Raw genomic sequence first — 1,141,294 nt, 5'->3', positions numbered from 1 at the left:
CATCTGGTGGGAGGGCGTTCCACAGGGTGGGCACCACTACCGAGAAGGCCCTCTGCCTGGTTCCCTGTAGCTTCACTTCTTGCAGCGAGGGAACTGCCAGAAGACCCTCGGAACTGGACCTCACATGTCCGGGTAGAACAATGGGGGTGGAGACGCTCCTTCAGGTATACTGGGCTGAGGCCATTTAGGGCTTTATCAGCACCAACACTTTGAATTGTGCTCGGAAACGTACTGGGAACCTGCTTTGCCAGTGGCATTTGGTGGTGATCAGAGCTTCCAATGCTGCTTGCAACTGACAAAATTTCAGGGTAGATGTATTGCTTGGTTTTCCATCAGTGCATGGGCTACAGTTTCCTGCTGAAATCCTGTAACTTTTCATAACCCAAATATTTGGGCTGTGTGTTGCTCCTCTTTTCCCCCACAGTAGTGCCAGAATGTCTCTCCAGATGCCCGCAGTACAGCAACACTGCCAGAAACATCGCTGGACAACTCCTAAAGCAAAACATTGTGTGGACAGTCCAGCACGAATCCATCACTAATGCCCTGTCGTTGGTTCGATGGCATGTTATGGAATACTCCTGCAATAACAATAACAACCTTAAAAAACCAGCCTGGAGGGGGCCTGGATCAAATGGATTGGCCTTTGCAGTCAATAACTCCAGTGAAGATGGACTCGGTGGTGCCTATTTAAAGACCTCACACCAGGAGCCCTCAGGTGGCGGAGCTGGAGGCGAAGGAAAGGCAGCTGGGCCAAATAACCTCTCCTGGCTGCAGGGAGCCTTCTGTGCTTCTGAGAGAGATGCCTCCAGCTGGGCGAAGGCAAGCAAGGAAGCAGCAGGAGGAATGTGTGGGTAACATTTGGCTTGGTGCTGCTGCTACTACAGTAGCAGCAGCAGAAGAGCTATGATGGCCTTCGGGTCTTACAGAAGTCAGTCAGGATGTTTGGGGAAAATAAATGTGGTGCCTCTTAAACATCTCGCTTTTAAATAATGACTACAAACTGTTTGCTAATATATTAGCAAACAGGATGAAAAAGATGTTAAAGGGTTTGATACATGAAGATTAAGCAGGTTTTCTTCCTGGCAGACAAATGAAAGATAATATTAGGAATGTAATCAATGTTTTGGAATATTTGAATGCCAGGAATGATAAGCAAGCTATGTTGATTTTTGTGGATGCGGAAAAGGCCTTTGATAATATTTCTTGGGAACTTATGCTAAAAAACTTTGAAATGATGGATATTGGACAAGGAATTATGAATGGTATTGGGGCAATATATAGAGATCAAAGAGCAAAATTAATAGTTAACAATGTGGTAACAGAAAATATAAAAATAACCAAAGGTACTAGGCAGGGATGTCCGCTCTCACCACTGTTATTCATCACGGTCCTGGAAGTCCTTTTAAGAGCAATAAGAGGTAATGAACAGATAAAAGGGATAACGGTGGGAAGTAAACAATATAAGATTAAGGCCTTTGCTGACGACTTGGTATTAACTTTGGAAAATTCGACAAGCACTGTAACGGAAGTTTTGAACGAAATAGAACAGTTTGGCCAATTGGCGGGATTCATTTTGAATAAGAAAAAGACAAAAATGATTAGTAAAAATATGGATTGAGAAACCATTGATAAAGTGCAGCAACAACTAGAAATAGAAGTGGTAAAGAAAGTTAAATATTTAGGAGTTTGGTTAACCCCCAGAAGTATTGATTTGTATCAAAACAACTACATACCAACCTGGAATAGGATCAAAAAAGACTTAGAGGTGTGGGGAAGAATGAAATTCTCATTTTGGGGCAGAATTGCAATAATAAAAATGAATGTGCTTACAAAGATGCTGTTTCTATTTCAAACCGTTCCAGTAATCAGGGGGGCAGCTATGTTTAAAAATTGGCAAAGAGAAATTTCAAGGTTTATATGGCAGGGTAAGAAGCTGAGAATAAAGTTTAAGTTACTGACTGATGCGAAAGAAAGAGGAGGCTTTGCCCTGCCGGACCTGAAATTATATTATGAAGCATCTTGCCTTTGCTGGTTGAAGGAATGGATGAAATTAGAAAACACCGATTTGTTAGATCTAGAAGGTTTTGATAATAGATTTGGGTGGCATGCTTATTTATGGTATGACAAAAAGCGAGTACATAAAGGGTTTGAAAACCACACCATAAGAAGGTCTTTGATAGAGGTTTGGGAAAAGTATAAAAACTTGTTGGAAGTAAAAACTCTGTACTGGTTGTCACCATTAGAGGTTCTGTGTGTGAAAAAAATCAATATGAAAGGGGGCTGGGCAACATATCAGGACTTAATAATAAAAACAGATGGTAAATGGACGCTGAAGCCATATGAAGTAGTTAAGGAACATGTCAATGATTGGCTGCATTATTTTCAAACCAATGAAATGTTTAAAAAAATCTAAATCTAAGAGGTTTTGAGGACAAAGAGTCAAAATTTCAGAAAGAAATAATAAACAGTGACTCTAAAGTTCTGGCTAAAATGTATAAGATATTATTAGAATGGCACACAAAAGATGAAGAGGTAAAATCGGTTATGATTGACTGGGCCAAAGATTTTGGATATAATATACAAATGGAGGACTGGGAGAAATTATGGAAAGAAGGTTTAAGATCCACTGCATGTACAACTATAAAAGAAAATGTGATGAAAATGATGTATTGATGGTATCTAACACCAGTGAAGTTAGCAAGGATGTATAAAGGATGTAATAAATGTTGGAAATGTAAAGAAAAAGAAGGTACATTCTATCATATGTGGTGGGAGTGTAAGAAAGTAAAAAGCTTTTGGGAAATGATATACAGTGGTGCCTCGCAAGACGAAAAGAATCCGTTCCGCGAGTCTCTTCGTCTAGCGGTTTTTTCGTCTTGCGAAGCAACCCCATTAGCTGATTAGCGGATTAGCGCTATTAGTGGTTTAGCGGCTATTAGCGGCTATTAAAGGCTTAAGGGATTAGCGGATTAGCTGCTAAAAGGCTATTAGCAGCTTAGTGCCTTAGAAAAAGGGGGTGGGGAGCGGAAAAAAAATGCAGGAACTCGCAAGACATTTTCGTCTTGCGAAGCAAGCCCATAGGGAAATTTGTCCTGCGGAGCACCTCCAAAACGGAAAACCCTTTCGTCTAGCGGGTTTTCTGTCTTGCGAGGCATTCGTCTTGCGGGGCACCACTGTATAATGAATTGAAAAAAATGTTTAAATACACTTTTGTTAAGAAACCAGAGGCGTTCTTACTTGGTATTACAGGGAATGAGATAAATAAGAAAGAAAGGACGTTATTTTTATATGCAGTGACTGCAGCGAGAATATTAATGGCTCAGAAATGGAAGCAAGAGGAGCTACCTACATTAGAAGAATGGAGAATGAAGATGACAGACTTTGCAGAACTTGATAGACTGACGGGAAGGATCCGAAATCGACGAGATCAGAGATTTATAGAAGATTGGGAAAAGTTTACAGAGTATATGCATAATCTAAGTGAAAAGCAAATAATGCTTGTAAGCTTTAATGAAGCTCTGTAAGAAGAAATGTTAGAATATGAGTAAAATAAGACTTAATTTACAAAAATAATAGATGGAAGGTTTTAGAAATGTGTAAGAAATTAAGAAGGGAAGGAGTATCAGTCAAGTTGAGGGAAGTCAAAAAAAAGAGAATGGATGTAAAAAGATGTATGAATTGTATTAATTTTATATCGGAAAAATTGAATAAAAATTTTATATAAAAAATAAATAAATAAAAAACCAGCCTGGAGGGGGCCTGGATCAAATGGATTGGCCTTTGCAGTCGATAACTCCAGTGAAGATGGACTTGGTGGTGCCTATTTAAAGACCTCACACCAGGAGCCCTCAGGTGGCGGAGCTGGAGGCGAGGGAAAGGCAGCTGGGCCAAATACCCTCTCCTGGCTGCAGGGAGCCTTCTCTGCTTCTGAGAGAGATGCCTCCAGCTGCGCAAAGGCAAGCAAGGAAGCAGCAGGAGGAATGTGTGGGTAACATTTGGCTTGGTGCTGCTGCTGCTGCAGAAGCAGCAGCAGCAGCAGAAGAAGAAGAGCTATGATGGCCTTCGGGTCTTGCAAAAGTCAGTCAGGATGTTTGGGGGAAAATAAATGTGCCTCTTAAACAACAGATGCTCTCTGTCTCTTTCTTTACCAGCAACAGACCCCTGTACCTGGGAAATCAGTGCCTCCCAATTGCCCGATCTTAATTTCCCAAATTGCCTTTGAGGAACATCTTCCTACATTTTGTTCATGTGAAATCCCCAAACGGACGTTTTTTATGTCCTGTGGGATGCTCTGCCCAGAAAGGTCCACCTAGTGCCTTGAAAGTTTTTAAGCAGAGGTTGGACAGTCATCTGTCATGGATGCTTTATTTGAGATTCCTGCATCAAAGGGGGTTGGACTAGATGACCCTTGGGGTCCCTTCCAACTCTACAATTCTATGATACTATGTTCTGATTTTAATACTGTTTAGCTCTGTGGATTTTATCCTCCTGCTCTTGGTTTTAAATTGATCGAGCTCCACCCTTTTATTTCTTTGGTCTGTTGCTTTGCATTGACTGTTTTTGACTTTGTTGTTGCAGAGTTTTCTTCCCCTCCTTGCTTTTTTATCGTGCAAGCTGTCCAGGGAACATTTGTTATGGAGAACGCTTTTAAAAAGAAGAAAAAAAAGAACTGCAAATGAATAAATGCCTATTGCAAATTCACTTCCGGCATTCTCACACTGGTTTCCCTCTTAAATCTTCACACACACACACACACACACGTCCTGATACTGCATTACCACATGGAGGTGGCAACCACAACAGAGGCTGGAAGCAGACTCAGGGCTGCCCAGGCAAGCTTTGTGCAAGATCAAGGTCAGGACCCTGGACAGCAACAAAAGTGCTGAGTCAGAGGTCCAGACGCAGCATTTCAGGACCCTGGACAGCAATTCTGCAGGTAAGGGAGACTCAGTTGCCTCAGCACTGGCAGACCATTATGTGAGAGCCAGTGTGGTGTAGTGGTTAAGAGTAATCTGTTTAACCGGGTTCGCTTCCCTGCTCCTCCACATGCAGCTGCTGGGTGACCTTGGGCCAGTCACACTTCTCTGAAGTCTCTCAGCCTCACTCACCTCACAGAGTGTTTGTTGTGGGGGAGGAAGGGAAAGGAGGATGTTAGCCGCTTTGAGACTCCTTAAAGGGAGTGAAAGGCGGGATATCAAATCCAAACTCTTCTTCTTCTACCATTATAAGGTAGCCTGGAGCAAATGGTCTACAGCTGGTGAGTCAGGACTCCTAGCTTGAAGTAAGGTGAGTCACAAGTGCAGCAGCACTACTGTGCATATTTAAGGTAAAGAAATAAGAAGTGGGTCCCCAATTGCACGTTAGTCCCAGGTTTCAAGATGTGAAATATTACTGGGCTAGAAGATGCAGAAGGGAACTAAATAGGAAGGCTTCAGGCTTTTTTAAAAATGTAAATTAAAAGATCGTTTTAAGCTTGTTATAAACCATATCCTGATATTTTGGGGTGTGTTTGCACCTTCCTACTAAGCATAATTGGCGACGAGATTCCCAGGAAGGCACCCAACTTATTTCTCTATGCAACAGCTGTGGTCAGAATAGTATACGCTGGAAAGAAAGTGAAATACCAGCTAAGGAACAATGGCTATACATAAATTGGCAGAATTTGCAGAACTTGCCAGTATGACAGCCAAAATAAGAAATTTGGATGAAATATGGATGAAAGGACAAATGGGAAAGCTTTAGGGAGTACTTAAAAAAAATACTAGAATTACCCTACAAGTAGGGGTAATCACAGGGACACGGGTGGCACTGTGGGTTAAACCACAGAGCCTAGGACTTGCCGATCAGAAGGTCGGTGGTTCAAATCCCCGCAACAGGGTGAGCTCCCGTTGCTCGGTCCCTGCTCCTGCCAACCTAGCAGTTCGAAAGCATGTCAAAGTGCAAGTAGATAAATAGGTACCACTCCGGCGGGAAGGTAAACGGCGTTTCTGTGCGCTGCTCTGGTTTGCCAGAAGCGGCTTAGTCATGCTGGCCACATGACCTGGAAGCTGTACGCCGGCTCCCTCTGCCAATAAAGTGAGATGAGTGCCGCAACCCCAGAGTCGGCCACAACTGGACCTAATGGTCAGGGGTCCCTTTACATTTACCTTTAGGTGTAAATGTAGCAGCAGTCAAATGTAATTAAGGGATGAAAGAGATGAAAGAAAGGTGGATAAATAAAAGGAAATGCAGCAAACTTTAGGCTTATTATGAATGTTGTGGAATACTAGGATGGGAAATCTGTAAATAAATATTCTAGGTGGAGGAAACATGATGTGTAAATGGAAAACGCATAATTTTTTTTTAAAGAATAGAAGGGGACTAAATAACTTCATGGATACTATATCTATCAATGACTATTAGCCACGGTAACCATGTGAAACCTTCACATTTAAGAGGCAGCATACGCCCAACAGTGGTGGACCTTGTGGTCTCAAATATCGGTGGAGCCCTGTGCAGTGCCAAAATTTGCCTCCCAAGACTCTGCGCCCAGGGTGACTGAACCCCATGAGGAGTCATGCTCCTATGAGGATATCCAGAGCTTACAGGGTTAACAGCTCGAGGGGGAATGACCTCTGCTTCCAGGTGCCAGTTTTTTAGGCAACCACAGTGGAAGAGAGCAATTGCCTTCATGCCAGTACCTGAACATCCATGGGGGATTTCCTGAGGGTGGGCGATATATCCTTTTAACTGATGCTGTGAGCCAGTTTGGGGGTGCCCAAGAGGAGCAGAAAGGCAAGATTTAAATATTTTCATAATTAAATTTTGCCCAGCCATTGTGGGATATCAGGTGATGCTCTGTAGTCATACCAAAGCCACAGCTTTCTACAGGCCTTTCTCCCCCTCCCACCTCTCTCCCTATCCAAGCGAGCAAAAGACAAGAGAGCCAGTGTGGCGTAGTGGTTAAGAGCGATAGACTCGTAATCTGGTGAACCGGGTTCGATTCCCCGCTCCTCCACATGCAGCTGCTGGGTGACCTTGGGCTAGTCACACTTCTCTGAAGTCTCTCAGCCCCACTCACTTCACAGAGTGTTTGTTGTGGGGGAAAGGAGAATGTTAGCCGCTTTGAGACTCCTTAGGGTAGTGATAAAGTGGGATATCAAATCCAAGAGCACAGCTCAAAGGGCTGTAATCTTGAAAAGCAAAAGCACTTGAGGAGGGCACAGGGTGGAGATGGAGAGGGCATGTGGCCTGGGAAGAGACCCTCAGGCCACATGGAGAAGCATGGATGAAGGAATGACTGCCGGGTGTGAAGCACACTTCCACCCACAGACAAGCCACAGCTGTCTGAACGCCATGTCCGCTATCTAACCTTTGGCTGTCTCTATCCCTTTAACAGCTCAGGGGAGGCTCCCCTCCCCTGGAAGCAGTCCAGGAGTGGGGAGCAATGGCGTGGCACCTGCCCGTGACGCCCAAGCTTCCCCTGAGCTGTCAAAATGCAGGGGGAAGGGGGAAAGCCGCAGTCAAGGCGGCGCAGCTCTGCCCCTTCCCCTGACGGCTCGGGGTAGGCTTGGGAGTCACGAGTGGGCGGCGCGCCAAATGTTACCCCTCCTCAGTGATGACATCCGGGGCAGACAGACCGCCCCCTTCCTTCGCCCTGGTCCAGCCAGCCCCTGACATTAACATAATTTTTAACAGAAGAAGAAGAAGAAGAAGAAGAAGAAGAGGAGTTTGGATTTGATATCCCGCTTTATCACTACCCGAAGGAGTCTCAAAGCGGCTAACATTCTCCTTTCCCTTCCTCCCCCACAACAAACACTCTGTGAGGTGAGTGGGGCTGAGAGACTTCAGAGAAGTGTGACTGGCCCAAGGTCACCCAGCAGCTGCATGTGGAGGAGTGGGGAATCGAACCCGGTTCACCAGATTACGAGTCCACCGCTCTGAACCACTACACCACACTAGCCCTCAACAGACCCACATTAATCTACAATTCCTGGAATTAATAAAATTTTAAAAAGAGCACACAGCTGCAAGGTTATAAGACCTCATTAAAACAGTTCAGAAGAAGAAGAGCCTTATGATGGGTGCATTTATATTGTCATGCGCTGTTCCAAAAATCTCCGAAAGGTTACCAAACTAAAGATTTGGTTGCATAATCATTCTTCCCCAGTGAGCAGGAACATATTATCTCAATTTATTCATATCCATGATGTCCCAGGTCTTAATCAGCCATTGCAATTCTCCCACAACGTGTTTTGTCTTCCAGCTACTTGATAACCCTTTCTTGGGTGCTGTCAGAAGGTTCAGACTCAAAGTCTTGCCTTCAGTTGACGCAGGCTAATCCCTTTTGATGTGGAGTAAGGGAGCTGCAGACCCAGTGCCAGATTTACATATAAGTTAAACAAGCTATAGCTTAGGGCCCCACTCTCTTGGGGGCCCCAAAAAATTAAGGGGGAAAAAAACCTGGATGTACATTTCCAAAATATAAGATAAAAAACAAATAAAATAAAACCTACATCCAGCAACAGTGTTTTGTGTTGTGTAGGCTCCTATGATGTAAGTAATGGGCCCCGCCTACTAGCCTGCTCCGTCAAATCTCACTGGTTTGCTCCTTTCTATATATAGGGTGCCTACATTCTGCATCTGCAAATGGCTTGAGATACCTATTAGGTCCATAAATTACCATGCAGTATATATTCAGCACAAAAAACAGCGACAATTTGTTGTTGACAAAGGACAGCTGGACATATAAAGGGCCCCATTAGCTTCAGTACCTTAGGGCCACAACAAACCTAAATCCAGCTCTGGTTGCAGCACAATCCTATACAGAGGAAACAGCCAAGATAGGGAGCAGCTGTTGCTTTTTTGTCCCAGAATCCCAGACCCTCCAACTGTTTCTTTTTCCCAGGGACACCCCTTATTTAGAGAAGCCATCCTGGTTTCTGATTTGATCCCAGAATGTCCCACTTTTCCTTAGGATGTCCCTCTTTTCATTGGATAAATGTTGGAGGGTATGAAATTATCCAACCCCTGAGCTGTCTGAAGGCAATCCTGTATAGGGATTTTTTTAAAAAAAAAGTTTAATGTTTTATTATGTTTTTATATATGTTGCAAACTGTCCAGAGTGGCTGGGGCAATGCAGCAAGATGTGTGGGGTATAAATAGCAAAATTATCATCATGGAATGGGACATCTCTATTTTCACCGGAGAAATGTCAGAGGATATGACAGCTCAGGTGTGTCACCGGTTGCCTGCAGTGCTTCTGGGGAACTTATTCAGCCTCCAACATCCTATAATTGAGTCTGCAAGCTATTTATGACTACAACATCCAGGTTGGTTTTAATCCTCTTTTTGCTATTGTATATATTAAAAAAACGAAGATCATGGCCAGTGGTCCCATCACCTCCTGGCAAATAGAAGGGGAAGAAATGGAGGCAGTGAGAGATTTTACTTTCTTGGGCTCCATGATCACTGCAGATGGTGACAGCAGCCATGAAATTAAAAGACGCCTGCTTCTTAGGAGAAAAGCAATGACAAACCTAGACAGCATCTTAAAAAGCAGAGACATCACCTTGCCAACAAAGGTCCGTATAGTTAAAGCCATGGTTTTCCCAGTAGTGATGTATGGAAGTGAGAGCTGGACCCTAAAGAAGGCTGAATGCCGAAGAATGGATGGTTTTGAATTATGGTGCTGGAGGAGACGCTTGAGAGTCCCATGGACTGCAGGAAGATCAAATGGAGACATTCTGAAGGAAATCAGCCCTGAGTGCTCACTGGAAGGACAGATCCTGAAGCTGAGACTCCAGTACTTTGGCCACCTCATGAGAAGAGAAGATTCCCTGGAAAAGACCCTGATGTTGGGAAAGATGGAGGGCACAAGGAGAAGAGGACGACAGAGGACGAGATGGTGGAACAGTGTTCTCAAAGCTACAAACATGAATCTGACCAAACTGTGGGAGGTAGTGGAAGACAGGAGTGCCTGGCATGCTTTGGTCCATGGGGTCACGAAGAGGCGGACACGACTAAATGACTAAACAACAACAACATATTTCCTCCTGCCCTCTTCTTGGCATAAGGAGCGCCTTAAGCTGAATCAGGTAAGTGGCCCATCTAGTCCTGCACCTTAATCTCACAGTGACCAACCAGATGACGCCGATTGCTTAGGAAAGCTGTGGACAAAATGGGGACTTTCAGTCTCGTCAACTCAACTGTTTCATGGGGCAAAACCCAACAGCATTGAGCTGTTGTGCTCATTAGGCCTGACATTCAGCCAAGTCAGATTTTGCTAATAAAGAGTTAACTCCAACTTCAAACAGTGTGAATTACTGCTGGCTTGCTCTTTGACGAACATGGCTGTTCCTCTTCCAAATTCAGGCAAGTTGGTGACCATCTTTACCCCTTGTGGGAGAAAATCCCATAGTTTTAACTATGAGACGGATGCTGTCTTCTGCAATGGGGACTAAAACTGAGAACCAGATACTCTTCCACTGAGCTAAGGACCTTTCCCCAGGGGTCAGGTGCCAGGAGTTTAAATATGGGACCTTCTGCAAACCAATCCTGGGTTCTGTCACTAAGCTCTGGAACAAAGGAATCTGTCTTGTACTTAGTCAGACCATAGCAACATCTAGCTTAGTATGCCTGCACTGGCCTGCAGCAGCTCTCTAGGGTTTCAGATTTCTCTCATTCATATATAGATGATAGATAGATGATGATAGATAGATATAGATAGATAGATAGATGATAGATAGATAGATAGATATAAATTTTTTATTAATTTCAACATACCAATTATTATACATTCCACAGAACTTCACATCTTATACAATCTTTTTGGACTTCCATCAGCACCTCTGATGATCCACCATTTTTATCATTTCTTCTGCATTTCTTAAATTCCTATTGCCTTTAATTATCTTAACTCACAATCCACCTCTTTAACCATTTTTGCAATAATTCAAATAATTTACCTCACAAAACTTCTTGCAAACCTACAAACGTAATCTGGTCATCACAATTACTTTTCAAATAGTCTGTAAATTTACACCAGTCTTCTGTGAATCTCTGGTCCCGCAGGTTTCGAATTCTTCCCGTTAGTTTATCCAATTCTGCATAGTTCATCAATTTCATCCTCCGTTCTTCTTTTGTCGGTAATTCTTCTTGCTTCCAGGGTTTCAGATTTCAGACATGGAGATGCCAGGGCTGAACCTGGGACCTTTTGCAAGCAAAGCACATGTTCTACCCCTGAGCTGTGGCCCTGCCATAGAAGATCAGTGGCCACGCTCCATGCTTCCTCCATGTATTTGTGAGAGGCACAAATACAAGATGGGTGACACCTGGCTTGAGAGCAGTACATGTGAAAAGGATCTAGGAGTCTTGGTTGACCACAAACTTGACATGAGCCAACAGTGTGACGCGGCAGCTAAAAAAGCCAATGCAATTCTGGGCTGCATCAGTAGGAGTATAGCATCTAGATCAAGGGAAGTAATAGTGCCACTGTATTCTGCTCTGGTCAGACCTCACCTGGAGTACTGTGTCCAGTTCTGGGCACCACAGTTCAAGAAGGACACTGACAAACTGGAACGTGTCCAGAGGAGGGCAACCAAAATGGTCAAAGGCCTGGAAACGATGCCTTATGAGGAACGGCTAAGGGAGCTGGGCATGTTTAGCCTGGAGAAGAGGAGGTTAAGGGGTGATATGATAGCCATGTTCAAATATATAAAAGGATGTCACATAGAGGAGGGAGAAAGGTTGTTTTCTGCTGCTCCAGAGAAGCGGACACGGAGCAATGGATACAAACTACAAGAAAGAAGATTCCACCAAAACATTAGGAAGAACTTCCTGACAGTAAGAGCTGTTCGACAGTGGAATTTGCTGCCAAGGAGTGTGGTGGAGTCTCCTTCTTTGGAGGTCTTTAAGCAGAGGCTTGACAACCATATATCAGGAGTGCTCTGATGGTGTTTCCTGCTTGGCAGGGGGTTGGACTCGATGGCCCTTGTGGTCTCTTCCAACTCTATGATTCTCTGATTCTAGGTAAAGTCTGTGCAAATTCACAAGCCATTCTCTGCATACCAAAGTTTCAGTTGTTGCTGTTGTTTAGTTGTTTAGTCGTGTCCGACTCTTCGTGACCCCATGGACCAGAGCAGGCCAGGCACTCCTGTCTTCCACTGCCTGTGGTCTCTTCCAACTCTATGATTCTATGATTCTATGATTCTACTCTTCACCTCTTACAGAGAGGACCCATCAGAGAGCTTAACTGAAGGTTTATTGGGGGAAACATTTACGGAGCTGAAAGAGGAGGGGGGAGAGAGAAGGAAATGCAACAGAAGATTTTGCAGATCAGGTTGGGTTGGCGGAGAGATGGACCCAGGAGAATGGAACGTTGTTCCGATATCTTGCCATGTGTTCGGTCTTATGCTGAATCATCTCTCTGTTGGCACATGGTTCTGGCATGTGAAGGATAGGGAAACCAAGAGACAAAGGTGTGTGTTTATTGTTTCTGCAGGGGATAACACAAATCAATGCTCGCCAGGGCGGCTGAGCCAGAGCTGAACGCCTCTGGAAAGCCTTCCTGAGTTGGAACATGAGACGCTTCCCAGCAACCTTTCCCAGAAGCCTTTGCAAGAGAATCCGCTTCGAGGCTGAAGGCTGAGAGCTTCAGGCCAGGAGAGAAATTCTGCAAGCACCACGTGGCCGTCGCCACTCATGCTGTTTCTTTGATTAAAAAATGCATTTGGCAAGCATCTGCATTTGGCGGAGGAGCAAACAAATTCATAACTCAGCGGCCTTGCAGAAACTCTGCTGCGAAAGCAGAAAAATTTGGAGCACGATTCCTGGCCGCCCCTGCCACTTAAAAAAATACACGTACCTGGGGTTTAACAGAGGCAAGATTTCCTACTCCAAAGGGAATTTTAGCCAGATCACATTCTCCTTCCAGTGTAACACTATTGTGGGGATAAAAGTGATATGATAGATTGAGCAACTGTATAGGGAGTTGCAAGCAGCGTTCTTCTTTAATTCCTTTTATAGGGCTAGTTGCAGGTAGGTCTGCTGTAGTCAAAACAAAATAAAAAAAATCCTTCCAGTAGCACCTTAGAGACCAACTAAGTTTGTTATTCGTATGAGCTTTCGTGTGCATACCAATATCAAACTTAGATGGTTTCTAAGGTGCTACTGGAAGGATTTTTTTATTTTATTTTGTTCCTTTCATAGGGGATGCTGTTCCTAGCAGAGATCAATGTACTTCAAAGTTCTGCACTGATCACCCCAAAGAGGGTATTGTAGAGCTGGAAAAGGTCCAGAGATGGGCAACCAAAATGATCTAGGGGGTGGAGCAACTCCCCTGCCTCTGTCCTCTATACCTGAAGGAGCGCCTCCACCCCCATCGTTCAGCCCGCACACTGAGGTCCAGCTCTGAGGGCCTTCTGGCAGTTCCCTCCCTGCGAGAAGCGAGGTTACAGGGAACCAGGCAGAGGGCCTTCTCGGTGGTGGCACCTGCCCTGTGGAACACCCTCCCACCAGATGTCAAAGAGAAAACCAAATACCAGACTTTTAGAAGACATCTGAAGGCAGCCCTGTTTAGGGAAGTTTTTAATGTTTGATCTTTTATGGTGTTTTTAATATTCTGTTGGAAGCCACCCAGAGTGGCTGGGAAAACCCAACCAGATAAATAAATAAATAATAGTTGTTGTTGTTGTTACTTTTAATTTAGAGAAAAGGAGAGCAAGAGGCAACACAATAGAGCAGTACAAATTTTTGTTTGGCATGGAGAAAGCAAACAGAGAAAAGTTTTTCTCTCCCTCTTCCATAACAGCAGAACTTTCCGGCATCCAATGAAATGGAAGCCGTTCTCCATGCAGCGGCTTGCAGGTTTCAGACAGGCATCTGGTTGGCCGCTGTAAGAACAGCATGCTAGGATAGCTGGGCTGCTGGCCCGATCCAGCCACAGACTCTTCTAATGTTCTTATGTTATGTGTTTATTTATTTCATAAAATGTATACACTGTGATGAGGCTGCATTTTAATATTTTAATGTTTCAATATTTTAATGTTGTCTTTTAATATTGTTTTTAAGTTGTATTCATTTAACTTGTTTTTATTATTGCTTGTTAGCCGCCCTGAGCCCGGCCTTGGCTGGGGAGGGCGGGGTATAAATAAAATTATTATTATTATTATTAATTGTAAATTTTTTTTAAAAAAAAGTCAAACTGGTTCACACAAAGATAAAACAAGAAATCTGAGGGGGGCGGGAATCACAACCCCACTTTAAAAGACACAAAAGCTAAAATACTAAAAACATATTAAAATTGCCTCCATTTTCTAAGCAACTTGGTAAAGGTAAAGGTAAAGGGATCCCTGACCATTAGGTCCAGTCATGGCCGACTCTGGGGCTGCGGCACTCATCTCACTTTATTGGTCAAGGGAGCCAGCATGCAACTTCCAGGTCATGTGGCCAGCATGACTAAGCCGCTTCTGGCAAACCAGAGCAGCACACAGAAACACCGTTTACCTTCCCACTGAAGCTTGCACTTTGACGTGCTTTCGAACTGCTAGGTTGGCAGGAGCTGGGACCGAGCAACGGGAGCTCACCTTGTTGTGGGGATTCGAACCACCGACCTTCTGATTGGTAAGTCCTAGGCTCTGTGGTTTAACCCACAGCGCCACCCGTGTCCCTGTCATAAAATGTATACACTGCTTAACTGTAAAAATTATTTTGCAAAAGTCAAACTGGTTCACACAAAGATAAAACAAGAAATCTGAGGGGGGAAATCACAACCCCACTTTAAAAGACACAAAAGCTGAAATACTAAAAACATACAGTATTAAAATTGCCTCCATTTTCTAAGCAACTTGGTAGGCTCGCCTAAAGAAGGGTGTTTTTTGCAGGCGCAAAAAAAGCATACAACTGAAGACGCCTTCTTGATCTCAATAGGTGGGGAGTTCTGAAGTGCAGAGGCTGATTGAGTTCTTACAAATGGAGAATGGGCGTTACGTGGCAACAAAGGAGTGGTGCCAATTCCGCCAATCAAAACTGTCCACTGTAAGGCAATGGCTACATTCCCTGCTAGGACCCAACTGAATTTTCCAGGCAGTGAATGCAAAGGAATAAGACAGGATGCCACCTTTTTATGGGGTGCAAGAGTGGGGGCCCCATTCTGCAGTATATTCTTGGCTTGCCCTTCGTTGCTGCTGATGTAGAAACTATGAGCGAGGGCTGCGTGTGCAACTCTTTATCCTTCTTCATCTCTGTGCGGAACAGCACTTCAAAGCTCCTTTAATTCAGGAGGACTGAAAGTGAAGCACATTCTGTGCAGGCAACCAGCCTCTGCTTCGGCGGAGGGTCAGGGCACCCACAAATGACCTGAGAGCTGATCACGCTCTGTCTGCTTCAAAAGCCTGTAGCTATTTATGTCTCTGGTGTGGAAGGACGGCCAAGTGCTCCCTCTAGTGGCCGACGTCTTGAACAGCTCATTGACGCCAGCATATCTTTCTTGCTGTATTTGCTACGCTTGTGATGGAGCTGAGTGAAAACTGGTGGGGAGAGATCAGCAAGCAGAACACCAAGGGGCCGTGACTCTGGGTGAAGAAGTGAGGGAAGGGGGACATGCAAAATGTACCAACGGCAGGGGGAGCAGTTGCAAAACAACTTCTTTTCCAAGGAGGCTGTAAGGTGCGAGCTGAGCTTTAATCCCTGCTACAGGCTGCACAGAGCCACACTGAGGTCCTTGTTAGCCCCAGAGCACCACTTTGTAGGTAGCGCCACCTAGAGGATGTGCTGCGGAGACCAGAACATGCTGCAGAGACAAACCTCAGCAGTTCCTAGGGATGACTCTGCCAACGGCAAGGGATGGATGAATCTGCTCTCAGCTGCAGAGAACGGCTTATGAACTTGGCTAGACAGGAGACTTCACCTGTTGCAATCACAGAGAAAGATGCTTGCAGAGTAAGAAAATAAGACGTTTCTTCCAGGAAGTACATAACCTGGAGAGAACAGTTTCCAGTTCTAACCTCACTAACTAATCTAGGCAAGACAAAAGCAGCCAGTTTAGCTTCTCAGAAGATAGATCCTCTTATCTTGAGGCCTAAGAGCAAAGTGTGATAGCTTGCAGTCAAACATAACTATGCATGAGTGCTAGTTAGTGCATGAAGGGGTTAAGGCCAAAGAGGTCTGTTCCTAGACTCAGCTAGGTCAAGCCTCCTCTTCTCCCATGACGGAGGAAGTAGAGCCTTCTCTTCCTGTCCCCCACTCACCGCGCCATGTAACCCACCAGGAAAAACATGTCTAAGCTTTGTTCCAAGCTTAGAGCACGTGTTTGAAGCCACCTTTCTGTATTTTCAACCCAAGAATATCCTGCCTGTGTTCTCCTTACCGCTGCTTTGATAAATGCACAAATCTGACCTTTGGATTTGTAAGTAAAGCATTTTCTTTACTTACCTAGCAGTGTGTGGTCTGTTCGTTGCAAGATGGGTAGAAAGAAGTGAAAGCTTTATGCAACTAAATGGGATAAGAGGGTCTGACATCCTATATGACAGCTATAACGCTGCTTGATTTTTGTGATGCCAAACTCTGCTACTGGGGGCTCTATTCTGCTGGAGAGGGAGTCTAACCCCACATTTTGAATCTGGGCACCCAGCCAATTCTTTTGTTGTTCATCCCTCATACGTGGGTCACAGGGGTTCAAATTTTCCTCCCCCACAAAGTGTGAGGATGAGGAGGAAGTTGCAAACATGAAGCAACCTGAGGCATATCAGTCTAAACCAGGCGTGGGAAACTCAGGCCTCCAGATGTTTGGGGACTACAACTCCCATCATCCCTAGCTAACAGGACCAGTGGTCAGGGATGATGGGAGTTGTAGTCCCAAAACATCTGGAGGGCCGAGTTTGCCTATGCCTGGTCTAAACTTTAAAGCACTAGGGAGGTCAGCAAAGAGGTCGAAGGTATAGGGAGAGTCTAGAAATCTAGAAGGTAAAGGTAAAGGGAGCCCTGACCGTTAGGTCCAGTCGCGGATGACTCTGGGATTGCGGTGCTCATCTTGCTTTATTGGCCGAGGGAGCCAGCGTCCAGCTTCCAGGTCATGTGGCCAGCATGACTGAGCCGCTTCTGGCGAACCAGAGCAGCACACAGAAACGCCGTTTACCTTCCCGCTGGAGCGGTACCTATTTATCTACTTGCACTTTGACGTGCTTTTGAACTGCTGGGTGGGCAGGAGCAGGGACCAAGCAACAGGAGCTCACCCTGTCACAGGGATTCAAACCACCGACCTTCTGATCGGCAAGCCCTAGGCTCTGTGGTTTAACCCACAGCGCCACCCACATCCCCAGAAGTCCTTTACGCTGTCTATTTTAGCTCATTCAGGGGCATGAGTCGATGGTGCTGCTCCTGATTCATAGCATGCTGCTATTCTGACATCTGAAGCTTGCCTCGCAGGGACAAAAAACGCCATTATAGCTTTGCTCTCTCCATCAGCGGTCCCTCTGCCCAGGCAGAGTGGGAGTGTGCTGTTGCCTTGGTATCATATGTTTACTCCCGTTTCTTTAATCTTTCAGGAATGTTGTGTCACCATCTAATATTTCTCTCTCGAGGTGGGGAACAGCGGTGCTCACTCAGCAGCTAAATAACCTCAAGCATTGCCAGGATCCCACAAAGCAGAGGGAACCAGGGGGCAAGGTGACGTGGGGCTCTGCCGTGAGATTGCACGGACACCAGGGCAGCAGCTGGCGGAGGTGGACGCATAATCATTTGGGAAAGAGGAGGAGAAGCAGCTTCCCTGTTATTAATAATTTGCAGAGTCTGAGAGTGGTTTAGCAGGAGGCTGGGCTGGTGAAGCTTCACTAGAGTAAATTCAAAATGGGAAGGGAGGGGAAAAACACGTCCGACCGTGAATAATATCCATACTGCGTGGTATTTGTCTGTGTATGACGCAAGCATATTTTCAAAAGATTAATGTGTTGTTTTGGGGGATGCGGGTGGCACTGTGAGTTAAACCACAGAGAATAGGACTTATTGATCAGAAGGTCGGCGGTTCGAATCCCTGCGACTGGGTGAGCTCCTGTTGCTCGGTCCCTGCTCCTGCCAACCTAGCAGTTCAAATGCACCATCAACTCATGCGCCTGAATGAGCTAAAATAGACAGCGTAAAGGACTTCTGGGGATGTGGGTGACGCTGTGGGTTAAACCACTGAGCCTAGGGCTTGCCGATCAGAAGGTCGGCGGTTCAAATCCCCGTGTCGGGGTGAGCTCCCATTGCTCTGTCCCAGCTCCTGCCAACCTAGCAGTTTGAAAGCACATCAAAGTGCAAGTAGATAAATAGGTACCGTTCCGGCGGGAAGGTAAATGGCGTTTCCATGCGCTGCTATGGTTTGCCAGAAGCGGCTTAGTCATGCTGGCCACATGACCCGAAAGCTGTACGCCGGCTCCCTTGGCCAATAAAGCAAGATGAGCGCCACTACCCCAGAGTTGGCCTCAACTGGACCTAATGGTCAGGGTTCCCTTTACCTTTAACTTTAGTACCTCTGGTGGGGGCCATGTCGTGCCCCTTCTTGTCCAACTTTGGTCCCAACCCTGCACTCAGCTCATCATTTTCAATCATCATTCTGGACTCACAGCTGTCCATGGAGGCACAGGTCAATTCTGGTTCCAGGGCAGCTGTTTATCAGCTCCATCTGGTACGCAGGCTGAGACCCTACCTGCCCATGGACTGTCTCGCCAGAGTGGTTCATGCTCTGTTTATCTCTCGCTTTGACTACTGCAATCCACACTATGTGGGGCTACCTTTGAAGGTGACCCAGAAACTACAACTAATCCAGAATGTGGCAGCTAGACTGGTGACTGGGAGCGGCCGCCGAGACCAGATAACACTGGTCTTGAAAGACCTACACTGGCTCCCAGTACGTTTCTGAGCACAATTCAAAGTGTTAGTGCTTACCTTTAAAGCCCTAAATGGCCTCGGTCCAGTATACCTGAAGGAACGTCTCCACCCCCATCATTCAACCCGGACACTGAGGTCCAGCTCCAAGGGCCTTCTGGTGGTTCCCTCACTGCGAGAAGCCAAGTTACAGGGAACCAGGCAGAGGGCCTTCTCGGTAGTGGCACCCGCCCTGTGGAATGCCCTCCCATCAGATGTCAAAGAGAAAAACAACTACCCAGCCAGATGGGCGGGGTATTATTATTGTTATTATTATCATTATCATTATTTATAAGAGAACCCTCATTCCAAGTCTAGCAAGTCTGGAACTATACTTGTCAATCAGATAATTCTAATATTTTTTATTTGGACTTGGTTATTTTAACCCATGTACTCATTCTACGTGTCTTCTTTAAAGCTCCATCTTTTAATTTCTCATCTGTTGTAAAAACCGTTCTCTCTGTTTTCTTTTAAAACTTTTAAAACTTTACCCAGAAACCCCTCTTTGGCCTTGCCCTCAAATTCGCTGCCATTGACATGTTCCTGCTGCTCCCTTGGAAGAGGTCAATATGTCGCAACCCTTGTTGAAATTAATAGCCAGGCTATTCTGTAGGAGATGATCCAGATCCTTTGCTGCCAGAGGTCTCGGCACGCCGTGTTCCAGTGATTCTCTGAAAAGCTGCCTGTGGCTGGAAGCAGCAGCTGCTGCAGCCCACTCAAAGATCTCTTCACCCAGGTACAGCTTCTTCTCCGAGGCAGAGGCTGCGCTCCATGCTCATTGTCCCACAGCCCCAGCACACATTCCTGACAGTGGAGGCTTGCGGCCGCCTTGCGGGCTCTGCAATTACCTGATGGGGTCAGAATGTTCCAAAGGGCAAGGTGTGCTTCAGGAAAGAGCCACACACTGGACTCTGCTTTCCATGGAGTTGCCTCAAATGATTAATTTATTTCCCTCTTACTCATCAAGCTCCCCGTACGTTCTGTGAAAAAGCTAAGAATTTGGAGGGCACTTTAACCTCCTGAATTCCCCACCCACCACTGGAAGGTACCACGACCTGAGATGCTTCCCGGGCTCAAATAAGCAGGATAATTGAATTGGCTGAAAGTACTGAAAGTACTGAAAGTAATGAAGAAATGAAGAAATGGAGGCAGTGAGAGATTTTACTTTCTTGGGCTCCATGATCACGGCAGATTGTGACAGCAGCCATGAAATTAAAAGACGCCTGCTTCTTGGGAGAAAAGCAATGACAAACCTAGACAGCATCTTTAAAAGCAGAGACATCACATTGCCAACAAAGGTCCGTATAGTTAAAGCTATGATTTTCCCAGTAGTGATGTATGGAAGTGAGAGCTGGACCATAAAGAGGGCTGATCGCCGGAGAATTGATGCTTTTGAATTATGGTGCTGGAGGAGACTCTTGAGAGTCCCATGGACTGCAAGAAGATCAAACCTCTCCATTCTGAAGGAAATCAGCCCTGAGTGCTCACTGGAAGGACAGATCCTGAAGCTGAGGCTCCAATACTTTGGCCACCTCATGAGAAGAGAAGACTCCCTGGAAAAGACCCTGATGTTGAGAAAGATGTAGGGCACAAGGAGAAGGGGACGACAGAGGACGAGATGGTGGGAGAGTGTTCTCGAAGCTACCAGCATAAGTTTGACTAAACTGCGGGAGGCAGTGGAGGACAGGAGCGCCTGGGGGTCACGAAGAGTCGAACACGACTAAACATCTAAACAACTAAATAACAGCAACAACTGAAACTTTGGTATGCAGAGAATGGCTTGTGAATTTGCTCAGACTTTACCTGTTGCAAACACACACACACACACAGAGAGAGAGAGAGAGAGAGAGAGAGAGAGACAGAGATATGCTGCCGACCCCCCAACTGCCCCACTTTAAACGGGACATCCTAGATCACAGAAGCCAATCCTGGCTTCTGTTTTGATCCCGGAATGTCCTGTTTTTTGGTGATCATTAGCAGGACATTCACTGACTTCACTGGTTTTGATTTAAAGGAGAGGTAGAGCTGGGTATCATCAGCATTCCATATGATAATCTTTATTGTCATTGTCCCATACAGAACAACGAAATTGAAAAAAATCTACATCAGAAATTCAGAAACCCACAAGCCTCCTATCCCAGCCTGGTTAGCCCCTAAAAACTCTGATACCACATAATTGAATACAATATACTCACATAAAGACTACCTTACACTGCGTTTAAAATGAAAATCTCATTTTGATAGAAACTGTTTCTCAGGCGGCTAGTCCTAGTCTTTATAACCCTGTACCTTCTTCCAGAAGGCAAAAGCTGAAAGAGATCATTTCCGGGGTGCGCACTATCCTGCGCTATCTCTGCAGCTTTCTTATGACACCTGGAAGCATAGATTTGATCCAAGGTGGGAAGAGTGCACCCAGACCCCTTGATGATTTATCCCAGTGGCTTCATATAGATGATAAAAAGTGTGGGGGAGAGGACGGAGCCCTGAGCCTCCCCACAAGTGAGCTCCCAGGGGTTCGAACACTTATCCCCCAGCGCCACTTTCTGGACACAGCCCAAGAGGAAGGAGTGGAACCACTGCATAACAGTGCTCCCAGTTCCCAACCCCCTTGAGATGGTCCAGAATGATACCGTGGTTAATGGTATCAAAAGCCGCTGAGAGATCCAGCAGAACCAGGAAACAGCTTTCACCTCTGTCCCTAGCCCACCAGAGATCATCGGCTAGCATGCCCAAGGGGCTTTCACTGAGTTAGGACCCTTCCCACTTAAGGAAGACTATCGGTCATCTCCTGGTATTGCTGCTCTCTGGAATTGACAAGTACTGGGAGTTTGCTCTGTTCCAAAGAAATGGAATACAAATTTCATCACTAAGCTTTGGCAAAAGCTACAGAGCGCTTCATCCATCACATGACTCATTCCGGAGTCAGCAAAGCCTCTGCGGTCTCCGGTGCAATGAGCTTCTGGAGTTATTTTTAGCGAGCACCTGATCCTCAATATAGACATAAACCCTTCTAAAAATAGCCTCATTAAGGGAGTGAGGAATGGAGCTTAGTCACTCCCCCTCCTGCAACCCCCCAACGCTTGGGCGCCGTTGGTGCCCCCTTTAAATTAGGACCCCTAAACCGGCTTCGGACAGCAGACGGGCCTTCAAGCTCCTCTGAATCATGACAAACGGATCAACATTACCAAACAGGTTGCAGTTTTACAGTTGGAGCCATCGGAGAAGAGTAAAAACTGAGTTTAAGCATTTCATTCCTGGAAGTAGAAGGAAACACAAACTTGGGATACTTCTAAGCCTTATGGACCTGTCAGATTGGGGAAACCCAAGAGTATTGCCCCCCATCGAATGTGCGGTCCCCCCATCCAACCATAGCTGTCAACTTACAGCCCTTGAAACACCTGCCTGCGCCTCCACCTCTGCCTCCTCTCTCTGAACTGCTTTCTCTATGGTTGCCCTCGCTCTCCTCTCAAGGCTCCTCAGTCCCGGTGGGGCTCCTGGGGGCTGAGGCTGGTGAGAGGAGGCCGGAGGGGGGCAGATCGGGCAGCCAAGCAACACAGTTGGTGGCTCCCTTCTCCCTGGCCGGCAGGGAGGGAGGGAGAGGAGCTGCTTCCTTTGAAACCCGGGAAATTTAAGGGACATCATCAATAAGGGACAGCAGCGGGACATGGCGCTGGGATAAGGGAGTTTCCCACCAAATAAGGGACAGTTGACAGCTTTGCATCCAACTTTTGTCCATAAACAAGGCCAACCCAGGACATTTTGTTGCCAGAACGTAAGAGCTGTGCTGGATCCTGTCCTCAAAATGGTCAACCAGATAGATGCCTTCAGGAAACCCAAGGAACAGAGCACAACCGCCTTCTCCTTAGTCATGAATTTGTCCAATCCCCTCTGGGGTAGGATACTGTATATACATTTAAATTATTGCATACTGTTACAAAAGTTGGGTGCCACCCACATTCCCTGCTGAGGAGTAGCAAGATTCCAGGCACTCACATAGAGCCTGCGTTCCTTTGAGAATCAAGATACGGTGGAAACTGTTGTAGCTTTAAGAAATGTGATTTTTTTTTTACAGATTTACACCTGAGTTTGAATGGAAGGAGGAAGCCACATATTATTGAGGGGAAGTGTGTGGAACAGGTCTCGGTGTTTCAATTTCTGGGAATGGAGTTGAGAAATGACCTAACCTGGGGAGAAAACAGCAAAGACCTGATGAAGAGAGCACAGCAGAGGTTACATTTTCTGAGAATCCTGCAGAAAAACAATCTCTCAAAGGACCTGTTGATGGCATTTTACCATTGTATTGCTGAGAGTGTATTAACTTATGGTCTGTGTGTGTGGTTTGGGAACTGCACGATCAAGGAAAAAATAATGCTGTCAAGACTGCGGAGAGAATAATTGGGTGCACTCTTCCCACCTTGGCTCAAATCTATGCTTCCAAGTGCCATAAGAAAGCTGCAGAGATAGCGCAGGATAGTGCGCACCCCGGAAATGGTCTCTTTCAGCTTCTGCCTTCTGGAAGAAGGTACAGGGTTATAAAGACTAGGACTAGCCGCCTGAGAAACAGTTTCTACCCAAATGAGATTTTGGTTTTAAACGCATTGTAAGGAGTCTGTGTGGGAGTATATTGTATTTTAAAACGGGGTATCAGAGTTTTTAGGGGGCTAAACAGGTTGGGATAGGTGGGATAGCAAGCTTGTTGGGTTTTGAATGTCTTATGTAGATTTTTCATTTTCATTCTTCTGCATGGGACAATGACAATAAAGATTATCGTATTGTGTCGTAAGGAGTCCAGAACTTGCATCATGGTCATCTCAAGAGGGCTGGCTTGTTCCCCACATGTGGTCTAAATCACTGAGCCTCTTGGGCTTGCCGATCCTGAAGGTTGACGGTTCAAATCCTCGCGACGGGGTGAGCTCCTGTTGCTCTGTCCCAGATCCTGCCAACCTAGCAGTTTGAAAGGACACCAGTGCAAATAGATAAATAGGCACCACTGTGGCGGAAAAGTAAATGGCATTTCCGTGCGCTCTGGAAAGCTGTCTGCGGACAAATGCTGGCTCCCTTGGCCCGAAGCGAGATGAGAGCCACAATCCCATAGTCGCCTTTGACTGGACTTAACCGTTCAGGGGCCTTCATCTCCCCCCCCCTTTTTTTTTTGCAGCACTGGAGTCAAAGTCATCTCTCCCAGCCAGGCTCCTCAAGATGGATATCTCTCTTTCTTCTCCACCTTCTTCTTCCCAGCACACCTTGCTAAAGACCCTCTTGCCACTGCTCTCACACACCCCATCGCCTTGGCAACCTCTGTTTGCCCAGGCCCAAGGATTCCTCTTAGATGGGCTGTCAAGCTCTGCCTGGGCTTGTGATCCTAAATTGCATGGCACAGCACTTGGCATAGTTTTAATTAACCAAACCTTGCTTCCTGAATTTGTGAGTTTGCTCCAATTCCAGCTCTTTACTGCCTGGAGATTATGGCGAGTCTTTCAAAAATGGAAGGACGATAAGATACCAACAAATAAAGAATGGCAAGTTAAACTTATGGAATATGCAGAATATGCAGGAAGACTTAAGAGACGGTGACAACAGAGAACCGGGAACTGTTTATGTTGTATATACAGAAACATTGTAAAGAATTGGATTCACTAGCAGGATTTGAGTAAAGGTAAAGGGACCGATTAGGTCCAGTCGTGGCCGACTCTGGGGTTGCAGCACTCATCTCGCTTTATTGGCCAAGGGAGCCGGCGTACAGCTTCCGGGTGGCCGGCATGACTAAGCCGCTTCTGGCGAACCAGAGCAGCGCACGGAAACGCCATTTACCTTCCAGCCGGAGCGGTACCTATTTATCTACTTGCACTTTGACGTGCTTTTGAACTGCTAGGTTGGCAGGAGCAGGGACCGAACAACGGGAGCTCACCCCATCGCGGGGATTCGAACCGCCGACCTTCTGATCGGCAAGTTTTAGGCTCAGTGGTTTAACCCACAGCGCCACCCGCGTCCCATGATCTGAGTAAACGCTAAGAATTAAGAAAACAAAGTAAAGGCTAAGAAACAACAATACGGAAAATAATTAAGTGCAAGATGTAATTTGAAAGAAAATTTGGTATATTCTTATCATTTCTATAAGAGCATTTAGTAAAAAGCTCATGAAAAGTTAGATAAAAATTAAGCTGAAAGTTGCATGTACTTAAAGAACCAGAAAGGGAAGTTGAGGCAAGTCATGGGGAGAGCCTCGCTTTCTTTCATTTTGTCTTTTTTTATATGATAAATGTGTTGAATATTAAACTGCAAAATCTTAATAAAAAATATTTTTTAAAAAGAGATTATGCGAGCCTGCCCCTCCCCAAAATTCATAACGATATTACAAATCAAAATCTTTGCTTGCGAGCTGCAAGGGACCATTGGCAAAATGGGATGTTCTGCGCACCCTCGACATCTGTCATTGGCTCCGGCCCAAGACCAATTGGCGAGGCTCTCTGCCCCATCAGCCCCTCCCTCCTAGAGCGCCCCATGGAACACCTCGCTCTAGGGAGAAGGGCAGGCAGCTGTCGGCAGCTGACAAGATGCTACCTTGGTTAAGGGCTTGGCCTGGGAACAGGACAAATGACGCCTTGGATGGCTGACAAAACACCATTTCCGCAAACCAGCTTTTAATCTCGCCCAGCGGAGGATGGATATGCCACCCCCCAAAAATGAAATAATACACAACTCTGTTTTGGACACGATGAGCTGTGAAAATGCTCTCCGCACCAGCTGTTGCCTCTGTGGCTCCAGCAGGGATGGCCAAATCTGTCAAGAGCCGTTACTCTCAGTTTCTCGTTTTTCCAGTCTAAAGTTCTGTTCTCTGCATTTCAACATCAGTCTGAGATTAAAAGAACAGAACAAAAGCCACCAGAAGAATTTCTCCTGATGTATGCATTTATTTATTATTTTGCACAGCAATTTTCCCTATTATGAGGCATTTTTGCACAACAGTTTCACTAATATGCACATTTTCATTGCATTTCACCTTAATACGTGCATTTTCTTCACTCATTACTTGTGTAAAGAACTGCACTGCAGAATTTGAAGGAAGGCTGCATTTTGTTTTGTAAGTCACTTCAAAATGTCTGGATTAAGCAGTGGGACCTCTGCATGTGAACCAAATCAAATCTCCACCCTCACTCCCGTCATCCTTTGCCAATGTACAGCTTGCAACATTTTTTGGATTGTCCTTGAACAGGGATCAGCAAACTTTTTCAGCAGGGGGCCGGTCCACTGTCCCTCAGACCTTGTGGGGGGCCGGACTACCGTATTTTACGCTCCATAAGACGCACCAGACCACGAGACGCACCTAGTTTTTGGAGGAGGAAAACAAGAAAAAAAATATTCTGAATCTCAGAAGCCAGAACAGTAAAAGGGATCGCTACGCAGTGAAAGCAGCAATCCCTCTTGCTGTTCTGGCTTCTGGGATAGCTGCACAGCCTGCATTCGCTCCATAAGACGCACACATATTTCCCCTTACTTTTTAGGAGGGAAAAAGTTAGTCTTATAGAGCAAAAAATACTGTATTTTTTTTGGGGGGGGGGAATGAACGAATTCCTATGCCCCACAAATAACCCAGAGATGCATTTTAAATAAAAGCATACATTCTACTCATGTAAAAACATGCTGATTCCCAGACCGTCTGCAGGCTGGATTGAGAAGGCGATTGGGCCGGATCCGGCCCCCGGGCCTTAGTTTGCCTACCCACGTCCTTGAATCTTCAGCCGCACTTGCCATCCTCTCATCTCACACCAGTATGGAGCGCCACACCCAATGAGAACCACAGACTTAGAGGCTCGCCTTTCCTTTATTTTTAATGAACGCAGAAAACTCAAGGAGAGCCTCCGAAACATCACTTTATTCCTGCTCTCAGTTCCTTGCTTTCTGTTGGACGCAGTGCCAAATCCTGATCTATGCTGCCACCTAATGCATCTAAGTGCCTATGGCACCCTTAAGGTGAATTTAACATTGGACTGATGCTGTCCTTTCCCCCATCGCTAGAGTCTTGTGACCAAGCTCTTTCCACGCTCGGTTTGCAGGATGCAGAACAAAGGCTAGCGGTCAGGAAAGTAGAAAGGGCACATGGAAAACGGCACGTGGTCTGGATCTGTGCCCGGGTTAAGGCCCCTCTTCACAAACACTGCAAGCTGGAAATGGTTTGGAATATTCATTTATGTTGTTGATTGATTGCATTTCTAGTCGACCTTTTTCTTCAAGGAGCTAAAGGTGGCCTGCACGATTCCTCGTGCCACGACCTCCATTTAATCCTTGCAGCAACCCTGGGAGGCAGTGACTGGTCCCCAAGGTCACCCTATGAGCTTCATGGCTGAGAGGGGACTAGGAGCCCCTGCAAGGCACTGGCTCTCTCTACATACGTGGATGGCTCCTGGTTAATCACAGTGTCATTGTTGTTTAGTCATTTAGTCGTATCTGACTCTTCGTGACCCCATGGACCAGAGCACGCTAGGGACTCCTGTCTTCCACCGCCTCCCGCAGTTTGGTCAAACCCATGCTGGTAGCTTCAAGAACACTGTCCAGCCATCACCGCTCCCCCTGTCCCCCCTTTGTCCACCAGTGGCTCAGTGATGTGAAATATCAACACCCAAGTGATCAGAACAGCACAGTAGTGTCATTTCAGGCAGGGACAAGGAGCATAGCTATCAACTTTTCTTGCGAGGAATCCTATTCGGAATAAGGGGATTTCCCTTTAAAAAAGGGAAATGTTGGCAGCTATGGCAAGGAAGCCATGCCCCTCCAGATGTCATTAGGCTACAGCTCCCATCCCCCATGACCATTGTCAATTCTGGTTGGGGTTGATGAAATTTGGAGTCTGCAGCACACAGGTCTCCCTGTCTCTAGCAGTGCCAGCTGTGTCCTGAGCACACCTAGCTCAAGGAGGACAGCCAGCCAGCCAGTAGTTTAATTCTTTATTGACAAAGAACATGCTTATAGTAGTAAGTTCTGACGACCAACTAGCTGGCATCTCCTCCCCAGGATTGTACTCTGAGCTGGACTGTTGGATCAACAGCATGGCCCTGCCTCCACCCAGCAGTGAGTAACACCGTACAAATTGGAGTTAACTCTTTATTAGCAAAAGCATGATTGGTGCAGGAGTGTCAGGCCTAAAGAGCGCAGCAACTCATCTCTAGTAGGTCCTGCCTCCGTGAAGCTGTTGCTGAGACTGAAGGTCCCTGCCTCCCCACAACTGCCAGTCCCCTCCTCTCCCGGGGTTCCCTGCCCCCCAAGCAATTGGATACTGTGTCTGAGTGTAGCCAACCTCTCCTCCATCCTTTTCATGCCTCTTCTGGTTCTGGGAGGCCAGAGGGAAGGGGAGCTTGTCTCAGCAGGAGGGGGAAGACACCCTGGCTTCTTCACCATCCAGACTCCTGTCTGTATCTGGGCCTCCCTCCTCTCCTGTTTCAGCTTCTGCCTCTGATTCTGAACTTCTCTCTGCCACAGACTCTCCCTGCTCACTTCGCCCTGTGACCTCTTCAGCTTCTGACAACTCCTCCTCCCTGTCTTCACCCTCGGATCACTCAACATTGTCCCACCACCACTCCCTGGGCTCTGGATCTTGTTCCCTTGGAGGTTCCCTCGCTGGTTCCTCCCACCATTTCTCGGTGTCCAACCAGTCCTTGCCTTGCATGATTTGATGACTGGAAGAGGTTAAGGTTGCTCCAATCTTTCTTGAGCACACCCAGCCCAAGGAGGACAGACGGCCAGTAGTTTAATTCTTTATTGACAAAGCATACACTTATGGTAGCTCCTGAGGTGTGCAGAACACGCACACATGGCACACACGCTGGGTTCCTCCCAACCTTGGGGGGGGTGCCTGTCGCAACCGCAGGAAGGCCCAGCAGGGCTCGTTGCAGCTGCAGGAATGCCCAACAGGGCCCACTGCAGGCTGCAGATGTCTCAGGTGTGTGTGTAGGAGCCAGGCCCTGTGACCAGAACTGGGGCCTTCCTAAGTTTGTTCTGAAGAGGCAAGGCGCGGCCACACAGGTGAGGCCGGTTGGTAATTCACAGCACCTGGTGGCAAGAGCCAGGAAGGGACATAAGGTCAGCATTGCCCTTCGGCTCTTTGCCACAGCAACACATTCCCTGCCTTGCTGTGTTTGGTTCCTTGACTCCTTGATCCTCGGACCCTTGACTTCGCGACTTCTTGCTTCTTAATCCTCAGACCCTCGGCTTCTTGACTCCCAGCTCTCTAACCCTTGGACTCTTGGCTTCCCGACTCCTGGCTTCTGGACTCTTGTTCCTGCTCCCACCCCGTCATCTTGCCCCCGGTCCCGACGTCCCCAGCCGGGACTTGAATCCCCCATGAACTGGACCGTGACAAGATGGCGCCTTGCACAAGTTTCTGGTGACTAAGTAGCTGGCATCCCCACCTGAGAATTGTGCTCTGAGCAGGACTGTTGGAGCAACAGCGTGGCCACACCTATGCCCAAACTTAAGTACCCTCCTCTGAGGGGGCACACAGAAGCAACTGGTGACACCTGGCTTGAGAGCAGTACATGTGAAAAGGATCTAGGAGTCTTGGTTGACCACAAACTTGACATGAGCCAACAGTGTGATGCGGCAGCTAAAAAAGCCAATGCAATTCTGGGCTGCATCAATAGGAGTATAGCATCTAGATCAAGGGAAGTAACAGTGCCACTGTATTCTGCTCTGGTCAGACCTCACCTGGAGTACTGTGTCCAGTTCTGGGCACCACAGTTCAAGAAGGACACTGACAAACTGGAACATGTCCAGAGGAGGGCAACCAAAATGGTCAAAGGCCTGGAAACGATGCCTTATGAGGAACGGCTAAGGGAGCTGGGCATGTTTAGCCTGGAGAAGAGGAGGTTAAGGGGTGATATGATAGCCATGTTCAAATATATAAAAGGATGTCACATAGAGGAGGGAGAAAGGTTGTTTTCTGCTGCTCCAGAGAAGCGGACACGGAGCAATGGATCCAAACTACAAGAAAGAAGATTCCACCTAAACATTAGGAAGAACTTCCTGACAGTAAGAGCTGTTCGACAGTGGAATTTGCTGCCAAGGAGTGTGGTGGAGTCTCCTTCTTTGGAGGTCTTTAAGCAGAGGCTTGACAACCATATGTCAGGAGTGCTCTGATGGTGTTTCCTGCTTGGCAGGGGGTTGGACTCGATGGCCCTTGTGGTCTCTTCCAACTCTATGATTCTATGATTCTCCTACACAGAAGTTGTTGCTGCGCCTGCTTCTTCAAACCCTTCCTGGTCCTTGGAGACAGCGGAGGGCAGGATGGAGGGTCTTCTATTGCCCCCTGCTCAGGCACTGCCTTTTCAGTCTTGGTGCATCCTTCCCTTCCTCCTGCTTTGCAGGCGGCACAAAACTCCATAAATCGCTGCCCATCTCCCCTGAATCAGCCTCTGGCTCCGCTGCTTCTGCCACACACCTTGGAGCCCTGCCTGTCCCTGACAATCTGTGACTTCAGAGAGGATGCAGCTCATCTGCAGCAGACGTGCCCATCAATTCATCCATGCAAACTCTGAAGAACAATGTGGTGCCCACAGCCTGTCATTTCTCGCAGCCGGGGAGTTCGCTTGCAACCTGCCGATAACGTAGCTCAGGACCAGAGGCTCCATTTTGTCTTCTAACCCGAACAAACGCAAGCAGCTTTTAAATCATCGCAGGGCGATTTTATTGCAGAATCCACAGGCTCCCCACCTCTGCTTTTTAGAGGCTCAAAGCATGTTGTGATGGACAGCACTTTCCCATCTCTGTTGAGCTTGTGGGGAGCGGGGAATTCAGTTCAGATCTCTGCTTATTTGTCCGCCGACGGAGGCCACGGGCACCCTGCAGCCTTCTCTGCAAATGAAAGAAATGCTGTCTCAGACCCCTGGCAATGTCCTTCCCACCAGCAACCAGAGCAATTGACTAGCACATAGTCCCTCCTCAAATTGCTTTAATGTGCTATCCTGGAATGTGGCAGGATGGACGTCCAAACAGGATGACGGGGATATGAAAGAGTTTTTAGCGAAATTCCAGATTATGGGTATACAAGAGACCTGGTGCTTAGAATCTTCACCCCCCCCATCCCTACCGGGCTATGACGCCTTTGTGATTCCTGCGACCAAAACACACTTGTATGGGCGCCCTAGTGGAGGCCTGGTAACATTTGTTTCGCAGGAGCTTCAGCTTAATATCTCTCCTATCTTTTGGTTAGAGAGTAATTACATTCAAACTTTGCACATTACTAACAGCTCGCTTGGGGAATTCATATGTGTAAACTTGTACAATCCATCTACCTACTCCTCCTCTCACTCAAATCAGCTTTGGGAGGATTTAAGATTTATTCTAGATAAATCTGGGGCTGAATTTCCAAAGTCAGAGATCCTTATAATGGGGGACTTCAATGCCAGAATCGGAGCAGATATAAGCTTATTCACCGATAAGTCGCAATTATTCATAGAAGAGGAGTGGCTTCCTACGTGGAATTCACAGGACAAGACCATTAATAGGGCTGGCATCATACTGCTGGAGTTCACTATAAACTGCGGGCTGCACAGCTTGCACGGCACACCCAAAGACTGGTCCGGGGGATACTATACTTTTCTAGGATCTAGAGGGGCAAGTGTTATAGATTACATCTGGTCCTCCTCAGCATTTAATGATGAGGCATACTGTTTCAATGTGTTCAACAGAACCGAAAGTGACCACCTTCCAATTGCCATCTCCTTTCACCACACACAGCTGGGGCCTCCCAGCTCACCACACCCCCAGGATTCATCGACCCTGGCCCCCGGACGCAAGAAGTGGGACATCTACCTGGAGCAAGACATAAAAGTCCTCCTAAATTCCCCTGAGATCCTAGCCCTGAAAGCTCAGCTGTTAACAACGAATGTGAATCATTTCTCAAATTTCCAGCAAATTCTAGTCTACTTGCTCCCTTCGCTTACGAAACCTTCCCGTGCGATTCTATCCTGGAAGAATCAAACCTGGTTCGACCAAGAATGCAAACAGTGCAGAAGTAGGCTTAGATTTCTCCAGTCAGACATGAAAGCAGACAGCACTCAGAGCAAAATCAGGGAGTTAGCCCAATTTCGTTCATACTATAAGAAGCTGCTCCAACATAAGAAATTGCTCTTTGCGAAAGAACGCTGGTCGGCTCTGTCAGTGGCCATTAAAACCCGTGACGACAAGAAATTTTGGAATTTAATTAATGCAGGTCTAAGACCCCCCTCATTCATTGTTAATAACATCACAGCAGCCAGCTGGCACTCTCACTTTGCTCAGCTGTATTCCACCTCAGATTCTGACGTAAATGTAGTCACCACCCTTCCAGCATCTGCCTTGCCCACCTGGGAGCCAGTCTCCCCAGAGAGATGTATTCAACTAATTAGCATGCTATCAGGGGATAAATCCCCGGGGGAGGATATGATACCACCTGAGGTATTCTTATCGAACCAGTCGTGGTGGGCCCCTATCTTAGCATCTCTCTTTACCACCATTAATGCTACTCTTAAGATTCCACCTAACTGGAAACAGAGCATAGTTATCCCAATACATAAAAAGGGGGACCCACAAGATCCGCGCAACTACCGACCTATCAGCCTGTTGGACATATCATACAAGGTTTACTCTAGATTCTTGCTAGAGAAATTAATTGAGTGGGCAGAAGAAACAAAGCTATTCCATCCGGAACAGGCTGGCTTCCGCAAAGGTCACAGCACATCTGGCCAATGTCTTGTTCTACTTACCCTGATTGATAAATACCTAAACAGGTTCAACTGTAAACTACACGCGGCTTTTGTGGACCTGACCTCCGCCTTTGACTCCATTCCCAGAGATAGGCTATGGCAGAAGCTTAGTCATACCAGCATAGATAAGAGACTCCTCCTCCTTCTTATGGAAATTCATAATGACATATCGGCCAGAGTAAAATTCGGCCCTCTGGGAGCTCTTTCTGATTCTTTCCCTCTGAATAAAGGGGTCAAACAGGGCTGCCTCTTGGCCCCTTTTCTATTCAATTTCTATATCAATGACATCGTCACAACTATGAAGGCCCTAAATCAACCTGCCCCCTCCTTACAACAGCTCAAGATCCCCATATTACTCTATGCGGACGACATGGTGATACTGTCATTAACCAAGCTGGGCTTAAACAACATGCTCAGAGGGCTCATGACATATTGTGATACCAACTCCCTTAAAATTAATTTCGCCAAAACCAAAATTCTTACTTTTGGCATGAAAACTCGGAAGTCACTCTGGAATTTTGAGGGCCATTCTATTGAACATTGTTCAGCATTCAAGTATTTGGGTATCATTTTTCAGCATGGGCTTAGCTGGTCAGCTCACCTAAATACAACCATCCTGGCTGCCCGCAGAACCATCAAAGCCTTGGAGAAATTCTACTATGCAAAAGGCGGCCAGCTGGTTCCACCAATCAGAAAAGCATTTATCAGCAAAGTCCTCCCGATGTTATTGTATGGGGTTGAAATCTGGGGGTGGAATTTAAAAACACTACAACGGCTGGAGATTCTACAAAACTCTTTTGCACGGAAGATACTGGGTCTCCCCAAGGGCTCGGTTGCAGCACAGTTAAGAACAGAACTGGGCCTCCCCTCCATTGTTGCGAGAGCCCACATTAGAATTATTAGCTTTTATTGTAAATTAATCAATGCCCCAGGTCCCCTACTAGCCAGGCAAGCCTTTTTAACGTGTTCTCAAAGCAATAAATGGTCCAAGGCCATGGTGACTATTACTGCACGCTACTCTCTCCCAAATCTTGACTCGCTGTCCTCTTGGGACAAACATAAAATCCGGGCCTGGATTCTTACAAGAGACGAGGCCATGGACCGGGCACAGTCCACCTCAGCTCGCCTCTCCATGTGGCTCCCTAAAGTGAAAGTGGTAAGATCACTTGCCAACTACTTGATAGACCTGACGGAGCCCAACTTGAGAAGAGCGTTTACTATGGCCCGCTTCCATTCTATACCCACGGCCTTCCTGCAGGGGATTTATTCTAAGACCCCTATTACCCAGCGTCTATGTCCATGCACAATGAATGAAGTAGAGGACTTCATACATTTCTTTTTCTACTGCCCTATTTATGAGCCAATAAGATCTAAGCTCCTCCTTTTGATCCCGTCCACCATTACATCTAAGGAAGACTGTTTGAAATCGCTTCTTGTGGACGCAAATCCCCAAATCTCACGTGGGGTGGCAATATTCATAGTGCAGGCTCTGAAACTCAGGGCTACTCTGACAGGGTAGCGTGCCCTAGACCTGGACCTGTTTTAATCTTTTTATTACTTTTAACTCAATATGCTGAGTCTGTTCTGGGGCCATTTTGTGCTTTATATATACCCGCATACTAGTTTTTGGGCGCTGGCTATTATATCTTTGCATTATTGTCTTCGGGTAACTTAAATGTCACTACGCCAGCCAAAACACCTGAATTTTGCTGGGCTGCTTGTCTCTAGTTTGTCTTTTTTCTTTTTGTATTGTCTTATTTTGCTATGGCAGTTTGCTAATGCAATAAAGGTTTTGATTGATTGAAAGAAATGTTTGGGTCCAGGAGGACCTGGCTGAGTCAGGGAGGCGCTGGTTTTAACTCAGTGACAGTGGGCAGCGTCAGAAATAGCTCTGGCTTTCATCAAATGGAGCCTTTTGTGGAGATGGAAGAAACCTGCCTCCTGAGCTTGGCGTGGGTGGGGAAGGAGGCTGCAGTTCCCAGCTCTGCTAGGGCATCGCTTCCCAAGCAAACTCCTGGGCCCCAAAGGCCTCTGTCCTGTGCTTGCGTGGGTGGGTGGGAGCCTTGCTGGCAAAGGTGGGTGGCATTCAACAAGGACCAGCCCAGGGGTCAGCAAACTTACCGCACCTTGGGCCAGTGTCTCCAGCGCCGATCACGCAGTGGGCTGGAGCGCAGAGGAGCGTGTGCCTATATGTGTGCACACGTGCTATTTCTGGCACACATCCAGGTGGGAGGAGCACCGGAAAATAGCTTGTGCGCATGTGCGCGGGCCTGCTCTGACCTGGATGTGCACCAGAAATACCGTATTTCTCGCTCTATAGCGGGGGGGGGGGAATGCGTCCTATAGAGTGAAAAATACGGTAGCGCTTGCACATGCGCACAATCTATTTCTGATGCTCCTCCGACCCGGAAGGGGGTAGCTGCACAGCGCAGCGCCAGTAAGAGGGTGGCGGCAGCGGGGGTTGCCGCAGGCCGGATAAACGAGTCCCTCGGGCCTTATCCGGCCCGCGAGCCTTAGTTTGGGGACCCCTGGACTAGCCTCTGGGACCGCAGTTTGCTGACTGGTTCAGCGCTACTCCAACCAAGGATCTTGGGTAGAGATGCTATTAAAATGCAAATCTGGTTTTCAAACAATCTAATACCGTATGCTAATTCAAGTGCATTACCCTAGACCTGCTTCAGTCTGGGTCTTTTCAAATGGACTTAAAACTGCAGTTGACAACCCTCCGCAGTTTCTGCCGCCCCTGCTATTATCTGAGTGCTTAAATTACCAGCGAGGCGGGAGGAGATACCAGCACTGGGCTTCTCACCTTTCCCTAGAGGACCCTTACCTACAGCTTTTTTAAAAGGCATGGTTTGCTACTCCCTAAAGCTCCCTCCCTAAAACTGGGAGGGGGTTGAATCGGGGAGTAGGGCTTGCAGATTTCGTTAGAGACCTTTGTCTCCCTGTTCCCAGCTCCGTTGTTTCCTCCTCCTCTGCTTGATAGGGCTGAGCCCTGCGTGGGAACCAGGAGAGGTTAGACAAAGGGTGCATTCAGACATGGGGGGGTTTTCGAGCTAGTTTCCCCAGTTATAATGCTAGTCTTTCTGCAGGGGCACCCCTCCCTTTGCCCCAGTGTGTAACTATATTCCATCCTGCACACCTTGGGTTTCTGGTTATGGGCTGGCACACTGCACAGACGGTGCTGGAACCTGACCCACCCCTTCCCATGGAGAAAGCAGGATCGGAACTGTTACAGGAACACAAACCCAAAGCTGTGCCTGTGACCTGTGGGGCCACAGAAGAGCGTCAAACCGTGCCTCATAGTCTCCATGTGGCTGCGCCGCAAGCTCCCGCTGGCTGCCTCATTAGGCTCAATTGCAGGACCAAATAACTTTGCTGCACATAGCCTACATCGCTGCCGATCCCTCTGCTGTGTTCAAAGGTCCAGCAGCAAAGCACGAGGCCAAGAGGAGCGCCAGCACTCGGGAATCTGGCCTGGTCTGGCTCCAGACATCTCTGCCATCTGCAGAGGCCTTTGTGCCAGACCAGCTTTAGGGGCTGGATGAAGCAGTGAGCTGAAAGGCCTACAGCAGATTGGCATGGGTGCCAAGGAACCTGGGTGCCAGTCCTCTGCTTTTCCAGCTCCTGCTGCAACGTGCAGGGCCAGCTGTTCCACAAGGAGAGCAGGAATTCCCTGCCGGATAGAGGTGGCGCAGCACTGGAAGTCACCGTCAGGATTTGCGGTCAAGGGATAGTTTAGCCAAGTTTGGAAAACGGCTTCTCTGAGAGATTAACTCAGCCTTTGCCACGCAGGCACCGTCCGGACATTTTGGGCTTCAACTGCCATCAGCCCCAGGCTGGCTAAACTCACCACAGGAGCCTGCTTAGGGGTAATGTCAAATACGATAACTTCATTGAAACTTGGCTCCCCATTGTTGAGATTGTCGATAAAGGGGAAACGGGCCTCAAGTCTCCTGGCACCCATAGATCTAAGGTTGACAGATCCCCAGGTCTGACCTCAACTCTGCAGGTTTGCCTTGCCCCTCCAGTGGGAGGGTTTGAGCAGGGGTAGGCAACCTAAGGCCCGGGGACTGGATCCGGCCCAATCGCCTTCTCAATCCAGCCCACGGATGGTCCGGGAATCAGTGTGTTTTTACATGAGTAGAATTTATTTAAAATGCATCTTTGGGTTATTTGTGGGGCATAGGAATTTGTTCATAATTTTTTTCAGAATATAGTCCAGCCCACCACATAGTCTGAGGGACGGTGGACCAGCCCAGGGCTGAAAAAGGTTGCTGACTCCTGGGCTATACAAAATTGACTGGCAATTTCACCATTAACACTGGCCGTTCACAAGAGCAATTCACAACAAGCATGGGGACAACTGCCTTGAGCGAAGGTTTCTATCTTAATTTCCAACCAGTGAGTGACGCATTTGCTCATTTCTTAGAATTCTTGTTGTTTTTATTTGAATGACATGCTTTCAGCAGCTGGAATGAATGTTTAATGTGCCACGCTGAATGACCGCCCCATGACATCACCAGGACTACCCTATGACATCACTGGGGGTGCTCTTAGGTCTCTGGTTTGGGCCCTGGAATCTCAGGGCGTGGGGTGCTCCTGTCCTGGCAAGCCTAGTCGTACATTCAGCCAGAAGAGTGGGTGTAACACAGTGGCAAGGTAAGTTGGCGCATCTTTCGGTTCTATTTCTGGGTCCTGTGCTCTGGTGTGAGCCAACTGATGATGCAACAGCGTGGGACCAAAAAAATGTGCGTCTTTTGGTCCAGTGCTTGGGGCATCTGGGATTGGGATCAGAAGCCAATGCGGCTTCTGTCAATCTGGGATGACCCGCTTAAAACGGACAATATCTTCTTATGCCCATATGTCTGGTGCATGTGCTGCCCAGGTGGGCTACACAGTGTGTCCACCCCCCCCCGAAAAACCCTCCCCCTCCCCATGCATTATTTCAACGTATATCATTGCCTAGGCAAAGTCCCATCCCAAACAGGAAGGCTTTGTAGTCTTTCTGGTTGAAAAGAGCAATGAACACCTTGCAGGGGCATATGCTCTCCAGTGCCCTCTAGTGTACAGGTGTGGGACCTGCAACCCATTTTAGGGTTTCCGTGCCTTCCGGAGAAGACTGATGCTTCCATAGCTGGCATTGATGTTTTATGGTGTTTTTATATTTTGCTGGGAGCCACCCAGAATGGCTGGGGTAACCCAGTCAGATGGGCAGGTTGTTGTTGTGGTTGTGGTTGTTGCTGCTGTTGTTCCAAGCTCACCTGACAGCAGGAGTGGGTTAAGGGCAGCAGCACTGCAGTCCTTCAGTGATCTAGTAGATCCCATTCTGCCCCTGGTCATATGACTGCAAGCCACATCAACTGGAGACCCGTGTTTGGTTATTGGTTTGTTTTATTATTTCCTTAGTGTTCCCATTTCGTATTTTTGTGCTGTGAACCGCCCTGTGATCTTTGGATGAAGGGCAGTATACAAATTTAATTACCGTATTTTTTGCTCTATAAGACTCACTTTTCCCCTCCTAAAAAGTAAGGGGGAATGTGTGTGCGTCTTATGGAGCGAATGCAGGCTGCGCAGCTATCCCAGAAGCCAGAACAGCAAGAGGGATAGCTGCTTTCACTGCGCAGCAATCCCTCTTGTTGTTCTGTCTTCTGAGCTTCAGAATATTTTTTCCCTTGTTTTCCTCCTCCAAAAACTAGGTGCGTCTTGTGGTCTGGTGCGTCTTATAGAGCGAAAAATACGGTAATAATGCTGCTGTGGCTGATGATGGTAAAGAATACCTGTTATAAAGAATGATTGTTGTAAGAATCACCCCCACCCCCACCCCCCGCCGCCACTTGATTTCATATATGCCACCTGATTGGGGACCAGTTCTTGTTTCTTTAATGTTTCTAGTCCATAAGGAAGAATACTCGTTTCAGGATTTCATGGCGGATAAGGGGCTCTGCATGTGGTTCAAAGAAGATGAAAGGAGCTCCATCGTACGAATGGAAACCTAAAGCCATTTGTGCTGAGGGTTTCTCTATTATTAGAGACGTCTCTTTGTAATTCTGTACATCACAGAAAGGAGGGGAAAGAAAGCCTGCAAGATCAGGACAGGACGCCTTTGTGGTTATTGCTCCCGGGGCTTGCATGTACCCCCCCCCCAAGTCCAGGGGTGGGGTATGTGTGGGGAGGACATGTTAATCTGAGATCTCCTCCTCCCCACCATCGTACTAGATACAGCTCCCTGCTTTCCCCTCCCTTTGGCTTTGCCTGGCTTATCAGCTGTGACTTTCCCGACAGCAATTGATGGAAAACATTTTATCGTCTTCCCAGGCAACAGGATCCTTGAAGTGGTTCTGATTTCTGTTACTATGGTGACACGGCTGGGGCTTATTAGAGCCGACTTTGTTGTTTGTTTGTTGCTTCGTGTTGTTGTCGAGATGCTAAACAAAATTAGCAAGCGACCAGAAACACTCGCCCGGTGGCTAGCAGGCGAAGGGAACCCTGGCGCCTTTTGCAAGCCGTGTCTAGCTCACGGGCTGCTCTGCAATGAAAGGCTGAAAGCCCCCCTGAAACCCCACCATCAGACATCTCTCCCCCCCCCCCACCATTGGAGAAGGGGATCAGAGGGGGTAGGAAGAGATTGACAGCAGCTGGCAGCATCAAATTGCTGTGGGGCTCTTTTCCTGAACTGGAAGCAATTGTGTTTAAGGCAAGGGTAGACAGCGCCACGGCCTGGCAGTCTGGGAAGATGAGACCGTGGGGCCAAGGGTTTGCTACTTCTGCAGTCTCATCTCCCCACCTGCCCTGTGCCCCCAGCAAATTGTTCTGGCTCCCCTAAGACTAAGGCAGGAACTCGGGTGGTGCTGTGGGTTGAACCACAGAGCCTAGGACTTGCCGATCAGAAGGTCGGCGGTTTGAATCCCCACAACGGGGTGAGCTCCCGTTGCTCGGTCCCTGCTCCTGCCAACCTAGCAGTTTGAAAGCACAAAGTGCAAGTAGATAAATAGGTACCGCTCCAGCGGGAAGGTAAACGGCATTTCCGTGTGCTGCTCTGGTTTGCCAGAAGTGGCTTAGTCATGCTGGTCACATGACCCGGAAGCTGTACACCGGCTCCCTCGGCCAATAAAGCGAGATGAGTGCCGCAACCCGAGTTGGCCACGACTGGACCTAATGGTCAGGGGTCCCTTTACCTTTTAAGACTATTGTAGAGTATTCCCTGTCCTGTGTGACTCACAGGACAGGGAATACTCTACAGACTATGGCAGCATCAAGGAAGGCAGAATAGAACTAGACACAAACTGAACCGGCACAACTGCATTGGTTGCTGGTTAGTTTCCGGGCCCAATTCAAAGTGCTATAAAGACTGAAGACCTCAAGACCTTAAGGACCACATTTCCCCATATGAACCAACCCAGACCTTGTGCTTGTCACCCGAGGCCCTTTCTATGTCCCCGCTCCCCAACAGGATTGGAGGGTGGCAACAAGAGAACAGGCCTTTTCTGTTGTGGTTCCCTGACTGCTCTCCCCAGAGAGGCTCACCTGGCGCCATCATTACGTGTCTTTAGACACCAGGCAAAAAACATTCATCTTTACCCAGGTCCATGGCTATTGGATAATCTACAGTCTGTGCAAGTGTGGGGTTGTTTAGTTGTTTAGTCATGTCCGACTCTTCGTGACCCCTGGACCAGAGCACACCAGGCTCTTCTGTCTTCCACTGCCTCCCGCAGTTTGGTCAAACTCATGCTGGTAGCTTTGAGAACACTGTCCAACCCTGTCGTCCCCTTCTCCTTGTGCCCTCCATCTTTCCCAACATCAAGGTCTTTTCCAAGGAGTCTTCTCTTCTCATGAGGTGGCCAAAGTATTGGAGCCTCAGCTTCACGATCTGTCCTTCCAGTGAGCACTCAGGGCTGATTTCCTTCAGAATGGATAGGTTTGATCTTCTTGCAGTCCATGGGACTCTCAAGAGTCTCCTCCAGCACCAGAATTCAAAAGCATCCATTCTTCGGCGATCAGCCTTCTTGATGGTCCAGCTCTCACTTCCATACATCACTACTGGGAACACCATGGCTTTAACTATCCGGACCTTTGTTGTCAAGGTGATGTCTATGCTTTTTAAGATTTGTCATTGCTATTCTCCCAAGAAGTAGAGGACTCTTCTTATTATGGATATTTTACTATTAGGCTGTCTGTCAGAATGCTTTTTACTATGTGTTATCGTTGATGTTTTGTAATGTGTCTCTAACGTTGCACACCGCCCTGAGGTCTTTTGATAAAGGGTGCTTAATAATAATATTAATAATAATAGATTGAGGGCTATTGGGGAGAGGGGCTTTTCAGCCTAGCACCTCAATGAAGATGCAAATTGTCCCTCCATCAACAGACAGTTCATTTCATGAGCAGGAAGGGGTGATGACCGAGCTGAGCATTTGAGGGACAGGGAGCCAGAATATTTTGCAGTACAGAAAATGTTCCCCACCCCTGTCTCCTGCTCCTCTGCAGTCTGCCCACCTCCACCTTACATGCCTGCCCCAGTGAGTGGGGTAAAAGGAGACCAGAGAGAAGCAGTGGGTGGATGGTGTACAGCAGTGGAGAACGCAACTATCTCGAGCCTGCACCTGCCTCACCTGGCCTCACTGTTGTGCCGGCCTTGCAAGGTCGTATATGCCACTGCATATAGAGCAGGTTTAAAACTGCCTTGTCACCTCCACAGCAGCCAATGAATCTCAGTCCCAGCCATTGGCTGAACTTCTGTGATGTCACGGAACTTCGTGGAAAAACCAACAAACAAGTTGCAAGCGTTTGAGGTCATTGACAAACGGTCCATGAACTGCATCCGCAAGCCAGACTTCCTCTTGACCTTCTAAGAGTGTCCCATTATTAACTGTTTTAATAATATCTGTTCTGTCCTGGATAATGAAACCTTTTGATTAGATTATAAAACACCTTTCTAACGCTGTTGTGTGCCTTGATCTGAATAATGCACTTACAAAACTTATTATCTGCTGATACTGTAGGTTGTTATTTGAGTTGCCCTTTCCTAATTCTTCGGGTATTATGGACTATGAATCAGTGTCCTGATGAACAACAAAAAAACTCCTTTATTGCTCAAATCATTCCTTGAGTAGAAATTGCTTGTCTGCGGTTCCCCACCCACCCTTTAAACAGATTTTGAATGGCATTATTACCAACATCCAAGGTGAAAACAGTCAGCTGCCTTTTATTTTTATCCTGGCAATCCAACCGCATTATCATAATTATATTATCTTTTATTCTTCTAGACCTGTCCTCCTCCTCTAACCATTTAAAATAGGGGTGAGGAACCTTTCTCAGCCAGGGGGCCGCATCGCCGCAGGTGCAGCTTTCTGGGCCTGCCTTCCAGGGGGTGTCTGGGGCCGGAGGCAAAAAGTGACCATAGCAATGGATGGGATGTTAACCTCTGTACAAAAGGCTACGCTCCAGCCAGCCTGGGAAGGAGGTGTGACCTATGGGCAAGCCAGAGACATTCCTTCCAACTGTCCCAATTGGTCAGACCACGCCTAGAATATTGCATCCAATTCTGGGCACCACAATTTAAGAAGGATGTTGACAAGCGGGAATGTGTGCAGAGGAGGGCAACCAAGATGATCAAGGGACTGGAAACCAAGCCTGATGAGGAACGGTTGAAGGAGCTGGGTATGTTTAGCCTGGAAAAGAGGAGACTGAGAGGAGATAGGATAGTCCAACTATCTCAAGGGCTGTCACAGGGAACAAGCTTGTTTTCTCCTGCTCTAAGGGGTACCAATGGCTTCAGGATACAAGAATGGAGAGTCTGAGATCTTTGACAGTGGAACTGTCTCCCTTGGGAGGTTGTAGGGTCTCCTGACCCAGAAACTCCAGCGGGTGCAGAATGCCGCGGCGAGGCCCCCTATGAGGTCCTTGCCACAAGATCACATTCATCCAGTGCTTTACCAACTGCACTGGCTCCCGGTGGAGTACAGGGTCAGGTTTAAGGTGCTGGTTTTTACCTTTAAAGCCCTATGCGGCCTAGGACCCACGTACCTACGGGACTGCCTCTCCTGGTATGCCCCGCGGAGGACCTTAAGGTCCACAAATGACAACATTTTGGAGGTTCCAAGTCGCAAGGTGGTTAGATTGGTCTCAACTAGGCCCAGGGCCTTTTCAGTAGTGGCCCCGACTTGGTGGAACGTTCTGTCTTTCATTTCTTTACAAGTTATTTTTAAAGTCCAGCTAACGTTTCTATTTGTTTACAATGGTCTCCTAAGTAAGTTATGAATTTCCCCCATTCTTTTTTAAAGTCATTATCTTCTTGATTCCTGAGTCTCCCGGTCAGTTTTGCCATTTCAGCACAGTCCAGCAGTTGGGCTTACCATTCTTCCCTTGTTGGGGCTGTTGGTTCTTTCCACCTTTGGGCTAGTAGCATCTCCTGATGTTCTCAACTCCGCAAAACGCGAAGGCTGCAATCCCGAGGGTGCTTCTTTGAACACAGTCGGCTTTACTTCTGAGTAGACGCACGCAGTACCCGTCTGCGGGTCTCAGCGGGAGGCGCCTCGTATCTGACTTGCTTCTAACAGCTGCGCTCGCTCGGGGTTCTCATTCATCTATCTTTTTTTGAAGCCAGACAGGAAAGCAGATGGCGGCTGATGGCAAGGAGGTACCTGCTGATGTCTCGACTCGACTGATGAAGCTGACAGCTAGAGATGGCAGGAAAATGTTAGCAGTGCCTAAGGAGAATGTGTGGGCAGAGTGAGGAGCCCATCCTGATGGCCTGATCCTGACCTTGTGGGTGGAACTGGCGGAAATGACTGGCAGAATCCGAGACCAGGGAGAAGAGTTGGTGGAAGAAGACTGGAAAAAGTTTAAAGACTATCTACAGAAATACTGTAAAATTAATGAATGTTAGAACAAAGTTGGAATGAAGTTATATGGCTTTAGTAGAAATGTTATAAGGAATTAAGTATAAATAGATCAATAGAGTGTTAAAGGGAAAAATAAGGTTAGAATGTTTTAAGATAATTATAGGATAGAAAACAGAGGAAGATGGAAAGGAATTGCTGAAACAATTAATAGAAGTGGAATACAAAAAGGGAGGTGTGAGGAGGTCGTTGAAATAAGTGAATGGAAGATAAGATATTGAAATTGTTTGATGTGTTTTAAATTGTTTTTGTTTTGTTTTGTTAGTTTAATGTGTTAGTGTTAGGTGTTAGTGTTATGTAGTGTTTTTGTATTGTATTGTCCATTTTTATTTCTTCTTCTTTCTTCTCCGCTATCTCAGAATAGATGTCACTGTTTTCACCTCCCAGAGATTCAGCAGCTTCACCAGCGAATCCAAGAAGACTGGAAGCAGTTAGAATCCTTGCTGTCTTCTAAGAGGAGGGGAAAGTGGCGGCCAAAGGAGACACAAAGCGGTTTACAAGAGGTGAGATATTGGCCCCTATAGGAAAAAGGAGAGGGGAGGAATCTATTGGTTTCCAACCTGATTCAAGGTGGGTCGCTGCAGAAGCATGACCTTCCTGCAGAATTTACTGTGAAAGATTCGGGTGTCCCCAAATGCATGTTTGGGTTAAAAGCGGGTGCTTGGTCTGAAACGTTTGAGGAGAGAATCATAGAATCATAGAATCATAGAGTTGGAAGAGACCACAAGGGCCATCGAGTCCAACCCCCTGCCAAGCAGGAAACACCATCAGAGCACTCCTGACATATGGTTGTCAAGCCTCTGCTTAAAGACCGCCAAAGAAGGAGACTCCACCACACTCCTTGGCAGCAAATTCCACTGTCAAACAGCTCTTACTGTCAGGAAGTTCTTCCTAATGTTTAGGTGGAATCTTCTTTCTTGTAGTTTGGATCCATTGCTCCGTGTCCGCTTCTCTGGAGCAGCAGAAAACAAGCTTTCTCCCTCCTCCATATGACATCCTTTTATATATTTGAACATGGCTATCATATCACCCCTTAACCTCCTCTTCTCCAGGCTAAACATGCCCAGCTCCCTTAGCCATTCCTCATAAGGCATCGTTTCCAGGCCTTTGACCATTTTGGTTGCCCTCCTCCTCATAGAATTGTAAGGCTGGGAGGGACCCTGAGGGTCATCTAGTCCAACCCCCACAATGCAGGAATCTCAGCTGAAGCCTCCGTGGCAGGTGGCCATCCAGCCTCGGCTTAAAAGCCTCCAAGGAAGGAGAGTCCATGTGCTCTCGTAGGAGTCTGTCCCACAGTCGAGCAGCTCTTCCTGCCATAAAGTTCTTCCTGATGTGGCATCAGAATCTCCTTAGTTGTAAGTGGAAGCCATGGGTTCGAGTCCTACCCTCCGGAGCAGGAGAAAACAAGCTTGCTCCCTCTTCCACGTGACAGACCTTGAGATATCTGAAGGCGGCTCTCAGTGGGTATAGCCAAAGGGGGGAAATAAAAAGGGGATAAATAAAAATATTTAACTAACTGAGGTTCTGCCCCCCCCCCAAACAAAAATCCTGGCTAGGCCCATGTGGCTCTCATATCTCCTCTTTCCCAGGCTAACTAAACATACCCGGCTCCTTCAACCGCTCCTCATCAGGCTTGGAACCTGCCCGGAACTAGAAAACGCCGCAACCTTTCCTCGGAGGGGAGTCTGAGCAGCCTTTCCCTGCCCCCACACTTAGGGGGCGGGGAGTAAAGAAGCGCCGCGAGCCCCCCAGCAGGTGGCACTGTTGCCCTTGGCAAGGCCACCTGGCTCTCCACGCCACCCCCACCAGCCCCCCACCCCCACCCCGGGGGGAAATCGGAGCGTGCGTTTCCGACAGCATCCAGTTCTGCCTCTGAACTTTCTTCTCTCCCCCCTCCCCCCCGCCATCTCCCTCCCTCCCTCTTTCTCCCTCGGTCTCTTCCTGTGCAGTGTGGGATTTCACTTCCCCGCCGCGCTATGGCAAGGACGGGCTCTGCTGAAGAAGCAGCAGCAGCAGACAGAGCCGCCGAGGATCAGGGCCCGGCCCCGGGGCGCAGCCGCCGCTGCTGCGCTTAAGCTGGCGAGCTGACGGGGCTGCACCGGGCTCGCCTTCCCCGTTCACACGACCCTTACCCCCGCACCCCGCAAAACCCCCTCGCGCCCCATCCCCAACCTTGCAGCCTTCCCCCTTGCTCCCCGATTTCTCCTGCGCTCCCGAGCCTCCGGATCGCGGGCAGCGCGCAGCGGACGGGATCCGCCTCGGAGGATGGCTGGCTCCGGCACGGATTTCCCCGGCGATCGGCGGCGGCGGCGGCAACAGCAGCAGCAGGCGGCTCCCTGCGCGCACTGAGGGCGGCGGGGAAGGCGACGCGAGGTAAGAGCCGCGGTGCCCGCGACCCACGTCTGGTCCTCCCGGACCCGTTTGCTGCGCGCGTTGGGAGGATCGCGCGGTGCGAGGGAGGGGGAAAACCAGCCTTCCGGGGTCAGGAGGCGCAGAGCCGCGCGCACAGACCCGCAGAGCCATCCACGCGCGCGCGCATTTTTCGCATTCTTGCTTGCGCGGGGAGCGGCGTTTGCGCGTTACGGATCGCGGGGATCGGGGAGGTTGGGGAGCGGCGGCGCTGGAACGATGGACGCGGAAGGGAACGAGGCGGTCGTGGGAATGCGTACACGGAGCGGGATGGAGAGAGGGATGCGGGGAGGATGGGTGCCTTGGCTTGATCTCTCGCATTCCCCCAGCCCCCAAAGTACCCAAGTGAAAGATCCGTTCGGGATCCAGGGTAGGGCCAATTGGCGTGGGTAAGGACGGAAATCAAATAACCACACCTCTTTTGCGCTACGGTGGTGGGCTGCAACCTAGGTGGTCTCGGGGGTGGGGGTGCTGTAACATATGGTGGGATTATTCTTGGTGGTACGTGCCCTGTTTGAATTACGCTTGAGTAGGACTCACAGAGTCCGGGATACCCTCCTCGAGTCGTGCACTAAAGAGCCCAGGAATCTGCCCCACACTGACTCCCTTAGCTTTGTTGACACTGGCAGGGGCTTCCCCATTGCCATGCCCTTTCGCCAAGGCTTGAACCCGGGACCTTTCGCTTGCCAGGCCTGTCCTCTGGGGGTCCCAAGCTGAAAGAGGACCCTTCCCCAGAGATCAGCCGCTGGAGAGAGGGTAGAAAAGGAATGCAGAAAAACGAAAATATCCTCTGGGGCTGGGCCTAGCAGCAGCCAACAGAGGCTTGGTGAGTGTGCGTCTTTGTTTTGCTTTGCCTCCAGGAAGAGAAAAAGCTGTTTTTGCAGAAGGGAGAAAACCTCCAAGTGGCGAGGGAGAGGAAGAAAGGAAAGGAAGGGGAGACCAGACAGCAGCTTGTTTCTTGGCTTTGTGTGTTTGCGTGGGGTGCCAAGGCCTTTGGGGCAGAAGAGTCCTGGCACCCAGGAGCCAGCCGGTGCCATGGGGGACGTGGCTGGCACCCTTGGCACCGGCTGGGGTCCTAGCCGAAATGCCAACCTTGCAGAGGGGGCAGGTGGGTGCCCACAGAGGCCTTGTCTCCCTCGCCCTTGGCTGACCAGCTCACCACCACAGTCCAGGGAGCGATGGGGGTCGGGTGGGAAGGGTATTCAGTTTCTCAGGCAGGGCTTTGTGAGCAAGAGGGGGCTGGAAAGGAAGCTTGCTTTCCCAGTTGCAACCCCCCTCCCCAGAAACCCGCTCAGGGGGCCTAGGAAGAAGAGGGGCCTCTCGGAATGACAGGCGAGATGTGATTTCGGGCTTGCGGGTTTAGGCCTGCAGCTGGAGAGCCTTGTTTTGAAAGAGGCTTTGCAGGCTTCCTTGCAACGGTGCAGGCGGAGAAATCGGAAGGGCGCCCCACAGCTTGGCCTGGGCCCCGGAAGGTGTTTTCCGAATCCGTTGCTCGGCCCCAGAATGGGGGCGGATGGCGTCAGCGGTGTTGTGGTCTGGGGAGCACAGTGCCCCGCTAAGCAGGCTGCTTCGTTTTTGCAGACGTTTCTTCTGATGCTGAAAGCTTTTGTTTATTTATTTATTCCCCTTTCCCAGAAGGATGAGTTTGCTCGCAGGCAGCGTTTGGTTTTGTTTTCTTTTAAATTTTAATTTCAGGGACTGTTTTTAACGTTGCTGCCTAGTGCGATGGCATTGTGGTGAGGCTCAGCGATTTATAAACATCCATCATCGTCGCGGCAAGCGAGGAAATGGCGATGATAAAGATAGCGCATCTTATGTGTTTTATTTTTCAGTATTTCTGTACCACCAGCTAACAAAAGCTCTCTGGATGGTTTAGCAAAAAAAAAGGTTAATGCCATAATTTTAAAAAAATAAAATTTAACATGCATATAGTGTTTAGGGAAGAAGCTCAAAATAGGTTCCCATTATCTTAGTAAGCACTCACAACAGTCCTGTTAGGTAGACCAGATTATCCTCCCATGGCAGATGAGGGTGGGAATGTCGCCTAAGGCTTCCCTGAGTTCTCAGAGGAGGCAAGATTTTTGAAGAGGGGATGGTACGATGAGCTCATGAGCAGGATTTGAACTCAGAGCAACAGAAGGAATGAGAGATTATTGTATTTTTGTCACGGTATAAGAGATAGAAGATAGGTGCGACAAAGGGAGAGAAATAAAAACACTGGGAAACGGGGTGGGAAGTTGGCAAAACAAAAGAAGAAATGTTATGCATTGGAGTGTATACGTGAAACTTTGAAAATTTAACAAAATATAACTGGGAAAAGAGATTTTTGAAGAGGGGATGCCCCAACTCACATAGCTTAGCATACAACTGCCTTTTGTGGCTCTGGTGATAAACCGCCCTGTGTCTTCTGAGCATGTGCAAAGTGTAGTTGCTTCAGCCCTGTGGGCCGCTGTGCATCTTCCCTTCGTGAAAAGCCCATGTGTCATAACTGCATATGCGTACCCTTCAGTGTGGGTGTGCATGAACTGCAAATATATTGGCTGTGTGTATGCAATTCCTGCGCATAAGGGCATTGCGACAAATCTACGTGCTGGTTTTAAAAGTTGCATTTGACCTGGCCATGCTTCTTGCGTAGGAAATACGTCTACCGTTCAGTGAGCACAGGTAAACACGGTCCACACCCACTGGCCTCGAGTCAGGGCTGCTTTGGGTCAAGGTCCACCTGAACCTGCAGGTGAGCCCTACAAGTGAGCCTGTTCCCCTGTATCTGTTACTCTCAGGTATATGGCTTCTGGACCTGGAGGTTCCTTAATTAGCCGGACAAATAGGCACGACATAGACTTTTCCATGTAACTGGCTGGTTCTTATTTAAAGCCATCTCGCTACACCAGGGGTAGGAAGCTTGTTGCCCTGTGCAAGTGGTTAGGCTGCAATTCCCACCGTCCCTGAACATTGGCCTGCTGGGGTGCAGTGTTCGAAATTGGCCAGGTGCCAGGCGCGTTTTTCACCTGGATTTCGACCACTTGTGACCGGGTGAAGATTCCTGGATGACTCCTGACACTTCCACCATCTGGACACGCACTAACACACCATCCTATAGAATATGGTTACCAGATTTTTTTCAATGAATCTGGGGATTAAAAAAAAATATTTTTTTGAAGCTGAGTAGCAAGAGGGAGTCAGCAGTGGGGATGGTGAGGCAAAAGACCCTGGGCCCAAGCACACATGCATATTGTATAAAGGTGCAAAGCCCTTTTTTGCACCCTGTGAAACATAAATGCGCAGTTTTTAAAAAAACTGGGCAACAGCGCGCCGCCCGTCCGTGACTAGGCGCACAGTTTCTCTGCCAGGCAAGGTGCAAAGCCCTTCTTTCGCACCCTGTGAAACATAAATGTGCAGTTTTTTAAAAACTGGGCAACAGCGCGCCGCCCGTCCGTGACTAGGCGCACAGTTTCTCTGCCAGGCAAGGTGCAAAGCCCTTCTTTCGCACCCTGTGAAACATAAATGTGCAGTTTTTTAAAAACTGGGCAACAGCGCGCCGCCCGTCCATGACTAGGCGCACAGTTTCTCTGCCAGGCAAGGTGCAAAGCCCTTCTTTCGCACCCTGTGAAACATAAATGTGCAGTTTTTTAAAAACTGGGCAACAGTGCGCCGCCTGTCCGTGACTAGGCGCACAGTTTCTCTGCCAGGCAAAGTGCAAAGCCCTTCTTTCGCACCCTGTGAAACATAAATGTGCAGTTTTTAAGAAACTGGGCAATGGCCGCCCGTCCGTAACTCCTGAGCCTCCCCTGATTGGTCAAAACAAAGGGGGCAGGGGGCAGGAGATCTGTACTGCTGAATGTCCCCGGTTCCCCTTCGGCAGTGGTGGCGGCAGCGGCAGTCAGCAGCCCAGAGCCAGCCTAGTAGCGCATTCGGCTCTGGCTGGCTTCAGGAGCTGTTCACTGCCATGTTGCCTGCTATTTTTCCTTGCCGGAAGTCCCCATATGATCTGTTGTGCACAAGACACATCATATGGGGATTTCCGGCGAGGAAAAATGGCTGGTGCCATGGCAGTGAGCAGCTCCTGAAGCCAGCCAGAGCCAACTGCACTACCAGGCTGGCTCTGGGCTGCTGGGGCTGCCACTGCCGTGTTTCCCGGGAACAGATTTGCAAATCTGGGGACATTCCGGGGACAGCATTTGTCCGGGGACAGATTTGCAAATCCGGGGACTGTCCCCGGGAACCGGGGACATCTGGTAACCCTACTGTAGGATTCTATCAGTTATATTTTATCTGCACAATCGGAACAAATTTCAAGAACCAAAATGCTTTTTCTGTGCAGCCTGGGCAAGAGAAGGCGCCATTAAGAAAATGCGGCAGGAATATTCCAATATATATGCAGGCAGTCCCTGGATCACGTGACTTTTCTTCTTTAGGTTCTCAAAGTTTTTGCTAGGCGAAAGCTCCCTGGATAGCTCAGTTGGTCAGAGCGTGGTGTTGATAATGCCAGGGTTGCAGGTTCGATCCCTGAATGGGATAGTGGCATATTCCTGGGGGTTGGACTAGATGACCCTCAGAATCTCTTCCAACTCTGCAATTCTCTGATTCTAAGTCCTATTCCTGACCGTTGTCATTGCTGGCTGGGGCAGATGGGAGCTGGAGTCTGGGGTGCCCCAGGTTTGCCATCCCGGCGCCGGCAGCAGCACCCGCGAGTGTGGAGAGGCTTCAGCTCCCCTCTAGTGGACGTGTGCATAAATTCATGCGCGCGAACCCCAAGGAGCAATGTGCTGTACACAGCCTGTCATTTCTCACCCCTCAGCTGGGGAGGTCGATTTCAATCTGCTGATAACGAAGCACGGGACAAGAACGTTCACTTCTTGGCGTACCTTTTGACCCAAAGAAAGAGGAGCCGCTTTGAAAATCGGCGCAGGACAGTGTTACTGCAGATCAGAGTCCATGAATGCAGCCTGCCGTGGTTGGAGGAGAGCCTTTGGGAAAGCACAGCGGAGAGGCCCTGGGCATGAGAGCAGTGACGCTACAATGGTATCCCTGTTTTCTCTTGGGAAAAGTTGGGAATGCAGTCCTGAACTTGGAATTGCTAAGCCAGGGGATACTTAATGTGTCGCAGTGAGCAGCTGGATTCCGGTGTTTATTCTAAAAGTGCAAAGCCACGTGGGGAGGTGGAATTTGAAGCGAGAAGCAGTTGTGTAGGAGTGCCTGTGCTTAACCCTTCCCCACCTGCCATTTCTCCGTTCCAAATCACCAGGGGCGTCGAAAGATACCGGGCATGGGCCAAGGGGACAAAAATTTGCATCCCATTTTCTATGTACAGATGCAGGTTTAGAATTTGAATGGCGGCACAAGGCGAGCCTGCTAATTTCCTATCCGTATCGCCCCAGATAAGCACAATTAATCTGCCCCCCACCCCCAAATCATCCCAAATCAGTTCCTACTCAATTCATTTGTCCCCAATTAATTTCCCAACAGATCCTGCTCCAAATCAATTCAATTCCTTTTCAATTAGTCCCATTCATTAAGCCCAAATCATCTCTAGATAAAGTCCTCTTAAATTAATTTATTTCCCCAACTTAATATTCTACCCAGAAACTGAGATCATCCTTGCTATTCGGTTTCCTCTGAATTCATTGCACATCAAGAAACATTTGGGGCACACACACACACACACACACACACACAAATTCTAGGGCCCATGGACGTACCCTCTAGCAACACCCACTTAATCAACTTCCCCAAAGCATGTTTTCACCTAGTCGCCTTCCTTAAGGGGGGACTGTAGGTCAGTTCTGAGCCTATGTTTTGCAAGGGGTCAAACAGCAGGGAAGACCCTACGCTGCCTAAGACGCTGGGAAGATGCTGCCAGTCAGGGTAGGCGGTACAGGGATAGACGTCAGTGGTGCTGTGGTCTAAACCACCATGCCTCTTGGGCTTGCCGTTCAGAAGGTCGGCGGTTCGAATCCCTATGACGGTGGTGAGTTCCCATTGCTCTGTCCCAGCTCCTGCCAACCTAGTAGTTCGAAAGCAAGTAGATAAATAGGTACCACTGTGGTGGGAAGGTAAACAGCGTTTACGTGCACTGCTCTGGTTTCTGTCACAGTGTCCCATTATGCCAGAAGCAGTTTAGTCATGCTGGCCACATGACCTGGAAAGCTGTCTGTGGACAAATGCCGGCTCCCTCGGCCTGAAAGCGGAATGAGCACCACAACCCCATAGTCGCCTTGACTGGACCAGGGGTTCTTTACCTTTTCCTTACAGGGCAAGATGAACAAATAGTTTAATAGTATAGGGCAGCTTCTTTGTTCTAGGTCTGCCTACACTGTGGCCTACACCCTGGCTCTTGATATAAGTCAAGCGTCTTCACTGCCTGCTGAAAACATTTTTCTTTAGACAAACCTAAATGGCGTTTCCGTGCGCTGCTCTGGTTCTCCAGAAGCGGCTTAGTCATGCTGGGCACATGACCCGGGAAAACTGTGTGCAGACAAACGTCGGCTCCCTCGGCCTATAGAGCGGGATGAGCGCACAACCCCAGAGTCGTCCACGATTGGACCTAACGGTCAGGGGTACCTTTACCTTTACCCAGATATCTAGAACACTGACCTGTGCTCGGATCTGTGTTTAGCTTATCACTGATTCTGAATGCTTTTCAAAAGTTGCTTAAAAACTTTCTGACAGAGCTGTTCGACCGTAGAACGGTCTCCCTTGGGAGGTTGTGGATTCTCCTTCTTTGGAGGTTTCCAAGCAGAGGTTGGGTGGCCGTCTGTCATGGATGCTTTAGTTGAGACTCCTGCATTGCAGGGGGTTGGAATAGATGACATTTGGGGGTCCCTTCCAATTCTACAATTCTATGAACTGTTTTTCCCGGTAGCCTTACTGCTTAATTTTTTCCAGTAAACCTCTTTTGAGGCTTTGTTTTTGTTTTTGTTATCATTTGCAATGATGATGATGATGATAATTTATTTATACCCCACCCATCCGGCTGGGTTTCTCTAGCCACTCTGGGTGGCTTCCAATAGAATATTAAAATACAATAGTCTATTAAACATTAAAAGCTTCCCTAAACTGGGCTGCCTTCAGATGTTTTCTAAAAGTCTGGTAGTTGTTGTTCTCTTTGACATCTGATGGGAGGGCGTTTCACAGGGAAGGTGCCACTACCAAGAAAGCCCTCTGTCTGGTTCCCTGTAACTTGGCTTCTCGCAGTGAGGGAACCGCCAGAAGGCCTTCAGTACTGGACCTCAGTGTCCGGGCAGAACGATGGGGGTGGAGACGCTCCTTCAGGTCTACTGGACCGAGGCTGTTTAGGGCTTTAAAGGTCAACACCAACACTTTGAATTGTGCTTGGAAGCATACTGGGATCCAGTGCAGGTCTTTCAAGACCGGTGTTATGTGGTCTCGGCGGCCGCTCCCAGCCACCAGTCTAGCTGCCGGATTCTGGATTAGTTGTAGTTTCTGAGTCACCTTCAAAGGTAGAGCACTTTGCAGTAGTCCAAGCGAGAGATAACTAGAGTATGCAGTATATTCCTTCTTTTGTTTTTTTTTAATAATATTTTTATTAAGATTTTCACATAAAAGAAGAAAAAGAAAAATACAAAAAAGTAAAAACAATTCAATTTTCATAATATTTCTTGCATTTGCTTGTTTCCCGGACTTCCCCACACCTCCCCTCTCTGTATTCCAGTTCAATTATTTAATCAGCAAATCCCTTCCCTCTACCTTATCCTTATCTTTATCTTAGTATATTATACCTTTAGTTTTTCATCTTTTAACCATCCATTTTTCCATATTCCTTCACCACATTATTACTAATAACCCTTTAACCTCAATCCAACATCATTCTAACATTCATTAATTTTATAATATTTCTGTAAATAGTCTTTAAATTTCTTCCAATCTTCCTCCACCAGCTCTTCTCCCTGGTCTCGGATTCTGCCGGTCATTTCCACCAATTCCATGTAGTCCATCACCTTCATCTGCCATTCTTCCAGAGTGGGTAGATCTTGTGTCTTCTAATACTTTGCGATAAGTATTCTTGCTGCTGTTGTGGCGTACATAAAGAAAGTTCTATCCTTCTTTGGCACCAATTGGCCGACCATGCCCAGGAGAAAGGCCTCTGGTTTCTTCGGGAAAGTATATTGAAACACCTTTTTCATTTCATTATAGATCATTTCCCAGAAGGTCTTAATCCTTGGGCATGTCCACCAAAGGTGAAAGAATGTGCCTTCAGTTTCTTTACATTTCCAGCATTTATTATCGGGCAAATGATAGATTTTTGCTAGCTTGACTGGTGTCATGTACCACAGTATATTCCTTCTTTTGAAAGAAATGCGTAAGGCAAGATGTCTGCAGCTATGCAGGCCGCATGGCCTCCGATGGCGCTGTTCATTCCAGGTCTCTTCTGTCTGCCGCTCGCTGCCCTCGTCCTCCCTTGCACAGGCTGCACCAGCGGAGAGACAGGATCTCACCAGACATTCTCCCTCTCTCTGCAGGCGCTGCGCACCCAGCATGCAAGCAGCAAGGCATCGGGTTCTCTCAGCAGGGCACAGCGGAGCAGTCTGATCTTGCTCCGGAAGAGACCTAGAAGTGCCAGGCTGTGTCGCAAAAGGTGGCGAGGTGGAGAGCGGGCAGGCTTTTAGCGCTGTCTAGGCAACGCACAATAGTATCGCTGATGCTGCCATTGAAAAGCAATAAGACGACGGACCATCGCTCGGTTGTCATCATCCATGCTTACCATACAGAGGGTCCCAGATTCAGCCCTGAGCACCTGTAATTAAAAGGATCCAGGGCTAGGAAAGGCTGCTCACAAGTCCCTGAAAGCCATTGCCAATTAAGAGCAGGGAATTCTGGGCTTGGCGGAAGAAAGATCTGGTTCAATATACGGTTGCTTCAAAATAAAATAAAAACTAATCGCCGAAAAGGGCAGCAGCAGGGTATTTCATCAGGCCATATGCAAATCAAACAAACAATACACAGTCGTACCTTGGAAGTCAAACGGAATCCCTTCTGGAAGTCCGTTCGCCTTCCAAAATGTCCGAAGCCAATGTGTGGCTTCTGATTGGCTGCAGGAAGCTCCTGCAGCCAATCGGAAGCCCTGTCAGACATTCGGGATCCGAAGCACGTTCGCCAACCGGAACAGTCACTTCTGGGTTTGCATTGTTCAGAGCCAAAATGTTCGAGAACTAAGCTGTTTGAAAAGCAAGGTACACTGGTACCTCGGGTTAAGAACTTAATTCATTTTGGAGGTCTGTTCTTAACCTGAAACTGTTCTTAACCTGAGGTACCACTTTAGCTAATGGGGCCTCCCGCTACCGCCGCGCAATTTCTGTTCTCATCCTGAAGCAAAGTTCTTAACCCGAGGTACTATTTCTGGGTTAGCGGAGTCTGTAACCTGAAGCGTATGTAACCCGAGGTACCACTGTATAGAATAAGAGACAGAAATGATGCGCCAATATAAATTAAGACACTTGCCTTACCTGAGCTGGCGTGGATGGTGAATACTGAGCAACTTAAGCCCAAACTAGCCTAGGAAATAAAAATCCTACTAGGTGATGTAAAAGTGTTTCGGATCCTCCATCCTCCTGGAGACACGCACCAGCCTTGGTGGTGACCACTCTTAATCTCGTTGGGCAAAAGATTCCTGCATTGCAGTGGGTTGGGCCAGATGACCCTCATGCTTCTCTCCCAACTCTGATTCTAGGACTGGTGGAGCCCATGCCATTCAGAGCTCTGGAGCCCACTGATTCTAGCTTGGCCCCCTTCCTGCTTGCTGCTGAGTTCTGCAAGGGGCAATGCCAGAACAAGGAAATAAGGGGAAGCTGAGGTCCAGCTCCAAGGGCCTTCTGGCGGTTCCCTCACTGCGAGAGGCCAGGTTACAGGGAACCAGGCAGAGGGCCTTCTCAGTAGTGGCGCCCGCCCTGTGGAACGCCCTCCCATCAGATGTCAAAGCGATAAACAACTACCTGACATTCAGAAGACATCTGAAGGCAGCCCTGTTCAGGGAAGTTTTTAATATGTGACATTTTAGTGTATTTTTCATCTTTGTTGGAAGCCGCCCACAGTGGCTGGGGAAACCCAGCCAGATGGGCGGGGTACAAATAATAAATTATTATTATTATTATTATTATTATTATTATTATTATTATTATTATTATGGCTACCCCCTAGACTGGATGCAATTCAGAAAGCAGGAAGGTGGCGGAAGGCCAGACTGAGATTGGAGGGGCAGGCCTGTCTTTGTCCCCATAGACCAGCCTCCACTGATCAGCCTTCCGCAGCCTAGTGTCTTCCTCCAGATTTTGTTGAACTCCCAGCTCCCATCACTCATGATCCCTTGGCCATGTTGGGAGTTTGAATCCAGCAACATCCCAAGGCTACCATGTTGGCTATTCCTTTCCATGCTTGGTGGGAAGCGTGCCTGCAGATGTCCGGCCTCCAATAGTAATTATTATTATTATTATTATTATTATTATTTTTTATACCCCGCCCATCTGGCTGGGCTTCCCCAGCCAATCTTGGGGGCTTCCAACAGTATATTAAAACACAATAATCCAATAAACATTAAAAGCTTCCCTAAACAGGGCTGCCTTCAGATGTCTTCTAAAAGTCTGGTAGTTGTTGTTCTCTTTGACATCTGGTGGGAGGGCATTCCACAGGGCGGGTGCCACTACCGAGAAGGCCCTCTGCCTTGTTCCCTGTAACTTGGCTTCTCGCAGTGAGGGCCAGAAGGCCCTCAGCACTGGACCTTTATTAATGCCCTACTAAGGTTCTTTGCAGACATGAGTGTCTTCTCTCAAGATAGCAAGCACTTAGATCCTATCTGATTATATCCACGTCTTGCCAGACCTCAAGAGCTCCCATTCTAGAGTTGCCATTTTGCATTTCTAAGCATTCCTTCGTTTTCTTACATCCTACTTCCCCCTATCCTATTGAGCTCACATTGATGTCTTCAGCCTGAGTTTTACAGAAGGGCCATCCATGTGTAGCAGCCAACAATGCCAAGGTACCTGCCTAAGGGTCTTTGCTTGGTGGTCTTTGTTGATTACATAACTGGTTTAATTGCTTTGAGAGTCATGGCGTCCGCTTGGCAAACTCTTGCCGGGGAGGGTAGCTGGTGGTGGAGGTAGAAAGGCAGTTGATGGCTGCAGAAAATCTCTCGCCCAATTTTAATTCCTGCTGGTTATGTCTGTGTGCCTGTTTCTCCCATGTTTTATAAGTTGATGACTTGTGCAGATTTCCGTTCGGCTGGTTCCCGCAGGGTGTCTGGTTTTACCTTGTTTTCAGCTATTCACGTTAACTGAAGGCGCTGGATGTTTCTCTGCATGTTCTTTCACTTGCAGGTTGGTGCATCATAGGGTTTGTAGCCTTACTAAGCGCAGTCGTCCTTGTTATGCTTTCTAGCTGGCTGTCGTGGTGCATGATGGGTTTTGCAGTATAGAAGTTGCACTGCCGTTTTACTGTTCACCTATGCGTATCTTTTGTTCTCGTTTGCACCCTGTATTGTAGGACTTGAGATGGCAAGGACTGGCTAAAGAAAACACTGGGGACATGTAGATGGATAGGAATAAGACTGTGAAAATGCTGCTAAATAATAATAATATACAAAAATGCAGATTTTTGTGAGAATATCCAATGCCTCTCAACATGACAACAATGAAAATTTCCTAGCCTGCTGTGGTTGTTTTCAACAGATTTTTCTCTTTTTTTAAGCTGACTATGTTACAACTGCCAGATTCAGCAGGATTCAGCAAAGCAGGGATACTCAACCTGAATTCTGTATTTTGCTAATTGAGATCCACGTCTAATGGTGAAATTCCTTGTTCTCCTACTGCAGCGATTTTCAGACTCTATACCTTTGGCAAATCCCTTCCAATGTTTGTGATCGCTTTACTGATGGTTTGTTCATCATCCTACGTATGCTTCTATATTTGTGATGGCTCTATTGTTTGAAAGCTGCTTTGCGATTCATTTGAAGGGAAAGCGGCAAAGAAATATAATAAATGGACTCAAAACCACATCGACATCTCTGCTGAGGAGACGTCTCCCTCTCATGCCTCCCACTTCATGCTTTTTAAGCTGCATTTATGTGCTTGGGAGATCTATACTCCGCCTTTCGATCCAGTGATCTCCAAGGTGGCTTGCAGAAGATTCAAACGTGACATAGGTCTGGAGGGAGCTATTGTGTGGGTGGCGCAGTGGATGTTTTAATAGAGCCATATCCCGGGGGCAAAGAATCAGCGCCACCCCTCCGTCCTAACAAGTCTCTCTGGTGGCTATTTTTCTTTTAATGTCTATGCTAATTGCTTCCATGCAATTAATGTCACGTGCTGTCTGGCCTCGAGAGTGCACCCTGGCATGCACCTCCTCCATTCCAGCGGTGGATCAATAGCCGTGGACTGGCTACCTGCGACGGAAGCGAGCCTGCTGTTGTTGACCTTGCTCTGGAGGAGCAGATTTCAAGGAATCCCAAGGTCCCTGGAACACAGTTGAAAAAACACTCAAGCCAAGCGAGTGTGTCTGTTTTTCAGCTTTCAGATGTTAGGTGGTATGACTCCTTCAGCATCCTTTTTTGTTTAAGCCGTTCTCCAGATATCTCCTGGTGAAAATCAATGCCAGCTGAAACAATACCGGCGAATCTCTTTTTTTAATTGCTTTTGTCCGTGTCGAAACAAGCCGACCGGCTAAGTTTAAGGCCCCAATCGGACCCTGCCAGTCAGCCATTTTGTTTGCACGGAAGCGGACCCGTCTCGAGGTGAGTAGGCCCCGACTCTCGGAGACTGCAAGTCCCAGCAGGCCATGTGCCATCTTGATTTCGGCAGCTGCTGAAGCTGCTCAAATCAAGATGGCACATGGCCTGCTGGGAGTTGTAGTCCACGCAGCCCGGGCCGACCCACGTTAGCAGCCACCACCGTCACGAAACGGCTTTCAGTCGGGCGGCCTGGGTTGTTTTCTGCCGGGAGACATTGCTTTTGTCGGGCGCAGAGGCCTCTTTGGTTTGCGCCACTTTGCCAAATAGGCCGGCGTCTGTGACCTTGACTGCACCCATTTCAGGTGTTCGTCTCCAAGGCTGGGGCTCTCACAGCTCTTGCTCAGAGCAGAAGCCGTTCCCAGAGCCTTTATGACACCTGTGTCCTTCTTTAAAAAAAACCAAAAACCCGCACATCTCTGCACAGCAAAACACAGCAGATTGCAGAAAATCAGACGGACTGGGGCGAAGGGGAGGCTTTTGAAAAGTAAAAGTAAAAAGGCCAAGCCGGGTTTTATTCTCCCTTTGAGACGAGCAGGGAAAATCTATACCGGAGGCATGAAAGGGCAATAAAGACAGACTTTCTCCCCTGCTTTCGCTCTCCCCACACACCCCGAGCAAAATTAATTGACTGGATCTTGCCCTTCATACAGGAGCCAGTGCCTAACTTGGTGCCATGCTCCAGAGTTAAAGGAGAGAGCTGCTTTTCCTCTGCTCCCGAGGGCTGGAGAATTAATGCAAAACCCAGCCAGTCCGCAGGAAGGATCTTTCTGTCAGAGGAGAAATCCCATTGGTTCTTGGGCCTTCAGTGTGAGAGCAGCTGCGTTGCATGTGGAAAGTTGCAGGTTCAAGCCCCTACTCCCAGTAAAAAGGTAAAGGTACCCCTGCCCGTACGGGCCAGTCGTGTCCGACTCTAGGGTTGCGTGCTCATCTCGCTCTAGAGGCCGTGAGCCAGCACCGTCCGAAGACACTTCCGGGTCACTTGGCCAGCATGACGAAGCTGCAGCTGGCAAGCCAGAGCCGCACACGGAAACGCCGTTTACCTTCCCACTATAAAGCGGTCCCTATTTATCTACTTGCACTTAAGAGTGCTTTCGAACTGCTAGGTGGGCAGGAGCTGGGATCGAACGACGGGAGCTCACCCCGCCGCGGGGATTCGAACCGCCAACCATGCAATCGGCAAGTCCTAGGCACTGAGGTTTTCCCCACAGTGCCACCCGCGTCCCATCTACTCCCAGTAGGATTGCATAAAAGCCTTGTTACCCCTTCATCTTCCAACACCTCTTCTTCTCCCTCTCCTCTCTCTGACCTCTCATCGTTGTCCCACCACCACTCCCCGGGCTCTGAGTCTTTTCCCCTTGGGGTGGTGGTAGTTCCCCAGCTGCTTCCTCCCCCCATTCCTCTGCGTCCCGCCAGTCCAAGGCAGTGGGCATCATTGCCTCCTGGTGCAGTGAGTTCCAAAGTTTCACTCGGCATTTTGGGAACAGGCTGCTTCCTTTTACCTGTCCTGAATCTTCCAACATTCAGCTTCCAGGAGTTCTAGTGCGATGAGGTCCTCATCCCATCCCATTCCTCCGGGTCTCCTCCCCTGGGTTGGGCTCCTCCCAGTTCCCCAATCTTTTTCCACCCCTCCTTCCCCTCTGGCCTTCCCCTCCTGCCAGGATGTTTCCATGGGGCTCATGGCAAACTGGGCTGGGGGGAAAGGGTCTCAAGGTGCCACGCTCATGTGAGTTGCCACCTTGGTCATGGTTAGGGCTTCCTGGAATAGTCTTTGATAACTTAGGAAGTTGTGTTGCATTTGTCCCTCTAGACTTTCCAGCTCTACAGTCCTCATTCTAGGAAGTCTTTCCCACGACCTGCTACCTTGACCCTTCCAACTGGGAATGCCAGCATTGACCCTGAGAATTTTAGCATGGCAAGGATGTGCCCCTTCCACCGAGTTATGGGCCCTCCTGAAGGTATGGTGGATGGGGGCAAGGGCAGCCAGTTACCATGAGCAGAGTGGCAAAGAGATGCACACATTGGAGTCTGGTTGGTGCTCTTGGATTTGGTATTTGAGCGTACGGAACTGCGTTGCCCTGAGCCAGGCTGCTGCTTCATCTAGCTCAGACATCTTCTTTGGCGATCCCTCATAGCCAAGTAAGATTGTTTTCCATAAGCACGGTTTTAACAATGAATCCATAAGTGACTGTGGAGGCCAATTCTGGATCCACATGTCCTTCCACAGTGGGGACAGAGGTTTCCAGTTGGGAGTTGATCATGGTGAGGGTCTGTCAAGCATGCCTTCCTCTTAGCACGTTTCTCCCTTGCATCCTGAGTTCGAGCGTCTTCAAAGCCCATGACTCCTTTGGTAAAGGCTGTTCTCCAACTGGAGCGCTCACAGGCCAGTGTTTCCTAGTTGTGGGTGTTTATACTACAATTTTTAGATTTGCCTTGAGAGAGTCTTTAAACCTCTTTTGATGACCACCAGCATTACGCTTTCCATTTTTAAGTTTGGAATAGAGTAGTTGCTTTGGAAGATGAACATCAGGCATCTGCACAACATGACCAGTCCAACGAAGTTGATGTTGAAGAATCATTGCTTCGACACTGGCGATCTCTGCTTTGCAGTAGCTCACCTGTCTTCCCAAGTGATGTGTAGAATTTTTCGGCGACACCGTTGATGGAATCTTTCGAGGAGTTGGAGATGGTGTTTATAAGTGGTCCGTGTTTCACAAGCATACAGTAGTGTTCACACTAAGGACCCACCCACTATTCTGGTTGCCCAGTGCCTAAAAACACAGGTCTGAGAAGCTTTCTGCTTGTCTCATGCTTTTGGGGCGCTGGTCCGAGTGATTTTCCATTTGCCCCTGCTTTTTACCTTCAAACTGGATCAGAAATCAACCCCCAGCAAACCCAACTGACGTTTCAGCATTGGGAGCAGGTTTCCCCATGGGAAAGCGGCAGGCGAAGTGGAATTGTGAACAGCCCCTAGCTAGCAATGGCTTCCGGGGTTTTGAATGGGTGGGTGGGTGCCTCTCCTAACCCTACGCCGAGAATTGAACCTGCAGAGCTGCGATGCTTCCCCAGAGATGTGGGAACATGAGGAACCCGTCTTATAACAAACATGGACCACTGGTCTACTGATTGGCAGAGGTTCTCAGGGACCAAGGTCTTTCCTCAGCCCTACCTGGGAACGTGGGCGGATTGAACCTGGTACCTAAGACAGGCTCTGTCCTCCTCTTTGCTTTCATTCCTGCCTCACGATTCTGCCTTCAAGTGTTCCTTTGGAATATGAAAGGAGAAGTGAGGAAAGGGAAGAGAGGGAGGGAGGTGGGGGGGAAAGAGGTACCAAGGGGCCGAGGGGATGTCAGAAGGACTCCTCTCTCCAGGCAGCTGGTGCGAAGAGAAGGATGCGACAGAGCCCTCCCGGGGCCCAGAGGGAGAGATGGAGATTAAATAGCAAGAGAGCTGTGAGGCTAAAGTAGCTCAAGGCAAAAGATCAGGAGGGGGAAGAGGAGGAGGGGGACGGGTTGGGGGTGCGTGCGAAGGAAGGCAGGGAAGCGGGAGGGGGAGAGACAGAGGGAAGCCACCAAAACACACAATTCCTTGCTTTTCCACATCTCTCCAAGATGCAGCTAAGCTATACAAATCTAGCCAGCGTTGAGCCCTTATCTTCCAGGAGCAGAAACAATTGGCCTGCAGGAAGGAGAAGGGGAAGGCAAGGGAGGAAGAGAGAGAGAGAGAGAAGCAATCTGTTTGATTGACAAACAAAACAGGGGGGGTGGAAACACCCCCCCAAGAAGGAAGAAAGGAGGAGGAGGAGGCAGCAGCTGTCTGGCTGACACTTTCGCTTCGACACCTCCCTCCCGCTCTCTGCTGATGGTGCCTCTGCTCCTGCTGCCAGCGAGATGTTCTGACTGGCTGTGTTCAATGTCAGCCGCTCGGCAGCAAATGCCATTGACAAACCTGCTGCCTCCAGCTGCGGCGGAGCTGGAACGAGCCCCAGATTATACCGCAAAGCCACCGGGGAAGAGTCGGGGCAGCAAATGCAGCATCTCAGCGCTGCCTGAGCTCTCTCTCTCTCCCCCCACTCCATCTTCGGGGTTCTGCCTCTCCCCCCAGGCTTCTGCTCTTAATTTGGAGACTCGGTTGTACCCGTTAAGCGTTTCCTCTGCCCACCCAACTGTCCTGGCCAAGCCGCGGAGGAGCTGGCTGCGAACAACTGCTGATCTCGTGATCCGGACAAACGTCCCACCTGCCAATGGTAGGGCCGAGGTGAAATGCCAGGAAGGATGTTTTCTTCTCTCCATGACATTCAGCCTCGTTTTGTCCTGGCTAACGATGTCCCTTCTTCCACTGCCAGCTTTCTCCCAGTGTCTACTCATGGGCCGTTCTTGCAATTGGGATGCAAACCTTGCCTCTGCCACAAATTCACCCCGTCAGTCTTCTCCAACCGGGTGCCCATTCTGCCCAGATGTTTTGGGCCACAACTCCCAAGCGCCCTGAACAGCGCAACCACCCAAGGGAGCCAGCAGGGTGGGCGGGCAGCTGCCTGCAACATGGGGAATCGTCCCCTTAGCCTACCTCGCAGGCTCGTCGTAAGAGTTATTGAGATTACATCATGCAGTGACATCATGTGCTATGCGCTCAGAAGTGCTAATTTCAATAAGTCATATTATGGTACCATCAGCCCCGCATGGAGGCCCTCAGTGCAATAGTGGCTGCTCCATCTTTGCCTTTCAGAGCTGCCAGTTCCAGCCTGCAGAGCCTGAGAGCTGAGCGCACTGCTCTCCCCGGCCTCTTGCACAGCCCCTTTTATAGGCTCTGCCTCTGCCACAGTGGTGCAGTTTTCCCAGGGTCCTAGCTTCCCCCTCCTCCCATTCCACCTTGCTAACTCCTGTGAGAACGGGTCTCGTTCCAAGCCTAGCCCTGAGCTCGTTTGGTAGAGTCCACACCGCACATTGAAAGCGCCCTGAAACCGCTTTAAACAGTCATGGCTCACCCCACCCAATGAGAGTTGTAGTTTGTGGGGGTGCAGAGAGTTGTCAGGAGGCTCCCCTGCTCCCACGGCAGAGCTACAATTCCCAGAGTTGCGTGGGAAGAAGGATTGCACGTTAAACCGCTCGTGGGGAGCAGGAGAGACATGAATAATTCCCGTTCCCCTCGCAGAGCTACTACAGTCTCCAGAGTGGTGACCTAAATGTTATTAACTGCCTGACCAGGGTTGGTAACAGAATGCTAGACTTGATGGAAACCTTTGTTCTGATTCTCCTTATTTTGCAAGAAGCTATCTTTAGTTGAGGGCTCATCCAGGTTTCATTTTGTGCTGTGTTTCCATGCTGTAAAGCTCAGTGCCTGAGTGCTATTCCCCCCCCCCCCCCTGTGCTTCCCCTGCAAAATACCCAATCTTTACCACTGAATCAGAGCAAACAGCAGTCCACGGAAAGCCCAATGGCTGTTTGTTCCGATTCAGCGTTAAAGAGCGGCTTTTCCTGGGGAAGACGAAGGTAGGGGAGCACTCATATATGGAGTTTGAAAGCATGGAGGTGCCTAGATAATCTGGGGCAAGAAAAACCCCAGAGTGCCATTCTTTTCCCTTGCATAACACCAGAACTGGTGGACAGCCAATGAAACTGAATATTGGAAGATTCGGGGCAGAGAAAAGGCAGTACTTTGTCACACAGTACTGTTAAACTGTGGAACTCACTCCCACAAGAGGAGTGAAGGCCACCAACTGGGATGGCTTTCGAATTCTATTGGAATTTAGAATTCTATTGGAATTCTTCAGATTGTATAAATCTTTCGCCTTTTTTAGAATTGGATTGGACAAATTGCTGGAGGCTTTCTACTAGCCGTGATGGCTGTGCTCTGCGCCCACAGTTGGGGGCAGTACTAATTAATAATAATAATAGTGGTAGTAGTAATAATAATAATTTTATTATTTGTATCCTGCCCATCTGACTAGGTTGCCCCAACCACTCTGAGTGGCTTCAAAGTAATATAAAATCATAATAAAATATCAAACATTAAAAACTTCCCTATATAGGGAAGTAAGACTTCTGAGTACCAGTTGCTGGAAAGCCCTGGAGGGGAGAATGCTCTTGTTATGCTCAGGTATAGAATTGTAGAAGGGACCCCGAGGGTCAACCCAGAGGGTCAATGCAGGGATCTCAACACATGGTTCCCCATCCAATTTGAAACCATACCGGACCCTGCTTAGCTTTGCAAATGTGCTAGCAGTTTTATCGCTGCACCACCGGGAGGTCCTGTTTGCAGGTTTCCTGCAACATCAGGTCAGCCTCTGCAAGAACAGGATGATGGACCAGATTGTCCTTATAAACAAGGCCCTCCCAAGTCTCCCCATTTTCCAGGGGCAGCCCCAGATTTACAGAAGCCGTCCCAGTTTCTGATTTGATCGCAGAATGTCCCGCTTTTCCTTTGGACATCCCTATTTCCACCGGGGAAAAGTTGGAGGGTATGGAGTTATGTGACTCCTGAGCCAAGAGGAGAAGGAACTATAGGGCCTTTAGAAGACGTCTGAAGGGAGCCCTGTACAGTCATACCTCGGGTTACAGATGCTTCAGGTTGCGTTTTTTTGGGTTAGGGACCCGCCGAAACCCGGAAGTACCCGACCAGGTTACTTCCGGGTTTCGATGGCCGCACATGCGCAGAAGCGATAAATTGCGCTTTGCGCATGCACAGAAGACCAAATCGCAACCCGCGCATGCGCAGAAGCACTGAATCGCAACCTGCACGGATCACGTTTGCGACCTGAGCGTCCACTGTATAGGGAAGTTTTAAAATGTTTAATGTTTTGTTATGATTTTATATATGTTTGGAAGCTGCTCAGAGTTGCTGGGGCAAGCTAGTCAGATGGGCAGGGTATCAATAATAAAATTGCTGTTGTTGTTGTATTAATAATAATAATAATAATAATAATAATAATAATAATTTATTATTTATACCCCGCCCATCTGGCTGGGTTTCCCCAGCCACTCTGGGCGGCTTCCAAAAGAATATTAAAATACTGTGATACATCAAACATTAAAAGCTTCCCTAAAGAGGGCTGCCTTCAGATGTCTTCTAAAAGTCTGGTAGTTGTTGTTCTCTTTGACATCTGATGGGAGGGCATTCCACAGGGAGGGTGCCACTACCGAGAAGGCCCTCTGCCTCGTTCCCTGTAATTTGGCTTCTCGCAGTGAGGGAACCGCCAGAAGGCCCTCGCTGCTGGACCTCAGTGTCTGGGTAGAACGATGGGGGTGGAGACGCTCCTTCGGGTATACTGGACCGAGGCAGTTTAGGGCTTTAAAGGTCAGCACCAACACTTAATAAAGTTGTTGTTGTTGTTGTTAAATAGGATGTCGTTGTTTTCATCGGAGAAATGTTGAGAGGGTATGATAAACAACACAGCCGAGAATGCATTGCTGCATCCTCTGCTAAACAAACTGGACCCAGTGGGATTTTTCCAAGCTGGAAAATGTCTTCCTCGCTTCCCCACTTGCCGGTTTCGCCTTCCTTATCAAAGCCGGGAGAGGGGAGGGCGGCCCCTCCAGAATTCCTTCATTGCCCTTTTTGTTGACCTCTTGTCCCCCTGCCCTCTCTCAGTTCCCATCAAGGAAATGGCGGCTGGTTGCCTGGTGGTGCTTAGCCAAGCCAATCGGAGAAAGGCCACTGCTGGGCTTTTCATCCTTTGTGGAGCAGCATCGCCGTCCGACAGGGAGGCTCGCTGCGAGCTGTATAATGAGTGAACTTTAAAGGCAACCTTGTCCAGAGCGGACAACCCCTTGTCAGTTAAAAGGGGGCTGCTTAACCAAGCCGCCTTCTCGGAGAGGAGCCGAGTTCGCAAGACGCGACAACTCCAAATTAGTGGCTTTGGAGGAAAGCAGAGACCACCACTCTCTGCCGCCCCCCCCCCCGGGGTCAAGAAGAAAGAGCTGTGGAAAGAGGCGGCTGCGAAAAGCAGGGAGACATAAAAGACGAGGAGGAGAAGCAAACACTCGGCTGGCATATCAACATTTCGCAGCATCTAAGAAGAGATGCTGGGGATTTCAAGGTCTGCAAATCTAGAGACCAGCTAACCTAACCCAACCCAACCCCACCACTTCTGTCCAGATAAGAACTTCACTGGATTTTGCCTTTCCCAAAGGTTATGTCTCTTAGCAATTTATAAACACCTCCAAAATACAGTGCTACCTCGAGTTACAAACACCTCGGGTTACAGACTCTGCTAACCCGGAAGTAGTACTTCAGGTTAAGAACTTTACCTCAGGATGAAAACAGAAATTGTGCGCCAGCGAAGCGGCAGAAACGGGAGGCCCCATTAGCTAAAGTGGTACCTCAGGTTAAGAACGGTTTCAGGTTAAGAATGGACCTCTGGAACGAATTAAGTTCATAACCAGAGGTACCACTGTATATTTTAAAAGGTGTGTTTGAGAGGGAAATATAACAACTTATCACAGTGAGGGATCTGCCAGAAGGCCCTCGGAGGCGAACTTCAGTGTATGCGCTGGACAATGGTGGTGGAGATGCTCTTTCGGGTATACAGGGCCAAGGCCATTTAGGCCATATGTTTAAAAATACAGTGCGAATAATAGTGTAGAGTTGGGACAGGGTGGACTTGGTGGGTGATTGCATAGGAAAGTGATATCGACTGGAAGCAGACCAGCCTTAAATTTGTTTTACAGTGGTACCCCGCAAGACGAATGCCTCGCAAGACGAAAAACTCGCTAGACGAAAGGGTTTTTCGTTTTTTGAGTTGCTTCGCAAGACGAATTTCCCTATGGGCTTGCTTCGCAAGACGAACGCCTTTTTTTTTTTAAACTGCCAATGCATTCCTATGGGAAACCGTCAATACACATTGGTGCTTCGCAATAGGAAAAAACTCGTAGAACGAAAAGATTCGCAGAATGAATTAATTTCATCTTGCGGGGCACCACTGTATCCCATCTTTTTTACCAAGGAGCTCCAGCTAGCAGACATGGTTCTCCCTCACTGGCGGAGAAAGGGGTGGATGCGATCCCTCATCCCTGAGGGGCAGTTTGAGATCGCTGCCTTGAACCCCTGGGAGACTTGCTGCGGGCAGCAGCCTCCTGAAATGCTCACTGTTTGCTACAGGTGGGCAGCCCCCCCCCCATGGGTGCACAGCATTGTGCCACTCCAGGTACTGGAGCAGCCATCTCCGCCTCTGTTCTCCCTGACCTCATTTAATCCTCACAACAACCCTGTGAGGTTGGTTAGGCTGAAAGGAAGTGACTGGCTTCCATGGTCACCCAGTGAGCTTTGTAGCCGAGTGAGGGATTCGAACCCAGGTCTCCTGGGTCCTAGTCTGACGCTTTAACCACTACACCACACTGACCTTTCCCAACCTGGCTGAGGCCGATGGAGATTGTAGTTCAAAACATCTGGAAGGCATTGAGGAAGGTTGGGAAAGACTGGTTTGTCTAGATGTGTTCTTAAAGGTAAAGGTAAAGGGACCCCTGACCATTAGGTCCAGTCGTGGCCAACTCTGGGGTTGCGGCGCTCATCTCGCTTTATTGGCCGAGGGAGCCGGCGTACAGCTTCCGGGTCATGTGGCCAGCATGACTAAGCCACTTCTGGCGAACCAGAGCAGCGCACGGAAACACCGTTTACCTTTCCACCGGAGTGGTACCTATTTATCTACTCGTACTGGTGTTCTTTAACACCCTCCAATTCTCCAAGCTCGTCTCCATGACATGGCTAAAGACTCTTTGTTGTGTGGCTCTGTGCTGGGGTGTCCCATCATCCAGGACGGTTCTGACTGGGGCTGATGGGAGCTGGAGTCCCAACGGGACTGGGAAGGCAGCATATCGAGCCTGTTATCTGGTTATATCCAAGGCATGCAGGAACTAGGTGGTCTCCATGGCTCCCTTGCTAGGTTTACCATTTTGAACTTCGAGAAATAAATAAATTTCCCTTATATTTATTCTCTCTCCTATCCCATCTAAAAGCCTGACCCCCAACAGAAGGAGTTGCACCAAACCAAAGCTCTCTAAGGGTCTTTGCTGTCTGGTCTTAGTTGAGTACACAGATTGGCAGAATCTCCCAGGTGACGGTTGGTGGTGGAAGTAGACAAGCAGTAGTAGACTGCCGTAGGAAATCTCTTACCCAGTTTTGATTTCTGCCAGCTCTGGTTGTACGTCTCTTTCTCCTGTGTTTTTGTTGGTTAATGGCTTTAGCATATTTCTGTTTCGAAATTTGTCTGGTTCTCGCTGTGCGTCTGTTCTTCCCATGTTTTCCGTCGTTGGCCTTAACCCAAGAATGTCTTTTGGGCATGCTCTTTCGCTTGCAGGGGAATGCATCATAGGACTTGTAGTCTTAACTGAGCACAGCCATTCTCCTTACACTTTCTCTCTGGCTGTCACCCTGCATCGTGGCTTTTGCAGTATTAAAGCTGCACAAACACCAGTTTTAATTTCTTCTGGTTCTGGTTGTAAGTCTGTTTCTCCGTTTTTTTCTCAACTGATGACTTTAGCAGATTTCTGTTTTAAAATTCTGTGTGTCTGGTTCTCCTTGCTTTCAGTTACTTGTCTTAATGCCCTGGGTGTTTTTTGTCTGTGTTCTTTGACTTTCAGGACAATGCATCATAGGATTTGCGGTATAACTAAGCACAGTCATTCTTCTCATGCTTTATCACTGACTGTCACACTGCATCATGGGTTCTGCCATATTAAAACTGTGCAGACAATAAGTCCCTCTGGTTCTGGTTGTTCCTCTGTTCCTTCTGTGTTTTCTCAGTTGCTGGCTTTAGCAGATTTCTGTTTTGAAATCCGGCCAGTTCCCGCAGTCTGCTGCATTCATAGGTAGCATCCCACGCAGAGGTCCTTCCTGCTACCTTCTGCTCGAACCTTGAACCTGGAAGTGTCAAGATTTGAACTCAGAACCTTCGGCCTGCAAGGCAGGTGCTCTGCAACTGAGCTACAGTCCTCTCTCTCCCTGATTCATTTATTCTGTGATAGGCTCCCCTTCAGCAATTTCACATCCGGACGACGAAAGTTCTTTGGGTTAAAAGTATGTTTGAAAATCGTAATTGGCCTGTGATGTGTTGCCAGCAGTTCAGAATTCACCTCGGCAGCTGCAGGAGGATTTAAAATGGCAGGCTGCGTACTGAACGGCTCCCTCATGTTCGTGCGCATGCATTTAGCAATGTGCGCGCTAGGGAGAGAAGATGCTTCCCTTCCCCCCATGGAAATTTAACTTCCCTGGAGTAGAATCTGGACAATGCTAAACAACTCTGCCGAACAACTCATGCATCCCCTAAAAGGAAGGAAGAAAACAGAAACATGGGCCATCATTTCCCAGGCTGAGGAACCAGAAAGCCAGGAATTCCTTGCAAATGGAAGCAGGGAGAAGTCATGTGGCGACTCTCGCAACAAGAGAAAATGGGGCGTGAGTTACGGGATCAAAGTGCATAGTTAAACTGTGGAACTGCCTGCCACAGGATACAGTGATGGCCACCCACTTGGATGGCTTTAAAAGAGGATTAGACAGATTCATGGAGTACTTAATTCATTCCAGCGGTCCATTCTTAACCTGAAACTGTTCTTAACCTGAAGCACCACTTTAGCTATTGGGGCCTCCTGCTGCTGTTGCGCCGCCAGAGCACGATTTCTGTTCTCATCCTGAAGCAAAGTTCTTAACTCGCGGTACTATTTCTGGGTTAGCGGAGTCTGTAACCTGAAGCGTATGTAACCCGAGGTACCACTGTATATCTGTTGTTAGCCTCCCTGAGCCCAGTTTTGGCTGGGGAGGGCGAGGTATAAATAAAATTTATTATTATTATTATTAATATGCAGCTCCCCCATATGGGGATCAAACCTGCGACCTTGGTGTTCTCAGCACCACGCTCCAACCAACTGAGCCACAGTGGGTATTGTGTTAATGTATTTTTATGCTGTAAACCACCTGTGACCCTTGGAGGAAGGCTGGTCTATAAATTTGATATAAACCAATAAATGGTGAGATTACAGGCAGCTGCCATGATTAAATTCTGCTCGTTTTATTTGTACGTGGATGGTTGCTACAAGTTGTTCTAGGTACACCCCTTAGGTATTACTTGATAAAGCTGTCTATAAAGGTAAAGGTACCCCTGCCCGTACGGGCCAGTCTTGACAGACTCTAGGGTTGTGCGCCCATCTCACTCAAGAGGCCGGGGGCCAGCGCTGTCCGGAGACACTTCCGGGTCACGTGGCCAGCGTGACGAAGCTGCTCTGGCGAGCCAGAGCCGCACACGGAAACGCCGTTTACCTTCCCGCTAGTAAGCGGTCCCTATTTATCTACTTGCACCCGAGAGTGCTTTCGAACTGCTAGGTTGGCAGGCGCTGGGACCGAACAGCGGGAGCGCACCCCACCGCGGGGATTCGAACCGCCAACCTTTCGATCGGCAAGCCCTAGGCGCTGAGGCTTCGTCTAAAATATAAAATAAATATCTGGTCAGACCATTGGTCCATCTTCCTCAGGGCTGTCGTCACTAAGGATGGGTTTGGAAAAGGGATTTGAAACCAGAAAGTGGTCAGTTGTTCCCAAGATTGCTATGGAATGTTCATACATATTCCAACATCAGCACCGCCATTGTGAAGGGAAATGGAGGATAATGTGAGAGGAAAGGGGAAGGGTAGTATTTCAGTGGTGAAACATCAGCTTTGCTTGCAGAAGGTTGCAGGTTCAAGCCCTGGAATTTCCTGGAAGGACTGTGGGAGTCCCCCTGTCTGAATCTCTGGAGACCCACTGCCATCAACCTACACAAATATTGACCTAGATTGAACAATGGTCAGCCTTTGTATAAGGCAGCCTCCTTCCAAAGTTCCTATGTTTTGGGTGATGAAAGCAAAAATGTTGAAAAAACACACGAAACCTAGACATTTTGTGGGATGTTTTGTGAAACACTCTGATTTCGTTCATTGTCATAGGTGTGAATGTTCTATTGATCAATCCTCTCTGCTGCAGGCAATGATTTTGCATTTCGAAGTTTGTTTGCAGTGTATATCTGTGAGTGTGGCTCTCACGTAGCAGAAAACAGAGTGCAATTTGTTCCCCCAAGTGTAAGGGAAAGCTGAGAAACACACTGTATGGGCACCAGTGTTTAAAGAAATATAGATCAATTGGGAAAGACTTGGGGGAATGGAATGGCTTGCAATCTGTTGTGTTTTTTGTGCTCCGGATAGTTTTAAGTTTGTTCCGTTTTCCCTCTCACCAAGGAAGAATGCGGACCAGACACCATGGGAGAATTTAGATGCGAACAGCATCTAGAATTGGCAGTGTGGGTATTTGCGAAGGCAGGGCAGAGGAGAGCTGTTTATGAGCTCTTAAGAAAGGCTTCCTTCAAATTTAAGCTTTCTTTGGAGCGACACAATGCAGATTCACACAGGCATGTTCAGAACTCAACATCATGTTATGACTTGCATGTGTGGATGAGCAATCCCACTCAAACCCCATGGAGATCTTTCAAATGGCATTATCATCTCATCAGGGAGCACGGTTCAGTTATACCTCATACCAGCAAGTCGCCTAGCAATGGCTTTCCGGGGTTTTAGGTAGAAAACAGGCCTTCCCACCACCTGTTAACTGATCCTCCTAATTGGATATTCTGGGGGTTGATCCTGAGACTTTTTGCATGCAGAACATGTGCTCTGCTGCCAAGCTACAGCCCCTTGCACCATACCAGAACACTTACGAGTTCAAACGTATTTTATCCGGAAACACACATTTATGAAAATGTGTGTGTGTGTGTGTGTGAGAGAGAGAGAGAGAGAGAGAGAGAGAAGAAAACAATTGTACTATTTGGAGAAGTGCAAAACCTGAAGGATATGTTCTGATCCATGTTTTCATCTGAGAGGTGTGAATTAGGGCCACGTTACCACTATACAGTGGTACCTCGGGTTAAGTACTTAATTTGTTCCAGAGGTCCGTACTTAACCCGAAGCTGTTCTTAACCTGAAGCACCACATTAGCTAATGGGGCCTCCTGCTGCTGCCGCGCCGCCAGAGCTGATTTCTGTTCTCATTCTGAAGCAAAGTTCTTTTTTTTATATAATTAATTTTTATTCAGTTTCCAATATACATTCCATCCATATTTAACATCCACCTCTAACATATACATCTTTTAGACTTCCCTCAGCCTATCTGACAATTTTCCATATTTTCACTATTACTCACATTTCTTAAATTTATATTGCACTTTAACCATCTTAATCTTATCATATCTTTCAAGCAACATTTCAGTCAATCATTTTCACAAAGCTTCTTGAAAGCCTACAAGCGTTAGTTGCTCCTCGCATACATTTTTGATATACTCTGTAAATTTATTCCAGTCCTCGGTGAATCTCTGATCGCATTGGTTCCGGATTTTTCCCGCTGAAGCAAAGTTCTTAACCTGAAGCACTATTTCTGGCTTAGCGGAGTCTGTAACCTGAAGCGTATGTAACCTGAAGCGTATGTAACCTGAGGTACCACTGTACATTTAAAGCAGGATCATACCACGTTAAACAGAAAGAATTAAGGGAGCTGTGGTCTATTACGAGACCCCCTATTCCACTCACAAAAGTTACGATTCCCAGAGTTCCTTGGCAAGAGAGATTGGTGGTTAAGCCACTCTGGGAATTGTAGCTCTTTGATGGGAATAGGGGTCTCCTAACGTCTGTGAGCGCCCTTCCCAAACTACAGCTCCCAGAATTCTTTGGGGGAAGCCATGGCGGTTTAAAGTGGTACAACAGTAGGTGCCTAGCTCAGTTTCCTTAAATATGTGCACACAGCACAATTCTCCCCCGTCCTCGCATACGTATTGCTTCTGCCTGCGGCAAGGAGCAACGCAGCCTCGTTCAAAACAAAAATGCCTCTGCCACAAATTGACGTGCCGAACTTTTCACAATCTCCAGCTGATGCTCAGCGCGCCTCCTTCGACGCGCTTCTTTCTCGAGCGATTCCGCTGCCAGCTTCCTTGGCTGCGGTTCAAGTGCCTCTAGAAAGGCTCGTGCAGACAGCTACCCTGCTGAGGGCTCTGGCAGATAAACTCTGGCGGTTCTGGGAAAAGGGAGGGCAGCGGTGGAAGCCTCAGGCAGAGCCCGGCTTGCTTTCTCCCCCGGCTACCGGTGCCATGGCAGTTCAGATGGGCATCCTGTTGGCCGGCCAGGACGCCGGACAATAGGCGCAGCTGTTGAGGCCTCTGGCAGGTGGGCAAAGCCAGGGAGATACCTTCCCTCTGAGCCGCTGGGCACTGGCAGCTCGGACAGAAATCCTGCTGTCTGCTTGGGAGGCAGAGAGGTAGAAGAGTAAATATGGAAGTTTTGGCACGTGGGCAGAGCTTTCGCCTCCCTTCCTTTAGCCACTGGCAACCTGGCACCTCCTGCCCGTTATGCAATTTCCTCCGCTGTGTGGTCTCCTTCCCGCGTTGCAGAAGAGGGAAAAAGAAGAAGAAGGCCTCTTCTCTTTTTCCCCTTTACGCCTCCTCCCCGCCCCCCGCAATAACATAAACTCGCCCGGCACGTTTACGACTCCTGAGCAAAAAGGACATGGTTAGAATTCCCGTCTCCCTCCGTGCGCGGCGCATGGAATGCTTCTCTCTCCCCCCCTGAAAAAATAAACCGGCTTCCTCCCCCGCCCAAAGCCGCCCACCTCCACCGAAAGGTGCAGCAGGGATGCTTTAAATGCCGAGCCGAGGCAGGCCGTTAATCATATCCCCTTAACAGGTTTATTTGCTCATTAAACATTTAAGACTTGTTTCGCTTTATCAATAGCGCGGAGGCGTGAAGGCCCTGGCGCAAAGATTTATGCCGGGCACAATAGGATTGGTTGGGTGTGTGTCCCCCCACCACCACCCGCTTCTCTTCTCAAACTGCCGGCCTAAGAGAGATCATTTAGAATTTTCCTCTCCGACCGAAACGGGAGAGATTTTGCCTTTCCCCGTCTTTGCAGCCCGGCTACGGTCCCCTTCTCCCCTCTCCAGCGCATGAATTAAGGGCTGGGATCTTTCCAAGCCGGAGCAGAGGATTCAAAGCCCTCGTTTGCTCAAGCTTTCTGGCAGGGGGAGAGCATCTGCCAGCCCTCCTGTTTCCAACCAGCCTCTTGCCTTCCTGCAGGTGTTAAGAGCGCAAGGAAGCCTCTCCTGCCAATCGCAGCGCAGGCCGCAGGGTGGTGAAGGTCTCTCCTCCGCGAGGCGGCCTCCCCTTTAACAGCCTGCCAAAGCCGACGGGGGCGGCAAGCCCCGGCATGCGGCGCTCCGCCGGGATCCCCTCCTCGGATGAAAAAAAGAATTAAAAGGAGAGTCTCGTGTCGGGACCTGCCGTCAACCAAGCTTCAGCTTGGCATCCAACGGCTGCCGCAGCCTGTTCATCGTTTGACGGGTGGCTCTTGAGTGCCAGCGGAGCTGCAAGGTGGAAGCTTATTTCTCTCAAACAGAGGGTGAGGCGAGACGAAACAGCCCTGCGTGCTGGATCAGGCCCAAATAGTAATAATTTTATTCTTTTTATGCCGCCCAATACATAAAAATATAATGAAACCTCAAGCGTTAAAAACCTCCCATGACAGGGCTGCCTTCAGATGTCTTCTAAAAGTCAGGATGGTTTATTTCCTTGACATCGGAAAGGAGGACGTTCCACAAGGAGGGTGCCACCACCGAGAAGGCCCCTCTGCCTTGCTCCCTGTAACAATGGGGGTGGAGACGCTCCTTCAGGTATACTGGGCCAAAGCCATGTTGTCCTAAAGTAGGGAACGTCAAGTCTGGGGGCCAGAGGTGGTCTGCCAGGCTGCTCTGTCTCGCCCTCAGATCTCTTCCCAGGACACTCCTCTCACCAGCCCAGGTCTTTCAGTGTTTCCGCCACACAAGTCCTTGAACTCTGATGGTGACTCTTGCTTGCCTGGGTGGAAGACAGAGAGGGCTGTGTGAGTGTGTGTCGAAAGCAGCCTACTGTACGTTCATTTTGTCAGCATATTTTGTCCCTTGGCCTGGCCTCCATCAGCATGCGGCCCTCAGAAGGTTGTTTAGAAGAGAATGCGGCCCTGAGGCTGCAAAAGGTTCCTTGCTCCTGGTCTAGCCCAACACAATGGCCAAACCATACGACTCCAGGAAGCTCCTAAGCAGGCCGGGAGGCAGTAGCCCTCTTCTGCTGTTTCAACAACAACAACAACAATAACAGCCTGATTTCCATTGGCAACTGCCTTTGAACCTGGAGGCTCTACAGAGCCTATTGGCTCTGGGCTGCAACACCGCTTACTGTAGATGGAGCTGTGTGAATGAACTCTTCTTCAATAAAATAAAAAAAGCCTGAGATAGATTATGCCTCTGAACAAAGTTACTGCCATCGAAGGCCAGGACTAGGACAAGGGAGATCCCAACCTAGTTAGAATTTGATCTGGAAATGGAGGGCCCCATTTCTACCATGACTTTCAGAACCCGGAAGATTCCAGCTCCGTTCCAAAAACTGCACATGAGCTGAGGCCTAGTGCGGCCTGCACATTGGTCTCCAGCAGAGGCTAGGCCTGGCCTTTTGCAACCTACCAGGCTTGGCCAAGGATGAGGTTGATGGCAGCACTGATTCTGCATCTTTTTCAAGACGAAGCTGACAAGCCCTGGCCACACTGGGTGGGCTTTTCTGAAAGACCTGGTGCGGATTGCTGAAATCCGTTGCGGAACCCATAGCCCACTCTTTGTAGGAGCATGCATGGTGCAGAGGAAGTAGATAGAGAAAGGCTTTTCTCCTCTTGTTACACTAGAATCCGTGGACAACCTATGAAGCTGAATGCTGGGAGATTCAGGACAAACAAAAGAACGTACTTCTCTACGCAGTGCCTGGGTAAACTATGGAACTCCCTCCCACAGTAGGAAGTGATGGCCACCAACTTGGGTGGCTCTGGAAGAGGACAGGACAAATAGTTGAAGGATATGGCTATGAATAGCTTCTATGGCTATGCTTTGCCTTCATGGTCTGAGCCACTACTGTTTATGAATGCCAGTTGCTGGAAAACACAGCGTGTGTTCTTGTGCTCAAATACTGCTTCTGTGTTTCCTACAAGCATCTATCTGGTTGGTAGGATTGCTAGACCTTCAGGTCTGACCTGAAGTCTCCAGGTTTGCCTGTCACCCTCCAGGTGGCAGTTGTTGTGCTTGAATCTCCGGGTGCCCGAGAGTGCCTTTATTTTTAAAAAACATTAAGAAGACTGTGCATGTGGGTTGTCAGCCCAACAGAAACAGGCTGTGCATTATACCCTGGAGATTTCCTCTCCTTCAGTTGCCTCTCCCAATTAACTTCCGTCTCCAGGGCCTGTGCCCATGATATCGCATGGGACTGCTTCTACGTCTCAGGTTTGTGCCCCGAAATCTCAGGGTCTAGGATGCTCCTGAGCTGGCAACCCTGCTGGTTGGCCACCGTGAGAACCGGACGCTGGACTTAGACGAGCTACGGGCCTGATCCGGCAGGGTTCCTACTGGATCCTTCCAAGACCTTTTTGCCCTGAGCAGCCCGCAACTCTATAGTGTGCCTGCCTCTTGCCTTTGCGAGAGAAGACAAAACAACAACAACAACAACCGGTTACCTAGCTCCCCGCCACTTTTTAGCAAAGCGACTCTGCCAAAGTGGCAGTGCGGGCTTGGGGTGGGGGGGTGGAGAGAGAGAGAGGCGGGGAGGAAGAGAAAGCAGTAATCTCTCTGCACCGGGAGAGCTGGCTGCTACCTCTGCGATCTCAGCCAATAATGACAAAGAAGCCCGGCTGGTGCCAGAGATAGAGAGAGCCGAGCCCCCCAAGCGCTACGGCAAAGTCACAGCTATGGGGTAAGCGATGCCGCGGGAGGGATACTGCCTTCCAAGAACCTGAGTAATAGCAACAAGGAGTCATTGATTGCCTTCGAAACCTCCTCTCCACCTCTCTCTCTTTGGCGTGCAATCTCTCTCTTCCTCTCTCTCTCCCTCTCCCAAGGCTGTATTTCATCTTCCCCCCCCTTTCCCTTCCTCCCTCTCTCCGCCTCTCCTCCGTCCTTCCCCCTTCGTTTGCCATTGAAACGGCTTACAATAAAACCCCAGTGCCTGAAGGAACGTGTCTGCTCAGATGTTCTCGACAGCACAATAGGCAGAGACCTGCAAATGCTACAAGCTGCTAGCCGGCCTTTCAGAAAAGCAACCGAGGAAGGGGGAGCCTCACCCCTCCCTTAGCTGCTGGCTTTCCTGTTGAACACCCCTGCTGCTCTCCTGGCTAATTGTAATTGCAGGCCTCTTCTCCCCCCCCCCCATTAAAAAAAGAAAAAAAGCAAGAGCAAATTGAAAGGAGCAAGCCGATGTAAGCCCACCAGCCCCTGCCGGGTCATGGTCAGTGTCCGTCATTCTCCCACGATGAAGTGGGGGGGAGGTGCCTCTCCTTAGGGCTGGCTTGGTCGTTCAGCTCCCCCAGTTTTTAGGAATCCAGGTGTTGGTTCTTTAAAAAACACAAACACATATTGAGTGCAGTTTTACATAGGTATGCAGTACCCCAAAGCTTCCATGTTCATCTCATTTGCATTTTACAGATGTTATTTTGTGGGTGCAGGCGAGAGAGGTAGTGTCCCGGCACCGGGCTCTGCCCTGGCCTTCACAGGTTCCTTTCTGCATCTGCAACATCTCTTAAGCATTTACAGAGTTGCAAGGTCAAGGCTGCCGGCTGCACAGATAGGGCCCTGAAAGCGCGCACACACACACACACACACACACAAACAGGCTGGTTTCCTACGTTGAAAACAAAAGCATAAGGAAGGGGGTGGGGTTCACATTAAAGGTGGAGCCTGCCTGGTTCGTAATTTCCGAAATGGTCACAAAGTGAAACATGGTGCGCGACCCCACTTCTGAAATTTGTACTTCTCCGAATTTTGCAGCGTCAAATTCTCCAGCTGAACAACAGGCACGAAATGGATACGGGGTAAAATGTGCATTGAGGTGCCCCACAGAGAGAAAATGAGATAGCAAAAACGCATTGTATTGGGGGAAATTGCTAGGCAAAAAAAAAAGTATTTCTGGGGAAATTCACACTAAAATGTTGATGAATTTTCATGGGGAAGATTAGCAAACTGATGCGAAGATTTGGAGAACTGGGCTAAAGACGGGGGGGGGGGGAATGAGAAAGCAAAATGGATAGATTTGCCCGTTCCTAGTCATGTGATTGACGTCAGTAAAGAGCTCATACTGCTGTGTTCTGTTTGTTATGGAAAGGTGAAGGATAGCATTCATCAACCCTCTTTAGAACTTCCTGGGAGTGCATTTGTTCCTGAGCCCCGCAGTCAACAACCACCGACTGCCCAAAGGTTGTGCTCCATACTGTGAAACCTTGACTGTGTGGTCAACTTTACTTAAATAACTGGACAGCTGTTAAGTAGAATATTCAGCTTCCTCCACCCTCCCTGCTATGCTGGTGGCCTGAAGAGCAGAGTGGCCACCCCGGCCATGGTTTGCCCATCCTGACCGATAAAACAGCGGCCATTTTGATTTCCAAGGGCACTGGTGCAACTGTCTCGAACTCTTCTTGCACAGCGCCTCTGCATCTAAGCAAAGCTAATTCCTGGAGGAATGTGGCACGCTGTTTTCGCGGAGAGAGCTTAGCGCGCAGATTCACGCATGTAAACTTTGCGATACGGCTGAGTTTGACAACACAGGAAGTTCTTTGTCAGAGGTGCCGTTGGTTTCACCTTTCTGTGCTGTGCCCTCTGAGTTTAGTATGTTGAAAGGGACACAGTATTCTGCGAGTTGCCTTGGTTAAAAGTTGCCCATATTCCTTGAATATTAGGAAAATCTAGGGATTTTCTACTCTGGAGAGGCTGCCGAATTGTCTGTTTGACCTCATCAGGAGGTTTGGGGGCCGGATCCTTTGCCTTGGCGCCTTGCATGTACATCTCTCTCTCTCTCTCTCTCTCTCTCTCTCTCTCTCTCCTATGGGGGTTTCCCCCCGCATCAAAGCTTCTTTCCAGTTCTTATGCTAATGAGGTGCATTAATGCTTAATGACTGTGAACAGGGTTGGTTAATTGCACCTATCTGTGCAGGAGGCACGTTGACGTGTAAGAGGGAACGGCCGGGCGAAGCAGCTGCGTGCCCTCCTGGACAGTCTTAATTACACGGGAAACTAATGTGATCTAAACTGCCAGGACGGCGATTAGCTGAATGAGGCAGGTGGCGTACCGGGCTGAAGAATCGGGAGCACCGGGGGGGGGGCTGCGGGGGCAGCGGGGGGGGGGGAGAGAAGGAGGTGAAGCCAGATTCTCGAGCTCGCCAGCCAAGAGGAGAAAGTGGCGAGCTCCACTCATCCACAGCTTTCTCGTCGGGTGGGGACAGGCGCAGCACAGCAGATTAATTTAATTAATTTATTGCAGTTAGTTTGGCAAAGGCATTATCCGCCGTCTGGAGCGGAATACTGAACAGCCCCATTAATGCGCCGCCAGTAAATCCTTTGCGGGAAGAAGGAGCGAGACACAAGACTCTCCCCCACTTTTGCGGTGTTATCTCTTCAGCGCCGTTTGAAAACGCGGCTGATTGTCTGAGATACAAAGGGCTGTTTCGCCTGCCTCCCCCCCCCCCCCGCTTTCCCTGCCTGCCTCCCCTCTGTTGTGCTAATGCAAAACCATCCCGGCTTGGCATTCATCTGTCATTAATGCCTCTACATTGCGCTGCCCCAAGTTGCAAAACGGGAACGTGCGACAGAGGCTGCCCCCCGTTCAGCCGGCAAAAAGCCAGCTCTGCAACCGGGAGACCCTCCGAGAGCAAGTCTGTTAAGTAGGGGGGTGCAACGCGCAGGTATGGTGCTACCTGTCATCGCTTGCCATCTGCCGCTAATTAATGACGCTCGATAGCTTGCGGTTATTTGTTTGGCTTTGATGCGCCGGAAAGGGAAGGTGGCTCTCTAGTCACTAAAAAAAAAAAAAAAGAAAAGTTTTTGAGAAGCAAGCACCTTTTGTGGAAGGAATGAAGGGGTACCTGCAAAAAGCTACTCCTGGGTCATCAGGTGATGTCTGGGCTTGATAAGATTACCGTATTGGCCCGAATATAAGCCGTAACCGCAAATAAGCTGCATCTTTAAAATTGAAGGGGGCAAAAGAAAAAAAGACGACACCCGGGCTGCTACCTGGGGGGGGGCCTTCCCCCTTCTCCCTTCTTTCCGGTGGCTTGTTGCCCTGCGCTCCCGGGCTGCTGCCGGGGGGTGGGGAGCTGTGCCACTTTGTTGGCGCCATAAGGTCTTGAATATAAGCTGCATTTTAACTCTTCAGGATCTGAATTTGGAAAAAAAGTGCTGCTTATATCCGGGTTAATACAGTACAGTGCGTTTCCAAGCACAATTCAAAATGTTGGTACTGACCTTTGAAGCCCTAAACGGCCTCGGCCAAGTATACCTGAAGGAGCATCTCCACCCCCATCATTCTGCCTGGACACTGAGGTCCAGCGCTGAGGGCCTTCTGGCAGTTCCCTCACTGCGGGAAGTGAGGTTTCAGGGAACCAGGCAGAGGGCCTTCTCGGTAGTGGCACCCGCCCTGTGGAACGCCCTCCCATCAGATGTCAAAGAGATAAACAACTATCTGACTCTTAGAAGACATCTGAAGGCAGCCCTGTTTAGGGAAGTTTTTTATGCCTGACATTTTAATGTATTTTTAATCTTTTGTTGGAAGCCGCCCAGAGTGGCTGGGGAAACTGAGCCAGATGGGCGGGGTACAAATAATATATTATTATTATTATTATTATTATTATTATTATTATTATTCCAACTTGCACCTTGAATGAGGTTGGCATAAGGACATAAGGAGAGCCTGTTGGATCGGGCCAGCTGCCCATCTAGTCCTGCATCCTGCTCTCACAGTGGCCAACCAAATGCCTATGGCAAACCAGTGAGCAGGATTTGAGCACAAGAGCACCTCTCCCCTGCTGTGGTTTCCAAATGGGATCCAGAAGCATTGCTGCCTCCAACAATGGGATTGGAGCATCGCCATTGATAGCCCTCCCCCAGAATTTGTCTAATCCTCTTTTATTTTTTTAAATGAAATTTATTAGATATTTTATACTTATAAAGGAAAAACAGTAAAGGCAAAACAGTACACACATTCAACACAATACATCAACAACAAAAGAAGTAAAAAAGAAAAAAAATGTAAGGTTTTAGTTTAAATTTTAAGGTTTTAGCAGAAGTGTTATTAAGAATTATATGAACACTAAGTGCTAATGGGTTAAATTGGGAAATTGAAAGTTAAATTATGTTATGATAAACTACAGACTAAATTGAAGAAGAGGGAAAGGATTTGTTGAACCAGATAATTTGAACCAGAATACAAAAAAGGGAGGTGTGAGGAAGTCAAGGAAATAAGCTAATGAAAGATCTGGATACAAAAATTTGGATTTGTGTTTTTGTGTTTTTTCCCCCTTATGTTGTATTGTCTAATCCTCTTTTAAAGCCTTCCAAGTTAGTGTCCTTTGCTGCTTCCTGGGGGAGGGAGTTCATAGTTTCACTTTGCGCTGTGTGAAAAGGGACTTCCTCCAAGGCATCAGGCTCCCAGGCAGTAAGGTTCCGGGTTCGAGGCGAGTTGTTTGAATGCCCAAGGATCAACGGCGCAAGTTGCAGGTGCATAGTTAAAAACGGGCAGAGACCAGGACGAACACTTAGCCAGCACTTACTAAGGCCTTGTCTCCACACCAGATGGAAGTTACTCTTGCTAAGGGGAAAGCTCTGACGCTGGAGCCTTATCATAAAAGGTAAAGGGACCCCTGACCCTTAGATCCAGTCGCGGACAACTCTGGGGTTGCAGCGCTCATCTCGCTTTATTGGCCAAGGGAGCCGGCGTACAGCTTTTGGGTCATGTGGCCAGAATGACTAAGCCGCTTCTGGCGAACCAGAGCAGCACACAGAAACGCCGTTTACCTTCCCGCTGGAGTGGTACCTATTTATCTACTTGCACTTTGAGGTGCTTTCGAACTGCTAGGTTGGCAGGAGCTGGGGCTGAGCAACAGGAGCTCACCCCATCGCGGGGATTCGAACCACCAACCTTCTGATTGGCAAGCCCCAGGCTCTGTGGTTTAACCCACAGCGCCACCCGCGTCCCTAAAACAACAGTACTGTACAACAAATTGAAACATGGAACAGCCACAGGATTTCGATCAGCGGAGGTGATTCAGATTCAGAAATGGGTGAATCTGTAGGTTTGGCTAGTATTTGATAAAACTACTAAACCCCTGTCAGTCCCAGTGCTACCCTCCTCCAGAGCAGGAAAAAACAAGCTTTCTCCCTCCTCCATGTGACAGCCCTTGAGATATTTGAAGATGGCTCTCATATCTCCTCTCAGTCTCCTCTTTTCCAGGCTGAACATCTCCAGCTCCTTCAACCACTCCTCATAAGGCTCGGTTTCTTGACCTTTGATCCTCTTGGCCACCCTCCTCTGCCCACCTTCCAGCTTGTCAACATCCTTCTTAAATTGTGGCGCCCAGAACTGGACACAGTGCCCCAGCTGTGGTCTGACCAAGGCAGAATAGAGTAGAACTATTGCTTCCCTTGGTCTGGGCACTATACTTCTGCTGATGCAGCCTAGAATAGCTTTAGCTAATCTAGAGAAAGGGTAGAAATATTTGAGAACGTAAAAAAGCACAGAGGGAAAGGGGAAGGGCCAAGAGTGCAGAAGGAGAGTGGTTTGAGCAGGGGGTGAGGACCCCCCCTGGCACCCCATGCCCAAGGGCCCCCAGAAACCTGTAGCCAGTCCTGGCACATGTGGATGCTAAGCTCTCAGCCAGCATCAGGACCACAGCAGTCGGCCCGGATGCCCAAGCGATGCAGAGGCAGCCAGTAACAATCAATTACAGATGTATTGATCAGGTGTCAAGGTTAACACAAAGCAGTGCTGACATTCTGCTTAAAAGTGTTTCTTGCAGGGAGCCAATGGGAAGCTGCTTTTCGGTTGTTGTCGTGGGCCATGTGACCCTGCAGGGTGACCTCTCCGTGCCCTTACTCTGCATCAACTGGACGGGAGGGCCAGAGCTTTAAAACAAAAACCCGGTTCTGGCTTTTGCAATCCAAGAGCAAATTTTATTACAGCGTCTGGGAAGTTCTGAGAGGCTGCTGCAGCGACGGCCACACACATGGAAGTGGTAAACATTTGTTATCGCTGCAGAAGCAGGATATTTGATTCTGCTTTTTTTCTTTTTTAAGGGTGGGGGTGAGGAATCCACCAAAATCCTATCTATCCAGTGCTAAAGCTAGTCTCTATTCACCATTGGCTCCTCTCTCTTCATAACTCAGTTCCGTCACATCCTAGTGTGACCAAGAGACAGAACACAAGGCAGTGCTGTGCCACCAGTTTGGGTCTAGTGCCTATCAATAGCGATGCACCCTTTTCTTCCATATAAAGTCAGCTATTGCTATCTACTCCCAAGGAAAAAAATAAACTGCCATATTTGGGGGGGGGGGGGGCATGTAGAAGTGAGAAGAAAGCACGACCCCTCCTCCATGCCCAACTCTGAAGTCTTACCGCCGACAAACAGATACGCCACCACGGAGCCAAATGCTTTTTTCCCTGTCTAATGTTACATTTATTAGCCAGAACGTCGGCTGCAAATGACGGGTGTTAATCATATTCAGGATATGGAGATCAAGTTGAAAGGAGCTTGAGAGATCTTTTAAAAAAGGAAGGGGGGAGGAAACAGTAAAAGTGTCAGTAAATAACTGGATTGTCTTGAGACTGAGAAAGTTGGTGAGGGGGTTTATCTGCCCATACATGGAAAGTATCCCCCCCCCCTTTTCTTCTTATTCCTTTCAAAGAGTAAAGCACCCAGTAACCTTCCTTTTCCTTGCTCGAAATTCTCGGTAGCTCTGCCAAGCCCCAAAACCGCACGAATCGAGAGGCAAGGCTCTAAAGGTTTTTCTAATTAAATTAATTCCTTCCCTTCCCTATCTCTGCCTCATCTCCCCGCCCATCCCTCTCTCCCCGCCAGCCGTCCCCAGCCTCTGTCTCTCGCTAGCTGCGTCCCCAGCTAATGACTTCTAAGCACAGTGACATTTCCACATGGGCCGCCTATAACTGGAGCAGATTACATGCCACTACATAAATTGGCCACGAAGGCTGGCGGATCCCCACAAGAAGGCCTTCCCATCGGATGTCACTCTCCCTAGGTGCGCCTCCGCCGCATCCTTTAATGGTGCGCTAATGGGCTACGGATTCATTACGGCTCTTCTGAGATGGTTGCTTTTATTCTTCCAGCGCCGCCGCTTAGCGGATCCTGTTACCTGCTCATTTCCAGCTCCAGTCTGCAGCTATTAGCTGGGAGGGTGCGCTGTCCTGCTCGCCTGCAAGCATAGCAAGGTCTCCCCTTGGGGGGAGGGAAGGAGACCCCCCCCCCCCAGGGTGCCGGATTTCCTGCCCTGTCCCCCCTCCGTGTGGTTTATGACTTTTACACATGCCCTTAATCTCCCCCTCAGTCGGCCATTTGGACTAGTCCTTTGCGCAATTGAGCTCTCGGTTGTCCACCCTGTTTGCGGGCTGAGAAATTGTGGATGTTTCACCGGAGGGAGGATAACTTTTCCAGGAGCACAGCTTAGCAGCAGCAAAAGGATCCCACGTTCTTCCGAGGTTTGTAGCAGTGCCAGTTCTGTTGGTCTCCTGGCGCCTGCCACGCGTCCTTCACAGTGACCCTGAGCGGATCAAGTCCGAGCCAAAAATGAGGCTTGCAGCTGACCCTGAATTTAAACTTTTACATTTAAAATGGGTGCGCTGTACATGCGCCTGAGGTTTTGTGGCACAGGATTAGCACAAACGTCTAACTCTCTGACCATTTAAAAATAACTGGGGGTTGGACTAGATGACCCTGGTGCCCTTCCAACTATACAATTATATGATTCTATGTTTCGTTGGCTTTTGTTTGCTTCTGGGCCCAGTTCAAGGTGCTGGTACGTACTGCTGAAGGACCAGGTGCGCAGCCTGGGAGTCATTTTAAATTCACAGCTGCCCATGGAGGCGCAGGTCAATTCTGTATCCAGGGCAGCTGTCTACCAGCTCCATCTGGTACGGAGGCTGAGACCCTGCCTGCCCACAGACTGTCTCGCCAGAGTGGTGCATGCTCTGGTTATCTCCTGCTTGGACTACTGCAATGCGCTCTAAGTGGGGGCTGCCTTTGAAGGTGACCCAGAAACTACAAATAATCCAGAATGTGGCAGCTAGACTGGTGACTGGGGGCGGCTGCCGAGACCATATGACACCGGTCCTGAAAGACCTACATTGGCTCCCAGTATGTTTCTGAGCACAATTCAAAGTGTTGGTGTTGACCTTTAAAGCCCTAAACGGCCTCAGCCCAGTATACAGTGGTACCTCGGGTTAAGTACTTAATTCATTCCGGAGGTTCGAACATAACCTGAAACTGTTCTTAACCTGAAGCACCACTTTAGCTAATGGGGCCTCCTGCTGTTGCCGTGCCACTGGAGCGCGATTTCTGTTCTCATCCTGAAGCAAAGTTTTTAACCTGAAGCACTATTTCTGGGTTAGCGGAGTCTGTAACCTGAAGCGTATGTAACCTGAGGTACCACTGTACCTGAAGGAGCGTCTCCACCCCCATCGTTCTGCCCAGACACTGAGGTCCAGCTGCGAGGGCCTTCTGGCGGTTCCCTCACTGCGAGAAGCAAAGCTACAGGGAACCAGGCAGAGGGCCTTCTTGGTAGTGGCACCCGCCCTGTGAAACGCCTTCCCATCAGATGTCAAGGAAATAAACAACTACCTGACATTTAGAAAACATCTGAAGGCAGCCCTGTTGAGGGAAGTTTTTAATGTGTGACATTTTGATGTATTTTTAATCTTTGTTGGAAGCCACCCAGAGTGGTCGGGGAAACCCAGCCGAATGGACGGGGTATAAATAATAAATTTATTATTATTATTATTATTATTATTATTATTATTACTGTTAAAGCCCCAGATGGCTTGGGGACCCCCAAAAACTCAAGGCGTAGCCCTTCCCCTTTCAACCTGGCCTTTTTTTAAAGATATTCTCCAGGTGCCTCCTTTGGTAGGCACACAGAAGGGTAGTGCACAAATGTCAAATCCATAGTGATAACACAATGATTTTGCAGTTTCTCCCCCCCCCCCCACCTCTCCAAGCTTTGTTCTGTGTCTTCATTGCAGCTGTTCAGGTGCTGGTTGTTGGCATTTAATCCAGCAGTACTTGCCGAAGTTATTCCTCATTGGGTGGGATCCCAACGAATGTTACCGGCCGCCCCGGTGCCTTCAGAACTGTGCATGGGATTCCAGGGGTCTTGGGCCCTCATCCAGTCTCTGTGCTCCTTTGGAGAACAGAGCACACAGCAGAGACTGCCGTAGCTTTAAGAAATGCGGTTTACTCACATATTTACGGGTGCAGCCATTTTAGGTGTGTCGCAACCATGACTGCATGCATCACGCCAAACCTGGAAGTGACCCAAAAATGTCTCAAAAAGGGGTGGAACGGCGGGGTGTTTGCAGGCTTTTTCAATGGTGTTTCAAATACACATGATTTCACTTAAACATGTGTTGACCCCCGCGCAAATGGGGAATTGTCTGTACGCCTTCAGTCTGCATGGAGGGATTCCAGATCTTACAACATGGTCATCTCAAGAAGGGCTTGATCCCCACAGCAAGCCAGCCATGGAGTCCGAAGCATCTCTCCCAGCCAGCCTTCAGCCAGCCTGCCCAAGATGGATCTCAATCTTTGTTCTCCCTTCTTCTTTCCCGCAAACCTAGCTCAAGACATTCTTTTCCTGTCACCTCTCTCTCACACACCCCATCACCTTGGCAACTTCTGTCTGCCCAGGCCCAAGATTGCTCTTAGAAAGGCCATCAACACCTTTTCTCATGTTAACGCCTCTATGTCAGGTGAAGCGCTGGCTTGGAAAGGAAGCTTAGTGTGAATTTTTCGACTGGCCTGCAATCTTCCCTTCCATTCTCCAAATAATCACAATCGTACCATTGATTAATTTCTAGGGCCTAGGGCGGTCCCCCCCCCCCAAATCACAACAATAATTTTCCAGATTCTCTCCCCACTCCTCCAGGTTTTGTTCTGTGTCTTCATTGCAGCTGTTCAGATGCTGGTTGTTGGCGTTTAATCCATCAGCACTTAAAATCGCAGAATCTTAGAGTTGGAAGGGACCCAAGCGTCATCTAGTCCAACCCCCTGCAATGCAGGAATCTCAGCTAGAGCATCCATGACAGATAATAATTTATTATTTATACCCCGCCTGTCTGGCTGGGTTTCCCCAGCCACTCTGAGCGGCTTCCAACAGAATATTAAAATACTATAACCTATTAAACATTAAAAGCTTCCCTAAACAGGGCTGCATTCAGATGTCTTCTAAAAGTCTGGTAATTGTTTTTTTCTTTGACATCTGGTGGGAGGGTGTTCCACAGGGCGGGTGCCACAACCGAGAAGGCCCTCTCCCTGGTTCCCTGTAACTTCACTTCTTGCAGCGAGGGAACTGCCAGAAGGCCCTCGGCGCTGGACCTCAGTGTCCGGGCAGAACAATGGTTTAAAAACTTCCAAAAAAGGAGAGTCTACCACCTCTCGTGGGAGTCTGTTCCACTGCTGAACATCTCTTACTGTCAGAAAGTTTTGCTGAATGCTTAGTTCGGATCTCCTTTTTTGCAACTTGAAGCCATTGATGTGAGTCCTACCCTCCAGAGCAGGAGAAAACAAGCATGCTCCCTCCTCCATGTGACAGCCCTTAAGATATTTAAAGATGGCTCTCATATCTCCTCTCTGTCTCCTCTTTTCCAGGCTAAACATACCCAGCTCCTTCAAGCGCTTCTCATAAGTCTTAGTTTCCAGACCCATGATCATCTTGGTTGCCCTCCTCTGTTTCAGCTTGTTAACATCCTTCTTAAACTGCGGTCCCCAGAATTGGACACATTATTCCAAGTGTGGTCTGACTAAGGCAGAACAGAGTGGTAGTAATAATAATAATAATAATAATAATAATAATAATAATAATAAATTTTATTTATATCCCGCCCTCCCCAGCTGAAGCCGGGCTCAGGGCAGCTAACAACAATAAAACAACAGTACAACACAACACAACACTCTAAAATTATTCATTATAAAATTAATTCAAATCAAACCAATGGCAACCATTGGGCCAGAGCTCCGCGAAGATTGCAGAAGGAGGGAGTCAGGCTGTGCCCTGGCCAACATCATTTATTCTTTTATCACCAGGCTGGGCATCACTTTCCTTTTGGGCGAAGACAGAGGAAAATTAGGTGTTGAGTAGTTCCACCTTTTCTCTGTCACCCAATTGCATTTCTCCGTGTTCCCCACACAGAGGACCTACCACTTGCTTGTTCTTCCTCTTACTTCGATCATAGCCAAATAATCCTTTTATTATTATTTTTAACCTCTCTTGAAAGCCTGAGCTCATTCTGAGCTTTAGCCAGCCTGATTTCCCCCCTGCAACTGTTAGCTGCTCGTGTATACTCCTCCTTTGTGATTTCTCCTTTCTTCCGTTTCTTATACATGCCCTTCTTAACTCTCAGCTCGTCTGCAAGCTTCTTAACACAGCCACACTGGTTTCCTTTTCTGCCTCCCGCTTTTGTGCTGGTCCCGGGCGGGGGGGTGGGGGGTGGTTACCGTGCGGCGTGGTCCGTGTCCGGTCCGAGGCTGAAGGGGGGGTCCAAAGCAGGGAGTCGGGCGTGGTCAGGAACTCTGGCAGAAAGCAGGACAGGGTGCTGGCAGGAACAGGTAACCAACGATGTTGCACCCGCCAACCTGGAACTGGGCGGGCTGGCCTTTATCTCCTCTGAGGCATAGGGCGGCCCCAGTCCACACGTGACTCGCCTCTCCTGACCTGGAGGAACTTAGTTCCCTCTGCCTCTCTGCCCTGAGCCTCTGCAGCTCAGGAGAGGCTGGAGGGTTACTGGACCCAGAGGCAACCTCAGCTTCCCCTGACAGGGCTGGGAGAGGAGCACCTGCAGGCGATGGGTCCTCAATCACCTCCGGAGCCAGAGCGGATCCAGGTGGTGTCTGCTCCTGAGAATCCAGCACAGGTGAGGGCCCTTCAGGTTCAAGCCCCAGCCCTGGCTCAGCCGGCCCTGGAGGCGGGGACTCCTGTGCAGGCTGGGATTCCTCAAGTTCAGCCTCTGAATCAGATTCCCTGCTGCCATCTCAGCTTTTCTTTCTTGTTGGTATTGTCTGCATTCAATATTTCTCCTCTTAGAAACTTCCATCTTTCTTGGACTCCCTTCTCATTAAGTATTTCCGATCACGGGATCACACCCAGTAGCTTCAGAGTGATTCCTCACTGGGTGAGATCTCAACGAATCAGAATGAAATCAAGCACCGGCGTAAAAGGCATGTAAAAATGGACCTTCTTGAGGCTTGATGCAGGATATGAGAGGGGATGGGGTGGGGCAAGGAATAGGGCCATATGGCTGCCCCTTCCTTGAAGCTCTCTGTACAGATGCCCTGGGAAGTGGCATATGGAGTCTCACCCAACTGCTAGACGCTCAGACAACGCCATGACAGTTCCTTCCGGCTCGTTTCATTTAGCCTGTCACCGATGTCACCGTTTCCTGGCCTGGGTAGAGGGGCATGTAGAACAGAGGGTCTGTTCTCTCCTGGCCTCCCCCCCCCCTTTAATAAAAAGATTTGGCTTCTAGAAGCACACGGATAGTTCCAGAAACCAAACTTCGAAGAGAATGAGTCTTCTGCGGTTTCCACATCATTGACATTCACCTGGCAGCTGGGTGCTGCAACAGTCTGAATCCAGGGTTTCAGGCAGAGGGTCAGAGTTAGAAACTCAGATGTGTAAGCTAATCTCCAAATGGCACTTTCAACCTTGGTTATGGTCACAATGGAAGTCACCATTATTTTTTGCACTGGGATTTAATAATGATGATGATGATGATACAGTGGTACCTCAGGTTAAGAACTTAATTCGTTCTGGAGGACTGTTCTTAACCTGAAACTGTTCTTAACCTGAGGTACCACTTTAGCTAATGGGGCCTCCTGCTGCCGCCGCATGATTTCTGTTCTCATCCTGAAGCAGAGTTCTTAACCCGAGGTGCTATTCCTGGGTTAGCAGAGTCTGTAACCTGAAGCGTCTGTAACCTGAAGCATCTGTAACCCGAGGTACCACTGAAATAGTGATGATGATAATGATAATAATAATAATAATAATAATAATAATAATTTCACATCTGTACTGCTTTATATTGTAAAGGAAAAAGATCTAAGAGCAGTTTACAACACATTGAAACATCAAATAAAATAATCCAGAATAAAACAGATTCAAACATCAAGGAAAATTTATCAGGTCCTTCTCTAACTGCCATTTTGCTTTCCCCATATTTATTTATTTACCTACTTAATTTATTTAGCTGCCCCAAAGCAGAAGAACTCTAGGAAGCCAGGGTGGTGTAGTAGTTAGTGTGTTGGACTAGGAACTGGGAGATGAGGGTTCGAATCCTCACTCCACCCTGAAGTTCACTGGGCGACCTTGGAGTCAGTGACAGGCTCTTAACCTACCTCACAGGGTGGCTGTGGGGATTAACTGAGAAGGGGAGGGTGAACTAGGCACTCGTTGGAGAAAAAGGTGGGATGGAAATTCAGCAAATAAGCTCTTGACGGCTTAGGAAAGCTGGAGAGGCCACCCAAACAGAGATGTCAGTCATGGATCTCCACATGGGCAGAATCGGACTTGCGTCGGTCGTAAATGGTGCCTGGCAAATTTCTAACACTACAGCGGATTTTTGTACATGGGTTGGATGCCCCTCTGTCATGGATGCTTTAGTTTAGATTCCTGCACTTCAGAGGGTCAGACTAGATGATGCTTGAGGGTCCCTTCCAACTCTGCATATCTGTGATTCGAGGATTGAACCTGGGGCCATCTGCATGCAGCTGCTCCATTGCTAAGCTCAGGAGTGCCAGCTTGGCTCTGCAGCTGCGGGTGCCCAGGTCCTGGGCATAGCTGTCAACCGTCCCTTATTTGGCGGGAAACTCCCTTATCCCAGCGCCATGTCCCGCTGCTGTCCCTTATTGATGATGTCCTTTAAATTTCCCGGGTTTCAAAGGAAGCAGCTCCTCTCCCTCCCTGCTGGCCAGGGAGGAGGGAGCCTCCAACTGTGTTACTTGGCTGCCCGATCTGCCCCCCTCCGGCCTCCTCTCACCAGCCTCGGCCCCTGGGAGCCCCTCCCCGCGGGGACTGGCGGGAGTCTCAGGCCCTTCTGCCACCATCCTCCTCGCGGCCGCCGAACTGAGCATCTCTGCCTGGGGCCTCCCCTCTGCCTGTCGCCACTGCCACTGCTCCCGCTAGGCCGTACTGTGGCTGCGCCGTCAAAGGACCCGGATGAGATGGGCAGCCTGGCGCGGCCTATGAATTGCTGAGGAGCCTTGAGAGGAGAGCGAGGGCAACCATGGAGAAAGCAGTTCAGAGAGAGGAGGAGGAGGAGGAGGAGGTGCGGGCAGGTGTTCCAAGGGCTAACCATAGAGGGGGAAAGCAGAGTGGTAGACTAGCATAGATGGTCTGATCTGTGGGTTTACTTTGGGCGCTATTTCCCCCCCCCTCCCGCCCCGCCTGATGGGACTGAGAGCTGCAGATGGAGCACGAGAGAAAAGATACAGAACTGCAGCAGCATCTTCGTAGCTTGGACTTGGTTTTGCACAAAAAGTAGTTGCTGCTTGTAGTTATTTAATTGCAGTGTTTCATCAGCTGTTGTCTTGAGCAGCAACCTCTGGAAACGAAGGGCTAAAAACCGGCGCTACTCTCCAAAATTATCTGGTCCCTTTTAACTTCATATTTCAGCTGGTTGACTAAAATTATTTTGGCTGCTGATCCTTTATTTTCGAGGCTGCTAAGCCTCAAATCTGTAAGTTGACAGCTATGGTCCTGGGTGCCATGCAGCGTTCACGGCCCTGGCACTGAAATTTGTGGGTGCCCTTCGTGGGGGATTTTGTGGGTGCTGGGGCACCCAGGGCTCCAGGGAGCTGGCAGCTACAACTGAGCTTATGGCCCTTCCTTCAAGACCTCGGACGGCACCTTCCTCGCAAGACCTTGTCCCGGCCCCATGTCCTGCCCAGTCTCCACTCTGCAAATTGAGTCAGTTTCTCTTCGCTTGGGGGTGTCCAGGCGAGCAGACCTGCTTGAGCGCCACTAATAAATGCTCCTGGAAACACACGCGAGTCCCGTGTGACGTTTAGGCTGCGGTTGTGCATCAAAGACTCTTCTGAAGAGAGAGGCAGGGACAGGGAGAGAAGGAACATTTACTGTATTATTATTTTTCCTTCTTTGTTACCAAGCAACAAAGGGCTTTGGGGAGAAAGCCGGCCTCTACGTGGGGTCAGCACTTCCAACCAAGGGGGCGTATATGGAGAGAGGCAGCCTTCTTCCTGCGTAAATGTCTTTGTCGCCCAGTCTCTGTGGAAATACGGCAGGTGAGAGTTGTCATTCCCCTCTCCTCCTTTGGAAAGATGAAGAGGGTTATTGTTATTGTTGTTGTTAGTACAATTACCGTATTTTTCCGTGTACAGTGGTACCTTGGGTTAAGTACTTACCATATTTTTTGCTCTATAAGACTCACTTTTTCCCTCCTAAAAAGTAAGGGGAAATGTGTGTGCGTCTTATGGAGCGAATGCAGGCTGCACAGCTATCCCAGAAGCCAAAACAGCAAGAGGGATTGCTGCTTTCACTGCGCAGTGATCCCTCTTGCTGTTCTGGCTTCTGAGATTCAGAATATTCTTTTTATTGTTTTCCTCCTCCAAAAACTAGGTGCGTCTTGTGGTCTGGTGCGTCTTATAGAGCGAAAAATACGGTAATTCGTTCCGGAGGTCTGTTCTTAACCTGAAACTGTTCTTAACCTGAAGCACCACTTTAGCTAATGGGGCCTCCTGCTGTTGCCGCGCCACCGGAGCACGATTTCTGTTCTCATCCTGAAGCAAAGTTCTTAACCTGAGGTACTATTTCCGGGTTAGTCTGTAACCTGAAGCGTACGTAACCTGAAGTGCATGTAACCTGAGGTACCACTGTATAAGACTCCCTCGTGTATAAGACGCCCCCTTATCGGAGGGGGGGGGGCTCAGAATTAAGAAAATGCACTATGTACCATCCGTGTATAAGACAACCCCTTATTTTAAAGAGATCTAGGAAAAAATATAGTCTTATACATGGAAAAATACGGTAATTTATTAATCACCTTCTAAACCACTGTCTCAAGGCGATTCACATGTAAGGTGATTAAAAACAGTTAAAACCCCCCAAAAACCCCACCCCAAATATATTTAAAACAAGAATAAAACCCTGACAAGTAGACACGTAAAGACCCCAGCAGATAGAGCCTGTCAAAAGAAAAAGGTCTTCAACTTTTTCCGGAAAGTAGAAACAGGGAGCTCCTGATATATCTCAAGAGGAATGCTATTCCACAAGGCAGGTGCAAGGGCACTAAAAGCCCTGCTCTGAGCTACTGCAGGGCAGCTTCTGCTGGAGAGATTGTGCTGCAGGCCACAGCGATCAACTTGGGATCTCTCAAATAACCTGGTCCCAAGTTGTATAAGGATTTACGTGTTAGTAGGAACACCTTGAACCTGGCTTGGTAGCCCGTGCGAATTCGGGTGCCCCTGTAGCAAAAGTTTCACACCTGACTTCCTAGTTGCACCCGTGGAGGACCCACAGATAAGTTTTCCAATGCAGTTTTATCTTAGAGGAGAGAGACCTCAGTGGCTATGCTGTGCCTCCACCGCTGGAGACTTTAATGCTTCTGAATGCCAGTTTCCAGAGAGGAGAGTTCTGTTGTGCCCGGGCATCTGGTTGGGCACTATGAGAAGAGAATGCTGGACTAAGTCTGCCACCAGCCTGACACAAGGCATTCCTTATGTCCTTATCTACCAAAAATGACCAGTATTTGCTGTTGTTGCCGCTTGCATTCTGCAAACAATGGGTACCTGTGTACGTCTTCTCTCGCCACCATTTGTGTTGTGTTTCCTTCTGCGTTGAGATGCGTGAGGCAGAGGAACACAACAGCAACAACAACGTAACTCAAGCAATTTACAAAATGACGTACATTTTGCGAGTTGCGCAGTTTCGCCGCAGCAGACAGCAAGCGAATAACTTGAGCTTTTTTGGAGGAAGATGAACCGCAGGAGTGCGGAAACAGCGCGGCATGGGCGCAAAGGAAAACGCTGCTTTTTCCTGGGCACCGCTGAAGGTTCGGTCTCCGCCGTGGCTCCATTTCTGAAAAAACCAACCAAACCCAGAGATGCTTAGTCACGTTTCTGGGAGGCGATGTCCGCAGCTGAGCCTCGGCAGGGGAAAAGAGCTTTCAGCCCTCAACCCCTTGCGCAAATTGAGCGTGACGGGCGAGATCCAGCGCTGTGCACAAAGGCTCGTCCCCCTGCAAGGTCGCTGCTAATACAGGAAGGTTTTTTGGGAAGAGAAAAACCCGGAAGATGCAGTACAGTCCCAGAAGTGCATCTGCTGGGAGGCTAGGGCTTGGTGGGTTCCTTTTCTTGTTGTTAAAAAAAATTATTGGCTGGCTCCTTGATGAGGTTGGAAACGAGAGGAGGAAGGATCTATGCTTAGACGCCTGGGGCCATTTAGCTTCAGTACATCACGCTAAAGAGAAGGTGGCTTGTGCCACCAGATTGCTCTGCCGCTGGAGTTTTATTGCTGTCATTGCTTGTGTGTATCCTCCAGCACCTCTCCAATCACTTCTCTCCCTCCCTCCCTCCTTAAAAACTCCCCAATAGGCTTTCCTTCTTCCTTTGATGGATCCGGTCCTGTCTGCCGTGTGCTTGAATTTGCAGCGCCTTCCTAATTGCTCAGCGCACCGTGCGTGGAATAAAATAGGCAGATCCCTCGCATCTCCCCCTCTGCTGCAGGGAGTGGGGACACAGTCCTCCTTTTGACTAAGACCGGAATGGCTTTTAAAAACTGGGGTGCAATTGGGGCCGGATCTGTCGTCCCTCGTTGCTCCTTTTTTTTTTTTTTTCTATCGGTGATCATTCTCTTCCCCCATATGTGTTTTTTTTCATACATACACCCACAGTTGTCTGTTAACAGTCTTTTAAAATGAGATCTCATGGTGTCGTTTTGCTTAGATGTTCCTCATTGGATACAGAGGGCTCAGGTTTCCCTCCCTGATGCTGCATTTTCCTCTTGCAAAAAAAAAAGTGATATTTTTGGTGAAGGGCAACTGTAGTTATTTTTTATTTTTTTCATTTCTTGCCATATCTGTGGACTTGAGAATGCTTTGCAGTGTGTGTGTGTGTTTTTAAAAATATATATTATAAAAGCAATGTGTTCACCTCCTAAAACACCCCCCCCCAGCCAAAAACAAACAAAACCCCAACAGGAAAACAAGGAAGACCACATTTAAAACAGTACACAAATCTCGCGGCTTAAGCCGCAATCCTAAATATCTACATTTTCTTGGGAGACTGAACTAGGCTTTATTGTGAGTAGACACATACAGGTTGGCATTGTTAAAGGCCGAGATGGAAAAAAGACACATTTGGCTGATGACCAAGTGGCGCAGCTCTCAGCGCCAGGTGAGTTTCTCTAGAATAGGGGGTGGGGAAACCTTTGATAGTTTGAGGGGTGCCTTGCTTTGCGGGTAATGTTCAGAGGCAGGTGCCACAAGGCAGGAGGAGGCGGAGGGGCCAGAGGCAAAAAACAAGCATGAGAAGAGACATCAGTGCCATCGGCTACGGTCCAGCAAAACAAACAAACAAAAAAAAACCAGGTACTTTTATACATCCAAACTCACATCTTTCCATCCAGGCAAGGAAGAGGCATCATCATAGCTCAGCTAGGCAACAGGAGAGCAAGAAAAGACCTGTGGAGGACATCCCATGGCTGGTGGGGAGTAATAGACTCATAGCATTGTAGAGTTGGAAGGGACACTGAGGGTCATCTAGTCCAGCCCCTTGCAATGAATAATAATAATAATAATAATAATAATAATAATTTATTTATTTATACCTTGTCCTCCCTGGCCAAAGCTGGGCTCAGGACGGCTAACACCAGTAAAATTACAGTAAAAACATAATGGGGGGGGGGGGACTAATTTAAAATACAGGTTAAAATGAAATTTAAAATGCTTCCTCAATTTAAAAGTCAAAACCCTAAGGGGAGGGAAACATAGGGGTCAGACTGAGTCCAAACCAAAGGCCAGGAGGAACAGCTCTGTCTTGCAGGCCCTGCGGAAAGATGTCAGGTCCCGCAGGGCCCTAGTCTCTTGGGACAGAGCATTCCACCAAGTTGGGGCCAGTACTGAAAAGGCCCTGGCCATAGTTGAGACCAATCTAACCACCTTGTGACTTGGGACCTCCAAAATGTTGTCATTTGTGGACCTTAAGGTCCTCCATGGGGCATACCAGGAGAGGAGGTCCCATAGGTACGTGGGTCCTAGGCCGCATAAAGGTAAAGGTACCCCTGCCCGTACGGGCCAGTCGTGTCCAACTCTAGGGTTGCGCACTCATCTCATTTAAAGGCCAGGAGCCAGCGCTCTCCGGAGACACTTTCGCGTCACGTGGCCAGCGTGACAAGCTGTATCTGGCGAGCCAGAGCCGCACACGGAAACGCCGTTTACCTTCCCGCTAGTAAGCGGTCCCTATTTATCTACTTGCACCCAGGGGTGCTTTCGAACTCCTAAGGTTGGCAGGCGCTGGGACTGAACAGCGGGAGCGCACCCCGCCGCGGGGATTCGAAAAGCCGACCATGCGACTGGCAAGTCCTAGGCACTGAGGTTTTACCCACAGCGCCACCCGCGTCCCCCTAGACCGCATAGTATTGCAGTATTTTTTATTTTTGCCCAAGGCGGTTCAACGAACCTATGACCCAGAGATTAAGAGTCTCCTGGTCTCCTGACTGAGGTATCCCAGGTCCTGAGGCCCAGATTGGCCTGGATGGGGGTAGGTAGCTCTGGGGCATTAATCTTTGTGGAGGGATGGACCTACTGAAGCAGGTTTAGGTAAGGCTGGGTGTACATTTCGACATGGCGGCGATCTCTCCCTCACTTTTAAAGCAGTCGGGCTATCGTTCCCTTTGAAAAGGTGGGCTAGATCACCCCCTGGGAACGTCACTATCAGTGGCGTAGCGTGGGGGGTGCAGGGAGGGCCGGCCGCACCGGGCGCAACATCGGGGGGGGGGGCGCACTCGCAGCTCTCTGCCCCTACCTGGCTCACTCACTCTCTCTCACTGCAGTGCTGGCTGTGCGAATCCGATCCGAGCCGCCGCCCACTGTGGACGGGAGGGTGCCAGGCGTGCGGTGCGGAGAGAGAGCGAGGGACTATCTGGGGGAGGGACAGTGCAGCGGGGGGGGGGGCGCAAATTACTTGCCTTGCCCCGGGTGCTAACAACCCACGCTACGCCACTGGTCACTATGTCATGATGTTATGTTGTTCCCTGGGGCATTCTGGGCCGGCAAAGATGGCTGCTCCCATGCGCCCCATTGAGGAGCGTGGGCTTTCAGTCCATGAGCAGGAACATTAAGGCCCTGTGCATTAAGACACCGTTTGTCATTTCACACTCTTCAGCTTGGTGGTGCAGGTTCCGACCCATCGCTAACATGGTGCAGGGCAGCCTTCCCCAACTTGGTGCCCTCCAATGTCTGGAGCTCCAACTCCCATGTGACACCGAAGGCCTGATTCTGACATGGTGTTCTAGGATTGGTATCTGCAAGGTGCCCTCCTCTCCTGCAGAGCATACAGTGGTTGGTGTGGAAGCATCTGCAGCCAAATCACAAAGGCATGATTGCTAGACAAGCAATGGCACTATGGAGTTTCAGAACCAGTATAGAGGGGACTCTTTGACGTCTAGGATTGCCGTACTGTACTCCCAAAAGCTTTTTTCCTTTTTTCTCAAGGATATAAAGTTGTTGAGCATTTTGGGGAACCTCTCCCCCCAAAATCTAAGTTTTGGCCATTATTTGAATTTTTAAACGTTAAATATTAACACCCCACCATGCCATACGTCTGCGTTTACCTGGACATTTTGCCAATTTCCCGAAAATCCACCTGGGCACCATTTTCCGGCCGAAAACCGGACGTATGGCAGCCCCAATGAAGTCATATCCAAGACCCTCCACGTATCCCTATTTTCCAGGGACAGTCCCAGATTTACCGAAGCCGTGCCGATTTCTGATTTGATCCCAGAATGTCCTTAGGACATCCCTATTTTTATCAGAGATATGTTGGAGGTTATGGAGTTATGCGGCCCTCAAGCCAAGGAGATAAGTAACTATACAACCTTTAGAAGACATCTGAAGGCAGCCTTGTATAGGGAAGTTTTTTAAATGTTTTATTATGTTTTTATATATGTTGGAAGCTGCCCAGAGTGGCTGGGAAAACCCAGTCAGATGGGCAGGGTATGAATAATAAGATTTATTATTATTATTATTATTATTATTATTATTATTCCTGTCACTGCACACTCTTCTTACCTGCAATGGGGTAGGATGCTGGTAAGCTCTCCTCCAAAATGGCTGCTGTTCTCTCTCTCTCTCTCAAGAAAAAATGGGGTGTCCCGTTTTTCCCAGGACACTTGCATGGTATGGGGGGACACACCACCCCCTTTGAGAACCACTGGGCTAGTCAGCGAATGCAATACTAAGGCTAATGGGCTAACTCAGTATCCCTTTGCTCCTGCGGGTTTGCGGGGGGTAGGCCGAAGAATAAAAAATAACTATTAAAAGTCGGTTTGCAGGTAGGAGGAATGGGTTTAAAGGCATGTCCCAAATCTGTCAAAAACGCCAGGGCTGCTGCAGCTGCAGCCGAGGTCCTAATGCTCTGGCTTTGGCAAGTAGCCAGAGAGGTGTCCAAGCCGGACAGAGGCTAATGCCCATCGCATCTCTGCCGATGCCCAAGCTGGAACAGATGGCAGAGAGAAGAGCAACAGGCCTGTTGTCATGGCAAAAGTACTCAGATAGGGGAGAGAGGTCGAGGGGAGGAGGAGGGTGGCTTAGTGGCTGGCCGTGACTCGGAAGCCGGAGAGATCTTTCTGCTTCTCCCTCCCACCGTTGTTTCCTGGGGCCTATGAATACGTGGCCACCAACGTCCATGGTACAACGGCAAGCAATCCTGTGCCCGTCTCTGCCTCCCTTGGGGCTGATGGGGATCAGCGGACGTCTCCGAAGGCTGTGAGGTGGGGCTGCAGAACGGGGCACAGATGCAGTTCCTTTTGCGGAGCGATTTGCTTGCGGCGAGCCATTTCGCACCTGGCTCTTGCCGCTTAAGCCGGCGGAGGAGGCGCCTGGAGGCAGAGAGTTGTTGCCAGAATCCATCCGAGGGAGGGCCGCTCTATTTGCACACGTTAATTCTCTCAAACGCAAGACCGTTCGGAATGGCCTAGCGCCGGAGACTGCGCCGACGAGGGTGGGAAAACTATCGTTTACCAAGCGGTAAAGTGTCGTGGTTTTACTGCACCATCATGGGTAAACTGATCTTCTGCGTTCTGCCCCGCGATGAAACAGACATCGTAGGATATGCTGGGTCACAACTCTTATAATACAAACTGCTGGTTATGACCTATAATGCTCTCTATGCCTTGCCCCGAAAGATCATTACAGTGGTACCTCGGTGTAATGGTTCTAGGGATTGCTTGTGCGTAAGTAGCCTTTACTCCTGGCTAGGTTGCATGGTTGAACCCTTTCTGACTAGACAGCCCTCTATTCCGTGGCTGCCTCAGTCGCTGGCAGAATCCGTCAGTGGGCGTTTCTTAAACCGCTTCCAACATAAAAGCTGCTTGACGCCCAGTCTCCTCGCTCGTTGCCTGCGCAAAAGCTTTCTGCGCAAGGTGGGTGTGGGCAGAGGAGCACTAGTCCCCTCTCCGCTTGTCTCCTGCGAAGAGTCCTGGAGCCAACTCTCCGCTTCCTCTATCTCCTCCCCTTCTCCACTGATGTTACGCTGATTTCCTTCCCCAGCATATGGGCTATCCCTCCTCCTACTGGGATCCTCTCCACCATCATCCGGGAGCCCCCTCACCTCCTCCTGCTCCGATGGCAGTTCCCTGACACTTGGGTTAAGAACTTAATTCGTTCCGGAGGTCTGTTCTTAACCTGAAACTGCACCACTTTAGCTAATGGGGCCTCCTGCTGCTGCTGCGCTGTGAGACCATGATTTCTGTTCTCATCCTGAAGCAAAGTTCTTAACCCGAGGTACTATTTCTGGGTTAGTGGAGTCTGTAACCTGAAGCGTCTGTAACCCGAGGTACCACTGTGTCTCCTTATATGAACCTGCCAATGTGCAGAGATCCTCATCTGAGTACCTTCTCTCAATCCCATCATCATCAGAGGTATGGCTGGTGGTGACATAAGAGAGAGCCTTCTCCGTGGCTGCCCCCAGATTGCGGGATTCTCTCCCAAGAGAGGCTAGACTGGCCTCCTCCTTGTTATCCTACTGCCAGCAGGCTAAGACCTTCCTGTTCAGACAGGCCTTTGGAAACTAAGGCGAAGGTGCTGCTTAATTGTACAAAGAAGGGGTTAAATGTAGTACAGTGGTACCTCAGGGTACAGACACTTCAGGTTACATACTCCGCTAACCCAGAAATAGTACCTCGGGTTAAGAACTTTGCTTCAGGATGAGAACAGAAATTGCACGGCAGTGGCGTGGTGGCAGCAGGAGGCCCCATTAGCTAAAGTGGTACCTCAGGTTAAGAACAGTTTCAGGTTAAGAACAGACCTCCAGAATGAATTAAGTTCTTAACCCAAGGTACCATTGTATTCACTATAAGACATTAACATTAGTTTTAACATTAGGCTGCTGTCAGGGCAACCTGGATTTTAACTGCTGGCTCTAAATGTGTTTCAATGTATTTTGACTCCTGCTTTTCAGCTAGTTTGCTTTTATTATCTTGTATTTTGTAATGGTGTTTTTAAAATAATAATTATAATAAAAATAATAATTTATTACTTAAACCCTGCCCATTTGGTTGGGCCTCCCCAGCCTCTCTCTCTGGGCGGCTTCCAACAGGATATTAAAAATACAATAAAAGATCAAATATTAAAAACTTCCCTAAACAGGGCTGCCTTCAGATGTCTTCTAAACATTAGATAGTTGTTTATTTTCTTGACATCTGATGGGAGGGCGTTCCACAGGGCGGGTGCCACTACCAAGAAGGCCCTCTGGTTGGTTCCCTGTAGCTTCAGTTCTCGCAGTGTGGAAACCGCCAGAATACTCTCGGAGCTGGACCTCAGTGTCCGGGCAGAACGATGGGGACGCTTCTTCAGGTATACTGAGCGAAGGCCATTTAGGGCTTTCAAGGTCAGCACCAACACTTTGAATTGGGCTTGGAAATGTACTGGCAGCCAATGTAGGTCTTTCAGGACCGGTGTCATATGGTCTCGGCAGCCGCTCCCAGTCACAAGTCTAGCTGTCGCATTCTGGATTAGTTGTAGTTTCTGGGTCACCTTCAAAGGTAGCCCCATGTAGAGCGCATTGCAGTAGTCCAAGCAGGAGATAACCAGAGCATGCACCACTCTGGCGAGACAGTCCATGGGCAGATAGGGTCTCATCCTGCATATCAGATGGAGCTGGTAGACAGCTGCCCTGGACACAGAACTGACCTGCACCTCAATGGACAGCTGTGAGTCCAAAATGACTCCCAGGCTGCACACCTGGTCCTTCAGGGGCACAGTTACCAAAATTCAGGACCAGGGAGTCCTCTACACCTGCCCGCCCTCTGTTCTAGCCTGCCCCAAATCCCAGCTTGGGAGAAAAGCGTGGTGTAAATACAGGCATTCCCTCATTAAGCACATTCAAGTCACACACAACCACGTATATGCATGGTGCCAGAAACCTGGAAGAGCCCCAACAAAGTCCCGCTGTGCCTCTGGCTCATGGGGGTACCCTCCCCTGGAGCCAAAGAGAACGTCCCTTTCGAGCTCTGAGGAAAATCTCCTCACAAGCCAGAGGTGTAGTGGGTCGTCCCCCCTCCTTATGCACATGTCAATTATGCGCAGAACATGACCCCCACATAAGCAGGGAGTCGTCTGCACACTGAACAGTAAATAACAATAACTTTTATGGCTGCAGTGTTTAATCAGTTAAGCAGGTTCATCAATTAAATATCTCAAGAAGCATTTTAATTATCATGCAATGCACCTGAAAGCTGCCGTCTGCATCCGTTGTGCCTCTTCCTCAGTGTCCTAAGTGCCGTTCTGCGTTGGACACAAGCTCTGGCACCTGCAGTTGGCATCGAACACGGATGCTGGCAACCAGATGGGCGGGGTATAAATAATAAATTATTTTTATTATTATAACTGGTGGGGCGACTTCGAGGCAGTAAAACGGGGACAAGGAGGTGGATTGAGAACTTGAACTCAGAACATTTAAACCCTGGCTGGGTGATGAATAGAGTGAGAAAGGGAAGGGAAGGAGAGCACAAGGAGAAGGAGGGAGATACTGGGATATGGGGCAGAAGCGGGGCAGGAAGGGACAGTGACCCGGAAAGTTACCTGGGGTCAAAGGGGATTAGATGGAGGAATTAGGGAAGGGGGAGAATTTAGATCCAGTTCAAATTAAAAGGTGGCACACAATTTTGCAAACTGAAACACAGCTCCCTCCGAAATCCTCACTTTTCCGAATTTCATACTGGAATTCTCCAGGGAAGTAGAATAATAGAATTGCAGAGTTGGGTAAAGGTAATGGTAAAGGGACCCCTGAAAATTAGGTCCAGTCGTGGACGACTCTGGGGTTGTGGCGCTCACCTTGCTTTACTGGCCGAGGGAGCCGGCGTACAGCTTCTGGGTCATGTGGCCAGCATGACTAAGCCGCTTCTGGCGAACCAGAGCAGCGCACGGAAACGCCGTTTACCTTCCCACCAGAGTGGTACCTATTTATCTACTTGCAATTTGATGTGCTTTCGAACTGCTAGGTTGGCAGGAGCAGGAACCGAGCAACGGGAGCTCACCCCGTTGCGGGGATTCAAACCGCCGACCTTCTGATTGGCAAGTCCTAGGCTCTGTGGTTTAACCCACAGCGCCACCCGCGTCCCCAAATGCCATGTAGTCCAACCCCCTTCGGTGTAGGAATTCCAGCTAAAGCATCCATGACAGGTAGCCATCCAGCCTCTGCATAAAAACCTCCTAGGAAGGAGAGTCCGCAACCTTCCGAGGGAGCAAACCAGACTGCCTCTTTCCTTACAGAGATCAGCAGAGGGGGTCCCCTTACTAGTTCCTCTGCCTTCAGAGGCTCAGGGTGGGTGGCCTAGTAGAGGGTCTTCTCTGTGGTGGCTCCTAAGCTGTGGAACTCCCTTACTAAAGAGGGTGTGCATGGCAGCTTCATTGTACAGCTTCTGGCGAGTGCTGAACACGCACCTTTTTGCCCTGGCTTTTGACACTTAAGGTGTATATTTTAAGGACCCTCCTTTTTTTTGGGTTGTCGGTTGTGTCACATTCTTAGTATTGCTTTTTAATGTTGTGATCTGCCCTGGGACCTTAGGGTGAGGGGGGTTTAATCAATGATAATGATGCTGCCATACTCTTCAACATGTTGGGTCCTCAAACCGGGATGCACATCTTTCCAGCTGTGCGCCTGTGCGAGTCACATGACCCATGTGAGATCACAGAGCCCTGAAGACGCAAGCACGACACTTGTGTTTTGGGGAGCCTTGCAAAATTGTGGGGCCCCCCCAAAAGTGCTTTGCACAAACTCAAAATGCTATCATTTAGGTCACATCCACATTCAGAGTACATTTAAGGCCAATTGCTTCCCCCAAAGAACTTTCAGGATGTGTAATTCATTAAGGGTGCTGAAAAGTGTAGTTCTGCGAAGGGCAAACTAAAGTTCCCACGATTCTTTGGCAGAATCCACAAAGTGGTTGTGACCTACACACACACACACACACACACACTTAGAATTAAGTAGGTAAATAGATATGCGGACAGCAAAACATCACTTGGAAAAGGATTTGAAATATCTTCCTTGAAACTTGAATTTCTTTTTGTGTGTGTGTGTGTTCTGGATTGTTTTATTTGATGTTTTAAAGTGTTGTAAACTGCTTTGAGATTCTCTACCCCGCCCCCTAAAATATAAAGCAGTACGGTCATACCTTGGGTTACAGCCACTTCAGGTTGCATTTTTTCAGGTTGCGGATCGCTGAAACCCAGAAGTACCGGAACGGGTTACTTCTGGGTTTCGGCGGTCGCGCATGTGCAGAAGCGCTAGATCGAGCTATGCGCATGCGCCGAATCGCAACCTGTGTGTGCGCAGACGCAAGTTGTGAACGCTGCGGGTTGCGAACGTGCATCCCGCATGGATCACATTCGCAACCCAAGCGTTCACTGTATAGAAGCACTCCAGAAAGCAGGAGCAGCCCCTGGTAAACAGAGGACAGTTGGTGCATGAATGCAGAGTGATTCCTGGTCGCATGGAGTGGCCATGAGGTGCAAGAGGCGAGTGCACTCTCCCCGTGAACCGAGCATGCACCCCGCTGTGCTCCCCAGAACCTCCTGCAATGCGCAGCAGCCTCGTGACGTATGCGCCTTGGCAGAGAAATTGACGTGCAAAGGGTTCCCCAGGGGGGCAGGGTTTGAAAGCCACTACATGAGATCTGGCGGAGGCCGCTCGGAGACGTTTTGCATGGATCTTTGTCAGCTCTTCCTAGCGGTGAGAGCTGGGAGGCTCTCGAGCAAGAGACAGAGAGCGCTTCCTAAGTCAGGGAGAGGGAGAGGGAGGGAAAAGGTGCTTCAGAAAAGGTCTGGTGGGTGTATTGAACCAGAACGACGAAGCTGCGAGTGGAGAGGCGCTGTGTTTTAGTCAAATGTGAAATGCATTTATTAGGAAGCATTAGCCGTTGCCAGGAAGAACGAGCTTTAGAGAGAAAGAGGGGGAATGAAATAAATTTAGATGGTTGGCCCAACAGAGAGGCCGGAAGGTTTTCCACACACACCCCAACTCTGATCCTCCTTTTTCATGCACCCCTAATGATGGGGACCCCATCCCAGAACCCCATCTTTCTCCATTGATAGACTCTAGGCTTTCTTCCATGCTCCCCCAGAAGTCCTCCCAGAACACTGACACTCGTTCTCCCATCCCTGTGGAAATCCTTCTTCCCATCTTTTGCACAAAGCTTTTAATAGAATTGTAGAATTCGAAGGGACCCTGATAATCATCTAGCCCAACCCCTGCACTAAAGCCAGATTCTCTTAGAAAATCCAAAAAAAAAAAGAACTCTGGTCTTCTTAAAACCACATCTACATGTGGTGTGTGGATGTTTTTTTTTTTGTCTGTCCCAGTGCCCTCTCAGATGTGTGGAAAGTCAGACCATGAGGATTTGAGATGGGCATTTCTGGAAAGAGCGAATAATGGAAAACCTGAGGGTCGGTGCAGAAACTCCACATTTTAAAAACCACATGCCAGAGATCCCCTCTTTCATACCGCTAGAATCCGTGGGGAACCAATGAAGCAGAATGTTGGAAGAATCAGGACAGATAAAAAGCACAGTGTTAATCTGTGGAACTCGCTGCCACCGGAGGCAGCGACGGCCGCCGACTTCGATGGCCTTGAAGTGGGTTAGACAAATTCATGGAAGAGAGGGCTGTTGATGGTAACCAGCCCCAGCAGTTACTTTCTCTCCTTCACAGCTGGAGGCAGCAAAAGTTTCTGAATACCAGTTGCTGGAAACCCCAGAAAAGAAGAATGATCTTGTGCTCAGTGCTTGCTGGCTTCCCGTAGGCATTTGGTTGGCCACTGTGAGAACAGGATGCTGGACTAGATGGGCCACTGGCCTGATCCTGCAAGCTTGCCTTAGTTTTTAGGCATGGACTTCAAAGTGACAAGCCAATTGCAGAAACTCTGGATTTTGTAGGCAAGCATGGGCGGCCCCTCGCTGCGTGGTAGGCGTGCATTTTGCCGTTCATGAAGCAAGCCGTGTTCTTGGCTGAGGGAGGAGGCAGCGAGCGTTGGAAGGCCAGTGAGCAGGCCGCCAGAGGTGAATGAGGTTTCCGCTGCTCCTGGCTTGGGAACGTTGCTGGCAGGCCTCTCCCAACATCTTTTAAAAATAAAGGCTGGTTTTCATCTGCAAGCCTGATGCTTCGTTTCTGAGAGAAAAAGCAGGGTGGGATGAGGACTGGGTGGGAAGGAGAATCAACCTGCATGGGAATTTGTTTTTCGGTAATACGCAGCCCCCACCTCTCAATTGCCCCCCGCTCTTCCTCAAGCAAGGAGGTGCAAATTACCCCCGCCTCGTTCCCCAGGGCTCCATTAGGCCCGCATCTAAAGCCTTTCCCTTCGCTTGGCTGCCCCTCCGTAGGAATAAAAGGAATTCTAATAGACTGCCGGCACGGATCCGCCATTCACCCTTTCCATGGAAACGAGGTACGAGGGCTGCACTCCAGATTTGGCCCAGGTCACCGCAGGAGGGGCCGGGGAAGAAAAGGGAGGTGGTTTTTTTTGTTGTTGCAGAAGAGAGAAACCTTTGGGGAAGAGGGGTGGAGGAAGGAAAATTGCTTTCCTTTCTCTTCCTCTCCTGCCTGTGGAGGAGCAGAGGTGTCAGGGGGTTCCCTCCTCCTGCGGAACTGGAGACTGGCCTGGGTGGAAGGGCCATCATCCGTGGCGGTGCGGGGGGGGGGGGTGTAGAGCCAGTGGTGGACCTAATATACCCCGCCCATCTGGCTGGGTTTCCCCAGCCACTCTGGGTGGCTTCCAACAGAATATTAAACAGAATAAAACTTCATACATTAAAAACTTCCCTAAACAGGGCTGCCTTCAGATGTCTTCTAAAAGTCAGATAGTTGTTTATTTCCTTGACATCTGATGGGAGGGCGTTCCACAAGGCGGGTGCCACCACTGAGAAGGCCCTCTGCCTGGTTCCCTGTAACCTCACTTCTCGCAGGGAGGCAACCGCCAGAAGGCCCTCGGAGCTGGACCTCAGTGTCTGGGCAGAACGATGGCGGTGGAGACGCTCTTTCAGGTATACTGGGCCAAGGCCATTTAGGGCTTTAAAGGTCAACACCAACACTTTGAATTGTGCTTGGAAAAGTACTGGGAGCCAATGTATGTATATGTTATATGGTCTCGGCAGCTGCCCCCAGTCACCAGTCTAGCTGCCACATTCTGGATTAGTTGTAGTTTCTGGGTCACCTTCAAAGGTAGCCCCATGCAGAGCGCACTGCAGTAGTCCAAGCGGGAGATAACCAGAGCATGCACCACTCTGGCGAGACACTCTGCAGGCAGGTAGGGTCTCAGACTGCGTACCAGATGAAGTTGGTAGACAGCTGCCCTGGACACAGAATTGACCTGTGCCTCCATGGACATCTGTGAGTCCAAAATGACTCCCAAGCTACGCACCTGGTCCTTCAGGGGCACAGTTACAGGACCAGGGATTCCTCTACACCTGCCCGCCTCCTATCCCCCAAGAACAGTACTGTCTTGTCAGGATTCAACCTCAATCTGTTAGCCACCATCCATCCTCCAACCACCTCTAGGCACTCACACAGGACCTTCACCGCTTTCATTGGTTCAAAAGAGAGGTAGAGCTGGATATCATTTGAGGACCTGCATTTGGGGGGCCCTGAAAATCAGACCCTCCAAGTGTCCCTATTTTCCATGGACAGTCCTGGATTTACAGAAGTCGTCACAGTCAGATGGGCAGAGTATAAACAGTAACATTTGATGATGATGATGATGATGATGATGATGATGATGGAATAAGATGTCTCTGTTTTCATTGGAGAAATGTTGGAAGCTTGGACTTTCATGTGGGCCCCTTTGCAACCCGCAGCGAGGTCTGGGTAACCAGTGTTACCTTTTCCAACTAGGTTGTTCACTGCAGATCACCACACCTTTCCAACATCTGTGCTACTGACTTTCAAACTTTGGGATTGTTGAAATATGTACCATACCCTCCAACATTTATCCAATGAAAATAGGGACATCTTGTTCCATTATTATTATTATTATTATTATTATTATTATTATTATTATCCTTCCCTGTCTATCTGACTGGGTTGTCCCCGTCACTCTGGGCAGCTTATAACATATATAAAAACATAATAAAACATTTAAAAACTTCCCTACAGAAGTCTTCTAAAGGTTGGATAATTGCTCATCTCTTTGACTTGTGGGTCACATAACTCCATACCCTCCAACATTTCTCCGATGAAAATAAGGACGTCTTAAGGAAAAGCGGGACATTCTGGGATCAAATCAAAAACTGGGACGGCTTCTATAAATCTGGGACTGCCCCTGGAAAATAGGGCCTGGGATATGACAACCTTAGGGCTGCCGTACGTCCGGGTTTCTGGCCGGAAAATGGAGTCCAGGCAGATTTTCGGCAAATTGGCAAAATGTCCGGGGAAACCCGGACGTATGGCAAGGGGAGGTTTAATATATTTTTTAGGAAATCATTTAAAAAATCAAGTCAGAAACCAGGACAGCTTCTGTAAATCCGGGACTGTCTCTGGAAAATAGGGAAACTTGGAGGGTCTACCTCTGTGCTGCTGACTCTTAAACATTGGGGTGGTTGAAATAGATGCAACAACAACAAAAAAAGAATCAATTTGCGTTGTGCAACTCAAATTTGGTCTACCAGACCCATAATTTTCAATGGGATTAGGGGCCCTGAAATTTGAGCCTTTTTTTTAGTTTCTTTCCCCCCCTTTCCCTTTTTTTGTGAGCTTCTTTAGTTTCATAGTAGATCTGGCCCTGCATGGAGAAAAGCCTATATTGAGACACCCTTCGACTAACAGGTTAGGAGGGGCTACCACTACAGCAAATGGCCTGAGGGCCAGTCTCATTTCCCAGATGGGAGCCTGCATTTGCCTCCTGCCATGTCATGGTTTTCTCATGAGCAAGGCCGCATCTGCACTATAATTTTGAAGCACTAACAGGCCACATTTAGCAGTCATGGCTCCCCACCACCCACCCAAAGGATTCTGGGAACTGTCGCTTCATTAAGGGTGCTGGGAGTTGTGATGACACCCCCACTGCCTTCACGGACCTACAATTCCCAGAGTTCCCTGGGAAGAAGGAACGGTGGCGGCTGTTGTTGTTGTTTCCTAAACAGATTCAGGTATTGCCCAATTACTTATAATGGCATTTATTACAGCAACATGCTCCAGCTGCCACCTGGCCAAAATGGCCACCGGAACGGTTGCTAAACGTTGGGAATTGTGGCTCCCAAGAATCTTTGGGAGAAGACATGACTGTTCAAAGCAGTATAGGAGGGTTTTAAACGTATAGCGCAGATGTGTCTGTTCTTCAGATCTAGGCCTGGCCTAGGCCATTTTTTGCTTTCTCCCATTCCAGGTCAAGATGCCTATAACCCAAGGCCTGCCAAGTAATTTTAACAGCTGAGGCACGTATCTCATGAGTTCCTCACCTCCTCTCTGGTAGTAAAAATGCCCCAATAATAAATTAAGTGGTCAGCAATTTGCTGCCCTATCGTGGCAGCCAAAATCATTTGCCTGAGGCGCCTGCCTCAGTTTGCCTAATGGTAGAGCCGGCCCTGTTCAGACCCCATCTTTCCTTAGCCTGTCTGCAACCATTTTTAATTTAAAAAAAAATTGGGCTGTATTTGCCTCTGCTTTCCTCTGGGAAGCTTAAGGCAGCCTTGGGATTTATATGAAGGGCGGGGTATAAATAAACAACGCCAGTAAAACCAAAGTCCTCCTCTCTGTCACCCCTTTTAATCCTTGCAAGAGCTCTGTGAGGGACGTTAGGGGAAACATAGGCCACCCAGTGAGCTGTGTGGCTGAACGGAGATTTGAACTCGGAACTCCTCAGCCCTAGCCTGACAGTCCAACCACTACTCCATGCAGGGGGCCTTGAGGGCCATACCCCTCGACATCCCACACAGAAGGAGATCTGGGGCATGTTTATAACACACCCGTTCTCTCAGCCAAAGATTGCGGCCCAGCCTTTGCCCAACTTGTTCCTTATAGCTGAAAGCTTTCTTCCAAGCCTTCTCTGCTGCGATAATTTCTCCTCCATGGCCCAACCCTCCCGCCATTGATTTGAAAAGCCCAGAGAGCTGCAACCCTTTGGTTAACGACCTGCTTGGAAAACGTAATTGTCTTGCAGTCAGAATCTACTTCAGCAGCTGCAGCGGGTGTGAATGGCAGGTTGCTCTAGGCATGGCATTTTAGGGTTTATGCTAATGTGTTCACCTGCAGAGGCAAGATCGATCCATTGCAATGGCACCCCATCAGAAGGAGGGCTCCGTTTCAATGGTGAAACGCAATAGGGCCCAACTTCAATTCCCAGCATCTTCAGGTAGGACTGGGATTTGCAATATGTGTTATTGTTGGTCAGAGAACGTCATTTGGCAGCCATGCAAATGTTAGAAATATTTCTGCATTGCAGAAGATTGGACTAGATGATCCTCAGGGTCCCTTCCGACTCTACAGACCTATGATTCTATGAAATCCTATGCCAATCAGTGCAAACAATGACGTGCTAGCTGAAACAATGGCCTGACTTGCTAGGCTATGCACCATTTGATTTGCTCTTTTATTCGTAACAATGAGGACTGGTGTCTTACTTTCGTTTTAGGCGTGGAGCTACAACTCCATGGAATATCTCATGCTTTGCCCGCAGAATGTCCCAGCTTCAATCCCCGACATATCCAGACAGGGCTTGAAAAGACTGTCTGGAGAACCTGGGACAGCTGCTGCCGGTCAAGGTTGGCAACACTGAATTAGATCCTGGGCCTGATTCAGTAGAAGGCCGCTTCTTAAGTTCTGAGATTTGCCCTGGAGAGAGTTGGATGTTGCAGAACGGCTGCAAGGCAGTAGAAATGAGGAAGCGAACCAAGAACAAAGCAGTCCCACAGGAGGCAAAATCAGGGTGGAGATTTGCCTGGGACTGGTTAATACAGAAGCATAAATGGGAAAAGTCATGAGTTGTCCAGACTCCAACTCCCATCAGCCCCTGCCAGCACAACCAATAATCAGGAATGGTGGGAGTTGTATTCCAGCCAGATCCAGTCACAGGGTCCCCCATCCTTGGTAGAAACTTACCTTGGGAACAAATACAACTGCATTGGGGGTGTCGCCACTTATCCGGTTTCCAAAGTCTCCAGTCAGCTGCTGAGAAGGGCATGAGAAAGTTTCCCTTTCCACATACGCAGGTGGTCTGTAGTTGACAGTTGTCCCACTGTGAGCCTATATGTGGCCGCCATAGAAATCCAAATGGCTGGACTTGCCCTTTGAGATTTCAGTATACCTTTTGGTGTAGAAGAAGCGGTGCTTATTCCTTTAGAGCAATACTAGTTTTTCTTCTAGGCCAAGAGTGGGGAACCTTGGGCTCCCCAGAATGGTCAGTGGTGATGAGAGTTGCAAGTCAGCAACATCTGGGTCGGCCAAAGCATCCCCACACCAGCTCTAGGCCAAGATGGTCCACTACATCCTCTCCCTACTAGTGGACCTCCAGATGTCACTGGACTCCCACCTGCGCCAGGTAGCACTGCCAGTGGCAGAGATTGTTGTAGTCCAGGAACACCAGGTCAGAGAAGAAGTCTGGGGTCTTCTTGATCCTTCCTTCCTTCCTTCCTTCCTTCCTTCCTTCCTTCCTTCCTTCCTTCCACTAAAACTCAGGCAAGGTGGGCTCCAGTGTTGTTCAAAACAGCGGTGCTGGGAGAAGGGGGTCTAAACCTTCCTGCCATGGCATTTACATGATAGTATCAACCCCCCATCACCAGCACCACTGGAGCCTCCCCTGACTGCTTTTTGATTGTATGCATGTGGGGAGGACCAGTGCCAGGAGATCCAATCAGGAATCTCCTGTATCTCATCTATCTGAACCAGGGATGGGGAATCTCAGGCCTGATGGCTGATTGTAGCCCTCCACCCTCCCTTCTCTCCTGCCCTTGGGGTTCTGCCAAGGCCACATCCTTCGCCAGCCCTTCTCAAGGGCTTTTGTCTGGCTGGGCTGTGTCAAAATAATGTGTCCCGATTGCCTGGACAGGGGATGCAGAGGTGTACGTGTGGATATATAGAAACTTAGGGCCTTTGGATAGCAGCTAGACAGCTGCGCGAAGGTAAGAGTTCCATTTGTTGCTTCACCTACTTTTGCCTGTAGCCACACTTACTTTTGTATTTGGCTCTGACCACAACCGTATTTGTATTTGGCCCCTGACCCCCCCATACACCCCGCAAGCTGGAAAAGTGACCTCACCTGTGAGCTTAAGATATTAGGTCTCTTTCCTTCCTCTCCCTTGAGATCTAAATTTGGCTGACTCCAAGTTTTGCAAAACGTTTTGCAGTCCTCACAATCACCTCTCTGGGATGCATCCGACTGCTGCAGGAAGCAGGATTGGATGCCTTTGACCACAAGGGGAAGTAGGAAGACTCTGGGTTCATAGACTCATAGAATTGTAAAGTAGGAAGGGGCCCGAGGACCATCTAATCCAGCCTTTCTCAACCTGTGGGTCCCCAGATGTTGTTGAACTACAACTCCCATCACCGCTAGCTAGCAAGGCCAGAGCTCAGGGATGATGGGAGTTGTAGTCCAACAACATCTGGGGACCCACAGGTTGAGAACTGCTGAGCAGTGCAGGAATATGCAGCTAGCCCATACAGGGACCGAACCTGCAACCTTGGTGTTATCAGCACCATGTTCTAACCAACAGAGCTTTTGTAGCTAAGCTTGATGGTTTTGCTATTCTCCTGTTTTGAAACTTGACACTGCTCCTGTTTCCATGTTCTCAGCCCACATGGCTCATGTGCCAGACATCTGGTGGCTGAGATCTCCAGTTCCTATGGAACTGGAATTGGGATGCCTGCAGCAGCCCACCCACCCCCTGCTTTTGTTCCGTGGTTTCTTTGGATCGTAGGCTCATGTCCCACAGATTGCATCATTTTCACTTGCGTTACTCTGAAAAGCACCTCGTGCTTTGCTGCTGTAGCAAACCATCATTATTACATTAAATCATGAGAGTCATGTGGTACAGTGACTATAGAGGCCACTTGTGCTCTGCTGACCATGTATATGGGTGATTGCAATGCGCTCAGCCTTTGAAAACAGTCTGTAAACAGCTGCAGCTAGGGCACAATTGCAGCAACTATGATGTTACCTGAAGGTCCTGCACTGGCAGCGTGAACTACTAGCTCGCAGATTCAAGGATCTGGTAATGATTTAAAAAAGGTAAAGGTACCCCTGCCCGTACGGGCCAGTCTTGCCAGATTCTAGGGTTGTGCGCTCATCTCACTCTAAAGGCCGGGAGCCAGCGCTGTCCGCAGACACTTCCGGGTCACGTGGCCAGCGTGACAAGCTGCATCTGGCGAGCCAGCGCAGCACACGGAACGCCATTTACCTTCCCGCTGGTAAGCGGTCCCTATTTATCTACTTGCACCCGGGGTGCTTTCGAACTGCTAGGTTGGCAGGCGCTGGGACCGAACGACGGGAGCGCACCTCGCCGCGGGGATTCGAACCGCCGACCATGCGATCGGCAAGTCCTAGGCGCTGAAGCTTTTACCCACAGCGCCACCCGCGTCCTTCTAATGATTTATAAAGCCCAAAATGGCTTAGGGCCCAGCTATCCACAGGAACTCCCACCCCAAACCAGCTGACCCATTCAGTGAGATAATAATAATATTTTTTTATTTATATGCTGCCTATCCGAGTGGGTTGCCCCAGTCACTCTGGGCAAAATATTCAAAAACACAATAAAACATCAAAGATTTAAAAACTTCCCAGATGTCTTCTAAAAGTCAGATAGCTGTTTATATGCTTGACATCTGATGGGAGGGCATTCCACAGGGCGGGTGCCACTACCGAGAAGGCCCTCTGCCTGGTTCCCTGTAACTTCACTTCTTGCAGTGAGGGAACAACCAGAAGGCTCTCGGAGCTGGACCTCAGTGTCTGGGCTAAACAATGGGGGTGGAGGCGCATGGGACCATGTATGGGTACATGGGACCATGTATGGTTGAGGAACAGCAAATGAGGCAGGTTCGTCTTAAAATGCAAAGTGAATTTGAGAGCTGATGGGTTTCAGTGGCTAGAGGTTTGGGCTAAGTCCTCTGAAACCCGGGTTCAAATCCCCACTCATTTATGAAGCTCGCTGGGTGAGCCTCGTAGCTTAACCTACCTCACGGGGTTGGGCAGAGAGAATAAAAAATCTGCTGCCTCCTTGAGATCCTTGGAGTAAAGCCAGCTTGGATGGCTTTGAATTAGGACAAGAAAAACTCACAGAGGATAATTCTATCAATGGCTACTAGTCTTGATGGCTAAGCTTTGCCTCCACAGTTGGACGCAGAAATGCTTCTGAATGCCAGTGGCTGGAAGCCACAGGGGGGGAGAGTGTTCCCACAGGCATCACTTTGGCCACTGTGAGAACAGGATGCTGTCCTATATAGGCTACTGGCCTGATTCAGCACACTCTTCTTATGCTGTTGGATGGGACAGAACTCAAATAAATGAATAAATTTTGTTGTTTAGTTGTGTCTGACTCTTCGTGACCCCCTGGACCAGAGCACGCCAGGCACTCCTGTCTTCCACTGCCTCCCGCAGTTTGGTCAAACTCATGCTGGTAGCTTCGAGAACACTGTCCAGCCATCTCGTCCCCTTCTCCTTATGCCCTCCATCTTTCCCAACATCAGGGTCTTTTCCAAGGAGTCTTCGCATGAGGTGGCCAAAGTATTGGAGCCTCAGCTTCAGAATCTGTCCTTCCAGGGAGCACTCAGGGCTGATTTCCTTAAGAATGGATAAGTTTGATGTTCTTGCGGTCCGTGATTGTTATTTTGTAAATATTGTGATTTTGCATGTGTGCTTATTTACCGGGACATTATGCTGAGCTGTACGCACCCTGTGCTCTTAGGAGGACGGGGGGGGGGGCGATCCGTGCACGGAGGCAGTGAGGGAATCTGCCCAGGGGGGCAGTGCAGCGAGCTGACCATTGAGTCCGCCTGGCAGACGCAAACCCTGTGCTGCTGTTTTGGGCAGCGCAGGGCCCCAAGCCACTGTGTCACTCCCAGAAGTGTGGCTCGGGCACACTGCAGGCCAGGCCCCCGCGGTAAGTGCCGCCCCCCGCGGTGTGCCATTTTGTCACTTCCTCAGGGATGACAACTGGGGCGGGCCGCACCCCACCCCTTCCTACGCCCCTGCTCCTCAGTGACCATGTTCCAAGCACTTTCTCTCACCCTATTGCAGCCTTCCCCTACCTAGTACACTCTGGATGTTTTTGGACTCCATCTCCCACCTCTCCAACACAGAACACCTATGTTCCGGCTGTGGCTGATGGGATTTGTAGTCTTTAAAATGCCTGGCAAGGGTGCCAGGTTGGGAAAAGCCTGCCTCAAGGTACCTTGCAGGTTTTTTTGTATGACTAGAAACAGGAAGGTGGGGTCATCAGTTTCTTTGCAGGAAGGCGAAGGCTCAGAAGGAATTACTTTGGTTGTTGCACAAAAGTTTAGAAGCCGGACATGTTTTGTGGGAGCTTGCTGGGAAAGCTGGGTGCACTGCCAGTGAACGGATGGACGCTGCTGTGGCTAGTGTGTTGCAGCTGCCACTTTTGGGGGAACCAGAGGGAACTGGGCACCTGGGTTTCTGCACTCTGAATTACACTCCCCCCACCCTGGGTAAAAAACGATGTGAGGAGGGCAACCCCCTCTGCTCTGTGTGGGTCATGGTAGGAAATGGCCAGAATGGTTGAAGGCTATTCCTCATCAGTCGGTAGAGCATGAGACTCTTAGGGTTGTGGGTTCGAGCCCCACATTGGACGAAAGATTCCTGCATGGGGGGGGGGGTTGCGCACTAGATGACCCTGCGGGTCCCTTCCAGCTCTGTGCTTTTAACCTCTGTCGTTCAGTCCTTCCTGATGCCCAGCAGCTACCCATGGGAAATCAGGTGCCCTCGGCTCTCATTTGCCAGCGGGCTGCGCGCAGGACTCCCGCCCCCAACCACTACGCAGGGACCCCCACCCCCCAAAAGCTCCCCTCTCCTCCGCCTGCTGTTTCAGTCTCTGCCTGGGCTGCAGCTGCGCGCAGTTAGGAGAATCTCCCGGTGTGGAGGGGCGAGGATGCCTCCCTCTCCCCCAGGCCCCTTCCCTCCCCCATTTTGGTCCTCCCTCTCCCCCATCGCAACCCCCCCCCTCCCCAACGCACACTCCCACGCAGCTCCCACCTCCCTAAGCCAGACCTCTCTCATTCAAGCTTTCACACCGCTCTGCTCATTCAACCGCCGTGGCTTTGTTGTGTATGCGTGGGATTACATTTCAGAGAGGAGGGATGGCTGTGGCCAAATTAGACTGATGGAGGGCAAACCCCCCCAAGCCCCCCCCCCACTTCCTCCTCCTTCTCTTGCTTTTTAAAAATTCCTCCTCCTCCTCTTCTTCCTTTTTGCCTCCCCTTCCTTACTGCGGAGGGTGTTTCCTTCTCTCTCTCTCCCATTTCATATTTTAAATCTGTAGCTTTTCTTGACCCTGCGTGATGGCGCTTTTATGCTTCGTAGGCTGCCTCTGTTTCTGATTGCTATTCCTGGCACACACGCGCACACACACACACGGATCACAAACATCACACACCGGCGACAAGGCTGCCACCCACTCACAACACAAAACAAGAAGGGGGGGGGGAGAGAAAGGGAAAAAAATCTGCCACCGCTGGTCCCTCAATCTCGTTGGACATCCTGATGTCTTTATAGTGCCACCGAGAGAGAGACCCCGAAACCACTCCCTCCGTATCCTCTCCCCTCCTTTCCCCCCACCTCTCCCTCATCTCCATCAGCACAACCTCCCCCCACCCTTTTAGCAGCCTGCAGCCAACCAATCAGCCCCCCCCCCACGACACACACACACACACACACACACAGCCGTGCGCGCCCTCCCTTCCTCTTCCACACACATGTTCACCATTCCTACCCCTGGCATTAAATTTTCAAACTGCAGGCTACGGGGCCGTTCCTAATTACCTCCTATCCCCTAGTGGTCTATGAATAATGACTACTGAAGGAGCTCAAAGAGGTTGCTAAGAAGAGAGAGAGAGCGAGAGAGAAAGGGGGAACAAAAAAATAAAAACAACAAAAAAGAATTGTGCTATATACCTATTTTTCTCCCCACGTTTTTCCCCCCTCCTAAAGGATCTAAATCGGTGACCACTCTGCTCTGGGAGGACGGCAAGGGAAAAGAGCGAGGGAGCGCCAAAGAGGAGACGGAAGAGGAGAAGAGGAGAGCTTGCAGGTAGGGCGAAAGGAGATCTTTCTTTGGGGTGCTTTGATGTCTCTTTGGTGGGGGGCTGCGCGCTGGCCGCTCATTCATCAGCTCCCTTCGCCTTCTTTCCCACCCAGCCCCTGTCCCCTGCCCTCCCTCTCCCCTTGGTTTTATGTTTCTTGCTTACGCCATTTGTGCTTTGGGGAGATGGGGGGGGGGGGGAGCGCTTCAGAGACAGCCGCGTTGGTCTTTCGGCTTTGGCAGAGTTGGTGAGTGTGCATTGTCTCCCCCTCCGAGTGGATTGTTTGAAATGGGCTTCTGGATTTTCCTTGCAGAATTAGCTGCATTCCTTCCTTCCTTCTTTCCTTTCTTCGTTTGTTCTTTCTAAATCTGGTTGGACGCACAAGTGCAGGCGTGAAAAAGAAGTTTGGTTTTGGGGAGGGATGTTTCTTTTCTTATGCGGGGGGTGGGGGAGATGTTTGGTGTCTCTGGAGAGTGGCTTAAAAAAAAAAGAAGTTCAAAGAATGCTAAATTGGTGGAGAGGCTGAGATTGAAGGTTATTTTGGATGATGCCTTCGTAAGGTCTCAGTAAAGTTGTCGGATGGAGACCCAAGCATCCCATTATCTCTCGCCAGTGTTTCCATGCGCGGCTTTGATCGATGTGTTTCCCCATTGGTTCCTTTTGCCAGAGAATCAGTCTCTCCTCTGAGCTAAGAAGACCATAAATTGTAGCTAGCATTTGTACTGTACAGCTGTGATGGTTCATTTGGAAATCCCCCCAGGGCGGGGGGGGGGGGGTATGCTGAGAGAGAGAGAGAGAGAGAGAGAGAGAGGGAGGGAGGGAGATTTTCTCGAGGTCTCCCTGGGGTTCTCTTTTTCCCATGACAAATGCCTTGCCCCCTCCCGACACAAACCGCCCACTGACACGATTATTATTTTTTAATAAATAAATGGGCTCTCCAGAGCCTCAAGGAAGCGTCGCCAGCCTACAAAAGAGCCTCCTTGATCTCCCTTCCTTTTTTTTCTTTTTCTGCTGCTGTTGCTGTTGCAGAAAAGGAAAAGGATGAAACTGGAAATGTAGGCAGGGTGTTGAAGTATTGTTGCAGGAGGAGAGCTGGGAATCAGCTAGAGCCAAACTGCCAGCCAGCCAGCCTATGACATAGCGGCAGGATGCCGTCCACCCTCTCCCATTGAAGAGCTACTCAGAGCAGGCAATTGTGTGCGTTTGGCGCAGGTGTGGTGGCCGAGATCCACAAAAAGCCTCCACTCCAGAGCAACCCTATTAAAACCAACAAAGCGAGGCGACCCGGATGGGAGCAGAGAGGTTTGTTGCACCTGTGTCACTGTGTGCGGATGGGCGCATCAGCGGGCTTGGAATTCACCGTGCAAATATTGGAACCTTTTTTAAAAAACAAAAACAAAGCACAAATGTAAATCCCATCTATGGAAAGGCGCAGAAAACACACCGTTCAGGGAGGCAGCACAGCTAAGGTGCGGGATGAAACTTTGTGGCATGCAGAAATCGTCGCAATGGTGGGTTTGTGACAAAGGAGGCAGGTGGGCAGGTTTCAAAATGAGGAGAGGAAGGCAAAGCTGCAGTGTTTGGCGTAGTGGACAGACTGCTGTTTGTAGGCCAGCTGTGTGCAGTTAGGTGGGGGAGAGAGGCTCTTTGCTCCAGGTTTAGCCCAGCAGCAGCCTCTTTTTAATAGCAGTCAGACAGATGCCTCCAGGAAGCCCACAAGGCAGGGATCGCACAAGTGGCCTTTCTTGGTTGTTTTGACCTCAGCCTCTGGGGTTCGGAGATAGACTGCCTCTGAACAGGGCAGTTCTATCTCTTGCTATCAAGGTTAATAGCCTGCCTCCTGCTATTGTGTTTCAGATTGCATGTGGTTATTCTTCAGGGAGCATATAATTTCTGAGTGCTGCAAGGCATGGAAAAAGTAAAGTCCACAAACGCTCTGAAAGCACACTGTTTGTTTTCGGTTTGTTTGAGGGGTGGGTTTGTTTTCGTCTTTTGCAATTTAATCGTGGATATACTGGCCTTTGGACCTTAAATTGAACCTACCCTTTCTCATACACTTAAATCCAAAACAGCCTCTGACTTTAGACCTGGGGCCGAAAAGATGCAAATCTCTTGCTAAATCCCTGCCAAGCCACAAAACAGGATGTCACAGTTTTAATATTATGCAGTTAGATAGGTTTAAAAATCTTGCTGATATCTCTTACTTCAGGGAGCTCACGGGTAATGTACGTGCATACTGGGTCGGTCCATGTTGAGCTTCACAACGACCCTGTCAGGTAGGTTAGGCTGAAAGAGCAAGAAACAGACAGGCCCAAGGCTACCCAACGGAGTTTCACGGAGTGAGGATCTGAACCCAAGGAGCGCAGTTCAGTTTGCTATGGCTGCTACAATGGCTTTGGCAAAAAAGAAAACCTTTTTGTAGCCCTACCTGGAGCAGCTAGAGGATCGAACCTGTGACCTTCTGCATGCAAGAAACATGCTCCACCACTGAGCTACAGCCCTTCCCTGATGGCTGTTGTAACTGCATATGTTGATGGTGTTCATCGTCCATAGCTCTGGGAGGCTGTTGAACATCACAGGCTCCAGATTCTACCCTTGTAGCATAAGCCCCAGTTCCATATTGTTTGCCCTAAACTGGAATCATCAAATGCACATCCCATGTTACTGTTTCCTCAAACTGCCCTGAACTTGGGGTCCGTTTGACCCCCAATACCTGATGAGCAAAAACCTGCTCAGGGAGGGTTCCCCCCCAACCCGCTCTCCCCGTTTATTTATTTTAATGACGTTGTTTGTTGTTGTTTCGTAGGGAAGCAGAAGTCCAGAACGGCAGGGGAGGCGGGGAGAGGACTGTGGGGGCGGAGAGTCGATTTAAATTGGGCTTAATGGATTCCCAAGGCAGCTTTTCGAGATGAAAGTCAAAATAAGACTGAATCTCAGCAGACCCGTCTCTTGCATTAAAGATGCCGCTCTCCTCGTCTTAGCTCCTATTCCCTCCCCCTTCCTCCTTTTCTTCTTTTTAAAGGGGGAAGAGGGAGGGGGGAGATTTCTGTGTTATGTGCACAGACGACAGAGTGGAGTTTTCTAGTCTTATAATGAGGACCCTAATTGAAGAGCGTAACCCTCGTGGGATCTGCATTCACTGACGGCTGTGTCTCTCACTCCTACTGGACTGGGGCTTTCTGTCTGGGGCGGAGCAGGCCAGTGGTCAGTGTGCAAGACTCAAAAGGTACGGGGGTTTAAACAGTGCTATCTCTATTATTGTTATTTAACGTACTTCTATCCCAAATTGGGATTTTAAGGCAGCTGGTTTAAAATTTAAAAATGCAATCTAACGAAGACAAGCTAGTGAACAAACCATAATTCAAAGGCACCAGAGCACATTTAAAACCCAGTTTGCCCTGACAGGGGGACAGCGACTCTGTACCTTAGTTTCCAAAGGCATCTCTGAACGGGAGAGTCCTAGCTAGCTGGCGGAAGGATCGCGGAGAGGGAACCGGTTTAGCCTCTCTTGGGAGGGAATCCCACCATCTGGGGGTAGCCCCCCCAAAAAAGCTGCCTCTCGTGTCACCACCAAGCATGGCTCTCATGTTGATGGGACCACCTCTCCCCACCTAAACCGACCCAGACTATGCATTCATCACCTGAGGCCCTTCTTCGTGTGCCTCTTCCCCGTGAAGTCCGGAGGGCGGCAACAAAAGAACAGGGCCTTCTGTGCAGTGGCTCCCCGTTTGTGGAATGCTGACCCCAGGAAGGCACCAGGCGAGCCTCCCTGGGGCCAGCATTCCACAAACGGGGAGCCACTGCACAGAAGGCCCTGTTCTTTTGTTGCCGTCCATATATATATATATGGAGCCTGGCGAAAACGTTCCTCTTCAACCATGCCTTTGACGGATTAATATTCTACAGCCTTTTAAGTATGTTCGTGTGTGAGGGGTAGGGGGTGTTATTGTTCTGTTGTTTCTGGTTTAACTATTTATTTGTGCTTTTTCCTTATATTTTTATCTTGTGAACCACCCTGATATCTTTTGATGAAGGGCAGTATGTAAATTTAATAATAAATAAATACAGTAAGGTGATCGATCGCCTGAGGACCGTAGCACCTGGGCAGGTTTGTGTAAGGAGATACGATCTTTCAGGTCAGACACATTATGAAATGAGGCAGGCAGGCAGGCAGGCAACAACAACATGTGTGCTCTGCATATGCAGACCAGAAATTGCTTGCTTTGCCTTAACAATGGCCTCTCAGTCCTCCACACTATAGCCTCTCTTTTGATACACACCCAGTTCTGCTGGATCGGTGAGATCCTGTGGGAGGCATTTGGTTCCTGGGGGGAAGGTGCCTGGGGTCCTGGGTCTGGTTGTACAGGAGATTTCTTGGGGGTCTCCTGTCTGTTAGTCTCGGTGGTCTCTCTAGTCCTCAGCAGCAGGCCCAGAGCCCTGAATCTATTCCTGCTCCTTGTCCCGGCTCCTTAGATTGCAACTCTGCACACACACACCCCGACACTATGTCTGGATTGCTGCTGGATTCTGGGGTCACAAGTTGGAGAAGGCCACTTTAGCATTAAGACTAAAACCTGGTTGTTGTTTTGGGAGGATCATCTGGAAAGACATCTTGTGTGACCAGATAGCTGCCGTATCTATTCCCTGAGAAGAGACGGGGAAATTCCCAACCCCTCTTTTGCAAATCTGATTTCCAATAAGGCAGAGTTTGACGCAGACAAGAATCCTAGCATCCAGCGGCTTCACAATTCTCTGAAATGTGTTATTAAAAATGTTTGTACCTTGCCTTTTCGGCATGCGGGTCTAACGGAGGCAGCCCACAAACCAATAATTGAAATTCAGAAGCAAACACAGATGAAAAACGTAACCAAACAGATAGCATCGGAACCAGGCAGCCGGGAAAGGACAAAAACAAGGAGATAGACAATAAATAGCCAGGCAGTGGAAACAACATAAGCCGCCTCCAGCCCCCCTCCCTATCCCCCCCCCCACCTCGGACATAACAAGAGGCCTCAAAAGGTGCTCTGGAAAAGAATCACCTTTAAAAAACAGCTTGGGTGGCCTGTTCCCAGGCAACCGTTAGCCGTAACCCAGGCAGCAGGGGAGATCAGAGAAGGACTCTGGAAAATGTTGAAACAGGTAATGCCAGTAAACATGAGCCAGTGGTGTGATGTAGCGGTTAAAAAAACCAACGCAATCTGGACTTGCATTAAAGGGAGTGTAACAACAACAACAACAATTTATTTATACTCCGCCCATCTGGCTGGGTTCCCCCAGCCACTCTGGGCGGCTCCCAACAGAATATTAAAAACACGATAAAACATCAAACATTAAAAACTTCCCTGTGCAGGGCTGCCTTCAGGTGTCTTCTAAATGTTGTGTAGTTCTTTATCTCTTTGACATCTAATGTGGCGTTCCACAGGGCTGGTGCCACCACCAAGAAAGCCCTCTGCCTGGTTCCCTGTAATCTCACTTCTCGCAGGGAGGGAACTGCCAGAAGGCCCTTGGAGCTGGACCTTAGTGTCCAGGCTGAATGATGGAGGTGGAGACGCTCCTTCAGGTATACTGGGCCGAGGCCGTTTAGGGCTTTCAAGGTCAGCACCAACACTTTGAATTGTGCTCAGAAACGAAGTGGTAGCTGCACTCTGCTCTGTGCTGTTCAGACCACATCTGGAGTGCTGTGCCTAGTCCTAGGCACCACATTTTAAAAAGGACACTGGCAAACCAGAGCACCGTCCAGAGGAGGAGCGATCTGTAAGCCAAATCCTACAAGGGATGGTTGTAAGAGCTGGGTGTGCTTAGCCTGGAGAAGAGAAGATTATGGAAGCTGTTCTCAGAGATCCGACGGGCTGCTGTGCGGGTGACGGAGCAGATTGGTTCTCTGTAGATTCAGGATCGGAACCGGTGGCTGCAAAAGGCAGGAAATGGAATTTGGGCTCACGTTCAGAGAAACCTCCCGACAGGGAAAGCTCTTTGGGAAATGCTGAGCTCTCGGCTTGAGGTATAGGGTAGCAGAGGACGGGCAGCCAGGGGTGCTGTAGCGCAGTCGCATTTTGCTTTGCAGAACCTGCATTGAGTCAGGGATCGGAGTCGATGACCTTCGAGGCCCCTTCCACTTTTGTGGCCCAATGATTTTATACGGGAGAAGGCAGTTGTTGAGGCACCCTGGGCTCTGGCGGATTGCAGGGTAGCCGCAGAACGAGAACAGATGCTCCGACTGCTCACTGTTTACCAGCAACAGTCCCTATTTTCGGAGCCCTGTACTCTATTTTTGCCTTTGTAGGAAGGCCTTGTTAACACTGTGTTGTACTCATTAGAGTGAGTTGCTAGAGCTCTCGTTCTTCGAGATTCAGCACCCTCCCCAGGGTGACGTTTCGGAAGAGACGGGTGTTTTCTTGAACTTGGTGCATGTCCCCCAAGAGATCTAAAGAAGCCAGGAGAATTAAGAAGTGGCTCAGAGGTCAAGTTTGCATGCAGCATACCCCTCAACGCTTTGAAACCAAAATCCGGGACGCCATCTTCCCAGACGCCATCTTCCTGGTTTTTTTATCGCAATGGCACAGTGGCCATTTTAGTTGCTGTGATCTTGCACGATTTCGCGCTGCAGTTTCCCCCAAAAAACCCCTATTTTGGGGGGGCACAGCGCCCCAAAACGTGCATTTTGGAGTGGCATGCGAGATTGTGCCCCCCATGTTTTCTGAGGGGAAATGGTGTCACAAAATTGTGCGAGATCGCAGCAGCCAAAATGGCCGCTGTTCTCTCGCGAGAAAAAAGGGATGTCTCAGTTTTTTCGGGACACTTGCAGGGTACACATGCGGAGGGCCTCAGATTGCACCCCCGTCAGCATGTCCAGGTATGGGATAGGGAAGGCTCTTGCTTGGCACTATGGAGAGCTGCTGCCAGTCAGAGTAGACGATACTGAGCTAGATGGACTGCTGTGGTAAAAGGCAGCCTGTTTAAAAGCAACTCTTCATTCAGGACCATGAGGACTAGCATCTTACTTAAAGGAAGGGCTATACCTGAGTAGTGTAGCACATGCTTTGCATGCCGAAGGTGCCAGGTTCAATCCCCGGCATCTCCAGGAAGGGTTGGAAATGTTCCCTCCCCGAAACCCGTGGCCAGTTAGTGAAGACAGTATCGAGCTAGGTGTGCTGCTGACTTTGATGTAAAGCAGCTCCCTGTATTCCTATTTGCATCTGGAGGAAGTTCCATGTTTATGGTGCCACCACTGAAAAGGCCCCGTCTCTTGTGTGAGCAATGGAGAGAGCAGGATCTCTGGAGCCACTTTTCATGAACAACTGGTTTGTAAAGGAGAAGACTGCTTCTGAGAATTTCTTTCTTCCACTCTGTCTTCTGGTTGCAATGCAGGGTGGCTGGTCAGATTTTGCTTGTCCTGTAAAGTGCAGCAGGCTTGTGTGGATGCTGAGAATGTGTCGGTGCAAAAAAAAAAAAAAAGCAATTATGGTCCTGGATGCAGAGATCATCTACCTTCCTGAGAACCACAGCCCTCCTCCTCTTCGTCTTCTTCTTCTTCCTCCTCCTCCACCTCCTTATTCTCCTTCTCCTCCTTTTTTAAAGCACAAGTTTCTAGCCCACATGGATGGCTGGGAAGATACGTGGGCAAAACCGACTGAAGCCTTGAGTAAGGCCTGGAAAAGATTGCTTGACAAGAGCAACTCCAGCACCTTTTCCCTTCTTTGTGAGGGGCAAAACCAGAATGAGCTATGTGAAATATGCAACAATGGAAATGCATCGTGTTTGCCTCCTTTTTACAAATTGCAGAAATGGGTTTGCCTTGGACTGCCTGGGTCTGGGCATTTGTGTTGTTTTTATGCAGAGCTCTAGCTGTGACCTTTCCAAGTTGAGACCGTCTCCCTGTCCCTCCCCTCCCCTCGCCTGCTGTTCCGCAGCTGTAATTAAAACTTGGCCAAGAAGACCCTTAGCCATCTTTTGCAGGCAGAGCTGGCGTCAGGACTTTGAGGATTAGGTTGGATAAGGCACCATCCATTGGTCCCCTTAAATAAGAAGGGGCGGGGGGGGTTAGATGCAAAAAGCAAGGGACTGCCCCAGACTCCTTTGGTGAGATCACTCATGCAAGTGAGTCAAGCTACATTATTTATTGATTTGCTCAAGCTATAGTCCGCTTAATATTATAATAAAACATTTGAAAGCAGTTTATAAAAAGGGGTTGCGTGCACTGCTAAGGCCTTCTCAGAGCAGAACCATTGACGTTAATGGTCACAGCTGATTTAAGTTCATTAATTACCCTGAATAGGACAATTCCTTCCATGGAGGTTGTGGGAACACTGCAAGATAGCTCAATTGAAGAAGAAGAAGAGTTTGGATTTGATATCCCGCCTTTCACTCCCTTTAAGGAGTCTCAAAGCGGCTAACATTCTCCTTTCCCTTCCTCCCCCACAACAAACACTCTGTGAGGTGAGTGGGGCTGAGAGACTGTGACTGGCCCAAGGTCACCCAGCAGCTGCATGTGGAGGAGCGGAGACGCGAACCCGGTTCCCCAGATTACGAGTCCACCGCTCTTAACCACTACACCACACTACATCACACTGGCTCTCACAATTGGCTAGAACGTTGTGCTGACAACGCCAAGGCTGCAGGTTGAGTTCCCGTATGGGGCAGCTGCATATTCCTGCTTTGCAGGGGTTGGACGAGATGATTCTCAGGGTCCTCTCCAACTCTGTGATCCTATGAAATAAGGGTTGAATCCAGACACTTGGGGTGCCAGGTTAAGTGCAGGGGGGTGAGAGGAGCATTGTTTGAAACTAGCCAGATGCATTTTGCTACTAGTGCGGGTCCTATTGCAACTTCGTGGATATTTCTAGGTGCCAGTTTGATGACCACCGTCTTAAAACCTCTTCCTTAGTCCATAGTTAATACCATTTCCATTTTCCTTTTGTGTGTTCCTCCTCCTTGCATACTGGGACAAGCATACTGTTGTAAGAGCAAGCTACAGTCAAGCAATGTAGTTGAGAACGTAGCATCATAGAATCTGTTGGAAGGAACAGACATTCCGTTGTGGTGACCGTAACCCAGGTTTAAGGTGGCATTTGGCGCCTAGCTTATATATCTGAGTTTTTAACCCTGGAGAGAAGGGGAGAGATACAAGCAATGAGCCGTACCACTGTACTGGGCCCATAAGACGCAGGGTACAGAGGTACCAGCTTATGGTCAGGGATTTCTCCTCCCTGACCTCCTCCTTTGCCACCACCGACCAGGGGCTGCTTCCCCACTCCTTCCCCTTCGTAGCAGGAGGAGATGGAGCCGGCCACTGAAGTCAAGACCCTCTTAGCTCTGCACTCAGCCACCTCTGCTGTTTTTGAACGTTGGAGGGCCCTCTCCCAAAATATGGGACGCAGGTGGCGCTGTGGGTTAAACCACAGAGCCTAGGGCTTGCCGATCGGAAGGTCGGCGGTTCGAATCCCCGCGACGGGGTGAGCTTCCGTTGCTCAGTCCTTGCTCCTGCCAACCTAGCAGTTCCAAAGCACGTCAAAGTGCAAGTACATAAATAGGTACCACTCTGGCGGGAAGGTAAACGGCGTTTCCATGCGTTGCTCTGGTTTGCCAGAAGCGGCTTAGTCATGCTGGCCACATGACCCGGAAGCTGTACCCCGGCTCCCTCAGCCAATAAAGCAAGCTGAGCGCCGCAACCCCAGAGTCGGCCACAACTGGACCTAATGGTCAGGGGTCCCTTTACCTTTACCCCCAAAATATGGGGGGGGGCAAAAGAGCTCAGCCCCTAGAAGATGGTGCCCCTGGCCAAGTGTTGGCTCTGATCATTGCATGCCAGGCTAAGAAAAGAGGAACGGGTTTCTAGCGAGAAAGGACTAGCGGGTGATCCGGCCTTTTACCGCCCCTTTAGAGGAATGCGTATTGACAATGACAATGAAGGTACAGCCGTATGTGATTGATTCTCCCGCCCCCATTCCATTACAAGGTATCAGGAGAACCTACAGTGGTAGAGAGGGGTTTAATTTCAGGCACCGCTGCACTGAATAAGAATAGGGCTTGGCGCCTTTCATCCGGAGATCCCAGGATGTGGCGGGACCTGATCCATGCAGAGCCTATCGGCAGAGCTGGCCGTTCCATAGGGGGACAAGGGGCTTGCTCCAAGCCAGCTGTTTTGATGCACGAGGCCACATCAGGGGGGAAAGACCCGCTCAAGGGGTCTCCTTGCCTTCCTTCCCAGTAACCTGTCCTCCCCAACCCTCTCGGGAAAAGTCACCCCTATGAAATAGCCCTGCACCATCAGCCTCCAAAGCAATCCATTGATTGAATTTACATGCAGGTGCCTATTTGAAATATTGGAACCATTGTCGCTTAAAATCTAATAGCTACAAAGCCTCCCTTTAGGAAGAGCTGTAGCTGAGTGCAGCCAGAAGTTCCACAGGTTCAATCCCTGGTTTCGCCAGTTAGGGCTGAGAATGTCGCTTGTCCTGGAGAGCCTCTGCCTGTCCGTGTGGACAATATAGGCTTGGTATAAGGCCCCCAATCTGCGCTGTGCATTTGAAACATACCCCCAACATGTTGAGTCCCAAAACCGGGACATGCGTCTTCCCGTCCGTGGTCCTGCACGAGTCACGTGACCCATGCAAGACCACGCAGCTCAAAAGACACAGGGTATGATTTAAAGCAGTAACATGCCACTTTAAACAGTCCTATGTCTGTCCCACCCCCAAAGAATCCTGGGAAGTGTAGTTTGCTAAGGGTGCTAAGAGTTTCTTGGAAACCCTGACTCCTCTCACAGAGCTGCGGTTCCCATAGTAGTCAATCCCCAGGGAACTCTCGGAATTGTAACTGTTTGAGGGAGCCATAGCCAATCGTGGCCTCCAGGGCTTAGGCAGTGAGGGGTGTCTTTCCCAGCCCTCTTATCCTACATGAAATCCTTTTAACTGATTGAACATAGAACTACAGAGTTCAGGTAAAGGTAAAGGTACCCCTGCCCGTACGGGCCAGTCTTGACAGACTCTAGGGTTGTGCGCCCATCTCACTCAAGAGGCCGGGGGCCAGCGCTGTCCGGAGACACTTCCGGGTCACGTGGCCAGCGTGACATCGCTGCTCTGGCGAGCCAGAGCCGCACACGGAAACGCCGTTTACCTTCCCGCTAGTAAGCAGTCCCTATTTATCTACTTACACCCGGGGGTGCTTTCGAACTGCTAGGTTGGCAGGCGCTGGGACCGAACAACGGGAGCGCACCCCGCCGCGGGGATTCGAACCACCGACCTTTCGATCAGCAAGTCCTAGGTGCTGAGGCTTTTACCCACAGCGCCACCCACGTCCCTTAGACAGAGTTCAGAGAGACCCCTAATTCCCGTCAGATGGCCACTCAACCTTTGCTTAAAAACTTTCAACGAAGGGAGTCCGCCATCTTCTGAGGTGGTCGGTTCTGCAGCCAAACAAGCCTTTGCCCTCAGAAAGTTATTCCTGACATTTCGTCAGAATCTCCCTTTTTTTGCCATTTGAATCTTACTGCTTTGGGCCTTGCCCTGCAGAGCAGCCGAAAACCAGCTTGCTCCATCTTCCATGTGGCAGCCCTCTTGATATTTCAAGACGGCTATCACATCACAGGAGAGCTTTTTGCATGCAGAGCTGGTCTCTGCCACTTAGCTGGTCTCCCTCCCCTGTCAGGGAGTGATGGCCAGCCTTTCCCCTCTACTCTAGGAGGGGGGGGGGACCCTCCAATTCTCCTGTAAATGATCATCATTAAAATCCTCCTGCCTCCGATTTATTTTGCTTTCCATCTGGCTCGGCCTCTTCCAGAAGCAAGCAGGACGAGGAGAAAGAGAGAGACACACACACAGAGACACAGGCGCTATCTATCTCTTTCTGCTGCACACCAAAGGGAAATGAGCGAGGGCAAGGAAGAGGGGGAGGGTTTTTTCCGCGGCAGGCAATCCATCAATCCTCGGTTGTCAGGCGGGGGCCTTTGGAGTTCTCTGCGCCAGGCTGTTCTCCTTTCCAGGAGGCGTCCCTCTCCTTGCCCAGCTCCTCGGAAAAAAAGAGGTCGAGAGAGGGAGGCTGGCTTTCTGCTTTACGGCATACTTGAACTTCTCGCAGGCCAGCCTTTCAGAGCGCCGCTGGGTTCTGGCAACCAGAGCTGCCTGGGAAACGTCAGCCCGTGTGTGGGTCTGCTTATTAGTAGGGCCAGCATTTCTTGAGAGGACCCCTTTCCCCAGTGGCGTAGCGTGGGTTGTCAGCACCCGGGGCAAGGCAAGTAATTTGCGCCCCCTAACCCGTGGATTTTAGTAGGGGCTGCGAGTGCGAGTGCGCCCCCCCCCCAGATGTTGCGCCCGGTGCGGCCGGCCCCCCCTGCACCCCCCACGCTACGCCACTGCCTTTCCCCAGTGCTCAGGATGTGAGCGAAGTTTGGAAACAGCAACAACATCACCATCCTGTTGCTGTTTTAAAAAACAAGGAGCTTTTAACTCAACGTGCACCCTCCACCTGGTTTCTCCTCCCAGCCCCTGAATAGTTATCGTCCTGGCTGTGCCAGCAGAAGCAGAACCACTCTATTGCCTCTTTACACAGGCAGCTTTCAACTCACCTTGCAGTCCAACTGCCCGCCCCGTTTCTGGTCCCTGTCTCTGAATAATCACTGTCCTGATGGTGCCTTTGGGAGACACCCGGTTAAAATCTTGCTAGTGTGCATTGCTCGCACTGTCCTTCTCTGGGGCTCAGCTCCCTTGCGAGGGTCAGTTCCATCTCAGAATGGGGGACCAACTCATCTTGTTGTGTTAAAAATTGTGACTTAAACGGGCTCTCTCTGGCCCCATTATTAGATTAATAAACTACGTTTTGCAAGTGTAGGATGGCTAAAGGGTTTCTGGATAGCAGAGTTATTCCAGTAAATATAATGCATGGAAGGCACTTAGAAACCCTGGCAGTGCATTGTATTTGTCTCTGCATTTATATCTCCTGTTAGCTATCTTATCTATCTATCCATCCATCTGGGATGGATAGATGGCTGGATGGATGATGGCGAACCTGTGGCACTTAATTTGTTGCGGGACTACATTTCCCAGCAACCACAGCAAGTTTGGCCAATGGTCAGTGATAATGGGAGATGGAGTCCACCACATCTGAAGGGTCACAGGTATTCAATACATGTGTGTGTGTGTGTGTGTGTGTGTGTGTGTGTTACTTTTCAGGGGCTGCTAAAAATCTTATTGTACTGGCAACTCTATCCAAATATGTATTTGTATTTGTATTTTATTGACAATCTGAATGCTTGTTTTGATTTTAAAAGACTGCTTAGAGGTTCTAGATGCACAAGCAGCACATCAGTTTTGTTAAATGAAACAAAAATGTGTGTGTGTGTATGTGTATATGCACAATGGGGAATCTGTGGCCCTACAGATATTGTGTATGTGTGTATTTATGTATAGAAAGTATATGCATGTGTATATATAGTATACTATTTATATATAGTGCATGTAGAATATATATTATACACACAGACATATATCTAGATCTAGATCTAGATCTATATCATATATATATATATATATATATATATATATATATATGCTTTCGTAGATTTTCACGGGTACAGGAATGCAGGTTTTGGTGTCCTCGGGTGTCTTCCCGTGTAAAAGTTGGGGTGTCTAGGCGACGTTTCGACGAGGTCTCACTCGTCATCTTCAGGCTGGTGCTTTCGGCTCCTTGTTACTGGAACAGAGCAGGATCTCAGTGTTTGAGTTCCTATAAATACTGTTGAGGAGGTGTGGTGTATAGCCTCCAATGTTCTGGGCAGAGAGGAGGTTCCCAGGCTAGTGTGCCTTTTCTTCTTTTGTTCCTTAATTACTTGAGGGATATCTTGAGTGATTTCTTGAGTGATTTCCTGAATCCCACTTAGGTGGGTCATTAGGTGTGGATTAGTTGCTAAAGCCTTCGTGTCTTGAACTCTTGAACTTTGTGAAGAGTTTTTCTGAGAAGATGGCTGTACTGCACTTGGTTGTGCTCTGGCTTGGCTTCGTGTATAGGGGCGAGCTGTGGTTTTGTGGCCTGTGCCAGCCAGATCTGTGTAGGGATTGCAGGGGGGTGCAGCATCCGGAGGTGCCACCCTGGTTTGGCTACTGGATGGTGTCTGTAATTTATCTGTGGAGAGGGTCTGGGTTTGGGTCTGGTGTGGTTGATTGGTGATGGCGTTCTGTGTGCCTCTGGATCTGGTGTCAGATTTTGTGGGGAGGGCTAATTTCCAGATGTCTGGCAAGCGGGATGTGTCGTCACGCTTGTTCATGTTGTGAGGGTGTTTCTCTATCTCGATGGCTTCCATGATTATTCTCTTGTGGTGATGTTCCATGTTAAAGAGCAATTTGGAATCTGCAAAATTAATTTCGTGTCCTGTTTCTTTCATGTGTTGGAAAAGAGAGGAAGTTTTTTCTTCTTTTTTGACGGCATTCTTGTGTTCTGCGATCCGTGCATTTATTCGTCTGTTTGTTTGTCCAATGTACGTGGCTGGGCAGACTTTGCAGGGTATTTCATAGACCCCTTGGTTTTCCAACTGAATTTTATCCTTGGGGTTTCTGAGGATATTGGCTATTTTTTGGTTGGTGCAAAAGGCTGTTTTGATATTGTGTTTATGGAGGATTTTGCTAATTTTATCTGTAGTGCCCTTGATATAAGGAAGGAGGGCTATGCCATTGTTTTCTTCTGTGTCTTGGTTTTTGGGGGGTGTTTCTTTTTGGATTAGCTTCGTAACCCTGTTTTGCTGGTATCCATTGGCAATTAACACATTTGAGAGATTCTGTAACTCAGTTGTCAAGTGGTCTTCGTCAGCCAGGCGTTTGGTTCTGGAGATGAGAGTCTTGGCTACGGAGTTTATTTGTGCAGGGTGGTGGTGTGATTGTGCATGTAAGTAGCGGTTGGTGTGTGTTTTTTTCCGGTAGATAGTGTGTCCTAGGGAGCCATCAGGTTTTTTGTAGATTAGGACGTCAAGGAAGGGAAGTTGGTTGTTGGCTTCTATTTCCATAGTGAATTGTATTTTGGGGTGTAGGCTGTTGAGATGTGTGAGGAAGCTATCCAGTTTTTCCTTCCCGTGTGGCCAAATTACAAAGGTGTCGTCAACATATCTGAGCCAAAGTTTGGGTTTGTGTTCTGACTTGTCTAAAGCATTGGTTTCAAAGTGTTCCATGTACAGGTTAGCGATGACCGGTGAGAGGGGTGATCCCATAGGTGCTCCTTCTATCTGTTTGTATCTTTGTCCATTGTGGATGAAGTACGTGTTGGTTAGGCAGTGGTTGGTCAGGTCCAAGATGTATTCGGGGGGATTGTATTTGTTTTGAATGGCTGTCAAGGCTTCATTAATGGGCACTTGTGTGAAGAGAGATACAACATCGAAGCTCACAAGTAGGTCATTGGGTTGTAGGTTTTGCTTCTTTATTGTTTCTATGAACTGGAAGGAGTTTGGAACGTGTGAAGAGATGGATTCTGCATAGGGCTGAAGTTGCTTGGCGAGAAATTTAGCGAGATTTTGTAGAGGTGAGCCTATGGAGCTGACTATAGGTCTGAGTGGTGTTCCTTCTTTGTGTATCTTGGGGAGGCCGTAGAGTTTGGGGCATCTGGATGATTTTTCTCTGGGGATGATTCTTAGCTGGATTTCTTCACTGATAGGAGAGGCTTTTATTTTGGATTTGGTGGTTTTTTCCAGATAGGTGGTGGGATCTGTTTTTATAGGTTGGTAGGTAGGGTCTTGGAGTAGATTTGATAGTTTTGCTTGGTAGTCCGATGTGTTCATCACAACAGTGGCATTACCTTTGTCTGCTGGGAGAATGATTATGTTGTTGTCTTTCCTCAGGTTGGTGAGTGCTTTCTGTTCTTCTTTGTGTAAATTGCTTCTGGGTGGTTTGCTGGAGCAGAGGATGTTGGTGACTTCAAGTCTGATTTTATTGGCTTCATCTGGATTGATTTTGGTTAGGCTAGCTTCGACTCCGCATATGATGTTTTCCGTGGGGATGCGTCTCGGGGCGACTGCAAAGTTGAAACCTTTGGAGAGTACTTTGGTTTCAGTTGAGGTGAGGATCCTGTCTGATATGTTATGTACTGTTTGTTTCATGGGTTGTTGTGGAGGGTGGCTGGGCTTCTGGCGTTTCTCTAGTTTGTGGAGTTTGTTGGTGTGTGTGTCTGTCTTGTGTGAGGTCTCCGTTTCAGCTCTCCAGACGGCTAGTTGTTTGCATTTGTCCCAGAGTGCAGGGTGGATTTTGTTACAGAGTTTGAGGTGAAGAGTGAGTAGATCTTTGTTGGTTTGGTTTAGTAGGTATCTTTTCTTGTGTAGTTCGTTTCTGATTAGAGATAGTTCAGTTCGTTTCAGGATCCTTTCGGTAGCTGGGGTTTTAGAGTGGAATTTAAGTTGGAAGCATGTGGGAATTAAGTTGTTGTCTCGGCAGTTGCGTAGGAACAAGAGATCACATAAGATGGTGGCTCTTCGGATTTCTAGTTTCTCGTAGGTTCTTGTCAGCTGGAAGGTTTCCTCCCCGTAGAGGTGAGATATTTGCTTTCGTAGATTTTCACGGGTACAGGAATGCAGGTTTTGGTGTCCTCGGGTGTCTTCCCGTGTAAAAGTTGGGGTGTCTAGGCGACGTTTCGACGAGGTCTCACTCGTCATCTTCAGGCTGGTGCTTTCGGCTCCTTGTTACTGGAACAGAGCAGGATCTCAGTGTTTGAGTTCCTATAAATACTGTTGAGGAGGTGTGGTGTATAGCCTCCAATGTTCTGGGCAGAGAGGAGGTTCCCAGGCTAGTGTGCCTTTTCTTCTTTTGTTCCTTAATTACTTGAGGGATATCTTGAGTGATTTCTTGAGTGATTTCCTGAATCCCACTTAGGTGGGTCATTAGGTGTGGATTAGTTGCTAAAGCCTTCGTGTCTTGAACTCTTGAACTTTGTGAAGAGTTTTTCTGAGAAGATGGCTGTACTGCACTTGGTTGTGCTCTGGCTTGGCTTCGTGTATAGGGGCGAGCTGTGGTTTTGTGGCCTGTGCCAGCCAGATCTGTGTAGGGATTGCAGGGGGGTGCAGCATCCGGAGGTGCCACCCTGGTTTGGCTACTGGATGGTGTCTGTAATTTATCTGTGGAGAGGGTCTGGGTTTGGGTCTGGTGTGGTTGATTGGTGATGGCGTTCTGTGTGCCTCTGGATCTGGTGTCAGATTTTGTGGGGAGGGCTAATTTCCAGATGTCTGGCAAGCGGGATGTGTCGTCACGCTTGTTCATGTTGTGAGGGTGTTTCTCTATCTCGATGGCTTCCATGATTATTCTCTTGTGGTGATGTTCCATGTTAAAGAGCAATTTGGAATCTGCAAAATTAATTTCGTGTCCTGTTTCTTTCATGTGTTGGAAAAGAGAGGAAGTTTTTTCTTCTTTTTTGACGGCATTCTTGTGTTCTGCGATCCGTGCATTTATTCGTCTGTTTGTTTGTCCAATGTACGTGGCTGGGCAGACTTTGCAGGGTATTTCATAGACCCCTTGGTTTTCCAACTGAATTTTATCCTTGGGGTTTCTGAGGATATTGGCTATTTTTTGGTTGGTGCAAAAGGCTGTTTTGATATTGTGTTTATGGAGGATTTTGCTAATTTTATCTGTAGTGCCCTTGATATAAGGAAGGAGGGCTATGCCATTGTTTTCTTCTGTGTCTTGGTTTTTGGGGGGTGTTTCTTTTTGGATTAGCTTCGTAACCCTGTTTTGCTGGTATCCATTGGCAATTAACACATTTGAGAGATTCTGTAACTCAGTTGTCAAGTGGTCTTCGTCAGCCAGGCGTTTGGTTCTGGAGATGAGAGTCTTGGCTACGGAGTTTATTTGTGCAGGGTGGTGGTGTGATTGTGCATGTAAGTAGCGGTTGGTGTGTGTTTTTTTCCGGTAGATAGTGTGTCCTAGGGAGCCATCAGGTTTTTTGTAGATTAGGACGTCAAGGAAGGGAAGTTGGTTGTTGGCTTCTATTTCCATAGTGAATTGTATTTTGGGGTGTAGGCTGTTGAGATGTGTGAGGAAGCTATCCAGTTTTTCCTTCCCGTGTGGCCAAATTACAAAGGTGTCGTCAACATATCTGAGCCAAAGTTTGGGTTTGTGTTCTGACTTGTCTAAAGCATTGGTTTCAAAGTGTTCCATGTACAGGTTAGCGATGACCGGTGAGAGGGGTGATCCCATAGGTGCTCCTTCTATCTGTTTGTATCTTTGTCCATTGTGGATGAAGTACGTGTTGGTTAGGCAGTGGTTGGTCAGGTCCAAGATGTATTCGGGGGGATTGTATTTGTTTTGAATGGCTGTCAAGGCTTCATTAATGGGCACTTGTGTGAAGAGAGATACAACATCGAAGCTCACAAGTAGGTCATTGGGTTGTAGGTTTTGCTTCTTTATTGTTTCTATGAACTGGAAGGAGTTTGGAACGTGTGAAGAGATGGATTCTGCATAGGGCTGAAGTTGCTTGGCGAGAAATTTAGCGAGATTTTGTAGAGGTGAGCCTATGGAGCTGACTATAGGTCTGAGTGGTGTTCCTTCTTTGTGTATCTTGGGGAGGCCGTAGAGTTTGGGGCATCTGGATGATTTTTCTCTGGGGATGATTCTTAGCTGGATTTCTTCACTGATAGGAGAGGCTTTTATTTTGGATTTGGTGGTTTTTTCCAGATAGGTGGTGGGATCTGTTTTTATAGGTTGGTAGGTAGGGTGTGATGGCCTGGGATTCCGATTCGGAGGATGAAACAGAGGAATCCCGGCCTGCACAGGAGTCCCCGCCTCCAGGGCCGGCTGAACTGGGGCCAGGCCTAGATGCTGAAGAGCCTGCACCTGTGGCAGTGCATCAGGAGCTGGCCCCAGGTGAAGCCCTTCTGGCCCCAGAGAGGCTTGACGACTCAGTGGCCACAGGTGAGCCTCCTCCAGGGCCCAGTAACCCTTCGGCCTCTCCTGATCTGCAGAGGTTTAGAGCAGAGAGGCGAAGGGAACTGGTTGCCCCCAGGAGGAGTGCTCGCCTTAAGGCCAGAGGAGGCGGGGCTCCTGGGGGCCGGGACCGCCCCTGGCCTTAGAAGAGGATAAAAGCCCAGTCAGCCCGGCCCCAGGTTGCGGGAGCAACGTCGTTGTTGGCTTCGGACCTTCCTGCGTTCTTGATCCCTGCTCGGCCTCCTGTTCCTGACTATCCGGTACTCCTGTTCCCTGCTCGGCCTCCTGTTCCCGACCATCCGGTGTTCCTGTTCCCTGCACAGCCTCCTGTTCCAGCGTTCCGGTTCACCGCCCGGCACTCTGCCTCGGACCTTGCCCCTCTTCGTGTGGACTTTGCTACACCCAAGGTACCTTACCCCCGGGACCAGCACAGTTTGCTCCCGCCACCTCCCGCACTCCCCCTTCGTCGGGGTGCGTTCGGGAAGAGCCAGAGGCCATGGCTGAACAGGCGGCTGCACTGGTGGCTTTGGCCCAGGAGAACCAGGCCTTGTCTCACACCGTGCAGCAGCTCAGTGACGCGGTTGAGGCACTTCAGCAACGCTTGGAAGCCCTACCGGCTTCTGGGGCCGACGCCCCGGCTCCGGGCAAGTACCCAGTGGCTTTGCCTGAGAAATTTGATGGAGCCCCGGCCAGCTTTCCCATGTTCCTGGCCCAGGCCAAACTGTATATTCAGGGGCGAGCCCGGAACTTTCCTGACGACCGTACCAAGGTGCACTTTTTGATTAGCTTGTTAAAGGACCAGGCGGCCAAGTGGGCGTTGCCGCTACTCAGGCAAGACTCCCCCTTGCTGGCAGACTATACGGGGTTTTGCAATCGTTTGGAGGCCGCGTTCGGCAACCCCCAGAAAGAGAGTCAAGCCAACCGGGCGATTCGGCATTTGAAACAGGGCAAGTCCACGGTGGCCACATATACCACGGAGTTCCGGCTGTTGGCACAGGACTTGACCTGGAATGACTCGGCACTGCGGGACCAGTATCTCGAAGGGCTTTCGGATGAGGTACTGGACCAGTTGGCCACAATGGAACGCCCCACCACGCTGGACACTCTCATTCAACGGAGTCTACAAATAGGCGACCGGTTGGAGGATCGTCGTCAGGCCCGGGGTCGCCGACACTTCCAGTTCACGGCACCAGCTTTTTCCGGCAGCCCCACGGTCACAACTGATTTAACGGAGGAGCCTATGCAGCTCGGGGCAGTGCGGCCACGCCTTTCCCCCGCAGAGAAGGCGCGGCGTCGGGATGGAAATCTCTGTCTTTACTGTGGCGGAAGTGGACACTTCGCTCGGTCCTGCCCTGAGAAACGCCAGCCGCAGGGAAACCGCCAACCCCAGTAGCTGATGGCCCTAGCTACCGGGGGTCCCAAACCGTACAGAATGGGCCCGCACCAATGGACTTGCAACATCTTATGGTTTCGGTACGTTTATACCCTCCAGGTGGGCCCTGGATCCTCACCCATGCTTTGGTAGATTCCGGGGCAACCCGCTCCTATATGGACGCTGCTTTTGCCGCCCATCATCAGGTGCCACTTCGGAACAAGCCAGTACCGGTCCAGGTGGAAGCGATTGACGGACGACTTCTGCGTTCAGGTGCCGTTACTCAGGAGACCCAGCCTCTGGTCCTGTGTCTCCAGCAGCACCGGGAGTTGCGAACTTTGGACATTGCCTCTATGCCCCGCTTCCCCCTGGTGCTCGGGATGGACTGGCTGGAGGCCCACAACGTTCAGATTGACTGGGTCAAACGGACCGTGCACTTCCCAGACCCATGTTCCCATGCTCAATCCGGAACGCTGGCGGCCGCGCCCTCAGAGGAGGCAGCACCCACGCTCCCAGCCGTGTACCAGGACTACCAGGACGTGTTCGAGGAACGGGGGGCAGACCAGCTGCCGCCGCATCGGCCTTTTGACTGCGGCATAGACCTCCAACCCGGAGCGCCTTTACCAGTGAGTCGCTTATATTCCCTAACAGAGCCAGAGCGCGAGGCTTTGCAGGACTTCTTGCGCAAGAACCTGGAGCGTGGGTTCATTAGGCCTTCCACCTCGCCCACCGCGGCGCCGGTGCTTTTTGTTAAGAAGAAATGTGGGGAACTCCGCCCTTGCCATGATTACCGAGCCCTGAACAAAATTACCGTCCCAGACCGGTACCCCTTGCCCCTTATCTCGGAGCTGCTGGAGCGGGTGCAAGGGGCACAGGTGTTCACCAAGCTGGACCTCCGGGGGGCCTACAACTTGATTCGGATCCGAGCCGGGGATGAGTGGAAGACAGCGTTTGGGACCCGGTACGGGCAGTTCGAATATTTGGTTATGCCTTTCGGTTTGTGCAACGCGCCTGCTGTGTTTCAACGCTACATCAACCACGTGTTTCAGGACCTGTTAGACAAGTACGTGGTGGTGTATTTGGATGACATACTGATTTACTCCCGTGACCCGGCTCGCCATGAGGGACATGTCCGGACCGTGCTGCAGCGCTTGCGTGAGCACCGTTTGTACGCAAAGCTCAGCAAGTGCGAGTTCCATCAGCGGACTGTGGACTTCCTTGGTCACCGGCTCTCTCCAGATGGGGTGCAAATGGACCCGGGGAAGGTGACAGCGGTTCAAGAATGGGCGGCACCCCGGAACCGCAAGGACCTACAGCGTTTCCTGGGGTTCGCCAATTACTACCGGACCTTCATCGCTGATTATGCTCATCGCACCACCCCGTTGACCCGGCTACTGCGCCCAAAGACGCCGTTTTCCTGGGACAAGGAGGCAGAGGAGGCGTTTCAGGGGTTGAAGGCCTGTTTCCAGAGGGCACCAATCTTACAACATCCTGACCCCTCTCGACCCTTTGTGGTGGAGACCGACGCTTCCAGTACGGCTCTCGGTGCCGTCTTGTCTCAACAGATTGGTCCTGAAGCGCCACTCTTACCCTGTGCCTTCTATTCCCGCCAGCTCCTACCAGCGGAGCGTAACTATACTGTGTGGGAGCGGGAACTACTGGCCATCAAGGTAGCCTTTGAGGTCTGGCGCCACCATCTTGAGGGGGCACGACATCCGGTGGAGGTGAGAACCGACCACCGGAACCTGGAGTACCTCCAGACCACCCGCAAGCTGAACCAAAGACAGATCCGGTGGGCGTTGTTCTTTTCCCGGTTCCAGTTCCGGATCCGCTACATCCCTAGCTCTCAGAATCAGAAGGCGGATGCCCTGTCCCGGAAACCTGACGACAACGCAGACACGGTACAGCAAGCAGAACCCACCACGATCCTACCTCCGGCTGCATTCCTGGCCACCCAGGAGGCGCAGCCACTGCAGGTTCGGGTGCGGGAACAGCAGCGGGTCGACGCTTGGGCCCAGGAACGACTCCGGGAGCTGGCTGAAGGGTCCAGCCCACAGTATCCGGGGCTGGTCCTGCATCAGGGCCTTCTGCTGCACCACGGTCGTTTGTACATCCCGCCAGGGCCACTACGGCTGGAGGTTCTCCGGATGGCCCATGATGCCCCAGCAGCGGGGCACTTTGGACGGTATCGGACCACCCATCTGGTCAGTCGAGAGTTTTGGTGGCCCCGCCTGAAGGCTGACGTGGCTCGCTACGTTGCTGGTTGTGATGTCTGCCGGCGCGCCAAGGGACCTACCGGGCGACCCCCCGGCCTACTTCAGCCATTGCCAGTTCCACCGCACCCTTGGCACACGGTTTCGTTGGACTTTGTAGTGGACTTACCCTCGTCTCGTGGCTGTACCTGCCTTCTGGTTTTCTCCGACCATTTCACCAAGATGGTGCACTGCGCTCCCTGTCCATCTGTACCCACAGCCAAGGAAACTGCTCAGCTGTACCTTCAGCATGTCTTCCGCCTGCATGGCCTACCTGAGCGCGTGGTGTCCGACCGGGGCGTTCAGTTCACATCCCGGTTCTGGCAAGCACTACACCGGACCCTCGGGACGGAGGTCTGCCTCTCGTCAGCCTACCACCCACAGACCGATGGCCAGACGGAACGGGCGAACGCGGTGCTGGAGCAGTACCTCCGGTGTTACTGCAGCTACCAGCAGGATGACTGGGTCGACCACCTGGCATTGGCGGAGTTCGCCTACAATAACGCGGTGAATGCGTCCACCCAGCAGACCCCGTTCCAGGCCAGTTATGGTTATCATCCACGGCTGTTTCCAGAGGTGCTGCCGACATCCGCAGTCCCGGCGGTGACGGAGTGGCTTCAAGAGCTCCAGTCCCAGCAACAGCTTTTGGTGGAGCAACTGCACCAGGCCAAGGAAGCGTACAAGGCCCAGGCCGACCGCCACCGCCAGGTGGGGCCGGAACTTCGCGTCGGTGACCTGGTTTGGCTCTCCACTCGCCACCTCCACCCCTCTCGACCTTCGCGGAAGTTGGACGCCCGCTTCACCGGCCCGTTCCCTATCGTAGACCAAGTCTCTCCTGTGGCATTTCGTCTCCGGTTACCCGCAACCCTGAAGGTTCACCCGGTCTTCCACAGGTCCCTTTTGAGTCCGGTGGCCCCACCCGACGAGTTCCACCCGAACCGTCCCCGACCGCAGCCAGTGTTGGTTCGGGGAGAGCCTGAGTACGAGGTGGAACGCATCCTGGACTCCCGATACCGCAGGGGGAAGCTGCAGTATCTCATTGACTGGAAGGGGTACGGACCGGAGGACCGTTCCTGGGAACCAGCGGCCAACGTCCACGCACCTGCCTGCCTCCGAGAGTTCCATGCGACGTACCCCGGCAAGCCGGGTCCGGACCCTCGGTTGAGGGGGGGGCCTGGGAGGGGGGATGGTGTGATGGCCTGGGATTCCGATTCGGAGGATGAAACAGAGGAATCCCGGCCTGCACAGGAGTCCCCGCCTCCAGGGCCGGCTGAACTGGGGCCAGGCCTAGATGCTGAAGAGCCTGCACCTGTGGCAGTGCATCAGGAGCTGGCCCCAGGTGAAGCCCTTCTGGCCCCAGAGAGGCTTGACGACTCAGTGGCCACAGGTGAGCCTCCTCCAGGGCCCAGTAACCCTTCGGCCTCTCCTGATCTGCAGAGGTTTAGAGCAGAGAGGCGAAGGGAACTGGTTGCCCCCAGGAGGAGTGCTCGCCTTAAGGCCAGAGGAGGCGGGGCTCCTGGGGGCCGGGACCGCCCCTGGCCTTAGAAGAGGATAAAAGCCCAGTCAGCCCGGCCCCAGGTTGCGGGAGCAACGTCGTTGTTGGCTTCGGACCTTCCTGCGTTCTTGATCCCTGCTCGGCCTCCTGTTCCTGACTATCCGGTACTCCTGTTCCCTGCTCGGCCTCCTGTTCCCGACCATCCGGTGTTCCTGTTCCCTGCACAGCCTCCTGTTCCAGCGTTCCGGTTCACCGCCCGGCACTCTGCCTCGGACCTTGCCCCTCTTCGTGTGGACTTTGCTACACCCAAGGTACCTTACCCCCGGGACCAGCACATAGGGTCTTGGAGTAGATTTGATAGTTTTGCTTGGTAGTCCGATGTGTTCATCACAACAGTGGCATTACCTTTGTCTGCTGGGAGAATGATTATGTTGTTGTCTTTCCTCAGGTTGGTGAGTGCTTTCTGTTCTTCTTTGTGTAAATTGCTTCTGGGTGGTTTGCTGGAGCAGAGGATGTTGGTGACTTCAAGTCTGATTTTATTGGCTTCATCTGGATTGATTTTGGTTAGGCTAGCTTCGACTCCGCATATGATGTTTTCCGTGGGGATGCGTCTCGGGGCGACTGCAAAGTTGAAACCTTTGGAGAGTACTTTGGTTTCAGTTGAGGTGAGGATCCTGTCTGATATGTTATGTACTGTTTGTTTCATGGGTTGTTGTGGAGGGTGGCTGGGCTTCTGGCGTTTCTCTAGTTTGTGGAGTTTGTTGGTGTGTGTGTCTGTCTTGTGTGAGGTCTCCGTTTCAGCTCTCCAGACGGCTAGTTGTTTGCATTTGTCCCAGAGTGCAGGGTGGATTTTGTTACAGAGTTTGAGGTGAAGAGTGAGTAGATCTTTGTTGGTTTGGTTTAGTAGGTATCTTTTCTTGTGTAGTTCGTTTCTGATTAGAGATAGTTCAGTTCGTTTCAGGATCCTTTCGGTAGCTGGGGTTTTAGAGTGGAATTTAAGTTGGAAGCATGTGGGAATTAAGTTGTTGTCTCGGCAGTTGCGTAGGAACAAGAGATCACATAAGATGGTGGCTCTTCGGATTTCTAGTTTCTCGTAGGTTCTTGTCAGCTGGAAGGTTTCCTCCCCGTAGAGGTGAGATATTTGCTTTCGTAGATTTTCACGGGTACAGGAATGCAGGTTTTGGTGTCCTCGGGTGTCTTCCCGTGTAAAAGTTGGGGTGTCTAGGCGACGTTTCGACGAGGTCTCACTCGTCATCTTCAGGCTGGTGCTTTCGGCTCCTTGTTACTGGAACAGAGCAGGATCTCAGTGTTTGAGTTCCTATAAATACTGTTGAGGAGGTGTGGTGTATAGCCTCCAATGTTCTGGGCAGAGAGGAGGTTCCCAGGCTAGTGTGCCTTTTCTTCTTTTGTTCCTTAATTACTTGAGGGATATCTTGAGTGATTTCTTGAGTGATTTCCTGAATCCCACTTAGGTGGGTCATTAGGTGTGGATTAGTTGCTAAAGCCTTCGTGTCTTGAACTCTTGAACTTTGTGAAGAGTTTTTCTGAGAAGATGGCTGTACTGCACTTGGTTGTGCTCTGGCTTGGCTTCGTGTATAGGGGCGAGCTGTGGTTTTGTGGCCTGTGCCAGCCAGATCTGTGTAGGGATTGCAGGGGGGTGCAGCATCCGGAGGTGCCACCCTGGTTTGGCTACTGGATGGTGTCTGTAATTTATCTGTGGAGAGGGTCTGGGTTTGGGTCTGGTGTGGTTGATTGGTGATGGCGTTCTGTGTGCCTCTGGATCTGGTGTCAGATTTTGTGGGGATATATATATATATCCCAGTGTTCTAGTGTGACTGACCTCACCCCCTGCATGTAACATACTGTTTTAGCTGACAAGTGCAGCTGTTCCTGTAACCTTTCAAGATAACGACGAGGAGGTATTTAGGGGGGTCCCGGGAGAAAAGTGTCCCCCCACCCACACAAGCACCGTAATTTGGTCTGTGTGAAACTATGGGATGCCAATATTCTTTGCTGTGAAAGCGGTGGCGTCCGTTTAGAGATCTCTGTGCCTGTAGCCTTCCTCGTCTGTCCCCCCGTGAGCCTCTCTGGGTCGCTCACTTTAAGGTTACCAGTTGTCAGCCTAGAGATGCTTCCGGTCCCTTTTGTCGAAAAGCTTCCGAAGTCTACGAACATAAGGAAAAGCCTGAGGGATCTCACCAAAGGTCCGTCTTGCCTGGTGTCCTGTTCCCCAGAGGACGTTGGCAAGGTAAGAAGAGATCCAGTTGTCTTCTGCCCTTCAAGTGTTGGTGCTGGTCTTTAAAGCCCTAAACGGCCTTGGTCCAGTATACCTGAAGGAGCATCCCTACCCCCATCATTCAGCCCGGACACTGAGATCCAGCTCCGAGGGCCTTCTGGCGGTTCCCTCACTGCGAGAAGCCAAGTTACAGGGAACCAGGCAGAGGGCCTTCTCGGTAGTGGCTCCCGCTCTGTGGAACGCCCTCCCACCAGATGTCAAAGAGAAAAATAACTACCAAACTTTTAGAAGACATCTGAAGGCAGCCCTGTTTAGGGAAGCTTTTAATGTTTAATAGGTTATTGTATTTTAGTGTTCTGTTGGCAGCCACCCAGAGTGGCTGGGAAACCCAGCCAGATGGGCGGGGTATAAATTATTATTATTATTATTATTATTATTATTATTATTATTATTATTATTCCCATTCCTCCATGCCTCGTCGCCAGTGCTCTATCACCGGGAGTTGAATAGTATCCCTGTTTGTTAATAGCGAGAAGGGGTACAGGGCAGGAGGAATGGGTTCATGGGGGGCTGGAGCATTGAGATACCCGCAAAGCACCCTTCCCCCCCCCCTTCTGTATGATTTCTGCTGCTGATAGTCAGGATGAGGTCTGTGCTAGCCTGCTTTCAATACCCTTTGGGCCTGCTAGTTCCTGGGAACCACAGGAGGGGAGAACATCGCGGGAGGCAGAGACAGCCACCAACTTTGGGTGGCTTTAAAAGAGAAGTAGACAAATCCGTGCAGGAGAGGGCTACCAAGGCCTACTAGCCACGGGAAGGGAGAGCGCTCTCTTGCTCGAACCCTGCTTGCCGGTTTTCCACAGGCTGGCCACTGGGACGACAGGGTGCTGGACTACATGAGAGCTGTCGGAACAGGACCCAGTTCACCCAGAAAGTGTGGTCGAACTGGAACTGATATTTTCTCTGCACACTGGAGCTCGCCATCTACTGTGTGTGTGCCCATCTCATCTGGCCTGTGTTCCTGAGCATATGTAGAGAGCCTCATATGCATACGCAGAAAATTACCTGGTTTTTCTTTAAGGGTTTGACATATTCTTCATGGAGGATAGGTCTACCTATAGCCATATTACAAAAACAAATATTTCACTTCAAAAATTGGGGCTTGAGTTTGCTTCCCCACCTCTTCCCTCGCATCTCTTTTTCCTTTTGTGTTGCGTGTTTTAGATTGTCAGCCTGTTGGCAGGGACAGTCTTGTTTTAACCGATTGCATGTAAGCCAGTCTGGGAGACTTTCCAGCTGTAGAACACCATACAAATACTCGAAATAAATAAATATTAACCATGACAGCGAAATAGAATAAATAGAACCTCCATCTCCAGAGGCGCTATACCTTTGAGCACGGATGCTCGGAAGTATCAACAGATGAAGGCTATCGGCGTTGTGCTTCTTGCCTGTGAGCTGCCCAGAGGGGGGACACCTAGCTGGTCGCTGTGGTGTAGGAGAAGCAGGTCACTGGAGTTGATGGGCCTTTGGTTAGCATCCCCCGAGCTCACCTTTTTATTCACGGTGTGTTGTCTTGCTGGGAATTATCTCTGGTTTTCTAGCTCCTTTCCTTCCTTGTTGGTACACAACCCAGCACATAACCCTGATTACAGGATTCATGTTTTGGGATGGGTAGTAGCGGCTGTTGCAAACAAGCCCAAGCCGAAATTAAAGCCTGGCCGTGGTGATGGCGGTTCTGTTATTTTAGGTGCAAAGGGGATGTTGCATTGTAGGACCAGATTGCAGGATGTATTGCGCTCTTTGCTCCGGTGGGGACCAGCGAATGCAGTCTGGTACATTCCTAGAGAAGGGGAAGTTGAGGTGCGTTGTAGGTGTGTGGAGAGGGAAGGGCTGTATCTCAGTTTACAGTCGTACCTTGGATCTCAAATGCCTTGGCTCCCAAACAAATTGGCTCCCGAACGATTGAAACCCGGAAGTGAGTGTTCCGGTTTTCGAACAGTTTTCAGAAGCCAAATGTCTGGTGTGGTCCTGCAGCCAATGGGAAGCTGTGCCTTGGTTTTCGAAAGGTTCCGGGAGTTGAATGGACTCCCGGGACACATTCTGTACAAGAACCAAGGTACTGCTGTATGTGGAACAAGATTGGAGAGTGGTGCCTTCCTGTACCACCTGGAAACAGAAGGGTTGCAAACACCACTTCTGAAAAAAAAAACTGTGGCCCCTGGCTTAGCACTACGTGCAAACACAACCAATAGCTGCCAGCTTCATACGTCCGTGATTCTCAAATTGTGTTTATGCGCCATTTGGAAACATGAACCACCATGTTGGATGTGCCCACTGCTCACTGCTGCTTGGGGCGGCGCTGATTTCCCACCCCCACGCACAAAATATGAGCAGCAGAATCACAAGGAAGGAAAGGTGTACTCAGGTTTAGCAAAAGGGAAACCTGCCGATTTTGATTTCTCTCGGGGCACATCCACACTTCCCCTCAAGCAGCTGCTTTCCCCTGAGGAAAATCGCCCTTTAGCACTCAGTTGGAACCCATGGAGAGAGCCCACTAAAGGAAACTCCAGTCCAAGAGTTTGTTCAGCTGCCTCAGCTTTTGAAGCTGGAGTCAGTCCGGGCCCCACTGTCCCAGGCCAGGTGGGGAAAGGCCAGCAAGGCACAGAGCAGGTCTTCCAGGACTCACAGCCAAGATGGTAGGCTGGTGCCTCAGCATTTAGAATCACAGAATTGTAGAATTGGTCATCTAGTCCAACCCCCTGCAATGCAGGAATCTCAGCTAGAGCATCCATGACAGAGGGCCATCCAATCACTGCTTAAAAACCTCCAGTGAAGAAGAGCCCACAACCTCCTGAGGGAATCCGTTCTACAGTGGTACCTCGGGTTACATACGCTTCAGGTTACAGACTCCACTAACCCAGAAATAGTACCTCGGGTTAAGAACTTTGCTTCAGAATGAGAACAGAAATCGTGCTCCGATGGCGCGGCAGCAGCAGGAGGCCCCATTAGCTAAAGTGGTGCTTCAGGTTAAGAACAGTTTCAGGTTAAGAACGGACCTCCGGAACCAATTAAGCACATAACCAGAGGTACCACTGTATTTTCAAACTGCTCTTGCTGTCAAAATGTTCTTCCTGATGTTTAGTTGGCATCTTGTTTCTTGCAACTTGAAGCCATTGGTTCGCGTCATGCCCTCTGGAGCAGGAGAAAACAAGCTTGCTCCCTCTTCCATGGGACAGACCTTGAGGTATCTGAATTTAGAGTCTAAAACCAAGAGTTTGGATTGAGCCCAGAAGCACATTGGCACCACTTAATATGCGAAGGTGGCATAATATGGACCAGGGTTAGCAAATGTTGTGCCCTCCAGATGTTGCTGGGTGGACTACAGCTAACCCTGGTCCCAGCCACCATGGCTAGTGGTTGGGAAGATGGGCGTTGTAGTCCATCAACATATGGACATTGCCAAATTGGCTCCCCCTAGTATCATGGAATTGTAGAGTTGGAAGGACTCCAAGGGCCATCTAGTCCAACCCCTTGCTCCTGGTGTCAATCAGTTATCAGCGTATCTGGATTGTCTTCAAGAGAGCCCCGTGCAGAGTGCATTGCTGTAGCCCAGCTGGGAGGTGACCTTCCCCCTAAGTATCAGAAATCTGGGGAACCGTAGGCTAAGAGAGATTGGAGATGCGATCCGGCCAAAGGCATCTCCTTGAATCCTCGTAGCTGGCAGGGGCTGGGAGATTGTGCCAATGCAACACTTCATGTCCTCTGGGAGCAGGAACTCAGCCACAAATGAAACCCTGGATAGATATCATTATTTCTCTCTCTCTCTCTCTCTTTCTCTGTTGGCAAGGGAAAGATGATGCAGAGGCATTGCCAGCTGTGGGAGGCGTAAACAAGAAGATGAGAGAGGAGGGGTGGGGAGGGAAGATGGTTCAAGGCAAGAAGGAACCAGGGTATCAGGAGGAACAGAGAGACTGATGAGGAGGTGAGGACTCTGGAGCAAGAGAACCCTCCAGGAAGACGGGAGCTCGCCAGTCGGCAAGGGAGATAAGGCTTGCAGAGTCATTCAGAGCAGTGAGAACCTGTAGGATATGGTTGCTTTTCCAAGAGGGGTGGGAAATCTCTGCAGCAATTGAGGGGGGGGAGTGAGCTCCGATGGCGTTGAGCCCCCTCTCCATCTTCTTCTCTTCCCCCTCCCCATTCTGAGTCTGAGCCCAGACATTGGCGCTATGAGGACCAAGGATCATTAGCTGGAAATGAGCAGATGAGCTGCTTTCTTAAAAGGATTGTCTGATTCCTCTATTGATCCGCTTGATTTAGAAGGTGGAGCGGGTCAGAGGGTCATAAATTATCATTTGGAAGGGGGGGTGGCAGCCAGCGGCAAGGGGGAAAGGAAGGCGGTGCCTGCGGTTTAGCTGCAGGGGCAAGGGATCCATCTGGGAAGTTCGGAGGCAGCGGCATTGTCCAATTCAAGCCTGACAGGGACTGGGAAACCTGTTTGAAGAACCAGCTTGGCAAAGTTCTCCCCAAGGGAGCCAAAGAAAGCTTTGCTGCCTTTTATGCACCTTGAGTAAGCTCTTACTTTTCCCTTTCATATAGGTGAAGGGACAGAGGGGCAAAGGACTTGCCTGGGCAGTGTTTTCTGGGGTGCCCATGGAACAGCAGAGCGGAGGGTCTGTGATGCAGCAGTAGAACACCTGCTTTGCATGCAGAACGTCCCGGGTCCAACCTCCGGCCTCTCCAGATAGAATGTGGTGGGAGATCTTTGTCTGTGTCCCTGTCAGAGCAGACAGTGCTGGGCTAGGCAGATGAAGAGTTGGACCCACTATAGGATTATATACCAAGTCAGATTAACAAGAGGCCATACGATACCCGGGATGCGGGTGGCGCTCTGGGTTAAACCACCGAGCCTAGGGCTTGCCGTTCAGAAGCTTGGTGGTTCGAATCCCCGCAATGGGGTGAGCTTCTGTTGCTCGGTTCCTGCTCCTGCCAACCTAGCAGTTCGAAAGCACAAAAGTGCAAGTAGATAAATAGGTACCAGTCTGGCGGGAAGGTAAACAGCGTTTCTGTGCACTGCTCTGGTTCGCCAGAAGCAGCTTAGTCATGCTGGCCACATGACCTGGAAGCTGTACGCCGGCTCCCTTGGCCAGTAAAGCGAGATGAGCGCCGCAACCCCAGAGTCGGCCATGACTGGACCTAATGGTCAGGAGTCCTTTACCTTTATATGATACCCATCATCCAATCTCTGAAGGCCTTTCATCTAGATCAAGGGTGGGGAACTCAGATTTGGCACTCCAATTCTTTCTATCTGGCCTTCAGAATCCTCCCTGGGCAACAGACCCCAGTAGCCCTACCTCCTACCCTCCTTGAGAGTTTTTGCCTGGCTAGAATGTGCCTCTTGCTTGTCTGGATGGAGAATAGAGAGAGATGTGTGGAAACTAGCCTACCATAGAGAGGTAATATTTATAGGGGTTGCGCCTCCCACTTTTGCCTCTGGCCCCGCCCACCGCTGGCATGTGGCCCTCTGAAGGTCATCCAGATGAGAATGTGGCCCTCAGGCTGAAGAATGTTTCCTTGTCCCTGATATAGATGTTGGAGCAAATCTGTTTTCTGCTGCTGCAGAAGGCAGGACCCAAATCAGCGGGCTCCTGCTTTTGACTCAATATCATGAAAATCTGAAGATGTTCCTGATGGCTGTTTGGCAGAGGAACTGTGGTTGGTGGAGAAGACTACCTGAAAGGTAGTGGGCTCTCCTTAGTCAGACGTTTCCAAACAGAAGCTACACAGCTGCCTCTAAGGGACGTGGTCACAGTCAATTTCCTGCAACGGCATGGGGTTTGGCTAAACCAGTGTTTCTCAAACTCAGGTCTCCAACTGCTGTTGGACCATATCTCCCATCATCTCTAGCTAGCAGGACCAGTGAACAGGGATCATGGGAGATGTAGTCCACCCAAGTCTGAGACACATTGGACTAGACAATATCTGAGGTCCCTCCAGCTCTATGATTCCATGTTTCATTGTATGTTCAATACAAAAGGTCTCTAAGGCAAAGGTAGGGGAACCAGCGGCTTTCTAGATATTGTTTGACTCCAACTCCCATCAGCCCCGGCTAGCCTGGGCAATCAGAGACAATGGGAGTTGTAGTCTAGCACTTTATGGAGGGCACCAGGTTCCCACACCTGCAAGAGACATTTGTGTGCACTTTCTTCGGGGAGTGGGGGCACTGTGCAGTTTGCTACCACTCAGTGAGTCCAAAGGTTTCTGGGCAGCCCTGAACCAAAGCCTCCTGAGCAGCAGTTGACATGATAAGCATCATCGAAAGCACCATCCCTCAGGATTCCCCCTGGATGATTTTAGCACATCAGCCACAGATGGGGAGGCAGCGAGCCTCTGGAACGCCCCCTCCGGAGACATTTTGCAGCTTGCGAAGCGGGGAGTGAAACATTTTTGCCCCCTTTCCCCATCCCCACTTGAAACCTGGAGCCTTGCCTGCAATTATTCCTCTTCCTTAAATTGAAAACGTTGGCCTCTGCGATTTGCTGGAGCTGGCGAGGGACGGGCGCGAACGAAGGAACGTGACACCATCGGAGCACCGCGTAATGGGCCAAGAGGGAGCCTCGATTTATGGATTCCACAGGTTGGCAAATGATCTCATAACTCACGCGAGGGCACAGCCGCAGCCGGATCAGTCAGCAGATGCTTCTCCCCGCACCCACCGCCCGCCTGCTGCTTCGAGGCTACGGGGGGGGGGGGGCGGGAGAGAGCCAGGGCGGGGTAAGATTTCCTCCCCTGCTGGTGCTGATGGGTTCTTGACGTGCAATCCTTTCATGAGAATTATTACTCTTATTACAAACGCGCCCTCTTCAAAACGTTTCGGAGCAGGATCTATATATCTGTGCCTATCTACCCTTGGCAAGGAGGGCCAATTAAGTAGAATTACAATCAGGAGTGGGCTCGCGACGCCACCTTTGAGGCATCCCGCAGTCAGCCCGTCTCTGGGAAGGACTGATAAGGTGCAATCAAGACATATAAATGAGGTGTTGGCGGTGGAGCAATGGGCGCCCACCACGGCGGCCACCGCCGGCTCCGCTTGCTGTCTGCTGAAAGGCCATGGGATCCCCTGGGTCGCATCCATGCAGTGTGGCTGCAGGACGTAGTGTCTCCCGGGAAGTAGGGGGGAAGAAACCAAGTGGCCGGCTTCGTTGCCAAGGCCCCTCTGGAACTCTCCAGTTGTGTCATTAATAATGGCAGTCATGCTTGGTCAGTGCCCGTCTTTAATCAAACGAGATGTCTTGACGCTCGGGACGAGAAGGAAAATATGCCCAAGGCAAAGCAGGGAAGGCTGACCCACCCGGTTTCCAGAGGGCTGCTTGTGACATGAAAATACATCGAATTGTAGAGTTGGAAGGGACCACGAGGGTCATCTAGTCCAGCCCCCTGCAATCTTTTGCCCAGCCTGGGGCTCGAAGCCACAACCTTCAGATTCAGAGCCTCATGCTCTTCTGACTGAGCTATCCCAGGTCCACAGCGGTTTCCTGGCAGGATCAGAGCGAGGTCCATGTGTACACCGGCATCCCTCTTTCTGTTACAGGCCTGGGGGACCTGCCACCCTCTTCCAGGAGTGATAGAGACTCCAGTCTCTATCAAACCTAGCCAGAATGCATGATAAACGGGGGTGGATGGCAGCTGGAGGGCCACAGGTCCCTGGTCTAATAGCCTTTATTTGGGAAGCTTGCAAGCAGGACATGCCTGACAGCCCCCCTCCACTCTGCTGTCTGTCCCAGCATCTTGTACTCAAAGGTACTCTGCAACTAGACATGGAAGTTCCATTTGGCTAACATCTTCATAGCTGCAAGCACAAGCACCGGCCCATTCTCCTCCCTGATCTTGGTGGCAGCAATGGAAGGGGAAAATGGGACATTCCAGGATCAAATCAGAAGCCAGGATGGCTTCTGTCATTCCAGGAAAGGCCTGGGAAAATCGGGACGCTTGAAGGGTATGTGATCTGGCTTCTTGGAGGCTGCTATATAGTTCAGGGGAGGGCAGACTGCAGGAGATACTCTGTTTATTGGTAGATCCCCAGAATATATTAACTGAATCCAGTTGAAAGGGTCCCTTCAGATGCTTTTTTAATGCATGTCTGTTGTGCAGGATGCCATTGATGCATTTCATAAATTTATATACCACTTGATTGTTTAAATAAAAAAACAAGACTCAGAGCGGCTTACAAATGATAGCGCATTCGTGCTGGGTTTATACTGACCCGTCCACACATCATTCTTCTTCATCAGTTGTTCTGCAATGCTCCCCCAATGTTGCTGCATCACTTCCATCTTTTGGGGTGCGGGGCACCCCCCTGCTACGGAGCAAGAGAAAGCTGACCCAGCTCTGGAATATTTGTGATGCAAGAAGCTGCAGGATTTCAGCAGCCCATTACAGGGCATGGAAACAGAGCTGCGTGTCCACCATGGGACTTTTTCAAGCGCAAACAGGACAACCCGCTACTGCCCTGATACCGTTGCGCACACAGAGGATCACGACTGCAGCTGACCATCTGGTTTGGCCCATTGGGCAGGGAAAGGCAAATCATTTCCATTTTCCATCCATGGCCAGATGATCACCGTGAGCAGCCGAGACGGAGGTCGTTGCGATGCTGGACACCTCAAACCCCACTGGAGACGGTTGGGATGGTGGAGAAAGAACCAAATGAGCCTTTCTTTTTCTTCTTCCTCCTCTTCTTCCTCCTCTAGCAACTTCATCAGCCTCTCCTGTCTCGCAGCGGAAGAAGTGTGGCAAAGCCGGCAGGCTAAAAATAGGCTCGGCAAACTCATAGCTGTGTCGGCAGCTGCAAAGGTGAAGTCAGCACATCCCAGTACGACGGACGGGGAACCTTTTCCAGAGCGAGGGATGAGTTCCTTTCTCAGCAGCCGTCTGAGGGCCGCATGCTTGTGGAGGCAGGGGCCAGAGGGGAATGTGGGCGGAGCAATGGATGTAAATTTCACCTGTGTACAGAAAGGTTATTTCTACCAACACACACACAGACATCCCTCTGCAAAGTGCCTCTCAGCCTAATCTACCTCATTGCAGAGTTGTTGCGAGGAATTAAATGAGGAAGGGAGGGTGTGATGTTGTTGTTGTGTTGTTGTTTCAATTTATATACCACTTTTTATCAAAAGGTCCCAGGGCAGTATACAGTGGTACCTCGGGTTACATACGCTTCAGGTTACAAACACTTCAGGTTACAGACTCCGCTAACCCAGAAATAGTACTTCATGTTAAGAACTTTGCTTCAGGACGAGAACAGAAATCGGGCTCCAGCGGCGCGGCGGCAGCAGGAGGCCCCATTAGCTAAAGTGGTGCTTCAGGTTAAGAACAGTTTCAGGTTAAGAACGGACCTCTGGAACGAACTAAGTACTTAACCAGAGGTACAACTGTACAACATTAAGAACACATTTTATGGAGCATAATAATAAATATCACACGATAAAATAATAACAGTCGTGTGTCCCCCCCCCCCCCCCCCGCCCAGCTTTAATAGGCCATGGATTATTTAATGGCCAATGGCCTGGGTAAAGAGGAGGGTTTTTCCCCTGGTGCCTGAAGACATGTAAGGATGGCACCAGGAGAGCCTCTCTGGGTATAAAAGCAACAGATAAATTGCTACTCTCTGATGGGGGATTAGGGCTCTCCCGACAATTCTCAGCACCCTTTAAGAACTACAGTTTCCATTATTTTTTTTGGGGTGGGGGGAAGGGGAGCCATGACCGTTTAAAGTGGTACTGCTTTAAATGTATGTTGCAGATGGGGCCCCACTGAGCTCCACAGCCGCTTGTGGGGATTTGAACTCTGGTCTCCCCCAGGTCCTAGTCCAGCGCTCCAACCACTGTGCAACCCTGGTTCTCTGGAGCCTGAGGCCACAGGCAAGGAGAGAGCACCCAGCCACAAACTGCTGCCGACCGACCAGGGTGGTAGCAACAGCGGCCTCCCTGGACTGGCAGCTGGAAGGAGCTTCTCCCCGGCCTCCTCTCGGGAAGGCATTAAGATCAGGAGCACGTACGGCGAGACTCTGTCTAACGGCGCTGCGAGCGGACGCTGATTTGTAGCGGGGCCGGGGAGAGGGGAGGGGGCGTCGCAATGGTGAGGGGGAAGGAGGAGTCGAAGCAGCGGTGGCGAGGAGGGGGCAGGACCGAACAGGTCAGCTTCGGGGGTGCCACAGAAAGGGAGATTGGGTGCAAATGAAAACCCGGCGTCTCATTTGCACTACATTTGCTTAGCGGTCTGCAGTGGCGCAGCCGCCCAACTGTGTGGCGTCAAGGGATGCCGGGAGGCCTAAGGTGCATTAACATTGTCCAGACAAGCCGAGGGGAGAGGATTATGGGGGGGGGGCTGGGGTTGAAGAGGGAAGTACAGTGGGACCTCAGGTTACATACGCTTCAGGTTACATACGCTTCAGGTTACAGACTCCACTAACCCAGAAATAGTGCTTCAGGTTAAGAACTTTGCCTCAGGATGAGAACAGAAATTGTTCTCATCCGGCGGCGCGATGGCAGCAGGAGGCCCCTTTATCTAAAGTGGTGCTTCAGGTTAAGAACAGTTTCAGGTTAAGAACAGACACCCGGAACGAATTAAGTACTTAACCCAAGGTACCACTGTACATAGGAAGGAATGAGGCCTTTTGATCCCCACTCAAACCTGAGTCCAAAGGAACTCTGTTGTCACATGCACCTCGGCACCATGCAATAAAAGCACTGTGGTACCACTTTAAACAGTCATTGTATGTCCCCACCCCCCCAAAAAGAGAATTCTGGGAAGTGCAGTTTGTTAAGGGTGCTAAGAGGTGTTAGGAGATCCCTCTTTAGAAATTGAGAAGGACCACAGAGCATCTGCTTTGCTTAGGCTCAGTCCCTGTTTTCTCCACTCGGGGCTGGGAATGTCCCCTTGCCTGAAGTGCAGCTGCCAGTCAGTGCGGGCAGCACTGAGCCAGGTGGATCCATGGTCTGACTCAGCGTAAGGCTCCATTTGCACTTGATGTTTAAAGTATCCATCCAGAGTGGCTGGGGCAACCCAACCAGCTAGGCGGAATATAAACAATAAAATAATTATAATTACTTGTTAGCATCCATCTGTCTTGAGAGACAATTGAGTGCGCCTCCAGGGGTGAAGTAAACTGCTGTGTTGTTGTTCTTGTTGTTTAGTCGTTTAGTCGTGTCCGACTCTTCGTGACCCCATGGACCAGAGCACGCCAGGCACTCCTGTCTTCCACTGCCTCCCGCAGTTTGGTCAGACTCATGCTGGTAGCTTTGAGAACACTGTCCAACCATCTCGTCCTCTGTTGTCCCCTTCTCCTTGTGCCCTCCATCTTTCCCAGCATCAGGGTCTTTTCCAGGGAGTCTTCTCTTCTCATGAGGTAGCCAAAGTCTTGGAGCCTCAGCTTCAGGATCTGTCCTTCCAGTGAGCACTCAGGGCTGATTTCCTTCAGAATGGATAGGTTTGATCTTCTTGCAGTCCATGGGACTCTCAGGAGTCTCCTCCAGCACCAGAATTCAAAAGCATCAGTTCTTCGGTGATCAGCCTTCTTGATGGTCCAGCTCTCACTTCCAAACATCACTACTGGGAAAACCATAGCTTTAACTATACAGACCTTTGTCGGCAAGAACCGCTGTGTTAGCAGCACCCAAGTGACCTCCCTGGGGCGCAGGCTTGGGCAGTGTCTGGAAATCCTGCAATGCCCAGAGGAAAAGTGCCCCCCCAAGTCCTCGCTGATGGAAAGGAAAGCAGGTCAAGATGTTTGGCACCAGCTGGGCTGCAGGAGTTGCCGGAAGGAGGCCTACAAGGCTCCACCCAACAGTCAAGGCTCCACTCTAGATTTGTGTAGCATTATCGTACCACTTTCAGCAGCCATGAACCCTGGGAGTTGTAGTTTGTTAAGGTTGCTGAGAGTTATTAGGAGGCCTCCCAGACCTACAGTTCCCATCGTGGTTTAATAGTCAGTCCCTCTTCACAGGGAACTCTGTGAACTGCGAATAGGGGCCTCAAAACAGCTCTCAGCACCCTTCACAAATGACATCTCCCAGAATGAGTTGGGGGAAGCCACGACTGTTGAAAGTGGCATTGTGGTGCTTTTGACGACGTATGGCATGGATGTGGCTGCAGCTCCTTCCAACTCCCCACACAGGCTCCTTGCTCAAGCCAGAATCCTGTGAAGGAAGTTGACAGAGGCCTTCCCACCGCAGATGTTTGTCCTAAAATATGAGAAACTAGAAACAGCCACACAGGGCTTAAGATGTTGCTCTTTTGTGCTTGCATTGCCCCTTTGCTGACTGAATATGGCTTTATTTGCAGTGGTACCTCTGGATGCAAACGGGATCCGTTCCGGAACCCCATTCACATCCTGAAGTGAACGCAACCTCCATCTGCACGGGTTGCGATTCGCCGCTCCCGCGAATGCGCGTGACATCATTTTGAGCGTTTGCACATGCACGAGCGGCGAAACCTAGAAGTAACACACTCCATTACTTCTGGGTCGCTGCGGAACACAACCCAAAAATGCTCAACCCAAAGCTACTTCAACCCGAGGTATGGCTGTATTTGTAAATGCATTTGCCCCTTTTCTGTTTGTTGGGATACTGAAAAAAATGGCATTTTAGTATAAACCACTTTTTAAAAATGCATACCTCAGTTGATTAGAGCGTGGTACTGATAATGCCAAGGTTGTGGTTTGAGTCCTGTACAGGTGCATATTCCTGCATTTTAAGTGGGTTGGAGAAGATGATTCTCAGTGTCCCTTCCAACTCTATAATCCTGTGATGTTCAGGGTGACATATATGGGGCGTTACTCCATTTTATCCATGCAGGACCCCCCGTGAGTTTGGTCAGGTGGAAAAAAAATGTGGCTGGCTCAGTCTGCCTTCACACGGCAATTTATCCCATTTCCTTGTTAATTTCCATGCCATATCTGAGCTTTCACATGACGTAAAAACCGCTTCCAGAAAACTAATGGATTAACGTGCATGTTCATCACTCACTTCTGTTTGATTCCGGGGGGTGGGAATCAGTTTGCATCCTCCTTAACTGGGAAAATCATGGGAATAAAGTGATGAGATTTGGGGTGATAGACCAGCATGCGGTTCTTTCCTGCTGTTTTTATGGGGGGAACTTGGATTACAGCTTCCGCCATCCTTGACTTTTGGCCATTCTGGCAGGGGTTGATCAGAGTTTGGGTCAAAAAAATCTGGAGGGCACCAAGTTGGCGGTGGGGGGGGGATCCCTCTTCTAGACTACTGTGAGCTATGAGAGAAGAATGTTCAAATATATAAAAGGATGTCACATAGAGGAGGGAGAAAGCTTGTTTTCTGCTGCTCCAGAGAAGCGGACACGGAGCAATGGATCCAAACTACAAGAAAGAAGGTTCCACCTAAACATTAGGAAGAACTTCCTGACAGTAAGAGCTGTTCGACAGTGGAATTTGCTGCCAAGGTGTGTGGTGGAGTCTCCTTCTTTGGAGGTCTTTAAGCAGAGGCTTGACAACCATATGTCAGGAGTGCTCTGATGGTGTTTCCTGCTTGGCAGGGGGTTGGACTCGATGGCCCTTGTGGTCTCTTCCAACTCTATGATTCTAAGAATCCTCAAAAATAGCATTGGGGAACCTTTTGCCTCCCAGACTCCCAACTCCCACCAGACCATGACCAGACCAGTGGCCAGGGATGATGGGAGTTAGAGTCCAACAACGCCTGTATGGCCGAAGCTCTCCCAGCTCTGCTGTAAAAGCAGAGTCAGTTCACTTTTCTCCTTCTCCTCCCTCTTCAGCACTGCAGTTTTAACTCAGAATCAATGAATCAAAACTCATACAATGAATTAACAGAGATTTTGCTAATCAGGTGGCAGCCCCAATATTCAATACACTCCATTGACTTCTCCCATCCAAAGTCCTTTCGAAAGAAATACGCATTTGCAGAAATCCATCGGCCGCAGGATGTTCAGGCCCAGTTTCTTCCCTTCTCTTTCGTTCCAGTCCTGATATTGAAAGGGATCTTTTCTCTCTCCTCGTATCCCCCTGGGTCCCACAACTTTCTGAGGTGGAAGGAATTTGACTGCTTCAGGTTTTGTTCTCCAAACCCTTTCGTTCCCAGAATCAGAGCCGAGGTGGTTGGCGATTCTGCTATTCCTATCCTTCTCACAGCTCTGCAGATTCGGGAGGGGAGGTCCACAGCAGAGACCTCTTACTCGTTTTAAACTAATTCAGAGTTCACCAATGTGGTACACGTGGGCTCAGCGGTGCCCTAGTAACTAGGGTCATCTAGTCCAACCCTCAATGCAAGAGTCACAGCTAAAGAATCACTGACAGATGGCCATCCAACCTCCGTTTAAAAACCTCTTCCGGGGTGTCCATTCCACCTCCGAACAGCTTTTACCATCAGAAAGTTCTTCCCAATGTTTAGTTGGAACCTCCTTCCTTGAACCATAGAATCATAGAGTTGGAAGAGACCACAAGGGCCATCGAGTCCAACCCCCTGCCAAGCAGGAAACACCATCAGAGCACTCCTGACATATGGTTGTCAAGCCTCTGCTTAAAGACCTCCAAAGAAGGAGACTCCACCACACTCCTTGGCAGCAAATTCCACTGTCAAACAGCTCTTACTGTCAGGAAGTTCTTCCTAATGTTTAGGTGGAATCTTCTTTCTTGTAGTTTGGATCCATTGCTCCGTGTCCGCTTCTCTGGAGCAGCAGAAAACAACCTTTCTCCCTCCTCTATGTGACATCCTTTTATATATTTGAACATGGCTATCATATCACCCCTTAACCTCCTCTTCTCCAGGCTAAACCTACTGGTTAGCATCATTCATTCCACATTTTACCCACTTCTCCACAATAATTTCATGGGGAACTACGTCAAAAGCCTGACTGGAATCAAGATACAATACATCCACAGCATTCCCCTGATCCACCAGACTTGTAACTCTGTCAAAAAAGTCTGGCATGCCCTGTTCTTGAGAAACCCATGCTGGCTCATAGTAACTCCAGTATCCTTTTCTAATGCTATCCCTCTTACATTTCCATAAGCCAGAGATGGCTAATTGTGGCCCTCCAGAAAGAAGTGGATTTAGGCCACAGGGCACCACAACTATGAGTAAGTGCACGTGTAGAATGGAAGGTGGCAGAGGGCACCAAAGTTTGGCCTTGCACAGGCTGCTGCTGAATCTGAAAGACCAAAGCTCCCCTTCGCCGCCAATCTCAATGTTGCTCTCCCAACTCTCATCAGCCCCAGCCAGCAAGGCCAATGGTCAGGGGTGATGGCATTGAAGAACAACAGGGAAGCCACAGATTTCCCCACCTCTACCCTAAGTAAAAGGGACGCGGGTGGCGCTGTGGGTTATACCACAGAGCCTAGGACTTGCTGATCAGAAGGTCGGCAGTTCGAATCCCCGTGACGGGGTGAGCTCCCATTGCTCGGTCCCTGCTCCTGCCAACCTAGCAGTTCGAAAGCACATCAAAGTGCAAGTAGATAAATAGGTACCGCTCTGGTGGGAAGGTAAACGGTGTTTCTGTATGCTGCTCTGGTTCGCCAGAAGCGGCTTAGTCCTGCTGGCCACATGACCCAGAAGCTGTACGCTGGCTCCCTCGGCCAATAAAGCGAGATGAGCGCCACAACCCCAGAATCAGTCACAACTGGACCTAATGGTCAGGGGTCCCTTTAGCTTTAGCTTTACCCTAAGTAAAAGAACTGGAGATATACCAGAAGGAAGGAGGATTTCAGAGGAAAAATCTAGAACAGCCTCCGAGGGTCCCAAGTTCCCCTTCGCCACCCTCTGCCCCTGCTTGGAGGCCTTGCTTTTGTTGCAGGCGCATGAGGTGTCTCTGGCTTTCAGAGGGAGCCTGCGATGCGTGGCGTGCATCAAAGCTCACCGATTGTTTCTTTGCGCAGGGTTTGTGCATCAGTCCCATTAAGCCCCGCCGATACATAGAGGGAGAGAGTGTGGCACTGTTATTACCGAGAGCAGAGAAAAGAACAAGCTTTTAGACGCATCTTTCCAAACCTGAGAGGCTGAGTCTGATGGTTGCCAAGAAAGAGACAGACATTAAAGGGAAGGAGGAAAATTAGATTCCTTGGGTTACCTTAGTTACCCAGTTTCTAATGACTCCAGCTTCTGGGCCCATCACCTCACACGTATAAGGATTCTCTGGAGATTGCCCCGTTAATAAGAGAGAGTCCCTTGTTCGCGGTTTTTCGGAGGAGGAGGGTGAAGCTTCCTCCTTGGAGGAGGTGGGGTGGGGGAACGCTCCAGGAGTCTTTTTAATACTCTCTTTTTGTGCGATGGCTGGGGGGTAATCTATATCTCTCTGTCAGTAATTGCCTCTCCTTATACCTGTCTTTCTTCCGGTAATTGCCTGTGCAGGCCTCGCGAAGGTTTCGGGGTGATATTTTGGAGGAGATGCTGTCAGCATTTACCTGGAAACCAACGATTATGGAGAGCAACGAGGAAGGCGTTGGTCCTTCGGGGTTGTAAAGCAAAGATTGTTGGAAGGAACGGGGTAGGGTGCGGGGAATTGCTTAATGGGAGCAGGCCTGTGGCAAGCCCATCGATTCACCACTTCTCCTAATTCGCCATTTGCTCGCCTGCATGAAGGTTGTTCTCCACAGAGGAGGGCAGGAGCTAAGAGTAGGGGGATTCTCTCGTGTCCCCTTAGTATCTCACTAGTTCACTGCCCACAACCCCACTTTTCTCTAGAGATTCGTGTTAGGACTGGACCGTGCGCAATTTCACTGCACACACCCCTGTTCAACGTATTTATTTTTGTTTAAAAGAGGCAAGGGGGGGGGGAAAGAGAGAAAGAATTCCCACTTCATCCAAAAATGAATTTTATTCATGTGTTTATTTCATACCATGTATATACCTGAAAGCAGTTTACAAAAAGAAAGATGAAATAAATAATCGGGGGGGGGGGGAACGACGTTCAAAAAGCTATTCTGAAACATCTTTTTTAAAAAAAATTATGAAAATTAGTGGTCAGATAAAATCCAGATTCAAATAAGATGAAATCCAGATTCAAACATAGGTCTGCATTCTGCATGTCTGGGTAAGCTTGTCAAAACAAAAAGGTTTTTAGCAAGCTCTGAAAAGAGTACAGCGAAGGTGCCTGTGTTCAGTCCATGTTTCCTGATAAATCACTGCCCCTGTTTTCTGTGCATGTGGGCATGGAAAGATAAGTTTTTTGTGTGTTTTTTCCAGTTTAGCACACCAAAACGAAAAAACAGATATCCATCAATGTAAGGCAAAAAGAACATTAACACATCAAATAATAATCTCAAAACCTTAACATAAAAATGGTCTTTCTCTATAGACCCGACTTCCCATCTACTCCTTACTTCACTTTCTCGTCTGTTGTACACTGCCATCACATAACAAGTTAAAGTTTCATAATCTTAGTCTATCTTAAGTTTTACATCATACTTTAAGCTGCGACTGAAGTTATTCGAATGCTGCAAATGACTCTAAGCTACTATTATTATTTTCCAGATAAATTTTGAAGATTTCCCAATTTGATATAAATACCTGTTTTGGTTTATTTTTTTATTTTTTTCTGACAAGCCATCTAATTCCGCATATTCAGCCAGTTTTTATATCCATTCTAATCTTGATGGAACTTCGTCACTCTTCCAATTTGCCGCAATGAGCACCCTTTGCTGCGACCGTAGCATATAGGAAAATCCCTCTTACCTTTTTGGGCAAGGAAAGATAAGTTTGCCCTCTGTGATTTAAATCCATGGAATCGCAAGGGACCCCGAGGGTCATCTAGTCCAACCCCCTTGCAGTGCAGGAATCTTTTCCCCCCATGTGGGGCTCGAAACCACGACCCTGAGATTAAGAGTCTCACCTTGGTGCGGGGAGGAGAAAGCTGTGAAAGGATTACCATAGGAACCTGCTTTACCCCAGGTTTGGTGATCTGTCCATCTAGCCCAATGCAGTCTGCTCTGACTGGCAGTGCCTCCCCAAGGCAGTGCCCTAGAAGGGCCATCCCCCAACCTCTGCTGGTTGATCCTGCTTTGACTGGAGATGTCGGGAATTGAACCGGGGACCTTCTGCATGCACAGCATGCTCTCTACCACCTGAGCCATGGTACGCTATGCTCCTCTCCGTCTCCTCTCTAGCACAGGTGCATTCAAATGTGCACCTGTGAGATACTAAATCCCCCTGCTGTGCCCACCCTGTGGCTGACAGAACTTCATCCTGAGCCGTTGATAATGTGCAATAGGACAATTAAAGTGTCCTTTCGGAGTACAGTGGTGCCCCGCAAGACGAATGCCTCGCAAGACGGAAAACCCGCTAGACGAAAGGGTTTTCCGTTTTGGAGGTGCTTCGCAGGACGAATTTCTCTATGGGCTTGCTTCGCAAGATGAAAATGTCTTGCGATTCCTGGGGGTTTTTTTTCCGCTCCCCACCCCCTTTTTCTAAGGCACTAAGCTGCTAATAGCCTTTTAGCAGCTAATCCGCTAATCCCTTAAGCCTTTAATAGCGGCTAATAGCCACTAAACCGCTAATAGCGCTAATCCGCTAATGGGCTTGCTTCGCAAGACGAAAAAACCGCTAGACGAAGAGACTCACGGAACAGATTCTTTTCGTCTTGCGAGGCACCACTGTATATCTTTAACCAGAGAAACAGTTGCACGCTCTCTTTGCTTTTAAATCAGGGCAGGAGAGGCATGCAAGAAGTGCCGCAAGGTGGAATGAGGCAGGGGGAGGCGGAGAGGTGCTCAGGAAGCACTGGGGTGCTATAGGCACCCCTCTTTTCACAGCTGTGAAATATCCGAGTCGTATGCTTAGCTGAGTAGTACAGTGGTACCTCTGGCTGCGAACGGGATGTGTTCTGGAGGCCCGTTTGCAACTTGAAAAGAACACAACCCAGAGCGGCGCATCTGCGCACACGCAGGTTGCGATTCGCCGCTTCGGCGCATGCGCGTAACGTCATTTTGCACTTCTGTGCATGCGCGAGCGGCGAAACCCAGAAGTGACCCTTTCCGATACTTCCGGGTCACCGCAGGACGTAACCTGAAAGAACGTAACATGAAGCGGACGTAACATGAGGTATGATTGTATAGTATTGCACAGGGATCACCAGAAACAGTGGTACCTTGGGTTAAGAACTTAATTCGTTCTGGAGGTCCGTTCTTAATCTGAAACTGTTCTTAACCTGAGGTACCACTTTAGCTAATGGGGCACCGCTGCTGCCATGCCACTGGTGCGCGATTTCTGTTCCCATCCTGAAGCAAAGTTCTTAACCCGAGGTACTATTTCTGGGTGAGCGGAGTCTGTAACCTGAAGCGTATGTAACCTGAAGCGTCTGTAACCCGAGGTACCACTGTACGCAGGTAAGCCGCCACAAGTTATGTAACCTAAATGTTGCAAGGAGCAGAAGTGATGCAAACACAGCGTCTTAAGCCCTGGGGTGGCTATATGGCAGGGGAAGGGTCTAATCCAGCCCCCCCTAAAGCAGCGGTTCTTGATCATTTTGGGGCCACTGCTTCCTTAGTTCCATAAACTCATCCCCTACCCCACCCTGTAAAAAGCATTATTCAGAACATTGGTTTGCACAACCCACTAAGGAAGACAGCAGCACAATCACGTTCAAAACGGGAAGCAATTAATTCAAATTTCAATTAAAACTATTTAGTTTAATTAATTCAACAAAACCGAGGACTTGATCCAGTCTGACAGTCATTTATACCCCTTGCCACCCGCTTGACTCTTAGCATCCCTCTAGGTAATGCCAACCCCACCCCCCTGGGGATAGTGCCACCCACGTTGGGATCCACTGGCCTAAGGCAAGCCCTTCTTCCCTTCTCCAAGCAAGGCACAGGTGATTTTTGTGGCAGCGGCGGCAGGAAGGAATACTTTTTTAAAAAATCAAGCTAAATGGCAGCCCCTGCCCAGTGCCCTGACGGGGATGAAGGGCACATCAGATTAAACATCGGGTAAACAGGGGTGGGACGCGGGTGGCGCTGTGGGTTAAACCACAGAGCCTAGGACTTGCCGATCAGAAGGTCGGCGGTTTGAATCCCCACGACGGGGTGAGCTCCCGTTGCTCGGTCCCTGCTCCCGCCAACCTAGCAGTTCGAAAGCACCTCAAAGTGCAAGTAGATAAATAGGTACCACTCCGGCGGGAAGGTAAACGGCGTTTCCGTGCGCTGCTCTGGTTTGCCAGAAGCGGCTTAGTCATGCTGGCCACATGACCCGGAAGCTGTACACTGGCCCCCTGGCCAATAAAGCGAGATGAGCACTGCAACCCCAGAGTCGGTCACAACTGGCCCCTTTACCTTTACCTAAACAGGATGGGGTGGCGAATAATTCCCTCTCCTTGGCTGACCTGGATGAGGGAATTTGTGCATAAGAGAGCATGGGGTAGCCACCTGCATGCAAGCCTCCAAATGGTTGGTCAAGGATGAATGCGGCCTGAAAACATTAGCCTTTAAGCCCACTGTATTTAATTTAAGGAGATAAGGAGAAGTCCTCAGGTCAGGCCAACAATTCCACCTTCCCCTGCTTTCTCCTTATGAGAGGCAGCCGGCCAGATGCTCCCAGGGAGCTGGAAGGGTGACGATGAAGGCTACAGCCTGTGGCTGCTTCTCTTCGTGCCTGGTATTCTGAGATAGACTGCCTTAGCTTTCTTGGCCTGTTCTATGGAAATGTTAAAGGTGGGGGTGATACACTGAGCCAGGCGGTTGGCCCAATGCTGTCTGCTCTAGGGATCATAGAATCATAGAGTTGGAAGAGACCACAAGGGCCATCGAGTCCAACCCCCTGCCAAGCAGGAAACACCACCAGAGCACTCCTGACATATGGTTGTCAAGCCTCTGCTTAAAGACCTCCAAAGAAGGAGACTCCACCACACTCCTTGGCAGCAAATTCCACCGTCGAACAGCTCTTACTGTCAGGAAGTTCTTCCTAATGTTTAGGTGGAATCTTCTTTCTTGTAGTTTGGATCCATTGCTCCGTGTCCGCTTCTCTGGAGCAGCAGAAAGCAACCTTTCTCCCTCCTCCATATGACATCCTTTTATATATTTGAACATGGCTATCATATCACCCCTTAATGGGGAACCAAGGGCCAAAGCAACCCTCTGGACTTCCTTTATCTGCCCCCTGGGTCTCTCCCCGGCCACATGTCCTCCTGAGCCTCATCCCTGACTAGCCTTGCTTCACACCCTTGTTGGGTGTTTGTGCCCTGCTGGAAAGCACCACTGAACTCTGATCGCGCTTCTTTCTCGCCTGGATGGAGGATAGGAATGGGAGAGAGTATGTGTTTTGACAAAGGTCTACCCAATTTTGCCTTTGGAGCATGTCTAGCTCCAGGGTGTGGCATGGCCTGGCATAGACCCAGGCCCAAAGTTTGGCAAAGGGACCCAGCACCCCAACAACAGGTGATGAGGTAAAGATAAAGGACCCCTGGGTGGTTAGGTAAAGGTAAAGGGAACCCTGACCATTAGGTCCAGTCGTGGCCGACTCTGGGGTTGCGGCGCTCATCTCGCTTTATTGGCTGAGGGAGCTGGCGTACAGCTTCCGGGCCATGTGGCCAGCATGACTAAGCCGCTTCTGGTGAACCAGAGCAGTGCACGGAAACGCCATTTACCTTCCCGCTGGAGAGGTACGTATTTATCTACTTGCACTTTGACATGCTTTCGAACTGCTAGGTTGGCAGGAGCAGGGACCGAGCAACGGGAGCTCACCCCGTCGCAGGGATTCAAACCGCCGACCTTCTGATCAGCAAACCCTAGGCTCTGTGGTTTAACCCACAACGCCACCCACGTCCCCCCTGGATGGTTAAGTCCAGTCAAATTCATCTATGGGGTGCGGTGCTCATCTCTGCCTTCAGGCCAAGGGAGCCGGTGTTTGTCCACAGACAGCTTTTCCAGGTCATGTGGCCAGCATGGCTAAACCGCTTCTGGCACACAGAACACCGTGACGAGTGCCAGATCGCATGGATACGCCATTTACCTTCCTGCTTCAGTGGTACCTATTTGCTCACGCTGGTGTGCTTTCAAACTGCTAGGTTGGCAGGAGCTGGAACAGAGCAACGGGAACTCACCCCGTCGCGCGGATTTGAACCGCCAACCTTGCGATCGGCAAGCCTAAGAGGCTCAGTGGTTTAGACCACAACGTCACCCGCGTCCCCAACAACAACCCCCCTGTTCTCAGTATTAATGGAGCAGATCTGAAGTAGTGCAAGAGACTTCTTCTTGCATGCCCTGCCTCACCAGCACACCAGCCAGGTCCCACGCACTGAAGAGGCACATTTTAAGATGGCTGGATCAAGCCAATGGCCCATCTAGTTCAGGCATCCTTTTCTCCCAGTTCAAACCCAGATGCCTGTGGAAAATCAGGAAGCAGGATCTGTTCACAAGAGCTCTCTTCCTTCCAGTGGCTCCCAGCAACTGACATTCAGCAGCTTTACTGCCTCTGACCTTCAAAGTAGGGCAGAGCCTTCTCAGGGGCCTTCTCCTCCACGAATTTTTCAAATCCTCTGTTAAAGCCATCGAAGTTGGTGGCCATCGCTAACCTCCTGCAGGATCGGGCTCCGTAGATCAACTATGGACTGCGGGAAGAAGTCCTTTATTTTACCTGCCCTGAATCTTCCAACGTTCAGCTTCATTGGGCATCTGTGAAATCTGGGTGATTCGTGCAACTTACAGTCTGCATAGGCAGAGCATGCATGGTGTTTGTGTTTTTGTTGTTTATCCAACAAAACGCTGCATCTTTCTCCGCAGTATGCAACATCCATTGCAAGGGCTTTGTGGGGGGTTGGTGCAGCAGTCCCAAGCCCTGGGTTTTTGAACTGGGCCCCAGATCTCCTCTACTCCTTCCATCATCATCATCATCGTTTATTACAGGGCTGCTCTGTGCCAACTGCAGTAACACAGACACAGCAGCCACCCACCACCTTAATTTGCTCAGGGACCCAGATTTGCACTTACACATATAATTTAGCATGTGCAAATCTTATGGAAATGTGTGCCCCGAATCTTTTTACGCACCCACCAGTACCCCTGACCCACCACATCCATGCCTCGCAGACTCAGCGTGGTTTTTTCAGTGGTTGTGGTCTTTGTTCCTTCCAGCAAGGCATCCGATCGCAGTGACCTATCGTGGAGCGTTTAATAAGGATGGGTAATCAGTTTGGGAACAGCTCCCCTGGGAGCCCAAAACCTGTCTATCCAAACTAATTAGCAAACAACTCTCCGCCAGCCAATGGGTTTGCGGAAATTAGAATCTGGGGGGGAGAGGTGGCTAAATGGCGCAGTAATTTATTCCCCTGCGAATAATTTGGCCGCCGTTGCTTGAAACCCCCCCTGGCCATTTTTATTTTTTTTATTTTTTGAGCGTAAGCCTGTTTTCCAGCCCACAGTTCTTCCCATCCCTCCCACTCACCTTCGCCTCCTTGGAGATGGGAGGGAAGCGATTGTAGCCAGAAGCCTTTCCAGCTTTCTGAAGGTGGCAGGGTTTAGAAGTCGTCAGGTTTTTTTATATATTAAAAAAACAACAACTGTGCAATTGAACTTCTAGCTAATACCTTTCATTCCTGGGAGCAAAAAATAAGAGGGGAGCTTGCAAACAAAATTAATACATTTTCTAATTTCTCTCTCCCCTCCTTCCTTCTCTTCTTCATAGTCTACTTCCCAGAGATTTAGCATTTTCAAAGTGTTCCGTCAAGGTAAAAAAACAACCCCACATACGACAATGGGGAAGTGCTGCCTTTCTAGCCCACGGCCAGTGCAGCTTTAAAATGAGGTCCCAGGTAGTCATGGTTACCTTTCCTCTTTGGGGAGAGATGGAGATGGCTTTTTCCCCCGTCTTCAGCCTTCTGCCTTTGTGTTTGCGCGTTATCAGACAGAACGTTCAGACAGAACAGTAATCGGTGTTCACACATGCAGCCAGGGACGCAGTAGAAGAGGGGAGCGTCAGGGTGCCCCCCTGGGATTCCACAAAGCTCCTGGGCTGAACACAGACTGCAAAGGTTTTTAAAGAGAGTCTGAAGTGGATTGCTGGGAGCATCGCTTCGGGGGGTGTTAAGCCCAGGGGTAGACAGAGTGGTGCTCTTGGGATGTTGTTAGACTCCCATCAATCCCAGCCTTACAAAGATCCTGCCAATGGGCCACCTAGCCCAGCATCTTGTTCTCACAGGGGCCAACCAAATGCCTGTAGGAAACCCGCAAACAGGATCCGAGCACAAGAGGAACCCTCCCCACCTGTGGTCTCCAGCAACTGCTGCTCAGAAGCATTGCTGCCTCGGATTGATAGCCGTTATCCTCCATGAATTTGCCTTAATCCTGTTTTAAAACCTTCTGGTTAAACCACAGAGCCTAGGACTTGCCGATCAGAAGGTCGGCGGTTCGAATCCCCGCGGCGGGGTGCGCTCCCGTTGCTCGGTCCCTGCTCCTGCCAACCTAGCAGTTCGAAAGCATGTCAAAGTGCAAGTAGATAAATAGGAACCGCTCCAGCGGGAAGGTAAACGGCATTTCCATGCACTGCTCTGGTTCGCCAGAAGTGGCTTAGTCATGCTGGCCACATGACCCAGAAGCTGTACGCCGGCTCCCTCAGCCAATAAAGCGAGATGAGTGCCGCAACCCCAGAGTCGGTCACGACTGGACCTAACGGTCAGGGGTCCCTTTACCTTTACCTTAGGTGGGTGGCAGAGGCACCACCTTCTCGAGATGATAGAGGGGGCCTGACGTCACACGAGTGTGACATCACAAGGAGCTATGGGGCAGAGTCAGACTTCCTCTGAATATTGAAGGGGCTCGGCCCGCTAAAAAAACACAAAACCATGGGGGGGGGCTGTATAGGAGCTGGCACGTATGGCTGGTGGCAGTTGGAGGGTTTATTTTGCCCCTGCTTCTGTTTTATTTCAGAACAGCACACAAATTCGCCAGACCTGTTTACAGAAGCCAAAGTCAGGGTAAGCGTAAGCATGCTCAGACTGTGATCGCTCATTTAAACGGCTATCGGTGCTGTTTCTCCCTAATCGTCAGCCTCATTTCCCTCCTCTGAAAAGGGCATTTTGCCCACCCACCCCAAACTAGGTGATCCTGTCTGGCATGCAGGAATAAATCCAAGCTCAGATCAAACTCAGACTGGTAGAAGCTCAGGGGTTCCTACCATGCCAGTGTCATGTATTTGCAAGGATCTGTTTCCTGCAGACATACAGGTTGAGCGGGTATTGAGACAAGGAGGCAGGCATGGCGGCAGCAGGAAGGCAGAAGTAACAGTAGCCTCATCCCTCCAGATAAGCACTCTTTGCCAAACCCCCAAAACCCTCCCTTTGTGGTACAACCTTTTCCCATCAATAGGACGATTCGTAACCTCCTCCCTGGCTTGCATTGGCTTTGTTAGGGGGTGGCTCTGGGTTTGTGTGTGTCTTTAGTCCTGGGTCTTTTGCTTCTCCGGCCCAGATCCCCTGCTCTTTCCCTCCCCCTTTTCACCCCAGCTGCCTTTTTGCTCTGCTTACGGGTTGGCTGGGTGCATTACAAACCGTGGTGCCAGCGAAACCCAGCCAACTGCCATCTTAATTTGCCCGGAGGCCTGTGTGGCCCACGTCTCTTAATTACCTGCTGCCCTGCAGATGGGCATGACTCAAGCGACATTCCAAAGCAGCTTCAAACAAAGAGGGGCCTAATTTGCCCATCGGGGTCTGTTGCCATGGAAACATATGAACGCAGGAGGACCATTGGCCCATCTGGCTTCAGCCACTGGCAGTAGAAGCTCTCAAAGGTTCCAGACAAAGGTCTTTTACCTGGTGCTTTTTTTCAGCCGGAGAGCGCCAGAGCACAGTTCCGGCAGCTCTCATGTGTGTGCCGTTGTGGGCTCCTTCCACCTGCATCTTACATACTTCTGAGAAGCCCCAAACGAACATTTCAAGTCAAAACGGAAACTGGCCAGCATGTGCGAGAGCACTTTTTTAAGATCTATGGCTCCACCTAGCACCTAACTGCTCCTAATTGTGATTGGTCCAGCTACAGGGCGGGCCAATTTGTATTTCCTTTTCCTCAATCTGTCTCCCATGTAGCGGCAGCAGGCTTTAAGCTTTTCCAGACAGGCCTCAAACCATTGCGCATGTGCGCGAAGGGGCCCTTCCAAGTTGCCCCAACCATCCGTCTGAATCTAAGAGAATGAGGGAGGTGGTGTGCATTTATTTGTCCTCCACCAGAACTGGGGGCAACCCCCAAACCAGCTAGGAAGAGAGCTTGCCATAGTTTTTAGCACTTCCGCGGGCAGTGAATGCAGCAATTGTCAAACCACCATTTGTTGAGGGCTGCCCCGAGTCGCTGTAGCAACTTCATGGTGTGTTTCGGCACCTGTTTTTCTAGAGAGTGAGAAAAGCGCTGGTCTTCCCCAACTTATGGCTAAGCTGATTCAAAAACACCCACCCCACTCACACACAAAAACAAAGCTCACCGCAGCCAATCACAAACAAGCAACCGCACCCTAGGCTAACCCCAATTTCTCTCACCACCAAAGGAACACAAGCGAATGGCAAATAGAACCCGCACAAACGATGCTGACACAAAACCCCACACATACATTAAGCAAATTGGAAACATCGCCTCCCGACCCCCCCCACTCGCCTCTCCCACCTCTTCCCCCCCCTTTCTCTTCCTGATGTAACCCTAATGTCTCAACAAATGAAACTGACCTATGGAAAATGTAACTTGAAAAAAAGAGACATTGCACATACCTTTGTAAACCAAGAAAACTTTGTTAATAAAAATATTTATTTATTTTTGCAAAAAGAGGAAAATACTTGGAGATGCTGGGGATAGAGATCAGAACCCGCTGCATGCTTAGCTGATGCTGTGCCACTGAGCTACACTGAGCCTCAAGCTCCCTTATACTGAGTCAGTTCATTGGTCCTTCTAATTCAGTATTGCCTACATGGACTGGAAGTGCCGCCTCTGGGTTTCAGATTGCGGACATTCTCAGCCCCTCCTGGAGATGCCAGGGTTTGAACCTGCGACCCCTTGTGTCACGAGGGAGCTGACAGGCATCACACCTCCTCATCTGTCTAGTCCCTGAGATCATAGAATCATAGAGTTGGAAGAGACCACAAGGGCCATCGAGTCCAACCCCCTGCCAAGCAGAAAACACCATCAGAGCACTCCTGACATATGGTTGTCAAGCCTCTGCTTAAAGACCTCCAAAGAAGGAGACTCCACCACACTCCTTGGCAGCAAATTCCACTGTCGAACAGCTCTTACTGTCAGGAAGTTCTTCCTAATGTTTAGGTGGAATCTTCTTTCTTGTAGTTTGGATCCATTGCTCCGTGTCCGCTTCTCTGGAGCAGCAGAAAACAACCTTTCTCCCTCCTCTATGTGACATCCTTTTATATATTTGAACATGACTATCATATCACCCCTTAACCTCCTCTTCTCCAGGCTAAACATGCCCAGCTCCCTTAGCCATTCCTCATAAGGCGTCGTTTCCAGGCCTTTGACCATTTTGGTTGCCCTCCTCTGGACACGTTCCAGTTTGTCAGTGTCCTTCTTGAACTGTGGTGCCCAGAACTGGACACAGTACTCCAGGTGAGGTCTGACCAGAGCAGAATAAAGTGGCACTATTACTTCCCTTGATCTAGATGCTATACTCCTATTGATGCAGCCCAGAATTGCATTGGCTTTTTTAGCTGCCGCATCACACTGTTGGCTCATGTCAAGTTTGTGGTCAACCAAGACTCCTAGATCCTTTTCACATGTACTGCTCTCAAGCCAGGTGTCACCCATCTTGTATTTATGCCTCTCATTTTTTTTTGCCCAAGTGCAATACTTTACATTTCTCCCTGTTAAAATTCATCTTGTTTGTTTTGGCCCAGTTCTCTAATCTGTCAAGGTCGTTTTGAAGTGTGATCCTGTCCTCTGGGGTGTTAGCCACCCCTCCCAGTTTGGTGTCATCTGCAAATTTGATCAGGATGCCCCTGAGTCCATCATCCAAGTCGTTGATAAAGATGTTGAATAAGACCGGGCCCAAGACAGAACCCTGTGGCACCCCACTAGTCACTCTTCTCCAGGATGAAGAGGAACCATTGATGAGCACCCTTTGGGTCCGGTCAGTCAGCCAGTTACAAATCCACTGAGTGGTAGCATAGTCAAGACCGCATTTTACCAGCTTCTTTACAAGAATATCATGGGGCACCTTGTCAAATACCTTGCTGAAATCAAGGTAGGCTACATCCACTGCGTTCCCTTCATCTACCAGGCTTGTAATTCTGTCAAAAAACGAGATCAGGTTAGTCTGACATGACTTATTTTTCAGAAATCCATGCTGACTATTGGTGATCACAGCATTCCTTTCTAGGTGCTCACAGACTGTTCGCTTAATGATCTGCTCCAGAATCTTCCCTGGTATTGATGTCAGACTGACTGGGCGGTAATTATTTGGGTCCTCTCTTTTCCCCTTTTTGAAAACAGGGACAACATTTGCCCTCCTCCAGTCTGCCGGGACTTTGCCTGTTCTCCAGATCTTGCATGCTAAACCGATGCTCTGCCACAGAGCTACATCTCTCCCTTGAGGGCCAGTGTGGTGTAGCGGTTCAGAGCGGTGGACTCGTAATCTGGTGAACCGGGTTCGATTCCCTCTCCTCCACATGCAGCTGCTGGGTGACCTTGGGCTAGTCACACTTCTCTGAAGTCTCTCAGCCCCACTCACCTCACAGAGTGTTTGTTGTGGGGGAGGAAGGGAAAGGAGATGGTTAGCCGCTTTGAGACTCCTTAGGGTAGTGATAAAGCGGGATATCAAATCCAAACTCTTCTTCTTCCTCCCCCAATTCCTCAGCAACCAAAGCAAGCCGATCTGAAAAGGACACCCGATTTATCATAGCGGCTTGAACCATGGCTCAGAAGAGCAGTACAGTTGTACCTCAGAAGTCAAACGGAATCCCTTCCAGACATCCGTTCGACTTCCAAAACATTCAAAAACCAAAGCTCAGCTTCAGATTGGCTGCAGGTAGCCAGGGAAGCCCCATCAGATGTTTGGCTTCCAAAACTCGTTCAGAAACTGGATCACTCACTTTTGGGTTTTGATTGTTCGGGAGCCGATGTGTTCAGGAGCCAAGGCGTTTGAGATCCAAGGTATGACTGTATAAATGCAGGTGGGAAAGCAAGGGGCATTTTGCAGCCTGCAACAGCCGGCCGGTCCTACAGAATCTGCAGAAATGCAGATTCTAGGTTCTGTTTGTTTTTCTCTCACATACAGCTCCTATGCAGAGAGCCATAAAAGATTTTTCTTTTCCCCCCTTTCCTCCCAGAGACCAAACAAGTTCCGCCAGGTGGCTTTAAGCCTCTTGAAATTAAAAAAGAAAGAAAGAAAAGAAAATAACAAGGCACCTCAAGGTCTGGTGGTGTGTGCGCATGTCTCTGCATTTGGACTGTGATTGATGAAAGATCAAAAGCTCTGTTCCTGGAGGATCACTGCTTATGGAATGAGCAGACGTGGGAGGGAAGGAAGGATTTTTGTTTTGTTATGAAATGGGGGCGCGAGGAGAGGGGGCAGCAAGCTAGAGCAGAAGCCCGGGGTCTCTGTGCCAACGCAGCAAAGCTTTCCCGCAGGAATCTCCAGCTCCCTGTCGTTGAAACGTTTTTATTTCCTCCCCGTAATTGGATCCTGGCGAAATGGCGCTGTACTATTTAGTGCGGCAGACTTGCGGGATACTGACTTTCGGAAGAGCCTCTGCCGGATCAGGCTTAACTCCCACTGGTTTCAACAGGAGTGGAGTGCAATGGCTAGTTTATACAGCATGATCTTAATGCTTTCCTGCTCAGGAGTAAAGCCTGCTGAATTCAGCGCCACCTACTCTCAGGTCAATGTGTATAGCAGGGATCGCCAACACCGTGCCCTCCAGATGCTGTTTGAACTGCAACCGACAGCGACTGACATTTGGAGGGCAGCTGGTATATAGGATTGCAAACTTAGGTAAAGGTAAAGGTACCCCTGCCCGTACGGACCAGTCTTGCCAGACTCTAGGGTTGTGCGCTCATCTCACTCTATAGGCCGGGAGCCAGCGCTGTCCGCAGACACTTCCGGGTCACGTGGCCAGCGTGACAAGCTGCATCTGGCGAGCCAGCGCAGCACACGGAACGCCATTTACCTTCCCGCTGGTAAGCGGTCCCTATTTATCTACTTGCACCCGGAGGTGCTTTCGAACTACTAGGTTGGCAGGCGCTGGGACCGAACGACGGGAGCGCACCCCGCCGCGGGGATTCGAACCGCCGACCATGCGATCGGCAAGTCCTAGGCGCTGAGGCTTTAACCCACAGCGCCACCCGCGTCCCATTGCAAACTTAGCCTGGATCTAATCTACCATGTGGCGAATAATGACCATAGGCCACTAAATTCAGAACCTGTGATCAAGTGATAAGTACTTCAAGTTTCATTTTTTTATTTAAAAAAGAGGCAAGTTGCTAGTTCTTATGTGGGCACCCCTCTCCCCTCCACACACACACACACAAACACACACCGTGATCGATTTCCTTCTGCCCTCTCTTTCATCCCTTCTCTGCAAAAGCGGTAGAATTCAATTCAAAATTCTTTGCAGGAGCCAAAGAAACAAATACTCAGGAGAGGGGAGAAATCCCAAAAGGAGTGAAATGCGAATGCCCACATTGCGTTTGCAGAATTCAGCCTGATTCCTGAGATCCAGAGTGTTGTCGTCATCAGAGGGTCCGACTAGGACCCAGGAGAAACCAGGGTTTGAATCCCCACTCAGCCGTGAACCTCACTGGGTGTGGCTTTGTCCCAGTTCCTGCCCCTGAGCCTAAACTACATCACAGGGTTGTTGTGAGGATTAAATGGGGCAGCTGAAAACCCCTTGAGCTCCTTTGGGGGGAAAGGTGGGTACAAAGGCGATAAACAGAATTCGAGAAACGTGTTTGTGTGCTTTCTGCACCTGCCTTTATTTAAAATGCAGCATGCTGGTGCCCCGTCATTCCCGGGAGGTCTGCACATGCCCCTGGCATCGCAGGATAGGAAATAAAAACAACATCAATAATATTATTAATCCCCCTGCCTTTAAAGTCTGCTCGAGACCTGCTGCCTGGTAGCGCTCTTTCTTTCTCTCTCTTCCTCACTCCCTCTTTCTCTCTGTCTCTCTCTCGTCAGCGTGATAAGCAGCTCCAAACAATTACTGCCTTGTAACGGGAGCACCAGACGGGCTGCCTTTCCTCAGCCAGCACAAAATAATTTGCAAAATTAAGCGGATGACTGGAGAAGACAGCTCTTGCTGAGCGAGGATGGGCTCTTAGCCGCAATGGCTCCCGAATCTGCAGCTCCCCAGAGCTGCCCATTGCAGCGTGTCAGGAAGCTGCACGTTGAGCTTGCACCTGGCTTTCCGTTTACATTTTTCGCCAGGGCTGGGCTCAGCGATGGGGCTTTGTAGGGGGAAAGAAATGCCTCTAATTGCTGCTTTATTGACTCTCCTGAGCAGGGGCTGCAAACAGCTGTCCAGGTGTGGGGAGCCAGAGGCAGGTCAGTCGATGGAGGGGGGAGATTCCTTTCAAATGAAAACCAGAAGGTGGCATTTAGAATTGTAGAGTTGGAAGGGACCTCAAGGGACATCTGAAGGCTTTTAATGTGTGGTGTTCTGTTGTTGCTGTTGCTGCTGCTGCTGCTGCTGCTGCTGCTGCTGTTGTTGTTGTTGTGCATTTGTATATTATGTTGGAAGCTGCCAAGAGTGACTGGGGCAACCCAGTCAGTTGAGTGGGGTACAAAGCAAAATTATTATTTTGTTGTTGAGTTGTTTAGTCGTGTCCGACTCTTCGTGACCCCCTGGACCAGAGCACACCAGGCACTCCTGTCTTCCACTGCCTCCCGCAGTTTGGTCAAACTTATTTTGGTAGCTTCAAGAACACTGTCCAACCATCTCGTCCTCTGTCGTCCCCTTCTCCTTGTGCCCTCCATTTTTCCCAGCATCAGGGTCTTTTCCAGAGAGTCTTCTCTTCTCATGAGGTAGCCAAAGTATTAGAGCCTCAGCTTCAGGATCTGTCCTTCCAGTGAGCACTCAGGGCTGATTTCCTTCAGAATGGAGAAGTTTGATCTTCTTGCAGTCCATGGGACTCTCAAGAGTCTCCTCCAGCACCATAATTCAAAAGCATCAATTCTCCAGCGATCAGCCTTCTTTATGGTCCAGCTCTCACTTCCATACCTCACCACTGGGAAAACCATAGCTTTAACTATACGGACCTTTGTTGGCAAGGTGATGTCTTTGCTTTTTAAGATGCTCTCTAGGTTTGAAATTATTATTATTATTTATTATCCAACCTTCTGCAATGCAGGAATCTCAAAGATCATCCATAACAGATGGCCACCCAACATCTGCTTCAAAAACATTCAATGCAGGAGAGTCCAGCACCTCTAGTGGGAGCATAGGTGCCACCTATGCAGGGCCGTGGGGGCCTGAGCACCCACAAATTTTCAATGAAGGGATTGGATTACCCCAAAGTTCCACTCCATGACGCACGCCCGATGTGTGTGAGTGACGTCACTACGCCGTGGGTGCACACGGCAGGGTGTGCCAACACGCCACTTGCATGCCACAGTTACGTCAGTGTGCCCCGGACACCCTCTGTTGTGGGGGCAAGGCGGTCTGCCTAAGTGGGAGTCTGTTCTTCCGTTGAACAGCTCTTACTGTCCGAAATTTCTTCCTGATGTGGAGTTGGAATTTCCTTAAGGTTGAAGAGCTGTGCAAATAAAAATGGGTGTGGAGGGGGCAAGCACAGTCATTAGGAGCTGCCGTACACTAGGTGCGGTTATTTGCCCATCTTTTAGTTCTATGCTGCCTGAACCCATCTTCACAAGCCTGGGTGCAGATGTTTGAGATTGGCTGTTTGGGGCTACGATTCTCATCAGGGAGTGGCCTCAAACCAGGTAGATAGCACTAGGCTGGGGGAGGCGAGTCTAGAAGAAGAGAAGAAGAGAAGAAGAGTTTGGATTTGATACCCCGCCTTTCACTCCCCTTCAGGAGTCTCAAAGAGGCTAACATTCTCCTTTCCCTTCCTCCCCCACAACAAACACTCTGTGAGGTGAGTGGGGCTGAGAGACTTCAAGGAAGTGTGACTGGCCCAAGGTCACCCAGCAGCTGCATGTGGAGGAGCGGAGACGCGAACCTGGTTCCCCAGATTATGAGACTACCGCTCTTAACCACTACACCACACTGGCTCTCAGTCTACGTCAGTGGTTCCCAATTGTTTTCAGGGCACCACCCCCTGGATTCCATAAGCGCCACGCTAGTCCCCCCTACCCTGTAAAAAACGTGGCTCAGAATAGCTCTCTGCACAACCCACCAAAGGAAGGTAATAACACAATAAAATTCAAAACAGTAACAATTAATTGCATGTTTATTCAAAATCCAATTAAAACTATTCAGTTGAATTAATTTGATGAACGGTTTGAACTCGATCCAACGCCAAGCTACCAGCTTTTCAAAGTCTGGTCGTCATTTACACCTCCAGTGCCCCTCTTGCCTCTTAGCGCCCCTCCCTAGGTAACCCACTGCCCCTCCCCAGGCGGTTGTATCACACACTCTGGGAACCACTGATCTACGCTCAGGATGGACAAATCTGCCCAATTTGGTTTCTCCCAGTTAATCATATCCCCCCCCCCCCGGTCCTAAATTAGTTCATTCTGTTTCCACATCTGGCTGTGATTTTTAAAAATAGCAATCCACGCACATCTCCTGATATACACAACTTTGTACATAGTTTTGCCTAGTTAACAGACACACACTGTCTATCTCTCTGTGTCTCTGTGTGTGGGCCGGACTGATCCGGAGGATTGGGCAGAGAAGTGATCAGAAGGACTGGCGCCCGCAGTGCTCTCTCAAAAGCCAAGTGTTTCTGGGAAAGGTTGGCTGCCCCCCGTGGAAAGGAGTGCTTTCCTTGCACATTCTGAAAACTCGCACAGCTGGGAAGTGGCCGCATTTGCACATCTTTGCACTGTGATGGTGGCCAGATGTGGACGACACCACCACCCCCGGCCGCCTCCAAACAAACACCTCAACTTTGCAACCTCCGTAAAGTCCTGCAAAGCTTCCAGGGCCGTCCCCCGCTGTGCCTCCCACCCTTCCATCACATCCTCCCCTCCAGCTATTCCCACGCTCCAAGGAATGCAGTTGGTCTCTGTTCAGACAGATGCTCGCATGCATTTGGAACCTATGAATAGGGAAAGTCAGAAGCATCTCCAGGAGCTAAAGGCCCATTACTGCCCCACATCCTACATTTCCCCCAGTTTAAATAACAGCAGTAGCTACATTCAGAGAGCCAGAAATCTCACCCAGTAGTATCTGATTTATTCCTCCAATGGGCTATTTGAGTTTCAAGGATTTGTGTTTAGGAATACGATGCAGGTTGCTCCAGCAACACTGCTATGGTCCAAATCTGAGCCTGCTTTTGTTGTTGTTTAGTCGTTTAGTCATGTCCGACTCTTCATGACCCCATGGACCAGAGCACGCCAGGCACTCCTGTCTTCCACTGCTTCCCGCAGTTTGGTCAGACTCATGTTCGTAGCTTCGAGAACACTGTCCCACCATCTCGTCCTCTGTCGTCCCCTTCTCCTTGTGCCCTCCATCTTTCCCAGCATCAGGGTCTTTTCCAGGGAGTCTTCTCTTCTCATGATGTGGCCAAAGTATTGGAGCCTCAGCTTCAGGATCTGTCCTTCCAGTGAGGACTCAGGGCTGATTTCCTTCAGAATGGAGAGGTCTGATCTTCTTGCAGTCCATGGGACTCTCAAGAGTCAAGACTCTCCAGCACCACAATTCAAAAGCATCAATTCTTCGGCGATCAGCCTTCTTTATGGACCAGCTTGCACTTCCATACATCACTACTGGGGAAACCATAGCTTTAACTATACAGACCTTTGTCGGCAAGGTGATGTCTCTGCTTTTAAGATGCTGTCTAGGTTTGTTATTGCTTTTCTCCCAAGAAGCAGGTGTCTTTTAATTTCGTGACTGCTGTCACCTGCTTTTTAGTCCAGATCAGAACTTTGGGGTGTCTGATGGTGAACCTTCTGTATTACAGTTGGTTTGGAGCAGAATTTGTCCCTTCTACTTCTGATAGCCTTCTTAAAATATCTAAAGGGCTGTCACATGGAAGATGGAGCAAGTTTGTTTTCTCCTGCTCCGGAGGGTAGGTCCAGAACCAATGGCTTCAAGTTACAAGGAAAGAGATTCCGACTAAACATCAGGAAGAACTTTCTAAAAGTAAGAACTGTTTGATAGGGGAACAGTCTCCCTCGGAAGGTGGTGGACTCTCCTTCCTTTTAAAGCAGAGGTTAGATGGCCATCTGTTATGGATGCTTTAGCTGAGATTCCTGCATTTCAGGGGGCTGGACTCGGTGACCCTCCTCCAAGGAGCTCAAGGTGGTGTACATAGTTACGATCCTATTTTATCCGCCCAACAACCTTGTGAAGTAGGTTGGGGTGAGAGATGGTTCCACTGTAGTTCGACTTTGGAGCAGGTGTGTTTGGCTTCTTTATTCATCTAGTTGTCCACAGTGGTGAAATTATGCAATTTACATAATTCACACAATTAAAATTATGATGATTAAATTATGTTGTTGTTAGGTTATTCCGCTTCATTCATCTAAGTGCCAAAGAAGCGCAATGCAAGAGGAGGGAGGACAATCGTGTAATCAATACCGATCGTATTTGCTGGACTTATTTTTGTTCTGGACATGGGACGAATGAATGAAAATGGGCAAATTTTGCTCCTATTTCTGTTGGAATTATTCAACATCCCTAGCCTCAAGGACAAAAAAAAGTGAATTCTGACTCCCCCTCGGTTGCTGTTCACACTGGGGCAGACAGGAGAGGTGGCTTAAAGAGCCCTTTACTAGTTTCTTGGCTTATGAAGGAAAAAAGAGGCAGTGGCCCAAGGAGTCCTTTGCCCCTGTCTGGGAGTAAGGGGAGATAAAGATGCCTTTGCTTATCTGTTGGCTTGCATTAAGAAGCCCTTTCCCAATGGATCAACATCTTTGGAAGAAAGGGGCCAGTGGCTCACAGAGCCCCTTGCCTGTATCTTTGGATAGGAGAAGGGGAGTAATAGCTTTAAAAGCCCTTTACCTGTCTTGCAGCTCCAAGTGGCACTGCCTTAAAGAGCCCTTTGTCTTTGCTTGCATGGGTGTCACTTAAAGAGCCCTTTGCCTATGAATTGGTTTACATGGGAGAAAAGGGACAGAGTCCCAGAGAACCTTTTGCCTCTGTCTCATCTTGTGTCAGAGAAAGAGGGTGGTAGCTTACAGAGCCCTTTGCCTGTGTCTCAGCTTTTGTGGGAGAACGATAGTGGTGATTTAAAGAGTGTTTTGCCTGTGTCTTGAGTGCCTTTCAAGAAAGGAGGAGAGCAGCTCCCAGAGCCCTTTGCCTGTGTCTTACCAAGTGTGGGAGAAATGGGGCGACTCCTGATGCGTTCATTTCATCTAGAAACTTCTGTACTCCGCTTCCAGCAACCTATACGCTTCTCGGAGCCCTTTAACCTCCACTCTGGCCTGCATCTGAGCAAGAGGTTGCTTTGACGTGCCCTTGGCATTTTGGCTTGCATGGAATAAGGCAAGCGGTGACTTAGGAGCCTCTTTGGGATCCAGGGGCCAGGTGGTGATCCTCCGGGGGCCAGGGTTTGGTCCTCGGGCCTTCACAGCAGCCCGTCCTTTCTGCTGGATACGAGAAGAGAGGGGCAGCTGATTTGATGCTGAAACGGCGCAGCGGAGCTTCACGGAGGGAGCTGGCTGCCGGATTGCTCCTATGCAGAACCCATAAAGGGAGCTATTAATGGCAGGCTGCGCATGAGGCGCCCCGTGGGTGTGATGGGAACTTTCCAAAGCTGCAGGTAACTAAACAGCCGTTGAGCCAGCCAGCCAACCAGCCAGCTTGTGTCTGTGTGTGTGCGCGCGTGTGTGAGAGAGGCAGGGAGAGGAGGGGAAAAGAAGGAATGTCAGCTCTAGTGGCCCCTTGCTGGGAACATCATGGATTCTGACACATTCCACCCACAGAGGCAGAAGCCAGCAACAAGCTCCCCCCCCCCCCATACCTCCTCCTCCCTGGGTTTCACGCATCCAATTTACCTGGCTTCCCGGAGCCTCCCTGGGGTGTCAGCTTGCTGCGTAGTTACAGCAGCTGACAGGGGAGGGGCGGGCAGGCAGGCAGGAGACCTGCTTTGGCGCGAGGCAGCAGGCAGCTGTGCCTGGCTGCTGAATGAGCAGCCCCAAGCAGTCGTGATGGAAGTGCCAGCCCATGCCAGCACAGGCGAAGGAAGCTGGAGGGAAGAGGGCTGGCGGGGAAGGGAGGTGGGGGAGGGCAGATCTGGGAGATCTGGGCTGGCCCATTAGGGTAAGTGGGGCACTGCCACATCGAGGGGTGTACGTAGGGGCTGCCAAGTTTGGCCCTGCCAAGAGTGCAGACCCAGGGCAGCTCAAAAGCCATTTCTCCATACTGTGGCTCGGAGCCTGTCCGCCCATCCACTTGCACCCTGGACAGTTCCTCTGCTGTTCTGGGCAGCTGGGCGAGGCAGGGAGATGGATCCGGTCCATAGCTGTCAACTTTTCTTGCGAGGAATCCTATTTGGAATAAGGGAATTTCCCTTTAAAAAAGGGAGTTGGCAGCTATGATCCGATCGCCGGCGTGGGCTGTTGAAGCCGCCTTGTGGGGCTCCCTACCCAGCCGACAAAAAGCAAACTTTTTGAGATTCTGATCCATGGTCTCTTCTGGCTTGGGAGGTGCCAGTACTTCTTGCCAAAGGTGCAAGGGAGCTGGCCCCACCAAGCTCAGCCTCATCATCATCATCATTGTATGCCGCTTTCCAACTAAATTGTGCCCAAAGTGGCTCACAGCACATCAAGTGGGCAAGTATAACAATTCAGTATAAACATGCGCAGGTGCGCTGGGTCCCATCCCACATTGGGGGCGCCCGACTTGTGTGTGGAGCTATGCACATCGTGCGCATGACGTCACACAGGGTAACAGGCTCTGTTGCACTCTCCCGCAGCTGCGACAAGCTCCGTTGGGCCTCTGTGCGCTGTGTGACATCACACATGCAACGCATAGGGTCACCTGGCCGGGCACACACAGTGACAATTTTGTGGCTTTCTCAGTACCCAGGACCCACCAGAGATGGTGTGTGTGTGTGTGTGTGTGTTAGAAACAATTAGAAATAATATCCTCGATAAAGAAATTCCCCCAAACCCAAGTTTGTAAAAAACTAAAAATAAACCAACCTAATTTTAGCAGCTTAAAACTAAACAGGAGAGAGAGTCATAGAATTGTAGAGGTGGAAGGGACTCTGAGGGTAATAATAATAATAATAATAATAATAATAATAATAATAATAATAATTTATACCCCGCCCATCTGGCTGGCTTTCTCCAGCCACTCTGGGCGTCTTCCAACAAAATATTAAAATACAATAGTCTGTTAAACATTAAAAGCTTCCCTTAACAGGGCTGCCTTCAGATGTTTTCTAAAAGTCTGGTAGTTGTTTTTCTCTTTGACATCTGGTGGGAGGGCGTTCCACAGGGTGGGTGCCACCACCGAGAAGGCCCTCTGCCTGGTTCCCTGTAACTTGGCTTCTCACAGCGAGGGAACCACCAGAAGGCCCTCAGCACTGGGCCGAATGATGGGGGTGGAGACGCTCCTTCAGGTATACTAGGCTTTTGAGGCCATTTAGGGCTTTAAAGGTCAGCACCAACACTTTGAATTGTGCTTGGAAACGTACTGGCAGCCAATGTAGGTCTTCCAAGACCGGTGTTATATGGTCTCAGCGGCTACTCCCAGTCACCAGTCTGGCTGCCGCATTCTGGATTAGTTGTAGTTTCTGGGTCACCTTCAAAGGTAGCCCCACGTAGAGCTCACTACAGTAGTCCAAGCGGGAGATAACCAGAGCATACACCACTCTGGCGAGACACTCTGCAGGCAGGTAGGGTCTCATCCTGCGTACCAGGTGGAGCTGGGAGACAGCTGCCCTGGACACTGAATTGACCTGTGCCTCCATGGACAGCTGTGAGTCCAAAATGACTCCCAGGCTGCACACCTGCTCCTTCAAGGGCACAGTTACCCCATTCAGGACCAGGGAGTCCTCCACACCCACCCGCCTCCTGTCCCCCCAAAACAGTACTTCGGTACCTCAATCTGTTAGCTGCCATCCATCCTCCAACCTCATCTAGTCCAGCCCCCCACAATGTAGGAATCACAGCTAAAAAAATCCCTGGCAGGCAGCCATCCAACCTCTGCTTGAAGGGCTTTGGTGATGGAGAGTCCCATCGCCTCTTGTGGGAGTCCATTCCACCATTGAACAGCTCTTACCGTCAGAAAATTCTTCCTGATGCTGAGTGGGAATGCCTAACACAGGAATAAAAATAGTGGCGTACAAAATGTCCGGGTCTGGGGGCCTCACTCTGGGCTGTTCTTGCTTGGCTCTGGCCTCTGTCTGTCCTTTCGACGGGGGGCAGGACGGCAGCCCCCACCCCACCCCCTATTTTATTGAAGTTGGCACCACAGGATAGAAGTGCGGCTCTTTTGAAATAAAAAGAAGGCTGGGGCAGGTGGGTGAAACAGTTTTGCTGGTGTGTGTGTGTGAGCGTTCGTCACCTGCAGATTATGGAGCTTGGAAGAAGCAGGTGACTTTATGCTGCAGGTGAAGAATCTGCCAGGATGTCCTTTTTCTATATTGCATCTGCCTTCACTCGATAATTCAGCTGCGCATTGCAGGAGGAGTAGGGAATCTTAGAACCGGGGGCAGAATGTGGCCCCCAGGCCTCTCTGTCTGGCCCTTGGAAGTATCCCCAGGTCTCCTTCAGTGCTCTTGCCAGGCTACGATGTGACTGCCAGGAAGGGGAGAAGTAGGTGAGCTCTTCTGGTCTGCTGCACTCAAGTAAAAATCTGCATTTGGTGCTCTGCCCCCTTTCCCCTCTGCTGGCATGCGGCCCCCAGAAGGTTGCCATGAAAACGGCTCACCACCCCTCTGCCACCGCACCTCAGATTTACCTGAGAGTTGCCCACATGCTTCAGAGCCAACCTTCACAGCTGTAGGAAAGGCATGCTTTTCAAAAGCCAAGCACTAGCTCAGTCGGTAGAGCATGAGATTCTTAATCTCAAGATTGTGGGTTCGAGCCCCACGTTGTGCAAACGATTCCTGCGTTGCAGGGGGTTGGACTAGATGACCCTCGTGGTCCCTTCCATGATTCTTTGGAACTCTAGAAGCCTGGCTGTTTTCAACGTTTGTGCGGAAAGACCAGCAAATGCAGGTCTCCGTAGCGGAGTCTGACATGGCCATGTGATCCTTAGGTTTAATATCTGCTGTGTCCATCCTCCCCAAAATCCCGGAATGTGGTTGGGGTGGGAGAGAATCCTCTCCGCTTGAGAACAACAGGCAACTAGCTGCCTTATCCTGGTCCAAACCACTGGTCCATCTAGCTCAGGATTGTTAGTCCTGCCTGGCAGTGGGCTTTCCTGGGTTTCTAGCACTTTGAATTGTGCCCAGAAACTAACCGGCAACCAATGCAGTTGTGCCGTTTCAGTTTGTGTCTAGTTCTATTCTGCCTTCCTTGATGCTGCCATAGTCTTAAAAGGTAAAGGGATCCCTGACCATTAGGTCCAGTCTCGGACGACTCTGGGGTTGCGGTGCTCATCTCACTTTACTGACCGAGGGAGCCGGTGTACAGCTTCCGGGTCATGTGGCCAGCATGACTAAGCCACTTCTGGCGAACCAGAGCAGCACACGGAAGCGCTGTTTACCTTCCCGCCGGAGTGGTACCTATTTATCTACTTGCACTTTGATGTGCTTTTGAACTGCTAGGTTGGCAGGAGCTGGGACCGAGCAACGGGAGCTCACTCTGTCGCGGGGATTTGAACCACCGACCTTCTGATCAGCAAGCCCAAGAGGCTCAGTGGTTTAGACCACAGCACCACCCGTGTCCCTCATACCTCGGGTTAGATATGCTTCAGGTTGAGCGTTTTCAGGTTACGCTCCACGGCGACCCGGAAGTAATGGAACGCGTCACTTCCGGGTTTCACCGCTCCCGCATGCGCACTCAAAATGACATCACGGGACTCAGCCTACGTACCAGATGGAGCTGGTAAACAGCTGCCCCGGACACAGATTTGACCTGTGCCTGTCATCAAGAGACGTAGTAGATGTAGGAAGAATGAATAAGATTGCAAGCGCTTGCCCCCTCGCCCAGAAGAACACTTCTGCTTGGCCATCGCACCTTTGCACATCCTTTGCAGAGCCCTTTGCGATTTCAAAAGACGGCTTGGCCCTCTTGATAAACAAAGGGAGGGGGGAGGGGGCTGGCATGCTAATGCACTCCGCCCCCCCCTCCAGCCTGCCCGTCCCGCCACCATCATCCCCCCTCCCCTCCCCTCCCCTCCCCTCCCTCTGGGAAAGGCCTTTGCGGATATAAGCAAACCTTGATTAAAAGCGGACTGACAGCCAGCGGCAGGCGTTGGAGCAGCCGCCACGGCAGCTCTTCAAGTCTAAAGGGAGCCAGTCCCGCTTCTGCCTCCGCTCTCAGATGTCCCTGATCCTTTAATCAATCACAGCCGAGGAAGGGAAGAGCAAACACGGAGCCCGCGCGGTGGAGGGAGAGAGGTATGTGCCCGCATTCAATGCCACTGCTGCAAAGCAGAAGCAGAGGCGATAAGAGGGAGGGGCCCACATTCCCCTGGAAGAAGCAGCTGGGCGGGTGGGGAAGGCTGTGGTCAGGCATCGTGCCAACCAGGGGGGCGCTTCCCTTCCCCCGCCCATCCAGTTCTCTGCACTCCTTGGGCGCATCTGCACCGTGCGCGTCAAAAGCACAATCAGTGCGCCTTTCGGGCACGTGGCTTTCCCCGGAGGATTCTGGGAGCTGTCGTTCGTTCAGGGCGCTGGGAAATTATGGCTCTGCAAGGGGGAAGCGGCAGCTCCCAAGGTTATCTAGGGAAGTGATTTAAAGGTGTGTTGAATGTCCTTTTTGTGGGGGAGGGGAGCGGCTGCCCCTTGACAACCTGCATACAACGTGACTCTGGTCCGGTGATCTCTCACGCAACCCACTGTGTTAGAATCGGGAAGCACAAGTGCGATTCCGCGATCGAAGTGCAGGTGCGGAATCGCTGGTCAGGTGCGGAATGGGCCAGTCCACCTGCCAAGGTAGCCATGGAGGTACCTGGGGAAAGCGTTGGGGAGTTTCTCAGAGAGTCTGGGTGTCCAGAGGCGATGTGGGATGGGTGTTTCTGGGTTCCACATAGCTCCTTGTCTCTTCCCTAAAAGACAAGCGTAAGATTTTCAGAGCAAAACTATCAAAGGTTTTGGAGTGGTCCCAGGAAGTGAAAGTCTGCCTTGGCAACTAGTGTTATGTTCCAGCAAGTTGCAACTAACAATCTTGCCCCTTCCTTCATGCACCAGGTTTGCTGTTCACTCCTTTCCCCACCTCCCATAATTGGTTCATTCTATATCTATCTATCTATCTATCTATCTATCTATCTATCTATCTATCTATCTATCATCTATTTATCTATCTATCATCTATCTATTATCTATCATCTTTCTATCTATCTTGTACAACTGTTCTAAGGATCAGGAAGAATGAACTGGTGACGTCCCAGGCACTAGCCAATGGGCACCTTCCTCAGTTCAAACTGACCACACTGCAAATTTGCAGAATCCCTTTTTCAGAGCTCGCTCGCTCTGGGAGGGAGAGAATGCCAAGAGAATGCTTTCAAACCAGCCTCACTTGCTTTAAAAATGTTATGTCTTATCTTCACCTTGTAGAATGTTTTTCTATCCGAGGGTTCGCTCATCCTTTTGAACCAGTGGGCACATTTGAAAGCTAGAGGAACTGTTGTGGGCTAAACATGCTTGCCCCAAACTTATCCCTCCCCAGTAGCAACCCCCCCCCCCCTGCAGTTGCCCCCATGCTGTGAATTTAGAGTTGGGGGAAAACCTTCCATTGCCTAATTTCGCTCCTAATTTCAGAGGAGTAATAGGACCCCAAGGGTAATAGGAAAGGCCTTTGTGGGCACCTGTGGGCGTCAAGTTGGTGACCCATGACCTATCTTATTGTTTTTTGTCCAAGGAATTGAAGCACGGTGGATTTGATTTAAATCAAATTGATTTAAATCACAATTTAAATCACTAGTCAGTAAGACTTGATTTAAATCTTTCTTTCTTTTTTTTACAGAAAGACTCATTCTTACTGGTATAATCTTAATTTTAACAACCAGAGGAAGGTCTCATTTTTGGAATAAGAAATTTTCAGTATAGTTTTTACAGTTATATCAATAATTACTGATTTGGTTATACTATTAGAAATACATAGACAGATAATTATGAACTTATTTTGAGGTTTAATAAGTTAACTTTATATTTGGACAACTTTTCTGCTGTACTTTATTGGAAGGAGAAAAATAATCATTTCCTTAAACAATTTATTTAACTAAAGCAATAACATTATAGCATATGTATCCATGTTTGTTAACTGATGTGGTTAAACAATTAAAAAAAAACAAACTTAAGAGTTTTAGCACACATGAGAAACTTAAAACAAATCCTTATTTCCTGATGATTAGTTTTTGGACTATAATGTAACTTAAATAGAAAACTACCTTTAGAAAGATTTTTCCTCCCAAAGCGTTTTATTTTAAAAATCTGGTTTAAATAAAAAAACCTGATTTAAAAAAAAAAACCTTTAAAAAAAACATTGATTTTTATCCACCCTGAATTGAAGTAGCCAGAATCATCACTTTGTGGCAGTGGCGTAGCGTGGGGGGTGCAGGGGGGGCCGGCTACACCGGGCGCAACATCTGGGGTGGGGCGCGCTTGCACTCGCAGCTCTCTGCCCCTACCTGGCTCACTCACTCTCTCTCACTGCAGTGCTGGCTGTGCGAATCCGATCCGAGCCGCCGGTTCGCCGCCCACTGTGGAGGGGAGGGTGCCAGGCGTGCGGTGCGGTGCGGAGAGAGAGCGAGGGACTATCTGCGGGAGGGACAGTGCTGCGGGGCGGGCCGCAAATTACTTGCCTTGCCCCGGGTGCTGACAACCCACGCTACGCCACTGCTTTATGGGGATGGATGAAGTTGGAGTAAATTCTGGTGCTTCAGATGAAAGTGGCGGGTTTGCATGGGGGAAACCCAGCTTCAAGCACCCCAAGAAGCTCACTGGGTTGGTTGTGAGTCAGCCACAATATCTTGGCCAAACCTATCTCAATGGGTTGTTGTGGGAATGAAGCGAGATATACACATACAGCGCTCAACTCCTTGCGGGAAGGCGAAAGTCTCTCGCTGTGTGCAGACACATGTGTGTAAGGGGACTGTATCACCAAACATCACAGCTGCCTTCAGTAAGGTAAAGGTAAAGGTAAATGGACCCCTGACCATTAGGTCCAGTCGTGACCGACTCTGGGGTTGCGGCGCTCATCTCGCTTTATTGGTCGAGGGAGCCGGCGTACAGCTTCCAGGTCATGTGGCCAGAATGACTAAGCCGCTTCTGGCCAACCAGAGCAGCGCACGGAAACATAGTTTACCTTCCCGCCGAAGCGGTACCTGTTGATCTACTTGCACTTTGACGTGCTTTCGAACTGCTAGGTGGGCAGGAACAGGGACCGAGCAACGGGAGCTCACCCCGTCGCAGGGATTTGAACCACCAACCTTCTGATCGGCAAGTCCTAGGCTCTGTGGTTTAACCCACAGCGCCACCCGCATCCTCTTCGGCTTGGTAGACAAGCCTTATTTTACTCGCATTGCAGATTCCTGAGTGTCTGCTGTTGGGTTGCTATAATAGATATTTATTTTTTTAAGAGAAGAAGGGGGGAGTTTTATTTTGACATGGTCTTCATTCAGCCTGCTAGTCTGGTTGGACAACTTTGAGGAAACCAGCCAGAGGAGGCCAGGGGGGAGTGTACACAGATCTTGTTGGGAGTTGGAGGCCCTACTGCTGGCCCCAGGGAGGGAAGGGGGGAGATCAGGAAACAGTGGCAGGATTGGGCTCCCTCCCAGATGAGGCAAAGGTCAGAGTGGCTGTTGAGCAGCCAAAAGACCTACAAAAGGAAGGAAAGAGCCAGGCAGGCAATGTGTCCGCAGGGAAATTGTCCAGAAATCGTGGACACCCAGAGAAGCTGAATGTTGGGAGATTCTGGACAGATATAAAGGTAAAGGTACCCCTGCCCTTACGGGCCATTCGTGTCCGACTCTAGGGTTGTGCGCCCATCTCACTTAAGAGGCCGGGGGCCAGCGCTGTCCGGAGACACTTCCGGATCACGTGGCCAGCGTGACATCGCTGCTCTGGCGAGCCAGCGCAGCACACGGAACTCCGTTTACCTTCCTGCTGGTAAGCGGTCCCTATTTATCTACTTGCACCCGGGAGTGCTTTCGAACTGCTAGGTTGGCAGGCGCTGGGACCGAACGACGGGAGCGCACCCCGCCGCGGGGATTCGAACCGCCGACCTTTTGATCGGCAAGTCCTAGGCACTGAGGCTTTTACCCAAAGCGCCATCCGCGTCCCCTGCACAGATATAGAAGAAATTAATTCTTCACTCAGAGTTAAACTATGGAACTCCCTTCCTCAGTAGGCAGGGCTGGCCACCAACTTGGGCAGCTTTAAAAGAGGACTGGACAAATTCAGGGAGGAGAGGGCCATCAATGGCTACTATACATCATGGCTATGCTCTGGCATTTCCAGGGAAATGTTCCCTGCCTAAAATCCTGGCAATCTGCTGCCAGTCAGTGTAGGCCACACTAAGCTAGGTGAAAAAGGGGTCTTAACGTTTCAGCACAGGCTGCTAGAACTGTCATTCTTAACGGGTTCTGCTCCCTCGCCAGGATCTCCAATAGTTACATCTTGAAGCGGGAAGCCATCTGTAGTGTCAAACAATGCGTGCGCATGGGCACATAGGGGCCGTGCAGTGCGCAACCTGCCACTTCACACATCCGGTGGCTGCTCTGAGGCATGCTCTGAACTGTCAGTGACCTATTTTAGGATTCCTTTCCCCCCACAAAAACACCTCTCCCTTGTATATGTTTCACCAAACGAGCTTTTAAATGGGTGGGTGGAAGGAAGGCAGTTTCAAGATAATAGGAAATTGCCTTCTACTGATTCAAACTGTTGGCTTCATGTAGCCCAAACTTGGGTCTCCAGCTGTTGTAGGACTACAACTCCCAGCATCCTTAGCTAGCAGGACCAGTGGTCAGGGATGATGGGAGTGGAAGTCCAAAAACAGCTGGGGACCCAAGCTTGGGAAACCCTGGTCTACACTAACTCTCCAGTTTTTCAGAGAGGAGATTTTCAGCCCTACTAGAGAATCCAAAGACTGAAACTAGGACCTTCTACATTCAAAGCAGATGTCCTACCACTGAGCTTTGGTCTTCCCCAAAAGCTTGGTCCATAATTTTAGGACCATCAGAACCTGTCTTATACCCAAGTGGCACCACTGGTTTATCTTGTTGTTTAGTCGTTTAGTCGTGTCCGACTCTTCGTGACCCCATAGACCAGAGCACGCCAGGCACTCCTGTCTTCCACTGCCTCCCGCAGTTTGGTCAAACTCATGCTGGTAGCTTCAAGAACGCTGTCCAACCATCTCGTCCTATGTCATCCGCTTCTCCTTGTGCCCTGCATCTTTCCCAACATCAGGGTCTTTTCCATGGAGTCTTCTCTTCTCATGAGGTCGCCAAAGTATTGGAGCCTCAGCTTCAGGATCTGTCCTTCCAGTGAGCACTCAGGGCTGATTTCCTTCAGAATGGAGAAGTTTGATCTTCTTGCAGTCCATGGGACTCTCAAGAGTCTCCTCCAGCACCATAATTCAAAAGCATCCATTCTTCGGTGATCAGCCTTCTTTATGGTCCAGCTCTCACTTCTGTACATCACTACTGGGAAAACCATAGCTTTAATTATACGGACCTTTGTCGGCAAGGTGATGTCTCTGCTTTTTAAGATGCTGTCTAGGTTTGTCATTGCTTTTCTCCCAAGAAGCAGGCGTCTTTTAATTTCCTGGCTGCTGTCACCATCTGCAGTGATCATGGAGCCCAAGAAAGTAAAATCTCTCACTGCCTCCATTTCTTCCCCTTCGATTTGCCAGGAGGTGATGGGACCAGTGGCAATGATCTTCGTTTTTTTGATGTTGAGCTTCAAACCATATTTTGCGCTCTTCTCTTTCACCCTCGTTAGCTCAATATACTCTACCCTGAATAGCTGCGACTCTCCAACTATCCCACCTTCTACCTGGAGATGCCAGATTTTGAATCTGGGGCCTTCGGCAAACCAAGCAGATGCTCTTTCACTGAGCCACAGGTGTGTTGTGAGCAGAAAGGAGGTCAGGAAGTGATCCTGGGCAGGAGAGTTGTGCTGTTTCAAGCATGCCCCTGTTTTGGTCTACAAAGAGCTAGCAATTCGTTTTTGCTTTTAATTATATTTTATTAAATTTTCAAAAGTTTAACATAGGCACTTCAATACATAGTCATTTTTAATTTTGTTTTGTTGACATCCCATCCCCCTTTTCCATGGTGTTTTTATTTCTCCCCTCTCCTGCACCTTATCTTCTATCTCTCATACCATAAAACGATACTGTATAGTGGTACCTTGCTTCTCAAACGTAATCCGTTCTGGGAGTCCGTTCGACTCCCGAAACCGTTCGAAAACCAAGGCGCAGCTTCTGATTGGCTGCAGGAGTTTCCTGCACTCAATCAGAAGCCGTGGAAGCTGCGTCGGATGTTTGGCTTCCGAAAAATGTTCACAAAACGGAACATTCACTTCCGGGTTTACAGCATTCGGGAGCCGATTTGTTCCGGAGCCAAGAAGTTTGGGTACCAAGGTAGCACTGCAGTCTCTAATTCCTTCTGTTGCTCATAGTTTAAATCCTGATCGCAAGTTTCATCAATTTTGCCAATGCAACATACTCAATCACCTTGGTTGTCCATTCTCCTTTAGTGGGAACTTCTTCATCTGAGCTGGCGATTCTTTGGGTTTCTGGCCTTCTGAGTTGCCCCGCTTCCCGTCCCCCCCGTCCCTCTCCATTTGTAGGATGTCAAAAGCTGGGACATCTTTGCAAATGAATTTCTCATTAGATCATCCATCTTCCCCAAGACTGACAGGGTGCCCTGCAAATGGAGCTGCTGTCAAAAACTGGCGTTCTCTACAGATTAGAGATTAGAAAGCCTGCTGTGGGGGTGTTTTGGTTGCTGACCACCCTCCGTGAGGGGGACAGATGGCCAGGTCAAATCACTCTTTATCAGATTTAATAGTAGTTGCTGAAGGGGTGGTGGGCAGGACAGCAGGGGAGGGCAGGAGCTCAGTCACATGCTTGGAATGCAGAAGGTACCATGTGGAGTCCACAAAATCTCCAGGTAGGACTGGGACTCCAGGTGGACTCCTTGCGAAATGTTGTAGAGCTGTTGCCAGCTATTGAACTCCGCTAGTCTGGCTCAACGGTAGGAATGGGTGGGTTCGTTTCTCTCAGTTTCTCGTTTTTAAGTGCACACCCTTTCTACATACAACTCTGACTTTTTTGAGCGGCGGGGAACCCCATGTGAACATTCTTGCAGCCTTTTCTGTGCATTTCTCCTGTTGAACGCATTTTTGTACGCATTTTCACGTGTGCAGTTTTGCAAGCAAGTTCCCCCTCATAGAATGCATTTTTATACCTTTGGTTCACTGAGATATGCAATTATCTGGATGCATTCTGTGTGCATGGTTGCCAGACTGCACCCATCACAAAATTCAGAAAGTGCAAATTTCAAAGGAGAGCTGTGTTTCAGCTTGCGGGTTGGGGCAAGAAGCGCAAATTTTTAAAGTTCGTGTGAAGATGTGAACCAAGCCCATTTCTTCTCCATCCCTAAAGGCACCTCCCTATGTTCCTGTTTAATTTAGGCCCCTTATTCAGCACCTTGAATCCTGAGGACTAGAATCTTACTTTTTAGAAAGGGCAGCAAAGGTTCAAATCTGGCATCTGCCAGTCAGTGCTTACAAAATTAAGTTATGTGCCTGCCTATGTTGCTTTCATTCTCTGCTTATAGGCTTTTCAGAGGCTGTGGGATGGAGGATTAGGTGGAACCACATATCTGTATCTATATCTATATCATCTATATCTATATCTATATCATCTATATCTATATCTATATCTATATCTATATCTATATCTATCTATATCTATCTTTGGTAGGGTAGTTCTATAGATGTGGTTAGCCATGTTAACCCCAAATGGCGCCTCAATGCTCAAGAGAAGTCTACCAGATACCCAGGACAGACTATTGCATTTGTGCCCAGCTTTGGAGCTTCCTGGAGGCATCTGTTTGGCTGTTGTGGGATGCTAAACCAGGTGGGACCTGATCTGATGTAGCAGGTTCCTTCTTATATTCAATTTTGTAGGCCTCAAGCTGACCAGCTGCAGACCGATGCCCCATAGGGGCAAACAATCCCCTGCACATAGAAAGCTAGGTATTAGCAAGAGAGGTTCTGAAGAAACTAATTTTTTGCATACACAAGCTTCATTTACTCTCCCAGCCAAGGAATCTTCGTCGCTCTTGCCTTTTAGAATCATGTTAATGTCTAGTCTGAGATTTGAGCATCTTCTGTGGAGACCTGCCTTTCTTTGTTATGCTTGTTTCAGGTTGTGTGTTGCAAAGGGAGAGTTGAATGACAGGGAAGAAGGCTTTCGGGTTTTGCCAACAGTCGTAAAAATAAATCTGGCCCTGATCCTGCGACACTGCAAGGAGCCTGGTATTATGATGCAGAATCCATGCTTTTGTTGTTGTTTTTAAAAGAGTAATTCCTAATCCTCATTGTTGCGAAAGGAAGGTTGGAACTTTGTGGGCAGCATCTATCAAAGACTCGGGGCAGATTACAAGTCTACACCTAAATATATAAAATATATGAGTGTGAGTAGATAGGCACATAGACAGACAGATAGAGTGCTTGTATGTATGAGACCAACTCCATAGCCAATATAGAGAGGGTGCCCAGAATGTTGTGGGGTGTCTGTAAAGCCACGCCCTATGGAGAAAGTTTGAAGTAGCTGGGTATGTTCAGCCTGGAGAGGGGAGGATTAAGGAGACACAATAGCTGCCTTCAGGTATCTGGAGGGCTACCAAGCAGATGATGAAACAGACTTCTCTGTTCCTCTGGAGGGGAGACTTAGAATCAATGGGTGGAAATGCACTCTGGTCAGTGACGGAAATCGATTCATTCATTCATTCAGTGGGTGGAAATTTTAGGGAAGCAGATTCCAACTACACATTAGGATAGACTTCCTAACCGTTAAAGCTTCATTCACTTGGAAGGATTTAAGCAGAGCCTAGGCAGCAATCTGTCATATGGATGCTGTCATATCAACTCTGTAATTCACTGGCCAGACAGAATTGGCTCCAGATTCGCATTGAGTCTAAATGTCCTGCAGGGGTTCTTACTTATAAGGAAGAAAGAGATCTCACAGGCTCAGCAGCAAATGCAAAGCTCAGGAGTCATGATTCAGGAGTTGAGTAACAAAGTAAGAAGTTCAGAATTGGGCTCCAAGTCCTCATGAAAATTCATCAATATTTTTTGTGCAAATTTCACTTAAAATACACATTTCCGTGTGCAATTTTGCCTATCACATGTGCAATTTTGCAAAAAAACTTCTTAATATAACATATTTTTTGCATGCTATTCTCAGCAGCATATGCACTTTAATGCAAAAAGGTGCTATAGTACACTCATTTCTGTGCTTCCTACTTGACCACCGAGGGTCTTGTGGCAGTTCCCTCACTGCGAGAAGTGAGGTTACAGGGAACCAGTGGCAGTGGCACCCGCCCTGTGGAACACCCTCCCTTCAGATGTCAAGAACATAATGAACTACACAACTTTTAGAAGACATCTGAAGGCAGACCTGTATGGGGAGGTTTTTAACTGACTGGGGAATCCCAGCCAGATGGGTCGGGTATAAATAATAAAATTACTATTATTTTTATTACTGGCTGAAGAACCATAGTGCAAAATTCGGAGGCGTGGAAATTTCAGAGGACGGCTGTGTTCTGCTTTGTGAACAGCTTTGCAGAGTGTGATTTAGGAAGGTCGGCCTTTAGATGGAAACTGACACCCGTCCCTAACCAGGCACCATCTATTGCACCGTACGGTTTCCAGGGGCACGGGAGCATTGCCAGGAAGTCTTTGCATTGAGCATTTCAGCCCAACTAACACAGAAAAACAGCAGCATTTGCCTTTGCAGCGTCCATGGTTAGCATTTGCCTCCATTTCCCCGCTAAGCTCAGCCCGCTCTGCAGGCTGGCACCTGGTGTGCCATTAGCCCTGCCACATGCACCAAAATCCTCTGATTAATTGGCGGAGAGGCGGCTCTGCTCCTGCTAAAGCTGCCTGGGAGCCATGAAGGAAACAAAGGAGGCCGGAAAGGGATTCCCCACATGGAACTCAACCCTCTTCCACTCCCAAGGCGTCGCACCAGCAACAGTCCAGTCACGCTGTGGCAGGGATATTAATTGCAAGGTGCATTTGCACAATGACGGCTTGGGTTGCTCAGTGACACAGCGGCCCTTTTCGGACATTACCGCATTTGTGTGGGTGGGCTGAACTGCATAGCAGGCTCGATCTCCAGGGTTACGTGTGCACCAGATCATTTAAGCACACCCTGGCCTGCAAAAACCCTGGGAGCTCTAGTTTCTTAAGGGTGCTGGGAATTGTAGGTCCAGGAAGGGTCCACCGCAGTTACCAAAATTATTTGGTGCTTCAATTCTGCTTTAAGGGCCCAGTATGTACGTGGGTGGTGCTGTGGGTTAAACCACAGAGCCTAGGACTTGCCGATCAGAAGGTTGGCGGTCCGAATCCCCGCAATGGGGTGAGCTCCCGTTACTCGGCCCCTGCTCCTGCCAACCTAGCAGTTTGAAAGCACGCCAAAGTGCAAGTAGATAAATAGGTACCGCTGTGGCGGGAAGGTAAACGGTGTTTTGGTGCGCTGCTCTGGTTTGCCAGAAGAGGCTTAGTCATTCTGGCCACATGACCTGGAAGCTGTACGCCGGCTCCCTCGGCCAACAAAGCGAGATGAGCGCCGCAACCCCAGAGTCGGCCACGACTGGACCTAATGGTCAGGGGTCCCTTTACCTTTACTATGTATGCAGCAACCGACTCGTAATACAAGGGGGGGTCACCAACACTGCGCCCGCGGGCACGATGGTGCCATCAGACCTTTTCCTCGGCTCCTGCCAAGGCCCCTTGTCCCTCCCTTTTTATATTTAATTTGGCGTTTGGGGGCTTTGAGGTAGGGGTGTTTGGTTGGAAGATTGCTTGGGGTGGGAGGTTCTGGCCTGCTGGAAGCCACAGATGTGGAGAGGGCTCTTGCGCTCAGATCCTGTTTGTGAGCTTCCCCAAAGAGACATCTGTTTGGCCGCTGGGAGAAGAGGATGCTGGACCAGATGGGCCCTGGGCCTGATCCAGCACACTCTTCTTATGTTCTTGCAGTCTCCTCTCGGGGATAAATAAATGAGGCACTTTAATTCCTTTGAACCAGTTTGCATGGGCTGCCTGTGCCTCCTCCTACCTCCTCTCTTAGGATCCTCCACCAATTTATTTGAAAAGTGGTGGGAGGGGATGCATGGGGGGGTTGGACTTGATAGCCTTTGGGACCCCTCCCAGCTCAATTCAATTCAAAATCCTTTATTAGGCATAAAACATCGCAAAGCAACATACAAACACCACACACAGACTGCACAAAATACGGGCTCAGCGAACACAGCCCATCCCAGTCCAAATCCCAACCCCAAAAAATAAATCAATGCACATTGACAGTACAATACAACACAACAGCACCTACCATTAAAAACCACTAAGACTCTTTATCATGGGCCACTCTTTCCTCATGGACAGCACCCAAAAATTTAGCCACTATCAAAGTGACTCGATCATCGCCGTCCGCCAGCAGGCCCTGAACAGTTGGCTGTACAAAAATCTGCCCATTCAATTCTAGGGCCTCAAATAATTGTCCTCTGGCATACCTGCCAAAATCACAGGAAAAAAATATATGCTCCAGAGTATCGGGTTCTTGCTTTCCGCATCTGCAGAGACGCTCTGATTCTGGGATAGCTAAGTATCTTCCTCTCACTACCACCGAGGGAAACATGTTAAATCTGGCCAACATAAACAGCCTGCACGATTCATGTTTCTTCAGATTTGTCATGTATCCCTTTTGGAAATCTCTACACAAAGGGAGATTTAAGTGGATAGGAGAGCAGATACTGTGCTTTGCAACCTCAAGCATGGTGAGAACAGTTTTTTCTGTAAGGGTCTTCCTGATAGTTTCCCATATATCTTTTGGATCAGAGATTTCAAAGTCAGAGTGAGCCCTATCGAATCCAGTTTTCTCCTACAAATCGATGATAGATTGTAGATTACGCTATCACTTAAAAGATCGTAAAGTAGAGAATTTGGGGATAGGGCTCTATAATGGAGGAAGATCCAATATTTCAAGGTCCTCAGCCATGCTCTTACTGATAAAGGCAATATTCCCAGCTCACAACATAATGTTTCATATTTTACAGAGTTTGCAAGTCCTAATAATGACCTCAGAAGGGATGCGTGAAATTTATCCAACCTTTTGAGGTCACCTGAAATCCACACTGGTGTGCCGTATAGAAGTTGGGCACAGAGTTTCATGTCAATCACTTGCAATACAGCTGGAATAAATCTGTTTCCTACTGGAGAAAAAAAGTAGGATTTAATATATTGGGCTGTCACTTTGGCCTTAGCTATTGCAGCACATATATGTGTATTCCAATTCATATTATTTTTGAATGTGATTCCCAGATAATTGAAGTGCTTAACTTCCTGTATTAGATGTCCATTAATTATACAGCCTTTTGGGTTCCCTCTCTTTCTGAACTGCATAATCTTTGTCTTTTCGTAATTAATTTTGAGATTATTGAGAGAGCAGTAGTTTGAGAAGCTCTTAAATAATTTTTTTAAACCCAAAACAGAGAGTGAAATAATTACAGCATCATCTGCATAAAGTAATAAAAAGAGTGGGCTATTGTTTAAATAAGGAGTATGAGTCGTTGCGTTTTGAAGAAATAATGGTAGGTCAGATAAAAATAGATTAAATAGGGTAGGGGCCAAGATACAGCCTTGCCTAACTCCTCGATTATTCAGAATAGGACCTGCAAGTCTACCGTCTTTTGATACTTTAACATATATTTGGTTATTAGAATGTAAACTTTGAATCAATGTAAGTAGATATGGGTCGATACCAAGATGTTCTAGTTTAGTCCATAGTTTGTTGCGGTCGACCGAATCAAAGGCGCTTTTTAAATCCACAAATGCCACAAAGAGTTTTTGTTTATTTCTCATGACATATTTATCCACAAGATGGCTTAACACTAGACAGTGGTCAAGAGTTGACGAGCCTGCCTTAAAACCAGCCTGCTCTTTACCAGGTAGACCTTTTGTCAGCATCCATTCTTCCAATTTAATAAGCAGAGATTTGGCATAGATTTTACTTATGCATGGTAACAAACTTATAGGCCTGTAATTCTCTTGGCAATTCCTATCACCTTTTTTAAAGATCGGTACCACTATTGAGTTGTTCCACGACTTAGGTACAAGGGCTGAGTGATAGATAGAATTAAAAAGCGGCACAAGTTTAGAGGCCCACCATTCTACATCTAATCTCAACAGGTCTATTGGAATGCCATCCATACCAGGTGATTTCCCTTGCTTAAACGAGAAAATTATCCTTTTCATCTCCTCAACAGTAATTTGAAATTGTGTAGTTTTTACCAGAGAAAATATAAAATTTTCCTTTTTACAGACTTGGTGATCATAAAAAACAGCAGTAAAATGTGAGATCCAAGCCTCATCGCTTATATTAGGGAAATCAGTGATATCTTTTATTGAGAGAAGTGACCAAAAAGTTTTGGTATCTTTAATTTCTAATGCAGTAACAATTTTAGACCATTTGGCTAGTGCAAACTCAGATTTTTTTTCCAGGAGCATGTTCTTAAAAGCATTTTTCATTTCAAAATAAGTCTGCCAGAGATCTTGAGAGTTGGTAATATAGGCCTCTTTTAGACAAGTTCTAAGTTTTTTCTTATAGTTAATACAATCTTTATCAAACCAGTTATACTTATTTGAAGGTTTGTTGCTGAACTGAGGGTCTAAAAAAGAAGAGAATAATTCCTGGATAGTCTTATAATAACAATCATTGTCCTCCAGCGGCATCAAATTTTGGTTAGCCACAGGTTCGAGAGTAACTGGGTTATTTTCAAATACTGCTAATAGATCCTCCCTATTTTTATCACTTATATAAATTCTTTTGGCATAAATAGTCTTATCAATACTAATAAGAGGACAGATATCATTATTTCTAGGATTCCTGTACATCTCTAAAACTATTGGGAAGTGGTCACTCTCTGAGCGAGGTACAACTGTAAAAGAGGCAACTTCATTTAACATTTCAACTGAAACTAGAGAATAGTCGATTACACTCCTACCCCTTTTGGAGCTAAAGGTAAAATTTCCTGGAATATCCGGCCACATTGAGCCATTCAAAAATGAGAGATTAAATTCTAAAACCAATTGTAAAAGTTTTCCTCCCGCTTTATTAATAATGATGTCCTTTGAATTCCTCCCTATTCTCAATGGAAGTGGGGCATCTTCAGCTAGATTTGAGACATAACGTTTATAGAGAGCTGTATTATCTGATCCAATTCGAGCATTGGTGTCTCCCCTCCCAGCTCCACAGTTCTACAATAACAGCTACAAGAGTGACAACGGCGGCAGTCAGTGGAGGCTGGTGCCTTAGGGCGAATGGGGCCCTGCCCCACCAACCTCAGCCAGCCCCCACCTTCTTATGGGCCAGTGGGTGGCCTTGCATTCCAGCTTCCCCCTCCTCTTCCTTAATCTCTGGGTTGCCTTTGTAGAACTCCCCAGGGAGGAGGGTGGGGGCAGAAGCATAATGAGTCGGCTCCACCTGCCACTGGCTCTGGCACCACCTACTGTTCGGCCTCCCTGCTTTCTCCTAGGGGCTGAGGTCTCTCCGCCTCCCCCCAATTTTTTTTTGAGGGAGCCAGGCTCCCACAAAGCTGATGGGCATTGCCATTGTAATGGTGTGCTGCATATTGGCATCTACACCCCCCCCCAAAAAATACTTTATTCAAGTTGGCACCCATTCAGGTGCCCTGATGGTGAGGCTGCTACTGTGAGCACTCTGTGAGACAGGGGTGCCAACTCGAATAAAATATGGGGCGGGGGAGCAGGTAAGCTCCGCCCCACATAATTTATCACATGATGCGGTGCACAGACACCATTTGAATGGCAATGTCCGTCAACTTGGGGCGGGCGAGCCCCCTCAAATATTTTATTTGGGGGCTGAAGGAACCTTGGCTCCTATTCTGTGAGACAACCGCTGTGAGCATCGCTCTATGGGGAGGACACCTGCTTTTTGAAAATGAGGGAGCGTCTCCACCCCCACTGTTCACCCCGGACACTGAGGTCCAGCACTGAGGGCCTTCTGGCGGTTCCCTCACTGCGAGAAGCCAAGTTACAGGGAACCAGGCAGAGGGCCTTCTCGGTAGTGGCACCCACCCTGTGGAACGCCCTCCCATCAGATGTCAAAGCGATAAACAACTACCAGACTCCAGAAGACATCTGAAGGCAGCCCTATTTAGGGAAGCTTTTAATGTTTAATACACCACTGTATTTTGATATTTTGTTGGAAGCCGCCCAGAGTGGCTGGGGAAACCCAGCCAGATGGGCGGGATATAAATAATAAATTATTATTATTGTTATTAACAGGAGCAAGGGAAGGCGTCGCAAAGGCCATATGTATTGTACTATATGAGTGACTCAGCAAAAAGGAGCTAGCTGACTGCTTGTGTGTAGACTTGGGTCCATATGCATCTAAGTGTCCCAAACCAGGATGAAGAGGCGCACCTTCCGCGTTCACCAAAATCTGTATGGTAAAGGCGCCAGACACACCTCTGAGGGGAGGGAGTTAAACAACTTAGGGGCCACCCCAGAGAAGGCCATGTCCTGGGCTTCTAAGCGTCCTCTGGCATCCTCTGAACTTCTGAGGGTGGTGCCTCGTTCAGGCCAATGGCCCATCTAGTCCATCATTCTCACAGTGGCCAACCAGATGCCCCACGGGGAAACCTGCAAGCAGAATTCGAACACAAGAGGAAGTCTTCCCTCCTGTGGTTTCCAGCAACTGGTATTCAGAAGCATTGATGCCTCTTAGCCACCACGGCTAGTAGCCCCCAATAGTGCTCTCCTCCATGAATTCATTTAATCCTCTTTTAAAGGCATCTGAGTTGCAACTTGAGGGCAGTGGGGCTGATCTTTCTTCCCTGGGTGGTTGTGAGGGTTGCCAGATAATGCAACTCTTAAAGCATCGTATAAATAACCCTGTTTGTTCCTTCAAAATCCGGCAGGAAGGGAGCCCCCTGCTTTGACGGCACCAGAGGTTGGGGGGGTGGGGAGAGGATTAATGTTCTTGGCAGTGCAAAAGGGGGTGCTAGCTGCTGCTATTCCATTAGGCTGCATGTTGGGGGACGGAGGGGTGGTGTGGGGGACTAGGATAACACAGTCTGAAAACGCAAAACACCAAAGAATCTGAAACTGCGCGCGTGCACAAAAAAGGGATGACAAATGGAAACGAGGGGACGTTAAGGGGGGGGGTGTCGTGCGAGCGTTAATTGAATTGGAGATGACGGCCAGGAGCAGCCAAGTAATCAAGTTGGTTTGCGGCATCCCGTCCCCAGCCGTACCGAAGGCCATTAGCAATGGATCTCTTTGTTTTTTGCAGAATATTCCTCCTAATTAATGCAAGAGGCGCATTTATCACTTTTGGGCAAAGATTCCCGTAGAAGCCCCCCTGCACACACTCCACCCACCACGGCCTGTGAATATGCAGATCAGGCACAGCTCAGGATACTTTCCCTAATTGAGACATCACGAGGTTCGTTCGTTCAGTCCGGTGCACCTGGGGGATTTCAAATTTTGGCAGTTAGAAAGAGGAATGGGGGGGGTGGAAATGTCCTTAGGAGCCCAGGAGGAGAGTGCAGGTCACTCGTTCTCCGGAGTTGTTCTCTCCTTCCTCCATGGAGGTCTAGCAAGACTTCCCAGCTGCTTTATTTTAACAGCGACCAACCTTCTCTCAAGGGACCTGGGTGGCGCTGTGGTCTAAACCACTGAGCCTAGGACTTGCCGATCAGAAGGTCGGCGGTTCGAATCCCCACGACGGGGTGAGCTCCCGTTGCTCGGTCCCTGCTCCTGCCAACCTAGCAGTTTGAAAGCACGTCAAAGTGCAAGTAGATAAATAGGTACCGCTCCGGCGGGAAGGTAAACGGCGTTTCCGTGCGCTGCTCTGGTTCGCCAGAAGCGGCTTAGTCCTGCTGGCCACATGACCCGGAAGCTGTACACTGGCTCCCTCAGCCAGTAAAGCGAGATGAGCGCCGCAACCCCAGAGTCGGCCATGACTGGAGCTAATGGTCAGGGGTCCCTTTACCTTTTAACCTTCTCTCGTCTTTATTTTATATATTTAAGGCGTTTATAGTCCGCCCTTTTAGCCAAATAAGCTCTTTGGAGCAGCTTACAAAAGACTTTAGTACAGCACTTTTCTTCCTTGTTGATTTTGCAGGAACGGATCTTGAAAGCACAAGGTCCAGATTCGGGATTTATTCATTGCTGTGGGTGAGCAAGGAGGGTCTTGCATGGAAAACCAGTAGCAGGCACAGAAAGGGATGAGTTCCCTCCTCGATAGCTTCAGGGATGACTTCAGGGATGGATTCCTGCTGCCCAAAGGTCAGCCTGAAAAGGAACAGGACTTTTGGAGAGCACCAACCCAGCGCCTTAAAAGCCTTGTGGGGCACTTTGCTTGGGTGGCCATACACGCCACTTCACTGAGGACAGTCCTCTCTCTGAAGGAGTCCTCAGTTGGAAAGGCTGTCAAAGCCAGTTTGGAGTCTTGGGTGTCGACCGTTGTGATCCTAAGAGCCCCTCCACCTCTGCCACATTCACACCTTCCATTTGAAGTGCTGTGATACCACTTTAAACAGTCATGGCCTCCACCAAAGCATTCTGGGAGCTTTGTTACGGGTGCTGAGAGTGGTTAAGGGGTCCCCTGTTTTCCTCACAGAGCTGCAATTCCCAGAGTTCCCTGAGAAGAGGGATTGATTGTTAAGCCACTCTGGGAATTGTAGCTTGCAGGGGGATGGGGGTCTCCTAGCAACCCTCAGCACCATTAAGAAACTACATCTCCCAGAATTCTTTGTGGGACACCAGGATGATTTAAAGAGGCCTCGGTGCTTTAAATACATGGTGTGAATGAAGAAGAAGAAGAGTTTGGATTTGATATCCCGCCTTTCACTCCCTTTAAGGAGTCTCAAAGCGGCTAACATTCTCCTTTCCCTTCCTCCCCCACAACAAACACTCTGTGGGGTGAATGGGGCTGAGAGACTTCAAAGAAGTGTGACTGGCCCAAGGTCACCCAACAGCTGCATGTGGAGGAGCGGGGAATTGAACCCGGTTCACCAGATTAGGAGTCCACCGCTCTTAACCACTACACCACACTGGCTCTCAATGTGGCCATACTCTCAGCTACAATGCTGGTTCTCCTCCTTTGCCCCCTCTTCCTTCTCCTCCCTGTCTTCATCTGCTTTTGAAAGGCTAGAAATCAAATCACTTAAAATGTAAAAGCATCAGAAATCCTAAAATCTTCACCTGTCATTAAGCGTGACGGTCAGACCTACCTTGGAATGTTTTGTATAGCAACTGTTTCCAAGACACCCCACACCTGCATGTGTGACATTCCCAACAGATTGCCATCTTACCCTCCACGGTCACTGGATGATGGAGACTTAGGCAAAGCCCGGCGAGAGCAACACCTGGGTACCAGTTTGTGGAGCGGGGACACAGTCGCAGGAACTCGGCGGAGGGTGAGCCAAAGCAGCCCGGATAGCTTATTCTGGTACAATTGAGCACTCTGAAGGCTGAACCAGGATTGCCAAGTGAGCTGGCCAGTCTGTGGTGTGTGTTTTCAATCCTCCCAACCCCATAGCATAGTGAAAAGAAATACAGTGGTACCTCGCAAGACAATGCCTCTCAAGACGAAAAACTTGCAAGACGAAAGAGTTTTTAGTTTTTTGAGTTGCTTCGCAAGACAAATTTCCCTATGGGCTTGCTTCGCAAGACGAAAACATCTTGCGCCTTTTTCTTAAAACCGTCAATGCATTCCTATGGGAAACCGTCAATGCATTTCCTATGGGAAACTGTGCTTCGCAAGACGAAAAATTCACAAGACGAAAAAACTCGCAGAACGAATTAATTTCGTCTTGTGAGGCACCACTGTATGACCTGCAGGCACATCTTCTGGTCCATGTTCTATCCCTGGAACAAGAATTCAGGAGCACTGGCTGGTTTCATGCTGTTTTTCTGTTGTGTGGTGAGGCCCTCTTTCAGATGTGGCCATTAGAGACCCTGGCTTGACCTGTCAGGTGGAGGGGTAGCAGTGGGATAGCCACACCAATGTGGTTTGTTTCCTTGCCTCACGCCTGTTGCATCTTGGCGACTCTCTGGGGTGGATTGTCCACAGAAACCATGGTTAGGCAAGGCTTGGACATCATGCTGTAGTTAAAACAAGACAGCAACCAACCATGGCTTTGCAGCATGGTTTGTTGCCAGAAAACAAACCACGACCCGCTTCTTAGGCTGGGCCAGAAAAACACCACGTAGCGTTTTATGCAAACCAGGCTGACATAAAGACTGACAGATTATTTGTGGCAGAACCTGGAGTTTACCAGCTTTTCCGGAACATGAATTTGCTGGCTGGCAATCGTGCAGAAAATCTGCAAGTCTCCTGGCATCGACTTCCTGCTAAGCTCCCATTACTCCGAGAGGGGAGGGGGGGGATTCGATCTCTTCCCCCATCGTGGCCACGGCTTATCTCTTGTAAAAGCCTGCTGGGCACCAGGCACCCCTCCCCACACAACTCACACACACACCCCATTTGCGACAGCATCTGGCATTTGACACATGCCATGACCACGACCTGTCAAGGTCGGGAGGTCAGAGGAGTTCAGCTCAAATCCCATCACTGCGCTCTTGTGTTCGATTGGCAGAATGAGAAAGCCGTGCTGGAAGCAGTGGGGTGGAGGGGGTGTTCTGGAGTCTCCCTCCCTCACTCGCTGTGCCCACGGCCACCACTGCCTCCACTCGAAACACATCTCCAAGCGGCCTTGATTTATCCCTTCATAAGGAAAACGGCAGCATAGCTTATTGTGTGCGTTGGAGAGCCTTGCCCGCCCGCTCCTCTTTATCTTCTCCCCCCCGCCCCCAGCCCCAGCATCCTTTCCTTCCACTCCTCTAGGGATCGGCAGCAATTTTTCCTCCTCTGAAGAAGCTTGCAAGAGGATGAGTCTGGGAAGCCAATCTAATTGGCAGCCGAGTAATACCCCTGGGGAGACGTGTACTTTGGTCATATCTAAGTACATTCCATCCCGGCGTTTAAAGGCACAACTGGATCTCAGACTTGGCCAGGGAAAATGAAATACCGGCGTCTTTAAGCTCCTTATCTATTACTAGCAGATTAACTCCTTAATCGTCCTTTTTGGAAGTTCCCCTGTTCCAATATTATCACCCGGTCTCGTCTGATGCCTCTCCTCCTTTTGACTTTCTCTTTAGGACAAAAGCGAGGGGGTGGCGGGAAGGAGTCCTATGTACATAGCAGACAGGAAGTGGCTGAGGAGAAGCTGTGGGGCAGGGGCTGGAGGCCCATGATATGAGTGGGAAATGACCTGCGTTCAGCCTTCCCCACTTCCTAAGCATCTGCAGTTAGGAGGATCCAGCTGGGCTGGGAGGAGACATCACAGCGTTGAGGGGAAAGCACAGGCGAGCTAAACGTGACTTGGTCTAAGACAGCTTATTATGATTCGCACCAGCAATAGGAAAGGTGGCACTACTCAAAATATGAAAAGGATTCTCATCGTTCCCCCACTGCCTGAGCCAGAGGTGGGGTGACGGTGGCCAGATGCAGGGCCTGTTCAGTTGTGTCACTCCTCCTCTGAAATCCCCTCCCTCTGCAAAGTTTAAGGTAAAGGGACCCCTGACCATTAGGTCCTGTCGTGGCTGACTCTGGGGTTGCAGCGCTCAACTCGCTTTATTGGCCAAGGAAGCCGGTGTACAACTTCCGGGTCATGTGGCCAGCATGACTAAGCCGCTTCTGGCGAACCAGAGCAGCGCACGGAAACGCCGTTTACCTTCCCGCTGGAACGGTACCTATTTATCTACTTGCACTTCAAACTGCTAGGTTGGCAGGAGCAGGGACCGAGCAACTGGAGCTCAACCCGTCGCGAGGATTCGAACCGCCGACCTTCTGATCGGCAAGTCCTAGGCTCTGTGGTTTAACCCACAGCGCCACCTGCGTCCCCTGCAAAGTTTGCCTGGTACCATATTTGTGATATTTTCATCACTAGTAGAAAAGCTTTAATTTGCCCAGGACTTTGAGCCAGGGTGTTGCTAGGGCACGGCTCAGGGAGGCTGAGCCCCTGTTTGTTTTTGCACAGGCTCCCAGATCGCCTGCCCCATTCCACCACTCTCTGGTGAAGAGCATTAGCTCAGTGCTAGAGCACCAGGTTTGCATGCAGAAGGTCCCTGGTTCCATTCCCAATGGCATATCCAGGTAGGGTTGGACATTTCCCCCTGCCTGAAACCCTGGAGAGCTGCTGCCAGTCAGTGTAGACAGTACTGAGCCAGATGGACCAATGGTCTGATTTGGTAATACAGTGGTACCTCGCAAGAAGAATGCCTCGGAAGACGAAAAACTTGCAAGACGAAAGAGTTTTTCATTTTCTGAGTTGCTTCGCAAGACGGATTTCCCTATGGGCTTGCTTTGCGAGACGAAACGTCTTGCGCCTTTTTTTTAAAACCGCCAATGCATTCCTACGGGAAACCGTCAATACATAGCGGTGTTTCGCAAGATGAAAAAACTCGTAGAACGAAAAAACTCGCAGAACGAATTAATTTCGTCTTGCGGGGCACCACTGTATATTTTACTTTGCTTACAGGGTGGCTGCAGTAGCAGTCAGTGATTTGGCAGCATCCCTCCCACCACCCGCATCTCTGCAGTTTACCTGGGCAGGGCTGGCAAGGTTGAGACTGCATGGAGAGACAATGTGGTGTAGTGGTTAGAGTGTTGGACTAGGACCTGGGAGACCAGGGTTAAGCTCCCCACTCAGCCACGAAACAAAGTTGTTAGGAGTGTGAGCAGTGAGCCATCAGGTCTTCTGTTCCAATTTCTCTTTGGGTACAATCACACTTGGTGCTCTGCCTGGGCACTGCTCTTTAAGCCTCAGGTCTCCCTGCCTCATCTTGAATAAGAATGCATGCCAAGTGAGGGGTATAACTGTCCTTGTTCAGGCCATGTTTACACCACACCTTTAAAACCCTGCGTGGCCCCCTTGAACAGTCGTGGCTTCCTCCAATGAATCCTGGGAGTTATAGTTCGTGAAGGGTGCTGAGAGTTGTTAGGAAGGCCCCCTTATTCCCTTCCCAGAGCTATAGTTCCCAGAGTTCCCTAGGAAGAGGGGCTGGCTGTTAAAGCACTGTGGGAATTGTAGCTCTAGGAAGGGAATAGGGGTTTTCCAAACAAATGGGGGTGGGGCGTCCCATTTCACCGCTTGAGGTGAAATAGGAAGTGTTGCCTTGTCCTGCTGAGGCTGCCTGCTGCTGCCTCTGGCAGAGACGTGGCGCCAATATCGGCACCCATTTCTCATGCGATTTCGGCCCTTCACCAGCTTCCGCAGCCTGAGGCGGTGGCTTTGCCCCACCAAATGGCTGGGCCGGCCTTCTAACAACTCTCTACACCCTTGACAAACTCCCATAATCCTTTGGGGAAAGCTGTGACTCTTTCAAGTGGTATCATAGTTCTTTAAACATATAGCCAATATGATCAGACATCAGCCGCGAGACTTCGCAGCAGCAATTCTCCCAAATCCCTAAACTCCCACCCAGTCGCCCATGAAAACGGTTCTCTCCCTCGCAACCCGCTTCCAATTAATCCATCCTCTGAAGGGAGGGGCTGCCCTTTGCAGGGTGGGGGCGACGGCAGGGAGCAGCAACTCTGGCCGCCCCCCATCCCCATGGGCTGGGCCGTCATCCGTGGCTCCCTCATGGAGTTAATCTGCCTGTTTCGCAAGCGGAGCCTGGAACTGGAGTGCCGTAGCAGAATAAGTGGCTCCCCCACTGGGCCTGTTAGCGTGAAAGAGGTGCGGGCAGCGCTCCCCGCGGATCCCGACAAGCGTTCCCTCGGAGCTGGCGTGCCACCGCGCCCCATGACGAGCTGAAGGAGATGGATGGGCCCGCAGAGCGCATGGCGATGCGTCCCTCACACCAAGCGGCTCCTGGAGGGAGATGCACTATGATGATGGTGGCTTCCGCCGTTGGCTAGGCCTCTGCTCGCCCTCTCCCCTCGCCCTCCTCTCTTTTTCCTGGCCTCGCTGCTTCTGGTTTCCCCCACATCCTATTTTTCCACGCAGGAGCTCTCTTGAGTCCCTTTGGACTGAGGGTCCCCCGCGGCCGCTGCATCACGTGAAATGCATCTCTACGGCAGGATGGATTTGGCGTTTTGAGTTTTCATTTTCTGTTTCCTCCCTGGTGGACGAACGTGCGTGACTTTCTCGACGGCAGGGCGAGGGCCTGTGTCGCAGAGGCTAAACCCGCTTCTCAAAATGCATAGGTGTGCGTTGATTTGGCCTCTCCCCATCTCCTAAGAGGGAGGCGAATGGGCTGTGGGAAGCAGCGGAGGCTCAGCTGGTTTGGGGCAGCATTGTTCCAGGGAGCGCCGGAGCATTACGCTTCATTACTGGGCTGTCTGCTCCTCTCGGGGAGACGAGGGCTCTGCTGGCAGCGGTACAGATGGATACATCTCTGGCACACAGGCCTGTCTGTAGGCCGTCCGTTGCCAGAGCTCAACCTCTAAGCGGGCAAGGAGAATCGCGGCGGGGAGAGGAGGAGGTGGCAACAAGCCCTCAAAGTCAGGAAGAGGATTTCTGCAGGAGATTATGAAGGAGGGGAGTCTCTGGAATGCAAAGACCGAGCAAAACACACTAGGAGCTGCGGGCAGTCAGTCCTACACCCCAGCTGTTCATATCTGGTTTTTTGGTCCTGGTTCCTGGCAAATTGCAGTCTGTCCCTTTGGGCAATGCTTGCTAAAATTGTGCTAGCACTTGGATCCTTCAGGGTCCAGCTCAGTGGCGTAGCGTGGGGGGTGCAGGGGGGGGCGGCCACACCGGGCGCAACATCTGGGGGTTAGGGTTAGGGGGCGCAAATCCACGGGTTAGGGGGCGCAAATTACTTGCCTTGCCCCGGGTGCTGACAACCCACGCTACGCCACTGGTCCGGCTTCCTCCATAGATCCTCTGGAATAGGCATCTTCGAACTTTTCAGACCTACCACCCACTTTTATCCTGAACACGCATTTGTGGAGGCATAACTTTTACCCACTGCTTTTTTTCACCCTCTGAGGTGGGTGCCATTGTGGGCCGGCGCTCCCCCATCTGTTTCTTGCCTTTACATGCTTCTGACAAGCCCCAAACAAACATTTCAAGTCTAAACGGAAGCTGGCCAGCATGTGCAAGTCTACACTTTCTTAAAATCTATGACTCTACCTAGCTCCTAGCCATGATTGGTCAGCTACCGGGCGGGGACAATTCATATTTCCTTTTCTTCAATCCATCTCCCGTGTAATGGTGGCAGACTTTAAGCTTTCCAGCTAGGCCTCTGCTTTCCAGCCACACACACACGTATTTGCATGAGGGCCCTTCTGAGTTGCCCTAGCCATCCACATGAATCTAAAAGAATGAGGTAGGCAGGGTGCATTTAGTTAATCTGCACCAGAACCAGGGACACCCCCCCCCAAAAAAAACCAACAACCAGCTATGGAGACAGCTTGCCGTAATTTTTAGCACTTCCGCTGGCTGTGAAAGCGGCTGTTGTCAAACCAGCGACGCTTCAGGGCTGCCCCAAGTTGTCTGGCGACTTACTGTTACAACTTCATGGTGAGTTCTGGTGCCTATTTTTCTTGGGGGGGGGACCACTGCTTTTACCATATATTTGCGTGGTGTTAGTGCTCCTGTTGCAACCCACCTTGGACAAGGCCCCGACCCACCAGCTGAAGTCCAGTGCTCTAGAACAACCCCCCCAAACTTGATGGCTTCCCAATATTGCTGGACTCAGCATGTCCAGTGGTCAGTGATTACGGGGTTTTTATTCCAGCAACAATTGTAGGACGCTGCTTTTATTCTATTTTGACAATTTATATACCACTTAACTGCAACTGTCTCTAAGTACTGGGAAGAGTTGGGGAACTGGTCTGAACTGGAGGTGATGGAGCTTGGGGTCATAGTGGAGAGCTCAATGAAGATGTTGCCCCAGTGCTTGATGGCTGTGAACAAAGGCAATTCCCATGCTAGGGTTCATTAGGAAAGGAATTTAAATAAAACTCGCAATATCATATTGCCATTGTACAAATCTTTGGTGTGACCCAGTTGCGTAGCAGGGTGGGCCCACAAGGGCACTTGTCCCAGGCGCAAAACTGTTAGGGGCGCAAAATTTCAGCACCTGGTGCTGCCTCAATATAGCTGTGTGCTTCCATTGCTAGGCTTTGTGGAAAACGGCTTCTCCATGAGAACCAGGAAGTGACCTCTGGACAACGAAATGACTCTTCTTTTTTAATCTGTGGCTGCCATCTCTTGAGTGAAACAGTTGAATGCACATGCATACTCCATCCGTTTCCCTCCCTCCTATTACCTCCTCTGCATGGCCCCGGGCACTGGCAACCCACGTTACGCCACTGGTGCTACTGCATTTGGAGAGTTCTCTGCGCAGCTCTGCTCATCCCCCTCAGAAAGGATGTTGTGGAGATGGAAAGGGTTCTGAAAAAGGGCCACCAAAAATGATCCCGGGGGTGGAGCGACTCTTCTATGAAGGAAGGTTGTTGCGTTCGGGCGAGTAATAGGTAATGTGATAGACCGGCTTCCTCAACCTCGGCCCTCCAGATGTTCTGAGACTACAATTCCCATCATCCCTGACCACTAGTCCTGCTAGCTAAGGATCATGGGAGTTGTAGGCCAAAAACACCTGGAGGGCCGAGGTGGAGGAAGCCTGTGATAGACGTTTATAAAATCATGCATGGCATGGAGAAAGCAGATAGAGAAAAGCTTTTCTTTCTCTAGCATAACCCTAGAATTTGTGGGCATCCAGTGAAGCTGCATATTGGAAGATTCTGAACAGATAAAAGAAAAAGTTCTTTTTTATGCAGTGCATAGTCAGACTTCGAAACTTGTTCCTTGGGGAGGCAGTGATGGCCACTAGCTTGGATGGCTATAAAAGAGGCTCAGACAGATTCTCGGAAAGGGCTATCAATGGCTACTGGTCATGCAGGCTATGCTTTGCCTCCATAGTTGGATGGAGGCAGCATGGCTCCCAGTTGTTGGAGACCACAGGAGGGAAGAGAGCTCTTGCGCACAGGTCCTCCTGGCTCGTTTCTCACAGGCATCTGGTTGGCCACTGTGAGAACATGATGCCAGACTGGGTGGGCCACTGGCCTGATCCAGGAGGCTGTTCGTATGTTGTTATGGGACGTCTGATTTTGAATTTAAAATCCTATGTGTATGTGTGTGTGCAAAACAGGATGCACCATAACTGCACAAACACCATACATTCCAGGGTGGTACAAGGGCTGCGTGCGACCCTTCAGGTCTTTTGTCACAGCCCTTGGCAAAATTTGATGCCTCCAGCCCTCACGCTGCCTTCCCAAAGCCGGGTGAGGAGTAATAATAATAATAATAATAATAATAATTTGTTATTTATACCCCACCCATCTGGCTGGGTTTCCCCAGCCACTCTGTGCAGCTCCCAACAGAATATTAAAAATGCAATCAAATGTTAAAAACTTCCCTAAGCAGGGCTGCCTTCTAAAAGTCAGATAGTTGTTTATTTCCTTGACATCTGGTGGGAGGGCGTTTCACAGGGCAGGTGCCACCACTGAGAAGGCCCTCTGTCTGGCTCCCTGTAGCCTCACTTCTCGCAGGGAGGGAACCACCAGAAGGCCCTTGGAGCTGGACCTCAGTGTCCGGGCTGAACGATGGGGGTGGAGACGCTCCTTCAGGTATACTTCGCTTTGGGAAGGAGACATGAGGGCTCTAGGGCCCTGCCAGAGTTCCACACCTCCTTCCCAAAGCCCAGCACCTTGCTTATAGGATTCATAATAATAATAATTTTATTATTTGTACCCCGCCCATCTGGCTGGGTTTCCCCAGCTGCTCTGGGCAGATTTTGAGAAGGTGGCTCAGGGCTGTGGGGACATCAAGTTTTGTCGTCACTCCCCACCCCCCATGACAAGCCAATGTTTAGCCTGAAGGTTTCATGTTGAAGTACTCTTGCACCCATTTGATATGAAAAATGGGACCCCCCCTGCATTAATAGGACATTTTCCCCTCCCCTCGAAGAATCCTGAGGACTGCTATTTGTTGTTGTTGTTGTTGTTTAGTCGTGTCCGACTCTTCGTGACCCCCTGGACCAGAGCACGCCAGGCACCGCAGTCTTCCACTGCCTCCCACAGTTTGGTCAAACTCATGCTGGTAGCTTCGAGAACACTGTCCAACCATCTCGTCCTCTGTCATCCCCTTCTCCTTGTACCCTCCATCTTTCCCAACATCAGGGTCTTTTCCAGGGAGTCTTCTCTTCTCATGGGGTGGCCAAAGTATTGGAGCCTCAGCTTCAGGATCTGTCCTTCCAGTGAGCACTCAGGGCTGATTTCCTTCAGAATGGAGAGGTTTGATCTTCTTGCAGTCCATGGGACTCTCAAGAGTCTCCTCCAGCACCATCATTCAAAAGCATCAATTCTTCGGCGATCAGCCTTCTTTATGGGGATTGCTATTTACCCCTTGGTATTTACTACAGCTCCTTGAACCCTTAACATACTACCATTCCCAGAATGCTGCAGGGTATGTGTGTGTGTGCTTTAAATGTTTGGCGCATACACAGCCCTCGTCTTTTGCGCACATGTGTATAAACGCAAGGACTTGGACACTAAGGAGCAGCACCACGCGCAGACATATCGCACAGCTGCAGAGCTCTATTTCTGAACCACTGACAACAGATTGTGGGAGAATGATATTTTACCAGTATATCTTTGCGCTTCCGAGCAAGCCACCTTCTCGGCTGCTGCAGAGAGGAAGAGGATAAAGCAGGCAGAGCAGACCGTCAGGCGTGTATAACTGTAGGATCAGGTTTGGGCTCTAAGCCCCGTGGGATGAGGATAGGGTGGTTAGAAGGTACATCCCTGTATTCCTCTGTTAAGTGATGGAGCTGTAGGCTTGGCTGCTTATTGGAGAGTGCCCTTGGATTGACGTGGGTTGAGACCCTTCTTTCCATCAAGGGCCACATTCCCTCCTTGCTAATCTGTCAAGGGCCACATAAAAATGATGGGTGGAGCCAGAACTGCAGGTGAGCTGGTCTACCCCCCTTTTCTCCATCTTTCTGCCATTCCCTTCTCTCTCGCTTTCTGCCACTCACCTCCCTCCCTCCCTCTTTCTTTCAACAGCCTAATTTGGGGTGCAGAGGGAGGGCTGCTGTGGAACAATCTGGTGCCACAAAATGTCATGAGGTTCTAGAACTGGGAATCAAATCAACCCTCTACCAATCTGCTGCAAACAGCACCCTTAGACCCCCCTCTCGGTGTGCGCATACCCCTCCCGATTTTTTGAATTTGAGTACTTTTTTCTTTGCTTGGGGGGCATTGCTGTTTTGGGGGGTGTAGCCTGCCTTTTTGTCTCTGCTTTATTAGTTTGTATAGCTGTTTTTCCTGTTTTGGAAGTGGGAGTTCTGAACGCCGCCCATTTTTCATCTTTGAACGGGTGTTTTGTGGTGCCTACTGGAATTTCTTACATTTCCAAATGTAACCCTGGACCACAAAAGATTGGATGACCTCGCTCTGTTCCATCCGCTTGGCCTGCCTATAAAGTTGAGATATTTTGAAACGATGACACCAAGATGCTGCGTTGAGCTAGGCTGGAATTAAGGATGGCCCTTGTAAAAGGAGCACGCCATGTGCTTGAGAGCAGAAGTGGAACCATAGAATTGCAGAGTTGGAAGGGACCCGAGGATCATCGAGTCCAACTGCCTGCAGTGCAGGAATCGTTTGGCCAACGTGGGGCTTGAACCTGTAACCCTGAGGTTAAGAGTCTCATGCTCTACTGTTTTCAAGTGTCATTCTCTTCATCAGGGTTCCTCTGAAGAAGGGCTGCAGCTCACAGTCACACTTTGCATTCAGATGGTTCCCAATTACATCCGTGGTGTCTCCAGGTGGGGAAGGAATATCCCCTGGAAAGCTTCTGGCAGTCAATGTTGGCAATGCTGAATTAGATATACCAGTGGTCTGATTCAGTATAAGGCTGCTGCCAATGTTATTCTTTCCCCAGATACTACTACTACTACTAATTTATTACTTGTACCCTGCCCATCTGGCAGGGTCTTCCCAGCGGCGGCTCCCAAGAGAATTAAAAACACAATAAAATACCAAACATTAAAAACTTCCCTAAACAGGGCTGTCTTCAGATGTCTTCTGAAAGTCAGATAGTTGTTTATTTCCTTGACATCTGGTGGGAGGGCATTCCACAGGGCGGGTGCCACTACCGAGAAGGCCCTCTACCTGGTTCCCTGTAACCTCACTTCTCGCAGGGAGGGAACCGCCAGAAGGTCCTTGGAGGTGGACCACAATGTGCAGGGAGACTGATGGGGGTGGAGACACTCCTTCAGGTATACTGGGCCAAGGCCATTTAGGGCTTTAAAGGTCAGCACCAACACTTTGAATTGTGCTCGGAAACATACTGGGAGCCAATGTAGGTCTTTCAGGACTGGCCACTCCCAGTCACCAGCCTAGCTGCCTCATTCTGGATTAGTTGTAGTTTCTGGGTCACCTTCAAAGGTAGCCCCACGTAGAGCACATTGCAGTAGTCCAAGCAGGAGATAACCAGACCATGTACCACTCTGGCGAGACAGTCCACGAGCAGGTAGGGTCTCAGACTGCATACCAGATGGAGCTGGTAGACAGCTGCCCTGGACATAGAATTGACCTGCGCCTCCATGGACAGCTGTGAGTCCAAAATGACTCCCATGCTGCACACCTGATCCTTCAGGGGCACAGTTATCCCATTCAGGACCAGGGAGTCCTCCACACCTGCCCACCCCCTGTCCCCACGAAAACATTACTTTTGTCTTGTCAGGATTCAACCTCAATCTGTTAGCTGCCATCCATCCTCCAACTGCCTCCAGGCACTCACTCCCCCAAGGTGAGCTCATTGCAATAAAGCACTCCTGGAGAAATGGTATTCAGACCACAACCTAGACGCTTGGACTCCTGTCCTCTAGCCTGAGCCTAAGCAAAGTTGCTCAGAGTTTCTCAGGGGAGATTTTGCCTGGGGGGCAGTTCAGCTCCATGACATTGCCCAACATCCTGTTACTGCAATCTCTGAATGGAGAGGAGAAAAAGCAGCCCAAGGTCACTGTTTCAGGATTGTGCTTCCTGAGCATCTCGATTGCCAAGATTTTTATTATTATTATTTATTTTGTGTGTGTGTGTAAGGATCAAGTGCCTAGCCCTCAGGGCTGCCAAGATCTGCTCAATTCTCCACTCGTCGGGAGCAATTCTTCCGTGAGATCATTAGAAAAGCAGAATAAATTGCTCTTCCCTCTGACCAGCAAAAGCAGAATAAATTGTGCAAAATAAGAGAAATCATTCACATGTGTGCAATTTGCATAATTTACATAGGGTGGAGAATACAGCTTTGCATCGTGCAGAGCTTTAGTTCCATGTGATTTTTTTGAGCACGGTGCACACCCAAGCCTTGCATTATCCGGAGAAGATTTAAAGGCTGCTGCTTTGGCAATCACACCTGGCCTCCCTTTTCCATTTGTCTGAGCTACGGGTATGTCTTTGGCAGCTGCTGTTCCATTCACAGAAGAGGTGGAACGCCTCTTGATGAAATGGTTGCAGAGTGTTGGAGCGGGTGGGGGCGGGAACAGGGTAGGGGCCAGCCCCCAGAGCGATGTGTTGGAGAAGAATGCTTTGCGATGGATTAAATCGTCTGGAACTTGGATCGATCTCACAAATACAGTGTGGGTTAAGTCGCCCACAGATGTTTTACAGGGTTGCGCATTGTTCTCTTCTCTTTTTTTCCCCCACTTGAAAAATGCACCCACAAAGAGAGGAGATTAAGAAAGGAATGAGGGAAGAGGCGAGCCCTTTGTGGCTTTGAAAAATCTCTGCTATGAACATGCACACCCTTCCAACCAATTTGCACAGCACAAAACAAAGCAAACTCCCCCCCCCCCACTCCTCAGAACATGCATTTCTCTCAAGCAACGTTCAGACAGATGCATGGCGCTGCTTTTATACATTTCTGATGACAGAAGAGTGTGTGCGTTAATTTCTTTCCAGATTTATAACCCAGCCCTCTAGTTTAGGGTGAAGTGAAGGCAGGCAGAGCGGTGGGGCAAATTTGAAAGCAATTTCTGCACATTTAGGAGAATTTTTCCCCCCCTCTCGATGGGGGTTCTGCAGGTACACACCAAAAGCTATCTGCAAAAATTGCTGAATGGTTAGCCCCTATAACACCACTTGCATTTGGGGGGAAATGTTCCCGCTAGTTTTTTGTGTGTGTGGCAAAGTGCCAATTAGCTGGTGCCTTTGATGTCACCAAGAAATCTCCTCGCGTCCCATCCCTGGAGAAGTTTGCCTATCGTTCTTTTTAAAATGTTTGTGTTTGCATGCCACTACTAAAAATAGTAGCTAATGGCTGCTAATCAGCTACCAGACGAAGTTCAAGGTGATGGTTTTGGTGCATAAAGCCCTTTGCAGCTTGGGACCAGGATACCTGAAAGATTGTCTCACGCTTTATATACCCAACCTTTCAGTGCACTCTGCAGGTGAGAACATCCTCCAGATGCCATCGTATCAGGAGATCTGTTCCGCACGTTGTAGGAATCGGGTCTTTAGTGTGGTGGAACCTGTCCTTGGGAATCCCATCTCCTTGTACATTAGATAGGCACCTTCTCTTAAGCCCTCGCTGAGGACCTTCTTCTTTTCAACAAGCTTTTTAAGTTGAGCTCTTTGCATCTGTATTGGAATTGTTGTTAAGATGTGTTGTTTGCTTCCCTGAGCTCCTTTGAGAGAAAGGGTGGGATATAAATTTAATAAATAAATGTATAAAACAAAAAATTGCCTTATACTGATTCAGACCACAGATCCATTTATTTCAGTATAATCCACACTGGTCGGCATTGTCTCTCCAGGGGTTTCCCAGCCCTCCCTGAAGATGCCAGAGATGGAACCTGGAGCCTTTTTGCAAGCAAAGGAGATGCTCAAATATTGACCCACAAAAAAGGATGAATGTGTTGATTTATTTATTTTTAAGCGAAAGTCCTTGTCTGAATACTCCTACGTGTGTGAATATGGAGTAGGTTTGGGACTTGGAGAGTAACTTCAGTGGTTGACATGGCATTTGACCCAATAGAATGTGCATCCACCATGCAAATTGCAAAACTAGGAGGAAGAGCTCCTTGTGGCGTCTCGTTAAATCTTACGTCTGCCTGGGCTTGGTTAGTGGCTTCACACTTTCTGCTGTAGTCGTGTCTGCTGTGGACACCCTGATGCTTTTGCCAGTATTTCCTGCGACAAATCCTCAAAGCATGAATGATGGACACGCAGCCAGAAGTACCCGTGTGTGGGCATCGGGGAGTTGTAGATCTGAGAAAAAGACACGGCAGCAGTGGGAACAGGAAGCGAAATATCCAGAGCTCATTTTCACCCCTGGGAGAGCAGAGCTCCGGAGCACACAAGCTCCACATTGGAGGCGGGGGAGGCAAAATCAGAAAATGGTGAGGCATTGTGGCGTGGTGGGGGCAGGGAGTGAGGAAGCCTCACTGTCAATCACTCTGTTTGGTTCATGCTAAATATATTGCTAACTATCGTGGCTTTCAAACAGAAAACAATCTTCTCTGAATGTGTGACGTTACTCAAATTCATACCTCTAAGAGAGAGAAGGGCATTTGTGTGTGTTTGCCTTTGTGGTTTGTGACTGAGCCCAAAGTTTGTGCCATTGGTATTTAAAAAAATAAATTTCTCAGCTTGTTTGGGCAGGACTAGATGCACAGCCACACACAGCTTGCTGCTGACAATGGTTGCTCTGGATCCAGTTCTGACTCCTCTCCCCACATATGTGATCTACTGGGTCCCGGTCTTCTCCAGTGGCCATTGGGACTGGTGGGTTGGAAGATCAATAGTAGGTAGGAGCTAGAGCCAATGAATTCTAGTTTTGTCCCCTTCCTCCTCTTCCTTCTCCCTGATAGCCAGGGGCAGCCCTTGGACTGAATGTAAATAAGAAGGCAGCAGGTGGGAGATGGAGGAGGGCAGAGGTTGGGGAGACAGTGCCCCATCTGTCCTCATGGACCACCCTCCGCTACCTGAAACATCTGATGTGATGTCACAAGGTTGTGACTTTTCCATATCTCCATTCCAGGATTGTGTCATTTTGCACATTTTAGGAACTAAAAGTTCTGGAGAGACAAGGGGTAACTGGGTTGCAATTTTGGATGATGCACTACGTTTGGGGCGGGGGAGAACCAGAACCCTGTAACTGAGCCACATGCTTTATTGGCAAAGGGTTCCAGGTTCTATCCCTGCACCTCCAGTTAAAAAAGATCAGGTATCAGGTGCTGGCAAGACTTACTCAGCAGCTCCATCACCATACAGCTGAGTTTGCGGGGGGTGATGGCAGTTCAAAACATCTGGAGAGAACTAGGTTGGTGAAGGCAGGAACAGACAACACTGGCCTGCATGTACAAATGTACAAAGAGTCTGATCTGATATTGTGTATCTTCCTCTAGCCTTTTTGGGTCCTGGCCCAGTTCTGACCTTTGGAGTTTAGGCCAAGGGTAGCCAAATGCTGTTGGGTAGACTGCAACTTTTCCACCCAACCAGAATGACCAATGGGTCACTCACTGTTAGAGATGTGTGAATCTGTCCATTTCAGTTTTCCTTTTTTCCTTTTTCTTTTTTGCAATCTTCAGTTCATTTCTCCACTAGTTTGCAACTTTTTTTTTTTAAAGAAAACAAGTCCTCACGAAGATTCAGCAGCATTTGAAGCACATTTCTCTTAATAGGCAAATCTTCATATGCAATTTTGCCTGACAAACGTGGTTTTGCAAAGCAATTTGCCCTGCTATAATGCATTTTCTGTCTGCTATTTTCAACTCATTTGTGCACTTATAAGCTCGCTTTAACTCCGGTCTATGCATTTTTTGCACACATTCCTTGTCTGGAGAACCCCATTGCAAAATTCGGAGAGGTGTGAAGTTTGATGGCTGCATTTCGGTTTGCATATTGTTTTGGGAAGCACAGATTAGGTGGGCTCACCCAGAAATGGAAAGCGAATCCAATTTCTGCTCCACCCTTAGTCAGAGATGGTGGGAAGTTGGCGGCTAACATCTGGCGGTCACAATGCTCGCCTCCCCTGGTTTAGAGTATAATCTGATGGAGCTGGGGGAGGCGATATGATTGGAGTAAATCGACTGAATGGGGGAGCAAAAGATGGAGGAACGGAGGCGTGAGGCAGAGTGGGGCTGGACTGAATGGAGGCTTTGAGCCCCTGTCGGTCTGAGTCCCACTGGTGTAAAATCAGGAGCTAAGCCTCTCTGTTCCAAGAGCTAGCCTAATGATACACCCATGTGATAGATGGCAGCATCAATCCTCTTTTGAATTCCAGCAGGGGCCCATTTTGAAAGCGCGGCGAGACGTGTTGGGCGAAATTGATTGAAATAAAGTAAAAAGGACGCAGAGGGGAAATGGAGAATGTTCAGAGGTAAATCCATTTATGCCCAGAGGGGTTACGGTCTGAGCGCTATGTTATAAATACACTCCGGGGTGGTCTGCTCGCCCCACGGATACGGGGGGGAGGGGGGTGTCGAAGGTGGAGGAGGTTATTCAGGTAATATTTAATAACGCGGTTGGGAATTATGGACATAAATCACGGGGCCCAGCTGTGGAGAGGGGGGTGGGAGGGAGGAGCTCCCACCCCCACCACACACTGGCACGGTTTGTGCGGAGTGGGGGCTAACAAGGGAGCGGAAAGTAATCAGGGGCCTGACAGGAGAGGCAAAACACCAGGCCGAGAGCAGGAGCCGGGTGACAGGCGGAAATTAAGAGAGCGAAACGGCGATAAGGCGTAAACATGGAGGTCGGAGGGCTCGGTGTCGTCGTCGTCCCCCCTTCTTGTCCCGTGAACCTCAGGATCAAGAGGGCTGGGGGGGGGGCTTTTGGTTTCAGAGAGGGCAATTTATGTACTGGGGGGGGCGAGAGAATGGGAACAGGGACAGGAAGCAGAGTCTCTGCACTCCAGACCTCCCTGGCATTGGAAGAATTCCTTGCTTCCTGCTCTGGAAAGGAAAACATTCACACACCAGTGTTTGAAAAGCGGGACGCAGGGATGGAAGAGAGCAGGGAAAGAGGGATGGATGCACATTGAGACACGTAGAGGTAGAGGGAGAGAGAGAGAGAGAGAATGCTTCCAACACGCTTTCTTTTTCATTATCCCCCGTGAAGAGGGATTCAGCGATAAAGCACTCTGGGAATCATAGCTCTGCAAGGGAAACGGGTTCTCCTGACACCTCTCAACGCCCTTAGCAAACTACATCTCCCAGGGTCCTTTGGGGAAGCCATGGCTCTTCAAAGTGGCATTGTAAACGTATGGTGTGTGTTTGGCCTGAGTGTGTGGAGTGTCCTCACGCAGGCGAGGACCAGGCAGCCATCTAATGTATACAATCCTCTCTTGCTGCTGCCTTTGTGGCTTATTTCACACACCAAGCTTGGCCGATGCTGACTTACCAGTTCCTTTGCCTCCGCTCCCCCTGCTCCCAAATAACAAGGCTGTGTGTGGTTCCAACAAGGCAACTAGCCTTGTCCTGGTTGGCAGTAGTACTGTACCAGGAAAATGCTATTTCAGAACCCCCTTAGCTGCCTCTGCCCAGGAACAAGGGGAGGGGGCTCTGATCATTTGCGTAAGAACGAAGCGGCTGTTATCTCAAGCGATCGGGGTGGCATTTGCCAGTATCGGCTAACTGAGAAAAAAGCACTTTGGATCTCACCAACCCATGTCTGATATCGGGCGCAGGGTGGGGGAGCACTTTATGAAAAGGTCTCCAGCACCTTTGTGTTCTAAATATCTTGAAAACCTTTTGCAAGCGTGTATGAATTTGGAGGCTGCCTCTGTTTAGGCAACTATTGCAAAGCCTCTGTTTTGTATCTCGGCAAACTGTGCTGCTGAATAAATTTGCAGATTAAACGTCCAGCCCCAGATGGATCCAATTGGCAGGGTCGGCTGTGGTCTGGGTTCGATTGTGCGCAGACACGTGAGTGCATTTGAAACTTGAGCAAGAAGGTGAGCCAGTGGCTCTGTTGGTCTTGGAAATCCTGTCCTGCTGAAAGCCTTGCATTGATCCATTTGAAATACGCAGGCTTGAGCGTTTTCTAATTATTAAAAGGGCCCGAATGTCTGTGGTCCTAGCTGCAAAGAGTATCTGGCTGGTTGCTTGCAAGGGACAAAGACGGCAGCTTGGACTGCTAGCAGGGTCACCGGAACTGGGCTTCGCAGGATCAGGTCTTGGGCATCGCAAGGTAGGCAGGGGCCTGAACAGGTGAAGGTGGCCCAAATTGAGGCAATGCACCATCATCATAAATAGGAGGTAAAAAAAAAGTGCTGATTTGCATAAAAATTGCATTTGGCTATTTCTTTGTATACATGCATACATTCCAAGTGTCCTGCCTTTCCGGGACAGTCCCGGAATTACGAAAGGCATCCCAGCTTCTGATTTGATCCTGGAATGCCCCTCCAGTCATACCTCGGGTTGAATGTGCTTCAGGTTGAGCACTTTCGGGTTGCGCGCCGCGGCAACCCAGAAGTAATGGAGCGCATTTCTTCCGGGTTCCGCCACTCGCGCATGTGCAGACGCTCAAAATGATGTCACGCGCATTCGCAGAAGCGGCAAAACGCGACCCGCAGACGCGCCATCGCGTATTACATTCCGTTCAGGATGCGAACGGGGCTCCGGAACGGATCCCGTTCGCATCCCGAGGTACCACTGCATTTCCCCTGCCAGTGTTGCTGCCGCCGAGCTTGGGGATGAGCATGAGTTGGTACCTGTCTTGAGCGGTGGCAGTAGCAGTGGCGACTGCGAGGGACCACCCTGCAGCCTCTCCATGGCCTCTCCTTGGCCGCTGCTGCTGGCCTCCTCCCTTGGGAGAGCAGGTGAGGAGGGGGAGATGCTGCCACCACCAAGGCCCAGCCCCACATGACGCACAGGCTCTGAGGGGCAGGCAGGGGGCATGGACCTCCCTGGGCGGGAAGAAAGGGGGAACAGAGGAGAATGGCTTTGTGCCGTCTGCGTCTAATCTCGCCCCTTCCTAAAACTTACTTATTGGTGTGTGTTTTCATTTTGGTAAATCTACCATAGAATAGAATAGAATAGAATAGAATAGAATAGAATAGAATAGAGATAAAGGAGTTTTCTCAGGCTGGCGGAGGGCTTGTGTGCTGTGTCATTTTGCTGTTCTGGTCGTGGCACTTGCCCTTCTTTTGATAGGAAATGCTCCGCGGAGGAGAGGGGGCAAAAAATGGGGGTGTCGAGGAGGATCAGTTGTGGGGGTGTGAGTAATGTCCCTGTTTTCATCTAAGGAATGTTGGAGGGTATAATTCATGCAGATTTAGAAAAAAGCACACTCTAAACAGGTGGGTTACGGGACGCGGGTGGCGTTGTGGGTTAAACCACAGAGCCTAGGGCTTGCTGATCAGAAGGTGGGCAGTTCAAATCCCCGCGACGGGGTGAGCTCCCGTTGCTCGGTCCCTGCTCCTGCCAACCTAGCAGTTCGAAAGCACGTCAAAGTGCAAGTAGATAAATAGGTACCGCTCCGGCGGGAAGGTAAATGTTGTTTCCGTGCGCTTCTCTGGTTTGCCAGAAGCGGCTTTGTCATGCTGGCCACATGACCCGGAAGCTGTACGCCGGCTCCCTCAGCCAATAAAGCGAGATGAGCAGCGCAACCCCAGAGTCGGCCACGACTGGACCTAATGGTCAGGGGTCCCTTTACCTTTAAACAGGTGGGTTACAGCTATTGCCAGGTGCTGTGGATGGGCAACTTCAGTGCCTTTGTCCTTGTGGTCTTTCTGCTTCAAACAAGAGAGGGTTGTCCTCTGACGGTTCTTCAGACATGGAAGGCTGTCCTCTGTCAAGTAGGACCCAGGGCTGCCCAGAGAGAGGCGAGGAGTGCAACATGGGCAGGGATGCAGAGGAGCAGGAAGGAAAGATCCAGACAGGAAGTAAGGCACGGTCCAGGTCAGATCAGGAAGGGGTCACAGGAAGTGGAGGTCTGGTAGCCTTAGAAAGGCAGGCAAGCAGAGGGGATTTCTGGGAGGTGAGCCCCCTTGAACTGGGTGGTGTAGAAGGATTCACGAGCAGGGCTGTGGAAGCCGGAGAGTAAGAACTCTCTTTGTTACAGAACTAAATAAGCATGCTTCCGTCCTTCATAAGGACATAGGGAGAGTCTGCCGGATCAGGCCTGTCGCCCACTGTCCTGTCCTCATGGTGGCCAACCAGATGCCTGTGGGGAACCCACAAGCAGGATTCAAGCACAAAGAGCCCTCTCACCTCCTCCGGCTTCCAGCCACTGGTAACCAGAAGCACACAACTTCCAGCCATGCATTTATTGATCATTCATCAATCAAAATAATTGTGTAGTGTAACCTTAAGGGGAAAAAGCGCATGCACACAATTTCAAACTGGTTTTGTTTTTTTGTTTTTTGCTAGCTGAATTGAGATACAGTGGTACCTCAGGTTACATACGCTTCAGGTTACAGACTCCGCTAACCCAGAAATAGTGCTTCAAGTTAAGAAGTTAGTGCTTCAGGATGAGAACAGAAATCGTGCTCCGGCGGCGCGGCAGCACCACTTTAGCCCCATTAGCTAAAGTGGTGCTTCAGGTTAAGAACAGTTTCAGGTTAAGTACGGACCTCTGGAACGAATTAAGTACTTAACCTGAGGTACCACTGTATAAGAGGGACGCGGGTGGTGCTGTGGGTAAAACCCCAGCGCCTAGGACTTGCCGATCGCATGGTCAGCAGTTCGAATCCCGCGGCGGGGTGCGCTCCCATCGTTCGGTCCCAGCGCCTGCCAACCTAGCAGTTCAAAAGCATGTCAAAGTGCAAGTAGATAAATAGGGACTGCTTACCAGCGGGAAGGTAAACGGCGTTCCGTGTGCTGCGCTGGCTCGCCAGATGCAGCTTGTCACGCTGGCCACGTGATCCGGAAGTGTCTGCGGACAGCGCTGGCTCCCGGCCTCTAGAGTGAGATGGACGCACAACCCTAGAGTCTGTCAAGACTGGCCCGTACGGGCAGGGGTACCTTTACCTTTACCACTCATAAGGATATGCAGGAAGGCTTTCCATCCTAGGAATAGCATGGCTTGGGCTGAAACGATGTCCCTCCCTTCTGACAGCTCTCCCAGGAGCCCCTCTGCCCAGATGGACTTTTGGGAACACTATTAGCTGTCTTCATAGAATCTCAGAATTGTAGAGTTGGAAGGGATCTTGAGGGTCATCTAATCCAGCCCGCTGCAATGCAGGAATATCAATGCACTGTCCCCCATCCAATTTGAAACCATACCAGACTCTGCTTGGCTTTGCAAATGTGCTGGCAGTTTTATTGCTGTTGAGTCGGACCTTTGGTTCATCTAGCTGAGTATTGTGAACACTGGCAGCACCAACTCTCCAGGGGGTTTTTTTAGTCTCACCTGAAGAGGCCAGGGATTGCAGTTGAGGCCTCCTGACTGTAAAGCAGACCTTCTACCGCTGAGATACATCTCTTCCCCATAACTTCCCCATGCTGTAAGATCAGACTCTTGAGGCCCTGTTCGCTGCCCTAGAAGGTAGGGGCTAGGGCTGGGTGATATGTCAATATGTCATCCAAAACTGGTTTGAAGTCCATATTGTGATATCGGTTTCATAATTTTTGACCTGGCACAAATCATGACGTGTGTGTGCTATGCAAAAATCATGATGCTGGAAAAACCGTGAAGCCAGTCAGTGCCTCTACATAGCTCCATCTTTATTTCAGACATTGTAATACAGTGGTACCTCAGGTTGCATACACTTCAGGTTACATGCACTTCAGATTACACACTCCGCTAACCCAGAAATAGTGCTTCAAGTTAAGAACTTTGCTTCAGGATAAGAACAGAAATCGAGCTCCGGCGGCGCGGTGGCAACAGGAGGCCCCATTAGCTAAAGTGGTGCTTCAAGTTAAGAACAGTTTCAGGTTAAGAACGGACCTCCAGAACGAATTAAGTACTTAACCCGAGGTACCACTGTATAACAGTATATCATGATGTTTAGCTGGTGATATATCATGATGTTGAAAATATCACCCATCCTGAGTAGGGAAGGTGGTGGTCAACTACACCGTGCCTCTTCCTTCCCCACTTTTAAGTGGGTCCTAGAGACTTGACCATCTCATAAGGATAATCGTGAATAACACATGCTGCTTCTCGCAGATCTTGCTCTGTTTCTTGATGTTTCGATACTGCTTTGTAATATTTTATTACTGATTTATGGGGCTGGAGGACTTGACGTGCTAGGAAACCTTCCCTCTGTAAACGTGGGGTATGTATGTGGTACCTATAAAATACAACCTTGCCTGCAGACTGGGTTTTCTAAAAATCACTCTTGTTCTTTTCCTAAGAAGAGCTTGGCTGCTGGATCAGGCCAATGGCCCATCTAGTCCAGCATCCTGTTCTCACAGTGGCCAACCAGATGTCCATAGGCAGCCCGTAAGCAGGATCTGAGCACAACAGCCAGTCTCCCCATATGTGGTTCCCAGCAACTAGAAGGCATAGCCATAGCTGGTACCCATTTGGGGTGCAACAGAGCCAATCCTGGCTAGAATTCTTGTCCTCCATGAATTTGTCTAGTCCTCTTTGGAAGCCCTTCATCAACTTGGGGAGGGGAGTTTCCTGTTTGTTTTCTGGGAAAGGAGCTGAGAGGTCTTGTGTAGCCTGGGAATCAGCAGCCAAGGCCAGTCTACCTTATCAGATGTCCTTGCATCTGGCTGTCCGCATTGCTCATGGGACCTCCCAATGTAATCTCAGTCCCATTTCCTGTCTCCTGATCCTCCCTCTGTCTCTCCTCTGCACACCTCACCTCCACAGAGGTTGGCGATGATTCAAAGAGGGGAGGCGGAGAGCCATCACAGGAGCCTTCACAGGCGGGACTTCCCTTTGTTGAAGATTGTGCTGTTCATTCCACACTCGTTTAAAACCAAAACCACAACCCTTGCCCAGTTCTGTGGTTCGTTGGCCGAGCGAAGCCGGGTTGCCTTTGAACATTCCTCCTGTTAATTTCTCAGTTCGTGATGCAGTTCAGCTCTGTGAAAATGTTGAGACAAGAATACGGGAACATAAGATGAGCATTGCTGGTTCAGGCAAGAGTCCAGCACCTTGTTTCTTCCCACAGATGCCTGTGGGAAACGTCACAAGCAGGATCTAAGCACACCAGCAAATTCCCCTAATGGTGGTCACCAGCAGCTCATATCAGAGCCATGCCACATTCAAAACCGAAGGTAGTAAACAGGTGTTCTGCCCGGACACCGAGGTCCAGCTCTGAGGGCCTTCTAGCGGTTCCCTCGCTGCGAGAAGCCAAGTTACAGGGAATCAGGCAGAGGGCCTTCTCGGTAGTGGCACCCGCCCTGTGGAACGCCCTCCCACCAGATGTCAAAGAGAAAAATAACTACCAAACTTTTAGAAGATATTTAAAGGCAGCCCTGTTTAGGGAAGCTTTTAATGTTTAATATGTTTTTTTTTTTTTAATGTTTTGTTGGAAGCCTCCCAGAGTGGCTGGGGCGACCCAGCCAGATGGGTGGGGTATAAATAATAAATTATTATTATTATTATTATTATTATTATTATTATTATTATTATTATTACACAGGTGTCACGAGTAGTAGCCATTGATAGCATTATTATTCATAATAATAATAATGGAAAACCCAAGGGTGGACGCAGAAATTGCACATTTAAAAAGCTGTGCACCAGAGTACAAGGTGCTCTGGTATGGCCTTCAAGCTGACCGACTGACCACAGAAACTATGAATTCTGGGGCAAGTGTGGATGGGCCCTAACTGGCAGCGGATTCCTGGGGTCTCCAGCATCTGTCTCTCCCACTCCCTCCTGTCGGATGCTTTTTCTTTGGAGATGCCAGGGGCTGAACTTGGGTGCTTTGTCATGCCCCACACTGGGTCCTTGTAGCTACCATTGAACTGCGACCTCTCCTCATCAGGAGGAAATACCTGCATTGCATGCCTGCTTCACCAGCCAGCATGTCCTTGCAATGACGTGGTTCCGCTTGGCACCAAACTGGTGGCTTCTATGGAACGACTCCTGTCCCTTTGCCAGCTGCAATGTGGGTAAACACCTTTCCTTTCCAGCCTTGGCCCTTTTTAACCTTCCCACCCCCCACAATGAGACATAGGATCCTCCCACCTCGAAAAGCTCCCCCCCCCCTGCTTTTGAGTCGCTTGGAAAGATGGAGGGTGATAACTGGGAAGGTGGAGATCAGTGCAGCCAGTTATGAACTTCTGAATCGAAATATCACTTTCCCTCTCTCTCTCTCTTCCATAGTTCGCAGTGATTTCAGCTCAATAATTCCCTCTTGAAAGCACATTGTCCTTTTAACCTCCCTCCCCACCCCCATTGGGGAAAAAAAGAGAAATAGGCAGCCCAGGAATAAATATTTCACTGAGGGCGGCTGCTGAATGAGCCTCTGCAATGAGGCAACCCCCCACCCCACCTCCGCCCGCCCCCCTGCCTTTTTCCCGGAGAGAGCTGTGAAAGGCCGCCTGCGTGAACTCCTGCAACAACCTCGCCCCGGCCTCCTTCCCAGACAGCCGCCCCTCACAGCCGGGCAGGCAGAGGGGGAAGGGAGGGAGCAGAGGGGCCATTATTTACAATGGCTAATGGCTTGGAGACGTGAGGAGGAGGAGGAGGGACTCCGCGGGGACCAAAGTGAGGGGGGGGGACTTCAAAGATGGAATTGGAGGAGCAGGCATGAGAAAAGACAGCACAGCGAGACACAATAGATTGGCCTTCGCTCCCCGTGGCCAAGGCCTCCTGCCTGCTCCGGAGAGAAAATTACAAGAGAGTGGCATCTTGCATTATACTTTTATGTTTTTCATTTTCTTTTCTTTAAAAAAAAAACACCCTGGCTTTCCACCAAAGAGCTCAAGGCACTGCAAACGTTTTCCATACTTTATCCTCAGCACCGGGCTTGGGAGGGCGCTAAGGCTGTGAAAGAGCAACTGGTCCAAGGTCACACAATGAGCTTCTTAGGAAGCTGCATCTGGCTCTCTCAGGTGTGAGCCTTTATTCTGCCCAGTAATGGCCCTAATGGTAGGGCCGGCCCAGTCTCATCTGATTGGGGCATTCCATTTTCTTCTTCTTTGTGCATTAGCCAGCCCCTCCCCTGTCTTTCCCCCACCAAGCTTGACAGAAACTCTCCGGGCTCGAAACATGGTCGTTCCTGCACTGAATTGTGCTGGTTATAGAAATATTCACAACTTAATCAGAAGCAGCATCTCTTTCCAGGTCAAGCCGCTTTGGAATGAAAGTCTTCTCCGCTGGGTGTTCAGTGATGTTGATCTGTGGCTTAAGAAAGCAATAACTGGTGCATTCTGACTCTAGATTTCCTTTGCAGTCTGCAGTTCCCTCTCTGCATCCCCATTTGCAAGAGTAGAGTCAGGACCAAAGGAGGCTGACCCATATGGGGAAAATGTAGTGCTGCCCCACCCAGTGGCGTAGCGTGGGTTGTCAGCACCCGGGGCAAGGCAAGTAATTTGCGCCCCCTAACCCGGGGCAAGTCAAGTAATTTGCGCCCCCCCGCTGCACTGTCCCTCCCCCAGATAGTCCCTCGCTCTCTCTCCGCACCGCACCGCACGCCTGGCACCCTCCCCTCCACAGCGGGCGGCGACCCGGCGGCTCGGATCGGATTCGCACAGCCAGCACTGCAGTGAGAGAGAGAGAGTGAGCCAGGTAGGGGCAGAGAGCTGCGAGTGCGAGCGCCCCCCCCCCGATGTTGCGCCCGGTGCGGCCGGGCCCCCTTGCACCCCCCATGCTACACCACTGGCCCCACCAACCTCTGTCTGCCCTCAGTGAGCCCCCACCTGCCTACCTTCTGACTTACATCCAGCCAAGGTGTGCTTGTCATTGGCTCTGGCGCCCCCTCCTGTTGACCTCCCTGCCTTTCACCCTACCAGTTCGAATGGTCACTGGCTGCCACCTGTGAGGGCTAGTGGTAATATGGCCAAAATCAAAAGGTATCTGGAGTGAGTGGAACTCTGCCTCTGTGGGTTGGGTTTCATTGTCAGTCACAAGTTCATCTGGAGTGCTGAAGCAGACCATTACGCTCTTCAGTTGTGCAACAACACCATGGGAATTAATGGTTAGGAAAGAGGAGTATCTCAGTAGAACGGGTTGACCTCCCAATTCATACAGATGAGCTGCTAGCCTTTCCCAGGGTTTATTAGGTACGGGTGTCATGCTTCATCTTGATTTGGTCTACGTCTTCTGCAGCATTCGTAGAATCTGGCTGCCAGTTAACTACCGGGCTAAGATGCTGGTTTTGGTGTACAAAGCCCTATACAACTTGGGATCAGGATCATAATCATAATCATAATCATTATAATCATAATCATAAATTTTATTTATATCCCGCCCTCCCCAGCTGAAGCCGGGCTCAGGGCGGCTAACAACAGTAGAACAGTACAAAAGTACAGCACAAACAACACTCTAAAATCATTCATTATACAATTAATTAATTCAAGCCACTGGCAACCATTGGGCCAGAGCTCTGCGAAGATTGCCGAGGGAAGGAGTCAGGCTGTGCCCTGGCCAAAGGCCTGGTGGAACAGTTCTGTCTTGCAGGCCCTGCGGAAAGATGTTAAGTCCCGCAGGGCCCTAGTCTCTTGTGACAAAGTGTTCCACCAGAAAAAGCCCTGGCTCTAGTTGAGGCCAGCCTAACTTCTCTGTGGCCTGGGACCTTCAAGATGTTTTTATTTGAAGACCGTAATTTTCTCTGTGGGGCATACCAGGAGAGGCGGTCCCGTAGGTACAAGGGTCCTAGGCCTAGGATACCTGAAAGATCATCTCAACCCTTCTATATCTGATTGATATCTGTACTCTGCTGCTGAGGGCCTCCTGCAGATACCATCATATCAGGAGGGCTGCTCTGCACAACACAGAAATTAGGCCTTTTATTTTATTGCATTTATATCTCACCTCTCCCCCAAAGAGCTCAAAGTGGTATACATATTTCTCCTCCCCGTTTTCTCCTCACAACACCCCTGTTAGGTAGGTATGGCTGAGAGTGACTTACTGACCCAAGAGCACTCAGTGAGCTTCATGGCTGCCTTATCTGTTATCTTTTCAGTGTTTGCTGAAGATCTTCCACTTCTGACAAGCCTTTTAAGTTCAGGTCTTTCCCAGTCTGCTTCTGTTCTAGAATGGTTTTAAGAAGTTTCAAAATATTGATTTCATTGTTTTCTCACTTGTTGTTTGCCTGCCTGGGCTCCTTTGGAGGGAAGGGTGGATTATACATTCAGTGGAATTAATAATAATCAATAATTTTTAGAAAACTTCCCTGTACAGGGCTGCCCTCAGATGTCTTCTAAAGGTTGTATAGTTACTTATCTCCTTGGCTCGGGGCGTCGCATAACTCCATCCCCTCCAGCACTCCAGGAAAAAATTAGAAACTGAGATGTCCTCTGTAAATCTGGGGCTGTCCCTGAAAAATAGGGACACTGGGAGCGTCTGAGTTAGGCCTTTATTGTCTAGAATCCTAAGCACCAAATCCCTTGTTAAGGTGTTCCTGTTTTATAACAACAGGCTCACAGTGTTGATATAAGATGCTAACAAATACAGTTGGTACCTCGGGTTACAGACGCTTCAGGTTACAGACGTTTCAGGTTACAGACTCAGCTAACCCAGAAATAGTACCTCGGGTTAAGAACTTTGCTTCAGGGTGAGAACAGAAACAGCGCAGCAGCAGCGCGAAGCCCCATTAGCTAAAGTGATACCTCAGGTTAAGAACAGTTTCAGGTTAGGAACGGACCTTCGGAATGAGTTAAGTTCTTAACCCGAGGTACCACTGTAACCTCAGTTTATGCGGTCTATCTTTTGGATAGATGCAGGCCTTTTTAAAAACCACATTCCTTCTGGGGCTGGAATGAGCATCACACTTGGCCAGAAGACAACCAGAGTTCTGCTTGTTGCCATGGTCCTCTTTAGAGACGGTAAAGGTTTTAGAAACATTACTGGCTTCATTCCCCCGTGGCACGAAGGAGAGAACCTTCTTTCAGGATTCCTTCCTCTTCACTGAGCCTCGTAGTCAGGTGAAAAAAGCAAGCAGGTTTTTCTTTCCATTCAAGCCTTGCTGCAGGATGATTAAAGCTGAAGTAGGGAGAGGGGAGAATTTCAGATCAGCTCACATTTAAAGGTGACTTTGTATAGTTTGCGCTTTCCAAAACAGTACGTGGGAACCTAAACGCAGCTGTCCGTTGAAATCCGTACATCTCTGAATTTTGCAATGCAGCTCTCCAGCTCAGCAATGTCTGCAAAAATATGTATACTCCGGCAGAGCGGGCATAGAAATGGATATCCTAGTGAAAAAAGAAGTGTATTATGTGGGTGGGAGAGACCAGAATCTTTTCAGTGCTTTTGACCTCTAAGGGTCTCATTCTGGCCTTGGACTCTTACCTTGGCAACTAGCAGACCACATTCCAACCTCACCAGCCCCAGAGGTTTCTAAACATAAGTATCTCTCCATTTTCCAAGGGAAGCGAGAGACAGGATGGCAGTTGACTGACACTTTCCAAATGTCCTCGGGGCAGAGTCCTGGTGTGGAGATTCCCCTTGCCTCTGTGTGTGTGTGTGTGTGTGTGTGAGGGAGAGAGAGACAGAGAGAGAGAGAAATTTCATTATTTAACATGTGAGCAAGCAAGGCTGGACATGCAAGTGGCCAGCCGGAGGGGCCGTTAGGGCTGATAGCTTTGCAAACCATTGCTCCCTCTCTGCATATATCCCAGAAGGTCTTCCCTTGCCCTTTTGCACTACCTTTACCATTACAACACTGGGCTAAGGGGAAAACCTGACAAATTTGAAGAGGAGTTCCTGTGAGGTTCCGTTCTGAAGGAAATCAGCCCTGAGCGCTCACTGGAAGGACAGATCCTGAAGCTGAGGCTCCAAGACTTTGGCCACCTCATGAGAAGAGAAGACTCCCTGGAAAAGACCCTGATGCTGGGAAAGATGGAGGGCACAAGGAGAAGGGGACCACAGAGGACGAGATGGTGGGACAGTGTTCTTGAAGCTACCAGCATGAGTTTGACCAAACTGTGGGAGGCAGTGGAAGACAGGAATGCCTGGCGTGCTCTGGTCTATGGGGTCACGAAGAGTCAGACACGACTAAACGACTAAACAACAAGATAAACCAGTGGTGCCACTTGGGTATAAGACAGCTTCTGATGGTCCTAAAATTATGGACCAAGCTTTTGGGGAAGACCAAAGCTCAGTGGTAGGACATCTGCTTTGAATGTAGAAGGTCCTAGTTTCAATCTTTGGATTCTCTAGTAGGGCTGAGAATCTCTTCTCTGAAAAACTGGAGAGTCAGTGTAGACCAGGGTTTCCCAAGCTTGGGTCCCCAGCTGTTTTTGGACTTCCACTCCCTAAACAACAACAACCCTATGACGGTTGGGTGGCGGCCAAGCTGGTGCCAAACGTCTTGTTCTGCTTTCCTTTGGACCACATTGCCCAAGCCTAGAGGGGGGGGGTCTTGTCTTCTGGGCAGCCCAGGACCTCCATACACACTGCTCAGGCTTGCACCCGGGGGGGGGGTCACGTTTGTGTTGCAGTTTGACTTCACCCCCGGAGGTGCGCTCCATTGTCCCTCGAGGCAGACGGGATGCCAACAACGGATGGGAACCTTTGGGGATTCCTTCTCCACACACACCCTGCCGCCCGTACTCTGGGAGCACACAGAAAAGCTTCAGCCAAACCCAGCAGGGATCCCCCGCTCAGCACATCCCTCTTGCTCACCCCCGTCCCCCCTTTGCGCGCGCACCATTTTGGCGCCACCCCAGCTCCATTTATCATCATCTGTGGTCAAGTGAAGTGTGCAAGGAACAGCTGCTGCACTCTGCTGATTTCCGAGGGAGCGTGTGCATCTGGGAGGGGCGATCGGAGAAGATGAATGAGGAGGGCTGGGAGAGGGAAAGTGACTCTACCAGCTCCTCCTTTTTTCTCCTGCAAGAGGTGGAGAAGAAAAAGAGAGAGAGAGAGAGAGAAACAGAGAATTCAAATGCAGCCAACCTCCCCTTTTCCTTCCCTCCAGGTCCCTGCGCACGTCAGGCCTGACTGCTGTGGCCTGTCTGTACACTGCAATGCTGGAATATTTTTTTTACCAGATCCTGATTCTCTCTCTCTCTGTCTCCTTCCTCCTTTCCCTCTTTCAATTCCCCCGCTGCTAATTAATTCTAATTGGGGAGGGGGGAGGTCTGGAATGGGTGGGAAGTGACATGCCCCACAAGTCTTGCTGCACATGGTTGGAGAGCCGGCAATGGGGGGGAAGAGAGAGAGGCTTTGTTGCTGGTTAACACAATAGCCACCTCTGCAGCAGAACCACCAATGGATATGTAGGCAGAAAGGGGAGAGACGGATAATCGGGAAGAGGGAGGAGCGAATCACATCGGTTTCAATTTCCTTTCTCATTCCCCCCGCCCCAATCTTTTATGTTCAGTTCTCCACATTCCTGCATCAATTGGAGATTCTTCAAAATAAAATAAATAAGTCTTCTTGAAAATTCGCCAGCATTTTAGCATTAATTCTCCCGATGTTTGTGTATGCAGTTTGGCCAAACATTATGCACTTCTGCATGTGGTGTTCACCAGTAGCTGCATTTTTCAGTAGAAGAAGAAGAAGAGTTTGGATTTGATATCCCGCTTTATCACTACCCGAAGGAGTCTCAAAGCGGCTAACATTCTCCTTTCCCTTCCTCCCCCACAACAAACACTCTGTGAGGTGAGTGGGGCTGAGAGACTTCAAGGAAGTGTGACTGGCCCAAGGTCACCCAGCAGCTGCATGTGGATGAGCGGAGACTCGAACCCGGTTCCCCAGATTACGAATCTACCGCTCTTAACCACTACACCAAACTGGTACATGTTACCCTAACGGATATGCACATTGCTTGGCTGGCGAGCTGCATTGCAAAATTCATAGGCGTTTGGATCTGTGTTTCAGTATTGTTTTGCAAAGTGCAAATTAAGTTCTCCTTTAAATGCAACTTTATTGTCGTTACTATTATTTATTAAATTTATTAATCACTTTCTTTGCTGTAGCAGCTCAAAGCAACATACAGTATTTTAAGCAAAAAAAGAGGAATACATACAGATATACTATTCATATATATTACAATTTGTATAAAGAAATAGTATGGTCTTTAAAATGTGTTTGTGGGAGGAGGGGGTTATTGGTTTGTTTTTATTATGTATTTTGCGTTCTCATTTTGTGTTTTTATGTTGTGAACCTGTCCTGTGATCTTTGGATGAAGGGCTTCATACAAATCTAATAAATAAATAAAATATATTTAAACCAGCAATTTTAAAAAAATAATAATCTAAAATACATTTTTTGGGGGGGTTTTGTTATTTAAAAAAAAACTAGATTAAAACATCCCACCCTCTCAAAAAGGCCATAGATAGTTAAAAGCTAAAGAACTAAAAGTTAAAAGCCAAATACTGGGCCACTTCATATGGAGAGAGGCGGTATTGTGGTCCTGAGCCATTTAAGGCAAAGGTTTTCAACCTTTCTGAGTCCATGGCTCCCTTAATCAACTACATTCTTTCTGTGGCACCCCTGTGGGGCTCAGTTATGTCACCCCTTGCCTTCAGAGCTGGCAGCCCCTCACCCTTTTCCGAACACCCTCTCTTGTGGAGTGTTCCCTCAGCCTCCTCTCCCCTCTTCTTGGGAGTCCTCCAAGCAGCCTGGTCTCTGAACTGTCCCCCATCACCACCCCAAAGAAAGGTACCTCCTAGAGGCACCGTTTGCTTGCGGAGCTTGTAGCCAGGGCTGCTGCAACAAACAGCTGTACAAGCCTTTGGGAGACAGAGATGCAAGAGGGCACCAGAGGAGGGAGGGAAGGAAAGAGGGACAGAGGCCAGTGTTGCCCATGGCACCCCTGACCATATTTCAAGGCACCCAAGGGTGTCACGGCACACTGGTTAAAAACCACTGGTTTAAGGCTTTATAAGTCAAAACTTTGAATTAAGCCCAGAAACTAATTGATAGCCAGTGCAGTCAAGCCAGCAACTCAGATTTTTTTCCTCCATCCTTAACTATGGCAGTGCGTGGCCCCCATCCTCTGCTCCGCTGCCTCAAGTGCTTTGACCTGGCTGGAATGTCTTCCAGAACAATGATAATTCTTGCCTGCCCATAGGATGGAGAGAGAAGAGCAAAAGTGGAGCCCAGCTGATGGATCAAATCAGTGGCTCAGCATACAGATACCCATGGGGAGCTGACAAGTGGTGCCTGAGCTGTGTTCGAAACTCCCATTATCCTAGGCGCATTTTGCGACAGCATATTTCATTAGAGTGAGCAGTTTCTGAGTTCTGGGCACAGTACTGAGCCAAAGATTTCAGATTAAAACTGCAGAGTAGAAGGAAAGGAGGACCTTTTTCCTTTCTCCCCACTTCCAGCTACTCTCTGAACACTGGAGAAGAGACCCTCTTAAGAATATTATAGGGGTGGACAGCAGAAGGGGTAGACCATGGGTAGGCAAACAAAGGCCCAGGGGCCGGATCCGGCCCAATCCCCTTCTTAATCCGGCCCGCTGACAGTCCAGGAATCTGCATGTTTTTACATGAGTAGAATGTGTCCTTTTATTTAAAATGCATCTTTGGGTTATTTGTGGGGCATAGGAATTCGTTCATTTTTTTCTTCAAAATATAGTCCGGCCCATCACAAGGTCTGAGAGACAGTGGACCGGCCTCCTGCTGAAAAAGTTTGCTGACCCCTGGACTAGACCATGTGAAATATGAACATAATATTTTAGCTGCAGTGCATTCGTTTTCAGCTTTGTATCCTTGTTATATGAAGAAAGCACACCTAGACATTCCGTTCTTGCGCCCATAACCTGGGTTTAAGGTGCCGTTTAGCTTCTAGCTTTCATATCTCGCTTTCTAACACTGCGCCTGAGCCCTCGCCCCTCCTGCATTTTCTAGAAACTAGTGTTCAGAAGCATTACTGACTGTGGAGGCTGAGCAGAACCATCACGGCTAGTAGGCACTGTGTTCCTGTGTGCATGAACCTCTCGCTTTTCCCTGGCTGGAATGTAGCTTACAGCACCAAAGTTCAGAGTCGTTTTTAAGCAGAGCTTGGGTAGCCATCTGTCATGGATGCTTTAGCTAAGATCCCTGCATTGCAGGGGGTTGGACTAGATGACCCTTGGGGTGACTTCCAGTTCCACGATCCTTGCTCTGCCCACTTCTGCCTCTGGCCCCACCCACCCCTGGCATGTGCCCCTCCCCCAGAAGGTTGCTGGTAGGGGACCGTGGCTCCTGGACTAACCAATTTCTCGCCCCTGATTTAGAGACGTTCTGTAATCCCTGGACACAGGCAACATGCTTCTGAATCATGTTTAAAGCCCCCTTCCCCAGAATCCTGAGAAGTGTAGTTTGTGAAGGGCGCTGGGAACTGTAGCTCTGCAAAGGGAGAACTACAGTTTCCGGAAGCCTTTGCAAGGGAATACTTTAAATCTGCACAGCCATAGTCGGTACAGTCAACCCGGTCTCAAAGCCATTTTCCTAGGCGTTGGGAGGTTGTTGTGGGTTTTTCCCCTTGCAAACCCCTCCTTTCTGGCTCCCCGTATCTTCGCCTCCCGCCGCACCCTCGCATCTCATCCTTCCCCATTCCTAATGATAAAATCATACGAAGCCGTTTGCAGTGTGGCAGTCGGCCAGAGAGGGTTTCTTTAAACTCCAGGAGCTCACAATTAGGCAGCACCGCAGCTGACATGCTGACAGGCTCACGCTCTCAGAGTTGGTGGTGTGGGGAAGGCGGACGCGAGAGCGGGGTGGGGGCGGGGAGAGCAGAGCGCAGAAGAGGTGGATGTGGCAGGCAGCCTCTGCCACATTCTCACGTCCCCCACCCGCTCCCAAGTCGAAGCGCCGTTTGGAATTTAATTTAGGAACGAGTGCGAAATCTGGCTGCTGCGTCAGGGACGGAGGAGTCTGTCTCTCCCCCTGCCTCTTGCACTTGTTAGCAGACATCTGTACGCAAAGCGTTTCCGTGACTGGGGCCAGCAGCATGTTCCCCCCAGGAAGGCATCTTCCGTTAACGTTTCCCTCTGCGCGGTCGCAAGCGGTTTTAGGAACGTGGCAAGCTGGCAGAGTCAGACCATTGGTGCATAGAATCACAGAGTTGGAAGGTATCCCGAGAATCATCTACTCCAGCCCCCTGTAATGCAGGAAGATGCAGCTGTCCCATAAGGCAGAGGGTTTCAAGCAGTGCGTCCCTGGCACCCTGGGGCGCCTGGAATGGTAGCCAGATGTGCCCTGGGCAGCACTGCCCCCCCCTTCCTTCCCTCCCCCCCTCTGATGCCCTCTCACGTCTCCATGTCCAGAGACATGTGAATAGAATTAGAATAGAATATATTATTTATACCCCACCCATCTGGCTGGGTTTCCCCAGCCACTCTGGGCGGCTTCCAACAGAGTATTAAAATATAGTGGTCTGTTAAACATTAAAAGCTTCCCTAAAGAGGGCTGCCTTCAGATGTCCTCTAAAAGTCTGTTAGTTGTTCTTCTCTTTGACAGCTGGTGGGAGGGCGGGTGCCACTACCGAGAAGGCCCTCTGCCTGGTTCCCTGTAACTTGGCTTCTCACAGTGAGGGAACTGCCAGAAGGCCCTCGGCGCTGGACCTCAGTGTCCGGGCAGAATGATGGAGGTAGAGACGCTCCTTCAGGTATACAGGACTGAGGCCGTTTAAGGCTTTAAAGGTCAGCACCAACACTTTGAATTGTGCTCGGAAACGTACCGTGCAGCTCTTTGTTTCAGCAGCCCTGACTACAAGGCCTTCAGGCAAATGGGGTCTCTGGGCCTGGCCAAGGGAGATGCTGGTTGCCTGGAGCTGAAGTAAGCGGTCAAGGATTCCCGAGGAGAGAGGACAGGAGAGGTGCCCGAGGGAATCCTCCACAAGGGAGGGTGTTCAAAAAATGGGTGAGGGGCTGCCGGCTCTGCGGGCAAGGGGAGACCTAACAGCTCCTGAGACTCGGGGCACGTTTCCCCATGGGGGAGCCGCAGAAAGGATGTAGTTGGTCTAGGGAGCCGTGGGCTCAAAAAGGTTGCAAACCTCTGTCATACGGGGATCAGAAGCAGCCCAGTATTGCCCACACTGACTGGCAGCAGCTCCTCATGATTCCAGGCAGGAATCTTATCCCAGCCCTACCTGGAAGTACTAAGGCTATTATGGGCTCCACATATAGCAGCCCAGGCCGTTGCCCATCACCAGCCCAGGCTGTGTATCAATCTAGGCCAATATTGTCTGCTCTGACTGGCAGCTGCTCCCCAGGGTCTCAGTCAGGGGTGAAAGGGTATGTCCATTTCTGCTCCTCTCAGTTTTCTCCTTTTTCCAGTTCTCCGCATTTTGCAGCGATCATCATTTTTAAAATTTTAATCCTCCTGAAAACTCGACAACCTCGCACCCCCCGCCCGTGTTCCATCAGTTCGGCCCTTGGATTTCACCCTTGCTGAGGACAGGGACCTGTCTTCTCTTTGCTTCCACTGCCCTGTTAGAGTACATTGTGCTGTACCTTTATAACAGAAAGGATAAGACTCCTGGGATAGCTCAGTTAGTAGAGGAAGAGACTTTGAAACTTGGGGTCGTGGGTTCGAGCCCCATTTTGGGCAAAAGATTCCTGCATTGCAGGGGGTTGGACTAAATGACCCGGGGGGTCCCTTCCAACTCTACAGTGTTGTGATTCTACCATTGGTCCATCTGGCTCAGTAATAATAATAATAATTAATAATAATAATAATAATAATAAGTGAGTGCCTGGAGGCAGTTGGAGGATGGATGGCGGCTAATGGATTGAAGTTGAATCCTGACAAGAGAGAAGTACTGTTTTTGGGGGACAGGGGGCGGGCTGGTGTGGAGGACTCCCTGGTCCTGAATAGGGTAACTGTGCCCCTGAAGGACCAGGTGCGCAGCCTGGGAGTCATTTTGGACTCACAGCTGTCCATGGAGGCGCAGGTCGATTCTGTATCCAGGGCAGCTGTCTCCCAACTCCACCTGGTATGCAGGCTGAGACCCTACCTGCCCGCGGGCTGTCTCACCAGAGTGGTGCATGCTCTAGTTATTTCCCGCTTGGACTACTGCAATGCGCTCTACGCGGGGCTACCTTTGAAGGTGACTTGGAAACTACAACTAATCCAGAATGCGGCAGCTAGACTGGTGACTGGGGGCGGCCTCCGAGACCACATAACACCGGTCTTGAAAGACCTACATTGGCTCCCAGTACGTTTCCGAGCACAATTCAAAGTGCTGGTGTTGACCTTTAAAGCCCTAAACGGCCTCGGCCCAGTATACCTGAAGGAGCGTCTCCACCCCCATCGTTCTGCCCGGACACTGAGGTCCAGCTCCGAGGGCCTTCTGGCTGTTCCCTCATTGCGAGAAGCAAAGCTACAGGGAACCAAGCAGAGGGCCTTCTCGGTAGTGGCGCCCGTCAGATGTCAAAGCGATAAATAACTACCTGACATTCAGAAGACATCTTAAGGCAGCCCTGTTCAGGGAAGTTTTTAATGTGTGATATTTTAGTATATTTTTGGTTTCTATGGAAGCCGCCCAGGGTGGCAGGGGAAACCCAGCCAGATGGGCGGGGTACAAATAATAAATTATTATTTATTTATTTATTTATTTATTTATTTATTTATACCCTGCCCATCTGGCTGGGTTTCCCCAGCCACTCTGAGCGGCTTCCAACAAAGATTAAAAATACATTATTGCCTGCACTGGCTGGCAGCAGCTCTCCAGGGTTTCCGGCAGGGGCTCCTTCCCAGCCCTCCCTGCAGATGCCACATGGGATTGGACCTGGGGTGCAAAGTCGGTGTTCTAACGCTGATCTGTAGCCCTTCGCCATCAGAGTTGCAGTGTTGAGAAAAAAAACCTGAGCTGTGTTGGTGGTAGAAGCTGCCGTAACCTGGTTTCAGGGTGGTCAGAGGCTGGAATGCTGGCAGACGCGGCTGGCGTGTGGATGGCTTTGCAGCTGGCACATCAGAGCAGCCTGTGGTTAGCAAGAGCTTTGCATTCTGGAGCAGCATCTTTGGAGAGAGGGAGACACACACACAGAGAGAGAGAGAGAGAGAGAGAGAGAGAGAGAACCGATTGCGGAGGGATGGCTCTGGCGCCACTATATTAACGGTGAGATCTCCAGGCATATCATTGGCAGGCTATGGCACGTATTATTTTTAGTTTACAGGACCCTGTTGAAACCCCATCCGAAAGAGCAGTAAGCAGCTGGAGAAAAGACAGCAAGATTGCCAATTTGCAGGATGGCGGTTTTGTTGGCACTGTCGGTTTTTGCTTCTCGTTTCTTGGCTGTTGCAGATCTCGACACCTGGGAGAGCATCTTCAAAGCTCAACTGCAAAAGCTGGAGCAGTCGGACTGTACTGTCCAGCACAGACAGTAACCTGGTTTCTCTGTGTGGCCTCCCTTGTCCAAAAGGAGGTGAAAAGTCCAGAGCAAAGCGGGGGGGGGGGGGAATGCAGTCTGGGTGCAGCTAGAGCACCCCCAAAATCAGGAGCCATTCACCCAAAGTTCATTCAGGACATTGCTCAGAAAAGAGAGGTCCCGTATTTCTCATGACCCAGCGTTGAAGCTGGAGTGTGTGGGAAGGTGGCAGGGCCATAAGCAGGTTGAATGCAGATGCTCATGAGCCCATAAGGCAAGGCCCAAGCTAGATGGTTGTCCAGGCAAAAGATCCAAGTATTTTAAAGCAGGCCAAGTAACAAAGAGCCAATAGGCTACCTGGAAGCAGAGCCATGCTTGGAAACCTACAGCTTCCACGTTCCTTGGTAGGAAACAGCATCTGGGGAGCATGGGATTTGAATTCCCCTGCCTCCCGACTCAGTTCAGGAGTCAGGGGAAGCCACACATCCCATGCTCCCCAGCAGGAAATGTCACCTGTGAGCATTACTTCCGATTAAGGAGAAATTTTATCCCGTCCCTAGTAAACCCTTCCCATTTCAAATTACCCCCACCCCACTTTGCAAAGGTGAGATTTGTATTAATAATAATAATAATAATAATAATAATAATAATAATAATAATAATGGTTTATTATTTATATACCCCGCCCATCTGTCTGGGTTTCCACAGCCACTCTGGGCTGCTTCCAACAAAAGATTAAAAATACATTAAAATGTCAGACATTAAAAACTTCCCTAAAGAGGGCTGCCTTCAGATGTCTTCTAAACGTCAGGTAGTTGTTTATTCGTTTGACATTTGATGGACGAGCGTTCCACAGGGGGTGCCACTACTGAGAAGGCCCTCTGCCGGGTACCCTGTAGCTTTGCTTCTCGCAGTGAGGGAATCGCCAGAGGGCCCTCAGCGCTGGACCTCAGTGTCCGGGTAGAACGATGGGGGTGGAGATGCTCCTTCAGATATACTGGGCCGAGGACGTTTAGTGCTTTAAAGGTCAGCACCAACACTTTGAATTGTGCCTGGAAATGTACTGGGAGCCAATGTTTGGGCACTGTGTGTGTGTGTGTGTGGTAACAGGGAAGGAAGGCTGGCTAACAGTGGTTGGCAAATCCCATTTCAAACTGGGCCAAGCTTGTGCCCAGCACAAAATGGAAGTGAAGTTCTTCAAACTCGGGGGGGGGGGGCTGATTGGAAGCAGCAATGCTTCTTGTTATGGTTCTAGAGATTGCTTGTGCGTAAGTTGCCTTTACTCGTGGCTGTCTTGCATGGTTGAACCCTTTCTGATAGAGGAGCCTCTATCTCGTGGCTGCCTCAGTCGCTGGCAGAATCCGTCAGTGGGCGTTTCTTAAACCTTTTCCAACATAAAAGCTGCTTGACGCCCAGTCCCCTCCCCCGTTGCCTGCGCAAAAGTTTTTTGCGCACTGTGGGTGTGGGCAACGGAGCACTTGTCCCCTCTCCGCTTGTCTCCTGCGAAGAGTCCTGGAGCCACCTCTCCGCTTCCTCTATCTCCTCCCCTTCTCCACTGGTGTTACGCTGATTTCCTTCCCCAGCGTATGGGCTATCCCTCCTCCTACTGGGACCCTCTCCACCATCATCCGGGAGCCCTCTCACCTCCTCCCGCTCCGATGGCAGTTCCCTGACACTTCTGAATAGCAGTTGCTGGAAACCACGGGAGTAGAGAGCGCTCTTGTGCTTGGATCCTGCTTGTGGGCTTTCCACAGACATCTAGTTGGCCACTGTGAGAATGGGATACTGGACTAGATGGGGCATTGGCCTGATCCAGCGGTCTCTTCTCTTGTCCTCATTATGGATCCTGGGAAGCAAAGTGGCTTGTGACATTATCTCATCCGTAGAGGTATCTTCTAGACCAACGAGATACCCACTGAGGAACATGGCACGTACATCCATGACTGATCTGAAATTCAGCCCCACATGTTTTGAGCCATGGGTGGATACAGAACACATGTTGTCATGCAACCTTGAAGAAAGGCCTCTCGACCGTTACGATTTACCGTATTTTTTGCTCTATAAGACTCACTTTTTCCCTCCTAAAAAGTAAGGGGAAATGTGTGTGCGTCTTATGGAGCGAATGCAGGCTGCGCAGCTATCCCAGAAGCCAGAACAGCAAGAGGGATTGCTGCTTTCGCTGCGCAGCGATCCCTCTTGCTGTTCTGGCTTCTGAGATTCAGAATATTTTTTTTCTTGTTTTCCTCCTCCAAAAACTAGGTGCGTCTTTTGGTCTGGTGCGCCTTATAGAGCGAAAAATACGGTGCTTGTCATGAAGGTTGGGGAAAGGAAAGGGCAGCGTACACATGTCTTCCCCTAGAGATCTCTTTTCCTCTGCCACAAGTAGCAGCCCTGTGGTTGAAAGCTGAGATGTGCGTGTCTCACCCCAGAACTTTTTTTCCTTTTAAACCCACATGTTTTCTGCCTTGCATTAAAGCTGAATGCCTGTGCTAACATTTCTGAGAGTTGCTCTCTCCTCCTCCTGAGCTTTCGGGTCCAAGACAGGAGCTGGGGGGGGGGTGGGCAGCCCCTGGGATTTTTATTTTCTTTCCAGGTGGCCAAGCAGCTCTAGGGCTCAATCCCCCCCCCCAAAAAAAAACATGTCCTCCTTCATCCAAACTCACGTGTGAGCCAGGAAACGCAGAACCCCTAAAGGAAGTCCTAGCAGGCCTCTGAATCCGTTGAAACTTTGAGAAACGTTTCTGTAACCCCTGGTAATTATTTGAAGGAGTTCTCCAGGCAGCCAAGCTGCGAAGGCAGCTGGGGAAAGACTTGACAAGGATCAGCAGACTAACTGTCGCAATTAACTATGGGGGGGACTACACATTTGGTAGTAGGTTGGGTACCTCAGGTTCAGGGGCCAGCGGACCTCCAGGCCTCTGCACCTGACTTACAGGGCTCAAACCATCACCCCGGGACATGCTACTCACCGATCCTATACACCCCAAAGCTCAGAGGTAGCCCTGTGAGTTTGCTTCCCCTCCCTCTGAAAGTTGGTCTGAATTTTCATGGACGCACGCAACAAATTAGCATATGCAAATGGTATGCCAATCTTTGGCATGGGCCTGTGCCCAGGGGTCTTTTTAAGAGCCCGGCACCCGCTCTCCACATTTCTTATTCTCTTTCTGTCTCTCTCCTGTCGGCTGGTCTTCAGACTCCATAAGAGAGCAGGGGCTATCGATTTCCGTTGCGAATGCAATCGGGAGATAGGCTAGCAATTTCCCGGTAATTGTGGGAGTGGAGAGAGAGATGAGCTGCAGGATGGAGCTTGTGCCTGGGGTGGGGGTGGCGGCAGCAGCAGCAGCAGCAGCCGGCTTGCATGCACAAATCAACTGGAGCCCGAGGGCTTTCCACCTCTGGAGGAAAGATTTTAACCTTCCTGCCATAGGCAGTTGACTCGGTGCTGTTAAAAGATTGGCTAGGGAGCAGCCGAAAGGTAGGCGCGTCTGCTCAGGACCCGGCAAGGCCAAGGACTGAGCCACAGGGCCAGTAGGAGGCAGGGGGAGGGAGGGAGTCACCTCAACAGGATATCTGCTGCAGGGCAAGCCTCAGGGGATGACCTTCTGGACCCCAACCAGTGATGGGGGGTGGTCAGGCAGCTCATGTGAAAGCAGGGATGTGAGATACCATCCCCTGTCCGGCTCCTTTCTTTTGCGCATTTCTCTGCCTTCTGTTCTTCCTGAATTCTGGTTCGGCAAGGAGAATTCTGCAAATCCGTGCCGGAACTGGAGCACGGCTGGATCTTCCATAACTCTGGGCTGCTTTGCATCTGTTCCCCACCACGTTACTGATCCGTATACAGTGGTACCTCGGTTTCCGAACATAATCCGTTCCAGAAGATGTTCCGAAATGTTCAAAAAACGAAAATTCAATATGGAAGCCGCGTGGCATGTTCTACTTCCAAGGCATGCTTGAAAACTGAAGCATTCACGTCTGGGTTTACAGCATTCGAAAACCGAAATGTTCAAAAATGGAGACGTTTGAAAACTGAGGTACCACTGTATGTGCGTTGTTAAAACGTTGCAAAAGCAATAAATGTGTACCATCTCATTGAGATTCCTCCCCGCGCAGAGCAGGTGTGCCTGTGCGCTCCTTTGTATGGGTTCAGCACCACAGAAAAATGCAACCTGGGTTTTTCAATGGTGTGTACCATCACATCAAGTCGTATGCATCGTCGCCCTGGCGTTCCTCTTCAGGCAGTGTTTCGCTGGTGTGCCCTTGCGCATGGGCGAAATGGCACAGAAAAAGCATCTTGGCTGAAATGCTGCGTACAGTCACACTGAAGAGCAAGATAGTGTCCTCTACTGGTACCCCAGATCACAAGTTTGTTTTGGGGTTGCAGGGCATGCTGTGTTGCATACAGAGCTCTGTCCTCCAATCGAGGGGGATGAACCCTTCCGCCTCAGGTGGTTGCCTCACCTTGCCTAACAGTAGAGCCGGGTCTTGCCTCTATCTCCTTTCACCCTGTACCAATTTTTGGTTAAATTGAATTTGGGGGACAAGAGCGATCACACGTTTAAGTAAACGCAGAGGATCTGGGTGCTCATTGGTTACCTCATGACACAGAGGGATCGTGAGCCTATGACAAGGATGAGGAACCTGCGGCCCTCCAGACAGGACTCCAACTCCCATCAGCCTCAGGTAGCAAAGCCAGTGACCGGGGGTGATGTTACCCCTAGTCCACCCCTGACCTAAGGCCTACTAGTCTTTCTCTGCATTCAGTTCTTGGGATAGAACAGGGGTAGGCAACCTAAGGCCCGGGGGCTGGATGCGGCCCAATCGCCTTCTCAATCCAGCCTCATGTTTTTACATGAGTAGAATGTGTGCTTTTATTTAAAATGCATCTCTGGGTTATTTGTGGGGCATAGGAATTTGTCCATTCCCCCCCCCCAAAAAAAAATATGGTCCCGCCCACTACATGGTCTGAGGGACGGTGGACCGGTCCATGGCTGAAAAAGGTTGCTGACCCCTGGGATAGAGTACAGGTGACTCTGGTTATGTGAGAGTTAAGTTCCAGGCCCCTGCGTGCATAAGCGAAAAATGCCTGTAATTGGGGAGCACTCTCTAAAAAGCCTCTAAACACCTGTTTTTAATCCACTGCGCCCGGTCTCTTCAGTGTGGAATACATTCAGCAACTTTATATATGCATTAGGTTCCCCCCCCCCCCTTCTTCGTCACTAATCTTTTTCCTTGCTTCGGATTTTACCGTTGGCTTTTTAAAATTATTTGTGGATTATTATTAATAATATTAATAATAATATTAATAATAATAATAATAATAATAATAATAATTATTATTATTTATTTATTTATTTATACATACCCTGCCCATCTGGGCAACTTCCAACAGAATATTAAAAACACAATACAGCATTAAACATTAAAAACTTCCCTAAACAGGGCTGCCTTCAGATGTCTTTTAAAAGTAAGATAGTTGTTTATTGCCTTGGCATCTGCTGAGAGGGCATTCCACAGGGTGGGTGTCACTACCGAGAAGGCCCTCTGTCTGGTTCCCTGTAACCTCACAATGAGGGAACTGCCAGAAAGCCCTCGGTGCTGGACCTCAGCTTCCGGGCTGAACGATGGGGGTGGAGACGCTCCTTCAGGTATACTGGACCGAGGCCATTTAGGGCTTTAAAGGTCAGCACCAGCACTTTGAATTGTGCTCGGAAACGTACTGGGAGCCAATGCAGATCTCTCAGGACCGGTCTCGGTGGCCACTCCCAGTCACCAGTCTAGCTGCCGCATTCTGGATTAATTGTGAGTGGGGACTTGAGCCCTGTGTCTCCCAGGGGACTAAAGCTCTGGCAGATTGATTGGATGAGACCAACAGTGGTTCCAACAGATGAGAAGGTGGTTTCTGCATGTGTTGTAGAGGGAAGCGAGGGGCAAATGGGGCTTGGAAGGAAGCCCAACTAGGAGACGGAAAACTCTGGTCCCAAGCCTTGCAGGGGGTTAATGCAGCAGTTTGCCTTAACCCCTTGAGGCGCGCACTATTGTCTCTCGAGACAGCCAGATGTCAACAACGTCTTTCTTAGGTCCTGTCTTAGCTACAGGACTGAACTTCATAGCTCAGTTGGTTAGATAATGCCAAGCTTGCAGTTTGATCTCTGAACAGGACAGGTGCATATCCCTGCATTGCAGGAGGTTTGGACTAGATGATCCCTAGGTTCCCTTCCAATTCTACCATTCTATACTGCGGCACTCCGATAGCAGTAGTTGTGCGCACACAGGGAGAACGCAAGCGGCGCCGTCTCGAGAGTGTACAAACGGGGCGTGCTTGCCTCGAAAAACAGACAGCATGTGACTGTCAGAAATGGCATGCTAATTCCTACCCAGAAGCGGAAGCATCACGTATGACTTGGCAAAATTGTGCTCCGGGTTGACGCATCCCCCCTGTTCCCTGCCGCTCTGCCCTTTACCTCCAAGGGTTAGTTGCTCTCCCAGGTGGGGGAAGAGGAGGGTTGCTGGTTGCCTGGCAACTGCCTCACATGCTCCCTGGCCCAAAAGTGATGCTCAGCATGGAAGTGACATAATGCACCAGAGGAGGAGGAGGAGGATGCCTGCCTCAGATTCCCCTGCCAAGACAGCTTTCAAAGGAATTGGGCCTTTTAAACTGTGGTCTCTTAGCCTGCTATGTCAGGCTTGGCCTTTCTCCCAGAAGAATCTGGGGTGGGGGGAATCCCTTGTGGTTCTTTCATGCTCCTCCACTCCCAGTTATTTTATTATTTGGGGTTTCTTCTTCTTCTTTTTGGGCCTTTCTGAGAAAGGCAAGAGTGGAGAACAATGCTCTCGTCTCCGCTCGGCAAAAGCCCGGGTGACGGTCAAGCAGGGATGGCGTGTGAACTTCTGAGGCATTGCCGTCTTTGAAAAGTTGCCCTGGCCCCCGTCAACAAAGCCCGGGAGAGGCTGGGCGCTGGCAGAATAGCACCAAGTGACCCCCGCGCTCACACGGAGAGAAAGCGAGAGGCTGGTCTTCCCATCCAGGGGCCAGAGGCCATCTCCATGGTGACGGCAGGTGACCAAGGCCCCGCTGCTGTGCAGGCGCCACTGTAGGGCTGTGGTTATCTCTAGACAAGTCGCGGGAGAACAGAACGCCTGCTCTGTTTTCCAGCCAGCCCAGGCTGCCGTGATTCTATCCCCTCTTGCCCTGCAGCCGCCCCAATTCCTTGCGTCTTCCCAGTCTCCCAAATCCCAGCGCTGGGTTCACACATCACGAGAAGCCAGGGCTGCAGGCCAGCTTGAAACCGTGGTTTCCAGATCAATTGCAACAAGCCAGCAGCCCTGACTTATTGCAACGTCTGAACGAGGCCATTGCAAAGAGACCAGATTTCAGAATGCTCCTCTGCACCTCAGTCCATGGAAAGGAGCATAGATCAACGGCCTTGACCGCAGCTTTGCAAATTGTGTCTCAGGCAGACTGGATCCAGTTCTACGGAGATATGAATCCACTGGATTATTTATTTCTCAGTAAGTGGGATCCAGAGCCGCAGCTCAGCGAACTTACTCAGATAGCCGGTCTGGGGTCAGCAGCTGGCATCTGAGGCCAACCGTCGAGACCCCAAGGCCACAGCAAGGCACATCAGCCCTGACGCCCACCCTGCTGGGTCTGTGGGCTGCCACTGTAATTTCCCAGAATGCCCCGAGGCAACACTACGTTGGGCATGCTGGGGCATTGTGGGGAATTAAAATGGCAGTTCCCAGCCATGCCCAGGTCTTCGTCAAAGCTGGGACCGGCCCTCTCTGGGAGACTCCAGATTCTAACATGTTGATTCCTGATTTACACAGAATCTTAATTTAGTGGTTTACTGTATTTTGGGCTTTAAACAAGAGGATCTTTCACTGGATTCCCTCTACATATATTCACCCACTTTGCACATTTTAGAATTTGACCAGATAGAGAGGCCTGGAAGACTGTACAGTGGTGCCTCGCAAGACGAAATTAATTCGTTCCGCGAGTTTATTCGTTGAGCGAGTTTTTTCGTCTTGCGAAGCACCACTGCATTTAGACACTAACAATGGCGGGGAGGGGTGGGGAGAAGCAGGGCAGCTGCCGCAGCCAGTACCTCGGACTCACCCGTGCCTTGTGGCCACCGCGTGACGCGGCTGCTGGAGGGTGGCGGGGCTCAGGAGCGCGACTCCGGCTGCAACGCTGGCTGCTGGCGGCAACGGCTCTCTCAGAGGAGCGCGCGAGGGCGGTGGGCAGCGGCGCGAGGCAGCTGGAAGGTCGGCCATCAGCCAGAAGGTGGGAGGGAGCCGGAGGAGCCGTCAGCGGGAAGGTGGGAGGGAGCCGGAGGAGCGGGGAAGCGAGCGTGCGTGCATGCAGTGACCGTCGCCATGACACGAGAGGCAGGGCCGTTTCGTCTAGCGAAGCAAGCCCTTAGGAAAATCCGTCTTGCGAAGCACCTCAGAAAACGAAAAACCCTTTCGTCTAGCGAGTTTTTCGTCTTCCGAGGCATTCGCCTTGCGGGGTACCACTGTATTTGGCCCTCAGGGTTGAGGTTCCTCACACCTGTTCCTGGGAGCTATAGTTTCTTAAGGGTGCTGAGAGTAGTTTGGAGACCCTTGTTCCCCTCCCACAGATGCAATTCTCAGAGTGGTTTATCAATCCCTCTTCACAGAGAGCTCTGGGAATTGTAGCTCTACGAGGGGAATAGGGGGGGTCTCCTAACAACTCTCGACTCCCTTAAGAAACTGCAACTCCCAGGGGAACTTTGGGGGAAGCCATAGCTGTTTAAAGAGATATTGCACTGATTTAAATATTATTATTAATCATAATTAAAGTTAATAGTAACTTTATATTGTGATTTACAACCAAACACAGAGACACAAAAAAAACCCCCACGTACATTAAAACCAAGAAGAAAAAGAAATACATTCACAGAATTGTAGAGTTGAAAGGGACCCCCAGGGTCATCTAGCCCCTATGCAGAAATCTCAGCTAAAGCATCTATTACTGATGGCCATCCAGCCTCTGCTTAAAAACCTACTTGGAAGGAGAGTTCACCACCTTCCAATGGAGTCTGTTCCACTATCAAACAGCTCTTACCGTCAGAAAGTTATTCTTGATGTTTAGTCAGAATCTCCTCTATTGTAACCAGTGGCGTAGCGTGGGTTGTCAGCACCCGGGGCAAGGCAAGTAATTTGCGCCCCCTAACCCGTGGATTTGCGCCCCCTAACCCGTGGATTTGCGCTCCCTAACCCTAACTCCCAGATGTTGCGCCCGGTGCGGCCGGCCCCCCCTGCACCCCCCACGCTACGCCACTGATTGTAACTCGAAGTCCTTGGTTCAGATCCTGCCCTCTGAAAGGGGGGGGGGCCAAGCTTGCTCCATCTTCTAAGTGACATTACAAATACCCGCCTGTTTCTAAAAGCCCACAGATTTTTAAGGCCAAAAGCCTGGTTATAGAGAAAAGTTTTTGCCTGGCTCCTAAAAATACATAATGATGGTGCCAGGTGAGTCTGCCTGGGGAGAGTGTTCCGCAAATGGGGAGCCACTGCAGAAAAGGCCCGTTCTCATGTTGCCCCCCTCTAGACCAGCCTTTCTCAACCTGTGGGTCCCCAGATGTTGTTGGACTACAACTCCCATCATCCCTGAGCTCTGGCCTTGCTTGCTAGGGGTGATGGGAGTTGTAGCCCAACAACATCTGGGGACCCACAGGTTGAGAACTGCTGCTCTAGACCTTTCGTTAAGGGGGCACATGCAGAAGGGCTAAAGATGCTGACCATAGGGTGCAGGTCGGTTCATTTGGGGAGACCCATTCCTTGAGGTACTGGGGTCCTGAGCATAAATATATGGTGTGAATGTTGCTACTGTCCCTTTTCAGCTCACTTCTCGAATCTGGAGCACCAGCCAGTGAGGAAATTACGCTTGTGAGCAAAAGCTTGAAAGGATGGGCAGGTTGCCTCCAATCAATACGTAAAGCTGAGCCTTGCCTCTCGCTGCTTCTGGGGCTTCAACAGCTCCTTAGGATTGACAGGTCACAATGTTGCAGTGGCCACACAAGCCACAACTAATGGAATCTTCTTTCTACACAACTCCTAAAGATGTCGCAGCCCTGTCAGGATGCAGACCTAGCAACCCTGTTCCCCCTTGGCTTCCTGGCCCACACCCTCCAAACATTTTCCAGCTTCCTCCCATCTCTCCCTGTCTCTGTATCGGGTCTGAGTCTTATCGGTATCTCCCTAAACCTTTATTTCCTTGCTTCCTGGGACCATTTCTCAGTGCTCTGCCTGCCTCACTAAGTAGGGCCTGTGTGAGCTTTTAATCCCAGCCAACTTCCCCTTCCCCCATAGTAGCATATACTCTAATGGCTTTGTTCCCTAAGTAGCTGGAGTGTTCATGAATGACTTTCTGTAACGTGACACCAGCTCAACCAATCAGTGTCGGAGACTTTGCCACGGGAAAAAAGCACAATACGATGCAGATAAAAAGCGAGTTGCAGGTTTAGGCTGCTCTGGAGCACCTAAACAAAATGACAAATTGCCTGCTGGCCTCCACGTCTCTTCCCACTCTGAATATGTTTATGGAAAGTCAATTCCGCTTGTGGAATGCTCTCCCCACAGAGACTCGCCTGGCGCCTTCATTAGGTGCCCTTTAGGTGCCAGGCAGAAACGTTCTTTGGCTGATTGGCATACAATGCCCTTATAAAATGTGTTGGAGAGACAAGGATTGTTTTTACGTATTCTGTGTTTTTATGTTGTGTTTTTATGTTGTGAACGGCCCTGAAACCTGCAGTTACAAATTGAATTGTAATAATAATAATAATGATAATAATAATGGGGAGAGAGGAGCAGAGAGGAGCCCAAAGAGCCCAGTGTGGCAGCTGCAACAAAGCAAAAACTATGCTTCCTCTTAGCAATCTGGACCCCTCCCCACCTCACCCCTCCTTTGCTCATTCACCTCCATCCATTCCATCGCTCCTCGGCAGTGATTGGTTCAACTCTTTGAAAAAGTATCTGTAATGGGGAGAAGAGAAACGTGGGGCTCTTTAAAGGGAGCCCCGTCATGTCCTTCCCTCAAACTGCGCTGGCCACTGGGCCCCACTGCCCCTCCTGGTGCTGAGCTCCAGAGCCCTCCTCTCCCAGAGGGTCTGCCTTTGATTTCCAGCCCGCCTTTGTTCCCCGAGCCTCTTTTCTCACGCACATCCTTTCCTCCGCCCTCCCGACTCTCGGCTGGGACACGGAGCGCGGAGGAAGGGCTTTCTCCCACTCCGGTACCAGGTTGCTGGCTTGTGAGGCTGTGCTGTATTTTTAATTGAACTGTCTTTTCGGGGAGATACATGCCTGGCTCCGCATTCCAACTGCTTGGTGTGCGTTAGGAGATCCAGCTGTAAGGCAGCGTAGATGCATTTGCAGCTCGGAGGAGGAGAGAGAGGCTGGGAACTGATGGATGGACCAGAGGAATAGGGTGTGTGTGTGTGTGTGTGTGTGTGTGTGTGTAGGTTTCGATTATCTGTGCCACTTCCGTTGCAGTTATAAGGATAACTCCAGAGAGGCTGCCTTGTTTTAAGGCTGTCGTCGCAACACCAAACAGCAGCACTGTGGCACCTTCAGAGGGGAGCAGATTTATTGCAGCATAGCGCACATCATCAGGGAGCTTATGCCATAATAAACGTGCCGTTCCACAAAGTGCCACAGCGCTCTGGCTCGTTCAGATTTCTTTCTTTCTTTCTTTCTTTCTTTCTTTCTTTCTTTCTTTCTTTCCTTCCTTCCTTCCTTCCTTCCTTCCTTCCTTCCTTCCTTCTCACTTTTGCAAATAAATAAGCAAGCGGATGTCAAAATACCAATGATCACCATAGGACACTCAACAGGAAGGGAAAGCAATCTGGGACTAATAAAGGAAGAAAACCTAATTTCTGCAGATATGCATGCCAGGCAGGCGAAAAGTGCAGCTGGCCCCCTCCTAGACCCATGGCGAAGTTTTGCACCTGCCGGGCTTTTGGCAACAGGCCAGCAGTAGCAACCCCCCTCCTCCCAAAAAAGGACCAAAATACCCTTTGGGAAAGGCCCTCAGCTCAGTAGCAGAGCACAGGCTTTCCATGCAAAAGGTCCAGGTTCTGTGTCCAGGTAGGGGAGAGTACTGATTCCTAGGAACGTAAGAAGGTTGTTCTGGATCAGGACCAATCCAGTCCAGCATCCTGTTCTCACAGTGGCCAACCAGATGTCCTAATGGGAATCCCGCAAGCAGGACCTGAGAGCTCTCCTCTCCTCTGATTTCCGGCAGCCGATATTCAGAAGTGTTTGCTGCCTCCAGCTGTAGAGACAGAGCACATCCATCATGGCTAGTAGCTATTGACAGCCTTCTTCCCTGTAAATTTGCCAACGCTTTTGCAGCCATCCAAGTTGGCAGCCATCACATCTTCCTGCAGGAGTGAGTTCCATAGTTTAACGACACGCTGCACGAAGATGACTTTACTTTTATCTGTCCTGAATCTTTCTACATTCAACTTCGCTGGCTGTCCGTGAGTTTTTCGTGTTTTGAGGCAGAGAGAACAACCCTGTGTGTGATACCCTGGGAAGCTGCTGCCTGTCCGTGTCAACAGTACAGACCTAGATGGACCAGTGGTCTGATTCAGTATATGGCAGCTTCTTGTGTTCTTGGGTAGAAGGCAAAAGGGCATCACAGCCTTTCCCAAGGAGATGTGGCTTTTGTCTGCGAGTGTAGTCAGCAGTTCTTAGGCAATGGCAAATTTTGTGGGGGATGAGCTGCTTTGTGGGTGAATATACACTTGTGGTTCTGTGTTGACGGCAGTGAGGCTGTGTGTGGGTTATAAGCCCTGGCAAGCAGCCATACAATTCATGAGTGCGTGTTTGCACGTCTGTGTCATGGAGAGCACATATAGTGTGTGCAAGCAGAGAGGGTGTTTGCATCCTGGCTCCCACCCAGACCCCTTACTTGAGAGTAAGGAAAAATCACAGAGGTGGAAGAAATCCCAAGTGTCATGTCGTCCAACCCCCTGCAATGCAGGAATCTCAGCTAAAGCATGATGGATAGCCACCCAACCTCTGCTTAGAGGTATTTACTGAGGCAGAGAAGACACAGCAACAGTTGATGACTTCCTGCAGCTGCTCTACTCAGGCTAGAGGCCAGGGAAGGTGAGGCCAGCCAGGCGAGAAGCAGAGGTCCACGTCTTAAGGAGTCAATGTGCAATTCATTGGAGGTTTTTAAGCAGATGTTGGAGGGCCAATCTGTCATGGGTGCTTTAGTTGAGATTCCTGCATTGCTGGGCATTGGGCTAGGGGTCCCTTCCCACTCTACAATTCTGTTATTCAATAAATCTATCATAAATAAATATGATATCTATCATAAATAAATATGATAGCCATGTTCAAATATATAAAAGGATGTCACATAGAGGAGGGAGAAAGGTTGTTTTCTGCTGCTCCAGAGAAGCAGACACGGAGCAATGGATCCAAACTACAAGAAAGAAGATTCCACCTAAACATTAGGAAGAACTTCCTGACAGTAAGAGCTGTTCGACAGTGGAATTTGCTGCCAAGGAGTGTGGTGGAGTCTCCTTCTTTGGAGGTCTTTAAGCAGAGGCTTGACAATCATATGTCAGGAGTGCTCTGGTGGTGTTTCCTGCTTGGCAGGGGGTTGGACTCGATGGCCCTTGTGGTCTCTTCCAACTCTATGATTCTATGAAATCCCAAGATCAGGGCAAGGAGATCAGAACTACACAGTAGCAACAACATTGTCCCAATGAGATGGCACACCCACCCGCCAAGCTTTTAAAGACTGGGCAAAACACATTCTTTTCCAAGACTCTCTTGCCGGGCAGGATTGCTGACCTTGTAAGATGCTCACTGCACCAGGAAGGATGTACAGTGGTACCTCGGGTTACAGACGCTTCAGGTTACGGACTCTGCTAACCCAGAAACAGGACCTCAGGTTAAGAACTTTGCTTCAGGATGAGAAGAGAAATCATGCGGCACCGGGAGGCCCCATTAGCTAAAGTGGTACCTCAGGTTAAGAACCATTTCAGGTTAAGAACGGACCTCCAGAATGAATTAAGTTCTTAACCCGAGGTACCACTGTATCTGTTTCTTCTGACAGGAGGGCCTCTGGGCCACCAGGTTGTGCCTGCCTTTTCTGACTCTGCTTGCTCTATCCCCAGCGGTGGGCTGACACCCTTCCAATATTCTGTTGCTGCTCTCCTTTCCTCAGGAGGCAAGGAGCGTGGTGGGAGTCCTGCTTCTTCAACCAAGGCAGCCAGATCCTGGCAGGGAGATATACCTCCCTCCTGCAGCCTCTATTCCCCAGCCTCACCTCCTACTCCACGCCAACCTCCCGTTCCCTCCTGTTCATCCATCCCGGCGATACCTCGGGACTCGTGGCATTTTGCATGCCAGTGCTCAGTTGGCTGCTGCCCATCTGCTCCACAGTCTGGGTGTCAAGGGCGACATACCTGTGTGCTGTGGGCAAATGTTCGTGCAGGTGTGGGCACATCTTTTGCGGCAGGCGGGCGTAGCTCGCATCTAGCCTGCGGGCTTCAGCAAAGCTAGAGAATGACGGGTCGGGTTCCAACCCAGCCAGCTACGTTTTCTTCCCCCAGTCAGGGTGTGCGCGTGCGTATGGAAAAGAAAAGAAGACATTCCGAGAAGCAGCGAGGAAAAAGGGTGGGAGCATCATTATAATGCGTGATGTTTTATTATGTTTTTATATGTGTTGGAAGCCGCCCAGAGTGGCTGGGGCAAGCTAGTCAGATGGACGGGGTACAAATAATAAAATTGCTATTTTACAGTGGTACCTCTGGTTGCGAACAGGATCCGTTCGGGAGCCCCGTTCGCAACCTGAGCAGAACGCAACCTGCGCATGCACAGGTTGCAATTCGTTTCTTCTGCGCATGCGCGTGACATCATTTTGAGCATCTGTGCATGCGCGAGCGGCGAAACCTGGAAGTAACCCTATCCGGTACTTCCGGGTTGCCGCGGGACGCAACCTGAAAATGCTCAACCTGAAGCGTCTTTAACCCGAGGTATGACTGTATTATTATTATTATTATTATTATTATTATTATTATTAAATAATAAGAGCCTGCTGGATCAGGCCAATGGCCCATCTAGTCCAGCATCCTCTTCTCACAAGAACCAACCAGATGCTTGCGGGAAACCTGGAAGCAGGATTTGACCCCAAGAACAACCTTCTTCACTACAATTCCCAGCAGCTGACATTCAGGAGCATTGCTGCCTCACCATTGAAGCAGAGCAGAGCCATTGTAGCTCATAGCCATTGACAGCCTTATCACCCACGAATTTGCTTAATCCTCTTCTGAAGCCACCTGGGTTGGTGGCCATCACCACCTCTTGTGGTAGCGAGTGCCAAAGTTTAACTATGTGTCACATGATGAAGTACTTCCTTTTATTTCCCCTGAATCTTCCAACCCTTCGGCTTCATTGGATATCTATGAGCTCTCATGTTTTGGAGACAGGGAGAAGGATTCTTCTCTCCCCACTTTCCCCATGCCATGTATACCGTATTTTTCGCTCTATAAGACGCACCAGACCATAAGACGCACCTAGTTTTTGGAGAAGCCAAACAAGAAAAAAAATATTCTGATTCCCAAAAGCCAGAACAGCAAAAGGGATCACTTTGCAGCGAAAGCAGCAATCCCTCTTGCTGTTCTGGCTTCTGGGATAGCTGCGCAGCCTGCATTCGCTCCATAAGACGCACACAGATTTCCCCTTACTTTTTAGGAGGGAAAAAGTGAGTCTTATAGAGCAAAAAATACGGTAATTTAAAAAACCTATATTGGTGCTGCCTCCTAACTCAGCTTTTCTCGAAACTAAAGAGTCCCAAACGCTGCAAACTTTTTCCGTGGGAGACTCACTCCATCTCCACAACTGTTTTGGTCGCCCTTCTCTGAACCGTGGATCTCCGACACACAAACAAGGGATCCTGATGCCACTGCCCATACAGATCTGCTTTGTGCGTGTTTGCAGGGGGAGCGTAGGGGTGCAATGTAACCGCCTCCCACCTTAAAATATTCCCTCTCAAAACTCAAACACCTGAAGCGGCTCATTAAAAAAGCAATTAAAATACACAAAAAACCAGCAACGGCCACACAGAGAAGCATAACCACACCGAAGAATAGCTCAAGTCGGTAGAGCATAAGATTCTTAATTTCAGGATCGTGGGTTCAGGCCCCACGTTGGGTGAAAGATTCCCGCGTTTCTGGGAGTTGAACTAGGCAATGCTTGTAGTCCCTTCCAATTCTATGATTCTGTGATCAGTTGGGGGGGGGGCGCAAGACCAGCATCGTGGCAACAGCAGAACAGAACAGACCAGCCCTCTTCATTCTTCCCAACCATGCAAAAGGAAAAGAAATCCAAGACACACACAAAAAATCAGTAGTGCCTCAAAAGGTCAATAGCAAGGAGGTCAAGAGAAAACCCCAGGGGGCGGGGAGAGTTTGAAAGCCAGAGTGCAAAGGTCGGCAAGGATCTGTTCTGTGCGCTTTCTTCCCACCCCTTGTTTAATCCCTGAAGGTGTGGGGACACAGAGCAGGCCTTCCCGTGTGCAGGCAGGTTTTTACAGGAGGACACAATCTGCACATGCTCAAACCATCCGGCATGCACAGAATTGCCCTGTGCGTGTTGTCTGTGCGCCGCACGGACATGACTTTCGGCAGATTGCGATGGAGCACAGGGGAGGAAGAACGGTGACGCGGTTCAGGTTGTGCCGGGGAAAGGTATTAAATATAGCCCACCGGCTGGGTGATAACAGCATCTTTGGGTGATGTTGCCAAGCGAGCAGAATCGAGACTCCCCTTAGATCTGTAGAGTCGGTGGGAGGAGAGCACACATCGCTCCCGAGCCAAGACGTGCTCAATGCAAAACCTGCATCTTGTCAACATCCCCGGCTGAAAACACACAAAAGCAGGTGCTCTCGCTGTTCGGCGGCGCAGCAGAGAACTGCAGAAACCCAGAGTGGTTTTATCACTGCTGTTCTCCGCTGCCTTCCTAATAGACGTCAGTTGTAAAGAGCAGACAGATTCCAGATGGAGCTGCAGCAATTGCGGAGCGGTGCTTGGGAGATATTGTGTCGTGCGGGGGGGGGAATGGGGAGAGGGGAGAGGGGGGGGGAAGGGTGAGGAGGAGCATCCAGGCCAGAGAGCTGAGGAGCTGCAGGATCAAATGCTGGAAGGGACAGATCCTGGGCCTTGCAACCAGATTATAGGAGCCAGAAATATCAGAATATAATCTCTCTCTGCTGTTTTAACAACGGAAATGTTTGCAGGAGGGATGCAAAAATACAGCTAAGGATGGATGAATCTGTCAATTCCGGCTTCCCTTTTTTGTTCCAATCTGATAAGCACGTTTTTTTGCAAGCAATTCCCCCACGTTTTTGTATGCTTCTCCCCCACAAAAATATGCATTTTTATGGGCAATACAGTGGTGCCTCGCAAGGCGAAATTAATTCGTTCTGCGAGTCTTTTCGTTCTGCGAGTTTTTTCGTCTTGCGAAGCACTGCTGTGTATTGACGGTTTCCCATAGGAATGCATTGGCGGTTTTTAAAAAAAGGTGCGAGACGTTTCGTCTTGCGAAGCAAGCCCATAGGGAAATCTGTCTTGCGAAGCAACTCAGAAAACGAAAAACTCTTTCGTCTTGCGAGTTTTTCGTCTTCCGAGGCATTCGTCTTGCGAGGTACCACTGTACTCCCTACCATGAGCGTTTTTGTCCACTTTGGTTCGAGAGGTGCACCGTTTGAAGGGTAGCTGCGTTTCGGCTCGCATAGTGGTTCAAGAAGTGCAAATTAGGCTGTGTCTCATCAAAATGCAAACAGCAACAAATTTCTTCCCCTACCCCTACTCCCGCCATCCGTAGCCAGGACACCACTGCCGACTTCGTATTGACTCGAAGAGAGCACGGAATGGGTGGCCGACCCGTGCTTGCTGGTGCATGCAAAGCCTAGTTGCATCTCCTCTTTACCAATCTCAGCTGTGCCGCTGAAAATAATTCTGGTGAGCTAGCCTGGGACTTGGGGGAGGGATCTAGATAATTGGCTTCCTCTAGGCACACCTGCAGCTGGATGGCTGCTAACTTCCTAATCGCCTTGCCCAAGTCCTCGAACGGACTGCATCACTTCTAAGTGGAACGTTTCAGATGTCCCCTGTGTACGAAAAGGTCCCTGCAATGAGAAACCAGCTCAGCGTGCAAGGGCTGGCCTTTGTCCCTGATGTGCTATGCTTGTTCCTTCGGGGTGTTGTTTGCTTTTTAACCGGGGGAGCATTCAGAAAAGGGGTGTAGTATGAAATGGTATGGATTGTTCCACCACCTCCTGCTGTTGTGAGTCCACACGCACACACACACACACACCATTCTCTTGAGGCTGATTTCTTTACATCTTGCCCAATTTTCTCCCTGTTTTTTTGGGGAGTGGGTTACAAGAAAGACTCCATTCTCTCCTCATCCCTTCTTTAAAGTCAGAACGTTGCACCCAGACCGGAATAATGCTTTTTACAGCGGTGAAAGAACAGTTTGCTGTTGTTGTTGTTGTTGTTTACCCTCTATCCATCTAGCTATCTGTATAGGATACTGCCTATCCATTATGTATGTACACACCCACGTACATATATAATTTGAAGCATTCGCCTCATGTGTTTGTTTATTTGCTTTTAAAGCACAGGCAACAGGGGAGCTGGGCTGGGGGAGATACAAGGTGGAAAGGTGGAAAGCAGGGAAGAAGAAAATCCATTTGTTTGAAACCCCCTTGTCTTTCTCTCTCTCTCTCTCTCCCCGCTCTGCACAGATAACAAGGCCCAGCCATGCAGTCCTTCCGCGAAAGGTGTGGTTTCCATGGCAACCAGCAGAACTACCAGCCGGCATCTTCGCAAGATTCATCACGCCTGGAGAATTACAGGCATCAAAGCCAGGCCGGGCCGCACTGCGAGCGTCAGAGGATGGTGGCGAAGGAGTACTACGGCCAGCAGCAGCCGCAGCAGCAGCCGCAACCCCCCCTGCCTTACCAGGGGTATGGGGAGAACAGCACCGTGGAGAAATATCACCGGGGGAATAAGCAGCTACGCAGCCAGCAACTCCCAGGCCGGCCGGCGTCCTTCCCAAATTACGCTGTCCAAGAGAACAGTCCCTATCCGGCCCGTTATTCCGGAGAGGAAGGCCTGCAGGCCTGGGGGTCACCGCAGCAACAGCCACCTCCGCCGCCGCAACCCTTGCCGGGAGGGGTGGCTAAATATGAGGAGAACTTGTTGAAAAAGACAGCCGCCTCCTCTGGCACCAGGCAATACCACGAACAGGCCCCTCAGCTCCCGTTCCGAACTCACTCCCTGCACCTTCAACAGCAGCAGCAGCAGCAGCAGCCCACCTTGACCTACCCCAAGCTCCCGAGGCAGAAGATCCAGAATGACGTGGCCTCCCCCATGTCGTTCCCACAGGGCGCCCACTTCACCCAGCATTCCCAGTCGTTCCCGGCCTCCTCGACGTACACGTCCGTCCAGAGCGGGAGCCAGGCCGCGCATTCCTACAAAAGCTGCAACGCTCCCTCGGCGCCACCGCAGCACGAAAGGACTCTGGGGAATGCCGCCAGCCTGCCCTCTGGGCAGCGGGTCCAGGGCCTACATGGCTATCAGCCTAACCGAATCAGCTACGACCAGCAGCAGCAGCAACAGCAACAACAGCAGCAGCAGCAGCAGTCCATGCAAGGAAGACACCATGCCCAGGAAGCCCTCCACTATCAAAACCTCGCAAAATACCAACATTACAACCAGCCGGGACAGAGCTACTGTCAAGCCGATGCCCCTGTGCGGACTCCAGACCAGTATTACCAAACGTTCAGCCCCAGTTCCAGCCATTCCCCAGCTCGTTCGGTTGGTAGGTCTCCCTCGTACAGTTCGACGCCTTCCCCGTTGATGCCCAACTTGGAGAATTTCCAATACAGCCAGCAGTCTCTGAGCACGGGGAACTTCCCGGCCAGCCTCTCCGACCACAGCCATTTTATGCCTTTGTTGAACCCTTCGCCGACCGACGGGGCGAGCCCTGATGCTCAGCCGCCCGCAAACTGCAAGAGCATGCCGAAGGAGAAGATCCCCGAGAACCTCTTGTCCGATCTCAGCCTGCAGAGCCTCACGGCGCTCACCTCCCAAGTCGAAAACATTTCCAACACCGTCCAGCAGCTTCTCCTCTCCAAGTCCACGGGGATGCCCCAGAAGAAAGGCATCAAGAACCCGCCAAGGACCCCAGAGCAGCTCAAGGGTCAGCACTGCAGCCCTGAAGGCAACAATTACTCTGCTGAGCAAGCGGGGACTCCCCTTTCAGACCCCCTGAGCACCCCGCAGTCGGTCCACGCTGAAGCCCAGGATGGGGATTACCTGAGTGGATCTGAGGAGCAGCTGGAAAGGAGCTTCCTCTACTGCAACCAGAGCCGCAGCCCAGCTCGCGTCAACAGCAATTCCAAGGCGAAGCCCGAGTCCGTATCCACGTGCTCGGTGACTTCTCCAGACGATATGTCCACCAAGTCGGACGATTCTTTCCAAAGCATCCACACCAGCTTGCCGCTGGAGAGCTTCACCAAGTTTGTGACCAACGAGAGGGATTGCCCCAGACTGCTCCTCAGCGCCTTGTCTCAGGAGGAGCTTGCCTCTGAGATCATCGGTTTGCAAGATGCTATCAACGAGAAAGCAGACAAAGGCTGGGCCAGCCCTCCTGCTCCAAACAAAGACCCTGACAAATCCCCTTTCCACTTAGAGAACCACAGAACCTGCCTGGATTCCATAGTCAAAAGTCCGTGGTCCAATCAGGGGGACTCAAATGCCCTCGCTGAGCCCTTGAAGTTGGACAAAGCTCTGGGGGGCAATAACGGGAAGAATTTCACAGAGGAAGTCTACAACAACTCCCAGGTGGCGTTTACAACAGCAGAGACGAAAAATACCCTGAAAACGACCAGCTCTGTGGGCTACAATTCCAAACCCAACATCTCGGCTGCCACTTCCAGCTCCGAGGCCACGAGCTTCAGCTGCTACTCAAATGCCACGGCCAATTCGGTGGGTTCTGAAAACGCCATGGAGAACTTTGACTGGCCGGACGAAAACCTCAGCGACACGTGGAAAGAGCTGGGGTCGAGCCTCCAAGGATCAGACCTTTCCAAGAGTTTGTTCTCTGGCAAACTGAGCGAGACGTCCGAGGAGAAAAAAAATGCTTGCTGCCTGAGTCTCTGCGACGCTGAGCAGGCGCCCCAACAAGCAGAGGGCTTCGATCAGCCGCAGGAGGCAAGCAAGGGAGAGAATCTGACTTACGACGAGGCCACCAGAGCAGACAGTGAGCGATGGCTGGAAGACACCACCAGGCAGTCCTGCTCAGGAGGAGACTTCAGTGAACTCCCCATGATGTCCTCTCCAGACCTGAAAGAATCCGATTTGGAACCTGAAGAGTACTCCTCTTTGTGTGAACTAGCGGCTTCTGAACAAAAGTCTTTGACCTATGATGCTTTTACACCTAAGCCAGCGGAGAACGCCCCAGCCCTCTCCCTGCAAGACACGCCAGGTTCAGCAGAAGAAATGGCAAATGCGGCGGAGAAAGAGAGTGCCACTCCTCCTTCGCACTTATCTGATCAGTCCGTTATCCTCTTGGGCCCAGCCGTTGGCACAGAGACAAAAGTGAAAAGTTGGTTCGAATCTTCCCTGCACCACTTGAAGCCTGAGGAGGAGGTAGCGGGAAGTGAAAACGCCCTTCCAGATAAGGCAGAGACGCTGGCAGCTTCGCTGGTGACTAACCAAGCCTCTCTTGAGCAGGTGCCAATAACCTCAGAACCAACATCTAGGGGCAAGAGCCTTCGCAGTAAGAAGGTCCACTGCAGGCTGTCGGGAGGCGAGGAACTCGTCCAACCCATGTCAAGCCCATGCACGGGCAACCAGGCAGCTGGCATGGTGGCCAGCAAATGCCCAGTTCCAAACAACCTGATTGAAATGCCAAGTAAGAGCGCCCATGGCCAAACTCCCCGGTTTCCAGCAGAAGGCTTGCCCGCGAGGATGTGTACCCGCTCGTTCACTGCGTTGACTGAGCCCAGGATGCCAGATCCTTTGGAAGGTGCAAAGGCCTCAACCCCTCAAGAGAAGTCAGGCAAGAAGACAGCGTGCGTCCTGAAACAGAGAGCCGCTTTCAAGGCTAGGAAGGCCAATGGCAAACCTTCTCCAAAGCCCAGCAACTCTGCTTCCCCGCCGGTCTCAAATTTGGCACAGAGCGAAGACTCTGGTCACAAGGCGAAAGAAGCCGATGGTGTTGAAACGGAAGCGAAAGACCAGCAGTCCATGATCCTTCGTTCCAGGACCAGGACCCAGGAGGTCTTCTACAGCAAGCGGAGGAGAGAGAAGAGCGCCATGGATGCTGGGCTCAAAGAGGGCAAGCCACCCAAGAAGGTTCTGCCAAACAACCACTTCCCCGGTTCCTTCAAGGTCAGCCCCCAAAGCAGGTCTGAGAGGGAGAGCAAAAGGCTGGCACTCCCGAAAGCCAGGCCTGGAATGGGTGGCAAGATGTCTGAGCAGCCGCTTCACAGTCTGAAGAGGAAGTCGGCCTTCATCCCACCGGTTCCTGCGAAAAAAAGGAACTTGGTCCTGAGGAGCAACAGTCACAGCGGCAGCAACGCGAAGGATGAGAAGCCGGAAGCTTCTGCCGGCCTGTTCAAGAGGATGCCGCTGGCCAAAAAGGCGAAAGCTAAGCTGTCCCCTAAGAACTCCTGCGAAGTGGTGCTCAAGTCCCCTCAGGTGAAGGAGAACCCTGACGTCTGCATCAAGATCACCTCTCGGGCCGCCTTCCAGGGAGCGATGAAGACGAAAGTGCTTCCCCCACGGAAAGGCCGGGGCCTGAAGCTGGAAGCCATCGTCCAGAAGATCACCTCTCCCAACCTGAAAAAGTTTGCCTGCCGAACAGCCACCGTCTCCTTCACCGTCCCTGCCGCCACCTCCCACAGTAATCCCCTCAGCCCATCCCTGCCACCGGAGAGGGAGCAGGCCTCAAAGAATGCAGGCGCAGCCCCAGCGGCGGGGGAAGCCAGGCCATTAAACCAGGCCTTGTCACAAAAGGCTCCCGCCGCTCCAGCAGCCGAGCAATTATGCAGAAGCCCGAACAACAGATCCTTCAGAGGAAAACTAATGAACAGTAAGAAACTGTCCTCCAACTGTTTCAAGGGTGAGGCCTATTCATCTCCCGAGACGTTGCAGCACAGCGGTGACGGCATGGCTGCCAGCGGCACCGGCCTGCTGCCCAAGAAGAGGAACCGAAAAGGGAAAGTGGCGGCCTTCCGAACGGCCAAAAATAGCCTGGAGAAGTGCCCTCACCTGAGCCCCGCTCTGCTTTTTGCATCCAGAGAAAAGGCGGCGGCTGCAGCGGCGGCGGCAGCAGGGAAAGGCGAGGAGGGACAAAGGGAGGCGAAGAAGCCAAAGGCCGAGGACAAAGGCTTCAGCAGCGCCGAGAGCTCTGAGGGGAGGTCCTCGCAGGCCCAGACCAGGGCGCAGAAGCAGCGGGCCAACCATTCCAACTACAACGGCTACACCAAGAGACAAAGGAAGCGGCTCAGCCGCCGCAAGGCCCCCAGCGTGCCCTCAAGGTGCAAGAGCAGGGCCAAGAGGCGGCACCCGCAACAGGCTCCCCTGCTGAGCCCGGCCGAGCCCGAAATCCGGCTCAAGTACGTCTCGTGCAAGCGGCTGCGGTCGGACAGCCGGGCGCCCCCCTTCTCGCCGTACGTCCGGGTGGAGAAGCAGGACGAGTTCGTCACCACCTGCACTGTCGTCAACTCGCCCGCCGAAGAGGCCCGGCTGCACAATAGCGAGCGCTCCTCCTCGTCTCCGTCTGCCCAGGCCGGGCTTTCGGGGGCCGCATCCCTCCAGCAGCCGCGGGCCGCCCTGCCTCTGTCGTCCACCATGCACCTCGGCCCGGTGGTCTCCAAGGCCCTCAACGCCACCTGCCTGGTCTGCTGCCTGTGCCGGAACCCGGCCAACTACAAGGACCAGGGGGACCTCTGCGGGCCGTACTACCCTGAGGACTGCCTTCCGAAGAAGAAGTCGCGGCTGAAAGAGAAGATCAAAGTGGAGGGGCTGGGCGAGGAGCCTCCGTCTCCGGCGGAAAGGCTGCTCAAAGCGACAGATAATAATTGTGCAACTAGTACGCCGGGTGGAAAGCCGCCAAGGTTGGACAGTGGCGCTGACTCAGCGAAACAGAGCGCTCTCCGCTCCAGTTCGAGGGGGATGTTTAGGAAACTACAAAGCTGTTACTGCTGCGATGAGAGGACAGAGGGAGAGGAGGCGGCGGTGGCGGCAGCAGCAGCCGCAGCCGCCGAGAAGCCCAGGAGGCACGAATGCGGCAAAGCGGAGCCGCCACCTCCGGACCCTGCCGGGGACACGCAGGAGCACTGGGTCCATGAGGCCTGCGCTGTGTGGACAGCTGGGGTTTACCTGGTGGCGGGAAAGCTCTATGGACTGCAGGAGGCAATAAAGATGGCTGCTGACGTGGTAAGAGTCCGCCCCTTAGCGTAAGCTCCGCTTGGAGCAGGCCGCGGGCACAGGCGCCAACAGAACCGCCTGCCGTACGCCAAAAGCCAACACCGCTTTGCAAAAGCAGGAATGACAAGGTTTGGGGTTGCAGGGCTCTGGGGAGGTGGTCAGGGCATCCTAACCAAGAGGCCAAAGCTGTAGGATTTGGATGTGTTTGGCTGGGCATTTGGTTCCTACTCGGAAGTTACGGGGAAACCTTTCCTGGAAGAAGCACAGTAGCCCAGTCAACAGTCTGATCTGTCTCACCCCAATGCTGCCTCTTGGCCAACTGTAAATTAGTCCTAGAGGGTTGGGGGGCCCTTGGCTGCTTTTGCCGTTCAGTCTACTTTCAGTCAGGTTTATTTTCATGCCTGGGAGTGTCTCAAAAAGGATGTAAGGAGAACGCTTCTTCATCAGATCAAATGCCAGGGGTCTCCACATTTGCTTTGGGTAGTTCCCCATCTTTTCCCAGTAGACAATGGGGCCTGGGTTTCTTGCTACCTGCAGAGTAGATGTGCCCCTTTTGATACCCGTTGCTTAGCGAGAGCAGCATGCTGGGGAGGAACAGGGTCCGTGTGTTTGCCGCAAGCGATTCCCCCCAACCCTTGACGCGAATATTGCACCCCAGCATAAAATGGAGCCTGGTGCCATTCTGAGCAGAGCAATCTATGCCTCCCTGTGCTGCTGTTTGTGTTTAAGAAATACTGTTACTCCGACAATGGGCTTCTGCCCAAAGACCTTTGCAGCGGCTAATGCACCTGGAAAGCACAAACATGGGCCTTAAAAACGACCGCCTTCTCTGTGCTGCTTGTCCCCAGCGTTTGGTTTCAGGGGTATACTTCCCTTGTACATGGAAGTTCCATTTAGCCAGCATGGTCACCAGCTCCTGGCAGCTCTACGTTCTGTGCATTCCTTTCATTCATACAAAAGCCACCCAGGCTAGCTTGGATCAGTGTGGAATCTGTGTGCCAATTATCCATTGTACAACAGGGCATCCTCATTTCCCTGGCATTTTCCTAGCATCCAAACAGTGATATGTTGCTGCTGCTGGGAAGATGCCATTTGGGGGTTTTGCTGCGTGGCCTCATCCCCTTCCTGCCTTCTTCTACTTATGAAAGCCAAATGAGATGTTCCGAGGGATCTGTGGTTGGCACCCAGAGCAGGACCCCTGTGCCTGATGGAAAGAGGCAACAGGGCGCAATGTCATCACACTCAAAAGTCCTCTGTCTGCAGGGGAGCAGAAGGCAAAGGATTGGAAAGAAGGACCAGGTTATCATGGTGCCATACACCTTTGTTCACTGGGGAGAAGAGGACATGAGGTTCCTTGCCATCCACAGTAGCCATGCATCTCTTAATCCCTGAGTCGTGGGTTCGAACCCCACGTTGGCCAAAAGGTTCCTGCATTGCAGGGGGTTGGACTAGATGACCCTTGTGGTACCTTCCCATTCTGGGATCTGGGATCTCTCTTAAGAGTTGACCCTTGTCCAGGCCATTTGGCTGGATAATCTCCCAGCCTTTCGATCAGGAACCTTGGATGTCATCTTCCCTCGCCATTTCACCCACCACCGGCCAACATCCTGTTGTGGTCCAGCACATTCCCAGAAGCAGTTTGGCTTGCGTTCTCATTCTGTGCATGCACCGTACATTTAAAGCGCATGGCTTTCCCCGCAGGATCCTGGCAACTATCATTTCCCCCTTAAAGGTAAAGGTACCCCTGCCCGTACGGGCCAGTCTTGACAGACTCTAGGGTTGTGCGCCCATCTCGCTTAAGAGGCCGGGGGCCAGCGCTGTCCGAAGACACTTCCGGGTCACGTGGCCAGCGTGACATCACTGCTCTGGCGAGCCAGAGCCGCACACGGAAACGCCGTTTACCTTCCCGCTAGTAAGCGGTCCCTATTTATCTACTTGCACCCAGGGGTGCTTTCTAACTGCTAGGTTGGCAGGCGCTGGGACCGAACAGCGGGAGCGCACCCCGCCGCAGGGATTCGAACCGCCGACCTTTCGATCGGCAAGCCCTAGGCACTGAGGCTTTAACCCACAGCGCCACCCGCGTCCCTTCACATTTCCCATTCCTCATTTCCCCCTTACAGAGCTGCAATTCCCTTTCTTGGGCAGAAGTCACGCGCTTTAAACGTTTGGTCCACACGCAGCCTCAGTCTGCATTCTCTCTGCTGCTAGCCTCTGTTCCCAGGCACATTCTCACATAGTATTTGCTCCTCCCACCTTGTCCTTGCTTGCTGCCAAACCATTTTTGCATGAAATCGACGACCCACCTCCTGCGTATTTCAGCTGTACCGCTCAACTCATCATGAAAAGGCTGGTGAGCAGAATCTGAGAAAAATCAGGCAGTCTTTACAAGAGAGGCTGAGGCTCAGGAAATTAAGAAGGACAAGTGGGGCCTTCAACAAAAGGCTGCAGCTTGAAGTGTCCCTGTCCAGGATACTCCATTCCACCCCCCTTTTGCCCAGTCGTTCCTTTCCTTCCTCTCCCAGCAGCCCGTCTGTGCCCACTGCGTTTTGTTCCCTTGGGCTGGCAATGACCTGTCCTTGCAGTCTTCATTTGGTTTCGATTTGATTCAAATGGTTTCATCTTCAAGAACTTGGTTCACACATGGTGCTAGTAAGTCATGCAGTGGACGATGATGATGATTTAAATGTGTTTATATCCTGGCTTTCTCCCAAGTTGGGATTCAAGGAGGCTTACAGCATCTAAAAACATCATTGTAGAGTACAACGTAATAAACACGAACTAGATAAAAGCAATAGTTAAAACACATTGAAAACTGGCATTAAAATCCAGCCTGACCTGAAAGCAGCCCAGCGACCGGCATCACCTGCACCTAAGTTTTCAAAGACCTGCCTGAACAGGAAGGTCTTAGGCTGCCAGCAGAAAGATAACCAAGAGGGAGCCAGTCTAACTTCTCATGGGAGAGAATATGGGGTTGCTTATTCTGCAGCCTGCCACTCCAGCGTTCCACTCCAGGTTTAGTGGATTATAGATTATGAGCCTTATGGTTCCAACACCAGGATGTTTCATGGCTACTCTTAAATGGGAGGTGTAGCCTCCCTGTATGAGAACATACGAACACAAGGCTTGCCTCTTTTAGTTCAAGCTAAAGTTCCACCAAGTCCCACATTCTGTCCTAAATTGAATGGAAATCTAGAAAGCTTGCCTTCCCCCTTCTAGATCAGCTTCTAGATCTGACATTGTGTTCTACTTCTTTTCAATTTATTTATTTGGTTTTTCAAATTAAAATTTTACAGAGATATATCAAACATAAATCATAAAAACAAGATTTCAAGGAATCTCCTGGACTTTCATCCTCCCCTTTGTGGGTCCTATTATTAATCATTTCCTCCTGCATCTTTTATGATGATACAAACCTTTTACATCTCCATTGTATCCAAAATTCAACCTCAGACTCCAAGTGATATTCTAGTCCTACTAACGATTTTAACTGTTTACAATGGTCTTTAAGATAAGTTAAAGTTTTCCCCCATTCCTTGTTAAAATTTTGGTCTTCCTGATTTCTGACTCTTCCGGAAGAAGTCTACTTCTAACCCCACAAATGAGCACTCCACCTTGTCAGGTAGAAACTCTTGTGACGCCTCAGGGGCTCCTTGAACCTCCAAGGCCACGTGGCTTCGAAAGACTGGGATACCTTAGGTGCAGAGGACAGAGGTGACTTCTCCAAGGCAAACTTTTCATAGCGCCAGGCAGAGGGCCTCCCCAGCAGTGGTGCCCACCCTTTGGACGTAGCTGTCAACGTTTCTCTTTTCTAAAGGGAAATTCCCTTATTCCGAATAGGATTCCTCGCAAGAAAAGGGGAAAGTTGACAGCTATGCCTTTGGAACACCCTCCCATCGGATGTCAAGGAGATAAGTACCGTATTTTTCGCCCTGTAGGATGCACCGGCCCATAGGACGCACCTAGTTTTTTGGGGGGGGAATAAAGGGGGGGATTATTTCCCCCCCAGGCGTGGGGCTGGGGCGGGGGAAACACCCAGGCTTCAGCGAAAGCCTGCATTCACCCCATAGGACACACACACATTTCCCCTTCATTTTTGGAGGGGGCAAAGTGCGTCCTATAGGGTGAAAAATACGGTAACTATACAATCTTTAAAAGACATCTGAAGGTAACCCTGTATAGGGAAGCTTTTTAATGTTTTATCATGTTTTTATATATGTTGGAAGCCGCCCAGAGTGGCTTGGGCAAGCCAGGCAGATGGGTGGGGTACAAATAAATTATTATTATTATTATTATTATTATTATTATTATTATCGTCATCGTCATCATCATCATCTCAAAAAGCACTTCCTACTACTGCTGCATGCATACATTTAGAAAAGCCAAAGCATTACCGAAACCCTCAGAGGAATCTGAAGCAATGGCAAAAGTGAAAAAGAAACATCAGCAAGACCAGGGCCTTCCCTATCACTAGGCAGACTGAGGCAGCTGCCTCAAGGTGGCACACGTCGCGGGGCAGAGCAGCAGCGGTGAGGTGCTAGAGATGGCATAGCCTGCCATGCACCCCAAGAGACCCTCCTGCCCCACCAAGAGTGCTGAAGCACATCAACACCGTACGTATAAAATGCATGGCTCCCCCAGAGAATTCTGGGAACTGGAGTTGTTCTCCCCGGCATCCTTAAACCACAGCTCCCAGAATTCTTAGGGGGAAGCCAAGCTCTTTAAATCGATTGTGCAGATGTGGCCTGTGTCCATAAGGAACTCAACGACCTGTGAGTGAGTCAGGCAGGCAGTTCTAGCTGAAACATGTGGCTGAAACATTCAGGAAGATTATTAAAGGCATGTCGAGCTTCAGGTTTTCTTTGTAAGCCCCAAATCTATGCCCCTTCCCCCACTGCTTTTTTAATAAACTTAAAAAAAACCTTTTTTCCTTTGCTTACTGGGTAGCTGAGCCGACTGCAAAGTGCAGAGTCAACAAGGCCCCATCCAACCTCCATCTTCATTTGCCCACAGGCACTGCACATATTTATGTGTTGTGGCCCTGTGCCCTTCCAGGTCCTTCTACGTACCTTGCAATGCCCCTCCTTGCTAGAACACATGGAAGTTTGCTTATCCCAAGGTAACAACCCCTTGGATGTTTTTGCTGTTCAGGCTTTTAGCTCACCTTCTTCCCGTCAGGCATGCAACGTGAATGCAGTAGGACTTGCAATGGCCAGAATTTATTTCTTAAGGAATCGAAGCTGTTTACAACAATTGTACATAAAACCCTGCAATAAATGCCATTTAAAAAAAAATTTTAAACTGCAAAACAGCTGTTATGGAAATATGAATTCTTCGTTGCCTGCATAGGACTGATGGAATAGAAAAGTTTTCAGCTGTTTTCTACTGAAAGTACAAGGCTCGTCCAAGGACACTGAAGGACACTTTCAAATGTGCCTTACCTGCCTGGAGGATGACCAACGATGCTCCTGCAGGTGATCTCAGTGATGGAGCTGGGATACAACAGTTCAGGCGGCCTTTGAGGTTCCCTAGGCCTGAGCTGTTCAGGGCTTTGTAGATTGATACGAGGACCTTGAACCTGGCTCTGCAGTAGCATATGAGAATGCTTACATGCATTGCAGAATCCTCTCTGCTGCGCAAACGATGGTCAGGCACCAATGAAACTCACCTTAAACCCAGTAGGAGAACAGTACGTGATCTTAACCTCCGATTCGTGTGACCAAGAGCTCTGTGCATGCACAAATTGGACGGAGACAGAATTTATTTCAATAGGGAGGTTTATGCATAGAGGCTGGGCTGAATGTCCATTATCTATCACCACTAGGCTGCAAGGTGAAGTGACCAATGGGGGGGATAGATGAAGGCAGGAACCGGGACCTGAATGATACATTGAGATGGCTAGTTGGGCACCAATCGGTCTGCATTCCAGGTTGCAAAATGTATTATTGGTCTGTGTTGCTTCAGTGCTGGTTGGCATCATCTGCTTGTTTTGTTCCCAGGTCTGGACCTGTTTCTCAGTTAATGTTTCCCTCCTTCCGCTTCTCTGCAGTGACCCATGTAAATTTTGATTCTGAGTGTGTATGACATCATCGTGCAGCTTGATCAGCAAAAAACAACAACATATATTACATCATTCATAGAATTGTAGGGGATCCTGAGGATCATCGAGTCCAACCCTCTGCAATGCAGGAGTAGGCAGCCGCCCCATACAGGGATCGACCCTGCACCCTTGGCATGACCAGCACCATGCTCTAACCCAGGCATAGGCAAACTTGGCCCTCCAGATGTTTTGGGACTACAACACCCATCATCCTTAGCTGCTAACAGGACCAGTGGTCAGGGATGATGGGAGTTGTAGTCCCAAAACATCTGGAGGGCCGAGTTTGCCTATGCCTGCTCTAACCAACTGAGCTATCCAAATCAAAACAAATTGCAGCAAGGGCAAGGGAGGAGGGAAATGGTCGTGAGAAGCAGAAAGGGGGGGTCACAATGATGCAACACACACAAAATTGTGGCATTAGTGTTGGGATAAGTGTTGCTGTCGTTCATATGGGGGCTAACCACCTACGACAGGTTAGGGCTGCGTAATAAAATGCACTTTGTGTCCCACAGCGTCAGAGTGAGAAGCAGCACTCCTAGAATCTAGAAATGTGTATGCGATTGGGGCGGGGAGAACTATCTGGGGGCACAACTAACAAGCTCCACCTTCCCGCAAGCAACAGGGAAGGATGTGGCCTAAGGATGACCTCCCTGCCGAAACGGATGTCGCTAACTAAAGCTACCTTTGCGCAGTGGCGTAGCGTGGGTTGTCAGCACCCGGGGCAAGGCAAGTAATTTGTGCCGCCTAACCCGTGGATTTGCGCCCACTAACCCGTGGATTTGCGCCCCCTAACCCTAAGCCCCAGATGTTGCGCCCGGTGCGGCCAGCCCCCCCTACACCCCCCACGCTACGCCACTGCCTTTGCGAAAACAAACAGCCATGACGCTAGATCTCATGGGGTCCTCTTTTTTCCCTTTCTTTTTCTTCCCCTCGCCTGCTGACCGCAGAGATGCTCCAGTTGTCAGCAAGTAGGAGCAACCATTGGCTGCTGCCATAAGGGGTGTGCCCAAACCTTTCACTACATATGTGCCATTGATACAGGTAAGATTCCCACTGGGGGCAAGAGATTTTTGTCAGGTCCTGGGGCAGGGGAAGATGGAAGATGGAAGTACTTCACCTTTTGTCTACTACAGAATACACTCGCAGCTAAGGAGACGTCTTCATTTAGAAAAAAATACAGATGTACCTTGAAAGTCGAACGGAATCAATTCCGGAAGTCCGTTCGACTTCCAAGGTGCGGCTTCTGATTGGCTGGAGCGTCCTGCAGCCAATTGGAAGCTGAGGAATTCGCACTGGACATTCGGCTTCCGAAAATCATTCAAATGCCGGAACAATCACTTCCGGTTTTCAATCGTTCGGGAGCCGAAACAGTTGAGTTTACAGGCATTCGGCTTCCGAGGTTCCATTGTACCTGACAGCAACTTGAAGAGGAGGAAATTCAGGAAAATACAGTCAACCCCACCCCACAACTCCTATTTGTTATTTTATATATATATATATATATATATAATGCTGCAGAAATCCTGACCTCAGACCTCCAACATCATGTGTCAACATCTGAACCTGCAACATGTGATGCATTTTTTTAAAAATTGGCCAACTTTGCCTCTTACTCTCCTTGATCTGGTTTGGTCGAGTCTATCTCAGCTATAAATGAGCCTTGCAGGTGTGGCTGCAGCAAACAAACTTCTCAATTAACTACGGTTTCCCATTGCACCCAAATCAAGAAACTCCAGTTAATGGCTTTGGAACAAGTCCCAGGATATTACGGCATCTTCAAAGCACAGATTCACATCTTGGCTTGTCCCAAAGCCATTAACTGTAGTTTCCTGTTTCAAGCAAAATGGGGTGGTGGTGGTCTGTAGTTCAGGTGTAGCCAATGTGGGGCCCTCCAGATACTGCTGGACTACAACTCCCATCATCCCTGACCATTGGGCATGCTGGCTGGGACTGATGGGAACTAGCCACCACAACATCCTGAAGGCAGTGACACCTGCTATAGTTAATGGAAGAATTCCCCACGTGTTTCTTGACTTGCACAAACGGGTGGCGGGAATTGCATACACCCACAATGCTAATTCACATCTGGGCATACTATACCAAGATATGGCTATCTGAATTCTTGCTCTCTTTTCTTAAAAAACAGACAACAATCCCCCCCCCCTTTTTTTAAAAAGGGACATTGAAAATTGGAGTGGTGCCCCTGGTGCGACTTGTCGCAGGCTGGGCTGTGCCCCAGATGTTGCTCCCAAACCAGCTGTTGGTTGCTGCTGTTCTGCAGGATGCAGAATGTCATCTATCCTCCTACGGAGGACCTTAAGGTTCATAAATAGCAACACCCTAGAGGTCCCGGGCCCTAAGGAAGTTAGATTAGCCAGAGCCAGGGCCTTTTCAACACTGGCCCCGGCCTGGTGGAACACTCTGCCTCATGAGACCAGGGCCCTGCAGGATCTGATTCTTTCCGCAGGGCCTGTAAAACAGAGTTGTTCCACCTGGCCTTTGGCTTGGAATCAATTTGATTCCCTCCCCCTTTTTCTTTTTTCCTTTCTCCTTCCGTGATGGAACTCCTATTTGAGGACTTCCCTGGCTTTTTTCTGGCCCATATAGGACCAGTCTGGATAGTTGGCCTTGGTGAACACTTGACTTTTTCATTCCCCAAAAAGTTTTTGATTTGAGTTTCTACTGAAATGAGACTGCATTTTAATGTTTTAAGATATTTTTATCTTGTTTTTTAAGTTGTATTTCAATCAATTGTTTTATATGGGGTGTTAGCTGCCCTGAGCCCGCTCTTGGCTGGGGAGGGCAGGGTATAAATAAAATTTATTATTATTATTATCTGCCCCTGGCCACCACTCTTGGTTTGCCAAGGGAGAGAATGCAGCCATTGATTCACAATAGAAAGATGGCTGAAACCCACCGAGGGTTCAGTAACAAAACGGATTGGAGTGGGGATAAATTGCAACCCCTGCCCCACCCTTTTTGCTTGAAGGGGCCTGGTTTTGAGGGTTGCAAAGCATGCTTTTAAGAGTTGTGCATGGGAGGCCACGTTAGCAGAGAAGGTTGGGAGGGAAGGTAAAACGGGGAAAGAAACACTGGTCTCTAACGGATGCAGTGGCGTAGCGTGGGGGTGCAGGGGGGGCCGGCCGCACCGGGCGCAACATCTGGGGAGGGGTGCACTCGCACTCGCAGCTCTCTGCCCCTACCTGGCTCACTCACTCTCTCTCACTGCAGTGCTGGCTGTGCGAATCCGATCCGAGCCGCCGGGTCGCCGCCCACTGTGGAGGGGAGGGTGCCAGGCGTGCGGTGCGGTGCGGAGAGAGAGCGAGGGACTATCTGGGGGAGGGACAGTGCAGCGGGGGGGGGCACAAATTACTTGCCTTGCCCCGGGTTAGGGGGCGCAAATTACTTGCCTTGCCCCGGGTGCTGACAACCCATGCTACGCCACCGAACGGATGCAATGAATTTTGAGTGCAAGACAAGGATCCCCATTCACTGCTGCTCCTCTGCTCTGTTTGCAGGTTGTTTGTTAAGTGAAGAGACCTTCTTGCTGAACTGCCCTAGACATAAGGTAGGTGAGCGGACCTTCAGAAACAAGGGGAAATCTCTGGGGGTTTGTTGCTCTCTGCACTCTCTCCTGGCTGTGGCCATCAGGAGCTGCTTTGCACGAAATCAGACCAGCGTAAGTCGACAAAACTGAGGATGGTCAACTGGCTGGCAGAAGCTCTCTGGCAACAATGCCTTCTCAATTCCAAGCTTTTTAGAAACAGATCCACCCGGAATTTGAATCTGATGTTTTCTGTGTGCAAATCAGGTTCTCTGTCCCGGTTCTGTGGCCCAGGGGGTGAGTTTCTGCGCTTGAGATTCTGTACAGAGTTGTACTAGATGCAGAAATCAGCAACCTGTTAGGCGCTCAGATTGCTTACCTTCTCCCCTGCCCTTCCTTTAAAAAACAACAACAAACAAGTTTCTAGTCCTTAAATTTGCAAAGATTGCATTGGGGGAACTCTGTAAGCATTGCCAGTTGAAATCCCAGAAGGTTGAGTAGAATTTCCATGATGTAATTTCTCTGCCCCTCTCTGTTCAAATTCACAATCCTATACAAGTCTCCACACTAGTAAGTTCCATTGAGTAGCGCATTGAATAAAGGTAAACGTAGCCAGCGTGACATCGCTGCTCTGGCGAGCCAGAGCCGCACACGGAAACGCTGTTTACCTTCCCGCTAGTAAGCGGTCCCTATTTATCTACTTGCACCCAGGGGTGCTTTCGAACTGCTAGGTTGGCAGGAGCTGGGACCGAAAGACAGGAGCGCACCCCACCACGGGGATTCGAACCGCCGACCTTTCGATTGGCAAGCCCTAGGCACTGAGGCTTTAACCCACAGCGCCACCCGCGTCCAGCGCATTGAATAGCTCAGTGATAAAGCTGCTGTTTTATATGCAGAAGGTCTCAGGTTCAGCATTTCCAGGTATGGCTGGGAGAGATCCCTGTCTGAAATCCTGGAGACCTGCTGCCAGTCAGAGTCTGCGTAGTGTAAGGATGGGGTAGGAAAAAAGATTCAGTTTACCTTTTAAAGGTGAAGCTACCTTTTGCGCTACCCAAACAATACACACAAACCGAACCAAGACAGAGCTGCCTTTGGAATCCACGCCTCTCCAAATTTTGCATTGCGGTTCTCCAGCCAAGTAACGTGTACAAAAATGAACATAGTAACATGGTAAAGAAAAGTGTGCATAGAAATGATCGCGAAAAAACTTACAAAAAGACATTACAGTGGGAGAAATTGCCTACTAACGTGTACACTAGGGAAAAACTGCCTACAAAAACATGTTTTGTTTCTGACATTGCCTTGCAAGACTGCGAGTTATTTCTCAGTTTTTATCATTATTCATTAAATTTGTATACCGCCCTCCATCTGTAGATCTCAGGGAGGTCCACAACACAGAAATACAAGATTAAAAAAGCACACAAAATACATAATAAAAACAAGAAGAAAAACAAACAAACCAATACCCCCCCCCCTCATTTGTGTGTGTAAACTTGGGAAAATCTCATTTAAAAAAAAAAAGTGTTAGGAGTAATTCACACTTAAACCCTGGCGACTTTTCATGAGGACTCATTTTTTTAATTTAAAAAAAATGGCAAACTGGTGTGGAAATGTGCATAACTGAACATAAGATTGGAGAAATGAGAAACTGAAGTTCGCCCGTCTCTAGTGTAGACGGTGCTCAGCGGGTAGAAGGCAGTCCCTGCCTGTTCCAAATGCCCCTTCCTCCCAGGAACGCAGGGAATAGGTTTGCAGCGTTTTTGCTTTCCTCTGCACAGAAAGGGTTAAAGTTGGCAGAGGATTCTGATGTGTCTCTGTCTGGGTGCTTTATATGCACGGACACACATGCTGGCAGCAGGGGCCGTGCTGCTATCTTCCCTATCCAGGCAATTGGAGCTGCCACCTGGCCAGAGCTGGCAACAGCACCTGGCATCTCCTGGCAGCAGCCAGGATCCTAGCACCCTGGCAGGTCCCATGGCTGATGCCTGCCCTGGGTTTCCCTCAATTTATTCTATTTTTTTCCCCTTGGCTAATCACTCCAAACAGCCCCAGGCAGCTGGGCCTGGCTACCCATTTAATTCCCTACAGTGCCTCCAACCTAAAACCGCTCTGGGGTATTGTGATAAATTAAACAGCTGGCGAACCACTAGGTTCAGCTTCCTGGAGCACAGCCACTGCCCCTAGGTGAGCCTTCCAGAGCCCCCGAAGGAAGGGGTGCACCATATGACACATCGCCCAGGGCCTTCTCCAACCCTCCGCATGACCGGAGAAGATCAGGCTGGCTTGACCACAATTTCATCCTCCTGGCCGGCTGCCAGAACAGAAGGATGTAAAAATGTGTGTGCCCGGGCTGTGTGGGTTTGCATGTTAACATTTGCATTTGTTTTTCCACTCTCCCTAAGATTTTGGTGTGTTGTTTTTTTAAAGCTGGAAGAGGGGAGCACTTTGCATGTGCTCAAAGCGCTCCTGTCCTTGAAACTGATGTGTTTTGGAAACTGCTTCCTCTCGGGAAAGGAGGCACTGTGCAGTGTCTCTGCCCCTAGACGCTTTAAAATAAACACAACACACTCTGCCTTGTTCTGCTCAGGACAAAGAAAATGCGAGTGGTTCTTTAGCATTAGGACAAAGGTCCTTCTAACTCCAGTTTCCAGGAGTAGTGAACCAGAAGCCTCTGGTAAGCCCTCGAGCAGAGAACGGAAGTAGTATATTCCCACTGTTGCAGCCTAGAAACTGGTTTTTGAGGATATGCTTCTGACTATGAGAGCTCTGTATTAGCAACATGACTAAGGCTGCATATGCACTATATCTTTAAAGCACCTTCAAAGCACATTTTTGCACCTCTAAAGAATTCTGTAGTTTGAGGTTGATGGGAATTCTGTGTGAGGGGGAAACTACAGCACCCAGAATTCCTTGAGGGAAATAATGTGCTCTAAAGGTACATTGTGTATGCAGATTGATAAATCTGTCCCAATTTTTTTTTTAATCTCCTCCTCCTCCACAAATTTGTCTAATCCCCTTTCTAAACCTGTCTAAGCCAGTCCACATCCTGTTATGGCAAACGCCGTGACTTAATCATGCCTCGCGGAAAGACCTCCTTTCTTTCATCCTCCCTGAATATCCTTCCCATCAACTTCGCTCGGTGATTCAGAGTTCTAGTATTAGGGTTGCGGGGTGGAGGGAACTCTGCGCGTGTTCAAACCCTGCGCTCTCAGTCCGAGCAGCCGGAAACTACTTTGGGCAAAACAAGTAGCAGCAACCCTCTGGGCAAAGGGGAGCTCAGGCACCTCTCAGCTCCAAAGGCTGCCTTCCTCTTTGGCTTGAGGCTGCCTGCCAGCCAGCCATCAGGATTAGGCCTCCGTGGCGCTAAGGCCAGCACCCAGAAGTCTTTGGGTGGCTGTTATCCCACATCACAGCCAGCTCCCCACACACGCCTCTCTGCCTCTCAGGAGCGGGTTTGCATGCCCAACACCAGCGGCGTTTGCAGTATTCCTCTCGGCAGCTTGTGTTTGCAAGCAACATCCTCTCTCGCTTCCCATCCCTGTCAGGACGGGGAGCAAGCTGGCCACGGCTGTGGGGAGGCGGACGCCTTTCCTTCACACCGCTTACTGCAGTTCCTGCCACGTCCTATTCCTCCTCCTCCTCCTCCTCCTCCTCCTTCCCCACCGTCAAGGAAACAGGAGACAGCCTTTTGGAGCAAAGGCCTTTTGTCTTGCCTTAGTAACCGCTGACCAGGCCTCTGACATAATTTAATCACCATGGCGAGGGCTTCCTGCCTTCTCCCCCTTCCTCCCACCCTCCCAACACCACGCCAAGGGTTGCACCTGGTTATCTGCAATTTGAAGCAGATGGGAGAAGGAGGAGAGATGGGGATCTGGGGAGGCAGGCTGGCAGGCATTCCTAAGAAAGAAAACAGAGAGGCTGAGGGGTGTCTCTCCCTTGCCAGCTCAGGCAGGAAAGAAGTCCAGCAGCCGACCAGCATAGGCCTCACCTTGACTCCCACCCCACGGCAGCCATTATGAGCCTGATCTGCTGGCAGGGGGCGGGGATCTCCCTACACACACACACACACACACACACACACACACACACTCCCCTCTGCAAATCTGACAAAAGCTACAGTCCACCTGGAATTCTGCCGATTTCTACAAAGGCATGGGCCTCTAAGCTTTTTTTTTCCAAAAAATACTTTTAAAACAAGGAGAATAAGAATGCCCTTCTTCCTTTGTTTTCCCTTCCCCGTGAATGTGCGAACCCATTAATTTGGAGAAGGGGCTTAATGAAATCTGCAAGCCCCTCTGCCAATTCCTTCCCCCGTTTTAACCAAGCCAGTACACACAGACACACACAACTTTTTAAAAAGTAGTTGAAAGTAAGGGCAGTGGCACCCACAGCAGCCCTCTCCACATTGTTATTCAAGCATGGAGTCAGACTATTCTGTCTGTCCAAATTTCCCCTTCAGATTACCGTAATTTGTGTGTGCGTGCAGCTTCTGTGAAGACCTTTTTCCATATGTTCTGTTGGTGCTTTGAAAAGTTAAACCAGTTGAACATAGACTAGCCAGCCCCACAAAGCCTCTGCCGGGAGTTGCTCCTCACAGGACTGTGATGCTTAAATCTCTACACCCTTTTATCTTTGCATTGTGATGCCTACATTATCATAATATTTTGAATTTGCACAGCACTTTTTCTAAGCGCTCAAAGCACTACATAAACCATATCCCACATGCAACCCTTACAACCACCCTATAAGGTAAGATAGTAGTTTTTGTCAGCTGGGATAGCTCAAGTCAGTAGAGCATGAGGCTCTTGATCTCAGGGTCTTATGTTCAAGCCCCCTGTTGGGCAAAAGATTCCTGCCTTGCAGGGGGTTGGACTAGATGACCCTCGTGGTCTCTTCCAACTCTACGATTCTGTGATTTTATTCTCCCACACCGCCTCCTTGTATGTGAGCAGATGGTGGAGGGGGCAGGCTGGAGTTTAGAGATAAGGAGCCTCCCTTGTTTATCCATAGCTGGGATGAATTTTCAGTCAAGGACACAGCAACTCACATGGGCCAATTCACATCGTGCGGTTTTTAAGAGTACAGTTAAGATGTTTGCAGTATACGCTTGAAAAAGTAGATTGGAACAAACTGGTGTTGGCCCTCTAGCCTTTCCATGTGGCCCTCAGAACTCTCCCCAAGCCAACCCTTTACCAGCCCTGCTCCTTGGGTGGTTTTGCCTGGCCATAATGTGTCCTTGGGCATTGACAATGCCTCTTGCTTGCCTGGCCAGAGGTTGGCAAGGCAGGCATTGCTGGGTGTAAAACCCTCTGCCTTTTGCATGGCTGGGAACACAGCCAATTGCCCAAAGGGAAGAGCCACAGGCAGCTCCACCCCCTTTCCCCTCCGGCCCTGCCCTCCACCAGCATGCAGCAGAAGGATGGATGCTTGCCTGCAAGGGGATGCAGGCCTTGGGCGCCCCTTCCGCACTATATGAGGCATCCCCCAAGCGTGCCACTGCTGCAATGTGCAAAAATGCCCCTGATCTCCATTAGCGGCTACGCAACATTGGCTTCTTGGCTGCAAAATCCATTCTATTTTTACTTTAAAAGGGGGGGAGGGGAGGAGGGAAAAACCCCAAACCCCTTTCCTTCTTCCTGCCCGTTTCCTATTTTTGCCGTGTGCATTTTTATGCCCGCACACAAATAGCACACGGGAGGCTGCAAAGCGCTTGCGGTGTCAAGAGTGGGGTGGGGTGCGAAGTCGTGGGCGTCTGGCAGGCCCGGGGGCCTCGCGGTACCAATTAATGCCGGCCAAGCGGAAGGAGGCGAGGGCGAGGGCGGGGGGGGGGGAGTGGGGGGTTAGGAATAAGACACCCGGGAACTCAAGCTGGCAAGGCAAGTGCTATTGTGAGCTCGGCTCCACAGCAGCCAGCTTGCGCGAGAGATGGATGCGTTTTTTGCTGCCCCCTCGCGATGCGTAAAAACCACCAGACTGGATTCCTTTTTTTAAAAAAAAGGAGGGAGGAAGGGAGGGAGGAAAGTCAGGGGAGGGGGCCATAAACACATCTCTGCAGACTGTCAAGGGCTGTGCTTTTATTTATTTATTTTATCCGGGGCTGCGGGAGGCGCACGGCGAGCCTTAGCAACATGAATTATTCCCCATGAATGAACCAAGGGAGTCCTCTAGCTGTCAGCCACCAGCCCGGGCTGCGTCAAGACCACCGGGCTGCCCCCGCCCGCCAGCCAATCGGCGGCCACAAAAGCCCGGACCGGAATTCTGGGGTGGGGGAGACCTAGTGCGGGTGGGGGGGGCGTCAAGCGTTGCTTATATGAGCTTATTATATTATATATATATGCCTTTGGAGGTGCAGAAAGGGGCCAGCTGAGCAAAGGATAAACCCACCTTTCGTTCTCTTTTTATTTTGCTTTATTTTTATTTTTTGCAGAAGCAGCCGTTGTAATGCGGAGCAGGGAAACCCGTCGCCTCCACCCAGTCGCCAGCCTCGGGCAGCGGCTGCAGCCAAGATGAACTCTGCAGGGGAGAGGCAAAGCGAATGTATTTCGGCCCGGTTGCCCGACCCTCCAGCCCGTCCGCCCTCCTTTGCAATAGTACTCTAGGATGGGGACCCCCCGCCCCACCCCGGCCGCCGCGCGGAAGAGCCCCTCGCTCCAGCTCGCTTAGGTGCCTGCAGTTTCTCGCCGAGACGACACCCCACCCCCGAAAGGCACAGAACTCCAGCCCAACTCCTAAGCATCTCCCGGCGTTCAGCCTGGGGGGGGGGGGCGCAGGACCTCGGCTCCGGTTCCCGATCTCCTCCTCCTCTGGCATTTTCCAAGAGCCTCTCCAGGTTGGCACCGAAACCGAAACCCACTTTGCAGGTTCTGATCCTCGCTCCACCTCCTGCCCTTGAAAGCAGCCCAGAGCCGGTTCAGGAGAGAAGAGAAACTCCGGCTCCACGTTTTCATTCCTCCCTCCCCGCCTCCCCCGGTTCCCCTACTTAGGAGCTGTAACCAATACTGATAAGCTAACATCTTCCACCTGGGACACGGCTACTGACAAAATCTGGCCTGGAGTTTGTTAGGGGGTGGGTTTCTTTTTCTTTTTTTCCTCCCCCCCTCCCCTTTTTGCGTTTCTCCTCCTGGCCGTGAATCTCGAGGCTCTTACCTGCGCACCACCCTTTGGACCTTGCAATCCTTCGGCCAGATTTCATCGGAAATCTGAAATCCCAACAGCACCGGTCCGAGTTCACCTTTCCAGACTTTCTCCGCACGGGAAAGGTGCGGGCGAGGGGGGAGGCCAGCCGGGGAGAAAGGCTCCTGCGAAGCATCGCGCCAGGTCGCCTTGCCTTTCTCCCCCAAACCGCCGGACTCTCCGAGCCCGCCTCGTCCTCCTCCTCCGTCTCTTTTTTCTGATCTGATCTATTTTTGCCTTCAAACCTCATGGTGTGTGTGCGTGTGCGTGTGCGTGTTTGTATATATCTGTGATCAGCTTGTAAAAAGAAGCGCCCCGATGTTTTTTGAAACAATGCCGCGTTGCTTTGGTTCGTTTGCTCCTTCGTTTGGCTTTTGTCCCCCGTCCACCCCTCGCCGCCCCTTCCTCCCTCCCTCCGACCCCATTTGCAGTCCCCATCTGGGGCCGACCCCCATCTCTGCCCTCCTGCCCAGCGCAAAAGGCGGCTCAGGCACCCAGGAAGGTCGCCTTGGTTGGCCCTGCAAGGAGAAAAGTAGCTCAGTTCGATTGGGATTCGCCCCCGCCATTCACCAGCAGCGAAACTCGCGAGGCAGCTCGCGGAATTTCAAGGGAAGGGGAAACGAGTTTCGCGGAATACTAGCGAAGTTCGCTTGGGGCTGGATGGAGAGTTTCGCACGCCTCTGCCAGCCTGCGCAAGGGTTTCGCCACACTCCCTGCTGGGTTTCACCAACTCCCGTACGCACACTGGGGCTTCTTTGGGATGGGAATATTTCTCTGTTCCTCTGGGTGGTTTCTGGGAACAGGGCACATACAGAGACGGTTGGGCACACTCCTCCCTCCTGGTGCTTTTGCCGTGCCAATGCATATCACCTTCCATTGGAGTTTGTGGCAGGAGTGTCCAGACTTTGAGCAGATCCTGGCCCAGCTCAGGCCCAAGGCATGGATGGGGAGCTAGGCACTGCACCCTACTCAGAAGGGACCCTGTTGCTGCCTCCCCAAACCTGTTAAATGATTCCAACCCAGAGCTGCCTCGCCTCCTTTTTAGCAGCTGAAGCTTTTCCTGGTGAAGTGGGGAGGGGGGGAAAGCTTCCACCATACACCCCCATTTCACCCTAGCTCCTGCTAAAGGGACCCTGGCGTGCCTGTGGCAGTCAGTATGCCTATAGGGGAAGCCGCTCTCTCTGGACCTCACCGTGTGCCACCAGAACCATGGTTTGAGCCACTGCCAAAGGACCAGTAAGCCACCCCTCCACACGCCTGAGGATAAGGGTTAGATCAGAGCCATGGTTTGCGGAGGGCTGTGAAAACTCATGTAGCATAAGATAGTCTCTTGGGAAGCAAAGGTGTCGCTCACCTGAGGTGGCACCATCTTCCTTGGAGATGGCCTCTTGCCTTGGTCCCACCCTGCCAGACAGGCTCAACCAAACGCCACAGACCTCTTCTTTGCAGCTGGGCCCAGTCCAAGGCCTTCCGTCCATAGGCTTGCACACCAACACACATCACCCTTTTGTGCCATCCCATAAGCAGGTTCTCACTGGACCGTGTCCCATGTGTCCTTTGAACAGCACTCTCAACGATGTCCACAGGGCAGCTTCCCACATCTTTGGTCCAGGACTTTGATGAGAGACCAAAAATGTGGACAGCAGTGCCTAAAAAGGCAGTGAGGGCGGATGGGAGAGAAGCTTCTAGCATAAGTTTGAGCACTTACTTCCTTTGCACAGATTATGCCTTTCCAAAAATCTGGAGGAAAACCCACAGAAGCTGAGCTGTGCTTGCACCTGCCCAGTTTTTTTCTGTGCATACATGCACCTTCCAAATGGTGCTAACTGCAACTTCCATCATCCCTGACTGGGGTTGGTGGGAATTGAAAGTCCAGCAACTTACGGAGCGTTCCCATGTTAGTTACTCCTACTCTTGAGGGTGTCCTCTGAATGGAAGGGATCTTAGAGGACTCTTTCTGCTTAGCTATGAAATCAGAACACCCGACTACACAGCTCCAGGGTGGAAAGTCAGCCTGGAGGGTGGGGAGCGTTGGTTCAGTTTTCTGGTTGCAGTTGCCCGTGGAACAGCTGTGTTATCATCTCGCTTATTAACAGGACCCAGAAATTAACAGGTACAGAATATGCGCAAGGACCGTGAATGTGTTGCTATGTTTCGAAATTCCATATTGGTGTTGCCCAGTCCAGAAAGAGGAGCACCTCTGGGCCCTCTCTGCTCCCATGAAGCTCTCATGTCTACCCATCCAGTGGGATCAATAACAGAATCCTGTTGGGTTCCTTTGCCCTGTTCAGAGAGACCACGCAGATTCACACTTGTAACCAGTCTGTTTCATGGTACCCTGCGCTCTCTGCCGTCGCCATTGCTATTCTCGCAGCTTGCCCCGCAAGGTTTGGCTGGCTTGTTTCAGAAGCACACCTTATGAGGGCAGGCTGGGGAAAATCCCTGTCCACCCCACCCCATGCCCCGCCACCCCCCACCACACGGCATCGTGACCCCGACGATCTTGGCTGTCTTTGAATAGCATCCTGTACATAATGACTGTAAAATGGCGAATCGTGTGTATTATATATTGCCTCATTCTATAGTGTATATATATGTATACATATACATATATATAATATATATGAAAGACTGTAAATGTTAAAACTAGTGTTCTTATTTAGTATATTGCTTCACACTGAAGATTGTGTGTAACAAGCTGTTTCTAAAAGAAGTTTATTTTCCTTAAGAGTTAAAAAAAAGAGAGAGAAAAAATCAGGTCATTGCATTCAAAAACATCAATAAAGATTCAATAATTGTTTTGGATGTTTGCAGAGTCCCCTAGTAAACTATTTTTCTGCCACCCCCCATCCATTGAGGGAGTAAGGATAGATTAACCAGTTGCTCTAATCACCCAATTCAGTAGGTGCCCAATAAGCTTGAGCCAATCGCTGCCAATCCAATCAATTCAGGCATCCCTCAGTCCGAGGTAGCGTACTAGGCTCCCCTAGAAAACCCCCACACCTGAGACCCCCGATGGGAAGCCATTGATCGGAGGAAACTGTCTCTTTCCAGGCAGAGGAAGATTTGAAACAGCAGCAGCGTAACAGGTACGAGGACTGCAATGCAGATTTCAAGGTCAAAATGGGAACGTGAGCGGCAGCCTGTGCGCAGACATGTGAGGGTGTGCATGAACATACACAGAAACCCGCCAGAGGAAGAACAATGCTATATGCACGGTCCCCACTGGTACCCAAATAATTGACCGCCAAGGGACCTGACCAGCATCTCTGCTTGGAGGAAGGAGAAGATGCCCTTGCAACAGCAATCGCATCCACTGTTTTAACTAAGGGATGTGGAACCTGTTGCCTCCTAGTTGTTGGACTACAACCCCCCATCGCCCCTGACCTTGGGTTCATGCTGTCTGGGGCTGATGGGAGTCACAGTCCACAGGAACTGGAAGACCAGAAGCTCCAGACCCTTGGTTTAAACACGGAAGGTGCGTTCACACATCTTCGCTACTCAACAACTATACTACCAAGGGAATGTTTGCACAGACTATTAGGTCATTACAGATCAATGTTCTGACCCTTTTATGGAAGTCAATTTGCACAATCTAGTCCTACAATCTAGTCAATTTGCACAATCTAGTCCTATATGCAAATAGGGGTCTTTATAGGAAAAGGAGGTTTGCCTGTTTGGACGGCACAAAGTTGGTTTGGCCACGCATAGCCTTTCTGGATCAAACAGAAGCTGCATCCAGTCTCGCATCCTCCTTTCAGTCTTGTATTCAGTTGCCCAGCCAGATGCCTTCAGGTAAGGCATCAAAGCAAGATTCCTTCCCCACTGGTGCTCCTGAGGACCAGGGTCTTCACTAGACCACTGCCTCTCTGAACCTGGAGACTTCATACAACCCACCATAGCGAACTGCCATTGGCAAACTTGTCTTTGGTCCACCCATGGACTTGAATGGAGGCATGTGGGTCTCAAAGGGCAGGTGGTCTCTGCCCCACTCCACCTCTCTCTGACCTGCTGAGCCCCACTCAAGCATACTCCATTCCTTTCCCAATCAAGTGTCACAGACAAAAGAGGTATAAATAAGTAGGTCTTTTATTTTATCATCTGTACAAAAAAACCTCACGCTATGAAAATAACTTTTAAATGGAAGAGGCGTGGCTGAGCAATGCAGATTGAGGAGGGGTGGGGTGCGCTAATATCTCTCACACACACAGAAACACCCCCGAAATGCTCCTGCAACAGAAGCCCTGAAGAGGGCACAGTTCATATTCCCACCATGATTAGGCCAGACCTTCCTGCCTCTCCCGTCACACCTGCGCCCCGCAAGAGGAAATTTCTCCATAGCAACAACATCCTTAACCCAGGCAGCGTGATGGAACCAACACTGGGGGTGCTTGCTGTAAGGACCAAAAATCTATTTGGAGGGATAGAAAATGAAGCAGCCTGCCCCTCTGACCTTTCATCGTTTCCTTTCCCGTACACTCGTAAAACAAAATAAAAAACCCCAGAGAGAATCGTCTGTTTTTTCTTAAATGGGCTGGCCACCTTTTCTAGCAGGACTCCAGTGCCCTTTAACAGCTGATCAGCAGGCAGAAATTCAACCGGTGAAGTGCCCACAGCCAGCCGCTCCAAGAATTAGGGCAGTGACGCGTGTTTGCGTGTGAATTCTACTTTGGGGGAAGCCTGCCAGAAAAGGGGTGGGTGGAATATACGTGTGGAAAATGTTCTTAGAAATCCATGCACACACACCCTGTGGTGTGGTAACTAGCCAGTGACTGCATGCTAGCGTGGGCTTCAGAACACCCAAACCAGAAATCCACAATTCCCAGCCCACCAAAATATAGCTACAGTGGTGCCCCGCAAGACGAATGCCTCGGAAGACGAAAAACTCGCAAGACGAAAGGGTTTTTCGTTTTTTGAGTTGCTTCGCAAGACGAATTTCCCTATGGGCTTGCTTCGCAAGACGAAACGTCTTGCGCCTTTTTTTCTTAAACCGCCAATGCATTCCTATGGGAAACCATCAATACACATTGGTGCTTCGCAAGACGAAAAAACTCGTAGAACGAAAAAACTCGCAGAACGAATTAATTTCGTCTTGCGGGGCACCACTGTATATCATTCACAGGGAGCCACTACAAAGGCTGGAGAGGAGAACTTTCTTCTGTAACCGAAGCACAAAGTTTCTCCTGGAGACAATTCCACCACGTGAATATCCAAGGGGAGGGTTGCCTCGGGGAAACCCATGGCCCACCTCCAGAAAAACCCAGAACTGTAGCACTCTGCCCCTTGACAGGAGTCCCCATCTGCCCTCAGAGGACGGAGGAGGAGCGAAGTGGGAGGCGTCTGACAGCAGAGACGGCTCTGGAGAAACGGCGCTCACATCTAAGCTGTTCACATCTGGCCAGAGAGATGGAGGGGCATCCTGCAGTGCTGGTGGTTTGCCACCAGGGGTCCCCTTTGCCTTGTCATGGGCTGCTGGCAGGAAGTAGGGGAGACTATCTGGGGAGGTCGGGATGAGAGAGAAGAACAGAGGCCAGCCAATGGGAAACCAGGCAATTGCAAAGCAGCCCACCACCCCCCATAGGGGTGCTACAATGGAAGTGCAATGAACCACCACAAGCCATGTGTGCATTTGCAAGGGTGTGTGTGTGTGTCTCAAAATGCAGAACCCGGTTGCAGGGAACGGAACAAAACGCACTTGCACCCCACCCAGAATGGCTCTAAAAAGCAGCCCTTTCAGACCCAGGACATACTTCTGACCCAAGCATGCATTTGGGGACCCAATTCCTAACCTTTCCTCATTTATTTGCATGGTGGCGCTGCTCCTGTTGCTACCCACGCTGGACTTGCTAGCAGCTCCCTGCCTGCCCATCGAAAAACCAGCACTGTCAAGGACGTCCGGTTTTTCCAAAGCTGCCTCAATGCAGCCAGCGATAAATCTCCCTTCTCCCCAATTTCGACAGCAGGATAAGCACGCAGCCTGTCACCTTCTCGGAAAACACCACTTGCTTGCTTGCGCTCCCCACCCCCCAAGTCACATAGGTCTGCTCAGCACACACAGCCACAAGGAGGGGGGGCTCCCCCCACAGAACTTAGGGGGAGATGAGAGAGTAGCCCTGCAGAGCAATGATTACCTAGAGAGAGAGAAAGAGAGGGGAGAGTCGGGCTTCTGCAAGCCACGCCAGATCCTTTGTCTCGCCTGCCAGAGTCCAGGAGAACACACTCGCCATGTGCTTAGAGGGGTCGCCTTCCCTCTCTGCCCTCTTCCTCCTCCCCACAAGTCCTCCTCGGTGCCCCCTCTCTCTAGCTGGAGGTGACAGTGGACCCGCTTCCCAGCCGGATGATCATCTGCTGGCACTCGTGCAGCGTCCTTTTGTCCCCCAGCTTCTCCAGGGATCGGGCCGCCTCCGCCAACATGCCCATCCTCTGACCGGGACCCAGAAGGAAGGCGGGGGGCAGGTAAGAGCAGGCGAGGAGGAGGGCCTCGGCCTGCTCTCGCGCCGTCGGCTGGCTCTCGTGGTCGCTGGCTGGAAAGGAAAACAAGGTCGGAAGCTCAGCGGGATGGGGCACGGAAGCAAGAGGTGGCCCTGCAAGAAAGGACAGGCCACCCCAGGGCCAGATTTAGGTTTGATGAGGCCCTAAGCTACTGAAGGAAATTGGGCCCTTTCTATGGCCAGGTGTCCTTTGTCAACAATAAATTGTCGCTGTTTCTTGTGTTGAATATACCGTATTTTTTGCTCTATAAGACTCACTTTTTCCCTCCTAAAAAGTAAGGGGAAATGTGTGTGCGTCTTATGGAGCGAATGCAGGCTGCACAGCTATCCCAGAAGCCAGAACAGCAAGAGGGATTGCTGCTTTCACTGCGCAGCGATCCCTCTTGCTGTTCTGGCTTCTGAGATTCAGAATATTTTTTTTCCTGTTTTCCTCCTCCAAAAACTAGGTGCGTCTTGTGGTCTGGTGCATCTTATAGAGCGAAAAATACGGTATGCTATGTGGTAATTTTTGAACCTAATAGGTATCTAAAGCCATTTGCACATAACAAAATATGTATTTTATCAAAGTAATTGTTGAACTGAAATACAATTAGGAACTATATTAACAGTGAAATACAATTAAGAAGTAGTATATTAATAGTGAAATAATTATTAAGCTCTAACTGTATGTAGGTTTTATTTTGTTTTTCATCTTATATTTTGGAAATGTACATCCAGTTTTATTCCCCTTTAAAAAAATTTGGGGCCCCCAAGAGGGTGGGGCCCTAAGCTATAGCTTGTTTATCTTATACATAAATCTGGCACTGGCCATTCCCCCCCTGATGGCAGCATGGTGCAATGGTTAGAGTGTTGGAGAGAGACCCGAGTTCGAATCCCCCACATTGCCATGAAGCTCACGGGGGGGGGGGGGCCTTGGGAGCCAGTCACACCTCTCTCAACCCACCCTACCTCACAGGGAAGTTTTGGGGATTAAATAGGAGGGGAAGAGCCATGTACGTCACCTGGGGGCAGGAATGGGGGGCGGGATGTGAATGCAATGAATGGGTTAATAAGGCTGCATCGCTGGCTGGCAGCAGGGCCAATCCAGAGACCCACAGCTTATTTTCACTCCCAATGCTGGGCTCTACCCTTTCAACTATCCCTCCCTACAGACCCTCTCAGGTGTTATGATTGGGGTGGGGTGCTGCGGTGGAGACTGGCCCCTTAGGGCAAATGGGGCCTGTACTCAGCTAGACCCCACCTCTCTGCCTTCTTACAGGTGGTCCAGAGAGGAGGCAAGCAGGGCCCCAAGGCGGAAGAGGCATTCAGGTGTGAGGAGCAAAACATAGCTCACTTGGCAGAGCATGAGACTCTTAATCTGAGGGTCGTGGGTTTGAGCCCCACATTGGGTGAAAGATTCCTGCATGGCAGGGGGTTGGACTAGATGGCCCTCGGGGTCCCTTCCAACTCTATGATTCTATGAAATCACCCGCTTTCAGAGGGAAGGGCTGTAGCTCCATTGCAGACCACCTGCCTTGCATGCAGAAGGTTCAATCCCCAAAGATATCTCCAGGTGGGGCTGGGAATCTCCCCAAAGAGTCACTGCCGATCAGTGGAGGCAGTACCGATCTGGATGGACTAGTGGGTCTGATTCGGAGTAAGGCAGCTTACGGTGGTTCATGCATGGACCAAGCCCACACCCCTGTCACTCACCTCCTTTGATGCTCGAGGCAACTCTCCTGCGCAGGCTGCGGTCCAGCAGCTGGTGGGTCCGGGTGGGGCTGGCTCGGGCCATCAGCCGGGCCGTCGCCTCATGGAGGAACACCTGTGGGGGGCAGGCCAGAGTCAGGAACCACCACACTCCCCCCAGCACCACCCACCGCTGCCTCCCACCAGAACCGCCATGAAAACCAGCACTGTGTCGAGATCTCTCTCCCAGGGTCTCTACAGTTTCTGTCCTCTGCAAAAGAGGCTACAGGTTCCCTGCCTCGTTCTCAGAGCACTTGAGAATTTATTTAGAAATCTGTCAGAATTCTGGTGGCCAAAGGCTTTCAAGCTGACTTCCCCGTGGCAAGGCAGCCAACTCTCAAGCACATCAGAGAGGTTAGGCTGGCCTCAACTAGAGCCAGGGCTTTCTCAGCTGCGGCTCCAATCTGCTGAAACGCTCTGTCACAAGAGACTAGGGCCCTGAGGGACCTGACATCTTTCCGCAAGGCCTGCAAGACAGAGCTGTTCCACCAGGCCTTTGGTCAGGGCCCAGCCTGACTCCCTCCTCTGGCAACCTGCACAGAATTTTGCTTAATGGTTGCCATTAATTTGATTTTAATTAATTTTTATAATGAAATGTTTTTAGAATGTTGGATTATTTGATTGTTTGATTATTTGATTGTTGTTAGCCGCCCTGAGCCCGGCTTCGGCTGGGGAGGGCGGGATATAAATAAAATTTATTATTATTATTATTATTATTATTATTATTACATGTGCTTTTCTTTACAGAAAAGATTTCTCTGGCGCTTTGCAGCCTTCCCAGCTGCCGCACTTCCTGATCTGGTTTAATTGATGGCTGGGCACCCAGGGAGGCTGCAGAGCACAGACCACCAGCGAGATGAGTTGCAGAATGAAAGAAGGGATGCCCACAACAAACACCCCTTGGCCACCAAAAGGAAGGCAAGGATGACACAGACACTGCACCTGTGAGGATTTCAGCAAAAATTTGAAACTTAGCACCCTTAACAAACTACAGCCCCCAGGATTTGGGGTGGGGGGCTCGACTTTTAACATGGTATATGATGCAGATGTGACCTCAGAGCCTCACAACACGCAGAGGGCTGCAAATTCCACATTGTCAAGCCCTTAACAGCTTGGGACCAGTTTAATTACAAGATCTGCCCACTCGACCAACTGATCAGTGGAAACAGCACTGTTAAAGGTGCCATATAATACCCATTCCACATTTGTAAGAACTCGATATTTTAGTGTGGCAGCACCTCCAGTTTGGAACTCCCTGCCTATTGATAGCAAGCAGGTGCCTTCAAGTGTAATCTCCAGTTCCTGCACAGACAAGAGAGCCAGTGTGGTGTAGTGGTTAAGAGCGGTAGTCTCGTAATCTGGGGAACCGGGTTCGCGTCTCCGCTCCTCCACATGCAGCTGCTGGGTGACCTTGGGCCAGTCACACTTCTCTGGAGTCTCTCAGCCCCACTCACCTCACAGAGTGTTTGTTGTGGGGGAGGAAGGGAAAGGAGAATGTTAGCCGCTTTGAGACTCCTTAAAGGGAGTGAAAAGGCGGGATATCAAATCCAAACTCTTCTTCTTCTTCTTCTTCTATTCAGATGCTGAGAAAGCGTATGGGAGTTCTGACCACTTTCTAGTCCGTTGCGACGTTAACTTTACGAAAGCTTTAAATTATTGTTGATTTCATGGTATTATCTTTCCGGTAAACCCCTTTGAAGGTTTTTTTAAATAAAAAACAACAGCAATCGAGCTGTATATAAATTTGGTACGCAGGCTGAGACCCTACCTGTCCGCGGACTGTCTCGCCAGAGTGGTGCATGCTCTAGTTATCTCCCGCTTGGACTACTGCAATGTGCTCTATGTGGGGCTACCTTTGAAGGTGACCCAGAAACTACAACTAATCCAGAATGCGGCAGCCAGACTGGTGACTGGGGGCGGCCACCGAGACCACATAACACCGGTCTTGAAAGACCTACATTGGCTCCCAGTACGTTTTCAATTACAATTCAAAGTGTTGGTGCTGACCTTTAAAGCCCTAAACGGCCTCGGCCCAGTAGACCTGAAGGAGCATCTCCACCCCCATCATTCAGCCCGAACACTGAGGTCCAGCGCCGAGGGCCTTCTGGCGGTTCCCTCACTGTGAGAAGCCAAGTTACAGGGAACCAGGCAGAGGGCCTTCTTGGTAGTGGCACCCTCCCTGTGGAACGCCCTCCCACCAGATGTCAAAGAGAAGAACAACTACCAGACTTTTAGAAGACATCTGAAGGCAGCCCAGTTTAGGGAAGCTTTTAATGTTTAACAGACCACTGTATTTTAATACTCTGTTGGAAGCCGCCCAGAGTGGCTGGGGAAACCCAGCCAGATGGGCAGGGTATAAATAATAAATTCTATTCTATTCTATTCTATTCTATTCTATTCTATTCTATTCTATTCTATTCTATTCTATTCTATTCTGTTCTGTTCTGTTCTGTTCTATTCTAATTCTATTCTAATTCTATTCTGTTCTTCTTATGGGACAAATAAAATAAACAGACTGGAGAAGTCTCTGAGTCGGCGTGAGACAGCTTCATAGGATTACTAAAAACCAGCGCTCTCGGCAGTGACGGCCGCATTGTAGAGCCAGTGAGGAGCTTACGGGAGCAGAGAAGCCCAGGGCCGCACTCACCCTGTGCATGGCAGCCTTGTCCGCTTGCGCCAGGCGCCGGAGGCTGCTGAGATCCTGCTGGAAGCCACGGAGCTCCAGGGTGGAGGCTTGGTAGGGAGCGCCATTCGGCTGCCCTGCTTGCATCTGCTGCTGCCAGAGCCTGGTGCGGGTGATGAGGAGGAGGTCACACAAGAGGAACTGCACAGCCTGAGAAGGAGACAGAAGGCAAGAAATTGAGAAGAGACCTCCTGGATCAGGCCAGTGGCCCACCTAGTCTAGTATCCTGGAAGCGCGGATTAAAGAGCTTACCATCTGTTCGATGGAAGCAGAGGTTACATTTTCTGAGAATCCTGCAGAAAAACAATCTCTCAAAGGACCTGTTGATGGCATTTTACCATTGCACTGCTGAGGGTGTATTAACTGATGGTCTGTGTGTGTGGTTTGGGAGCTGCACGGTCAGGGGAAAAACAATGCTGTCCAGGGTTGTAAAGACTGCGGAGAGAATAATTGGGTGCACTCTTCCCACCTTGGATCAAATCTATGCTTCCAGGTGCCATAAGAAAGCTGCAGAGATAGCGCAGGATAGTGCGCACCCCGGAAATGATCTCTTTCAGCTTCTGCCTTCTGGAAGAAGGGTTATAAAGACTAGGACTAGCTGCCTGAGAAACAGTTTCTACCCAAATGCGATTTTGGTTTTAAACGCAGTGTATGGAGTCTCTATGGGAGTATACTGTATTTTAAAATGGGGTATCAGAGTTTTTAGGGGGCTAACCAGGTTGGGATAGCTGGGCTTGTTGGTTTTTGAATGTCTTATGTAGATTTTTCAATTTCGTTGTTCTGTATGGGACAATGACAATAAAGATTATCATATCATATATGATTTCTACTCCGGTGGAGAGTTTCCCTTCAACAAAGTGCAGGATCATGGCAATGAAAATAATAAATAGAGTTGGGGCAATAACACAACCCTGTTTCACACCTGTTCCCACTGTGAATGGTTCACTTTGAGAGTCGTAGTTATCTGCAATTGTTGCTGTCGTATTATCATCGAGGAGCCGAATGATATTCACAAATTTATCTGGGCAGCCAATTTTCAGAAGGACAGTCCACAGGGCATTGCGATTTACAGTGTCAAAAGCTTTAGTTAAATCAATAAATGCCATATACAGGGGTTGGATTTGCTCTCTGCGTTTTTCTGAAAGCTGTTGAGCAGTGAAAATCATGTCCCCTGTCCCCCTAGAAGGCCGAAAACCATTTTGGGATTCAGGAAGGGTCACCTCAGATATTGATAAGACACAGTTTGCTAAGATCCTTGCAAGAATTTTGTCGGCCGCAGCTAATACGGGCTTTGAAGACACTCGAACTCAGGACGCGAAGGAGAAACGTGCTAAGAGGAAGGCACGCTTGGCAAACTCTCACCATGATCAACTCCCAACTGGAAACCTCTGTCCCCACTGTGGAAGGACGTGTGGATCCAGAACTGGCCTCCAGTCACTTACGGACTCATTGTTAAAACCGTGTTTATGGAAGACAATCTGACTCGGCTACGAGTGATTGCCAAAGAAGAAGAAGAAGAAGAAGAGTTTGGATTTGATATCCAGCCTTTCACTCCCTTTGAGGAGTCTCAAAGCGGCTAACATTCTCCTTTCCCTTCCTCCCCCACAACAAACACTCTGTGAGGTGAGTGGGGCTGAGAGACTTCAGAGAAGTGTGACTGGCCCAAGGTCACCCAGCAGCTGCATGTGGAGGAGCGGAGACGCGAACCCGGTTCCCCAGATTACAAGACTACCACTCTTAACCACTACACCACACTGGCTCTCAAGAAGAGTCACTGAGAGACAGGAAGGGCTGACAGTTGGTGGGTGGAGGGTGTTGGACTGACGCCAGGAGCGAGCCATCAGTAAATCACACTGTGCAAGTTGGAGCTGATTCTTTATTAGCAAAAACATGACTTGCACAGGAGGGTCAGGCCTCACGAGCAGAGCAACTCATCTCTGGCAGGTCTTGCCCCCATGAAGCAGTTGCTGAGACTGAAGATCTCTGCGTCCCCACAGCTGCCTAAGTCCCTCCTCTCCAGGGTTTTCTCCAAGCAATCTGAGACTGTGCCTGTGTGACCCTAATTTCTCTTCTGCCCTTTTCATGCCCCTTCTGGTTCTGGGAGGCAAGTGGGGAGGGGAGCTTGTCGCATGAAAGGGAGGCACCCAGGACTCTTCAGCAGCCTGACTCATCTCTGCTTTTTGGCCTCCCTCCTCTCCTCCTTCAGCTTCTGCCTCTGAGTCTGGATTGCTCCCTGCCACAGACTCTCCCTGCTCACTTAGCCCTGTTGCCTCTTCAGCTTCTGACACCTCCTCTTCCCAGTCTTTTCCCTATGACCACTCATTGAAGTCCACCACCCCTCCCTGGGCTCTGAGCCTTCTTCCCTCGGGGGTTCCCCAGCTGGTTCCTCCCACCATTCCTCTGCGTCCAACCCCTCTGTGACAGCCCAAGGTCTTCCCCGATCAACCTCCCACTCCTGCCTCTTCTCACAAGCCCTGGGCTGCTGCCACGACCCTCCGCCGGGAGAAGCGGCCTCAGGGCTGCACTGGAGGGGCATTGCACACTTTGGCTGCACATGCAATGCAACTACAATGCACCCCCGACACCACCACAATGCCGCCCCCCCCCCGCCTCTGCACAGCCTCCCGGTTTCCGCAGTCGCCAGAGGTGGGGAAAGGTTGTCCTCAGAAACAATGAGACCAGGATGTTTGGAGAGAGAGAGAGGTGGGGAACTTCAGGACCAGGGGCCAAATGTGGCCCTTTGAACCTTGCACTCCAGCCCTTGGTCCCTCCACAGACCACATGCCCCTGTCGAGACCCACAGAAACCCTCATTGACCCTGCTCTGCGCCCTCCCTCCCTGAGGACTTCTGTCTGGGCTGTACTAACGGCTCCTTGATTGCTGGGATGGAGAGAGATGAGCAAGTAGAATTTTGTGTGTGGCTGGAATGCAGTCTATGGGTACAAAGGTATTGTATTTTTCCATGTATAACATGCCCCCTTGTATAAGATGCCCTTGTATTTTTGAGGACTCCAAATTGAGAAAATGGGGGGAGATTGCCCAGAGATGTTGAGCTTTTTCGGGGGGAGATTGCCAATAGTTTTTGAGCTATTTTTAGGGAGGATTGCCCACAGTTGCTGAGTTTATTTTCGGAGGGGAGTGCCCAGACTTGTAGAGCTTTTTTTGGAGTGGGGGTTGCCGAAAATCACTCACCCACAGGATCGCCACAGCCACGCACATCAACGAACCCCCCAATCGTCTGCACGCTCGCCGGAGGACATCACCAATAGCCAGCAGACCTTGCCACACCAACCAACCATCCACAAAAACAACACTGACAATCTCCAGCTCGTGGCAGCCGCCAATCTCCTGTCCCACCTCTCCACTATCCTAGTATAAGACGCCCCTGATTTTTTTGCAAAATTTCTTAATAAAATAAGCTCGTCTTATACACGGAAAACTAGTGTATGCTGCATCTGCTGCTCTGCCCCCTTTCGCCTCTGGCCCCCAACTGCCTCAGCATGCGGCCCCTGGAGGGTTCAACACAAGGGAATGGGCCCTTGTGCTGAGAAAGTCCCCTCACCCCACAGATGCAAAAAACCCAAGATAGACAACTGCTCATGGCCCAGACAATCCACACCGTCCCCCTTAAGACTCATTGTCTTCCAAGCAGAACCCATTCCCCACTTAGCACCTCTCCTGATTCTAAACCCCACCCAGAGGGCAGGAGCAAAAGGGTTGCTGGACCACCTCCATCACCCAGGTACCTCAGCCACTGTCTTCTCTTTTTTTGCAAAGGTGTTCATTTGTTGAAAATGAACAAAATCTGCTTTTCAGACACACAAAGGCTCCCAGGGCAGCTTGCAAACGTCAGTGACCAGAAGAGAGTCCCTGCCCTCCATGATTACACTCAAAAAGACACAGCACTAAAGGAAAGGTAACTGCGAGGGAGGAGGAAAAGAAAAAAAGAAAACTCAAGAAGTGGGTTGAACCTGAAGAAAGGAAGGTGTCCAGATAATTGGGAGAGGGGGAGACATTGTTCCTCTTCAGCCACAAGATGTCAGGGCCTGGGCAGAGGGGGAGGAGTGGTGGAGACCACCTGCCCATCCTGACCCTTCCAGGGAGGAGGAAGAGGAAGACAGTATAGATTCACAACAGCGGTTTGAGGGAGGTTGCAGCTCAGAGGCAGATGAGGGGGTAAAGCTGGGAAATCACGGGAGAGCCAGAACAACACCGGGCTGACACGTTGTCATTAGAAAGCATCCCAGAGCCTCCGTCTCCCAGAACCCGGCGAGCCTTGAAAGTAGGAGAGCAAAGAGCTCAAAGACAGAGGGCATGTGGCAGCTCCCATAGAGGAGGTGATGAGAATGAAGAATGAGGAAGTGGGAGAGACAGAGGGTGGAGATTCACTTGGGACAACAACATTATCCAAGAGGCTGGGTTCTATAGCCTCTCTCTGTAAAGACTGAAATAAAAAAGGACTGTAAGAAACTTTTCCTTGTCTTTATAATTTCATGGGCAACCAGCCGGGAGCCACTGACACAACTTGAGGCTCCATTCAGAGCACTTTAGCTCCAGGACGAATCCAAAGCTCCAGGCGAGGCACCCCCAAACTCAGCCCTCCAGATGTTTTTGGGACTACAACTCCCATCATCCCTAGCTAACAGGACCAGTGGCCAGGGATGATGGGAATTGTAGTCCCAAAACATCTGGAGGGCCGAGTTTGGGGGTGCCTGCTCCAGGCAAACTAAACACCACCCCCTAGCCTTGCGCCAAAGCCTCATTCAGAATCTCAGCCTCTGTTCTGGGCCGTCACCCCCCCCCCTCCTGTACAGCAACAGGCTCCACCTCCAGGGGGCAAGTAAGTACACATTAGCTCCGCCCACCCCTTTAAGCGCCACCTCGGCCTCCCGCTTGGCCCCGCCCAGGCCTCCAGGCCCCGCCCCCACCGTAACTCACTCTGTCGATGGCACTGGGGGGCGTGTTCCCCGCCAAGCTGTCTCGCAAGTAGTCGCCGGCTCTGTCGCACTGGCCCAGGCTGCAGTCGAGTTTGCCCATCAGCACCCGCGCAGCCTTGAAGGTATGCAGCGCTGCACGAGGAAGAGGATTCCTGCAGCGAAGAAAGGAGAAGAAGGATGAATTGCCAACCTATCATTTCAGGAGATATCAGCAGAGTTCTGTGTGGGCCGAAGAGCTCTGTGAAAGCTGCGATGTCTGCCTTTGGCCACAGAATCCAGTTTCCTTTAAATAAATTTTTTAAAGCTCAGGGTTTGTTTGCTTAAATTCAAGTTCCTAGCCCCTATGACCGTGGAACAATGCATCCTGAAAATGACCGAAATGAGAGAAGTTAGCTGAGCAAGCTCCAAGACGGAGCTTAAGAACGTCAGAGAAGCAAACAGTACTCAGAGGTAGACTTCCCCTGAACTTGGAGGTTCTCTATAGCCAACGGAGGCCTCACAGAGGGTTGCAAAACCCAGCTTTGCGCAATTTTGATTCTTCTTCGTTTGTTTTAGGAGGAGATGACACTCAGCCCCCTGCCGATGTCGCTGAGCAGCCTGGCTGCCATCACACTCCTTACAAGCTCCTTGCAGGATTTTGCTGTCTTTGGCCAGTCTGGCATAGTGGTTAGGGTGTCAGGCTGGGGCCTGGGAGACCAGGGTTCAAATCCCCACTTGGCCACAATTTAAGGAGGATATTGACAAGCTGGAATGGGTGCAGAGGAGGGCAACTAAGATGGCCAAGGGTCTGGAAACCAAGCCTGATGAAGGAGCTGAGTCTGTTTAGCCTGGAAAAGGAGCTGAGGTTGAAGGAGCTGAGTCTGTTTGAAGGAGCTGAGTCTGTTTAGCCTGGAAAAGAGGAGACTACGAGGAGATATGTTAGCCATTTTCAAATATCTAAAGGGCCGTCCCATGGAATAGGGAGCAAGCTTGTTTTCTCCTGCTCCAGAGGAAAAACCAATGGATTCAAGTTCCAAGAAAGGAGATTCCGACTAAACATCAGGAAGAACTTTCTAACAGTAAGACCTGTTTGATAGAGGAACGGTCTCCCTTGGGAGGTGGTGGACTTCCCTTAAGGTTTTTAAGCAGAGGTTGGACAGCCATCTGTCATGGATGCTTTAGTCGAGATTCCTGCATTGCAGCGGGTTGGACTAGATGACCCTCAGGGGTCCCTTGCAACTCTCTCTATGATTGTATGATGCTGACCTGGTCTCCCTCTCTCTCTCATAGGGGAGCTACCTCACAGGGGTTGTTGTTAGGACAAAATGGGGACAGGGAGACCTCTGAACTACCCTAAGCTCCATGGAGAAAAAGGTAGGATATAAACAACAACAACACGTTAATATTTTCCCCCACCCCACTTACTCAGAGGCCTGGAGGGCCCTTGGCATCGATTCCACCAGCGGGTACAGGCGCTCCACAGCCTCGTCATCCCCTTGCAGCCCGTGGATCGCCATGGCAACCACAGATGCCCACCAGTGGGCAATGGGATCGGTGCCTAGAGGAGGGAGAGGGACATGGCGTCAGGCGGATCCTGCCAGAAACACTGAACCTCTTATGGCAAGGTGGGTGTTGCGGGCTCAGAGGGCCAGATCCTGAGCTTTCCCCCCAACCCCGTGGACTGGAGGGGCGGAGATGCCCAGCCGCCAATCACCTGACAAGTCCATGGGATCAGGCAACCCAATTCTCCTTTGCTGCGTGGCTTGAACTCCCAACAAAGATTCGGCGTGATGTAGCATTGAGGCCACGTCTGCACCATGATTTAAAACGCTATGATTCCACTTTAGAAAGAATCCTGGGAGTTGTAGTTTGTTAAGGGTGCTGAAAGTCACTAGGAGGTCCCTATTTCCCTCTCAGAGCTACGGTTCCCAACTCTCTGGGAAGAAGGATTGATTGATTGATTGATTGATTGATTGATTAAGCCAGCCTGGGAATCGTAGCTCTCGGATGGGAAAGAGGGGGTCCTCCTAGCATCTCTCAGCACTCTTAGCAAACTACACCCCCCAGGATTCTTTGCAGGGGTGCAATGACTGTTTAAAGCAGTATCACAGCACTTTCAATGTATGGTATGAATGAAGCCTTAAACCACATTCAGTGTGTTTTATTTCTGCCCTGGCCAAATATTTCACGTCTGGTGAATTTGGAGGGGGTGGAATTAAAGTGGGGTACTTTTGCAAGCAGGGACGCGGGTGGCGCTGTGGGTTAAACCATAGAGCCTCGGGCTTGCCGATCAGGTCGGCGGTTCGAATCCCCGCGATGGGGTGAGCTCCCGTTGCTCGGTCCCTGCTCCTGCCCACCTAGCAGTTCGAAAGCACGTCAAAGTGCAAGTAGATAAATAGGTACCGCTCCGGCGGGAAGGTAAACATGGTTTCCATGCGCTGCTCTGGTTTGCCAGAAGCGGCTTAGTCATGCTGGCTACATGACCCGGAAGCTGTACACTGGCTCCCTCGGCCAATAAAGCGAGATGAGTGTCGCAACCCCAGAGTCGGCCACGACTGGACCTAATGGTCAGGGGTCCCTTTACCTTTACCCACCTTACTTTTGCAAGCTTTGCTTACTGAATACTTAACTAGAATATGCATACTAAATTAGATCAGTCTCTGGAGCAGCGGTGGAAACCTCTAGCCCCACAGGTTCTGTCCCCCTCCAGGTCTCACCATCTGGCCCACAGCCCTCTCCCCAGGACACACCCATTGCTGGCCCCATTCGCACCCCACACTTCGTTGCCCGGCTGGAATGTGGCATTTGATCCTGCCTCTTGATTGCCCAGATGTACAGAGAGGGGTGTTAAGTGTGTGTGTGTGTGTGTGTGTATAAAAACAAGCCTGCTGCAAAAAATAAATAAATAAAATGCCTTCATTGCTCCACCCAATTTAGCCACTGGACTCGCCCACCACCTGCACGCATCCCCCTAGAAGGAAGCGTGGCCCTTGCTCTGGGAGAGGCTGCCCACCTGTGCCCAAGGAAATCAGGAAATGTTCTGATGCAAATCGCCTGCTGTAAAATGCCCTGATTTGCACAGAAAGACCACACCACTGGCAACAGCAAAAGTGTCCTCCAGCCTCTATTTAACCGCATAAACCTCTGGTTTCCTTCTCCTCCCTGTCCCACAAGTCTCCAGTTCCCTCCCAGACCCATCCCGCCTAAAGAAACTCTTGGCTTGTCGCTCCCCACCTGTGGCAGCATCCAGACTGGTGCTGAGGGACGGCGTTGGGCTGGGAACGGCATCTGCACAGCTGTTGAGGAAATGCAGGTACTCCAGAGCGTCAGAAAACTCCCTGCAGCCAAACAGAGGAAACCAGGACGGGTTTTGGTATGAACGCTGGTGCCAGAGCTCCCGTTTCCAACAATTTAACCTGGTTTGGGCTTCTAGTTGGGGAGGGGGCAGCCAAAAGGAAGTCCCCTCCCCAGTACCCCAATCCAGGACTTCCAAGAGCCCAAAGCGAGACACAAAACAATTAATGCGATTGAATGGCTTTTTTTAAAAAAAAGAGACGCATTAAATTGAAAGCTTGCCCAACCACCAGACCCCCTCCAAGGCCCAATCTCAACCCAGTTTGGACCTTACACCAGACAAGTGTCTCCCATTTCCTCCAGAAACCCATTCACACAAGTCCTGGCTGTGTGAATTGTGTGTTCAGTAGAATTCAGCCCTAAATACAGTGGTGCCTCGCAAGACGAAATTAATCCATTCCGTGAGTCTCTTCGTCTAGCGGTTTTTTCGTCTTGCGAAGCAAGCCCATTAGCGGATTAGCGGATTAGCGCTATTAGCGGTTTAGCAGCTATTAGCGGCTATTAAAGGCTTAAGGGATTAGCGGATTAGCTGCTAAAAGGCTATTAGCGGTTTAGCGGCTTAGAAAAAGGGGTGGGGAGCGAAAAAAAATCTCAAGACTCGCAAGACATTTTCATCTTGCGAAGCAAGCCCATAGGGAAATTCGTCCTGCGAAGCACCTCCAAAACGGAAAACCCTTTCGTCTAGCGGGTTTTCCGTCTTGCGAGGCATTCGTCTTGCGGGGCACCACTGTATTCCTTTAGAGTCTGGGGCCTGCGTAATTTAGGAGGAAGGTGGGATCTTTCCTTGCGCATTTTGGCCGCAAGAAGCTTTTGCATCACGATGCAGCATTGTTCCCGGGGGAGAGGAAAACGAAGTTCCCCTTGACATTTTTTGCAAATACCAATTCCATTTGAAATCAGCAGCACCATCCAGTTCTGGGGTTTCCCCAATCAACAACAAACCCAACACTGAGTTGCAAAACTGAACTCACCAGATATTCTCTATCAAGGTCTCTTCCACCCACACATCTGCAAGCACCCACAGCCCCCTTCTCCAAGGGGGGGGGGGGAATAACCCAAGGTCACCTTGGGAAACCAACTGCAAATGGCAGGAAGCAGGCAGGATCCCACTAGACCTCTGCTTAGTGGAAGATAAGGCTCTACAAGCCACAAGAACTATGTTCTCCCTCCCCTGTTGGAGGCAGTATGCTGGGAATCACAGCTGGGAAGAGGACTGTTGCAGACCTCACCTATCGTTTCTCGCTGGGGATTATAAAACCTTTCGGCACGCCCTACGACCCAGCGGGAAATTATGGGTGCAGCTGTCCTTAGGAAAGGGCTGTGGCTCAGGGCAGGAAAGGTTCTCGGTTCAATGTCTGCCATCTCCAGGACTGGGCTGGGAAAAGGCTGAAACCCTTCAAAGCTGCTGCCAGTCAGTGTGGGAAATACTGGGTGGTCGGGTGGTCCGATTCAGAATAAGGCAGCTCCCTGCGTTCCAAGGGCATAGGAAGGGATAATCTGGGAGCAAGTGACATGGGTGGGAATCCCCTCTCCAGGGCAGTTTGAAGGGGGATTGGGCCAAATCTGCAACAAGGAGAATCAGAACGAACGGCCTCGGTCCAGTATACCTGAAGGAGCGTCTCCACCTCCATCGTTCTGCCCAGACACTGAGGTCCAGTGCTGAGGGCCTTCTGGAAGTTCCCTCGCTACAAGAAGCCAAGTTACAGGGAACCAGGCAGAGGGCCTTCTCGGTGGTGGCACCCACCCTGTGGAACGCCCTCCCACCAGATACCAAAGAGAGAGAAAACTACCAGACTTTTAGAAGACATCTGAAGGCAGCCCTCTTTAGGGAAGCTTTTAATGTTTAATAGGTTATTGTATTTTAGCGTTCTGTTGGAAGCTTCCCAGAGTGGCTGCGGAAACCCAGCCAGATGGGCGGGGTATACCGTATTTTTCGCCCTATAGGACGCACTTTTTCCCCTCCCAAAATGAAGGGGAAATGTGTGTGCGTCCTATGGGGCGAAGTGCAGGCTTCGCGCACCTCTCCGCAAGCAGCGGCGAGCCCAGCCCTGGGCTCCCGCTGCTTGCGGAGAGTTGCCTGCATGCTGAAGCCTGCGCGCGCTGAGCTCAGCGCGTCCAGGCTTCGCGGACCTCTCGGCAAGCAGTGGGAGCCAGCGCTGGGCTCCCACAGCTTGCAGAGAGCTGCCTGTTTGGGGGCTGGGGTCGGGGGAAGCTCGGGCTTCCCCTGCCCCAACCCCGCGCCTGGGGGGAAAATAAATTTTTTCCCTTTATTTCCCCCCCAAAAAAACTAGGTGCGCCTTATGGGACGGTGCGTCCTATAGGGCGAAAAATACGGTAAATAATACATTATTATTATTATTATTATTATTATTATTATTATTATTATTAAACGCAGCATTTGAATGTTCTCACTCAGCATCTATAAATTTGGGGGGGGGGGGTACCAGAACTGGTTGGAGCCAAAGCAGGAGAGAGCAACATGTACAGGGGCTTCAAGACCCGAAATCCGGTCCTCTCTTACCCCTCGTCGTGGCTGGCAGGCGCCTCACTCTCCAGCCTAGAGACACAGGAAAGAGCTTTCTCCAGCAAATGCTCCCGGAACAGCTGGGTCACTTGAGCCAGGGGGTCCGCTGCAAAGGGGGGAGAGAGGGAAAGAACATCCTTTTCTGATGGGGTCGACAGCCTTCATCTGCCTCAGCTGCAACAAAACATGTCCCTCCCGTATCGGTCTCTACAGCCGCAGCAGGCGCTGTGACTCTCCAACAGCTTGACTTCATTCACAAAGGTGAACTCCTCCGCTGTCTCCCGAGACAGAGGGATGCCAGCCAACCACCTGACAGCACACCACAAAATACCCTCTTGGTCCAATGGGGGAAACGAATAGATTGGAGGACAACCCTTTCCCATGAAGCCCTTGGCCAACATGGCGCCCTCTGGAAATTGTTGGACTACAACTCCCATCAGGGCCAGGCAGCACAGCCAATGGTTAAGGCCTGACGGAGTTGGGGACTCCATCTGGAAGGAACCGGAGACAGATTGTGAAGCAGGCGGATTACTATCGATCAGAACTACAATTCTGGCTAAACAATCAATCCGTCTTCCTTATAGGGAACTCTGGGAGTTGTAGCTCTGCAAGAGGAACAGGGACCTCCTAACAACTCTCAGCACCCTTAAGAAACTACGGTTCCCAGGATTCTTTGCAGGAAGCCTTGGCTGATTAAATGGCACTGCTTCAAATTTATACTGCAGGTGGGTCATTGGGCACAGCTGAGATTCCTGCATTGCAGGGGTTGGAGTAGATGGCCCTCAAAGTCCTTTATGATTCCATGATTCCTGTCTATCAGGGGCCGCTGCCCATTTGATCCTCACAACAACCTTGTGAGGAAGGTTAGGCTGAGAGAAAGTCGCCCGTGAGCTTCTCAGCAAAGCAGGGATTTGAACCCAGGTTTCCCTGCTGCTCCCCAAGTCCAGGGCTCCGCCCTCTCGCATCACACCAGCCGACCTCTCCATACCTGGATTACTGGTGGAGCTGTAGATGCTCTCTCGAGGGCAGCTCTTCACGGCCCAGTCTCCGTCCACAAAGAAACGGTGACCCACAGGATGGCAGAGCCACTGGAGGGCGGGCGGGACGGTCCCATTGTGGGACAGCAGCACCTGCCGGGCGCTGCTGAGGAAGAAGCGCTGCGCAACAAAAGGGAAAGGAACGCCAGTCAGGGAAGCCCTGGAGGTGACCCCAGCATTCTGTGCTTACCACTTGCAAGGCAGCCAGTGGCTACTTGCAAGCCTTATTTTTTTTAATAAAAAAATATATATTCCCCTATAAAATGTACCGTATTTTTCGCCCTATAGGACGCACTTTTTCCCCTCCAAAAATGAAGGGGAAATGTGTGTGCGTCCTATGGAGCAAATGCAGGCTTCTTGGCATCAGTGATAGCAACGGGAAGCCTCCGGAGCGCAGAGGGAGTGTTCCCTCTGCGCTCCAGAGGCTTTGCGTTGCTTTCGCTGAAGCCTGGAGAGCGAGAGGGGTCGGTGCGCACTGATCCCTCTCGCTCTCCAGGCTTCAGGGATAGCCGCCTGAAGCCTGCAGAGTTTTGGGTTCCTTTTGCTGAAGCCGGGAGAGCAAGACTCTCCTGGCTTGAGCAGAGAGGGAGAGCTGCGCAGCGCCCCTTCAGCCAAGCGGGAGGAGAAATGGAAGGGACTCAGTTTCTCCTGCCGCTTCGCTGAAGGGGTGCTTCACAGTGAGGGGGAGATTTTTTTTTCTTGTTCTCCCCCTCTAAAACAAGGTGCGTCCTATGGTCTGGTGCGTCCTATAGAGCGGAAAATACGGTAATCAGAATTCAAGGAAACATGGCTGAGGTTTGGGAGGTCAGGGAGAGTCCTGAGGGCCCGATAGAGAGCCTTTGCCCCCCCCCCCCCGAGGCCTGAGGTTCTCCATTTCTGTTTTAGGGCATCTGCGGAATGCAGGAAGCTCTGCGCAACCCTTGGTGACTTCGTGCCGGTCTCCCAAGGGTTGCGCAGAGCTGCCTGCATTCCGAAGCCTGGGGAGCCGGAAGCCGGAAGAGCACACGCGGGCTTCACGCAGCTCTCTGCAAGCCTGGGGAGACCGGCGTGACTTCCCGCAGGGCTCCCTAGGCTTGCGGATAGCAGGCTGTTCTGGGGGCTGGGGTCGGGGGAAGCTCGGGCTTCCCCCGCCCCAGCCCCGCGCCTGGGGGGGAAATAATTTTTTTTTTCTTTATTTCCCCCCCAAAAAAACCTAGATGCGCCCTATGGGGCAAAAAATACGGTATATGCCACCTCACTGTAAAAACCCCCAGCAACCCTCGAAGTGGTTTGCAAAAAGAACAAAACAATAACATATTTTGAATATTTGCTGTACGCTGCTTTGGGCACAGCTGGTTGTGAAAATGCGGCATCCAAGTAAATTCGATCAATCAATATTTTGAGGCCCTTCTTCATGTGCCTCCTTTATATGAAGTTGGGGTGGTGACAACAGAAGAGAACAGGCCTTTTCTGCAGTGGCTCCGTTTGTAGAATGCTCTCCCTAGGGAGGTTCGCCTGGTGCCTTCATTATATATTTTTAGTAGCCCGGCGAAAACGTTCCTCTTCAACCAGGCCTCTGGCTGATTAATATTCTACAGCCTTTTAAATGTGTCTGTTGTTTTGGTTTTAATTATTTGCTTGTGTTTTTATCTTGTATTTTATTCTGCGGACCACCCTGATAGCTTGCGATGAAGGACTGTATATAAAATAATAATAATAATAATAATAATAATAATAATAATAATAATGGGGCTTTTTTCAGCTGGAACTTGCTTGAACTCAATTCTGGCACCTCTCAGATTAGCACCATTGCTCTTCAAAGAGAATGCAATATTATTTTTTCTTTTCTAGAAAAATAGCAATAACAACAACAATTTGGCCCTCCAGGTGCTGTTGGACTGCAATTCCCCTCACCCTCAAAAACCATGGTCAATGGGCAGCCATGATGGGAGCTGTGGTTCGACAATATCTGGAGAGCCCAAAGTTCCCTACACCCGATGGTGAGCTTAGCCCAAATGGAAGAGCTGAGGTAATATCCTGCACCCCACATCGCACGGCCTTACCGCCAGGAAGTGACAACAGCGATGGAGGCTGGTCTTCACACGCAGTGCTGCTGCCACATAGACCTCGGCCAGTGTTGCCACGGAGATGGTGTTGCCTGCGCACTCAGCCAGGTTCACGGCACTCAGCGCCATGTTGATTGCTGAGAGGTGACCGGCCACGTGCTTCCCTGTGGGAAGAGAAGAAGGGGAAACCCTTAGTCAAAGATCTCATAGTTTACCAGGGGTAGGCAACCTAAGGCCCAGGGGCAGGATGCGGCCCAGTCGCCTTTTCAATCCGGCCTGCAGACGGTTCGGGAAACAGCATGTTTTTAACATGAGTAGAATGTGTCCTTTTATTTAAAATGCATCTCTGGGTGATTTGTGGGGCCTGCCTGGTGTTTTTACATGTGTGCTTTTATTTCAAATGCATCTCTGGGTTATTTGTGGGGCATAGGAATTCGTTCATTTCCCCCAAAAAAATAGTCTGGCCCACCACATGATCTGAGGGATGGTGGACCGGCCCAAGGCTGAAAAAGGTTGCTGACCCCTGGGTTTAAACCAAGCATGGCCAGACTTGGCCCTCCAGCTGTTTTGGGACTTCAACTCCCATCATCCCTAGCTAACAGGACCAGTGGTCTGGGATGATGGGGACTGTCTGGCCATGCCTGGAACCTTAAGCCAAGGAGCCGTGGACCCAGAAGGGTTGAAGACCTCTGCTTGAAGCCTACCTGTCATGTGCAGCTGATGGAGTTTGTGGTACACCAGGGCCGCATCGCAGGCGCTTTTCTGCACGTCAGCCTTGAGCTCCCGGTCGCGGAAGAAGCCGCCAGCCCTTCCCGCCAGCCAACGCCCCACCCAGAGCCGCTGAAGGACGTGGCGGATCAAGTTCCATAAAAGGCTGCAGGTCAGGTCGAGGTTGGAGGTTGGGAGTGGGCGGCCGAGGGCTTTCAACGCCGTCCATAAGTTCTGGGAGGCCTGAGCAAAATCTCCCTGAAGAGGAAATGCGGGAGAGAATGGACAAGCCTTGTAAAGGAGGGAGCACAAAGAGGCTATAAGGACATGGTGGAGCGGCTGCTTTGCATCTAGAAGGCCCCAGCGTGAGCAACTCGCTGTGCTGAGACAGGGTCTTCTTAGGAGTGGCTCCCAGTTTATGGAATGCTCTTCCTTGTTGATGTGTGCCTGTCTCTCTTATCAACAACTTTGGACCAATTCACCTCTGAAACGGACTGATCTTCGTATGAACCTGCCCTGCCTCTGAACTTGGGACTTGAAGGCTTTGCTTATCTTTGCTAAGTGTCTGCACATCTTTGCTAAGAAGCAGATGTGGGTCACATAGGATTAGTTTTGAGGATCTGATCGAGGACTTTGCAATTAGAAAAAGTAGGAGATAAATAAAGTGGAAGTATACAAAAACAAACATGATTTTCCACCTTACTGTAGGTTTCATTTCATTTCAAAAAATACAATTTCATTTTACTGTTTATTAGTGTTTATATTTTGAATTAGAGAAAATATTTTGGTGCCCCCATATATATAAGTGCTTAGGGTCTCTAAAGGTCTTAATCCAGCCCTGAGCCTAACCCAGACTTGGTCAGCCTTAGCTACAACCCATCATGGCAGCAACAACATTGCCGCAACCCACCTGGTGTAGCCTCACAACCCACCACTTCAAGACCTATGACCTAAAGCAGGGTTTCCCGTACCTGGGCTCCAATTCCCATCATCCTTAGCAAGCAGGACCAGTGGTCTGGCATGATGGGAATCGTAGTCCAACCACAGCAGGAGACCCAAGTTTGGGAAACCTATGATCTAAGGCAGGGGTCTGCAACCTTTAAGACAAAAAGAGCCACTTGGACCCGTTTCCGAAGAAAAAAAAAACTGGGAGCCGCAAAACTCGTCATTATAAAAATAACTTTTTTGTCACTTTTTAAAATTATTTCTTTGTTTGACCCCTCAGAATTACTACTCCTCATAGAAATAAACATTAAATTAACAAGTTACCTTTTTTTTTGTGTGTGTTCTTCACTCTCCTTCAAAACAGTGACCAGCGTACATGCCCCTTACAATGTAGCGGGCGTGCGGGAAGGCGACGTCGAGACGGTGTGTGACTAACGCACACACCGCCCCCATGCGACGTCACTGCCAGTACAGCGCCCGCCACAGTGGGGAGTGTCGGGGCGCACAATGCGCCTCCTCCCCTCGCTAGTATCCGCCCCGGAGCCGCGGCAAAGGTATAAAAGAGCCACATGTGGCTCCGGAGCCGCGGGTTGCTGACCCCTGACCTAAGGAAACCAAGATGAACAAACGTCAACAGCAAGTCCGGCCAACACCCCAGATTACTTGAACCTGTGTCCCCAGTGCCACAACCCTACCACAACCAACACTTCTTTACAGGATGGGCCTCCCATGGAAGTTCCGTCGTAGGACCTTTGCGAGACAAGACAATGCATGAAAATCGCTGAAAATCACAGGTGCACACACTCACCCGCGCCAAGTCGAGGTCTGCCTGCTTCCGGTGCCTCCAGAAAAGGATGGAAGACTCTGAATGAGGGCGTGTGACGGGCTCGCCGTAAATGAAGAGCCGAACAAAGGCTCCCAAAACAACCAGCATGTTGATCAGCCAGAAGACCAAGGTGGGGAGAAGCCACTGGAACCAGGCGATAGGGGTGTCTGTGGATGAAGACACGAGGCACTGTGGTTTAAGAATTCTTCTCTCTTCCTCACAACAGAGAACTCTGGGAATTGTAGCTCTGTGAGGGGAATAGGGGCCACCTAGCAACTGCGGGAGGCAGTGGAAGACAGAAGTGCCTGGCGTGCTCTGGTCCATGGGGTCACGAAGAGGCGGACACGACTAAACGACTCAACAACAAAACAACTCTCAGCACCTTCAACAAATGACAGCTCCCCAAATTCTTTGGGCAGAGCCATGGCTGTTTGAAGTGGTATCGCAGCGCTCTAAACATTTCCTGTGAATGTGACCAAACACACACACTAAAGTTCATACTCTCCAATGCTTCTCTGAAGAAAACAGAGGTGTCCCCTCCAAAATTTCTCCCATGAAAATAGGGACAACCTAAGGAAAAGTTAGGGTGGCAGTGGAAGACAGGAGTGCCTGGCGTGCTCTGGTCCATGGGGTCACGAAGAGTCGGACACGACTAAACAACAACAACAAGGAAAAGTGGGACATTCTGGGATCAAATCAGAAACCAGGATGGCTTCTGTAAAGCCAATGACTCTTCCTGGAAAATAGGGACATCCAGGCATCAAACAGAAGAGTGCTTGCTCCAACAGAGCTGATTTGGAAGCCTAAATATGGCGCTGTAGGGGAAAGGAGGCTGGATAGAGAAGCCCCACAGGCCTGCGGGTCCTCCCCCCCAGTGAAGACCCTGTTGCGCACTCACCTGCGGCCTCGTTCTGGCTCTTAATGGTGCGCCCGGAGTGGCTGGAGCCATCAATATCCGAAGGGCTGGCCGAGTGAGATCCCGCCAAGAGGGAGGAGAGGGGGTTGAAGGAGAGGCAGAGGAAGATGAAGGCGCACAGGGCCATGCGCGAGCGATCCAGCATACCCAGGCTGCCTGGCGAGAGCGCCTGATGCTCTTGCTTCACCTGAAACAGCCACAGACAACAGCAGATGAGTTTGGGGGCAGCGTGGAGGGAGGACCAAGTTGCCACCTTTTTCAGCCAGGGGGATTCCAGCTGCTTTTAGAGCTAGATATTTCTGGAGTGTATATGCTAAATATTTTGAAATTTTCATACACAAAAAATTGTCAGATAGAGAAGCTATCTTTTTATATTAATCATTTCCCACCCCTTTGGAATCATAGAAGGAGGAACCCTGTGGATCATGTAGGCCAACACATTGCGATGCAGGAATATGCAGCTGTCCCGTGCAGTGATCGAACCTGCAACCAATTCTTCATTTTGTTCTCTTTATGGAAAGAGGTGGTGAATGAAAGAGGGGCATGAACACAGAAAATAATGGAGGGGGTCCCCCCCTCGGGTTTCCAGGAACGGTGATCGTTCCTGTGCAAAGACCCTAACGCAACATTTTGCAACCCTAGAGCAAATATTTTGCAAAAATCAAGGTACAGTGGTGCCCCGCAAGATGAATGCCTCGCAAGATGGAAAACCCGCTAGACGAAAGGGTTTTCCGTTTTGGAGGTGCTTCGCAGGATGAATTTCCTATGGGCTTGCTTCGCAAGACGAAAATGTCTTGCGAGTTCCTGCGATTTTTTTTCGCTCCCCACCCCCTTTTTCTAAGCCGCTAAGCTGCTAATAGCCTTTTAGCAGCTAATCCGCTAATCCCTTAAGCCTTTAATAGCCGCTAAGACGCTAAACCGCTAATAGCGCTAATCCGCTAATGGGGTTGCTTCGCAAGACGAAAAAACCGCTAGACGAAGAGACTCGCGGAACGGATTAATTTCGTCTTGCGAGGCACCACTGTAGTTCCTGTGCAAAGACCCTAACGCAACATTTTGCAACCCTAGTGCAAATATTTTGCAAAAACCAAGGTACTTGGAAGTGGGGAAAGCCCTGGAACAGCTGCTAGCAATCAGAGGAAGCAATATTGGCCTAGATCAAGGGCATGCAGCTGATTCACAGAACTCATATCGAGATGGACTTATGGTCTTTTGCAGGGTTCCGCTGAGGTGAAGCCCCAGCCCCCTGGTCTCTTCCCAGGCATTCTCCCTTCCACCACCTCCTGCTCCCATTCGGGGTCGCACCTTGGTCTCCTCGTAGAAGGGGCTGTCCGGCTCAGAGTCGCTCCCACTGGTGCTGCTGAGCGAGAGGGGGCTGCCGCTGCCGCGCAACGGGGAGCCTGCGTCCGACGGGGGTGGTGTCAGGGTGTCCACTAGCTTGATCCCTTCCTTCGAGTCCTGGGTGTTGCCACCACATGTGGCTACCAGGTCCTTCAGGGACTCTGCAGAAGCAGGACAGGCGGAAAAAGCAAAAGGAGAATGCATTGTCACCACAGAGAGAGATGCGCTTTGCCCAAAAGCAAGTTCAGCTCCGAGGGCCTTCTGGCAGTTCCCTCCCTGCGAGAAGTGAGGTTGCAGGAATCCAGGCACAGGGCCTTCTCAGTGGTGGCACCCGCCTTGTGGAATGCCCTACCTTCAGATGTCAAGGAAATAAACAACTATCTGACTTTTAGAAGACATCTGAAGGCAGCCTTGTTTAGGGAAGTTTTTGATGCTTTATTGTATTTTTATGTTTTGCTGGAAGCCGCCCAGAGTGGCTGGGGCAATCTAGTCATATGATGATAATAATATTATTATTATTAAATTCTGCTTCCAACCAAGAAACATCAATGATTCGGAAGGGGGCAGCTGTTTGCGTTTCCCCCCAGGGCAACCATGCTTTTGGTCCTCTCAACAGTCACAGAATCAAGGAGCTGCGGCGCTGGGTGGGATCCCCAAAGGTCATCCATTCCAACCCGCTGCAAATGCAGAAATCACAGCAAAGAACCCCTGGCAGATGGCCACCCAACCTGTTTAAAAACCACCAATGAATGAGAGACCACCACCTGGGATCCTTGTATTGATAGGATCCAGCACATGTTCTGGGGGCCCCTCATATTTTTTTCCTCCCCTCCCCTCCAAAAGTCCGAACTTTTGCAGTTTCCAATCTGCAAAAGGGGCCGAAGGCTGCGAAACTCACTGTTGTTCTGGCTCGCCATTTTGAGGGCCATGTTCTCGGCCTTCAGCTTCTGGTTGGCTTGCTTCAGGAAGCGGATGTGGTCGATTGCTTTGCGCAAAATGGCCGACTTGTTCAGCTGCCAACGGACAGGAAAGGTTGGCACGGTTAGAGGGTGAGCAGAGGGAAATGACAGGCTCGGAGGGGTTCCTCTTTGACCTGTCCTCTTCCCGGGAGGGAGGTTCTCCTGCGCAAGCCCTGTCGAGGCCAACAAGCGGGAGAATCTCCGAGCCACAAACTCTTTCCTGGGGCAATGCCAGAGAACCGCTTGCCACAGCGGCCAGAGCTATAGAGGAGGAATCGTTCCCTTTGGTAGCCAAAGCCTCGGAGACAGCTGCTCATAATGGCAGCGGAATCATCCAAGCGAAGGAGGACCAGGCTGAGTGGGCAGAAACAGCCAGTTGGATTGAGAATCCCACAATTTCCTAGACAAGAGACCCTGCCACATTTGGAAGGAGGCATTATGTGGCCAAGGAGGTTAGCCAGGCTCTCCCCTGGTGTGGCATCAAATAGCAGATGCAGGAAAAATTGGCTGCTGCAAACATTTTCATCAGTGCCGGATTTATGCATAAGCTAAACGGGCCATAGCTTAGGGCCCCACTCTCTTGGGGGCCCCAAAAAAATAAAAGGGGGGAAAACTGGATGTACATTTCCAAAATGTAAGATAAAAAACAAATAAAATAAAACCTACGTACAGCAACAGTGTTTTGTGTTGTGTAGGTTCCTAGGATGTAAGTAATGGGCCCTGCCTGCTAGCCTGTTCCCTAAAATATCACTGGTTTTGCTCATTTCTATATATAGGGTGCCTACATTCTGCATGTGCAGATGGCTTTATATACCTATTAGGTCCATAAATTACCACAGGGCAAATATTCAACACAAAAAACAGCAACAATTTGTTGTTGACAAATGACAGCTGGACATAGAAAGGGCCCCATTACCTTCAGTAGTTTAGGGCCTCATCAAACCTACTGTAAATCCAGCCCTGATGCCACCCAATATGGCTGAACCTCCCCAATTAAGCTCCAGAACCAACAGAGAGCAAAACCTAGCGGTAAAGGACCCCTGACAGTTAAGTCCAGTCAAAGACGACTATGGGGTTGCGGTGCTCATCTCACTTTTCAGGCTGAGGGAACTGGTGTTTGTTCACAGACAGCTTTCCGGGTCATGTGGCCAGCATGACTAAACCGCTTCTGGCGCAATTCGAACAACGTAACGGAAACCAGAGGGCACAGAAACGCCGTTTACCTTCCCGCCAGAGCGGTACCTATTTATCTACTTGCACTTTGTGCTTTTGAACTGCTAGGTGGGCAGAAGCTGGGACAGCGCAACGGGAGCTCACCCCGTCACAGGGATTCAAATCGCTGACCTTCTAATCGGCAGGCCCAAGAGGCTCAGTGGTTTAGACCACAGCGCCACCCGCTCCCCTATTGGAGACAGGGGACCATAGCTCAGTGGCAAAACACATGCTTAGCATCCAGAAGGTCCCAGGTTCAATCCCCCAGCATCTCCAAGAAGGGCTGGGAAAGAAACTCTGGGGAGTCACTGCCGGTCAGAGCAGACAATACTGAACTAGATGGACTGTATGGACTGACTCAATATATGGCCATTTATTTATTTATTTCTTATAGTTAATATACCACTTGATTGCAGAAAACCTCAAAGCGGTTTATAAAGATAAAGGTAAAGGTACCCCTGCCAGTACTGGCCAGTCTTGACAGACTCTAGGGTTGTGCGCCCATCTCACTCAAGAGGCCGGGGGCCAGCGCTGTCCGAAGACACTTCTGGGTCACGTGGCCAGCATGACATCGCTGCTCTGGCGAGCCAGAGCCGCACACGGAAACGCTGTTTACCTTCCCGCTAGTAAGCGGTCCCTATTTATCTACTTGCACCCGAGAGTGCTTTCGAACTGCTAGGTTGGCAGGCGCTGGGACCGAGCAACGGGAGCGCACCCCGCCGTGGGGATTCGAACCGCCGACCTTTCGATCGGCAAGCCCTAGGCGCTGAGGCTTTAACCCACAGCGCCACCTGCGTCCCTATCTCTTTATAAAGATACAATGCCAAAAAATCACCGCTAAAAAATGACCACCAAATTTTAAAACATACAGGTTAAAACTGCAATAGCATAGAGTACACTAAAACAATTTAGATCTCCTACAAACTTTCTAGACATCTGGGTAGGCTTGTCTAAATAAGAATGTCCTCAACAGGTGACAAAAATAATACAGGGAAGTTGCCTGCCTGATATCAACAGGCAGAGAGTTCCAAAGTGTCGGTACATTAAAACGAGTAAGTTCTTACAGGTGCGGTTACAGGTATTATGGGCACCTGTGAAAGTGCCAATGGAAGAACCATAACCAAATTCAGAAAGAGGGGGTGAAGGCAGCTTCACAAAGCCTAAAACTAACCCCCCACTAGCAAAGGTAAAGGCTAACAATACTAATATTTATATTTCAAAGAGATTAAAACAAAACCTTTCAAAGGTATTAAAACCACTTGCTAAAAGAAGGCTTGTTTAACCAAGCTCACCCAGCTACGTACGATGCTGGCATGCGTTTTAATTTGTCTTTAGCTCATCATCAATTTTTTTTTTTATGTTGTAAACAGCCGTTTCTTAACATTTCAAAATTCTTGTAACCAACTTGAAGATTTATTATTTTTCTTACAGTCAAGCGGTATAGGTTGTGAACCACCTTGTGATCTTTGGATGAAGAGTTGTATACAAATCTAATAATAATAATAATAATTTTATGAAATAAATAGAAAGCCTGAGAGAATTATTTCTAAGTGCATTTGCCCAAACGGTGCCAAACCAAAGCCACAAATGTAGGTGCCCGGCGGGCTTCTCTAGGAAGAGACCTCCTCAACCAGGAGACAGCTGCGCACCCAAAATAAAGGTCCCCCTGCAGGCGTACCTTGGCTTCCGACCCCACCACCAGGTCCTTGAGCTCGGAGATCTTGTCGTTGATGGAGGAGCGATACCGTTTCTCGATGGCGTTGTGGGCTGTGCGCTTCGCCCCCTTTCCGTTGCTTCCCAGCGGCTTCCCGGCAGTCAGGCGGTTGATGGGCAGCTTGTCTGTATCCATCATCAGAGGAACCGTCGCCAGGATGGTGCCCCCACTCATCAGCGTCTGCAAGGGAGGAGGAGGGAGGAGGAGCAGTCGCAGAGGGGAGGGTCATTCCTTTTCTTGAAGCAGGCAAAGCCACTCCCCCCAATAACACATTCTTATTACTGTAATAATAATAATAATTTATACCCCACCCAGCTGGCTTGGTTTCCCCAGTCACTCTGACTCTGGGCGGCTTCCAGCAAAACACTAAGATACAAGAATTCATCAAACATTAAAACTTCCCTAAACAGGGCTGCCTTCAGATGTCTTCTAAAAGTCAGATAGTTGCTTATTTCCTTGACATCTGATGGCGTTCCACAGGGCAGGTGCCACTACCGAGAAGGTCTGTGCCTGGTTTCCTTTAACCTTACTTCTCACAGTGAGGGAACCGCCAGAAGGCCCTTGGCGCTGACCTCAGTGTCTGGGCTGAACAATGTGAGTGGAGACGCTCCTTCAGGTATTCTGGGCCAAGGCCGTTTAGGGCTTTCAAGGTCAGCACCAACACTTTGAATTGTGCTTGGAAACATACTGGGAGCCAATGCAGGTCTTTCGGGACCGGTGTTATGTGGTCTCGGCAGCCACTCCCAGTCACCAGTCTAGCTGCCGCAACAGGTTTCAGAAATTTCAAAAAAACTTTAAAAGTATTTTTTTAAAAAAAAAAAACAACCACACAAATAAATTAAATTTCCTTAAAACGAAAACGAAAAGATACAGAAGTCTCACGGCTTGCAGGAACAACTGCACTGCAGAAATCCCTGCCTCTTGAGATCAAACAGGCGCCTCCACTGTACACTTTTCAGCACCCGTTAGAAACCGTTCTCATCGAGACAAGCCTACACAGATGCTTAAAAAGCCGAGGCAATTTTAATCCATTTCACTATTTTAGTACAGTCGTGCCTTGGATCCTGAATGCCTTGGCTCCTGAACAAATCGGCTCCCGAACGATCAAAACCTGGAAGTGAGTGTTCCGGTTCTTGAACAATTTTTGGAAGCCGAATGTCCAGCAAGGCTTCTGCGGCTTCTGATTGGTTGCAGGAGCTTCCTGCAGCCAATCAGAAGCCGCACTTTGGTTTCCGAACGTTCTGGAAGTCAAACAGACTTCCGAAACGGATTCCGTTCAACTTCCAAGGTACGACTGTACTGTAAATCATAGAATCAAAAAATTGTAGAGTTAAAAGACCCCTGTGGGTCATTTAAGCCTAGGGTTTTCCAAATTTGAGTCCCCAGCTGCTTTTGGACTACAACTCCCATCACCCCTAGGTAGCAGGACCCGTGGTCAGGAATGATGGGAACTGTAGTCGAAAAACAGCTGGACTGCCCAAGTTTGGGCAACCCTCGATTTTATAGTTTTATTTTTTTGTAAACCATGTTGAGGTGGTTGTTGTTGTTTACCATCAAGCGGTGCACACATATTACGGGACGGAAAAATTCATTAACTACCGTATTTTTTGCTCTATAAGACTCACCTTTTCCCTCCTTAAAAGTAAGGGGAAATGTGTGTGCGTCTTATGGAGCGAATGCAGGCTGCGCAGCTATCCCAGAAGCCAGAACAGCAAGAGGGATTGCTGCTTTTGCTGTGCAGCGATCCCTCTTGGTGTTCTGGCTTCTGAGATTCAGAATATTTTATTTCTTGTTTTCCTCCTCCAAAAACTAGGTGCGTCTTGTGGTCTGGTGCGTCTTATAGAGCGAAAAATACGGTAATTACAGTGGTACCTCTAGATGCGAATGGGATCCGTATCAGTGCCCTGTTTGCAACCAGAGCAGAATGCAACCTACATCTGCGCATCTGCACGTGCACAGGTCACAATTCGCCGCATGCGCATGACGTCATTTTGAGCATCTGCACATGCGCGAGCAGCGATACCCGGAAGTAATATGTTCTGTTACTTCCGGGTCGCCGCAGAGCGCAACCCAAAAACACTCAACCTGAAGCAACTTTAACCTAAGGTATGACTGTACCGGCATCTGTAGTGATGTCGACTGGACGGCCGTTGTGGTCCCCAGAGTGGTGATGCCAGAGGTCTGGGCACCCGAGACGGTTGTCAGAAGCAGAGAGTCAGCCTTGATGAAGTGAGGCTGCAGAAGGACCTGCGGGAAGAGAGGAGGGGTCAGCGTGAAGAAGAAGAAGAGGAGTTTGGATTTGATATCCCACTTTATCACTACCCTCAGGAGTCTCAAAGCAGCTAACATTCTCCTTTCCCTTCCTCCCCCACAACCAACACTCTGTGAGGTGAGTGGGGCTGAGAGACTTCAGAGAAGTGTGACTGGCCCAAGGTCACCCAGCAGCTGCATGAGGAGGAGTGGAGATGCGAACCAGGTTCACCAGATTACGAGTCCACCACTCTGTACCACTACAGCCAACCCCAACCGCCAGTGGCATAGCATGGGTTACCAGTGCCCAGGGCCACACAGGGGGCTAGGAGGGAAGGAAATGGACTGAGTATGCATGCACATTCAATTGTCTTAACAACATCCCCGTCACCCAGAAGATTGCAACCGCAGGCATAAGAAAAAAAAGAGTTGTTGTCTGGAGAGGCAATCAAACCCAGTTCACCAGATTACGAGTCTACCACTCTTAACCACTACACCACGAGAGGACTAACAGATCCGGGACCCCCGCAGCCTCTGCTCACCGGCACTTGCTGAATCTGGCGCTGGACGACTTGGGATCCACTGTGGGGAGTCAGAATCTGTTGGGGAGCGATGTTCTGGAGTTGGGTTTGCATTGCCACTGGCTGGTTCTGCTGCGACGAGGCTTGGGTGTTTGGAGGGGGCTGAGAATGCCCTCCTGGCTGGGGAGCTGAGAGAGAAACGTATTTATTTCTAAAATGCAACCATAGTCCATCCACTTCTCCAAGCAGCTCAAGGTCCTCCCCTTCATTTAATCCCCACAACAACCGTGTTGTTGCAAGCAAAGGACTGGCCCCCAACATCACCCAGTGAGAGCTCCATGGCCCAGAGGCGATTTGAACCCTGGTCTCCTAATCTGACGCTCTAACCACTGCATCACAGCAGAGCAGCCCTGCTGAAGCAGAACGAAGGAATATGTAAGTCGGCATCCTCCGTTTCTCCCACCAGCCTGTGAAATGGGTTGTTTTCTGCTGCTCCAGAGAAGCGGACACGGGGCAATGGATCCAAACTACAAGAAAGAAGATTCCACCTAAACATTAGGAAGAACTTCCTGACAGTAAGAGCTGTTCGACAGTGGAATTTGCTGCCAAGGAGTGTGGTGGAGTCTCCTTCTTTGGAGGTCTTTAAGCAGAGGCTTGACAACCATATGTCAGGAGTGCTCTGATGGTGTTTCCTGCTTGGCAGGGGGTTGGACTCGATGGCCCTTGTGGTCTCTTCCAACTCTATGATTCTATGATTCTATGATTCTATGAAATGCTTCCAGGAAGACCCCCAAGGAGGGTGTGGCAGCAATAGCCCTCTCCTACTGTTGCTCCCTGGCAAGTGGTATTCACAGGTAGCTCACCACTGAACAGGGAGGTTTCGTGCAATTATCATGACCAGTGGCCATGAACAGAACGAGACAGAAAGCATTTGCACATTTGAAACCCCCAGCGCTGAACGCCTTCACCCGTTTTTGGTTCCCAAAGCAGATTCTGAAGCCCTCTGAGATCCCTTTCTGTCCTCCAGATCAGGATAATGATCTGTTTATCACCGGCAACTGCAACGAAATGGTGCAGTCTCGAGTGCTCCTGTTGACGGTTCCAGCCACTCTGCTCCCCACCCAACCACCCACGATTTTCTGTCTGTCCTCCAACAAATGGATCAGTCTCTTTTGGCTGTTTTGCCTCCCCCGCCAAATAATTCTACTTCTGAAATCTTTAGGCCACAGTTTCCTAATCCTTAATTTATATATGGGGCCCGATTACAAGCCCCTATACATTTAAGAAGTAGGGGGACTGTCATCCATTGACTTCTAAGGAGCTCTGCAGCATCAAATCACCGCTAGGGCCGCCAACTTTTCAACAGGCCCCTGTAGCTGTGCCTTTAACAGCTGCCTGGCGTGTCAATACGAGCAGGGAAAGACACATGACTCCTCGGTGTGAAAAACTTCGCCCGCTAGTTCCTGAAGATGTAGCAGCTGCTAAGGGCACAGGAGCACACCCAGCTGCTGCTTTTTGGTCAGTTGGCAAGCCCAGCCCCCTCCTATTGTATTATTACTATTAACATTTATTTATATAGCGCCAACAATCTGCCTGGCTCTGTGCACAACTAAAATCAAGAAATCCTACCTTCAAAGGGCACACACTCCAAAAGAACAAATAGAAACAATACAATAAAAATCAATAGTTTAATTTTTGAAATCAGTTAAGCCTGGGGGCCGCCCTCCTCACCGGAAACACTGCTCTGATTCAGGAATCCCACCATAGGTTGCGCTGAGAATTGGGTCTGGGGTGCCGGGACGAAACTCTGAGCCGCCATCCTGGTTGGCGGGAGCCGAGATGCAGGCTGGCTGGCCATCGACGGGACAGGCTCCTCCTTAATGTCCATCGGAGTGGGCTCTGTGTTCGAGTTTGCTGCCGTCACTGGTTGGAAGCTTGGTGGGGGTGGAGCTGGGACCTGGAACAAGCTGGAGGAAGGCGAGTTAGCAGCCTCCAGGTAGCCGCTGAACAAACTGGGCCCATGTGGATTGGGCTCTGGGGTGACAGTTGTGCCGAACGACGCCTCGAACAGACCAGGGAAGTCTCCATCTTCAGTGTTGATCAGCTGAAGCATGTCTGCAAAAGATACAGAAGGAAGGCAGCCTTGAGAGGGGGGTTTTCTTTGTACTTAGGAGCCTGGGGTCTGTGAGAATTTCCTTACGAACGGGCGAAATGGGCACACAGGCCAAACCAGGGCTGCAATTGCACCGTACATTTATAGCACAGCGATAACCCTCTATTTTTAGGGACGCGGGTGGCGCTGTGGGTTAAAGCCTCAGCGCCTAGGGCTTGCCGATCGAAAGGTCGGCAGTTCGAATCCCCGCGGCGGGGTGCGCTCCCGCTGTTCGGTCCCAGCACCTGCCAACCTAGCAGTTCGAAAGCACCCCTGGGTGCAAGTAGATAAATAGGGACCGCTTACTGGCGGGAAGGTAAACGGCGTTTCCGTGTGCGGCTCTGGCTCGCCAGAGCAGCTTCGTCACGCTGGCCACGTGACCCAGAAGTGTCTTCGGACAGCGCTGGCCCTTGGCCTCTTTGAGTGAGATGGGCGCACAACCCTAGAGTCTGTCAAGACTGGCCCGTACGGGCAGGGGTACCTTTACCTTTACCTTAACCCTCTATTTATAAAAAAAAAAGGAATTATTGATACTTTTCTACATACAGTACAATAAAAAACTAACTAAGCTAAATAAAGAGGAAACAGAAAAGGAGAAACAAAAGAAAACAAATTGAGAAAGAGGAAAGAGAGGGAGAAAAAATTGTGATTTTCTATCAGAGGTAGGGCTTAACCCTTGTCTCACACAGAAGGGAGTGGACCCTCCCAGCTCTCACCAGTATGATACCACTTCAAAGAGACTTCAGAAAGCTCCTTGGCTATGTGACAGGTACTCTTTATATTCAGACACAAAAGAGAACTTTGCCACCTCTTTCTAGGATGTCTGCCTCTTGGGCTGTTACCCAGTTTCACAACTCCCGTTCAGCAGATCACATGGCAACCAGATGCCCGTCTGGGCTGAAGCTCACTGTGTGAGCCAAGGCTTGGCAAGATCATCCCCAAGACACAGCATTGTGGGCCTCTCAGGAGTGCCTGGATCCGTCCTCTCAACCACCACAGCTATGGAGTTAAGACCTCCTGTGGCCAACGACCACCTGTGCCAACCTCCAGCAATGCAGCCGCAGCACAATTCTGCCAACCTTTGGTCACATCACCAACTACTAAACATTCAAGATCAGGAAAGGTAAAGGGACCCCTGACTGTTAAGTCCAGCCGCGGACGACTCTGGGGTTTCGCACTCATCTCGCTCTATAGGCCGAGGGAGCCAGCGTTTGTCCGCAGACAGCTTCCGGGTCATGTGGCCAGCATGACTAAGCTGCTTCTGGTGAACCAGAGCAGCGCACGGAAACGCCGTTTACCTTCCCGCTGGAGCGGTACCTATTTATCTACTTGCACTTTGACGTGCTTTCGAACTGCTAGGTGGGCAGGAGCAGGGACCGAGCAATGGGAGCTCACCCCATCGCAGGGATTCGAACCGCCAACCTTCTGATCAGCAAGCCCTAGGCTCTGTGGTTTAACCCACAGTGCCACCCACTTCCCTCAAGATCAGTATCCTGCACCAATAGCTATTTGCACCTCGCATGCCCAGCAGCATAGGAAGCTTGTGATAAGTCAGTCCTGTTTAAGCCAAGCAGGTCTGGGTCAAGCCAGAACGGGATTGCAGACTACATGAAAGGGGCTATACAGTGGTACCTCGGGTTAAAAACTTAATTCGTTCTGGAGGTCCGTTCTTAACCTGAAACTGTTCTTAACCTGAGGCACCACTTTGGCTAATGGGGCCTCCAGCTGCTGCCGTGCCGCCAGAGCACAATTTCTGTTCTCATCCTGAAGCAAAGTTCTTAAACTGAGGTACTATTTCTGAGTTAGCGGAGTCTGTAACCTGAAGCATCTGTAACCTGAAGCATCCGTAACCCGAGGTACCACTGTATTTGGAATGTCAGGTGGGGGGTGGGGAGCCTTTTGGTATTGCAGTAAGGTATCCATTGGGGCAGAACAGAACAGATGGCTGCTGGATCAAGCCGATGGCCCAACTAGTTCCAGCATCCTGACCTCACTGTGGCCGACTACATGCCCCTAAGGGAAACCTGCATGCCGGATACAGCCACAAGAGTCCTCTCTCCTGCCCCACTGAGGTTTCCAGCGACTGGCCTTCAGAAGCATTGTTGCAGAGCATAACCATTACGGCTGGAGCCATAAAAAGCCTTATTCCCCCCCACGAATTTTGTCTAATCTTCTTTGCAAGCAATCCAAGCTGTGTGGCCTCTACTGCCTCCTGTGGCAGGCAGTTCCACAGTTTAACTATGCACTGTGTGGAAAGAAAAAAACTTATGCCATGTATAATTTCACAAACTTTCACATTACTTCTTAGGCATCTTTTATCTAAACTAAAAAACTCGAAATGCTGTATTTTTTTCCTTCACAGAGGAGTTGCTCCACTCCCTTGACCATCTTGCTTGCGCTTTTCTGAACCTTTTCCAGCTCCACAGTATCCCATTTGAGGTGAGGCAATCAGAACTGCACACAATATTCCAAATGCTGTCACGTCATAGACTTGCACAATTTTGGTGGCTTTGTTTTAAGCTCCTTTCCTAATGATCCCTAGCATGGAATTTGCCTTTTTTTCACAGCTGCTGCTGCACACTGGGTCGACATCTTTATTGAGCAAACCATCAGAGTTGACAAATAGCCTGGCCTGGTATAATGCGGTTTTTTATGCCACACACAACACCTTGACAAAAGTAACTCACAACACAAGGCAGCCCTCAGGAAACTGTGCTGGTGTCAATCTGTCTTCAATGCTCTGGAAATTTAATTTCAGGAACTTCAGCAAACCTCAATCTGCAATTTCCAGCAGAACCACCCAAAAGGGCTAGTCCATACTTATTTTGCTTGACCGATATGTTGAATGCATTGCGTATTGAGTAACTCCCTTGGGACCAGGAGCTTTTCTCATTGCTCAGCGGCTGTACTTTGCAAAAAAAAACCCTGATCTTACCTTGCTAAATCGGAAAATCCGCAGCAAGGTGTTGCTTAACCAAGCTTCAATTAAGCGGGTAAATAAAATTGGGTTTAGGCAAGGAAAAGCCGCAGAACAACAAGGAAAGCTCTCAGACCCAGGGGAATTGACTGGTATACAATTGAAACACGGGTCAAGCTAAAGTGTGGATGGACCCAAACTCAGCTCAGTGCTGCTCCAAAATAAAACTCCAGGAAGGTTCTGCAAAAATGCAGGATGAGAATTAAGCATTCTGCAGATCCGGGCATCCATCCTAGGGCTGAAGAATTATGTGCAACAGAATAGTCCATTTTGCAAAGCTCAGTTATCCAAATCTACCTAGCACTAAACTAAGGCACATGCTCCACAAAGCCCTATGTAAATTAAACCCCTTCAGGCAAACTTCTGATACTTATCGGAATGCCAGCCCACACGGGTGCTATCAGAGTGACAGCACTCAGAGCCAGTGGCGTAGCGTGGGTTGTCAGCACCCGGGGCAAGGCAAGTAATTTGCGCCCCCTAACCCGTGGATTTGCGCCCCCTAACCCTAACCCCCAGATGTTGCGCCCGGTGCGGCCGGCCCCCCCTGCACCCCCCACGCTATGCCACTGCTCAGAGCCCCATCCCATCTTCAGATTAGAGGAGTGGTACCACTCTCCACCCTTTCGAAAAGCAGAAGCAAGTTTTATTTCTTATTTATTTCATAAAATTGATGCGCTGCTGAAAAACCTGAAAGCAGTTTACAAAATGATAGAAACAAGAAAACCAACGGGAAATCACAACTTTAAAACATACGAAAAGTTAAGACACTAAAGCAGATTAAAATTTAGCAAAAAGCCTGAGGTTTTGTTTTGTTTTGTTTTAAAAAAATATTATAGCCCAGCCTGCAAACAATTGCAGGAAATTGCATGGAAACAATTGTTTCATAAAAACATTTTTTTTAAAAAAATGTGTTTTCATTCATTCAGGGGTTAAACGGGGAGGTAAGTTTCCAAAAACCATGACAACTTTGGAGGGCGAAAAGGTTTCAAAAACCTTCGCCTCCATTGGCATCTCAGTGTGCATGCACACAAAAGCTCATACCAATAACAAACTTAGTTGATCTCTAAGGTGCCACGGAAAGGAATTTATTAATTTTTTTTGTTTCGACTACAGCAGACCAACCTGTAACCAAATCTGGAAAGTTCCTAATTCGGATGAAATTCCTTTGCCTGCCCTTGCTATACCACCCACCCACCCTGACCCCTCCCATAGCTGTCAACTTTCCCCTTTATTTAAGGGAAATTCCCTTATTCCTAATAGGATTCCTCGCAAGAAAAGGGAAAAGGTGACAGCTATGCCCCCTCCACCTGAAATCCAGAGTTGTTCTCTACGGTGGAGGGAGAGTGGAAAGGATCCTAGCGTCTTTTCCACGAGCATCCTTCTTCCGCACCACCTGGGCAGAAGAGGAGGCCAAGCAGGCAGCAGACGCTACACCTGGAAAGGAAAGGTGTACCTTCTAAAGTGCAATCCATCCTTAAACGTGCAGACAGTGCCCTGTTCTGGCAGCCTCGCTGTGCAAAAAGCACAACTCTGGGAACTGCTAGCTCTTTTTCTATTTTTTTAAACCCAGCTCTCTCTCTCTTCCCTCCTCCCTCCTCTTTTCTGGCCAGCCTCTTCCCCCGCCCCTCCTCCTCCTCCTCCTCCTCTTCCCTCCTCCCCCCTGGCTGGAATGAGAGGGTGGAATTGTGAATCACGGATTTAGAATGAGGTGATCCTGCTTGGCCAATCAGGGCCGGCCCGGCTGCCAACCACCCTGGCGCTGGGTCTTTCAGCCTTGCTGCAGACTCCAAGGTGAATGGCACCCGGGGTTACTGCCGGGCATGGCAGATTAACGCTTTCCCTGCCGGCCGAGGGGGGGGGGTTACTCTAGGTCAGCTGCACACGCTGGAGCCGGAACCTTTTCAAGAGGAAACGTAAGAGTTGGAAGGGACACCCCCCACCCACCCCAGGGTCATCTACCATAGTCCAACCCCCTGCAATGCAGGAATCTTTTTCCCAACGTGGAACTCGAACCCTGGACCCTGAGATTAGAAAGTCTCACACTCAACTGACTGAGCTATGCGCGCAGACACACGCTCAGGCCATATCCACGTCATATATTTCAAGCTTTGTCATAGCACTTTGAACAGTCCTGACTTCCCCCAGAGGATCCTGGGAGCTGTAGTTTGTTAAGGGTGCCGAGCCTTTAAAGGTAAAGGGACCTCTGACCATTAGGTCCAGTCGTGGCCGACTCTGAGGTTGCGGCGCTCATCTCGCTTTACTGGCCGAGGGAGCTGGCGTACAGTTTCCAGGTCATTTGGCCAGCATGACTAAGCCGCTTCTGGTGAACCAGAGCAGCGCACAGAAATGCCGTTTACCTTCCCGCCGGAGCGGTACCTATTTATCTACTTGCACTTTGACGTGCTTTCGAACTGCTAGGTTGGCAGGAGCAGGGACCGAGCAACGGGAGCTCACCCCGCTGCAGGGGATTCGAACCGCCGACCTTCTGATCGGCAAGCCCTGGGCTCTGTGGTTTAGACCATAGCGCCACCCGTGTCCCTCAGCAGCAACAGATCCCAATATAGATCTTTATTCCGCCCCCCTCTCCCTTGTTCCTGATGTAGATCTTAACTCATCCCTTCTTTTCTGGCAAAACACCATTTTGGGGTCTGCCTTGGGTGTCAACATATATTGAACTGGCCTTGATTCACTGAGTCTTAAAATTATAAAGTTGGAAGGGACCCTGAGGGTCATTTAGTCCAACCCCGGCAATGCAAGAATCCTGCCCACAGCTCTGCTCCTGGATGGGCTCGAACCACCAACCTTCTGCTTAACAGCAAGTCACACTGACCCCATTGTGCTACCTTCAGATGGAACTCTGGGAATTGTAGCTCTGGTAACAACTACTCCCAACAACTCCCAGCTCCTGCCAACCTAGCAGATCAAAAGAACGTCAAAGTGCAAGTAGATAAATAGGTACCACTCTGGCGGGAAGGTAAACGGCATTTCCGTGCACTGCTCTGGTTCGCCAGAAGCGGTTTAGTCATGCTGGCCACATGAACCGGAAGCTGTACGCCGGCTCCCTCGGTCAATAAAGCGAGATGAGCGCCACAAGCCCAGAGTCGGCACGACTGGACCTAACGGTCAGGGGGTCCCTTTACCTTTAACAACTCCCAGCATCTTTAACAAACTACATTTCCCATGATTCTTTGGGGGAAGCCATGACTGTTTAAAGGGGCATAACAACGCTTCAAATGTATGGTGCAGAAGGGGCCTTTAATCTAATTCCTGGCTTGCTATTCTGCTTTCAACAGCTCGGTGTACAATAACAAAACTTTGTACAAAGCCCTTCCATCTGTCTTGCATAAGGTTGCGAAACGGCCACAAAGACACCCACTCTGGCTTATTCCTGTGTCCACAGTGTCTTACGAAGAAAACCAGCGGAAGCAGCTTTCCTTCTCCCAGGACTTTGAGCCAGCCTCTGCAGATTAAGCTGCACAGGAGCTGGGGTGGTTAAAAAAAGCTGGCAATCCCAGCAAACCTCCAGCCACTTGAGTCATCGCTGCACCCAGTACTGCATTAAAAGAAGGAACCATTTTTACTGTTACAGACCTAAATTTGGGCAAAAGGTTGCCAGACAAACGTTGCCTCCATGAGTCTCTGTCACAACACTGACTGCCATCATAGAATCATAGAATTGTATTGCTGGGAGGGACACAAGGGGTCATCTAGTCCAACCCTCTCAACGCAGGAATCTCAACTAAAGCATCCATGACTTAACTCTTGACAACAATTTCCATAGCCAAAATCATGCAGTCATTATTTCCCTTGATCATGTGTTGTATGAAATAATACTTCCCTTGCTTTCCTCTGTGACCGATCAATTTCTGAACAGCCCCAAGTTCTAATATGGTATACCCCACAGAGGACCTTAAGGTCCACAAATGACAACAAGGTGGTTAGATTGGTCTCGGCCAGGGCCAGGGCCTTTTCAGTACTGGCCCCACCTTGGTTGAACGCTCTATCACAAGAGACTAGGGCCCTGCGGGACTTGACATCTCTCTGCAGAGCCTGCAAGACAGAGGTGTTCTGCCTGGCCTTTGGTTTGGACTCGGTCTGACCCTTATGTTTCCCTCCCCTTATGGTTTTGATCTATGGGCTACTATTAAAATGAGGCTGCATTTAAAATTGTATTTCAACCCGTATTTTAAATTGGTTTTTTCCCCCCTCGCCTACTATGTTTTTATTGTGATTTTACTGGTGTTAGCTGCCCTGAGCCCGGCTATTGCCGGAGAGGGCAGGGTATAAATAAAAATTTATTATTATAATCCGGGGAATATAATTCCACCTCTTCAAGGATGTTGCAAACATTGATCAATCTCACTAGCACCAGCACGTCATCTCTCTGCTCACCCGCCCCAAAGGATTAGCTTATCCAACACAGGCCAATTAGATCATTTCAATCTCCTAAAAGAGCCAATAAATGTCTATTCTGCCTTTGGCGTTGCAGCATCTGTACTTTGGAACTCCCTGCCACTTGACACTGGGCAGATGCCATCACTGTATTCTTCCTTTGCCTGTATAGACACAAGGTTGGTTGTTGTTGTTTATTTGTATATCTGAAGATCTGGGGGCAGTCCACAGCATAAAAATACAAAATAAAAACAAAAAATACATTAAAAAAAACAAAAAGGGACATTTAAAAGGACATTGAATGTTAATCAGCCCGAGGACTGGTTGAAGACGAAAGTTTTCGCCTGGTGTCTAAAGATGTCTAATGAAGGCATCGAGTCAGCCTCCCTGGCTACAGCATTCCACAAGTGGGGAGCCATCACAGAAAAGGCCCTGTTCTCAAGTTGCCACCTAGGTGGGGGAAGGCATAAAAAAAAGGGCTCTGATCACAGGGTCCAGGGCACTTCAAATGGGGAGAGGCAGTCCTTGAGGTTACATGGTTTATTGTGTTTCCTTGTTTACATATGTTTTTAACCACTTTAAAATGTTTTGTTTTTAACTGTATTTTTATTCCAGATGTGTTTGCCACCCTGGGGTCCTTTGGGAGGAAAGACGGAAGATCTACATTGTCATTATAGGGAGAGTACTGCCAGAATCAAAGAGTTGGGAAAGTCCTCCAAAATCATCTCGTCCAACTCTCTCTGCTGGTACAGGAAATTTAGGGGAGAAGGTTCATTCATAGAAGGGTTAAAATTGACCAAAGAAAACTGAGCAAAGCAAGGTTCAGAGACAGAAGGACCTGTACTAACGCGTGGAAAGAAGAGAGTTTGAACAGACTGAAAGGCTGGGAATCCACAATTTATTAATTTGTCAAGCCAAGTTACAGGGAACCAGGCAGAGGGCCTTCTCGGTAGTGGCGCCCGCCCTGTGGAACGCCCTCCCACCAGATGTCAAAGAGAACAACAACTACCAGACTTTTAGAAGACATCTGAAGGCAGCCCTGTTTAGGGAAGCTTTTAATGTTTGATGTATCACAGTATTTTAATATTCTTTTGGAAGCCGCCCTGAGTGGCTGGGGAAACCCAGCCAGATGGGCGGGGTATAAATAATAAATTATTATTATTATTATTATTATTATTATTATTATTATTATTATTTTATTATTATTATTATTATTTTGTTGCAATGGACCTCTTGTGTTGCTTAGGATGGGCAAAGGAGATGCATAAAAGGAGGACACTGGGGTGTGTGTGGAAAGAGGAATTATCTGTCTAAAGGGGATGGGGAAAATAAGAACGCAAACATGAACTTAGGCACAGACAGACAGCAGCAGCACCCAAACACACCGTCCTGCCAGAGGCAGCCTCTCCAGACACTCTCTGCCCTACTTCCAAAAATGGGACCTGCCCTTTGTGTCAAAGTCCGCCCCCAGAAAAGCGATGACTCCAGGTAACCTCCTGAGAACACAAAGGTGTGTTTGGCTTTTCCCAACAGCTGATTAGCAATACAAACTTGCCAACAGTGACAACCTCCTCTGCTGTCAGGGATTGGTACCAGATGTATGTTTGACTACAACTCCCATAATTCCTGAGTATTGGCCAAGATAGCCTGGGGTTGATGTCAGCTGGAGCCCATCGGCATATCGCTGGTTGGACTCCGGACTGATGAACAGTTCAACTTTGGATTGCAGGTGGATGGATTCCTTTTTAAATGTTCCCTCTCACTAAATAAATAATAATAATAATAATTGAAAAACCTCCCTGTGTGTAGTAAGCTAGTACAACAATAAGGCTGAGCTGCATCCCTGATGCACTAATTTTCTACCTGGAGATAAGATATTAACAATTTTTAAAATTTCATTTAATAAAATGTATATACTGCAAGGAAAAAAACCCTCTAAGCGGTTCTCAACAATATTCAGTCGTTGAAATTATCTGTTAAGAAACAGTTAACAAGTATTAAAGTATTTAAAAGATTAAAATCAGCACTAGCTAGAAGGCAAGAGAACACATACAACTTTTATAGGTCTGAAAAGGATTGCCTAAGCAAAACCATTTGAAGTGGGAGCTAAAAGGAGTCCAGCGCTGGTGCCTGCCTGCTGTCAACCGGCAGGGAGTTCGAAAGTATAGCTGTTACACATGAGACGGTTGATTTGTTATAATTGTGGAATATTATGGGGCACCCATAACAAGCTGTGCTTGTTCTGTCAGTGTGTATGTGTGTACATTTAGGATATTGTTCTAAAATGCAATCTAAAGTACTACAGTTCTACTTTGTCAGGAGTGAAACCACAACTCTACCAACCAAGCAACAAGCCTACTTGATTAGCACCAAATCCATCCAACACAAACACACACGACTGCATCAAATTGGACACTCCCTCTCAGGCGCCTAATTCCAACTGCGTCCCGTAACACCCAGTGTTGCTCTTAGGTGCAGGTTGCAAAAGAGCCCTGCCAAATTACTGAGGGGGCATTACAGACAGATATATTATATTTCACAAGGGCAGGCAGGTGAACCACTCTGGGAATTGTAGTTCTGGGATGTGAAACAGTCAAGCCGTCTTCCCAAGGAACTCGCTGAATTGTACCTCTGTGAGAGGAATTCGGGTCTCCTATCAATTTTCAGCACCCTTAGCAAACTACAGCTCCCAGGATCCTTTGGGGGAAGTCATGGCAGCTTATAGTGCTTTGATACTGCTTTAAATTTATGTGTAGATGGGGCTAAGGATAGAAGAGCAGGCTGAGGTTCCCAGTATTTCCCCCAGATCTGGCCAATCTATAGGGATTTTACTGCCCACCAGTCAGAGTGGTTGGTGCTACACTGCCTGGCTGCACAGTCTCCAAACATCCTTACAGTGGTACCTCAGGTTACATATGCTTCAGGTTACAGACTCCGCTAACCCAGAAATAGTACCTCGGGTTAAGAACTTTGCTTTGGGATGAGAACAGAAATCGTGCAGCAGCAGCACAGCGGCAGCAGTGGGAGGTCCCATTAGCTAAAGTGGTGCTTCAGGTTAAGAACAGTTTCAGGTTAAGTACTGGACCTCCGGAACGAATTAAGTACTTAACCTGAGGTACCACTGTATTTTACTTTGAGGAGAGATGCTGTGTTGGGGTGGGGTTATTTTGACTCTTGAACAATCTGCGTGTATTTTTATTCGCTACACTTTTACTCAGCCCGTCCTCCAAGCAGCTTGAGGTGGCATGCATGCCTCACCTCCCCTTTAATCTTCAAAACAACCCTGCAAGGTCGGTCCGACCAAGCCACAAATTCATGGCTGAATTTGAACCTGGGTCTCCCTGGTCCTAGCCTGACACTCTAACCATATAACCATTATCAACCCCTGTACCCACTATCATTTCCCAAATCAGGGAAAGGCCCTTTGGCCCTCCAGGTGTTGTTGGACTACAACTCCCATCATCCCTGGCCATGTCGCCAGGGGTGATGGGAGTTGTAGTCCAACGCCCCATGGGTTCCCCACCCCTGCATTATAGCCATGCTCTCACGTGGATGCAGATCCACAGACCCAGAGTCTCTCTGGTATCCTAACCTACTCAGTAACCATTTGTTCATGCAGCAAATGTTTATTTCCTTACTTATTGCATTTATATCCCGCCTTTTCTTCCAAGGACCTCAAGGCGGCATACAAAGTTCTCTCCCTCTCCATTCAGTCTCCGCAACAACCCTGTGAGGTAGTTTAAGGCAAGAGGCAGTGGCTTTCCCAAGGTCGCCCAAGTGAGTTTCATGGCTGAGTGGGGGATTTGAACCTTCGTCTCCCAAGTCCTAGCCTGACATACTCTAACCAGAGCACCACCTTAATAATAATAAATTTTATTTATACCCCGCCCTCCCCAGCCAAAGCTGGGCTCAGGGCGGCTAACAACAATCAAAACAACCCAACATTCTAAAAACCTTTCACTATAAAAATTAATCAAAATCAAATTGATGCTAACCATTAAGCAAAATTCTGTGCAGACTGCCAGAGGAGGGGGTCAGGCTGCGCCCTGACCAAAGGCCTGGTGGAACAGCTCTGTCTTACAGGCCCTGCGGAAAGATGTCAGGTCCCGCAGGGCCCTAGTCTCTTGTGACAGAGCGTTCCACCAGGTTGGAGCTGCAGCCGAGAAAGCCCTGGCTCTAGTTGAGGCCAGCCTAACCTCTCTGTGGCCTGGGATCTTCAGGATATTTTTATTTGCAGACCGTAAGTTCTTCTGTGGGGCATACCAGGAGAGGCCCCTAGGCCGTATAGGGCTTTAAAGGTTAAAACCAGCACCATAAACCTGATCCTGTACTCCACCTTGGCAGAACCCCTTTGACTGCCTCAGTTTTAAAACAAGTGCGATCAGATCTACAGTGACAAGAGATATCCTATTCCAGCATTCTGACATTTTTAAAAGAAAGGGAACTGGTATAAGCAGTGCGGCATAAGGACTGAGCAAGGGTTTGAATCCAGAGCTACCTAGTGAAAGTTGAATGCCAGTACAGCACACTAATTTCCAAAATGAAATATATCTGCATTTGTCAGGAACTTACCTGCATGGCCAAGTGCTAATTTTCTGTCGTGGAACCATCTCTTCTTTTGATTAACATGGGGCTGGGTAGATGTATTCCTGGTCGGAATTGTTTTATTTTCCTTGGAGTATTTTCTCTCACTTTACTCTTTACTCTCACTTATTGTGTATTTTGTGTTTTTATTTTGTAATTTCACGCCCTGAGTTCTTTGGATGAAGGGCAGTATAATAATAATAATAATAATAATAATAATAATAATAATAATAATAATAGCAGCAGCATAAGGGCAACAGTGAAGGACCACCAGGAATGCCTAAGGGCTGAGAGTGACCCTTAGGCAGTGACCCTTTGCTGTATCAAGGGTTTGATGAGGCCTTAAGCTACTGAAGGTAATGGGGCCCTTTCTATGTCCAGCTGTCCTTTGTCAACAACAAATTGTCACTGTTTTTTTGTCTTGAATATGTGCTAAATGGTGATTTATGGACCTAATAGGTATCATTCTAAAGCCATTTGCGCATGTTGCCATGCAACCAGTCCGTGCAGAATGTAGGCACCCTGTATATAGAAAGGAGCAAACCAGTGATATTTTAGGGCGCAGACTAGCAGGCAGGGCCCGTGACTTACATCATAGGAGCCAACACAACACAAAACACGGTTGCTGTATGTACATTTTATTTGTTTTTTATCTTATATTTTGGAAATGTACATACAGGTTTTTTCCCTTTAAATTTTTTGGGGAGCCCCCAAGAGAGTGGGGCCCTAAGCTATAGCTTGTTCAGCTTATATGTAAATCCGGCACTGATCAATAGGGGCATTATATTATTCTACCCTTGTTCTCACCTGGGAAGTTCTGGAAGCAGGATGAACACTAGACATCACCCCTCAAAAAGATGGCAAAAAGACAACAGGAAGTGGCATAAAATTTGCACGTGGTAATTCATGAGCATAGATCATGGAATCATAGAATTGTGAAGTTGGAATGGAGCCTGAGGATTATCGAGTCCAACCCCCTGCAATGCAGGAATATGCAGCTGCACCCAACAAGATGGGTGACACCTGGCTTGAGAGCAGTACATGTGAAAGGAGTCTTGGTTGACCACAAACTTGACATGAGCCAACAGTGTGACGCGGCAGCTAAAAAAGCCAATGCAATTCTGGGCTGCATCAATAGGAGTATAGCATCTAGTTCAAGGGAAGTACTAGTGCCACTGTATTCTGCTCTGGTCAGACCTCACCTGGAGTACTGTGTCCAGTTCTGGGCACCACAGTTCAAGAAGGACACTGAAAAACTGGAACGTGTCCAGAGGAGGGCAACCAAAATGGTCAAAGGCCTGGAAACGATGCCTTATGAGGAACGGCTAAGGGAGCTGGGCATGTTTAGCCTGGAGAAGAGGAGGTGAAGGGGTGATATGATAGCCATGTTCAAATATATAAAAGGATGTCACATAGAGGAGGGAGAAAGGTTGTTTTCTGCTGCTCCAGAGAAGCGGACACGGAGCAATGGATCCAAACTACAAGAAAGAAGATTCCACCTAAACATTAGGAAGAACTTCCTGACAGTAAGAGCTGTTCAACAGTGGAATTTTCTGCCAAGGAGTGTGGTGGAGTCTCCTTCTTTGGAGGTCTTTAAGCAGAGGTTTGACAACCATATGTCAGGAGTGCTCTGATGGTGTTTCCTGCTTGGCAGGAGGTTGGACTCGATGGCCCTTGTGGTCTCTTCCAACTCTATGATTCTATGATTCTATATGGGGATCAAACCTGCAACCTTGGTGTAATCAACACCATGCTCTAAGCAACTGAGCTATCCATTTAGATGTCCATTTGGAAATAGCTGCACTTCACCAGTGGGGAAGCCCAGCACCTGCTGAGTCTTCTATCTAGATGCTTTCTGTGGGAGCAGTGGAATCCATTTATTTGTTGCCATTCTGTTCCTTTGCAAAATATTTACAACAAGCTGCCCAGAGATTCTAGGACAGGCCAGTCTCAGAGCACTACAACTCCCATTGTCCTCAGCCACTGGCTACGCTGGCAGATAGTTCAACAACATCTGGGGGAGAACATCATCTGCGCCCCCCCATGAATGGGAACAGCTGGCCTGTCATACCTTTCCATAGGACAGTGTTTCCCAAACTTGGGTCTCCAGCTGTTTTTGGACTACAACTCCCATCATCCCTGGCCAGCAAGACTAGTGTTCAGAGACGATGGAAATTTCAGTCAGAAAACAGCTGGGGACCCAAGTTTGGGAAACACTGGACTACAACTTCCATCATCCATCACCACTGGTCCTGCGAGGTAGGGATGATGGGACTTATAGTCCAACAGTGGCTGGAGGACCCAAGTTGGAGAAACACTGTCATGGAACCTGTGGTGGTGTGGCCTGCGGATCGGGTGGGCTGGGAGACTCCCAACAGCCAGTTAGAGGCCTGAAGGACCCCATTTGGCACTGGACCTGAGATTCCACATCCCTGTTACACAGGCACAGCTTTTCATGCATTAGAGAGCCAGTGTGGTGTAGTGGTTAAGAGCGGTAGTCTCGTAATCTCGTAAGTGGTTAAGAGCAGTAGTCTCGTAATCTGGTGAACCGGGTTCGATTCCCCGCTCCTCCACATGCAGTTGCTGGGTGACCTTGGGCCAGTCACACTTCTCTGAAGTCTCTCAGCCCCACTCACCTCACAGAGTGTTTGTTGTGGGGGAGGAAGGGAAAGGAGAATGTTAGCCGCATTGAGACTCCTTAAGGGGAGTGAAAGGCGGGATATCAAATCCAAACTCTTCTTCTTCTTCTAGACCAGGGGTCAGCAACCTTTTTCAGCCATGGGCCAGTCCACCGTCCCTCAGACCATCTGGTGGGCCAGACTATATTTTTTGGGGAGAAATGAACGAATTCCTATGCCCCACAAATAACTCAAAGATGCTTTTTAAATAAAAGCACACATTCTACTCGTGTAAAAACACCAGGCAGGCCCCACAAATAACCCAGAGATGCATTTTAAATAAAAGGACACATTCTACTCATGTGAAAAACACATGTGAAAACACGCTGGTTCCCGGACCGTCCGTGGGCCAGATTTAGAAGGCGATTGGGCCGCACCCGGCCCCCAGGCCTTAGGTTGCCTACCCCTGCATTAGAAAATGGTAAGCATGTCTTTTTCCAAGGCAGTAATATCAGAGCTGGTCGACCCATGTGGCAGCTTGAAGCACCGGCCTCAGGCGGCAGATGTGCAAGACTGCTTCTGGCATGCGGCACTGCCACCCAAATTGTGGAACACCCTGGCTCCTGCCGAGTTCTGCAATAGGGGAGAGGGCGTTCTGGCAGCCCAGAAGTGGTGGGGGGGGCAGCAGTAGAGGGGCAACAGAGGGCACTTCCGTGTTTCGCCTCAGGTGGCAAAATGGGATGGGCCCTTTCCCTGACTGCAACTATATCCTAACTCCAAAGCAAGAACCAATGCGCCACTTAAGCTCTCAGAGCCCTTGAGCAGCCTTGCCTCTTATGCAATGAGTTGCAGCCTGGGATATTGTTCCCTGATCCTTAGGAACTATTACAACAAGCATGCACAGTGTTGCTACTTCCACAGTATATTTTGTTTTATGTATTTAGGTGATTTTTTTTTAACCGCCCTTTGCACAAGTTACAAGGCAGATTGCAACGAGGTCCAATAAGATAAAAAAAACACGGATCCGTAAGATTACGCAGCCCTTAAGACACAGGAATTCGTTAGCAATCATTTATCTCATCAGGTCTCTCTTCCTCCAAACCCCTGCCCCCAAAAGGTGCGTCTTAACCAGGTACCTAAAACCACAGAGATGGTGCTAGGTGTACCTCAGGAGGGAGGGAGTTCCACATGTGAGGAGCCACCACTGAAAAGGCCCCAATACCATGTACCGTACTTCATTCTCAATTGGTTCAACAGTCAATCCCTCTTCACAGGGAACTCTGGGAATCGTAGTTCTGCAAGAGGGAAACGGGCCTCCTAACAGCCTGCAGCACCCTTCAATAAGCTACAGCTCCCAGAATACTTTGGGAAGCCATGACGGTTTAAAGTGGTGTCATAGTGCTTTAAATGTACCCCATGTTAATGGTGTTAATGCACTTTATTAGAGAAAAAGCATTATTGACATTTATTAAGGATTAGAAACTTCTTATGGACTTTTCTGCTTGAAAGAGAAAATATACTTATAATATCTGAATCTGAAGATTGAAAAAATATTGGCTTATAGAAAATATAATAGTTGGAGGTCAATGAGTGAATACTACTGTATCTTTAGCTGACGGACAGAGAATCAGAAGCCTTTTTCTTTTCCCATCGTCTTTTCTTACTCCTTTTCTCTCTTTGCTTCTGTTCTTTTTTAGATTAGCTTTCTAAAGTATTCCTTTTCCTCAAGGGTTTATTATGAAAAGATGCTTTGTATTGGTTAGGAACTTTTGTCTCTCTTTTGGTAAGTTATCAATAAAACTGGACCTAAACAAAAAAACTGTATATGCCTCCAGGTCGGGACCTGTCCTCTTTGCACTTTGTAACGCGACATTAAAAGCACCATAGCATTGCTAAGAGATGCATATACAGCTGCACACACAAGAGGTGTGCTTTGCACGAAAACCCAGCAACGCTGGCCCAGGACGGTTTTGCAAAGGCGCAGTCGAGGCACAGGTGGGCGGGCAAGACGGTGGAGTGTGGAGTGCAATAATAGGAAACAACTCCTAGGGCTAAGGTCCCTTCGCCCCCCTCCCAAATATTTGAGGAGACCGGGGCACCCCCCAAGTTGATGTGAATTGCCATTGTGCGCACCGCGTCTTGTGATCCATTCTGGGGGGCAAGGCATACCTGGGCCTCCCCAATATTTTATTCCAGTTAGCACCCTTGGGTGCAAGCCAAGCCTAGTTGCACGAGCCAAACCTTGCACATCAAGGCGCTGCGAAAGCGCAGGAGCCGCGGAGCGTCGCCCTAGCGCGCAAACCTCGGCGCCTCGCGAAAAACGCGCTGAACTTTCTTCGGAAAGAGGGAATGACCGACAGTAACCCGAGGCGTGACGTCAGCCTCCCCCTCCCCTCTCTCTCACACACACAGACGGGGAGGGGGAGTGGGCGGGGCGTTTAGCCTTAGCAGCTGGCTACCCGCCAGGGACACGGAGAGGCGGTGGATTTCTGGATATTATATTTGCAATCTCACAGGCTCCTTGTGACTCCCTTCTGCCAAGCCAGCGATCCTCCGTCCTCCCACAACTGCACCCGGCGTGATGTTGCCATGGTCAAAAGGCGGCGTTTTGTTTTGTTTCCAGATGCTGGTGGCAAGCGGGGTACAAAAGCACATGGCTCGCGAAGGCAAGGGGGGGGGATCCGTTCAAGGGATCCCGTCACCCGAGGAGAAACAGATCCCTCGGTAGGAAAGGAGCAGGCTCGTGCCTACACACACGCTCCCAAAACTCTCACTTCTCAGGCGCGCGCGCGCTCAGGACGCGCTCGCTTCATCCAAACTGGTTAGGAAAAAGGATTTGAGAAATATTGCACACGTTTCTACCATTCAGGCTCTAATTTGGAAGTTCACTCTTGCTGAAATCACAGGCTGGCTGGATATTTATATATCTTGGCAAAAGAGCACTTTTGGAAATAATAACAATAATAATAAACCATTGCACTCCCTTTGCACAGAAATTAGGACCCGCGTCCCAAACCACAGATCCCGACTTTAACTCAAGCAAGAAAGCGCTTCCACCATGATGCAAGACCCCATTTTTTTTGCAGGTACCAACTGGGCAAAAGCTGCTTCCCTTCTCCCCGGCTGGCACCGTGAGAAACAGCCCGCCCCCCCCCCCGCTCCCCCTACCCTGTACCCACCGTCAATGTCGCTCAGCAGAGCCGTGTCAATCTCGCTGGATTCATGGAGAGTCAGCGAAGGGTCCAAGCCGTCCAAAGACGCCTCTTCGAAGGCGAGGTTGTTCATCTCGGCCACGGCGCGCACAAACCCCTCCTTAGAGAAACCCCCTCCACGCACGCACCCCTACCCAACCCGGGGGCAGGCCAAAAAGAAGTTGATTTAAAAAAAATAAAAATGAATAATCTGGAGGAGTCTGGATGACAGGCTGGGAGGAGGAAGCGCCTTCCTTAGGCTGCCGGGGACTCCGCGCCCAGAGAAGCCATCTGCGCATCGGGAAGCCAAGCGGCCCGGCGTTTATGGGCTGGTGGCTCCTAGCTGCCTGCTGCTGGCTGCCATCCTCACGTCCATGGCAGGCTCTGTAAGGTGGAGGCAAGAGCAAGTTGCGAAGTGGAGCTCGAACCTGCTACTGGGAGGGAGAGCAGGGGGAGGAGCCTCCGCTTTGGGGAACGCCCCCTGGCTCTCTTGATTGGCAGCCCCCTGCAGTTCCCGGGAAGTGAACTGGCTGGCCGGCCCGCCTCCCCCACATGGACGGGAGGGGTGTGCGGGACACAACAACACCGGCGGCGAGAGTCCCAGGCTCCGCTTACTTAGCAGGAAATCTGGGGATCACTTCCGAGCAAATGTTGACACGGTTGCAGGCTCAGTGTTGGTGGAGGAGGAGGAAGGCCTTGGAGCAGCTGAAAAGGGAAATTCAACACGTCCCCACCCCCACCATGCATGCCCAGAAAGTTGCACCTGATGAATTTCTGCCTGTTGCGCACAAAGGGGCTTAGGGGAGGGACATTAGGATGGTCTGATCAAGGGGACCCCAGAAGGCTCAGGAACCCAAGGATGTGCAATTTGGAAAGGGGGGGGAGGTATTTGACACCACCTTGCATCATTTTGCAAGAATTATTATTATTATTATTATTATTATTATTATTATATCCCAGTTTTTCCTCCAAAGAGTTCAAGGTGGCGCACATGGTTCTCTGCTTTATGCACTTCATCAATGCAACAACCCTGTAGTGTAGGTTAGGCTAAGAGGCAGTGACTGGCCCAGTGTCATACCCGGTGGGCTTCATGGCTGAGTTGGGAGCTGAATTCTGCTCTCCTGCTCTGACACTCAGCTGCTCAACCACACTGCTGGTAACAGTAGATTAACTTCAGCATAACTGGTTTTTTATATAAAGGAAACAATGCATGAGGTTATTTATTTTAAAGGATTTGTTTACACACCCTTAAAAATATTACACCCGTGCAATTTTTAAAACGTACTAATAACGAGCTGAGTTTCTCGCATTGCAGGGGTTCCTTCGAACTACAATTCTGTGATCTATGAACTAAAGAAAAACAATGAAACTGGAAATCGTCTAACCAACCATTGCTTAAAGTAGAAAGAGTTGGATCCAGACTTCAGTCATTATTGGGGAAAACCCATTGGGTAATTTGCCCAACTAAGTCATATTCAGAATGGGTCTTCTTGGAGTATGATTAACCCTAGATATTCACCACTGAAATTAAGGGGGCTTGATAAAAATCAACCATCCCATTTATTGCAAAGGGGCTGCGCTAAGAATGGCAAACAGCGTAATTCTCACCCTGTCCACTCAGAAGTCCCACTAAATCAAGTGAGGCTTCCATGCAAGAGAGGCTAGGATTCCAGCCTATATCTGGGTCCCGGCAGAAATCTCTACATGTGCTGGGCAATGCAAGCTTTATTTCCTGTAAGAATTCTACATATTCTTAGAAGAGTCTTGCAAGAGCCCTGTTTGATTGCAAAATAAAATGGGGGAGAAACAAAACTTGTGGGGGGGGGTGCCCCCTTTTTCACCTTCTCCACCTCTGTATCCCATCATGCAAGGACACACACAACCTAGATCCACAGGCAACTTTGTGTGTGAATAAAGCACTGCCGCTTTCCTCAATCCAAAATAGGTGTTCCAAATAATAAATCTGGGGCCTCCCCTCTATTTTTAGGCGAGACTCTTCCCTCCCCCCCCCTTGATCCAATAGGTCAGAGCCATCCCTCAGCTTACCTAGGTTGCCAGATGTTTAGCCAATGTCAAATCTGCTAAAGGTGGCTGTTTTACTACAGTTAAGGTTGTTCCTTTATCCTCTTTGCAAGGTAGGTGGCAAAATTAGTCAGAGCTCCTGCACCACTGATAATTGTGCAGAAGAGAGAATTTCAGCACAGGATACACCTGCAGAAACCGTCTCTTCTACACATCTGTTTAAAGGTACAATAGCACAGAAGAGGTGGAATATAAATTTTACACACATACAGGATAGATGAAAGAAAGAAATTCAATCAATCAATCAATTAGGGGTTGGACTAGATCGTCCTCAGGGTCTATTCCATCTCTACAATTATATTCTATAAAAATAAAGAGTTAAACTGCACCCAAAGCTTTTTTTTTTTTTAAAGAAAACAAGCAAGCAAATAAAGCAGAAATTAACTTCTGGAACTCACTGCTGGAGGATGTGGCTATAGCCACTACCTTAGATTACTTTATAGGGGGACAAAGAGGAACCAGCAATAAAACATTGCAATGATCAGATCAAAATGAGCAGATAACAGCAAAGGTGGCTGGGTTCATAGCAGGGGCAATCAGAATAAGGGCCACTAACTGATGGCTGATTCAGGACTTTAAATTGTGCTCTTATATCAAATTTCCTTTTCTGCGTATACTGTAATGTTTTACCGTTGCGATGGCCATTGGCTAATGTGAATAAAGTTTTATCTATCTAAAAAACAAAACAAAAAACGTTGCAATGTCCCTCCTCAAGGAGTCAAATAAGCATGCCTGCTTTCAGCATATTCCATTTCACTGCTTTATGGTCCTGCTGTTCCGAGATAGACTGCCTCTGAACATGATGCTCTGCGACAAGGGTGGGGAAAACTCTTTCATCTCAATGGCCACATTCTCTTCTGGGCAACATTGGCTGGCGGGGGGGGGGGGGGGGTCAGTTACCTGCCAGAGGCAACACATGGGTTTTGCTTTGATAGTGTCAGCTAGTTTTACACTCCCCTGTCACGCCCTTCTTCACAGAGAAAGAGGAGTTGTCAGTCCCTGGGCATCATTTATTATATTTAGGATAGCATCTTATTCAGAGGCCGTCAACCTGAAGAGTAGCTGTTGAGGACAAAGAGCAGCAGAAAGTCATTTGCCTTTATGGCCTCAATTTGGCCTAGATGAGATTTTCAACTTGTGTGCAGATAGGGTCTCACTTGATTGAACGCTCCTTTAAATCAACAGCAACAATCTGTGCTCATAGAAGATTAGCTGCTCAAGGAGAAGAGCATCTTCCTGTCGCGCTACTTTTCTATGTGCAGGGATATATTTTAAGGTGGAAGCCTGCAGTCATTCAAACCCCACCCTGCAGTCTTTAGTGGTAAGACCCAGACAGAGTCTCCTCAGTGAGAAGTTGGCCACAAACTTAAATAGAATTACTTGCGAGTACCAAATCGGCCTAGGATTTAAATATGTGATGTTGTAGAATACTATGGATAAAAGTTAAAATGAAAAGAAAGATGTTAATTGGACTAGGTAAATTTTATGTAAAATTAGTTTTGGAAAACTGTTACAATGATTTATATGGAAATTCAGCCAGGGGAAGTCAAGGAAGTCATCTAACAATGTTAACTAAAGTGGAATTTCTATAGTTAGGATATATGTCTGTTTGTTTGTTTGTTCTTTGATGTTTTCTTTTTATGTTTGATGATATGTTAGTTTTAAAATTTGGAAAATTTAATAAAAAAAATTTGGGGGAAAAAAGACAAGCTGGCCACATTCTGAACATGTGAGTAGTCAAGGTCCTTCTCCTACTTTCTGGCCACAATGCCTGAAATTCAGAGGTAGATTGCATTAGGTCATGCAGGTTCCATTTAGCTGTCATTAACAACAGGTCTCATCTTTCTCCCCTAATTAATATGTCCGTTTTTTTAAGCTACCCAGACTTAATCTTTACTTCCTTGCAGGGCTGTTTGTCGTTGCAGGCACAAACGTGCCTTCTGCGATCAGAATCTCCCAGGGAGCAAACAAACAATCAGGCAGGGAAAGAGTTAAAACTTGTTCCGCTCCTGTGGGCGGGGCCGTGCTGCGACCTCAGCCAATCGTCTGCGGCCAAGGCAGGAATGCCCCCGCGGGAAAGCTTAGTTGAGCAAGCGGGGAAACACCTCCAGTAGTGCCAGTCGGCTCAGCCAATGGCAGCGCGGCTCCGCAGTGGAGTGATTTCGCGTCACAGCCCAGGCTCTAGGATTACATCATGGGGGCGGGGATTCCCCTCCTCCACGTGGAGAGGAAGGCGAGGAGCTGCCAAAGTCAGAGTCGACGTGAGGGGCGGAGTTAAGGATTTAAAGGAGCCGCTCAGGTTCGGTTCCCCGTTGTTTGTGGACGGAAACGGGAGCTTTGTGCTAAATATGCTGCAGCGCAGGGACTTAATCAGGACTTAACCAGGTGACCAGATGTAAAAGGGGAAAAAACAACAGGGTTCTTGCACAACCATGTAAGCCGTACCTGCTGAAATTTCTTCTATTAAGGAAAGAATATTACTAATAAAATACTATTATTTTATGAAATAATATTAAAAGGTGCATCAACACTCCCCGTTTCATATCTGCCTGCCGCCGCCAAGCATAAATCTCCGGGCCTTTTAATTTTTTTACTTTAAGGGGTCTTGCCGGGCGCGCAAGAATTCCTCTGCACATGAGCAGAAAGCTTTTCCTTCTCGTATGCACACTGGGCAGAAGTGCCAACTTCTGCACTCTTTCCCCAGCTGCATGGAGCAGAGTAAGCCTGTAGGTGAAGGTTTCTCTCACTGCTGCAGCTGCGCGCTAGGAAAAGCAGCACCTGTTGGATTACTGCCTTGCAGAGGGGTGAAGTCAAACTGCTGCATTGGCAGCATCAAAGTGACCTCTCCAGGGCGCAAGCCTGGGCAGGATGTATGGAGGTCTTGGACCACCCAGACGACAAGATCCCCCCTCAACCTCGCTGGTGTGGTCCAACAGAAAGCGGAGCAAGACATCTGGTACCAGCTGGGCTGCAGGAGTTGGCGGAACGAGGAGTACAAGGCGCCATTCAACTGCCTTAGGGACTCCACTCCGGATTTGTTTATTTTACTAATTTTCTTATCCTGAAGATATCCCGCAAGGGAGCGGCAAGGTTTAGGTCTAGGATCAACGTTGTCCTTCTCCCAGATGGGCTACTTTCCCAGGTGAAATCCGCTGGAACCTGTCTTCGCATGCAGGGCAAGTCCCTAACTCACCGAGGGTTAGAGACCCATCGGCTGCCGTCACCTGGTTAAGCTGACCAGTCGAAGCCATTCCCAGTGTGGGGCTGCTGTTGCCTGCTGACAGCTTCTGGGAGCCACAGGTGTAGATTTTCAACAGTTGGTTTTATTTATATTTTGAATTTCTTTTTAGATGATTTCTTTCTTTCTTTCTTTTGACTTTTATAGATAACCTTAAATGCATAGTTTATGTAAAACACTGAAAGCGGCCGCTAAAATTGAGCTGTTTTGCAGCAGTTTCAGTGGAAACTAGCTGGTGCTATTGGAGCAGCCAAGAATGTTAGTTGCTGGGTGCTTGGGACATGCTGCACAATGGATGGGAGGCCCTACCTGGCAATCACCACATGTTATGACATCTAATAGACAGGTAGGTTCTCCACCCCAGCTGTAGATTGCAGGCTCCTTGGGGCAGGAGCCTACCCACACCTTCTTTGTAAAGCTGTTGTGTACATGGATGGCACTACTGCCGTCAATCGTTTTGTTCTCGCTGTGTGTGGAATTTGCAAAACCCATGTTCCTTTCCACACTTTTCTGCTCTGTCAGAGCAAGTTTCCTCCCAAACAGAAGCTGGCACTGTATTTTACTAGAATGTTGTGGCAGACAAAAGGCCGCAGGAGGCACATGATGTGCTGGAAAGAACAGCAGTAAACAAGGCTACAAAGCCAATAGACAGAAGTCACTGAGCTGGGCAGTCACATTGCAGCTGGTGCTCATGCAGACCAAGGACATCTTCACACCATCCATTTAAAGCACTGCAGCTCCACCTTGAGCAGTCCTGCTTTTTGCTAAAGAACTCTAGGAGCTGTAGTTTCTTACGGGTGCAGAGAGTTGTTAGGAGGCCCCTATTCCTCTTATGAAGGGACGCAGATGGCGCTGTGGCCTAAAACCACAGAGCCTCTTGGGCTTGCCGATCAGAAGGTTGGTGGTTCGAATCCCCACGACGGGGTGAGCTCCCGTTGCTCGGTCCCTGCTCCTGCCAGCCTAGAAGTTCAAAAGCACGTCAAAGTGCAAGTAGATAAATAGGTACCACTCCGGTGGGAAGGTAAATGGCATTTCCGTCTGCTGCTCTGGTTCGCCAGAAGCGGCTTAGTCATGCTGGCCATATTACCCAGGAAAACTGTCTGCGGACAAACACCAGCTTCCTCGGCCAGTAAAGCGAGATGAGCGCCACAACCCCAGAGTCGTCTGCAACTGGACTTAACTGTCAGGGGTCCTTTACCTTTTTTATTCCTCTTACAGAGCTACAACTCCCAGAGTTCCCTGAGAAAAGGGTTTGTTAAACCACACTGGGAAATGTAACTATAATTGGGACATTGGGGGGGCATACATTTAAAGCATTATGATACCCCCTTAAACAGCCATGGCCTTCTTCCCAAAGAATTATGGGAGCTGTAGTTTCTGAAGGACGCTGAGAGTTGTTAAGAGACTCCCTATTTCCATCACAGAGCCAGTGCTTTTCTTTCTGGGGGCACTCAAGGGTACGCAGCACCGGCACTTCTTTTTCTAGAAGGAAAGCACAGCAAAGAAATACAATTCTCAGAGTCTCATAGGAAGAGGGACTTTTTTGCTAAACCACTCATGGGAGAAATAAATGAATAGCAGATTCCGATTCGTCTCCCAGAGCGGCTTAACAGTCAATTCCTCTTAATAGGAAACTCTGGGAATTTTTTTTAAAAAATGCTTAAAATGTTAGCAGGTTTCATTCAGCTGCTTAACATCAATGAAAAGTGGGCAGCAGAGCAGGCCTTTTGCAATTTAATCGGACATATTTTCCTGTACCTCCTACGTTAAGTAACACTCCTGTTTGCAATACTCCTACCTTCATTCCAATGAGAATTATTTGAGTAATTGAAGCGGGAGGGGAGAAATGACCTGGAACCTGGTTGCCTGAGAAGGTGCCTGATTATCTTCTTCCACTACCTCCACCGCCCTGTTTCTTAGCATAAATTCCCCCCCCCCCCCGCAAGTTTGGCCAGTCATGAAAAACTAAACCAAAACCAAAACCAAAACTAGCATCCTGGCCCAATTCAGGGTGGGTGCATGGATTTAATTTTATATAGGAAAAAGTATTTTGAACTTTTTAGTTTAAAGACATTTATCTGGAAGGGGAAGGATGTCACCATGATAAGAGGGTTATAAATTTTTGGGTAGTGTGGAACAGGTATGGAAGAGGATTTTTTTCTCACCCTCTCCCCATACTTTTAAAACTGTCATCCAGTAAATACTGCTGGTATTTAGGAACACAATCATGGGGGGGGGGGGGCTTGCCATAAGCATCTGGTTTACCAATGGGAGAAAATAACAGCGAGCTAGATGAGTCTTTGGTCTGTTCCATCAAAGTCCTTTTTATGTTCAAAGCCAATGGTCTCCAACTTGTGGGTTGAGAACCACTGGTGGGTCACACAGCCTGATCCAAAATAGGTTGCCACAGGAGCACTGCCACCATGCAAATATGCAGCAGGAGATTAAGAATACGGTCCCCCAAAGCATGTTGGGGTTTAAAAGTGGGTCCTGGGTCTGAAAAGGTTAAAGATACCTGTTCAAATCTCCAGGTGATTTAGATCCTGGGATGCGACTGGGAAATACATTCAATCCATCGCCACACGGCCAACATTCACGTCTAGTCGTTATCGCTGTACAGGTTTGCACTAACGGTATTTTATTGGAGTATTTCACATGCAAGAATGAAAGGAGAAAAAAAATGTACAGAGACCGACGGACAGACAAGAGTTAAGTGACAGCAGGTTAATTAATACATCCTGATGCAAAAACCGTGTAGCGGGTTTTCGCTCACACAAAGAACACCATCACTAAAAAGGAAAGAGAGAGAGAGAGAGAGAGAGAGAGAGAGAGAGAGAAGCCAGGATAGTTTTAAAGGCATTTAAAGAATTAATTTTTACATAGCTGTCTTTACATTTTTAAAAAAACAATTAATTCCCTTTCCCTGCCCACCAACCTTCTCCCCCAAACAAACAAAACAAACAAATATTTTCAGTAAATAAATATTATCCACTTTTAATCTGGAGACGCCTAGAGCTTTTTAAAAAATATACAGATGGAGACACTATGACACAGGTTACGGTGGGGTGATGCTACTGCAACAGTTAGCAGACGGGGGGCGGGGAGAGCTCATACTAATTTTCTTGGAGGGCAGAGGAACCCCACTTAATAAGGATGTTCTGTAGAAGCATTTGCTTGCCATGGAGAAATAAGAGCAGGAAACAGAGTGTGGGGTTATATGAGGACCACAAAAGGCCAGGATTGGTGTTTTGTTTGTTTTAAAACCCAAATAGTTAGCAGGTTCAGTCACTGCATGCCTAAGGTTCAAAAGGACTGTACAGAAGATTTGGAAATTTCTAAGCAAGCCACTTCCTGTGAGATTATAAAAGGGTGTTGTGGGATCACAAATTCAGGTGTGGTCCGCACTTCTGTAGGTATCAAAGCAGGGTGGAGGTTAAAAGGAGGCCAAGTGTTCAGGCCAGATGCTGGATAATTAAAAGGGCTCAATTCTTGACTGCTATCCTGCAGCTGCCATTCATCCAAGGCCGCCCTGTGTTGATGCTTCTATGGCTGCAGCTATTAACTTTAAAGTCAGCGTTTAACACCAGAGGGTTGAGCAAAGAATTGGGTCCATACTTCCTCCATACCTTCTGTCCTCTCCTGAAAGGTCATGAGACCATGTTAAGTTTGCTTTCCAGGCTAAGCCTGAAAAGATGGCTCAAATAAACACCCAAGTTCCTCACTTCTATTTAAGAATCGGGAACCTGTGTCAGGCGTTGCCGGACTCCCATCAGCCTTAGCCAGCATGGCCAATGGTCAGGGATGATGGGAGTTGTGGTTTAGTGGCAAGCTCACCCATCCACACGAGACATTTTAAACTGGATTGAAACCACTTCAAACTTCAAAAACCATCGTTTATGATCTGCACCCCCCCCCCTGCAAAAAAAGAGCCCTGGGAACTGTTGCGTTGGGAGAGTGCCATGAATTGTGCTAAATGCATCTCACCTCTTTGCAGACAGGCATTTCCCAGAGATCATTTGGGCGGGAGACACGGCAGCGAAAACAGAGCCGAAGGTTTAAAGTTTGTGGGGTCAATAGGCCATTAATCAGGGGGATCCCACGTCCTACATCAGTCCTTCTTATCCTAGCAGTAAGTACCAGTAGGGGATGCTTTCGCCTCTCTTTGATCCTCAAACAGACTGAATCAGACTTCCCCCAGTTTTAGATAACTACTCCCGTCAGTCCCAGCCAGTTGGAGAAAACGTAGTTTGAAACACCTGGAAGGTACCAGGTTGGGAAATACTAAACCGAATGAAGGTTCGATGCATGCTAGACTGCCAGAAGTGAGAGCTGAGGCAGCTCTGGCGTTCTTTTGTCTGTGCAGGGGGAAAGTGCAATGAAAAGGTTTAAAATATCCCCATCTCCTGTGTTGGGGACGCTTTCTTCACTGATCTGCCAGCCACCACCCAGATGAAGGGCTGGCAGCGAACTAGAACCCCAGCAACCTTCTTTTACAAAGGAAAAAGTGCTTCCCCATCCCTGGGGAATCCCCTCTTGTTCCTCCTCTGCCTGTCCTCACAGGACAGGGATGGGGAGTGACAGGAAAAGGCCAGGCACAGCTTCTCCTGCTGTAACAGTAGTAGTGTCAACGGGACGGCTATCTTCTTATCCAGATTACCGAGATGCAGCAGCTACAGAGCGTCATTGCGCTGGCACAACCAGTTCTGGGCTGTGGACAGCAGGCTTGAGGTCTGGGCCAACAGAAGCTGGTAGCAAATGCTCCAGAGAGGCCGGTCTCCGACTAGGGAATGGGAAAGAACGTGGGCTTCTTGCTATGGCTGGAAGCCTCCTTGCCCCCGTTTCATTCTTTCCCCATTCTTCCTGGAAGCTGGAAGGTTTCACTGTCTCCCCCAAAGGCTATGGCCCCATCCACACTATTAGTTTAAATCACAGCCGTTCCACTTTAAACAGTCATGGCTTCCCCTGAAGAATCCCGGGAACTACAGTTTGTTAAGGGTGCTGAGAGGTGTTAGGACACCCCAGTTCCCCTCACGAAGCTGCAGTTCCCAGTTTGGTTGAACAACCCTTCCTTCTTCCCAGGGAACTCTGGGAATCATAGCTCTGTAAGAATAGGGGCCTCCTCTCAGCACCCTGGACAAACTACACTTCCCAGATTTTTTGAGGGAAGCCGTGACTGTTTAAAGTGATATGATACGGCTTTAAATGTATAATGCAGATGGGGACAGAGAGACAGATGCTGGAGGCCAGTCTTTGGAAACTTTGTGTGCTCCAGATGTTTTGGGGGCTAAAACTTCCATCAGACCCAGCTGGGTGGTGGGAGTTGCAGTACAAAACATCTGGAAGGAACCAGGATGGCGACAACTGCACAGCTGTATGGACAGGACAATGGCCAAATGGTCACTTTCCATTTCTAAGATGCTTTGTTATCATTTAAAGGTTCTTCCCCCTCCCCGGCGCACATGTGGTTATTTAACAATTTCTTCATAGCCTAAGAATTCGTAACAGGTTTTGCTATTGCACCAGTCTTATACAGATTTGAATTCTACACATAACACTTAAAAAAAGGGGGGGGTGGTAGAGAAGGAACATGCTATGCATCTCCTCATACATGGAATATATTTTAAACGGAAACAATTTGTTTTCTTCGTTCTGACACCTTTATTAACACAGAGGTGTTAATAAAGACGCTGTAGGAGATGTGTTTCTTAAAAAAGTAAAAAAAAAGGGAACAGGTGAAGGGAGGTAACAATTAAGGTCCCAATCCAGCAGGGATTTCTCTCGTACAAGTTCCCGCTCACTTCAGTGGAAACTTCCTACAGGATCAGGCCCAAAATAAATATCCGAAGCCTAAATGATGGGCCTCATTAGTGTTTGAGCAAGGATCCCAACAATAATTTAGTGTCATTTAGTGATTCCTAACACAGATAAGGGATTTTTTTTTTAATGGATAGTCCCATATTCTCGTGGATTATGCCACTTGGGGTCAGAGCCTTCCCTCACTTTTGGCCTCTAATACAATAGACAGCCCCTTCTCTCTTCACGCCTGTGAATACGGCAATGGTGAAGATGGTTGGAGAGCAAGGAAGTAAAACTGAGGGCAGAAAGACCTGTGGAAATATGGACAAAGGGAAGGAATATATTTAAATTTCAACTTCCCAGCTTGGGCGCCACAAGGAAGCAATGGGAGGTCATCGGGATATGGGATGCTAGGGAAACTCCCCAAAAAGCTCTGGCAGGTGTTCGGTGAGTGCTGCAGACCAACCTGGTGCCCCTCCAGATGTTCTGGGAGCTGCAGTCCAAAACATCTGGAAAGCACCAGGTTGTGGGAAGGCTGTGCTAGGACATAGCCAGAAACCTAAGTTTACTTGCTCCGAGGGCATCTAGCTACAGGCGAAAGAGCTGGGTCGTCGCGGGAACAACCGAGGGCTCTTGAGCCAAGGGACCTTCCTCCTGCCGCAGAAACTGCCCCTGTTGGGGAGCATCTAGGCAGGGTGGAAGCAAAAATGTCCGCATCTCTCTGACACCAAGTCATTTCATTTCTCACCAAGCCTAGACTGGATGAAATTCTTCTCTGCTTTGCCAAAACAGCTGGCAATGGCTGCCTGCTTTTCTCCTCCTTGGCATAGTATCTTGCAACAAATCCACCTCTAAAGGGATCTCGATGCTGCTGGAACAGGGGTGGGGAACCTGTGTCCTTCGAGCTGTTGCTGGGAATCCAACGGCCATAAGCCCCAGCCCTTACGGTCAATGATCAGGGATAATGGGAGCTCCAGTTCAGTCACATCTGGAGGGTCACAGGCTCCCCAACGCTGAGCTACTACAAAGCAATGGAATGGACACAACTGGTTTCTACTCTACGTGCTAGAGACAGAGCCCTGTGCTAGAGACCTGGTCCTCCTTCTTAAAGTAGCCAGGAAGCCAGATCACAGCCTCAGAAGGTCAACATGCAACACACACACACACACAGGTTACCCAAACATTCTTGCTTGGGAGTAGTGCCACAATATCCACACAGGCAGGTGGAGAAACCACCATCCAACCGGACTAGACATGGGGCCAGACAAACGCATCGAACAGCCACGTCCAAAACAGGGCTTCCGGTTGCATGAGCTTTTAAAAGCATACGTCCGCTGAGCGGACGGTGCAAGAGGCAGCAGAATGGGGCAGTATCATTTCAGACTGCGGCTGTTAGAGGGCCCTTTCTGAATACTCCTCCTTGTAAACATTCATAGCAAACAGAGACCTAACACTATAACAAGAAAAGATTCCAGCTCACTCCTTTGCCTGCTGCGCTGGCTTTTGATTTGTACGGAATATTTAAAACACGGAAGTGGTGCAGCCCACTCAGCTACCATAGGTCTCTACCACATCACCCTGCTGCATGGGGGTGGACCAAGTCAAACATCAAGACTAGGACCTGGGATCAAAACAGCAGAACTAACTGCAAGGTAGGAGGTCGAACCATATATGACAGACAGTTCCACCACAAAGCAGAACGCAACTCCAGTGGTTTGATTTAATGCTGCACAAATACGTGACGTGTTCCCAGTTGCTACTTTCCTCCTGGATGGACCCTACATTATACCCTTGGACAGGTTGAAACCACACACCAATTTGTCAGTGGATTGCGTGGGGTTCTCCCATCTCAGAGCACCTCTCTCCGCCAGGCAAAACACCCATACAGGTTCATCACCCAAAGTTACCAGTCGTATGGAGGCCCAGGAATGGCAGTCGTGCTGGACTAGCAAAGCAACAGAAAGCAAGATCAACTCCTAATACTAAAAGGGTCACTTCTGCCTTCTCTAACTCCACTTGGCAGGGGATTTGTTGGAAGGCCAGAGAAGCCAAAGACAAGTACCCTGTTGAGAATTTGGCACAGCCTGGAAATCCTGACAGCAACTTCAGGGGTGCTAGCGGAGGCAGAGGGGCACGCAGACAAGACGGGGAAAGCCATCACTTAGAACGCAGCAGCCGAGGTGCCAACAAGGGTCGTCATTCCAGACTATGCACCACACTGTCTCTTGCTTCTCCATTCAAAATTTAAAGTGCAACTTCCTTGCAATGCACACAGCAGCCCAGCTGTGGCCGGATCCTACTCCCAGGATTCTCAGCGACACCTCTGCAAGGACAGAGGATCTATTCTAAACCCCTTTCCACGTGCGTGTCTGTGTGTCTCACATACACCCATGCAAAGCAGGTCTTTGGTATGCGTGTGCCAGGAGTCCACCTGGCAAATACGGACACTACTTTAAAGACTGCCAATTTTTCAGGGGGGGGGGGGAGTTTCTTCTCCCTTGTAGAGACAGTGTACCCGCTAAGAAACACGGCCTACCTATCAGAGCCAGGTCACAATCCTCACTGCAGTTGACTACCTTAGGGCAGAAAGCCAAACAAACATCCCACGAAAAAGATCCAAACCTAGCTGGGGAGGGGGAACAGGCAACGCATGGTGCTAAATTCTGGGACTGGAGCAAGATGATAAATTGATTTTGTGTTCAACCTATGGGAAGGCTACGCCGGTTCTTGAGAAACAGGCACCTAAACACACTTATCCACTATCAGAGATGCACCAAGGGTGTTGCACTTTGGACTGGCTTGTGGGAGAAAGGAGGTTTTGGCTTAAATCAAAGACAAGACTGCCCTCTGCACAACTCTGTTCTGGATCTGCCGGGAATGCGGGGAGGTGAGAAAGAATTCATGCATTATTATTATTGTTGTTAAAAAAGAGAGAGGGTCTTGGTATTGACCTGGGTGGGTGGGTGTGAGAGAGAAGGAGCTTAGCGAGTGGGCAAGGACAGCCACAGAAGTGACAAGGCTGGATGTAAATACTCTGTGAAATGTTAGCTTATTCGGGCTGGATCGCTTCCAAGAGGTACGAGAGGCCATCTATGGAACCCAGGAGGGGCAAAGGGAGCTCGTCGCTAGCTGGAGAGCACGAGGAGGCCGCTGGACTGCGCGGTTGCCTTCCTCCACACACGCACACGAGGAAGAAGAGGCGAGGAAGGAGCGTCACAGGGCAAAGAGGGCATCTTCAGAGCGCTCCGGCTTCTTTTTGCTTGGGGGGTTTGCCGTCGTCGGTGGCGTGGGCTCCTCCTGAGGTGGCGAGGGCAGGTTGGGGATCCTTTCAGCAGCTTTGGCGCGCTCCTCTAGGAATTTGTCAAACTCTGCAGGATTTTTAAACAGAATAAAGAGTTTATGTTGCGTTTTAGGGCTAAAGGAACTTTGCCGCAAGCTATGGCATCAGGATGCCTGCGGGGGCTATGCAGCTCTGCAAAACTGCCCCCCCTTGCAAAAGGGCCTCCTGCGGCAGATGCCCTAAAACAGAAATGGAGAACCTCAGGCCTGGGGGGGGGGGGGAGGCTCTCTATCAGGCCCTCAGGACTCTCCCTGACCTCCCAAACCTCAGCCATGTTTCCTTGAATTCTGATTACCGTATTTTTCACTCTATAGGATGCACCAGACCATAGGACGCACCTTGTTTTAGAGGGGGAGAACAAGAAAAAAAAATCTCCCCCTCTCTGTGAAGCACACCTTCAGTGACGCGGCAGGAGAAACTGAGTCCCTTTCATTTCTCCTCCCGCTTGGCTGAAGGGGCGCTGCGCAGCTCTCCCTCTCTGCTGTAGCTAGGAGAGTCTTGCTCTCCCGGCTTCAGCAAAAGGAACCCGAAACCTGCGGAGCACAGCAGGAACTCGCACTGCGCTCCGCAGGCTTCAGGCGGCTATTCCTGAAGCCTGGAGAGCGAGAGGGATCAGTGCGCACCGACCCCTCTCGCTCTCCAGGCTTCAGCGAAAGCAACGCAAAGCCTCCGGAGCGCAGAGGGAGCGCTCCCTCTGCGCTTCGGAGGCTTCGCGTTGCTATCGCTGATGCCAAGGAGCCTGCATTCGCTCCATAGGACGCACACACATTTCCCCTGGCCAACCTGGTGCTCTCCAGATGTTCTGCACTACAGCTTCCATCAGTCCCAGCCAGCACAGCATGATGGGAGTGTTAAAACTCCGAGGCCTGTGAGCACTTTCTGAAGTCCTTTCACATGCTACTAGGACCAGTCTCTTCAACTCTGAACTTCTTCAATGATGCACAACTTAGCAGAGTAGTGCAGCTTTTCCCAGGCAATGATCGAGACTGCTCAGTCAGGATGACGATCAGCAACAAAGCTGACGACTAGTAACTTGATTTTGTAGTTTAATATATACGGCAGCAAACGTACAAGCTATATACAAGTTACTATATACAGACATGAACGTCATCACTCTCCAAGCACTCCAGAATACTCCTAACTAGCCAAACAATGTCATAGGTCATGCTGCCTATATGAGACACCTCAGCCAATCACTGACCTGTTACTCCAGGCAAATTTCTCCTGTGCTCTATCTCCCTAGCCTGTAGTCAAAACACTAATTGCTCACTTGCCAAGCTGCACATGGACTATGAACTCCAACAGGGAGTTGCTAGTCCAAAATACCTGGAGGGCACCAGTGTAGCCAGGGATACCTAAAAAATGCGGGGTGTGGTCCAATGTTCCCTTGTCAGAAATCAGAGCCCATTGGCTCTCTGCAAGAAGGGCTTGATTGAACCCCAAGGGATGATTGCCCTGATAATGGCTTCTAGGAAAGACCGTTTGTGCACACAAACAAACACAAAACAGTATGGTGTTATGCATCCTGGTCTGTGTGTTCTCTGCCTGAAACAAAATTCTGCCCCCAACTTGTAGGCATCCACCTGTCTCGAGAGACAATGAAGTGCACCTCTGGGGGTGAAGTCAAACTGCAGAAGAATCACGGCGCCTGCTGTGGCTGTAGAGACCAGTAACTCGTATCTGCTGGCTCCCGTGTTGTTTTTGCTGCGTCAAGCAGCACCAAAGTGACCTCTCCAGGGCGCAAGGTCCTGGGCTGCTGATGTGGTCCTCTTGGCCTTGCTGATGTGGTCCAAAGGAAAGCAGGGCAGTACATTTGGCTGCAGGAGTTAACGGAAGAAGGCATACAAGATGCCATTCAACTGCCTTAGGGACTCCACTCCCTAATTGTGCAGGGTTTACTCCTTAGCCTTCTCTTCTCCCGAAGATATCTTCCAAGGCAGTAGGCATGGATATTTTTTCTTGGGGTTTCTCACGAATGAGTATAGCCGCAAGGCAGCGGAGGCGTAGGATCAAAGTTTTCCTTCTCCTAGACAGGCTTCCTTCCCAGGCTGACGAGCCCCATCTGCCCCCAAAGCTGAATACTGCAGAAAGTATTCAATGTCTCCCATTTTGCATAACTTTTAGGGAGCGGCAAGGAAATATGCAGGGCACTACAGGCCCTCCCTCCTGCCGACGCCAGGTATCTCACATGGCCACGTTGTTTTGGAGAACAGGAAGCTGTTAGCTCTCTGCACTTTTCAGAAACCATTTAACACATATTTGTCCCGACAAGTTTTCCCAGCTGAATCAATCGACCTCTGCCATGGATGTCAACTTTGTATTTGTTAAAAAAAATTTTCCCTTATTTTTCATTCTGTTATACACTGTTTCTTAAAACAACTAAGAAGTACCGTATTTTTCGCTCTATAAGACGCACCAGATCACAAGACCCACCTAGTTTTTGGAGGAGGAAAACAAGAAAAAAAATATTCTGAATCTCAGGAGCCAGAACAGCAAGAGGGATCGCTGCGCAGTGAAAGCGGCAATCCCTCTTGCTGTTCTGGCTTCTGGGATAGTTGCGCAGCCTGCATTCGCTCCATAAGACGCACACACATTTCCCCTTACTTTTAAGGAGGGAAAAAGTGAGTCTTATAGAGCAAAAAATACGGTATTTGTTCTTTTAAAGACCATCCTGCCTGCCACATTCTGAACTTTTTTCCTGCGCTCGCAAGGTATCACAACACACAGAGTCCTGCAGGTGGCTTTGTGCCTTACAAGAATTTTACTTGAGTTTGTGTGTGTGTGTTTTCCCCCTCCCACATGCTTAGTTGTTTACCTTCACTCGTCACTCCTTCTTCCAGTTCGTCTCCTTTCTGCAGTTGGAATGAAAGTGGGGGTGGGGAAGAGAAAAGAAATATCAGCACATGCTCAGAAAGTCCCTGCGTAGCTCATACCTCTAAGGTGCTTCCAGCACTGGAACGGAGCAATCAAAATAACCGGGTGCACCATTAAAGTCAGTTGATGGCATGTACACAGCTAGTGTGATGTACACACCTTAAAACTAGACCAACCAATATTCCTTCTCTGAAAGGAACAAGTACAATTGTGCCACGGGCAGTGGCTGTCTCCACTATCTTGTCCTTTTCATCAGAGGAGAGGAGGAGGAGAAGAGGCCTTTTCCAACTCAAGTCAGGGTCACATCAAAACAGGGGCCCCAAATAACCATTTTTCTTACACCTCCACTAAAAAGGGGGCCATGGGTGGACTACTACAGGAATGCAAGCAAGTTCTTCATCACACGGGCAAGCCAAGAAGTCGTTAAGAAACATTTGCTGGAAACGTGGCTCCCCAACCCACCGCCACCCCAGCCCCAGGTCTGGAATAAAAATCAATTATAGGGTAAATGATTGGATGTAAAAAGTTGGAATGGAATCCACAGTGTGCCCCTGAGCAGTGGGTTGAAAGCCTTCATGCACAAAACGGCAAGCAGTTTCACAAGCAAAATCAAAGGCTGCTGCAGCCGTAGGTCTTCTGTCCTCTTTTGCATTTATCAGGCATGGGATCTGCAGGGAGAGCCCTCCTGATCATACCGTGGTCTACTAAAGTTTGGTTTTCCCATTTTCCGGAACAAGCTTCCTATGTAGATTAGGCAATCCTCAGCGATGGGATGCTTTTGCAGACAGCTGAAGACCTTGATGTTTGCCCTGGAATCTCCTGACTGCTGACACTGAGGATTTTGCTTTATTTGTTGTTGTTTTATACAGCGACTGTGTTTCCTGTAATTATGTGTAAGGACTATCTGGATGGCTTAATTGTTGTTACTTATTGATTTGTTTTCATGTAAAGATTGTGAACTGCTTTATAAACGAAAAGCGGTATAGAAGGGATTTAAAAAATAATTAAGTTATTCTCATTGATTTTTAAAAGCTGCACCTTCATTTGCTGCATTCCCCCACCACCTCCCCAAAGTAGACTGCTCCAGGGATTTAGGTCAGGGGGAGAGGGAGGTATCATAGGGTCTGTCCACACCTCGGCTTAATGTGGCTTATGAATCCCTGGTTCCTCTTTTAATTTCCCCTCGTCATAGAATCATAGAGTTGGAAGAGACCACAAGGGCCATCGAGTCCAACCCCCTGCCAAGCAGGAAACACCATCAGAGCACTCCTGACATATGGTTGTCAAGCCTCTGCTTAAAGACCTCCAAAGAAGGAGACTCCACCACACTCCTTGGCAGCAAATTCCACTGTCGAACAGCTCTTACTGTCAGGAAGTTCTTCCTAATGTTTAGGTGGAATCGTCCATGTGGTCTTCTCCCAACTACTGCTGTCCCAAACTTCCTCCTCCCTGAGCTTGAAGATTCCTGATGCTTTCAACATCCAAACAGGAGAGCTACATCTTGAGGGCTGGCTCAATCCTTTTTGCTGCCTGAGCTGAGGGACAAGATGGTGCCCTCCCACAAGGAACATACAGAAGCCACTTGGGCTGGCAGTTGAATCTTACTCCAGTGCTGATGAAAGTGTCTTTCATGGCACTTGAGGGCAGCAGGCTAGCCTAGAGGTGAACAGGGCAGCTGATGCAGCTGCCTCACTCTGCCTCACCGTAGGGCCGGCCCTGCATGATCATTTGGATCAAGAGCACAGTGGACCTACTGCCTGGTGGCATCTCAGCAGCAGCCAGGGCAGTCCTTCCTCCAGCTCCAGCATTTCGGCCCACATGCAAAAACTCGGGCGCACCTCCCTGCCTTTCTTTGGTCAGCTCGGGACGCTACATTCAGAGCAACCGCTGCTAATAGTAACAATTCAATGGCAAAAAGCCTTAATAAAATATTACAAATAAATTAAAAAAACACACATGGAAAGCCGTTGCTTTGCCCTCTAGATGTTCTGGGTGACAACTCCCATCATCCTTGATTATTGGCTATGGTAGCTGGGGCTGAAGGTAGTTGTAGCCGAAAACATCTGGGAGGGACCATATTTTGCTCTGTTTATTTTTCAAAATCAGTCTCCATATGCAGATATAAATATATATATATATACCACCCACCAAACACACATTCGAATTAGAGAGCCATTCTACGAATTAAACAGGTGGGCAGGGGAGGTTAAGCAGATTCTGGGATATACCGTATTTTTTGCTCTATAAGACTCACTTTTCCCCTCCTAAAAAGTAAGGGGAAATGTGTGCGCGTCTTATGGAGTGAATGCAGGCTGTGAGGATATCCCAGAAGCCAGAACAGCAAGAGGGATTGCTGCTTTCGCTGCGCAGCGATCCCTCTTGCTGTTCTGGCTTCTGGGATTCAGAATATTTTTTTTCATGTTTTCCTTCTCCAAAAACTAGGTGCGTCTTATGGTCTGATGCATCTTATAGAGCGAAAAATACGGGTACCACTTGAGAGGGGGGTGCATGAGCGAGAGAGTTCTCATTAGGTAAACTAGTATGTTTGAAAGAGGGCTAAGTTAAAATCCCTCCCCTCCCTGCTGATGGGCTACTTACTTGCATAGCAGCAGGGAGGGAGGAAATGAATAAATATGATCCCTGCGCACACCTCTGACTTTCCTCCCCTGCCTCAGCCTATGGCCTCGCACTGCATCTCCTGGACCTGGCCTATGCATGCAGCAGAATGGACTGCACAGCATGTCAGGCAAATAAACATGATTGCTGGATGCCCCTCAAAGAGAAGCAAAACAAAACCTCAAGTAGAAACTAGCACACCACACAGAAAGGCTGTAGCCTAGCCCTCTCCCTGTTGTGATAGGCTTGCCTCCTTATAAGGTGGGTATTTTGGCTGCTTTTGGGATCTTCCTCCCCCCCCCCCCCCAGCACAGAGGAGGCTATTGATGCTCATGGCTCTTCACCTTTAGAGATACAGTCCCTTCTACCGTTTCATTCATGGGGATGGTCTGGTCTACTTACATTGCAGAATCAAGTGGAAATAAGATTCTAGTATATCTGAAGGAGTGTTTCTACCCCCATCGTTCTGCCCGGACACTGAGGTCCAGCTCCAACGGCCTTCTGGTGGTTCCCTCACTGTGAGAAGCCAAGTTACAGGGAACCAGGCAGAGGGCCTACTTGGTAGTGGCACCCGCCCTGTGGAACGACCTCCCACCAGATGTCAAAGAGAAGAACAACTACCAGATTTTTAGAAGACATATGAAGGCAGCCCTGTTTAGGGAAGCTTTTAATGTCTGTTGCATTACTGTATTTTAATGTTTCGTTGGAATCTGCCCAGAGTAAATGGGGAGGCCCAGCCAGATGGGTGGGTTATAAATAAATAATAATAATAATAATAATAATAATAATAATTATTGTTGTTATTGTAGGAGGGAGGGTTCATGTGTAAATATGCACCTGCAGTTCCCTACAGGATTGGGAACAAAACGTCGCAAGCTAGAGCGCTCTTGTTCAGAATGCAAGCCAGCCAGCCAGCCGTGCCCTTTTCCAGAACACTCCATTCCATGTCCTCCCCCTCTGCCTGCTTTCCCCTTCGCCTCCCCATCAGCAGCCAGCCATCATTCCTGTGTTCTATCCAAATACTTAGCATAAACCCATGGAAATTAATGAACCTGTTAGTAGAGTCCATTATTTTCAGTGGGTCTACTCTGAGTAGCAATGGATATAACCCTTAGACTTCATGGGTCTACTTGCATCCTGCCTCCTTAGGTATTTCCACTTGATTCTCTCCCCGCCCCCCAGCCCATATTTCTGCAAATCTTTAGGTTTCCCAAGCTTGCTAACGCCTCCATCTTGTATGTGGATGAAGCCTGGAGGAGGGAAACTTGAACAACTCTCTCTCTCTGTGTGTGTGTGTGTGTGTATGTAAAGAATGCTATGTTCTAAGTAGAAAAATAGCACATCAGGAACTGGGCTGGCTGAGCTAGAACTGTGTGTGTGAGAGAGAGATACACAAATGTTCAAGGGAAGCATTCAGCAGTGGCATTCCCTCACAATCTGAGGGCGTGTCCACACCTGGCTTAATGTGGACTGTGAACTGCTAATTTAATTCCTCCTCTTCCATGTGGGCATGCTCCTCCAACTACAGTGGTGCCTCGAAAGACGAAATTAATTCGTTCCGCGAGTTTTTTCGTAGAGCGAGTTTTTTCATCTTGCGAAGCACCACGGCGGGGAGGGGTGGGGAGAAGCAGGGCAGCTGCCACAGCCGGTCCTTGGACTCACCCGCGCCTTGTGGACACCATGCGACGCGGCTGCTGGAGGGCGGCGGGGCTCAGGAGCACGACTCCAGCTGCAACGCTGGCTGCTGGCGGCAATGGCTCCTGAGGGGAGCGCACGAGGGCGGTGGGCAGCGGCGCGAGGCAGCCGGAAGGTCGGAAGGTCGGCCGGAAGGTGGGAGGGAGCCGGAGGAGCGAGGAAGTGAGCGTGCGTGCGTGCAGTGACCGTCGCCATGACAGGAGAGGCAGGGCCGTTTCGTCTAGCGAAGCAAGCCCTTAGAAAAATCCGTCTTGCGAAGCACCTCAGAAAACGAAAAACCCTTTCGTCTAGCGGGTTTTTCGTCTTCCGAGGCATTCGTCTTGCGGGGTACCACTGTACTGCTGTCCCACCCACAGTTTCTTCTCACTAAATCTCGAGATTCCCTATGCTATGGATATACAAATTGGGAGAGCTACATCAGTTTAAGGAGAAGTGTGAGGCAGTTGGAGGAGAATGCTTGCACAGACGAGGAGGAATTAAAGGAGGCACCAGGGGTTCACAAGCCACATGTAGCTGAGGTGTGTGGATAGCATACCCTCCAATATTTCTCCCTTGAAAACAGGGACATCCTATTCCATAATAAGAATAAGAATTTTATTATTTATACCCCCTCCAAACACACAATCTGATAGGGTTGCCCCAGCCACTCTAGGTGGCTTCCAAAACATATAAAACATAATAAAACATGAAAGAGCCAGTGTGGTGTAGTGGTTAAGAGTGGTAGACTTGTAATCTGGGGAACTGGGTTCGCGTCTCTGCTCCTCCACATGCAGCTGCTGGGTGACCTTGGGCTAGTCACACTTCTCTGAAGTCTCTCAGCCCCACTCACCTCACAGAGTGTTTGTTGTGGGGGAGCAAGGGAAAGGAGAATGTTAGCCGCATTGAGACTCCTTCAGGTAGTGATAAAGTGGGATATCAAATCCAAACTCTTCTTCTTCTCTTGAAACATTTTTTTTAAAAAACCCTATACAGAGCTGCCTTCAGATGTCTTTCTAAAGGCTGCATAGTTATTTATCTCCTTGGTCTCCAACATTTCTTTGATGAAAATAGGGACGTCCTAAGGGAAAGCGGAACGTTCCTGGATCAAATCAGAAACCGGGTCGGCTTCTGTAAACCCGGGACTGTCCCTGGAAAATAGGGGTGCTTGGATGGGCTGCGGAACAGAATCCCTCAGCGCTAATATGGCCACAGCTGCTCACAGACAGCGTTGCTTTTTCCCACTGAGAGGAGTGATGTGAGCAGCCTCTTATGCAGAAACATATCAAAGGAAATTTTAAAAAGTAGCAAAACAAAAGAAGAGAGTCTTACCACGTCAGTACTGAGCCATTCCTCAATGTCATCCATGACAGAGGACTGTGTGACGGGAATCTAGGGAGTGCAGCAAAGAGATAGAGCGAGGCAGGCAAAAAATAAAACAAGGACACCACACATCCACAATCATGGCCACAGAATGAGAGGGAAAGAGGAAAGGAAAAAAAGAGGGTTGGGGGTTGGAGAAAAAAAACATACGCTGTGTGAGATGTATCACCGCTGTGAAGAATTGCAATACAACAACAACAACAACAACAACAACACAAATAAAACAACGAGCGAAGCAAGAAAACATCTTGGCAAACAAAAAAGGTTGCGATGAGTGAAATGTCCGGGGTCTGGCTGTGTATCTGAGGGGAAGGGCCAGCATGGCTCAGAGTTTGAAGGACCTGGTTCTCTTAAGGCTGGAATATTAGATACAGCTGGATAGGATGTGAAATCCAAAACATGAAAGAAAGAGGTATCCATGACATGCCCAATTGCTCCCCGCAAGAGATCAAGAAATGGAGACAGGAGAAATGAGTTGCACCAATGACAGGGGGAGTCTGATCTGCAGGTACAAGAGTTGGGTCTGGTTCAGAAGCAACATGAAAATGTGGCTTAGCATTATGGGGGTGAGGTTTGCACACTCCTTCCTCCGTGCATGGAAGGAGGCGGCCGGCAATTTCTTCTGCAGAACTAAGCCTCCGTTCGTTGCTGAGAATTTGCCTTGTGTGCAGAAGGTTGCAGGTTCAGTTCCTCGCATTTCCAGGTAGGGCTAGGAAAGACTCCTGCCTGAAGCCCCAGAGAGCTTCTGCCGGTTACAGGTGGGCTAGTATCTTGATAGAAATGTGTTGTGTTTAAAAGGCTGGGATAAGAGGGGAAATGGCAAATTTGCAGGTCTTCCAAAATTTCCAAATCGGGGATAATAGATCTTTTTAGAAACGAATGCCTGGGGCTTCATTGGCAAGATGGACCAGCTGAGGAAGGGGCATATGGTGAGGAGAGAAAAGACAAGAATAGCAATAGGACCTCCCCCCCCCCCCCCCCGCTTTTGAAATGCATTAGGTCCAATATTCAAGCCTTATAGAGACAGGCATTACTGGAATCTCTTATGAATCCCGGTGGGGGAATAGGAGAAGCAGGCGTGAGGTGAGGAGCTAAAATAGATGGAGGAATCCACCAATATTTCTTAGCTCAGCTGAGCCTTTACTTACACTGTCCCTTAGTTGGATTTATTTATTTTTAATGCTACTAAACTTAACTATGGCTCCAAGTGTTTTTGTGGTATTCATATTGCTGAAGTAGTATTTTTCTGCATAAGCAAAGGCTCCTAGTACTATATTGAACTAGGATGGAAAGCAGAACCGAAAGCTTTGGGGGTACCTCTGCTAGTCATCGTGTCCATGTTTGCAAATGTCCCAGAGGGATGATTCAGGCTGCAATCCCACACCAAATGACCTGGAAGTAAGTGCCATTGAATTCAATGGGGCTTACGTCTGAGTCAACATGGGTAGGACTGCAGGCACCAGTGTCACACTTCCTGGTGCTATCCCTGACCTGCAATGGAGGAGAGTGCACTGCCATTTTCTCACTGGGGCTGCCATTAGACATTGGGCAGCTGGGATTTTCCCCAGCTCTGTTTTGGAGAGGAATAAACCACTTAGAAACCAGTTTGGCCTAATAATAATGCTAATAATATCATGTGAATTGAGTAAATCCATAGAGGACAATATCAGATTAAAAAAAATATATCCAAAGGGGTTCTTTTAGACAAGTGGTACTTCCAACTCTAAACCTTTTCCACGGAAAAGGCTATAACTCTGTGGCAGAGAGCATAGGTTCAATCCTTGCATCTCCAGTAGGGCTGAGGATGCTCCCTGCTTGAGACCCTGAGAGCCACTGCTGCTCACAGTAAACAATGCTGAGCTAGACTGGTGAAGTCCATGTTCTATGCAGACAAGAAACCTCTGCATTTCTCTCACAGAACTTCCGTGGGCTGCAAAGGATTTTTGGGTCCTATGTTCCAGGGTACATAGGCAGCTCAAACAGAACAGTGCCCAGGCCTCTGGAGTGTCCTGGTCACCCTGTAGGACCTCATAAGCATTCACCAAAATCTACTCAAAACTCTCTTGTGGCTGAACATTGCAGGGAAAATTGGAAAAGCTGGTCTTTAGGAATAATGGGGATCCCCCAAAAAACCCCACAGCTTTGAAAACAGCTGCTTGAGATCACCAGAGTCAGACTGGATAAGCTGTCAGCTTCAACATGGACCCAATGTAGAATAAGTTATGCACCCCAGAGGAGATGATGGATAACTCCCAGACATTTAAGTGCCAAAGGTTTTCTGCGTTTCCACTGCAGATTAGCCATCCTCTTCACTCTAACACTTGAAAGGCACTTTAGTTTCAAAATATGCAGTAGCCGAGCATGTGATGTTTCATCATGCAACCCAACACTTCTCTTTAAGAGAACCATGAAACAGGGCTCTGTGAATTCCACCACTCAGGAGTAGAACCGTGGCCATTTAAAAAGTAAAGCACGCAAGCTTCTAGTCCTTGAGAATAAAGAGAAGATACCATGGAGCCCAGGCCTCTCTGGTGAAATTTCCTGGGCTTGGGAGTGGAGATGTGCTCTGCCAGGTGGAATTTGCTTCTGTAAGATGTAGCAAGGGCTGCTAACTTAAGATGGCTTTGGAAAAGGAGGACAGGGCCATGGCTATGGCTTGCCTCAACTGTCAGAGGTAGGATGCCTCTGAAAACCATTTGCTAGATAGGAATCACAAGTGGGGAGAGCGCTGATGTGCTCAGGTCCTGCTGATGTGCTTGCCAGAGGCATCTGTAAGAGCAGGATGCAGGACTAGACGGGTTATTGGTGTGATTTGGCAGGGCTTTTCTTAAGTTATCAGTTATCAGCAGAACTACATGAAGTATGGCAAGTACCCAAAGCTAATTTTGTCTGTTTGCACAATTCATCCAGGTTGCAGGATCCAGCTTTTCCTGATGCACTTCAAAACAGCATCTTCATTTGGCTCCGACAACTGGCATGACCTGAAGTGGGAAGCTCTAGAAAGCATTGCACTGATATGCTGATATTGACCTACATTGGGCCAGCAAGCAACAGCTCATAAGACAGTGCCAGCCTCACCTTACGGCTGTGCAAAAAGTAACCAAGTGGGAGTAAGTAGGAGAAAAAGAGATTGCAAGCCCAGGTTCTACCCGCTTGCACAATATAAATAGCATGCATACATAGCAGTGATTCTAATACTGATTCGGTTACAAGCCTGACACTCTCCTTATCCTTCCAACAGGTTGTATCATTCCCTCTAAAGTTTTGGTTTCTTAAATACATTCATTCACTGTCATTTTAATCGACAGCTACTTTAAAGGAATTCCAAACCTGGTCCAGATATTAGGGTGGGTATGAGACACCACGGGTGCCAGCCACTCAGTGCTGTACAGAGTTGGCTTGCATTGCAAACTCACAGGACTGGCTTTCCTCCAAGCTCAACCCTGGAAAGGGAACAATTTGTCTCGAACGAAATGTGGCAAGGGCACTCCCACCACTTTAATAATGCTATTGTCCTGTGCAGATCTGGGGTTGCAGAACAGGGTCAAGATGCAGTATCAGATATTTGCTGGTCGTAACCATGGCTTGCCAATTCAAACATCATGCCAAGCTGTTGTTGACACAATGGTTTTGGATTCAGGCTCCATGGCCAAGTGCAAGCCATGGTGCGCCAGTTCAGATCTCACGGCAAACTATGCTTAAGCTTCCCAACATCTGGTTTGCGATGAGGTCCATAATGAACCACTATATGGGATAAAACCAGGGACGTGAATTCTAGTATAGTTTGGTGGAATGAAATGGCACCAAAAACTGAAGTTTACAAAGGTGAGGGGAATGCATTCTTTTTAATTTCTTTGGCGAAGTCTGATTTTAGAAGAGGGTATTTTGAGCAACATTTCTGGTCCAAGAGACAATATTCAGTGGGGCGTCCCTCTGGTCCTCTAGCCCCTTTCAGGTGACACTGACAGAAGACAGCATTAAAATAAAAACTTTTTTGCTTTAACTCAGTAGAAAACCATGCCATACCTGAGTAGAACCATCTGTACTAGGCCACTTGTAACTCCTGCAGTTTGTCAGTTCTGTTACATACTCTATTAATGGACACAGTTAAGAGCTACCGCTAATTCAGACAGAAAACTGGGTTACGGATTAGTTAGATTCTAAAGGGATGCCAAATACATCCGTATTAAAAACAAACAAGGTTAAAATGCCCTGTAAGGGGGAATAAACCAGTCCCCTACAGTTGTTATGGCCGACACAAAGGCTGCAGTATCCTTTTCCCCAAAGTGAACAAACACAAGCCGGCAGCAAATATGGGCAGGGCAGGAGGAAGAGTTTTGTACTCCCCCCCATCAATTTTAAATGGCAGCAGAGAAAGCGAGAAAAACATACTCTGGGCTTCTCTGACCCTTGGGAACAGCACCCAAGCAGAACCAAATTGTAGGATGAGTGACAATAGGGGAGAGTTGGAAAACAGACTCCCTAAACACACCTGAAGTTTGTAAGAGAAGGAATGAGGTATGGAATTGCTCTCTGCTTCATTCTTTTGCATCTTCCCACGCACCCACCCACTTCCCTGGACAGGAAAAGGGAGGCACTGTCGCCTTTTGAGAATAGAAGAGAATTGAATCCTAGAATTGGAAGGACCACAACCTGCAAGGCAGGAATCTTTGGCCCAATGTGGAGCTTGAACCCGCAACCCTCAGTTTAAGAGTCTCATGCTCTACCAACTGAGCTATCCCAGAGGCATCAGGATACAGAGGGTTGCACATACCCTCTTTGAGTGGCTGAATTTGTCAATTTTGGTTTCACTCAGTTTATCATCTTAAAGATCTTAAGTTCAGTTCTCCACATTGCCACACCAGTTTGCAATTCGTTAAAAGCCCTCATTGGAATTCACCGGCTTGTTTGTGCAAACATCTCCTGCGCTCACTTTTTTTTTTTGCAAAGCACTGTTGCCTAATATAATGCAGTTTTTTTCCATGTTATTATGACAAATACATCCATTTTTTTATGGACACTTTACCACAGTAGCTGCATTTTTGCACACATTACCTGGCTGGAGAACTGCGTTGTGCAAATCGGAAAAGTGCAAATTTGGAAGGACGGCTGCGTTCTGCTTTGTGCATTTGTTTCGAAAAGTATAAATTAGGCTTTGCCTTCAAATGCTAACTGAATCTAGTTTCTCCCCTCATTCCTAAGTTGTTCACCAACAGTGATTGTTCTCCTCTCCTTGGGGAGGCAGAAGAAGCTTCTGGAACACTGTGACGCTCTGTTTTGCCTCTCGGTTGGGTGCACTCCCCTGCCCTCAACCCTGCTCAGTCCCACGTTTTATCTCTTGCAAGGCAGCTGAGTTGCAAGTCTAAGGAAAGGGAACTCTAAAGCAGAGATGAAGAACCCATGGCTCTCTAGATGTTGCAAGAATACAAATCCATGACCACTCGCTTCACTGCTTGGGACTGATGGGAGCTGTAGTCCAAACACCCTCCCCACACTCTAGAGTTACAGCTTGGCACCCTTTGCTTCTTACTCCTCAGCTCAGGGCACGTTAAACATAAGCGAGGGTGCAAGGTCCTTCAAAGCTTTTCCTGCTTGGCTCCCCTTGTGGCACCGGGACTGCAGAGCTGAAGGAAAACACACATTTGGCCTCTGCCAGGATGGGTCAAGGGCGCTGTCTTCACTATATAAAACTGTCACCCTGCTTGGATACTTTGCTCCCAGGATGCCATGTTTTCCAAGGAGCTAAGGGGGATTAGGGACGCAGGTGGCGCTGTGGGTTAAACTACAGAGCCTAGGACTTGCCGATCAGAAGGTTGGCGGTTCGAATCCTCGCGACGGGGTGAGCTTCTGTTGCTCGGTCCCAGCTCCTGCCAACCTAGCAGTTCGAAAGCACGTCAAAGTGCAAGTAGATAAATAGGTACCACTCCGGCGGGAAGGTAAACGGCATTTCCATGCGCTGTTCTGGTTCGCCAGAAGCGGCTTAGTCATGCTGGCCACATGACCAGGAAGCTGTACGCCGGCTGCCTCAGCCAGTAAAGCAAGATGAGCACCGCAACCCCAGAGTCGGCCACGACTGGACCTAATGGTCAGGGGTCCCTTTACCTTTAAGGGGGATTATGGAAGTATATTCCAAATCCCCATGGACGTAAGACTACATTTAGCCTTAGCTAGTAATATGCTTTCACCAAGAGAAAAATCACCCAAGGGGTATATCTACACTAGAATGGCTATATAAGATTTTGACTGTCATAGCTCCACCCCATCACATCCCAAGAACTCTGGGAATTGTAGTGCAGCAAGGGTGCTGGGGTGCAGAGCTCTTAAGTTCCCCTCTGACAACTACAGTTCCCAAGATTCCCTGGAGAAGAGGAAATGGCTCAACCATCAATTCCCAGATGCAGCACAGCATAGAAGCTCTGCTCTCTGCTCTTCAATGAGGCCTTTGGGTGATTAATATTCTACAGACTTTTAAATGTTTTTTTGGGGGGGAGGGGCTATTGTTTTGTTGCTTTTCGTTTTAACTATTTATTTGTGATTTTATCTTGTGTTTTTATCTTGTGAACCACCCTGAGATCTTTGGATGAAGGGTGGCATATAAATCTAATAAATTTATAATAAATTAAAAATAATAATAAGAGGATGCCCCAACAACAGATTTGCATTTATGTTCAGCCATATTTAGTGCAGCAGAGACACTCCCCTGTTTTGCAGGAAACCCACTTGGAAGCCTCTTGCAAAACAATACAACCTTTCTGTTTCCGCTGCTCCAGAACTCTTGCCGAGAGTAAATTCAGGGAAGCGTTGAACAGTGCAATATGATCTGAGCTTCTGGTCATACTGCTTAGTGCTGCAGGGGCAGGCTATTAAACTTTTTTCATTTTATTTTTTGCAAAACGAACACAAACCCTCCCCATTTTAACGAGCAGAACTTGTGTTTTGGAGGAAATGTGGATACTGCACATATGTATTTCTCTCTTTTTAAAATTGGGACAGTGAAAGGAACTGGAGAGGTCCATGTGAGTTTTGGAAACAAACATGGTAACATACATGTTTCTTCGCTGCCACGCATCCCGGTTGAAAACTATCTATCCCCAGGTCTCCTAACCTTGGCCGGTGGCCCCACTTCCCCACCCCTTCACAGGTGGGGACCCATCTCCTTGCACTGTCCAATTTGCATTCTTTCAACAGGATGAGTGACAGGTAAACAGAGGATGGTTATGCTATTTAGAGGAGGAGATGGGGGTGAGGACAACAAGGGGGTGGGGCGTCACTCGACTGGCAAAATCCTCCTCACCATTCCTTGCGTCATTAGCCACTTGTCTATGGGCTCCATGTCTGAACTGCCACTTTTACCTCTCCTCTGTGTTGAGAACAGAAATTCCCATTAAAAAGTCAAAAGGTGTGTTGGGGGTGGGGGGGACACAGGGAGACGGCAAAGCAACAGCGAGATGGAGAGATTACAACATTTCCTAAAGGCGAGCCCATGACCTCCAGGCTTCAGATACCACTTCACCCATCCCAGGTCTGTAAATTATTACTCACCTGTGGCAAGTAAAAACAAAAACCAACAACCCAAACCAAACCAACTTTCAAACGGAAAATTTCTTGGAGGGAAAGGCAGATCATTTCTGAAACACACCTTGCTTTCTGATAGGTGAAGGCATACAAGCTGGCAAAATTTGTGTGTGTGTTTGTGTGTGTGTGTGTGTGTGTGTGTGTGGATTTGATTTGATTTGCAAGGAAGTCTCATCCTCTTCCCAAGTGACAATCTCAGTTTTCTGGCCAGCAAACTACTGTGAACTGAGAGTACTGGAGAATTTTGAGGGCTTTTTCCCCCTCGGGTGCCCACTGCCCCAGGAAGTGGCAGCTTGTGGCTGTCTGAGTTACCCACCTGGGACCCTCTGTCCAAGGCAAACACTCTTTTCAGACAAATAAATGAGTTTCTGGTCAGGTAAACACTACTTGTCAAGTCGTCCTTATATGAAGATACATCAATATTACCAAATTCATGCCTTTTAGCCTGGAGGCACGCCCTCACCGCAACTTACAATATAATAGCAATAAGATAGGGTTAGCTGCTGCTGTTCTAAGGTCTCCCCACCAATTACTAACGTATGCCTCTGCTTAGCTTCTAAAATCTCATGAGATCAAGCTTGTTCAGGGAGGTACAGTAAGGTGCTGTGCACTGCCTTAAGCGACCAGAACCCAGGCAGCTTAAGGTTTTAACAGTGCAATCCTTATGAATGGCTCCTCAGGAGTAAGTCCCACTAAATTCAATGGGACATTTAGGCTGTAATCCCGTATGCAAGGATTTAAAAACACATGCCAGAAGAAAATCATTTTTGGCCTCCACACTCCACAGGCCTGCCAATTAATGAACAGGTCAGCATACATGTTTTAAATGACTCTGTGTGTGGTATTTTCTAGAAAAGTCAGGAAGCAGTTTCTCCTTGCATCCCTATCCAAACCAAGAGGCAATGTAAACTCCCTGCACCGGCTTCAATTATTCTTGTGAAATGTATTTTCTCTCATCTGTTAGGGATCCTCCTGAATATTCTAACAAACCACTGATGACAGAAAATGTGCATGCACACCGAAGCTCATACCAATAACAAACTTAGTTGGTCTCTAAGGTGCTGCTGGAAGGAATTTTTTTATTTTGTTTCGACAATGAGCTACAGTTCACCAACACTTGGAGAACACACTGGAGAGCAAAATGGCCAGAGGACATCTTGGCAGGAGGGCGAAGTCTGAAAACATGCACGTCTTTGCACACTTTGACCCTGTTGGGTTAACTCAGAGGAGCCCTTTGAACTGACAATGCTGTAGGTTGATAACAGCTACACTGATGGGGGAAAAGACAAGCAGCCCAGGGAACCAAAGCATGAATCAAACAGGACCGCAGGTTAATAGAGAAGGATGCTCATCCAGCTGCAAGGTGCGAGCTTTCTCAGAATTATTATTTATTACATTTCTAGCCTGTCTTTCCTTCCAAAGGAGCCTGGCATCAAAGCGTTATGGCAATGCAATTTGAATTAAAGCAAAAACAAACTTAAAATACTTAAAAACATTTAAAAGCCCTCCCATCATAGTAGCTGATTTCGAGGCTGCCATAGCCAGTACAGTGGTGCCTCACAAGACAAAAAGAATCCATTCCGCGAGTCTATTCGTCTAGCGGTTTTTTCGTCTTGCAAAGCAACCCTATTAGCGGATTAGCGCTATTAGCGGCTATTAGCGGCTATTAAAGGCTTAAGGGATTAGCGGATTAGCTGCTAAAAGGCTATTAGCAGCTTAGTGCCTTAGAAAAAGGGGGTGGGGAGCGGAAAAAAATCGCAAGAATCGCAAGACATTTTCGTCTTGCAAAGCAAGCCCATAGAGAAATTCGTCCTGCGAAGCGCATTGAAAAACGGAAAACCCTTTCGTCTAGCGGGTTTTCTGTCTTGTGAGGCATTCATCTTGCGGGGCACCACTGTATATTTCAACCATCAAATTTGCTGGGTAAGCAGGAAGGTTTTTAAATCTTTGCTGAAAGTCAATAAGGGTAGAAACAGAAACACCTCGCTAGGGAAGGCATTCCAGAAACAGGGAACTGCCGCTGAGGACTTGTTCACAGGTCAGTGACAGAGGTGGCACCAGCAACAGGGGCCTCCCCCTGATGATCACAGGGCCCAAGATGGTTGAAACTGGGGGAGTTGCTCATTTAGGTACTTGCCAATATGAACACCTTGAATTGGGCTTGGCAATCCGCCAGCATTTAGCACAGAGCTGTCGGGTCTGGTGACACATGGGCCCATCAGGCTGCACCTCTTACCAACCTGACAGCCACATTCTGCACTAGCTGCAACCTCCAGACTGCCTTCAAGGGAAGCCCCGCAAATAGAGCATTGCAGCAGTCTAAGCAGGATGTCACTAGAGCATGGGCAACTGGGTCCAGGCTATCCTGGTCTGAGAATGGCCATAGCTGGTGACCAGCGTAAGTTGAGCTTAAGTACACCAGAAGCCACCTGGCTGGTCAGTGACAAATCAGAATCCAGAAGCACTCCCAGACTAAGAACCTATTCCATCAAGGGCAGTGCAACCCCTCACAAAAGAGTTTGTACACCTAATTCACAGACACAGGAATTGCCCATCATCTCTGTCTTATCAGGATTCAGCCTAGTTTTGGCTCCCAGCCAGCCTTTCACTGCTTCCAGAAATTTATAAACTGCTTGATCACAAAGTTCCCCGGGTGGTGTGCAAATAAAAATAAAAGGTTGAAGAACACTGACGACTACATTCTAGAATATGCTTTGCCTATGCCAGTCAGAAATGCTTCCAGACTCCGTCTGTCTACTATTCATTCATTGACTCGATAGAATAATTTATACCCCGCCTTTCAGGTTACATATCCTTCCAAGGTCGCCTGCAAGAAACGTTAAGCTGATTCAAAAACAAAACCTGAAAACGTATTTTACTGGAGTGTGAGAATACAAGATAAAGTAAACCCTTATATGATACTGGAGGAAATATAAATGGAACAATCTCTGAAAAAAGTATCATGCTTATTATTTCTATATGTATGCTAGTAGTGATATTCATAACGTACATTGTATTCTTATAGGTTATTTATCTAAATAAAAATCCCTAAAGTGATTTGGTTGGATTTATAATAATTTGAAAATTAATAACAATAATTGGAAAACCCCCTAAAGTATCACCATCTACATACAGTGGTACCTCGCAAGATGAATGCCTCTCAAGACGAAAAACTCGCAAGACGAAAGAGTTTTTTGTTTTTTGAGTTGCTTCGCAAGACGAATTTCCCTATGGGCTTGCTTCGCAAGACGAAAACGTCTTGCGCCTTTTTCTTAAAACCGTCAATGCATTCCTATGGGAAACCGTCAATGCATTTCCTATGGGAAGCCGTGCATCGCAAGACGAAAAATTCACAAGACGAAAAAACTCGCAGAATGAATTAATTTCGTCTTGCGAGGCACCACTGTATAACATTTATTTTACTTGCTTAAGGGGGGAGTGGGAATCCCAGGCCACTTAGTATCAAGATCCTTGGCACACAGCAGCTGGTGACAAATGGCCCTGGGATGGGCAGGAGTGAGAAAATACATCTTGAGCATCTTGGGAGATGCTCTTCACCTGCCTCTCTCTGCTCTTGGGATCCTTCCCATAGGACCCCCTGTTGCTGTGGCAAGGTGGTAAAATTGGTGGTGAGAAGTCCAGTTTCTGCCAGTCTCACCTCTATTTTTCTGCAGCAGCTTCCCTCCATCATGCCCCACAGCTCTTCCCTCTCCTACCCACACACTCAGACTTCAGGACCCCTCCAGGAAGGCCATGCCCTGGAGAAGGCCAGGTCAAATGCTGCTGCAATGCATGTGCTCTCTCCCAAGAGGACAGAACACTAAAGATGAGAAGATGAGTTCAAAGGACAAATGTTGCCACCCAAAGGATGGGAATGCACAGAGAGATCGGGATTCCTCATCCAGAGAGGTGAATGGGGAGAGAATCACGGCCCCGACCAAAAAGGAAAATAGAGGGTAGTCTTCAGTGAAGACCATTCATGCTCCCAGTTCAGATCACTGGAAAGAAGCAGGTTTTAGAAAGTTGCCTGCACCGACCACAAGTTATAATTTATATTTATCCATACAAAGCCAGAGAATCTAAGAGTTGTGCTTGCTTTCTGGGTCAGTGTTCGGTGTGCTGCTAACACACGTTACTGGGGGGAAACAGTTAATCTTCTCGAGAAACGTCAGGCTAGATACCTGTCAGTTCTCTCCAGAAATTAGCATGAAGTATTCAAACCTTAGAAAGTTCTAGGAAAACACAATTTAGCACCACTGACCACACGTGCGTCACAGCTCTTTTCTGCAATTTGAAGCTGGACGCACACAAAAATCTCAGGATAGGACTGAAGGAAACACATGAGTCACATTCAATGCTCTCAGCAAAGCTTGAGAGCAGCCCCCCTTTGTCTGCAATGCAACAGGGCAGAGAAATGACTTACCCCTCCTGCGTTGTGTTTCCGAACATCCAGGGCAGATGCCAGTCCTTTAACAGCCTGGGGGTCTTCATACGTTACGCTGAAACAGAAGAGGGGCAATGAGCATGGCAAATACCCAGGCAGCAGCAAATGCAAGAGTAAGAATGGAAGACATCGGGAATGACATCTATAAATCCAGAGTGTTGCCAGGTGCCTCCATATAACAGTTGCACACCGAGGAGCAAAATATTAAGCCCCAAGCACAGTCATTTATACATTTCTCTTGTCATTTGTTCTTTTCAAAAACAAACAGCAGCCTCAGGCTTGAGCAGCTGGTCCTACGTTTTCAAGCATTGGGTGTTTTTAAGGGTTTTTTAAAATAAAAAAGTGCTTACCCTCTAGTGTCCCCTTCCCTTTCCCTCTGTAGCTAGTAGCCTTTTTCCACCTGAAGAAATTGTGGACTAAAACAATTTCAGGTCTCTCCTCCTAGATGGAGAGGGAATTCTAAAATTGGCTTTGCCCAAGCTCCTCGCTGCCCAATTCTGCAATTTTAAATGTAAATGCAATGAAAACATCACTGAGGTCCTTCCTTGTATGCCCCCTCCATGAGAGGCCTGGAGGGTGACAACTCGAGAATGGGTCTTTTCTGCAGTGGCTCCCTGTTTGTGGAATGCTCTTCCCAAGGAGACTCACCTGGCACCTTCATTACATATTTTAGGTGCCAGGCAAAAATATTCCTCTGCTCCCAGGCTTTGGGCTAATTCAACAATCTATGGCCTTTTAAACTGTGAGGGTAGCTACTGCTTTTGTTTATTACTATGTTATGTACATTTGTGTTTTTATATTGTGACCCTCCCTTGAAGAGTGGTAGATAAATTTAATAAATAAAACAAATAACAAATGAATACATCACGAGTGGGGAAACCTTTGTCCTTGCAGGTGCTGTTGAACTGCAACTCCCAATCAGCACTAGCAAGCATGGACAGTGGCCAGGGATAATGTAGTGCAGAAATGTCTGGAGGTACAAAGGTTTATCACACCAGATTTAAGGGTCAATACCAGTGTCTGGAAACCAACAGGTAACCAATGAAGATGGTATGAGTCTGTTCTGGTCCCTGAGCCCCAGCCCAAACCCTGGCAGTTGCATTTTGAACTGGTTGAAGTTTCACGGCCAGCTTTGGGGCAGCCTAACATACGAGAGCATTACAGTCATTTAAGCTAGGATAAAATTAGGGCAGGAGGTTTAACGCAGGAATCAGAGGGGTGTAGAAAACGGCCTTACACCAGATCTGACCACATTTGCCCATCTAGTTCAGTATTGTCTACACTGACTGGCAATGGCTCTATAGAGTTTCAGACACAGGTCTCTCCCACTCCTCCCTGAAGATTGAGCTGAGGATCTTCTGCACATAAAACATAGACTCTACGACTACGTCATGGCCCACCACTAAGGTCTCCAAAGCCAGGTCAGATTGTGCTAGAAGAGACAGCTGCTGGTGCTGCAGCCAAAGCTGGTCAAAAGCGATCCTGGATGCCACCTGTCTAGAAGAAGTGTCGGATCCAGGAGTAATCCCAAGCTGCAAGCCTGGTCGACAGTGCAGTCTTATCTCGTGCAGGTTGCAAAACTAGCCACTGACCACCACCGAAGAGTCCTTCAGCTCAACAGCTTAGCGCGCACACACACAACTCCACTCCTGAATTCCCTACAGTCGATGGAAATCGGAGCAGGGAGGGGAAACGGTTGAAAGATTTCACAGAACCTAGGATCGCCACACAAAAAGGACAGAAGCAGTTCACTACGTGAAGACCTGCCCATTAGTCAGCCCCTGGGTGGAGCTAAAGGACCAAGGACAATAACTCATCTCCTCCCTGGTGCCTGAATGCCAGGGCATCTCTGGTAGGTAGGCCTCTGGAGGCCAGGATTCAGCCAGCCAGCCTTCAGGGTAGGGGCGACAGCACACTAACGATGCCTTCCAAAATAATGGGTTGGTGAGGGAGACATGCTGCATTCAGTTCCACATGGAAAAGCTGTCATCCTGACACACACACACACACACACACACACACACACACACACACCTACCTTTTGCTGCATTATTGTCATGCCAGTTCAGGCTGTTTATTAAAACGGACTCTGGATGGCCCAGAATAGGGCAAGAATTGTAAATCAATGCAACTGGGAATTCTGCAGCTAACACATTTTTGACCCTCTCTGGGCCCTTGAGGTGGGCTGCAGAATGAATGCACTGAAGGAATGAATACATGAGCTTAGTGGCTGAGAGGCTGATCTGGGGAACAGGGAGCCTGTGGTCCAAATCTCACTTTGGCCACGATGCCACTGTCCTCTTGGCCTTAACTTCTGCCCCCACAGGAGCCTGGCTCAGAGCAGCAGAGAAGACCATGTTGAGCCTGTGCCCCACAGGGGAACTGCAGGCCTACAAGGGCCAGTTCCGAGGGTTTAAGAGAACTGCCCAAGTCCCCCACACCTCCCTCCTTCAGGCCCAACATACGTCTTGCGCTGATCAGCCAGTGAACTGCCTCTCGTCTGTGCGAACATGTCAAAGTCGTCCCGGGGGTTGGGGTGCTGGAGGGAGCTGAGCGTTCCGCTCACGTTGTTTGCGCCTATATCTGCAGACAAAGGAAACAATATGGCTTAGGATAGGAGTGGACAACCCTTTTCAACCCAAGGGCCATATTTACTTTAGAGCAACTTTTTGTTGGGGGGGGGGCGTGTCACATGCTAGTGGTGGGTGAGGCAAGAGGCAAAAGCGGGCAGAGCAATGAATGAGAATTTTACCTTTGCATAAAGCAGGCTACTTCCTACATCTAAACCCCACTCTCTAGCCTCCATTCAGGCAAGAAAGAGCCATTACTAGACTCCAAGGACACATGCCAAGCAGAAACACTCAAGAAGGTTTCAAAACAGGGCTGGCAAGGGGTGCAGCCTGTGAGAGTCCCAGGGGCCAGATAAGAGGTGTCTCGGGAGCTGCTTTTGGCCTTCACGCTTGCGATTCCCCATCCTTGCTGCAGGACAAAGCCAGAGCCGCCACATGAGCCAGCCAGACAGAAGAAGGCACATTTTTGCTTTGAACATTTTGCTCTGTCCCAAAGACTGGTTCTAAGCTCACCTGCAGCACTCTCTCCCAACCACCGAGTCTAGAGTTGGACATATAGCTACGCATCTCCAGTGGTTGGAAGCATCAGACTGAACATGGAAGCACAGCTTTGTGAAACGTTAGCTCATTGGCTACTTACGTCTCCATTGCTTTACATTCTCTGGAGGGGAGGATGTGAAGCAGAGAAGCTGCGGGAGGGGAGGGGATGCTTCCTCCACCAGCTACTTTGCCCTTGAAACTCACTCTCCACCTCCCCACAGAATCCCAACATCTAGGCTTGTGTGGCAAACATAGATCTGAAGCCCTTTTTTTCAGCAAGGAGGGGGAGAGAGAAAAGACAACATGTTTCCCTAAAGGAAAGGGAGTTAGTGGAGAGGAAAGAGTTAAGCACCCCATTCTTCCTCACCCCTCTGATCTCCAAGGGCGCTTTGCAACAGAGGTTACACCCACAACATACATTTCAAGCACATGGATTCAACCAAAGACTCCTAGGAACTATAGTTTGTTAAAGATACAGTGGTGCCCCGCAAGACGAATGCCTCGCAAGACGGAAAACCCACTAGACGAAAGGGTTTTCCATTTTTCAATGCGCTTCGCAGGACGAATTTCTCTATGGGCTTGCTTCGCAAGACGAAAATGTCTTTGCGATTCTTGCGATTTTCTTTCGCTCCCTACCCCCTTTTTCTAAGGCACTAAGGTGCTAATAGCCTTTTAGCAGCTAATCCGCTAATCCCTTAAGCCTTTAATAGCCGCTAATAGCCGCTAAACTGCTAATAGCGCTAATCTGCTAATAGGGTTGCTTTGCAAGACGAAAAAACCGCAAGAAGAAGAGACTCACGGAACGGATTCTTTTCGTCTTGCGAGGCACCACTGTACTAGAAACTAGCCCTGTGATGGGTAAACTACAGTTCCCAAGATTCTTTTGGGGGGAAGCCAAGTGCCTTAACTGTATGATGCAGATGCAGCGAGCGGGGGTTAGTCTAACTCAGCACTCAGTGTATCGTGACTTGCAATTTCGCTCAGACAGTCCCATTTGAGCAGGATTGCAAAAAGAGCAGTAGACTCCACTCTGTTTATAATATGGACAGATGTGGACATCATAAGCTTCCAGGACAAGATGGGATGCCACCCTTAACTGCAAGCACTACTTGTCAGAGCCATGTGGCCTTCTTCAGGAACCTGCAACATGGAAGAATCTCCAGGGGAGTGTGCTGTGGATTAGCCCCATATTACTCCAGTTCCCAGCACACCTGGAAAGGCAAAACACATACCAAGCCCGGCGAGTTGGGTCGAAAGTGTGGATGCCGGCGCCGTGTTTCCAACCATGGGGCTGACCACTGCCGGGGAGCCAGGCCCCAGGTCTATTAAGTTGTCTTCAGTCACCTCACTGAGAACCTGTTGAGCCAATTGGAACATCAGAAGCGGTCACATAAGGTAGATGCATTCCATGGGACAGTGCTAGTCAGAGAGGCAGAGCCTTTCTCGAACACGGCTACGATTCAGGAAGCCCTACACCAGCCTTCCCCAGCCTGCTGTCCTCCAGCTGTGACTGGATAACAACCCCCATCACTGGACATGGTAGCTTGAGGCAGAAGCACAACAATACAGTGGTGCCCCGCAAGACGAATGCCTCGCAAGACGGAAAACCCGCTAGACGAAAGGGTTTTCCGTTTTGGAGGTGCTTCGCAAAACGAATTTGCTATGGGCTTGCTTCGCAAGACGAAAATGTCTTGCGATTCCTGGGGTCCCCCCCCCCTTTTCCCAAGCCCCTAAGCCGCTTAACAGCTGTTCGCTAAGCCGCTTAACAGCTGATGGCTAAGCCGCTTAACAGCTGATCTAAGCTGCTTATCAGATGATCTAAGCCGCTAATAGCCTTTTAGCAGCTAATCCGCTAATCCCTTAAGCCTTTAATAGCCGCTAATAGCCTTTTAGCAGCTAATCCGCTAATCCCTTAAGCTTTTAATAGCCGCTAAACTGCTAATAGCGCTAATCCGCTAATGGGCTTGCTTTGCAAGACGAAAAAACCCGCAAGACGAAGAGACTCGCAGAACGGATTCTTTTCGTCTTGCGAGGCACCCCTGTATCTGGAGGGCAACAGTTTGGGGAAGGCTGCTCTGTCTAAGAACAGAGAAAGCTATGGGGATCTACCTCCCTCTCTGTCTCCAACACCAGGTATGGAATTTGGCTTCTTGAATTTCTAGTCCAACATTTACTTCATTTGTATAATTTATTCTGACAGCATATCAGGAAAGATGTAAATTTTTTAATACTATACAGGGTGGTGTTTCTTCTTTTTTTTTTTACTAAGTATACAGACCCTCATACTCTAAACCCATTTTTTAATTCCTCGCCGATCATACTGCAGCCAAAGAGGTCAAAGTTCTGCAGAATCCTTTCCTTGTCCAAAATGCAAAGTTAATATACTTGAGTTTTCTGCTTATGGAATTTGGGTGAGGTAGTGGAGAAAAAAGAAGCAGTGGGGAGGAAAGGGGGAGAAATAAAATGGGCAGTCTTGTTGGGATTAATGAAACACATTTGATAGCATTTGAGTTAAATGTCAGTCTTTTGCCCACACAGACAGTCGTTTTACCTTTCTCTTTATGGTATGAACCATCAAACCAGAAAATCTTCAGCAAACCATTGTTTCCAAACTGGGAAACTATGGATACCAGCTTCGGAACAAGCCAGGATATTGAAGTTGGTAAACCATGATTTCCCTGTTTGGATGGAACAAGAAACCATGTTTAATTAGAGGCATCCTGGTTTAATTGAAGCTCATGCAAAGGGAAAACACCGATTCCTATCTCAGCTTATTTTCAAGATATAACCCTTTAAACCATCTCAAGAGCTTGATATCTGTATCATTTCTGTATATCCCATTCAGCTCAGCTTGCTCCTGTCTTTGTAACCTGCAAGCAAACTACCTCACATTTACCTACTTAAATGCAATTGATTTAAGAGCAAAGGGGCTCCAAACGTCATCACAAATATCAGAAAGTGTTCTGGCAAGGACTTTGCAGCAGCAGTAGCACCTCACTTTCAAGGTTGAGTTTTGCCAAGCCCAAGGTTAGCAATTTTGCACTGGACAATCCTGTCTTATTAGAGAAGCCCAGCAGGAGGACTCACCCCATTGCTTGCGTTCTGTGCAGACCGACCCAACCTGTATCGCTCAAATCTACAGCAGACAAAAAAAGAGGAGAGATTAAAAATGGCATGTAGCAATTTTGAAAGGTGCAAGCCTTATGACAAAACCCAGGATGCACAAGGAAGGATCTGTCTTTTTCCGGCTGGGGTGGTGGGAAGCCGACTGTAGCCACAGAGACCAGCATATGATCACAAGGGTTGCTGCACTGTCACACCTCTAGGAATGGTTGGAAGCAACCCCATCCAACTTTCTCACCCCAAAACCTGCCATTACAATGCTGAAGGCCGGCCTTCTTCAACCTGGTGCCCTCCAGATGTTTGGGACTCCAGCTCCCATCAGTCTGAGCCAGTATGACCCATGGTCAGGAATGACAGGAGTTGCAGTCCAAAGCATCTGCAAGTATATTATGGGTTACAAAAGGCTGCTGGTGTAGGTCAGGGATGGATAACCTGCAGCCAGAGCCCCACAAGTGACATCAGCAGCAGGTGTTTCCAGCTCTCTTAGCTAGATTGGATCAAAGGGGGCTTCTCGCTCCATCAACAGCATGGAATCAGGACGATTGATTTGAAAGAAATATCTAACTAATGAGTAAGTGAACTAAATTAATGAATCAAATAGATGAATAAATAAATAATGATCAGGAGCTTTAAACTAAATCCTGAGAGGGAGGAAGACAATATTACAGACAACAGGAGAATACCTGGTACAGGAGTTAATAGCTCCAGAAATGTGCTAAAGGGCAGGTAACTACAAGAAAGAAGCATTTGTAAGGAATGACTCACGGTTTCAGTTGTCTCTATACTAATGCACAGAGTATGGGAAACAAGCAAGATGAATTTGAGCTCTTGATACAGGATACACCCTCGACTTTAAAAAGGCTGATTTTCAAAAAGATTAGGAACTACTCGGTGAGGGGGGAAAGCCACACTTAAGGGTAAGCAAGCAACTATTTGAGCTTCTGAGGAAAAGCAAGCCACCTCTCGTATCGGAGGAAAACGTTGTTCAGATCGTCGTTTACATGAAGCAGCTCTTCTGTGACTTCTTCGTTGGACACCCTGGAGATGAGCTCCACGATCCTCTGCTGCATGGCTCGACAGGTGCGGTTCAGCTCCTGGGAGAAATAAATCATTGCAACTTCAAGGGGAAGAGATGATGTCCAAGAGTTACAACACAGGGGAGCATCAGAGCCCAGATATAATAGGCCTGCTCACACAATCTAACTACATCATGCCAGGCAGGGGCAGCCCTTGCCAAAAAGGTGCCTTATCACAAGTAAGGTTAACAGTGCTATTCTACAATGTAGTTGTGGTGGGGGCTACGGGTCAAGGTGGGTCCATTTTCAGCAGAGATTACCCCCCTTCCTAGAGTTGTAAGGAGGCAGAAAAGAAGGGCAGAATGCTCATTTGCTAGATGGTCAGAACAATCAAGAACTCCATATATTTAATTCTGGTTATAAAGCCTGTGTTATCTGTCAAGATATCTAGCGTAAGGCTCTAGAGCCAGGACGGCATAGCTTCCACATAAACGATCAGGTCAGGGTGTAATACTGAGCTCAAAAGTTCAACTTCTTAAACATCTCAGCAATTCTTTGAAAATTAAGTTTCTAGTCCTTATGGCTGCAGATATAACTTCATGGGCAACAGGATCTTAAGGGGTGACAGTAGTGGCAAGAGACTTCCTGTGGTCTGGGCATCAGTGCCGTAAGAAGCTCTTTGCAACTCCAGGTGACTAACTAAAGGACGATAAATTAAGCTAAAATACATACAGATTTGCATAAGGTAAATAATACCATGGAATGCAGCCTTTTAGCAGCATAGAATTCTGAACCACTGCAAAATACAGCCAAGCCTCTGTAGCCAAGCTGTACCTAGCAGTGTTTCCCAAGGCTGCCACTTTTAGAAGCCCTGGCCTTCAATACAAGAATTAGCCTCCTCCCTCTTTGCATTCCTCCCCCTTCGGAGTGGAAATTCAGGATTAAGGACAGCCATGTAAGGATACATATCTTCAACCCATTTAATTAGTATATTGATTGTTAAATTCCACTTTGACCAGTTTAATGTTTATGTAAAAAATTATGCTGAAACTCTGGTTTTACTATGCTGGCTGTTTAGCCGTAATAATAAACATTCATTCGAGGACAGCCATGCTGCTGGTGGTATCAGCACCCCCACCCCTGACAAGAAAAACAAGCCTCGTTGACCTGGCATCTCATGGCCTGACGTTCTGCACCTGGACAAGTGTCACCTCGTGCTTCCCGCAGCTGCTTTCACAGCTTGAGGGCTGAGTTTACCATGTCAGCTTTGATCCCATCAGTTCAGAGCCAGATTGTGACATTTCAGAAGGTTGGATTCAGATGGAGAAGAGAGGGCTGGCAGGGCCTGTCTGTCTCTATTCTCCTGCAGCGCCTGGTTGCATGCCATTAAAAACCTTTCCTTTTTATTTAGCTGCTTATTGGGTTTCTGATGGGTAACAACTAACAACCAGGGCTTTTTTTCCAGCCGGAACTCAGTTCTGGCAGCTATCAGATGGGCACCACTGGAATTCTAAGACAAAGACGTTCATGGTGAGTTCCAGCACCTCTTTTTTAAGAAAAATAGCACTGCTAACCACCAACCGTCTTGTTACACTGATTCCCAGATTGCCCCTTCCTTTTCCAGGTAAGCTGATAGAACAGAACTGATAGCTCAGTCAGTAGAGCACAAAACTCTTAATCTCAGGGTTGTGAGTTCAAGCCCCATGTTGGGAAAAGATTCCTGCATTGCAGGGGGTTGGACAAAATGGTCCCTTTCAACTCTACATTGCCTCCCAGTACGCTTCCAAGCACAATTCAAAGTGTTGGTGCTGACCTTGAAAGCCCTAAACAGCCTTGACCCAGTATACCTGAAGGAGTGTCTCCACCCCCATCACTCAGCCCGGACACTGATGTCCATCTCCGAGGGCCTTCTGGCGGTTCTCTCCCTGTGAGAAGCAAAGCTACAGGGAACCAGGCAGAGGGCCTTCTTGGTAGTGGCACCTGCCCTGTGGAACACCCTCCCATCTGATGTCAAAGAAATAAACAACTATCTGATGTTTAGAAAACACCTGAAGGCAGCCCTGTTTAGAGAAGTTTTTAATGTCTGACATTTTAATGTATTTTTAATATTTTGTTGGAGGCTGCCCAGAGTGGCTGGGGAACAATTATTATTATTATTATTATTATTATTATTATTATTATTATTGGCAGGGGGTTGGAACACAAAACATCAGAGGAGCCCTGCTGGATCAGAACAGAGACTGTTATTTGGTGAATTTGTATCTCACCCTTGCTCTCTGAGGAGCCCAGAGCAGTGAACAGATACACAATTCAAAAACCAGAACAAAGCAACAATGTTCTAAAACAGTTAAAACATTCTGAAAGCAACTGCAATTAAAAAGTAGCTATAGTTTAAAACGATTCTTCCATCCAGTGATTTTGAGGTTGCGGGGAACAGTATTCTTCAGCCACGACATCCAGTCTCAGTCCTCATTAACAGCCATGGCTTCTCCCAAAGAATCCTGGACACTATAAAGGGTGCTGAGAGTTCCTCATAGACCATTGAACACCCTAGCAGTTCCCAGCTTTCATTGCAAAAAGCCATGGTGGTTAAAGTAGCATAAGAGTGCTTTAAAAGTATGGTGTGGCTGGGACTGAAGATCCAATGAGTTCAGCATTCTGCCTCTTAAAGCAGAGGTTTACGAAAAGTCTGCTAGCAGGACATGAAGGAAACAGCCCACCCTTACTCATGACCCCCCGATCCCCAGTAACTGGTATTCAGAGAACATGGAGTCTTTGTTTAGTCACCAGGGCCAATGGCCACCTGCAAACATGTCTAAACTCCTTTCGAAAGGCTTCTCAGCTAGTAGCCATCATCATACGGATGGGGGTGGGGAATCTTTCTCCTGCCCTGAATCTACTATGTTTATACTTTGGTTACAACACATTTACCTGCAGTAACTCAAGGTCTGATGAATCTTCTTGCCCAGGGACCATTTCTGTGAGCATTTCAGACATCACTTTGGTGTTTCCACGAACAACGTCCAGTTCACTCCGCAGTCGTGCAATCTATTTAAAAAAAAAGGGGGGGGGGGAATGCAACCATTTACAGAAGCTGCATGCATTTCACAGTCTGATTTTTAAAAGGTTCTGGAGGCGGGAATGCCTTCTACAGTACCTGCTCAGACAATACCTGCTCTGTATTTGCTGTGATGGGGCCGGTCACATTCAAAGCTGGGGCCTGAGGAGCAGAGTACGCCGTTGGAGAAGGAGATGAATAGGAACTGGAGCTCATCCTTTGCTGAGACTGGGACCTGTGCATGCTGGCAGCTGGGTCAACCTCAGGAACGCTCTAGCAAAAGACAATGTGCAAACACTCAGAAATACAGTATTCACCGGAAGATTGCGCTGCTGTCGTTAGCATGCTCTTTAGCCAAAAGGGCAGGGAAGGCAGAAGGCAGGGATCCTCTAATTGTTTCTCCTCCTCTACAAAAAAAGGAAGAAAAGCAGACAACACTGCCCACTTACTCTCTGTGGTGTGTGTATTGGAGACAAAGCATCCAGATCAGCCATTGGAAACTCAATCCCTTTTCTTTTGAGTTCTTCATAAATGTGGACCACCCCAGTTAGATCAGGGCTGCTTCGAAAGGCATCAGCCCAGGCCTGCAAAAGAAACAGAGAGTGTTACAAAGAACTCAATCCAGTTCCCTTCTATCGTGAAATTGGGTCTGTTATTTCTACTCTGAAGGAGACCACATTTCTTGTGAGTATATAGTACAGTCATACTTCGCGTTACAGACGCTTCAGGTTGCGTTTTTTTGGGTTACGGACCCGCCGAAACTTGGAAGTACCGGATTTAAGGCTGTGTGAAGATAAACTTTTGAACCAAAGCATGTTTTAAGAAGAGCGTGGAATGTATAAGGGCTTTGGAATGACGCAGTTAAAAATGCCGTCGCCATATTGGGAAGTTCTGTCGGAGGACTTGAGTCTGGGAGGAGAAATAGAGAAATAGAGCTGTTTTTATATTGTGGGTGAAACTCCTTAGAGGGACTTAAGAACGATAGTTCTGTAATTAATGATGGAAAGAGCGATGTTATCTATGAAGGCGATGATATATGGAAACCATCTTGATTTGAGGATTGGAAGAACGGAAAAATTCACACAGGATTATTATTGGTGTTTATCGGCTTAAGGAGATTATCAGAAGAGATCATAAAGAAAAAAGAGAAAATATATGAACAAGATGTGATGTGGAAAGATAAGACTGGATAGAATTATGAACTCTGTTTGGACTGATTTGGACTGATTTGGACATTAACGCAGTAGCAAGAAGATGATCAGAATCCCCCTTCAGATCTTTAAATATGGGTCCCCTCAACAAAATTTAAAATTCGGCTTTGTAATTCGGAATTTATGTGATATGATTTAATTTGATTTGATTGGCCGGTTAATAAAAATTATTTATTTATTTTTTTAAAAAAAGAAACTCGGAAGTACCGGAACAGGTTACTTCCGGGTTTCGGCGGTTGCACATGCACAGAAGCGCTAAATTGCACTTTGCTCATGCACAGAAGTGCCGAATCACAACCCGCGCGTGCACAGACGCGCCGCTGCGGGTTGCGAATGTGCATCCCGCATGGATCACATTCACATCCCGAACGTCAACCGCACAGTCGTGCCTTGGAGCCTTGCGGCTCGAACGTTTTGTCTCCCGAATGCAGCAAATCCGGAAGTGAGTGTTCCGATTTGCAAATGTTCTTTGGAACCCGAACGTCCGCCGCGGCTTTCCCGGCTTCTGATAGTGTGCAGGAAGCTCCTCCAGCCAGTCAGAAGCCGCGCCTTGGTTGTCAAACTTTGTCAGAAGTCGAATGGACTTCTGGAACAGATTCTGTTCGACAGCCAAGGCACGACTGTACAGATGTGAACAGTATTTCTTCAATCACAGTGTCTCAGGGCTGTATGGTGACTGTGGGAGGGGTTAAAGCCTGAGAAAAGCCCCAAAAGTTTCGAATAAGGCCACAAAGGGTCAACTGAAAGTTCAAGGGTGCCACATCAGGACATTTACCAAATGGAGTAAATAAATGTAATTATTTACTGAATTTATATCCTGCCCCAAGGAGCCCAGAGCAGCAAACAGATACACAATGTAAAAACAAGAAGAAAGCAAGAACATTCTAAAAACAATAGCAATTAGAGCAGGCATAGGCAAACTCAGCCCTCCAGATGTTTTGGGACTACAATTCCCATCATCCCTGACCACTGGCCCTGTTAGCTAGGGATCATGGGAGTTGTAGTCTCAAAACATCTGGAGGGCTGAGTTTGCCTGTGCCTGAATTAGAGCATCTAAAAGCAGTTACAGTTAAAAACATTCTGAATGTATCAATGATAAGGAAACAAAGTTGCGAATGAAAAAAGTAGTATGTGATTCATTTATTTCATAAAATTTATATGCCACTTAAGTGCAAAAAAAGAAAACTCTCATGGATCAGTTTCTCAGGAAGCACACAAATAAAACCTTGCTGTGTGAGTGCATCATTATTTGTGTTCTTACAGCTTCATCTTCCAATAAGGTTAATTAAAAGCATCAATTCTCCGCCACAAGGGTGTTGCCAGCCAATCCCACTTGAGCAGAGGGCACTTGATCTTTGATTGGCAAGATTCGCCCGAATTGGCCAAGCCAGTTTCCAAGGAATCGTCCCTAAATTACAACAGAAGGCGTCCTTCCTGCAGAAACAATTCTCACTCCCTTGGAGCGTTGTGCCATTTTTTATTTACAAGCAAAAGGCCAGGAAAAGCACACGTTAACGGCACAGCAGCATTTTGGGCTGCTTCCAGACACGGACAATTTAGCAGCAGCCAGTAATTGCTGTTCTGCTTCAGGCTGTAAGCAAAAATAGCAACTCCGCTGCTTCCAGATTTCTAGAAGCCAAATGACATTCTGAAGCCAACTGGGCAGTCCACCCCCTGCCCTGATCCCAAATGTTGGAGGGTGCTGGGGTGGATTCTCATTGGGACCATGGTGCAGGAGGGAAAAGATTAAAACAGTCCCTTCTCTACCCATCACTCCACTCCTGATAAGGATACCCTGGAGATAAACAGCTGGATCTCTCATCATCTTTCCCTTTTCTGAAAAACTGCCTCAATGAGGGGGGTGGGGGCTGAATCCCCTCTCTCTCCAAAGCAATTCCTTACACAAAGCAGGGGATGAAGAAAAACCAAACAAAACACCCCCCCCCCCAATATCATAGCCATATCATAGTCATGCGGCAGACTCAGTTTCAGGTTCCCCTCACTCACTGATCGGCTTTAACGTCTTGCCTGCCCCATGAAAGTTCTGGAGAACTAAATAGCTTGCCACACTTTTGTAATGTAGATTTAGGGAGATTTTTCTCATGGGCCAACATGGCTACTTTTGAGCTGCTCCGTAAGTTATCCTTCACAGAAATGAGGACTTTCAGCAGCCTGTAGACCCCATGATCAATAGAAACACAGAGTAGTACTCTGACCTACTGGCTTTCGCCTAATATAGTCAGGCTGCGGGCGACAGGACTAGAGAGTGGGGTGGGGAGTGAGGAAATTCTGACTGGGGGGGGGGGGCAAATTAAGCCCAACAGGAGGCTGGATTTGTGCCAGCTCACCCCCATCTGATTTCATACATGACATTAATTCTGGGGCAGGTAAAGAAGTGGCCACAAAGGAACAACCAGGCATCTTAAAGGTTAGAGTGTCAGACTATGAACTGGGAGAAAAGGGCTTGAATCCCCACTCAATTATGAAGCTCCCTGGGTGGCCTTGGGCCAGTCACTCACTTCCAGCCTAATCTACTTCACAGGGTTGCTGTGAGGATGAAACAGGGAACAGAACCACGCAGATCGCCTTGAGCTCCTTGGAAGATAAAAGTGCTATATAAATGTAGCAAGGAAATAAATAAATAAATTGTGGGAAGCTGATATTCAGGGGGTTATTTCTGATGGGAAGGAAGGGGTGGCTTTGTGGCGTGCACCCCCTTTTTAAGAACAAATCTGCTGAAATTAAGGAAGCCGTGTTGAAATTTGTGCATCAATGGCATTTGGACACCTGCAAGACTTCGTTATATTAATTATCATCCCTTTGTTGGAGAGGATGTCAAATTCTTGGTAGGCTGATCCATCTCTGGAAGGAGTGTCAGAAATGTTGGCAGGACATTTTTGTGAGCCTTACTGATCTCCTTCACAGAGCTATTGAAACAGAACCGGGATTAGCTTTGCTCTCTTTATTTAGAGGGTGAAACAGGGATCTCCCTTGTAAGAATCTGATAAACCCCCTCCTTGTGGAGCCAGGGGTACATTGGAAGGATGCAGGCAGATGGACTACCCACAAAAGGTAAGTTAAGAGTATGGTACTTGGCTTTGGCTGATAAACGTACAAAACACAGTAGAGTGATGCAAGGAGAAATTTTTAAAAGATACCGTATTTTTCGCCCTATAGGACGCACCGTCCCATAAGGCGCACCTAGTTTTTTGGGGGGGAAATAAAGGAAAAAAATTATTTCCCCCCCAGGCGCGGGGTTGGGGAAGCCCGAGCTTCCCCCGACCCCAGCCCCCAAACAGGCAGCTCTCTGCAAGCCGTGGGAGCCCAGTGCTGGCTCCCGCTGCTAGCGGAGAGGTCCGCGAAGCCTGGGCGCGCTGAGCTCAGCGCGCGCAGGCTTCGGCATGCAGGCACGTCTCCGCCAGCAGCGGGAGTGCTCCCGCTGCTAGCGGAGAGGTCCGCGAAGCCTGGGCGCGCTGAGCTCAGCGCGCGCAGGCTTCGGCATGCAGGCACCTCTCCGCCAGCAGCGGGAGCGTTCCCGCTGCTAGCGGAGAGGTCCGCGAAGCCTGGGCGCGCTGAGCTCAGCGCGCGCAGGCTTCGGCATGCAGGCACGTCTCCGCCAGCAGCGGGAGCGTTCCCGCTGCTAGCGGAGAGGTCCGCGAAGCCTGGGCGCGCTGAGCTCAGCGCGCGCAGGCTTCCGCATGCAGGCACCTCTCCGCCAGCAGCGGGAGCGTTCCCGCTGCTAGCGGAGAGGTCCGCGAAGCCTGGGCGCGCTGAGCTCAGCGCGCGCAGGCTTCGGCATGCAGGCACGTCTCCGCCAGCAGCGGGAGCCTTCCCGCTGCTAGCGGAGAGGTCCGCGAAGCCTGGGCGCGCTGAGCTCAGCGCGCGCAGGCTTCCGCATGCAGGCACCTCTCCGCCAGCAGCGGGAGCGTTCCCGCTGCTAGCGGAGAGGTCCGCGAAGCCTGGGCGCGCTGAGCTCAGCGCGCGCAGGCTTCCGCATGCAGGCACCTCTCCGCCAGCAGCGGGAGCGTTCCCGCTGCTAGCGGAGAGGTCCGCGAAGCCTGGGCGCGCTGAGCTCAGCGCGCGCAGGCTTCGGCATGCAGGCACGTCTCCGCCAGCAGCGGGAGCCTTCCCGCTGCTAGCGGAGAGGTCCGCGAAGCCTGGGCGCGCTGAGCTCAGCGCGCGCAGGCTTAGGCATGCAGGCACCTCTCCGCCAGCAGCGGGAGCGTTCCCGCTGCTAGCGGAGAGGTCCGCGAAGCCTGGGCGCGCTGAGCTCAGCGCGCGCAGGCTTCCGCATGCAGGCACCTCTCCGCCAGCAGCGGGAGCGTTCCCGCTGCTAGCGGAGAGGTCCGCGAAGCCTGGGCGCGCTGAGCTCAGCGCGAGCAGGCTTCCGCATGCAGGCACCTCTCCGCCAGCAGCGGGAGCGTTCCCGCTGCTAGCGGAGAGGTCCGCGAAGCCTGGGCGCGCTGAGCTCAGCGTGCGCAGGCTTCGGCATGCAGGCACCTCTCCGCCAGCAGCGGGAGCGTTCCCGCTGCTAGCGGAGAGGTCCGCGAAGCCTGGGCGCGCTGAGCTCAGCGCGCGCAGGCTTCGGCATGCAGGCACCTCTCCGCCAGCAGCGGGAGCGCTCCTGCTGTTTGCGGAGAGGTCCGCGAAGCCTGCATTCGCCCCATAGGACGCACCCAGATTTCCCCTTCATTTTTGGAGGGGAAAAAGTGCGTCCTATAGGGCGAAAAATACGGTACTTTAAATGCTGATGGATTTATGTTTGTTTATTTTATTAACTGTCATTTGGAAGAACCTAGACCCCTGTAACTCACACATCTTTTTGACTTGGCTATTTAACTTAACATGTTGGTATTATTTTCTTCCTTATACACATTTGTATTTTGCTTTGTATCTGGTGACCAATAAACTATTATTTATTGTTTGTATTTTTTCAATAATAATAAAAACTAATACATATAGAGAGAGAGAGCCTACTTTTGACTAATATTGCTTATCACTCAGAAGGCAGAAACAAAAGCTCAGTGACAGACCTGAATTAGTGCAAGTACTTTATCCTGGACAATGGTGGGCGGGTTGTTCTTGGGAGAGATGATTTTCACCAGGACACCATCTATGAAGTCACGGTTTGCTACTAGGACATGAAAGCGATGGCCACAGTTCTTCACACATGTTTCCAGTACCTGTGTGTAGGGAAAAAACATCATTACTGGTGGAGCAAAGAAAGCTGGTGAACGCATGCAAGGAAGAAATTCATTGCCATGGACAGTAGCTAATGTCCAGGGGCGTGGGGACACTTTGAGAAAGGAGTAGCCCATGGTGCTAGTCCAGGGGATTAATCATTTCACTCACCATGGCCAGTGTTCTCCCATTTTCTAGGGAGCATGGTGAGCCCCTAGCCTTCCTCCCAGCTCGGGGTGGGGGACATCCCTAACTGGGATAAAAAGTATGGTTTCTTTGGGCACTATGTTTCAAAGAAGAAGAAGAAGACGAAAAAGAGGGGAAGGAGTTTGGATTTGATATCCCACTTTATCACTACCCGAAGGAGTCTCAAAGCGGCTAACATTCTCCTTTCCCTTCCTCCCCCACAACAAACACTCTGTGAGGTGAGTGGGGCTGAGAGATTTCAAAGAAGTGTGACTAGCCCAAGGTCACCCAGCAGCTGCATGTGGAGGAGCAGAGACGTGAAACCGGTTCACCAAATTACGAGTCCACCGCTCTTAACCACTACACCACACTGGCTCTTATAGGTGCTCTATGCAGTAAATGCAGAAGAACAAGCTCAGTCCTGGAGAGGGGAGGTGGGGAACTGCCCCACAATCACACAAGGCTTCTGATTACCTCCAAAGCTCAGTACTGTGAAGGGAGCAATTCTTACCGCTTTTCTCCAAGTGCACCCACAGCACTTCTGAAATGCTTAGAGCACTGCAGCAACAACCACCCCACTTCCATGTGTGGATTGTTCCCCCCCCCCCCCGGCTGAATGGGGAATTGCTCCTGATGTCACTTTGTGTTTTGGAGACACAGAATTCTGGTACCCACAGAATCCTGGTGCTCAGCCTGTTTTGGCTGTCCACCAAAGGCCAGTCAAAATTTGTGGAACAAAAATACAATCTGGCAATCACAGAAAATATTATTCTTAATTTGAATGTCTCTAGTGGATCAGAGGCACCAGAGCACTTTTATGCCACATGGCGGGGCTTTACTTCTTATACTTCGGGAACTGTGGTTTAGACCTCTTGGGCTTGCCGATTGGAAGGTCGGTGGTTCAAATCTGTGTGATGGTGGTGAGCTCTTGTTGCTCTGTCCCAGCTCCTGCCAACCTAGCAGTTCGAAAGCACACCAGAGCAAGTAGATAAATAGGTACCGCTGCAGAGGGAAGGTAAATGGCATTTCCATGCGCTCTGGCTTCTGTCACGGTGTTCCGTTGAACCAGAAGCGGTATAGTCATGCTGGCCACATGACCCAGAAAGCTGCCAGCAGACCACCGCCACAACCCCATAATCGCCTTTGACTGAACTGTCCAGGGGTTCTTTACCTTTTCACTTTTAGTTCTGGAACTGGTGCACAAAATTCCCTATCTGCACTGACGAGTAAAATTTGGTTATCCTAATGAAAACTCTAATATACAAGTGGATCTCATATCGATGAAATGCTCCAGTCAGGGAGGCAACTCGAATAAAATATTGTGGGGACGCACGTTAAGCCCTGGCCCACATAATCTATCACATGACACAGTGCACACACACCATTTGAATGGGAATGCCCACCCACTTTGTGGGGGCTCAACCCCCACAGATATTTTATTGTGGGGGGTCAAAGCCCCCAACGGCCCCTAGGAGTTGGCTGCTACGGCTGCAGGAGCCTAATAAAAAGTAGAATAGTAATCATCATTTGTGGACCACTGGCCTTAAATCTTCCTCCTCCAATGTGGCTACAGATGCCTGTTAGTATTTCATGCAGTCCGATGCTGCAGTTGAGATTGTTATAAATCACATGCCTATCTAAGAAGACTGCCACTTTCGGCACACCTTTTCTTGCTCCAAGTTGGTAAGAGGAAGAGGGGGAGAGAAGATTTATTTTGGAGGTCTCTCAAATGCTGACCCCTGAATCACATCCACTTGCACACGCTACTCACCGTTAGAGCTAGCATTACTTCCCTGTAGTTTTTGTTTCCATTCAACCTCTTCTTAAGCGCTCGGATGGCATCCTTTGGGCTGACGGGGAAAACACAGAACCGCAGATAAGGGACAGTTACAAGTAACTGCGCTTCTCACAGTAAAGGCAATACTGCAGTTCTAATGTTAGCTCAAGTTAGCTCAAGCTCTAATGTTAGCCAAACCCCCTTAGGGTTTGGAGACAGAAACAGTACTAGTACACCACCCGAGACCATGCTTGAGTGCAATATGCACACGCAAAAATTGGCTGCAGCAATCCTTCAGCCCTTGTGCTTAACACTCCCTTCTTTGGCTTCTCAGCTGCACAGGACGAGAAGCTTGGAGGCTTCTGCTCCTCATTAACTACAGCTTAACAAGTAATCTAAACTGGGAACTTTGGTTCACATTAACTATGGTTAGTTTCAAAAAGTCAGCTTTGTAAACCATGGTTTGGAGTTGGCTTGTCTCAAACAACCAAAGTTAGCTGCTCTGGTCAGCAAGTCAAACTGTTGTTGAGTGAGAGGTAAAGTTTCTGAATTCCTCCTTCCAGACATGTGGGAGAGGGGCAGGGAGACTCCTAGGCTGCAGGTCAGTGTGCTTAGCTACAGCAATGTTCTCAAAAAAACTAGGACTGTACCTTTCCCACAGCTTTTGAACCTCTTCAAATGCAACAAAAAACAAGTGAGTTTGTTTAGGGCCAGGCAGAAGAAACCAGACTAGTACTGCGGCCTAGGACCCTTGTACCTACGGGACCACCTCTCCTGGTATGCCCCGTGGAGGACCTTAAGGCCCATAAATAACAACACTTTGGAAGTCCCAAGCCCCAAGGAGGTTAGATTGGCCTCAACCAGGGCCAGGGCCTTTTCAGCTCTGGCCCTGGCCTGGTGGAACACTCTTTCACAAGAGATTGGGCCCTGCGGTATTTGACATCTTTCTGCAGGGCCTGCAAGACGGAGCTGTTCCACTTGGCCTTTGGGCTGGACTTAGTCTAAAACCCCTCCCTCTCATTTATTTTTTTAATGGGACCCCTTATATGGGATTTTGTATATCAATTTTCCCTTGGCTCTTTTTGATGGCCCATGTAGGACCAGCACGGATAGTTGGCCCCAGTGAATATTTGACGTTTTCTCTCCTTATGGCTTTGATCTATAGGCTACCACTAAAACGAGGCTTCATTTTAAGCTGCATTTTAAACTGTATTCTAACTTATATTTTAATCACCTGTTTGATTTGTTGTTTGTTTTGTTTTTAATGTTTTTACTGTATTTATATTTGATGTTAGCCGCCCTGAGCCCCGTCTTGGCCAGGGAGGGCGGGGTATAAATAAAAATTTATTTTATTACAGTGGTGCCTCGCAAGACGAAAAGAATCCGTTCCGTGAGTCTCTTCGTCTAGCGGTTTTTTCGTCTTGCGAAGCAACCCCATTAGCGGATTAGCGGATTAGCGCTATTAGCGGTTTAGCGGCTATTAGCGGCTATTAAAGGCTTAAGGGATTAGCGGATTAGCTGCTAAAAGGCTATTAGCAGCTTAGTGCCTTAGAAAAAGGGGGTGGGGAGCGGAAAAAAATTGCAGCAACTCGCAAGACATTTTCGTCTTGCAAAGCAAGCCCATAGGAAATTCGTTTTGCGAAGCACCTCCAAAACGGAAAACCCTTTCGTCTAGCGGGTTTTCCGTCTTGCGAGGCATTCGTCTTGCGGGGCACCACTGTATTATTATTATTAAGATGCAAACAATGTTATGAGAAGAAAGCCATTGTTCTGCTGACCCTGACACCATCAATGTGCTCAGAAGAGGAAGCTCAGAACCATCTGTGACAAGCAGCAGAAGCCGAGCTATGCTTTGTCAATAACTGCTTGGCTTTTCCTTAACATGCAGTCTTTATAATTTCCCTGGAGTGCTCAGGTGAACATATTGTCCCCTCATGTGGGGAAGGGAAAGAAGAGATAAGAAGAGCCTGATGGATCAGGCCAATGGCCCACCTAGTCCAGCATCCTGTTCTTGCAGTGGTAAAACAGGTGCCTGTGGGAAACCCGCAAGCAGAACATAAGCAGAAGAGCGCTCTGCCCTCCTGGAATTTATGGAAATCAAACCTTACAAATAAGGCATTCTACAAATGAACTATAACACTGCATGTAAACACCTTCCAGTGAAAAGGAATGCCAGCGCAGTAACACCCAGCTGATTAAAAACAACAACAACAACACTCACACCAGCACACAGCAAGCAATTCTGCTTTTTGCCCTGTGCTATCCATAGTCACAGACAGACAAAGACACACATACCCTTCTTCTGTCTCATTGATGATGTCACATATCTCCATGTTAAGTGTCCAGTCTTCACTCTGTAGGGAGCCATCTGTAGCCTTTTCTATTTAAAACAAAACAGAGCAAGCAAAATATTTGTTCACTCTTTTCCAGATTAAAGCCAAGCTTCAGAATAAGATTTTCACCAGGCTGGTCAATGGCCACACGCCCACGGTCATGTAAGAGCTACCTCCAGGTAACCAGAAGAAGGAAGTTCTACTTCTCCTCTTAAGTGCTGTCAGGCCAATGGTGTGCCACAGTTTATTTCTTTTCTAGAGCACCACTCATGTACATCTTGTTTTACAAAGAATGAGGGAACAGTTCTCTGCTCCACAGAGTTTACAATCCGGAAGCTAGGACAAGCGTGTCAACAAAGGAAGGACATGGAAATCGAGGTGGGGCAAAAAGGTACACGATTATTACAATCTTGCATGCCTAGTGTGCTTCGAGAATGTCAGCATTTTTGGGGGACAGTTGATCACATACCAGCAGATTCAGGTTGCACAATTAACGTTGATGTACTGCCCTTGTGCAACAAGTCTACTTCCTTCCCCAAATTGGAACATTTTGCAATAAGGGAAGTGATGGGAAAATGCACTGGATAACAGTCAATTGATGCTGTGTCATATAACCTCTCTGCAATCAAACAGGAATTAAGGCTAAAAATAATAATAATAACCAATGTCGTCAAACCTGCCAGCAAACTAGGTACAAACAAAGCAGGGTGTAGCTCAACAAATAGGGCATCTAAAAGTCAGCTTTGATATAGTAAGCTACAAATGTTAAGTGCAACAAAATGTTGCCAGGCACGGTGCTCCTGCTCAGGGTTCCAGCCAGTCTAATAATAATAATAATAATAATAATAATAATAATAATAATAAGTTTTATTTATACAACACACCGCCTAGCCGAATCTGGGCTCAGGGTGGCTAACAACAATCAAAATAATCCAACTTTCTAAAAACCTTTCATTATAAAAATTAATTAAAATCAAATTGATGGCAACCATTAAGCAAAATTCTGTGCAGATTGCCAGAGGAGGGGGTCAGGCTGCGCCCTGACCAAAGGCCTGGTGGAACAGCTCTGTCTTACAGGCTCTGCGGAAAGATGTCAGGTCCCGCAGGGCCCTAGTCTCTTGTGACAGAGCGTTCCACCAGATTGGAGCCGCGGCCGAGAAAGCCCTGGCTCTAGTTGAGGCCAGCCTAACCTCTCTGTGGCCTGGGATCTTCGGGATGTTTTTATTTGCAGACCGTAAGTTCTTCTGTGGGACATACCAGGAGAGGCGGTCCTGTAGGTACGAGGGTCCTAGGCCATATAGGGCTTTAAAGGTTAAAACCAGCACCTTAAACCTGATCCTGTACTCCACCGGGAGCCAGTGCAGCTGGTATAGTACCGGATGAATGTGATCTCGGAGCAAAGACCCATAAGGGGTCTCGCCGCGGCATTCTGCACCCGCTGGAGTTTCTGGGTCAGTCTCAAGGGCAGCCCCATGTACAGCGAGTTACAATAATCCAGTCTGGAGGTGACCGTCGCGTGGATCACAGTGGCTAGGCCAGGGCGAGAGAGATAAGGAGCTAACTGCTTAGCTTGGCGGAGATGAAAAAATGCCGCCTTTGTTATACCTGTAATCTGCGCCTCCATAGAGAGGGAGGTATCGAAGATTACACCCAAACTCTTAACGGACGATGCTGGCACTAATTGCACCCCCGCAAGAGATGGGAGTTGCCCCCTCAATCCCATATCGCCCCGTCCCAGCCAGAGGACCTCTGTCTTCGAAGGATTTAACTTCAACCGGCTCCCACGTAACCATCCAGCCACAGCTTCCAGACATCTGGTCAGTGTGTCTGGGGCCGAGTCAGGATGGCCATCCATCAACAGATAGAGTTGGGTGTCATTGGCATACAGATGGCAACCCAGCCCAAAACTCCGGACACGCTGGGCGAGGGGGCGCATAAAGATGTTAAAAAGCATCGGGGGGAGAATCGCACCCTGAGGCACTCCACACACCAAGGAGTGGCGCGATGACAATTCCCCCCCAAGCGCCACCCTCTGTCCCCAACCAGAGAGAAACGAGCGCAGCCATTGAAGGACTGTGCCCTGGATCCCCACGTCGGCAAGGCGGTGGTCCAGGAGTTCGTGATCGACCATGTCGAAGGCTGCTGACAGGTCTAGAAGAATCAGCAGCCTTGACCCGCCTCGATCCAGCTGCCTGCAGAGATCATCTGTTAGAGCGACCAGAGCCATCTCAGTCCCATGACCAGCGCAGAAGCCGGACTGAAATGGATCGAGAGCCGATGTTTCATCCAGAAACCTACCAAGCTGTTCAGCAACCGCTCTCTCAATCACCTTATCCAGGAATGGAAGATTCAAAACCAGGTGGTAATTGGATAGATCTAAGGGATCTAATGATGTTTTCTTTAAGAGCGGGCGCACCACTGCCTCCTTCAGTTCCCCTGGGAATATCCCTGGGAATATCTACCATAACTTCTTAAAGGATACTCCATTATACACACACACTTTCCTTTTTCTTCCAATTGTCTGTAGCCACTAAGTATGCTCAGTCATCTTTGGGCATTTCTGACTTTTTAAAAACCATGTCTTCAAAGACCTCCCCTGAAGAAAAATCCCAGTAAAATAGAGACACTTATTTGCCCAGCGAAAAATAACTGGAAAACAGGGAGTCAGAGCATGAGTCCAACTAGCCTAGTATTGTTTATTCTGACTGGCAGCAGACTGTCTGGCACAGACAGAAGAAGAAGAGAAGATGAAGATTTTGGATTTGATATCCTGCTTTATCACTACCCTAAGGAGTCTCAAAGCAGCTAACATTCTCCTTTCCCTTCCTCCCCCACAACAAACACTCTGTGAGGTGAGTGGGGCTGAGAGACTTCAGAGAAGTGTGACTGACCCAAGGTCTCCCAGCAGCTGCATGTGGAGGAGCGGAGATGCGAACGCAGTTCCCCAGATTACGAATCTACTGCTCTTAACCACTACACCACACTGGCTTTTCCCATCACTTGGTACTTTGTGGAGGGTAAGGTTATGAATGGCTACCTCCACTGTCTAAGGCAAAATGCCTCCGTATGGCTGTAGCTGGGAATCACAGGTGTTATTGCACCCGGATCTCCCTGTGTGATCTTCACCTAGACATCCTGTTGGCAATGGCAGAATCCTGAACAATGGCAGGCCTTTGGCCTGATCCAGCAGGGCTGCTCATCTAGCCCTTTAAGCAGAAGGTGCCATGGATCTGATGCAGGCCATTCTGCACACATAACAGGTCTCTTCCATTGAGCCGTGTGCCTTCTCCATGATTTCTGCATTATGACTTACTTTGATAGAAATAAACTAATTCAAATATGGCAGCTGCTTGGCTGGAATCTGTTGACAGTCCTCAAATTTTAAGAGGATGGGTAGGTATTACACATACACACACACACACCACAACTAAAACATCCACCTTATTCAACTATGTGGCCTGAAAAATCCAAAGAACACAATCAGTTTTACAAATTAATTCCAGCTTTAAACGCATCGTATTAACTGGAGATACAACATACACAATACTGAGCAGCCAGCTTCCTTTCAAATGTATGCACCCCAAAGCCACCCAATCCATTATTTGACAAAGATTTAATTTGCAATTCACGAGGATTTCCTCTGTAGCATAATCCATTATCACGAACTGAAAGCTGATCTGAAAAAAGCTTAAACAACTTAGAGCACTTTAAGATCAAGGCACATTTTGGGTACGCTTATAATAGCAGCCTACAAGAATATTAGGAAGCCAAGTTTTGAGCATAAATCGTGTCCCAAACGTAATGTCACTTAAGTGCTTTACAACAGAAAAACATTGCCTTATTCACTGAAGAAACGCAAGCTAATCTCCGTGTAGAAGGTTAGGCAACCCTAGCTCTGTAAAATCATACAGCAACAATGAAAATTCCAGCTTCCCGATCGGAAATATAAAAAGCTCTCCAATGATTATTTCACTGTGGTAGCTCTACCATTGGGAGTGACAGGATATTAATGTAACATGGGGTGAGGAACCTCTGGCCCATAGGCCTAATTCACACCACCATCGGACCCATCAGGCTGTTTTGGGCAAGGTACATCCACCCACCTGTTCTACTTCTGATGTAATATCCCTGACCAGCGGCCATCCTGGCTAGAGCTGATGGGATTTGGAGTCCCTCTACATCTGGAAGGGCAGGTTCCACAACCTTCCTTTATTTCCAGAACAGCTGAAGAAGAATCTTTGCCTTAACGTAACCCCACATATTTTAAGAGCTGCTGAGGACGACTTACGACTGCTCTTACCAGCTAAATCCCAGCAAACAGTTACCAAGGAGAGGGATTTCTCAGTGGTGGTATCATCATTGCGACCCCACACAAATGAGGCCCAGCTGGCCAACTCCCTCTTTGTCAGGAATTTTATCAGATCTTTTTTGTTCAAAAATCTTGCAAGAGCAGAATTTTGTCATCACTGATGTGAACTTGCCAGAGGCTGTTGTGTTAAGTGATTTTCTATTAAGTATTTTAATTGTTAACTGATCCTCATAGAATTTTTTATTGCTTTCTGCCAGACACTGCAAAAACCTGTGAGTGGGAAGGCATTTCAGAAACAAAAATAAATGAGTGTCATATGTCTCAGCTCTTCCTAAACACTTCTCTAAAAGGGTTTTGCAGGCCTCACTTTTAACTAAAGTCATTGTTACATCCAATTAAATTTTCCTGTGAACCAGTGTTATTTCCTGGCAGAGAAACTACAATGCTGATGCATTTGCAGCCCTGAATATATATTTTTCAAATTATGGGAGGCCGCAGGAGTTTGACTGCAGAGACCAAAGCTGAGACCAAGGAAATATGCTCAAATGAAACTATTCTCTGTGTTTCGCAGCATCAAAAGAGCCACCAATGAATGCAACAGCCAAATAATTGTGCCTCACACACTCGGGCAGGAAGAACCATGGAAACATCAGACAAGCAAAGCACTGTGAAGCCAGACAGACTTCAGCTGAGGTTTCGCTCCAGAAAAACACCATTGGCAATTATAAAACAGGCGGCAACTTTGCTTCTTCTAAGGAGCCGCCTGCTTGACTGTCATCACGCAGCCCCAGAATTAGGCCGAATTTTTTAACATACAATCCCTTCTCTTTGAGGCCATTAGCATCTTTGCCACTGGAGACAAACATCCAATTTATTATGTACAACTCACTCGAAACCCCACTGTCAAAATGTCTCATAATAAATATAAGGGGCACCCACTGGCTGCTTGCAGCAAATGGGGAGCAAAAAAAGGTGGAGTATAGTTAATATATAAAACATTTAAAGTCTTAGCAACAGTAGGATCAAGCATTTTGCCCCACCCAAGTTGCAAGACATAGCGATTCGGGGGTTGAACCTGAACAGGTTCAAATTCATCTTCATTGGATGCACTTGGCAACAGAACGGGTCAACGAAACTGCTCTTTGGTACTTGGGTATTGTTAAAAAATACAGAACCATGTCTTCCTTGGTCTTTCGTGCTGGGGGTAAGCTGGAGGAACAGAACCTAGCAATGATGTCTCCCACTACCCCCTTCCTTGAACCATCTGTATTTCCACCACTGGGACAAATTTTAACAATTTGATAAACAAGGACAATGGCTTCGTTGAATTAATATACAACAAATGCAGAAATAAAGATAAACTTGGAAATATTGAATGGGTGGATGGATGAATGAATGAGCACAACACATTGTATTTATGTCTATAATAAAAGCAACCAGTAACTGGACCATCAAGAAGAACTGAACATTTTATTCAACAATAACAAAAAACATTTACAGGCACAAGTTTATTATCTGAACAATACAAAACGATGATTTTGCTTCATCTCCTACAAAGAAAAGGCATGTCTGGAGTCCACCCACCATACACACACTTCCTTGGAAAAATATTTTGGGCTGAACAATCTTTTACCAACATATCTTGGAAAAGATATAACAAATCGGAGAATCCTTTATTTATGTTATGCTATTGGACTGATGAACAATTTATTATTAGGACACAAAACAGAATGTATGCTCTGTTTTTCTTACTGCTTTTGTTTGATGAATATGTGCAAAACTGAAACAGAAATAAGAGTGGCATTCAACTCATTTTTACTCAGAGGAGAGCTATAAATTAATTAGAGAGCAGTTAGGTCTGTTAATGTCAGCAGGACTACTCTGAGTAAAAATGAGTTGAATACCATATGAAGCATTTAAAAAACACAGCCTGGTGATTTGGTTGGAATTGCTGCTTACTCATGAAATAGGAATTATCAACCACCACCACATAGCAGTGGTTTTCAATCTAAGTTCTCAGGAACTCTGGGGTTCCTTGAAATCTCAAGGGCAAAAACATTAAGGGCACACAAGGTTCTCTGGAAGATGACTTACACAACCACAATTGCAAAATTCTACTCTATTGCATTATCGACAGCAAGCAGCTGCAAGAAACTGTTGGGTGTGCTCCCATAGGCTAACGGAGAGAACCTTCAAGTCTGCCCACTGAAAAGAGAATGTACCCAAGAACTTGCCCAGGGAGTCCTTGGAAGATAATAGATGTGGAAAGTGTTTCCTGAAGACAGAAAGTTTGAAGAAGAAAAAATGCTGCCTAGAGAACTACGGTATTTTTCGCTCTATAAGACGCACCAGACCATAAGATGCACCTAGTTTTTGGAGGAGGAAAGCAAGAAAAAAAATATTCTGAATCTCAGAAGCCAGAACAGCAAGAGGGATCGCTGCGCAGCGAAAGCAGCAATCCCTCTTGCTGTTGGGGTTCAGGGATAGTTGCACAGCCTGCATTCGCTCCATAAGACGCACACACATTTCCCCTTACTTTTTAGGAGGGAAAAAGTGAGTCTTATAGAGCAAAAAAATACGGTACTTCTCAACTTTTATCTAGGCTTAGCACTGAGCAGAGATTTTCAGTTTTCCCCAAGCTGGCCTTGGGACTTTCAACTGAGCACAGAGCACCCCACGACTTTTAACAGTACTTGTACTGTAACAAAAACTCCTCAAAGCCATGGGAACGTCTCAGTTTAAATAGATGGATGCTCAGAGCTCCTTCTTCAAGGTCACAGGAAAGGTCAGCACCAGAGCCAGGATGGAAACTGAAATTCCTGACACTGAACAGCATGCACACTTAAGTCCTTGCCCCCGCTGGACAGCAATTTCCCGCTAAACAAAGTGTAGCAGTTTACCAGAGGCGAGTCTAAGACTATTTGGACCCCAATGACAAAATGACTGTTCCTTTATTCGGCTGTCACGTATGGGATAGTATCTGCTATTTGTTTCCCAAGCAACTGAGGGGTCTACATTGCCCCATGGACAATCAGCTCCCCACAACAAAACCTAGCAGTCGGAGAAGAGGCACAGCGCAGGAACAGGGCCCCCAAGAATCACATTATTGCACAATAATGCTTTAGGCTAAGCATTGTCATTACAACCAGAACACAAAAGTGGCCAGTATCTTATTCTCATGGTACGGAGGGGAGCAGTTGCCACAAGACTCGGGCCTCATGTCTGGGCCCACCTGGATGCTGTTGGAGAAGCCCAATCGTGTTCCCTTTCCTTGAGCCATATCATTTGCTTTGAACACAGAATATCTCGGATTCAGTCACTGGTATCTCCAGGAAGGGCTAAGAATGTCTCTGATGAAACTCTGGAAAGGCACTGTAGCCGCTGAGCTAAATAGGCCGGTGGTCTGTCTTGCTGCAAGGTGGCTTCCTCTGTTCATATATTCCTCAGACCTGCTCTTGTCTCCCAACTTCCTCCACCTCATTCCCCCCCCCTCGGTTATGAGAGTCAAACAGTCCTCTCCCCCACTCCCAGTCCAATAGGATGGTTCAAGGATGATGAGGGATCAATCTGAACATGGAGGTTCTACGACGGGTAAAAGCCACTGGCAGGCAATATTATCCACCATTTGCTAAAGTCTTTGGTTCTTTAAAGTCATCTTTAAATTGTCAACTTCAAACCACCACTACCCATCCTATGGTAACCAGTTCTGTAAGGTAAAAGTCTGCATTATGAAAACAATGCTTCCCTTAAAAAAAAAAAAAATCAACCACATATTGCAAATCAATGTCACCAGTCAGGTTCTTGTGTTTTGAAACAAGGCTTCTTTATTGCAATCATAGTTCTATACTTTCACTTAGTCATTGCTTTTCAAAGCCAAGAAAACCTCAGCCTCTCCTCAAATGTGTCTCAGTCAGGAAGTCATTCTTAACTTCTCTGATCATTTTAGACATCCTTTTTGGTGTACTTCCTAAGAGATCTTATTTGATTAGGTGATAAAAACTACACACACACACACACACACACCTGAGATTCCTCCATGTCAGGTTGCCCTATCTGACTCCACCCCACCTTTCCTCCCAGTTTCATTCTTTGACTCACCCCACCTCAGAGCACCCTAGGCTTCCTCAGTTCCTCTTTTGCTCCCCAATATCTTCCAACAATTCACAGCTAAAAATAGGGCCTTGAACATAACATCCCAGCTTAAGGTTTTTAACTGCCTGAGGCAAAGGATGAAACCACTCGGACTGGCAATTGAATCTTACTTTAATGCTGGTGACAGAACAGTGCCTTTTAGCAAAATGGAGAGCAGTAGGCTTGCTTTAAAGGAGTAGTTAAAAAACAAACCCTATGGAACTCCCATTGACTTGTGCCTTGCCCCATGTGTATAACCATTATGCAAGCAACGAAGAACTTTGTGTTTAATGCAACCTTTAACTGTGATCCTAATTGGATTTTACAGAATAGCTTCTTAAAGTTTGCTGTATGTTTGGTCATGTAAACGGCTAATAAAAATACAAAAATATATACAGTGGTACCTCGGGTTAAGAACTTAATTCGTTCTGGAGGTCTGTTCTTAACCTGAAACTGTTCTTAACCTGAGGTACCACTTTAGCTAATGGGGCCTCCCGCAGCCTCTGCACTGCTGCTGCGCAATTTCTGTTCTCATCCTGAAGCAAAGTTCTTAACCCAAGGTACTATTTCTAGGTTAGCGGAGTCTGTAACCTGAAGCGTCTGTAACCTGAAGCATCTGTAACCCAAGGTACTACTGTATACAGGGCAGGATTCCTTGTACACACAGCTCTAACCTCCCAACCTCACTGCCACTCTTCCAACCCCAGACATTTGCTGCCTGAAGTGGGTGTGTTTGCTCTTTACAGATCGGGTGTGTTTGCTCTTTAAGTTGCAGATATACTAGAAAAACAGATATACTAGAAAAACAAAGGTCCTCCTGTAACCTGTTATCAACAGTTCAAACAAATGTCAGCGGTTTCAAGGTATGCAATGACAGGTTGTGCACAGTAAGGCACACTTTACTGTGCACACACATAAATTTATGTTCATGAGGACAAGATGCATCTTCCCATCAACTTTAATAGACGAGGGAAGAGGGCTGGGTCATGAATAATAGAGAGTCAGGGTGGCAGCATAGTTAGTGTTGAACCAGGAAATCAGGGCTCAAATCCCCAACGAGCCATGAAGCTCACTGGGTGACCTTGAGTCAGTCAGTCACTCTCTCTCAGCTTAACCTACCTCACAGGATTGTTGTGAGAATAAGATGTGGAAGGAGAGAACCATGTAAACAACAAATAAAACATAATTAGTGACAACTCCAGACAACTAGGGTTTTAACTAGCTACAAGATGTTTAAGTCTTAGTTTTCAATAGTACTCTGTTGATATGATTAGGTCTGCTGTGGCGGGTAGTTTTACAGTTTCATTTTTTGGGATCGCATGATGATTTCCTAAGAGGCATACTGCTGTTATTTATTATTTAAATACCGTACAGAAGCTGCGTTGAAAGGATACTTGGCCTAAAAGATGGCATATAAATATTTCAAACAAAACTAACAACCTCAGGCTAATAACATTTTGGCAAGGCATCCTCAAAATGCAAACACAGGGAGAAAATAAGCACAGTGATGGTACACAGGCCAGAAAATAGGGACAGCTAGAGGATACAGTATGGCCTGGCCTATATTCATTAGAACCCACACAGCAACCCATATATTGTAGTTCTAACAATATCAATCTATTCATCTCAAATCCACAGTCAAAAGGTTAAAACGGGGCCAATGCTTTACCAGGAGGAAAAGAAGCAGGGATGACAGATAGTTTTATCTGCTCAGTCAATGGTCCTTAAGGCACCTTTTAGGACACACTGTCATCACAGAGTGACTTACAAGGCTCCTAGTATGCATTAAAATGTATGTATTATTATTTTTTGCTTAAAATATTGCATGTCACTTTTGAGCTGCTGCAGCAAAAAAAGAGACTGCTTAATTTTATTTAAAAAATCACCAATATTACAATTACCCTCCACAAAGGCTAAAGTTGAGGCATATGACATGGCTAAATAAATAATAATATTATTATTTATGGGGGAGAGAGAGCCATCAGGGACCAAGTTAGCAGACTGACAGGCTGGGAAGGAGAACAGAGGCAATGATTCACCAAGGGCACCAATTAAAACAAAATATATGCAAGGACGCTAGAGAAGAAAGACTTTCACCTCCCAGAACCATCCCTGGTTCACGGTTGGCCGTGACAAACAGGCCCGGGGCTCCCTTCGTGGGTCAAGAGGGGGCCAGGACGGGAAGGGCCGTGAAGCCGGATCAGGTGCATCTTCATGTGCAGTCCTCCTGCCATCCCAGGAGGGAGAAGCTGCGTCTGCCCAAATTCCCCCCTGGCCCGCTGACAGGGGCCTTTGCGGCTTCTCCCCCCCCCCGCCTCCCCCTCCCGTCCCCGCCGCCTCAGGCCGGCCCCCCTGCCCCGCTCCCCTCGGCCGCCCCCTCTCTTACCGAGGCTCTGCCCCACCGGGGTGCTGAAAGGGTTGCCCAACAGAAACTCCATCTTGGGATGACAACAAACCCGACCGGCCTCCCCGCCCGCTCCACCTCTCGGAGCCTCCTCTCCTCATCCCCCCCCCCGCCCAAACCTCCTCAGCCCCGCCTCCGGCTCGTGACTGACAAGCCTCGCCGGCCAAGCAGAACCTCCGCTTCCCCACAGCAGAGCCCGCCCCGCCGTGTCGTCGCCCGAGCTCCGATCCCGAAGGCCGAGCGCTCATTAGCGAGCGCGAGCGCCAATCACTTGTCAGGCCAGGCTGCCCGGCCTCGATGCTATCGGGCGTCGGGGAAGCAGGAGGAGGGAAAGGGCGAGGAGGTGGGAGCGAGGGGAGGGATAAATCCCGCCTCCGGAGACAGCCTATTGGACAAAGCCTTCTCAAAAAAAAAATAATAATAAACCTTGCGGCTTATTGGATAACCTTCGCCGAAGGCTCGGATCCAGTAGCCAATCCTGATGGGGGAATGGCTGTTTATGCGCCCTGTCATTGGATGGGCGAGTTGGTTCGGGTTGGTTCCTTCTCTCTCGCGCCCCCACACACAAACACGCGAACGTGAGTCGAGGTTGCTTGCCGCTGTCGCCGGCCGACCTGCGTCACACGTGACGACGGAAGCCCGGTGGGCCGGCGCGAGAAGCGCGACCTGCCCTTAGCAACGGCCGTGGCATCCCTAGCAACGGGGCCTAACCCGAGCTTTTAACCTTCGGGGAGGCTGGAGGAAAGCGGCTGTGGGTTCAGTGTGAGCTGGTCAAGTGACGCGCTGGTAACCTGCTGAGCAATTCGGGGCTGGGTGGGGTTTCGGTGGCTCTGGAAGTGGGAGCGGGCATAGGATGTTCTGGGATAGGATGTGTAGATATGACACGTGTTGTTGTTGTTTGCTGTGCTACGCCTTTCATATTTGTATGACAGGCAGAAGTTCTATCGGTGTAGCTGCAAGAATGGCAGGTCGAAGTTCCACTTTGGATTCAACCTCTGTGTGAGCCAAGCCAGCATCTTGCTTCCAACAGCGCCCAGCTTGGGGGGGGGGGGCAGAGCCATTCCAGCTCCAGGACTGACAGGTGGGAGGGTGTCTGAAGTGGACCCCCTCCCTTAGTAGGTCCTCAGTAAGGAAGGACTGTGGCAGCACGTCTGCCTTGCAAGCAGAAGGGCCCACATTGAGTCCCCGATGGCATCTCCAGGTACCCTTGCCGCCTTTGTTCTGGCAAAATATGGGTCGGGGTGATTTGATTTGATTTTAATCTGATGCTGATGTGACTTCAAAGCAATCTATTACGCTCTATTGCAGCCTCACAGGATGGCCCCTCTGGAATTTGTCACAAGCACATGCAGATACACATGAATTTGTAGATCTCTCTGTGCTTGGCCACCCAAAGCTCAAATACATGACCTGTCTCACACCCCTTCAAATACATGCATTTGGAGAGGATCCCTAACTTGGCAGAGAGAAAGAGAGAAGTCCTGAAATATAGGGCAAAAAACAGTATCAATACAGGACGTAGCATTTTACATTGAAATACAGGACAATCCTGTATTATATAGGACAGGTGGCAACCCCAGCTAGATAAGGCTGAGAGAGACTCCTGCCTGAAATTCTGAAGAGCCGCTGCCAGTCAGTGTACTGAGCTAGATGGACCTCTCCTCCATGGGAGATTTTAAAGCAGAGTTTGGCTGGCCATCTGCCATAGATTCTTTAGCTGAGATTCCTGCATTGTGGTGGGTTGGACTTGACCTTTGGGGTCCCTTCCAACTCTACAATTCCTTCATTCTATGACTCAGTGTAAGGCAGCCAACTGTGGACCTCCTCCTCCAAAACTGTGTACAGTTCTGGTTGCCTCAGCTCAACAAGGATATTGTTGAGCCCTAGGAAAGGTTCAGAAAAGGCCCACCAAAATGATCAAGGGGATGGAGAAACTCCCTAATGAGGAAATGTTGCAGTCCTTGGGACTTCTTAGTTCAGAGAAAAGGTGAGTAAGACAGTAGTTTATTATGCATGGCATGGAGAAAGTAGATGGAAGAAAGTTTTTCTGCCTCTCTCATGACCCTAGAACTCATGGATATCCAATGAAGCTCAATGTTGGAAAATTAAGGACAGGAATGAGAAAGTGCTTCTTCATGCAGTGCATAGTTAAGCTATGGAATTCGCTCCCGCTGGAAGCAGTGAAGGCCAGCAACCTGGTGGCTTTAAAGGACAAATTCACGAAGGAGAAGGCTATCAATGGTTACAAGCCACAATGGCTACTCTCTGGCTCCATGGTTGGAGGCAATAATGTATTTGAATAGCAGTTGCTGGAGACAACAGGACAAGAGAATGCTATTGTGCTCAGTTCCTTCTTGCTGGTTTCCCACAGGCATCAGATTGGCCACTGTGAGAACAGGATGTTGGACTAGATGGGCCATTGGCAAGCTCTTCTTAGGTTCTTGCTGCTGCCACCACTGCTCGTTAACTTGCTGTCACCCTTTGGGCTCAACCCGCACCGCCACCCAAAGCGAGAGAGCAAAGTGGTCCTTCCTCTTATCTCCATTCATACACTTTGAAAGGGAATCAGCATGAACTGCAGAGAGCTGGAGCAGCAAAAACAGGGTTAGCTCCCCCACTGAATTGGCACTAGGATGCCAACTCCTGACAGAAGCTGTGAAGTTCAGAGGGCGGGCCTGGAAGCAATAGCCTTCCTTCATTGCTTGTCCACAGTGCCTTATTTTTAGTGGTAGAGTGCTGCTGAATATGGAGGTTCTGTTCACTTGCCATTACTGACAGCCATGTCTTCCATGATTTATCCCTTTTGTTCACACAAAGCTGCCTGTACTATCTCCATATATAAGAAGAATGAGGCGCCAGCTGGGGATATGCGTAGAAGAGTGGATAGTTTGGTAGACTGTATGTTGGCGTGGTAGGTGGGCATTATGCGGACGGTGTGGACAGCTCCCAGAAGCTCCTACTATGTGAATGAGGCATTATGTGACATTCTGTTTCAGTGTCTGCGACAGGCCAGGGCAATCCATTTGAGTTCTAATCTTGTGGAGCACGTCTTCTGTTCAAGATGAGTCGACTGTATGATAGCATAGAGCCCAATGTAATCGATGACGAGATGTTGCAGAAGGCCGTCGAGGAGCAAGGACCTCAAGAAGAAGCAGGCCTCCTAGCCAAAAAAGAGGGCATCAATTTCAAAGATGTCTTGGCGCTGCAGCTTGATTTTAGAAGTAAGGATCAGAATACAAAACAGGGACTTTAAAAAAGAAAGAAAGATCAAGGCTCTTTTACTACAAAGTCCTTGCAACATGGAGATTTGCCATGTGGACAGTCAGTGGTTAAACATCCGATTTTAGGCAGGATTGTGAAGATACTTGAACTAATCTCTGCTCCTCCAGCTTCATCACCCTCTGCCATCTATTAGTCTCCTGCTCTCCCTTTTCTCTGCTCCTCCCACTTATGCCAAGGGATGGACAAATCCATGAATTCTAGTGTCTCAGATTTCCTATCTTAAGTTTAGGTTGCCCCATTTCCACATCAGATAGTATGGTGCAGAGCTTTTTTTAAATAAAGTCTGCACAAAACATTGTTGCTGTGTGCATTTCTCCTCATATATAATGCATTTTTGGTGCACAGTTTTCCCTAATGTAATGCATTTTTGTGGGCACTTTTTCCTAATTTACACTTTTTTGGTATGCCTTTTTGGTTTGAGACCTGCATTGCAAAACTGGGAGAAGTGCAAGTTTCATAGGGTAGGCAGATCTCGGTCCACATATTGGTTTGGGAAGTGTGAATTAAGTAGGTTAGCTTTAAAAGGAAAGCTGAATAAATTTCTTCCCTATCTCTACACATGGTGGGAACTGCCACCCAGAACACCTGCATGATTCCACTTCTCCCTTCCTGTGGCTTCAGATATCCTGAAGATTGACAACCTCTGGCAGTTCAAGAACCTGACAAAATTGCAGTTGGACAACAACATCATTGAGAAGATTGAGGCACTGGATACTCTGGTTCATCTGGTCTGGCTGGGTAAGATGGTTGCATTCAGGGTCACAACAAATGCTGTGAAATTTTTGTGTAGGAATTAAGAGCACCCTTCACTTCATTCCAGCTGGTGGTTGCACCCTGGTGTATTTTGGAAGTGATTTCCATGTTGGAATTGTATCATGTGTCAAGCAGCCCCCAATATGCTACTCCAGACCAGGTCCTGAAGCTTCCTTGGCTACCTTTCCCCTCCCAAGTTGACATTAGTTGGGTTTGACCACAAATTCTATTTGAGTGTTGATCAGGAATTTTGCCTGTGCAGGATAGAGACTGGTGCCATAGGGTGGCATTCAACTAAGGTTTACTCAGAATAGACCCACTGAAATTAATGAACGCCAATTAATTTTAATAGGTCCACACTGAGTAAAGCCTAGTTGAATAGAACCTGTAAACTCTGAAGATAATACCGCATTTTTCGCCCTGTAGGACACACCTTTTCCCCTCCAAAAATGAAGGGGAAATGTGTGTGCATCGCCTGGAGAGCGAGAGGGGTCAGTGCGCTTGTGGAGCGCTGCCTGCACTCTGAAGCCTGGGGGGCGCTGAGCTCAGCGCCCCCAGGCTTCGGGCTTCGCGCAGCTCTCTGGAAGCTGAGAAGTCGCGCAGCCCTCCCACGGCTTGCAGAGAGCTGCGCAAAGCCTGAAGCCTGGGGGGCGCTGAGCTCAAAAAACTAGGTGCACCCTATGGGCCGGTGCGCCCTATGGGCCGAAAAATACGGTAATTCCATACCAGCCATCAAATGGCAGCTAGAATGAAGATGGCATTTGAGACTGCCTGATGAGAGACAGTTTTTGTTCCCAGCCAAACTGACCTCCACTTTGTTTCCACTCCAGCCCCCTGAAAAGACAGAATGACCTCATCAATTTGCCTTTTGTTAGAAGAAGGCTGAACAACATTCTCTTCAGTCTTCCCTCTTTCTCATATTTGCTAGATATATGATTTCCTGTTCGGGGGGAAACAGAACCAGGATAGAAAATAATGTTTTTTTCTGAAACCTATATGCATTTGAAACATTCTAGTTAGAACAGTGGTTCTCAAATGTAGGGCAGCTCCCCTTGGAGAAGAGGCACATAAGATACTTAAAAGGGGACAAGAAGTTCCAGGGAGGGCTAAGTCACCTCCTACCTATTGATTCCAACAGAGAGAAAAACTGATTCTGTGAATAGGAAAGAGTTCCCTAAGAGGATTTGAATGGTTTCCTTCTCAGAGCTCTTGCCTCCCACATTCTTTTTCTGCTCCCCCAGATTTGTCCTTCAACAATATTGAAGTCATTGAAGGCTTAGATGCGCTCGTTAAATTGCAAGATCTTAGTCTGTACAACAACAGGATTTCTAAGATCGAGAATCTGGACACGCTCCAAGAACTTCAAGTCTTCTCTATAGGAAATAATAACATACAAACTCTGGAAAATGTAAGAGTTTAATTAATAAAGCCGTATAAAGTCTCTAGTGGCAATCCTGTGTACTCTCGCTTGGTAGTTACTCTCTTCTGAACTCAGTGGTACTTACTTCTAAGTAGACATATGGAGGCTGAAGCTGCTACTTTTCTTTGTCCTCCAGCACCTCTCTGGCAGAGATGGTCACTTCCATTTCATGGCCAAGGATCTGAAGCTTAGAGAGTGACATGCCCATGGCCATCTAGTGAGTCGCTGTTGGAGCAGGATTTTTTATATTTTTTTCTTCATCTACTGTAAATCTCCTGTTGTAATCACTAGAAAACATCTGTGCTCAGTGTACAATCAGAGCGAACTCATTCACCCAGTGCCAGTATTTATGTTGCCCAAACAGCACCATCTACACCCAAGAAGAAGGAATAAGCAAGCACTGAAGGAACCCCTCTAGAGGTTTGCAGCAGGACAAAAAAGGGTGGTTAGAAAGATAAACTCTGAAGGGGGTGGATGTGTGCAAAACAGCTCAGTAAAGACTGATTGTGCTAATGGGCCACAGAATGCTTACTGGTGATGAAGATGGATAGAAAACAGGGTGGTTATGGAATAGAGTATCCAGAAAAAGGCCATGGCTGGCATGAATTCTGAATTCTGTGCTGCAGCCACATTGATATATAATGTTTTACAGTATTCAACATCACTGTCAGTAGGCTAGCATTTTATCCCCTTGTTGCAGACTGAAAAAAGGCTGGGTATCAGTATTTTAAATGAATATAACTCTCCTGTGTGGACTGAAATCATGCCCCTAGGGCACACCCAATGCTTGTTTGTAGCTGCATATTTACAAGGAGTGCAAAATCAGCCAAGGGGGTGTTCAGTCTGTCTTCAAAGCTCTTGCCTTGACATTTAGCCGTCCTCCATTGAAACTACTAGCCTAACAAATTAAATTCCAGTAGCTTCACTAGGCCCAAATAACATCTGGTGCCAGTAGTAGTCACGGTTTATCCGAAACAGCACTGTCCACCTCCCTATTGCCTTCTTAGGTACCCTGTTCTAAACATAACACAGTGCAGTAAAGAGGAAGAAGTAATTAAAGGATGCAACAAAGGAGAAGGGGCAAACAGGATTTGTAGGCAACTGTCTGCCAGTAAACAGGGACCGGAGGGGCTGAGAATGGGCTTTGAGAGGCTAAAATTTGTGAACGGTGAACCAAGTCTCCTTCCTTTTTCTTCTTTAAAAGTATCCCACTGTTTTTATTCATATCACACAATGCATGGTGCCTTAACAGAGTTACATAAGCAACGTAAAACACAGACAAATCTTCCCTACTACCCACCTCATAACTTCTTATTATTATTTATTAAATTTCTACGCCATCCTTCATCCAAAGGTCATATGGCAGTTAAGAATCTAAAAACACAAACCACAATAACAAACAAACACAAAAGCCCCTACACACAGCTTAAAAGGCCATAGATTGTTAGCAAAAGGCCTGGGAGAAGAGGAATGATTTTTCCTGGCACCTAAAGATATGTTATGAAGGTGCCAGGCAAACCTCCCTGGAGGGAGCATTCCACAAGCGGGGAGCCACCACAGAAAAGGCCCGCTCTTGTGCTGCAGCCCTAAGGACTTCTCATGGACAGAGAACAGCCTCAGATGATGATTGCAGGGGAAACCACAGAGCAGAAAGCAGGGGGGAAAATGTGTGAGAAAATTTCTCCCGACATCCAGAACGTGGGAAGCCTCCCTGAAATTTTTAAATTCGGATTGTATAATTGGTTTTATTATTTGTGTTTTAATGGGGCAAGATTCAATCTGATTTGTTACTAATTTGAATGTCTTTAATTGAAAATGAATTATTATTATTATTATTATTATTTACAAAAAAGATGATGTCCTGGTAGGCTCATATGGTGAGAGGTGATCTAAAATAGAAATTACAGCAGTAGATAGGGAGAGGGAAAGAAAGTCAAGAGCAGAGAGACAGCAGGGTCGGCAGATGTTATTACACATAGGAGTTTGGATTTGATATCCCACTTTATCACTACCCAAAGGGGTCTCAAAGCAGCTAACATTCTCCTTTCCCTTCCTCCCCCACAACAAACACTCTGTGAGGTGAGTGGGGCTGAGAGACTTCAAAGAAGTGTGACTGGCCCAAGGTCACCCAGCAGCTGCATGTGGAAGAGCAGGGAATCGAACCCGGTTCACCAGATTACAAGTCTACTGCTCCTAACCACTACACCACACTGGCTCTCTTATCACTTGGTTACAGTTGGGAATGAGGAGTTTATTGATGGATGGATTTCATTTACATCCCACTTTTTTCCCTTCAAGGAGCTCTAAGTGGCACACATGGTTCTCCCCCTCCCTGTTTTATCCCCCACAGCATCCCTGTGAGGTAGGTTAGGCTGAGAGGCAGTGCCTGGCCCAAGGGAGTCGTCACCCAGTGCGTTTCATGGCTGAGGGGGGATTTGAACCCTGGCCTGCTGGGTCTGACACTCTAACCACAATGCCACACTGCCTCTCCAAGGGGTTGAAGGAGTTGACCTTACCCCCCAGTGAACACCTGTGGTGGTGATCTTTCTCCCCACCCCCTGGTGAAGTGTGTGTGTAGCCGGGGGGGGGAGTGTTCATTGAGGCTGTTCCATGCGCAACAGGAGAAGGGGAAATGGGGAAAATTGTTTTCCATATTAAATTTTACCTCTTAGTGAATTCCACTGCTGTGGTATCCCTTTAACTTCTGAGTAGACACACATAGGATTTCACTGTAAGACAGTAAAAATGCATTTTCCTGTGGATTGTAGTTTTAGACTAGTAAACTGCATGAGGATGCCCTTCCCAGAACCCGGATAGATGTGATGCTTGTAGCAGATGAAACTTTGGTTGTTTTAGCTTTCCTTGATATCCATGAGGTTTAGAAACTTGCAGGGGGTGGGGTGTTCCCTCACAACCTATGGCATAACTGCAACTGTGCAGCAAAGATCCCTGCTTTTAATGGTTCCGTCTGTTGGGATGGATCTGCTTTCAGAAAGAAACCAGTACTCATGTTTTTTTGGTCCGGAAGTTACAATGTGTGCTGTGTGCATCAGCACGTAATAATTTATTTTTGCTGGGTTCATTTGTATTTTGAACCAGGGGGCCACCAACCACAAGAGATACCTCAGCAGGATCTTGTTCTCATTCAATAAAAAGTCTAAGAGTCTGCGAGTGTTTAATGACTCCAAGTTTGACATTTTCCGATAAACAACACCCCCTTTCCTCTTGTTCATCTTTTGTGAAAATCTCAATTTTCCCCATATTTTGTCCTCATGGCCCTCTGCATTTCTCTGTCACCTTGCCACAGGTGATCTATCTCAGGAAGTTCCAAAACCTGCGCACGTTGAACCTCACCGGGAACCCAGTGTGCGAAAACGAAGTATATTCCGCATTCATCGCCGCTTATCTCCCCGACCTTGTGTACCTGGATTTTAGACTGGTAGATGACAACTCGGTAAGGATGGAAAAGTTCAGCCCCTTATCTCTTGCTATTTTAGCTTTCCTATCTACCCCGAGTGCCAGAAAGCTGGTGAGGCTGCCTCCTCGCTCCTCTCCCCACAGGTGCCTGCTGTGGGATTTGACAGCCCTTATTCTAAGCAGTAGGGACGTGGCTGGCACTGTGGGTTAAACCACAGAGCCTAGGGCTTGCCGATCAGAAGGTCGGCAGTTCGAATCCCCGCAACGGGTTGAGCTCCCGTTGCTCGGTCCCTGCTCCTGCCAACGTAGCAGTTCGAAAGCATGTCAAAGTGCAAGTAGATAAATAGGTACCACTCTGGCGGGAAGATAAACGGCGTTTCCATGCGCTGCTCTGGTTTGCCAGAAGCGGCTTAGTAATGCTGGCCACATGACCCGGAAGCTGTACGTCGGCTCCCTCGGCCAATAAAGCGAGATGAGCGCCGCAACCCCAGAGTCGGCCACGACTGGACCTAATGGTCAGGGGTCCCTTTACCTTTACCTTTTTATTCTAGGCAGTGGCGTAGGAAGGGGGATGTGGCGGATGCGGGCCACCTTGGATGTCATCCCTGAGGGGGGTGACAAAATGGGAAAAATATGAATTTTTAAAATAAAAAACAAAAAAAATAGGCTCATGGAACTTTTTTGGGCTCACAACAAACCCAACGAAATGCGGCTGGCACTGGGTGCCACACCGTGGGGGCTGGCACTTACCGCGGGGCCTGCAGCGTGCCCAAGCCACGCATCTCTCCTGGGAGTGATGGAGTTGCTTGGGCGCCTGCAGGCTCCGTGTTGCCTAAAATGGCAGCGTGGGGCTTGCGTCTGCCCACCGCCTCTCCCTCAGCTGCCCTACAGCTGAGGGGGAGGCAGTGGAGAGGCTTTCCGCAGTGTGCCCTGCCCTGGCTTGCCCCATCCCCATGGGCAGCTCGCTCCGCCCCCAGGTGCAGGGCGTTTGCACTGCCCTGGGCACCCGAGTGGCTAGCTATGCCATTGATTCTTAAAAATATATATATAGTATAAGTGGTCAAAGGCCTGGAAACGATGCCTTATGAGGAACGGCTAAGGGAGCTGGGCATGTTTAGCCTGGAGAAGAGGAGGTTAAGGGGTGATATGATAGCCATGTTCAAATATATAAAAGGATGTCACATAAAGGAGGGAGAAAGGTTGTTTTCTGCTGCTTCAGAGAAGCGGACACGGAGCAATGGATCCAAACTACAAGAAAGAAGATTCCATCTAAACATTAGGAAGAACTTCCTGACAGTAAGAGCTGCTCGACAGTGGAATTTGCTGCCAAGGAGTGTGGTGGAGTCTCCTTCTTTGGAGGTCTTTAAGCAGAGGCTTGACAACCACATGTCAGGAGTGCTCTGATGGTGTTTCCTGCTTGGCAGGGGGTTGGACTCGATGGCCCTTGTGGTCTCTTCCAACTCTATGATTCTATGATTCTATGAAATTTCAACACAGTAATTTTAACAAAATACATCATCCACATTGTTCCCCCCCCCTCCATTTTCCCCCTCCCACCCTAGACGGAACCCCCCCCCCCCCCGTCCCACCCTCCCACCCCAGACTTCCCTCAGCTCCTTTCTCTGGTTTCTCAACACATCTTTCTATCTGCATGTTATAAAATCGTAAAGATCCTCAAATTATCTGTCTATGTATTATAATAAAGAGTCTGTGAATGTTTATTCAAAACCTGCCAAAGAGTCCAGTTCATTTTGTTGCCTCTTCAAATATTTCGTAAAAGGTTCCCATTCATCTTTAAAGTCACAATTATCCTTATCACATAGTTTGTGTGTCAATTATGCCAATTCCGCATAGTCCATCAGTTGCTACGCCATTGATTCTAAGCTACCTGTTCCCGTTTTCTTTTCCCAGCGAGAGATGGCCCTGATAAAATACCAGTATGCCATCGAGGAGATGAGACATGGGGAAACTCTGGCCATGGCCAAGCAGCAGGTTCTGGATGCCCAACAGAAACAGGTGGAATATCATAAGGTATGTTCCTTTTGGGCCGTCTGTAGAATCTTAGAGTTGTAGCCCAGCGCCTTGCAATGCAGGAATGTAGATCGCAGGGATGTTGAGAGAACCCAAGAGATACTGGATTCTCTTTCAGCCTCCTGAATAGGTGTTGGTCTCTGAACACTGATATATGAAATAAGAACCAGTTGTGGACTCAACAGACACAAAGTGGAAAGCTAAACCAAACAGTTTGTACAAAACAGTTCATACACGAGAACAGGTCTTCTCTGCAGTGGCTCCCCATCTGTGGAATGCTTTCCCCAGGAAAGTTCGCCTGGCGCCTTCATTATACACCTTTAGGCGCCAGGCAAAAGCATTCCTTTTTAACCAGGCCTTTGGTTGACCTGATTGACACCCTATACCCTTTTAAAATGCGGCTCTTTTTTGGAGGGGAGGGTGTTATTGAGTTATTGTTTTTATTTTGATTTGATATATTGTCATCTTTTCTGTGAAATCCCCTGAGATCTCTGGGTATATAAATTCAATTAATTAATTCATTCATTAATGGCTTGAAAGAGGTTGTCTCCGGAGAGCTAACCAAAGTGAGGAAAAGGTTCTGTAATTTTAGAGCCATTCTCGATAGGGCTCAGCTCCTTGCTGTTAATATTATCAATTTTTACCTTGTTGAGAAGACTTCAGTTGGCAAGAGGAAATCATGGGGAGATTTACAGATGTCTGGATGTCTTGACCCCCACTTGGACAGGTGTTTAGCTGAGAACAGGAACCTCCTAGAGGGGAGATGGAAGAGACTGAGTGCGCAGTTCAAGGCCTGGAGACTCCCTTTAAGGAAAGAGGCAGGGGCTGGGGCAGAGAGCGATCTAATAGGCCTCATTTGAACTTCACACCCTTGTTTGAACTTCTCTTCTGTTCACTTGAAGCTCTCCAGCCTCTGGTTTTACCTATGTATGTAGTAGTAGTAGTAGTAGTAGTAACAACAGCAACAATTACTTATTATTTATACCCCGCCCATCTGGCTGGGTTTCCCCAGCCACTCTGGGCAGCTTCCAGCAAAATAGAAAAACACATAAAAAATGTCCCTAAACAAGGCTGGCTTCAGATGTCTTCTAAAAGTCAGATAGTTGTTCTTCTCTTTGACATCTGGTGGGAGGGCATTCCAGAGGGCAGGTGCCACTACCGAGAAGGCCCTCTGCCTGGTTCCCTGTAACTTGGCTTCTCGCAGCAAGGGAACCGCCAGAAGGCCCTCGGCACTGGACCTCAGTATATATGTATGTTTGTCTGTCTCATATTGCCTCCCACCTTTCCTCCAGGGAGCTCAAGGTGGTGTACATAGTTTTCCCAACTTTTAACCCACAGCAACCCTGTGAGGTAGGTTAGGCTGAGAGGCAGCGGCTGGCCCACAGTCATCCAATGAGCTTCATGACCAAGTGGGGATTTGAACCCTGGTCTCCCAGCTGCTAGACCGACACTCTAACCACTATACCACATTGGCTCTATTGTCCTCAAACGACCAGCTCTCAAGGTCAATATGGTCTGCTGAGGGTTGATGAACTGTGAAAGAATACATTGTTTATTTTGTTATTTTTGGAAAACAGGTGGTTCTTTTCGTAAATATTCCACAATATGCGTTTCTTTGCTGTGTTAACTGGCCTGCTATTTATTTTAAGGGACCCCGGCCCTTTCATTTTTCTTCTTAGCGTCTCACAGAACCATTTGAATTTAAGGCATAAGATTCTCCCCATTTCCTTTGGGCAACTGTCTTCTTCTGATTCCCTGTCATTGACTGGTTGGATGCAGAGGAATGGTGGGAGGAACCAGCTGGGGAACCCCCAAGGGAAGAAGAACCAGAGTCCAGGGAGTGGTCAAAGGTAGAAGACAGGGCGTAGGAGGTGTCAGAAGCTGAAGAGGTAACAGAGCTTAGTGAGCAGGGAGAGTTTGTGACAGAGAGAAGCCCAGAATCAGAGGCAGAAGCTGAAGCAGGAGAGGAGAGAGACCAAGAGGCAGAGATGAGTCAGGCTGGGGAAGAGTCACGGGTGTCTCCCTCTTCTGCTGTGACAAGCTCCCCTCCCAGAACCAGAAGAGGCATGAAAAGGGTGGAGGAGAGGTTGCCTTCATGCATGTGCAGTCTCCAATTGCTGTGGGAAAGCCCTGGAGAGAAGGGAACCTAGACACTTGTGGGGAGGCAGGGACCTTTAGTCTTGGCAACCGCTTCATGGGAGCAAGATCTGAGTTGCTGCGCTCATTAGGCCTGACACGCCTGTGCTAATGAAGAGTTAACTCTGGCTTGCTTGATGCGATTGACTGCCAGCGTACTCCTGTTATTTCCCTTCCGCCTCCTTGCTTCTCTCTCCAGCGTGCTTACGTGGAGTATCTGAACGGAAGCTTCCTCTTTGACAGCATGTTTGCAGATGATCCCGAAGCAGCCAAACTGCTCTACCTCCCTGGAGTGCCAGAGCTACTGGAGATATATCCTTTTTTAAAAAAAACAACCACACAACTTAAAAAAAAATTTAACAGTTTTTATACACACATCATACAGTATTCATCGCCCATCTCTTTTCCTAAGACTTCCCCATCCATCTCTCTGTGGCACGCTAGGGCACTCTTAATCTGCTGCATATCCTGATATTTCACCCATTATCATTTCAAGTCTTCCTTTTTTGATGTTATCTGCTGCTCATATGTTAACCCCTACTTGTAGGTTAAATTGTATATCGTACCTTCTAAGATAATCTCCCAAACACCTCCACTCATCTCTTATCTTTAACTAATCCTTATTCTTTAGTTTCACGATCATGGCTACTAATTCTATGTATTCTATCAATTTGTTCTGCCAAATTTCCTTAGTGAGTATCTCTTCTTCCGCATATACTATTCAAGCCGAAGCGGTTGCATACAGAAAGATACTGGGTGCCTTTTTTGGAATGGCATCACCTATTATCCCTAATAGAAAGGCCTCTGATCTTTCAGGAAATGTGAGTTTTAGGGGGGGAAATTAATTCTGTCCCATACTCTCTAGTGTATTTACACGACTTCCACATATGAATCGGGGTTCCCCCCACCTCGTGGCATTTCCAGCATAAATTAGACCACATTTTCACTAATGTGCTGGGCGTCAAGTACATCATCTTTTGTAGGTTTTCCTTAATAACATAACAGGCAGAGAAATTCATGGTTTCGGCCCATAATTTTTCCCATGCGGACAATTCTATGTTGTAACCGATATCTATGTCCCATTTTGTCACTGTCACCTTTGCCATCTCATCTTTGATCTCCCATTCCAGTAACACGTTTTATAAATTTTTGAGATACATCCTTTCTGCTTTGGGACAGAACTGGTGATAAACCTTGAGAATGGGATCTTCTCTGGAGTGGGGTTTCTTGCTTGTTATGAGGGCTACTGTGAGTCATAGTGATCTCCAACAACAGGAGGCAGCAGCCCAAACAAGACACTAGAAGCAGACACAAGCCTTTTTCCTTTCCTTTTCAAACACAACTCAGTACTCTCCTTGACTCCGACTTCACATACAAGACTAAATTTGTGGCCATTTGCGAGAACCTGTTTGAGTACGGCCTGAAGCAATACGAGAAGCGAGAAGCTGAGGTCGCCCTCTTCTATGAGTGCCTCAATGAAGCCCTGGAAGACAACCACCAGCAGTGTTCCAAAATCCTGCAGGACTTTGAAGAGAAGAATCACGGGGTACATGAGGGACCTTGGGCCAGGGATGGGGAACGCAGTTGGACTCGCAACTCCCGCCAGCCCCAGTGAGCACAAGGCGGATGATGGGAGTTGGAGTCCCACAACCTCCGGAGGACCATAGGCTTGCCACTTTAAGTGATTACAAAACCGAGCCATCTTTGATGAAAACCGGGATCGCTCCACCGCAGCCATTTAGTCCTGATTTTTTACAGGTCAATACTGTAAAGGTAAAGGTACCCCTGACCGTTACGTCCAGTCACGGATGACTCTGGGGTTGCGCGCTCATCTCGCTCTATAGGCCGAGGGAGCCGGCGTTTGTCCGCAGACAGCTTCCGGGTCATGTGGCCAGCATGACTAAGCCGCTTCTGGCGAACCAGAGCAGCGCACGGAAACGCTGTTTACCTTCCCGCAGGAGTGGTACCTATTTATCTACTTGCACTTTGACGTGCTTTCGAACTGCTAGGTGGGCAGGAGCTGGGACTGAGCAACGGGAGCTCACCCCGTCACAGGGATTCAAACTGCCGACCAGCAAGCCCTAGGCTCTGTGGTTTAGACCACAGCGCCACCTGAATCCCTGGTCGATACTGTAGCAAGGGCTTAAACCTCTCGGGCAGGCAAAGCGACCAGGGAGTCAGCCCCACAGTCTGATGAGGAAGCTACATCCTCGAGATGGCAAGTTACTTCTTAATCCTTCTCGCTATGCTTGACCTACCTCACAGGATTGTTGTGAGAACTTAATGGGGGGGGGTCATGTATACCATCCTGAACTGCTGGGGGACGGAGGGGAGGCAGGATAGAATGTCATTAGTAACTGTTGCCCGTGACTGTGCAAAGGATCACATCCTGAAAGTACCATCAGGTGCTGACTTAAACCAAGGCAACAAACTGTTTAAATTGATGTATTTTGTTTTCAATTGACTTGCACCTAATCCTAAACACTTTTAGCTAGATGTAAGTCAGTCCAAGCACACTATACCCCAGGTGTCACGTTCCCCGCACACATAAGTGAAATGTATGCTAAGTGGGAGCTTGCAGAGGCCTTGTGGCTTGTGCAGAAACCCTTCCCAGGACCATGGCTTAAAAAGCTTCAGAAGGAATGTCTGGCTTTCATAGAATACAGTTTGAAAATCCCTGTTGGAACTTAAGTCAGGAGCTCGGCCTACACTTGAGTAGGACCCTGGTAGAGACACATGCCCGACTGGCATGTTCTCTCCCTCCTGGTTGATCGTTGGGGAGCTTCGAAAGCTTTCTTCAGCCCGAACATCACAGCGACCGATGCCAACCAACACCAGCACACTTAGGGATCCACAGAGTCTTTGCAGCTTGCATAACAGACCTCAGCAACTCAGCATTTTGGCTAATCTACTTTATTCACATATAAATACACACGGAGCACTGCAACATGGCTCCCTCTCTCTCTAGCATCAGACAGCAAAGAGAAAAAGAGCAAGGACAATAGTCCCACTTCACGGAACACAGTAACACAAACATCCTGTCTCCGTCACTTCCTACTTCAAAACATACACCGTTATGTGAAAGACAACAATCCTATGACTGCAATCACGGAGCAGGAATTCTAACAACTTAGTCACTGCTTCACATTCCCATTGTGTGCACCAGAGTATCACCACCCCCACCAATAATGAATAAAATGAATTATTTCTGCCACAGGGCAACAGTTGCTAACCTTCTGTCTCTTGCTGAGCACACAGGTGATAGATACGATTCAGAACCTCAGCGACAACCAAGCAATAGAGATCAAAATGGCTGAATACAACTATGAAATCACAAAGCTCTCGGACGTGCTGATGTCTGAGGAGATGCTGCTGGTTGATCAGCTGGAGGTATGAACCTGGCAGAGCTGGACGTTCGGGTGCTGGGGACTCCAAGGCTGGATTACTGCACTTCACACTATGGGGGGCCTCCCTGTGCTGGATCAGAAGCTGCAGTTAGCGTGGTTGCTGGCAGGAGTGAGACCTGCATTGGTTTTGCCCACTTGATCCCAGCCCAAGATCAAGGTGTTGCTGTTAGTGCAAAAAGCCATTAATAGTGTGGGAGCAGTTTACTTGCAGGATCACTTTCCCCCATATGTACCTGCTCAACCACTTGGATCTGTGGAACTGGCGCTGTTAAAGGTGTCGTGTAATACCTGTTCCACACTTGTAAGAAATCGATGTTTTGGTGTGATGGCAGCTTTGGAACTTCCTGCTGGTTGACATCAGGCAGGTGCCTTCACCATATCCTTTTTGGAGTCTACTTAAAACATTTTTATTTAGGTGAGCCTGGAAGTTACATGCGTTTTATGTCTTTTTAGCTAAAGCTGATTTTAACCATCTTTTGAATGTTTTTAAATGCCTGCTGCAACCTGGTTTTTGCTGAGAATCTTAATGCTTCGTTTTCTATTTTTGTAAACTGCTGTGAGTTTTTCTTACATTAAAGCGTCATCTATCTATATATTTGGTTAACTACATTAATAAAAATAAATAAATTAAATAGTCAGCAAAAATGACAGGAAAGTAGATTCTCCTGTGTGTTTCAGGCCCGATTTCCAAAACTTGTGGGAGTCAAACTGTTTTGAGTCAAACTCAGTCTTGCCCTCTAATTTCCCACCCCTTTTCTTTCCTTGCTAAGGAAGTGATAAAGGATTTCGAAAGGAACATCGCTGACCTGGTGTCGAACTTTATAGAAAACGAACAAGGAATATATCCTTTTGCTGTCGCTTGCGCAGAGCTGCAAATTGTGGCGGGCGCTTTGCTTTGGATCAACAGAGCTGGCTTGTCCACGCTGTATGGCATTCGATTGCTTCTCATTACTGTGTGGTAGGGCCGGGATTGATTTCAGTTTTGGAAGCATTTCTCAGGCCCCTAAGAACCGCAGGGCTTTCCTCTCCATTCACTCTTTATGCCAAGACCTATCTGAAGAGCTGCTGCGGTATAATACTCAATGTAATAGCGGCATTTCCACCTAAAATCCTGGGCTAGCATTTTAGCTTTCCTGGAGGACAACCCTGAGAAGCAAGGGTGGTGAGCCTCTACACTTCCACCCCATAAAGGAAGTTCTGCTGCCACTGACCATTCCTGCCAACCAGACGTACAAGAAGCTTGGAAACCAGGGCTGGGGTCTCCAAGCAGCATCCCTGGGGAGGGTATTTAACTCAAGGACCTTTGTTGGGCCATGAAGGGCTGAATCCTTGATGTCACAATGAACACAAACTGAGGCTGGGTGCACATTCTCATGTGCTCCGCATCCAGTGTGCTCCCACCACTGGTTTGGGAAACAGTGCACTCACGATGTCAGTCATGATCCATGTCTCTCCTGGACCTACCCTGTCACATTTATGAAATACTGAATGGATCTACACTCAGGGTTTTAACGCTAAAAATGCATTTAAAAATGGTTCTGATAACCATATAGCCATGTGATGTTCTTAAATGTTAATAATGCGTTATTAAAATGTGATACCATAGAGTGCTGCAGAGCTCTCCCCTTCCTGAAACCGGGTAGACCTTGCAGAAAAGGAAGCAGAGAAACCAAATATCTTGCTGTTTTAGAACATGTTTAATATCGTTCTATTGACGTTTAAAAAGTGAGTGTAGATCCAGCCACTGTGTTTTGATGCGTTCTTTCCCCAAACCAGCTTAGATCCGAATTGAGAGAACTGTTTTTTAAGCTGGCAATGTGTGCATGGCCTTAGTTTCCATCCTCTCAGCCAGCCTTCCCTGCCTCCTTTTCTTCAAACACTGGGCAGTAGGAAAGGGTTGCTGAGAGGCATCGCTGTTCTTTGCTTCTTAACCTTTTCTCCTACGATGGCTCAGTGCCGGGATCTAGAGAACCAGCACCACGAGAAGCTCCTGGAGATATCCGTCAACACACTGGAGAAAATAGTGAAGAGCGAGTTTGATGAGGAGATGCCGGATGACGTTCGTATGGTGAGATCCTCTTCCTCTTCCTCCTCCTCCCCCCCCCCTTTGCCATTAAGACCAGAACAGGCAAAACACTCTTGGCGTGACTCATCAGTAAGAGATGACCCTTCGTGAGATGGTGGTTTGTCTACAGCCAAAATAAATGGGCCTCCTCTCACCTGGTTTCCTTCCTAGCTTTTCGTGGACAAAGACACCATTGTCAACGCCGTCAACGCCTCTCACGACATTCACCTCCTGAAGATTGACAACCGAGAAGACGAAATTATCACTAAAGCCAATGGCTGGGCTTCCACACTGGTTGAAAAGGTAAGTGAAGTGTCCCATTGTCCCTCTGCAGGAGGCCTTCTCACAGAAGTAAATAGCCAGCATTAAGGACATGAGCACTTTGACCTTATTGTTAACAAGGTAGCTGGTGGCAGTGGCATATTGGGGAGGGGAGGTTGGGGCAGTTGCCCCAGGTGCAAAATTGTTAGGGGCACAAAATTTCAACACCCGGTGCTGCCCACTTCCATCACTGAGATTTGTTGAAAATGGCTTCTCTATACAAACCAGGAAGTAGCCTCTCCAGACAGCAATTCTTTTTTTCTTATGCCTGCGGTTGCAAACTTCTGGGTGACGGGGACGTTGTTAAGACAATTGAATGTGCATGCATACTCAGTCCATTTCCTTCCCTCCTAGCGCCCTGTGTGGCCCTGGGCACTGGTAACCCATGCTACGCCACTGGCGGTTGAGGTTGGCTGTAGTGGTACAGAGCGGTGGATTCGTAATCTGGTGAACCGGGTTCGCATCTCCACTCCTCCACATGTAGCTGCTGGGTGACCTTAGGCTAGTCACACTTCTCTGAAGTCTCTCAGCCTCACTCACCTCACAGAGTGTTTGTTGTGGGGGAAGAAGGGAAAGGAGATTGTGAGCCGCTTTGAGACTCCTGAAGGGGAGTGATAAAGCGGGATGTCAAATCCAAACTCTTCTTCTTCAGTGGTGCAACTAGGACTGGACCTCAGGGCCTATATCCAGGGTCCTGCAGCTCAGGCCATCCTCCCAAAAAAAAGGATCACTCAAAGAGTGGCAGGTGATGGGGGCAGTGGCAAACAGGCCCGGCATGGACACTCTGGGCCTTACCAGTGGTTGTCGTAGGGATCATTTCCTTCTTATTACAGAAAATGTAAATCAGTGGCTAGCTGGTCATCCAGGCATGTGCATGCTTTCAGATTCTCATTTTATTATTTAAAAATACTTTACGTTCTGCACCAAAGTGGTGCTTTTATTGCCAAATAGTTGTGTTTCACATCAGGGCAGCGGAGGTAAACCCCATTTTATTCCTTTAGGCATGATGAGGCTATGGTTTAAGTTTTAAATGCAAAGCCACTGTGTTCTTAAATCAGGGTTGGAAACTAAAAAACCCCCACAAAAAAACCACACAGCAGGAACATAGCAGCAGTTGTAAAGCGGGGGGAGGGAAGAAAATGGTAACAGCTGAAATAATACACTTGGCCATCTAAAGCAAGGGAGTGGGTGGGCAGCGCTGTACATCCAGTAAATTTAGGGCCTAAAAGTACCTAGCTGCACCACTGTACTAAAAGTGCCTAGCTGTCTACACACAGGGAGGAACTAAGATAGTGAGGGAAGTCACATCTTAGTGATTTGGCTCTTCAGGTTTCAAGCATTTGCCTTGAATGGACAAGCACTGAAATCCCCTTCGAGGTCCTGCACACAATCTGGTTCACATACAGTAGAATGCTAGGCCATGGTTTATTAAACCTTGCCCAGCAGCTGAACTATAGTTTGTTAACAGCCAACAAACCATGATATGAAAACCCTGGTTTTCGTTGGCTTATGAACCTGGGTTTGTTTTAACCATGGATTGGTGTTATGTGCAAACCCAACACCCTTCCTTAACCATGGTTTTTTTAACATTCCCCCCAGGCACTCAACAAGCTACAAAGGCACGAGACCATAGCTGTCAACGTTTCCCTGTTATGAAGGGAAATTCCTTTATTCTGAATAGGATTCCTTGCAAGAAAAGGGAAAAGTTGACAGCTATGCACGAGGCAAGCACAGCTAGGGGGAATAAACTCCAAAACAAAACACTTTGCAGAAACGAGCCATGATTTGTTTGACCGTCTGTGGGGCAATCTATGGCTAACTTGTGGTCTGTTAAACAAACCACGGCTTAGCGCTAAGTGTGAACCGGACCAACTGTTTCAATCCCTGCAGGTTCACAAGACTGAAATTCAAAGAAACCGAAGTCGTGTGTTGGAAATTAACCAATACGTTGACCATCTCCGCAGTGAGCTGGACAACATGGACATTCTGGAGACGTAGCTGGCTATCGACACTGAACTGCCCCTGCCCCCCATTTGGGGATCTATGACTTTCTGCTTGGGAAGTGAATCCGCCCGAAGGTCTCCTACCTACTGAAAAGACACCCTAAAAATATTCCTTCCCTACTGGAAGGAATCCTCTGCCCCTCCAACATTTGACGATCAAAATGAGTAGACTAAAGCAGACAGTGAGGCATTTAAAAACAAAAGGAGTTGACTTAAATTGGTGCCTTGTAGTTATAAAGCAATTATACAGGAATTGGGTCAGTTCCATCTTTTGCATTAATTTCAATTACATAGGTAGTTGAACCTACAAAAATTGCGCTGTCTAAAAATTGGTTGGCTCTGACATTGATTGGACCCTCATTTCACAGCGTGAATGGTACCCTTAGAGATGGGGCAAGTGACTGGCCAGTGGTGAAAGGCCCAAGAAAAGGGGAGAGGGTCTACTCAGGGAGGGCAGAACATCTGCACTGCGCAGAGGAGCCTCTCTCTAGGGCAGAACATTTCCAGATACGGTTCTTGGGCTTATGTGGGGGCCTGCGCCAGCCCACTGAACCTTACTGGCACTCCATTTGGAGTGAAAGGATGACCTGGAACACATTGACACTCCTTTGGCAGCTGGGCATCTCAAGGGAAAATCAGGATTAGCATGCATGCTATGGTTTAGGAAGCATGTTCAATGTATTCTTGCATAATGCATATAAAGGGAGAGCTTTCCTGCACTGGGGCTCCAAGCCCATCCCTGAGCAGAATCTCTCTCCATAAGATGCTCAGCTGTTAAATGAAAGTGGGACCAGGTTCTCCAAATCTAAGCTCCTACAAAGGACATTCTCCACCTTCAGAAGGCAGATAACCAGCAGACAAAACAGGCAATAAGACCAGGAAACAATGTGAAGGAGGCTGCTTCAGGTGGCCTATGTTCCCTGCTGTGAACAGAGAAAATGGATATGTCAAGCTACTGGCCGAGACTTCTCCTTGACATGCTAGCTTTCTGTGTGCAAGGAAGTTTGTTTCAAGATGGAGGAGAATGAGGGAGCTAGCCAAGGTACCACACATGGCCCCCACAAAACAGCTCACATCTTAAAACCGAGTGCAAGGCATTTCCAGAGATGGTTTAGTACTCTTGTTAGTTCAGGTTTGTTCCTATTTAAATTTTCCAGCCTTGCACCTGTGCCATGATTGTAAAAGGCAAAGAATCACAATTTTCCTTTCCACACCAACAGAGGAAATAAAGGGTGGCTGCAGCTATTTTTAACCCAGGCCGATTTGTAGGGGTGTGGAGTCCTTCTAACTTTTCATGTGGTTGACAGCCAACAAGGGGTACCGCTGTGTCTCCTGAAAAGCTCAGAATTCCCTCCCCAATGAAGAAGCAGACTGCAGAACAGCTGAGCAGAATCACAGCTCCAGTTTTTTAGGGGGGACCTTGGACTTTCTCCTTAAAAATCATATCATCCTCGTCGTCATGTGCTTGGACTTTGCCATTATTTCTGTAAAACTCCCATTCCTTTTTTCCTAAAGGCAGGTGCATCCATCCACCAATGGACAAAGCTGATAACCCCCAGGTCTGAGAATGGCCAGAACCTACAGGGTTTTGACCACAGCAGTGATGTTAGGCTGCCTTAACCGGCCCCCTCCACATAGTCCTGCGCGCTCTCTACATTCTCTTAGAGGTCAACCTAAGCCTAAAAATCAGGTTCAGACCAGCTTTGCCTAGAATGGCCTTTACCTAGGTTAGCTCTCCAGGGATCCAGCTCTGCAACCCAAAATCTTTTCGCTTTAGCTGAACTTGGAAGCAGCTGCAAAGCAAATGTTTGGGCCAGAGAGCTCTGGCACTGAAACCAACTCCTTTTAGACAAACAAATGCACACACGCACACACAAATCCATACTGCATGTAGAGGCACCAAACAGGAATATTTAATCAAATTGCAAGGGAGGGGGAAAGAATGCATTTTTCTCTGCTGGGTACACAAAGGGGTGAAAACAACCGCCATAGCAGTCTCTGGCTTCCTTGGAGACACAGAGGCCTGCTATGAAACTATGGGAGGACGTGCAATGGTTAGGGGAATATAGGGAGACTTAACTCTGGTTCTGGCTCCCTCCAACTGCAGATAACTTGTTGCTGCAGCTTACTACAGAGAGAAGGGGGAGGCAGCGAGGAGGGCAGGTCAGAGCAAATGCACCAGATTAGCATCATACCACCTTTGCTATAAAAGCAGCCGTGATTCGCCTGCTGAGATGCCAAATAGGTGCCTACACCCCCTCCATGCTGTCCAAAGTGCCCAGCAGCGGTTTCACATCTTCACCCCTTGTGCAACAGAGGCTGCCAAGACCCCGCTTAATTCTAAATGGGGGAGCACTGATGCCCACAGCGCAAGCCATTGTCGTTTCGAGAGAAGCAAAGGGAGTGACTGCTCTCTCTTGATTTGTCAGGAGCCCCTAGTGAGCCACCACCTTGGGTAAGAGGTGAGGCTGTGCCACACTGCCCGCCACAGACTGGTCCAGATTCCAATCAGGTTGGGTGGTGGGCAGCATCAGCCCAGCCGAAATGAACACCCTGCAGCAGCTGTGCTCAAGAGGCTTGCCTCCCTGTGGAAAATGTGCATCCTGCTGGAAAACTCAAACTGGGCTGCTGCTGGTAAGCCAGGGAATCGAGGAGAATAGGGGCCACAATAGTTACAAAATAGCCACAGCTGGACGGTGCCTGTCACTTCCAGGAATGAACGGATTTCCTCCTGGGAATTCACAACTTGGGGGCATCAAGCCTGGAGGGCCTGGAGGGCCGGGTGTGTAGTACGAGGAAGGGAAGTCTTCTTGGATGTGCCAAGGGCCAGGTTAAGGATGAACAGAAGGAAATGGATGCCAGGCATTCCTGCCCCCTCGTTCAGGGGGAATCGCCACACCCAGTCAGTCGAAGGCTCCAAGGTCCATCAGGATGACCGCTATCACCAGGTCAGCCTTGGACGAGTAGCGCGATTCCATCACCCCACCAACACCAGCTCCCTTTCTTCGCCACTCAGTCGGTCCTGGATGTTCTACATGTCTGCCCAGTGCCACCGATGCCCACCCTAGATTCTCAGTCCTGCAGCAGCTTGTGCTTGACCGTGGAATTTTCTAAGCAAAGCTGAACAAAAAGGGCGGCAGCAGCTGTGCGGGCCCGAAGTTCGTACATCTCATAGTCGTGGGCCCACTCGATGTTCCCCCAGTGCTGGATCTGAAGGAAGATGAGAAGAATAATCAGACCCTCACTGGAAATACAGTGGTGCCCCGCAAGACGAATGCCTCGCAAGACGGAAAACCCGCTAGACAAAAGGGTTTTCCGTTTTGGAGGTGCTTCGCAAAACGAATTTGCTATGGGCTTGCTTCGCAAGACGAAAATGTCTTGCGAGTTGCTGCGGGTTTTTCCCCCTCCCCCCCCTTTTCCCCAAGCCCCTAAGCCGCTTAACAGCTGTTCGCGAAGCCGCTCAACAGCTGATCGCTAAGGCGCTAATCCGCTAATCCCTTAAGCCTTTAATAGCCGCTAATAGCCTTTTAGCAGCTAATCCGCTAATCCCTTAAGCCTTTAATAGCCGCTAATAGCCGCTAATAGCGCTAATCCGCTAATGGTCTTGCTTCGCAAGACGGAAAAAACCGCAAGACGAAGAGACTCGCAGAACGGATTCTTTTTGTCTTGCGAGGCACCACTGTAGATCACAACACCATAGCTGGAGGCAAAGCAGAGCTTAGATTTGCCACATGTTTCTTTCTTTCTTTTTTCTTTTCTCTCTCTTGCTGTTTTTGTTTTTATTTAGTTTCTTTTATCTTACTGTATTATGAAAAAGCTTTAATAAAATCTTATTGTTATTAAAAAATTGCCACACTCTTGAGCAAACCCAGAATATCGTGATTTATTATGTAACTTCTGCTGTTTTTAGCCTCTGGGATCTACTGCTGTGCTCGGTTTTGTTGCAACGCTGATTTTATTGGGGGGAGGGCCTTTATTTCATTAGGTATTTGTTTTTAGAAAAGTCACCTTAGCTGTTTTTGTTAAAAGGTGTGATATAGAACTGAATCCATCAGTGTCATAAACATTTTTTTCAGAGCCACAGGCTGGTCTTATCTGGCAGGCAAGTGCATAATGGGAGCAGACGGTCCCTAAATTAACTTGGCCCCAAAGCCCCAGATCTCTGTCACAACGAGGTTTACCTGGAATTCTTCCTCTAGACGAGATAGTAGGACAGCTTGCTCAACCGTGAGGTGTTTGTCGAGGAGACTCATCGAGAGAACCAGAGACTTCAGCTGGGTGATCATGTATTCTATGCCTAGCAAGAGGGGGAAACGCCCCAAACCAGAAAGAGAGAGGGAAGGAAACCAGTCATTTTCTTGTGCAAATCAATCTCAGGCGACAAGAAGAGCAGTCAAGAAAAGGTGAGGAGGCACCTAAAGTAAAAGGTAAAGGTACCCCTGCCCGTACGGGCCAGTCTTGCCAAACTCTAGGGTTGTGCGCCCATCTCACTCAAAGAGGCCGGGCGCCAGCGCTGTCCAGAGACACTTCCGGGTCACGTGGCCAGCGTGACATCACTGCTCTGACGAGCCAGAGCCGCACACGGAAACGCCGTTTACCTTCCCGCTGGTAAGCGGTCCCTATTTATCTACTTGCACCCGGGGGTGCTTTCGAACTGCTAGGTTGGCAGGCGCTGGGACCGAACAACGGGAGCGCACCCCGCCGCGGGGATTCGAACCGCCGACCTTTCGATCGGCAAGCCCTAGGCGCTGAGGCTTTTACCCACAGCGCCACCCGCGTCCCTTTTGAGGAGACACCTAATGCTCCATTATTCCTGCGTAAGAAAATAGGACCTATTCGGCTGCAGCATTCAGGTTTCTCTCTTTTGTTTACTGGAGGCCATGTAGGAAAACAAAGGTGGCTCAAATGGACACAGCAGACATTTTGTTAACATGCTGTATAACCTGAAAAAAGATACTGTACTTTTCCGTGTATAAGACAAGGTTTTTTTTATTAAAATATGTTTAAAATCTAGGGTCATCTTATACACAGATAGTGCATAAAGTGGACGTGGGGTTGGTTGCTGCCACGAGCCGGAGATTGTCAGTGGCTATTTTGACGTGTTATTGATGGCTGCGGCAAGGGCTGGTGTGGATTGGCTGTTGCTGCGTCAATAGGGTGGTGTGTTTGTGGCTTCTGCTGGCGCGGGGACAGACTCTACAACTCTAAAAAAACTCTTAACTCTGGGCAATCTCCCCCCATTTTCTTAATTTTGAGTCCCCAAAATTAGGAGTGCGTCTTATACACGGAAAAATACGGTATTTTTTTCCTGCTTCCCTCGTAATACAGTGGTACCTTGGGTTACATACGCTTCAAGTTACATACGCTTCAGGTTACAGACTCCGCTAACCCAGAAATAGTACCTCGGGTTAAGAACTTTGCTTCAGGATGAGAACAGAAATCACGCGGTGGCGGCACGGCAGCAGCAGGAGCCCCCATTAGCTAAAGTGGTACCTCAGGTTAAGGACAGTTTCAGGTTAAGAACAGACCTCCGGAACGAATTAAGTACATAACCAGAAGTACCACTGTACCAGGATTAAAATTGAAGGCTGTAGATTCAGGACCAAACAAGAGAAAGTCGATTCACGGGACACATAATTTAATCTATGGAATTTGCCTCCACAAAACATGCTGACGGCCACTGCTGCTTAAACACAGAGCTGTCTTTCCTATTGGGCTTACTGGCGCATTGCGCCAGGGCACTGGCCTCTCAGGGGTGCCCCAGCGAGTGGGGGAGCCTTGCCAGTGGCCTCACCTTTCCCTGCACGCATGCCAGCTCTGCCCCGTCAACCATAGGGCTGGTGGGCATGCAGCTTCCTTCCCAAGCCTCTGCGGGAGGAGAGCGATCCTTGCAGAGGCTTGGGAAAAGGACGACAACTCTGGGAAATGGGGTGGGGGGTGGGGCGGGCGGGGGGATCTTTGCACCGGATATGCTTAAGACAGCCCCGCTTAAACAGCTTCAAAATAACAACTCCTTTGTTTGTTTAGATTCGTATCCCGCTTTTTTACTGTTGTGCTCACATCAGATTAGACATGGAGAAGGAAGAGGAGACCTGTCCACAGGCATCTAAATGCAACTTCCATATTCAGAGGCAGTCTATCCCTGAATACTCATTGCTGGGGATAAACAGGAGGAGGCTGTTGCCTCTACATCCTGCTTGTGGGCTTCTCAGAGGCCACTAATTGGCCACTGTGGGAAGCAGGGTGCTGAACCATATCCTGCAGGGCTCTTCTTTAAAAAAAATTAAGTCTCTCTTAAAAATGCAGAAAGGTCCCCCAGTGTGCCTCCCCCACTTGACCTCACATGGTGAGATAACAACTAAAGAATTCTGAACATCAAAATACATTTCTGGCTAAAGCAGAAAACCGGCAGATGCAGGGTATGGCGTATGACTAACAGCAGACACAGTCCCGGGACACAGCCCTCCTTTTACCTTGAAGGGCCCAGCTGTTATACGATGCCAGGTGGCTGACAAAGGTGTCCTTCGTGCTTTGCGGGATGCTGGGACCCATGATGCTTGTTGATGAGCCAATCACAACATTGTACCTGCAAGCAGAGCAGAGCTTAGATAGACCACACTCTTGAGCAAACCCAGAACATCTTCACTGAGAAAAGTATCTCTGGCTGTTTTTTAGCCTCTGGGTTTCTGGTCAATTTTGTTGCAAGGCTGATTTTTATTTATTTATTTGGAGAGGGCTCTGTATTTAGATAGATAGATAGATAGATAGATGACAGATAGTCACCATAAATACATTTGTAAAAAGTTGATATAGCTATAAAAAGGAATCCTGTCACATCCAAGAACCTCAAAAACATCCCTCCAAAGCCACATGCAGCCTATGCAAAGTCTCTGTGTGTATGTAGATTTTTTGTGAGCACTCAAGCTTAGGTACTCATACAGGAAACTTGGGGATGGGTAGAAACGAACCCTCTAAAAAATAAGCCCGTTGCCATTGAAAGAGCAAATGCACCTCCAGTTTTAATCTAGGACACACACAAAAACAATACCTATCTAGCGAACAGAAGTGATAGGCCTTCAACATACCTTTGGAGGAGGCAGTTGGCAGCCAGAGCATTGCAATTCCTTTCTCCTCTCCACCTGTCTTCCCTAGGAAGGCTCAAAAATGGGCCTAAGAAATCTAAATGGCTCCCCAACCAACACAGTTTAACTTTCGTGCCCTGAGCCACAAGCATCCTCTGGGGACAAGGGTGTTTCTGTGCATCATCAGCATTTCCTTGGCACTGACTTTTTGCTTACCTTTTCTCTGCCCACTCGATTATGGGATCCCACTCATTCTTTTGCAGTTCCACCAAGGCAGGCGGCTCTTCCACCCGGTAGCTGGAATACCGTGGAAGCAAAGCAAAAAAAAGTACCATCAAGAACAACAGGATTAGGTGCCATGCAGCTAAGCTTGCACCTCCCAAGATTCAATCCTGTTTTTCCAATCCCTGACAAAAAAAAGCCGTGAATCCCAATTTTATCACGCACACAAATGCCCTCTAAAATTTTCAAGTTGACTATGCTGTCCCAGCTGTGGCATGGTACTGTTACTCAGGGACCTTCCTGAGTAAAAGCTGTCAGTATATGGAAACATCGCAGCTGCAAACAGCCAGCTTGTTGACATCACAAGATGCGGCTATCGGTGGGAAAGAATTTCCCAGGAGGTTCACAGGCTTCTCAGAGCTCTGTGAGGAGTGTAATTTGAAACCTTCCGTTTGCGGGTGCATGGGAAGTTTGTCAGACTTGCTAGAAGAACTGAACTAAAAGGACGTGTTTTTTTCTCCAGTGCTGTAGTCAGAAATAAAAGAATGTAAAAGACGTTTCTGACTTGTCTCCTTTCCCTGCTAGGGAAGAAGCAGCAGGGAGTGTGCATTTACCCACGCTTGGGAAAATGTCGCCTATCAAAATTTCCCTGGTCTGTCTGGATGTCAGCCAGAGGAGGTTACCGGTATGCAAGCTCCGAGGACAGCGAGAGGGGCCAGCCTCTGTGGAGGGGGCTTGCAAACCAACAAAAGCAAGTGTAGGGTGTCTCTCTCAAGTTCTCCAATAATTGCCCTCCCTCCATCAGCCAAGCCAAGGTGATGGTGGGTAACAACATTGTGGGGCTCGGCTGATGGAGAGCAACCTTCCTGCCCAGCCCAGCTTTGTGATGGATAAGATAGTCACTATCTGCTCTTCAGACTGATTTGAAGGACAGAGAGTACAATTTTCCACCTCATGATGGGGAGAAAAGTATCCGTCCCGCTTCTCTGCTGCTCTACATGGCTCAGGTGAGTAAAAATAATAATAATAATAATACATTATTTCTACGCCGCCCATCCGGCTTCCAACAGAAGGTTAAAAATACATTAAAACATTAGTCATTAAAAACTTCCCTAAACAGGGCTGCCTTCAGATGTCTTCTAAATGTCAGATAGTTGTTTATTTCCTTGACATCTGATGGGAGGTTGTTCCACAGGGCGGGCGCCACCACCGAGAAGGCCCTCTGTCTGCTTCCTTACTTCTTGGAGTGAGGGACCGCCAGAAGGCCCTCGGCGCTGGAGCTCAGTGTCCGGGTTGGACAATGGGGGTGGAGATGCTCCTTCAGGTATACAGGACCAAGGCCATTTAGGGCTTTAAAGGTCAGCACCAACACTTTGAATTGTGGTTGGAAACATATTGGGAGCCAATGCAGATCTCTCAGGACCGGTGTTTTATGGTCTCAGCGACCACTCCCAGTCACCTGTCTAGCAAGTTGCAGTTTCCGAGTCACCTTCAAAGGTAGCCCCACGTAGAGTGCACTGCAGTAGTCCAAGCGGGAGATAACTGAGGAGAGCAGACACCCTCTGGTGTGCTTGCACACTTGCGTATGTGAACATGCCACCACTGGGGTGACCACATCTGGGATGCAATGGGGTGATGAGGCCCCTCGACCTAAAATGGTCAGCCAATCTTATGGAGATTATAGCAATGAGGTAGAATTCAATAAATGAGGATTTATCTGCATTTGGAGAGGTACTTCAGTTTCTACTTCAATGTGGCAGTGGATTTTTCATTCATACCCACTACACAGTGACTGCAGAAACACTGGTTTTCTCATTCCCTGATCAGATAATTTTTTAATATCCAGCTTTTAAGGGAGCCCCTTCCCAGAATGCATTTCTACCAAACTGTGTCCGTCTCCAAGAATTTCACAGCTGCCTTGATGAGCTGATCTTTGCTTCGCTGCGACGGGTTGTCCAAAGCTGTGTTGCACAAGGTTGTCTGAAAGGCAAGAAAGAAGCTACAGAAATCGAGAGCTAGACTAGCAGAGTGACACAGCTGAAGCAATGAACCAGCCAATTCCCCATTTAAGTCTCCCCACAAGCTCTGAAGTTGTAAAACACCTTGTATCAATATGGTCATACTTCCTGTACAGAAGTCCTCGCAACAGCCGCCTTCTCCAACCTGGTGCCTTTCTGTTTTGGACCACAATTCTCATTAGCTCCAGGCAGCACAACAAGTTTGGTAGAGGCCGATGAAAGCTATACAGTGGTACCTTGGTTTACACACTTAATCTGTTCCAGAAGTCCGTTCTTAAACCGAAACCATTCTTAAACCAAGGTGTGCTTTCCCTAATGAGGCCTCTTGCTGCCAGTTCCCTTCCACCGTTCGGATTCCATTGTTAGACCGAGGTAAATTTCACAAACCGAGACACTACTGGTTTTGCAGAGTTTGTAAACCGAATAGTTCATAAACAGGGCTGTTCTTAAACCGAGGTACCACTGTAGTTCAAAATATCTGGAGGGCACCAAGTTGCAAAAGGTGTAACGCAGAAAAATAGCACAATGTGGAGCTAGATGGGCATCTATCCCGACATGCCACTTTGTAGGGTCTTAAAAAACACAAAGCACAACATGCAGACATAGTTGAGTGGAGTACTCAAAACTGTATCTCCCACCTGCAATCTGATTTATACAGTTCAGTCAAACATTACCCTACATTAGCTACCAGGTGCACATCCTGCTCTGCCTAACAACTCAAAGAGAACAGATTGGCTGCAATCTCAACACTCCATTTGTTTGTTCACATGCCCCACCCTCTCCTTCACACACCAGGTGCATTGTGTAAAACTTGATGGTGTCCCGCTGAGAGTCCCATTCGGTCGCCACAGCCAGAGCCAGAGTCTTGCTTGGCACCGTGAAGAGCTTGGCTTGGGGGGTTTTCAGTTTTCGGTGGTCCAAGTTGATTTCAAAGCCACCTGAAGAAGAAAGGTTAAGAAAAACCCACTAAGCCTGCAGCTTTTGAGATTCTGCTGGACACTATCTTCACACTGTCCAGTCACTCTTTGCAGTTTTAAGGACCAGTGGCTTGTGATGGGTTCCATTTATTTGAGAAGTTGAGTCTCACAGTGACGAATTCTGCATCCAATATTAAATTCTTGAATGGTGCCATGATGGAAGTTCCTACTCCAGTGCATAGCTGTCAACTTTTCCCTTTTCTTGCGAGGAATCCTATTTGGAATAAGGGAATTTCCCTTAAAAAAAGGGAAATGTTGACAGCTATGCTCCAGTGTTTCTCAAACTTGGGTCCCCAGCTGTTGTTGGACTACAACTCCCATCATCCCGGACCACTGGTCATGATAGCTAGGGATGATGGGAGTTGTAGTCCAACAACAGTTGGGGACCCAAGTTTGAGAAACACTGTCCTACTCATACCCTTTCACTGAAAACCAACAAATAGCTTTCTTAACAATAACTAAACACTTCATTTATTTCCCCCACCCTTCAATTTCAGCAAACAGTACCAAGGTGGTCCAAAACAAGCAAAACAAAATGCTTCAATAAAACAGGGTCAAACGGTGACAGCAAAATTATATGAATGGTCAGAGAAATACCAGTGTAAACACGTGTGCTTTCAATTGCAGCGAAAAAATCCTGACATTGCAGCCACATATGAAGGTATCAAAGTTTTCTACAGCAACCTCACAAACAGAACTCTCTTCCACCAAAGATTTGCCAAAGCCTGAGTAAAACTCTTCCTGAACGTGTTGCAATATCCCTCTTCTAGGTGCATTAGAATCCTTTGCAACACACAGGAGCCAGCATGGAAGGCATGGCTCCACCTGTTCCACCACAAAGCTCACCTTGGCAAAGTCTTTGCCTTTCACCTTAACATAACCTTGAGCTGGGATGGAGAAGAAGTCCAGATGAGCCTGTTCCAAACATCTGCATGACAGACAAACTACAGTACACAGAGGTGCTCACCTTCACCTTGGGAGATGCTGACATTCTGGTAGAACCTTTTCCTTTCTGCAAGAAAAATACATATCTCTGTTTAAGAAATAAATAAAATATGTACATACCCAATGTTCACAATCCAGACAAATGTAGATATGTCCAGATCCACTGAAATCAAGAAGGCCTGGGGGTAGTAATGCTTCTGAATACCAGTTGCTTGAGAACATAGGAGGAAAAAGTGCTCTTGGGATCAGTTCATGCTTGAGGGTTTCCCATAGGTATCTGGTTGGCCACTGTGAGAACAGGATGCTGGACTATATGGGCTGTTAGCCTGATCCAGCACATTCTTCTTATGTAGCTTCTTTACATTGTACTGGTTTCTTTCCCCACTCCTGCAATTACTGAATCAATATGAATCTTTCTGTTCAAAGATACACAACAGTCAGCGCTCAGGAATGCTTGACCCTCCCACCATGGTTTTCAACTATCTATGATGATCTTTACACAGTTAGGTTTTTCTTCTTTTCATCCATTGCTTAACTGCTAGCAATCTAATTTTTAATATGCATTTATATGTGCCAGTACAGTGGTGCCTCGCAAGACGAAAAGAATCCGTTCCGTGAGTCTCTTCGTCTAGCGTTTTTTTCGTCTTGCGAAGCAAGCCCATTAGCGGATTAGTGCTATTAGCGGTTTAGCGGCTATTAGCGGCTATTAAAGGTTTAAGGGATTAGCCGATTAGCTGCTAAAAGGCTATTAGCAGCTTAGTGCCTTAGAAAAAGGGGGTGGGGAGCAGGAAAAAAAACCCCAGGAATCGCAAGACATTTTCGTCTTGCGAAGCAAGCCCATAGGAAATTCGTCCTGCGAAGCACCTCCAAAAAGGAAAACCCTTTCGTCTAGCGGGTTTTCCGTCTTGCGAGGCATTCGTCTTGTGGGGCACCACTGTATATGTTTTGCAGAGGCAGTGAAGTACCACAGATAAAAGAAAAGGGAGTGCAGGTAGCTCAAGAACCACCAATTTTAAATGTATCTCTTAGAAAACATCCTTTGGGATAAGATACTGTAATAAATGGTCAATGTATTTTACATACAGTACATGGTGTAGCTCACTGTCTAAAATGTAAGCGAGTGGAGCCAAGCACCCCAGAGGAGCTGCCACTCTTTCCATTGACTTTCTGCCTATCAGCTGCCAACCAACATCATTTTAATGACTTTGTCCAGCCCATTTTCTCAGTGAATTACATCTCCCAGAATGCACTGCCTGCAGATGTTAGATGCCATCAGATTGAAAGAGAGCTCCCTCTAGCTGCAAAAGAAAAAAAGAACTTCTGCATCTCAAACCACTGATAGTAAGCTGCTGTTACTTGTTTGTAGAAAGCACATGCTGAGTTCTAAAGTCTTCTAAAGACATCATTTGTTATCAAGGAGGGTACATCTAAGCCTTCACGAAACAGAGAAACCAAACTTATAAGTAGCATGGCTCTGTCTTGATGATCAATACAGCAGGATAATTGTCATCAGTGTGAAGGGAGATCAAAAAACCATCCAAATCCTAAGACCTTATCAACTCTTAAGATTCTGTGAAAGGCTTAAAACCAGATCAGATCACACATGCAAGCCACTGCACACTCGGCTTTATCACAACAGATACATCTATCAATGGATATGTGCAGAATGTGTGGTGCCAGAATGAAATCTGCAGATTCTAAGGCAACATGGTGAATGGTAGCAGTGAAAACAGCAACAGTGAGGGAAGCCTATTATCTTTATGATCTATTTTACGACGAAATTGTGGGCATCCTAAAGGCATTCTGTTTGCTACTGTGAGAAAATGACACCTGAAAACTATAACATACACTTTTTTCAGGGGGTGGGGGTGGAGAAATATTTAAGGCTGGGGTAGCTAAATCCCCATCTGAGGTTCTGTTGCAGCCCACCCCCCCCCCACAAAATTTTCTCCCCCACCAATCTTCAGTAGCAGTGATAAGAAAAAAGAATTAAAATAGGCATGGCACATAAAGTAGACTTCTGCATGGGTTAGCAGTTTGTTTGCATGCAGCCTCTTCTGGCCTCCTCTACTTCTGGCATATAGGTCTGAGGGAACTGACCAAGGAGACCATGCAGCCCTTGGCCCAAAAACATTACCTGTTCCTAATTTAAGGAAGGCTATAGCTCCGAGGTAGAACACATGCCATACTTTAGATGCAAAATCTCATTCCATTTTGAATTCCCAGCAACTCCACATAAAATTAAGAAAGACTCAACTGAAATACTTTATTGTTAGCAGCTGCCAGGCACCATAAATGGCACAGAGCTACATGTAACTATGTGCTGTCTCAGTGCTGCATTTCCTGCATTCCAATCCTAGCTATCAAAAAGTATGAATCCCAACCACAGCAAACCCAGGATCAGCCTGCAACCTTAATTCTTACCTGCCAGGGGTGTGTAGGGTCGTCTTGACTCCACTTGCAATAACACTGGACCACGAACGAAGACAGATGGCCAGAGACGTCCGACCACAAGGGAGTGTCTTGATGACAGGCGCTGTAAACCACCCCACCACATTCTGGTATTTGGTAAATTTAATGAATAATAATAATAATTTGGGGCAATGAGGGCAAAGAAAGGGACCAAGCAACCATGAGCGATTCTTCAGAAGTAGCTTCGCCTTTCCTTATGTGTTATGGATAAAGGTATCATCATAAAAAGCTGACCTAAGTTTATAAACGTATATTTTAAGGACACAGCAAACTAGAGCTAGGCTCTCTAAACATGAGAAGAGGCCTGGAGGGTATTGTGGGGGGGTTGTTTTTAAAAGGGAGGGGATAAAAGGAGGTCTCGGCAGCAGGCTGCGCTACGGGAAATTTATGTCGTGGGTCCCAAGGACAGCCCCTAATGTAGGGGTTGGCTCCAAAGGAATTATAGTGAGATTTCCCTAGGCAGTACAAATGAGAAGCCCCCGAAGCCAACTCAATAAAGGTTAAAATAACAATAATTTAAAAAACCCTCTTCCTTTCCACCCTCAAAATCTTCCTTTTTTTGCTCGCCCGCCCACTTCCTTATTCACCCACGCTCATGGGCGCCGCCATCTTGCTACGTCAGGGGGGAGCGCGGAGGAGGAGCTACCAGACGCGGCCAATCAGCATCACAAACGCGTTTTGTCCCCTGCGCCGCGCCGTCTCCCCGCGACGCGGCGGAGCGAGCGAGGAGCGACTGAGGGAGTGGAAAGAGAAAAGCCCGGCGGCGTCTTGCCTTCCTTAAAAAAAAAAAAAATCCCTTTCCCTCCCCCGCCCTCCTACCCCCACGTGACGCCGGACACCCAATGGGGTTCGAGCGCCGCCGCACGGCGGGCCAATCATGAGCGGCGGGAGGAAGAGGAGGCGGCGGCGACGCCGCTGAGGGGGAGGAAAGGGCTGTGAGGGGAAAACAGAAAGAGGCCGAGCCAGGCCGAGCCGCGTCGGAGGCAGGCCGGCCGGGCGAGGGGAGGAAGGCGAGGACGGTGCTCGCTGCCCGCGCCGCGCTGGCGCCGGGGGACCCGCCCGAGATGCCGGTGCGGAGCGCCTGCCGCTGCCCTCCGGAGGCCCCGGGAGGAGCCTCGTCCGCCGCCCGCCTCGAGCCGCCGCCGCCCATCAACACGGCGCAGCCCGGCGTCAGCACCAGCCGCCTCTACAGCGGCGCCAAGTTCCGCGGGCAGCAGCGCTCCAAGGGCAACGCCTACGAGGTGGAGGTGGTCGTCCAGGTCAGCAGCGCGGCCGGAGAGAGGCAGGCAGGCAGCGCCGCCCAAACCCCACACACCTCTCTCCCTCCCCCCCCCCCACCCACCCACACACCAGGACTGCGGAACTCCCTGCCTCAGGAGGCAGGGGCAGCCACCAGGCCGAGGACGGGGCTCGCTTCGCCAGCCCTGTGTGGTTGCTTGAGGAGAATGCCTAGGGGGCCGAGGTCCCTTCGCCCCCCCACATAAGAGTTGAGGGAGCTAAGCCCCCCCAAATTCATTCAAATGGTGTGTGTGATGGGTATGTGGGGCAAGGCTTATCTGGGAGCGGGACCCCCCATTTATATTTTTTTCAAGTTGACAGCCCTGCCATAGTAGTCTCGGCCCCTGCACCTGCTTCCCTTCTCTGGCTTTGAAAGAGGGTCGGGCAGATTCACCAAGGAGAGGAGCCATTGGTGGCTACTAGCCACCATGGCTATCCGTGGAGCAAATGCTTGCCAATACCAGCTGCAGGAGGGGCTCTTGCGCTGGGGTCCTGCTTGTGATCTTCCCTGTAATGGGCATCTACTTGGCCCATGGGATGCTGAAGACTTGGTGTGCCTCTGTCTCTTCTTCTGTACGAGGACAGGGCGCTGAGGACCAACTGTCCTTCTTGGCGTTCTTAGGACTTGGCAACCGGCGTCTTCAAATGGATGGCTTGTGGCAGATAGGAGGAAGGGTTTCTTCATGCAGCAGGAGCCGTAGAGTTTAGCTGGTGGACTCACTGCCACAGGTTGCCTTGACAGCTGACAGCCTGGGAGGCGTTTGAAAGGAGGCTAGGTGCACTTAGGAAGGAGAATAAGGCTTGTCAATGGGCATTGTCCAAAATGTTCTGCCTCTGCTGTTGGAGGCAGTGTGTCTCAGTATGAGCGGCTGGGAATCGCCGATGGGGAGAGTGCTCCGGCATTTAGGCCCTCCTTGCAGGCTTCTTATAGACCTCTGCTTAGCTACTGTGAGAATAGGATGCTGGACTGGATGGGCCACTGGCCTGATGCATCCAGGTTTTGAGATTTTCGCCCTTTTTGTCACTTTGTGTGGCTCGGCTGCCTCTAACAGATTTCTTCATCAGCAGCTTTTCTGCTCTCACTGCCTGCAATAGCTTCTTCACAGAGGCAGAAGCAAAGCTGAGTGCTAAATAGAAATACAGTGGTACCTCGGGTTACATACGCTTCAGGTTACAGACTTCGCTAACCCAGAAATAGTACCTCGGGTTAAGAACTTTGCTTCAGGATGAGAACAGAAATCATGCTCCAGCGACACGGCGGCAGCAGGAGGCCCCATTAGCTAACGTGGTGCTTCAGGTTAAGAACAGTTTTAGGTTAAGAACAGATCTCCGGAACAAATTAAGTACTTAACCTGAGGTACCATTGTAGGTTTCTCCCGTGATGTTGGGACTGAGTGTGGTCTTCCGTTGGAACGGAATGTTTGAGGATTCAGGACAGATGAAAGGAAGGACTTGGTCACACAGCGCATAGTTAGGCTGGGATCTGCTCCCACAAGATGTAGTGATTGCCACTAACTTGCATGGTTTAGGCAGTGGCTTGGATAAGTTGGTGGAGGTTAAGGCTGTCAGTGGCTATCGCTTATGACTGTGTACTGTCTCCGGTATCAGAAGAGATGTGTCATTAAGTTCAGAGTGCTGAGGAACATGATTGGGGTGAGTGTACTGTTGTGCTCATTCTTGTGGGCTTCCCAGAGGCATCTGGTTGGTCACTGTGAGAAACAGGAGCCAGATACAATGCAACTTTGGTCTGATTCAGGAGGGCTGCTCACATGTCACTAGCGCAGCTGTGATGCACCTACTGCCCTCTGCCACATCTGAAAGAATGAAACCTCCCTCTCACCACAGCAGCTCTTCTGGTGTGGTGGTGGTTTATTTTTCAGTTTTATTAAAGCATTGTATTTTTATTCTGCCCATGTAGTACAAATGCACACATCACACTCTATTTATAGTATTTATATGCCATTTTTCAGGGCAAAGCCCCTATCCGCAGCAGCTTACAAAAGACGATTACCCACATACATATAATAATATAATATAGCTTCATATGCTGGCAAGAACATTGTGCTCCCAACTGACTTGCAGTTCAATCTGCATATAATGCTTCCAATTATCTTCCATTCAGGGTGGCTTGCAACATGTTATGATTTTGTTTTTTAAAAATCCCCCAAAGACGGGGTCAACAGTTTTAAAAACCCTAAAGCTTCATAAACTAAAATCCTGTCAGAATAAAAATGTCTTCAGTGGCTGACAAAAACAGGAAAGGAGGGCGGACACACTTTGCAAGATGAATTGCCCCATAATTTGGGTGTAGCCGCTGAAGGACCCTTCTTCTGGCCCCACCCAGCTGTACTCTCTCCTGCCCTCGCTGCATGAGATACAGAGCCTCTCCCTCTCATCTTAGGAGGTGGGCTGCCATCCTTCACAGACAGGCTTGCCCAGGAACATGTCTCAGTGGGAGTGCTTGCTCCCAAGCATACAGTTGTAGACCAGGTTTTTAAAGAAAGGTGTGTCAGCCCTATGTCTAATTCTACAGTATTTTGCTGCTGCTAGGATGGGTAGAGGGGCAGTCTTCTCCCTCGCACTGAATTTGAGATTAATTAATCTCAGGGAGTTTGAAAAGGTCTTTGTCACTTGGTACTGTGAGAGGTAAACTGGGTGAGGAAGTACAGTGGTGCCCCGCAAGATGAATGCCTCGCAAGACGGAAAACCCGCTAGACGAAAGGGTTTTCTGTTTTGGAGGTGCTTCGCAGGATGAATTTGCTATGGGCTTGCTTCGCAAGACGAAAATGTCTTGCGATTCCTGGGGGTTTTTTTCCGCTCCCCACCCCCTTTTTCTAAGGCACTAAGCTGCTAATAGCCTTTTAGCAGCTAATCCACTAATCCCTTAAGCCTTTAATAGCCGCTAATAGCTGCTAAACCGCTAATAGCGCTAATCCGCTAATGGGCTTGCTTCGCAAGATGAAAAAACCGCTAGACGAAGAGACTCACGGAACGGATTCTTTTCGTCTTGCGAGGCACCACTGTAGTTGAAAGAGTAATGGGGCTGGAAGTGATACTAGGGTACCCGTTACACATTTAACTCGGGGTATCTAAAGCACCGCCCAATAAATGCATTCTTCAAGGAAGCCACTGCTAGTAGTCCTCCATGGCTTGGATTTTTAATAGTTAATATTATCTCTATTCTGTTCTCTCTCTTTTTGGTTACCTTGTACCTCACCTGGAGATCATGGTATTAAGCAATATATAAATTGTTGAAATAAAATAAGTAAAGCTCTCCATTTCTCCAGTGACAAGATGTGTGAATAGTCCTTACCCATTCTCATTTTAGGCTATACTCACTGGCATGCGTCCCTGGCCACCCACCCACATACTGCCACATGGCACCTTTGGGTTCCAATGAAGTCAGTGGAACTTAACTTCTCAGTAGACGTGTATAAGACTACATACACTGTGAGCTACAAATCTTTTGCCTTGCGTCTGGTTCTTGCTATATGCTCACTAGGTGGTAAGCAAGAGCTGGTTCTCTCTGAGCCTGCATCTCAGTGGCACATGTTCTGTGTGTAAAGGCGTCCAGATTCAATACCCAGTATCTCTAGGTAGGGCTGTGAAAACCCCCTGTCTGAAATCCTGGAGAGCCACACCCAATCAGTGCAGATATTGCTGAGCTCGGTGGACATGGACCAGATCTGACTTCCATATGTTCCATGAGGAATAAAATCTTTGTTTCTAGTGGATGGGCCATAGCACAGTACAGGCAGCCCCCCATTTACACGTGTTCAATATGTGTGTGACTTGTGTATATGTTCATCGCACCAAACACAAAGTGACCCAGACACGTTGTAAAGGTGTCACTGAAATGTCACTAAAAGGCTAGGGCATTTGCATACTTTTTCAGGGGGTTCCAGTTATACGTGATTTCAGTGACGCACACAGAGCCTTGGAACATAGCCCCCGTGTAAATGAGGGGCTGCCTGTAATAAAGCTATGTTCTCCATGGAAGAGACCCCAGATTCAATCCCTGGAACTTTATGGGGAAAGATCCCTGTTTGAAATCCTGGAGAATCGAAGCCTGTGTGTGTGTGTGTGTGTGTGTGCGTGTATAAACCCGTTGTTAATTACTGGTCTGACTCTGCATTAGACAGCTTCCAGTGTTGTCACTTGCAAAAATGGGGATGATCCTGACCTATAATTTCTGGTTGTTGTTGTAATAATTAATTCACAGTTATCACTTTGAATGCTCAAAAGTGATGTGTAAATGAGTATCTATGAGAGTGGCTTTTGTTTTATTTCCCACCTTCCCAAATAATAAGATCAGGCCAGTAGCCCACTTAGTCCGGCATCCTGTTCTAACAGTGACCAACCAAATCTCCATGGGAAGCCTGAAAACAGGAGCTGAGTGTAACACCCTGTCCCTGCCTGTGATTACTAGCAGCTGGTATTCAGAGAAATACTGCCTTCAACAGTGGAGGCAAAACCCAGCCATTGTGTCTAGTACCACTGATAGCCTTATGCTTCATTAATTTGTCTAATCCTCTTTTAAAACCATCCACATTGTGGCCCCCACTGCCTCTTGTGTGAGTGAATTCCATAGTTTAGTATGTGGAAAAATTACATCCTTTTGTCTGTCCTGAATCTCCCAACATCCGGCTTTCTTGGATATTCCTGGGTGTTAGTATTACCTCTATCTAATTTCGCAATGCCATGCATAATTTTATACACTTCTGTCATGTCTCTTCTTAATCACCTTTTCTCAAAACTAAAGATCCCCTAGTGTTGGAACCATTCCTCAGAAGGGGGTCACTCCATCCCCTTGATCATTTTGGTTGTCCATTTCTGAACCTTTTCCAGTTCTACAATATCCTTCTTGAGGTGAGATGACCAGAACTGTACACAGTATTCCAAGTATGGCTGCATCATCATATATTTGCATGGTGGCACTGTCATTATATGTCAACTGAAGGGATTTTTGCCCCAATTTGCTTTTTTTACACGGCATTGCTTTTACTGTTTTACTGCCCATTCACTCAGATTGGAAGTATCTTATTGGAGTTATCTGCAATTCCTTCTTGTTTTAACCACCACTGACAATTTGGTATCATCTGCAAACTCACTTCTATTTCTAGATTTTTTCCTGAACAAATTAAAAATTACAGGTCCCAATAGCAATCCTTGAGGGACTCCACGTTATATATACCCCATTAGGAGATCTATCCATTTATTCCTACTCTCTGATTCCTATTTCTTAACCAGTTACTCCTCCTCAAGAAGACCTCTTCTCTTCTAATTCAGTGCCTGCCAAGCTTACTCGAGTGTCTTTCGTGAAGTACTTTGTCAAAAGCTTTTTGAAAGTTTGCAGTGTCAACTGGATCATCTGTGTGCTTGTTGACACTCTTAAAGAACTCTAAAAGGTTAGTGAGACATGACTTAACCCTTGTAGAAGACACACTTGCTCATCTTGACTCAGAGGCACCTAGCGTTATCTTATAAACACTTACATAGGAATGTGCTCCTCAAATTCTTTCCTCTTCTTTTGCATCCCTTATTATCTGCTTGTATTTATTTCACCAAAGTTTGTTTTCCTTTCTAGTCTCTTCATTTGAACAAAACTTCCATGTTCTAAAGGACACATTCCTGCCTCTACTAGCTTTTTTAGCATTGCTCGTTAAACACGCAGGCATTCTCTTGGCCCTGGGTGATACATTTCTTGATCTGTGGTATAGATGAACTTCTAATATTGTGGTCTTAAACAACTCCCAAACATCTGGGGTAATTTGACCCTCTTTACTTTCCCATTCAATTTCTTTTTTACCAATCCCCTCACTTTGGGGAAGTTTCCTCTTTTGAAGTTGAATGATCAAAGGGACAGTAGCATGTTACCAGGACAAAATTACTCTTAGGGCCTGATATCACCACCCACAATGATTCTGTGGAAGAATCTACTTTGGCCTTTCTGAATTTCTGTCACATATCCACAACTCCACACAGTTTGTGTCTCTGTACAAGCCACCAGGCTCAAACTGGGGGTGGTCAAACTCTGCTTGTGAGTTTCCTAGAGTTCTCTGGCTTGCCGCTGTTAAAAATGGAATACTAGGCCTAGTGATCCTTTGGTCTGATCCAGGAGATTCAGTTCTTCTGTTCTTAGATTACACATGTGCCGTTCTCTTCCTCCAAAGGATTTGAAGTATGACTGTATGTGTCTCATGGGCAGTGCTTAGATCCCGACAAACAATACTATTGTTTCAGCTAGAGAGCTGTGGTAGTGTGACTTCAGACTGCTCTCAAGGGGGTGGGGTGGGGGGCTAAGCACAGACAAACAATGTCACAGTCTTAAGGTCAGGCGCCGCTAATAGCACCCACTGGTCATTGTTTTTCATTGCATCCAGTGCTATATTTGTCGACAGGTCAAATTATGCTTTTATGTTTGGTACTTTCCAGTTCTGTTGCTGCTATGGCTTATTGATTAAAAAAATTGTAAACTGCCCTCTCATATAAAATCAAGGTGATGTACAACAACATATACAAGCAAAGTAAAACATAAAATACTGTAAAAACAATACAAAATGATTCATCATCTTGAAAACAATTAAGCTGAGTAGAACTCTCAGCATAAAAAGGTCTTAAAGAGATGCCCGAAACGTCACAGCAATGATCCTTACTCCTCTATCATGTCCACCCAAACATTTTTTCCTAAACTAAAAAGCTCCAAATATTGTAATATTTCATCACAGGAGGTCTGCTCCAGCCCCCTGTCCATTTTGAGAGGCAGAGACAAGGAGCAAAAAGCTTAAGGGAAGGGTCAAGTTAATCGACACTTTCGAAGGCAAGAACTTGCAAGCTTGCAAGACTGAGTGGAGAGGACAGTGAAGTGTCTCAAGCTGTTGCCTTGACTCATCCTTTTCCTGAGCCATCTCAGTGAATCTGTGTAATCAGCGTGGCAGCCTGTAAATCAGTAGAATGAGTCAGTTTCCTAACTCTGCTGCCATTCCCTTGCAAGCCAAAGAACTGTCCTCTACCCCGTTCTCCTTTTCCAGATTAATGAAAGCCAGGGAGCATGGGGAAGCAGGATAACTGGTTTTAGTGCTGTGGCATCTCAAAGTAGGGCTGGAAATTTCCTGGGTACCTAGAAAGCTGATGCTCATATTCAGAACACTTGGCATCCCTGTCCTTGTAGGGATGGTTCCCAAGCAAATGAAAATGAATCCTAACCTGCTGTTGCCTGGAAACAAGTAGTATTGTTCAAAAATTGCCTTTAAAAAGCTGGCTGAGAGACTTCACTGTTCTCTCATTCTGGAGGGTTCCTTTGAGAGGGGGATCCCAGTGGTTCTGTAGGAGCAGCCAGCAACTTGTATCCTATGACCCAAATTTGAATTGGATACATGCTTGGAATTAGATGTATTCATAGATGTGGGACATGAGAGCTGTGCAGGGGCAGGATACCTCTGAATACCAGCTGATGGAGAGTAACAATGGAGGAGGGATGTTGCCTGCAAGTCCCTTTCTGGAGATGGCCACTGTGGGAAATAGGAGTTTCTTTTATCTATGCACCCTATCACCTTCCCTCAGTTCCGATTAGTCTTCATATTGAGACACTAGGAACAGCAAGTGGAGCATTAGTACCACTTGAGTTTGTTGGTGTGCTGATTGTTCTTTAACTGGTCACAAAGTCATGGGCGGTTTTCTGCTTTGTCTTCCAGCACGTGGACATGGAGAACTCCTATCTCTGTGGATACTTGAAGATTAAAGGCCTTACGGAGGTACGTGCTTGAGGCAGAGTATTTTAGGCCAAAACTGATGTTCTGTGTGTTTCATTCCTTTACAAAGCCCTCTCCTAACTTCCTTGCAAAGGTAAGGAAACTTGCCTGGGAGGGTTGTATGTGCTCATCATGTTCTTGCTTTGTTCACTTGCAGGAATATCCAACCCTTACAACTTTCTTTGAAGGGGAAATAATTAGTAAAAAGCACCCGTTTTTAACGCGGAAGTGGGACGCAGATGAAGACGTGGATCGTAAACATTGGGTGAGTTCCTTGGGCCTAGCTATGTGCCTGGGCTGTGCCACTTCAGGCTGCAGGTGCAGGCTCACGTAGTTGGCAAATTCCCTCCGTCTAGGTGCTGGAAAGAAGGCTTCTAATTTAGTCTTCTCCCTTATTTGTTCCCTTTCTACAAGAAGGAATGTGTTTTAAGGGTAGAGGAAGAGTCCCTGGTAGTCTGAGGTGGTATACTTCAAGCACAGGTTTACCAGCTCAGTGAGAACTACACCCATCTGGACAGCGTTGGGCCTTAGTTTAGCTGAATTAGGACTGCTCTTGGTGACTTTGGTTGGTGGTTTGTTTGTTTTTTGCCTCCGGTCTCTGGGGTAGGAATTGGCAGCAGGTTCTGGACAGCTTCTTACCAGATGTGCCTGCGCTAGCTGAACACAGAAGGAAATTGACAAAGAGCAACTCTTAAAAGAAATGACACATAATTACATAGCTCTTATTTTAGTGTTATTTTTTGTTCTTACTGGCTGCCTTCTTGAGGAAGGCTGTGATGTCGCTGCATCCCAGCTGTTTGGCGTGACTGAGGCTGAGTTTGTAGCTGCACACAGAAGGCTGGGTTTTGTGGGAAAGATTGCAATTCTGCCATGATCAGCAAATAGAGAAGGTGGACAGGGAACTTTTGCATCTTTCTCTGGAAATGGATTCCTTTAGTGGGTGGCATCCAGGGTCTGGCTGGTAGTGATTAGCTTGGCAGGTATTTGAACTTGTCTGGAGTCATGCAGCACACATTTTTCCTCCGGGATTGTAAGCACCCTGTGTCCCTTTTGCTTCTAGGGGAAGTTCCCAGCCTTTTACCAGTACGCAAAAACATTTAACTCTGATGACTTTGATTATGAGGATCTGAAGAACGATGACTTTGTCTTTATGAGGTGGAAGGTAAGTTCTTCATGTGCATTCACATAGGGTGTGTTGCTAGAGGGCCTGCGTGGCAGTCTAACTGTCACTTAGCGCAGGCACACCCCCAGGAGGTGTAGGGTAATCTGTCTTATTTGGTCTTGCTGCCTAATTGGGTTGCTGCAGGCTGGATGGAAGGATAACACAAGGTTTCCTTCCTCCTCCACATCCAGCAGGGAGGGCAAACATCTCTGAAATTCCTCAGTATAGTGTGCAGTGACAGCATGTAGTATAGGATTATAGGGTTGGAGAGGGAGAATCATCCAATCCAGCCCTTTCAGTACAGGAATCAGCTTGTATTAGACAGTCAGGCTTCTTGCACAGGACCCTACAAGGAAGGAAGTAGCCCCCTGCACCTCCAGTGTAGTCCTTGTTCTCTCTTGGCCCCAATTCCAGAGCACTGCAGAGAACAAGAGCAGAGGAGCAGCACTCTTATGTCCCCTTTGATGCAGTCAGGCTGCAGGGTTATAGTGTCCCGTGAAGAAAATTTGTGAAGTTTGAACCTGAAATTTCCCCTTTTTTTGTGTAGTAAACAAAGCTACAAAAATACATTGTGCTTTCACTGGCTGTACCAGTATCTCAATTTTTTGTTCATAGTTAAAAGTAGATGAACAGAAATATTTGATGAAAAAAATATAGTAAAGTAACACTTAATGTGTGTTAAATGCGATTTACTTTGAAATTATTTATATTGGAATGTTTGTGAATATCTTCATTCCTGGCAGTTCAGTTGCATTCACTTCCCTTGCACTGTTTAAATTTCAAATAGAAGAAAAAGAAAGCATGTTTTAGTGTATTAACTTTAGTAAACCCAGTGTGAGCTGTGCTGTGTGTGCACGCAAACCCTTAACTAGGGGCTGGTGCCTAATGAAAGCTATAACAGACCGGGGGGGGGGGGGATGCAGGTTCTATTTTTCTGTAGAAAAATTTCCAGCAGACGTTTGCTGCAGTGAAAAAAACTATCCCAGCTCCCGTCTAGCTTTTCAAAATTTTGTTAACTCTTGTGCAGGAACAGTTCCTGGTCCCTGATCACACCATCAAAGACATCAGCGGTGCTTCCTTTGCTGGGTTCTATTACATATGCTTCCAGAAATCTGCAGCATCTATAGAAGGCTATTACTATCACAGGAGTTCAGAATGGTAAGGGGCTGCCTCTGTGGAGCACTGGCTGGAAGACTTTCTTTTATTCTGCAGGGCAAGAGAAAAGGGCACTAAGTGCAATAACTTTATTGTGGTAGCCGAAGGCCATGCCACAGACAATATAAAATACAGTATAAAAACCTTTGCTTAAACAACTAGAATCATGTATTGCAAGCAAGCCTATAAATGAGGAGCCTCCACAACCACATACAGTGCATTTCAATTTAGACCTCTGAATCTTCCTTACAATTTACTGCTATTTTGTCCTATTCTTCCTCCTAAACTTTCTTGCTGCTAGTGCAAAAAGAGTCACCTAAGTATTAGACAACAGCCACTGAACTGTCTCCGCCAAGGAGAGACTGCTTTCTTGAACAAACAGGGGAGTTAGAAACACCTCCTAGGTTCTGTGTATAACGGGAAATATAATAAAGAATGTCTTCTACTTGTGGTTGCCCACATACAGAGTCTATCTGCATATGGGGTCTTGTTATAATGCCCATCCAGCACAGCTGAGGGCATTCCTTGGAAACACAGCTCAGTAAAGGCAGATCTTAATGAAACAGGCAAAAGGTGAAAAGGGCAACAGATTCTACCAGTGCTGGAAATGAAGAATTGGGAGTGCACTTGGAGAGTGCACCCAAATCTTCCTCTTCAGTGTGGCCCTGTGGATTTACCTCTCCAGTGGTTTGAGCCAAGTGGGGAGGCCTGGCATGCCTGGCATGCTTAATTGGGGCTCACCAGCTGAAGGTTGCTCACTGCAGCGTTACTGCTCTGCTCAGCTGAACTGGGACTGCTTAAGACACTGTGCCAAGGCAATCTGTGCAAGGAATGAGTCTCTTGCCTGCACTTGGTGCTCCTTCCTTCATGGTGCAAGCAATGAAACCCGGAACCCATGGTTACCATCTTCTGAATAAGCCAGTATGTTAAAACTAGGCAAGAGCGCTGGGGCAGTTGAGCCGGGGTCTGCAGTGTGGCAACAAGTTCCCGGGTGTTACAGTTTGAAAACTGTTGCCCTCATTAAGCAGAATAAGGGGTAGATTATATCATTAAAATCCTCTTTGCTTGTCCCCTCAGGTATCAGTCTCTGAATTTGACTCATGTTCCAGAGTACAGCGCACCCATTTACGAATTCCGGTGACAGCGATACCAAGAGTGGCGCCGAGAGATGGCCAGTGGGGCCAGGGGGAGAGAGAGAGAGAGCATGCTCTGTTAAGACAACTGCGATGTCCCTGTCAGGACAGGAGACTCCAGGCTCTTCTCCTGTCGGGCTACCGGACTGGTGTGAGAGCGTGAATGTGAAGCCTGAGGCTGCCGGAGCCTGACCCTTCCTCCAGCTGCGTGGCAAACTTGATACTTTAATCTGGTTTTAAAGCTACCATTCAAATGCACTTTTCTTATTGCACAGCTAGTCTCTTTACCACTGAAAACTCTTCTGCCCCTTTCGGAGGAGGAAATGGCTGCGCCCAGCTGGATTTCCTTAGAGTAGAGGAAACGTAAGCTGCCGCCGGCTTATGTCTCTCCGCACTTTGCTGTAGCTCATGGGTTCTACTTAAGAGCAAGTCATCCACGGATGCCCTTTCCTTTCGAGCCTCAGCATTGCATGAGGCTCCTGTGTGCATCACACCCAGCTGCGGCATCCGCTACGGGAAGCAGTTGGCCAAGAGGAGGAGGGCCTAGCAAATCGCCCGTTCCTGTTGGCTAGCAAGGCTGCATCTCTCAGGAACGCTAGCCAGTCACAGAGGCGTAAGCCGTTGTCTTGGATTGCACCAAGGGGGGGGAATGGCTAACAGGCCATCATAGTGGGAAACGTAATGATGCTTATGCAAAGTCTCAGATCTTAAAGGAAAAACTTTAAGGACTTCATACGAAAAAAGAGAGACACAGAGCTATTTTTATGGCCGCCCCCCCCCTCAAAAAGACTCAATGGTATATGCAAATTGTCTCTCATTACATTTTTACCATGGCTGCTTTACCTGAACCCCCTCATGGTGAAAGCAGTGAAAAGTCAGTGTTGGTTGATGGTGGTGATCTCTCTGTGCAACAATCCAGCAGTGTTGACACCCGCTCATCCCAGCGTAATCGCTTAGCGGTGGTGTGAATATTCAGCTCCATGCACATGCTCCCATTTCTCATGCTACAGGAAACATTTGATGTTTGCTATGATTTCTATCAGGGAAAAACCTCCTAACTCTCCATTAAAATAAACCGCTCTCCAAGGACTTGAAAATGTTCGGAAACATAAGGCTTGTGTGCCAAATTTTGTGTGGGGCTTGTGTGTCTGTGGTGGGCTAATACGTGCGTGTGTGTTAGAGTGAGTGAGTCTAAAAGTTGCTGGCCTGCTTAACATGGCACTCATCCGCAGAGGGTTTTCCCCAAAATCGTCTTGATTATATGTACCATTGGCTGGCCCAGGAGATGGAGGCAACTATCCTGCCACTTGGTAGATCAAGACTGTTGTGCAGCTGAGCCTTTTGCAGAAAAATGTCCAGCTCTTTTCAGTTTTTCCTTTATGCCTTTGTAGGCAGTTGTAGGATTTACAAGGCAGCTTAAAGCAGGTCTGTGTGCAAGGAAGGTACTGGTACTTTTCCCGGGAGTCTGCCCAAAGTTAAGGCTTACAGTGGCTGCCCCATTTGGGATCTGCTCTTGTCCTGTGGCATTGCTGTCATTCATAGTGGCTTGGATTTCAGAAAATAGTAATGGCACCTGGGGCTGAGAGATAATTTCTCTCCTCTCTACATGCAGGGCTCTGTGTGCACTGCAATAATGAGGGAGCACAGGAGAAAGTGCAGATTGTTGTAAGCCATGTGGCTTTCAGTAATTCAAGAGCGAATTTCTAGCCCCCATGGCTTTGATATGTTTGAAAGTGCGGGATATGCCCAGGGATGGTTTGGAAGACAGAGTTGTACAAGGTTTCAGTGGTTGAGAGGAGGAGGGGGTGGATTTAGGGTAGGACTAGTGGTGGGGTAGTACTATACATAGTTCCTTATTTCCTCCTCAGCCAACAAAGGCAGAATATATTGTGCAAAAGAAAAGAAATGGTGTGCATGCTTGCTCAATTGACATCTGCTGTGCAGACTGCAGAACTTTGTCTGTCTTGGTGCAGAATTTAGATTGCCAAGATACAGAGTTCTAATACTTTTAGAGCAGTGTACACATAGCCCTGCCTGTCCTGCATCTTCTGAAACAAGTTACTGAGCATTTTAAAGAGTATTTTTTGCATACAATGTACGGGAGAGAAAGCAAAGCCCCTTAATGGAATAGGGTTGAATCATTTTTTCCCCCTTAGTTCAGGCTTGCTCTTTTCCCCCCAACCATGTACTGTACATTGCAGTGGCAGATTTGCTAACTGAAGCCTTAACAGGAGTGTGTGGGAGTTCTCACATTAACCACGCAGGACACCCTTTCATGGAGACAAACATGGCAAAGAGGCCAATTTCTCCCTTCCCTCCCCAGCAAATCAGAGCAGTCTTAAGAAGCTGCCTGCTATTTTCAGGGGGACGGGAGAGATATGAAGAGCTTGAGGAAATGTGGCAAATGGGCTTTGGCTGGCACTGATCCTGTAGACTGAGGTTGGAAATGTATTCCAATGGATCCGAATGGCAGTGGGGGTTTTCCTCTTCACTTTCTAAGGAGACGGATCTGAAGTGCTTTGCATGACCACAGGACGTAATATGACATCCAGATATGTCTGTTAGCCTGACACAGAAGAGTGCAAGCTTGGATGCTGATAGGGAAGTGGATGGGGGAGAGTATGGCTGGGTTTGTGAACCTCTTCACTGCTTTTCCACCCTACCCCCTCGCACCAGTTTTGATCCACGAGTTGACTGTCTATGCACAATAATGGAGGTTCTTTGAGTGTTTGGGGGCAGATATCCCAGGCTGTACACACAGCTGCTCCTTTCCTTAGGCTTCTCTCTCATCTTATGCCTCAGAAGATATCGCACTTGGAGACTAGGAATTAACTGTGCCTTTGCTTTGCTTTAAGATAAGGAGGCACAACTTGCTTGGGAAAAGCAGTCCTTTCCTCAGCCTATTTCAGGAGGAAATTAGAGTCTCCAGAGGTAACTCCAGGCCAATTGAAACCACCTTGTGTGTTAATGATGCAGGAAGGCAAGGCATCTCCGGCATAGCCCACGAAGGGGTTAGGGTGAAGGAGAGAGTCTCCTGACAGCAAAGCACCATGGTCCTCATTTCACTTTTGCGAAGCTTTGCCTGCAAGAAGTACAGTGCAAGGCCAATACTAGCATTTTAATTCTGTGATGTACAATCCACTGCAAGTGGCCAGGATCCAGCACATGCAATTGCCAGTTCCACATTTCCAGGAGGGCTTTGGGCCTATAGATCTATATTACTATAGATCTATAGGACAGTAGCGCTCTGTGCTGCATAGCAAAGTGGTCTTAAGTTGAAGGGAGTTGTCGAAAGCAGTTTAGGCTAATAGCACAAAATGGGAGAGGGAGGAGCCCAAAATCCATAAAGGGGTGTGTGTGAAGCACAGGTTCTCATCAGCTGGCAGACAGCTTGATTTTAATTGCAAGCTTATTACCTTTTAAATGCTAAAATATTTATTCAGAGATGGACAGAAAGATTACCTGCTGTAATTCACCCTTCCGAAACAGGATTTCAAAATCATTTCAGAATAATAATGTACTGTAGTCCATGTTGTGTCAACAGTTTCTGCATTTGTGTTATGCAAACTTGGCATTATATCGAAAACAGCCTGTAATTTGATACTTGGAAAGGGCTGCATTCGTTCTGAGGTCTACTCTTAATTTGGCAAATGCTTCTGTACAAGACCACCTACCAGTCCTTGCATTTTAAAAAGTGATGGGGAGAGGCTGCAGCGCTACAACTCCCTTCATGCTTTATTACTGGCTTTGCTGACTGGGGTTGATGGGAGTTTGAATCCAGTAAAATCTGGAAGGCCACAGGTACCACGGGCAGCTTAAAAGGACATGGGAAGGAACAAGCATTTTAGAAATTGCTTTATTATTTAGCACATAATGCCCCCCCTCCCTGTTTGGCTTGACTTGCATTCTCCACACACACAACCAAGCAGCACACCTTTCCCTTATAAACTGTCAGACGCTAAAAGAAATGAGAGTATGAAGCATGGTTGCATTGTGCTTGTAGAGAAGACTAACAGGCTGGGGCTTGTCCCAGGCAGCGCGGCTTCCGAGGGTGGAATCTTCCAAGTCTTATTGAAAAGGTTTTATAAAGCTATCTTGTAAATCAGAGTATTAAAGAGTATTTATAGACAAATTGCAGAAAAGGGAGTTTTTCCAGAGTTATCAGTGTCCAAATTAAAAACATGAATTTAACAAGGATGTGTTGTGTGATGTTTCTCACTGTCCTCTCTTTGCTGCTGCTGCTGCAAGGGAACAATGGCAGGGCAGGGGTGTGGGGGTTGTGTGCTTTTTAAAGAAAGGCAAAAACTGACCAAGGAAAGCTAGAACCTGTATCTGCAGTTATTGCGTAATTCTAATTCTGTAGGCAGGGAAGTATGTTGGACACTGAAGCCTGTGATCATTTGTTCCTTAACTGCACCCTGCTCTTCCCCTGCCCATCTGTTGCATAGGTCTGTATCATAACTAAATTAGGTCACAGATCAACATGGGACTCTCAGCAGAGTTTTGCCTTTTGACCTACAGACACCTGCCAGGCCCTATCATGCCCTATATTGATGAGGCTTTGAAACTTAATAATTATGTTGCTAGCCTTAACTGATGTACAGTTGCTCTGGCCACAAACTAGCCCTTTGGTGACTGCTTCATTCTCACCAGTTTCCTGGCTTCCCGTAAAGGACTCCCATCAGTGTTTATGGCCAACGTGCCAAACTAGGGTGGGGTGGTGGGTTTCTTTGGAGGGGTGGAGGCGTAAAGGTCTTACAGGTGCTTCCTGGGTTAGAAAGGGATAAATAAATCCTCCTATATAACTGTTACCTATGCCGCAGGTGAAGAGAGGTGAGCCTGAGAGGGTGGGATGGGGTGGTTGTCTTACAACAGCACAGGCCTTCCCAAGTGTCCCTATTCTCCAGGGACGTCCGTAATTTAGAGAAGCCATCCTGGTTTCTTATTTGATCCTGGAATGCCCCATTTTTCTGTACGATGTCTCTATTTTCATTGGATAAATGTTAAGAGGGTATGGAGTTCTCTAACCCCCGAGTTGTCTGAAGGCAATCCTGTACAGTGTAGGGAAGGTTTTTTATGTTTAATGATGGTTTTTATATATGTTGGAAGCCGCCCAGAGTGGCTGGGACAAACATGTGTAGTAAATAGTAAAATTATCATTATGGAATGGGACGTCCCTATTTTCATTCGAGAAAAGTTGGAGGGTATGACAGCCCCAGTCGGTGTTTTCTCTTTTTTTGCTGGGGTGCGGGGCAGGGAGCTGATAATTGTACCACAGAATTGTAGAGTTGGAAGGCACCACGAGGGTCAACTAGTCCAACCCACCGCAATGCAGGAGCCTCCAAACCACGACCTTGCGATTAAGAGTCTGAACCTCTACTGCAGCTTTTTAAAAAAATCTATACGTTTTTGACACTCCCTCTTAGCAAAGACTTGTTTCCCAAAGGTTTGGGAAAGTGTTCCATGAAGTCTCTCTCTTTGGTGAGTGGGGAGACAGGATCTTTCGCCCACCCCGCCCTTTCGCCTAGCCCGGGGTGAGGGAGAAGGTCAACAGCAGCCCTGAGGCGCAGAGCAAGACCAGCTGAGGGAGAGACAGCTACACAATAACCCTGCAAGGTAGTCCAGTCTCGGACTCCGCAGCTCCTTCCACGCAGATACGGCGCCCTTCTCAGTTGTAAACCAGGGCTCAGCAAACTTTTCCAGCAGGGGGCCGATCCACTGTCCCTCAGACCTTGTGGGGGGCCGGACTACATTTTGAAGGGGGGGGGAATGGACGAATAATAATGAACGAATTCCTATGCCCCACAAGTAACCCCTCTAGAGATGCATTTTAAATAAAAACACACATTCTACTCATGTAGAATCACCAGGCAGGCCCCACAAATAACCGAGAGATGCATTTTAAATAAAAGGACACATTCTGATTCGCGGGCCGGACTGAGAAGGCGATTGGGCCGGATCCGGCCCCCGGGCCTCAGTTTGCCTACCCATGGTGTAAACTAACTATCGCCCTCTCTCTTCGACGCGCGGAACGGAAAAGCCGCCGGCTTCGGTTGGCGCAGGGGACAAGAAAGCGCGTCGCACCGATCCGGGATCACTTCCTGTGTGAGGAGCGGCTGCCAGCAACACTTCCGGGTCAGCGCTCCTTCTCTGCTTTCCCTGGCCAGCTGCGCTTCCCGTCCCGGAGTGCCACGATGGGGATCCTGGAGAAGATCGCGGAGATCGAGAAGGAGATCGCCCGGACCCAGAAGAACAAAGGTTTGGCTTCTCCTTAGGACGCGCCGGCTGAATGGAAGAGGCTACCCCTTGACTGGGGCCTTTGAAGCGCCTGCTCGGCAGGCAGAAGTTCAGCAGGTGCAGCTTTTCCTGGTTGAAAAGCTTCGCCTGCTGAGTTTTTGCCCCGAGAGGGTTAAAAACAATAATAGGAGCTCTAAGGTCCTGGGCTGGGCAATGGCAGAGGGTTGAGGCTGTTTTTGCGGGGTTGGCAGGGTGTGGATTTATTTTATTTATTAGATTTATTAAGGGAGGGAATGAACTGCAGGGTTGGGGGCGGGCGGCTTTCCAGATGGGCTCCTACAGCACCTGCATGCAAAGTTTGTGTACCAAGTGTGTCGCATTTGTTTGCCCCGCACTGCCTTTTCGTTAACGCTATTTTGCTCCAGCACTTCTGTGCCCCCCTTCTGTATAAATACATTTGGGGAGGCAAAACAAGTGCGGCTGCAAGGTAGCTAGGGGACTTTAAAAAGCGGGGGAATAAGACGGTGCATGGAGATTCATAACACTGAAATTTTTTGTTGCTGATTTCAGGTCTCTTCACAACATAAAAACACAGAATAAGAACACAAAATGCACAATAAAAGTAAACAAACCAGAAACTATCAGAGAGTAACAGTTAAAAGCCTGAAGCTCTTCATTTTTAAAGTTCATACCTAGTGTGCGGTGAAATCTGGCTCTTTATCCCTTTCCTCAGCCCAGCTGAGTAATTGACAGAAATACAGCCGGAGGTGCTTTTTGCCTTTAGAAAGGGGGAACGGTAGCTCTGGTTGACCAGGTTGGAGAGCTAGGCAAGAGGAACAGAGAAGGAGCCATTAGGAGGGTACAGGTGCACTAACTCATTGGTCACTGATTTTGTTTCCTAGTCATGCATGTGTGTGTTACTTTTTCTATTTCCGCTCTAGCCACCGAGTATCATCTTGGCTTGCTGAAGGCAAAGCTTGCAAAGTACAGAGCTCAGCTTTTGGAGCCTTCCAAATCGGCGGCGGGCAAAGGCGAAGGCTTTGATGTGATGAAATCTGGAGATGCCCGGGTGGCGCTGATTGGTTTCCCCTCTGTGGGTAAGGTCAGTGACACTTGGAGAATTCCTATTCCTGTGCCTGTTACTTGGTGTGCTTCCTTTTAAAGCAGGTGGGGGAAACCTCTGGCCCTCCAGATGTTGCTGGGATGCACATCCCATCAACCCCAGCCAGCATTGCCAGGATTCAGAATCGATGGGTGTCTGTAGTCTGGAGGGCCACAGGCTCCCCACCCTTGCTTTAAATGAAGTCTCACCCTCAAGTTTATAATTCAGGGGTCGGGATGTTGGGAGTCATTCTGCACAGAAACAGTAAAGATGTTTGTACGTTTAAGAACAGATTTTGTGAGCTCTGGGCTGAATGGTTGCAGCTGGCCATGACTAAAAAAGGAGAAAAGCTGCAGTTTGAACTTTGCCTGCAGGAAAAACACCCACAAGCTTTGCTCTTTGTTGTTTTGAAATAAAACCTATATTTAATTTGGTTTTACACCTGTCTCATGGAGTCACAGTCTCTGTCATCTGCCACCAGTGGAAAATCCCCCTCTAGCACAGAAACATTTATCCAGTGGCCAAATCTGTCCCTGCAGACCTCTCTGTCTAGCATTTGGTACTCTCCCCAGCAGTGTTAGAAACTCAGATATATAAGCTAGGCAACAGTTGGCTCTTTAAACCAAGGTTATAGTCACCAAATTGGAATGTTTAGTTGCCATTTTGGGGCAAGACGGCTCTAAAGTCTTACTTTTCAAAGGATAGGTGGATGGACTGTGATTGATTTTTCAGTTAAACATATGACTGGATTAAGAGCTTTGAGAACTTAAAGAAGAAAAGTCACTTGATCCAGGGTCAGTCCATGCCTATTCTGACCTCTGTTTCTTTATGGTGACATGCATAACATAAGAATATTGTCCACAACTGTGAGCAGGGCAGTGGGGTGGGGTAAATGAAGACAAGAAACAACAACAATTAGCTATAATGTTGTTCACTACTCCTGCTCAGGCTGCACCGTGAAAGTATTTGGCTTTCTGAAATTCATTCTGATTACGCAAATAAAATATAACACAGGCATAGGCAAACTTGGGCCCTCCGGATGTTTTGAGACTACAGTTCCCATCATCCCTGACCACTGGTCCTGTTAGCTAGGGATGATGGGAATTGTAGTCTCAAGCCCATTGTAGTCGCAAGCCCATAGGGAAATTCGTCTTGCGAAGCGCCTCTGCAGACGGAAAACCCTTTTGTCTTGCGGGTTTTCCATCTTGTGAGGCATTCGTCTTGCGGGGCACCACTGTATGTTTTTACATGGAAAGTTCACATCAGCACAGCTGCTGATTTGTCACAAGTGGGTGGCTTTCCTCTGCCACTGCTAACACACTCATCCTCCCTTTCAGTCCACCTTTCTGAGTTTGATGACTTCCACGGCGAGTGAGGCGGCTTCCTACGAATTCACCACATTGACTTGTATTCCTGGAGTCATAGAGGTTAGCGCAGTTCCATTGGGTTGCTATCTGCAGGGGCAGGAATGAAACCGCACTGCGGTTTTTATGTGAATGCAAGGTTTGGGGGCTGTTGAATTCTGTTTCTTTTAGAATGGGAGGCTCCATGTATTTCAGAAGCAGTCCCTGTTTGCCTTCTGGGGTTTGCCAGATGTTAAAACTAGGAAGCCAATGCCTTAACGTTGGGTCCTCTCTCCAAGAATGCACCTAGAGTAGATTGGAGGCCCACCAGCTGTGTTCTGATAGCCACCAGGGACTCGATAAATGCCCTGGATTAGCTGCCTGCTTGGGGCTGCGGAAATGGAAGGTTACCACGCCGACAGCAGGCCAGAATTTACAGCTACTCAGGGTGGTGGGTGACCTCAGGCTAAGGCCACACCCCCCTTTCCTCAGGATGTCCCCCCCATAGGTCCAGTTTCATACCCCCAATGTGCCCTTGACGTCTCACATTGCCTCTTGCTCCTCTTTATGGAGGATGGAGAGGGATGGGTGTAGAAACTAGTCTGCAGAAAGGTAAAATTTACATTAATTGTTCTTTCTGTTTTTGCCTCTGGTCCCACTCTCTACTTTGGATTTAAAAAAAAAAAAGCCTCCGGTATCAGAATCCTTTAGGCCTGCCAATTCTCTTCCTCATTTTTTGGATGAACAACTTTTAGATTATTGTTTTCACTCATCCAAGGAACTCTCCTTGTGGTCTCTGAGCAAAAAAAGCAGGCTGTGCAGTTCTAAATAAACCAGGAGATCCCCTGATGAAGTGTGTGTGTGTTTGTAATAATAATAATAATAATAATAATAATAATAATAATAATAGTTTATTATTTATACCCTGCCCTTCTGGCTGAGTTTCCCCAGCCACTCTGGGCGGCTCTCAATTGAGTGTTAAAAATAATACAACATTCTATATTAAAAACTTCCCTAAACAGGGCTGCCTTCAGATGTCTTTTAAAAATAAGATAGCTGCTTATTTCCTTGACATCTGATGGGAGGGCATTCCACAGGGCAGGTGCCACTACCGAGAAGGCCCTCTGTCTGGTTCCCTGTAACCTCACTTCTCGCAATGAGGGAACCGCCAGAAGGCCCTCGGCACTGGACCTCAGTGTCCGGGCTGAACGATGGAGGTGGAGATGCTCCTTCAGTTATACTGGGCCAAGGCCGTTTAGGGCTTTAAAGGTCAGCACCAACACTTTGAATTGTGCTCGGAAACGTACTGGGAGCCAATGCAGATCTCTCAGGACTGGTGTTATGTGGTCCCGGCGGCCAGTCCCAGTCACCAGTCTAGCTGCTGCATTCTCTGAACATGCATGAGAATGCTAAAAAGGTGAAGTGACCTGTAAGCTTAGGATATCAAAACCTGGGGGGGGGGTAAGGGCTGGAGGTGCTCTGTATCATTATAACCGCCCCCTCCCTCCATGTGCTGCTTCACGGTCTTCTCTTTCGTCTTTTGCCAGTACAAAGGAGCCAACATCCAGCTTCTCGATCTGCCTGGGATCATCGAAGGAGCTGCTCAAGGTAGGTGGGGAATGTCGCCTGTGTCTCATTCTGCCCAGAGCAGCATTGACGTTCCCAGGGCAGTAGCACTTTTGCACAGTGACAAGGGACCTTTTCTTCAGCTTGATGGAGCACATTCGCTCCTGGGCAGCCTTCCAGAGGCTGTTCCCACGTGGTGTGTGGGGACCAGAGGCGAAAGTGAGCAAAGCAACACATCCTCGTTCTATTTGTATGGCACCTTTCTGCAGTGAAGCCATGCCCAAGGTGGCTTAACAGCATCAAAATATGTACATAGTTTATTCTGACAGTTACAAAATTGTAGAAGAATATAAATATCCCTGAACTCTAAGCTAATGGAAGCATCTCAGTAAGTCTTCAGAAATAATAATAATAATAATAATAATAATAATAATAATAATAATAATAATTTTATTTATACCCTGCCCTTCCCAGTTCAGAAAACTGGGCTCAGGGCGGCTAACAACAAATTTAAAACACTTAATTTATGCAACAAAAAACAGCATAAAATACAGTATAAAACATGAATAACAATAAATTCAGAATTAAAAAGTCAATTTAGAGGGGAAATCCATCCAATAAACATTAGATGATCACCAGGGCTAGTTGGCTAAATTAGTCCTATTTGGGCCAGTGAGAAGATCAGGGGAGAATTAGCTGTGGGATCCCAGAGCGGATAATCTTCATAAAAAGGGGAGGGGAGGGAAGGAAAGGGAAAAAAGATCAGGCTAAGTTCAAATTGAAAGCCAGGTGGAATAGCTCTGTCTTACAGGCCCAACACAAATAATAATGAGGCCTAACAATAAAAATTGAGAGTCCCATGGACTGCAAGAAGATCAAACGTATCCATTCTTAAGGAAATCAGCCCTGAGTGCTCACTGGAAGGACAGATCGTGAAGCTGAGGCTCCAATACTTTGGCCACCTCATGAGAAGAGAAGACTCCCTGGAATAGACCCTGATGTTGGGAAAGATTGAGGGCAGAAGGAGAAGGAGACGACAGAGGACGAGATGGTTAGACAGAGGATGAGATGGTTGGACAGCTACAAACATGAATCTGACCAAACACAAGGAGAAGGGGATGACAGAGGACAAGATGGTTGGACAGTGCTCTCAAAGCTACCAGCATGAGTTTGACCAAACTGCGGGAGGCAGTGGAAGACAGGAGTGCCTGGCGTGCTCTGGTCCAGGGGGTCACGAAGAGTCGGACACGACTAAACAACTAAACAACAACAACACCCCCCCCCCCCCGGTGAATCACATCTCTTGCGTATAGAAGGGGTGGGTTGGGAATAGAACGGGAGTTAAAATCCCTTTTTGATCTTGCAGTGCTGCCAGCTCCCCCTGCTTTTGGCCCTGGCTCTGTGCAGCATCCTCCTTTCGTATTAAGAAGTGTTCCTCCCACCTTGATTGGCAGTCAGGTTAATCGTGCAGCTAGGCCTGCCTCCTCCCTCCCTGTCCTTGGACAGTGAAAAGTCTCGTGGTCCTTGGGGGATGCTCCTGGGAGTAGGATGCAGCCAAGCAGCGGGCTGCTGAACTGCAGGCATTTTCAGCATGGGAAAGGGGGGGATAGTTGTCTAATGAGAACTGGCCTGGGGAGGGTGAGGAGAAGACGCTACCCAAGCCCTGCCCTGTATTTGAAGGAGTGGGGAGCAGCACTAATGGAGCTGTATTTTTTAAAATAAGCCTTTTTGGGAAGCCTTCTGCATCAAAAGACAGGGTGGAAAGCAATTCCTTGTTTGCATGATGCAAAAAAGCAGAGATTCTGTTATTGCCTCTGCTACACAGCTTCTTGCTCTCCTGCTGTCACAGCAAGTAACTCCCATTTTCTCCTTTCCTTTGCAGGAAAAGGCCGAGGGCGCCAAGTGATTGCTGTAGCCCGGACTTCTGACGTCGTTATCATGATGCTGGACGCTACAAAGGGGGAAGTGCAGAGGTTAGCGCCGAGAGGGCAAAGCATTCACGCGTGGGTTGAATTATGTGCAGATCTGCCTGAGGATTTGGCGCTTTCCTGGACTGGAAGGGAAAGGGTCGTGGCTCAGTGGTTGAGTCTCTGCTTTTCATGCAGAAGGTCCTAGGTCAGGGATCGGCAACGTGCACGCCATGGGCCAGATGCGGCCCACAAAGACCGTTTTACTAGCCCACGAGACACCCCTGAACCGAGCCATCCGCTCAGCGAGTCCCCCGCGCGCTGCGCTAAATCGGCGCAGCGCAGGGACTCGCCGAGCAGCACCGGAAATTTCATCTGCGCACACACAGATACTGGAAATCACGTCTGCACATGTCCAGACACCGAAGATCGTGCCTGCGCAGCCGGATTTTCAGCGTCAGGGCATACGCAGAAACAATTTCTGGTGCCGTAGACATAATTTCCGGTGTCGCGCTGCGCCAGTCCGGCCCACCAACGATCTCCGTGGGAGTGATCCAACCTATGGCTGGTAAACCTTTGCTGACCCCTGTCCTGGGTGCAACCCCTGGCAGTTTCGGGTAGGGCTGTATATATCTCTTCCTGAAACCCTAGGAGAGGGTTTTGGCTCTCATTTTACTGGGTTTATTTGGGTAATGGCTTGGCGGCTCTTTATGACCACATCCTCCCTCCCTTCCTCCTGCAGAGCTCTGCTAGAAAAGGAACTGGAATCAGTAGGAATTCGGCTGAATAAAGTCAAGCCCAACATCTACTTCAAGGTGAGGCACCGCAGGTGGGCGAATCATAGGACTGACAGCTCCTCCCGTACAAAACACATAAATACAGCAATTGCCAGCTTGGTGGCCTCCAGGTATTGCTGAGGTCCCCAAACCCATCAGCTGCATCCAGGTTGCCTGGGGTCAGAGATGACGGAGCTGTGGTCCAAGAACATTTGGGCACCGAGTTGACTTATTTGTGTCTCAATAAATAAACCTCACACATGGGAGACAGGACAGACGGTAGGGAAGGCTAGCCTCCCACGCTTCACCTACCTTCCACCCCACCGGAAATGATCCTTGGCTGTGTGTAGGAAGTATCCAGCTTTGTGAGATCACCCCCCGCCTCTCGAAATCGGCTCCTTAAATGGGTCGGGTCTGTCACTTGAAATGTGGTGGTGAAGGGGGCTGGGGAAACCATTTGCCGCAAAGGTTCTTGCTTAAAATAAAGATGCTTTGGCTTATTTAAGTGTATTGCTGCTTAAGTGAGCAGTTGGGTCAAATTCTGCCCAAGTGCTTTTCATTGTTTCTCTGCAAGAAGAAAGGACTGGAATAGGGTTGGTAGGGAACTTCAAGGCCAGCGGGCAAATGTGGCCCTCCAGGACTCTTTATGTGGCCCTCAGGTCCCCAGCCCATGCCTCTCACCAGTCCTGCTCTGCACCTGCTTGAGTGGTTTTGCCTGGCTAGGATGTGTCCTTGAGCTCCGATGATGCTTCTTGCTCAGAGGGGTGTGAGAGAAGAAGCCACTAACATATTTGCATGGCTGGCATGTGCACTGTTGTACAAAGGTCTCACACTTTGCTCTTCTCGCTTTTACATCTGGTCGTGCCTGTCACTGGCATGCGGCCCCTGGAAGGTTGTGTATGAGAGAATAAGGCCCTTAGGCTAAAAAAAGAGGTTCTCCCTCCCTTTTAGAAATTAATACCAAATAAAACAAAAGCTGAACCCAGGCTCCTTTGGGAGGAAGGGCAGGGTAGAAATTGAATAAATACAGTGGTACCTCGGGTTACATACGCTTCAGGTTACATACGCTTCAGGTTACAGACTCTGCTAACCCAGAAATATTACCTCGGGTTAAGAACTTTGCTTCAGGATGAGAACAGAAATCGTGCGGTGGCGGCGCAGCAGCAGCAGGAGGCCCCATTAGCTAAAGTGGTGCTTCAGGTTAAGAACAGTTTCAGGTTAAGAACGGACCTCCGGAACGAATTAAGTACTTAACCCGAGGTAACACTGTATCCTGAAGCAGTCCAGGCCTCTTGCAAGCCGTTCTCTGACCATTGCTCTGAGTTGGATTTAAACCCAGAACAATCATGTTCTATTCTAGTGATTCACACATGCTGTCTTAAAGCAGTCTGCCACATCTGCCCCCATTTGGTCACGTAGTGTAAAGGTCACCAACCTTTTTGGGCCCATGAGTGTATTTGCAAACTGTAGGAACTGTTGAAGTGCTTGCACTTTTGCTGCCCAGCCATTAATCTCATTATTTATTTTTATTATTATTATTCTTTATTATTACTGTTACTACTATTACTACTCTTACTGACGCTACAGGAATGTAGTTTTAAAGTACGTGAACATCTGCAAATGTCTAAAGGATTTAGCCTGTGCAAAATTGATGTGAGTGATCACTTTAGACCAAAATGAATATATCATGGGATATACCAAAGAGGCATTCTCAGCAATTCACCTTTCACCTCTGTCTGCATTAGGCAGTGCCATCTTATGCAAACGTTGTGGCATCCAGTATACTCAAAATATACATTTTTGCTGAATCAGCCTCGTTGAGGGCCATCTTGACAAAGCCTCTTTTCTGTCTTCCAGCCCAAAAAGGGAGGGGGCATCTCCTTCAATTCAATGGTGACGCTGACTCAGTGCTCCGAGAAGCTGGTGCAGCTCATCCTCCACGAGTACAGTATCCTTTTTCACGGAGATTCTTGGTGGCTACATTTCTCAGCAAAGCAATTCAGGGCACCAGCTGTAAAGGTGCCTTGCAGTGTCGTTGGTAACGCCCTGAGCAGTTGAGGGTGGGTGGTTTGGACCCAGGTGACCTGAAAGATCCTGTCTCCCTGCCTGGGTCCTGAGATCCTCGGGTGAGCACCTTCTCTTGGTCCCATCAACATCAGAAGAACTGTTGATTGTGACACAGAAGACAGAGCCTTTTCTGTGGCAGCTCCCAAGTTACAGAATTCCCTCCCAAGAAAGCTTAGCTTGGCTTCTTCCTTGTTATCCTTCCACTGGCAATCTAAGACCTTCCTGCCCAGACAGGCATTTGGAAACTGAGATGCAGATGATGCTGATATCTAGGCTGCTGTCAAAGCAAATTATTCTGTAATTGCTGGTTCTAAATGTGTTTTGATGTATTTGAATTTGTTGTTGTTTAATCATTTAGTCGTGTCCAACTCTTCATGACCCCATAGACCAGAGCACACCAGGCCCTCCTGTCTTCCACTGCCTCCCGCAGTTTGGTCAAACTCATGCTGGTAGCTTCGAGAACACTGTCCAACCATCCCGTCCTCTGTCGTCCCCTTCTCCTTGTGCCCCCCATCTTTCCCAACATCAGAGTCTTTTCCAGGGAGTCTTCTCATGAGGTGGCCAAAGTCTTGAAGCCTCAGCTTCAGGATCTGTCCTTCCAGTGAGCACTCAGGGCTGATTTCCTTCAGAATGGATAGGTTTGATCTTCTTGCAGTCCATGGGACTGTCAAGAGTCTCCTCCAGCACCATAATTAAAAAGCATCAATTCTTCGGTGATCAGCCTTCTTTATGGTCCAGCTCTCACTTCCATACATCACTCTTTAGGGAAGTTTTTAATGTCTAATGCTGTATTGTTTTTAATATTCAGTTGGAAGCTGCCCAGAGTGGCTGGGGAAACCCAGCCAGATGGGCGGGGTATAAATAATAAATTATTATTATTAATATTATTAATATTATTATTATTATTACTGGGAAAACCAGTATTTGAATTAGTTTGTTTTTATTCTGCATTTTATAATTTTGCAAATGTTGTAAGCCGCCTTGAATCCCAACTTGGGAGAAAGACGGGCTAGAAATATATTTAGTCATCGTCACAATGTCCTGGTCCTGAGACATCGCTGGGCTCAGGAGCAAAGCAGTAGGCTCAGACCGAGAATGAGGGCGACCCTGGAGAGGCACTGCCAATCAGTGTTGACAATACTGGACTGTATCAGGCATATTTTCCTCTCGCATCAACACTTTGGGGTAGGTTTGGCTGCAAGATGGTGACTGGCCTAAGATTACCTGGCCAGCTTTGCTGCCGAATGGGGATTTGTCCTTGAGTTTCACCAACGCAAGCTGGATGCTTGTAACAGCACAACACACTGGCTCTCTTAACAAACACAAAAGGGTTTAACCTTGACTCTGCTCACCTAAGAAATATTTAATGCGGAGGTTCTGTTCAGGGAAGACTGCACACCTGACGAGTTCATTGACGTGATTGTTGGCAACCGGGTCTACATGCCCTGCCTTTATGTGAGTACCTTGTGAGAAGGTTCATACTTTTAACAGAATGGGATGGGGGGGTGGGATGTATTTAACCCTAAGCAAGGGTTTCTTTTCAGGGAACAAGTTTCTGAGGAACACAAGCGGCGGTGGGGGAGAGCGATTGCCTTCCTTGTTGAACTGTTTCTTTAAATTTAAAGGTTCATCATTGTTTCACCCAATGTGTATACCTTTAAGGGGCCGGAGCAAGGGCCAGAGCAGACTAATGAGATCCAGCCTTGCAGCTGTGAGGCATAGCAGGTGCTGCTGAGTTGCATTGATTAAGCTGTGTTGGGAATTGGCCACAGTATATAAGGAGCAGCACCTAGCTCTGCCTTTTACCCTGGGGGATGGGTTGGTGGTTGGGTCGTGTTTGCTAGTTTGTATTTAGTGCTTAAGGAGTTTTTGTTTTTCTTATTAAAACCTTGTTTAAGTTATTTTTGAGTCCGTTCTTTTTAATGCAAGCTCTCCCCAGCAAGCTCTCTGCGCTACTATACTGCGAAAAAGCCAACATCCCTGCCCTGCTTGTGAGCTTCCCATGGGCATCTGTTTTACCACTGTGGGGACAGAATGCTGGACTAGACCGACCTTTGGTCTAACTCTCCAGGCTTTTCTAAAGTTCTCAAACACCCCTGTGGAATGCCCTCCCATCAGATGTCAAAGAAATAAACAACTATCTGACGTTTAGAAGACATCTGAAGGCAGCCCTGTTTAGGGAAGTTTTTTAATGACTAATGTTTTAATGTATTTTAATGTGTTTTTAATCTTTTGTTGGAAGCCGCCCAGAGTGGCTGGGGAAACCCAGCCAGATGGGCGGGTTATAAATAATAAATTATTATTATAATTTTTATTATTATTATTATTATTATTATTATATGCTTCATGTTGAGCGCGTTCAAGTTGCGCTCCGCGGCAACCCGGAAGTAACAGAGCACGTTACTTCCGGGTTTCGCCACTTGCGCATGAGCAGACGCTCAAAATGACGTCATGCGCAGAAGCTGCGAAAAGCGCCGCCCGTGTGCGCAGACGTGCCGTCGCTAGTTACGTTTGCTTCTGGATGCGAACGGGGCTCCAGAACCTCTGTATTATTATTATTATGCAGGTACCACTGTATTATTATTCTTATTATTAATTTTACCTATAAGAGCTCTCATCTAGGTATTCTGAGTGAATTATGCATTGATTTGAATAAGCTTAATATCCAGATCTTTGGCATTCTAAGACAGAATCCCATATCCAGAAAGCATCCATTCCTCATGCAGTTAGGCCTGTTTGTTTATGGTATTTGTACTCCAACCTTTAGCCAGACAGGCTCTCAGAGGGTCACACAAAGATCAGTATTAAGATGCTCCCTGCATCTCCAGCCCACAATCAAAGCAAACTTGATGCACAAGGCAAAAAAGGGATAGGAGGAAGGCGAAAAAGGGATTGAGGAAGAAGCAAGCACAATATGCCTGCAGTCTGTACTGGGTGCAATCTGCAGTTCCATGCAATTGTCAGTTAACCTGAGAATAAAGTTCATTCAAAAAATTGAATCAATCCAAGTTCATAGCCCCTATGGTCATGGAGACATTGTGCAGACAGAGCCTTCTCTCTCTGAAAAGGGTGGCCCAAAAAGAAAGACACCCTTCTTGGGGGAAAGGGCTGCAAAGCTTTAGAAGAACCAGCCTGTTTTCCAAAACAAATAAGCAAACCACCAGTTGCCTTCCCTGCCTTTTTGGATACTGGATTGGAGACGGATTACTGTTATAAACTTTTGCTGTGGAATTAAAATCGTCGGAAAGCTACAAAGGATAGCTGCTGCATGTAGTTTCTTATGAAGCCTATTACTTTTTTTAATGGAGCACCATCAGGCATGTCCCTGCCCCAAGAGGCTTACACTCCAAATTTGGCTCCCCAACTTGGTGCCCTCCAGCTGTTTCGAACTACAACTCCCATTAGCACAAGCCCTCAATTTAGCTGAACAGAGAAGGGGGAAACTGACTCCTTGCACCATTAATATTCCTTTCTCCACCACCACCTTTTGGATCAGGTTTATAACAAAGTCGATCAGATCTCCATGGAGGAGGTGGATCGCCTGGCTCGGAAACCCCACAGCGTTGTGATCAGGTAAGGTGAACCTTCCCAGCCCTGTGTTTTGTGGCCAGCATGCGGTTGGCTTAAACTCCAGAGCATGTGGTATGATGAGCCCTTTGGAAGAAAAGTCATCTTTGGCTTCTGTTCTCCCTGTATACCTTTTTAAATTAATACTTACTAGATTTATTCTTGCTAGAAGCTGAAGCCTATGGGCAAGTGCATCTCTAATTATGTGATGGGATGAAGCAGTGTGTACCCCCCCCCTCACCTGGCCCAGTGTGCCAGGAACCACTACCGTACTTGGTCCCTGTAGTATCCCACCAACATCTTGCAGACAGACACCACTTTGAGCAGCACCACTCTAGAAAATGTGCACATTTTTTAAAAATCTCAGCGCGAACAAGACAACTATTTGCGGCAAGCCAAACAGGCTGAATATCTTCTCCCACCCCACCCCTAGTCTCCAAGAAAATGATCCCCGTTTGATTAACAGAGAAACGGGAACCAAAATAGAAAAAAGATGTTTAAAATGAGGTTTTAAAGGCCTGGGAGAGAGGAGGGAGATATTTCCCTGGTTTTGAAATGACAGGCAAGCCTCTTTGAGGAGGAGATTCCACTGCCCAGGCCTTTTCTGTGTCCTTATCGCCCTGCCACCCACTTTGTGTGTGTCCGCCTCTCTCTAGCTGCGGCATGAAATTGAACCTGGACTACCTGCTGGAGATGCTGTGGGAATACCTGGCCCTTACCTGCATCTACACCAAGAAAAGAGGCCGTGAGTAGCACAAGCAGGCCAGCAGGATTGGGTGGAACTAGATCTGGAAATGAATACGGGCTTCAGGGGAGGAGGGAGGATCCGAAATTCTCGTGCCTTAGTGACCTTGCTATTTTTTCTCTCTTTTCTCGGTCCCGGACAGAGAGACCAGACTTTTCAGATGCCATCATCGTACGGAAAGGGGCATCTGTGGAGCATGTGGTAAGCATTGAATTTTTGAGCTGCAGAAGCACCCGCCCCCCCCCCCCAGCTATTTTCTACACACACTCTGCACTGCCAGCTCTTCCCAGGCTGAAACCATCCAGCCAGAGATTCAGTCTTCTTCTTTGAAAACACACTAGGGCAGGGGTGGCTAACCTGTGGCCCCATGGATCAGCTCCCTGCCCATTGACTGTACCGCCTGGGGCTTCATGGGAGATTGAGTCCAGGAAGATCGCACTGCCTTAGCTACCCTCTGCCTTTTGGCTACAGCTCTGCTTCAGGAGCAGTTGTTGCCTTAATTGCTTCAATGTCCTGAGCTAGGAAATAAGGTTAGCCATTGTCCGGTGGTGCCTTCGGTTTGGGGACTGTGGGGAACAGACCCATTTTGGGGGTAAGGGAGAAGCTGTTCTGCAGACAGCCATGAGCGTGAAGTTGCCACTTTGGAATTGGGTATGTAATGCCAGGCTCATTTTTAAGAGCAGCTCCGCTTCAGAACCTCTGCAGCATGACTTTGGAAAGGGATAAGGGGTGTCATCTGCAAGGAGTACAGTAAGTAAAACTTAGGGAGCTGAGATTGCAAGGCCTCACCTGGTACATCTGAACCTTTTTCTCCCTTCAGTGCCATCGAATTCACCGGACGTTAGCAAGCCAGTTCAAGTATGCGTTGGTTTGGGTAAGTGTGCTATGACAAGAAAGTGGGGTGGAACAGAGGGCTCGGGTGTCTTCGCCAAGTATTAGTGATATAGGCAGGAAACATGGGGGAAGCTTTTAGTGGCTTTTTTAAAAGGAAGTTTGACAAATGCACTAAAAGGGATGGGTGAGCTATTAACAGCAGCTCTGTAGAACCTCCATGTACAGAGTAAGAATATCTCACGGCCAGCGAGGACTGTTTCTTTTATGCTGCACTGGTGGGATTCCCACAGGTATTGCCAAATAATAATAATAATAATAATAATAATAATAATAATAATAATAATTTATTTGTACTCCACTAATAACTACCTAGCAGTTCAAAAGCACAAAAGTGCAAGTAGATAAATAGGTACCGCTCCGGCGGGAAGGTAAATGGCATTTCCGTGTGCTGCTCTGGTTTGCCAGAAGCGGCTTAGTTATGCTGGCCACATAACCCGGAAGCTGTACGCTGGCTCCCTCAGCCAGTAAAGCGAGATGAGCGCCACAACCCCAGAGTCAGCCACGACTGTACCTAACGGTCAGGGGTCCTTTTACCTTTACCTAAGCTGACTGGGTTGCCCCAGCCACTCTGGGTGGCTTCCAGCATATATGAAAACGCAATAAAACATTAAACATTAAAAAACTTCCCTATATAGGGCTTCCATCAGATGTCATAGTGCCCTCCAGGTGGTGTTGGACTTCAACTCCCATCAGCCCCTGTCAGCATAGCCAGCTATGATGGGAGTTGTGGTCCAGCAGCATCTAGAAGGCTCCCACGGGCTACCGAACTAGTAGCTGGGTCTTGTTGGCTCTGTAGTCTCCTCCACTGGGGTGTTCTTGGGGCTGACCTCGCAACAGGTAAAGAACTGAGGTGGGGATGAATGCATGGAAAGATAGGGTGGCAGCCTCAAGGGGCAAGCTGAGGTGTCCATCACAGCGTCCAATAGCTCAAAGGGGGACAGCCTTCAGCCCCAGGCCCCCGCACACACACCCTGCTCAATTTCATGTGCTCTGATTTCAACAAGGGGTGGGGGAACAGGGAAAAGAGGTGGCGAAAAGTCGAAAGGAAAACAGGGGTGGTCTTCCGCACCTTCTCCTCTCAACAGAGGAAAGAAGGCTCACCCCTGCTGCAGCTGTTGAATCCATTAGGCCCGGGATAGAGAACCCGTAGCCCTCCAGTTATTGCTGGACTCAAGCTCCCATCACCCCTGACCCTTGGCCATGCTGGCAGGGGCTGATGGGAGTTGGAGTCCCACAGCATCAGGAAGGCCATAGGTTTGCTTTCCCTGCCCGTCCCGGGGGCGGGAGTGCTCAGAAGGGAACCCTTTCTTGGAGACATTGGCAATCCGTTGGCAAGTGGCATTGGGCAGTGGTAGGGGCACCTCCCTGTCTTCTTGCCAGAGAGACCCCCAAACCAGGGCTGGTGAAACTCTGTTGTTTTTTGGCTTTCAAGGGAACCAGCACCAAGTACAGCCCCCAGCGAGTAGGACTCAGCCACTTGATGGAACATGAAGACGTCATCCAGGTTGTCAAGAAATAATCCTCGTCGTCGCTGGTCCCTCTCCCTGCTCTGCTCTGCAGTATTTTCAACGCGACTCGGCAGGAAACTGTCTAAAAGCCAAAAAGAAGAAGAAAAGCCTCTGTCTGTAATGGGAAGTTTTTCCTCCAGCTCCTCATAAGCTTCCATGAAGCTTCCACGGAGGATAAGAGACTACTGTGGAACTTCTTGCAGGTTAGGGACACGGAGAAGAGAGGCTCTTGTCTTATATACTGACATGCTTAAGGGGCACCTTTCAATAGCATGGTCTTGGGTGCCTTTAAGATGCTCGGAGCGGGTTTGGTTGTGACTTGACAGCTGCCCAGAAAAGTGGCCTTGGATCCATGAGCTGAAAAACACAGGAAAAGAACCACCATCCTCCTCCTGTTCTTCCTCCTTTCCTCCCGTGTGTGTTGGTTCACGAGCAGAACAAACAGCTCTGTTCAAAAATCAGCACTTGGACAAAAACGATTCCGGGCAATGCAGGGATTTGTTTACAGGTGGATCGCTTCGTCACGTTCACAGAGTGCCCCGTGGAAGTTCATTTCCACCCGTTTTCTGGCTAAGAGGGGTGGTGTTGATAACTTCCACTGGGGTTAACGGAAACGAGGCCAACTTCTCCCTCTCCCATATCACCCCGTTTGGCAAGACAGCAACCAAGAAACAGCACACCTGCTGCTCCTGCAGCTCTGCTCAAGAAATTTACTCCAGACCCATCAGAAGCCATTTGTCCTTCAGTTGAAATAAAGAATGGTTCTTGTTTCTCTTTGGAACTCCCATAATGTCAAAGTTGTGAAGTATCATTTTCTAACGGCTGTGAAATATTTCCAGTGGTTCTTTTTGTGCTCTTGTTCCTGAGGCTGCAGCTTTTCTTTTCCTCCACTGTAGGACTGGTCGTGCCCGCTGAGAGCCAGCGTGGTGTAGTGGTTAAGAGTGGTAGTCTCGTAATCTGGGGAACCGGGTTCGATTCCCCGCTCCTCCACATGCAGCTGCTGGGTGACCTTGGGCCAGTCACACTTCTCTGAAGTCTCTCAGCCCCACTCACCTCACAGAGTGTTTGTTGTGGGGGAGGAAGGGAAAGGAGAATGTTAGCTGCTTTGAGACTCCTTAAAAGGGAGTGAAAGGCGGGATATCAAATCCAAACTCTTCTTCTTCTTCTTTTAACAGCTTATTTTGAACTTCTATTTGGCTTTTCTTCTTAACAGTACAATTTGGAAATCAGCCAGGGCTTAGGTGGTGTTCTGGCTGCTCCCCTTCAGCCCAGGGTTCTCTTATGCTTGGCTGGACACACATGGCAGGGAGAAAAACTGTTGCATGAAGGGAGAGAGATTATATTTCAAAACTTCCATGGCCTATATTTGTAGAATGTATTTGTAGGATATTGTAGAGTCGGAAGAGGTTCAGAAAAAGGCAACCAAAATGATCAAAGGGATGGAGAAACTCCCCTCTTAGGAGACGTTGTGGCATTTGGGACTTTTTAGATGAGAGAAAAGTTGAGTAGGTGGTGACATGGTAGAGGTATGGTATAGGCATAGAGATTTATTTAACAACAGTAACAACAATAACAGTGTATACCAAAGAGGCCACAGATAATTAATGGCCAAAGGCCTGGCAAAAAGGATATGTTTGTGGCTGGTGCTGAAAGCTATGTAATGAGGGCAAGAGGTGAGCCTCCCTGGGGGAGAGCATTCCACAAGCAAGGGGCCACCACCAAAAAGGTCTGGTCTCATGTTTCCACCCTCTAGCTTTCCCATGTAGGGGGCATACCAAGAAGGGCCTCAAGTGACAATTGCAGGGTTTGGGTAGGATCATTCGGGAAGAAGTTTCTGCCAATCGGGTTCCCTCCAGATAACCTCCTATCCAGCCAACACCAGGTTGACAAGGCTTCTGTAGTTGCAAGATTCTGACACCAAGCAGGCGCCCAGACTAGACCTCAAAAAAAAGCTTGCAGCTGTCTTATTACAGTCAGCCTTTTCAGTGGTAAGTGGGAATTTGTTCAGACTGTGAAGTCTAACACGCCCAGGTTTATTTTTCTTTACGTTTATTGCATTTCGTATCACGAGTTTCCTCTGGAAAGCTCCAGCTGGTGTGCGTGACTTTCTCCCTCTGTCCTATCCTCCTGACAACCCTGTGAGGTGGGCTAGCCTGAGAGCTAGGGATAGCTTTGCTATCTCTGATTTTCATGCAGAAAGATGCTACGCCTTCTCTTGCAGAGGTCTGAGAAGACTTCTGTGTACACGCACACTACTTCTTCCCGAGTTGCTGATAGCTTGCACTTAATCCCCGGGCCCCTGTAGAAGAGAGCCGTTTCTTCCCCTCCCAGGCACAGGTAAGAAGAATAGGAGTCATCAAATATGCATGGGCCCACTGTAGTCGGCAAGAGCCTCGCAGCAAACATGGTGCTGTAGGCTCAGGAGAGGCATCGCCTCACCGTCAGCAGGCGCCAGCTGGGAGCTCAGCTTCCCCCAGGTTTTGGGGGACGGCGAGGGCGTCCCTGCTGCAAAGGATGTCTCCAGGGTGCAGCTGCAGTACGGGTGGAGCTGCTGCTGTTCCGGCTCAGGTGAGCAACTCGAGGGGGTTATTAAATTGTGTCATCTAATCCACTTTTCACAGCAATGGGTCACTTTGCTAATGGAGGTGGGGCTCCATCTTCTTGTTCGCTCCCAGCTTTTCCGATGCTCCAGGGCTTATGTTGAATTTTTGTTCCATTTCTAACGTTCTAGCTAGCTAGCCGCTCCTCCGAGAAGCTCAAAGCGGTTTGCAAGTCCTTCAAATTTGCCCTTGCTCTGTTTTAGCTCTGCACCAGCTCTGTGAGGGAGGTTGAGGGAGCCAGGGGTCTGGGTGAGGATTTGGAGCTGAGGCTGGGTACAATGTACCGTTTACTCCAGTTTCAGTGAATCTCCCGCAGCTCGTGTTTGAGGCGGGGTGCACGTGACTGCAGCCACAATCCGTAAGTTCCCTGTACTTGCTTCAGAAATACTCCTGGGCGATGCATTTTTCCTCAAACCGTTTAGTTTTAAAATGTAAGCCACAGCATAGGTATTCCTCACCCGCTCTGACCTGTGCAACAACCCTGCTTGGTAGCTTAGGCTGAGAGGATGTGACCAGCCTGAGATCAGCCGCTGAATGAGGATTGGAACCTGGGTCTCTGGGGTCAAAGTCCATAACTTTAATTGCTACACCACACTGGCTTGTAGCAAAAGCGTATCTGTTTCCCCAGAGTTTTCTGCAGAGATCTGTAGATGTCCTGAGCCCAGGCAGTTCCCAAAATAGCTTGACCTGGCAGCTGTTCTTACAGCTCAGGTGTCACCGTAACAAGTAGAAGATCCTGCTGAATTGTGTGCTGCTTTCCAGTGTGATCTACACAGGGTTCTGGGATCCATAGATCAGTAGGATGTCTCCTAAGTGCAACTAGCTCATCACAAAAGGACATTGCCAATCTTATCTCAAAGTATTGTGACATTGTTTTGCTCAACAGAGGCTGATATGTGGCCTTCTGGACTCTCACTAGCAATTTTTCCATTTTTACTAGCTCTTTCCTGAAGAATTTCAGAATAGAATCATAGAATTGTAGAGCTGATATTGAGCTGGAATCTCTTTTCTTGTAACTTGAAGCTACTGGTTTGGGTCCTAACCCCCGAGCGGGGAAAAACAAACTTGTTCCCTTGTCCATGTGACAGCCCTTGAGATATTTGAAGGTGGCTTCACTTATTTTTTAAAAAAGTCCCACTGAGTTCAATGAGTCCTAATGAGTTCAGTGGGGCTTTTATTACCTAGGACAGCTTTTCTTAAATAATACATTCCTGGAACTGGTTCAAATGGAGGGTGGGGAGACACACCACATGGACATACGAGCAAGGAGGGAACTTTAAATTAAAAGATACAACAGCCTTGCAAAAAAGCCTCAATAGTTCTTTGCCAGTCTGCACTGAACAAAGCGGTACTGGTGTTGCATTTTAACCGCCAAAAAAATATGATAAAAATTAACGGCATAAATTCACCACTAATTGGGCCTCGAGAAAGATGGAAAGAAACAAAGATTTAGCAACAGCTAAAAAGCGAGTGAGCAAAAAGATGGCCATTCCAGAGAAAGGGCCAGTGCTGGCACTACATTGGGGTACTAAATCACCACCTCCTTCCCCAGTTTATGGGGGACCGTCATCTCTAGCCTAGATGTTGTCCGGATGTGAAGTTCCATAATGAACCCAAGCAATTTGGCAACTCAATCTATATTTCTTAACTAGAGCAGGAGTGGGGGTGTCTCCCAGGCCCTGGGGGCCAAATGTGGCCCTCTGGGGATCTCTATCTAATCCTCAGAACTGCCCCCAGCCCCTACCCCTCACCGGCCCAGTTTCACACCCTAAGTGGTTTTTGCCTGGCTGGAATGTGTCCTTGAGCTCACGAGAATGGCCCTTGCTCATCTGGGCAGAGTGTGGTCCGTTGTCCCAGTATGTATAGAAACTAAAAAGATAAAAAGAGTTCACATTCATTGCTCCCCGCCCCCCACACCTTTGCCTCTGGTTCTGCTCTGGCATGCGGCCCCCAGATGGTTCCCCTGAAGGGAATGTGGCCCTCAAGATGGGAAAAAAGGTCTCCCACCCCTGTAACTTGAGGAGTCGGGCAAGTCAGCTTGGGCAGGTTCTGTGGGTGGGGGACATGGCAGGTCGCGGTGGGCTTGTTCGGCCAAAAACAATTTGTGGAGCAGTAGGGATATTGAAAGGACGAGCAGTTGTCCAAAGGCTCTGCAGGGTGCTTGGTATCTACTTGGGAGCTTCATCCCTGTCACTAGGTGTGGCAGCCATTCCCTTATCGCGCACAATGCCTATTCTGAGGAGAAAAAAACCATGGCAACGGGCCTAGTCAGCCTGGCTTGCGTCAGTCGGTATCCATGGTGTGTGCCAAGATCTTCTCTTTTGAATTTTTTCTCTCTTTTCTCTCTCTTGAATTTCGATATAAAACGAAGAAATAAAACAATTTAACACGAGAGCAGCAAAACCCTCTGAAAGGGACCGTGTAGTGTTTTGGGTGCAGCTCAACCATTCTTCGAGCTATTTTATCCAGGGAAGACGATATTGTTCTTTCAGTTGGTTGGTTGTAAGACTCTTTGGATCGCCTTGGGCAAAATTAAAGCTGTTACGATAAATTAGCGTTCCTGTATTTTGAAGAGCGAGAAAGAGAACTCAGTTGCCGGCTTCTGCTTTTAACTATGGATCACTATGACGACTCTACCCGTGTAAAAGAGGGCATGTGGCGACGCTGAAATAAATCATATTAAAACCGGTTTAAAAACAACCTATTATAAGGAGGGTCCTAAAACCAGACACCTCAGGGCAAAAAAGTGTGCCATCAGTATTTGCCAGAAGCTGTATAGCAAAGGTGCCAGGCCTCTGTGGGGACTTAAACTACTTAGGGGCCACCACAGATAAGGCCCTTTCCTGGGCCACCACAGATGAGCCTCTGAGGTGGAGGAACTGCCAAGAGGGGGCCCCCTGTTGACCCCAGCATCTGAGGGGTCTGTGGGGAAGGAGGTTGTATTTTGGGTCTCTGGCCACCCGTAACTCGGTGGCAGGCAGGCATCTGTACAAGAAGAGGACTGAGAGGGATTTCTTCCAACCCTGTCAGGCTGCCTCATTGTCTCCCATTATTTACTGCTTGAGAGCTGGCACTGGCTGCGCCTGTCCAGCAGGGATTGAAGGGGAAGCAACAGTTGTCAAGAGAGTCTCGGAGAGCAGCCATTGTTTTTCCAAGTGGGTCGGGGGACAGACGCCACTCGATGCTGGTAGGCAGCATCGGACATCTTTAGTCCCCCCACCGCTCCATTCAGACAAGGGGACTCAGGATGCTTAATGCAAGCTGCAATTTCTCCACCTGCCGACTCTGGGCTGGCGACTGGCTGGCACCAGCTCGCCAGGAGACGCCACGTTTTTAGGACTTTTGAGGCTTCGACTCCCAGATTTTTGGTTGTGTCTGGATGGCAGGCTTTCTGAAAGGTAAGCCATGCAAGGAGGACGGTCCCTCGCCCCCTGCTCCATATTTCTATTTGTCTCTCTCTCACACGCACTGCTTTTTTTCTAACAAATTGTTTAGGGGTACTCTGATTTTGACTCAAGAAAACCACCATTTTATAGTTCAAATTGGGGAAAACAAATACAGCAAATGGACAATAGTACGAAGATTCGCAAAATGTTTTAGGGTATGTGTACCCCCAGAAAAGAAGCACTGTCTGTGTGTAACACTTTTCAGTGAGTGGTAGGCAACTAACTTTTACTCAGACCAAGACCCACTGAAATTAATGAACATGATAGGCCCATTGATTTCAGTAGGTTTACTATGAGGAAACCTCAGTTGAATACCTCTCAATATATTACAGTAGTACCTCAGGTTAAGAACTTAATTTGTTCCAGAGGTCTGTTCTTAACCTGAAACTGTTCTTAACCTGAAGCACCACTTTAGCTAATGGGGCCTCCCGCTGCTGCCGCGTGATTTCTGTTCTCATCCTGAAGCAAAGTTCTTAACCCGAGGTAATATTTCTGGGTTAGCGGAGTCTGTAACCTGAAGCGCATGTAACCCGAGGTACCACTGCATTTGGCTTTCAGGAGTATTTGTGAATGAAACAAGCTCTGCCATTCTCCAGCAATTGTCTCTTTGCTCTTTGTTCCTCTTGCCAGCCTATGTAGCCTTTTTAATCCACGGGTAGGAATAATTGTTGCACCCGAGCAGAGACAAAAGGAGCCAAACGACACCAAGGGGTTAATCCAGAGAAAGAGCGTTTTATTCTGCCATCCGGAGGGGCAGAGGCACCTGTGTGATTCAGTTCACAAAAGACAGGCCGCACCGAAAACATTTTACAAGCAGGTTTTATCCTTTTTTCAAACCCCTTTTTCCCCTCTCCCCCTTCACACATTCTTACATAGAATGTTGCTTTTTTCGTTCCCTGGTTCTGTTCCCGGAAGTATGTTGCAAATCAATGTACCAGGACAAGGTTGCTTAGATCTGGGAACCGAAAGGTTTTCTGTTCTCAGCTCTAGGTTTGTTACAGCGTTTTTGTTACAAAGAGGACTGCTTAGCTTGTGCTTTTTGTCTTAGAGGAAACTGCAGTTTTTAAAATGCGTACGCCGAGGCCTGGCTGGGGGGGGGGGGAATTCGCAAACCGTTTTTAGGGCTTTCTGGGGTAACCCTAACTGTACCCCTTCATTCCATACCTCTCAATTTTGGACAGCCTTTTTCTCAAAAGGCTCGTCCCAGGAAGGCACAGGCTGATATTCTTGGGTCAGAGCTATAATCTGGGGGCGAAGCATGCGAGAAATCATATTGCGTGTCATTGTATGCAAGCATTGCAGCAAGCAAGGTACAGAAAAGCAAAAAATTAGCAAAATGAAAAGTGGGCCAAGCAGCAGCAAAAACAGGCCTTTTACCCATCCTAGTTTTGGCAACCAGTCAAGCCAAGGTTTGGGTAGGAATATGGGCCACTGTTTCAAGTCCTGCTGCCAAATTGCGAATGGCCTCACCATGATCAGAGATGTTAAAGCAACAGGCCCCACCGGTGAGATTTAATGCTGCACAAAAGCCGCCATGTTGCGCCAGGAGAAAGTCCAACGCTAATCGGACTGAGAGAAACGCATTGCGTGTCTCATCCAATTGCGTGGCAATTAGCCTAAGGGCCGTGGCTGTCGTGTTAGCAACAATCTCTACCACTGCCTGGAGTCTGATTATGCGGTTCAAGTTATAGATTGGTCCCCTTGCCCCAGAGATTTTCTCTCCCCGATTCCAGGAGGCTGGCGCATAATGGGCCAGTATCCTTTCCGGAGGCCACTGATTTTGGCCCCAATCCTGGGAGCTGCCACCTGCAAGTGTTGCCAGGTCAGCCGAACGCCTCCTTCTAGGGGGTGCAGAGGGTATTTGGTCAGGAATCCACATGGGGGGTATTAAGTAGGCTGGAAACAGACCCCATACCATCCCCTTGGGAGGGCATGATAGGCCTTTCTGCCACACACCCAGTAAACGTCCTGACCATGGGCAGATATGGTGCCTGTCAGCAAGCGGGCCAGGCATGCAGTCAATTTGGAACCAGAAAAAGTTCCTGTCTTGGACTCAGGCATGTCAGTTGGGGCTGGGAAGGTATGATCACAGTGGGAAGTGCCCACATAGGTCTGAGCGTCACTGGCGTCATTTGATTTGTTGACACAAAGGCAGCCAGTGATCCTGTGAACCTGGAAAGGGACGGAATGATTCCATAAAGAAGAATGGTTGCCCAGAGGCTGGAAGGCAACAAGTGGAGTTGTAACCAAGGATTCATTCCAAGGCACAGGGAGGAGTGGCATTCCTCCCAGAGCATCTACAGGGGCCAGAGTGCAAACGGCACAATTGGTCCGATTTGCAGAGAACGCAACCATCTCAGCAACCTGAATCCACTTATTATATGTGTGGTGGGCCCCCCACGATTGCAGCAGTTGTCTGGTCACTGTGAGTGGTATTGGCATATCAAAGGTCAAAGGCAGCAGAAATACCAGCACGGGGACCCACAGTCGTATTTGAGCCATTGTATGCACGTGGAGGTGCTTAAGTAAGTGCTAGAGAGTGGGCTGGGGTGTAATTACGCTGAAAGAAAAGACCCACTAGATACCCTCCTCTGCAGGGGTGGCGTAAAGCAAACCAGGCCCAGGTACCTTCAATAAAGTTCAGTTATGCAAAAGGAAAGGAAAGAAAATGTGAAAATGTCCTCTTTCAATCCATGCTGGATTCTTGAGCCGTGCAAAACGTCAGCTTCCAGAGTGACGTGAGCAGGGCTGTAGTCTGGGGGCGTCGGGGCGTCTTGTGGGCGTTGGACGTCTTGGATCCCTTCCAACAAGGCTGGAGCGATGTCTGGGCGTCTGGGGTGAGTCGAAGGGGCCAGTGCAGTGTCACAGATGCTGGTGACTTTAACAGCTGTAGAGAAACAGGACAGCCTCTGGCCGGTTTACCTGTCAAGAAAAGAGAAAAAGAAACACACGGCAGAACGACTGTACATTGACAGATAGCATTTGCACCTAAGGTATAGGCCTAGCAAACATTAATTCAAAAGGGTATGCTTGGCAGGAAACTTCGCAAGGGGTTCTGTTCCTTGGGTTTAGTTTTGCCAGCTGAGATTTTTTAAAAGTCTCATTCATGTGCTCTAAATTTCAGAGCTCTCGTGGCCTGTAAGCCATGTTGCAAATCAGTTGATTTGCCAAAGACTGCCAGTCTCTGTAACAAGAACAATGCGCTCCTTGCTTCTGGCAAAGTTTGAAATTCCTCAAAGTATCAATTTCTATGTTATGCTGCGGCTCCTTTTTCAGAGTAAAATTGCACCTAAAAAGAAAAACTTGACAAAGTTCACAGAAAGCATTCACTTGCTTTTAAGAAAGTCACTTTCCTCAGGTTAGTGCTTGGGGCAAGGGGGGTGGGTAACCCTTGGCCTTCTGGGTTTTTTTGTGGCTGAACCGTAAATCCAGAGAGTGTGGGGTTCAGGGTAGCTGGTTGGTGAGAATGCAGCATTTTCCTCTTGGGATAGCAGCCAAGAGATAACGCTCTGAAGCTACCTCCAAGTGCCTGGCACAAGGGGGGAAAAAATAAGCTGATGTCCTGTTACTTGCATGAATGAATGTTAGAAACAGTTAGTTCACTCGCTTCTAGCTGCAACAGTCTTTTAGCAAGAATAGAGATGAGAAGAAATCAGTTTTGAGAAATCTTATTGTTCCCAGCCTGTGGGGGTGGGGTGTGTCGGGCGTGGGGCCTATGGGCATTCCATTTCCCAATGACCCTCTTGCCTGCAGATGGTGCACTGGTTTCTTCCCTAGGCATCTTCTTTCCCTCCCGTGGACACCCTCTTGCATTTTTGGCTTTCTGGCTGCTTGAAGACAAACCCCTAATTATTTTGGCTGGGTCCTCTTCGAAAGAAGGATTCTGACTTAGGGTGCTTGGAGGTCTGTGGTCCTGTACCAGGGGGTCCACAGGGGGTCGTACAGTCAGTGGGTGGGCCATCAACGTGGAGTTTTAGCTGCCTCAATTGCAACATCAGTATTGTCCGCTGCCCTGAGGGCATGTATCTTGCGGATTTCCTCAATGGTCAGTATTGTAATCCCAGGGTTTTCAATCCCTTGGGTTTAATTGTCTCTTTTTTAACAGTTCTGTCCTATGCGGCTCTCAAAGCCTTCTGCTCTGTTTCTTTCTGTCTGCCAATTCACATCCTTGCATTGTGCTGCTTCTAGAACCAAGAAGCCACATCCAGTTCACTCTTTTAAACGGTTCTACATACCGGAACACTCTGTCAGACTGCTTACCAGTCCATCATATCTCTTTATCTAGAGTTTTTCTGAAGTCATCATCATCACAATCATCATCACCTTCCTCTTCACCTTCCTTGCTTGCATCAAAAGGGGGTTGGGTAAGGGGAACCTCATTTAGCCCTGGTGCAGTTGCTGCATAGGGTGGAGGGTGCAAATTATTATTCCTTCCTCCTCTTCTTCTGGGACTGTTCTTCTGGGACTGGCCAGACTGCTGTTTTTTTCAAACTTGTAATTGTATTGAACACAGTTTGACTTGGGCAGTCACAATTCTATTTTTCCGAAGCCATGAGGGATTTTGATCCACATTGGCTTTCCAGATAGAAATATAGGGAATCTGGTCTGTGTGGGCCTTGAAAATGTTACTCCATAAAATGTTGACCAAGTTTGGATCAAAGGATCCTCCAGGAGGCCATTCTGGTAAATACGAAGGCCAGTCAACTTCACATAAATGTTGGAGTCTGGTTTTTTTTGAGTTTACATCCCCACTCTTCTGCTTTCGTGGCACTTCTCCAGTTTTCCAGAAAGCTCTGTAGTGGTGTCTCAAGAATTGTTTTACTGCTTTTATTTCCCATGACTCTGGGATCCTGGGGACACTGGGACACTGGGACACTCCCTCCTCCTAACGTTATTTTCTCTCACTCAGTCACAGGCCGGACGTTGCTTTCAACGTCTCACACACTCAAAACATTCACTGGAGTGTCCCCACACGCACATTCAGAAAAAAAAACAAAAACCCATGCACCTCCCCCAATCCCCTTCCCCCCCAAAAAATAACCACAACCGGCAGCGTTTAGACTTCGACCGGGGCCCAAGAGCACTCTACTGCTTCTTTTGGACACAAAAAGAACCATAACCGGCAGCGCTTAGACTTCGACCGGGGCCCAAGAGCACTCTACTGCTTCTTTTGGACACAAAAAGAACCATAACCGGCAGCGCTTAGACTTCGACCGGGGCCCAAGAGCACTCTACTGCTTCTTTTGGACACAAAAAGAACCATAACCGGCAGCGCTTAGACTTCGACCGGCGCCCTGCAGCACCCTTTTTGCTGCTTTTCTGGGCAATACCAAAACCAGTGGCACTTCTTCTACCCTGCTGGCGGAGTTGATCAGACTCTCTTTGCTCCCACCTATCCCTGTGGAGCCTACCTTGTTCCTTGAGGTACCTTCTTTCTGCACGGCCGTTGCTCTTTCTCTCCGTCACTTGTCGCGTGTCCACTCAGGAACGGGTGGCCAGTCCCTCCCACGAAGTTGGCAGGATGCGCGCTGGAACTGTTGACCCAGGATCCTGAGCTGCTCGCCTTGCAGTGACGCCCTGGACCTCTTTGTCCCTCGATCTCGGGGAACGTGCTTATTCCCGGCCGATGCACCAGAAATATGTAGCCTTTTTAATCCACGGGTAGGAATAATTGTTGCACCCGAGCAGAGACAAAAGGAGCCAAACGACACCAAGGGGTTAATCCAGAGAAAGAGCGTTTTATTCTGCCATCCGGAGGGGCAGAGGCACCTGTGTGATTCAGTTCACAAAAGACAGGCCGCACCGAAAACATTTTACAAGCAGGTTTTATCCTTTTTTCAAACCCCTTTTTCCCCTCTCCCCCTTCACACATTCTTACATAGAATGTTGCTTTTTTCGTTCCCTGGTTCTGTTCCCGGAAGTATGTTGCAAATCAATGTACCAGGACAAGGTTGCTTAGATCTGGGAACCGAAAGGTTTTCTGTTCTCAGCTTTAGGTTTGTTACAGCGTTTTTGTTACAAAGAGGACTGCTTAGCTTGTGCTTTTTGTCTTAGAGGAAACTGCAGTTTTTAAAATGCGTACGCCGAGGCCTGGCTGGGGGGGGGGGAATTCGCAAACCGTTTTTAGGGCTTTCTGGGGTAACCCTAACTGTACCCCTTCACCTCGATTTGTGCGCCAGATTTTCTGTAAGGGCAATAGGCTAGGCTCTCTTGTATTCAAGTATTCAAGTTTGTGCCTTTCTAAGATCTTCCATGGTGTGGCTTACAACCATATGTGCTGCCACTAAGAGAAATCCAATGAGTGGTTTGGACATTGCCTTTCTAAAGGTCATTATAAATCCACTCCGAGGTCTGGTGGTAAAGCCCAAATTACGCAGTAACAAAAGGCAGGAACACTTCCTTTCACCGGCCGTGGTGTGTAATTGTACCCAACATCCCTCACTTTATCTTCCTGCTTTGCTACCTCCTTCTCAGCGTCTTTCCCGGACTCCTTGCTGCTATAAGATGCCCTGGGGTGGTTTCAGGAGGAGATAAGATGTCAAATAGCAGAGAACTTTTTCCAATACACTGCATGTATCACACACACATGCACATTCTGTAGGTATGTGTTAGAGAGTTTTGCTTTAAAGAACAGAATGGGCAGGTCCTTGGCTCAATAAGGCTGCATTTTTCAGAATCTGAATAAAGATTCCTGTCCCCTTGCTGCAAAGAAGGCTTCGTTTTTGGTTCTGGACTGTGCAAATGCTTTTTAAAAAAACAACCACGTTTTTTATTGATTTTCAAATTTTAACAATTATATAGTACCATAACATAACAGCCATTATCTCATTTGCTGTACCAAGCATACAACTTCCCTCTGTCCTTTTTCTGGTTTGTTTCTGTTACATTTTATTTTGCACATTTGCAACATCTCCATCCTATATTTATCTTAACTTGTCTTAACGCTCTCTTTTATCTTAGATAGAATGTTAATTCTTCTCATGAGGTGAGTCTTATCTCAGACCTGCTAGTGTCTTTATATGTGTGCAATAAGTCTCTAAATATAGTATAAATTTTGAGGGACGCGGATGGCGCTGTGGGTTAAACCACAGAGTCTAGGGCTTGCCGATCAGAAGGTTGGAGGTTCGAATCCCTGCGATGGGGTGAGCTCCCGTTGTTTGGTCCCTGCTCCTGCCAACCTAGCAGTTCGAAAGCACGAAGTGCAAGTAGATAAATAGGTACCGCTCTGGCGGGAAGGTAAACGGCGTTTCCGTGCTCTGCTCTGGTTCGCCAGAAGCGGCTTAGTCATGCTGGCCACACGACCCGGAAGCAGTACGCCGGCTCCCTCGGCCAATAAAGTGAAATGAGCGCCACAACCCCAGAGTCGGCCATGACTGGACCTAATGGTCAGGGGTCCCTTTATCTTTGCTATAGTATAAATTTAGTCCATTCTTTCTGGAATGCTTGGTCACACTGGTTCCAGATACGTCCAGTCAGCCTTGCCGCATATTCCATAACTTTTGTCTGCCATTCTTCTATTGTTGGAAGTTCCTGTGTTTCCATTATTGGGCTATCAAAATTCTTGCCGCCATTGCAGCGTACATAAACAATTTCTGATCTATTTTTGGTATTTCCTCTCCAACCATTCCTAGTAGAAATGCTTCAGGTCTCTTTGGAAAGGTGTACCTGAACATTCTTTTTAACTCATTATATATATTATTCCAAAAGACTTTGACCTTGTCGCAGTGGACCGTGTGAATGCTTAATGCTGCAATCTATTATTCAGCATTCTGGGCTTTAACCTGTAAAGCTTAAAATGAGTGTGAGGAACCCCTGTCTCTCCAGATATTGTTAGCCTCCAACACTCAACACCCCAGTGCCCCTATTTTCCAGGGACAGTCCCAGATTTATGGAAACCTTCCAGGTTTCTGATTTGATCCCAGAATGTCCCGCTTTTCCTTAGGACGTCCCTATGTTCATTAGAGAAATGTTGGAGAGCATGCTCCATCTACTTCCCCCATAGTTTTATATACCTCTAGAGAAAAGGCATTTAAGCAGAGACAATAAACAAGGAGCCCCAAACATCACAATGTTTTCTCCCTGTGTAGTTGCTCCATCCCTTGCAAGAAAAGGGGCTTTTTCGTTTAGAGAAAAGGTGAGCAAGAAGGGCAGATCCACGCTATACATTTCAAGCTCATTCAGCATACATTTCAAACTTTCCCCAAAGTACCCTGGGAACTGTGGTTTGTTACGGGTGCTGGGGGTTGTAGCCCTTTGAGGAATAAATCCCAGCCCCCTGGGTCCTTTCGGGTGAGTCATGTGCTTGAAATGTGTTTCGGATGTGCCTGAAGTGTATAGTGTGGATCTGGCCTAAGAGGGGACATGATAGACGTGTCATACCTGTTGGCTGCAGTTGGATGAGGTTGAAAGAATGAAAAGAGTAGGACCAGGGAGAAGAGCTGGTGGAAGAAGATTGGAAGAAATTTAAAGACTATCTACAGAAATATTGCAAAATTAATGAATGTTAGAATGATGTTGGATTGAGGTTAAGGGTTTTTTAGCAATAACGTTATGAAAGAATATGCAAAAAGGGAATGTTAACAGGTGAAAAGTTAAAGTTATAATATATTAAGATCAAGATAAGGATAAAGGTAAAGAGGGAAAGGATTTGCTGAATAAATAAATTGAACTGGAATACAAAGAGGGGAGGTGTGGGGAGGTCCGAGAAACAAGCAAAGGCAAGATATGATATGAAAGATTGAATTGTTTTTAATTGTTTTTTATTTTTGTATTTTTCTTTTTTCTTTTTGTGAAAATCTTAATAAAATATTATTTAAAAAAATAAATAAAAATAAAAAATGAAAAGAGTAGGGTTGGGGTTCTGGGTTTCCATTCTCTTCCCCAGTCCTTGCCCAACCTGGTGCCTTCTAGATATTCCTAGACTCCAATGCTCATCATCCCTGACCTTGGGCTTTGCTGCCCAGGGCTGATCGGAGGTGGGTCCAGCAATACCTGCAGGGCACCAGGTTGGGCAAGGCTGCTTTAAAAAAGAGAGCTTTATTTCTCCTTTGGAAGGATGTCTCCGTGGGGAGATGGAGCTGCCCAGTTACATTATTCATATGTATGTGAGCCCAGGAAGATACAGTTACATTCCAGCCTCTCAGTCAGTGACTATACCTTGACTTTTTAACTCCCGGCACCCTGTAGAAAACAGCAAATTGAAAAATCTCCTGACCGGCAGGTTGTTGTGGAAGCCTGGAGAGGGGCTCTGAGGACAATCTCCCCTGCAGAATGATAAGGAGAAAGACTTCTGCAAGATAAGCCTTGGAAGCAACCTCTGCCGTAGCCGGATCCTGCGTTAGTTCTTAACTTTCTTGGGGGGAATTAAAGAGGTCAACGTCACAGCATCCGAAGCATAGGAAAAAAAGGCAGTGATACCTGCAGGGAGTTGCCCAATCCGGTCAGAAGGTAAATTAAGAGAAGGCTGTTCTCTCTTTCTCTCTCCGCCTCTCCCCCGGTAGTTCTGAAGAGGGCAATTTTAATACGGGGGGAAATGTTCCCACTTTTGCTGCAAAGGTCTTGAGGCCGGGTTCCAGATCTGAAGAAGCACCATGCGTGTGTTGCCCTGATAATTTCTTCCTTGCTTCTGTCTCCATGGGCATTCCTGTCTACCTCTGCCCAAGGGCAAACCCCGTGGCAAAGTGGCCGAGAGAAAGAAGAGGATGAGCCTCTTTCGACACCAAGAAAATGGTTAAGAAAGGGAAAGATGCCAAGAAGGGGAAGAAAGAGGCCGTCAGCGACTCCGAGGAGGTCTCGGAGGCTGACCAAAATGCCGAGGGGAGTGAGGTGGGCAGCGAGGTGGCAGAGGTAGCGGAGGTAGCGGAGGTGGCGGAAGTGGTAGAAGAAGAGGAGATTGAAGAAGACCCGAAGGCTAAAAAAGGGAAAGACAAGAAAGGGGGGTTGGCCAAATTTGGTAAGAAAGGGGCAGCCAAGGGCAAGAAAGGGGCAGCGGAAGAGGAGGCCGTGGTGGTGGAGGAGGAGGAAGATGCCTCTGGGAAGAAGAAAGGAAAGCCGCTGAAAGGCGCCTCCAAGCTGGTCATCGGCCTGGCGACTGACGATGCCAAGAAGAAGAAAGGGGCCAAGAAGGAGCAAGCCAAAGCCCAGCTGAAAGGGGCCACCAAGGCCATGTCGATAGCCAAGAAGGAGGATCCGCCCCCTAGGAGGCGGAGCTTGAAGAGCACGTCCAAGTTCTTGATGGGCTTCGGAGGGCTGGGCCCAAAGAAGAGCCGCAAGAAAGGCCAGTTCAAGAACGCCTCCCGCTTCTTCTGGGGGCTGAAGAAGCACAGCACCACAAAGAAGTCCAAGAAGAACAAGGGCATCCTCAAGTCCACCTCCAACCTCATGATGCGCTTTAAGTCCCTTGGGAAGAAGAAGAAGAAGGAGAGGAAGAAAGAGGCGCCGCCCAAGACTGAGGGGAAGAAGTCGACCTTCATGCTGATACGCTTCGGCGGTGGGAAAGCTACAGGTAAAGGGTTATTTGGCGGCCTGTGCCGGAAGAGGAAGGTGGGCAACTTCAAGCCCCGGGCCGAGATCGTCAGCAACGTTGCAGCTGCAACCAGCTGGCTGACCAGGAGATTCTTGGCCAAACACGGCCGGTGCACCTGCGATGGAAAGGTCACCAATGAATCCTGGCTGACCAAGATTGGAGCCAAGAAGCTGCCCTTTCCATCGGGGGATGAGGTTCTGAAGCACAAAGCTAACATGAGGAAGACCCCAGGAGGCAAGAGCACCCTCTATGGCCAAGCCCAGGAAGAGTTTGGCTACTGGGAAGATGTGGATTCTGCCACCCCACTGAATTTCTACGATGACTGCCAAGAGGAAGATTATTACGACCCAGAGGCGTGTGATGGTGAGCCTGATGACAGGTGTCCAGCGGATGAAGAATCTGGACCACTTGAGGAGCCAGTGGAGTTCTATGAGCAAGACCAGTATGACTATCCTAACCGTGATAATCCAGATTATGAACCCTCTGCCAGCTATTCTCCGTACGAATCTTATGATGACTTCGGGAGTGGTTATGAAGAGGGCGAAGGGACACATGGGCCCCATTTTTCAGGGGAAGATGAACTGGGGTATCCTGATGATGGCGCCTACTCTCAGCACGAAGTCAGCTACAGTGAGCACGAATGGTCTCCTCAGACACAGTCTTCATACAACCCGTATGCCTACCCATTGGATGACATTGTGGAGACAGACGAAACAGAAGGAGCTGTGGAAGAACAGGGCCGCTACCCCACTGCGCTCTCCAATTCTTCCTTTTTTGATCAGCAAGGGATGGGAGAAAATTTGCCTTCCAAACTGTCTGTGAAAAGAGGCTTCCGGCTTTTCCCAAGGCCTCAGGTGAAACTCTTCGGCACAGACAAGCTTGATGTCTCCCTCCCTCCTTCGCCACACATTCCGCTTGCCAGTTTTGATCTAGAGGAGGAGGAAGAGGAAGAAGAATCAGAGCCCTTGACATCTCCTTTTGCCCAGTTTGATGACCAGAATCTAGAGCCTCCCAGGTCACCGAGGACTTTCTCAAAGCTGCTCCCTGGCTGTTTCGTTCGGAAGCTTCAAAGGCCTCTTTCCCCAGACTCACCCAGAAGGCATCTGATCCCAGCTGCGAATAATCCTAGCTTCTCCCCCAGAGAATTTGGAAGCCCTCTGGGGCAGTTCCTACAAAGATCTCTCTCACAACCAAAGCCCATACTCAAACACCGCGGGAATGATGGACCAAGCAGGCCTACTACGCCATCTCCAACTAGGAGAACTCTGTCTTCACCATTAGGAGAGAGTAGGCGTATGGGGCCACCTTCTCCTCAGCTGGGGGCAAGGCTTTCTCAAATGGTCAGTTTAGCATCTTCTCCTCAATCCATGAGGCGGTTTGGGGCTCCAGGGAGGCACGGCAGTGGCCTCGCTCCTTCTCACCCTGCAGCGAGACTAAGAGATGCTCTTCAGGAAGAGCTGCACAACACACTTCCATTTGCCCGGTCATCTTCCTACACAAAGACACACCAAGAAGGCCCCAGCTCACCTCAGAGGGAATTCAGCCAAACAGCCAACTCTCCCTCTTCTCTAAAACAAAGTCCAAGGTCATATGGCTTAAATAGGCCTCAGACCGGCTTCCACGTTCCTGAGATAAGTAACCCTTATCAGCAGTTGTCTGGTGGCCACCAGCCCTCAAGGTCCTCCTCTTCTTCATGGTCAACAATCATGCATGGAAGTCCTTCCCTCCAGCGGAGGAACTCACCTCCTCCTTTGAAGAGAGTCATTTCACCACCAGAAAATGCTACTCCATCATGGGGACATAGGCCGGCCACCACAGGGAACCCATCAGAAAATGCCACCTTCCGCTCACCTTCATCCCCTAGACCAACAGCACGTAATCCTTTTATGAGCCAACGCACTCCATCCTCCTCTAGTTTAGGAGGAGTCAGTAGTCACAGGACCGAGGCCCCTTTGAGCCATCCTTCATTTCATGGCTCCGTCAAATCCATTACTTCCAAGTTCCAGGATGCTATGTCGAATAGGACCCCTGGAAGATTTGCCTCAGCGGGCTTCCATAATCCCACCACCGGGAGATTGAAAGCCCCTCCCTCACCTCAACCATCTCTCAGGAATTTTGGCTCGCCTCCCATCCAAAACCCTTTCCAGCCGCCAAGGAGAACGAGCCCCCCGCCTGTGGATGCTCAAGGTATGCCCCCCCAAGCTTGGAGCAGGCAGCAAGAGCCCCCGACCAAAGCCGTGAAACCGTTAATGAGAAACCAGTTCATGAGGCAGTTCGTCTCCCAGTCCCCCAATTTGTCTGCCAGGAGCTCCCCTCACATGTTTACGCAGCAAGGGAGCCGGAGGGTCACCATCAGGGAGTCTCCAAGAAACTCGTCTCCTCTCACTGAGGCTTTTGATGGTGCCAATGGACCAGGAGAGGGTCAGTGGCTACAGCAGCAACAGCAGCAGCAGCAGCAGAGGTGGGACCGTGTTTCTGGAAATGGAAGGCCAGCAGCCCGGAATCCCTCACCCAAGACAAGAGCCAGCGGAAGCCTGAGGAGCCTTTCGAATCTGTCTGTGCCCTCGAGTCCTGTTCCCAGCACCCGGCAGGCCTACCTGCAGCGCGTCGGACAGCCATTAGCTGGGATGGCCCAGGCTGTTTCCTCCATCAGGCGTCCCCCTTCCCTGACAAAAAGCAGCACGAAAGATAGGAATGCGTCCCAGGCACGGGCTGATCACATCCCTGGACAGTTGCCCCCCTTTTCCAGGAGTCTATTTTATGAGGACGCTCCTCCTCCACCACCGCCATCATTGAAACAAGCAGGGTTGGCCGGCCACTCCCGGTCACCGACTCCGAAACTGGCCCGCAAGGCCTGGGATAGTAATTGGTCCTACGCCATTTCTGGGGGCAATCCTGGCCACTTGGGAGGGCCCAACCTCAGCCCCTTGTCCCAAAGGGCAGCTTCATTTAAGGGCCCCACCTACGACATGGGAAGGGGGAGCCCTCCCCCTCCCCGTTCCTCACCCTTTCGGAATAACCACCTGGGAAGCTGGGAAGCTGCCTATTCGCCTGCCGAGCTGCATGAAAACGACACGGAGGACAGCTTTGGGAGGTACGCAGTCGTCATGCCCCAGATCCAGCGGATCGGCTCTTCCTTCAGGAGGAAATCCCGCATGCGAAACCAGAACAGCCCCAGGCACCAGGCAGCCAACGATTGGGCCTCGGGGAGCTTGAACCCATCGACACCTTTCCAGGGAAGCAGTGGCTTGGCTTGGTACCTGACACGGGGGTCGACGATGCACCACACGGAATTTGGTGGGATGAGCAAGAGGTGGCGGTGCAAGGTAATTGAAGGAGAGTCCTGTACTATTTTGTGATGGGGAGGGGGAAGGGGAGTGGAGCAGAACAGGGCCGGCCCTATTGTTAGGCAGAGTGTGGTAACTGTCTCAGGCAGCTTCCATAGCTGTTTCTTCTCTGGCCTCTTCTGGGAGTTTGATTTGGCACAATACCTGTCCTGTGCCCCCATAACTAGCCGAGTGCCCTCAGGATCCTGTTGCCCGTGTAATAAAGTAAGATTCAACTGTCCATGAAATCTGTTTGTGTGGGGAGCATCGTGCCCTTCTCCTTGGGTTAGCCCTGGTCTGGGAACTAGGGGTGGGTGGAAGTGGAAAGGTTATCCTGAACCGGACTTTTCCGTCCAGGTTCTCTTGGAATTCTGGATCAGGTTCACTCGCAAGGTCTCACTTAGGGATGGGAAGTAATTCAGTTACGTTTGCAAATATATGAGCCTGCTGGATGAGGCCAGGGGCCCATCTAGTCCAGACTCCTATTCTCACAGTCACCCCTCCTGCTTTTTCCAGCAACTGGAATTCAGAAACATTTGCTGCCTCTGACAGTGGAGGCAAACCACAGCCATGAGGGTTAGTAGCCCCTGTTAGAGTCACAAGCTGCCTGTCCGAGCGAAAGAGCTGTATGTAAATTTAGGGACCTGATCTCCGACATGGAGCTGGCATGGAACAGGAGGAGAGTATTAATTAGAGCGAAGCTGACTCCTGCTGCCTTGAGCAGAGCTGCCTGAAGCGGATCATCGTTCAAAGCCCAGCTTTGAGGAGCTTATCTTTTGACAAGTATTTGCTTACCAATCTTCTGCCGCTGCCTTTACCGACTCAATACCAACAAACAGGGCACCACGGCAGGCTTGAAAACGAGATGCTGCCTGTAAGCAAAGTCAATTAAATAACACAGACAGAGCCCAGGGAGAAAAGTCTCGATAACACTTTACTGAGCGAAACTGAACAACAACAGTGTATGATTTGAGGAGAAAGGAGTAGAGAGGTTTTGTCTTTCTTAGCTCGGGCCTTGTGCATGGAGGGAGACATACAACTGAACATACGGAGGAAAACTCCCTCAGAAGTACTCAGCCAATCAGGGCACGTGTTACCTCAGTAAAGATCAGGCCACTCTGCGGGGTTGCTAAGCAACACCTCCTCCACCACCACTTTCTTGGGGATTATCCATACCTTTCCTAGAAGCAGTGGGAATGTTTGTAGAGAGCCAGTATGGTGTGAAGGTTAGAGCGTTGGTTCAGAACTTGAGAGATCAGGGTTCAAATTCCCACTTTTCCATGAAGCTTACTAGGTGTTAAAATGAAGCAGGAGGGAAACCATCTATGCTCCCTTGGACAAGGGATAGGATAAAAATTTACTTTTAAAAAAATTGCTTGGCGTTTCAAAAGCATCAGGGATAGAGTCAACATGTGTCTAGGCTGCACTGGTCCAGGTGGGGGGCTCACATAATCATGTGTTCTCTTGTAATATATCTATCTATATATAACCTATGCATAGAAATCTAGAATGTCAAGGAGGGGTCTAGGTCTGACATGCTAGTTTTCTATGGGGAGGGGGGTTTGGGGGGGGGTTAGTCCATGCAAGATAATTCAATCATGTCAGTGCCTACCCGCAGTCTGAAATGACTCAGCTGAGACAGCATGATGACTTGAGTAAGAATTAGGACTTGGTAGCCCCTTGCTCTACATACCTTTTAACCCTTTGTTGTTTTACTTACAGTCAAGGTGGCTAAAGGGTTAGGAATGGGGGGTTAGAGGGCACCTGGGGGTTCCTCAGGAGTTTAGCAAGGCCCTTCAATGCAACTATCGGTGACAGCAGGCAAATTTGCTCCCTTGCTCCTGCTCTTGGGCCACATTCACGCCATACATTGAATGCACTATAATACCACTCATGGCTTCCCCCAGAGAATTCTGGGAGATGTAGTTTGTGAAGTGTCCTGAGGGTTGTTAGGAGGCCCCTATTCCTGTGCCAGAGCTACAATTCCCAGAACGGGTGTCAGGGTCAGGTCAGCAATATCTCACAAGATGTCGGTGAAGTTAACTCTTTATTCAAACAAACAAACAAAAAAACAAACAACAGCTCAGGCCAAGTAAGCACCCCAACTCTTCCCGGTTGACCTTGTCCCAATGAGGCAGTTGTGAGGACTGAAGGTCCACAGCTCTCTAAGTCTGTTTCTTCTCCAGGTCCTTCCCAAGCTATCTGAGATGCCTTCATCTTCCCTTTCTTTGCTCCACCCTCTTCATTCCTTTTCATGTTCTGGGAGACAAGTGGGGAGAGGAGTTTGTCGCAGCAGGAGGGGAAGATTCCCTGGATTCTTCACCAGCCTGACTCATCTCTGCCTCCTGGCCCCTCTCCTCTCCAGCCTCTGCTACTGACTCTGGACTCCTCTCTACCACAGCCTCTTCCTACTCATTAAACCCTGTTACCTCTTCAGCTTCCAGCACATCCTCTTCACAGTCTTCTCCCTCTTCTCCCTCTGACCACTTGTTGTCGTCTCACCTCAATCCCCTGGCTCTGAGCCTTTTTCCCCTCGGGGGTTCCCCAGCTGTTTCCTCCCACCACTCCTCTGTATCCAACCAGCCCATGACAACATTCTATAAATCACTTTGTATATAGTGCCCTGCGTCTTGAACCAGCCACTGTCACAACCACCCCAGGTGCCTTATTCAGGAATAGTTTTGTAGTCTATCTTTTCCCACCAGTTGTATAACTGCTCTCTTTTTTAATTGATAAGTTCCAATGCATTGATATTGTTTGCCATACAGGGGTGCCTTGGTTTATGAACTTAATCCGTTCCAGAAGTCCGTTCTTAAACCAAAGCGTTCTTAAACCAAGGGGTGCTTTCCCATAGCAGCGGGGGACTCAATTTACAAATGGAACACACTCAACAGGAAGCGGAACATGTTCTGCTTCCAAGGCAAAGTTCACAAACCAAAACACCTACTTCCGGGTCTGCAGAGTTATTAATCCAAGTTGTTCATAAACTAAGCTGTTCTCAAACCATGGTACCGCTGTATTTTATTGCTGAAAGCCGCTTTGAGAACGGGCGTTAATAGCAATAAATAATACCCTGAATAATAAATGCATTGATTGCATGTATTTGCATACAAAAGATAATTTGCATTTTCCTTGAGGGTCACAAGTGCATGGGGGCGTGGATCTGAGCATGTGCTGATTTTATTGCCTTTTCCTCTCTGCAAATATAGATGCACACCACCCACAGCTTGCAATGTCCAGCCCACCCACTGCAGCACGGGGATAATGTTGTGGAAGACATGACCCAGCTGGAGTAAGTTGACTGCTGTCGAATAATTTAATTTAAGGAACGCTTGGAGTCTGGGGGCTTTCCAGGTGCAAATGCTGGGAATCCCAGACAAATATTGTGAATGTCCAAAACGATGAATGTGAATGTCCAAAACTCTCTGCTCCTCTGGACTAAGGATGTTGGGGAAATAGGAGTAGAAATTGCCAGTGCTTGCTTGTTTGCCCCATGTCTGCAATGGAAATTAATTCAGTGAATATGGTTGGTGTTTGCTCTTGTTGCTTTCTGTCTGCAAATGATATGTAATTGATTGTGACTCAGGCTTCCTCAACCTCGGCCCTCCAGATGCTTTGAGACTACAGTTCCCATCATCCCTGACCACTGGTCCTGCTAGCTAGGGATCATGGTAGGCCAAAAACATCTGGAGGGCCGAGGTTGAAGAAGCCTGGATTATCTCTTCCCCGACTCCCCATGTGCACTGCATTTTCTTTGGCGTACAACAACCTAATGATAACATATCTAATACGTAACAAATAGTCTTTGAAAGAAGTCCTTTCTTTCTGTACGTTGCAGAGACCTCCAGGAGAATGCGGTTCTTAACAACATCAGGTTGAGGTTTGACCGGGGACTAATTTATGTAAGTTGGTTGTTGTCCTTTTGCTTTTGCTTATTTCCGAAGCTTAATGAAGTACTGGGAAAGAACCCAGCATGGTGCTGTGGATGCAGCGTTGGGCCATGCAGACCTGGGTTCAAATCCTCACTAAGCCACAAAGCACTCTGGGAGATCTTGGGATTGTTGTAGCAATAAAAGTGGGAACTGGGGTTGGGAGGCGGGAAGTGAATTCTGTATACAAGCCATCCCCCAACCAACTAAGCTCCCATCAGTTCCAGCAACATATGGCTGTGTGCTGGCTGGGTCTGAAGGGAGCTGTTATCCAAAACATATGAAGGGCACCAGAAGGCGGGTGCACACCATCCAGCTCGTAGGGGCAGGGAAGGATGAAATAAAGATGCAATTATTAAAATAAATTAAAAATACAGTGGTGCCCCGCAAGACGAATGCCTCGCAAGATGGAAAACCCGCTAGACGAAACGGTTTTCCGTTTTGGGGGTGCTTCGCAAAACGAATTTGCTATGGGCTTGCTTCGCAAGACGAAAATGTCTTGCGATTCCTGGGGTTTTTTTTCCCCTCCCCCCTTTTTCCCAAGCCCCTAAGCCGCTTAACAGCTGTTCGCTAAGCCGCTTGACAGCTGTTTGCTAAGCCGCTTATCAGCTGATCTAAGCCGCTAATAGCCTTTTAGCAGCTAATCCGCTAATCCCTTAAACCTTTAATAGTCGCTAATAGCCTTTTAGCAGCTAATCCGCTAATCCCTTAAGCCTTTAATAGCCACTAATAGCCGCTAAACCGCTAATAGCGCTAATAGCGCTAATCCGCTAATGGGCTTGCTTCGCAAGACGAAAAAAACCGCAAGACGAAGAGACTCGCGGAACGGATTCTTTTCGTCTTGCGAGGCACCACTGTATTGGATTTTTAAATTAACAAATGCATAAATGAAAGCAAAATATAGGAAGATGAAGGAAAAGGTTCTGAAGGAGCTCCAGGTAATGCTAAGGTTACATCCAGTAGGTTCTGTTCTTGCTTATTTGTGGTTTTGATACACAAAGCACCCAATTACTTTTGAGTAACCACCCAACCAAGTAGGTTGGGTTGTTTATTAATGAGTAACTGTGCTGCTTGGTAGGGTTCAACTTCACTTGACTGTGCTTGGTGTTCAATACACACACAGAGAGAAGCCTGGTTTGCACATAATGCTAAACCATTACGGTTTGTTTAACAAACCAGGAGTTGTCCCACAGATGATCAAAAAATCCATGACTTGTTTCTCCATAGTTTGTTTCATTTTACAGCATCTCTTGTCTCATGCTTTTGTGGCTTTGTGAATGTCTTAACCAAACAAATCTTTGTTAAGGAAAGATTCTGGGATTTCAAGCTAGACTTAAAACAAATCAAGGTTCATAAACCAACAGCAAACCATGGCTTCAGATCATGTGGTTTTTTTGCAGTAAACAAATCATAGTTAAAGGTTCACATGTAAAACTAAACCATGCTTTAATAGGCAAGAATGGAATAAACCATGGCTTAGCTTTATGTGTGAAGCAGGTCGTAGTGTCATGCATGCATTCAGAGCTTATCCCTTCCGCTGAATTTCTCTCTTTCTCTTCCAGACCTATATAGGTAGCATCTTAGTGTCTGTGAATCCTTACAAAATGTACAACATCTATGGGACAGACCACGTGCTGCAATATGAAGGGAAAGCCTTGGGGGAGAACCCACCGTAAGTCTCTGCTGCTTACAGATTGGATCTGGAGGCAACGCGCTGTGTATTGTTCACTTCCAAAGAAGTGCATGCTTTTTAAAAAGCATGGCTACAGAGGTATTCTGGAAAGTATGTGTGTATGTCTGCTGAAATCTCAGGAGCCAGAGTAGTGGCTAAGTTACACATAAAGCAGCCTTATCCTGAGTCAGACCATCACTCCATCTTGTCCAATCCAGCCTTCGCCAACCTGATGTTCTCTAGATGTTTTGGACTATAACCTCTATTAGCCCTGGTTACCATGGCAGTGCTAGCTGGGGCTGATAGGACAACATCGGGTTGGTGAAGGTTGGTCTAATTTGACATGAAGTGGCTCTCAAGGATCTTGGGTAGATAAATGTTCTTCCCAGCTGTTGAGAACTTGGAGGGGAAAGGTCAGTACAATAAAGGTACTTCCTGCATTTCAGTGTGTTGCCAGTGTCCTCTAGAACTGCTTCCCTCCAGGCAGCCAGTCCCAGAACACTATGGTTCCTACAATGCAGGTGCACTGGAACGTTAGCTTGATGGAAGCACGTCACTGATATCTGCATTGCAATTTAAGCCAGATTTTTAAATCCTCTCTTCCTTTTTGCAGGCACCTTTTCGCAATCACCAATATCGCCTACAGCAAACTGAGAGATGCCAAAATCAACCAGTGTATTATTATCAGGTAAGCTTTCAGTGCAACACCTTCCATCTTCCTGTTGGCAAGGCTGGTGCGTTCCGTTAAGGCGAGCTAGCCCATAACCTCCTCCAGTTCTGCAAGTGTTTGCAAGACCCATACATAACCTGCAAGCATGTATGTTTTAGCATCGCAAGGAAGAGATGATAATAAATAACTAGGGCTGTCTTCTTCACCTGATTGCTTATAGTGGCGAAAGTGGTTCGGGCAAAACGGAAGCCACCAAACTGATCCTCCGTTACCTGGCAGCGATAAATCAGAAGCACACTGCAACACAGCAGGTACAACAGCCCGACTGAAGGCAGCCGAGCCAGTCCAAGACCAGGGGTCCATTCTGACTTCCGTTTGCACCATGCTTTCCAGGCACATATCTGGGATTTAAAGCTTTGTGTCTGAGTGCTGTTGAGGTTTTCCTGTCCCAGTGTTTACCCAGGAAAACCCACGTTTAACTGCTGAACTGGAGCAAATGTCGATCTGTAGAAAATGTGATTGCTTTTTGCTCCAATTAAGCAGTAAAATGCAAGTTTTCCCAGGGAAAGGACTGGGATCAAAAAACAAACCGCTTGGATGCAGAGCTTTGAAGGCCGGATCGGTGGCTGAAAAAATGACACAAAAGGAAGTCTGGATGAGCCCCTAATCTGATTAAAAGGTCTTGAGTCTCCATCTCTGGGGTGGCACTGCCAAGTTTGTTTGATGGGCAGCTGCAAAGGGGATGGGTTGGAGAGCGTGAGCCATTCTGAGCTTTTTAAAAAACCTGATCAATTGCACACTGATTGCCTCCCAACCTCTGCTTCCTTCATGCACTTCCGCAGATAGAGGTACAGAGAAGCCGTGTGCAGTGTGAATGTTTTGCTGTGATTTAATAGAGTGAAACCAAGGATGGATTAAATTGCATGCAGATTGGTCCCTCATTTGCCTTGGTCTAATCTGAGCTTAACCACTGAGGGGTTACTCTGCCCCTTCCCATTCCTCTGTGCTTGGGTTAGCTACCACCAATTTGGATAATCAAGAATTAAGGGTCAGTTGCTCCTCAGGATGTGCCTTGAAGGATGGTGACCCGTACGCAAGGGGGTTGCATTGTAGGCTCCTGTGATGTATATATTTTGTTATGTGCAAATGGCTTTTGATACCTATTAGGTCCATAAATTACCATATAGAATATTCAACACAAAAAACAGTGACAATTTGTTGTTGACAAAAGACAGCTGAACATATGAAGGGCCCCATTACCTTCAGTAGCTTAGGGCCTCATCAAACCCTGATCTGAGTGTGTAACATGCACCCTACATTTCTTGTTGCAGGGTAGTTGGCCATAAAAATCACACTCAGTCAAGGGTGGGTTGATGGTTCCAGGGGTTAAGCCACAAATGTGTGAGCCCTTAGCACATTGCGTGTGTGCAGCCTTTGCCTTCCATGTGAATATCCACATGTGCTGTACACCTGCAACATTGCAGCTGACGGGTCAGTCTTCATTGCTGTGAAATGTGCACATCTTGGCACCCTTGGCAGAGTTCTTGATCCTCAGATGCACCCAACTAAGCCCTAGAGCATAGACCATCTACACCTGGCCCTTGGGATGCTCTCCAAGCCACTCCTTTCTCTGAGATGCACCCCTTACTCACCCTGCTGAGCACCCTCCTTGCATGATGGGCCTCCCGAGCGTGGGGAGACGACCCCATTATTTGTTGTGGAGTTCAGTGGCGTAGCGTGGGGGGTGCAGGGGGGGCCGGCCGCACCGGGCGCAACATCTGGGGGTTAGGGTTAGGGGGCGCAAATCCACGGGTTAGGGGGCGCAAATCCACAGCTTAGGGGGCGCAAATTACTTGCCTTGCCCCGGGTGCTGACAACCCACACTACGCCACTGGTGGAGTTTGAGCTTTAAACGAAGGAAACAATATCCTCCCCCTCATTGTCGCATGCCGGTGTGCTTTCTCCTCCTGTTTTGTATTTCGCTTTATGCGGCGGTCGAGTCAGATCCTTGAAGCGACTCCTCTGCTGGAATCCTTTGGAAATGCCAAGACGGTGCGGAACGACAACTCCAGCAGGTTTGGGAAATTTGTGGAACTCTTTCTGGAGGAGTAAGTAACCACACGCCCTGCGTCCTTCTGTAGTTTTTCTCCTCTGTCCTGCCACCTGCATACTTAATGCTCCCGTACGACCCTGCCTGAACTCTTAAAGGCAGTGGCGTAGTGTGGGGGGTGCAGGGGGGGCCCGGCCGCACCGGGCGCAACATCTGGGGGTTAGGGTTAAGGGGTGCAAATCCACGGGTTAGGGGGCGCAAATCCACGGGTTAGGGGGCGCAAATTACTTGCCTTGCCCTGGGTGCTGACAACCCACGCTACGCCACTGCTTAAAGGGCCCTGATCCTAATGCCCCTACCCTGGGAGTTGTAGCCAATGTTAGTCCCACTCTGAGTAGACCCATTGAAATTAATGGCCATGGCCAACTTTGAACTACAGTACTAGTTTCAATGAGTCTACTAACTTCAATGAGGCTACAACCCACTGGCAGGCAATTCAGGTTTCCAGCCCATGAGATATTGGGCTCATGTTAGGGGGTGGCCCAGAGGGCATGAGCCCAAGATCTTTTGCTTCAGGACCCAGATCTCCTGCCCTTCTCCCTCCCTTTTAAAAAAGCTTTTTTATTTCTTACTTGCTTGTAAGGCTGTTGTGTAAACTGCAAAGCACCATTCTCATTTGCCCAAAGGCACCTTAGACAATATAAAATTAGCACACGCACAGGGGTCCTCTGCCCTGAGTAGGAATGAGTTGAGAAATTAAATTCAGTCCACATTTCAGTAATTCGCCCTTCCCAAAACAATCGGAGAACCAAAATGCAGCCATCCTTCAAAATGTGCACCTTTTCTGAATTTTGCAGTGCGTTTCTCCACCGTGTAGCCTGTGCAAAAATGCATAGCGTAAACCTTTCTTGAAATCTTGCACATAAAAGTGAAAATAATGTATTAGGGGAAATTGCTTTGCAAAAAAAAATTGTGTAGTTTAGGGGAAATTGCATACAAATGGGTGTATTAAGAGAAATTTGCACTAAAATGTTGATTAATTTTCACGAGGACATACTTCTAAGGGGAAACATGCACAGGATTCTGCTGTTTAACCGCCCCCGCCCCCCAAACCCAGTGCAGATGCAGGAATTGTAAGCCATCCTACTATGCTGCCTTTGGGCTAGTTAATGGTGGTGCTTTGTAAGGCCAGAGGTGTCCCTAGAGCAGCCCTTCAGTTGGTTAACTCCAAGTCCCATTATCCCCAGCCAGCTTAGCCAATGGTCAGGGATGATGGGACTTGTAGTCCCAAACATCTGGAGAGCAACACGTTGCCTATCCCTACCCTAGAGGTGGGCATTCCTTTCCCTTATTTCGTGATGTTTTAATGGTGGTATTGTTCCTTTTGGTATACCCAGCCACAATATTTTTCTCGTGAACTGGCAGTTAATTAGTTAATTATTTTTTTTAACAACTACATAAAATTGCCCAAAATGCTGGGGTCATCTTCTGAGACCCTTCTCCAGAGGTGAGGCAGTCAAAGAAAGGGCCTTATCAGTAGTGGCTCCCTGTTGGGAAATACTCTCCCCGATGGGGTTCACCTGGTGCCAAGTCTCATGTCTCTCCAATACCTGATCAGCAACTTTTTATTTACCCAGGCCTTTTTATAAAGTAGCTATTAGATCTGCTTCAGCACTGCTGCTTCTTATTTTACCTTGCTTTGCTGCTTAGCATCAGATTCTATAGTGTTTTGGGACACGGGTGGCGCTGTGGCACCTATGCAAACCACAGTTTGTTGTTACAACTGACTCAAGCTTCTGGGAATTATGGAATTGGGGATGGCTGCCACAGCCCTGGCCTGGCCCTGTTGATATGTTGGTGCACAATATGCTCTTCCTTTCTCATGGCACCTCAGGTTTGAAATAATAGAAAGTACCTTCTACTGGGTCCAGGATCCTATAGTTGTAAATCAGGCTGGATATTTATTTATTTTCCTATTATGTTTTTAATGTAATTTTACTGGTGTTAGCCGCCCTGAGCCCGGCTCTGGGCGGGGAGGGCGGTGTATAAATAAAATTATTATTATTATTATTATTATTATTATTATTATTATTATTATTAATGAGATTGTGTCTTGTCGGAATGTAGAAGTGTTGTAAGCCAAACATAGCTGATCTCCTGAGTTTATGCCAATAAAACTCAGAAATGTGAGGAGTCAGGATTCCAACATTGTTTATTGCAAAGCACAAAACTGCAACACCACCCGGTGGTCCAGGCAGTGGTGTTTATAAAGTATTCAAACAAAGTATTTCAATTTTCACCAGTCATGTACATCATTACCTCATTTCATGATTAATATCCATGCGCAATAAGCACTGGCAATTTCTGCTGATTAAGTTCTGATTCCCACTGTGTTGTGTTGCATTGTGTTAGAGTGCATGTGTTACGGAACGGAAAAGACCCAACACAAGTATTAAATTTTGTCTCTGCAGCAATGGGTTCATTTGTGGTGCCATTACTTCGCAGTACCTTCTGGAGAAATCAAGGGTCGTCTTTCAGGTTGGGCTCTGTTCTTCTCCTTCATTTCCCTAATAATCTTCTGTTGTAAGCAAGGGCCGGCTTTTAAAAAAGAAAGATGGCTCCTCCATCTACTTTGCAGGCGTCCTGTGGCCAAGCTACTGAGTTATTTCCCTGACTTGTAAAATGTTGCAAGCTGGGAGAGAACTCTTATAGGATGAGCTTTTCCCAAAAGTTCTGCAAGAGAGTTTGGAAATAGCAGGCCAGTTCTAAATCTATCTTTCTATTTATTAATTGCATTTATATTCTTTTTTTTATCCAAGGACCTCTTTTTTTTTTTTTAATTAATTTGTATTATGCCCTCCATCTGAAGATCTCAGGGTGGTTCACAGTTGACATACGTGGTTCTTCCTCCTTCCTCATGAGTTTCCTTATGAGTCTCCCAGGTTCAAGTCTTACCAGTGGCGTAGCGTGGGGGGTGCAGGGGGGGCCGGCCACACCGGGCGCAACATCTGGGGGGGGGGGCGCTCGCAGCTCTCTGCCCCTACCTGGCTCACTCACTCTCTCTCACTGCAGTGCTGGCTGTGCGAATCCGATCCGAGCCGCCGGGTCGCCGCCCACTGTGGAGGGGAGGGTGCCAGGCGTGCGGTGCGGAGAGAGAGCGAGGGACTATCTGGGGGAGGGACAGTGCAGCGGGGGGGGGGCGCAAATTACTTGCCTTGCCCCGGGTGCTGACAACCCACGCTACGCCACTGAGTCTTACACTCAAACCACTACACCACACTGGCAACCATCAATCCAACAAAAGGACACCTGCCACTTGACTGGCATTTTAGTATCATAGAATTGTAGAGTTGGAAGGGACCACAAGGGTCATCTAGTCCAGCCCCCTGCAATGCAGGAATCTTTTGGCCAAGGTGGGAATCAAACCCACAGCCCTGAGATTAAGAGTCTCATGCTCTAAGACTGAGCCATATTGTTTTCTATGCCTGCTGAAACATTTTTATTTAGGCAAGCTACTGAGACATGTACTTTTATTTTTGTGTGTGTGTGTGTGTACTGTTGGTTTTTATCCATATTTTGATAATTTTTTGTTTGCTTTTTTATCATTATTTTTAAATGAATATTTTATACTATTATCTTAACCACTTAAGGTGTTTTTTATTATTAAATTGTACTTTATATCTGCATAAAAATATGTATATACGGCTATTCCTTTAAAATATATGAGCAGCTTACAATTATGCATAAAACCATAGAATTAAATATATATATACATATAAGTTTAAATTAGACATCAGCTATTCATACAAAAAAAATTATGTATCGCTATTTAAAAATAAATAAATCAGCACGTAAATGAAATCTGTCTCATGCTGTTTCTATGTCCATATTTGTCCTGGTAATGATTCCCTCTTGTATTCTGTGCCTTGCCATGTAGGCCAATAATGAACGGAACTACCATATATTTTACGAGATGCTGGCTGGCCTCCCTGCTCAGCAGAAGCGGAAATTCGGCCTTCAAGAGGCAGAAACATACTATTACCTGAACCAGGTATGGGCCTCTCCTTGAAATGCCTATGGAACAGAAGGATAAAAGTGCTGGATATTATTCTTACAAATACAGTGGTGCCCCGCAAGACGAATGCCTCGCAAGACGGAAAACCCACTAGACGAAAGGGTTTTCCGTTTTTCGATGCGCTTCGCAGGACGAATTTCCCTATGGGCTTGCTTCGCAAGACGAAAATGTCTTGCGAGTCTTGAGATTTTTTTTCACTCCCCACCCCCTTTTTCTAAGCCGCTAAACCGCTAATAGCCTTTTAGCAGCTAATCCGCTAATCCCTTAAGCCTTTAATAGCCGCTAATAGCCGCTAAAGCCGCTAAACCGCTAATAGCGCTAATCCGCTAAGCCGCTAATAGGGTTGCTTCGCAAGACGAAAAAACCGCTAGACGAAGAGACTCGCAGAACGAATTAATTTCTTCATGCGAGGCACCACTGTACCCAAATATTTCAATCAAGGAGGAATGGTGCTCTGTCCCAGGCGGTGGTCCCAATCAGATACGGGTCTTGGCCAGGGGCAGGGAGCCTTTTTCACCCCAGGGTCTGCATTCCCTTGCGGGGAACAAATGCCTCCCTTTCATCATATGTAGGGAGGTAACTGCGAGATTCCTGGCAAGGTGGACACTGAGGATTTTCACCGCTTGCTCGACGCCATGGAAATCCTGCACTTCACTGCCCACGATCAGGACAGCATCTTCCGAATGTTGTCTTCCATTCTACACTTGGGAAATGTCTACTTTGAAAAATACGAGGTTAGTTCCTGGGATGGAAATGTAAGTCTAGTGTGCACTCTAAGGAAACGCTAAAAAAAACCCCAATAAACCACACCACTTCTTCTTCCAGAGTGAGGAAGCAGGAAGCTTCAGGATGTAGTCTGGTTGGCTGCGTGGTGCCTTGATGTTTCCCCCCTGACTACGTGGTCCCTGACTGCCTGGATCATGTAGCCAGCAAGAACTTTTAATCGTATTGGTGCAAAGAGGGGGGAGCCAAGCGAGAGCGAACCAGTGTGAAAAATTGGAGTGTGGGGAGGTCAACTCCCATTTTCACACTGGTGATGTTGCCCCATGAAAATTGGGCACAGCTGACCCAGTGTGCGGCTGCTGTGAGAAAGGCAAATCCCATGCTGGGGTTAACTAGGAAAGGAATTGAAAATAAAACTGCCAGTATCATAATGCTGACTATACAAATCAATGGTGTGGCTGCATTTGGAATACTGTGTACCGTTCTGGTCGCCACATCTCAAAAAGGATGTTGTAGATGTATATTTTCAGGACCCACCTGATTTTTGTAAACATAGATTGCTTAAAACTGCTTTGAATATTGTTTTAATGTTGTAACCTGCCCTGGGACCTTAGGGTGAAGGGCAGGTAATAAACAGACAAATATACATGAATACTAACTAACTAACTAACTAACTAACTAACTAACTAATTAACAAATATTACAATTGGAGAAGGTTCAGAAAAAGACTACTAAAATAATGAGGCAAAGGGAGTGATTCTATGAAGAAAGGTTGCAGCATTTGGGACTTCCAAGTATAGCGAAAGAGGTGGCATAATACTTACAAGTTTATAAAATGATGCTTGTTGTGGGAAAAAGAAGAGACAAGTTTTTCTCCTTCTCTTGTTGGACGCAGTGCCAGATCGCCAGATAGACAGAGTCGGCACCAGCCTATGAGCTCCAAACCTTTGGAGCCGGGGGGAACGACAACAGATCAAAATAATATTGATTTGATCTTGAAACGAAGTGAAAAGTTCAAGCTTTTTTAGTTCAATGTTATCCTACTAGAGCATGCACACAAGGGGCCCCTCAAGATTTCGACTGCCTAGGGGCCTCAACAGGGTTTAATCTGGCACTGGCTGGACGGGAAAGGAAGCTGACTGTTGAAAAACGTTGGACAGATAAATTAAACAAAGGACTTCTTATGCAATACAATGTTAAACTTTGGAACTCACTCCCACAGGAGGCAGTGGTGGTCACCAACTTGGATGGCTTTAAAATAAGATTGGATAAATTAAGGGAGGAGAGAGCTGTCAGTGGTTACTTGCCATGATGGCAAGAGGCACTAATGCTCCTGAATACCAGTTGCCACAAGAAGGGAATGTGATGCTCTTGGGTCTTGCCTTGTGGGTTTCCCACAGGCACCTGGTTGGCTTCTGTGACGAGCGGATGCTGAAGGAGGTGCTGCCTTATCCAGCAGCCTGTTTTTGCTGTATGTTCTTGAATGTCAACCATAAGCAGTGGCGTAGCGTGGGTTGTCAGCACCCGGGGCAAGGCAAGTAATTTGCGCCCCAACCCGCTGCACTGTCCCTCCCCCAGATAGTCCCTCGCTCTCTCTCCGCACCGCAATGCACGCCTGGCACCTTCCCCTCCACAGTGGGCGGCGACCCGGCGGCTCGGATCGGATTCGCACACCCAGCACTGCAGTGAGAGAGAGTGTGTGAGCCAGGTAGGAGCAGAGAGCTGCGAGTGCGAGCGCGCCCCCCCAGATCTTGCGCCCGGTGCCGCCGGCCCCCCCTGCACCCCCCACACTATGCCACTGACCATAAGTAAATATAAGGTCGCCCAGCCTCTTTGCAAACATGCCTTGACTTGGTACTTTGCAGACAGATTGCCAGGAGGTGGCTTCGGTGGTGAGCGCCCGGGAGATCCGTGTTGTGGCCGATCTGTTGAAAATCTCCCCCGAGGGCTTGCAGAAGTCCATCACCTTCAAAGTGACGGTAAAGGGGCAGGCAGTCCTGAGTGCGGAGCTGGGAGGATGGGCACCGAAGGGCAGGTGTCTGCTACTCTGCTTCCGGGCCAAGAACAGTTAAAGGGTTCAGGAGGCAGAGACCCTTTTATTCTGACCTGGAATTCTGAACTGTTTTTAAAAAAACCAAAAAAATTGTGGAGTATTGAATATTTTGTGCTGCTTCTGTGCAATGCATCTATTTGTTGCCTTTAATTATAGAATCATATGCAGTGGTACCTCGGGTTACATACGCTTCAGGTTACATACGCTTCAGGTTACACACTCCACTAACCTAGAAATAGTGCTTCAGGTTAAGAACTTTGCTTCAGGATGAGAACAGAAATCGTGCTCCGGCGGCATGGTGGCAGCGGGAGGCCCCATTAGCTAAAGTGGCGCTTCAGGTTAAGAACAGTTTCAGGTTAAGAACGGACCTCCGGAACGAATTAAGTACTTAACCCAAGGTACCACTGTAATTTTAGAGTTGGAAGGGCCCATCTAGTCCAGGGGTCAGCAACCCGTGGCTCCGGAGCCGCATGTGGCTCTTTTACACCTTTGCCGCGGCTCTGGGGCGGATACTTGCCAGGGGAGGAGGCGCATTGTGTGCCCCGACACTCCCCATTGTTTTAAATGTCGCAATGGTTTTGCGGCTCCCAGTTTTTTTTTCTTTGGACCAAGTGGCTCTTTTTGTCTTAAAGGTTGCAGACCCCTGATCTAGTCCAACTCCCGACAATGCAGGGATTCCTGCTCAGAGCCATCCTGGGTTGTCTCGAACCACCAGCCTCTTGGTTAACAGCCAGATGCACTGACCCACAGGCGGGCTCTATTGTTTCCCTGTTAGTTTTTAATTATTATAATAAATTGTGCTCTTAATATTTTGTCGTAAGCTGCCCAGGGAATGTTTGTTTATTATGGGCTTCTACAGAAACATAATAATAAATTATAGTAATAATAGGCATGGTTACTCAGCAGGTCGCTCAGGGAGGGACAAGTTCTTCCCTTCCCTTAGTGATGAGTTGCTTAGGCCAAAGAGTGTTGTTATGCCCTATATGTTACATTGCAGGAAGGACAATGTGGTCACCTGACTTCTTGGTGAAAAGGCTCTGCCTAGAGGTATCTCCTTGATTACTGCAGTCATCCTTGCCCCCCAGCCAGTTGACCTGGTGGGACAGTGGATGGACTCAAGAGCTTCCAGTTTGAGCCCAGCAGCACCTGTGGATTAGGACGGGGGATAGATAGATAAAGCTTTATTTGAATTAGCCAATGGCCATAGCAACAATAAAACATTACAGTATACGCAGAAAGGGAAATTTGATATAAGAGCACAATTTAAAGTCCTGAATCAGCAGCCAGTTAGTGGCCCTTATTCTGATTATTAGGGACGCGGGTGGCGCTGTGGGTAAAACCTCAGCGCCTAGGACTTGCCGATCGCATGGATGGCGGTTCGAATCCCCGTGGCGGGGTGCGCTCCCATCGTTCGGTCCCAGCACCTGCCAACCTAGCAGTTCAAAAGCACCTCTGGGTGCAAGTAGATAAATAGGGACCGCTTACCAGCGGGAAGGTAAACGGCGTTTCCGTGTGCTGCGCTGGTTTGCCAGAAGCGGCTTCGTCACGCTGGCCACGTGACCCGGAAGTGTCTGCCTATAGAGTGAGATGAGCGCACAACCCTAGAGTCTGGCAAGACTGGCCCATACGGGCAGGGGTACCTTTACCTTTTTATTCTGATTGCCCCTGCTATGAACCTAGCAATCTTTGCTGTTATCTGCTCATTTTAATCTGATAGAAGAAAGGACATTGTGGCAGTGGTTGAGAGCCCTGGGATGGTTAGTACGAGTGGGGTGATGATCTCGTTCCTCAGGTCTTTGCTGAGAGTGCAAGACAGGAGGACGTGTGCCGCTGTTTCGGTGCTACCGTCTCCACAGGGGCAAAGACGTTTCTCAGGCGGGATCTTTTGGGATCGACCCTCAAGTACCGCAGATGGCAAAGCATCCAGTCTTGCAAGTGTAAAAGCACGTCTGTATTTTGGGATAATAGGTTTGTGCAGAGAATGGGGCCAGAGAATCAAAATGGAAAGGTGTTAGGAGGGGGGAGATTCCATGAGGTGGTGGGGACATGATATTTTGTGTGACTGGCGCCAACCATCGGAGGGAAGCCATCTTTCTTCTTCCTTCGTTTTCTCAACAGGAAACCATGAGAGAAAAGATATACACACCCCTCACTGTCGACAGTGCCGTTGATGCCAGGTAAACAGAAACCCCATCATTCTCCACAACCGTAACGGAGAGAGCCATGTGTAAATACTGCAACTCACCCTCAACACCCCTACTTGTGACCTTGTCTTCTTCCATTTCTTTGCCCACAGCGCTTGTGCATGTGTTTTTCCCTTTCCTCTTTCCCTCAGAGATGCCATTGCCAAGATCCTCTACTCCTTGCTCTTCAACTGGCTCATCGACAGGATTAACAGGCTCACCTACCCCAGGCAAGAGACCCTGTCCATCGCCGTCTTGGATATCTATGGCTTTGAGGTGAGGGAAGAAGTGTTCAGCCAATTGCAACCGGGGCTTTCCCCAGAAACTTCTATTTGGTGCCTGTTAAGTTGTGGGCGAACATAGCAGACGACACAGCGATTTCTCCAAAGCAGCTCTTTATTTGTAAGCTGGACAGAACTGAACAGCAAACAGCTCAGCCGGCCTGCTTTTATAGGCAGCCGGCTGTCGACAATGTAGCAACAACAACCCAGGGTTTCCCGCCTAAAATAACTGACGTGGACCTGAGTGAAAACTACACACACAATACTCCTGGTGGCCAGGGTGAGAACCTCAGTACATAACAGTGCCCAACACAAATGTCCCTTGACAAAGGACCTAAGATACAGGGGGGAAGGATAACACACACACACACACCCAGTGCCCCCAGAATGGTGCTTGTCATATCAAGGTGGCTGGTGCTCTCTGGAACTAACTGGGTGGAAGCAGGGCCAGATTGAGGTTAGATAAGGCCCGAAGCTACTGAAGGTAATGGGGCCCTTTATATGTCCAGCTGTCCTTTGTCAAAAACAAATTGTCACTGTTTTTTTTGTGTTGAATATATCCCATATGGTAATTTATGGACCTAATAGGTATCTAAAGACATTTCCACATAACAAAATATGTATTTTATCAAAGTAATTTGATAATTTATTTTTTATCTTATATTTTGGAGATGTACATCCAAGTACCTACATCCAGGGTTTTTTTTGGGGGGGGGGGCCCAAGAGAGTGGGGCCCTAAGCTATAGCTTGTTTAGCTTATACGTAAATCTGGCACTGGGTGGAAGGCATGGAGCCATAGCGAAAAACAGGCAGAGACAACTTATGTTCGTTTTGCCTCCATCCTCCTCCCTGGTGGGTTCTTCATGGGGCAGCACTGAGACCAAGGAGGGGGAAGCCAGCAGGCAGAACCACCTACTGGACTGTAAGAAAGACAGGAAGCAGGTATGGGCTGGCAGAGGGCAGACAGAGGCTAGTGGGGCCGTGCCTCGCTTGTCCCTGACGAACCAGCCTCCAGTGCTGCAATGGCTGCTGCTTCTGATATTCCCGGAGGCAGGCTCAGTTCGAGAATGGCAGGCTGGGCTGTGGAGCTCTTCTCCTCTATACTGGGTAGCCTCAAGTAGCCTTTTGCTTTGCATGTACACATTTTTTAAACTTGCGGTCTGAATTTTGAATAGGATCTGGGCTTCAACAGCTTTGAGCAGTTGTGCATCAATTACGCAAATGAGTATCTCCAATTCCTCTTCAACAAGATTGTCTTCAAGGAGGAGCAGGTGAGGCCAGAATCCACCATCACCACCATTCTTGGGATTTTAGAGCATGACATTTTTTGATGGATCTGCAGCTATGTTGCACTGGGTGTGTGTATGTGTGTGTGTGTGTGTGTGTGTGTGTGTGTGTTTAATGCTGATAAGTTTCATTTTCCTGTTTGCTCTTTTTGTTATAGCTTGCTATTTTTGGTCATTTGTTTTTAAATGATGTGTGTCCCCTTGGAAAATTTGCCATAGGCAGGATGCAAATATCAATAAATAAGTAAATAAAAGCAGCTGGAGCTGCAGGCGTCAATTCATTTGGTGAGGGTGGAGGGGCAGCAGATACAAATCTAACTAATAAATACATTCTGTATTCAGGAGGAATATATCCGGGAGCATCTTGAGTGGAGAGAAATACCTTTCAATGACAACCAGCCTTGCATTGACCTCATTGCCCAAAGGCCTTATGGGATTTTAAGGATCCTGGATGACCAGAGCAGTTTCCCTCAGGTACCACTTGGCGCTGGGTAGAATCCATGCATAATTATTATTTTTTTAAAGTCTGTTCTAGTCGCAGAATGGCAACTAACTGCTTTTGCTCAGAAGCACCTTCCCCATGTATTCATTTATGGAGGCAAGGGAAGCAATTACCCCCCTTTGAGGGGGTGGCACTCTTTCTATGATCAAAGAGCCTTGGAATGAAAGCACCAGAATTTCTGGGAGCAAGCGTTGGCCAACGTTTCATGTCCTAATAAATACTGTGGTTGGATCATTCAACGACTCTCAGTGCAAAGGCACAGCGTAACAGCCTGTCTTTCAAAGAGTCTGTCCCTTGCATCTCTGTTTGAGTCACCATTCTGGGCTCAAGCAGCTGAGGGACTTGTGCAGAACCATGGTGTTTGGCTCTAGAAGGTGGCCGGTTCTTCCTCTTTCACACTCAAAAAGTGTGCCTCGTCTGTCCCAATGGTAGACGCCACTGGCCTAAAATGGAAAGTGTTTGCAGCAATGGTGAACTTGAATGTTGTCCACTGGGTGGACGACATGAGGCACTCCTAGTCTGACCCAGTTATTCCTTTGCCTTGCCAGGCCACGGATCACACATTTCTCCAGAAGTGTCATTACCACCACGGCGCCAACCCGCTTTACTCCAAACCGAAGATGCCGCTACCCGAATTCTCCATCAAGCACTATGCTGGCAAAGTCACCTACCAGGTGAGACACCAGGTGGTTGGGAAGGAGCAACACAAAGAGGAAGAACAGGGAACATTCTGCACACATAAGGTGCTTGGTGCCTGGGACCCCCAGCCTCCAGCCCCTCCTGTGCCACCGTCACCCTGTTTCCACTGCAAGCCTGTCAGACTGTGCTCTGTGCCTTCACAGCACCATCTGGGCTGCAGCTTCAGCCTGCCTAGGCATTGCATCAGCTGGCCCTGCCAAGATCAGGGTGGCCCTGAGGAGCAGTTATTATCAGGGCAGCCGTTTCAGCCCCACGTAGCACAGAAAGGAAGGGCGCCTGGGCCAGACTTCTGCCTGCTTTGAATGGAGAGGTGCTGCACACATAGACTATATTTTGGGTCAGAAAATATAATGCATTTCTTAACCCCACTGCAGGTACACAAGTTCTTGGATAAAAACTACGATCAGGTTCGCCTGGACGTCCTGGAGCTTTTTGTCAACAGCAAAATCAAAGTAGGTGTTTTGGGGTGGTCTCAGGTCGGCTGGCTCCAGTGCATCTGATGGCTTCTGTGTTTGGAAGAGTAGGGCGAAGCAGTGTGGTTGTGGCTGTTGTTAGTAGTGTCTCCTAAATAATACAGACAGAGTCCAGAGAAAAAAGAAACTGATAAAACTTAACTGGGTTAATTGAACTAACAAAACAACAACCACATAATATGAAGAGAAATAAACATAGAGGTAATGTCTTTCTTAATTCAGGCCTTGTTCATAGTGGGAAGACATACAACAACACAAACAGGAAGGAAAAAGCTCCCTCACAACTGCACAGCCAATGAGAGCATGAGTTACCTCAGCAAGCATCATGCCATGCTGCCTGGTTGCTAAGCAACACCTCCACCTATTCTCCCCCCCTGCTCATTGACTTTAACACTAATTGAATTAACCCTTAAGTTACAGACAGAATGATCTTTGCTGTTGCACTTCCAACAGTGGTGGGGAGCATAGGAATGGGGACTTGCAGATACGGGTTGTCTAAATGGGTGATAATTAAAGGTCATTCCTAGCTTCACTGATTGACCTTGGAGCATTCACTATCTCTCTGCATAACCTACTCTGCAGGGCTGGTGTACATCCAGGTGGTTGAATATTTTTTGTCCTTAGGGGCATATTGGCCGATCCATTCAGGGACCCCACACCAGGGTAAGTATGGCCAAAATTGGCTATGGCCAACTCTCACACACAGACTTGCACTCATGCACACACAAACCCACACACCTAGGTCTCTCTGCTCAGCTGATCTGTGTATATTAGTTTAAGGAAAGTTACTGCCATCCCGCGCTCATCAAATTATGAATCTGATGATGAGGGAGGGGCAGATTTGCATGCCCATCAAGGTACAGTGCTGGATGGAGAGGTTTAAATGTCTCTGCACTCCCCAGGGGTGGATTCCATACACACACACACACACACACACACACACATATATACACACACACACACACACACACACACACATACACACACACACACACACACACACACACACACACACACATATGTGTGTGTGTGTGTGTGTGTGTGTGTGTGTGCGCGCGCGTATTTGACCCAGCTGCAAAAATAGATGAGGTATTGGGTAGGGGAGAAATATCAGACCTCTCAACCACTCCTGGTCTGCACTATTCTCACCTAGGGATTTCGTCCAGCCCTGATTTCAATGCTAACCTGCTTGTTTAATACTTTCCAGATGAGTATGAGGATCAGAGCATAGCTTATCCTTTGAAAGTCACACTTCTCCTAACCTTGCAGTGCAGTTTTCCAGCCCCCAAATAAATGGGAAATAAATGCCTAGAAATACTGCACTGGACTACTTTAGTGCATTGTACTGGGGAAAATTGCTTGCCAATTTCATCTGCTAGACCGATGGTGTATAAACACAGGTGTATCAGGAGAAATGCACAAGAAAATGAGTGTCAATGTTCATGCAAACTTTTTTTTTAAAAAAAAATCACAGACTGATCTTGAAATGGGGCGAACTGAAATTTAAGATGGGGTGGGGGGAAGAAACTAAGATGGACAGATCCATCCATCCTTATAATCTCTCCCTGTTCTCATTTCATCCTCACGACAGCCATGCAAGGTAGGTTAGGCTGGCAGAGAGTGGCTTGCCCAAGATCCCCCTGCAAACGTCCTCCGTGCAGGGAGAGCTGGATCAAAACGGAATAAGTTGCGAATGTCCCACCTGCTCCCAAAATGCCCCCTACAAAATGTCTCCTCTGCTCTTGCCCCAGATGGTGGCCAACCTGTTCTACAGCCATGCCCAGGTGATAGCTCAGCAGAAGACCATGATGGGGAGAAGCAGCACCAGCAGGCGGAAATTTAAGTCCCACACGGTGGCAGCGAAATTCCAGCAGTCGCTTTCGGACCTCGTGGATAAAATGGAGAGGTGAGTGAGGAAGGCATAGGGCAAGCACTTGTGTAAATAGCTTTTCAAATTGCCGGCATGGAGGGCCCATGAACCAGATCAAGACCCTGGCAGGCTGGCAGGCAAGGGAGTCCAAAACCCGCTGTTCCGGGTTCTCTTCCAGCCCTGCCTGGAGATGTCAGGGAGTGAACCTGGCACCTCTTGCTTGCAAAGCAAAGTCGTTGAGCTATAGTCAAAGACATAGGAACGTCAGAAGCTTAGCAATGTCTACACTGACACACAGCGGCTGTCCAGGATTTCAGATGGTGTTTTCTCCCTGTCCTGCCTGGAGGTACCAGGGATTGAACCTGCGTTGAGCTAAGATCATTCCCCTGAAAATTAAGCAAGATTCTATTCCTCAGTGTTACAGGTCTTGTATAAAGGGATGGAAATGCCTCCTGTCAAATCAGAACATTGGTACAGCTAGTCCAGTATGGTCCATACGGTCTGGCAGCAGCTCTCTGTGGTTTCAGACAGGAGACATTCTCATTTCGACCTGGAGATGCTGAGGATTTAACCTGCATGCAAAGCTGGCGCTCTCCCACTAAGCTGCAGCCCTTCCCCAGAGGTGGCAAAGAATAGATTTAGGTCCTTTGCACATTTGTTGCTTCCCGTAGAGTGAAGCAGCGGTGATTTTGATACTGTATGCAGGTGGTTTTTAAATTGACCCATGACCTGGATCGGGACCATGGCTAGTTGTGGGGGGAGCAAGGGGGTCCTGAACCTGCTGTTTGCATGAGCAGGATATTTCCCATTCGTGCCAGTGGGAGCTTCTTCCTTCATGCAAATAGCAGGCAATTCCATTCAATATGCACCACTTTCAGGATGAAGAAATTTTATAGTCCCATCGTATGTGTGTTTTTTTCTTCTTCTGCAGATGTAACCCTTTCTTCGTCCGCTGCATCAAACCCAACAATAAGAAGGTATGGACTTGCTGTGTCCTAAGGGGAAAGGGACATAGGAAGTGGCCTTTTTGCAGAGTCAGGCTGCTGGTCCATCTCGTTCAATGTTGCTGTCACTGACTGGCAGCAGCTCTGCAGGGTTTCAGGCAGAAGTCTTTCTTAGCCCTTCCTGGAACTGCCAGGGGTTGAACTTGAGACCTATTGCATGCAAAAGCAGGTGGCCTACCACTGAACTATGGCCTCCCTCAAGAGCGTTTTCATAGAACAGTAGGGCTGAAAGGAACCGCAAGGGTCATTTGGTACAACCCCCTGCAATGCAGGACATTTTGATCATGGCATTTAATGGCTTCACTTTCATCCCACCCCCTTGCAGTGCTAACACAGCTGCAGCCAAGCCTCTCCCTCCTTGTAGCTTCTCTTGCAGAACCACAGCTTCTACAATGCTGCCTTATGATCTCTAAAGTATTTCTCCTACTGCCCTTCCGTAACCCTCACTCATTTCCTTCCAATTGTCTCCTCAATAGTATTTTGGCACCTGCTGAGTCATTCAGAAACTGATGGATGCTGAGTCATCCATCACAGGTAAAGGAAGGCCTGTCACTAAACGGTGCTTCTTCTGGCCTGAAAACCCAGTGGTCTTGAGTCGTCCAGAGAGTTCCTCTCTCACACTCTGTCAGGCTCGTTTCTCCTATCGCGATATGAATCCTGAACCAGTCAGCTCATTTACTATCCTATCCAATGCTCTCCTTCGCTCTCCCTCAACCAGAAGCCAGGACTTTTTGAGCCTGACGTAGTCAGCAGCCAGCTGCGGTACTCGGGAATTCTGGAGACCATCCGCATCCGCAAAGAGGGCTTTCCAGTTCGCATCCCCTTCCAAACGTTCATTGAAAGGTATGGTCAACAAGAGCTCTGACCCAGGAAGGCAAGGAAGGGGAACAGCAATTGCAGGCTCTGACAGGCAGGCTTGGCTGCAGTATTCTTGCTAATTTTGGCCGGGGGGCCTTTGGTGGGAAAGGACTTTGTCGAAAGCTTTATTTAGTGACGCAGGTATACAGTGTCTACCAGGGCTCCCCTAACCACATGCTTATTAGCAGAGCCAGCCCAAAATGTTTTGCTGCTGTGTTCGCCCCTGTTCCAGAATCTGACCAGGGTGGCAATTGACTTTTTGTTCAGTTGTGGCACTACATTAGTATCCTTTGTTGGGTGAGAAGGAAAAATAAAACTGTACAGTGGTACCTCGGATTAAGTACTTAATTTGTTCTGGAGGTCCGTATTTAACCTGAAACTGTTCTTAACCTGAAGCACCACTTTAGCTAATGGGGCCTCCTGCTGCTGCCGCGCCGCCGGAGCACAATTTCTGTTCTCATCCTGAAGCAAAGTTCTTAACCTGAAGCACTATTTCTGGGTTAGCGGAGTCTGTAACCTGAAGCGTATGTAACCTGAAGCGTATGTAACCCGAGGTACCACTGTATATAGAAAGGATTTTTGGACTTTGATTCCCATAAGCCCCTGCCAGCATAGCCAGTGATGAGGGATGATGGGAGTTATAGTCCAGCAACAGTTGGAGGGCACCTAATCACACCCTCAGCCTGTCTCTTTAGGTACCGCTGCCTTGTTGATATCAAACAAGGCATGATCCCAGATGCATGGAACAGTGCGGTAGTGCTGAAGAAGCTATGCGCAGTCACCCCCGATATGTACTGCATTGGAGCCACCAAGGTACAGCCGCCATTTTCCTTGATAATCATGGTTGTAAGTAACTGTTGGGCAGCTTGGAGCATGGAAATTCCCACCCCTGGATTTTCTGTCATGGGGTGATGAGCCATGGGGTCTCTCTGCCTCTCAGTTGACCAAGGCAGCAAGGCCACATCCATTGGCCAGGCTGGGAGAGCTAACTGCCACAGAGCTCCTCCTCTCTCAGAAGTGTCTCCATCCGTAGACATTCCACCTGGTTGCATCTGAGGGAGAAATGAGATACCTAAGCCCCTTCCACTGGCAAGGCTTGGACACTGGCGGAGGAAGGGGGTGCGGTTGGTGCAGCCCGTCCCAGGTGTCATCCCTGAGGGGGGGTGTGACATTGCTGCCCCACCGCCTGGGACTCTCGCCGTGGGCACCACCCCCCTGGGATGCTTGCCCCTGCCCCCGTGGGCAGCTGGCCCCGCCCCTGGGTGCTAGCTCCACCTCTGGGCTTAGACCAACTCCCATTCGGCCAAAGAACTGCCCCTCGCATCAGATGTCAAAGAGATAAACGATTATGCAACCTCCCGTAGACATCTGAAGACAGCCCTGGGTAGGGAAGCTTTTAATGCTTGTTGTATCTTATGTTTTCTTATATTCTGTTGGAAGCCGCTCAGGGTGGCTGGGGCAACCCAGTCAGAGGGGCAAGGTACGAGTAATAAATGATTATGGTTATTCCACTTGGCCATTACCACTGACTTCATCACAACACAGTATGAGAAAGTCTGTGGTATTCTCATAGGGCCTACCTGTATGGATTTGTTGTTGTTGTTTTTTATAATAATATTTATTAGTGGTTTTGTAGTTACAGAAGAAAAAAAGAAAAAATATGAGAGTAAAAGAAAAAGCAATAGAAAAATTAACAAGCAATACATCAACAATAGAAAGAAAAAACAATACATCAAAACAACAAGAAAAAACAAAAACATTTAAAAACACATCCAATTTCCATATCTTTATCTTTCATTTACTTGTTTCCTCGACTTCCTCACACCTCCCTTTTTTGTATTCTAGTTCAACTTAGCTAATTCAGCAAATCCTTTCCCTCTTTCTCAATTTTTTTTGTTCTATAATTTATCTTAACACAATCTAACTTTAAATTTTCCACTTTAACCCATTAACAATCAGTTTTTGCGTAAATCTTTATAACATTTCTGCTAAAACCTTATAACTTCATTCCAGTATTCTTCTAACATTCATTAATTTTACAGTATTTCTGTAAATATACTTTAAATTTTTTCCAATCTTCTTCCATCGACTCTTCTCCCTGGTCTCGGATTCTGCCAGTCATTTCTGCCATTTCCATGTAGTCCATCACCTGAATGGATTTGTTTGGCTCCTCCTCTTTGCCATTCCTGTTTATTACTTTTACATGATGTCTCTTAGATTGTAATGTGTTATTGTAAAACAGAAACTACCCCCCAGCATAGGAGCCAACTCCTGGGGGCCAAGGGGTCTTCAGCCCCCCGAATAGAATATTTGAGGAGGGTGCCCCCCAATTGATGGACACTGCCAGTCAAATGCTGTGCGTGCACTGCATCATGTGATCAATTATACAGGGCAGGGCTTACTTGGCCCCCCCAATATTTTATTGAAGTTGGTCCACCTGCCCCATCAGTGCTTTGACGGCAAAGCTGTTGTATAAATGTCATGAATAACTGAATGCCAAGGAAAGTTGGGTGTAGGTAGCAGCCACCCAGAGCCACCGCCGTGGGTTGGTTAAGAGCACTGGACTAGGACCTAGGAGAGACCAGGGTTCAAATCCACACTTCAGCCGTGAAGCTCACTGGAGCTTGGAAGCTAGTTGCTGCTTCTTGGCCTAACCCATCTCGCAGGGCTGTTGTGAGAAAGAATCAGGAGAGGTAGGACTGTGTACGCTACCCAGTGGCGTAGCGTGGGGGGTGCAGGGGGGCCGGCCGCACCGGGCGCAACATCGGGGGGGGGGGCGCTCACACTCGCAGCTCTCTGCCCCTACCTGGCTCACTCACTCACTCTCTCTCACTGCAGTGCTGGCTGTGCGAATCCGATCCGAGCCGCCAGGTCGCCGCCCACTGTGGAGGGGAGGGTGCCAGGCGTGCGGTGCGGTGCGGAGAGAGAGCGAGGGACTATCTGGGGGAGGGACAGTGCAGCGGGGGGGGGCGCAAATTACTTGCCTTGCCCCGGGTGCTGACAACCCACGCTACGCCACTGATGCTACCCTTGATCGCCTTGAAGGAAACATGGGAGAGAAGTGCAATTAATTAATGAGTTATTCTGATGCTCCTCTCCCCCTCCTCACCCCAGCTCTTCATGAAGGAGAATGTCTACCAGCACTTGGAAGGGAAGCGAGAACGGATTGTCCACATGGCAGCTCTAACGCTGCAGCGGTACACGCGCGGCTTCTTGATCAAGAAACGCTTCTTTGCCCTCCGCCACAAGATCATCCTCTTCCAGGCGCGGGCCCGAGGCTATCTTGTCAGGTGCACAGCTGCAACATGCTCTCCGTGCTAGAGATAGAGGAGGACAGGCATCTGTGTGCGCTTGGGGAGGGTGTGTGAGAACATGGGCCAGCACCAGCCATCGCCATTGTCTGACATGACGCACGTGGCGTAACGTCACATCATCATACGTCATCCCCCCCCCCCGCCTTGCACGATGGATTGTTGGGGCAGAGGAATAGGCAGCGTAATGACATCACATCTTACACTGCGCAACACGAGGCTAGGGACGGGGAGCCACTGGCCAATGGGTCAGCCTTGGCCCATCACGGGGTTCGACCACAAAGCCTTTTTAAAAACCACATCCACCTGCCAATCAGGTGACATCAGTGACCTGTGGGAGGCTGGCGTTCAATTCTGCATTGGTCCAACCAGCATTTGGCCCAACCTGCTCCGCAGGATTTAGCCCCTGCTCACCAGCTGATGATCAGAGGTTGAATCCTGCTAAGTTCCCTGCAGAGAGTAGGATTCTGTTCATCAGGCAGCAGTTCTGCTGGGTGCTACTTCAAAGGGGAGCGTGGGGCTGTTTGAAAGCCCTTTTGCAAACAGCCCTTCACTGCTCTTTGAAGTCGCAGCAGGCTGCAAAGCACAGCACCACCTGGTGTCATCTTGACGACAGGTGATTGACAGATTGACAGGTGAAGAACACAGGTGTGTCTCAGCATCTGAATTTTGATTTGCCTGTTCCCTCTGCATGTTAAACGTGTGCCATTTGTGTCTGGTCTGTTTGTCCGTTATCGTCTTTTATTTTGGTTTTTTGCCTTGGGTAGGAGAAAGTGTTGTTGAGGCTGGGTGTGATCTTTCCCACCTCCGTACCGGGGGGTTTCCCGTCCTGCAGGCAAAGGTACCGGAGGCTGCGTCGAACCCTCATCAAGGTCAGGTGCCTGGTACGCATCTATGTGAATCGCAGGAGATACCTTAAGGTGAGTCCCGTCTTGTCTGGGCACTGGTAGAGAAGGTGTGGGAACCTGGAGGGTGGCAAGGGAAGGGGATTTTGTAGCAGGCAAAATGAGACGAATTGGACACCTGCAAGCAGGACTTGAGTGCAACTGCATTCTCTCTTCCTGCCATTAAATGGGGAATCTAGGTTGAGTTGCATTTTCACCTGTGCATTTTCACCTGTGTGCATTTTCACATGTGTGCTCCATCCTCCTCAGAGGGGAAAAAAGGCAGATTTTAGACATTGCTTTTTGTGTCTAAGCATCACGTAATTCACATTCGCCTCACCCCACCTCCAGTTGTTCAGAGGTTTGCATAGTAAGGGCAGCAGGTTGGCTTGATTGTTTGAAGCAGTTTAGACAAACAAAGATGTCGCGCTATCCCCAAATGAATAGATCTAAACCTGTGTTACCTGTCTGGCATGAGACTCTGAAAGCCTACTGTATCCCTGGCCCACCCTCAATTGATGAGATGCAGGTATATTGTACTTTTTATAAAGTTACCATTTTTCATTGTTGGGTTTTCAAAAAATAAATCTTCCAATGAAGATTTAAACTTCCAATGAAGTCCACAGCCTCCCACTGTTGAACAGTTCTTCCTGTCAGAAATTTCTTCCTGATGTTTAGCTGGAATGCACCTTGTTCACTTTTTTTTGAGTAGGAGAACGGCATTGCAAAATTCAGAGAAGTGCAAATTTCGAAGGATTGTTGTGCTTTGGTTCATGTCTTGTTTCGGGAATCAGGAATGATTTCCCCTAGTCCTTAGTCAGAGCAACGAGAGAGGTGTTAGGAAGAAGTGAAAAAGTGAAAATGAAAGGAAGCCGTATTGGCCCCCAAGAAAAACGCCACATTCCATATTAGCACGATGCCTTTGTTAGTTCACACTGTTTTGTGACCTCGTGGTTGGCCCTTAAGGATACCTGCCCTGATGTGGGTAGAAGCAAAGAGGTTGAAGGGAGATGGTCGAGGACCAGAGAGGAGAAGCATGCAGTAGTTGAGGAGGATCTCCTCTGTATTACTAGCTGATGGTCTCTCACATTTTCATCTGGGTTTCAGCACTTGCATGAGGTGCACCGGAGGCTAGACCATTAGGGTGAATGGGGCCCAGTCTGCCTTATCACTTACAACCAATTGTGGGGGGGAGCTGCCTGCCATTAGTAATAATAATAATAATAATAATAATAATAATAATAATTTATTATTTATACCCCGCCCATCTGGCTGGGTTTCCCCAGCCACTCTGGGCGGCTTCCAAAAGAATATTAAAATACTGTGATACATCAAACATTAAAAGCTTCCCTAAACAGGGCTGCCTTCAGATGTCTTCTAAAAGTCTGGTAGTTGTTGTTCTCTTTGACATCTGGTGGGAGGGCGTTCCACAGGGAGGGCGCCACTACCGAGAAGGCCCTCTGCCTGGTTCCCTGTAACTTGGCTTCTCGCAGTGAGGGAACCGCCAGAAGGCTCTCGGTGTTGGACCTCAGTGTCCGGGTAGAGCGATGGGGGTGGAGACGCTCCTTCAGGTATACTGGACCGAGGCCGTTTAGGGCTTTAAAGGTCAGCACCAACACTTTGAATTGTGCTCGGAAACGTACTGGGAGCCAATGTAGGTCTTTCAAGACCGGTGTTATATGGTCTCGGCGGCTGCTCCCAGTCACCAGTCTGGCCGCTGCATTCTGGATTAGTTGTAGTTTCCGGGTCACCTTCAAAGGTAGCCCCACGTAGAGCGCATTGCAGTAGTCCAAGCGGGAGATAACCAGAGCATGCACCACTCTGGCAAGGCAGTCCGCGGGCAGATAGGGTCTCAGCCTACGTACCAGATGGAGCTGGTACACAGCTGCCCTGGACACGGATTTAACCTGTGCCTCCATGGACAGCTGTGAGTCCAAAATGACTCCCAGGCTGCGCACCTGGTCCTTCAGGGCACAGTTACCCCATTCAGGACCAGGGAATCCTCCACACCTGCCCGCCTCCTGTCCCCCAGAAACAGTACTTCTGTCTTGTCAGGATTCAATCTCAATCTGTTTGCCGCCATCCATCCTCCAACCGCCTCCAGACACTCACACAGGACCGTCACCGCCTTCACTGGTTCTGATTTGAAAGAGAGGTAGAGCTGGGTATCATCTGCATACTGATGAACACCCAGCCCAAACCTCCTGATGATCTCTCCCAGCGGCTGCATATAGATGTTAAAAAGCATGGGGGAGAGGACAGAACCCTGAGGCACCCCACAAGTGAGAGCCCAGGGGTCTGAACACTCATCCCCCACCACAACTTTCTGAACACGGCCCAGGAGGAAGGAGCGGAACCACTGTATGACAGTACCCCCAGCTCCCAGCCCCTCAAGACGGTCCAGAAGGATGTTATGGTCGATGGTATCAAACGCCGCTGAGAGATCCAGCAGAACTAGGAAACAGCTCTCACCCTTGTCCCTAGCCCGCCGGAGATCATCAACCAGTGCGACCAAGGCAGTTTCAGTCCCGTGATGAGGCCTGAATCCCGACTGGAAGGGATCCAAATGGTCCGCTTCTTCCAGGCGTGCCTGGAGTTGTTCAGCCACCACTCGCTCAATCACCTTGCCCAAGAATGGAAGATTTGAGACTGGGCGATAGTTGGCCATCGTGCCCGCATCTAAAGATGGTTTTTTAAGAAGCGGTTTAATAACCGCCTCTTTCAGCGGGTCTGGGAAGACTCCCTCACGGAGGGAAGCATTCACTACCCCACGAAGCCCATCGCCCAGCCCTTCCCAGCTAGCTTTTATAAGCCATTAGCACTGGTTCCACCTATTGTTGGTCTCCCTGCCTTCATCCATACCAGTTCTAATACCATACCAGCCACCACGGATGGGCACTGAGCCTTGCCTAGGGATGGGGAAGAGATTAGATTCAGTTTGCATTTGAACTTACAAAATTTGCCCTTTCCAAAACAATCTGTGACACAGCCATGTTTCGAAACATGCCGTGCAGTTCTCCAACCAAGCAACGTGTACAAAAATGCACATGTACGTTAGTGAAAGTAACATGCAAATATGCCTTTTCGTTAGGTGGGTTTGTTTTGCAAAAAATGTGCTTATTGGGTAAAATTGCATGCAAAAATGTGTACATTAGGAGAATCAGAATGAGAAGAATCTTCATTGGCATCAGCCGTTAGCCATAGCAATAAAATAAAATAAAATGTACCGAAGATAGAGGTAAATACTTAACTATACAAAATACATTCTAGAGGTTTGCATCAATAATCAGACAGATCTTATTCTAATTGCCCCTGTGAAAAATGTGGCAGTTTTTGCTGTCACCTGGCTTTCTTGATCTGCTAGAAGAAAAGACACAGTAGCAATGGTTTAGCGACCTGGTATGGTAGAGGGGCAATAACCTCAAACCTTTTATAACGAGTGCAAGCTAAAAGCACACGAGCTACTGATTCAATACTGCCATCTCCGCATGGACATAAGCATTTTTCCAGTGGGATTTGTTGAAATTGGAGAAATCTGTGCTAAAATCCTGGTGGGTTTCCATGAAGTCTTAAAAACAGCAGCAACTATTTTTTTGCAAAGTGATGTGGAAATGTGGAGAACTGATCTTAAGATTGGAAAAATGGAAAAGCCAAACCGGTGCATTCGCCCATCCCTAGCTTTACAGAGGGGATCCTGAGTGTCAGTTTCATGCGAAGGGTTAACGTGTGACTCAGCCGTATCAATAAGCAAACAACGGTAACTGGAGCAGCTGCCTGGCAGACAGGGTTATAGCTGGCACATGCCCCAGCGCTCAGGCACAGAGGCAGCAGCCCAACGGACACCATGAAGAGCGTCCGCTTCCAGGTGGATGGGGACGAAGAAGCAGTGAGTCATGGCAGGGTAAGGTTTCCCAGGTGGAGTGATGCAGGGGTTAGGAGCAGAGGCATGAAAGGCCACTTGTGGCATTGCAGCTGCCTGCAGATGTTTTTAAACGCAGGCGACTAGCCTTACCTTCGGCGCAGAGGGTCGACACACCTTTGGCAGCAGCGTGATAAATACTCATTTGTAGCAAGAAAGCCTGCTAAGAATCTCTTGGCACTTTGACAACTGCATGGAAGGGCCGTGGCTGAGTGGCAGAGAAGAAGAAGAAAAGTTTGGATTTGATATCCTGCCTTTCACTCCCTTTAAGGAGTCTCAAAGCGGCTAACATTCTCCTTTCCCTTCCTCCCCCACAACAAACACTCTGCGAGGTGAGTGGGGCTGAGAGACTTCAGAGAAGTGTGACTGGCCCAAGGTCACCCAGCAGCTGCATGTGGAGGAGCGGAGACGCGAACCCGGTTCCCCAGATTACGAGACTACCGCTCTTAACCACTACACCACACTGGCTCTCTCTGCGTGGTAGAAACACCTGCAGGTTCAGGTTCAGTCCCCAACAGCACAGAGAGTCTGCTGTGTGTGATGCTCGAGGTCCAGTCCCCAGCATCTCTATGTTCTCCCTCTACTGTCAGAGTCAGTACGCCTCTAAATGCCAGTTTGCTGGAGAGCATTGCTGTGCTCAGGTCATGCTTATGGGCTTCTCAGGGGCCTCTGGTGGGCCATGATGGGAGCAGAGGAATGGAATAGATGGGCCTTTGGCCTGATCTAGCAGGGACTCTTTCATTCTTACTGAATTGCTATGGCTTCCACTCACGGGCTTTCAAAATGAAGGGACTAGGTGAGGCAAGAGAGTCTGAATCAAGTGGTGGACATGCAAATAGTCACCAGTCAAAATCATTATGAGATTGTGGGTTTTGCGCCCAGGCTCCAAAACGCCTTGCACTTTCCCAGGAGAAGGTTGGATTTGGGCTAAGTGCTTCACTGACCATGTAAATGCACTCTGCTTTCAGAGAAAGGAAGAGGAGCGCCGGAGAGCTGAGGAGGAGAGGAAAAAAAATGAACAGGTAACATGGTGGGCACTGCCCTCTTGCCAGGCATGGATTGGAGTAGTTCCTCGGCTGAAGTAGATTCTGAACACACACAAACACACACAAGAATGTGTGTGCTTGGCACTCTGAGAGAAAAAACGAATTCTCCATGCAAATATACTAATTTTGCATAATGCAATGATTGCTGTTCCGTCCAGCCCCAGGAAGAAACAAGAAAGTATACAGAGCTCTGCAGCTCTGCCCATTCTGACCTCAGGTTAAGGTCCTATTCAGACACGCTCTGTTTTCCAATGTTTTATCAGGCGTTGTTGCTTATAGGCTTGTGTGTGTGTGTGTGTGTGTGTTAGTATCCATGAGGTCTAGAAACATCTCTTTCTCTCTTTGACATGGAAGCTGAAATTCTCAGGCAGCTGGATCCTGTGCCAATTTCTCTTCTTTTCCCTTTGCTTCTGTGGAAATGCAGAGCAGCAGCGCAGCACAGATCATGGCAAAAGTTTCCTGGAAGCCAAATTCCTTCCTGCCTATCAGGAAAGCAGATACTTTGGAAACTTCCTCCTTTCCTTTCCTTTCCTTTCCTTTCCTTTCCTTTCCTTTTTTGCATGTGAGACCTAGCAACTACAGTGGTGCCCCGCAAGACGAATGCCTCGCAAGACGGAAAACCCGCAAGACGAAAGGGTTTTCCGTTTTCAGAGGCGCTTCGCAAGACGAATTTCCCTATGGGCTTGCTTCGCAAGACGAAAATTGATGAAAATTTTTGAGTTTTTTCCCCGCTCCCCAACCCCTTTTTCTGAAGCGCTAAGCTGCTAAGAGCCTTTTAGCAGCTAAACCGCTAATCCCTTAAGCCTTAAAAAGCCGTTAATAGCCCTTGAACTGCCAATAGCGCTAATAGCGCTAATCCGCTAATGGGCTTGCTTCGCAAGACGAGAAAACCGCAAGACGAAAAGACTCGCGGAACGGATTCTTTTCATCTTGCGAGGCACCACTGTATTACAGGGGTCCCCAAGCTAAGGTCTGCGGGCCAGATAAGGCCCGAGGTACTCGTTTATCCGGCCCGCGGCGACCCCCACCGCCTGCTGCCGCCGTCCGCTCTTACCAGTGCTGCACTGCACGGCTGCCCACTTCTGGGTCAGAGGAGCGCTGGAAATAGCTTGTGCACATGTGCAAGCATTATTTGCGCATGCACAAGTGTTATTTCCGGTGCACATCCGGGTCAGAGGAGGCCTGTGCACATGTGCACAAGCTATTTCCGGTGCTCCTCCGCCCCGGAAGTGCACTGGAAATAGTGTGTGCGCACGCGCTCCCCCACCCTCCGGCCCGCCGCGCGATCGGCGCTGGAGACACAGGCCCGAGGTGCAGTAAGTTTGCTGACCCCTGGACTAGTACCTTATTCTCATGCAGCCTGTGCATCTTTACCCTTGAAAGTCATTCTACGTATGAGCAACAGAACTAGATTTGTGACTGAGTTGTGCTTTGGCTTAACTTTGGCCATGCTCGGAGATCTAACCATTTTTTAGAGCAGTGAATTAACCTTGTATGGATTGGGCCCAGCAGAGGAGAGAACAGAGAGCAGGAACAGCCAGTGGGCAGGAGGCGGGCCCACTGGGAGGGGAGGGGGTCCACTGGGGGCATGTTGCCTGAAGTCCCCGCCACTGCAAAACCTAGATCCAGCACTATGTGTAAAGTTTGAGGGTTTATAGGCACTATTTATGTATGTATGTATGTATGTATGTATGTATGTATTTACTTATTACCTAACTATCTGTCTATATGCAGTTTACATAAAGTAGTATACCGTATAAGAAAATAGTGAGAAAATCAACAGTCTTTAAAAAAAAAAACAAGTACACTTTATAAAATGATCAAAATTTTGATAAAATCAACATTTAGGCTTGCCTTAATTTATTTTCATTTTTTAAAAAAGCAGGCGTAAAAAGCAGGGCAATAAAGGTCGCTGCCCTCGAAGCTTATATTGGTTTCTTACGAGTCATGATTGCCACTAGAAAATCCTGGGGATTTGTAGTTGAGAACAGCTCTCACAGAGCTACGGTTCCCAAGGAACTGCAATGATATAGGGGGCTTTGTTGCCCCCCTGGTGGGTTGTGGGTGCTCAGTATGTGCCAGATTGCACTGACCCTTGGTACTTGGTCCGTGAAGTAGATCTGGGTGAGAGATACCTTCCCAGGGCAGTCGAGTCCAACCCCAGCAAATATTCCCCAAATGACCACAGAATCGTAGAATTGTAGAGTTGGAAGGTACCAACTAGTCCAACCCCCTGCAATGCAGGAATCTCAGCTAAAGCATCCATGACAGATGGCCATCCAACCTCCACTTAAAAACTTCCAAAGAAGGAGAGTCCACCACTTTCAGAGCTCTTACCATCAGAAAGTTTTTCTTGATGTTTAGTCGGAATCTCTTTTCTTGCAACTTGAACCCATTGGTTCGGGTCCCACCCTCCAGAGCAGAAGAAAACAAATTTGTTCCATCATCCATGTGAAATCCTTTAGATATTTGAAGATGGCTATCATATCTCCTCTCACTCGCCCCTTTCCCAGGCTAAACATACCCAACTCCCTCAACCATTCCTCATAAGGCTTTGTTCCCAGACACTTGATCATCTTGGTTGCCCTCCTCTGCACACCTTCCAGTTTGTTAATATCCTTCTCAAATTGTGACATCCAAAACTGGACATAGTACTCCAACTGTGGTCTGACCACAGCTGGAGTACTATGAGTCTGAATAAAGTCCATAAACTCATTATTATGCTAAGCGAAGAGGTCTAAGAGTGACTCTATTTCTCTGGGTCCCACCAGGTACTGAGCAGACGGGAAGTGATGAGAGTTGCAAACCTGGAAGTGCCTGCAGAGTTGGTTGGACTCTTAAACACCGTGGCTGGTATGCTAATACAATTGCTGGGATCCTTCCACTAGGGGGAGTTAATCCAAACGGGTGGTAAGGTGGGCAACTGGCCTTTAATTTCCTCTGGGATATTCCAGAACCTTTGTTTGAGATCTGTTGAAGGTATCTCACCGTCATAGGCATCTTTGCAATAGGAGGCTTAAACCCATCCAACCCTGCTTATATATGATGAGCAATTCTTAACCCCGCATCAAGTGATGGATGAGTAAGTGGGGAGACTGTCACACAGCGAGCCGTACAGGGTTTCTACTCCATGCAAAATCCTGTCTATCAGGTTGCATGGATATTAGGGCTCCATCTGCCCCATCCATTCTAAGCACTTTAAGCAGTCACAGCTTCCCCCAAAGAATTCTGGGAAGTGTAGTTTGTTAAGGGTGCTGAGAGACACCTCCCTGTTCTCCCCACTGATCTACAGTTCCCTGGGTGGTTTAATAATCAGTTCCTCTTTCCCCATAACAATACCCCTGCTTCTTAGGTTTTTATGAGAGCCAGGGGACGTGAGTAGTGCTGTGGTCTAAACCACGGAGCCTCTTGGGCTTGCCAATCGGAAGGTTGGAAGATCAAATCCCCATGACAGGATGAGCTCCCGTTGCTCTGTCTCAGCTCCTGCCAACCTAGCAGTTTGAAAGCACACCAGTCCAAGTAGATAAATAGGTACTGCTGAGGCGGGAAGGTAAATGGCGTTTCCGTTCACTCTGGCATTTGCCATGGTCCTCCGTGCACCTGTAGCGGTTTAGTCCTGCTGGCCACATGACCCAGAAAGCTGTCTGTGGACAAATGCCAGCTCCCTCAGCCTGAAAGCGAGATGAGCGCCACAACCCCATAGTCACCTTTGACTGGACTTAACCGTCCAGGGGTCCTTTACCTTTTACCTATATGAGAGCCAGTCCTCTCATTTATAATGTGGGAATTCTGCACATCTCTTTCCTCTCTGTTTCCTGCAGTTCACAAGCAGATCAATGAAGACTGTGTCACTCCCATCCCCCCTCCAAAGCTGCAGGTGGACCCCCAATTCACTCTGCCCCTTGACATCAACAATTACCCCATGAGCAAGTATGTGCAGACCCACTTCAAGGTAAGGGCTTTGGTGTGTGCATTGTGTTTCTTATATGTCTAGGGCAAGTGACGGCAACTTTCACATTCTCAGTCAGGTTGAATGTCCAGTTCCTGCCGGTGCTGGGTGGTATGGCTGGAAGAGCTGTCCAGCAAGGCAAAAGTTCAAGACAAGGTGTGCCTGAAGCAGCAGGGGGGTCAGAAGGACAGCGCAAGGGGCTGGCCAGCAGGAGCTGTTGCTTCAGCAACTGCCAGGCAGCAAACATAATGTTCTAATAGTTGCTCCTGCTGCCTGGTTTTAAGCTGCTTGTGCTTCCTGGAGCAGCACCAGGGCCCCGATCAGGAGAATGACGTGGTTCTTGTTTCCTCTGCTAATTTCCAGATTTAAGCAACGTGCTCACCCAAAGCTAAAACGTTTGAAGCAGTGATTGGGTGGGAATTGTCAGATAAATGCTAATGTTGGTTGGATACCCAAATCAACAACCTCCTCCTGAGTAGGGTTCATAGATGGAAGACCTTGTGCTGTCAGAAATGCACAAAACCTTCTTGTTTGAGCTTGGGTTCCTTGCTATCTCTATTCCTGGGGCCTGGGAGTGGAGGATTTGGAGCTGATATGTCAGTTGGGGGCCAAGAAGTCTCTTGATTCTGCAGACAGCCCACCCAAGAGGTGACTTCTGGGTTGGCAGTTTCAGGGTTTGTTAAACTTCCTCTGTCCAAGTACAGGACTTTGCAAATTAAGGTGCAGATGATGAAAATTGAAAGTGCCGAATTACTAGGCTGCTGTCAGAGTAAACTGTATTTTAATTGCTGGCTGTAGATGTATTCTGGTGTATTTTAATTACTGTTTTTAACTGGTTTGTTTTTATTACTTTGTATTTTATAATGTTGTTTTTAAATGCTGCAAGCTACTTTGAATCCCTACTTTGGAGAAAGACAGGCTATAACTAATAATAATAATAATAATAATAATAATAATAATAATAAAGTCATCATAGTCGTTTTATTTGCATGCCACCTTTCCATAGTTAAAACCATGTTCAAGGTGGCTTACAACATAAAAAGATTGATATAGTTACAAAAGTAGTCATAAACAATAAATAAGACAGCTCAAAAAGGACACAACAAAACTGATCGAGTTCCACAAAAGCCATAAATTATAATAAGATCTAAAAATAAAGAAACAAAGAATTATTATCAATAACAGCAGCAACCCCCTGTCCCAAAACAACCTCCCACTAAACAATACCCCAGGCCAGAAGACTCAGCTTTTGTAGCTGGAGTCAGTCAGGGCCCTGCCACCCTAGGCCAGGTAGAAAAGGCCTGCAAGGCGGAGATCACATCTTCCAGGAATCACAGCCAAGATGGTCTCTGGCCTCTTCGGCATCCTCAGCCTTTGTAACTGGAGTCAGCAGTAAAGTATTCCTCCTACCAGGAGGTCTCATCTGCTTCAGGGTGTGGTCCTGACACAGTCCTGATACTGGAGATCTTTTTACGCAGAGGCAACAGAGACTGACATTGGGAAATTCTGCAGGCAAGCCTGTTGCTCTGCCATTGCACTTTGACCTTCCTGTCTGTCCTCATAATAAATGGTCCCAGCGCACAGCAATGCGTTTCTCCTGAATCATGATCACATGATCGCCAATGGTAGATTTGTCACTCCAATAGATCAAATTAAACAATGCCACTTCTACTAATACAGTGAAGTGTAGGTTGCTGTCAACATGCCAGCGCTTGGGGGTAAGGAAGTTTCCTTGGTGCAGTTTTGTAAAGGGAGCAAAGAGAATTTTTTTAGGTGGGTGGGAACTGTAGGGAAATGTTGAGCCTGCTTTTTCCAGAAGCCCCCATGCTCAGCATCAGTCTGGAGCAAAAAGTGGCTTTGGCTGGACTGTTCATAATTTGCCCAGATAAAAGGTGGCAACTCTTCGAGTTGGTGGCTTGAGCACACCACCATTCTTGTCAAAAGAATAAACTGGTCCTTTCCTTGACCTGCTTTTTGCGGCTCTGCCAAAATACATAGCTACCGTATTTTTCGCTCTATAAGATGCACCAGATCACAAGACGCACCTAGTTTTTGGAGGAGGAAAACAAGAAAAAATATATTCTGAATTTCAGAAGCCAGAACAGCAAGAGGGATCGCTACGCAGTGAAAGCAGCAATCCCTCTTGCTGTTCTGGCTTCTGTGATAGCTGCGCAGCCTGCATTCGCTCCATAAGACGTACACACATTCCCCCTTACTTTTTAGGAGGGAAAAAGTGAGTCTTATAGAGCAAAAAAATACAGTAATCAGTGAAGCAAGGCAGCTGTTCTCACTTAAAAGCATTTCCCCCCCGCTCTTTGACTGAAAAAGCTTACAACGGTCACTGGGAAGATGATCCCTGCCCTCAGGCTTACAATCTGAAAGTCGTGGCATAAAAGGAAAATGAATTGAGAGAGAGGGAGGGAGCAAACTCAGGTACTACTTTTTAGTTACGCAGCAAATGTCTAGAATGGAAGGGCAAAGCAAACACCCTCCAGCGCTTCCTCTCTGATTGACAGCTGGGGCAAGGCTGGCCTCCCCTTTGCCATGAGTTTCTTCCTGGGAGAGGGCAGGAGCAGCTTCTCAGTGGCCCTTGGTCCCTGGTCCAGTGTCAGAGGCCAGAAAGTGCAGCCCTAGTTAACATTCACCTCCTCTCTTGTCCCTCAGGAGCCACTCTTTGGGATGCTCACAAGGACTCTGGCATCCTCACTGACAATGATAGACGAGAGCCTGAGAGGCGAAGCGGTGTCCCTTTTCAAACTGGTAGGTGAAGAGGAATCTTCCTGATCAAATGCGGAGGGTGAGTGTCTGTGTCGTCGTACCAGCGGCGGAGAGGGATAGGGAAGAAATATGACTCAGTTTGCACGCAAACACGAACCTACATAATTCACCAGAACAATATGCGAAACTGAAAAACAGCCATTTGGAAATCTCTGAATTTGCACATCTCCGAATTTTGCCATGCAATTCTCCGGCCAAGTAACACGTACAAAGATGCTGGAGCAAGGAGTCTGTAAAAATGCATCTATGTTCAATGAGCTGGTTAAGACTCTCAAAATTTCTCAGTAGTTTCTGTTACATCATGTAGATGAGAGCCAATTCTGACCTATCTTGCATGCAAGAGCTTTAAGACTGCAGAGTAAGAAATGATGAGAACCTCAGGCTTTTTGTATTAATAGTAGCAGTAGCAGTAGCAATAGTAGTAATAATACTATTAAAATTCCTATACCACCCTTCATCTGAGGATCACAGGACAGCTGGCAATATAAAAACACAAAAATGCAAAACATAGTAACAAGGGGAGGAATATCCCCCATGGTACTTATTATTTATTTATTGAACAACAAAAACAGGCAGTACACATGAAGAGGGAAAAAAGCAACATTAACAACAAACGAATATAAGCTGAGGCTTTCATAACTTTCTACTCCCCCCTCCACAGAAGTAGAAGACTCCTCTAGACCACAGTGGATTCTACTCCAGAGTTTTAAGCTGGAGTTTGGGAGCTTTCAGCCCATCCTCTCTAACCCAAAACAATGATAGATAAATAAATGATACAACTGTCATAATTAAATGTTGCACATAATAAAGTCACTAAGCTAAGCAGAAACCATAGTAAAATACATCAGAGTACTGTAAAGAGCATATGTAATCAGAAAGGTTTGTCGAGCTGCATTTTTCAAAGGGTGATGTGAGGTTAACATAAGAATTCACGGAGGGGGAGAGAAAATCAGAGGTGGGGTAAAGAAGAAGAAAGGAAAAGACGGGGTAGGAAAAGGGGGGGGGGGAGAGAATAAATAGCAACAGTAATAATATTCTTAAAGTAAGATGCAGGCCAACAGCATCTTGTGTTTCAGTTCTGAACTTCTGGAATTGTTTCTGGATAGGAATTCCAAAAGAGTGTTCTGAACTTCTTCTTGGAGGAAACTGAAGTGCTGACACAAAACCCCACACATACACTTAGTAGATAGATAGATAGATAGATAGATAGATAGATAGATAGATAGATAATTTATTACACTCGGAGACCAGCTTATAAAACACATTTGGGGGTACAATCCCAGAAGGAAAACAAACATTTAAAACAATGTACAACAATAAATTTACAATTTATAAATGCGATAAACGTATAGGCACTTAAAACTTTAAGATTAGCTACCGCAGAGAGATGACCCAGAGTCATCCATGGAAACGAGTTTGGGGATTTTCTTGATGAACTAGTTTGAGTTGGGGGATGATCTGCACCTACAGATCTGTACACAGAATCTGGCGACCACCCAGGTCGTCTTATGATCTTTGCCTAACAGGAAAAGGTCGAATTTTTGCTTTTCCGGGAGGTCAGCGAGCGTCAACAGCAGGGAATCAATGGTCTTACTACGTGCCTCTTCGTAAAAGGGACATCTAAAGGATAACACTTAGTAGAAGACTAGAAACATAACCTCCCGACCCCACTCACCTTTCCCTCCCCCTCCCCCTCTTTTCTTCCTAACCTAAGGTTGTATGTAACACTAATGCCTCACACCAAATGAAACTGAATTGTAGAAAACATAATTTGAGAAAAGAGACAACACATGTGTTTTGGTACACCAAGAAATCTATCTATATATATAAATTGCAGCACCTCTGGCCCCAAATCTCAGCTTTTAATGAACCTCACAAGGAGAGGGAGGAAGAGGGTGGCGGTTCTGTTGTGGCATGTGGGGTGTTTTTTTTTTCTGGTCACACCCTCTTTCCTTGGCAGATCCTCCGCTTCATGGGCGACCCCCGCCTCAACGGCACACAGGAGGTCCTCTTCGGGAACTACATCGTGCAGAAGGGGCTGTCGATCCCAAGCCTGCGAGACGAGATCCTGGCCCAGATCGCCAACCAAGTGTGGCGCAACACCAACATCAACAACGAGGAACGTGGCTGGCTCCTGTTGGCCTCCGCCTTCAGTGCCTTTGCCCCTTCCCACAGCCTGGATAAATACTTGCTGAAGTGAGTGGCTGGAAGAGCAGGGAGAGGAAGAGAAGAGGGCTAGTAGCTGCATTGGCTGTGGTCTGCCTCCAGTGTTGAAGGCATTATGCTAAGGTCACCAGACGTCCCTGTTCCCCAGGGAGAGTCCCTGGATTTACTGGATTTTCTACTCCATAAGACACACTTTTTTCCTCCTAAAAAGTAAGGGGGAATATCTGTGCGTCCTATGGAGCGAATGCACTGGACGGCAGAGGGATCCCTCGGCTGCCGCTGCAGTCACGAGCCGAGAGATGCCTCCGCAGCCGGAGCGATGGCTCCTGTCCGTTGCTCGCAGTAAAGCTCTGCGCAGCTCTCACTTTTCTTGCTTTAAAGCAGGAGCAGCAGAGAGCATGTCAGCGGCTCTTGCTCTGCTGGCTTTACAGTGAAGTGGGAGGATGGCTCCCATCTACCCCTCCTCCCGCCTCACTGTAAAGCAAGCAAAGCACCTGTCCCAGTGTCTCCTCCTCCTCTTCTTGCTCCGGCGTCGCCGCGCTTTACAGCGAGGCAGGAGGAGGGATGGGCAAGCAAAGTAAGAGCTGCACAAAGCGGGACAGAAGCCGTGTAAGCAGCTCTCACTTTGCTTGCTTTAAAGCAAGAAAAGCGAGAGCCGCTTACACACCCTGCGCAGAATATTTTTTTTCTTGTTTTCCTCCTCTAAAAAGTAGGTGCGTCTTATGGTCAGGTGCATCTTATGGAGCGAAAAATACAATGCAGATCAGTCCCCATACAAAATCCATTGAAGTTGAAAAGTGTCCCCAGATTCATTGAAAAAACCTTACATTATGCCCCTGAATACCAGCTGCTATAAATCAATGACAGGTGGGGAGAGTACTCTTGCACTCAGGTCCTGCTTGTTGTCTTTCGTCGAAGACATGTTGGAGGGTATGAACTTGTCATTCAGCTGGAAAAGCTTGTCGGAATAGAAATATATTCAATAGTTCCCAGAAGGTACTAGCTTCTAGTGGGCTCCCAACATATCTCAGCCGGGATTATGTTCCACAGAACAGGGGAGCCACGCTGAAAGCCCTGCTCCATGTTACTGTTGAACACACTTCTGATACATTTATTTTATTTATTTATTATGATTGATTAAATCTGTTAGTCGCTTGGACTCTCCTTCCTTAGAGGGTTTTAAGTATCGGTCGGATGGCCATCTGTCATGTATTATCTTATTAAGATTCCTGCTCTGCAGGGGGTTGGACTAGATGACACTCGGGGTCCCTTTCTGACTCTACAATTCTGTGATTCTATTATTCAAACAAGCAAACAAACAAAAAAACCCACATAGATACATTAAAATCAAGAGGGGAAAGAAATACATTAAAAACATCCCAACCACCGCAGATAGTTAAAGGCCAAAGGCCTGCTTATAGAGGAAAGATTTTGCCTGGAAATGTAATGAAGGTGCCAGGCAAGTCTCCCTGGGGAGAGCATTCCACAAATGGGGAGCCACCACAGAAAAGGCCCTGTTCTTATGTTGCCACCCTCCAGACCTGTCGTAGAGGGGGACACACAAGGAAGGGGCGCACGGATAATTTTAGGCTTCAGTTCAGACTTGGCCAGTCTAGCTCAGTATTGTCTACATACCATCCTTCTCCAACCTCCAGATGTTTTGAACTACAACTCCCATCACCCCTAGGCAGCACAGTTGTGTGGCCGTGGGCCCTGCCAGGGCTTTGTTATTTTGGCATCTGCCTGAAGGTGCAGGATCCTAACCCCAGGCTCTGCTCCCCGCTTGGCTTATTTATTCTCCCAGGATCTCTGTTTTTCCTCCCCTGCAGATTTGTTTCCGACTACGCTTTTGACGGCTACAAGCCCATCTGCCAGCACAAGCTCATGCAAGCCATGGCTCAGGCCCAGGATGGTGCTGAAGGCGCCCGGGCCTACCCACCCACCCTGCTGGAGTGGGCAACCAGCCGGGACAGAGTCAACATGGCCCTGGATGTTTACTGTTTCAATGGTGAGAGCCCTGGTTACCCAGGAATCAAGGTGCAGAGGGCAAGAAATAGGCTTGGATTATGAGGACAGGGAGGTGATAGCCCTGTCTAAGGCACTGAGCTCAGCCCCATTGTCTCTTTTGGCCTAATGGGAACCTAGGAAGCACTCTGGACATGATCAGAGGACAGATTGGCTTCGAACCCATGTCCATACAGTGATTCCTCTGAAAGGGATTGCTATCCAATGATCATTTTGTCCTGAGGATAGGAGAGATCCAACTTTCAAAAAGTGTTTTTTCCTTTGCTGTTTGTCCCTACCGACTTACTAGGTTAAACTAGACTTACTAGTTTAAATTGATGCTTATTTTTTTTAATGAAAACCACTTGCATTAAATAGCTCTTTGTTTTTACCACGACAGGAGATCACTTCTGTTGCCCCATCCATTCCTGGACCACCGGAGAAAACCTTGCTGAAAATGTACTGAAATACAGGTAGAAGGAAATGAAAATCTAGTGGGGGTGGGGCAGGGTCTGCTTGTTGGTGTCCCCATTCCAGGGGAACTGTCTAGCAGAATCAGAAGCCAAAGGGCCTGATACAAAACAGGAAAGGAGCTGTCCAGAAGGCAGCTAGACTAGGAGCAATACCAACGAGAGTTGGCGAACTGTGCCTGGCTGCTGCAGGCTTCCTAGGGTCCTGATCCTGACCATTATTATGGCATCAGTCCCTCCTTCTGCACAGAACTAGGACAGAGGATGCCTTGTGCTGCCAAATGAGTGCACACAGGTTCTGCTTTCTGAATGCAATGAGTTCCTATTAAATCACTCATTAGGCGAGCATTCGCATAAAGAGCTGTCGATTTTCATTATTCCCTAAGGAAACATTTTGAATCCATGATTTGTCCAGTCTCTCTCCCCGCTCCCTGCTTGGTTTTTTTCCTGAAATGGCTGAAGCCAACCAGCAAAAGAGAGAAAAAGGGAAACCTGATTTGTCCAATTCCTCCTGCTCTGTGATTTGTCCAACCTCCCTCCTTCCTTGCATGGTTTCTGCCCAAAAATGGTTGCTGCCAACCAGCAAAGTATAAGCAAGGAAGTAAGGAAGAGGGCAAACTCTGGCTGTTCAGATACCTGACTTAGCTGTTTGTGTAGCAAGGTTTGGGGCATAATTCTTTGTGTCCAGATAACTGAATTTGTGGCTATTGTGCCTTCTGATAGCAGGACCTGTATATACTGTAACAATGGTACTATGACCAATAGAATCTGGAGACTCAAAAGTTGATGAATACATCCAGGGTGGAGTTCTTGTTATTAAATATACCAAGAAAAAAGCACACCAAGAACTCAAATAGAGATTACAACTCAAACATGCCATGAAATGTTTGATACTTCCAACTGATGAAGGTGAATACATCAAAACAGGACCCTGTCCTGGTTTCTGATCCATAATTGACTTCTGACTTCTGCTCAATGATTGAAACTAAGATCTTCACGTCAAATCTTACTATGGACTAACATGAACTTATCTCTACTCATAAACTCTTATCTTTAATACTGTAACAAATTATTGTGTTATACAGTGGTACCTCGCAAGACGAATGCCTCGGAAGACAAAAAACTCGCAAGACGAAAGAGTTTTTCGTTTTCTGAGTTGCTTTGCAAGACGGATTTCCCTATGGGCTTGCTTCGCAATACGAAACGTCTTTCGCCTTTTTTTAAAAACCACCAATGCATTCCTACGGGAAACCGTCAATACGCAGTGGTGCTTCGCAAGACAAAAAAATTCACAAGACGAAAAAACTCGCAGAACGAATTAATTTTGTCTTGCGAGGCACCACTGTACATATCCTTATGAGTTTGAGTTTGTAATCTCTGTTTGAGTTTGTAATCCTTGTCGGAATACATACTTTTGAATGGATTAGTTTTTGTTACAATTGGCTATAGATTTACGAGTAGGGACCACTCCCACTTTTGAAACTTACATTGGCCAGAGTTCTTGGTGTGCTTTTTCCTTGCTAAATCCAGGGTGGGGCACATTAGGTCGCCTGATCTGAATGTTCGCCAAATAGGGTATTGCCCTGGATTATGATGTCAGGGGTTCCCTCTCCTCACTCCCCACCTTGGTCCTCTAATGGGGTCCCCCGCTCAGGAGGTCTCGTCTGATTCCAGCTCTGGGAATGAACTGCTCCTGACAACTGGGCGTTCAGTTGAAGTTACCTTTTGGGATTTTGATCTCTGCTGATCCCCAGTGCCCTACTCCTTCCTGGATTCTAAGCACCCAGAGTGGCTCAGGACTGATCCTTCTTCACAGGGGGCTTGCAGAGGGGTGGCGAGGCTGGTCAGTCGCCATGAAGGACGGCACCCAGTGGGCTGAGCTGGCTGGCCACGACTACGTCTTGGACCTGGTGTCCGACCTGGAACTCATCCGTGGCTTCCCAAAGCATAAGTCCTACTTCATTGTTGCCTCAGAAGGGCCGGAGAGAAATATTGGCAGCAAAGCGTAAGTAGCAGAGGCGACTTGCTAGCTCTTTCTTTGAACAGTTCAGTGCAGTTTCAAGAGCATGTTGACACAGGTTGCGGAGGATTGTTGGAAGGGCAGGTCTTGAAGAGAACAAGACTGGGTGCCATCTTAGCATGGAAGTGCCCAACCCTTGTGCTTGGGATGCCCAGAGATCAGGGACTGCACTGCTGACACAAGCTTGCTTTCTGTTTTGCCCTGAGGGATAGCTAAGTCGGTATCTCAGGGCTGGGGGTTCGAGCCCCATGTTGGGCGAAATATTCCTACATTGCAGGGGGATGGACCATATACGATTGCTTTCAACTCTATGGTTCTGATTCTATACAGATGTGAAACTGCCCTGATGTTATCCTAGTTGCTGCCATAAAGGATGCAGCTTTTGGTTTTGATGAATCTATGCCTTTACCTTGAATACCAGTCAGATCTGCGCACGGTCTGGATCTTCCCATGTGCTAACCCAGTCCTAGTGAAATATACTCGGAGTCGAGTGTGGATTTCATGCTCTTTATTCAGCTCATAATAGTGAGGAATGGAAGTTCCCCTGAAATGTCTGCTTTGTATACATTATTTACACAATGGGCCCCACGTGATTGGCTATTTCTGGGATTCTCCTGTAGGCCAATCAGGTTGCGGATTACCTTCCACCTGGAGTTGGATTGGGTGGCTCCTGCGGACCAATCAGACTGCTGCATTCTGGATCCTATTGTTCTAGGACCAATCAGACTGCCGCACTTTGGATCCTATTCAACTCAGTACATAACCCACTTCCAAACCCACAAATATGCCCACTTCCAAAACCATAAACAATATTAGCAAAAAGGGGGGGGGAGGTACTAGTAATAAAGGCTGTTCAGCAACAACAAAACTATTTTAAACATGTCAGAAAAACTGAGAACCCTTTAAAATATGAGGCTCTTTTAAAATCAGTGGCACGGCCAACAACACTCCCACTACTTTCAGCCCCCCAGGCACCCCCTTAGCGGCAGGGGTTAAACCCCCCCTATGCCTCTCACAAGCCCATTTTGGAACACAACACAAAATGGGAAGGAAAGGAATCCCAAAGAGCACAGCGGCCACATAGTTCTCTGCAGAGTGTACTCACAGCCCTCCCTGGACAAGGGTTCCTGATTCGCCCAGGGAGGGCAATAATCTCTTGCCAAGTAATGAAAGGGAGGGGCCAACACAGGCAAAACAAGGCAGCCCATTCCCTTGTGGACAACCTTCCAGGGTGGTGGGTGGAGCCAGAGAGGAAAAAATGGGCGGAACATCTTCTGTGACTCTTGCCTTTGTGCAGGAGGTTACATTTCAGCATGCAGAAAAGCAGAGGCTTCGACATGCACCCCTCCAGCCAGGCGAGCAAGAGGCATTAACCTAGTTTAGGGACATGCTCCTGCCATGCAAAAAGCACTTAAGGGCACAAAGCAGGGTTCCTGGTGAGGGCACTCTTGGTCTGGGCTTAAGGAGAGTCCCCAGGGCTGGATAGAGAGGTGTGAAGGATCACAAGCAGCCCACAGACTGGAGGTTCCCCACCCCCATTTTAGAGTTTAGAAGAACAGTGTGCAAGCATGAAACTCTGCATGTGCTGAATGCCCCCTGCAAATAATAAATATTTCCAGCTGGAGTTTTATTTTACCTTGACATTTCCCCCTCTGCTCACTCTCTCTTCTCTTCTTGGTGCCACCCCCAATTTGAAACATGGTGTTGTCTGCCCTTTCTCTCTCCTCCTCCTCCATCTCCCATTGCTCTCCTTCCCTTTTATCCTTAGAGTATTCAGGCACAGTTTGGATTCTGGTGAGAAGGTTCCTCCTCCGCCACTTATGAAGGCCCCTACGGTAGCCCCCACCAACCTGCCAGACTCAGAAGGATATTGCAGCCATGGTAAGGACCAAGGGTTCGTCCACCCTTCACTGGTCCCGCGCCTAGAAAGCAGGTTTTCTGCTTGTTCTGTGCTTTCTAGGCATGGATCCAAGCAGTTTTACATTTGCCCTACTGCTTTCATTGTGAAAACCTGCTCTTTAGCGCTGAATTGGAGCAAACATCAATCACAGAAAACTTGACTAACATTTGCTCCAATTCAGCAGTAAAGAGTAAGTTTTCCTGGAGGGAACTGGGAGGATGAGTGAATGTATGGACAAGCCCTGAGCTTGCCGCTGTGTGTTTGTTTGTGTGTGTGTGTGTGTGTGTGTGTGTGCATGACGGAAGATCATAACATCGCTCATAGAAAAATGTCACCCCCCCTGCCAGCCACCTGATGTCACCCATTTTTGTTAAATTATTTGAGGGCATTTGCACCCTGCTCTTCAGCCAAAAGGACTCCCAGACTTCCCAGCAACTTCGCAACTAATTCCTCCCAGTAACAAGACTTAAACAGTCACAGTTTTTAACAGTATAATCCAGTTTGCAGAGCTTAACATCTCAGAGTCTCTCTCCGCAGTCCCTCCTTTACCCTGTATTTTCAGATTGACAGATTAGAGCCGGGCGCGCCGGGCGGTGTTTCCCCCACAGTCAGCTCTTTCTTACGCAGGCAATATAGTTTCCAGTCCTTCCCCCCCTTTTCCCTGCCACTTGGGGGGGGAGAAAATCCTTATCAAAACGCCAGATTCCGTTTCTTCAAAAGCACTTTTAAAGGTTTGGCACGCAAAAGTCTTTGTTTCCAGCTATATACAGAGCGGAAGGCTGACTTCCTGGTTAAACCTTACCGCTTCGGTTCTAATTTAGCTTGCTTTTTTAACTTTGCCAATTCCAAAAGTTCCTTAATTTGTTTCTTTTCCTTTTAAAATTTGTAATCCTCCTACTCACGGAAAGTTCTTTTGTAATCCAATTTGTCCCAAGAAGAAGTTGAGCGCTCCTCCGATCACGGCTGTGCGACGTCTCTCCGAAAAGGAAGCGATTGACTCTCAGCACCGCGTTACCCCCTCCACACTCCGGAGCTCTTCCTGAGCCCCAGAAACGTTTTAGGGGATCGCTGTTGGTGCCCGCCGAGTCCCACGGACGTAGGCTTCCTCCGCCTACGTTTTCAGGGGTTCACCGCGTCGCCGTAGCGGTAGAACCCTGTTTTTTTCGGAGCTCCCCCTCCGGTGCTCAGCAGGGGGCCGCCATGATTGCTGGCGCTCAACCCGGAAGTCCCTCTGATGTCACCCATTTTTGTTAAATTATTTGAGGGCATTTGCACCCTGCTCTTCAGCCAAAAGGACTCCCAGAGTGACCTCCACGCAGTCAATTAAAACCAGGTAGTCCCTGCTTTGCAGACTTGCAATCCAAAAAATAAAAGAAAAGCACAGTACACAAGGGTAAAAGCAACAGAGAGGGTAGATCGGGAATCAAACTCAGGCACCAATTCTTAAACAGTTGCTCTTATAAATGACCAGCTGGCACAGTGCAGGGGCAGGACCTGGGCTTTTGGCAAAGCTGAGCCTTCAGAGTCCCATCTCTCCCACTGAGGCAGCCTGATGGAATGGCTGCCCCCAGCTGGCAGCTGAGAGAAGAGGAGGCTAGATGGAACATCTTCCTTTGCCTGCATGGTTCAAACTTTTTGTGCTGCCTCTTTGCGAGCCACAGCGATCAGCTGACGGCCATAACGGTGTCTGGGTGGCAGAAGCAGCATCTGTTGAAAGTCCCTCTTTGCCCACCATCCCCCCCTCCTTGCCCTGTGATATTTGTTTTATTGGATTTGTACAAACTAAACACAACAATAGGTAAAGGTAAAGGTACCCCTGCCCGTACGGGCCAGTCTTGACAGATTCTAGGGTTATGCGCCCATCTCGCTTAAGAGGCCGGGGGCCAGCGCTGTCCGGAGACACTTCCGGGTCACATGGCCAGCGTGACGAAGCTGCTCTGGCAAGCCAGCGCAGCACACGGAACGCCGTTTACCTTCCCGCTGGTAAGCGGTCCCTATTTATCTACTTGCCCCCGGGGGTGCTTTCGAACTGCTAGGTTGGCAGGCGCTGGGACCGAGCAACGGGAGTGCACTCCGCCGCGGGGATTCGAACCGCCCTCCTTTCGATCGGCAAGCCCTAGGCGCTGAGGCTTTTACCCACAGCACCACCCGCCACCCGCCACAACAATAACAATAAATAAATAACACTCAAACCCAAACAGAGGCAAACTCAGTTAGCCAAGACCCCTTTGCTTCCATTATGAAAGTATCGGTTATATAGAAGATGGGTTAAACCAGGATGTCATTCCACCATGATCTGTGTGGGGCAGGTGGCTGGTAATTATGTTCCTTTGTCACAGCAGATGTTAAAAATCTCTGCCTGTCCACATCAAAATGATCTGCTTGAATAGTGTTCACCTGCACCTTCCTTTGTGCAGTCAGTGTTCCATCAAAGCCACAGACCATAGTGGTGGGTGCAAAGTTTCAAACGCATTAGAAACCGGGGCTTGCCAACGCTTCTACCCAGCTTACAGGAGCCTCATCCTCCATTTCTAATTAATCGCCCTGGCAACCCTGATTTTTGGGCTGAGGGACCCCATGGGAATCATCACATTATGAGGACTGCTTTTTGGCTAATTCCCTTTTATTTGTCTTTCTGAACCCGGAAGCAGATTCGGACACGTTCAGCGAGCCCCGAAGCCAGAAGGGGTTGGATCATTATCTCGACAGCCTTTTTGACCCTGTCCTGTCCTATGGGAATGGGGTAAGGAAAGCGCCGTCCCCTCCCCAATCCACAGACGCAAAGTGGATGTTTCTCAAAGGACACCTAATTCTCAGAATGCTGGAAGGGAGATTTCTTCTGGTGTTAGCGGCCAAAAAAAAGGTCTCTCTCCCAAGTGGTAAAACTGATTGTTGTTAACCTCAGATTTTAAAGAAAGGAAAGATAAACGAAGCAGGAGATGAATGCACGAAATTCTGAGGTGTGCCAGGCAGCAATGTTGTCTGGATTCTCTGTCAAACATGGCAGCAAAAAGGACAGCAATTTCCAGGCTCAACAGCTAGTGAGGGAACAGTTGCCCCGGAAGCAAGACAAGCCTCCACACACAAACCACTGCACCAAATGTTGGCATGGTGCAGGGACAACATTTGCAACATGGCAGTATGGAAATACCTAGATAGAAAGACTGGTTCCCATTCAGGCCTTGGAGTTTGTCATAGAATTTAGGCCTTATTTGCGCCACCCTCCTCCCCCCAAGCGCCAATGCTTATTTGTTCCGTCCTGGCCCAGGAACTGGAGAAGCCGGCTGCCGTCTCCCACAGGATGAAGGGAGGAGGCCAGATCGGAGCGGGGAATGGAGGCCAGAGCAATGGAGATGGTGTACCAGCTGAGGGACCTCAAACAGCCGGTGAGTGTAGGCAGGGCTGCCTTCCACGGCCAAACGGTGAGCAACCTAAGTGAGGTCAGCTGTGAAACAATGGATGTGGAATTGTTCCCTTGGAGAAAAATTGAGAGAAAGCTTCCTTTGGCGATTTCTTCAAAGTTTTCCTAGAGCAGGGGCAGCCAATCTGGTGCCTTCCAGAATCCTCCAGAAGTTGTTGGACTGTTTGTCCCAGCTGGCATCGCCAATGGACAGGGGGCTGGGAGTTGTAGTCCAACAAGATCTGGAAGAGGCACATGTTGGCTATGCCAATCCTAGGGAGGGGTGCTCTCTGTCCTCGGACACCTTTGAAACATCCAAGGAACATCAAAATAACAACAATTCATTTTGTTTATGAATCACTTCCCATTAGGCTTCCCAAAGCAATGTACAGTGGTACCTCGGGTTACATATGCTTCAGTTTACATACGCTTCAGGTTACAGACTCTGCTAACCCAGAAATAGTACCTTGGGTTAAGAACTTTGCTTCAGGATGAAAACAGAAATTGCACACCGGCGGCACAGCAGCAGCAGGAGGCCCCATTAGCTAAAGTGGTGCTTCAGGTTAAGAACAGTTTCAGGTTAAGAACGGACCTCCAGAATGAATTAAGTACATAACCAGAGGTACCACTGTACAATGCAATAAAAACTTATTTAGAATAATTGGATATAAAAGAAAAAGCTGAAACATTTACATATGCAAGACCTTTAAAAACCAATTTATAGATACAAAAACAACTTTAACCACACATATATAAAATCAATTCAAATTTGATACCGATATTAGCTGGGATTGAACCTACGACCTTCTGCATGCCAAGCAGGTGCTCTTGCCCTGAGCTATATCTCTCCCTGACCACCTGTCACCCCACCTTTGTAAAAAGTCCTTCTTAACAGCGTCTGTATACCACACAATAACTGACCTTGTTTCTATTCCTCACAGCAGCAACAAATGAGGCCTTGTTGTTGGCACAGCAAGCTTTCCGTAACCAGCAGGAGTTGCTTCTGGTAAGTAAAGGCAGGACTCAGGAGTCATACATGGGGGGCGATGGCATCGTTCAAGGGTCTGGATAAGGAATGAGCCATCTTATAGAAGTGATGCTATAAAAGGGCCGTGCATTCCTACGTTTGATGAACTGTGCTTCCAGTTCTGACCCAGCGCCCTGTCCTGCTTTCTGTTTCCCCATGTACAGCATTCACAAGTGACATGCTGAGCAGACTAACAAACAGTCTTCTCAACCTCATTTCTGTGACATCTAAGTGCACCCACAATGGCCTGCCTGCCTTCCTTCCTTCCTTCCTTCCTTCCTTCCTTCCTTTTGCTTTTTCTCCCTGGGATCATAGGATGTGCCTTTTAAAATTGGCCACTCTCTCTTTTCCGTCAGGGTTCCTGCACCTTTAACTGCCGCTTGGGGCCCTGCTGTTAAAAGCGCAGGAGCCCTGCTGGAAAAAGAAGGGTGGCAACCCTAACCCCTGCCCTTTCTCTCTGGGGCAGGCTCAACACATGTCCCAAGTGGAGGCTCTCCGTCGACGGCAGCAGGCTGCTGTAGCAGCGTTGGCCGGTGCAACCTCACTCAGTGCAAACCAGTACTCCAGTCCCAGGACTCCCCAGCACAGAAGCCCTTCCAGGACCCAGAAGAGCGGCACCTATGATGCCGGGCCTCAAGGGGGTCTACCTCCCCAGGTGAGTCTCTTATGCATACAGGTGATGAGACACAAAGAAGATGCCTGCGGTCCTCAGTTCTCTGGTCAGTGGCTAAATAGAAGGTGGAGGACCCTCTGGGTCCCCTGTTACTCAGAGGTGGTTGTTGAGCGCAAGACATAGATGGCAGTGACACATGGCTGCATTTCCCCCCAGTCCATCCCTGGTTGCAGTGCCTCCTCCAAATGTTGGAGTGGCCCCCCCCTCTGTCCGTCTACCTCATCACTGTCATTAGCAACTGCTGCCACTGCCGCTGCTCCCCCTCTTCATTTCTGCCACCTATTTCCTTATCAGACAGAGCCACTGATGAAGCAGGCAAGACAGCTACTATGCCTCTGTCTTGCCCACAGCTGTTTCTTCCTTCTTTTTATATTTTTTATTTATTTTTGTGTAATAATTTTTATTAGTTTTCAATTACAATAACCCAATAAAAGCCTTATTGTCACAATACCGAATTATAATACAATTAATAATGCCAATTGTTCAGATGCCAAATTACCGTATTTTTTGCTCTATAAGACTCACTTTTTCCCTCCTAAAAAGTAAGGGGAAATGTGTGTGCGTCTTATGGAGCGAATGCAGGCTGCGCAGCTATCCCAGAAGCCAGAACAGCAAGAGGGATTGCTGCTTTCACTGCACAGTGATCCCTCTTGCTGTTCTGGCTTCTGAGATTCAGAATATTTTTTCCCTTGTTTTCCTCCTCCAAAAACTAGGTGCGTCTTATGGTTTGGTGCGTCTTACAGAGCAAAAAATACGGTATATTATTTTGTTGGCCCCCTGCATGCTAGAATTGATTATTTGATAATTTAATTTTAACTCTGCATTCCAGTTACACACCAGTCAGAATAACAAACCCTGCTAACCTTCCTTTTTAAAAAAATAATAATAATACTGCTTTTATTTATTTTCATGGTACAGAAGATAAATTTTGAGAAAACAATTGTTACAACAGTAAATAACAAATAACTTGTGCTGATAAAATTACTGACTTTTATCATGCCATGTGCTAAAATTTCACTGAATTGGTCTAAAAGAACACGCCACATTTTCCCATGAGTGCTGGGTGGATTCTTGCCACAGTCTGAACAATTTATGTATTCAATAAACATTTGCCATATGTTATAAAAGGAATATGGATTGTGTTTGCCCTTTGCCGCTCTCAGCTGACACGTTAGTTTCTCAGCCATGCTATTGACCATACTCCGTTACACCAAGAATCAATCTTCAGCCCAACACCAGATTTCCAACACCCGTATGGAAACGATCAATAGAAAGGTTAAGAGGTCATCTTTAGGATAGTCGTGAGCAGACGGGATCCTAAGCCCAAGTAGTGCTAGTGCAGGGGACATTTCAATTGTTTTGTTGCATATCAGGCTTATTTCTTTGAAGACAGCATTCTTCTTTGAAGATGTCACAGCACCACCACATATGGTAATATGTACCTTTGACCGTGCTCCAGCAATTGGGATTGACTTCCTTGCATGTTCAGGATAGCCGCACCAATGCATAATGCCACCCTTTTAATCCCTGCTAAGCTAGAACAAGGGCCAGGGGAGCAAACAAGTTGTAGTGGCGAAGAAGAAGAGCAGGCGCAGGGGGGTCGTGCCAGTGGGTCCCCCTCCTCTGGTGTGTCTCCTCGACAGTTATGCCAGCCTTTGATGACAACCTTAGAAGGTTGCACAGGTCTGGCTTGTGCCCTGTCCTTGGTGCCCTCGCGGCCCAGAGGCTGCTTCCCTCACCTCTTCTGAGGCACTGCGTGCTTTTGCTGAAATCTTTGTGCCCTCCTTTAGGTGACCTCGAGCTGCCCGACACTGGATATCTCTCTGCCCGTATTCATTTCACTCACCTCCAAAGCTGGCCTGGCCATCACCGCTGGGTTTTGTTTGTTTTTTTCAAGCTGCGTGCCCAGTCGGGAACGGCAGGTCTTCAAATCCACCGTTCTGCGGTAGAGCAATGGACCAGGTTTGGTGGAGATGGGGAGGGTAGGGAGCAATTTCAGGAGGGGCTCTGGGCACACCCAAGTGGAATTTGCTGCCAAGGAGTGTGGTGGAGTCTCCTTCTTTGGAGGTCTTTAAGCAGAGGCTTGACAACCATATGTCAGGAGTGCTCTGATGGTGTTTCCTGCTTGGCAGGGGGTTGGACTTGATGGCCCTTGTGGTCTCTTCCAACTCTATGATTCTATGAAATATCCAGGGAATGGCTTTTAAGTGTGGGGTGAAGACCCAAGAGAGGGCTTGAGAATGGTCTCAGTTTGGACTAGGTGGCTCAAGAGTACTGTTCTAGATTTTGTTCTAGCTCCCAGCTCCAGAATTCTGAGGCTGCGACTCACCCCAGTGTTCAATTTCACCCCCTCCGTGGCAGAGAGAAGCCGAGAAAGGGCTGGTAGACGGCACTGCAGCATCACCGAGCCTTACACAAGACATGCCATTCTTTCAGAAATCTGGTAAGGAGTTTTTGTTTTTGCCAGTGGTGGTTGGGGCCAGAGGCAAAAACAGGCAGAGCAACGAATGCCATTTTTACCTTTGCACAGTAGACTGTTTTCTACTGACACTCACCCCCACCCCCGTTCAGGGAAGCAGAGGGGCATTATCAGAGTTGAATGACACATGTCAGCCAGGCAAAAACATGTGGGGTGCGAGGCATGGCTGGGTGTGGACTGGGGAGAGTTCAGAGAGCCAGAGAGAAAGGCCTGGAGGCCAACATGTGGCCCCTGGAGCCTGAAGTTCCCCATCCCACAATTTACACAAACAGGCCAATGCTGTCTCGCTTCTTTTTCTGTCCCTCATGCAGATCCCGCCTCCAGGTTGCGCGCTGGTGAGCTTGTCCGCCACTCCAAGCTGAACTCGGAGTACATTCCGGAGCCGACGCAGAACATCCGCAACATTATCAAGCAGTACCAGCAACCTGCACGCATCACAGAACCTATCAGGTCAGATCCAGCCTCATGAAAGCTGGCACCTCTTCCAGTCTTTAGGCCCCGGAGACATGCAGTTGTGTCAACTCTTGGCTCGCATGGAATCTACATGTGCAAATAATGTCAGAGACTGGCAGGACGCTGGAGGATGCACACCGGGGGGAAGGGGGCTGGCGTTTGACTTGGGAGAGGGGGCCAGTGATTTGTGGGGTCCTGTACCGGACAGGAGGCAAGAGGCAGAGGCAGGGGAAGCTTCAGAGCTGGAGGGTGGAGTGCAGGATGGGTCGGAAGAAGAGGAGAAAGAGGCAGGTCAGGCAAGTGAAGGGCTGGGCGCTTCCTCACCCTCTCCTGCCCCGCTGTCTCGCAGAACCAGGAGGGGATTGAAAAGGGTGGAGCAGAGGCGGTCTCTGGGTGTGTGCATGCAGCCCATCAGGGGAAGGTACATAAATTTGGCAGAGGGGGAGTGGTCCCCTGCTTTTGAAGCTGCTCCATAGAGCAAAGACCTGGGAATAGCTGCCCCTAGACGCTAAACTGGTGTGCATGGGTATTCAGAGCTGTGGAAACTGCTGCAACTGTCAGCTTTGACAACAAATGCTATGTGCATTATTTTGGCTAGGGAGTGTCCTTGAGAAATAATAATACCAAGAAATAATAATAGCCGTACAAGTTACCATAGGCCGTCCAGGTGTCCAAATAGGCATCCACCCGAAATGGATGCCTATATGAGATATGTCTGAATGTGGCCGGGGGCAGTGAGGTCCTCAGACCATGGTGTAATAGATGGCGGGTGTTTATTCTTCCAGCTTTGAAGTTCAAATCTCTCAGCGCAGCCACAAACCACCGGCTTGCTTCACAATCTTGAACTCTCAAGACGGTGCTTGTGAGGGTTCTACAGGGTGAGTCCTTTAAAAGAGGCCCCATGGAACATGTGTATTCTGTATCCTCGGCAGTGGCGTAGCGTGGGTTGTCAGCACCCGGGGCAAGGCAAGTAATTTGCGCCCCCCGCTGCACTGTCCCTCCCCCAGATAGTTCCTTGCTCTTTCTCCGCACCGCACCACACGCCTGGCACCCTCCCCTCCACAGTGGGCGGCGACCCGTCGGCTTGGATCGGATTTGCACAGCCAGCACTGCAGTGTGAGAGAGTGAGTGAGCCAGGTAGGGGCAGAGAGCTGCGAGTGCGAGCTCGCCTCCCGCAGATGTTGCGCCCGGTGCGGCCGGCCCCCCCTGCACCCCCCACGCTACGCCACTGATCCTCGGGGCCTCTTTTAAAGGATTCACCCTGCATTAGGGAGCTGGAGAGGATTGCTTGCATGAATCCCTTAGTGGTTCTATATCTATACGCCTCCATTTCTTTGCAGGAAGGAAGGCGGGAAAGTATTTGTGAAGAAAATGGATCCCCACGAGGAAGCCTTGATGATCCTGAAAGGACAGCTGGCAGCCACGGAGGCACCAGCGCGGCCTGCTCCGGTATGGTGGGGGGCGACTGAGTACATGCATCACAGGAAGGCAGGGCCGCCTTGTGGATTAGGGAAACAGGATGCTCTGTGAGGAAGCGCCAGTTGTCTGTATCTATGCAGTGCCAACCAGCCCAATTAGGCTCAACCCATCCTGAGGGTCTGTTTCAGGATGGGGATAGGAAAGCCAGGTGTGCTGCAGGCAGTGGGCTGCCCCGTGATGGGCCAATGTCAGTGGAAGTCACCTCGAAGGTGAGACACCAAAGGGACGTATCCCTCTGCTGTCTCCCCTTCTGGGACACCATTGAGGAGCCAAGGACTGCACCCACATGGAAGCAGCAGAGAGCTGCTGGAAGGACCAGGAGTGAAAGGCAGGGAAGCAGAGATCTCCCAGGGTGAGGAGACAAGGAGAGGAAAGCTCCTGGGGTGGGAGAGCAGGAGGGTCTGTCGTTTTCTGTAGGTGGCCAGGACTAAGAGCTACCTTGAAGAGAAGATTCTGTACCTGCGTGCGACCTTTATATTTTGGATACCCTGCTGCAGATTTTCTCCTACTTCTGTGCTGTTGCTGCCAAGAGAATTTGTATTTTGTTACGTACTCCTTATTGTAATTGTTGCTGCTGCTGTTTTCCTTTTGCCCTACCTTTCTCACTGGGTTGCCCCAGTTGTAATTGTGCTTACGTAATTGTTTTTTGCTCTTATGTTGCATAGGTTTTACATTATGCAATATATTTCTGTTGTGGGTTCTAAACTGCCCTGTGGTCTACTGACAAAAGGTGGTATATAAAGTTTAATAATAATCATCATATCTGTCAACCTTCCCTTTTTTGGTGGGAAATTCCCTTATTCCAGTACCGTTTCCCGCTGCTTCCCACTGCTATCCCGAATAGTTAGATATCCCGTAGACTGTCCCTGGGACAGGTGAGGCTGCTGGTCCCTTATTTTCGAGGCTGCTGAACCCTTATTTTCAAATCTGAAAGTTGGCAGCTATGATAATAATAATAATTAATAATTCTTGTTGTGGATGTGCAAATGCAGCCCTCCAGTCCTCTCCATCTGGTCCTTGGGATTCTCTCTAGACTACCCCTCCACACACCAATCACTGTCATAGATTTACATCCCATTGAGTGTTTTAACCTGGCAGGAATGCATCTTGAACTCAGATAACAATGCCTTTTGCTTGCCGGCATGGAGAATAGAGATCTGAATTTGCAGAAACTACATCTACTGCACCAAGGTGAAATTTGTATCCCTTGCTCCACCCACATTTGTCTCTGCCCCCCCTGGCTCCTGGAAGGCTTCCCAGAAGGGAATGTGGCCCTGGGGCTGAAGAAGGTTACCCAGTTCTGATTTAGGGACCCATCTAGGAAAGAAGACAGTAAAAGTGCCAGTTCTGTGTGTGTTTCTTGTTACGTGGCAAGTTCCTGGAACCCCCCCTCCCAGTGGAAATAATGACACGTGACGCAGTTATTAAGGTTAATGGGCTTAAAAAAGCCACAACTTTATTGGTTATAGGTGATGAGTGGTATTGGCTTAGGCATTGGTCCTAAACGACTAAATCTGACTCCAGCCCGTCTGCTTGAAGTCCAGGAAGGATTAACCACCAGTAGGGGGAGTCCTGCTTAACTAGGAACTCCCCCGGAGTCACCGATAGGGGGCGTGCCTTAGGTCCTAACCTCCCTAAGCTTCAGACAGGGCCACGCCCCCTGGAATCCTTTAACAGACTACCCTTCAATATGTGGGGCTGGTGATGGTGCTACCGCCCCTCTTCCATCTACAGAACAATACAAATGCCTAACCGCCAATACCCAGAAAGTTGTGATGATTTGCCATGAGGTAGGTGAAAACCAAGTGGCTGGTGCCAACTTGCCAAGTGGAAAAATTCCTACCAGGCCCCTCAATGACGACCAACCAAGTTCCATAGCATCTTCTAGGGCGGGAGGGTGGGAAAAAGCAGGAACAGCTGGTGGGTGGCAAAGAGGGAGATCCCCGGCCGCTTCCTGCCTTTATAGGGCAGGCCACGCCCCCAAACCAGCCGATTGGCCGGCTAGGGGGTGACGGGGCCAGGAATCCCCCCAATCGCGCAGGGCTGGCCTTCACCCACCTCGCACATGGAGGGGCCGTGAATCCCGCAACCCCACCTCCTCCTTAAGGCGGAAGTGGCTTTGGCAAACCAGGACTGGCACTGTTCCTGCTGAACACGCTCTGAGTGCCAACTCAGGTTTGCGGCTGTGTGATGTGGGGATTGGCTTGCTTGCAGGTCATCAGGGAGCTGGGAGCCAAGGAGGCAGTAGCCATGGTGAAGCCTGTGACTTGTGCCAAGGTGGCTGTGCCCTCTGCCATCCGCCTGCCACCCGCCATCACCAGATCTTTCCCTGAGGCCTCTCCAGGTAAAGAATGGCATTGTGTTCTCTGTGCTTGATTCCTTGACTGGGTGAACTGCCTCTTGGGCTGCCTGAGGCCTGGTGTTCACATGCAGCAGAATGAGGTGGTGGACTCTGAAGTAAGTTCAGGTGGGAGGTGCCATCTTTTACTTCTCCCTCCTGTATAAATGCTCTGTTTTTACTCATGCCTCTGTAGCTTGGAGAGCACCTGGAGTAGGGGTGGCCAAACAAACGGTGGTTAAGCAAGGCTGTTGGTTTCAGACATAATGCTGAACCATAGTTAAAACAAACTGTGGTTTGTGAGCCAACAGTAAACTATGGCTTTGTTTGTTGCCAGCAAGCAAGCCATGGTTAGTCTACTGGGCTGGGTTTGGATGTTCAAACAAACCATGCTTTGGGTAAACCAGGCCTCAGACATGATACTTGTGTGATCTACCATGGCTCCTTGGGTATGGGATGTGGCCTTTCCTTAACAGAGAGCCCTGGGGGGGCAGGCTGTTCTTTCTCCAGCACAGCTACTGACCAATTCCTCTTTTCTAGTGTCGGTCTCACGTGAACTATCATCTGAGGATGAACTTATCCAGACGCGGCTTCACCGTCGTTGCAGTGAGGAGTTCTATGCATACCGCAATGTCTCTTGGAAAATCTATCTCAGGAAAGAGGTATTTGCCCTGAGTAAGGCTGCTCTCTCCTTTTCCTCATTAACAAGGTGGGGTTGGAAGAGATATGATAAGGGAAGTTACAGGGAACCAGGCAGAGAGCCTTCTCAGTAGTGGCACCTGCCCTGTGGAGCGCCCTCCCTCTATCTACATAAGCTGTGACACGTTTGCTTGGGTGGAGAAGGCTGTATAAAATGTACTGTATTTTTCGCTCTATAAGACGCACCAGACCACAAGACGCACCTAGTTTTTGGAGGAGGAAAACAAGAAAAAAAATATTCTGAATCTCAGAAGCCAGAACAGCAAGAGGGATAGCTGCACAGTGAAAGCAGCAATCCCTTTTGCTGTTCTGGCTTCTGGGATAGCTGCGCAGCCTGCATTCACTCCATAAGACACACACACACATTTCCCCTTACTTTTTAGGAGGGAAAAAGTGAGTCTTATAGAGCAAAAAATACAGTACATTTGTTCCCCCACCCACACACTTTCTCTTCTGGCCCCGTCCACCATTGCCATGTGGCCCTGTGAAGTTCCATCAGAAGGGAATGCGGCTCTCTGGCTGAAAATGTCTCCCCACCCTTGGCTTAGATGAACGCACCTTGGTCTGTTCCAGCCGTGCTCTTAGGGTGGTTCTGCTCTCTCCCTGGTCACCTTCTGCTCTCTTTCCTGGCAGGTTTTCTACCCAACGGACAGCATCAACAACCCTCTTGTGCTAGATCTCCTTTTCCGGCAGGTGAGATTCCGGTTCTGCTTCCAGCTGCTTCGGCGGGGCTGTTCCTTAGATCTTCCCTTGCACCAAGAGGTGCACCCTGGATTCCTTGCAAGGCACACAGCCACACGGGACCTGAGTGCAAGGCACACAGCCACACGGGACCTGAGAGAGTTCCACCTCGGCATCTGCTCTGAGGGCCCTTCAGTTGTTCCATATCCAGTTCTAACTGTAGCTTCTTGTCCCACATAGAGATTTCTCAGGAGACAGATGAGGTGATCAGGCACTCCCATTTCTTTAAGAACTTGCCATAGTTTGCTGTGGTCGACACAGTCAAAGGCTTTTGCATAGTCAATGAAGCAGAAGTAGATGTCTTTCTGGAGCTCTCTAGCTTTCTCCATAATCCAGCGCATGTTTGCAATTTGGTCTCTGGTTCCTCTGCCTCTTCTAAATCCAGCTTGCACTTCTGGGAGTTCTCGGTCCACATACTGCTTGAGCCTTCCTTGAAGAATTTTAATAACATAATAACATACAAAACAATACCCCCACCCTGGTTTGAAAGGTAATAGATGGTTTACTTGGCAAAAGGTCTAGGAGAAGAGAAATGTTTTCACCTGGCACCTAAAGATATGCAATGAAAATGCCAGTCGAGCCTCCCTGGCATCTGGTTGGCCACTGTGAGAACAGGATGCTAGAGTAGATGGGCCATTGGCCTGATCCAGCACAGGGTTGTCTTGCGTTCTTATGAGCTTTGGTACTTCTAAAGGAGCCTTCCTGCTGCCCATCAGATGTTTTGGGTCCCAGCTCATTGGGGCTGATGGCAGCCGGCGTCCAAAACATCTGGAGGGCACCAGGTCGGGGAAGGCTGACGCATTGTGTTTCTCCTTGCAGATCTTCAACGATACCTTGTCCGAGGCCTGCATACGCATCACTCAGGAGGAGAGACTCCGCATGAAGGCCCTTTTCGGTAACCCTTGTTGTTTCAGCTGGGGTGGCTCGTTATCTTTGGCTCCTCCCTCCCCAATCCTGCCCCAGGGCAACATAAAGCCATAGACCTGAAATGAGTTCCAGGAAAAAAAGGTCAGCCCATTTGTTCAAGAGGATCCAAGGAGGAACAAGGCAATAAACATTTATATACAGTGGTACCTCAGGTTACATACGCTTCAGGTTACAGACTCTGCTAACCCAGAAATATTACCTCGGGTTAAGAACTTTGCTTCAGGATGAAAACAGAAATCGTGCTCCGGCAGCCACGGGAGACCCCATTAGCTAAAGTGGTGCTTCAGGTTAAGAACAGTTTCAGGTTAAGAACAGACCTCCGGAATGAATTAAGTTCTTAACCCGAGGTACCACTGTACCTATAAATTATGTGTTTATAATAATTTGCAAAGTGTGGAGGAAGTGGTGAAGGGGCGGGCGGGGGAGAGAGAGAAATAAGAAGGAAGGAAGAGAAAGAAAGAAAGAAAGAAAGAAAGAAAGAAAGAAAGAAAGAGAAGTTATTTTCCATTTCTCATCATGCAATAGCTATGGGGTCATCCAGTGATTGGGCGTAGATTCCGGACAAACAAAGGTGTGTGTTGTTCCCACAACACCTACTTAATTTATGGAATTCACTGCCAAAAGGTGTGCTGGTGTCTGCTGTCTTAGAAGGCTTTAGAAGGACATGAGACAGATTCATAAAGTTGGGATGGGTCCCTGTGGCCTTCGAGAAGCTGTTGAATTTTCTCATCCCTGGCTGTGTTGGCTTTGCTGGCTGGGGCAGATAAGAAGTAGAGCCCAACAACATCGGCAGGGCCAAAGTTTCCTTATTTCTGTCACAGAGGCTAGGTCTGTTAGTGGCAGCCAGCCACGAAGGCTAAATGGAGCCTCATGTTCAAGGGCAGTGTATCTTTGAATGGTAGTTGTTTTGGCCAAACTCTGGCCTTCCTGTGAACCTGTGGACTTCTGAAACCATCTGGTTGGCTATTGTGGGAAGGATATGTGGCTAGATTAAAAATGGACCTCCTGTAGCCTGTTCCAACAGGGTTCTTCCTCAAAGGCAGGACTTATTCCTGCCAGCCAAATTCCTGCCATTAACTTAGGCTTGCCCATTCTCTCATGCTCAAGTAACTCAGGGATCCAAGAGTGGTGTAAAGCCAGCCTCTGTTTCTTTCCTCAGCGGAAAACAAGCTGGACTCCTTTAGTCCGGTGGCCGATGAAAGCGTCAAGAAGGAGATCATCAGCGTTGCCCGGAATGGCTGGGAAGTGTATTTCTCTCGCCTTTTCCCTGCTACGGTAAGAAGCATCCACATGTGCACCCTTATTGCGGGGGGGGGGGGGACTTCTGTGGGAGCTGCTTAAATCCAGGCAAACTGAGTAGATGAAACAGGGATGAGGAACCTGGTACCTTCTAGATGTTGCTCCAACTCCAACTCCCATCATGCCTGGCCATTGGCCATGCTGACTGGGGCTGATGGGAACTGGAGTCCAACAACATCTGGGGGTCCATAGGGTTCCCCATCTCTGTCATAGGACAGGTTCTACTGCTTTAGCCACTGCCTGTCCTGCTCCCACCCAAGACATGCAGACAGAGCAAGAAAGATATCTTTATTCAGGTGGGTAACAGTACAGGCTCAGCATCAGACACAGAGCCCAGAAGCCACAATTCAGGAGTTCAGAACCAGGCAGAAACTGGAAAGAGAATAAAACAATTTAAAAATTCTGAAGAAATGTGCATGCACATGAAAGCTGGTCTCTAAGGTGCTACTGGAAGGATTATTTTTTTTAAAATAATTTTTTATTTATTTTATTTCGACAACCTAAAAAGGCAGCATAAAGCCAAACTTTGGAGCTCATGGCACATTGAATCTGGGCAGGCACCTTTGCTGTACTGCTGTTGGTGTCTGTTAAAAAATTTTTTGTTTAAGCAGTCTAACCAGACATGTACATTAGACGTAATATATTACTGACTTGTGGGTGCTCTAATAACTGGCCCTTTCAGCCTTTGTTTCTTGATGGCTTATCCCCATCCAGCTATGCCAAGATGTGCTGCCTTGTTATCCTTAAACCAGCAGTGTTTGCTACAGTTTTAACCAAACCTTGATTAATTCTAACTTTGACTTATTCCAGGAATTATGGGTTTCCCAACACCCACAAACACTGAGGGCCTGAACACATAAGAAGGGAACAACCTGTTCTCTTTTTATTTCTTTTGGCTAACTTCTTTTTAACATCTGATTCCATCTGCAATTTTGGTGTATATTTTCTGTAAACCGCTCAGTGCCTTTTTAAATTATTTACTTATTTTATTATTAATTATTAAATTTGCATGTCGTCCTTCTTCCGAGGCATTGCTCTCTCTTTGATGCCCCTTGCTCCCAGGCTCACCCTCCCTCCATGAGCTGAGCCATGCCATACCTAACAGCTCTGTCTTGCTCTTCTCAGGGCAGTGTGGGCACCGGAGTGCAGATCCTGGCTGTGTCTGACACAGGGATCAAACTGCTGCGGCTGGTCAAGGGCACCAACTTACCTGGGGAGCAGCTCCGGGTGCTGCGGGGCTACAGGTGAGGCTGCAGGATTGGCCGGGATCCCTGGGAGGAGATGGAAAGGTGAAGGACAGGGAAATGCGGGTAGGTTTAGTGAGGAGTGGGTCTCATCAGCTGGCAGCATCAGGGAAGGGCGCTGTAGCTTGGTGGTGGAGCACCTGGTTTGCATGCGAAGGGACCAATTCATGGCATCTCCAGGTAGCGATGGGAGACCCTCCTGCCTGAAACATCATTGAGAGCCGCTGCCAATCAGTGTAGTCAGCACTGAGCCAGATGAACCAAAGGTACGACTCGGCTTGTAGGGGAATGGCTGTAGCTCATCGCTGTGACCTAAACCACTGAGTCTCTTGGGTTTGCCAATTGGAAGGTCGGCGGTTCGAATCCCCGCAACGGAGTGAGCTCCCATTGCTTGGTCCCAGCTCCTGTCAACCTAGCAGTTTGAAAGCACACCGGTGCAAGTAGATAAATAGGTACCACTGTGGCAGGAAGTTAAATGGTGTTTCCGTGTACTCTGATTTCCATCCCGGTGTCCCGGTGTGCCAGAAGCAGTTTAGTCCTGCTGGCTACATGACCCGGAAAGCAGTCTGTGGACAAATGCCAGCTCCCTCGGCCTGAAAGCAAGATGAGCGCCGCAAACCCCATAGTCGCCTTTGACTGGACTTAACCATCGAGGGGTCCTTTACCTTTTACTTTACCATTTAATAGGTTGGTAGCTCGGTATCTCACCAGCAGTCCACATTGCAGTGCATCCAGCTGCCCTGGGAGGAAAAGGGGCAGGGCTTCTGGGGCCCCAGCACAGAAGGCCCTGGGCTTTCACCCTGGGCCATTCCCTGACAATGTCCTCGGTCCACAGACGGAGTCTCTCCCTTTGTGGCAGTGCCCTCTATATTCCCCTCTGAGAACCCTGGAGGAAGGGCATCAGCACCATCGTCCAAATGTGCTGTGTGTCTGCCCTTCCTGGATCCACTTTCAGCATCACTGACCTCCAAGCTTGGCAGTGAACCCCGTTTTCCTTTTTCCACAGCTACGGCGATATCCTCTTTGTGACCACCGGCTCGAAGAACATGCTGGAGGTCAACCTCACCAATGAGAAGCTCATCCTTTTCTCCCCCAAAGCTGCCCAGATTAAGGCACTGATTGACTATTTCCTCAACGAACTCAAGAAGGTGAAAAGATATAGCAGATGCGCTTCCTTTTGGAGCACCTTGTACCCCTGCTCCCCCAGCCAGCCACCCTTTGTCTTTTCCCCCTTCTAGGATTCACAGTACATGGTTGCAATCAAGAACCATATTACAGACGATAAAAGCCTCTTACGGTTCCATAAAGGAGACATCATTTGCCTGCGGCCAATGGAAGGCTTGGATCAAGGTGAGAGACCATCAGGAAGTCTGTGGGGGGAGGATGGGAAGCAACACAAAAAATCATGAGCATTTCAGTCTATGTTTCTCTTAACATACAGCCTTTTTCCATCCGCAGTTTTGCACAGTCTACACATTTACCTGGTGCAACCCATTTTTTCTGCATTATTTTCACTAAGATATGCAGACTTTCTCCGAATACATCCACATTTTTTGCACACACCTTTTGGGACGGATAGCCGTTCCGCAAAATTCGGAGCAGCACAGTCAGTTCAAAAGGATTTCAGTGCGTGTCTTGTCCCGTGTTGCAGTGCAAGCCCAAGCCAAATTCCTCCCTCGCCGTATTGTGCAGAGAGGTGGGATACATGCAGCCACAACATACGAGGGGCCATTGCAGATTGCAGGCGGATAATAGCAGGTGCAACAGAGGATCAGGGCTGGTCCCCAGTTCACCTGCTCTGTGAATCCGGGAGCTTGCCCAGGGCTAGGTTAAGAGGGTCTTCCATGCCCTCCTTTGACACCGCTGTGACTCTCCCGTCCCCACAGACCGCTATTTCGGCTGCGTGGTGCGGAAGAAAGTGATGCTCCTGGAGGATGTGAAGAAGGGCACCCAGGATTTTGGTGGGTGGCTCTTGCGTGCGGTGATGTGCCCTGTCCCCCTTTCTCCTGTGTGCAGTGGCCTTTCTCTCTCTCCTGGACAAACAGACTTCTGCAAGCTAAAAAGCAGCCTATGCATGCTGCTGTTGCTCAGTGGCAGATCACAGACATGGTACAAGGCAATTTCACATGTTCCTTCGCTCAAGGGCAGGGTCCCATCTGCACTATACATTTAAAGTGCCCTCAAACCACATGGGTGGTGCTGTGAGTTAAACCACAGAGCCTAGGACTTGCAGATCAGAAGGTTGGCGGTTCGAATCCCCGCGATGGGGTGAGCTCCCGTTGCTCGGTCCCTGCTCCTGCCATCCTAGCAGTTCAAAAGCACATCAAAGTGCCAGTAGATAAATAGGTATCACTCTGGCGGGAAGGTAAAAGGCATTTCCGTGTACTGCTCTGGTTCTCCAGAAGCGGCTTAGTCATGCTGGCCACATGACCCAGAAGCTGTATGCCGGCTCCCTCGGCCAATAAAGCGAGATGAGCGCCGCAACCCCAGAGTCGGCCACGACTGGACCTAATGGTCAGGGGTCCCTTTACCTTTACCTTTCCCATACCACTTTTAATAGCTGTGTCTTCCCCCAAGGATTCTGGGAGCTGTTGCTCATTAAAGGTGATGCAAGCTGGTAGGAGACCCCTATTTGACTCGCAGAGCTGCAGTTCCCAGCGTGGTTCACCAGTCAATCCCTCTTCCCAGGGAGCTCTGGGAATTGTAGCTCTGGAAGGGGAATAGGCATCTCCTAACAACTCACATCTCCCTTAAGGCACTCCCCAGGATTCTTTGGGGAAGCCATGACTGTTTGCCAGTGCCGGATTTATGTATAAGCTAAACAAGCTATAGCTTAGGGCTCCACACTCTTGGGAGCCACTAAATAATTTAAAGGGGGAAAAACCTGGATGTACATTTCCAAACTATAAGATAAAAAAAATAAAACCCACATCATTTTAAGTTAGAGCTTAATAATTATTTCACTATTAATATACTTCTTAATTGTATTTCACTATTAATATACTTCTTAATTGTATTTCAGTTCAACAATTACTTTGATAAAATACGTATTTTGTTATGTGCAAATGGCTTCAGATACCTATTAGGTCCATAAATTACCGTATAGCATATATTCAACACAAAAAACAGTGACAATTTGTTGTTGACAAAGGACAGCTGGACATATAAAGGGCCCCATTACTTTCAGTAGCTTAGGGCCTCATCAAACCTAAATCAGGCCCTGCTGTTTCCAATAAATGTTTAAAGTACTGTTTACAATAGTGTTTTAAATGTATCGTGCAGATGGGGCTGCTCAAGCAAATCTGACCTGGAGCTCTGACCAGGGACTATCCCATGACCTACCGGTACTTTGGCCCATTTGATGCAGTTCCCTTCTTGACCAGAGGCAGTATAAAAGCTGTGTGCCCACTTGCCATCCCTAAGGCTGGAGGTTCAAGACCCACTGTGAAAATCAAAATTAAAAAGGGGGGAGGGGGGAAGGGAAGAAGAAGAAAAAGACTCACTACGGATCTGAGCCCTGAAAAAAAGGCTTTCTTCTTCCACTGACTGTTAAGGGCATAATTCTCCTCTGGCTCCTTCTATCTGTCTCCATTTTCTGCCATGATAGATGAAAGCCCTTGGCCTGATGTCGAGAGGGAGCAATAACAGCTCTACCACTATGAAAGGGTGGGGTGGGGAGGGATATTGACAGCATATAACTCAATGCCTTCTTCCTGGTGTAGGCTGGAAGTTTGGTGCCATCTATGGGAAATCGGGCTTCTTCCCTGCCGATTGCGTCCAGCCGGTGGCAGCGCCAGATTTTACCCACCTTCCCGCGGAGAAGAAGGAGGAGCCCAAGGACAAGCAGGCCAAAGTGGCTGTCCCGGCCTCGGTGGCTGTGGCTGTTGCATCCGCAGCCGTGGCTCAGGAGCTTGACAAGAAGACTGAGGCGAGTGCAACGTGGAGGGGGTGGCCGTGTTTCTCATGCCAGGCCTCAAAGCGAGGTGGGAAGCAGGATTCGGGGCGAGGAGGAAGTCCCGGGAACGTTGCAACGCCCACCACTCTCTCACCAAGGTGACCAGAGAGGGAAGACTGCCAGGAAGCTGTCCCTAAAGCACCACACTTTCTTCCTCCTCGCTGTTCATCTTGGGAGAAGAATTGCAGGGCAAGTCCAGCCCTACCATTAGGCAGTTGCCTCAGGTGGCGGATACTGGCGATGCAGCAACAGTAGAGCCAGTGTGGTGTAGTGGTTAAGAGCAGTAGACTTGTAATCTGGGGAACCGGGTTCGCGTCTCCGCTCCTCCACATGCAGCTGCTGGGTGACCTTGGGCTAGTCACACTTCTCTGAAGTCTCTCAGCCTCACTCACCTCACAGAGTGTTTGTTGTGGGGGAGGAAGGGAAAGGAGATGGTTAGCCGCATTGAGACTCCTTAAAGGGAGTGAAAGGCGGGATATCAAATCCAAACTCTCTTCTTCAACAGTAGCCCCTTGGCAGTTTCCCCTACGTGCCCTGGCCATTCCTCACCATTAGAGGGGTGCAGCCTGGAGAGAATTATGAGGGCCAGACAGAGAAGACGGGGTGGGAAGGGGGGCTGCATCTGGGCCTCAGGTTTTAATTACCGTATTTTTCCATGTATAAGACTAGGTTTTTTTTCCTAATAAATTACGTCAAAAATTAGGGAGCGTCTATACACAGATAGTGCCGAGGCCATTTTCTTAATTCTGAATCCCCCAAAATAGGGGGCATCTTATACAAGAGGGTGCAGTGGCGTAGCGTGGGGGGTGCAGGGGGGGCGGGCCGCACCGGGCACAACATCTGGGGGTTAGGGTTAGGGGGTGCAAATCCACGGGTTAGGGGGCGCAAATCCACGGGTTAGGGGGCACAAATCCACGGGTTAGGGGGCGCAAATTACTTGCCTTGCCCCGGGTGCTGACAACCCACGCTACGCCACTGAGAGGGTGTCTTATAGACAGAAAAATACGGTAATTAATTTAATTAAACCTTGCTCCAACCTTGCTGTGCAGAGTGGATGCTTCTGAGAGCCGGTGTGGTGTAGTGGTTAAGAGCGGTAGTCTCGTAATCTGGGGAACCGGGTTCGCTTCCCCACTCCTCCACATGCAGCTGCTGGGTGACCTTGGGCCAGTCACGCTTCTCTGAAGTCTCTCAGCCCCACTCACCTCACAGAGTGTTTGTTGTGGGGGAGGAAGGGAAAGGAGAATGTCAGCCGCTTTGAGACTCCTGAAGGGGATTGAAAGGCGGGATATCAAATCCAAACTCCTCCTCTTCTTCTTCTTCTTCTTCTTCTTCTTCTTCTTCTTCTTCTTCCTCTGAGCCACTGGATCCAAGGGGAAGTTGAGCCACGCTGGCACCTGCGGTATAAGGGCAACCGCACCTGTTATCTCCCTTGCGTGACGAGTTCCCGCCCCCCCCCCCAGTGGAAATAATGATCCGTGACACAATTATTAAGGTTAATGGGCTAAATAAGGCCACAACTTTGTTGGTTACAGGTGATGAGCGGTATTGGCTTAGGCATTGGTCCTAACTGACTATATCTGCCTTCAGCCCATCCGCTTGAAGTCCAGGAAGGGTTAACCACCAGTAGGGGGAGTCCTGCTGATGCACATCAACTAGGAACTCCCCCGGGGTCACCAATAGGGGGCGTGCCTTGGGCCCTCACCTCCCCAGGCTTTGGACAGGGCCACGCCCCCCGGAATCCTTTATCGGACTACCCTTCAATATGCGGGGCAGGTGATGGCGCTTCCTCCCCTCTTCCATCTACAGAGCAATACCAATGCCTAACCGCCAATAGCCAGAAAGGTGTGACGATTTGCTACGAGGTAGGCGAAAACCAAGTGGCTAGTGCCAATTTGCCAAGTGGAAAAATTCCTACCAGGCCCCTCGATGGCGGCCAGCCAAGGTGCATAGCAAGGTCAAGGAAGGAAAACCTTAAAGGGTGGGAGGGTGGGAAAAGCAGGAACAGCTGGCAGGCAGCAAAGAGGGAGACCCCAGCCGCATCCTGTATTAAATAAGGCAGGCCACGCCCCCTGAGCCAGCCGATTGGCCGACCAGGGGATGACACGGCCGAGAATCCCCCCAATCGTGCAGAGGGGCCGTGAAGCCCGCAACCCCACCTCCTCCGTAGGGCGGAAGTGGCTTTCCTGGATGGGTACCCCCTCTTTGCTAGCCACCCAAGCCCTCTGCCACCAAACCCATTGCCACTGCATTTGGGGAACTGAGAACTCGAAGGAGCAGGCAGAGTCCCAGATCCACCTGGGCTGCAATAAGTCCGTGGCCTTATCAGAAAGACTGTGCCCGCACATTCCCGACAAAATCAAGAGACGAACACCCTGGGCCTCTCCTTTCTTTTCCCCCAGGTGTGTCTGGCAGGCAGCGAATTCGCAGAGAGCGCAGAGGGCTTTCAGGGCTCCAAGGACACCGGCCCACGAGGCGGCCCCTTCAACATGCTGGAGTTTTCCAAGAAGTATTTCCGAGAAGGGCAGAGGGCAAAGATGTGAGTGCGTGCGGACGGACGGAGCCCCCTAAGGGCTTGTTTGCCCTCGAGAAACGGAGGCCGTCATCTCAAGTTTGGTGTGTCAGAGTTGGTGTCCCGTGGCTGCAATCCCCCGTGTAAGGAAAGCAAAGGAATTCTGGGGTGCTGCAACCGTGCCCCTCCACCCACCTCAGCATACCAGTTAGTTATAACACCCCTGCTAACGTTTACGGGGTGCGATCATCGCATGTCTTGGGATGACCAAGAGGTAAGTCAAGATGGCCCACTCTTTGCCACGGGCAGTTGGCTCTCTTGCAGCATGTCAACCGCCGCGATTCGTTTGCCTCTCAAAGAAGTAAATTGCATCGGAGGTTGAAGTGAGATAAGTTGGGGGGTTGCCTGAACCGGAAAACAGACCCACAACCTACTGCACCCTATAGCTGGATATGTGTATGTGTGGCAGGCAAGACAGCATGGGATGGGTTTTAACAGGTAGGAGAGGGTATATTAATTGCAATTTCATGTGCCCACATGTGTGGGTTAAGCAGTTTCAAAACCCCATCCTTGGCAGCAAAATTAAACGCATAGGAATTAAGCTGTGAAACCTTGCTTTGAGCAAGTCCAGCTATGGTGTAATCTGGCTTTTGCCTTCTTCCCCTGCTTAAGAATGAATCAGGCAACAACTTGTAAAGTATTTTTTTTTAAAAAAAATAAAGATTGACTTACTTTATAATCATGCATTGGTTCACAGCCAAGGCAGCAGCAAATCCATGCAGGCAAAATGCTTATGGTATAACCAGCTTCAGGCACGGGAATAGCGGGTCTCTCAGAACCCTTAACAAACTACAGCTCCCACAATTCTTTGGGAGGAAGGCCATGGCTGTTGAAAGTGGTATCATAGTGCTCTAAATGTATGCTGTGGTGGCGGCCACACACACACAACAATTGTCCCAGTTATAGCCCCTCTTCTTTACTCCATTTATTAGCATGTGGAAATGAGTTGCAATTTGGGAAATATTTGTGGATGAAATGCCCCCCCCCCCAGCAAAAAGGGCATGGAATGGTTTCCCCCTGATGGGCTTGAGCTGGTCCCTAGGGGACCAGGCAGTCACAGATCCCAAGGGAAGAGGGAAAGATCTCGTCCACCTGGAACCTTCCATGAAAGGCAGGTTTTAATTCATGTCTGGAATTAATTTCAGGGATCCCAACAAGCAGAAATCCAAAAAAAGTGGTGAATCGAATGGCATGGCAGATATTCTGAAATTCACCAAGGTAATGCAGATAATTTTCTTGAGCAATGACAGTTTTCTTCTCACTGGCTGCCTCTCCATGTGTGTACAGTGGTACCTCGGGTTGAAGACACTTTGGGTTATGCGTTTTCAGGTTAGAGATGCGCCAGAACCGGGAAATACCAGAATGGGTTACTTCCTGGTTTCAGCGCTCATGCATGCGCAGAAGCACTGAATTGCATCACGCGTGTGCGCAGGCGCAGCACTGTGGGTTGCGAATGCTGCAGGTTGCGAACGTGCCTCCCGCACGGATCACGTTCACAACCTGAGGTTCCACTGTATTGTGGACCCGAAAGGGACCCCACTGCTATTATTTTTGTGGTTGGACAACATTTAGCTTGGTAAGACTATGTTGAAGAAGTACATAAAGTGCTTTCAGAAAACCAAAGAATTTTAATTTTCAAATGTCAGGTAATGCCTAATAATAATAATAATAATAATAAAACTGCAAGTACTTAGCAATCCTTTTTAATGATTTCTATGCAATTTTACACACATTTTACTCACCCAACAAAACTAAATGATATTATATTAATTTAACCAAAATATATTTTGAATTCCCAAGTCATGTATTTTTCTTTTTAAATTGCTTTCATTAAATATTTTCTTGGGTTACATGTTACAGCTTTTTAGTACCCCTCACTTGGGGGATTTGAAAGTTGAAAAATTCGACATGCCCCATGTCATTGAGCCACTCATAATTGTATAGCTTGCACTGGAGAAATCCCTGCCCACTGCATCCCCGAACAGTTATTTATGTTTAGCAACATTTATACACCACTTCCTCCCACTCCAAAAAAAAGACCTCTAAATGTTTACAAAAGGAAGTCTAAAACATATATTTAAAAAATACATACAAAGACAAACATTACAAACTAGTTATATTTTTATAAAGTTGGTTTGTATCCAGTGTTAGTCATTTAGGGAAGCTTTTAATGTTTAATAGATTATTGTATTTTAATATTCTGTTGGAAGCCGCCCAGAGTGGCTGGGGAAACTCAGCCAGATGGGTGGGGTATAAATAAATTACTACTACTACTACTACTATTCTTCAGAGTAAACCTATTGAAATTAATATCTAAAAAGCTGTCATGCAGCACTCTTGCTTTTTCCTTCTCTGGAGGGTAGGACTCGAACGAATGGATTCAAGTTACAAGAAAGGAGATTCCCTTCCAACTCTACAATTCTATGACTTACTTAGGTCCATTATTTTAAATGGATGCACTCTAAGTAAAGCTTAGCTGGATACAACCCATGAAATAAAATGTTAGTCTCCACTTCTGTGTTTAGTTAAACTAGTGCAGTTCAGGTCCAAGGGGTTTTATTCAAGTGTGTCAAGCATTGTGTGCAACTGCCACACCCCTTTGCTTGCCCCAATTCCTTTGCCCATCGCCTGTGGCACCAAACCTCTTCCTTCCTTCCTTCCCTGCACAGGCCCCCATCCAAGAGTCGCTCATTGAATTCACGGACAGCAGCCTGAACAAAATAGCTGCAGAAACTTTCCAAGGTGAGGAGCTGGGAGGTCCGCTTTAGGAAGGCCCAAGCAGGACCCGGGCAGAACAGCACGCTTCTCTCCTGTGATTCCCAGCAGCTGGTAATCAGAAGTATCACTTCCTCTGATCGCATAAGGAGAAAAGTGATCAGGCATGATGGGGCAGGATCTTTTTCTCGTAAAGTTGTAGTTCCGTTCTGTGTGTGTGTGTGTGCCAAAGGGAAGACCCCAAAGGATCTTGGAGTGCGTAAACTAAGGAATTCTCTCTCACAAGGTGGGTGGCTTTAAAAGAGAATTAGAAAAAAAATCACAGAGGATAAAGCTGTCAGCAGCTACCAGCTACAGTGTCTAGGCCGGAGGTCAGCAAACTTACCACGCCTCAGGCCAGGGTCTCCAGCACCGATCGCGCAGCGGGGGAGCGCATGCCCATACACATGCACACACACTATTTCTGGCACACGTCTGGGTCGGAGGAGCACCGGAAATAGCTTGTGCGCATGTGCAAATAATGCTTGCGCATGCGCACAAGCTATTTCCGGTGCTCCTCTGACCTGGAAGTGGGCAGATGCGCAGCGCAGCGCTAGAAAGAGTGGGCAGTGGGGGGTTGCCGCGGGCCGGATAAACGAGTCCCTCGGACCTTATCCGGCCCGCGGACCTTAGTTTGGGGACCCCTGGTCTAGGCTATGTCTCCACTATCGGAGATTGTATATCTTTCTGAAACCAGTGGCTAAGAATTGCAAGTGCTGCTGTGCTCCGGTCTTGCTTTTGGGTTTCCCAGGGCAATATGTGAGAAAGAGGACTCTGGGCTAGATGGGCCACTGGTCTGATCCAACATGCTCTTCTTAACTTCTTATCTGGAGTCTCTCTCTCTCTCTGTTTTTATCTGCATCTGCTTTTCCAGCTGTGATGAAGTTTATGGGCGACCTCCCACTCAAAGGGCAAACTGAACTAGAGGTGGTGTGTTCTCTTCTCAAGGTAATCAAGCTTTCTTTCTTCTTTTCAGGTTTTTAAACTGAATTTTAAACTGAAAAGAAATGAAAGACAATTTAGTTTTTAAAAAAGGGGATAAGTTGTCTCAATTGCCAGTTAGGAAGTGCAGGGTGCAGCTGTGTAATTTACAGAGTCAATAATAAAAAGAGGAAAAGGACGCATGGTCTCTAATTACCAAAGGATTCCATGGTCTAAATTAAAACAGTTACATTCCCCCCCGCCCCAAAAAAAGGTTAATAATTACATTGAACTGTGCTAAATCCGGACTCTCGCATAGACCCGTTGGACCTGGCATCCCTGAGCCACTTGTATTTGTATATAAGATAAAATTAGACCAAGTGGCAAAAATCGGTCTCAAGCTCTGTGGCCCCTGGGCATTTTTGGCTTATGCGAGATTTTTTCAAGAGTAAGCTGCTTTCTGGCCCTTGCGGGGGATGGGACCTGCGGAGCCAACGCAGAAACAAGCCCCAACTAAGTCTGGAGCTGATGGAACTCCCTCCTGGGCTTATATCTGCACTGGGGCTGCACTCGCCAAGCCAGCCTGGTTGCTCTGGCCTCTTCCAAATACAGTGGTGCCCCGCAAGACGAATGCCTCGCAAGACGGAAAACCCGCTAGACGAAAGGGTTTTCCGTTTTGGAGGTGCTTCGCAAAACGAATTTGCTATGGGCTTGCTTCGCAAGACGAAAATGTCTTGCGATTCCTGGGGTTTTTTTCCCCCTCCCCCCCTTGTTACCAAGCCCCTAAGCCGCTTAACAGCTGTTCGCTAAGCCGCTTAACAGCTGATCTAAGCCGCTTATCAGCTGATCTAAGCCGCTAATAGCCTTTTAGCAGCTAATCCGCTTATCCCTTAAGCCTTTAATAGCCGCTAACAGCCTTTTAGCAGCTAATCCGCTAATCCCTTAAGCCTTTAATGGCCGCTAATAGCCGCTAAACCGCTAATAGCGCTAATAGCGCTAATCCGCTAATGGGCTTGCTTCGCAAGACGAAAAAAACCGCAGGACGAAGAGACTCACGGAACGGATTCTTTTCGTCTTGCGAGGCACCACTGTACCTCCATTCTCATTCTCGAGTGCAGCTGCTATAGTCCAGAGGTCACCATCGTGGCACCCGCAGGTGAACATGCACTCACAGCTTCACTTCCTTCCTCTGAAATCAGGCTTGCAAGAAGCGTTCTGTTGTAGCCAGTACAATAACGTTGCGGCTCGCACTCCATTGCAGCCTTGTGCGTGCATTGTGCGCACAAAGGTTTCTCCAATTTCCACATGTGCCCACAGGCCCCAACATGATGGTGACTCCTTTAAAGTCCAACAACACATCAAGGACACAACATAGGTTGCCCCTTAGCCTTAGAGCAGCAGCCTTCAACCTTCTTCCAACCTGATACCTGCTTTTAAGCCAAACATGCAGCCGCTGCAACCGCCTTAGACCAGGCTGTGACCTGGTGGCGGGTCCCAGTCCACCAATTAATGGCCTGTAGTCTAAAGCATGCTCTTCTGATTTGCAGAGCTGCTGAGCTTGTCATAGCCATGGCGGGCTACAGGGCCAGATTTAGATTTGATGAGTCCCTAAGCTACTGAAGCTAATGGGGCCCTTTATATGTCTAGCTGTCCTTTGTCAACAACAAATTGTCACTGTTTTTTGTGTTGAATACATGCTATATGGCAATTTATGGAGCTAACAGGTATCTAAAGCCATTTGCACATGTTGTCATGCAACCAGTCCATGCAGAATGTGGGCACCCTATATATAAAGGTAAAGGGACCCCTGACCATTAGGTCCAGTCATGGCCGACTCTGAGGTTGTGGTGCTCATCTCGCTTTATTGGCCAAGGGAGCCGGCGTACAGCTTCCGGGTCATGTAGCCAGCATGACTAAACCGCTTCTGGCGAACCAGAGCAGCGCACGGAAACGCCGTTTATCTTCCCTCCAGAGCAGATTTATCTACTTGCACTTTGACGTGCTTTCGAACTGCTAGGATGGCAGGAGCAGGGACCGAGCAACGGGAGTTCACTCCGTCGTGGGGATTCAAACCGCTGACCTTCTGATCAGCAAGTCCTAGGCTCTGTGGTTTAACCCACAGCGCCACCTGTGTCCACTCACCCTGTATATAGAAATGAGTAAACCAGTGATATTTGATATTTTACTTACATCATAGGAGCCTACACAACACAAAACACTGTTGCTGTATGTCAGTTTTATTTTATTTGTTTTTTATCTTATATTTTGGAAATGTACATCCAGGTTTTTTTCTTTAAATTTTTTGAGGGCCCCCAAGAGAGTGGGGCCCTAAGCTATAGCTTGTTTAGCTTATACATAAATCTGGCACTGGCGGGCTACTATGGCAAACTCTTCCATCACCTTCCCAGGCCAGAAGTCTTTGTGGGGAGAGAGCAAGTGGTGGCTGCTACGAGAGCAGCCAGCAAGGGCTGGGACTCCCCTGAGGCATGTATAATTCCAGTGTGAGAGCCAGTGTGGTGTAGTGGTTAGGAGCGGTAGTCTCGTAATCTGGGGAACTGGGTTCACTTCCCTGCTCCTCCACATGCAGCTGCTTGGTGACCTTGGGCCAGTCACACTTCTCTGAAGTCTCTCAGCCCCACTCACCTCACAGAGTGTTTGTTGTGGGGGAGGAAGGGAAAGGAGAATGTTAGCCGCTTCGAGACTCCTTAAGGTGAGTGAAAGGCAGGATATAAAGTCCAAACTCTTCTTCTTCTTCTTCTACTTTCTCCTGGTTCTCCACTAGCTCTGCGGAGACCATGAGGTCATCAGGGACGAGGTGTTTTGCCAGATCATCAAACAGATCACGGACAACACCAGCACCAAGACGTAAGTGAGTCTCTGGTAACAATCCACAGGCCTGTGCACAGTGATGGCTGGAGGGGGAAGGGGAGGGCTTCCATCCAGTAGAAGCACACAGCTTGTAAACCAGCAGAAAAATGCAATTATTGATGTTTCTAACCTTGAATTCAGTTATCTTCCTTTCAACCTATTTGATATTAAAAGAATAATAATGTCCACATGTAAATTCATTTTTGTGAACATTTATCATAATATATGTAACTTTCCCTAACGTAGCACATTTTTTAAATGTTCTTTTCACTGATATTTGCATTTCTGTCTATAACTGTACCCTACTAAAGTGGTACCTCCGGTTATAAATGCTTCTGATTACAAACGCTCCAGGTTACAAGCTCCGCTAACCCAGAAGTAGCTGCTCCTGGTTGCAAACTTTGCCCCAGGATGCGAACAGAAATCACACGCCACAGGCCCCATTAGCGAAAGCGCGCCTCGGGATAAGAACGGTTTCAGCTTAAGAATGGACCTCTGGAACGAACTAAGTTCATAACCAGAGGTACCACTGTATATGCATTTTCACACGGCTGCAGAATTTGGAGTACTGCAAGTTTTGAAGGATGGCTGTGTTTCAATTCGCAATAGTTTCAGAAAGTGTAAATTGGGCAGGTTTGCCATTAAAGGTTGTTACCGGAAAAATCCGAGGGCTCCCTTGGACAAAAAGTAAAGACACCAACCAGAGTAAATTGGAGCAAATCAGCAGCCTGTAGGCTTGGCCTTTATTGAACTGTTGCAACAGGGTGCTCCCCTCACTTGCAGGAGAGAGGAAAGGACACGGAAAAATGGTGTGCAAGGCCTTATAAAAACTTTTGAAATTCCCACCCTGTAGATCAAGCCCACCCCCAGAAACATCATACATACATCACAGAAAGGAGGGGTTGAGGGAGGGGTGGTGGTGGTAACCTGAGTGTCCTGTCACCTGGCTGGTTCCCTTCTCCCCCTCCCCATGAGTCATTTTCAGAAGACAAAAGGTAGTCGCAGTTTCCTGCTCCCTGAGAGGAATCCAATCACTGTTCTTTTGTTATAGTCCGTGTTGAATCCACTCGTGTATGCAGTCCGTTGTGTTGTTGATGGTCTTCTGTCTGAGACCATCAGGGTTGGCATGGCAACTAGGCAGGGCTCCTGTGTATGTGTTGGTATGCTCAAGGGATTATGGTGCCCTGTATCAAACCTTCCCCATTTTGTAGTCCTTCCTTCATGGAGTAAAATAAAAGTGGAACAGTGCAAATCCGATGTATGGTTGATTTTCTATGAATTTATAACAGAAGCGTAGTGTATGTAGTGTGTGTGAAGTTTGTACAAACTGAATGATTGGGGGGGGGGTTCCTGCTACAAGGTAAACTGGATAGCATTTGTGTCCCCCCCCCCTTCCTAGTGATGAGTGCCCCCCGCCCCGGCCCCCATTGCATCAGGCGTCTCCTCTGTCTGCTCTTCTGACCCCACCACTCTCCCAATTCATGCTGATTCAGAAGTCCTCACATCAGGGATATAGAGTGTTTCCAATGTCAAAAGGTGCCTACATATTGTAGGAGGGGAGAGGAGGAAGGAAGGGGAAGGAGAGAGGGATAGTACCACTCCAAACTGCATCCCAAGTTTGTTCATTTCTTGCATACTATTTTAACAGCCCCCAATTCCCTTCTTTGGGGGGTTTCACACAGGGACAGCTGCCAGAAAGGTTGGAGGCTGCTCTACATCCTGAGTGCCTATTATAGATGCTCTGAAGTCCTCCGACCATATTTGCTGCAGTTCCTCCAAGAAATCTGCAACAGTCCCAGCTTGCATTTCCAAGGTGAGATATTGAGAGATTCGCCCCTGGAGATCATCTGGTCAACCAGTCACAAGGTTACGTATGCACTGTCCTGGCTGAGAAAGAGACACGCCTCAGTGGTGGAGCACCTGCTCTGCATGCAGAAGGACCTATGGAATCATAGAATTGTAGAGCTGGAAGGGATTCTGAAGATCATCTAGTCCAGCCCCCTGCAATGGAACCCCAGATTTCGATTCCCAAACATTTGCAGGTAGGATTGAGAAAGATTCCTGGTCTGAAACCCCGGAGAGTTGCTGCCAGCCGCTGTGGACAATATTAAGCTATATCAGCCTTCCTCAACCTTGGGGCCCCAGTGTTATTGGACTACAATTCCCATCATCCCTAGTGAGAAGGATCCCTAGTCAGGGATGATGGGAGTTGTAGTCCAACAAATGCAAATTTTGCCTTTGTTCAGTAGATTAGTTTCTACACACACTTTCCCACCGGCTTCTCTGTCCTCCAACCAAGCAAGTGAAATGCATGATCAGAGTTCAAGGATACATTCCTAGCCAGGCAAAAACGCTCAAGTGGCGTATAAACTAGGCCTGGTGAGGGGCGTGGCCTTATGAGGGGTGTGGCCTGGGGAGAGCCCTGTGTGGGGAACCCTCGGGGGCTCCATTTGGCTCCTGGATCTCAGGTTCCCATCCCCTGCCCCACAGCCAGCTTTTCCCCTATTGATTCGCAGAAAAAAAAAAAAATATATATATATATATATATATATATATATATATATATATATAATTTATAAATAAATAAATGATATGCTTGCTTCCCAGATAAAAAGCTAGGTTTGTGTCAAATGCCTTGAGGGTGCTCCCATTTTCCCTAACGAATGTTATAACCGTTTTCGCCTTCAAACTGCTTTGCATCAGGACCGCTCATCCGAATTCAACATTTCACAACTCCTGGGGCAGGGAAAGGGGTTAGATCCCAGGAAGAAAACGGTGGCTGCTTCTGCCTGCCCTCATCCATCAGGCTGCCCCATTTGGGATGCTTTCCTCACCGCTGCCCATCGCTCATTAATAAATGGAAATGAGCCCATCTGCTCAGCTCTTAAAAGGCAGCTTCAGTCGGAAGGCAGCTCACCTGTCGCAGCCGGTGGTTATTTCCTCGTTAAAAGACGCAGGTTCCAAAACTGGCTCCGGTGGCTTCAGGGTGGAAAGGAATATTGGCAGAGATAGATGCCTCCCTGCTCCCCAAACTAGACTGTTAGCTGGGGGTGCCAACTCACTGCATGTCCCCTTAGAATGGTGTCTGCCCCACAGATGGTCTTTGTACCACAGAGGTTTGGGAGCTTGGAAGATGTGGAACATGAAAAACTAGGCAGAGAGTTTTTAATCCATCTGCCAGTGCACCAGGGTGAATTTCAGGTTGCAGTGGCCTGCCAAGTCTTGAACGCACCTGATGGTAGCAAATATATGCCATCAGCTCAGCACAAGCTGAATCAGCTAGAAGTTGGCACTGGGCAGGGTTTCCCCCTGGCTGCTCTATGCCAAAGCAATCATGTGCATCCACACTTACTGCTGAAATCGAGTCTTCCATATAATTAAGCGCAAATAGCCGTCCCAGGTTGCCCCCAAGCCAGCCTTCCCCCCTCCCTGCCATCTTTGTTCACTCACTCCAGGTGACAGCAATATCAGTTGCGCTTCAGTGTTTTCTGTGTTCTCCTCCAGCACGTTTTCCGATCTGCTTCGTAGCATTTGGGTCTGGTCAGTTCTATTGTATATAGCCAAAGGCCTTTACAATGGACGACAGAGGAGAAAAGGAAAATTTTCCTCTAAGATCTTACAACGTAGCCTGTAGCAGCTTGCAACAGAAAAAGAAATTCACAGCATTAAATATTAAAACTGGAATGTATTCACATACCTGGAACAGAGCTTCTTGGCTGCCAGCGCAAATTTGGCTCCCTGGTGTGTAATATATAGATGTTTATCTGCTAGGAGTTCAACTGTCACTTCATGTGCGGATCGACCTGGAAGTCAATTAAGAATTGGCGATGTAAATTTTCCTCTGGGCGTTGTATACAGGGGGCAAATCAGCAGATAGTGTGTGATGTCCTCTACCTGGTTGCCTCCAATTATGCATTTGCGACACATATGGGGAATTCCCCGTTATCTCCCGTCTAAATATGCCGAGGGCATCTGTTGGAATCTTAGTTCTGCAAAGGCCCTGCTTGGTGTGGGAAGGTCAGAGTCTCAAGGTAATGGGGCCTTGAGTGAATGGTCTTAATTTGGGGGTACTAAGTAGAGTAACAGACAGCAACGATGGATGCTCTGTCTTGGTTGGCAGCCTGATCAAAAATGCAGTTTCTAAGGTCACATGGGCTAAGGGCTAAGTAGCTCTCCATTTGAAGATTCTAAGCATTTAGGAGGCTCCTGAAGGAGCGTCTCCACCCGCATCGTTCTGCCCGGACACTGAGGTCCAGTGCCGAGGGCCTTCTGGCTGTTCCCTCGCTGCAAGAAGCCAAGTTACAAGGAACCAGTCAGAGGGCCCGCCCTGTGGAACGCCCTCCCACCAGATGTCAAAGAGAAAAACAACTACCAGATGCTCGCAAGAAACAACTACCAGACTTTTAGAAGTCATCTGAAGGCAGCCGTGTTTAGGGAAGCTTTTAATGTTTAATAGACTATTGTATTTTAATATTCTGTTGGAAGCCGCCCAGAGTGGCTGGGGAAACCCAGCCAGATGGGCGGGGTATAAATAATACATTATTATTATTATTATTATTATTATTATTATTATTATTATTATGTGTGTGTCAATAAAATGCAGTTGCAGTGCCTGCCTCTCCAGTAAGCACGGGCAAAATGCTACTGAGGCTTTTCAGGCCTCTGTACCATTAACTAAAAGCTTCCTGTTCATTCGTTCTACCCATTTTATTTCTCCCTGTTCAGTAGAGCTGGGATGCTTGGCATCACCCAATTGCTATTTTATTAGTAAGCATCTGTTTGCACCTGTAGGCATTTTAGCCTACAGTGCTTTGCCCTGTGCATTGTCTTTACAATCAGGCTTAGCTGAGTCTAGAGAGCTGAATCTCTCTACAGCATTTGAGAAATCTGGAGCCCCACATTTCACTTCTCCTCGCGGATACTTCCTCTCTCACACACACTTTCTGTCTCTGCCTCTCTCTCATATTTATTTCATGGTCTCCATCAGGCATCGCCAAGGCATGTGAGCAGAACCTGCAGAAAACCTTTCAGTTTGGTGGCCGCTGCGAATTCCCCAGTAACATGGAGCTCAAAGCCATGGTGGTGAGTGCCCTGCAAGTCCCACGAGGGCTTTGCTGGATATAATGGGATATTACACCAGAATATTACACCAGAAGGAGAATGGCTTCCAAACAGGGAAGGGTGGTGCTGTGGTTTGTGTTTAAGAACTGTTTTCTGTTTCTATTACCGTATTTGAATGCTGTAAACGTTGATGGGCCTTTTTTCAACATGCTGTTTCAATTATTGGGCACACTACTGGTGTGCCCTATGGACAGGTCTGCTGGTGGCATGGTTGCGTGATTTGGGAACTGGGAGTGACCCACCAGCAGTCCGCTTTGGGGGCACATGCATTCAAATCGCAGTTCAAATCCATGTTGGGGTTCACAGCAGGTTCAGATCCCCAAGTAGTCAACTTTCAGGTCTGTTATCTCATAGAACTTTGAAGTGTCAGGCATAGCTCTAATGGCTTTAGCCCAAACGTAGCAGAGTTTTCCTGCACAGCAAAGAAGCTAGTTGAGGTGGAAATGACTAGTCAGCTAGACTCAGAATAACTATTTACAGGATTTATTAAAAAGGAAAAAAAACCAGCAGAGTTTCTGCATACAAAACAAAGCAAAATAAATCCTTTCTTTCTCTCTCTCTCTTAACCATACACAGCACTCCTACTCCTAACACACCTAACACCAAACTGTGCTAGCATTCCTAGATAAGAGTTGAGTGCTGGTCGTTAACCAATCAGAGTAAGTAGTTTCTAGGTCAAGCAGACCTTGGCTTTCTGCCAAGAGTAAATTGACACTGCCTTGAGTTAATTGTGTGAAGCCAGAATCTGTAAGTTTTCATGAGAATCAATTAACAGAAACTGAACATTATCTGGCCTGAGTGGATGCCTAGCATAGTCTAGGGCAGGCATGGGTTCATTTCCAGAGGAAACACTCATGTTCTTGACTGTCTGGGTTCTGGAACCTGAAGGGAGCTGGCTGTCAGCCCTAGCAGGAAAAAGCAAGTGTGGACATTATATCAGGAAGGAGCTGAGTTCCAGAGTAAGCAGCAAATGAGCATTAGAGGGGCAGCCATGTAATCACAGCGAGGTACTGGAGCAGGAGCTGATGTCATGGCCTCATACCAGTAATGAGTTGTTCAGACTAAGGAGGGAACTCTAAGATCAGGTCTTTATAGGGCCTGCTGGGCAAGGATTGGCCCTGGAGCGTCAGCTGACAGATGGCTCAGGCAGGCTGGTACTGCAGTCTAGAGGGCACCCTTGAGGCACGGAGCTCAGATCTCCCAGCTTTGCAGTGCTGATGGGATGCAAACAGGTGAGTCACCAGAGCCTGACTCCTAGCAGTAAGGTCCTCTGGCTAATACGTTTCTGAGGTTGAACCTCCTCTAAACATGGCTTATGATTAGGGGTAGGTGCATCAGCCTCTTTTCATTCCATGCCAGTTTCGCACGCCCACAATAATCGTTAAGTCTGTTCCATCCTGTTTTCTCCCTTTTTTTTGAAAAAGATATACATTTTTAACCATTTTTGTATGCTTTCCTTAAAATATGTGTTTTGTATATTACTTTATATACATTTTCCTGCATTTCCCTCTAAAATACACATCCCATCCCCAGTAAAATACGCATTGTTGGGTGCACATTTCTGAAGCAAGAGTGCACCGTAGCATTCGGAAGAGTGTGCAATCTGATGGTTAGCTGCTTCTCACTTGGCATATAAATGCAGAGATTATGAAATAAGTTACTTTACTTTAAAATGCAGAATTCTCCTCCATTTTTACTTATGACCCATGAACTTTGTTTTTCCTTCCTTCCTTTGCCAAGGCCGGAAGGAGCTCCAAGCGGCAGCTGTTCCTCTTACCGGGAGGCATTGAGAGGCACCTCAAGATCAAAACTTGTTCGGTGAGTGGAAGAGGAAGGATCTCTCATCCCCATAGATCAGGGAAAGGGAATTTCAGGCCCAGGAGCCAAATGTTGACCCTCCAGGCCAACAGAACAGTTGTGACTTAATCAGCTTGCAAGAGCTTCCTTCATTACAATCTTCAAATATTAAAACAATTCAAGGTGGGGATTAGCGCCTTACCCTTTCTCAGAACCATCTTTTCCTTCCATCTTCTTAAAAAAAAAAATCTAGCTTGCAGAAGAGATCTGTATGGTTTCAAAGTTTGTATTCCTTGCTTATGAACTTTGGCATTATTTAAAACTAGCAGAAAGTGCCCGGTGCCGCCCAGGAATTCTAATAAACCTATTGTTATTTTTAAATGGATAGTATAAATTAGAGTTTTGGGGCTGTGTGTGCACACACTGTATCTCTCTCACATACAGCAATATATTGCATCTGAAGGCACCGAACATAGCTAAAAACTACCTCCTCCACCTCAGGAAACCTCATTTGTAACTGCCACGTCCGTTTGGGTGAAGTCATGGCGAAGTCATGTTATGGTCCACCATCTTGTTTCAAAATGGTGTCCCGCATCCAAACACAGGCAAAGACCGCATTGGGAAGCCACATGACAAGTTTGGCAATGATACGAGATACATAGCTGTCAACATTTCCTATTTTTAAGGGAAATTCCCATATTCCGAATAGGATTCCTCACAAGAAAAGGGAAAAGTTGACAGCTATGACGAGATATCGCCTAACCAAAGACACTCTAACCCATAGGGAACAGGCAGGCAGACAAGCAGACAGGCGAACCACATTCCAGAATATGTACCTGGTCATTTGTGACTCAACTTCTCTGTCCCTCACCTGCATTTCCAGGTTGCGCTGGATGTGATAGAGGAGTTATGCTACGAGATGGGACTACGCCGCCCTGAGGCCTTTGACGAATACATCATTTTTGCTGTCGCCAACAGAAGTGAGTCCCACCGGGCCCCAGAGGAGAGAATCCCTCAGTCCAAAAACCAGGATTAAACGTATCGTTCCATTCCCTGTATTTTGTTCTGTAATAAACGAAAATCTGCTCTTATTCCCTTATGGGGGACACAAGAGCCTTTATAGAGTCCTTTGTGGGTTCTCCATCAGTCGGAGAAAAGAACAGAGGCCAACCAGAGAATATTGAGAAGCAAAGCAGCTAGTAAGCCTGATCTTTATTGAACTGTTGCAACAGGGTGCCCCCTTCACACGCAGGAGGAGGACCCAGAACCTAGGTGTGCCCGCCCTTATATAGACATTTTAAATTGCCCGCCCTGGAGTCCAAGACCACCCCCAGAAACATCATACATACATCACAGAATGGGTTAGCTCAAGACCACCCCCCAGACACATCATGCCTACATCACAGAAAGGGGTGGTCTACAACAGAAAATCTGAATGCTCTGTTTACCAGAAATCTGAGTTGTTTACCTCCTGTCTGGCAGGTTACCTGTTAATCCTTACTTGATTGGATACCCTGGGGAGCTTGGCCAGTCTTTTGTAATGATACATACTTAGTTCCTGAGCCAGGTCACAGGCTCACCCTATTCATACACAGACATACCCTTAAGACAGGATTTGTGAAGGAAAGGACAATGGGGAGGCTTTTCCATTTTCCTTTGACTTTGCAGAGAAAACATTTGGTCAGTTTGGGAGCCAAAAATGGCTTCATGGCTGTTTTCCTGTGAGGTTTCAGACATGTGATTTATATATTTATGTACGTGTTTGTGTGGTACATTTATGAACATTTATTACATATCTAAGACCCTAATTATTTATTTCAGTTCAAACTACCGATTTCAGGATCGGATCACATTGCCGACTTAAACTAGGTTTACTAATCTCCTGGTGGACTATAAGCGCCTGAGAAGAGTCTGGCTGCTGGATCTGGTCAAAGGCCAATCTGGTCCAGCACCCTCCTTTCATAGGAGCCAAGCAGACGCTTATGGGAGCCTGCAGATGGGATCTGAGTGCAACAATGCTCTCCCCACTTGTGTTCCCCAGCAGCTGGTATTCAGAGTCATACCACCTCCAACCGCAACAGCAGAGGTGGAACAGAGTCTTATCCTCCATGAATACACCCCGAAATTACCCAAACCCCCCAAAACTGACCATTTCAATAACTTTGCTATGAAGCTTTCTAGCAGCACCCCAACAATACGTGCATTGGCTTTCGTGGGTTGATTTGCACAGACATCTGAGTTCTACAGTCACTGCACAAAAAAGACCAAATTCAAATAAATTTACTGCCTGTCATATGTTGTTTCAGTAGGACATCTGGCTTATAATTTTGTAGGCTATATTCTCATTCTTGCTTGTGAAAATTCACCCGGTTGCGCCTGAAATGTTATTTCTTTTTGAGATGCCGGACTTTATCTGGAAAGTGTCTACCACCACCTGTTGGTAGAGGGCTGTAAAACCATCCTTTGGGCCATGTAGGAAAAGAGCAGTTTGGACACACACCCCTTTAGCAAATCACCAGTCTATATTTAGAAGCTAGGGGGGCCAGACTGTACACCAGGTGAATGCAGCCACCCACTTGACCAGGAACACCAGACTGCTTTAAAAATCTGATCCGTGCCATTTCGCCCACGCAGATCAGAATGTTCGGCCTTTGAACAAAAAGGAGTACATCCTTGATGTTGCCTTGGAAATGGAGAACGTGGACAGCGGCTTCATGTTCTGGTATCGGCGCGTCATCTGGGCCCAGCCGCTGAAGTTTGACAATGAGCTCTATGTCACCATGCACTACAATCAGGTGAGACCTTTGCAGCAAAGAAAAGGGAAAGCTTTCAGAGAGGAGCAGCCGAGTGCACATCTTGCTCCTTCTCAAAATGACTCATAGGGAGGTTTCCTTCCAGGTCTGGGTGATGGTGACATTTGTTTGGGCAGGAAGGCATTTTTGATTAGGACAGGTCGACCAGTGACGCTGCAGCCTATTTTTACTTGGTTCGAGATGGTCAGAGACTCTGAAGTGGCCTTTCTCCCCCCGCTAAGCCTTCTATAAAATGGGTGGTCACAAAAATAAGACAGGGTCTTAAAGACTAACAGGTTTGTTGTGTCGATAAGCTCTAGTGGAGTAGAGCCCAGATTATGAGAGCCAGGGTGGTGTAGTGGTTAGAGCAATGTTTCCCAAACTTGGGTCTCCAGATGTTTTTGGACTACAGTTCCCATCATCCCTAACCACTGCTCCTGCTAGATAGGGATGATGGGAGTTGTAGTCCAAAAAACAGCTGGAGACCCAAGTTTGGGAAACCCTGTATTTTTGTGTTTTGATATTCTAAACTGTCGGAACCGGGGGATGAAAAGCCAGCTGGCTTGACCCCAGCCAGAGTGTCTCCCTTCTCAGCCTTGCCACTGCGGAGATCCATCAGCCATCCTCCTCCAACATGCATCTGCAACTCAAGCTGCGGTGCATGCAAGAGCACACATTACTCAGCAGAGTAAACACACAACAGATCAGGCTTGAGGCGTGGATACTGTACTATACTACGCATTTATTACACACAGAGAAAAACGTGGCCTCTCTCCTTGTCATTCTTCTCGGAGAGAAGGAAAACAAAAGCAATACAGAGCAGATGTTCCACTCATGGGACTCCAGCAATCTGTGCTGGAATGTAAACAGACATGTGACATGTAACAATCCTACATATCTGCAGTGCGGGAGGAGTGCAATCCCAACATAAACCGCCCTGTGATCTTCGGATGAAGGGCAGTATAGTTAAATAATTAATAATAATAATAATGAATATACATAATGTATTCACACATGGCTATAGAGAGGAAGGAAGTATTTCAAACAGTGATTAGAAAGATTTATAACTCAATAAAATTCCCGAACTGGGTGCCATGCCAAAGGCACAAAGTAGTCTGTGACATTTCTCAAGGTACATGCTAAGGAACGGCTCCTCTGCATGGTAGCAGAATCTATGAAGATTCCACCTTACGAGATCGTAGTATATACAGCATTTCAAAAATTTGGAAGCGCCAAATGCTACTTAATTATTGTTCGTACTTATGACTCCTCCTCTCGTTCCCTCAGGTTCTCCCTGATTATCTCAAGGGGCTCTTCAACACTCTCCCTCCCATGAGGCCGAGTGAGCAACAGTTCCAGCAAGTCTCCAAGCTGGCTGCTCTGCAGCACCGAGCAAAGGACAGCTTCTACCTGCCTACCGTGTAGGTGCCCTGTAGGTTAGGGGGCTGCGGGGACAGGGCGAAAAGGGGACATGTCCCCCCCCCCTCCAACCAGGAAGCAGTTCTGAGCTGGCAGGTGCTGGGGGCTGCTTCTTATGCTCTGCCTCGATCACCACGGCATAGCTGTCAACTTTCAGTTTTGAAAATAAGGAATCAGCAGCCTTGAAAATAAGGGATCAGCAGCATAGCTGTCAACTTTTGGATTTGAAAATAAGGGATCAGCAGCCTCACCTGTCCTGGAGACAGTCTACGGGATATATAACAATCCGAGACAGCAGCGGGAAGCAGTGGGAAAAGGCGCTGGAATAAGGGAATTTCCCGCAAAAAAAAAAGGGAAGGTTGACAGCTATGCACCGAGGCTGAAATATAACAGAGGCCCTCTTGGATGGCTCCCCAAGTCCCTGAGGTCTGGTCGGCCTTTACTCGAGATCGAGCCATGGTTGTGGCAGGTTCTGCCCTGTGGAACTTCCTGCCAGTAGAGGTTTGGCAAGACGCCTTCCCCGTCTCCTTTTAGACCTCCAGTGGAAGACAGGAGTGCCTGGCGTGCTCTGGTCCATGGAGTCACAAAGAGTCAGACACGACTAAACGATTAAACAACAACAAAACTGCACAGGCCTTTGCAATAGGCGTTTCTTTTTACCAACCTGATCACCCTGATATTTGTTGGACTCCAACTCCCATCAGCCCCAGCAAGCAAGATCAGCCATAGTGGATGATGGGAGTTGGAGTCCAACAACTTCTGGGTTGGGGAAAACTGTCCTAACTGAAATAATTTTAATTGCTTGAAGCATCTTGTTTTGAAGCTGTCTATGACAACCTTCTCCACTCTGCCTTCCAGATGTTGTTGGACTCCGAATCCCATCAGCCACAGCCAGAATGGCCAATAGTCAAGGATGGTGGGTGCTGTAGTCCAGTAACAGCAGGAGGGCTTCTGGTTCTGCAGCCCATCCTAGGTGGTTTATGACGTCTTCTCTTCTTCTGTTTCTGCTTCCCCATCCCAGGCGGGAGGTTCAGGACTACATCCCACCCCAGTTCTACCATCTGCAGAAGGCCCAGTCCTGGCTGGACATGGTCATGCACCACCTGCAGCAAGCCCAGGCCTTGAGTGCCCACCAAGCTCGGGCGCAGTTCCTAGGTAAGATGTTGGCTTTCAAGGAAGTGGCATTAATTGACCCGGGGCATGGCACTGGGAAGGTCTTGCCCACATAAACAGTGCCGACCGGCTAAAGTTAAAGAAACGAGCCATAATAAAATTGACTGGCTGCCTTGGTTGAACCAGTGCAAGTAGGATGGAAGCTTTTTCGGGCCAAGGGCCACATCAGCCCAGTAGAAAGCTATCAGGGGCCACGTTCAATTAGTGGGCAGGCCAGACCCACTCACATACACAAAGTTATTTCCCATTGTCACAGAGGCATTTATTTATTTATTACCTAGCAACTCCACTCAAGGTTCACCTTCCATTTTCTTCAATTCTTTCTACAAAGTTGGTTTGTTTAAAAAAGCGAAATAAATAAAAAGCTCACCAACACCATTCATCTGTCCTGACAGCACAAAAGTCACAAAGAACTCTGCGATCCCAGCAGAATGCTGCACATCTGAGCTGCAAGCCCAGCCTTACAGCTGTTTAAAGCCTCAAGCTTCAAAATGCACTTGCATCCCCAAAATTAGGTAAAGGTAAAGGTACCCCTGCCCGTACGGGCCAGTCGTGTCCGACTCTAGGGTTGTGCGCCCATCTCACTCAAGAGGCCGGGAGCCAGCGCTGTCCGGAGACACTTTCGGGTCACGTGGCCAGCGTGACGAAGCTGCTCTGGCGAGCCAGCACCAGCGCAGCACACGGAAACGCCGTTTACCTTCCCGCTATAAAGCGGTCCCTATTTATCTACTTGCACTTAGGGGTGCTTTCGAACTGCTAGGTGGGCAGGAGCTGGGACCGAAAGACGGGAGCTCACCCCGCCGCGGGGATTCGAACCGCCGACCATACGATCGGCAAGTCCTAGGCACTGAGGTTTTACCCACAGCGCCACCCGCGTCCCATAATCCCAAAAATTATGTGCATGCAATTGCAAAATGCATGAGCTCCTTTTTGCATATTTGCAAGGAGCAAAATGTCTGCTGAAATATTTCCACCTCTGCTTTGATCTCCTTGCAACAGATCCTCTTGCAGAGAAAGAAGCTACAGTTAACTCACATAGTACAGCATCAAAACCCTTTTCTCGCCACACTGAACAGGTAGCGGTAGGAACCAGAGAGCAGATGAAATCTAGCTGCTGAGCATCTTGCCTACTGGATGGAATGTGGTGGTGGTGGGAGTTCTCCACCCCTGGACTTGAATAAAGAAAAAGCCCTATCGGATTAGACCGAGGCAGGTCCATCTGGCCCAGCACCGTTTCCAAGAGCAGCCAGTCTAGCTGCAAATCTGGTTAACCACATGAGAACAGGTTGCAGGGCTAGAGAGGCCATTGTATTGACCCAAAGGCTTTTCTTACACTCTTAATTCCATAAGGAGGAAAACCCCTTTTCTCCAGTTCAATCTGAAGTTGAGCAAAGGACCCCTTTGTCTCTTGCCCCAGTAATATTTCACAATAATGGTGGTGTTGCAGATCATTCCAATTCCGCTCCCCCCTCCAGGGCTCCTGAGCGCTTTCCCCATGTTCGGCTCGTCCTTCTTCTACATCCAGAGCTGCAGCAACAACACCATCATCTCCCCCTGCATCCTGGCAGTGAACCAGAATGGACTCAACTTCCTGAACAAGGAAACCCACGTAGGTTTTCTGGATTGTCCCGTCCCCCTTTCAGGCTGCTGTTCAGCAGGCGAAGCTGACTCCTGGCCCACGACAGCAAGTCCTGATGCTGTCGGGGTCTGACTCTGAATCTGTGCGAGTCAAGGGAAGAGGCTGTGGGTTTTGCACAGCAGCGTAAGCTAGCATGGTGACAGTGTTAGTGGATCTCTGTACATATATGTGTCTTTACTTCAAAGACCAGAAGAACTATTTATAGTAGATAGCAGGGTTCAGCTTTGTCTTGTGTCTGGATACAGTAAACAAAGCATTCCTTTGAACTGCGTGGGAAAGAAGTTTTTCCATTTACCGGGGAGTCTGAAAATCTCTGAAGACTCTGCTGGGGTTTCACGTACTCTACTGGTTGAGGTGTGGTGAACTAACAGCTGACTTCCACAAGTCACCAGCAGCTACAACGCGGCTCTTTCCTTCCTCTTCCAGGAACCCATTGTGACATTCTCCCTGAAAGAGATCCAGTCCACACGCACCCAACGGCCCTCGGCTGGATCCAGCTACCCCTACGTAGAGATCATGCTGGGGGGCTTGATGTCCCAAAGGATCACGCAGCTGCAGCTGGAGCAGGTAAAGTGGGAAAATGCCTGTACTGATACAGCATAATTCCCCCGCGGCCAGTGGTGACTGGTACCCTTGGAACTGCCAGGGTAGAAGGCAGGGAGTCCAGGCAGTAGGCGGAACAACAGGTGGAGCCAATTATTTCTGGATTTGTCCCTATCCTCCTCCGTTCTGCAAAGGCAACGCTGATGCCAGGAGGAATAATAATAATAATAATAATAATAATAATAATAATTTCTTATTTATACCCTGCCCATCTGGCTGGGTTTCCCCAGCCACTCTGGGTGGCTTCCAACAGAATATTAAAATACAATAGTCTATTAAACATTAAAAGCTTCCCTAAACAGGGCTGCCTTCAGATGTCTTCTAAAAGTCTGGTACAGTGGTACCTCAGGTTTCAGATGCTTCAGGTTACAGATGCTTCAGGTTACAGACTCCGCTAACCCAGAAATAGTACCTCGGGTTAAGAACTTTGCTTCAGGATGAGAACAGAAATCGTGCAGCGGCAGCGGGAGGCCCCATTAGCTAAAGTGGTGCCTCAGGTTAAGAACAGTTTCAGGTTAAGAACGGACCTCCAGAACGCATTAAGTTCTTAACCCAAGGTACCACTGTAGTTGTTTTTCTCTTTGGCATCTGGTGGGAAGGTGTTCCACAGGGCGGGTGCCACCACCGAGAAGGCCCTGTGCCTGGTTCCCTGTAACCTCACTTCTCGCAGCGAGGGAACCGCCAGAAGGCCCTCTGCGCTGGACCTCAGCATCTGGGCAGAACGATGGGGGTAGAGAGGCTCCTTCAGGTATACGGGAAGAAGCTGTCAAGGAGGTAGTCAAGGAGGTAGTCAAGTGGAGCTTGGCTGAGAGAAGCTGAGCTTGGTGGGGCCTCGGGTACCAAAATGTATTGGCCCCATTGGCCCTAAGAGATAAGCCTGCACTGCATTCGTCTTAATAAGCCAGCCTCATGGCATGAGCCCAGCGAGATGCACTTAGACAGGCCGGAGGAGTTAGGGGCAGCACCGAATTTTCACCTGAAGTTAGATCTGGGGTGACTATGAGAATTCCACCTTGGGCAAAACATCCTAGGAATTTTGAGGGAAGCTGGAGCTGATTTGGTGAGACTCGTAGCATTTCTCAAGGGAGAGAGGGTGGGATCTCTACATCCCCCAAAGGTGTTACGGCAAAGCAGATTTTACCCCACAGCAGATTTTCAGGTTCCTCCTTTGCCTGAAATCCTGTGGAAAGTCCAGGAAAAAGCGAATAGTTGTGAGAATTCTAGCAAAATGTATCGGTGGGGTGACCGTGGATCTGTCACCTTTAAATTCAGACTAGCAAGCTCATTTGTACAAAAATCTGATTGGGAAAATATTTGAGTGGGGTGTTTAGTTTTCTCCTTGGCATCCAGAAAGCATTTGTTCATTTGGCTTTTATTTAGACTCCTGGCCTAAATAAAATCTCATGGCACATTACAGTGCTGCGCACCAGAGCTTCTTGATCCACATTTTCAGAATCTAGCATAAGCTTTATAATTTATTATGCACATTTAGACTTTGTTGGAAATATGATGCAACCCTGCAAATATGCTTAACTCACATCATTCTCCTCCCCTCCCCTCTCTTTCTGTCTCCTCTGTCTTCTCCTGTCTCCTTCCACTGGCTCTGTGAAGCTTAACCTTCAGATGGTAGGTAGCATGCAACTGGGATGATAAAACTTATTTTTAAAAAATACCAGTGTATTGCATTTTCATGTGTTCAAAGCACTCTGCACATATTGTTTTGTAATATTTACAACAGCCCTGCAAGGTAGGTAAATATATGCAAAAGATGAGATTCAAATGGGTGACTCGTAACTTCATCTGTTAGCCACCAAAATTGCACCATGCAAAGTTGGTATTCAGATCTCGAAAAAGCCATACACAAGTTTGCTGAGCTCAGGTTGTTCCTTGGCCTTTTAAAGCTTGGGAGTAGCGAGTGTCATTGGCAAGGAGATATTAGGGTATCAGGGCAGAGACATAAGGGGAGGGCAAGGCCATGGAAGGCTTTGAAAAAGTAAAGGATGAGGATCTGAAATGACTTTGTGCTGGAGAAGTGGCTTAAATTTCTCCAAAAAAGATTGGATGGGCAGGATATGGTCAACGACACCCTCTGAATGTCTTCCTTATCATTTCAGTGTTATTAGAGTCTCTTAACAGAAAGATCAACTTGAATCTGTCTGGTTCCCCCATTTAAAATTTTGTAAACAGGCAGTTTCACTGTGGAGAGGTTTGATAACGCCAACAGATAGTGATGACTAAGAAGGCGTCTTTAATACCTAGGCTGCAAACCTTTAGTATCTCTGCATCTATACAATTAGTATTGTTTTGGTTTCTGTGGCTCTACTGTTGAATTTCTTAGAATGAACTGCCTTGCTACCTTAGCGAGACCATGTTATGGGACCAAAAATCCAAAAAGAATTAACGGGGAGCTTTTACTGGATCTGACACCCATCTAATTCCTTCTAAGCCCTGCTTAGTGGAGCTAGTAGCTTTTACGGCAGCGTCTCAACTAACATCAAATCACCGTCCACCTTCTTGCTTTCCTTCCCTCTCCAGGGCCTGGAGCTTTGCCGAGTAATCGCCACCCACATGGAAAGCTTGCTGCACGCCCGCGAAAAGCGACTCACGCTCCCTCCAAGCGAGATCACGTTGTTGTGAATGGACTGGCCACACACCTCTTCTTCTCTCTCTCTCATTCTCTCTCTCAGGGCTGGCCCAATAGATTTTGGTACCTGAGGCAAGCGTGGGAGACCAGCAGCACCTCCTATTGACCAAGAGGTGGCGATAGAGGTGGCATTGGGGAGGGCTGACGAGGAGGAGGCAGATATGGCCTGGGAAAATAACTGGTGAATACCAATTAATCCCGAAGTCCCACATGTGTGGGAAACTACAAAAGGAAAATGGATGACTGCCTGAATTCAAAAAGCATGCGGGCCTTGACTCACTCTCTAGCCAAAAACCCTTTCAGCAGAGTTTAAAACAGAAATACATGCAGTGTTTGTAATGTGTGGGAAATATAGGTTGTTAGACCTTTAAAATGTCCCAGTATCAAGTGCTTACAGTTTGCTTCTAGGAGTGACTAGACCACAACCTTAAGTAAGCTAAAATGCTTTATTTACAGTAATCAGCGGTCTCACTCAATGCTACAGCAGGAACAACACAGATAGAAGCTTCATGAGTACAAAAATATGAAAAGTATCTTCAAACATGGAGTCTGGGCTTAGGAGCTCCAGCCTTATGCATCTGGTCAGTTATATGGTTCAAAAATAAGAGAGAGAAAAAGGAACAGGAAACAACCTTTATTTCCTCCCTTGCCATAGGACCAATCTGAAACTTCTTTAGCATTTAAGAACTCTGTGATCCTTTACCCATTTCTTACTATTATGCACAATTTATGCAGATTTGGCTGCATAAATCTCCTACAAACATCTGGTGTGTGTGTGTGTGTGTGTATGCCAGGTTTGAGAAGACTGCACTCATCTATCCCTATAGGCTGCTATATATGAGAAGCCCTTCTAGACCAGGAGTGGAAGCCTGAGCCCAGATTCTCCTAATAATAAATTTGAGGTGGGTGGATAGAACCTATGGAAGAACTACTGAGCTGGACCAGATCAAGATGCCATCTGGCCTAGCACACACTTTGCAACAGCTGTCAGCCAGATGTGTCTGGAAGCTTCCGAGCAAAGCATGATGATGAATCATCCGCTGTTTGTCCCCAGCCTCTGTCTGTTTACGTGCACAAGTTGTTTGCAAAGTTATTCACAAGTTCTGTTGTTTTTTTAACATACTTTGGTCCGGTTTCAAGAATATGTCTTTTTCTGCAACTTTGCTCTTTATTTTTATAAAAGCAACCAGTCTTCAGAAGAACTGGTATTGTGCTATTGGGGGAGAGAGAGAAAGAGAGAGAGAGAGAGAGAGAGAGAGAGAGAGAGAGAGAGAGAGAGAAGAAGAAGCAATAGTTCACACCATACCTGCTATATTTTGTAATATTTTTGCACTCAAAATTGCGCTTTTTTGAGGGGGGTTATATTTGTTCACAATTTGAGCAAAATTAAAAGTGTCATTTTATGTCATACGCTCATGAGTGCCTCGTCTTTTGCTCTTCACCTTTGAGGACAACAAAATCGCATTAGTCAACATTCCAAACATACATGCCAACAAGGGTGTGTGCCTGTCCCAGCATAAATGCAAAATAGTTATTGAAGATGCAATTCTACACAAGAGAGGTGGGAAACCTTTTTCAGACTTAGGGCTGCAATCCCTAGGATTGTTCCTTTCCTCTTATTTGGTCATCCATCTCGCTCAAAAACGTCTTGGAATATATGTTGACCTAACAGAGGAGCATGCCAGCAAAAAACACAGGAGCTTGTAAACACTTCCAAGCCCCCAGACATAGATGGGACATGTAATTATATCAGGATGACTGCGTGGCTTATTCAACGGTTGGATCTTTCTGTGCCTCTTCCAGCATTTCGTGGCAGATGTTAGACAATCACTCTTATTTATTGCACCATCCGTGCCTCCAGGCCCTTACAATCTAGATATCATCAGAGATGAACAGTGTCTGTCACAGATTTTGGGGGGCCCTTGGGCAAGCCACCTTCTACGAACCACATCCCGCCTCAGTGAGACAAACTCCTCACTGCCATTATCTGCCTCTCCTCTTCCTCATTTCTACCACCCATTGGCTTGCCAGGCAGAAAGCTGTTGAGCAAGCAGGCAACCTTTAGGTCCAGTCGTGGCCGACTCTGGGGTTGCGGCGCTCATCACGCTTTATTGGCTGAGGGAGCAAGCATACAGCTTCCGTGGCCAGCATGACCAAGCCGCTTCTGGCGAACCAGAGCAGCGCGCGGAAATGCCGTTTACCTTCCCGCTGGAGCGGTACCTATTTATCTACTTGCACTTTGACGTGCTTTTGAACTGCTAGGTTGGCAGGAGCTGGGACTGAGCAACGGGAGCTCACCCCGTCGCAAGGATTTGAACCGCTGACCTTCTGATCGGCAAGCCCTAGGCTCTGTGGGTTAACCCACAGCGCCACCCGTGTTCCTCAGGCAATGGTAGAACTCCGAAAATTTCTGAAGTGTTGATTTGTTGGTGCATTTTTTAAAAACAATAGCTCAAAAGCAAAAAAAAAAAAAAGGGGGTCAGCAGTTTTGACAAAAACACCCCCACCTGCAGGCAGCGGAATTTCCTGCACTTCCTCGCCACTCCTCATTTCCTGGGCCAAGAGGTAGGCAATTAAACAGGTTGGTTGCAATGATGCTGATGCAGAGGAGGTCCAAGAGGCTTTTGGCAATGAGCATCCTCCTGGTATGTGGGACCTTGGCAGATGCCTGATCATTGTAGTAGTCCTTGATACCAACCCTAGAGGCAACAGGGGAAGGGGAAGGAAACAGAGGTGATTAACAAAGTGTTGCAATCATTTTGGCTACACATAGTTAAACGTAGTTATAATGCAGGGATGGGGAGCCTGTGGGGCCCTCCAGATGTTCCTGGACTCCATCTCCCATCAACCAGTGCTCAGCAATGGTGGCAGATGGGTCTCTTTAAAAAACACACACCCTAATGGAGAAAGTTGTGTTGTCTGCTTAAAGGGATTGGAAGACAGCAAGAGAAGTGGCATCACGCAGGCATTTTTCCATATGGAGACGACAAAATCCATTCCAATAACCTACCAAGTTCCATAAAGGAGGTGACTGGTCCCTTCATTAATTGACTTGGAAAAGGAGTAGGAAGGAAAGGAGATTGGCAGGGTTCAGTAAAGGCCTCCAGGAAGACATTAATGAGCCACTTATACCTGGTGCTTCCTGTTTTAAGGCCAAGGGCTCCCAAAGCGTAGGAAGAAAGTAGGTCAGAGAGCTTTGGCTTATTTGCTGGCTGACTTTCTATCCTCTTGCCTCACACAGATTTTGCTGAACGAAATGCAGCTTGGGCACAAGACAACTAACACCCCAATGCCATGATATCCCTCCATGGGAATGTGCTGTGGTGCATCCTCCAAAAGGGATGATCTCTCCAGCTGCTTCCCCTTCCACTCCTTCTAATCTCCTTCCCCTTGTCTGCATGTTTTTGCCCCAGAAAGACAGCATGGGAAGAGGGCTAAAAAAAGGGTGGGAGAAGCCATGGCTGAAGGCAGTTAGAAGGCTTTCCAGGTTGTGAGTTGGTAGTTCTAGCATTTTTTTTCTTTTACTTCAGTTTTAGAATTGAAAACAGCTGCTCACTTTTGGGTAAGGATTGCCTCCAGGTGAGCAGTGAGAGGAGCTTTGCAAATTTGCCTCTTCCTTCCCCACACTTTCAAAGTTACTAACACCGCTACATATGGGCAGGCAGGCAGTAACTTTTTGCTAATAACTTGCAGGTTTGTGGAATAATAAAGACTTTTTCTTTATTACTCTGAATCAGAATTTTAAAAACCTCTCTCTTTGGTGTGTATCATAAACTCAGGCATTCGCTATACCAAGAGGCTGAGGAAAGCAATTATCCCATGATGCATCAGTGCTGGCCCTGGTTGTGTCAAGGGGAAGCGGAGGCTCAAGGGAGATATTCTGAGGAGAGCAGATTATCCCATGATGCATCAGTGCTGGCCCTGGTTATGTCAAGGGGAAGCAGAGGCTCAAGGGAGATATTCTGAGGAAAGCCAATTATCCCATGATGCATCAGTGCTGGCCCTGGTTGTGTCAGGGGGAAGCAGAGGCTCAAGGGAGATATTCTGAGGAGAACAGATTATCCCATGATGCATCAGGGCTGGCCCTGGTTGTGTCAGGGGGAAGCAGAGGCTCAAGGGAGATCTTCTGAGGAGAGATTATCCCATGATGCATCAGTGCTGGCCCTGGTTCTGTCAAGGGGAAGCAGAGGCTCAAGGGAGATATTCTGAGGAGAGCCAATTATCCCATGATGCATCAGTGCTGGCCCTGGTTGTATCAATCAGTGGTTCCCTTGATGAACCCTGCAGTGTAATCTTTCTCCTTCAGAAATCACCACAGCAAATTTTAGCGTGAGACCCTTAAAAACCTCACGCTTCTGCTGTGATTGGTGAAATTTCACCATTGTCCGAAGCACTTTATTAGCCACTCGCCCACCGATCCTTGAAAGCGCCTGTTTCATTTCTGCAAATCAGCAGGCAGGCTTCTCATTTTGTGCCCGCCTCATAGGGTCAGCATGGCCAATCCGCGCTGAGGTAGGCGGTGAAGAAAAGGAGGGGGAGCCTGTTGAGTTGGCCACGCCCCCTACAGTACCCAGCACAGGCGTCTATGCATAAACCCCACCTTACGCTCGCGTACGTCATTGCGATTGACGGCGTGGAAATGGCGCTTCATGCGCGCGTGCACTAAGGAGCATGCGCAGAGAACATTAAAGGCCCTTAAGGTGTCCTTAATATAGAGGTAGAAAAACAAGAGTTTTACACGCACAGCTTTCACTTCCGGCTTCCATTCCAACGCCGTAATATAAAGGACACTGTTACATAACGGATAATAAGAGCGCCACTCTACCCTTCCACGTTCCGATCTCTATAGTGCCTTTGAAAGCTACGCACTCTGCTCAGCGCATGCGCCATTAGTGTACACTGCCGGAAGTGTATATTTTATATACGCCTATGGCTTTCTTTTAAAAAAAAAAAAAATAAATTACTACGTCTGTATAATATTAGATTGACCTTTTTTTTTATCCTTGTGAGAGAATAGAAAACAGCCAACGGCTGTTCCGACGTTCACCGGAAGCAGCCGCTCTACCTTTTCCCATCTCTATGGCGATGAAAAACCAGGGGGCGGTGAAGGAGGAGTTGGAAAGAGCGTCGGCATGCGGCGCGTGCGCAGAAGCGGAGTCGCCGTGGCGAGGACGCTCTTTAGCTGCAAAACGCGAAGCCGCTCGGCTCTTGGAGAGCGGGGGAGGGGCGGGGCTTCGGCGCGCCTGCGCAGTGCGCGCCACTCCGAAGCGTGCGCCTGCGCAGTGGCCGACTCTTGCGCCGTGAGGAGGAGGAGGAGGATGCCCCTGAAGTTATTTATAATGTCGGGCCGGCCGCTGGTGACGTAGCGAGGAGTTCGGGCAGCGGCGGCGGAGGAAGCGGCGGCAGCGGCGACGCCTCTTCCCTTCCTGGTCTCCCTCCGTCCGCCCGTCCTTCCTCCTCCGCCCCCGGGCCTCCGCTGCCATGGAGGGAGCCGGGCCGCCTCTGGCGCTGACGGAGCCGGACTCGGGCGGCGCGTGCTGAGGGGCCGGACTCGGGCGCGGTGAGCCGGGGCAGTTGGTTCCGGGGCGGACGCCCCCTCGCCTCGCCAGCGCTTTCCGTAAGAGGCGAGACCGGGGGAGGGGGGAAGCAGCCTCTCTCTCCCCCCTCGTGCCCCTCTGAGGGGGAGAGACCAAGAGGTTCGGGGGCGCCCGCCCTTGTCAAGTGGGATAGGGGCTCCTGGAGGGGCCGGAATGCGGCCCTGAGGCTGCAAAAGGGCTTCCCTGCTCTCTGTGATAAGTTCGGATAAGGCGGAGATGCAGCGCCAATAGGTTCAGGGGCGGAGAAAAGTGGGTAACTCTCTGCCTTTTCTCTCGCCTTCCTCCAAGGCAGTGATAAGCTGAGAGGTCAATAGGTTTGGGGGCGAGCCGCGGTCAGAGGCATTTCCCTTCCTTCCTCTCTTGCTCTTTCTGCCTGTTTTGGTTGGGATAGTGTGGTGAGCATCAAGGCAAACATTTGGGGGCGGAGAGGCTTTCTTCCCCTTCCCCATGCCCTGTTACCTGGGAGGACACCATGGCTCCCTCTTCCCTTTTCTTTAAGAGTCTGGTGGGTGCTGGGGTTTTTTTGGGGGGGGGTGAGGCAGGTTGGACTTGGCTCCCCTCCTGACCCTCTGCCCACAGAAGGGGGCCTTGTGCTCTTGGCGCTTTCTAAGAGGGGTCACAGAGATCAATAGGCTTGCAGTGGGGCCGAGACTTTTATTATTAGCCCCTGCTTATATAATGGGCCTCCTGGCTTACCCCCCCCCCTCGCCGTTTTCTTTCAGTTCGTATGATTGGCTTTGAGCAGTGGGTTTGGGGATTGAGGAAACAGGCTAGGCCTAGTTATAGTGGAGTCCTCGTGTCTCCTCCTAAGTGGGAAGCCAAGAGCAATACTCAATGCAGGAAAGAAGGTCTTTCTTTTCAAACTCTGACTAATTAGGTATTGGTACGTCCCCCACCCCCTTCTCTTCCTGCTGGAGAGGATAATGGATCCAGGTGCATAAAAATGGGCTCTCCTTCCTGTCTCTTTCCCCTTCTTCTGAGAGGGTAACAAAGAGGGAAAGAAGTATAGAGACAGGCAACATTTCATGCCTTCCAGCCTCTAGCTATATGAGAATTTTCTGGACCTTCTGCCCTTTTGCTTGGGAGACAGACAGCAATAGGTATGGGGGGCAAAGAAGGCAGTTACCCCCTCAATGCCATACCTCTGTTTTTGGGGAGTGCTGCTCCCCACCCAGTAGGTAAGGGGGCAACGAGCAGCAGAAAAGCTGTAGAGGAAGGCTCTGGAAAGGGGGAGTGCCTTATTAGCATCTCCTTTATGATGTGTGGGCCTGGTTCCTTTACACCTGGAAAGAGTATGGGATGAACAAGGAGCCAGGGGTGGAAGGGGGATGCACTCACCATTCTCACCTGTTAACACAGGTCAGCTGCTGGCCTCTCCCGTATTCCTAGCTGATGAGTGAGTTACTGAGGAGGCAATATGTATAGAGGGGACAGATAATGCAGCTGAGTGAACTTCCTGTCTGTTGCTTGACCCTGTCCTTCTCCCTGCCTTTAATTGCAGCCACTTTTCCTACTCTTATCCAGGTCAGGCATGGCCTGGAGTGTTTCCTAGGATACAGCGTAGGGAGGTTGACTCAGGTGGTTTGCATGCCTGGGAAAGGGGCTTCCCAGCTATTGGTGCGGTGGGCTCAGATAATGTATCTTGCTTGTTTCTTTTATCTGCACTTTTCCTCCTTGCTCTTTGCTTACACCATTTTCTCCTCCCACAGATGGAGTGCGCTTAATTGTCCTGGCACTCACTTGCGGAACAAGATTGGTACCACTGGACGAGGAGACCTTGCATTCATCTGTCCGTTCCGTATCAGTACTGGAATGAAACTGAATCTGTAACTTTCTTCTCATTCTCGCAAGGATTTGTTTCCCCTTGCCCCTGCTGCAGGGACTTGGGGCGGGGTGTCGCAGAAGGTTGGAGTGCCTTACCCATCACGAAGGGCACCTGGTTTGGTTTGCTCTCCACTTGTGGAAGCTCAGCTGTAGGATTTCTTGTTTTTTCCTCTGGGAGATTATTCCACTAGGATAGACAATGCCTTGAACGGAGACAGCGCTTTCCCACTCACCAGCCCTACAAACCATTCACCGGGGAGTTCAGCAGAGGTGGCGAAGGCGACTGGGGAACTCGCCATGGCTGGGAGTGGCTACACAGACCTGCGAGAGAAGCTCAAATCCATGATGCCTTACCGGGACAATTACAAGGGGGGCGGCACTCGAGACCCTGCCGAGTCTCCCTATGGAGGCACGGGTGGAGCTGCAGAGCGCAAGCGGAAGTACCACGAGGATTCTGAGTCGGAGCCCAGCGACTGCGAGGAGCACCAGCGGGAGGAGGAGGAAGAGGCCCAGAAAGTCAAAAGCGGCATCCGGCAGCTCCGCCTCTTCACCCCCGAGGAATGCGCCAAGATCGAAGCTCGCATTGACGACGTGGTCTCCAGGGCTGAGAAGGGCCTTTATAAAGAGCACACGGTGGATAGGGCCCCTCTCCGGAACAAGTACTTCTTTGGGGAGGGGTATACGTACGGGTCTCAGCTGCAGAGGCGAGGTCCCGGTCAGGAACGGCTGTACCCACGTGGGGAAGTGGATTCCATTCCCGAGTGGGTCCATGACCTCGTCATCCGCAAGCTGGTGGAGCAACGGGTCATCCCTGAGGGCTTTGTGAACAGTGCGGTGATCAACGACTACCAGCCTGGGGGCTGCATAGTCTCCCACGTGGACCCCATCCACATCTTTGAGAGGCCTATTGTCTCGGTGTCATTCTTCAGTGACTCGGCACTCTGCTTTGGCTGCAAGTTCCAGTTCAAGCCCATCAGGGTCTCCGAGCCGGTCTTCTTCCTGCCTGTGAGAAGAGGGAGTGTCACTGTGCTCAGGTAAGGAAACTTGAAGGAGGCCTTTCCAAGTCGTTGGCCAGTTTCAGATCTTGAATTGATAGCTGCACATCCAGACACATTTGTGTGTTGATTTTGTATAGCGTGCTCCGAGTGCTAAATGTTTTGTGATCCTTGCTTGTCTTTTACAGTTGCCATTATTCCTGCCTTACAGTTTCTGGAACAGAACCTGAAAGAGCAGGTGACTTGTGTGTTGGGTCTGCAGGTGACCTTACAAAGCAACATAAGTGTATCCCACTGACTGTAGCAGCGGTTTTCAAACCTGTCTTCTAGTCAGCCCTAAGATGGTTTGAAGTCTCATCCAGGACTCCTCACTGATAAGATCTGTAATGATAGGACAAGCATCTGAGTTTGTTGCGCATTATTAATATTCTCTGCTATATGCAGATGCAGGACTTAGGGGTTCTAAGACATATCCTCAGCTTGTGATCAGCAAGAGCAAACAGCACAGCGAGCACAAACAGTGCAGAATGCAACCTGCAGTGTGCAGGGGGTCCTCAGCATACAAACTTGATGCAAGAATGCTTCCCAAGGAACTGTTGAGGCAAGGTTCATAAGAGCTAGGAGGAGGTTAGCTGGAGAGCACATCAGCCGTAATAGCTTGTGATAAATGCCACCCAGTTTCAGGGGTTCTGCCAAAACGAGCCTCCATGGTTGGAGAAACTGCTTCTCTGCAAGCATTAACCAGGGATTGGGGGGGGACCCCTGGCCCCCCAGGTTTGGCTGGACTACAAGTCCCATCAACCGTGACCAGACCATGCCATCTTGTAGTTAATGGGAGTTGGTGTCCAGCCATATTTGAAGGGCCACAGGTTCCTCACCCCTGCCAATTAATGTGAACTAAAGCAGGGCAGGTGACTTTCCTTATGATGAAGGGTTTCCCTCTCATCCCAGAGAGAAGGAACTCCAGAGAAGGGTAATGACTGTGTGCTGGAAAAGATAGAAGGCTTCGCTTCAGACTCCTGACAACAGGAGTCAACACAAAAGAAGCAGCAAGTCTGATTGGAAGGAGTGCTTTTTTCACTCTGCCTTCCACTCCAGCTGGGGCACTCTCAAGCCAGAGTTGGATAGTTCCCACCTTGTCTGGGAATTTTCCTTGACTCACTGGGGGCGCCTCTGCCCCCCTCACAGCTTGAGAAAAACGTGTTAGTGGAGCAGAGTAATTGTATCTCCCATGCAAACTGGTTTGAGAGCTTTGTGGCTGCAGTTGATTCTCCGTAGTAGTATCATTCTGAAAGTAAAAACCCAATGCAAGAAGTAGCAGTCCTCCTAGGAGTGAGTTAAGCCCTGCATGCAAAACCAGCAATTGACCTTCCCTGCCGGGAATTGGGCAGGGAGCCCTTGCTCACTGTACTCCTGAATTGCCGCTGGTGGTAGTGTTTTGTCATTTCTTGTCCACTGTCCTGATACCTTGCAATAAGGACAGCTTTCATAAGGGGAAAGCTATCTCAAGCATGCCAACCCTTTAGGACTGAACTAAGTATTAGCGTACCCATTTATCTACAGGTGTTTCCATGGGTTTCTCCAAGCCCGTTCTCTGTTGGCTGTAGAGCCAAGACTGTTACTTTGCAATATGCAGTGCTGATGTTTTCTGTAGCGTTCTCCTCTTCAATTCCTGGCTCTGCTTTTTTCTCTGAAGCTGTGTTTACAGTGTAAATACCTACAGGTAACACTAGACAGCATTCCTTGTGGCGTTCGTGCCTGTGGAAGAGCAACTTCTCCAGGAGCAGAGTGTGAAAGGGCGCGAAATGTTGGGTCAGGATAAGCCTGTGACAAACTGTATTTATAGCCGTGTAAGCCAAAGCCAGCTCTCCGCCAGGATGAGTCAAACATCCCTAATGGTTCCGCGTTGCCATGGCAAAGGGAGGGCAACCAACATTTTTTGGTCTGAGGAGTGAACACTTCTGCCAGTCTGAAAGGCTGCTTGAGGGGGTAACGTGATCCCCTGCTTACATTTGTAAAGCGATCTCCGCATGAGCCAGGAAGGAAAATCTCTCCCTCACATAAACACGGCCTTGCACAATAGTCCAGGTGCATCAATAATAAAGCAGTGTAAGGACTAAGCATTATCTCTAAAAGTGCGCACATTAACCAAGGCTCACGCAGAATTACATGTGGCAGGAACTTCCAGGAAGGGGCTGAGCAGCTGTGCACTCCGCAGTTGAAATGAAACTCTGCCTGATGCAGTTTGATAGCAAGGAGGTGCTAAACACAGGAAATTATTTTGTCAGTCTAACGAAAGGTCTGTTGCAAAACCTGGATGGCTCCCACCATGGTGTATGCAGTAAGAATTGTTGGCCCTACCCATTTTTTAGGGAGATATAATTTATGCATAATAATGGAGGCAGCCTGCAGCTTACACTGGTTGCTAAGCCTGCTGAAGCCACCCGCTTCTGCTATGGAGTTGCCATGTGTGACTAGCAAGACTAACAGGACTCTTGGCTTGCACCTGCCTCCCTGGCTGTTTCAGATAGCTGAAGACAGTGGCATCCCTTCAAAAAGATGACTATCTCTTCTTACCTTGCTCATCTGTGGTAACGTTGCAGGGATGCACCCCAAAAGGGGAAATTGGTACCCTAAGACTTGTCCCAGGTGAGCAGGCAAGCGGCTTTTCAGAAGCCTTGCTTTGTATTCATGAATTCTTTGCTTTAAGGGGGCAGTGGCTTTTCCTTTTGTCCAAAGCTTTCTGCTCCTGATTCTGATAAGAGAACCAGCTGCCCTGTTAGTTTTGCTTTGCGGCAACTATGTCAAATGTGAACCTAATTCATTAAGAAAGGAATGGCTGAAAGAACTTCACCTGTGCTTCAGAGTTGCCAAGTTGGAGGGAAGGAGTGGAATGGAATTCCAGATTATTTGACCATATGAGCTTTTCACGGATGGATGGGTGAAGTCCCCTCTGCATAGAGCAGCATGGGCCTACTGCAGCCTACAGTATCTGAGTCAGTTCCTCAGGGACAGAAACAGCATTTCCACAAGTCTTTTCTAGTAGCAGAAATCTTCTAGAATTTCAGTAGGCCTACGGGTGGGTCATCATGTAGCACCTTCACTGTCCTGTTCCAGCTTGCCTGGTTTCCAAGAAAAGAAGGCAGCATTAAGCAACTAGCACACTTTAAACGCAGAAGTTACTTCGGTTTGAGGGCAGCAGCTACTAAGCTTTTGGGCATTAACTATAAAAAGGGCACCTTTCCAAGGGAGGTTGGCCTGAGCAGAAAGTCAGCACTGCCAGTGCAGCGCCCAGCGCTCCTAGATCTGCTTGGCACTGCCAGAATGGACTAGGCCAGTGTTCCAGTCACGTGGGCCAGCTGGGTATAAAAACCTGGTCAAGAAGGGAGGGAGTAGTTCTAAATACGGCTGCTGTCGAGAGGGCTAGCAGGGAGAACCTAGCCAAATAGAAGCAGCATGCTTGTTATGGCAACATGAGTCTTAATATCGCTTGGTCAGTGGCTTTTGCTGGTAGCGGAGAGGTTGATGCAACAGTTTGCTTTCTGTTTACAGGAGTTATGTGGGCAGGCACTTACGCTTTGCTCACCATCCTTGTTCTTGAGTGTCTTAAGAATGCAGCTTCCTAATTCTTGCCTCCTGATTGTTCAGCACATGACTGCTGTACCGCCCTAGATGATATTTATATGCTTTTTGCATGGGAGGAGAGAATCTGTAAGTGCTGCTTTAAATGTTACGAAGAAATGCAGGGAATGGGAAGCGCAGTTCCTGTTCTCTACAACTTGGCTGAGAGGGGGAGTCACTTTGAACTCTCTTGAGAGGGCTTGAAAAGTTGATGAGATGCCCTTTCACAGAGACAGTGTCTCTCCCAGAAGACTTATCTGCTCCTAGTGTAAATGATCAGGGTTTTGCGGCCCTATTGGGAATTTCTGCTCCTGTGAAATAGTGTGCAACTAGTTAGGTATGATGCTGTACATAGTTTCTGTAACACTGTACCCCCCCCCCCCCCATTTTGGCAATGATTGCTTTCAGGCATGGGCTGGTGGCCAACTGGGGGAATCCACCATACCTGACAGAAATTTTTGAAATCCGTAGCTGCAGTGAAGGTGTGTCCTACTGAAATAGAACAACCTAAGTCTATTTTCCGTCATATCTGAATTTGGTCGCTTTCATACAGTGGCTCTTTGGAACTCAGACGTCTCTGCAAATCCATCCATGAAAGCCAATGCACATATTGTTGCCGTGCTGCTAGGAAACTTCATAGCAAAGTTATTGAAATGGTCAGTTTGTGGGGGTTGGGTTATGCAGGCAAGGTTCGAGGTGTATTAACAATACAAACTTAAACTGGTTTTAATAGTCAAGGGTTTCTCAGTGAACTCTGGGAATGGTAGTCCTGTGAGGATGTTAAGAAACTACATAGTCTGCTAATACCCAGGGTAATCCTGAAGCCACACTAGATAAACTGGGTTTAACTTAGTGGAGAAGACAAGCCAACCTGGACCCTGAGATCGTCATCTGAGATCCATCTTTGAGTATGTCTCATTTTCCAAGACAAGGCAGATGCAGGCAGGGCCTTTTTCTTGGTGGCACTCAGTTTGCAGAATGCTGTTGCCCAGGTCTCATGTGTATCAAGGCTACTGATACTGGGGTCTTCACAAACACATGGCTTCTGTTCGTGGCTAATGATAATGGTAGCCAGGGAATAGAAGGCATTGCTTCAGTATTTCCTGACTGTGAGCAGTTCATTGTAGCCTTCTGCAAAGGAACTTGCTCACAGTCCCTCTGAATAGGAGAAATAGTGCTTTGAGTGCCATTAAGGTTTTCAGAATTACCCGGTAGTCATGGGTCTGGAATCAGGGAAGTGCTGTGTACTGAAATCTGGCTGAGCCCTCATAGTCTTTGCAGCTATGCTGTAATGCAGATCCTGTCAAGGACCTCAAATGGAACAAAAATGTTTCTCTCCCCCCACCCCCAAACTTCCCCTAGATCTTGGGCACAGTTGTCAGAATGTAGTTATTGAGTTTGCTCACCTTGCTGCCCAAGCAAGCTAGACTTCGTCCTGTCTTCTCATTTTCCCCACACCCACCTTCCTGCACCAACATTCTACCTGTTCAGGTAGATGCTTACCTGAGCCACTGGTCTCTGCAGCCCGGAAAATAACAAAGTTGACTCTTGGGGAGGGAAGGTAGGAAGATTCTTACATTGGGAATTTGAAGACTCCAGCAAAGCTGGCCCACGCTACTGCATTTGATCTGTGGTTATGGGTGGCAGCGAGGGTTTGGAGTAGGTGGCGGAACCATGCAAGCAATGGTCTGTGTGGCAAATATTTTTATATGGCTTTCTCAAGAGCAGGGGTGGGGAAGCTGTGGCCCTCCTAAAGTTGTTGAGCTCTCACTCTCATCATTCCCTGCTGTTGGCCACATTAGCTACAGCTGTTGGGAGTTGGTGACCCCTGCTCTAGAGGATCTCAGGGCAGGATGGTGGTCCCAGGTAATACGCAATCAATCCCTGATATTTCGAGACAGGACTGGAAATGTTCTCTGTCTGAAATCCTGGAGAGCCACCGCTAGTTAGCAATACGGAGCTACCTGGGCCAATGGTCTGTCTCTGTATAAGGCAGATTCAGACATGAACCTGAGAAAATGGCCTTGTCTGCTGTATTGATGGTGAGCCAGTGTGGCATAATGGGTAGAGTGCCCGCATAGGATCTGGGAGACCAGGGTTCAAATCCCCATTCTCAAAGCTCGTTGGGTGAGCTTGGGCCAGTCCCTGTCTTAAAATACCTCACAGAGTTGTTGTTTGGATAAGATGTGGAGGGAGAGAGCATTGCCACCCTGAGCTCCTTAGGAAAAAAGGTGGAATATAAGTGAAATAAACTTAAACGGTGGGCAGAGATGTTATGAAGGGCTATAAGTGTTGGCTGAAGTTGTAGACGGAGCTGTTTGATCACCAGTATGGCTGAACTGGGGCTGGAGAGAAACAGGAGCAGATACAGCCTTTTAAAACTTAAGTTGGCTTGGTTTGAAATCCCTCTTGGATCTTTCTCTTCCACAGTGGTTACGCAGCTGATGAAATTACACACTGCATTCGACCACAGGATATCAAGGAGAGGAGAGCAGTCATCATCCTTAGGAAGTAAGTGGTGAAGCATCTTTGAAGAGAATGTAATTTGTATATGTTTCCAAAAAGGGGAAAACATCCTTTCACATTCTTGCTGCTGCCAATACTCTGAGCAGCTAAAACTGGTAGCAGCTAACGCAGATGATTCTGTCCTGGCTAAGCAAAATCACTCTCGAACTTTGTGAGACATAGCTGTTTCCTTGCTCCCATTTATGGTTTGTTTGTTTTTAAAATGTTAAGCCGGGCTTCCTTAACAAGATGCAGGGAGGAACCTGGGGCACTTCTCGATGACCCAGTAAATCCTGGGAAACCGTAACTCTGCTGGGAGGCCGAGGAAGTGTTTTCTTAGCATTCTCAAAACACCCTGCCCCTTCCTAGCACTTAACTGGTAAAACACATTGTGGTCTGTTTTGAAAGCATGCGGCCAGGAAAAGTGGAAAGAATGGACTAGCCCCACTAAATCTTCCTTAAAGTAACAGCGCTTCCTGCCCTTTCCATTGGCTCGCACACATACACCGGTCGGAAGCAGAGACTTGGCTTTGCAAATACAACTCAGAACAGCAGGCTTAAGAGGCCTGTGTGCTCGATGTGGTTTTGGTGTGAGAGAGTTTGAACCCCCCTGACGTGTGGTGGGCTCACACAGTTGGCTTAAAGCTGAAGGTATTCGCTGCACAATACAAATTTGGAGCTTCTCACAGCACATTCTACGCCACAGAGCAGGATCCCCAAATTTAGACCTCCAGGTGTTTTTGGACTACAGTTCCCATCATCCCTGACCCACTGGTCCTGCTAGCTAGGGATGTTGGGAGTTGTAGTCTAAAAGCAGCTGGAGACCCAAGTTTGGGAAACACTGTTACAGAGTAATGGTGGGCAACCTGCAGTCTTCCAGGTGTTGTTGAACTCCAGTTCCATTAGCTCCAGCCAGCATGGCCTGCGGTCAGGGATTGATGGGAGTTGTGATCCAGTAACATCTGGAGGGCCCAGTTACAGTGTGTTCTGCTTCCCTTATAGAATCATAGAATTGTAGAGTTGGAAAGGAAGCCTGAGGGTCATCTAGGCAAACTCCCTGCAATGCAAGGACTCAACTTGATCATACATGACAGATGGCCATCCAGAACCTTCTTTAAAAAGGAAGGAGAGTCCACCACCTCTTGTAGGCTTCTGTTCCACTGTCAGAAAGATCTTCCTGATGTTTAGTCGGAATCTCCTTTATTGTATCTTGAAGCCATTGGTTTGGATCCTAGCCTCCGTAGCAGGAGAAAACAAGCTTGCTCTATCTTCCATGTGACAGCCCTTTAGATAATTGAAGATGGCTATCTTACTCCTCAATGGGACGCGGGTGGCACTGTGGTCTAAACCACTGAGCCTCTTGGGCTTGCCAATCAGAAGGTCAGCAGTTCGAATCCCCGCAATGGGGTGAGCTTTTATTGCTCGGTCCCAGCTCCTGCCAACCTAGCAGTTCGAAAGCATGCCAAAAAGTGCAAGTAGATAAATAGGTACCGCCCCAGTGGGAAGGTAAACGGCATTTCCGTGCACTGCTCTGGTTTTGGTGTTCCATTGCACCAGAAGCGGCTTAGTCATGCTGGCCACATGACCCAGAAAAACTGTCTGCAGACAAACGCTGGCTCCCTCGGCCTGTAAAGTGAAATGAGTGCCACAACCCCAGAGTCATCTGTGACTGGACTAAACTGTCAGGGGTCCTTTACCTTTTACCTTTTTATTTTACTGCTCTCAGTTTCCTCTTTACCAGGCTAAACATACCCAATTCCAACAACCATTCCTCATAAAGGCTTGGTTTCCAAACCCTTTCTTATCTTGGTCGCCCTCTCACAGGAGTAGATTAGCCCCAATGCTGCCTTGCAGGCTGGGTTTGCATCTCCACTCGAGAGAGTTGGAATTGTATCCATGATTTGTGGAATCCTTGGCAGTGAAATGGGAGAGTGTCAGGTTGCTAGTCTGCTAGTGGCCCTGGTTGTGAGCAGTGTCTCCAGTAATGTGCATCGGACAGGGAGCTCAGGGGCTCCAACCCTTGCAAAACATGGCGGCTAGGGTCAAACAATCCTCCGGCAGTGTTCATAAGACTCTGGGGAAGGTTCTTTTTCATGTCTCGCACTCACACCTCTGCTAACTCAGTACTTGCTTGAGAACAGAAGTGCGTAATGAGGAAATGATCTAGCTCCGATTCACTTCGAGTGGAATTTTCCTGAACAGTCTGGTAACCGGCGTGGTCATAAAAACTTCAAGGCAGTGGAAGCGTAGCAATATTTATGGATCCTTCCTGCATGCTCTGGGCTGCTGCGGAGGGTGGCTGCAGAACAGCCTGGCGATCTCTGAGGCGGAGTTGGTGGAGCGACCAAGAAAGAAATTGGCTTTCAGCTTAAGAGCAGATGGAAAAACACGAGGCTGCAGCTCAGCTCTCAGCTAGTTTCAGGAGCAGGTTGCAAGATTATTTTACCCCTGTCCTGTTAGTTTGGGACAACCTCTTGAGCTACTTAGAACTTTAAGGAATGTGTTTGCCTGATGAGAACTGGGACCTGGCAACGTGTTGAGGGGCAGGAGGTAAGCAGAGCTCCACCTCTGGTTTCTGAGCCTGCATTAAATGCTGCTTGCAGACATTCAGATAACAGGGTTTGGTCCAGCTGAAGTAGATCAACTGACTGATCGAGAACTGGGCAAGTGTGTCAGAAGTGTTGGTTTTATTTGGGCAGTTAGAAAGATAATCTTCATCAGACTTGTTACTTATGCAAATTACTTAACAGTTTGGACAAGTAACTTCTAAGACATCTTTAGTTTTGGGAGTGTTTGGTAAGGTTGCTATAAACATCAACAAGTCTCTGGATGGTCCACCCCTTTTGGCTTTTATCATGGAATTGCAATATCTCCGTTTAAAAATAATAATCATGAAATGCAAGCCAGAAGGAAGCAGAGCAGCAGCGAAATATTAAAACGCAAAACGTCTGTTTTGAAAAAGTAGTTATGCTACGTTGACAGCAGGCAAGCATCCTCTGGCACTGAGACTTCTTGGAATATTTGACAGGCTCTTGACTGGTGTGCCAATCCTACAAGCTTCGATGCTTTTTTCTTCTTATGGAAAGATTGCTTCACAAATGCTGGTTTCTGCTCCAGTGCCAAACGCTCTGCTTGGAATCATGCAGCGAGAGAGGCCAGCGGTCAGGGATGCTGGGAACTGTAGCTCAACAACATCTGGAGGGCCACAGGTTCCTCATCCCTGCCCTGCAACCTGCTACGGATAAAGGACATGGCTTCCTTTCTGCGATCCTTGGACCACCTGTCCCCTTCCAACTCCACTATCGCGTGTATCCATTTGGCACCTGCCAATTCAGTTCAGCATGTGGCTTCTAAGACAAATGGGCAGAAGAAGCAGGGTGGGCCATGCAGAAAGCTCTAGTCCCATTTGTAGCCCCAGCGTTGCCCTCTGAGTGCGTGTCTCAGGTCCCAGTCAAACTCGTGGTGGCAGAGGAGTGGTCCTGTGGGCAGGTGTAGCTGGGGAAATCCATAATTCTATCCTAGAAAGCAGCTTCTGCAGATCAATAAACAAACGGCTTCTGCGCATGCATGCCAAAGTTGGAGCTGAAAGCATACACGCTGCTTTTTTATGCCATGTGGGCTGTGGAAGTCTGCTATTCCTGGGGCATCTGGGGTTTCTTTCGGAAAAAAGCTGGGAAAATCCAACTAGAGTGTTCAACTGCATATATATCAGTGAACTGGCGTCAGATTCAATTTAGGTCAGCATTTCTGTAAATGTTAACTGTCATGCTAGGCAGGAGCTCTGGTTGGTGCCCAGTCAAGATACATATAAAATACGGATTTCGGGGAGGGGAGAGGCACTTTGAAGTTTCCCCTAGCAACAGATAGGGAGGCCTGACTTTTGCTCATCAGATCACATGTGTGGCATGTGGCCGCCGCCTCTTGCCTGCACCCCTGGGGCAAATGTTGAAAGCTGGCACAGTGTCTCTTAACACAAATAATGTCTCTTGTTCCGATGCAGCCAGTAGAATTAGATGAGCATCACTTTTGTGTCTTAACCCTTCCAGGACCAGGCTAGACGCTCCCCGGCTGGAGACGAGATCCCTGAGTAGTTCTGTGCTGGTGCCAGGGTACGCCTCTGACCGCCTGTCAGGAAGCAACAGGGACCCCATCCTGAAGCCAAAGAGGTCCCATCGCAAAGCAGACCCAGACGCTGCTCACCGGTAAGTGAATCTGCAGCGGGACAGAGCAGGAGGAGGATAGCTGCGCATCATAGAGAGAGGCAGGAGAGCTGCTGAGTTGTGTGGTTCTGTGGATTGAGGAAGGAGTGACCTCTTGCTTGGCTTCTGCTGGTTTTTGCATGCGACTGTAACCCACGGTTGGGAGAGTCCACTTCGTAGCCCTGCGGGTGTCAGTCTTTGCACTCAAGTCCAAGTGCCACGATTAATGGAATTGTGCAGAAGCAGTGGCTGCTTCCGGTTGCAAAATGAGGTTTTGGTCTGGAATCTGTGAGTGGGGAGGCTGGTATTGGCACAAAAGAGGCAAACCTATTACCTCCACTCCTTCTGGGTGTGTGCTTTGCAGGTGGGGCTGTCTCTGCCCTGGAAGTAAGGCTTAGATGCTTCCACAGAGATACCCATCCATAATTTCTGTCCAGCGTGTGTGGATATAATTTGGCTTTGGAGTGGTGTTGAACTCTTCCTATGTGGTGCAGCTGTTTGCAATACAGCGTTCTGAGGTTAGGTCAAGGACCAATGCTACAGTCGTCACAAGGGAAGGTCTAGGCACTGTTTCCCCCCAATGTTGTTGTCAATATCGTTTCATACAACACACTAAAACATCAAATACAGTGGTACCTCGGGTTAAGTACTTAATTCGTTCCGGAAGTCCGTTCTTAACCTGAAACTGTTCTTAACCTGAAGCACCACTTTAGCTAATGGGGCCTCCTGCTGTTGCCGCGCCGCCGGAGCACAATTTCTGTTCTCATCCTGAAGCAAAGTTCTTAACCCGAGGTACTATTTCTGGGTTAGCAGAGTCTAACCTGAAACGTATGTAACCCGAGGTACCACTGTAAAACAATTTGGAATAAAACAAATCAAAGCTTTAAGGAAAATATTTTAGATCCTTCTCTAAGTGACGTTTTGCTTTCCCCAGTCGTTAGCCGGACACCCAGAGATCTCCATAAGGTCGCAGTTGGACCGGCGGCGCCAGTCGCAAAATGAGCCTGACTGATTTCTAACCCTGCCCCGAATCCTCTCATTGGTCTGTCTGTCTCTCTTTCCTCTCCTCAGACCTCGGATTCTAGAAATGGATAAAGAGGAGAACAGGCGCTCAGTCCTCTTGCCCAAGCACAGGAGGCGGAGCCATTTCAGCTCTGAGAACTATTGGCGGAAGTCTTACGAGTACACGGAGGACTTTGACGAGGAAGAGGAGGACGGCAGTCCAGCTCGGAAAGTGAAGATGAGGCGGCACTGAGGGATTCTGTTCTTTCACCCCCACCCCTTCCAACAGAGATATTTGAGCTGATGAGACTGGCCTTCAGGCTGTGAAATCGTATCTTCCCCCACCCCTCCTCCCTCCCACCCCCCCTTGGCTATTTCTCATCTAGCTTCAAGGTTGTATTCTCCCTCGCCCCCCCACCCCTTTTACGCTGAAGAATGGATCTGGAACGGATCTGGCTTTTTTTTCTTTTTCCTTCAAGAGAGGCATCAGTGCTGACCAGGTTGTATCTGCAGCCACCTGCCCTCTTCCCCTCTGCTCCCCCACCCCCGGGCAGTCGGCTGCGCCCCTCGAAAGCGTGGAGGAGCAGCTTGTCTTTAAAGGGGCGGGGAGAAAGCTTACGTTGTTCTTTGAGGTGTTTGGGCTGGAGTGGATTTTGAAGATGCCAAAAAAAAAAAAGTGGTGCGTTGAGTTTGCCGAAGGAGTTGAGAATATTCGTTTATGCTCTTGGCGCTGCTGCTTCTTGAAAACGTTACAAATACAGCGTTTCTCCTTCCCCACCCCAATCCTCACACTACCAGCCGCGTGGTGAAATGCTCTCCGTATCGCCACCCTGCTCCGCTCCACACCAAAGGGCTCCTGATTTCTGAAGCCGACGGCCATGTGAATTTATTTTCCTCGCTGTCATTTCAAAAGCCGCCTCCCTCCAGCAACTGGAAATCTAAAGCTTTGCGAACACCTCTTCTTCTTCTTCTGTTGTTGTTTTTTGGGTGACACCGGATGACAAAGCGTTTAGGACGTGTTGCACTTTAGTGTCAGGGTTTATCGCCCCCTCCCCTTGAAATGCCATATAATTCCCCCCCACCCTCCTTCCCCAAAACCCTTACTTGCTTGGGCTAGCAAGCACCTGTGTTTTCTGCGCTGCTAATGGAAAAAAAAGGATACAGTCGTGTTTTCTCTTTCTGTGAAGGATGCACAGTGGTTCCACATTGGGGCTGCTGCTTGAGGGCTCATTGAGGGGCGGGAGGGGGGCAACTCTTGGAGGGGGAGGAGCTGCTTGGCTGGAAACCTCAGATTCTGCCGAATCCCTCACACTAACAGCATAGGGCCCATACCTAGCATTTTCTGTATAAACATAGTTATTTTGAAGACATTTACCCGCTTTGTTTCGATTGAGGCTTTCCTTCTCCCCACCCTCCTGGAAAACCAGACTTTCCGTCTCTCTTGACACTTGAAAAAGATGCTTCTGTGGCGGCTGTCCATTCTTAAAGGTAGATGGCCCCGGGCAAACACTCACCGCCAGGAATCCAGACTGGGCGGGAGCTGCGTCTGTGTGGGGCAGCCCTGCTCCCTTGGTTCTCCCAGTGAGGTGGGTCTTGGGATCAGTGAAGCAGGAACGTTTAGGCTGCCCCATGCAGAAGGCAAGAATAGTGGGTGAATTGGCATCCTTTTCTGCTTCTTCAGTGACTTCAGGCGATGGGCTCCCCCGGCTCCTCGTCTTGCACCAAAAGCATCTTGCTAAAGGCATGTTAGACCTCGTGTTTGGAGCTGTCAGCTGGCCTCTTAACGTGCTTCATGCTTCTTTCCTGCTTGAGCCACACCCAGAAAAGCACGTCCTGTTGCCCTCAAAGAGTTCAGCTTTTAAATGTTAGGTCTTCTCCCCAATGGCTGTAATCTCTCTCTCTCTCTGTCTGTCTGTCTGTCTGTCTGTCTGTCTGTCTCTCTCTCTCTCTCTCTCTCTCTCTCTCTGCTTCCTGCTTTGTCCCAGCCTGCCTGGAAGAGTTTTCAGCGTTCAGGAACCAGGTCAGAACCTGGGTTCAAATCGCCTAAAAATCACCCTTATTTTTTTAAAACCACACACGAGAAGCCCAGCTTTCTGAACCAAAAATCTGTGGTTCAAAACATCCACCCTTAAGTATCCTGAACTTCATTTGTTCTTCTCAACTCTCATACCTGAGGAATTCTCTTTCTCTCCCCCGCACCCCCGCCAACCAGGTTGCACGTGCCTTTTTGCTATGATCTATATACCTCATAACCATCAAATTACCTTATGCTTTTGACGGACGAGGAGGTTTTGACCCCGAATCCCCAGGTTGCCTCTTGTGCTTTATTCAACAGGGCTGATGCTCACCTCCTCTAGAGCTTGCTCCGATGGGATGGGCCAACCCACCATATTGCTACAACACGTAATATAATTATTATTTTTAATAATTTGTCTTCCCTCCTGACTTGCCACCAGAGTGGAACCTTTTTGCTTTCAAAAGAGTTATGGCTTCATCATAACACCACTTCAGTTTTCCTTCAAAGTTCCTTTGGGGGTGTGGGCTGCTCCCACTTGCTAATTTGGTGGGGCAAATGTGTTGAGCTTGGCTCTTCCTTGCTCCTTCGCCACAGGTGAGGAGGAAGCAGGATGCAGGTGGGACGCCAGATTGCCGAAAGTTCCCCAAATACCCTGGCAGTGCAAGAAATGCTTTTTTTTTTTTTTTTTTTTTTTTTTTTTTTTTGCCCCTGTGAAGGGAGCACGTCATCCAAGAAAATGGATGTCGGTGCTTTGACTAATCTTAAGGACTGAAGGGCTTTAGTAGATTTGCTGCCTTATAACTCAGCATCCCTGTCAGTTTAGTGCATTTCCACCAGAATTTGGGTTTCATTTGACCCGCTCCTCTTAAGTGTTAGAAAACAGGTTTCAGTTTCCGCTTTGTGATTTGCCATAACCGAGATGAAGTTGACTTGTGGGTGAGCATCCCAGATCCGATTTTTCTCCCGTAAAGAAGGCCTTTGCTTCTCTGCGCCCCTGCTGCGTCGGCACTGAACCGACCATACGGTGAGCAAGGAGGCAAATGGGTGAATCTTCTTTTCTCTTCTTCTCCGCGTCCCACCTTTGGTGCCAAGCACCTGGTAACCTTGCCGGAAAGGCATATAGGGAAAAATGACATCGCAATAGTTCTGTTGGCACTTTCTGGTTCTTGCACCTGTTTTAAAAGTTTTGGATTCCCCTGTCCATAAAAACCACTGGAGGCCAGGGCACTTGCCAGCTGCCTCCCGAAAAGTTAGATTTTCCTGGAATGTCGCGAAGGAGGGTAAAAGCCAGGGGCTGGCATGTACTTTCTCCCACTTCTCTGCAGTTTGCTTTTCTCAGGCACCATCTGCTGTGGCGATTGACCCAGTTCTAAGGCACAGTCTGATGGGATTAGACAAAAAACAGAAAAAGCCACCCCGTTTCTGAGATTGAAAAGTGTTGACGGATGCCTTGGTTCCTTGTTTCTGATGCTGTTAGTGTGAGGTTTGATGGCAGCCAATCACTGGTAACAGGATCCAGCCACGGCCCCTCACCCAGGGTCAGGCTGCTTTTGAAATTTTGAGGTTTGTGTGGTTTGGGATCTGTTTCCAGTGATTAGCTGGGGGTTTTTGTTTTGTTTTGTTTTGTTTTAAAAAGCACCAAGTACGGATGTGCTGGAGCCTGAAGGCAAAACTTGCTCCAGAGCGTTCCTGGGTTTCTCTCCTCCTTGCACCTCCACCCCCCTCTCTTCCCAAGCACACACTTAAAAAAGAAAAAGGAAAAAAAAAAAAAAAGTTCTGGCTGACTTTTTTGTGTTTTTTTTAAAATGGAAAAAAAAATCTAATTTTTTGTTACAAATAAAATAAGTGGCAATATTTTTTTCTGTAATTTTTCATAGGAAAAAAGTGTGATTTGTAAAACCAATTGTACAGTTCTGAAGTTTGAAATACACAAAATCGCCGTACTGCGTGGCACGCTGTCAATGGGGGAGGGAGGGGAAGGGAGAGATTATTTTCCGTACAGTACAGTGTATTTGGGGAGAAATCTTTTAATTCGGGTTGATTTAGGAAGAGCTATAGTTCCCTGTCAGGGTTTGAAATTTTTTTTTCTTCTTGTATAGAATGCTGCATTTAACTAAATAAAAGCCGAAAGCATCACTTGACTGAGTTAAGGTGTTTCCATATATATTTGCTTTTTAAAAACCGTAACGGTGCTTGCATAATGCTGCTGCTGTTGCAAGTGTCAAGAAGTTCTTCATATATTTTCAGTAATCCTTAACAGAAGCCCACAAGGTAAGAACAGTTTTATCCCCACATTGCTGGCGGGGCGGGTTTGAAGTGTTTGGTTTGATGCTGTGAGAATAACGGTGTGCTTAACGGTGAAATTAGATGCAACGTTGGCTACTTAATGAGCATTCATTCTGATTTGCTTGCAGGATGATGTATTAAGAGCAGCCTTCCTCAACCTCAGCCCTCCAGATGTTTTGAGACTACCGTTCCCATCATCCCTGACCACTGGTCCTGCTAGCTAGGGATCATGGGAGTTGTAGGCCAAAAACATCTGGAGGGCCGAGGTTGAGGAAGCCTGTGTTAGAGCATGGCCCATCTCCCACTTTCCTTGCTGCAAGAAATCCAATCTTTCTGGGAAATGGCCATGCTGCACAAAAGCGCCCCACCAGCTGCAGCCAGGATTGGCCCATATGTGATTTAATCCCACCTAAAAGTTGCGGCGCTGTGAGTTAAACCACAGAGCCTAGGACTTGCCGATCAGAAGGTCAGTGGTTCAAATCCCCGCAATAGGGTGAGCTCCCATTGCTCGGTCCCTGCTCCTGCCACCCTAGCAGTTCGAAAGCACGTCAAAGTGCAAGTAGATAAATAGGTACCACTCTGGCAGGAAGGTAAATGGCGTTTCCGTGCGCTGCTCTGGTTGGCCAGAAGTGGCTTAGTCATGCTGGCCACATGACCCGGAAGACGTACTCCGGCTCCCTCGGCCAATAAAGCGATATGAGCGCCGCAACCCCAGAGTCGGTCACGACTGGACCAAATGGTCAGGGGTCCCTTTACCTTTTTAAAAGTTGCAAAGAGACTTGGAAGTGCCCAAAGTCAACCTGGATGTGCAATCAGATCAGTGGGGCCACTTTCTGAGGGGCTTCTGGTGTCTTTGGTGGGTTGTGGCAGGTTGAGCTAATACATCACAGCCCTAGGATGTTATGGTTTGAGGTAGGTCTGGGTTACAGCTGAGCTTTTTTGTTTTCACAAATGAGAGCGGCCACTGCTCTTTTATCCGCAAACCCACTGGTGGGCAGCTTTCACTGCTTGCTTATGTTCTCTGTGGTCTGAGGCAGCAATGCTTCTGAATGCCTGGTTCTGGCAACCACAGGAGAGCAGAGTGCTCTTGTGCTCAGGGTTTCTCACTAGTTGGCCACTGCGAGAACAGGATGCTGGACTAGGTGGGCCACTGGCCTGACTGGAACAGGCTGCCCTTATGTCTTTATGCCCACGCACCTCCTGGCGAGTTCATGTCCCAGGTGGGATGTGAGTCAGATTCTTACTAGCTCGCAGCTGTAACCACTGTGCAACACCGCCTTGGTACACAATACTGGCCTTGCTTTTGTGCCGGAGGCTTATTTCCAGACCATGCCCATGCTCTCCTTTTCTATGGCATGTTCTATCGTTGAGTTGGGAAAGGTCAACCCAAACGATCAAGGGGCTGGAGCAATTCTATGAGGAAAGGTTAGAATATTGGGGGGATTTCCAGTTTAGCAGGGAGCGAAGTAAATATTTATTATGCCACCCATCTGACTGGGTTGCCCCAGCCATTCTTGGCGGCTTCCAACAAATTAAACACAATTGAGCACAGTAAAACCTCAAACATTAACAACTTCCATATTCAGGGCTGCCTTCAAATGTCCTATGAAAATCAGATGGTGGTTCGTTTCTTTGACATCTGACGGGAGGGCGTTCCACAGGGCAGGTGCCACTACCAAGAAAGCCCTGTGCCTTCAATGAAGGTAGGAACCTGGGAAGATTCAGGACAGGTATACAGTTCATAGCTAAAGCACAGAAAAGTAGCAACTACCAAGAACCTGGGCAGTTATAGACGGATTCCTGGAGGATAAGATTGCCAGGGGCCAACATTGGGTCTCTCATCCCATCCAGCCGAGCTGCTCCAATGTTTTTAATTGCCTGTTAGCAGCCTGGGGCTAGCAGAATTCATCAGCGCTACTCATTTGTGTCTCAATAGGGACAGCGGTTTCTTTTCCTGTTACAGATGTTAATTAGCTACGCATTGCCAAGTTGATTTGCTTTTATTACCTTTCACAACTGTTGTTTAAGGCGCCCACTGTGTAGCGCACATTTTATCTCTAATTAAATTGTCACTAGTTATAGGTAGGTTGGTCTGCCGTAGTCGAAACAAAATAAAAAATAAAAAATTCCTTCCAGTAGCAGCTTAGAGACCAACTAAGTTTGTTGTTGGTGTGAGCTGGTATGAGCTGGTATGAGCATGCACACTATTTATCACTATTTCTATTTTCTGCATTTTATTTCCCTCTCCCCACTGTTTACGCCTCTACACTCCTCGTGCCCCCTCTCCCACCACCCTATGTGTGTATACATAAAAATAAATAGAAAATCTCCAGCTGCATGTAACCCCTCATGCATCTGTGGTGGCCTGGACCCTAGTCCACAAAAAGTATACCATAATAAAATTTTGTTCGTCTTTAAGGTGACATGAGATTTTCTGCTCCAGCCAGCGGCTGTTCCTGACCCTCCACTGCCTGCAACAAAGGCTACAAATGTGCAACTGAAATAAATGCATGCTGTTATCCTGCCTCCTGCCTCCTTCCCTTTACTGTCTACTTTGTATGTTAGACCGAAAGCCCCTCCATGCCGGAATCGGTCATCTTTCCAAACCACCCTCTGCCTTGATGGTGCTGTATTAATTATGGTTGTCACACTACCTCTCACTTTGTTTAAGCCAGGGCAGGCAATTTCATATTAGTTTTCCAATAAGAACATCCAATTAACAAATACATCAAATCATGATGCAATTAAAAATAATAAAATAAGCCAAATTACAATCCAAATTATTAATTTTGGGGGCTTCCCATACTCAGGACCTCTGAGGCATATCTCCAATATTTTCATTTCTGCCGCCTTCTTGTTTTCATATATTCTGATCTTAACCCTTTAAAGTTCCCTGCCCCTGGCTGTGCGATTCTCAGTCATGTCGGAGATCATATATCCTTTCATCCATCAGGTACAGTTTTATTTGTCAGGGCAGGCAATTTTTGACACATGGTTCTTTTGGAGGGCTGTGGGCTTAGAAAGTGAGAGCATGAAGTGAGTTGCCAGTAGGCTTGCCAGGGGCATCCTAGGTCCTGTGTTTTCAGGCCCCAAACTTGGGAGATTGGAATGGAGGAGAGCAGACTCCCCACCCCCCCACCCCCAGCTACAATTTGGGCTGAAGCTTGCAAACTGCACAAATAATTGTCTTATTGTTATAATAAAAGGTACTCTCCCCCCCCCCCCACCAGGAGATTCAAACCCCCCTCCATGTCTCTTGGAGAGGGCCAGGCAAATGTGAAGATTTCATGTCAGACCTTGCAGCCCTAGTTACCAGTAGTTTTTAGGCGTTGCAAGGAACGAAAAAAGATCTTGTTCTATGCATTGAAAGACTGATGGGTGCTGCGGGAAATCAGGGTTGAGTCCCTTCCAATTGATGTCCAGGGCGGTGAATTTCAGAAAGGCGGCACTTTGTCATGGATCAACAATTTTGTGTACTTCTCCGCCCCCCCAAAAAAGCTCAACAACTTTTGTGGTGTCCTGGTTTTTACTTTTTGAAATATGGCTACACTACCTCCAACTCTTATGATTCTATAGAAGACTCTTAAGGTCTGTTGCAATACCCTAGGAATCCACAAGATGGTGCAGGTTGCAAAGTTAATTAAGTCCGGGAGCTACAGTAGGAAAGTTGGCTGGGAGGAAAGTGAAAGAGATGTTCAAATTTCAAGCTGCAAGGAAGATACAGGAGGCTGATGGGGGGAGGGAAATGTATCCCACTGGTAGGTTTCATGCAAAAGCGCCAAAGGTTGGGATAGGAAAGACTTCTGCCCGAGACCCCGGTTTACCTCAACGGTGTAGGGCAATCAGATTTGTATTCAGAACAAACCTGGTTCAATCCCCCTATTTCCAGAGTAGGGCTAGGAAGGCCCTTTGTCTGAATTAGGTGTCCTAAGAACCTTTTAATGAGGGTGAAAGAGGAGAGTGCAAAGTCTGGTCTGAAGCTCAACATCAAAAAAACGAAGATCATGGCCACTGGTCCCATCACCTCCTGGCAAATAGAGGGGGAAGAAATGGAGGCAGTGAGAGATTTTACTTTCTTGGGCTCCACGATCACTGCAGATGGTGACAGCAGTCACGAAATTAAAAGACGCCTGCTTCTTGGGAGAAAAGCAATGACAAACCTAGACAGCATCTTAAAAAGCAGAGACATCACCTTGCCGACAAAGGTCTGTATAGTTAAAGCTATGGTTTTCCCAGTAGTGATGTATAGAAGTGAGAGCTGGACCATAAAGAAGGCTGATCGCCAAAGAATGGATGCTTTTGAATTATGGTGCTGGAGGAGACTCTTGAGAGTCCCATGTACTGCAAGAAGATCAAACCTATCCATTCTGAAGGAAATCAGCCCTGAGTGCTCACTGGAAGGACAGATCCTAAAGCTGAGGCTCCAATACTTTGGCTACCTCATGAGAAGAGAAGACTCACTGGAAAAGACCCTGATGTTGGGAAAGATGGAGGGCACAAGGAGAAGGGGACGACAGAGGAAGAGATGGTTGGACAGTGTTCTCGAAGCTACAAACATGAGTTTGACCAAACTGCGGAAGGCAGTAGAAGACAGGAGTGCCTGGCGTGCTCTGGTCCAGGGGGTCACAAAGAGTCAGACACGACTAAACAACAACAAAGAATCTCACTTTAAAAAAGGAGATCCTAGGCCTTAAGTCTTCCAAGCGTGAGCAATGCCTAGTGAATAAACTCAAGAGAAATGAGAAGAACTTCCATTGGATGTCGGCTGCGACAAGTGCAGTTAATTATGGAGAGAAAGCAAAGATGCTAATAGGCTTAACTTTGCAAAACAGAAATAAAAATGGCAAGCAATTTATTTTAAAAATTACCTGTATCTTTCCTTTGGCTCCCAAGGTGACCGCTCTGCTTTTCCTCTCTGAATCTTCCTTTAATATTCGTCGTCAATAACTCACCGGTGAACTTCCAGGCTTTCGGATGTCATTAGCAGTCATTTGAAAAAGTGTTAAGCCTGCCTTTTTAACCTGCCCATCTGCTTACCCAACGAGTGGTCAATGGGGCTGTGAGGAGTTGAAGGATTGATGGGTGCTGTGGGAAATCGGGCTGGGGGCCTGGCCAAAGGTCAAGCATCTTTGATTATGGCAATGGACAGCAAATTAACGAGGGCCGCTGGCCCTTCTCATCACGAGGAACAGAGCCTTGGGGGATTTAAAGCACATAGAGGTTGCCAATACCTGTTCTGTGGGAAGAGACAATTCTTGGAAGACCTGCTCCAGTGCCAAATTTACGTATAAGATAAACAAGCTATAGCTTAGGGCCCCACTCTCTTGGAGCCCCCCCAAAAAATTAAAGGGGAAAAAATGTACAATTCCAAAATATGAGATAAAAAAACAAGATAAAACCTACATTCAGCAACAGTGTTTTGTGTTGTGTAAGCTCCTATGATAAGGTTACCAGATTTTTTTCAATGAATCCAGGGACGCTTTTCAACTTTAGTAGGAATGACAGGATTTTGTCAGGGGGCTATTTATAAATCTGAGGACTGTCCCTGGGAAACGGGGACATCTGGTAACCTTATCCTATGATGTACATTTTTTTTATGTGCAAATGGCTTTATATCCCTATTAAAGGGACCCCTGACTGTTAGGTCCAGTCGTGGCCAACTCTGGGGTTGCGGCGCTCATCTCGCTTTACTGGCCGAGGGAGCCGGCGTACAGCTTCCGGGTGGCCAGCATAACTAAGCCGCTTCTGGCGAACCAGAGCAGCGCACGGAAACACTGTTTACCTTCCCGCTGGAGCTGTCCCTATTTATCTACTTGCACTTTGATGTGCTTTTGAACTGCTAGGTTGGCAGGAGCAGGGACAGAGCAACGGGAGCTCACCCCGTTGCGGGGATTGAAACCGCCAACCTTCTGATCGGCAAGCCCTAGGCTCTGTGGTTTAACCCACAGCGCCACCCGCGTCACAGACACCTATTAGGTCCATAAATTACCATATAGCATATATTCAACCGTGACAATTTGTTGTTGACAAAGGACAGCTAGACATAGAAAGGGCCCCATTACCTTCAGTAGCTTGGGGCCTCATCAAACCTAAATCCAGCCCTGACCTGCTCCCTCCCTTATAGGCCCTTTTCCACCTGGAATGGAAAGAGATGGGAGCTGATTGACTCCAACCACAAAAACTGAGGCTTCTGAAGAGGCTAGAGGCCATCTTGGCTGTCTCTGAAAGCTCATCCACACTTCCTCTTGTCCCTTGCCTAGAAAGTACGGGTCTGAGCGGTTTCCCACTGAAACCACACTTTCCAGGCTGGGGTCCAAGTAGTTTTCCCCTTGCCCTGATCCTTTTCTAGGGAAAACCCGCTCTTTAGCTTGAAATCAGGGCAAATGTCAACCCAGAGACATTGCCAATTGCGCTCTGATTGAGTGCCAAAGTTCAGATTTCCCTGGGGGAAAGTGCAGGGCAAACGAAGTCTGGATCAGTGCCGATTCAGGTCATTGAGCCTGAGCTTTCACGGCCGCCACTCGCCATGAACCACCGTTGGCATAAGTGGCAGCGACAACAGCAGATATTACCATACCTTTTGATAATATTTTGTTCTCTTGCTAATTATGCCATTTTAAATGTGCATTTTATCTTTGACTCCTTTTATGTTTTCTTTTTAGAGGAAAAAAAAGTTAGATTTGCTGCACTGAATGTGCATTCTGCACATTTGTACTGTTTTATTGTGACATCTTTTAAAAGGTTTCTGTTTCCTGTTCATTGTGTTGCTTTGAATGTGTACTTTCTTCAGAAATGCTGGATTTTGTCTTATGTTTTTCATGAAGGGTGTAAACTGCTTTGAGGGTTTTTTTTCTTTTTAATTTTTTAAGCGGTATAGAAATGAAATGAATAGTAATGGTAAGGAAAAGTGGTAGGCTTGTTCTGGAGCCTAATCTGAGAAGCTCCTGCTGGGCACATCTAGTCCAGCTTCCTCTTCTGACAATGGCCTTGGGATGTGGATTGCGCTGTGGTGTAAACCACTGTGCCTCTTGGGCGTACTGATCGGAAGGTCGACGGTTCGAATCCCCATGACAGGATGAGCTCCTGTTGCTCTCTCCCAGCTCCTGCCAACCTAGCAGTTTGAAAGCACACCAGGGCAAGTAGATAAATAGATATTGCTGTGGCAGGAAGGTAAATGGCATTTCCGTGCGCTCTGGTTTCCGCCACAGTGTCCCGTTGCGCCAGAAACGGTTTAGTCCTGCTGGCCACATGACCTGGAAAGCTGTCTGCGGACAAACACCGTCTCCCTCGGCCGAAAGCGAGACGAGCGTCACAACCCCATAGTCACTGTTGACTGGACTTAACCGTCCAGCAGTCCTTTACCTTTACCTACTGACCTACAGGTGGCGTTGTGGGTTAAACCACTGAGCCTTGGGCTTGCCAATCGGAAGGTTGGTGGTTCGAATCCCCATGATGGGGTGAGCTCTCGTTGTTTGGTCCCAGCTCCTGCCAACCTAGCAGTTCGAAAGCACGTCAAAGTGCAAGTAGATAAATAGGTACCACTCTGGCAGGAAGGTAAACGGCATTTCCGTGCGCTGCTCTGGTTTCGCCAGAAGCGGCTTAGTCATGCTGGCCACATGACCCAGAAAAACTGTCAGCCAGTAAAGCGAGATGAGCTCCGCAACCCCAGAGTCGTTTGCAACTGGACTTAAGTGTCAGGGGTCCTTTACCTTTACCTACCTTTTACCTCTGACAATGGCCAACCAGAGGCTTATAGGAAACCCACCTGAGCACAACAAATCTCTGCCCACCTGTGATTTCCAGCAAATGGTATTAAGAAGCATGACTTCCTCCAGCTGTGGTGGAAGAGCGTCACTGCCGTGCCTAATAGCAAGTCATAGCTTTTTCCTCCGTGAAATTGTCTAGGCTCCTTTTAAAGCTATCTGTCTAATCCTCTTCCAAAGGCGAACCGTGTCGGAAGGCAGAGCTAAGGTTTGGCAAATGAGGAGAACAAAAACCCAGATTATTATTATTATTATTATTAAAGTAAACGGTAGGTAGAGCTTGGGATGGGTTAGGATGGGAAGCCAACAGTATTTTATTTGTATACAACGCATGGCCTAGAATAAAGCAAAAGCAAATTCTGTTAAATACATTCTATAAATCAAACCGGAATTGGGATGTTTTTTGGTGGAAAATAACAACCGTCCCGTCTTCCGTATGTCAAATCATTTCAGAGGTGGTTGGGAGCCAGGTTGCCCCAAAACATTTAGCTGACTGAGGTATACAAAAGACGACTAGAGTGGCAACAGGATGACGTCTCTCCCTACAGTGGTACCTTGGTTCTCAAACTTAATCTGTTCCGGAAGTCCGTTCCAAAACCAAAGCATTCCAAAACCAAGGCAGGCTTTCCCATAGAAAGTAATGCAAAATGGATTAATGAGTTCCAGACTTTTAAAAACAACCCCTAAAACAGAAATTTAACATGAATTTTACTATCTATCGAGACCACTGATCCATAAAATGAAAGCAATAAACAATGTACTGCAGTCACACAAACAATCAGTCAGTAGCTGAACTGGGTTCCACACAGTCACAAAAACAAAACAAAACAAGCCGCAAAATCAAAACCACAAAATAAATAGCAAAAACAGGCAGACCTCACTGTAACACTCAAATCGGAAGCGTAACACTCAAAATGGAGCACATTCGGCTTCCCAAACTGGAACACTTACTTCCGGGTTTGCAGTGTTTGGGTTCAAAGTTGTTTGAGAACCAAGGCACCGCTGTACTTCGCTTTATGGTGGAAGACTAGTGAGCAGGGTTAGGTCACACTATGTGACTCATAAAACTCTGTCCTCCAACAGATGAAGGAACCAACCACGGTGCTGCTTCTGCTGCCCTCTTGCCACCCAAGGCAGTTGCCTCATTCTGCCTAATGCCAAGGCCGGCTCTGAGACGGGTAGCTGTGTTCCTTTATCTAAACAGCTACAAGGAAGAACCTTCTGTTTTGTTTTGAGACTAAGGCCACCGAGGAACGGACGGCTGGGCAATGCAACGTCAGAAGTTTGGCCGCAAAGATGGAACACGGATGAGGAATTGCTGAATTTAGCTCGCAGAAGTTTTTGTGTGCGAGAGAAAGAGAGAGAGAAAGTTGCTGTTATCGTGGTGGCTGACCTAATCTCTCAAAACTGGCTGCAGCGAGACAAGGTCACACCCTTGGCTCACGCCTGCTCCCAAGCCCAGATAACAATAAATACCAATAATTACCGAATTATTGCAGCAAGAATTTTGATGGCCCAGAAATGGAAGCAGGAAGAAATGCCGACCAAGGAAGAATGGAGAATGAAGTTGATGGAATACGCAGAGATGGACAAATTGACTGGGAAAATAAGGAACCAACGTGATCAGAGATTTTCCGAGGACTGGAACAAATTCTCAGAATATATCAAAAATGTATGTGAGGAGCAACTAACGCTTGTTGGCTTTCAAGAAGCTTTGTGAAAAAGATTGATTGAAATGTTGTTTGAAAGATAGGTTAAGATTAAGAGTGGTAAAGTGCAATATAAATTCAAGAAATGTGAGATGTAGTGAGAATATGGAGAATTGTCAGATAGGCTGAGAGAAGTCCAAAAGATGTTTATGTACAAAGCGAATGTTAAATTTGGATAAAATGTTTATTGGAAACTGAATAAAAATTAATTATAAAAAAATATATACCAATAATTACCAATAAACTACCATTATAGTTTTTTTTCCTTAGTTGCTTTACTTATAAAGATGACTCTATAAACATATAATATATATGTATATTCAGTACCATAAAATATATCCTTATGCTATTTTTCCTTTTGCATTTTCCTTTTTTCTATCGCTTCTCCATTCTTTTAAAAAAAGATATTTTTAAAAATTGACTCAAATAGATTTATTTATATACCGCCCTCCATCCATAGATCTCAAGGCAGTTCACAAGATAAAAACACAAGATGCAGAACAAGAAAACAAAACAAAACAAAAACACCCCCTTACAAAGACAACAGGAATACTAAGGCCAAAGACAATAAACAAAAACAAGCAGAACACAGCTATACAAATAAAAGAGAGGTCTAGAAGATCCTGCGCCACCTTGGGAGGCCACAGATACATATTAACCCTGCAAACTAAGGGCTAAAAGTCTGGCTGAAAAGAAAGTTTGTTTGCCTTGTGCTGAAAACTAGACAAAGAGGGTACCAGGTCAGCCTCCCTTGTGGATAACACTGCTCCATGGGAGCCACCACTGATAAGGCCCTTATTGTGTTTCAACCCTCTAGAGCAGGCTTCCTCAACCTCAGCCCTCCAGGTGTTTTTGGCCTACAACTCCCATGATCCCTAGCTAGCAGGACCAGTGGTCAGGGATGATGGGAATTGTAGTCTCAAAACATCTGGAGGGCTGAGGTTGATGAAGCCTGCTCTAAAGTAGAGGACACATGGAGAAGGGCCTCTGATGACAATCACAAGGTCTGGGTCAGTTCATGTGGGGAGAGGTATTGGAGTCCTGAGCTACATAAGGCTTTATAAGTCACCACCAGCACTTGATTCAAAAGCAATTGATGCTTTTGAATTCTGGTGCTGGAGGAGACTCTTGAGAGTCCCATGGACTGCAAGAAGATCAAACCTCTCCATTCTGAGGGAAATCAGCCCTGAGTGCTCACTGGAAGGACAGATCCTGAAGCTGAGGCTCCAAGACTTTGGCCACCTCATGAGAAGAGAAGACTCCATGGAAAAGACCCTGATGTTGGGAAAGATGGAGGGCACAAGGAGAAGGGGACGACAGAGGACGAGATGGCTGGACAGTGTTCTCGAAGCTACCAGCATGAGTTTGACCAAACTGCGGGAGGCAGTGGAAGACAGGAGTGCCTGGCGTGCTCTGGTCCATGGGGTCACGAAGAGTCGGACACGACTAAACAACTAAACAACAGCAACAACCAGCACTTGAGCCTGGAAAATAAACGGCTTTTTGCAGAGGTCTTCATCCCCACCCGAGTTGCTGGGTTTTCCTGCTTCTTTCTCTCCGCCTGCCCCCTTCCTCCCCCAGCTGTCAAGCTTCATCCATCAGAGTCTGAGGCCAGCTGTGGCTCTTGAATCAGGCTCAGCTCCTGCCATCGAAACAGAAACTCCATCAGCTGCGTGAAAAGCGCCTCTCTCTTTTTGCATCTTCCTGCTCGGCTTGGATCGACTCCTCTCTGCACACAATTAACAGAGGAAAAGCTATGGAGTCTTCTGACCAGTTGGAGCTCCATTACTGAGAGCTGCCAGTCAACCATCAAGGTGTGCTGAAGTTTGCATTGCCATCCTACATGATTGTCTCCATCCTCTGGCTGTGCAGTACAATCTGCTTTTTAAGTCGGTGCCCTGAGCCTGCAAAGGTGTAGTATGTCTTGGCAAGTCTTACAATCTATCCTGAACAGGAAAACTTTTCTCTGCTCTTGTGGTCCTTTTCCCCATGCCCAATTGGGGTTGCCCAACCTTGCAGATTTGGAAAACGTTCAGGACAGAGGTTCAGAACTCCCAGGACTGAGAGTGGTGGCCTAGACTCAGAAAGGAAGTTTATAGGCAGAGGTTGGATTCTTTAGCCATGATTATTGCATCTTACGATTCTAAATGGTTGCATGAGCATTGCAGAAGTTTGAGCCATGCCTCTTTGTTTTGGTTCTCTCTTTTGTTTACTGGTTTCCCCCCTGAGCTTCAGATCTAATGTGCAGCCTACCAGTCTGAAACTGAATGAGAACTTGAAGTTTCAAGAAGTTTCGCCTCTTTGATAATTTCATTTATTCCCTTCACATACCTTCCAACATTCCTCAGATAAAATAGGGATATTTCTCACATTCCCCGCAACTGATCCCCCATTTTTGTCCCTACCCCGCACACTGCAGAGCATTTCCTAATTTTATTTTTCCTCCTCTCCCCCTGCTTTTGTATAACTCCTGGGGGCCAGCACTGCTGCTCATGCAATATCTTTTTTCAGCTGTGGACAATGAAGGCTTGGGCTACTGCAATGTGCTCTACGTGGGGCTACCTTTGAAGGTGACCCGGAAACTACAACTAATCCAGAATGCGACAGCTAGACTGGTGACTGGGAGTGGCCGCGGAGACCATATAACACCGGTTCTGAAAGACCTACATTGGCTCCCAGTGCATTTCCGAGCACAATTCAAAGTGTTGGTGCTGACCTTTAAAGCCCTAAACGGCCTCGGCCTAGGATACCTGAAGGAGAGTCTCTACCCCCATCGTTCTGCTCGGACACTGAGGTCCAGCGCCGAGGGCCATCTGGTGGTTCCCTCATTGTGAGAAGCAAAGTTACAGAGAATCAGGCGGAGGGCCTTCTCGGTGGTGGCACCCGCCCTGTGGAACGCCCTCCCACCAGATGTCAAAGAGATAAACAACTACCTGACATTCAGAAGACATCTGAAGGCAGCCCTGTTCAGGGAAGTTTTTAATGCGTGACATTTTAGTGTATTTTTGGTCTTTGTTGGAAGCCGCTCAGAGTGGCTGGGGAGACCCAGCCAGATGGGCGGGGTACAAATAATACAATTATTATTATTATTATTAGGTATCATTTTGTGCTTGTTAAGACTGTGATGATTTTTAGCATCCACACTTTGACGAAACTCTGTGGGGTATTCAGAGCTGATACTCGGACTGTATTCAGCTGTTGTATCTTTGCTTTAAATAACATTTGAACAAAAACCATTGTCCGATTCCAGTCCTGCTCTCCTGTGTAATGAAGTATGAGCCTCTCCCTCATTTTGGTGCCAAGTGAGATCACGTGACCAGGAAAAAAGCCGCCTCTTCAGTTCACCACCTTGTCCATCTTCTCAGGCCAATGTGGGTGGGATTGCCCCCCCCCCTCCCCGGAGTAAAGAGGATAGAGAGGGTGCAATAGCAAAACAAAACAAAGCAAAAAAACCCCACTAGGGCTCTGACCCGGTCAGAAGGAACACAGGCAGCTGCCTTACAGTGAATCAGGTCATTGGTTCATCTAGATCAGTAGTGCCAACACTGGCTGGCAGCAGCTCTCCAGGATTTGAGAGTTGTCTCTCCTGGCCCGACTCGGAGACTGAGGGTTGAGCCTGAGACCTTCTGCATGCAAGGCATGTGTCCTAGCCCTTTCCCCACAACAAGAGCAGCACCCTGTCCCAGCTGCACTGCTAGGCCGGTCCTCCTGAACCTTCTTGCATGCAAGGCATGCTCTATACCACTCAGGTATGGCCCTTCCCTAAAGTTTCTAGTCCTCAGGGTCCTCAATAAGCAGCTGGTTATGAGCAGGAACCTAGGAAGCTGCCTTCACCGAGTCAGACTGGTGGCCCAGCAAGCTCATCTAAGTGCTGCCTGGATAGAGCTCAGCTGGTTAGAGCATGGAGCTGATAATTGCCAAGGTTGAAGGTTCGATCCCCCTATGGGACATCTGCATATTCCCTGCCCTGCAGGGGGTTGGTCTAGATGACCCTCAGGGTCCCTTTCAACTCTGCAGTTCTATGATTCCTCTGGTGCCTTTCAGATGTCAGGTGAAGTCCTTTTTGTTCCCCAATGTCAGTCTTCAAAACTCTGTTCTAAGCTACTTTCACTGCCTTTTGTCTCTGTTTTTCAAATGGGTTTTAGTATCCTATTTCGTGTCTGTAATGTGGGAATAGTTAGAGCAAGGCAGCCAGTTAATGAATGAAGAGGGATCGGGCAGCTGTCCTGGAACTTGAGGTGGCTGCCCTCCTTTTCCCTCATCTCCTGCCATGATACACCATCCCTTTTTATATATATAACAATGTCTTAATTTTCCAAAAATAACAAAAATGAATAAAAGATAACAACAACAATACATATTGGGGGGAAACAACAGGGGGGGGGAATCAAACAATTTTTTAAACCATAATTTTAAAGCTTCTTCATCTTATTTCAAGTGAGTTTTAAAAGTCATACCAATGTAAAAATCTATACACAAAGCTTAAAGGATATGCATTAAACATTTACCCCCTTTTTAAAATTCAGAGTCCTCTTTCTTGCTTGGGTTTCAGGTTAAATACGTAATTAGTCCTGCATAGTTCAAAAACGCAGAGACATCACCTTGCTGACAAAGGTCCATATAGTTAAAGCTATGGTTTCCCAGTAGTGATGTATGGAAGTGAGAGCTGGTCCATAAAGAAGGCTGATCGCTGAAGAATTGATGCTTTTGAATTCTGGTGCTGGAGGAGACTCTTGAGAGTCCCATGGACTGCAAGAAGATCAAACTATCCATTCTGAAGGAAATCAGCCCTGAGTGCTCACTGGAAGGACTGATTGAAGCTGAGGCTCCAAGACTTTGGCCACCTCATGAGAAGAGAAGACTCCCTGGAAAAGACCCTGATGCTGGGAAAGATGGAGGGCACAAGGAGAAGGGGACGACAGAGGACGAGATGGTGGGACAGTGTTCTCGAAGCTACCAGCATGAGTTTGACCAAACTGTGGGAGGCAGTGGAAGACAGGAATGACTGGCGTGCTCTGGTCCATGGGGTCATGAAGAGTCGGACACAACTAAACGACTAAAGAACAACAGTTCAAAAAATTATTTTGCTAATCGTCTTCTTCTTTGACGGAGGCTTCTTCTGGAGGAGCTGGCTGGTCTAGGCCTGGCATCCACTCTCAAGTTTAGGGCCAAAGTCTTTCACTCTCCATGATACATCACCCTGATAAAGTCAGGGAGCAAGGAGCCCTAGGAATGAGGGGACAGAGAAGCGATTGTCACACGGTCTTTCCCAGCTGCAGCATAACAAAAAAATAGCATCTCTGCATGTGCAGGCTGATGCCCGGTGCCGCCACGCAGCCGCTGGCTGTGCCAACAATCCCTGGCACTGCAGCACAACTGGGGATGTATCTGAGCTTATTTTGCTCTTGGGAGCAGCACCGCTGTGGGAAATTCAGAAGTGCAGGGTCCCGTTGCGATCACAGCCAGACACCCACCTCCTAAGATCACACAACCTAGGATTATGCAATAATCTCATAATTATTCCAATAATAATAATAAGGGATGCAACAATCAGTGCAGATCTCTATGCGTTGGCTTTCAGCCCAGGTCTACTACTTTCTGTGCACATACATGGGCAAATCATAGAATTGTAGAGTTGGAAGGGACCCCTGAGGGTCATCTAGTCCAACCTGCTGCAATGCAGGAATATGCAGCTGGTCCATACAGGGATCGAACCTGCAACCTCTGCTTAGAAACCTCCAATGATGGAGGGTCCGCAACTTCCCAAGGAAGTCTGTTCCATTGTCAATCAGCTCTTACTGTCAGAAAGTTCTTCCTGATGTTTAGTTGGAATCTCCTTTCATGGAGCCTGAAGCCCTGGGTTCGAGTTCTACCCTTCGGAGAAGGAAAAAATAAACTTGCTCTATCCTCAGTAACTCTTTAGATTATTGAAGGTAGCTATCCTATCTCATAGGGACGCAGGTGGCACTGTGGGGTAAACCACAGAGCCTAGGACTCGCCGATCAGAAGGTTAGCGGTTCAAATCCTGCGACGGGGTGAGCTCCCGTTTTTCAGTCCCTGCTCCTGCCAACCTAGCAGTTCGAAAGCACGTCAAAGTGCAAGTAGGTAAATAGGTACCACTCCAGCGGGAAGGTAAAAGGCGTTTCCGTGCGCTGCTCTGGTTCGCCAGAAGCGGCTTAGTCATGACCCGGAAGCTGTACGCCAGCTCCCTGGGCCAATAAAGCAAGATGAGCGCCACAACCCGAGAATCGTCCGCGACTGGACCTAATGGTCAGGGGTCCCTTCACCTTTACCGTTATCCTATCTCATCTCAGTCTCCTCTTTTCTAGGCTAAACATACCCAACTCTAATAATAATAATAATAATTTAACATTTATACCCTACCCATCTGGCTGGGCTTCCCCAGCCACTCTCGGCAGTCCCCAACAAAATATTAAAATACAGTAATGCATCAAACATTAAAAGCTTCCCTAAACTGGGCTGCCTTCCGATGTCTTCTAAAAGTCTAGTAGTTGTTTTTCTCTTTGGCGTGTGGTGGGAAGGCGTTCCATGGCGGGTGCCACTACCGAGAAGGCCCTCTGCCTGGTTCCCTGTAACTTGGCTTCTCGCAGGGAGGAACCGCCAGAAGGCCCTTGGCGCTGGACCTCAGTGTCCAGGCAGAGCGATGGAGGTGGAGACGCTCCTTCAGGTATACTGGGCCAAGGCCGTTTAGGGCTTTCAAGGTCAGCACCAACATACTCAGATGATTTGCAGTGCTCCGATGCTGGAGTGACTTGCTATGCCCCCCTTTCTTCCAGTACAGCCGCCAGCCCCAACCCGGCATCTTCCTGATGTTGTTGGACTACAACTCCCAGCTAGACAGGGCAGGGAGGTTGGTAGGTCTAGCTCACGCCATGTGGAGGGCACCAAGTTGGGGAAAGCTACCCTCTCGGAAAGGCTGGCTGGGATTCTTTAGGGTTGCACCTATACAGATTGTGTATGCAAAATCCCAAAATGGGAGATAGATTCCTAGCTGAAGGCTCTCTCTCTGTGCTTGCTAGAGGCTGGTGGCTGCAATGGCAGTGTGCCTTGATCGCTGCCGGCCTGGGCGGCCTTGCGGGTGGTGTGGTTGCTGAAGGACACAACCTTGGGGAAACAGCCTGAGTTTTTGCGTTTGCCCCTGGAGAGAAGCTCTCTCGTGCCTTTCGATGCCGTTTCGGAAAGGAAAACGGCGGGTGTGTATTCCTGCTTCCGCCTACACGGGTGGCGCATGGTTGCAAATAGGCGTCTCAAGTTTCTAGTCCTCCCTCCTCGAAATGAAACTGCTAGTACAAAAGGCTGCCTTAGGATTTCCAGTTGCCCGGGGAAGTTTGAAGCATGAAACAACCCCCACAGTGAGAATTTATTCTAAGGGTTCTTTTCCAGATAAGTATGTGTGACTCTCGCATCCTCATCTAGTCTGCAAGCCTGGAGTAAGTGATTCCAGTCATCTTTCCACTTCCCTTCAGAAAACACAAGGACCTTCCTTGCCGGATCAGACCAAGACCCTCTTTGACTCCATTCAGGCTATGATCCTGTTCACTTTTATCGCTCAACATTTACCCAAACTCAGAAGCTTAACTTCTGAGTAGACAGGCAGAGGACTGCATTGTCCATTTCAAACAGCAGCCAGCTGAGTGTGTGCGTCTGAGAAAGCTCACAGGGAACACATGAAGGCGAGCAATGTCCCCACTTGGCTTGGTGCAAGAATCTGGTGCTTTAAGTTAGTCTGCCCCAGTCAATGGAGGTTCCAGACAAGCTAACAACCTATCCTTCTAAGCTAGGGTCATTTACAGGTGAAACTCGGAAAATTAGAATATCGTGGAAAAGTTCATTTATTTCAGTAATTCGACATGGCTCCCCAAATCTCTTTTCTGATGAGAGCAGCTTTTGCATCTCATTTGGAAACCAAGGACCCAGAGTCTGGAGGAAGAATGGGGAGGCACACAATGCCAGATGCTTGAAGTCCAGTGTGAAGTTTCCACAGTCTGTGTTGGTTTGGGGAGCCATGTCATCAGCTGGTGTTGGTCCACTGTGCTTCATTAAGTCCAGGGTCAATGCAGCCATCTACCAGGAGATTTTGGAGCACTTCATGCTTCCTTCCGCAGACAAGCTTTATGGGGATGCTGACTTTATTTTCCAGCAGGACTTTGGCACCTGCCCACACTGCCGAAAGTACCAAAACCTGGTTCAATGCCCATGGGATTACTGTGCTTGATTGGCCAGCAAAGTCGCCTGACCTGAACCCCATAGAGAATCTATGGGGCATTGCCAAGAGAAAGATGAGAGACATGAGACCGAGCAATGCAGAAGAGCTGAAGGCTGCTATTGAAGCATCCTGGTCTTCCATAACACCTCAGCAGTGCCACAGGCTGATAGCATCCATGCCACGCTGCATTGAGGCAGTAATTGATGCAAAAGGGGCCCAAACCAAGTACTGAGTACATGTGCATGCTTCTACTTCTCAGAGGTTCAATATTGCTCTATTTGCAATCCTTGTTTTGCTGATTTCATTTAATATTCTAATTTTCTGAGATTGTTAATTTGGGGTTTTCATCAGCTGTACGCCATAATCATCACAATGATAACAAATAAAGGCTTGACATATCTCGCTTTGCATGTCATGAGTCTCTCTCATATATTAGTTTCACCTTTTCAGTTGAATTACTGAAATAAATGAACTTTTCCACGATGTTCTAATTTTCTGAGTTTCACCTGTAAATAAGGATTGCTTTATCTGTTCCCTACCAGCCTCGTACCTGACTCCCTCGAGCTTAGTGTGTTTGCAGTGCCTCCAAACTTCTGAAACTCTTACAGAGAGAGAGAGATTGGTCTCTCTCCTTGTTTTGGGGTCCTGCTGCCAGTTCTGCGCAGGAGGCCTTGATCTCACCCCCAATGACACACGTAAGCAGTGTTGTCTCTTTATCTGACTGCTGACACAAAAGTCAAGCACATCTGTGAATCAGAAGCTGGAGTCTTGCTTTGCAAACGGGGAGGGAAAGGGAGTAGCGGCTTCGGGGGGGAAATCAGGCGAAGCAGACATCCGACGGGAAAGTCAGATGGACTGGAGTAAACACAAGCCTGAGTCAGGCAAATGCCGCAATCTGGTCCATGTTGAAACAGCCTGAAAATCAAGAATGATGCCGTGTTGATTAAATGCCCCTGCTATTTACTCTCTCGGATTGACTCAGTGTTTGCAAAGCGGGGCCAGAGTTGCGCCATTTTAAGGCCGTTTATTGGGAAGGCTTTCGGAAATACTTGGAAAGCTGTGCCAATCCTGCTTTGATCTTTTTCGTTTTGTCTATTTGCATATTACGCATTCGTGCCTTGGCTTCCTGTAAGCAGCTCAGCTGCAGTCTGAGGATGTCCCATCTTATTCTCACAACGCCCCTGCGAAGCTGGTGAAGCCATGTTCCCAAGAGAGGCGAGCTTAAGGTCTCTCATCGGCCTTCAGGGTCGGAGCAACAACCTTAGTCTGTGTCTCCCTAGCCTTCATCTAACACCTTGCCTGCGCTGTGCTGCACCTTTTTAATGGATGCCCAAAAGGAAGAATTGGGACACGGGTGGTGCTGTGGTCTAAACCACAGAGCCTAGGGCATGCCAATCGGAAGGTCGGCGGTTCAAATCCCCACGACGGGGTGAGCTCCCGTTGCTCGGTCCCTGCTCCTGCCCACCTTCCAGCTTCCAGGTCATGTGGCCAGCATGACTAAGCTGCTTCTGGCAAACCAGAGCAGCACACGGAAATGCCGTTTACCTTCCCGCTGGAGCGGTACCTATTTATCTACTTGCACTTTGACGTGTTTTCGAACTGCTAGGTTGGCAGGAGCTGGGACCAAACAACGGGAGCTCACCCCGTCGCGGGGATTTGAACCGCCGACCTTCTGATCAGCAAGTCCTAGGCTCTGTGGTTTAAGCCACAGTGCCACCCGCGTCCTTAGGGGTGGTACCTTTACCTTTACCTAAAAGGAAGAATTCCAGCAGGTGAATTTTCACCCAGCTAACACAATGGGGGAGTGCTGCACCTGTTGGGTGTCTGCCTCTGATGCAGCTAAGCAGGGCATAGCAGAGTGTCGGAGGACCAATGCTGGACCTTGAGTGGAGCATCATGGGTAGTTAGAATCATAGAAGAGTTGGAAGAGACGACAAGGGCCATCGAGTCCAACCCCCTGCCAAGCAGGAAACACCATCAGAGCACTCCTGACATATGGTTGTCAAGCCTCTGCTTAAAGACCTCCAAAGAAGGAGACTCCACCACACTCCTTGGCAGCAAATTCCGCTGTCGAACAGCTCTTACTGTCAGGAAGTTCTTCCTAATGTTTAGGTGGAATCTTCTTTCTTGTAGTTTGGATCCATTGCTCCGTGTCCGCTTCTCTGGAGCAGCAGAAAACAACCTTTCTCCCTCCTCTAGGTGACATCCTTTTATATATTTGAACATGGCTATCATATCACCCCTTAACCTCCTCTTCTCCAGGCTAAACATGCCCAGTTCAGTGGACAGGGGCAGGGTATTCACCCAACAACATGTATCATTTTGGTACCTGTTCCGCTGGCTCCCTCCACTCCACGCATCCTGGGAACTGTAGTTTTGACGAAGATGCTGAGAACGGCAGCTCAGAGTTCTTCAACTCTAATCTGGGACTACAACTCCCATCATCCTGAGTCAGCCTAGCCAATTGCCACTGATGATGGGAGTTGTAGTCTGGCAACATCTAGGACCCCAGCCCTCCACAACTCCATCTGACATGGCCATGCTAGTTGGGGGGCTGGTGGGAACAATTGTGGGGAAGGATGCCCTAGTCCCTCCCCCATAACCTGGATTCCCTGGGAAGAAGAGAGAGCGACTCTTCAGCCTATATCCTTGGTGCAGATATACCCTTGAGAAATATGCTTCTCGATTCCTTGTCGGCTTTAATTCCTTCCATGCCCGTGTTTTGTTTGGGCTGCATTCCTGCCTGGCGTAACCTCTCTGCGCTGGGTGGCCCTCCCTGCGCCAAGACGGCCGCGTCTCCCTTTGGAAAAGCTCCCGCCTGGGCTGAAGCCTGAACAGCTTGTTGTCAAACTGGTTGCTCCATCAATCCAGCCGCCTGAATCATTGCTTCCTGTCACCTCCTCCACACGCCATGTGACTCCCTTCCCTCGCTCATTAGGCGCTTGGCTAATTGCAAGCAGCTTGGGCCTTGGGGAAGAAGGGCTGTAGGCCGGGGTGACGGAGCTGGGAGGGATGCTTGCAGGGCAAGCAAAGCCATCAATGGAAGGGGATGGAGGACTTTTTCGGTTTGGAGAAAATGCAAGCAAGAGGCGGCAGATAGAAGTTTAAAAAATTATGTATGGCATAATAGATGTTTTTCTCCACCTCTCCTAACACTAGAACTCAGGAGGAATGTCCATTGAAGCTGAACGTTGCGAGATTTGGGACCAAGAAATGACTTTTTTTTTTTAAAAAAAAAGTTTTTTATTAAATTTCTGTTTTACATTTTAGAAAATTCACTAAAACAACCTTCAAATATCAATGACTTCCCTTCCTCTCTTTCCATGGTTCATTTTGCACAACATAAATCCCTGCACATTTTATATAAACGAAACCATTCAGTATTCCATGATGACATCTGTCAAAACTTATTTACACGGTTGAATTTATCTTAATGCTGCCCACGTTTTCAAATATACACAATTCTTTTCTTACATTGCTTGAAAACTGTGACAGAAATGACTGCTTCACCCAGGGCAGAGTTAAACTGTGGAACTCAATCTCAACCACCAATTGGGATGGCTTGAAAAGAGAATTGGCCTCCCGCAGTGTGGTCAAACTCATATTCATAGCTTCGAGAACACTATCCAGCCATCTCGTCCTCTGTCGTCCCCTTCTCCTTGTGCCCTCCATCTTTCCCAACAACAGGGTCTTTTCCAGGGAGTCTTCTCTTCTCATGAGGGGGCCAAAGTATTGGAGCCTCAGCTTCAGGATCTGTCCTTCCAGTGAGCACTCAGGGCTGATTTCCTTCAGAATGGATAGGTTTGATCTTCTTGCAGTCCATGGGATTCTCAAGAGTCTCCTCCAGCACCAGAATTCAAAAGCATCAATTCTTCGGCCATCAGCCTTCTTTTATGGTCCAGCTCTCACTTCTATACATCACTACTGGGAAAATCATAGCTTTAACTATATGGACCTTTGTCAGCAAGGTGATGTCATTTTCCATCAAGGGATGCATTTATTTAATGCACACTTCACCCTAATAAGCACATTTTTTGTACACGTTACAGTGGTCCCTTGAGTTAAGAACTTAATTCGTTCCAGAGGTCCGTATTTAACCTGAAACTGTTCTTAACCTGAAGCACCACTTTAGCTAGTGGGGCCTCCTGCAGCTGCCGCGCTGCCAGAGCCCGATTTCTGTTCTCATCCTGAAGCAAAGTTCTTAACCTGAAGCACTATTTATGGGTTAGCGGAGTCTGTAACCTGAGGCGTATGTAAGCCGAGGTACCACTGTACTTGACTGGAGAACTGCAGTGCAAAATCTGGAGACGTGCAGATTCCAATCAAAGGCTGTGCTTCGGTTGCACTGTTTGGGGAAAGCGAGAGTTATAGGTAGGCTGACCTTCAGTTGTGAACTGACTCAAATTCCTCCCCTTCCCCAGCTCTTTGCGTCCGCCAAGCCCTGCTCCCGCAGAAGCAACCCCCTTCGTCAACATTTGCGATTTGCACCAGGTGTCGATTTGGCCTACTGCAAAGAGCCGCACACCAGATGCTCGCCCGTCTCCGAATGCAAATGTTCCTAATTATACTTTTTTCCACTGCAAAGTAATTTAAATTCCTTCCCTCGCAACGGTGGCCTGCTGGTGCCAAGGAGCCTGGGAAAGAAGCCACAGGAACCCAGTGGAAATCGCGGGATGCCTGCAGGACTCGGCGGCTGCCAGATCTGAACTGAAGAATCCTGGGACTCTGTGGGTCAGTGGAAGAAGGCTGAGGAACCCGGCAGGTATCTGGGGGAGGGTGCCAGGATCAAATCTGCGAGCGCTGCAGAGGGGAAACTGCAGGATCCAGAAGACGAGGGGTGCCAGTGTGGTGTAGTGGTTAAGAGCGGTAGACTCGTAATCTGGTGAACCGGGTTCGCTTCCCTGCTCCTCCACATGCAGCTGCTAGGAAGTAATAGTGCCACTGTATTCTGCTCTGGTCAGACCTCACCTGGAGTACTGTGTCCAGTTCTGGGCACCACAGTTCAAGAAGGACACTGACAAACTGGAGGGCAACCAAAATGGTCAAAGGCCTGGAAACGATGCCTTATGAGGAACAGCTAAGGGAGCTGGGCATGTTTAGCCTGGAGAAGAGGAGGTTAAGGGATGATATGATAGCCATGTTCAAATATATAAAAGGATGTCACATAGAGGAGGGAGAAAGGTTGTTTTCTGCTGCTCCAGAGAAGCGGACACGGAGCAATGGATCCAAACTACAAGAAAGAAGATTCCACCTAAACATTAGGAAGAACTTCCTGACAGTAAGAGCTGTTCGACAGCGGAATTTGCTGCCAAGGAGTGTGGTGGAGTCTCCTTCTTTGGAGGTCTTTAAGCAGAGGCTTGACAACCATATGTCAGGAGTGCTCTGATGGTGTTTCCTGCTTGGCAGGGGGTTGGACTCGATGGCCCCTGTGGTCTCTTCCAACTTTATGATTCTATGATTCTATGACTTTGGGCTAGTCACACTTCTCTGAAGTCTCTCAGCCCCACTCACCTCACAGAGTGTTTGTTGTGGGGGAGGAAGGGAAAGGAGATTGTTAGCCACTTTGAGACTCCTTCGGGAAGTGATAAAGCGGGATATCAAATCCAAACTTTTCTTCTTCTTCTTCTTCATCTTGGCATGGTCTTATTGCACAAATTGTGCAGGCTCCAATACCGCTCACTTTTGGAAAACTTGCAGCATTTCAAGAAACTTCTAAATACACCATCAGACCAGTGGTACGGGAACCTCTGGCTTGTGGATCGAATGTGGCCTGTCAGGTCTCCCCCTTTGGCCTGTGAGGCCATTTTGGGAAACCCCCCCCCCCAGGTCTCTCTATTCGCCCCTGGCAAAACTGCCCAAACCGCAGCCCTCGCTGGCCCTGTGGAGGCAGATTTAAAATGATATTTATTAAAAGTTTTATAGTTACAGAAGAAAAAGAGAAAAAGAGATAAAACACAAAATATATATAAAGAAAGAAAAAAGTAAAAATTAAAAAATTAAAAAATACATCAAAAAGCAAAGAAGAAAACAATACCTCCACCCAACCAGAGAAAAAACAAAAACATTTAAAAACACATCCTTTTTTCACATCTCTATCCTTCAATGACTTATTTTGTGGAGGCAGATTTAGGGCAGATCCACTGCACTGGGTGCTGAGCCTAGGGGCACCGCAGGGCACTGCAACTGTGACGTACTGAATTGAACAGAAGGGAAGGCAAAAGGGGGGGGGGCATACACTGAATTTTGGCCTTGCCCTCGATGTTGATGAAATTTGAAAGACCAAAGTTTGCCCCTGTGTCCTGCTTTGCCCCTGGAATGTTTTTTTTCCTGGCTGGGGTGAGTCCTTGAACTCTGATAATGCCTCTGGATGGAGACTACTGCCTTATCGTCTCTGAACAGCATCTTTTCCTGCTGCCTGTGTGTAGAACAGGAGGGTCAAAGCTGGGAGCTGGACCCTGAAGGCTGAGGAGCTTGGCACTTCAAATTCCAGCAGGGCCCTCTGCATTGCCAAAATCTGGTCCCCGCCCCCCGGCCTCTTGTATTCCGTTGGACTTCATAGTTGTAGCACCCAGTGCGACCAAACCAGCCACACTCCCTGAGACTGCCTTTGTCAAAGCACACTTAACTTAGCAGTAAATCTCACTGGGTTCAGCAAAGAAGACCCGTCTCTGAGTAAACAGGGTTCGGCTTGCTCTGTGACCAGCTCACATATGCACAGAGAAATGAGCATCTCCCAAAGGCAAAAAACCCCAGAAGTTTGTGTTTACCAGAAAATGGAGAACAAATGCATTCTGGCCACGGAAGGTTGCCAACTTCTTCCAACCAGCCCTGCTTCTGTGCCTTTAATAGCAGGCTGGTCATAGACGCTTAGCAGGCGGAGGTGTCTAGAATGCAAGAGATAGAAGTCACACCAGTGTCCCGTCCCCCCAGTAATTGGTTTTGTAGCTGTTCCTTTTCCTCTTCAGAGAATCCTGGGAACTGTAGGTTTGTGTGAGAAGCTAAGGGCTCAGCTGTTCTGCCTTTAATCACATAAATTAAACAGGTGAAGCTTTTCCAGGTGTGAAGATAACCCTAAGTGGGAGCTTCACCTCCAGTTAAAGGTATATGAGCCATTCAGGTGGCATTACTGAGCGCAGGCTGTTGTTTCTGTAGATGTCACCTAACCAGGAAAAGTGGCCTGGTATGCTCTTGATTTGCTGAAAATCAACAGGGGGAATCTTTTCCATAGCATGGAGATGGATGCGATCACCTCCTGGTCTCCTGCAGCCAAGCTGCTGTTGGCTGGTTGGAAAGATGGCAGTGCCTGTTGCATCTAGTTTGCCCATTTCTGATCGCTCAGGAGGTTTGGAAAAGCTGAAAAGGGAGACAAGAAGAAGCTCTCCCTGACCAGTCGCAGAGGTTTTGGCAGAGCGGCAAACCTGTGATCGGCGTCAGGAACAGGGATCAGAGTTTGCAGAGGCAGGCCGCGTGGTAAATAAACAAAACGCCTACGGATTTTGCAAAACGGCAGCCGGTGCCAAGGCATTTTGGCAATTAATCCAAGGAGTCTCCCTGCTCAAACCAGTTCCCCACCTGCGGCCCTGATCCTTTAAACGCACACATTCAAAGAGTCGCCTTGCTTTCAAGGAGATCTGGCTTGCCAGCTAAATCAGCTAAGTGCTACAAACGGCTGCCAAGATTTGATTTCCTGGTAAGGCTGCTTCCCCTACGCTGGTGGCCTGTAGCAGGCAGAAGTTCAACAGGTTAAGTGTGCACTGTCACCAGCTTTCCAAGGCTGCCACGGGGCTGCGCCTGTCTCTGTGCTGCTGTGGTTGCCAACCTGAAATCGAATGATACTCAGCATACCGTGTGCTTCCTCAGTCTGTGTGGATGAGCAGCTTCAAGCCCCACCTTTATCTTTCAGACTTGGACCACCCAGCCCATCAAACAAAGGACAGTCTTCTGTGGTGTAATGGTGAAAGTGTCTTGGACTTGGGAGACCAGGGTTCAAATCTCCACTCAGCCACGGAGCTCACTGGGCTCCAGCCTCTCAGCCTAACCTACCTCACAGGGTTGTTGTGGGGGATTAAATGAGGAAGAGAGAGAACCATGTTCGCCACCTGAAGCTCCTTGCTGGAAAAAGTGGAATGTAGATGCAATAAATAAGACAGGACCATTCTACCCCAAGCAAAAGGCTTGTAACCATTTGCACACTTACCATATTTTTCGCACCATAGGGCGCACCGGCCCTTAGGACGCACCTAGTTTTTTGGGGGGGAAATAAAGGGGGAAAAATTATTTCCCCCCCAGGTGCGCTGCGCTAATCCTGAAGCTTGGGGCGTGCAGAGCTCAGTGCGCCCTAAGCTTCTGGGTGCCGGCAAGGCCTCCGCTAGCTGTGGGAGAGCCACGCAGCTTTCCCACAGCTAGCGGAGCGCTGCGCCAATCCTGAAGCTTGGGGCGTGCGGAGCTCAGCGCGCCCCAAGCTTCTGGGTGCTGGCAAGGTCTCCCCTAGCCGTGGGAGAGCCGCGCGGCTTCGTGCGGCTCTTCCACGGCTAGCGGAGCGCTGCGCTAATCCCGAAGCTTGGGGCGTGCGGAGCTCAGCGCGCCCCAAGCTTCTGGGTGCTGGCAAGGTCTCCGCTAGCCGTGGGAGAGCTGGGTCTCCCACAGCTAGCGGATAGCTTCCTGAAGCCTGGAGAGCAAGAGGGGTCGGTGCGCACCGACCCCCCTCGCTCTCCAGGCTTCAGCGAAAGCCTGCATTCGCTCCATAGGACACACACACATTTCCCCTTCATTTTTGGAGCGAAAAATACGGTATTTGGAAATAAGCCCCATTTAACTCAGTGGGACTTCTTGGCACCCTGTGGCGGGATTTCCCCTAAGATATGTCCTGTTTCAAGGTTCCAGTCTTGTTTAACCCCTGAACCAGGCTTTTAAAAGACAAACTCCTGCGTATTTTGTCCAAGAGCAAAGGATTGTGCAAACATGTCGCATGTTTACTTGGAAATCAGTCTGACTGTATTCATTGGGATTGGCTCAAAGGCAAGAATGACTGTCCTTTTTTTGGGGGGGGGGAACCCTGCCCTATACAGAGCCAGACTATTGGCTCCATATTGTGTGCACCAGAGGCGAAATGGGGCTGGGCCGGAGTTGTGACGCTCATCTTTGTACAATAGGCAAGATTCAAGCCACATGAAAGCCAGGGATTTCTACAGGTGCCCACACCTAGCAAGAGGCATCATTCAATTTCAAAGGCACATTCCATTCCTGTGCACACGCTGAACCTTTAAAATGCATCCAAAGCACATCCTTTCCGCCAAATAATTCGGAGCGCTGCAGTATTACCCCTCGCAGAGTTCCAGTTCCCAGCAACCTTTCACAAACTACAGTGCCTAGAATCCTTTGAGGGAACAGATGTGCTTTAAACACATAGTGTGCGGACAGCCCAAAGCATTTAAGGAGGGGAGGGGAACAGGCTGGCTTGGAGACATTCCGGGGGCCAGGTAGAGAGGACCCTAGGGCCATATCTGGACTCTACCCTTGGTATATACTGACCAACTGCGTCTCTGCAAGGTTTTAGACCAGGGGTCTGCAAACCTTTTAATCAGGGGGTCGGTCCACTGTCCCTCAGACCTTGTGGGGGGCCGGACTATATTCTGAAAAACAAATACCCTGCAAGCCGGTCCTGCAGCTGGCTCCGGACCTGGAGGAGGAACGCACTCTGTACGCGCTCAGGAGCATGTCTTGGAACCGCCCGCTCACCAGCGTTGTTGACGAGCAGCAGCCCGTCCCCACAGAGCTCCATGCGGGGACTGACCGAGCCTGGGGGGCCGCATCTGGCCCCCGGGCCTTAGATTGCCGACCCCTGTTTTAGACAGAGGTACTCACAGGCGGGGCTGAAGATGGCAGGACTTGAACCTGGAACCTCCTGTATACGCAAGCACGTGTTCTGACGCTGAGCCACAGCCCTTCCTCTGCCCTGCCCAGTAGCAAAACAACCTCACACTCCAGAGATCTGGAACCTGCTCCTTTGACTCCCAGCTGGCTTTATCTGACGAATCTTGTTTATGAAAGCAATGCAGGATTACGCGGCAGACACGAAGAACCTGATTCAACCATTGCTCACTGCCAAAGTGCCGGATTGGCTGCTACATCCTGAAGGCCCAAACTTCCAGCGGGAGCTATTTCAGACGGACTTTATTGCAGGCTGCCTGGAGAACACTTTGTTACGGGTTCAGCATGCAGATGCCATAATACAGTGGTACCTCAGGTTACATATGCTTCAGGTTACAGATTCCGCTAACCCAGAAATAGTGCTTCAGGTTAAGAACTTTGCTTCAGGATGAGAACAGAAATCGTGTTCCGGCGGCGCGGCGGCAGCAGGAGGCCCCATTAGCTAAAGTGTTGCTTCAGGTTAAGAACAGTTTCAGGTTAAGTACGGACCTCCTGAATGAATTAAGTACTTAACCCGAGGTACCACTGTATTTGCTGCTGAATAAAAGTGAGCCTCCGGCAGAGGAGACAAGGTGACAGCCCGTTGCAAAGAGGTGGGCAACTGGTGGCCCTCAGGGCTAACCTGGCCACTGGAGCAGTTTCGTTTACAATTCCCAGCACCCTTAACAAATTACGGTTCTGGGGGAAGCCATGGCTGTTTCAAGTAGTATAACTGTGCTTTGAATTTATGCTGTGGATGTGGTTGTTTTAGTATTAATAGTAGAACCTCCAAGTGTCCCTATTTTCCAGGGACAGTTCCCGGATTTGCAGAATCCGTTCCGGTTTCTGATTTGGTCCTTGAATGACCCGCCTTTGCTTAGGACGCCCCTCTTTTCACTGGAGAAATGTTGGAGTGTATGGAGTTATGCGACCCCTGAGCCAAGGAGACAGGAAACAATACAACCTTCAGGAGACATTTGAAGGCAGACCTGTATAGGGAATCTTTTTTAAAAAATGTTTAATGTTTTATTATGTTTTTATATATGTTTGAAGCTGCCTAGAGTGATTGGGGCAAGCCAGCAAGATGGGCAGGGGATAAATAATAAAATTATTATCATTATTATTGAGTAAGACGTCCCTATTTTCACTGCAGAATTGTTGGAGGGCATGGAGTTATGCGACCACTGAGCCAAGGAGATTAGTAATTATACAACCTTCAGAAAACATCTGAAGGCAGCCCTCTTTAGGGAAGTTTTTAAATGTTTAATGCTTTATTATATTTATATATATATTGGAAGCTGCCCAGAGCGGCTGGGGCCACCCAGTCAGATGAGAGGGGTATAAATATTGCTATTCTTATCGGTGCTTTGTTTTTCCCTGGGGGTACTCAGGGGCACGCAGTACCGGCACCTTTTTTCCTAGAAGAAAAGCACCGGTTAAAAATGTGGCATTTACTGTAACCATTTCATGGTGAGTCCCGGCACCCCTCTTTTTCTAGAAGCACAGATTTTTATCATCATTTTATTATCATCATAGGACATCCCTATTTTCAGTGGATAAATGTTGGGGCGCGTCTGTACGCAGCTTGATCTCCAAACAAGCCACACACACACAAAAACCCTCCCAACTTTTTTATATAAAAAACTACATTTCCCAGCAGGCGTTGGTCCCGCTGCGCAGGCGCAGAGAGGCGGCGCGGGAGGGGTTCAGAGCAGCTGGCGAGCAGCCGCCCGGCCTTCCTTCGTCTGCTTTCCTCTGGGTCTCTATCTCTCTCTCTCCCTCCAAGCCCATTGTCCAGCCGAGCTGCCCGCGGGGTCTCCTCTGATTGGCTGCGGCGGGCGTCGCTCGGGCGCCCCCTCCCCTGCCTGCCCGCCTCCCTCGCGCCCTCCCCGGCGGACCAGCCCTCTCTGCGCTGTTGCAACCTGGGCGCATCTGCCGCGCTCGCTCCTGCTGGATGCGGAGGGCGCCGCTGCCGCCGCTGCTGCCGCCGCCGCCGCCTCTGCTGCATGGGGGAAGCGCCGCCCGCGCGGCATTGTTCCCCCCTCGGCCAAGAGCCCCCCCGCCGCCGCCCCCCCCGGGCAAGATGATGAAGTTTCGCTTCCGCCGCCAGGGCCACGACCCCCAGCGGGAGAAGATCAAGCAGGACCTCTTCGCCTTCAACAAGGTAGAGACCCGAAAGACCCCCCCCCCCACCCCACCCATCCACGACCCACCGCAAGGGGTGCCTGGCCAGGGCTCCCCCCTCCCTTTCCCCCGAAATGGGGCTGGGGTCCGCCTCGCTCGCCCCGCAACTTTTGCAAGCGGTCTCGGCCCTCTGCTGAAATGGGGTGGTGGTCCTCATCTCCCTGGGCTCAAATGACTTCAATCTCTTTATTCCCCCCCCCCCCCCCGGTTGGGGGTCCTCTTGGAAAAAGAAGCAGCGAGAGGAAGAACTGGGGGTGGTTTTAGAGGTATTTTTTGGGTGGAGGTCAGTTCTGTTGGTCACAGCTAGGTGTTTGGGAAACACCCTCCCCCCCCCAAAAAAAACCCAATAGAGTCTTTGGTGGTGCACATCAGTTTGGGGCGTCTTTCGGAAGAGGGGCTGTGTATTTGTGACCCACTTTTGTTGGTCACGGCTTGGTGTTTGGGAAACAGCCCCCCCCCAAACAACAATAACCCCAAGAGAGTCTTTGGTGGTGCACATCAGTTTGGGTTGTCTTTTGGAAGAGGGGCTGTGTATTTGTGACCCACTTTTGGGGGAGGGGAGAGAGATTTCCGCCTGGGGAAGTAGCAATATTGGGGTGAGGGGCCAGGGCAACGAGCCATCCTTTGTAAATGGGGAGTGGGTACCCGGTTTAGCTACCCCCCTTTTTGAAAGGGAGTGTTTGGGGCAGGCTGGTTGCTAGCTAACTTAAGAGTGGTGTGTGTTCGTTTGCGCCATCCCTCTCTGGGAGCGGGGAGAGAGAGAGAGAGAGAAAAATGTTTGAATGGAAACAGCTGCACCCCCCTTTATACCTCTCCCCCCCCCAAATAATCTCATTTGCATCTGGATAAGGTGCTCTTGTAAGACAATGGAGCTTCTCCCTTTGAAGTGCAAACAGTTCCCAAAAGTAAGGACCAGGATGGATATCAGTGTTTGGGGGTTTTTTTTGGGTGCGTGTTATTGTGAAAAGAAGAGTCAGGTTAAAGAAGAAAGAATGGATGAGACACTTTTGTGGAGGAAATTTTGCTCTCCTTGGCGTGGAAGGAATTTCCAGAGGGGTCTCCCCTTTGGTGCAATTCGGGAACACCCAACAAAGACTCTGGATGGCACCTTGCAATTGTTTTGTGTGTGCTCCTGTGTGAGCACAATTTCCTTTCCTCCCACGCTCACCCCCGGCAAAGATTAGGGTGCCTCTTCTTCCTCCTCCTCCTTCTCCTTCGAATGGGAGGAGTTGGCCAAAGAATGGATCTGCTTCTTTTTCCTTTAAATGCTATTTATTTACTTCAAGCTGCAAATACCAGCATCCTTCGCTTCAGCAGAGCTCCGGGAGTGTGATGTTGAGTTCGTATATGAGAGGATGGTTTATGTGTGTGTGTATGTGTTTGTAGACTTGGCAGGAGTTGTTCGCCGCACTGCTGGGTTGCATTTCATGCAAAGTACCCCCTCCCTACCACTGCACCCCACCACCCCATCTCTCCTAGTCTCTAAAGATTGGTCTGGGATGAGAGAGGATTAAAAACAAAATCTTATTTCTGCCTCTCTCTCCCCCCTTCCCCTCCCTCCCCCCTTTTTACTTTGCAGACCTAAATGATGCTTAATGCTTTGTAAAAGGCTCCCTTCCTTTTCACCACCATTTGCCCTGCCCTCTGATTTTGGTCCAGGGAGAAACTGGGGGGTGGATTTGCTCTCTCCCCCCCCCCATTGAGATGCTGTGGGGTTTCGCCCCTCCCTTTCCCTTGGGCACCTGCAGTAACACACACAAACCCTTTAACATCTTCCTTATACATCTGTCTCTGGCGGATGGAAGCAATAAAACTCTTGCAACGATAGTTCATAGTTCTTTGCAGTTCTGGGAAGCCAAACTTCCAAAAAGAATTAAGGTTCTTTTTGCCGTAAGTCTGCTGAAAAGCCCTTTGTGTGTGTGTGTCTTGTGGGTTTTTAAAGCGGAATCTTTCCTCCTATTTAAATGACTTTCTCTCTCCCCCCCCCCAAGCATCCTAATTCCTCCTTCGACTCTTTCAGTAAGACATCCATTGCATCTTGGAAGTTCACATTTTGAACTGTGTAGCCCTGGTTTCAGTGCTAAATGCGCAGGAAGTGTGAAGAAACTGTACTCTGCTACCCTAGCTTTCCCGGAATTTCGACTTTTAATTTTCCACACCGCTCAGCTTTGTATGTGACACATGAGTTGTACTTCCTTTTAAAGGAAATTTTACAGAATGTTTCATTATTATTATTATTATTATTATTATTATTATTATTAGTAAAACCATTGGATTTTTGTTACATTAAAGTGGATTTTTAAAACCCCCAAATAAATAAGAAGTACCAATTGCTTCTGATTGCAGGGATGGGGGACTCCACCTCCCTCCAGATGTTGGGCCTCTCATCCCCATCACCAGCCCTGATCTCTAGCCGTGCTGGCAGAGGCTGATGGGAGTTGTAGTCCAACAACCCCTGGAGGGCCAAGTGTTCACTTCCCCCGGCTTAAGGGCCGGGGAGAGGAAAATGCTGTTCTCAGTTTTATCTGCAAGCTGCCTTGACTTCCTGTCAGGGTGGTGAATTAAATAAATATATAATAATAATTAGATCATCTGGGGATCATGGATCTCCCAGCGGTTTTGCCTGGGGTTCTTGCCCACCTGCTCCCTTGTGGCGTAAATATCTGCATGCTCACTTGCAAATATTGGGAACAAGCAGGGGTCATACAGGCCCATCTCTTTAAAAAATGCTAAATTATTCCCAGGCCTGCTAGCTTATAGGCTATCAGTAATTGCACCAAAACGACATAGATAAAGGCCAAGTTGGTTTTATAAGACAGAGGTCTGCTGTGCTCCCTATTGGGGGACTTCTCAATATTCTTTATTGGGTCCAACTTAGTTCAGAACCAATGACCGTTCTAGTTTTACATGCTGTCAAGGCATTTGATCGCCTTAAGTTTGGCAATACAGTGGTACATTGGGTTACATACGCTTCAGGTTACATACGCTTCAGGTTACAGACTCCGCTAACCCAGAAATAGTGCTTCAGGTTAAGAACCTTGCTTCAGGATGAGAACAGAAATCGTGCTCCAGTGGCACGGCCGCAGCGGGAGGCCCCATTAGCTAAAGTGGTGCTTCAGGTTAAGAACAGTTTCAGGTTAAGTACGGACCTCCGAAACGATTTAAGTACTTAACCTGAGGTACCACTGTACCTCTTTACGGTTCATTTGGTATAAGTGAATCCTGCAGTATTTTTTTGCTGTCTTCCTTTCCTTTCGCCGTATTCCAGAAAGCCATATCTAGGCCGGGTGTCCGTTTCTGGTGGGTTTTATTACCTAGTTGCGCAGGAAACCGCCTAATCTCATTTATTTATTTATTTAGTACATTTCCTTCTGGGGGCGGAAGGCGGAACTAGGCACTTTTCCCCCTGATCATTTTATCCTCACAACAACTCTGTGAGGTAGGTTAGGCTGAGAGTGAGTGACCGGCCCCTAAGGTCACCTGGCGAGTTTGACGTCCGAGTGGAGATTTGAACCCGGGTCTTCCGGGCCCTAGTCCAGCACTTTCACCGCAGCAACACCACCCCTGGCTCTCTCTGTATCAAGCCGGCGTTGCCCGCACTGGCTGGCAGCAGCTCCTGCAGGCGTTTTAGGCAGTTCTTTCTTTATTATCTTTTAAAAACTTATTTATTGATACTTATTCACAAAAATACATGCCCATTACAAAGTATCTTTTTGTAATAAAGAGAAAACAGCTACTTAGTCTAAAAAAGAGAGAGAGAAACTAGGTCAGAAAAGATAAGAATTGACCTGAGAAAGACGGAGAACAGCGGGAGAAAGGGGGAGAAAAAACTAAAGAAATTTAGAAAGAATAAAAGGATTTCTGGCTCTCTTTCCTGCAGCTACATATAATATTCATTCCTTAAAATCCAAGCATTCTGTCTTCTAGAAACCATTATTTTTTCAGTCTTCAAATCCCGATATTACTTGGATGAACTTGAATGAACTTAGGTGGGGCCGGAAGGGTGTTGTGAATTGAACCCAGGATCTCTGGAAGTTGCTGTAGCGCAGGGGTCAGCAAACTTTTTCAGCAGAGGGCCGGTCCACTGTCTCTCAGACCTTGTGGGGGGCTGGACTATATTTTGGAAAAGAAAAAAGAAGAACGAATTCCTATGTCCCACAAATAACCCAGAGATGCATTTTAAATAAAAGCACACATTCTACTCATGTAAAAACACGCTGATTCCCGGACCGTCCGCGGGCCGGATCCAGCCCCCGGGCCTTAGTTTGCCTACCCATGCTCTAGTCTAGCGCCACTGAGCTAGGGCAGTGGTTCGTTTACTTCCCTGAACTCCCAACTGGGCAACAAAGAGATCAAACCTCACGGTTCTTCTGCTTCAGATCTCCAGCTCTGTCTGTTTCCAAGGGGAGGCTTTCGTCCCTCAATCCTTGATTTACAGTCTGTCTTTATCTTCTTTTGGTCTTCTTTGTTGTGCAGGCTTGATGAGCCTGCTGGCTGGCTCTGCTTGACTGTTTCAGTGCCTGAGTTAGGAGCCGGGGGTAGAATTTAGCTTAACTGCGTCAAGCTGGTATCCCAGGCACATCAATGTGCTTATGCTCTCTAGGTAAATATCTCGCAATCTCTTCTACCTTTGTGTCTACTTCTGTGTTCTTCCCCGCTGTATTTGCAGAGGATTTCAGAGCAGAGAAAGGCAGGGGGATATTATCCGTTTCAGGTTAACACTGAGTGCTGCATTTTCCTTGGGAAATTTCCTCTCTTATCTCCTCTTTCCCCATCCCCCAATTCCCCCCTAAATTTCCTGATTTAGGGATGTAATGATAAGATTTCTCCCTTCTTGCATGAGGAAGAAACTGAGCATATTCCTGAAATGATTTTGCACCTGGGTTGGGAAATGCAAAATGTGCTGGGAATTTTTTATCTTGCCCTTCCTCCACAGGGCTCATGAGGGCATGGCCAGTTCTCTTCTCCCTTCATCTATGCTCACAGCAACCCCCTGCAAGGTAGGGTAATCTAGAGAGTGGCTGGCCCATAGTCACCCAACGATCTTCGCAGCTGCGTGAGGATTCGAACCCAAGTCCCTCCAGTCCTAGTCTGACCACTGATAAGCTGTGTGGCTTGACCATTTCTTGCAAGGGAAGAATAAGTCCGTGATAAGTCCCTCTCTGATTATAGAATTATAGAATCATAGAGTTGGAAGAGACCACAAGGGCCATCGAGTCCAACCCCCTGCCAAGCAGGAAACACCATCAGAGCACTCCTGACATATGGTTGTCAAGCCTCTGCTTAAAGACCTCCAAAGAAGGAGACTCCACCACACTCCTTGGCAGCAAATTCCACTGTCAAACAGCTCTTACTGTCAGGAAGTTCTTCCTAATGTTTAGGTGGAATTTTCTTTCTTGTAGTTTGGATCCATTGCTCCGTGTCCGCTTCTCTGGAGCAGCAGAAAACAACCTTTCTCCCTCCTCTATGTGATATCCTTTTATATATTTGAACATGGCTATCCTATCACCCCTTAACCTCCTCTTCTCCAGGCTAAACATGCCCAGCTCCCTTAGCCGTTCCTCATAAGGCATCGTTTCCAGGCCTTTGACCATTTTGGTTGCCCTCCTCTGGACACGTGATCATGCTATATAAATTCAAATAATAATAATAATAATAATGCCAAAAGATTTCTCTTGTTTAAGGTCTCTATTCTTCTAACATAGCCTTGGATGTAAGAATTTAGAAGGCAAAGCGATAGCAAAATCTCCAACCCAAGAAAAGTTTCACCTGTTAAATGCACAAGAATCAAACTGTTTTATTTTTTAAAAGGTGGCAGGCAAACCTTACTTTTCTGTAGGTCTCCGAATCCTCCTGCATTTTTCTCTCTTTCTGTTTTGAACTTTGGCAAGGGAGGCAAAGCTTATTTAATTTGGATAGGCCCCCTGACTGGTCCCACGGGGAGGGGGCTGCTTCTCCGGCATAAACATCTGTGTGGCGAGGAGAGCAGGCAGATGGCCCAGTGATGGAGGACAATGAGCTCTTCTTAATTTGGAGGCTCTGGGGGCCTCTCTGCGCATAAATTTAATCCTGGGTATGTGAGGTGACATGATAGAAGTTCATAAACGGAGGAGGCGGGGAGATGAAAGTTTTTTTCTCTCTCTCCTAACACCAGAACTCCGGGGGCATACAAAGCACATCTGAATATTGGACGATTTGGGGCAGATAAAAGAGAGCCCTTCTTCACGCAACAGTGCGTCGTTAAAACTGTGGAACTCCCTCCCACTTGAGGCATAGATGGCCTCCAACTTGAATGGCTTTAAAGAGAATTGGACCAATTCAGAGGGCTGTCGAGGGCTGCTGGCCAGGACGGCTATGCTCTGAGCTCCAAAGTCAGAGGCAGCGATGCTTTTGAATACCAGTTGCTGGAAACCACAGGAGGGGAGAGTTGCTCTTGCATTTGAATTTTATTTATTTACCGTATTTTTCGCTCTATAAGACGCACCAGACCACAAGACGCACCTAGTTTTTGGAGGAGGAAAACAAGAAAAAAAAATACTATGAATCTCAGAAGCCAGAACAGCGAGAGGGATCGCAGCGCAGTGAAAGCAGCAATCCCTCTTGCTGTTCTGGCTTCTGTGAAAGTGAGCAGCCTGCATTCGCTCCATAAGACGCACACACATTTCCCCTTACTTTTCAGGAGGGAAAAGGTGAGTCTTATAGAGCAAAAAATACGGTACTATTTTTTATTCATTAGATTTATATACCGCCCTTTGGCACAAGATCTCCGGGTCGTTCACAGGATAAAATACAAGTACAGTAGTACCTCTGGTTGCGGACAGGATCTGTTCTGGAGCTTCGGTCAGTTCCTGAGGTTTCCGCAACCGGAGATGCCTGTTCAGCATGCAGTGCGATAGAGCATTCCTGCGCATATGCGCCGCGCGATAGTGCACTACAGTCGTACCTCGTGTTGCATTTGCTTCAGTTTGACTGTTTTCAGGTTGCGTCCCGTGGCGACCTGGAAGTACCGGAAAGGGTTACTTCTGGGTTTCACCGCCCGCGCATGCACAGACGCTCAAAATGACATCATGCGCAGAAGCGGCGAATTGCGACATGCGCGTACCACTGTACTGCGCATGCACATGCACATGTGGCAAACCCCAGAAATATACTTCCAGGTTTGCCGCATGCATATCCCAAAGGATACGTAACAAGAGGGGGACGTAAGTAGAGGTACCGCTGTAAATACAGTGGTACCTCGGGTTACATACACTTCAGGTTCAGACGCTTCAGGTTACAGACTCCACTAACCCAGAAATAGTACCTCGGGTTAAGAACTTTGCTTTAGGTTGAGAACAGAAATCGTGCTCCGGCGGTGCGGCGGCAGCAGGAGGCCCCATTAGCTAAAGTGGTGCTTCAGGTTAAGAACGGACCTCCGAAACGAATTAAGTACTTAACCCAAGGTACCACTGTAGTTAAAAACGAAAGCAACAAAACAATAACCTCTGCTTCTCACAGATTTAAAAGGCTGCAGAATATTAACCAGCTGTTTGGCCTCTGGATGCTGGTCCAGATGGGCCGTGGGCCTGATCCACACGGCTCTTATGTACTTTAAGACGTTCAGTGTGGATGCAACCAGGAAGGGGCGTCTGCAGACGTGGATCAGTCAACCTTTTTGCTTCAAGGGCCGCATGGAAGCAGTCTGGGGGGCCACACAGCAGTGTGTGTGGCTGGGGTCTACGGTCCCCTTGCCCTGTTCACTCCTGAACACACACACACACACAAACATACTCTCTGCACAGACAGAAACACGAACGTGCCCTCCCCATACGCTAACGCCAACCCCCATGCCAACTGCGTTGAGATCAGTAAGAGTAGAAGCTTTAACTTTGCCCTTCTGACAATCCCGATGCCGCCAAGCTTTCTGTGCTGGTGTTGCTCAGCTGTGGAAGACCAGTGACCTTTCCCCAGTTACTGGCTGATCTCCTGGGGAGGGGGGGGGAGGCTCCCCAGATCCTGGTGGGCTGCACAGAGAGTGCCTGTATGTTGCTCACATGTTGCAGGAAATATTAATTTTGGGAGGGTTGCGGCTTTCCCAGTGTGGACCTCAACGCTGTTGGGAAGGCATGCTCATCATGCAATCTTATGTGCGCGTTCTTCCGGAAATGGTGATGTCTGTTTCTAGGACAATTTTGAATCTGGGGAGCAGGGAAAAACCGAAGGGCAAATATTGGGTTTGGGGCACAGGCTGAAGAGGCAGCAGGGGAGAATTGGGTGGGTCCTTTGGAAAGAACAGAATCTTTGGGTTGGTGAGCAGAGTTGTTGTTGTTTAGTCGTTTCCGACTCTCCGTGATGCCAAGGACCAGAGCACGCCAGGCACTCCTGTCTTCCACTGCCTCCCGCAGTTTGGTCAAACTCATGTTCGTACCTTTGAAAACACTGTCCAACCATCTCGTCCTCTGTCGCCCCCTTCTCCTTGTGCCCTCCATCTTTCCCAACATCAGGGTCTTTTCCAGGGAGTCTTCTCTTCTCATGAGGTGGCCAAAGTCTTGGAGCCTCAGCTTCACGATCTGTCCTTCCAGGGAGCACTCAGGGCTGATTTCCTTCCGAATGGAGAGGTTTGATCTTAAGGTACCCCTGCCCATACAGGCCAGTCTTGACAGACTCTAGGGTTGTGCGCTCATCTCACTCTAGAGGCCAGGAGCCAGCGCTGTCTGCAGACACTTCCGGGTCACGTGGCCAGCGTGTCAAGCTGCATCTGGCGAGCCAGCGCAGCACACAGAACGGCGTTTACCTTCCCACTAGTAAGCGGTCCCTATTTATCTACTTGCACCCGGGGGTGCTTTCAAATTGCTAGGTTGGCAGGCGCTGGGACCGAGCGATGGGAGCGCAACCCGCCGCGGGGATTCGAACCGCCGACCTTTTGATCGGCAAGTCCTAGGCGCTGAGGCTTTTACCTACAGTGCCACCCGCGTCCCAGGTTTGATCTTAGAGGTGCTTAAATAGAAGTCCCAGGCAGGGGTAATAAGGGTTGCAAGAAGACCAAGTTTTGAAGCTCTGAATGTAGAGATGTGTTTGCTGATTGCATTTGTATTCTGCCTTTTCTCCAAGTTGCTCAAGGTGACGCAGAGGGATCTCTTCCCTTATGTCATCCTCTCAACAGCCCTGGGGGGTGGAGGTAGCATAAGTTGATGGATGATGGAGTAGAGATCTGAACCCTGATATTTTCCAGGTCCCAGCCTGACTCTTTAACCCAGTGGCTCTCAAACTATTTTTTCTGGGCTACGCTTTCAGGAAAAAAAATTGCTCACGCTACACCGAATCTTATACAATCATCCCTTGGATCTCGACCGCCTTGGCTCCAGAACAATCGAAACCCAGAAGTGAGTGTTCTGGTTTCCAAACGATTTTTGAAAGCCAAACATCATTCGAGGCTTCCATGGCTTCCCATTGGCTGCAGGAGCTTACTGCAGCCAATTTGAACCCGCAATTTGGTTTCTGAACATTTTGGAAGTTGAGCGGACTTCCGTAACGGATTATGTTCGACTTCCAAGGTACGACTGTATTGGTAAGGAACACATTGGAGAACAAAAAGGAACAGGCACCTAGCAGCGCTTGATTTATAATGTAGGACAGGACTACTTTATAACATGATCATAGGACATGCAGAAGATATAAAACAATGCAGCTACGTAAGAACATGAGTCATTCCCAAGATATAATTATAAATGAGCTGCTTGCCTATGTGCCTTAAGTTTGTGTACAAACTCAGCGAGAGGCGTGGGCTGGATTTTGCCGGGTGATCTCATTCCTACCAGGTCTAATTGGAGGCAAACAAACTCTCATCTCCTCATCGACACCAAGAAGCCTTTATCTTTTCTGTTCTTTCATATTTGTCAGCGTTGACAATTGCTGTTGTAGAAGAGCCAGTGCTCTGGAATATCTAGCCATGTTCCGCAAATTAAAAGAAATGTTTTGAAACTGTGGCTCATTTGGTTAGAGTGTGGGGCTGGTAATGCCAAGGTTGCAGGTTTGATCCCCGGATGGGACAGCTGCGTATTCTCGCATTGCAGGGGGTTGGACTAGGTCAGGTATCCCCAAATTCGGCCCTCCAGCTGTTTTGGGACTTACAACTCCCATCTTCCCTAGCATACAGGACCAGTGGTCAGGGATGATGGGAGGTGTAGTCCCAAAACAGCTGGAGGGTCGAGTTTGGGGGTGCCTGGACTAGATGATTCTTAGGGTCCCGTCCAAATCTGTGACTCTATACTACACTGCACTGCACTGAAATGTTTAAATGATTCTTGGATTGTCCCCTAAATCTTCTGGCCACATTGCTATCCTCTTCTGCCACACCAGTGTGGTGCGCCACGCCTTTTGAGAACCACTGCTCTAACCACAACACCGCTGGAGCGGCTCATGGGGTTTAGGAAGGCAGCGGAGGGACTTGAGAAAGAGGCGTCGCCTGTCCTAAGCTGAAATGCACAAGAATTCCCCTCCCTCCACATCTCTCTGTTGCTGCTTCTCTGATCAGGTTTGGAAGCAACATCCAGATGTTCTCAGGCACCCCGTCTCATTCAGAAATCCCCAGGCTGTGTGCTGAGGAAGAATTGGCAGTGCCTTGGGAGAGCAAAAACCAGTTTAAAGAATGTGTGAGGCCCAAGTGCCCAGACCCAGAAGAGCTTTCTCGAGGTTGCTCTCTTGTTCTGCCCAGATGGATAAATTCCTGGCATCCCACCCTTGCCTTGGGGGTTGAGTGTGTGGTTCAGTTGCTATTGAGGCAGGGATGCAGCAGGGTTACCTGCTGAAATTGGGGCAACAGGTGTCTCCAGCCCATAATTCCGTTTCCCACAGTGGCCAACCAAATGCTTCCTGGAAAATTCTGTTGAGAGGTAGAATGCCTCTGGCGTTGGAGGTTCCGCTTAGCCAGGGGTCAGCAAACTTTTTCAGCAGGGGGCTGATCCACTGTCCCTCAGACCTTGTGGGGGCCGGACTAGATTTTTTTTTGGGGGGGGGGAATGAACTCATGTAAAAACACCAGGCAGGCCCCACAAATAACCCAGAGATGCATTTTAAATAAAAGGACACATTCTACTCATGTAAAAACACGCTGATTCCCGCTCCATCCGCGGGCCAGATTTAGAAGGCGATTGGGCTGGATCCGGCCCCTGGGCCTTAGTTTGCCTACCCATACGCTTAGCCATCTAGGCTAATCAGTGCCTGTGCTGTGGGAAGCTGCCTTGACGCTGAGCCAGGCACATTGGTCCATCACTGGCTGGCAGCAGCTGACCAGGATTGCAGGCGGGGGATATTCTGGGGATTCAAACTTGAGACCGCTTTCATTTCCTGCCCCTGAGCTGCGGCCCTTCCCCAGACACACCTGCTTAAAGCCACCCAAACCAATGGTCATCGCCATATCCCGTGGCAGGGAGTCCCACAAGCTATGCAGTGGTGCAGCTTCTTCACTTTGGAAACATCTGCCTGTTGACCCCACTGGGTGACCTTGAGTTTGAGTGTTATATGAGAGGGAGAGAAGCTCTGAACCACTGCAGAATGAGGATATTAAAAAAACCCCACCAACCCTTTAAAAACAAGTCTCTCTGGGATAGAGCAAAAACTCTCCTGGTTTTATTGTGAGCCAGGGCTGAACTCCAACTGGAGAGAATTAAATCAAAGCTAGGGGCGAGTGTGTGTTTGTCTTCTGATGCTAATTAATCCCGGAGATTGTTTCTGGGAGGCAAACTGAAGATTACCTGACAACAACAGTCCAAAGAGGCTTTTCTTACTGTAAGTCGCTGTAATTGGGTGCAGTTCCTATAGACACCTTGCCTAATGTGTCTTCTTCCAGGTTTTTGGGTCTCAGGGACATCCGGTGATAAACTTCACAGGGCTGAATTTTTCAGTGAAACTTTTCTTGGAATGTGTCCTTGAATTTCGATAAGGTCTCTCTCCCTTGCCTGGAGAGGTGTGTGTAGAAACTAGCCTTTTGTAGGAAGGAGGAAAATTCCTTGTTTTGCACGCTTTTGCTTTTCCCCACTGTAAATTTGCTCAGAAGGAAATGGGGGGAGTCACGCCTACCCTAGAGCGTATCTCATCTAGCATGTTTGCTTTACTTGCATTTAGTAAACAGTTGGTGAATATTTGTTTGCAGCCGGTACCCGTTCACGAACTCTGTGAAATGGGGATTTTTTCCCCCTGTGGAAAAATTAAGTGCTGGGGATTTTGCCGCCTCATTTCTGCAAAGGGTCAACTGATGTGGTTTCTAGCACTTCTCACCCCATTGCTATTGTCTTTAAAGTTTTTAGAAGGGTTCTGATAAAATATTTGTGCTGTTGGCCTTGTGATTGCCCAGTCGTGATGACTTTGCGACACTTGGGACAACCTACATGGGTCCTGTGTATCAGATGCCTCCGTGTATTTCTAAGTTTGCCTGATTCTTGCAGAATAGATGTGCTTGGGGGAAAAATGTAGCTGTCTTAATCTGCCCTAGCCCGCTTCTCCCTTCCTTTAAACGTTTGGGAAAGAGGGATTCCAAGATGAGATGCTTTAGACCAGGGGTCAGCAAACTTTTTGAGCAGGGGGCCAGTCCACTGTCCGTCAGACCTTGTGGGGGGCCGGACTATATTTTGAGGCGAAATGAACAAATTCCTATGCCCCACAAATAACCCAGAGATGCATTTTAAATGAAAGCACACATTCTGCTCATGTAAAAACACCAGGCAGGCCCCACAAATAACCCAGAGATGCATTTTAAATAGAAGGGCACATTCTACTTATGTAAAAACACGCTGATTTCCAGACCGTCTGCGGGCCGGATTTAGAAGGCGATTGGGCTGGATCCGGCCCCTGAGCCTTAGTTTGCCTATCCATGCTTTAGAACAGTGGTGTCCAAACTTTTTTCAAAGAGGGCCAGATTTGATGAAGTGAAGGGCTGTGAGGGCCAAACGAAGTTGTTAACCTTTTTATAGGGTTGAAGTTGTTGAGGTTTTTTTAGGATTTTAGCCCAGGAAATAAACTGCCACAGGAGCTGGATAGCTGGATTAAACCAACTGGCGGGCTGGATTAGGCCCCACAAAACAGACTTTGGACATGCCTGCTTTAGACCCTCAAATGCCACCCCGCTCCGATGGCCTGGCACCCCACCAAGTCCAGGAAAAAATCTGCGTTGATGTGTCAGATTACATCTCTGCTCACTTGCTCAGGGAATCTCTCCTGCGTGGCTTTCTTGGTGCTGCTGATTCCTTCCGACTTTGTCTCTTGCAATGTGGAATGTGGAGGCTGATTGGAAAAGGCAAGCGATGTGCTGGCTTGGCCAAGCTCTCTTTCTAGGGCTTTCTATTTCCGAAACTCCGTTCTCCAGTCCTGTTTGAAAGCCGTGCTGCTGCCTGTTCATTAAAGATGTTGTGCTCAACATTGTATGTTGTCGTTCAAAGTGGGAGGAACGTCCTTGGCTTATTTTTAAATTTGTGGGGGTTTTTCCCCTAGCATTTATGTGTGAATACACAAAATAAATCAAATATGAAGGCCCTAAAGAAGTGTTCAAAATGTTACAGCAGGTCGAAAGCAGCATAAGGTTGGACATTAGCATTGAACTCGTCGTTACGAAACACAAAATACCAATTATTCCATAAATCTCTTAGGCTGGTTTATATGTATTCTTTGATAATAAGTTAGCTAAGCAATTTTATATGCATTCAGGTGGAGAACCGTCTCTTCTCTACCTGGTTCAGGAGGGGGTTGCTTTTAATTGGAGATGGTAGGTATTTAACCTGGGACGTACCTCGGAAGTCAAACGGAATCCGTTCCGGAAGTCCGTTTGACTTCCAAAATGTTTGGAAACCCAAGCGCGGCTTCTGATTGGCTGCAGAAAGCCCCTGCAGCCAATCGGAAGCCCCGTCGGATGTTCAGCTTCCAAAAATCGTTTGAAAACGGGATCACTCACTTCCAGGTTTGTGGCGTTCAGAAGCCAAAACGTTCGAGAAGCTGTTCAAAAACCAAGGTACGACTGTATTTCAACACATGATCACAGAGGCGAGACTTTTATATGGAAAGGCACATCATTATCTACGATAGAGGACTGGTTGTTAAAATTATTGGACTTGGCTGAGATGGCGTTGACGTGTCTAATTAGACAAAAATCATTGTCAATATTTACTAAAGATTAGAAAGTCCTTATAGACTTTTTGTGTGAAAAAGGAAATGAACTTATGATACCTGGATTGGAGAAGATACTGGTTTATACAAAGTGGAATTGCTGGGTGCTGTATTGGGAGTTGATGTTTTGAATACTTTTCTATATATATCTGACAGACAAAGAATCAGAAGTCCCCCAACTGTTTTTCTTCTTTCTTCCCCCCCTTTCCTCCTGTTGGTTTGTGTTTTTATTTAGATTAGTTTTTTTTAAATCTTTGATTTAAAAATTGGAATATTTTCTTTACAACTTAAAATTTCTTGGTGGTGGTGGGAGAACCTGGGACCTTCTGAATTCCAAGCAGCTGCTCTTCCTTCAGGCCCCTCCACTGTTGTCCTCAAGAGTGGCAGAATGGGCATCTTGAGACCATGCCGCATATTGAGAACTGATTGAATTGGTGCCCTGTTTTTGTCTAATCACGTGTGTGTATTGTGTCCCCAATCTGGTGGATTGAAAGATCTGGACACATGCTTCTTGGAGGCTTAGAGTGGGCAGCAGGCCAGGCAGAGGGGCACTTCGCACAAGAAGGGGCAGCACAGATATTGACCTAGTGTAATAGCCACCCATGAAGCTTGTGAGTCACCAGCCGAAATGGACTCTTGCCATTTTTTTTAGCTTCACAGGAGAAGAAGCGGAATCCATTTATCTGTCGTCTCTCGCTTGGGGCACTCCCCCCTGGAGAACAATATTAGATTTCCCCACCCTATAATGCCCTCTCCAGGTGATTTGGATTGTACTAGGGCACCCTATTGGCAAAGGCTGGATTAGTTGGGGGTTTCTTACTGCCTCCGTACCTGCAGTACTGCCGGGTAAAAGCTCACAAAGGCGTAGAATACTGGTGGTTGAGAGGCATGCTTTCAACTCTGGCTGGCTGCTTCTGGTCGAGCCGTAGAGCGGCAAGAGGCAGGAGCAGTCTATCTGAGCGGTTGGAACTTTGGAGTCTTCAGCAGCTGAAGCGCCAATCTAAGACACAAAGCAATATCTGAGTTGTCCAGGTCTTATGCTTATTGGGGAACGAACACAGGGGACCATTTTGTCAAAGAAGTAGGGTGCTATGAGCTGTTTCAGTGGGGTAGAGGCCTCTCGACAGCCCCCAAAGGAGCACATGGTCCTCCCGTTTCAAAACCTGAGTCAGATAGCTCTTTGGAAGGCAAACTGCACTGCCCCCAACAGAGCAGGGTCCCATCCACACCATAGTTTTAAATCAGGGATAGGCAAACTCGGCCCTCCAGTTGTTTTGGGACTACAACGCCCATCATCCCGAGGTAATAGGACCAGTGGTCAGGGATGATGGGAGTTGTAGTCCCAAAACATCTGGAGGGCTGAGTTTGCCTATGCCTGATTTAAAACATGTTATTTCTTTTGTTTTTAAAGTAGTAATGGCTTCCCCCAAAGAACCCTGGGAACTGTAGTTTTACCCCTCCCGGTGCTATAATTCCCGGCCCCTTTAATGAACTACAGATCCTAGGGTTCTTTGGGAGAAGCTTTGACAGTTAAAGAAGTGGGACAAATGTCCTTTAGATGCATGAGGCTGGTGTGACCTAAGGAAGCAGCCATTTCTGACTGCTGGTCTTTCCTGATCCATAGGATTTTGGCTGGCTCTCCCTTGTTTGTTCAAAGCTTGCCTAGAGAAAAGCATGTCTGATATTGCCTCCTCTGCCTTCCCCTGCACCGTGATCCTCTCGTGGCGAGGGTTGGACCATCCTCTGAGGCCTTCCGCCCGGTGCCACAACCCTGGTGAGCTGACAAAACAGCCATGACTCGCCCGGTTGGCATTTGTAGCCCAGTTGCCAGGCTCTGTGTTAGAGGAGCATCTGAGAAAATAATAACAAACCCCGCTTGCAAAGATGGGTAAAGACTGAAAGAAGCACAAACAAACCACAGCTATCTCTGTTTTCCTGCGATGAACGAAGATCTCAAAGCTGTTCTGTCTGATCAGTGGGTTTTCCTTTTTGGGCAGGGGCCCTATGAACACATTCAAAACCATCCTTTCTCTCAAAGAATTCTGGGCGCTGTAGTCCACTGCCCATTTCTGGGAATAGTAAACTACAATGCCCAGAATTCTTTGCGGGAAAGAACGTGTTTTGGATGTGCTTTAAAGGGATGTTGTTGTTTAGTCGTTTAGTCGTGTCCGACTCTTCGTGACCCCATGGACCAGAGCACGCCAGGCACTCCTGTCTTCCACTGCCTCCCACAGTTTAGTCAAACTCATGCTGGTAGCTTCGAGAACACTGTCCCACCATCTCGTCCTCTGTCGTCCCCTTCTCCTTGTGCCCTCCATCTTTCCCAGCATCAGGGTCTTTTCCAGGGAGTCTTCTCTTCTCATGAGGTGGCCAAAGTCTTCAAGCCTCAGCTTCAGGATCTGTCCTTCCAGTGAGCACTCAGGGCTGATTTCCTTCAGAATGGAGAGGTTTGATCTTCTTGCAGTCCATGGAACTCTCAAGAGTCTCCTCCAGCACTATAATTCAAAAGCATCCATTCTTCGGCGATCAGCCTTCTTTATGGTCCAGCTCTCACTTCCATACATCACTAGTGGGAAAACCATAGCTTTTACTATACGGACGTTTGTTGGCAAGGTGATGTCTCTACTTTTTAAGATGCTGTCTAGGTTTAAAGGGATAGTGTGAGACAAATGCAGCCCTGTGACCTATTCATGTGATATGTGTCTATGTTTAAAGGTGCTCTTAGGTTCAGGTGAAGTGGGCCTTGGATTTCAAATGGGGGACATTCTTCTTCCCCCCTTGCGCTTCTCTCCAGCAGATGGAAAAGGGGGAGAGAGACTGTAGCTCTGCAGAACACATGCTTTGCATGCAGAATGTCCCAGGTTCAATCCCTGCAGTCTCCCCTTAGAAAGAGACTGGGCTGCAGCAGATGGGAATGATCCTGCCTCCCAATTTCCCAAAGAGCCACTGCCAGTCAGTGTAGACAAAACTAGCCTAAGTTGACATAAGCAGCTCCCTGAATCTGTTTGGACTTCCTGATTTGCCAGGATACAGCCTTTGGTAGAGAAGGTGGACTCTTTTTCTTTGCTCTTTCGTGGATGAGTTTCCAGGGGCCGTTTGCCAGCGGTGTCTGGGGCCAGAGGTAAAAAAGTGGGTGTGGCCAGATGCAAAAGTGGGCAGGGCAATGGGTGTGACTCCTCCCTTTGCACAGAAGGGTGCAATCCAGCTGTGCTTCTACACACTCACACAAGTTATCTTCCGTACAGGCAAACGAGGCATTTTCTCAGTTCAAGGACCCCCTCCTAGCCAGGCAAAGGGATAGAGGAGGGTGCAGAGCAGGGTCTGTGAGGGGGCGTGTCCTGGAGAGAGGGGGAGTGGCCTTGGGAGACCCTGGGGCCAAAGAGAGAAACCTAGGGGCCACCAGCTTCTCCACTCTTGTTTCAGAGCATCTAAGACTGTGAGCCGCTCAGCTTGGTTTCTCTGTTGGAAGCCGTATGCTGGGATTCGTAACTTGACAACCTGAGTGCTCTTGTTTCGTGCCAGTGCAGGACATTGATCTTAAGCCTGTGGCCCTTGCAACTTAAGAGAGATGAGCTGTGTTAAGTTGTGGGTGAACATATCAGACGACACAGAGATTCTTCCAACAGCTCTTTTTTATTCACAGGCCTGAACAGAACTGAACTGAAGGGTTCAGCCAGGCTGCTTATATAGAGCTCCACTACAACGCAACTGTAACCATTTTCTGTAACTATCCAATCACTGAACATCACTTTCAGTCCCTTATTTGCATATGTGGACCTGAGTGAAAACTATCTACAGTATCCCCCTGCTGGCCCAGGGTGAGAACTTCAGTACATAACAAGCTGGACGAAAGGGCAGCATCGTGCTTGACCATGGGGCGTTCTGATCCTGTGAGGCTTTAGTGCAAAGCAGGTTGTGTGCATGACTTGGAGCGATTGCAGGACACAGAGATGTGGGGCTTGCTGTGTAGGGCTGATGGGAGTTGGAGTCCAGTATCGTTTGCAGAGACGCAGGTTCCCCATCCCTGCTAGGTAGTGTGGCCTGCTTGTATAAATCTGCTTCTTGAGGAATGTGTCTGTCTTGTGTGTATGTCTATCTGCAAACGCATACACACACACACAAACAAACGTGCACACACAATGCAAAATCAGTCCCTAGTCGTCTTGTTTACAAATGCAATTTGCAGAGCTTGCAAGGCACTGTCTGGTGACCTAAGTCATAAGCTGTTTAGTTGTCTCAATTAATGGCTCTTTTTCTGCTGGTTTGGAACTGTGAGAAATGGTTGGCTGAGTGGTTTGTTAAATTATAGGTGTTGCAGTTTGCTTTTTGAAATCCCGATAATTGTATCCTGTGTTTTATTTTTAAACTGTGTCGTAATGGTGCGCAGCGTTGCCTTTGTCCTGAACGGCAGCCTGAAGATGCCCAAAGCAAAAATAAATTTGGAGGGAAGGAGGGGGCGAAAGTGTCGTAGCAATTATGGGAGCCAGAGGAGCAGCTGGACACGGCTTCCAGATTTTTGTTTCTCGCAGTCTCGTCTGAGGAGGACCTTGCTGCCTCGTGACCCCCGAAAGCAAAAGAATTGGTAGCCTGTGTAGTGTCAGGAGTAAAGGTAAAGGTAAAGGTACCCCTGCCCGTACGGGCCAGTCTTACCAGACTCTAGGGTTGTGCGCCCATCTCACTCAAGAGGCCGGGGGCCAGCGCTGTCCGCAGACACTTCCAGGTCACGTGGCCAGCGTGACAAGCTGCATCTGGCGAGCCAGCGCAGCACACGGAAACGCCGTTTACCTTCCCGCTAGTAAGCGGTCCCTATTTATCTACTTGCACCCGAGGGTGCTTTCGAACTGCTAGGTTGGCAGGCGCTGGGATCGAGCGGCGGGAGCGCACCCCGTCGCGGGGATTTGAACCGCCGACCTTTCGATCGGCAAGTCCTAGGCGCTGAGGCTTTTACCCACAGCGCCACCCGCGTCCCTTCAGCGTCAGGAGACCTGGGTTCAAATCCTTACTCTGCCATTGGGCTCGTCACCCTTTTTCTCTCTCTAATTCGCAGGGTTGTGGTGCTTTAAAAAATATTATTACCAATGTTCATTCAATTTATATACCGTCCTTCCTCCCAAAGGAGCCTAGCGCAGCAAACACATAATTAAAACAACATCATCGAAAACATTCCGAAAGCAATCTAACATTCTAATTGCGTTATTTCAGCCAATGATTTCAAGGTACGGAGGGAACAGGTGACAAGCACTTTGTGGCATGCTGAGCTCCTTGGGGGCAGAGGAGGATAAAAATCAATGCAGTCTTTTATGCTCATTTCCCTTAATCCTGATTTCCTTGATCACACGTTTTTGAATTGCCTTTGTGTTCAGTTCTTCACTTTGTTATGGCAAATGCGGCCCCACAGAGCCCTCTTTTCTGGCCCCAAGGACTCTAGCCAGGCCACGCCCCTTCAGCATGTGTGTTTCTGTCCTTGTGCGTTTTTTGGGCGTCTGGGATGTGTCTTTATTTATTTATTTCACAAGATTTATACACTGATTGATTGTAAAAACCAAACAAAACTTCGAAGTGGTTTACAATGAGCTAAAGCAGGGAAATCAAGGAAAACGCACACCCCTGCTTTAATACATACAAAAGTTAAAATACTAAAACAGATTAAAATTACCTCAGCTTCTGAATCATCTGGGCATCACAGAATTGTAGAGTTGGGACCCTGAGGGTCATCCAGTCCAACCCCCTGCAATGCAGGAATCTTTTGCCCAGCGTGGGGCTCATACCCACAACCTTGAGAATAAGAGCCTCGTGCTGTGCACAGAGATAGGCTTGTCGGGGGGCGGGGAATGTTTTTAACAGGCTCCGTAAAGCGTACAGTGGAGGTGCCTGCCTTATGTCAATGGGCAGGGAGTTCCAAAGTGCAGACGCCCAAGTTCTTACAAAGGTGGAATGGGTGTTATGTGGCGCTTATAGTAGTTCCAATTCCACCAGTCGAAGTGGTCGAGTGGGCACCTGTGGGGTAAGGTGATCTTGTAGGTAAACCGGTCCCAAATTTGTGAAGCTCTGATCTGCTTGAGCTCTGAACATGGAACCCTAGAACTGTCATTTTGGGGGGCACCTCAAGGGCCATGTAGTCCAACCCTCTGCAGGAATCACATGCCTCTTGCTTGCCTGGATAGAGGGTAGAGCAGGGGTCAGCAAACTTTTTCATCAGGGAGCCAGTCCACTGTCCCTGAGACCTTGTGGTGGGCCGGACTATATTTGGGGGGGGGGGGGAGAACGAATTCCTGTGCCCCACTAATAACCCAGAGATGCATTTTAAATAAAAGGACACATTCTACTCATGTAAAAACGTGCTGATTCCCGCTCCGTCCGCAGGCTGGATTTAGAAGGCGATTGGGCCGGATCCGGCCCTCAGGCCTTAGTTTACCTACCCATGGGATAGAGTGTAAAGTGGTATCTCGGGTTACATACGCTTCAGGTTACAGACACCACTAACCCAGAGATAGTACTTCGGGTTAAAAACTTCAGGATGAGAACAGAAATCGTGCTCTGGCGGCGTGGCAGCAGCAGAAAGCCCCATTAGCTAAAGTGGTGCTTCAGGTTAAGAACAGTTTCAGGTTAAGAACGGACCTCTGGAATGAATTAAGTACGTAACCAGAGCACTGTATCTCTCTGTGCGTATAGAAGCTAGACCAGGCATCGGCAAACTTGGCCCTCCAGATGTTTTGGGACTACAGCTCCCATCATCCCTAGCTAACAGGACCAGTGGTCAGGGATGATGGGAGTTGTAGTCCCAAAACATCTGGAGGGCCAAGTTTGCCTATGCCTGAGCTAGCCTATTGTACAAAGGGAAAGCTAGCATTCATTGCTCCGGCCCCACCCACCACTCGCACGTGGCCCCCAGAAGGCCATGCGGCCCTCTAGCTGAAAATGATTCCTTGCCCGCTTCTCCGTGAGCCAAGTCGGTGTGATTCTGCGGTTCTACCTGGGTGGAGAATGTGAAACATAAGCTTTGGTCAACCTCTTTGTTCTGGCTCCCTTTTTTCCGGGTGGAAGAAAATGCAAGCCCCTCTTTGTTTTGCAAGTTGGCAGGTGTCCAGCATGGCCTCCCCGTTGCCCCGGGATCATTCCTTTGCTCAGCTCCTAAATGCTAGACCTTTCTGCAACCTAGCCAGGGCCATGTTGGATTTCTCTTTTCTGCCGCCTCCAGCTTTTGCGCCGTGGGGAGAGGCCTCCTTGTCAGGGCACCCTGGCTTCATTTTCTGTGTGGTCTGCTATGGGGGCCGAGCAAGGAGAGGAAACTGGAAACTCAACTGCTCGATAGCCTTTATATATATATATATATATATATATATGCAGATTCTTTCTCTCCCTGCCTTCCTCTCTCCTCTGACTGTTCGCTCGCTTTGACCCCTGAGCCCGAGAGACGCAAAGCTGGAATTGGCTGAAAAGATTCATTTGTCTGTCGGGTCCAAGGAAGGGAGAAAAATAATAACGCAGCCCTTGGCTGAAAACATTCTCTGGGGAGATGAGGAAGGAGTGGCTGCTTTGCGCCGAGCTCTCGGCCAATTTTTATATATTTTAAAAATATTAATCTGTTCCTCCTTTCTGGCCGCCCTCGAGCGTCTCCTCCCAGGAGCCCGGATAAAAGTTGGAGTGGGCCTTCCCACCTGCATTGCGTAGGCTGGCTTGGCTCTCCTTAACCTGCTCGAACCCAGCTCTTGGCTGCTAAAGGGAGCCCACCAAAGCGGCTGAGATGGGGCCTGAGGGACAAAGGAAGCTGCCTTGGTGCTGAGGCCATCTCCGTGCCGTATACAGTGGTACCTCAGGTTACATACGCTTCAGGTTACATATGCTTCAGGTTACAGACTCCGCTAACCCAGAAATAGTGCTTCAGGTTAAGAACTGTGCTTCAGGATGAGAACAGAAATTGCGCGGCGGCACAGCAGCAGCGGGAGGCTCCATTAGCTAAAGTGGTGCTTCAGGTTAAGAACAGTTTCAGGTTAAGAGCGGACCTCTGGAACAAATTAAGTACGTAACCAGAGGTACCACAGCGAACGGCAACTACTCTCTAGCGGGATCTTTCCAAACCATCAGTGGTACCTCAGGTTACATGCGCTTCAGGTTACATATGCTTCAGGTTACAGACTCCGCTAACCCAGAAATAGTGCTTCAGGTTAAGAACTTTGCTTCAGGATAAGAACAGAACCACACGGCGGTGGCACAGTGGCAGTGGGGGGCCCCATTAGCTAAAGTGGTGCTTCAGGTTAAGAACAGTTTCAGGTTAAGAACGGACCTCCGGAACGAATTAAGTACTTAACCTGAGGTACCACTGTACTTTTGAAATACCACAGTGTTAAAAAGGCATGGCTTCCCCCAAAGGATTCTGGGAAATGTGGTTTGTTAAGGGTGCTGAGAGTTGACCCTTATTGCCCTCACGCAGAAGACCGTTCCCAGAATTCCCCGGGAAGAGGGGCTGACTGTTAAAACCACTCTGAGTTTCCCAGGGAATTCTGGGAACGGTCGCTCCATGAGGGGAATAGGGGTCTCCTAAACAAGCCCATAGCCCTTAACAAATGGCCGTACCCAATATTTTCTGAGGGGAGGCATAAGGGCCTAAAGTGGTATGATGATGCTTTTAAGTATATCGTGCAGATAGGGCTATAGGCAGAGCCATAATAATAATAATAATAATAATAATAATAATTGCACTCCGCCCATCCAACTGGGTTGCAGCTACTCTGGGCGATTATACAAACACTGGCCTGGCCTAGGCCACATTTGGATGGAGGATAGAAAAGGGTCTGTGAGTGTGTCTTAAAACTAGCCTACTCTACAATAGTCTCATTTGCATGTGTTTCCCCACCCACTTTTGTCTCTGGCTCCACCCACCACTGGTCTGCAGCCCCTGGAAAGGTTGCCTTTGAACAAGAGGTGGCCCTTGGACTGATGAATCTGCTCCTGTGATTGGGCTCTTCTGCATGTCTTCGGAGCATGCACAGAGTGATGGGATCTGTATGGGCCCAGATATCGCCTTTCTTGAGATGAACAAGAGGATTCTGCAGATTACCTTTGCGATATGCAGTGTTTCTGTGGCAGGGGAACTCTCTCTGTGTGTAACACATACGTATATAAACTTCTAATTTTTGCTTCTTGTTCTGCGTTCTAATTGTGGAATAGCAAGATTTGGAAGGGACCCCAGGGCCATCTAGTCTCGACCTTCTGCAATACAATTTATATACAAAATATAAAAATCCTGAAGCAATACATGAATTAATTTGGAGGAGAAACTTGTGGCAGAGAGTCACAGTTAATAGCCATCAAGGGGGGTGGGAATTACTGGATTCAAATGTATAATACATTATAATTCTCAATATTGAGAATTCACTGTGGTTCCCTGACTCTCCGTGACAAGTTTCCCCGCCAAATTAATTGGTGTATCGCTTCATAAGTTTTATATTTCATATATGAACTGCGTTGCAGAGGGTTGCACTAGAAATCGGTGTTTCCTGACCTTTGGTCTTCAGCTGTTTTTTTGGACTACAACTTCCATCATCCTTAGCAAGACCAGTGGTCAGGGATGATGGGAATTGTAGTCCGAAAACAGCTGGAGACCAGAGGCTGGGAAACACGGGGTTGGACGACGGTTGGGTTCCTTCCAGTTCTACTATTCTGTAATGCCATAAATTGTAATGTCCTTTGGCTGCCTGCAATAAAGTTGATTGGGTCGACAGTGAGAATTTCAAGAAACAAGCATATGCAGCGTTTTTCGTTTAATCTGTAGGCATGCGTTCTTGCTCTGGAGCCCCGCCAGCTTCTCCATTCTGGAAGAGATTCCTATTGAGCCCTTTGCTACACGCCCCTCGCCGACCGTGGTATAACTAAAACATATTTTTCTCCTCTCCCCTTCTAGACTGTGGAGCATGGATTCCCCAACCAGCCCAGCTCCTTGGCCTTCGACCCCAAGCTACGAATCATGGCCATTGGCACCAAATCGGGAGCGGTGAAAATGTATCCTTTTTGCTTTGGCCTGGGCATCCCTTCCATGACACCAGAGGAAGGGGAAGGTAAGGGTTAACTTGCATCTACAAAGCTTCCCAGTTGTCCTCCTTTGCACCCCAAGTGTGCAGCTGGATTGTGCCCTTGAAGCATGATAACGCCTTTTGCTTGTCTGGGTGGAGGACTGAGATGGTGTGTGTGTGTATGTGCTCAGAATCTGACCTACTGCCCTCTTTCCCTCCCCATCCCTTCCTTACCCTTTCCCGACCCAGTTTTCCCTTCTGTTGTTATTTCATTATTTGCATCGATGTTTGCATCCTGTTTTGAAACTAAAGTGCCTCCTCAAGATACATAAACCTAATTTGGTTTGGTTACATTTTTTGGGGGAACTTTCTGTTTCTGTGTTTTCGAAAACAATGCCAAAACAACGGAACTGACCTGCTGAACAAAGGTAAAATATGCATCGGTTGCTCTGCCTGCTTTTTAAAAATTAATCTGTTCCTCCCCACCCTCAATCGCATGCTCCCAGAAGCCCGGATAAAAGTTGGAGAGGGCCTTCGCACCTGCATTGTGTGGGCCGGCTTGGCTCTCTTTAAACTGCTCAAACCCTGGTCTTGGCCGCTAAAGGGAGCCCCCTAAGTGGCCGGGGGGGGGGGGGGGCTGAAATGGGGCCTGAGGGACAAAGGAAGCTGCTGCATGTTTAAAACACCACAACTTTTAGAAGGCATGGCTTCCCCCAAAGGATTCTGGGAAATGCGGTTTTTTAAGGGTGCTGAGAGTTGACACTTATTCCCCTCATGGAAAGACTATTCCCAGAATTCCCTGGGAAGAGGGGCTGACTGTTAAACCACTCTGAGATTTCCAGGGAATTCTGGGAACGGTCGCTCCGTGAGGGGAATAGGGGTCTCCTAAAGAACCCCAACAAGGACGCGGGTGGCGCTGTGGGTAAAACCTCAGCGCCTAGGACTTGCCGATCGCATGGTCGGCGGTTCGAATCCCTGCGGCGGGGTGCGCTCCCATCGCTCGGTCCCAGCGCCTGCCAACCTAGCAGTTCGAAAGCACCCCCGGGTGCAAGTAGATAAATAGGGACCGCTTACTAGCGGGAAGGTAAATGGCGTTTCCGTGTGCTGCGCTGGCTCGCCAGAGCAGCTTTGTCACGCTGGCCACGTGACCCGGAAGTGTCTGCGGACAGCGCTGGCTCCCGGCCTATAGAGTGAGATGAGCGCACAACCCTAGAGTCTGTCAAGACTGGCCCGTATGGGCAGGGGTACCTTTACCTAAACAACCCCAACACCCTCAAAAAATGGCAGTTCCCAATATTTTCTGAGAGGAGCCATAAGAGCCTAATGTGGTATGATTATACTTGTAAGTATATTGTGCAGATGGGGCCATAGACAGAGCAATAATAATAATAATAATAATAATAATAATAATAATAATAATAATTATTTTATTTGCACTCTGCCCATCTGACTGGGTTGCAGCCACCACTCTGGACAGCTATGCAAACACTGGCCTGGCCTAGGCTTTAGCTTCTGGCACCACCCATTTCTGGCATGTGGCCCCTGGAGCTTTTCCCGGAAGGGAATGTGGGCTCTGCATTAAAAAAAAAGGCTCCCCATTCTTGGCCTTCCTATTACCTGCCCTTTACCCTGAGGTCCCAGGTTGCAGTAATTAAAAAAAAACAGGTTAAAAACAGTGTTTAAAACAACTTGCAATCACAGGAATAAGGCAGGTCCTAAAATATCCCCCTCAGGTGTCCAAAGCCAGAGTGAAAAGGTGTGTTTTCAGCATTTTCCAGAAGCTGTATACTGAAGGTGTCAGGTGCAGCTTTGTGGGGAGGGAGATTCACAACTTAGGGGCTGCCACAGAAAATGCCCTCTCTGCCTGGACCACCCACCCCTTGGCTTCTGAGGGCGGAGGAACTACCTCTGCTGATCTCGATGCCTGAGTGGGTCTTTAGTGAGAAGGCGTTTTTTCCAGGTATCTGGGGCCTGCATTGTTTAGGGCAGGGGTGCCCAAACTTTTTTCAAAGAGCGCCTTCTTTTAGGATTTTACTCCAGGAGATAGACTGCCACAGGGACTGTATTAAACCGACCAGCGGGCCGAATTAGGCCCCCGACTAGTTTAGGGCTATAAAGCCAGCTAACCGAGTAACTAATCCCTGAGATGCAAAAATGCCGCTTTGAGCAGAGTTCAGATGTTGTGTGTGGCCAGGGCTCAGGGTTGCAAAGATTTGGCACATTGGTTTAGAGCTGCAGATGCAGAGTGATTTAAGCCAGATATTGGAACTTTACAGCTCTCTAGACCTTTGTATATTTTACAGCAAGTGAGAAGTCCTGGGCCAGCTCTTGCCTTACCGTTCTTGCTAGTGATCTTTTTTTTGGGGGGGGGGAGGGCTGCTCAACAGGAGGTGGGTAGGGCAGTTCCATACTGCAGGCACCCCTCTGAAAAATGTTCCTTGGCTCCCATCAGCCCCAGCCAGCAAGGCCAGTCCTTGGCGATGATGGAAGTTGTAGTTACGCAGCATTTGAGGAGCTGCAGGTTCCTCTACCCTGATCAAAGCATTTGTTTCCTAAAAACTGCGGACCCAAGTGCGATAGCTTCTAGGTTCCCATGAAAGCCCCTCATGGTTTATAGGAAAAGAAGCATGGGCTCTTAGCTAGTGGGTTTCAAGTTCAATATTCACAATCCTCCTTACGACCCTGCATGGTAGGCAGGTAAACAGAGGAGAGGTTTGGACTGGGTTCACAGCTTGCTCTTGGGCGTCAAGTTTTAGAAGGACGACAGCAGACCATTTGCAACGACTCAGGGTTGCTCATCTGCGGAGTTCTTGGCAGTTGCCCCGAGATCTGCCAGGGACTTCCTAAACCTAAACCTCAACGTGCAAGGCTTGGTTTCCTTGCTGCAGGTGCTGGTGGCCTTGACATAGGCTGATGGCAAAGCTTTTGTACCAAGGGAGGCCCAGTGTTCAATTCTCAGCGTCACTGGCAAAAAGAATCAGATTGGAAGTGATGGGAGAGACTTTTTCTGCCTGAGGCAATGGAGACCGTTTGCAGCTCAGAGTAGACTTCACTGGGCCAGGCGAACAAAGAGTGTGAATCAGTGATGGGTTTCTTTCTTTCACTTGAGATGTGCAGAGCCCTGATGATGCTCAACTGTCAGAGATGTTGTTGCCTCTTCTGCATCCCTCCTTCCATCAAATCTCACCCCCCCACACACAAATGAGAGAGAGAGAGAGAGAGACAGAGAGAGAGAGAGAGAGAGAGATGTATGTGGTATTCAGGAACCTTCCTATTCTCGGAATATAACAAATCCATAAGGCAGGGAGATGTTTTGCAATTCTGCTTAACTCTGTGTGGAATTCATTGCAATGCTAAGGAGGTCGTTCCATCAGCACAAGAGTTTCTGCTTGTTCAATGAGGCCAGCTCCCCTCTCCTCCTGACCCCATGCCGTTCTGAGAGGTTCACCCCTCCAGAGCAGATTTGCGGGGAGGGAAAACGCCGTGGCGTTAGTGGGAGTCCTTTGGCTGGCTTCTGTTAGCAGAATGAGGTAGTTGAATCTGGCCCTTTGTGTCAGGATTTCCCCAGAGCACTGGCCTTCAGCTGGTGGGTCAGGACTCACTTGTGAGTTGTGGCCTGATCCGAGGTTGGGTTCCACCAGGACCACTACCACCAGGAAAATACGTTGTAAGAAACTAAGAAAAGTGCATGTTTGGGTTAAAAGTGGTTCCTGTGTTTTTGGAAAGGGTTGACAATACCTGCTCATCACAAAGTGAGAAACAGATCCTTTCATTGTCTCCACCTTTGCATGTTTGGAACTCGGGGTTTGGGGCTGTGTATTGATCAATCCACCTTACTTTTGGTGTTGTGTTTGTTCCTCCATTGAAGCCAATGGAAAACCCACCTGCTCTTCTTCTGCCTGTAACTTCAGTGTTTTCAGTCCCATATGGCATACAGTTTTCAGGCATGTTCCTATCCCTCTAACCCCGGACATCAGACATGCCGATTTTCAAGTTTTCTGTGTTTTTTGTTTTTTTAAAAGAGGCAATTAAAAAAACATAAAAGTTTCCTGCATTCCTTTTCCTCCTTCGTCTTCCCTGCTTGTAGCTGTGACGTTGCACCGGCTAATGAGGAAGAGCGCCACCTCTGAGGGGCGTGTGCCCCAGACAGGATGATGGAGTTGGCGCAACAGGTGTAATCCTCGTGGCATCTCCTCTTTGGCCTTCCTAAATTGCAGGTGGAGGTTTAAATTACGGGGTCAGGGCTTGGGAGCCACCTGTTTGTGTCAACCACCTGTTTTTGTCATTCCCGGGGCAGGCAGGGAGTAGCATGGAAGTTTTCTTGCTTTGCTGCTGCTGGCTTCTGTGGGGGAGAGGATGAAAGAGAAGCTTTTTTCCTTTTCATCACCTTCCCTGGAGGTGCAGAGGCAGGCAACGCCCATGGGACAGCTTGGGTGTCATCGCTGGGTGCAAGGGAATTTAGAGGGAGGAAAGTCACAAGGGGACTGCATTCTCCTAGTTTTTGAGTCTTCTCTGCCAACCAGAAAGTGTCCGAGCCTCAGTTAAGGTGCCAGTTTTGATCCGTACAAATGGATTGGGATTTGGTAAGGCTGGAGGAGAATTCATGCTTTAAGAAAACAGGCTTTACCCCGCACCTTGTGGACTAATGCATGGCAGGAAAGTAATTGGTCCTCTTTCGTTGTGCGTACTTGGCCAAATTGTGTGGTAGCTTTCTTGGCACGTGCCTGCAAAACGTGCTGTGATGCGTTGAAAGATGCCCGCCTTTAGGATGAAGTAGACTTAGGAATGTGAACAGAGCAGAAAGGAAAGCTAACAGGCAGTCAAGTTCCTGGTTCTGGTTTTGCCGCCCTCCAAGGAAACCTGAGCAGTTGCTCCTGCTATTCTTAGGGAGTGCTCGTTTTTTTTCTAACTCTTGTGTTTTGATTTTTAAGTTCCTGTTGTGAACTGAGGTGGAGAGCTGGGGTGCAGAGTTGGAAGGGCAATTCTGGACCCCTCAACTGGTGTCAAACGCAGTTGATGATTTGGATTTGGGTGTGTGTGTGTTTTGTTTGAAGTTGCAAAAAAGGGCCGGGAAGCCTTAACTTGGTGCAAAGCAAGGAGCAACACCCCCCCCCCCACTTTCCAATAAGGGTCTTCCCCTGCCCTTTTGGAAGGAATCTGAATAGATGCCCTTTTTTTCGGAGGGCTGGCTGCAGGAATCTTGGCTTCTAAAACAGGCTCTTTTAAAGCCTCGGCACTGGCATCGCTGCTAAGATGTGCCGTCTCCATGGAGTTCAGAAGCTCAGGAATAGAATGCAGGGGAACATTCTCCCTTCTCTCTGTTTTTCTCTCCCCCCCCCCCCAAAGCTTCTGTCTTATTTGCTCTTGCACCCCACGTTCTCCTCTTCCCGTCTCCAGGAAGGGCTCAGAATTGTCAATATGTTAAAAAAAAGAAATAAAACACAACATGCATATTTAAAATGCACGGTTTTTAGCACATCCCCCCCCCCCAAGTAAAAAGTTGAGGCGTGACAGTAAAAATTAAATATCGGCGTGGAAGCTAGTAATCCAGTCTGGTGATAGCAGCCAGACTAGCTGACCCATTGCACCACATCACCTCTAAGATGATTCCTGTATTTCCGGGGCTGGACTAGATGACTCTTGGGGGGCTCCTTCCAACTCTTATCATTCAATGAACTATAGGTGTGTGTGTGTTTTTTTGTCTCTGTGTGTGTATTTTTTTTTTATGATAATATTTATTAGAAGTTTAATAATTACAGGAGAAAAAGAGAAAAAGAAAGACAACAAAAAACATCGAAAAATTTAACAATCAATACATCAAAAGTAAAAAGAAAAACAGAGAAAAAACAGTGCATTAAAGCAACAACAACAACAAAAATTTAAAAACACATCCAATGTTTCCATATCCTTACTTTTCATTTACTTGTTTCATCGACCTCCTCACACCTCCCTTTTTTGTATTCTAGTTCATAGCTATTTCAGCAAATCCTTTCCATCTTTCTCAATTTTTTTGCTCTATAATTAATCTTAACACAATCTAACTTTAAATTTTCCACTTTGGCCCATTGCCAATCAGTTTTCACTTAATTCCTTATAATGTTTCTGCTAAAACCATATAACTTCATTCCAGCATTCTTCTAACATTCATTAATTTTGCAATATTTCTGTAAATATACTCTGAATTTTTTCCAGTCTTCTTCCACCATGTGTGTATTTTAATGACTTCCATTGGGTTTTTTTAAAAACTGCTGCAGTTCAGATGTACAGACCTCGTTGGGAAGTGGGGGACACAGACGTTCTTTCCAGGCAGAAATGTGGTGCTTTCTGAACAGCAGAATTTGGGGCGTCCAACTTTTTTTTGCGGTTCTTTGTGGTCGCAGCCCCCTGTCGCTTGGCTTTCTCTCTCCTCTCCTTCCCCCCCACCCTGCCCTTTCTGGGTCTGTAGTTGTGCTGGAAGGGCTCAGCCATGCTGGCTTCAGTTCAGGACATGTGTGAGTTGGGAAGACAATGGGGGAAATGGGCTTAAGAACAGAGGATAAAAGTTCTCAAGTAAGTTGGGCTGGGGGGGCGAGGAGGGGGAAGTTCTCCACATCCCAGCCAGGCCAGGGGAGGAAGCAGCTGAAGGGGTAAAAATAAAAGCCGACCCCGGTGCCTAAAGGGAGTCTTCCTCTCCTCCGGAGAGGTCTTGGTAGGGAATTGCTCTTCCCAGGGATGGCTGCCAAGGAGAGCTGGTGGGAAGGTCGAATGCTGCAAAGCACCCCCACAACCCATAAAAAATAAAAAAAATTCCTGGTGGTGGTTGGCTGCTGATGCTGCCTTGGCAAAGACTGAATACACACACAATCTCTCTCCTTTCTCTCTCTCTCTCTCTCTCTCTCGCTTTTACTCTGCTAAAGAGATGAACATTTGTGGCCAAATTTCTGAACAGGCAGGAAACTTTCCCTGGTTTCCATCTTGTGTTACCCGTTGCTGAATACTGTATTAGATTGATTTCTCTGCAGGTAAGGTGGTAAGGGACGCAGGTAAGGGACGCGGGTGGCGCTGTGGGTTAAACCACAGAGCCTAGGACTTGCTGATCAGAAGGTCGGTGGTTCGAATCCCCGTGACGGGGTGAGATCCCGTTGGTCGGTCCCAGCTCCTGCCAATCTAGCCGCTTCTGGCAAACCAGAGCAGCGCATGGAAACGCCGTTTACCTTCCCTCCGGAGCGGTACCTATTTATCTACTTGCACTTTGACGTGCTTTCGAACTGCTAGGTTGGCAGGAGCTGGGACCAAACAACGGGAGCTCACCCTGTCGTGGGGAATCAAACCGCCGACCTTCCAATCAGCAAGCCCTAGGCTCTGTGGTTTAGACCACAGCGCCACCCGCATCCCAAGCTGGGAGTTAGGAGGCTCCAATACCACTCCCAGAGCTACAATTCCCAGAATTCCCTGTGAAGAGGAATTGATTATTAATCCGCTCTGGGAATTGTAGCGCCGTGAGGGGAAAATGGTGTGTGTGTGTGGGGGGGGAGGTTGGCTCACAGCACCCTTAACAGGCTACAACTCCCAGAATTCTCTGGGGAAAGCCATGGCTGTTTAAAGTGGTATCATAGTGGTCTGAATGTGGCCTCCCTCTCCCTCCCTCCTTGGTCTGTCAACATAGAATTGTAGAGTTTGAAGGGAGGACACGGGAGTCATCTAGCCCAACCCCCTGACATGGGGCTCGAACCCACGACCCTGAGATTAAGAGTCTCATGCTCTCTGTCCCGCCTGGGTCAGTTACAAGGCAGAATGTCGGTCAGCCGACTTGTATCCCTCACCCAGGCCTAATGCAAGTTCCCCACTTCTCGCCCCTTGATCATACCCAGGTATGCATGGTTCCAGGCTTGGTTGCCAAGCACCTAGTTCTGCACCCTATCCTAATGGATTATTGACTATAATCACATATTGCTTTAATTGGGCTTTGCTTAATTGCATCTCGCAGATATTGCGAGGATGCGGGTGCAGGCAGCCCAGCGCTTTCAGGGGATGAACCCGCCACCGTCACCCCTCTTCTGACCTCAAGAGTTGAGCTGGATAAGCGGGGGTTTTCTATCCCGCCCTTTGGGGGGGTGCTGGGTTAACGGGCTACAGCACGGTATAACTTTTAGATGCCCCAGCAAACCAATAAATGTGTGTGACCGACTTTATTGAGGTTGCCTGAACCCAGGCTTGCAATCTCTCTGAGGCGCATGCTTGTAGTCCTTTATAAAAGTCATTTTTAATGGTTGATTTGCGTTGGGTCGGATTATTACATTGTGATCTGTGTTCCATGTCTTGTTCCGTCTTCAACTTGTCAGTGTACCTTGTGCATGGCAATACAGGAAGGCGAACGAAAAGGGGAATTAAAAATTAAATGAACATTAAGGAAGGGAATTGAGAAAATTCCAGATGTCCTTGTGGGGGAACAGAATGGGGATAATCTGATTTTCCAATCATTTTTCCTTTGGATGGTTGTCAGGTGAGCTCCTGGAAGAGGGCCTCTCAGGAAGAACAACAGCCCTAGCACTTTCCCCCTTCATGAGGACTAGAAGCTTGGTCTTTGTCGATATGTAAGATTTAAGACAGCCGAGATTCTTGGGATTCTCTGGAGGTTAACTCCATTAACATTCTCAAAACGTTTGCAGGCCTCTTGGATCAGACACACAGGCGTTCAGTAGAATGTGAAATTCAGGCCTGGAGGACTCTGCGAGCCTGTTGATTTATCAAAATTAGCTTTTAATCTCTGGAAGCATCAACTTCTATTCTTTCACAATAAAACCAAACTCCGACCCTACAGTTTACTGCAGTGACGGGTCAAATAAAAATGCCCCCTGTCACCTCCTGTAAAATAAAAATAAAAAATCCTCTGCCTTCAGGGCTTTTTTTTTTTTAAAAAAAGTTCACCCCCAAAAATAAAATTAAGCGGGCCACTTTTCCTGGTATCGGGTCAATGAAGCGTCTCTTCTTATGAATGGGGAGCCTGTCTTGTGTCTGTTACTGGTGGCTGCAGTGCAGGAATCTGGCCAGTTGGTCAGCGCTGCCCGCCTCCCCTCCTTCGACGCAGCCCCCCCTCCTTGCCAGCCGCACATAGCCAGAGGTCTAGGGAGCCGGAAGTGGGGGGGTGATGGCTAAAAGGTCTTTGGTTGGCGTGGATGCCTGTTGGCTGGATTTTGGAAGCCGCTGTTGCTGGGAGCCCCTGGCTTGGCAAGAATTTGAGGGGGCGTCTTGACGTGTAGAGCAGGGTGTAGGGGCAGAGGGGCTTGCGCTGGAGGCGAAACAGCCAAAGGAAGAAGGGTGACGCATATTCATTTTCCCTCCGGAGAGCTGAGCTCAGTCCAAGGGCCGGATTCCCTCCTGGGCAAGCTTTCGGAGGGCCACATGGTCAAAAGGGGTGGAGCAAGCGTACTTCAATTTTTTTGCTTTCGTATAGTAGGGTAGTTTCTACGCCCCACTCTGCCATCCATTCGGGCAAGCAGATCTGAACTCCTCATGCTCAAAAGCATATTTTCGGACCAGTATACCTGAAGGAGCGTCTCCACCTCCATCGTTCTGCCCGGACACTGAGGTCCAGTGCCGAGGGCCTTCTGGTGGTTCCCTCGCTACGAGAAGCCAAGATACAGGGAACCAGGAAGAGGGCCTTCTCGGTAGTGGCACCTGCCCTGTGGAACGCCCTACCACCAGATGTCAAAGAGAAAAATAACTACCAAACTTTTAGAAGACATCTGAAGGCAGCCCTGTTTAGAGAAGCTTTTAAACTTTAATAGGTTATTGTATTTTAGTGTTCTGTTGGAAGCCGCCCAGAGTGGCTGGGGAAACGCAGCCAGATGGGCGGGGCATAAATAAATTATTATTATTATTATTATTATTATTATGAACCCTCTCTGAAGAAACCTGCAAAAATTAAGTTTCGCCCCCTAAAATGACACGCCCTAGGGGTGCAATGCACTCGCACGGCCTGTTTTGTGGGAGCTCCTGCCTGTAGATTTCTCTGTGTCTCAGTTCATGGTATTGTCACTTTGAGTTGCTTGCTGCTGTTCCTTAGCTCACAAACTTGTCATTTTGGGGTCACCGTGAGGACCTCATCTGCCTCCAGCGCTGTCTGCCTAGGTCTGCTGCAAGATGATGGGCTGAGTGGGTTTTTTGCACGCATGGTTGAAGCCCAGAAGCCATGGCGGTGCCAGGGTCCACCTGCATGATGCAATCAAAGCACCGTCACACCACCTGGCTTTCCCCCAAAGACCTCTGGGAGCTGTAGTTTGCTAAGGGAGAGACTTCTTGTGCCCTCGCAGGGCTACAGTTCCCAGAGTTCCCTGGGAAAGAGGGACACAATTGTTAAACCGCTCTGGGAATTGTAGCTCTGCGAGGGGTGCAGAGTCTTCTAATGACTCTCAGCACCCTGGACAAAAGTATAGTTTCTGGGATTCTTTGGGGGAATCCACGGCTGCTTTAAGGGGTGATGACACTGCTGTGAATGTATGATGCACATGGACCTTGGACAGTGTTAGAAATTAGTCAGGCGCCAGGCACATTTTGCCCCTGGCTTCCGACCACTTGCGACCAAGTGAGGATGCCTGGGCGCCAGAATGGTGCCTGACATCTCCACGATCTGGAGCTCCTTGGATCTAGACTGTTTTCACACACTAATACCCCATCCTGTAGGATTCTATCTGTTGCGCTGTATTTTTATCGGCAAAATTGGGATGAATTTCAGGAACCAACGTGTGCAGCCTGAGCAGCAACAGTAGCTGTTAAGAAAAAGAGTTAGGAATAGGCCAATATATACAGTGGTGCCCCGCAAGACAAATGCCTCGGAAGACGAAAAACTCGCAAGACGAAAGAGTTTTCTGTTTTCTGAGTTGCTTCGCAAGACGGATTTCCCTATGGGCTTGCTTCGCAAGACGAAACATCTTGCGCCTTTTTTTTTTAAACCGCCAAGGCATTCCTATGGGAAACCGTCAATACACATTGGTGCTTCGCAAGACGAAAAAACTCGTAGGACGAAAAAACTTGCAGAACGAATTAATTTCGTCTTGCGGGGCACCACTTTATGTGGGTCAAGTGACTCTTCTTCCTTTAAGTTCAAAATTCTTGACCTAGCTCAAGGTTGTCATCTGCACTAGCCAGATGCTTAACTGAGAAACAATCACTGTCAGTCCATCATTTGAAAAATAAAACTTTAGAGCTGTCTTGCCCCAAAATGGCAACTAGATGTTTCATTTTGGCGACTGCAACCTTTAAGCTTAAGGAGCCATTTGGTGCCTAGGTTATATATCTTGAGTTTCTAAACACTGACCACAGATGGTGACAGATTTCCAATGTCTCCAACTGAGAACATTTTTTCTTCTTCTTCAGACTTGTTCCCATTTAGCTCAGGGATGGAGAATTCTGTGGCCCTTGAGAAGTTGTTGAACTACACCTGCCATCGTCCCTTCCAATTGGCTATGCTGGGCTGGGGCTGCTGGGAGTTGGAGCCCAACAACGTTTTCGAGGGCCACTGGGTGTCCGCAACCCTGCTTTAGCTGGAAAGCCAAGGATTCCCAGTTTGGCGCAGTGCCTAGATTCTGCCATTGAGTTCTGGCTCCTCTTCATATTAAAAAGCCAATAACACCACAAGAGTTGTTTTTAAAGAGCAGCTTTTGCTAACTCAGTACATCATCAGACTTCAGTTAGCTGCAAAAGAAGAAAAATACAAAATGAAATAAAAAACCACTTGTGCCTTTGATTGTGCACCACTGTGGTTGCAACGGGGAAGGAGGGGGAAGTTGATTGGCAGGAAAGATCAGCCGGTAAAGTGCTAAGTATCAGAAGGATGGCTTTGTGTGTTTCTTTGCTGTGGTGGGACTTGTGATTTGTGAAGGCGTAGATCTGCCAGCAATGATAAGCTTTGTACTTGAGTTGCTCTGCTTCTGGATGCAGGCTTGGGCTCCTGTGTATCGATGGGTTCCCCCAACTCGCCCCCAAAACGTACGTAGCATCATAGAATTTCAGGTTCATAGTCCAACCCCCTGCAATTCAGGAATCTCAGCTAAAGCTTCCATAACAAATGGCCAGCCAACCTCTGCTTAACCCCCCCCAAAACCTTCTGATGTTGTCCGTTCCACTGTCAAACAGCTCTTTCCCTCAGAAGGTTCTTCCTAAGGTTTAGTTGGAGTCTTGTAACTTGAAGCCATTGGTTTGAGTCCTACCCTCCAGAGCAGGAGAAAATGAGCTTGTTCCACCTCCCACATGACAGCCCTTGAGATATTTGAAGATGGCTATCCTATCTCCTCTCCGGCTTCTCTTATCCAGACTAAACATACCAGGCTCCTTCGACCGTTCCTCATAAGGCTTGGTTTCCAGACCCTGGATCCTCTTGGCCACCCTCCTCCGCATACGTTCTTAGATCTTTCAGCCTAACCTACCTCGCAGGGTCGTAAGGAGGATAAAGCAAAACACACTGTGGGTGCATGCACAGCTCCTTGGAGGAGAGGCAGGAGATAGATGTTAACACGGGCCAAACGCCCAGTAATAAATTAAGTTAGTTGTATGCTGCGTTCTTTGATCTTTGCAAATAAAGCTTCTTTCCAGCGTCTGAGATGTGAGGATGTGCCTGACAGTTTTGGACAGATGTGCTTGACTGTTGTGGACTCTCCTTCCTTCGAGGTTTCTAAGGAGAGGTTGGATGGCCGTCTGCCATGGATGCTTTAGCTGAGATTCCTGCATTGCAGCGCGTTGGACTAGATGACCCTCAGGGGTCCCTTCCAACTCTACAATTCTGCGATCATATCTGATCCAAGGTCCTCCAACAAGCTTCATGGCTCAGAAATCACTACATTTTAGCTGCCTTCCTCGGGTGGTGGGTGGTTGGGTGCAGGGTGCTCGTTCTGTTTGACGTCTGATTCAAGCAGCAGCTGGCCCTGCGCCTGTCTATTTAAATACAGATCTTAAAATGGCTATATTCCAGTGGAAAAAAGCACACAGATATGCAACTATTTTTACAGACCTGCTGTCGTGTGCAGTTAGAGAAACCTCCTGTCCCAGAGCACAATGCAAGCTCCCTGTGCCTCCCTTCCTTAAAATACACATTGTGTTTACATAGGAAGGCTGTCATTGCGGAACCACAATCCTATAGATAGCAAAGGGCCATCATAGCCCCCCCTTTTCCCCCCTATGGGGATGTGGCTTGGAATCACCTCTTGCAACTCTCTGTCTTCTCCTTACCTTATTAAAGGTAAAGGGACTCCTGACCATTAGGTCCAGTTGTGGCCGACTGGGGTTGCGGCGCTCATCTCACTTTATTGGCCGAGGGAGCCGCCATACAGCTTCCAGGTCATGTGGCCAGCATGACTAAGCTGCTTCTGGCGAACCAGAGCAGCGCACAGAAACGCCGTTTACCTTCCCGCCGGAGCAGTACCTATTTATCTACTTGCACTTTGACGTGCTTTCGAACTGCTAGGTTGGCAGGAGCAGGGACCAAGCAACGGGAGCTCACCCCGTCGCGGGGATTCGAACCGTCAACCTTCTGATCGGCAAGTCCTAGGCTCTGTGGTTTAACCCACAGCGCCACCTGCATCCCCCTTACCTTATATGGGGAACCCAAAATGTAAAGCAGCCTCACATATCCCTCCCATTCAGAAACTTTGGGGAGTATTGCAATGCAAGAGATGGCATACACACAAACCCTTGGCCAGGGGTGTAAGAGGACTTCCTGTTGCGATTTCCTGGAAAGCAACCTTGAATTAATTTTGGAGATGCTGCTCTCGCTCTCGAGGGCCGTCTCCCAAAAGCTGGAAACGCAGGGGAGTCGGGTCGGAGAGCAGGAGCAAGCTATGTCGGAGCGCTGGCTCCAGCAGCCCCCCCCCCCCCACTGCAATCAATACCACTCTGCTCGCAGAGGCATGACACCAGTGCGTGAAAGCTTGCACAGCAAGATTTCTGCATTTCGCAACAAGGTCACAGCTGCCCAGGGGAGATGAGAGGGAAATTGGCAAGAGGACGATGACACCCTCAAACAGTCCTGCCAACAGATTCATTTGCCTGCCCTGGATGGGGTTGCACACACATGCAGGCGCACAAAGACCCGAAGCAGGTTTGCAATAGGGCTGGGGGATATATATATATACATACAGTGGTACCTTGGGTTACAGACGCTTCAGGTTACATATGCGTCGGGTTACAGACTCCGCTAACCCAGAAATAGTACCTCGGGTTAAGAACTTTGCTTCAGGATAATTGTGCTCCGGCGGCGCGGCAGCAGCAAGAGGCCCCATTAGCTAAAGTGGTGCTTCAGGTCAAGAACAGTTTCAGGTTAAGAACGGACCTCCAGAACGAATTAAGCTCTTAACCCAAGGTACCACTGTATATAGAAATATTGTCTGAAAGTGAACTTTGTATCGTGATATCGGTTTCATCATTTTGGACCTGGGAATATACTGCGAATCGTGATGTGTGTTCTGATGCTCCACAGCAGGGGTTAGGAAACTCGGGGCCCTCCAAACCTCTCTTTGTGGCCCTTGTGAGTCTCCCAGTCCACATGCATGCTCACCATCCCAACTGCATGCCCTCCGTGAATGCTTTGGACCAGCCACAATGTTCCCTTGAGCTGCACTGATGCCTTGTGCCTGCCCGGGTGAAGGATGGAGAAACAATTGTATGTGTGTGTAGATACCGCACAGTTTTGCTTGGCTGGCATGTAGCCTGTTAAAGTACAAAGTGGTTTTTTTGTTTTTGTAGCTCCGCCCACTTTTGCCTCTGGCCCCACCCACCACCGGCATGTGCCCCCCCCCCCAGGTCACCAACAGGAAATGTGGGCTTTGAGCTTCCCTGCCGCTGCCATAGAATAAGCCCGGCTCTGCCATTGCCCTCTGGACATCTGGCCTCCCAGGTGCTGCTGCTGCTTCCCAGCCTCCATTCATTCCCTTTGGAAGCCAGCGCTCTTGTCCTTGCCCTGCTGGAATGAATGGAGATGGCAAAGCTGTGAATCCCATCCATTGTCTTGTGTTCTTTGTGTGGCTTTTCTGTGTGTGTGTGTGTGTGTGTGTGGAGAGACAGACTAGGGAAGCATAGAAAGTGCATTCCTGAAACGACATGCATTAGATGTTTGAAAATTTAGCCAGCCCTTTCTCTCAAAAAAAAGGAAGAGAAAAAGAAAGCAAGTTTTTTTAAATAAAAAAATAGTACTATTTTGTCTCTCTTTTTTGCATCCGGATGTAGGACTTGTGAAGAGTTCAGTTTCAGAAGCAGTCACCTACCAGGTCGACTGTGGAGAACCTTTTTCAACATCTTCAACCATAAAAGCCAAACTCGTTTATGAAAGAATAGTTTGGGGTTTTGTTTTGTTTTTAAAAAAGCAACGTATCTGGAAAAAACCAAAAGAATAGAGATAAAAGGAATGTACTTCCATAACCCTTTCTTAACTACCATTGTTCATACGATTTAATATGAACACTGCATGGAAATTTATGGCTGTAATTTAAAATTACAGTTTTTGTGCTGTTCTGCCAAATGGAAGGGAAAGGTGAAAAAATACCATTCAGCAGGGAACTCTTTTCAGATCTAGGGGCTGCGTCAATCTATCTCAATACAGTGGTACCTCTGGTTACATATGCTTCAGGTTACATACGCTTCAGGTTACAGACTCCACTAACCCAGAAATAGTGCTTCAGGTTAAGAACTGTGCTTCAGGATGAGAACAGAAATCGCGCTCCGGCAGCACAGCAGCAGCGGGAGGCTCCATTAGCTAAAGTGGTGCTTCAGGTTAAGAACAGTTTCAGGTTAAGAGCGGACCTCTGGAACAAATTAAGTACGTAACCAGAGGTACCACAGCGACCGGCAACTACTCTCTAGCGGGATCGTTCCAAACCATCCCTGAATCTGGAACCTCCTGCATGCCAGGTTGCGCCCCCTCAGGATTCTGTGCCCTAGGCCACGGGCCCCCCCCCACCACGCTACGCCACTGTGCCAAATCCAAGCATGCTTTAACCTTGGGACTTTTGATTGTGAGGCCTGGGAGCCAGAGGAAGCGGGAGTCTCTTTTTGGTGAGGCTTGTAGGCCTTACCCAACTCGTTCTCCTCACTCCTCCTCTCCCCGCTGCCTGCCAGCTCCTGAATTGCCGCTGCAGAAGTCTTTGAGCAGGATCCGCGCCTGCAAGTTTAGGCCCACGGCCAGCTTGGGGTGCATCCGAAACCCTCTTTGCTCCTGGCATCCTCTGGCTTCCCTTTGCAGAAATTGTAACCACAGCGAGCGAGGCTTGCAGCGCATGCTAGAATTCTGCCTCTGCAGCAATCTCCGGGTCCCTCCCTCTCTCCCTCTCGTTTTAGCAAGGCGGTTTTTATTCCTGGTGCACCAAGAGGCCTCTCCTAGAACCCTGCACACTCCCTTTCACCAAGTCTTCCTTTCTCTGCCTCTTTTTGTAAGAGTTCACAAAGGGGGGGGGGGGGCGTCCTCCTGTGAAAGCACCGCTTAGTTAACGCCTGGTTGCTGAACCACTTACTCCTTGAACTGGTTTGGTTTCAAGTCGGAAACCAGAACCGACCCTCCCCTTCCCTCTCCTTATTCGCCCCCGCGTACATATGGAAGGTTTCATTTTTGCGCTTTGTGTGTGGGAGGAATTTATCCAACCTTTCTTCTAAGTGTTTTATTTTCGTTCCGTTTGCATACTGCCCCTTCAATAAAGCAATCAAGTCAGATTGGATTGCAAACCGGAGAGTCAAAATACAATAAAGGGCATGGAGGAACCCGCAAGCGGAAGAATAAACGGAGCGGTAAAAAATCCATGCAGGTGTCGGAAGACCCTGGAAAATAGAAATCTGTGCCCAGGAATGAGGGACATTCAAGAAAGGGGCAGGCAATCAACCCTTCCTAGCAAGAGGCTTCAATAAAGAGGCCTCTAGATTATAACATGTGGATTAAAACGACCCTTTAGCACTTATTCTCCTATGTTTCCCCACTGCCAGAGCTTAAATTGTAAACTCTTCAGGGCAGAGATCCTTCTCTATGGGCAGTCTGTTCTGGAGTAGATCAGTTGAAACCAATGAAGTTACTTAGATGCATGGATTTCAGTGGGTCTCCACAAACACGCACCCATGGATGATGATGATGATGATGATGATAATAATAATAATAATAATAATAATAATAATAATAATAATAAAAAATAAATAAATTTATACCCCACCCATCTGGCTGGGTTTCCCCAGCAGCTCTGGGCGGCTCCCAACCGAATATTAAAAACATGATATTAAAAACACTTGCATTGTTTGGTAAATTGCCATAGGCTGATGGCACCTACATGTGAGCCAAGTTCAAGGTCCTTGTATTAATTGACCAAGCCCTGAACAACTTAGGTCCAGGGTAGCTCAGGGACTGCCTGAACACTTATATCCAGTATGGTTTCAAATTGGGTGGGGGACTGTTTGTTGAGATTCCTGCATTGGAAGTGGTTGGACTAGATGACTCACGGGTCCCTTCCAACTCTACAATTCCAATAGTTCTATCCCATCTCAATCACTGAGCCAGCTTGCCAGTGCGTCATTCCTCCCCCGAGTTGGTGAGGCTCATTTGGCAGCAACAAGAAGCCGAGCCTTTAATGTCGTCAACTCAGTCTTGTGGAACTCTCTGCCAATGGAAATTCAACAGAAATCTTCTGTTTCAACTTTTAAACGCCTGCTGAAAACTTTTCTGCTCAGCCTGTGCAAGCCAATAGCAATACATCGTTCCGCAATGGTTAATTGATGTCTGTGTTTAACTTTTTAAATATGCTTTTTACTGCAATATTATACATATTTTTGTTGTGATTTTAAAAGAACGAAATAGCGGTATACAGTGGTACCTCAGGTTACATACGCTTCAGGTTACGGACTCCGCTAACCCAGAAATAGTACTTCGGGTTAAGAACTTTGCTTCAGGATGAGAACAGAAATCGCACAGTGTTGTCGCGGTGGCAGCAGGAGGCCCCATTAGCTAAAGTAGCACCTCAGGTTAAGAACAGTTTCAGGTTAAGAACAGACCTCCAGAACGAATTAAGTTCATAACCCGAGGTACCACTGTATAGACATTTTTAAAATATAATAAAATGGCAACATACAAAGAATCCGAAGGAGAAACTAAAGGGGAGATCTTTGGGATACATGGCTCGTCAGTTAAAGAATGCAAGTTGGGCGGCTCCTTTTGCAGTTCTAAAACATCTGTAAGGTACCCAATTGGGGAAGCCTGTGCTAAGTAATGGTTGGTTATCTATGGTTTGTTTTCGTCTTGTGAACCATGGTTTGCCATTATCTCTGTAACCAACAGCCTCGCTTAACCGTGGTTTGTTTGGCCATCCTGGGCCGGATGCTCACCAACCTAAAGAGACGAAAGACAAATAAAGCTTTGAAGAAACAAGCCATTGTTTGATCACCTTGTTGGCTGAGCCCAAACCATGGTTGGCACGAATCACGGTATGGCATTATGCGCAAATGCAGTCTGTATGCGGAGGCCTCTTCCAGCTGTCAGCTGTTTGTTTTCTTTCCTTCCCTAAAGCCAGCGGATGTGCACAGTTTGGCTGACCTGCTGGTGGGCTTGAAATGTTTGGATCCAGATGGGGCATCAGGCTGGGGAAATTGCAGCTTTCTCCCTCCCTCCTGCCGCCCAAGAGTGACACATCAGAGCCCCTTGGAGAGCTTTTAAAGACTGTTTCTCGTCACTTGGCAGCTCTTTGCTAAATATTAGCAGCTTTATGGCCGGTGGGTCCCTGTGGCTTTCGAGCCGTTGCCAGAGAGATGTTGAAAAACATCTCCAGTCTGTCTCCCACCAGCGAGGAATCTCTGTCCATCTGTTTTAACCCAGTGAATGGCAGACACTCTGGGGAGAATTAGGAGTCTTTATCTAGAAGACCATCCCCTCTTTAATTCCAGGCAACGAAAAAGGAATTATCCTGTGCTGACCTAGTCGCGCCTTGGAGTTGCTGCCTTACTCTTTATTTGGCTTTATTTCTGCACCAGATCTTCCACATTTACACCATGTAAAAGCACCATGTGAAGCACTCTTAGAATCATGGAATTGTAGAGCTGCAAAGGTTGCCAAATTTCATCTAGTCCAACCCCCTGCGATGCAGGAATATGCAACTGTCCCGTACGGGGAATCAAATTTGCAACCTTGGCATCATTAGAGCACCCCACTCTAACCAACAGAGCTAACTGCTTCAAACAGTCACGGCTTCCCCCAAAGGATTCTGGGAGCTGTAGTTTACCGGGTGCCTTTGTGCTTACTCCCACCCACCCTGTGTGATGCACGCACAAATCCTGCTCCTTAACAACCGTTTGGAGCAGGAGGCGACAAAGCCCAGCATCTGCACTGAGCCAATTCTGGGGTGGCTTTTTTGTTTTTGTTTTATTGCGGCTGTAAATCTCAAAAAGCATTTCGCCCAATAAAACGAAGCTAATCCGCCTTTCGGCGGCGGCCTTAGCGTTTAGGATGGGCACTGCGTGTGTGCTGGGGGTGAGCAGGAAACGCCAGACGTCTCTTGGTCTGAGCCTTTATAAGGAGAGGGATAATGCTCCCCATAGCATCTGCATGAGATCACAGACTTTCCTTTTGGACCCGGTTGACCTGATGGCAACACTGCCTTTTCAGGGTGCTGGTTTGCTAGGGATTGTGCCCTCTGCAGTTATTGTGTCCTTTGGTAGCTGATCTTTTGCAGGAAAAACTCTGTTGTATCGAGCGTGCATGGAATCGACTGTAAGAGTGCCATCATAACGATGATAGATTAATTATGGGGCATTTATCGCGCTGGTTGGGACGCGGGTGGCGCTGTGGGTTAAACCACAGAGCCTAGATCAGAAGGTCGGCGGTTCGAATCCCCATGACGGGGTGAGCTCCCGTTGCTCGGTCCCAGCTCCTGCCAACCTAGCAATTCGAAAGCACGTCCAAGTGCAAGTAGATAAATAGGTACCACTCCAGTAGGAAGGTAAACAGCGTTTTCGTGTGCTTCTCTGGTTCGCCAGAAGCGGCTTAGTCATGCTGGCCACATGACCCGGAAGCTGTACGCCGGCTCCCTCGGCCTATAGAGCGAGATGAGTGCCGCAACCCCAGAGTCGGCCATGACTGGACCTAATGGTCAGGGGTCCCTTTACCTTTATTGCGCTGATAGGGGGCATGTAGAGGTTTGTTTTGGCCTGCTGACCCACATGTATGATGCTCCTCGTAGAACCATAAAGTTGGAAGGAACCACAAAGGTCATCTAGTCCAGCCCCCTTGCAATGTAGGAATCTCTTGCCCAACATGGGACTCAAACCCACGACCCTGAGATTAAGAGTCTCGTTTTCTACTGACTGAGCTATCCCAGAGTTTCTCTTCTTCCTCAAAGCTCTTTTCTTGTGTTTAAGCTGGATATCATAATTTTATAAGGCCCCATCCACACCATGCATTTAAAGCAGTTTCATACCACTTTAAGCAGTCCTGTCTTTTCCCCAAAGAATGCTCGGAACAGTAGTTTGCTAAGCATGCTGAAAGTTTTTCGGAGATCCCCATTCCCCTGCCAGAGCTGCAACCTCAAGAGTGGTTTAATGATCAGGGGATTGTGGGAATTGTAGTTCTGTGAGGACTGCAGCCCAATTCCTCTCCTCCTCCTACCAACTCTCAGCCTCTTAACAAACTACAGTTCCCATAATTCTTTGGGGGAAGCTGTGGCAGGAAGAAAGTATTTTCAGATAAAAAAGTATCTCAGCTTACAAGCTCATTGTCCAAACACCTGAAAATCCAGCCTCATTTATTGAACTGATACTTGTTATACCCTTAACTGGTCCTGATGCCCTGCAAGCACCAGATAAACCTGAACTGGACAAACTGATCTGTGCTTTGGACACGAGAAGTGGCAGCTGGAACACCTCTGAGCATACGCAGAGTGCCTTTTCCTCTCTTGCTCCTGAACAGCCTCAGTTGGTTCCTTCATCCTTGGGGCCAGGGGATGTGGCTATAGGGCAGACTTCCTACCAGGACCGTCTGGGGTAGGCATCATAGGCAAACTCCGGCCCTCCAGATGTTTGGGTCTGCAATTCGCATCATCCATAGCAAACAGGCCGAGTAGTCAGGGATGATGGGAATTGTAGTCCCAAACATCTGGAGGGCCGGAGTTTGCCTTTGCCTGGTCTGGGGGGGGGGGGGAGCCAAAATTTTAAGCAATCCACGCTACCCTAGGGCAGGCATGGGGGGTGGGGAGATGAACCCGTGAGAAAGTTCAGGGGTTTTTGCAGCCCCGCTGCCGCTAATGCTATTGTTCATACTTAAAGAAGCAACGCCTAATTGCAGCCCTGGACTGCCTATCAGGGAGAAGACATGGGGAAGATCAAGGATTTTAATAATGTAGTGACTCACATCTCTTTCTGCTCTTTTGCTGCTGTCTGAGGCCCTTTCGAGACCCAGAACTTTCCTGTAGCCAGGCCAGCTTGAGACGAAACTTCTTTTGGTGGACGGGGAAGGTGCGATTATAATATAATAATATAATAAAAATATAATAATATATGTATTATGTGGAGGATCTGGGTTGTACAGAGAACTTTACTGTTTATGCAACTGTAAAAGTGTCAGGGGGACGCGGGTGGCGCTGTGGGTAAAACCTCAGCGCCTAGGATTTGCCGATCGTCAGGTCGGCGGTTCGAATCCCCGCAGCGGGGTGCACTCCCGTTGCTCGGTCCCAGCGCGTGCCAACCTAGCAGTTCGAAAGCACCCCCGGGTGCAAGTAGATAAATAGGGACCACTTACTAGCGGGAAGGTAAACGGTGTTTCCGTGTGCTGCGCTGGCTCGCCAGATGCAGCTTGTCACGCTGGCCACGTGACCCGGAAGTGTCTTCGGACAGCGCTGGCCCCCGGCCTCTTAAGCGAGATGGGCGCGCAACCCCAGAGTCGGACACGACTGGCCCGTACGGGCAGGGGTACCTTTACCTTTACCTTTAAAAGTGTCAGAGGGAAGTTGTTCTTGGCTCAAAAACTTACAAATTGTATGCCAGGGTTGCATCCATGCTCCCTATGAAAAACACAGTAAGGGTGATATCCAGCCCCCTCATCCCACCAGCATGGAAATTCCTGTTCAGTGCGACTTGCCCATACTCAAATCTTTCCTGTGGGTTTGGGGACCCCTAAAACAAATTTAAGAGGTGCACAGGGGAGGAGAGCGGGGGGGGGGGAGTCATTTTCTGCAAGTGGAAATCTTTGCGCTGGTAGGGCAGTTATTTGATGCTGCATGCAGGCCTTTTTAAGGGCTTCCGTGAGCTCAGTGCACCCATCCGCCGAGAAGGGAGCCTGTCGTATCTCTGAATGATCCCCTGCTTTGGTGTTTGCCTCCCTCCAAGTCAGCTGCTGATGGGTGTGTGGCATGGTTAGAAATTAGCCGGGTGCCAGGTGCATTTTGCGACTAGATCGGGTCCAGTTGCGACCACGTGGAGATCTCTGGATGCCAGGGTAGCGACAGAGGTCCCCATCTGGCTAGCTCCTCCAGAATTATTTTGTGGGGGGAAACCCACCCCCATTCAGAGGAGGCTTCTTTCGTCTCTGTATGATCCCCCGTTCTCATCTTGCGCTCTTTGAATCCACCTGTTATGGGTGATTTGTGATCCGTTCTCGCCTGGTTCGTGGACTCAGCGGAACAAACTGCCTTGACCTTCTGGACGTGCCCAAAAGCTAGAGGGCAGGTTGAGTCCCCGTCCAAAACACGTCCTTCAAAATCCAGGCCAGAGAGAGAACCGTTGAATTCTCCCTTCTGTGCACGGTTCGCTGCTCTGAAATGTGTGCCGCCGCCGTCGCTTGCGGAGCAGAGAGCTGGCCCGGCTCTTTGAAAACTAGGTCACTATCAACATGGAAAACAAAAGCAACAATTTCGTGCCTGCGAGTGAAAGGAGTCCTGCAATGTGGGACAGAGTGCAGGGCCCACGTCTACGCCACGTTGAAAGCAGCAACGGCTAGCAACTCTGAAGCAGAAAACTTGGTTCAAAGATCCAAATTATTCCCCAAGAAAATGCAGCTCCCGTAGAAACGGTGCTAATTGTGCTAACGCTCTTCTGGTTCCTTTCCTTTCATGCCTTTGCGATGTTTGAACTGCTTTGCATAATGTTTTTTGTTTTGCTTGCTTGGGGAAATTCAGGGATCTGCATCTTCTTCTCAGTCTGACCACCTTCAGCTTCTGAGATGAGCAGACCTTGCTCACCCCCAAATAAACCTTCCAATTTCAAGGAACTTGCTTTGCGTGTCCTCGTTTTTAAAGCAAGAGCTCACCTTTCCTGGGAAGCTGGGCTTTGCTTCTACTTCTGTAATAATAATAGTAATAAAAATCATAATTATTATAATTACTGGTACTATTAATTAACTGACCTTCACCCTGAAGTTGCAATACGGGTGACACCATTAGAACACAATATTAAAAACAGTCTAAACCAGGGGTCAGCAAACTTTTTTCAGCAGGAGGCTGGTCCACTGTCCCTCAGACCTTGGGGGGGGGGGAGACTATATTTTGAAAAGGGGGGAAAAAGAATAAATGCCTATGCCCCACAAATAACCCACAGATGCATTTAAAATAAAAGGACACATTCTACTAATGTAAAAACACGCTGATTCCCAGACCGTCCACGGGCCAGATTTAGAAGGCGATTGGGTCAGATCTGGCCCCCGGGCCTTAGTTTGCCTAAGTAAAGGTAAAGGACCCCTGACAATTAGGTCCAGTCGTGACTGACTCTGGGGTTGCGGCGCTCATCTTGCTTTGTTGGCCGAGGGAGCCGGCGTACAGCTTCCAGGTCATGTGGCCAGCATGACTAAGTCGCTTCTGGCGAACCAGAGCAGCGCACGGAAACGCCGTTTACCTTCCCGCCGGAGTGGTACCTATTTATCTACTTGCACTTTGGCGTGCTTTCAAACTGCTAGGTTGGCAGGAGCTGGGACCGAGCAACGGGAGCTCACCCCGTTGCGGGGATTTGAACTGCCAACCTTCTATGGTTTAACCCACAGCGCCACCCGCGTCCCTTTTAATTTGCCTACCCATGGTCTAAACCAAGTTACAATCACAGAATGGAGCTGGGTCCTAAAATCAAAAGCCAGGGCGACAAGGTATGTATTCAGCATTTGTCAGAATCTGGATAGTGAAGGTGCCCAGCGCATCTCTTTGGGGAAGGAATTCCACATCTTAGGGGCTGCCACAGAGAAGGCCCTGTCCTGGGGTGCCACCATGCCAAATCTCTGAGGGAGGTGCAACTGTTTTGCTGTTTGCTGCCCTGGGTTCTATCAGGAAGAAGAGCAGTATCGACGTTTAATAAAGAGTGTTTGCCGCCACAAGCGATTGTCAGTGTCTACTACTTCCAACGGGTAAATGTAGCCTCCTTGTTCAGGAGCACTCTATCTCCAAATAACCAATACCTGCAGCAGTTGGGAGAAGCCTGTAGCCTTCTCAACTTGGACTTCCCATGGGGGCATCCGATTGCCCTCTGCCTGAAGCAAGCTGCTCTTTGAGCTGTTCCAGCAGGACTCTCTCTGAAACAGGTAATGCGCAGTTGGGGAGGAAGGGGCCTGGTAGAAGCTTGGATTGCAGCTCTTCCCGTGTGTCTCTCTCTTCCTTGACTCTGTGCTTGCCTCAGATACGGAGCTCCTGGCGTGGAGTTCACAGGCCTACATAGGGAAACGGCGACGGTCACCCAGATGCACTTTCTACCTGGACAGGTAAAAGAATGGCAACTTTTGGTCCCACCTTGACGCTGCCTGCAGGTTGATACTCCCTGCCTGTCAGTATTAGGCAGTCACCTGCATTGTATTGTTTTTGACCCCATTGGGAACTTTTCTGGGGTGTGTGTGTGGGGGTGCAAAGTCAAACACTGGAACGGCAGAGCAGGTCAGTTCAGTGGTGTAGCGTGGGGGGTGCAGGGGGGGCCGGCTGCACCGGGCGCAACATCTGGGGGTTAGGATTAGGGGGCACAAATCCACGGGTTAGGGGGCGCAAATTACTTGCCTTGCCCCGGGTGCTGACAACCCACGCTACGCCACTGGGTCAGTTTCTCAAAGACAATCGAGAATAATAGTGCCTGTCTTGTATCTCAGGCTCTACAAATGCTAGGAACTTAATTGGAGGTTCTACAAATGCTAGGAACTTAATTGGAGTGCCGTTAAAGAGGGGAAAGGCAGCAAAAAGCCCAGAAGAGAATTTGTGGTGCCCAACTTAAGAGGTTTAGACAAATCCGTGTCTAATGGCTGTCAGCAGCTACTAGCCAGAATGGCTGTGCTCTGCCAACACGGTCAGAGTCAGCGGTGCCTCCTAACACCAGTTGCAGGAACTTGCCCTTCTGCTCGGATCCTGCTTGTAGACTTGCCACAGACATCTGGTTGGCTGCTGTGAAAAGAGGGTGCTGGCGTATAAATGGGCCATTGGCCTGAGCTAGCCAGCTCGTCTTCTGTTCTTAACTACACACTTAGATGGTTTCCCTTTCTTTTCCAGGGCCGGCTGCTGTCTCTCCTTGACGACAACACCCTCCACCTGTGGGAGATTTACCAGAAAGATGGCTACTCTCACTTGGAGGAGACCCATAGCTATGTCCTCCCCGGACGTCCAGGGTTCGACACCGCTAAGTACTCATAGCTTGCTTGCCTCCTTTTTCCTCCTTTTTGGGGCGCTGTGGGTTCTTGGGAGATGATCCCCTGAGAAGATGCAGGGACCGCTTTAGCGATCTCATAGATTACTCAGCATCTAGAGGATCCCTCCTTTCCTTCTTAGCCACCACCTGCCTTCGTAAGCTGTCTCCCAGTGCCAGCTCTGCTGTTAGACAAAGCGAAGCAGCTCCTAAGCTCCCCAAGATCGTTCGCCTCTGTTGAGAGTAGGTCTACACGATACCTGTTTTTCAACATTGCGATATATCACTAGCTAAACATCGCAATATACATTCGTACCTTGGTTTCCGAACAGTTTAGTTCTCAAACGTTTTGGCTTCCAAACGCTGCAAACCTGGAAGTGAGTGTTCCAGTTTGTGAACTATTTTTGGAAGCCGAACGTCCGACGGTTTCCGAACATTTTGGAAGTCGAATGGACTTCCAGAACAGATTCCATTCAACTTCTGAGGTACTGCTGTACTGATAAATAAGGATGTAGCTATGCATCAATTTTGACTGGCTTCACGGTTTTCCCCGCATTGTGATTTTTGCATAGCACACACAATCACATTATGATTCATGATGTATTGCCAGGTCAAAAATTATGAAACCGTTATCACGATATGGATTTTAAATGGTTTTGGACGATATGTAGCCCAGCCCTAGTTGAGAGTATATGCTACATGGCCACCCCCCAGCCTCCAAACTGTCTGTGGGTGCAGTGGGGACGGCTGTCCCATCAACAGCGGCCAAGTGAGAGTCATCTTCCAGTCCAATTGGACTCTGTGCATGGCATACAGATGAGGCATCATTGTGTCCTTTGCCTTGGATGGTGGCAGAACCGCCTCGGCCCAGTATACCCAAAGTAGCGTCTCCACCCGCATCGTTCAGCCTGGACACTGAGGTCCAGCTCATAGGGCCTTCTGGTGGTTCCCTTGCTGTGAGAGGCGAGGTTACAGGGAACCAGGCAGAGGGCCTTCTCGGTGGTGGCACCCGCCCTGTGGAACACCCTCCCATCAGATGCCAAGGAAATAAACAACTACAGTCGTACCTCTACTTACGTATCCTTCTGAATACGGAATCTTCAGGATACGGCCACAGCCAACCCGGAAGTGTATACTTTCGGGTTTCGCCGCACATGCATGCGCAGAAGTGCTCAATCGTGCCACACGTGTGCGCAGAAGTGCGCCTCTATTTACATAATTTTCAGGGTGCTAACAGATTCCCGGAACAAATTAATTTTGTATCTGGAGGGTCCACTGTACCTGACTTTTAGAAGACATCTGAAGGCAACTCTGTTGATGCTTTATCGTGTTTTTAATATTCTGTTGGGAGCCGCCCAGATGGGCGGGTTATAAATTAATTATTATAATTATTATTCTTAATTATTATTTGTGCAAGACCTGCTCCTGCCATGGCAAAAAGAGGGCAGAGATGAGAACAGGGAAATCAAAATAATAGTAGTAGTAGTAGTAGTAGTAGTAGTAAAATTCTACCCTGCCACTCTGGGCGGCTTACCATACGTATTAAAACATAGTGAAACATCAAACATTAAAAACTTCCAGAAACACTTCTGCCTTCAGATGTCTTCTAAAAGTGGCATAGCTCTTTATCTCCTTGACATCTGAAGGGAGGGTGTTCCACATGGAGGGCGCCACTACCGAGATGGAAGCAAGACAGTTGAGCTTTTGCGCAGAGGTAAATTTCAGACGCTATGGTCTAAGCCACTGAGCCTAGGACTTGCCGATCAGAAGGTCGGCGGTTCGAATCCCCATGACGGGGTGAGCTCCCGTTGCACAGTCCCTGCTCCTGCCAACCTAGCAGTTCGAAAGCACGTCAAAGTGCAAGTAGATAAATAGGTACCGCTCCAGCGGGAAGGTAAACGGCGTTTCCGTGCGCTGCTCTGGTTCGCCAGAAGCGGCTTAGTCATGCTAGCCACATGACCCAGAAGCTGTACGCCGGCTCCCTCGGCCAATAAAGCGAGATGAGCGCCACAACCCCAGAGTTGGTCACGACTGGACCTAATGGTCAGGGGTCCCTTTACCCTTACCTTAAATTTCAGACAGAACTGCCATCAAGTAGACCTATGGTGGTAGAATGTCTGCCTTGTTGAACCCCATGTTCAATCCCCAGCCTCCCCTTATACCTTGGAGAGTTGCTGCCAGCTAGTGCAGGCAGTATAAGGCCTCTTCCTCTGTTCCTGTGTCCAAAACCCAATGCTCTGGGAACAAGCAAGGGTTTGTCAAGCACATTCCAGCTTCTGCTCTCACTCTGCATGTGCGAGGGAGCCGCAAAAAGGACTAGCCGCTTACCAAGTGCGGTGACTTTGCACCCTTCGCTGGCGCCGGCTTCCCTCTCCTGGTTTTGTCTCCCAGTATCTGTAAGCTTGCATCTCTCGCAAGCAGGTGTCCGCTGCTCTGTGGTCTCTGCTTTTCGGGTCCGAGGCTCTGAGCTGGTGGCATGGCTTTAAAAGAGCATCACGGGAGAGGGAAAAAGAGCAGCTTTCTCTCGGACTCCTCTGCTTGGGTGTGCGGCCTGTCAGTCTTCTTTAAACAACTGTCTGGTGGCGGTGGGTGGACAGCATTTGCTACTGGTGTGCAGACTTTCTCCTTGAAATGCGTTGGCTCTTTTGGGGGTGTTGACTATTCCTATTGGTTTTCCATTTGTGGGTGTGTGCAGTCAAGGACGGTGGTTTTCCAGCCGTGTTTCAGCCATCAGAAATGCGAAACTAGTTTCCCAAGCCGTCAGAATCTCAGGAGATTGCAGGGCACAGGGGGGTCCTTGGCTTTGACCAGGCATAGGTAAACTCGGCCCTCCAGATGTTTTGGGACTACAACTCCCATCATCCCTAGCTTACAGGACCAGTGGTCAGGGATGATGGGAATTGTAGTCCCGAAACATAGTTTGCATATTCCTGGCTTTGACCGTTGCAGTGGAAAGACCCCAAGGACCCAGGTGCAGTGCCCCATGCGAGGGGAGCGGGTACTTTTTGTTTTTATTTGCAAAAATACCTATGCTGCAAACATCAACAATAAAGTTGCATTTGCAAAACTAGTACAGGGGTCTCCTGTACGCCTGTACTAGTATGCCAGGGCTACCTTCCCGGGCACTACGCGTAAACGTGAAATTGCCTATACAGTTGTACCTTGGTTTTCGATCAGCTTAGTTCTCGAACGTTTTGGCTCCTGAACACCGCAAACCTGGAAGTGACTGTTCTGGTTTGCGAGCTATTTTTGGAAGCCGAGCGTCCGAAGCGGCTTCTGATTGGCTGCAGGAAGCTCCTGCAGCCAATCAGAAGCCGCGCTTTGGTTTCTGAACGTTTTGGATGTTGAATGGAAGTCAACTTCCAAGGTATGACTGTAGTGGACGACACCATCTAAAAAGCCAAACTCTACCAAAAATCAATAAAAATCTCCCAAAGTCCACCGCAGTCGCTCTCACCAAACATCTTTTTCTCAAACTCCCAACTCTCCACAGGCTTCAAAGGTTGGCGTAAAGGTCGGCTCTTTTCATGCCTCTGTGCCGTTTAAATAGATTTATTTAATTATTTCCTGGCACCGCACAGGAGACAAATGCACGTGAGTGGGGAGATACCTATATAAGCTGCAACACAAATCAGTAGAAGGGTCTCAGGGTAGCTGGATCCCTCCTTAGGGAAAGACTGGGTAAGCAGATGAGTCTTCTGCAGGTGCCTAAATGTCAGCACTGTAAGTGCCTGCCTGTTCTTTCTGGGAACACATTCCCTAAGGGTGCCACCACCCTTAAGGCCCTGGTCTTTGTGGGCGCAAGACAAATCTCGGGGGCAAGCAGCCTTACTGAGAGCACCTCTCCCTAGGATTGAAATGGCAGGGCAGGGGTGTGACGGCGCAAGGCATTCCTGGAGGTAATTTTGGACCTCGCTTCCTTGGCAAATGCCCACGGCGAGAAGGTGTCCCAGAACACCTTGGAAAACCATTGGCCTGGCGATTGAGCAAGGATGGCTCCTGATCGCTCTCTTCTTCCGGACAGCTCCCCTCCCAGCATCACCCGGGTGACGGTCATCTTGCTGCGGTCAAGCTGTGACGTGGCCTACCTCGGCACGGAAGGGGGTGGCATCTACTTCCTGGAACTTCCCGGCTTGACGCTGCAGGAGGACAGGACTCTGTACCAAGACGAAGTCCTGCAAAGGTGAGCTCGCCCCGGCGATGCATCCGAAAGGGTGGGGAGTGCAGTTCTCAGAGTGGAAAAGAAATAGGGGTCTTTCCTAACAACTCTTAGCACCTTTAACAAACTACAGCTCCCAGAATTCCTTGGGGGGAGCTTTGACTGCTTGAAGTGGCATCATAGTGCTTCAAATGTATGGTACGGATGCGGCCTAAGTCGAAGGATGAGACTTCTTACCACACATCAGTGTAATGTACCATGTTCATATGGTGTGGTTGTTGTATTTTTAAAAAGCAATAAAAATATTTGAAAAGAAGGGCTCGATGACTCACAGGGTCCCTCCCATGCCTGAAATTCTATTGATCTTAGAATCATAGAATCATAGAGTTGGAAGAGACCACAAGGGCCATTGAGTCCAACCCCCTGCCAAGCGGGAAACACCATCAGAGCACTCCTGACATATGGTTGTCAAGCCTCTGCTTAAAGACCTCCAAAGAAGGAGACTCCACCACACTCCTTGGCAGCAAATTCCACTGTCGAACAAATCTTACTGTCAGGAAGTTCTTCCTAATGTTTAGGTGGAATCTTCTTTCTTGTAGTTTGGATCCATTGCTCCGTGTCCACTTCTCTGGAGCAGCAGAAAACAACCTTTCTCCCTCCTCTATGTGACATCCTTTTATATATTTGAACATGGCTATCATATCACCCCTTAACCTCCTCTTCTCCAGGCTAAACATGCCCAGCATGATCTGTTGTTCTCTGTCCCTGCCTTTTCATCCTGCAGCGTCCCTGAAGACTACCGATGTGGGAAGGCGCTTGGTCCGGTGGAATCTCTGCAGGAACACCCCAAAGATCCTGCCAAGATCCTGATTGGCTACAGCAGAGGCTTGATGGTTCTTTGGGATGGAAACACGAGGGAAGCTGAGCACCTCTTTCTGGGAAACCAGGTAACTCTTTTTGGAATTTATAAAATATCCCATCTTTCTCTCTCTAAGGAGCTCATGGTGGCATCCGTGCTTCTCCCCAATCTCATTTAATCCCCACCACAACCCTGTGAGGTAGGCTAGAGGCAGTGGCTGGCCCCCAAGGCCATGCCCAGTGAACTTCATGGCCGAGTGGGAGATTTGAACCCGGGTCTCCCAGGTCCCTGGCTAATTAACATTCTATGTCCTTTCAAGTGGGGGAGGGGTAACTGTTTTGTTCTTGTACTTGTTGCGTATTTTGCATTTTTGTTTTGTATTTTTACGCTGTTCTTCATCCGAAGATCTCAGGGTGGCATGCAGATCAAATAAATAAAATATACGAATAATAAAATGCCGTTGACCCGCTCCCCCAACACATTCTATCCCCCACCGCACTGGCCGTTCTGTTGTCCAGAGGCCTATTTGCCCTTCCCTTTTCTCTCTCTCTTTCTGTGTGTGTCCCAAATGCGTCAGGCCTCACGTTTTGGGTTTCCGTCTTTTGCAGCAGCTGGAGAGCCTCGGATGGGAGCGCAGCGGCCAGACGGTTGTGAGTTCTCACAGCGATGGAGGCTACGCCGTGTGGCCGGTGATGGGCGGCTCGCCCAAGACCCTGCAGCCGGCCACCTCCACTATCCCTTACGGTGAGGCTAATGGCTATAGGGCCTCTATCGGCGCTTGGTCCAGGCTCTACATCCAGGGAACTTCAGTGTAAAAAAGGGGGAAACCCTCCTTGATGCACATGTCAAAATCACTTCTCTCCTAACTGTGGTGGAAAAGTGATGAAAGACTGTGACTTGTGCAATTTGATGATTTGCTTTGTTGGGAGCCACCCAGAGTGGCTGGGGCAACCCATTCAGATGGGCGGGATATAAGTTGTTTGTTTGTTGTTGTTGTTGTTGTTGTTGTTGTTGTTGTTGTTAGTATTTCCATTTATCTACCACATTTTATTAAAAGATCTCAGGGTGTACAACATTAGAAACTGGCAGCAGAAGCTGGTCTATTAGGGTAATTGGAAGCGACCCTGAGGGTCATCTAGTCCAACCCCTTGCAATTCAGGAATCTCAACACACGGCCCCCCATCCAGTTTGAAACCATACCAGACCCTGCTTAGCTTTGCAAAGGTGCTAGCGGGTTTATTGCTGCCAGTCCTGGCTGTTAGCTTCCTCTTCCTTAGTCTCAGGTTTGCCATTAAAGAATTCAACAACAGAGGAGGATCAGAGCCAAAAATCAGAACATGCTGGCTCTGGATCCTGGGGCAATGAATCCCACAAGTTCCTCCTACTCCTTTTGCCTGTCCTAAGCCTTACTAGTGTCCTCATATAGGTCCCACATTCTGGTATTGTTTGTGAGGAAGGAGGGGGAAAACACCCCTCGGTATTTTCATTGTTGTTGCTGCTGCTGCTGCTGAGTGTGGCTAGCCCAAAGGGGCTTTGTGAGTGTCATTGGCCTCAAGAAGAGCTTGGAATCGGGGGGTGGGGGGTGGGAAGAAATGTGAGCCAGGTGTTTTTCTTCTGCTTGCATCTTACAAAGCGAGAACGTCACTCCAAAATCTTCCTCTCCCATTCTAGGTCCATTCCCATGCAAAGCTATCAACAAGATTGTCTGGCAGACGTGCGACTCAGGGTAGGTCTCATGTCTGGATTAAGAGTAGATTTTACTCCTTGTTTGGTCACCTCCTGTGCCCTTGGATTTTGCAACCTGTGCAATATTAACGTCCTCCTGGCTTCTTTTAGCCTACGGTGCTTTTCTTTTGCGATGGGTTGACATGGGGGAGGGGGGGGCTCAGAGGACGTTGAAGTTGTGTGGCCTGGTTGCCTGACTGCTGTTTCTAACTCCCGTCCTGTAGGAGCCCCTACATCATCTTCAGTGGCGGGATGCCCAGGGCCAGTTATGGAGACAGGCACTGCGTCACCATCCTGCAAGGACAGACCTTGGTCACCCTTGATTTCACGTCGCGTGTCATCGACTTCTTCACTGTGTGCAACACAGAGGTAGAGGAGGGTAAATACCTTTTGATATTTTCAAACATCTCTCTATCCCGCGAGGATATGTTTAGACAGCAGCAGCCAGTCTGATTTGTTGCATGTGTATATCTCGACTTCCCTCCAAAGAGCTCAAAGGTGACCTGTGTGCTTCTCCCCTCCTCCCCCTGCTTCCCCCTTGTTTTTATCCTCACCACAACAACCCTGTGAGGTAGGTTGGCCCGAGAGACAGTGCCTGGCCCTAGACCACCCAGTGTGCTTCATGGCCCAGTGGGGATCCACGGAGCAATGGATCCAAACTACAAGAAAGAAGATTCCACCTAAACATTAGGAAGAACTTCCTGACAGTAAGAGCTGTTTGACAGTGGAATTTGCTGCCAAGGAGTGTGGTGGAGTCTCCTTCTTTGGAGGTCTTTAAGCAGAGGCTTGACAACCATATGTCAGGAGTGCTCTGATGGTGTTTCCTGCTTGGCAGGGGGTTGGACTCGATGGCCCTTGTGGTCTCTTCCAACTCTATGATTCTATGATTCTATGATTTGAACCCTGGTCTCCCCAGCATCCTAGTCTAGTGCTAATTTACAAATCTGCGGCGCGACCACGTTTGAAGTACGGTGTGCTGTTCTGGTTGCCCCATCTCAAAAAAAGGGCATTGGCGCTTTTAGAGAAAAGATGAGAAACCACCATAGAAGTTTATAAAATGATACAGTGGTACCTTGGGTTACATACGCTTCAGGTTACAGACTCCGCTAACCCAGAAATAGTGCTTCAGGTTAAGAACTTTGCTTCAGGATAAGAACAGAAATCGTGCTCCAGCGGCCCGGCGGCAGCAGGAGGCCCCATTAGCTAAAGTGGTGCTTCAGTTTAAGAACGGACCTCCGGAACGAATTAAGTACTTAACCCGAGGTACCACTGTACGTGACCCGGAAAAAGTGGGCAGAGAAAAAAGTGTTTTCCCTTCTTCTTACAATACTAGAATTTGGGGACTCCCCGTGAAGCTGAATGTTGGCAGATTCAGGAAACATGAAAGAAAGGACTCCTTCACTCAGCATGTGGTTAAACTGCGGAACTCTCTCCCACTGGAGGCAGCCGCCGACTTGGATGGCTTTAGAAACAGGACTAGACAAATTCATGGCTTATTAGCCAGGATGGCTCTGCTCTGTCTTCACTGTCGGAGGCAGCAATGCTGGAAACCACAGGAGGAGAGAGAAAGCTGTTGTCCTCCCTTTCTGCTTGTAGGGTTTCCCAGTGATCCACTGTGAGAACAGGATTCTGGACTAGATAGACCATTGGCCAGATCCAGCAGGCTCTTCTTAAGTTCTTAACCACTGCACCACACAGACAAGAACTCCATCGTTCTCTCCCTCTCTGTTTCCTCCATCTCTGCCTCTGTTCCTGAGTGGTCCTCTCTCCTTTCCTCCTCGGTCCTCCCCAAAGTCGATCTGTCCTGGCGCATCTTAACAGGGGCTTTCCTCTCTCTCCCTTCCAGAGTTCGACAACCCAACCGCCTTGGTGGTCCTGGTGGAGGAGGAGCTGGTGGTCATTGACCTTCAGACACCCGGCTGGCCCACCATTCCTGCCCCGTACCTGGCCCCGCTCCACTCCTCAGCCATCACCTGCTCCTACCACATCTCCAACATCCCCCTGAAGCTGTGGGAGAGGATCATCAGCGCAGGAGAAGACCAGAGCCCTCGCCTCTCCTTTGTGGTGAGTTGGCACAGGGACATCCCTCTTTAGGGAAGCTTTTAATGTTCAACAGACTACTGTATTTTAATACTTTGTTGGAAGCCACCCGGAGTGGCTGGGGAAATCCAGCCAGATGGGTGAGGTATAAATAATAAATAATAATAATAATAATAATAATAATAATAATAATAATTATCTGCCTCGCTCCCTTTGACCCTCTTGCATCATGGCCAGAGGGGGGTCTCGCTTCCTTTGATGACCCCCTCCCCAAAAACAAACATGGAGCTGTGCCTAAAGGTAAAGGGACCCCTGACCATTAGGTCCAGTCATGGCCGACTGTGGGGTGGTGGCGCTCATCTCGCTTTATTGGCCAAGGGAGCCGGCATACAGCTTCTGGGTCATGGCTACTGGAAGGATGCTTGTTTCAAATGCAAATTCAGACTAGGTTGCACCTTGTTTCAGGTGTGAGGAACCTGTGGGCCCCCCCCCCCAATTATCTTGCTTATTTACACCCCACCATTTTCTCCAGCAAGCCCAAGATGGCGCCCATGCTTCTTCCCCTCCTCGTTTAATCCACACAACAACCCCGTGAAGCCAAAAGGCAGTGACTGCTCCGAGGCCACTTATGGTGCTTCCTCACTGAGTGGGGATATGAACCCTGGCCTCCTCCAGGTCCTAGTTTGACCCTCTAACCACTACACCACTCTGCCTCTTGCTGGACCACTATTTCCTTCATCCCAGATCATTGGCCATGCTTGTCTTGGGCTAGTGGTAGTTGGAGCTCAATAGCATCTGGAGGGCCGCCCTTCAGAGGGTTTGGGCGGGCACACTTGTGGAGTTAGGAAAAGGTAAAGGGACCCCTGACCATTAGGTCCAGTTGTGGCCGACTCTGGGGTTGCGGCGCTCATTTTGCTTTATTGGCCGAGGGAGCCGGCATACAGCTTCTGGGTCATGTGGCCAGCATGACTAAGCCGCTTCTGGTGAACCAGAGCAGCGCACTGAAACGCCATTTACCTTACCGCCGGACCTAATGGTCAGGGGTCCCTTTACCTTTACCTTACTACTACTACTACTACTACTAATAATAACAATAATAATAATAATAAAAGGGCCTTTGCACTCTTTGGCCACTGTTCTCTTTGCCCACTCTCTCTCTTAGCAGAACTGGCCCATCAACGGAGGAAGGAGCCTCGCACAGGAACCCACCCAACGGGGGCTTCTCTTGACCGGGTGAGTTGTGTTTTGGTTTCTCCCCAGGCTGTCCTCCTCCCATGTAATGTTGTTTGTGCCGAGTGCGAATTCCACGCATGCAGTACAACTTTTTTTTTTTTTTGCATTGGAAAGCAGAAGGCAGCTGAGGCAGGATGTTGGGGAGCGCCCTTCTTCCAAGGTGGGGGCCCGTCAGGTGGTGTTCAGCTGCCGTCAGCACCTGCCAGTGTGGTGCTGGCGAGAGCTGTGGTCGAGCAGTTTCTGGAGGGTGCCAGCTCTGCAAGATTGGGGAAGGGCCACAACTCGGTCGCTAAACATCTGCCGTGCATACAGGAGGTCCCAGGTTCAGTTCCCAATAGCTTCTCCTGTTAGGGCTGGGAGCGACTCCATCTGAAATCTTGGAGAGGCGCCGCCAGTCAGTGTGTAGACCAGGGTTTCCCAAATTTGGATCTCCAGCTGCTTTGGGACTACAATTCCCATCATCCCTGGCCACTGGTCCTGCTAGCTAGAGATGATGGGAGTTGTAGTCCAACAACAGCTGGAGACCTGAGTTTGAGAAACACTGCCCTACAGCTTTGGGGGCTCCCAGGCCTCATTTGCACTACGCATTTAAATAGAGGGAATGTTAGATCATACTCTTTTTAAAAAATATATAATAAGCAATTCATTTTCATTGCAGTTTATCTGCTTTCAGACCAATTTAAACAGCTTGAGATTTCTTACATTGCTCAGGTCCCCCTGCACTTTGCGTCTTCATTTTATTTGTGATTACATATCACTATTAATAATAGTAAGAAAACACCTAGCGGTTTATGACAGTGATGCACAAAATCATACAGCAAAAACCATGTAAAAATGTTATAGTTTGAAATCAGCTAACCGTAAGGGACAGATGCATTCTTAACTGACGGAACAGAAGAGCTTTCAGCAGTTTTTAAAAGTTGGAATGCAAGGCGCCCCTTGTGTATAAAGCAGTCATAGGCAAACTCGGTCCTCCAGATGTTTTGGGACTACAATTCCCATCATCCCTGACCACTGGTCCTGTTAGCTAGGGATCATGGGAGCTGTAGTCCCAAAACATCTGGAGGGCCAAGTTTGCCTATGCCTGGTATAAAGTATCGTCCGGTTTCTGGAAGCGCAAATTTGGAAGAGTTTCTCTCCCCCCACCCCCCACTCTGTGGTTGAGACCCTTCCCCTTGGATGTAGTGAGAATCCCCGCCCCCCTTTCGCTTCTTTTGCTTTGGCTGCCTCGCAAGAATGCAACAGTTGTCCTTGCTAAGGGCTTCCCCTCTCCTTCTCCTCGCCTTCCTTCCTTCTTGGCAACTCCTGAGCTGCTTGGTGTCAAGCTTTACGTGGTCCAGTCTTCACTTTCCCCCTTGGGGAGCGCAGCCAAGGTTTCGCTAGCCAGAGGCAGCAGATGTTCAGGCCCGAGCGGAGGCTTCAAAGGCAGGGAAGTCGGAGCAAGCCGGCCAGATCCTGGCTCTCAGCCAACCTGCGGTGGTCTCTCTGGGCAGGAAGCGGCCCTTTCAGTTCTCGCATGAGCTGAGAGTTGGTGTCTTTTGGCCACCACACACAAGCCGTTATTCTCTCTGCCCTCCCACCTGCGAAATGGGGATAATTGGTGTGTCCTACCTTACAGGCGAGGGACGCGGGTGGCGCTGTGGGTTAAAGCCTCAGCACCTAGGACTTGCCGATCGAAAGGTCGGCGGTTCGAATCCCCGCAGCGGGGTGCGCTCCCGTCGTTCAGTCCCAGCGCCTGCCAACCTAGCAGTTCGAAAGCACCCTCGGGTGCAAGTAGATAAATAGGGACCGCTTACCAGCGGGAAGGTAAACAACATTTCCGTGTGCTGCGCTGGCTCGCCAGAGCAGCTTCGTCACGCTGGCCACTATAGAGTGAGATGAGCGCACGCTGGCCACTATAGAGTGAGATGAGCGCACAACCCTAGAGTCTGGCAAGATTGGCCTGTACGGGCAGGGGTACCTTTACTTTACCTTACAGGCATGCTTAGAGAGGCCATAATAAACAAAGTGCTTCTTACAACTGAAATGTGCAATGAGTCACTTGTTATGGGTTCTTTTTTCCTGGTTGAGATAGCAGAGTGAGGGGGAGAAGACCAGGGAAATCTATTCCAAAGGGGTGGTTTCTCCTCCCTGTATTTTCCTTCTCCCTCCCAACCGCCGCATTTCCCCTCGTCATGTGGAAGGGACTGTTATAAAGCCCTCCGAGTCGCCGTTGCCAAAACCAATTGCAACCTGATCTCGTTTTCTTAACTCGCTCTCTTTTTCTCTCGCCCGCCAAGGGCAATCTGGTAATATTTGGCATCTGCGCCTCCCGAATTCCTCCAGCGTGCGGAAATAATAAAAAACTGGACTTTTCAGGTTTTGCTTTCGAGGGCAAAGGAAGAAATCAGGGAAGGATCAGATGATTGGGAAAGTGTGTTGGCAAAAAGAGTGTGTCTCCTCTCTGGTCAGGGCAGAGTTTGGTTTCATAGTAGGGGGGTGAGTTAGCAGAGCTGGATATATTAGCTGTAATACTGTCAAGGACAGAGGTGTGAACATATCGGCACCCCTAGATTCTTGCAGCCAGAATATTTTGTGGGGAAATCACTTTCCTTCTGCCAACTGAGGTCATTTGTGCACAAATCTGCAAGACGTGTGGGGTGGATGTGTTGTTGATTCTGAATCACACCTGCTGTCATCCTTGACCACTGTTAATGCTGGCTGGACCTGATGGGAATTGTAGTGCGACGGTATCTGTTGAGCCAAAGGTTAGCCACAATTGGCCCTAGGCATCAGATGAGAGTCTGTAGTCTGTCCCTGCTCAGGAGGAGAAGAGGGTGCAATATATCCCTTGCCATTTGTAAAATAATAATAAAAATGCTTCTGGCAACAGGTTCTGCTAGGTTGTGCTACAATAAGCATGCACACCAGGTGTGTGGGGGGGGAATCTCTGGCCCCACAAGCATTAGTGAGCTTCCACTCCCAGCACGCCACTCCCAGCAAACATGCCCAGGGATGATGGGAGTTGTAGTTCAGCAGCGCCTGGAGGCCGAAAGGTTCCACGCAGCTGGAACAAGTTGCAAGTACTAGTTACAGGTAGGTAGCCGTGTTGGTCTGCCATAGTCGAAACAAAATTAAAAAAAATCTTCCAGTAGCACCTTAGAAACCAACTAAGTTTGTTATTGGTATGAGCTTTTGTGTGCATGCACACTTCTTCAGATATGCACACTTCGTATCTGAAGAAGTGTGCATGCACACGAAAGCTCATACCAACAACAAACTTAGTTGGTCTCTAAGCTGCTCCTGGAAGGAATTTTTTTAATTTGCAAGTATTCCGCCTTGTGGGATATCTTTGGGAGAAGCAAAGGCTAAGGCAGTGGTGTCCAAACCTTTTTCAAAGAGGGCCAGATGTGATGAAGTGAAGGGCCATGAGGGCCGCCCAAGTTGTTGTTTATTTTTAGAGTTGAACTTGTTGAGGTTTTTTTGGCATTTTACCCCAGGAGATGAACTGCCTCAGGGGCTGGATTGAACCGACCGGTGGGCCAGACTGGGCCCCCAAAATGGACTTTGCACATGCCTGGGCTAAGGAGTCGGCCCTACACAAAACCAGAGCGGAGTCCCTAAGGCGGTTGGATGGCGCCTTGTATGCTGCCTCCTTCCAGCAACTCCTGCAGCTAAGCTGGTCCCAAACATATTGCTCTGCTTTCCTTTGGACCCCATCAGCGAGGCTGAGAGGGGGGGAGGCTTGACATCTGGGCTGCCCAGGACCTCCTTACACACTGCCCAAGCTTGCCCACTGGGGAGGTCACTTGGGTGCTGCTAACACAGCGGTTTGACTTCACCTTCGGAGGCGCACTCCATTGCCTCTTGAGACAGATGCCGACAAATTCCTTCCCCGAACCCAAGCTAAGAGAGTCCCAGGTCAGAACACGAGAAGCCTTGGGAGCAGGCCTATCTAGTTTAGCTTCCTGTTCTCACAGGTGCCTCAGCTCCGGGGATTCACCCGTGGCGAGAGGGCTCTTGTGGGGTCTCAGGCCTTGCTTGTGGGTTTCCCAAAACGGGCATCTGGTTGGCCACTGCGAGAACAGGAGGGATATTTTTCACAACTGGCCTTTGCCAAAACAACTTTTCTCTCCACAGTCATGAAGACGGCACAGTCCGGTTCTGGGACGCTTCGGGAGTCTCCCTCAAGCCGCTGTACAAGCTGGGCACGGCCAACATTTTCCAGACGGACTGTGAGCACAACGACAGCCTGAACCAGTCTTGCGAAGAGGACTGGCCGCCCTTCCGGAAGGTAACAACCCCCTCCCTCCAAATGCCTTTAGGTGGGGGGCTCTTTGTTCATTAGGGCAGAGTGACTCCTCTTGCCTCACAGTAGCTCTGTGTCTCTTGAGCTGTGCGGTTCAACAGGTATAGATAGAGATCTTCCCATTGCCTTCCACCCCCATCGTGCAGCCTGGGCACTGAGGTCCAGCTCCAATGACCTTCTGGCGGTTCCCTCCCTGTGAGAAGTGAGGTTACAGGGAACCAGGCAGAGGGCCTTCTCGGTGGTGGCACCCGCCCTGTGGAACGCCCTCCTGTCAGATGTCAAGGAGATAGATAATTATACGAGCTTCGGAAGACATCTGAAGGCAGCCCTGTATTGGGACGTTTTTAATGTTTGATGTTTTAGTCTGCTCTTTTATCTGTTGGGAGCCACCCAGAGGGAGTGGGGCAACCCAGTCAGATGGGCAGGACACAAATAACAACAACAACAACAACATTAACAAAACAAACAAACAACAATTGTTGTTGTTGCCTTGCTTGAGGGAGAAATCTTTGTTTTATGCCTGCAGTCCAATAGCAGGTTACCAATAAGTCCCTCTTCCCAGGGAGTTCTGGGAATTGTAGCTCTTTCAGAGGAATGGGGGGGGTATGCTCCCTTAAGAAACTACAGCTCCCAGGGTTCTTTGGGGGAACTGACGGCTCTTGCAAGTGGTAAGGTACTGCTTTGAATGGAACAGTGCTGATGGAGCCTCAGAGTAGAGAAGCAGCTAGCTCTGTGTTGATTTCTGCTACGTCGGTGCTCCTTATCTTGACTCACTCGTTTCTAAACGAATTCAGCAATGCATCTTTTAAAATCCGTTCTCTTTTCTAAAAAAGATTTGGCTAATGCTTGTCGAATTCTGCCCCCAAGTGGAGGAAGGGAGTCACTGCAGCTTTTGAGCTGGATGGAAACTTTCATAGTCTAAACCTCATCTACGTAAAAGTATATGTTGCATTTAAAAAAAAAATGCAGAACAAACATTTGCATGCTTGCTCATCGAGTGCAAGGCACCTGTCCCACCAGAGGCCCTTTTCGACCCATAGACTGCGGGGAGAGGGGGCAGTGTTTTCAGTATCAACCAGTTTGGGAAACTTTGTTCATGCCGTCTGATGAAACACTGCAGAAAGCAGTGGCGTAGCGTGGGGGGTGCAGGGGGGGCCGGCCGCACCGGGCGCAACATCTGGGGGGGCGCTCGCACTCGCAGCTCTCTGCCCCCTGCTAAAATCCACGGGTTAGGGGGCGCAAATTACTTGCCTTGCCCCGGGTGCTGACAACCCACGCTACGCCACTGGCAGAAAGAGGCCCGTTGTGAGCTTCTCCTCTACTCCCACCATATGAACACACGCTCCAATATATACAGCACTTGACTGCTCTCTTCTTACAGAGAGAATTGTGTGCCTCTGATCTTCATTTCCTTTGCTTCTCTCTCCCCCTGGAAATGAATGCATGAATATTTGTCTTCCAGGTTGGCTGCTTCGACCCTTACAGCGATGACCCCAGGCTGGGGATTCAGAAGATTGCTCTGTGCAAATACACAGCTAAGATGGTGGTGGCTGGCACAGCAGGGCAGGTAACTGGCAAAGGTGTAATTTTTCTGAACCCTGTGATGCAGTCCCTACAAACCTGCCCACACCTGCCTGGCTCAGTAGCTGCAGCTGGTGCTGAAGGCAGTTGCCGGGCAAACGATGAGGGCAGGCGGCCAAACGGCATGTCAGACCTCTACTTAAGCAACCACACTGCCATGCCGGGTTCCAGGTTATTGTGCTGATACAGTGGTAGCTTGGTTCTCAGACCTAATCTGTTCCGGAAGTCCGTTCCCAAACCAATGCTTTCCAAAACCAAGGCGCACTTTCCCATAGAAAGTAATGCAAAATGGATTAATCCGTTCCAGACCTTTAAAAATAACCCCTAAAACTGCAATTTAACATGAATTTTACTATCTAACAAGACCATTGATCCATAAAGTGAAAGCAATAATCAATGTACGGCAATCACACAATCAATCAGTCAGTAGCTGAACTGGGTTCCACACAGTCACAAAAACAAAACAAAAAGAGCCACAAAAACGCAAAATAAATAGGAAAAACAAACAGACCTCAGCATAACACTCAAAAACGGAAGTGTGGCACTCAAATCGGAAGCGTAAAACTCAAAAAGGAGCATGTTTGGCTTCCGCAAAGGGTTCACAAACTGGAACACTTACCTCTGGGTTTGCAGCGTTTGAGTTCCAAGTTGTTTGAGTACCAAGGCGTTTGAGAACCAAGGTACCACTGTCTACACAAAGCCCTGAATTACATGGGTTCAGGATACTTTAAGGGCTTCCTGAGCAGAGGATGGGTGGCCATCCGCCAGGGATTCTTTGCCAGCGATTCCTGCATTGCAGGCGATTGGTCTGCATGAGCTGGGGGGGGGGCGATACGTTCCAGTTCTACAATTCTGCTTCTGCTTAAGGCAGCAGGAGACCTTGATGTGGCAGAAGGGTGGCAGAGTTGGAGAGCTAAGTTAAGATTGTCCATGGAGTGATTCCACGCAGAGGAATGTTGGGAGGACACCAGCAGGGGAACCTCTTGTCCCTGATCCCCATCTTTCTGCCCCCCCCCCCGTGGCAGGTGCTGGTGATGGAGCTCGCCGATGAAAAGTCAGAGCACCTGATTAACGTGGCCGTGGTCGACCTCCTCCAGGACCGCGAGGGCTTCACGTGGAAGGGCCACGACCGCCTGGCCCCCAAGAACGGCTCCCTCGCCTTCGCCCCGGGCTTCCAGCCCTGCGTCCTCGTCCAGTGCATGCCCCCGGCGGCCGTCACGGCCGTCACGCTGCACTCCGAGTGGAACCTGGTGGCTTTCGGGACCAGCCACGGCTTCGGGGTGTACGATTACTACCGGAGGAACTCTGTGCTGGCCAGGTAGGGGGCGGGGGGGGGGGGGCGGCAGGGCGAGTTTTAAGGTGAAAGCACCTTCGTTTGAATCCTCAAGCAATTCGTATCCGGGCTTAATTCAAAGTGCTGGTTTTGTTTTGTTTTTTTATAAGATATTTATTAAGATTTTTATAGTTACAGAAAAAAGGGTAAAAGAAAAAACACAATGAAAAATTTAACAAACAATACATCAAAAATAAGAAAAAAAAGAACAAGAAAAAAGAACAATACATCAAAACAGCATAATAAAAAGAAAAAAACACATCCAAATTCCATATCATTATCTTTCATTTACTTGTTTCCTCGACTTCCTCACACCTCCCTTTTTTGTATTCTAGTTCAAATGCTAATTCGGCAAATCCTTTCCCTCTTTCCCAATTTTTGTTCTATAATTTATCTTAACTCAATCTAACTTTAAATTTTCCGCTTTAGCCCATTAACAATCAGTTTTTACTTAATTCTTTATAACATTTCTGCTAAAACCATATAGCTTCATTCCAGCATTCTTCTAACATTCATTAATTTTGCAGTATTTCTGTAAATATACTTTAATTTTTTTCCAATCTTCTTCCATCGACTCTTCTCCCTGGTTTTTTGAGAGGTCGAAGTGCTGGTTTTGACCCTATAAAGCAGGGGTAGTCAACCTTTTTATACCTACCACCCACTAATGCATTAGATTTTTTTATTTAAATGGGATTTTTAAAATAAAATGCTTCTGGAGGAAAAATCTTTCTAAAGATAGTTTTCTATTTAAGTTACATTATAGTCCAAAGGCCATTCATTGGGAAATAAGGATTTGTTTTAAGTTTTGCATGTGTGCTGAAACTCAGTCTAAGTTTTGTTTTTTTAAAAACCGTTTAACCACATCAGTTAACAAACATGGGTACATATGCTATAATGTTACTGTTTTAGTTAAATTGTTTAAATTGTTATTAATTTCTCCTTCCAATAAAGTACAGCAGAAAAGTTGTCCTAATATAAATAGTTAACTTATTAAACCTCACAATAATGTCATAATTATCCATCTATGTATTTCTAATAGTATAACCAAATCAGAATTTTTTTATATATAGTGATACCTTGGGTTACATACACTTCAGATTATAGACTCCGCTAACCCGGAAATATTACCTCGGGTTAAGAACTTTGCTTCAGGATAAGAACAGAAATCGTGCAGCAGCGGTGCAGCGGCAGCAGGAGGCCCCATTAGCTAAAGTGGTGCTTCAGGTTAAGAACAGTTTCAGATTAAGAACAGACCTCCAGAATGAATTAAGTTCTTAAACCGAGGTACACTGTAACTGTAAAAACTACTCTGAAAATTTATTATTCCAAAAATGAAACCTTCCTCTGCTTGTAAATATTAAGATTATACCAGAAAGAATGAGTCTTTCTGTAAAAAAATTTGATTTAAATCAAGTCTTACTGACTACTGATTTAAATTGTAATTTAAATCGATTTAATTTAAATCAAATCCACCCTGCTGCTGTCTCTCAAACAGGTGCACGTTGCACCCCAATGACTCCCTCGCCATGGAGGGGCCACTTTCTCGGGTGAAGTCCCTGAAGAAGTCTCTCCGGCAGTCCTTCCGCAGGATCCGAAAAAGCAGGGTGTCCGGGAAGAAGAGGGTCAACACCAGCAGCCCCTCGAGCAAGGTGAGTGAACTGGGGCACGTGCCCAGTTAGGAAAGCTGCGGGTTCGAGTTCTGGGTTAAACCCTAACAAAGGTTTAGGAAGGGAGGGAGGGAGGGAGGAAGGAAGGAAGGAAGGGAGAGAGAAGTTGAGGTTTTGGGACTGATGTGTAGACATGGCAGCAGCAAGGGAAGGGAGCCTTTTCGTTTCCCAGTTTCGGGGGAGAGATGCTTCTTGGAAGGGGATGAACCTCAAAAGGCCCTGATTGGAGAAAGGGGAAATGGCTCTGTCTCCCGGTGAAAAGGAGCCTGGCAAAGGTGAAAAATGGAGTGGAGAATATGATGATGATGATGATGATAATTTATTATTTATACCCTGCCCATCTGGCTGGGCTTCCCCAGCCACTCTGTGCGGCTTCCAACAAAATATTAAAATACAGTAATATGTTAAACATTAAAGCTTCCCTAAAGAGGGTTGCCTTCAGATGTCTTCTGAAAGTTTGGTAGTTGTTCTTCTCTTTGACATCTTGTGGGAGGGTGTTCCACAGGGCGGGTGCCACTACCGAGAAGGCCCTCTGCCTTGTTCCCTGTAACTTGGCTTCTCGCAGGGAGGGAACCACCAGAAGGCCCTCAGAGCTGGACCCCAGTGTCCGGGCAGAACGATGGAGGTGGAGACGCTCCTTCAGGTATATAGGACCGAGGCCATTTAGGGCTTTAAAGGTCAGCACCAACACTTTGAATTGTGCTCGGAAATGTACTGGGAACAGCTGCCAGTCAAGGTAGGCAGCATTGGGCTAGATTGGGGGTACCCTTTGCTTGTTGCTGGCCTCTGACTGACTCCCAGTGGCCCCCAGCCAACAAGGCCAGTGGTCAAGGATGAGGCAGAGTCCAGCAGTCTCAAGAGGAGAACAGAATAAAAAGATAAATGGAAGATAAAAATGGGCCAAACCGGGAAATCCTGGAAATAGTTGAGGATGGATGGGGAATGTGATATTGTAGAGCAGGGTGGCGCGGAACTGTTTTGGAAGCATCACTCAAACTTTCTCATCTCTGGCAAAATTAATTTGATTGGAATTAATTTTATAATGAAAGGATTTTTAATGTTTTATCGTTTAACCATTGTTAGCCGCTCTGAGCCCGGCTTCGGCTGGGGAGGGCGTGATATAAATAAAAATTATTATTTTTATTATTATTATTATTATTATTGACACGAATCTGCCTTGCCCCCCTCTTGCCCCCATCAGGTGCAGGAGGCAAATGCCCAGCTGGCTGAGCAGCCCGGCCCCCACGAGGTGGAGATGACCCCCGTCCAGCGGCGGATTGAACCCCGCTCGGCCGACGACTCGTTGTCGGGAGTCGTCCGCTGCCTCTACTTCGCCGATACCTTCCTCCGAGACGGTAAGGAGGAGGAAGAGGTGTAACGTGGGTGGAAAAGGACCAGAGTCTGGGATGGTTGGGACTCTACTGCCCAACAGTCCCAGACACCCATGTCTGGTGGCAAGGGATGGTGGGAGTTGTAGTTTGACAGCGCCTGAAGGGCATCTAGTTGGGAAAGCCTGGCAGCATCAGTCTTGGAATTGGTCACTTGCCAAGTTGAAACCACAGTTTATTCCGCTCTCACTACATTTCGCTAACTCTTAGTTCTATATTTGAGCTTTCATGCGATGCAAAAGCCACTTCTGGAACTATAGCGGAGTCAAGCGCAACTTTGGTGCTCGTTTTCGTGTTACTTGCCTCCAGAAAAAACACAACCATTTGCAAATACAGTGGTACCTCTGGTTAAGAACTTAATTCGTTCCGGAGGTCCGTTCTTACCTGAAACTGTTCTTAACCTGAGGCACTACTTTGGCTAATGGGGCCTCCTGCCGCCGCCGCGCGATTTATGTTCTTATCCTGAAGCAAAGTTCTTAACCCGAGGTCTGGGTTAGTGGAGTCTGTAACCTGAAGCGTTTGTAACCCGACCACTGTAATATGGAAATGAGTGCTAAACTTGTACTATGTACTATAGTTCCACTATTATTACTATTAATAATAATTACATTTCTATACTGCCCCTCACCCAAAGATCACAGAGTGGTTTGCAATACAAAAACTCAAAAATAAGGTTTTTGGCCCTTAGAATCGTAGCACTGAGAGGGACCTGGGAGGTCATCCATCCCAGCCCTCGGCTCAGTGCAGGATGCCTTCTCTCACTGCCTGTCTTCCCCCTCCCCTCTCCCCCTACAGCTGCGCATCATGGGCCCACCATGTGGGCCGGCACAAACTCTGGCTCGGTGTTTGCCTACGCCCTGGAGGTCCCTTCGCAGGAGAAGTTTTCCGAGCGCTCGGTGGAGGCGGTCTTGGGCAAGGAAATCCAGCTCATGCACAGAGCACCCGTGGTGTCGATCGCCGTCTTAGACGGCCGGGGGAACCCTCTGCCGGAACCGTACGAGGTCTCGCGGGACCTGGCCAAAGCCCCCGACATGCAGGGCAGCCATTCAGTGCTCATCGCCTCAGAAGAGCAGTTCAAGGTAATCCTGAGGGAGGGGCAGAATCTCTAGCCGTGTGAGAAAGCTATTTGGTCCAGTGCCGAGGGCCTTCTGGCGGTTCCCTCGCTGCAAGAAGCCAAGTTACAGGGAACCAGGCAGAGGGCCTTCTTGGTAGTGGCACCCGCCCTGTGGAACGCCCTCCCACCAGATGTCAAAGAGAAGAACAACTACCAGACTTTTAGAAGACATCTGAAGGCAGCCCTGTTTAGGGAAGCTTTTAATGTTTAATAGATTATTATATTTTAATACAGCGGTGCCCTGCAAGACGAAATTAATTCGTTCTGCGAGTTTTTTCGTTCTACGAGTTTTTTCGTCTTGTGAAGCACCAATGTGTATTGGCAGTTTCCCATAGGAATGCATTGGCGATTTTAAAAAAAAAGGCGCAAGACGTTTTGTCTTGCAAAGCAAGCCCATAGGGAAATCCGTCTTGCGAAGCAACTCAGAAAACGAAAAACTCTTTCGTCTTGCGAGTTTTTCGTCTTCCGAGGCATTCGTCTTGCGGGGCACCACTGTATTCTGTTGGAAGCCGCCCAGAGTGGCTGGGGAAACCCAGCCAGATGGGCAGGGTGTGGTGTGTGTGTGTGTGTCTGTGTGTCTGTGTGTGTCTCTGTGTGTAAATTAATTAATTAATTTGTATCTACTACCCTTGGGGGCCACTGGCACCTCAATCCCTGAGTCAGGGAGGTTCACAAAAAGTGTCCTCAGCAGTCCTTTTTTTTGAGAGAGAGAGGGGGTGCTGAGTTATGAACAAAGCCAAAGGTGACCGCTCATTCAGAGTGAAGGCAAAGCATTGCCCTCTCTCTCAATTGACTGCCTGCCAGCTGCTTCTGTCTTCACCTCCTCTGTGTCAGTGTTGCCCTCGTAGAGCGTGGCAGCGAAGAGGATAGGGACAAAACTGGAATTGGTTGCCTCTGCTTGTCACTGGTTCTCTGGCGCCACCTACTGTTGGGCTCCCCGCCTTCTGCCCTACCAGTAGCAGTAGGCAGCAGGCTGATTCTAACAAAACCTGGGTGGGTGCCATTGTTCTGCAAGTTTGGCAAGGGGGCTGCTATTTTGCCTTGAGCTTCTGGGAACGAGAGAGAAGATGCAGTTTTTTCAGAGAAAAAGAATTGAGTTTTCTGAGAACCAGCTCCCTCCTGAGCCAGGGAGGGCGGAGCTTCAGCTGGGCGGAGCTAAAGCCTTGCACGTCCTCCTTGCGCCCTCCCCCCACTCACTTCCCGCTGTCTCCCACTCCAGGTCTTCACGCTGCCCAAAGTCAGCGCCAAAACCAAGTTCAAGCTGACGGCCCACGAGGGCTGCCGGGTACGGAAAGTGGGGCTGGTGAACTTTGTCAGCGCGGCGTGCGAGGACTACGCAGAGAACTGCCTCGCGTGCCTCACCAACCTGGGGGACATCCACGTCTTCACGGTGCCCGGTCTGCGGCCGCAGGTGCACTATGACTGCATCCGGAAGGAGGACATCAGCGGAATCGCCTCGTGCGTCTTCACCAAACACGGGCAAGGTGAGCCCGGAAGGAGCAAGGAGGCAACGTGGGGCAGGAGGAAGACTTAGACCCAGAGGGAGAGAGGGGGCACCGTGGGGCAGGGACACTGAGACCTGGAAGAAGCTGGGAACGATGAGGCACTATGGGGTTGAGCTAAGGTAAAGGTAAAGGGACCCCTGACCATTAGGTCCAGTCGTGGCCGACTCTGGGGTTGCACCGCTCATCTCGCTTTATTGGCCGAGGGAGCCGCCATACAGCTTCCGGGTCATGTGGCCAGCATGACTAAGCCGCTTCTGGCCAACCAGAGCAGCGCACGGAAACGCCGTTTACATTCCCGCCGGAGTGGTACCTATTTATCTACTTGCACTTTGACGTGCTTTCGAACTGCTAGGTTGGCAGGAGCAGGGACCGAGCAACGGGAGCTCACCCCATTGCGAGGATTTGAACCGCCGACCTTCTGATCGGCAAGTCCTAGGCTCTGTGGTTTAACACACAGCGCTACCTGCATCCCTAGGGGTTGAGCTATTTAGAGCTAAAAAAGAGCAGATTGAGAACTTGCCCCTGCGGTGGGGCAAGTTAGACCAGGGGTGATCGAAGAGTTGGAGCAGGTGAAGGGGTTGGAGGCTGTTTAGGTTGAAGCAGCCTTCCAGGTATTCTGGACTTCCAACTCCTATCAGATTGAAGTTTTACAATCACATATCCAACATACAACAATAAAACAATGATTCAAGGAATCTCCTAGACTTCCCTCCTTCCCTTTGTGGGTCTTGTTGTCAATCATTTCTTCCTGCCTCTTTTATGATAATCCAATTTTTTTACATCTGCACTATGCCCATTAAACTACAAGTGTTATTCCAACCCTACAAAGATTTTAGCTGCTTGCAATGGTTTTTAAGATAAATTATAAATTTTCCCCATTCCTTATTAAAATATTGGTATTCCTGATCTCTGATTCTTCCGGTCATCTTAAGCCATTTTGGCATAATCCATCAATTTACAGTAATCTGCCATTCTTCTCTGGTAGGGGCTTTATCTTCTTGTTATCTTCTTGTTATCTTCTAATATCCACACAGCCGTGGTTGCATACATAAATAGTCCTTTCTGCTCCCTTGGGATTTCGGCACCTAGAATTCTTAAAAGAAAGGCTTTGGGGGTTTTTAGAAAAGGTTATTTTAAACATTTTTTTCAACTCATGTATCATTTCCCAATCATTTCAGTTGTGAACCCTTTCATTTTAACAGTCAGGTTTTTTTAAAAAAGATCAGTGCGCTGCAATAAAAGCTGTCCTGTTTACCCATAAAACCGGAAGGAAAACCTACAGTCAGTGTATTAAGGGAAGTGGATTCTGCTGGTGGGGCCACGTGACTCTCATCGGGAACAGAGACTGATCAGTGTTGGCTCCCCCATCTCTCTTTCCAGGCTTCTATTTGATCTCTCCGTCGGAGTTTGAGCGATTCTCCCTGAGCACCAGGAATATCACGGAGCCACTGTGTGGGCTGGACACGAGCCGTGTGCACGACTCCACCTGCCTCGGGTAAGTGCAGCTCTTTAAGCAGCAACAGTGGCTTTGAAGGAAATGATTGGGGTACCACCGTGACTTCAAGTGCAGGCAAAATATTTCACTGTAGAGGGGAAAACTTGTTTTATACATAGCTGGGTTGTCTGCAAACCTGAAGGGGAAGCTTTGTGTATACAGTCAAGATGCTGTTGCTTTGCTGAACCGCAGCGGGCACAGAATTCTGCTTCCTGAGAATCTTGGATCCTTTTTAAAAAAGAAAGTCAAGATTCTAGTCCTTAAAGCAGCAGAGGAAGATGCTTGGAAGTGTTGAGTTATAGAAATCAGTTTACACCGAAGGGGGAGAAATCACGCAAGTATGTTCAATTTGCATATCTTGTGCAGAAGACTTTAATCGTCTTTGCTGTCGTGATCAGATGTTTGTTGTTCCGTCGCATGCAGTAAACATAACCTTGGCTATAGACAGAGAGAGCAGCGTGCGTGTTGACCCTCAGTTGCAAACCAGAGGCATTGCGAAGTCTGCATGGTTGACAATTGCGCAAATTGCTTTTCGAAAAAATGGCCAGAGATCTGAGTCTCTTTTGCACCCACTACAAACACCTGCAGCTGGTATTTGCATTGAAAGTAAAATCGGTTTCTCATGCGAATAGCGCTTGGGAAGCCGAGAAGTTCGTGGGAGGAGAGATCTCGATCACAGCCCTGTTGGGAGCAATGGTTTGACATATGGGTGGGGAACCTGAGGCTCAAGGACAAATCCAGCCCTCCAGGCCTCTTATGTGGCCCTCAGGAATCTCTCTGGGCTCTGCCTACTCCTCACGCCTCACGCCTCACCAGCTCAACCCTGCACCCTTCTTGAGTGCTTCTGTGTAGCTGGAATGTGCCCTTAAAACATCACAATGCCTCTTGCATTATGGGATGCGGGTGGTAAACCACTGATCTAAACCACTGAACCTCTTGGGCTTGCCGATCAGAAGGTTGGTGGTTCAAATCCACACAACGGCTCCCGTTGCTCTGTCCCAGCTCCTGCCAACCTAGCAGTTCGAAAGCACACCAGTGCAAGTAGATAAATAGGTACCACTGTGACGGGAAGGTAAATGGCATTTCCTTGTGTTCTGGCACTCATCACGGTGTCCCGTTGCACCAGAAGCAGTTTAGTCATGCTGGCCACATTACCCAGAAAGCTGTCTGTGGACAAACACCCTCAGCCTGAAAGCGAGACGAGCGCTGCAACCCCAGAGTCGCCTTTGACTGGACTTAACCATCCAGGGGTCCTTTACCTTTTGCCTTTACCTAATGCCTCGCGCTTTCCTGAATGCTGGCCAAAGAGTCTTAATTTTTGTTGGGGTGGAATGTACCGCATTGTACGGAGGGAAGGAATCACCTCTTGCTCCACCCACTTTGCTTTTGGCCCACCCACTTCCCCCTCTATCCCCGCCCACCAGCGGAATGTGGCCCCTGAAATGTTGCTGAAGAAAAAATGCGGTCCCTGGGACGAAAACTCTTCCTCTCTCCCAGTTTAAAGCCTGCCTTTCCTCCCTTCATACCACAGTTACTTTTCGCTTGAGGGGTCCTCACCGTTGCTATTTTGATTTTAAACTGTGCTATTAACTAATTGGTTGAACAATGTCATGTCCAGCCTGGTAGCAATAAAGGCTGCTCCCTTGTCATTTCAGGAACAACTTCACAGCAACGCCGAAACTGAACCAGGCGAACGGGACTCACGTCCTCCAAGGATCAGAGGCCAGCCATTCCCTTGCCAGCAGCGACCGTAAGGGAACGGCCCGATTTCCTAATCAATATCAGGGAATAGTGAACAAAATGGCTTCTTCTGATTTTGCGGCCATTGCTGCAGTTCTGGATGTAACCTTTCCCAATAGCTTGAGGGGAAAGTTAAACCTCTCGGTTTCAAAACTGCTTTATCCTCGCCAGTCTTTTTCCACTGAAAAACGTGAATTCCACTCTTTGAGAAAATTGCAAGTTTTTGTAAGAAGTTTCATTTCTCTAGGGTCATGCCTGCACCATACATGCCAAGCGCTATAGCAGTGCTTTATACAGCCGTGGCGTCCCCTGAGGAACCGTGGAAATGGAGCTTATTAAGGGTGCTGAGACTTGTTTCCCTCACAGAACTACAATTCCCAGAGTTCCCTGGGAAAAAGGGATTTATGGTTAAATTGCACTGGGAATCGTAGCTCTGGGGGGGGGGGGGACAGGGGGTTCCCCTAAACAACTCTCAACACCCTGAAGAAACTACAGCTTCCAGAATTCTTTGGGGGAAGCCATAACTGTTTTAAAATGGTATAGTGCTTTATTTATTTGTGGTTTTTAAAATTATTTATCATTTTCATTTTACAATAAGAACAATGAATGATTGTCCAAATGCCAATTACACATTTAATTTCAACTTCCCTCCACTTTCCATGATTCACTTCACGATTTTCTTTTCCACTACATATTACAATGAATCCCTGTCTTTTCATTTTCTAGTTCTCCATAAGTCACTACGGGTGAATTTACTCTGTTCCTGTTTACTTGGGAAATTACCATAAGCATATTAAAAAGTTATCTACGAAACCTTTCCAATCTTCTCTCTCTCTCTCTCTCTCTCTCTCTCTCTCATCTCAACCTCTTATTCTATTCTATTCATTTCTGTATATTTTACCACTTCCATCTGCCACTCTTCCTTTGTTGGCATTATACCCTCTTTCCACCTCTGGGCATATCAACTTCGGGCTGCTGTAGTTGCAAACAAAAAGAGGGACCATTGAGCTTTAAATATATGGTGTGAATGGCCCAAAGTGGGGCTGGCGAGTCCAGAGGCCTGATCAGGTCCACAAAGCCTGTTTTATTTCTTATTAGTAGCCAGTCAGAGCCCATCTTCCCCCTCACAGCGCTGAGGTGAGATGAAAGACTGAAACCCCTTGTGTTGACCCAGTGCTGCAATTGTGGGCCTGTATATACCTATGCCTATCTATGTATGTGTGTATGTGGTGATTCAGACATCCGAGTGTGTGTTTGGTGGCCATTTTGTCCTCAAAACACCACTGGCATGTGGCCCTCGGACAGTTGGCCATCCTTGAATGCGGCCCCTCTGGCTTGAAAAAGTTTGTCCACTCCCGCTCTGGAGATACTTTATTTGACGGAAGACTACTCTGTGCAATTAAAAACAAAACAAAAAGCAATGTATCAGGGCATTGTGGCTTGCCCTCTGTAGTAAATGGTCCATCAACAAAGTGCTCAATGGAAGACAACAGATGGTTTGATTTTCTAAGATGATGCTGACTGCTAAGGTGCAGACCTGCTGCTGCTTCCTGGGGGATATGTCTGTGCTCTCTGAATGTCAGCTGCTGGGAGATCGCTGTGGTGCTCAGGTCTGGTTTGGGGTAACTGTGCCCCTGAAGGACCAGGTGCGCAGCCTGGGAGTCATTTTGGACTCACAGCTGCCCATGGAGGCGCAGGTCAATTCTGTGTCCGGGGCAGCTGTCTGCCAGCTCCATCTGGTACGCAGGCTGAGACCCTACCTGCCCGCGGACTGTCTCGCCAGAGTGGTGCATGCTCTAGTTACCTCCCGCTTGGACTACCGCAATGCGCTCTACGTGGGGCTACCTTTGAAAGTGACCCGGAAACTACAACTAATCCAGAATGCGGCAGCTAGACTGGTGACTGGGAGCGGCCGCCAAGACCATATAACAACCGGTCCTGAAAGACCTACATTGGCTCCCAGTATGTTTCTGAGCACAATTCAAAGTGTTGGTGCTGACCTTTAAAGCCCTAAACGGCCTTGGCCCTGTATACCTGAAGGAGCGTCTCCACTCACATTGTTCAGCCTGGACACTGAGGTCCAGCTCCAAGGGCCTTCTGGTGGTTCCCTGACTGTGAGAAGTAAGGCTACAGGGAACCAGGCAGAGGGCCTTCTGGGTGGTGGCACCTGCCCTGTGGAACGCCCTCTTACCAGATGTCAAGGAGATAAAACTATCTGACTTTTAGAAGACATCTGAAGGCAGCCCTGTTTAGGGAAGTTTTTAATGTTTGATATTTTATCGTGTTTTTAATACAGTGGTACCTCGGGTTAAATACTTAATTCGTTCCGGAGGTCTGTTCTTAACCTGAAACTGTTCTTAACCTGAAGCACCACTTTAGCTAATGGGGCCTCCTGCTGCTGCCGCACTGCCGGAGCACGATTTCTGTTCTCACCCTGAAGCAAAGTTCTTAACCCGAGGCACTATTTCTGAGTTATTGAAGCGTAACCTGAAGCGTATGTAACCTGAAGCGTATGCAACCCGAGGTACCACTGTATTCTGTTGGGAGCTGCCCAGAGTGGCTGGGGAAACCCAACCAGATGGGTTGTTTGTGAGTTTCTGCTAATGGCCGTATGGTGAGGACAGAAGGCTGGAGGAGATGGACGGGCCTTTATTCTGATCTGTCAGCGCTCCTCTAAGGTTCTTCCCCCTTTCTCCAACCCTCAGGGTCTCCGGATGAACACCAAGCTTCTTTCTCTCCAACGCCAGTGGATTCACCCAATAACAGCATCGACACCCCGCTGGATACCACCGGAGACATCACGGCTGAGGAAGTGAAGGATTACTTGGCGTAAGTCTCTACCCTTATCTTAGACCTATCTCTGTCTAGCCATTCCATCAGACTGCCTCTGTGGGAGGGAGAGAATCAATCACAGAACTGTAGAGTTGGAAGGGGCACCAAGGGTCATCTAGTCCAACCTCCTACCATGCAGGAAACTTTTGCCCAACATGGGGCTTGAACCCACGGCCCTCAGATTAAGAGTCTCATGCTCTACTGACTGAGCTATCCCAGGCTCGCTCCCATCAGCTTATCCAAAAGCCCAGCCCCTGAACTGTGCCAGCTTGTCAATAGAGGAACAACTGTTTAGAAATTGGTGTCAGGGTTTTGGTTTTTCCTCTTCCGTCCCTGTCCCTTTCCCCTTGTGTGTCATGGGTTTTTTCAGATTGTAAGCCACCTTGTTTTGATTGTATGTAAGCTGCCCTGGGGGCCTTTTTGGCTGAAGAGCGGGGTACAAACGTTCTAAAACATATATATATCTATTGATCTATCTATATATAAGCTACATGGCATGATGGTGGGAAGACCTGATAACTTCTCCTTAAAATCTGTGAAATTGACGAGGAGTAAACCTAAACAAACCATTCCAGTGATTGTTATTTAGTTTAAAATGCCTTTTTTCTATTTAAAAAAATGTTACGGTGATAATGCTTGGTTCCCCTGATTTGGATACTGAGAGGAAAATCTCCTTGTTCGGTGGCAGCATATCCCCAAATGCTAGGGACAAAATGATAACCATCTCTGCCGTGCCCTGGGTTCTGTGAGGCAAAAGCGCAGACTGAAAACATTTTAAATAAATAATGTTAAAACCCTGATCTCTCGCAGGCCATCGGAGGAAGCAGAGAGAAATCTGAGGAACATAAATGAGGACGAGGCTCGTTCCCCAGGGATCTTGATCAAATGAGGTACGTCCTGTGAAAAGAGTCAGGTTTCTAGGCCTCAGGTTTTGCCTACATAATTTTTAAGCCTATTTTTTGTTTTCAGAGGATAAGGTTGAGGGGTCTGAGCAGAATGGGGGTTCTGGTTTAGACTTCAGGGCTTAGCATAGGTCAGCGGCAATATGAAACCACATTAGACCTGCAAGTCCCCTGGATTTGACCCGGGAGTCCATTTTGGGTGAAACCCCTTCGCCTTTCCACACCTGACACCAGCGGTGGCGGCAAAGTCAGGTTCTTCCGTTGCAGCTGCAATGCGAATCTTTGCTGCCCTTAATGGGAAACGCCTGACGTCACGTGACATGCCCCTGAAGTCATATGGCAGTCAGGTGACTTACTGCCATATGACTTAATGGTGTGCCTGCCTGCATGTAACCCTCTTTCGGTTAACAGCAGCAGAGCAAATTTTGCAACGCCAATTTGACTTAAACCTAATGCAGGTTTGGATAGGGTTGCCATATTTCAAACAGTGAAAAGAAAAACGTTTTTTGGCAACATTGTTGAGATTTTTTTAGTTTTGCCCAAAATGGTCGAGCTTCTTTTCCGCCAAAATTGCCCTTTTCTGCCGTACATCCGGATTTTCCCAGACAAAAATCTGGGAAATTCCGGATGTAAGGCAACTCTAGGTTTGGATAATGTTTTGATCCTACTGATTCAGTTTCTTATTCATTTTATTGCCATTGCAATGTTTTGGGTTTTTACTAGGCAACTTGAAAACTAGGCAGAGAGTGTAGGCTTTTCAAAATAAGGAAACTGAAGTTTTGTAAGTGGATGTGTCTAGTTGCAGAATATCCAGCTCATTATTCTGTGTTCCTTCTGCAGATACTACACAAGGTCCCATTGGCCTGTTTTGGCGCTCGACACCCCCCAGGGACAAAAGACTTTTGACTGTGTGGTAACAGACCGTTGGTCTTTCCTATTCCTCTCCTTCCAGAGACCCTGTTCTGCATTTTCTTCCTTTTTCTTAATTACAAAGAGTCATAACGTTTTTCTACCGCACGGCCTGGAAGTGGACTCATGAGGAAGATTTCTTCGTGCTGGGGGGTCTCCCCTATCACCTCTTCCTCGGTACCTCTCCCAAGTTTGCAATCACCAACTTCTTCTTTTTGGAAAAAAAATGAAGAAAAGGAAAATGTGCCAACCTCTTCGACAGGACCAAGTTGTCTCTTCCGTTGCACAAAAAACACACACTAAAACTCTTAAAAACTTTTTCTAATAAAGCAAAAACGAGACACAAAGTGGGCGCATGGGAGGGGCCTGCCTGTGGCATCAGGATCCCACCGAGACTGAACCAGCCTCTCTCTTTGGCCGAGGTATCAGCATCAAACTTTGCACGAAAAAGGAGCCTTTTTAGATATATACAGACACACTTGACGGATGGTTTTGTTTCTGCTTCCTGGTACACCTCTCTGAAACCTCTTGGGATCGAGTGGCTGAATTGCTCTGTTTACATACTTCCAGATTCTCCTTTCCCCCTTTTTTCTGAGAGCTTTTCCACCCCATCCCACCCTACTTCTGGCAACTTTTCTTGCATCAGCCGGCTGGGGAAAACAGGCCTTGATCTTATGGCAAAATGCCTCCCACTTTTGTGGTGCTAGTGGGGAACTCTTTGAAGAAGAGCCCAACCTGAAGAAATTCTTTTGTAATACTGGCGGAAAGTTGTTATTTTGTTCTTGGCTTGCAGAGAACATTTTGTCTAGCTGGGCAGAAGGGTTTTCTTTCAGCGGCGCAGCTGTAGAAATTGGGTGCGCAAGAGGCAGGTTTTCGGGAAACGGATCTACGAGGAAACACACCTGCAGCTGCACATCTTCCCTCCATGTGGTTGAAGTTCTAACCAGCCGCTCCAGAGAGCTCTTCTTACCTCTGCATGGCTGCAAGCTTCGCACCGAATAAGAAAACGTCCGAGTGAATTTCCTGCGTCTCCTGTTTGATGGCGTCCCCTGGTCCTCCTTTTCTAGGAACTGTGCATTTTTTTAGGATGGGGGGAAGGAGGAGAGGTACATGAAGGGACACTGGAAATATGGAACTCATAAAGTACAAGTGTTTGCATCTCACACCTCAGTGCTCTTTAGGAGCTCCGCCATTTGCTTTCTCAGCCTTATCTGAAAGGATGGCCTTCAAGGTGTTGTGAAACGACATCTCCCATCACCCCTGACCCTTGGCCTTGCTGGCTGCTGGGAGCTAAGAGTCAAGCAATATTTGGAGGGTCACAGATTCACACACACCCTGACCCAAGGAGCATTGGGTCCGGTTATTACCACAAGGTGGCAACTTCCTTCCTGAAAATTTGGCTTGCTAATTTTGACACCTTCTGTTTATGCCAGCCCTGTGACCCGTGTACAGAGCAACGAGGTGGCAAAAAACTCAGATGACATACCTTTTATTTCTTACCGAGTGATCTTCAGGTGGGTTTAGGAAGCAGGCTAGTATGCCGTGGGACTTTGGCGGCAGGTTCAAAAGTGTACTGCTATGCACATGTGGCCCTGTTTTGACACCTTTATTACATTATATTTCTGCTGGTTGGTTGGCGAGAGTTATGATCCTGCACTGGTGTTTGAAGCCAGTTTAACACAAGCAGCTAGATCTGATTTTTCTTTTTTTTGCCTAGTGTTATTATTTACTCCTTGTCTCCTCCTTTTGCCACCTCTTAAAATCTTTCCCCTTAACAGAGAGAGAGGAATCTGTGCCTTCCAGATGTCCAGCCAGCATGGTCAGGGATGATGGGAGTTGTGGTCCATCAACATCCGGAGAGCCCAAGCATCTTCTGTGCATCTGTTGGGCAGAGGGGCTGCGACGCCTTGCTTCCCCCACCTGATTCTGTCCCTCGTGTCACATTTTCATTTATTTATGAATCCTGAACTCGAAAGGGCTCCAAGTCACCAGCTCCAGGCCACCCTCTGAAAACAGCTGCCAAATCCTGTTTTGCTATTAAAAGGCAGCCTTTCTTTTCCAGCCAAGCAGTGGGATGTTGGAAATCTGTAGGACCTTATTTGTGTTGAAAGGTGGGACTCTCTTCTCAGCCCCTGGCCCTGGATATTTGTAATCCGCTTTGAGGATTTTTGGAGAATGGATTTGGAGATGGTTGCGTGGAACGACTGCGGCACGTTGTGCTCTCTGTGTTTGGGTGAGCCACCTGAAACATCCAGCTGCATCTTGCAAGGGGCTAAGTCTGGATTTACCCCTCTTCCTTTGCCTGTGGAAAGCCACATGCTTCTCTCTTCCTGTGTTTCTTGGGAGGCAGGTGAGTGGGAGGGTGTCAGCAGTCTTTAATATAGGGCTGGGGAACCAGCTTCTCTCGAGAGGTTGTTGCACTCCAGTTCCCATCATCCAGCATGGCCCTTGCTCAAGAATGATGGATGTTGCAGCCCAGCAAGCACTTGGAAGGCCCAGAATTTCCTCCTCTACCTCTGCTTTTAATAAGCAGTCATCTCTTACCTGTGTTTCTTTGGCATTACCTCCTGCTGGCAGAAGCTCTGGCCTTTGCAGCCTGTCTTGTGGCCAAGGTAACCTTTGCAGCGACGAAGCGCTGAGTTCAGGTCTTGGCTTGTTTTGTTTCTTCTTTCGCTGAGGTCTTACAGTATGAGTTGTTTCCTCGTTTTTTGTTCCCACCGCTGACATTTTAGTGCCAAGAAAAGTTTGGCCAAGTGGGAGAGAAGGGGAGCCAGCCATTATATATATTTGTAAAATTGGGTCTCGGACAGGTACAGACGAAGTCTCAGGCCTGGAAGATGGAGCAGCTTTCTCCAACTGGGGCTGCTGGGAGTTGGTAGTCCAGAATATCTGGAAGGTACCAAGTTGGCGAAAGCTGGTATTAAGTCTTAAAATAGTGCGGGCTCTGCCTTAGATTATGGCTGTCTGTTCCATGCGTGGGATCATTTCCTCGCTGCTTAATGCCCAGACGTTGCCTCCTGATAATGACGTTACACGAAACTCTTTGTCAGACTTTTTTGTTTTGTTTTTTGGTACGGTTTGATTCCTCGCCCCCTCCCCCCAAAACCCAGGCGTGCATGTGAGAGTGTGTGATTTTGCACGGGTGCGCATGTTTGTGAGCGGATGACAGAGCGGAGTTCTATAGTGGAAACGTGCCATTGTGTGTCTTAATTTTTTTTTTATTTTGGCAGACTTAATTGTGGAAGGGAGTTTGGGGGGGGGGGTTAGTTTCCTTGGTAGAATGTACCCTCTCTGTTGGGACCTTCTTTGTTTTGCTCAGATGACGGATTTAGCATTGTTTAGTTATTAATACAGGTTTTTAATAATGGAAAAAAATAAAGCATTTAATAATATCTTAAGCTTATGTGTGGCTTGTTGTTCCAGGTTCCCTGTTAATTGTGGGTTCATTATGACTTTGTGCCTGTGATGGTATTGGAGGAAGCTAAATGTGATCAATACTGATTTGTGTCTGCAAAGCATTCACAATACAGTGGTGCCCCGCAAGACGAAATTAATTTGTTCTGTGGGTTTTTTCGTTCTGTGAGTTTTTTCGTCTTGCGAAGCAACTCAGAAAACGGAAAACCCTTTCGTCTAGCGAGTTTTTCGTCTTGCGGGGTACCATTGTATACAGCTTGGTTTCCAGTCCGTTCATAACCTGTAGGTCCCTGCAGAAAATCCTGCAGCTGCTTATGCCAAAAACATTCTGTTTTATTTTTTAGGTCTTGTTTTGTTGTGCTAGGGTGCCCTTCCAGATGGGAGTGATGCAATAGCAATGGGAAAACATCACAGAACAGCTAAGCGAGTGGAATGTGCGGACAGCCATGTTCAAACGCACCCTGAATCATGATGTCAGGCCACTGATAGGTGGGATCCAGTTCCCCAGCCCCATTTCACAGGATAGTTGCTGCCATCCGAGGCCACAAACGTAGCCAGAGTGAACCTCTGGATTTCTCTCTGCCTGATGTCCCCCTGATAAGTTTTGAATTCCCAACTCCCGTCGGTCCCGGGTAGGCCTGGGCGATATCAGCTTTCCAACGTTGTGATGTATCAGCAGCCAAACTTCGTGATTATACGGACACGTCATGATGTTGAAAAGCGGAAGGAGGAACAAGCAGCGTCAGCCCCACGAAGGACCGGGGTGAAACCGCCGCTGCCAGGGAGGAAGAAGGCAGTGGGAACTTCTTGCCTTCTGAAGGGGGTGGACAAGGGTGGCTTTGAGATGGTGGAAGTCGTCCCACGTCCTGCTTAGGTTAGAGTCTGGTTGTACCTCAGCCCCACTGAAGAGCTAAGCAGATGAAGGGCCCACCTTCTAATGGATGGGAGATTAGCATGGACATGACCTAAAAAAAGGTAAAGGTACCCCTGCCCGTTCGGGCCAGTCTTGCCAGACTCTAGGGTTGTGCGCTCATCTCACACTATAGGCCGGGAGCCAGCGCTGTCCGAAGACACTTCCGGGTCACGTGGCCAGCGTGACAAGCTGCATCTGGCGAGCCAGCACAGCGCACGGAACACCGTTTACCTTCCCGCTTGTAAGCAGTCCCTATTTCTCTACTTGCACCCGGAGGTGCTTTCGAACTGCTAGGTTGGCAGGCGCTGGGACCGAACAATGGGAGCGCACTCCGCCGTGGGGATTCGAACCGCCGACCATGCGATCGGCAAGTCCTAGGCGCTGAGGTTTTACCCACAGTGCCACCCGCGTCCCTGGACATGACCCAGAACAGGCCAAATCCTTTTTGGGGTGGGGGGAAGCTTTTACACCTGAAAAGGTTCTCGCTTTCTGACACAGAAAAGTCAGTGTAAAGGGAGCAACACTTAAAAATGTTGCTCTGCTGGAAGGTAGTTGTCAGTAAGCAATATTAGGAAAGACCAGGCCTGTCACCAAAGCATGAATTTAAAATTATCCACAATTTCCTCCTTCCGTACAGGAATTTAGCAAGATACGAACCTATAAAAGGACAACTGCAGTGATTGCATGGTAGGTTTTTATAGATAAAAGGTATGCCTGCCTTTTCCTCAAAATGCACAAGTCACCATACATTTCAAAGGAGACATTTTCTGCACCCATGAGGCCTAGCAGCAGATAACAACTTTTAAAAGCAATAAACTTGATTTTATTTCATCTGTTTTTTAAAATGGACTTCTCCGTCACGGTTTTTTCCTGAAGTCTTTTAAGTGCACTGCGAACTCTTTTGCCCAAGTTGAAGGCGCCAGTCGTCTCGCTCCTCTCCTGCCTCGCACAACTTGCTTCAAAAAGAGACATTTGCAGGAGAGAGGTTGCTGTTACAGACTTCAAACTGGGTCCAGGCTGCAGCGCTCTCAAAGAGCAGAATAAGAGAAGTCGCAGCTCACGTGCCTTCTGTTAAATATACTATATAAAAAAGATCTCTGTGCAAGTGGGAAAAACAACATAGTGATGCTGTAGATGTGGGGAGAGTCCCAGCGGCAATGTTTTCGCAAGAGTGGGTCCAGGCAGCATCTATTTCACTGCCCCAAGGTGGTGAGGAGGGAGAAAAATTTAGGTGAAAAGTGGTTTGTAAAAGGGGGGTGGGGAGCTTAATAGGCTGGTGCTGTTTCTTTAAAAGGGGAGGGGCAAATTCTAGCTCCTCCTCTAGTAACATTTTGTCCAATCAGCTGGTCTTAAAAACAACAACCAGGATACAGCTGTACTGCCCCTACTTGAGCACTGAGGTCCAGCAGGTGCCATAGAGTCCCATGGAGAGGCCACCGCCATCAGCGAGCGGCTTAGGCCGGAGGCTTCCGGAAAACGCTCCAGGCATGGAAGCAGCGGGTGAAGGCAGGCGGTTCGTTGCCTTTCCGAACCAGGCGCAGTTTCCGCGGGTGAGCTGTGTCCTTTGAGCGCATGTGCTGGATGTATACCTGCGGAGAAAACGGGGGAAAGTTCAGAGGCAGGAGACAACAGAATGCAGGTTCCCTACACCACACATAAAAAAGGGTTGGATTAGGCCGCCAAGGGCTTGCCAGCCCCAATACTACCTCTGCTGAGCCTGTCCAGCTATCTTCAAGTTTAAAATTTAATTATTTTCATTTCTTTTTATTTTAAGCATTGCTGCTCGGCCAAAAAGGCTCCCAGGAGCAGCTTAATGTACAGTCGAAACAAGACAGTCCCCTAAAAGCCAATCTTTTTATTAAAAACAAAACAAAACATTAAAAACACATCACGCAAGGACAAGGGAAAGGGAGGGAAGAGGAAAAAATGGTTGCATTTGTACTTCAACCTTCTTCCCTAAGGGAGTCCGGGGCCGAAAACAATACAAATCAAAAGTAAATTAAAGCACATTAATGACCTAAAATCACTTGTGATATAGGGTAAATGCTGTCGTGTTCAGGCCCTGCTTTGCCATTGGCCAGATCCACCAGAGCTCTTAGACCGCTCTTGCCTGTCTCTTAGGTTTGGCATTCTCCTATCGGCCGGGTAAAGGTGAGGCACAGGCCTCACCCTGGTTTTGTGGGAGGGGGAAGAGGTTGGGCAAAGAGAGAGAAAGGGGATTGGGTGGTTGAAAAAGGAGGAAGGGGCAGACTGAAAGGGGCTGCCCTGCTCTCTTCTAACTCTGACACCAACCCACTGCCAGCATGTGGCCCCTGCAGGCCGATTCCAAACAGAAATGCGGCCCTCGACTGAAAAACGGTCCCCTGCAAATAGCCAAAATAGGAGGATGCTGCAGTCCTTGCCCCAAACCACGACACAACCCCCATGAGTCATTGGACCATGCTCCACAAGCAGAGCGATCTCAACGATGAGCCAATTTCAGGATTCGTGGGAAACAGCAATTATCCCTGCCTGGATAGCTCCGTCGGTTAGAGCCCGGTGCTTATAAAAGGTTGCAGGTTCGATCCCCGTGTGGGGCGGCTGCCTATCCCTACATTGCAGGAGACCCCTGCCAACTATACAGTGCTATGAATAAAACACAATTTGCTCTCAATCAAGTTTTTTTTGGGTGGTGGGGGTCACTAGGATTGTTGGGCAATTGTGACATTCTTCCTTACCTGGCAGGCTTTGAGACTTAACTTTATCTCCACCTGGCTGGTCTGTGTTCCTACCCACATGTATACCTGCCGGGGTGGGGGGAGAAGAGAAAAAAGCCAGAATAGGTTAAAAACACAAGTTTAATAGAAATTAAAATTAAAACACGTATCCCAAAATAATCACTTGGCAGGGGGAAGAGTCTTCTCTCATGTCCCGATTCACAGATTTTGCTCCCATTTTCTATTGGCCCTACAACACTAAAAGCAGTCCCCCCCCCCCCCTTTCTGAGAGGCTGGGAGGAGCTGCCCAGTCCCCAAACTCCCCATCATTAGGGTGTACTGAATTTTTCAACTTTCAAATCTCCCAAAACGAGGGCTGCTAAAAAGTTATAACACGACTTGGGAAATCAAGAGATAATTTGGTTAAATTAACAAAGTTTAGTTTTGCTTGGTAAGTAAAAGGTATGCACAGAAATCATGAAAAATGATTGCCAAGTAATTGCAGTTATATATTATTATTAATTACCTGACGTTTTCAGAAGGCAAAAATTAAAATTATTTGGTTTCCCAAAAGCTGTTTATGTGCTAGTTCATCAAACGTAGACTTAACCAAGCTAATTGTTGTCCAATTGCAAAAATAGCAGACCCAAAAACATATTTTTAAGACCCCTCACTAAATAAATCCCCCATGCCAAAAACTTTACCTCACGCCCATTGTCTAGGAGCATGATGTCATCATCCGCCAAATCATCTTGGCAGAAATCCGAGCATTTTTCAGACACAGCAAAATAGCCCTTTTCATTGGAGCACCTGAGAGACAAGACCAGAAGTGAATTTCTGTAAAATGGGGAAGGGCTGTGGGCTCAGTGGCAAAGCACCTGCTTTCATGCAGATGGTCTTGAGTTCAATCCCTGGCAAAAAGGAATCTCCAAACTATCAGCACCCCTATACTACAGTTCCCAGAGCTCTTCGGTGGAAGCCGCAATAGTTAAAGTGGTATCATTGTGCGGCCATGGAATTCTGGGAGCCCCCAAAGAATTCTGGGAGCTGCAGTTCTTTCATGGGTGCTGAGAGTTGTTAGAAGACCCCTGTTCCCCTCAAATAGCTCTGAGTCCCACAGTTCCTTGGGATTTGTAGCCCTGTGAACAGGATAGGGCAGGAGTCAGCAAACTTTTTCAGCAGGGGGCCGGTCCACTGTCCCTCAGACCTTTTGGGGGGCCAGACTATATTTTGAAAAAAATAATGAACAAATTCCTATGCCCCACAAATAACCCAGAGATTCATTTTAAATAAAAGCACACATTCTACTCATGTAAAAACACGCTGATTCCCGGACCATCCATGGACCAGATTTAGAAGGCGATTGGGCCGGATCCAGCCCCCGGGCCTTAGTTTCCCTACCCATGGGATAGGGCATCCCCTAATAACTCTCAGCCCCCTTCATGAAACTACACCTCCCAGAATTCTCTGGGGGAAGCCATGGCTGCAGTATCCTAGTGCTTTAAATGTTCGGTGTGACCGTGGCCTTTGATAGAACGGAGGGACCTCTCTGGAAACAGGACTAGCTATTACGCTTCTTATGAATGGCTTGAGGGTTTTTTTAAATTAAAAAAAATCAGGTTTATAATGCAAGTTGCTGGACTTTGTGACTTCATGGAATTGTGTGAAATTGCATGGGCGTGAGATTTTAGAAGCTGAAGGAAGGGCACAATAACATTAAAGGTAAAGGTAAAGGTACCCCTGACCATTAGGTCCAGTTGTAACCGACTCTGGCGTTGCGGCACTCATCTCGCTTTATTGGCCAAGGGAGGCGGCGTACAGCTTCCGGGTCATGTGGCCAGCATGACTAAGCCACTTCTGGAGAACCAGAGCAGCGCACGGAAACACCGTTTACCTTCCCGCCGGAGCGGTACCTATTTATCTACTTGCACTTTGACGTGCTTTCGAACTGCTAGGTTGGCAGGAGCAGGGACTGAGCAACGGGAGCTCACCCTGTCATGGGGATTCGAACCGCCAACCTTCTGATGAGCAAGCCCTAGGCTCAGTGGTTTAACCCACAGCGCTACTCACATCCCTACAATAACATTACCAGTGGTCATTTGAGTGGGGCTTCAGTGCGAAGGGGTCAAGAAATCTGCAGCACGGCAGGTGCCCTTATGCTTATGCACCTGAAGTAGGTAAAATATTTTTCACGGGAAGGAAGAGAGCGAGGGGAGGACCAAGAGGAAGACCTCTCACCTGAACAGGCGAGAATACTTCATGTAGTCTGCATCTCCGTCATAAGGCTTCTGTGCACCAATTCCAACCCAGAAGAAGTTCTCAGGCTCCTCTCCCTCATTTATCACCTGGAACAAAAGGTGGAGTGGCCATTTTGAGGCAGGTAAGACAAGGCTTCTGGGTCAAGCCAGTAGCCCACCTAGTCCGGCATCCTGTTCTCACAGGGGCCAACCCAGATGCCCCCGGGAAACCACCAAAAGCAGAACAGGAGCGCAAGAGCCCTCTCTCTCCCTTCCATTATTGCCTCCAACTGTGGAGGGAGAGCAGAGATGTCCCGGCTAGCGGCCTTCGATGGCTCTCCCCTTCAGATGGGATTCAGTTCAGGCTCACGCCAGCAGAAACCCCTGCAGGCTGCATGAACACCCAGAGCAAACTGTAAGTTCCCCAGAGGTCATCCAGCCCAACCCCCCGATTTACCTTCCCCAATCTGTCTGATGCCAGGGATAGTTTTGTAACCAGGGCAGGCTGCCAGCAGTGCCAGATTTACGTATAAGCTAAGCAAGCCACTCTCTTGGCCCCTCCCCCCCCCAAAAAAATTACGAGTCTTTGTAAATTGTGTCTCTAAAGGAACTTTTGTTATTGCCAAATGCCAATGTGTTTGGATTATTAAGTTTGTTATGAATAAAAAGTCATTTTAAGTTAGAGCTTAATAGTTTTTTCACTATTAATATACTGTATTTTTCGCTCCATAAGATGCACTTTTCCCCTCCTAAAAAGTAAGGGGGGATGTGTGTGCGTCTTATGGAGCGAATGCAGGCGGGAGGCTCTGCTCCATTTAAAGAGCCACGTGGAACGTGTGTGCGGCTCTTGGGGGCTTTTCCACGAGGTGGGGGAAGGGACTGATGGGCTGCCCTGTGTCCCTTCCCCCACCTCCCAGAAAAGCTAGCAAGAGCCACTGCCAGGCTCTGCTCAGCGCTCCCTTGTAAGGACTCCCTTTCGTCCCTCATCCCACTTTGCTGGGAAGCCAGCAGAACAAGAGGCGCTGCGCAGCTATTGCTATCGCTCTTGCTCTGCTGGCCTCAGCGAGAGCTGCGCAGCTTGCTCTGCTGGCTTCTGAGCGAAGTGGGAGGAGCGACAGAAGGGTTTAAAGCAAGAAAAGCGAGAGCCGCTTACGTGCTCTGTGCAGAATGTTTTTTTTATTGCTTACCCCCCTCTAAAAACTAGGTGCGTCTTATGGTCAGGTGCGTCTTCTGGAGCGAAAAATGTGGTACTACTTCTTAATTGTATTTCAGTTCAACAATTAATTTGATAAAATACATGTTTTGTTATGTGCAAATGGCTTTCGATACCATAAAAGTTTGTTTTTGTTGTTTAGTCGTGTCCGACACTTCGTGACCCCATGGACCAGAGCACGCCAGGCACTCCTGTCTTCCACTGCCTCCCGCAGTTTGGTCAAACTCATAAATTACCATATAGCACATATTCAACACAAAAAACAGCGACCATTTGTTGTGACAAAGGACAGCTGGACATATAAAGGGCCCCATTACCTTCAGTAGCTTAGGGCCTCATCAAACCTAAAATCTGGCCCTGGCTGCGAGGAAAGAAGATGGGAAACGGTCTGCTTCACCATCTCACGCGCAGCCCCGTCCCCCCCCCCCCCCCCGGCCATGGTTTTCCTGCTCTGACTCACCTGCTTGCTGTAGGAGTCATCAAACATGCAGTTCATCATGTCCTCAGCCAGCTTGGCTTCATCGGGGTCGGCAGCCCGGCCCACCCAGGTGTACACAATGCCTTGGTTGTCCGTGCTTTCAAAGGGAACCTGGAGAAAAAGGGGGGAAATGTTTAAAAGAAACCCTATAACCTCCTGGAGAGTTTCCATACATAGCGAGTTCAGTGTGTCCGGCCAAAGAGTGGACTTTGGCTGCTGCCATTGCAAACAAAGAGATGCTTGCAGAGCAAGAAGACGACAGTTTATTATAGGAAGCACAAAACTAGGATGGGAAAAGGTTTCTAGTTGCAACCAAACTAACTTATCTGGAGAAAACAAAGGCAGCCAGGCTAGTTCCTCCGTTCTCTTGGGGGATCATTAAAGGTGACCTCTTGTCTTGAGGTCCGAAGTGTCAGGAAGTGGTAAAAGAGGATACAGGTATGGGTCTAAATACCTGTAAGAGGTATTGGCCTAAACCAGTGGTTCTTAAACTTTTTTCTCCGGGCCACACTTTCAGAACAACAATTTGCTTGCACCACGTGGAATTTGTAATTAATAAGAAATACAGTGGAAAACAACAAGAATTGTCCTAAGTATCACTTGTTGCTCTTGCTCTCATTTTGAAAAGATATCGATCCACATTCTGCAAATAAAAAACATATTTTGATACTATACTACACTGAAATGTTTAAATGTTTCTTGGATCATCCTTAAATCTTCCTGCCACTCTTGCCATCCTCTCCTGCCACACCGTTTAAGAATCACTGGTCTAAACGTCAGAGAAATACGGAGTTCAGCAAAGAGCTCAAAAGTACAGGGAATTTGGAGATCTCTGACTCAGTTTTAGCCATTCTCAATATGCTGCCCCCAAACTTCCAACACAACCCCCTCACCATCAGCGTTGGGGGACAAAAGTACAGAAGGATGTCATGACAGGGACCTTAATTTCCTGTTAATTTTTGGGGGGGTTGAATTGGATCTACTCATTTATACATATTCCTGTTGAGCATTTCAGGTTGTTTTTACTCTTGTTTTCAAGTGTTTGTTTCTGTAAGTTGCCTTGAGTCAGTTTTGTGGGGAAAGCGACCAAGCAATTTATTATTATTATTATTATTATTATTATTATTATTATTATTATTATTACTGCTGTTAATAAGAATGTTAATAGGAAAAAAATTCACAGCTGTAGGAAGGTTGACCTGGCACCACGGTTGTGGCCAGTGACAGATCAATATTAGTTTTTTCTGTTCTGAAATGGGTGCTCTTGAATAGAATGTTCTCTAAGGAAGAACTGTTAAATACAATCCAAAATGGTTTCTTAAATCCAGGTTGTAGACTTCTGAATGACATATTCCTTAATCCAGGAGTGTGTGCAAGTGTGTGCATCACCATTCACAAGAAGCAAGGAAAAGAGGCCCCAAAAATTTCCACTGCACCTTTTAAAAGACGATTAGTGAATATGTTGCACAATAGGTTCTGTGACTTGCTAACTGCACGAAAAGCCACAAAAATTCAATACTAGCGGAATTTAGTTTTTTTCAGGCACCTCATTTTCATGAATTCCTTTTTAAGAACAAATTGTCAGCCTTTATGGATGCTGGATGTTTATACATTTCCTCAGTGCTCCCCCCCCCCCCCCAGGGGAACGCATACCCCTATACAATTTGTGAATTGTTTGGCCTCATTGAGGGGCAGTATTTCAATATGAGAGGAAAATGAGAGGACCCCCTAAATATTTTTTTAGAAAAAAAGCACTGCATTTCCTACAAGAGAGACACAAAACTTTTGATTCCCGGGTATGCTAAAGCTATCCCGTATTAGAGAAAGCAGCAGTATAAAATCCTATAAAGAGATTAATTCCACTTTAAAATGTGAACAAGAGTTGAAAACCAGACTATAAAGTGTTAGACTTAGACGCTGACAAAGAGGTTACCTTCAGGATAAAACAAAACTCGGAGTTGAGAAGGCTGGAGTCTGTGTTGATCTGGATACATCTGGGAAGAAAAGGGTAAGAAAAAAAGGTAATCAATCGCAATCGCCAACACAGAAAAGCTGAAAGTTAACACCTGACATTGTGACTATGCCCATTTCTGAGAAGAACAACCCAGAAGTTGGTGAGAACGCTGGAAACCGTCCTCTGAGGAACAAGTGAAGATGCAGAGTATGTTTAGCCTGGTGGGAAGACACACTGCGTGCAAAATGTCCCGGGTTCAAATTCCCAGCACCTCCGGGTTAGGGCTGGGAGAGACGCAGGAGAGCTGCTGCCAGCCAGTGTAGACAACACTAGCTTGGAGGAGACAATACTAGAATGGTCCGACGCTGCATAAAACAGCTGCGTATGTAGTTCTTTGCAATGACAGCGTCCCTCAGAGAGAGCCACCCAGGGTGCCAATCAGTTACAGACGATTCTGTGTAATAATTTGGTCATGAGTGTAATATAATCTCTAAAGATTCACATTGCAAACTGCTCTGAGTAATAATAATAATAATAATAATAATAATAATAATAATAATAATTTATTATTTATACCCTGCCCATCTGGCTGGGTCCCCCCAGCCACTCTGGGCGGCTTCCAACAGAATAGGTAAAGGTAAAGGTACCCCTGCCCGTACGGGCCAGTCTTGCCAGACTCTAGGGTTGTGCGCTCATCTCACTCTATAGGCCGGGAGCCAGCGCTGTCCGCAGACACTTCCGGGTCACGTGGCCAGCGTGACAAGCTGCATCTGGCGAGCCAGCGCAGCACACAGAACGCCGTTTACCTTCCCGCTATAAAGCGGTCCCTATTTATCTACTTGCACCCGGGGGTGCTTTCGAACTGCTAGGTTGGCAGGCGCTGGGACCGAACGACGGGAGCGCACCCCGCCGCGGGGATTCGAACCGCCGACCATGCGATCAGCAAGTCCTAGGCGCTGAGGTTTTACCCACAGCGCCACCCGCGTCCCTTCCGCCAACAGAATACTAAAATACAATAACCTATTAAACATTAAAAGCTTCCCTAAACAGGGCTGCCTTCAGGTGTCTTCTAAAAGTCTGGGAGTTGTTGTTTTTTTATACATCTGGTGGGAGGGTGTTCCACAGGGTGGGCGCCACCACCAAGAAGGCCCTCTGCCTGGTTCCCTGTAACTTGGCTTCTTGCAGTGAGGGAACCGCCAGAAGGCCCTCGGAGCTGGACCTCAGTGTCTGGGCAGAACGATGTGGGTGGAGACACTCCTTCAGGTATACTGGACTGAGGCCGTTTAGGGCCCTGAGTCAGCTGCTGTACCTGCCCTGTTCAGACAGGACAAAACCCCAGGGATTCCGCATGAGTGTAAACTCTCTTTACAGGGTGGGTGTTTATGTCTCTCTCCACACATACAGGTGAAATTTGAAAAATTAGAATATCGTGGAAAAGTTCGTTTATTTCAGTAATTCAACTGAAAAGGTGAAACTAATATATGAGATAGAATCATGACACGCAAAGCGAGATATGTCAAGCCTTTATTTGTTATAATTGTGGTGATTATGGCGTACAGCTGATGAAAACCCCAAATTAACAATCTCAGAAAATAGAATCTTGAAACTAATCTCATATATTAGTTTCACCTTTTAAGTTGAGTTACTGAAATAAATGAACTTTTCCATGTTATTCTAATTTTTCGAGTTACACCTGTATATGGGGGGAGTTACTGGCTTGTTCTTGTTTCAAATTATGCATTTTGCGCTTTTCATCTCGTATTTTTATGCCAGAGAAGCGCCCTGAGATCTTCGGATGAAGGGTGGCACACAATTATTACTATTATAATCAACTAATTTTTTACTCAGGGCAGACGCGCTGGAAATGACAAGAGCCAGGTCAGTCATGCCCATTCATTTCAACAGGACTAATGAATTATAACAACCCTAATAAAGCTAAATGGCCCACAATTCCTAAGGGAGGGCCTTGGTATCCCAGAACGGGCGTTAAAAGCTGGCAAAGCCCCTGGGTCCAGAAAGGAAGAAAAATGACAGATTAAGAGAAAAAGACAATAGCGATTTCGAAAAAGAATGGGAACCATTTATATTATTTGCAGAAACAAAGAAAGTAAATAAACTTGATGGCAGGATTTAAATAAACATTCACATTATTAGTATGAGAAAATGTTTAGAAAATAGTGAAATAGTTTAGTGTATTTACTTCAGGTTTTTAGGCTTGATGTTATGTTATTAATAACTTTTTCTGTTAAAAGGTAAAGGGACCCTGACCATTAGGTCCAGTCGTGACCGACTCTGGAGTTGTGGCACTCATCTTGCTTTATTGGCCAAGGGAGCCGGCGTACAGCTTCCGGGTCATGTGGCCAGCATGACTAAGCAGCTTCTGGCGAACCAGAGCAGCGCACGGAAACGCCGTTTACCTTCCCTCCGGAGTGGTACCTATTTATCTACTTGCACTTTGACGTGCTTTCGAACTGCTAGGTTGGCAGGAGCAGGGACCGAGCAATGGGAGCTCTCCCCGTCGCGGGGATTCGAACTGCCGACCTTCTGATTGGCAAGTCCTAGGCTCTGTTGTTTAACCCACAGTGCCACCTGTCTCCCTACTTTTTCTGTTAGGAGATAGCAAAGTGGGTGAAAAGAGAAGCAAACGAGAAGAGGAAGTTGGGGAAGCCCTGGAGGGGAGGGAGGGAGGAATCTATAATATATGTTAAGAAATTGAGATGTATGTAATGAATGAAAAAGAAAAACGAATAAATTAAAGAAAACAAAATCAGAAAGGAAGACTCTGAAGGCAAGAGCCACTCACCGGGTGCAGAGGGCGCTGCCGTTCGTACGGATGTGGTAGAGGCTGGGCTGCAGCCCATCGTCCCTCGCTTTCCTCTTGCCCTTGTGGATGATGAATTTCCGCTTGAAGTGGGAGAGGAACTTGGGGTTTTCCTGCTGCTGCGTCATCCGCACGACCTGAAACGATGGAGCAGAGGAGGATTACCGTACTTTTCCGTGTATAAGACGCCCCCTTGTATAAGACGCCCCCAATTTTTGGGGACTCAAACTTAAGAAAATGGGAGGGAATTGCCCAGGGTTGTTGAGCTTTTTTTTAGGGGGGTTGGCCAAAAATCGCACATCAACAATATGAGCTGAACGTGTATACCCCTCCTTTTAACATCATCTTTTTTTTGGGGGGGGGGGGAACCCTCGTCTAATACACGGTAAAGTACATTACCATCTATGGCCACGGTTCCTCTTATATTAAGTGGTTGACTCAAATAACCACAGTGCAGAGTGCCTTTGTTCTGGGTTCCAGCCGGCCATGTTCCCTCCCTTTTATTTATACTTTTCAAGTTTATACATTTCATTAGTTTTACAATCAATTTAACATTTCTTTATAATGAGTGCAAGCCAGAAGCACATGAGCCGCTGACTCAATACTGCCGTCTCCACAGGGACATAACCGTTCTCCCAGTGGAATTTTTTTTAAAATAGACCCTCAGGTACCACCGAAATTGCTCACCTCCAGTTTCCCAGGGAAAAGGTTCTCAAATTTCTTCTGGAGGCTGAAAGTGAACGTGAGCCAGCCCATGTTGGAGGCCTCCCTGCCTTGCCAAAAATAAACAACGCACTGGAAATCTTCCTCGGGCTGCTTCTCCTCTTCTTCTTCCTCCTCCTCCTCCTCCTCTTCCTCCTCCTCTCCCTCGGCAGCCCCTTCGGGTCTCTTCTTCTTCTTCTTCTTCTCCTCCTCCTCTTGCTCCTCGCTCTCCACGGGGACCCAGTACCTTTGAAGGCGCAAAGCACAGTGAATCGCTCAGCGATGGAGGCAGCTTGCTCCCTCCTCCCGAGGAAGCTTCCGCGCGGATCGCAAGGCCCATTTGCACCGCAGGGCTCAAAGGCGGAGCCAAGCAGGACCGGCGAGGGGTGTGGCTTAACGAGAAGGGGTGTGGCCAAGGGGGCGTGGCTTGGGGAGAGCCTCGAGGGCCAGGTTGAGAGGTGTGGAGGGCCCAGGCGGACCCATGGCCTGGTTCAGTCTAAGTCAGCTCCGTAGGCTTGTTTTCCAGACTCAACGGAAACACTCTCATTTGGTCCAAATCCTGCAGTGCTCGGGGTTGGACTAGATGACCTCTGGGGGGGCCCTTCCAACTCTACAAATTCCATGATTCTGCATTGGATCGGACTGGACAGAGAAGGGAAATAAAGAGGGAGGCAATGCCTGCGGAGGTGGGTGGGTGAGGGACAACAAGGGCTGTTTACCGGCACAGGAAGACGTAGCAATCCTGGGTGTGGAAATGCCCAAATTCTTCCTCGGGTAGGCGGGCGAACTTCTTGCCTTCCAGGACAAAGCCCTCCATGCCATCCAGGTCTTCGTTCCATTCCTCCATGAGCTGCTCCGCCTGCCCCCCAAGAAAGAAAGAGTTAAGTTGCAGTGGGGCTGAAGGCAGAACTAAGAGGAAGACTGAACGTAGCAGTGAGGAGGTGTCACTTACCGTATTTTTCGCTCCATAAGACGCACTTATTTCCTCCTAAAAAGTAAGGGGATGTGTCTGTGCGTCTTATGGAGTGAATGCCTATGGACAGTGGCGGGATCCCGCTGCATTCGCGAGCAGAGGATCCACTGCTCCCCTTCCCTCCCTCCTCCGTGGCTCGCTTTAAAGCAGCAAAGCGGAAGAGGAGCCGCTTACACGAGAGGAGGCTGCTGGGGTTCCTGTGTCACTCGTCACTCCTTGAGTGCATACGCTAAAAAAATATACCGCTCCTGTCCCTCTCACTCTGATATACAGGTAGTTTATTACTAAAATGGTTTAGTACAGTGGTACCTCGGGTTACATACGCTTCAGGTTACAGACTCCGCTAACGCAGAAGTATTACCTCAGGTTAAGAACTTTGCTTCAGGATAAGAACAGAAATCATGCTCCGGTGGCACGGCAGCAGCAGGAGGCCTCATTAGCTAAAGTGGTGCTTCAGGTTAAGAACAGTTTCAGGTTAAGTACGGACCTCCGGAACGAATTAAGTACTTAACCCGAGGTACCACTGTACAACATTTGATTCAGAATGTTTTTGCCCGTTTTCCTCCTTTAAAAACTAGGTGCGTCTTATGGGCAGGTGCGTCTTATGGAGTGAAAAATACGGCTAATAATAATAATAATAATAATAATAATAATAGACTACCCTTCATCTGAAGATCTCAGGGTGGTTCACAGCATAAAAATACTGTGAGAAAGCAGTCTCCTGGACTGCTGATATATTTCTCTGCTGTAAATAAACGCTTCTTAGATTAGAAAGAAGCTGTGTACGTGGTGTTTTTCTGCATGGGTGAGATTCCTCAACACAGGCTCCTCCGCTGATCGCTATACAGTGGTGCCTCGCAAGACGAAAAGAATCCGTTCCGTGAGTCTCTTCGTCTAGCGGTTTTTTCGTCTTGCGAAGCAAGCCCATTAGCGGATTAGCGCTATTAGCGGCTATTAAAGGCTTAAGGGATTAGAGGATTAGCTGCTAAAAGGCTATTAGCAGCTTAGTGCCTTAGAAAAAGGGGGTGGGGAGCGGGGAAAAAAACCCCAGGAATCGCAAGACATTTTCGTCTTGCGAAGCAAGCCCATAGCAAATTCGTTTTGCGAAGCACCACCAAAACGGAAAACCCTTTCGTCTAGCGGGTTTTCCGTCTTGCGAGGCATTCATCTTGCGGGGCACCACTGTACTCTGCTAGACGCCGGGAGAAGAACTGAGTCGCAGCGGAGGTGTGCCGGACGTTAAATATCACAAATACAAGATGAAACCCCCAAATTCCTAATAAAAACAAGAGCAAAACAAACCCATAACCTCCCCTCTCCAAAATGGGGGGAAAGGAGGCTTTGAGACCCACAGACAGGGCTGAACGATGGGGCTGGAGATGCTCCTTCAGGTACACAGGACCGAGGCCTTTTAGGGCTTTTAAGGTCTGCACCAACGCTTTGAATTTTACAGACCTCAGGGGGTGTATAGGGGCTCACTGGAGGAGCCTTAAAATTACAGAAATCCACGTAGGAATTTTCTCCTTGGTTTGAATACAAAGAGTTTGGGGTCGGACGACGACCGGGGCAGGAAGCAGCAGGGCAGATTTGAGACCCACTCACGCCTCCGCTTCACGCGAGGCGAATCTGCAGAGGAGAATCTCGGCCCAGCCACCCGCTCCGTCCGAGACCTACCTCGCTTAGCGGCATGGGGGGCTGGCGCGGCAGGAAGAGGGCTGTCAGGTCAGCCTTCATCTGGTCCTTCTTCTCGGAGTCTTTCTGAACTTTTCCTGAAAGGCCGTCCGCCTGCTTGACCGACTCCGCGTTGCGGGTGTAATCCACCTTCAGCACATCATCCCAGTTCTTGAATTTGGACTTGAAGACCTGGGGGGTGGGGGGCAAAAAAGGACAGACATCACCAAAGAATTGATGCTTTTGAATTCTGGTGCTGGAGGAGACTCTTGAGAGTCCCATGGACTGCATGAAGATCAAACCTCTCCATTCTGAAGGAAATCAGCCCTGAGTGCTCACTGGAAGGACAGATCCTGAAGCTGAGGCTCCAGTACTTTGGCCACCTCTTGAGAAGAGAAGACTCCCTGGAAAAGACCCTGATGCTGGGAAAGATGGAGGGCACAAGGAGAAGGGGACGACAGAGGACGAGATGGTTGGACAGTGTTCTCGAAGCTACCAGTGTGAGTTTGACCAAACTGCGGGAGGCAGTGGAAGACAGGAGTGCCTGGCATGTGCTGGTCCAGGGGGTCACGAAGAGTCGGACACGACTAAACAACCAAACAACAACAAATGTGGGTTTTTAAAAAATGAATACACTGGTACCTCAGGTTACAGACGCCTCGGGTTACGCGTTTTCAGGTTATGGACACACCGAAACCCAGAAGTACCGGAACGGGCTACTTCCGGGTTTCAGCAATTGTGCTTTGCGCATGTGCAGAAGCGCTGAGTCGAGTCACGCGCATACACAGACGCGGGCTGCGGGTTGCGAACGTGCCTCCCGCACAGATCACGTTCTCAACCCGAGGTTCCACTGTAAATAAATACCCGTCCACCCACCTACCTGGCACTCAGTGCCCTCCAGGTTGCGGGTCACCATGGCATGTTTCGGGCGATGCAGCATGCTGCAGAGCTCCTGGCCCAACTTGAGGGCAGCGGCGCGCACCAGGCGAGGAGACTTCCGGCCAATCCAGATGAAAACGTCAGACCAGCAGTCCAGGATGTAGACCGACTTGGTGTCCAGAAGACTTTGAAGCTGAGGAAGGGGAGACAAGAATGAAGGGTTTCAATTCACCCTGCTCGGCTGCCAAAATCAGTTTCGGCGGCTCCTCAAGGCCTGGTGCCAGAGTTGCCCAAAGGGCCCGTCGGAACAGCAGTTATTTGGAAATGTGCTGCCCCCATTTCAAAGCAGCTGTGTAAGCTGAGGGCCTTCTCAGTAGTGGTGCCCGCCCTAATAAATGCCCTCCCATAGATGTCTAAGACATAAGCAACTATGGCTGAATCTACACAGATACAAAAAACGATGTGAAAACCGTTTTTTTAAATAAAGTTGTAAAGTATACATGGAATTTGCCATTAGCTCATCAGCACCATCTAGTGCCACATTTGTATAATGCACTTAGGTAAAGGTAAAGGACCCCTGACAGTTAAGTCCAGTCACAGACGACTCTGGGGTTGCGGCGCTCATCTCGCTTTATAGGCCGAGGGAGCCAGCGTTTGTCTCCAGACAGTTTTTCCGGGTCATGTGGCCAGCATGACTAATCCACTTCTGGCAAAACCAGAGCAGCGCACGGAAACACCGTTTACCTTCTTATGGAGCGAAAAATACGGCATATATAAACACAGAGTGGCGTACCAGTCTCATTTCTGGCAGCAGATCCACTTTGGGCCTCTTCTTGTGTTCCACAGAAAGCTTGTAGTTGATCTGGGGCAGCTCCAGGTAACCCAAACCTAAACCGACCTGTGGGAGAACAGGAGAAGGAAGGAGAAAAGGGGAAATGGGTGTTAGCAGGGTGAAGGGAGCAATCAAAGGCCCACCTGGCAAGCCTTTTCCTGCTCCCGGGTCTCTTCTGCCCCATCCTTTTAAAGCAGAGTCATACCGCTTTATATAGCCCGGGCTTCCCGCAAAGGATCCTGGGAACTGTATTTGTTAAGGGTGTTGAGAGCTGTTATAAGTATTTGGGTGTGACCAGCCTAGAATTGATTTAAATCAAATCGATTTAAATCACTACAGTGGTGCCTCGCAAGACGAAAAGAATCCGTTCCGGGAGTCTTTTTTCTTGCGGTTTTTTCGTCTTGCGAAGCAAGCCCATTGACGGAGTAGCGCTATTGGCTAAAAAAGGGCTAAAAACGGCTTTTTTAGGGGGGGGGGATTAGCGGTTTTGCTGCTAAAATGCTTTTAGCAGCTTAGCGATTCAGAATAAGGGGTTTTTGGAGCAAAAAATTTTTCGTCATTTTTCATCTTGCGAAGCAAGCCCATAGGGAAATTCATCTTGCGAAGTGCCTCTGCAGATGGAAAACCCTTTCGTCTTGCGGGTTTTCCGTCTTGCGAGGCATTCGTCTTGCGGGGCACCACTGTAGTCAGTAAGACTTTATTTAAATCGTTTTTTCTTTACAGAAAGACTCATTCTTGCTGCTATAATCTTAATATTTGCAACCACATGAAGGCTTCATTTCTGGAATAGTAAATTTTCAGAGTAGTTTTTACAGTCATATCAAAAATTACTGATTTGGTTATACAGTGGTACCTCAGGATGCGAATGGGATCTGTTCCAGAGCCCTGTTCGCATCCTGAACAGAACGTAAGACGCAACGGTGTGTCTGCGGGTCGCGTTTTGCCCCTTCCGCGCATAACGTCATTTTGAGTGTCTGCACATGCGCGAGCGGCGAAACCCGGAAGTAACGCGCTCCGTTACTTCTGGGTTGCTGTGGAGCGCAACCCAAAAGCGCTCAACCTGAAGCACATTCAACCCGAGGTATGACTGTACTATTAGAAATACAGAGACAGATAACTATGAAATTATTGTCAGGTTTTTAATAAGTTAACTGTTTATATTTGGACAACTTTTCTGCTGTATTTTACTGGAAGGAGAAAAATAATCATTTAAGCGTTTTATTTAACTAAAACAATAACATTATAGCATATGTATCCATGTTTGCTAACTGATGCGGTTAAACAATTAAAAACAAAAAACTGAGACTGAGCTTTAACACACGTGAAAAACTGAAAACAAATCCTTATTTCCTGATCAATAGCCTTTAGAGTCTGGACCATAATGTAACTTAAATAGAAAACTATACAGTGGTGCCTCGCAAGACGAAAAGAATCCGTTCCGTGAGTCTCTTCGTCTAGCGGTTTTTTCGTCTTGTGAAGCAAGCCCATTAGCGGATTAGCGCTATTAGCGGTTTAGCGGCTATAAAAGGCTTAAGGGATTAGCGGATTAGCTGCTAAAAGGCTATTAGCAGCTTAGTGCCTTAGAAAAAGGGGGTGGGGAGCGGAAAAAAACCCCCCAGGAATCGCAAGACATTTTCGTCTTGCGAAGCAAGCCCATAGCAAATTCGTCCTGCGAAGCACATTGAAAAACGGAAAACCCTTTCGTGTAGCGGGTTTTCCGTCTTGCGAGGCATTCGTCTTGCGGGGCACCACTGTATTTACAAAGATTCTTCCTCCAAAAGCATTTTATTTTAAAAATCTAAATGAAAAATAAAATCCAATTTAAATAAAACAAAAATACGGAAAAAAAATCATTGATTTTTATCCACCCTGGGTGTGGATAAACTCACCTTGTAGAGTTTAGGTCTGGGAGGCTTGAAGTCATCTGGGACGTTGGGCTTGATCTCATCCGGCTGCCCCCCCAGGACCTCCCAAAACTCGGGCGCCTCCTGCGTCTGACTGACGGTCAGGATCTCTGCCTTCCCCTTCCTCTCGTTCTTATTGATCTTCTCTGCGAAAAGCCTGGGGGGGGGGGGGGAGAACGGAGCGGAAGACTGATTCAGGGAAGGACAAAACAGAGCTCAGAGGAGCAGATCGCCTGCTCTGCATTGTAACAAGGGTTCAGCTCCAATTAGTGTCCGGTTTTTCATTTACTTAATACATTTCCACCCCTTCCCTCCCAAAAGAGTCCAGGGTGTCAAACGACGAAGCAGCAAAACAGTACATCTGAACCACCAAATGCTTCAAAACACCTGGAATCAAAATTTAAAAACAGATGCTTATCCGCACAGGTAATAATAACCTCAAGGTGGCCAGGATATGAAAATGGCAAATAACCAGTTTCCAGGAAGCACAATTCATGGCAAGCAAATCAGGAGTGAAAATCCATGTATTATTTGTCTATGAAGCCCTTAAACACCTTGGGGGCAGTTTGCATGCGAGATGACATTAACCCATGACATGCCCACTTGACTGCTGGAATGGCTGCAGGTGCTGCATAAATCTATTTGTAAGAAATCAATCTTATATGCGCTCTTTGTGGGGCTACCTTTGAAGGTGACCTGGAAACTGCAACTAATCCAGAATGCGGCAGCTAGACTGGTGACTGGGAGTAGCCACCAAGACCATATAACACCAGTCTTGAAAGACCTACATTGGCTCCCAGTACATTTCCAAGCACAATTCAAAGTGTTGGTGCTGACCTTTAAAGCCCTAAATGGCCTCGGCCCAGTATATCTGAAGGAGCATCTCCACCCCCATCGTTCAGCCCAACTGAGGTCCAGCTCCGAGGGCCTTCTGGCAGTTCCCTCACTGTGAGAAGTTACAGGGAACCAGGCACAGGGCCTTCTCGGTAGTGGCACCCACCCTGTGGAACGCCCTCCCATCAGATGTCAAGGAAATAAACAACTATCTGACTTTTAGAAGACATCTGAAGGCAGCCCTGTTTAGGGAAGTTTTTAATGTTTGATGTTTTGTCGTATTTTAAATATTCTCTTGGAAGCTGCCCAGAGTGGCTGGGGAAACCCATCCAGATGGGCAGGGTATAAGTAATAAATTTATTTTTATTTTTATTACGGTGTGGCAGCATCTCCACTTTGGAACTTCCTGCCTATTGATATCCGGCAGGCATCTTCACTGTACACATTTTGGCACCTGCTAAAAACCCTTTTTTAAAGGCAAGTTGACCCAGACGTCTGGAATGCTGGTATGTGTTTTAATCTGTTTTTAGTTTACTGCTGGTTTTAATTTCTTGAATGTTTTAAAGTGTTGTAAGTCGTCTTGATTTTTCTTGTTTTCATTTGCAAAGTGCCTTGAGTTTTTATTGCTACAAAGAAATGGTGTACAAATTTTAGGAAGTAAAGGATAAATGAAATAAACAAAAAATGATAATGGTACCAGCAGTTCAAATAAAGTTTACCACAGACAACACCCAAAGACCCAAAGCTACTGACATCAACCACAACCCTCTCCTTGCTTGGGGAGTTACCTGGCTTTTGTGGTGCCACTCAGAGTGGCCTGGCTCCCCCTCCAGATGTAGATCTCGAGGCCGTGGTCCAACAGGAAGACGAACCTTGAAAAAAAAAGTCCCAGGAAAGAGGCAAGTTGGAGATAAAGAAAGAAAAAGACCCTAAAGACAAGGTCATCAGAGTCTTTTTATACACAACAGCGGCTGCAAGAGTACTTGTGGCCAAAAATTGGAAGAGTGAGGAGACTCCCTCAATGCCAGAGTGGCAAATCAAATTCTACAAATACACTGAACTAGCCAAGATGACAGCGTCAATTAGAATGCAATCAAAACAAGAATTAAGAAAGGAAGCGTGTTGAAGAATATATTGTACAATATTACTTCAGTGGAAATCTCTGGATAAGTACTGACTGAGTTCATTAAGCTAAGATGCAATGATTATGAACAGAAGATTGATTAATGTGATGAATAAATAACGAACACAATGATAGGGTTTTAACGTAGTGAGAAGGACGTCTTGCACGTGGGTGAGGAAAGTCATATGGGTATTTGGGTAAATGGTGAACAGGGTATAGGGTTAGATGTTGGGAATCCGTATATTTAATATAACATATGTTATGTACAGTGCTGAAATTGTACGGTAAGTAACGTGCAATATGAATTTAATAAATAAATAAAGGATTAAAAAAGAAAAAAGGAAAAGACAGAAGGGGCCCTTTTCCCCAAATAGCTAGAAGCTGCTGCAGCTCTCACTCAAAATCAGTGATGGGGGTTTCCTCTAAACCCCCCCCCCCAGGTTTTATGGAACTACAACTCCCAGCATCCTCCAAGCCAGTGGTTCCCAACCTTTCTTTGGCCATGCCCCCCCTAAGCATCTCTAAAATCCTGATGCCTCCCCGCCTCCAATGACATATAATTCTTACTATTCAAAAAGTGAACTCCTATTCACATGGAGGAACCCTAAAAGGCCATTCACTGTTAATAACTCATTCTCGAATTGCCACCCTTAAAAATCAAATTGCCCCCCTGTGGGGGGGGGGTGCCCTCGTTGGGAACCATGGCTCCAACCCATAGAGTTTAAGAAAAAAGGCTTCTTATAAATCATATCCCCCCCCATTGCAGGATTTCAAAACACATTCCTTCCAGGAAATAAAATGAAATAGTTATCAATTTGTGCAAGAGGCACTAAATATGTCATGTATCGTTGGCATCCGTCTGTCTCAAGAGACAATGGAGTCTGCCTCTGGGGGTGAAGTCAAATCCCTGCATTAGCAGCATCAAAGTGACCTCCCTGGGGCGCAAACAGTGCCAGATTTACGCATCAGCTAAACAAGCTATAGCTTAGGGCCCCCAAAAAAATTTAAAGGAAAAAAACAACTGGATGTAATTTCCAAAATATAAGATAAAAAGCAAATAAAATAAAACCTACAAACAGCAATAGTGTTTTGTGTTTTGTAGGCTCCTATTTGTTATGTGCAAATGGCTTTAGATACCTATTGGGTCCATAAATTACCATACAGTATATATTTAACACAAAAAACAGCGACAATTTGTTGTTGACAAAGGACAGCTAGACATAGAAAGGGCCCCATTAGCTTCAGTAGCTTAGGGCCTCATCAAACCTAAATCCGGCCCTGGGCGCAAGCCTGGGCAGTGCCCATGGAGGTCCTGGGCTGCCCAGACGACAAGGCCGCCCTCTCGGCCTCACAGATGAGGTCCACAGGAAAGCAGAGCAAAATGTTTGGCACCAGCTTGGCTGCAGGACTTGTTGGAATCATAGAATTGGAAGAGACCACAAGGGCCATCGAGTCCAACCCCCTGCCAAGCAGGAAACACCATCAGAGCACTCCTGACATATGGTTGTCAAGCCTCTGCTTAAAGACCTCCAAAGAAGGAGACTCCACCACACTCCTTGGCAGCAAATTCCACTGTCGAACAGCTCTTACTGAAGGAAGCGAACAAGACACCACCCAGCTGTCTTAGGGACTCCAGATTCATCTAGGGTTTATTCCCGAGCCTTTTCTTCACCTGAAGATATCCCACAAGGCAGTGGAGGTTCGGGATCAGAGTTTTCCTTCTCCTAGGTGGGCTCCCTTCCCAGGTGGGTGAGCCCCATCGGCCCCTCACTTCCCTCTACAGCACATGAAGAAACTGCCTTCTTGGCCATTGGACCCCCTCTTGATCTCATCTGCTCAATCCACCAGCGTCTATCTTCACTTGGGGAGGAAGTCTCTAACTCACTGAGGGTTTGAGACCCATCGGCTACCCTCACCTGGCTTAGCCGGCCAGTCGAAGCCATTCCCAGGGTGTGGCTGCTGTCACATGCTGACAGCTTCTAGGAGCCACAGGTGGGAACTGAAAATCATCTCACACTTTCCATATTTCTGATGCTGCTGTTGAGAGATGCCCTTCCACATTATCACAAGATGTGGATGAAATAAAGTCTTCCCGGGTGGCGTAAAAGGTCTGTGGTCCTTCTTTGCCTTGCAGGAGCAGGCTATATTGTGCCATTTCCCCATCTGAGAGTGCAACAGTCCTAACATCCCTAAGCCAAGCAGGGATTGTCTAAATTTTCCAAGGATTTCCATCTCTGAACTCCAGATTGCTGCGCGACAATCAATAAAGAACAAACCAATTCCTTGCATTTAATATTATGGTTTACTCCCTCAAATATGGATAGCAAACAGTAATGCGGAGTTAAAGTTCTCTCGTTCTTTAAAATAAATTCTCGGTGGACCTTAGAAAATACCGTATTTTTTGCTCCCTAAGACTCACTTTTCCCTCCTAAAAAGTAAGGGGAAATGTGTGCGCGTCTTATGGAGCGAAGGCAGGCTGCGCAGCTATCCCAGAAGCCAGAACAGCAAGAGGGATTGCTGCTTTCACTGCACAGCGATCCCTCTTGCTGTTCTGGCTTCTGGGATTCAGAATATTTTTCTTGTTTTCCTCCTCCAAAAACTAGGTGCGTCTTGTGGTCTGGTGCGTCTTATAGAGCGAAAAATACAGTAACTCCTTAATCCAATCCAAGAATGCCTTTGCAAGTACAATTCCACCAATGTAATGAATTGATTGAGGACTTCCTAAGAGACAGATGATCTAGAACGCCAACTCAGCCATACCTAATACTTTAGGATTAGTTTCCCCCAAAATTGCTGATTTTAGAGGATCCCGTTTCCAAAAGAGAATCACCCTAAATATTTACCGAGGGTCCAGTGATGCTGCCTTCAGAGGTACCGGTTCCAACTTTATGTTCTTCTTTCCATAAACGCGATAAAGCCTACATTTAAATTGGGGGGCGAAAATGTTAGATGTCAAGGGGAAACTTAAATCCACCAATGGGTCTGTTGGCCAAAGGGTCTTGGAAGTTTTGCAATTCATGAAGTTTTCCCTACTTCCTTAAAATAAGAGGACATTCAAAAGGGCCAGGACGGAAGAGGAAATGGATTGACACTAGATAGAGAGAGGCTGCTCTAGGGCAAAAAAACTTGGCGGTTTGGAGGCCTCCGTCATATAATTTTTACACTAGAAAGATCTAGGCAGAGAAGGCTGGTTTATCAGGGCACTGCCCCACCAAGGAGAATTGTAAGCTAAACAGTTACCCCCAAATTCAAAACAATTTCAAAGTCACAAATCTTTCCTGCATCCCACATTATTTATTATCCTGCCGTCAGAACTTGAGACATTCCTGCCAATCTCCTGTTCTCTGACCAAATCAGTTTTTCGTACTGTTGAATTAACCCCAATCCAAAATTACTGCTATGGCCCAGATGTTCCCTTCCATCTTTCTCTAGGCAGAATAATCAAATGAAAAATTAGAAATTTACTGGTGTTAGTCCCCCGCAATTAAGAAACAGAGGGGAACAAGGAGAACAGCCAGGAGTCATAAGTAGGAGCACCTTAAAAATAAATAAATCTGGATCCCCTAAATTAAAAGGGAGTCTTTGAAGAGGCAGCAGATTGAGGCTCACTCAGAAGAGGCAACCTTCTGTGGCAGTCAGGTGGGATTGCTATGAGGAATTATGAAAAATGAAGCAAGACATTGTGTCAGCGATGAAAGCATTGCTTTGACTGGGCTTGGGTCATTTGACATGAGTTCTGATTCAATCCCACAAGCCTCTGCACCTCTGCCATTTTCTCTCTGCCTGACAGTCACATATAGAGCATTTTACACAGACCATTTGTTCACCAGGCATCCTGGTCCATAAAGATAGGAGGTAGCTTTGATGTAGCTTTTGTTAATCTTTAGGCCAGGAAGAAAGTTCACATGGAAGTGGTAAATGCCTATCTTTCTCTTTCCTGTTTACTGCCTGTTTATGACCTTCCGGGGTTTGCTAAATGCATTCCTCCTTGATTCCTGTTTTATTTACCCTAAAATATGTATGCATGCTCAAGTAGTTCTTTGTAGTTAAGAGGCTTCCTCTGATCTGGTTTTGTCCCCACGTGGGGTTTTTTGAAATGCTCAGAGGAAATCTGATTGGTTCTTACAAACTGTGTAAAAAGTACTTTTGTGAATAAAACGACCTGGGTCAGGGGGTGGTGAGATTCGAACTTCCTCCCAGAGTCTTGCTGGCGAAGCCTCGTGTCTATTTTATTAATCAGGGTCCAGTCCTTTCCTTTGCCTTCAGAACGCAACACCTTTGACCTGAAAGTTGCACCCAGTAATCCCAAATACTCTAGGGCTAGCAGAAAAGGGACTCTGTATGGGCTCAGAAGCACCCTCTCTTCACACAAAAGCAAAATGAGATTTGGGTGTTGTGCCCTGGATAGAAATCTTTTTTAAAAAGAAGTAGTACCAGGTCTCAAAAGGGGACATTATCATCATTTCTTACCTGGTGACGTAGTGTGTGTCTTCCACTGTATAGAAGCCACTGGCCGTCCCACCTTCAATGTAGGAGATCTCGTGATCAAAGACCTGCCAACAGCCACAAAAGTTATTTTTTCAACATCATCACCCTCCATTTGGATGAGATACCAAAAGAAGATGAAAAACTATTTCTGTATGCAACAACAGCGGTCAGAGTTTTGATAGCTCAAGGATGGAAACATCAAGATCTGCCGACTATCGAGGAATTACACAAAACAAATGAAATACTGTGAAAATCCCTGAAACAAGAAGTAATCGACTAGAAATATTATCTTACAGAAATAAACTAAATAATAAAAATCAAAAAGTTTAAGGAAAAAATTAGAAAAACCTAGAATTGAACAATGCCTTAATGGGATGCCGGCTACAAACCTCGTATCACTGAACTATTCAGTTTCCTCAGAAGGAAACAGAGAAATCATAAACCTTAAATGACCAAATTCAAAGAAAGGGGATAAAACTCCCAAAAATTCTGAAGTATTATAATTCTAGCTCGGCCTAGGTGAAGCAAAGCGCAGTAATAAAGGATTGAGGACTCAAAGGTACAGTTTCTAAAACTGAGTTTACAAAAAAGGTTTGAAAAACTAAATGGCAAATTTTAGACGCAGCCCAACTTGAAGAAAGAAAGCCAAGCACAGTAATAAAGAGTTGAGGGCTCAGCTGTGAAAAATTTTTGTATTGAGGAATGGCAAAGATGTTAGAGTACGCAGAATTAGCCAGGCTGGCGGGACGAATTCGTGAGCAGGACAACCAGACGTTCCAAAAAGACTTGAAGAAATTTGTAACTTACCTTGAGAAACACTGATAACATATAAGCACACTGGCAGGTTTGAGATAAACCTTAAAACTTATAATTGTTGAAGCATTCTATATGAGATTATAGAAAGAACTATGTATAGATATGAACAGTATGCTGATATAATTCAATGTGTAAATATTATAGTGTGGAAACAAGAAAACCAGAAGAGGGGTAGAGGGAAGTGGTAATCCTGAGAGCTTTAGGCTAGTCATGTTGTAAGTAAAGGTAAAGGTACCCCTGACCATTAGGTCCAGTCGTGGCCGACTCTGGGGTTGCGGCGCTCCTCTCGCTTTACTGGCCGAGGGAGCCGGCGTACAGCTTCCGGGTCATGTGGCCAGCATGACTAAGCCGCTTCTGGCGAACCAGAGCAGCGCACGGAAACACTGTTTACCTTCCCGCCGGAGCGGTACCTATTTATCTACTTGTACTTTGAGGTGCTTTCGAACTGCTACGTTGGCAGGAGCTGGGACTGAGCAATGGGAGCTCACCCCGTTGCGGGGATTCGAACCGCCGACCTTCTGATCGGCAAGTCCTAGGCTCTGTGGTTTAACCCACAGTGCCACCCGCATCCCTACTCATGTTGTAAGAATGTATAAATATATAATATGAAAAATCAATAAAAACAATTGCAAAAAAATGTATTTTTTAAAAAAGCCGAAAGGGGAAAGATAGATATAGCCAACAACCTGCAGAGAGGAAAGAGCTTACCTGGCTGAACTCATCGCTCTCGTCTCCCATCTCCTCCCGGATGCTGCGGCATTCGGCGCCCAGATAGTTGCGCAGGTTGACTGCATGGATAGCAGAGCAGGCTTTCTTGTCAAGCGTGGCTTCCTGCCCAATCCAGTAGTAGATCTCCCAGTTCAATGATCCGTTATCGTCTAGGAAAGTCTGGGGAGAAGCAATGTATGCAGCTGGACCAATGGGCAAGCTCAAAAACTAACCTTCCCTGCCCTCAAGGTCACTCTGGGTTAGGGACCTGCGTATGGTGGCATCAAACCAGGCACAGTTCAACTTTTGTCTACTCCTGTGGCAAGGCCAAGGCACCTGTGGACCTCCAGATGTTGTCGGACTCAAACTCCCATCAGCCCCATCCAGCAAGGCCAAAGGTACAGGATTATGGGAGCTGTATGTTTCTGAGCACAATTCAAAGTGTTGGTGCTGACCTTTAAAGCCCTAAACGGCCTTAGTCCAGTATACCTGAAGGAGCATCTCCACCGCCATCATTCTGCCCAGACACTGAGGTCCAGCACTGAGGGCCTTCAGGCGGTTCCCTCCCTGCGAGAAGCCAAGTTACAGGGGACCAGGCAGAGGGCCTTCTCGGTGGTGGCGCCCGCCCTGTGGAACGCCCTCCCATCAGATGTCAAGGAAATAAACAACTATCTGACTTTTAGAAGACATCTGAAGGCAGCCCTGTTCAGGGAAGTTTTTAATGACTGATGTTTTAACATATTTTTAATCTTTGGTTGGAAGCCGCCCAGAGTGGCTGGGGAAACCCAGCCAGATCGGTGAGGTAGAAATAACAAATTATTATATATTATTATTATTATGTAGTCCTGACAACATCTGAAAGGTCACAGGTTCCTTATCCTTGAGAGATCATGGCCACCTTCATAATACACGCTTAAAACACTAGAATGCCACTTTAAACAGCCATTGCTTCCCCCAGTGAATGCTGGGAGCCTTAGTTAAGTGTGCTGAGAGTCGTTAAGAGACTCCTAATATGAGGGCACCCCCTAACAACTCTCAGCCCCCTTAGCAAACTACAGTTCCCAGGTTTAGGGGAACCCGTGAGAGTTTAAGGCTCAGGACTGCAATACTTCACGGTCTGCCTCTTTCCCATATGAACAGACCTGGACCCTGCGATCATCTTCCGAGGACCTTCTGAGGACTGGAGGGCAGCAACATGAGAAAAGGGCCTTTTCTGTGGTGGCTCCTTGTTTGTGGAACGCTCTTCCCTGGGAGAGTTTGGCTGGCCCCTTCGTTACTTATCTTGAGGTGCCATGCAAAAATATTCTTCTTCTCCCACACTAATTAAACAATCTATAGCCTTTTAAACTGTGCTGGGGTGTTATTGTTTATTACTTATTAAAACATTTTTGTATTTTCATATTGCAAACCGCCCTGTGATCTTTGGATGGAGGGCAACGTAGAAATCTAGTAATAATAATAGTAACGAAAGAAGAATGGCAAGCAAAGCTGATGGAATACGCTGAAATGGCGAAGTTGACTGAATAATCAGAGATAAGGACAATAGAGACTGTAAAAAAGAATGGGAATAGTTTAGGATGTATTTACAGAAGCATTGTAAAGAAGTCGATTCATGGATGAAAGGATATAAGATTTTTGACATGAATAAGAATTGTATAGCCAGGGATGAAGAACTTCAAAGTGTTAAGATCAGAAGGCGGAAATTATGGAAACAATGAGAAGAGGCAGGAACGAAGATTTGGAGATATGCTTCAGAGGTCCAGACTATGGGGAGCCCGGAAAAATTAATAATTACAATTTGGACTATAATTGGTCGTTTGTTTGTTTGTTTTTAGTTTATTATTTTTAATTGGATTATGATTTGGATATGTTGATTGGCTGTTTTAATTGGAAAATCAACAAAAATGATTTTTTTAAAAAAAAAGTAAAGCAGGCGACTCACTAGCAGGGCTTGAGTAAACACTTACAATTAAGAAAATGAGTATAAACGGTTAAAAGGTAATAACTGGGCAAATAACAAAACGTAAGATGTAATTTGGATATATGGTATGCTATAAAGATAAGAAGAATATAACAATATTTAATTATAAAAATTATAAAGTTAAGGTAGAGCAAAATAGGAGAAGCAAATATTTAAAGAATCAGAAGAGGAAGTTGGGGGAAGTCAGGGGAGGGCAGTGGGGAGACTGGGGTTTATATATTCCTTTTGTGATAATGTTTTTTGTGTTAAATATAAAATTGCAAAAATAAAATAAAATAAAATAAAATAAAATAAAATAAAATAATAATAATAATAATAGTAAGGTGGCATCCTAGCGTATCCTAGTTTGGTGTGAGTGAGGCCCATGAAGCGACGGACAAGCAAGTCTCCTACCTCGCAGGGGTGGTTGTGAGGATAAAAACAAGATGTCTGCCCCCCTCACCTTCAGGACAATGTAGCAGTCGGCCTCGTAGAACTTCCCGTGAAAGGTCTCGTCCACCATAGTGGGCACAAAGTTCTCAATCTGCCAGACGGTGACGCCAGGGAGCTGCCCCACGTCCTCCGTAAAGAACTCAGAGTAGTTCAGCTGCGGCTTCTCCAAACTCTGATCCCAGCGGCGGGTTTTCAGGTCCGTGTACTTTGGGTCTCCGTTCTCCTAGCGCGGAAAGAAAAGGGAGGGAGGGAGAGAGTTAGTAAAGGATCCTAACGGCAGTAAGAACAAAGAATAAGGGATCCTGGTAGATGAAAAGAAGGGGAAACTAGTGTGCGTTCAGACATGGGGATTATTGCATTGCATTTTCCTGATTATAATGCGACTGCTTCTTCAACCGGATTCTAACATTTCTTTGACGATGCAATACCTATTGCTTTATGGGATGGTGGCTTTTTATATACTGCCATCCCGTGCTGAACTTATTTTTTTTTTAAAATAGTTTTTATTAAGATTTTACATTTTTTAACATCTAAGTATCATGACATATCAGGGACGCAGGTGGCGCTGTGGGTTAAACCACAGAGCCTAGGACTTGCCGATCAGAAGGTCGGCAGTTCGAATCCCTGTGACGGGGTGAGCTCCTGTTCCTCGGTCCCTGCTCCTGCCAGCCTAGCAGTTCAAAAGCACGTCAAAGTGCAAGTAGATAAACAGGTACCGCTCCAGCGGGAAGGTAAACGGTGTTTCCGTGCACTGCTCTGGATCGCCAGAAGCGGCTTAGTCATGCTGGCCACATGACCCAGAAGCTGTACGCCAGCTCCCTTGGCCAATAAAGCGAGATGAGCGCCGCAACCCCAGAGTCGGTCACGACTGGACCTAATGGTCAGGGGTCCTTTTACCTTTACTATCATAACATATAACAAAAATACCATCCCCCAATTTTCCCCTCCTCTCCATGACTTCCCTCAGTTTCCTCTTCTGGTTTTTTGGCATATTATCTCCTCCAGCTTATTTGTTATTTCTTATTCTTTAATTTTTTTTAAAAAAAAAGTTATAATTCTTCTCTTTTCATTTTAACATCAACATTCTATTTCCTACATTTGTTTCGTTAATTGCAAGTGTTTAATCCAGGCATTGGCAAACTCGGCCCTCCAGATGTTTTGGACTACAACTCCCATCATCCCTAGCTAACAGGACCAGCGGTCAGGGATGATGGGAATTGTAGTCTCAAATCATCTGGAGGCCTGAGTTTGCCTAAGCTTGGTTTAATCAAACCCTGCAAGTGAGTCCATTTCTTTACATTGATTCTGTAAATATGACATGAATGGTTCCCCAGTCTTTCTTATAATCTCTATTGTACTTATCTTCCCATGCTGAACTTTAAACGGCCATCACAGCCTTTTGTGGAAGTGAGTTCCCCAGATTAAACCCAGAAATTCTTTATTTTATCTGTTCCGAATTTCTCAACGTTCAGCTTCACTGGACGCCCAAAACTTCTTGCGTTAAGAGAGAGGAAGAAAATACAGTGGTGCCTCGCAAGACGAAAAGAATCCGTTCCGGGAGTCTTTTCGTCTTGCGGTTTTTTCGTCTTGCGAAGCAAGCCCATTGACGGAGTAGCGCTATTAGCGCTATTGACATTTTAAGGCTTTTTAAGGCTTGGGGGATTAGCGGTTTTGCTGCTAAAATGCTTTTAGCAGCTTAGCGATTCAGAAAAAGGGGTTTTGGAGCGAAACCCCCCCCCCCCGAAAATTTTCGTCAATTTTCGTCTTGCGAAGCAAGCCCATAGGGAAATTCGTCCTGCGAAGCGCCTCTGCAGACGGAAAACCCTTTCGTCTTGCGGGTTTTCCGTCTTGCGAGGCATTCGTCTTGCGGGGCACCACTGTATTTCCTTCCTCCACGCCATGCAGAGCTTTATAAACGCCTCTTCCTTGCCTTTTCTCTAAGCTAAAGTGCTGCAACCTTGGAATCACCCTCCATCACTGTGTGTGTTCCTACCTCCATCTTCTTGTTCTTCTCTTGCGCCACGTCCGACATCCCCTTCAGCACCTGCTTTGCCTGATCATCCTGCGATGAGTCTTTGCGTCTGCGCAGGCGCATCTTTCGTGCCATGGTGTCCTTTGGGCTGCTCCCTAGGGATAGAAAGGGGTGGGGAGAAACAAATAATTTTAGGGGATGGAAGATAGCTTTGAAGCTCCCACAAGTATCGCTCTCCGAACACAATGTGTTCTCAGGAGATGTGTTTATCAGGTGAGCGTTCACAAAACAAGTCAATGATTCCCACTAATTCCTATGGGGAAATGTCTAATGTGTTCCTGATCACAGAAGTTTGGCCACAAAATGGTGTAAAAAAACCCAGGGAGAATTCTCTGAAACACTGCAGAAGGCAAACAAGGAAGGGAAAAGATGCTCTCTTCTTCATTCAGTCTGTCCCCTTTTCTCCCCTCTCCTGCTCTCCCCCCCCCGCCCCATGGTTTCCAGTGGACCAACATGACACAAAAAAGTAAAGATTGTTTAAGGCTGCTTATTTCTCTACAGTACTACACATAGGTCTGGCTATTTGGATCTCTGAATCTGAGGAGCGTATAAGTGAGGTCTGGCTACTGATCTCTCGTGTTTGGATAAGTGAATTTTTGAATAACAAGTGTTTGGATAGTGCACGTTGTGGATAGATATTCAACGCTCAACTTACACAGGGGTTATAACCCGGGGTAGTGCATAGAGACAAAATCGTGTATAGTCAAAACACACTTTCTCTGCACCTCTGAACACTCTCCCAGGTGAGTGCAATGGTGGGAGGGATTACTGACTCCCCACTCCCATGGAGGCCCCCCTTTTTTAAAGTTCAGCACTTTTTCTTCTGACAAGCACGTAAAGCTGAATTTGCACAACTTGAATGTGCTTAAGTTGTGAGTTGGAAACAAGAAGAAATTCCGACGAAAGAAGAATGGCAGACGGAATTAATGGACTATGCAGAATTGGACAAAATGACAGGAAGGATTCGAAACCTGCGGGACCAGAGATTTACAGAAGATTGGAAGAAGTATATGAATTATTTGAAGAGCAACTATGATCAACAAGTTACGCTAGTAGGACTACAAGAAGTTTTGTAAGGAGAAATATACGAAGTGTTACAAAGTAGAAAAAGATAAGAGATATTGGTTATGAGTTTGAAATGTAATAGGGAAGATAAGAAATGCATACCAAGAGATTAGATTGGAAAATTTCCAGACAGGATTGATGGAAGTAAAACAAAATGAATAAGATGTAAAAGTATGTTTAATTACTGTTGAAAATTATATGTTAAAAAACTAATAAAAAATTATATATATATAAAAAGTTGTGAGTTGACTGTATATTTTAAAACTTCTGAGTCTTTTAAACTTTTTTAAAAAAGTCTCCCAACTGGTAACAAGCCTGCTGAAATTAACGGACCTAAAGTAAATTGCTCAGGTCTTATTAATTTCAGTGGGTCTATACTCTGCGTGGTTTTAACACTGGACGCAATTCACTGCTAGCAAACAAGGCAGTTTATCATTTGCCAGGAAGGCTGGGGGCGGGGAAATCGCAAGAGCAGGATAACCCGCAGTACCAAACTCACCTGCCCCGGCAGCTGCTACGGTGGCAGGGGAGGCTCCCGCCAGTCGCAGCTGGTTCTGCAGGGAGAAGTCGATGTTGTACCACTCAGAGGTCCTGTCCACAGGCTTGGGGGGCATAACCAGGTTGGGGTTCTCACGGACATCGAGGATCTGCAAGAAGGAAGGGGCGATGGAATCACAGAGCCAGAAGGAGAGTTGGGGGGAAAGGCTATTCAAGTCAAAGGCAGGTATGGGAACGAGAAACACAGGAACTCATCCACATCCTGCTAGGGACCACAGTCATGGCTTCCCCCAAAGGATTCTGGGAAACGTTTGTTAAGGGTGCTGAGTGTTGACCCCTCAAAGAGCGACGGATCTCAGAGTGATTAATCAGCCAATCCCTCTTCCCAGAGAGCATTGGGAATTGTAACTGTGAGGAGTTAAATCATCTTCATATGGGATTTTGGCTTCTCACTTTTGGCCCATCAGGGGCCAAGTGGAGTCCCACAGCATGAAAGATGATGATGATGATAATTTCATAGAATAGAATCATATAATCATAGAGTTGGAAGAGACCACAAGGGCCATTGAGTCCAACCCCCTGCCAAGCAGGAAACACCATCAGAGCCCTCCTGACATATGGTTGTCAAGCCTCTGCTTAAAGACCTCCAAAGAAGGAGACTCCACCACACTCCTTGGCAGCAAATTCCACTGTTGAACAGCTCTTACTGTCAGGAAGTTCTTCCTAATGTTTAGGTGGAATCTTCTTTCTTGTAGTTTGGATCCATTGCTCCGTGTCCGCTTCTCTGGAGCAGCAGAAAACAACCTTTCTCCCTCCTCTATGTGACATCCTTTTATATATTTGAGCATGGCTATCCTATCACCCCTTAACCTCCTCTTCTCCAGGCTAAACATGCCCAGCTCCCTTAGCCGTTCCTCATAAGGCATCGTTTCCAGGCCTTTGACCATTTTGGTTGCCCTCCTCTGGACACGTTCCAGTTTGTCAGTGTCCTTCTTGAACTGTGGTGCCCAGAACTGGACACAGTACTCCAGGTGAGGTCTGACCAGAGCAGAATACAGTGGCACTATTACTTCCCTTGATCTAGATGCTATACTCCTATTGATGCACCCCAGAATTGCATTGGCTTTTTTAGCTGCCGCGTCACACTGTTGGCTCATGTCAAGTTTGTGGTCAATAATTTATTTATACCCTGCCCATCTGGATGGGTTTCCCAGCCACTCTGGGTGGCTCCCTACAGAATACAGTCATACCTTGGGTTACAGATGCTTCAGGTTGCGCTTTTTCGGGTTACAGACCCGCCAAAACCCGGAAGTACTAGAACGGGTTACTTCCGGGTTTTGGCGGTCGTGCTTTGCGCATGCGCAGAAGCGCCAAATCGCAACCCAAGCATGTGCAGGCGCGCCGCTGCGGGTTCCGAACGTGCATCCTCCACAGATCATGTTTGCGACCCGAGCGTCCACTGTATTAAAAACTTCCCTAAACAGAGCTGTCTTCAGATGTCTTCTAAAAGTCAGATAGTTGTTTGTTTCCTTGACATCTGACAGGAGGGCGTTCCACAGGGCAGGTGCCACTACCGAGAAGGCCTTCTGTCTGCTTCCCTTTAACCTTACTTCTCGCAGGGAGGGAACCAGCAGAAGGCCCTTGCCGTTGGACCTCAGGGTCTGGGCTGAATGATGGGGGTGGAGACGCTCCTTCAGGTAAGATGTTGATCCCCTTTTCTTACGAGCCCCCCATCCCAACACCCAGGCCCTTCTGTCAGCAACGACCCCCCTGGCCTCACCTCAATGTCTGTCAGAAAGTGCACAGCCTCGGGTAAAGTGACCAAGCGGTTCTTGTTCAAAACCAACTTCCTGAGCTTGACACACCTGTGGAGAGAAAAAGAGATGCTTACTGTCTCCCTTTGAACCAGATAAGTCAAATGGGGAAGGGCCGTAGTTCAGTGGTAGAGCATCGGCCTTGCATGCAGACGGTTGCGGGTTCGAATCCCCAGGTAGGCCCAGGAGGGAGCCCTACTCAAAACCGAACATGGCAATAATTCTGGCATCTGGCAAATAACATAAAGGCAGCCGGTCAGAATCAGGCCAATGGGACCATGTTCTCACAGGGGCCAAGCAAGCAGGATTGAGCATGAGATTCCTCTCCCCCTGTGTGGTTTCTGACAACTGGTACCCAGAAGAATTGATGCCTTTAATTATGGAGGCAGAGCTTAGCCATTGCGGCTCGTAGCCATCGATAGCGTTCTCCTCCATGAATGCCCGATCCTCTTTTAAAGCCATCCACGTCGGCAGCCATCACCGCCTCCAGTGGCAGTGAGTTCCATAGTTTAACTCTGCACTATGTGAAGGAGGATGTTCTGGTCTGGATGGACATCCATTGGACGTCCACAAGCCCTAGTATTACGGGGGCGAAAAGGTCTCTCCATCCACTCTCCAATGCCATGCATAATTGTACAAAGGCCAATCATGTCAGCTCTTTGATGTCTTGACCCTAAACTATCTTCCCTCCGGGGAGCTCAAGGTAGTGTATGTTGTTCTCCCACCCTTCCCTCCACTAACAACAGCCCTGTGAGGTAGGCTAGGCCCCGAGAGTGTGTGTTAACTGGCCGAACGTCACCCAGCAAGGATCATCACCAAGGGGGGGGGGACTTCAACCCTGGTCTTTGAGGCCTGAGGTCCAACACTCTAAGCATTACCCCACCACTGGCTCTCATAGAATCATAGAGTTGGAAGAGACCACAAGGGCCATCGAGTCCAACCCCCTGCCAAGCAGGAAACACCATCAGAGCACTCCTGACATATGGTTGTCAAGCCTCTGCTTAAAGACCTCCAAAGAAGGAGACTCCACCACACTCCTTGGCAGCAAATTCCACTGTCAAACAGCTCTTACTGTCAGGAAGTTCTTCCTAATGTTTAGGTGGAATCTTCTTTCTTGTAGTTTGGATCCATTGCTCCGTGTCCGCTTCTCTGGAGCAGCAGAAAACAACCTTTCTCCCTCCTCTATGTGACATCCTTTTATATATTTGAACGTGGCTATCCTATCACCCCTTAACCTCCTCTTCTCCAGGCTAAACATGCCCAGCTCCCTTAGTCGTTCCTCATAAGGCATCGTTTCCAGGCCTTTGACCATTTTGGTTGCCCTCCTCTGGACACGTTCCAGTTTGTCAGTGTCCTTCTTGAACTGTCAAACTGGAACGTGTCCAGAGGAGGGCAACCAAAATTCCAGGCTTTAAAACTGCTTAACCTTTTAAGCCTCTGAGACTCAAACAAAACTGCCCTTCCTATTTATCATAATTTATCAACTGTTATTTGCTGGGGGCGGGGGATCCAATGTAGCGGTCTTTCGCTTTTATTGCTCAGCTCCTTGAGAGAAGCATATGTTGAAGGCTGCACGACAGAAATTGAATAAAGGAAAATAAATATTAGAGGCTTGCCCCAAAATTGATGAATTACAAGCTTTGGGTTCATAGGTAGGTAGAAAGAGACATTACAGTGGTACCTCTACCTATGAACGCCGTTCGCACCCCAAAAAGTCTGTAAGTAGAGCACCACTCTTGCACATGCGCGAAGCCCGATAGAGTGCTTCTGAACATGTGTAAAGTGTGCAGATCGCTTCTGCACGTGCAGTGAACCTGGAAGTAAACACTTCCGGGTTTGCCACGTTCGTAATCTGAAAAGCCACAACATGAGGCAAACGTAACACAAGGCATGGCTGTAATTGTTTCCAAGGTAGCGGCAGAACAGTGCTGATTTACAGGAATCGTCTCAGCCTGGAAGCACATTGGCCAAAGGAACATAAAACCATGTCTGTGTGCACAGCCAACCATGCAGATAGTCCTCTGGGAGGAAATACTGTGCCTCAAGGCCACTTGGAGGAGGGCTTGGCATACCTGCAGAGGCTTTCTGGAATCAGTTCCAAGTTGTTGTTTGCAGCCATGAATTCCTCCAGGGAGACCAGCTTCCCAATCCCCGAAGGAATGCCATCAAAATCCAGCTTGTTGGAGTTCAGGTAGAGTTTCTTGAGCTTGGTCAGCTTACAGATGGCCGACTAGGGTGGAAACACATGCAAAGAGTCAAGCAGAGCAAGGGAGATTTGCTCATGAATTCATTTGTTGATTCATTCATTAACTCGCTCATTTTAAACACTGATTTTCTGCAAGGTTGGGCACTGAAAAGAGTTTGGTGCCCCCATATATATATATCTAATTCAAAATATAAACAGAAGCAAATCCCAAAATATAAGTTTATTTTTCAAAATGAAACAAAACCTATAGTAAGATGGAAAATAATGTTTATTTTCATTTATATTTGAAAAATGCTCTCTTACTTTTTCTAACTGCAAAATCTTAAATTAGATCCTCAAAACTAATCTTACGTCATGGGTAGGCAAACTAAGGCCCGGGGGCTGGATCCGGTCTAATCGCCTTCTAAATCCGGCCCGCGGACGGTCTGGGAATCACCGTGTTTTTACATGAGTAGAATGTGCCCTTTTATTTAAAATGCATCTCTGGGTTATCTGTGGGGCATAGGAATTCGCTCTCCCTGCCCCCAAATATAGTCCGGCCCCCCACAAGGTCTGAGGGACAGTGGGCCGGCCCCCCGCTGAAAAGGTTTGCTGACCCCTGTCCTACGTAATACACCTCCTGATATACCATATTTTTTGCTTTATAAGACGCACCAGACCACAAGACGCACCTAGTTTTTGGAGGAGGAAAACAAGAAAAAAAATATTCTGAATCCCAGAAGCCTGAACAGCGCTGCGCAGCGCTCCCTCTCGCTGTTCTGGCTTCTGGGATAGCCGTGCAGCCTGCATTTGCTCCATAAGACGCACACACATTTCCCCTTACTTTTTAGGAGGGGAAAAGTGCGTTTTATAGAGCAAAAAATACGGTAGTATATTTTTAAAACTGCTGCTATATCTGACTTGTCTGTTATACCCAATTGCAATTCACCGTATTCCTGTTGTGTTTTATGATTTTCCTGATATTGTAAGTGACCCGGAACTGGTCTGTGACTGATAATAATAAAATTCTAATTCTTCCTCGCAGTCTTCTCCCTCGTCTCCCTCTGACCACTCATCGTTGTCCTACCGCCACCGACCCCCCGGCTCTGAGCCTTCTTTCCGTGTGGGTCCCCAGCTGCTTCCTCCCACCATTCCTCTGCGGCCAACCAGTAGCACGGCAGAGCTGGTGTCCCAGTTACCTGGACAGGGAAGGCTACCTACCGGCAAGGAGGTAAGCTGGTTCCTGGACAGATTGAGGGTCTCCAGCTGGCACCACTGGTCAATGCAAAGGGAGAGCTCTCCAATTTGGTTGCTGCTGAGATTGAGGCGCCGTATGTTGGACAGGGTGTAGAGACACTCAGGGACGCGGGTCAGGTCATTACAGGAGAGGTCCACATCTGAGCGTAGGAGGAGGAGGAGGAGGAAAGAATGAAAGTGAGGCAGAGGCAGAGTTCAACAAGGGTGGGTTCTGGATGCAACCCATGTGGGCTACAGGGTCCCAGAGGAGCCTCCCCACAACCTGGTGCCCTCCAACAATTCTCTGCACCCATAACACAGTACAGCTCCCAGAATCCTTTGCAAGAGGCCAAGCCGGCTCAGAAAGTGATACCTAGTGCTTTAAATTGGTTCGGTGTGAATGTGGGCCCAGTCTATGAATTTAATTCAGGAGCCTATACGTTTCTTTAGGGGTGCAACCCTAGGCATGCCTACCAAAAACAATCCCATCAAGTAGTAAAAATAAATAAATAGATAGATAGATAGATAGATAGGTAGATAGTAGTAGTAGTAGTAGTACCCCGCCCATCTGAGCGGCTCGGCAACAGAATATTAAAAACATGATAAAGCATCAAACATTAAAAACTTCCCTAAACAGGGCTGCCTTCAGATGTCTTCTAAAAGTCAGATACAGTGGTGCCTCGCAAGACGAAAAGAATCCGTTCCGCGAGTCTCTTCGTCTTGCGGTTTTTTTCGTCTTGCGAAGCAAGCCCATTAGCAGCTTAGCGACTTAGCGCTATTAGCGGCTTAGCGGGCTTAGCGGATCAGCTGTTAAGCGGCTTAGCGGATCAGCTGATAAGCGGCTTAGCAGCTTGGGAAAAAGGGGGGGGGGAGGAAAAAACCCCCGCAGGAACTCGCAAGACATTTTCGTCTTGCGAAGCAAGCCCACAGGAAATTCGTTTTGCGAAGCACCTCCAAAACGGAAAACCCTTTCGTCTAGCGGGTTTTCCGTCTTGCGAGGCATTCGTCTTGCTGTAGTTGTTTATCTCCTTGACATCTGGTGGGAAGGCGTTTCACAGGGCGGGCGCCACCACTGAGAAGGCCCTCTGCCTGGTTCCCTGTAACCTCACTTCTCGCAGGGAGGGAACTGCCAGAAGGTCTTTGGAGGTAGACCTCAGTGTCTGGGCAGAACGATGGGGGTGGAGACGCTCCTTTGGGTAGTTCCATGAAACTTACTTCCAGGGAAACATGCAGAGACCTGCAGCCTCGGATTCTCCTTCGCAGGCCGCTCAATGCACGGAGCTGAGCCCATTCACACATTTCCTTGGGAATCATACCTGCGAGATTTGACAAGCCTTCTAAGCTTGTGGGAAGGTTGCTCTGGGTCCGTTGTGTGTTTCTGAGGTGGAGTGTCTGCAAGGCCACCATTGCTGGGAGTTGCCTTCAGTTGAAAGAGAGGGGAAAAGAGGACAATAACAAGATGAAACCCTGAAGGATTATCAGGTGTTCCCCATTCCTGCCTTAAAAAACTAAAATTTATTGTGGCATAAGCTTTTTGTGGACTAGGGGCCACTACCTTAAATGCAAGATGGGCCTGTCGTCTCCCACGTATCTAGGTGCAAATTGACAGGCATGCATTTTGCAAAAATAAAATAAAATAATCTTTTTTAGAGGAAGATATTCCTTTGAATTGTATACCTATTATATGGAAGCTGACAACCAGACAACAAAAATGGATCCCACAGCCAGTAGACTGGTATTGATGAACTGGAAGAACAAAAATATGATCCCCTTTAATCAATGGACTGAAGACAACACTTCCAACAGACTTTGTTTGGATAAATATATTGATATTTGGAGCGAGCATAAGTAGGTTACTAATATCATACACTGTACTTATTCGTGTATAAGACTAGATTTTTGTCCTAAAAAATCATGCTAAAAATTGGGGGTCTTCTTATACATGGGTAGTGCATAGGGTGGATGTTTTATTGGTCGCTGCCGTGGCAGTCAGTGGCTATTGTGCGTGTTATTGGTTGTTGCATCAAGAGTGGTGCTGATTTGCTGATGCTGCGGCAACTGGGCGGGCGATTTGCAGCTTCTGCCGGCGAGGGACAGAGGAGGGGCAGATGTGGTGTCATATCTATACAGTGGTACCTCGGGTTAAGTACTTAATTCGTTCCGGAGGTCCGTTCTTAACCTGAAGCGCCACTTTAGCTAATGGGGTCTCCTGCTGCAGCCGCGCCGCCGGAGCACGATTTCTGTTCTCATCCTGAAGCAAGTTCTTAACCTGAAGCACTATTTATGGGTTAGCAGAGTCTGTAATCTGATGTGTATGTAACCTGAAGCATATGTAACCCGAGGTAACACTGTATTAGCATATATTGCAGCAGCTTCTTCTTTTTTCCACTTTATTTTGCTCAACCGAAAAAAACTTTTATTTTTATTATAAAAGCATTCATTTCACAAGGTTAGGAAGTGTGAAGGGAAGCCGTGGGCGGGGAGGGGCCCCTCCTCAGCCTTGGGGTGCAAGCCCTGCCCCGCATAGGTCTCAGAAGTTTTGAGGTCAGCTCCGATTACACGGTGAAAATGGAAGGCACTCTGTACAATCTCAGAGGTAGTCTCTTCTTTTTCACATGCAGAGGAGCAAAATGGAGCTAGGTGTGGCCTCACTGGTCTCTTTCAATTTAATACAGCCCACCACCAAAAAAACAAGAAACAAAAGCTGGCTCAAGGGGCCGTAGGGTCTTCTTTTTCGAAAGAAAAGCCTCAAAAGTACCACCTATTGGGATCACAAAACAAGGCAAAGGCCTTCCAAGATTGGATGCATCAGTGGCACAGATTTTGACATGTGTCCTCCTCTGGTTAATAATAATAATAATAATAATAATAATAATAATAATAATAATAATAATTTATTTGTACCCCTCCCATCTGGCTGGGTTTCCCCAGCCACTCTGAGCAGCTTCCAGCAAGGATGCATCAAAATGTCACACGTTAAAAACTTCCCTGAACAGGGCTGCCTTCAGATGTCTTCTAAATATCAGATAGTTGTTTATCTCCTTGACATCTGGTGGGAGGGCGTTCCACAGGGCGGGTGCCGCTATCAAGAAGGCCCTCTGCCTGGTTCCCTGTAACTTCACTTCTCACAGGGAGGGAACCACCAGAAGGCCATCAGCGTTGGACCTCAGTGTCCAGGTAGAACGATGGGGGTGGAGACGCTCCTTCAGGTATACTGGGCTGAGGCCGTTTAGGGCTTTAAAGGTCAACACCAACACTTTGAATTGTGCTTGGAAACGTACTGGGAGCCAATGTGGACTGGTGTTATATGGCCCCGGCGGCCACTCCCAGTCACCAGTCTAGCTGCCACATTCTGGATTAGTTGTAGTTTCCGGGTCACCTTCAAAGGTAGCCCCATGTAAAGCGTATTGCAGTAGTCCAAGCAGGAGATAACCAGAGCATGCACCACTCTGGCGAGACAGTCCGCAGGCAAGTGGAAAGTATTCTGCCCGGACGCTGAGGTCCAGCGCTGAGGCCTTCTGCGGGTTCCCTCATTGCGAGAAGCAAAGCTACAGGGAACCAGGCAGAGGGCCTTCTCGGTAGTGGCACCCGCCCTGTGGAACGCCCTCCCAGCAGATGTCAAAGCGATAAACAACTACCTGACATTCAGAAGACAGCTTAAGGCTGTTTTTAGGGAAGTTTTTAATGTGTGACATTTTAGTGTATTTTTGGTCTCTGTGGAAGCCGCTCAGAATGGCTGGGGAAACCCAGCCAGATGGGTGGGGTACAAATAATAAATTATATTATTATGATTATTATTATACCCCCTGGTGTGCCTGAGCTTTGCCCCCTCCCTGCCCTGATCACACTTTCCCATCTACATTCCCAACCATGAGGACTAGCACCTTTGCATTTTGAAAAGCGCCAAAGGAAACCTGACAGCTTCAAGGTGCTAAGAGCCTGCCCCTCCAACCCCAGTTCCTTTGCTCGAACAGGCAGCAAAAGGAGTGCAGCTGCAGCCACGTAGAGAGCCTGTAGCAAAATGACCGCGACTGCAGTTGCGGAAAGACTGCTCTCGCTCTCCTGCCCCCTTCCCCAGCTCCCAGCCGCCTCACCTGAGCTGCGCATGCAGGAGAGGGTTGTTATTCAAAATCAAGGTCTGCAGGTGCACCAGGCGCCTCATCTGGGGGGGGAGGCTCTCCAGCTTGTTGTCGCTCAAATCCAGGTAGAGCAGGTCTGTCAGGTTGATGAACAGCTGGTTGGGGATGTTGTCGATGCTGCAGGGAGAAAGGGAGAGGAATGGCACACCTTGTCAGGCAGGTTCCAGCAAGGAAGCTTAACCACAGCTGGAGATTGGAGAGATCAAGGGTGGGCTGGAGGGGACCCTATTCTGCACCAGGCCTGCACATCTGAACAAGAAGCTCAAAATGGACAGCTATGATTCTATCACTGCCACCTTATCACGGAGGAAGAATCTGCAGCCCTCCAGACGTAGCTGCAAGCCACCTGCCATCATCCCCAGCCACTGGCCATATTGGCGGGGGCTAATGGGACTTGGGTCCCATTAATAAGGGCAACCAGTTCAGTCACTGCTCGCTAGGATTATATTCTCGCAACTTTTAATTCAGCAAAATAAGCAGGAAACTCTGGGGTGAAACAATAGAAATATTCTCCATTAGAATGCATTGGCTAAAACTAGTACTAAACGCCTAGATCAGGCATCGGCAAACTCCCGCCCTCCAGATGTTTTGGGACTACAATTCCCATCGTCCCTAGCTAACAGGACCAGTGGTCAGGGATGATGGGAATTGTAGTCCCAAACATCTGGAGGGCCGGAGTTTGCCTATGCCTGTCCTCGATTTTCAATAGTTAGTTAGCTCTCCAAGCTCCAACAACGAACTTACTCAGCGCTCTTGGAAACCAATACAAGTTTGACCTTAAGGGCAGGCAAATCCCTCCAACACCCATTTCTGGATCTGCTATTAGTGTGGTTTCTGTGGCCAAACTGCCACACTCGCTTTTTTGTAGGCTTTTTAGAATAGTTAGGGATTCCTTGACTCTTCAGATCAAGGCGTGCATTTATTTGCTGCCTGATTTCACTGTAATTTTGCTGTCTGAAGCAGCATTTATCTACAGTGGTACCTCGGGTTACCGCCCTGAACCCGGAAGTACTGGAACGGGTTACTTCCGGGTTTCGGCACTCGCACATGCGCAGAAGCACTAAATCGCGCTTTGCGCATAAGCGCCGAATCGCAACCTGCGTGTGCGCAGACGCAGCGCTGCGGGTTGCAAACGTGCCTCCCGTACGGATCACGTTCACAACCCAAAGTTATAAACAAAGCTTCCCTTCATTATAAACAAAGCTTTCTTTCTCCCCCCTCCCTTTTCTTGTGGGCATGAGACTAATTTAATGGAATATGCAGAAATGGCGAGACTGACGGGAAAGATCAGAAACCAGGAAGATCAAGCATTTCTAAAAGATTGGAATAACTTTTTTATATACTTAAAAAACCACTGTAGACAGTTAAAATCATTGGCAGGGATACAATGACATTTGTAATGTGAAATGAACTTTGGTAACTACGATTATACAACAGATGGACAACGGTAAAAGATGCAGGGGAAAAAGAAGAAAAGAAAACTTTCTTTGAAAATGGAACCCATGGAGGGAAGGGAGGAGGTCTGAAGGTTTGAAAGAACCTTTTTATTTTAATGTATTGGAATGGTTAAAGTGGTTACGTACAAATTCATGTAAAACCAATAAAAAAAGTGTGTGTGTGTGTGTGTGTATTTTTCACTCCATAGGGCGCACCGGACCATAGGGCGCACCTAGTTTTTAGAGGAAAGCCTCAAGGCATGCTGGGAAAGAGGCTGACTTTGTTGCCCAGTAGTACAGTATCTTGAAATGAGCATGGGGACAGCCTGCCTCTCAGAGATTGGTATGGAGGGACTCGTTGGGATAGATCATGTGAAACTTGGCTTCCTCTTTAGCCACGCACAACTGGGAGAGGCTGCGCGCGGCTTCGTTTTTAGTCGCAAGGCTGGGGCGGGGGAAGCCCGAGCTTCCCCCGACCCCAGCCCCCAGAACAGGTCCGGGAGCGGAGGCAAGGTTGCACAGCCTTGCCGCCGCTCTGGGAGCTTGCGGGCTGGGGGAGCACTCCAAAGGCTTGCGGATAGCTGCCCGAAGCCCGGGGTGCGCAGCGCTGCACACCCCAGGCTTCGGGCTGCAGGCTGCTATCCGCAAGCCTTTGGAGCCCGGCGGGAACTCCCGCCACGCTCCGAAGACTTGTGGATAGCTTCTTGAAGCCTGGAGAGCGAGAGGGGTCGGAGCACACCGACCCCTTTCGCTCTCCAGACTTCAGCGAAAGCCTGCATTCGCTCCATTGGATGCACACACATTTTCCCTTCATTTTTGGAGGGGGGAAAGTGCGTCCTATAGAGCGAAAAATACGGTATGTATAAAAGAGACTAAGGGAAAATGCATATTCATAGCAGACACACGTCATAACTCTAGCAAAAGATCCTGAACATCTTGGTAGCATGCGTATGAATACATGTGAGTGCTGGACACACATGTTGGTTTAGACACATAGTTTGTCACACCAGTTACTGGAAACCGGAGTTATTTAGGGGGTGGGGCAGGGGATGTACTTTGCTCTCAGGTTCTGCTTGTTCCCCAGGGGCATCCGGTTGGCCACTGTGAGAAGAGGAAGCTGGACTAGATGGGCCACGGGCCTGATCCACCAGGTTACTCTTATGTTCTTAACACCCCCATTTTACAGAAATGTGAACCAACCACTCCCAACACACTCAGCCCTCCTGGGAAGACCCAAATGTTTTCTGCCCGTTTTCCAGGGAGGAAATTCACCCCCAGACTTACCTGTTATGTTTCAGGTTCAGCACAAGCATGTTTTTGGCGTTCTCAAGCTCCCGGGGACACTCGGTCAGCTGGTTGTAGCTCAGGTCCTAAGACAAAACAAGGAGAGCTGAATCAAAGGAGGACCTCTGCATTTGGGCTGACCAGCAGCTGCCCCAAAGGTGTTCAAGCTTCCCAGGGGTCAGAAGATATGAATAGCAATTCATAAATAAGCTTGCAATTAGCAAAATAGGTAGAGGGACACGGGTGGCGCTGTGGTCTAAACCACAGAGCGTAGGACTTGCTGATCAGAAGGTCAGCGGTTCGAATCCCCGCGACGGGGTGAGCTCCCGTTGTTCGGTCCCAGCTCCTGCCCACCTAGCAGTTCAAAAGCACGTCAAAGTGCAAGTAGATAAATGTGCTGCTCTGGTTTGCCAGAAGAGGCTTCGTCATGCTGGCCACATGACCAGGTAGCTGTACGCCGGCTCCCTCGGCCAGTAAAGCGAGATGAGCGCTGCAACCACAGAGTCAGCCACGACTGGACCTAACGGTCAGGGGTCCCTTTACCTTTACCTAGCAAGATAGGTGGTTACTCACAAACTGCAGCAATTAATTTATTATTATTATTATTATTATTATTATTATTATTATTATTATTATTATCTTCCTTGATCTAAAGAGCTCAAGGAAAGCAAACCCCTTTTGCACTGCCTTGAGTTCTTCCCACACAGCTTCAGCAGAGGGAACCTAGGAGTCAATCCTCAGGGTCCAACTCGCCTCTTCTCTCTTTGATTGGCTCCAATCAGCACAAAGGGCAAGAAGATGTCTTCTCAGTAGCTAAACCGCTGCCCGTTCATGCTGATTGGAAGGCTCCGGGATGCCAGAGGCAGAGACCCGTCTGCAGAAATAGTAATGGGTCTTCGACCCCCTGTGACCCCGAACCGTTACACCAATGTGCCCATCGCAGCCACGGAGCAATTGGGCCCAAACATACCAACACAGAGAGGTCGTCGAGCTGGAAGATGTCATCGGGAACCCCAGAGTTCTTCAGGCAGTTGGCACGAGCAACAATGGCCTAGAGGAATGTCGAAAGAGGTCAGGAAGAAATAACAAGGATACAAGTATTATATTTACAGCACCTGAACCAGACCACCAAGTCAGAATAAAAGATATCGGCTTCACGGACCACAGTTACCACACTCACTGAGCCTAACTTGGTCTCCGCCTAACAAATGCATGTCATAGCTCAATTTTCTAACAATACCAAAGAGCATTTTGATGTCCCATTTTAACATTATAGGTGCGCAGATTTGCTAAAAGTTCCCTTCAAGGAGAGGTGCTGTCCTTGCAATCGGTCTCAGGGTCGTGGGTTTGAACCCCACATTAGGCAAAAGACTCTCACATCGCTTCGACTAGGTCCTTTTCAACTCTACAATTCTATGATTCTATGCGTCTTTCTGCTGGAAATCCTAACAGGGGCCTGGGGGATGCATAGGGCAGTTTCCTGGTCAATTTTTAGAGACCCGTTGGGGCCCAGAGGGGCTGTGGCGACCCAGTCAGATGAGTGAGGTACAAATAAAAAGTATGATGATACAGTGGACGCTCAGGTTGTGAACATGATCCGTGCGGGATGCACGTTCGCAACCAACAGCATCAGCAACCTGCATCTGTGCACGTGCGTGTTGCGATTCGGCGCTTCTGCGCATGCGCAAAGAGCGATTTAGCGCTTCTGCGCATGTGCGACCGCCAAAACCCGGAATTAACCCGTTCCGGTACTTCCGGGTTTCAGCAGTCCACAACCCAAAGAAACACAACCTGAAGCGTCTGTAACCCGAGGTATGACTGTACTGATCTTCCTTGAGGATCGGTGGGTCTGTTAAAACCATTACTGAACAGATGGCGATATATCTGAGCATTGCAATATCTCTTAGACCTGCTACGGCCGCTAGCTCTAAAAGGGGATAGGACAAATTCGCAGAGGACAAGGCTCTCAATGGCTACTACAGCCTTCAATATTGGAGGCAGCAATGCTTTCGAAGACCAGCTGCAGGTGGAAAGAGTTTTGCTCTTGTGATCGAGTTCTACCTATGGGTTTCCCACAGGCATTTGGTTGGCCGCCGTGAGAACAGGATGCTGGACTGCGTGGGCCTTAGGCCTGATCCAGCAGGCTCATCGTACGTTCTTAACTTGCCCCTTTTGTTCTTCCGAGGCCGCAATTATGAGGTGGTTTGTGGGGAGTTGTTTGTATTTGAATGGCTGGCTAACGGTTAAAGACATTTGACAGGACTGAAACCAGAGCCATCAGAGATGAATATGATCATACCTCGGATTGAAGTAGCTTCAAGTTAAGTATTTTCGGGTTGTGCTCCGTGGCGACCCGGAAGTAACGGAGCACATTACTTCTGGGTTTCACCGCTCGCGCATGCGCAGACGCTCAAAATGAGGTTGTCAAGCCTCTGCTTAAAGACCTCCAAGGAAGGAGACTCCACCACACTCCTTGGCAGCAAATTCCACTGTCGAACAGCTCTTACTGTCAGGAAGTTCTTCCTAATGTTTAGGTGGAATCTTCTTTCTTGTAGTTTGGATCCATTGCTCCGTGTCCGCTTCTCTGGAGCAGCAGAAAACAACCTTTCTCCCTCCTCCATGTGACATCCTTTTATATATTTGAACATGGCGATCATATCACCCCTTAACCTCCTCTTCTCCAGGCTAAACATGCCCAGCTCCCTTAGCCGTTCCTCATAAGGCATCGTTTCCAGGCCTTTGACCATTTTGGTTGCCCTCCTCTGGACATGGTCACACGCATGCGCAGAAGCAGCGAAACCCGACCCGCGCATGCGCATCTTATGTTTACTTCAGGATGCAAACTGGGCTCCGGAACGGATCCCTTTCCTATCCAGAGGTACCACTGTACGAGGAGCAGGCCAGCTGCACCGTTCTGAGCTAGCAGGGCTTCCGAGCAACAAACACGAGGATTTCAAAAAGCATTCGGAACTTTACCCGGAGGCAAGGCAGGCCGGAAAGTTCTCCGTGGAGAGTGGTGAGGCTGTTGTGGCTCACGGAGAGATGTTCCTGTTTGGAAACAAAGAAAGAAAGCACAACTGGTGAGGTTTGTGGACTTGCCTTCCTTGGAGGTTTTTGAGCTGAGGTCGGGTGGCCATTTCTCATGGAGGATCTAGTTGAGATTCCTGCATTGCAGGGGGGGGGTGTGTGGTTGGACTAGATGACAATTCGTGGTCCCTCCCAACTCTACAATTTGCTGCAATTGTTCAGCTGAAGAAATGAACCTACCGTATTTTTCGCCCTATTGGACGCACCAGCCCATAGGACGCACCTAGTTTTCAGGGGGGGAAATCAAGGAAAAAAATATGATTTCCCCGCCGCAGCTCTGGGAGCAGCGGACAGGCTGCACGCAGCCTGTGCGCTACTCCAAGACCTTCTCCCTGCTTTTGCGGGAGGTGGTGGAATTCCCTCACCTCCCGAAAAGCCCACAGGAGCCCAGCGTGACTCCTGCGGGCTTTTCAACCAGGAGGGAGAAGGGACTGAAACGGCCAGTCAGTCCCTTGTCCCTCCTCGGGGAAAAGTCCCCAAGAGGGGCGCGCTCTTCAAAGGGTGCACGGCTCCTGCGGGCTTTTCTACGAGGTGGGGGAATTCCCCCACCTCCTAGAAAAGCCAGCAGAAGCCGCGGAGCCGCTTTAAAGAGCGCACGGCTTTTGCCTGCTTTTGCAGGAGGTGGCGGAATTCCCCCATCTCCCGCAAAAGCCCACAGGAGGGTTGGAGAGTAGCGGGATGGTGTCGCACACCTTCCCGCTGCCCCCCATCCTCTGGGGCTGGCCATGGGGGAAGCGCTGCTCCCCCCCCCCCCGCCAGCCTCCAACCCGGGTCGGAGAGTAGCGGGAAGAGCGCAGGCTTCGGAGGTTTCGCGTTGCTATCGCTGAAGCCAAGGAGCCTGCATTCGCCCCATAAGACGCACACACATTTCCCCTTCATTTTTGGAGGGGGAAAAGTGCGTCTTATAGGGCGAAAAATACGGTATGCTGCCAATTCTCGTAGTAGACCACTATGAAGTAAGCAGCACATAAGCGGCACACAAAACACTACCAAACCATTCGACTTCGTTTGATCAAACTTACCTTTGTGGAGATCTAAAGGAGCCTGGCTAAAGGACCTTTAAAGACTGAATCTTCCTTTTGGACACAATTTGAATGAGTTTTTTTGTTTGTGGTTTCTGTAGTGGATCTTGTACCTTGTTCTCTCAATTTTTGGATTATTAATATAAGATTTAGAATGTAGAATGGTTTGGTAGTGTTTTGTGCGCCACAGTTTTTCACCTGGCTGTGAACAGACACAGGGACTGCATTCAAACATTGTGTGAATTGTCAAAATAAAAATAAACGCCACATAAGCAGAAGGCATGCAAAATTCCCAGATGGCCCCGTACTCAGACCCAGACCTGCTCTGCAAAGTCCCCCGTGTGGGGTCTCCATACCCTCATTCCTTGAGCAAAGAAACCTGAGCCCCAAAGCCTCGTCTTTCCAACCTTGCACATTTGGCGCACATTTTTCCCTTTTCTGAAACGGAAAGAGCAACCCACCCATTTGAGCTGCTCTCGCCTCCCCTTCCCTTTCCCTAGCTCTGCCTGGGTTCCCCTGCCCCTCTCGAGAAATTCCCAATGCTCCCCAGTCAGCAGAAAGGCCCCATCCATTCCTGAGCTGCCAGCCAGGGCAAGCTCCTCACCAGCTTTTGGAGGGAAGACAGCTCTTCGGGGAGGTAGCAGAGGCCGGTGCGGTTCAGCTTCAGCCATCGCAAGCTGGTCATCGACTTGACGTGCTCCGGAAAATAACCGCCCTGCAGGAAGAGGGGGGGGGGGACACAGGAGACAGAGACTTAGTTATGCTCTAGAACAGGGACTCCTAATCTCAAGGTTGTGGGTTCGAATCCCACGCTGGGCAAAAAGATCCCGGCATTGCAGGGGGTTGGACTAGATCAGGGGTCGGCAAACTACGGCCTGTGGGCTGGATATGGCCCAAGGGGGTCGTTAAACCACCCCTGCTGGCCCTTGCCACCCGCTCGGTCAGTCCCCGCCGGTGGAAAAGTTTGCCGACCCCTGGACTAAATGTCCCTCCAATTCCACAATTCTATAATTCCTAGGGGGAGGTGAGCCTTCGATATGTCATTATATTTGTACAGTGGTACCTCGGGTTACATACGCTTCAGGTTACACAGTCCACTAAGCCAAAAATAGTGCTTCAGGTTAAGAACTTTGCTTCGGGATAAGAACAGAAATCGGGCTCCGGCGGCTCAACGGCAGCAGGAGGCCCCATTAGCTAAAGTGGTGCTTCAGGTTAAGAACAGTTTCAGGTTAAGAATGGACCTCCAGAACAAATTAAGTACTTAACCCGAGGTACCACTGTATTTCCAGTTTGATTTGGTAAACCTCCCCTGGAAAAGGCTAATGCTTGATGCAACCGGTCTGGGGAAATTAATGAGGAGACGCTTAGACTTGATTTCATCGGAACTGAGTGAAGATGGCGGCTGCCAGCAGCGGAAAGACCTTTGGATTGATTCGGCAGAAACACCAGCGTGTGAGGAGATGCTGCAAACTTATAGAGGGGAATCACAGACATAAAATCCACACAGAAACACATCATTGCTTGTTTTAACTCGCTTGTGGGAACAACTCAGAGGCCGTGAAAGGAGGAAGGTTAACAGGAAGAATTAGAGGAACCATTGGAAATGACTATGAAAAGCATAAGAGATATGAGATGATCAGACTCTGAACTTGAAGCAGGGGAAGTCCTATCAAAAAATTTATAATCTGGCAGAATATTTGGATTATTTGATATGTATATGTATGATTTGGAGTATTTAATGTGATTTGATTGGATTGTTAAAGAGGAAAATTTAATAAAAATGAATTTATAAAAAAACACCTGTACAATTCTATGATTCCAGGGGTAGGGATTATTAGACCCGAGGAGCAGAAGGCCAGAAGCAATTGTTCTTACAACAGCCACCCAGATGCCCCTGGGAAACCTGCAAGAAGCAGAACCTGAGCACACAGAAGTCTTTCCTCCTGTAGAAGCCAGAGTACTTGGCTGGTAGCCATTGATCACCTTCTCCTTCACGAATTTGCCCAATCACTGTGAAAGTGACTTCCATAGTTCAACTAGGCCCTGCATGAAGGGCTATCCCGAATCTTCCATCTCTGAGCTTCATTGGATACCCATGAGTTCTGTGTTACGAGAGAGAGATCCTTTTACCTGTAGACTCTCTGCCTGCCATGCATAATTACTGTATTTTTCGCTCCATAAGACACACTTTTTTCCTCCTAAAAAGTAAGGGGAAATGTATGTGCGTCTTATGGAGCGAATGCAGGCGGGAGAAGGGACTGACGGGCTGCCCTCTGTCCCTCCTTCCGGCTCAACGGAAAGCCAGCAAGAGCCGCTGCATTAAAAGGTAAAGGTACCCCTGCCCATACGGGCCAGTCTTGCCAGACTCTAGGGTTGTGCGCTCATCTCACTCTAAAGGCCAGGAGCCAGCGCTGTCCGCGGACACTTCCGGGTCACGTGGCCAGCGTGACAAGCTGCATCTGGAGAGCCAGCGCAGCACACAGAAGACCATTTACCTTCCCGCTGGTAAGCAGTCCCTATTTATCTACTTGCACCCGAGGGTGCTTTCGAACTGCTAGGTTGGCAGGCGCTGGGACCGAACGACGGGAGCGCACCCCGCCGCGGGGATTCGAACCGCCGACCTTTTGATCGGCAAGTCCTAGGTGCTGAGGCTTTAACCCACAGCGCCACCCGCGTCCCATTGGGTCACCCCAAATTCACCATCAGATCACATAGCATGTCCATGGCTACAGCCTGCACCAAATAAATCATGCACCCACTGTTGCCTGGGGCCGTAATGGCGCAGAAACATGGTTACAAAGCACGGATCCACATGGATCCTCAGGATTTTTGCTTTGGCTCACCCCAAATTCACCATCAGATCACATAGCATGTCCATGGCCACAGCCTGCACCAAAAAAACCACGCATCCACTGTTTCTTGGGGCCGCAATGGTGCAAAAACGTGGTTACAAAGCACGGATCCACATGGATCCTCAGGATTTTTGCATTGGGCTACCCCAAACTCACCATCAAATCACATATCATGTCTGTGGCCACAGCATGAACCACAAAAATCATACATCCACTGTTTCGTTCAGGATATATTTTTTCTTGTTTTCCTCCTCCTCTAAAAACTAGGTGCGTCTTATGGAGCGAAAAATACGATATATGTTGCTTGCCTTTTCTCTAAACTATAAAACCCCCAACCCTGCAGCCTTTTCCCCTGGCTGAGTCGCTCCACACCCTTGCAATCTTGCAACTAGATGGCAGGGACAGTGTTTTAGATATTGAGGTGAGGGTGCCAGAGATCCAAATTCTTTCCAGCACAGATCACTTGCACACTCGCTGTTCACAGGTTAGTTAGATCACAGTTTATGAGCTGGGCCTGCGTGTCACTGCAAGAACATTCTCAGCCTCCAACCCTATCTCAAAGCGAAGAAACACACCCAAAAAAGCACAGCTCATTACCAAATATGACTCAAACGTTATTGCCAGCTCGAGGGCAGCCACACAAAAGTCGGGAAAGACAAACAAAATTGCAAATATAGAAATGGAAAGTGGATGGATGGAGGGGAGACAGAAAGAGTGTTCTGCAACATTTATTTATTTTTAAATTAGCGTTCTGGCTGAAAAGCTGGCTTATTTTCCTCCTCTATCCCCTTTTCCTTTTCTGTCATGTCTACTCAGGTTGTAAGTCTGGGCAGGGCAGGGATTCTACTGTTTTTATCAATCTGCACCCCTTTCTGTCTGAAAGGCAGGGTACAACTTCTTTGAATGAAATGAACAGGAACGAGACCTCGCCAATTCACAACCATCCTTCTTAATTCATTCCCTGTTTAGGGAAGTTTTTAATGACTAATAATAATAATAACAATAATTTATTATTTGTACCCTGCACATCTGGCTGGGTTTCCCCAGCCACTCTGGGCGGTTTCCAACAAAGATTAAAAATACATTAAAATGTCACACATTAAAAACTTCCCTAAACAGGGCTACCTTCTAAATGTCAGGTAGTTGTTTATCTCTTTGACATCTGGTGGGAGGGTGTTCCACAGGACGGGCACCACCACCAAGAAGACCCCTCAGCCTGGTTCCCTGTAACCTCACTTCTCGCAGGGAGGGAACCGCCAGAAGGCCCTCAGCGCTGGACATAAGTGTCTGGGCTGAACGATGGGGGTGGAGACGCTCCTTCAGGTATACTGGGCCGAGGCCGTTTAGGGCTTTAAAGGTCAGCACCAACATTTTGAATTGTGCTCGGAAACGTACTGGGAGCCAATGTATGTTTTAATGTATTTTAAATCTTTTGTTGGAAGCCACCCAGAGTTGCTGGGGAAACCCAGTCAGATGGGCAGAGTATGTATGCATGTATAAATTAATATAATATAATATAATATAATATAATATAATATATACAGTCATACTTCATGTTATGTTTGCTTCATGTTACGTTCTTTCAGGTTATGTCCCATGGCGACCCGGAAGTACCAAAACGTCCGGGTTTCGCCGCTCACGCATGTGCAGAAGCGCCAAATCGCACCGCGCACCTGTGCAGATACGGCGCTTCAGGTTGCGCTCTTTTCGTGTTGTGAACAGGCCTCTGGAACAGATCCCATTCAGAACCAGAGGTGCTGCTATGATATAATATAATATAATATATTTTTAATTGTTGTTGTTATTATTATTATGGGCTTCAGATAGCACGGCAAGGAGGAGGTCCTCTCTCTGCTCCACAACTTGGAGAGCTGCCACTGGTCAGAGCAGACAGAACATGGCTGGACGGCTTGCAACGAGAGCCTCTTCAAATGCTCAAGCAATTTCTTGTTTGCACCGATGAACCATCTCAGATCAAGCCTGCCTTGACACACTGCCTCAGAACCGTGTGCCGTCTATTGATTCCGTAGATATTTACAGGTATGAGTCACGGAGTTAGCAAATGGGAAGAAATCAAAGCGATGAACACGCAACCTTAAAAAAGGATAGGAACGCATAAGTAAATTGCAGGTTTTGGCCACAGGCTTCCAGTAGCATCTGGGCAGCACAGGGTTCCTCCTGCCTCTGGGATATGAAGGAAGAACTAGACCTCTTGCCCAGCTGTTTCCTAGGCTGCTCTGATACTGGTGCAATTCACAGGTGCAAAGTACCACAGAAGTACCATATTTTTCCGTGTATAACACGCCCCCATGTATAAGACTACAGTGGTACCTCGGGTTACATCGCTTCAGGTTAAATACTTTTTCAGGTTAAATACGCTTCAGGTTACAGACTCCCCTAACCCAGAAATAGTGCTTCAGGTTAAGAACTTTGCTTCAGGATGAGAACAGAAATCGTGCTCCGGCAGCATGGCGGCAGCGGGAGACCCCATTAGCTAAAGTGGTGCTTCAGGTTAAGAACAGTTTCAGCTTAAGAACGGACCTCCAGAACGAATTAAGTACTTAACCCGAGGTACCACTGTATTCTGGGGACTCCAATTTAAGAAAATGGGGGAAGATTGCCCAGAGTTGCTGTGTTTTTTGAGGTGGGGCAGAGTTGTTGAGCTTTTTTCAGTGGGGATTGTCGCAGGTGTCGCAAAAGACACTTATTGTCTGTCCCATCGCTGGCAGAAGACGCTGATGGCCGACCAATAGTCGCAGCAACAGCCAATCAACACCAGCACTTGACGCAGCCACCAATAACACGCCCAATAGCGGCTGACCATTTCCAGCTTGCGGCAGGAACCAATCCCACGTCCCCCAGCCACTATCTGTGTATAAGATGACCTGCAATTTTAACATGAATTTTTAAATTAAAAAACCCTTCGTCTTATACACTGAAAAGTACGGTATTTCAGCACTGCGGATCCTGCATTCAACAGAGGGTTCCGATCCAACACAGGTTTTCCTATGTTGTTATAAAGCGATAGGTGCACTGACAGCAATATGACATTGCTACTTCTAATAAAGAGGAGCTTGGATTCTCTTTTAAAATCAAATATTCATTAGAAGAGGCAATTGTTTGCAAGTCAGCGTTGTGCAAAAATTAAGCAAGGAGGCAAGTTTTGCAAAGAGGTGACTCGTAGGCTATAGGCAGTGTTAGAAACTCAGATATATAATCTAATCACCAAACGGTGATTAGACCTAGGCTACGGTTGCCGCAATGAAATGTCTCGGCGCCTTTTTTCAGTGGAATTTATTATTATTCATTTCTATGTTGCTTTCCGTTGCAAAGAACAAACCTCAAAGCAGCTGACAACGTATTAAAACCTCAAATAAAACAATTCAGAATAAATCAAATTCAAGCTGCAGGGAAAATACTTCTGACATTTTGCTTTCCCCAGTTGCCCACCTGGCACCTGGCAATCCCCCACACGATTGCAAGTGGACCTGTGCCAGTCGCAAAACGTGCCGGGCGTATTTCTGACACTGGCTGTAGGAGTAGGGTTGCCACGCCGGGAGCATCGCAGACCCTGAAATTTCAGAGCCCCAACCTGAGACCAAGAGGTGGACCTTGGAGACGGAGGTTAATTGGGAGAGGGGAACAGAAGAGCGCAGACCCCACCCCACCCCCACTACAACTAATCCAGAACACGGCAGCTAGACTGGTTACTGGAAGTGGCCACCGAGACCATATAACACTGGTCTTGAAAGACCTACATTGACTCCCAGTACGTTTCCGAGCACAATTCAAAGTGTTGGTACTGACCTTTAAAGCCCTAAACGGCCTCGGCCCAGTATACCTGAAGGGGCATCTCCACCCCCATCATTCTGCCCGGACACTGAGGTCCAGCGCTGAGGGCCTTCAGGCGGTTCCCTCCCTGCGAGAAGCCAAGTTACAGGGGACTAGACAGAGGGCCTTCTCGGTGGTGGCACCCGCCCTGTGGAACGCCCTCCCACCAAATGTCAAAGAGAAGAACAACTACCCGACTTTTAGAAGACACCTGAAGGCAGCCCTCTTTAGGGAAGCTTTTAATGTTTAACAGATTACTGTATTTTAATACTTTGTTGGAAGCCGCCCAGAGTGGCTGGGGAAACCCAGCCAGATGGGCGGGGTATAAATAATAAATTATTATTATTACTATTATAGAGTGGCTGTGCTATCATTTGCAGCCTCATCCTGCTGGGCTGAAGCTTGTAAACTGTATGCACAGACTTCTTACTATATTATTATTATTATTATTAATTAAAGGTACTCTCGCCCTCCCCTTGACACCTGTAGCGGACCAGGCAGTCGTGGAGACTTCAGGCCACATCTGGAGGTCTGGCGACCCTATGGACGGAAAATCACCCACATTTCCACTATGCAACACACACACACACAAGCAGAGAGATGTGGCGAAAGACGTACCTATGGAGAAGGGGATTTTGAGGTGGATGCTTTAGTTGAGATTCCTGCATTCTAGGGGGTTGGACTGGATGACCCTCGGGGTCCCTTCCAACTGTTACGATCATTTTCTAGCTTTGCAAAGCTCCATGGAAAGGCCAGCCCAAGGTGGGCTCAAACCGCTTTCCACCTGTTTGCAGGTGACTGGGGAAGGTGGGGACATGATTTTATCATGTCAACCACCCTGAGACCTACAGGTATGGTGCGGTATATAAATTTAATAATCTAATAATGATTCACCTAAAAACTAGGTGGGGGGAGGTTATGGATTTCATTGAGACCTGTCGTCCCCCTCCCCCATTTTTTTATAATCTGGACGTTTTGTGTATGCGTTTGCGTACAAACCAGCATTATCGAGCGTCAAACCTGGGAGACAGCAGGGTTCAAATATTCCCTCACTGGGGCGATCAGTCGCTGCCTCCCAGACTAGCCTACCTCACTGGGGGTTTGTGGGGAGTGTGTTTGTGTGGCAGGGAGAGAGAGAGCCATCTATGCCACCTTGGGAGAAAAAGATGGGCTATAAATGCAGTATACCTGAAGGAGCGTCTTCACCTTCATCGCTCTGCCTGGACACTGAGGTCCAGCACCGAGGGCCTTCTGGCGGTTCCCTCCCTGCGAGAAGGAAAGTTACAGGGAACCAGGCAGAGGGCCTTCTCGGTGGTGGCACCCGCCATGTGGAACGCCCTCCCACCAGATGTCAAGGAAATAACTACTGTACAGTCATACCTCGGGTTACAGACGCGTTTTTTCAGGTTACGGACCCGCCAAAACCCGGAAGTACCGGAACGTTCGCAACCTGAGCGTCCACTGTATCTGACTTTTAGAAGACATCTGAAGGCAGCCTTGTTTAGGGAAGCTTTTAATATCTGATTAATTATTGTATTTTATATTTTGCTGGAAGCCGCCCAGAGTGGCTGGGGAAACCCAGCCAGATGGGCGGATTATAAATAATAATAATAACAACAATTTATTATTTATACCCCGCCCATATACAGCATTAAATATTAAAAACTTCCCTAAACAGGGCTGCCTTCAGATGTCTTTTAAAAAGAAGATAGCTGCTTATTTTCTTCACATCTGAAGGGAGGGTGTTTCACAGGGCAGGTGCCACTACAGAGAAGGCCCTCTGTCTGGTTCCCTTTAACCTCACTTCTTGCAATGAAGGAACCGCCAGAAGGCCCTCGGAGCTGGATCTCAGGGTCCGGGCTGAACGATGGGGGTGGAGACGCTCCTTCAGGTATACAAGACCGAGGCCGTTCAGAATATTATTATTATTATCAGCATCAGCATCATCAGCATGACGAATGGCCAATAATAGCACAGTCTCTTCTAGAACGTTACGACGACGAAGAACTCTGTGTGACTCAGGAAGCTGACCGGCGAGAGCTGATTCTCCCGTAGCGCAAAAAAAAAGAACCTTGCCAAGTGTGCTCGTCGCCCTCCGCCCCACCCCACGTACTGAGGACTAGGGCCTTAGTCCTAGACAGGAACAGGCATTGTTTCAGGCTTCCACGCCCCGGCCAGGAGGGTGGGATGAGCGAAAGTCTAAAATTAGCCGCAGCCCAGCCAGGCCAGGCCGGCCTCCCTCCCTCCTTCCTTGCCTGCCTTCCGGCTCTCCCCGCCGGCCACGGAAGGCAGGCGATCCTCTCTTCCTCTCGGGGCCCAGGACTTACCTTGAAGTCGTTGCCGCTGAGATCGACCCCCCGGATGAAGGGGAGCACCCCGGTGGCAGCCATGGCTTCTTTCCACGGGGGGCGGGAAGAGGAGGGGGGACAGCAGCAGCACCAGCGACGCCTTGCTAGTCTCTAACTCCCCAACTCAGCGGCTTCTGCTCTCCCTCGGTGACACAGCCCTAAACAGGGAGGGGGAACAATTTTTTTTTAGAAAGAGGGGAGGGGCAGTGGCAAAAAAGGAGGGGCGTGGCCTTTTGCGAGCTGGCGGAGGGCCTCGCCCCTTTTAACTCCTTCGCTGCCGGGCGCGTATTAGGGAGGGGGTGCATTCGAGGTGGGGGGGGATCCTCCTACGGCTACGCTTGGGTCACATCCGCGCCATGCATTTGACGCACTCTCGTTCCACTTCAAGCAGCCCCGACTCCTCCCCTCCGCAACTCTCCATATAACCCTGGGAATTGTAGTTTGCGGGTGCTGATCTACAGTTCCCAGCATCCTTAACACGCTGCAGGATTCCCCACGATGTCAAAGTGCTTCGAGAGCTCCTTAAACGTATGGTGTTTTTAAAAAACGTTCTAGTATAGCTGGCTACAGTTAGCCGCAATCCCGTTCTGTAAACCCTCAAGGGCGCTGTCACGGATTAGGCGTCCGGAGGGTTTTCCTGAAATTCTGAAGGAAAAAAAGTCAGAGAGGGAGAAAACCTCTACGGTCCTCTACATGTCGGTAACCACGTCAGGTGAGTACGGACTAGGAGAAAGGAGGACGTATAAATGGCTCATATTCCACCGCCATCACCCACCACAAACTCCACTTTTTTTGTACTCCGCATTAATTAATTCGAAGTAACAAGCACATGACTTTGCTGGAGCGTGCCTAGATGTTTGCAAGGACTCTGGACACGGGTCCATCATGGCTCGCCCACCGTTATACCCAATTGCAATTCAATGTACAGTATTCCTGTTGTGTTTTGTGATTTTCCTGATACAGTACTGTAAGTGAGCCAGAACTGGTCTGTGACCGTAATAATAATAATAATAATAATAATGATAATAATAATAATAATAATAATAATAATAATAATAAAAAATTCAAATCCACATCATGACACGGCGCCACGAATTTGCTTTTTTCCTTGTTTGTGGTACTTTGCACCACTGGCATATCCAGGCAGGATGGGGTAGAGACGCCCCCTGCTGCGCACTCTTGAAAACCCGGGGAGCTGCTGCCAGTCCGTGTAGACAATACTGAGCTAGACGGATTGGTCTGCCTCGGCTGAAAGCACTTTCCTATGCTGCTATGCGCACATTGGAAGAGGCGGAAGGGAGAGAAAGGACGAAAGCGACGCTGTCTCTTTAAGGCGGAGGAGGAGGAGCCTCGCGGCACCTACGCAGCCTCAAAGAGGACAGGAAGCCGAAAAAGATACTCGGCGTTCTATGTCGGAACATTGACAGGCGAGCCGCGCGTTGCCATTGGTAGCTCGGCTGGGTGTTTGGCGTTCGGCTTCGGCCGACGTTCCATCGCTGGTGCTGAGCGTTTCCTGCGCGGTGGCGTCGGGGTGCTGGGTGCCCGCTGCTACAGCAGCAGCAGCGACCTCTCCGCTCCCCCCGCTTCCCCGGGTCCGCTTCCAGGTGCAGGGACAGGTAAGTTGTAACTGAGCTACTAACCTCCACGGAGGCGCCTCGGTTCCAAAGGTGGAACCGCCGGAAGAACGAAGGAATCTTATTTTTGTTACGTTTTAGGGGGAGGGGGAAATTTTGCTTCATTTTTAACCTCTAAGAGGGGCGGATATTCAGCTTTCAGGGGAGGTGGTGAACCGCCTTAGTTATTTAAATAATTCGGAGCCCCGTAGCAGCAGCACCGTGAACGCTTAATACGTTTCTTGTAGTAAGATCGAGAAAGACCCTTCCCCCCCCCCAAAAAAATGGATTTAGAGGACCTTTAGATCCCCTCTCTGAATGGTTAGAAGAGAAGGCCTTAATTAAGGAGAAAGGGATGAATCAGTACAGTAATGGAGCTGGAAGGGACCCGAGGGTCATCTAGTCCAACCCCGCAGCACGATCCCGTGGCACTTATTAAATAGTGAAGCAATTGCACCATCCCTCAAGATGCCACAGGACTGTGTCTCTGTAGACCAGGGATAGGAAGCTGTGGTCCTCTGGACGTTTATGAAGTGCCAACTCCCATCAGACGGAGGCAGCGTAGCCCAGTGGTCAGGGATGGAGTGGTCAGCTGGAGTCCAGAAGCTCACACGTTTCCAGTCCTTCTTTAGACCAACACAAACAGCTATTTGTAGTTTGGTTGTGGGTTGATTACGACCACCTTGCCTCGGCCGCTGCTGTTGATCCACAAGCAGGTTGATCTGTGATAAGCTTGTGCACACCATACATTTAAAGCACCAGGGAATCCTGGGATCTGTAGTTTGTTAGTGATGCTGGGGTTGCAACTTAGTGAGGGGCAAACTACAACTCCCAGGATTCTGAGGTGGGGATGTGGTTTAAGTGTTTGGTGTGCAGTTTCTCCCCAGGGGTTGGTTGTCCGCTTGGCATCTGTCTGTCTCGGTAGACGATGGAGAAGTGTGCCATTGTGGGTGAAGGCAAACCAGGGGAGAGCTGTGGCTGTAGAGACTGATGTGATAGAGACATGTTTTGTTGCAGCTGGGGAAGATGAAGGTGTCTTGCTCTGTTGCTGGTTGGGTGGGGCTATTTCTGCATTTCTACCATAGGTGCTGGGGGGTTGGGGGCAGGAGGAGCTGAATGCCTGAGGCCTGGGTCTCTTGCATCAGGCCCCAGATTTTGAGACCTTTATTTAAATTTTTGTTACTGGATGTGCCGTTGAGACCACATCCACCCGCCATCTTAATATGATACCCAGAGGCATCTATGCATCTAAGTGAGCATATTTTTGTTTGTTTTTATTTTGTAAATTTTGTAAATTCAAAATATTTTTATTTTAGTTTATATTATATTATACTATATTATATTATATTATATTATATTATATTATATTATATTATATTATATTTATTATATTATAGTTATTCTATACCTTATCTTCTCCACACTGTTTTCAGATAAAATTTACTGCTGTTCTTACTCTAAAGCTACTTGCGTTTTAACATATTTGCAATAAGCTTTTAAATAGTTCACAAACATTTTCCAGTCCTCCTTAAACTCTGCCTATTTCGTTGTTCGTTTGTTAAGAAAAACCTTGAAGCCGTTTGCAAAGAGAATAAAATGATAAAATTATCGGTAAAAACACACAAAGACAACTCTTTACTCATTGCTAAACTAAAAGCAGAATTAAGACATGCACCAACATTCTACACTGCTAATGTTTTTAGCAAGCGCCAGAGTACGGCGAAGGCTTGTTGTCAATAGGCAGGGAGTCCTACTGGCACCCTGTTAACCAGGCTTCCTCAACCTCGGCCCTCCAGATGTTTTAGCCTACAACTCCCATGATCCCTGGCTAGCAGGAACAGTGGTCAGGGATGATGGGAATTGTAGTCTCAAAACATCTGGAAGGCTGAGGTTTGAGGAAGCCTGCTGGTAACAGATTGCGATATTGCAGGTAAACTGGTCTCAAGTTGTTAAGGACTTGATATATGAATTGTAATACCCTGAACTTTGCTCTGCAGCAAATTGGCAACGAGTGCAGATCTCTGAGCACAGGTGTTGCGTGCCGACAGAGCCTCATTCCTGTCAGCAATCGTGCTGCAGCATTCTGTACTCTCTGCAGCTTCTGGATCATATGCAAGTGTATGTAGATCACATCTCTGCAGCACCCACTTTGCAGGCAAAAGTTCCTGGGTTCAGCCCTCATGCAGCCTAGGCGTAGGGTTGCCATATTTCAAAAAGTGAGAATCCAGACACAAAAGTTCTTGAGCTGTTTGGGTTTTTGGGGGGGCGGGGGAGGGCAGCGAAGTTGTTGAGCTTCTTTTTGCAAAATCTCAAACAGCTGACTTTTCCAGCTATTTTTAAGGAAATTCATCAAAAAATCAACACTTCCGACATGGGTTGCCATTCGCCCAGGCTTTTCCAGACATTTTACCAATTTTCGGAAATTCCGCCCGGACGTTATTCACAACGGACGAATCCTGGACGTATGGCAGCCGTAGTCTAGGGAGAGGGAGTGTAGTCTGAAGGCCAGATAGCTACAACCTTTCCAACTACGGTGGTACCTTGGTTCTCAAACGCCTTGGTACTCAATCAACTTGGAACTCAAACACTGCAGAGCCAGAAGTAATTTTTCTGGTTTGTGAACTTTTTTCGGAAGCCAAACATGCTCCGTTTTGAGTGTTACGCTTCCGTTTGGAGTGCCACACTTCCGTTTGGAGTGTTATGCTGAGATCTGTCTGATTTTGCTATTTATTTTGTGTTTTTGTTTTTGAGGCTGTGTGTGTGTGTGTGTGTGTGTGACTGTGATTGGTTGATTATGTGACTGCAGTACATTGTTGCTTTCATTTTATGGAACGATTGTCTCGTTAGATAGTAAAATTCATGTTAAACTGCTGTTTTCGGGGTTGTATTTAAAAGTCTGGAACGGATTAATCCGTTTTACATGACTTTCGATGGGAAAGCGTGCCTTGATTTTGGAACACTTTGGTTTTGGAACGGACTTCTGGAACGGATTAAGTTTGAGAACCAAGGTATCACTGTATACCTCACTGTTTGGCCCTACATGGAGTTGCTGAGGAACGAACCTGGGACCTTCTGCATTCAAAGCACCTGTGCTCTACTACTGATTCTGGCCACCCCCACCCCATGTGGTTCGGTGAAAAAGAAAAGGCACTCTGCACATGCTTAGAAATCCCCTCTTCTCATGGCAGCACAACTGCTGAAAAGGTCTGAGACAAATCTAGGAGGTTGAGCTCTGCCTCTGATCATATTCTGCCTGTGTGTCTGGGACTGGTTAGATGCGTTCCCTTACAACCACTTTTGGACTCTGATGCCCAGAATAGAAAAGACTGTCCTGGGAGAAGGGAAACTGGCAGGAAGATATTGTTACACGCCTTCAAAATAGCAGCCGGAAATCTGACTCCTCTGTAGCCCTGGGGAATTATTATTATTATTATTATTCTCAAACCAGGCAATGAGTTGTCCTTGGAAGTGTGTGTTTGGCAGTGTGGCTGAGTAGGTTTTTCCCCAGTGGATTTTCAGGAGCCTCATGTGTCAGCGGTGGCGAAATAAGGGCACTCCCCTGCTAATATTATATACACAGTGGTACCTTGGTTTACGAACTTAATCTGTTCTGGAAGCCTGTTCTTAAACCAAAGCGTTCTTAAACCAAGGCGTACTTTCCCATAGCAGCGGAGGACTCAGTTTACAAATGGAACACACTCAAAAGGAAGCGAACACACACACACACACACACACACACACATACATTTCCCTTTTTGAAAAGATCCCAGTGTGGTGTACAACATTAGGAGCACATTTTAAGGAGCATAATAGCAAAAAATAAAAAATATATAAGAAAGCATAAAAATTGACTATTATTATTATTATTTATTAGATTTATATACCATCCTTCATCAAAAGAACTCAGGGCATTTCACATGGTAAAAACACAAATGAATAGCTAAAGCAGAAGCAACAAAAAAATACCTCCCCTTTCCCAAAACATTTAAAAGGCTGTAGAATATAAAGGGACGCGGGTGGCACTGTGGGTTAAACCACAGAGCCTAGGACTTGCTGATCAGAAGGTCGGTGGTTCGAATCCCTGCAACAGGGTGAGCTTCCATTGCTCGGTCCCTGCTGCCAACCTAGCAGTTCGAAAGCACGTCAAAGCACAAGTAGATAAATAGGTACCGCTCCGGCGGGAAGGTAAACGGCATTTCCGTGCGCTGCTCTGGTTCGCCACATGACCCGGCCACATGACATGCTGGCCACATGACCCGGAAGCTGTACGGCGGCTCCCTTGGCCAATAAAACGAGATGAGCGCCGCAGCCTCAGAGTTGTCCGCAACTGGACCTAATGGTCAGGGGTCCCTTTACCCTTTAACCTCCTCCAAATTCAATGGGAGCTACTTGTAGGTCAATACGCCTGCAGTCAAGTGGTAAAAATGGTCCAGAAAAGTGTTTTTAAAAATATTATTAATTGTTAAGCCAGTTTATTGACCGTTTCACAGCGTAAAGCCCTAGAAACTGTGTAGGAGATGAAAGCAGAGTAGAACGCAATGACCCTCCAGTCTGAGTATGTTGTTTGCTTTTTGTTCCCATGGCAATGCTGTGGCTGTTAAGTCATATGTTGGGAGTTGTGACTCATGATGAATGCCAGTTGAGTGTTTTTGGGTGAGGAGCAGAGAAAGAAGTTGGCAATGTCAGAGCTAGCGAGCCACTGATGTTTCGTAGGGTTCAGCAACGCGACACCCTACAGCCAAACCTGCCCCAAACCAACACCTAAGAACGACAAGCAGCCCCCTTTCTTAACAAGACAGCTCTTTCCCCCTTTTTATAATGTTATTTACTGTAACTTTTCAAGCTACAATGAAATAAATACAACAAATAAAAACGGAGAACAAAACAATGTATTTTTTAATCTGTTGGAAGCTGCCAGAGTGGCTGGGGAAACCCAGCCAGATGGGCCGGCTACAAATAATAAATTATTATTAATAATAACAACAAAGAAAAGAAAGAGAAAATAAATTAAGAAAGGTCTCTCCCAAAGGTAGATCTTCTCTCATACAGGAAGAAGTTGACTCTCCCAGCTAGGGTTGCCATATTTTGGCAAATTTCCTTAGAAGTAGCTCAAAAACTTCAATTTCTTTTGAGATTTTGCAGGGGGAAAAAGCTCAGCAACTTTGGCCAAAAAAAACCCCAACAACTTTGCGGGGGGGGGGGCTGGGGAGCTGTGGGTAGGCACTGTTTCCCTGCATTCCTGGCAGCATCACAGGCTGAGGGGGAGCCGTGCCCCGGTGCCAGCAGTCGCCCCCCCCCCCGCATTCTTTCCTACCCAGCTTTGGGGGCGCTGCGGACGAGATGGGAGCAATATCGTAAAAGCCCATTCTTGTAAGGTCGCGAATTTAAGCTGCACTTTAAATTTTCATGGTTGGAATTTGGAAAAAAAGAAAGGTGCGGCTTATATTCCGGCCGATAAAAGTATGTGGCACCTAGTTAGAAGTACGGTGGACGCTCAGTGGATGCACGTTGACAACCCACAGCGGTGCCTCTGCGCACGCGCGTGTGGTGATTCGGTGCTTCGGTGCATGCGCAAAGCGTGATTTAGTGCTTCTGCACATGCGCAACTGCCAAAAGCTGGAAGCAACCCGTCCCGGTACTTCCGGGTTTCGGCTGTCCGTAACCGGAAAAAACGCAACCTGAAGTGTCTGTAACCTGAGGTATGACTGTATCAGTTCTGCAGGTTGGAGTGGGGAGCTTATTACCGAAACCTCTCAACCTTGATTTCTTTCCCTCCAACAAGGTTAACAATGGCGGACTACGGCCACAAGCAGGGGAAGAGGCGGGACGAGAGCAACCTGGGCAGCGTGGTGGACTTCCTGTTGGCCAATGCCAGGCTGGTCCTGGGCGTCAGCGGAGCGGCTGTGCTGGCGATCGCGACGCTTGCTGTGAAGAGGGTGAGGCCGCCTTGTTCTTTCTTTGTGGAGCTGCTGCTAACATGCTTTAAATGTGTGATGAGGAATTACTGTTGGGTAGTCATCCTTTTATATGAGCAACCATCTTTATGACGTTTTAGTTTTATTAAGGGGATTATTATGGTCTGTGTCTGGATCGGGGTGTTGTTTGGGAGGAGGCGACTAGCTCTTGAGTCTCAGTAATATTTGGTCAAATTTTCAAAAAATTCACATGTACACTGCAATACATAATATTTTTTTTCTTTCGTTTTGTCAACTTCCCACCCCATTCTGCATGGGGTTTGTAATCCCCTCTTTCTTATACCATAATAATAATAAAACAATAATTTGTAATTCCTTCTGTTGCTCACAGTTCAAATCCTGCTTGCAAATTCATACTATAGTACAGTGGTACCTCTAGTTCCATTCACCTCCGGTTACATGTCCTTCGGGATACATATGCGGCAAACCTAGAAGTATTTTTCTGGGTTTCACCGTGTGCGCATGCACAGAAACGATAAACTGCAGCGCACGCATGCACGGGAGTGGCACCTCCGGTTGTGAATTCCTCAGGATGCGGCCGGACCTCTGGAATGGATCCCGTTCACAACTGGAGGTACCACTGTATTTATTTAATTAACTACCCAAGCCAAAAAAAGTGTGCGTGTTTTTGTTTTTAAAGAAGGAGTAGTGGATCTGTAGTTTAAAGCTCTTGAGTCTTTCTCTTCGGGCCCAGATCCACTACCCCTTCTTTTAAAAACCCAATTTTTCCTCCTTGCATGGTGGTTGGGTGTACGGCAAATTGCAGCGCCGGGTGGACCTCTGTCACTGTCCACCTTAATTTGCCCAAAGGTTAAATCTCTGTTATGGGCTTGTACCCTGATTCTTCTAAATTATTTGCAATAATAATAATAATAATAATAATAATAATTTTATTTATACCCCGCCCTCCTCGGCCAGAGCCGGGCTCAGGGCGGCTAACACCAGTAAAACTACAGTAAAATCATAATAGGAAAAAAAACCCCAATTTAAAATGCAGGTTAAAATGCAATTTAAAATGCAGCCTCATTTTAAAAGTAGCCCATAGATTAAGACCATAAGGGGAGGGAAACATAAGGGTCAGACTGAGTCCAAACCAAAGGCCAGGCGGAACAGCTCTGTCTTGCACGCCCTGTGGAAAGATGTCAGGTCTCGCAAGGCCCTGGTCTCTTGTGACAGAGCATTCCACCAAGTTGGGGCCAGTACTGAAAAGGCCCTGGCCCTAGATGAGACCAACCTAACTACCTTGCGACTTGGGACCTCCAAAATGTTGTCATTTGTGGACCTTAAGGTCCTCCGTGGGACATACCAGGAGAGGCGGTCCCGTAGGTACGAGGGTCCTAGGCCGCATAGGGCTTTAAAGGTCAAAACCAGCACCTTAAACCTGACCCTGTACTCCACCGGGAGCCAGTGCAGCTGGTATGCCCCTGGCATAACCGGTTCAAGACATTTTGACACCTGGCATGGATCCCAAAATGGGGCTCCTCTCCCTGCCAGGTAAGAAGGGTTGAGCGAAGATCTACATCAAGAATACTGGGATCAGCTGCCCCAGTGGATCCCGCCACCTGAAGCAGCTGCCTCACGGTTTGGCCGGCCCTGGAGCCTGGATTTGTATTTGGGGTTCACACTCAGCAGGTGTCCCTGCAGCAGAGCAGAACTGGCCCTAAAGAAGGCAGAGGAGCTCATGCTAACTGTTTGGGTGGGTGTCTGTTCTTACGCAGCTCATCGACCGGGCCACCAGCCCGCCGGACGATGAAGATGACATCAAAGCCAAGCAGAAGTCCTTGGAGGACAGTTGGCAGGAGCTGAGCTTGATCAAGACGGTGCCCAAAGTGCGGCAGGAAGACCTTGAGGAGCCACTGCTGTCTCCAGTCGTGGGTGGGACCGCGCAAGGTCAGGAGAGACACGCCTCAGGCGGGTTCTGTTTCCTAAGGGCAAACTGTACTTCTGTGCCCAATAATAATAACAACTTATTATTTATACTCCGCCCATCTGGCTGGGGTTCCCCAACCGCTCTGGGCAGCTTCCAACAGAAGATTAAAAATACATTAAAACACCAGTCATTAAAAACTACCCTGGACAGGGCTGCCTTCAGATGTCTTCTAAACGTCAGATAGTTGTTTATTTCCTTGACATCTGGTGGGAGGGCGTTCCACAGGGCGGGTGCCACCACCGATAAGGCCCTCTGCCTGGTTCCCTGTAACTTGGCCTCTCACAGTGAGGGAACCGCCAGAAGGCCCTCGGCGCTGGATCTCAGTGTCCGGGCTGAACGATGGGGGTGGAGACGCTCCTTCAGATATACTGGACCAAGGCTGTTTAGGGCTTTAAAGGTCAGCACCAACACTTTGAATTGTGCTCAGAAACCTACTGGGAGCCAATGTAGGTCTTTCAAGACCGGTGTTATGTGGTCTTGGCAGCCACTCCCAGTCACCAGTCTAGCTGCCGCATTCTGGATCTCCCATTTTATCTTCACAACACTCCTGGAAGGTCAGCTAGGCTGAAAGAGAGAGCAACTGGGTCCTGACACTTCGCCAAGCCTGTGAAGATTGCGTTCCTGCTAATAGTTCACTGCAACTTTGAACGGTGTAATTTACTGCCAGCTCACTCTGTGACGGAAGTCCAAGTGGCTGTGGTCCCTCCCGGATTCATCATTGACCCTGGAGACACAAGTGATGTTAGTAACTAGGCCCAGTTTGGTTTCAGTGCCAGCTACAGCCATTCCTGGCTAGGGAGATCATGGCCACAGTGACCCATGCGTTGGTGAACCTTCAGCCTAGATTACTGTAATGGGCTCAATGCGGGTCTGCCCTTGATTCTGCTCAGGAAGTTACAGCTAGCGCAGAACACAGTGCCTTGGCCTTTGAATGTAGTGGGCTCCTACATCCATTTTGCACTGAGTGGCGCTGTGGGTTAAACCTCAGAGTTGCTGATCAGAAGGTCAGCAGTTCGAATCCCCGCAATGGGGTGAGCTCCTGTTGCTCGGTCCCTGCTCCTGCCAACCTAGCAGTTTGAAAGCACGTCAAAGCGCAAGTAGATAAATAGGTACCACTCTGGCGGGAAGGTAAATGGCGTTTCCGTGCGCTGCTCTGGTTTGCCAGAAGCGGCTTAGTCCTGCTGGCCACATGACCCGGAAGCTGTACGCCGGCTCCCTTGGCGAATAAAGCGAGATGAGCACCACAACCCCAGTCGGTCATAACTGGACCTAATGGTCAGGGGTCCCTTTACCTTTACTGAGCCAAATATAAGGAAGGTGCTTGCATTGCGGCGCTCTGCCATAAGCATCTTGGGACCTCTGCTTCCAGGGATTTGTGGAGGTCCCCAGGTTGGTGAAGCCTGTCCAATACTCTTAGCCCAGCCATCTGAAACGTTTGTTCTCTCCTCCGTTGCAGACCCCAAAAGCGGTGTCCTGCCCTCCAAGGAGGTGGAACCGAGGGCCCGGCTGTGCCTGACGCTTCAAGAGAAGTTTCTCTCCTACTACAGGGACCATGTCTCAGTCTCTGAGGAGGAAAAGTCTCTGGGGAAGCAGCTGGCAGGAGACATCTGCGGAGAGCTACAGAAGTTCCTGAAGAACAAGTACCCAGAGCTGCCCTTTGGACACGCCTTCCTCAGCGGCTACCTTTGCGACGACCTCATCAGCAGCGACCGCCTTGAGGTGGCCTTCATGCTTCCGTTGATGCTGGAACCCAGCCTTTGGCTCCTGGTCCCCGGTGAACAAACGGTTGTGAATGACCCTTGTTTCGGGATGGTCAGGCGGACTGGCCTGGAGTATTTCCCGCGCGGAAGCAGCCCGTGGGACAGGTTCGTGGTGGGTGGGTACCTCTCATCCAGCACCATCAACAAGATCCTCCATAACATGTTGGTGGCCTCTATTAATTGGCCGGTCATTGGCAGCAGCCTGGAGTGTGTCATCAGGCCTGTGATGGATCCCAAAGAGCTTAAGTTGGAAGTCCAGCACGCCCAGATCCGCCTGGACATAAACCTCTGCCCCATGGTAGAAGTGGGGGATAAAATCCTTCTCCCTCCATCCTTTGTAATACCGGTGGAGAACCTCTGGCAGCGGAGCTTTTACGCGGCCGAGGTCTCGGCGCTGAAAGACCTTGATGCCAGAGATGATGGCGTCCGGCAGGGTTGCCTCAACATCTTGATGGTCGTCTTTGAAAACCATCCCTTCTGGAGCAAGCTGGGCAGCAGCCACTTGACTCACGCCATCCTACACCTGAGCGAAACTGAAACCGATTGGTCAGAGGCAGCATTAGCAGACAGGTGCCAGCAGGTGCTGGAGGAGCTGGTCCGGTACCTGGAGATAGGTTCCCTCCCTTGCTTCTTCGACAGCAGGATAAACCTTCTCGGCCACCTGGCCTCGGAGGAAATCGAAGAGATCGGCTACACTTTGTACGAGGCTTTAGCGGAGCCAGATCTGGCAGCCGGACTCTGCTTATGAACAGGCGACTCGGTGGCGAAAACTGCACTCGTCTCCTTTGGGGGTCAGATGGCTTGGGAGCAGCTCTCCCATCGATGCAATTCTTTGCACCCTAATGGAATGGAAGTATTCTCAAAGTAAAATAGGGCCTGGATTGAAAAATGGGAACCTTTCCCTCTGTCCTAGATATTTCTGAAATCTAGGGCCAGTAGTGTTACTTTCCAGTGGTTGCATCCCATGATACTCTGTAAGATTGCTGAACCAGGGTGGAAGGGGGTCTTTGCCTCCTCCTAGCTGGTTTATCCATCCCTACGTAATTGGAGTATTGTGAAACGGACCTATAGGGGCCCAGTATCCTAGCAGCAACCCAAATGTGAGGCTCCATTATCTGTAATTTGTATCTATTGGGGCAAGTCTGCTTTATTGCACTATGTGGAAGTCCTGGAAGAGATGTCTGGGGTGGGTGGAGACTTCAGTAGGCTGAATCAGTGAGGATCTCACCTTTGGTGCTAAAGCAGCTGCTTTTCCCCATCACCACGCAGGTAGCAGAAAGTCCCCACCTGTGATTTCCAGGCCTTTGAGTGCCTAGAATGAACACCCCAAGGAATTGAGTCTCACTATCTGCAAATGGTTGTGGCTATGTTCTTTGTGTCACAGTGTGACTCAATCACTGTTGTTTTCACTCTTTATTTTTATATAGCAGGTGGCAAAAAATAAAGTGATTTCCCCCCACCATTGGCCTTTCCTGCTCAGAGCACATCCCTAAACTGAAATGGTGGGGCTCCCTTCTCTACCTCATGGGGTGCAAAACTACACAACTTTGTCCCCCACCCCCACCTGTTAGATATACTTGACGCCAGCGCTAAAAATTTAATCAAGTGCCAAAGGAAGGTTGGGGTGTGGGGAGAGAGGTCTCTAAATCTTGGGTATTCTTAAACGCTCTACCTGGGTAAACTGGAAGGTGCAATCGTCTCAGCCGTAACTGTTCATTTATTGAGGTCTGGATTCCCATTGTAACGCCAACTTGGAAGTGTTCCTGCTGAGGCTAACCTGTATCAAAATCAAGAGTTTGCAATTTGTAGGTGTGTAACTCTGTATGCCTTGCTTAGTTCTGCATTTGCTGAAACGTAGAGAGGTCCTTGCTGCTGAGAGACACAACTATAGTCATGGGTTTGGACATGGCACAAGGTTTAGTGAGCCCCTCAAGGATTTGTGTCTGTTCCCTGAGCATAAACCATAAACCATCATAGTCTGCAGTATTTTTTTTAAGGAGTGTGTACATTCCCTGTAGAATGCAAAAGGGAAAGGTACCTACCAACCGTATTGGCTGTAACTGGGAGTACCAACAGCTCATATCTCTCTCTCTCAAGACTTAACTTTTCAGGACTGTGTTTCTCTAGAGATCCTTGCCTATACTCTGACGTATAGAAAACCACAATTAAGTCTTGCAAAAAGCCATACACAGAAGAGTGCTATTCCTATCCCCCTCTGCTCCTACTCTTAACTGGAACTCATGATCCTATGCAGTGGATTTGCACAGAAAATAACTGAAGCTGGGGCAGAGAAGCTGTGGTCCCGGAGAATTTGTTGGGATTCTAACTCCCACTGTCCCGGACTATGGGCTATGCTTGCTGGGGCTCATGGCAGTTGGAATTCAACATCATTCGGAAGGGCAAAGGTTCCCTTGTTCCAGGTCTGAATGTACAGAGTGATTCTTCACAAGCAGAAATTGCCCTGCTCTTCCCTTATGATTTTCCTGTGATTGAAATGTTTATGTGAAACTCCAGTCTTTCTGGCTAGAAGGAACAACCACAACTAACTTAAGGAAACTGCTGCTAAAATGCGTTTATATAGTGGCAATATTAATCAGAAATATGAAAGGGCTTGAGCTGATGTGTCAAATGAAATAAAGAATGAATGATTATGGGCAAAAATTGCTGTATAGTGAGCTTTTTGTGAGTGAAACACAGCTTAAGGAAGTTGCACAGGAGGCTGATAGGAATTTATTGCCGAAATCTTGATCTGATCATAAGATGTGAATTGCTTTTATAGTAAGGAGCCTGCAAAATTTGAATAAGGAAAAGTGAATGCTGTTTTTTTAGCAATGTGTGAGAAACATTTTCCCATATGCTCTAGGTAAAAATAAAGGCAAAGGCTATATGCAAAAAATCTGTATCCTATTTACAGTATATTTTAAGCCTGATTCAATTCCTGGAGCTTTGCAGAAATGTTTTTGACCACACCTTGCAAGAGGAAGAACGAACAAACCCCACAAAACCAGACTGTGTCAGCACTATGATGTCACATGTTAGTTTCAACACTTCAACATACTTAGCATTCCACCACTGGAGAACAATGGAGGGGAGGGAAGAGATTGCATCGCTGGCTGATCTGCAGGCCCTGCTCTCTTGAAGCAAAAGGGAAGGAAGCAACCTTCACAGCCCAAAAGGGAAAGAGAGAAAAGGGGGAGCTTTGCACTTTCAGAGTGGTGAGGAAAGGCTTGAAAGTAAGCAGGCAGCGTTTTGATAGAGACACAGAAGCTAGTCCCGGTCATTTCCGCCATAACTATGTGCCTTGCTCTTCCTTCCCTGGCGAGGTGACAAATTCTACACCATCTTTCATTGTGCACTATGTGATACACTGGCTGTTGGTTGTAAGACGAGAAACAATACCAAAACATCACACGCCACTTGTCTTAAGCTAATATATATATATTTAAAGCCCATAAATTACCCAAACCAGTTTGTAATCAGGCAGCAGCTTGCTTTTAATCAGAACATTTACCAGACAACAAAGTGAGTTGGAGAGATGTTGCCTCATCCCATATCCTCCTTCCTCTTATATAAGGTGCTGAGGCTTGCTGTCCTCGTTAGGAAGAAGTAAAGGACTTCTCAGAATGCAGGTGGTATACCTAGTGGCATTCAGTAAACAAAGCTGTTGTGTTCTCCACCACTGTTAGTCCACTGACCTTTAACATTTTCTAGGGAAGAGCAGCAGGCTCTACAGCTCTTTCAACCAGTACAAAGGTTTTGTGACTGACTACTGCTTTGGAAAAGCAACACACACAGTTCAGGACCCATGAAAAAGTAAGATGAGGGTTCGTAAATCACAACCACAGCCTGCACCCCAAAAAATAGTAGCGCTACGCTCTGTAGTCTTGTTTGACGTCTCTTCTTGAGGGTGCGCTTGGCACAAGGTCTCAGACTGCACACCTCTTCAAGCCAGTGTGTGTCAATGGAAAGAAACAGGCACTTCAGGCGAATTCTTTTTGCCTTCGCAAGAATTCTGCTCACAGATCTGTAAAGAAGAGTTTGCTCCTTCCAAAGAATATACGGGTTATAGACTAACTGACAGGAAAGAAAAGTCTCTTGCGCTTTCTGCTGTTCAGGCGGGGTGGGGGGGAAGACTTATTGAAAGATAAAAAGGGAGATCTGTAGGCTGCTGCATAAAGACGGGTTAGTGGGAAGACTTCCTACCGCCTCAAAATTGTCGGACTCTTGAATGCATTACAGCTAAGAGAGCAAAGGCCTGTGCCGTGCCTGGTTCATAGAAAGCAGACCTGACCTTCCACCAGCAGTGGAAGAATGCGAAGGCTTGGCCGCAAAAGGAACCATGCTTGCAAGTAGGCTTCCAATATTCCAGGCAAACACTTCCTCGTTGCATTGTAAGAGTTCCCTCTCGTCCCTCATCCTTCTGAAGGGATGTCCTGGGTCAAATTCTGGGGGCTGGGCTGCTTCAGTGATTCTGTGGACATGTCTTCCTGGTATGGCCAGGTTGGTGGCAAATACCGCAAGTCCGTGGCCTCTTGGTAGTGGGCGCCCTGGCGGAAGAATCGCTGTCTGATCTTTTAGTCTTAGTTCCTGAGCCTCTTGTGTTCCCTTTGTTCGTGAAGTGGTTTGAAGGAAAGGTGGTGTCTGGGGATAAAGAGAAGGAAAACATTTAAGATTACTTCAAATGACAGAAGTGTGCCATAGAAGAGGGGTTGCCACTTCTTCTTTTTTTTTTTTAGGTCTGTGGACACTTTGGAAATTTTGAGTGTGCATCTCTCCGTTCCCCTACTTTGAGACAGAGAAAGGACACACATGCACACTTTCCATTTCCAAGGGATCTGGGTCAATGCTGGATCCTATAGAATTCAATCTGAGCCTTTGAAAGCAAATATTGCTGAAACTGGAAGTGGGAGAAAGCTGAAAAAGGAAGCTGGAAGAGTGACGCTATTTTACATATTTTTAACAGAGAAAAAAGTAACGACGCACAACCACGACATGACCAAGGGGGTGGGCGTTCATGGACACCACAGGAAGACTTCAAGGGTGTCACTGCCCCCAAAAGGCGGCCATGTTGTTAGAATATAAGCAGCCAACTTATACAAGGCAGACCAAAGTATATTGTTGATGGTGGCATCTTGCCCCCCCCCCCTTTCTCAGCTCTGTGAGGGGTGGCCTGCTGCACTGTGAGACCTGAATACTTTTCCCAGCCTGTTTACTCTAGTCCAGCTACACCTACGATGACCAGGAAAAAAAACTCTTTAGGGATTTGCCCTTTCCCCATCCTTGCTAGCTCAGGGATGGTTAAACAGAGAGAGTGAGCACAGCTTGAATACAGGACCTTTTGTCGGCTGTATTTCCCTCTGCTGTCAGCTGTGTGCTAAACTCTCAGAACAGGCAAATGCAGTATTTTAAAAAGTGGAATCTTCAAGGATCTAGCTGGAACCTACTTGGGAAGGTAAGTTTGCAAGCGAAGCCACATAGGATATTGGCAATTCCCTGCCATTTCAAGCCCAAAAGGCACAGAGCTTCAAGTTACCTGCATTTGTATCCCACCATTCCTGTAAAGAGCTCAGGCGGGGTGACGCAGGTGTGATTATTCATCTCCTTCCCCCGCCAGCTTTTCTCCTCCCAGGAAGCCTCCACACACTGGGCTGATTTTAACCCGACTCTCCAGAGTCGAACCCCATCCCCCAAACCATCTAGACCCCTTTCCTTACCTGGTGCCGTGTTTTCGTCCACCCACTGGAAAAAGCCACACTGCTGTTCCCTTGGCTTGGAGCAGGTGTGGAACTGACGCCCTTTGTTGGGTCCTTCTTTCTGAACCGTCCTGGTGACAGCAGGCTGGCCACACCTGCACACAGCTCCTCCTCCTCCTGGGTCAGAGCCGTCACTCCAAGAGCGCCCTGAGCCCATTTCCCCTCTACCAAAGGGGCCTGGAGGGGGCGCAAAGCTCCTGGGCACCCCAGTGTCCCTGCTGTCCGGTTGCTGATCAGCCCACAGGAAGAAGTTGCAGCTGCCAGCGCTGCATTTATAGAACTGCCTGCCTTGGTTGGGTCCTTCTTTCCGGACGGTGAGCAGCACAGCCTCCTCCCCACAGTTGCATACCACCGCGTTGTTCCCACCAGAATTGGCAAGCGCAGGGGGAGGATTTCGGGCGGCCCGTGCAGGAGGGCCTTGGGGAGCATTCGGGAGTGCCCTGTGGCTGTTCCGGTTGCTGTCGGCGCGGTCAGAGGAACGGTTGGCTTGTGAGAGGTTGCTTGCTTGGCTGGACGTCTGCAAAGGTCTTGGTGGCCCTTGAAGGTATTTCAGATCCAGGATCTCCCTCAGGGTTTCATCGCAGCCTCCGATGCAGCCAACGAACTCCAGGGGCATTATGGGCGGAAGGCTGCCCCTCTTGAACTTCATCTTCAACCTAAAGAACAGAGGTGTTATATGTTAGCACCTGGCTACCGACTACATGGAATTGGCAGAAATGACCGGCAGAATCAGAGACCAGGGAGAAGAGACGGTGAAGGAAGATTGGAGGAAATTTAAAGACTATTTACAGAAACATTATAAGATAATGAAAGTTTGATGACATCGGATTGATGGTGAATGGTTATTAGTTAAAAAGTGAATAGAGAAAGATCCAACATTTTGTTAGATTTAAGGAAATGCAAATACCTATTAGACTTTAAGATTATTAGAAAATCAAAATATGATAGAGGGAAAGAATTTGCAGACAGAATATTTGATTTGGAATACAGAGAAGGGAGGTCTGGGGAAGTCGGAAAAATAAGTTAATGCAAAGAATACAAGGAGACAAAAATTGTTTTTAATATGTTTATTTTCTTTTTTGTATTTTGCTGTTTTGCGTTTGTGTGTCGTAGTGCCCTTTTTTTGTTCTTTTGTGGTGATGTTGTTTGTTTATTGTTGTTTTATGTCTATTGTAAAACCCAATAAAATATTATTATTTTTTTAAAAAAAGTTAGCACCTGGCCAGTGTAGACAGCAACAGCAAGTCCAGGGGTTGGGAAGCTGTGGCCCTCTGAACGTTGCTGGACTACAACTCCCATCATCCCCAACTCTTATTCGTTTGTGCTGGCTAGGGCAGCTGGGAGCAGAAGTACAGCAACACCTGGAGAGTCACAGGTTCCCCACCAGTTAACTAGACCATACAGTGGTACCTTGGTTCTCGAACGTAGTCCGTTCTGGGAGTCTGACTCCCAAAACCGTTCAAAAACCAAGACGCAGCTTCCGGAAAACGTTTGCAAACCAGAACACTTACTTCCAGGTTTGTGGTGTTCAGGAGCCGGTTTGTTCGGCAGCTAAGCCGTTCGAGAACCAAGATACCACTGTACTGTGTTATTTACTAGGTCACAGTTCAAGCAGTTGTCTCTAAGTTTTTATTCATTACAGCTGTCTTTAAGCAACTGAAGGCCTGCCAAGCAATAGATGGAGCAGTTATCCTCTGCTGTTCCAGAGGCCAGGACAAGAACCAATGTTTGGAAATTTCAGAGAAGCAGATTTTGGCTGAACACTATGGAGAAGCTTCCTAATTGTAAGAACTGTTCAACGGTGGAACAGACCTGTGGGAAGCGACGGGATCTTTGATGGAGGTATTTGCATACTGCACCGTAGATCCTGCACTAAGCAGGAGATTAGGCATTCTAAGGATGCCTTGCCAAGTCAGCTCCCAAGGTCCTGCAAAGAGGGCACTGCCTATTATCTTCAAAAATGTGCAAGTAAAGCTCTTGCTCGGGAAGGAAACCTAACCCACATAGCGCAGGCCTGTTGGATTGTATCCAATGTTAGTTTGCTCAAAGCAGACCTCAGCTGGTTAGCTCATGGTGCTGATAACGCCAAGGTTGCAGGTTCAATCCCCGTACAGGCGACCTGTATATTCCTGCATTGCAAGGAATTGTACTAGATGACCTTTCCAACTCTACAATTATATGGTTCTATTGTGAGTAGACGTTTGTTGGCTATTATTATTGTTAATTAAATTTCTATACCACTCTTCATCCGATGATCACAGGGCAGCTTACAATCAGGGTGGATTTGATTTGAATCAAATTGATTCCAATCACGATTTAAATCACTAGCCAGTCAGACTTGATTTAAATCACTAGTCAGTAAGACTTGATTGAAATCTGGGGGGTTTTTTACAGAAAGGTTCAACCTTGCTGGCATCCTCTTAACATTGACAACCAGATGAAGGTTTCATTTTTGGAATCATAAATTTTCAGTCTCGTTTTTACAGTTCTATCAAAAATGACTGATTTGGTTATACTATTAGAAATACATTGACAGTTAATTATGAAATTACTGTGAGGTTTAATAAGTTAACTGCTTATATTTGCACAACTTTTCTGCTGTACTTTTTGGGAAGGAGAAAAATAATCATTTCCTTAGTAACAATTTACACAATTTATTTAACTAAAACAATAACATCATAGCATATGTATCCATGTTTGTTAACTGATGTGGTTAAATGATTTTTTTTTTTAAAAACCCAGACAGAGTTTTAACACATATGAAAAACTTAAAACAAATCCTTATTTCCTGATGAATAGCCTTTGGACTAGAATGTATCTTAAATAGAAAACTATCTTTAGAAAGATTTTTCCTCCAAAAGCGTTTTATTTTAAAAATCAGATTTAAAGTAAAATAAAAATAAAAATAATTAATTTTTGTCCACACTGCTCACAATATTAAACTACAAAAATACACAACATGGTAACAAACAAATACAATACCCCCCCCCACTGTCCGCAGTTACAACCCAGTGTCCTGATTTTGCAGATTTGGCTGAGCATTTGGAAAATTTGGGACACTTGAACAACCTGTTTTACAATGGAGGGGAATATTGCAATTCACCCCCCGCACCCTGCAGAACATGGGTTATGCGCCACTCCATAGCAAGGCAACCTCCTGCTACAATTCCCTCTAATGTGTGTGGAGAGCGGATTTATTACTTGACTGAAATGCAAACACACTTCTCTTGCCTCTCAGGAGAAAGCTCCACCTGAATCTTCAACCACTTCAAAAACCTGCCGCTAGGTGTGCACCCTAAACTGTGATGTGAACGGAACCAAAGTGCCTCCCCGTCTTTAGGAAAACACTCACATGTGCACTGGATGTGGTCTGCACACTTCGCAGATGGAGTCGTCCTTGCTGACTTCCAGCAGAGAATCGGGGAACCACACAGCAGATTTACAGGTGGGATAGCCCAAGCAGCTGAGGAAAAACCTGGGGATTTTTTTTAAAAAAAGAAAAAGCATTAAAAGGAAACAGCGGAATAGAGGAGGAACTATGGGAGGGGCTGTAGTTCAGGGGCAAAGAATATGCTCTGCATGCAGAAGGTCCCGTGTTCAAATCCTGAGACGTCCATGTAGGGTAGAAATGTCAGGATGACTAGCCCACAGAAAATTCTTGATTCCCCATAGATATTATCTGTGTGGCCAATTGTAATGTATGGACTCTTCAGAGGCAGGGCAGGGAGTGGGGAAAGAACCCAAATGTCTTCCCCTGATGAACGCATCCCTGTCTGGTCACCTAAGGGTAATTCTTGCTTGTCCCAGGTGACCAGGCAAGTGGTTATTTGCAGACTTTGACTTTGTGGGTTGGCATCACATTGTGCCTGTAATTAGGGGCATAGGAAGGTGCCTTACGAGGAGTCAGACCATTGCTTTGGTATGGTCTACACGTCATATTCAATATTTTCAGACTCTGGGCCTACCTTTAACCCATTTGGGGACCTGCTTCTCATTCAAAACCCAGCCAGGGAGTTCAATCCTGCTTTTCAGCCCAGAATTCAGCTGCTTCTCTACCCATCCCACACCTGATGTCACGTGCGAGGCAGGCGGGTGTGGCTTAACAAAAACAGTGTGGCAGGCCAAAGGGGGAGGCCTGGGGAGCCAAAGTTTCCCCAGCCTCAAACTCTTCAAATATTAATCAGCAGAGAAGGAATACTGTCCCTTGGGCAGAATTTCAAGGGAACGCTCTCTAAGCAGGTCTGGGAACTGCTACCTATCCGGTCGTCCATGGTGAGTAACAATCACCTCCAGACGACCAACAAAGACAATGGGCTCATTTCCTCCCCACCCCCTTAGGTCCCATAGTGACTTGCAGGTATGTATTTACAGTGGTACCTCACAAGACAAATGCCTCGCAAGACGAAAAACTCGCAAGACGAAAGAGTTTTTTGTTTTTTGAGTTGCTTCGCAAGACGAATTTCTCTATGGGCTTGCTTCGAAAGACGAAAACGTCTTGCGCCTTTTTCTTAAAACCGTCAATGCATTCCTATGGGAAACCGTCAATGCATTTCCTATGGGAAACCGTGCTTCGCAAGACGAAAAATTCACAAGACGAAAAAACTCGCAGAACGAATTAATTTTGTCTTGTGAGGCACCACTGTACAGGCTGACTAGCAAAGCACTTTTTGTGAACAAATATATTTGCAGACTCGTTTGTAAGATGGGTGTTGTTTTAAAACGTCAGGTTATTTACTCTCATATTGACACAGAGCTGGGTTATTATTGGGCACACTGAGGGGACTGCTTCGGATCTTGCTGGGATCCAGATGTGGCAGATCCCACCGCCATGCCTGCCTGCCTGCTGCCCAACCCTCCCGCTGCTGCCACCGCTTCTGGTGAGCTCCCACTGCCGCCGCCACCTCTCCTCACTTCCTGGTTATGGGGGGTGGGGCTGCTTCCCTCCTCTGCCACCAGAGCAGCAGAAGAGACAACAGCAGGACCCCAGCAGGAGGGGGCAAATTCTTGTTTCTCTTCCGGTGGCAAAACAGGATGGGCCGCCCCTGTACTGACCCTCCATTCTTCTTGGTCTTCAAGACCATGTCGCTGTTGCACTGTGGACATTTCCTAACAGGATCTGGCATTGCTGGGTAGATTTCTTCTTCTTGTGCAACGTGGGTCACTTCCCCAAAATACTGAGACAGAGCCTCATCCAGCCTGCAAAGACAAACAGACAAAGCTGCACTTGTTTTCCCCCGGCTGCCAGCTGTTTCGGCTCAAAGGATTAGTGGGTTTATAAGTATTTGCACAGAAAACAAAATGCAAGCAAATCAGCGTTCGTTCCTTAGCAGGAAAGATTGTGGAAGGCCATGCCAGAGACCCAGTTTCGGAAGGGAGGGTCAAGACTCCTTAAAAAGGCAAAGGGAGAGAAATTATAGAGCAGGCACAGGGAACCTATGACCCTCCAGAGGCTGTTGGACTTCAGCTCCCATCATCCCTTGCTGGCTGAGGATGATGGGAGCTAGAGTCCTGCAACATTCAGAAGGCACCCCCTCCCACCCATCCCTGTGGTACAGGAAGTGGCTCTTGCCAGGGAATAAAAGTCGAAGACAAAAGAAAATGATGGGTAAAAGGAGAAATGGGAGGGAATGAAAGAATAAAAGCAATAGTCTCTTTTATCAGATGTATTAACTGCTCACCTAACTTGGGAGGTATGAGTAAATACAAAAGAGCGTATTGCAGAATTGTCATTCCTAAGAGAGGCTAAAAGCAGTTTGAGAGGGGACAATAGGTACATCACATTATTACAGAAAGGGCACACATGTGAATACAGGCAGAACGAGGCACTCCCAGCAGACTGCCAATGTTATGAACGGACTGGGAGTGCACAGCTCTCTGGTATTTATTTACGCAATTCATCTTGTGCAAATAAATACCTATAGTAGTACAGCAACGCTGACCACACCCAGTCTATATTCCATCATCCGCTTCAGGAGTGGACAACCAGCAGCACTTGGCCTGATTTCATGTAGATGGCAGGGGTGGGGGGAATTAGGGGAGAGGGGTGGTGGTGGTGGTGGCAGAAAGACAGAAAAAGGTTGCCCTGTTCACTTTTTTGTCTCTGGCGCTGCCCACCGATAGCATGTAGCCCCCAACACATGGGTAGGCAAACTAAGGCCCAATCAACTTCTAAATCCGGCCGGCGGACAGTCCTGGAATCAGCATGTTCTTACATGAGTAGAATGTGTCCTTTTATTTAGAATGCATCTCTGGGTTATTTGTGGGGCATAGGAATTTGTTCTCTTCCCCTCCAAAAAAATAGTCTGCCCCGCCCCAAGGTCTGAGGGAAACAGTTTGCTGACCCCTGCCCCAACAGGGGGGAAAAAGGTTCCCCAGCCCTGACAAAGGCACCTTTCATTTACAAAATGTATATCCCCTACTGTGTACACGAAGAGCCAAAACTAATTTACTGATGACTCCATGGGAAGAAGAGCTATTTGTGCACCTCATGTCTATTGGAACAACAGTAATAAGAGCCACCACGAAGTTGTAAAGCAATGAGATATAGAAGAGCTCAGCTGCCACTCCTAGCTTGGGCGCTGCCGAGTCCTAGAGAGGCAGGAAATGACTCACTTCTTTGCCTTCGCGACAGCTTCGATGAAGACTCGCTTGTACTTCTGGATCTGCTCCCTCAGCACAACAGATTTCTCCTTCCTCCCCTCACAGATCAGCTTCAGGTCGGCTTCCAGTTCGGCTCGGAGGTCAGGCTTAGACATCTCGTAGCCCATGGCATCATAGCCTGGAGGGTGGGAGTGGGGTGGGGTGAACACCTTGTGGTGAGGGAAAGGATGTGAGGAAGAGCGATCCTAAAAGCTCACTTAGAAGGCCCATCCTTACCTTCTACCAGCCCCATCCCCAGCTCCCCAGGAAGGAACCTCTGCTCTGGGGTGAGCCCCACGTACATGCGGGACTTGATGGTCTCAATGTGCTCCGCGTGGGTGGCGTCTGTCCCTGAAAGCAATTGTTTCGGTTAGCACTCGTCAGCAATGAGGGGCCTCCTGCCATTATTTCTCGCACAATACTGACTGAGAACTGTATTCACTACTCACACGCTGGCTTAAAAGACTTGCAAACTGATGCATGCAATAAGCAGGGATACTGCATTTTGCCGCTCACGACACTTACAGCACAAATCAACTCCTGTACCTATTGCTCACCAGTATCTTCAGAATCCACAGCTCCACTGTCACCTTTTATCACTAAAATGCCCATCCCACAATACGTGTAAGTTCTCCGCACACTGCCAAAGGTTTAGGTAGCTTTTAGGCAGTGTGGTGTACAGAGTGTCTTGAGACATGTGACTACACTTCCCTTGAACTGCCTGTAGGGAACTAACCAATGCCGTGCTTCTCCATGAGGGAAATGAGGTCAGCTTCTGTAAGCAGCTGGGGCGGGCTGGTCTCCCCGTCCGTCATCTCCACTGTTGTGGGCTGAAAGCGAGACCCCCTCTCATAAACTGGGATAACCTGTGGGGCAAGGGGAGAGAGAGAGACAGGCAGAGAGAGAGAGAGAGAGAGAGAGAGAGAGAGAGAGAAAGAAATGACACATTTGGAGTTGCTTAACTTAGAAAAAAAGTGAGTAAGGGGTAGGGCTGGGCAATATCTGGTTTTCAACTTTGCTATACATCGCAATTTACCAAAGTCATTGCGGATCAGTGTTTTATTGCGTGAGATCTTCCTTTGCAGCATGGCTTGAGCTCACATGGTGCTGCAACAGAAAAATGAGCCAGCTGACACCATGCTGGTCTCAGGTGCTTGACAGGTGAGTGGGGAGCTCAGGATCTGGCCCGCTGGGTTGAAAAGATTCCCTGCCCTCGTAATAATGAAATACTGAATGGTTTAGTTTATATAAAATATGCAGGGATTTATGTTGTGAAAAGTGAACCATGGAAAGAGAGGAAGAGGAGTCATTGATATTTTAAGGTTGCTTAAGTGAATTTTCTAAAATGTAAAACAGAAATATAATAAAAATTATATATTATATAAAACGAAAGAAAAGGTTCCCTACTCCGTGGGCTGGGCAGAAGTTTGGCAGCATGGTTTTTTTGTTTTTAAAAATCACGTTCTTATGAAAAGGGAATAGAGTGTATGCATAGCCAACATATAGCTACCACTGGTCCTAAAAGCTCTGTTGGCACACCATACTGTTTCCTTAAGTCTTTTTTTTTTTTTTTTTTTGGCCTTTGACATTTACAAATGGAGGGGCAGATTTGGCCCAGGGGATCTCTGTTGCTGACCCCGCTACTGAGTCTGACCATACTGAACAAGTCCCACCTAGTCCTTGCTATGCGTGAAGGATCAAGCACCCTCACCTTATCGCTCCACTTCTCGTAAGGATAGACATCTAGGTAATTTCTGGCCAGGATCATCAGCCCATGAGCTACAAAGCGCTCGTTAGCAATGTCAATCTCCACGGTTGTTTCCTGTCCCTTCGCATCTTGTGAACAGCAGGCCAGGAAGTGGCGCACAATGAATTCATAGAGCCGCTGGTCATTCCCCTATTAACAGAGTGCAAAGGAAAATGCATAATATGTGAATGGCATTTGAGAGGACAACACAGCTTCTGGTTCAGTTCAGGGAGACAGCTTTGGGCAGGGTAGAAAACAGGTATATAATAAACAGAAACAACAAGCAGCAAAGGATTCTAGAGTGTTTCACAAACTTCTGATAACCATGACACTTTAATCTGAATGGGAAACTTGCATGCCCTTACACCTGAAATGGCCTGCCATTTAAAGCATGATAAGGTTGAGATTACTGTAATGTGCTGTCTGGGGCTGCCCTTGGCTTTGGAAGCCCCAATTGGTCTGCAGGAATATCTTTGGTCATTCCCCAAGTTGGCAAGGCTCATTTGACAATTAAAAAAAAGCCTTTAATGTTATCGGTCTAGTCCTGTGGAACTCTCTGCCAATACAAATTCAGCAGGCACCATCTGTTCTAAATGCCTGCTGAAAATGATTCCATACTGCCAGATCTATGCAGGCAATGAAGAATACATCCTTTCACAATGATTAATTGATGCCGATTTTCAACTTTTTTTTTACCGTTTCTATTGTATTTTTTAATAGTTTTGTTTCTATAAATCGCTTCGATTTAATTTTTAAATACTTAAATAAATTATAACGAAGCTCCACCATCATGTTTCTCAATAAGGATAACCTGTCATGGCTCCTCTGCCAAGTGGCAGTTAGAAAAACAAGCCAGCCAGTCAGATTCTTAAGAGTAAACAAGGCAGCATATGGTGTAATAAACAAGAAAAAAGCGACCCCAACCACATGGGCTTACCTGCAAATTTCCTGCGTATTTTGTAGGATGAATAGGGGGGTGGGCCTGATCTGATTTAGTTCCACTACGTGGGGTCGGCCCACCCTGGTCTAGAATCCTTTGTGCAAAGGCTCCCCAGTGAGGGTCTTGCGTTTGAAGTTGCACCAAGTTGGGAAGGTTTAAGTCTTTAGGAAAAATGTTGGTCTCTGTTCGAGGATAACTTATGTACCTTAAAAATAGGAAATAAAGGGCCATTAAAAAATGACAATTTATAACATAAAATAAGCATTACTTTTAAACAAATCTACACCTAATTTTGTTTAAAGGCCAGATGTTTTTTAGTAGCAGATATTAGCACTCAACAAGCCACAGATATAATACTGCTTTGGCCCTGTATACCTGGAGAAGAGTTTCCGGCCCCATCCTCCAGCCCGGACACTGAGATCCAGCTCCAAGGGCCTTCTAGTGGTTCCCTCACTGCGAGAAGTGAGGTTACAGGGAACCAGGTAGAGAGCTTTTTTGATAGTCATCCACGCCCTCCCAGCAGATGCCAAACAGGTAAACAGCTACATGATTTTAAAAAGACATCTGAAGGCAGCCCAGTTCAGTGACGTTTTTAGTGTGTGATGTCATATTGTGCTTTTACTTTTAGTTGGGAGCCTCCCAGAGTGGCCAGAACAACCCAGTCAGATTGGTGGCATATTAATAATAATGATGATGATGATGATGATAAACCATTAGGACTTCCATGTGATCCATCGCTCATCTTCCATTGTGTCTGCTTCTGGAAATACTGACCTGAATGTTTTATACAACAAACACGCCACAAACTACTGCAGTTTTTACCCCTGAGTGTAGAGCTTCTCAGCGATTTTCATGGTTTCTTTGGCATTTATTTTCAGCTTACGGGAAGCCAGCTTCTCAAGTTCCTGTACCGGAGGCAGATGGGGAAAATATATGCTCAAAGGACTGCATCGCCAGATGGTCAGTGTGCAATTTGACATTAAAATAAGCTGGTCTATTAGCTTCGGAAAGACCATAGCACGACTAAAATACTAATGAGGGCTTCCCAAACCAGGTGCCTTCCAGATGTTGTTGGACTGCAGCTCTCATCAGCCCCAGCCAGCTTGACCAACAGCCAGGAATGATGGGAGTTGTAGTCCAGCAACATCTGGAGGACTCCAGGTCGGGGAAGACTGTTCTGGTAAACACGCCAAACTCTGAAAACTGTATCCCTGGTGTCTCAGCACCAAGAAACAGTAGGCCTGATAGTCACATATTTCAATTAGTAAAAGACAGAAGAAGAGTTTGGATTTGATATCCCACCTTTCACTCCCTTTAAGGAGTCTCAAAGCGGCTAACATTCTCCTTTCCCTTCCTCCCCCACAACAAACACTCTGTGAGGTGAGTGGGGCTGAGAGACTTCAAGGAAGTGTGACTGGCCCAAGGTCACTCAGCAGCTGCATAAGGAGGAGCGGAGACGCGAACCCGGTTCCCCAGATTACGAGACTACCGCTCTCAACCACTTCACCACACTGGCAGCATCTTCCAAAAGCTTCACAAGTGGTGTAGGGCAATGTCAGAGCTTTTCAGACTTATCAATACTTCCCTGTTTCTCCTGTATGTTGTACTTGATAAATATTCCACGAGTTCTAAAGCTGAGGAATTCAAGGGTTTAGCCTAAGGAACCCACATCTTTCATACATTCAAAAAGAGAATATTTGTGGTGAGCCTCTTTCTATGAGGCTTTTCAATAGGACATTGATTCAGAATACGAAGTCAAGTAAAGAGGTCTTGATTAGTTGCTCTCTTGAGAGCCATTTCCATTACGTCCTAATGCCAGGACCCTCTTTTCATAAACGTACCACGGTGTCTAGTGGCAGGGGTCTCCATTTACTCTTTGGTCTGCTCCCGATCTCCACAACTGTGGCAACAGGATCCTAAGAGAAAAACAAGCAGCAAGAGTGAGCAATCTCCGGGGCCTTGGAATGCTAAGAGATTGCAGACCGGACTATGTAGTTTCTTACCTCCATGCACATTTGGTAGAGAACAAGGCATGCTGTGTGGTTGAAGAGACGGTTCCTCTTCCAGCTGAAGTCCACAGTGCCTTCCTCATGGTCATGAGTCACTGCAGAGAGAAGGCAGATCACTTTTGACACCCAGCGTCACAAAGGTCATACAACACAGAAGCAACGCTCTCAAAGCAGGAGTGAGAAGCTTGTGGCTCTCCAGATGTTTTGGACTACAACTCTCATCATCTGGGCCATTGGACATAGCTGTAGTGGGTCCAACATCTGGAGGGCCACAGGTTCCTCATTGTTGATATTTACATACAGAATTGTGCTGGGGGAGGGCGATTCCACTCAACGTCAACAGAGGACAAGGTCCAAAATTATGAGAAAGACAACACATTTATTTGTGGGTAAAAGCAAGCTCCTAGAGTGGCAGACAAATGTTTTGTCAATGCAAACAATTTATATAAACATAAAAAAAGTTTTTGCAATTTACATTATTTAATAAGAAAAGATAAATTGCAAAACCTTTTTTTTAATCTTTTACTTTCTACATTTGATATTCTGAAACATACCTTTAATTTTGTAAAACAACTCAGGAACAAAGGCCTGAATGGCTTTAAACCTTTCCACCACAAACCCCAGTGTTGGGAACTGACAACTTCCGTAGCTGATCAGCTGTTCTGCTAAAACGTTGGGGAAGAGTTTCTGGAACCTCAAAGTCTGGAATCGGGTGAAGGCAGCACCTAGGCAGAGAAGAGAAAATAAGCCAAATGGCCGTGCATCCATCTGTACTGGAGAGACAGGTGTTACTGCACAGGACTAGCCATGAGAGTATGTTTCTAGTACAGTGGTGCCTCGCAAGACGAAAAGAATCCGTTCCGTGAGTCTCTTCGTCTAGCGTTTTTTCGTCTTGCGAAGCAACCCTATTAGCGGATTAGCGCTATTAGCGGTTTAGCGGCTATTAGCGGCTATTAAAGGCTTAAGGGATTAGCGGATTAGCTGCTAAAAGGCTATTAGCAGCTTAGCACCTTAGAAAAAGGGGGTCGGGAGCGAAAAACCCCCTCAAGAATCGCAAAACATTTTCGTCTTGCGAAGCAAGCCCATAGAGAAATTCGTCCTGCGAAGCACCTCCAAAATGGAAAACCCTTTCGTCTAGCGGGTTTTCCGTCTTGCGAGGCATTCGTCTTGCGGGGCACCACTGTACTTAAGTTTTTTTTAAAACAACAACAACAATTGAAAATATAACAAGCAGTGCATTACCAGAAAGCTCACAATTTTTGGAAATACACCACATGCAGAGCAAATACCTGTGCTTTGAAAGACCTTTCCCAATAATATGCTAGTATCATCTTTATACTGACTTATGCCACAATATCCATTGTGATCCAAGTATCTACGAGGGGTATTTATATGTGGATAAACTATGCCTTTCTCTCCCATACCTATCCTGAGATCCAACTCTTGTCTGACATCCACAGCATCGCTAATATTTTGATTGGGCTGGGTGAGGTTCTCACAGGCAGTTCTGATGGCACCAGGCGTGATCTCGGAGAAGCGAGCTCGGAATACCTGGAGGCTCGGCTTCACTGTCCACCAGAAAGAGAGATTAATGGCAGATTTAGACAGAGGAAGCAACATGATTAAAATATTTTAAGATATCTCAATAACATCCCAGTGGTCCACAAAACATAGCTGACATCTTTTATCTCATAGTGCTATTGTTAAAGAAGGTGCTTTTAAGTCGATTTAATAGGCCGTGGTAAGAATTAGGAGAGAAAATACTTTTAAGGCATGTTGGGCTCAAGGTCCAATAGATGATGAATCTTTAAACTGTGGCTTGTGGACCACCACTGTCCAGGTGTGCTTTTGGGTAGTCCATAAGACCATCTCAAAAACAGAAAATACTGCTGAACGTAATTTCCAAAGACAAACTTAATAAGAGTTTGTATCGATTCCTTCATTCCACAAATAGGATTGATTCATGCCAAATTCTGAATTAAAACTCAGCTCCTTCTACACTCCAAAGCAGCTGCATTTGCACAGAGTAAAGGGGAAGCATTACCAGATGGCAAGCAGATGTTGCTTCCTATTCACATGCTTTGCAGCACAGACACTATGAATCAGGACCAACTCTTAACTGAAGCACACAGTATAGCTGCGTCAGAATGCAGAAGGAGCTAACTTCCAGAAGCCTTGTCTATGGCTTCCCAGGTAGATATTAGAAAATGTGATGGTCCACAAAATCCACAGCAAACTAGAACAACAGGGGCACAATGGGTACAAATGGGTATAAATCCCAGTGCTGCGTGGATCACTGTGCAAGAGTGGGAGAATTTGGAAGCAGGCTCAGAGGCCCAGATTATTAGGCACCACATTCTCTGCTTTTGCTCCACTATAATACAAGCATTTCAGGTGGAGGGGAGAGGAAATCACTGCATTGAACAGACTGGGCTGCATCTGGGAAGGCTCTGCTTGAAGGAAGAGGGTTGGTCTACGTGCATTTCACTGCCCTAGGATTCTGTTAAGGAGGGTCACATTCTCACACCACAACCCCACACACCTGCTTTGCAAACGTTAATGATCTCGAAGCCAATGTTCTCTCCTTCGCGATCGCAATCTGTCCAGATCACCAGAGCCTGGCACTGCTGAACTTCTCGCTCAAGTGTTCGCTGGAATAAGTAGCGGGACAAGATGAGAGAACAGGGAAACAAGCCAACCACAATGCTGCCGGTTTTAATTGCTACCTACAACATAATCAGCAGGTGACAAGGACACAGAACACATTTCTACAGCTAACAGGCAAGACACACCATGCTCCCAGGCCTAGGCCAAAATCAATGGGACTTACTTCCAAGTACACATGCGTAGGATTTTGCTACAATAATGAAAATCTATGCACACCTACCTAATCTCACTGATTTCAGCGGGGATTGCTTCAAAGCAAGCATGCACAGAATCAGGCATTTCAGGGGGCATTTGAGAACAGAGGACACCAGTTTTCCCATTGCCTTCTCTGGCTTTAGTATTATTATTTTTTACTGCTGTATTGTAGATTTCATTTTAACCATGTAGCTATTTATGTTTTCATTGTTATTGTTTTGTGTCAGGCGCCAATCTGGTGCCCTACAGGTGTTTTGGACTACAACTCCCATCATGCCCAGATGGGGCTTCTGCTAAGATGCAATTCAAAACTGCTGGAGGGCACCAGACTGTTCTACATAACTGTTAAGTTGTGGAGGTTGCGGACTCTCCTTCCTTGGAGGTTTCTAAGCAGAGGCTGGCTGGCCATCTTTCATGGATATTTTAGTTGAGATTACAGCATTGTAGGGTTGGACTAGATGACCCTTGATGTCCCTTCCAATTTTACAAGTCTACGATTCAAAGTTGTCTTGTGAGTACTAATGAGTGGAAAGATGGTGCATATACATTTAAAATAAAGAGTTCCCATGTGCCTCAGAGTATGCAGTACAGTCGTACCTTGGAAGTCGAATGGAATCCATTCCAGAAGCCCGTTCGACTTCCAAAACGTTTGGAAACCAAAGCGTGACTTCTGATTGGCTGCAGGAAGCTCCTGCAGCCAATCAGAAGCTGCGGAACCCCCCTTGGATGTTCGGATTCCAAAGAACGTTCGCAAACCAGAACACTCACTTCCAGGTTTGCGACATTCAGGAGCCAAAACGTTCGAGTACCAAGGCGTTCGAGATCCAAGACACGACTGTACAATGTTTTACCTGCCCCCCAATCACCTACTAGCCAGTTTTAAAGGGGGAAATTGGCGCCTGCTATATACAAGCCTGGTGAGGGAGTTCAGCCCTGATTACAGACTGACATGGTTTTACATCCCATCGCATGGATTTGCAAGCCCCAACATTTCTGATCCACAGTACAATGCAGAGGCAGCAATTGTGACATTTGTGGTGTCTGGCCTTGGGGCAGAATGCCTTGAGTCATAATTTGTGAAAAAGAAAGTAGCAACAATACTGCAGAGTGCAACTGCAAGTTCAGGCTATCGTAACAGTTTGCAAAAAGGCCGCTTCAAAAAGCAGGCAAACCTGCCCCTGCTGAAGGCACAAGGGATGCAACTGGAAAATATTCCTAGGCAAAGATCCTCAGATAAAGATTACAGGATGGTAGAATGGTAGAGGATAACAGCAGTTACAGCAGAAGGCATTGAAGCAACACAAACCTTAATGTCCATATAGTTTTCAGGGCAGAATGTCTCAATTTCGGCATCAAAGAGGACAAGTGGATTGCAGCTGTGCCTGAATGTCAGCAAAATATACAGTCAAACAACAACAGACAAGAGCAGGCAGCAAGTCTAAAGAAATGCCTTCCACTTTCTAAACACATCTGCTGCGGTAAAGGTAACGACTTCCTGCAGCTTCTGTTCAAAATCTCAGCATGTAACTGCAGAAATATGAACTATCCTTAGAGATCCACTCATACATACCATTTTCGAAACGGAATCTTAAAGTCTTGAGCCAGCAAATGTCCAGAAACAGAAGTCATCACCACAGCTACATTCTGCAGAAGCCAGAGGAACAAGGGTTATTCCCTGTCAGAGCCAAAGAAATGCTTAAAACCCTCCGCCTATAGTGGGCTTCTAAGATAAAGTCCTCTCAGGGTCATTGTAAAGAGATCAAGAAATAGGGTTCAGCCACTGCTGTGCACAAATGAATCTGGCTTCCTAAAGAAGAAACAGAGACGTTTCCAAAATTCAAACACTTTCAGTTTGTGTGTTCATGTGTATATACACACATATATACATACACAAATGTGATAAAACGAGCTTCAAAATTACAAGGGGGAATTTATGAAAAATACTTATTCTATTTGGCTCGGTTACTTCCACAGAATGGAAGTTGGCAGAATCCCCAAGGACATGCTCTATGGCAGGCTTCCTCAAACTCAGCCCTCCAGATGTTTTGAGACTACAATTCCCATCATCCCCGACCACTGGTCCTGCTAGCTAGGGATCATGGGAGTTGTAGGCCAAAAAACATCTGGAGGGCCGAGTTTGAAGAAGCCTCCTCTATGGGGAGCTGGCTTCAGGTACCAGGCCCATTGGCGGACCATCCCTGTGTTACAAAAATGTCTGCAAATGTGAAGTGAAGGCTGGCAATGTCAGTGCCACCGTGCAGGAATCTCTTGCATGAGACACTAGTGCCTGGAGACAGACTGTCATATTGTGTATCCATAGAAAGTGACCAGAGGAGGAATGACCACTGGAAGGAACATAGAGAGTGAATCTGCACTGATTTGTGGGGTTGACCTCACTTACCTAAATAAGCCTGAGTGAATTCAACAGGACAGGACTTACTTCTGAGTAGACATGCTTCAGATTGTGCAGCAAATCTGTGTAGTAACTACCACTATCTTTTGATGTGGATTAGAACCTGCCTCTCTTTCTCTCTCACACACAGTTTCATCAGATCAGTAGCAAAGCACAATGGTAAAGGATAACTGGATACATACCTGGCCAAACATATGATACTGGCATTCGTAGATCTTGTTGAACCTGGAAAACCCTTCTCTCTAAAAAGGAAGAATTCCAGGACATAACAAATTAGATCAACATATAGCTAAGATGTGTAACGTTTACAATGAGGGTAATCCTGTATAAAATTATTCCCATCTGTATAATTGTCAGGCACCGCTGAAGTGACAATAAGCATACATTCTGCTGTGTGCAATAACTGGGAAGACTGATATTTGGCATCTTTTGAGCATATCTACATGCAGCAAGAAGACAGGAGTGCCTGGCGTGCTCTGGTCCATGGGGTCACGAAGAGTCGGACACGACTAAACAACAACAACATGCAGCAAAATACATGCCTGTAATCGTCACAGGTTGCATACTATGCTCAGGTTGGATATAGGTTTTTCCATATGGGAACATTGTCACACCGGAACCAGTCCTCAGCTGCCACCACACACCTCTTCAGGTATTACGGTGTCTGAATAATCTCCATTTTTGACCAGCAGCACTCTACAGCCTTTCGGTTTGTGATTCTTTTTGCGGACCAATATTTCATCAGAAGTGCCGTGTTTTAGCGGTATAGAGAGTTTTACTCCCCTCCAACCAAACCTCGGGGTGGGGAAGACAACATTCAAATAAATAAATATTGTATCACTATTGCGCTCTCCTACCCTCCTCATCCTGCTGTTGGAAAGGATGTCTGCAATCCCCCTGGCAGCATCATTTTTCTCTGCCACGCAGAGAACCTTCTGGATGTTTCGGACCATCGTGCCCTCAGCAGCCTGAGAGAAGCAAAGACTCCAGGATCGGAAGAGCAATCCAACTCCACAGCGGGCAAACAGTCTGCTCTGACCAATCATCCTGAGAGCTGGGCCCAATTCCCAGCCTGCCGAGCCATGACGGAACCTTCCTCGCAAGGCTGCTTTGTCTGTTTATAAAGCCACCATGGAAACAATGGGATCAGCACCAAAAGTTGGTTAATACGGGATTATAACCCAGTTTCGGATACAGTGGAAGACAGCTCACTTGCCACAGGTGAACCGTGAAAGGTTGCAAAAACAGCTGGATGTTCTGATGTGCACAGGTTCCCATTTCTTACAAACGTGGACTTGTAAAGGGATGGAGTTCTTTGACAACCCAAGGCTGTTGGACTAGGAACTGGGGGGACCTTCTACACCGGAAGGCCTGCCAACGTGCTCCGCAGCAGGAACTCCCGTTTCAAGAGGAGACCATTCAAACCAGCACCAGACTGCGTTTCCCTCAGTGTCCAAGGCGGAGGAAATCAGTATTGCCGCTTGTCTCTGGTCAAAGCACGATTCTGAACTTATCTGACCGCTAGATCCTACTCCAGAGTGCAGACCACCAGGATTCAAGCATGTAAAACCCACTGGCTGCCTTTTAACTCCAGAGCCAGCACTGCCTCTCCCACCTCAAGGCCAAGCCCCCCCTCCATCCACTCAGCAGCTGCTTGACCTCAAACAACGCCCCCCCCCACGATGGTCCTTTTCGTACCTTTCTGCCCCACCTTTCTTTTCTTCCCAAATCTAGCTTTTTCACTCTTTTTATTATTCCCTCCCCCAGCAGCAATAAATGCCAATCCTACGTTGTTGCTTTTTTAAAAGCCCCCCTCTCTCTTGAAACCTTTTACTCCGACTTTTGAATAACCTCCTACCAAAAGCTCGCTCCCACCCCCAATTTTAAACAATACAAAACAAAGACGTCAAACTGCCCCTCCCCCCAAAGCTTTTTCTCAGGGGTCGCTTTTCTCTGCCTGTTTTGCCCCCCCCCCCTTCAATTCCTCCTCCCAGCCCTCCCTCGGGTGCTTCGCCCCCTTTTTCTTCCTCAGGGTCTCCCCCACTTTCTCTCTCTCTCTCTCCTCAGACTTCCCTCACTCTTCCCTCCTTCACAGAAGAGGAGCTTTCCCGCCTGCCAGCCGTATTCCGCGCCGTCGTAAACGCAGGACGCGAAAGAGAAGCGGGCAGGGCGGGTTCGTTTCCCTTTCTGTGTTGCTTTACGGCTTCTCCGAAACAGAGAGCGGCGGAGGAATACGCAGCAGTAGCAGAAGCGGGAGGCGGTTGCGCGCGCTTGAAAACTACCACTCCCAAAATGCCCCGCGGTGGTGGCTGACGTAAACAACCGAGCTACTTAATTTTTTGAACCGAACTTTTTTTTTAACGCTGTTTTCAAGTAGTATTACATTCGCCAGTTCTGTGCTGCCTCTACTTTTGCTGTTTTTAAAAAGGGGGGGGGGACGAAAAGCAGTGAGGGGAAAGAGGGAACTGCAACACCCATGATGCACCGCGGTCGCGCGACCTCCTTCATATTTTAAAATTTTTATATATTCGCGCCTTTGCAGCACGAACTAAACCAGCCTGCTGCTCCCATTATTTTATTTTAAAGGCTAAGTTGTGTGTGAAGGGAAAACGATTTTTATTTTTTTTATAGAGGAATCGCTTCCGGGGTCACCCGGGTCGCTTCACAGCAGGTCATGTGACTCCAAGATGGCTGCCAGGCGGCGGCTGTGAGGGGGAAGTGACGGTTCGTGCTGCAGGCGCGGGGCAAAGGGAGGGGGAGAGACGGGGCAGGGGGTGTGCGTGTGGAGGGTCGGGCTGGTCCTAGCGCCCACCTTTTTGGTAAGAGGGGGAAAAGGGGGGAGGGGAGGAAGATCCGGAGAAGGGCCCATTTCCCAGGGAGGGAAAGTCGAGGGGTTGGGGAGAAAGAAAGGGGTCCCCTTCCTTCCCTGGGGAAGAAGGTGCATTAGATCCTGGGAGGGGAGCCTGGAAATTGAGGCAGCTAAACCAAGGGAGAGGGGTTGGAGGGGTGGGGGATCTGCCCCCCCCCATGAAAGGGCATGCCTCACCCGGCCCGCTGGATGAACAGGATTGGTGCCCTGTCCTTCAGCTGAGGGGCAGGTGACCCCTAGTCAGAGAGGGAAGTGCCACAGACTACGGAAAGTGCCCACCTCCGGCAGGGAAGTAAAAGGGAGAGTGCAATAGGTTTCCTTGGGTGTGCAGGAAGCGCCCCCACCCCCGACAGTCCGTCAGCGGAGCAAGTCCAGAAAAGGAGTCCTTATTCCCTGCCAATGGATTCCGGCTGACAACCGGTGAGGGACCGGCCCTGCTTTCTTCATGCCCTTTCACCGCCCCCACCTGGAAATATGATCAGCGCCCCAGATGTGGTGGCGTTTACCAAAGAAGACGAGTACGAAGAAGAGGCATACAGTGAGCCAGCCTTGCCAGAGGAATACTCTGTTCCGCTCTTCCCCTTTGCCAGCCATGGGGCCAACCCCTGGTCCAAGCTCTCAGGTGCCAAGTTCACCAGGGACTTCATCCTTATATCGGAGTTCTCGGAGCAAGTGGGACCCCAGCCTTTGCTCACCATCCCGGATGATGCCAAAGTTTCCGGCACCTTTGATCTCAACTATTTTTCCCTCCGCATCATGTCGGTGGACTACCAGGCTTCCTTTGTGGGGCACCCTCCTGGATGCCCTTACCCAAAGCTGAACTTCGTGGAGGATTCTAAGGTAGTGCTGGGCGATTCCAAGGAAGGAGCTTTTGCTTACGTGCATCACCTGACTCTCTATGATCTCGAAGCAAGAGGCTTTGTCCGGCCTTTCTGCATGGCCTACATTTCTGCCGATGAGCACAAGATTATGCAGATGTTTCAGGAGCTCTCTGCGGAGTTCTCCAAAGCATCAGAATGCTTAAAGACTGGCAACCGAAAAGCTTTTGCGAATGAACTGGAAAAGAAACTGAAAGACCTTGATTACACTAGAACTGTTTTGCACAATGAGACTGAAATCCAGAAGAAAAACAACGAGAAAGGATACTATACCACACAAGCCATTGAGAAAGCCAATGAACTGGCTAGTGTTGAAAAATCTATCATTGAGCATCAAGATCTTTTAAAACAAATCAGATCATATCCTTACAGTAAGCTGAAAGATTCTGATTTTCACCCTTATGAGCCAGAGTGTGTGTCAGAGCAAGTTGATGATAGTTCCGAACAAGGATTTACTACCTCGAAATCTGACGAACCCAGTGAAACACACCTTTATCCTCGCCTGTCCTCTTACACCCCAAAACTTATCAAGGCAAAATCTGCCAAGTGCTTTGACAAGAAACTCAAAACCCTTCAGGAACTGTGTGATGTTTATTTTTTCACCCAGACTCTAGATCAGTTACATCAAATTGAGAAAACGTTCAGAGGTGACGTTTGCTACCTCTTGACCAATCAGATCAGCAGAGCACTTTTGCAGCAGCAAACTATTACCAACTTCCTTTTTGAAGACATGTTCCTTGTTGATGAACGACCATCTGAAAAGCATTTAAATGGCTACCAGGGACCTAACGTAGACAGCCCCAATCCCAAAGGTTTGGAAGTCTGCCTTATTCCTAAAACATTAGTCAGCTTGGGATCTTACAAATCCAGTGTTGAGTCTGTGCCTATAAAGATGGAACAGGAGATTGAAGACATGCAGGAAGCAGAAGTCACTGACCCTGTTACTTATGACCAGCACGACAATCTTGAGTACCTCGATGCAGATCTTAAAGGAAGTGTTAGTAGTGGTGAAAGCATTGAGGTTTTGGGGACGGAAAAGTCTGCTACTGCCCTGAGTCAATCTGAAACCCAGGCAAGCATGCCGCAAGCCCACCTGAGTCCACAAGTGGTGAGGAGCAAAGCTGTCAGCCGAAGGACCATAAGTGAGGACAGCATTGAGGTCCTCAGCACGTGTCCCTCAGAAGCTCTGATTCCTGATGACTTTAAAGCGAGCTACCCAAGTGCCATTAATGAAGAGCCTTATGCAGACGAAGAAGATGAAGGTTTTCGCTTTAGCCCTGTTTTAAATCCAGACAACCCTGAAGGCAACCCTGAACCAGAAAACCTGCTCCCTGTGGACTCTGCCTGTTGCATTGGAAAAGAGAGTCCAAATTTTCTCGAGCCTCCATCCAACATGGTCCCCAAACATTGCGATGGTGACAGTGTGGTCAGTATCCCGCCCCAGCCATACCGGCAAGGGGATCAGGGGTTTCACGTGAATTTCACGGACTATTCTTCCCACGATGGCGTCTTGGGAGGCCTCCTCACCTATGAACTCGACCCACATTATCTCTCGAGCAGCAGAGAGACGAGTAAAATGAGCCTGGATAAATGCTCAGACTCCACAAGCTACATCAGCAGCACAGCCTCCACCAGCTCAGACAGGACTCCTTCCCCTGCCCTTCCTGCTGGTCATTTTGGAGAAAGGCACAAGAAGAAGTCAGGGCAAAATGCACTGAGGTTCATCCGGCAGTATCCCTTTGCTCACCCTGCAATATATTCGCTACTGAGCGGCAGGACTTTGATCGTGCTGGGGGAAGACAAGGCGATCGTGGAGAAGCTCGTCACCGCACTCTCTATTTTTGTTCCAAATTGCGGTGCGTATGCCAAGCCGGTGAAGCACTGGGCCACATCTCCTTTGCACATCACAGATTTTCAGAAGTGGAAGCTGATTGGATTGCAGAGGTAAAAAAACTCCACCACCACCATAACCTACCCAGATCTTTAAAATGTCTGACCACAGGCCTATCTAGTCCAGCATTTTGGACTGTATATACAATGGGTTGCATCCAGCTGACTTTTGCTCAGAGTAGACCCATTGAATTTAATAAGATCTAAGCCTTCCCATTAATTTCAATAGGTCTAGTGTGAGTGGGACTGACATTGGATATAACCCGTTGTTAGTCCTACTCAGAGAAGGCTAACGCAGTTCCATTAATTTCAATGGGTCTAACTTTTGAGCAAAAGTTGTTTGATACAGTCCTAAGTTCCCATTGTGGCTATCCAGATGCCTCTAGAAAGCCCATGTTCTCCAGCAGCCGGTACTCATACTGTCTCTGATAGTGGAAGTAATAACATAATAATAATAATAATTATTATTATTATTATTATTTATATCCCGCCCAACTGGCTGGGTTTCCCCAGCCACTCTGGGCGGCTCCCAACAGAATATTCAAAACACGATAACATCAAACATTAAAAACTTCCTTAAACAAGGCTGCCTTCAGATGTCTTCTAAGAATCAGAGTTGTTTATCTCCTTGACATCTGATTCCACAGGGCAGGCGCCACTACTGAGAAGGCCCTCTGCCTGGTTCCCTGTAACCTCACTTCTCGCAGGGAGGGAACCACCAGAAGGCCCTCAGAACTAGACCTCAGTGTCCGGGCTGAACAATGGGGGTGGAGATGCTCCTTCAGGTATACTGGACCGAGGCCGTTTAGGGCTTTCAAGGTCAGCACCAACACTTTGAATTGTGTTTGGAAACGTACCGGGAGCCAATGTGGGTCTTTCAGGACCGGTGTCATATGGTCTCGGCAGCTGCCCCCAGTCACCAGCCTAGCTGCCGCATTCTGGATTAGTTGTAGTTTCCGGCCATTGTGGTCCTGCCAAATACAGAACCCTCACAACTCTGGTCCCTGGCAGTACAGTTAAATGTCAATTGATTCCCATTGACAAAAGAGGAGTTCACTGGTCAGAAATGTGCCCCATTCAGTCACCATTTGTTCTGCCATGGTGGGGTTTGGCGGTGATCATTTTCATGTCAGAGGCTTCCATACTTAATCATAAACTTCCCCTGCTCCTTCCAAAGGTTAGCTATGAAAGCACCATTTAGCAGGAAACACGACCTGCCCATTGATTTCCTTTGGTAGCGCAGCAGGGGTGTGCAATTGCCGGGGGGACGGACGCTGGTGCAGGAATGATATTTCCTGCTCTGGGTCCCAGAGAGAGATGTGGCTGAATTGAGACCTCCTGGCTCCCAATCTCTGCCACTTCACTTCATGATCTCTCGGAGACAGAATGCCTGCAGTTATTCTACCTTGGAGTTTCAATGTCAGCATATTATCTTCCCCCTTCCTTTCCAGAGCATCTTCTCCGTCAGGTGTCAACATGATGCACTCCCTTTGCCGCTACAGCCGCTACATCAGTATCCTGGATGCCGACAGCAAGACTCTCCGCTGCCCACAGTACAAAGGAACCCTGATCCCCAGGCTCGCTGACCACCGCACGCAGATCAAGCGGGGAAGCACGTACTTTATGCACGTCCAGACCATTCTGACCCAGCTGTGTTCCAAGGCCTTTCTGTACACCTTCTACCATGACCTGCACCTGCCCATCAAAGAGGGGGAGACGGAGGAGTCCGTGGCAAACCGGCGGCTGAACTTCCTGAAAATCCAGCTGGGGCTTGCAAACGAGGACAGCAAAGTGGTGCAGTACCTTGCCGAGCTCCTGAAACTGCAGTACGTTCAGGATCCCGTCCGAGGGGTCAGCCCGGTCCTCAGGTTTGATTACGTGCCCAGCTGCTTGTACAAAATTTAAGTTGTGCCCAGCCTGCCCTGCTGCCTCCCCTCCTCGCCCGCCGGCTCACCTGTGGCCTAGACGATTCTGCGATTGACACACTAGTCACTGAGAACCCGTAGGACGATATGGAGGACCCCAGCGTGGCTAAGCCGACCTCATTAAAATGGGACTTCCTAAATCTCGGTCACACCTCTTTGGAAGAGGGGAAGTTCATGATCATTTGCTGCTTAAAGTGGGGAGCGTGGGGTGTGTGTGTGTGTAGCATCTTTAAGGAGCAGTGGGATATCTTGACTATAGGGGGTTTGCATGGCACGTGGTCGGTGCTGGGTACATGTGAGTGGCACCAAAGACTTGTGCGCATTTTTTAGAAACCACCTTGAGCCACAGAAACATATTTCAGAAGTGTATGGGAGTGAATCGTAGAAGGTGGAGGGGTTTTGTTTGTTTTTTAAGCTTAAACATAAGAATTCAGCTGTTTCACAATAGCCAGACGTTGACCCATCTCTCGGGTCTTTTTGCGGCATCGGTGGTTGCAATGACTCCTTGCATTGTGCATCCCTGGGGAGTAGAGGTCTTGAGGTCAGAGGCCTGGTGAAGGCCTTCTGAAGCCTGGAAAAACACAAGGGGGCCTTTGTTGGGTGTTACACCGATCACTGTGTCTCTCTAGTCCGCTGCACCTGGCTTGTCTCTCCCAGAGGGGAAAGGGACACCCACAAATCCTTATAGCTGGCCCTGTTTCTGCAGTATGGGGGAGAATGTGAGGGAAGGTGGAGCTGGGGAGGGTGTGCTTCGGACCCTGTCACACAGGCCAGTGCCATTGCTCCCAAGAGCACACTGGGAGAGGTCTCTGGAATCGCCCAGTGCCCTTAAACCTTAGCACTCAGGTGTCATTGGGATTGAATGTACTGGATTAGGCCTCCCCCACCCACCCCATGCTTTGTTTGGTACAACCAGCCCCTGGCAGGGATGGAGGTCAGCGCTGGGATGTGCAGCTTCCAATTTGGCCTCACCCTTTCTGAACATCCAGCCTTTGCAACCGTTTTACTACCTCTGCTGTCGCTGCGCATTGGGGTGGTTGCCGGTCACGCAGCTTGGACTGGATGTTGGGGCTCCTACCGAGTCACAAACTCTACCGGGTGCGATCAGTTTTGAGCCTTTTAAGAATCTGTCGTTACTCTGGTTGAATCCGGTAGAGGTAGTTCCGCTTTATTTCTTTCGTCCTGTGAAAACTTGAGGTCTCCAATGGGGCCACATCTCATTTGCGTCTTCTCCCTAGCTGCAGATAAGTACAGCGGCGGGAAATCCCAAGCAGGCCGGCTGGCTGATGATTTTAGAGGCGGAGGAACGCCTTACTAGTTTTATTTCCTTTTCTTTCTTTCTTTTTGAAAGTTCTCTTTCCGTTCCCTGTGTGTCAGGAAGCTGGTGACAAGACACACGTTTTACAAGAGTAACTGGACTTGCGATATTTCAAAACCTCTGTTCAATGCAATTATGTGTGACAGAGTTCTGGAACTGAATGTACCACCGGAGGAAGCTTCAAGGGCGAGTGTCAAGTTTGGTGTTTTAAGAGGACTGGAAAACTTGATGCAAAGCTGCACTTTGTGTGTGTGTGTGTGTGTGTGTGTGTAATGCTGCACTTTTTAGTTCCTCAAGTAATGGGTTGGGTAGAGGCCATCTGTGTGACACTTTGCTGCTTTGTACCAGAGAAAAAGGATCTTGCGGGAACGGTACAAACCTTGCTTGAATCTTGCCCTGACGCGCCATTGTTCTCAAATAGGGCTGGGAAACCCAGCTAGGTTGTCAGCCACGATGGAGTTGCGGGCAAAGCTTTTCTACGAGAGCAGGTGGGAGGGGGGTCCCACCTTTTGATGCAGACAGCCCCATGGTGGCTTCACAGCAGCCAGGCTTCCAAGGCCTGACCCCACCTGTCCCTCAGCAAAGTAGGCAGATAAGTTTCAAAGCTTTTTGGAGAGAAGATGGCACTCCTGTGCTGCTTTCTACCGCTCCCCCCTCCAAAAAAGTCTATTGGGTGGCTGTTCGTTCATGAAGATGGTGGAGGGAAACCTGTTGTGCTTTGCAGTGAAATCATAGCAGCGTTATGCAAGGACTCCCAATATCCAAGATTTGGAAAAGGCCTTCCTGAGCAGAGTTGCTTTACCGCATCTGCAAGGCAAGGTATCTCTTTAAAGGGTGGGACTCAAGAGTCATGGGAACCGTGGGCCTATCTCCCCGAATGCTGTCATTGAGTCTAGTTCTCCCCCTGTACAGTTTAGGAATATTTGCCCATATTGTGACATCATCACACTGGTTTCCCCCTTCCCCATTGGTGGTTGGGAGCCACAGTATAGTGAATGTCTCTGGATATTTCAGGTAATCAACCTAGCCAGTGGGATGCCATTGTTGGCACATCTAGGTCAGTGTTCCCCAACCTCGTGCCCTCCAGATGTTTTGGACTACGGCTGCTATAGCAGCCAGCGGTTGGGGAAGGCTGGCCTATCCCAGGAAGCCTCTCCAATTTTAGATACTTTGGGTCCTGGTTTGCCAACTCCATTTGGCAGGCTTTTCTTCGACATCTCCCTTAATTTCAAGACCAAGCCTTCATTTATAGACTTTTCCTCCTTCAATGGTGGGAGGCAACACTTTCCTGAATTGCTGAAGGAATGTGTGTGTCCCTCTGTGAAGAGGTAGCTTTTTCTTGCCTTCCCAAAAAGCCTAGTTTGCACATTAGCCTTGTATTCGGATATTTCTCCCACCACCACTGCCAATGCAGAAAAGGACACCTGCAATTTACTTGGGATTATCCCTGTAACGGAGACACAAAATCTCACAAGGTCCTCTAGGTGCCCAGGCTTGGGCCTACCAGAGACTTTTGTTCTGATTTAGCTGAGCAATGCCTTTCCATCTGAACATCTTAAGAATTTGCCTTTTCAAAGCTTGCACTATAAGCAGAAATACATAAAGGTTCCCTGAGGAACTGATCTAGCTTCACAGTGGTCCCATCTACTCTGCCCTTCAGACAGTGTTCAGGGCTTCGGCATTGCTTCTTATTATTTTTGCAGGTGCAAAAGGGACCTGTTACACTTGCAGGTATGCCTGACATCTTGCCTGATGGAAGCAAGATCTGTGAATCATAAGGCTCTGGAATCGGTCTTGGCGGTTCACGAGCATGCCATAGAGTCAGTAGTGTGGCACTGCTGACTTTTTTTTAAAAAGGGTTCATACATATGTAGATACAAGGCCTGCTAGCAAGAACCTTCCTTTTCTCAAGAGCCAAGACTTTGCCCAATCACCTGCAGAGCCTAGTAACGTGAACTAGCTTTCTGCTTTTGTGTCCTTAGCCAATCCTTAACAGATTGCCAACACCCCACAGGCTCAAACGTCCTCTTCCGCCCCTTGTCAGTTTTAACAGTGGTATTACACCCTAGCAGCGCCAACCAGCTTCAAATCCTGGTTACAAGCTAATCCTAGTTGGCTATAAGCTCCTGGCAGATGTGGTTAAAAAAACCCCATGATTAATGCTGGCAGAGAAAAGGGGAAATCCATACAGGACAGAGTGTGGAGACTGGAGGAGCTGGGGAGAAGCTCCCCCCTCTTCCATCAGTGGTTCTAGCGTCAAGAGGAAGGCAGATCCTACGCTTGCCCCATTCCGCATCCTCTCGGTATGAGCTGCTTCCATAACGGAGCTCATCTAGCCATTTGGCAATTGAGGTGTTTGCATATCTCTGCTGCTTTAATCTTGAAAATATAACCATAGGCTGATCCATGGGAACATCACACACAGAGGATGTGAGTGGCCCACAAATCCGGCAGCTTAGGTACAATCAGCCCCTTGAGACATGTGAATTGATGTTGGCGCACTACATGCGCGGAGCTGGCGCTGGCCTGCATATGGATGCATCAGGCGGGATCGCAGTCCCTCTGGGTGCTGTGGAAAGCCCAGACGCTGGGCCCCATAATTCTGCATTTTCTTCTTATCAACCAACTACTTGACCATTCTCCATCTCGACTGGACTGGGCTAGCAGCTCCCTGGAAGTAACAACTCCCCAAAGTGATCTTCCTAACTGCATGTTCAGTTTCTTGTCCGCACTTCGCTTAAGCAGTAGTTAGGGAGGGAAATGGAGTGTCTTCACTGAAGAAAATCTGAGCAGCATGCCTTCCATGTCTTAGTGCTGTTAAAGTTTGTTCCACACAAGCGTTCACCAACAATACTCAACACCCAGTGACTACAATGATAAAATGTACATTGGAGGCAGGGGGAAGAAGAAGAAGAAATTATTTATTTGGGCTCAAGATATTTTTGAAATACGAAAAATATATATATACTGGTTGTATTTTTTAAAGCTTCTATAACCCTTGGCGTATATTGTGGTTCAATTCTTGATTTTATTGTGCTTAGTAAAAAATTGTCCTGACTCTATTTCTGAGCTCCTGTGTCTGATACTAAAGCGGCCGGGGGGGGGGGGGGGAGAGGACTGGAGAACGGCAACCACAAAATTTTGGGAGTTGAGCAATGCAAGAGGCTAGCCATGGGTGGATCTAAACTGGAAAAAATGCTGTAAGTCAGGAATAAGATCGCTTTAACAAAAGAAAAAAATCTCTATGGAAAATCGCGTTTTAAAAATTCCTGGTCTCTGGCGCCATCTAGTGTTGCATGTTTATGGTGCATCCAAATTGCTGTTTCTTTGCTAATGTAGCTGAGAGTCCCATGCCTTGGATTTAGAAAGACAGAATTCTGCCTTGCTATGTTGTTTTCAAATACCCATTGCTGGAAGCCACAGGTGGGGAGAACGCTCTTGTGCTTAGATCCTGCTTGCAGGTTTCGAGCAAACACCTGGTTGGCCATTGTGAGAAGAGGATTCTGGACTAGACTGGCCACTGGGCTGACGCGTCAGGATTTTTCTTACATTCATGGTAGGCCCGCTCTGATAAAGTTGAATACCCAAGACGGTTTGCTTAAACTACCCCGTTCTCCAGCGATAGGAAAATTGTGCCAGTTGCTATTCCACAGCGATGTTGGTGAATGGAGAATCGTTATCTTCGCCCTTTCCAGGTATCGCTATACACGGCTGAAATCTTGGTAGTCTAGAGATGATATCTCAGGCACAAGCAACGTAAAACAGCTGGATCCGACTGGAAGGTTCATCTAGCCTTGTTTCCCGCAGTGGAATAGCTGCGTGGTTCTGAGAAACCCTCAACCAGGCCACAAAGGCAACGGCCAGCTGCCTAGCAGATCAGTGAGGGTTCAGTGATCTCTGAAGAGGAGGATTCTGTTTAGCTTTCCAGTTTTCAGGTGTGAGCACCCTGCTCTAGTAGCCCAAAGGGCAATCAGCCACAGGGGCAGCAGGGAGACTCCCCAAGCTTTGCAGAAATACAAGAAATCTTTAAAGGGGGAAAAAGTAAAAAAGATGGGGGGGGGGAAGCCCCATTGCAGCAGGGTGGGAATGGAAAACCAGGTGTGATGAAATGTATCCCAGAGGCATAACTATCTTACTGGAACAGAGGAGCGTTCCACACTGCAGCACTTTGTTCCGGGTTGCACATTTCATGACTGATCCCTATTGACAGATTTGTGCTCTCAATACCCCTGCTAAATTCTCACAGTCATCCATGCCCAATCCTTGTGGCAGGGGGTTCCACAAACCAAAGCAAAGGAAGACTTTGGTTTGAGTTTTCCCGAATGAAGAAAACTCTGGTTTGAAAGCGGCTCAGCTATGCTGGCTGAAGACACCTCAGCACGAAGGTCTATCTTTTTGTTGTTTCTTGCTTAGGCTTGGAGTAAATCTGTTTTCTCCAACAGGCCAGCTTTAACGAGGAAGCTCAAACCCGGCAAAAAATCAGATTCATTCTTCCTCGTGACCCAGTTTGACGTTTATTCAAACCTCGGGGGAGCTTCGAGTTACTGTCGACATTGCATTTTCCCCTTCCGCCATCTCTCAGCCTCTTCCATTTAAGACCTTTGGGTAATAGGTTGATTCCGTATGCAATATTTTTACTGCGATTTCCATTCGCAGCAACTGTGTGGCACATCTCTCTCGGGGCCTTTTTACCACTGCCAGGGTTATAATTCTGGGATGTCCATTAATACGGCCGTTAACCCCGCCAACGGAGGATTCTAAAGCTACGTTTGGCCTGTGTCCATTTCCTCCTGGGGTCCATATTCAATGCAACGTAATTTTTAAAAGATGGGGTAGAGGTTGGTTAAAGAGCAGGTTTCTAGAGCAGCTCTGCTTGTAAGAACAGTAAAGAAAAGGGGACACTGGAGATGCCTCGATTCCTCCTAAATCCCTCTTACGGGAGGGCAGCTTGATGAGACAACCCACACTTCAAAGCAGCCAAGAAGAATTGCGGCTGTTCCAGGCAGGAGTTTCCTTGCTGTTCTTCTGGCGTGGGGGGGAACCGTGACTTTTATAGAACAGGCAAGCCAGGGAGGGGGAAGGTATCTGCAAAGGCCTCCACCTCCTGCCGAAGGGATCTCAGCGGAGCCTGGTACTTCTCGTCAGACACCAGCTTCTCCTTAAACTCTCTCAGCGTCGCTTTGGGACTCATGTCACTCTGGACCTGCAAGGTGAGCTCAATACCTGCATGGGCAACACAGAAATTTCCTCGTTTGGCGGCTGAGTGGGCTACTGGGTGATCAATTACTACTTCGGACAGCAAAACCTCATCAGAGGGGGAGTGGGGACTGTGGTTCAGGGGTAGCGTACGCCTCTCGCATTTAGAAAGGCTCCGGGTTCAATCCCAGATGCCTCCTGTTTAAAGGACCGCAAAATGTCTCTAAATGTTGAGACGCCACAACCAGTAAGAACCAATCGCTCTGCCCAAGTTGACCTGGTGGCCCAATTTGGTACAGGTAACTCCACAAGTATGCCAGGCCAAACCCTCTGAAGGGCGGCCCTCCAGATGCTACGGAGCTCCAACTACCACCAGCCCAAGACAAAGGGACTTGGGTGGTGCTGTGGGTTAAACCACAGAGCCTAGGACTTGCCGATCAGAAGGTCGGTGGTTCGAATCCCCGCGATGACGGGGTGAGCTCCCGTTACTCAGTCCCTGCTCCTGCCAACCTAGCAGTTCGAAAGCACATCAAAGTGCAAGTAGATAAATAGGAACCGCTCCGGCAGGAAGGTAAACGGCGTTTCCGTGCGCTGCTCTGGTTCGTCAGAAGCGGCTTAGTCATGCTGGCCACATGACCCGGAAGCTGTACGCCGGCTCCCTCGGCCAGTAAAGCGAGATGAGCGCCGCAACCCCAGAGTCGGTCACGACTGGCCCTAATGGTCAGGGGTCCCTTTACCTTTTCCTAACTCCACAAGTGTGCCCGCCCAAACCCTCTGAAGGGCGGCCCTCCGGATGCTATTGAGCGCCAACTGCCACTAGCCCAAGACAAGCATGGCCAATGATCTGGGATGAAGGAAATAGTGGTCCAGCAAGAGGCAGAGTGGTGTAGTGGTTAGAGGGTCAAACTAGGACCTGGAGGAGGCCAGGGTTCATATCCCCACTCAGTGAGGAAGCACCGTAAGTGGCCTCGGAGCAGTCACTGCCTCTTGGCTTCATGGGGTGGTTGTGTGGATTAAACGAGGAGGGGAAGAAGCATGGGCGCCACCTTGGGCTCGCTGGAGAAAATGGTGGGGTATAAATAAGCAAGATAATTGGGGGGGGGCACAGGTCCCTCACACCTGAAACAAGGTGCAACCTAGTCTGAATTTGCATTCGAAACAAACAAACAAAAAAGATTCCTTCCAGTAGCACCTTAGAGACCAACTAAGTATTAGCTTTTGTGTGCATGCACACTTCTTCAGATACATATCTTATCTGAAGAATTACTTACCTGAGAAGTGTACATACACACAAAAGCTCATACCAATAACAAACTTAGTTGGTCTCTAAGGTGCTACTGGAAGGAATTTTTAATTTTATTTTGTTTCGACTATGGCAGACCAACACGGCTATCTACCTGTAACTGAATTTGCATTGGCACTTCCAAATCATTCTGCAAATAAGTGAGGGGATGAAACCAGCGTTCACCTAAGGCAGAGGCTGCTGGCGAAGATGAGGTAGAAAGCAAAGCCCAGGTCTCCAAAAACAGAGCTCCCATGCCCACAGGCACCTTCCTACCTTTATGGATGAAGTGAGCGACTTTCCGGAAGTCCTCTTCCAAGAATCCCCTGGAGGTAAGGGCTGGTGTTCCCAGCCGAAGACCGCTGGGGCGCAGGGCACTCTTGTCTCCTAAGCACGAGGGAAGAGGCCGTGGGTTGAATCCAAAGACACGGTCAGCTGGCCAGTTTTATACATTGCATAGATAAACTGCATAAAAACTGAAGCCTATTATTTAAATCCTCAGTTTTCCTACCCAGCAGTCTTCTAAAGTTGCTGCTTAATAATAATAAAAAATTAATAATAATAATAATAATAATAATTTATTGTTTCTAATTTATTATTTCTCCAGCCACGCCAGGCGGGCCTAACAGTTTAAACCCTCAAAACTGGTGACTCTAATGGTTTGGACAAGGCTTCCCCAAAGGACAGCGGCAGTGACAAAATAAAGGACAGTCAGTTGGTAGAACATGAGATCACAGCGTTGTGGGTTCGAGCCCCACGTTGTGTGAAATATTCCTGCATTGCAGAGGGTTGGACTAGACAACCCTTGTGGTCCTGTCTAACTCTACAATTCTATTGTTCATAATAATAAAAGTAATTTATAACTTATACCCCGCCCATCTGGCTGGGCCTCCCCAGCCACTCTGGGTGGCTTCCAACAGAACATAAAAAACACAATAAAACATCAAAAATTAAAAACTTCCCTAAACAGGGCTGCCTTCAGATGTCTTCTAAGAGTCCGATAGTTGTTTATTTCCTTGACATCCAGTGGGAGGGTGTTCCACAGGGCAGGCGCCACTACCAAGAAGGCCCTCTGCCTGGTTCCCTGTAACCTCACCTCGCAGGGAGGGAACCGCCAGAAGGCCCTCGAAGCTGGACCTCAGTGTCCGGGCTGAACAATGGGGGTGGAGATGCTCCTTCAGGTATACTGGACCGAGGCCGTTTAGGGCTTTCAAGGTCAGCACCAACACTTTGAATTGTGTTTGGCCACGTGACCCGGAAGTGTCTTCGGACAGCGCTGGCCCCCGGCCTCTTGAGTGAGATGGGCGCACAACCCTAGAGTCTGTCAAGACTGGCCCGTACGGGCAGGGGTACCTTTACCCTTTACCTTGGGTTAAGAATTTAATTCGTTTTGGAGGTCCGTTCTTAACCTGAAACTGTTCTTAACCTGAGGTACCACTTTAGCTAATGGGGCCGCCCGCTGCCGCCACGCGATTTCTGTTCTCATCCTGAAGCAAAGTTCTTAACCCGAGCTACTATTTCTGGGTTAGCAGAGTCTGTAACCTGAAGCGTCTGTAACCCGAGGTACCACTGTATCCCTCTCCTAGTTTCAATACACAACCCCTACACCAGGCATTTCTGAAAACTGCTAAACCCCAGCGCTGTGAGGGGGATGCTTGGCCATTGCTACGCACTGTGAAGAACCTCTTGAAGCTTGGCCACTCTCACCTGGGCAGGTGTTCTTGTTGCATGCAATGGAGCAGAGCTCAAGGACCCGTTCGGCCCGCCCTCCGTCCGTGCCTCGGCTGCGCAGGTCCACCAAGATCAAATGGTTGTCGGAGCCGCCTAGGAGAAGAGCCAAACGCCAGCAGTGACTCACTCATGCCACCCCAAATTTGCAAGGGTGATTGGGGCGGGGGCAGCAGAGGGAAAGGAGGAACATGGCACCCGCCAGCGAAGTTTGCAAGCATCAGGTCAGTAGGACAAGCAGATAAGAACTGGCTTCGCGTTTTAAGCGTCTAGAACAGGTCATGTTGATGCTGCTAAATTACCGTATTTTTCGCCCTATAGGACGCACCGGCCCATAGGACACACCTAGATTGGGGGGGGAATAAAGGGGGGAAAATTATTTCCCCCCCCAGGCGCGGGGCTGGGGTGGGGGAAGCCCGAGCTTCCCCCTCCCCCAGCCCCCAGAACGGGACCCAGAGCGATGCCGAAGCTGCGTGCAGCTTTGGCATCGCTCTGGGAGCTTGCGGGGCTGGAGGAGGGGGAAGCCCCCCGCCAGCCTTCTAACCAATTCGGAGGACAGCGGGAAAGGCGCGCTGCACCTCTCCCGCTGTCCCCCGAGTGTGCGGGGCTGGCGACGGGGAGGAGCAGGCTTCTCCCCCCGCCAGCCTTCTAACCAAGTCGGGCTTCTCCCCCCCCAGTTTGTGGGGCTGGCGGTGGGGCTCTCCAGGCTTCAGCGAAAGCCTGCATTCGCCCCATAGGACGCACACACATTTCCCCTTCATTTTTGGAGGGGAAAAAGTGCGTCCTATAGGGCAAAAAATACGGTACAAATTAATATTCCGTATTTTTCTCTCTATAAGACGCACCCGACCATAAGACGCACCTAGTTTTAGAGGAGGAAAACAAGAAAAAAAATATTCTCTCCCTCTCTGCGCAGCGCCTCTCCGTTTCTCCTCCCGCTTTGCTGAAGAGAAAGTGCAGAGAGGGAAAGCTATGCAGTGCCTCTCCAGCGAAGCGAAGTCAGAACAGCAAGAGGGATCGCTGCTTTCGCTGCGCAGCGATCCCTCTTGCTGTTCTGGCTTCTGGGATAGCCGCGCAGCCTGCATTTGCTCCATAAGACGCACACACACATTTCCCCTTACTTTTTAGGAGGGGAAAAGTGTGTCTTATAGAGCGAAAAATACGGTAAATTACATCATCCCCGGCCGCTAAAACAACCTGTGCCCTTCACCTTAGGCTCTTGCCTGGCCTAGACTTTGGGACATCTTTTGGACCTGGGCTGAATCTCCACCCCTTGAGACTTGAAACTTGCTCTCTCTAGCAAGTGTTTTGCTAGCCAGTCTGGTGCAGAAGTTTAGAGCGTTGGGCTAGGACCTGGGAGACCAGGGTTCAAATCGTCCCTGCTTGGCTGGCCACAGTCACTTGGTGACCTTGGGCCAGTCGCTGCCTCTTGGTTTAACCTACCGCGCAGGGTTGTTGTACGGATTAAATGAGGAAGGGGAGAACGACGTATACCACCTTGAGCTCCTTGAAGGGGGTGGAATGGTGGTATATAAAGTGTAATGAATAAATAAAATAAGAGGCTTTTAGCTTCTGGGACTGAGATATCAGCCCCACCCCCAGGCATCCCATGGAGCAAAACAAAACTGTTATCTGGCAGCTCAAGGGTACAATCCAAGCTACGTTCTCTAAAGCAGAGGTGATGAACTTGCAGACTCTGTCCCCAGATATAACCTTGCAAATGCCTCCAGCCAATGTACCTGGAAGCAACACCAGATACAGTGGTGCCCCACAAGACGAATGCCTCGCAAGACGGAAAACCCGCTAGACGAAAGGGTTTTCCGATGCACTTCGCAGGACGAATTTCCCTATGGGCTTGCTTCGCAAGACCAAAATGTCTTGCGAGTCTTGAGATTTTTTTTCGCTCCCCACCACCTTTTTCTAAGCCGCTAAACCGCTAATAGCCTTTTAGCAGCTAATCCGCTAATCCCTTAAGCCTTTAATAGCCGCTAAACCGCTAATAGCGCTAATCCGCTAATAGGGTTGCTTCGCAAGACGAAAAAACCGCTAGACGAAGAGACTCGCGGAACGAATTAATTTCGTCTTGCGAGGCACCACTGTATTAATAAAGGGGCAGAGGTTCACACTCACAGCCTCGCTTCTAAGGAAAAGCATGGGTGACTCTTTCTTGTTCTCTTTCTTCCTTTCAATAATAATTTTTACTAGTTTTCAATTACAACAATCCAATAACAGCCTCATTATAACAATGCCAAATTATAATACAATTAGTAATACCAGTACTTTTGTTTTCTGGGGGTATGCAGGGGCTGTTAGAATTCCTGCTCCATGATTGCAGTCATGGGATTGTTGTCTTTCACATGCTTTGACTCCACAAAGTGGGAAGTGACGGAGACAGGATGTTTGGGTTACTGTGTTCCGTGAAGTGGGACTATTGTCCTTTGTTTTTTCTCTTTGCTGTCTGATGCTAGAGAGAGAGGGAGCCATGTTGCAGTGCTCCGTGTGTGTTTATATGTAAATAAAGTAGATTAGCCAAAATGCTGAGTTGCAGAGGTCTGTCACACATGATGCGCAAACTCTGCGGATCCCTAAGTGTGTCGGTGTCTGTTGGCGTCGGTTGCTGTGATGTTCGGGCAGAAGAAAGCTTTTGAAGCTCCCAAACGATCGACCAGGAGGGAGGGAACATGCCAGTTGGGCACGTGTCTCTGCCAGGGTCCTACTCGAGTGTAGGCTGAACTCCTGACAGGGGCACACATACCCCTAAACATTTTGTGAATCTAAGTGTGCCCTCATTAAGGGGCAGTATTTCAATATGAGTAGGAAAATGAAAGCACCCTTAAACATCTTTTTTTAAGAAAAAAAGCACTGAGAAATATCAGTAATTGAGATGCCAAATTATACAATTTAGGTCCCCGTCCTGTCCCACCCCCCACCCCCCGTGCTAGAATTGACGGTTTGGTGATTTACTTTATTTCTGCATTCCAAAACCTTATAAATTTCAATTACGCTCCAGTAAAAATAACAACCCCTTATATCATAACAATCCCTTATATTAACACCTTCCCTTCGTATCGCCGCATTAAATGATGTATACAACTACAGGTGAAGCATTCAAACTCCTTGGTTCTTCCTGTGTGTGGCAATTATTCTGTCCGTAATGTTTCTTCCTGACAGGGCCGACTCTGTGTGTGTGTGTGTGTGTGTGTGTGTGTGTGTGTTGTGTCCTAGCTGTTCCTTACCGGTAACAATGTGATATCCCAAGCCAACGAGGGCGTTGGATAAGGCCTTGCAGTTGGCGACAACTTGCCTCTGGTAAGCTCTGAATTCCGGAGTCATGGCTTGCTTCAGAGCTACCGCAATTCCTGGATGAAAAAGAAGAGAGGGGGTGGGCATCATCAAACACCTCCATCTTCTCGGGCCTTTTCGGTGGCTGCTCCCAGATTCTGGAACTCCCTCCCAGTGGCGTAGCGTGGGTTGTCAGCACCCGGGGCAAGGCAAGTAATTTGCGCCCCCCCACGCTGCACTGTCCCTCCCCCAGATAGTCCCTCGCTCTCTCTCCGCACCGCACGCCTGGCACCCTCCCCTCCACAGTGGGCGGCGACCCGGCGGCTCGGATCGGATTCGCACAGCCAGCACTGCAGTGAGAGAGAGTGAGTGAGCCAGGTAGGGGCAGAGAGCTGTGAGTGCGAGCGCGCTCCCCCCCCCAGATGTTGCCCCCGGTGCGCCCGGCCCCCCCTGCACCCCCCACGCTACGCCACTGCTCCCTCCCTCCTTGTTGCCCTTCCACCAGATCTATTGCAGATCACTCATAGACAGGGTGGATTTTATTTAAATCATAATTTAAATCACTAGTCAGTAAGACTTGATTTAAATCATCACACCACACCCCTGAAAACTCATTCTTGCTGATATAATCTTAATATTTACAACGAGAGGAAGGTTTCATTTTTGGAATAATAAATTTTTTACAGTCATATCCAAAGCTACTGATTTGGTTACACTATTAGAAATACATAGACAGATAATTATGAAATTATTGTGATGTTTAGTAAGTTAACTGTTTATATTTGGACAACTTTTCTGCTGTACTTTATTGGAAGGAGAAAAATAACCATTTCTTTAATAACAATTTAAACAGCTTATTTAACTAAAGCAATAACATTATAGCATATGTGTCAAACTAATTTAGACTGACTTTTAGCACATATGAAAAACTTTAAACAAATCCTTATTTGCTGATGAATAGTCTTTGGACTATAATGTAACTTAAATGGAAAACTACCTTTAGAAAGATCTTTCCTCCAAAAGCATTTTATTTTAAAAATCTGATTTAAATTTAAAAAATCTGATTTAAATAAAAAAAATCCGTTTTAAATTATTTTTCAAAAAATTAAATCATTGGTTTTTATCCACCCTGCTCATAGAGCTAGCAGCCTACCTCCAGCCTCCCTGTTTTAGAGAGCCTGCCTCACCTGCAATAGCGTGGTTGTGCGGCCCTCCCTGTAGCCCAGGAAAAACTGCTTGGTTGATCAGGCTTTCATAGTTGTACAGGATTTCTTTCCCCGTTTTCGGATCCACGCTGCGGGCACCTGGGGAGAACAGACATGAGCCAACAGTGTGAGGCGGCAGCTAAAAAAGCCTATGCAATGCTGGGCTGCATCAATAGGAGTATAGCATCTAGATCAAGGGAAGTAATAGTGCCACTGTATTCTGCTCTGGTCAGACCTCACCTGGAGCACTGTGTCCAGTTCTGGGCACCACAGTTCAAGAAGGACATTGACAAACTGGAACGTGTCCAGAGGAGGGCAACCAAAATGGTCAAAGGCCTGGAAACGATGCCTTATGAGGAACGGCTAAGGGAGCTGGGCATGTTTAGCCTGGAGAAGAGGAGGTTAAGGGGTGATATGATAGCCATGTTCAAATATATAAAAGGATGTCACATAGAGGAGGGAGAAAGGTTGTTTTCTGCTGCTCCAGAGAAGCGGACACGGAGCAATGGATCCAAACTACAAGAAAGAAGATTCCACCTAAACATTAGGAAGAACTTCCTGACAGTAAGAGCTGTTTGACAGTGGAATTTGCTGCCGAGTGTGGTGGAGTCTCCTTCTTTGGAGGTCTTTAAGCAGAGGCTTGACAACCATATGTCAGGAGTGCTCTGATGGTGTTTCCTGCTTGGCAGGGGGTTGGACTCGATGGCCCTTGTGGTCTCTTCCAACTCTTCTATGATTCTAGAAAGGAGGAGGGCAATTTGGGGCAGGAGTTTTTGGGGTGCTGCTACTGCTGCTCTAGGCTAATCCTTCCCCTTGACTTCAACTCTGCAGTCACCTTAGAGCCCAACGCTCAACTCCAAGCACAATCAGCTACTGAGAGAGGTTGCGGCTCAGCGGCAGAACACCCGCTTGGAGTGCCGAAGGTCCTGCGTGCGATTCCCGGCGTCGCCAGTTAAAAGCGCAGGCAAGCAGGTGATGGGGGAGCTTCACCCCATTAGGAGAGGCAGAGCAATGGTGTCTCTCAGTACAAAAGGACTTCAGTGGTGGTGTAGTGGTTGGTGCGTCAGATTTGGACTAGGAGAGCGGGGTTCGAATCCTGACTCGGCCATGAAGCTCACTAGGCAACCTTGGGACAGTCGCTAACTCTCAGCCTAACCTACCTCACATGGTTGTTGTGTGTGGATTAAATGAACCATGGACAAAAAGCTGGTCTATGAATGCAATAAATAAATAAATACAGTGGTACCTCGGGTTAAGTACTTAATTCGTTCCAGAGGTCCGTTCTTAACCTGAAACTGCTCTTAACCTGAAGCACCACTTTAGCTAATGGGGCCTCCTGCTGCTGCCGCGCTGCTGGAGCACGAGTTCTGTTCTCCTCCTGAAACAAAGTTCTTAACCTGAAGCACTATTTCTGGGTTAGCAGAGTCTGTAACCTGAAGCGTATGTAACCCGAGGTACCACTGCATAATAAAACCATTACAGTCGTGCCTTGGTTCTCGAGACGTCTTGTGACTCGAACGTTTTGGCTCCTGAAGGCCGCAAAACCGGAAATGAGTGTTCCGGTTTGCGAACGTTTTTTGGAACCTAAATGTCTGCGCAGCTTCTGCAGCCAATCAGAAGCCGCGCTTTGGTTTTCAAACAGACTTCTGGAATGTATTCCATTCAAGAACCAAGGTACGACTGTATATAGAGTTCCTAGAAATTTACTTAATTACAAAATAAGAATTGATAGCATTAGCATTACTTGGGGATATGAGAAGGGCCAAATGAAGTTGGCTTGGAGAACAAATTTATTTATTCTGAGCTGCCTATTTTGGGACGCGGGTGGCGCTGTGGGTTAAACCACAGAGCCTAGGACTTGCCAATCAGGTTGGCGGTTCGAATCCCCACAACGGGGTGAGCTCCCATTGCTCGGTCCCTGCTCGGAAGCACGTCAAAGTGCAAGTAGATAAATAGGTACCGCTCCAACGGGAAGGTAAACGGTGTTTCCATGCGCTGCTCTGGTTCGCCAGAAGCGGCTTAGTCATGCTGGCCACATGACCCGGAAGCTGTACGCCGGCTCCCTCGGCCAGTAAAGCGAGATGAGCGCCACAACCCCAGAGTCGGCCATGACTGGACCTAATGGTCAGGGGTCCCTTTACCTTTACCTATCTGCCTATATTAAATCTTAGCAGCACGTTTCTCCCCATCACAATTGAGGGTGCCAGTGAATAAGCACTGTAAAAGGTAAACCCTCACCTTTCCGGAAGAAAATCATGCCCGCCCGGCACCCCCGCAGGGTTTTGTGCGTCGTGGTCGAGACGACGTCGCAGTGCTCGAAGGGGGACGGAACCACGCCGGCGGCTACCAAGCCACTGATGTGAGCCATGTCAGCCATCAGGTATGCCCCGTTCTCATCGGCAATCTTCCTCATGCGAGCGTAGTCCAGGTTCCGCGAATAGCAGCTGACCCCTAGGAGAGAAGAGACCATTTAGAACGCCCAGGACCAGCTAGGAAATAATCCAGAGGCGAATGCCTTATTGAAACATGTCTTCTTTTTAAAAGTCTTTATTTATACTTTTTGTTATGTACTGAGTTGAATAGGATCCAAAAAGCAGCAGTCTGATTGGTCCTAGAACAATAGGGTCCAGAATGCAGCAGTCTGATTGGTCTTAGAACAATGCAGCAGTATGATTGGTCTGCAGGAGCCACCCAATCCAGCTCCAGGTGGAAGTGAATCCGCAACCTGATTGGCCTACAGGAGAATCCCAGAATTAGCCAATCACGTGTGACCCATTGTGTAAATAATGTATATAAAGCAGATATTTGGGGGGAACTTTCATTCCTCGCCACTATGAGCTGAATAAAGAGCATGAAATCCACACTCGACTCCAAGTATATTTCACTTTTCACATTTATACATTTCATTAATTTTACCATCATTTTAACATTTCAAAGTATGACTTCCTTCCCCCTCTTTCTGCAGTTCCTTAAATTTATTTTTTAATATCTTCTACATATCCATTCAATTTGCTCATTTAATTATCTACTTTAAATATAGACTCTTATGAGACTGCAGGTTATTACAACAATCCTGCCAATTTTTTATCTATTTGCAATTTATCTGTAAATATTCAATAAACCATTTCCATTCTTTTATAAAAAGTTTGTTATCTTGATTTCTTATTGGGACGGGAAACATGGAGGAAGATCTCTCTTCTCAATCACTATTTTCTAAACAGTGAAACGGAGCTTTAAAGGAAAATTGGAATATTTACAGCAGCAATAAATGTTTTCTAAATAATAGTTAAGATTTAGGCATGTATATTTATACATATCTGTGGCAAACGCGTGATTAAATCAGAGCAATGCTATAAGAACCTTAAGCTGAAAGATCTTACCAGCAGTAACGACTGGTTTTCATTTATCATCAATAAAATGTAAAAAAAGTCCATTTTTACTTAGTAATAATACCTATTCATTTTCATACAGCTAAATGCCTAAATAGGCTTTAAGCTGAAATGTATTGTATCAATTTGGTGTTAACTGTAGAATTTGGTTGCATTTTAAAAGAAGTCCAGGAAGAGGAAAAAACAAGAATGAAATCTAAGCTTGAGACCGAAATAAAGAAAGAGCAATGGAAGCGCATGCAATCCATAGGTGCCACTGCCTTATGGAAACATCATGCTTTGTAGCATCTAGGTAAGAGAGGTTCAAGAATACCAGGTGCAGGCAGTAGAGACAGGGCTTTCTTAGTGGTGACCCCTACCTAACTGAACCCTATTCCAAGAGATATACCGTTGGCTCCAGCAGTTCAGGATTCCAATAATTTCTTTTTTTAAAAAAAAAATCTGCTTTTCTTGGCTTTTAATTAAAGGCAGTACTGTTTGTCAGCCTTTGGCAACATGATGTCCTTCAGAAACCTAAACATTAGGAAGAACTTCCTGACAGTAAGAGCTGTTTGACAGTGGAATTTGCTGCCAAGGAGTGTGGTGGAGTCTCCTTCTTTGGAGGTCTTTAAGCAGAGGCTTGACAACCATATGTCAGGAGTGCTCTGATGGTGTTTCCTGCTTGGCAGGGGGTTGGACTCGATGGCCCTTGTGGTCTCTTCCAACTCTATGATTCTATGATTCTAGAAACCATTGGCTGGGGCTGATAGTGGTTGGACTTCAACAACATCTGTAAGACCAGGTTGAGGAAGGTCATTGTATATAATACTAGCAGGGAGTAATAATAATAATAATAATAATAATAATAATAATAATAATAAATTTGTATTTATACCCCACCCTTCCTGGTTCAGAAAACTGGGCTCAGGGCGGCTAACAACAAATTTAAAACAGTTAATTAATGCAACAAAAAAACAGCATAAAATGCAGTATAAACCGTGAATAACAATAAATTCAGAATTCAAAAATCAATTTAGGGGGAAAATCCATCCAATAAACATTAGATGATCACCAGGGCTGGCTAGCTAAGTTAGTCCTATTTGGGCCAGTGAGAAGACCAGAGGAGAATTAGCTGTGGGATCCCAGAGCGGGTAATCTTCATAAAAAGGGGAGAGGGAGGGAGGGAAGGGGAATAAAAGATCAAGCTAAGTTCAAGCCAGGCGGAATAGCTCTGTCTTACAGGCCCTGTGGCAGGAAGTTAAATCCTGCAGGGCCCTGGTCTCCTGGGACAGAGCATTCCACCAGGTCGGAGCCATCACTGAGAAGGCCCTGGCCCTGGTGGAGTAGGGGGGTTGTTGGCGATTACATTAGTAAGGATACCGTCTTACCTGCAATGATCAGCTTTGGGTGGAACAAGCGGGCATTCTCCTCCAGCCTGTCATAGTCGATATAACCAGTTTCAGGGTTGACCTGGTGAGAAGGAGGACCAAGAAAAACAGTTCAATAGGAGCAGCTCCTCCAGCTTCTGGTGTTGCCTGGGAGTGGGCACACCGCGGTAGACACCAGAAGAGGAGATTGGCAACAGAGACTCCAGCAGGCATCACGGTAGGATCCAAGCAGAAAGTTCTCAAGCTTGCATCTACAAGGCGAGGGGCAGACTCATGCTTGGTGCCTCACATCTCTTGTTCCACAACTACAACCTGAATTGGCTACCAGGATACCGTGCTAAGGCAGAGCTGCAGCAAAGAAACTTCTGAACGCATTCTTAGGCAGCCAAGTGCTCAACCACCACACACTTAAAAATGAAAAGCGTATACGGCCTAGGACCCTCGTACCTACGGGACCGCCTCTCCTGGTATGTCCCACGGAGGACCTTACGGTCTTCAAGCAAGAACATCTTGGAGGTCTCGGGCTACAGGGAGGTTAGGCTGGCCTCGACCATAGCCAGGGCTTTTTCAGTCATGGCCCCGATCTGGTGCAACGCTCTGTCACAAGAGACCAGGGCCCTGAGGGACTTGACATCTTTCCGCAGGGCCTGCAAGACAGAGCTGTTCCACCAGGCCTTTGGCCAAGGCACAGTCTGACCCCCTCCTTCGGTAATCCTCTCAGAACTCTAGCCCAATGATGGCCATTAATTTGATTTTGAATTGATTTTAGAATGCATTTCAATTAATTGATTGTGATTTTATGTAAACTGTGTTACTTTTATTGTTGTTAGCCACTCTGAGCCCGGCTTTGGCTGGGGAGGGCGGGATATAAATAAATTTTTATTATTATTATTAATGCTGGTGGACAACAAAAGAGGTTCAAAGACTCTCTCAAGGCAAATCTGGAAAAATGTAGTATAAACACCAACAACTGGGAAACAGTGTCCTGCGAGCACTCCAGTTGGAGAACAGCCTTTACCAAAGGTGTCATGGGCTTTGAAGACACTCGAACTCAGGATGCAAGGGAGAAACATGCTAAGAGGAAGGCACGCTTGGCAAATCTACACCGTGATCAACTCCCGCCCGGAAACCTATGTCCCCACTGCGGAAGGACGTGTGGATCCAGAATCGGCCTCCACAGTCACTTAAAGGCCCACTGTTAAAACCGTGTTTATGGAAGACAATCTTACTCGACTACGAGGGATTGCCAAAGAAGAAGACCACCCAACAAATCGCTGCATTCAGAAGGACAAAGATCCCTTGGCATGGAACAAGGCTCACCTTGTAAGGCATGGACTCAAAGAAGATGGAGGTGGCAGAGATCTTCTTCTTGTCTGTCATGAAGCCGTGGGTCAGATGGCCTCCATCTGGCAAATCCAAGCCCATGATCCTTCCGTGGGGCTCTACGAGGGCCGTGTATACTGCAAAGTTAGCTGGAGACCCTGTTAATGAGAAGGGAGACAGGAGAGAAAGCCTGAACATATCATAGCATATGTTCTGAGGTCCAGCTCCGAGGGCTTTCTGGCGGTTCCCTCACTGTGAGAAGCGAGGTTGCAGGGAACCAGGCAGAGGGCCTTCTCAGTAGTGGCGCCCGCCCTGTGGAACGCTCTCCGGTCAGATGTCAAGGAAATAAACAACCATCTGACTTTTAGAAGACATCTGAAGGCAGCCCTGTTTAGGGAAGTTTTTAATGTTTGATGTTTTATCGTTACAGGTAGGTAGCCGTGTTGGTCTGCCGTAGGCAAAATAAAAAATAAAATAAATAAAATAAAAAAATTCCTTCAGTAGCACCTTAGAGACCAACTAAGTTAGTTATTGGTATAAGCTTTCATGTCCATGCACACGTCTTCAGATAGTTTTATCGTGTTTTTAATATGTTAATATTCTGTAGGTGTTTTAATATTTTAATATTCTGTAGGGAGCCACCCAGAGTGGCTGGGGAAACCCAACCAGATGAGCGGGGTATGTATGTATGTATGTATGTATAAATATACAGTGGTGCCCCGCAAGACGAATGCCTCGGAAGAGGAAAAACTCGCAAGACGAAAGAGTTTTTCGTTTTCTGAGTTGCTTCGCAAGACGGATTTCCCTATGGACTTGCTTCGCAAGACGAAACGTCTTGCGCCTTTTTTTTAAAACCGCCAATGCATTCCTACGGGAAACCGTCAATACGCAGTGGTGCTTCGCAAGACGAAAAAACTCGTAGAACGAAAAAACTTGCAGAACGAATTAATTTTGTCTTGCGAGGCACCACTGTATTATGATCATTATGATTATAGAATACTGCTTTCTAAATATAATGGGCTACAGTTCCCGTCAGCATGACCAATGGTCGGGTGGATGGAGAACGCCCCATTGGTTGTCCCTGCTCCAGATGTTTCTGCATCCCTCAACCATTGACTACTCTGGCTGTGACCGATAGGAATTGGGAACCCACCAAAGACATCCACGTACACACAGTGCTTTATAGAGGGAGAGGCCAGGCCTCTGATCCAAGGAGCTTACAGCAGGCTTCCTCAATCTCGGCCCTCCAGATTTTTTTCGGCCTACAACTCCCATGATCCCTAACTAGCAGAACCAGTGGTCAGGGAGCATGGGAACTGTAGTCTCAAAACATCTGGAGGGCCGAGGTTGAGGAAACCTGGCTTACACCTTAAATCACTAGGTTCCCACAGAGGAACCAGCCCTCCATTACAAGTTAGATGAGAGGAATACCTGAGTAGGGCTGAACATTGACTCCCCACTTCTGTGGGTCCAGCCCGTAAGCCTCCAAGGCTCTTTTCTGACACAGCCTCTCCAGCTCATCCACAAACTCCGTCCCACCATAGTACCTAAAACAAAGAAGGAGAAGGAAAGTTTTGTGTGCGCATCTCTGTTTTCATAACCGCAGCACTGGCTTATAATCTCTATTCTCGCTGGAAGTGCATCATACGATTGGCAACAGACATAAACTGGGTGCTGTGGGGTGGAGTTAAGAGCTGTTGAGAGCAAGGCAACGTCATCGCAACCCGTGTCATTGACTGGTTGGGTACAGATGAATGGCGGGAAGAACCCGCCAAGGTACCCCCAAGGGACGAAGGCTCAGAGTCTTAAGACTGGTGGTGGGACAAGGAAGAGGGAGAAGAGGTAACAGGGCTTAGTGAGCTGGGGGAGTCTGTGGCAGAGGGAAGTGCAGAATCAGTGGCAGAAGCTGAAGCAGGGGAGGAGGGAGATCAAGAGGCTGAGAGGAGTCAAGCTGGTGAAGAATCAAGGATGCCTCCCCCTCCTACTGCGAAAAGCTCCCCTGCCCCCCTCGTCTCTCGGAACCAGAAGAGGCATGAAAAAGGGTGGAGGAGAGGCTGGCTGTATGCAGGCACAGTCTCAGATTGCTTGGGGAAAGCCCTGGGGAAGAGGGGACTCAGATGGCTGTGGACTTTCAGTCTCAGCAACCGATCCGTGGGGCAAGACCTACCAGGGATGAGTTGCTGCGCTCCTTAGGCCTGACATTCAGCCAGGTCTGTGCAGATTGTGTGATTTACTGCCGGCTCGCTCCTGACAACCTGTCACTGGAAGCCTTTATCAACAATGAGACACAGACAAGTTTGCTTGGCATGGGGGGAAAGGATCTCAGCCGGGCCTGGAGCCCAAGTCGTCTGGCCCCTACCTTTGTCCCGGGTATCCCTCCGAATATTTGTTGTTCATGCAGGAGCCCAGGGCCTCCAGAACCGCCCGGCTGGCGAAGTTCTCCGACGCAATCAGCTCCAAGCCAAGCCGCTGCCGCCGCTTCTCCTTCTTGATGATGTCGTAGACCTTTGCACGAAGAAGAAATGGATACAGGGACAGAAGAAGCTGCCTTAGACCCAGTGAGACCCATTGGGCTACTGAGCTCAGTACTGTTGGCACTGACTGGCAGGGTCTCATAAAATCATAGAATCATAGAGTTGGAAGAAACCACAAGGGCCATCAAGTCCAACCCCCTGCCAAGCAGGAAACACCATCAGAGCACTCCTGACATATGGTTGTCAAGCCTCTGCTTAAAGACCTCCAAAGAAGGAGACTCCACCACACTCCTTGGCAACAAATTCCACTGTCGAAGAGCTCTTACTGTCAGGAAGTTCTTCCTAATGAATGTCTCATGCAGGCAGTCTTTTCTCGCCCGGCCTACAGGTGCCAGGGACCTCCAGCATGCACACCTTTCCCCCAAAGGTGGAAGGTAAAGATAAAGGGACCCCTGACCATTAGGTCCAATCGCAGACGACTCTGGGGTTGCGGCGCTCATCTCGCTTTACTGGCCGAGGGAGCCGGCGTACAGCTTCCGGGTCATGTGGCCAGCATGACTAAGCCACTTCTGGAGAACCAGAGCAGCGCACGGAAACGCCGTTTACCTTCCCGCCGGAGCAGTACCTATTTATCTACTTGAACTTTGACGTGCTTTCGAATTGCTAGGTTGGCAGGAGCAGGGACCGAGCAACGGGAGCTCACCCTGTTGCGGGGATTCGAACCGCCGACCTTCCGATCGGCAAGTCCTAGGCTCTGTGGTTTAACCCACAGCGCCAACCGCGTGTAGGAACACAGTAAAATGTCATGCTGTGAAACACGGACCGCTTATAAACGCCATCTCCAACTCCTCGAACAATTCCATAAACAGTGTCTCCGAAAAAATTACACATTACTTGGGAAGACATGCGAACTAATGCCAGTGTACTGGAAGAAGCAAAGATCACCAGTGTTGAAGCAATGATTCTTCAACATCAACTTCGTTGGACTGGTCATGTTGTACCAATGACTGATTATCGTCTTCCAAAGCAACTACCCCATTAAAAATGGTGGTCAACAAAAGAGGTTTAAAGACTCTCTTGAGGCAAATCTAAAAAAATGTAGTATAAACACCAACAACTGGGGGAAATTGGCCTGTGAGCGCTCCAATTGGAGAACAGCCTTTACCAAAGGTGTCATGGGCTTTGAAGACACTCGAATTCAGGACGAAAGGGAGATACATGCTAAGAAGAAGGCACACTTGGCAAATCCCCACCGTGATCAACTCCCGCCCAGAAACCTATGTCACCGCTGTGGAAGGATGTGTGGATCCAGAATCGGCCTCCAGAGTCACTTACGGTCCCCCTGTTAAAACCGTGTTTATGGAAGACAATCATACTCAGCTACAGGTATCGCCAAAGAAGACGACAATGACTGTGTCCAACGTCCGTTGGGACATTTAGCTCAGGGTGGCCCACACTGGCTGGCAGCAGCTTTTCAGGGTTTCAGGCAGTAGATGCACTATCACTGAACTATGGGCGTTCTCAAATAGGTAGCCCAGAGTTAGATGTGACTAGTTAACTGGGCGTAGGACTGCGGGCTGAAACATTTCTAATTGGGTGACTTCATTTCAACTAATCAACAGAATTTATATCACTCGTTTCAAGTGTTAAAGGTGTTCCTTGCACACCCCTCAATATTCCCTATTTCCCCAGGCTTTTTAAACATGTTCTTTTCCTCCAGTGGTTGGTTTTTATGCTGCTCTTGTAAGTTTTTTGCAATTAGGCTGCATTTATAGAACTTTATGTTTGGTAACAATTATTACTACTTTTATTATCGACTGCCTGACCAGGGTGAAGGATAGAACGTAAAGCAAATAACAAAAACACACACCAATTGAACTATAGCATTAATAATTCATTGCTTACTACCCCCCCCAAAAAAGTCTCAAAGCAACTTAACAATATTTAAAAAAACATTTAGACATGCTATACCACAAAAAAAAAAATCATTGACAACAAATAATGTCAGGTGAAAACAACAGTGTGGGCGAAATAACCACCACTTTTTAAATGTATAGATTGAAGAAGCAAATTTTAACCTGGCCCCAGTGCAAACAATGTTAGCAGGACAGCCCCAATCTGAAGTGCCACAATGACATTAACAGACATTCTCAATATGAGAACAGGGCCTTTTCTGCAGTGGCTCCCCTTTTTTTGGAATGCTCTCCCCAGGGAGGCTCAGCTAGCACCGTAGTTCTATATCCTTAGGTGCCAGGCAAAAGCTTTCGTCTATAACCCGGTTTGCACTGGGGCCAGGTTAAACCATCTGTGGCCTTTTAGAAGTGGGTGGGAATGTTTTTAAGGCATTTCTTTTCCCTCTTAGCTTGAATGCATCTATGTGGGGTTTACTGTCCATTTGCTTGGTTGCAAGTCGCTTTGGGTTCCCTGGGGCTAGATGAAGAGACAAGCTCTGTGAGTTTCTAGAAATGGCAAAATTGACGGCAATTATTAGAGGCCACTCAATCAGAGAATAATTAGAGAGTGGGATGTAGTGAAGGAATACATGGAAAAACATAGTTCCGGAATTGAAATATTACTAGAGAATGTGTAAAATGTGCAGGGGTAAGCAAGAAAATAATAATAGAATCAATTGAATAATTATTAAAATATAACAACACAAGATGGAAGAAGTAAAATATTGAGATCACACATGGGTGAAGGGGAGTGGGGGGTATATGGGAACCTATAATATCATTTATAATATAATTTGTTAACTGTGTTGTATTTACATATAGCAAAGGGAAGCCTAGAGCAATTAGATATATTTTAATTTAGGTAATCTATGTAAAAGGTAAGGGACGCAGGTGGCGCTGTGGGTAAAAGCCTCAGCGCCTAGGGCTTGCCGATTGAAAGGTCGGCGGTTCGAATCCCCGCGGCGGGGTGCGCTCCCGTTGCTCGGTCCCAGCGCCTGCCAACCTAGCAGTTCGAAAGCAGGCCAGTGCAAGTAGATAAATAGGGACCGCTTACTGGCAGGAAGGTAAACAGCGTTTCCGTATGCTGCGCTGGCTCGCCAGATGCAGCTTTGTCACGCTGGCCACGTGACCCGGAAGTGTCTTCGGACAGCGCTGGCCCCCGGCCTCTTGAGTGAGATGGGCGCACAACCCTAGAGTCTGTCAAGACTGGCCCGTACGGGCAGGGGTACCTTTACCTTTGTAAAAGGCTTATGTTAGAAAATGAATATGGATTTTGAATTTGATGTTTGCAATTTTTTTTGGTTTTGAAATGAAAATTTTAAAAAGAGAGAGAGAATTGGACTCCAGCATAATCTGGGAGGGCCAGAACAGGCCCCCTCTCTGATGCAGAGGTAGGAAGGTGGGGAAATCTGAAAGGGTTAAGCCGGCGCCAAGTGTAATTTTCTCAATGAACGTCACTGAGCCCGTAAAAGTCATTGACCTGCTGTCCCCTGGTTGCTCAAAACCACTGCCGATGAATGACAGCGGTCCCTGCCCTCCGGTATCTTCCGCCAGAATCAATACTACCCTCTCCTGGTTGACGTCACCATCCAAACAAGAAGCCCTCTTACCTCTGGGTCATTGGTGTCTAGAGGTTCCATCACCATCTTGTTGTGAGAGGTCCACTCCTCCTTAGTTATGGGGCGTCCATCTGTTTGGGGGAGGCTGGCCATGGCAGCAAAGGTCCGCAGCAGCCCAGAGGAAAAGAACGGCAGAGGATTGGCCGGAGGGCAGGCAAAAAAGAGTCCCAAAACTTTGGAAGCTGAAATTGAGAAAGGTTAAGTGAGCTATCAGGCCTGCATACTCTGCTTTGTGGCCCTTAACAGAGCCATCAAGGAGGTTTATGATAATAATGATGATAATGATAATAATAATTTATTATTTGTAGCCTGCCCATCTGGCTGGGTTTCCCCAGCCATTCTGGGTGGCTTCCAACAAATATTAAAAATACATTAAAATGTCACACATTAAAAACTTCCCTGAACAGGGCTGCCTTCAGATGTCTTCTAAAAGTCAGACAGTTGTTTATTTCCCTGACATCTGATGGGAGGGCATTCCACAGGGCGGGTGCCACTACCGAGAAGGCCCTCCGCCTGGTTCCCTGTAGCTTTGTTTCTCGCAGTGAGGGAACCGCCAGAAGGCCCTCAGAGCTGGACTTCAGTGTCTGGGCAGAACGATGGGGGTGAAGATGCTCCTTCAGGTATACTGGACTGAGGCCGTTTAGGGCTTGAAAGGTCAACACCAACACTTTGAATTGTGCTCAGAAACATACTGGGAGCCAATGTAGGTCTTTCAAGACCGGTGTTATGTGGTCTCGGCAGCTGCCCCCAGTCACCAGTCTAGCTGCCGCATTGTGGATTAGTTGTAGTTTCTGGGTCACCTTCAAAGGTAGCCGCACGTAGAGTGCATTGCAGTAGTCCAAGCCAGAGAGAACTAGAGCATGCATCACTCTGGCAAGACAGTCCACAGACAGGTAGGGTCTCAGCCTGCGTACCAGGTGGAGTTGGTAGACAGCTGCCCTGGATAATATAGTGGTACCTTGGTTCTCAAACTTAATCCGTTCCGGAAGTCTGCTCCAAAACCAAAGCATTCCAAAACCAAGGCGCGCTTTCCCATAGAAAGTAATGCAAAATGGATTAATCCGCTCCAGACTTTAAAAAAAACACCCCTAAAACAACAATTTAACATGATTTTTACTGTTTGACAAGACCATTGATCCATAAAATGAAAGCAATAAACAATGTGCTACAGTCACACAATTAATTAATCCATCCATCCATCCATCCATCCATCAGTAGCTGAACTGGGTTCCACACAGTCACAAAAACAAAAAAGAAGAGCCGCGAAAACAAAAACGCAAAATAAATAGCAAAAACAGACAAACCTCAGCGTAACCCTCAAAATGGAAGTGCGGCACTCAAAACGGAAGCGTTCCACTCAAAACGTAGCATGTTCGGCTTCCGAAAAATGTTCGCAAACCGGAACACTTACTTCCGGGTTTGCAGTGTTTGGGTTCCAAGTTGTGTGAGTACCAAGGCGTTTGAGAACCAAGGTACCACTGTAAAATAAATACACCTGTAAATATACAGCGAGCGTAACAACAGAGATATTTAAAAACCACAAAAGCGTATGTATTCAAAGATGGGGAAGCGACACCCTGCCCCACGGACCCATTCAAACAGGGGCAGGGAGCCTTTTCCAGACCAAGGGCCACATCCTCTTGCAGAGAGCCTTCTGGGGGCCGCTTGCAAGTGGTGGGCGGGGCAGAGGCAACAGTGGGCGGAGCAATGGAGCAAAGCACTTTTATACCACTTTAACAGGCATGGCTCCTCGCAAAGAATCCTGGGAGCTGCAGTTTACCCCTCGCAGAGCTATAATTCCCAGCACCCTTAGCAAGCTATAGTTCCCAGGACTCTTTGTGGGGAAAGCCATGTGCTTTAAATGTATGGCGTGGCTGCAGGGGACCCTTGCTTCTGAGCTTGGGAGGTGTGGAGCAGGGCAGCCGCCCTGTCTGGAGCAAGACTGACAAGCCAGTCTGCCCAAGGCAACAGATGGTTCTCATCTGCTGACCTCCGTGTGACTTGTTGGCAGAACCGGAGCCTTAAACAGGCGCAAACTGCAGCAGGAACAAAGCTCAGGCTGTCTTAACCGGGGAAACTCATCCCGAGTTATTCGTTAACTCCTCAAGGATAGCAAAAAGGCCGTGCGCAGCTAATTGGGCAACTGCAGGCCGCTCGCAATCGCCAAACAGCTAAAGTCCATTTTGAAATACTGCCTAGCGTCCAAGATTGTCCTGGGCATCAGAGGGGCCAGAGCTAAGAATGTCTGGCTTTAAAAACTGCTAACCCAGCATTTTAGGGGTTGGGCTACGTGACCCTCGTTCAGGGTTCGAAATTAACAGGGCGCCAGGAGCATTTTGCGCCTAAAGATTCTCCATTTGCGAGCACTTTAAAAAGTCTGGGTGCTGTTTATTTGCTGACACTCAAGGATTACTGAAACGTGTGTGCTTTGAAGCTTCGAAGTATATGTTAAAGACAGACAATATGTTAAGGAGTTTAACAATAAAGCGTAGGGTGTTTTGAAAACTGACGTATGGTACCAATAATTTTATTATCAACACCAAATTAAACAGGTTTTAACCATTTCTGATAAAAACGTGATGTTAACAACGTGTCTCTTGTGAATTGCGTGTTGGTTCATGCTTATAAAAATAATAAATAAAGTGTTGCCGACCCCCACCCTCCGTGGCAACTAGACCAGGGGTTGGCAAGGCTTAGCGGGCATGGGCCAGATCACTACCACGGAGATCCGCCGTGGGCCAGACCGGCGCAGTGCGACACTGGAAATTGTGTCTGCACATGTCCGCGGTGCCGGAAATAGCTTCTGTGCATGCCCAGACGCCAAAAATTGCGATTTTCGGCACCACGGACATGCACAGGCGCGATTTCCAACATCTGGGCATGCGCAGAAGCGATTTCCGGAGCTGCGGAAGAGAACTAGACATTCTGTTTTGGTGCCCACAACCCAGGTCCCAGAAGCCATTTGGCTCCTAGCTTTTCTATCCCAGTTTCTAACACTGCCCTCGCAGAACCCTTCCAAGTTCAAAATTATCTCTCTCTATATGACTCCCGACGCAGGTGGTACTGTGGGTTAAACCACAGAGCCTAGGGCTTACCGATCGGAAGGTCGGCGGTTCGAATCCTCGCGACGGGGTGAGATCCCGTTGCTCGGTCCCTGCTCCTGCCAACCTAGCAGTTCGAAAGCACGTCAGAGTGCAAGTAGATAAATAGGTACTGCTCTGGCGGGAAGGTAAACGGTGTTTCCGTGTGCTGCTCTGGTTCGCCAGAAGCGGCTTAGTCATGACCCAGAAGCTGTACGCCGGCTCCCTCGGCCAATAAAGTGAGATGAGCGCCACAACCGCAGAGTCGGTCACGACTGGACCTAATGGTCAGGGGTCCTTTATATGACTCCCATGAGCATCAGCTTCAGAACTTCACAAAAAGTTACTAGTTCCAACATAACCTGGGGGGCCACTTTACATACCTTTCGTCCCCCAAAAGCACCTCTGTGTAAGAAACAACACACCCACAATAGCCACGCATGACATTCACAGGCGTCTTTTTATTATAATTTGTGCTTTATTCTGCTGAAAGCTATGCACCTGTCCTCTCCCAAGCTGAAACAGGCAGCTTAGCAAGATTCGTTAAAACCAGGGGCTAAGAAAATCTCAGCCAATTACCGTATTTTTTGCTCTATAAGACGCACCAGACCACAAGACGCACCTAGTTTTTGGAGGAGGAAAACAAAAAATATATATATTCTGAATCTCAGAAGCCAGAACAGCAAGAGGGATCGCTGCGCAGTGAAAGCAGCAATCCCTCTTGCTGTTCTGGCTTCTGGGATAGCTGCGCAGCCTGCATTCGCTCCATAAGACGCATACACATTTCCCCTTACTTTTTAGAAGGGAAAAAGTGAGTCTTATGGAGCAAAAAATACGGTAATTGTGTTTCTTTGTTGATTAATTCACTAATTACATTTACCTAAGGGTAAAAACAAACACTCTGAAGGAGGCGCTCCCTGTTTTTAGATGATGTAAACATGCAAGAGAGAAAAAGTGGGGAATGCTTGTTCTAAAAACAATGCCCTGCCACCTACAGTTTGAACTTTGTGTTCATTATAATATTTCTGGTTAAGAGGTGTACACCTTTTTTTTTTTAAGAGTTGAATCAGTTACCTAATCCAGTTTATTTACTTAAGTCTATTTAAATTCTGTTGCACATCCACAGGGCTCTGGGTGACTAACAATACAACTGGAACCAAGTCATAAAATGCAACGGGACAATAAAAATACAATATAGACAACAATTGAAACCATTTCAGATTGCAGCCTGGGTGAAAGGCCTGAGTGATCAGTCGCATTTTAGCCTCTAAAAACCATCAGCGCAGGCACCAAGTAGATTTCAAGGGCTATGAAATTCCAAGGATTAGATGCCACAACAGAAAGGGCCTTCCCTCCTGGCCTGATGTTCAGTTTCTGGTGGTGAGACACCATGGAGATTCTCTCACCCTTAACTCCCAGGTAGGGACATACTATTTAGGTCTCAAGAGGTTCAGGGCTTTGCAAGACATTTGCAAACCCTTGACTTTGGACTGAAACAGTATTGGCAGCTGAAGAATATTTTAATAGCTGGAATAACATTGCTCTGGCTGGTGGCCTCGTGCAAGACAGGTCACTGTGGGCAAGCTATCCATATTCAGGAATTGGTCACAGCAGCTGAACCAGCCAGTGTTGAGGAAAAGAACTCAGTTTAATCATTAAATTTTTCAGCCCTTGTTTAAAAGGGGTAAGCAGCAGCTTGACTGCCCGCCCGCTGTTGGCACTAAAAATGAACTGGTTGGCATATTCCAGAAAGACGAGGTCTGCACCATACTTTTACGGCACACCCAACATGCTTCAAAGCACAAGACTTTCCCCACAAAATCAAGGGACCTGCTGTTACGGGTGATGGGAACTGTAGCTCTGTGAGGGGACAATTACAGTTCCCAGGATTCCTTGGGGGAAGCCATGGGTGCACTTTATATGTATGGGGTGGATCTGCGCTTAGGACTGCAATCCTGTAACACTTAGTCATGAGTAAGTTTCTGGCTTTTGAAGAACATCTACGAATAAAGATGGTTAGCCCTGCACTTTATGGCACATTTTTGATGATCCGCATGTTAATTATTATTGTGTTTATATCCTCTCCCCGTTTTTCTCACAAGTGTGTGATGTTGCCTGTAACAGAGCAAATATAGCAAAGTATAACAACACTCCAAACTGTGCTGGGTTACAGCTTCCAACATCCCTGGATCGCTACCCATGCTGGCTGAACTGATGGAGAGTCCAGCAACTTCTTGAAGGCTGAAGGTTCCCCGTTCCTGGAGGTCAAGATCTAACTGCTAACATGCTCTAAAAAACTTGGCTGCAAGTATTTACAGGGGAAAGCAGAGACATCACCTTGCCAACAAAGGTCCGTATAGTTAAAGCTATGGTTTTCCTAATAGTGATGTATGGAAGTGAGAGCTGGACCATAAAGAAGGCTGATCGCCGAAGAATTGATGCTTTTGAATTATGGTGCTGGAGGAGACTCTTGAGAGTCCGTCCCATGGACTGCAAGAAGATCAAACGTATCCATTCTAAAAGAAATCAACCCTGAGTGCTCACTGGAAGGACAGATCCTGAAGCTGAGGCTCCAAGACTTTGGCCACCTCATGAGAAGAGAAGACTCCCTGGAAAAGACCCTGATGTTGGGAAAGATGGAGGGCACAAGGAGAAGGGGACACAAGAGGACGAGATGGTTGGACAGTGTTCTCGAAGCTACCAGCATGAGTTTGACTAAACTGCGGGAGGCAGTGGAAGACAGGAGTGCCTGGCGTGCTGTGGTCCAGGGGGTCACGAAGAGTCGGACACGACTAAACGACTAAACAACAACATTTGCAGGGGACTAAACGCCCTCAGGCCTCCTTCAGGCCAGTCCTCTGAAACAGTGAAAACTTTATGCATTTCCACCACCCCCACAAGCTAGGGATTACAAACATTTCACCTTACTTGATAGGTCTCCTCTGCCTTTTAAGAGCCGTGCACAGGGCGGCAGATGCAACAGGTGCAGCTTTTTTAGGGAGAGAAAGTGAGGCTTCACCTGTTGGATTTCTGCCTGCCGCGCAGGAGGAGATAAAATATGGGTGGACAGCCAAGCACAGCATTAGCACGGAAAAGGGGGAAAGAGTCTGCAAACCCACATCCTCAATACTTACCGGATTCCTCAGTTCCCCGCCACGTGCTGGAGAATCCCTCGAAAGAAAGGGCAAGTTTCCCCTCGACTCCTAGGCTTAAATCCTCAAGGCCCAGCGCGCTCCGCGGAATGGAACTCTCAGAACTTTCTGCCTCGGTTCGCAGCCAATCAGCGCGATCCGCTTGCCAGTCCTCCGTCTGCGTCATAGCCAATCGGGGGAAAGCAGCCCGGGCCTCCCTACCTTGCCTCGCACGCTATTGGCTGAGAGCGTTCGAGCTCCCTTTAGAACGCACAAGCTCTGCCCCCTCCCCGTTATCAGAGCTGCCAGCTTTGATCGTCAGTGCTTTTTTGCACCTCGGGCAGAGTGCCTCTGAGCATACGCAGAGTATTTTTTCTTTCTTTCAGGAAAACATTTGTTGGGCAGCCGTTCCATCAAGAGAGGGGAAGCTGGCGGCTCACTCCGATCATCTTTGCAAAACAAAAACAAAACAACCCGGTTCCATCTGGTACTCCTGCCTCTGAACCGCGCTGCTTATTATAGGACCTGTTTAGAAATTTGGGCTCGTGTTTTGTTTTTCCGCTTCCCTCTCTGTCCCTTTTCCTCTGTGTGTCTTTTAAAAAGAAATAAAAATTGTAAACCTGTAGGGCAGAGAATGTCCTGTGTCGACTGGTTGTATGTAAGCAGATCCGGGAGCCATTTTGGCAGAAGAGCAGGGTACAAATGCTCTCTCTATATATATTTATTTAAAGACATATTGAGAAGGTGTACCTGAACGTGTGTAGGCTTTTTAAAAAAAGCCTTTTCATTTATTATTTACTAATAGATCGTTTTCCCCAAAGAGGGGCCCTAGTATTAAAATACAAGAAGCAAACAATGGTTGAAACAAAATAACAAGTTTAAATAAAAATAAAACACTAAAAAACTGAACCCAAGAAACAGAATTGAACCCACCAGCAAAAGTAGTGTGTCTTTGGTATTAATATGTTTATTTATTTACTGTACATCTCTCCATTCCTACAAGGTGCCCAAGGTAGCATACATGGTTCTGTTCCTCCCTATATAATCCTCACAACAACCTTATGAAGTAGATTAGGCTGAAAGGGAGGGACTAGCCCAAGGTCACCCAGAGAGCTCTATGGTTGAGTGGGGATTTGAACCCTGGTCTCCCAGGTGCTAGTATGACACTAACCACTATATATACCCTTGGCAATTTAAATCAATACATACTTTTACAAGTCTACTTCATCCGATGCAAGGTTTTAAAAACCACTCTCCATAACATACAGAAGAGTCCTGCAGACTGCTTTCTTCCCTGAAGAATACCACCTCTAGCGAAAAATAAAAAATGTTGAAACACTGGCAATACCTGGTGACAGGTGAAAACAGCAACAAGCAATTCTCAGCCTCATCCTGGGGAGGATAAGCAGGTCAGATTGACTGCCTAGAGGGCTGCTTCACACACATTTCCCACCCAGAAAGCATTTCAGTGTAGGAAACAACACACAACATACATGTAACTGTCATATGTGAAGGTCTTATATAGTGAACAGGGTACACATTCCTTAAATAAATCATAAAATCTATTTATCTGGTGACTTTGGAGGTAACATAGCAGAGAGTATAATCAGACTATACCAATCTTAAAAAGCTGGAAAGATTGAATGGAGCTTTTGGGACGCAATTCATCAACATTATGTTTTCACAAGGTTGCCACTTTTTTTCTCCCCACTTGCCTTGCTCCTGTGCTTTTAGAAATTGGTGGTCACACAAAAAATAAAACTGCAACCCTATGTATATTTTCTCAAGAGTAAATCCTACAGTGGGACTTACACGTGCCTGAAATTGGGACTGTAGGCAGGCAAAAGATAAATATATCTCCACTGTTCAGTATCCCATTTTCTAATGTTGTTGGCATCTGTCTTGAGAGACAATGGAGTGCACTTCTGGAGGTGAAGTTCAAACCACTGTGTTAGCAGCACTGAAGTGACCCCCCTTAGGTGCAACTGTCTTAGGGTTCTCCATCCTGGATTTGCGTAGGGTTTACTCCTGAGACTTTTCTTCTCCTGAATACTAATACTATTTTATTATTTTCATTTTATTATTTATACCCCATCTGGCTGAGTCCCCCCCCCCCCCACATCCCACAAGGCAGTAGCAGGGCCAGATTTAGGTTTGATGAGGCCCTAAGCTACTGAAGGTAAAGGGGCCCTTTCTATATCCAGCTGTCCTTTGTCAACAACAAATTGCCATTGTTTTTTGTGTTGAATATACGCTATATGGTAATTTACATACCTAATAGGTATCTAAAGTCATTTGCACATAACAAATAGGAGCCTACACAACACAAAACACTGTTGTTGTATGTAGGTATTATTTTATTTGCTTTTTATATTTTATTTTGGAAATTACAGTGGTACCTCAGGTTACATACGCTTCAGGTTACATACGCTTCAGGTTACAGACTCTGCTAACCAGAAATAGTACCTCGGGTTAAGAACTTTGCTTTCGGATGCGGCGGCAGCAGGAGGCCCCGTTAGCTAAAGTGGTGCTTCAGGTTAAGAACAGTTTCAGGTTAAGAACAGAGCTCCAGAACGAATTAAGTTCTTAACCCTAGGTACCACTGTACATCCAGTTGTTTTTTCCTTTAAATTTTTTGGGGGCCCCCAAGAGATTGGGGCCCTAAGCTATAGCTTGTTTAGCTTATACGTAAATCCGGCACTGGGCAGTGGAGAATTAGGATCAGAGTTGTCCTTCACCTAGATGGGCTGCCTCCGCAGGTTGACAAGCTCCATCTGCCCCTCACTTCCCTCTAAACCATGCAAAGAAACTGCCTACTTGACGATTGGACCCACTATTGGTCTCGTCTGCTCAATCCACCGCAGCCTGTCTCCTAACTCTCAAAGGGTTTGAGACCCATTGGCTCCCCTCACCTGGTTTAGCCGGCCAGTTGAAGCTGTTTCTGAGCTGCGGCTGCTGTCACATGCTTCCAGGAGCCACAGGTAAGAGCTGAGGGGGTCTACTAATAAACTACAGTTTCCATGATTCTTTGAGGGAAGCCATGACTGTTTAAAGAGGTATAAAGGACCCCTGACCATTAGGTCCAGTCGTGACCAACTCTGGGGTTGCGGCGCTCATCTCGCTTTATTGGCCAAGGGAGCCGGCATACAGCTTCCGGGTCATGTGGCCAGCATGACTAAGCCGCTTCTGGCCAACCAGAGCAGCGCACGGAAATGCCGTTTACCTTCCCGCCAGAGCAGTACCTATTTATCTACTTGCACTTGGACGTGCTTTCGAACTGCTAGGTTGGCAGGAGCAGGGACCGAGCAACAGGAGCTCACCCCGTTGCGGGGATTCGAACTGCTGACCTTCTGATTGGCAGGTCCTAGGCTCTGTGGTTTAACCCACAGCGCCACCCACATCCCTATTTAAAGAGGTTTAATACTGCTTTAAATGTATAGTACAGCTGAAACTGTCATCTAACCTCCCAACAAACAAATCAGAAGGAATGTTCCTTAAATAGTCAATACCGTCTACTCTCCTTGAAAACATACTGCCTGTGACAATGGAGGAAATACACAGTGATTAGTAGTCATTGATTTATCCTTCATGAATTTGTCCAATCCTCTTTTAAAGCCACCCCAGTTGGTGACCAAAATAAAAACATGCCGCATATTACAACTAGTCCAAGGGTTAAATTCCATTAATAACATGTAGGGGAAGAAGAGGCTGGAATAAATTAGATTCTCAAAATTCCCCTAAACAAAGACGTGTGGAAAGAAGAAGGAAAAGATTCAGGCCAAGATTATTCATCGCTGGGAAGAACACTCCGTTAAAGTCTTCTAGAGAAAACGTGTTAGATTGCTCCAGGAATCGGAACCAGCAAAGACATCTGTTGGAAGAGGCAAAAAGAAGGGGTGAGTCTTCCCGATCCCTGTCTTAGCCAGTAGTGTAAAACAAAATAGAATTTTAATGTATTTTTATTAGCAGTTAGAGAGATGAGGGAAATGTATGGTCTGGTGGAACTGGTGTAGTGGCGATAAATTTTATTTAGCTATAACGAGGAAACCTCAAAAGCTTGCCAAAATAACAACACAAATAATATATAAATCTGAACGATCAAGGAGCAGAAATATAACATCAAAGCTTGAAAAGATGAACAGCAACATTTCACCCATATTTAGCAGCAAATACCGAAATTTCAATACATGCCTTCTTAAAAAGATCATTGTTTAAGGCCAACTGAGACAAAGGTTGCCTTAGCTCAATTAAGCTCTTTAATTTGCCACAATAAATTCCAATTTCAGTTGGACTGACATTGCAGACAGTTGCAGTAACTAACATAGCTAACCCTGTATTTTCTTCCCTGATTGGCTTTTCCTAAAGTGTTTATTTTCTCAAATATTTGGATGATTTTTATAAGATTTCAGGAGGATGAATACTTCACTGGGAATGGAGAACAGCTCTTCGTTGACCTTCCGGTCTAATTTGACCTGGTGGCAGGAGAACACCACCTCTTCTCACACCGACCGCTATCTGGGCCTTCAAAAACGCATGCACCTCCTGTCCATAGTGATTTACAGCGTTGCTTGTCTCCTCGGAGTGACCGGGAACGGCCTAGTGATCTGGATTGCAGGCTTCAAGATGAAGAAGACGGTGAACGTAGTCTGGTTTCTCAACCTGGCCATTGCGGATTTCGTCTTCACATTTTTTCTGCCCTTCAGCATCGCCTACACATCCCTGGGCTTCCACTGGCCTTTTGGGAAACTTCTGTGCAAGCTGAACAGCACCATTGCCTTCCTGAACATGTTTGCCAGTGTCTTCCTCTTGATGATCATTAGCATGGATCGGTGTGCTCTGGTCGTTTACCCAGTGTGGTCCAGAAACTACCGAACCACAAAACTGGCATATGGCATCGCTCTGGTGACATGGGCCACAGCTTTCATCATCAGCTCTCCGTACCTCATTTTTCGAGACACCGCAACCAACTCCAGGAACGTCACCAGCTGCTTCAATAACTTTGCTCTGTCCGACAATTACAATACCGAAGAGACCCGAAGGCTTTGGAGGATGAGGCACAAAGCTATGATCATATCCAGGTTCCTGTTTGGTTTCCTCTTTCCCTTCACCGTGATCCTGGTCTGCTACAGCATCGTGGCAGTCAGGATGAAACGGAGACGTCTAACCAAGTCCACCAAACCTTTCAGGATCATCATAGCTGTGACAGTGTCGTTTTTCATCTGCTATTTCCCGTATCACATCTTCTCCTTGCTAGAGATGTCCAAGGGTTCTGCAAATCATGAACTCAAGATGGCTTTGTTCTTGGGAATCCCTTTGGCCTCCAGTTTGGCATTCTTCAACAGTTGCATCAACCCCATCCTTTATGTGTTTGTAGGGCAGAAGAAGTTCCGTCAGTCGGTAATCGTGGCCTTTGAGGGGGCTTTTGGAGAGGACTTTATCCTGTCTCTATCCAGCAAGAGAAAATCTAGATCCATCTCTCAGGCAGAGATTCAGGTGACTTCTGAAGTCAGTAGATGATTGGAAGACATCTGCTGCCAATTAACCATAAAGGGCCATTACTCAATCAGTCCTTGTTTATGTTTCATATGTACATCCATGCACACAAACTCACTGGGGTCTTCTTGATTTCACTGGGTTTCCACAACTTGAAATCACATTTCCCTTTGCCAAAACAGTTACTAGCACAAGTGGTTACTGTGCGTATAACTCTTCCAAATAACATTTTCTAAAGGCATTTCCAGACTGTTGCTAGCTTGCAAGTGGGATTCTAGTGCATACCACAAATTCAGGTTCTGCGATTAAAGCTGATTTGATGTTCTTGCTTAACAAACCTGTTTTTCTCTTCCCACTAATAAATAAATAAATTTCAAACTTCTTGCCATAAGGAAAGCGATGGAGATAAAAGCACTGCAAATTTTGGGTTAGCACTTGCTTGATACAGCATCATATAACTTCCCCCAAAACAAATCAGAATGAATGCTCAGTAAAAATTCAGTATGACCTCCTTGAAAACTTTGTGCAAATGTATCAGGATGAATGCTCACTATTATTTAATATTTTATTTTGTCTTAATAAAGGTATTGCCTTAATGTGGATTTTTTTTCTAAATGGATCAACACAACAGCCTATTATTTTCTTTTTCTTATGGCTTCTTCAAATGGTTGCAACCAGTAGATGGATATCCCAATGGCTTTGCAGAGGGGAGGGCTGTAGATCAGTGGCAGAAAATCTACCTTTCATGCAGAAGGTTCCATGTTCCGTCCCCATCATCTCCAAGCAGGGCCGAAAGAGACTCCCTGACTGAAACCCCTGAAGAGCTGCTGCCAGTCAGTGTAGACAGTACCATGCAAGATGGACCAATGATCTGATAAGGCAGCTTCCTAGGTTTCTATATTCCATTTTCCTGCAAGTCCCATTCACAGACAATAGCGTCATAGTTAATGTATTGTTCACACCACCCAAATCTTTGAGTGGTACGAGATTCCAGGCACTTACTCAGGGTTTGTGTTTTCTTTGGAATGAGGTATAGCAGAGACTGTGGTCTCTTTAGGATATATGGGGTATTTATACATATATACAACCTGACAGAGGGGTTCACAGCATTAACACCCCAAGAGGGTCTCTTGCCACAGCCTTGGATTCTAAAAGAAACCAGGCATAGCTGTGTCTCCCAACTGCCTAACCTGCAGCCTGCCATCACTCAGCTCTCAACTTTGCCCTGTCTTTCTAACTATCAGCAAGTTGAGGAAGGGAGGGGGGCATCCATTTGCCACCTGGCACAGAGCCACTTACTTTGCTACATTAATACCATATACTTAATGACCATTACGTCAACAGGAAGCTAGCCTGGCTATTCCAGGAATTGAACCTGTGTTGGATCCAGAAATTAGAATCAGAGGTAAGGCATACAGCTTACTCGCCCCCTGAAACTCCTAACAGTATATTACTATAACCCTTGAAAGTACCATTTAGTTGCGTCTCTCATTTATTGGTTCGAAGAAGAAATACACCTGTACTTTTATTAAATACGTAACAATCTTTTAACAAACAGCTGAATTTCTCATTGGCTTTCAGGTGATGACAAACCTATTAAGCTGCACCCAAATCTATCACTGTATTTTGGAGCAAACGATCTCTATTTTCTTTAATTGTTACTGTAATCTAGGATTTTTATTAAGGGGATGAGAATGGTTTCAAAGAGGATAGAATATAAGAAAGAGAGGAAGAGTGGTGAATGAAGTGTGTTGGGGGGGGGGGGGAATACAATTAAAATACTTGGGTCTCCTGCTGCTGTGTTAGGGATTTCTGTCCCTAACATTTCCAGGTAAGTCTGGAAAGGTCCCTTGCCCGAAACCTTCGTGAGATGATGTCAGCCAAGGTACGTATAGACAATTTTGAGCTAGCTAGACAGACTAGGATAAGGCAGATTTCTATGTTCCTAAAGACAGCTCCAGAGAAATTCCTTTTCTTGCTTGCCTTGTGCAACTCATCTTTCAAGGTCTTTTAAACTTTAACATATGACTTTGAAAGGGGTGTGGAGTGGGTGGGAAGGCTTTCACAAAGCTCGGGGCAATTTTGTCCTGCAAAGCTGTTTTTGCAGTTCTTGAGAAACCGTGTTCGGTCCTGATGACTGGGAAAGTTGGCAGGAGCCTGAAGATGGGAGTGGTGGTGGGGAGGCGTTCCCGGAGGTTGGCCCTTGAGAGGATAGACTGGTAGTGTATGAAAAGGAGGGCCGCATTCAGCAGCGGCTGGTGCCCCTTGATTGGGTGGAAAGCAGTGAGGCCAACTAAACTTGGAGCAGAGCCAATGACAGGGGAGCCCTTCAATTCTAGATCTGCCCTCATCTTGTGGTGGTTGGTGCCCACCAGGACTGGCAGGAAGAGAAGAAGGGAAAGCTATTGCTCATGAGAGACAGAGTCTAGTTTTGTCCCCATCTTCCTCTGTGTTGAGCAGTGGATGAGACTCTTGATCCGAGGGTCATGGGTTCGAGGCCCAAGTTGGATGATAGATTCCTGCGCTGTAGAGCGTTGGACCACACGATCCTCACAGTCCCTACCAACTCTACAGTTCTGCGAGTTCTGCAAAACCAGCAATGAGACTAAAGGGGTGGAAGTCAACAGGCAGTGCCACCGCCTGCACTGGTTGTAAGCAAGAAGGCAGGCAGGTGGAGCCTGGCTGAGGGAAGTGTGAGGTTGGTGGGGCAGTGCCAACTTCTGCTGTCCCCATCTCCCTTCCTCCCAAGTTCTACAAGGGCAAAACTGAGACGGAGGAGGAAGAGGCTGACAGCCAGGGGCACCTCTTGGGATGGATGAAAGCAGGAGGGGCTGGCTAAGGGCAGACTGAAGCTGGTGGGGCAGGGCCCCATTCACCCTAATGGACCACCTTCCACTGGCTACAGGGGTGCGTCAAACCACACAGCGTCTGTAAAAAGCAAGGATCCGCAGAGGCGAGCATAGAAGGAAAAACATACTCTGCCAGAAGGACAGAAAGAATGAGTGGCGATTTGATGGGCATGGCAGGTCTGATGAATCCTGCAAGCTTCCATGCATTTCTGCGGGGTCTTTTTTGCTCCACAGTAAATGTGTGGCCGTGTTACTCAATTGCTGCAGAGGAGCCAGACGTTTTTGCTCAAGGGAAATCAAATTTCCCCAGCATTCAAACGGTGGTTGCACAATTGTTATTGACACTGCCTGGATTTGTTCAGTAAACTCAGCAAGTATTCTCTTCTCTTCTCTCTCTTCCCACCTGAAAGTATAAATACTGAGTGATCTGAGTATGATTTAAGTTCCTTCTGTAGCGGAATTTTAGGCCATTTTAAATTCAATTCTGTTTTAATTTTAATTCAATGTTTCATCACACTTAAATCTCTGTTTGATTGTAGTCATTGCATTTACCACTTTTACCTATCTAAGAAGTGACCCTACTGTTTAAGCTTTTCCATTGTTACACCCCCCCACACAAATTATTCACACGATATTCTGTGTGTGTTTCAATGTTTTCTTAACTATATTTTACATTTCAGCAGAGCAGTTTGTAAAATTCTGAAGACTGAAAACAAAAGCTGATGACCACATGAATGAATTGTGAATTGAACTGGAATGGAGTTAGTTTCCATTTGGAGGGGGCAAACTGGAACTGGAGCTAATTCATTTTTGGAGGGAGTAAACTGGAACTAGCTCCTTTTTAAAATGAACTTTCCAAGCACTGTATCTTCAACTTCCAGAAAAGTACTTAAAGAAGCATATACAACTATCAGATTAATGAATTAATCAATCTATCCAAGTGCTAGTGGGAACACACACACACACACACACACACACACACACACACACACTGCTGAACTACTTGGAACACAGATGAAACTGAACATCAGGTCTATAGCACCATAATCCATTTCTTAACAACTCTGTCATATTATCTAGTCATATTATCTATTTCAGCTGCGTCCTGACCAATTCCTTTCTATGGGTCTTCTCTACAATTCAGTTTGCAGCTGAATGCTTTTAAACAACCCACTTCTGGGCAGAGTTAACTGGCAGCAATTGCAAAAACAAACAGTGGGATGGAAAATTGATTTTCTTTTTCTCCATAGAGCTGCAAGGTTCAATACAGGACAGAGCTTCTGGGGTTTGTCTTGTATTTGCACAGAATGACTAAGTGCCATGACTTCCTGCCTGGACTAGCAGGTAGGAATCCCCCACCCAAACATCTTCAAGGCTGGTAATTGCTTGGGATCAGTGATGAATGCAGCCTGCTCTGTTGGGGTGGCAAAGGGATCAAGACCAGAGGAGGCATTGTTTCTGGACAGAAACAATGATGGACAGAGCCAGCCTAAGGCATTTTGCTGCCAGAGGAAAAGGACAAGGTGTCTCCCACAGAAGTACCAAAGCAGAGTTGGGTGGCAGTCAAATTTTACTTCCATGCTAGCATAGGTGCCAACGCCCTGGGACCTTGGGCACCCATAAAATTCCCCATGAAGACGCCAGGCACCCACAAATTTTGGTGCCAGGGCCATGCACCCACGGCTCTGGGCACCCACAGTCATGGGGCCAAGCTGCTCTGCATCAAGTATAAAATATACTTAAGAAAACATTGGAACACACACAGAATTTCGTGTGAATAATTTGCGGCGGGGTGTGTGTGTGTAACAATTGAAAAGCTTAAACAGTAGGGTCACTTCTTAGATAGGTAAAAATGGTAAATGCAATGACCACAATCAAACAGAGATTTAAGTGTGATGAAACATTTAATTAAAATTAAAATGGAATAGAAATTAAAATGACCTAAAATTCCAACGCAGAAGGAATTTAAGTCACATTCAGTTCACTCTGTATTTATAGGAACTACTTTCAGGTGGGGAGAGAGAGAAGAGAAGAGAATGCTTGGTGAATTTACTGAACAAATCCAGGCAGTGTCAATAACAATTGTGCGAAGCATCCTAACAAATGGGCCCGAGAGCTGCGTACTAGTTTAGGGCATGCATGACAAGGCTGTGCAACGCTCTTAGATTTCCTACAGAAGGAGCTCAGCAGAAGCAGCACTAAGCATCTTCCGCCTGAGGCAAGCGCCTCACTCCGCCTAACGGTACAGTGGAGGCCAGTCAATTTTGTGGAGAAGCGTAGTGGAGTTTCCTTTCTGACTCACTCCCAGCAAACACACATTCATGATCAGGGAGATGTAGGAAAATGGCTGCAAGCCAGCAATTTCTCCTCCTCCGTCTGTTTTTGCACTAGGCATAAAACCTGGGAAAAGGGAGAGATGCTACACATACGTGTTTGGTGGGGTTGTGAGGAAGCGCATGTTGGGGAGGGGGAGAAGATGCTGAATACATGTGAGGAATGGCAAGGGTTGAGGGCTAAAGACGCACTTATTTGAGAGGTTGCAAGGAAGGGCAAGCACTGAGAAGAGATGCCAAAACGCATGTTTGGTGGGTCGTGTGGAAGGGCAAACATTAAGGGGGACAGTCTTGGTAGTAATAAGTGTTGAAGAGTGATGCATATTTGGTGGTTCCTGAGGAAAGACGGACATTGATGGAAGTGTGTGTGAACAGACGCCAAACACGCGTGTTGTGAGGGTCGTAAGGAAGGGAAGCAGGAGAGACGCTGAACCCGCGCGCATGGCAGATCACATGAGGAAGGGCGGGCGTTGAGGGCTGTGTGTGAAGAGACGCCAAGCACACGTGTTGTGAGGTAGGAGAGATGCTGAACACACGGATGGTGAGGAAGGGTGGGCGTTGAGGCGTTTGTGTGTGTGCGAAGAGACGCCAGCCATACACGACCCGAGGGCTGTGTGAGGAAGGGCCCGCGCTGAGGCGTCGGAACGCGCGTGCTCGGCGCATCGTGAGGAAGGCCAAAACAACCCGCGTGTCGCGGAGAGCCGAGAACCCGCACCGCACTGAGGGAGGCGTGGAGTGGCGGCCATTAAGGGAAGCGGGAGGGAGGGGGGCGTCCAACACGCGCGCGTTCGTGTGAACGGGGGTCTGAGGCTGGCGGCGAGAGCCCCGCGCGGCCGCTCCGCCCACCCTCAGGCCTTTTCATCCCCGCCGCCATTTTGCAGCTGGACGGAGTTGGCCGTGTGGTGCGCCGCGGCGGGAGCAGAAGAGCCTCCGACAGGGACGGGCCTGCTCGAGCGGAGACCCCGCGGCCTCAGTCTGCCCTGAGCTCAGGAGGCAGGTGGGCGGGCGGGCTGGCGAGGGAGGGAGCGGCGGGGTCCGTGGAGGTGGCTGCGCCGGCCAGGTCCTCCTCCATCCATCTATCTATCCTCCTCCCTGCGTGGCTCCTCCTTCGCCTTCTCCCTTCTCCCGAAATTCACTGGCGGTCGCGGGTGGGTGGGGAGCGCCTTTGTGTGGGTGGGGTGGTGGGTGCTCTCCATCTTTTAGGGTGCGGGTGAGGGGAGGAGGAGTCCTCGCGTGCCACGTTGTGCTGGGATTTTTATAGATCTATCTATCATCTATCTATCATAATATATGATTTGCTGTGTCTAAGCAGGTGGCAGCAGCAAAAAACCCCCCAACTACTGCAGTTATTATTTTTTTAATAGCAGGGGCAATTAGAATTAAAATCTATTCATTTGATTATTGATGGGACCCTCCAGGATGTATTTTTTGCCTAGGTAAGTTTTTACCTCTTGTCTTCAGTGCATTGGTGTTTTTTACTTTATTGCTACGGCTAGTGGCTGATGTCGATCAAGATTCTTTTGATCCTGCGTGCGAGGTGCGCGCAATATAATGTGTGTATATACGCACACGCACGCACGTGTCTGGGGCGGGAAGAGCGCGAACACATTTATATCGATACCTCGGTGCTCTGTATTTTGAAGCACTCTTCATTAGCGCTGCTTCCGGGGCGTTTATTATTTGGCAGGAGTTTGTATTCGCTGCCGGTTTGTGGTCGGAGATGCTCGGGCTCCTCGTTCTGTTTTGCGATGGCCATTAGAGCCGCGGATAAATGAAATCGGGTCGCCATCGCCTGTAGGTTTGTATACATATGCACACTTTTATAGAGAGAGCGATATATGTGTGCGAGAGTACACGCTCAGATTTGTGCGTGTGTATCTGCGTGGATAATAGCTTGCATGTATACACTGGTATATGTTATGCTCCGTGTATGTCTATATAATAATGATAATAATTTTTATTATTTGTTTCCCACCCATCTGACCGGGTTGCGCTGTGTATCTGCGTGTGTTTAAAGATATTTAATCTATCAGCTGTTCAGATCCATCACCAGAAACTTAACTTGAGCTTTGCATCAAACCTAACAAATCCTCCTCAGTCCAAAGCAGCAATATTTAGATATTTAATTGCAGCCACTCTCTTTTTGGGAGGGCGGGGGGTGATTGAATGTTATAAACTGCCTTGAAGCATTGCATTTGGAGGCCGGGTTAAAAATAGATTTAGTTCAATGAAAGTGTGTATGTGGGGGTGTCGATGTAGAGGGAGTGGTTTTGTGCCGCTCCATCACACCAGGTGTTTTTATATGTGTGTGTGGAATGACATTTCCCTGCTTCTAAGGCAACCACCCTCTCTTTGATTATTTATGTGATTATTTAATTTCTATACCACTTAGTATATTAAATATATAAGCAGTGTACAGAACACTGAAGCAACAACAACTTAAACAAAATATTACAAAAATGCAGAGTTACATATAAAAACGTTAGTGCAAAGTTACTAATATATACAAATCGATCACTTTCCATCTGATGAAGGTTGTTGTTGTTAAATAAATACCTATTATTTTGCAATTTGCGTTGGGATGCTTGCACGCTCACAGACCCTAAATCTTTATCTGTTTTAAGCAACACTTAATAAGACAAAAACAAACCTTGACGTGAGGAAGGGCAAGGTTTCGTTAGAGGGAGCAGAAAAAGGGGAGTTGGTTGTTTGTCTCCAATCTTCACATCATCATGCGTTTGTGTGGAGGGGGGAATAAGAGTTTTCCATGTGATGAGAGAGAGAGACATTGACATATATACACATTCAGCACATTTCCCCCAGGACTGCGTATAAGGCCTCCTTAACTCCTCTGTTGTTGTTTTTTATTTTAAAAAATCATGATTTGGGATGGGGGGGCTAGCTCCCCACCATCATACAGCAAAAATTATGATGCTGTCAATTTCTCCACCCCTCCCTCTTTCCATGCTGAAAAAACCCCCAGCTCTGTCGCAAATACAAATACTCTTCGAGTTTTCTTATGATATACGCAAGTGTGTGACCTTACTGGATTTTAATGCACATACACAAACTCATGGAAGGTAAGCGTTGGAGGGGTGTGGCGAGAAATGATTTAAACTAATGTTTCTTGAGCTTTTTAAAGTACATAGAGGTTCCCCCAGTTTAGGCCACCGGAGTGAAAAAAGGCTTTGCTGATCATCTAGTGGGGTGAGTGTTTCTTAAGCACACACTCTTCCCATCCTAGGGGTGTGTGTCCTTTCCTCCGTATTCGCTAACCTCCATGCCTCTCTTCCTCCCCAACCTGCAACTAATTGGGTAGATCTTTATTCAGTATTCACCTCTGTCCTTTAGCAAGGCTACAGAAAGCAGGAGTGAACTTCTTGTTGCTCATTTTGAGTGGTGCTGGAATGAATGCACGATGTTGATCCCCTGGGCTGATGTGTTTGGTTCATCTCCATTATACTCATCCTTTCAGCCGCACGGTAACAATGGCGGAGGCCCTAATGCGCAGAAGCTCTAACAGGGAAGCTTTATCCTTTGGGAATTTGTGTGTGTGTGTGTGTGTGTGTGTCTCCCTCCGTGTGTCTCCCCCCTCCCTGCTGCCCATCTCCCTTCAACTGCTGAATGCCTTTGTGGTCCAGAACCTATCAGGACCCTCAAAGCTCTTAATGGATAGGATTTAGTCCAGCAAAGTCGTTTGCTCTGTGCGCTAAGGGTGTGGTATGTAACTGTAGCCAAAGCATCATAACAGTAAGAATTGGCTTTCTGTGGTGCTGCTTGCTCTTATGGGCTTGTGAAGCAGAGTGCAAATTATTCCCACTGGTCTAGATTGTGTGTGGTAATTCAGAACCAAATCCCAAGAGAGAGACTGTGTAAAATGCACCCCATAGCCTTTCTCTGTTTTCCCTGTTATAGTTGTTGGTAAAGCTGTGCAGTGCTTGTTTTGCTTCCCTTAGGTAGAACACAATGGATGCTCTCTGTCTGTTGCTTCTGAACCGTAATGTGGTCTTTATTTGTGATATAATGAGCTAACGGATATTTATGGAGCATACATGCGCTCTGGTTTTGGTCTAGGTTCAGAAAAAGATCGACGCTTTGCTCAAATTTGTTCATAGAGTACTTGCTGAATTAGGGCTGCATTTCTATGTCTTTGTTTCGGACAGTGTTCGAAACTCCCATTATTCTAGGCGCATTTTGCGACAGGGAATTTCATTAGCGCAAGCAGTCTCTGAGCTCTGGGCGCAGTACTGCGCTTATGATTTCAGAATAAAACTGCAGAGTGGAAGGAAAGGAAAATCTTTTTCTGCCTACCCACTTCCAGTTACTCTCTGAAGACTGGAGAAGAGACCCTCTTAAGAATATTAGGAGGGTGGGCAGGGGAAGGGCTAGACTTTGTGAAAAGTGAACATAATGTTTTAGCTGCAGTTCATTCATTTTCAGCTTTGTATTCTTGTTTTTAAAAAATCGCACCTAGACATTCGCTGTTGCGCCCATAGCCTAGATTTAAGGTGCCATTTAACTCCTAGCTTTCATATCTCAGTTTCTAACACTGGTTTTGGAGTTTTCTCGTTCTAAGCAGGCAAAGTTTCATGCCTGGCATAGTAGAATTTCCCCACATGTGGTGCTTTAGAATGTTAATGATGCCTATAATTCAATCCTTACAATGGATAAGAGTTCCTTGGGCGTGTCATTGGTTTGTAGTGAATGAGGTGGTTTGAAGTCCTTCTGCTGTACACTGGGTTTGAGCCCTAACCCACAGGTCACCAAGCATGTTAGGCCTGTGGGCACATTTGGATCTTTTAGTTAGTATGGCCTCTCTGCCCCCTGGATCAGTGCTTCCCACTGCCCCATGCACACACACACACACAGCGCCAAGACCTCACTTTTCCAAGGTATCTGGAAAAAGGTGGCAATGCTAGCTGGGGCTGATGGCAGTTGTAGGCTAATAGATCTGGGTGCACCAGGTTGGTGGCTGCTGTGTTAGTGAATGATCACAAGAGAAAACTTTTGCTTGTTTGGATTGTGGTTTTCCTGTCTTCGCTGTGCTGAATTTTCTGCTTGCCTTCTGTTTTGAAAAGGCAGCCTCTGCTTTTGACGGTGCGTGCTTGATCGTGTTGTTAGTTAATTCAATGTCTTTTAAACAATAATTTGTAACATTTCTTCCTTCGAAAAGAGCTAATCTGAAATGGGCATGGTTTATATTAATGAGAATGTGGTGTGATGGTAAAGGCTCTGCAACAAGTGAGATTTGCCACCCTCCTTTCGGCTGTGAAATTCCACTATGTCTGGACGAATAGAATGTGGTCTGTTTGCAGAGGCTGGGAGAAGATTTTTTAATAACGGTGTTGCCCAGTATTAGTCACAACTATGACTAACAGTATTTTTATAGATGCCACCCTCCAAAAACAGGAGAAAGCACCATTCTTGACTGTAGTCTATATGTACTACGTTGCTCTTTCTCTTTGATTGTGTGACACATTTTTGAAAGATAGCTGATAGTAGATAGAAATAAACTTTTCTTAGCTATATATCTGCATTGGAGCTTGGATGAAGGGACAGGTGTTTATTTTTAATAGGCAAATGGCAATGATTTGGCACTTTTTCTGGTTAATATGTAATCAAATCATTGCATATTGTTTAATACCGATGACTGAAGTCCTATTTCTCGGTTTCATTAGAGTTCCAAACGTATAGTTTTCAAAAGGTGCAGCAAAGGGTGTTTGCTCTTATTTTTGCAGAATAAAGACCATTGGGATAATCTTTACCATCTGCTCTTACTTCCCGTGTCTCTTAATGGTTATATTCTCTCCTCTATTTCCACAGGTAAATTTTTTGAAAGGATGCTAGTGGCATTGTCCTCAGGAGGAGAGTAAAGTGCAAGAGAGCTTCAGCTCTGTGTGCCAACTTCGCACAGCTCTTTTCTCAGCCGCAACCTTTATTTGTAAGTGCTTTCTCTAAGAACATTAATCAGACCTGGGCACTGGCTTATATTAGCAAAACTGTCAGAGGCGGTTGGTATCAAGAGTTAGCCTGAACCAACAGCCTTTTGTTTAAGATGGATAAGGCATCAGGGCTGGAACTGGGAGCAAGCTCTGTTTTTTGTTTAAGGCAGGGGTGAGGTAATCCTTCTTTGCTAAAGGGCCATACTTATTTGTGGGGGGGACCTTCTGGGAGCCACATGGGCAGGGCCGGAAGCAAAAGTGATCTGAGCCATGGATGCAACTCTTACCTTTATAGGGTAGGCGGTGATCTAAACCACTGAGCCTCTTGGGCTTGCCAATCTGAAGGTTAGCAGTTCGAATCCCTGCTACGGAGTGAGCTCCCACTGCTCTGTCCCAGCTCCTGCCAACCTAGCAGTTTGAAAGCACACCAGTGCAAGTAGATAAATAGGTACCACTGTGGCAGTAAGGTAAACAGTGTTTCTGTGCGCTCTGGCTTCCGTCACGGTGTTCCATTGTGCCACAAGCAGTTTCGTCATCCTGGCCACATGACCTGGAAAGCTGTCTGTGGACAAACACTGGCTCCCTCAGCCTGAAAAGCTAGATGAGTGCCACAACCCCATAGTCGCCTTTGACTGGACTTAACTGTCCAGGGCTTATTTACTTTTTTTTTTTTTTAAAAAAACAACTTTATTCCAGTTATGCAATAATTGGAACATTCTATACACACCATCATTCATCCAGGTATGAAAGAGGCAATATTCAATACTCAGTGTTCAAGGGCACATTCCAACCAGGCAAAAAAATGAGGGCCGAGAGCAAAGCTAGGGAGGGGTGTGGTTTGGGAAAGGTGATTTATTATTATTATTTATTTTATTTTATTTATACCCTGCCCATCTGGCCGGGTTTCCCCAGCCACTCTGGGCATCTTACAACTTATATAAAACATAGTAAAATATCAAGCATTAAAAACTTCCCAATACAGGTCTGCCTTCAGATGTCTTCTAAATGAAGAAACCTGGAGAGTCACATTTGCTTCCCCATAGACCTGAGGTTCTCCTCCCACCTCCGACCAAGGCATCTCAGTCACGCATACATGTCTTCACTGCTATAGGTCCCTGTGTTCTCGCGCGAAATTGAATTCTCACTTCTGCACACCGTTTTTATTGTACGTTCATAAATCGCCATGAGATAAATGTGAAAGTTGATTCATAAATAATATATAATAGTTGCAAATAAGTCAGGAAGAAAAGTCCAGCCTGCTATTTTACTTTTAACAGTATCTTGATGTCCAGAAACCAGCAGACAAAACTTTTGTCACAGTGTGGATGTGGGTGTTGCCACCTATTCACGCCAAGTTGCAGTTGTAAGTACAGCTGCAGTTTCGGGTTGATAAGCTGGCAACCCTAGTGGTAGTCTGATCATTGCTGAATGGGGCGAGATGTCTTAAGTTCCTTCAGATTGGTAGTTGAAGGGTTACACAGCATGGGCAGAGCATACAAGGGTGGCAGAGAATATTGAAAATTGGGTCTTCATGCTCCACGTTGCTTATTTAGAGCTAATGTGCTTTTGATCTTCTTGCAGTATTTTAAAAGTGGGAAGACAAAGGAGGATTTGATGTTTTGTGTGGCACCCAATGGTTCAGGATCCATCATGAATATAACGAAGGGTGGGCTGGTGCTATTTTCAGCCAATTCCAACCCATCGTGCATGGAACTATCAAAGAAAATTGCCGAGTAAGTAATTTTTCTTCCTAAGCACTCTGTGCTGCGTCTGTTTCAATGTGGGGTGTTGGGTCTGGCTGGTATGAGCGTAATGTACGACTCTCAGCAAGATTATATTGTCAAGTTACTTAGTAATGTCTCACTGCTGTTTTTGCCAAGAGAAAGTTACATTTAAAGGTGCAGGGTTAGTATAATGCAGGCTTTGTTCTAACATGATAAACCCAAATATGATAAACCCACGTATTAACGTCTGCTGGTTTTAAAGCATTACCTAATATATATATCTGGCTTTCCTAGCCGGAAAGTTTAAGATAAAGGTGGTCTGAGGATTATCACTGGGTCCTGGTGCACCTCTTAGGTAGCCCCTGCAATCCCTCACACCAAAAGCAAGTTTGAGGTTTATGATGCTTCTGTTACGTGCTGAAGAGGCTAGCCATCTTTTGGTGTAGATTTCAAAGTCTGAACTGAAGATTAGCTTGCCTCTTCAGCAGTAGTTCAGTGGAAACTCAAAATAATGGAACCAAGTGAGTGGATCCAAGTTCTAGAACTGAAGCAGCCGAACAAGTCCTTTCTTAATAGTTGTACCACATTCCTGATTCCAGGAATGACAACATGGTGGCCCATGAAGAGCAGGCAAATTTTAAGAGTGCATGCTATGAGAGCAGTTTTATAAGGCTTGGAGACCAAGGGTACATTGCTCCTTCTGCCTTTCCCCTTCCCCCATTCCCAGTTCTTGCCCATCCTGTTATTTAAGCTTGTGTTCTCTCAAGAGAGCCACTCATCTTAGCGTTTCTTACAGCCAGAAGGTCTCTTGACAGTTAGGTCATGCTGTGCACACTGGCTGTTTTTCAGATTCATTTTGCAGAATGATCCTTTGAGAACACTTATTTCGGGCCAAGCCTTTTCAGCCAATGCTTAGCCTCCCAAAACACCTAATGTACATTGAGCTGAGCCAATGATAGTCAGAGCATGACTTGTGTGATTTTGTTTTCTCCTGCCCTTGACAGTTGCTTGCCCAGACCAGAAAGGGAGCCAGTTACTGAGTAATGTGGATGCTTAGAAATGGAGATGGTCTGTTGAAGGCTAGAAGAAACCCCATCAGGTTATCTTGCAGAAAAGATTCTAGTTTTGGTCTGGCACTGAATGAGAGAAGTAGCAGAAGAAGTTTATGGGGGAAATTTGCCCAGGAAGGAGTAATGGCACAGTGAGCTGTGTGCTATTTTCCTCAATGACAATACATAAGATTAATAGCAAGTTGGGATTCTATTACCGCTTCTTAAATTGTTGCAAAAAGACCCACAGGTATGGCACCTGTGGTCTACAAACCTGAGCAGCAGCTCATTCCTATAAAGCGTGACATCTGTATGGCAATTGTTCCTGCAGTTGGAGAAATGGCAATTGTTTCTCAAAAGTGCAGTTGTAGGCAGATCCTTCTGGATGTAACAAGTGAGCAGAATCTGTGCTGTGGCAGGAATTGGCAGAAGCTGCCACTTGGCATTGGGGACATTGAGTCAAGTTTTAGCAATAACCTGCTTAGAGAGTTCAGTGATCCAGGGTTTGTGCTGCAGGCAGGCTGCTGTTAGGACTATAAGCAGTTAGGGAAAGAGGGCTTCCCAAACTCTCCCCACCCCCCACGGACCACTTAAAATTGGCAAAGGGTCTTGGCAGACACTTAACGATTATTAATTTTTTTGCCTGTTGTAGCAATTGTAATGTGCTGTGTTAGATGCTGTATGAATTTTAATTCTTTTTGTTGCTTCTTTTATCTCCTATATTTATTGTATTGCAGTTTGCATTCCTTAGAATTCAAGTTGAAATACAACATAAGAAATAGAAGCGGTACGAATACAGTTATAAATCGGTGTGGGTATTTAATGCAGACCCACCACAGACCACTTGAATGAAGCTTTTGGACTACTGGTGTTCTGCAGACCATTGTTTGGGACTAGAGTACAAAAAACTGTTAAGTGATTTCAGCCTTCACCAATTTGGTGCTCTCCATATGCTTGGACTGCAACTTCCATCATCCACACTGGCTGGAACTGATGGGAGTTGTAGTCAAAAACCTCTGGAGGGCTCAAGAAGAAGAAAGGCTGCCCTCCCTGTCGAAAATGATGTTTTAGATCCCAATTCTAATTCATCCTTGCTTCAGTGAGCTTTGTCTTGTCTACCTTTGCAGGCGCCTGGGGGTGGAGATGGGCAAAGTCCAGGTTTACCAGGAGCCGAACAGAGGTGAGCATCTTCCACTCAAAGCCCTTACTTAAAGCATTCATCGCTGGGAGCTAAAGGGAAAGGGATCTAGTTCATTAAGCACCTCCCATAACAACCTCTTTCCTCTCCCTTCCCCCTGCCTCTTTTTCCCTGGAGAGTTTGTCCCTTTAGGTGATCCATGTGTCAGCTCTTGCCGTTTCCTTAACTAAACAAGTGTAAGAGGCCACTTCCTGGTTTTCCTTCCGCAGCATCTTCCTGTTGTCAGCCTGTCCTTGCAGTTCTGTGACAGGCACGCAGTGTTGGGCTTTCCTGTCACTTGCCTGCATTGCGCGACAGGGCAAGGAAGAAGAGCAGCTGCATTTGGCACAGCCCAGCCTGTACATTATACACCAAAGAAAACCCCCTGTGTTGCAAAACTGAACACTCTGAACAACAGCAAGCAACACATCGGCTAATAATATACTGACAATATTTTTATAACACTATACTGTTTCAAAATTCATAAACAGAAGACATATAATATGTTCATGGAGTCACAAACTAATAAGAATCAAATAAATGTTCCATGAATAGGAATGGTAGAGGAGTGGTAAAGGTACCCCTGCCCGTATGGGCCAGTCTAGACAGACTCCAGGGTTGTGCGCCCATCTCACTCAAGAGGCCGGGGGCCTGCGCTGTCCGGAGACACTTCTGGGTCACGTGGCCAGCGTGACATCGCTGCTCTGGCGAGCCAGAGCCGCACACGGAAACGCCGTTTACCTTCCCGCTAGTAAGCGGTCCCTATTTATCTACTTGCCCCCGGGGGTGCTTTCGAACTGCTAGGTTGGCAGGCGCTGGGACCGAACGACGGGAGCGCACCCCGCCACAGGGATTCGAACCGCCAACCTTTCGATCGGCAAGCCCTAGGCGCTGAGACTTTTACCCACAGCGCCACCCGCGTCCCGTAGAGGAGTGGTAAGTCACTGTCAAAGATCACTGAAATGGAGGCAGAATGCCTTTCCACAGTCAATATCCTACAAACGTGAGATGATGGGTGCTCCAAACGTTGCAATAGGCTTACTACACTTTTTAGTGATAGCTGATCCGTGGCCATTTGATGTACCCTTGGGGACTATTTGCTGATGAAGAACTGTACTGTCTGCTGCTGTGCTTGCAGCACCCTGTTGCGACATTTGGAGCACCCATCATCTCACATTTGTAGGATATTGACTTGTTGTTCAGCCTGTACATTAAACAGACAAGAACCTGGATGGACCCATGTTGTTCAGCATTCTCTTTCCAACAGTGGCCAATCAGACGCCTCCAGGAAAGTCTCAAGCAGGGCATCATTCTCAGTGGCCCTTCTCTGTTTGTCCTTCTCTGATGAGACTGCTTGAGTACTTCAAGGTTCCAGCCTTCTTTGGATTTGGCTTCCACGCTAGTGCAGAGGCTGGGGGATGCCAGATCATCCATGTGGGATGCTTGTTGGTCAGTATCTGAGTGTGCATCGTGTGAGTGTAGCAGTGACCTGGAAGATCTTTGCTGAAGAGTAGATGTCAGGAGTGTGTGCAGGAGCCAGGCCCTGTGACCAGTAGGACTTTGCAGGACTGGGGCCTTCCTAAGTTTGTTCTGAAGAGGCAAGGCACGGCCACACAGGTGAGGCCAATTGGTAACTCACAGAACCTGGTGGCAAGAGCTGGGAAGGGATATAAGGTCAGCATTTTCCTTCGGCTCTTTGCCACAGCAACACATTCCCTGCCTTTCTGCGTTTGGCTCCTTGACTGCTTGCTTCTTGATCCTCGGACCCTTGACTTCGTGACTCCTTGCTTCTTGATCCTCGGACCCTTGGCTTCTTGACTCCCGGCTCTCTGACCCTCGGACTCTGGGCTTCCTTACTCCTGGCTTCTGGACTCTCATTCCTGCTCCCACCCCACCATCTTGCCCCCAGTCCCGATGTCCCCAGCCGGGATTTCGATCGCCCGTGAACCGGACCGTGACAGTAGAGCTCTTAACCTTGACCATACAGGTGTTGGCCTCTGTTATGGACCTTCAGAACTTCTCTAGGATCCTGCATCATCACCATCATCAATTATTATTATTTTTTTTATTATTAATTATTATTATTGTTCATCATGTTTTCTACCAAGGTAGCTAAAGGCAACTTACAATATATAAACAAGCACTTACATTGAGACCAGCATAACAGAAAAAGAAAAACCTAAAAGAGAATCATAGAATTGTAGAGTTGGAAGGGACCCTGCGGGATCATCTCGTCTAACCCCCTGCAATGAAGAAATATGTAGCTGTCCCACACGGGGAATCGAACCTGCAACCTTGGCGTTATCAGCACCGTGCTCTTACCAACTGAGCTATCTATTCCCACAAATCATGTTTTTATAAGGCATAAAACTCAAGGAGTTTGCAAATAATAAAAGAGCCCAAAGGCCTGGTGAAAAAGAAATGTTTTTGCCTGGCACCTATGTAATGATGGTGTCAGGCAAGTCTCCCCAGCAATAGCATTCCAGAAGTGGGGAAACCTCCACTAGAGAGGTTTGTTCTCGTCTTACTGCCCTCTGGGCCTCCCAAGGAAAGGGCACACAAAGGAGGACTTCAGGTGGTGATGTGGGTCGGGGAGTGGCAAACCTGATTTGCTCTTTGAATGTTTCTCATGGCACCATGACCAAATAATGTTGGCCTCTGGTGGTTTGCTACTGGACAACCACCTTTAGACCTAAAAAAAGAGCAACTTGTTATACAGCTTTCTTGAAGAGCTGACAAGCACACCCTAGAAAATTTAATAGAGGATGAGGCTATTTATTTACCTCCAGCTGAAATCCAGCAGGGCTCTTCTATGACCACCGGGAGGGGTGTTGCCATAAATCTTTCTCACCCCAGCTGTAATGTTTCTGAGTATTTGTCATGTGGATTGGAACTGTTTCCACGTTCCTTTTCCAAGTGATTGTGGTAACTTTTAAGGCACCGGTTTACATGGCCAGGAGACCTGCAGCATTCCTTACTAGCCCTAGGAAGCTGCATTGCACCAGGTCACACTGTTTGCCCAGTATTGCTTTGCTCTGAACAGCAGTGCCTCTCCAGGGGCTCTGGCAGAGCCCTTTCGCATCACTTGCTGCCTGATCCATTTAACTGGAGAGGCCAATAACTTAAAATGGGACCTTTGCATGTGGCGCATGTGCTCTGCCACTAAGCTTACAGTCCTGCTCCTGCTGCAAGTGAAGGGGAAACAGCAATGTTAATATTTTCCTTTGAGATGGGTTTTCAATATGGTCTCACCTGAAGATGGGAGACTGGACTGAGCTTCAGCCTTAATGCTGAAAAGCATGTGTCGACACTGAGTGCATGTTTTCTTTTGGCAGAAACGCGGGTACAGATTCAGGAGTCTGTGAGAGGAAAAGATGTCTTCATCATCCAGACTGTCTCAAAGTGAGTACAAATGCCTGCTCAGAATTAAACCCCAGACATTTCCGAATTTGGTTTTGATTGAACCGTATCTATGTAATGCGGGTGGCGGGTAGAGCTTATTAACTTTGTCTCTGTTCCTTTTATACCCCCCTTGTTAGATGTCTGTGGTCTACTGCCATTCGCTGTCCATTAAGTTCCCTTTAAGAATTGTTCAGCCAGCATCAGTTTTAAAGCAAATGTCTCTAACCCCCTAACTGATTTGGCAGAGTTTCCCTGAAAATTCTGGCCTATATGCTTCCCTCTGCTTTTTTCTTTTTAACCATGGTATATAAAAAAGGGATGCTCTAAATCCATTCTCTTAAAACCCCACTTTCCATCTTGCATAAGATGATACAGGCAAAACATGCAGGTATCCAAAGCTCATTGAAGAAGCTGTGATCAAGGGTAGCTGTACCAGAGTTAGACAAAGACGGGAACTATTTTAAGCACCTGTAACTAGGTTATGGAGGAGTTGTTGTTCCTGCACTCTAATTTTATCTTGCTTTCTTATGCTGCTACTAACTGGTACCTGTCAATTTGAGAGACACTCCCCACGGCAACCTCTTCGATTCCCCAGCTCATCTCTGCTTTGGGGGAGAGGGAAGGAGCATGCTGTTTGCCAGGTCACTATGTTGCATTCCTGTAATCGGTTTGCCCCACTGCAAAGACGGCTGGGTGGCAATGCTAGCCCACCTCTGGTCCAAAGGAAGCATAGCAGGGAAAGGGAACAAAGCCATTTATTGACATAATGCTCTGTAACGGGTGGGGAACCTTTTTTCAGCTGAGGGCCATATTGCCTCCTTCTGGTCTGCCTTCCGGGGGCCACATTCCAATGGTGAGTGGCTCAGAAGCAAAAGTGGACAGAACCTTGAATCTGAATCTTACATTTATACAGCAGCCACAATCTCACGTGCCTCTCGAATATCATCCATATGGCAAGGCAAGCAAGAGTCGCCATCATAGTTCCAGCCAGGCAAAAATGCTTGAGAGAAACCAGTGAAAGGTGTGGCCTAAGGAAAGTGCCACGGTCCAGACAGAGAGACTTGGAGGGCCCCTTCCAGGGGTGGAGGTTTCTACCCCCGCTCTCTAACCATGGCATTTCTTTCCTCCCCAGAGAAAGGGCTCGGGGATGTGGAGCCTCTACCGTTCCTCTCTTTTTGGGGGTAACAAATGCAGCACACGCAGTTGAAATCTATGGAAGCAGAGGTCCACAAATCTTAGCTGGCCTCACCCCAGAAAATTTGATCTTTCTGGAGGGAGGGGCAGAGTCTTCCTGAGCGCAGGACCCAGTACAGCTGGGGTATGTCTCTGAGTGATCCTGTACTTCTCCACAGCTGGGGAGGCAAATGAGAGCCTGCCCCAGATGCTAAGCCTCAGGGAGTGGCGTTCCGAGTGCGTGTGAGGTTTAGGAAGGAGCCTTAGGGAGAGTCCTGACCAGTAGTGAGCTGGCAAACACAACAGCTCAGCTGGTAACCTCAGGGTCCTGGGTTTGGCAAAAAAATTCCTGCATTGCAGGGGGTTGGGCTAGGTGACACTTGTGGTCCCTTCCAACTCGTACCAGTCTTTGATTCTGTCTGAAACGCCCTTGCGAACCCATGATGAGAAGGAGGACTAGTTAATCTTCCCAAAAACAGGTGTGGCAGCAATGATTTGAGAGTGTTCATTAAGGCTGAAATCCCTGCGTAATGTCCTGTTGCTCCACCTGCCCTCTCCGGCGGGCGAAGGGCTCGGTTGCGTCAGAATGCAATATAGGGTTTGTTGTCGAGTGAAGTCCCGATACAGAACCAGCGCCCTTCTCATTGCAGGGATGTGAATACGACCATCATGGAGCTCCTCATCATGGTGTATGCCTGTAAAACGTCCTGTGCCAAAAGCATTATTGGCGTGGTTCCCTACTTCCCATACAGCAAGCAGTGCAAGATGAGGAAAAGGGGCTCCATTGTCTCTAAGCTTCTGGCTTCGATGATGTGCAAGGCGGGTAAGGACAGAGAGCAGCGGGCCAGGCCATGGCGGGACATGCTCACCCCCACCCTGGCCGCTCTAAGTATGCCTTCAGGCAATGCTGTAGACCATAGACGTTGGCTCTTCTCTAAAGCTCCTTTCATGAGACAGTGGAGGAAAAGACTGGTCACTCGCAAAGGGAGGCAGCGCCTTGCTGAAGCTCGGTCCGGGTTAGAGCACATCCTTTGCATGCAAATCGTCCCAGGTTTAGGGGTGTATCCATTGCTAGTCCTTGAAGTAGCCCCACAGGAGATGACGCAGCTCAGGCCCATTGGGTCTACTCTGAGCCGGATTTTGTTGGAGACAGCTCGTAGCCCCTGGCATCTCCAGGTGTTGTTGGGAAACAGCCCCACCTGAGATTTGGAGAGCTGCTGCCAGTCTGTGTAGACCAGGGTTTCCCAAACTTGGGTCTCCAACTGGTTTTGGACAACAACTCCCATCACCCCTAGCTAGTAGGACTGTGGGTCAGGGATGATGGGAAATGTAGTCGGGGGGGGGGGGGAGCTGGAGACCCAAGTTTGGGAAACCCTGATGTAGATAATACTGAGCTAGATTGTCTGACTCTTTTATAAGGCAGCTTTCTTGGTCCGTAGGACAAAATTCTGTACTTGGATGGCTCTTTAGCGGACAGTCCCTTCTATTTCCTAAATTCTTTCCTGTTCACACATGCTGTCTCTTTTCTTGGGTTTTGGGGCAAATAAATCTCTTTTCGTCTATTGAGAGACATGCCCAATTTCATCTGAATCCGCTTAGACTGGCAGTCCTGATTTGACTCTTGGTCAGTAGTGGGGTTTTTGCTGTTAGCTTTTGGTATTAATTTTCCTTGTTAAAACCTTACAGAGTTAGTTGATGGTTCTGTAAGGAAATCCTCATAAAGTTCTAACAATTAAAACAACTGCATAGTAATTAACGGGCCAAAATATTAAATCGATGAGAATTGCATTATATAAGGGTCATGCATAATAATTAAGAAATGCATCTATGAACAAAGGAAATGTTACGATCTGCGAAACAAAACACACATTAAATAGCCAGTTTAAAATATTATTATCATCTGCTACCTTTCTCCCAAAGAGCACAGTTCACAACATCAAAATACAAAATGAGAACACAAAATACATAATAAAAACATTATCAAAACCAAGCCAACAGCCTCCCTCTCATCAAACGCATGTAAACAGACATAGAAAGTTAGTTATTATTATTATTTATTAAATATGGGGGGGGGGGGATGGACAGCTAAGGACACAGTTACAAAGGAACAACTGGGAGTTTAAAGTGAGTTTGTGATAGTTCCTTGGGAACTCTCACTGGGATCAGCTGCACTCAGGAGCTACCCACTGGGAGCTGCCGTATTGCTGCCTAGAGAGGCCTGCTGTAAAATCAGCTGATTGACGCTATCACCAAGCCCAGCTTTGTTGCTGTGCAGATGCAGTTTGAATCCAAACTGCACCTGCCAATTGGCACTTCTTTCCCTTTTTCAGATGCTGCAAGTAACTTAAGGATGCCCTGCTTTGCCCACACTTGGCGGTGCTGTCACTGCTGCCATAGTGCAGCACGGCTTGGCCTGCTTCCTCCTCTGGAGACTCAGTGCCCTTGGAGGGGGTGCGTGGAAAGAATCTGAGCCACCTGTGAATGTGGCCTGACTGTATGAAGCAAAGCTGCCCTGAGCTGTCTGCATGCAGTGGTTCCGTCCCCCCCCCCCCCCGCTTACTGCTGTGAAGGGCTAGTGGGGGACACACGCCTGCTGTGTGTGGGGCCACCGCAACATCCTGCAACTGGCCAGACCCAGTGAATGTAGATCTCCAGTCCCCAGAAAGCCACAAAGCTTAGCCTGGACCAGGCATGTCCAAAGTCTGTTCCGGGGGTCTAACCTGGTCCCTGTGGCAGCATATGTCCTTGGGTAAAATCCCCCCAAAAGCTCAAAAGCTGAACAACTTTGGGGTGAAATCCTTAAAAAAGCTCAATAACTTTGGGGTAAAATTGTCAAAAAAGCTCAACTTTGGTCGGCCCTCTCACATGTGCAGATCATCAAATCTGGCCCTCGTTGAAAAAATTTGGGCACCCCTGTTGGGCTAACCTACTGCACAGGGTGGTGTTAGAATAAAATTTGGGAGTGACAATCCTTTGGAGGAATGATTGGATATAAGAGCACAAAAGAGACAGAATTTTCTTTGGCAGACATTTTATTGTATTTATTGAATTTAAATCCTGCCTTCTCTACTGAAAGTGCAAAGTCTCACACTTACTATGGGGTGTAAGGGATAAGCATTTCCTAAGTAAAAGCTTCTTTGGAAACCAGCTTTCAACAGCTGCCACGCATCAACTGCTGATTTCTTGCTCTTTGTTGGTGAAGTGACCTTAAAGCACTGCTCTCCTTGGTCTCCTCCCAAGGTCTGACTCACCTCATCACCATGGATTTGCATCAAAAGGAAATCCAGGGCTTCTTCAATGTCCCGGTTGACAACCTGAGAGCATCTCCTTTTTTGCTACAGTACATTCAAGAAGAGGTGAGCGAAGTCGTGTCATTTCATTCCAAGCCAGGCGGATTGGGTACTGAAAAACAGGTCCGTCCATCCAATCCTAAACTAGGCTGGCAAGATGTTCTTGATGTCACTGCAGTCCAGACGAGGACCAAAAATGAGGGTTTGGGGAGGGGAAGCAGTTAAGAACATGAGCTTACAACTAACAGTCCATTGTCATTGGAATTATACCATTTAGGACATGTAATATTTTGCTGCTGACTTACAGAAATGTTCCTAAGCCCTGTCCTCTCTGGGCAGGGCAAACTCATAAAAGGGGAAAAGTTTCTTGGGGGGAAAGGGGAAACAGTGTTTTTGCTTCTGTGTTGGGAATTAAAAAAATGAACACGATCACAAGAATCCGATCAGACCGAAGGCACACACAGCCCATTTCATGTGTTTGTGTTTGTTTTTTTCAGATTCCAGACTATAGAAATGCTGTGATCGTGGCCAAATCTCCTGCATCTGCAAAGAGGTGGGTGGGTACTCCAAAACCATGTTACTCTGCAGCACTAACTATCTTCTTTTAACACCTGAAGTTTCACTCCAGATAGGGGTCGATACCATAATAATTTGCAAGGGTGGGCAGCGGGTCTTGGCTCCGAACCAAGTTGTGTGCATTTCTGCTTATTAAACTAATGCCGGAGCCAACAGCTGTTCTGGACCAGTGGGCACTTTTCCAATTTTGAGAGAGTGCCAGTCACAAAATAACTGCCATATTTGCTGGGTCTGGGGGTGGGGAGTCCTTTAGTGAAACTGAACGGTGGGCGATTATCAGGACAGCAAAGTATATACACAAAGTATCAAATGTGGTGACAGTAATAATAATAATACAACAAAACAACAACACCACAAACTGGCTTATAAGTATAAAACCAAATTTACTAGAATAATAGCTAGAATAGAGATAGACTGTTAACCATTCAAAAAACAAACATACTAAGGTGCCATGTGCAAAACAAAGCCTGGAGATACTGTAAACATGGAGTGGATAATTATACAACTCTACCTTAACAAGTTACATGTGCAGTAAACGTTATACAGACTGGATAAATGAACCGTTCAACAAGTAGCGTAAGTCCAATCACAGGATGGCAACTCTGTGCTGCCACAACGGCAAGGGTAGCACCCTGGAGAATATTAAAAAGTTTTCCAAAGCTGTTTTTCCAAAGATTGAACTGGATGAGATGTTCTTCAATGGGTCTTGAGTTGGAAACATAAAGCCGCATGCATGGATCAATCACAGAAAGGCAAATCAAAGCCACCAGCCTGCTGAGAATAATGCAAGTGGGCAAAAGGAGACCTGTTCTCCGGATATATTACAGGTTTCGCTACACGCTTCATCAGTCCGAAAAGCCAGTCATACAAAACGGTTTGCTCAGGAAGCATTTCACAGAGCACATCCTTAAACCAATGGAGCTCACCGCAAGGTGTGACTCCCACCAGCTTAGGTGTCTTTGAGAGGGGATGGAATAAATTCATGGAGGATGAGGTTGTCCACAGTCAGGGCGGTTAGATGCAGCCTCCAGGTTCCAGGCGCCATGCCTCTTACGTTACCAGTTGTTGGAGAATTGGCAGCAGGAGAGAGCTGTTGTCCTCAGGTCCCCATTTGTGATCTTCCCAGAGGTGCCCAGGTGGCCACCGCAGGGAATGGGGATTCTGGACTAGATACATGAGGGGACTTGTGATCTGTGTTTACAACAAACAACCATAAGAAGAGCCTGCTTTGTCAAGCCAATGGCCCATCTAGTCCAGCATCCTGTTCTCATAGAGGACAAAGCTGCCGTTGTGGGAAGCCTACAAGCAGGGTGGATAAAAATCAATTTTTTTTATTTTAAAAAAACCCCGATTTTTTTTATTTAAATCATATTTTTAAAATAAAATGCTTTTGGAGGAAAAAACTTCCTAAAGATTTTCTATTATGGTTACATTATAGTCCAAAGGCTATTCATCAGCAAATAAGGATTTGTTTTACGTTTTTTCCAGTGTGCTAAAAATCAGCCTAAGTTTTTTTTTATATATAAAAAATACGTTTAACCACATCAGTTAACAAACATAGATACATATGCTATAATATTGTTTTAGTCAAATAATTTTTTAAAATTGTTATTAAGGAAATGATTGTTTTTCTCCTTCTAATAAAATACAGCAGAAAAGTTATCCAAATACAAACAGTTAACTTATTAAACCTCACAATAATTTCATAATGATCTGTCTATGTATTTCTAATAGTATAACCAAATCATTAATTTTTGATGTTACTGGAAAAACTACACTGAAAATATATTATTCCAAAAACGAAACCTTCCTCTGGTTGTAAATATTAAGAATGAGTCTTTGGGGGGGGGGGATGATTTAAATCAAGTCTTACTGACTAGTGATTTAAATTGATTTGGTTTAAATCAAATCCACCATTCCTACAAGCAAGACCTGAGGGCACCAGTGCTCTCCCCACTTGTGATTCACAGCAGCTGGTATTCCCAGGCGTAGTACAGTGGTACCTCGGGTTACATACGCTTCAGGTTGCAGACTCCGCTAACCCAGAAATAGTGTTTCAGGTTAAGAACTTTGCTTCAGAATGAGAACAGAAATCGTGCTCTGGCGGCGCAGCAGCAGGAGGCCCCATTAGCTAAAGTGGTGCTTCAGGTTAAGAACAGTTTCAGGTTAAGAACGGACCTCCGGAACGAATTAAGTACTTAATCCGAGGTACCACTGTACCTCCGACAGTGGAGGCAGAGCTTGGCAGTAGCCACTGAGAACCCCCTCCATGAATTCGCCCAGTTCTCTTTTAAAGACATCTGGGTTGGTGGCCATCACTGCCCCCTGTGGGAGCAAGCGCCACAGTTTAATTATGCGCTGCGTGAAGAAGGTCTTTCTTTCGTCCGCCCTGAATCTTCCAACATCCAGCTTCTTTGGATGCAAAGATAGCAGTGGGGATCGATGATTCCACGAACCCTCTTGGCATTTATTTATTTATTACTTGCATCTTAGGAACTAGATCAGTGGTTTCTCAAACTTGGGTCCCCAAGCTGTTGTTAGCCTACAACTCCCACCATCCCTGACCACTGGTCCTGCTAGCTAGGGATTGTTAGGATATTTCCGTTCCACCTTAAGAAGGGAGCAGGTTGTTGTGTCACAGCCTGTGTATTTCCTGTTCACAGGAAGTTTCTGTTTTGTCTATTGCTTTTGTTTCTCTCTCTCTGCGCCTGAACATCGAAGCAGGCAGTCATGTTTTTTCTTTGTTCTGACCAACGCTGAATAAAGTTGTAAATAATGCTCTCCTGGGTGCATCTTTCGCTGTGCGAACCCTGCTGAAAGAGCGTGCACCAGCCTTGGAATGTGGCATGTTATTTCTGAGGCTCGTGTCGCTAATTGACTGATACTGTATCTACGGGAGATCGATGGACCGTCCGGAGGCGACATGGAGTCATGATGGCCGTTGTCTCCCTGGCAGTATTTCAACAGGGATGACGGGAGTTGTAGTCCAACACTAGGTTAGGAAATGCTGAACTGGATCAATTTGGCACCAACTTGCCCTGATCACCCGTCAGCTTAACACTCTTGGAAGAGTGCTGCCTGCTTGCCTTCCCTCCTGTGCTTGTATGGCTGTTTCTTTGCTGGCTTTTCCTTGGGGACGGACGTGTTTTCTAACGTCCTTGCCCCTTGTCTGCAGGGCTCAGTCGTTTGCAGAGCGCTTGAGACTGGGGATCGCAGTGATACACGGGGAGGCTCAAGATGCAGAGTCCGACCTGGTGGACGGCCGCCATTCGCCCCCGACGGCTAAAAGTGCAGCTGCCATTCACCCTAGTTTAGAGATACCCAGTAAGTAACCTCGCGTGAGAGGAGGGCCCCTACTGGTTGGGGTGGGTGTCCTTAAAAGGAGACATGCATTCACAGTGGGCATCTTCCTCTCTTGTAAAGGCATATCCACCCAATACAATTTAAGCACGACTCGCCCCCTCCCATGCAAAATAAAGAATCTTGGGAACTGTAGATCATCAAGGGTGCTGGGAGTTGTAAACTACAGTTCCCAGCAAACCTTGAGAGAAGCCACGTGCTTTAAATGCTGTGGATGTAGCCTGAGTTACAGGGTTTGGATGTGTTTGCTGCAAGTTCTGGTGGGAAAATCCCCTGCCCCTTCCCTGTTATGCTCGAGACTTTGCATTTAAAGTCTTTCTCTTTCTGGTTATGGAAAACTTGGGCCTGTTTCATGCCCCCTGTTGTTGTTGTTGGATGGTACCATGATTTGCAGCGTTTGGCATCATCCTTGACCCATGCCAAGCCCTCTTGTGTCTCTTAGTGTTGTTGTTTAGTCGTGTCCGACTCTTCGTGACCCCATGGACCAGAGCGCGCCAGGCACTCCTGTCTTCCACTGCCTCCTGCAGTTTGGTCAGACTCATGTTTGTAGCTTCGAGAACACTGTCCAACCATCTCGTCCTCTGCCGCCCTTTCTCCTTGTGCCCTCCATCTTTCCCAACATCAGGGTCTTTTCCAGGGAGTCTTCTCTTCTCATGAGGTGGCCAAAGTACTGGAGCCTCAGCTTCAGGATCTGTCCTTCCAATGAGTCTCTTAGTGTGGTGTGCCACAAAACAGGGTACATTTGTAATGCAGCCGGTTGAAATGTGCATTTGATTCTGCCCCCCCCAATCCTCTTGCTCAAAACTCTGAAAAAGATGCAATGAACGTATGAGTAAAACTCAGTGCCCCCTCTTGCATGACCGGAGGGCAAGCAGATACAAGCAAACAAGGCTCCCAAGTGCCGCTGGACTAGCAAGGAGGGACGCCAGTGGCGCTGTGGTCTAAACCACTGAGCCTCTTGGGCTTGCCAATCAGAAGGTCGGCAGTTCGAATCCCCGCAACGCCGTGAGCTCCCGTTGCTCTGTCCCAGCTCCTGCCAACCTAGCAGTTCGAAAGCACGCCAGTGCAAGTAGATAAATAGGTACCACTGTGGCGGGAAGGTAAATGGCGTTTCCGTGCATTCTGCCACTTGTCACGGTGTTCCGTTGCGCCAGAAGCAGTTTAGTCATGCTGGCACATGACCCAGAAAGCTGTCTGCAGGCAAACGCCAGCTTCCTCGGCCTGAAAGCGAGATGAGTGCAGCAACCCCATAGTCGCCTTTGACTGGGCTTAACTTTCCAAGGGTCCTTTACCTTTTACCTGGTGTAGCCCATCCACACTGTGCCCCTCAGCATCTCTTGTGACCTTCTCCCATACTAGTGAAAGCCTGCCATTCATTCCTATGGGGAAAATTGGTTGTGCTGCATATTGCATGCTGCTGCTGGTAGTGAAATCAGCCCTCTGTCCTTGACAGTGGATGGCTTGGCTTCCTATGGTGGGGATTCCTGCAACGGGGAAGCCACATGTCTCCATTCAGACTGGACAGGTCTTACTGGAGGGCCCTTCCTGCCTCCTCAGATACCCTTCCTGTTGCAGTGATAGCCATTTTAAGATGCTCCATCTATAGCAATGGGTAGGCAAACTAAGGCCCAGGGGCCGGATCCGGCCCAATCACCTTTTAAATCTGGCCCGCGGACGGTCTGGGAATCAGTGTATTTTTACATGAGTAGAACGTGTATTTTTATTTCAAATGTATCTCTGGGTGATTTGTGGGGCCTGCCTGGTGTTTTTGCATGAGTAAGAATGTGTGCTTTTATTTAAAATGCACCTCTGGGTTGTTTGTGGGGCATAGGAATTCATTCATTTCTCCCCAAAAATATAGTCCGGCCCCCCACAAGGTCTGAGGAACAGTGGACTGGCCCCCTGCTGAAAAAGTTTGCTGACCCCTGATGTATAGGGAGCTCCTGGCCTTGCAGATACGATTCCCAGCTCCTCTCATCCCTGAGCCTTCAGGCCCTGCGTGAGGGAGTCTGCCAGTAGACAGAGGACCACAGGACTCCCACCCCTGCTAAGCACAATCATGGGTGGCACTTGCTTTATGGAGCTTGTGATTCCATAAGGCCTTTTGTGTTCGTTCTCTCTCTCTCTCTCTCTCTCTCTCTCTCTCTCTCTCCTAATGGTTTTGCTGTAGGGGTTGTTGGTGTCAGCAAGGACAGCTTTTGGTGTGACCAGCAGGGGTCGTTGCTGTCAGTAGGAGGTGGAACCTGGCCTGGTTTGCTGGAGTCACAATGAGTGGGGGAAGCATCTCCCGAGAGAACACCCTGTAACTAAGAGGAATGCTAAAAGCGGGAGGTCTACTGCAACATTATAAGACTCCTTTCTTTCTCCCCTTTTTAACCAGTGTTGATTCCAAAAGAGAAACCTCCCATCACGGTTGTCGGAGATGTGGGCGGAAGGATAGCCATCATCGTGGTATGTAGCTGCCTTACTGCAGCAACCTGCAGATTCTGAATTGCCTTTTAGTGTTTGAGAACGTCACGTGGAAAGATGCTGTCAAGATGCGCGTGTGTTTCTGTGTCCCCCAAATCAATTTAAAAAATGAAATCCTGGTCCACGGTATACTGCCACCATCTACTGACTTACGAGGCAGCAGGGGTCCACGTTCAGGAACCTGCCTTCCAGGGATTTCTGCAACACCTGCAGTCCCCCAGTAGAAAAGCAGGAGGGGAGGGGAACTCGGTGTCTGTAGCCTTAGTGACCCAAGATGATCTAGAATCAGGATTGTAGAGTTGGAAGGGACCCCGAGGGCCATCTAGAACAGTGTTTTTCAACCACTGTTCCGCGGCACACTAGTGTGCCGCGAGATGTTGCCTGGTGTGCCGTGGGAAAAATTGAAAAATTCGAAAGATTAAAAAAAAAAAGTCAAATTTTCGCCCACTAGGCGGGCGCCGGACTGTGTCCACCCTATTTTCCATCTGTCCTGGGTGGGGATCAGATCGGATGGGATCGGATGAGAGCGGACAGGCGGTCCGCTCTCATCCGATTCCCCATAGAGAGCAGCGGGGCTCTGACATCTCCCGCCGGCTCAGCGGGGATCAGCGGATCGATCCCCGCTGAGCAGAGAACGGTCCGCAACGTTTTTGTTTGCCATTAAAGAAAAAAATATTAAACCATGCTTGAATGTCGGAACCGGTTACTAAAATTTTTGAGTCCCACCACTGATGTTAAGTGTTTGTGTTTATTTGATTTGTGTTTATTTGATTCCTATTCAAGAGAATTACTTTATATATAGTCAATATAGGCACAGAGTTAAATTTTTTAACATTTTCTAATGGTGGTGTGCCTCGTGATTTTTTTATGAAACAAGTGTGCCTTTGCCCAAAAAAGGTTGAAAAACACTGATCTAGAACAACCCCCACCTAAAGCAACCACAACAGATGGCTATCCAACCTCTGCTTAAAAACCTCTAAGGGAGGAGAGTCCATTACCTTCCAAAGGAGTCCATTCCACTGTCGAACAGCTCTTACTGTCAGAAAGTTCCTCCTGATGTTTAGTTGGAATCTCCTTTCTTGTAGTTTGAATCTGATAATTCACACCTGTTGTTGTTGTTGTTGTTCTTATTATTTGCATCTACACCCCACTTTTCTATCAAGGAGCTCAAGGTGGCATAAGCATCCCCCCCCTCATTTTATCCTTACAGCAACCCTCACTCATTAGGGCTGAAAGTGAGTGACTGGCCGAAGGCATAGCTGTCAACGTTTCCCTTTTTAAAAGGGAAATTCCCTTATTCTGAATAGGATTCCTCGCAAGAAAAGGGAAAAGTTGACAGCTATGGCCCAAGGTCACCCAGTGAGCTTTCACAGCTGAGTGGTGATTCGAACCCTGGTCTCCCAGGTCCTAGTCCAGCACTCTAACCACTATGCCACACTGGCCCTTATAGCAGCAAGATTTATTTGAACTAATAAGAGACTGCAGAGTTGATACTGGAACACAGTGCAAAAAAATATGATTTCCAGGAAGTAAGACAGACTGTAAAAATTTGAATTACAGAACCAGCACGCACTGAAAATAAGAAAGACTTGACTAGCTAAAGTTACAATACCCCTTTCCTACCAACCTCAACTCCCCTCCCCGACAAAATACGGTTCGAAAATCAGGCACCCGCAGTTAGCAGGAGAGGAAGGCAAGGGCAACAAACAAGGAAGTGAAAAATGTTTCAGACCCTTTTGCATGGGGACAGCCCACATGTTATTCCACAACCGAATACGTGGGCAGACAAACCAGACTCCCTAGAACTAGTCTGGAGATGAAAGCCTGGGACGTGCCCAGCTGCAGAATATTCCCAATTAAGAATGGGCGGATGTTCTTGGGAACTCTAATGCCAGCCTCAAGATAAGGGCTGTAACTCGTCAAGCAGCTGATAGTGATTACATGAGACGCTAAATTCCCAGGCTGCCCTATATCTTCCCAAGAACTCCAGCTTCTGTGCCATTTATTCTCTTAAACCAGGGGTGGGGAATGCGATTCTAGGCAATCGTGCTTGCTGGCTCAAAGATACTTTTTTTTTTTTATATTAATATTTTATTGAGTTTTACAACAGACATATAACAACAATAAACTAACAGCATCACAATAAAGGAACAAAAGAAGAAACACTACAACACACAAAAATACAAAAAAAATAATAATTTAAAAACAGTTTTTGTCTCCTTGTATTCTTTGCATTATCTTGTTTCTCTGACTTCCCCAGACCTCCCTTTCCTGTATTCCCAATCAAATATTCTATCTGCAAATTCTTTCCCTCTGTCGTATTTTGATTTTCTAATAATCTTATAGTCTAATAGATAGTTGCATTTCCTTAAATCTGATAAAAGTATTGGGTCTTTCTCTATTCACTTTTCAACTAATAACCATTCCCCATCAATCCGATGTCATCAAGCATTCATTATCTTATAATGTTTCTGTAAATAGTCTTTAAATTTCCTCTGGCTCAAAGATACTTTGGGGAGCATTTCTCAGCTGCTGGGATGTGTCATTCACGTGGTGCGGCTGTGGTTTTTGAATCCCCCTTCCCAGCCAGGGTCACTCAGATGAAGAAAGATCCTAAGGCAGGCATGGCCAAACTTGGCCCTCCAGCTGTTTTGGGACTACAACTCCCATCATCCCTAGCTAACAGGACCAGTGGTCAAGCACGATGCGAGTTGTAGTCCCAAAACAGCTGGAGGGCCAAGTTTGGCCACCACTGTCCTAAGGGGCCTTATATATATTCTCCAAGGGGGAATTGGGACCCAAATCCCTAATTATTGCTTCTGTCCATGGCCCAAACTCCCACCAATGTAGGTTTTCAGTGTGTACTTTTTCCCTTTGGGAGAAATTTAAGGAGGGTGAGGTCTGGATTGGCAGTGATCTTAAGTGGCTGGGGAAACCCAGCCAGATGGGTGGGATATAAATAATAATAAATAAATTATTATTATTATACGTCACCTTGTGATGGTTTGGCACCTGTAGTAGTGTCAATTCCGTCAATTGAAGCAGTCTAGTGGGCACATGGGGGGAGGGAAAGGCGAGCTCATAAGTAAAGTGGTCCCAGCTTATTAAGGGCTTTCTATACTAATACAAAGGGACGCAGGTGGCGCTGTGGGTTAAAGCCTCAGCACCTAGGACTTGCCGATCGAAAGGTCGGCGGTTCAAATCCCCGCGGCAGGGTGCACTCCCGTCGTTCGGTCCCAGCGCCTGCCAACCTAGCAGTTTGAAAGCACCCTCGGGTGCAAGTAGATAAATAGGGACCACTTACCAGCGGGAAGGTAAACGGCGTTCCGTGTGCTGCGCTGGCTCGCCAGATGCAGCTTTGTCACGCTCGCCACGTGACCCGTAAGTGTCTCCGGACAGCACTGGCCCCCGGCCTCTTAAGTGAGATGGGCGCACAACCCCACAAAACTGAATGTGCCACTCAGCTTCAGGGCGCACAGCCTGTGGTAATACTGTGCTGCTTTTGCGCTGGTGTTTTTAAATGGCCTCTTGCCTTACTGTGTCACCTGCTTGGAGGTAATTGGGTTCAAGGTGCCGCCAAGAAAATCTGGGTCACATTTATCAGGTCTGGCTGCCAAAACTGAAAGGCTGCTCCTTGTGAGCACACTGGGCTGCTCTGAATTAAAGGGAGCACTTCCTCAGCTTTTAATGGGAAGCTGAAATTCCAGCCATTGATTCCCATTCCATTGGCGTTCCTGATTCAGATCAAAAGGCTTCCAGTAGTGGGAGGAGACTAGTATTTGCTTTTAACAAGCTCTTTTTCTTCTTCTTCTTTTAACTTAATCTTTCTACTCCTGTTCAGTCTTCCGGTTTGTTTAAAGTTAACACGTTTTCAACAACATTAAAGTGGCTAATGATTATTCTCCACCCCGTGGTTATTAGCTGAGCTGCTCATCCAGTTCTTGCATCAGTGCCTGGAGGCGGTTGGAGGATGGATGGCGGCTAATGGATTGAAATTGAATCCTGACAAGACAGGAGTACTGTTTTGGGGGGACAGGGGGCGGTCTGGTGTGGATAGGTCCTGAATAGGGTAACTGTGCTGCTGAAGGACCAGGTGCGCAGCCTGGGAGTCATTTTGGACTCACAGCTGTCCATGGAGGCGCAGGTCAATTCTGTATCCAGGGCAGCTATCTACCAGCTCCATCTGGTACGCAGGCTGAGACCCTACCTGCCCGCGGATTGTCTCGCCAGAGTGGTGCATGCTCTAGTTATCTCCCGCTTGGACTACTGCAATGCGCTCTACGTGGGGCTACCTTTGAAGGTGACTCGGAAACTACAACTAATCCAGAATGCGGCAGCTAGACTGGTGACTGGGGGCGGCCGCCGAGACCACATAACACCGGTCTTGAAAGACCTACATTGACTCCCAGTACGTTTCCAAGCACAATTCAAAGTGCTGGTGTTGACCTTTAAAGCCCTAAACGGCCTTGGCCCAGTATACCTGAAGGAGATTCTCCACCCCCATCGTTCTGCCCGGACACTGAGGTCCAGCTCCGAGGGCCTTCTGGCGGTTCCCTCATTGCGAGAAGCAAAGCTACAGGGAACCAGGCAGAGGGCCTTCTCGGTAGTGGCGCCTGCCCTGTGGAACGCCCTCCCATCAGATGCCAAAGCGATAAATAACTACCTGACATTCAGAAGACATCTGAAGGCAGCCCTGTTCAGGGAAGTTTTTAATCTGTGATATTTTAGTGTATTTTTGGTTTCTATGGAAGCCGCCCAGAGTGGCTGGGGAAACCCAGCCAGATGGGCGGGGTACAAATAATAAGTTGTTGTTGTTGTTATCATCAGATAACAAACTCCAGTGATGGCTGTTTTTACTGACAGAGGCAACCTTCATATCCCTTGCCGCATGGGAATGGAGAGGCTGCGGAATAATCTAGCACAACAGCTGTTGAAAGATTTGTGCGTTGGCTGGAGGATTTAGTTTTCCTAGGAAGGGTGGACTTTTAAGACGCTGGTACGGAGAGATTAGAGTATATCTGGTGAAAGGAATAAATAACCTGTGCAATTAAAGGCCTGGGTCTTCCAGATGTTTTGGACCAAGCTTCTCATCATCCTTTACTATTGGCCTGGCTACTTGGGGCTGATGGGAGTTGTAGTCCAAGAAATACACTGAGTTTGCCAGATTGGGGAAGGCTGAGCGCTCTATGTCTGTTTCCATTATCACGTTTGCAAGTGTGAAAAGCAAATCCATTATGTACCTCATTAAGCTTCACAAAATCAAAACACTTCGGGCCTGTGGGAATGCATATATCCCCGCTATGTCTCGCTGTGGCCTGCTTGGTTAGAGAAATTGTCTACAGTGGTTTGTCATTTGGGACTCGGCGGCTGTTATCGCTGGAAATGCTTTGCAATATACAAATATGTTCTTTCTTAGTTTAGCCGAAGCCATTGCAAAAGATAAAATACATCAAACAGAATGAAATACATTCCACAGTTAAAATAATTAATAAAACCAAGTGTTTTGTCAGATAAGGGTTTGCTTCCCTGAAGAATTTAAACTTTCCATCCCTACAAATTTTCTCCTTAAAATTGTCGCTCAAGACAAAACAGGCCGCTTTTCAGAAGTGTAGGTGGGCCTGTCCCCAAACTGAAAGTTAAATATACAATCGATCTCCCTACTGGGAGATTCAAATCTTTGAACAAGGCTGTTCTTAAGTCCTTGTGGATTGGGCAAAACAGGTGGGTAGCAGGGTAAATATTCCACATGTGCAAGCTTTCTACTCATAAGGGATCCAGCGAGAGTGTCCTTTCAGCAATGGCAGGGGGGATAGACTGGAGCCACAGAGCTGTAAAGGCTATTTTCCATTTGTGATGCTAGTTAGTAAGGGTGAGGAGTCTGAATGGGCAGTTTGGAATGCTAAGAGGCACATTTGGACGGATGGACAGAAGTGCGATCAGCACAAAAATCATGCTTTGAAATGGGAAAAAAGTTTGTGGTGGTGCTATTAGTCCATATAGCCCTTAACTACCTGGGACCAGTTTACCTATTGGATCGCCTTAACCTACATGTAGCAACTCCACTGCTTCATTCTGCGGAATTGGCACTACTGCAGGTGCCACACAATATGCGTTCCATATTGGTAAGAAATCAAATCATTTTGTGTGGCAGTACCTACATTGGGAAAGGGACGCGGGTGGCGCTGTGGGTTAAAGCCTCAGCGCCTAGGACTTGCCGATCGAAAGGTCGGCAGTTCGAATCCCCATGGCGGGGTGCGCTCCCGTTGTTCGGTCCCAGCGCCTGCCAACCTAGCAGTTCGAAAGCACTCTCGGGTGCAAGTAGATAAATAGGGACCGCTTACTAGCGGGAAGGTAAACGGTGTTTCCGTGTGCGGCTCTGGCTCGCCAGAGCAGCGATGTCACGCTGGCCACGTGACCGGGAAGTGTCTTCGGACAGCGCTGGCCCCCGGCCTCTTGAGTGAGATGGGCGCACAACCCTAGAGTCTGTCAAGACTGGCCCGTACGGGCAGGGATTCCTTTACCTTTACCTACATTGGGAACTCCCTGCCTGCTTGATATCAAGCAGGCAGCTTCTCTGCACTTTATTGGCGCTTGCTAAAATCTTTCTGGTTTAGACGACCCTGGCCAAACATTTAGAAAGCCGGAGTAATTTTAATCTGTTTTAGTACTGTAACTTGAATGTTTTAAAGCACGGTTGTAAATTCTTATTGTTTTGTCTTTTCGTAAAACACTTTAAGGTTGTTGTTTTTTGTTGGGTTTTTTTTGCAACCAAGCGATGTCTGATAAATCAGTGATGTGTTCCCTCTCTCCCTGCTTCACACTTGGGGCATCGGGGTAGGGCACTGGCGAAGGAATGGGGGGAGCGCATCGCCCCTGGCACCATCGGGGAGGGGGGTACCATTGTGGCTGCCCCTCCGACGTGCCACGCCACGCCCCCAGGACGTGTGCCATGCCCCATGGGGCAGCATGCCACACCCCCAGGACGCACGCCACACCCCACGGGACGCGTGCTAGCGACACCCCTGCCTGCTCTCTGCCCCTGGTGCTGGAGCATGCAGCTTTGCCACTGGGGTAGGAGACAGAAAAAAGTTTGCATTTAATGCCCCACCCACCAGTGGCATGTGGCCCCCAGAATATTGCCCAGAAGGAAATCTGGCCCTTAAAAAATGGTTCCGCCCTCCTCTCTTCAGCAAAGAGGTGGGCAATCAGTTAGTGGCCTGTAAGTGGCTCTAGAGGCCTTCCACTTCCCTCCGGTGGCCTCGTTGAGGCAACACTGATTGTAGAGTGGGTATCCTGGATCCCTGTGTATGCCTAGAGGGATTCGTCCTGTCTTTCGTGTGTGTGTGTCTGTTCTATTGCTGCATATCTCAGAGGTGCTGCGTAGGCGAAAAGCACTCACTTTGTGCCTTCTCTGTTCGACCCTGGTATGGTACACTGGTACGGAAAGATCCTAAGCTAAGCTGATGTCATGACCCTGTAATCTAACTATAAACTTCCCTTGTTTATTACCACAGACTAGAAGAATGTTAAGTGCACTCTTATAATCCCTGCCATCCCTATCTATCAGAGATTGTCATGTTCCTGTGCTCTCTCTCTCTCTATCTATTGATGCGTATGTATGTATGTAACCCTACACACTATGTATGTAATATGTGCGACGCTTGAACGTTGCCCACGTGTATCCAATCAGCACCGAGCATATATGGTGCAATAGACCCCAATATACAATAAAAGGGACAGGCTCTTAGCCTCAAGCTTGAGACGCCTCCCACATGCACACCTTCGGCTCGTCTGCCAGTTATTTCCAACCCAACAACTGATAATCCTCTTCTCATGTCCTCTTGGCCAGGACGACATAATAGACGACGTAGACAGCTTCCTGGCTGCTGCTGAGACGCTCAAAGAGAGAGGCGCCTACAAGATTTTTGTCATGGCCACCCACGGCCTCCTTTCCTCGGATGCCCCCCGGTTGATAGAGGAGTCTGCAATCGACGAGGTAAGCAAGCAGAATGGGCTCGTTTCCCCCGAAATGGCAGCGTGTGCCTACGGATGCTAACTTTGCAAACTAGATGAGCTCTAGATCGAGAGGATCTGACTCGGATTCTGTAGCCACAAAGCTCCTAAAACTACCCATATTTTTTTCCTGGGAACAGTGTGTGTGGGACTTTCGCGTTAAGTGTGGGATGAGGCGCTTGAGACAACAGCTCTTGGTTGTGAAAATGACAGTGTGAGGGGATCTTGCAGGGAGCTTCCAAAGCTGAGGGCCTTAGAAAAAACTGCCGACATTTGCCTCACGCAAGTGAGGTGGTGAAGGGGGGGGGGCATTTTTGTGCCCCTCTGAAAATGGCAGAATTTAGCATTTGTAAGCCAGTTTACACACAGAGAGAGCAAAAAAGGAGCATCAAGGCAACTTAAAAACCACCAATAAAACTTTACTGATAGAACAAGCCGAGATCTACAGATTGTTGTGAGCTGCCCTGAGATCTACGGATGTATACACCATTTAATAAGTAATGATAAGAGCAATGGAAATGTTGGGGAACCTACTGGAAATAAACGGAATCGGGGTCTAGCAAAGCCACCAGTCTTTTTTCCAGAGACCTAAAAACCCCAGTTTTTTTAAACAGTCCAAATAAGCATTTCCTCACCCTCCTCCAGCCACGATGCTGTTCCTTTCTGGGCCTTCAGGTGTTCTGTAGCAAGCACAATCCGTGGCTACACAGACCTGCCTAGAAGTGTGTGCGCTTAGGCCCTGGCTGCTGATTCAGCAGCTGCTCCTCTGTTCAGACTTCTCATTCTTGCATCCTGCCCTTAAAGGTCAGCGCATAGTTAACCTTTGGAACATGCTGCCACAGGAAGAAGTGGCGGCTGCCATCTTGGATGACTTCAAAAGAGCATTAAGAGCATTAATTGCTAAAAACTGGGGAAAAAGAAACTGTGCCAACAAAAAAGGAACGGCAAGACAAACTGTTAGAGTATATTGAACTGGCTAGTTTAACAGAGGCAATTAGATCACACTAGACAAGAGTTTCAAAAAGCATGGGGGGAATTCAGAGAATACTTCACAAAACAGTGCCCTAAAATACATATCTGGACTTGTTTCAAGTAATGTCTGCAGGAGACTTTGTGGATATTTAAGTTACAATTAGAAAAATCTTAATAATTATTCATAAAGGAAACAGCTTATAAGAAGTTAATGAGGCCAGATAAAGGAAGTCTTTTATTTGGTTGTTTGTATTGTTGTATGTTATGCTCATTGTATGTTATGTTCACGTTTAATGAGGGTGGGTTTCTGTATTAGGGTGGGGTTATGTTATGTTGTAAATAAAATTCCAATTTTTATTTTTTAAAAAAAGAGCGTTAAGACAAATTCCTGGAGGATAAGGGGTATCATGGCTTGTAGCCAGGATTGCTGCGCTCTCCCACCACAGCCAAGAGGCAGCAATGCTTCCGAATACCAGCTGCTGGAAGCCACAGGAGGAAGAGAAGCTCTTGTGCTCGGATCCTGCTTGTGGGTTTTCCACGGGCGTCTGCTTGGCCACTCTGAGAACAGGATGCTGGACTAGGTGGGCCAGGAACCCAGATCCAGCAGGCTGCTCGGATCAGATGGGGCCAGAAGGAAGCTGTTAAGTCCTACAAGATCCCCAAGGCATAGGTCTGGCTGAGTGTGGCTGCTGTGAGGTCACAGTGGCTGAGTAGGAGATTTGAACACAGGTCGCCCTGGTCCAAGTCTATTCAGCATCTCACATGGTCTCTCTGACCCCTCCTCTTCCTTCCTAACTCCCAACACAATTCTTATAGTTTTTTATATATACACCTCCTGTTTTAATAATTTTTAGCTTTCCAAAACGTCCTGCAGGTTTTATTTATTTATTTATAAAATTTCTATACCGCTTTATATGTTTAATAAAAATCTCAAAGCGGTTTACAGCATATTAAATCAATAAAACATTAGCCGGTGATGTTCCTCTGGCCTCATGAGGAGCCTCTTCAGTAGGGCTGGTGAGTGTGGGCCTTGCCCCCTAGGCCAGGTGGAAAGAACCTTGTAGGGAGCGGCCTTCACGCTCACAGCCGGGCAATGTTCCTCCAGCCTCATCATTTTAAATGGCTGTACATATTCTGGTCTATGACCATAATAAAGATTTGATTTGATTTGATTGACTCCCAACACGAAGCAAAATGGGATAAACTGAAAAACTTTCCTGTTTCTGATTTTAAATCCAGTACTAAAAAGGTAAAGGACTCATGGACAGTTAAGTCCAGTCAAAGGTGACTATGGGGTTGCTGCGCTCATCTCGCTTTCAGGTTGAGGGAGCTGGCATTTGTCCACAGACAGCTTTCTGGGTCATGTGGCCAGCAGGACTAAACTGCTTCTGGCGCAACAGAACACCGTGATGGAAACCAGAGCGCACAGAAACGCTGTTTACCCTCCTGCTGCAGTGGTACCCATTTATCTGCTTGCACTGGTGTGCTTTCGAACTGCCAGCAACAAGCTACAAGGAAGATGTACCACTCTCTCCTTTGCAGCTTTGTTTAGAAGTGATCCCAAGGTGTTTGTGGCTGCGACTCTTCCTGCCACCTTCTTAATTTCCAACCTCCCCCCTCACTCTCTTTGCCTCTCTTCCCAGGTTGTGGTCACCAACACAATTCCTCACGAGATCCAAAAGCTCCAGTGCCCCAAAATTAAGACGGTGGACATCAGCATGATCCTTTCGGAGGCCATCCGCAGAATCCATAACGGGGAGTCCATGTCGTACCTTTTCAGGAATATAGGCCTGGATGACTGACTGGTTCCTTGGAAGGCTTTGAGGAGGAGAAGAAGAGGAAAAATATTTTCAGGGGCCAAACCGGACATCTACACAGAAAACCGAGCTGTGAAGCATCGTGGCTTAAACTTTGTCCTTCAATGGAGCCCACTTTGTTTAGTTGCTTTCCTTCCCCATGACTTAAATTTAGTAGATGAAATTTCTAGAACCTTTTTCTTCTTTTTTTGCAAAAAGACTTTTATTGGGGGGGGGGAAGAACAAAAATCTAGTCTGTTACGTTTAGCTGCACCATTGGTTAAGGACATGGTCCTTTTTGAGAAGTTATTGAGCCTCCTTGAAATGCATTGGGGGCTGTGCAGGAGAGCACCCTGCGTCTCTTGAGGGTTTGGGTGACCAGGGGTCCCAACCGCGTTGTTTTGAAAGAGAAGCCCTATCCCCCTGGGCAATGACTCCCCTGGTGAGAGACCCGCAGGGCCTGTTCCCATAGAACAGGTTATCCTCGTCTGCCTGTAAGCGAAAACTGTAGCCTTGCGTCCTGTGGGAGTCAGAGGACACGGAAATAGCAGTCGTGGGCTGGAACAACAGCATGCTCAGTCTCCTGCCTCTCCTGGTCATTTCAATGAGGTTCGCGCAGGAGAACTTCCTGGGAGATGGAGCTCTAAGGGTACAAATTCACACGCACACACACAAACACACACACCTCTACCTTGGAGAAAAGGGTCACGGCTCCTACGTGCTCACATTCCTTTCCTCCCCGAATCAGCTTGCTTGCAAGTGCTTTGAAGGGTTAATTACATAACGATTCTTTTATCTTTTTCTTTTTAATATATAAAAAAAGCTACTGTATAAAGTTCGCATCTGACAAGCCAAAAAAGTAAAAAAAAAAGTTGTACTGTTGTACGCAGTTCAGTGACATTTTTTGTAGAAGTGCTTTTATAGGAAAAGCATATGGAGTATGCACTGGTATTTATTTTCTGCAATGAGAAGAATAAATGACTTTGTTTTTGTGTGAGCTTCTTAGGAAATATTTGTTCGGCGGTTGTGTTCTTTTTGTCAGCGGAACAATATTCCGGGTGATGAGTGTGTGCGTGCCGGCAGCTTTCTGCGCTCCTTCAGTCTCCCCCTCTCAAAAAACCCCACAAAACTCGTTTTGACGTTTTTGCAAGGCTTTTCCCACCTTGCAAAAGGGCAGCAGTGGGCTTCATCTCACCCTTCTGAAATCTTTTTAGCCTTGCTTGCAAACTTCCATTCCCACACCTCCTAATACGCTGTTCAACTGGGCACTCTGCAGAAACAAACCTCCTTAAACCAGCTCACCCATGAGCAACATTGACGTGCGAAATCCCCACCTCGAGAGCGTCAGGTTGGAATTTGATATCTCTTCAGCTGCCCCTGCGTTGAACGCAGAACAGGCTTCAGGAACAGCGTTCCTGGGTTAGGCTTTAACGGAAGCCGCTCATTAAACAGTGCCGCTAGCTAACGAAAAGGCTGACACATTAACAAAAGAGTGTCAATGTTTAGGAAGAAGGGCGGACAAGTTGGCCTGTGAGGGGACAGACATTTGAAGGGAGAATTGCACAAAAATGTCAAGGTGCAGGTTCTGCCAAGCAAGGACCTGTGGAGAGTGTGTGTGTGTGGGGGGGGGGGTAGGATGGGAAGAAACTTGATTCAGTTAGCATTTAAGGCAAAACCCATCTAATTCATCTTTTTCAAAAACCAAGCAGGAACTGAAACACAGCTATCCTTCAACATCCACCCTTCTCTGAATTTTGCAGCGCAGTTCACCAGCCAAAATGTGCTTAAAAACCCACATATTAGTGAATGTATCCTACAAAAATGCTATATATCATGAGAAGTTGCCTTGTGTGTATCGGGGGAAATTGCACGCCAAAATGCATACTAGGAGAAATTTGACCTAGAACGGTGGTGAGTTTCATGAGGGCATTTATTTGGTCAAAATGGTCAAAGGCCTGGAAACGATGCCTTATGAGGAACTGCTAAGGGAGCTGGGCATGTTTAGCCTGGAGAAGAGGAGTTTAAGGGGTGATATGATAGCCATGTTCAAATATATAAAAGGATGTCACATAGAGGAGGGAGAAAGGTTGTTTTCTGCTGCTCCAGAGAAGCGGACACGGAGCAATGGATCCAAACGACAAGAAAGAAGATTCCACCTAAACATTAGGAAGAACTTCCTGACAGTAAGAGCTGTTCGACAGTGGAATTTGCTGCCAAGGAGTGTGGTGGAGTCTCCTTCTTTGGAGGTCTTTAAGCAGAGGCTTGACAACCATATGTCAGGAGTGCTCTGATGGTGTTTCCTGCTTGGCAGGGGGTTGGACTCGATGGCCCTTGTGGTCTCTTCCAACTCCATGATTCTATGATTTATTTATTTTTTTGCTTTTTTAAAAAAGTCACAGATGTGCTAAAGACTGAGCTTAAGACTGGAAAAATGAGAAACTGAAAACGACAAGATCCATCCTTCCCCGGACAGTCATGGATGGGTCAAATACCTTCAGCGGGATAGTCCTGTTGGTTTCACGTTGGATTTATGTGAAGGAGACCCCCAGTCCCCTCCAATGTTTCCCATCATCCCAACATAACCGAGAAAGCGCCACTGTTTTGCGCTGGCAGGGTTTGTCTCTGGCTGTGGCCGTAGGAGGGATCAGAGATTTTTTTTTTTTTAGTTTTGCAGGAGCACATGGTTCAGAAGGGCGCACCTTAGCATTTTGAAGAATGATCCTAAAACACCCAAGTGTGAGCAGGTCGTGCAGCCCCGGGGTCCCTCACTCGGGGGGCAAAGGTGGGGCGTGTGTCCTGAGCCATGCACATTGGTTTGGGTTTTTCTTTTTCTTTTTTCAACGTCCACTGAACTACTTTGTCGGAACAAAAATGCCAGCCAGCATTCAAATTTGCAAATTTAGCCCCACCCCCACCCCGTAGCTCTGATTAACCCTCAGTTCATTTGTATCTGCTGAGAAAGCGGGCAGACTGCCCCAGGGCCAAGACAGCTCACCCACATGTACTGCTTCTCGAATCACAAATGGCCAACCCCCAGGCTGTTTAATGATCAATTCCCTGACTCTTGAAAGCGGCTGGCCACTCTTTGTTCCTGGGTCCAGGCACAATGTCCGCAGAAGACTTTCCTCCGGCTGAAATGCCCGCTCCTTCGCCCCACTTCAGCGTTACTGATGTGATCGTCGTCGTGGCGTATTTCCTTTTGAATTTGGCAGTGGGGATATGGGTAAGGTGGGCAAATATTTAATCGGTTTAATGGCCTGATCGACTATGCGACGGCTTCAGTTGACCAATGGCACTGAGCATTCGGGGGATACCATCTTTTTAAAAGAAGCAGTTTGGATTCTGCTGCCTGGGCACAGAACATGCTCAGCCGTATTGGGCTGTTTTCTCTCCCCCCGCCTTTAGTTCCCCCGCTACCAGAATTTGTTTGCATTTCTGCAAATCTAGATGCTCTGCAGAACCTGCCGATATCTCCCTGTTGCACGTAACTGGTGCCATTTTTACTGAGCGCTCACGCCTGAATGTCAGAAATTAGAGGGAGTATTATTATGGTTATTATTACCCATCCTGTCTCTAAAAATAAAGTAAGATTCTAGTCCTCCTGGTTTTGAATAAAGGGTGAAATTAAATAGGAATCTGCTTTGCAGAACATCGGTCCATCTAGTTGGGTGTTGTTTGCAACAGATTCCAACAATCTTTTGCTGAGGTTTTGAACCCCAGGCCTAGGTGGCTAAATCCGACCCTCTAAGCCCCCTCTCAGCTGGCTGCACCTCTGCTTTGCACCCTCCTTTGGTGTCTGTCTCGAAAATGTCTGCCTGGAACAATTATCATCTTTCTGAATCAGAATTTTGTTTATTGCCTGCACCCAAAGGTGCCAGGGTGGGTCAAAGCAATTTAAACACAACTTTTTAGGAACCAGCTGCAGCTTGCAAAGAGTTCCAGCTTCAACCCATGGCATCTAGGGCTAGGAATGCACCCCCCCACCCAATCTGAATTCCCAGAGAGCTGCTGCCAGTCAGTGTAAACAAAATAGAGTTAGATGGGCCAATGTTCAGACTAGGAGTGGGGCTGCTTCCTATGTTCAAAACAAGAAGAGGGTGGGTCTGAAAAATACGCAGCCCAACTGTGAAAGACCAGGGAAAAGAGGCATATCTTCAAAAGTATGATGAGAACCATATAGAGAAGGAGCCAGGCATGCCTCTGTGGGGAGGGATTTCCACAGTTTAGGGGCTGCCACAGAGAAGGCCCTGTACCCGGCCACCCCCTACCCAACTTCTCAGGGTGGTGGAAATATGAAGAGGGCGCCCTCTTCTGATCTAAAGACCCAGGACACACTATAGCAGCCTTTCTCAACCTGTGGGTCCCCAGATGTTGAACTACAACTCCCATCATCCCTAGCTAGCAAGGCCAGAGCTCAGGGATGATGGGAGTTGTAGTCCAACAACATCTGGGGACCCATAGGTTGAGAACCCCTGCTCTATAGGGAAGGAGGTGGTCTTTCTGGTACTTGGGGGCTATTTTGTGGGGCAGGTGGAAATCTCTGTCTGGTTTCCACGCTCTAGACACAGTTTGTCACTCATCCCTGCTTAGTTGTCTCTTTGCCTTTCTAGTCTTCCTGCAGGGCAAACAGAAACACTTTAAGTGGATACTTCCTGGCTGGGAGGAACATAGCCTGGTGGCCGGTAAGTTTGATTTTGGGGCTCCATAAGGTTTCATCCAAGCCTCATAGAGGGCAGTGACTTACATGCATTGTTGGAAAAAGAGCAAGCATCGTCGTCATCCCCCAATATAGGGCAGAAGAAAATGCAGATCTGCATAAAATTTGCACATGCTAATTTCTATTTCTAGATGCATGTTTGGAAAGTCACTTTCGTGGAAAGCAGACCCATTGGAAATAATAGCTCTAAGTGACACGTGCATTAATTTCAGTGGGTCTACTCAGAGTAGGACTATCACTGGGTACAAGCCAACTAGGTAAAGGTAAAGGTACTCTGACCGTTAGGTCCAGTCGTGGATGACTCTGGGGTTACGGCGCTTATCTCGCTTTATTGGCCGAGGGAGCCGGCGTACAGCTTCCGGGTCATGTGGCCAGCATGACAGACGCTTCTGGTGAACCAGAGCAGTGCATGGAAACACCGTTTACCTTCCCGCCAGAGTGGTACCTATTCATCTACTTGCACTTAGACGTGCTTTTGAACTGCTAGGTGGGCAGGAGCTGGGACCGAGCAACGGGAGCTCACCCCGTTGCGGGGATTCGAACTGCCGACCTTCTGATCGGCAAGTCCTAGGCTCTGTGGTTTAACCCACAGCGCCACCCGCATCTCACAAGCCAACTGCTGCAGTACTAATGCCAATACCAATACCATGCAGTTGTTAGTTGGAGTGTCGGACTGGGACCTGAGAGACACTCAAATCCCCACTTGGCTGTGGGCCAGTGCCTGCCTCTCGGCCTAACCTACCTCACAAGGTTGTTGTGGGGGATTAAATGAGAACGGGAAGAATTGGAAGGGACCACAAGGGTCATACATACCAACTGGCTGCGATGCAGGAATCTTTTGCCCAACGTGGGACTCGAACCCACAACCTTGAGATGAAGAGTCTAATGCTTTACCAACTGAAAGATCCTTGGAGGGAAAAAAGTGGTATATAAATACAGTGATACCTCTGGTTATGTACTTAAATCGTTCTGGAGGTCTGTTCTTAACCTGAAGCACCACTTTAGCTAATGGGGCCTCCCGCTGCCGCTGTGCGATTTCTGTTCTCATCCTGAAGCAAAGTTCTTAACCCGAGGTACTATTTCTGGGTTAGCGGAGTCTGTAACCTGAAGCGTCTGTAACCTGAAGCGTATGTAACCCGAGGTATCACTACAATAAATGAATGGACCAGGTGACCTGTGTGCCTCTCAGTCAGGGCCATCTTTACCTGGGGGTGCAAATTCTGGGGGGTGCCCAGCGCCTGCCGCTGAAGCCGCCTAAGCTCTTAACTATCTACCTGTTATGAAATAATAAATAATTTGATCAAGCTAGAAAAATAAAATGCATATATACCTAGGTATTACCAAAATGTATACCTACTGTTTCACTAAAGGACTTTCGACTTTGCGCGCTCATTTACCGAAGACGCGCTGCGCCAGCGGTGGTGCTTGTCATTTTCAACGGCACCATTCATGCAAAATTAACTAAATTTGGGGGCTCTGGGCAGATCTTTGCACCCCGGAAGGCACATAAAGACGGCCCTGCGCTCAGTCCAAACTCTTCTCTGTCCTCTTTCTTTCCGGCACCCGCTTAAAACATTTTTGTTTCACTAGCCTATTGAAAAGTTGCACAAATTTTCATTTTAACTACTGCTGCTTTGGGAGGTACGTTTAAATACCTGATGTTTAACTCTTTCCAATCGATAATTCTAATGCTTTCTTGTTATTTTTTTGTAATTCGCTTAGGGTTTTTGCAATTTGTTTGGAATAATAATAATAATAATAATAATAATAATAATAATAATAATATTGGCTGCTTTTGGCCTGCAGATCGGTGCCTCGCTCTTTGCCAGCAGCGAAGGATCGAGCCTTTTCATTGGACTGGCCGGCACGGCGGCTGCAGGAGGAGTAGCAGTGGCCGGCTTCGAATGGAACGTGAGTAGTGCCGGATTTACGTATAAGCTAAACAAGCTATAGCTTAGGACTCCACTCTCTTGGGGGTCCCAAAAAAAATTTCAAGGGGAAAAAACCCTGGATCTACAATTCCAAAATATAAGATAAAAAACAAATATAATAAAACCTACATACAGTTAGAGCTTCATAATTATTTCACTATTAATATACTTCTTAATTGTGTTTCACTATTAATATACTACCAGTGCTGAAGAAACTGAAATTGACCAATTCTATGAAGACTTACGGGACGCAGATGGCGCTGTGGGTTAAACCACAGAGCCTAGGGCTTCCAGATAAGAAGGTTGGCGGTTCGAATCCCCGCGACGGGGTGAACTCCCGTGGCTCGGTTCCATAGAATCATAGAGTTTGTCAGTGTCCTTCTTGAACTGTGGTGCCCAGAACTGGACACATTACTCCAGGTGAGGTCTAACCAGAGCAGAATACAGTGGCACTATTACTTCCCTTGATCTAGATGCTATACTCCTATTGATGCAACCCAGAATTGCATTGGCTTTTTTAGCTGCCGTGTCACACTGTTGGCTCATGTCAAGTTTGTGGTCAACCAAGACTCCTAGATCCTTTTCACATGTACTGCTCTCAAGCCAGGTGTCACCCGTCTTGTATTTGTGCCTCTCATTTTTTTTTGCCCAAGTGCAATACTTTACATTTCTCCCTGTTAAAATTCATATTGTTTGTTTTTGCCCAGTTCTCTAATCTGTCAAGGTCATTTTGAAGTGTGATCCTGTCCCCTGAGGTGTTAGCCACCCCTCCCAGTTTGGTGTCATCTGCAAACTCCTGCCAACCTAGCAGTTCAAAAGCATGAAGTGCAAATAGATAAATAGGTACCACTCCGGCGGGAAGGTAAACGGTGTTTCTGTGCGCTGCTCTGGTTTGCCAGAAGCGGCTTAGTCATGCTGGCTACATGACCCAGAAGCTGTACGCCAGCTCCCTCGGCTAATAAAGCGAGATGAGCACCGCAACCCCAGAGTTGTTCGCGTCTGGACCTAATGGTCGGGGGTCCCTTTACCTTTACGAAGACTTACAACACCTTCTAGAAATGACACCATAGCAGGATGTTCTTCTCATTATAGGGGATTGGAATGCTAAAGTAGGGAGTCAAGAGATAAAAGGAACAACTGGATGGTTGAACCACTTTGGAAATTTCAGCTAGTGGTTATATCCGAAGCACAAATCCCTTTTCTTTTACACATATGCACCGATGTGTAGGACGACACTTATGTATTTTTATATCTTTTTCCAGGCCACCTTTGTGCTTCTGGCGTTGGCCTGGGTGTTTGTTCCCGTCTACATCTCTTCAGGGGTAAGTTGAGAACTGGCTTTGGTCCTGTCCTTTGGTGTGTGGCCTTTCTGCACCTCCAACAGCTGCTTTTTACGACCTTTCCTGCACTAATTCAGTGCTGCCTGCCCAGGTGGCTGAGGCTCACTGCCTTCTCTGTACAGTGGTGCCTCGCAAGACGAAAAGAATCCATTCCGCGAGTCTCTTCGTCTAGCGGTTTTTTCGTCTTGCGAAGCAACCCTATTAGCGGATTAGTGCTATTAGCGCTATTAGCGGTTTAGCGGCTATTAGCGGCTATTAGCGGCTATTAAAGGCTTAAGGGATTAGCGGATTAGCTGCTAAAAGGCTATTAGCAGCTTAGCGCCTTAGAAAAAGGGGGTGGGAAGCGAAAAAACCCCTCAAGAATCGCAAGACATTTTCGTCTTGCGAAGCAAGCCCATAGAGAAATTCATCCTGCGAAGCACCTCTGAAAATGGAAAACCCTTTCGTCTAGCGAGTTTTCCGTCTTGCGAGGCATTCGTCTTGCGGGGCACCACTGTACTTGGCAATTCAAATAATAATAATAAATATCTTGCAAGGCTCCTGGGTGAAAAGCCACCACAATTTATTTTAACGTGATTCTAATGCTGTGTTTTACGTTGCCGTAACCTGCCCGAGACTGTCAGATAATAAACTGTGCGACTCCCCGGCGAGGCAGGTTTTCCACATTTCTGCAAGAGTTTGTCACCATGAAAATTCACCTGTGTTTTAGTGCAAATTCCTTTTTGGTCATACAATCCAATTTTGGTCATACAATCCAATTGGAAAATTGGGAAAGCTTGTGGAAGGTGGATTTCAATTTCACAACCTGTTATACAATAAAAGAGAACATGATTTTACTGCTGGTACCTCACTCTGGAAAAATTGACTAAGATTTACAAAAAGCAGTCAAACTTATGCTGGAGATGGAAGAGGGAGGTGGGAACCTTTTATCACACATGGTGGGGATGTAAAATTGTAAGGAAATTTTGGAACGAGGTATATGAGGAGCTGAAAAAATTATTCAAGATTCGTTTTTCAAAAGAGCCAGAGGCCTAATATCAAATGAGATAAGAAAAATGTATTCCTTTACCCAACATCTGCCCCCCCCCCCAATATAGGCATTCTTATCCACACTTTTCGCTAAGATGTACTTTTTTGTACACATTATTTGGCTGGAGACAAGCAGCACAAAATTCGGAAAAGTGCAAATTATGCTGTGTTTTGGTTTGCATGCAAAGTGAAAATTGGGCTAGGCTCACGTTAAAATCTGAACGGAGCTGCCATTTTCCCCACCCCGAATTATAACACTGGTGTTTGATTCTTTCCCTTCCTTTCCCTTCCTCCGAACAGATTGTCACCATGCCAGAATACCTCCAGAAGCGTTTTGGCGGGGAGAGAATTCGGATATACCTCTCATCCCTGTCTCTCCTGCTTTCCATCTTCACCAAGATATCGGTGAGTGGCTGCTAGCCAGCGAAATAATGCCTCTCAAATATGGCGGGGCGGGGTCAAAAATATAAATAAAACCAATAAATGAAGTAGACAACCGTTCTGGGGTGTTTAAACCTCTCTGCCCTGCTCAGCCCCCAAGGAAGATGCCAGTTGTTGTTGTTTAGTTGTTTAGTCGTGTCCGACTCTTCGTGACCCCCTGGACCAGAGCACGCCAGGCACTCCTGTCTTCCACTGCCTCCCGCAGTTTGGTCAAACTCATGCTGCTTGCTTTGAGAACACTGTCCCACCATCTCGTCCTCTGTCGTCCCCTTCTCCTTGTGCCCTCCATCTTTCCCAACATCAGGGTCTTTTCCAGGGAGCCTTCTCTTCTCATGAGGTGGCCAAAGTCTTGGAGCCTCAGCTTCAGGATCTGTCCTTCCAGTGAGCACTCAGGGCTGATTTCCTTCAGAATGGATAGGTTTGATCTTCTTGCAGTCCATGGGATTCTCAAGAGTCTCCTCCAGCACCATAACTCAAACTCAACACCATAACTTCGGCGATCAGCCTTCTTGATGGTCCAGCTCTCACTTCCATACATCACTACTGAGAAAACCATAGCTTAACTATATGGACCTTTGTCGGCAAGGTGATGCCAATTACCCGATGCAAAATTGGGGACGGGGCAGTAACCTCTATTTAGCAAATCCGCACAGATCTGCTGAGGAAGTGGGGGGAGAGGAAGGTGTGTAGAATGTGGGGGGGGGCACCCCTGGCTTGCGAACCTCTGGGATTAAAAAAAGAGAGATTAGCCTCCTGTGTTTTTAAATGGCTTGGTAGCCCAGTTGATAAAGCATGAGACTCTTAATCTCAGGGTTTTGGGTTCGAGAGCCAACTTTGGGCAGAAGATTTCTGCATTGCAAGGGGCTGGACTAGAGGGCCTTTGCGGGCCCTTCGAACTCTGTGATTCTGTGGTTTGAAATTATATTTGATTACTGTTTTGATGTGCGTTTGGACACTGCTTTTGGAATAGTGCCTTTTTAGCAAGCAGGCTAGGAAACTAAAAAATAAAATAAACATGGATCCCAGGCTTGATCCCAGATGTCCATATTGCAAGGTAGAGTAATGGCCTCTGCCTGTGACCTTCCCAATGGGTCACTGGGACCTAATCTGACCTACCTATCTCAGATGATGGTTCAGGGGTCATATAGCTCTCTCGTCAGCAGGAGGCACTGTTGGTCAAGTTGCTGTCCCGACCCTGAGCTTCCTGTGGCCTGTTTTCTTTTGCTGAATATTATTCTGCCTCCGTCTGTTTGACACCGGCACACCCTTGCTTGTTTCCCAGAAAAACCTTTGGACAACAGATCTGTTCTCTAAGAGGAGGCTTAAATATACGAAGCACGATCAGGACGAAATTAAGCCCTTTTACATCCCATTGAGTTAAGGGTTGAAGTTCATGCTTAACTTTCCTCGTCGAAAACAGTGGGAATTAAACGAGCGTAATGTTTCTTTATAGGCCAATTTTAAAAGCAATAAACTTCAGCTGAGTCATGTTGTTATGGGGACAATTATTGCTGTTTGGAATAAGTATATATAATGAATGACCTTATTATTATCTCGTATAATATGGTACAAGGAGGGGAGGTTGATTAATGGTTACTATGATGGCTTTTTCGAACCTCCAGCCTCAGAGGAAGTCTACCTCTGAATCCCACTTAATAGATCGGGTGAGGAATGAGATTCAGCTGGTGGACTTAGATCCTTAGCTGCCCTCCCACTCCCAAGGGGCCAGCTTTGAAAGCTGGTTAGGGCTGTTCACCTGCCAGTCACATGACATTACAGTGAAGTCAGGTGACCTGTGCGGTTTGAAATCTAATCGCACTGTGCTTTGCAAGCGCTGGCGATCAGCTGGTCATTGGCAGGACTTGGGGAAGTGGCCAGGTGTCAGTGAACAGCTGATTGACAGCACCTCCTTGCGGCCTGCTTAATGGTGAAGATAGGAAATGCCACTGTGGGGGTTTCTTGGACCAAACTTGGGAGAAGAATTTACGGTGTAAGAAGGTCACAGCAAGAGGTTCTGATGGACACAGCAGGTATAATTAATTAGTTGTAAAGTGGCTGAGCGTCTTGATCACGCCGCATCTAATAAGGTACTTCCTGGGAGGAAGTGTTTAATTGGGAAAAGGAAGGCTAATTAGATTACTGAGAAGATCTGAATGGAGAACCAGGTTCTCAACAACCAGGTTGGTTCCCTAAGGGGACACAGTGCCCAGTCCAAGGACTGAATCGTCCTTGTCTGGTATGAGCATTTGTCACCTCTGTGTAGCTCTTGCTCAGGAGTCAGAATAAATGTGGGCATACCAAAACCTTGCAGATCTAACCTAATAGCCCAAATGGCTTCTTCTTCATCATCATCATCATCATCATAGTAATAATAATGTTGTTGTTTAGTCGTTTAGTCGTGTCCGACTCTTCGTGACGCCCTGGACCAGAGCATGCCAGGCACTCCTGTCTTCCACTGCCTCCTGCAGTTTGGTCAGACTCATGTTTGTTGCTTCGCAAACACTGTCCAACCATCTCGTCCTCTGTCGTCCCCTTCTCCTTGTGCCCTCCATCTTTCCCAACATCAGGATCTTTTCCAGACAGTCTTCTCTTCTCATGAGGTGGCCAAAGTATTGGAGCCTCAGCTTCAGGATCTGTCCTTCCAGTGAGCACTCAGGGCTGATTTCCTTCAGAATGGATAGGTTTGATCTTCTTGCAGTCCATGGGACTCTCAAGAGTCTCCTCCAGCACCAGAATTCAAATTCAAATAATAATAATAATAATAACAATAATAATTATATATTATGTTTCTGCATCACTCAATCTTGGCTCCAGGCCAAATTGGCAAAGCAGTGTAAAAGGTTGTGACCAGATGAATCCTTGTTTATTTATTACAGTGGTACCTCAGGTTACAGACACTTCAGGTTACATACTCCGCTAACCCAGAAATAATACCTCGGGTTAAGAACTTTGCTTCAGGATGAGAACAGAAATCGTGCTCCAGCAGCGAGGCAGCAGCAGGAGGCCCCATTAGCTAAAATGGTATCTCAGGTTAAGAACGGACCTCAGAACAAATTAAGTTCTTAACCCGAGGTACCACTGTATTACATTTATATACCACCGTTATCTCCCAAGGATCTCAAGGTGGTGTTCATGGGTTTCCTCCTCCTCATTTTATCCTCACGACACAACCCTGTGAGGCAGGTCATGCTAAGAGATGGCGACTGCCCCAAGGTCACTCAGTGAGCTTTATGGCTGGGTGGGGATTTGAACCCTGATCTCCCAGGTCCTGGTCTGACACTCTCACCCAGGCACCCCCAAACTCGGCCTTCCAGATGTTTTGGAACTACAACTCCCATCATCCCTGACCACTGGTCCTGTTAGCTAGGGATGATGGGTGTTGTAGTCCCAAAACACCCGGAGGGCTGAGTTTGGGGGTGCCTGCTCTAACCATTAGGCCACATTGTCTCTTGTGTGAGAGGTGTGGCCTGGAGGGGAAGTGATGGAGGAGGTGGAGCCTGGGGAGAAATATACCGTATTTTTCGCCTTATAAGACGCACCAGACCACAAGACGCACCTAGTTTTTGGAGGAGGAAAACAAGAAAAAAACCCTGAATCTCAGAAGCCAGAAGAGCGAGAGGGATCACTAAGCAGTGAAAGCAGCAATCCCTCTTGCTGTTCTGGCTTCTGGGATAGCTGTGCAGCCTGCATTCGCTCCATAAGACGCACACACATTTCCCCTTACTTTTTAGGAGGGAAAAAGTGAGTCTTATAGAGCAAAAAATACGGTAAGTGCAAAATGTAGAGGCCAAGGAGGTCATATTTGGCCCCTGGCCCTGAGCTTCCTCACCCCTGTTTAATGTGTGAAACAACACATCTAAAAAATAAGGACGCTCTGAACTATCCACTTTCATCCCTTTGCTGCTGTAGATTCTTGCAATGTACATTCAAACTTCTGTTGTCATCTTGGGCTCCCCCGTCACACCTAGGTGTGACTTGCAGACTCCCGTCCATTGTTATCCCCACGCCCCTCGCTGGATCTTTCTCAGTTCCCCAAAAGGACATGCCGTCTTGCGGCCGCCTTGCCAAGGCTGGTCCCTGTTCTTTAATTGCATTGCAACAGCTCTCTGAGTCACTCCCTATTCAGCCACGGAGTGACTGGTCCGGTCCGGGAGATTAAGCGAGCATCTCACCCCCTTCACGGGAGATTTGGATAATCTTTGTTGACAGCGAGTTATTGAGATGAATGTCTGCAGACACGCGGGATGGTGTGAAGAGGTGGGGCAATTTATTCAGGCCAGGTATTTTGCTGACGGTAAGCACCTGCAGAGGTCGGGTGCTTGGGAGGCAGCTGGGAGAAATGGACCCAAGCCAACGGGAGAGGCTTTTCCAAGCATGGAGACGGTCAGGGTTAATAGAGGGGCAAGATGTTCCTTTGGGTATCTTGGTCCCTCTACAACAGGGGAGGGGGAAGAAGAAGAAGAGGAAGAGTTTGGATTTGATATCCCGCCTTTCACTCCCTTTAAGGAGTCTCAAAGCGGCTAACATTCTCCTTTCCCTTCCTCCCCCACAACAAACACTCTGTGAAGTAAGTGAGGCTGAGAGACTTCAGAGAAGTGTGACTGGCCCAAGGTCACCCAGCAGCTGCATGTGGAGGAGCGGGGAATCGAACCCGGTTCCCCAGATTACGAGACTACCGCTCTTAAGCACTACACCACACTGGCTTTCAGTCACCACCTGTGGCTGTCCAAATATTGTTGGGACACGGGTGGCGCTGTGGGTTAAAGCCTCAGCACCTAGGACTTGCCGATCAAAAGGTCGGCGGTTCGAATCCCTGTCGTTCAGTCCCAGCGCCTGCCAACCTAGCAGTTCGAAAGCACCCTCGGGTTCAAATAGATAAATAGGGACCGCTTACCAGCGGGAAGGTAAACGGCGTTCCGTGTGCTGTGCTGGCTCGCCAGATGCAGCTTGTCATGCTGGCCACGTGACCCGGAAGTGTCTTCGGACAGCGCTGGCTCCTGGCCTATAGAGTGAGATGAGCGCACAACCCTAGAGTCTGGCAAGACTAGCCCATATGGGCAGGGGTACCTTTACCTTTACCTTACCAGTTTTCAAATGCCCCATCGATAGGGTTGTCAGGTCGGGAGCTTCCCAGATCCTGAGCATACCCTCCAACATTTCTCCAATGAAAATAGAGACACCCTGTTCCATAATCATAATCATATTTATACCCCACCCATCTGACTGGGTTGCCCCAGCCACTCTGGGTGGCTTCCAACATATATAAAAACATAACAAACTATTAAACATTAAAAAAAAAAACCTTCCCTATACAGGGCTGACTTCAAATGTCTTCTAAAATTTGTATAGTTATTTATCTCCTTGGCTCAGGGGTTGCATAACTCCATACCCTCCCACATTTATCCGATGGAAATAGGGACATCCTAAGGGAAAGCGGGGCACGCCAGTGGCACTGTGGGTTAAACCACAGAGCCTAGGGCTTGCTGATCAGAAGGTTGGCGGTTCGAATCCCTGCGGCGGGGTGAGCTCCCGTTGCTCCTGCAAACCTAGCAGTTTGAAAGCACGTCAAAGTGCAAGTAGATAAATAGGTACCGCTCCGGTGGGAAGGTAAACGGTGTTTCTGTGCGCTGCTCTGGTTCGCCAGAAGGGGCTTAGTCATGCTGGCCACATGACCCGGCCAATAAAGCAAGATGAGCACTGTAACCCCAGAGTCAGCCACGACTGGACCTAATGGTCAGGGGTCCCTTTACCTTTACCTTTAAGGGAAAGCGGGATGTTCTGGGATCAAATCAGAAACTGGGACGGCTTCTGTAAATCTGGGTTTGTCCCTGGAAAACAAGGGTCTGTGTTTTCAGGGCCCAGACCTGAGACCTAGGAGACACCCCCGGGGAAGTCATGGGGAGGGAGACAGGGGCTGGCCCAAGAGTTAACCAAGTGAGCTTCATGGCTGAGTGGGGATGAGAATCCTGGTCTCTCTACCAGGCCCTATTCCAACACCACTCAGCCTCGCTTACAGAGAGGCAGAGCTGGAAAGTTTTTACTATTATTCCGATAAGACGGGGAATTGGAACCCTGCGTGCTTTGATTTAAAAGTCTTCCTTTGGAGCAGTTCAAAGATAACTTTCCCGGAAAGGATGGGTAAAAATCTCACCCCACCTTAGAAGTCTTGCTTCTGCTGCCAGCCCCAAATAAGTGTAAGGTTTTCACTGACGAACGCAAGCAACCGATGTTCCTCCTCCCGGGAGCTGTTGAGACGGACTTCAAAGGCTTTTTATAGCTGCTATTTTTCTTTTATGAAGGGGCCAGGCCTGCTTCTCCTTCTCCCCCTAGATTTATTTTCGAAACGAGGCTGTTGTTGTGCTGAGAAGCCATCTTAACAAGCTCCCTCGCCTGTCCGTCCCTGCTGAATTATACGAGAGGAAGCTGGAGGGGCCGTGTTTTGGTATTCCAAGAAGAGGAATGATGATGGTTTCTTTAATGGGATGCAGATGGCTGCCAACACCTTAAACATCCTCCGCCCTCTCTAAGTAATTATGAAAGCTTTGCTTTCACCTGCCATTGCAGCTTGCCAAATTTGACTCTTGTCAAGCAGGGGGGAAAGGCGAGATGAGAGGGATGTGTCTCAGGGAATAGAGACCCCCCTGGTCCTCCAGAGATTGAGGGATTCCAGTTCCCATCAGACCCAGCTAGCATGGCCAATGGCCTGTGATGATGGGAGTTGTAGTCTAGCAACACTGGGAGGGCTGCCTGAGGGAGCTGGGCTGTCTGGTGAGATGGCATACTTAGGAACGATCAATGAACACTGCAGACTCATGGGCTCCATGATCACTGCAGATGGTGACAGCAGCCACCAAATTAAAAGACGCCTGCCTCTTGGGAGAAAAGCAATGACAAACCTAGACAGCATCTTAAAAAGCAGAGGCATCACCTTGCCGACAAAGGTCCGTATAGTTAAGCTATGGTTTTCCCAGTAGTGATGTATGGAAGTGAGAGCTGGACCATAAAGAAGGCTGGTCGCCGAAGAATTGATGCTTTTGAATTCTGGTGCTGGAGGAGACTCTTGAGAGTCCCATGGACTGCAAGAAGATCAAACCTATCCATTCTGAAGGAAATCAGCCCTGAGTGCTCACTGGAAGGACAGATCGTGAAGTTGAGGCTCCAAGTCTTTGGCCACCTCATGAGAAGAGAAGACTTCCTGGAAAAGACCCTGATGCTGGGAAAGATGGAGGGCACAAGGAGAAGGGGACGCAAGAGGACAAGATGGTGGGACAGCGTTCTCGAAGCTACCAGCATGAGTCTGACCAAACTGTGGGAGGCAGTGGAAGACAGGAGTGCCTGGCGTGCTCTGGTCCAGGGGGTCACGAAGAGTCGGACACGACTAAATGACTATACAACAAAAGGAATGATCCTGAGTGTGGCATGGTAACCCCGGTGACCAAAGTGGGGAGCAGGGTCTCCACATGGTCCCTTGAAGCTCTTGGAAATCTGTCTCCACAAGTCTCTGTTCAACAATTGATTTGGCGCCCTTTTGGTCCGCAGTGAAGCTGAACCTCCATGTGCAAGGGCAGTCTTGCTCTGAATAACAGCTGTTTACAGGGGTGGGGGAAGAAACAGTGGCAGAGGAAGGCTGCTGCCCTGCCTTTGCCTCATCTGTGGATTGCCTGGAAGGACCTGGCTCCTGCCCCACCCCTGGACCTTTGGTCTAATCCAGCTGTGGTTTTCTGAAATGAAGCAATGGCTCTCTCTCACAGGGAACTATATGCAACACTGGCAAGCATGCTTTTATAGGGCGTTGGAGAGAGTCACATGACTTGCTTTGGCCAATGCAGAGGCTTTCTCGCCAGCCTCCCTGCAGCTGCCTGCTCTGGCCACTTGGTGGCAGTCTCACAGCGGCTCTTGAACCCGGGGCTGGAGCGGCGCTAGACTCTGGCGCCACCGCAGAGCTCTGGCCGGAAGGGGGAACTGCAGGGTGGCGTACCTCTCGGATAGCAGCAGCTTATGGGATCAGGCTTGGTTTGGTTGCCCGGTAAAAGTCACGTTGCTCCCTGACTTAAGCAACAAGGCTCCTCTGCAGCTGCTCTTCAAGGCTGCAAGACTCCTTGTTCCGTCGCTTTCCCCCCCTTTGATGGCCCTGTGGAACTGGCGGTGCCTTTAAATGTCAGAACTGTTCTCAGCATCGCAAGGCAAGAGGCTCAAGTAGGTCAGCCTTCTGGGCCTCAGCCCCGGGGCATTGCCATGCCAAGAAGGGGCGAGGTGTGTGCTGCGCTTGGGTTATGCCAGAGCAGCCCGTAATCCTGCAAAGAATGTAAGGTCTCACCCCGTCCCGCTGCCTCTGATGTGGTCCAGGTGTGTGAATTGAGAACAGGAACTGAGCTCCGTAAGCAACAGCAACACTGGGGTTGCACAAGCGCTTGTGTGTTTCGAAGGAGGCTCCAAGATCTGCACTCGGTACCGATTTGCTACCAGGCCATGTTCAAAGGGTTGCTATTAGAATAGAAAGTCCTTAACAACTTGGGACAGGTTTACCTGCGAGATTGCCTTGCCCCAAATATACCCACATGGCTGCTTTGATGGGTGGAACTGATCCCGTTACAAGTGCCCCATTATACCCGTTCCTCATCGACCATTTAGTGTATCTAAACTCTGGAACTCCCCGACTCTTGACACCAGGTAGCCGCCTCCCCTGTGCTCTTTTCGGCGCCTACTAAAACACTTTTCTTTAGACAAGCCTATGCATACATTTAGAAAGCGGGCTTGTGTTTCCATCTGTTTTTAGTTCATTGCTGCTTTTGTTTTGATTGAAAGAGTTGTTGTTCTTTCCACTGACAGAACTACATTTCCCAGAGCGCACTTGATCGCTCTCTGCAGGGAACTTTGGGAATTAAAGTTCTGGGAGGGGAATAGGGGCCTGCAAACAACTCCCAGCACCCTCAATAAACTAAAGCTCCCAGAATGCTTTGGGGGAAGCCACAGCTGTTTAAAGTGGCGTTGTAGTTTAAATGTATGACATGAATGGGGCAGCGATATGTTTCTGAATACCAGTTGAAGGCGTTTGCATGTGAAGAGAGGTCTATTGTATTAATGTTCTGCTTGTAGCCTGTCTATCAGCATCAGCCAGGCCACTGCAAGAATCTGGATTCTGGAGTATCAGACAGCACTCCTTGATTTGATCCAGGAGTGCTCTTTTTTTCTGCAGCCCCTGAAGAATGTTTTTAACTAGGCTTCCTCAACCTCGGCCCTCCAGATGTTTTTGGCCTACAGCTCCCATGATCCCTAGCTAGCAGGACCCAGTGGTCAGGGATGATGGGAATTGTAGTCTCAAAACATCTGGAGGGCCGAGGTCGAGGAAGCCTGGTTTAAACCCTGAAAACTGGCGACTCTGATAGTTTGGACAAGACTTCCCCAAAGGGCAGCAGCAGTGACAAATTAAAGGGCAGTCAGTCAGTAGAGCATGAGATCTCAGGGTGGTGGGTTTGAGCCCCACGTTGTGTGAAAGATTCCTGCGTTGCAGGGGGTTGGTCTAGATGACCCTCATAGTCCTTTCTAACTCTACAATTCTATTCTTCTTCTTCTTCATCATCATCATCATAATTAATAATAATAATTTATTACTTATACCCCGCCCATCTGGCTGGGCCTCTCCAGCCACTCTGGGTGGCTTCCAACAGAACATTAAAAACACAATAAAACACCAAACATTAAAAACTTCCCTAAACAGGGCTGCCTTCAGATGTCTTCTAGAAGTCAGATAATTGTTTATTTCCTTGACATCTGGTGGGAGGGCATTCCACAGGGTGGGTGCCACCACCGAGAAGGCCCTCTGCCTGGTTCCCTGTACTTCGCTTCTCGTAGGGAGGGAACCACCAGAAGGCCCTCGGAGCTGGACCTCAGTGCCGGGCTGAACAATAGGGGTGGAGACACTCCTTCAGGTATACTGGGCTGAGGCCGTTCAGGTAATTGGCCAGGGACAGATGTCTAAGGAATTAGGAACTGCTGGAACGTATGAGGAAAAATAACAGAGCAAAGATTTTGTGGTTTTTAGCCAGCCCGGGAAAACAGCACAGCATTCATATTTCTGGGTGACCTAATGCTGGCGTGATCTGACTTGGAAAAGGCTGCTGTGTGTGAGGGTGAAGACTCGTGAGGAGAGAGAAGGGAGGGCCCCGGACGACTTGTTTGATGCCTCCCAAGTTGCTGCAGGAGAGGGCGTGGGGCAGGGCAAGCTCCGGCGGGGAGAGGGAACAGGTTGTAGATCCATTTGCGTTGTTTCCTTGCCCTGATTGAAACGAGATCAGACAGAGCATGAAACAAGGGCGCCTGGGTATTTGGGGCCCTTGTGCTGCCTCAGAGAGGGCAGGCACCAGCTGGGCATGTTTAGCCTGGAGAAGAGGAGGTTAAGGGGTGATATGATAGCCATGTTCAACTATATAAAAGGATGTCACATAGAGGAGGGAGAAAGGTTGTTTTCTGCTGCTCCAGAGAAGCGGACACGGAGCAATGGATCCAAACGACAAGAAAGAAGATTCCACCTAAACATTAGGAAGAACTTCCTGACAGTAAGAGCTGTTTGACAGTGGAATTTGCTGCCAAGGAGTGTGGTGGAGTCTCCTTCTTTGGAGGTCTTTAAGCAGAGGCTTGACAACCGTATGTCAGGAGTGCTCTGATGGTATTTCCTGCTTGGCAGGGGGTTGGACTCGATGGCCCTTGTGGTCTCTTCCAACTCCATTATTCTATGATTCTATGATTCTAAGAAGCATCACTGGGTATCTGTCAAGGACCCCCCCACTTCTGCAAGGGGTCCACAGCTGGTCTTGTTCCTTGCTGCTGTGTCTTCCTCGCCTGCTCTCTCCGAGCGAGGGGGACAGAGCTGCTCCTTCCACTTGCCATGCACTCTCCCTCTGGGTGGGTGTACGGATCAAGCCCAGAGGGGGGGGGAGAGTGAGGAAAGGGGTAGCTGTGTCCCTTTAGGGCAGCAGTTCTCAACCTGTGGGTCCTCAGATGTTGTTGGACTACAACTCCCATCATCCCTGAGCTCTGGCCTTGCTAGCTAGGGGTGATGGGAGTTGTAGTTCAACAGCATCTGGGGACCCACAGGTTGAGAAAGGCTGCTTTAGGGCATATTGACTGAGGACACATTTATACCTGACATTTAAAGCACTTTGATGCCACTTTAAGCAGCTGCAACTCCCCCCAAAGAATTCTGGGAGCTGTAGTTTGGTAAAGGTGCAGAGAGTTGCACCGTAACTCCCCCCTCACAGAGCAGCAATTCCTAGAGTGTCTAACACAATCAATCCCTCTTCCCAGGGAACTCTGGGAATCAAAGCCTTTTGAGGGGAATAGAAGGGCCTCCTAGCAACTCTCAGCAGCCCAGTTTCTTTCAGTTTCCCCCTTTTCCAATCTTAAATTCATTTCTTCGCATTTCTGCAGAAATTTGCAACTTTCGTCATTTGAAAAACAAAATAATCCTCATGGAAATTCACCAGCGTTTTAGTTTGAAATTTTCCTACATTTTTTGCACATAGCTTTTACTAATGTCCATATGATTGTAGGCAATTTTCGGCACTATAGTGCATTTTCGTATGCTGTTTCCACTCACGGTCTTCCTCCAAACTTCTGTAATTGTATTAACATTGGCCAGAGAACTAGATTGCAAAATTCAGATATGTGCAAATTTTGAAGGAAAGCTGGGTTTCACTTTGCATATTGTTTCGGAAACTGTAGATTTGATAGGTTTCCCTTTTGGTGTGAACTGATCCAAACTTCTCCCCCACTCTCAGGTAGGAGCCCCCGGGCTGTTCTGAGTAGCTCTCCAGCACAGGGAGATAGCCAGGAGATCAGAGTTGTGTGTGTTTGTGTGATCCATGGCCTGCCATTCACCTCCTTAACTAGCCTGCTGCCCGCAGTGGAGGACCGGTGTTGAAACAAAAGTTTTTTAAAATAATGCACAGCACAGAGAAAGCAGAGAGAAAAAAACCTTTTCTCCCTCGCTCCCAAAATCAATGAAGCTGAATGCTGGAAGATTCGGGACAGGTAAAATAAAGTACCGTATTTTTTGCTCTATAAGACTCACTTTTCCCCTCCTAAAAAGTAAGGGGAAATATCTGCTCCTCCAGCAAAGCGAGGAGCTCGTTCCTTTCTGACATCCCTTTTGCAACCTGTCAGATATTGACCAACAAGTGCACACACACCCGGGTGGCGTCTTGATAGCTGCCGCCTGATTTATGGATCGTCCTCCTCTTGGAAGAGGGAGTTGAATCATGCAGATTGGAGTGAGGTGCTCAGACAGGGAATAGGGTATGGAGCCAGAGTTGCAGAAGAACCTCCAGCTGCCCTTGTGCAAGGCAACCCAGGCTGGAAGCATTTTTTTTTTAAAGCACTACTTCTAGCACATTTCAGGCGTTCCATTTTTAAAATCTGCTTCATCCTGGCAAACATCCTGCAGGCTAATGGGTTATCCTCATATTGCAAACGGAAAGCTGAATATAAGAAAAGCAGGATCAGGCCAGTGGCCCATCTAGGCCAGCCTCCTGTTCTCAAAGTGGCCAACCAGAAGCCTGCCAGCAGGATCCAAGCACAGGAGGCCTCTCCCCTCCGGCAGTTTCCAACAACTGGTATTCAGAAGCATTTCTGACTCTGACTGTGGAAGCAGGGCAGAGGCATTGTGCCCCTAAAGAACCAGGTGCGCAGCCTGGGAGTCATTGTGGACTCAAAGCTGTCCATGGAGGCATAGATCTTGGGCAGCTGTCAACCAGCTCCATCTGGTATGCAGGATGAGGCCCTATCTGCCCACGGACTGTCTCGCCAGAGTGGTGCATGCTCTGGTTATCTCCCGCTTGGACTACTGCAATGCGCTCTATGTGGGGCTATCTTTGAAGGTGACCCGGAAACTACAACTAATCCAGAATGCGGCAGCTAGACTGGTGGCTGGGAGTGGCCACCGAGACCATATAACACCAGTCCTGAAAGGCTTTCATTGGCTCCCAGTACGTTTCTGAGTGCAATTCTGAGTGTTGGTGCTGACCTTGAAAGCCTCTTAACCTGAAACTGTTCTTAACCTGAGGTACCACTTTAGCTAATGGAGCCTCCCGCTGCCACCTCGCAACCGCTGTGCGATTTCTGTTCTCATCCTGAAGCAAAGTTCTTAACCCGAGGTACTATTTCTGGGTTAGCGGAGTCTGTAACCTGAAGTGTCTGTAACCCAAGGTACCACTGTATACCTGAAGGAGCATCTCTACCCCCATCATTCAGCCCGAACACTGAGGTCCAGCTCCGAGGGCCTTCTGGCGGTTCCCTCACTGCGAGAAGTGAGGTTACAGGGAACCAGGCAGAGGGCCTTCTTGGTGGTGGCACCCGCCCTGTGGAACACCCTCCTGCCAGATGTCAATGACATAAAGAACTACACAACTTTCAGAAGACATCTGAAGGCAACCCTGTATAGGGAAGCTTTTAAGGTTTGATGTTTTCTTCCATTTACATATCTGTTGGAATGGCTGAGGCAACCCAGCCAGATAGACAGCATATAATTAATAAAATTATTATTAGTAGCAGTATCTAAGCTGCTGGCAATCACTGCCTCCTGGGGCAACGAGTTCCATAGTTTATGCGACTCAGAGAGAAGCTTGTGAAACACTATATAGCAAGCTTGTGGTTGTGTAGGACTGGTTGTGGACATAAAAAGGTAAAGGGACCCCTGACCATTCGGTCCAGTCGTGACCGACTCTGGGGTTGCGGCGCTCATCTCACTTTATTGGCCGAGGGAGCCGGCATACAGCTTCTGGGTCATGTGGCCAGCATGACTAAGCCGCTTCTGGCGAACCAGAGCAGCGCACGGAAATGCCGTTTACCTTCCCGCCGGAGCGGTACCTATTTATCTACTTGCACTTTGACGTGCTTTCGAACTGCTAGGTTGGCAGGAGCAGAGACCGAGCAACGGAAGCTCACCCCGTCGCGGGGATTCGAACCTCTGACCTTCTGATCAGCAAGTCCTAGTCTCTGTGGTTTAACCCACAGCGCCACCCGCGTCCCAGGTTGTGGACATACAGTTTATTATATTTTCCCAGGAGCCTTTGGGGGGTTCTGCATGCTAACCATGGTGCTAGCCCTCATGAGGAACCTCCAGTTTCTGGAAGGTCTCTCAGCGGTAAACTAAGATACAACGCATGGTTGACCTGAGTGTGGGGAGGCTCCTGTGCCCTCCAGGCTTGTGAGATCCCTCCCAATTTAACCGTCTCTTTTTACCACACGTGTCTGCTCGACCTCGTGGCCCACCCCTTCTCTGAGGACAGCTGGGGAGTCAACAGAAGCGCTCTCTCTCTCTTTTGTAGCCAGAGTGTGCAGCTGGCTTCGGAGCCAAGCATGAGAAAGCGACTTGGCAGGCAATTCAAAGGCGGGGCAGGTGCCAAGAGAACAAATCTGTTCAAGTCGAAAGAGTGAAAATGCCGGGCAGCCCCACCTGCCGCCTTCCGCGTTGCTGCCTCCGTCGCTCTGCCTGGAGGGAACAGGAGGCCGGCAATTTTATTTTATTTTTGCTGAGCTGGCAAAACAACAACAACAACAACAACAGAGAAAGGAATTAGAATCAGCCTTTCTCAACCTGTGGGTCTCCAGATGTGGTTGGACTACAACTCCCATCACCCCTAGCTAGCAAGGCCAGAGCTCCGGGATGATGGGCGATGTAGTCCAACAACATCTGGGGACCCACAGGTTGAGAACCGCTGAATTAGATGAAAGCAATCACCCTTGCCTGTGTGATTTTAGAGGAGGCAGGTTTTAGGGATTGAGAAGAAGCTCATGAAAATTCAGTGCAATGAGGCTGAAGGAAGCTTATCTGTAGCCATCTGGCTAAATGAAGACCACCTGCTTTGCTGGCTGGTGCCAGAGGCTGGCATGATCAGGCATCTGCTGAGAGGGTGCAGCCCAGCAGGGCAGTGGCATAGCACAGCAGGGGGGGGGGTACATGGGTGCAAAATTTCAACATCCGGTGCTGCATGCTTCTGTCTCTGGGCTCTGTTGAAAACGGCTTCTCCATGCAAACCAGGAAGCAACCTCTCCAGACAATGGAACAACTCTTCTTTCCTTGTCTCTGCGGCTGTGATCTCCTGGGGCTGTAGGTACCGTTAGGCAGTTGAATTCACATGTTTACTCCATCCATTTCCCTCCCACTGGGCACTGGCAATCCATGCTATGCCACTCTAGCAAGGCCCCCACTACAGAAAGCCCCCTGGACCCGCTGCAGTGAGGACAGTGCCTGTGAAGTCTAAAATGCCCAGGGCTCCTCCAGAACGCGGAGCCATTGTTCTAGTTAAGCTGGTTTGATCCCCGAGCCAAGGAGATAAATAACCTTTAGAAGACATCTAATGGAAGGCCTGTATAGGGAGATTGCCCTCCCAATGCTAAACGTTTTATTATGTTTTTATCTATGTTGGAAGCCTCACAGAGTGGCTGGGGCAACCTAGTCAACCTAGATGGGCAGGGTACAACTAATAAAATTATTATTATTATCATTATTCTGGAATACGACGTGCCTATTTTCACCAGAGAAATGTTGGAGGGTATGCACTTCCGTACTGGAAGGAGAGGTCTATACACACACAAATGCCCCAATTGTACAATGGGCAGAAGACATGACTCAGGTGGCAGCTTATGAGAAGGTGGTCTTTGCAACCAGCAATGAGGTCTGGGTAACCACCGTTATCTTCTTCAACGGGGTTTGTTCCACCACACCCTTACAACCTCTCTGCTACTGACTCCAAACTTTGGGATTGCTGAAATATATACAGCAACAAAAATCAACCCATTTGACTCAATTCCATGTGACTCAAATTGGGTCTACTACACCCAAAATGTTTAAGCGATGTGGGCTGAAGTCTTTTCTGGGGCCCCTCTGGCTGGCTTCCAACATATATCAAAACACATTAAACATTGAAAACCTTCCTCATACAGGGCTGCCTTCAGATGTCTTCTGAAGCTTGTATAGTTATCTCCTTGGCTCAGGGGTAGCATAGATCCATACCCTCCAATATTTATGGCGCTGTGGGTTAAACCACTGAGCCTAGGACTTGCCAATCAGAAGGTTGGCAGTTCGAATCCCCGCAACGGGGTGAGTTCCCGTTGCTCGGTCTCTGCTCCTGCCAACCCAGCAGTTTGAAACCACATCAAAGTGCAAGTAGATAAATAGGTACCACTCTGATGGGAAGGTAAATGGCGTTTCTGTGCGCTGCCGGGAAGGTAAACAGCGCTTCCGTGCGCTGCTCTGGTTCGCCAGAAGCGGCTTAGTCATGCTGGCCACATGACCCGGAAGCTACCTCGGCCAGTAAAGCGAGATGAGCGCCGTAACCCCAGAGTCGGTCATGACTGGACCTATTGGTCAGGGGTCCCTTTACCTTTACCTAAGGAAAATCAGGACATTCCTGGATCAAGTCAGAAACCAGAATGGCTTCTGTAAATTCGGGATTGTTCCTGGGAAATAGGGACAGTTGGAGGACCTCATGTAAGATGTTTAGTTACCATGAGTGCCTTTAGCAGCCAATTATATGGCCCCTCTTTCAAGACCCAAAGAACTCGTCCTCTGTGGTGCAATGGGTCAGTGCATCTGGCTTTTAACCAGAAGGTTGGTGGTTCGAACCCACCCAGGGATGGCTGTGGGCAGGTTCCCTCATTGCAGGGCATTGGACTCAATGACTCTCGGAGTCTATTCCAACTCTATGATTCTGTGAGTTCAACAGAACACGAACACCAAAAGACTGCAGCTTTGAGACACGACCAAATCATCCAGAACTTCTGGTCCTAACCACAGCGGCTAACACCTTTTAACACAGCTTCTCTGCCTCCTCTGTGAATACGTCCAGTCCTCTTTCACAGCTGTTGAAGACACCACACCTTGTGGCCGTGAGTTCCTCAAGTTAATTTGCTGCTGGGTGAAGAAGACTTTTCCTCACACCTGCCATGAATCAACAGTTTCGTAGGGTGGCCCCTACTTCTAGGGATATTGGCTGAAAGGGGTTTGCAAAGGGGCCTGTCACAAGACCCGATGGTTCTGGCCCACAGCAGTTGTTGGCAGTCAGTATCGCCCGTACCCTTCTGCGTTTGGAATCCAAAGCTCTGAAACTCCCCCTGGGTTGGGAGACAGAAAGGAATCTCATTTGGTGAGCCCGGGTGGTTTCTCAATGGTTTTCTTTGTGCCTACCTGCCGTTGGGCGTGCCTCTCCTCCCTGCCAAGCCAGATAATGAGACTGTGATGTCGAAAATCTCGCCTGGAATTTCTTGCTGCCTCAAAACTGCCCCTTAAGTCTTGTTGACAAGCAGGCCTGTGTAAGAGTATCAGCCACTGAGTACTTGGTCTCAGTCATAGCTCCCCACCCTGGACTCCAACTCCCATTGGACCCAGCCAGCTTCCGCTCACCAAGCTTTTCCCTCCAAAACAAGTTTCTAGTTCTCATTGTTCAGGTGGAAACATGTTTTCCCCTTCCCAAATGTGTTGTTGAGATGCTACAGCTACAGATTTATTTATTTTTTAAAAACTTTATTTATTATTGCATTTATACCCCATCTTTCCTAAGAGGAGCTGAAGACAGTGTCCTCTTTTCCTTCTCTCTATTTTATCATCACAACAACTCTTTAAGGTAGGCCAGGAGAGGAGAGGGTGCTGGGTCTTTTCTTTTTATATACATTTTTATTGATTTTTTAACATATCAGTTAAACATACAACATATCTTCTCATCTTATACAATGTTTTAGACGTCCGTCAACACCTCTGATGATTTCCTGTTCTTTATCCCTTGTTCTGGGGGGACGCGGGTGGCGCTGTGGGTTAAAGCCTCAGCGCCTAGGGCTTGCCGATCGAAAGGTCGGCGGTTCGAATCCCCGTGGTGGAGTGCGCTCCCGTCGTTCGGTCCCAGCGCCTGCCAGCCTAGCAGTTCGAAAGCACCCCCGGGTGCAAGTAGATAAATAGGGACCACTTCCTAGCGGGAAGGTAAACGGCGTTTCCGTGTGCGGCTCTGGCTCGCCAGAGCAGCGATGTCACACTGGCCACGTGACCCGGAAGTGTCTGCGGACAGCACTGGCCCCCGGCCTATAGAGTGAGATGAGCGCACAACCCTAGAGTCTGTCAAGACTGGCCCGTACGGGCAGGGGTACCTTTACCTTTACTTTATCCCTTGTTCTGCATTTCTTAATTTCTATATTACATTTAATTGTCCTTAACTAATAATTCTTTTCATAGTCTTCCTTGTAATATTTCAAATAATCCACCTTACAAAACTTCTTCCAGTCCTACTAGCGTAACCTGTTCATTACTATTACTTTTCAAATAGTTCATATATTTACTCCAGTCTTCTAAGAATCTCTGGTCCCGCAGGTTTCGAATCCTTCCTGTCAATTTATCTAATTCTGCATAATCCATCAACTTCATCCTCCATTCTTCTTTCGTCGCCCGGGTCCTTTCTTGAGGGCTTCGCACAAACATCCAGTTGGTCAAATGCTGGACCAGATGGGAAATTGGCCTGATTTAGCAGGCGTTTCTTATATGTTGGAATGTGATGAGTCCTCTATCAGGTCACATAGAATCATAGAATCATAGAGTTGGAAGAGACCACAAGAGCCATCGAGTCCAACCCCCTGCCAAGCAGGAAACACTATCAGAGCACTCCTGACATATGGTTGTCAAGCCTCTGCTTAAAGACCTCCAAAGAAGGAGACTCCACCACACTCCTTGGCAGCAAATTCCACTGTCGAACAGCTCTTACTGTCAGGAAGTTCTTCCTAATGTTTAGGTGGAATCTTCTTTCTTGTAGTTTGGATCCATTGCTCCGTGTCCGCTTCTCTGGAGCAGCAGAAAACAACCTTTCTCCCTCCTCTATGTGACATCCTTTTATATATTTGAACATGGCTATCCTATCACCCCTTAACCTCCTCTTCTCCAGGCTAAACATGCCCAGCTCCCTTAGCCGTTCCTCATAAGGCATCGTTTCCAGGCCTTTGACCGTTTTGGTTGCCCTCCTCTGGACACGTTCCAGTTTGTCAGTGTCCTTCTTGAACTGTGGTGCCCAGAACTGGACACAGTACTCCAGGTGAGGTCTGACCAGAGCAGAATACAGTGGCACTATTACTTCCCTTGATCTAGATGCTATACTCCTATTGATGCAGCCCAGAATTGCATTGGCTTTTTTAGCTGCCGCGTCACATAACAGGCTGGAAGTTGACACATGCAACTCCCCCACCCCAGTGATGGGAATCTGTGGAATTTCTAGCCACCTTCTGGATTTAAGACCTGGTCTCTGCTTGTGCTACAAATGCAGGGCTAAGACTGCTGATCCCCCCTCAGGAAGGAGCCCTGCAGAATCTTACCTAAAATTACAGTCGAGTTTTGTGTTTTCCACAGTGGGGCAACCAGATGTCCCCATTGGGAAGCTCTAGGCTGCGAGCAACACCATGACAGGAAGAATTCAATAGGGCGGACCTTTCCACCTTAATGCCTGGAAAGGATTCGCCTGTGGACGTCTTCCTGATGTTCAGCTGTTAAAAGGCACAAGAGCCTCGGTCTGCAAAATAAGTGGCAACCGAGGCCTATTGCTTCCTGTGCTCATAACCCAATATTGAAGTGTAGGCTTATGCCCTTTACTTTGCCAGAGAATTGCTTACCCGCGTCCCCAAGACCGAGAAGAGAATAAAAAAAATTCCAGGAAAGTTTCTTCTTTGGAGAAAAGAGTTTTATTGCAAATCTGTGCACAGAGACAGTCAGCAGAATATAGTTTCTGAAATCTGACTGTGCAGCAATACGCATCTGCAAGCCTTCTTATACTTTAGAGTATTTACCCACCTCCCAGACCTCCCCCAAAACTTCCCCCAATCAGCTGGCAAGTTTCCAACTTATTCCTTATATGGCACATCTATATTTGCTGGCTAAGGCTGCTAGCTAAGCACTTCTTAAGCACCCCCTCCCACCTCCTTGTACACGTGTCCTTCGTATCTCTTCTTATCTTGCATTACTTAAAGCAGAAGCAAAGCAGGAAACATCTTGCTAGTGGTTTTTAGTTGACAGCAGTTTTTGGCTAGGCAGGAAACGACCTTCTGACCTTTAACTAACATCAGCAGTTTCAGATAGCTGGTTAGACAGGAAACGGCCTCCTGACCTGTCTGATTTAGACTTTGCAAATAACTGCATTTTTGGGTTTGAGCTTGTGTAACCATCCTAGCAGAGTGCCGGAATTTACTATGTGTAGATAATATTAATGATTAACCGTTCCCCTCTCCCTTCACTCCCTCCTCTTCTTCTGAACAACCTAATACTTAGGTTCGTTCTGGGGTATGGGCCTATACTCCCTCATCACAGCGATGACTGTGGGTCCTAGCTTCCGTGACAGGAGTCTTTGCATCATTTGCTGCAAGCATTGCAATAAGCAGGGGATACAGAGGCAAAGAAGCAAAAGGATTAATAGCGGTCCTGCTAATAATACTATAACATTCCTGAGCCAACTGCCATCAGGGAGCCAGGAATACATCCAACCCCATGCATCACTCCCTGTGGCTTTCAGCGGGTTTTCAGCTATCATTGTTTCCATGTGGTTGATGGTGGCTGAAATATTTGCTGACTGGTCTGAAATGTACATGCAGCAATGGGAATGAATTAAGGCACAAACTCCGCCCTTAGAGGCAAGGACTACATCCAAAGCGTAACGATTTTGAAGGACTACCTCCCTTATCTCTGACATTTCCTTATTAATTGCTTTTAAGGCCGAGATGGTGGAGTTAAACAAAGCCTCGGTCCAGTTTGCCAATCTATGCAGATCCCGGTAATTCATGGCTACACCCAAAGGGGGTAGAAGGGACCTAGAGATGGCTGTGCCGGTATACTGGTTAATAGGTGATTTCGCGTCCCTTTTGTTACGCAGACGGACTGTTGGGAGCTTATCCATCTTATACACCAGGGGTACGACTACTCCTAAAGTACAGGTTCCAGAAAAGGCAGAGGGGATTTCTTTGTAGGCTCTTGTGCCGCAGAGCAACCACAAATCAGACTGGAGCAGGCAGTTAGATCTGCTGCGCGCCGTCATCCAGGTAAACCAAGTATAAAAATCGACACACATAGCATCATAAATGGAAGTACCTTTTTGGAAGCAGGAGGATCCGTTAATATACTCATAAGTCCAATTGCAATATGGATAGTGACCTAAAAAATTGCTGCTGTTATGATTGAAACGGAGACAACGAGGTGCCTGTTCCATGAGTGACAGAAACACTGGGGGTGAATAGGTGCGACCATCTGACATAAGATTACTAATTCTAAATGACTCATTTATTGGAATACTATGCAGTAGTATGCCAGGCTTCTTAAATTGTGGAGGGATATGCATACAAACCCAGCATTCAGAAAGATTAAGCATAGAAGAGAAACGATCTATATCTCTAACATAGGTATTATTACTCCAAATCTGATGATAGGGCTCTGACCGGCCGGTTTTCCGTATATGTGAGTCATCTCCCAGACCCAACCCAAGTAGGGCTAGTACCAGAAGGGTCAAGGGGATGGGGGCTGGTTGTTCCCTCCCACAAAATCGGTGACGCTCATGCCAGCAAAAGAAAACACACATCCATATGACAAGAGCGGTTGAGATAACCCCTATCCACCAACCCCAATCCTTCCATGGTTCCTCCCACCAATATTCAGGGGGTGTGCTCATTGTTGAAGAGCTCACTGATAGTTGTGCCCGACTATCTGTTGAGCCTCAAGGATGAGAGTCCACTGGTGAGCTGATGCTCCCACTACGTGGGTCAACTTTTCTGCTAACCCTGATGGGTGGATTGAACCACTTGTTCAGCAATTTCAATGCACACCTGGTTAAGGTTCCCACCCCTGCAATACTTGCATTAAGATAGGTTCCGTCCCATCTATCGCCTGCATTAAGAGTAGGACCTGGTCTATCAAATGAGGTTGGTACAGTGCTCTACCTCCCATATAACAGTTGACTACCCTCCCACAACAGCAAAAGCGGTCCAGAACTCGATAGAGTTCGAGCGTCTCTGCAACTTCCCGTATGAGCACTATCCACGCATGCCGGACAGTGGTGTGGGAGAGGAGCCACAACGGGGCAGTGGGGTGTTTTAAGACGGCAATCTCATCAAATCCCAGTTTCCAATAGCCATAGAGCACACCATATCTTACCACCGGTAAGACGAACCAGTCGTAGCAGAGTCCATCAGGCCAATAAATGCGGTATGGCTCAGTGGGGTCAGGGCTGTGGGACATAAAGCAGATAACAAAAAGAAAAGATAAAGTCCCTATGGAAATATTAAATGTCCTGGTGAGCTTCCTGGGTTAGTCCTGGCACGGAGTTGGGGACGCTGCCCGCGGGCGCCCCTCCCATCCAATTCTTCAGCTGTGCGTTGAGATATCAGCTTCCGGTGTGATATCAGCAGAGCGGTCGTCTGCCAGGCGTCTGGAGATGGTCAGCCGAAGGGAGTTCTCTGGATCTGGTGTTACTGTCCAATCCGAGATGGCTTTCTTCACTCGAGTATGGTGGACCCACGGGGTGATGCCGGCAACCTTCACAGCAGTAGGAGTAGAGAGTAGCACGGTGTATGGTCCCCTCCAGCAGGGCTGTAGGGGGGCTCGCTGCCAGTCTTTCACCCACACTTCATCACCTGGCTCGAACTGATGGAACGGTTCAGTCAACACACATGGGGTGCGAGCCTGGGTCCACCTGTTGAGATAAGAAAGAACTCGGGAGAGTGACTGTACATAATTATTCAGTTGCACATCTTGGCTAACATACGGATTTAACATTCTAACATATGGGACTGGTCTCCCAAACAGAACTTCAAAAGGTGACAAGTGGGTCCGTTTTGACGGAAGACTGCGGACCCTGAGTAATGCCAAGGGCAACATGGCCACCCAATTAGACCCGGTTTCCTGTGTCAGCTTGGACAGCTGATTCTTTAGAGTTCTGTTCATTCTCTCTACTTTTCCAGAACTCTGGGGTCTATAAGCAGTATGCAGCTTCCAGTTGATCTGGAGCGCTTTTGCCAGCCCCTGTAGGACTGCATGAACAAATGCTGGTCCATTATCAGATCCTATGGACCTTGGCAATCCATAGCGAGGGATGATTTCCCTAAGCAGGCACCTGGTTACTTCAAATGCCTTTTCAGTCTTTGTGGGCCATGCTTCGACCCATCCGGTGTAGGTGCACACTGCTACCAGCAGGTAGCGGTGCAGTCCACAACGGGGTAATTCAGTAAAGTCCACGACAAGATCTTCCATAGGTGCCGTTCCACTGTGCTGAATCCCTGGGGGAGCCAGTGGTCCGGCTCTGGGATTATTCTTCTGACACAGCAGGCATTTCCTGGAAATCTGGGCTGCCAGTTGGTAGAGGTGGGCTATATAGAAGCATTTTTCCAGCTGCTTGGTTGTAGCATCGGGTCCTATGTGGGTTGAATCATGGTACCTCTGAATTATTTGCCGCGAAAGAGACTCTGGAATCCATATCCTGTCATCAGGGGTAAGGTACCATCCTTCTTTGGTCAATGTCAGTTCCTGGGCGTCTGCAGTGTCCTTTTCCTGCTTGGTATAAGCTGGCTTGTCAGCGGTGCTTAAAATCTCTTCTGGGACTAGTGCTCCGATAACCGGGATGGGGGCTAGTTCCCGAGCTGCTTCCTTGGCCACTTTGTCTGCCAATCGATTTCCTCTGGCCACTTCCCCTGGTCCAGTTGTGTGTCCATAACAATGGATAACCGCTACCGCTTCAGGCTCCCATACAGCATCCAGAAGGTTCAACAAAGCTTGTGGGTGGGCCACCTGGTTTCCTCTGGAGGTAAGCAAACCTCTCTCTTTCCATAAGGCTCCGTGGGCGTGTAAGGTCAGGAATGCATACTTAGAATCAGTATAGATGTTTATCTTCTGTCCCTTTGCCAGGCTCAGGGCTCTGGTAAGCGCAGTTAGTTCTGCCAGCTGGGCCGATGTTCCAGGCGGGAGTGACTTTGCTTCGACCACCTGGTCGTCCAGGGCTACCACTGCATAGCCTGCTTTTCGCTGCCCAGCCTCGACAAAGCTGCTTCCATCCACAAACCATGAAAGCCAGTGGGGGTCTGCTTTGTCTTTGAGATCAGGCCTGCTGGAATATACTTCGTCCATTACTTCAATGCAGTCGTGCGTCTGCTCCTCACCTTCTCCTACCGGCAACAGGGTAGCTGGGTTGAGGGCGGTGGTGACCTGGAACTTCAAACGTGGGTGCAACAATAACATCTGACACTTCCTCATCTTCGCTTGGGAGAGGAAATAGGTACCCTTCATGTCAAGCAGTGCTGGGACTGCATGCGGAGTCACACAAACAGTGTCTTGGCCAAAAGTAAATTTGTCTGCTTTGTTCAGTAGGGTGGCTACTGCCACAACTGCTCTCATGCACGGCGGTAAGCCTTGTTCTGTAGGCGACAGGCGCTCAGATAGGTATGCCACGGGCTGCTGCCAGCTTCCCAATTTTTGGCATAGCACTCCCTTTGCTGTTCCCTGGTCTTCATCCACAAACAGGGAGAAAGGCTTCTCAGGATTTGGGATACCCAGCGCTGGTGCTTGCTGCAATGCCCTTTTCAGATCCTTGAAGGCCTGCCGTTGCTCCTCTCCCCACACAAAGGGGTCCTTTTCAGTTCCTCTGGTTGACTCGTGCAGAGGCTTGGCAATTGTGCTGAAGTCAGGGATCCATATTCTACAGAATCCTGCCGAGCCCAAGAAACCACGAAGTTCTCTGCGATTCTTTGGCTCTGGAATCTGGATAATGGCTTGCTTCCTTTCTTCTCTAAGGGTCCGTTGCTGATGGGATATATCAAATCCAAGGTATTTTACAGTGGGTAGGCATATTTGGGCCTTCTTCTTAGATACCCGGTATCCTGCTTCAGCCAAGTGATTCAACAAATCCTTGGTGGCTTTCATACACGTGTCCTCGTCTGAGCAGGCCAAAAGAAGGTCATCCACGTACTGTAACAAGACCCTGTGTGGGCTGGTGGGGAAGCTAGACAGGTCCGAGGCCAATGCTACCCCAAAAAGGGTTGGAGAATTCTTGAAACCTTGTGGAAGTCTCGTCCACGTATATTGCACCTTGGTGCCTGTTCCTGGATCCATCCATTGAAATGCAAACAGGGGCTGACTTTCCTCTGCCAGACGGCAGCAGAAGAATGCATCCTTCAAGTCCAGTACCGTGAAATAGCAGGCAGTAGGAGGTATTAAACTCAACAGTGTGTAAGGATTGGGCACATTGGGGTGGAGGGTTTCCACGGCTTGGTTGACCAATCGGAGGTCTTGGACCGGACGATACGAGTTATCTTCCTTCTTCACCGGCAAGAGTGGGGTGTTCCACTGAGATTGACACTGCCTCAGGATGCCATGGCGAAGTAACCGTTCCAAATGTACCCATACTCCTTCTGCAGCTCGCCGGGGGATAGGGTACTGGTTCACAGCCACAGGGTTGGCGAATGGTTTGGGCTTGACTATTATAGGTGGGATGTTCTTTGCCATTCCGGGCGGGTTGCCTTCTGCCCATACACCAGGGTTTACTTTTTGCAGGAGGTCTTCTGGAATAATCCCCTCCTCTTCTTTTACCATCATTAAGCGCCAGTGTTCCCTTAAGGGTACTTCTAAGGAAAGCTCTCCTGTTTGCCCTGTAGTCATTGTCACTTCTCCTGTCGGTTGAAAGGAAATCTGGGCTTGCAATTTTGATAGCAGGTCTCGGCCCAATAATGGGATGGGACACTCTGGTATATATAAAAACTTGTGTTGGACTACTTGGCCACCCAGGCGACAGACAACAGATTGCAGGAATGGGGCTCTTTGTGATTTGCCTGTAGCTCCTATTATGTTAATTGTTTGCTTGGTGGGCTTGGACACTGGTACTGGCAAAACAGAGTGGGCGGCTCCTGTGTCAACCATAAAGGGGATAGTTTGGTTCCCTGTTTGTATTTTGACCATGGGCTCACGGGAACCTAAAGCAGCTGGGCCCGGTCTGTCCTAGTATTCTTCCTCCTCTCTCAGGCTCATCATGCCGGGCTGCCTTTGGGCTGAGGGGTACCAGGGAGGTCCCTGTCCACGTCCTCTACCCCTGCTGGCATTTGTCGATGACCAAGGTCTCAGTTCCTGTCCAGGTCCCCTGGGGGTTGGGCCTGGGGCTCGTTCTCCTCGTCCTCTCCCTCCTAAGTGGGCCTGTGGGCATTCTCCTTTCCAGTGCCCTTCCTGCCGGCAGATGGCGCACTGATTCCTCCCCAGGCGGCCTTGCCCTCCTCCCCGGGCACTTCCTCTTTTCTGAGGGATGGGTGCGGTGGCCTGTAATGCCATCAACTTCTTTGCTTGATACTTCTCCTTTTTCTTTTGTTCCTCTTCTTCCCTCTGATTGTAAGTGGTTTGAGCCAGTTCTAACATCCACTCAAGGGTGTGGCCCATGAACCCCTCGTGTTTTTGAATTTTTCGGCGGACATCGGGCGCTGCCTGAGCTACAAAAGCAGCCTTTACAATAAGGGCATTGGCAGCCTCATCTGGGTCTACAGGAGTATACTGACGGTAGGCTTCCTTCAGGCGTTCCAGGTAAGCCCCTGGGGCCTCTTCATTCCCCTGCACTACCTCTCTGACCTTCACAAAGTTGGTGGGTTTCCTGGCTGCCCTTCTCATACCATTTAATACGTTCTGGCGGTAGGTAGTGAGGGTTTTCTGGCCATCAGCAGTCTGATAATTCCAATTCGGGGTACTATCAGGGTATCCTGTTATAATGTCTGGATCCGGTGTTCCCTGTGCTCTCATGTGTACTCGAGCTTCAACATGGATTCGCCTAGTTTCTTCTGTGGTTAGCAGCGCATCCATCAAATACTGCACATCATCAAAAGTGGGATTATAGGTTTTAAAAATCCCTTCAAACAATTTTATAATTTTAGCTGGATTCTCCTCAAAGGAAGGATTTTGATTTCTCCAATTACAAACATCTGCACTTGAAAAGGGTATATGCTGGACCGTGTAGGTCCGTGGTGCCTCCGCCCCACCAGGCCCTGGAGGTCCCGGTGGGTCATAAACCCTTCGGAGGGGCATTACTCCGACCCCACCCTTTTTCTGTGCCTCATGGGACTTATGGAAGGCTGCCCTGGTTGCTGCTTCTATCCATTCCTTCTGCCATTTCTTCCCTTGTGCTGAGGAGCATCCTGCTGCAGCCAACACGTGGGGGCTAACATCCACTTTTTCCGCATAGGGTTGTACATACTGTTGCAATCTCAAAGACTGATACTGAGTCCACTCTCTTCCCTTCTTTGCTAACTCAACCAATCCCTTTACAAATTCCTCATCATCCTCTTCTTCCTCTTCTGATTCATCAGCCTTGGGGGGTTCAGGCTGGGGGCTAGCTCCTCCCGGTGCTTGGGCACCTGGGCCTGGGGGAATTGCTAGAGGGGCAGTTGGTGGAGCATAGGGTGGTGGCGGTTTGATGATTCCCCCCTCCTCATCTTCTGGGTCTGGTATCACCGGGGGCTTTTCTGCCTTCCCTGCCGGTCGAACTGTACAAATTGTATTTCGTGGGGCGTCGCCTTGGCAGGCTTTCAACCACGGTGGATTCTTTTCTACATTGGTTTTCCAAGTAGAAATGTAAGGGATTTGGTCGGGGTGGACATTCAATATGTTCTGGTATAATGGGCTGATTAGTTGCAAATCAAAGCTTCCTCCTGACGGCCAATTAGTTTGTGCGGGCCAGTCAACTTCACATAATGTCCTCATTCTCTGTTTTCGCAATTTGATTCCCCAATCATCATGCTTTGTGGCCGCTTTCCAGTTCTTTAAAAAACATTCCAGAGGACTACATTGGCTTGCCCCAGACCCCATTTTTTTTTTTTTTTTTCTTTTCAGATACTCCGCACCTGACTGGGCTGTAAATTCTTTCACAGTTCACACGATACAGATTGTGGTCTGCACGAGGTCGCCCTGGCAGAAAACGCACAACCCTGCAATCGCTCGGCCAAGGGGAACGCTAGGCGGCCCCGACCCACACTTGACAACAATTCAGTCACTGGAGTATCTGACATGCAACATATAACATACAAATCACACCATTATAATTTCAACATGCAACACACAAAACACACCAATACAGCTTCCCCTCTGTTTCCCTTTTACCCAACCTTACTGGCGGCAAACTACTGCAATCGGCCAGTTCTCCCCTCTGTTTCCCTTGTACCCAACCTTACTGGCGGCCCTCTGCACAACCAGGTGAGGCTTGATCAGACCTCGCCCCCCTTTTCCTTGGGGCCCACGCCCTGTCCCTTGGGCTTACCGTTTTCCGCTGCGGATTCCCTCCTGGCCAGTCCTCTTTTCTCCCTCGACCGAGGTCCCTACTCAGGAGCGGTGTGGCCGGCTTCTCCCACGAATCAGTAGGGTGCGCGCTGAAGCCTGCGGACTCCGGTCCGAGCTGTTCACCTGGTCGAGCCTGGCTCTTCCCGGCCCCCTTGGGGTGGGGCAATTTCCCGGCCAACGCACCAAGCTGTAGGCTTATGCCCTTTACTTTGCCAGAGAATTGCTTACCCGCGTCCCCAAGACCGAGAAGAGAATAAAAAAAATTCCAGGAAAGTTTCTTCTTTGGAGAAAAGAGTTTTATTGCAAATCTGTGCACAGAGACAGTCAGCAGAATATAGTTTCTGAAATCTGACTGTGCAGCAATACGCATCTGCAAGCCTTCTTATACTTTAGAGTATTTACCCACCTCCCAGACCTCCCCCAAAACTTCCCCCAATCAGCTGGCAAGTTTCCAACTTATTCCTTATATGGCACATCTATATTTGCTGGCTAAGGCTGCTAGCTAAGCACTTCTTAAGCACCCCCTCCCACCTCCTTGTACACGTGTCCTTCGTATCTCTTCTTATCTTGCATTACTTAAAGCAGAAGCAAAGCAGGAAACATCTTGCTAGTGGTTTTTAGTTGACAGCAGTTTTTGGCTAGGCAGGAAACGACCTTCTGACCTTTAACTAACATCAGCAGTTTCAGATAGCTGGTTAGACAGGAAACGGCCTCCTGACCTGTCTGATTTAGACTTTGCAAATAACTGCATTTTTGGGTTTGAGCTTGTGTAACCATCCTAGCAGAGTGCCGGAATTTACTATGTGTAGATAATATTAATGATTAACCGTTCCCCTCTCCCTTCAGAAGGACAGCCAGAAATCTATCAGATGAAGCAGCTTCCTTCGGCTGATGGTACCGAAATAGCTATTTAAACAAATAATTCAGGTGTTAGTTTAAAGCATGGGTAGGCAAACTAAGGCCCGGGGGCTGGATCTGGCCCAATCACCTTCTAAATCCGGCCCGCGGACGGTCCAGGAATCAGTGTGTTTTTACATGAGCAGAATGTGTCCTTTTATTTAAAATGCATCTCTGGGTTATTTGTGGGGCCTGCCTGGTGTTTTTACATGAGTAGAATGTGTGCTTTTATTTAAAATGCATCTCTGTTTGTGGGGCATAGGAATTTGCTCACCCCCCCCATATAGTCCGGCCCCCCTCCAGGTCTGAGGGACTGGCCCCCCCTGCTGAAAAAGTTTGCTGACCTCTGGTTTAAAGCATGGCAAAGCTCTGAAGCGGCTTTTGCCTGTCCTAGCTGAGCATTCTCCTCCGCAAAAAAACCTGATGGTGTCTCTCTTTACCCCTGCAGACTGACCTGTATTCAGGAGCCCTGTTTGTTCAAGTGTGCCTAGGCTGGAATCTCTACCTTTCCACCGTCCTCATGCTGGTCGTCACTGCCATTTACACCATTGCAGGTAAGATGCCCGGTGGATCATAACCCTCCAATACTTCTCCCATGAAAATAGGGACATCCCATTCCTTCATGATAATTCTATTATTTCTATGCTGCCCATCTGACTGGGTTGCCCCAGCCACTCTGGGTGGCTTCCAACATATAGGTAAAGTTAAAGGGACCCCTGACCATTAGGTCCAGTCGCGGACGACTCTGGGGTTGCGGCGCTCATCTTGCTTTATTGGCCGAGGGAGCTTCCGGGTCATGTGGCCAGCATGACTAAGCCACTTTTGGTGAACCAGAGCAGCGCACGGAAACACTGTTTACCTTCCTGCCGGAGTGGTACCTATTTATCTACTTATACTTCGATGTGATTTCGAACTGCTAGGTTGGCAGGAGCTGGGACCAAGCAACAGGAGCTCACCCCGTCGCGGGGATTCGAACCGCCGACCTTCTGATTGGCAAGCCCAAGAGGCTCTGAGGTTTAACCCACAGCGCCACCCGTGTCCCTTCCAACCTATAGAAAAACATAATAAAATATTAAACATTAGAAAACTTCCCTATACAGGATTGCCTCCAGACGGCTCGGGGGTTGGATAACTCCATACCCTCCAACATTTCTCCCATGAAAACAGGGACATCCTGGGGGAATGAGGGGCATTCTGGGATCAAATCAGAAACCCGGACGGCTTCTGTAAATCAGGGACGTCCCTGGAAAATAGGGACGCTTGGAGGGTCTGGTGGAAGATGCTTCACACATGAAACATGGTCCCAGGTACCAAGCAAGCTGCGGTCAAAAACTCTGGTTTGGCAAGAACCATCCCTCGTTTCCTTCAGACAACTTTTTACACCCTTTCTGGTTCTGCAGGCCCTTGTAGCATGGATCTTCTTTTCTTAATGCAATTGTTATTTGCTGATGTTTTATTGATGTTTTTATGGATATCTTGGTTGGTTTTTATATGTCATATTCCACTTTGCTCTTTTTTTTTAACGGATGTACGTATTAGAAATCTGAAAACAAATAAGCAAATGAACACCTGGAAGGTCGTACGTCTCCCCTCCCTGTCATGTGCTCTCCAGCTCCCCCCTATTTCCAAGGCACCATCTCTTTTCTGGTCTCCCCCTTTGTCTTTTGGGGAGAGCCTTGTGCAAATGGCGTCAAAATGATTTGCATGCCGTTTTCCCCCTAATAATTCACATATTGTGGATTTATCTGAATATATCTGAATTTATTGTTATTCACATTTTATACTGTATTTTATGCTGTTTTTTGTTGCATCAATTAAGTGTTTTAAATTTGCTGTTAGCCACTCTGAGCCCAGGTTTCTGAACTGGGAAGGGTGGGGTATAAATAAATTATTATTATTATTATTATTATTATTATTATTATTATTATATTTTGCACACAATCTCCCCTGACAGAGTGCATTTTTTTTCATGTTACACTCATGTAAATATTTCCTTAATATATGCATTTTGCAGACACCTATTTTTTGGTGCAGTGCAAATTTGGGATGGGTGTGTGTGCCAGGATGCATGTTGCTTTGGGAACTGCAAATTAGGAAAATTTGCACTAATGTGAACTGACCCCAAATTTTGCCCCCGCAAGTTCTAAAGGGCTCCCTCTGTTAGAAACATGGGGAGGAACTGGAAGCACCCCAAATTGTGCTGATCAAAACTCAGCTCTGCAATTCGGATCTGTTCTCCCCGGTCTACTGTCCGCAGGTGGGCTGGCGGCTGTCATCTATACAGATGCTCTGCAGACTCTCATCATGGTCATTGGAGCCAGCATCCTGACAGTAACAGGTAAGGCCTGCCTGTGGGGGCCTGACTCTGCTCCCCCCCCCACCCAAGGAAAGATCATAGGATCTCTTCTGACTTGCACCAGAGTGGTGCACCAAAATACAGGACATTCCGGGATCCAATCAGAAGCCGGGATGGCTTCCGTAGTTCTGGGATGCCCCGCTCAAATCAGGATGGTTGCATCTCCCTCCATTGCCTGTTTTCTAAATTGTAATCTCCTTGGGGCAAGGACTTGTCTTCTGACTCTTCATATATTTACGGCACAGCACTAAATCGACAGGGAGAGAGCGAGAGTTTACAGAATGAACACAGATGCAACTTTCCACCATTTTTGGAACATTATAATTTTTATTTTATCTTTTTACATTTGTAAACAATTTCTTTGGAGGCTGTACAATGAGGCAAACTCCTGTAGCAACTGCATGAACCAGTCGTGCTGGAGTGCGTATCTAGTTAGATTTTTAAAAGAAGTCTTGAGAACAGCAGCACATCTTTAAGCTGGGAGGAAGTTTGGCTATTTCCTGTTCCTTATAGGTGCAAAGGACATTGCATTTATATGCCCCTAATGTCCTGATTCCGCAAGGGGAGTTCTTCAGCTTCTCTATTTCCCCTATGGAGTCAGAGTGGTTTAGTGTGTTACTGGGGTAGGAGATCTGAAAATAATGCCAAGATATTTCACACCTGGCAACCAATGCGCCCCCTTTGGTTTCATGGTGGCTCATTTACCAGAAGTAATATATTTAGCATGAACTCTGAATGTGTATACTCGAGTGTATACCTCCGGCTTAGTTTGTTCAGAATCGTATATACAGTTCCAGAGTTCATGCTAAATGCACGATACAACAACAAATAATGCGGTTGTAAGTTCACTACCGCGATACGTCACTGCCCAAGTTAAAAATGAGGGGAAAGAAAGAAAGAAAGAAAGAAAGAAAGAAAGAAAGAAAGAAAGAAAGAAAAGAGAAGGGCTAAAGTCATTTGCCCCTGTGGAGACAGAGTTCCTCTTCTATCTTTCTGGGGGTGGGGGTGGGGTGGGGAAGAAAGAATTGAAGGGGAAATGGATGACACTGTCCTGTGGGTGCCCTGTATATAGAAAGAAAGGAAACAGGCAGTTTCCACGCAAAACCCCTAATGAGGAAGAACTGGACTGTGGGGCATGACTTTCTCTCTCCAACCCCCCCCCCCCAAGAAAGAAAACCTCATGATGTTTAGTATATACTATCTGAATTCAAATCCATGCCACACAAGTAAAGCACACAGCTCCGCCCCCTCCCGCCAAGAATAATGGGAACTGTAGTTTGCTTGCAGTTTGTGTAAAAAGGTAAAGGGACCCCTGAACATTAGGTCCAGTCATGGCTGACTCTGGGGTTGCGGCGCTCATCTCGCTTTATTGGCCGTGGGAGCCGGCGTACAGCTTCCGGGTCATGTGGCCAGCATGACTAAGCCGCTTCTGGCGAACCAGAGCAGCGCACAGAAACGCCGTTTACGTTCCTGCTGGAGTGGTACCTATTTATCTACTTTGACGTGCTTTCAAACTGCTAGGTTGGCAGGAGCAGGACCGAGCAACGGGATGTCACCGCGTCGCGGGGATTCGATACAGTTTGTGTAGGCTGCTGGAAATTGTACCTCAGTGAGGGATAGACTACAGTTCCTGGAATTTTTGCGGGGCAGAAATCCACGACTGCCAAAGGGGTCTAAACGTGCTTGAACCGTGTGGTATGTGGATGTGATCTGAGTGGGTTTGAGCTGCAGAATAAATTAAGAAGGTTCCGAGTAAACCAACGTGCACCGTTGCTTTTGTTTGTAATAATCGTTTTAGTGAAAAGTTTGTGCAGAGAAACTTCTTGTGTCCGGGGTCAGTTGATGGGTGTGGGCGCCATTTTGGCTTTCTGACCTCAGTCTCCCCGACACCTTGAACCGGCCCCCGCAGCCCATTAAATCAGCCGATACTCTGGAGCTTACATCTAAAGCCACCATTGAAGGGGGACGGATCATGTGGTAATCCTCCCACGCCCTGGTTGGGTGGCTCACTGCGTGGTTGCCATGACGAGGCTTTGAAAAGAGCCCGGCCACTAATTCCTCTTGACGCTCAAAACAAAGGCTGCAAATCCTGCCCCCTTTGCAAACTGCTTCAAATCATTAACTTTCCCGAGAGAGCGGTCTTAATCTGCGGTATTTGTGGGCGCTTGTTTTGGTTCGGGACACGATGTCTTTGCAAAAGCGGGCTTTCGTCTGGGGAAGCTGTTGGCTCACCCTGGAAGGGTTGCAAACCCGGGGTGACTCAATCCTCATCACCATTATTGCAACTTTTTGGGGGGCAATCTGATTCAGCCTTTGCTAACCTCCCTTGATGATCAGGCAACATCCGAAGCAGAATGCTGACCTGGGCAATTGATTCCCTTTGCCCAGGACTGCATAGCCCAACTTGCAGTTGCTCTCCACCGTCTCAGGAATGAGTGGGTCTCTTTCCCATCACCTGCTACCTGTGATCCCTTTAACTATAAAGGTGTGAATCTCAAAACTTGTACATATGAAGAATACGTTTACCCGCTTATCTTGCGCCAAGGCCCAAGAGGCTGTAGGACAAGGTGAGATCCTGGCTGGTTACAGGGCAAGGTGGGACAAAATTCAGGCAGGACACAAGGCAAGTTCTGCCTCTGAAGTTGGCCCAGCAAGGAACAAGTTGCAACCCATCCCATAATGGAACCAGGTGTAACCTGATTCTTCTCAGCAACTTTAATTCAATTTAATAATTCAATAATTCATTTAATGCTTGACTTAAAGGGACACAGCCTTTCCCAACCATCTCCTACTGCAGGCAATCCCAAACTCGGCCCTCCATATGTTTTGGGACTACAACTCCCATCATCCCTAGCTAACAGGACCAGTGGTCAGGGATGATGGGAGTTGTAGTCCCAAAACATCTGGAGGGCCGAGTTTGGGGATGCCTGTCCTACTGTGACGGAGCAGGGGAGGTTCAGGTCTTCCAGGGTCTCCTACAACAGAGTCCCTGGAGGGGAGGGTGTTTACCCCACAGGTTAAGTGGGTAGCAGCACTATATGGGGCTGGCCCTATATAGAATCATACGCCCGTCCTCTTTAGGTTCAGAGTCCTCAACTCCATCACCTGGTTGAAGAGGAATCTGACTCCTAGTCCCTGACCCTGATCGGCTGTACCTCTCTGCCCAAAATAAACCCAGAATCTCCTGCTTAAATGGTTTAGGAATTGCCTTGCATTGCCGTGTGGGCTGCCTGTGCCCAGTGGGCTGTGTGTGGCCCTCAGTCACCCCCCAGTGCGGCCTTTAAAGTCCTAAACAGCCTCAGCGCAGTATACCTGAAGGAGCGTCTCCACCCTCATCGTTCAGCCCGGACACTGAGGTTCAGCTCCGAGGGCCTTGTTGCAGTTCCCTCACTGTGAGAAGTAAGGTTACAGGGAACCAGGCACAGGGCCTTCTCAGTGGTGGCGCCTGCCCTGTGGAACGCCCTCCTGCCAGATGTCAAGGAAATAAACAACTCTCACTTTTAGAAGACATCTGAAGGCAGCCCTGTTTAGGGAAGTTTTTAATGTTTGATGTTTTATTGTGTTTTTAATATTCTGTTGGGAGCCGCCCAGAGTGGCTGGGGAAACCCAGCCAGATAGGCGGCGTATAAATAACAAATTGTTATTATTATTGCTCTCCGACCGCTGGGTGGGCTGACACAGTTGTGATGGAGAGGACGGCACAGGGGGAGACGGCCACCTCTGATGAAGGCGAGGGCCAGTGTGCAGAGGGCGTGTGTGTGTGTGTGTGAATGGCCCCACCCACTATTGCCTCTAGCCACACCCACAGGTTTGCAGCCAGAGGTGCCAACTTGAGCAGAAGATTGGGGGGCGGGTGATGCATGCATGTGGGATGCCAGTGCGTGCCAGGGGTGGAGCCGAACATGACGGCAGTGCGTCTTCAGTGGCTGAAGGCTCTACTCTGGCAGTCAGTCTCCTCCTGCTGCCATAGCTGGGGGCTGCTTCCACCCCCTTCCCCTCCCCGACAGCCACTGAAGCTGCGCTGCGCCTGGCTTTGCGATCGGCCTCCTCCACAACTGATTGTTCTCAACACTGGAGGTGAGCTGGCCCCCATATTTTGTTGGGGGCCCCCCGAAGTGATCTGGGCCCCTTAGAGTTGGTGCCTATGCACACACACACACACACACACACACACACAGCTCCCTGCCAGTACTACGCATGGCCCTCGGGGGCAAAAAGCTTCCCTCTCCATGCCTTGTACCAAATCCATCCAGCCTAGAGTGTTGCCTACACTGGCTGGCAGCTGTTCCCCAGGGCTTCAGGCCAAGGATATTCCATTCAATTACTTCTAGCTCCGGCCAGTCTAACTGGTAATGGCAAGGACCAAACCTGCAATCTTCTGCCTGCAACACAGCCCCTGTTCCACCAAAGGGAGCTAGAGACTTCAAGAAACGCAGCAAACCCATCGTGCTTTTGAGTTCCCCTACCAAAGCGTGCAGACATTGCACCAAGGCGGTTGGTTGTTCTTCTTGCAATGCTAAAAGTTGCGGTGGGAAGCGAAGGAAGAGGTGAGCCTTTGTTCCCGTTTTGGTATATCTATTTCAAATCATTGCCTCTCCCCACCCCCTCTATCCCCTGCAAAGCTTTCGGCGAGATCGGCGGCTACCAGAACCTGGAAGAAGCTTACTTAAAGGCCGTGCCATCTAAGATCATCCCCAACACAACCTGCCATGTGCCCAGGCTCGATGCGATGCACCTCTTCCGGGATCCTGTCTCCGGAGACTTGCCCTGGACCGGAATGACCTTTGGGCTCTCGGTCGTGGCCACATGGTACTGGTGCACAGACCAGGTAAACCCCCCTCTCCCTGCCGGGCGAGCGCACTGTTGCAAAGCAGCCCCACTTTCGTGGGGGGGTCCCTCCCCGGACCCCGGCAGGGCTCTTTCTCAGCGTCCCAGGGCGACCATCTCCCGTCCTATTGCTCTTTGTGGTTGCTGGCTCCTGGTTGCCTCCGCTTGGCATCCGACCACGGAGACACCTTGTTCTTTAGGTGCTTGGATTCCGACAGTTTGGACAGCGGGATACCAAAGGGTGTCCTTATTTCTTCCGCCGCCCTCTGGGCTTCTGGGGTGGAGATTGCTCGTGAGGGGCTGCTTCTTCCTTGGGAGAAGCGGCCGGCTTGTGCGTTCTTGGAGGTGCCGAAACCTTTGCTCTGCCAGTACGGCTGGCCGGCTGGGCCTGGGAGTTGCTTTTTGGCCCGGCTTCCGTCTTGCTGCGGGGAACCACTTTTCCCTCTTCCCACAGACATTTGTACCCTGGACCCGTAGCAGAGCAGTTGTGGTCCCTGTTTGGGAAGCACAAAAAGGGGAAGAAAGCTGTGAGCAGTCATGCTTTGGGTATTCATTAACCCTGAAAATTTATTATCTTAGAATCATAGAATCATAGAGTTGGAAGAGACCACAAGGGCCATCGAGTCCAACCCCCTGCCAAGCAGGAAACACCATCAGAGCACTCCTGACATATGGTTGTCAAGCCTCTGCTTAAAGGTAAAGATAAAGGTACCCCTGCCCGTATGGGCCAGTCTTGCCAGACTCTAGGGTTGTGCGCCCATCTCACTTAAGAGGCCGGGGGCCAGCGCTGTCCGGAGACACTTCCGGGTCACGTGGCCAGCATGACATCGCTGCTCTGGCGAGCCAGAGCCGCACACGGAAACGCTGTTTACCTTCCCGCTAGTAAGCGGTCCCTATTTATCTACTTGCTCCCGGGAGTGCTTTCGAACTGCTAGGTTGGCAGGCGCTGGGACCGAACAATGGGAGCGCACCCCGCCGCGGGGATTCGAACCGCCGACCTTTCGATCGGCAAGCCCTAGACGCTGAGGCTTTTACCCACAGCGCCACCCGCGTCCCCTCAAGCCTCTGCTTAAAGACCTCCAAAAAAGGAGACTCCACCACACTCCTTGGCAGCAAATCTGTTATTATTTACATCAGGGCGAGGGGAACTTCAGGTTCAGGGGCTAAATGTCCCCCTCCAGGCCTCTCTCTCTGGTCCCCAGGACTCCCCCCTAAGCCCCACATTACTGACCCTGTGGTATACTCTCCCAGAGTGTTTTTGTGTGGCTGGACTGCATCCCTGGACTCTGATAATGCCTCTTGTTTGCCTGGATAGAGGATACAGAGGGGTGTGCCAGTGTGTGTAGGAACCCCAAACCTCTCCAGATGTTTTAGTCCACAACTTGCACCAGCCACGGCCAATGATGTCGTCAGACATGTCATGACAGTGATGTCACGATTGCTTCCAAAACAGGACAAGTTCCTGTCCCTACGAACTTACAGTCCATAATGCAACCAAGGGCAGGCGACAGGCAAAAAGGCAGGGAAATGGAAGCAAAGAGAGAATGTATTTAAATGTATTTCTGTAAACTACCCTGTGGTCGTCAGGTGAAGGGCAGTCTATGAAACAAACAAGCAAACATTCCAATGTTAGCGATGAGGGAGAAATTTGATTCCATTTCTGAAACTATGGGCTTATCTGAACTTCCTTGTGTCCTGCAGCTATTTTCTCCGGCTCTTTGGTGTGCAAAATGGCAATTTAGGTTATCTCCAGACTGATGTTTGCTCCAATTTAGCATTAAAAGGGCAGTTTAGCAGGGCAAGGGGAAAACTCATTGGACCCCTGCTTCCTAGATATGGGACAAGTGGAAGCGTTGGATGAGCCCAACATGATAACTGAAATACACAAAGCCTTCAGCCAACCAACGTTTCCAAAAATGCATGGGTTAGTTAAAAATGTGCATGAGTAGATTAGTGAAAAGTACATGCAAAAAAGCCCTGTGTTAGGAGAATTTGCTTGCAAAAAGGTGTACATTAGTCGAAAACTGCACGCAAAGGTGGGTTTATTGGGAGAAATCTGCACGAAAAAGTCGAAGACTTTTCGCAAGGATTTGAAATAAAGAAAACCTGCAAATTGTGGCAGAAATGCAGAGAACTGAATTTAAGATTGGAAGAAACGGAGAGAAATCAAAATGGACAGATCCTTCCATCCCGACTTCAGTTCTGTCTGCTTAGATATACCACAGAATGGGGACCAAAGGTTGAATGCCAAACGTTTCCCAAAGCGGTTTAACCATCACCAGTTTCTCTTCGCAAGGAGCTCTGGCAATTGTAGTTTTGGGAGGGGTCTTCCTAACGACTCTCAGCCCCCTTAACAAACCACAGCTCCCAGGATTCTTTGGGGGAAGCCTAAAGTGATCCCACCGTGCTGCAAATGTGGAATTTGGAAAACTTCCTCCAGCCCCACCCTGCGTGGCCAACAGTCAGGCCTGATGGGTGTCATCATGGCAAGATCTGGAGGGCCCCAGGTACCAGGGAAGGCTGATGGAGATACAGAGCTAGGACTGCCAACATGGTGCCCTTCCAGATGTTTTGGACTCCCGACCCTCACCATCTTCAGCCACCATGATCAATACTCAAGGATCATGAGAGCTGTAGTGTGGCCCATGTTATGCAACAGACGTGGGCAAACTCGGCCCTCCAGATGTTTTGAGACTACAATTCCCATCATCCCTGACCACTGGTCCTGTTAGCTAGGGATGATGGGAGCTGTAGTCCCAAAACATCTGGAGGGCCGAGTTTGCCTATGCCTGTTATAGAAGCTAAGAACCTGAGCTAAGAATTGCTTGGTCCCCAGTTTGATTCTCATCTCTGCTGCAAACCGGCAGCCTGCTTTCAGTTTGCTTTGCTTATTACAGTTATTGACCATACTTTTCCGTGTATAAGACATTTTTTTTTTGCTAAAAATGTTCAGGCAAAAATTGGGGGTTGTCTTGGGCGGGTGATTGGCAATGAGCAGGCAGAGCTCAACAACTTTGGGCGGTCAACAACTCAAGAAATATTGATGTCTTAATTTGGGGTTCAAAAAAGTAAGGCTCGTCTTATACATGGGGGGCATCTTATACACAGAAAAATACGGTACGTCACATCTTTCAGGACATAAATCCTAGCAAGAAAGCTTGTAAGTCACAACGACATGTTTTCAAAGCACTGTAGAAACTTTTAACATATTATAAGCACACCAGGATCCGCTTTTCTGAGTAGCTGGCAGTCTTCTATTCTCCTTGCCTCTTTCCCCTACTTCATGGGGGTGAATAATTATATCCTACCTTATATCTTGTAAGGATGGCTCAAATAAAGCAGGTGAAATATGCCGAATATGCTACAAGCCCTGTGTAGTAATAATATCGATAACCACCATAATCCATCACTGTAGTTATTTTATAGCCAGGACTATGGGTGATAACATGTTTAGCACCATGATATCTTTTTCTTATTGCTGGTGGTTCAGAAATTTTTGCATATAAATAAAAGGAAATGAAAATAGTTAACCCTGGGTGGCCATCTGTCATGGACTCTTTAACTGAGATTCCTGCATTGCTGGGGGTTGGACTAGTGACCCCCCCAGGGTTCCTTCCAACGATACAATTCTATGATTCTGTAACCAGGTACTGCCGCTCTTTGTCCTGGATCAAGGAGTCTTGCTGGCTGCCAAAACCTTTGAGCCAGAGAGACTTTTCAACATGTTGAAACAACCAGGCAAAATTGCAAATATTTAGACAGCGACACAGACTTATTAGGGTGCCACACCTGATCAGCAAACAGGATCCATGACAGATGACCTGGAGAGGCTGGGATATTGCTAAGAAGCTTTCTTATATCGGGCCTTGTTGACACAGCACAGCAAAGCCTAATTAATGGGTTTCTGCGAATGCACCAGTCTGGGCCATTTTTGCTCTTCCTCACCACAATTCTTGGCTTAGCCCACAGGTGGGGAACCTCAGGCTAATGCACCAAATGCAGCTTTCCAGATTTATGTATATTGCCCTCTGTTTGAGGACCTTCCCTTGGCCAAACACTCCTTGAGTGTTTTTTGCCTGGCTGGTGTGGGATGTGCAGTGGCGTAGCGTGGGTTGTCAGCACCCGGGGCAAGGCAAGTAATTTGCGCCAGCCCCCGCTGCACTGTCCCTCCCCCAGATAGTCCCTCACTCTCCGCACCGCACCGCACGCCTGGCACCCTCCCCTCCACAGTGGGCGGCGACCCGGCGGCTCGGATCGGATTCGCACAGCCAGCACTGCAGTGAGAGTGAGTGAGTGAGCCAGGTAGGGGCAGAGAGCTGCGAGCGCGAGCGCCCCCCCCAGATGTTGCGCCCGGTGCGGCCGGCCCCCCCTGCACCCCCCACGCTACGCCACTGGGGATGTGAAACACATAGCAGTCAAGATTCAGGTCGGTAGCCGTGTTGGTCAGACGCGGTCAAAATAAATAAACAAATAAACAAATTGTCCAGCAGCACCTTGGAGAGCAACTAAGTTTGTTCTGGGTATAAGCTTTTGTGTGCCAAACACTATTTCAGATACATAGCAATCAAGTACAGTGGTACCTCAGGTTACGTACCCTTCAGATTACAGACTCCGCTAACCCCGAAATAATGCTTCAGGTTAAGAACTTTGCTTCAGGATGAGAACAGAAATTGTGCTCCGGTGGCGCAGTGGCAGCAGGAGGCCCCATCAGCTAAAGTGGTGCTTCAGGTGAAGAACAGTTTCAGGTTAAGAACGGACCTCTGGAACGAATTAAGTACTTAACCCGAGGTACCACTGTACAACATTCCTAGAATGGACATGCTAGGAGATGCTTTGCACCAGCCAGGAGAAAACTTCCTGTTTCCTCCTGAGCTGGGACAAACTTCCTCTGCATGTGACTAGTGTGTGTGTGGCCTAATCTGGGGAAGAGGAGCACACCATTTTCTTTTGCTCCTCTCTCTTCTCCGGTTTGTTTTTCTCTATGTGTGAGGAGAAGTGAATGCTTGTTCGCAGTCACTTAGGTACTAACTCCCTTATGGATTAGTTCCACATGTTATATACTTTTGTAGCCTAAGTCTGCCTTCAGGCATCTAACTGTGAACTGAATGAATGTGAGTAAACTGCTTTTATATTCACTTTAATAAGATTGTTGTGTTTATTCTTTTCAAGAGGGACAAGAAGGGATCTTACCAGGAATCCTATATTTAGAGGCTAAAACTAGCCTGCAACAAGCAAGTTAGGAAGGATATCATTAAACAACATATCCTCTCCTGCCTCCCTGAACATTCGCACAGCTGGGACATGTCCATGATGTGTAATAACGCCGTCTGCTTGCCTGAATGGAGCATGGAGAGATGCAACATGTGAGAATGTAGAAAGCTTTGACTTTTGCACAACTGGAAAGCAACCTATTTTGCAAAGCCAAGAGTTGCATATGTTGCTCCACCCACTTTTGCAACAGGCCCCTGGGAATTTCCCCATGAGGGATTGTGGCCCAATATAAGGCTCCTCAGCCCTGGCTTAGAATTATGTCTGAACTGAATACTATCATTTGTTTCTCTCCAACAACCCATAGTCTGTAAAGCCAATCAAACCTTGGCAACAGAGTGCGGCTTCTCTGAAGTGAGACAAACTTACTTTCTCCAAATATGCACATTTTTTGTATGCAGTTTTTCCATTTTCATTTCTTAAAGTAATTCCCCCTAATATAATGCATTTTAGCATGCTAATTTCACCAACATCTGCATTTCAGTGCACACTTTCTTTTAATGTATGCATTTGTGTACATTTTGTTGTTGTTGGGAGTACTGCATGGCGACATTTAAAGGTAAAGGTAAAGGTACCCCTGCCCGTACGGTCCAGTCTTGACAGACTCTAGGGTTGTGTGCCCATCTCACTTAAGAGGCTGGGGGCCAGCGCTGTCCGAAGACACTTCCGGGTCACGTGGCCAGCGTGACATCGCTGCTTTGGCAAGCCAGAGCCGCACACAGAAACGCCGTTTACCTTCCCGCTAGTAACCGGTCCCTATTTATCTACTTGCACCCGGGGGTGCTTTCGAACTGCTAGGTTGGCAGGCGCTGGGACCGAACAACGGGAGCACACCCCGCCGCGGGGATTCGAACCGCCGACCTTTCGATCGGCAAGCCCTTGGCGCTGAGGCTTTTACCCACAGCGCCACCCGCGTCCCTTAGCGCCACCCACGTCCCTAAATGGTGACATTTAGAGGTGTACAAATTCTGAAGTATAGCTGCATCCCAGTTCATGGAAATGTGAATTAGCAAACTTGGCTAAATGTGAACTGAGACACGTTTCTACCCCCATCTCCACATCGTGTGGAGGAAGACACTCCTGACTCGGTCCTGCGTCTCTTGGCAACACAAATTTTCTCAGATCACCACAGCTGAGTCCTATGAGAGAAGAAGGGACACTCTAACCACTTTCTCCACACTGGGCATATAATTTTATTAAACTCACGGCCCACCTCAATCCCTTTGTCGCTTTCCTTTTAAACCTGCCCACCCTCCAATACTATAACCTTTTCTCAGTGGGTAGTTGCTCCAGCCACTTTTATTGTTTTGGTTATCCCTTTCCGCTCCTTTCATACTTGAAGGATGTATCTGCACCAACTCTACCGCTGCCAACTCTAGGGGGCCCAGGTCCCCACACAACCCACATGCTGTGGGGCCTCCAATGTTACTTCTGGTGTTTCGCGGGGCCCCAGAAGTCATGTCTGAGGCCTTGTATGGCCTCTGACGCAACCTCTGAGGCCGCACGAGGCCTTGGAAGAAACCGGAAGTCGCATGGGAGACCTCCCAGGTGCCGCTGCGACGCACGTGATGTTACATGACATCATGACGTCACGTTACATTGTGGGTGCCATTGGGCACCCATAATCTGGGGCCAATGTCAGTGCCCCTGACCCCCATCGTTCAGCCCAGACACTGAAATTTAGCTCCGAGGGCCTTCTGGTGGCTTCTTCATTGTGAGAAATGAAGCATCAGGGAACCAGGCAGAGGGCCTTCTCGGTAGTGGCACCCGCCCTATGGAACGCCCTCCCATCAGATGTCAAGGAGATAAGTAACTATTCAATCTTTAGGAGACATCTGAAGGCAGCCTGGTATCAGGAAGCTTTTGATGTTTTGTTGTGTTCTTTTATATTCTGTTGGAAGCTGCCCAGATTGGCTGGGGCAACTCAGTCAGATGGGCAGGGTACAAGAAATTATTATCATTTCCCAGAACTAAAATGCCCCCCCCCCTTTGAAGACAGTGCAGTCAGAACAGTGTGCCTTTATTCCAAATGTGGCAGCATCATAGATTAGCAAAAGTGCATTATGAAATTAGTGGGTGGCCCTCATTTCTTTAACATTGGGACTTATCAACGACTGCAAAGATTCCCATTTCTCTCTCTCTCTCTCTCTCAGCCAACATGGCATGCAGCGAATAAAGATATTGGAGAATTCTACTGAAAACAGGAGTAGAATTTTCTATGTTCAGAATGGAAATCGATCCAATGAACACAATGGCTATTTCCTGCTGTTGCTTCCAGTCCACCAATGAAATATAATTGATTATGTTCCCCTCCCACGGTCCTCGCATTGCATCTCCTTTGCACTGAAACGAATGGGGTGGGATATCGTAATGACAAGGTAACTTATGTCATTGCATAAATTACGTAAGTGATTTCACCACAGCAGGCAGTGAGGTCAATAACATAGTTTTTTAACATAAATAACATAAATAAATAAACAAATAAACATAATAACATAAATAAATAAACAAATAAACAAATTGTCCAGCAGCACCTTGGAGAGCAACTAAGTTTGTTCTGGGTATAAGCTTTTGTGTGCCAAACACTATTTCAGATACATAGCAATCAAGTACAGTGGTACCTCAGGTTACGTACCCTTCAGATTACAGACTCCGCTAACCCCGAAATAATGCTTCAGGTTAAGAACTTTGCTTCAGGATGAGAACAGAAATTGTGCTCCGGTGGCGCAGTGGCAGCAGGAGGCCCCATCAGCTAAAGTGGTGCTTCAGGTGAAGAACAGTTTCAGGTTAAGAACGGACCTCTGGAACGAATTAAGTACTTAACCCGAGGTACCACTGTACAACATTCCTAGAATGGACATGCTAGGAGATGCTTTGCACCAGCCAGGAGAAAACTTCCTGTTTCCTCCTGAGCTGGGACAAACTTCCTCTGCATGTGACTAGTGTGTGTGTGGCCTAATCTGGGGAAGAGGAGCACACCATTTTCTTTTGCTCCTCTCTCTTCTCCGGTTTGTTTTTCTCTATGTGTGAGGAGAAGTGAATGCTTGTTCGCAGTCACTTAGGTACTAACTCCCTTATGGATTAGTTCCACATGTTATATACTTTTGTAGCCTAAGTCTGCCTTCAGGCATCTAACTGTGAACTGAATGAATGTGAGTAAACTGCTTTTATATTCACTTTAATAAGATTGTTGTGTTTATTCTTTTCAAGAGGGACAAGAAGGGATCTTACCAGGAATCCTATATTTAGAGGCTAAAACTAGCCTGCAACAAGCAAGTTAGGAAGGATATCATTAAACAACATATCCTCTCCTGCCTCCCTGAACATTCGCACAGCTGGGACATGTCCATGATGTGTAATAACGCCGTCTGCTTGCCTGAATGGAGCATGGAGAGATGCAACATGTGAGAATGTAGAAAGCTTTGTAGAAAGCTTTGACTTTTGCACAACTGGAAAGCAACCTATTTTGCAAAGCCAAGAGTTGCATATGTTGCTCCACCCACTTTTGCAACAGGCCCCTGGGAATTTCCCCATGAGGGATTGTGGCCCAATATAAGGCTCCTCAGCCCTGGCTTAGAATTATGTCTGAACTGAATACTATCATTTGTTTCTCTCCAACAACCCATAGTCTGTAAAGCCAATCAAACCTTGGCAACAGAGTGCGGCTTCTCTGAAGTGAGACAAACTTACTTTCTCCAAATATGCACATTTTTTGTATGCAGTTTTTCCATTTTCATTTCTTAAAGTAATTCCCCCTAATATAATGCATTTTAGCATGCTAATTTCACCAACATCTGCATTTCAGTGCACACTTTCTTTTAATGTATGCATTTGTGTACATTTTGTTGTTGTTGGGAGTACTGCATGGCGACATTTAAAGGTAAAGGTAAAGGTACCCCTGCCCGTACGGTCCAGTCTTGACAGACTCTAGGGTTGTGTGCCCATCTCACTTAAGAGGCTGGGGGCCAGCGCTGTCCGAAGACACTTCCGGGTCACGTGGCCAGCGTGACATCGCTGCTTTGGCAAGCCAGAGCCGCACACAGAAACGCCGTTTACCTTCCCGCTAGTAACCGGTCCCTATTTATCTACTTGCACCCGGGGGTGCTTTCGAACTGCTAGGTTGGCAGGCGCTGGGACCGAACAACGGGAGCACACCCCGCCGCGGGGATTCGAACCGCCGACCTTTCGATCGGCAAGCCCTTGGCGCTGAGGCTTTTACCCACAGCGCCACCCGCGTCCCTTAGCGCCACCCACGTCCCTAAATGGTGACATTTAGAGGTGTACAAATTCTGAAGTATAGCTGCATCCCAGTTCATGGAAATGTGAATTAGCAAACTTGGCTAAATGTGAACTGAGACACGTTTCTACCCCCATCTCCACATCGTGTGGAGGAAGACACTCCTGACTCGGTCCTGCGTCTCTTGGCAACACAAATTTTCTCAGATCACCACAGCTGAGTCCTATGAGAGAAGAAGGGACACTCTAACCACTTTCTCCACACTGGGCATATAATTTTATTAAACTCACGGCCCACCTCAATCCCTTTGTCGCTTTCCTTTTAAACCTGCCCACCCTCCAATACTATAACCTTTTCTCAGTGGGTAGTTGCTCCAGCCACTTTTATTGTTTTGGTTATCCCTTTCCGCTCCTTTCATACTTGAAGGATGTATCTGCACCAACTCTACCGCTGCCAACTCTAGGGGGCCCAGGTCCCCACACAACCCACATGCTGTGGGGCCTCCAATGTTACTTCTGGTGTTTCGCGGGGCCCCAGAAGTCATGTCTGAGGCCTTGTATGGCCTCTGACGCAACCTCTGAGGCCGCACGAGGCCTTGGAAGAAACCGGAAGTCGCATGGGAGACCTCCCAGGTGCCGCTGCGACGCACGTGATGTTACATGACATCATGACGTCACGTTACATTGTGGGTGCCATTGGGCACCCATAATCTGGGGCCAATGTCAGTGCCCCTGACCCCCATCGTTCAGCCCAGACACTGAAATTTAGCTCCGAGGGCCTTCTGGTGGCTTCTTCATTGTGAGAAATGAAGCATCAGGGAACCAGGCAGAGGGCCTTCTCGGTAGTGGCACCCGCCCTATGGAACGCCCTCCCATCAGATGTCAAGGAGATAAGTAACTATTCAATCTTTAGGAGACATCTGAAGGCAGCCTGGTATCAGGAAGCTTTTGATGTTTTGTTGTGTTCTTTTATATTCTGTTGGAAGCTGCCCAGATTGGCTGGGGCAACTCAGTCAGATGGGCAGGGTACAAGAAATTATTATCATTTCCCAGAACTAAAATGCCCCCCCCCCTTTGAAGACAGTGCAGTCAGAACAGTGTGCCTTTATTCCAAATGTGGCAGCATCATAGATTAGCAAAAGTGCATTATGAAATTAGTGGGTGGCCCTCATTTCTTTAACATTGGGACTTATCAACGACTGCAAAGATTCCCATTTCTCTCTCTCTCTCTCTCTCAGCCAACATGGCATGCAGCGAATAAAGATATTGGAGAATTCTACTGAAAACAGGAGTAGAATTTTCTATGTTCAGAATGGAAATCGATCCAATGAACACAATGGCTATTTCCTGCTGTTGCTTCCAGTCCACCAATGAAATATAATTGATTATGTTCCCCTCCCACGGTCCTCGCATTGCATCTCCTTTGCACTGAAACGAATGGGGTGGGATATCGTAATGACAAGGTAACTTATGTCATTGCATAAATTACGTAAGTGATTTCACCACAGCAGGCAGTGAGGTCAATAACATAGTTTTTTTGGCAATTCAAACTGCAGCGGTACGGAAACAACCCTGCATGAGACAAATACAGGGAGGAATGAAAAGAGATCCCTTCTTACATTCTCAGCTGTGAATCATCTGAGATATGCTTCATTGCCAGGAAAAAGGCGAAGGCAGGGCTGGCTGTTGCCTGATCTTGCACCAAGCCAAGGTGAATCATGCACTTCCGTTGAGTCACAGGAGTGCCATCAAAATTCATTCTGCATTTCCCCCGCTTATCGGATGCAAGCAAAGGAAAGCGGAAGACTTAGTTTTCCTCTTCTGTGCAATGGGAACAATAGCACAACAGCCCTGTGAATAAGGCCAGGGCGGGTTGACTTTAATAGATAATGAATAGTTAGGTTCTGCTTTGAAGATGATGAGCCTGCTGGAGCATCCCTATTTTTTTCCTTCAGCTTGCAAAAGCTGAATTTTCACCTGCGTTTGAACATTGCCTCCTTCTGCTGCTGCTCTGTGTGTGTCCTTTTTTGATGTCGGGAGTCAGCCTTCCTGGTGTTTGTGGTCACTATTCAGCACACTAAAATCTACTTTATTTTTCTTTCTATAAGACGCACCAGACCACAAGACGCACCTAGTTTTTGGAGGAGGAAAACAAGAAAAAAAATATTCTGAATCTCAGAAGCCAGAACAACAAGAGGGATCGCTGTGCAGTGAAAGCAGCAATCCCTCTTGCTGTTCTGGCTTCTGGGATAGCTGCGCAGCCTGCATTCGCTCCATAAGACGCACACACATTTCCCCTTACTTTTTAGGAGGGGAAAAGTGAGTCTTATAGAGCAAAAAATACGGTATATACTGCTTCATCACAATTGTCTTCAAGTGGGGTGGACCAAGCTCAACAAATGCAGCAAAGCTAAATCCAGTTAAAAACCCTAACTTATGACACCTGCGGCTTTCAAAACTGCAGTTGTCTGGAAGAGAGTCAGAGGAGTTTAACTTCTGGGTAAACTTGCGCAGGGCTTTAAGGCTGCCACTGAGATCTCATAGGAAGAAAAGTTCTGCCCTGTTATTCTGCAGGGTCTCCTGCGCCAGAAATGAAATTCACATGCTGATAAGAATCAGGGATTCGAAAAATAGTCTGCGAAGCTGAGAAGCCAGCTGGAATCGAGGACAGAGATGGGGATGAACCAGAGGAGAGCAGGGATCCCGTCCTCCTCAGTCTATTTTTATTGTTCCAAATAAGAGGCCCAAACTAGACTTGTCTTACCTGTGCATCTTCTCTTTGCTTGTTCCCCAGAGAAGTCCAGTGCCTGCCCAAGTTAATTGCTCTGGACTAGTGCAGGGGAGAAATTCATTCCTTTCGCATTTAATGGCAACCTACCAAATCATGTGTGAAACATAACTCTAGTTGCAATTTTCGCTTCTCCCGATTTGGTGATGCAGTTCTGCAACCAAAGAAGGCACAGGAAATTCCATGTGCATTCAGGCACACTTCCTTTGTACCCCAGTTTCTAGGCATGGGTGTGAGAAGTTTTTCTTTTGCACCGCTGCTTCCCTGCAGCAAACCTGATAGACGTTTCTTCCGATTCAGCAGAAAATGACAGGTTTTCCTGGGGCAGTATGAAAGGAAAAACCTCTTGGTCCCATGCTTAGAAATCTGGGACAAACGGAAGTGTGGAAGAGCGCTTAGTGCAGCGGTTCTCAACCTGTGGGTCCCCAGATGTTGTTGGATTACAACTCCCATCATCCCTGAGCTCTGGCCTTGCTAGCTAGGGGTGATGGGAGTTGTAGTTCAACAACATCTGGGGACCCACAGGTTGAGAAAGGGTTCCTTAGTGGAAAGGGACAGATCGCTGGTCTAACTCAGCTTTCTATGCTCCTGTGATTCCTGCTAGCAGCATCACTGGCTGCATTTCATTTCTAGGACAGGAGACTAGGAATAAAGGTAAAGGTAAAGGGATCCCTAACCATTAGGTCCAGTCGTGGCCGACTCTGGGGTTGCGGCGCTCATCTCGCTTTACTGGCTGAGAGAGCCGGCGTACATCTTCCAGGTCATGTGGCCAGCAGGACTAAGCCGCTTCTGGCGAACCAGAGCAGCACACGGAAATGCCGTTTACCTTCCCCCCGGAGCGGTACCTATTTATCTACTTGCACTTTGACGTGCTTTCAAACTGCTAGGTTGGCAGAAGCAGGGACCAAGCAACGGGAGCTCACCCCGTCGCGGGGATTCGAACCGCCGACCTTCTGATTGGCAAGTCCTAGGCTCTGTGGTTTAACCCACAGCGCCACCCGCATCCCGGAGACTAGGCTAAGCAACCTGCAAAACCACAGTGTGTTCTGTGTTCTGTACTTGGAGCTTACCACCACTTCTTCAGCCTTGTATAGGTTCGAAAAGGGCAACACAGATGATCAAGGGGATTGGTGCAATTTTCCCGTGACGACTTTTTCATTTAGGGAAAAGGCAAGTAAGCAGAGAACACGGTTTATAAATATTTTTGCATGTCACGGAGAAAGTGGGTAGGGAAAAGCTTTATTCTTTCTCTCCTAACACTGGTGGGCTCAATGATTGAGCTGAATGTTGGAAGATTCAGGACGTATAAAAGAATGACCTTCTTTGTACAGTGCATGGTTAAACTGTGGAACTCCCTCCCACAGGGTTTAAAAGAGGAATGGACAAATTCATGGGAGGTAAGGCTTGCTGATCAGGTTGGCGGTTTGAATCCCCGCGACGGGGTGTAGCTCCAATTGCTCAGTCCCTGCTCCTGCCAACCTAGCACTTTGAAAGCACGCCAGTGCAAGTAGATAAATAGGTACCACTGCGGCGGGAAAGTAAACGGCGTTTCTGTGCACTGCTCTGGTTTCGCCAGAAGCAGCTTAGTCATGCTGGCCACATGACCTGGAAGATGTACGCCGGCTCCCTTGGCCAATAAAGCGAGATGAGCGCCGCAACCCCAGAGTCAGCCATGACTGGACCTAATAGTCAGGGGTCCCTTTACCTTTACCTAAGGCTATTGATGGCTGCCAATCACAATGGCTGTGCTCTGTGCTTCTGAATCCCAGTTGCTGGAAATCACAGGAGGGGAGAGTTCTTCTTACATCTTATGTACAGATCCTTTGCACGTTGACTTGGAAGTATGGATGGAAGAATCTGACCATTTTGGCTTTTCTCATACATGTTTCTCACTCTTCTAATCCGCTCTCCACGGATCTATATCTGTGGAAGTAACACTCCACTTTGCGGAGGCAAACCTCGCACCAGACATGCAACAGTATGTCAAAGAGCATTGCGCCTGCTTCCCCTGATCTTTTGCCTTCTTGGCTAGAAAACAGGGTTTCCCCCCTGACCGTTTGTCCTCTCACAGATTTGATTACTAGACATAACGCTTGGCTGGAGCATGGCTGGGAATTTGGGAATTCAGGAGCAGGGACCGAGCAACGGGAGCTCACCCCGTCGCAGGGATTCGAACCGCCGACCTTCTGATCAGCAAGTCCTAGGCTCTGTGGCGAACCAGAGCAACACATGGAAATGCCGTTTACCTCCCCGCTGGAGTGGTACCTATTTATCTACTTGCACTTTTGACGTGCTTTCAAACTGCTAGGTTGGCAGGAGCAGGGACTGAGCAATGGGAGCTCACCCCATCGAGGGGATTTGAACCGCCGACCTTCTGATCGGCAAGCCCTAGGCTCTGTGGTTTAACCCACAGCACCACCCGTGTCCCGAACTTAGGGTAGTTTGCCTTTAAATGTCAACTGAATTGAATCCCCCCTCCATCCCTATGTGGAATGGAGTCCCACCATGCCTAGTGGAACATCCTCCCTTGTAATGGTCCAAAAGACTGCAGCCCTCAGCTCTCTGATGAACCTGAGAAGGTCGCCAGCATGCTTAGTCCTGCCCATCCACTGCGAAGTGGGAAAACATGGACAAGACAGGCTTTTGTAAGCAGCATGCTCAGACACCCACGTCACCTTCAAAGCAGGATGCATGCACTCATTGTCTATTAAAACAAACCCTCCCAGGCTTTACTCATGGGGCACTGTGCAATTTAAATCCTCCCCCCTTAATATTAATCACCAGGCAATTGCTTTTTGTATCTGAACCAGCCTTTAGCTACCCTAGGAAGAAAGTGAAGAAATATGCCGTATTCTGGACATACCTGTCCTTGTGGTTTAAAATGGGCTGAAGGCTTTGTACATATTATTATAGATTAAAGTGTGTTGAGAGAGCAACACTTTGGGGCAAATTTTAGGGAGAGGTGGGGAGAGGCCTGACCGCGAGCCTGTAATTTATCCACTGGATGGACAAGATAAATATGTAACTGCGGAGGCCGTGCATTTTCTGTCTGTAGTAACCGAGGAGAGGAGAAAATTATTTGAGAGAGGATGTTGTATCTTGCCAGGAAGATATTCCAGAATCTTCTACTTGTTTTATGCCAATCTTCACTTAGGTTTCACAGAGTTTTATTCAGGCTGGCATCATTTTGTTTTATTTCATTTTAATATTTCATAACAGAAGAATATTTTCGTTTTAACGGAGCATGTTGTGATCTGCCAAGGATGGTTGGCATTCTAAGAATGTTTATGTTGCAGTTAATCTATGTTAAGAACTAACTTCTATTGATGTCACTCCGTTCTATTGTGATATTGTATTTTTTTTTTGGTGGTGGTCTGATGACTGGACACAAATGGATGAATCAGAGCTGAACTGAACCATTCTCTAACGAGCTCCAGGTGGCAAAGGAGGATGGGGGGCAATTTAATTAAAAGTGACCCCCTTTTCCATAGGGAATTTGCTGCCATTACATGTAGTCTGGTTCACAGCAGAGGCACAATTTGATTTGGGATTTATTGCTATAGAACACAGTTCAGTACTGGGCTTCAGTGGATCATAAGCACAAAGTTTTATTTTTAGGGCAAATTAGGATATTTCTTTATTTATTTTTAGGGCAAATGAGGATATTTCTTTCTCAAGCGACAGCTTCCCTCTCCACAGCTGGTCTGCTCTTGAAGCAGATTTTGATAAGGATTTGGGGTGGAGGCGCTGTTCAAAGGAGAGAACGTTGAAAACAGCAACAACCCAACCACGGTTGCTGTTTCAAGCTCCTGGTTGCATCAGAAGCAACTCTTTGCACCCTGGCAGGATTTGGGACGCTGGATTTGAAGTTCTCCCAAGTCAGGTTCAGGAAAAAAACTTTGCGAGTTTGTCCATGCCTGACTCAAAGGAGAGATGAGCTTTAACAAACCCCAGAGTTCTTTTCTGGCTCGGATTGAAATCTGAGCCAGAGAAGGATTTCTGGTTTCTCCCCTTATCCAGCCTCTCCCCAACTTGATGTTCTCCAGAAGTTTTAGGCTACAACATCCAACTTCCAGCCAGCTGTTGGGAGAGCAGCTGCAAAGCTCAAGCCCAATAATGGATCTGGAGGTGGAAGCTGTTCTCCTCACCTAGCGCCACTGATTTTTGTCCTTGCAGCCTTTTAAATTCTCCCTGTACGCAATGAAACAGAGCAACGTCGCTCTATCACACTGAATAGTGGAATATTTTAGAGGCTGAAATTTGAATCGTTTTTCTGGATGTTGGCTTGTAAACAATGATCTGGGGGTTTCCAAGATCTCAGCCCTTTCTCAATTAATGCGAGATGAGCTTGGGAGAGCTCATCCATCTTTGTTCAGGATTGTGTGCATCCTGCAATTCTATAGAAGCGCAGCAAAAACAAACCAACCCCCCCCAAAAAAACCCTAGAATTAGTTGTCAAAAAATGCAGGATTCAGCTTCCTGAAAATACAAACTTCCATTGGGTACGTTTCAAAAAAATCAATTTGCTAGCTTTTTTTTTTATTGTACTAGAGCATAATTTAAAATGTTTCATGCCAAGCGTCATTTAGCCCTGCCTATATTGGTTTTATAAAACATACAATCAGCCCTATTGAATAAATAATGGGATGCTATGGTTAAGTCTCTCTCGCCTACAATGCCAGCCACCTTTGTGGGAAAGAATTAAGGGAATCGACCGTAGGTAGCTACTTGCATACAAGATCTGCAGCTTTGATGACAATGAATTAAGGCTGCAGTGTGCAATTGGCTAGATGTGTTGATTTTTATCAAATTACCTTTTGATTAAAGCAGGTGCCCTCTTTGATTTGGTAGTAGATTTTTTAATGGAAGAATTAACAGTAACTGCAGTTGATGGGCACCATCTTAAAATGTATAGAACCTAGCCTGCTGTTGAAAGGGGAAATCAGCCTGTGTTGCTTTGGGCGCCACTGGCAAGTGGCCCTGAGAAGGCTGCAGAGAAGGGAATGTGGCCCTTATGCTGGAAAGGATTCCCAATCCGTGAGGTACCGTATTTTTCACTCTATAGGACGCACTTTTCCCCCTCCAAAAATTAAGGGGAAATGTGTGTGCGTCCTATGGAGCAAATGCAGGCTCCTTGGCTTCAGTGATAGCAATGCGAAGCCTCCGAAGCGCAGAGGGAGCGCTCACTCCGGAGGCTACGCATTGCTTTCGCTGAAGCCTGGAGAGCGAGAGGGGTCGGTGCGCACTGATCCCTCTTGCTCTCCAGGCTTCAGGGATAGCCGCCTGAAGCCTTTGGAGCGCAGCGCGAGGCTTCGGGTTCTTTTTGCTGAAGCCAGGAGAGCAAGACTCTCCTGGCTTCAGCAGAGAGGGAGAGCTGCGCAGCGCCCCTTCAGCAAAGCGGGAGGAGAAATGGAAGGGGCTCCGTTTCTCCTGCCGCTTCGCTGAAGGGGCGCTGAGCAGAGATGGGGAGATTTCTTTTTCTTCTTGTTCTCCCCCTCTCAAACAAGGTGCGTCCCATGGTCGGGTGCGTCCTATAGAGCGAAAAATACGGTACATCCTTTTCTCTCTCTCTCTTTCTCCCAGGTCATTGTCCAGAGGTCTCTCTCAGCAAAGAACCTCAATCATGCCAAGGCCGGGTCCATCCTAGCCAGCTATTTAAAAATGCTCCCCATGGTTGTCATCATCATGCCTGGAATGATAAGCCGGATCCTGTATCCAGGTAAGCTGCAATAACCCTGAAGAAGGAAACTCAGGGACCCAATCCTTACAGTTTTCTAATACTCCTGAGGCACCACGGAAGGAGGAGCTGTCACGGAGACAACAGGCCTCTTCTTCTCTTGCCTCTGCCCATGAATTGTTACTCTGAAGTAGACTTTTCCTGGACTTGGAGGTTCCATTGAGCCACCATGACTAGTAGCCATGGATAAATCCACCCTCCGTCAGCTTGCCCAGTCTCCTTTTTAAAAGCAGGTGTGGGGAAGTATATTTGTTAGAAGTTCAACAGCAACAAGTTTTATTTTACTTTTTTAAAATATGTAAAGGGATGGGGGCATGTGCTGTCCTTGTGTTCTTCCTCTTAAGTAATAGGGAGGGTTCAGTGGAACAGAAGCATGAGGTGATAACCTCGTGTATGATGATGGCAGCATGAATATTATATTGTAAAGAAATGGAAGCAATGAAGAAAGCAGACAATGAAAGAGAATTGATTTCATAGTAGCGTTGACAGATCAGGAGCACCCCAGACTCTAGAATTTCAGACCTCAAACCTGACACATAGGGGGTGGGTGCTGGTGATGTCATGGGGCACATCCTGGTTATCCTTCCTCTGCACCCTCCCACCACTGAGCCCTGGAGACGGAAGTTAATTGGGAGAGGAGAGGACTCCCTGAAGGTTCCATACAACAATTTCCAGCCAGGTCTTTTCAGGCTGAAGAAGCTTGCATGCTGCACACATTGTCGTCTTAATCATTTTTCAGTATTAGAGGGACCCTTGCTCGCCTGGAGATTCAGGCCCTTCCCTTGCCACCTGGAGGGGGCCAGGCAAACCTTGGGGGCTTTCGGCCAGTCCTAGAGAACTGGAAACCCTGCTTGGTAGGGCTTGCAATCAAGAGGCGATTTTGAAAGGGCCTCTGAGCTCTCAGTGGCTACGGGCAGCTCATCAGAGCAGCCCGAAACACCTGGCCTGTTTAAGCATCTTGCAAGCGTAACAGAAACCAGCCTGACCCAGTCAATAATAGCATGCCAGGTCAGGGGACGCGGCTGCGTCAAGACTTCAAAGGCCTTGGCACGCCCAGCCTTGCAAAAGTCGACCAGCCCCTGGGAGAGGGAAGGCGAGTTGAAAGTATCATCAGCATCTTAAGTGGCCAAGCGCAGGCAGATAATGTGTTGTGCTTGGCTGAGATAAGTTTTCTTTCATCCAGAGAACTATGTTCTTACATCACCCACGGCTTGCAAGCCTCCTAAGCAGCTACTCAGAAGTAAGGGTGCAACCTATATAAGGATGGCTAGATCTGGCAATTTAGGCGCTCGTTTCCCCAGTCTTAAAATCAGTTCCCACATATTTCCGCAACAGTCCGCAATTACTATTTCGTTAAGGGGAAAAAAATTAGAATCCTCATGAAAACCAATCAGCATTTTAGTGCGAGTTTTTCTTAATAAACACATTTTTGTATGCAGTTTTGAACAATATGGACTTATTTTTTTACAAGCATCTTTCTCGTTAAGCTACGCCAAATGTAAAAGACCCCATAGCGATATCCCCCCCAAAATGTGTATTATTCTAACAGGAAGAACAATGAAAATAGAAATAATGAAGTTTTATATTTCCATTTATGCACATACGTAGGCGAGGATGCAACTGGAAATGTACAACTCGGCAAAAATATGTAACTTGCCATGAGCCTATTTATTTCTTGCCGGCTGGGCAAAACCTGAAATTTAGCCAAATATAATTTATTGAGAGGCCCCTTGTTATCTGAGGCTCTAAGGTGCAGCTTACTTGGCCTGTTTGCAAATCCCACAAAGCCAGCCATTGCAATGTTGACGAACAGATGCCGCCCTCCCTGTTTTATAGCATGTTTGTGACGCTCCTCTCGTGTGAGAATGCGCCCAGGCATCTATGCTTTTGATGACCGCATTTGGAACAAGGAGAGACAGCGACGCAGCTTAAGCAGGGTGTGTTTTCGTGGGCAGGCCGGGCCATGCCTCACTCCGCTTTGCATAGGTGGCAAAATCCACACACACTGCTCTCGCTTAGGTGCCAAAGAGGCTGCCGCGATTTGGGACGGCAGAGGCCCGCAATCCCGCAGGCCTGGGGCTGTTCCTCCGATTTCCTAACGTGGATCAGCTTCCCCTCAAAATGCAGCGGTTTGGGAGGAGCGGAGGCCGTGTTAAAGTGTCAGAGTCTGGCAGACGTATCGCCTCTGGCGATATGAAATTAAACGATTACGTGTGGGGCCTGCAACAAAATGTTGCAGCGGTGAGTCCTCCTTCTTAAAGTGCTCCATCCCATTTTCTCTTCTGTTCTGTCTCGTTCCAGCTCTACCCAGCAACAGCCACTGAAAGTGGGCGCTCAGTCCTTTGGTGGGCACTCTCCCCTCACCCCCAAAGACTTGTTTTTCTAAGTATTTATTTGTCAGGGTGCTGATACCTCTCTCTTGTGAGTGTGTTGTTTCATTACGCCTGCATAAGAACCAGTGTTTGGAGAACAGAGATCGCTCTCCCTTGCACCCAGTGCTAGGCCCCAAGTGCTCTATCCGTTCGAAGCAATATCCTTTCACTTTAAACAATTGTGGTTTCCTTTGAAGAATCGTGGGACGTGTCGTTTAAAGATGCTGAGAGTTTTTAGGGCACCTCTTGTATTCCTCCCCAGCAGAACTACCAGAGGGGTTAACAGGCCAAGGCTTCTCCTTAGAGAAATCTGGGAATTGTAGCTCTGCGAGGAAGGAAACAGGAGTTTCCGAACAAGTTGCAGCACTCTTTAAAAAACACACCTGCAGCTCCCAGAATTCTTTGGGGGAAGCCACAACTGTTTAAAGTTTTAAATGTATTGTGTGAATGTGACCATAGTTCTCTGAGTTGTCTACCATTTTGGAATGCACAACCAAACCAGCTTTTTGGCCCAGATCTTTTGATGACTGTCTTCCCACCTCCAGAACCCGGTGCCTTCCTCCCATCTGCCCCACCCAGTGAAAAATACAGATTATCAGGCGACAGTCGCAGTCATTAGCACAGCAATCATGCGTTGGGATCAAAGCTATATTATTACAGGTTTGATCCTATATAGGTTTGACCTATATTAGCTCTCAGCTGTGCTTCGTGTGCCGTCTCTTGTTACGTTACAGAACTTTACAACAAGCTAAGTGTAAAAGGGTACAACAGATAATCCTACCTGTGGAGCATTGCTCAGACAGGTATTGTAGCCGTCGGGCAAAGCATGCGGATTACGGTCCCTTCCCAAAACACACCTAATCTCCTCCACGCTGTCGCTTCTTCTCCTCATTTGGCTGGCCACCCCCAGGCTTAGCATCGGCTGGGGGCTCCCCAGAGGACTGGGGAAGGTGCCCCGACTTATGTAGGGCTCACTCAGCTTCCTCTGAAAGTCTGGGTGGTGCTGAGGGCTGTGGCCGCCTCCGTTGGGGAGGAAGTCGGAATTGGTCCTCCGCAGAGGCCCGCAGGGCCGCCTCCCCTTGCAGTATTCATCGGAGACGGAGGACGCATCGGAGTGGAGGTGGCTGTGGTTGGTGGCGGAGCTGCCGGACAGGCTCTCGTGGTCGCTTAACGTCACATAGTCCTCCTCTTCCTCTTCCTCCTCGGCCTCGCCCCCTTGAACCCCGTTCACGGGGAAGGGGGCTACTTCCTCATAGACGGACGCCTGCCGACTGAGTTTGCAGCTGCTCCTTGCATCGGGACCCTGTTCGGGACTCTCATTCTGTGTTGCGTTTGTGGCCCCGGTCCCCGGATGCTGCGTTTGGGTGTCCTCTGCCGAAGCAGCTCCGTCCTCGGCACATACAGCTTTGGCGGAGATCAAGTCCGTCACGTGGACTGTCCGTGGTTTGGGGACTGGGGGCGCAGCGCCCTTGCTGTCCCCTTGGCCTTGAGTTTGTGCGTCCAGTGGCTGCTTCAAGTGCTGACTGTTGCCCAGAGTGGCGAATGTCTCTCCATTCCTCGAGTTTCCTGGAGTCTTTTCTGTGGGGCTGGCTGTGGGGTTCGGACGGGCCTCCTGGGTTTGGGCCAGGGCAGTGGCAGCATCGAGCTGCTGGCAAGGCATCGTGGCAGGCTGGTTGTCGTGGCCTCTTTTAGCCTCTTGGGATTTTTGCCTGAGCATCTTCTTGTGCTGGGCATTGGCTTTTGAGACGTCGCACACCTTGATGCGGTTCATCTGCGACAGCTGGATGTTCTTGATTTTGGGGTCGATAATGTTGATGTAGCCCAAGATCTCGCTCCCGGGTTCTGGGTCAGGTTCCACCCAAGTTGGCAGGTATTCAAACATGTTGGCTTTCTCCAGGTTGAGCAGTCCTGGGTGAATAGGCGGCGCCGTCTCGACGACGTCGCTGGGCCTCTCGGATACCCGAGCCTCCGGGATGGCTTTCTTCTTCGCTTCGGCCTTCTGCTGTTCGGCGACGTTCTTGTCGCTGCTGGCCTTGCTGTTGTTAATCTGCTCAGCGCTCTTTGCCTTGACTAGGGCGTACTTGGGGTTGAACATTTTCTTCACCACGGCTGGGTTCACAGGGGCCAGAGTGGGCAGTACGAGAGGCTCTGGTTCCGGCTCCTCTTCCATGGGGATAGATTTTAGACTGACCCCCCGAGACATGAGGTACAGCTCCTGGAACTGCTTGTCAAATGCCTCGACCACCTGTCCTGTGAGGACCGAGATGATGTTCCTGTCGGTTCTCGCAGCGGACCAGGTGAAGCTGGGTAGGAACAGATCAGGGAGTTATTAATGACTTGCTGCCTGCCCCTTCCTGTATTTAGATGAAAACAAAAGATCTGCTAAAATCTGCCTCCCAAAGGCCTAAAAGGTAAAGGGATGTGCAACAAAATGTGGCAAAGGGTTGCCACGTCCTAACAAAGTATGTGGCGCCTGTGACTTGTCTGTTCCTCAGGTCGAAGCAGTTGAGTGAGCCTATTTGGGGTAAGGCGACCCCCCCCCCAAGTAAACTGGTCCCAAGCTCTGTCTCCACCCCCATGAACCGCTTCTGCTTATTGAAAGGCCTGCCGGAATGGAAGAGGCTGTGTGAATTTTTGCATTCGTGTCCGCTGTAGAGTTGGAAGGGACAGTGCGGGTCATCTAGTCCAACCCCCTGCAATGCAGGAATTTTTTTTGCCCAAGGCAGGGTTCTGGAACCCATGACCCTGCGATTAAGAGTCTCACACTCTGCCAACTGAGCTGTCTGGTTTCAAGCGGCACTGAATTCCTTATCAAAAACTGCGAGCAGAGCAGCAGATTCTCGGCTGGTCTCTAAAGGGCAGTGTCTCGGAAGTCCACGTACCTGTAGGAACCACTCATGGCTTTGTCTCCATCCACGAACATGAACTTCTGTGCCAAAGCGCCCTTAAACTTAGTGGCCGAGCGGGTGAAAAACTCCGTGCCTCCGGTTGTGCGGACTCTGAGATTCTGTAAATGCAGAGGAGCGAGGGAATGAATGAACGAACATCTTGGGGAAGCTACAGCCCCCAGGTTTCTGTGAGGGAAGCCTTGTGCTTTAAATGTATACTGGATGAGCTTTATAATATATGTCCATTCTCCCCTTGTCCACCCACTCCTCCATTTCCCCCTCCCTCTGTCGTTTCCTTGTGCATATTTTTTATTTTTAATAAGCACATTTATTTTATATCAAAGCAGAAGAAGAAGAAGAAGAGTTTGGATTTGATATCCCGCCTTTCACTCCCTTTAAGGAGTCTCAAAGCAGCCAACATTCTCCTTTCCCTTCCTCCCCCACAACAAACACTCTGTGAGGTGAGTGGGGCTGAGAGACTTCAAAGAAGTGTGACTGGCCCAAGGTCACCCAGCAGCTGCTTGTGGAGGAGCGGAGACGCGAACCCGGTTCCCCAGACTTACGAGACTACCGCTCTTAACCACTACACCACACTGGCTCCAAGCAACTCCAAGCAATACATTTCCTGCAAAATCAAGAGTGTTTATTTTTGATTGCAAGCCCCTTGGGGCAGAGGGGGTCTTTTCAAAGCATCATGAACAAAAGATGGCACTAAATGCATAGATGAAATAGAACGACACTGATACAATGCAACACAACAACTGGGGAATCAAAATAAAGGTTAAGGAACAAGCCAGCCGAGGTAATCATTGTCACAACATGTGACATGCCAAAGGCTATAGATAGAATCTCCGGGAGAGTCGGAGAAAACAGACCTCTGGATTTTCCTGCCTTTCCTGTCTTAAGTGTTTCCCAGTTGGATTTCTTAACTCCTAAAACAGCCACTTTCAATTTTGTAAGTCCCAGATTTGAGGAGAGTGATGGATTTATGGATTGTAAAAATACGCCACCGGGCCAACTAAGAACATGACATTTTACACCTCTTGACAGCTTGGCAAACATTGGCTTGAGGGGGAGCTGCAAAGTTGTGAATGGAAAGTGTGGGGCTTGGCTTGGTTATTTCCTCATCGGCCTTGTTCCAAAAGTGTTTTCATTCTTCTGACTCAGGCTGATACTGTAGTCTCTTTTGCTGAACTTGAACGGGACCTGACATCTTTCCGCAGGGCCTATAAGACAGAGCTGTTCCACCAGGCCTTTGGTCAGGGCGCAGCCTGACCCCCTCCTCTGGCAATCTGCACAAAATCTTGCTTAATGGTTGCCATCAATTTGATTTTAATTAATTTTTATAATGAAAGGTTTTTAGAATGTTGGATTATTTTGATTGTTGTTAGCCGCCCTGAGCCCAGCTTTGGCCGGGGAGGGCGGGGTATAAATAAAATTTATTATTATTATTATTATTGACTTTTTGATCAGAAGCCGGCAAGTGGTAGAAACTGTATGGCTGTTCTCCTCCCAGTACAGGGGTACCTCGGGTTACATACGCTTCAGGTTACAGACTCCGCTAACCCAGAAATAGTGCTTCAGGTTAAGAACTTTGCTTCAGGATGAGAACAGAAATCGCACTGCAGCAGCAGGAGGCCCCATTAGCTAAAGTGGTGCTTCAGGTTAAGAACAGTTTCAGGTTAAGTACGGACCTCCGGAACAAATTAAGTACTTAACCCGAGGTACCACTGTAATATGGTATTGGTAGCAGTCCTAGCAATTGACAGCATCGCATTGGCTGTTGCAGATATGTGTGTCAAGACAGCAGGAGGTTTCAAAATGCAACCAGATCATCCAGAAAGAAAAATGTGACTAAGGCCGTAACCTTATGCACACTTACCTAGGAGCAAGCACCACTGAAAACGATGCTGCTTGCTCTTGAGTAAACATGCACAGGATTATGTTTTTAATGAGGAAGCCGATAGCTCTGGTGGATGATGATTAATAGTGATTTAGATCTGAGTTATAGCGCTTTGAGCAATGCCTCTACTTTTGAACGGGAAGCATGACATCCAATCAGGCTACTTGCTGGCAATAATAACATGTACCTCCTCTGAAACAATTACCTGACTCTGCGTTGCAAAACCACGCATTTGCCTTCATGAATAGTTGCTCCAAACATGCAGTGTCAGCATGTGAGAAAGCAGAAATCTCTACTGAGCTTAAAGGGACAGGTTTCGGACAGCCCTGGTCTTTCTTCTCCAGTTGTTCCACAAGTTCTGCTGTCAGGGCTGGAGTCAGAAACAGGTCAGCATGTTGTTGGTGAAGTTAACTCTTTAGTCAAGGAAACAACATACAACTCAGCAACGCTTCCAAGTTGGTGTTGTTCCTATGGAGCAGTTGCTGGGACTGAAGATCTTCCCACCTTTCGCCTGGATGTTTCCCAAGCAATCTCAAACTGCGCCTCTGCCCCTCTGGCCTCTGTTATCCGCTCCTGATTATTCTGCACGTTCTTGGAGACCAGTGAGGAGGGGAACTTGTCGCAGCAGGAGAGGGAGACTCCCTGGAGTCTTCAGGAGCCTCTTGACCCTCCTCCTCTGCTTCAGCCTCAGAGTCTGAACTGCTCTCTGTCACTGGCTCTTCCTGCTCACTAAACCCTGTTGCCCCTACAGCATCCAGCACCTCCTCCTAATCTCCCTCTGACCTCTCCTTGGTGTCCCACCACCAATCCCATGGCTCTGAGCCGTCTTCCCCCGGGGTTGCCCTTGGGGGTTTCCCAGCTGTTGCCTCCCACCCCACCCCCCTCGTCCTGCCATTCCTTGACACCTCCATCCTACTCATTGTCCCCAAAGCAGTTTTAAGGCAGACAGTCTCCTGACTAATAGGTTAGGCTTGTTTTTGGTTTTGGCTGTGTTTTTGTCTTCCACAAAACAAAGCAAGGAGGGCTCCTCTTTGTTCTGACATTCCCTGGTTTCTGCCGCAGCCAGATGCCATTTGGCCGACACATCTCTACTTGGAAGAAGAGTTGTCTGACCCCAAAGTGAGGGCCGGCCAGCATGCGTCATCCGTTTTCTCTGTCTGGGCCTTCCTTTTTCAGAAAAGCACAAAAGGGGAAAAGGCGTTCTTTGGGCAACACCCATCTAAAGAAAAGAAGAAGGGAGAAGAACTGCCGAACGCTCTTGCAGCAGCCAAAAATGCCCAGCTTCCTCCTCTCAGGGATGGCATCATCGTTAAGGAAGCCCTGTTTGTTTAAGCACCCAATAGGAAGAACAACAGAAGCAAACACCCGCAGATGAATGAGTGACCCGGGAACAACACAATCTCCGCTTCTGCAAAGGGCTGACTCACTTGGCAAACACTCTCTCGTTTGATAGGGTTTCTCATTTGATAGGGTTTCCTGAGGTGCTGTGTGTTGACCCATTGCAATAGCTAGTTGAAGCTTGCCTACTGCAGAAATCAATGTCAGGGTGGCTTAGGGATAGCACTGCTTCCACCTTGCTTTAACGGGCAAAGGTTTGCGGAACTAAGAATGAAAGCACGCGATATGTAAGAAGGCTGCTGGCTCAGACCAAAGGCCTATGCAGTCCACCTTCTGCTTTCCAACCGATGTCATAATAATAATAATAATAATAATAATAATAATAATAATATATTATTTATACCTCGCCCATCTGGCTGGGCTTCCCCAGCCACTCTGGGCAGCTTCCAACAAAATATTAAAATACAGTAATGCTTCAAACATTAAAAGCTTCCCCAAAGAGGGCTGCCTTCAGATGTCTTTTAAAAGTCTGGTAGTTGTTCTTCTCTTTGACATCTGGTGGGAGGGCGTTCCATAGGGCGGGTGCCACTACTGAGAAGGCCCTCTGCCTGGTTGCCTGTAACTTGGCTTCTCGCAGGGAGGGAACTGCCAGAAGGCCCTCGGAGCTGGACCTCAGCATCCGGGCAGAACGATGGGGGTGAAGACGCTCCTTCAGGTATTCTGGACCGAGGCCGTTTGATCCCATGTTTGATCCCTGGCATCTCTGGGTAGGATGGGGATAAAGACACCCCCCCCCCCGATATATGGTGAAGCTGAAAGTTGGAAGTTTCAGAACAGAAGAAAGCATTTCTCACACAACACGTAGTTGAACTGTAGAACTTGCTCTCGCAAGAGGCAGTAGCTGCCACCAACTTGAAAAGAGGATAAGGCAAATTCATGGAAGATAACACTATCAATGGCTACTATGTTCCACCTCCAGTAATGCTTCTGATACCCATTGCTGGAAACTTCAGGAGGCGAAAGTGCTCATGAGCTTGAATCCTGCTTGCTGGTTTCCCATAGGCTCTCTAAACCTCTGGAAACCCTTGGAAAAAACCCTTTAAAAACGTCCACCAACTCCATCACAATTACTCCCTCCAAACCTCCTTTCTCAAAGTCCAAGTTTCCAAAGGCTTCGAAGGTCAGTGCAAAGGCTCATGGGATTGCTAGCTGCTATTTTCGCTCCATTTTCATACTCTTTTGGGGCTGCTTTTGCCCCTTTCTGTGCCACTTCCAGGTTCGCAAAGATACGTGTGTAAACGGGGAGTTTCTTGTATTCATTTACCTAGCTGTATTCATCAGAAATGGTGATGCGGGTGGCACTGTGGCTTAAACCACAGAGCCTAGGACTTGCCAATCAGAAGGTCGGCGGTTCGAATCCCTGCAACGGGGTAAGCTCCCGTTGCTCAGTCCCTGCTCCTGCCAACCTAGCAGTTCGAAAGCATGTCAAAGTGGAAGTAGATAAATAGGTACCACTCTGGCGGGAAGGTAAACGGCGTTTCCATGCACTGCTCTGGTTCGCCAGAAGCAGCTTAGTCATGCTGGCCACATGACCCAGAAGCTGTACACCGGCTCCCTCAGCCAATAAAGCGAGATGAGCGCTGCAACCCCAGAGTCGGCCACGACTGGACCTAACGGTCAGGGGTCCCTTTACCTTTATTTTTTTTTTTAAAAAGATATTTATTAAAGTTTTCAATGTATTACAAAAATTAGAAAAAAATAATAAAAAAGAGTAAAAAGAAGAAGAAAATACAAAATAAAAACAGTTAAAAACAAATCAGTCTTTCCATTTCATATTTTTCATTTACTTGTTTCCCCGACCTCCCCACACCTCCCCTTCTTGCATTCCAGTTCAATTGGTTAATTCAGCAAATCCTTTCCCTCTTTAATTTTATCTTAATCTTTTGTCTTCACATATTATAACTTTAAATTATCACCTGTTAGCAATCCATCTTTACATATTCCTTATCATTGCTGCTAAAAAAATCCCACTTAACTTCAATCCAGCATCATTCTAACATTCATTAATTTTACAATGTTTCTGTAAGTATTCTTTAAATTTCTTCCAGTCTTCTTCCACTGACTCTTCTCCCTGGTCTCGGATTCTGCCGGTCATTTCCACCAATTCCATATAGTCCATCGCCTTCATCTGCCATTCTTCCAGAGTGGGTAGTTCTTGTGTCTTCCAGGGGTCCCTTTACCTTTACCTTTATTCATCAGAAATAATTTCCTTGGAAAGGTGTGACTTTGACAGCCATTCATATCTCCAGCCCTCCTTTTAAGCTGCCTTTGAGTTTGTCGGTTGCTGAGCTTGTTCTCCCCACTGCAATCGCTTCCTCAGAACTGGCTGCATCCTCAAGTAATTCCTGGGAGAGGTGTGCCGTTTCCTGAGCAGCGCAATAGATATGGATTGCAGAATAAAACAGCTGAACGGGGAATATGCCAAGTATGCCTCCTTTTTCCTTGAAGCAGCCAAGTCTAGGCCAGAGGCTGTGGTATTTATGAGACCCACGGGTTAAAGTACGATTGCAGGCTTGAAAACGAAACCACAAACTCTTGACTTTGGCACAGGTGACGTTTGACATCCAAAAGGGCAAAATGTGTGGCTCTGATTCGTCAGCTGAGTCCCTGAGTTTCCCTGTGGTTGCTCTTTAACAGCCTTCCCCCCACCACACATGGTCTTTTCAGCTGCGATGGAGAACACCAAGAGGGTTCTTCCTCTGTTTTCAGTACCCTTATGCACCATGATCATGGCTACGCCAGCATAAGATTTCTGGCATTGTAGATTGAGTCAGCATTGTGGTTGAGAATGTGAGCGCAGAGCCAGGAAGTCTCTGACTTTATTAATATTATTATTTCAATTTATATACCACCCTTTATCAAAAGATCCCGGGTCAGTACACAACATTAAAAACACATTACAGAACTTCAGTGACAAAAACATAATAAAAAAGCATACGGACAGACAGCCTAAAAGTAAAACTTTCATAATAATAACAACAGTCCTCTTCTCCACACTTTTAAAGGCACGGGTTATTTAAAAGCCATAGGCCTGGGTAAAGAGGAATGTTTTTTGCCTGGTGCTGAAATACATGTAACGAGCCTCTCTGGGGAGAGTATTCCACAACTGGGGAGCCACCACAGAAAAGGCCATACTCTTCATCACGTTGCAAGGGACCTCAGAGGCCATGTAGTCCAACCCTCTCATCCAGGATTGCAGGATCTTTCAAGGGCACAATCCCTTATAGTTGGGCATTCAGTCTCCGCTTAAACACTTCCAGTGAAAGTGAGCCTGCCACCTCACATTGTTAGAAATTTGCTCCTAAATCTGCTTCTCTACTGTTTCCACACATGTGGTTCTAGATCTTTCCTCTGGAACAACAGAGAACGAGCCCACTCCATCTTCTGAGAGACACACCTTCAGATGTTTGAAGGATGGTTCAAATCTCACTGTGTAGCCATTCTCTCTTAGCCTCAGTTTCCCCCCTCTGCAAAATGGGGATAATAATTTTCAGACACTCTCGGCTAAGCAAATTGGAATTATGTGCCAAGGACTGTTGTATTCCCCGAATGTTGTATTTTTTTTAAAAAAATGCATATATTCTCTTCACATAATTTATTCTGCCATCTTGACTGTTTTCTACAAATTATGCTGGCTTTGCTGCTCACAAGAAAGGGCAAATAGCTGCACAGGTCTGAAGTGTTTGTACTGACTCCTGGGAATTTATTTTACCTACCTCTCTGGCATCTGAGATCTTATTCTTTCAAGTGTATCTTTACATTAATCAGTCCTAGAAACTTTGTGTTGTTGTTGTTTTTCAAAAATAATTCTCAGGAAGTTGAATTTGATACCAAATTTTTCAGGTTTCCCTGGCCTGTGTGACATATACACAAACCATCAGCCCACTTTCCGGGGTTGTTGAAAGGATTGTTGAGAGAGTGTGATGTGAAACTCATCAAAGTCTTTACTAACAATAAATACATATTGGGTGGTACCTTCTCATATTGGGAGAAGGCTGGTCCTTCTCCGACTTAGACCCGTTGCAATTGATGGGTGTGACTAGGGATGCGGGTGGCGCTGTGGTCTAAACCACTGAGCCTCTTGGGCTTGCCAATCAGAAGGTTGGCGGTTCAAATCCCCACGATGGGGTGAGCTCCTGTTGCTCTGTCCCAGCTCCTGCCTACCTAGCAGGTCGACAGCACGCCAGTGCAAGTAGATAAGTAGGTACCACTGCGGCGGGAAGGTAAACAGCATTTCCGTGCACTCTGGCTTCCGTCACGGTTTCCCGTTGCGCCAGATGTGGTTTAGTCCTGCTGGCCACATGACCTGGAAAGCTGTCTGTGGACAAGCGCCGGCTCCCTCAGCCTGAAAGCGAGATGAACGCGGCAACTCCATAGTCACCTTTGACTGGACTTAACCATCCAGGGTTTCTTACTCTGGGTAGAACTGTTGAATTTGGTTGGATACAGTCCATTCGTAAAATCATAGAGCTGGGACCACGGGGGTCATCTACTCCAACCCCCTGCAAATGGAGGAATCTTTTGCCCAGCGCAGGACTCAAACCCACAGCCCTGAGATTAAGAGTCGCATGCTCTTACTGACAGAGTTGCTGGCAGAACTGGTGCCATGGTGACTGCATGCAAACCCAGGACCTTCCTACCTGGATATATAAATGGATGGTGACACTGTATTCTGCTCTGGTCAGGCCTCACCTGGAGTACTGTGTCCAGTTCTGGGCACCACAGTTCAAGAAGGACACTGACAAACTGGAACGTGTCCAGAGGAGGGCAACCAAAATGGTCAAAGGCCTGGAAACGATGCCTTATGAGGAACGGCTAAGGGAGCTGGGCATGTTTAGCCTGGAGAAGAGGAGGTTAAGGGGTGATATGATAGCCATGTTCAAATATATAAAAGGATGTCACATAGAGGAGGGAGAAAGGTTGTTTTCTGCTGCTCCAGAGAAGCGGACACGGAGCAATGGATCCAAACTACAAGAAAGAAGATTCCACCTAAACATTAGGAAGAACTTCCTGACAGTAAGAGCTGTTTGACAGTGGAATTTGCTGCCAAGGCGTGTGGTGGAGTCTTCTTCTTTGGATGTCTTTAAGCAGAGGCTTGACAACCATATGTCAGGAATGCTCTGATGGTGTTTCCTGCTTGGCAGGGGGTTGCACTCGATGGCCCTTGTGGTCTCTTCCAACTCTATGATTCTATGATTCTATGAGTTCTTCCATCTTCTTTAAAGCAAAGGGCATGGAATTTGGGAAAGTTGCAATTTCAGTAATGAGAAGCTAGTAATTGGAGAAGCTACTGATTACACCTTTGGCTCAAAGAGATTGCTTTGTGTTTAAGGCGCTGCCAGAGGTCCTTTTTTTCTACAGAAATCTAACAGGACGACTCTTAGGGATCAGGGCTAGCCTTACCTTGAGGTGCCCGGCGTGCATCTGGGCTCGTTCGCACATCTGGAGGAAATATTTCAAGTTGGTCTCGTCCAAGATGATGTAGATGCCCACTTTCCGCTTGAAACCCGCGTCCAGGAGATCTTTGAAGATGTCTACATCCGTGAACATGTCCATGACCACAGCGACAACCTGTGGAGAGAGCCAGAGCACTTGATCACACACTTTCAAGACTATCTTTGCATTCATGAGGGCTAGAAACTTGATGGCGTTAGGAAGCAAACTTCCACTGGCAGGCTAGGGTGAGCTTAGAATAATATGTGAATTGCGTTGGGGATTTAGCTTGGTAACAAAGGCCTTCTGTGCCTCAGTTTGCTCTCTGTTGGAGTGGCCCTTCCTTCTTGGTAGAAAGCAGATTGTACCCCCCCCCCATCCACTTTGTTTTGCATATTCCTTCTTTGGCTTAAAAAAGTAATCAATTAATCATCCTGGTTATATTGCATTCAGAGCCTTTCATTCCAGCATATCAGTAGGGTTCCTTGTGTAAATCATTCATTAATTTAGCATTGCTTCCATATATATATATATATATATATATATATATATATATATATAATTTTCTGTTTTACAATTTAGAATATTCATTTAGACAACCTTAAAATATCAATGACTAACCTTCTCTTTCCATGGTTCATTTTGCAAAGCATAAATCCCTGCATATTTTATATAAACTAAACCATTCAGTATTCCATTATTACGTCCATCAAAATTTATTTACACTATTGAATTTATCTTAATGCTGCTAACGTTTTCACATTTTCAATAAACACTTTCCAATCTTCTTTAAACAAATGTTCTTCTTCTGCTCTTATTTTATAAGTTAGTTCTGCAAGCTGTGCATATTCCAAAAGTTTAAGTTGTCATTCTTCTTTGGTTGGGACCTCACTCGTTTTCCATTTTGGGGCTAACAAAACAGTGGTGTATGTAAATAACCTTTTTTGACAGCTGGGAATTTCCATCTGAATTATCCCCAGCAAAAAAGACTTTGGGTTCTTTTTTTTTGGAAAGGTCCTTTTAAACATTTTTTTCAATTCATTGTAATTATTTCCCAATACTCTTTTACCCTTTTACAGGTCCACCACACATGAAAGAACATACCCTTAACCTCATTGCATCTCCTTACTTCCTCTCATTGTTTCCTCTCTATGGGTGGTAAGAATGCTCTCACCTGACCCATTTCACAGATTGGGAAACTGAGGCACACATGGCTAAGTGGCATGTGTATGCCATCAACTCAGTCCACTAAATGCAGATCTATCGATCAGGCAGTGCCTCTTGTCCTGACCCACTTAAGCCTTCCCTCTGTGCAGCCGGCCAATTTGCTAGCTGCCTGACGTCACAGCCCTCTCATCATCTTCCTTATCACCGAATAATGATCTGTAGCTGTTTCCTTTATAAAGCTTATTGCAATTGTACAAAGCACTTTGTAATTATTATTAATCTATAGCCTTTCTAAGGGACGTGGGTGGCGCTGTGGGTTAAACCACGGAGCCTAGAACTTGCCGATCAGAAGGTTCGAATCCCCGCGACAGGGTGAGCTCCCGTTGCTCGGTCCCTGCTCCTGCCAACCTAGCAGTTCGAAAGCACGTCAAAGTGCAAGTAGATAAATAGGTACCACTCCGGCGGGAAGGTAAACAGCGTTTCTGTGCGCTGCTCTGGTTCTCCAGAAGCGGCTTAGTCATGCTGGCCACATGACCCGGAAGCTGTACGCCGGCTCCCTTGGGTAGTAGAGCGAGAAGAGCACCGCAACCCCAGAGTCAGCCACGACTGGACCTAATGGTCAGGGGTATCATTACCTTTATAGCCTTTCTACTGCCCATTGCAAACGTGTGACGCACTTCGTGCACAGTTCATTGACTTCCTTATTCTATTTACATTGCACCTATCCTCCAAGCAGCTTGAGGTGCCACACATGGCTTCTCCCCAGCCCCATTTTATCCGCACAACAGCCCTGTGAGGTTGGTTCAGCTGGGAAGCAGTGACTGGCCCCAGGTCACAGAGGCTCCCTGTTGTTCTAAACAAAAGCTGCCCTTCTTCCCTTATGGAGTATCCAACAGCCCGTAGAGAGTCCTTACGTGGGTTCCCTATTGGTAGGAGAAAATAACAGAGGCCAACCAGAGAATATTGAGAAGCAAAGCAGCTAGTAAGCCTGATCTGTTGCAATAAGGTCCTCACTCACCACAAGCAGGAGAGAGGAGGAACCCAGAACAATGGTGTGCAAGCCCTTATATAGACTTTTGATATTTCCACCCTGTAGATCAAGCCCCCCCCCCCCAATATCATACCTACATCACAGAAGGGCTGAAATCTGAGTGCTTTGTTTACCTCCTATCTACCAGGTTACCTGTTTAATGGTCACTTGACTGGATTGCCTGGGGAGCCTGGCCAGTCTTTTGTAATGATAAATACCGTATTTTTTGCTCTATAAGACTCACTTTTTCCTTCCTAAAAAGTAAGGGGAAATGTGTGTGCGTCTTATGGAGCGAATGCAGGCTGTGCAGCTATCCCAGAAGCCAGAACAGCAAGAGGGATTGCTGCTTTCACTGTGCAGCGATCCCTCTTGCTGTTCTGGCTTCTGAGATTCAGAATATTTTTTTTCTTGTTTTCCTCCTCCAAAAACTAGGTGCGTCTTGTGGTCTAGTGCCTCTTATAGAGCGAAAAATACGGTACTTAGTTTCTGATCCAGGTCAGAGGCTCGCAGCTAGTAAGCCTGATCTTTATTGATCTGTTGCAACAGGGTGCTATCCGCACACGCAGGAAAAGAGGAAGACCCAGAACCAAGGTGTGCCTGTCCTTATCTAGACATTTTTAATTCCCTGCCCTGGAGCTCAAGACCATCCCTCCGTACATCATACACACATCACAGAAGGGGTGTAACCAAGACCACCCCCTACAAACATCATACTTACATCACAGAAAAGGCGATCTAAAACAGAAATTTGAATGTTGTTGTTTTTCCTGTCTGCCAGGTTATCTGATAAGGCCTTATCTCATTGCCTTTCCCGGTAGTCTGTCACCCTTTGAAATGGTGATTACTAAATTCCTGTAACAATGGGAAAGCTCCCTGACCCCCCCCCCTCCTTGCAGAGAAAACATTTGGTCAGTTTGGGAGTCAAAAGGGTTTCAGGTCAGCCTTCCTGTGCTGATCTATGTACGTGCTTGGTTGGTACATTTATTTTATATATATAGAAGATCTTAAATTTTCTTATAACACTGTTTAACCTGAGTTGCTATAAGGAAATGTTTGCGTCCATGCTGGCAAGAGGCGGGTGGCAGCTTCACTGGAAAACTGCTACAGCACACAAACAGTTTGGAAAGTGGCAACCGATGTCAAAAAGAGGATTAACCTGGAGGCAGGGCTAAACAAACGCAGTTAGATAAACAGCACCCTGCGTCTCCTTGCTAAGGCAGTTCTGTTTGCTTGGAGGCACCGGTCGGTATCTGCTGCCTGGCTGGAAGCTAAGTTGCCTTCGTGCAAGCTCCAAAGGCATCTTTGAAGATTTCTCGGTTTATATTTTTTTCTTTTCTGAGTCAGGGTTGTTTTGCAGCATTTCTCCGCCTAACGTGGAAAACATGCAGAGCTCTGTAAATCCTGTGCTGCAGCAATTTTGTAGAATTGTGGAGCTGGAAGGAACCCAAAGGTCATCTAGTCCCCCCCCCCCCCGCAATGCAGGAATCTCAGCTAAAGCATCGGCCACCCAACCTCTGCTAAAAGGATGGAGAATTCACAAATCCTCACATCAAATGTCAGGGATCAATTATAAAATGTATTCTGTCTAAAAACTTGGCAAAGAGGGAGCGTGTTGGACCTCACCAGGGAGAGTGTTCCAGAATTGTGGGGCCAACACCGAGAAGGTTTCCACGAAAGGTTTAGCTTGCATCCTGCTATGGTTCCACGAACCCCTTTCTGTTTCCTTAGTAAGAAAAGATGTCTACTTATTTCCCACTGCCAGATATTATTTTTTTCCATACTGATCTTTCTTAAGCATAGATTCCAGCCCCCACCCCACCCTCTCTCTCTCTCTCATTGTCTTCTGCTTCTTTTCCCTTAGATTTGAACACACCAGCTGGGTATTCAGAATATGCTGTCGGTCTGCATTTCTGAATGGATTAGAAACAAAGGGGCATTAATGTCACTGTGGTTCAGATTCCTTCCAGGCTGTTTATGGAAGTGGAGAGGCTGTGCGGCCCTTACTTCCCTCTTTTAATTAGCGTGTATAAAATGTCAGGTCATTTCAGTACCGGAGAAAAACGGGCATTATTAATTCACCTGTTTTCCCACCTTCTCAAAGGTGGCTGCTGGTCTGCGTCCAGAAACACACAATTAAGAGTCGGACGGTTAACTGTTGGGAAAGCCAGAGGTAGGAACAAAGTGAATTTTGCTAAGCACACCTGTTTATTCTCCCTCTCCTTTCATCTCCAGGAGGCCAATCATTTTGCATCCTGCAATTACTAGCGAGATTCACGGTTTTGGGGGGAGGTGCAAGTGTGGGGGAGAATGGGATTGTGCCGTAGAGAAAGGAACCCATCAGAGGTCAGATTGCAAAAGCATTTTTTAGGAAGCTGGTTTTAAGTTGTAGGTTTTAGGTTGTTGAGAAGCGGCTGAATTGGTGTGAATTGTTGCCTTTGAAATCTCAGAATCCCTTTCAGCACAGGCTATGCTATTGAGGGGTGGTGCTGTGGGTTAAACCGCAGAGCCTAGGACTTGCCGATCAGCAGGTCGGCGGTTCGAATCCCCGCGACGGGGTGAGCTCCCGTTGCTCGGTCCCTGCTCCTGCCCACCTAGCAGTTCGAAAGCACATCAAAGTGCAAGTAGATAAATAGGTACCGCTCCAGCGGGAAGGTAAACAGTGTTTCCGTGCACTGCTCAGGTTCGCCAGAAGCGGCTTAAACATGCTGGCCACATGACCCGGAAGGTGTACGCCGGCTCCCTCGGCCAGTAAAGCGAGATGAGTGCTGCAACCCCAGAGTCAGCCATGACTGGACCTAATTCACAGGGGTCCCTTTACCTTTACCTTTACACTATTGAGAACATCAGGACAGTCCTTCAATGGGATCAGACCAAAGGCCCATCTTAGCACAACATCCTCTTTCCCACAGCGTCCAACCAGAAGACAGTTGGGAAGCCCCACAGCAAAATAGGAAGGCAACAGCCCTGCCTGTTGTTTGCCCTCAACATTATGACTCCCAGGTACACTGCCCCTGCAGGTGGAGGTTCTGTTTCACGCTCATGGCTCCCAGCACTAGGAATGGAGGATTTCAAGTTTCTGGAGGTTGCTTTTCACTGGCCAAACTACTGAATAAATCTGCGGGTCCTGTAGCTTATCCTCCTTCGTGTCAGGATGTGACAATCCTGGATTTTTTCCTCTGATGGAGTCTGGCAAAAACATTTCTGTAGCTCATAGAATTGTAGATGGCTAGGAATGATTCCATCCCACTTGGGTTGCAAAGTGGGCTCACTTGATCCCATGTGGCAGCATCACGATCCAAATTGGATCCGTGGCCCAATTCAGTATCCGCGACCTGGTGGACCCCAGCTGCTCAAGACTTGCCACTATCAGCTCCAGTTTGCACTGGGACTCTTTTAAGCCTCCCTGTCTGTCTGTCTCTCTGCCTCCGGCTCCTGGCAGTGCCCTGGCAAGTGACATCATCAAACCGTGCCGCCAAGCTCAGAACTGACCGCCATGTTGCGAGGGGCAGAGAGGCAGGATCCACTGCTGGGGCAGCGCTGTGAGGGGTGTGGGGCCAAGCCTAAAAAACCGGGACGGCCGATTTCAAGTCAGAAGCTGTGATGGCTTTACCAAATGCTGGGACCGTGTGACATGGCTGACACCCAACAGAGCTTGTGCAGATCTGTTATCACCCAGAGTTCCATCTAGAAGCTTCTTTCACACAATCAAATACAATTCCGTTGAGTCTTTCTCCCCGCCACAATTGTTTGTGCCACAGAGGCCTTATGTCATCTGGGCAGATGTGAGAGGTGATTACGCTGAGGGAAGGCATCTCCAAAGAACTTTGCCCTTGTGTTTGCTGCTCTGCTTTATTGTCCTTCTACACCATGAGTTCAGCTCAGCGTGATCCTCCCTCGATCCCTGCTCTGACCAAGGTCCATTCCCACACAGGCCAGGTTGAATCAGTGTGAGGGGAATGTGCTGCTTTCACAGAATGTGAGGTAAGAGGCTTGGAGCCCAATGCCAGATTTACGTATAAGCTAAACAAGCTACAGCTTAGGGCCCCACTCTCTTAGCCCCCCCCCCCCAAAAAAAAAATTAAAGGGAAAACCCCCTGGATGTACATTTCCAAAATATAAGACAGAAAGCAAATAAAATAAAACCTACATACAGCAACAGTGTTTTGTGTTGTGTAGGCTCCCATGATGTAAGTAATGGGCCCCGCCTGCTAGCCTGCTCCCTAAAATATCACTGGTTTGCTCATTTCTATATATAGGGTGCCTACATTCTGCATATGCAAATGGCTTTAGATACCTATTAGGTCCATAAATTCCCATATAGCATATATTTAACACAAAAAACCAGCGACAATTTGTTGTTGACAAAGGACCCCTGGCCATTAGGTCCAGTTGTGGCCGACTCTGGGGTTGCGGCGCTCATCTTGCTTTATTGGCCGAGGGAGCTGGCGTACAGCTTCCGGGTCATGTGGCCAGCATGACTAAGCCACTTCTGGTGAACCAGAGCAGCACACAGAAATGCCGTTTAGCTTCCCGCCAGAGCAGTACCTATTTATCTACTTGCACTTTGACGTGCTTTCAAACTGCTAGGTTGGCAGGAGATGGGACTGAACAACGGGAGCTCACCCCATTGTGGGGATTCGAACCGCTGACCTTCTGATCGGCAAGTCCTAGGCTTTGTGGTTTAGACCACAGCGCCACCCGCATCCTTGACAAATGACAGCTGGACATATAAAGGGCCCCATCACCTTCAGTAGCTTAGGGCCTCATCAAACCTAAATCCGGCCCTCTTGGAGCCCATCGTCAATTTCACACTACGGGACTCAAGCATCCCACAGGTGATTTCCCATGGTCATTTCCAGCCACGTTTTGAAACAAGAGTTGTAGATAAACCACATAACGACAGAAATTAGAGATGGAAGAAGGGAAGGGAGGGGACATTCTATTCAGTTCACATTTAAGTCTGACTCTATCAAATGTGCACTTTCTGAAACAATATGCGGATTGAAACACAGCCGTTCTTCCAAATTCAAACCTCTACGAATTTTGCAGTGCATTTTTTCCAAGCACACAGTGCTTACCAAAGCACTTATAATAGGTGAGAGAGTCCATGAAAACGAACCTCAACATGAAAACAACATACATATGAGGAGAAATCGCTTTGAGAAACTTGCATAAAAATTGGAGAAATTTGCAGTAAAATGCTGGAAAATTAACCGATGGAGATTTTTTTGTGGGGAGGTGGGGTGGGTGGAATCGCAGATTGCTGCAGGAATGTGAAGAGCTGAACCGAAGATTAGGAAACTGAGAAACCGAGAGAACAGCAATGGGCAGATCCTCCTATCACTCGTCTTGAGACATGGGCCGTTTAGGCTGTTGCATGCATGCAGAGATTAGTGAAGGAAGGAAGGAAGGAAGGAAGGAAGGAAGGAAGAAAGAAAGAAAGAAAGAAAGAAAGAAAGAAATCTGCAAACCGGCTAAGAGCAAGAGTAGGGAACTCTCTTCAACGCTCCTGAAGGAGTCACTAGGGGATATATAATGAAATACAGCTATATGAAAATACCCTGCAAAAATAAACTTGTGCAGATGCACTGTAAACCTCATTGGAATATGGCTTGGCTGCTGTGAAGGAACGCATGGAATGAGCCCAGGCAATGCTTGTCTGTAGCCGCTGGTGCATAGTCAAAATGGGTTACGTTTCCCAAACACCTCTTCAGATAATGCTCCTGACCTGCCATTCACAGTTTCCCACCTCTGCTACGTGGGAGAAGGCCTTGAACGTGCTTGCTGATGGAGAAATGGCTCTGACTTAGCCGTCAAGGTGATTGCCAGTCTTGAGAGATGGGGAAATGCATGAAGTGGGGGCAACAGCAAAGAGAGGACAGGAAGATGTCAAGCCAGCTGGAGGTGGATCTCAGAAGGATAGATCCAGTTATCAGAAGCACTGGGGTTCTTCCACATCACCCAGAAACCATTAAATTTGGAATATATGTTATGAGTGGTGTGGAACTCATCAGTTAATATGCATAATGACCAGCCATTGTGCACATTCACCATGGAGAATGTGGACAGTCCACAAAAACTTGTGTCATAAGCAAGGGCTGTAGCTCAATGGTAGAACATCTGCTTTGCATGTAGGAGGTCCTGGGTTCAGTCCCCAGCATCTCTAGGTAGGGCGGAAACCCAGGATAGTCTCTGCCAGACAGTGTGGACAATACTGAGCTAGCTGGACAACTTCCTGTGCTCCTAATAAATTTGTTGGCCCTCAAGGTGCCACACAAGACTTGCACTAGCCAGCTTGGTAAGCCCTGAAGCAGGGCATGAAGTCTCCTCCTTCCAACAGCCCAGAGGTAGACTTCCTCTGAACCTGGAGCTTCCACATAGCCATGGTGACTAATGGTGACCATCCTGCCTGCATCTGATGAATATTCCAAGCTAGCGAATGACAGTATGGATTAGGGATGGTGTGATTGTTCCACAGTCATGCTTTGTAAGACATTCAGCCACACATGCATGGCCACCCATGTCGCTGCATCTCCAGAGGACGCTTTGTCCACCTGACACACCACCGCTGGGTCGCAGCGAAGCCTCTAAAGCAGACACATCAGGTGTTATGAATGTCGCAGAAGGGGAACAAGCATCCTTCTGCGTGTCCGTTTTCGGCCAACAGGGAGACACAAAGCGAGTTGAAGCTGGGAGCTCATTGGACATTCGGGAAGATGCTAAATCCCCCCAAAATTATTCCCAGCTCCAGAACAAGTTGTCCTAGGAGGAGTCAGATCCTCCTCTATTTTTCTTTTTTTGATCTTGTTAAAGAAAAGTTTGGGCAGAGAGGCCTTAAGTACAACACGTCCTACATCAGAGCCACAATCTCTTTCCTACCTGGTGACCGTAAGGGTTATTTCGCCCACTCTCATTGACGCCTGCTTTCTGGCATTTACTTCCCAATGAATCCCTTCAGAAAGGCTTCCTGGAGCTTAAACCAGCCTCCCTAACCTGCTGCCCTCTGGATAGCTTAGACCACAACTCCCTTCAGCCCCAGGGTTGGGGCCGATGGGAATTGGAGTTCAAAGGGGGGGGGGATGTAAGAAAGCATTGATTTCTGTTCCAACCCAGGTTTGTCCCATGCAGCGCTGTTTCCCTTCTGCTGCAGTTTGGCTTCTGATCAAAACTGCGCTACTCATCTTGTGGCCTGCTGTGGTGGAATTTTACACAAGGAACTACGTTATCATGACGTTACTGTGCACCATCCATTTCAGTGCAAAGGAAACACCGCGCAAATAGGTGCTGGTGCTGAGGAAAGCCATCAATTGCATATTATTTGCGGGCTGAAAACAACACCGGCAGCTGCAAATGCCAAACGTATCTGCTGGGTTGATTTCTGCTGGGTTGGAGCGGACGCCGAGATCATATAACACCGGTCTTGAAAGACCTACATTGGCTCCCAGTACGTTTCTAAGCACAATTCAAAGTCTTGGTGCTGACCTTTAAAGCCCTAAATGGCCCCGGCCCTGTATACCTGAAGGAGTGTCTCCACCCCCATCGTTCAGCCCGGACACTGAGGTCCAGCTCCAAGGGCCTTCTGGCAGTTCCCTCACTGTGAGAAGCCAAGTTACAGGGAACCAGGCAGAGGGCCTTCTCGGTAGTGGCGCCCTCCCTGTGGAACGCCCTCCCACCAGATGTCAAAGAGAACAACAACTACCAGACTTTTAGACATCTGAAGGCAGCCCTGTTTAGGGAAGCTTTTAATGTTTGATGTATTACAGTATTTTAATATTTTTGGGGGAAGCCGCCCAGAGTAGCTGGGGAAGCCCAGCCAGATGGGCGGGGTATAAATAATAAATTATTATTATTATCTCCATTCTGAGCACCGGCAATTTCCACTCCTATTTCAGCTGGAATTCTTCCAACATTCCCAGGTCCAACAACATCTGGAGGGCACCAGATTGAGGAGTTGCTTCTGCACACTAGGTGAGACGGTGGTGACCTAAGATAGTAGTGCAACCTTTGGGGGCCAGCTTGGTATCATGCTAGCCCTGGTCTAGTTTGTCCAGCCAGCCCTTAGCAGAGTCAGCCTGGTCCTTTCATGGAGCATCATTGGCTCTGACTCTCCCTTTTTTAACTGAGCAAATTATGGAGCCACCCATCCCTTTGATGGTGCAATTGAAGGAGGACTTCAAAGTGCCTTGCTGTGACCACAGATTTGATCATGGGTTGACTGTGCCTAACGCTCATTATCTTTCCTTATTATTGGATGCAGCATAGCTTTAATTCTTAGCACAAGCTCGCTAGGAACTCCTTGCTGGATGGGAGCAAGGACCCATCTCCTTCAGTTTCCTAAGCAAATGTAACTGAGAGTGTCAAATTTCAAGGGAGAGTCTTGCTAGCACCTTTAGGTAAAGGTAAAGGGACCCCTGACCATTAGGTCCAGTCGTGACCAACTCTGGGGTTGCGGCGCTCATCTCACTTTACTGGCCGAGGGAGCTGGCGTACAGCTTCCGGATCATGTGACCAGCATGACTAAGCTGCTTCTGGCGAACCAGAGCAGCGCACAGAAACACCGTTTACCTTCCCGCTGGAGTGGTACCTATTTATCTACTTGCACTTTGATGTGCTTTCGAACTGCTAGGTTGGCAGGAGCAGGGACCGAGCAACGGGAGCTCATCCCGTCGCAGGGATTCAAACCACCGACCTTCTGATCGGCAAGTCCTAGGCTCTGTGGTTTAACCCACAGCGCCACCCGCGTCCCTTGCTAGCACCTTTAAAGACCAGTAAATTAATTGTGGAATATTTTTCATGGGCCAGAGTCCACTTGGTCAAAAGGTCATCGCATGCTAGCTGTTTGCAGCATCTGGTGCTCTGAGATAGGCTGCCCCTGAACATGGATAGTGTTGTAAGCATGGCAAATACTTACAGACCAAGCTATCCTTTGTGGTTATATTCTGTTAGGGTCTATATCAGGGATGGGGAACCTGTGGCCCTCTAGTTGCTGTGGGACTCCAATTCCTATCGCCGCCAGCCAGAGTGTCTAGTGCTCAGGCACCATAGGAGACAGTCAAGCTACATCTGGAGGGCCACATGACACCCGCCCCTTGGTATGTATTCTAACAAGCAAAGCACAGTAATAATATGTGTGATGTTTCTGCGGAAAATAAACCAGGGCTCTATAATTTAGTTTCTCATCAGCACCAGATGACTGGCAGCTGAATGTGTGAAGTGACCGTTGTGCCAAAGCAGAATGTGTGAGGTGACCCGGGATGCTTGTTTTTCATGCGCAAGCAGCCCTTTGACGCTCAAGTCACCAAGTGTGAGGGGTGTACATGTGAGAGGGCTTCTCCACCCTTACATTTTGCCCAAGCATAGGTCTGCCCTCGAAAGCTCTGTGTCTGAGTGTTTGGTTTTATTTTTGCCCTGTGGAATCTCATTCCTTAGTGCTCATTCAGAACAAATGTCAAATGGGGTTTCCCACAGACAGCCATTTGCTCCGATGGAGCTTTAAAGACCGGGTTTTCATGGGGAAATCTCTGGAGGGGAAAAAAGAAAGAACTCTCATATATGGAGCTTTGGAGTGCAGATTGTGCCTGGAATGAGCAGGTGAAATTTAAATGTGGCTAAACCCTGAACCAACCTTCTCTGCCATGAGTTAAAGATAAAGGGACCCCTGACCATTAGGTCCAGTTTATTGGCCGAGGGAACCAGCGTACAGCTTTGGGGTCATGTGGCCAGCATGACTGAGCCGCTTCTGGCGAACCAGAGCAGCACACAGAAATGCCGTTTACCTTCCCGCCAGAGTGGTACCTATTTATCTACTTGCACTTTGAGGTGCTTTCGATCTGCTAGGTTGGCAGGAGCAGGGACCAAGCAATGGGAGCTCACCCCGTCGTGGGGATTCGAACCGCCGACCTTCTGATCGGCAAGTCCTAGGCTCTGTGGTTTAACTCACAGCGCCACCTGCGTCCCCTGCCATGAGATAAAACACCCTTAACCATCGATCTTGGTTTCCTAACAGTTATCCTCGCTGCCCCATCCCTTTACAAAATGCCGCTGGAGTAGCAGCCAGTGGTCGTGCTCTCTAGAGGTTAGAATCATAGAACTGTAGAGCTGGAAAAGGGACTCCTGAGGGTCATCTAGTCCAACCTCTGCAATGCACTCCTGACTCCCATTAGCCCTAGCCAGCCTGTCCAATGGGAAGGGATGGTAAGAGGTGGAGGCCAACAATATCTGCCTCCATGGTTGGAGGCAGTAATGCTTTGGAACTGTGGTTGCTGGAAACCACGGGAGGAGAGAATGATGCTTATGCACCCGGGTCCCACTTGTGGGTTTCCCCATGGGCATCTGGTTGGCCACTGTGAGAACAGGATTTTGGACTAGATGGGCCCCTGGCCTGATTTAGCAGCCTCCTCTAATGCTCTTAACCTATGGAAGGCACCAGGCTTATTCCCTGTTGCAACAGAAATATAGTTTTATTCCAGCTAGATTTGGCTAGGTTACTGAGAGCCAGCCTTCCCTTAAAGTTTGAAGATGGATTTCAGGCACTGAGGTTACTCCGCCTCCCCCCACTGTTACTATCCAAGCTGAAACTGATCAAGCGAAAACAGGAGGAGGACCGATCAGAGCTTTTGGAGTGTGATATCAAATAAAGCTTAGGCACGACAAGACTGTTTCTGTTTTCTGTGGATTGCAGCGTGGATTGAAATTGTTTGTGGTTGATGTCGGATCTTACATGAGCAGCCGTTCATCTTGCCCGTGCTTGCAGCAGCCTGAGAAGTAGGTCACTGTTACTCCCATTTTACAGATGGGGAAACTGAGATGCAAGCTGCCCCAGGACACTGAGCCACACTGGCGCTCTTCGGCTGCATACTGATGCAGAAAAGGCCTGGGATGAAAGGCTGCCCTTCCTCCTCTTCCAGGCTTCACACGCCAGATTTTCTAATTGCAACTAATTGGGCTACTTCTGTTCTGTGTTCTAACCTTGTCCCGTGACCTTTTCGCAAGGAAGGAAGGAAAGGACGGTTTGATTTCAACCATCGTTCAAGCTTGGAACCGTGGCTGGGGTTCTGGCTAGGACTGTGTGAAGAGAGTACAGTGGTGCCTCTCGTTAAGAACTTAATTCGTTCTGGAGGTCCATTCTTAACCTGAAACTGTTCTTAACCTGAAGCACCACTTTAGCTAATGGGGCCTCCCGCTGCTGCCATGCCGCCGGAGCACGATTTCCGTTCTCATCCTGAAGCAAAGTTCTTAACCCGAGGTACTATTTCTGGGTTAGCAGAGTCTGTAACCTGAAGTGTAAGTAACCCGAGGTACCACTGTAACAAAAATACGACCCCCAAATTTCCCCCAGGGGTGTCCAAACTTTTTTCAAAGAGGGATATGCTTGAGACATGCGACCAAAGCTGTTGACCTTTTTTGAGGATAGAAGTTGTTAAGCTTTCCCCCCCAATTTTACTCCAAAGGATTTTAGGATTAAACCAACTGGTGGGGGCCGGATTAGGCCCTTGGGCTGGACTTTGCTTGACATACAGAGTGCCTTTCACCACCGAATAACCACGCACATCTGCAGTTGGGGAGCCACGTTTACAGATCAAAAGCTGCCCCTTTCCCGATAGGTTCGTACCCCAGAGTGCTGAGCGCTGAGCAGAATGGTAAAGGCTACGTAAATGACTTTCTGGGGAGCTCATCAGATGGTCAAAGTACCAGAAGCCAGACTGAGTCTTTTCTCTGCCATCCATCCCACCTCTCCGCTCCATTTCATAGAATCATAAAACTGTACAGTTGAATGGGACCGCAAGGGTGTAGGAATCTTTTGCCCAAAGCGGGGCTCAAACCCATGACCCTGAGATTATGAGCCTACGGCTTTTAGTGGCCTCAGTGACCAACGTGCGGGGTGGGGTGGGGGGAACCCGGCATAGTGAGCTCCTGACCAGCTTTGTCCCCATTTCCCCATCACTTTGAACCAGCAGCGACTGCCCCAACTGACTTGCTCCCCCTCTCATTCCTCGGGGAGATTGGATCAGTGCCGCAGACCTTATCTGCCACCAACACCGGTGATAAGTATAGACAGGATGAGCTCATTCTGGAACAGACCAGACCTGCCTGTGCACCATCCTCTAGGCAAACCTCTGGAGGAGACAAAAGGGATGTTTCGGTTGGGCAAGAGGGGAGCTCTCTAACCACCCGCCCCCAAAGGCAGCACCCAGAGGGCAACTCTCACCTTCTGAGCCTGGAAGATCATCTTGCGGACGACCTCCTTGATGTGAGGCTGGCAGTCAATAGGCGGCTGCATGTAGACAGTAGCTCTGGTCACCCCACGGTAAGCAATGGTCTCCGGCCACCCGAGGTCCAGCTGTGGAATGGACCGGTCGGATCTCTGCGGCCAGTATTCCAAAGAAGGCACTAGGTCCTGCTCGCCGTTCTGGCTGCTGAGGTCGACCCCACCACCATCCCCTCGGGGGATGAACTCCGAGCCGGGGTCGTAGGTCTCCAGCGTATCCAAAATCTTCTTGAGCTCCAGCTCCGAAAGGAAGTCCCTGATGTTCTCCTTCTTGAGGACCTCGTAGAAGGCATCTGGCCCGTTCGACGCCAGCGCCTCCAGCGCCAGCCTCTGCTCTTCGCTGTAGAAGAACTCCGGCTTGGATTCGCTGGAGCGCCAGTTGACATGACTGTCATCGAGGCACTGGACCTGAGAGAAAGCCATGATCCCTGGTCCGAGGAGGAGGGGAACGTCCGCCCAAAATAAATAAAAAAGGTGGATAATTTAATGAAATAATTTAGTGAGGTGTATCCCTGAGTTTAAGGGAAAACTAGCAGCAAATAAGGCCCCTCCTAGCTTCTTCTCAATTCCTCGTGAACAGTTTCCCTTTGCGACTTAAAGAGACAACAACCACCACCCAAGAGTCCTTAACTGTCTTTAAACACCGGCATTCAGTTTCCCAGCTTACCCATCAGCTCATCTCAGTGGAGTAAAAAAAAAATATATTCCTGGATAGGATGAAGAAAGTTTGCTCAAGTTTCTTTCCTTCCCCGAACTTCCAGAAACAGGCGGGGAGCAACCAACAGTGGCATTCAAGCTTAAATGTTTAATTGTTCTGGCGGCTTTGAAATCCCGGCTTGGCTGATGCTTTCCCTCTAACCTTTGGACACCCGGCTTCCTTCACCTCTGCCCTTGACCTTCCAAATTTCCATAAGAAAATAAATAGGAGCAAGTGAGACGCTCCCCAGAATCAAACAAACAGCAGGAGTTGGAACCAGGAATTTTTCCTTTTCGCCGGAGAGGATTCAGAAGAGGTAGTTTTTCATTCTTTCCAGCTCGTAAGATTACTCTCTCAGGTGGAAGGGGAGAATAGGTTTCGTCCGAGGGTGAATTTATTTATTTTTTGCTGGTCGGCAGCCTGGCAGCTCAGCAGGTCTCGGCCAGAAATGGAAACCTGGAGAGTGTGAGCAGAGCAGAGGAGAGAGAAAAAGAGAGAAAAGCAACAGCTTCAGTAATTTGCTCCTCCCTGCACCACCTGCCGTCACATGTCTCCCCGCCTTCGGAGAGTCCCTGTTCCTACCTGTCCATTAACTCCTTCGGCTGCATCGCAAATGCGTGATGCTTCTGCCCAGATCTATTGCATGCGTGGAAGGCCGGAAATTGACTCACCCATGAGAAGCCGGTGTCCCTAGATTTCCTTATCAGGCTGAGGGAGGGAAGGAGGGAGAGAGAGGGAGGGAAGTCCTGGCCTGGCTGAGCTTTAAGTTTGACGTTTTGTTTGCGGTGTGTGTGTTTTTTTCCCCTTCAAAAAAATGCCTCCAGCTCCTGTATTTGCCTTCCCAGTGGAGCAGAGCTGGTGGAACTTGTCTGATTCTCTCCCACTCTTATCTTGGAAGGAAGCCCCACACTGTGTGCTTTAGGGCTTGCTCTCCTCGCGAGTAGGTTTCGGAGGGCAGCTTCTCGGCCGCTGGGAATCCAGGGCCTGGTTTCCTTCTTTCTCTTGCCGCAGTACCTTTTGTCTTCTGGTCAGTCTTGGAAAGCACCTGTGGCCAGTCAGATGCTTAAGCAGGGCTGGAAGGCAACAGCTTTCCCATGCAGCTTGTGTCCAGCAACTGGGACTCAGAGATACACTGCCTCTGTATATGGAGGTTCCACTGTGTGAAGCTTCCCTGGAGTTGGAAAGAGCAAAGAAGCCTCTTGCTTGTGTGGAGACCCATGAGCTTTCCAGAATCTTCTGAAGCTCTGGGTTGACATGAATGCCATTTATTTATTTATTTATTTATTTATTTATTTATTTATTTATTTCATTGTTAATATCATCACCATCAGTGGTGGCTGGTGCCCATTGGTGCTGGTAGGGCAGATCGGTAGGTGGCGCCAGAGTCAATAAAAAGGTAAAGGTACCCCTGCCCGTACGGGCCAGTCTTGACAGACTCTAGGGTTGTGCGCCCATCTCACTCAAAGAGGCCGGGGGCCAGCACTGTCCGGAGCCAGAGCCGCACACGGAAACGCCGTTTACCTTCCCGCTAGTAAGCGGTCCCTATTTATCTACTTGCACCCGGGAGTGCTTTCGAACTGCTAGGTTGGCAGGCGCTGGGACCGAACAACGGGAGCGCACCCTGCCGCGGGGATTCGAACCGCCGACCTTTCGATCGGCAAGCCCTAGGCGCTGAGGCTTTTACCCACAGCGCCACCCGCGTCCCTTCTGAGGCTTTTACCCACAGCGCCACCCGTGTCAGTGGTGGCTGGTGCCCATTGGTGCTGGTAGGGCAGATCGGTAGGTGGCGCCAGAGTCAATAAGAGGCTTTAAACCTCCCTGCCCTCCCAGCCCAGCTCGAAGGACAGGTGAATTTTTGGTTTCTTTCACGTTCCTCATTTTTCCCTTTCCGCTCTCCACATTTTCACCTCAGCGGTTGTTTTTTTCATGAAAATTCATTAGCATTTTGGGGTGAATTTTTTCTGACACACACATACACACGTATGGAATTTCCCCCTAATATACGCATTTGCGTGGCGATTTCCCGCCCCCCCACCAGTGGAAATAATGACACATGACACAATTATTAAGGTTAATGGGCTAAAAAAAAGGCCACAACTTTATTGGTTACAGGTGATGAGCGGTATTGGCTTAGGTATTGGTCCTAACCGACTATATCCGACTCCAACCCATCTGCTTGAAGTCCGAGAAGGGTTAATCACCAGTAGGGGGAGTCCTGCTGATGCACATCAACTAGGAACACCACTGGGGTCACCAATAGGGGGCGTGCCTTGGGCCCTCACCTCCCCAGGCTTTGGACAGGGCCATGCCCCCCCAATCCTTTATCAGACTACCCTTCAATATGCATGGCAGGTGACGGCGCTTCCTCCCCTCTTCCATCTACAGAACTATACCAATGACTAACCGCCAATACCCAGCAGGTTGTGACGATTTGCTACGAGGTTGGCGAAAACCAAGTGGCTGGTGCCAATTTGCCAAGTGGGAAAATTCCTACCAGGCCCCTCGACGGCGACCAACCAAGGTCCCTAGCAAGGTCAAGGAACGGAAACCTTAAAGGGCGGGAGGGTGGGAAAAGCAGGAAGAGCTGGCAGGCGGGGAAAGAGGGAGATCCCCGGCTGAGTCCTGCCTTAAATAGGACAGGCCATGCCTCCAGACAGGCCACGCCTCCGATTGGCTGGCCAGGGGATGACATGGTCTGGAATCCCCCCAATCACACAGGGCTGGGCTGTGAAGCCCACAACTCCACCTCCTTAGAAGGGCCGAAGTGGCTTTTTTGCAAGGCCGTTTTTCCTAATACAAGGTGTTACTGTATGTTATTTTCCCTCACAGAAGCATTGCTACGCACACTTTCCTCTAGCGCATGCACTTTTGCGCGCACACACCACTCGGCTTGCCCTAGTGGAGAACCGCATTGTAAAATTCGGGAAAGCGCGACTTTTGAAGGACAGCCTGTGTTACGGTAAAATCTGGGTGCGAGGCTGCTCAGGCACCCAGCTCGTCGGACTAAGTCCGCGGGTCCCTGTGGAGGAAAATGAGTTCAGCCGGAGACAGGAGCAAACTGCAGAAGATCCAAGTTTATTGCGCAACAGGTTCAAGGCGAGATTGAACAGTGAGAAAGGGGTGACATGAACTTTTGAAACTTCCCTCCATGTCCCAGAATACTGTGCAAGATACATCCCAGTTACATCATGAATACATTAAGAAGAGGTTGGGTTACACAGGATTAACATATGGAGGAGGGAGGGGGGAATATGCAGAGCTGGAGATATGCGCAGATAAGCACATCCTGAGTACCAGTGATGAGAAGACAATGGTCCATGTATGCATAGTCTGCCACCTGGCATTGCCCAGAGGAAAGGCTTGGCAGAGTGATTTGACAGGATTAGGGTCTTGACACTTTGCTTGAGGGAGTATGGAGGACAGGGAAGGTGTCATGGAGTCCTAGAGAAATTGAGCAAATTGGCACGTTGATTTTCTATGAATTTTATAGATTTTAGTCCCTTTTGACATTGACAATTGGAAATAAATGGATATATTGTAACGAAGAAGGAAGTGAAGAAGACATGCCCCCCCCTTCCGTATCAGCCTGCGTTTCAGTTTCCCTCGTCATTTTGGAAATTGCGAGTTAGGGAGCTATGCCTTTCAAACACAAGCTGAATCACATTACTCCCCCCCATCCCTACCCAGCATGGAGTTTGCTTTAATTTTGCCTCTTTTCGCCTACACCGTCAAAATCAGTGGAGTCTTCAAGGGCTGGAAAAAATTGCTTGGGGGCCGGGTCAGGCCCTCTGACCAGGAGTTAGCCACCCTTGGCTTAGATGTTAAGCCCGGGGAAGGTCGAGTTTTTGAGATGGAGTCTGAAGAAAAAGAGAGAGGTGGTATAAAATATACTTGGAGTCGAGAGTGGATTTCATGCTCTTTATTCAGCTCATAGTGGTGAGGAGGAATGGAAGTTCCCCCAGGATGTCTGCTTTATATACATTATTTACAGAATGGGCCCCACGTGATTGGCTAATTCCGGGATTCTCCTGTAGGCCAATCAGGTTGAGGATTCACTTCCACCTGGAGCTGGATCGGGTGGCTCCTGTGCACCAATCAGACTGCTGTATTCTGGGTCCTATTGTTCTAGGACCAATCAGACTGCTGCATTCTGAATCTTATTGTTCTAGGACCAATCAGACTGCTGCATTTTGGATCCCATTCAACTCAGTACATAACATGGTACCTTTGGGGTCCTTCTGTAGCAAATTCCAGGGGGGTTTCCTATCTGTGGAACCCGCCCCCCCGTGAGGTCTGCCTGTTGCCTTCACTGGCATTTTTTCGGCGACAGGTCAAGACTTGACCTCTCCAGGTTTAGACTGGATTTTGTTCCGCTGCCAAAACTTCCTGTGGTTATTACAGAGCGGTGTGTGTGTGCGTGTGTGTGCGCGCGTATGAATGAGTTTCAGATGTCTGTACAAGAACATTTGTGTTTTATATTTTATTTATTGGTTTATTTCATTTCTTAAATTTATATGCCACCCTTCATCCAAACAGCACAGTGCTGTTTGCAGCATAAAAATTCAAAATGAGAACCAGGGCCGGATTTAGGTTTGGTGAGGCCCTAAGCTACTGAAGGTAATGGGGCCCTTTCTATGTCCAGCTGTCATTTGTCAACAACAAATGGTCACTGTTTTTTGTGTTGAATATATGCTATGTGGTAATTTATGGACCTAATAGGTATCTAAAGCCATTTGCACATAACAAAATATGTATTTTATCAAAGTAATTGTTGGACAGAAATACAATTAAGAATATAATTAAGAAGTATATTAATAGTGAAATACAATTAGGAAGAAGCACATTATTAAGCTCTAACTTAAAATGATGTTGATTTTATTTTATTTTTATCTTATATTTTGGAAATGTAAAGGTAAAGGGACCCCTGACCATTAGGTCCAGTCGTGACCGACTCATGTGGCCAGCATGACTAAGCTGCTTCTGGCGAACCAGAGCAGTGCACGGAAACGCCGTTTACCTTCCTGCCAGAGTGGTACCTATTTATCTACTTGCACTTTGAGGTGCTTTATAACTGCTAGGTTGGCAGGAGCAGGGACCGAGCAACGGGAGCTCACCCCGTCACGGGGATTCGAACCACCGACCTTCTGATCGGCAAGCCCTAGGCTCTGTGGTTTAACCCACAGTGCCACCCGCATCCCATTTTGGAAATCTACATCCAGGTTTTTTCCCCTTTAATTTTTTGGGGGGCCCCCAAGAGAGTAGGGCCTTAAGCCATAGGTTGTTTAGCTTATACGTAAATCCAGCACTGAGAGAACACAAAATACATTGCAAGCAAGCAAGCAAACAAACAAACACAGGCACCCAGAAAGTCAATGGTTGCTCCCCAACCACTCGCATTTTGTGTCTGTTTCAGATGCCGTTGGCTGCGTCGACCCCGAAGAATGTTCCCGCGTGTGTGGGTCCGAGGTGGGCTGCTCCAACATCGCTTACCCCAAACTAGTGATTGAGCTCATGCCCAGTGGTAAGCTAAGCCGAGGCAGTGCTGCCTTCCTATTGGCCGGTTGGGTGTTCCTCTAGTCCCGCCTTACTCCCTAACAGGCAACTGCTTCCTCTTTCCGCTTACATTCATTTAGGCCAGCCTTTGGCAACCTGGTTCCCTCGTGGCTGTTTCAGACAGCTGCTCCAGAAGGATACCATGGTTGATGGTATCAAAAGCCGCTGAGAGGTCGAGGAGAATTACCGTATTTTTTGCCCTATAGGATGCACTTTTTCCCCTCCAAAAATGAAGGGGAAATGTGTGTGCGTCCTACGGGGCGAATGCAGGCTTTCGCTGAAGCCTGGAGAGCGAGAGGGGTCGGTGCGGCTTCAGGAGAGCCGCAGCGACAGCCCTACAAGGTCGGGGGACAGCGGGGAGGCGGAACGCTGCCACCCCACTGTCTCCCGATGTGGTTTGGAGGCTGACGCGTGCTTCTCCCCGCCGCCAGCCCCACAAGCTCCGGGGACAGCGGGGAGGCGCAGCGCGTCTTCCCGCTGTCCCTGGACCTGGTCTGCAGGCGGGCGGCGGGGAGAAGAGCGCTTCTCCCTGCTGCCGGCCCCACAAGCGCCTGGGGGGAAAATAATTTCCCCCCCTTTATTTCCCCCCCAAAAAACTTGGTGCGTCCTATGGGCCGGTGCGTCCTATGGGGCGAAAAATATGGTAACAGGGATGTGTTTCCCTTGTCTGTGTCTCTCTCGACAGAGGTCATCATACAGGGCGACCAACGCGGTTTCTGTGCCAAAACTGGGCCGGAACTCCGACTGAAATGGATCCAGGTTAAATCAATTTCTTCCAAAAGCGCCTGGATCTGGTCTGCGACCACTCATTCTAGAACCTTCCTCAGGAAAGGGAGATTAGCAACTCGTTTACCTAGGGTACCCATGTTGGCAAAGCCAGAAAGTAAACAAAAACTGCTTGGATTTATCCTGGCATTTCCCAAGAATTCCACCCTGCCATCTGAACAAGGAACCACAAACCATTACTAATGGGAGAATTAGCACAGGTGTCTCTGAGTACAAATGTGATTAAGGGCGCTGCTGTGTTCTCTCCCCCCCCCCCCCGGATGTTTGTTCTTAAAGGGGAATGACTGTGCCTGTTGAGACTTAGGTAAAGGTAAAGGGACCCCTGACCATTAGGTCCAGTCATGACCGACTCTGGGGTTGTGGCGCTCATCTTGCTTTATTGGCTGAGGGAGCTGGCGTACAGCTTCCGGGTCATGTGGCCAGCATGACTAAGCCGCTCCTGGCGAATCAGAGCAGTGCACGGAAACGCCGTTTACTTTCCCGCCGGAGCGGTACCTATTTATCTACTTGCACTTTGACGTGCTTTCGAACTGCTAGGTGGGCAGGAGCAGGGACCGAGCAACGGGAGCTCATCCCGTCGTGGGGATTCGAACCGCCGAGCTTCTGATCGGCAAGTCCTAGGCTCTATGGTTTAACCCACAGCGCCACCCGCATCTTAACTTCCTTGTTTGGAACCCCGTGGGGGTGAGGCTGGGGTGTAGCCAGGACTTCATATTATCCAGGACAGCAGCCCCTCAGCCCTGGCCAGTAAGGGCAATGGTCAGCGATGGTGGGAGCTGCCGTCCAGCAACACTGGAGGTCCACAGTTTCCCCACCGTACTTTTCTCCAGTGCTGATAAAACCGCTAGCGCATTTGCAGAGCTAAGCAGGGTCTGGTATGGTTTCCAATTGGATGGGGGACCGTGTGATGAGATTCTTCCATTGCAGGGGGTTGGACTAGATGACCCTTGGGTCCCTCCCAACTCTCTGTGGTTCTACAAAAGGTTCGGCTTCAGAGGCTGGGTCTTGCGCAAGGATTTTCAATTTTTCTGCCTTCAGCATCTGCTGGGATACTCCTGATTGGGGGACGATTCTGGGAGTTTCCGGAGGAACGCATGTGGACCAGTCCTGTGGGGTCATATTGTTGCCCTGCATGACGTAAGAACCTGTTTTGAGATTGCACCAAATAGTCCCTCTTGCAGAAGGTGCGTTACAGGGGGAAAGAGACATATTCTTTGGGTGGGGGGAGCTGCCTTTCAGAGACGTTTGTCTGCCATTTGCTGAGGAATCCCTGATCACATTCAGATAAGCCTCAGGGTGCCCTAGAAAAGTGACCTCAGGAAGGAGGCAGGATGCTTTGAACTAGGCCTGCTAAATCCTGCTCCTCAACTTGAAGACTCTTGTAGAAGGAGAGCTTATAAGGCAATAAACAACTATTTTACTTTTAAAAGACAACTTCCTTGTTTAGGGAAGTTTTTAATGTCTGATGCTGTATTGTTTTTAATATTCGGTGGAAGCTGCCCAGAGTGGTTGGGGAAACCCAGCCAGATGGGCGGGGTATAAATAATAAATTATTATTATTATTATTATTATTATTATCATTAGAATCATAGAGTTGGAAGAGACCACAAGGGCCATCGAGTCCAACCCCCTGCCAAGCTGGAAACACCATCAGAGCACTCCTGACATATGGTTGTCAAGCCTCTGCTTAAAGACCTCCAAAGAAGGAGACTCCACCACACTCCTTGGCAGCAAATTCCACTGTCGAACAGCTCTTACTGTCAGGAAGTTCTTCCTAATGTTGAGGTGGAATCTTCTTTCTTGTAGTTTGGATCCATTGCTCCGTGTCCGCTTCTCTGGAGCAGCAGAAAACAACCTTTCTCCCTCCTCTATATGACATCCTTTTATATATTTGAACATGGCTATCATATCACCCCTTAACCTCCTCTTTTCCAGGCTAAACATGCCCATATCCCTTAGCCGTTCCTCATAAGGCATCGATTCCAGGCCTTTGACCATTTTGGTTGCCCTCCTCTGGATAATTATTATTATACTGGGTGAAGCCAGTGGCCCATCTAGTCCAGCATTCTGTTCTCACAGCGGCCCACCAGATGCTGACCGGACACAGCAACGGCACTCTCCTCTTCTTGTTGTTTCCAGCAGCCGGAATTCAGAAGCATCTTGCCTCTGACAGTGGAGGGTAGAATGGTAGCATCAGGAGCTGGAGTCAGGCATTGGTCAGCAATGAAACCATAAAGCACCAAATGTCAGTAAAGTTAACTCTTTATTCAAAGGGGGAGGAAGCTCAGTCCGAGTGGTCACGACAACCCTTTCCAGTGGGTCGTTCCCCAATGAAGCTGTTGCGAGGACTGAAGGTCCTTCTCACCGCTCTCTAGGGTTCTCCCCTGGTTCCCTCCCCAGCAAGTTGTAGGATGGATGCTGGAGGGGACCAGCAGTTGTGGGGAGGCAGGGACCTTCAGCCTCAGCAACTGCTTCACGAGGGCAGGACCTGCTAGAGATGAGTTGCTGCGCTCTTTAGGCCTGACACTCCCGCGCCAATCATACTTTTGCGAATAAAGAGTTAACTCCAATTTGTACGGTGTTACTCACTGCTGGGTGGAGGCAGGGCCACGCTGTTGATCCAACAGTCCAGCTCAGAGGACAATCCCGGGGAGGAGATGCCAGCTAGTTGGTCGTCAGAACTTACTGCTGTAAGCATGTGCTTTGTCAATAAAGAATTAAACTACTGGCTGACTGTTTGTCATCCTTGAGCTAGGTGTGCTCAGGACACAGTTGGCACTGCTAGAGTGGCGGCGGTGGGGGGAGCAGTCCAGACTCAGGGGGTCTCCCCCTCCTGCTTCTCTCCCCACTGGTCTCCCAGAACACACAGAGAAGAGACGGTGGAAGAAGATTGGAAGAAATTTAAAGACTATTTACTGAAATATTATAAGATTAATGAATGTTAAAATGACATCGGATGGAGGTTAAAAGGTTATTAGCAACAATGTGGTTAAGTATGAAAAAACTTGAAGGTTAAAAGATGTAAAACTAAAGGTTCAATATATTAAGATATTAAGATAAAGATTAAGATATACCAAGATATTAAGACAAAGATTAAGATAAGACAGAGGGAAGGGATTTGCTGATTAAATCTCTAACCTGGAATACAGCGAGGGGAGGTGTGAGGAAGTCTGGGAAATAAGTAAATGCAAGGAATATTATGAAAATGGAACTGTTTTTATTTGTACTTTTTGTTTTTGTATTTTTTTGTATTTTTGTATTCTTCTTTTTTTCTTTTTCTTTTTTTTCTATGTAAAAACCTTAATAAAAATATTTTTTTTTTAAAAAAAGAGAAATGAAGAGGGAGGCGCAATGAGAGGCAAGACGAGGAAGCCTTGCTATACAACAACAACAACAACAACAACAACAACAACAACAACAACTTATTATTTATACACCGCCCATCTGGCTGGGTTTCCCCAGCCACTCTGGGCGGCTTCCAACAAAATATTAAAATACAATCGTCTGTTAAACATTAAAAGCCATTGGCTTTTCTGGTTCCTCCCTCCAGGTCTGCGAGGGTTAATGATCGCCGTCATGATGGCTGCTCTGATGTCATCCCTGACCTCCATCTTCAACAGCAGTAGCACCCTCTTCACCATGGACATCTGGCAGAAGGTGCGGAAGGAGCCCAGCGAAAAAGAGCTGCTTCTGGTTGGAAGGTACCAGCCTGGGGCGGGGCAGTATCCCTGGGGCCGGCTCTACCGTTAGACAATGCAAAGGCAGTTTTCGTGTGTCGTGAAAGGGCAGTGCTGGCGATTAGTTATTTGATTCATTATTTTAGGATCTATTACTTGGCCATCTTTACAAGAACTTGTGGGATTTTTCTGGCTCAGGAACCTTTGTTGACCCTGGATGCTAAGCGCCATGACCAGGGAGTGGGGATGAATGGGAGAGAAATTTGGTTCAAGCTGAATTCGATCAAGGGGCTACCCATTTCACACTTTTCAAAATGATTTGCAAAGTGCATGGGTGAGAGTGGTCCAACTTCTCACACCAAGTGGGCTGCAAGAGTACCTGGACAGGGAACCTGCGGGCCACACACCGAATTCAATTCCCATGTCTTAAATTAAAGTGTTCGCAATATATTTAATGTTATTTAATGTACACAAATTATATATTTGATTAAATATATATAATTAAATACAGAGTTAATAGCTTTAATTGTTAATAGCTTTAATAGACAAACAGGTGTATGTGCTTTCGTTAACAACACATGACACACACAGAAAATAAAATTTTAAAGCTTTAAAATGTTTTTTTCTTGAATGTGGCCAAGGGCTGCTAAAAAAGGGTTCAACCACCCTGGATTAGGTGAAAGCATCCATAAAAATGCACATTATTTTTTTTTTGCAAAGGACATGCAAAAATGCATCATATTAAGAGGATTTGCTTGCAAAAATGCGACGTGAACACTAAAATGCTGACAGTCTTTCAAAAGGCTTTTTTAAAAAATGCATTTTATAAACCCATAGTGAAGGTGCTGCTGGCTAGCTGTAAGTTGCTGGACTACAACTCCCATGATCCTCAGCCAGTATGGCCAATGAGCAGGGATAAATGGGGGTTGTAGTTCAGCCACATCTGGAGGGTCAAAGGCTCACTGTGTGCTGCTGTTTCATAATAATAATAATAATAATAATGATGATGATGATGATGATGATGATGATAGACACCCTGTCGGATCTTTTCCTTGCACCAGCCAGGCACGGAGATTAACTTCCCCTGTTTATGCCTCCGTAGTCCTGCGTTCTGAATCATTTCCCGCAGTCACCATCAACTCAGTTTATCTGCCTGCACAACAGACCTAATGATGCAGAAATCTTGCTTGCAATAGTCTCCAGATTTCAATTAATGAGCATGTTTGTGTAGCCAAGAGAGGACTGATGGCCGGCAACTTGAATTTCATATGGGTGATCCAGATCATTAATTAAGAAGAAGAAGAAGAGTTTGGATTTGATATCCCGCCTTTCACTCCCTTTAAGGAGTCTCAAAGCGGCTAACATTCTCCTTTCCCTTCCTCCCCCACAACAAACACTCTGTGAGGTGAGTGGGGCTGAGAGACTTCAAAGAAGTGTGACTGGCCCAAGGTCACCCAGCAGCTGCATGTGGAGGAGCGGGGAAGCGAACCCGGTTCCCCAGATTACGAGACTACCGCTCTTAACCACTACACCACACTGGCTCTCGAGTGAGCCAGTGATTAACCGAGTGATCCGCCAATTTATTGGGTTGCATTTCTGAACAGCCCAAGGAATGCCCTATAAAAGTTGCTGTGTATCCTGCTTGACCTTCAACACAGTCTCCCTTGTCCTCATGAAGTTCTGCTGTGCCTTTAACCGTGTTGCTAAAAGCTCTGCAGAATGACTTGCCCCTGCCCCTCACGAAAATGCTAGCCTGCATTCCTTGTGTTGCTCACAGTGGCAGCAGATTGCCTGGGGGGAATTCCTCACTCACCCTGCCTTATTGACATATTTGGCCATGTGGGTCAGTGCGGCTGGTTCAAGGCATTTTGCTGCCCGAGGCAAAAGGCATGATCATCTCGCCCTGTTTCATATGCATAAACTCAATTTGGGGGAAGTACTCTTTGCTGAGAGAACCCCAGCGGAGATTTAAAATCGCAAAACATGCAGCAAAGGAAAGCATGAAAATACAGTCTGTAAAACCTAAAAAGGTGCCCTTTAAAGTGAGTTCTGAAATGTCCCCTTAAAAAGTTTCTTTCCAAAGTTTCCCACTTCCCCTAGCATAGAAAAACACCACACATTTGGGGAGTTAAAAATGGTTTACTTACAAACTCTCCCAAGGTCAGATTCATGTGCTTCAGAAAGATGCGCAGGCAGTAAAACTTGGCTTAGTTACGAAGTGGCAAAAGTTCCTAGATTATTGATATAGGGACTCAAGAGAAGCCCTTTACACACCAGTCTTCTCAGGTAGACAGGGGGATAATATTAGACCTGATTACCTGTTTCCTCCCAAAGTAAGGGACATAGACATAGCAAAATGTAACAGGACAGCTTACTCCATGGTATTAACCCCTTTGTGCATTAATTAGACTTAAGCATGTAGGTTATAGGGATGCGGGTGGCGCTGTGGGTAAAAGCCTCAGCACCTAGGGCTTGCCGATTGAAAGGTCGGCGGTTCGAATCCCCGCGGCGGGGTGCGCTCCCGTTGCTCGGTCCCAGCGCCTGCCAACCTAGCAGTTCAAAAGCACCCCCGGGTGCAAGTAGATAAATAGGGACTGCTTACTAGCGGGAAGGTAAATGGCGTTTCTGTGTGCGGCTCTGGCTCGACAGAGCAGCGATGTCACGCTGGCCACGTGACCCGGAAGTGTCTCCGGACAGCGCTGGCCCCCGGCCTCTTGAGTGAGATGGGCGCACAACCCTAGAGTCTGTCAAGACTGGCCCGTACGGGCAGGGGTACCTTTACCTTTTTATGTAGGTTATATTGAAGGAGCATAAGGCTGGTTACCCTATGAATAAGGCAGGGTCTGCTGAGTAATGGTGGAGATATAGAAGGGAAGGATAATTAAGTTCTAACCCATCCCTCATTTTGAAGCCCAAACAATTCTTTATTGAATTTATATACTGCCCTATACCCGGAGGTCTCAGGGCGGTTCACAGAACAAAATCAAAATATTGTTTCTTCACACCAGATGTGCCAGTGATCAGCATTTGTATACTGGTCCTTCCCCCTCCCAGCAACATTGAGAATGTTCATTAAGTCAACTTTCCTTTGCTGGTCCTTGCCTTTCCCGTGATAATTAAGAATGTGTGGATTTTGTGATGTCACAGCAGCTCAACCAATGTAAGAGACTGGAGGCAGCTAATGGCTGACAGGGCTTTTTCTTCTTCTTTCCTGATAATATACACATATTTAAAGGTAAAGGACCCCTGACCGTTAAGTTCAGTCGCGATGACTCTGGGGTTGCGGTGCTCATCTCGCTTTACAGGCCAAGGGAGCCGGCATACAGCTTCTGGGTCATGTGGCCAGCATGACTAAGCCGCTTCTGGCAAACCAGAGCAGTGCACAGAAATGCCGTTTACCTTCCCGCCGGAGCGGTACCTATTTATCTACTTTGACATGCTTTCGGACTGCTAGGTTGGCAGGAGCTGGGACCAAGCAACAGGAGCTCACCCCATCGCGGGGATTCGAACCGCCAACCTTCCGATTGGCAAACTCAAGAGCCTCAGTGGTTTAGACCATAGCACCACCCGCATCCCCCATGCAGATATTTACCCACAGCTAAATCTGGAACGCAGCCTCTTGCTGCTAATTTGTGTGACGTGTCTGGTCCCTGAGTTCGATTGTGCAATTTCATTTGCCGTAGAGTAGCAATTTGGGGACACTCCCCTGATGATTCCAGCCAGCCTTAGATGGCATTTGGCAAGGCAGGACACGCCTTGACTTAATTGTTTTCCTCCTTTTGTCTCTTTGGGCTTAATCGATTTGCTTCGATGTGTGAACACGGAATGAGAGAGAGGGAGAGGTAACCTGCCAAATGAGCTGCAACGAAGCAATTAAAAACAACAACAACAAGGGAGCTAGCAGGAATGAGCCCTCCCAAACTCTAACCTAATTCTTCAGCGATTTCACAATGCTTCATTTGTCAGTAATAAATCCAGCTACTAGGCCAGTGATTTTGTTTAAGCAGCAAATCATCAGCTTCCCAGGCCCCCTTGGCTCCATATGTGGAAAGCAGGTATACCACTTTAAATAGTCATGGCCTGCCCCAAAGAATCCTGGGAGCTGTAGTTTGTTAAGAGTGCTGTGAGTCATTGGGAGACTCCCCCATTCCCCTCACAGAGCTTCATTTCCCAGAGTTCCCTAGGAAGAGGGATTGATCATTCAACCCTCCAGGAATTGGTATCAGGGGTCTCCTACCAATTCTCAGCACCCTTAACAAACTACATCTCCCAGGATTCTTTGGGGGAAGCCATGGCAATTTAAACTGGTACGGCGCTGCTTTAAATGTATAGGGCAGATGGGCCCCCAGATAACTAAATGCCGTGGTTCTGATATGCCGCTGCTTCTCTGCTTAAAGGGGATCTTCAGAAATGTTCATGGTTAATTGGAGAGAGGAGTCATTTCTGTGTCCCCGACTTAGATTCATGGGGACATAATGATGCTGTCTTATCTCACTTTACCCATTTGTGGAAGAGGGTGGCTCCTCTTTGGGGTGGGACTGTGTGGCGACTTTATCAGGACGCTGAGATCTCTCAGCGAAAACAAAGCCATTCATTATTACTGGATGTCGGCGTGTTTGTTCTCTGAAAATACTTCTTCAAACGACAGGGCCCACAAGGCAGCTAGCAGCCAAAAGAAACCACAGAACACAATTATTAAACAATAAGCCAGATGTTACAAGAACGATGGAACTGGCACGGTTTTCTTCTGGCAGAGCGAAGTATGATAAGACACGTGGCATTTATAGCATTGCGTTGTCACAGGGCTGTTATCAGGGGTGACCCTGGGTCTTTTGCACTGGGGTGCTAACCAGGGCCAGATTTAGGTTTGATGAGGCCCTAAGCTACTGAAGGTAATGGGGCCCTTTCTATGTCCAGCTGTCCTTTGTCAACAACAAATTGTCGCTATTTTTTGTTGTTGAATATATGCTATATGGTAATTTATGGACCTAATAGGTATCATTCTAAAACCATTTGCACACGTTGCCATGCAACCAGTCCATGCAGAATGTAGGCACCCTATATATAGAAATGAGCAAACCAGTGATATTTTAGGGAACAGGCTAGCAGGCGGGGCCCATTACTTACATCATAGGAGCCCGCACAAAACAAAAAACAAAACAAAACAAAACACTGTTGCTGTATGTAGGTTTTATTTTATTTGCTTTTTATCTTATATTTTGGAAATGTACATCCAGTTTCCCCCCCCTTTAAATTTTTTGGTGGCCCCCAAGAGAGTGGGGCCCTAAGCTATAGCTTGTTTAGCTTATACGTAAATCCAGCACCGGTCCTGACGTCTGTAGCTGCTGCTGCCTCCTTCCTTTAAACTTAAAGAAAGAGATTTGCTTACAAGGGCATCTGGGCGTAGTGCAGAGTACACTCTCAGTGAGACCCCACCTGCCATCATAGTTTGTGGAGGCCCCAATCCGCTTAAAGTATCCTGAGCCCAGCAAATCCTCTTGGCACTCTGTGGTTCGGAGTAAGCCTTGCTGCTTCAATTTGCACCTGCGCGTGCAAATGAGAAAATGCAAATGTTATGCAAAAAGTGGGTGGGGCAATGGATGTGTCTGGAGCCCTGTGGAGAAATTTTGGCAGTGAGGAGGAGCCACAGGGTGAGAATCAGGACCTATCTGCCTAGTAACCTGACGTATCTATCACAGCAATCTACTAGGCATTAATGCCTTTGGCAAAAACCAAGTTGCGAGTCTGAGGACTGCAGGGAGGCAGGACACCCGGGCCTCGGCCTCTCAGCCTGCCTGCCTACCTTCGCCCTATACAGTGGTACCTTGGGTTAAGAACTTAATTCGTTCTGGAGGTCCGTTCTTAACCTGAAACTGTTCTTAACCTGAAGACCACTTTAGCTAATGGGACCTCCTGCTGCCGCTGCGCCGCCGCTGCGTGATTTCTGTTCTCATCCTGAAGCAAAGTTCTTAACCTGAGGTACTATTTCTGGGTTAGCGGAGTCTGTAACCTGAAGCGTCTGTAACCTGAAGCGTCTGTAACCCGAGGTACCACTGTACTTCCAACTTCCTTACGTACATGCCGATGAATGCATTGAGACGCAATTCCATGGAGAATGAACTACTAAGAGAAACAAAAGGAAATAATAAAGCGTGTAGGAATGTCACCGCGCAGGAAGTTGACTTCAGTTTTCCCTTATAAGGATATCGTTTTCCCCCTCCCTCTTTACTTGGGTGTAAACTCTTCCTTTTCCCTGGCAGCTGCCTGATGATGAAGGATGCAAGAGCTCTCCTCGCCTCTTTCTCTTTTCTGCACAATATTTCTTGCGCAAACAGCTGGGTGATTAAGGAAAGGCAGGCGGAGGAGACTGACACATGGAGGGGGATTCTTGGAAGTGAATGGGTGGGCGTGACTCACCCTGCGTATTTGATCAATGACAGGCGTTATCTTGTGAAGCGGGGTGGGGGTGGGAAACTGACACACCTTAGCTCCTGCTGGCCGTGTGTGTGTCAGGCATTTGGAAAGGCATTCTCATTTTCCATATGACATCATCCTCCCCCTTTATAATTTATACAGGGCCAGTGGTGCAGCGGTAAATTCTGAACTACAGTGGATGCTCGGGTTGCAAACGTGATCCGTGTGGGAGGCACGTTCGTGACCCGCAGTGCTCGTAACCCGCGACCCACACTTCTGCGCACGCGTGGGTCACAATTCGGTGCTTCTGCGCATGTGCAAAGCACGATTTAGTGCTTCTGTGCATGCGCAAGCGCTGAAACCCGGAAGTAACACATTCCGGTCCTTCTGGGTTCGGCACGGTGCGCAACCTGAAATCATGCAACCCCAAGCCTCTGTAACCCGAGGTATAACTGTATTATGTCCTGGTTTATTTATATGCCACTTTGGGGGCAAAGCAAGCCTGGATGATGATGATGATGATGATGATGATGATGATAATGATAATAACAATAATAATGATGATGATGTTGAAAAATATAACAACAATATTGTTTGTTTGTTTGTTTATACCCCACTCTGATTTTCCCAGCCACTCTGGGTGGCTCTAAAAAGAATATTATCAATAATAATAATAAGCAATAAAACATCAAACATTAAAAACTTCCCTAAACAAGGCTGCCTTCAGGTGTCAGATAGTTGTTTATTTCCTTGACATCCGATGGGAGGGCGTTCCACATGGCGGGCGCCGCTACCAAGAAGGCCCTCTGCCTGGTTCCCTGTAACCTCACATCTTGCAGTGATTGAACCACCAGAATGCCCTTGGAGTTGGACCTCAGTGTCCGGGCTGATGGATGGGAGTGGAGACGCTCCTTCAGGCATACTGGGCTGAGAATCCACCTGAACACGTCTGCTCATAACATGACTTAGGTTGAAACTGGCTGTTGAGAAAGAACTTGAGCAGAGAGAATTTGGCTGATGCCCTTGCTTTGTTTTGAAAAAAGAGGCAGGGGTGTGTGTCTGCCTGTCTGTGTGAGGCCTGACTCAGACATACTGCCCTGAGATGGACAAATCCTGGATCTACTGCTGCCACAAAGAAGTGGTGCAACATCCCATGACAGCACCCTCCTTTGATGGGGTGCCATCCTGGGACAGCTGTACGGTTTTGCTTCCGGGTCTGCACCCATTAAAATGTTTGCTTCGGCTGAGAAGTGCCGGAATAATCAAGAGTTGACTGGGGTGCTATTTTCCCCGTTTCCTGTTTTAAAAATTGTTTAGTTTCTTTATTTACATAATAACTGCACGGGGATTCTTTATTTAATTAAGCAGATCATCTGTGGCCTCGGGTGTAAATAAACGGTTTTCGAAAGCAACACACAAGAGCTACAGGCTGAGACCTGTTTCGCCTTATATGATCCCCTCCTTGTAAAGGTTTGCTTTTGCAAGGCATTGCATGCATCTCAGTATCTGCCAACTCCTTTCTTGTTGGCTTCCCAGAAGCTCTTGGGGCCCCTTGGTAGGACTCGTTGGCAACCTGCAGTAATCCCACGTTGCATATCCCACCATTCCTGTCTGCTGCTAAATCTGGTTGCGTCAGTCGAGGTGCTGAGTGAAGCCCAGCCCACGGGAACAAGTTTTTCATCTCAGTTCCTTTCTCGGTTACCTGCAAAGGCAATATAACCCTGCATGGACACTGGACCACTTCCAGATATGCATAAAATGCACAGATTAGACTGGCCTGCGGTGCAATTGAGGAGCATTCGATTTTGCTTGCTTGCAAAACTCTCCCTTATTTTATGTCTTGCGTAGATGACCCTCTCGGGGTGTGGGCGGCTGATACTTTCCTGTGCATGCAGAAAGCAAAGTCTTGCACACAGCCTCTGTTGCGCATGACTTATTTGACACAGGCAGGGTTTTTGAAACGCCGTGGCCTGGACTGCCATTTGCTCGGTATTTGTGTGAACAAGACCTCACTCACCCCTCCAGGGTTCTGGTGGCCTTTGGATAAGGTGCTTCTCCTGTAACCTAGAACACAGTGGCGTAGCGTGGGTTATCAGCACCCGGGGCAAGGCAAGTAATTTGCGCCCCCTAACCCGGGGCAAGGCAAGTAATTTGTGCCCCCCCTGCACTGTCCCTCCCCCAGATAGTCCCTCGCTCTCTCTCCGCACCGCACCGCACGCCTGGCACCCTCCCCTCCACAGTGGGCGGCGACCTGGCGGCTCGGATCGGATTCGCACAGCCAGCACTGCAGTGAGAGAGAGTGAGTGAGCCAGGTAGGGGCAGAGAGCTGCGAGTGCGAGCGCACCCCCCCAGATGTTGCGCCCAGTGTGGCCGGCCCCCCTGCACCCCCCACGCTACGCCACTGCTAGAACATAAGAAGTCCCCATGGAGCTTGTCCACATTTTGGCTTTTCCCATGCGTTCTAGCCACAAGTCCGAGAGGTTTTGCCTTTGCCTTGCTGCTTTCCCCCAGAAAACCCACTCTTTAGATGATGATGATGATGATGATGATGATGATGATGATGTTTCACTTGTGGTTTTTGTTTATTTATTGCTAACCTCGCAGGATAGTCACTATTGTCCTAGTTGCTGTCAGCGTGGTTTGGATCCCAATCCTGCAGAGCTCCAATAGCGGCCAGCTCTACATCTATATCCAATCCGTCACTAGCTACCTTGCCCCGCCGGTTACGGCTGTCTTCCTCTTGGCTGTTTTCTGGAAGCGAGCCAATGAACAGGTACACTCATATATAATAGCTGATAATGATAACAATATCGTTATTATTTATATTCCGCCCATCGGACTGGGTTCCCCTGGGCGGCTCCCAACAAAATATTAAAAACACAACAAAACCTCAAACGTTAAAAACTTCCCTGCACGGGGACTGGCTTCTAAAAGCCCAATAGTTGTTTATTTCCTTGGTATCTGATGAGAGGGTGGGTGCCACCACCAAGAAGGCCATCTGCCCGGCTCCCTGTAACCTCACTTCTCGCAGTGAGGGAACCACCAGAAGGCCCTTGGAGCTGGACCTCAGTGTTTGGGGTATTTACACTAGAGACTGCTGCCCTTGCGAACTTTGCTCGCCAACCCCATGGAATCATAGAATTGTAGAGTTGGAAGGGACTATGAGGGTCATCGTGTTGAACCCCCTGCAATGCAGGAATCTTTTGCCAAGCATGGGGCTCAAACCCACGGCCCTGAGATCAAGAGTCTCATGCTCTACTGAGTGAGCTATCCATCATGAGCCATCTTGCCAGTCCATCAAACTCCCTACACCCTAGCCACCCCTATCCTCTCACAACTCCTTGACCCCCCACTCACAGCTCCTTCAGTACCCCATCCCCACCTCCCTGCCATTCCCGCCCTACTCCCCACAGCCATAGCTATCAACTTTCAGATTTGAAAATAAGGGATCAGCAGCCTCACCTGTCCCGGGACAGTCTACGGGATATCTAACAATCCGGAATAGCAGCGGGAAGCAGCGGGAAACGGCGCTGGAATAAGGAAATTTCCTGCGGAAAAAGGGTTATGCCCACAGCTCAGCCCAACCCCCAACAATTCACTCCAAACTCCCTCTGCCAACAGCTTGCCCCCAACACAACCCCCCTACTGCCGCTGTTGCTACCACTTGCGGAGGAGAGGAGAAAGAGGAATCATAGAATCATAGAATCATAGAATCATTCCACTACTTCCACTGATGCAGTGTAATGACCCCTGCAGCCAATACACCAATCCCCATCATATAGAATCATAGAATCATAGAGTTGGAATAGACCACAAGGGCTTCCAGTTCAGAAGGTTGGCGGTTCGAATCCCCGCGACGGGGTGAACGCCCGTTGCTCGCTCCCATAGAATCATAGAATCATAGAGTTGGAAGAGACCACAAGGGCCATCGAGTCCAACCCCCTGCCAAGCAGGAAACACCATCAGAGCACTCCTGACATATGGTTGTCAAGCCTCTGCTTAAAGACCTCCAAAGAAGGAGACTCCACCACACTCCTTGGCAGCAAATTCCACTGTCGAACAGCTCTTACTGTCAGGAAGTTCTTCCTAATGTTTAGGTGGAATCTTCTTTCTTGTAGTTTGGATCCATTGCTCCGTGTCCGCTTCTCTGGAGCAGCAGAAAACAACCTTTCTCCCTCCTCTATGTGACATCCTTTTATATATTTGAACATGGCTATTTCTCCCTTGAACAAGGCCTTTCTCCCTTGCGCTCCGCGCTGCAGCTGGCAGACAGTAAGCATGCATTTTGAAATGCATGCTTCATTCTGACACTGATGGAGTACAAGGAGCGTGCTAAGACCTGCCAGGCCCACCCACCTAGTTGCCTCCCTAGTTGCTTACTCTGCCAGACCACCTGCCCATTCGCTTTCTCGCTCAGCCAGACCACTCGCCCCCTCTGACGCTGGGCATGCCTTGCCCTGTTGTGCCTGCGAGCGAGCAAGTGAGCAAGAAGGCAAGTGGGTGGCGGTGGCCATGACAACAGGGTGAACGGGAAGCCCCTTTCTGGACCACCTGCCAGCCTGCTTGTTTGCTCACTCCCACAGCCGGCCTGCTCGCATGGCCCCCTACTGTTGACCAGGTGAACTGCAGCGTGATGACTTTTTCCTTGCAATAATATTATATAGTAAGATATAGTATATGTTTTTAATAAATGACTTAAGGGGGGGACATTGAAAGTTGCTTTAAGCTTAGTCAGACTGTTGAGCCACCTCTCAGCAATATCTGCACAGGATGGCAGTTTTCATCTAGGGCTTGAGTTTGTCCCATTCCCATCTGGAGTTATCAGGGATTGAACATGAGATCTTCTGTGCACAAGGCAGATGTTCTGCCCCTAAGCATCAGTCTTTCCTAGGCCTGCAACTTGAAATGCCCCTTAAGTGGAGAGAATCTGCCAAAGAGAGAATCTGAGCTGTGGGCTCTCCTCGTTGTATTATTATTATTTTTTAAAAAGAGAGAAGCACTATTTAAAACATAAATCCAGGAACTGGTGGGTGGATATGCAATGTTCTGGGTATGCAATGTTGCCCATAGTAGAACAGGTGCATTTCTTAAGGTCAGGGGACTAACCCACCAGTGTCTACCCTTGCCTCATTGTTTCCTACCCTTTTCTTTTTTCCTATCCCTTACAAGTCTGTCCCCAAATGGGAAAACCCCATGATAATATGTGCAGTGTGAATCACCCAAATTTGCATTGCAATCATTTGTTTGCTTTTGTGAAAGCCGCACCTGTTTGTAAACTGCAGGTCTCTGCTACAAATGTATACCACTTTAACTGATTGTGTGGCTGTGGTTCTATGATGTTACAGTGTGTGGATGTGCTGCGATGCTCTGTGGATGTGGTGTTACGTTATCTTATGTTGGTATGGTGTTCTGTTCTGTGGATGTGGCGTTATCACCTGTTACGCAAACGTGGCATTCTGCCATGTAGCGTGACCCGGATGTTTGCATGTGTCACCATGCTATATAGCATTATTTGTGGATATGTGGATGAAATCTGTGTTCTGTTGGGTTGAGTTGCATGCATGTGTGAATGTTGATGTTATGTTTATCCTGCATGAAAGTGGTTTGAGGCTCAGGCTTCTAATCGTGCTTTTATAATGTGGGATATAAACGGCTCTCATTTTAACTGTTTTCATTGGGAATTTTAATTTGCTTTCTTTTCCTTAGCCACCCTAGGAAACCTGTTGAAGAGCAGGGAATGAATAAAATTAATTAAATAAGTTTGGTTGAAGCCTGGAGGGCTCAATCACAACTTCAGTATGATGAAGGAAGAGGGTGGTTAAGTCTGGCATTAAAAGGAAAGAAAACAACTTGCTCCTTGTTTCTGGTTCCTTCTCCCGAAATTTACCTCCTTTCTCCAGAGGCCTTGACCAAGCAGGTTAGAATTTCAGTCTTTTGGGCCCTGTCTTTATCTGCAGGGGGCTTTCTGGGGCCTGATGGTGGGGCTGGTCATTGGCTTGAGCCGGATGGCCTTGGAGTTTGCGCACCCCACGCCCCGGTGTGGTGTCCTGGACAGGCGCCCTTCCCTCGTTAAGGACCTCCACTATCTTCACTTCGCCACCCTCCTCTTCCTGCTGACTGCCATGGTGGTGGCGGGCATCAGCTTGTTGACTCAGCCACCCGCCGAATCCCAGGTGAGTAGAGCTTGTAAGCAGGTGAGCCGAGCTGCCCCAGTGGTGTAGAGGAGGAGAAGCAAGAGAATCACAGAACTGTATACAGTGGTGCCCCGCAAGACGAATGCCTCGCAAGATGGAAAACCCGCTAGACGAAAGGGTTTTCCGTTTTGGAGGTGCTTCGCAGGACGAATTTGCTATGGGCTTGCTTCGCAAGATGAAAATGCCTTGCGATTCCTGGGGTTTTTTCCCCTCCCCCCCCTTTCCCCCAGCCCCTAAACCGCTTAACAGCTGTTCGCTAAGCCGCTTAACAGCTGATCGTTAAGCCGCTTAACAGCTGATCTAAGCCGCTTATCAGCTGATCTAAGCCGCTAATAGCCTTTTAGCAGCTAATCCGCTAATCCCTTAAGCCTTTAATAGCCGCTAATAGCCTTTTAGCAGCTAATCCGCTAATCCCTTAAGCCTTTAATAGCCGCTAATAGCCGCTAAACCGCTAATAGCGCTAATAGCGCTAATCCGCTAATGGGCTTGCTTCACAAGACGAAAAAAACCGCAAGATTGAGACTCGCAGAACGGATTCTTTTCGTCTTGCGAGGCACCACTGTACAGTCAAACCTCGGGTTACAGGTGCTTCAGGTTGATTTTTTTGGGTTACAGACCCGCTGAAACCCGGAAGTACCAGAACGGGTTACTTCCGGGTTTCGGCGGTTGTGCTAAATCACGCTTTATGCATGCGCAGAAGCGCCGAATCGCAACCCACATGTGCGCAGACGCGCTGCTGCGGGTTGCGAATGTGCATCCCGCATGGATCATGTTCACAACCTGAGCATCCACTGTATTTGGAAGGTAGCCTGAGGGGTCCAACCCCCTGGAATCTTAGCTAAAGCATCCATGACAGATGGCCATCCAAACCTCTGTTTAAAAACCTCCAAGGAAGGAGAGTCCACCATTTTCTGAGGGAGACTGTTCCACTGTTGAACAGCTCTTCCGGTCAGAAAGTTCTTCCTGACGTTTAGTCGGAATCTCTCCTTTCTTGTAACCTGAATCCATTTCCTACCCTCCAGAGCAGGAGAAAATAAGTTTGCTCCATCCTCCATGTGATGGCATCCATGGAGAGAAGTAGCAGGTGCCCTTCAGCTGAGTCACGGCCCTTCCGCAAATTTTATTTTAATAAGTCGTATTATTAATTAAATGGCAATTATTTAAATGTGTTTTCATAGCTTAGGTACCGCCTGAACACCCTAGTTTCCGAGCACCTTACAATAGGAAATGCCGTGTACGAAATGAAATCAGCTGAAATTCACCGGGAGGGTAAAACTCACTGTTTTTGCCCTCAGAAATACAGTGGTGCCCCGCAAGACGAATGCCTCGCAAGACGGAAAACCCGCTAGACGAAAGGGTTTTCCGTTTTGGAGGTGCTTCGCAGGACGAATTTGCTATGGGCTTGCTTCGCAAGACGAAAATGCCTTGCGATTCCTGAGTTTCCCCCCCCCCCTCCCAGCCTTTTTCCCAAGCCCCTAAGCCGCTTAACAGCTGTTCGCTAAGCCGCTGAACAGCTGATCTAAGCCGCTAATAGCCTTTTAGCAGCTAATCTGCTAATCCCTTAAGCCTTTAATAGCCGCTAATAGCCACTAAACCGCTAATAGCGCTAATAGCGCTAATCCGCTAATGGGCTTGCTTCGCAAGGCGAAAAAAACCGCAAGACGAAGAGACTCGCGGAACGGATTCTTTTCGTCTTGTGAGGCACCACTGTAAAGCCCTCGTTTCTTTCTGGAACAGGGGGAGAGGAACAAGCTTTTTAAAACAAGGATCGTTTGATTTGCTTTGGCATGGGAAAATGACTGCCTGGCATTGCCACTCGATAGGATTTCCTTGCCCTGATAGTGACACAGGCCCAAACCGATTGCTCCCTTTGCTTCTGATCGAAGCAATTGCCCGAGGCAGAATCCTTTCTGTTAAACCACCTTTGAAGGAACAGAAAGAAAAAAAGAAGTCTTTTCCACTCCACCCAGAGAGGCCGAACCATGCTTGTGCCACCTAACCACCACCCCTAGCTATGGAAGACTGCCCTTCCTTGGCACCAGGGCCCTCTCAGACGTATTGGGACATGCCGAGCGGAGTGGTTTGTTCTGATGTGTGCCCAGAGAGAGCGGACGGTTGGGTGGCACGAGAAAACACGGTGGGCGTTGCCTGGATCTCTCTGCACCTGGAAGGTGGTGCCAAGGAGACACCTCTGACATGGTTCAGGGCAGGAGGCTGGCAGGAGCAGAAAACATCAAGATGGGGGGCGGGTAAGGGGTCAGTAGAACAGGCCTTCCTGTTAGGGTTTGTTTTGCGTCTTGACATATCCCTTGCGTTTCTGTCAGGAGTGTTGCTTTCCTGTCAGCGGCACATTTTACCTCACAACGTCATGCTTTGGCTGACAATGGTAATGACGCTCATAAGCAAATGCAACTTTGTATTTCATTGGCTTTCCCCCTCCTTTTTTATATTTGCAGGTAAAGTTTGTGACTTGGTGGACTCTTCGTGAGGAGTCCCTTCCTCCCCAACTCCCCAACCCCAAATCGGACGGCTTTTCCAGCTCACAGACCGATGGTAGGCCTCAGGCATGATTTGAAAGACATCCTCTCTCAGAGGGGCAGGGAAAAAGAAAAGCCCGTTGGAATATGTGGTTTCATGTGAACGGCGGGTGCTGAAATATCCTGTGATCAGTCCGTCAACTTTACTGAACGTAGCCGAAGGACTTCACAATATACAAGATGTCAAACTCCCAATTAAAATTAAAAACTTGATACGGAATCACAGAACAGCCATTAGTACCCATGTGCACCAACCTCCATGGGTTAAGATTTATAATACTGTGCATTTTATCATTCTTGATATGACTAGAATGCAGCTTCTAAGCCGGCAGTGGAAATTTGGTTACCAAATGGACAGAACTGAGGAACCATTGAGAAGTTGTTGGCCGTTAGATCCAGCCAGCATAGCCGATAATGGTCAGGGGATGATAGGAGCCCAGCCCCATCGGAAGGGCTCTAGGTCAGTGGGCGCTGACCCTTTATGGCCAGCCCAATACATTTTGGCACCTGAGGCACACCACAAAATGGCGACCCTCCTCCCTGCTAGGGAAGAAAGGGCGGGTCAAGATTTATATCAGAAAGAAGAAGGGAATGGAGATCTACATCGGGATCTGCTGCCCCGGTGGATCCTGCTGCCTAAGGTGGCTGTCTCACCTTGCCTCATGGGTGGGCCAGTCCTGCAGGAGGGTGAAGGGGACAATGTCCCACCAACCTCAGTCTGCCATCAGCCAGCCCTACCTGGCTGTCAGCCTCCTCCACCTTAGACTCAGTGTTGCCCATGAGGAACTCAGAGAGGAAGAAGAGGACGACGATGGGAACAAAACTGGAATTAGTTGGCTTTGACTGTGATTGGCTTTGGCTGCCCTTACTCTTGGGCTTCCTGTCTTCCACCCCACCAGTTTCCATGGGCACCAGCTGTTGCTGCTTTAGGTTCCCCATCCCTGCTCTAGGACTTTGTCTAATCCTTTTTTTGTTTTCCATGAATAAACCCTTTGCTCTCTTTCTCTTTCTCACAGATCTCCCAGAAAGCCCCCTGTGGAGTTGCTTTGGCAACGGAAAGGCCTGCGCCCCCTGCGTCATGAAGGCTGGAACCCCCCCAGGGAAGCCCCCTGGGGACAAGACAGAATCCCGCTTCTGGGCTCGGATCTGCTGTGCAAATGCCCTTCTCTTGATCTGTGTCAATGTCTTTTTCTATGCTTATTTTGCTTAAGGGATGTCTTCTGAAAAGTTCCTCAGAGAAGACGGGAAGGAATTTGGGGTGAGTGGGGAGGGGAGGGGAAGAGAGAACTGGTGTGTATGTGGAAGATGGAAAGTATTCTCTGATACCAGTGGATTGCTTTATTTAAATATTATATTTCAGCTACTGATGGGGCCGTACTAAGCTACCAAGAGGAAGAGTTGTAGCTCAGTAGAGTATAGAAGCAGATCTGCATGCAGAAGATCCCAGGTTCAATCACCAGGTAGGGCTGGGAATCCCCCCCCCCAACCTCAGAGAGCTGCTGCCAGCCAGTGTGTACAGTACTGAGCTAAGATGAGCAAATGGTCTGACTCAGTAGAAGGCAGCTTCCAGGAATTAATGCACAAAATTGGAAACTTTGGGTTTTATAAGGTACTCCACTGGAGATGACACTGGACCTTTGGGCTAGCATATGCAGATTTTTTTCATTTTTTTTTTCAACCAAGGGGACTAGAATCTTTCTTAGAAAATAATTAAAAATAAACTGGCAGATTTAGTTTGCAGAAAAAGACCCTGATTTGTAAACAGCCCATAAATACTGAACTCAGTTCAGCTTGGCCATTTTACATGTTCCACAGTTCACTTGTAGTTGGGCATGGTAGCCGTTTCTGGCTAGGCATGAGAGCGGCACAGGAACACCCCCATCTTGTTTTGCTACCTCTGGTGCAATTGAGCTGAAGACTCACCACAACTCTCTTTTGACATTGGCCCACTGGCAAACAGAGGAAATTGCTGTAGCACCTTCACTGCAGATCGCCACAGGGTGGTATTGCAGCTTCTAGCTAAGAAGATATCCTATTGGCTCCTTGCATCGTGTGGTTTCTGCTACGGCATCACTAAGGAAGGGTGCTGGCCCAAGTAAAGACAAGTCAAGGGTCAGCACCTTGGAGAGAGATCATTGCGATGGTCAAACATCTAAGTTGTCTCAGCAAGGAACTATTGGCAGAGTTTTAAAGCACAGCTAGGTAGTCACTGACTTGAGGGCCCATCTCCTCAGTGCTGCCACACAGACGGTTAAAGAACCAGCGTTTTATTCTGCAACCATTGCCTTTTTTGGAGGTACAGTGGTACCTCAGGTTAAGTATTTAATTTGTTTCAGAGGTCCATTCTTAACCTGAAACTGTTCTTAACCTGAAGCACCACTTTAGCTAATGGGGCCTCCAGCTGCTGCCACGCCGCCGGAGGCCGATTTCTGTTCTTATCCTGAAGCAAAGTTCTTAACTTGAAGCACTATTTCTGGGTTAGTGGAGTGTGTAACCTGAAGCGTATGTAACCTGAGGTACCACTGTACTGAGGTTTTCAGCCATAGGGATCTCTCAGGGCTTTCTCGATCCTGCAAGGGTTTGTGGACCAGCCACCAGAGTCTGGTGGCAGAGTTGTCTCCTTGGGGCTCTGGGGAGGGGGACCCCGGAGTCTGAAAACCCATGCAGGATGGGGCAGAACATGGATCCGTCCCTTCCTTGGAGGTAACGCTTGCACCAGATATGCAACAGTATGTCAGGGAGTGTTATGCCTGCTTTCCCTGAGCTTTTGCCTTCCTGGCTACAAAACAGGGTTTTACCTCTCACCTTTTGCCCTCTCACAATTTGTTTATTAGACATAACGCTTGGCTGGAGCATGGCGGGGGATGCAGACGTAATCAAGTATCGGGGGAACATCTGAGGGAAGCACCTGCTGACTCGTAAATTTGCTAACACTGGAAATGTGCTTAGATGGAAATACGTTAAGTTCAGGCTGGTTTCCTACTGTTTCCAATTGTTGATGTCTGCTAATAAAAGGAGCCTTGGCAGTGCTAGCCGGCAGCTTGCTTGGAGCATGCTTGCCAGCGTGCTTCTGCACAGCTCACCTGCATCCAACCTTCTGGTGTCCGTTATTCCTAGGTACCCCTGCCCGTACGGGCCAGTCGTGTCCGACTCTAGGGTTGTGTGTCCATCTCACTTAAGAGGCCGGGGGCCAGCGCTGTCTGCAGACACTTCCGGGTCACATGGCCAGCGTGATGAAGCTGCTCTGGCGAGCCAGCACCAGTGCAGCACACGGAAACGCCGTTTACCTTCCCGCTATAAAGCGGTACCTATTTATCTACTTGCACTTAAGGGTGCTTTCGAACTGCTAGGTGGGCAGGAGCTGGGACCGAAAGACAGGAGCTCACCCTGCCACGGGGATTCGAACCGCCGACTATGCGATCGGCAAGCCCTAGGCACTGAGGTTTTACCCACAGCGCCACCCTATCACCCGTTATTCCTACAGAGTTGCAATTGTCAGAGGACTCTGTTTTTGAGGAGTTCTGCTCCGGGGCCATGGCACCAATGGCAGCATTGCACCCCATGTATCATGTGATACAGGGCACCAACGATGTCTAGCTCTGGCCCAGTGAAGCTGATGAGTCTCTGCCTTTTGCTCCTCAGTTGGGACAAGTCATTGCTCAGGCATGGAATGAGCATCCATCTTTTTGCCTCCAAATTTGTCTGAAGCACCTGCTTGACTGTCTGAATTACTTTATTAAACCACATAAAGGAATACAAAATGATTAGCATAACCGTAGCTAACATGCGAAACCCAACTTGAGGTTGTACACTCACACGCACAAAATCATTGCCTAGTGAAAACCAATTTGTATAATGAGGTTGTGGGTGGCCGTCGGTTCAATAAATCTCTCCACATCACACTCTGGAGTTGCTGGCGGTCCTCTCACCTAGTGTTCCCCTTCTGATGTATACAATGCGGGCACATGCCAATCACCACAAAAGGAGCTGGTCTCAGCTTTTCCTCTAGCTGTCCTGATTTGACTAGGCAGTCTCTGTCAATGCAATTGCCCAGACCTGAGCAGAACCCGGGTCCGGATACAGTACCCCAGGCCACTCTAGGTAATATTCCCCTACCTCAGCTACACCTCCTTCCAAGTGTCCTGGACAAAACAAGACATCCCATTTTTTTTCTTGCAAGATCTCAGTGGCCATTTTGGATATCAGGATCCCACTCACTCGTGCATTGTGCTCTCCCCCCTCCCCCCAAAATTGCTTTTTTGTGGGGGGGGGTGAGAGCAAGGCACAGGTCACATCACCTGAGAGTGCATCCTGGAAGACATCCCAGTTTTGCACTGGAAAAAGTTGGAAGGTGTGCGTTCCTTGCTCCGCCCACTTTTGCCTCTGGCCCCACCCACATGTGGCCTCTGGAAGGTTGTCCAGAAGGGAATGTGGCCCTCGGGCTGAATGCCTTCCCTGCGAGGTTTCTGCCAGAGTGGACTATACCGAGAAAGCTGGACCTTTGCACTCTATCTCGTATGCTCCCTAGAAACTGAGAGGCAGTGCCTTGCAGAAAGCTCAGTGAGTTCTTTGCAAACACCAGGCTTTGTGAAGAGTCTCTAAATAGAGGGAGGGGTCAAGGAGGCAGGTGGGAGAATGTTTGCCTGGCTGCAAAGTGTATCAGATTCCTCCTTCCTGTTGCCCTCGGCTGTTGGTGACGCAAGAGAGCGGGGGGGGGGGGGGGGGGACACCATTCTGAGATAAGGCATGCCTAGTCACAAGATGCTTATGAAACAAGCTGGGGGGGGGAGGAGGTGTTTTCAAACAAATGAAAAGAGGGAACTGAGATTTGCTCAGGGGGATTCCCCACCCAGTCGTCTGTTCCCACATTGGAAACCGCCCGTGTGTGAAAGGTCAACTCTTTGACCGGCTAAGCCAGAGGTGAGGAAGCTCAGGCTTGGAGGTGGTAAATGTGACCCTCTGGCCCCTCTGTCTGCCTTTTGAGACCCTCCCTAAGCTGTGCCCCCTCCCAGGGCATGTTCTTGAGTGATTTTTGACTGGTTTGCATGCATTCTTGAACTGTGATAATGCCTTCTGCTACCCAGGATGGAGAGGAGAGTGTGGAAAACCTCTGGGTTTTGCATGGCTGGAATGAACCCGACTGTACAAAGGTAAATTTTGCATCCATTGATTCCTCCATTTTTGCTTCTGAACCCCCCCAGGACTGAAGTGTGGTCCCTGGAAGATCCCACACAAGGGAACGCCACCCTCAGACATAAACAGGGTCCCCAAATTCTGGGTCAATCCATTGGATTAGATTCAGGGGTTCATTACTCCCAGCCTACCAATGTCCCCTGTGGGTTTTGCTGACACAAACCCAACTTGTTTGAATCATCCAGCAACCTGGGACAGACGAAGAGGAAATATAATGCAAAAGAAATGAGAGGGAATTGCTATGGATGCTCCCATACAATAATGGAACTTGATATTGGTTTCACAGTCATTTCTTCATTCCCAGGGAATGTTGGGTACTCTAGTTCTGTTTAAGGGCGAGGCTACAGAGCAGATGTCAGTAAAACTACAATTCCCAGGATTCTTCAGGGGAAACTGTGATGATTCAACTGGCACCAAACCAATGGAGGAGTGCTTTCTCTGTCAGTGTTTAGTGTGGGATTGCCACCCTTCATTCACTCACTTATTACGGGGCATCCACATGGCACTGTCATCCAGTCATTGTCATTCTGCATTTTCCCTGTGGTTCTTCTGTCTCTTTATCTTAGAAAAACCAATGAAGAGCACATTTCCCCCTTTTATATATGCTGCTTGAACAACTGAGTCACACAATGGGAAGAAACATGAATTTCCAAGGATGGCTGTGTTTCGGTTTGCAGATTGGTTCGAGAAGCGCAAATCAGGTGGTTTCTCATTCGAATGCAAGCAAAATCAAGTTTCTCCCACATCCCTGGTTGTGGGCGAGGAAATGTTGAAGGCCACTCCCTTAGACCACCACTTGTCACATGGGAAGTCCACTTTTTGGTCCACTTCTGAAAAAGGTTCCAAGTGGGGTGGTCATTCCATAGATGTTCCACAGGACTTCTGTTCAGGGAGATTTTGATTGGCTGCTTCAGAAGAAGCCTCCAATGAGAACGCAGCCGAAGCGGGTCACATGCGCAGTGGGAAGACATAGTTCCTGGGGAAGAGGCCCGTCTTCACGCCAATCCTCCCTTTCCACCAGTTGGGATCAGAGCAGTCCAGGATCTCAAGGACGTCCCCTCGACAGAAGCTCAGCTGGGATGGGCTTTGGGCCGTGAAGTTGAACTGAGCCTGAACAAATTTTGGCTTTTTGGGCTGCATGAAAAAGAGAATGAGAGGATAGCTGAGAAGAAATGCCTGGCTGACACAAGCGAGCTAGTCTTGCCCACCTGTCAAGCCAGGTGTGTTGTTTACATGATGTGGTGAGATGGAGAAGATTTTCCTCCCTGCGTTTAAAACCAAAATCGCATTTGGATAAAAACTGTTTCTCAGGCGGCTAGTCCTAGTCTTTATAACCCTGTACCTTCTTCCAGAAGGCAGAAGCTGAAAGAGATCATTTCCGGGGTGCGCACTATCCTGCACTATCTCTGCAGCTTTCTTATAGCACCTGGAAGCATAGATTTGATCCAAGGTGGGAAGAGTGCACCCAATTATTCTCTCCGCGGTCTTTACAAAGATTCCTGCATTGCAGGGGTTGGACTGGATGACCCTTGGTTCCTTTCCAACTCTATGACTCAATGAACAGTACACCGTGTTCCAAGTGTGGTTATGCCATAAATTTGTACAACGGCATTACGATATTGGCAGTTTCATTATCAATCCCTTTTCTAATGACCCCTATCGTGTTACTTGCCTTTCTACGAGTTGACATGCTCACCAGGTCAATATCTCTTTCCTGGAGAGCCACCACCAGTTCAGGCCCTGCTCATGCATATGTGAAGGTAGGGAGGTTTTGCTCCAAAGTGCATTGTTTTATGCTCGCTTCCATTGAAATGCCCTTGCCATTTTTATGCCCGCTCCCCCAATTTGGAGAGTTTCCGCTGCCCCATACCTCCTGCATTTCCGCATGATCCCTGAGGAAGATCTGCGCTTTCTTGGCGATGGTGGTAGTTCTGTAGAAATCCACCAGTTCGTTGATGGAGTCGAACTTCTCGTCCCAGAGATGGTACTTCCCTTTCTTTTCTCTCAGTACCTTGAAGTGCAGCACTTGATCTCCATAGCTGTGCCCAGGATGCAGAAAACAAGGTTAGCAAAAGGTGAGCAGGCAACGGCAGTGGAGGACAGTTCATTCATGTTAAATTGTGGGTGAACATATCAGACGACATAGCAATTCTTCAAACAGCTCTTGTATATTCACAGGCCCAGAACAGAACTGAACTGAAGGGTTCAGCCAGCCTGCTTATATAGAGCTCCACTACAACACAACAGTAACAACTTTCTGTAACTATCCAATCACTGAACGTCACTTTCAATTCCTTCTTTGCATATGTGGACCTGAGTGAAAACTATCTACAGTATCCCCCTGCTGGCCCAGGGTGAGAACTTCAGTACATAACAATTCATACCTTGCATATGTGGCAGTTGTATACCTTCCATTAATGAGCCCACCCCCTACACACTTTTCAGTGCATTTCCTCATCATTCCCCCCCAAAAAAAGTGTTTTTTTTACAGTGGATTTATTGTGTCAGGGCAACAGAATGCTTTAATGGCGGTGTTATGTACTGAAGTTCTCACCCTGGGCCAGCAGGGGGATACTGTAGATAGTTCAGGTCCACCATATGCAAATAAGGGATTGAAAGTGACGTTCAGTGATTGGATAGTTACAGAAAATGGTTACTGTTGCGTTCTAGTGGAGCTCTATATAAGCAGGCTGGCTGAACCCTTCTGTTCTGGCCTGTGAATGAACAAGAGGTGTTTGAAGAATCGCTGTGTTGTCTGAGATGTTCACCCACAACTTAACAGGCACAAACCTAAACTTCCAGTATGCACTAGAATCCCTCCCGCAAAGCAGTGACGGTCTGGAAGCACCTCAAGTTTCTAACCCTCAAGAGAGACTTCAAAAACTGCTGGTGCCAGAGAGGGGAGTTGAATAAGATTCTTGCTCAAATATCGGGTGGTCCTTTAATGATCTTCTTTGTCCCTCCTGCGAGTCACAAGTTCAACATCAACAATGCAAAGAAGGTCTATGTGTATAATATGCCCAGGAAGCTGAATGTTTGCTCTCCTTGGCAGGGAAAATGAAAAAAAAAAAAAAAAACCACTTGTCTAACTACACGTTAGAGGAACAGGAGCCGTCAGCCAGTCCTACTTCCTGTTTACTCCACAGCATTTGAGTCCAGAACTACTTTCGGTCCACGGTGTAGATGATGAGCTTTGTTGTTGGTGGCACACATACAAACAAGCCTTACTGCAACCAAGCTCTGGACCCTCAAACTCAGGGGTCCCCAAACTAAGGCCCGTGGGGCAGATAAGGCCCGAGGGACTCATTTATCCAGCCAGTGGTGCCCCCCGCCGCTCACTGCCACCGCCCGCTCTTACTGGCATTGCGCTGCGTGGCTGCCCACTTCTGGGTCAGAGGAGCACCGGAAATAGCTTGTGTGCATGTGCAAGCGTTATTTCCGGTGCACATCTGGGTTGGAGGAGGCCCATGCACATGTGCACAAGCTATTTCCGTTGCTCCGCCGACCTGGAAGTGCGCCAGAAATAGCATGTGCGCATGTGTATGGGCACACGCTCCCCCACCCTCCGCCCCGCCACGCGATCGGTGCTGGAGACACTGGCCCAAGGTGCAGTAAGTTTGCTGACCCCTGCTCAAACTCCTTGCAATGCCAATGAAGACAAATATTTAAATAAAGCCATTTCCCGTTCCCGGCGAGATGATGTTGCGGGCTGGGAGCAAGCCCTCCCTATGCACGCAGGGTAGAATCACCCCTGCTCCACTGGATTGTCCTCAGCCATAATCAATATTTTGATTTATTGATATATTTATGGACATATTTTTTTAGCCGATTTTGCACCTCCCCCCCACCTGCACCCTGGTGGTGGTGGGGGGCTTGCCACCCCCTAGCTATGGCTCTGTCCCTATTCCGTTAGCACAAACTGTGCCCCAGGACACCAGAGCAGGAGAAATCAAAATGGCACCAGCGATGCTTGCAAAGAGTGTTAAATTAAAGTTACCAGACGTCCCCTTTTCTCAGGGAGAGTCCCCGGATTTGCAAATCAGTCCCCATACAAAATCCATTGAAGTTGAATAGTGCCCCCGGATTCATTCGAAAAAAATCTGGTAACCTTATGCCAAATGGGGTTGCCAGACCAGGAGTGTTATGTACTGAGGTTCTCACCCTTGGCCAGCAGGAGGATACTGTAGATAGTTTTCACTCAGGTCCACATATGCAAAGAAGGAATTGAAAGTGACGTTCAGTGATTGGATAGTTACAGAAAGTAGTTACTGTTGCGTTGTAGTTGAGCTCTATATAAGCAGGTTGGCTGAAGCCTTCAGCCCAGTTCTGTTCTGGGCCTGTGAATAAACAAGAGCTGTTTGAAGAATCGCTGCGTCATCTGACATGTTCACCCACAACTTAACAAGGAGCATCCCAGACCTTGAAATTTCAGGGTACAAACGTGAGACCTGGGGGAGGGTCCTGATGATGTCCTGGGGAACAGGCGATGACATAGGGTAGTCATTTGGATTCCTCCTCTGTGCTCCCTCACAGCACTGAGACCTGGAGATGGAGGTTAATGGGGAGAGGAGAAGGTGCAGATCCCCCCAGAGTCTGGACAATAATTGGCAGCCAGTTTCTGCTAAGTTGAAGCTTGCAAGCTGCACACATAGTCTTCTTAATAAATATATATATTATTATATATATATGCTCACCCCCCTGGAAATTCAGGCCCTCCCAGACTACCTGGAGAGGAACAGGCAAACATGGAGACACCAGGTCAGATCTGGAGGTTCTGACAACCCCAGTGCTAAGAAGCACCGGCATTGCAATTGCTGTCTCTGACAGCTAGCTGGTCATCGTTGCTAAAGTTTTAATTCAGGCAGACTAATGGCCTGCCACATGCAGGTTCTGGGAGTGACTGCTTCTTGACAGCAAAGGCTCACCTCCTGCGGCCCAATCCATCAAAGGGGATTAAAAATGTCCTGCCCATGGGCGTACCTCGGAGTGCCAACCATCGTCTCATGTTCCCATGTGCAGGGATAATAAACTTAGGCTGCCCATTCCAGAAATGGAAAAAAGCAGAAATAATTGTTGGGGCTTTGGGTGGCTGTTGTTTTTGCGAGGACAAGGGGAAAGAAACTGAAAGGAGAACATGCATAAATTAGCTATTTGAGCCTCTCTGTTGAATGCCAGTGCCATTTTGTAGGCCTTAATTTGGTGGCCTGTGGGGCCCGTGGAGTTATTACTTATTATTTCTTAGGAAATTTGTTGCTCGCTTTATCTTGCCGAAGACTTAACAACCAACCAAGAAACCACCCCAAAGCAACCTTGTCACTCACATTCATTAAAAACATTCTCATCCACTTCTGAAAGACCACAGATAATTAAAGACTGGTTATGGAGGAGAGCTTTTGCCTGGCGCCTAAAAATATATAATGATGGTGCCAGGTGAGCCTCCCTGGGGAGAGCATTCCACAAGCAGGGAGCCACCACTAAAAAGGCCCACACTTTTGCTGCTACCCTGTGGAAGTGCTCTTCCGGATCTCAAAAGAGCAGATATAGCGGTTTATGTCCTGAACTCAGCGCTCTCCACCTGCTCTTTTAAGAGTGAAAGGCAATGTTTGAGGCAACATCATTCGGCCCAGACACTGAGGTCCAGTTCTGAGGGCCTTCTTGCGAGAAGTGAAATTACAGGGAACCAGGCAGAGGGCCTTCTTGGTAGTGGCACCCACTCTGTGGAACATCCTCCCATCAGATACGACTTTCTGCAGACATCTGAAGGCAGCTCTGTATCAGGAAGTTTTCAATGTCCGATGTTTTGCTGTGTTCTGTTATACAGTGGTACCTCGGGTTACAGACTCTTCAAGCTACAGACGCTTCAGGTTACAGACTACGCTAACCCAGAAATAGTACCTTGGGTTAAGAACTTTGCTTCAGGATGAGAACAGAAATTGCGCGGCAGCAGCGGGAGGCCCCATTAGCAAAAGTGGTGCTTCTGGTTAAAAACAGTTTCAGGTTAAGAACAGACCTCCAGAACGAATTAAGTTCTTAACCCGAGGTACCACTGTATTTTGTTGGAAGCTGCCCAGAGTGGCTGGGGCAACAAAGTATGATGGGCAGGGCAGAAGTAATAATTTTTTTTATTGTTATTATTACCTTCCTGCAAACAAATCAGAAAGAATGCTCAATGAGTAGCGGACATTGTCTCAGCTCCCCACAAGCTTTGTGCAAACAAAGGAGGATGAACATCCCATAAACAGCTCTGGCTGGAAACGGCTTAAATACAAGGTGCCTCCATCTGCTCAAATACGATATGCATGCGTGACTTGTGTGACCCTATTAATGCTTCCAAAATTGGCTCACAATTGGACAATGGGGAGACCTACAAGTTCTCCATACCTGATAGACAGCTAGAGAGCCAGTGTGGTGTAGTGGTTAAGAGCGGTGGACTCGTAATCTGGGGAACCGGGTTCGCATCCCCGCTCCTCCACATGCAGCTGCTGGGTGACCTTGGGCCAGTCACACTTCTCTGAAGTGTCTCAGCCCCACTCACCTCACAGAGTGTTTGTTGTGGGGGAGGAAGGGAAAGGAGATTGTTAGCCGCTTTGAGACTTCTTTGGGTAGTGATAAAGCGGGATATCAAATCCAAACTCCTCTTCTTTGGCTGAACCCAGGAGATTTCATGAAGAAGAAGCCCTTTTTTGGACATAAAGCCATTTAGAAATATGGCCGCATGCACAGATTGCCATGGAAAAGGCCCCAGAATCAGGGGTGTGTGGTCCAACCCTGGTGTCATCCTTGAGAGGGTTGACAAAATGGCACGCCATGGGGGTTGGCACTTACCGCAGGGCCTGGCCTGCAGCGCGTCTGAGCCAGACGTCTCTCCTGGGAGTGACACGGTGGCTCGGGGTCATAGCTGTCAACCTTCCCTTTTTTTGCGGGAAATTCCCTTATCCCAGTGCCATTTCCTATCCCGGATTGTTAGATATCCCGTAGACTGTCCACGGGACAGGTGAGGCTGTTGGTCTCTTATTTCCGAGGCTGCCGATCCCTTATTTTCAAATCTGAAAGTTGACAGCTATGCTCAGGGCCCTGCGCTGTCTGAAATGGCAGTGTGGGGCTTTCGCCCGCCAGGCAGACTCCGCGAGCAGCTCACTGCGCCACCCCTCTGGGCGTATCGCCGTGGCGCCCCACTGTGGCACCTGTCAGAACTCCGCTCGGCCAAGCCGATAAGGCCTCATCTTCCTCCGATCCAAGCCTTTGAAATCACCTCTGACGTATTTAATGACCTGAGCCTTTGATAAGGCCTCAAGCACATTCTATCCAGCAGGGTTCCCAGCACAGGGAAGAGACGAGAGGTTTGGCTACATTGTAAAGAGTTTTATTTCTAAACTACGCAGAACAGAAAAGACATCCTCTCTCTATGAAAGCAGAGAGCAACTGAACAAAGGAAACAGGAAACCACTAACGTCACATCCCGTCTCCTTTCCCGTGAGACACGAAGGTCTCTGGAATGTAAACAGAGTCCTGTGACTCCATGCAAATGCTCAGTGATAAGAACAGAAACTAACAGCACACCCGTGCGCGGATCGCCGCAGCACCCCTGGGGGGCAACTCGCCCTGCCGCCGCTGGTCCGGGAGCAGGAGCAGCTAGCTATGCCCCTGGCCAGAATAATCAGTGTTTCATAGGTTTTTAGACATCACCCGGGCACTCAAAGAGAACAAAAGTGTGTGGGACTGCTGATCTACGCCAATAGCCCAAAGAGATGCCGCTCCACATTACCTTTGCGGCAGATACCTGCGAACAAGAACTACACCCTGTTTAATGAAATGAAGCTTGTAAAACGAAGCAAAGCAGAAAAGCACCTGGCTGCTGCTGCAGATTTATATTGTTGGCTACTCTTCCTTAGAATGACATCAAGCTTTTAATAGTCCCGTGTAAGTGGAGGCAGCTGGGTGGGGAGGTCGGCTGATGTCATGAGTGGGTTGTGTTGGGACAAGGGCTAACTTCACATCGCCAGCTGGCTCCAAACAGGCCTGGGATGGTCCTCTCGGCTCAGGTTTGGGAAATGTTGCTTCTTTGGAAATGGGGACACAAAAAGGGTTGCCTTCGATGAATCTTTACTCTTGTGGCTTAGGGCCCTCATAATTACTGGACCGCCTCTCCTGGTCTGCCCTGCAGAGGACCTTAAGGTCCATGAATAATCATAGTTTAGAGGTCCCGGGCCCTAAGGAAGTTAGATTATCCTCCACCAGGGCCAGGGCCTTCTCAGTGATGGCTCCAACCTGGTGGAATGTTCTGTCCCATGAGACCAGGGCCCTGCAGGATTTAACTTCCTTCTGCAGGGCCTGTAAGACAGAGCTATTCCGCCTGGCTTTCAATTTGAACTTAGCCTGATCTTTTATTCCCCTTCTCTTCCCTCCCCCTCCCCTTTTTATGAAAATTACCCACTATGGGATCCCACAGCTAATGCTCCCCTGGTCTCCTCGCTGGCCCAAGTAGGACTAATTTAGCCAGCTAGCCCTGGTGATCATCTAATGTTTATTGGATGGATTTCCCCCCTAAATTGATTTTTGAATTCTGAATTTATTGTTATTCACATTTTATACTGTATTTTATGCTGTTTTTTGTTGCATCAATTAAGTGTTTCAAATTTGTTGTTAGCCGCCCTGAGCCCAGTTTTCTGAACTGGGAAGAAGGGTGGGGTATAAATAAAAATTAAAGTAAAAGGTGTGTGTGCATTTGGCATGTTTTAGCGAAATTAGCATACAAATATGTGTTAAATTAGAGGAAAATTGCTCTGCCAAAATGTTCATATTAAGTGAAACTGTCAGGAGAAATTCACACTAAATGCTGACCGAGTTCCACAAGCACTTTTTAAAAATAAATGGAAGAAAACCACAAACCATTGTGGAAATGTGGAGAAGAGAATTTACGATAGCAAATATGAGAAACAGAGAGAAATGGAATTGGACAAATTTGCCCATCCCTACGTTGTGTTGTGCCCCTTGAGTTATTTTCAAGAGCCTAGCGAAACCCTAAACTCGTCTTCCCACCCATTCAAGACTTCCTAAAACCTGAGGCCCCTAATCAGAAACTGAAGCTGGAGATTCCTTCGTTTTTTTCTGCTGTGCGTTTTTGGGTCCCTTTGTCTTTAAGAAGCAGCTTTTACTTTCTGAACCGACTTGGGTTGCCCTGCGGCTTCTGCCAAGGTAAATACAGGGGTGTCATCGGACAAACTGAATCTAGTGTGGGAACAGCTAGAGGGCAGGCAGAGGCCTCTCCCTCTGGAACGCCTCGACCAGCTAAATATTTTGCTGGTGAGGTGAATTCTGCACCCCCTCTGCTCTTGTCATCAGTGGGACGTACCGCTTAAAATGTGGTTGTTGCCTTTCCTTGTCCCGAGGCCACAGCACGAATGGCTGTCCCTTCAGTCCACACATGGGGAATCAACCACAGCACCTCTCCCTTGCAAGCAAAAAGCTAGCACCGCAAGAAGAGGTGTGACGAGAACGTTCCTCCATGATGTGCTACCTTTCTTCTTGCAGGGATTCGTACATGAAAAGCTAGCACCATAGGGAGAGGTGTGGATAGAACTTTCCTCCTTGAAGGGAGCCAGTGTGGTGTAGTGGTTAAAAGCGGTAGTCTTGTAATCTGGGGAACCGGGTTCGCGTCTCCGCTCCTCCACATGCAGCTGCTGGGTGACCTTGGGCCAGTCACACTTCTTTGAAGTCTCTCAGCCCCACTCACCTCACAGAGTGTTTGTTGTGGGGGAGGAAGGGAAAGGAGAATGTTAGCCGCTTTGAGACTCTTTGGGGTAGTGATAAAGCGGGATATCAAATCCAAACTCTTCAAACTCTTCTTCTACTAGCATTTTTCTTGTAGGAATTATTAGACATGATTCGCCAGCTGTCTTCTGATGTGGCCCATTCTATCCTCATTCTGCTTCGTGTGTAGAGTATGGTTACCAGATTTTTTCAATGAATCCGGGGGCACTTTTTATTTTTTTTGAAGCTGAGTAGCAACAGGGAATCAGTAGTGGGGATGGTGAGGCAAAAGACCCTGGGCCCAAGTACACATGCATATTGTATAAAGGCGCAAAGTCCTTTTTTTGCACCCTGTGAAACATAAATGCACAGTTTTTTAAAAACTGGGCAATGGCCGGCCGGCCGCAACTCCCGAGCCTCCCCTGATTGGTCAGAACAAAGAGGGAACAAAGGGGGCAGGGGATCTGTACCGCTGGACGTCCCCGGTTCCCCTTTGGCAGTGGTGGCGGCAGCGGCAGTTAACAGCCTGGAGCCAGCCTGGTAACACAGTTGGCTCTGGCTGGCTTCAGGAGCTGCTTGCTGCTGTGTTGCCCGCCATTTTTCCCCACCGGAAGTCCTCATATGATGTGTTGCAAATGGAGGAATCTTTTGCCCAGCGCAGGACTCAAACCCACAGCCCTGAGATTAAGAGTCGCATGCTCTTACTGACAGAGTTACTGGCAGAACTGGTGCCATGGTGACTGCATGCAAACGCAGGACCTTCCTACCTGGATATATACTGTATTTTTTGCTCTATAAGACTCACTTTTTCCTTCCTAAAAAGTAAGGGGAAATGTGTGTGTGTCTTATGGAGTGAATGCAGGCTGCACAGCTATCCCAGAAGCCAGAACAGCAAGAGGGATTGCTGCTTTCACTGCGCAGCGATCCCTCTTGCTGTTCTGGCTTCTGAGATTCAGAATATTTTTTTTCTTGTTTTCCTCCTCCAAAAACTAGGTGCGTCTTGTGGTCTGGTGCGTCTTATAGAGCGAAAAATACGGTACTTCATATGGGGAATTCCAGGGAGGAAAAATGGTGGGCGCCACAGCAGCAAGCAGCTCCTGAAGCCAGCCAGAGCGAACTGCGCTACCAGGCTGGCTCTGGGCTGCTGAGGCTGCTACTGCCACGTTTCCCGGGGACAGATTTGCAAATCCGGGGACTGTCCCTGGGAACCGTGGACCTCAGGCAACCCTAGTGTAGAGCCAGCCAAAGTTGGGATTGTCTTCTATTGGATTGCATTTGTTGTTTGCTGGAAATTTGATCCCTCTAGGAATTGAACTGTTTCAACCAAAGGCCAGAGGCTTTGCATATCCCGCTCTCCCAATATTTTGCAGGGACATAGGAAGCTGCCTGTGTCGGACTGAGCCATCTAGCTCCTGATGAAGAGAGCACAGCAGAGGTTATGTTTTCTGAGAATCCTCTGGAAAAATAATCTCTCAAAGGATGTGTTGATGGCATTTTACCATTGTACTGTGGAGAGTGTATTAACTTATGGTCTGGGTGTGTGGTTTGGGAGCTGCACGGTCAGGGGAAAAACAATGCTGTCCAGGGTTGTAAAGACCGCGGAGAGAATAATTGGGTGCACTCTTCCCACCTTGGATCAAATCTATGCTGCCAGGTGCCATAAGAAAGCTGCAGAGATACTGCAGGATAGTGCGCACCCCGGAAATGATCTCTTTCAGCTTCTGCCTTCTGGAAGAAGGTACAGGGTTATAAAGACTAGGACTAACCACCTGAGAAACAGTTTCTATCCAAATGCGATTTTGGTTTTAAACACAGTGTAAGGTAGTCTCTATGGGAGTACCGTATATTGTATTATATTATGGGGTATCAGAGTTTTTAGGGGGCTAACCAGGCTGGGATAGAAGGCTTGTTGGTTTTTGAATGTCTTATGTAGATTTTTTCAATTTTGTTGTTCTGTTTGGGACAATGACAATAAAGATTATCGTATTGTATTGTATCGTATTGTCTATGTGGACTGGCAGAGGATCTCCAGGGTTTCAAACGTCCAATATCTCAATATCTCCATCAAGATGGAGCAAGCTTGTTTTCTCCTGCTCCGGAGGATAGGACTCGAACCAACAGCTTCAAGTTCCAAGAAAGGAGATTCTAACTCAACATCAGGAAGAACTTTCTGACAGGAGGAGCTGTTTGGCAGTGAATGGTCTCCCTTGGGGGTTTTTAAGCAGAGGTTGGATGGCCGTCTGCCATGGATGCTTTAGCTGAGATTCCTGCATTGCAGGGGGTTGGACTAGATGACCCCCAGGAACCCTTCCAACTCTACAACGCTATGATTCTATGAGGTGCTGGAGATTGCTCCTGGAGGCAAGGCAGACACTCTACCATGGTTCCTTAAGACGCAGGAACACAGAAACCTGCCTTATCTCAATCCAGACCATTGGTCTATCTCAGTATGGTCTACACTGACTGGCAGTGGCTTTCCAGTATCTCCCAGTCCAACTTGGAGAAACCACTGGAAATTGAACCTGAGAACTTCGGCATGCCAGGCAGATGCTATGCCCTTGAGCTACGGCCCATCCTCAAAGAAGGAGGAGAGGAGAGGAGGAGATGGAGGAGGAGGGATTGGCAGAGAGAATGATGACTTCATTCCCTCCTCGCCTCCCTTGGCTGTTGGCTCCTTGGGCCCGCTCTGCACTGTGTGTTGCCCTTGGCATGGAAGGCTGGCTGAGAGGTTGGCATGCCCAGGTTGTTGCCTCCCTCTTGCCCTCCGTGCCTGCTGGAATATCAGTTTCAACTTGAACGCGGACTAGTCTTTGCCCAGCCATGCCCTCCCTCCCGGGCATGTTCTTCAGCAAAGGAACATCATGTTGGGAGTGCTGAATTGCTGCGTGTGGTGGTGCCAAAGCTGTCCGGGCAGGATTGCTGAGCAGCCCCAAATTAGCCGGGCATTGGCTTGGGAAGTCAATAACAGGTCCTGCCCTCCAGCTTACCTTTCACCAGAGGTGGAGCAGAGACGGCCAGGAATCGAGCACCCACCACAGATGGAATGATGAAGAGTTGGGGTCCTTTCCAACTCTACGATTCTCAGCAAATTTTCAGACTGGGCCTCCCCCCACCCTGCAAAGGGTCTTTTCAGTGGTGGCTCCTCACATGTGGAAATACAAGAGCCAAGTGCCACTATAATTTTGTGTCCAGAAGCACTTTCCTTCATGCTGAGTGCTAAGCAAAGTGGAGAGGGGGAGCTGGCTTATGTACTGAGCTGAATCCTAGAACAATAGGATCCAGAATGCAGCAGTCTGATTGGTCCGCAGGAGCCACCCAATCCAGCTCCAGGTGGAAGTGAATCAGCGACCTGATTGGCCTGCAGCAGCAAGCAAATCAGGCTCCTGAATGAAGTGAATCAGCAACCTGATTGGCCTACTGGAGCAGCCCGGAATTAGCCAATTACACGGGGCCCATTGTGTAAATAATGTATATATAGCTAGACGTTTTGGGGAAAGTTTCATTCATGCTATTACGAGCTGAATAAAGAACATGAAATTCACACTCGACTGAGTATATTTCATATGCATTGGGGGAAAATTGATTTTGTTGGTTAATCTTAGAAAGGTCGTGGCTATAGGGGCATTGCTAAGGGTGTGTGGCTAAAGAAATTATCAGGAAAGGTTATTTATGTATGTCACTACTGCGGCCCGTGTTTTGTTAGCCCCAAAATGGAAAACGAGCGAGGTTCCAACTAAAGAAGAATGACAACTTAAGCTGATGGAATATGCGCAGCTTGAAGACTTAACGTATAGAATAAGAGAACGGGAAGAACATACCGTACATTAAAAGATTGAAAAATGTTTATTGAATATATGGGGGGAAATTGTGTACACTTGAAAATGTTGGCAGCATTAAGATAAATTCAACAGTGTAAATAACTTTTGATGGATGCAATAATGGAATACTGAATGGTTTGGTTTATGTAAAATATGCAGGGATTCATGGTATGTAAAATGAACCATGGAACGAGAAGAAGGGAAGCCAATGACATTTTAAGGGTGTTTAAATGAGTATTCTAAATTGTAAAACAGAATATATATATATATATATATTCAGGAAAGTATTTCCTAGGTCAAACAAGAACCCATCAGACTCATAACAAGAGTCCTTCCAAAATCTCTCCATTATTGACCGTGCAAGGAATCCATTCAACGTGAATTCACCTGCCCCAAGGCTGGAAGCTAAATTCCATCAAACACGTTTGCAGGAATGCCAGAAGCACTATAACCTTTTGTGGGGGGTGGCGGCTGGTGTTGTTTCTGCGTCCTTTTGGAATGACTGGAGTGGTTTTACCGGACACGCTTCTTGGGCGTGTCAGTCACTTGCTCGTGATGTGCGAGGGAAAGTTGTGAAGTTGCTGGTAAGTTGGAGAAATGGGCAAAGGAGCTGGAAAGCAACAGAGAGTGGAGGAAGAGAGGTTTTCCTCTCAAATGCAGGGATGACGACATCATCAACCCGCGAAGGGCTGTGGCTCAGTCATAGAACAGCTGCCTTGCAAGCCGGTCCCGAGTTCGAATCCCAGTGGCCAGGTAGTGGCATCGCCAGGTAGGAATGGAGAAGATTCCCTGCCTGAAATCTTGGAGAGCCACTGCCAGCTGATGTAGACAATACTACCATATTTTTCGCCCTATAGGACGCACTTTTCCCCCTCCAAAAATGAAGGGGAAATCTGTGTGCGTCCTATGGGGCGAATGCAGGCTTTCGCTGAAGTGTGGAGAGCGAGAGGGGTCGGTGCGCACCGACCCCTCTTGCTCTCCAGGCCTTGCGCAGATCTCCACAAGCCGTGGGAGCCCGCGGGAGTTCCTGCAGGGCTCCCTAGGCTGCGGATAGCAGCCTGCTGCCCGGAGCACGGGGCGCGCTGAAACAGAGCTCCCCACGCTTTGGGCATATATCTGCAGCTGGGGGGGGGGATAAATTCCCCCCTTTATTTTCCCTCCAAAAAACTAGGTGTGTCCTATGGGCCGGTGCATCCTATAGGGCAAAAAATACGGTATGTGTGTTGGGTTTTTGTTTTTTTAAGCACCCTATTGCCATATTGTCACAAAAGCCCGGTGCCTTCCCCTCTCTCTCCCGAGCGCTGGCAAGAGCCCACAGGGTCCCAGGCAAACACACAGGATCTGTGTCTCTTCGGAGAATGGAAGAAATGGCGAAGACTGTTGTGGCTTTAAGAAATATGGTTTGTTCGCCTATTGTATGGGAAATGCATCCGGAAGACAAATACCGTATTTTTTGCTCTATAAGACTCACTTTTCCCCTCCTAAAAAGTAAGGGGAAATGTGTGTGCGTCTTATGGAGCGAATGCAGGCTGCACAGCTATCCCAGAAGCCAGAACAGCAAGAGGGATTGCTGCTTTCACTGCACAGCGATCCCTCTTGCTGTTCTGGCTTCTGAGATTCAGAATATTTTTTTTCTTGTTTTCCTCCTCCAAAAACTAGGTGCGTCTTGTGGTCTGGTGCGTCTTATAGAGCGAAAAATACGGTAAGTATTGGAAAGTTAGTGATCTGACATGGTTACCCTTCCTGCCTCTATTCCTTCCCTCTCCCTGTCTCTTGTTTAAGTTCTTTGATGGCATGAGAACGGCAGTCTCTAATGAACTAGTCCAGGCATCCCCAAACTCAGCCCTCCAGATGTTTTGGAACTACAACTCGCATCATCCCCGACCACTGGTCTTGCCAGCTAGGGATGATGGGAGTTGTAGTCCCCAAACACCCTGGAGTTTGGGGATGCCTGTCCTAGTCATTTGGGAGGAAGTGATAGTAATGCGTACCTTCTTTGAGTACCTTCTTTGATGTTTGAGAAAGTGAAGCATTGGGAGGGAGCGGCCACTGAATGATCTGCATGTAGCCAGTAATGAATGATTTGCACGTAGCCAGTCGGGCAAGCCACACAGGCTAGCTAGCTATAAATTGGATGGTTGTGGGCAGAATTTCTGAGAAGCTCCAACATGGACTGATCGGCCGATCTGGGAGAATCACTTCTCCGCTTCTTGAGGGCTTCCAAGTGGCAGATTGAAGTGCTTGCTTGGTATGAGGTCCAGCGCTGAGGGCCTTCTGGCGCTTCTCTCGCTGTGAGAAGCCAAGTTACAGGGAACCAGGCAGAGGGCCTTCTCGGTAGTGGCACCCGCCTTGTGGAATTCCCTCCCATCAGATGTCAAAGAGAAAAACAACTACCAGACTTTTAGAAGACATCTGTAGGCATTCCTGTTTAGGGAAGCTTTTAATGTTTAATAGGTTATTGTATTTTAATATTCTGTTGGAAGCCGCCCAGAGTGGCTGGGGAAACCCAGCCAGATGGGCGGGGTATAAATAATAAATTATTATTATTATTATTGCTTGCTGTTTAGAATAAAACCTTTAATCTTCTTGCTCACTTGTGTTTTGTATTACTTCCAAATCTCATTTTAAAAGAACCAACTTGCATTTGGCAGGACACCTATTTATACCTGCATGGAGGGAGCAGCCTGCAGCCAGCCTCCTCCAAAGATGGATCTCTGCCCCTTCTTCCTGCTTCTTCTTCCCAGAAACCCTTTCCCTCTCCCCTCAAACATACAGCCACATCACCCTGGGAACATCACACTCCCCAATGGCCCGTCAACACCTTTTGTCTTGCTAACAGGTTTGCTCTTCAGCCAGCCAGCCAGGCTGGTTTGCATAGGCCAGCCCAGGAATTCCCTGTTTGGCACAGTTCTGCTCTTTAATCCATATCCCAATTGATCAAAACCCTGGCATTTGTTAATTTATAGGGTTCAGGGAGATTCCCTCCCCGCTTTAAATCCATAACACCATACATATCTCGAGTGCTTTTAAAAGAAAAAGAAAATGTTGCTGTTGCTCCCCCTGAAGTTGTTATAGAAGGTGCCACACTTTTAACATTTGGAAAGAAAAGGCACTGATTCTGTGTATCCTTGAATAAGGTAAAGGTAAAGGTACCCCTGCCCGTACCGGCCAGTCTTGAGAGACTCTAGGGTTGTGCGCCCATCTCACTCAAGAGGCCGGGGGCCAGCGCTGTCTGCAGACACTTCCGGGTCACGTGGCCAGCGTGACAAGCTGCATCTGGCGAGCCAGAGCCGCACACAGAAACGCCGTTTACCTTCCCGCTAGTAAGCGGTCCCCATTTATCTACTTGCACCCGGGAGTCCTTTCGAACTGCTAGGTTGGCAGGCACTGGGACCAAACGACGGGAACGCACCCCGCCGCGGGGATTCGAACCGCTGACCTTTCGATCGGCAAGCCCTAGGCGCTGAGGCTTTTACCCACAGCGCCACCCGCGTCCCTGTATCCTTGAATGCACCCAGGGAAAAAAGCACTGCATACAGGATATCTAAAGTATTCTTTCTGTGTTCCTCATTGCCAACGCTCTGCATGCCAAACGACAAAGCTTTACAGATGCCTGATTATCGTCTTCCAAAGCAACTGCTCTATTCCAAACTTAAAAATGGAAAGCGTAATGCTGGTGGTCAACAAAAGAGGTTTAAACCCAAACTGCCATTGAAGCGTGGATTTTCCCGGGGAAAGTAGCAGGGGGGAAATGAAAGCGCTCAGACATGGACCAGGAAAGTGTGGATCTGTGCCTAGAATATTTAAGTGTGGTTGAGCCCTTGGTGTTCCCATGCCTCCATCCCTGCAGGGGCATAGTCCATCATTATGTGAAATGCCCTCCGCCTCCCAAAAAAGACCACCCAGTATGGCAGAAAGGAGGCAACTAAATTTAGCTCTAGAAAAGATCAGCAGGTGTTTGGGAACAGTTCGGCCGTCCAGATGATTTGCATGAACCTTAAGGCAGCCAAGAGATACAGTTTATCATTTGAAAAAGCCGCTTGGATTATTTGTGATGCATTGAGAGCGCCCTCTGCTGCTCTCAGATAAGAACAACTCTCAGTCTACACAACAAGGGTCTGGAAGCCAAGCCTTAAGGCAGGCATAGGCAAACTCAGCCCTCCAGATGTTTTGGACTACAAGTCCCATCATCCCTGACCACTGGTCCAGTTAGCTAGGGATCATGGGAGTTGTAGTCCCAAAACATCTGGAGGGCCGAGTTTGCCTATGCCTGCCTTAAGAGGAACAGTTAAGAGAGCTGGGTATGTTTAGCCCGGAAAAGGGGAGAGGAGAGAGCCTATATATTTATATAGGGCTGTCATACAGAGGATGGAGCAAGGTTGCTTTCTCTTGCTCTGGACTCGAACCCATGGCTTCAAGTTACAAGAAAGGGGGTTCTGAGTAAACTTTCTGACGGTCAGAGCTGTTTGACAATGGAATGGTCTCTCTCAGGAGTTTGTGGACTCCCCTTCCTTGGAGTTTTTTAAGCAGGGGTTGGAAAGCCGTCTGGCATGGATTGCACGTGGTTGGACTAGATGGCCTTTGGGAACCCTTCCGATTCTACAATTCTAGGATTCTATGACAAGCTAAAAAAAGGTAAAGGTAAAGGACCCTTGACAGTTAAATCCAGTCGCAGACGACTCTGGGGTTGCGGCGCTCATCTCGCTTTACAGGCCAAGGGAGCTGGCGTTTTCCGCAGACAGTTTTTCCAGGTCATGTGGCCAGAATGACTAAGCCGCTTCTGGCGAAACCAGAGCAGCGCACGGAAACACCGTTTACCTTCCCACCGGAGTGGTACCTATTTATCTACTTGCACTTGACGTGCTTTTGAACTGCTAGGTTGGCAGGAGCAGGGACCGAGCAACGGGAGCTCACCCCGTTGCGGGGATTCGAACCGCCGACCTTCTGATCGTCAAGCCCAAGAGGCTCTGTGGTTTAGACTACAACTGGAGAAAGAATATTAGGGGCACACGAAGTCCTCCCCTTTATTTCCACAGACGTTTCTGCCCTTCCTGGACTCTGGATGCTCAGGACCCTCATCTGCAACAGCCGATGCACATTTTCTATATTGGTACCGTTTTTGCATATTTGCATTTATTTATTTGGCTGTCGCATGAGTTCTCTTTCAGGGAAAGCTCTCCCAAGGCAGCATATGGTCAGCAAATCATCTGTTTGAGGGAACCAGAATGCGGCAGCTAGACTGGTGACTGGGGGCGGCCGCCGAGACCACATAACACCGGTCTTGAAAGACCTACATTGGCTCCCAGTACGTTTCCGAGCACAATTCAAAGTGCTGGTGTTGACCTTTAAAGCCCTAAATGGCCTCGGTCTAGTATACCTGAAGGAGCGTCTCCACCCCCATCGTTCTGCCCGGACGCTGAGGTCCAGCGCCAAGGGCCTTCTGGCGGTTCCCTCATTGCGAGAAGCAAAGCTACAGGCAACCAGGCAGAGGGCCTTCTAGGTAGTGACGCCCGCCTTGTGGAACGCCCTCCCATCAGATGTCAAAGCGATAAATAACTACCTGACATTCAGAAGACATCTTAAGGCAGCCCTGTTCAGGGAAGTTTTTAATCTGTGATATTTTAGTGTATTTTTGGTTTCTATGGAAGCCGCCCAGAGTGGCTGGGGAAACCCAGCCAGATGGGCGGGGTACAAATAATAAAATTATTATTATTATTATTATTGTTGTTGTTGTTGTTGTTGTTGTTGTTGTTGTTAAGTTGTGGGCGAACATAGTAGATGACACAGTGATTTCTCCAGAGCAGCTCTTTATTGTAGCTGGACAGAACTGAACTGCAAACAGCTCAGCCGGCCTGCTTTTATAGGAGCCGGCTATCAACATTGTATCAACAACAACCCAGGGTTTCCCGCCTAAAATAACTGACGTGGACCTGAGTGAAAACTATCTACAGTATCCCCCTGTTGGCCCAGGGGGAGAACATCAGTACATAACACCCCTCCCCACCGAGATAAGGCGTTAGTTACAATCGTAATGGTTTCCTTATATACAGCCCTACACGTAATGGTTCAATTAGGCACAAAGCATATCGGTTACATTTCCCATACTTAAACCAACAGTGATACATGTCCAACAACATAGTCCTTTAAATAAGTTGGGCGCTTGGAAACTCTGCCAGACCGCCGGGGACTGGTAGCCAAGTCCGGAGGGCCACCCAATTCTTGCTGAGGCTGTGGTGCGACCCTAGGTGGCGTTGAACCCAAATCCCCTGGATCCACTGCTGTGGATGGAGCCTCCGCAAGTGGAGTGGTCTGAGTCTGTGGTAAGTCTGGCAGACCCTCTGAAGCGGCTTGGTTCGGCTCCACGCTGGCAGTTTGCGAGGGAGGTGTAGGTGGAGCCTCGCCATCTGTAAGTTTCTCTTCTGGAGCCACGAGCGCAGTTGGGGGCACCACGGTAGTGTCCAAGTCCCCAACCCTGCGCCTAAGCTGGTCTATGTGCCGGCGCCACAAGCGTCCGTCTTCGAGTGCCACCTGGTACGAGCGAGGTCCAGTGACTCCCACTACTGTGGCTGGCACCCAAGGAATGTCCCCCACATAGTTCCGGGCAAAGACCTGGTTTCCTGGAACAAAAGACCGTGGCGCATTGGCACAGCCTGGGGGTTCAGCCATGGCAAAGTCCGGGTGCAGCCGGTCGAGCGGTGACCTGAGGTGGCGGCCCATAAGCAGTTCAGCAGGACTCCGCCCTGTGGCCGCATGAGGGGTGATGTGTTGCACGAACAAGTATTCGACGACCCGCTCGTGCCAGTCTCCCCGGTCCAGGCGCGCCAGTGCCTCTTTTGCCGAGCGCACCATTCTCTCCGCTTGCCCGTTGCTGGATGGATGAAATGGTGCCGTTAGGGCATGGCGGATGCCCAGTCCCAAAAGATACCGCTCAAAAGTGCCTGACGTGAACTGCGGTCCGTTGTCGGAGACAAGGACATCAGGACACCCATGCGTCGCAAAGAGTCCTCGCAGCACCCGGATGACGGCCTCGGTAATGGTGGAGGGCATCAGGGCCACCTCCAGCCATTTGGAATAGGCGTCTACCACTACCATAAAGGTCCGGCCGTGAAAGGGGCCAGCCAGATCGATGTGCACCCTCGACCAGGGTGTCTTTGGCGTCTCCCAGGTGTGTCCCTTAGCTGCTGGTGGTGCAGGCCTTGATTCTTGGCACGCTTGACAGGCGGACACCCAGGCAGTGATGGCATCGTCCATGTTAGGCCACCAGACTTAACACTGAGCCAACGCCTTCATTTTGACAATTCCCAGGTGGCCAACGTGCAGAGCCTCCAGGACGCGTTGACGGAGTCTTTGGGGAATCACGACGCGGTCTCCCCACAGCAGACAGCCGCGATGAGCCGAGAGTTCATGTTGTCTGGTTGTGAAGGGCTGAAACTCCGATGCAAAAGGCCCTTGTGGCCACCCCCTCCACACCCAGTTGAGCACACGGCTGATGGTGCGATCCTGGGCAGATGCGGAGGCCACAGTGGCAGCCGATACAGGCGCTTCCGGAAGATCCTCAATCAGGAAGAGCGATGAAGCTGGAGCCGGGTCTTCCACAAATGCTGGAAGAGGGCAACGGCTGAGGGCATCAGCATGGCCCATCGATTTCCCCGGGCGATGGACGAGCCGGTAGTGGTAGGCAGCCAGGAAAACAGTCCATCGCAGCATGCGCGGCGAGAGGACCGGTGGAGTTGGACGATCACCGGCGAGGAGGCCCAGGAGCGGCTTGTGGTCAGTGATGAGGTCAAAAGTCCTGCCATAGAGGTATTCATGGAACCTCTTCACTCCAGCCACAAGTGCCAGTGCCTCCTTGTCGAGCTGGCTGTAATTCCGTTCCGTCTGAGATAGCGTCCTGGAAAAGTAGGCGAGCGGTGCTTCTCTTCCGTCTGGAAAACGGTGACTAAGGACAGCGCCGATGCCAAAAGGTGAGGCATCGCAGGCAAGGACCAGCGGCCTGGATTCACTGTACTGTACCAGCACACTGTCCGATGAAAGGAGAGCCTTGACCGCGTTGAAGGCCGCCATCTCCCGATGACCCCAGGACCAAGGCGTCTTTGTGCTGAGGAGTCGGTGAAGAGGCTCAGCCACCGTGGCTTTGTGGGGCAGGAACATGTTATAAAAGTTCAGCAGCCCCAGGAACGCCTGCAACTCCGTCTTGTTCTTTGGGATGGGGGCCTGCTGGATAGCGCGGATCTTGGATGTGGTCGGGTGAAGTCCGGAGGCGTCGATAAGATAGCCCAGGAACTCCACCTGTGGAACGGCGATCTGGCACTTCTCCCTCTTTACCTTGAGCCCAGCCTCTTGGAACCTGGTCAGCACGGCACGGAGGCGCTCGAACAGCTGCTGATGTGAGTCTGCGGACACCAAGACGTCATCAAAATATGGTACCACGCCCGGAAGCCCTTGCAGGAGACGCTCCATAAGGCTTTGGAAGATGCCAGGAGCCACACTCACCCCGAACTGCAACCGGCGGCAACGGAATGCCCCTCGGTGGGTGACGATCGTCTGGGCTTCAGCAGTGGCATCATCGACGGGCAGTTGTTGATAGGCTTGGGCAAGGTCCAGCTTAGCGAAGACCTTACCTTCACCCAGGGAATGCAGCAGGTGTTGGACAACAGGAACCGGATAAGCGTGCTGCTGAAGTGCCTTGTTGATCGTGCACTTGTAGTCAGCGCAGATTCTCACCGACCCGTCTGGCTTGACAGGCGTGACGATGGGGGTTTCCCACTTGGCGTGGTCAACCGGCTCCAAAACTCCTTGGGCGATCAGCTTGTCCAGTTGTTCGTCCACCTTAGCCTTGAGAGCGAAGGGAACCCGGCGTGGCTTTAGCTTGATGGGGGCGACTTGTGGATCAAGGCTAAAGGAGATGGGCGTACCTGTATATTGCCCCAAAGTGCCGTCAAAAACCTCGGCAAAGTCTTTGATCAGACCCTCAGTCTCTGCGTTAGAGATGCAGTTGATGCCGGTGACTTCCAGGCCGAGGGCATCAAACCAGTCTAGCCCTAGGAGGCTTGGCCGCCTTCGACCACCACCAACCGGAGCAGGCCCGAAAAATCCTTGAATGCGATCCGGAACCGGCCAACGCCTACCACGGGAATGTCGTTTCCCTGATAGTCTCTCAGGTGTACGCGGTGAGAGTCAAGTTGCCTTTTGGACACTCTGGGTACCAGTCTTTTGATGGTGCTCCAAGACACGATGGACAGGGCAGACCCGGTGTCGATCTCCATGTCACATGGAGCTCCTTCAATGAGCACCGTGATGTTCAGCTTGCGTCGCGTAGGCGAGTCGGTTTGGCCAATCGTGGTTCCAGACGGGCAGCGGCAGTTGGTGAGAGCGAAACAGCTTTCCTTGGCAGACTGGAGTGAAGACTTGGACTTGCGAGTTGGTGAAGGGGGGGTGTCAGACGGAGCCGACCGGCAGACCTTAGCGATGTGGCCCCTTCTGGAACACTTCCTACAGATGGCGTCTCTGAATCGACACTTGGCACGGGAATGGTTGCCTCCGCAGCCGGCACATTCCGGTTGGCCCTTGGACTTCTGTTGGAACTTCCTGCGCTCCCGCTTTGTCTGGTGCACGTCATCGTCTTCACTGGAGGATGCCTCATCACTGCTGGCCTCTTCGTGATGCACTGGAACTGGCTTCCTAGCAAGACGCGGGCTGCTGGACTTGCGGATCTCCTGGGCGGAGCGTTCAGCAGCTTCTGAGGCCACAGCCTCCTCAATGGCTTTCTGTAGTGTGAGGTCTGGCTTGGCGAGGAGACGCCGTTGCAGATGGATGTCCCGGACCCCGCAGACGATTCGATCCATCAGGGCATCGTCTAAGTCTCGGAACTCGCAGTGCATTGCAGCCTGTCGCAGGGCGGTGGTGTAGTTGTTGATTGACTCCCCCTCTGCCTGGTTCCGGTGGTAGAACGCATGGCGGGCAGCAATCTTGGACGGCTTTGGTGCATAGTGGTTGCGGAGCTTATCTTGGATCGTGTCCCACGGTGTTGCCTGGACTGCTTCAGGCGCAACCAATGCTCGGGCCGTCTCAAACACCTCAGGCCCACAGAGGCTGAGGAATAGGCCCCGCTTACGCTCCTGTGATACTTGCGTCAGCTCGTTGGCTTGGAGGTAGCAGTCGAACCGAGCGAGGTAGGAGTCCCATGATTCAGAGGCTGGCGCAAATGGCGGTAGAGGCACAAGTGAAGCCATGGTTCCGATGCCGGCGTGAAGGGCGATGGATGGAACACCGAGCTCTAGCCAGAACAGTCAGCTCTGAATTGGTTCTGTTCAGTGATTTCGCTCAGTGATTCAGCTCAGTGATTCAGCTCTGCTCAGAGGGTGGCTGCATCTGGCTGTGCTCTGATGTCCATCGATCCCATCCTCGTCGCCAGTGTTAAGTTGTGGGCGAACATAGTAGATGACACAGTGATTTCTCCAGAGCAGCTCTTTATTGTAGCTGGACAGAACTGAACTGCAAACAGCTCAGCCGGCCTGCTTTTATAGGAGCCGGCTGTCAACATTGTATCAACAACAACCCAGGGTTTCCCGCCTAAAATAACTGACGTGGACCTGAGTGAAAACTATCTACAGTATCCCCCTGTTGGCCCAGGGGGAGAACATCAGTACATAACAATTATTATTATTATTAACCAGTGTGTGGCAGGACTTCCCTTGCCCTCCTGGGGTGGATAATGTCCTGGATCTGATCTGGGGTGGTGGAAGGGAGGGATGAAATGCTATGGAGAAGGGATTGCTCTTTAAGACAACCAGAACCACTCCTGACATCAGCTGTAACTTTTAAGAACCGTAGCCTGAGTTTGAGCTTGCTTTCCCCTCCTCCCACCCACACATTTTTCCTTGTGTGCCGTGTCTGTTTCAGATTGTGAGCCGTATTAGTACTGATTTTTGTAAGCTACCCTGGCAGCTTTTGGGGCTCAAGGCGGGTGGTGGTATAAATGTTGCAATAGAAAGAATTCAATGGGCTTTTAAATCAATGGGGGGACACACACACCCCATAACTACTGAGAACAAGATAAGACAAACAAAACAGGCAGCTTCCAAACCACACATAAAAAGCCTGTTATCTGCCACACCTCTGGATTTGACTTACTTCACTGAGATGGAGAAATCCCCTGGGCTGCTCTCACTTTCCCGGATAAGAAAAGCTCCCTGGAAATTACGTTTCAAGAGAACGGCCTCAGCTTCTTGCCTGGACAGTTTTCCAGAATACCACCTGGGTGAGAGAGCCAAGAGGTGATCGGTGATAGGCAGGCAAGAGTAATAATAATAATAATAATAATAATAGATTTTATTTATACCCCGCCATCCCCGGCCAGAGCTGGGCTCAGGGCAGCTAACACCAATAAAATCACAGTAAAAACATAATAGGGGGGAAAGAAAAGAAGAAGAAGAAAACCAATTTAAAATACAGGTTAAAATGCAATTTAAAATGCAGCCTCATTTTAAAAGTAGCCGATAAATCAAGACCATAAGGGGAGGGAAACATAAGGGTCAGACTGAGTCCAAACCAAAGGCCAGACGGAACAGCTCTGCCTTGCAGGCCCTGCAGAAAGATGTCAAGTCCCGCAGGGCCCTAGTCTCTTGTGACAGAGCGTTCCACCAAGTCGGGGCCAGTACTGAAAAGGCCCTGGTCCTAATTGAGACCAATCTAACCACCTTGTGACTTGGGACTTCCAAAGTGTTGTCATTTGTGGACCTTAAGGTCCTCCGCAGGGCATACCAGGAGAGGCGGTCCCGTAGGTATGTGGGTCCTAGGTCGCATAGAGTAGAGGGCCAAAGAGCTGAGACCATTATTTTCTTGCTCTGAGGTCACCTGCCGCAGTGTCAAGGCCATGAACAAGCTCTCCTATTTTGCGCAAGTGAATCCGTAATCACCAGGAACAGAAAGGGTTGGGGGACAAGCAGGAGACAGAGCGGAATATTGCAAGCCAAGCTGTCTTTGGAATAATGAGAAGAACGAGATCTCCAAGGAAGTTGGCTTCAGGCACCGGGCCTGCTGGCAGACTGACTCTGCGTTACAAAGACGTCTGGAAATGTGACAGGTTGGCAACCAGGGCTGTCTTAAGCATATCCGGCGCCATGGTGCAAAGCTCCCTCCGGCACGCCCCCTCCGTTTCCTAGAGTTATTTTAGGGAGGACGGCGCTGCCAGCAGGGCTGGAGGAGGCGGGCAGTGGCTGGAGGGCGGCTCCACCGGCGGGGAAGAGGGGGAGGCTGGACGCAGTGCCTTCCAGCTCAGCTGGCTGCTCTGTGCCACGGTGGGCATCAGTGGCGTAGCGTGGGTTGTCAGCACCCGGGGCAAGGCAAGTAATTTGCGCCCCCCCCCGCTGCCCTGTCCCTCCCCCAGATAGTCCCTCACTCTCTCTCCGCACCGCACCGCATGCCTGGCACCCTCCCCTCCACAGTGGGCGGCGACCCGGCGACCCGGCGGCTCGGATCGGATTCGCACAGCCAGCACTGCAGTGAGAGAGAGTGAGTGAGCCAGGTAGGGGCAGAGAGCTGCGAGTGCGAGCGCCCCCCCCAGATGTTGCGCCCGGTGCGGCCGGCCCCCTCTGCACCCCCCACGCTACACCACTGGTGGGCATGGCAGACGGAGGCTCTGGGTGCAGCACTGCTTCATGGCATGGCAGAGGCAGGTGAGGGCAGCGAGCTGATGCCACGAGGTGCCGCATCCAGCCTCCGCCTCTTCCCTGGCGCCCTCCAGAACTTGGCGCCCTGGCATCCTGCGCCACTAGCCTCTATGGGTAAGACAGCCCTGTTGGCAGCATCAACCCGCTGTGTGGGAATCCCTGGAGACCGACAGGTCGTGCACCCATAGCAGTGATCAGAGGAGGAATAAGCGCTGGAAGGGGTGAAGATAGAAGTAATGGCCTGGTGCATTTGCAGCAGCAGAACCGGAAACCTTCACCTGCCCCAGATGCAACAAAACATGTCTCTCCTGTATTGGTCTCTACAGCCACAGCCGGTGCTGTGGGACTTGCTTCTGAGTAAAATGCTTAGGATTGCAGTAAGACTGCATAGTCTTTACCCAGTGACCTGGGAATCATAGGCTAGTTTACCTGGGAGTGAGACGCAAGGGTTTGGCCTTGGTGTTGGGGGCAGTGGCGTAGCGTGGGTTGTCAGCACCCGGGGCAAGGCAAGTAATTTGCTCCCCCCCCGCTGCACTGTCCCTCCCCCAGATAGTCCCTCGCTCTCTCTCCGCACCGCACGCCTGGCACCCTCCCCTCCACAGTGGGCGGTGACCCGGCGGCTTGGATCGGATTCACACAGCCAGCACTGCAGTGAGAGAGAGTGAGTGAGCCAGGTAGGGGCAGAGAGCTGCGAGTGCGAGCGCCCCCCCCAGATGTTGCGCCCGGTGCGGCCGGCCCCCCCCCTGCACCCCCACGCTACGCCACTGGTTGGGGGGCAGAGACGGAACAGCAATCGCGTTGGTGTACCTCCAAGCCTGCCCTCCAACCACCTCCCTGACTGAGCTGGTGGAAGCGGACTCTGCTGTGGTGTCAGGGAATCCCAGGACACTTAGTTCTGGGGGACCTCAAAATCCATGTCGATGCTGCCTTGTCTGGGCCGGCTCAGGACCTCATGGAGTCATAGAAAAATCTGGCCACCAGGACAACCATGGGGCTGTTGCAGTACACTGAGGACCCAACACATACTGCAGGTTGCACCCTAGATCTGGTTTCCTTTACAGAGGAGATTGGAAGAACACTAGTCATCACCCTTTGAGAGGAAGGGTGGGATAGAAATGGGAGAAGATAAAATAAATAACAGACCCAAGCAATTACCTGTATTTTTGGACTCTCTTAAGGAGGGCATGGCTAGGGGTTGTCCTTCTTGTTGTGGCTGTAGGTGGTTGTCATTATTATGAATCCCTGAACTGGACGTTAGGATTGCCAGCTGACTGGGAAACAACCACCACCACAATAACTGCAGCGAAGCAACATGCTCAGTTCTGGTCTGCTCCTGGGCTTTTAACCAAGAGTCCGATCTTCTGAAATCCATGAGCCGTGGCACAGAAGTGAAATGTACCAACTTTTTGTTTGTTTCGAAATAAAATCAAGTACAGTGGTACCTTGGGTTAAGAACTTAATTTGTTCCGGAGGTCCGTTCTTAACCTGAAACTGTTCTTAACCTGAAGCACCACTTTAGCTAATGGGGACTCCTGCTGCCGCTGCGCTGCCGCTGCACGATTTCTGTTCTCATCCTGAAGCAAAGTTCTTAACCCGAGGTACTATTTCTGGGTTAGTGGAGTCTGTAACCTGAAGCGTATGTAACCCGTGGTACCACTAAACCATAAAATAAATGCCAAGGCTGTATCTGCGCTAGGCAATCTTTAAGCAAGCTTTCCTTGGAAACTAGTGTAGGATGGGATGGGGGGGGGGGGAGAAAATTTATCCAGCGTTATTGCATTTGCTTACTTGTTTGTTCCAAAGAAATACAACGTCCACCCACAAGCTAATGTGTTTTGCATCTTGTTCATTCATTGCCCTGCTCTCTTTCCCCCTTCCAAGTGCTGATTGATTGTGGATTCCTGAAAGAAGACCACTTGCAGCAGGTGCCAAATGCAATTGTCAAATGCGATGGGGCAATGTTCAGGGTAAAACCCTGTGGCCCGCCAGATTTTGTCGCTGGGCTACAACTCCCATCATAACTGAGTATCGGCCAGTGGCGTTGCGTGGGTTGTCAGCACCCGGGGCAAGGCAAGTAATTTGCGCCCCCCCCCCCGCTGCACTGTCCCTCCCCCAGATAGTCCCTCGCTCTCTCTCCGCACCGCACGCCTGGCACCCTCCCCTCCACAGTGGGCGGCGACCTGGCGGCTCGGATCGGATTCGCACAGCCAGCACTGCAGTGAGAGAGAGTGAGTGAGCCAGGTAGGGGCAGAGAGCTGCGAGTGCGAGCGCCCCCCCCAGATGTTGCGCCCGGTGCGGCCAGCCCCCCCCCTGCACCCCCCACGCTACACCACTGGTATCGGCCATGCAGGATGCGGTCGATAGAACCTGGGAGTCCAGCAATATCTGGAGGTGTCCATAACTCCCCCACCCCCACCTTAAATCTTCTTAATCTTCACCAGTTGGATAGTATTGGTGTGTCTGGCTGTTGTTAAATGCGCAGCAGCCTTTGGGCCACTGGGACAGGGTTGGTCTCGGCTAAGCTGTGCTGAGATCAGGGCTTCCCAGGAGGAAAGACACCTGGGTTTGTTTTCCTGGCAAGGTTACCGTACTTTTTAAAGACTAAGCGATCCATAAACGCTTTGAAATAAAGCAAGGAAAGGAACAAACAGGTGCTGCTTACGGGTGAGGTTTCATCTTGATGTAGTTTTTGGGGATGAATCCTTCGGTGCCGAAGAGTTCTGCTTTGTACCAGTTCAGGTCATCTTCCATGTTCAGGATCTGTGGAATCCAAAGGAGAGAAAAAGGAGCAGCTGTTAGCTTGAAGGCAGTGCCGGATTAACATATAAGCTAAACAAGCTATAGCTAAGGGTCCCACTCTCTTGGGGACCCCCAAAAAATTATACCGAAAGAAAGAAATACCGTCTTTTAAACTCACTAAGTATAACAGGGTACAAAGGCCTGCTGTCCCAATGAACAGTGTGGACTTCTACTGTATGGTGATATTGACATTACATTAAAAAATGCATTATATTAACTACAATTGCATTGTACAGGTTATAACACTTAATTTCATATTAATAAAGCTATTTATAATTATTAGTCGTTTGCATCATATATACTGACTGAGCTATCCTTGATGACCTGCACAAAGTCTCTCTCCCCTCACAGTCTAAGTCACCCAGCATGCAACCTAGCCGAGTGGGGATTTCAACCCTGTTCTACCACCCTAACCACTACACCATACTGCCCCTCTGTAGGATAGCACTTTGGCTCTTTCTTTCGAACTGGGCAACCTGAGTAGTTTATGTGTACATATATGATTAACCCGTATCCTTGAAACGTCAGGTGCCCCATTTGCTTTTCTGGCTGATTCCCCCCACTCACCCACCCCCCCACGTTATTGTGAAAAGCAGCTCTCAGCTGCGAAAACAGGAACTGAGATTTCTCTGGGGGACTCTCTGGGCACCGAAAGAATTCCCCGGGTGACCAGCAGAGCAGAGCGGGCTGCAGGCAAGCTGATGCAAAGCAGGAAGGAGCCATCAGGGCCGTGAGAACATTTGGGCTGTAGAGTTGGAAGGGACCCAAGGGTCATCTAGTCCAACCCAGGAATCTCAGCTAAAACATCCATGACAGATGGCCACCCAAGCGCTCCTCAAAAACCCCTCCAAGGAAGGAGAGTCCACAACCTCCTGAGGGAGATGGTTTCACTACTCAAAAGCTATAAGTTCTTCCTGATGTTTCATCAGAATCTTCTTTCTTGTAACTTGAAGCCATTGATTTGAGTCGTACTCTTCAGAGAGGGAGAAAATAAGCTTGCTCCATCGTCCTTGAGATGTTTGAAGATGGCTCTCATATCTCCTCTCTGTCTCCTCTTTTCCAGGCTAAACATACCCAGCTCCTTCAACCGTTCCTCATCAGGCTTAGTTTCCAGACCCTTGATCATTCTGGTCGCCCTCCTCTGCACCCGTTGCAACTTGTCAACATCCTTCTTAAACTGTGGCACCCGCTGGAGTTTCTGGATCAGCTTCAAGAGCAGCCCCGCGTAGAGCGAGTCACAATAATCACTGTGACCAGATCAGGGCAAGAAAGGTAAGGGACCAACTGCTTAATACGGCAGAGATGGAAAAATTCCACCTTTGCTGTGGCTGCAACCTGCGCCTCCATGGAAAGGTTGAACCTATTGGTTTGAGTCCTACCCTCCAGAGTAGGAGAAAAGAAGCTTGCTCCATCCTTCATGGCCATCTCCTCTCAGTCTCCTCTTTTCCAGGCTAAACATACCCAGCTCCTTCAACCATTCATCATAAGGCTTAGTTTCCGGACCCTTGATCATCTTGGGTCGCCCTCCTTTGCACACATTCCGGCTTGTCAACATCCTTCTTAAACTGTGGCATCCAGAATTGGACACAGTATTCCAGGTGTGGTCTGACCAAGGCACAATAGAGTGCTACTATGATGCGGGTGGTGCTGTGGGTTAAACCACAGAGCCTAGGACTTGCCGATCAGAAGGTCGGCGGTTCGAATCCCCACGACGGGGTGAGCTCCCATTGCTTGGTCCCTGCTCCTGCCAACCTAGCAGTTTGAAAGCACGTCAAAGTGCAAGGAGATAAATAGGTACCACTCCAGCGGGAAGGTAAACGGCGTTTCTGTGCGCTGCTCTGGTTCGCCAGAAGCGGCTTAGTCCTGCTGGCCACATGACCCGGAAGCTGTACGCCGGCTCCCTCGGCCAATAAAGCGAGATGAGCGCTGCAACCCCAGAGTCGTCCACGACTGGACCTAATGGTCAGGGGTCCCTTTACCTATGACTTCCCTTGATCTGGACTTCTGTTGATGCAGCCTAGAATAGCATTAGCTCTTTTTGCTGCTGCATTTCACTGTGGACTCATGTGAAGCATTCAAAGGCCACTGTTGGCAGATGCTGAATCTAGCCATCATAGCAAGCGCTAGTGCAAGCTTGGCCCCACAACCGTGGGGGCCCGGGGCCGTGGGTGCCATGCACTGAAATTTGTGGGTGACCAGCCCCTTCATGGGGAATTTTGTGGGTGCTTGGGCATCCAGGGCCCCTGTGATCTGGCCCCTATGGTGGCAAGCATGGATGAACCAATCCATCAATTTCAGTTCTCCACGGTCCTCAATTTTTCCAATTGCAAATTCATTTCTTTAAATTTCTGCAGTAATTTGTGGGTGTGGGTGTTCAATATACTCATGAAAAATTACCGGCACATTTTTGCATGTGGGTTTGACAGACAGAGGAAGTGGCAATTTTCAGAAAACATGGCCATCTGTGTTAAACCGCTTATGAATTGCCTGCTATATAAATGTTGCGTTTCTCAGTTGCATTGATGTGAATTTCACGGTCATCGTTTTAAAATTGTTATAAAACATTTAAAAGGTCTGTTGACTGCAAGCTGAGAAATGAAGATGATAGCTGATATAAATATTCCCCTCCCCATCCATTTCCCCTAATATGATGCATTTCTGTATGTTAACATCACTAATGTATGTGCAGTTTCGCACTCATGACTTGGCGGGAGAAATGCACTGCGAAATTTGGAGAAGCGTGAATTTTGAAGGATGGCTCTGCTTCAATTTGTGCATTTTGCCCGGAAAGTACAAAATAAAGAAATTCACTTTAAAAAGTGAACGGAATCACGTTTCTCCTCCATCTCTAGTAGCCCTGTTTGTCCATCTAGGGTTGTATTGTCAAATGGCAGTAGCAATCCAGGGCCTCAGGCAGAGAAAACCGTTTCCCATAACCTTTTCTTACTTGATCCTGAAGACGCCAGGAATTGAACCTGTGACTTTTTATACACAAAGCTCTGCCGCTGTGCTATTGTTGCTCCCTGACTCTTGTCAAAGTCTCTTTCAGTCTCTATTTACTTACATCCTTCTTGGCAGTGATAGCCCAACTTTCCTTCAAGGTGGCCATTTCACTGTCACAACAACCCTGCGAGGTGGGATAGGGCCGAGAGAGAGAATGATTTGCCCCCAAATCATCCAGTGGTAGGGACGCGGGTGGCGCTGTGGGTTAAACCACAGAGCCTAGGACTTGCCGATCAGAAGGTCGGCGGTTCAAATCCTCGCGATGGGGTGAGCTCCCGTTGCTCGGTCCCTGCTCCTGCCAACCTAGCAGTTCAAAAGCACGTCAAAGTGCAAGTAGATAAATAGGTACCACTCCGGCAGGAAGGTAAACGGCATTTCCGTGCGCTGCTCTGGTTTGAAGGAAGTGGCTCAGTCATGCTGGCCACATGACCCGGAAGCTGTACGCCGACTCCCTTGGCCAGTAAAGCGAGATGAGTGCCGCAACCCCAGAGTCGGTCACGACTGGACCTAATGGTCAGGGGTCCCTTTACCTTTACATCCAGTGGTGCTTTGTTTCTGAGTGAGTATTTGAACCCTGCCCTCCCCGGAGGTCTAACCGCTACACAAATATGGGGCTGAATATGCAACGTACATTTAAACTTTTGAGGCACATTTAAAGCACACCCTTCCGCAAAGAATCCTGGGATCTGTAGTTTGCGAAGGGTGCTGGAAACTCTAGCAAGGCATCGACTGGGCAAAGTTGCATGTGCAAATATATACGACAGGAAAAATGTGCGCCTGGTGTGAGGAAATGAAACTGACAGATTGGTAAGCCGCTCTGAGTAACCTGTGACTGGAAGAATGTGGTATAAATATACTCTTTAAAAAGAAGAAGACGAGTAGGACTAGGGAGATCTGAGTTCAAATCATCTCACTCAGCCATTATGTTCAGTGTGTGACCTTGGGCCAGTCTCCCTCCCTCCGTCCCTCCCCCCCCCTTTCACCTCAGCCTTTCCTGGGAAAAATAGTTTGTTCAGGGTGCTGAGAGTCGTTAGGAGACCCCTGTTCCCTAAGAAGAAGAAGAAGAAGAAGAAGAAGAAGAAGAAGAAGAAGAAGAAGAAGAAGAAGAAGAGTTTGGATTTGATACCCCGCCTTTCACTCCCCTTCAGGAGTCTCAAAGCGGCTAACATTCTCCTTTCCCTTCCTCCCCCACAACAAACACTCTGTGAGGTGAGTGGGGCTGAGAGACTTCAGAGAAGTGTGACTGGCCCAAGGTCACCCAGTAGCTGCATGTGGAGGAGCGGGGAATCAAACCCGGTTCCCCAGATTACGAGTTTACTGCTCTTAACACCACACTGGCTCTCCATTCCCAGAGCTACCATTCCCAGAGTTCCCTGGGAATGAGGGACTGAGACTTGACCCAGCCTGGGAATTATAGCACTGTGTGCTGGTGTGTTCAAGCCTGCGGGTTGTGTCAAGGTAAGCTCTACTCCGAGAAGGCCCACTGAAATTAATGGGCATGGCTCATTTAAGCCTGTGAATTTCAGTGGTTCAATGGAGCCCTGTCCTCATTAGACTGCTAAAACGAAGAGACCTCTGGGTAGCCAGAAATAGATGTTGGTGTGAAAGGATGGTGAGTTCAGCAAAACCTCAGCTGAACATCTAAAGCAAACCCCAGGCTGTGCAGCTCAGCGGTTGCTCAGAGACACCAGGTCCTTTAGCTTTGCCAGTGCTGGATTTATGTATAAGCTAAACAAACTATAGCTTAGGGCCCCACTCTCTTGGGGCCCCCCCAAAAAAATTAAAGGGGGGAAAAAAACCACCTGGATGTACATTTCCAAAATATAAGATAGAAAACAAATAAAATAAAACCTACAAACAGCAACTGTGTTTTGTGTTGTGTAGGCTCCTGTGATGTAAGTAATGGCCCCTGCCTGCTAGCCTGCTCCCTAAAATATGTTTATGTTTGCTCATTTCTATATATAGGGTGCCTACATTCTGCATGGACTGGTTGCATGGCAACATGGGCAAATGGCTTTAGATACCTACAGTGGTACCTCGGGTTAGATACGCTTCAGGTTACAGCCTCTGCTAACCCAGAAATAGTGCTTCAGGTTAAGAACTTTGCTTCAGGATAAGAACAGAAATTGTGCTCCGATGGCACAGTGGCAGCAGGAGGCCCCATTAGCTAAAGTGGTGCTTCAGAACAGTTTCAGGTTAAGAACGGACCTCCGGAACGAATTAAGTACTTAACCCGAGGTACCACTGTATTAGGTCCATAAATTACCATATAGCATATATTCAACACAAAAAACAATGACAATTTGTTGTTGACAAAGGACAGCTGGACACATAAGGGGCCCCATGACCTTCAGTAGCTTAGGGCCTCATCAAACCTAAATGTGCCTGACTCCAAGTGGTGGATCTCAGAATTATGGTAAAACCCCAAGCAGATCCTGCAACCTGAAGTCTGCCTGTCATAGAATCATAGAATCATAGAGTTGGAAGAGACCACAAGGGCCATCGAGTCCAACCCCCTGCCAAGCAGGAAACACCATCAGAGCACTCCTGACATATGGTTGTCAAGACTCTGCTTAAAGACCTCCAAAGAAGGAGACTCCACCACACTCCTTGGCAGCAAATTCCACTGTCAAACAGCTCTTACTGTCAGGAAGTTCTTCCTAATGTTTAGGTGGAATCTTCTTTCTTGTAGTTTGGATCCATTGCTCCGTGTCCGCTTCTCTGGAGCAGCAGAAAACAACCTTTCTCCCTCCTCTATGTGACATCCTCTTATATATTTGAACATGGCTATCATATCACCCCTTAACCTCCTCTTCTCCAGGCTAAACATGCCCAGCTCCCTTAGCCGATCCTCATAAGGCATCATTTCCAGGACTTTGACCATTTTGGTTGCCCTCCTCTGGACACGTTCCAGTTTGTCAGTGTCCTTCTTGAACTGTGGTGCCCAGAACTGGACACAGTACTCCAGGTGAGGTCTGACCAGAGCAGAATACAGTGGCACTATTACTTCCCTTGATCTAGATGCTATACTCCTATTGATGCAGCCCAGAATTGCATTGGCCCTGGATGAACAAGTCGAACGGCCTCCCGGAACAGATTATGTTCAAGAACAAAGGGACCACTGTATATACAACCTGAGCATAAGATGATCACAGTATTGACACTGCAGCTGATCTCATTGGCAGGGCACCGGCACTTAGATATAGGACTTGCAACCCAACTTGTTCTTTTGAGATGCTGATGAGGACCCTTGAGTGGCCAGCGAAAGCCATTGCCTTATAATGAAGCTTCCCTGACCAGGATGGCAACCTCCTCTCTTAGACTGGGATGCAGGATCCCAATAATTGGAAGAGGCTCAGGGCATCATCCAGGCGGACCCCCCCCCCAATACCCCCCCCAACAATACTGTATGTAGATTTGGTCCAAGTGCACAATTTTCCCAGGTGGTAAACTTGCCTGCCCAAAGATTTTCATTAAAGTTTTCACAACAGAATAAAATAGTATCTAAAACAAATAGAACGAAAAAGACAAGAGAGAGAGAGGAGAGGAAAACAAGAAAAGAAAGAGGGAAAGAGAAGAAGAAGAAGAAGAAGAAGAAGAAGAAGAAGAAGAAGAAGAAGAAGAAGAAGAAGAAGAAAGGAATAGAGAGACAGGACATATTAAAAAAACACACCACTAATAATAATAATAATAATAATAATAATAATAATAAAATTATATGGATGTAGCTATCATTAATTACCATATTTTCCTGTCTATAAGGTGTCCCCATGTATAAGACGCCCCCTATTTCTGGGGACTCAGATTTAAGAAAATGGGGGGGGGAGATGTATCTGTGTATAAGACGCCCCCTAATTTTGGACATTTTTTTTATGGGGGAAAACCTAGTCTTATACACAGAAAAATACGGTATATCTTAATTTTCAATACACATACAAAGAATCTAGATTCAGGTAGATAGACATGTTGATCTGACGCAGTCAAAATAATTTTTTTAAAAATAGTCCAGTAGGACCTTAGAAACCGACTGAGCTTGTTCTAGGTACAGTATAAGCCTTCGTGTGCTTGCACACCTAGAACATCTGTTCTAGGTATATACCTAGAACAAACTTAGTTGGTCTCTAAGGTGCTACTGGACTATTTTTTGATTTGGACATACAAAGAAGTGAGTCTTCCCAGCTCTCACAGATCCCTCTCCAGATGGCAAACTTGGTGATCATCATCATCATTACAGTACAGCAACAATACCTTCAGGGTGTCCCCCTTCTTAAATGGCAATTCGTCCTTCTCATCAGCCTGGAAGTTGTACAAGGCCACGGCCTCCATCCTCGCTCTGGGTCCTCCTCCGAGCCGGGAGGGGCCTCGAAAAATATACCTCCCCTGCTTGTTCTACCTTGTTGGCGTTCTGCAGCTGAAACCTCGAAGGCTAGTCCGCTAATCCAGCAACCGGTGGGAGGTGGCGGCAGATAGATGAATATATGTATTTTGAGAAGCTGCGGGTCCAGCTTTCTTCTGTCTCATCAGCTCACAAACACCCCAGAGTTTTGCTTTCTGTCTCTTTGGGCAGGCCCCGGAGTTGGTTAAGTGAAGTGAGAGAAAAAGATTAAAGGAAGGGGGGGGGGGGAAACGATGTGTGAAATGAGACAGGAAATGTATTTGAATAAGGTTGCCTTTGAGGGTGTAGTTGTGGGACGGAGAGAGGGGACCAGGAAATGACAGCTGCAAAGAGTGACCCCTTGCCTTGTGTCCCAAGGGGGATTTCCTCCTCTTTCCCCAGTGGGAGTAGGGCTGCCAACTTCTTTGTTGATCTCTGCTCTTGTGCTCTTAACAGTTGCTTGATCTCCAAGTATTTGATTGAGAAGATCTCTTTCTCTCTTTCTCTCTCTCATTTAAGTCTGGACTGCTGGTTTCTGCTGTAAATTGTGCTGCTATTAAAAGCATAGGAACAGGCCAGGCTCCCCCCCACCGGTCAGTTGGCAACCAGAGGTGCAATTTCCTGTTTTTAAAGGCAAGGGATCTCTCCTGCTCATTTGAATTAAATAAAAAATCTGCCTCCTAGTGGAAGGTGCCCCCCCCCCCCCAGTTCAAATCTCAACCCAGCAATGGACTCGCTGCCATATTGCAGCCTCGGTCTTTCCTCCCACATCTGTAGCATGGGGAGAATAACACCAGGCTGCCACCAGGGCTGGCGTCAGAAGTCTGACAAATTTTGAAAGGTGCCCGTGTGTCTGTTTGCATATCTTTCAGTTAGTTTTTGTTGTTCTGCCTTTAAATGCAAACTGGATCAAATCCACACACCCTGCCCCACATCCTTACCACACCCGCTGCATTTTACCACCCGAGGCAGCTGCCTCAATCTTTCTAATTCAAGGGCAGGCTGTGAGCCTAACTGCTAAATGAATATACTGTACTGAAAAACCAGCATTATTTTGTACCTTTATAGGTGCAGGACTCATCTTGGACACAAGGGGGCAGACGTCTCTCTGTGCTGCACACAGTGATGTTTGAGGCACAATGAGAACACTCACATAGAATCATCGAATTGTAGTGTTGGAAGGACCATCAAGAAGGCTGATCGCCGAAGAATTGATGCTTTTGAATTCTAGTGCTGGAGGAGACTCTGGAGAGTCCCATGGACTGCAAGAAGATCAAACACATCCATTCTGAAGGAAATCAGCCCTGAGTGCTCACTGGAAGGACAGATCCTGAAGCTGAGGCTCCAGTACTTTGGCCACCTCATTAGAAGAGAAGACTCCCTGGAAAAGACCCTGATGTTGGGAAAGATGGAGGGCACAAGGAGAAGGGGACGACAGAGGACAAGATGGTTGGACAGTGTTCTCGAAGCTACCGGCATGAGTTTGACCAAACTGCGGGAGGCACTGGAAGTCAGGAGTGCCTGGCGTGCTCTGGTCCATGGGGTCACGAAGAGTCGGACACAACTAAACGACTAAACAACAACAACAAAGTGTTGGAAGGGACCCAAGGGTCATCTAGTCCAACCCTCTGCAATGCAGGTATCTCAGCTAAAGCATCCATGGCAGATGACCATCCAACTTCTGCTTGAAAACCTCCATGGAAGGGAGTCCACAACCTCCTAAGGGAGACCGTTCCACTGTCAAACAGCTCTTACTGTCAAAAAGTTCTTCCTGGTGTTTCTTGTAATGTGACAGTCCTTGAGATGTTTGAAGATGGCTATTGTATCTCCTCTCTGTCTCCTCCTTTCCAGGCTAAACATACCCAGCTTCCTCCACCATTCCTCCTAAGGCTTGGTTTCCAGACCTTTGGCCATCTTGGTTGCCCTCCCCTGCAAACGTTCCGGCTTGTCAATATCCTTCTAAAATTGTGGTGCCCAGAATTGGACGCAGTATTCCAGGTGTGGTCTGACCAAGGCAGAATAGAGTGGTACTATGACTTCTCTTGATCTGGACGCTAGACTTCTGTTGATGCAGCCTAGGAGCGCATTATCTCTTTTTGCTGCTGCATCACACTGTGGACTCGTGTTCAGCTTGTGGTCCACTAAGACCCCTAGATCCCTTTCACACATGCTGCTAGTAAATCAGGTGTCCCCCATCTTAGATTTTTGCATCTGGTTCTTCCTGCCTAAACACAGAACCTTCCATTTGGCCCTATTGAAATTCATTTTGTTAGCTTGGACCCAGTTCTCCAATCTGTTAAGGTCATGTTGAATTCTGATTCTGTCTTCTACGGCATTAGCTACCCCTCCCAGTTTGGTGTCATCTGCAAATTGGATGAGTATCCCCTCCATTCCTTCATCCAAGTGGTTCATAAAGACATTAGATCCTTTCCACATGAACTACTACTACTACTACTACTACTACTACTACTACTAATATCTTTATTGTCATTGCCCCCTTCGGGGACAACAAAATTACTTAGTAACGAAATTACTAGTAAGCCAGGGGTCCCCCATCTTATATTTGTGCAGCTAGGATGTTTGAGATAAGGCCTATTCTGCCTCTAAATTCCTGCATTGTAGAGGGTTGGGCTAGATGACCCTGGGGTCCCTTCCAACTCTACAATTCTATGATTGATTAGATTACCTAACCTGGGGAGAAAACAGTAAAGACCTGATGAAGAGAGAACAGCAGAGGTTATTTTTTTCTGAGAATCCTCTGGAAAAATAATCTCTCAAAGGACCTGTTGATGGCAATTTACCATTGTACTGTGGAAAATGTATTAACTTATGGTCTCTGTGTGTGGTTTGGGAGCTGCACGGCCAGGGGAAAAACAATGCTGTCCAGGGTTGTAAAGACTGCAGAGATAATAATTGGGTGCACTCTTCCCACCCTGGATCGAATCTATGCTTCCAGGTGCCATAAGAAAGCTGCAGAGATAGCGCAGGATAGTGCGCACCCCGGAAATTATCTCTTTCAGCTTCTGCCTTCTGGAAGAAGGTACAGGGTTATAAAGGCCAGGGCTAGCCGCCTGAGAAACAGTTTTTGGTTTTAAACACAGTGTAAGGTAGTCTCTGTGGGAGTATATTTTATTTAATTATGGGGTTATCAGAGTTTTTAGGGACGCAGGTGGTGCTGTGGGTTAAACCACAGAGCCTAGGACTTGCCAATCAGAAGGTTGGTGGTTTGAATCCTGGCGACAGGGTGAGCTCCCGTTGCTCAGCCCCTGCTCCTGCCAACCTAGCAGTTCGAAAGCACGTCAAAGTGCAAGTAGATCAATAGGTACCGCTCCGGCAGGAAGGTAAACGGCATTTCCGTGCGCTGCTCTGGTTCACCAGAAGCGGCTTAGTCATGCTGGCCACATGACCCGGAAGCTGCACGCTGGCTCCCTCGGCCAATAAAGCAAGATGAGCACCGCAACCCCAGAGTCAGCCACGACTGGACCTAATGGTCAGGGGTCCCTTTACCTTATCAGAGTTTTTAGGGGCTAACCAGGCTGGGATAGCTGGGATAGCAGGCTTGTTTTTGAATGTCTGATGTAGATTTTTTCAGTTTCTTTCTTCTGTATGGGACAATGGCAATAAAGATTATCATTGTATTGTATTGTATTGTATTGTATTGTATTGTATTGTATTGTATTGTATTGTATTGTACTGTATCGTATCGTATCGTATCGTATCGTATCGTATCGTATCGTATCGTGTTCTATGATAAATGTACCCAGCCAGGCAGGTCCCTCTTCATTGCAGTATCTTTTTTAAAAAAAACCGGATTGGACATATCTCCTCCCTGCCTGCCCCACTGGGCTGTGTGTGGAGGGAATTTTGCTTCCCTCACTCTCCAATAGAACCATAGTTGAAACCCTGGAGAGGTGCTGCCAGTCAGTGCAGACAATACTGTGCTAGATGGTCCATAAGGCAACATCCTCCCTTCCTTCCTAAGGTTCAAAGCTCAGTGGCAGAACATCTGTCGTGCATGCAGACGGTCCCGGGGTCAATCCAGAATGCCCCCCACCCTGAAATCTTGGGGAGTTGCTGCCAAGCAGTGCAGGCAATATGGAGCTTTCTCACAAGCCATGCCATAGCCTTCTGATTGGTCGAATGCCAGCACCAACAACCCCTTCCGTGCCGTGTACAAGTGGGCTTCAATTGGGCTGGCGTCTGTTTCTCGACAAGCTTGAACCGTGAAATCAAAGAGCTGAGCAGTCGAAAAACCTGGGCTGCTTAAGACTTTCTCAGAGCGCCGAAGTCAACCGGTGCTCTTTATTGGCCTGGAGATAAACATTATCGCATCAAGCCCGGATTTTATTGTTTCAGCAAACAGCCCGCTGTGATAACCGTAAAAGAGATATGGAACAAGCTCAAACACATTTACGCTAAGAGGCAAAGAGTCTTGTGGCACCTTAAAGGCTCCTCAGATTTATTCTGTGCCCTTTTCAGGCCAAGGTCTTGGGGTCTTTCTAGGCCAACCCTCTGGGGCAGGGGTCAGCAAGGTTTATCTTGCCTGGGCCGGATCCGTCCCACAGAGATCCCTCCATGGGCTGGATCATGCGCACACCTGCGATTTGTGGCGTCTGCGTGTGCGCAGGTGCAATTTTCGACATCTGTGTCTGCACAGACGCGATTTTCAGTGCTGTGGAAGCGAGTCCCTGGACCGTGCCATGCTGCTTTAGTGCAATCACGCCAGTGGGCAGCTTGATTTGGGGGTGGCTCGTGGGCCGGTCAAACGACCTCTGTGGGCCGCTTCAGGCCCATAGGCCTTAGGTTGGTGACCCCTGCTCTGGGGTCTGCATGCTGCCAGCGGCAAAGGCCCATGTCAGAGTGGGCAGGGGCATCCCACATCTTTGCCTGCACATCCACGCATTGCACATCCGTTCCCATGCTGCAAATTGACCTGCCAAAACAAAACGCAAAACAATTTCTCTTGAAATTTGCACTTTTCCAAAGTTTGTGATGCACTTCTCCAATCAAATAGTCATACCTCGGGTTACAGACGCTTCAGGTTGCGCGTTTTTGGGTTGCACACCGCACCGAACCCGGAAATACTGGAATGGGTTACGTCTGGGTTTTGGTGCTCACACATGCGCAGAAGCACTAAATTGCGCTTTGCGCATGCGCAGAAGCGCCAAATCGCAATCTGCGTGTGCACAGACACGCGCTGCGGGTTGTGATCGTGCCTCCCACATGGATCACAATCGCAACCTGAGCGTCCACTGTAATGCATTGGCGTAGCGTGGGGGTGCAGGGGGGGCCGGCCGCACCGGGCGCAACATCTGGGGGTTAGGGGTAGGGGGCGCAAATCCACGGGTTAGGGGGCGCAAATTACTTGCCTTGCCCCGGGTGCTGACAACCCACGCTACGCCACTGCTGTAATGTGTATATTAGGGAAGGTGTACATAAAAATATTAGTTAACTAGGGGCTGCCCCCTATTTCCCTATCTCAGAGTCTCCCCCTAACCCTTCCTTTCCACTTCAGGACGTCTCCTCTCTCCCTGCCTCGGTTTCTCTCCGATAGTGTCTGCATCTCCACAACCACAATATTTTCCCCAGTCTGCCTCAGTTTCCCTCCTCAAGATCACAATGTGTTGTTGTTTCTTCTGCAGCTTCTAAATCTACAAGAGAGTTGCAGTGCACCCCCAAGACCACCCTCTCACCAGACTCTCACCAAAAGGCAACAATATGTTTTCCTCTCCCTCCCTCCCTCCTTCCTAGTTTTCCTTTCGTTTTCCTCCCTCTCTTACTCCTACCAGAAACAGCTTCCCTCAATGCTAGGGAGAAAGAGACAGAAGGAGGAGAGTCTTGCCACCCTCCTCTTGAGGAAACCTATTTATACTCTGAAGTGGATTCCTGTCTTAGCTCAATCCATGCGCCTCTTGTGCCCCCTAGTGGCTGAGATTGTCATCGTGCATCACAGCATGATGACAGATCGGTACAATTTTATACAGGGAGAAATAACATGCACATATGCATTATATTGGGGGAAATTGCTGCTGGTGTTGTAGATAAAATTGGAAAAGGTGTACATTAGGATAAAGGCACACAGAAATGCTGATGAATTCTTGTGGGGACTTTAAAGAAAATGCAAACAGATGATGAAATAATGGTATGTTATATTCACTAACATATGAATTTTGTTGAATATTTTCAATATTTCACCCTTGAATATGCATTTTTCTGCACAGTACTTGGCTGGAAAACCGCACTGCAAAATTTGAAGAGCAAATTTTGAAAGATGGCTGTGCTTTGGTTCCAGTGTTGTTTCAGGAAATGTGAATTAGGTAGTTTTGCTTTTAGAGGTGAAATGAATTGAATCCTCCCTATTCTTGCAACCAACAGGTCCTTTTGCATGCAAAAATCCACACCTGGTCCACCCCAGCCCTGAGCTTTTCCCCAACAAACTAATTTTAGTCATTGCTACTGTAAGACAACTGAGAGCTGAAAAGCCTCACTGATCTACAGTCGTAACTCTTGTTACATCAGTCTCCGATTGTGTGTTTTCAGGATACGAACGAGGGGGTTTCGCCATGCACTCCATGCACGCATGTGCAGAAGCACTGTGTGTGTCTCGTGCATGTGCAGAAGTGCTCTGCGCATCTAGAAGCGGTGCTCTAGTTGCGGACTTTTCAGTGTGCTAACGGCACCCTGGAACAGATCAAGTCTGTAACTAGAGTACCACTGTACTGCAAATCACCCAGAGCAACAGATCCTGAGCTACTTTCTGCCTTATCTTGAGTTAATAGCTCCAAGTGAGCAAGAGTGCCTTTAATTTAGTTTTAATTCAGAAGACCGTGCAGGTACCAGCTGCAAATGATTGCATTGAGTCTCCTCCCCTCTCCCAATTAACCTCCGTCTCCAGGGCTCAGTCGTGCTTAATGACATCACCAGGGTCTGCCCCTTGTGACATCACCAGGCCTCCCTAGGTCTCAGGTTTAATTAATTATCATATTGGTATCCCAACTTTCCTTCAAGAAGCTGACAGTGGTGGACATGGTTCCCCTCCCCCACCCATATTGTCCTCACAATGATCCTGCAAATAAGGTTCATTTAAGAGTTGGCAAGGGGATGCGGGTGGCACTGTGGGTTAAACCACAGAGCCTAGGACTTGCCGATCAGAAGGTCGGCGGTTCGAAGCCCCGCGACGGGGTGAGCTCCCGTTGCTCGGTCCCTGCTCCTGCCCACCTAGCAGTTTGAAAGCATGTCAAAGTGAAAGTAGATAAATAGGTACCGCTCTGGCAGGAAGGTAAACAGCGTTTACGTGCGCTGCTCTGGTTCGCCCGAAGCGGCTTAGTCATGCTGGCCACATGACCTGGGAAAACTGTCTGCAGACAAACATCGGCTCCCTAGGCCAGTAAAGCGAGATGAGCGCCGCAAGCCCAGAGTCGGCCACGACTGGACTGGACCCTTCACCTTTAAGAGTTGGCAAAATGGCTCAAGGTCACCCAGTGAGCTTCATGGCTGAGGTGGGGGGGGGATTTGAACCCTGGCTTTCCAGGTCCTAGTACTCTAAGGTACTAGTACTCTAAGTTACTAGGCCCAGATTCTAGGAGGCTTAATGCCAAGTGGGTGGAACGTGAACAGAAGTGGCATAAATACCAAGGGATAAGTTGGCAGAAGTTTCGTCAACATTCTGGTTAGGCTTGAAATGAAAGTCGCGGCAGTCAGGCTGAAAATATGTTACTTATTATCATGCATTACATTCACATTCCACCCTCTCTCAATGACAGACGTGGCTTGCAAGCCTGTCCCGTTTTAATCCTTCCAACAACCTTGCGAGGCAGGTTAGGCTGAGAAAATCTGACTGAGCTCAGGCTCACCCAGAAATCCTGTAGGAAAGGTGGATATCAGCAGCACAGGTGCAAAACCTGTCCATTTGTTTCCTGTAAGTCTATAACTAGGGTCGCCAACTTTCCCAACCAGCCCTGCTCCTGTGCCTTTAATATCAGTCAAGCATTTTTATCTTTAAAAGGTCAGGCAATGATGATCCCATTACCATTATCTCCATGGTGGAAAAAGCTTCACCTGCTGAATTCCTGGGTGCCAGGCTGCCGTTAAAAGGCGCAGGAGCCGGATCGGTAATAGGAAGTTGGCAGCCGTTTGCTTGGGGAAGCTCCTCAACTTTATTGCTCACAGCTTCTTCCATGGAGGGCCTTCACTGGGATCTGGGGAGAGATATTCAGTGCTTGCCCGTTCCCATCTGTGTTCAACAGAGCTAAGCTAATGACTCGAATTAAGAGGGTAGCCTGTTCACTGTGACCTTGGAAGAATCTTCCTTTAAGCTGATGGACAAGAGAGAGGGGGAGAGAGAAAGGCTTTGCACTCCCAACAGAAGACGCCACCATCACCATCGCAGGGAACAAAATGCCACTGTTCATTTATTTAATGCGAGCAGCAGGCAAAAGAGAGAAAACCCATTTGTAGAACTCAAAAGGGTCAACCTGTCCTTGTTTTCGTTCATTTCCTGTGCATGCAATAAGTTAAAATTCAACAAAGGATGCCACCTATCAGAGGTTAAGAGTAAAGGGACCCTTGACCATTAGGTCCAGTCGTGGCCGACTCTGGGGTTGCGGCGCTCATCTCGCTTTATTGGCCGAGGGAGCCGGCGCACAGCTTCCGGGTCATGTGGCCAGCATGACTAAGCCGCTTCTGGCGAACCAGAGCAGCGCACGGAAACGCCGTTTACCTTCCCGCTGGAGCGGTACCTATTTATCTACTTGCACTTTGACGTGCTTTCGAACTGCTAGGTTGGCAGGAGCAGGGACTGAGCAACGGGAGCTCACCCCGTCGCGGGGATTCGAACCGCTGACCTTCTGATCGGCAAGCCCTAGTCTCTGTGGTTTAACCCACAGCGCCACCCGCGTCCCTCCAAAAGCACACATTCTACTCATGTAGAAACACCAGGCGGGCCCCACAAATAACCCAGAGATGCATTTTAAATAAAAAGACACATTCTACTCATGTAAAAACATGCTGATTCCCGGACCGTCCGCGGGCCGGATTTAGAAGGCGATTGGGCCGGATCTGGCCCCCGGGCCTTAGTTTGCCTACCCATGATGTAGTCTAACCCCTTGCACAATGCAAGAATCTTTTGCCGAATGTGGGGTTCGAGGAGAGGGACGGGGAAGCTGCTGCCCGCTCTCCTCCTATGGGGTCAGGCCTGACCTGGTGGCAGAGCTGCTGCAGCCGGGCGCAAGGCATGCTGCCACCAAAGAAGGTCTTCTGCTCTCCTGTCCTGGGGGCAGAGCTGTGTCCCCTTCTCACGCTGAGCCAGGTTCCGATGAAGGAGCCTGCTGTGGAGGATATTACCATATTTTTCGCTGTATAAGGCGCACCAGACCACAAGACACACCTAGTTTTTGGAGGAGGAAAACAAGGAAAAAAATATTCTGAATCTCAGAAGCCATAACAGCAAGAGGGATCACTGCGCAGTGAAAGCAGCAATCCCTCTTGCTGTTCTGGCTTCTGGGATAGCTGCGCAGCCTGCATTTGCTCCATAAGACGCACACACATTTCCCCTTACTTTTTAGGAGGGAAAAAGTGAGTCTTATAGAGCAAAAAATACGGTAAATTGTTTTATAGGCAATAACAGCGGCAAGAGTATTGTTGGCCCAGAAATGGAAGCGAGACGAAATACCAGCGAAAGAAGAATGGCAGACGAAACTAATGGACCACGCAGAATTGGACAAGATGACAGGAAGGATTTGAAACCTGCGGGACCAGAGATTCGCAGAAGACTGGAAGAAATATACGAACTATTTGAAGAGCAACTGTAATCAACAAATTACGCTAGTAGGACTACAAGAGGTTTTGTAAGGAGGAATATATGAAATATTACAAGGAAGAGAAAGAAGAGAGGTATTAGTTATGATATTGAAATGTAATAGTGGAAGAAAGAAATGTAAATTAAGTAAAAAAGATTGGAAAATTTTCAGATGTGATTTATGGAAGTCAAAAAAATTGTGTAAGATATGAAAGTATGTTTAATAATTGTTGAAAATGATATGTTAAAAAAACCTAATATATATATATATATGAGCCTGCTGTGGGGGCGCCTGTTTGCTCCCCTTCACAAAATTGCACCCGGGGCCATGGCCCCCCTGTGGCCCTCCACACTACGCCTCTGCAGGTTGGCAGAGGAGCTCGGGATTGCAAAAGCGATCCTGAACATTTCCCGTCCCTGATATGGCTATAGATTGTTGACAGATCGCTTCTTCCCCAGCTGCGATAGGAGGGAGGCCCTTGCCAGGAAAAAGCTGGCAACCTTGAATTATCTCACACGTGCCCTGGCCTCTCAGCCAGGCAAATGCCAGCATGAGCGCCGGAGGGGAAAACAACCCTGTGTTTCCCTTCTTAGTCATCCTTTATGAGGTCGGGGTGGTTTTGTTTGGTTTCTCCAGGGTTTGACAGCCATGCCTTCTTCCTGGAGAAACGCAGTGTGATACACGCTCCAGCCAATCTCCAAGCAGTGAGAGGTTTCAGGACTTTACAGATACTTTACAGACCTGGCTAGGCGATTTGCCTAACAAAGAAACCGGTTTGACCATTTCTAGCTGCTGCAACCCATCTTAGAGCTACAAAACCACAGGTCCAACCCCCCCAACTTGCTGCAATGGTTTTGGGGGTTGGATCTGCCTCAAACCCACAGTCCCCAGGGTTCTTTGGAACCACGATGGCTGAAAGTGGTGTAAAAGCAAGTTAAGCTCATTTATTTGTGAGTATTTCCTGCCCCCCCAATTTATTTATTTGATTTTACATATTAAAATTTACGCTCATACCACAACACCTTCCATAAAAACAAGATTCCCACAGACTTCTGAACTTCCATGCTCCCCTCTGTGGGTCCCCTTGTTAAACCTTTTCTACTACATCTTTTATAACGATCCCAATTTTTATGTCTCCATTGTATCCATAGTTCTCGTTACATTACAAGTGTTATTACATCCAGCTAACGATTTTAACTGTCTACAGTAGTCTCCAAGGTAAGTTATAAATTCCCCCCATTCCTTATTAAAGTTTTGGGCTTCCTGATTTCTGATTTTTTCGGTCATTTTTGCCATCTCAGCACAGTCCATCAACTTGATCTGCCATTCTTCTCTGGCAGGGACTTTGTCTTGTTTCCATCTCTGGGCTACTAATATCCACGGAGCTGTCGCTGCATACATAAACCATCTTTTCTGTTCCCTTGGAATTTCAGCACCTAAGATTCCTAACAGGAAAGCTTCTGGGTTTGTATGTTTTTGGTAAAAGTTATTTTAAACATTTTTTTCAGCTCATTATATATCATTTCCCAGAATGCTTTTGTTACCTTGGACTTCCACCACATGTGTTAGAAGGTGCCTTCTTTTTCTTTACATTTCCAACAACAACAACAACAACAATTTATTATTTATACCCTGCCCTTGGGTTTCCAACAGATATTTGTACCTGTCTTAAACATTTTTGCTTTATTTGAGAGTATTTTAAACCTGCCCTTCATCAACAAGCTATCCCAGGGTGGGGTATATTAGGATGTAGTAACAATTCCATGAATATCAGATTTCTTGTTGACGTCCATCCTTGCACCTCCAAGGGTGAAGTCAAACCATTGTGTTAGCAGCACCGAAGTGATCTCCCTGGGGCACGTGTGCGGATAACCTGGGCTGCCTAGACAACAAGATCCCACTCTTGGCCTCACTGATGTGGTCGAAAGGAAAGCAGAGCAATGGTGCGATCGCTTTCATGGCATTACATTTGTCATCTTATCTTCTGGAAATGCCTTTTCAACAGCTCTGCTCTTTGTTGCTTTGCCCTGGTTTTTGTAAAACTGCTAATTTAGCTGAAACACACCAGCAATGGTGCTCTTTGGGACTGGTAGGGCATTTGGCAGGGAGACCAACAGTAGGTGGCGCCATAGCCAATGCTGAGTGGGCCAGAGCCAATCATAGACAGGGCCAACGATTCTCCTTTTGTCCCTCTGCTCTTTCTTGCTGAGTTCTGCAAGAGGAAACGCTGAGGCTAAGGAGGAGGAAGAATATTACAGCTGGGACCACCTCCTGGAATGCTTGTAGGATAAGAGACATTGAGGTAGGGGCTGTCCGGGGGCCTGAATGAGGTTGGCAGGACAGTGCCCCATTTGCCCTGATGGACCTGCCTCCACTGCGCAGCTGGTGGTTTGCAATTTGGGGCTGTTCTTTGGGGCTAAGGAAGGAAAGGAGCATTAAGGATTCCAGGACAAATGTCCTGGGGCATCAAAAAGTCCTTCTGAGGTCCCTCTCCATCTGGAAGTGCAATCTTGGGGAATTATCCTGCCAAATTCAACTAGGAATGGCTGAAGCTGTCAGTTCTGATACCTCTCAGTTTATTGTTTTCCATTTTCACTTTTCTGCATCAGCGTTTAAAGAAAGACCTACACTGGCTCCCAGTACATTTCCGAGCACAATTCAAAGTGTTGGTGCTGACCTTTAAAGCCCTAAACAGCCTTGGTCCTGTATACCTGAAGGAGCGTCTCCACCCCCCATCGTTCTGCCCCAACACTGAGGTCCAGCGCTGAGGGCCTTCTGCCGGTTCCCTCACTGCGAGAAGCCAAGTCACAGGGAACCAGACAGAGGGCCTTCTTGGTGGTGGCGCCCGCCCTGTGGAACGCCCTCCCACCTGATGTCAAAGAAGAACAACTACCAGACTTTTAGAGGACATCTGAAGGCAGCCCTGTTTAGGGAAGCTTTTAATGTTGAACAGACTACTGTATTTTAATACTTTGTTGGAAGCCGCCCAGAATAGCTGGGGAAACCCAGGCAGATGGGCAGGGTATAAATAATAAATTATTATTATTATTATTATTATTATTATTATTATTATTATTATTATTATTATAGTGTGAAATTTCTCATTTTTGCAAAGCAATTTTCACTAGCATAGCCAGTGTTTGAGTGCTGGGCTACGAGCTTGGAGATCAGGGTTTGAGTCCCCACTCAGCCATGAAGTTCATTGGGTGACATTGGGCCAGTCTCTGTCTCTCAGCCTAACCTACCTCACAGGGTTGTGGTGAGGATAAAATGGGGAGCGGCGGGGGAACCACATATACCACCTTGATCTCCTCAGAGGAAAAGGTGGTATAGAAATAAATAAATAATATAATATAAATAAATTTGTGATATTCTTCACACATTTGTATGCATGGTCACAGCCATGCAGGGCACCCACCTGAAATCATTCTCTGTCTAGCAGATTTGGAATGAAATGTCTCAACAACTGTTGTTTTAAATTACTTGACCCCCAAGTGCTCAGAAAAATATGTCAAAATCTTCAGTCACTTGATAACTAAGAAGTTTTTAAAAAAATCGACATCATGAGGTTAACAAGTATATTTTGCAAAATTACAACACACGTGCCTTCTTTTGCCTTGTGTTTTAAAAAAATCTGAACTAAAACAAGTAAAAAAAAACACCTTTTCAGCACTTCCTTCTTCAATTCTTCCTTTTCTTCCAATGAAGTTTTATTGTGACATCGTCAACCCTAGCCAGGTCCTTACCCTCTACAAGGTACTGAATGACTGCACTACGGTACAAGCGACCTCAGTGACCATTTCCATTTCAAATATTCTGATTATTTCTACTTTTTTGTTAAGTGTTTTTATTTATTTACTTGATTTGGAGGAGGCAGATGCCTCCCCTGCCTATGTCCGTGTTTGCAAGCATTTTTCCTCCTAGCAGATGCATTTTTGCGCCGCTCACTCGGCAAGAGAACCGCAGTGAAGAATTCGGACAGGCGCGGATTTTGTGGCTGCAGCGCATTCTGTTTTTGCACCTTGTTTCGGAATCAGGTAGGGTGGCTTTTAAGCACAAACCGAATCGGGATTCCCCTCCTTGCCTCGATTCAACGCAGCAAATGGATGGCTCAGGCCGGTTCTGCGGAAGTAGCCAATCGGTACATGTTAGCAACAAGTATCACCAGGCAAGAGAGCAAATCCTGGCACAGGGCTGCCCTCGAAACCAGCTCTCCCGAGCCTGCGTGCGTAAACACAGGCCACGGCCCCACAGGTCCACGTGCGTCCTGACACCCCCGCACAGAAATATGCACGTCCCAGGAAGCAGAGGCAGCTCGCATCGTAATGAGATGCCAAACCCCAGCTCCGGCAGTTCATTAAACGCCCCGGGGTTCGTGCTGTTGTTAGGCAAGAAGGCGGACAGGGATGGGGGGGGGCAGGAAAGGCCGGTGGGGAGATTTAGGGAGGGGTCTGATACATTTTGCTTCAACCATTCCTGTCTCGTTGGCAGCTTTCCCTGGTAAATAACCGTCCTGGGGTTTTGCATTTTGTTTTCAGAGTGAATTTGGAGATGCCTTAAAAATAAAGTTCTTAGCATTTTGCAGCACAGTTGTTGTTGTTGTTGTTTAGTCGTTCAGTCGTGTCCGTCTCTTCGTGACCCCCTGGACCAGAGCACGCCAGGCACTCCTGTCTTCCACTGCCACCCGCAGTTTGGTCAGATTCATGTTTGTAGCTTCAAGAACACTGTCTAACCATCTCGTCCTCTGTCGTCCCCTTCTCCTTGTGCCCTCCATCTTTCCCAACATCAGGGTCTTTTCGGGGAGTCTTCTCTTCTCATGAGGTGGCCAAAGTCTTGGAGCCTCAGCTTCAGGATCTGTCCTTCCAGTGAGCACTAAGCGCTGATTTCCTTAAGAATGGATGCGTTTGATCTTCTTGCAGTCCATGGGACTCTCAAGAGTCTCCTCCAGCACCAGAATTCAAAAGCGTCAATTCTTCGGCAATCAGCCTTCTTTATGGTCCAGCTCTTACTTCCATGCATCACTACTGGGAAAACCATAGCTTTTACTATACGGACCTTTGTTGGCAAGGTGATGTCTCTACTTTTTAAAATGCTGTCTAGGTTTGTCATTGCTTTCCTCCCAAGAAGCAGGCGTCTCTTAATTTCGTGGCTGCTGTCACCATCTGCAGCACAGTAGTTTCCTTTTAACGCTTAAGGGAATGGACACAAGAACACATGGAAGGGTCTTGCATCAAATCTGACCACTGGTTCATCTAATTTGGTAATTTGGTATTGTCTACACAGACTGGCAAGGGACGCAGGTGGCGCTGTGGGTTAAACCACAGAGACTAGGACTTGCTGATCAGAAGGTCGGCGGTTTGAATCCCCGCAACGGGGTGAGCTCCCGTTGCTTGGTCCCTGTTCCTGCCAACCTAGCAGTTCAAAAGCACGTCAAAGCGCAAGTAGATAAATAGGTACTGCTCCGGCGGGAAGGTAAACAGCGTTTCCGTGCGCTGCTCAGGTTCGCCAGAAGCGGCTTAAACATGCTGGCCACATGACCCGGAAGCTGTACGCCGGCTCCCTCGGCCAGTAAAGTGAGATGAGCACCGCAACCCCAGAGTCGGCCACAACTGGACCTAATGGTCAGGGGTCCCTTTACCTTTACAATGACTGGCAGAGTCTTTCTAAGGTTTCAGGAACAGATCTTTCCCAGCTGCAGTCCTTCTGCTTCATCTCACAATAGATCTGGATCCTTCTATGCCCCCTGCCTCTATAACCACCAGTTTAAATAGAAAGTGCCGCTGCTGAGAGTATTCTGAATTGCAGCATCTACAGTACATTGTGAGATGAAGCATCCTTTATTTATTCATCCAGGTCATTAAATTATATTTATGCCCTGCTCTTGAGCTGGAAAAGCTCCTGGAGCAGCTTACAAATCAGTGACACAGTCTCGGCCCTCAGGCTTACAATCTTTTTTTTGGGGGGGGGGGGGAGAAGCACAACACAAAAGGAAAAAGGGACGGGGAGGGAGAAGGAAAGCGAGCGGATTTGGGTGCCGGATTCTTAATGCAACAACATTCTTTTAAGTATGATTGAAAGAAAGGGGTTCTGGTCAGTTTATGGACGCAGCTGGTTAATAGTGCCACTGTATTCTGCTCTGGTCAGACCTCACCTGGAGTACTGTGTCCAGTTCTGGGCACCACAGTTCAAGAAGGACACTGACAAACTGGAATGTGTCCAGAGGAGGGCAACCAAAATGATCAAAGGCCTGGAAACAATGCCTTATGAGGAACGGCTAAGGGAGCTGGGCATGTTTAGCCTGGAGAAGAGGAGGTTAAGGGGTGATATGATAGCCATGTTCAAATATATGAAAGGATGTCATATAGAGGAGGGAGAAAGGTTGTTTTCTGCTGCTCCAGAGAAGCGGACACGGAGCAATGGATCCAAACTACAAGAAAGAAGATTCCACCTAAACATTAGGAAGAACTTCCTGACAGTAAGAGCTGTTCGAAGGTGGAATTTGCTGCCAAGGAGTGTGGTGGAGTCTCCTTCTTTGGAGGTCTTTAAGCAGAGGCTTGACAACCATATGTCAGGAGTGCTCTGATGGTGTTTCCTGCTTGGCAGGGGGTTGGACTCGATGGCCCTTGTGGTCTCTTCCAACTCTATGATTCTATGATTCTATGAAATGGCGTTTGCATGTGCTCTGGTTTCCGTCATGGTGTCCCGTTGCACCAGAAGCGGTTTAGTTATGCTGGCCACATGACCTGGAAAGCTGCCTGTGGACAAACACCGGCTCCCTCGGCCTGAAAGCAAGATGAGCGCCGCAACTCCATAGTCAAATTCGACTGGACTTAACCATCCAGGGGTCCTTTTCCTTTGAAGCTATTACAATAGGACAGCCTTGCCAGTCAGCTGCTAAGCAGCTAGTTAGATGGACTACCCTGAGAAACACAAGGACAAAGTTGATGTAGGCTCCTAGCACACAGCACACAAAGTGTCATCAGGGCATCTTTAAGCATCTTTCTACATATACAGTCATACCTCAGGTTGAATGTGCTTTGGGAGGAGCACGTTCGAGTTGCGCTCCACAGCAGCCTGGAAGTAAAGGAGCACATTACTTCCGGCTTTCGCTGCTTGTGCATGTGCAGACTCTGAAAATGACGTCATGTGCATGCTCAGAAGCAGAAAAAAGCAACGCGTGTGCGCACAGACGTGCTGTCGCTGGTTATGTTTGCTTCTAGATGCGAACGGGGCTCCGGAACGGATCCCATTCGCATCTAGAGGTATCACTGTACTTCAAGCAGTGGCGTAGCGTGGGTTGTCAGCACCCGGGGCAAGACAAGTAATTTGCGCCCCCTAACCCGGGGCAAGGCAAGTAATTTGCGCCCCCCGCTGCACTGTCCCTCCCCCAGATAGTCCCTCGCTCTCTCTCCGCACCGCACGCCTGGCAACCCCCCCTCCACAGTGGGCGGCGACCCGGCGGCTCAGATCGGATTCGCACAGCCAGCACTGCAGTGAGAGAGAGTGAGTGAGCCAGGTAGGGGCAGAGAGCTGCGAGTGCGAGAGCCCCCCCCAGATGTTGCGCCCGGTGCAGCCGGCCCCCCCTGCACCCCCCACGCTACGCCACTGACTTCAAGAATGGTCACAGGTCATGGGATGCAAAGTACGCGTGATATCAGCTTCCTTGGGGTGTTCCAAAACATGTGGTCTCAGCTTACGGCTTATCGGACAGTTGTCTAGGCAACCAGAACTTCAGTGGGGGCTGTTGACATTCCCTTCCCATATCTGTCCCTGGAACCTCTCAAGGAGATGCCAGTGCTAACTCAAAACAGACATAGGAGAACTTCCTGCCATTTGCGCCACTTTCAGGGCCAGACAGGAAAGATGAATGCTGAATAGGACGGAGGCATGAAAGTCACAAGACGCAGGCATGCAGGGATCATTTGTGGGTGCATTCTAGCGCCAAAGGTTAAATGCAATTAATATTGAAACACTGTTTGTTATGTACTGAGTTGAATAGGATCCAAACTGCAGCAGTCTGATTGGTCCTAGAACAATAGGATCCAAAAGGCAGCAGTCTGATTGGTCCTAGAACAATAGGATTCAGAATGCAGCGGTCTGATTGGTCCTAGAACAATGCAGCAGTATGATTGGTTGGCAGGAACCACCCAATCATGCTCCAGATAGAAGTGAATCCACAACCTGATTGGCTTACAGTAGAATTCCGGAATTAGCCAATCAGGTGCAGCCCATTGTGTAAATAATGTATATAAAGCAGATACTTTGAGGGGACTTTCATTCATTCCTCCTCACCACTATGAGCTGAATAAAGAGCATGAAATCACTTTGCGACTCTGAGTATATTTTCACTGTTCAAGCAAATACCAACAGTAGAAGAATGGCGACAGAAGGTAATGGAATATGCAGAAATAGCCAAATTAACAGGGAAAATTAAACAGCAGGGCGAGGAAACATTTCAAAAAGAATGGGGAAAATTTATGTCATATATAGGAAGGATAAGATGAACTAGTGAAACCAGTAGAATTGGAAATAAACCTCATAACGGGAAAGATTAAGAAAAGTGATGGATAATGAAAATAGTAAGAAGCAAAATGTATAAGGAGATTAATATAACCAACAGTACAGTGGTACCTCGGGTTAAGTACTTAATTCGTTCCGGAGGTCCGTTCTTAACCTGAAACTGTTCTTAACCTGAAGCACCACTTTAACTAATGGGGCCTCCTGCTGCTGCCGCGCCGCCAGAGCACGATTTCTGTTCTCAACCTGAAGCAAAGTTCTTAACCTGAAGCACTATTTCTTGGTTAGCGGAGTCTGTAACCTGAAGTGTATGTAACCTGAAGCGTATGTAACCCGAGGTACCACTGTAGTTGTAAATGGATACAGACAGACAACAAGAATTGTATAAACAGGAAGATTTATTTGTTCATGGATATACTATGGAGAAATATGGAAAATGAATAACAATATACAAAATGGATGAAAATAATGCAATAAAGTTATATGTGATATAAAAAACCAGAAGAAGGAAGGAGGGAAGTCAGCGCTTAGGAGCAAGTATAAATGTAAAATGCAACACATTATGTGTATGTGGAGTATGCAACCGAAAAGCATCAATTCTTCAGTGATCAGCCTTCTTTATGGTCCAGCTCTCACTTCCATATATCACAACCTGCAGACTGAGGAGGTCCTATAAGGAGCGGATGCCCTGCTCAATGGATCTACATTTTGCTAAGTTGCTGCAGCATAGCAGAAAATGGGAGCTGCAAATAAGTGGGAGCTGCAAAGAATTCTTTCGCTTTGGAGTGTGCCTGTTCCAGCCGGTTCTTGCCAGCCTGCTCTGTTTCCAGGATACTCCATTCCATTTACCCTCTTTGTTTTTCTGCCCCTCTCCTACTTGAACGGCAGCCGCCATTGTATGCTAAAAGAGCATGCCCAGTCCTCATTGGGAATCTTCTGGCCCCCTCCTTTAGGTATATCCCCTTGCACACCAATTGTGGTGGGTTTTTTTTGTATTTCCTCCCCGGCTAGTTTGCTGGTGCCGCTTACTTGTCTGTGGATACTGCCATTCTTGCCGTGTCCACAATCTGAGTCTGTTATTAGTCTATACAGGATGTTGAAGCATTTTAAAGCAGTTTTAATCTTAGCAGTTGGATGCTGGCAGATGTTTCAGCAAGGGATAATCTTTAATGCTTGCTGTGAGATAAGCAGTCGTGGAAGGAATTACTCTCTCTCTCTCTCTCTCTGTGCAGTTAGTGTTGTGTTTAAATAATAATAATAATAATAATAATAATAATAATAATTTCAATTTATATACCACCCTTCATCAAAAGGTCCCAGGGCAGTGTACAACATTAAGAACACATTTTACGGAACATCAGTAATAGAAGCATAATAATAGTTAATAATAAAATAGCCATCATAATAACAGTCTTCTCCCCCACACTTTTGCAGGCCATAGATTATTTAATAGCCATAGGTCTAGGTAAAGAGGAATGTTTTTGCCTGGCGCCAAAAGATAAGTAATGATGGTGCCAGGCCAGTCTCTCTGGGGAGAGCATTCCACAGTCAGGGAGCCACCACAGAAAAGGCCCTTCTTGTGCTGTCACCCTCTGAACCACCTTTGCAAAACATCATGGGCTGCTCTTGCCTCCCTGCTCATCAAATGCTCAGCTTGGGGGAGGGTCATTGCCCCTCCCTGCTCATCAAATGACCAATCTGTTGATGACGTGCGTGTGACAGTTTGCATCTTCATCAGGGTGCTGTGCTGAATAGTTCCCCAAGCAGTTCTAATCTGTTGTTGTTGTTGTTAGTATTTCCATTTATCTACCACCTTTTATTAAAAGATCTCAGGGTGTACAACATTAGAAACTGGCAGCAGAGGCTGGTCTATTAGGGTAATTGGAGGCGACCCTGAGGGTCATCTAGTCCAACCCCCTGCAATGCAGGAATCTCAACACGCGGTCCCCCATCCAGTTTGAAACCACCCCAGACCCTGCTTAGCTTTGCAAAGGTGCTAGCGGGTTTATTGCTGCCAATCTAGGTGGTGGTCTTGGCTGTTAGCTTCCTCTTCCTTAGTCTCAGAATTGCCATTATAGAATTCAACAACAGAGGAGGATCAGAGCCAAAAATTAGAACATGTTGGCTCTGGATCCAACCCCTGCATCCTGGGGCAATGAATCCACAAGTTCCTCCTACTCCTTTTGCTTGTCCTAAGCCTTACTAGTGTCCTCATATAGGTCCCACATTCTGGTATTGTTTGTGAGGAAGGAGGGGGGGGGGAAACAGCCCTCGGTATTTTCATCAGGAAGCTTTTAATGTAGCAGAAGAACACAGCCACTTGTGAAGGTGCCAATTAGAGCAAATTATTACCTGGTTGCCTGGAAATACCTGACTGAGCAGGTGTGTGTGTGTGTGTGTTCCGCAAACACTCCCTGCTATATCGAATGACCATTCCTTAGCATTCACAGGGTGAGCTAACACTGCTTTCTCAGAAGAAGGAGAGGCGAGTGCTCCCAAAATTAACCCTCCTCGTCCAAGCAAATTCCTGCTCTGTTTTCGTTTTTCGGGGTGGGAATAATCTGGGAATAAGCTTTTCAGGGTTGGAGTCAGACACAGGTCAGCAAGAAAGGAAGCAATTCTCCAATGCCAGGGAAGTTAGCTCTTTGTTTAAGAAAACAAAATACAACTCAGCCTAGTGGTCTCAGCAACCCTTCCCAGTAGGTCTAGAGCAGTTGCCAGGACTGAACATCCCGGCCTTCTACCAACCTTAAGGCCCCTCCCCTCCAAGATGTTATCCAAGCAGTCAAACTGCATCTGTCCACCTCTGACCTCTGTTCTGCTCTTCTCATTCTGCGCATTCTTGGAGACCAGTGAGGAGGGGAACTTGTCACAGCAGGAGAGGGAGACTCCCTGGGTTCTTCAGCAGCCTCTTGACCACCTCCTCTGCTTCAGCCTTGGAGTCTGAACTGCTCCCTTTCACAGGCTCTTCCTGCTCACTAAACCCTGTTGCTCCTTCATTTTCTGACACCTCCTCCCCACCAATCTTCAGAGCCTGGTGATGGGTGGTGGGATGATGATGAGTGGTCAGAGGCACAACACTAGGAAGAGGAGGTACTGGAAGCTGAAGGGGTAACAGGGAGAGTCTGTGGCAGAGAGAAGTCCAGAGTCAGACTCTGAAGAGGCAGAGATGAGTCCAGCTGGTAAAGAGGCATGGCTGTCTCCCCTCCTGCTGCGACAAGCTCCCCTCCTCTCCCTTGTCTCTCAGAACCAGAAGAGGCATGAAAAGGGCAGAGGAGAGGTTGGCTGCACACAGACATAGTCTCTGATTGCTTGGGGAAAGCCCTGGAGAGGAGGGGACTTAGACGGCTGTGAGGAGGCGGGGACTTTCAGTCCTGGCAACTGGTTTTCATGGAGGCGGTCCACCAGGAATAAGCTGCTCTGCTCATTAGGCCTGACACTCAGCCAAGCCTGTGAAGGTTGTGTTTTCCCCAATAAAGAGTTAGCTCCATCTTTGAACTGTGTGATTACTGACCCTCACATTCCCTCTATCCTCTGTCCAAGCATGCAAGAGGCATTATCAGACTTCAAGGGCACATTCCAGCCAGGCCAAAAACAAACAAACAAAACAAAACACCCACAAAGGTTGTCAAGCAAGCAGGAAATGGCTGTGGCTAAGGAGGAGATGTGGTCTTGAGAAAGCCTGAGGGCTAGATTGAAAGGTTTGGAGGGTTGCTGCATTTGACCGGTGGGCCTGTGGTTCCCCACCCCTGTTTACACAGCTCTCCACATTTATTCCAAGAGACCTTATGTGGGTGTCAGGGAACTGCCATCAGTGTCCGAGGGAGAGAGCAGGCTCCAAAGGGATCCCAGAGAGCGTCCCGGGAGAGGGAGGGGCAGCCCATCTTCTGGGGGAGAGGATCAGCGTAGCTCCAGTGGAGAAGGGGGGGAGATGGAGGAATCGGTGGGGCGATCCCATGACTCCTTGCCGGGGACCAGCGGGGAGAGAAGGGGTCCTCCGCTGCCCACGCCCTCCTTGCGCAGAAGGCTTCCGCGCAGGGAGAGTAGGCGGAGACTGGGCGTCAAAGAACTTCTTTGCTGGAAGAAGTTTAAGAAACGCCCACTGACGGATTCTGCCAGCGATTGAGACGGTCACGGGCGAGTGGCTGCCTGGACAGGAAAGGTTCACTCAGGCAACCCAGCCAGACGTTGGGACAAGCTTACGCACGAGCAACCCCTAGAACCGTTACAGTGGGGTGGTGGGTGAATGGGTCAGGCAAGGACTCCCACTTCCCTGTGAGAGATTCAGATGACCAGGACACCTCTTTCTGGTGGGCTAGGGAGGTGTCTGCTTCCTTGATTAAAATGAAGAATGGAAGAACATTAGGAGGGGAGAAGCCCAGGAGAATGGTTGGCTGCCCAGCCTCTATTGATTTGTCCATTAGGCTGTTCCATTTGTCATGCTCTGCTCCTGTTCTCCTCTGCCCCCTCACAACTCAGATCTATATCCAGGACATTTCCCCCGTTCTCCTGCCTGCCAGAGAGATGATCAGCCTTCATCATTAGCAGTCATCACCAGGACAGCCGAGGTGAGAGGAGATCAATTTTCCTATGACGTAGGGAGCGGGAGAGTCAACCCAATTTCTCTAGGGTCCTCCTTTATAGGGGCAGTCCTCTAATTTGGGTGAGGCCTTTGGTCAGGCAGGTTAGTCCAATCTAAATCCAGGTTAAGGATAAAGAACGGTCTTTTAGCTTTCAAGTCCAAAAGATAAAGAAGGGAGAACATTGTAAGACCTGGAAGTCAGTGGCGTAGCATGAGGGGTGCAGGGGGGACCGGCCGCACCGGGTGCAACATCTTGGGGGGGGGGCGCTCGCACTCGCAGCTCTCTGCCCCTACCTGGCTCACTCTCTCTCTCTCACTGCAGTGCTGGCTGTGCGAATCCGATCCAAGCCGCCGGGTCGCCGCCCACTGTGGAGGGGAGGGTGCCAGGCGTGCGGTGCGGTGCGGAGAGAGAGCGAGGGACTATCTGGGGGAGGGACAGTGCAGCGGGGGGGGGGCACAAATTACTTGCCTTGCCCTGGGTGCTGACAACCCACGCTACGCCACTGCTGGAAGTTGCCCATCAACAATACCCAGAGAATAGGCTCAGCCATCACCTGGTTGAAGTCTCTCCCCCCCCCAAATTGTGAGATGTATGTTTATTTAGACAATAGTAACTATTTCTAAAATTTCCATCTATACGAATACAATAGCATGGGGATTTTTTCTGCAAATTGCTGCCCTCTTTTGCCCTTTCTTTGGCAAGAGGGGTGAGCTGATTTATTGCTCTTTGGGTCAATGCTATGTGACTACCCTTCCTTTCTCCCTCCTAATCCAGTGAGTTTTGTGTAACTCTCTCTTTCTCTGTGAAATGCCGCAGTTATCTTTGCTCTTATCAGAGACGACGCTTTGCGCATGAGGCTATATTGTGTCTTGAGGTGAGACTCTTTGATTACATCGGAACAAACTGGCTAAACTGGCAAGGCAGGATAGTATATCTCTCTGCCTTCCTGGGAATCAGAGCAGTGTGTTAACTTCACAACAACCCTGCGAGTAGGTTATACAGAGAGAGGAGAGAGAGAGAGAGAGAGAGAGATCCATTGGAAAGCCATCTGTACTACTCTACTCTATTTGTAGTTCTCCTCTTTATGAAGGACCGTCCAGTTTAGAGATAGAAAGAACTGTAAGAAAGAAAGAACAGACACCCCACTCCCCAGAGTGCATAGCTGTCAACGTTTCCCTTTTCTTGCGAGGAATCCTATTCGGAATAAGGGAATTTCTCTTTAAAAAAGGGAAATGTTGACAGCTATGCAGAGTGTCTCTGCTATAAACTGCAGCCAGCTGCTGCTGCTGGATGAAGCTTGCAAGCTGCATGCACAGTTTTCTTAATATATCTTTTTAAAATTAAGGGCACTCGTCCCTGGAGATTCAAGTCCCCACTTGCCACTTGGGGGGGGGGGGAGCAAACCAGGAGACCTGGGGGTCTGGCAACTCTACCCTCGGTTACATCGCAACCTAACTGTTGAATTTTGCATTCTGCTGCACATAAAGGAGCGCATGGAGACTGAGCCATAAATATGAATTTTGAAATACAGATTTTGCAAGCGAGCGGAGAGATAACCCTGGCCTTTGTTCTCCTATTGATTTATTTAATCACTCTGAAAACTTGGCAATGGGGCTTGTGTGACTGGCAGCGGGGGGCGGGGGGAGGACATCTAATAGAGCAAACCCGCTGTGATTTGGAGATTGAATTGCATGCAGCTAGAGCCAGGCATCAGCCTAACAAGATTTAGCTGGGACCGAGAGGGAGACGGGAGGGCGGCAGAAAATGTGATCTGCCCATGCCAAGGCTGCTCTGGCTAAGAAGCAACAGAAACAATAACACATCAATAAAACAAGGGCCATGAATTTCCAACGCACGGGGCCATGCGTGCCTGCATTTCTTATATAAAATATTTCACAAACTCACTTTGATATTTTGTTTTGCTTTGTTTTTACAGCTTTACAGGCACGTCTGGCATATGGTCGGAGGATCAGCTCATTAAAAAAGCATTGCAGTTTCATAGCTTATTAGCTGATGCTAAGCTGGTGGGTTCATTTGGAGGAGGTGGGAAAGAAGCTAACAATTTCACCCCCTAGTGCAGACCTCCAACTGCATTCTTTAGCCCTAGATAGCAGGGAAAGCTGCTAATATGTGAATATTCGAAAGAGACTAATTAAGCTTTATCTCTTGGCCCCCCTGTCCTGGCACCCAAATTTCCTGGTACTGATGTCTGGTCTGACGAAATTCAGACCCAACCACACTTGTAAAGGTCTGCTAGCAGTGACTCAGTGGAGGAAGATGCCCAGTTCTGGACTTTCTTCTCAGAATAGGAACAACGTCATCCACCAGGGAAACTGATGGACCTTCCATAGTCCAGTGAGTGATTAAGGCGATAACAAGACTTTCAAGTTTGTTTGTGGCAGACCAGCACAGACGAAGTCAGGGAGTGAGGAAGATAATCAAGCAAAGGCTGGATCCTTCCGTCCTTCCCTTTTATAGGGTTCCTATTTACCAGTGCCAGGATGTGACACAGACATCCTGGTATTGGTAAGCCAATGAACACATATAATGAGCTAAAAATCAGTTCAGTTCACCCGTGATAGCACTGAAGTTCTCAATGCATTGCAGTTCAGCAGTTTGACGTTGCAATCTCCAGGACGGCCACTTTAAGGTAATTTACAATAGTTTCCTGGGGGAATTGAAAAGTTACCCACATTATTGTTGTTTCTACTGTCGGATTTGTGTCTTTTTATTATTTTGCATGGGTATTGCCCTGTTTTTCCTTTGTGGGATGGAAAAGGCCATCGCTGGTAGATTTAGGGAATTGCAAAACTCTTTCTATTTATTTTTTAATTTAAAAACACCACTTACTTCTTGGCTCCTACACTTGATTACGACACCTCCCTTCACTCTCATGCATTTGTCCCCCCCAGTATTGGAATGTGTAATATGCCCACAGGTGTAGTCTTTGGTTATGCATCAAGACTCTAGAGAAAATACAAGAAAGTAAAACACTTTTTCCGTAGAGTGCATAGATGAACTATGGAACTTGCTTCCACATGAGGCCACCAATGGCCAGCAATTTGGATGGTTTAGACAAAAGAGACAGATGATAAGGCTAGCAATGTCTACTAGGTTCACTGTCCCTCAGACCTTGTGGGGGGCCAGACTATAATTGGGGGGGATGAACGAATTCCTATGCCCCACAAATAACTCAGAGATGCATTTTAAATAAAAGCACACATTCTACTCATGTGAAAACACGCTGATTCCCAGACCGTCTGCGGGCCGGATTTAGAAGGCGATTGGGCCAGATCCGGCCCCCTAGCCTTAGCTTGCCTACCCATGTTCTAGGTTCTTCCTCCACTGTCAGATAACATGAATACTACTTAATGGGAATCACAAGAGGGGAGAGGGACTGCTCCGGCAGGGTTGCCTCAAAAACATATTTTATTGGCAATTTTGCAAAAAAAAAAAAAAAAAAAAAGCTTCTCTTTCTGAATATGGCAACTGAGGTTCTGCTTGTTGGTCACTTTGAGAACTGGATGTTGGATTGGATAGGCCACTGGACTGATCCAGTAGGCTTTATTTTTTATTTTTATCTAGGCAACACATTCTGTTTCCTGTCTGTTTTTGACTTCTGGGGATGCCTTTTTTAATCTCGAAGTGGGGGATGAGTGGGTGCTCTAGTTTTCTTTCCCCTGCATGAGTAACCGGCTGCTGAATTCTGGGGATGCCTTTTTTAATCTCGAAGTGGGGGATGAGTGGGTGCTCTAGTTTTCTTTCCCCTGCATGAGTAACCGGCTGCTGAATTAGAAAAGACATTAGGCTGGTCAAGCAGGTTCTCCTTATGTTCTTAAGTCTAAGGAGACTAAGGAACCCACACATGAGATTGCCAAACAACAGCAAGATAAGTCTAGCATGCAAAGATAAACCAGGATCAAGCATGAGTAAACAGTCGGACTCCAAAGCATGACCCAAGGGAAGCAAGTCAGCAACAGATGAGAACTCAAACTAGGCAAGGAACTAGGGACATAGGTCATTCCAACAACTAGGAGGAGCAACTAAGAGCCTAGATTCCCAAGCCATGTCTAATCTGCTAGCCTTGGGGCTCTCAGGCTTATACTTTGCTGTGGGCCTATGGCCTGGGCTTAGGCCTTTAGGGGAAGGGACATGACTCTGTCTCTGACTCCACTAGGGGCTCATCTGCTGACACTTGTGTTGGAACCCACACCAAGGGTCCACTGAAAAGATCTTCTGGAAGTGGCCCTGGGGTGGCACTCCCTAGAGGTTTTCATGGTTAGCGATGGGGACCCTGCCTGCTCCCCCAAGACTTTGGTCAAGGGGAGCTTTCATTTGGTTCATCCTCCAAGGAGTCTGGGTCCGGCCTGGGCTTGACAGCAAGTTAGATTATCTTTGATGATGGAACACCAGTCTAACAAACTGCCTCTTCTAATTGCCTGCCACCTTATCCTTGAGGCCTAAAATATTGTTACAAAAATTGTGTGCCACCCCCAACTCTCTGCAAGTTTCCTGGGGGTTCCAGGCACTCACCCAGGGTCTGCGTTCCTTTGGAGAATTGAGACACAGTGGAGACTGTCATAGCTTTAAGAAGTATGGTTTATTCACCTGTTTACACCTTCAGTCTGCATGAAGAGGGTCCAGATCTTATGGCATGGTCATTTCAAGAGGGGCTTGTCCGTCACAGCAACACAGCCAGCCTTCAGCCAGCCTGCCCAAGATGGATCCCAGTCTTTCTTGCCCCTTCTCCTTCCCAGAGCACCTTACTAAAAACTATTTTCCTGTCACCTTACACCCAGTTACCCTGCCAACCTTCCAAACCCCCATTCTCTGTTGACACCTCAGGGCAAAGGGGAGGAGGGCCTTGCTAATGGCCCTCAGTGGCCCTATATTGTTCTTGATGGCCCTAGCTTGGCCAGGTCCCTTTGCACAAGTGAGCTCAGGAATTCCTCTGCAGCTGGTATTTCTCCCTTCACATCCCAAATAATCAAAATCCTACCATTTATTAATTTCTAGGGTTTGGGGGTTCCCCTGCCAACCTATAACAATATGATCGTTATCAAATTGAGCAGAGCTTTTCCTGGGAAGAAAACACTTAGCACAGTTCAGATGAGAATTTTACAAGAAGAAAGAAAAGGGGGGAAAGCTTAAAGATGTGGGTTAAAATGGGGGATTAACTGGAAGAAGGATTAGTGTTGTGGTATCTGCCTCAGATGGGACCGAATGCATGGGTGACCAAATGTTGCTAATAGTGCATAAAAGGGAAAGTGGATAGGCACTAACATCTGTTGGTGTTTTTCAAAGCAAAGCTTTTCCAGAGGGGGCCAATGGATGGATCACGCAGGACTGTTATAATTCTTTGGTCAATTTGTATAGGCTTTGATAGCTCGATCAAACCAATACTCGCAGTCTTATGCCAAAGCTCACTGGCCAATACCTGGCACCAGCAGCCTGTGGCAGAAACCTCTGTTTTGTCATCTGTGCTTATTTGCTTTACAAAGCCTGAACTGCTTTGAAAGCCAAGATGCTCCTCTGACCGGCTGCTATGAACAGGTCCAAATAAATTTCAGCACCATGAAAAACTGGAAGCTGTGCGTTACACAACACCTTTAGAGTCAATGCAAATGTATTAGACTCAAACTATATCCAATCCACCCACAGTATGATTCGGTGGCTATACGTGTGGAACTTGGCTGCCCTGTACAATTGCTAAATTTGTCCACAAGCGAACCAGTCCTTGAAAACTTCCATTTAACCTGACGAAGAACTCTGCGAAACTTGAAAGCATGGCCAGCCTTGTCGGTTTGAAGGTTAGATTTCATGAATGTTACCGCCTGGAGCCTTTAGAGCACAATCCAGCCGCCGCTGACGTTGCTATTCAAATCAGAGAGAAACCGGGTTGGGCCCTCGAGTATTTATGATTATGGCTTTGTTCCTGGGATGCCATTTCAGAATTCCTGAGGATTGTAGTCATGTATGACAATCCTTGGCACAAACAGAAGTCAAGTCATGCATTCCAGACAGGGCTGTTAATGGCCTTCCCCCTGTAGAATATCGATATCTCTTATTTCTCTCTTGCAGAGGGAGAGTTGCTTTGACCGGGTAGTTTGATCTTGGCCAACGGGGAGTGCCAAAGAGACCATTAGGCGGCTTGTAACTCTCTGTCAATATTTGACCATTGTTCTCAGAGGTTAAGGTAATATTGGTAACTGACCAAGAGTGACAGGCTGTCTTTATGTGAGGCATTGGCAAGGGCTTCCTCACTTGGGTGAATTCCCACATTATATGCAGCGAAGCACAGCTATTCCTGGTTATATCCAAATGCTGGGATCTTTGTAACTTGGAGGTCTACCCATGGGCAACTGTCTCGCCATGACATCTGCAGGATGAGGTGGGTTTGTGAAGCCAGGAGGCAATTGAGCATGTGGGATCAGGGCCAGCCCAAGGCAATTTGCTGCCTGAAGCGAAGGGTGTGTGGCCTCCGTCTGCCTTCCCCGAGCCCCAGGACGACTGCCTATCAGCTTCCGCCTCTCAGTGTTGCCCTTGTAGAACACAGCAGGGAGGATGATGGGGACAAAACCAGAATTAGGCCACATACATGACATCCATTTAAAGCACTTTAAAGAGCTGTGGCTCCCCCAGGAATTCTAAGAGACCCCTATTCTCACCCCAGAGCTACATTTTGCAGAGTGGTTTATCAGTTTATCCCCCTTCACATGAAAAGTCATACACATTTGTGGGTGCATTTATCCTAATGCACCCATTTTTTGTATACAGTTTTGACTAATAGACACATTTTTTCCAATTATTTCCCCCCAATATAATGCATTTTTTGTATATTTTGTTCATTAATATGTACATTCTTTGGTGCACTCTTCCCCTTAATATATGCTTATTCGGGTGTGGGATGTGTATGTTCAATGTTTGCATCTTACTGTATTTTTTGTTTTCTCAGCTGCCTTGAAGCTGCTGCAGGGGCTGGTATAAGTACTCAGACAAAGGGCTGGCCAACCTGTGACCTGTCAGATGTTCTTAAACTACAGCTCCCATCATCCTTGGCCATGCTGGCCGGGGTTGATGGGAGCTGGAGTCCAGCAACATATGGAAAGTACCAGACCCCCCCCCCGCCTAATAAATAAGCAACCATTTTGCAACAGTCCCTGGGTCTAGCCGTGCCGTTTCTTGAAAGGAACAGATATATGATGCAGGCATAGATCAATAAGTTATGTCTGAGCATACAGAGGGTGTGTTTCCCTCCACACAAAACAACTGCAGCCTGTTCCCTCATATTTAAGATTCAGGGGCCTCTGTGGTCCTTCCTTTCTTTCTTTCTTTCTTTCTTTCTTTCTTTCTTTCTTTCTTTCTTTTAAAAAGCAGTGCCTCGGTCTCCCTTCACTACATCCTAGGAATGCAGGCCATTAAAAACCAACTGTTCAAATCAGGGACAGGGAACCAGATGCCCTCCAGATGTTGTTGCCCTCCCACCAACCACATCCAGCATGACCAATGGTCAGGGATGATGGGAGTTGTAGTCTAACAATATCAGGAAGGCCACATCTTCCTCACCCCTGGTGTAAAGCTTATAGTCACATTTTCACGCCACTGCTAAACCAACTATTAGCGACCACTGGAGAACATTTCCCTCCACCCTCAAGTGGTTTTCAGAAGCAAGATTTTCCCTGCCTCTCTGATTTATTCATGGGAATAAATAAGATTTTGAGGTTTTGACTTGGGGTGGGGGGAGCGAGGAAGAAAATGATTTTTGCCTGCGTAAGTGGGCGGATGCAGTTTAGTTGCACTCCATGGGGTGGGAGAAGGAAGTGATAGCGACGAGGATGGAAGTGAGAGCTGTGCGATGGTGGTTTGGCTCTTAGTCATTCCTAAGGCTGGGATGAGGTTGAACGATCAAAATACGGGCCACTTTTTAAAACAACCCAGGAAAATCCTTCGTCACAGGAAGGAGAAACTTCCAAAAATGCCTCTAAAATTAGCAGGTTGACTCAACGCAGAACGGAGTGGAAAGCTTGAGGGAACGTTAAGATCTGGATAGGGTTTCTGCTTCTGTGTGTGTGTGAGAGAGAGGACAGACCACGGTCACATCTGCACCACATATTAAAAGCACACTTATGTCACTTCATTGGTCATGGCTCCCTCCCAAAGAATCCTGGGAACTGTAGCTTCTTATGGGTGCAAGGAATTGTAGCTCTGCGAAAGGTCTCCTAGCCTTCACAAGCTGCAGTTCTTAGGATTCTTTGGGGGGAGCCATGATGCTTAAAGCAGTATAAAAAGGTAAAGGTACCCCTGCCCGTACGGGCCAGTCTTGACAGACTCTAGGGTTGTGCGCCCATCTCACTCAAAGAGGCCGGGGGCCAGCGCTGTCCGAAGACACTTCCGGGTCACGTGGCCAGTGTGACATCGCTGCTCTGGCGAGCCAGAGCCGCACACGGAAACGCCGTTTACCTTCCCCCTATAAAGCGGTCCCTATTTATCTACTTGCACCCGAGAGTGCTTTCGAACTGCTAGGTTGGCAGGCGCTGGGACCGAACAACGGGAGTGCACCCCGTCGTGGGGATTCAAACTGCCGACCTCTTGATCGGCAAGCCCTAGGCGCTGAGGCTTTAACCCACAGCGCCACCCGCGTCCCATTAAAGCAGTATAGGAGTGCTTTAAATGCCACAGTGTTGTTGTGACCCACGTTGCACTTCCAGATACCGTTGGACCACAGCTCCCATTGCCCATATTTTGTGGGGCTGCTGGGAAATGGGAACCCAGCAACGCCTAGGCTCCTGACCCCTGTAGCTAACCACTAGACCCCACTGTACTTGGTGGGGAATAACTTGGATGTGCGTTAAGCCATGGTTTTTAGGGAATATTTTTCAGCCTTGAGCGTTGGGAGAGCAGTCTCTTACAAATCAACGGGGTGTGTGTGCGCGCGTTAGCACCTCACGTTCTCCTTGTCTTCTCCTGTGTTCCCATAACTTCCCCCTCAGCTTTCCCTCCCGTAGTTAATTTACTTTCCGTGCCCTTTTTTGTGGCCTTAGATGTGTGTTCTTGGAAGGAGGATTAGCTCGGCTCCCACAACAAGCGAGAGGGAGCCTGGTTCCCATTCTGTTCTCAAGCGGAGAGGGGTTTTGTGACTTCCAGCAACTGAGTCATCTGTTATGTTGTGCGGGGGAACAAGGAGACCTGTATTTTCCAGCTCTCCTTCCAAGAGAGCAGGGAAGTCAGCCTGTGGTAGGGCAGCCAGATCAGGGCTGGATTGAGGTTTGATGAGGCCCTAAACTACTGGAGGTAATGGGGCCCTTTCTATGTCCAGCTGTCCTTTGTCAACAACAAATTGTCGCTGTTTTTTGTGTTGAATATATGCTATATGGTAATTTATGGACCTAATAGGTATCTAAAGCCATTTGCACATGTTGCCACGCAACCAGTCCATGCAGAACGTAGGTACCCTATATATAGAAATGAACAAACCAGTGATATTTTAGGGAGCAGGCTAGCAGGCAGGGGCCATGACTTACATCATAGGAGCCTACACAACACAAAACACTGTTGCTGTTTGTAGGTTTTATTTTATTTGTTTTCTATCTTGTATTTTGGAAATGTACATCCAGGTGTGTGTTTTTTCTTTTAATTTTTTTTGGGGGGCCCCAAGAGAGTGGGGCCCTAAGCTATAGCTTGTTTAGCTCTTATGTAAATCCGGCACTGGGCATATGCAGAGCTAAAGGACCTGGTGTCTCTGAGCAACATCCAGTTTTTTCCCCTTTAACTTTTTTTGGGGCCCCCAAAAGAGTGGGGCCCTAAGCTATCGCTTGTTTAGCTTATACATAAATCCGGCACTGGGCCAGATGCAAAAAGGCCTGGACGGGGCTCCAGCACCTTAAATGGTTGTCCATGTGGAATCTGGACTAGGTGCTGCACTGTCTAAAATTCCTGATTCGACGATTAAAAGGTGCAGGAGCCCTGTTCTCTTTTTGCATCTGGCCACATCTGCCCCCTCAAAGCATTATGGGAACTGTAGTTTGTTAAGGGTGCTGGGAATGGTAGTTCTGTGAGGGAAGAAACTACGGTTCTTGGGTTCTGGCAGGGAAAATGATCTTGAAATGGCATTTATGCTGCCATAGTCTTCGGACAATTCTCTCACGATAATAGCAGTGTGAGCAATATTGGCAAGCCTACTGAGAAGTAGGTCCTGTTGAGTTGAGTTCAGTGAACCCGACTCTTAATCTCAACAAAAAAAGAAGAAAAATTATTATTTTCTTGCTTCTGCTTTCTCTCATTCCTTCAGTCCTTCAATTTCTCCTCAGACAAGGACATTAAAACGTCCCTTAGAAAATGGCGGGAAATTTGATAACTGAAGGGACACCCTTTCGTCACAAAACATCTGGGCAATAAGTTTTATTTATGTGTTTATGTTTAACCCCCCATTTATATATATATTTGGGAGAGATGTTTCATCCCCTGGGTAATATTTTCCTGATGCAATTCCACAAACAAACAAAAACAAAACACAAAACAAAACCTGAGAGGGGGCAGGTCTTATGTTTATTTCATCGCTAAAAAAGAGGTGTGTGAGTGCCTCATTTTTATATACACACACTTCCCTTCAACATTTCCCCCAACACACAAAAAAAGACCTCCCTTTCAAAAATTTGTATATATAGACAATTTTTTAAAAAAGAGAACGAGCCTTATTTATATATACACATACCATACACTTCCATTTTCCCCACCAAAAGGGGTTAGGTGGGTTTTTATCTATGCACAGACATAGATTGTCCCCACCCCAAAGAAAAGGAGTCATCTTATTTATTTATTTGTATGTATATATACATACTTTCGTTCACCCCCCCCCCAAGGAAGGGGAAGGTTAGTCTTTATATTTAGACTCGCCCCCTCAAAAAAGCCAATTATTTCTTGTACTGTATACAAATATGTGCTTGCACCCCCAAAGGGGGCGCGCGAGCCTTGCTCCCATAGACGCCCCCTCAACATTTCGGGGGTCTTTTTTTATACCCAGCCACAGACTTCCCGCCTCAAAAAAAGAAGAAGAGCAAGCCAAATAAAAGAGGGCGTGACCTTATTTATTTACACACAGACACAAAACACTCGCCCCCACATAGATGGTTTCCTTTTCCTTTTTTAGGGCTCCCATTTCCTACGACCTCCCACCCTACCCTTTCCAAAGAAAAACAGATGCGGGTGGATAAAATTCCTGAGAGGGAGAAAAAAATAAATAAATCCTCATATTATCACTTGTGAGGAAGGGAAAACAACCATGGGCGAGAACGCGCGCGCGCGCTCACACAGAGAGGAGAAGCCCCCCCCCCGCCCACTTGTTTCTCTCTGTGGCGGGACGGCGCGCTCGCCCGCTCGCCCGCGCGGGAGCGCGCGTTGCCTGTCTCGCTCTCCCCGTCCCTCTCTCCCTCCCTCCCTCCGCCATGTTGGATGGCGCGTGTGGGCGGCGGGTGTCAAACCCAGTCCGAGAGGCGGCGGCGGCGACCACGACGCTCCTCCTCCTGCTCCTGCTCCTCCTGCTGCTGTTGCTGCTCCTGGCGGCGCTCCAGTCCGGAGGAGCCACTTGGGCCCTGCGAGAGAAGCAGCAGCAGCAGCAGGTGGGGGGTTGTTTTTTTTTATGGAGGGGAGGTGGGCCGGACCTGGGCCTCAGGTGGCCGCGGTGGGAAGGGGCGGCCGACCCTCCCTCAGCCCCCGCCGCAGGCTGGAGGGAGGTGGGGAAAGAGCAAGCGTGGCTGCTGGGTGGGGGGCGTGTGCGTCCCCGAAGCGGGTGTATCGAGGCAGACGGGGGCGGGGGGCTGAGGAGGAGGAAGAATTGGGGGGTGCTGTTGTTGGGTGAGGGGGGTCGGCCAGGGCTCGGGGTTGCCTGAGGCGGGGTCTGCAAAGCGGGTATCTTGGGGGTGGGGGGCAAGCGCCTCTGAGACGTGAAATGCATCTTTGCTCCCCACCCCCAACTGGCGCTGCTTCCTCTGCCTCTTCCCATGTGAGATTTTTAGCTGGTTTGGCAATACAGATGGATGGATGGGCTTGTTGCTGGGTTAAGTTGGGCATTGTAAATATTACCTGGGGTGCCTTTTTTTTTCTTTTTTAGTGTGTGTTTCGCTATGGCATTTTAAATCTTCCCAGTTTTGCTTCGTTTCTGCGTCTTTTAACCTGTTTTGCTTTGTTTCTGTGTGCTAAACTGAACTGACTAGTAAGTATTTGTTACATTTGATGTATTAACATAGGCGTCTTAAAATGTTTATGCACTGACACTTAGGTTATGGAGATATATATATATATATATATGCATTAAGTATCTGTTACATCTATGTACCATATCGTATATATTCACAATGCCCTATCAATTGCACACATGCATAGGGGTGAGTTCAGTAAGTGATCCATTATGAAGCTCTGCTCCCCAAAGGGTCAACATTTCATTGTGAAGATTTTGGTTTTTGTTTGTTTTTACAGTACTGCTGTTTTGAGTACTAACTTACCTGATACATAGGCTGGTTTTGTAAATACATTTCTGTTTATACTGGCTATTGTGAGACTCCTCAGATGCAGAAGAGGTGGGGCATGCGATAAAAAAATTGGGGTTTCCTGAAACGGGGTTCTTCATAAGCATAGGAGGGAAAGGTAGATTTATGGCTGTAGAGTAGAGAGACACGTTTGGGGATTAAAGTGACTGGATATCTTGAAGGTGGTAGTTCAGGGATAGTGAACTGGGGTGCATGAAGGAAGGGAGGAAGATAATGGGGAGGTGGGTTGGATCCTGGGGCTTGGTTCTTGTCGAGTGTGCTGTGTCTATGTGCATCCAGAAGGCACATGCTAAGCTTATTTGTGTTGGCTTATGTTGCTGTGAGATGGGTGGGACGAGAAGAGACACTGGAAGACGTTGAGGGGTGTGGGTTCTTGGGGCTATGCTTTGGGGAGTCTCTACAGAGGAAACCAGTTTATGGGAACACAGGCCTGTGAACATACATGGTTTGCAATGGGAGCATGAACAAGCAGGGTGTGTATGGGGGTGTTTTATGGGCTTGGGCAAGGTTTGGAAGGCTTTTGTTTTTCCGTGTGTTTGTGCACGAGTGTGTCAAGGTGGCGTGTAATGCTGCCTTGAAATTAACACCCTGCATTCCAAGTAGCCTTTGTTGTCTCCATTAGGCTGGCAGCAACAGTTTCTTCATATTGTGGCAGCAAAGTCTGTAGCCACTGATTCCCCCCCCCCCCCAGCAGCAAATCTAAGCTTATCCTTGCAATACCGGAACAGCTAATGGCAGTGAAATATCTGTTTTCCATTTCTGTCTAGCCTAGATTTGATTAAAATTTCTCAGAAAGGGGGTTGATGAGCTGCACAATTCATATCTATCTAACTGAATACATTTTAAATCCCTTGACACTCTCAACTTGTGGATTTGCAGCTGACTTTTTCTTCATTTTTTTTTAAAAAATCTAATTAATTTGAGAGATGTTTGAAAGTAATGTTATTGGATCTGGAGGACATAATGTTAAAATATGCATTAAAATTGTAGTTGCTTAGGGAGTTACCCCTTTGAACATGATACATAGCTTTGCTAACACAAAATGATTGTACTGGTCTACTGTAACTGTACAAAAACATCTTTACTGTTCCAATCTGAAAAAAAGTTACTGGCCATGATGAAAATCTAATCTCTCTGCTAATACTGGTAATATGTGCTCTTGATTATATTCTGAATTATTTTGTTATTCCTAGTACAATAACTGAGAAACTTAAGTTGTGTTCTGTGTTGGTTTTTATTTAATAATAATAATAAATTTTTTTATTTATATCCCGCCCTCCCCAGCCGAAGCTGGGCTCAGGGCGGCTAACAACAATCAAAATAATCCAGCATTCTAAAAACATTATAAAATTAATTAAAATCAAATTGATGGCAACCATTAAGCAAAATTCTGTGCAGATTGCCAGAGAAATAAATCTTAATATGTGTGGTGAATTTTCGTCTTTTAAAAAGCTCCCCCCCCCCTTTCCTCAACTTCCAAATTAGGTAAGAGTGCCTAACGTGACTGCAGGTTACTCAGCACTATAGCCTTTATATTTCACTAAGGTTTACTTCTGTGAAAGAATGGGCTTGTAGTTGACTGTAGTTCTACAAATGCTAAGCTGGGAGTAAATTCCATTTAAAAATGAGACTGAATTCTGAGTAACTTATTTGTAGGACCAAACTACAGAGAAGCACATGTTCCTACAATAGCCTCACATATGTTTCCTCTTACATGCTGAATTGAACACTGTAATAATGGAAATACACCTGTGTAGCCTTAACTTACATATCCGACTGGTATTTTTTAGAGGTAATGGAAATTTCTATTGTACTACGTTGTGTGGTATGTGAAACAGCCACTTAGGGTTTCACAGCCATTTTAGGGTAATTTTTTTGGCAGAACATGAAAACTACAGAATAATTGAAATAGTTAATTTTTCCCCATTTACCATCTCTAACAACATAATCTGACAAATGCCCTCACAGAAGTAAGACCCATTGAGTTAAACGGGGCTTACTCCTACTGTGTATGGGACTGAAGCCTAAAAGGAATTTCTAATTGGAATGGAAGTATTCTTTGGTAATGTTATTTACTGACATTCTCAGATTACCTTAATTCCTTCTGATCTTAGCAGATGTCTTGTGTGTAATTTCCATGCAGAGCAGCGCTGGCTGACGTATGTCGCGGATCAAACTAAACCAGCCAAACTAGACAGATGAATTTTCAAGTACTGACTTGTAGATATGAATATTTTGGGGTGTTTGCCGCTTTTAGGAATACTGTAATATGTATTGTGCTTGGTATAAATAAACCGGATAGCTTTCTGTAGCCACTTGACAAGCTTAGCAGAGTAGAGTTGATTCCTTGGATGCCTTTGTGCCTTGAAGTTGATGACATTTTTCCTGCATGATCTCAGGGAATCCTTAAAAATAGTTGCTCTACGCCATTGCTAAATGGCATACACCACTTGTGGGGATGAAGCCTCAAACAACTTCTGTGGTGGCCATATTCATTTATTGTTTGTTTACATGGAAAAAAAATTATTAGACTGCTTAATGTTAGAAAATTTCTAAGCAGTGAATCTTACAGCTTTGCAAAAGATTGCCACAAATGCAAACAGTTCTGAAGTTGGAGATCAGTTCTAGTCATTATATTGGGCCAGAGAACTGGCAGCCTGTGGGCCAGATCTAGTCTATGTAACCTTTTGGACCACCTTGTCAATCTTTCCTTGGCCCCCTCACCACCTCAGCAGTGGTCCATTTTCTACAGCCACTGCTTTGGGAGGCACCTAAGGGAGCTACAGTTGTACCTTGGAAGTCAAACAGAATCCATTCCGGAAGTCCGTTCGACTTACAAAATGTTTGGAAACCAAGGTGCAGCCAACAGAACCCATGTCGGATGTTTGGGTTCCAAAGAAAGTTCACAAACTGGAACACTCACTTCTGGGTTTGCAGCGTTTGGGAGCCAAAACATTCAACTCACAAGGTGTCCGACTTCCGAGGTATGACTGTATTGCTCAAAGCTGGGGTTCCCACATAATAGTAGCATGAAATTTATTTTGCCTGGTGTATGTTGGCCAGCTTTCTGACTGTTGTAGTGCAGCCTGGAGGTGAATCCAGCCCTGTTTGCAACAGTGGATTTTTAAAATCTTGTTATGCATAAGTTATAGGATATATATACATATTTCTAACTGGTGAATTCAGAAATCAGCATGCACTAACATAGACTATGGGGCGCGGGTGGCGCTGTGGGTAAAAGCCTCAGCGCCTAGGGCTTGCCGATCGAAAGGTCGGCAGTTCGAATCCCCGCGGCGGGGTGCGCTCCCGTTGTTCGGTCCCAGCGCCTGCCAACCTAGCAGTTCGAAAGCACTCCCAGGTGCAAGTAGATAAATAGGGACCGCTTACTAGCGGGAAGGTAAACGGCGTTTCCGTGTGCGGCTCTGGCTCGCCAGAGCAGCGATGTCACGCTGGCCACGTGACCCGGAAGTGTCTCCGGACAGCGCTGGCCCCCGGCCTCTTGAGTGAGATGGGCGCACAACCCTAGAGTCTGTCAAGACTGGCCCGTACGGGCAGGGGTACCTTTACCTTTAACATAGACTATTCTGTCTCTGTAGGATTTGGGTTGAGGCAATTTTGCTGCTGTAACCAAATTATCTGTTATGCTACCCATTCCTTCTTGTGAATTGTGATGCTTTCAAACTGTCTTCAAGGGAACGTTGAAGCTCAGCAAACATTCCTGTGTATGGTCAGTAATGACAATCTTACCTAAGGCAGCTTGACTGCCACCAAGTCTTCCCTTGCAAAGTGTTGTGTGCTGCAAGGTTCATGAAAGGTGATGTTGAAACCCGGCAGGTCTTTTAAGTGCTCTCAGGATATGCAACACAACTGGTTCCCTTAGCAGATCAGTCCATTCGGAAAGGTATTCCCTGAAGGGTGAAAATGTGAAAAGCTGCTGTAGCCTGCCACTTTATACATGAGTTGTGGGGATTAAATGAGAATGGGGAGAACCATGTGCAGCTCTTTGGAGAAAAAAAGTGGGATGTAAATGCAATAAAATAAATAAGTCAGTGTAGGGAACAGTGGCTAGAGCGTTGGGTTTGGAAAATGGGATGCAATCTGGCCTTGGACAGGTCATTTCTAGTATAACCTTCCCAACTGTGCTGTGTATTTAGAGGAAGGGTGGGATGCAAATGTTCAATATAATAAAAAGGCAGAATCGGCCAGTTCTCTTCCTCAGTTTCTACCTTTGCATCAGACCAAGATGGATTGGGTAGGGCTGTGCCTGTCCCATCAGTCTGGCTCCAGTAATACATTATGCCTGGATGTTCACAGGGCTTACACATGGTTAAAGCTGGAGCCAGCTAACATTTGTTGGCTACAGTATAAGTCCATCTCCTTATTTACTGCAAGCTATCTCTGAAGAAACTGACGAGTGAAAACTAATGTTGGCTTTTAGGAAGCAAGGAAGCTATGGCATTCAGGACAAGACAGAACACAGTTTTCCTTCCTTGACTATGGTTTGTAGCAGCTGTTCCTTCTTCATGCTAATCGGTCCCTGGTTGAAAATAATGGTGGTGGATGGAGTAGCTGTGGAAAGCAGCAGAACGGTGTGTTGTTTTTCTCTCTTCCAGTCCTAACTAGGCTTGTTCTTAAGTAAACCCCACTGAAATATATGGGCCATGGAAAGAATGTGTGTTTAGGATATCAGTCCTCAGAGCAGCCTTTGTGAGTTTCGATCCCTGATTGTCCCATAGTTTCTATAGCTTCTGTGGCTGCTCGCTGGAGTCTCCGATGATTTTTAGAGCAACCTTGGTTGGTAGTAGATCACATTTCTAATACTGGACATAACCAGGAATAATAGGCATCAACTTCTAATGTTGTTTTTTTTTAACCATACATGATGGCTCAGTCATGTTTAATTCCTTTAGAACAGAATTTCAAAAGCCTGGTTCTTTGAATTTCTGCTGTGTAACTCCAGCGCCCAGTTATTTTAGCTGATGGAAATATTGATAGTCTGAAGCTTCTTGAAGCAATTCCTGTTTCTTCTATAGGGAAAATTATACTTACATTTTGGAATGCCTTTATTTTGCAATGTTGTCCATGTTTATTTGGTGTGTTATTCCCTCAGCGGTGTTGAAGGCTATGGTAATTTTTCTTTTTAAATTAGGTTGAAGGTTAAAAAAGTTGCTTTTTGTGAATTGTCAGGATTCATGAACTGAAATAATCAGCTCTCCAAAGCCATGATTAAATAATGTTTTCATGGGTAAACAAGAAATCCTAAGGTGGTTGGCTTTTGCAACTTTTTGCTCTTTTAACTATGCCTGATGCTTCTGATGCGAGTAGGCAGGGTGTTGAAATTGAACAAGTATCCTGCTGACTTAAATACTTCAATTAACATGACTCTCTTTCAGTATGCAGCTTATTTTTAAGAGCTTTGCAGAAACTGTTTGTAAACCTGTGAAACAAAACAGGTCGTTCTTGCAGTCCTATACTTTGTTGTTGTCCCCTGCCTCTACTTATCGGGAGACTTTGAATAAACCAGTGAATCTTACACATTGCCAGTTCTTGTGACCCTTAAGAGGACTTGTTTGCAGGTATTTCAGTTTCAAAATGTTCTGTTCATAAGAACAACTTGGAAGCATGAACACGGCATCTGCTCTGAAATGTTTTCTGTTACAGAATGCAAACTGTGGCATTGTACGTCTGTCAGTGAACATATTGCTTGTGTTTTTTGAGTGAGCTTTGAAACATCTTGATGAGAATCAGGATTTTTGTTAATGGAATAAAGTGCATCTAAGTTTGTGCCTTCTAGCTTTAGAGCACCCCTTTCCAGTAACATCAAACAAAGAGTCATTATGAGCGGGTATGTTTGGCTGGTATGTTTGCAGTTGACTAAGTGTTAAGTATACTTTCTTTGGTACTATAATTCCTCAATTCTTTAACAAAGGCATGAATTCTTCATCACCTACAGCCTGTGCACAATAGCTGTATCTGCTAACCTGCTGAATATTGGTAGCTGCAGTTTCCTGCATTGCAATGGGTAAAAGTTAAGTTCAAATTGTAAATTTACAAGCCATTACTTGGCAACACTGAGGTAGCATTGCATTTGAAGTAGACAATGAAAGAACTTCATCTGTGTTTGGGACTCACCGTTATTTCCAGTCTTTTGCTGAGATGTAATATTTCCTTGGAGGGACGAGGGTGGTGCTGTGGGTTAAACCTCAGAGCCTAGGGCTTGCTGATCAGAAGGTCAGCAGTTCGAATCCCTGCGACCGGGTGAGCTCCCGTTGCTCGGTCCCTGCTCCTGCCAACCTAGCAGTTCAAAAGCACGTCAAAGTGCAAGTAGATAAATAGGTACCGCTCCGGCGGGAAGCTAAACAGTGTTTCCATGCGCTGCTCTGGTTCACAGGAGTGGCTTAGTCATGCTAGCCACATGACCCGGAAGCTGTACGCTGGCTCCCTCGGCCAATAAAGCGAGATGAACGCCGCAACCCCAGAGTCATCCACGACTGGACATAATGGTCATGGGTCCCTTTACCTTTACTAATGTTTCCTTGCCTTCCTGCCGTCCATCATTTTTGCCATAAGGTCTTGATGTGCATCTGTAGCATTGTCTCTTTCTTGGAGTGTCTGGTCTTAATTGAATTAATAGTGTTAAGTTGGAAGTGTTGAAGGTGACTCTCAACACAGGCATTCTGTTTTAGGCACTTAAACAGATGGCAAAGAGCCTCTTTGTTAAGTGCAGTTGTCAGGGAGGTTAGAGCAGTTAAGAATGATGAATTGCAAAAATCTTTCCCTTTGCGAAGGTTGCTCCTTCTGAGCAGGATTGAAAGTACGCTAAAGATTTTTCGTGCGCAAGAGACTTAAAGTAGCTCTTCTCAACGTCAAGCCCAAAGGCCTTGTTCATGAAAATGCCTAACTCAGCCTTCTCCAACCTGGTGCTCTCCACATGTGTTGGACTACTGCTTCCTCCAGGCAGCATGGCTGAGGGACAGGGATGCTGGGAGTTGTAGTCCAGCAACATCTGGAGGGCACCAGATTCAGGAACAGTGGCCTAAGTCTTCCCAGTTGCAGAAATTTTATCATTACTCTGTGATAAGGAGTATGATTGCCAACTTTTGCAGGTTACGGTGCTCTTAACTTTGAATGCTGTCACACTCCCTCCAGTTAGTGCAGGTAGCACTGCCCCTACCTAACCCCAATGCTGCCTCATGCTTGTAAAATCTTAGGTTAACTTGTATCCAGAGCGAGAATGATATTTGCAAAGCTGTTTGTGATAAAGGAGCATGTCTGAGAAGAAGGGAACGTACACTTTCTCCTGGAGCCAATTTACAGAAAGTAGCATTCGGCAAAAGAACAGACAGCAGAGGCTTTGTGGAAACATTGTTCTCCTCCAGTATAAGAGCAAGTGAACACCCACTTGTGTGAAATGTCAGTGAACAGTAAATAGATGGAGCAGAGTATAAATAGGGAGGATGTATGGGAGGATGGGTTCAGAAAGCAATGACAAAGGCATTCTGGCACCAGTAAAATGCTGGTATATTGTGATGAAATTTAGCAATTTTTTTTGGTCATAAATGGACAGCTTGTGGAATGTGGGGGATATGTTGGGTCCAACTGCTGTTACATACTCAGGCTTGCACCTGACTGCCTTTCCAGGGCTCTGCTGCTGCCCGCTTTGCAGGCCAATAAACTAGGAAATAAAAATGATTTGAGGCACTTGATTTTTTCTGTCTCTGTGCTGTGCTATTCCTCCTAATTTGACTTTGTCTTGTTGTGGCAAAGACAATTGCTGCTGCAAGATGGTTTTACTAAGTGGCTTTCATCCCAAAATACAGCCTGGAAATCCTAAAAGTGCTCCAAATGTTATATACTGTTGCTGCTGTTGAATTTCTGACACCCCCCCCCCCCCCCAGTATAGATTTGAAGAACATGGCTACGCTTTACTTGGTAGACAATAGTTTCGTACCCAATGAGTGTCCATCTAGTTTATTTTTAAAATTAATATTTTTTAATCCACCTAATTCATATTTTTAAATCTTTAAAGTGGGGCTTGAAATGACTTACAAGATGTGCAGCTGAATGCTGAAGAGAGCTGAAGCTTGAAGCAAGTAAGACTAGAGTTATCTTAGTTGCATTCAAAAACATCTGCTGAATACATTCAGAATGTAAGCTTTTTTTCTTTCTTTTCTTTTCTTTTTTTAAAAAACAGTTTTTAAGTTTAGTATCTGATTTTGTAATCTGCTTCTGCAGGTTTTTTTTTAAAAAAAAATACCTAGCAGAAATGGAACTGAGTGTAATTCAAACTAAAAGCTCTGACAACTCGCATGAAGTACCAAAACATACAAACTTGTTTCGGTGCTGAATCTGTTAACCCTGTTAGGAAGTGTTATGCAGTGGTCTGTCCATGCTAGCACTCATTTCCATAAATAAATGTTTGTTAACTATGTGCCTATTGAAATGGACCTGATATGTAGATACCGTATTTTTCGCCCTATAGGACGCACTTTCCCCCCTCCAAAAATGAAGGGGAAATGTGTGTGCGTCCTATGGGGTGAATGCAGGCTTTCGCTGAAGCCTGGAGAGTGAGAGGGGTTGGTGCGCACTGACCCTCTTGCTCTCCAGGCTTCAGGAAGCTCTCCGCAAGCCTTGGGAGCCCGAGGGAGTTCCCATTGGGCTCCCTAGGCTTGCAGATAGCAGCCTGCATCTCGAAGCCTGGGGCGCACTGCACAGCGCGCTCCGGGCTTCAGTCCCGCCAGCTCGCAAGACTTGCGGACAGCAGCCTGCAGCCCACAAGCTCTGGGGATAGCGGGGAGGCGGAGCACCGCCACCCCGCTATTCCCCGACCTGATCTGGAGGCTGGTGGAGGGCAGAAGCAAGCTTGCTCCCCCCCCCACGCCAGCCCCACAAGCTCGGGGGATAGCGGGGAGGCGGAGCGCCGCCACCCCGCTATTCCCCGACCTGATCTGGAGGCTGGCAGGGGGGGGGGGGAGAAGCAAGCTTGCCTCTTCCCATCGCCAGCCCCACAAGCTCGGGGGACAGCGGGGCAAGCCGCTGCCCCACGGAGGCTAGAGAGGCTGTCCCTGAAGGCAGAAGAGGGAGACGGAGCGCTCCGTCTCCCTCTTCTAGCTTGGGGATGGCTGCGCAAACCTGGGGGGAAAATAATTCCCCCCCCTTGATTTCCCCCCCAAAAAACTAGATGCGTCCTATGGGCCGGTGCGTCCTATAGGGTGAAAAATACGGTAACTGGAAAGCAGGGCAAAGGTTTTGGTTTTCTCCAGATGTTGAACAATTAGGAAATAAATTGGGGGGGTGGGGCATGGCTTGTTTTACACTTAGTTCTGTCCCTTGCCGAAGACTGCAGTTTTCATTAACGATTTGTAGAAGTTTAATACCCCTGGGACCTGCTGGGTTATCCGTTTTTTGTGTAGAATGGTGAAGTGATCTTCTGGTGCTGGTAATTCAGAGAGTAATCACAAGTTATTGGAGTAGCTCGCCCTGGAGTTTAGACACACATGAATGCAAAAGTGCTGTAGGCTTCTGGTGACAGCAGCATAGTGTTCTAAAGGCTGGCTGGCGTGTGTGAATATTGTACAACTGCATATTGTATACCCCACTTTGATTGTTACTTCTGCCAGAGAATAACGTTTATAAATACTACTTGTTCTTTGTAATTCCCACTGCTTTGAAATTTGTCAAGAGGCAACACATACATACAAAAACATCTAAACATTATTTTTTGATATCTTTGAGGTATTCTGACCTCCAGCCAAGAAAGAAAGAAGAAAAATATGTCAGGTTTTTATTTGTTAAGAACTCAAATAACTCTCTGACTGGTCAAGCTATGTCTGACTGGTCAAGTTCTGTTTTGAAATGAACACAGTGCAGTCTATGTGAGTATCACATCCTTGGGTGATGATATGCTTTGACTACGTTGGTTCTAGAGCTTATGTGCACTGCCAGTCTAAAACTGAACTGGTGTTCTGCTCTATTTCCTGGTGCGAAGGGTACAAGTCTTTCACCATAGAGCTACCAGGAGCTAGAGTGTGGCCTCTTTGCATCTGCAGAGAAACCTGGAGAATGTCAACCTTCAATTAAATGTCAGATGATCAGGGCAGGTGTAGCCCTAGTCTTCTTTCTTTCTCTGTTTTCAGTAGCAAGTTGATTATATGGTGATGTAACAGAATTTCTCCACTATTTTACTAACTCTACAGTTTCTTCCTTTCTTTGCTCAGAATGACTAATAATATGTGGTTTTTGTTAGCGGTGTTTTTCTTTTTTTATCCAGACGACTTCATTGACACAGCATCTTTCTGCGTCAGGTTTCCTGTTATCCTTCCTGTCTCTGCCCTGTTAATACTTCTGACGGCTGAATGAGGAATCTTTTGGGGGTGCCTTACTTAAATTAAGGACAAAAGCCTCAAATCTTGTAATACTCATGTTCATAATCTGCAGTTCATAGGTCCCAGAGCAGGGTCCTGTGAACCTTGTTGAAGCTTGATGGATCTATATCTGTTTGGCGCCTCAATGGGGAACCACCTGGGAATTCTGTGTGCACCACATTAAATTCCATGCAAAAGTGGTGTGAGATAACATGACAAATAATATAACAACACTTCTTAAGTGTTCAGAGCATATTGCATACACTTTCTTGAGTGTTATTACCATGTAAGGTAGGCCAGTTGTATTTCCTCCTGTAGATTTCATTGTGGCAAAAGTACACTTATTTTACAAAAGCAACCCAGATAAGATTATAGGGGTAAATTTACAGCACTCTGATAAGAGATCTTTGGTATATTTCCTCCGTCTAGTGCCCACTAGATGTGACCAGATTAAAATCCCACCATTCCTGCCCATTGACAACGTTGGCAGTGGCTGATAGGATTTGGAATCCAACAACATTTGGAGGGCATCAAGTTGGGGAAGGTTGGCACAGTCCATACTTCGCCCACAAACTCTTATTCAAGAGTTAAATTCCAATATTTGGGATCTTTCTTTTTTTAACCTGCTACTGGGGAATGTCTTTTAACTCCCTCTCCCCTAATACTTTAGACTATGAATACACTTTTATCTTGGAGAAACGAGCCCCTTAGACAATTAACCTTCTTTGCCTCTTGCCACCTGCCTACTTTTCTCAGTAACCAGGCATACTGTTCGAATGGTGAAAGAGGAAATGGAAAACTTCCATAAGTTTAGTGTTTGAAGGCTGCCGTCATCCTTTCACAGACTGGGAGTTTGAAGAAGACCAGTGTGTAGACTTCAGAAGAGTAGTTCTGGTTCCTGTCCCCTTCCTGAACGAAAGCTTGCTTCCCAAACCCTAGTTTGACCCCATCTCTGAATAACTTTGTGTTTAAATAGCCTGTGTGAGAGTGAGACAGCGTGTGTGGGGCTGTTCCAGCACTCCATGCTGTTCTATTCACATGAATTGCTGCTTTTTCTCTTCTGCACAATGGTGCAGGAGACCTAATATGTGTTCTGCATGTGGGCTTTTATGCATTGTGCCCAGCTTCATAGCTTCTTTTAATGCACACTTCTCTGCAGCATCATACAGAACAATTCTGTTTCCCCCCCATTTAGTTTTGGAAACAAGTCTTTGAAATACTTTTAAAGCATGTGTTCTTAGGCAGCGCAATCGGTACCCAAAGCAATTTGTTCATTCACTTACATACTTATCATTAAGGATCTAATTAAATGTTGCAGATGGATGTATGTAATAAAAAGAGAAACAGCCCAGTTCTTTGCTACAAGGCTTCATGTGAAAGGGGCAATTTTGAGCAGAGGCGTGGTGGATGGAGGAAGAGCTCAGCCCTTTTTCTCCTGCTGTTTCTCTGGTAGAAATCACCCACTCCCTATGCCACCATGAGGCAAAGAAAGCAGGCTTTTATTATATGCTTTGGTGTAGCAAGGTTGTAAGTCCAATTCTCACCATGTTTGTTCAGAATTAAGTGCCAAGTCCTCAGCTCCCACCCATTTCAAGAGGACTTGGAAGTAGCAAAAATCTAGGAAGTCTCTGCCTTTGGCAAGTGAACTTATTAAGCAGATCTGTTTCTCTCTCTCACCGCCCCCACCCCCTGACAGTTTGCAGGAATCACATTCTTGATGAGGCAAAAGGGGTCAACTTGATTCACAGAAGAGCTCTGGGCATCAGATCATTTGCATCACTTCATGTGATGCTAGATGCCTGTGACAGTGTTTATAAGCATATTTTGTGCTGCAGGTCGCTAAATCTGGTTACAGAGTTCATAGATTAGTAGGCTACGCACCTGGCCATAATACATTCACATCACTTTCCCACAAGCACTCAGAGATGGGAAAAACACCTGCAGTCACTTGGTTAAAAGCTTGAATGCTATCTTGGTGTGTGTGTGTGTGTGTAAAAAAGCTTCTGAAACCTTGGAAGGTCATTTCAACTCTGCATCCGCTTTTGTATACCTCTTTGTGGACCAAATTAGGCTGGTTTAGTTGTAAGGCAAGCTTGTAGTGGGAGTCCCCGCCCCCACTTGAACTGGTATATGGGATGGTGATGAATTGCACCTTACTACCATGGGAGCCACTGTTTTTAAGAACTGTGGATGGCATTCCAGTTGCACGAATAAGTCACAATACCTGAACTGGTATTATCATCTATGAGATTTAGATTGATATAGAGACTAAGTTGTGTAATGTAAATACATTCTAGAATGTACTGTGGCTGTATATATACCCTGTGTGTAATAACACAACACAACACATAACATAACACAACACATAACACAACACATAAAACATAACATAACACATAAATTTTCCTGAGCAGGCTCATTTCTAGAACTGGGCTTGTGGTGGAGAATGATGCTGTATTGCCAATTTTAAAACGTAAACAACTTCTCCTTGGAGGTCGAGTGCCTAGTACATTTGAAGAGGAAGCTGTTTGAGGCAGGAACCTTAATTAATAGTTAGGAGCATATGCATTAATTGTGTTATAAAGGTCTTTTGGGGGTGCTTGAATTGTCTAGAGCAGGAGTTGCTAACCTGTGGCTCTTCAGATGTTGATGGACTCCCATCATTTTTGCCAGCTTCATCTGACATTTTAAATTTTTTGTACCCCAGACATTTTAGGGAATGGTGGAATATCTGAAAACTGCAGTAGTAAAGGGATCATAGTGTAGTTCAGTGCAGTTTTGGCGGTAGGATTTGACTGCAAATTTCTCTAGCTTCCTTAGTTTTCAGCAGCCCCTCCTGCCATGCAAGTCACAACCCAGGATGTGGACGGCGATGCAACTAAGCTGCTGTGCCACTGATGAAGCCATGGGAAGGCAAAATTTTTGAGGCCTGTCTGACAAAACCAGTGACAACATCGCAGGCATCAGTAGAACTTAACTGCGGATGGCATTCCAGTTGCACGAATAAGTCACAAGACTGAGAGAGACCGAGAGAGTGCTCTTTGACAATAAACTGACAGGCTACTGCAACTGTTCTAGCAGCTCTCTGCCTCTGAAAAGGCAGCTCGTGTGGGTGTTCCTGTTCTGGTATTTTCAACCAGCAGCTGCTGCATGAAATTTAATTTGGTTCCCTGCTGCAGTTGCAAGTTCATTTGCTGTGTGGGGGCCTCTACTTCTGCTGAGTTTGCAAGTTTGTTTAGTGACTTTGCGGTAATCTGCTAGATTAATTTATTTAATGCACAGTTATAATGAAAACATCTTACTGTGCATTGTTTTCTGACTCACTTTGTGACTTCCCTACCCTGGTCAAGTAGCATCTTGACAAAAGCGTAGTGCTCTTGACTTATAATGTCTTTGGGTGTGTGAGAGAACTGGATAATGGAAGTGAGGTGTGCAAGAACTCCTGATAATGGCTGGGAGCTTTTGTATTTGTGTGTGTGTGTGTGTAGGGTGGCAACAGGGCTTTGAGCCCTGAGTTGATTCCTTTCTGGTGGATGCTGTTCCTCCAATAGGATGGACTGTCTTAAATTTGTTGTGTACTTAAAGGGAAGGAAGTACGTAATTTCAACAGAACTTGCTTCAAACCAGAAGTCCAGTGTCACAATGTTCACTTTCATCTTCACTCCCTTCTTCTCTCCTGGCACTTTATTCTGCAACTAGGGTTGTTGTGCCTGTGTCTGGATTTCATATACAGATTGCTTATGAAATTGGTTCGTGAGGGAAATCCTATCTGTGGTGTAATAATTTTGTTCTGTAGTTCTAGAACAAGAAAATTACCCTTTGGTGACAGTTCAGGGAAAATCTGAATGTTTGCTTTGGCTAGCTTTTTTAAATGTAAGCGAACAATTAAAATGGCAACTGATAGTTTTCTGTGTTTCTTTTTTAGGTCAGAGTTTCCAGTTTCTTTTGTACCTTTCGTGAGGGGAGGAAATGACTTTACCAGAACTTGCTCCAAGTTGGTCACACACATCGTGTCTTCATATCACAGGGACTTGAAAACTGGAGAAAACTGTGGCTGGTCTCTGAGGTCTTTTTGGGGGGAACCTGCCTTGATTTAGGAGGAGATAAAAATGACATCTTCTTCGATTAGGAGACAAATGAAAAACATTGTGAACAATTATTCAGAGGCTGAAATAAAAGTTCGGGAAGCGACTTCAAATGACCCCTGGGGCCCATCCAGCTCCTTAATGACCGAAATAGCAGATCTAACATACAATGTGGTGGCCTTTTCTGAAATCATGAGCATGATCTGGAAGCGGCTGAATGACCATGGCAAAAACTGGAGGCATGTTTATAAGGCTTTAACTCTTTTGGATTACCTGATTAAAACTGGGTCGGAAAGGGTGGCACAACAATGCAAAGAGAACATCTTTGCTATCCAGACTCTGAAGGATTTCCAGTACATTGACCGGGATGGTAAGGACCAGGGCATCAATGTGCGGGAGAAGTCCAAGCAGTTGGTGTCCCTCCTGAAAGATGACGATCGGCTCAAGACAGAAAGGGCCCAAGCCCTGAAGACCAAAGAGCGTATGGCACAGGTGGCCACTGGGGTTGGTAGTAATCAGATCACCTTTGGCAGAGGCTCCAGCCAGCCTAATCTCTCCACTAGCTACTCGGAGCAAGAATATGGCAAATCAGGAGGCTCACCGGCTTCTTATCACGGGTGTAAGTATTTTCTTAATACATTTATTTGTCCCTTGCTACCCAAATGTCTCAAAAGCAGCCTACAGTTATAAAAGGATACACAACAATTTTTTTAAAAGGACATTATAAAAACAATAACAAGCTGTATGCTTGATTGAGGGGCTTCTGTGCTTCTTCAAAGGTTGTCTCTCTTCTGATTGGTGGGTACATCAAAGGAAATGTGGATTTTCAAGCCAATTGTGTAGAACCTGTGAGGTGTGTGCACTTAGCCAGTTGAGATGGGTACGTGTGAAACAGGAGAGCCTCTTAATTTGGAGGCCCATGCTGTGCGGGTTGTAACTCGATGTGTTTTACTAGAAAAACTGCACAGTGCCCTGTATCACATGCTTTTGGGTGGAGCACTTAAAAAAAGAGCCAGAACTATACTTACCATGACAGAGCCCTCAATTATCTTGATAGGAGGAGACAGAGAATAGGTGTTGTACTAGAAAAACTATGCTACTGTATCACTTTGTGAAAATTTATCACTGTTGGAGATGGCTGTTACATAAAATTTACTAGTAACATAGTGAATGGACACAGTAGAAGTGAAAGTGGGCAACTGGAATACCGTTTTTTAAATATCACTGTTCTAATTAACTTTTCCCAGGTGACTATCCTTAGGAAACACACCTAATAGGCCCAGTAAATGAGATCAGCATGAACAAAGAAGCATGTGGGTACCCAGAGCAAAAATAATATCTGCTTCACTCCTTTCCTAGTCTTGCTGCTGCATCACTACTGGAGCCAAACTATGGTTTGGCTTAGTGCTTTGTGTGAACCTGGGCTGATGGTTTCATAGAATCATAGAATCATAGAGTTGGAAGAGACCACAAGGGCCATCGAGGCCAACCCCCTGCCAAGCAGGAAACACCATCAGAGCACTCCTGACATATGGTTGTCAAGCCTCTGCTTAAAGACCTCCAAAGAAAGAGACCTACCACACTCCTTGGCAGCAAATTCCACTGTCGAACAGCTCTTACTGTCAGGAAGTTCTTCCTAATGTTTAGGTGGAATCTTCTTTCTTGTAGTTTGGATCCATTGCTCCGTGTCCGCTTCTCTGGAGCAGCAGAAAACAACCTTTCTCCCTCCTCTATGTGACATCCTTTTATATATTTGAACATGGCTATCATATCACCCCTTAACCCCCTCTTCTCCAGGCTAAACATGCCCAGCTCCCTTAGCCTTTCCTCATATCTCTCCCAAATGAATTCTGGATGGTAAGCCAAGAACAGTAAGCCAATAACAAACCTTGGCTACAGCTTGTGGCTTGTTTCAAGAGACAAACCATGAGTCCAGGGTCAGGCATAACACCTAAGCAAATCATGACTTAGCTTAGTGTTATTGTGGCAGTAGGAGAAATGGGGACCGTGTTATGGGTGAACTAGGCCATATATATTTGTACACAGGTCTTTGTGCAAAACTTAGCGAATTAACAGTTCACAGTGCCACTGCTTCTTAAAATGTAATGCGAAGGGAAGTGTTCACTATTCAGTTGTAATGTTCTGAAATATTTACAAATACTGCATGGCTGTCAAGGCTAGTAGCTATTGATAGAGTGATCCTCCATGAGTTGGTCTGATGCTTTGGGGTGCAGAGGAAGCTACCTGAGTCAGTGGCCCTTATGTCATCTAATTGCATGTTAGTCCAGCCTTGTAAACAGGTCATCCAAAGCAACTAGCCTTAAAAAAAAAATTACTGGTCTGCTGAGAGGGTTGTAGTTTGTGTTTCTATGCTGGCTATGTAAGAAACACAATGAGGATGCATGCTACTGGTCTTTTAGCAGACTACTAAAAAACTGCCTGTTACTAAGCAGACCTCTGGAGGGACACAGAGCAATATGTATGTCGGCAGTCCTATAACTTCACTGATCTTGTAGTTTTTAATGTTATTAGACGTTTCTTTCCCACCATGCGTGATAATATTATAAACTTTTTTTCTGTTGAATATTCATACAACCGATTAAGTAAAAAAAAGTATTCCATAAAAATGTGTTAGTTTTAAAAGAGTGACAAGACTCTTTTTGTTCTTATTCTCAACTGTTCTGTGATTATTAACAGTGTTTTGTTTGTGGGTGCTTGAAAACCAGTGGTTATGTATGCTTGGAGTTTGATGCTTTTTGCCTGACGTGAATGTAACATCCAGGTTCCCCAACTCCCTTCATTTGCTTGAAAGGTCTTGTGTCGCTAATATTCATTACTCGTTACCAGGTCTCATCATTTGGCTTTAGTATCATGGTGCCTTTTTTTTTTTTTTAAAAAAAAGTGCTTTCTGTTTTTCCTGTCCAGCTTCTGAAGTGTGAGCGTGTGCACACACGTGTGTGCGAGCGCACTCCTAAATAGTGAAAACTGATAGCCTTTCTGGAACTCCCTCTTCCCCTTTGTTTGCTCTTCCCATACTGGCCTTCATTCACATGCATTCCAGTCAATTAATTTGGGATGAAAACTGATACCTGTTCTTTCCAGAAACTAATCCCCAATCAAAGAACTAAAACGAAGGATAGATATAGTGCTGCTGTTGGAATATTGCTTGTTTGGAAAGGGTAATGTATTTGGTAGTTTACCCTTATTTAATATCCTGCTGTGTAGTAGAGGGTGGGGAAAAGTTACCATGTTTCTTTACTCCTTCCCCCCACCCCCAAGGGTGGGGCTGTTGCTTTGAAAGCCCTACGATGCTTCAAGTGTGGGGGGAAAGGGCTACCTGCAGCGTGAATGCAAGAAGCCCAAGGAAGCTACAAGGAGCTTTGTGGGCAAGGGGGCCGGAGGCAAGAACTCTAAATATATGCATGATTTTTCTTCTTTGCATATCCCCTTCCTAACTTCAAACTGTATTAAAATCACAATTGAACCCCATATGGGCTCCATCCGAGCTGTCTTTTTGCTGCTTTCATTTGATTACATTCATGTGACTGCAGAACTTGAAAGCTGTGGGGTGATCAGTCACCACTACCTGTCTTACTCAAAGTCACCTCTGCTTTAGTGTTACTCCAGGGTCAGAGTGGAGTGGAGCTGCTTCACTTGGTCTCTGGGATGGAACTTGTTGGACCAGTGTCAGTGTGGAACCCCCCCCCCCCCCAATACACACACACACACACACACATATCATTATCATATATCTGATTTATTTATCACCAAATTCAGAACTTCTCTAGGCAGTTTACATACACAATAAATAGACAACTGTCAAGTTTAACTGTCAGCAATACCCCAAATGCACATGCATGTGTGCATGCACACACAGAAAAAAGGAGCATGATTGTGATTATCCCCCCAAATCCAGGAAGATGAGGTATGTCTGGTGCTAAAAGGAAGTACCGGTAAATGGCTGTGTCAGGTGGGTCTTGCTGGGAGCCATTTTCTGCGGCTGCTCATAGATTGTGCAAATCCCTCCCAAGAGAGTTTAAACCAGGGGTCAGCAAACTTTTTCAGCAGGGGTCTGGTCCACTGTTCCTCAGACCTTGTGTGGGGCCGGACTATATTTTGGAAAGAAAAAAAAAAGAACGAATTCCTATGTCCCACAAATAGCCCAGAGATGCATTTTAAATAGAAGTACACATTCTACTCATGTAAAAAGCACGCTGATTCCTGGACCGTCCGTGGGCCGGATATAGAAGGCAATTGAGCCGGCTCCGGCTCCCGGGCCTTAGTTTGGCTACCCATGGTTTAAACTGTCTCCCTCTCTGTTTGTTATCCTTTTGCTGGGTAGGCTAAGACTTTCCTGTTCAGGTAAACCTTTGGAAACTAAGGTGCAGGCAATGCTAATCACTGGGCTGCCACAAAGGCCAACAGGGTTTTTGATGCTGGTTCCAAATGCGTTCTGATATATTTGAATTATTACTTTTAACTAGTTTGTTTTTATTACTATGTATTTTATAATGTTGGGTTGTTGGTTTTTTTACTGTTGTAAGCTGCTTCAAACCCCAGCATAGGAGAATGGCAAGATACAAAAATATTTAATAATAATAATAATAATGGCTGAAATTCAGCAAAAATATAGAAAAACATCTAGGAAAAATGTATGAAACATTATTGCTAATCTCAGGGACAGAGGAGAATTTGGTTTTTAATGACTGCCAAAATTGGGAATATTGTCCCAGGTTTATTCCACAAGGCAACATAGGGCATTTTTATGTAAGAGGAACATCCTTCAGTGATTCTCATGTGGTCTGAGAAGCTTTAATCTCAAAAATTCTCAAAGCAGTAACAAAGCAGGGCTTAGGATGTCAAAATTGGATCTATTCAGTGCCATCTTGCATAAACGTCTGATTTAACTATCATGTGCTGTGGAATAAGAATCTCTTTGTCTTGCTAAGGCAACACCCTTTATGCTAGACCCTTGCAAATCAAGCATTTTGCTGATAACGCACAGATCTTTTGGTAATTCTAGAAATTAAAAGACTGGATAAGTGTGTGTGTCGGGTGTGTGTGTGTGTGGAATGTCAGTACTGAAATCTTAATGACAACACTAGCTTCATTCATTGATTTAAATCTTGCATGAAACATGTGATGACAGGACACTTCATTGTGTAGATGGAATTTATCGCTCCCCTCATAAAATTTAATGAAAACTGATTTGGTTTAATCAGTATGTCTTAATATGAAACACAGTCAAGAATTTAAATCGGTCAGAACCATTGAGCAGAAGAAGCTTTAAAGTGGCTTGAAAAGGTAACTGAATACAGAAAGCTGTGGTGTGATGAAGCAGTATGTCTTTCAATATAATCCAATGCATATTTGCTCAGAAGCAAGCTCAGTGGAACTTAGTCCTTGGAGGTAAGCATAGAACTGAAGCCTTTTTCCAAATTGAGAGTGTTGGTCACAGCTGGTACACCAAAATGTTGAGTATTGTTTTGTAGCTCAATGAGAAGTGCCTTGTGGAGTGAAATAGTCGGCTAGCTGTATGATAGGTGTCTGTGTCATTTGGGGTGGGGAGTTCTAGCATGGAAGACAGTGCTTTGGCATAGCTTGCATGCTGGTATATTGGAAAATGCTGTCCAGCTCGAGGGATCCAAAATGGCACTGGTGCCTTCTAGGTCAGCTACAACTCCCATTGTCCCAGATCATTGCCCATACTTGCTGAGCTTGATGGGAGCGGCAGGAGGAGGAAGAGGAGGCCAATCGTGGAGCTAAGCACTGCATAGCTTTAGTGGCTGGCGACTCGGCCTCCGGGCAACTGGGGAAGCAGCCCCTGGCCAGCGACAGTAGCCACTGGTTGGGTTTGGTCAGACCACACCCGGAGCACTGTGTCCACTTCTGGACATCACACTTTAAGAAGGATATTGACAAGCTGGAATGTGTGAAGAGTAGGGCAACCAAGATGATAAAGGGTCTGGAAACCAAGGCTGACGAGGGACAGTTGAGGGAGTTGGGTATGTTTAGCCTAGTAAAGAGGAGACTGAAAGGAGATATGATAGCCATCTTCAAATATCTGAAGGGCTATCACATGGAGGATGGAGCAAACTTGTTTTCTCCTGCTCCGGAGGATAGGATCCAAACCAGTGGATTCAAGTTTCAAGAAAGGAGATTCCTACCAAACATCAGGAAGAGCTTTCTGACAGTAAGAGCTGTTCGGCAGTGGGACAAACAGGCTCCCATGAGAGGTGGTGGACTCTCCTTCCTTGGAGGTATGTTACTTGAGCTCCTTTGAGGAAAAGTGGGATATATATGGAATAAATAACCTGCCTTCCCCATACAATGCAATGGTTCAGTTCGCAATATACATGCAAACCAAAATTTCCAGCCAGAAGTCCCACATTTGTCCTAGACAAGAGCTCCCTACTTGCTCAGATTTCGATTCTAGCCCCAAAGGAGAAGGCATAATTCTCATAGGGACCTTCAGGCAGCCCTCCCTCTTGCAATAGAGACACCCTCCTCTCAGCAGTAGCCCCATGTCCTGAGCCAAGAAAGAGCATGATCATCCTCACATTGGCTTCTCCTCGCGGTCGCTAGGTAGCAGAGCGCCAGAAGAGGCAAGAGGGGGAAAGGCCTCTGCCTTGGCAGATTTATTCTGCTCTCCTCCCTAAAAGATAATGAGCAAAGGCAACAATTTGACATTCCAAAAGTAACTCCAGAGGCTGGTGACTCTGATTGCCAATGACTCCCCAGAAGCTTTAACTAGATGGAAAAATATCCACCTCCACACTTATGCAGTGAATTAGAGGGGCAGTAGCTCTTAAACATGGGTGGCACTGTGGGTTAAACCACAGAGCCTAGGACTTGCTGATCAGAAGGTCGGCAGTTCGAAGCCCCGCGATGGGGTGAGCTCCCGTTGCTTGGTCCCTGCTCCTGCCAACCTAGCAGTTCAAAAGCATGTCAAAGTGCAAGTAGATAAATAGGTCCCGCTCCGGTGGGAAGGTAAACGGCATTTCAGTGTGCTGCTCTGGTTTGCCAGAAGCGGCTTAGTCATGCTGGCCACATGACCCGGAAGCTGTACACTGGCTTCCTCAGCCAATAAAGCGAGATGAGCGCCGCAGCCCCAGAGTCGGCCACAACTGGACCTAATGGTCAGGGGTCCCTTTACCTTTACTAGCTCTCAAAAACTTAGGCTGGTGGGAACGTAGTGTAGTATTATATGTAGAAATTGCTGCACTCTCTTGTAGATTCCTCCCTCATCAGCATCTCCCCAGCTGTGTACATTCAGTTATGTCAAATGGGAAACATCGGCTTGTGGAACTTGCAGTATTTTCTCTGGTCCCTTCAAACTCTATTACAATTCTATGACTCCATGAAAAACATGTTATTAGAGGCAGATCTTGAAGGAGCTCTTTAAGGAAGAGCTTGTGTGTGTGTGTGTTTCTTCATTGCTCCACCCCCCTGAGATGAGTGGCAATAAATGTTGGTGGTTTAGATGCCAGGGTTACTTTCCCCCCAGGCAGTTCAGAGCACCTTACTGATCTTGTTAGATGTAAATGGATTCTTACACGATTTGGACTTTTACAATGATTGTGCTTAATGTTTTGATTTGGGGACCTTATGGTCAAAAGGTGGGGCAAAAATATCATAAACCTGTGGCCCAGCTGTGTATAATCTAGAACAGTTGGTTCTCAGGATGACTAATAGGAATTTGCTGAAACATATTTGCTAAAATCAAGTTGGGCTTGTGCCTTTTGTTTTCTCCAAATAGCTACATCACCTCGAGTGTCTTCAGAGTTGGAGCAGGCGCGGCCTCAGACGAGCGGGGAGGAAGAGCTGCAGCTGCAGCTGGCCCTGGCAATGAGCAGAGAAGTTGCAGAACAGGTTAGTTTCTCTTGTAGTTTTGTAAGTGTTAGTGTATACATTGGCCTACATTAAGAATTCCATACCAGGTGGTGGAGAGGAGACAGCATGTAGGGATTGATGGTCCCTTTCCTTATCAAGCAGCTCAAAGCAATTTGAGAAATTTGCCAAGAAAAGTTGCCTCCTGGCTTCAGTGATCCATGATAACTGACAGCAGCAGTTATTCAGCATGTGTTCAGTATTATGAAGCAACAGCTGCCGCCAAATGTGCGAACTCTCCTTTCGGAAACGACAGTAGTCCATCTAGTAGAGAAGCAGAGTGTTAGAACTGCAGGATGGTGTGCTCGCTCAAGTCAGTTTTCCAGTTTGAGCACTGAAAACAGGAACTCTCCGATGGTGGCGAAGTGCGTAGCCTCAAAAGAAAATAAATGCTTGTCAGTGGAAGGTACAAGTTTTGAAAAAGGAGTTGGATCGTTTTGGTATTTATGTATTGATAAAAAAAAGCACAGCATGGCCAATTCAAAACAGAGAGCAGGGGGATAAAAATGAACAGAGCTAAACAGTATTGAAATCACAGCTTTATTTAAAAGGCTTTGGGAAATTGGAAGTTCTTTTCCTGGTGTCCCAAGGAGTGGGCAGGGGTGGGGATTCCACAGTTGGGGGCTGTTACTAGAAAGGCGCTTACAGGGCCCAGGTGGACATGCCCAGGTGAGGCTCCAATACGTGGCCCCCCCATCTACCGTAGAAATGAGATGCTGGGTGCATGCCTAGGCTTCATGGGCAGCCTGTCCTTCCTGAGGGAGGAAGGGCTGGAAGGCAGAGAACCTAGCCGGGTACAGAGAGCAGAATGGGCCACCCTCTACCCCACCACTCCCGAGTGGTGCAGCTGTCAGCAGCACCCACCCCATCCTCCAGAGCACAGGCTGCTCCAGCAGCGACTGCCTGTTGATGCACGGGAGCTTCTGGGCCAGTGTGGGCTGCGAGCCCCACCCAGCATTACCTCAGCTAGCAGGAGCACCGCAACCACACTGGCTATCGTGTCCTAGGCAGACGGGCGCATATGTCAGTTGTTATGTGGGGCCTCCAGGATGAGGGGTTGGACTCAATGACCTGTGGGACGCCTTCCATCTGTACAATTCTATGATTCTGTGATTCTTATAGCTCCTGCATTTACCTAACTAGATATTTGAGCTTTAGTGTGCTTAGCTTGTTGGTAGAGGCTCTGTCAGTGAATGAAGGGTGGTGGTGAACCAAGCATGGGAAATGAAAGGGGGGGGGGACTTTCTTAATGGTAGCCCCTACGCTACAATGCCCTTTCTAAATAAATCTTTTTGCTCACCTCTTTTCTCTTGATTTTTTGGTCTTTACTGCCAAGGAAAGGTTTGACTGAGCTTTTGGTTTTACTGCTTGTTCTTAGGTGTAGAAATGACCTACGTTCTTAGTGTCCAGCTAGTTTTGTCCTCTAGCTGGACTAGTAGTCTGCTGCTTAACTTTGGCTGGCTAAAACTAAGTGACTCATACAGCTATAAGAACATAAGAACAGCTTGGCCGATGGATCAGGGCAAAGGTCTATCTAGTCCATCCTCCATCCTGTTGTCACAGTGGCCAACCAGATGCCCATGGGAAGCCTGCAAGCAACAGCACTGTTCCCCATTTGTGATTCCCCACTTGCGATTCCCAGCAAATGTTATCCAGAGGCATACTGCCTCCGACATTAGAGGTTTCTTTTTTCCTCTTGAATAGTCTGTTGTTTGGGTTTTTTTTTTAAAAAAAATCTTCTTACATTCCCATCCTGTCATCCTTTCATCATAGAACTCATGGTGGCAGTGTCTAATGTTAATTAAATTATATTAGGCTGTCTTTTAAAAAGATTTGTGTAGCTTTGGCTTCTACCCGTAGAGGACCCGTTGTTTTTAAACCTGGCATGAATGAAGTAACAATGGATGACTGTTATATGACTCCCACTCTCATCTTTTCCCCTCCCCACTGGGACCTCTTTTTCCAGGAGGAGCGCCTTCGGCGTGGCGATGATCTGAGATTGCAGATGGCTTTGGAGGAAAGTCGCAGAGATACAGTGAAAATTCCCAAAAAGAAGGAGGTAGGCCTTGGGTCAGTGAAAATATTCCTAGCCATCACAGGGAAGGTTCGGATGCACTGGCTATGCAGTTAGGAATGGATGGGGTGCTCTCCAGTTGTGTAAGCATGTGAAAGAGTGCATGGTTGTAATTCCCCGCCCCCGGTGCTGGGATAAAAGCCCAAATAAGCAGCTAAGGGCATGTGAAAGAGCAAGATGATGCATTTTCTTTCCTTGCAATCTCTCTGTCCCTCTCTCTCTAAATGAGTTATGTGTCTACTGGAGATGTTGTGCCCCTGCTAAAAATAAACCTCTTCATCTGCAGCACGGAACTCTGCTGGACCTGATGGATGCCCTGCCCTCTTCAGTGCCAGCTCCTCAGAAAGGAGAGCCGTGGGGGCCAACACCTGCAGCAAGCCAAGCTGACCCATGGGCCCCCTCTACAGTTAGCAGTTCCACCTCAGACCCCTGGCAGTCATTTGGTAAGAATATGGCAATCGACGGATGCTGCAGTGATGCTCTGTTGACCCTTGTTGTGACTCTCCTGGATAAATTACCGTATTTTTCGCCCTATAGGACACACTTTTTCCCCTCCAAAAATGAAGGGGAAATGTGTGTGCGTCCTATGGGGCGAATGCAGGCTTTCCCGGGCTTCCTGCAGCTCTGCGCCACCCTCCAGATCCCGGCGCGAAGCCGCACGGGGCTCCGGAGGGTGGCGCAGAGCTGCCTGCGCTCCAGGGCTTCCTGCAGCTCTGCGCCACCCTCCGGATCCCGGCGCGAAGCCGTGCGGGGCTCCGGAGGGTGGTGCAGAGCTGCCTGCATTCCGAAGCCTGGTGCGCGCTGAAGAGCGCACCTGGGCTTCGCGCACCTCTCCGCAAGCCTGGGGAGACCGGCGTGGCTCCCTAGGCTTGCGGATAGCAGGCTGTTCTGGGGGCTGGGGTCGGGGGAAGCTCGGGCTTCCCCCGCGCCTGCTCCATGCCTGGGGGGGGGGGAAATAATTTTTTTCCTTTATTCCCCCCCCCCCCAAAAAAATTAGGTGCGTCCTATGGGGCGGTGCGTCCTATGGGGCGAAAAATACGGTACTTCCCTCCAAGACCACTTTGAGTTTAAATTTTCTCTCTAGGTTAGTGACCCCCCCCCCCATTTTCCTTTTGTATATAGCTTATTCAGTGGTAGACTATGGCAGTCTGCTGTTGCCTTCCCCTCTGTTTGGTTAGTTATGAATATTGCTTGTGCAGTTGTCAGGGTAAAAAAGATGAATTATGTCCCAAATGCCAAAACAACAGAAAATGGATAAAAGCGGCAAAAATGGAGAAACCTGGCACTGAAAAGAAAAATAGAATAATCACCAGGCAAGCCCCCCTGGAGATAGAATTCCAAAGACTGGGATGGGAGGAGAGGGCTCAATATCCTTTTGGACTCAGATGGGTGGGGTACAAATAATAAATCATTATTATTATTCCTGTAGATTCTCTCGGTGCCACCTGCTTTCTGCCACTGTCATCCCTGTGCAAGCCCCTGCTATCACAATTTTTCGGTGCTGGCTGTCATGCATGAGACAATTTGTGATGGCTGTTTCCTCCTTTTATGGTCTCACAGGTCTCTTGCGAGAGTATTGAGCCTTGGTTCTGCTTCGCCTCCTGATTTTGCCCTGTTGATTGCTGCAATATTAGGAGGGGGGGAAATATGATCTGTGATTTCCCTAGGCCGACCTGAGCATATTTGCCTGTGTCGTAGAGATTGTGGTGGAGTTTTCACTGATTTCCAAAAAGCAGTCAATATGAGAGTGGATAGGTGTAATGGAATGCTCAGTTGACTGAACAGTGTGCTGCTGGCCTCTGGTTTGAAGGTCTCTCTTTGTTTTTTAAAACTTGATTCTGGTGCTTGCTGATACAGAACTGCTCTGCTTATGGCAGAGACGACTTGTCTTCCTTGGAAAGGGGGCTTGGAATCTCACTGGTAACTCTGCTGTGTTACTGATGAAGCCACTATATTAAGCAGTGACAGAACTCCAAGCCAAGTTGCTATAATTAGCAGTGCTACAGCAGTGAATTAGTTTGTTTTTAATACTGTCCGTCATGCAAAAGGATGTATTTATTTGGGGTAGTATTTAAGCAATTAAGTTGTTTGTGTGGCTTTTTCCTTTCTCGCAACCAGTGCTTATGCAGTAAAATGTAGCCTTTAATATGTTTCAGTTTTTAACCCTTTGGTAAAATGGTTTTAGGATTTCAATGGCCTTTTAATTTTGGGTGGGTGAGGGAGAGCGCATAAAATATATGGTGCTTTATTGAACTGTTGTGGATTATCCAGACATTGTTCCTCAGCTGCTGGAGAAAGTGCAATGTCCGTGCAGAAGAATAAGCCCTGTCCTAATTTTTTTGTAGGGACTGGGAACCATGCCACTGGTGCCAGGTGGGCATTCATGTGAGCCTGGCACTGTTAAGGAAGGGTAGAGCTTTCTAGCACCTGGGAAGGTTCACTTTTCTGAGTGTGTGTGTGTTCCTCTTCATGTGACACAGCCTTCCTAATTCGCACTGGAGGTGCGGGATAAATATATAAAATTATGTATGTAGAAACATGGCAGCTTAATGAAAAAAGGCTAATTCAGAATCCGTTTCCCAGATGTGCACTGACTTTCAGCAGACAGGAAGTTCTTTACATTGGGGAGCATTCAAATGCATTTCCTCTTCCCTGCTCCATCTTAAATGTGAAGTGATCCCATGTGTAGTTTAGGTTTTATTCCAAATTAAATGCATATCGCTCAGCTCTGAAATGATCAAACTGGAGAAATATATTAAAGCAACATTAGTGGTTCCTTTTTTAAAAAAAACACACAAGAGCCCTACTGGATCAGACGAAAGGCCCTTCTTCGGGCCAGAATGTATTACCAGGAAAATGTATTCTGTTTTGTTTTGTTTTTTAAAATATTTTTTATCAAGTTTTCAATTTTACATCTTAAAATAAACATTTTACGTACTGTTAAATATCAAACCACTTCACTCCTTCTATTTCCTTGATTCGTTTTATTAGTTTTTCATTCCTGCATATGTTGCTGTAACCATATTAGTCAGTTCTCCACTTTAACATCACTAGAACATTAATTACACTGTTGATTTTATCTTAATGCTGCCAGCGTTTTCAGCTGTGTACAGTTATTTTCCATATACTCAATAAATATTTTCCACTCTTCTTTGAATATATGTTCTTCTTGCTCTCTTATTCTATATGTTAAACCTGCAAGCTTGGCATATTCTACCATCTTAAGTTTCCAGTCCTCTTTGCCTGGGACCTCCCTCACTTTTCATTTTTGGGCTAACAAAACTCTGGCCGACGTTGTTGCATACATAAATTTTGTTGACACTTAGGGATTTCAGTCTGGAATATTCCCAACAAAAAGGACTCTGGTCTTTTTGGAAAAGTTATTTTAAACATTTTTTTCAACTCATTAGAGATCATTGTCCAATACCGGAAAAGCTGTTTTGGGCACCTGTTCCTGAAGGGACAGGTGGTGTCTGTTGGCCCTTTGGGGGGAGTGGGGGGGTGGACAGTCTGGATGGAGCAGGTCCTTATGTGATCTGGTTGCATAGGTACCCAGAAATCAGCTCAGGTTCATACAGGACAGAATGTGAAGTGCTTTTAGGGCAAAAGAATAGGTAAGAAAGCCAGTTATCTATGAAAATGTCCTGAGGAAGGGAGGGACTTTTGCTTAGTCAATAGGAAAATCTAGTGGTTTTGTGGTTGTTCGGCGTCCTGTTTTATCTGCTGGTGTCAGCAATAGATGCGTCAATGAAAGGAACATAGGAAGTTGCTTTACACCAAGCTAGACTATGGGTCTCTCTGGTTCAGTAATGTCAGAAGTGACTGGCAGCAGCGCTCTAGGGTTTCAGTCAGGGTTTCCCCCCAGTTATACCTGAAGATGCCAGGGATTGTACCCAGGATCCTTTGCAGGCAAAGCAGATGCTCTGTCACTGACGTACAAACCTTTCCCCAAAACAGAAGCTGGTTGGGTGCTGCTGTCATTTTAGTTCTCTGGACAGCTGCCTCAACTATGGGGAAATTCTGACAAGTCATTGTGCAGGGCAGTGCTGGATTTTTTTGGGCGAAATGGTTAACAAAACAAAAGCAACACCTCCTAAGCCTAGCAAATCCTGAACCAAGTGGGCCAGTTGTTGCAAAGGCATCTGGGGGTGTGCAGAGTTCCTTTACCAAACACTTGTTATCTGGGAAGTAATATTCCCTTCGTGGCTGCTGTCAGCACCAGTTACTACCAAACAGGAATAGCAGAACAACCAGAGTTTGGTTCTCTTGTAAATCCCATGTCATTAACCCTTGGCATTGTCCCTCAGTGTTTTATCCAAGGAGCTCTTCTTCCCAGGCCAAAATGTGTTGGTGTGGAAAATTCCTGGCATTGTTGAGACCGAAATCTGCAATATCGGTCTTAACAGATCCCTTTGAATTAACGACAAATCATTCTCTCTATCTTAACGCACAGCTTCATTTTGCAAGTTGAAAACAAGAGACTTTAAATCCCTTGTACTGGGATGCATTGTTTGCTTTCCTGATCTGCAGTTGACCATGGGACTAGACTAAAGCAATGAAAAGACAGTGCCACTCTTGCGAAGAAGGCCTGCTTTGGTATATATAGAGTTGTTTCGTCAGGCTGGACTCTTAAGGGGGATGCCTTCAACCCTCTAGCAAAGGATAATAGAATCATGGAATTGTAGAGTTGGAAGGGACCCGAGAGTCATTTAGTCCAACCCCCTGCAGTGCAGGAATATGCAGGTGGCCCATAAGAGGATTGAACCCTTGACCTTGGCATTATTAGCACTACAGTCTAACCAGCTGAGCTAACACATAGAATCACCTGGCTCTGCTCTAGGACAGGTTCATCATTCCCAGGTTTTCCATGAAGCTTTTTGTGTGGTCCCTTCCCTGTTCCAGAATCCCAAGTTAAGGCTTTAAACTTGCCAGGATTCTGTTGGCGTTTGTAGGTAGATTGCTTCAGCATAGTATGGTTTGGCGCGCATGTGCACTAGATGCTTCCAGAACCAGGACACAGTCCAGCGAGTCTGCCCTGGCGGAAAACACTAATTGGCTTCTTCGATACCCACTACACTCCTCTTGCACACACTGCATTTTGCGGCTGCCCTTCTGCTTGTTTGCCATGTATTGCAGAGATCTTTTGCAATGCTTACCTTGCTTATCTCACTTGTAAAATAGGGCAGGAGCTGGTGCTGCAAAGAGCCGTCTTGTCCAGATTATGCACCTTGTACAGAAATGGAATGCAGAATTTCCTTGGCTGCTCTCACCCCTTTTACTCAGCCAAACATGGTTCTGGGCTTTCGCTGGAATATTGTATGTCTCATAATGTAACCTACACAATATGAGACGCTATTGCTCTTCATCCTGTGTTGCACCACATTTTTAATTGTCTAGTCCCTGGGTCAGATTGCCCTTTTTTGTTGCTGTTAATCAAACAGCATATTAGGGAAGCCAAACTAAGGCCTGGGTCCTGGGGCTGTAAAGCTTCTCTTGTTAACTTCTATTCTTGACACAGGAAAACTAAATCAATTCTGTGTATTAAGGTACAAACAAAAACTTGTCGCTTCTAGCTGCAGCTGTGGCGTTTCTCCCCTCTCTGGCTTTCAGCATTCATTAGCGCCTGCAATAAGAGCCCCTTGTTGGAATTTGCCAGCTACTTTTTTCCCCCAGGAGTGGTTTTGCAGAAATTAGATTTATGTATCTGAATGCCAGCACAGAAGGGTGACTCAGAGCAGAACAGAGGTTTTTAAGTCTTGCTTACCACTGGACTGTGGCCTTTCAAGGGGGATAAGGGGCTTCTCAGATGAGAAGCGTATCCTCCTAGATGCCTCCCTCTTTCCCTCTTGTTTCTCTTTGCCTGCCCTGCTTTTGTTATCTGTCTCATGAAAGAGCGACTGTGCTGGAAGCCTCCATTTATGGCAGGCCCTGGCAATTAGCATTTCTTGGATGGCATCATTGATAAAAATGCAGCAGGAGGAGGACGAGGAAATGGGAGCAGTGGGACAAGATTAGTTGTGTTCTCTGCAAAGCACTTCAGCGGCTTCCTGGGTTTTTGTTGTTGTTGAAACAATTAAAATTGGAAGAAAAATCTGCCACCTGTTGATGAGCTGGAGCTCCTTTCAGCAGCAAGAACAGCAGCTGGCCAGAATGGGGTTCGAAACTCGCAAACGTTGGCCACAAAATGGGGGGGAAAGGCAAATTGGTTACTGCTTGGAGCCAGCAGGTGTGGAACAGGGGTGAGGAACTTTCGTGTCCTGGCAGACTACAGCTCCCACCATTCCTGGCCACTGGCTGTGCTGATTGGGCTGATGGAATTTGGTCGTCCAGCAACATCTGGAGGGCATCAGGTTGCCTGTTCCTGGATGCTCTTAGACCAGGGTGCCCCAAGAGTGATCTAGGGCCAGCCATTCTCTCTCTCTCTCTTATATTCCCTCCCCCCTTTGTGAGGATATGGCTATGTGTCTGCCTTGAACTCCCTGGAATAAAAACATAGGAATGAAGTATAAGAAATAAGAACATTATCAGGGGGACATCCTGTTCTTCTTATCACACAGCACTAATTGCTCCCTTCTGCACCAAAGCTCATTGATGCTAAACCAGACTGATTCCTGCATTGCAGGGGGTTGGACTAAGCGGCCCTTGGTTCCCTTCCAACTTCACAATTCTATGATTCCATGAATCTTGTGTTGGAATTTGCATTTTAAGAATTCTTTATATTCACACAGTGGCTGTCTTTCAGTGGAATTTATTTTAAGCATAGCCATACTTGAGGGCAAATAACATTTTGCATTGGGGTAGGTTAGGAAGTGTTGGTCATCCTACCGGAGTTTGTCTAAAACAGTTCTACCTTCCATGTCATTTTGCTGGCATGCATGGCATGGGGGATGCACACAGGCCTGATCCTGTGCTTGACAGATGATGCTGGGTAAGTCCAGAATAGGAAAGGATTTGGCAACTGCGAGAGAGCCACGCCGTGGTTAGTGTGTTGGCCCAGGAACAGGCAAGCCAGGTTCAAATATCTAATTTAGCTATCTGTTCATTGAGTTTCTTTGGGCTAAGTTACTCTCAGCCTAGCCTATCTCACAGGTAGTGCCTGTTCTCAAGTATATATGCCTGTTAATGTATTACTTGGGATTATGTTTTCTTTGTCGTCAGGTGCCAAACCAGCAGCCTCCATCGACCCCTGGGGAGCCCAAGCAGTGCCCTCTGCTGCCCAGCCTGTTCCAAAGAATGTAGACCCCTGGGGTCCCTCTCAGCCACCCTCTGTGGCAACAAAAGCCGCTGTTGATCCCTGGGGAGCAGTGCCAGCAAACAAGCCTCTTTCTGCTTCTGGTAAGCAGCATGTTTGCGACTCACCTTTGTGTTCCTTTTGGGGAAACCTCCCTTAGTGGAGTTCACAGCAAAACACATGCCTGCTGGTGGTTCTTGCACCTGGGGGGATGGTTGGCACTGGCACAGAATCTTAACACTTTTGCGAATGCACCATTTAGAAATATTATGGTCTGTCTTGGGCAGTGGTGGGTGGTTTTGTTTTATCTTTGTTTAGGTGAACTTTCTAGGCCAGTGGTTCCCAATCTGTGGGCCACAGACCACTCCCTCTCCCTTGACTGAGTTATCCCAAGGGGCCAGCCAGAGTTTGATTTCCTTTGCATTTTGAGCTTTGCTGGTAGCACCTTGTCAGCCCTGCAGTGCTGGTCCATCTTCCCCTCACCTGTTTTGGTCACTCCTGGACCACGCTTGGTCACACCTGTGCCCTGTGAAGTGGATTGACTTGTTTCTGCTTGGACCAGAGAGTGGCCTGGAGGCCATAATGGCAGGTGTACTGCTGAAAATAAGCAGCCCTGTGAGCCACCTGGAGCTTCACAGAGGTAGGGCAGAATGGGAATGAAATCAAATAAATAAGCCCTCCAATCTCTCTTAAGCCAAAGGGAGTGGAATCACTTGCTCTGCTAATCCTAAATTGGCCACTTGCAAACTGATGCCCTCCAGATGTTGTTGGACAGCTTCTCCCATCACCCCTCACTATTGACTATGCTGGTGGGGGTTGTTGGGAGTTGTAGTTTAAAATGTCTGGAGGGCACCAGCTTGGAAAAGGCTTGTCCTAAAGAGGTAATATTCTCAGTTCTGATAGGGACAGTTTGGCCTCTGCTGGGACAGAAGGGGAAGCAGCAGCATCTCTTGCCTTACAGATTGCTGTGGCCTAACTGAATCCCACTAACAGTAGGACCTTGTTGTTCTGCCCTGCAGGTAGTAAATCTTTTGACCTCTTCAGCAACTTGAATGGGGCAATTAAAGATGACTTTTCTGAATTCGACAACCTTCGGACATCTAAAAAGCAAGGTATGTGTGAAATAAATGCCAAACGAATGTGTGATAAAGGTGCTTGAGCGTGATAGAGCTTTGGAATTTCCAGTTGCACCAGTCCTCTTTCTGCACACACACACACACACACACACACACACACACCCTCCAAGTGTGTCTAGACTTACCATAAATGGAAGATAAAAAGGCCAGTATTTTGGAGGGGAAACTGCATATTTTTTAAAGCATATTTTCTGATCTTTATTTAGAACTTCGTCCTTCGATAATTTTTAATCAAGATGTACCTTTCAGGCTGTCAGCCCAAAGCCCGGAGACATTAAAAATGTCACAGTTGCAGTAAATTCAGCCGAGGGCTAATGGAGTAGAGGATGCTGTAGAAATTTGGCTTGAGTGGAAATTCTGAGTTAAGATTTTGAGAGCACATGATCCGCTGGGAATGACTCCTCTGCGGGCACCACTGAAACAGACCGGAGTCGACCAAGACCATTGTTGTGCAAGGCTCCCCCGCTGGTTTCAGTTGTGGTTGCTCTGGAATTCCCAGTGCACTTTGCTCCAAAGCGTTTGGAAAGCTGCTTGGCTCTCCTGTTGCACTTGTATGTTTTGCAGCTATTGAGAGACAGCAACTCAGTTGGGATTTGATTTTCTTGTGTGTGGTGGGTTCCGTTGCCCCCACAGAGCCAAAACGCAGCTTGTTCATGGTGTGGCGGAATGGAGGTTGCTGCCTTATGCTAGGTCAGGCGTATTTATCCATTTGGCCCAGTAGGCCTGGGCGATGTATCAATACATTGTCCAGGACTGGTTTGAAGGCCAGAGGGCAATGGCGCCTTTATCTGGCGGTATATTGTGGGAGGGGCTCGCCTGCCACCCTGCGCTTTACCTTCCTTCTCCGACTGCCAGGTGCTGGTGGCGCCAGGAGCTGAGGCACTTTCACCCCGGCGCCTCGTGCTGCCAAATGATGCGCCTTCCTTTTCAACACTGCGATGTATCAGCCTATCACGATGTTTAGCTGGTGATACATCATGATGTTGAAAAGATGATGTCACCCAGCCCTATAGCCTAGTATTGCCTATTCTGAAAGGCAGCAGCACTCCAGCACTTTGGGCAAAGAGAGAGAGCCCTTTCCGATCTCCTGCCTGAAGAGGAATTGAACAGAGCACCTGCCCTCTTGTTGAACCACGTGACACCTGCCTAGTCCATCACCTTTGGGTTCTCTGTGTTGTGGAAATCTACGTAGAAGGAAAAGACCCACATCTGACCTCATCCTGCATATTTTATAGCTATTTTGATTTAAGCAGTTTGTGTGATCTGGGTAAAGGCAGGTCAAGCTGTCTGTCTGTCTGTCTCTCTCTCTTTTAAATAGTCAAGCCCTTTGATCATGGGGCATGGCTGAATGCACAGTTTTGTAATGGCAATAGAATAGAGGGGGAATCAAAAAATCTCATGCTTCTGAATGTCTTCTCCATAGAGACAATTAATCCGTGTCTGTATCCAACAGCACTCTAAAGAAGGATACCAAGGTCAGTTTGTAGAAACTTTCTATTATCTTACCCTGTAATTGCGATTCTAGAGTCCTTATTCTCCAGAATGGGAAGGACTCGTGCCTGACCTGCTTTAGATGCAACACCTCTTAATGGTCCCATTAAATGATTTTGGGGGAAGTAAAAGCAAGCACACACGCACACCAAGATTTGAGGCTCTCTAGTGGTAGAAAGCTATAACGTCCCCATTCCCCATGTTAGGTGAATGTCTCAGCCTTAAATGCATTTACTTGGAAGCAACCCCATTGAGTTCTAAGCACATTGGCTTAGGACTGCAGTCCTTTAGCATGGCAGTAAAAACAGGGACAAACGAAACACATTACAAATACAGAAGCATGTATTCTGACATGAAGGAAACATCTTCCCCCCCTCCCTTTTTCAAAAATTCATATTTTCTTTTCTGGCGATTCAGGTTCCACTTTGTCAGCCCAGAACAGTGGCACGACCAGCCCTGACCTCTTTGACTCTCAGCCTGCCAACTCAGCCTCGAGTAAACAAAGCGCGGCTCGGAAAACTCCCGAGTCTTTCTTGGGCCCCAACGCTGCTCTGGTGAACCTGGATTCCTTGGTATCGAAGCCTCCCAAGCCAGCCCCTTCACTGAACCCGTTCTTGGCTCCAGGTACATCTTGGTCTTGAGAGCAAATTCGCTGTTCAAATGGAGCGGGGTGGGGTGGGGGCAACTGTCGTTAAAAACAGAAGTTGGCATGCTTGGCCAGACTCAAGGGTTCACCCAGCTCAACACCCCACCTACTAAAGGCAGTTCAGAAGCAGGGAGGTGTCAATAATCCCAAGCCTTGATAGTTTACACCTGCTGCTCTCCCCCGACCCCCCCAGTGCTGCTCCTGTGTGTCTTCACAGTGGCCCTGCAAGGCAGGCTGCTAATGATGTTGCCATTTTACGCATGGCAAACAGAGGTTGAGGGCCAGTTCTCTCCTGCCCACCTAGAAGTATATCCTCTCTGAAACGGAAGCTGTACCTTAGCTTAAATTGCCACTGGTAGAGTTAATCCTGTATGTAACAATTTAATCACCGAGTGCATATATTTATGTATTATGGTGTATCTCACTATTCTTCTAAGGAGCTCAAGGTAGCATACATGGTAATTTCACCCACTAAGCTGTTTCCCTTCCCATTCTCAGTAGCAGGACAGTTCTGTAGGTTGGAGCAGCCTGTATTTTTCTCCCACCTTTAAAGCGGCTGCTTATCAAGTTCGATGGGTGGCTTTGCCTTCATGCATTTTGAGAGCAAGTTCATGATTTGGGGCCAAGGTGGGCCAAATCCGTTGCATCTGTGCCCTGGGGATGGAAGGGTTTTGTAAGGGGAGTGCTGTAACCCCTAAGCCCAAGGGGTGCATGTGGAGATACAGTTGGAACAGTAAAGCAACCTTTTTTTGAGCTTCAGTGACTTGTTCTGGCTATTTTAGTTCTCAGTAGTTTGAGAACACCCTCAGAGGAAGACAGCCAAATTTTAGTAGCTAATGCCCTGCCCCTCTTGTTATCGGCGCTCACGAAGAAGCTATTACCAGGGTCACGAAGGTCCGTAAAAAAACCCCAAACTGTGTACAAGGAATTTGTAGCTTGGCAGTCGGCCCAAATGTCTTATCCTGGGAAAGTTCTTCTTTGCCATTTTCCAGCTTCTCCCTCCCTCCCTGGATATGACTTGCTTAAGTTACACGTTCATGACGTATGTTAAATATGGGCCTGGTCCAAAGAATCCATGCAGCAGGTTCTGTGCATCCACGATCGCTCCAGGCTTCTGTTTTCATGCTTCATGCTGAGCTGCTTTTGGATCTTAGGGGGAGTTTCCAAGGCTGTCTCTTGTTGAAAACAAAATGCTAATATATCTGACAAGGCACGCACAAGCTCTGAGGCACGCCCTGAAAGTAACCCTCTGCATTCTGTCTATGGAGTGCCTGTGCTGTTTTGGGATGTTGACTCTGCTTGTCAAGGCTGTCCATCTACAAAAGCGGAGAGGAGAAATCAGTATACAGCAGTCTTCACCAGTGGGACCGATGGCAGCCGTACTCCAAAACATCTGGAGGGCGCCAGGTCGGCAAAGGCTGGCACAGAATTTCCTTTGAGGAGCAGCACTGGCAGCAGTTTGTTACTGGGCCGAGTCTAAGGCTGTGTTGTGTTGACTTATAAAGCCCTGAACAACCTGGGGCCCTGGGTGCCTTTGCCCATATAAACCACACCAGCTCCTGATACCTTGGGAGGAAGCCCTCTTGGTTGTGCCACAGCCTTCAGAAATGCATCTGGTGGCAACTGGGGCGGGGGGACAACCTTCTCTGTCATGCTCAGTTTGCGGAGCTATCTCCCCCCAAAGTAAGGCAGGTGCCAATCTTGCTTACCTTTTGGTGCCTCATGAAAACATGGTTATTCACCCAAGCCTTGCAAGGGGGGGCAGGGAGTTAATGATACCTGGTTTACAGAACTAATGGAGTTTATGGTTGTATTCTAAATTTGCATGCATCTAAATGCGCTTTTATTGGTTTCAGAATTTGCTTATTGATAGCCTTCTATGTAAGGTTTTAAACTGCCCTGGGACTGGAATGGAAGGGTGGCAATAAATAAATAAATAGGAAATGAAAGGGGGGGGGGTTATAGGAATGTGTTGCATTTGTTGACTTAGACAAAAGTTTGGGATAACTCTCAGGTTCTCAAACCTTACCAAGGAGGGCGAGCGCATTTGGAAAGCGAGACGTCACAACGCCTTGGTAAACTCTGCAGAATCGTGTCTTGGTTGCGCTAGGAAGCTATTGGCAGTGGGGCAATAGCATTTTCTTTCCAAAAAGTTTTTCTGGCAACGTTCGTTGCTAAGATGTGTAACCCTGTTGCCTTCTAAAGAGATGTCACCCTAGAGCAGAGGGCATCACACTCTTCTGCCTCGGGTTTTGGGGAAGCCTGGGCAACGTATCATCTTTTGGGGGAAGCTTAAACCGGTGTGAAATCTTGTCTTGTATTTGCGCAGACGACTCCCTTTCAAATCAGATATACTTAACAGGCTCACGTGCCTCTCTTGCCCCCACCCCCTTGTCTTTCCCCTAGGTACGGCCGCCACCGCCGCTGCCCCTGCTGCCGCCGCTCCAGCTCCATCGCTAATCAACCCCTTCCAAGTGAATCAGCCTCAGCCCCTCACTCTCAATCAGCTGCGGTCGAGCCCCATCATGGGAAGCAGCCCGTCCTTCAGCAGTGTGCCAGCGGCGGGCATGGAGCCTGTACCTCTGCCTTCCGTGGCACCGGTGGCGATGGCACCCATGCCAGTCATGGGCACCGTGGCATCTCTTACTCGAATGGGCCATGGGATGAACGTGGGGCTTGTGGGCGCAGTGGCTCAGCCTCTTCACAGTACCGGGCTTCCACCCTCGGCCTCCCAGCCTGCTAACGCTACCAATCCTTTCCTCCTATAAAGGCCATGGTGGTGGAACCTAACTTGGCAAGAGGTTTTGCAGAACTGAGTGGAATTTCCTGAGGCCAGTTCGGGCTGAACTGTGTGTGTACAAGAGACTTTGGGGGTTGCAGGGGGAACTAGGCTTGTGGTTTACAGTTGCATTCGTTGCAGATTTCTCTCCCTACTCACTGTTTAATCTCAACCTAGCCTTCTCCCGCAGATGGTACTTCTTACTTGCGGGAGCATCGCATAAAAGGTCCACACTTGCACCATGAAAATTAGATTTTCTTCTCTCCCGCTTCCCCCTCCTTTTTTGTTAATCACTTCAATGTTATAAGAAGTACCTGCCATTTTTTATAGTCCTCTTTGTAGACCATGTGCCGGACTGTGAAGCAGCTGCAACCTGCGTCTGCTAGAGCCCCATCCTCGTAAAGAATAGTTTGGAGACTCAAAGGCGCTAGTGGACATATTTGCACATAACTATATACTGTTCTAGACTGTTGGTTCACCCATAGTCCTTATACATCTTAGGAGAAGAGAGAGGGATGTGGGGCGTCCAGGGATTATATTTCTCTCCCCTGCTTGTACACTAAAACATGGTAGCGCAAACTGTACCCGTGGACTGGGGTCGGGTGGGGTCGGGTTGGAACTGGTGGAAAAGGCAAGCTTGTCGAAAGCGGGACAGAAGCAAGCTCTCATTTGGTTGTGAAATCCTACAGGTGTGCTGTTTTTTTTAATGCAGTGTTGAGTTTGTACCCTTTCAAGGACTCGTCAAGGACTTCTGTCTGAGTGGCTGGCATGCTGCGCTTGTGTTCAGGAGTGTTTCGCTCTGTGCTTGTCCGATAGTGAGTTCATTTGGACATTAATGTGCGTAGTTATCCTTTCTTTTAAAAATTGACTTGCAACGCAGGTTAAAAATGAAGAGAGGGGGTGAGGGAGGAGGCAACACTGAATTCAACTTCATTGGGGCAAGTCTGGGAACTAATTTGGGATGACCTCTGCTAATACGTAGTTATCCTTATATACTTTTTTGCACTTTTTTTTTTAAAAAAAAGAAAGACTAGTACCATTTTGGATTTGAGTTGGCAAGATTGGCGCCCTGTTTCTGTCTTGCTAATTTTTATAATGTGGTTCTTATTTAACAGTCTGTAGCTTCGGTAGACTTTATCAGGTCTAGCTAAAAAATTAAGTTACAGTAACTTTATGATTTAATGCCCTCTTATTTATATATTTTATACATACATATATATATATTAGCTCTTGGTTTCCATAAAGAGAATTTAAAAGGGAATACTGATAAACCTTTTGCTTTTGGACGAAGAGTTTGAAATGAAAGCTGAAGCGCTCCTGTGGCATAATATGAACGTAAGATGTCATTTGCAAGGAAAACACTACAGTTGCCTTTCCCCCTCCCTGTTTTACGATTATGTCTCCCTCATGATGAATGGAAAGACTCTGAAGCCTTTTATAGACAGAAGATCATGAAAGAACACTTCTCTCTTGTAATAACTTTGGGAAACTTTTAAAGGAAAACGCTGTATGATTGTTAATTTTAATCAACTAAATTCTTCTAACTAAAGATGCACTCTGTGCTAATAACCTGCTCTGTTTACAGTCTTCTTTGCAAAGTGAATTTTTGATTACTCACTTAGCCATACTCAGGTTGAAGTCGTCGTTAAAAATGGCAACTCGCTTGGCTAAGTAGGCTGCCCTTTGTTTTCCTAACCCTTCTTCTTTGCAGTGCTAACTAAGTGGCCGGCAGAAGGTTCTTGGTTGAGTCCCAGGCATCTCCAGGTACGACTGGGAATGCCCCCCTCTTAAACCCTGCAGACCCACTGCCAGTCAGTGCCCCCACAGCGCTGAGACAGGTGGGCAGAGGCTGGGTGACATCTCCAGCATCAGACCAGAGTGTTGAGGTACCCGGTTCATAAGCTTTTGCTCGAAGATCATGACAACAGTAGCATTAAGGGGCCTGCAATCATACTGAGAAATGCTAGTGGAAGTCTTGAGGCTAATGCAGATAAAGCAGCTACTTGCCAGGATGCCCCGTGACTTTTCATTTTCTTAGCCCGGAGATTCTGGATCTCTCCCTTGTGTCCAACAGGCCTCAACAAAAGTTAGCTGTTTGAGCAACATTGGAGATGCTATGAAGAACCCAGGTGGTTTGGAGTTCTAGAACTTAGGAACTTAGCCTCCAGAACATGTTACAGCAAATGGGAGCGGAACCAAGTACGTTTCAGCCCAATGTTGGTGTATTTCCTGCTTGTCGGCTATGCGGTTGGGGTAGGGGAGGGGGTGGGGCTCATCCTGACAGGCAAAGGGAGGTGGTGGAGTAAATTGGTCCAGTTTACAGCTCGTCACATTTCCAGAACCAACTTGCGAACTGAAACACAGCCATCCTTCAAGATTTGCGCTTGCTGAATTTTCTGATGCAGTTCTCCACAACCGAAAAATGTTCAGAAATGCATTTATGGGGGAAAGCGGACACTGTGGTGTCTATATTTGAACAAAAATGACACACACAAAAATGCATTGCGATAGGGGGAATTATTTGCAAATTGGGGAAAAAATTATTACATGGAGGGAGGCGTGCACAAAAACGCAATCACATTTTTGTGCAGGATTTATAAAAAATTGCACCCAGGTGAGAAAATGGGGCAGACCAAAGTTAGTATCAGAAAAACGAGAGAAATTGAAATTGACACATTTGGTCATGCTTACATCATGGACCGGTCTCGATCCACATTCAAGGGGTTTTCTTAAATAAATAAAACATCTTAGCATCCATATTCCAAATGTTTCCTGCTCAAGGTAATGCTTTTCTTAAATAAACATGAAGTGTAGAATAAAAAACCCACATCTGTTTCCTGACACTTCTTGTATCTCTTTCTCTCCTGACTACACCCACCCACACCCCTGGCAATCTTCTTCAAATGAAGCAATCGAAAAACAGCCTTACTGGTCAAGTTGACCAAAGATTTTGTGAAACTACTGTGTCATTTTAAGCCCTCGAAAAAGGCAACGTGGTTGTTAACATTCCGCTGCTTGAAGCTGAAGTGTGGTGCGCGACCAACGCAAAGATGTTTTGCATTGTGTCCTAGCAGAATCGCAGCCCGCCAGAATGCCGCTGGAAGGGAGCAGGAGTCGCTCTGCAGCACCGGTGCAGATTTGCCTCTTCGCTGCAGCAACGCCTTGTGGAAAGCCACTGCGTAAAGTCAAATAGCATGGAGGCAAAGGGGCATGCAGCCGATTCCTCATGCGCAAGGGGACTCCCTGCTACTCCCTGCTGTATTTTCTTAATTTGTAGTCCCCCAAACACATGGGGATGTGTTATACATGGAAAAATACGGTATCCCAATTCAAAGAGACACCTTAGCATGGCAAAAACACTCCAGGAGAAGGTATCAGGTTTAGCACCTGTGAATTTGTCTAATTCCTCTTTTAAAGCCACCCAAAATTTCAGACCTTCCAAGGGTACCTATTTTCCAGGGACAGCCTTCCCGGTTTGTGATTTGATCCCGGAATATCCTGCTTTTCCTTATGAGGTCCTTATTTTCATTAGAGATATGTTGGAGGGTATGGTAGGATGTCCCTGTTTTCATCAGAGGGTATGGAGTTATGCGACCC

At 48.2% G+C, this 1,141,294-nt stretch overlaps 23 protein-coding genes and 6 long non-coding RNA genes across 57 annotated transcripts; 16 read left to right on the top strand and 13 right to left on the bottom strand.

Annotated features, from left to right (window-relative positions):
• Nucleotides 1-45,430: 45,430 nt before the first annotated feature.
• RAI1 (retinoic acid induced 1) lies at nt 45,431-282,375 on the top strand. Of its 2 annotated transcripts, XM_083413305.1 has the most exons (6): nt 45,431-45,889; nt 117,581-117,680; nt 259,512-265,218; nt 272,254-272,347; nt 274,825-274,874; nt 281,278-282,375. In XM_083413305.1, exons 3-6 carry the CDS (start codon nt 259,528-259,530, stop codon nt 281,290-281,292), a joined length of 5,850 nt encoding a protein of 1,949 aa, XP_083269431.1. In that variant the 5' UTR covers nt 45,431-45,889; nt 117,581-117,680; nt 259,512-259,527; the 3' UTR covers nt 281,293-282,375. The 2 variants fall into 2 exon arrangements, with proteins under 2 accessions (XP_083269431.1, XP_083269432.1); XM_083413306.1 differs by lacking the exons at nt 45,431-45,889; nt 117,581-117,680 and adding an exon at nt 203,519-203,794.
• LOC310664566 lies at nt 281,236-285,557 on the bottom strand. Its single transcript, XR_014504955.1, has 2 exons — nt 281,997-285,557; nt 281,236-281,363 (listed from the first exon to the last, which is right to left on the bottom strand). It is a non-coding gene; the product is annotated as an uncharacterized lncRNA (long non-coding RNA).
• A 537-nt stretch (nt 285,558-286,094) lies between these two features.
• On the bottom strand, nt 286,095-338,724 carry SREBF1 (sterol regulatory element binding transcription factor 1). Its single transcript, XM_083413358.1, has 20 exons — nt 338,096-338,724; nt 319,925-320,308; nt 318,215-318,381; nt 317,541-317,669; nt 315,387-315,602; nt 312,436-312,550; nt 311,502-311,698; nt 310,179-310,383; nt 309,263-309,447; nt 307,506-307,767; nt 306,799-306,965; nt 304,708-304,876; nt 303,717-303,825; nt 301,076-301,179; nt 299,267-299,399; nt 297,864-298,014; nt 292,890-293,075; nt 290,207-290,318; nt 287,127-288,547; nt 286,095-286,864 (listed from the first exon to the last, which is right to left on the bottom strand). The coding sequence occupies exons 1-19, from the start codon at nt 338,199-338,201 to the stop codon at nt 288,324-288,326; spliced, it is 3,321 nt and encodes a 1,106-aa protein (XP_083269484.1). The 5' UTR covers nt 338,202-338,724; the 3' UTR covers nt 286,095-286,864; nt 287,127-288,323.
• Nucleotides 290,976-292,623, top strand: LOC310664569. Its single transcript, XR_014504958.1, has 2 exons — nt 290,976-291,566; nt 291,823-292,623. It is a non-coding gene; the product is annotated as an uncharacterized lncRNA (long non-coding RNA).
• A 7,324-nt stretch (nt 338,725-346,048) lies between the features above and the next one.
• On the bottom strand, nt 346,049-405,097 carry TOM1L2 (target of myb1 like 2 membrane trafficking protein). 3 transcript variants are annotated; one of them, XM_083413576.1, is made up of 16 exons: nt 404,948-405,092; nt 394,084-394,168; nt 391,783-391,861; nt 389,678-389,827; nt 383,883-384,017; nt 383,548-383,706; nt 383,307-383,423; nt 380,320-380,453; nt 379,324-379,372; nt 377,469-377,592; nt 375,592-375,709; nt 373,106-373,181; nt 368,402-368,467; nt 361,057-361,116; nt 355,379-355,415; nt 346,049-352,591 (listed from the first exon to the last, which is right to left on the bottom strand). In XM_083413576.1, the coding sequence occupies exons 1-16, from the start codon at nt 404,997-404,999 to the stop codon at nt 352,437-352,439; spliced, it is 1,596 nt and encodes a 531-aa protein (XP_083269702.1). In that variant the 5' UTR covers nt 405,000-405,092; the 3' UTR covers nt 346,049-352,436. The 3 variants fall into 3 exon arrangements, with proteins under 3 accessions (XP_083269702.1, XP_083269703.1, XP_083269704.1); XM_083413577.1 differs by lacking the exon at nt 368,402-368,467; XM_083413578.1 differs by lacking the exons at nt 361,057-361,116; nt 368,402-368,467 and having other exon boundaries at nt 404,948-405,097.
• Nucleotides 353,593-354,946, bottom strand: LOC310664593. Its single transcript, XR_014504985.1, has 2 exons — nt 354,064-354,946; nt 353,593-354,031 (listed from the first exon to the last, which is right to left on the bottom strand). It is a non-coding gene; the product is annotated as an uncharacterized lncRNA (long non-coding RNA).
• LOC310664591 lies at nt 368,478-372,435 on the bottom strand. Its single transcript, XR_014504983.1, has 3 exons — nt 372,084-372,435; nt 370,591-371,807; nt 368,478-370,238 (listed from the first exon to the last, which is right to left on the bottom strand). It is a non-coding gene; the product is annotated as an uncharacterized lncRNA (long non-coding RNA).
• Nucleotides 405,098-405,439: 342 nt separating the features above from the next.
• DRC3 (dynein regulatory complex subunit 3) lies at nt 405,440-426,053 on the top strand. Of its 6 annotated transcripts, none has more exons than XM_083413585.1 (13): nt 405,440-405,751; nt 407,962-408,186; nt 408,869-408,985; nt 410,242-410,408; nt 413,728-413,874; nt 415,749-415,868; nt 418,204-418,316; nt 419,376-419,550; nt 421,263-421,394; nt 422,182-422,252; nt 423,356-423,479; nt 423,648-423,779; nt 425,688-426,053. In XM_083413585.1, exons 2-13 carry the CDS (start codon nt 408,027-408,029, stop codon nt 425,793-425,795), a joined length of 1,566 nt encoding a protein of 521 aa, XP_083269711.1. In that variant the 5' UTR covers nt 405,440-405,751; nt 407,962-408,026; the 3' UTR covers nt 425,796-426,053. The 6 variants fall into 6 exon arrangements, with proteins under 6 accessions (XP_083269711.1, XP_083269712.1, XP_083269714.1 ...); XM_083413586.1 differs by having other exon boundaries at nt 405,441-405,751; nt 418,204-418,319; nt 419,379-419,550; XM_083413588.1 differs by lacking the exon at nt 405,440-405,751 and adding an exon at nt 405,796-405,964 and having other exon boundaries at nt 418,204-418,319; nt 419,379-419,550.
• A 1,638-nt stretch (nt 426,054-427,691) lies between these two features.
• ATPAF2 (ATP synthase mitochondrial F1 complex assembly factor 2) lies at nt 427,692-439,601 on the bottom strand (the record flags this gene model as incomplete). Its single annotated transcript, XM_083413773.1, has 8 exons — nt 427,692-429,010; nt 429,982-430,097; nt 432,274-432,386; nt 433,099-433,179; nt 434,987-435,084; nt 435,915-436,060; nt 437,067-437,111; nt 439,469-439,601. The coding sequence occupies 8 exons, from the start codon at nt 439,599-439,601 to the stop codon at nt 428,873-428,875; spliced, it is 870 nt and encodes a 289-aa protein (XP_083269899.1). The 3' UTR covers nt 427,692-428,872.
• A 979-nt stretch (nt 439,602-440,580) lies between these two features.
• Nucleotides 440,581-456,189, top strand: GID4 (GID complex subunit 4 homolog; the record flags this gene model as incomplete). Its single annotated transcript, XM_083413801.1, has 6 exons — nt 440,581-440,775; nt 448,489-448,548; nt 448,703-448,810; nt 449,606-449,707; nt 450,735-450,865; nt 451,940-456,189. 6 exons carry the CDS (start codon nt 440,581-440,583, stop codon nt 452,001-452,003), a joined length of 660 nt encoding a protein of 219 aa, XP_083269927.1. The 3' UTR covers nt 452,004-456,189.
• A 1,908-nt stretch (nt 456,190-458,097) lies between these two features.
• DRG2 (developmentally regulated GTP binding protein 2) lies at nt 458,098-474,497 on the top strand. The gene is made up of 13 exons (XM_083413704.1): nt 458,098-458,253; nt 459,174-459,334; nt 460,672-460,761; nt 462,225-462,285; nt 464,126-464,216; nt 464,893-464,965; nt 466,784-466,874; nt 468,351-468,448; nt 470,490-470,566; nt 471,217-471,305; nt 471,448-471,506; nt 472,126-472,179; nt 473,632-474,497. Exons 1-13 carry the CDS (start codon nt 458,190-458,192, stop codon nt 473,716-473,718), a joined length of 1,095 nt encoding a protein of 364 aa, XP_083269830.1. The 5' UTR covers nt 458,098-458,189; the 3' UTR covers nt 473,719-474,497.
• Nucleotides 474,498-489,479: 14,982 nt separating this feature from the next.
• Nucleotides 489,480-493,231, top strand: LOC310664767 (unconventional myosin-XV-like; the record flags this gene model as incomplete). Its single annotated transcript, XM_083414316.1, has 2 exons — nt 489,480-493,130; nt 493,217-493,231. 2 exons carry the CDS (start codon nt 489,480-489,482, stop codon nt 493,229-493,231), a joined length of 3,666 nt encoding a protein of 1,221 aa, XP_083270442.1.
• Nucleotides 493,232-493,245: 14 nt separating this feature from the next.
• Nucleotides 493,246-589,465, top strand: MYO15A (myosin XVA). Its single transcript, XM_083413278.1, has 64 exons — nt 493,246-493,604; nt 496,814-496,896; nt 497,443-497,506; nt 499,096-499,205; nt 499,819-499,893; nt 500,096-500,186; nt 501,880-501,983; nt 504,397-504,463; nt 505,863-505,976; nt 506,573-506,734; nt 508,589-508,702; nt 510,895-510,953; nt 511,112-511,235; nt 512,416-512,511; nt 512,869-513,000; nt 513,577-513,702; nt 514,102-514,179; nt 515,952-516,106; nt 517,002-517,047; nt 517,793-517,917; nt 518,628-518,745; nt 521,047-521,222; nt 522,079-522,163; nt 527,015-527,068; nt 529,864-529,945; nt 530,914-531,044; nt 533,706-533,801; nt 535,780-536,015; nt 537,815-537,993; nt 538,390-538,462; nt 540,276-540,464; nt 542,248-542,360; nt 545,028-545,122; nt 545,648-545,801; nt 546,721-546,785; nt 547,273-547,461; nt 549,841-549,922; nt 550,270-550,408; nt 551,752-551,860; nt 554,105-554,234; nt 554,769-554,890; nt 555,561-555,620; nt 556,488-556,563; nt 557,755-557,870; nt 559,020-559,138; nt 560,145-560,286; nt 560,377-560,488; nt 561,025-561,099; nt 562,861-563,066; nt 565,493-565,629; nt 566,808-566,880; nt 568,332-568,404; nt 569,291-569,364; nt 572,120-572,202; nt 573,888-574,018; nt 577,193-577,287; nt 579,067-579,144; nt 580,007-580,103; nt 581,758-581,918; nt 583,203-583,336; nt 584,356-584,489; nt 585,983-586,116; nt 586,573-586,713; nt 589,285-589,465. The coding sequence occupies exons 1-64, from the start codon at nt 493,248-493,250 to the stop codon at nt 589,384-589,386; spliced, it is 7,452 nt and encodes a 2,483-aa protein (XP_083269404.1). The 5' UTR covers nt 493,246-493,247; the 3' UTR covers nt 589,387-589,465.
• LOC310664458 (uncharacterized protein) lies at nt 511,338-1,052,369 on the bottom strand. The gene is made up of 2 exons (XM_083413668.1): nt 1,047,645-1,052,369; nt 511,338-511,508 (listed from the first exon to the last, which is right to left on the bottom strand). Exon 1 carries the CDS (start codon nt 1,051,944-1,051,946, stop codon nt 1,050,756-1,050,758), a length of 1,191 nt encoding a protein of 396 aa, XP_083269794.1. The 5' UTR covers nt 1,051,947-1,052,369; the 3' UTR covers nt 511,338-511,508; nt 1,047,645-1,050,755.
• ALKBH5 (alkB homolog 5, RNA demethylase) lies at nt 594,547-613,289 on the top strand. The gene is made up of 5 exons (XM_083413678.1): nt 594,547-594,953; nt 596,700-597,848; nt 603,861-603,941; nt 607,982-608,137; nt 609,206-613,289. Exons 2-5 carry the CDS (start codon nt 597,112-597,114, stop codon nt 609,387-609,389), a joined length of 1,158 nt encoding a protein of 385 aa, XP_083269804.1. The 5' UTR covers nt 594,547-594,953; nt 596,700-597,111; the 3' UTR covers nt 609,390-613,289.
• Nucleotides 613,405-616,213, top strand: LOC310664598. The gene is made up of 3 exons (XR_014504991.1): nt 613,405-613,424; nt 615,026-615,142; nt 615,859-616,213. It is a non-coding gene; the product is annotated as an uncharacterized lncRNA (long non-coding RNA).
• On the top strand, nt 642,735-727,102 carry LLGL1 (LLGL scribble cell polarity complex component 1). Of its 6 annotated transcripts, none has more exons than XM_083413360.1 (23): nt 642,735-643,211; nt 667,266-667,363; nt 691,951-692,032; nt 692,802-692,932; nt 696,959-697,117; nt 697,878-698,040; nt 698,561-698,696; nt 699,624-699,678; nt 699,902-700,056; nt 701,524-701,741; nt 702,883-702,950; nt 707,070-707,223; nt 708,701-708,805; nt 709,845-710,137; nt 711,648-711,801; nt 713,021-713,174; nt 714,003-714,286; nt 715,541-715,805; nt 717,207-717,321; nt 718,977-719,071; nt 721,767-721,890; nt 722,704-722,783; nt 723,636-727,102. In XM_083413360.1, the coding sequence occupies exons 1-22, from the start codon at nt 643,002-643,004 to the stop codon at nt 722,780-722,782; spliced, it is 3,297 nt and encodes a 1,098-aa protein (XP_083269486.1). In that variant the 5' UTR covers nt 642,735-643,001; the 3' UTR covers nt 722,783; nt 723,636-727,102. The 6 variants fall into 6 exon arrangements, with proteins under 6 accessions (XP_083269486.1, XP_083269488.1, XP_083269487.1 ...); XM_083413362.1 differs by having other exon boundaries at nt 642,740-643,211; nt 692,802-692,917; XM_083413361.1 differs by having other exon boundaries at nt 642,759-643,211; nt 692,802-692,917; nt 702,880-702,950.
• FLII (FLII actin remodeling protein) lies at nt 728,712-785,779 on the bottom strand. The gene is made up of 30 exons (XM_083413338.1): nt 785,582-785,779; nt 777,176-777,286; nt 775,439-775,510; nt 773,433-773,513; nt 772,463-772,548; nt 769,698-769,859; nt 766,920-767,023; nt 765,589-765,764; nt 764,255-764,412; nt 762,149-762,233; nt 760,370-760,517; nt 758,767-758,900; nt 756,784-756,996; nt 754,361-754,540; nt 752,819-752,901; nt 751,192-751,266; nt 748,014-748,097; nt 746,377-746,548; nt 744,449-744,553; nt 743,657-743,848; nt 742,780-742,968; nt 740,852-740,991; nt 740,118-740,379; nt 739,413-739,567; nt 736,589-736,649; nt 734,638-734,766; nt 732,966-733,072; nt 731,432-731,537; nt 730,749-730,814; nt 728,712-729,620 (listed from the first exon to the last, which is right to left on the bottom strand). The coding sequence occupies exons 1-30, from the start codon at nt 785,642-785,644 to the stop codon at nt 729,486-729,488; spliced, it is 3,834 nt and encodes a 1,277-aa protein (XP_083269464.1). The 5' UTR covers nt 785,645-785,779; the 3' UTR covers nt 728,712-729,485.
• Nucleotides 785,996-799,541, top strand: MIEF2 (mitochondrial elongation factor 2). 3 transcript variants are annotated; one of them, XM_083413634.1, is made up of 4 exons: nt 785,996-786,130; nt 792,998-793,151; nt 794,909-795,080; nt 796,577-799,541. In XM_083413634.1, exons 2-4 carry the CDS (start codon nt 793,005-793,007, stop codon nt 797,626-797,628), a joined length of 1,371 nt encoding a protein of 456 aa, XP_083269760.1. In that variant the 5' UTR covers nt 785,996-786,130; nt 792,998-793,004; the 3' UTR covers nt 797,629-799,541. The 3 variants fall into 3 exon arrangements, with proteins under 3 accessions (XP_083269760.1, XP_083269761.1, XP_083269759.1); XM_083413635.1 differs by lacking the exon at nt 785,996-786,130 and adding an exon at nt 786,295-786,314; XM_083413633.1 differs by lacking the exon at nt 785,996-786,130 and adding an exon at nt 786,965-787,218.
• TOP3A (DNA topoisomerase III alpha) lies at nt 800,350-821,501 on the bottom strand. The gene is made up of 19 exons (XM_083413385.1): nt 820,101-821,501; nt 819,426-819,485; nt 818,401-818,474; nt 818,137-818,212; nt 816,511-816,619; nt 815,393-815,536; nt 814,523-814,693; nt 813,963-814,063; nt 813,801-813,875; nt 812,782-812,864; nt 811,957-812,164; nt 810,984-811,169; nt 810,009-810,138; nt 809,510-809,623; nt 809,246-809,411; nt 807,686-807,829; nt 805,986-806,108; nt 802,595-803,289; nt 800,350-801,521 (listed from the first exon to the last, which is right to left on the bottom strand). Exons 1-19 carry the CDS (start codon nt 820,287-820,289, stop codon nt 801,343-801,345), a joined length of 3,027 nt encoding a protein of 1,008 aa, XP_083269511.1. The 5' UTR covers nt 820,290-821,501; the 3' UTR covers nt 800,350-801,342.
• SMCR8 (SMCR8-C9orf72 complex subunit) lies at nt 821,913-831,185 on the top strand. The gene is made up of 2 exons (XM_083413413.1): nt 821,913-824,934; nt 826,332-831,185. Exons 1-2 carry the CDS (start codon nt 822,587-822,589, stop codon nt 826,783-826,785), a joined length of 2,802 nt encoding a protein of 933 aa, XP_083269539.1. The 5' UTR covers nt 821,913-822,586; the 3' UTR covers nt 826,786-831,185.
• Nucleotides 831,025-859,353, bottom strand: SHMT1 (serine hydroxymethyltransferase 1). The gene is made up of 12 exons (XM_083413559.1): nt 859,155-859,353; nt 852,932-853,122; nt 849,255-849,400; nt 848,327-848,442; nt 846,893-847,053; nt 845,573-845,654; nt 843,055-843,267; nt 840,799-840,915; nt 839,566-839,688; nt 836,309-836,425; nt 834,878-834,988; nt 831,025-833,346 (listed from the first exon to the last, which is right to left on the bottom strand). The coding sequence occupies exons 1-12, from the start codon at nt 859,336-859,338 to the stop codon at nt 833,174-833,176; spliced, it is 1,734 nt and encodes a 577-aa protein (XP_083269685.1). The 5' UTR covers nt 859,339-859,353; the 3' UTR covers nt 831,025-833,173.
• On the top strand, nt 861,295-865,343 carry LOC310664470 (chemerin-like receptor 1). 2 transcript variants are annotated; one of them, XM_083413702.1, is made up of 3 exons: nt 861,295-862,207; nt 862,567-863,047; nt 863,554-865,343. In XM_083413702.1, the coding sequence occupies exon 3, from the start codon at nt 863,565-863,567 to the stop codon at nt 864,666-864,668; it is 1,104 nt and encodes a 367-aa protein (XP_083269828.1). In that variant the 5' UTR covers nt 861,295-862,207; nt 862,567-863,047; nt 863,554-863,564; the 3' UTR covers nt 864,669-865,343. The 2 variants fall into 2 exon arrangements, with proteins under 2 accessions (XP_083269828.1, XP_083269827.1); XM_083413701.1 differs by having other exon boundaries at nt 862,567-865,343.
• Nucleotides 867,043-905,761, top strand: PRPSAP2 (phosphoribosyl pyrophosphate synthetase associated protein 2). 8 transcript variants are annotated; one of them, XM_083413698.1, is made up of 12 exons: nt 867,043-867,551; nt 875,650-875,767; nt 877,350-877,501; nt 879,669-879,721; nt 883,054-883,120; nt 884,944-885,116; nt 887,534-887,649; nt 888,081-888,136; nt 891,335-891,483; nt 893,900-893,970; nt 901,838-901,984; nt 904,617-905,761. In XM_083413698.1, exons 3-12 carry the CDS (start codon nt 877,383-877,385, stop codon nt 904,773-904,775), a joined length of 1,110 nt encoding a protein of 369 aa, XP_083269824.1. In that variant the 5' UTR covers nt 867,043-867,551; nt 875,650-875,767; nt 877,350-877,382; the 3' UTR covers nt 904,776-905,761. The 8 variants fall into 8 exon arrangements, with proteins under 8 accessions (XP_083269824.1, XP_083269821.1, XP_083269822.1 ...); XM_083413695.1 differs by having other exon boundaries at nt 867,045-867,295; XM_083413696.1 differs by lacking the exon at nt 867,043-867,551 and adding an exon at nt 869,808-869,828.
• Nucleotides 907,631-1,025,650, top strand: SLC5A10 (solute carrier family 5 member 10). Its single transcript, XM_083413536.1, has 16 exons — nt 907,631-907,992; nt 909,380-909,451; nt 911,293-911,397; nt 912,680-912,739; nt 914,087-914,191; nt 943,873-943,978; nt 945,682-945,762; nt 950,403-950,608; nt 968,483-968,618; nt 1,003,206-1,003,313; nt 1,007,682-1,007,832; nt 1,016,827-1,016,995; nt 1,020,180-1,020,395; nt 1,022,873-1,022,969; nt 1,023,970-1,025,257; nt 1,025,486-1,025,650. The coding sequence occupies exons 1-15, from the start codon at nt 907,876-907,878 to the stop codon at nt 1,024,161-1,024,163; spliced, it is 1,923 nt and encodes a 640-aa protein (XP_083269662.1). The 5' UTR covers nt 907,631-907,875; the 3' UTR covers nt 1,024,164-1,025,257; nt 1,025,486-1,025,650.
• On the bottom strand, nt 946,088-998,474 carry FAM83G (family with sequence similarity 83 member G). 2 transcript variants are annotated; one of them, XM_083413467.1, is made up of 6 exons: nt 998,375-998,474; nt 997,036-998,248; nt 982,601-982,768; nt 973,891-974,015; nt 971,790-973,311; nt 946,088-951,101 (listed from the first exon to the last, which is right to left on the bottom strand). In XM_083413467.1, exons 2-6 carry the CDS (start codon nt 997,516-997,518, stop codon nt 950,733-950,735), a joined length of 2,667 nt encoding a protein of 888 aa, XP_083269593.1. In that variant the 5' UTR covers nt 997,519-998,248; nt 998,375-998,474; the 3' UTR covers nt 946,088-950,732. The 2 variants fall into 2 exon arrangements, with proteins under 2 accessions (XP_083269593.1, XP_083269594.1); XM_083413468.1 differs by lacking the exon at nt 998,375-998,474 and having other exon boundaries at nt 950,718-951,101; nt 971,866-973,311; nt 997,036-998,311.
• GRAP (GRB2 related adaptor protein) lies at nt 1,026,669-1,064,721 on the bottom strand. The gene is made up of 5 exons (XM_083413802.1): nt 1,064,436-1,064,721; nt 1,057,048-1,057,145; nt 1,052,848-1,052,970; nt 1,030,017-1,030,185; nt 1,026,669-1,029,280 (listed from the first exon to the last, which is right to left on the bottom strand). The coding sequence occupies exons 1-5, from the start codon at nt 1,064,511-1,064,513 to the stop codon at nt 1,029,095-1,029,097; spliced, it is 654 nt and encodes a 217-aa protein (XP_083269928.1). The 5' UTR covers nt 1,064,514-1,064,721; the 3' UTR covers nt 1,026,669-1,029,094.
• A 34,117-nt stretch (nt 1,064,722-1,098,838) lies between these two features.
• On the top strand, nt 1,098,839-1,139,268 carry EPN2 (epsin 2). 5 transcript variants are annotated; one of them, XM_083413548.1, is made up of 9 exons: nt 1,098,839-1,099,074; nt 1,114,291-1,115,069; nt 1,122,210-1,122,322; nt 1,124,307-1,124,399; nt 1,124,701-1,124,857; nt 1,131,573-1,131,749; nt 1,132,665-1,132,757; nt 1,134,690-1,134,896; nt 1,137,325-1,139,268. In XM_083413548.1, the coding sequence occupies exons 2-9, from the start codon at nt 1,114,475-1,114,477 to the stop codon at nt 1,137,684-1,137,686; spliced, it is 1,797 nt and encodes a 598-aa protein (XP_083269674.1). In that variant the 5' UTR covers nt 1,098,839-1,099,074; nt 1,114,291-1,114,474; the 3' UTR covers nt 1,137,687-1,139,268. The 5 variants fall into 5 exon arrangements, with proteins under 5 accessions (XP_083269674.1, XP_083269677.1, XP_083269673.1 ...); XM_083413547.1 differs by having other exon boundaries at nt 1,098,897-1,099,084; nt 1,114,298-1,115,069; XM_083413550.1 differs by lacking the exon at nt 1,098,839-1,099,074 and adding an exon at nt 1,099,100-1,099,188.
• On the bottom strand, nt 1,111,551-1,113,473 carry LOC310664595. The gene is made up of 2 exons (XR_014504987.1): nt 1,112,585-1,113,473; nt 1,111,551-1,112,549 (listed from the first exon to the last, which is right to left on the bottom strand). It is a non-coding gene; the product is annotated as an uncharacterized lncRNA (long non-coding RNA).
• Nucleotides 1,139,269-1,141,294: the final 2,026 nt, after the last annotated feature.

This window comes from Podarcis tiliguerta, assembly GCF_965153285.1.
Source record: "Podarcis tiliguerta genome assembly, chromosome: 14".
In the NCBI taxonomy this organism is placed as follows: Eukaryota; Metazoa; Chordata; class Lepidosauria; order Squamata; family Lacertidae; genus Podarcis; species Podarcis tiliguerta.
Note: the sequence above shows the minus strand (reverse complement) of the source record. Positions and strands in the feature narration are given on the sequence as shown.

Excerpts from the sequence above, each read along its gene's own strand:
- ALKBH5 (XM_083413678.1), top strand. The coding sequence starts at position 597,112 with ATGGCTGGGAGTGGCTACACAGACCTGCGAGAGAAGCTCAAATCCATG. Across the intron at positions 597,849-603,860 it reads GGGAGTGTCACTGTGCTCAG|TGGTTACGCAGCTGATGAAA; the intron begins GTAAGGAAACTT and ends TCTCTTCCACAG. Across the intron at positions 608,138-609,205 it reads GACCCAGACGCTGCTCACCG|ACCTCGGATTCTAGAAATGG; the intron begins GTAAGTGAATCT and ends TCCTCTCCTCAG.
- TOP3A (XM_083413385.1), bottom strand. The coding sequence starts at position 820,289 with ATGATTGGTCAGAGCAGACTGTTTGCCCGCTGTGGAGTTGGATTGCTC. Across the intron at positions 812,865-813,800 it reads CCCTGCCACTAGACACCGTG|GAACTTGAGAAGCTGGCTTC; the intron begins GTACGTTTATGA and ends CCTCCGGTACAG. Across the intron at positions 811,170-811,956 it reads AATACGCAGGAAATTTGCAG|GGGAATGACCAGCGGCTCTA; the intron begins GTAAGCCCATGT and ends CTCTGTTAATAG.
- DRC3 (XM_083413585.1), top strand. The coding sequence starts at position 408,027 with ATGAGTCGACTGTATGATAGCATAGAGCCCAATGTAATCGATGACGAG. Across the intron at positions 408,986-410,241 it reads GGTTCATCTGGTCTGGCTGG|ATTTGTCCTTCAACAATATT; the intron begins GTAAGATGGTTG and ends CTGCTCCCCCAG. Across the intron at positions 422,253-423,355 it reads ATAGAAAACGAACAAGGAAT|GATGGCTCAGTGCCGGGATC; the intron begins ATATCCTTTTGC and ends CTTTTCTCCTAC.
- MYO15A (XM_083413278.1), top strand. The coding sequence starts at position 493,248 with ATGGGAAGGGGGAGCCCTCCCCCTCCCCGTTCCTCACCCTTTCGGAAT. Across the intron at positions 512,512-512,868 it reads TTGTCTTCAAGGAGGAGCAG|GAGGAATATATCCGGGAGCA; the intron begins GTGAGGCCAGAA and ends TTCTGTATTCAG. Across the intron at positions 566,881-568,331 it reads ATATTCTGAAATTCACCAAG|GCCCCCATCCAAGAGTCGCT; the intron begins GTAATGCAGATA and ends TTCCCTGCACAG.
- SLC5A10 (XM_083413536.1), top strand. The coding sequence starts at position 907,876 with ATGTCCGCAGAAGACTTTCCTCCGGCTGAAATGCCCGCTCCTTCGCCC. Across the intron at positions 911,398-912,679 it reads TGGCCGGCTTCGAATGGAAC|GCCACCTTTGTGCTTCTGGC; the intron begins GTGAGTAGTGCC and ends ATCTTTTTCCAG. Across the intron at positions 1,007,833-1,016,826 it reads GAGCTGCTTCTGGTTGGAAG|GATAGTCACTATTGTCCTAG; the intron begins GTACCAGCCTGG and ends CTAACCTCGCAG.
- FLII (XM_083413338.1), bottom strand. The coding sequence starts at position 785,644 with ATGGCTGCCACCGGGGTGCTCCCCTTCATCCGGGGGGTCGATCTCAGC. Across the intron at positions 742,969-743,656 it reads TGGAGGGCACTGAGTGCCAG|GTCTTCAAGTCCAAATTCAA; the intron begins GTAGGTGGGTGG and ends CCCACCCCCCAG. Across the intron at positions 730,815-731,431 it reads TCCTAGACAATGGGCGTGAG|GTATACATGTGGGTAGGAAC; the intron begins GTAAAGTTTTTG and ends CCACCCCGGCAG.
- GRAP (XM_083413802.1), bottom strand. The coding sequence starts at position 1,064,513 with ATGGAGGCCGTGGCCTTGTACAACTTCCAGGCTGATGAGAAGGACGAA. Across the intron at positions 1,057,146-1,064,435 it reads AGAAGGGGGACACCCTGAAG|ATCCTGAACATGGAAGATGA; the intron begins GTATTGTTGCTG and ends TGGATTCCACAG. Across the intron at positions 1,030,186-1,052,847 it reads GATTTCTCCATCTCAGTGAA|CTATGGAGATCAAGTGCTGC; the intron begins GTAAGTCAAATC and ends TCCTGGGCACAG.
- PRPSAP2 (XM_083413698.1), top strand. The coding sequence starts at position 877,383 with ATGTTTTGTGTGGCACCCAATGGTTCAGGATCCATCATGAATATAACG. Across the intron at positions 877,502-879,668 it reads CTATCAAAGAAAATTGCCGA|GCGCCTGGGGGTGGAGATGG; the intron begins GTAAGTAATTTT and ends CTACCTTTGCAG. Across the intron at positions 901,985-904,616 it reads AGGAGTCTGCAATCGACGAG|GTTGTGGTCACCAACACAAT; the intron begins GTAAGCAAGCAG and ends CTCTCTTCCCAG.
- LLGL1 (XM_083413359.1), top strand. The coding sequence starts at position 643,002 with ATGCGGAGGGCGCCGCTGCCGCCGCTGCTGCCGCCGCCGCCGCCTCTG. Across the intron at positions 702,951-707,069 it reads CGGGGGCTTCTCTTGACCGG|TCATGAAGACGGCACAGTCC; the intron begins GTGAGTTGTGTT and ends TTCTCTCCACAG. Across the intron at positions 711,802-713,020 it reads CCAGCAGCCCCTCGAGCAAG|GTGCAGGAGGCAAATGCCCA; the intron begins GTGAGTGAACTG and ends TGCCCCCATCAG.
- TOM1L2 (XM_083413576.1), bottom strand. The coding sequence starts at position 404,999 with ATGGAGTTTCTGTTGGGCAACCCTTTCAGCACCCCGGTGGGGCAGAGC. Across the intron at positions 375,710-377,468 it reads GACCCAACTCGCCGGGCTTG|ATATAGGCGCAAACAACGTG; the intron begins GTATGTGTTTTG and ends CTTTGTCTGCAG. Across the intron at positions 352,592-355,378 it reads AGAAGGAGTGACGAGTGAAG|AGTTTGACAAATTCCTAGAG; the intron begins GTAAACAACTAA and ends AAAATCCTGCAG.
- SMCR8 (XM_083413413.1), top strand. The coding sequence starts at position 822,587 with ATGATCAGCGCCCCAGATGTGGTGGCGTTTACCAAAGAAGACGAGTAC. Across the intron at positions 824,935-826,331 it reads AAGCTGATTGGATTGCAGAG|AGCATCTTCTCCGTCAGGTG; the intron begins GTAAAAAAACTC and ends CTTCCTTTCCAG.
- EPN2 (XM_083413548.1), top strand. The coding sequence starts at position 1,114,475 with ATGACATCTTCTTCGATTAGGAGACAAATGAAAAACATTGTGAACAAT. Across the intron at positions 1,124,858-1,131,572 it reads AGACCCCTGGCAGTCATTTG|GTGCCAAACCAGCAGCCTCC; the intron begins GTAAGAATATGG and ends CTTTGTCGTCAG. Across the intron at positions 1,134,897-1,137,324 it reads GAACCCGTTCTTGGCTCCAG|GTACGGCCGCCACCGCCGCT; the intron begins GTACATCTTGGT and ends TCTTTCCCCTAG.
- DRG2 (XM_083413704.1), top strand. The coding sequence starts at position 458,190 with ATGGGGATCCTGGAGAAGATCGCGGAGATCGAGAAGGAGATCGCCCGG. Across the intron at positions 458,254-459,173 it reads CCGGACCCAGAAGAACAAAG|CCACCGAGTATCATCTTGGC; the intron begins GTTTGGCTTCTC and ends TTTCCGCTCTAG. Across the intron at positions 462,286-464,125 it reads CATCGAAGGAGCTGCTCAAG|GAAAAGGCCGAGGGCGCCAA; the intron begins GTAGGTGGGGAA and ends TTTCCTTTGCAG.
- RAI1 (XM_083413305.1), top strand. The coding sequence starts at position 259,528 with ATGCAGTCCTTCCGCGAAAGGTGTGGTTTCCATGGCAACCAGCAGAAC. Across the intron at positions 265,219-272,253 it reads TAAAGATGGCTGCTGACGTG|AGATGCTCCAGTTGTCAGCA; the intron begins GTAAGAGTCCGC and ends TGCTGACCGCAG. Across the intron at positions 272,348-274,824 it reads CATATGTGCCATTGATACAG|GTTGTTTGTTAAGTGAAGAG; the intron begins GTAAGATTCCCA and ends CTCTGTTTGCAG.
- MIEF2 (XM_083413634.1), top strand. The coding sequence starts at position 793,005 with ATGGCGGACTACGGCCACAAGCAGGGGAAGAGGCGGGACGAGAGCAAC. Across the intron at positions 793,152-794,908 it reads CGACGCTTGCTGTGAAGAGG|CTCATCGACCGGGCCACCAG; the intron begins GTGAGGCCGCCT and ends GTTCTTACGCAG. Across the intron at positions 795,081-796,576 it reads CGTGGGTGGGACCGCGCAAG|ACCCCAAAAGCGGTGTCCTG; the intron begins GTCAGGAGAGAC and ends CCTCCGTTGCAG.
- LOC310664458 (XM_083413668.1), bottom strand. The coding sequence starts at position 1,051,946 with ATGGCTTCACTTGTGCCTCTACCGCCATTTGCGCCAGCCTCTGAATCA.
- FAM83G (XM_083413467.1), bottom strand. The coding sequence starts at position 997,518 with ATGGCTTTCTCTCAGGTCCAGTGCCTCGATGACAGTCATGTCAACTGG. Across the intron at positions 982,769-997,035 it reads TGATCTTCCAGGCTCAGAAG|GTTGTCGCTGTGGTCATGGA; the intron begins GTGAGAGTTGCC and ends CTCTCTCCACAG. Across the intron at positions 974,016-982,600 it reads TGCACGCCGGGCACCTCAAG|AATCTCAGAGTCCGCACAAC; the intron begins GTAAGGCTAGCC and ends CTGCATTTACAG.
- LOC310664470 (XM_083413702.1), top strand. The coding sequence starts at position 863,565 with ATGAATACTTCACTGGGAATGGAGAACAGCTCTTCGTTGACCTTCCGG.
- SHMT1 (XM_083413559.1), bottom strand. The coding sequence starts at position 859,338 with ATGACGCAGACGGAGGACTGGCAAGCGGATCGCGCTGATTGGCTGCGA. Across the intron at positions 834,989-836,308 it reads CAACAAGAACACCTGCCCAG|GAGACAAGAGTGCCCTGCGC; the intron begins GTGAGAGTGGCC and ends CCTCGTGCTTAG. Across the intron at positions 833,347-834,877 it reads CGCTCACTTCATCCATAAAG|GTATTGAGCTCACCTTGCAG; the intron begins GTAGGAAGGTGC and ends TTGCCCATGCAG.
- SREBF1 (XM_083413358.1), bottom strand. The coding sequence starts at position 338,201 with ATGAACAACCTCGCCTTCGAAGAGGCGTCTTTGGACGGCTTGGACCCT. Across the intron at positions 318,382-319,924 it reads GAATCAGAGCAGTGTTTCCG|CTCCCCAGCCAGGAGGGCAT; the intron begins GTGAGGAGGGCG and ends TTTCTCTCTCAG. Across the intron at positions 312,551-315,386 it reads TGGTGGGGTCGGAAGCCAAG|CTGAACAAGTCGGCCATTTT; the intron begins GTACGCCTGCAG and ends GTCCGTTGGCAG.